Source organism: Chrysemys picta, chromosome 1 (assembly GCF_011386835.1).
Source record: "Chrysemys picta bellii isolate R12L10 chromosome 1, ASM1138683v2, whole genome shotgun sequence".
Lineage (NCBI taxonomy): Eukaryota > Metazoa > Chordata > Testudines > Emydidae > Chrysemys > Chrysemys picta.
The window spans coordinates 8,620,934-9,695,704 of NC_088791.1; the positions used below are offsets into that span (position 1 = coordinate 8,620,934).

The 1,074,771-nt window shown below is 43.6% G+C and overlaps 2 protein-coding genes across 5 annotated transcripts; one reads left to right on the forward strand and one right to left on the reverse strand.

The window, feature by feature from the left end:
- Positions 1-36,412: 36,412 nt before the first annotated feature.
- EXOC4 (exocyst complex component 4) lies at positions 36,413-648,349 on the reverse strand. 3 transcript variants are annotated; one of them, XM_065552860.1, is made up of 18 exons: positions 648,190-648,349; positions 622,194-622,383; positions 617,291-617,485; positions 591,806-591,990; positions 589,191-589,300; positions 572,687-572,930; positions 562,407-562,584; positions 505,479-505,624; positions 501,799-501,887; positions 370,879-370,975; positions 203,757-203,976; positions 143,792-143,928; positions 135,370-135,525; positions 116,155-116,333; positions 84,015-84,156; positions 78,220-78,398; positions 75,469-75,628; positions 36,413-37,929 (listed from the first exon to the last, which is right to left on the reverse strand). In XM_065552860.1, exons 1-18 carry the CDS (start codon positions 648,270-648,272, stop codon positions 37,692-37,694), a joined length of 2,928 nt encoding a protein of 975 aa, XP_065408932.1. In that variant the 5' UTR covers positions 648,273-648,349; the 3' UTR covers positions 36,413-37,691. The 3 variants fall into 3 exon arrangements, 2 of the variants coding, with proteins under 2 accessions (XP_065408932.1, XP_065408936.1); XM_065552864.1 differs by lacking the exon at positions 622,194-622,383; XR_010589375.1 differs by lacking the exons at positions 36,413-37,929; positions 75,469-75,628 and adding an exon at positions 76,039-76,441 and having other exon boundaries at positions 76,629-78,398.
- Positions 648,350-758,031: 109,682 nt separating this feature from the next.
- CHCHD3 (coiled-coil-helix-coiled-coil-helix domain containing 3) lies at positions 758,032-1,022,378 on the forward strand. 2 transcript variants are annotated; one of them, XM_024106313.3, is made up of 8 exons: positions 758,032-758,228; positions 761,191-761,302; positions 803,380-803,461; positions 845,382-845,526; positions 935,301-935,384; positions 968,942-969,012; positions 1,012,793-1,012,928; positions 1,021,632-1,022,378. In XM_024106313.3, exons 1-8 carry the CDS (start codon positions 758,145-758,147, stop codon positions 1,021,656-1,021,658), a joined length of 741 nt encoding a protein of 246 aa, XP_023962081.2. In that variant the 5' UTR covers positions 758,032-758,144; the 3' UTR covers positions 1,021,659-1,022,378. The 2 variants fall into 2 exon arrangements, with proteins under 2 accessions (XP_023962081.2, XP_005291923.2); XM_005291866.5 differs by having other exon boundaries at positions 758,056-758,228; positions 1,021,635-1,022,378.
- Positions 1,022,379-1,074,771: the final 52,393 nt, after the last annotated feature.

A 1,074,771-nucleotide genomic window follows, 5' to 3' on the forward strand; every position in this document is an offset into this window, starting at 1 on the left:
GGCTCCCCCAGCCTGGCAGCAGAGCCCACCCAGCGTCCCTGCCCGGCTGCAGAGATCAGGGGAGTGGGGGCGGGGCAGGGGCGGGGGCATCGCCAGAGCAGCAGGGAGCAACTAGAGTTGGCAGTGGATACAGGACAGGAATCAATTATGAAACATTTAGAGGAGAGGAAAGTGATCAGGAACAGTCAGCATGGATTCACGAAGGGGAAGTCGTGCCTGACTAACCTAATTGCCTTCTATGATGAGATAACTGGCTCTGTAGATGAGGGGAAAGCAGTGGATGTGTTATTCCTTGACTTTAGCAAAGCTTTTGATACGGTCTCCCACAGTATTCTTGCCGCCAAGTTAAAGAAGTATGGGCTGGATGAATGGACTGTAAGGTGGATAGAAAGCTGGCTAGATCGTCGGGCCCAACGGGTAGTGATCAATGGCTCCATGTCTAGTTGGCAGCCGGTTTCAAGCGGAGTGCCCCAAGGGTCGGTCCTGGGGCCAGTTTTGTTTAATATCTTTATTAATGATCTGGAGGATGGTGTGGACTGCACTCTCAGCAAGTTTGCAGATGACACTAAACTAGGAGGCGTGGTAGATACACTAGAGGGTAGGGATCGGATACAGAGGGACCTAGACAAATTAGAGGATTGGGCCGAAAAAAACCTGATGAGGTTCAACAAGGACAAGTGCAGAGTCCTTCACTTAGGACGGAAGAATCCCATGCACTGCTACAGACTAGGGACCGAATGGCTAGGTAGCAGTTCTGCAGAAAAGGACCTAGGGGTCACAGTGGACGAGAAGCTGGATATGAGTCAACAGTGTGCTCTTGTTGCCAAGAAGGCTAACGGCATTTTGGGCTGTATAAGTAGGGGCATTGCCAGCAGATCGAGGGACGTGATCGTTCCCCTTTATTCGACATTGGTGAGGCCTCATCTGGAATACTGTGTCCAGTTTTGGGCCCCACACTACAAGAAGGATGTGGAAAAATTGGAAAGAGTCCAGCGGAAGGCAACAAAAATGATTAGGGGTCTGGAGCACATGACTTATGAGGAGAGGCTGCGGGAACTGGGATTGTTTAGTCTCCAGAAGAGAAGAATGAGAGGGGATTTGATAGCAGCCTTCAACTACCTGAAGGGAGGTTCCAAAGAGGATGGAGCTCGGCTTTTCTCAGTGGTGGCAGATGACAGAACAAGGAGCAATGGTCTCAAGTTGCAGTGGGGGAGGTCCAGGTTGGATATCAGGAAAAACTATTTCACTAGGAGGGTGGTGAAACACTGGAATGCGTTACCTAGGGAGGTGGTGGAGTCTCCTTCCTTGGAGGTTTTTAAGGCCCAGCTTGACAAAGCCCTGGCTGGGATGATTTAGCTGGGAATTGGTCCTGCTTTGAGCAGGGGGTTGGACTAGATGACCCCTTGAGGTCCCTTCCAACTCTGATATTCTATGATTCTATGATTCTAGGGTGAAAAACTGATGACATCTAAGCAACTTGCCCATGGTCACCCCAGGAGACCGTGGGAGGGCCAGGCAGTGAACCCAAGACCTCTGAATGCCAGTCTAAGGTTTTAACCGCAAGGCTATCCTAACTCCTATTGTTTTTGTGGGGAGGACTGAAGGAGGGAAGGAGTAACTTTGGCGATTCTAAGTAGGTAGCTTAGTTACAAGGTGGTTTCCCCCATCAAAAATGTTCATTTTGAAAACGTTTGGATTTTGAAATCTAAAAATGTCATTTAAACAAATTACAACTTTCAAAAACAGGGGGAAAAAATCCATAAACGAAAGTTCCATGAGAGAGAAAGTGGGTGAGGTAATATCTTTTATTGGACCAACTTCTGAAGAGCTCTGTGAAACTCAAAACTTATCTCTTTCACCAACAGACAGTCCAATAAAAGATATTTCTCATCTACCTTGTCTCTATAATAGCCTGGGACCAACACGGCTACAATAACACTGCAAACAAAAATTCTCTGGATGTTTTTGAAAAATGAAAAGGCATCTGTTGAGACAAAACTGTTGGGTTTTTCAGTAATGTGGCTTCTATAGAATACATTTATTTTCAAATTTCCTTCACTTTGATTTAGCTTGGTAAATGGGGTAAACCAATCTTGTACCCATAATCAGCTTTGACTTTACTGACAGGTTTCAGAGTAGCAGCTGTGTTAGTCTGTATCCGCAAAAAGAACAGGAGTACTTGTGGCACCTTAGAGACTAACAAATTTATTTGAGCATAAGCTTTCGTGGACCACAGCCCACTTCATCGGATGCATGCAGTGGAAAATACAGTAGGAAATATATATATTGTGATAGACCCAGGTCAGTTGGGTACAGCAGAATAGCAGAAGGCAGATATACTGGCCACTGGATTAACAGTTTTCTGTTCACCAATACCCACCAGAGCAGGGGCTGCTCCAGGCTAATGAGAACACCTGACTCCAATTAATCTGCAAAGAGTCAGGTGAGGCCATTAAGGCCCTGCTGATACTATAAAAAGGGCTCACTCCAGTTAGGCAGAGGAGACCCAGGGGAGAGGAAGTGTGGCTGAAGGACTGGTTAATGAAGACACCCTCAAGTTATTGGTAAGGGAGAAGCAGGAGAGCTGTGGGGAAGTGACCCAGGGAAATGTAGCCACTCTGGTGGTGAAAGGTTGGCTGCCAACAGCTGCTATCATTAGGGTCCCTGGGCTGGAACCCAGAGTAGAGGGTGGGCCTGAGTTCCCCCAACCCACCACACAGGAACATCTCCTGGGAGGGGAAGTCAGGCCCCTCTCAGGACAGGAGGCTAAACTGTTCTAAAACAAGCTGTCAAGGCTGTATCCCCACTTTGAACTTTAGGGTACAAATGTAGGGGCCTGCATGAAAACTTCTAAGCTTAACTACCAGCTTAGCTCTGGTTTTGCTGCCACCATTTCAATGGATTCCCTCCCTGGGAAGCCTTGAAAAACCTTCACCAATTCCCTGGTGAATACAGATCCAAACCCCTTGGATCTTAAAACAAGGAGAAATTAACCATTCCCCCTCCTTCCTCCCACCAACTCCTGGTGAATACAGTTCCAACCCCCCCCTGGGATCTAAAACAAGGAGAAATTAACCATCCCCCCCTCCTTCCTCCCACCAACTCCTGGTGAATCAAGATCCAAACCCCTTGGATCTTAAAACAAGGAAAACTTAATCAGGTTCTTAAAAAGAAGGCTTTTAATTAAAGAAAAAAAGTAAAAATCATCTCTGTAAAATCAGTATGAAAATTAACCTTACAGGGTAATCAAACTTAAAGAGCTTAGAGGACTCCCCTCTAGTCTCAGGTTCAAAGTACAGCAAACAAAGATAAACACTCTAGTAAAAGGTACATTTACAAGTTGAGAAAACAAAGGAAAACTAACACGCCTTGCCTGGCTATTTACTTACAAGTTTGAAATAGGAGAGACTTGTTTAGAAAGATGTGGAGAACCTGGATTGATGTCTGGTCCCTCTCAGTCCCGAGAGCGAACACACTCCCAAACAAAAGACACAAACAAAAGCCCCCCCCCCCCCAAGATTTGAAAGTATCTTGTCCCCTTATTGGTCCTTTAGGTCAGATGCCAGCCAGGTTACCTGAGCTTCTTAACCCTTTACAGGGAAAAGGATTTTGGAGTCTCTGGCCAGAAGGGATTTTATAGTACTGTACACAGGACAGCTGTTACCCTTCCCTTTATAGTTATGACACAAGCCCTAGGGACAACGGAGACTGTGGGAATTCTCTCACCAACCTCCTTGCTGGCTTATGATGAAGAGGGCTCAGTAGACTGTAACCCTGGCCCTAGAGAGAGAAAGGCTACGTGGAGGGTCACAGAGAGTCACTGAGGCTAGTATATACCACCTAGAAGTGCAGAATCCACAGGGACAAGGTCAGAGCTTTACCACAATATACACATACCGAGAACATGAAAAGGTGGGAGTTGCCCTACCAACTACGGGGGGAGATAGCTCAGTGGTTTGAGCATTGGCCTGTTAAACCCAGGCTTGTGAGTTCAAGCCTTGAGGGGGCCACTTAGGGATCTGGGGCAAAATCAGTACTTGGTCCTGTTAGTGAAGGCGGGGGCTGGACTCTCCAATGGGAGCTGCGGGGACTGTGCCTGTGGGCGTGAGGGCAGTGCACAGAGCCTTCCTGGCTGCCCATGTGCCTAGGGGCCACAGGGGCCTGGCGGCCGCTTCCTGAGACCCACGTTAAGCGCCACCGGGACCCCGCACCCCAACCCTCTGCCCCAGCCTGCAGTCCCCTCCTAAACCCCAAACCCATCATCCCTGGCCCCACCCCAGGGCCCACACCCCCAGCTGGAGCCTTCACCCACACCCTGGACCCCTCATTTCTGGCCCCACCCGGAGCCTGCACGCCCAGCCCAGAGCCCTCTCCCGCACCCAAAACCCCTCAGCCCCAGCCCAGAGCCTGCACCCCCAGCCCAAAGTCCATACCTCTCCACCCCAACCCCCAGCCCGGTGAAAGTGAGGGTAGGGAAGAGTGAGCAACGGAGGGAGTGGGGATGGAGCGAGCTGAGGGTGGGGCCTCAGAGAAGGGGCAGGGCCTTGGGGCTCGGGGTGAGGCAGGGGTGTTTGGTTTTGTGCGATTAGAAAGTTGGCAACCCTAAGTATGGCTGTTCTTGTACCATGTCTCCGACAGTGACCAATACCAAATACTTCAGAGGAAATTGCAAGATATCCCATAATGAAATAACTTAGTTAGCTTGTGCCATGAAGCATGAGAATTTATGTCCTTTTTTTTATGTCCCTGTCTAATGTAACGGTGGATGTTTCAATTATACAGATGCTCCCCAACTTACGCAAGCGTTCGGTTCCGGAACGCCTTGCTTCACTCGAATTTTGCGTAAGTCGAAAACGTCTCTCTGACCATTACACACACACACACACACACACAAACCCTCCTATTTCTAGCTTACGGAACTTTTTCCGTAAACTCGGATTTGGGTACGTCGGGTTTACGTAACTCGGGGAGCATCTGTACATAGAAACGTAACCCCTTTCTAAACACTCCTGCTCAATGCTTAGCCCCAGTGATATTCTGTGGCAGTTAATTATGCATTGTGTAAAAAATAAAAAGATATTTCTTTCAATCAGTTTTAAATCTGCTGCTTTTCCATTTCACTGACTGTGTTATTGTATTGCGAAAAGGGGTCAGTGGAGGAAGTCAAGCAACAAAGAAAAGTGATGTAGAATTTGATGGGAAGGATGCAAACATGCAGCCGCCAGAACCCAGCTCCAAGAATCATAGAATCAAAGAATATCAGGGTTGGAAGGGACCTCAGGAGGTCATCTAGTCCAATCCCCTGTGTGACGTTATTGACATAAACTGGGACCATATAGATCATTGTTGCAACCAAGGTCCTGTAGTGGCACCCAAATCTTGTATAAAGGGGGTCAAATGGGGTGTCTAGAACAAGGTTATGGTTTACTGGTTATGATTATGCTGTTTATATGTATGTATCAGTTTTGTAGTCGAAGTTATGAATATTGGCTCTATACTGTCTGTATGGCAAACTTATGCTATGCTTCTGGGTGACATCCCAGACAAGCTGAGATTAGCTCTGCCTAGCCTGCTTGATGGCCCATTAAGGACCATCAGCTATACAATGGACCCATTGAGAGAAGGCAGATACGCCTTGTACCTCAGCAAAGTATGCAGGGACTGGCCCATGTGACTCCAGACTCCATTTTTGCTGTAATTTTCCACAATAAGAACAAAGAGGTGAACTTACACCTGGAAAAGACTATATAAGGCTGATGCCTGATCTCCATCTGGTCTTCAATCCTGCTTCTTACCTCTGGAGGGACTTTGCTACAAACTGAAGCTCTGAACAAAGGACTGAGGACCCATCCCAGCGGGGGATGTATTCCAGAGACTTGATTTGAACCTGCAGTTTATTCCATCGCTGCTGCAAGCCTGAACCAAGAACTGTGCCATTACTGTATGTAATTGATTCCATTTAACCAATTCTAACTCTCATCTCTATCTTTTTCCTTTTATGAATAAACCTTTAGATTTTAGATTCTAAAGGATTGGAAGTAGCGTGATTTGTGGGTAAGGTCTGACTTGTACATTGACCTGGGTCTGGGGCTTGGTCCTTTGGGATCGGGAGAACCGTTTTCTTTTAGTGGGGTATTGGTTTTTATAACCATTTGTCCCCATAACGTGTGGCACTGGTGGTAATACTGGGTAACTGGAGTGTCTAAGGAGATTGCTTGTGAGACTTGCGGTTAGCCAGTGGGGTGAGATCGAAGTCTTAGTCTGGCTGGTTTGGTTTGCCTTAGAGGTGGAAAAACCCCAGCCTTGGGCTGTAACTGCCCTATTTGAGCAATTTGTCCTGAGTTGGCACTCTCAGTTGGGTTCCGCCAGAACCGCATTGTCACAGTGGCGTAGTCGTGCTTGGATCCACAGAACCAGGTCAATTAAGCTTCGGGTCAGAACCCCACGCTATCCAAATTTGAATTTTGGGATTGAGAGTTTTGTTGGTTAAAGAGCTGCTGCAATGGCTGAGCAAAGAGCATATGAGGGACTTGGCAAAAAAGCCCTGGAAAATTTGTGTTCAGAAAAGAGGATATGCTTTAGAAAGAAAGCTACAAAGGAAGAACTGAGAAATCTGTTAATAGCCAGTGATCAGGGGGCAAGAGCACAGCCCTTACCTGAGGCTGCAGAAGATGCAGAAAAAATTAGGATGCAAAGGGTGACAAGTAAACTGCAATTTGAGCATGAACAGAAGCTAGCAGATCTTCGATTGCTGGAGAAGCAAAAAATAGCAGAGTTAGAAAGAGAGAGAGAGAAAGAGGCTGCTGAGAGAGAGAAAGAGGCTGATCAAAGAAAGAAGGAGGCTGATGAGAGAGAAGAGAGAGCTCTTAAGGGACGTCTAGAGCTGCTCGCTGCTGAGCAGGAGACTCACAGGATGGAACAGGAAACGGCCAGACTTCAGCTCCAAGTAATGGAAGAGCGGAGAAAGTCATCCCCACCTGGTACTCCACTTCCCCCCCACCATGAGAAAAACTGGGAAAGGATGTGTCCCATTTACAATGATACTGAGGATATAGAGGAGTTTTTGTCTACCTTTGAACGCCTCTGCAATCTGTACCAGATCCCTGAGGGTCAGCGAATGCCTGTCCTGCTGACCAGACTGACTGGAAAAGCCAGGGAGGTGTTTAATGACTTGGGGGAACAAGAAGCCTTAAATTATGAGCGGTTTAAGGATTCTGTGTTAAGGCGATTCAAGGTTACTCCTGAATCTTACAGAGTTAAGTTTAGAGAGTTTAAAATGTCTAAGGATTGTACTTTTGTAGAATGTGCTCATAAGCTGATGGGTTTTGTTAAAAAGTGGGTTATGGGAGCCAAGGTTCATGGGAGTTTTGAAAAACTGCTGGATTTAATAACTTTGGAACAGTTCTTAGACATTGTGCCGGACAATGTGAGAGCAGCTGTGTGTGACAGGGACCCTGAGTCAGTCCTACGGGCAGCAGAGATTGCGGATGCCCATACCCAAAACAGGGCTCGAGAAGGGTGTAAAACCCCGGGGAAAACTGATCACCATTCTCCCCAGTTCAAGAGGAGGGAAGGATTTAAAAATAAACCTGACTCTTCTAAAGGAGTTCAAGGGGGTCCGGGGGGTAGGAACTCACATCCCAGGACGGAACAGGTTACATGCTATCACTGTGGTATGCTGGGCCACATGAGACCAGACTGCCCGACGCTGAAGGGCGGCCCAAAACCAGCAACCCCAAATGCCACGGCCAATGCTAACCCTGTTGTTGTAAACTCACAGGCAAGCCACACAGAGCCCAGCATTGGTGCCCTGTGTGCAAATGCTGTTTCTGTGGTCTCGGAAGAATTTGACCTTAAAACTCACATTAGAGCTAAATATGGGGGAAATAATGCAGAGTTTATTAGCAGTGCAGAAGTGAATGGAGTGAGGTGTATGGCATGGAGGGACACCGCAGCAGATATTACTCTGGTTAAAGCAAGTCTTGTCAGGAAGGAAGATTATTTGCCAGGTGAAGATGTAACTGTTGTAGCCTTATCTAAGTATTTTGTCAGGGTGCCTTTGGCTAAAATCCACCTGAAATGGAAGGGATTGGAGGGCACCATGGTTGTGGGAGTAAAAGACATAATCCCTAAGGATATTATGATTGGAAATGATATTAAAGCTATGGTCAGTCAAGTTAATACAAACCAGGCACAAGAGAGGATTGATCCTAAGGTTGTGCCTATGGAGGGTTTCTCCAAAAGTTTGTCTTTGGAAAGTAGCTGTTTGGCTGTGAATGAAGTTTCTGAATATCTATCTAATGTCTCAGAAGTAAATCTGGAATTAGATCAAGCAAAGGGAGAGGAGAACAAGGAGATTTTGGATGAGCCTAGGCAGTCTTGTGAGCTGATGGCTTTATCTAGTCAGCAGTTTGGGAAGGCAAGGAGAGTGGAAGATGAGTGCCCCTATACCTTATCTGTTTCCTGTGCGAAGAATAGTGACAGTGAAGGAAATGTGCCTGTGTCTGTCAGGGGTATTGACTTGCCTATGGAGGAAGCTACCCCAGTCTCCAAGCAGTTGTCTGTGAACAGCCCGGTGTGCTGGGACAAGGGAAATGAAATCCTAAATTATATGTCTAGTAAAGGAAAATGCGTCTCCAACTCTTTTTTGTCTGTGGAGCAGACAGAAGGTGCCTTTCGGCCTGTGATGGTTGAGAGTAATTTAGTTGTCTCAGAGTTGGTTCTGGATTCAACTAAAGCCCAGGAAGGGAATGGTCCTAAGTTTGCATCTGCTGGGGAGAATGGCACCGTAACTAGGTTGCATCCAGTTAGTGTCTTAGCAAAATCCCAGAGACCAGACAATTCTGATGCTTGTATTGGGCCTGTTGCTCATGTGTGGTTGGAGAAGGGTGTAACAACTCTGTCTGATCAGGGTGATACCCTAGCCAGGGCACAAGGGGAGCAGAAAGGTAATTTGGTTGTGTTACCTACGGACAGTTTAACAACTTGTAGCAAAAAGGAAAAAATTCCTAAGCTGGTGTGTGGCAAAGAGAAGGGAAGTATTTCTAACCTTTTATCTAGGAAGTCTATGGGTTCACCTGAAAGGGGATTGTGTAGAGATCTGCCTGATGGGCCAGAGGTGATCCTGAATGTAAGTAAGACCCAGACAGAGTCTGTTGTTGCTCAGGAAAGTGTGCCTTTAGAGCAAGCCCTAGGTGAAGAGGGTAAGGGCAGAATTTCTGTGAGGGGTGAATTGCTGCTTAGAAAAGCTCCTGGAAAAAGGAATCCTCATGGTACCCGGTGCAAGCAGTTCCCTGCAACTGAAGGGTGTGAGAGTGATTTAATCAAGGAAGTTTCAGTTCCTAGCAGCCAAAAATTGTCTGTTGTGAATGGATCCTCTGACTTTCCTTTTAAAAGATCCAGTGTGGGTAGCTTTGAGAAGGTCTCAGAGGAAGTAAAAGTTGTTAAGGAATTGAGGCATCCCTATAACCGAGTGGCTGTGTGGGGCCAACTTGTTGGGGAGACAATGGTGTTGGAACAGGAATGTCTCCTTTCTGATTCTTTAAATGAGCAGTTTGTGCTTCAGGGTTTGAGGACAGATTTGGTTACTGATGTGTCAGAGCAGAGCAGTTTTATGGCTAAATGCTTGAGGGTGCGGGGGAGAGCAAGCAAACTCTCACCCGCAGACTCTTTGGATTTGTGTGGTATCTCTTTAAGACAGAGTCCAGCATTGGAGATGATAGCAGTTGCGAATATGAAAACTGGTGAACTGGCTCTGGTCTGGGGTAGTGCAAATTACTTGCCTGGCTGGGAAAGGAAGGACTTGCTAATAGCTGCTAGCACAGAGGGCCCACCCCATCAGCCAGTAAATTCTGTTAAGCAAGAGAAATCGGGGTTTGATCCTGCAGGACAAGGAGGAAAGAGAAAACTGAATTTTGCAAAGGGAAGCCACAGGTTAACCCTAAAATGCCCAAACTCCAATGGTATTGAGCCAAAGGTGTGGCATGACAAACATGACTGTAGATGGACACTTGCAATGAACTTGTTGTTATTGATAAATTTTGTAATTAACAATGTGCCTAATCTTTTGGAGAATCCCTCGAACATGTTAAAAGGAATACATGAAAACACACGTTATGTTAAAAGGCCTTGTTACACTGGGGTTTCACAGGTAATGCCTATAAACAATATGGGAACTTTTCACAGGGGAAAAGACATTCCAGACCTAATGTGCTGTATGAAAAGGAAGACTGAGGCACACTACCATATTGCTTTCATGGCTAAATGCCAAGATTCCTGGACTATGAAGAACATTAATATCTGCATTTATTCGATGTTAATTGGGTTCCAAACATTTGCCCGAGCTTGTATGGATAAAGTAGCAGTTTTCTTTAGCTCTTGGCAAGGTCACATGGCACATACAGGAACCATGCTGCCAGAGCAGATCCAATCCACTATTGTTCTAACTAAGTGTTACCTTGAGTTTGTAAAGAGGTTCAATCATGTGGTTGAACATGATTTTGATAAACCATTTCTGTTATACACTGGTACGGCTTCTAACCCAATACTAGCTGTAGTGAGACAGAACCCAGGATGGGGAGCTCTTGGGATGCAGTCAGTGATGTTTGTGTCATCCCTTCCTGCATCAATTTTGCGTTGGGGGTGTGACGTTATTGACATAAACTGGGACCATATAGATCATTGTTGCAACCAAGGTCCTGTAGTGGCACCCAAATCTTGTATAAAGGGGGTCAAATGGGGTGTCTAGAACAAGGTTATGGTTTACTGGTTATGATTATGCTGTTTATATGTATGTATCAGTTTTGTAGTCGAAGTTATGAATATTGGCTCTATACTGTCTGTATGGCAAACTTATGCTATGCTTCTGGGTGACATCCCAGACAAGCTGAGATTAGCTCTGCCTAGCCTGCTTGATGGCCCATTAAGGACCATCAGCTATACAATGGACCCATTGAGAGAAGGCAGATACGCCTTGTACCTCAGCAAAGTATGCAGGGACTGGCCCATGTGACTCCAGACTCCATTTTTGCTGTAATTTTCCACAATAAGAACAAAGAGGTGAACTTACACCTGGAAAAGACTATATAAGGCTGATGCCTGATCTCCATCTGGTCTTCAATCCTGCTTCTTACCTCTGGAGGGACTTTGCTACAAACTGAAGCTCTGAACAAAGGACTGAGGACCCATCCCAGCGGGGGATGTATTCCAGAGACTTGATTTGAACCTGCAGTTTATTCCATCGCTGCTGCAAGCCTGAACCAAGAACTGTGCCATTACTGTATGTAATTGATTCCATTTAACCAATTCTAACTCTCATCTCTATCTTTTTCCTTTTATGAATAAACCTTTAGATTTTAGATTCTAAAGGATTGGAAGTAGCGTGATTTGTGGGTAAGGTCTGACTTGTACATTGACCTGGGTCTGGGGCTTGGTCCTTTGGGATCGGGAGAACCGTTTTCTTTTAGTGGGGTATTGGTTTTTATAACCATTTGTCCCCATAACGTGTGGCACTGGTGGTAATACTGGGTAACTGGAGTGTCTAAGGAGATTGCTTGTGAGACTTGCGGTTAGCCAGTGGGGTGAGATCGAAGTCTTAGTCTGGCTGGTTTGGTTTGCCTTAGAGGTGGAAAAACCCCAGCCTTGGGCTGTAACTGCCCTATTTGAGCAATTTGTCCTGAGTTGGCACTCTCAGTTGGGTTCCGCCAGAACCGCATTGTCACACCCTGCTCAAAGCAGGACCAACACCAACTAAATCAGGGGTCTCAAACTCAAATGACCACGAAGGCCACATGAGGGCTAGTTCATTGGCCCGAGGGCTGCATCACTGACCCCCTGCTGCCCCTGGCCCTGCCCCCCTCCACCCCTTCCATGAGGCCCACCTCTTCCCACCCCTTCCCTGCCCCCATTCCAACCCTTTCCCTGAAGTCCCCACCCAACTCTGCCCCCTCCCTGGCCTCAGAGGGTTCATGAGGGGTGTGGTGGGGGCTCAGGGCAGGGGGTTGGGGTGTGGGGTGTAGCAGGGGGCTCAGGGCAGGGAGTTGGGGTGCAGGCAGGGGGCTCAGGGCAGGGAGTTGGGGGTCGGGGTGCAGGAGGGCTTCGGGCTCCGGGGTAGCAGCGGTGCACACCGGGGCCAGAGCAGGCTGCCGGCCCCAGGCCCCGCTCTGCTCCGGGAAGTAGCTGGAACCATGTCCCTGTGGCCCCTGGGGGAGGGGGACGCAGGGCTCCACGCGCTGCTTGCTGCGCCTCCAGGTACCTCCCCTGAAGCTCCCATTGGCCACAGTTCCCCGTTCCCGGCCAATGGGAGCTGCGGGGGGGGGGGGGGCAGTGCCTGGAACCAGGGCAACACACGGACAGAACCCTCTGCTTCTCCCCCCTCCTCCCCGGCCACAGGGACGTGATGCCAGCCACTTCAGGGAGCGGCGCGGGGCTCGAGGGGGGCAATCCTGCGGCTGTAGTTTGCCCACTCCGGCCTGAAGGTAGGCCGTGGGGGTGGGTGCGGGCCGCTTGGCGGGCCGCAGGAAATAGCCCCACGGGCTGCGTGTTTGCGACCCCTGAACTAAATCTTCCCAGCCAGGGTTTTGTCAAGCTGGGCCTTAAAAACCTCTAAGGATGCAGATTCCATCATCTCCGTAGGTGACCCATTCCAGTGCTTCACCACCCTCCTAGTGAAATAGTGTTTCCTAATATCCAACCTAGACCTCCCCCACTGCAACCTGAGACCATTGCTTCTTGTTCTGTCATCTGCCACCACTGAGAACAGCCGAGCTCCATCCTCTTTGGAACCCCCGTTCAGGTAGTTGAAGGCTGCTATCAAATCCTCCCTCACTCTTCTCTTCTGCAGACTAAACAAGCCCAGCTCCTTAGCCTCTCCTTGTAAGTCACGTGCCTCAACCCCCTGGTCATTTTCGTTGCCCTCTGCTGGACTCTCTCCAATTTGTCCACATCCTTTCTGTAGTGGGGGGCTCAAAACTGGATGCAATACTCCAGATGTGGCCTCACCAGTGCCGAATAGAGGGGAATAATCACGTCTCTCGATCTGCTGGCAATGCCCCTACTAATACAGCCCAATATGCCTTTAGCCTTGTTGACAACAAGGGCACACTGCTGACTCATATCCAGCTTCTCGTGCACTGAAATCCCCAGGTCCTTTTCTCCAGAACTGCCACTTAGTCAGTCAGTCCTCAGCCTGTAGCAGTGCATGGGATTCTTCCATCCTAAGTGCAGGACTCTACTTGTCCTTGTTGAACCTCAACAGATTTCTTTTAGCCCAATCCTCTAATTTGTCTAGGTCACTCTGGACCCTGTCCCTACCCTCCAGAGTCGACATACTTCTCTGAGGAGACACGGGTAGGCAGATCACTAGCACTCAGGATGAGAAGGTTGATTGTTGGGGACTAACCAGTTCATTTCAATGGGTTCTGGGTCTGAGCAAAGACTGCAAGTTAAAGCTCATGATTCTAAGAGGTTTTATAACTCAATTTCTCAGCCTAGCCCGGAACCCTCACCCGGGAATGATAATGTCAGAATGATCTGATTGCTGTGGCTGTCGGTTTAAAAAAAAAAAAGTCCTTATGGACACCATCCACTGACTTTTATCTCTATGCTTCAGGGAAACGTTATAACTACTGCAATAAAGCTCCCCCAAATTACCTTCCTTCATTATCTCACCAGTCAGAAATGTGAAAACCCTTAATGAGATTTACTCTTTTTACACTAAGCACCCTCTGCCTGCTCCCAGGGCCCCCTCGGGCATAGCGGCTGCCCTGTGAAAGCTTTTCTCCAGATGGTATATGTCTAAGAATTGCATTCTGGGAACTGCAACAAAGGAAAGGATTCCATACACTTAGAACAACCAAGAGGGAAAAGGCTAGACCCTACCACTGCTCAGGCGCTACCTCCCAGGATTGGACTGAACCGGACTGTTGGAGATATACGCTGTCTGGTAGTGTATATGGTCTCTAGGTGTGGTGCCTTGTGGGACGTCAGACCCTAAAATCACATGTATTTGTAGCCTACGCAAGCATGCCTAACCATGTAGAATGGGATCCTGGCCTATGACCCAGATCTCTGTTGCCATGTGCAATCTCAGCACATTGACTGTAGCAGCTCTGTAAGCAAAGCTGGGTGAAACACTTGAAACTAAACCAGAAACCACACCAACATCTTTTGGTTTTGTTACAAACTCAAATCCACAGAACAGATTGTATTGTACAAAACAGAGTCTTATTTACATATAGCCCAATACCATAAATTATAACCCTTTAACCAGCTACATCTAGCTAGGAAATAAGATTTTCCTCCTCCACACGGTCCTTTTAGCTGGCAGGGGAGAGATTTTTTACTTCACTATCATTTCTTTTTTAACTAACAGTGAGGTGCAATGCTTGTAGCTAGAAGCAGAATTCTTATTACCCACCGGAGGGCACTTTTTCAACCCAAGCAATAGTCGTTTTCCCTATAAATGAAAAGGCCAATCTACATAGAATACATTTCATTGTTGCCTTTAAAAATACCTTTTTTGTGCCCCAAGGTGCTGGACCTGTAGTATCTTTGGGTCTGCATTCATTCCCATTACTGTGCCTGTATTGCCACCCCCCGTGCTCAAAAATCAGAAGTCAGGGGCCCCCCAGAATCATGAGATTGGCGTCAGAATCATGAGATTTAAACGGGAAAATTAATTCTGGGGTTTTCTTTCCCTTCTGGTCTTTGAGCTTTTAGAATATACTTGGGTTGCATTTTCAAGGTTTTATCTGCAACCACGAGGGCTAGAAACTTACAGAGCTTCTCATGTATTCACCTGAATCCAGGAGCTGGGGCTTTTAGAAAAACACCAATATTGCAATACTCAAGATTAAATTGTGGGAGTTAGCACCACTAGTGTCAAGTCTGGCACACCATGCCAATGGGTGGGCAGGAGGGTGGGGTTAGGAAATGTACCTCTCTCGTCCTGGAGCTGGTTTGGTTCTGGGCATATTTAGAGCAGCCCTCTATTGACAGTCCTGGAGTTCTCAGTTTATCCACAGGACATGGCAGCCGGGCAAGCTCCCTCCATGCTGTCCCATCAGTTTGCCAGATACTAGCCTTGGAGGGATCACCTCCAGGAATGGGCGAGCAGTTGAGTTTCCATAGGCCATTCAGTCGTTGGCCTTTTTGCTGAGATTGCTAAGTACTGATTGTAATGGCAGCTTTTGTGATGTTGACACCTTCCCATTAAGAACTGGACTGAAAACCACCAATGCATTTCTCTTTGGTCACTGAACAGACATCAGATGCTAACGACTTTCAGGCACTACCTACATGGTTTGGATTTTAACCAGTGACCTGGAGACTAACAGACTTAGTCTTCATCAATCCCATGAGCCATCCTTTCCCCTTCACTCTATTTGAACTTATTTCTCCCCATGCTTGTGTTGCTGCTATAATGCAGCCCAAGTGCAGGGAACCATTGCACTAAATGTAGAATATGTTTAGTCCCTCTGCCAAGAGGTAGCAGATGTTTAGAGCCTTGCAAGTCGGCTTTCCATTGGAGGTGAACTCACTGATGTGGTATCTGGGTATATTCTTGGTGCAACTTGTTTATTTTGCAGTAGAGACACCAGCCCTAGAACAGAGGTGGTCACAAAGAGCACACAAGTAATCCCTTCATTCAGGAATCTTAGCCAAAATACCAATGCCTGGCTCCCAGGAAGCAGTTCTGCCTCAACATTGATTTTAGTTAGAGAGTTTTAGGGAGACAGCAAATACTGTTGCTGCTTGCCACAGTTATCCCTCCAAAAAAGAAACATCTTCACAAAACTAACAACCATATGAGAATTTCTTGAAAGACTGAATATTGCTCCCATGCTAAGAAACAACCATGGAAGAGTATGTGTAACAGTGCCATCTGGTGACCCCTGCCGTAACAATACATGGACATATTGAAAGCTTAGGGTCTTTTTGCCCAGCTGTGCTGCACAAACATTCACCTTGAGCTGGAGCTTCTTGTTTTAAAGCCAATTGCTTGTACGATGCCATTTCCGTTACCAAGGAGTCTGCCACTAATTTTTGGCACAGATACACTACAAACCATTGAGCAGGTAGGAGGGCAAAACTATTCCAGGACCCATTACTCTTTAAACTAATTCAACTGTGTTTGGCAAGCCAGAGGTACAATACATATTATGATCTAGATGTAAATCCACACATAGCATAGAAAATACACACAGAAGTAACGTAATGGATGGAATCAGAACTGCTCAAACAGTGTGTCATAGGCCCTATATTGCTAGCAGTAATGGAGATTCTTCTTTCGTTCAAGTAGCGGGAGCCTGAGTTTTTGGAGAAGGATGATCTGAATTCTAGCCTTGCTATTGCTGAAATGTCCCAAGCTGCCATGCATGCAGCATAGTTACCGCCATGAAGACTTAGGTAGCCCATGGAACTGTTACAATATTTACCCCGTGTGTGTATTTCACAGCAGGCCAAAGCACCTGGTATGTGGAGTTCACAGTTACAGCCTATTCAAAACACAGTAGTGACATCTGATTTTTGCTGAACTTGGTCACGCTGCAATTTTTCCAGCTCTCTGCTTTTGCTGCACTGAGGCCAACCAGAAAAATTCTCTGCCTCCCTCCTCAGCTGTCCTTGCTGTCACTTCGCGACCACATCATCATCAGATCAGCTTCACCCTCAAGTTAAGATGGAGTGGAAGGAAGCACAGAAGCCATGTTTAGCCTGTAGTAGATTTGCTGGGCGGGGCTTGCCCTGATGGCAAGTTCTCCGAGAGGCAAAGGCCACCTGTAATCAAATTAATGGCTAGATAGTCAGATTGTCCTTGTAAGACAGGACTGAGGACCTGATGGGACCACATGACAGAGGAAGGGCAGGCCCAAGAAGAGTTTACATGAGCTGCCACTGTGTATGGCGCATAGCCAACCTGGGCTAATGAGTTCTCCGCATTGACGTTTCCCAGAGTTTATTTGCCGCCATCTGGAAAACGCTTGCCCTTCCATTGGGAATTGTGATGATTCAGACAGGAGGGTGGATTATTAAAACTTCAGGAACACAAAACCCCCATCTGTTCAGCTTGGCAGGGTGGGGAGCACTGCCTTTTCACTCAGCCCAAGTGGAACAACTCCTTTAAAGCACCTCTCCGCGACGGCTGGCAATTTGAATGCAATTAGCCGTATGTATTTCAGACCCGAGACAGACGGCTCCCGCATGGAGCCGTGAAAACCCTGGAAAATGGGCAGACAGCAGCTGAGGCCTTGACAGAGACGGAAATCGGGCCGTATGAAAGCTGGTGACAGTCCCCTGCTAAAATGCAGTGCTCAGCTGTAGCCTGTGAAACGGCACGGGAAATCTTAATCCTTCAGAGCCCCAAGGACAGAGACCTACCTCCTCACACAGGACCTGATTCAGCAGTCCATCCGTATTCTGCAAACCATATTCAGCATGTGCTTCACTTCAATGGGATTTAAGCACACCCTTCGAGTTAAGCCCATGTAACCCACATTAACCCTGCCTGGCTCTCTGTCTCCCTCTAGTGGCTAGCCCACCTGTAGAGGGCTCAAAGAACTTTACAAACATGCATGGATTTCTCCTCTAACAGGGGCGGCTCCAGGCACCAGTGCACCAAGTGGGGCAGCAAGCCGCGGGGGGCGGCCTGCCGGTTGCTGTGTGGGCGGCAGTCAGGGAGCTTTCGGCCGCATGCCTGCGGGAGGTCCGCCAGTCCCACGGCTTCGGCGGCAATTCGGTGGCGGGTACACCGAAGCCGCGGGACCGGTGGACCTCCCGCAGGCATGCCGCCGAAAGCTGCCTGACTGCTGTGCTTGGGGCGGCAAAATACATAGCGCCGCCCCTGCCTCAAAACACCCCTGTGAGGTAGGCATTAACCCCGTCTGATGGGAGGGAGACCCAAGGCACAGATGGGTTAAATCCCTTGCCCAGGGAGTCAGGGCAGAGCTAGGAATGGCGCTCCAGGCCTGTGCTTTGTCTGCAAAACTTTACGCTCTGAGTGCTGTGCATGACACTACTTGGCCTCAGCGCCTCATACTTCCCTCTTCCCCCCGCAAAGCATTGCTACCCCCCCAGCCAAAGAAAGGGCAGGTGGCATTGCCACCTCCAATGCAGTTCCAACCCTCCCCCCAACAACGGTGTATTAAACTGACTAAACGTACACCGTGGTCTTTACAAAAGTAGAACAGAAGTTGTTCCATTTCTGTAGCCTTTTTCATCTCCAAGAACCTCTCAGCATTTTGCAAACGGGTATGTGCTTGTCGATAAGCAAAAAGAGGGAACGCCCTGAAATGCAGCCACCCTGAGGTGGGGCAATCGCAGTTCAACTGCGTGTAGCCATTTAGGCCCAGGTGTGGTTTGAATATAGGTATGAATTGAAATTGCAACGGGGGACTTTAGGTATGTAGAATGCAATGACCAGTTAGAATCTGAGCAGAGCATTGGAGTTGACACCCTTACACTTATGAAAAGTGGGGGATCGGTGAGAGAGATGGAGGAGGGGCACTGGTACATAGTTCTGGGTTCTCTGCCACATAGGACACAGGCCCTTGCTTATTTAAATTAAGACTCTGCCTAGAGATGGCTTTGACAGATGATTCTGGGTGGCAGTTATCCCCACACATCACCTGGTGGGGGCTGGTTACTTGATCTGCTTTGGAAGGTAGACTATTTAAAACTTGCATGCAATACTTCTCCCTCAACTGCTCCAGATTCCTATCCAGCTGTGTGCTTTTATGGCCCCTTCATGACCACAACCCAGCCGCTAACCCTCCTGACACTGATACCTTTGTGAGATAGAAAAGTATCCCCCTTTTTTTAGGCCTGAGACAAAGGGACCTTTTTACACTTGGCCATAAGGAGGCTACGGCAGGACCAGGAATCTAACCCAGAACTCCAGCAGGCTAGCTCAGTGCCTTAATCACAAGCCCCTCCTGCTCTTTCACCCGACCTCCCTCTCCCCACAGCCATTGCCAAACATGTCAGATCCAGCATCTCCTGTGCTCCAGACAAGACCTTTTCTGACCCAGCTGGACTCAAGTGTCCCCAGAGCCCATGATATGCACCCCCAGCCTTCCGCTTCTCATTCACTGCGCTAATCTGGCCACTCAATATGCAGCACTTGATTCCCTCCCCCCACCAACCTTTCAAGTGCTTTGATTGGGAGCCCTGTGCTGCATGTTGAAGAGAAAAGCTGGCTGATAACAGCTGATAAAATGATCACTGACGGCTGCTCAATCCACTGGAGGAGAGATGAATAATCAGAACTGTGCTGTTTACTGCATTAAGCTGTGGAGTTTAAACTTCTGCCGACGCCTTTGATGGCGTCGGGCGCAGGATTAAGCAGTAATTATGCATATCTAAATAATCTTCAAACATCTCCCACTGGCTGCGCTTTATTAACATCGCAGCGTGCTTCAATTTCAATATAAGACTGATTGCCACTCACTTGGCCCCCACAGCCAGAGACTCTGGATGGGGTAGCGGGATTCCACTCATTGCGTTTTTGCACATGCGTGGCATTAAGTGAGAGGCGCTTGCTGAATGGAGCTCCAGCCTCTGTGTTTGGGCCCTGCCACCTTGCTACTCAGCCAATTCAAATTCCCTGCAGTCCTCGTTTGCCAGAGCTGGTTGAGGGCAGGTGGGGCAAAGTGGGTCAGTCGTTCCTGAGGCATAGCAGCGCTCCTAGGTCAGTGCACTTGCTTGGTCAAAATTTCTGCCATTGTCTCTGCATCAAAGCAACAGGTCTGCTATTTGGACACGCCAGCTGAGAGGGCCGAATGGGTGATAACAGGTTATGAAGCCTGCTCCCCTCTAGGAAATTGCTCCAAATCTGGCCCAGGTTGTTACCACCACATAGCCGAAATGAACTCTCTCTCTCTCCAGCTCCTAATGGACAGGTGGTTAGAGTGATAGGGCCCAATTCTGCAAGGCTTACCTGAGTAACCTGAGTTACCATTGGCTGCAATGGGATCATGTGTTGAGTGCCCATCGTACCCATTGGATTCACAGCTGGATAGCACCATTCACTGAAGGAAACGGAGTTTAGCTGCCTTCCTGGAAGTACTGGGGTCTGCAGAGGCTCCTCTCTATTTCTTGGGTCTGTGCTGGGATAGGGGATGGAGACTGGGTGGGCTGGTGGGGATGACCACTGTCCCACCTCCTGCCTTACAGGTATCAGGATATAAAGATCATCCAGTCCCCAATTTTGTGCAGAGTGTGCTGGGAAGGGACTTCTAGTGGCTACCACACCCTGCTTGCCCATTCTGGCCCTATGCAGAGATGGAGGTGACCCCCTAGGGATGGGCCTTCCAGATGGTTGGGGCACCGTGGAGGAAGTTTGCACTGGGGCTGCTGCTGCCACGCACCCAGGGTCATGCATTCACTCCTGTTCCCACAACCCTACCTCCCTTGCATCGTGGCTAATGATCCCGTGCAGTTGATAGTTGGTGATAACCAAAGACCCCCGGCTTGTGAAGGACAGAGGTATTGCTCTGGTGAGTAACTTAAACAGGGCCAGCAGTGTGCGTGAGGTTTCAAATTGGTAAGGCCGGGCCTGTGCCAAGGGACAGGGAAAAAAGTGTAACCGAATTCCAGCGAGGGAGAGAGGGGTTGGTGTTTGTATAGCGAGCCCTTTACAGTCTCCTAATTCAAACTCTGCCCTTTCCAATGTCTCTCTCTCTCACAAACTAGAGAAGAGGGGGAGGAAGAGGGGTTACCTTGGATTTCCCATTGCTTTCCGGATAATCTAGTCGCACTGAACAAGAGCTGTTTAAAAAAAAAAAAGGCTAGGCTCAATGGGTGTCTTTCTTTTGTAATCAGCTGGGTAAGAACTAATCATGCAGATGAGAGACTTTTACAGTTTACGGCTTCTCTTCTAAATGATTAATAAGCTACTTCTCCGTGGTTATTAAGAGCTCGTTCGGGTGAGGTCTTGTTCTCTGTGCACTAAGGGTGAAAATTGGGTGCAATGTATTGCAGGGATGAAGCCAAGCCGGGTGATAGGTGCTGGGGCTCCATGCAACCGAAGGGGTGTCACCCAACAGCCAAGTAGGGAGAGTGAAAGCGTGACCCACAATGCAGCCTGTGCAGCTGCCCTTGCGTGGGATAAAGAGGTGCAGCCTGAGGACACAATGGGCCCTATTGTGAATGCCCCATCTTGATAAGAAGCGCAGCTGGAACAACAGCGTTCAAGCTAGTGTAACAATTGGCAGGTGTTGGCCAACACAGGGTCTGCACTAGCAACCGCCAGCGCTACAAGCACAAGCTGCTACAGCTTGAGCTAAAGAACAACCTTCGCTGCTACTAGGGTCTACAGCAGGCTCACAGCCTTTGTGGTTTATGCACAAAGGGCGACACATAACACACTGACCAGTAGCAAACACTTTTGCACGAGCATTCCCATTAAATCCCTGGCCCAGACGAAAATGGAAGTGGAGGAGCTCCAGCCAGGGTAGCTTTCAGGTGCACGGTACTCCGGGAAAAGAGGTGCTGTGATGGGGCTTGCCTATCCCACACTAGGCAGGAAAGGGTTAATCCCACATTATGGGCGGCAGAAGTCCCGCCCCTTAGACCAGACTGGGCATGTGCCAAATGCTGCACTAGTATAAAGGAGAGCAGCCCAGCTCATTCTGGGCTGACCGCCAGGAAAGAAGGATGCTGCGTGGACTCTCCAGCCTGACTGCAGAAACCAGAGAGCCTGAGGCCCAGACCGGAGACCGGTTGCCCACAGCCAGTCGACAGGAGTTGGAGGAGCTTGGAGACTCCGACGACGAATGGACCCCAGCCTCAAGACTCATGGTAGTTCGTGGCCTGGCGGCGGTAGAGTGAGTGGTACCTTGCACCCGAGGAAAGTCAGCGTGTTGTGGAAGGATCCCTGCCGACTGGGTGGTGACTACGCTCACTGCTGACAGGGCCCTGGCCCAGGACCCGGTGGAAAGGGAGGGGGCGGGCCCCCTACTCTTCCCCCCCCCCCCCGCCGCTGCCACCCACTCCTAGGTGGTGGCCCACTTCTCTGACTCTGGCCCCTGGGCCGCTCGGCCCTGACCCCAGGGGCTGCCCTTTTGAATCTGACCATTGTGCCTTATCGTGGTGAGGCCCAAAACAGTCAGCTAGACTGTAACCGCGGTGTCAGCACACCCATCGTCCGCTTCAACAGGAGCCGGGGCATGCATACATCGCCACAGGTGCATACGCCCTTGCTTTTCCTCGCACCGTCCTATTCAACCTGGACAAACAGAGGCGCGAGCAAGCACAGTGACAAGAAAGGGTGTGAATGGGCAAGTGAACTAATTTTTCCAGCACCTCTGCCTCACAGTGAAACCAGAGGAGTGAGACGCATTCATTTATGTGAAGATCCCATTTATAAATGATGATTAGCTGTTATAAGGCTGTTATAGGCATGATAGCATGTGTTATACGCATAGCACTGGAATGGGTTATATGCATGGTTATAAGCTACGGTAATAAGCAATCTAATGACATGCTGGACTCTATAACAATCGATTAACCATTTATTAAAGCATCTATCCGTCAGTTTAACCCTTTATAAACTATCTATACATGGAACCTTAATATAAAACGTGACCATTGGCTGGGAACCGTGTTTGGGTAATGGGAGGGGATGCAAACAGGGAGCTCTAGCAAGTGTTGGGGGCAGCAGCTGGTCAATGTAAGTAACCTTGCATCAGCTTGGGCGGAAGATGGGGGAGAAAGCAACAGAGATGTAACCAAGCCTCCAAAAACTGTTAAGCATTGGGGGGTCGAGATTCAAGCCACTTTTAATTTTTTCAGGACCACTTTTGCCTATCTCTAGTTATCAGACACACAGCGATGTCCCCGGCCTGAAAGACCAGCTAAGCTGCACTTGTATGGAGCCGTAATGGAGGGAGTAATTTGTCTGTGCCAAATGTATTTCACGCTGCAACTCAGGAGAGGAAATTACCAACCCTGACATCCAAGGCCCTGTCTCCCCCACTGATTGCTGTTGTGCCTGAGTCTAACAGAGTAGATAATGAACATCCCAATAAATTGCTGCTGCTGATTTTCACATAGGTCACCCAAAAGCAAATTTAATGATTAGACGCTGGCAAGAGCCACCTGTTCACTTTTTCTTTCTTTCTTTCTGTCAGATCCGATCAGCAGAGGTGGGAACGGAAAATCCAACAAGACACCGGACTACCAAGCACATTCTCGAGTCAACGGTGGGAAGGTGAAAACTGAGCTGTAGGACACCTGGGGAAATGTTTTCAAGCGTGGATGGAAAATGCTAGAAAGGCACATGGGTGAGCTGGTAGAGCCCGCTGGAGCGGGGTTTATGCCCAGCTCTGCCACCGATCAGCTGCATGGCCTGGGATAAGTCACTTCATCTCTGGTTCCTCTCTTGCCCCTCCCAGCCTGTGTTTGTCGTGTCTGTTTAGACCGTAAACTCTTCAGGGCTGGGACAGTCTCTCGCTGTGTGTATATGTAACCCACACACCTCCTGGGTGTGGTGTTCTGTCCCCTCTAGTGGCACTGAGAACGCTTAATGAGAGTCTGCTACGGCCTTAGCTAGGGGCCAGGTGGCTTTTAGCTCATGCAGTAGAGGCTCGTGCATTTAGCTCCAGAGGTCCCAGGTTCGATCCCGCCTGCCGACGACTGGGGTCTGTCCGTGTTACATATACACAGAGAACCTGATCTTGCTGGGGGCCTCTAGGAGCTATTGTAATATAAATTACACTCAAAAAAGCTGTGAAAAGACCATTAAGATTGCTAAGTCACGCACTCAAGAGTAATGACATGTCAGAATTACAGCTGCCTGTGCAACTCTGTGTAATTTTCTAGGTTTAAAAACAAAACAAAACAAATGAAGTGAAAAAACAGACATGCTCTCATGCGGAACCACGCTGTTCCCTCACACGGGTCACCAGCTGAACTGGAGGTCAGGGCTGTCCCTAGCTATTCTGGGGCACTATGCAGCGCCCGCCCCCCCCCCCCTGTGGGGGGTGGGTGGGGCCCCAGGCCTCCGCGGGGGGAAGAACAGGCCTGGGGGACAGGGGGAACCACTCCCCAGCACTCACCGGCGGCACGGTTGGGGCTGGGTTGCTGCACTTCCCGTCGCCGGTGAGTGCAGGCCCAGCCCTGCTGAAGTCCTCAGGGGAGGGGGGCAGGGCTAGGGCGGAGCAGGGGCGTGGCCCATGGGGAAGAGGCGGAGCAGGGGCTGGAGCAGCACGCAGCTCCACAGGGCAGCAGGAAATCTGGTGCCCCAAATTTCCTGGTGCCCAACACAGCTGTGTACTTTCCGCATGGGTAAGGCCGGCCCTGCGGGAGGTGTTAGATCCATGGCACAGAGCTGACATGTGAGCAGATGGAATAATTGGTAGCATGCTGTAGCAGGTTGTTATCTTCTCTGTGGACAAGCCACTGAAAGGGGTGAGATGCACACGTTGCCAGTGGGTTTCACAGCTCTCTGGCAGAAGAGGAATGAGGAGGCATTTGCTTTCTGGAGCTTTTCTCTGCCTGCCCCTTGCATTCTAGTCAGGCAGCTTTCTCCTTCTCCTGAGTGCTGGCAGGGAGAGCATTGAGAATATTGGAAAGACAGTCCCCTTGATCTTAGTTTGTGTGCCTAGTGCCCCGGGGGGCCCCCCTGGCAGCTGAGAAGAGCAATTGCAGGGAAATTAGGTCTTACCACTCAAGAAAGAGACCTCGCAATTACCGTGGATACTTCTCTGAAAATTTCAGCTCGGCAGCAATCAAAAATGCTCACAGAATGTTGGGAACCATTCGGAAAAGAACAGAAAATAAGACTGAAAATGTCATAATGCCACTATATAAATCCATGACGTGCCCACACCTTGATTACTGTGTCCAGTTCTGGTCTCCCCAGCTCTAAAATGATACAGTAGAACTGCAAAAGGTTCAGCAAAAGGTAACAAAATTGATCAAGGGTATGGAATGGCTTCCAAATGAGGAGAGACTAAAATGATTAGGGCTGTTCAACTTAGAAAAGAGACGATGAGAGGGGGAATATGACAGAGGTCTATAAATCATGAATGGTGTGTAAAAAGTGAATAGAGACGTGTTATTTACCCTTTCCCACAATACAAAAACCCAGGGTCATCCAATGAAATTAATAGGCAGCCAGTTTAATACAAACAAACAAAGTAATTTTTCACACAATGCACAATTAATCTGTGGAACTCATTGCCATTAGATGTTGGGATGACCAAAAGTATAACTGGGTTCAAAATGAATTAGATAAGTTAACGGAGGACAGGTCCATCAATGGCTATTAGCCAAGATGGTCAGGGATGCATCCCCAGGCTGGGGCGACCCTAAACCTCTGACTGCCAGAAGCCAGGTGGAGAGACAGGGGTGGATCACTCCAACTGCCCTGTTCTGCACACTACCCCTGAAGTTCTAGTACTGGCCCCTGTCAGAGAGAGGCTACTGGGCCAGATGGACCATTGTCTGACTCAGCATGGCTGTTCTTATGCCCTGCTCAGCCCCTAAATATCCCGTGCTGAGAGAATCTTCAGAGAAAACTCTAACAAGTCACTACTGAGCATGTACAAACTGCAATTTTTTCAGAAGCGTCTACCATGACCAAATGTAGCTGCATGTTCCTGGGCACAGCAAAAGGCACATTTCTGACACCAGGGCAATGCATTTCAAGGCCCTGCTCCAAAGCAAGGAAGAGACGGAGCTTCTCAATGAAATGGCTGTAAGCCATTTTTAACGTGGGCAAAACTTATTTTCCCCTAATGTCTTCTGATAAACAGCCGAACTGTTTTTGCTGAAGTGTTCCCCAAATATTCAGCCAGCGGCAGACACCCAGCGTGGGAAATTTCAGCCCGAATGGTTGGAGCTTGGCAAGGCTATAAGCAACTGAAAACGGTTTTATAATGGAAAGTGTTAGACAACCTTAATTATAGATGGCGCTATCAACCCTGCGCATAATAAAACAATCAAGTGAGACACCTAACTCAGCCAGCGGGAGATACGGCTGCGCAGCACATCTGACAAATCAGGCCTCTTTTTGTTCAGGTGTGTAACTTGAGGCCTACGTACTGGAAAATTTGGCTCACGTAAGTCTAGCAACTCATTAAACATAGAGACAATAGAGCATTAATGTAACCTGATGTCTGTAGAGTCAGCGTGCCAGTAACTACTCCTCCTTTGCACTTCTACAGAACCTTTCATCTGAGGCTCTCTCAGTGCACTGAACACAATGTTTAAGCCTCTCCACATCCCTGGGAAGAAGAGGAGTATTGTGAACATTTTACAGATTGGGAAACTGAGGCACAGAGGCGGAACGTGATGTCCCCTAAATCGTCCGGTGGTAGAGACAAAAAAAGAACTCAGGAGTCCCAGAATCCCATTCCCCTTATTTCCTAGAATCCCTTCCTCTGAGGAGGAGACAGAACCAGCAGCAAACTCAGGCCCCAATTCTGAAAAGCACTTATGTCAGCTTGACCATGCCGCTCAGGAGCGTGGATTATTCATGCTCCTGACCAACATAGTTAAACCAATCTAATTCGCCAGAGTAGACCAGGCCTATGTGCCCATGTAGACAGTGCTAGGTTGATGGAAGAATTCTTCGACTGACCTAGCTACAACCTATCGGGGAGGTGGATTACTTATGCAGATGTGAGAATCCCTCCCATCGGAGTAGGTAGCGTCTACACTTTGCCTTCTTAGAGTATGCAGGACATGCCTCAGGTGGCACGTAACCAGGATTCATCACTGAATTTGGTCCGCTGGTTGGATCATTAGCTTCCCTGGCTTGGGCCTAGTACTGCCAGGGAGCGTGACGTGAACGCTGATCCGTGCCCTCCAGCATCTATACTGAAGCACTGCAGCAGCGCAGCTGTAGCATTTTGAAGTGTAGACACACCCATAAGCACGTGCGTAAGTCCCATTGAAGACAGTGAAGGGGGTTAGTGCTTTTGAGAGCTGGGACCTGAATGAAGATTAACACAGAAAAGACCTTGTGGTAGTCATAAGAACGGCCATGCTGGGTCAGACCAAAGGTCCATCTTGCCCAGTATCCTGTTTTCCAACAGTGGCCAATGCCAGGTGCCCCAGAGGGAATGAACAGAGCAGGTAATCATCAAGTGATCCATCCCGTCGCCCATTCCCAGCTTCTGGCCAACTCTTTGGTCACTTGCATAGTTTGTTACTGAAACAAAAGCAAGCTCATCTCTGGGGAGGAGGGTTAAATCCATTGAAAAGGGTGGGAGGTGATTTGCAGAATTCCCTTTTCACCTTCCCAATCTGGCCTCAGACCTGAGGCTGACTTGCCATGTGACCGTGGTTAACACTTGTAACTGATCTGTGCCTTCGTTTTTTTTGTACAGAAAACGGTAAATGACCAAGAAGAATCCAACTGTACCAAAGCTGTTAGGAATCAGATTAAAAATAATAACCTTGCATGCTAATTTCCTCTTGGCTCGGCTCGTCCTATTCGTGGTTTCTTACCATGTTGGACGGAAATGTGCAATTATGACCTGTGAGCATAAACTAGCAACCAATAAAAGCATAAGGGAGGATTTCAGTGGAGCAGTGCCTTTCCAAAGAGTGTTTTCCCTGAGTAGCCATCATGTGTCTGGCAACATATGAGATTGGGAGCACCACATCATATGGGGGTTATTTTTTGATCGTTGCTCTGACACAGGCTGGCTTATTTCAAACTCAATCAAGGGAGAGTCTAGGGGGAGGGCTGCCAGTTAAGACATGAGGGTGGAAGGAATGTGAGTTATTTCCCTTCACCCGCCTCTTACGATATTGTGTCTGGCACTGGCTTTGAAATAATGTGATAATGAAGACCCATTCAAAATTACGAGGCAGTAAAAAGGAAATCATGAAACCCCCCATGAACTTTTATAGCCGCAGTGAAAATATTTCACTCTGCAGGCTGGAGGTGTATTTTCTTGCCCCTTTAAGCACCAAAGGCTCATGTCTATATATGATTACTCTTTGCATACTGGCTGTGCTGACAGCATTTCATGAAATAGAAACTCCAGGTCTTGTCCATAAATTGATATTTCTTTGTGATAACGTGGCAGGGAATGCAGGTTTCTGAAGGCAAAATTCATCGGCGTCACATAACCTGAAGATGGCTGTTATTTGTGGTCTCATAAAAAGAGAATGAGAGCATTAAAATCCTCCCTGCATCAGGAGAACAGATCTGGCACAACAAACTTACCCCCTGTGTATCTGACGCAGACTGACCTGGAAGGCTCATTTCTAAGCGACTTCCGACTCAATGGCTTTTTCAATCGTTGGCACCTTTGTGCAAACTCCAGCAAGGGTGTACATTGGAATGGTGGGTTTAGTGACACAGAGAACCAGCCACTGAGATTGCTAACGGATTCCACATCAGCCAGAAAACCGCTGTCACAATAACTCAGTTAACGCCGACTGCCCGGGTCACTGCCACTGACCTTTCGTCCATTTGGAAGAGCATGTTCCGTAGGTGTTGTCAGGGAAGCACACAAGAGGCTGGATTGAACGTTGCTGTCTTTGCAGTGGATATGTTATTGTTAGGGCCCTACCAAATTCACGGCCATGAAAATCGCGTCACGGACCATGAAATCTGGTCTCCCCCCCAGTGAAATCTGCTCTTTTGTGTGCTTTTGCCCTCTACTATACAGATTTCATGGGGGAGCCCAGCATTTCTCAAATTGGGGATCCTGAACCAAAAGGGAGTTGCAGGGGGGTCACAAGGTTATTTTAGGGGGGTTATGGTATTGCCACCCTTACTTCTGCACTGCATTCAGAGCTGGGTGGCTGGAGAGCGGCGGCTGTTGGCGAGGCACCCAGCTCTGAAGGCAGTGCCCTGCCAGCAGCAGCACAGAAGTAAGGGTGGCAATACCATATCATGCCACACTTTACTTCTGCGCTGCTGCCTTCAGAGCTGGGTGGCTGGAGAGTGGCGGCTGCTGACTGAGGGCCCTGCTCTGCAAGCAGCAGCACAGATGTCAGGGTGGCAATACCATACCATGCCATCCTTACTTCTGCGCTGCTGCTGTCAGTGGTGCTGCCTTCAGAGCTGGGCTTCTGGCCAGCACCCGCCGCTCTCCAGCTGCCCAGTTGTAAAGGCAGCGCCGTCACCAGCAGCAGCGCAGAAGTAAGGGTAGCAGTACCGCAACCCCCCCCCACAATAACCTTGCGACACCCCCCTACCCCCACAACTCCTTTTTGGGTCAGGACTCCTACAACTACAACACTGAAATTTCAGATGTAAATAGCTGAAATCATAAAATTTATGATTTTTTAAATCCTATGAGCGTGAAATTGACCAAAATGGACCCTGAATTTGAAAGGGCCCTAGTTATTGCATGTGCACTGCGGGGCTTGGTTGCAAGGAGCGGAACGTGCAGCATGCCAATGAGAGCCAACGAGAACGCCAGGTGCTTAGCACTTCTGAAAATCAGGGAATGGGGGCGTGTGATGGGGATTGCTCCCCACACTGTCCCTTCAAGAGCTGAACTGGGCCAGATGGGCCCAGTCAGCTAATTAGACTGTAAATGGAGGAGCGTGAGGCTGGAGGCACCTGATCAGAGAGCAGCTCTCCTGGGGGGAGGGATGGGCATGGCTTTGAGAAAAAAACAGAAAATTGGAAGCAGTTGGGGGCGGGGGTCCAGGGAAGGAGTCTCCAGTCAGTCCCTGGGAAGAGGGAGGTGTGTATGCGGGGTGGCAGAGATAAGCCTAAAGTTACTCCCTGGGAGGAGGGAGTGAAGAAATATAGAATATCAGGGTTGGAAGGGACCTCAGGAGATCATGTAGTCCAACCCCCTGCTCAAAGCAGGACCAATCCCCAACTAAATCATCCCAGCCAGGGCTTTGTCAAGCCTGACCTTAAAAACCTCTAAGGAAGGAGATTCCACCACCTCCTAGGTAACCCATTCCAGTGCTTCACCACCCTCCTAGTGAATTAGTGTTTCCAAATATCCTCCCCCACTGCAACTTGAGACCATTACTCCTTGTTCTGTCATCTGCTACCACTGAGAACGGTCTAGATCCATCCTCTTTGGAACCCCCTTTCAGGTAATTGAAAGCAGCTATCAAATCCCCCCTCATTCTTCTCTTCTGCAGACTAGACAATCCCAGTTCCCTCAGCCTCTTCTCATAAGTCATGTGCTCCAGCCCCCTAATCATTTTTGTTGCCCTCCGCTGGACTCTTTCCAATTTTTCCACATCCTTCTTGTAGTGTGGGGCCCAAAAGTGGACACAATACTCCAGATGAGGCCTCACCAATGTCGAATAGAGGGGAATGATCACGTCCCTCGATCTGCTGGCAATGCCCCTACTTATACAGCCCAAAATGCCGTTAGCCTTCTTGGCAACAAGGGCACACTGTCAACTCATATCCAGCATCTCATCCACTGTAACCCCAAGGCCCTTTTCTGCAGAACTGCTGCCTAGCCATTCAATCCCTAGTCTGTAGCAGTGCATGGGATTCTTCCGTCCTAAGTGCAGGACTCTGCACTTGTTCTTGTTGAACTTCATCAGATTTCTTTTGACCCAATCCTCTAATTTGTCTAGGTCCCTCAGTATCCTATCCCTACCCTCCAGCGTATCTACCACTCCTCCCAGTTTAGTGTCATCTGCAAACTTGCTGAGAGTGCAGTCCATGCCATCCTCCAGATCATTAATGAAGATATTGAACAATGAGCTTGGCAAACCCAGGGCAATGGGGAAGACCACAGGGTGATGAGATGTCTCGATATTATTGGGCCAACCCTGATATTAGGGGATTTGTCTCCTATAGGTGCCTCCATCTCAATTTTACACCCTTGTTATCCAGTCACCATAGAAGGCCAGGAGGTATGGAAGCGGCTCAGGGAAAGGCAGCAAGGTGAAGGGGACGGACCTTGGTTGCCGTGTAGAGAGTCCCTGAGGTGGGACCCGGAGGAGACGGTGGCCGCAGGTTCCCCTGCCAGCCGCTGCGGTAGTGGCACCGTGCGGCAGTGAAGCAGAAGACTGAAACTGCTGGAGAGCAGGACCCCGGATACACTCTCCACTCCCCCGGAAGGAGAACCACACTAGTGACCTGGCCGGAGGGCTGAGTCATGAAGACGATGCTACGGTTCCTGGAGCGAGAGAAGGGCTGCAAAGGAGAGACTGAAGGGATGTAACCGCTGGAAGGGGCGTCGGCCTAACCGCGCCAGTCCCCAGAACCACCAGGAAATGGTGCTGTCCTGCGTAGGGTGACCACCTTTCCAAAAGGCAAAACCCAGCCACGTGCAGGAGCTCCGCCCCCCTCTGTGGCCCCACCCCCTGTTCCTCCTCCTCCCCCAAGGACCAGCCCCTTGACCAGGCCAGAAGCTGGAGACGGGCCTCGATAAGAGCTGCCCAGGGAGCCTGGGCCGCTGTGGGGAGCCCTGGACCTTTCACCTGCTCTGGGCGGGAGGCCTGAGAGCAGTCCCTCGGGGCACATCGCTCAGGGCAGTCGGAGGGTTCAGGACTCCCAACAGAGGCCCAGGCTACCTGGGTGGCTCTTACAATGGCCTGGTTCTGGCTCTGCCAGGGAGCAGGGCCTTGGGGGAAGAGCAGCAGAGGCAGGGCCTTGTGGTGAGGGGGGGCTAAGGCCCACCTCAGCCCCCCTCACCAGGAAGAGGCTGGCACTGCCCCTGAACCTTAGGCAGACACTGTGGAGAATCTGGACCAAATGCTGTCCCGGAGTCAGTCAGGCAGCCTGGGACCAGGACTTGAACTCTGCATTTCAGGACTGTCCCACTCAGTTCGGAACAGGTGGTCAGCCTAGTCCAGTGGGGAGGAGAGCGACCTGTAACAAGCCTAAACATGGATTTAGGAGCCTGACTTCATGCTCCTATTTTTTAAAATCTTGGCCCAAACCCTGAAGTGTCATAGCCCTTGTCTGCAAGAAAAAGGGATGCATTAGAAGGCAGCTGCTCAATGTATAATATTAATTAAAGATTATATTAGTGATAATGAGTAGTTATTTCTGATGGCATCTTCTTATGATACAGAAAGGAAGCCTGTACTGTGGAGTGCCAACTAGTGGCTAGAGCAGGGTAGTTGCAGTCAGAATTTCTAGGTTCCCATCTCTGCCACTGATCTTCCCTGTGCCCTTGGGTGAGACTGTTAGCTTCTCTGTCCCTCCGTTTGATCACGGAGTCTGACCATAGGACGATTTTATGGGAGGATTAACAATAACACCACCTAGCTGTGAGATCCTTGGGTGAAAGCAGCTAGCTAAGTGCACAGCATTATTAGATTGTCCATGGCACATACCCTGCTCCAGCGCAGGGGGTGGGACTAGTGACCGCTTATGGTCCTGTCTAGTCCTATATTTCTTTGCTTCTGGAAAACATCCCATTACATTTTCTCTCTTTGCGTTCTTGAAGTTGTGCTCTTCTACCTTATGAGTCAGCAAATTCATTGTACTACTGCAGAGGGAGAGGAGCGGGAGCGATAATTGTATTTTATGGCTCATGGTGACATGAGGGACAATGCAAGCTGCTCTTCAGAAGAGATTCTATTAAGTGATTTATTTAGGAAGAAAAAGATAGTCCCAAATTTAGAATTTCCCTGATTTCATGCAATCTGTCAAGGCACCAGCCAGCACAGCCACTCGGTGGATGGAAAATGTGAACTCACGTCTGAGACCAACCTGGGAATTGTGATGACGAGGCAGAGTTTCAGATTACTAAGCGATTTTTTAAGGATGAAAAAAATCATGTGTCAACCCTTTTGTACCTGGTTTGAATCAAGCTCAAAAAAACTATGGACTGACGAATGCTTACAACAGCCCATAACTTCAAGTTCAAAGCTTCCCACACATCCTCTGTACATCAAAGGATGTGAGAACCCAGCAGCACATGACTGAAGGAGTCCTTTCCCAACCCTCTCCCGTTATGAATGATGAATAGTCTCTTCTTGTGCCCGTCACGTGGGTTACACTATCAATGCTCTCCTCAAGTTCTGTTACATTGTCAAAGCAAGGACGAGCTAAGGAGCTCTCCTCCAGGGAGAAGGAATTACATGCAGTCATGATTGGAAATTAAAGAAGCTTTAGGCTAGACAAGTGGAAGGAAGGGCCTTTGCCTCTCTCAGAGGGTTATTAGAATATGTCAGAGGTTCCAGTAGAAGAAATGTCTCTACAGAGAATGTACCTAGTTAGGGGTAGATCTATTAAGCATTGGACTATAACTAGGATAGCTCAGTGGTTTGAGCATTGGCCTGCTAAAACCAGGGTTGTGAGTTCAATCCTTAAGGGAGCCATTTAGGGCAATAATATGCTGGGGATTGGTCCTGCTTTTAGCAGGGGGTTGGACTAGATGACCTCCTGAGGTCCGTCCCTTCCAACCCTGATATTCTATGAAAGGACAATTAGGTTCAATTCCTGCCACAGACTTCTTGTTGGACCTTGGACAAGTAAGCTTTAGTTGCCCATCTGTAAAATGGGATAATACCTGCCTGCCAGGGGTGTTGTGGGATAAAATCCATTGATAATTTCATGGTGCTCAGATACTACAGTGATGAAGGCTATGTAAGTACCTAGACTGATTGATAGTACCTCATATTTTATCTGGCTATACTGGTTGAAAGACCCTAGATGTATCTCACTGGACACCATTTAGACTGTAAGCTCTTCAAGGGTGGGGGACCGTCTCTGCATATTTGTCCAGGGCACTTTGGCTGCTGTTGGGGAAATTGATCCTTGCGCAGAGCCCTCTGCACAGGGATAAATGTCACCCTACATAAATAATCACATTCAGAAAAATGACTTTGAAGAATGTTAAGGTTGCAAATTCAAGCAGTCAACGTTGAGGAAATGCTAAAAGTAAGGTGCCCACTGCCACCTTAATTTGGCCTCCCCAGCTGTGTGCGCCTTATGATACAGTTTTTAATTACATATTTTTCTACAGGACCCCTGCCTCACACGCTCTATGGGGAGTTGTTCGCTATTTCTTTTTAATTCTTCTTAATCAAAGGCCTAATTTATTGCACACCATTCAAATCCTGTTCTGAATACAGAATTGTTAACTTCCTCTGGAGCTTCTCTACGGTGCTGTCATCAAAGAATCGGAGTCCTTCACAAACACTAATGAATTTATCTTCATAACGCCCCTGTGAGAGTAGGTGTTATTACTATCACCACACTGTTCCCATTTTACAGATAGGAACTGAAGCACAGAGATAGTTCAGTGGTTTGCGCATTGGCCTGCTAAACCCAGGCTTGTGAGTTCAATCCTTGAGGGGGCCACTTTGGGATCTGGGGCAAAATCAGTACTTGGTCCTGCTAGTGAAGGCAGGGGGCTGGACTCAATGACCTTTCAGGGTCCCTTCTGGTTCTGTGAGATAGGTATATCTCTATTTATTATTAAGGTCCAAATTGTCAAAAGTCTCCACTAATTTTGGGTGCCCAATTTAAGACCCCGAGGGCCTGATTTTTCAGAACATTTAGCATTTAAATCACTTTGTATGTTCAAAGCACAGCTCCGACCGACTCCAGGTTGCAGCAATGCTTAATTTGTAACGAAAGAGGGGCTGGGGCTCAAGCAATTTTTTTACTTTCATAACTGATGCTGCAAGCCCAGAGATGCCGGGGCTACGAACTGCCCAGCCCAGAGGCGCCGGGGCTCAGCCCTGGCCAACCCCGGCACAAATGAAGCACTGGCTTGCAGTTGTGAGTGCCCCAGGAAGTGAGGCACATAGAATTAGTGGCCACCTGTGAAAAATTTGGTTTAAGTGACTTGCCCAGCTCTGTGGCAGAGGCAGGGATAGAATCTAATTCTGCAGAGTGGCATTTGATTGAGTTAATCTTGAAATCATCCTTTTTCTTCCCGCAATTCCCTGTCTCTCTTACTACACATCTTCCAATTTCTGCAACAAATGAGGCAGGGGCCCTACACACAAGCCTGATTCATTCCCAGAACCTCATCCATCCTGCACATTGAATATCTAGTCTCTAAAGTCTCAACTGAGCATGTGAAATTGCAGGTTTCGTAGGCTTATAACTTGGGCATATTTGGGTGAATTTTCCTGGGGTGAAGTTCACATAGGAACTTCGTGGCAGAGGAAAGGATAGAACCCAATTCTCCAGTGTGGCATTTGATTGCGCTAACCTCGCGACCATCCTTTCTTTTCATGGGGACACAAAAAGGCACATCCCTAATCTCAGGGTGGATTTGAAATGTCAAGCATTTTCTCTATAGCTGGGAGGCACTAGTCCGTCTCAATTCAACAACTGTAAGAATTCTTCTAACGTGGTCAAACCATGTATTTTTCCCTTACCTTTTTCTGAGAAACAGCTGAACCTTTTTTCTTTTCTTTTTGCTGAACTTTCAAATATAAGTGAGCCTGAGGCAGCCACCCGGGATAGAAAATTTTAGTCTGAATGGTTAAAGTTTGACCACGTTATAAACAACTGAAAATGGGGTTTTATAATTTAAAGTGCTGGGCCATCTTAACTAGAGGCAGCACTACTGGCTCCACCTAGAACCGTAAGAATAATAATGAAACCAAGTAATGGTTATTCCAGTGACATGCTTATGCTGAAGGAACTGGGATTGTTTAGTCTGCAGAAGAGAAGAATGAGGGGGGATTTGATAGCTGCTTTCAACTACCTGAAAGGGGGGTCCAAAGAGGATGGATCTAGACTGTTCTCAGTGGCACCAGATGACAGAACAAGGAGTAACCGTCTCAAGTTGCAGTGGGGGAGGTTTAGGTTGGATATTAGGAAAAACTTTTTCACTAGGAGGGTGGTGAAGCACTGGAATGCGTTACCTAGGGAGGTGGTGGAATCTCCTTCCTTAGAGGTTTTTAAGGTCAGGCTTGACAAAGCCCTGGCTGGGATGATTTAGTTGGGGATTGGTCCTGCTTTGAGCAGGGGGTTGGACTAGATGACCTCCTGAGGTCCCTTCCAACCCTGATATTCTATGAGGCTCCTGTTATTTGTGGACCATTGACACTGAACTTGTATCACATCAAAAATTGCTTCTCTAGCTGGTGTGTTAAAGGTCATTAAAATAAATTAACAAGGGACAGATGGAAAATTAGAGGCTGTTGATAAAGGTTTTCTCCATCCCTCTCACAGTCTGAAAGTAGCTGCGTGAGAACATCCCAGACTCATTGTCCGAAGCAGTTTACACTGAATTTCTTTGGCAGACTACTAGGGCTATTAAGACATCGGAAAGACACTGGTATCTAGTGGTTAGAGCAGGGGACATGGTGTCTACTTCCGGTTCTATTTTATTGAGTGAACTCGGGCATTCCCCTGTCACCTCTCTGTGTCCCCATTTTCCCCATCTGTACAAAGGCAGGAATACCTCCCACACAAGGGCGATATAAGCTTCATTTAACCTAATTGTAAAGTGCTGGACAATCCCTAGATACCAGGTGCTGAGCAAGTACAAAATAAACACGAAGATTAATAACAATCATTTAAAAAACCTCCACAACAATCTTTAAGGATTCTTTAAACATTCTTTAATTTGGCAGTTGTCAAGACAGCCGCCGCACAAGCAGTTTTGCAGGACAAAGAGAACACAGCCCAGGACGTGACACCAAACCTTGGGTGGCAATTTCCCTCTCAAAAATAGGAATACAATGCACACTTTGTATTAAAGATTGGAAGAAATCCATCAGCCATGAGGGATACGGCTCCTTTTCCAGTGTGGGTGAGCAGTGAATGGTGGAAGGAAAGAGGGAAATGATGCTGCAACAGATTAGCATGGTGTTCAGAAACTCATCTCAGACAGGTGGGGACTCTGAACCTACCTCCTCCTCCCTTCCCTGCCCATTACGGTTGTGTACACATATGCGACAGTACCAGTGATGTGAATCAGGGTGTATCTTTCAAGCAGTGACTGACTCAAGTGATATTTACGAAAGGGAGAGTTAAATCTCTGAAGAAGTTTCCCTGCCTGTTAAAAAGTTGAGTTTGCAATTTCCACCTACTTCCACCATTATCTGGAACAGGACGATTCATGGCTCTGAGGCAGAGGAACAGTGGAAATTGAAACGGATGACCCAGTGTGTTGCCTCTAATGACACGTGAATTGGCTCAACACCATTCAAAAGGAAAGCCAAGTTCCACCAGTTGGGAACTAGCAACCAGTTCTCTTTGCAATGGAAACAGCAATAAAATAAAATAAAAATCAATGCACCTACATAGCATTGCACAGAAGAGCAATAGTGTTGACAGAGCTCAAATCAACAAAACCTTGAGACAACTTCAAGACCATCAAGATTTCACAAATTAGATCTAGATCTGCCCTTGACGGTCATGGTGCTGTTTCCACTAGTGGTAGCTGAACCTCCATTTATGGTATCAGACTAACAAAGAGAGAATCCTTCCCCTCACTGCTCCCCCCGCCCCCAACCTGGCTACCCCCTTTAGAACCCAAGGCAAAGCAGTAATAGCTCAACACAGACAGCCCGATATTCATTTGCATCACTATCCCCCCAACCCCACCCCTATCCAAATTTCATCTCAGTTAAACTTTGTAAGTTTCCTCTTGGTGAAGGGAGATCAGTGCAAATGCTCTCAGGATAATACATTAGGGAAGCTTGGCATGATTAAGTGTAAAAAACCCAAACCCAAACCACAGACTGTATGTCCCCTTGCTATTAGTACAGTACAATACCACCCAGAACATACATGTTTTATCAATAGTTACTACAGATTGCACCGCAGGGGCAGTGCCCCATGTTGCTCTGATTCTGGGACGTGATGGCATGGATTACACTGTAGTGATTTTCTTGTCCTTGGTGGCCTGTTTGATGGCAGCCTGCTCGCAGATGATCTCTTTCAGGCGCTGCAGTCTCATGTTCTGGGTTGTCTGGTCCCCGACGCCAGTCTGGCTACGATGCAGCAAGCTCAAGGCGTAGATGTACTCCAGCTCCGTGTACTTCACTCCTTGATCCACCACTACGTTTAAGAGCTCGTCCGCCGTGTTGTACAGCATCTCATAATATTGCCTGTAAAGCAAGCAAGGAAACCAGCCGTGAGCATGATCCCAGGTGCTTTTGAATCAATACATCCATTTACACTAGAACACACTGTAATTTATTATGCATTATTGTATTACGGTAGCGCCTACGAATCCCAGTCATAGACTGGGACCTCACCATGCTAGGTGCTGTACAAACAAAGAACAAAAAGACAGTTCCTACCCCCAAAGACTTACAATCTAAGTATAAGACGAGAGACAACAGGTGATAACAGACAGATCATAGAAGATTAGGGTTGGAAGAGACCTCTAGTCTAACCCTCTGCTCAAAGCAGGACCAACCCCAACTAAATCCCAAGGTTTTGTCAATCCGGGCCTTAAAAACCTCTAAGGATGGAGATTCCACCACCTCCCTAGGTAACCCATTCCAGTGCTTCACCACCCTCCTAGTGAAATAGTGTTTCCTAATATCCAACCTAGACCTCCCCCACTGCAACTTGAGACCATTGCTCCTTGTTCTGTCATCTGGTACCACTGAGAACAGCTGAGCTCCGTCCTCTTTGGAACCCCCCTTCAGGTAGTTGAAGGCTGCTATCAAATCCCCCCTCTCTCTTCTCTTCTGCAGACTAAATAACCCCAGTTCCCTCAGCCTCTCCTCATAAGTCATGTGCCCCAGCCCCCTAATCATTTTTGTTGCCCTCCACTGGACTCTCTCCAATTTGTCCACATCCCTTCTGTAGTGGGGGGCCCAAAACTGGACACAGTTCTCCATGTGTGGCCTCACCAGTGCTGGATAGATAGATGGGGGAGGACATCCCTTGTGCCCCGCCACATCTCACACCATTCATCCACAACTAAACCGCACCTCTGTGCCATGGGAAACTACAGGGAAAACCTTCTCTAGCAGTTAGTAACAGCAGGAATGTTATCTTTAGACATCTGGCCTCTAGAGGGCAGTGGACACAAGTACAAACCAGCCAGCACACTGCAGTTCATTCAGTCCAACGTGGTCAAAGGGCAGAAACCTTTAGGGTTGGAGGGGTTCAATTAGCATGATAAGAGCTTATGCCCTTGCCCCGACTGATGGATGCTAATAGGAAGTAGGGTTGCCAACCCTCCAGGCCTGGGGTCTCCAGGAATTCCTGTGATGAAATCTCCAGGAATACATCCAACCAAAATTGGCAACCCTAATTGGAAGCAGAGTAGATCTATAGGCAGGGCCCTAAACTCAGTCAGTCAATGTCATTGGGAAAGAAATTCAAAAAACTGAAAATGTCTTTCAGAGGGTCTGAGTAAGTTAAAGCCGAGACGAGGGGACGGGGCTTGTACAGAAGCTGCAGATCTGGTTAGTTTCAATTAGTGTTAAATGCACTGAATTACAGAATGAATTTTAAAGCCGTGAATTTAAGCAAGGAGTCATTTCAGTGATGAAGGTGTCACTTTCCAAGGGGGTTGATGGTGAACAGTCTGACAGTTAATCACCGGACCATTATGGAAAGGTTGTGCTTTGATTGGCCTATGGATTGGATTTTATTCCTATGTTCCAGCCACTCAGAAAGAAGCGATTACACTTACTTCCACTTTCATTGGGTTTGTGGTAGGAGACTGGCTGAGAGGTTTTACTCCCCCCCTTCTCTTCTCCTAAGAATAAAACCTATTTAATGATGCGCAAATAATTTTAATTATTTGTAAAATCAGGGAATGTCAGTGATCTCTAGGAGGGAATGTTGCCTAGCAGTTGGAGCAGGGGATTGGGGTCAGGATTCTGGGTTTCTTTACATGGCACTATAACTGTGTGGCCTTGCACAAAACCCACAGCTTCTTGATGCCTCATCTGTACAATGGGTAGAATAATGCTTACCAAGAAGGATTGCATGACGCTGCCAGGAGTCTGAGGTCCAGACTGTGCCACGAAGGCAGAGGCCAGTGTGGAGGCAGGCTGGAGCTCCCCAGGCCGGGGGCACTTTGGAAGCATTATGCCTTAGGGTGCTGTTGGGTTATCCCCTTTAGGAAGCAGCACTTTCTTCCCTCCATGGCTATCTTGCCCTTTCGGCCAGTGTTGAGGAGTCAGGGCTCTGGCTCCATCAACCCCCAGTCCCTTTAGCGGTGGCAGGGGCTGCAATTCTGGGCAGACCCTGCTGGGACAAAGTTCCTTGTACACTGCTTTACTTGTGGAAGTGCAAAGCTGGTTCTCCCAGGTAGGTGGTGAGACCTGGCCACTGGGTCTGCCTTTCTTTGGGGGTGTCACAGGCACAGGGAGTGTAGGCAGGGCCGGCTCCAGGCACCAGCTTGGCAAGCAGGTGCTTGGGGCGGCCACTCCGGAGAGGGGCAGCAGGTCCAGCTATTTGGCGGCAATTCGGCGGACGGTCCCTCACTCCCGCTCGGAGCGAAGGACCTTCCGCTGAATTGCTGTCACAGATCACGATCGCGGCTTTTTTTTTTTTTGGCTGCTTGGGGCGGCCAAAACCCTGGAGCCGGCCCTGAGTGTAGGATGGATGGATGCATAGATGGAAAATCTCTCTTTGCCAGTTAGGAACCAACTACCCTTTTACCTTTGTATGGCCCCTAAAGAAATAACCATCTTAGAAGCTCAGGATAAAGGTCCATTTCTCTTTGCACGCAGCGTATTGCAACAAGAACTCATTTCGAATGAGCACCATGACCCCCCTGTATGTCTCCCGGCTGCAGAGCCAGGGGAGGTAGGAATGCTGCAGTGTGTCTGAAGGTGAAGTCTGGGTTGTTTGTGTGTGCTCCGGCAGTGGGACGTGGTGGAGTAAATAATTTAAGCGCTTGCAGGGGCGGCCCAAGAAAGCTATCACCTTCGCCTCCTCTCCACTGTCTGAATGCATTAAAACGGCAATCTGAGGAGCCGCTGGAAAGTGGTGCACTAAATGTTACATTCCTCTGGTCCTTTGGTGTGCAGCCCCCAGGGATGGCCTCACTGAGAGACCCCACTGCCTGCGCACAGTACCCAGCATACAGACTGGAGTGCTAATCAGTTTTACAGATGACCTTGTCCAGGTGCCGCAGAGCTCACATTTTGACTGGCTAGATTCTCGCACCATGCTGGTCTCGCTACAGTCCAGCAGAGATGTTATCTGTCTCCGTGTCCTTCAACACTTAATCCACCGCTGCGGCTTGAAGGATTTGTTCCCGTAGCTCAAGTCTGTTCCCAAGTTATCCTCACCCTGAGCCGGCTGGGAGGGTGGTGGTTCTGACAGCTAAATGACGCTGACTCAAAACTCATCCCCAGTTCTGAGCACAACATGGGATGGGTGATGGACAGGAGTTCGGGTGAGCTGCCCGGGCGGGAGAGAATCTGTGTGTGTCAGAGGGGGGGCGTGCAGGGCAGGACAGTGGAAATGGAAATTGGGTTAAACTGAAAAACAAAGCGCGCTGGTTACCTTCCAGGGTTAACGTTACAGTCAAGAAAGTTCCTGGAGCTAGAGAGAGTCAAAGGGCCAGTTCACTGGCGAAGTTCCCGAGCCATCACAAGACATCCCCTGAGAGTTTGTGACGTTGCTGATGCTACAAGGCGCTATCCCCCACCGGAAACACAGGACAAACGGGTCAGGGAATCTGTGATGATATAGAACAGTGGCTCCCAAACTTTCTTCTGCCAAGGACGCCTTTGGCATCTGCCTAATTGTCCCGGACCACTTTCATTTCTGGGGCTACCGTAACTCCCCCGCCAGCATGGGAATGGTGCGTGAGAGGTCACACAGTGTGGAGGATGCCATTTTGAGAACAACTGGCGTCCTCCATGCAGAAAAAGTGCCGGATTGCTGTTCTGGCGAGTTCCAGCCCTGGGTCAGGGGATGGATCCCCGCATAACCCTCAGGGGATGAAATCCACCCATTTCACCCAGAACAGGCTTAATAATGATGCGTTTTATAGTGCCTCTCAGCCCAAGGAATCCCAGTGTTTTACTGGCTGTTATCTAGAGCACTCATCTGTTCAAGAGTGTGTGGGGAGGGGTCTGACAGACAGACAGACTGGAGAGATCTTATGCTGCCCTCTAGTTACTGTGGTCTGGAGACGTTATAACCCCAACAGTATTTCAGCCACACACTCCTGGGCAGCTCTGCTACTCCATCCAGAGGTGAAAGTAAGCTGGTATGGTCTGGTACGGCGTACCGGCGGGGGCAGCGTCCCCAGGCCCGCGATTTAAAGGGCCCAGGGCTCCCGGGGTAGTGGTGGCGGCCTGGAGTCCCGGGGCTCTGGCTGCGATTTAAAGGGCCTGGGGCTCCGCTGTGGTAGCGGCGGCCGGAGCCCCAGGCCCTTTAAATCTCGATTTAAAGGGCCCTGGGATTTAAAGGCCCCGCCTCTTCTGGTTGAGGCCCCGCTCCCTGCTCAGGACTCCAGCGTACCAGTAAATTATTTAAGTTACTTTCACCCCTGACTCCATCTAACGTCCAAGTCATCCATGTTTTCCTACTGATTTCAATACAGAATGATTTTGTTCCCATCCGGAACTTTGTTATGTCACACCTATATTGGCAGCCCTATGGCAGTTTCCATGGAGTGAGCCCCCCAAAAAGCTAAAATGTCCAGGGGTAACATGGGATGTTCTAAGATTTTATTGCTGTATTCTTTTTAGCAGCTGTTTCTCTGTCTCACTCACTATGACCGTGATGTTGATTGTGCTGAATGAAACCAACGCTATTTCAGACAGCAGTCAAAAATATCTATTTGCCCCAGGCGAGAAGCATTTTGTAAGGCCGAGACAGCCCCTTTAAGAGCATGGCACTGAAATCTTTTATGGAATGTTTGTAGAGCATCGCTGGGGAGAGCTAAGAAACTTTGGGACCAAATTGCTTAATACTGCACTAAAATAGCGTGAGACCAAACCTAACTTTGTCTTCTACGTAACCTGAAGTAGACCTATTGCTACAATGTCTAATGCTGGTGGCTCCTAGTACTGTAATCCCAGAAGAATGACAAAGCCTCAGCACCGCTCTGCTGATAGAAAAATGGATAACAAAGCTCTGAAAAGCCCTTACTATGGGGCAAAATTGTTTAACTCAGGAACCCATCATGAAGAGGCCAACACGTTTAGCCAACCATACTAATGGATACACTATTCTTTTAGGGTCAGATCCTGCCTCCCCTCCCGTGTTGGTGCACAGGAACCAAAAAACTCCGCAGACCTCGGGCAGTTCCAGGTTGGTGAATGTGGTGGCAGATCACCGAATGGGGCCTGTTCCCCTTTATAGCCACAGGGCTGCCACAAGTTGTCTCCCAGCCAGCCGCTTGCAACTTGGCCAGTTCTTCAGCTAAGCAGTCAGTGGGAACTCTGGTCACAAGCAGGGGTAGCTGAATAGCATGGGTAGCTTTGCGGTAAAGTGGGCTAAGTATGGGACTAAGGAGTACAGGACAGAATTTTATTCCGGCTTCCTCTTTTGGCCTTTGTTAGGGCTCTTCACCTTTCTTACCTGAGATTTCCCATTTGCAAAATCCTGTGGCAAACAGAATGCTGTGATGTCCCATTAACCTCCCTGGGAGCTGCTGGCTGCTCAAAACACATTGGAAAATCAGACCACATATTTAAATGCCTCAGTATGAACGTAGGAATCTCATTTTAGAGTAAATTTGAAAATCTTGTTCAATGTGAATTACCTACACCCTTCCCCCCCCCCCCCCCATCCTCTACATTAAAAGAACAGTAAGGTTGCAAAGTCAAGCACTCAAAAGTCAAGAAATGCCTGCCACCTTTGGAGAATTTAGCTGCAAAGCGCTAACAAATTTCTACTGAGCACGTGCACACAGAGATTTTTCAGAAGTTTATAAATTTGGCCAGATTGAGGTGGATTTTCACAGGGATGGCAAAAGGCATTTCCCTAACACAACAGTCACTCCCCTGCCAAATTTCAAGTCCCTGCACCAAAGCACGAGGGCAGTTGAGCTTCTCAAGGAAAAGGTCACCAGAATTTTTGTCTAACATGGGCAAAACAATATATTTCCCCTTAGTCTCTTTTTCAGAAATGGCCAAACCATGCCAGCTGAAACTTCCAAAACAACCCAGCCTGAGACAGACACCCAGCCTGGAAAATTTCAGCCCAAAGTTTGGTGAAGTTGTAAGCAACCAAATTACAAGCGACCGAAAGCAGAGTCTTACCCAGGGAAATGTCAGGCAGCCCTAATTCTAGGGTGCACTATAATGTGCTAAAACGCACACACAAAACCTTCCGGTGCTCTCCCTGGCCCCAGCTTATTTGGACAACTGTTCTTTTCAAAACTTTCTGAAATGTTTGAAACTATGCACAAGCAGTTGGGTTGCACTTCTCTTTCAGCAGGAGACTGGGCAAAGATGTCCATACCCCTTTTATTTGTCTGTGTGTGGAAGCATTTATGTTACACTGACTGCCCTGGGATATGAGCTTCTGGTTTTGGGGTGCGTCCTAACGCAGCATCTTGCTAACCCGCCTTAAATCTCCATGTGATCAATAGGCAATGTTTGAGTTGGCACCGGGGAGACAGAAGCAGTTCACAACCTTGTCCAAAAGCGCTAATGCTGGCCCCGCCTTCAGCATTCTTTTACCATGACGATGCAGATTGCCACCTCCACCATTGTCCTCTGTAACGTGTTCTAAACCCTCAGCTTCCGCAGTAGAAATCTGCACCTAATCAATTCAGGAGTCACCTGTCACTCTTTTCAGAATCAGATTATTTTTTTAATTAAAAATTTCCTACAAAGAAAAAGAAAGGTATGCATTTTTAATTGGGTAAAATGAAAACTCGGCCTGTCTGGCATTGCATCGCCTTTGGCCAAGCCTGATTTGCAGGAATAATTATTCACTGCATTACTGAGTCTGCTCAATTTTTCCTCCCTTGTCTTTGAAAGTATTAATAAATATTGATCAGACACACTCCTGTTTGCCTTTGCCAAAGCAATTCTGATGGACTCATCTTCTGATGTTATCAAATAATGAAATATGAAAGAGTGAGTGGAATTAGCCTCTTGTTCTGTGATTTTTTATTTAGGCTCTTCATTTTACTTTCAGAAATGTGTTTGTGCCTGCCACTACAAATGTTCTTTTGATTGTCAGAAGGGGAGGACAGGTTATGGAGAGTTGTTCTGCACTCAATGGAATTTCGCAAAATACTTCGCTTTTTAATCTTGCCATTTAAAACAGAAAAAAACCAATTAATATTTATCAGAAGTCTCTTCCACCATCTGATGAGACAAGTTAATAAATACTAATATGTATTAACATACCTAACAAAAAACCCCTAATGCCCTTGGCCTCCAATCAGCTTCAGTGTGACTGTGTTTAGGTGCAAGGGTCCACCCCCATCAGATCTTCCAGGCGGTCAGATACACAAAGACAGGCCCAGTATGAGAACCTGCATAGAATGGAATAGATCAGAGCCTGATCCCACAAATCCTTTCGCACCTGAGGAGACCCACTGAAGTCACGGAGCTGCTTGAGAGAGTAAGGCCTACTTGTGTGTTTGTAAGCTTGTTGGGGCAGGGACGGTCTCTTCGTTCTGTGTTTGTACAGCACCTAGCACAATGCGGCCCCGATCAATTACCGGGGCCCTTAGGGGCTATGCTAATACACATAAATAATGACAACTGTGTGAGCACAGGTTAGACCAGGGATACTCAGACCTCAGTGGTTCAGGAGCCAAATTAGCAATCAACATTAGCCAAAAGAACCACAGTAGTATGAATTCACGGTTTCATTTACTCTCTCGCTCGCTCTCTCTTTATATATAAATTGTCATAGCAAAATGATTGACCAAGTATTCTACAAGTGGTTAATAATGTAGTAAAAGCACCCTGATTGGTTAATAATTAATTCACACCGTGTTTTAATATCAAGTGCTACAAAGAGCCGCAGGAGACACATGAAAGGGCCACTTGCAGCTCCCAAGCCTCAGTCTGAGTGTCACTGGGACAGATTCACTCTCAGCAGGGTCTTCTCTGCCGAGGGCCCATGACTTCGTGATCACTCTGAGTAAAGCTGCAGCATCTTCCCTGTATCGAGAGCCCTTGGGAAATCCCAGTCAGGCAAATCTCAGCCTTTAAAGGACGCCATAGGGCGTCAGGCAGTCCCCCAGGCCCTGCCACCCAAGGCATTAAATCCTGTATATGGGTGTTGGGGCCCAAAAAATCAGGAAGGTTTTTGTGACTCTGAGGGGTAAAAATACTAAATCAGTCCTCTCCTTTGTGTACCCTCCCCTGGTAAGATAAGAAGGGGCCACGCAAAGCAAAAGACAGGTCACGTGTAAAACAAATAAGGAATTGGTTCTTCACACATGGTCTGACACTGCTCTCCCTTACACGCATGTAAATCAAGAGGAACTCCATCGTTACAACGAGTAAAAGTGTGATCAGAGCTAGGTTCACACTGTGTGATCAGCTACTGTCACATACCATCCCCAGATCTGAAAAGGGACTGGATAATGTTACAGCCAATACGAAGAGTCTGTGGCAGTTACGCAGGCTGAGATACGGGTAGTCAAAGTTCATGCTTCAGGTGGAAAGCCAAGTGTGCAACCACTATGGAGAAGAGCATATCCCACTCCAGCTTTATCCCATTCTGCTCATGTGCAGGAGCAGGACTAATACATTCTCACAGCGGGTCCCTCCAAGCTACTGAAAATGTGGCTTTAGCACTGTTGGGAGTTGATCACTGCAGGGTCAGGAAGGAATTTTTTTTGTTTTGTTTATAATGGAGATATCCTATCTCCTAGAACTGGAGGGGACCTTGAAAGGTCATCAAGTCCAGCCCCCTGCCTTCACTAGCAGGACCAAGTACTGATTTTGCCCCAGATCCCTAAATGGCCCCCTCAAGGATTGAACTCACAACCCTGGGTTTAGCAGGCCAATGCTCAAACCACTGAGCTATCCCTCCCCCAACCTTCCTGTTTGCACAAGTGGTCAGCTGGGGACGTGGGCCTGGTTTGATTTGCTTTTTTCAGAAGCATTGTGGACCTGGTTTGATGGCTCATTGGCTTGACCTGGTATGGCAGACCATATGTCCGTACATCTTTTACAAGTTCTTAGAATGGATTTCTCCTGATGTCAGGTGACAGACAGTAAATGCAATCACCTCCTTAGGAGAGGAAGGAAACAACTAATTCACTCCCTTCCTTTTGCTCTTTAGAATGGGAGAAGCTGGAGAGGGTGATAGATGTCTCAGGACCAGCCCTCTCTCTCTATATTCACCCAGCAGATTGGCGGCAGTAATACGGGGGCTTATGGTGGGGGAGGGGAAGTGATGGAATATCTCAGAAATTCAACGATGGTTCGAAGGATGCCCGGGGGAAGCTCTTCAACACCCAGTAATACAGGCAGCGGAACCAGCCTTGACACATGAAATTTGTTTGGCAAACACAAGGCTCAGTCCCGCCACCCTTGCTTGCATGAGTGGTCCCTAACTCATCTCATGGAAAGCTACTGGGCCATTTATTTATTACCCGTCAGGGCTGGGGGATTGGGCCCAAAGTATCCGAATTCTCTGGTGTGTCCTAAAATTCTTATGGTAGGATTCAGAGTAAGAGGACAAACACTATATCTTCAGAGCACCTGGAGCTGGTTCCAATGCCCAATGAAGTCAATGGGACTCTCTATTGATTTCGGTAGGCTTTGAATCTGGCCCATGAAGGGCTACTGCTATACGTGACTCCCTTCTGTACTAACAACAAATGGGCGATATTCATATCTGTGTCGGACGTGGGGCTGGGATCAAAGGAAGACACGCTGAGAACAAATCTGAAGAGACCGAGCAAAAGAGGCCAAAGAACAGAAAACAGGGTTGTGTTTTCAAAACAAAACATCCAGATCCCCAGTACTGAACCCATTTAACAATACTGCAGTTCTGAGCACGTTTATTAGCCATAAAAACCTCTTGGGAAAAATGATCATCTCTTGAACTCTCTTTTTTGGAGGAAAGAAAAAAAAAAAAGAGGGTTTCTCACTTAAAAAAAAAAACATCTCTGAAAAGGCAATCATGATGAGACAAGCTCCTTTGAGAGCTATTAATACGACTCTCCATTTAAATGCTAATGTTAACCTATAACCCGGGACCTGCACACAGAAAAGTTTTTCAGAGGATGGTCAGGTGAATTCAAAATTCAATCACGATTTTCTTAAGAATGATTTGCTCTCGTCTTAAGAGAAAGACCTTCAGATTTCTGGTGTGTTATTTTAGTATAAGGAACATCACTTTTATTATTCATGTTTTTACATAGATTCCAATTCTGTCACAATGCAAGGCAGTTAGGTATGGATTCCGCAGGTACAAATTCAGCTCTGAATGCTGGCGTAACCAAATATAGGAAGCATTCTTCCCATTATATCCTCCCCCTTTTTTTGTAGGGAGTCATTTATACAGCACCCACAAATATGCTGGGTGCTGTACAAAGCAAGTAAAATGACCTATCTTGAGGAGCTAACCACAAGTCAGAATAACAAACAATAGGCGGTTAAGATGAAGAAAGCGAAAGGTTGCAGTAATAAGTCACTCGGTGTAAGTACGTGCAAGATCTTGGTGGTGTCAGTACGTTATATATTCAGAGAGAGTGTGAGTGAACGATTAAGAGCATATGTATATATGTGTCTTTTAACTACTGAAGCTAAAGGACAATGTTGGCACAAGAACAAATGAATATATATTGGCCATGAATAAATTTAGGCTGGAAATTAGAAGAAGGGTTCTAACTATCTAAGGAATAAGGTGCTGGAACCACCTCACATTAGGAGTAGTAGGGGCCAAACAACCAACTAGTTTTAAGATGGAGCTTGATAAGTTGATGAATAGGATGTGACGTGGCTGCCTGTGATAACGGGACTGGACTAGATGAACCAGAAGGTCCCTTCCAGTCCTATGTTCCTAGCTCATTTCTTGTTGGCAATATGGAAGAAGAGGGTTTAGGGGAGTGATTTGAATGGGGAGACAAGAGGTTGGCAACAGGGATCGTAGGGACATTCTATCAGTAGGGAGCACAAGAGATAGGGGCAGAAGAGGAAATCTAACAGGTTAAAGGTGGGTGTCATCAGTGGAGCAGTGGGGTCAGGGGAGATCATCATCATGTTCCTATTATGCCTCTGGCGTTTAGGGCAGTGACAAAGCTCTTCTACTCCTGTCTGTTTCTGACAAGGCTTTCAATGGTTCCCCAGCTGTGCCCCAGGTTTTTCAGCTCGTCTTCCACAGCTCTTTGCCATGTTGTTTTCGGGCGGCCTCGTTTTCGCTTGCCTTCAGGTGTCCATTTTGCTACTCTGGTGATGGAATCAGTTTCCATCTGAAGCACATGACTGATCCATCTCCAACGCTTCACGGCAATGATGGTGTTCAGATACTCTTGGCTGCACTGTGTCAATAGATCTTGGTTTGAGATTGTTCTGGGCCAAAAGATACAGAGGATTTTTCTGAGGCAGGTTGTATGGAATGAAGACAGTTTGGACATGTCATACTTTCTCATTCCCCAGCATTCTGCACTACAGTATTGAAAGTATGCAGCTCTGATAATCTTGAGTTTGGTTTTGATGTTGTATTTTGATGATTTCCAGACTGTATTTAAGCTCCTGAAGGTGTTCCTGGCTTTATTGATTTTGTTCCAGATGTCCTGGCTTGTTCCACCATCCTGGCTGATGGTGCTGCCCAAGTATGTGAATGTTTCTACATTGGTGAGAACATAATCCTCTATCCATACTAGTGATGGTGAGGCAATATTAAAGGTCATGATATCTGTCTTATTGCGGTTGATTTTCAGTCCAATTTGCTGGCTGAATGTGTTGAATTGAGTAGGAGAGCAACATCAGCTGCGAAGTCCAGGTCTTCAAGGGATGAGAAGAGTGTCCATTTAATGCCTCTTGGCATGTCTTCTGTTGTACGCCATGTTACCCAGTCAATGGCAATGTTGAAGAGGATTGCAGACATGACACATCCCTGACTTACTCCTGTTTTGACTTGAAAACTGAGCTCACTGTGATCAATACTGCATGTAAAAGCAGCAAAGAGTCCTGTGGCACCTTATAGACTAACAGACATTTTGGAGCACGAGCTTTCGTGGGTGAATACCCACTTCTTCGGCTGCATGTGATCCGACGAAGTGGGTATTCACCCACGAAAGCTCATGCTCCAATACGTCTGTTAGTCTATAAGGTGCCACAGGACTCTTTGCTGCTTTTACAGATCCAGACTAACACGGCTACCCCTTTGATACTTGACTGCATGTAAAGTTGAGACAGAAGCTTTTGCTGACGTTGATTATACGGAAAGGAATTCCATATGCCCGCAGAATGCACCACAGGCTGGTCCTGTGAATGCTATCAAAAGCCTTCTCAAAGTCTATGACATTTACGTAGAGTTGCCATTGCCATTCTAAACACTGTTCTATTATGTTTTGTAGAGCGAAGATCTGGTCTGTGCATCCACGCCCTTTCCGAAAACCAGCTTGCTCTTTTCTGAGAACCCTATCAACTGCCTCTGATATACGCTGGACTATGATCTTACACAATACTTTGCTTGGCACAGATAGAAGTGTGATACCACGCCAGTTATTACAATCCCTGAGAGTTCCTTTCTTTGGTATTTTCACTATGACCCCATTGGTCCACTCATCTGGCACTTTTTCCCTTTCCCAGACTGATGTAAATAGAGGAGCCAGGATAGATGCTGTTAATTTAGGATTTACTTTGAACAATTCTGCATTCAAGTTATCCTTGCCAGGAGCTTTCCCATTTTTTAAGGACTTGATGACTTGAATGGCCATGTCTTCCCATTGCTCTGTCGTTGTTTGTGTTGTCCATACCGACCTTGGCATTCAAGTCTCCCATGACGATAGTTAGGCAGGGGAGAGATGAGGTCTAAAGTGTCAGCAGCATTGTGCAGGCCCCTGAATGCAAAGGCAAGACTTTTAAACTTGGTACACTGGGCAAAGGGGAGCCCATGGAATTCAGTATTTCTCAGACATTACCACTCTTTACAAAGACAACTGTGATTTTTGCACGTTTTCTAATGATGGGTGTTTTAAAGCGAGTAGGAACCTACAAGGGTGAGTTCTGGTCCTTCTTTCCCACTGGGAGCCCATGCGAGCATAATAGAAATTAGAAATGGAACACTTACTACTGTACATCTTGGAGTCCATTCCACCAGCTGTGCAGAATCACTTCCTACACTGTATTCTCTACGTGCTATGTCCAGTCATGGTTTTAAATGTACCAAAGTGATAGGGACGGTCCCACTATTCCTCATAATCCCTTTAAAATGTTCTTTGTTTAACTTAATCCATCTTTTGGGCCTGTTCAGACAACGATAACGATCCTAATAATGATCCTTCATCTCAAAATAACCCAAAGAACTTTGAAACCATATAATGGATCACTTCACATGCTACTGACACACAGCCTCTTGTCAGAGGAAAGAAAGAGAGCAACTCTGTAACAGGGCAGTGCAAAACTATGTAGCAATTCAGGACAGGAAATGAAGAATACCATCACCAATGCCTTCCTGAAGTAAAAAAGAATAAAGTATATAAACAGTCTCACTTAGGGGAATAATGATGGAAATTTTCAAGAAGTGAAATGATGTGTTAAAGGAAATATACCTTGAAAGGAAGAACCAACAAAGAATTTATAAAATAATGCTACTTTGTACTCCTCTGCAAATCAAAACATGTTATAGGCTCTTTAGACTTTATGGGCAGAAGGGAGCATCATTATCATCTAGTCTGATCTCCTGCACATCACAGGCCACAGAACCTCACCCACCCACTCCTGTAATAGACCCCTAACGTCTGGTTGAATTACCAAACTCCTGAAATCTTGAGTTAAAGACTTCAAGTTACAGAGAATCCACCATCAGCAAGTGACCCGTGCCCCACTCTGAAGAGGAGGGTGGAAAAAAACCCCAGGGTCTCTGCCAAGCTGATCTGGGGGCAAATTCCTTCCTGGTCCCAAAAATGGAGATCAATTACACCCTGAGCACGTGGGCAAGATCCACCAGCCAGACCCCTGGGAAAGAATTCTTTATAGTAACTCTGAGCCCTCCCCATCTAGTGTTCCATCACCAACTGCAGGAGATATATGCTAATAGCAGTCGCAGATTGGCCATATGCCATCTCATCATACCATCCCCTCCATAAACTTATCAAGCTCATCAAATTTTTATGAATTAAGGTTTACACCTCCATTCCCGGTGAGGTGTGAGCTCCTTTTACAAATGGGGGAACTGAGACACAGAGAGTTTAAGTGATTTGTCCACGGGAAAAAACAGTGGCAGAGATGAGAACAGAGCACTGATGTCCCATTACCCAAATCTGTACTTGAGACTCCCTTGCACCTGAAGAAGTGAGGTTCTTACCCATGAAAGCTTATGCTCCCAATACTTCTGTTAGTCTTAAAGGTGCCACAGGACCCTCTGTTGCTTCCTTCAGGGACAGACTCCAGAGTCCAGGACTCTAAGCTGGGGGCCAAGCGATTTTGGCTGAGTTTTTTTTAAAGAAACCTAAAACTAAACTTCTTAATCCATATTAAGGCATCAAAAAAGACCATTCAAACCTGTTAAATAATTGTTCATAAACAATGTCTAGGACACTCCTGGTGGCTTCACATTGACTGGCAAAATGAAGCGAAGAACAGAAATTCTCACTCTCCAAATGGAACTTTATAGGGTATTAAATAAGCACCCTCAGCATTTATCTAAATCTTTAATTAGTTCTATAATATACTGATGATATCAAGGCTAATTAAATTTATACAGATAAGGAGCAATGAAATTCTAGCCAAGTGAGCTGGAAAGTACATATTAAATAGTAAATGTAATGGTTCAAGCAGATAAGTGCAACTTTATATAAAAAAAATTAAATTCAATTTACATGTTGTATTCAAATTGATTCCGAGTGTTCAAATGATTGGGAAAAAAATCTTTTTAAATATATCAGTAATAGTGCTCATCTGACCTGTTTAAATATCAGTTATTAATGGCTGCATTTGCAAATAAACCACACGCATTTGCATTTTTACTGCATATGGTAAAAAATTACCTAAACCGTATGCCAGTTTATAAAGAATAGGAAGCCATTTTCTCCCCGCCTCATGTGGAAATGAGGGGAGACTTGGAAATGAATAAAGCAACAGAGGGTCCTGTGGCACCTTTAAGACTAACGGAAGTATTGGAGCATAAGCTTTCGTGGTTGAATGCCCACTTCATCAGACTTGCGTTAGTCTTAAAGGTGCCACAGGACCCTCTGTTGCTTTTTACAGATTCAGACTAACACGGCTACCCCTCTGATACTTGGAAATGAATGCAGCACCAAAGAGGAGAGTCAGCAGTTCGAAGGAAAGTACTGCAAAAACTGCTCCAGTCAGCAAAAAAACGAATACAATTCTAGCTATCCTTTGGGAACGACAATTACTGTGGCCAAAATCCTGCCATATGTACAATCAACTGGTTCAGAACTGCACAAAAAAGCCTGATGCTGTAATAAAGGGGAGGTGTAGTGGTGCGCATTTGCAAGTGTTTAATGGGAATGGAAATTAATATTATTGGTGGGCGAAGGGCACATCTTATGGGATCACCTCATTCATTTATAGCCAAAGCAAAAGATGTGGCAACATGGCTGTATCAGATATTGGGTCCTTCTAGTCCAACATCCTGCTCTGGCAGAAGTCAGGAGCTGATGCTTCCGAAAACCTTTTAAACTCAATATAACTGACCAATTGCCTAAATTCCATGTTCTTGAAAAGAACCAGCTTATGCTCTGATTTCACTCATGAATTCTCTTGGCTTGCCTACTTTAGTGGCTGCCAACGCTGGTAACTGGACTTTTATGGGCAGTGTGACACCAAAACCAGAATGTGGTCTTTTGCCTACTGAAGATTCTGGGGGCTGTTGGAATGGCCTGCAAGTTCTTGCTTGCTGGACATGGGACAGAGGGCTATCAAAGTCAAGACTACAATGAAGCATCCCAAGTATCATTGATTGGCCCATCAGTGAAGGACAATTAGTACCAGCAGAGAAGGAAATTGAGTGCTCTGTCCCTCTCTCTGGGGACAGATGAATGGTGGGATGGGACTGGGGGCACTTAAAAGGTTGCTAGCAAGGGAGAGATCAGTGAAACACTAGAGAGTTCTTGGATGAAGAAAACAAGAGCACTGTCCAACCCTGGTTGTTTGTGGACCCACCCATGAGAAAAACCATGGATGTTTGCATCTCTCTAGTAAGTTTTGTGTATAGTATGATGCTGCCTCAGAAGAACATAAGAGGATGTGGGTATATTCAGGATGGAGAACTCGAGAAGCTGGTTACTTATTTCAAAACACAATTCCCCAGTGAGATTTCCAGAGAAGATGCAGAGTGGCTTCACATTCCAAGCTTCCAGAAAGCAAAGGGTACTCCTGATTCTAGAAAAGGACATGTTATCAGCACCTGAAACTGCCCCTTCTGAACCTTCCTCTTCATTCACCTTGGGGGTCACTCCACCGTGGACTCGATCCTTTGCCTCTTTGCTGAGATGCAGTCCCAATTTTGCTGGTGGCTTTTGTGATGTGGCCACTTGGTCACTAGGAAGTGGATTCTGACTTTCCAACCAAAATCACATAAGCCACTGAACAATGAACAGATGGTAAAAATGTAGTGATTTACCCACCTGCGCTGGATTTGAACAAGCACCCGAGAATCACATGGTACCATATTGCATTACCAAGGGTATCTTTTACATACTACCTTTTCTTCAATAAGTAGTGAGCTGTTTTCCATGATGGCACAGAGCTTAATCACTATTTGCACCTCTTTTCCTCTTCTCTCTCTTTTTGTGTGTGTGTGGGGCATAATTTTGTATCTGATACATAACTCAAGTACACTCACAAGGAACTTACTTTAGTTTCAGATGTAATGCCTTTATGTGCTGTGAGATCTCATTTGAATTTTATATCCTTGATATATTTGATCTCAGATCTGGAATAAAAAATTGTAAATTCTAGGCAAGCTTTGCAGCCTACAATAATGTCTGAGTAAGAAATTACATGCTGGAGATTGCTTCCTGAAAAGAATATATCCTTCTTATAAATCAACATCATACATGTATGTTCAAACACAGCAATTTCAACATAATTATTTTAAAACTGCTCTTAAAAACCAAGACTTTTAAGGTTTTAAATATCTACCTGAATTCACACTTTTTTCTTGGCTAAAGAGAACAGGATCATAATGGGACAAATTTAATTGCCACTTCAGAGTTTGTGTGTTGAAGTTCTACATCTGATGTGTGAAAGTTCAGGAATGCCAATCAGGCATGTTGCAGATGCCACTCTGCAAAATTTTCTCAGACAGTCTCCATCTGCCAGATATGTTAATACTTGTGTTGAATCAATAATTCGCCTCCTTAACTCCATGTTTCCTGCATCTTAGGGCAGGTCTTCACTACGGGGGTGGGTGGGTGGGTGGGGTGTCGATTTAAGATACGTAAATTCAGCTACGCAAATAGCGTAGCTGAATTCGATGTATCGCAACCGACTTACCCTGCTGTAGGGACGGCGGCAAAATCGACCTCTGCGGCTTCCCGTCGACGGTGCTTACTCCCACCTCCACTGGTGGAGTAAGAGCGTCGATTCGGGGATCGATTGTCCCCGAGAGGTCGATTTCTACCCGCTGATTCAGACAGGTAGTGTAGACCTAGCCTTAGTCAGAATTGTCAATGTCTGCTTCACCAGAGGATCCATACCAGACAGATAGGAGTCGCTTGGCTTGCATCTCCCATTAGGTTGGTGCTGTACTGTACCCAGGGGCCAGTCACTTTCAGTATTGCAGGGATCATCCAATCCACTCAGCTGTTTCCTGGTTTACACGTGAGCCAACAAAACCAAGATGCTCCACTTTTTATTCAAACACATACTTAGTGACTCTAATTCCTCAGAATCACACCTCACCGTCCAAAAGCTGGCTGAACATTTTCTGAGAATTAAAACTCTTAGCATTTGAAATACTAAATAAAGTCTTTGATCTTTCTCCAAAGAACTCAGATTTGGTTTTGGATGCAGGAAAGAGATAATCATGACTATAACACTTTGGATTTACAGTCTACGGATCACATGTATCGAGTAGGAAAATACTATAATGAAATCACTGTTCATGCACACGCTGCTACTCTCTGCTAGATGGAATCAAAATTGCTTATGGTGTGTTCCTTGCACTATACTGCTAACTGCTAATGGAGAATGTCCTTTAACTCAGATGGTAGGGACCTGTCGTTATGGAACAAGAGGACCTTGGTTCCATCCCCGAGGTTACCATAAAGCTCCAAATAGCCTCACTGGGCAACACAATGACAGAACTGAAGCTCTTGGTGGCCACATATTAATTTATTGAAGTTCTATTATCCTTGCTTTACAGCGTGAAAGAGAAACACAGAGCATTAGAAAGTCCCTGCCCAAGATCGCTCAGTGAGTCCACAGCAGATCTGGGATTAGAACACATGACTCCCAGCCCTTTGCTCTAACTATGAGATTACAGTACGCCACATAAGATGACTTCCCTCTCATTAGTGGTAGCTATTCTCTCTGCTCTGCCATTTCTGGCTTTGGGTTAGCTCCCTTCTCTCTCCCCACTGCTGGCAGGACTTGCCCTTCTGCTGCTACCACACCAGATATGTTCTCTGGAGCAGTCTGCTCATCTCTTTGCTTCAACACCAAAGCTAAAAACCCATCTCTCCTAACCTGCCTAGAACCAGCGACCACTCCACCTATCCCCCATGCTGGGGCTAACGCCAGTACTTCACACCTCTCCACATCTGCTGCCCCTGCCTGCTTTTGTGCCTTCCTATTTCTGCCACCATAATGCCGCCGCATTGGCAGGTAAAGAGCTCATCTCCTCGGCTTAATTTAATTAAGGGAGAGACATCTGCGAAATATGTGCTTTAATGGCATAGAAAAATGATGAGTGGTGACCCTCAAACAGATTACACCACACAAATATCTGTCACATTCTAGCAGATTACCGGGCATGAAGCATTGCAGTTTCTAATGAGATCTGACTGACAGGGTAAACCAATCCACTATTAAAGGACTTGAGTACATTCACTCCTATCTATGGGGGTTTGTGGTAGAAAGAAGCAGCTGATAGTGAAAGGAGCAGGACATTTTTTTTAATTGCTTCCATTTGCAGCCTGGAACAAAGCAATCGAGTTGCACTTCAGGCTGACAATCTAATATTTACTTTTTGAAACAATTTGTAGACAAATGGCCGGACAGTTGTTCTTCACACACACTGAGGTTTTATTCCCTCCTTTGTGATTCTTTTTGTTGTGTCAATTTTTCTATTCAAAAACCTGTACCTCTTCTAACACCTTTGTTTGCCGATCGCTGACACCATTTTCAATCATGGGCGCATAAAGAAGTTTCCTAAATGCTATGTTTGGAGTCTCGGATCAGGAGGTAAAACAGATAATTGATGGGTCTAAGTAGATAGGCTGAGTGCCCAGATACGGACCCCACATTTGAAAAGAGAGCTTCCTGGGGCGTCTGTCTCTTGACCCATTCAAAGTGGGATGACCCTGAAAGTTCATTCCCTTGCTGGAGTCTTGGGGCCTGCTTCTGATCCCAGTTACACCAATGTAAACCAGGGGCAGCTCCATTTAAGTCAATGGCGCTACCTCAGTGTGAAATCAGCATCTGGCATCCAGGCTCTGTCTGTTACATTTCCTGTAGCGCCCGAGTAATGTAACAGGCAATCTGGAGAGTTCCTTGTTTGTTTCCCATCTCCAGGCTCTCTTCCTAATCAGACATTTCTCAAGGGGATGAAACTTTTAGGCTTCCCCCATCACCGCGCAAGCCACCCTAGCTGAGCTTAAATAGTCCTCCTCTTTCCAGCCATTTCCCCTCTCTTCACTCCTACGCAGACCCCTCCCCAGGACAGCAGGCATTTTCAAGTGCTAGAAGGTAAATAGTGAGTAAAATCAATCCAAAGAGTCAATTCTACAGATTCTGCTTGATTGCTATTTGCTGGCCCTCTGGAGTTCCTATTGTTAATGAAGAACTTGGTTTTTACAAAATACGTTCCCCCTCCCTCCCATTCTCCCTGGATAGCAATCACCTTGAAAGCTTAAAAAAATACACGGTACTGCCCTTTATATGCTTCTGTCTGGAGGTGCTGCTGTCACATCCAGGGTTACAAAAACACATCACTGTCCTCCCACAGGGCTACCAAAACCTCAGAGACAATTTCTCTATAGTCGACATGAATATGCAGGTCCCTTGCTAACAGGGATCCTGTCAGTTTCTCCCTCACACTTCTCTATAACGTGCTAACCTTTGCTACCACCTCTCTGATTCTTCCCCTGCCCTACTGGTCCCCAGAGGGATGTTTTCAGGCATAAGTATTACATGCCCTTTTTTGGCCACACTGTTTGCTTCTGGAATTGAGAACATGAAGCTTCCTGTTTGCAGGAAAAGACATAGTCCCCAGTCACTGTGTGAACAGAGTGACAGTCCCTTGTAGTAGCTGCAGAAGCCAGGCAACAAGAAGCAACTGCCCCTCCCGGGTAACCCTCGGAAGAGCTGCCTGTATCGTGGGAGGAAAGGAGAAATACTACATTTCCTTTAACTCAGAAAGTGGGTGGTACCTTTGCTTTGCTAATGGACACTACTCCATGTGTGAAATTTACTCGTGATCCCTTGGAAATGGGAAGCTCAGAATATTCCTCCTTTCTTCCCTACCCGGTGTTTCTGTGTCCTTCCAGGAGCCCTGCGATCATCTGCTTTATATCCGCTCACAGCATAAGGGTCCATTTCATGGGCTCAGCTCCCTTGTGGCAGGAGGACTGGACAGAGCTGGGTTATTACTACTGTCCATTCATCTTCCATGCTTGTATTGTCTGCCTACTGCTTCAGCTGATGCCACCGGCTGCTCTGATCTCCATGCTTTGGATCGTCAAGACCGTTCATATCGGAACCTGTTGTTATTATGGGCAGCCTGCTGTGCTCTGGGTCTCCAAGAACCATACATAAAAGGCCTTTTAGAAGAGGGAGGTAAACGCTGTCTTTTCCTCCAATGGATCACCCCGAATGACTGGCACCGCAGGATGGGACAGAAGGGTGCAAGTTTATTCTTCCTTGGTTTGGAATGATATATGGATCATCCTTTCACCTGTTACACTTTGTTACTCCAAAGAGGATGACTGGGCCCTATGACCAATCACTCGTGGCCCGTACCGGATGGTCACCCACAATGGCTGAGTAGCACTCTTAGACTGATTAAGGACACCTTAGGTCAATGTTAATTATTTGACCTGCATTATGACGTAAATGTCAGGATGTTGCACAAGCCCCAAGATTATTTCTGTATCCTTTAGCAGCAGGGAAGATCGATTTGCGGAAAACAGGTGGTCTTGCTGGGTCAGGGTTGAGGCATGTTGTACCCGTTCTCTTTATAAACAGACTCAGGTCTCCAGCGTTTCCATCAGCCCCTTTCCACAGCATTAAATTCACTTAAAATAATAAAAGCATTACGTGTATTTTAGTGTCACTGACTTGGCAAGGTATTGGCAAGATGGCGTATGGCAGAGCCTGGGAAAACTCACTCATGTTCCAGGTGGGTGGCATCCTGGACTTGTTCCTCAGAGGATAAAGCCTCCTGCTAAACCAACACATTTCAGTGTCCTGCTGAGCATAGAAAACAGCGGGAGCTTCACCCCACTGGCTGGGAAAAACCACTGTGCTGGCACCAGTCACCTGGAAGAGGGCAATCCAAGGAAGGATATGTAAGAGGGCTGTTATGTTTCCGCTTGTATTTTCCTCCCAGCTCATCTTGCCATGACCCGAGCAGTCTTTAACTGGGGTGTGCATCCGATTTGCTTCTGATGCTACAACAAAAATGGGGGCTTATTCTTGAGTTTCTGCCTGAAAATCTGCCATTCTGTCTTGGGCTAAGAAAAATGGTGAGATCCATACCTGGTAGGCCCAGGCCCCCCCAACCACTCTCTTTCTGGACCTTACCCAGGGTTAGAAACAAATACACAAAAATCTTTCCTACGGTACCTCATGCTCCCAGATGTCATTTCACTGCCATCAACTATGACAGTTCCTCCCGGTGATCACCCAGAATCAGGACTGGCAGTGCCTCAGAGATGTGAGACGGGCGTCAGCATCAACCGGCTTCCCACAGCTTTGAAAATAGCTTCTGACCTGGCCGTTTAGCCACCAGGGAACCGTGGAAGCTCAGAGGCTTGGCAGAAGGGTGGTAGAGAGAGCTCTTCAGGATCTGGGATGGGGGCCGACAAGACTCTCTGATGGAAGAGTTAAAAAAAAGAACCTTACAACTATCTTTCTGGCTGAGATCAGGAAGTTCACTGGTTCACAGGGTCACTGGGATTTCCTTTTTTATAGGAATCCGCAAGCTAGCCCTCAGAATCTAGCCTATGGCCTCCGTGCAGAGTTATTACGTCCATATTATTGGCCCTGGAGGTCCAGATGGGACATGCACTGCTTAACTACATCCTGACACAGAACATCAGGTACGCCCCAACTGTTCCTTTCCTTTTGGGGGTGTGTTGTGTGGTGTCAAGAGGCATGCCTCACCCACCAGCACTGGAGACATCAATCTGAGTCTGTTGACAGAAGCTGACGATACCGTTAGATTGTAGTCTCGTTGTCCCACCTGTGATGCTTGCTTTGTAATGTGAAGCATTTTAATTCTGATAGCTTTCTAAGCAGACGCAGGTCAGGAGCTACAGTCCTGGGGCAGAACAATTCCCAACTCAATACTGCACGAGTCTTTTCACATTCTACAAGTATGGGCTGGAGACCCACAGTAAATGTACTGGGGAAAGGGTCGCTGGTGGGGAATGTGAGTCAATAGCCTTTCTGCCTTTGTTTCAGGGGAGTGAACCACAGGTTTGGGAGACCAAGTGAGGAATATGGAGAGGGTTTGTGGCAGAGAGGGAGAGAACCAGTTGTAGAGAAGGGGTACAAAAACAAGTAGGTTGGCAAAGAGGTGACTCTTCCATTCCATAACAGCATCAAAGCCCCATGCTAAATGAGGCAAAGGATTGACAGTGGAAGCTGCAGTCTGGCACTGAATTCCCCCACCCTGCGACTGCAGGATTTTCGGAAAAGTGATTCAAAGGCTAACCCAGCTCAGTCAGTGAGCCCCTATTAAATAGAAGACTTTCTGCCTGATCAAACAATAGCCTGATGTTTCTGCTATGAAAACCTGGCTCATTTGGGACTCTATTATCAAATGAGGGCATGTTAAATTCCATGAAGAAACTCTGGTTTGCATTTGTCAATAATACTGTGCAGATGCAAATCGGGACCTGTGTGCGCTCATTTTAGAGTGCATGCTCTCAAAACCTGGTCAGTCTGATCAATCCACACCCCTACACACTATAGACGTGGCTAAATAGAATGATCTCTCGGACTCCAGTGGTACTGTCAACAATCTCAAACTGAGACCCTGTAACCTCAGTCACACAAGTAAATAAACACTGGCTGTGTATTGTTACATGGCCCCTGGAAAGTCATTAAACATAGCAATTCCAAAACAAAAGTTTTAAAAAGAGAATAATGCTTGCCCTTTAATTAACATTCAAAGTGCAGCAGGATAGACCAAGTGACTGAAACAGACAGACACATACCCACCTTCCAGATACAAATGAAGGACTCAGGGACATAAACTAATTACTTGGTATTTTCCACCAACATTCAAAACTATTGTTAAAAACAGGTATCAAGAAAAGACTGTCACCTAAGAGAGAAATGAGGAACTTGCTTGTAATTTGATTTCTAGGAGGATATATCATGAAGCTGTCAATGCAGCTGATAAAAGTGCCCCAGCACTGAATCTAAAACCAAACCCAAAAAACCAATAAATATTAATTCAGCACCTTCCTTGGCCTTACTTTCTCTGGGAGAGTGAAAGCAGTTTTTTTGCCTGTTGAAAAGTTCATCCCATTGATTCCCCTTCCCCATGCCGAGTGCCAGGAAAGGAAAGTCAATGAAGCCCCCCTACGCTTTTCTTTAGTCCATTTCCAGTTTAGGAAAATGGAATTCAAGTGTTTACTTGGAGCAAACCAAACGTCCATATTCAGGCAATAAAAATCATTACTGAGGCTGCGAAAACCTATATCTTTAAAGGTCACAGCGCAAAGATTAAAAGTGCCTCCAGGAAAAACTGAAATGGCTAATTTAAATACAACCTTTGAGTCAATAGGAAAACTTCAGCATGGCTAGATAGAGAGACGGTGCAGCAGCGTTGAGATGCTAGATTGATATTTTAAGACGATTGCCTTGCTTTTCGAATAGGTATATGTGAACGCTCTAATACTGTGTGATTACATATAGTGCAGTATGTTCAGGCATTACCAGACCAGATCAATCCGCAAGTTTAGCTAATACAGCATTCTGTCCATCAGTGCCCAGTACTTGCTGCTTCAGAAGAAGGTATAAAACCACACGAAGGACAGTTATGGATTAAATTGCCCACAGGGGAAGTACTTCCTAAAGCCCGGACAGCTAGTGTTATGTTCTATCTATTGTTTGCAGTCTTGTAGCTGGATTGCTCCCAGGATATGAGATAGATAAGGTGGGCGGGGTAGTATCTTTTATTGGACCAACCCCACTTGTCTTGTTCTATCTGTTTTAACTTTGGATGTTTTTGCTACTTATCTAATGTCTCATCTTGTTTTTCAACCCTGCTAAACTTGTAGCCTTGTTAATATCTGGTGGCAGTCAGTCCCACAGGTTAATTATGAACTGTGAAAGAAAAGTACTGCCTTTGCTTCAGTTGGAAATTTGTTGTCTTTCCATTTCGCTGGGTGACACTGGTCATGTGTGATCCAGGGAGCGCCTGGTGCCAACTGGCAGAGGGCACAGGGGGTGCATAGGGTTTCACGGGGATCCACTAGGTCAGAAATATGCATAACAGTTCACTGAAGGGTGGCACGTTAGGTCTCTACCGAGAGCCCATAGCCCATTAGATACAGATAACATTTAAGGAATTATGGATCGATAATAAAAATTGTGTTCTTAAGGTCTTGGAATTAAAACAGGTCACGAGGAGGTGACATAACTCAGACATGTATCTCCCTGGCTGGCCACTTGTGTATTGCATGTCTCACAATGCATGCTTCGTTTGCATAATGAGACAGGTGAGGGCTGAGATGTAGTGAAATGTACAAGAGAGGAAATCTACAGGAATAAACAGCCAGTGGAGGAGGTGTCCTGTTTATGTATAAGGATTGTTCTGGTATAACGTGGAGTGCAAAGCGACACACTGATCCCCTGACTTAGGAGGCAAACTGATATCGTGCTTGTCTCACAAAAGAAGGCTCACTGCCAGCCTGGCTGTAAAGTACAAGGATTTTGGGTGAGCAATATTCTACGAGACATGAGAGTATCTTGTTAATTAAGTCTAAGCTCTAATGTTATGATTTTATTTTATAAGTAACCATTTATCTTCAAGGTTTCTACTTGTTATCACTTGCATCTTTATGCTTTGTTAAATACACTTATACTTGATTTCGCTATCACCATATCCATGTGCTGTGTGTTAAGTGGAGCAGTGATCTGAGGGAACTGGTGAGCTGGGATGTGCTGTTTTTTTGGAAGTCGTGAATCTGTGAATATTGCGAGTGTCCAGTGGACCAGGGGCTGGATGCTCCAGGGAGATGTTTGGAGGCTGGAGTGTGCCGTTCACTAACCTGCAGAGAGAGAGCAGGGCCTCTGTAGGACTGGTGGGGAGGGCTTGTGGCCACTGGAGCTGGGGAACTGACCCATGCCAGGCACAGACAAGGCTTCCTCATGCTCAAGGCAGGTGGTAGTGAGATGCTTCACAGCCCTGGTGCCTCCGGGAAGCGTCGCTGCACGCTTTTAGCTATTTCGTACCTCTGCATGCAACTCCCTTCTCAAGGCATCCCTAAGCACCAGCTCTGCAGAATGTACATTATTATACTGCCTACTATCTCAGTCCAATGCAGAAATGTTAGCAAGTGCCCCAGAAAACACCCTTGGCCGCCCCCACTTCACTTCAGAATCAATTCAGAATGAATCCGCCTGGTTTTTAAAACACTTGATGGATTTGCTCCAGCCTAACTCAGCTCACCCACTTTATTCTCAGGGCCCTTCGGAGCGCTTGGATCTTACCACCTGTGTCCCGGGGACTTGGTGCTCTTTATCAATGTGTTCCAGCATCTCCCCCTCTTTTGACATATTACTCTCCTTGCCTTATTTCTATCGGTCTAGTTCTTATCTTCCCCATTCTCTACTGCCTTTGCTCACTGTGTCACGGGTACAGTTAGGTTCCAACCCAGCTCAAGTATAGTCCCATTGATTTCAATGATTCACTGGCACTACTCGTGTGTTTAAAGTGAAGCACCTGCTTATGTGCCTTGTTGGACTGGGGCCTTAAACTGTAAGTTCTTTGGGGGGCCAGGAACCACAGATGTTCTGCTTATCAGTGAAGTGTCTTATGCACTCTGGACACCTACAGTAAAACAGTCGTAATAGCGGCAACAAAACCCCTTTCTCCAGGGGCTTGTAATCAGGATACACAACAAAGAACAGAGGAATGGGAGCTACACGTTATCGTTAACCCGTGGCTAAGTCATTTTCATCCAAGCCCTTATATTCAAGTGCTCACATTACAGAAAAATTACTTAAGGACAAACATGAGAAATATCATCCCCCAAGAGTCAGATTCTTCGCTTTGGAACGTCTGGTAAATTTCCATGAAGGTGTTTTTGAATTTCCAAACATGGAAAATCAGCACCAGGTGAGACATTTTTCTGATGCATCGTTTTGGACTTCTGCTCTTTGGCAAACTCAGAAACAAAACTTCCAAGGACTGAGGCTATGGCTACACTAACGGAGCTTACAGCTGCGCCGCTAAAGCGCTGCTAATGCAGACACGCTAAGTCGACAGGCGAGAGCTCTCCCGCCGAATTAATTACTCCAGGCCCCGCGAGCGGCGGTAGCTGTGTCTGTGGGAGAAGCTCTCCTGCCAACACAGCGCTGTCCTCACCGGTGCTTAGGTCGGTGTAACTTACATCGCTCAGGGGGTGCCTTATTTACACCGCTGAGCGACATAACTTACACCGATCTAAGCTGTAATGTGAACATAGCCCCAGTCCTGAGGGAGGACAAACACGTTTGAAATGAACCAACAGGTGGTGAGCTGAGAGTACTGCATTTACTGTGCAGTGACTTGCTTGCTTTCTCATCTTGTCTTCCCCACCTGTTACATCTTGTCATAACCTAGATTGGCAGCTTTCTGGAGCAGGGCCTGGATTTTTATTATGTATCTGTACAGCGTGTACCACAATGCGCCTTGATCTTTCATTGGCGCCCTCTAAGTGTTACTGGCATGCAAATACATAGTAAGAGTTTCTGATGCGGTTTTCTGAACACAGCAAGCAACGAGTGCCTTTCGCCAGATACTAACATTTCAGCTGTTCACCAGTAGGTGTTACTTGACAACTAAAGGAACCTGAGAAAATTAGGTATTTTTAAACCTCTCCATCGTGTGAATAAGAATATCAATCGCAGTCACATTGAGTGAAAAAATCACTCCTCAACTTTCATATTCGTTGGGCACAAGATGATCAGCAGCTGGGGCAGGGTGACACATTTGCCCTGTGCTATAGTTCTGCACAATTAGCTATGTGCATTGAGGTATGTGTGTGGGTTTGTAACCTTTCCTCTGAAGCACTGAGAACCTCTGGACATAAGAAATTGGACCATATGACCCAATGGGGCATTCATTCCAGTATGTTCCTACACAGGCACAGATCCATCTATTGCAGGGATGGTGCCCTAGTGCCTGTTTGCCAGAGCTGGGAATGGGCGACAGGGGATGGATCACTTGATTCCCTGTTCATTCCCTCTGGGCACCTGGCACTGACCATTGTCAGAAGACAGGACACTGAGCTAAATGGACCTTTGGTCTGAACCAGTGTGGCCGTTCTCATGAAAGTAACTGTCCCTAGTTCCCCACTGCACCTGTGTCATGTGAGACAGCCAGTAAAGAGACACGAGGGGGAAAGCCCATTCTCTGATCACCCAACACAAATGGGAAAAGCAATCAAGTGGAGGAGTGGTTTTTAATCCTCTGCAGTTAGGATATTTGGTTACTACAGTGAAACCACTAATTACAGCTAATTAAAGCTGTGCTGAGATCAGAGCTCAATGAAAACTACAGGGGGAAAAAACAAGAGACAAAGAAAGGAAAAGGAAATATTTTTGAAGCCAAGTTCTTAATTGAAAAATAAAACAACTTTTTAATTAAAACGAGCAAAAGCAAATCTGGGACAATGCTCCATAAGCACACAACGTTGGTCTGACTTCACAAGCATGGAGATAACATGTCTTTCCTTGGCTCCAGATAGGGGACTTTCAGCCTGGGATAGCTTCCCTTACAATCAATTCTGCTTCTGGTTTCTTTGCAGAGTAACTCCGGTAGGGCTCAGTTCTGAACATCTTTAACTCCTACAGATAGCTGAGGGCACCTCCAAACCTTGCAGCATGAAGCCTTTATGGCCAAGTCCACTGCTTGGGTCTGAGTACAGGTCATCCACAAATGGGAGCCTTGTGAATGCACCTGGGGGAGTGCACTTAACCCTTGAACTGCCCTCCCCCCCCGCGGTTTCATCGTCAGCCGCTGAAAGCTATTTTCCTACACATCAAAACATATTGCCTCCCCATTTTTAACGACTCTAGCCAAGGCAGAGTGACTGAACATTTGGGAATCTGGGATGGTTCTTGGGGGGTGGAGGGCAGAGGGACCCCTGGAATCCCTGCCTTGAGGAGCAGGCACGTCTCCCATCAGCTGAGGAATTGCACTGTAGCTGTACCTGATCCAGAGGCGTGACTTCAGCTATTCTACTTATTCAGGTTCTTATACTGTGCTCATCAGCATGGTATCTGCTCTTCCACACTGCATATTACAACCAGTGCCTGATGGGGGATTGGTCACGGACATACCCTGCTCCATTACTCCCCCGCCTCTGGCACTTAGAGCACTGTGTCCAATGCAGACTGTCTAGCTTCACCCACCCAGCTCTCTCCTGCCTAAGTATGGCAGAAGAGGCTCCCATGCAGGGAGGCCATGGAAATAGCAGGACTTGAGCGTGGACTGTAAATTGTGTTAGGACCACAGAAATTAGAAATGGAAAAAAGGTTATTAGTTCAACCAGTCCTTGCCTTGCTCAGATCCTGTTACCTACAATATACTTTCGAGGGGTTTGCCCACTCTGGTTTTACATCTCTGCTGCGGTCAGGCTTGGTGGCCCACTGTCTGATACAGCATAGGGTGCCCAGGCATACCCATTCAGGCAGCACCCTCTTGTTAGACTGAAGTCCCCAAACACACATCCCCATTGAATCAGGGGCCGTGATAATATTTCCCTTTTGACCTGCACGTTTTTATCCTGTTCCAGTTACAAGTGAAATGGGAGTCTGGGGGAGCTCTAGCGAGTATCACAAAACCAGCACAGGAGAGAGTAGGCCTGGAATAAAAACCGCCAAAGTTGCGTAAGGCTCCAAGCTAGGGATTATTGCTGCAGGTTAAGGTACACTGGATGCAGGTCGGAATTGAAGAGTTGTGTTCAGTTGAAACTTGCAGTACCTTCCCGAACAATGCCTGTCTCTAGCTATTTCCACAGCCTCTTAGATTCACAGGCATCCAATGTGCTCGATTATATATTTATTAAGAGAAAAAGAACAAAAACAGAAAGATAAATAATATATTCACCCCGGTGTAGCACTGGCAATCAAACCCAGACTCCGGAGCACTGGGAGGATCACATTTCAGCTGCACAAAGATTTCTGAGGAACCTCTAACGCACTCTTGCTGTCCAATTCCCACTGGATAACTCCAGTAGATGGCAGCATGTTACTGCTAATTCCTAGTGGTCCGACGGCCACATGCAGATCAGACTCTGGCTTCCTACACAGCCAAACAAAATATCTCCAACCAAACAATCCCAGAATAAAGGGGGCTCTTGGAACCCAGCAACCTAAACGGCATTGCAGTGAGGAATTAAAGCCTCTCAGAAATCCCATTACTGAGTCTGATCCTGCTCCCACTGACAATTATTTCAACACAAGCAAGCCTGCATCCTGTGTAACTAACTATGAGTGGTAGGATAGTCACTGAGGATACGTCACTGAGGATGCTGTTTATCCACGACAATATTTAGAAACAATATCAGTTTAAAAGAAAATGCATGCTCCGGAACGAGGACAGGTTTCAGAGTGGTAGCCGTGTTGGTCTGTATCAGCAAAAAAAAACGAGGAGTCCTTGTGGCACCTCCGGGGGAGGGATAGCTCAGTGGTTTGAGCGTTCAATCCTTAAGAGGGCCACTTAGGGATCTGGGGCAAAATCAGTAGTTGGTCCTGCTAGTGAAGACAGGGGACTGCACTCGATGACCTTTCAAGGTCCCTTCCAGTTCTAGGAGATAGGATATCTCCATTAATTATTTTTTTTATTTAGAGACTAACAAACTTTAAAAACGTGAAAGGCCAAATTTTTGCCCTATTTAACAGCAAACCAAACAAATGAAAGTGGGAGCCTTTTGGAAAGGTGAATCTTGGTCCGAGGGCAACGCTCCGTGGGAATCGAGAGCAGCCAATGCTCATCGTGAGTGGCTTGAGAACAGCAGTGCAGCCGCTTAGGAAAATACAGCCTGGCCTGGCGATCTCTGGGAAAAGAGATGTGTAGGTTTGATTCTGGGACACAAACCATCGGGATGTCCTCCCTACTTCTAAGCCAACATGACTGCAGTCATTATCTTGTCTCTGAATGCGCTGCAGACAGGACATTCTCTGGCTGAGTGGATGGTGGGACAGGAATTACCCCTTAGAGTGTACATATACCAGCAACTACATGTATGCTGGAACATCATTATGAGTAAACGGCAAGTAGTTGGATGGCCACTTGCAGAGACGGACAATGACAAGAGCAGCAACAGTAGCTGCATTTCACTGTGAAGCAGAAATAAAGGTCATTATCCCGCCTGTAGGATAAACATTCAAGATGGTCCTTACAGACATACAGATTGTGCTGATTATATGCAGGTGAACTACACTTCAAGGGCCTATTCATGGCCAATCTGTGAACAATGTCTGGAATGCTGACAGCTTGTTCTGATACCCTTTTCACTGGGCGTTCTCTAGGACAGCCTGGGTTTGACTGCAATGGAAACATACACTCCATACCTCTTAGAAAGATGCCTTTCAGTTCAAGAGCCCAATTTCTAGAGTAGCAGGAACAGGATCTCCCAGTGTCTGCCGGACCCATTGCCTTTCATCTCTTGTAAATTAGGCCCCACATTAGAAGAGGTTCCCCCACTTCACCACAAGAGATTTGCTATGCATGTGTTTGTCTCCTGCCCAACTAGTCATTATTACTTTCCTTTAACATGGAGTTTTATTTTTAGATGCCAACTTAATATCTTCTCCCACCCCACAGAGTCTTTTATATACTTAGGGCTGGTCTACACTGGGGGGGGGGGGCGGAGGGGGGAATCGATCTAAGATACGTAACTTCAGCTACGTGAATAACGTAGCCGAAGTCGAAGTATCTTAGATCGACTTACCTGGGGTCCACACGGCGCGGGATCGACGGCCGCGGCTCCCCCATCGACTCCGCTACCGCTGCTCACTCCGGTGGAGTTCCGGAGTCGACGGGGAGCGTGTTCAGGGATCGATATATCGCGTCTTAATGAGACGCGATATATCGATCCCGGATAAATCGATTGCTAGTGAAGACGTACCCTTTGTGTAATCCTTACACTCCCACTGTAAGCCCTGTGTGTTGTGCCTCTCTCCTTTCCAGAGGAGGAAAAGTTTATCTCCTGTCACATCCCTATTACTAACGAACTGGCCAGAGTGATCAATGCTGGGCAAAAAACAGATGGACCTGATTAACTAATGCTCCCAGCACCAGCTAAATTGTGTGAAGGTGGGAAGGGAAGAGAGAGGCCAATCTGAAGTCAAACGTGTGTCCTAGACATGGCTGTGTAGAGCATCAACCACTCAGCTGGCCCCATGGCTTGGGCTGGAGAAACAAGATTACATCTGATTCAAAGTCATTTCATATGAGTTCTACTGATCTAAAGGAGTCTGATAATATCCTTATTCCCTCTAGGTAATCTGCAATTATCTTCCAGCACAAACTAGCCTTTCAGACCTAGTAGCGAACAGTAGCAACTCTCAATCCACCTGATGCCAGAGAGGTCAAAATTACATGCTGTTTTAAGAAATTTAACATTTTACATCACTCTCTCACGCCCAACTCAATTAACTTCCTGGAAGAAGGCAGTAATACCATCACCCTATGCATCAGAATGAGAGAACAACAGGATGGCAGAAGAATAAGTCTTCCATTGAATAAACCCTCTAACAGTGGAAGAACATTTTATTTAAAGACCTGTCTGAACCAGAAACTGAGATCTGGACACCTTGGAAGATGTGCGTGTGTGTGCACACATGCATTTCAGACCTGAATTCACATGCAAATTTCACAGCTAGTCTCTGATTTCTACAATAGCACAAACCTAAACCCCAGATCTGAAAGTTTCAGAACTTCGGCTCCTTTGAAATACAGCCCCAGATCTAAATTTTGCAGCGCATGTCCTTTTTAAATAAAGAATTATTATAGGAGGAAACCCCTTATTATTCATTTGAATTTTGGTAGCACTCAGAGGCCCCAATCAGCAATCAGGGCCCTAATGTGCTAGACACTAGACACATGTAGTAAAAAGGCAATCTCTGCCCAAATCCCTGAAAATATTAGTATGAAATTTAGAAAACTGATCTTTATAGCTTCTTTTTAAAACAGAGCAATGCACAAATACAGCAGTCAGTTATCTGCATCAATAACACCTCCTCTTATTTGAATGGATACAATTATTTCTAAAGCAGTATAAAAGTTGGCACTTTCACTTTTTGTAGGGAAACACAGAATCATAGAATATAAGAAATGTAGGACAGGAAGGGATCTCCAGAGGTCACCCAGTCCTTCCCCCTGTGCTGAGGCAAGACCAAGTATACCTAAGACCATCGCTGATAGAGCTGTCTCTCACATGCCAACATTCCCCTTGACGTGGTTTTGCGTAGAGTTCCTCTTCCCTTCCCTGACTTAACTTGGAGCAGAGGGCGAGCCCAAAATCTCCAAGTAAAACTCATTTGAAATAAAATCTCCTGCATCATATTAAAACCCCACAACGCAGTGAATTTCACAGGATTCTGTTTGTGAACACTGCAGGTTCACAAACCTTTTAATAAATGTGGTTGAAACTGCAAAGTCTCACCAGAACCAGGTGAGTATTATGTGGATTCAGGTTTCAGTGAGAATATTCTGCATGGCTTTGAGTTCATAGAAGAAAGGGCTTCCCACTCATACTTCCTTATGGAGGTTTATTCTGCGTTAGGTTGCTAATAAACTTCCAAAGGGAGCCACTCCAGACTAGGTAGGGTAAGCAATGCTCTTCAGTGCTCTGTACAAACTCTTGAGGAATGTGAAGAAGAAAAAAGGACCAACCCCCAGAGAACACAAATATGCTTGGTTCCCCCAGCCCTTTCTCAGATGGCACCAGCCTCTACTGTAAAACACCACACACCAGAGCTCGGATGTGTTAATTTACCGAAGAAATTTACAGCCTAACCAGCTGTCTTGTTCCAAAATTAAAACATGTGAAGAGAGCTGCATATTAACTTTCAATAGTATTTGTCTGTATATTGAACTCTAGACTTCAAACTCTAATGGGCAGACAAACAACAACAGGGTGAGCAAGGGAGCTAATATCAGCACTGAATGCCTACCCAGGGGAAACATCAGCCACCCAAATCTGAATGTGAACTACAAAGAACTGGTACAATAAATAGTCTCATGAAAACTGGAATACACATGATTTTTTTCTATTGGAAACAGTTCAGCTATTTCTCCATCTTTATTGATTTACTAAATACAGAACTATTTGAAATATGTAACATATGCACTAGTCGCAATTTCCTTTAAAAAAAAAACCTCATAGGAATGAACTATGGATTATTTTGCTTCAAGGAAGCTTCTACAGAAAGAGACTGGAAATACAGGGGTTGCAGTGTTTTACAAACTGGATTAAATGTGGTTTAGGAACGCACGGTCACATTCTACAGTCACAGGTCATTTTTCCCTACAGCAGAGCAGCGTTACTAGTTGTTAGCAGGTGGGAATGGGAATCAGGACTTCTGGGATGGCTCTAATACTGACAAGGTGTGTGACAAAGACCTCTCAGTGACTCAGTTTCCCCATTTATAAAATGGAGGAAATGATATTTACCTACCTTTGCAGAGTGCTCTGAAATCCTAGTATGAGAGGTGCTACAGAATCACTGTCAGTGTTACTTTTTGCTCTTTTGATATTGTTCTGTTTATTTTATATTTACAGGAGGATTTGATTGCTGGACCACTAATTGGGCCAACATTAAATGTGTTTGGATAACTGCAAATTCAGCTCAGCAGGTGTCAGTGAAACAGGGATGTCATTAGCAAGGAAGGTTCAAATAGTGGAGACCCAGGTACCTGGATTCCATAGTAATTTGAAACTCAAAGGGATGTAACATATCACCGAAATCTGCTTCAAAAGAAAGAAAGAAACAATACCGCCATCTGAGCTGTCAAAAATGCTCTTGAATTTGTCCTAAGGGAGGAAGTGGCTTCAGTAGCACCACAAAGGAGCTGATGGTGCTGTACAGAAAACTCATTCCTCACCTTGCAAACTCTAACGATGGAGAAGTGGCCCTTTCAATTCAGGGTACCATGATGTCCTGAGAGTCACACAAAGGAAGTGGGGCTAACATGTTCCATTCTAGCCCTTCCCAAGTGACACACAATGCGGCATTGAAAGGCACGACTCCATCGCTATTCAACTAGTGCCTCCAATGCCTCTGCAAACAGCTGATGGCCCAAGGATGCCAACCTCCACTAGGGCTTGGTCAACGTTTCATTATTCAGATGCCAGTTCCCATTAACACATCTTCAAGCCATGCTCTGCCTGCCAAAAACCTGGACTAATTTACTTAACATTTCAACTAAATAAAATCATTTAAAACGGATGATTGAATTTGGGAATTATATTCCTCGGAGAATTAGTAATGGATCTCTCTCCCTCCTCAGGCCTCAACATTCAGAACTCCCCCATGTCAGTGTTATTAGGAATAGACTAATTCAGTAATGATACCATACCCCATATAAGCGCCCAAATAAATGAAGCACTCAGTCATACTTAATGTGAGCAATTCAGACTTTCAACCTAATTCAGTCTCTGAGAGAGATGGCCAAATCATGACAAAATCCACTTTCCATTATTTGTGGGTTGGTTCTAGCCCAGGGGCGGGCAAACTTTTTGGCCTGAGGGCCACATTGAGTTTCCGAAATTGTATGGAGGGCTGTTTAAGGGAGGAGCCCTCCCCAAACAGCCCCCCCCTACCAGCCCCCCCCTGCTTCTCAACCCCTGATGGCCCCCCCCCGGAACCCCTGCCCCATCCCTCCCTCCCTCCCTGTCCCCTGACTGCCCCCCACCACCCCATCCAACCCCTCCTCTCATTCCTGACTGCCCCCCCTGGACCCCTGCCTTATCCAACCACCCCTTCTCCCTGACCGCCCCCGGAACCCCTGCCCCTGATTGCCCCCTGCCGTCCCATCCAACCCCCCACCCCCTTCCTGACTGCCCTCCGGGACTCCTGCCCCCATTCAACCCCCCTGATCCCCACCCTCTTAACTCCCCAACCCCTATCCACACCCCTGCTCCCTGACCACCACCCCGAACTCCCCTGCCCTCTATCCAACCCCCCCTGTTCCCTGCCCCCTTACCACGCTGCCTGGAGCACCGGTGGCTGGTGACGCTACAGCCACGCCGCCCAGAGCACCAGGACAGGCAGCTTCGCCGCCCGGCTGGAGCCAGCCAGGCCACCGCGCAGCACAGAGCACCGGGTTGGGCAGTGCAGCCGCAGATCCGCAGCCTGGCAAGAGCTCGCAGCCCCGCAGCCCAGAGCGTTGTGCCGGCGAAGCAGTGAGCTCAGGCTGCAGGGGAGGGGGAACAGCAGGGGAGGGGCCGGGGGCGAGCCTCCCAGGCCAGGATTTCAGGGGCCGGGCACGAAGGTCCCGTGGGCCGGATATGGCCCACGAGCCGTAGTTTGCCCACGTCTGGTCTAGCCCAAAGTGTTGGACACAATTTTTGCCTTGCACCCACCTGTGCTTTTAGATTTCTAGCCCCCCAGACTCTTCCCTATGAATATTTCATATGTACTCAGATGTCTCTTACTGAAACGGTCACTACCAGCATTAGTGAACCGATAGATCTGAGACACCAGTTCTGTTCTTATATCCATTTGCAAAGCCGATGCAGTTCTTTTTGTGTGTTTGAAGATTTGCTTTTGTTAACATGCTTATTCCAAAAGCTCCATCCGTTTTTTGTGAGATGTTTATTTGAATTCTCAGCACCTGGGAGCTGGAGGTACATTGAAAAAGGACTGAAAAGCCAAACTTTCTCTCTTTAGAGAGGCATGGTCTATAAGTCTAAGCACAGGACTGGGAGCCAGGAAATCTTAGGATCCAACTCCAGCTCTGACACCATCTCCATTCTGTGGCCCTGGGCAAGTCCTTTAACTTCTCCGGCTCACTTTTCACATCTATAAAATAGGGATATGACTTTGTTGTACCTTTTGTGTGCCTTATGGAGCTTTAATGAATATCTGTCAAATCCTGTTGCCTCTTGACTTCTGCAGAGGTCAGCTTTTTACTTTATGCTTAACATTGATTTTTATCACTGGGTTATTAAAGAGCTAAAAAATAAAATAAAATAAAATAGCTCAAGCTATTTGAACACGAGCAGGGCATTAACCTCAGTGTCATGGTCAAATTCCAGTCTGGGCAACTATAGTCTGCCTCCCTAAAATTCCTTCTTAAGTTTCAAATGAATACAAGGTTCTTCTTCATCTGAGGGATAAGGGTTCCATTAAATCCCACGATGTGACCTTTTCTGGGCGAGGGGGAATATTTGTGTTAAGACAATGAGCTGTCTCTTTGACAGCTGCTTGCTATGGCAGGTACGTCTGCCAGAATGTACCTGCAGAGCTACCAGAAGCAGCATCGTGATGTTCTTTTGATGTTAATGGAATGTCTTCGGAGCAGTGGCACAGAGACTAGCATGGAGGACAATAAGTGAAGCAGTTAAGTAGGGTGGATTTTGCCTTTCTTCTGCCTCCTCCTCCCCGACCCCCCAAGAGCGGTAAAGGGAGAGAGCATTCTGGAGCCCTGATCTTGCCACCTATCCATACATTTTCGAGGGGGAAGCACAGGTATCAACCTTCAGCAAGCTGATAGCCTGTAGCAACTGTAATGTAACTAATTTGGTGGAAGATAAACTCAAAGTGACTTTCATTCCATTGAATGATTCTCTGCTGAGTCTGCTGTATAGCGGAGGGAGAAGCGGATGACATTTCAAACAGTTCTGAGGTTTTACTCCATTGATCAGCTTATTCAATCACCTACACAATGGATGGTTTAACCTTTTAAGGTGACTTCTGTTGTCACCATGGATATCACAGCATTAACAAACAAGGGGCATGATTTCCAACACACCTTGCAAAGTCCAGGTCGGCCTCTCGCGACATGGTGATGTTGGTCAGGTTCTGCTGGAGGATGAAGATGTTTCTGCACATTTTCTTGATACCAGATTCGCTGATGCGCTTGAAGTATTGGGCGCCATTGATGAGAATACAGGAAATCAAGTGGCCCAAGCCTGGGAGGGGAGAGGGCAGATAAGCCAAAGAATTGCAAAGAGGAAGAAAATGCTTAGCAAGAGATTGCTTTGTAGTCACCAGCCACACACAACATTTAAACAGGTGCCTACTATTAAAACAGATCTGTAATAGATGATGCAGCTCACGTTCCTAAGGTGTTCCTGAGGTTGGCCTTTACCACCACCCTCAGTGGGTTTTGAAGTGACTTCCCACCGAAAGTTCTTGATTCATAAAGAAATTGGACACACCAAAAAAAAGCAGAAGTATCCATTATCTGTGAAATTCTCATAGCCAAGGATATTTCAGGAGCTTCAAATAGGCCCTGATGAATTATAAACAGGCCTAAGCTAATTTCTGTTCAGCTCCTCTCGACTAGAACATCAGAAGTGTTTATGGCATCTCGTCACTGACCATTTCTGCTACTCCACATATCTACTGAGTCACAGCAGCTTAATCTACTAATAAAATCAAGGTTTTTTTTTTTTCTTTTCTTTCTTGTTAATGCACTGTCAGCCCAGCAAAGCCAATATCGCCGGAGAAGAGTGAGCTGCATTGCCCTGAATTCTGCCTCATGCGCTATCAGCATCAGGTCAGTTCTAACTGCAGAAACATCACGGTTGGTCATGATGCATGGAGTAGAAAAAGCATGCTGCGATCTCCAGATAGAGATCCTTCAAGGCAGGTGGCTAGGAAACAAATCTGGTTTTGCTTGTAAATATTGATATATATGCCGCTTCCAGAGAATAAGCACAGGGAACAACAAAATGCTGTCTTTACAGAGTCATATTCTGAGCATAGAGCAACAGAGGGTCCTGTGGCACCTTTGAGACTAACAGAAGTACTGGGAGCATAAGCTTTCGTGGGTAAGAACTTCACTTCTTCAGATGCAAGACAAGATGACTTGCATCTGAAGAAGTGAGGTTCTTACCCACGAAAGCTTATGCTCCCAGTACTTCTGTTAGTTTCAAAGGTGCCACAGGACCCTCTGTTGCTTTTTACAGATTCAGACTAACACGGCTACCCCTCTGATTCTGAGCATAATTGCACTGAGGTCTCTCTCCTTGCCTTAAGCAGGCTGCCAGAGTCATTCCAACACCAGAATAGTCTCATGGCAAACAAATTTAAGGTCAAATCCACCCCAGCAAAAAAAGCGTGTACAAAGCCATATGCACCACTTAAACCGTGAATTGAGGGAATTCACACCTGAGCAGAGAGAGCAAGCGCAAGGCCTTTGTAGTGCTGACATTCACTGTAAATACTCAAAATAAGGATTAAGAGGCGACCGGGCTGTGAGCTGGCTCTCTGCAGAGGCAGAAATTTCACCCTATGGTGAAATGGTTCACCAGGCTTTGTTTTCCATTGCTATAAGATGAATTTCCCTCTTTTTGAACACAAACTGTCGGACTTACACAGCACTTTTCCATGATTGGTGTGATCACAGCCTGCCACAGTATCAGAAAGGTCAGAGATACCAAAGACCAGTTCCAGTCTGTATTCCATCCTTCTGCCAGTGAAGGTCTGTGCCTGGCAGCGTCCTTCATGACATATTTATAGTTTATTTGATATTCTAGTACTTTGACTGGTGTGGTTTCAAACGTCTCTGTCCAGCCCAGGGGATTTGTGCACTAAAAAAAATTCTATCAATGGTGGGAAGAAATGAGGGTTGGGGAACTTTATGGATCTTCAAAACTTCTACTAGGGGATTCAAATGGCATGGAATCTGGGGAGAACCAGCACTGTAAAACCCTGTTTTTGCACCCCCTTTTTCTGTCCAGCACATCATATCAGACACTTGATGTGATTCACAGTACTTTTCCTGACCTTGTACAATCTGTTGAATAAAACGATGCACCTTATGGCCACCCAAGCCCTAGAATGGTGTGTTAAAGCCACAGAATATAGATGAGATTAACTGAAACCTAATTTAGATTCTTAAAGATCTTTAAATAATGAGAGCTATGGAATTTCTCCCAATTTAATATTAGAAACAGAACAGTATTAGGTCCTAACAGGGACCACTCCATAACATAGTGTAATACCAACAGACAGCGGTTGTCGGCAGATAGGATCGAATCTGGGACCTCTGGAGCTAAATGCATGAGCCAAAAGTCACATGGCCCTTAGCTAATTCTATAGAGCAGACTAATCTCTAAGTGGTCTCAGTGCTATTAGAGGGGACAGAACACACGCCCAGGAGATGTGTGGGTTACAATAGCTATGTTTGTAATATATAAACCCTCCTACATGGCTTTCCTGATGAAGATCCTTACTGCATGTACTTAATCTTGTATTTTTCCCATTCAATCTGGGCCCATTCCTCACATTTTATGGATATACTCTAAGGAGTGGCATGGAGGCAGCAGGGCTGCCATCTGCCCTATGCCTGCACAGGTCTCCTCATCAATCTGGAGCAGATGGCAACCATTCTGCAGTCAGTCTTCACCGAACAAGAATGTTGTCATCTCCAGGCTGAGAAAGAAAAATGATTTCCATGCAGATGCATGCAGATAGTTTTAACGCTGAGGAGCATATTCCCAGCCCCCCACCTTCCTCCCAGCACATCAACTGAGTGCACCGGCAAATGGCTGACCTTCAAAGATATACTGGAACTTGTGCTGCTGGAGGCTGGCACTCATCGCTTCCTCAATGGCACTGATGTCCTTATTTAGCCGCACCACAAGGGGGTCATAATCCATACTTTCCACGTTGGCCACTATGGCATAATTCCCTTGTTTAGCCAGTGGGATCAGATAATGGAAGCAATGAACTCTAGAAGACAGAAGGCAGACAGATTGGCTACAGAGAGAAACACAGTAAGATGTTCACGTTTGCCCAAATGAGATACTGACTTTGCTGAGCATGGCTTTGGCTGGGAAAAATAACGACAAAGGGTTTTATTTTCTCGTGTACCCAGACCCAGTGGGAAGAAAAATAAGTTTTACCTCCTTTAAAAAAAAAGTGCTTGGGATTAATTTAGTGGTGGTCTAAACATGCTGGATGGACAGCTGCATATCCTGAAGTCCTCTCAGGGCTGGTCCAATTCCCACTGAGGCTAATGGGAGACCCTCCACTTTAACGGGAGCTGCATCAAGTCCTCCACGATGCACAGAGCAGATGCAGCAACAGGCAGCAGAAACTGAACCACCACCATGGTTTGGAGGGGCCACATTAAGCCGCCGTGGCCTTTCAGCTGAAACCGTTAACAAGGGTGACAATTCCGGTGGCATTTCTTGGTGGTAAAAACTCTTCTCTGGAGCTAGACTGAGACCCAAAAGTTCATTTCATGTAAATCACGGAGTAATCCCCAGATAGCAGTCACTTTTGACCCTTACTGACCTAAGCTGGCTTTGAACCGGTGGCCTAGCAGAGAAAGGCTCTTTATTTCATTACCATTTCCCTGAAGCTGTCTAAGGTCCCCAGTTCTTCAATAATTTACACTGCTTTTAGTGTACTGGCTGATCCCAAATAGAACTGATTGGCAATATTTTGTTAGCACTGTGAAAAGGGACTGAGACTGCGACAAAAGTGAAATAGGAAGAGAGAAACAGGCTCCCCCCCCCTCCCCCAATAGCACTGGCATGTTTGTTCTGACCTCAACATGACTTTGGCATTAAGGTTTTCTGAAAACATTGCTGATTGCACAGCAGGAAGGTTGATTTTTATAAAGTGCATATTTAGGATGTTACAGTGCAAGGAGATTGCTGCTGAACACACTGGAAGGCGTCCTGAAGGTAGATCTTTTATTTAAGGAAACTGCCTGATAAAGGTGACATTATGAGCGTGCCCTGTATAAAGTGACAGTTTAATATTTTCCTTTTAAAGTTCAAATAGGTGAAAAATAATAATAATCATAAAAACTGGGCTGGTGATTTCTACTTTCAATGTATCTACCGCTCAGCATGTCATTTCGCTGCATTCGCAGACAAGCACAAAGGGCCATTGGTGATTAGATACGAGCGGCACTGTCATAGGTAGAATGCCAAGTGCCCTTTCGCCAGGTTCTCCAACACGGTACATGCTGGTTCAGCAAAACCTTCTTTGTAGGAACTTGAAAGAAAACCCTCTCCATTTACACAGAGCCCTAATAATACAATGTGATAACCAGCCAAGTGAGGGTCAGGGGACATGAAAACAATCATTAGCAGGTCAAGGCTGTACCTCTTCCCAGGCATTTAAAGTTGTCACAACTTTTCTCTCCTTCTTTTGCTTGTTCATTTCAAGCTCTGCAGGCATAAGAACATAAGAACGGCCAGACTGGGTCAGACCAAAGGTCCCTCTAGCCCAGTGTCCTGTCTTCCGACAGTGGCCAATGCCAGGTGCTTCAGAGGGAATGAACAGAACAGGTAATCATCAAGTGATCCATCCCCTGTTGCCCATTCCCAACTTCTGGCAATACACTCTCTCCCCATTTCTCCTGCTGATGAGGTCTCTCATGGAAGGTTCTATACATTTAAATTACCTACAGTTTTCTACAGAATTAACAGAGTTCTAGAGAAATTACACTATAAACCTCATAGGGTGAAATCCTGGCTCCACATTGAAGTCAATAGCAAACCCCCATTGACTGCCATGAGGCCCACAGATTTTGCCCACAGATTTTAACAGAGAATTTTAACGTGATCGTTCCCCTTTATTCGACATTGGTGAGGCCTCATCTGGAATACTGTGTCCAGTTTTGGGCCCCACACTACAAGAAGGATGTGGAAAAATTGGAAAGAGTCCAGCGGAGGGCAACAAAAATGATTAGGGGTCTGGAGCATATGACTTATGAGGAGAGGCTGAGAGAACTGGGATTGTTTAGTCTCCAGAAGAGAAGAATGAGGGGGGATTTGATAGCAGCCTTCAACTACCTGAAGGGGGGTTCCAAAGAGGATGGAGCTCGGCTGTTCTCAGTGGTGGCAGATGACAGAACAAGGAGCAATGGTCTCAAGTTGCGGTGGGGGAAGTCCAGGTTGGATATCAGGAAAAACTATTTCACTAGGAGGGTGGTGAAACACTGGAATGCGTTACCTAGGGAGGTGGTGGAGTCTCCTTCCTTGGAGGTTTTTAAGGCCCGGCTTGACAAAGCCCTGGCTGGGATGATTTAGCTGGGAATTGGTCCTGCTTTGAGCAGGGGGTTGGACTAGATGACCTCTTGAGGTCCCTTCCAACTCTGATATTCTATGATTCTATGAATCAGTTCCTTTCTGTAGAAGTCTATAGCAAGGATATCAAGCCAGATCCTGGCCCATGCTAAATCCCCCCATAGACTTTAAGGCCAGAAGGGACCATCTAGTCTGACCTGCTGCCCATCGCAAGTCACAGAAGCTCATCCACTGCTTTGCAAAATAGTATAGCTGCACTAAAGGGGTATGTGACAGGGCCTGGCCCTCCGCTCCGGTCTTTTCAGGTCAATGACCCCAACCCCCCCAATCTGTAACCACCTTTGTGTAGCTTATTGGTGTTTTATCAACCACCCACCCCCTTACAGTCCTGTGCAGCATTTCTTATTTACCAGTGTTACACAATCATGAGAGAGGGAAGAGATCTCCCTTTACCCTGGCCCTGCTGGCCTTTCTCCTTCTCTCTCCTCCTGTCCTTGTGCTTCCTTCCTATGCTCCTTCTCTGCTCTTGCACTTAATGGGGTAATTAGCTCCTTAGCTGTTCCCAGCCCAGACTGATCTAGTCATTAGTCACTCCTTCTCTCAATCCGGCCCTCTGCCGGAGAACTGACTGGATTCCCAGTGACCAGAGTGCTGGTTCAGCTGTGGATTCTCAGCTCTCTGTCACAGGGTAGTCAAGCACAGAGGACTCCCTGGCACAGAGCTGGCCCAGCTGACTCCATTCTATCACTCCCCGGCCCAACCAGTGACGGGGTTGTGTTGTGTGGGGGTGGGAGGGAATGTGACTGGAGTGCCCTGCCCTCTGGTGATCTCCACTACCAAAACATCCCCAAAGGGGCCCTTGCAAACTAATACAATTCAGACCAGCCCTGAAGTGTCTCTAACTTGCATATGGGGCTGAACAGGGTTCCAGTTGTCCATAGGTGAGGTCGGGGAGGTGAGGGGGGACAGAAAGTTTGTGGTTAAGCCTTCCTTGTGCCCACCTCTATACACCAAGCACTGCACCTGAGTATTCAGCCAATAATCTTCTGTTACTTTCTATAGGATGGTACAAATAACCTACAGAAAAAATATATATTTTCAGTTACATTCTGTCCTGAACAGGAAGGATGGAACTGTAATTAAGACAGAAGACAGGGAGTCAGATGACTTGTATTTTAATCCCATCTCTGCTACAGACTTCCCGGGTGAAGTAGGGCAAGTCATACGGTCTCTCTGTGCCTCCATGGCCTCCTCTGTAAAACTGGGTTAATAATATCCCCTGCTCTCCTAGAACTGGTATGAGGCTAAATAAATGTTTTAAAAGCACTTTACCATCCTGAAGCAGAACCAAAGAAGTGCAAAGCATCATTATTATTTTTAAATGGGGTAATGGTTAATGACCTGCGAATATCAACGGGTTTGGTTTAGATAAGCAGCTACAAATTTGAGGGACAAATTCAGATCCTACCTATGCTGCTGTAAACCCAGAGTCAATTCACTGACTTGAATAGAATGACATTGGATTTACAGAGGTGCCTGCATCATTCCCACGTGGTTCCAGAGAGATGTGAGGCAGCCCAACTACTCAAACTCTGTAGTGTGGCTGCATCTGGCAAAATCCAGAAGAGAACAGAGAGCCTGAGAAGGGGAGAAAGCCCAGAGGAAGTGATGCTGTGGCATAAAACCCTGCCTGGTTGTTCGCTTGCACCCTCCTTGAAATGGACCTGGTGCTGATAAATTCCCATGCACCTCTATGAAGATGTGCCATGAAGGCTCGTTTAAAGAACAGGTTTTTGTGAATGAAAACACACTGCATTATACAGCTGGACAATGACATGAATTCTGGGAACCCTATAGCAATCAGCTGATGGCCTGAAGCCATAGATTTGATTACCTTGATCTTTGAATTTGTAACCGCGTCATAAGATTATCCAGCCCTTTAAAAAAATCAAGACAGTGCCCACATCCTTCTCCAATTGTATTATCCTTTCAACGGTTAGCAATAAAAAGTTTCCATTTGGAATCCAGGGCACAGCATATGATAAACATAAAAAGCTTTCACAAGGGGGGAGGGATAGCTCAGTGGTTTTATCATTGGCCTGCTAAATCCAGCGTTGTGAGTTCAATCCTTAAGGGGGCCATTTAGGAAGCTAGGGCAAAAAAAATTGTTGGGGATTGGTCCTGCTTTGAGCAGGGGGTTGGCTTAGATGACCTCCTAAGGTCCCTTCCAACCCTGATATTCTAAGTAGCACAAAAGAGCATTCTTCTGCAGGTTTGTACGGAAAAGATCCCAGAAAAATAATTCTTCCTGGTGGTGTTTCTAACACACAAGGAGACACTAGAAAATATTTTTTTTTTGTTTAAACAATTCTTTCCCAATTTTTCCATTTCTCTTCTAGAACCCCATTGAAATCAAGAGATTTAAGCTTGTGAAATTTGAGAGGAGTCTCTATACACTGTCAGTGATGGGGGACTCTATCCTGCAAAGCAGTGACTCTGAGAAGGACTTTTGGGTCATGGTACATAATCAACTAAACATGAGATCCCACTCTGACACTGTGGTCAAATGTGATCTTTGGATATAGAACCAGCAGAATATTGAATAGGAGATGACATTATCGCCGTATTTAGCACTGGTGTGTTCACTACTGGAATACTATGTCCAGTTCTGGTTTCACAATTCAGGAAGGATGTTAATAAATTAGAGAGGGTTCAACTTCAGAGAAGAGCCATGAGAACGATCAAAGGATCGGAAAAAATGCCTTACAGTGATAGACCCAAGGAGCTCAATCTATGTAGTTTAACAAAGGTTAATGGGTGACTTAATCACAGTCTATAAATACCTACATGGGGAATAAATATTTGATAATGGGCTCTTCGGTCTGGCAGACAAAGGTATAACAAGATCCATGGCTGGAAGCTGAAGCTAGACAAATTCAGACTGGAAATAAGGCACACATTTTCAATACTGAGGGTTATTAACCATTAGAAAAATTTACCAAGGGTTGTGATAGATTCCCTATCACTACAATTTTAAAATCAAGATCGGACGTGTTTCTAAAATATATGCTGTAGTTGAAACAGGAATTAATTCAGAGAAGTTCTATGGCTTGGGTTATGCAGGAAGTCAGACTAGATGATCACAATAGTCCCTTCTGGTTTTATAATCTATGATCACATCTCTCTCATTGAGAGTAGGGCACCTACTAGAAAAAGCTCATCTAATTACTAAAGCTTTAATAGTAGCTTTAACCTCAAAAGTTCACCTGCTCACTCTAGATTCAGAGGTTCTATGCCATACCTGACTTCCAAATGCAGAACCAGCAAGCAGCGGTCAGCCATCTCTTGGAAGGACTTGGCCAGTTCACTCAGCGTTTGCATGATCTGTTCTGACACGGGTGGGAGGTCCATATTTGCATGGCTGTCCTGACCAGGTGACGGCGCTGATACAGATGTGAGAGAGAGAGAGAGAGAGAGAGAGAGTCTACGTATTAATGGTTGGGAATATATTTAATCAAACAGCTGTGTTTTAGCAACCATGTCATCTCATTTATTTCCACCATATGCACATGCATTCTCTAAGCAATAATGTCTAAGATCCTGGAGTATATGAAGCAACAGACTGCTTCTGCAATTGATTAAACTCCAAAGTAAAGCTGAGGAGTTTAATCAACCACCAAAATCATTTGCTTGCAAGTAATATTGCAGCACAACGGACGTTTCTGCTACTGGAAGACAAGGGAACATTTACAGCCAGTCCATCTCTCAGGCTACATCTACACAGCAGGTGGGAGGGTAATTCCCAACTTGGGTAGTGCATGTAAGTTTCCCCAAGCTAATCATTAAAAATAGCAGCGGCATGTGCAGTAGGTTCAGGCTAGCTGCCGAAGTATGTACCTAAGGGGACAGGTGGGATTGTGCACATGGTGCTGGTCCAAGCTGCCCTGTGCCCACACTGCTATATTTAACGCACTAGCTCGAGCACCCACATTAGGTTTTGGGCCGCTTGTCCTTGGGGGTGGAATCTTGCAATTCTTCCGCTCTGAAACTTGGGATCACTATCCCATGTCCACCAACCATTTACCACCTGCAGGTCTGACTGGGTTTCGGGCACTACATTGCTTCCCTTTGGGAAGCAGTGACCGGTCTATCGTGACCAACAGCCTTCTTAAAACAAAGTATGTTTAGGTAATAGTGGGAACGAAGCGTTAGTGAGAAAAAACGGATTTTAAAACAAATCACTTGTGCACATATCTATCTTACCGACTGTCCCATAATGGCAACCCAGCCAGGCCTAGCTTCTTCAGACACCCTGCCGGGCTCCTGGGTCTGAGTTTCCCTCAGCCTCCAACATCCCTGCGAGAATGTCCTTCTAAATCCTGCAAGGCTTCTTTGTTCCCAGCAGCTTTTACAATGTTGGTGGGCTTTGGCCCTCCCAGGTAAAACCACTTCTGTAGACTGCTGGGGGACCAAGCCAGAGTCATCAGAGCCAAGAGTGCTGGCACTGTCCCTTAAGCTCTCCTAGGCAGAAGCTGATTAAGCGACCATCTTGAGTCAGGAAGGAGATGGCTAACTCATTCCAGATGGCCACCTATTGGGAAGTCCTTAATCAAAGATATTCGTATAGAAACCACCCTGACAGAGCCAAGCCGAGAGACAGTCTTAAAGTATTTCTATTTGTCACACCCCCTGGTTCCCAGAACACTAAACCATGCTGCCTTTCAGAGGAGTGTGTCAATTAGTATCTTAAACTATGTCTACACTATGACCTAGGGGTGCAATTCCCCTGCTTGCATATACACACTCACGGTAGCTCGATGTGAATATAAATAGCAGTGTAGCCACGGTAACACAGGCAGCAGCAGTGACTACACCCGCCTGAAAACAGTCGGTATATACTTGGCATGGCTCAGCCAGGCCCCTGCTACCGTGGCTCCAGTATTATTTATACCCCTGCTAGCTCTCATTGGGCTACCATGAGTATATGCCCACGAGCAGGGAAATCACACCCGAAATTTGTTAGTCTCTAAGGTGCCACAAGTACTCCTGTTTTTTTTACCCTTAGGTAGCAGCAATATAAGGCTCTTTGTCCTACAGTGGACCAACCACTAGTGAAAGAAATCACACACACACACACTGCTTGGGAAAGAAGGCATGAATACTACAGTCACCAAGGGCTTAGTGAAAAGACAGGGGGACTGATTAATTTAAAGTCTTCTCTTGCCATGTAACCACACACACACACACACACACACACACACAACTTCACAAAATGAATCTACTCTAGTTCTTAAGCTTCTTCATAAAATTAAAAGAGCCCCTGAAAATTTATTCCGTAAAGAAAGCAAATAAATGAAAAATCCCTAAAAAGTCTAATGATCATTTGTGAGCAAAACAGATCAAGATAAACACAGAAGACAGCAGCAAAATTAAAAAGAAATTAGCAACAACATAAAGAAAAGGATTGCACAAAGCAAACAACCGAAGGGTGCATCTAATTGTAGTGTAAGCGACAGCAAAAGAAAAACGTGCACAGAGTGAAACAGCATAAAAATGGGGGTTCTCTGGGAAGATTGGTTTATGAACTCTCCTCTAGGTGCAATGAAATTTATGAAGTCTTTTTAACACGGAGACAGTAGTGAGTAAAGAAAGTCAGAGCCCAGGAAGCAAAGCCAAGTGAAAATAATTAACCAGCTCCTAAATGTCAAAGGAAAAAATACAAGGAAGTAACCCTGATGGAATCTGCTCAGGATGATTGCAGACAAGGCTGGGAAGTGTGTGCATAACACACCCACCCACCAATCTTTCCAAGCAATATACAGCGGATTTATATATGCAGCTCGATATACTCTTTGAGGTTTTCCATCCAAGGAAAATGGTAATCATGTGGGCTGCTAAGTCCCTATCTCAGCATAAGCATGTTAATAGGTGATTCCAGGAAGGCATTTGGAAAGACAAGTTAATGCTTTTCCATTTAGCCCCGACCCCGTAACCTGCTGAGTACTCTCAATTGTCATTCATTTCAATGCGGGAGGGGCGCTCCCTGGATCTTGCAGGATCAGGTCTGAGGTTATTTATTTTGTCACCGTTTTAGTCAGGAAGTCTCTCTCCCTCCCGTCACCACATACAACTCTCTTCAAAGGGGTAAAAAAAAACATTTTTCATTCAATTTATAATAAAATATTCCTTAAATCCCATGGAAAAGGCTCTTGGACTCAGCTGCTCCCCAACTCGGGGAGCTGCGCCCGGGGTATTATAAGTGGAAGAATCATTTTCCTTTAATCAGCTGAAGGTGATGGTGGGGCGGCAAGCTACCTAAGGAACCCGAATGGCCTGTTGCCGCTCGCTCCGCTAGTGCCTCGTTAGAGGGCAGGGAGATGGATGGCCCTGTCATCTGAAATACAAGACTCAGCTAATTTCCCTTGCAGTGGGGTTTTTTTTTTTTGTGTGTGCACAGCTCTTCAATTCATTTGCAGCGATTTAAGTAAAGCTAGAATTACATTTGGTGGTGGAGGTGGGGAGATGGAAATGGGACAATCTGCTCTTTATTTAAATCAAATATGGAAAAGTCAATTTGGGCGGCTCATTACACCAGGATGGGGGTGGGGGGAGAACCCAAGATGGTAGTTGCTGCTCTCAGAGGCTGTAGATCGATTCCTCCCATTTAAGTCGAGTACTGCACTGCAGTGAGAGGCGGGTTTGGATTTCTACCGCTGGACGGTCCTTCCTGAAGACGTCTCTTTTTTCCTTTCCACAAGGGGAGGAAGACATTAAATCAAGACGAACAATCAAATTAGATTAAATCTGCAAAAAAACGATGTAAAATTATGAGATTTTAATGACAAAAATATCCGGACTCTGGATTATAGAGAGATTAAGTGACGTGCCCAAGGTCGCACAATAAGCTGATGATAGAGCAAGACACTGAGTGAAGATTTCCTAAGCCCCAGCCTAGTGCCTTAACAACAAGAACACATCCCTTCCCTTCCAGAATCAAGGTCTCTATAGCAGGATCTATTCCAGCTTGGCTTCCTTCCATTACAACAGGGTCTTAAGATACACTGTTTTGCATTTTTCTCCAGAATGGTGTGCAACCAACTTGTCAACACAAGTAGCTTCCTTCCTCTTCCTCGTCTTGTGTCTGGTGGAATAGTTAGTTCAGCAGCGGAGAGCCAGGCACTGAGCAGATCCCCTGTTCCCCCAGGTCTTGCTCTAGGCACCAGTAATTCCATCATCCCATCCGTTCTCAGCCAATGTGGTCAGGGAGAGCGGGTGGGGTAAGAGATACTCAGGGCACTGAGGGCCTTAAAGGTCCGGATCAGAGTCTTTAAATAAGATCTGGTATAGGAGAAGGAGCCAGTGCAGTGTACACAGCGCAGGCTGATGAGCTTGGCAGCCTGTGGAAAATGTCACCCAATGGCAGGTGAACCCCATGCTGCCTTTTAGGGACAGTGGATAGGAGTGCTCTTCCTGAAATGCAATAGGAGATGCATGAGCAATAGGAGATGAATAGTAATTCAGCAAAGTAGCAGGCTGGGCAGGCATCCATTTCTTCTGCTGCTTGGTGGCACCTACAAGGAATCTTGGCCAGGTGGTCAGTTTTCTCATTCAGCCAAAAGTCAGACCTGCTGGTCAACTAAATAACCCAGGATTTTTAAATCCTGTCCAGCAACGTGACTGCTAAGCAGTAAGTAACTGAATTTAATTTGTCTGAACTGGGCTGGGTTGTCCTGCTGGCAGGGGCGGCTCCAGGCACCAGTGCAGCAAGCGCGTGCCTGGGGCGGCAAGCTGTGGGGGGCAGCCTGCCGGTCACTGTGAGGGTGGCAGTCAGGCAGCCTTTGGCGGCGGGCCTGCGGGAGGTCTGCTGGTCTTGCGGTTTCCACGGCAATTCGGCGGCGGGTACGCCGAAGGCGCGGGACCGTCAGATCACCCGCAGAAACACCGCCGAACCCGTGTGACCGCGAACCGCCCGCAGGCATGCCGCTGAAGGCCGCCTGACTGCCGTGCTTGGGGCAGCAAAAAACATAGAGCCGCCCCTGCCTGCCGGACAATAGGATTTTCCCTAGCCTGCTCTGGGTGCTGCCAAAACAGAGAGAAAAACGAAGAGAAGAAATGTTTCATTCCACTAAACTTAAGAAAAATAAATCCAGTGTGCTGGTTGTCACCAATGATTTCAATCATTTTGTAATTCAAAGCGATGCTGGTGCCTCTTGAAACACTGTGCCTTGTAAATCGATGGATGTAAATTACAAGACCTCGGGAATATTAAACGAAACCTGCAGTGTTCCACATATACAAACCTATGTAACCAATCAACACCTACATTGCAAGCGCTCTGCCCACTTCCTGCTTGATTAGAATGACTACTAGCAGATTTGAATGATTTAATAGCATTGGGGAGCAAATCAGTTTGGGATTACAGGCTCTGATTTAGCTACGGCACAATCTAAACCCGTGAAGTAAACCTGGCGTGTGCATGCATGCGTGTTTTCATATATTAGATAAAATGTATTTATATAAATAAATGGTTTCTGTTTGCATTTCAGAAAAGAACATCACAATACAATTTTATAACTCTGCTAAAAGAAAGCCAGTGTTTGGACACATTCAGACCCATGTCCATGATATGAACTATAAGGTTGATAGAAAGCTGGCTAGATCGTCTGGCTCAACGGGTAGTGATCAATGGCTCCATGTCTAGTTGGCAGCCGGTATCAAGCGGAGTCCCCCAAGGGTCGGTTTTGTTCAATATCTTCATTAATGATCTGGAGGATGGCGTGGATTGCACCCTCAGCAAGTTTGCAGATGACACTAAACTGGGAGGAGTGGTAGATACACTTCTACCCCGATATAATGTGGTCCTCGGGAGCCAAAAAATCTCAACGCCTTATAGGTGAGACTGCGTTATATTGGGTTCGGTCCGGTGATTTAAAGGGCTCGGTGCTCCAACCGCTGCAGGGAGCCCTGGTCCCTTTAAATCACCGCTGGAGCGCTGGCAGCGGGGCTTGGGCTGGGATTTAAAGGGCGTGGGGCTCCACACGAATTCAGATATAACGCGGTAAAGCAGCAGGGCTCGGGCGGTGCTTTAAAGGGCCCGGGGCTCCCCGCTGCTTTACCGTGTTATATCCGAATTTGTGTTATATCGGGTCGCGTTCTATCGGGGTAGAGGTATACGCTAGAGGGCAGGGATAGGATACAGAGAGACCTAGACAAATTAGAGGATTGGGTCAAAAGAAATCTGATGAGGTTCAACAAGGACAAGCGCAGAGTCCTGCACTTAGGACGGAAGAATCCCATGCACTGCTACAGACCAGGGACCGAATGGCTAGGCAGCAGTTCTGCAGAAAAGGACCTAGGGGTTACAGTGGACAAGAAGCTGGACATGAGTCAACAGTGTGCTATTGTTGCCAAGAAGGCTAACGGCATTTTCGGCTGTATAAGTAGGAGATCTGCTGCATTGCCAGCAGATCGAGTGATGTGATCATTCCCCTCTATTCGACATTGGTGAGGCCTCATCTGGAGCACTGTGTCCAGGTTTGGGCCCCACACTACAAGAAGGATTTAAAAAAAGTGGAAAGAGTCCAGCGGAGGGCAACAAAAATGATTAGGGGACTGGAGCACATGACTTATGAGGAGAGGCTGAGGGAACTGGGATTTATTAGTCTGCAGAAGAGAAGAATGAAGGGAGATTTGATAGCTGCTTTCAACTACTTGAAAGTGGGTTCCAAAGAGGATGGATCTAGACTGTTTTCAGTGGTGGCAGATGACAGAACAAGGAGTAATGGTCTCAAGTTGCAGTGGGAGAGGTTTAGGTTGGATATTAGGAAAAACTTTTTCACTAGGAGGGTGGTGAAGCACTGGAATGGGTTACCTAGGGAGGTGGTGGAATCTCCTTCCTTGGAGGTTTTTAAGGCCCGGCTTGACAAAGCCCTGGCTGGGATGATTTAGTTGGGGATTGGTCCTGCTTTGAGCAGGGGGTTGGACTAGATGACCTCCTGAGGTCCCTTCCAACCCTGATATTCTATGATTCTGCCAGAGACATTAGGAACAGCCGCTCATCTTTTACTTCTCACTCTGTTCTATTCTATATAGATCCTTATACCGTGCACATAGCAGCAGTATCTGAGCACTGAGCAATGTGACTAACGTCTGTCACATATTGTTCTTTTGCCCTCTCCCCGGGGGTGAAGCATACGTAGCGCAGTACTTTGTTTGGAGCTTCTTTTTATATGTTACAGTAGAGAAGGCAAGGACAAAAGAGTGGAAGGTGGTGAGGTTTATGATGGTCCTTAGCTGCTGTGGAAGTTCACTCCACAATCCTGGGGCCAGCAAGATTGACTCATTGTCAGATGAAAACAGCAAATCACTGCAAAGTGCTAACTACAAATAAACGCACGAGGAAGGATACTCTTGTGGTTACTGATTTGGACTAGACCGCTGGAGGCCCGGGTTCAGTTCGTGGCTCTGCAACAGACTGCCTGTGTGACCTTGGGCAAGTCACTGAATCTCTTTGTGCTCTAAGTCACCATCTGTAAAATGGTGCTAATATTTCCTTTGCATGCCATGGCTATTTAGAGTGTGAGCTCTTTGGCCTGGTCTATACTAGGGGGTGTGTCGATGTAAGATACGCAACTTCAGCTATGGGAATACCGTAGCTGAAGTCGACATATCTTATTCCGACTTTCCTCCCATCCTCATGGTGCGGGATTGATGGCCGCGGCTTCCCGTCGACTCCGCTACCGCTGCTCGCGCCGGTGGAGTTCCGGAGTCGACGGGGAGCGCGTTCGGGGATCGATATATTGTGTCTTGATGAGACGTGATATACCGATCCCAGATAAATCGACCTCTACCCGCCGTATCGGCGGGTAGTCTGGATGTACCCTTTGAGTCAAGGAATGTCTCTCACTGTGTTTGTAATTTCTAGCACAGTGGGGCAGACCTTGATCTCACTTGGGGCCTCTGGGCACTCGTGTAATAAAAATAAATAAGAATAAACGGTATTTGACAGAAAAGGCCTGGGAAGGAGTGGGAAGAAATCAGACAGACTAGCAAACGTTTGCTTTCTAAAGAAGCAAACAGGAGGAGCACACACAAGTATGTACAATGGGTATGTGTCAGATCTGACATCAAGGATTTATTTCAAGTAGATTTCTTAGGGGGAGGCAAACATCAGGAGACCTCTACGTTTTGAAGCCAGCGACAGGACAGTCAAGAGATGTCTTTTTAGAATATCACAATTAGCAACGCCATCTTTCTTTCAATTAAGCCTCAGATCTTCACGCCCTTTGTCAGTCTGGGTACAGACTTGGGTACAGGAAAGAAACGGCCCTGGGTGATGTTGGTACATGATTGCTTCCTGGGGATGGATGAAGAACAGGCATCCATGCTGATGCTGTTAGATCAGAGGTGGGCAAACATTTTGGCCTGAGGGCTACATCGGGGTTCCGAAACTGTATGGAGGGCTAGGTGCTTAAATTGCTCCCTGTAGGAATGTGCTACTTACGGTGTACTACTTACGACTGCCAGTCTTGGTGCTCTGAGCAGCATGGTAAGAGGGTGGGGAGCGGGGAGGTTGGATAAGGGGCAGAGGGTCCCAGGGGGCAGTCAGGGGACAGGGAGTGGTTGGATAGGCGTGGGAGTCCCGGGGTGTGTGGATAGGAGTTGGGGCAGTCAGGGGACAGGGAGCAGGGGGGGTTGGATAGGGTGTGGGGTTCCGGGGGGGCAGTTAGGGGTGGAGAGTCCTGGGAGGGGGCAGTCAGGGGACAAAGAGCAGTGGGGGTTGGATGGGTCGGGTGTTCTGAAGGGGGCAGTCAGGGGGCGGGAAGTGGGAGGGGGCGGATGGGCGTGGGGGCCAGGCTGTTTGGGGAGGCACAGCCTTCCCTACCCGGGTGTAGTGTATTAAATTGCTCCCCGTAAGAATGAGCTACATTTGGTGTACTACAGTACTTATGGCTGCCAGTCCTGGTGCTCCGTAAGTAGCACAGTCCTACGGGGAGCAATTTAATACACTACACCCCGGTGGCTCTTGCACCCGCGCTGACAGCACAGCGAGCTGATGCTGCGGGGCAGGGGGGACAGCAGGAGAGGGGCCGGGGGCTAGCCTCCCGGGCCAGGACTTCAAGGGCTGGGCAGGACGGGCCTGCAGGTCGGATGTGGCCTGCGGGCCATAGTTTGCCCACCTCTGTGTTAGATCTATCAGCTGCCTGTGAGACTGCAGTGGGAGAGTTACCCTCTTAGGTAACTCTGTTCTCTCCTTGCTCTGCATTCCTAGAGTGGGCTGTAGGGCAACAGCTCATCATCCAAAGGTGCTGTTATATGGAGTTAGGTTGCGTCTCCCCTTCTATTCAACCTGTACGGGGCCTTTGGGAGGGACTATTAAGTGGCACATTCTGTGGAGTTTTCAGTATGCTGATGTCCCTCAGATCTAATTCTCTATCTCACCCGAACCAAGCAGGAAACAACCCCAAACATACAAAATTAAAAAGCCTATGTAACCAATAAGAAATGCAAAGTTAATCAACTTAAATGATTTTCTCTTTGTGGGAATAACAACTGGGACACTGCTCTCAAACAATTCTTTTCTTTTTGTGCTTACGCATTTTTCCTTCCACTTTGATCTCTTGCTGCTGTTGCAATACAGTCTGGATCTAATTTAGAGTGTAAACACCAAGAAACAGGGACTTAGCTCTTTGCAAGAAGATAAAAAGACAATGTACACTTGTGGTGCTAAAGAAATAATAAATAACAACTGTATGCAAGCCATATGTCCGCTTAGAATCATAGAATCATAGGACTGGAAGGGACCTTGAGAGGTCATCTAGTCCAGTCCCCTGCAATCGTGGCAGGACTAAGTATTATCTAGACCATTCCTGACAGGTGTTTGTCTAACCTGCTCTTAAAAATCTCCATTGATGGAGATTCCAAAACCTCCCTAGGCAATTTATTCCAGTGCTTAACCACCCTGACAGTTAGGAAGTTTTTCCTAATGTCCAACCTAAACCTCGCTTGCTGCAATTTAAGCCCATTGCTTCTTGTCCTATCCTCAGAGGTTAAGAAAAACAAATTTTCTTCTTCCTCCTTGTAACAACCTTTTACAAACTTGAAAACTGTTATCATGGTCCTTCTCAGTCTTCTCTTTTCTAGACTAAACAAACACAATCTTCCCTCATAGGTCATGTTTTCTAGACCTTTAATCATTTTTGTTGCTCTTCTCTGGACTCTCTCCAATTTGTCCACATCCTTCCTGAAATGTGGCGCCCAGAACTGGACACAATATTCCAGCTAAGGCCTAATCATCACGGAGTAGAGCAGAAGAATTACTTCTCGTGTCTTGCTTACAACACTCCTGCTAATACATCCCAGAATTATGTTTGCTTTTTTTGCAACAGTGTTACACTGTTGACTCATATTTAGTTTGTGATTCACTATGATCCCCAGAGCCCTTTCCGTAGTACTCCTTCCTAGGCAGTCATTTCCCATTTTATATGTGATCCACTGATAACTAGTCTCTGGGAACGGTTTTCCAACCAGTTTTGCACCCACCTTATAGTAGCTCCATCTAGGTTGTATTTCCCTAGTTTGTTTATGAGAAGGTCATGCGAGACAGTATCAAAATCTTTACTAAAGTTAAGATATACCACATCTACCGCTTACCCCTATCCACAAGGCTTGTTACCCTGTCAGAGAAAGCTACCAGGTTGGTTTGACACGATTTGTTTTTGACAAATCCATACTGACTGTTACTTATCACCTTATTATCTTCTAGATGTCTGCAAATTGATTTCTTAATTATTTGCTCCATTATCTTTCCGGGTACAGAAGTTAAGCTAACTGGTCTGTAATTCCCTGGGTTGCCCTTATTTCTCTTTTTATAGATTGGCACTATATTTGCCCTTTTCCAGTCTTCTGGAATCTCTCCCGTCTTCCTTGACTTTTCAAAAATTATCGCTTGGACTGCTTTCTCCGGCAGCACAATTATTTGAGGCTCTAAGGCGTAGATCACTCACTGTCTCAATCTAAATTGGCTTGTTTGGCATCCTAGGGCTACATCTGTATATAAAATATTTTGACTCTCCCAATGCCCACGGGATATTTGGATATTGATTAGAGCTAGATGAATTTTTTTTGGACAAAACTTTTTTTCACCAAAAAAGGCAGATTCAGGTCAACTGAAACATTTCATGAATTCCTGCTGAATTTTTTTAAATTAAAAAAACAACTCCAAAAAGATCGGAAAAGAATCAAAATGTTTAGTTTTGACATCTTCTAAATGAAACACTTCAATTTTTCAATTCAAAGCAACTTTTCATTTTGAAACGTCAGTTTCATTAGAATTTTCTTTTAAAGGATAAAAAAGTTAAAAGTAAAATGAAACAAAATATTTTATTTTACTCAAAACAATTTGTTTCCTACTTTTCCGTTTTGCAAAAACTTTTCATTTCAGGCTGACCTGAAATGATTTTCCCCCTTTGTTTTTCAGGTTGGTCAGTTAAACAAAAATTCAGCTATTTGCACCACTCTCGTAGTGGGTTTTCTGTTCAGCCTGTTGTAGAGATGTGGGAAATAGTGAGCTAAATCCAGATTTGGATTATGACACCCTTCCCAGTCATAGTTAGGGGTGTTTAGACTGAGGGTTTGAGCCTTCTTTACACAGGCATGACTGCACTACAACTACTTGTCTAAAAATCTTGTCTTCCTACCTACCACTGTTTCCATCTTGTCCTGAAAAATCAATTAAAAAAAACCCAATTGGCAAAAGTTAAGCACTGCAGGTCAGTACTCTGGCTTTCACTTCCAGGGACCTTGGTAAGGACATTTGTAGAAAGATTATTTAGTTAATCTTCTTAGTCCCTGACCCTGAAAACACTCATACGTGTATGTAGCTTTACTCAGTTGAGTTGTCCCATTGACTTGAGACATCTCATGTAAGTAAAGTTCCAAATGTGTACATTTGCCTGATCTTTAATAGGCAGTTCCTCAAAGGAACGGGGGGAGAGGGGACACCACATACTTTTGAACATTTCAGCCACCACTCTTGCTGTGGGTCAGGCTTGAGTTTCATTGGCTGACGCAATTTGGGGCCCAGATGTGGAATAGCAGGTGTGCTGCAGGTCAGGTCTTAGGTTCACTGGCGCAGCGATGCTTGTAGGTATGGAGCTTGAGTACCTGGTTAAGTACCCTGCGTAGTAGGCCAAGCCTGTTTTAAGTTGGCACTATGACTCTATGCTATCGTGAGCATCAAATACAGACAATCTCTGGACAAAGAGTTGCTCTGATTCCCCAGTCTGTGCCAGGCTCCAGGATTCCAGGAATATTTAACACACGCGTGCAAAAAGAACAAGGGACTGAAAATGACAAACCTACATTTATCAAGAGAAAAATGAAGTGAAGAGCATGGAGTCCGGCAAAAATAAAAAGGCACTTCTTTCCTGCACAAGAGGAGGAATTTTAAGGGCCAGGCTTGGACCTTACAAATAAAAGATCAGTGTAGGATGGGACTTTCTAAGTGCTCTGCGTTGGTCAAACTCAGCTCTTATTGAAATCAATGTCAAAACTCCCCCGGAATTCAGTGGGAGCAAAGTTAGCCCAACACTGAATGTCTTGAAAATCTCACAATTTGTGAGTGAATTAAATACTCAGACAAAGTCCATACAGGGCAAAGGAGGCAGCATGTTCAGCCTTTGAATGGGCAACATGTAATTTGCATTAACAACAGCATCCATCTAGCTAATTAAGGAACAGCATCCAGGAACATGACCATAATGAAAGATCTTCCAGATAACTAGGGACTCCGGGGTGAAGATCCTCGGAGCCCCTACTGGCATGTGCAGGGAAAGAGAAGTGAAGTAGAGAACGTGCTAAGAGCAATGGAAGCTATGAGCTTCCTCCCATAAATCTGTGTTTCTAACTACAAGTTAAAACTAAAGCAAGGGAGGAGAGAGGCAGGCCAGCCAAGCTGAAAAAGCATCGCAAACTCATTTGAGATGAGTAGTGATAAGCTGGCCAGGCTGCAGCCCCCATCAGTTCAGTAAACACTAATGATGAGACGAGTGCAGACTGTCACTGGTGATAAAGAGCCAGCTAAACACTCTATTAGTTTTCCATTTTGCGAATTAATGTTCTTTATGGCGTGTGTACACTCACCGGCTAATGAATTGTCTCGTTAGAACTGCCTGTGGTGCTCCTCGGCTGCCTCTGCTGGCAGGCATAAATTTCACATGGAAATTAGCACTGTTAAAAAGGCAATAATTCCTTTAAAAGTGGTTTGTTTTCCATTAGTTTTTGCAAACACACTGCCTTGAGAAAGGGATTATCAGGGAAAAACACACCTCTGAGTTTGAAGGGAGGGAAAGAATAAGAGAGCAGCAGAACATTCTAGCCCCGGGGTAGTGCAATCCATTGAAGGTGAAGATACCCTCAGACTCACTGGACATTTTTTGAATCCGAGCTCCTGGTAGAGGGTGGAAAGAAACAAATTCCTATTCTAAACAGAAATGAACCTAATGACATACAGAGTAGATTTTCTTCATTGGAAAAAGCCCTCCATACCTTATCTGCTCCTGCAGTACATGGATTTTATAGTTCTAGGGTTTGGACATACAAGAATCCCATTGCGTATGTCCGTTTGCTCTTCTAGTGCATCACTTGGCTAAGATGCACTTTGCAGTCTAACTCCCCGGTTTTCTGCCACTTACAGTGTCATTTCCTGCCACTCCCCCCAGAAAGTTTCCCCTTGGGTTGAATTGTCTCATGTTCGGCTCAGAAATGAATTGGTTTGGAACGCTTAACAAAAAATCCATTCAGCTGCTACTGAGTTATCGGAGGCATTTTTCACCTGTTAAATGTTCAACACCCTCCTTCGTGTACGTTTGGCTAACTCAGAAACAGCTGCAGGCTTCACCTGGCTAATTCACACTCAAGACTAGGGGTGACATCCTGGCTCCATTTAAATCAATGGCAAAACTCCCACTGACTTTACTAGAGCCGGGATTTCCCGGAAGAGTGCATTCCATCCCTCACTGAACTGAATAGGAATCTTGTCATTGATTTCAATGGGAAGCAGAGAGGAGGACCCATTGAGGGTCGTCAACATTTGAGAACAAATGCACAAAACTGATTTAAAAAACAAAGCCCAAGGCTACTGCTTTACAAAATGCACCTTGCTCATTTAGTTTATGAAGAGCACTTTAGCTTTAAAAAGAAGAACAGGAGTACTTGTGGCACCTTAGAGACTAACAAATTTATTAGAGCATAAGCTTTCGTGGACTACAGCCCGTAGTCCACGAAAGCTTATGCTCTAATAAATTTGTTAGTCTCTAAGGTGCCACAAGTACTCCTGTTCTTCTTTTTGCGGATACAGACTAACACGGCTGCTACTCTGAAACTTTAGCTTTAGTTGTTTATAGCAGTACTTCATAGCATTCAGAGTAAACGTACTATGTGTTTCATAAAATTAATGCAGTACCTGACCAACTGACAGCACTGTCATCTCTGCTATGAAATCTTTGTTAAGAAGTGGGGTAAGAATATTGGGTATTTTGAGACAGTTAAAGGATTTGTGAACATGTGAATTTTAGCAAGATTCAGCTGTATGCTGCCTTTATGTATCTAGTGCAATTCACCAAGAAACAGGTACCGGCCCCGCATGCCATTGATTCCAGTCCTGATCTTCTAAATCAGGGGTCGTCAACCTTTCAGAAGTGGTGTGCCAAGTCTTCATTTATTCACTCTAATTTAAGGTTTCGTGTGCCAGTCATACATTTTAACGTTTTTAGAAGGTCTCGTTCTATAAGTCCATAATATAGAACTAAACTATTGTTGTATGTAAAGGAAAATAAGGTTTTAAAAATGTTTAAGAAATGTTTAAATTAAAATGCAGAGGCCCCCGGAGCGGTGGCCAGGACCTGGGCAGTGTGAGTGCCACTGAAAATCAGCTCGCATGCCGCCTTGGGCACGTGTGCCATAGGTTGCCTACCCCTGTTCTAAATGCTTACTACAGAGCATAGCACTCACTGGGGGCAGTCTCCACTGCCATCAATGCGACCACACTTTGTAGTGAGCACTATTTGCAAGATCTGGTCCCAAGCAGGATACAAGACAGTAACAGATGACAAACAAGGGGGTTGGGACCAGAAGAATGAGGGCTACAACAGCAAGAGATAATGAAGATAAAAAGAGATGCTTTAGTTACATACACATCTTATTGATTTATTGATTCCTCTTTCGAGTGTGTGAGATTTTGGACATAGTAGTTTTATTTATTTATTTATTTAAAAGTTACGACATTAGTTTGAGGGAGCTAAGTGCACGAAGGTGGTAGGACTGGAGATCAGTGTTGGAAGACAAACTGAAAGTAGTGAGGCTTTCCAGGAATGATCTGGAGAAGGAGGGGGGAGGTTGGGGGTATGCAGGGCTTCTGTTTTGGGGGTTTTATTAATTTCATTGTTCAGGGGTTATTTTCAGCAATTTTCGAGTTTTATATAGATGTCCAAAAATCAGGGTGTTTTGGGGCTTTGTATATATTGTAATGAGCAATGCATATTACATTATATCGTTATATATTATAGACATTACTCATTCCAGTAGAATATATTGTAATGCATAATCTTTTGGTAAAGTTTCGTAGTGAGCTTTAATGTAGTACTCTTTCAGACTGCACGGTGTTAAAACACACTAAGGAATCTTTAGTGCACCCCAGCAGGGTCTACACCAGGGGTTCTCAAACTGGGGGCCGGGACCCCTCAAAGGGTCGCAATGTCATTACGGGGGGGGTCGCGAGCTGTCAACCTCCACCCCAAATCCCGCTTTGCCTTCAGCATTTATAATGGTGTTAAATATATTAAAAGGGTGTTTAATTTATAAGGGGGGGGTCGCACTCAGAGGCATGCGATGTGAAAGGGGTCACCAGTACAAAAGTTTGAGACCCGCTGGTCTAGACAGACGAATGAATGAGCAACATGTTAGTGTGCTTTAGAAATCACACCCTTGTACTCAGCATTACTGCTCTGTGTAGACAAGCCCATGGATACAAGTGACCATGTCTGCTGGTGGTGGTGGTGTTTTTTTTTTTTAATTGCGGTGTTTCATCAGTTAAAATCCCAAACCAGAAGTCCTATATGAATGCTACAGAGGAGCAGGGAGGATATTCCAGGTTTAGGCGGCAAAATGGGACGAGGCAAAGTACCACCCGTAGCAGAGGAAACAAGGGGAGTAACAGAGATTATGCCCCAGACTTATAAGGAGCAGTGCAGGCCCAAAGTCACAGGCTGACTTCTCTGCCACCAGCACTAACTGGAATTAAAGCAGAGTTTGCAGCTTTTTGTTTTCCCAATTCTCACAAATATAATGCGTGTGCAGGCAGTCTTACTGCATCAACACTATGAAATGACCCTTTGCGGACAATGGTTGTTATCAACGGGTCCTCCTGGATCCCCTCAACCGGGTTTGAAAACTGTTTTGACCCATCTACACCAATGGACAGGTGAGCCTTAGACTGAACTGGATGTAGTGAATCAGTGGGGAAGAGGCCCCTGTATGCTGTAGTCCTTGAAGCTGGTGCCATGAAGATTGGCCTTGCATTCCTGGGGTCACTGATGTGGAATCTTTATTGGAAGACTGTTTGATTGCACTGCGAATTAGGTCACTTCCTTACGTGACAATCCCCTGTGCTTCAGCGGGGAAGGGGGAAGAGGAAAGAAACTGGAACAAGAGTAATTAGTATCATCATAACTTTCAGCTAAAGAGCTGACCCCCACGGTACCAGATCAATGCCCAGGACTGTGTGGCACAGCAGTGTACATGTTGGCTAAGAAGAAAAGCCATGAGCTCTGTGGATCCAGGTCAGAAAAACAACTTTCTAATCCTCTAGCCATTAAATATGTGATGCAAATGGTCAAGGGGGTAAGGGCACTATCTGCTAATCTACAAGGGCAGTTTCTGCACAGACATATCAGGAAAGAGCGTTAGGGCACTGAACGACGAGGGTAGATTGCTCTCAAAAAGGAATATCAGGACCCGGCTAACACAGCTGGCTGGAGATTGGGTGCCCGATTCCCAGTGGTCCAGAAAAGCAATGAGTCGCTTGGATCACGAATGCCATAGAACGACACGTGCCAAACATTTGTGCAGTCAGATGCCAGTGACCAAAAGTCCTTCCGCAAAGCGCAGCCACAGCCAGAAGAAGTGACTGTGTTAAAATGCCCCCTTCCCACTCAGTGTATCTGCTCCCTTCATGCCTGTCAAATATTGCCTGCTGACTTTACCGTCACAGACAAGTGTTCACTGCTTTTAGTCCTGCAGAGCTAACTCAGCTATGGGAGAACCAGCTGGATTCTAGCCCATCAACCCAACGGTCAGCTCAGATCTGCTGTTGGAGGCTCACATCCATAGCTTGGTTTTCAGATCCCCAGGCAATTTTGTAGTGCCGGCAGGTAGAAAAAAATTGCAGGTTGAGCCTTTAAATCCCTCAGTTTGGTCCAAAGCCCAGTGAGACAGAATGCACCCAGAGCCCCGCTCAGGGCTGTGTTACAGTTATGGTTCTGAGACCACAGCACTTTGATGAAGCCTCTTGTGCTGTTTAATGTTATAGGCAATACTGTCTGTAACCAGGACCCAATATTTGAGCCCTTCTCCTTGAGATATGGCCTGACAGGAGTCTGCACTCTGACATCCTCCTCCTTTTAGGGCTCCTACCATTGACTATGTGAGTGGCTCAAGGTAGCCATGTTGTGGCCACTGAACCTGAGCACCTCTCATGCTCTGAGAGTCCAAATCCTGCCCGGCAGCTTTCTGAGATGTCTGAATTCTGCAGGGAATTTTGAGTTTTCGGCCTGGGTTATGCAGGAGGTCAGTCTAGATGATCATAATGGTCCCTTCTGGCCTTAAAAATCTATGAATCCTTGTGTCTTAGGGCTCCTGGCAATCATGCTTTTGCTTTGGGGGAAACTTATGTGATGGAACACACTTCCCCATGACACCTATATCACGCCCCGTTTAAAGCAACTGACCTGAGTGATAGGTGGAGGGTAGTGGTATCAACAGTGATGGAGGGAAAAGGGCACGGAGAGGCTTTCAGAGGGTGTTCGGACATGAGGAGTTTAACTTATTTGTGTAATAACCAAGAAGGAAAGTCAGATCGACAGGATGAGATGTAGGATTGTCTGGAGGGAGACAAGTAGATTCCTGAGTCGTCGGTGCAGATGAGGTGGCTGAAAATCTGTGAGAGAATGTGATCAATCAAAGAAAGTCTGGCTCAGCAAGAAGGGAGCCAAAGTGAGGACACTGGGACCCCCTATGGGTAGGGCCCTACCAAATTCATGGTCCGTTTTGGTCAATTTCACTGTCATAGGATTTAAAAAAATCATAAATTTCATGATTTCAGCTATTTAAATTTGAAATGTCAGTGTTGTAACTGTAGGGGCCTGGCCAAAAGAGGGAGCTGTGGCAGGGTGGTGGTGGTGGGGGGTGTTGCAAGGTTATTGTAGGGGGGATTGCGGTATTGCCACCCTTACTTTTGTGCTGCTGCTGACGGCGCTGCCTTCGGAGCTGGGCGGCAGGAGAGCGGCGGCGGCTGGCTCGGAGCCCAGCTCTGAAGGCAGTGCCTCTGTCGGCAGCAGCGCAGAAGTAAAAATGGCATGGTATGGTATTACTATCCTTACTTCTGTGCTGCTGCCTTCAGAGCTGGGCCCTTTGCCAGCAGCTTCTACTCTCTGGCCACTCAGCTCCGAAGGCATCAGCGCAGAAGTAAGGGTGGCATGGTATGATATAGCTACCCTTACTTCTGTGCTGTTGCTGGTGGCGCTGCCTTCAGTCACCCAGCTCTGAAGGCAGCGCAGAAATAAGGGTGGCAATACCACAATCCCTCCTACAATAACCTTGCAACCCCCCACCCCCCGCAACCTCCTTTTGGGTCAGGACCCCCAGTTTGAGCAATGCTAGTCTCCCCCATGAAATCTGTATAGTATAGGGTAAAAGTAGAGAAAAAGCCGTGAATTTGGTAGGGCCCTACCTATGGGCAGTGGAAGAGGAGGAGTATGTGAGGTCACAGGGCCGGCTCCAGGCACCAGCCTGGCAAGCAGGTGCTTGGGGCGGCCGCTCCGGAGAGGGGCGGCACGTCCAGCTATTCGGCGGCAACTCGGCGGACGGCCCCTCACTCCCGCCCGGAGCGAAGGACCTCCCGCCGAATTGCCGCTGCAGATAGCGATCGCAGCTTTTTTATTTTTTTTGGCTGCTTGGGGCGGCCAAAACCCTGGAGGTCATAAAATATATGAAGAGAAGAAACAGAGGACAGCCTTGTGAAAGCCCAGAATGGATAAAAAGTTGAGAAGGAGGGGTTCTGACCCAGCTTTTAGTGTATATACTAAGTGTACCATTAACTTTTAAGTATCCGGAGGATACTTGAGCTGAGGAGTGGAATGGATACTGGAAGACAACGAGACTGCTTATGTTGCTAAAGAGAAAAACTCTCATTTAGGCTAAGTTATGTCTAAGCAACAGGAATTCATCAGAGAATACAAGCACTCAAAATGTAGCACTTTAAGCTAATGGTAGATGTTTCGCATTAAGAGGAGATTTACGGCATTTTCTGTTTAAAAAAATCCACACTTATTGCACTAATGAAGCAGACACATTCGTTAAGTCCTCCTGTTGCTGTTGGAGGTCAGACAGACATTTTGTAGTCTTTAATTATTCTGGCTTTTAAATAAAGTTATCTATTAATAAAAGGTCTCTAGGAAAAAAAAGTCTCAGTGAACAATCGATCCAGTCAGATGGAGCAATGGACAAAATAAGCTCCAACTTGAGGGAAATATACCCACATTCAAGAGCTTAATTCAGTTAATTTGAAACGTTTGGGATAAACATAAAGACCCGTCTCACCCTAGCAGCACAGGCTGAGGGGAGAAAGGCATCAATTCCAACACCACAGCGGGTCTGATTTTCATTTATACTAAGGTTCCTTTACACCGCTCTGCCAGCATCAAGGTGTGCTAAAGTGGGTGTAAATCAGGTGCCCATTCACACCAAAGAGTGGTATAAAGGAGCTTTATAGTGTCATTTTTAAAGGACATCCCTTTGTCAGTGATGAAGGCTGCTTTCCTTCAACAGGCAAAGCTCTCTGCTTAGGCAAGAGTAGGTATATAGCAAATGGCGAAAAGAAGGCTAACGCCCAGCGCTGTAAGTGGTTCAGCTTAGTCTAGACACTGTAGCAGCCTTACTCCGCAAGCTTTGCCTAGTGCTTTGAGAGCTACAGCTGGAAACCGCTAAGTAGTATTAATAAGACTGTGTCCCATTGACAGACCCCCTGCAACACTGTTGCCGGCACAGGGGCCTGAGGACAGCAACAGTGGGGTTCGTTGCCCGGAGTGCTTCGCGCCAATAAACATACCGGGGTGGAGAAACAATCAAAGTTTATTTGAGATCTCAAAGTGGTGCAAGGAGACAGGCAAGTCTCAAATCAAGCACACCAGCAAAAACAGTTTCTCTCTTCTTTATACATTTTACAACTAAGCCCCCCCTCTCTCCCACCCCCCCACTCCCCCTCCACTCTCTACCGAAGGCATGTTTATACATTTAAGCAATTAAATCAATCTAGGGCTATAAATCTAGCTTGTTAGTAACTTCTCCCTAAACAGTTATTTGGTCCTGTTTACCCTTAGTTTATTACCCCTTCCCCAGCTAGAAACATGCAAACCTCATCATTATTGTTTGGTACCTGGTATGAACAAGGTCGTAATTGCTAACTGACTATTTACACATTCCAATTCCTGTCCTTGGTTGTTAAGGTCGATTAGAGTTAAACATGGAGGGACAGAGTTTAAACATGGAAGAACTCTGGCTCAGGCAGGCCTAGTAACCCCAACAACACCTAGGGCATTGTATCTGGGAAACCTCCGTTACATTAACATTTTATTTCTACTTTGGAGTAAATTTAGTGCTCATAAAAGATGTTAAGTCTGAAGCCTGCACATATGTACATAACCAGTAGAGACAGCATCTTCCTCATACCGCGCCTATCACTATGCCTGGAGCGATCACCTGTGGTAGGAGGAAGATCACCTGATCTGGAGAGCCCTCACATAGGGGAAAGGGACAGGTTCATCTAAATGGCCTAATCGCTCCTGGGTTGCTCTGTAAAGATGCTGACACCCTTGCTGGCAAACCTAATCACATGGTCAACTTATGTGGATTCCTGTTCGCTGCAAACTGTCCTGGGAACCACCAACTCCTCACACAGAGGTTTCCAAGGGATGGGCTGAGTGGCTGTTACATTTTTCTAAGGGTCAAGTTCTGCCCTGATTCACATCCCAGTTGAAGTCCGACATAATTTGGACCTACAAAAATAAATCAACTCCCTGCTTTAAATCACCAGAAAACAAACTCCAAAAACGTTGACTAAACGACTTGGATACAACTGATAAAAAGGGCAAAACACGACAGTGGTGAATATTATAGTGCTGGATTCCAAAGTAAAATGGGTGAGAGGAATGAACTATGAGGCCGTGTAGACAGAAGCCAGGGTGGTGCGCTGTTTCCATGACACGAGGAATAACTCAGGCTGTCCAGATGGGTGAGACAGGAATCAGGAACAAAAAGGGAAATAAGAGGCAGAAGAGGCTGTGCTCACCTGCAGGCAATTATCATAATCAAGCCCTAATTACATGTGCATTGGCAGAAAGATGGTCAGTGGAAGGATTCAGCATCTTTTGGTGGAGACGCTCCTCCATTTCCAGCTGACTAGAGCTAAGGAAGCTCCTCTTTTCCAAGAGTGAGACAAAGCTGCAAGGCGATACCCTTCTTGGAGAGAAGCTGATACTGCAGCAAATGCAAAGCTCCTTCTGTGTGCAGCGGGGGAAGGGAGGGAGGGGATGTTTCCACAGCATGATGCTATACCTTCCATTAAAATCTCACGTGTGGTTGGCTTGGCGCAACACAGTAATTAACTTCACGTCTAATACAAAACACTGTACTGTAAGGTTCACTTATTCCAATAAGCAATTACAAGCCACGTCTCTGAAATGGCAAACGTGCAGACGAGGGAGTGTGCTTTCTGAAATAGGTTTGCTGTTATAATAATCATATATGGAGACATACCTATTTCATAGAACTGGAAGGGACCTCGAAAGGTCATCGAGTCCAGCCCCCTGCCTTCGCTAGCAGGAACAAGTATTGATTTTTGCCCCAGATCCCTAAGTGGCCCCCTCAAGGATTGAACTCACAACCCTGGGTTTAGCGGGTCAATGCTCAAACCACTGAGCTATCCCTCCTCCTTCGAGTTGGCAGCTGGGAGTTTGGAAATGTTTTTGTGGTTAGTGGTGTAGCTAGAGCAGCCTCTGGGCAGGGAGAGGTGCAGCCTCTGGGTGGGGCAAAGCCTCCAGGCAGTGTACCATGGCCTCGGCGGCAGTCTACAGCAATACCAGGCTGCCCATGCAGCTAGGTAGGCCTGAGCTGGAAAGTTTGATTCGAGATTTGAATCCGAACTTTTCCAGAGCTCAAAGCTGTTTTGAGCCAGACTTTTGGCGCGTTCCACTCCAGACACTGGACCAGCTGTGAAGCTAAATAAAACCAGGCTGTGGGGAAAACTTTAGGAATTTCCATTTGGAGGTCTGGCTCCCTGGTTATCAAATCTCTCTCTCTGCCAGCCTCCCCTGGAAACCTGCTCCTTCCCAACACCCGCCCGCCCCAGCTCCTGGGCTCTCCCAAGCTCCTTGGACTGGCCAGAACAAGAGAGGATCTCCGCTTCTGCACTCCTTAGCAGGTTTGCAGCTGCCAAAGGAGCTTGGAGCACTGCTGGACAGTATCTGCCCCAACAAGTCCACTGCCCCTTCCCTCCCAACTCCTCTCCCCACAGCTCCCACCAAGGGTGTCTCTATGTATTTTGCCGCCCCAAGCACAGCAGGCAGGCGGCTTTCGGCGGCGCGCCTGTGGGCAGTCCGCTGACCACGCAGATTCGGTGGCATGCCTGCGGGAGGTCCGCCGGTGCTGCGCCATCGGCGTCCCCGCCGCCGAATTGCCGCCGAAGCTGTGGGACCGGCAGACCTCCCGCAGGCATGCCGCCGAAATCCGCCTGTCTGCCGCCCTCACAGCAACCGGCAGGCCGCCCCCCGCGGCTTGCTACCCCGGGCACGCGCTTGCTGCGCTGGTGCCTGGAGCCGCCCCTGGCTCCCACCGATCAAACTACTGCCATTTCTAAGGCTACGTCTGCCCCACAAGGTAGGGGGGTGATTCCCAGCTTGATCAGACATACTCATGCTAGCTCATAAAATCTGCCACTCACGACTGCCCATGCTACCGCGGATATAGTACTATTTTTAGTGGGCTAGCTCAGATGAGAGCTAGCACCAGTCTGTATACATAAGCTGGGCATCACACCACTAGCTCCTAGTGTAGACATAGCCTAAATCTCCAATACAGCAGCAGGTGCTTCCCTTTTTCCCCACGCAAAGGCAGCATGGTTAACCCCACCCACAAGGAAATGAGATCCCCGCCCCCTTCTCTATGTTCACTGAGTCCCAACTCCGCAGGCTCCACCATGTGCACACAGCTGCTCCCTTCCTTATTACACATACAAAAAAGCCCAACCCCCATCTTCAGAATCTCTCAAGAGCTACACTAGCGCTTCACTTCGTCCGAGGAGCCGGTTCAGAATATGCATCCTTGTTTTCAAAAAACTCCATGGGCTTGCTCCAGGCTACCTTGACCGTGTCTCTTTCTTCTGTACTCTTCTGCTAATACTGGCCTCCTCTCTGCCCCTCTGCGCGCTCTTGCTACCGTTGCTTTCCTCTCTCTCTCCTCCTGACTGAATCTCCATCCCATTTCAAGCCTCTGTCGAAAGCATTATCCAGTCTCTGGGCTCTCTTCTAGTGTCGCTCTTTTTCTGATTATTTCTCTCTGCATTTGTGTTATTGAACTCCGTAAAGTATTTTCAAATGCATTTTTATGAGGTTTCTTGCCCTGTTTAACTGTAGTCACATTTCACTTTCTCTCGCATCTCAGCACTGTCAACTCCAAACATTCAAAAAGAACGAGCCCTCACAAATGAGACTGGCTTCAAGATCATGAGATTTAAAATAAAACCAACAACTGTGGGGGGTTTTCATTTGTTTTCTGGTGCTTTAGACTTTAGGGCTCATGTTTTCAAGCTTTTCTCCAGATGCACAACGACTAGACTGTTTATAAAAATGAAAGCAAAGATTCTCATCTCATCATGTGACACCAGGGGCCAAGGCTTCAAGAAGAGCACCAAATATTGCAAGATGCATGATCAAATCATGAGCACTGGCTACACTGGGATATTGTTAGACTGTTTTGCATTTCTGCCTTGTTTTCAATGTTTTTCCAAACTGTTACTTCCTCTCTCTGACCCACATAACCTCTGCATTGAAGGAACATGGGGGAACCTGGAGTATTCGTTTCCAAAGGGAATCTCCCTTACAGGGAGTTATTCAAGTACTGGAAGCAATTCTTTGTTTAGAAAATGCTTTGTTAACATAACTCTACAGTGAGTTTTTATGCTGCTTTTTCTCTTTTCCGCAGCAGCTAGTGCAACGTGAACATTTATGGGTTAATCTGCTCTTTGGGCATCTGATGACCGTGTGTAGGATCCTGGGAGCTGTCACTGTTTCATCATTCCAGAGAGACTGTGGGGGGTTTCTTTAAAGTTCCTTCTGAAGGTTTTCTTCTAAATGTTCTGCTGTTTCCCCCTTCGGTACTCACTAGGAAGCAGAATGCAACAGTGATGGATGGGCAGCATCCCAATATATGAGCCAAGTCTCAAAAAACCCATCCCTTGCGTGTTCATATCCTATCTGTGGAAACATAATTCCTACTCCTGGTTCACTAGGTCAAAACTATTCCGAGTCAAACAAACAGATATATTTTACGGATCTTCAGTCTCTTCAGCTGTCTGATCTATGGATGGGGAAATGTGACTGAGATCTCAATGTATGGCCTTTCCTGAGAATATCACTAGGATGCTGATTTTCCAGCTGAGGAGTAGTCAAGGTATTACTCTAATACAGCCTCAAAAATCTTCCTCTATAGAGACAAGAAATAGAAACCACACATAGAATGATAGATGATAATGGACCGAGTATATCCTTGGGTTTACACAGGATTATATATATCTTTACATACACACAGGTACATTGTACAAATGTACAAACTTAACCGTACCTGAAGTAATCTCTCTAGGGAAGAAAGGCAATTCTGTCTTTATGTTATCTCAGTCCCCAGAGTGTCTTTAAACTCAACATAAGTAACTGCTGACTGTAAGAGTCCAAAGTCACTATATGCAAAACAACCAGTTGAATGTAAATTGGTGTCTCCAAGGTGTTAGGCTAATGTCATTATCTTCCATCTTCACACGTGCACACAGTACACAACCCGTCTTAGAATGCATCTAGGTAAGACAACAGCATCTTGTCTTCCAACTTCATCACTGTGCATTGTAATTCATTTTTGCGTAATATTCAGAGGGCTTCCGAAGGATAGTGTTCTAAAGAGGGAATGGAGGATCGTATTTGTTATATCTACATACAATGAGACGGAGAAATAGGAGTGGGGGGGAGAGGAAAGTCCCACTTCCATTTAACATATAATCCATTTAAAATTTGCTTGACTACCCTGGCTAATTCAGTCACTTCCAGCAACTTTAATCCTTAAATGGTTATTGTTAAAAGGAAGTTTGTATTCCCTTAAAAGACAAGAGAAAAAGAAAATGGCTTTGTCATATCTGACTGGTTTGAAAAATATAAAATCCAATTCTGAAGAAGTGCAGATAAGGGGAGAGCAATGGAAGTGCCATCAGCTTAGCAAACACTAAATAATGAACAATGCAGAGACTGCCCGGCTTGATAAAACACTCTATTAGGAGGACTGTTTTTAAATGAGTGATAATTGTGGCACATTCTCAGGGAAAGGTTATTGAATTTTTATCTGTAGTAAGGGGCCTTTTGACAGTCCAACCAAAAAGTCACCTACATATAGTTCTTTCTTTAGTGGAATTCATAAAAGACTTCCTTAACCTCCTCCACCTCCCCGGTTCCCTGCCACATTTTCTTACATTTACAGTTGGGTGGGTATGCCTGAAAATATTACCCATTTTCTATATATTCATATTCATGTAACATCTGCTATTTCATTACACAAAAAAGCTACGGGCTGTCTATAAGGGAAGGCACTCTAAGGAGGGACATGTGTGTTGGGGGGGGGAGTTTGAGGAAGGGGGCTAAAAGACACAAGTTCTGGACATATTCCAATAAATGTACTTCTGATAACACAACCAAGGGTGAAATCCTGGCCCCACTGAATTCAGTGGGAGTTTCGCCATTGACTCAAATAGGTCCAAAACGTCACCAAAAGCATCGGCACAGGTCAGGGCCTGTGGAAAAGAACAAAAAGCTAGGCTTCATCATGCACACGCACATACCCAACGGACATGGGTGGACACAGAGTGTTGGGACGACATGCTCCAAGAAACAGCTATGAAGGGAGACACTGATAATAGTAGGTAAGAAAACAAGTACCAAAATTAAACAGTGATATCATCAAGATACACAGAGTCTCATCTTATTATTGTGGCCCTTTGTCCTGTACTCTTCTCCCCTCCCTTGTTGTCTGCTGCTCTCAGTTGTTGGACCATGTCCGAAAGGAGATTGTAAGTTTGTGGGGAAAGGGCCTGGCTCTCATTTGTTCTGTAAAGTATGCAGCCCACTCTTGGTGCTGTATAAATAATACCAGTCACTGAGCTTGATAGCTGAAGTTTCCAGACTCTCAGAAACCCACGTTCCCATTTTTGCCTCAAAAGGAGAACCTGGAAAAGTGCTTTTATTGACTCTCAGTGGTTTCTCTTCTCTTTTTCTTGAGTAACCAGGCTGAATTTTAAATGCAATGGGATGTGTGTTGATTCAGGGGGTTTACAACTGTTGGCTGCAGAAAGTCCGAAAGCTGAAGGCCAGAAGGGCCCACCAGATCACTAATCTGACCTCTGTACATCAGAGGTTGCCACCACTCAGCACCCGCACACTAAACCCAACAACCGAAATTAGACCATAGAATTACAGCCCCCAGGAGACTAGACTATTATGTGACACAGGCAGGAAATAGGAGGGACTGAGATGCACCAATGCCTGAAGCCCTGGCAATGGCAGGCAAATGTTTAAGTGAGATATACCCAGATAATCCTGGCAAGTGACCCGCACCCACATGCTGGAGAGGAAGGCGAACCCTGCCCCAAGATCACTGCTAATCTGATTTGGGGGGAAATTCCTTCTCAACCTCGCATATGGTTAGACCCTGAGCATGCGAGCAAGAGCTAGCCAGCCAAGCATCTGAGAGAGAGAATACTTGCTGCCTCCTCCGAGCCCTGGCCCTCCCTGTGCAATATCCCATGGCCATCGCTGATGCTTCAGATGAAGGAGATTAAAAAAACAAACCCCCAGAATACATGGGAGAGGGCGGAGGGATCCCATCCTACTGCTGCAAGTGGCTGGCTGAAACCCTGCAGCATGAGCTGGGAGGAACACGTGACAAAGCAGAAATGAGCCCCAGGGCTGCTGTGCCCTGTTCCTGCACAAACCTGTGAATGGAGGATTTTCTATCCTTAAGAGAGGAAGAGGAACCAGCTGGGATTGAGCAGCCTATAGCCGCCTAGGTCAGCCAAAAAGGACTTGGGAGGGGCAGCAGACGCTATCGGTATCCGTGTCGCAGACAGGAGCATAAACAGGCTCCTCTGACCTTTTGGGTCCTGCGTAGGGTGACCCACTGCAACAGCTGCATTCTCCACATAGGAAACCTACGAACATTAAACAATTAATCCTCACAGCAGTGCTAAGAGGGGGCTACATGCGGGTGACCCCGCTATACAGAGGAGGAAAATGCTCGCCAGGGTGGGATTTTCAAAAGCACCCGTGTGACCGAGGAGAACATGTCCCATTGATTTTCAACAGGATTTGTGCTCCTAAGTCACTTTGGCCCTTTTGGAAAGTCCCTCCCCGAGTGGGGATTTCCTGCTCCAAAGCTGGAGAGTCAGAAGAAAAGCCCAGAGTCCCTATTTCCCCGTCCCATGTCACACCTCAGCAATGCTTCTATTTTTTCATCACGCTTTTTACAGGTATCACTCAGGCCAAGCATGTTTGGCCCCAATCTGGTGGCTAGTCCAGAGAGGATAAGAGCCTACAACTGCTACCGCCTAGTCGAATTACTGCTGTAGCTCAAGTGACAGAGGCTCTTTAATAGAGCACCTATTCCAAAGTACAAAATAAGGCTGAAGATGGAGCTGTCAGAAACAGAAGATGACAATGACTATCATTCTGCTCTATAGCTCAAAGTCAGCCTGCTAAGACAGAGGGGTAACCAGCATTCTAGAAACTTGGCACAGAAACGATGAAGAGGTCTCTACGCACAGATTATTACGAAGAATCAAGGAGTAGTCAGTCAGTTGCATTCGCACAGAATCTGCTGGTTTCAAATCTGCAAATATCTCAAAATCTAAGTGACAAATGCCGAAATTGAGAATGACTCTAGGGGCTTGGGTCAGTTTTCCTAACAACTGCAGAGCTCAGGTCCCCTGCCTTTAGCATCTACTCTGTCTGGCAATCTGCCAGAGCTTGAATGTGGAGTTTCAGTTATGACAGGAGACACCTTTATTTAGCTTATTTATTGCTCCATTCTCCTTTGTGCATGGTGGATAGCAGTATTTAGGTGCTATGGGGATGAGTGATGTATAAGTATCTATCTAGAATAGAATAAATTGTGGCACAGGTAAGTTTTATGGCACTGGTGTTGTGTGAATCACTAAAACAGCCAGATCTAGGTAGTTATAATCCCCTAGGAGTTCAGTATCCAGTTGTTTGAAGCACTTTCAAAGTCAGCCCAGGATTTATTTATTTAGTTACTTTTGTTTGTTTGTTCTCCTGTGCTGATGGAATGTAGGCAGATGCCTCGTCTCATTTCTCCTTTGCTCTTTATTCTTTGTATCCTTCCCCAAAAGAATTTCACCACCACACTCTTCATTGTAGCTTGGCAGATTTGTAAATACTTTTGACACATGCCATCACCTCTGCCCCTTCTCTTCACTTTTTATTTCTCCTGTATAGATTGCACTTGGCTATGTTGACATTCCATTTATGAGTCTCATCCCACCAGGTTTCACTTCTGACCACTAGGTCAATAGACTCCATCGTTTAGTAACACTGCTTTCTCTTGTTTCATATACTCCTTGCATTTGTGTACAGATGGTTTAGTGCATTAATATAAATTTACTACAAAGCAAGATTTTATTTTTACTGTAAGGAAGACACTGCCAAGTAAAATATTATATTTTGTACTTTTATGTTTATTCACCAATGTGTGAAGCATCCTCTCTGAAGTGGGAATGTCATGATTGTACCCTTTTATGTTTGGGAAACATTGATTTAAAAAAAAAATCTGCATTTCAACTGGTGCTGAAAGTAACTATGATGTTTTCATTTTAACAACTTAGACTGACAGCGTATAACTCCTTACCAGGCCCAAAGAACTAATACAGTTCTGGGAATAATGGCTGGAAGTCAACTTTTGCTCTAATTTTTTGTGGGACATGCAAAAATATTAGTCTCGTACACATTTTTCTTTGTAATAGCATGACAGGGTTTTTTTAACCGAGGTATTTAGCACCTGGAGGACAGATTAAAATAATCTTAAAGTCAATCATAGTTGAGGCCTAAGGATTTTGGCACTGACCCTTTAAATGTTAGCTGATCACACCACCTTAGAGATCCCAACAGATCTCAACTAGATAAGCAGAATCAGGCTGTGTCAAATGCTTGGAGGGCCTAAGCCAAGTCTTTTAGATGAGATGTGAAGTTACGTCCTGACTGTTGAGGGTGTTTAAAGATCCCCTGGCACTTTCCCTAAAACTAAAGCAGAGATTTTTTCAATGACGGTTTAGTATTTGGATACCCAAATTAAAATGAATGAGATCTGGTTATCCATCTCCCTTCAGTGTTTTGAAAATCTCAACCCAGACAACTACATCACTGCTACATGCACCGGTGTGACTGAACTGCAAAAGTGCAGTGTGTCCACACTAGGCAACTTGTTTCAGGTTTCATTCCTAGTTACATTCCACTTGTGTAATTCCATTGTCTACTTACAATTTCCTTCTCTTCCTTTCCTGAACTGAGGTGTAGCGTTACAGTTAAACAGCTGCTTCGCTCCACCCTAGAGGCAGCTGCATTTAATACTGCCATTGTCTTCTTTGCAACGGTGTTGATGCATAATGACTGTAAAGCACATTCGGATCTTGAGATGAGAGGGAACTAAAGAAATGCAAAGTCCTGTAACAAATAAGTGGCCACTTTGTAGCGGTCACTGTGCTACATCCTACAGCCATTTGGAACGTCAGAGCAAAAGTAAGGATTGAACTCATACCCTCCTCTCCAAAAGACCCCTGCCATTTGAGTTAAAGGAGAATCTTCATTAGCAGCATAGACTCTATGACACACATGGGAGCAGTTTTAATACTGGTAAACATATGCACTCGCTAATTCATTGTTGTGTTATTTATTAAGAAATAAACCCTCCTTCCATAAGCGACCACAGTACAAAGGGCTGATGCTGTAAAGTCTTTCTGCTATTCAAAGGCTTGTTTAAAATGAGATGGTTAGGAAGGGTGCCAATTGAGTTAACTGATGTGCTGAATGTCCCTCAATCATGTAAGGAAAAAGACATGAGAGTCAGTACTTTTCTAGGCAATTATAGCATGCTTGGGAGAGCGTTATACTATGAGGCTGATAGCTCAATGACTTTAAACTTCCAGAGTGTAATAATCACCCTGAGATGTACCATGCGGAGCATGTTATTGCTACAATGAAATGGCATAGGGGACACCATTAGGTCAAAGATGCCATCCTCTGCATAACGGTGAACATTACAGACACAGATCTGTCGGCATCAGTTGTGTCAGGGGACTCAGTGATGTACAAACAACAGAAATATGACCAAGTTGCAAGTGTGGTATTATTCCTACCGCATTTTTAAAATAGTGGCTGTATTTTTAGTATAGCTGATTCATTCATTCAGAAAGAAGGAAACCATTACTGAGATCAATTTGTATTTCCGCTGCATAATTGCTTTGGCCAAGAATCTCAATAACAATAATGCTAATAATCAGAGCCACCATAATAATTTGCCTAGCATTCTTCATTCATAGATCTCCAAGTACCTCCCAGATGCGGGTACTATCATCATCCCCAGAGAACGGAGGTGCAGGGAAGTAGAATGATTTGACAGAGGTTATGCTGCCTGAAATAGAAGCTAGGTCTCTTGATTCCCAGTCCTCCACGCTATCCGTTGGACCACAATGCATCTCAGTATGAGGGGGGCCACCTCCAGCTCAGCAGATTTATCGTCTGCCAGTGTAACAATGTCACAGTAACAAGCCTTTTCCATATATAAACCAGGATGTCTCTAGTTAAAAGAGTATCTCTCAATCATTTTTCCTCCCAAGCAGGCTTTTCAGCCGCAGCTCAATACAGAGCAGTTGCCCTGCCTCCTGTACTATAAACAGGGGAAGCTGAAATGGTTTGAACTGCTTTCCAATGTGGAGCTTTCATAAAAAGATGTTCTTTTAATACATTTGTTTTAATCTTTCCCCCATCTTTCATGCTTTGGAATAACCAAAAGAAACAAGAGGTAATGAAGGCATTTGGGAAAGTGAAAAGACAGCATTCTCTTCCGGCTATATTGTATGTCATGCATCGTATAGAAAATAAGTAAGTTTTCCTATTTCTCTGTTGGATCCATATAAAACTGTTCTAAACTATCTAATGATCTAGCGAGGCTTTCTTTTATTCAAACATAAAAAGCGTCTTGATGGCCCGGTACTAATGTCTGACCTTATGTAACCTCATTAGCAGATGGTGTTTAAAACCTGTGGACAGGATTGTGTCCGGCCCTGTGTGCGTGCACAAGAGAAGGATGGGGGCAAGATGCCATCTTCACCTGCTGGTTCTGCATGCAAAGACTGCCCGTGGCTTGTGCTCCCAGTGGTGCTGGTGCCCCACTATTGTGAGGAGTGGGGTTGTGGGACTGCTCCCACGGAGAGCTGGCACCGTGCAGAGGGAAGCACGTCCTGTGCTCTATAAAAAGGTGCAGCTGCTTTGCCTTGTACTTTTCCTTGAGCCTTCAGAGGAACTGTGCCTGCCTAAGGCAATTGCCTCCAGTTCCATCACCCTGAAGATGTGTCTCCACATGATCTATGCTGCAGGGCTGCTCCTTAAAACAACCTAAACCCTGTGTGAGTTATAACCCAGCAGAACCTAAGTCTGCATGTGTATTTTAAAACCCCTTGGATCTAGCCTGTAAGAAGTTTTCCTCTCCAGTCTCATGATACAGTTTCTGGTAGGTTTTACCATCAACACCAATGTTTCCATACAATCAAGAGATCCATGACAGCTACTCACTCTGGGCTGTTGGAAGGTTGGAGAAGGCTGCCTTTGTGCGACCAGCTAACCACTCCAGGCTTTCATGCATATTGGCCAAGGCCTTCAGGTCACTGACATCACGCAGGATCTCCTGCTGCGGGATTAGTTTATCTCCCAGGTTCCCAATGAGAACTTCTGACTCTTTGCCGAAGGCAGCCCTGAAATGCAAACACGAATCAGGCATGTTAATATATCACTGAGTCAACAAGAGTGGAGATGGGCAAGGACTGGTTCGGTCATTTAGAACCGGGTTTCTCAGCCCATGGTTCAGGACCCAAAATTGGGTCACCAGAATGTTTCAAAGGGTTACAGGAACTCCAGGAACTGCAACCTCTGGGGTCCCAGCACCAGTCAGGTTTGGCTCAGCTGTCATGATGACAGGAGTACGGGTAGGTCAAATCTGAGTAAGCGGCACTTCAACCCCATGAGCCATGTCACAACTCCACTCATACAAATTTGGACCAGTCAGGATGGTGGGCCCAGACCTGAAAGGTGCTGCAGTCCTGGAGGTTTCAACGCCTGGGACAGAGAGCCAAGCCCAGCCAGCCCCACAGCACAGGAGCTTCAGGAGCTGCCACTGTGGGGTGACTGCCAGGGAGGACCCAAACTCCCTCCCCAGGGGCCACGACCCAACCGAAACCACTGCAGGGCCTTTACCCCCAGACTTTTTACTGGGTCGTGACAGGCCATAAACATGTACAAATGGGTTCTGAGCCCCAAAAGGTTGAGAACCACTGATTTAGAACATCCACTCTTTGCCAATGTAGGATTGTTCCTTACAGTCAGTACTTAAGAGCTGTGTCCACTTTAGTTTCAAATGTCTCATGTGCTAGAGCTTCTACCAGCTTTGTGGACACTATCCATTTTGGGAGAAACAATTCCACCGCCCAATTAATCTCATTCTCATGGAGTTTTCTTTGATATTCTGCCTGAATTGCACTCGTTCTACTTCATCCCATTACTCACAGTTTCTTCTCCTAGCATCACTCTAAACAACTCCAGTCCCTCCTTAGCAAATACACCTTTCAGATGCACGTATCTCTGTTTTCATGTCTCCCTGTGGTTGGCATTTAGACAAGTTACACATATTTAGTTCATTTAATCTTCCCTTGTAAGTCAGTCCCTTCAGCTTCTGAATCATTTTTCATACATACGTCAAATGAAACATACCATGGAGCTTGATGGCTCAAAAGAACAAGGAGGCAAATAAACAGCTTTGAAAATTAGGCTCTGCATTATTTTACTAGCACAGATGTAATATTTGATGAAAAGTGACAATCAAGACAAATGTGTTTACCTAGCACATTGATTTGTACATAAGCTCTAAAGAACTTCTTCCAGGGGTCATATGAACATAGACAATAGGAACATAACGGCCATACTGGGTCAGACCAATGATCCCTCTAGCCCAGTATCCTGTCTTCAGACTGTGGCCAGTGCCAGACGCTTCAGAGGGAATGAACAGAGCAAGGCAATTATTGAGTAATCCATCCCCTGTCATCCAGACCCAACTCCTGGCAGTTGGCGTTTTAGGGACACCCAGAGAACAGGGCTGCATCCCCGACCATCTTGTCTAATAGCCATTGATGGATCTATCCTCCATGAACTTAGCTAATTCTTTTTTGAACCCAGTTATGCTTTTTGCCTTAGATCCACAGGTTGTAGCCTATCAATGAATTCCACAGGTTGACTGTGCATTGTGTGAAGAAGTGATTTCTTATGTTTGTTTTAAACCTGCCACCTATTACTTTCATTGTTCAGGTTTCACTGTCCTTCGGGTTGGTGTCACAATCATCTCCTGCATTCTGTTTTAGCCCTCTGTCATACTCTTCTCCATAGGGCTTGAGAGGACTAGCCTGGCAAAGTGCTAAATGCTAGATTCCAAAATAATCTTGCCAAATTTACCTGCATGTAAAACCACCACTAAGCACTTACACAGGTTGAGACACACAGACCAGAAGGGACCATTATGATCATCTAGTCTGACCTCCTGGATAACATAAACCAGAGATTTTCACCCACTATTTTCTACATCTAAACTCAATAACTTGTGGATGAACTAAACTGTATCTTATTGAGACATCCAGCCTTGAGTTAAAGCCTCCAGGTGATGGTGAATTTACTACAGCCCTTTGTAAGTTGTTCCGATCATTAGTTATCATCACTGTTAAAAATGTAATCTTATATCCAGCTTGAACGTTGCCAACTTCAACTTTCAGCCACTAGATCTTACAATGAGAACTCATGCCACTGAGAATAATAGATGAATAGCTGCGGGAAAATAATTCCATCAGTGGTCTTTTAAACGATGCAAGCAGTCACACTGCCAGTACCTCCAACTAGATTTGTTTAAGTATAAATAATAATAATATATGGAGATATACCTATCTCATAGAACTGGAAGGGACCCCGAAAGGTCATTGAGTCCAGCCCCCTGCCTTCACTAGCAGGACCAAGTACTGATTTTGCCCGAGATCCCTAAGTGGCCCCCTCAAGGATTGAACTCACAACCCTGGGTTTAGCAAGCCAATGCTCAAACCACTGAGCTATCCCTCCCCCAAAAGAACTTCACTGCACTTATTTTTGTTTTATTAAATGACATATAAACAGGGCCGACGCTTCCACTAGGTGACCCTAGGCGGTCGCCTAGGGCGGCAGGATTTGGCATTTTAGAACATAAGAACGGCCGTACCGGGTCAGACCAAAGGTCCATCTAGCCCAGTATCCTGTCTACCGACAGTGGCCAATGCCAGGTGCCCCAGAGGGAGTGGACCAACAGGCAATGATCAAGTGATCTCTCTCCTGCCATCCACCTCCATCCACCCTCTGACAAACAGAGGCTAGGGACACCATTCCTTACCCATCCTGGCTAATAGCCATTAATGGACTTAACCTCCATGAATTTATCCAGTTCTCTTTTAAATGCTGTTATAGTCCTAGCCTTCACAACCTCCTCAGGTAAGGAGTTCCACAAGTTGACTGTGCGCTGCATGAAGAAGAACTTCCTTGTATTTGTTTTAAACCTGCTGCCCATTAATTTCATTTGATGACTCCTAGTTCTTGTATTATGGGAATAAGTAAATAACTTTTCCTTATCCACTTTCTCCACATCACTCATGATTTTATATACCTCTATCATATCCCCCCCTAGTCTCCTCTTTTCCAAGCTGAAGAGTCCTAGCCTCTTTAATCTCTCCTCATATGGGACCCGTTCCAAATCCCTAATCATTTTAGTTGCCCTTTTCTGAACCTTTTCTAGTGCCAGTATATCTTTTTTGAGATGAGGAGACCACATCTGTACGCAGTATTCGAGATGTGGGTGTACCATCGATTTATATAAGGGCAATAATATATTCTCAGTCTTATTCTCTATCCCCTTTTTAATGATCCCTAACATCCTGTTTGCTTTTTTGACCGCCTCTGCACACTGCGCGGACATCTTCAGAGAACTATCCACAATGACTCCAAGATCTTTTTCCTGACTTGTAGCTAAATTAGCCCCGTTCACATTGTATGTATAGTTGGGGTTATTTTTTCCAATGTGCATTACTTTACATTTATCCACATAAAATTTCATTTGCCATTTTGTTGCCCAATCACTTAGTTTTGTGAGATCTTTTTGAAGTTTGTCAAGGTCTGCTTTGGTCTCAACTATCTTGAGCAGTTTAGTATCATCTGTAAACTTTGCCACCTCACTGTTTACCCCTTTCTCCAGATCATTTATAAATAAGTTGAATGGGATTGGTCCGAGGACTGACCCTTGGGGAACACCACTAGTTACCCCTCTCCATTCTGAGAATTTACCATTAATTCCTACCCTTTGTTCCCGGTCTTTTAACTGGTTCTCAATCCATGAAAGGACCTTCCCTTTTATCCCATGACAACTTACTTTACTTAAGAGCCTTTGGTGAGGGACCTTGTCAAAGGCTTTCTGGAAATCTAAGTACACTATGTCCACTGGATCCCCCTTGTCCACATGTTTGTTGACCCCTTCAAAGAACTCTAATAGATTAGTAAGACACGATTTCCCTTTACAGAAACCATGTTGACTATTGCTCAACAGTTTATGTTTTTCTATGTGTCTGACAATTTTATTCTTAACTATTGTTTCGACTAATTTGCCCGGTACCGACGTTAGACTTACCGGTCTGTAATTGCCGGGATCACCTCTAGAGCCCTTTTTGAATATTGGTGTTACATTAGCTAACTTCCAGTCATTGGGTACAGAAGCCGATTTAAAGGACAGGTTACAAACCTTAGTTAATAGTTCCGAAACTTCATATTTGAGTTCTTTCAGAACTTTTGGGTGAATGCCATCTGGCCCCAGTGACTTGTTAATGTTAAGTTTATCAATTAATTCCAAAACCTCCTCTAGTGACACTTCAATCCATGACAGTTCCTCAGATTTATCACCTACAAAAGCCAGCTCAGGTTTGGGAATCTCCCTAACATCCTCAGCTGTGAAGACTGAGCAAAGAATCCATTTAGTTTCTCCGCAATGACTTTATCGTCTTTAAGCGCTCCTTTTGTATCTCGATCATCAAGGGGCCCCACTGGTTGTTTAGCAGGCTTCCTGCTTCTGATGTACTTAAAAAACATTTTGTTATTACCTTTGGAGTTTTTGGCTAGCCGTTCTTCAAACTCCTCTTTGGCTTTTCTTATTACATTCTTGCACTTAATTTGGCAGCGTTTATGCTCCTTTCTATTTGCCTCACTAGGATTTGACTTCCACTTTTTAAAGGAAGTCTTTTTATCTCTCACTGCTTCTTTTACATGATTGTTAAGCCACGGTGGCTCTTTTTTAGTTCTTTTACTGTGTTTCTTAATTTGGGGTATACATTGAAGTTGGGCCACTATTATGGTGTCTTTAAAAAGCGCCCATGCAGCTTGCAGGGATTTCACTTCTCACTTGCATCTGAAGAAGTGAGGTTCTTACCCACGAAAGCTTATGCTCCCAATACTTCTGTTAGTCTCAAAGGTGCCACAGGACCCTCTGTTGCTTTTTACAGATTCAGACAAACACGGCTACCCCTCTGATACTTTAGTCACTGTAGTTTTTAACTTCTGTTTAACTAACCCCCTCATTTTTGCATAGTTCCTCCTTTTGAAATTAAATGCCACAGTGTTGGGCTGTTGAGATGTTCTTCCCACCACAGGGATGTTGAATGCTATTGTATTATGGTCACTATTTCCAAGCGGTCCTGTTATAGTTACCTCTTGGACCAGCTCCTGCGCTCCACTCAGGACTAAATCTAGAGTTGCCTCTCCCCTTGTGGGTTCCTGTACCAGCTGCTCCATAAAGCAGTCATTTAACGTATCAAGAAATTTTATCTCTGCATTTCGTCCTGAAGTGAAATGTTCCCAGTCAATATGGGGATAATTGAAATCCCCCACTATTATTGGGTTCTTAATTTTGATAGCCTCTCTAATTTCCCTTAGCATTTCATCATCACTATCACCGTCCTGGTCAGGTGGTCTATAATAGATCCCTAATGTTATATTCTTATTAGAGCATGAAACTTCTATCCATAGAGATTCTATGGAACATGTGGATTCACTTAAGATTTTTACTTCTTTTGATTCTACTTTTTCTTTCACATATAGTGCCACTCCCCCCCCCCCTGCATGACCTGTTCTGTCCTTCCGATATATTTTGTACCCCGGAATGATTGTGTCCCATTGATTGCTCTCAGTCCACCAGGTTTCTGTGATGCTTATTATAGCAATATCCTCCTTTATCACGAGGCACTCTAGTTCACCCATCTTATTATTTAGACTTCTAGCATTTGTGTACAAGCACTTTAAAAACTTGTCACTGTTTATTTGTCTGCCCCTTTCTGATGTGTTAAACATTCACATAAAAATGAATCTATCATCTGATCTGGCCCCTACTTTATCCTCTTCCATCCTCTGCTCCTGACTATAACCTGGAGATTCTCTATCATTAGACGCTCTCCTAAGAGAAGTCTCTGTCCGATCCACATGCTCCTCTGCAGCAGTCGGCTTTCCCCCATCTCCTAGTTTAAAAACTGCTCTACAACCTTTTTAATGTTTAGTGCCAGCAGTCTGGTTCCACTTTGGTTTAGGTGGAGCCCATCTCTCCTGTATAGGCTCCCCCCATCCCAAAAGTTTCCCCAGTTCCTAATGAATGTAAACCCCTCCTCTCTACACCATCGTCTGTCTCATCCACGCATTGAGACTCTGAAGCTCTGCCTGCCTACCTGGCCCTGCGCGTGGAACTGGGAGCATTTCTGAGAATGCCACCATAGAGGTCCTGGATTTCAGTCTCTTCCCTAACAGCCTAAATTTGGCCTCCAGGACGTCTCTCCGACCCTTCCCTATGTCATTGGTACCTACATGTACCATGACCACTGGCTCCTCCCCAGCACTACACATAAGTCTGTCTAGATGCCTCAAGAGATCCGCAACCTTCGCACCATGCGGTTCTCCCGGTCATCACAAACCCAGCTATCTACATTTCTAATGATCAAATCTCCCATTACTAACACCTGCCTTTTCCTAGCAACTGGAGTTCCCTCCCCCGGAGAGGTAACCTCAGTGCGAGAGGCAACCCCAGCACCGTCTGGCAGGAGGGTCCCAACTATGGGAAGGTTTCCCTCTGCTCCCGTTGACTGCTCTGCTTCCCTGGGCCTTTCATCCTCCTCAACAGCACAGCGGCTGTCTGATCGGAGGTGGGACAATTCTACAGTGTCCCGGAAAGCCTCATCAACATACCTCTCTGCTTCCCTTAGCTCCTCTAGTTCCGCTAGCCTGGCCTCCAAAGTCCGTATGTGGTCTCTGCCATCCTCGGCGGAAATTCGGCGGCGGGGGGGTCCTTCCGCTCCGGGTCTTCGGCGGAAATTCAGCGGCGGGTCCTTCACTTGCCCTGGGACCCGCCGCCAAAGTGCCCCGAAGACGCGGCGCGGAAGGACCCCCGCCGCCGAATGCTCAGATGAGGAGTGCTGCTGCCTAGGGTGGCAAAGACCCTGGCGCCGCTCCTGCATATAAATCTGAATGGGGTTTAAAATTTTAAACATTTAATTAAAATTAAAAAAAAAAAACCCCAAACCCCTTCATTTTCAGGGATTTTGCTTGAGAATGTGAAGAAATATGTGCCCATTCCATCCCTCAAGGTGGTGCTGTAGAGCTGTTATCTCTGACAGCATGGTTCTGGGAGGAAGTAGCACCTGATGGCTAATGCTGAAGACTGGGAGGTAACGGGACGCCTTTGACTTCAGCGGAAATACACCAGGGTTGAATTTGGCTCCTTTTTTCTCTACAGCATGTGACTGATTTTAATCAGTCTCATGGCTGTTTGGAATTGATTAAATCCCCCCAGGCTCCTCCTATGGAAAGGCTGGGCATTGCTAATAGATTCCTGGAAGTTGTCATAATAGTACTTACATTTACCACACCAGCTGTGCTCCCCAACCAATACACTTTCATGGCTGACAGAGAAAGAGATCCAACAAGATTGATCATAAGGGCAGACAGTTAAAAATTATGTCATATCATTGTCTCCATCTTAGGTATTTCTATGCCCCCCGTCCCGTTACCCCAGCATCTGAGTACCTCCCAATCATTAATACGTTTATCCTCTCGGCACCCCTGTGGGGTAGAGAACAGCTGCTTTGCAGATTGAGAACCAAGGCACAGAGAGACTAAATGATTTGCACAAAGTAACACAGGGTGTCTAGAGGCACAGCCGGGAATAGAACCCATATCTCCTGAGTCCCAAGCTAGCGCCCTAACTGTACTCTGTAGGGTACACGTAAGCAACTTGTCAAACAGCAAGGAAATATCTCATTTCAGCTCTGCCTTGGTAGCTAGTACAGATGTCCGTACAATGTCTTCTGGAGCGTACCACATCTTAATATTGGGTATGTCTCATGGACACCTTCTCCTCTCCCATATGGACCATCATTTGCCTCCCTGGCAATGGCAGGAAGTTGAAGCTAGACAAATATTTAATGGTGAGAGAGATTAACCAACAATTTTCCAAAGATCGTGGTGGATTCTCTATCACTGGGAAATTTTAAATGAAGATTGGATGTTTTTCAAAAAGATCTGCTCTAGGAATTATTTTGGGGAAGTTCTATGGCCTGTGCTGAACAGGAGGTCAGACAAGATGATCACAGTGGTCTCTTCCGACCTTAGGATCTATGAACTGAATAACATCCCTATTGCAACTACAGCAATTTTTTTACATGAAAAAGTAATAAGCGGAAACACTTCATGTATTTTTAGCTTCTTTTAACTTGGTTTAGCAGCTGGAAACAAGGAGCGGAGTTAGTACAACGTAACTATGCAGTTCTTCACAGATCGCAGTTTGAACTGTTGGATTACGAAACACTAGCTTGCCATTACCTAAAACAGTGATGACAATATAATTTGTACCCAAAGAACTCCAACTCTTTCCCAAAACAGTTTCTACAACACAAAAAGCAAAGAACAAAATTTTATTGGCATTTGTTTGGGGTGACCTGCACAGCCATTACATGAATCATATAATCATCCCAAACTCAGGTCAATAAAAATCTACATCCCACACTACTGCATATTTATTATTTTTAACACGGGGTGGGAACAAATGTGTCCCTTTCAATGAAATTATGCTGCTAAATTACTATTGGCATGTATGGGAAACAGTCATTTATTCTAAGAGAACAATGGTTTAGTAGGAATTTATAGCGAAAGTACAGCAAATATGTTCACTTGTTTTCCCAAATGTATCTATTTGGCAGCAGAAATCCAAGCTCACAATTCCATCATTACACACACACTGAAATCGGCAATGAAGATAACCTTCAACAAGCAACTCTGTCTTAAAAGACCACTTCAAAGTATCCCCAAGGATCCCCAGAGTGGGTTTGGGGTTTTTTTTACCTTCAGTTAACTCTCAGCTTTATGAGGCAACTTACTTTTGCTGGTCTTTTGGGTGGCTGCTTAGGGCAAGTTTCACAATACATATTAAATGCAATCCCCTATAATTCCTCCCCCTTTACAATAATGGAATATTATGTCTGCCCAGCTAAGCACTTAAAAGTAAGGAAATACTGAAGTTAAGACTGAACATGCAACCTTCACTCTGACCCTCCATGTGTATTATGATAGTGTCTTCAGATACGCCATTACATACTGTTTCTCAAACAATACATTTTCCTTCTGAAGTTTATATATAAACATATGCCTGAGATACCAGATGAGCATGAATTTGGGAAATGTATTGTCATATACATCACCAGGGGCAGAGTTAAGGTGGCACATTTCGCCTTAACTCTTGAATTTCCTTTACTGAGTGCCCAACTCAGCAGCCTTAATGTTGCATTAGCATAAATTTTTGAATGTAAGGTTTTTTTGCTTTGTTTTTTTTAAAGGAAAGGATTTTGTTCAAGTTTACAACAACAACAACAAAATACAATTTGTGGCAGATACTTAACATGAAAAATTCCAGCCCCAAAAGGTGAATATTTAAGAAAGCTAGAAACATGAAAAACAACAGGTTTGTAATGGAGTGTTTTGTGGAACGTTAATAATAGTGAATTCCTCACTGTATTGAGAGGTGTGCGTGCACATACACACACACAAGAGAGCGAGAGAATTATTACATATCAGCTACACAATGTGTAAAGAAAACCCAAGTGCATTTCTTCAGTATCCAGCTGTTCCTTCATTGGAGATTTTTCCTTATTCTTGTATTTGACACTAGCTCCAATAGCCTCATTGTGTTTTTATCTTCTTGTTTCCCATGAGGATTTGCGTGTGGGTCAATAGGGTCTACTCTTAATCTCCTTTTTGCCAAAGAATGCAGGTCTGGTCTGATTAAGTCATCTGACTAACAAAAATATCACTTGTCTAAGTATCATTCTGTTCCCCTCTGCTGTGTCATCTCTATTTCTGTAATATTCTCTCTCTAATACCAGGATTGGCTTTAGATCGGTTCTATTTTATTGGATACTCTGTAACATGCATAGCATGTTCTTAGCATTGCACACACAGGGACGCACAGCGGAAGACAGTGCCCCGCACCTAAAATGAATATCCAGCAGAAAGAATGGGTTCTCTCTCCTCTTCCGGAGAAGCAATGGTTATGTTTTTCAGGGGATGAGATGTTAATAAAATTAAAACACACATTGACTTAGACTGGAAATACGTGATTTGATGGTGACACGAGGCTTCCCTCTCTCTTACTTTAATACTTACACAGTGAAAGGAAAACAAGTGTGCTTAAAAATAAGGGCCAATGAAGGGCAGACACGACGAATCAAGATCACCTTTGCTACGTGTCCACATCAATACAAAACAGCGACGGAATGAGGCCTCCTATGTGCCCTTGGCAACAGCTTTACATTCACTTACTGCTACTCTTCCTTTTCATGGCCAAGAAATTAGCTTCAATTATTCCTTCAGCAAATGATGAATATGAATCAGTTCACTGGGAGAATGTGTCCAGGGAGCTGTGTGAACAAGAGGGGCCATTTGAGTGTCGCCCTCCCCTTTTCCCTCTCTCGCCCCCCAAGGGAAAAATTACAGGGGGAGAGGAAAAAAAAACCTCTTTGGAAATTCCCTCAGGAGCAAATTTACCATTCTGACAAAGTCCCTTTTGTCATTTCCCACACTGTGCTTCGCAGCAGCTCCTCAAGGGCTGGTTTTTCAGAGTGAGAGTCAGACGCTCGTAGCTGACAGGCAGCACAATGAATTCAAACTTCAGCTAATAGCACTGTGCGGAGCTTGTAGCCAGTGGTCCAGAATATCAGGGGCCAGACAAGAGGTGAACGTATGTGCGGTGACCCGTGGGAAGCATAATATAGAATAATAATACTTATCACTTAGGTGGCAAATACTAATTATTCTTCAGAACCCCTGTGGTAGGTATTTCCCCATCTGACAGATGGTGAAACTGTGGCACAGAGCGGTTAAGTGACTTGCCCAAGACCACATAGCACATAAGTGTCAGAGCAGATGTAAGAGCACAAGAGTTTCTGGATCCCAGCTCTGAGTTAAACCAATGAGACTGCGCTGCCTCAGAGGAAATATACATTTATAATTGCTATGCTTGCCGGCATTCCCGATACCACTCAATTCTTGCAGTGTATATGGTACACCAGTGAGAAAGAAGGATTTCCTTTGTGTGTTGAAAAAGATGCCCCATCGTTTCCTCAGCAAGCTAGTTAGACGGAAGGCCGGGATTCCCCCGCTGGCCAACTGTATAGGAAATGGCCTAAAATCACACAGCAAGTGCAGAATAGAACTTCGATTTCCTGACATATAGCTCTATTCTTTAGCCACAAAGTCAACCTTCTAGCTTAGCTCTGGCTGAGACTTGGAGACTACATTTAAAAGCTTTATACAAAAGTTACCAAAGCAGACACCTTTCACTTGAATTGAAAGAAACAAACCAAAAATCCTACAAAAAATATTGTTCTTGTTTATCAAAAAGAATTTAGAAAAATGGCCACGGCTTCACTTCAATTGCCTTCTCTGTTCCAAACGTGGTCTGAGGATCATCAAGATATTGTCCAAGCACCAAAACAAAGACCAACAAGAGTGGGTGTTATCTGCCAAAGGAATCACTCTAACATGACGCTCTGCAACAAGACCAATAAAAGCAAATTCAATAACCTTTAACAGAATTTGTGGTCTCATTTGTTGCAAAGTAGTCGCTAAGATTCAGGGGCGGCTCTAGCTTTTTTGCCGCCCCAAGCATGGCAGGCAGGCTGCCCTCGGCGGCTTGCCTGCGGGAGGTCCCCGGTCCCGCGGATTGCCTGTGGGAGGTCCGCTGGTCCCGCGGCTTCGGCATACCCGCCGTCAAATTGCCGCCAAATCCGTGGGACCGGCGGACCTCCCGCAGGCATGCCACCGAAGGCTGCCTGACTGTTGCCCTCAGAGGGACTGGCAAGGCACCCCCTGCGGCTTGCCGCCCCAGGCACGCGCTTGGTGCGCTGGTGCCTGGAGTCGCCGCTGCAAAGATTCAACTTGTGAGGACATTTCTCTGAACTTCCACACAGCAACACAGTCGAAAAAAACCAACAAAGCTATGCTGCTTTACAGCACTGCGCATCTAGCCCTCTCTAACACTGACCTAACTTGGAGGGTCACTGAGATTTGAAACAAATATCTCACTTGATCCCAGGGATCTGTAAGAGAGAAGAGCAAGATCAGCACTGGACAGCTACACATCTAAGGGGTCACAGGATCATAAGACAGTGGATCACTAACTTATTCGTAAAATAATAAAATAAGAAGGATAATGCATCACATGTTGTTCTTTGTTCATTTCCTGGACCAGTCTAATTCAGTTTCAATTATGTTGCCTAATGTACCATTGTGTATTAGCAATGTCTTGCAGTATGCTGTGTAACAGTAACAAGGCTTAGCAGAGTGCCAGGACTGTTGCTAAGTTCATTTCAATGGAGGATGCATCTTGCAGGAGTAACGAATCTGAAAGTGGGTGTTAAATTTCCTCATGCCTCAGCCATTTCTCTGAGGGTTGAATCATGAGTCTATGTAATCCACAGAAACAGGAAAGGAAAAGCCACTTCTCTGCAATCACAGAACAAGTGCAGCACAAACAAACTGTCGCACCTCTGTGCTTCAAATGGAGGGACTGTCCCCTGACGTTGAAGAGGAGCTCAGGCTTCCAGTGCCCATTTAGTTCTAGGCCTCACTGCTGAGATTCCCAACAAGGGGATTTTTCTGATGTAGATGTTTTCCACGGGGATTGGACAGAAATCCACAAACTAATTTCACATAGGCCACTCAACAGGCATCAGATGGTGACAACTTGCAGCCATGATAGACCTCGGCTGCACACTGCCTAGCAAGCAGGAGGGCCTCAGCCTGAGCTCAGGCAAGGCGGGTGAGGTAATATCGTTTATTGGACCAACTTCTGTTGGTGAGAGAGACAAGCTTTCGAGCTTACACAGAGCTCTTCATGTCTGGGATCAGTCAGTGAGTCTAACTGGTGTGAGGAAAGAACCCTAACCCACCCCGAAGTCGGATTCCTAGATTTGTCCTGATTCCACACTGCGTAATCACAAAGGTCACTTTTCAGCACCACCAAAAAGGCCCTTAAATGCCAATTTTAGTACAGTTGTCACTTTAGGCACACAGGAATTGTCATTAGTCCATTTAGTCTGCCATCCTCCCTCCCGCTGCACCACAGCAGATGGTTGTGTCAGAAAGTCACTTGATTTCTGACATTCTGGTTCAGGACTGGTCCAGCTAAATCTAGCATTCTGCCCCTAGCATGGGCCTGATACTTCAGAAGAAGGAAACATCAATAACTAAACATCGCCAAGCGTGCATGTTGCACACGGATGAGAGGAGGAAATAGGAGAAGAGATTTCTTCCTTGACTTTTTGCTGGCATGAGGTTTGAGTATCTTCATCATTAACTCAGCTTGCACTGGTAAAGATATTAATGACCACTACTCTTCGAGATCCACCTCCACCACAACTCTTAAGAAATCAGTCAATTTAAGATGGCTACATTCAGGACTGTTAGCATTTTAAACATCTATAGTAATAACAAATTGCAGATGTATGTTTGTATATAAATATGATAGTGGAGCAGGAGCTCTGTTATAATTAAGATTGAGAGTCAATTAAGATTGAGAGTTTAAAAGTCTACTATTCTAAGTGCTCTAAAAGCCACACAATAGCTCACATTGTCTTGAAATTTGCTCTGCCTCATGGGAGGTGTGGGGTAGGGTTAGTGGTCCAAATGTGGGGCCTCTCCAATATGTGCTTACAAAAATCACCTGTGTTCTAATTTTTTTTGTTTTGCACACACCTGGGCTCAAACTATAGCTCTAATCATCCCCAAACTGATCTCAGCCGCTTGGGATTTCTCTCAGCTACTACATAACACCCCTTGCCCCTTTGGGGTACGTGTGTGTGTTTGTGTTATACTAAATACGTTATTCGGGGTTAATTAGGAACTCCAGAGCATCAGTAGTTCAAGTCAAAAAGAATGAAATGCTCATATGCAGCAAGACTAGGGCTCTGCTGACAGTGAAAGGATTTGCAGACTCTCATGGTAACTGGGTGGCTCGAGGTGATAGCTGTGGCCATGTGAGCCCCGCCCCCATTAGCAGTTTTCAGAGGATGTGTGGGGTAAATGTTCCTTGTTTTGCCCGGAGACAAAAATGTCCAGTCTAAAAGTAATATTTCAAAGTGCTCTAGAAAACCAGAGGCAGACGCAGATTTTACTTTAGAAGCAGAGTCCAGGAAATTAGCATTAATTAAATAGACAGAAGATGAAATACTCCAGTAAGCACTCTGGATCTCCACTCTCCTCCCCCCTCCTGCCTCCAGCTTGTACATGCACTTCTCACAGTCCCACCAACTCCCCACCTCCCATTGCCCGTCCAAGCTTACCAGGGGCATGGGGTGGCAAGGAGGAGGATGGAGCTGGTGTGAGAGTAGGGGGCTCAGAGCAGCGGGAGCATGTGGGCGGTCAGAGTAATGGGTGTGATGGAGGGAATGCTGGAGCAGTGTCAGAGCAGTGGTGGTGTAACACCTTTGGGACCAGTAAAACCACACTGGGCACAGTGGGGAATGTGCGTGGGGTGTTGAAGCAGTACAATGAAGAGTGGTGTAGAAAGGAGAGGGTCAGAGATGCAGAGTGAGGGTTGTTGGGGGCTTCAGCTCTGTGCCCCCAAATTCCCCCCACCCCCAGGTCTGTCTCCCCATCTGAAAAATGCCTCTACTTACTCCATGCTAGTCTCCGGACTCTTCCTGCATCCTTTCCCCAGCTCCTTAACCTGCAGGTCCCATTCTAACACCCACCTCTCTATAAGGAGGAGGCTGAGGAGGGAGAACTGGGCTGTGGTGGACAAGCAGAGAGACAGGAAATGATACAGGGGCAGTGAAGTGACTAACATGCGGCCAGTGCATTCTGTGGGCTGGATAATCATTGCCAAGGAGCCAGAGGCAGTGGAGGGGGAGAGTTGGGTGGTGGTACATGGGGATGCAGAGACATACTTGCAGAGAACAAACCAAATGCCCAAAATCTTTGTTAACACGGAGTTAGCTTGGTGGTACCTTGTGCCCTTTTGGAACATTGTGTTCAGCTAACCTCAAACCTCTGAAAACCATAATATACAGAGTTATGGTTCATGCCATCCCTGCAACGCATCCTTAGCGCTGCCCTTTATGAGTGATGCTCCAGTACACCAGTAACACCCCCTCCTCAGCATTCTGATTTTACAGATGCTGGGAGCTGAGCGCATGGGCACTGTAGGACAGATTTCCCCAAAGTAAAGATGCAATTTATTCACACAGAAACGATACACAGAGTGATCAGATGGGCTCATAAAGGATCAGATTCTCCCTTACTCACATTGAGTAGTGCCTTATTCAGTGAGTAGCCGTCATGAAATGAAAAGGGCAACTTGGGAAGTAAGGCACTACTTGGCCAGAGTAAGAACGGCAGAATCTGGCACTACAAATTTAGTACAAAGCTATAAATCAGATCCCAATACCATTAACCATCACAATAAGAAGGGCCAGATTCTCAGCTGGTGGAAACCGGCACAGCACCATCGACTTCAGTCTGAGAATCTGGTGCAAAGTTAGGAGTTCCGACACCAAAACAAGACCATATTGGGAGGAGTTCAAGTCACCCAATTATCCTTATTGTACCAGCAGATGTGTTACTTGAGCTCTGCAGCCAAATACATTCTGCTCTATCACCATCTCCATCCTGGAGAGCTCCTCAAACACAGCTCAGCTTGAGGTTTGCAGCGAAATGATTTTCACCCTGTGAACTCCCAGGATGCTGGGATGAGCAACACGGGTGCTGCTTTCTTTTTCACAGCTCTCCTAATACGCGTTGCCTCTTTAATGTAGTGCCCTTGCCACCTTTTCTGCTACAGAGCAGCTGCAACACAGAAGACCAGGGGGTTTGCTGTGATTTGCCAGTGGTCAGATCTAACATTCTTTTCTATTCTTTCCACTCAAAGTTAAGCCTGGAAATAATACATTTTTGGTTTTTATCTCTAACGTGCCCGATTCAGTAATGAACCGAATGCTAACCTTTATACAGCAAGAAGGGCACTTTATTTCACATCCAGCCAAGTGCCAAATAGCCTTCCCAGCTTCAAAAACTAATTATATCAGGAGAGGCACGACTGTTCTTTCCTTCCTGTCCTTGCCAAGTTCCAAACTACTATAATATGCTCAATCAGGTCCCTTTTGTCTATCCAACCACACAAGAATATTAATGGGGAGATTCACCCACTCCCTACCCTGACTTTTGACATCTAATCACAACAGAGATAGTGGCAGGTTAAAGACAACAGAATCAATCACTGTTAACAGAGATATGCATGAGGTTTTTGTAACGACACTATTTTGATTCTTCACTCTAATTAAGCTAATGAGTCACAGGAAACCTAAGGAAAAGAAAAAAATTAACAGTACTCCCCACCCCGCCATCCTCCAAAGACTAGTGTTAAAACTACAGAACATAACTGAATTAATATACTTAAAGGGATATTGTCAAATAGTTTAAGTACAACTGTGGCAAGGTGTTGCTCCCTCCCCAGACTGGGTGCCTGGCACTGCCTTGCTTCAGTTTCTTTCCTTTCAATCAAAATGCTACACAGCAGGGATGGGGGGTGGAGGGTGTTTCAAATCAGATCTCTGGGATCTGATTTATTAGCAAAACATTCAACTCCACACAAGTCTTTTTCCAGGCTCCAATAGTCCACCCAGCCCCCTCCCCAGTGCTTGCTCCCTTTACTGCTAACATAGTCCTAACATCCCATGGAGAGTTTCACAGGAGAAACTCTTCCTATCACACACCTTAGTCTCTGCTGTCTTCCCACTGCTGCCGTCCTAGACAGAGTGAGAGAGACACATCCCCTTCCTCCCTGCTGACTCTGCCCCCCCTTAGTGCTACTGCCCTTGGTGCACCCCAGCTGTGCCTTTCCCAGGCTTAACTCTTTCCCTGCTAGCTCAGGAAGAAGGTCTGTGCACCTTGTCGTACCAATACATGAAGACGGTTAAATAGCAAGGTAATATGCATCTTTAAAATACCTTGGATGATTAGATAACAAACAATTGGACCTAGCAGGCTCATGAGTCAGTGAGAAATTAACCTCCACCTGAATTTCTGTGGGACCCATAAAAACAATGTATTGTTTCCCCCTAGCTCTGCGGCAACAATTAGACAGTGAATGTTATTCCCAGAGTTGCTCTCATATATCGATGCTACCAAGGTGTAAACAATGACAGAAGCAAAAAAACACATTAACTTGAGCTCTCAGAGTAATGATGACAGCAATTAGCTAAATGGGAAAATAAGACAAAAACTGGAGAAAGAATTAAATGCTATTTTCCAGCTTCCAGGAGAAATTAGACATCGAATAGCTTCCTAAGGAAAGTTTATAAGTCACATTGCTTATGAAGAAATGTCAATCAATGGATAGTAAAATTAAAAAATAAGAAAAAAAAACTGACATTAAGGTTGAAATCTTGGGGGCACCATTGAAGCTGATGAAAATTTTGCCACTCATTTCAATGTGGCCAGGATTTTATCCTAAGACTTTAACTTCGATCGGTATGATCCAGCATTAGCCATAAGAAAACCAAATAGTGGAAGGAAAGGAAAGATGTAAAGACCAGCTTTAACTTTAGCTGTGGGAAAGGAGGGATAATTCATGAAGGCTAAAACCATAAGAATTGCAAGTTTACTTCACAAGCAATATATGCTTTTCTCTCCCAGACTCCCAAATATCAAACAGAATTTTTAAAATATACTGACACCAATACAGCATGAGCAAACAGTTCTTCAACTACCCGTGATTTACGTTGTTAATCATTCCTTTCTCTAAACTGCATCATCTTTATTTTATCGTTCTTGCATTCACTGAATAAGTAAAAAGATAATTTGGGTGAATTAGATTAATTTTAAACAGCTTCACTTGCTCTTACAATATTATAGCTAAATGCCAATCAAAGAAATGATGAACAGTGATGGGAAAGCACAGGCTTGTGGCTAACCAGAAATGTAAAGATGACTAGCTTCTTCAGCATAAGCCAATGATTCATAGACACTGACTGTTGTTCACTGTGAAGCAATCTGATCATTTGTCTTTTAAATAGTTTGGAACGTTACATGTTTTGGTTCGTGTTAATATGGAAGATAAAAACCACCATGCTGTTTGGGTTTAGGTGCTCTTCCAAAGATTCCCATTGAGGTTTGCTAGTAGCTGGGAAGAGTCTTAGGATATGTTTACATTGAAATTGGAGGTGTGATTGCAACCCAGGTAGCGTGGCTGAAAATAGTGGAGAAGACACTGTGGCATGGAACCAGAAGCAGGCTAGCAACATGAGTGAATACGCAGGGTTCTGGGCAGGCATGCAAGCCTGTGCTGCTGTGCCTTCATTGCTATTTTAGCTAGATTGAAGCTAATGCGGCTATGCCTACCGAAGCTGCAATCACACCTTTGATTCCAGGTAGACACATCCATCCATAATCCATTCTGTAACGGACTGGCCCTCATTGCAGCTCCATCCCCACTTGTTCTCAGCTTTCCCTTTCAGTGACCCCCAATGTCCTGTGACCACCATCGCCCCTTTCGTTTCCCATGAACCCAAAGCTCCCTTTGTGCCAGTTCCTGTCATGGTTCAAAGGGCTCCCAGCAGAGATAGAATTCCACTCCTTTTCTTTTCCTCCCGCCTGGCTCTCGGGAGTGGAAGATCTCCACTTCCTCCTCTCTCCATCCTGGCTGTTAGGAAAGGGATAACTAAGGGCAGGTTTCTCTGCCCACCCACAGCAAGCAGAGCACATGTCGATGGAGCTCAGCAACATATCAAGAAGTATGAGATTCCTGCTGGTGACCTGCTTCAAGACTGCAATCCACAGAATAGGAATCATTACCAAGTTTTAGGCAGTTGCACAGGGATTCTTTGTACTGTTACACCCCAGTTCAGCAAGCCACTTCAGCATGTGCTTAACTTTAAACTCAGGCATAAGTCTCATGGAATTAAATGGCACTTAAGTCCATGCTTAAATGCTTTGCTGAATAAGAATGGACTTAAGCATATGCATAAGTGGTTTATGATCTGGGGTCATAAACACTAGCCAAACTTTAAAAAGAAAGAGGTAATTTGTATAACTATAATCCATTGTTGTTACCGTAGCGTCAAGGCGTATTAGAATATCAACTAAAAAATATGTTACCTTATAAAGTCTTCCTCTTCTTCTCTCTTTGGTCTGAGTTGCTTGGGCTGGGCCATGTTGATCCAGTTGGGCAGAGACTTCAAGAGCCTGGTAATGTCGTCATCTTTTGCCCAGGATGCACTGATAACCAGCTTTTCATCTGACTGAGCAATGCTCCTAAGTGAAACCAACAATGGTCACGTTAGGAAAAGGGCAAGTCTTACTTGTCGTGTGGGTAATGGCTTCACAGATATTTGATACTCTCTCCTTTACATTATAAAAATGTACAGTACTAATGAACATTCCACGAGGAGGTCAACAAAGAGTGTAACTCTCCATTTATCCACAGGATGGCAGCAGTAAGGGCAGCTGCAGTGCAAGATTCTCCACACTGCCCCCTGCCTATGCACTTCCATTATGTTCTTTGAAGGGACAATAGAGGTAAGATCCTCAGATTCCTTGAAGTTAATGGTGCTACACTGATTTACACCACATGAAGAGTTGAGAGAATAGTTGATTTTTTTTTTTTGGTGGCTGAACTGAAAAATCCCGCCAAATTCAGTTAGTTTTGAACTCAAACAGATTTTTGTGTTTGTTTTTTTCTTACCAAAAGAAAAACAAACAAATACAAAAAAGAATTTGGTTGAACAAAATGTTTCAGTCAGCCTTAAATGAATTTTTTTCACTTTTTTGTTATGATGCAGGTTTTCCACTCTTTTCTGGTTTCCTTCAAATAAACATAGTTACATTTCAAAACACAGTTTCAAAACGAAAAGCTGAAAGGGGTCTTTTGAAAATGTTGAAACAAACCATTTTGACTTTCAAAAAAAATCTTTATTTTTTATTTGTCTGAAACTATTCACTGAATTTGACCCCAAACTGCATTTTCACCAAATTTACTATTCAACCAAAAATTTTTGCTCATCTCTAATCTTGTCTAATATGGGCAGAGGGTAGTTTAGTCTGCATGGCTCATTTGCTCTTTGGAATTTCTGCTGAGATTGCTAACTAGTGCCAACTCTGCCATGACCTCATGCCATATGGGTATCTGTCCAGCAAGGACTGGGTGAAAACCATCAACTTATTTCATACTAGTTGTCAGACAGTTGTCCAATGGTAGTAGCTTTGGGAGTATATCTGAGGCAGTGGCTAGGAGATTAATGGTTCTGTATCCTACTCCCAGTTGTTTGAAGCATCTAATATGAGATATATCAGCTAAACACTTTGTGTAGACCTGAATCAAAGATTATACTGCATTCTAATTACAAAGACTTTCCTGTTTAACATTTTTGGCAGTATAACGAATGTCTATGCTCTTGAAAACCATGCTGGTAATTCCAGGTGACAGAAGGGACATTTCATATAAAGGTGCTGATTAGCGCCTCTTTTCCCAGCTGAAATTACGCAGGGATGAATAGCAGCATATGACCTAGCACATATAACCTCCCCACTTGTTCTCCACTGCCCACCAGTGCCCCAGTTGGAGGAAATTAAGAACCATGCATTGGTGGGCTTCACTTCTTGTGAAGTGGTCACTAGTTTGAAAGGAGCTGAGAAACACTGCTCTAGTGGTTAAAGGAGGTGGAGCGCGAGTCAGAGTTCACAGGCTCACGGGCTGTGTTCCAGCTCCATCACTGACTTTCTGTGTGACCTTAAGCAGGTCCCCAAAGCTTTCTGTGCTTCTGTTGGTCCATCTATGAAGTCTATGCATGGTGAGCAGCAGGTTGTGGATGTGGAGGCTACATGCAGGTCCCAGTAATGTTAACAGCAAGGTAGTGTGTGTGGCAGTCAAGCCCCTTGTGTACTCACTCTTACTCTGAGGAGCATGGGGTAGGCAGAAAATGGGCAGGGTATGAGAAGAAAGGAAACATCTCAAGAGACCTGGGTTTAAGCATGATCCTCCTCCTACTGAGATGTTGAGCTACAGATTAAAGCTGAATCAAGTTCCCCTCAGCTCCCAGCACAACTCATCGCTTTTCATCCCACCTGCACTGGGCCTAAATGAGAATACCACACCACCCCGAGGGGTAGTAAGAATCTAATTAATTAATGTTTGCAAAATGTTTTGAGACCCTTAAGACGGAAGGTGCTGAAGAAGTATACCTGTTATGTTCCTTATTTCCAGTTAGTGCAATGGGAACCCTAAGGATATTTGCCCCAGACCTGCCAATGGCTGGTATGGCCTTGACACAAAACCCACCTTCTCTAACACCAACTTAAAACACTTGCGTCATTAGCCAAGGGTTAGTGACTAACTGGTGATTTTTGAGAGGCTTTATGGTGTGTGGAAAATCCACCCTTATTTTAAATGCATTGAAGGTATGTTATGGTAAAGGAAAGGGGGTAAAAGAAATTAAATTCACCCAGTGTTTATGAGCTGCTAAAAGGAATATAGTGAAAATGGCAATGAGGCATCACGAGACAACACAGATTTGCCTCTAAATGGGACAGATTACCTTCTCTCGCCACGAACACCCATCAACTCATTGTACCTTTCAAGCAACACCAAGAAGGCAACCCTAAATTCTCAAATACGCACCATTTGCGAAAGTGAATCGCTTGCTGCTTGTCACATATACTTGCAGACGAGCTTCACTTTTCTACCCTAATATTTCATGTTTAATCTGCCACGGAGAAAATGAAGCACTTTTGTTTTCAGCAGCACAAGATCTCAATGTCTGAATATCAATTTTGCCTCCTACCGCTATTTGGAACTTTGCATTTTTTCACTGGTAAAAATGGAATCTAACTCAAACCTGATTTCAAAAACACTCCACAAACAACCCAACAACAAAGCAAAAATGCAGGGAAAAGTTGTCTTGAACAAAAATGCTGCACCATTGTATACAGAGTCAGAAATCAATGTTTCCTATTAATTTATTATTAAATTATTATTATTAGACATTTGAGACAGAAAAGGCAAATGAGGTCATTTCCGTCCCTTTCCCCTGCTAATGCAGGATGACTGTTCCCTATACTATATTAGCTAGTGCTTTGTCCAGTCAAAATTTAAATGACTGAAGCAATGGAACTACTACTACTTCCTTGAAAGTCTATTTCACAGTCGAACAAATCTAACTCTGGGGGAAAAAAAACCTGATACGATGTCTACGTTTTTCTCAGTTTAATTTTATTCCATTACTCCCAGTTACATCCCTGGTAACAGCCTCAATTCCTCACTGCCCTTACTGTTCACACTCTTCAATTATTTATAGACCATTATCATATCCTTTCAGATGCCTAGGATTGAATGCAGTCTTCGGGAGCATTCTCACCAGCACTGTACAGAGAAAGACACAGTTACCTGTCTGCTTTACAATGTGAGACATCAGCTGCTCAAAATCACATGGGCTTTTTTGTTTGGTCACTGCCATACTGAACTGCAAGCTCAGATCCAATGTATTGTCTGTCTATTCTTTTCTAGCATCATGGCCTTTCAAGAGGCTTTTCCCTATTGTTCTTGATTATCTGGCTTCAGAAGCATTAGTTTGTATCCTTCACTTTTGCATTATATCCTGTTCATGGGGCCATATACAACTGGTGCTTTAAACAGAACTCTCATGTATGTGTGCAACACCTCCTGATTTTATTGACCTGCTGTTTTTACTCCATTTACCCGCTCATTAGTGGAGATGTTAAATAGGATGAGAGCTAGCACTAATCCCTGTGGTAACTCACCAGATATCCAGCCTCTACCATCAACTGCATGGCCCTTTACCAGTACCCTTCCTTTGGTCTTTCATCTGGATTTCAGTCTACATGATAACTTCAAGTGTTGATCTAACTTAGATCTTTAATAACACATCATAAGACACCATGAAAAGCTTTACTAGAGTCCAGAATAGTTATTTACAAATACCCCTCCCACCATAAAAAACCCTGTGCAATTACTCTGCTACAGTAATGGGGTTAATCATTATCACCAGTGCCATAATCTGCTAATTAATTCACAGCTCAATGGGCCACAGACAGAGCCATCTGTGTGGCTGTTTGTACGGAGCTCCCAGGAGGGGGCAGGAAAATAGGTGTAACACTTGAACAGGTGATGGTGCACCGTTGAGAAGGGCCCACCCCTCCATAGCTCAGCGAGTTTTATTCATAAAACATCTGCCAGTGGTAGTAGCCACAGATTCGCACCGTTTCCCCTTTGGAGCAGTTGTGCAGAGTGATTGCTAATGGTCTCTGGACACAGCTGGGGTGCCAAGCCTTTTCATTAGGAAAACAACTGGGGGCCAGAGGGGCTAATTGGATTCAGTTATTTCATGACAAACGCAGTCGGGAACGATATTTTCTTTTGCAGGACCAAGGTAGAAGCTACTCCGAACTTTAGCAATTGGTGATTCATAACCGTTTCCACGCTGTGATTTGTCCATGCTGGTGAGTGTTTAGAATCTATTATTAATGTGTGCTCAATACGAGCCAAAGACAAGTCCCTTCCCTGAAAAGCGTACATGTCTAAATAGACAATGTACAAGCCAAAAACATACATACAAAACAGTGGGAGAAAGAAGCAAATAACAGCCACTCTTTAGGATGGAGTGAAGATGTCCGCTGGTTCGGACACCAGCCTGAGATACTGGAGACCTGGGATAAATTCCCTGTTCAGCTGCAGACTTCCTGCATGACTATGAATGAGTCACGTAGGGTACGTCCACATTGCAACTAGGAGGTGTGACTGCAGCACGTGCAGAAATACCCAAGCTATTCTTCTGGTCCTAGCTAGATCAAAGCTAGTTTGAGTAACAATGGTAGTGAAGCTGCAGTGATATAGCTGGGTGCATGGGCTAGACCTGCCCACCTACAACCTTGGGTACACAGCTGAGCGGCCTCCCTGGCTTTACTGCTATTGTTACTTGAGCTAGCTTGATCACAGCTATCTTGGCTATGTCCACAGGTGTTGCAATCACATTTCCCGATTGCAGGGTAGACATACCCTAAGTCTCTTTGTGCCTTGGTGGCACAGCAGGAATCAGTCTTTGGAAAAAATGTTTGTAGGGAATTAGAGGACTCTCTGAGGGACTGAGGGTGAGGACAGGTTGCCTGAAAGAGTTAAAAGAGGAAATCTGGCAGCTCTAACAGGATAAATCACCAAGAAAAGCTAAGGTCAGCTAGCTGGTTTGTGGTGAAAGAGGAACATGGTGAGGAACTAAAAGAGGAAGGATTGATTGGAATCAACAAAAATGGGCAGCCACGTTGATGTGGTTAGGTCTTTTCCAGTTCCTAAAACATCATATTGTTCTTTGTTGATATCCCCCAGCCCAGCGACAATCCTTTGGTAAAGACTGATTCGATTCAGCAAGAGACCATATTATTGATCTGGCTATGTCACAATACCAGGGCAGGGGAAGCTGGCAAATGTTTTTTTAGTAATATTTCACTCCAACATTAAAAAAAACAAAAACGCAAATTTCACTCTGGGCCATTTTTCGGTCCCCAATTTTGCTTTCCATGAAACACTCGTGAATGCACTCTTTGCATCCAAACATGAATTTTCAAAATGTCGTTTTTCAGGATGAAAACTGACCTTTGCCAACATGAACATTTTAAATTTAAGAAACTTTCAAGGAACATAGGACTTGCCAGATTAGCTTAGAACCAAGGTGCAGCTAGGTTAATGCTCTTTCTCTGACTGTGGCCAGTATCTGATGCTTTAGAGGAAGAGGTCAGTGCCCCACAATAGGCGGATATGGGATAATCTGGCTCCCACATTAGGGCTGACTTAAACCCTGAAGCACAAGGCTTAATAATCCTGCCAAAGTTTGTTGTCTTTAATTATGACAACATGGGGTTTTCTTGATATCTACATACATATTTGAATCTTGTTAGGTTCTTGTCCTCACTGGAAAATTAAAATAAAACTGAAACGGAACTGGAAAAGCCTCAGATTTCACGTTTCTGGCACAATGTGAACATTTCACATGGTCTATATCAGTCCCCTCTACCAAAGAATGAGTTTCACTTTCAGGATTCATGCAACCTTTGTCATAGGGCAGCTGAAAAACATGGGTCCATTCCTCCAAATCAGAACACTCTGGTTCGGAATAGCCATGAATAAGTCCAGTGCTCCATACAATTCAATTCTGCTCTATACCCGCTTCGTCAAAGGAAGGTTTAAGAAATGCTGCAGGGTACAGTTAGGATTCTATACATCCAGGGAAAGTTTCTTCCTAACCACCAAAACATCACTATTAAACAATAGCTATTACATGACTAAAGCTGAAAGGATTCAGGATATTGGTCATTTGGTAATCTGTACACAGCAGATTCACCACGTGACTAGAGAGGACCATATGGGCTATTTGAATTATTTTTTCTATTAGAAACACACATACACAAAGCCAAGCTAATGAACCAACTGCACAAGTCTTCTATTATTTACCTTTCTAGCTTATAAAGAGCCTGTCAACATGGCGTCTCACTCTGTATACTACTTAGTAAGACTTGCAATGTTCATATTTGTGGTTTCCCTGAACTCCAAAGAAAATGGTAGCTCCCTTATACTGTCATTTGCTGCCCACCATCTCTATCATGCACACACAAAAACTTCCTTCCCAGAAAGCCCTTTGACTTAACCCTTATTGTACTGCCACTTAAACAACTTAAGCTGTAAATTTGTAGGGCCAGATGCTTAGGTGGAGTTCCACTGACTTTGAAGGAGCTGATTTTCATCAGTTGAAGATTTAGCCTTAATATTTCCAAATATTACCAATGTTTGAAGGTGGGTCCATTAAGGCTAATTGTTGGTTCACCTCTGCCCTTCCCAAAAACCTTGGGGGAAAACCATGGTTCACAGGGCAAGAGCTTTGGCGACATGAGAGCTCCCAGCAGGGGGCATTGCTACCTTATGGATTTGATCATCTCTTTGCAATATCTCAAGCTACTCTCTCTCACACACACGTATATGAAAATAGGGGTAGCAGAATTTCTCCTGTCCCTGTTATGCTCTTCTGAATCATGTGAACTGTATATAGATTTCTATTTCCGTCAGTCATTTGCTAGCAGCAAAACTAGAACATTTCCTGTTTTTCCTCCTGCTGTAATCAGGATATGGTAGTCCAAATTAGTGCTGTCCTAATTACTCCTCAGCAGGTGTCAGTCCTAGGGATGGTGTCAAGCAAGCAAGCAAGCAAGATCCTTTATCAAATTCGACCAACAGCTGTAAAGAAATTACTTCCCACTGCCTGATTTCGGTCCATAAGGTTTATTGAAACAGGCATAATAAAGGAACATTAATTGTAATAATACATAATATATATGTATATAGACACGCACACCACACGTGTATGTATATGGTGTTAATAATATTCCCATAGGTAGCCCATAACCAGATGACTCTCTTCTAAATGAAATCAGGCAATAAGAAATAATTTCTTAACACTACAGGTTGAAACATGCAAAGGGATTTTACTACTTTCCCTGCTACCACCAGCTTCAATTAGCTCTTAAAAGGTACTATATATGGTACTAATATGGCCCACATTACCATAGTACCTGAGCACTTCATAGTCTTTAGTGTTTTTATCCTCACAACACCCCTGTGAAGCTTTTATCCCCATTTTACAGATGGGGGAACCGAGACACGGGGAGACTAAGCCACTTGCCCAAGGTCACAGAGGAAGTTGGTGGCAGAGAAGGGAATTAAACCAGAGTCCCCTGAGTCCCAGGCTAGCATACTAACCACTAGCACATCCTTTATTTCCTAGCCTAGGTCCCATGTGGTGGTGCTGTTAGACTTCAGCCCCAGAAGAGGCTGCTCCTTAGGGATGGATGAATTCAGTCCTGTATGTAAGCACTTTAGGATCCTTTGGGGAAAATGGTGCTATAGAAATGTTAAATGTTTTTAATATTAAATAAAATCCTGTGTATACTGTGTGCATATATTATAGCCACGGACTTCAAAGCTGTTTAGGGGACTTGGATGCCCAGATTCATTAAAATGAATAGGAACTGGGCACTGAAACCAGCTGGCTTTAAAAATCTCATTCTATATATCTTGAGAAATCGTAATATGAAAGGATTCAACTTGTTTTCTCACTGCATGGAGCCAAGTATAACAGAGCTGATGTGATCAGATGGTTATGGAGACCACACATTTTCCACCCTTCTTTCCCTGATCTCCATCTCTCTGATTAAGAAAAAGGACGCGTTTCTTTGGATTCTACCAACCACCTGCATCGGTGTTTTTGGAAAGTATGCATATGGGTGTGAGAAGTCACTGGGTCTTCCCAGCCTCTTGGATGGCTATTATCTCAGATTTCTCTCCCACCCACTAACCAAGCAGACAAGCTTTCCAGGAGGAAGTAACTCCATTCTGCACATACTGAAATAAAATAACACTTCAGATCTACACATCTTTCATCTTAATCCTCCCCAACAATTTTGTGAGGTAGGGCTCATTCTCCTTATTGTATAGGAAGGTCTTGTTCCCTGGGCTAGGCTGTACCTGTAGGCAGTAGTGCAGGTTTCCTTGTAGTCCTGGAGCTTCACACACACCATGTTGAGAAACTGATCTGAATAAGCACTCAGGTCATGCATCAGGTTCATGAGGTCCTGTACTGTCTTCTCCACAATTACTGTACTCTGGAAAAGAAAGAGCATGGTGACACTACATTTTCCATACAACAAATGGAAGAAGATGTGGAGAATAGGCAAGAGAACCACAGATCACGGAAGGGATGGGTGTGACAATATGCTGGGGAGCCATTGTGTTACCCCTCTCAGTCCCAGCAAGTGGGAGGTTTGCTGTTGCTAAGCTGTCAGCTCCTTGACACACCAACTTATGTGGCTTGCCAGCAAACTCTTCAGGACTCTGCCTGCCCAAACCTTGCCTAGCATTAAGCAATCAGTGCCCCCCAATTCCAGAGTTCTGCGGAGATGTCCATCTGCAATGCTCAGCCTCTCTGACTGTAGCACCTACAAAACCTTATCAACTTTGCCGCTCCTTTAAAAGAGACAGTACACAAGAGCTTATGACCTTAACTGGGGTTAACATACCCTCTATTTCAATCAAAGCACGCATTTGGTTCATGGTAAAAGTAATAATAATAATAATAATAAATGGAGATATCCCATCTCCTAGAACTGAAAGGGACCTTGAAAGGTCATTGAGTCCAGCCCCCTGCCTTCACTAGCAGGACCAACTACTGATTTTGCCCCAGATCCCTAAATGGCCCCCTCAAGGATTGAACTCACAACCCTGGGTTTAGCAGGCCAATGCTCAAACCACTGAGCTATCCCTCACCCCCCCTGAGTAAAACAAGTTTATGAACAAAATGACACGGATTTAAGTGATATCAAGTATAAGGATTGAAATAGTTACAAACAAACAAAAGTAAAAACACACCTGTAAGACTTCAGTCTAGCTTAACAAACTACAGCCCTTTGTTCAAAGATGTTTTTTTTACCAGTCTTTCCTCCAGCATGGCTGATTAGACCTTTAGCTAGTGAAGGTGAAGGATAATGTAGGGGTTCGCTCCCCCTCTCTTTACAGTCTAGTAAGCCTTTGAAATGTATCCTTCTAAAATGTATGCCTAGATAAAGTTCCTTTCCCCTGCTGATTGTAGACGCCATGATGGTCCGTCCCCTCCTGGTGATTTTTACAATGAAAATTATCTCTTCCTGTAACCTCTAATACAAATGAATATCCCACTGAATTTGGCCCTGCCTGGTCTGAGGTGTTGGCCTCTTTCCTTTGACTGAAGAAAACCCATTTATCAACTCTCCCGGGTCTGCCTGGTTTAAACACATTTTAGTCACATATTTCCAGCACATCTGTAAAGTTCTTTGTGGATTATCCATCCATTCATAGAATCAAAGAATATCAGGGTTGGAAGGGACCCCAGGAGGTCATCTAGTCCAACCCCCTGCTCAAAACAGGACCAATCCTCAACTAAATCATCCCAGCCAAGGCTTTGTCAAGCCTGACGTTAAAAACTTCTAAGGAAGGAGTTTCCACCACCTCCCTAGGTAACCCATTCCAGTGCTTCACCACCCTCCTAGTGAAATAGTTTTTCTTAATATCCAACCTAGACCTCCCCCACTGCAACTTGAGACCACTACTCCTTGTTCTGTCATTTACCACCACTGAGAACACTCTAGATCCATCCTCTTTGGAACCCCTTTCAGGTAGTTGAAAGCAGCTATCAAATCCCCCCACATTCTTTTCTTGTGCAGACATCATGAAAGAAAATTAAGATCAGTGAGTTGCTAGTTTTCCAATGATATGTTACAATGCCAAGCTTTGGGTAAATATCACGGCAACAGCGTGCCATATGGCATTGGGGTAGTCTTAAGGTCACAATGATATTGACTACCAATGGGTTAAAGAGCATTTCAGTTCCAAGATACTGGTTTAAATCGGATTGGGTTGATAATGGCCCAAATTAATCATCAGACAAAGACCTTTCAATGAGCTGTATCAAATGAGATGAGGGTGCTAATTCCAGTTGCTAGCAGGCAACTGACCACACCGTAAAAACTGCCACCAAAATTAGTGCTCATTGGCAGCGTTCAGAATTCACATGGACTTTTAATACTGTGGTTCTGAAGTTGTTTAAAAAAGGAAGTAAAAGTAAAGGATTAAACACAACCTTAACTTTGAATTTCCTGGATGTCATCAATCTGTGGGTATGTCTACACTACAAAATTAATTTTTAGAAACCGATTTTATACAGTCGATTGTGTATGTCCCCACTAAGCACATTAAGTCGGTGGAGTGCGTTCTCACTACCGTGGCTAGCATCGACTTACGGAGCGGTGCACTGTGGGGAGCTATCCCACGGTTCCCGCAGTCTCCACCGCCCATTGGAATTCTGGGTTAAGCTCCCAATGCCTGATGGGGCAAAAACATTGTTGTGGGTAGTTTTGGGTACATGTCATCAGTCGTCCCTCCCTCCAGGAAAGCAACGGCTGTCAATCGTTTTGCGCCTTTTTTCCTGGGTTACCCATGCAGATGCCATACCACGGCAAGCATGGAGCCCACTCAGCTCACCGTCATGCATTTTAAAAGCTCGCTGGTGCTGTTTGCTGACTAGGTCAGACCTCAGCGCAACCAACATTCCCACTGTTATTGCTGCTTGCAGTGTGCTCTATAATATCTGAGAGAGTAAGGGGGAGACGTTTATGGTGGGGTGGGAGGTTGAGGCACCTCTTTTGTTGATTTTACTTCCCTGTAAGCCAACCACCCTCCCCCCTTCGAAATAAAGTAACTATTGTTTTGAAACCATGCATTCTTTCTTTATTAATTAAAAAAAAATGAGAATGGACAAGGTAGCCCCGGTGAAGTGGGGGAGGAGGGAAGGACACGGCCACATTGCTTATTGTAGCCACACTAAAAATCAAACTGTTTGAATGACAGCCTTCTGTTGCTTGGGCCATCCTCTGGAGTGGAGTGGCTGGGTACCTGGAGCCTCCTCCCCGCATTCTTGGGCGTCTGGGTGAGGAGACTATGGAACATGGGGAGATGGGGAGGCGGTTATACAGTGGATGCAGTGGGGGTCTGTGCTCTTGCTGACTTTCCTGCAGCTCCAACAGACACTTCAACATGTCCGTTTGCTCCCCCATTAGCCTCAGCATCGCGTCCTGCCTCCGCTCTTTGCGCTCACTTAATTCTTTCCTGGCCTCTGCCACTGAATGCCTCCATGAATTAAGCTGTGCTCTATCAGTGCGGGAGGACTGCATGAGCTCGGAAAACATGTCATCACGAGTGCGTTTTTTTCACCTTCTAAACTGCGATAACCTCAGGGAAGGAGATGATAGGGGGAGTGTAGAAACATTCTACGCTCTACGATTCTGGGGGGACTGCATGGTCACCTGTGCTGCTGAGTTTGCCAAGCTGACCAAAGAGGAAATTGAATTCAAAAGTTCCTGGAGCTTTTCTTGTGTACCTGGCTAATGCATCGGAGTTCAAAGTGCTGTCCAGAGCGGTCACACTGGAGCACTCTGGGATAGCTCCTGGAGACCAATACCGTCGAATTGCATCTGCACTACCCCAAATTCGACCCAGCAAGGTCAATTTTAGCACTACTCCCCTCGCCAGGGAGGAGTACAGAAGTCTATTTTAAGAGCCCTTTAAGTTGATGGAACGGGGTTGGTTGTGTGGACGCATTCATTTTAAAATCGACCTAACGCGGCTAAATTCGACCTAACCCTGTAGTGTAGACCCGGCCTGTATTGTGGATCCAACCTTACAGCAGAAACCCACCAACTCCCATTACTAACTTGAATTACTGACCACTGTGGACTACTGAGTGATGTAAAATGGACTGATAAAAAGGAAAAGCAGGAACTGTATAAAACAGTAGCGTATTGGTCTAATTATCAGGTTTGAAATCCCTAGATTTTCTAGAGCTAGAGGCCTGAATCCTGGCAGGGATGACTCAGCCATTAATCTTTCCAAAGCTGATAAACTGACTATCATACATTTTAATGGACAAGACTGAACCTCTAGGGCCTAATTTTCAGAGGTGCCAAGCACCTGCAAGCTCCCACTGACTTCAGCTGGAGTGTGGATACTCAGCAAGCCTGGCCCCTACATTCTGACATGGGTGGATCCCATGGCACTTTTAATATTAGGGATTTGGCTGTTGTTTTTGTCTCCAAATTCATCTCCCTACCATTGTACAAATTGCTGTGTGTTTGGGGACAACCACCTTCCACCCCAGGTATGTTCTGCTGGGGGGTATGGCTTGAGAAGTACTTTGGGATCCTTTTGATAGGATAGGCATCATATTAAAGTAATATGAATAAGACTGCGAGTCTGCCACGGAGGTCACGGATTCTGTGACTTTCCGTGACCTCGGTGACTTCTGCAGTGGCTAGTGCTGGCTCAGGGGCTGCTCCAGCCAGGCAGCCCCTGGGCCAGCAGCAGCAGTTTGGGTGTGTGGGAGGGGGCTCAGGGCTAGGCTCCCGGCCAATGGGAGCAGAGGCAGCCGGCGCTTGTGGCGGAAGCAGTGGAGCCCCTGCCCTGGCCCCTCTGCCGCCTAGGAGCTGCAGGGACGCGGAGTCGGGCAGGAAGGCTCTGCCAGCCCCACCACCTCCAGCACCAGTGCGGTTCCCGGGTCACCTCTCCCAGCACCTGTGGCGCCCTGCCCAAGTTTTAGTCACGGCGGGCATTTTTAGTAAAAGTCATGGACAGGTCATGGGCCCGTGAATTTTTGTTTACGGCCCGTGACCTGTCCGTGACTTTTACTAAAAATACCCGTGACTAAAACGTAGCCTTAAATATGAATCACAAAAGGGCAAGTTTACTGCTTTAAAATTCTGTTTCACATCCCGAAGAACAGTCTGCAGGAGCAGGGGGCCCTGTATCTCTAACAACATATCTGAAGTTTGTAGAGTCACTGCAGGTTTTGGGATTGGTGAGTCATCTCAAGGCGACTCAATGAGATTTCCTGCATTTGTAACATAGCCCTGGGCATTTAATTTCCTTGTTTACAAACAATGGGGACGGAGTGTTACAAAAATCCTGCAATGTATAAAAGGAGTTGTTAATAGGCTAGGAGGGAGCTTGAAGGATTAGTTCTGAGCTATGCACACAGGCAGAAAAAGAGACAGAGAGGCTGAAACATTTGCCAATCCTTGTTTGGTTTTAGAGCTATTGGGGTAAGTTCATCTCTGGGGTAACTCCACTAACTTCAACAGAATTACCTCAGCAATGAATTTAGAACTCAGTCCTTTGTTTGCAGAGCAAAAATCTCATCGAAGCCCACATCACAGTCTCTGCAATATCCCCACAAGCCCAACTTCCTTCTCTGCATCGATGTTCAGAGTAAAGAACTGCAACGTCACCCAGCTCCATAATGCTGTTCCTCCATATTTACCTATGAGGGACAGGAATTGATTCTGTTTTGCTACTTGTCTGTGAGCTGATAAAAAGATTCAGAAAACCTCACCCTCACTCAGTACCCAGGTTATTCTTTAACCTGTACAATGTGAGCTTTAAATGGAGCTTGGCACGTAGTGTGCTTTGTGGAGTGTGCTTGGCTGGCAATGTACTAGGGTGACAAACAACATTTCATCTCCTCTTACACCCAAATTGTGTTTTTGAAACAAACCACATGAATGAGGTAATTTATAATATAACTAGCTATATTTCAACAATAGATGGGTCCAAACAAAAATATACCATTTTCCAGGCATTCTTTTTATATTGCCTCTGATATCTATTATTATGATTATTTATACTATACAGTAGACACACGTCAGTAGCAACCTATCGGTGCTCTTTTGCTATGTTGCTCCTTAAGAGGCTGTAGCTGTTATGGGGAGTGTCGATAATACACATTAGGGAAAGCGTTCCCAAGGGAAATGCTGCTCGTAAGCAGCAGTTGCTCTTACAAAGTCTTGCTGCAAACAAGCGTCTACTGTAATGGCTATTAGAGACTCAACTATAGAGAGGCCCCATTGTGGTAGATGCTCTACATACAGACAGTCAAAAACAGACCCTGCCCCAAAGACCTTACGATATAAAAGACAAATTGTAGTGGGTGGTGTGGGGGTGAAATAAACAAATGGCTGAAGATAAGGAGGATGGGATTAATAAGAAGCAGACATTTTAGCACAGACTAGCTGTTTGCACAATTGATAGCTAATCAGTAGCAGCAGTAATCACAGTAACACCAACTGGCTCTTTGCTTAGACATCACTTATCTTAGTTCCAGAGTGCCGCTCGCTACAGCTTCTAGGTGTTGAACATGATAAGAGGGACTGCATAGAGGTTAATTTAAATAAACCAGCCAAATCTCACTAAAACAGGATTGTTGATCTGAGACCTTTCACATATGCAAAAAATCAATTTAGATGCCGATATTATGATGAGTGAAGTATAAAAACTATATACAGTAGATTATATAGATCAAATCGATTAGATTAGATATACTGAATATAGAATTTGCCACATGCAAATCCAGCACCTTGCTTTTGGCTTTGGTCTAGGTCTGATACTTCAGTGATAGGGGAAAAAATACATGTACAGCTCTACCTCGATATAATGCTGTCCTCGGGAGCCAAAAACTCTTAGCGTGTTATAGGTGAAACTGCGTTATATCGAACTTGCTTTGATCCACCAGAGTGCGCAGCCCCGCTCCCCCCGGAGCACTGCTTTACCGCGTTATATCCAAATTCGTGTTATATCAGGCCGCGTGATATCGAGGTAGAGGTATATATGAGTAATTATCCAATGCTTTACATAAAGGGAAACATTTCTTCCTGGCCCATGTGGCAATCTGCTAATGCCCTGGAAGATGAGGATGATTAACCGCATCTTATAATGCATAACTACAAATTTTATTATAGCGAATGACATAAAATTACCCAGTTCCCTTAGAAAAAACAGCTACAATATTAAACGGTGGGCCAGATTCTTAGCTGGTGTAAACGGACGCTGCCCCACTGACGTCAATGGAGTGATGCCAATTTCACCAGCTCAGGATTAATCCTCCTGTGTGCCCTCCATAGACTGATCACACATCATCTGTGGAAGTATTTCCTCTGTGTTTGATTCACATTGACTTGTTTCACGAGATGACCCCTTCTTCTCTCCCTTTCAGACAACATAAAGCAATTTAACGATTTTAAAACAAAAGTGTCTACGTGGAGAAGAGAGAGCGAACAATGGTTCTCACTGGTTTCTGACAGCTGACTGCTTCTCTCCACCAACATTAAAAACACACCCACGAAAGCTTATGCTCCAATAGGTCTGTTAGTCTATAAGGTGCCACAGGACTCCTTGTCACTTTTTACAGTTAAGTTAAAATACAAATTTGGCAGGAACTGAGTCTTTTGTCACTCCAGATGCCCTCTGCTACTCACCCTGATTTTAATAAAATGGAGACATACCATATGAAAAAGGACGGCACTGGATATGTAATGGCTATTTTTTTCTGTAACATTTTAACCTTTTGTGGAGGAATCCTAACCAATATGCATTTGTCACTAGGATTACTGTAAATTAGGATGCATTAGTCCACGTTAATACAGCTGGATCTGTTAACTGGGACCGCACAAGATCTTCCATAACTCTATGGGAGAAAATGAAAGACAATGCACATACTATTGGAGAGTTACAGCTCGGATGCTGCTAACCCATCTGGTTCTGTTAATATTAAACGGCTATGATCACGGTGTAATTTTATGGCAAGACACTTCAATGAAGCCTTTTAAAAACACACTAACAAGGAAATTCATGCAGGGACCAATATTAATCTCCTCCCACTTGAAACCCGGGTATGGTGTTGAATTTTAACATTGTGCCACAGGTATAACGCATTGTTCTTATGGCACATTAAGGAGGCTTTGAGAGAAACTTCAGACTCACAAAGAGAGGAAAAAGTTCCTGTTAAGAATCACTCGCCAATAGCTATGAATGATGTAGCATGATAAGAAATAACACCCCCACCACTAACCTAGTGTTTTTACTTTTAAGGTACACTTACAGCTGTGCGTAGAGTACCGACACTGCACACCCAGCCAACACAGGCATAAATAGCTGTGCAGATGGTGCGCCACGGCTGAGGCGAGTAGAGCACAGACACCCCAGAACCCTATCTAGCTCTCCACATGCCCACGCAGTGCCTCCCATATCTACACCACTCTTTTTAGCAGCTTAGTGTCCCTCTGCCTCCCAGCTGCTGCAGCTTTTCCCTGCCACAGTGAAAGGCTCTGGCAACTGGGAAAGGCTCTCTCCCTCGTGCCAGAGCCTTTCACTGCCACATATCGCTACACCCTGCAGTGTGGACGCATCCTGCCTTTCACTGTGGTGTGTAGCTGCTCATACCCTACAGGCCGCTGCAAGTGTAGCCAAGTCCTTCGAGTATTTTACACACATTAGCTAATTAATCCTCAAGGGGGGCTCGATTCTCCCTTACCTTAAAGCCTCTTTATACCCCTCCAGCAGTGTAAAGGAGACTTAGGGTACGTCTATACTTACCTCCTGGTCTGGCGGTAAGCAATTGATCTTCTGGGATCGATTTATCACGTCTTGTCTAGACACGATAAATCGATCCCGGAAGTGCTCGCCGTCAACGCCGGTACTCCTGCTCGGCGAGAGGAGTACGCGGAGTCAACGTGGGAGCCTGCCTGCCGCGTGTGGACCCACGGTAAGTTCCAACTAAGATACTTCGACTTCAGCTACGTGAATAAAGTAGCTGAAGTTGCGTATCTTAGTTCGAAGTGGGGGGTTAGTGTGGACCAGCCCTTAAGGTGAGTTATAACCTTTACACTGCCAGAATGGTATATAAATAAGAAAGAGGCCCAATAGTATTAACACCCTCATTTTACGGATACGGAAACTGAAGTAGAGAGGTTAAGAGAATTGCCCAAGGTCAGACTGCAAGTTATTGTCAGAACCAGGATTAGAACTTATGTACTTATGTACTTCCGGTCATGCCACTGGACAGGGCCCCTCCTTTGGAAGCTAGAAATTGAAATTTGTTTGCTTACCTATTTCCCCCCTTCAAAGATAAATGAAGTGATTTGTTATCCACATTACTTGGGTGCATACACTGGTTTATTTCTATAGAACCATTCATGAGAACTGTTCTGTTACTGTGGGGTCAACGGTGAGCATTGTTTGCACTGGTTTGTCACTGCAGATTTAACCATGAGTGCCAGGCCTGACACATTAGCTTGCTGCTGTAGCTTCACTCATGAGGACAAGAATGCATATACAGTGCTTGTCTGATTCTCCAGGGTTACTTAACTCCCAACATTATATACCCTGCTAAAAATACTACAGTATTCTACAGTGCTGATCCAGCAACACTAATGTCACATTACTGAAAGATGTAGTGTTTTCAATTATTACTGCAGAATATTGTAATATTTTTAATGGGTCTATAGAAAAAATTGCATAGGCATTGCAAACGGACCAAAAATAGGTCAAAACATTGGGTCCCCAATCCTCCTATCATCTTTAGATTTTAGATAGGTAATTATAATGTATGTAAACTCTGAGCTAGGGAATATCAGAAGAACAATCTCTGCCCTGAATGTATTTCACAGGAACTGGGGCCTCTTTATAGTTTATGGCTGGTAACATACCCTGAGACACCCATTCATTTACAAATTCTTGGTTTTCTTTTCTCACAGCTGGTAGGTAGAAGAAAAAACAAAACAAAAACAAACCAGGGACATAGAAGTCTTGTCACCACATTCAATATCTTCTCCAAAATGCAGTAGAGAGGGGGAAAGGGACTTTGGCATTCTGAGGGTTGCAGATTATTAGTAAATTATTGCCCATCATTTATAAAGCACCTCAAGATGTCTTGGCAGTAGAAGGTGCCAGATGAGTGAAGGCTGTGGCGGCTACAAGGAAAATAAATATCATGGTTTTTAAGCAAGGTTACAGCTGAAAGGCAGAGGTTTTTAAGGTGTTATGCAGAGCGAGGCTGAAATTAAAGGCACAGTAGGACAGATTAAAAGGTTTTCAACCCATATTTCTCCCACTATTGATCCACAGCTATGGGTTTCTGGTGTATTTCAAAGCCCCAACAGACTAAAGGTTAAATTCCATAGAAATTGGCATCTTGACATATAGTGTTTCCTTCTTGATGGGTTTTTTTTGTTTTTTAATTACATCTTCTCAGCTGCCCCCCTTGATGCCCAAAACTGTTAAATTCACAACATCAGGCTTTAAAAAACATTATTCATTCTTCTTCACAGCATTGACAGGGTCTTTTCAGCAGGGGGCTCCAGTGACCCATGATGGGGCACTATTCATTAGGGAGGAGCTGCAAACATATAAATCAACATGTCAGAGGAAGAAGCCCAGGCCTGACCCAGCAGGAATGCATGATACAAACAGATTTGTTCCGCTCTATGCAGCCTCACCTGTCTTCAGTAGCATACACCATGTAATAATCAATTATGCTGACAAGCTTCCCTACAAATCCGTGCAGCTTCAGTTACTCATGTGCCTCGGAGGTGAAATGCAGAGAAGGGGGCATGGTCAAAGGACAGTAGGAAGGAGGAGTAAGCTCCCTTATCAAGTGGCAACAACTCAGAATCTTGGTAGTTAAAACCTATCAGATCACTGACTCCATTCACTCCTGCCAGGGCAGGCTGGATAGTCTCCCAATAGAGGACATAGATATTAGACTGATTCTACATTCAGGTCAAGAGGGGTATGAAGCGTCACAAATCTGGACTTCCTTAATGTTTACAGGTGTTTTGATCTAGGGGTTTGATTCACTGCTATATAACAATAAGGGCTATTGTTGAAATCCGGTTCTGGGTCTATATCCGTCTGAACGCTAGCAAAGTGGGGGCTGTTTAAATCACAGGATTTTGGTTTGGGCCCAGCTCTAAACTAGATCTTGGCCAAATGTGCAAGACAAAAGTTGCAGCTAGTCAAATCTAAAATCACATGCAAAGTTTCCTCTCTTTTGCAAGGCTGTAGGATGTGAACAGTTGCCAAAGATCTTTTTCGGCTCTCTATCCTATAACCGAACATATCCATCCTTCATTCCCCTCTGGACCCGTTCTCCATATTGCAGTGCTGGCTCTTCCCATATTGTCTCAAAATCTCTTCTAGGGTAACTGCCAAATCGCTACACCCGCGTGCCAACTGCAAGCATTTTAAGTGGCAGAGCAGGCTTACATGAAAAGCTTTTACACAGTCCCAGGGCATATGGGACATTGTTTGTTTTTTCTGTTGTCTTTTAAACAGAGAATCTCTGCTCAGCAGGTCCAAAGCTCGTCTGCTTCCAGACTGCAAGCTGCTTACTCTGCCTGAAAATAGGAGGCTTATGGCTTGCTCAACATTTTCATCATTGTAGCAAAAGTACGAAGAGGGTATGGAGCGTGATATAGACTGTCAGCGCTTGATTCACTACTGCATTACTGCCACATTAGACTGGTATAACTCCACTGATTTCAATGGTGTTATACCAGTGCAAAACTGGAATAGCGCAGAGATGAACCAAGTCCTTGGTACTATTATTAGATATCTGCCTCAGCCGAACATTTCAAATCGGAAACAGGACATGCACTTCCTGAAAGTTCAAGGGTGCTCTGACCTGGGATTTTGGGTTCAATCCATTTTAGAATATAATAATAATACCTGGTTCTTATATAGCACTTTTCATCAGCAGATCTCAAAGCGCCTCACAATCTTTAATACATTAACCCTTACAATACCCATGTGAGGTAGGGAAGTATTATTTTTATCATTCCCATTTTACAGATGGGAAACTGAGGCACAGAGAGGCTAATTCCAAAGTCTCACAGGAAGTCTATGGGGGAGCAGGAAACTGAACTCTGGTCTCCCAAGTCTTAGGCTGGTGCCCTAACCACTGGACCATCCTTTCCCCAGTGACAAAGATCCATTCTGGGTCTGAACTTCCTCAGAATTTCAGGGTGTTTAGATTTTAGTTCAAGTTCATTTTTTAGGGTAACCTTTTATTGTTACTCCTAGTAATAAAGCACTGCATGGGAATTAAGAAGGGAGGCTATTTGAATCCGTATCATCTTCCTTTTCAGTTGATAGCTACGGATAACTTTACCAGGTGTACAGGAAGAGCGAAGTTTTGGAAAACGAATTTCTCCATCTGGTAGGAGCGTACTGAGGTCAGAAGAAACAAATACAGGTCACTCCTATGCTTTCTATGGGAAAAGCTCAACCCCAAATATTCACAACCCACCTAATTGTTCTCTTTTTAAATGATCACAGATGTCTTCACAAGGTACACAATTTCTGTTCTTCCTCTCTCTGAGTTACTCGCCCCCCCTCCCATTTTCCCTGAGTCCCTTGAATGTATTATGACTTTACACAAATTGACAGGGTTTCAACAGCAGTGTGAGCTTTGCCAAAAATGTACCTTAGGCAAACAGCTTTGCATCCAATCTGAAACATTAAGCTGCGTCTGTCCAACCTCCTCCCCATCCCAACCCAGACTCTGCCACCTGGGATCTAGAAACCCAGTTTTCTGACCTGTGATGCTCTGCAATGTTAGGCTGCCAGTTGCAATTTGCATACTCTGTTGTCAATTAATAACAGTTTGTTATTCGGCAGGTGGGTGAATTATAGTGCTGTGCGGTGCTCTCGCAGCACATGATTAGGTTTTCTGGTGTTGGGGCGGGGGAGGCAGTCGCAGAAAACAGTCAAGCTGCTAAAAATCTGGACAGGCTCTTGTGATCCAATAAATATCAAGTGCTGCCAGAGCCTTGAACAGCGAACAGGGTTTTCTCAAAACCTGCTAGCAAAGTACATGTAAGCACCTCCACTCGCTTTGCCAAAGTTCCAACAGTCTAACCAATGCCATGCCACTCTATCCAATTATAATATTCACGTGGCAGGACGGTACACTTCTGGGATGCAAGGCTAGGACGAGGGATATGTGGGTGTCACCTTATATGTAATTCAAGAGAGGCTGGGCCTAGGTACATGTCTGGGTGTGACCTGCATGCTTCCTGAGGCTAGGCTGAGTGTCAGTTCACACAGCAAAGCAGGGCACAGACTGGAAAATTAAGGGGGTGCAGCTGTCCTACTCTCTGGATTGCACCCTGGGAGATGTCACACCTCCACCTCCCTTTAATTATATGTGAATGGAAAATAACATCTTTTTCCACCAAGGAAAGTGTAAAACTTTGCTGACCCATAACTCAAAAATAAATGAACTCCAATCAAAAATACAAGAATAGATAAAAGAACTTTCTGGCCGCAAGTACGTTATGTCTGTCTACTGTGGTATTTTGTTCTCATTGGCTTTATCTTGTGAGGGGCTGAGCACTTGGCTCCTCACTGAAGTAAGAGGGAGGTAAGGATGTTCTACACGTCTCAGCTCCTCTAAAACTGAGCCTCATTGGTTCAGACCAATGGTCCATTTAACCCAGCATCCTGTCCTGCGGCAGGGGCCAGTACCAGATGCCCCAGAAGGAATGAACAGAACAGGGCAACCATTGAGGTAGCTATCCCCTGTCATCCATTCTCAGCCTCTGGCAGTTGGAGGTTTAGGGACACACAGAGCATGAGATTGTGTCCCTGACCCTCGTGGCCAATAGCCATTGATGGACCAATCCTCCATGAACGTATCCAGTTCTTCACAACATCCCCTGGCAAAAGGTTCCACAGGTTGGCCATGTGTTGAGTGAAGAAGTACTTCCTTCTGTTTGTTTTCAACCTGCTGCCTATTAATTTCATTGGGTGACCTCTGGTTCGTGTGTTATGTGAAGGGGTAAATAACTCTTCCCTATTCATTTTCTCCATGCTTTTCATGATTGTATAGACTTCTAACATATCCCCTTAGTCGTCTCTTTTCTAAACTGAATAGTCCCGGTTGTTTTAATCTCTCCTCACATGGAAACTACCCATACCCCTAATTATTTTTGTTGCCATTCTTTGAAATTTTTCCAATTCTAATCTATCTTTTGTGAGATGGGGTGACCAGAACTGTATACAGTCTTCAAGATGTGGGTGTACCATGGATTTATATAGTGGCATTATGATATTTTCTGTCTTATCTATCCCTTTCCTAATGGTTCCTAATATTCTATTAGCTTTTTTGTCTGCCACTGCACATTGAGTAGATGTTTTCAGAGAACTATCCAGAAGGACTCCAAGATCTCTTTCCTGAGTGGTAACAGCTAAAACAGACCCAATCATTTTGTATGTATAGTTGGGATTATGTTTTCCAATGTGCATTACTTTGCATTTATCATCATTGAATTTCATCTGCCATTTTCTTGCCAGGTCACTCAGTTTTGTAACTCTTCACAGTCAGCTTTGCATTTTACTATCTTGAGTAATTTTGTATCATCTGCAAATTTTGCCACCTCACTGTTTACCCCATTTCCCAGAACATTTATGAATATGTTGAACATCACTGGTCCCAGTACAGATCCTCGAGGGACCCCGCTATTTACCTCTCTCCATTGTGATAACTATTTATTCAGACCTTTGGTTTCCTGACTTTTAATCAGTTACTGATCCATGAGAGACCTTCCCACTCATCCTATGACTGCTTACTTTGGTTAAGAGCCTTTGGTGAGGGTCCTTGTCAAAGGCTTTCTGAAAGTCTAAGTGCATGATATCCGCTTGATAGTGCTTGTTGACCCCCCCCCCCCACCAAAGAATTCTAATAGATTGGTGAGGCATGATTTCTCTTCACAAAAGCTGTGTTGACTCTTCCCCAACATAATGTGTTTATCTGTGTGCCTGATAATTCTGTTCCTTACTATAGTTTCAACCAGTTTGCCTGGTATTGAAGTTAGGTTTATTGGCCGGTAATTGCCAGGATCGCCTCTGGAGTCTTTTTTGAAAATCAGCATTACATTAGCTATTCTCCAGTCATCTGGAACAGAGGCTGATTTAAACGATAGGTTACATACCACAGTTAGTATTCTGCAATTTCACATTTGAGTTCTTTCAGAAGTCTTGGGTGAATACCATCCGGTCCTGGTGACTTATTAATGTTTAATTTATAAATTTGTTCCAAAACTTCCTCTACTGACACTTCAATCTGGGACAATTCCTCAGATTTGTCACCTAAAGAGAATGGCTCAGGTGTTGGAATCTCCCTCCCTCCTCTGAAGTGAAGACTGATCCAAAGAATTCATTTAGTTTCCCAGAAATGGCCTGATCTTCCATGAGTGCTCCTTTAGCATCTCAATTATCCAATGGCCCCACTGACTGTTTAGCAGGCTTCCTGCTTCTGATGTACTTAGTTTTTTTGCTATTAGTTTTTGAGTCTTTGGCTAGTTGCTGTTCAAATTATTTTTTAGCTCGCCTAATTATACTTTTACACTTGACTTGCCAGAGTTTATGCTCCTTTCTATTTTGCTCATAGAAGATATGGGTTGGAAGAGACCTCAAGAGGTCATAGTCCAACCCCCTGCTCAAAGCAGGACCAACACCAACTAAATCATCCCAGCCAGGGCTTTGTCAAGCCAGGCCTTGAAAACCTCTAAGGATGGAGATTCCACCACCTCTCTAGATCAGTGGTCTCCAAACTTTTTTGATCGCGCACCCCTATCAGTAAAAAATTTTTGAGCACGCACCCCCTGCCGCGCTGGCTCTACCATTTTTGCCAAAGCAAAAAAAAAAAAAAAAAAAAAAAAAGCCGGTCGGACTCCCACCCATTCCATCTATCAATCCTTAGTAGGATTTGACTTCCAATGTTTAAAGGATGCCTTTTTGCCTCTAAACACCTCTTTTACTCTGCTGTTTAGCCACAGTGGCATTTTTTTGGTTCTCTTACTGTTTTTTAAATTTGGGGTATACCTTTAATTTGAACCTCTATTACGGTGTTATTAAAAAATTTCAACGCAGCTTGCAGGCATTTCACTCTTGTGACTGTTCCTATTAACTTCTGTTTAACTAGTTTCCTCATTTTTGTGTAGTTCCCCTTTTTGTAGTTAAATGCTATTGTGGTGGGTTTCTTTGCTATTCCCCCCCCTACAAGGATGTTAAATTTAATTGCATTATGGTCACTATTACCAACTGGTTCAGATACATTCACCTCTTCCACCAGATCCTTTGTGCCGTTTGGGAGTAAATCAAGAATTGCCTCTTCCCTTTTAATTCCAGGACTAGCTGCTTCAAGAAGCAGTCATTAGTGGTGTCTAGAAATTTTATCTCTGCATCCTTTCCTGATGTGACATGTAACCAGTCAATATGGGGATAGTTGAAATCCTGCACTATTATTGAGTCTTCTACTTTTGCAGCATCTATTTTCTCACTGAGCATTTCACAGTCACCATCACCATCCTGGTCAGGTGGTCAGTATTATATTCCTGTTGCTATATTCTTATAATTAGAGCATGGAATTTCTATCCACAGAGATTCTATGGTACAGTTCGATTCATTTAAGATTTTTACTATATTTGACTCTGTGCTTTCTTTCACATATAGTGCCACTCCCCCACCAGTGTGACCTACTCTGTCATTCCTATATAATTTATAACCTGGTATTAATTCCTATATATTTTATATCCCGGTATTAAGTGAATGCATATGTAAGTTATTATTTAGCTGTCATGTTTGCCTCGTATCAAGTGATCCAGCATGCTTTCGCTCCAACAAGCTGCAATACTGATGAAGAGTAAATTGTACAACTCTTTAAGATAGAACATGTACTGTAAGATATGCATATTACCTCTGATCATGAAGTGGAATTGCTTTCTTCTTGTCAAACTGAGATGCACATATATTTACTTATTTAGCTTTCACAGATACGTTCATCCTATGCTCTAGGCACAGTACTTGATTTGATTGAAACACATGGCTTTTTATTACACAACCAACCTAAAATGAGAAGGACTCCAAGAAATCAACTTTGCCCACTTCTGCTAGGGTCCAATAAATGGATAAACACCAGCTCAGAGTCAACGTTATCAAAGGATGCTGACAGGTAACATATTCAGCATGGATATCTGATCGTCATCCATTGATGCAAGGTTGACCACTAATACCAAGCAGGCCATTTCTGTACTGCACCTAGGTGAAACATCAGGGTTGAGGCAGGCTGAAGAGGCATGAATACCTCCAGGTATTTCTGGATGACATTCTTGATATTCTTCCCCCATAAGAAGAGATATGAGATGGACAGCCTCTCCAGATACCAGCTTATGTCAAATAAGCATTTCCTCAATATAGGTGTGTGATAAATGAAGGGGGGGGGAGGGGAAGCTCCCTTTTATAGACACCCAGCCAGCAAGTAGCTATAAAACCCCTCTTAGTAGCTGTTCTCTAATTGCTCTATCTGTAAAGGGTTAAAAAGTCTCACTGCTATGCATAGGTAAAGGGAAGTGAGTGGGCACCTGGCCAAAAGAGCCAATGGGAAGGCTAGAACTTTTTAAAATTGAAACATGACTCCCCTTTTGTCTGTTGTTCTCGTGAAGAGGCAGACAGAGAGCAGTTATGCTGTGAGAAGCTTGGGCCAGGTATGAAAAATCATCAGTATCCTACCTAGAAACTACTCATCTAAAACCCGAGATATATAAGTAGACCAGGAAATGTCTAGGAAGACGTGATTAGGTTTACCCCTTTTATTTCTTTATGGCTTGTGAATTCCTCTGTGCTAACCCCAGGTGCTTTTGTTCTGTTTGTAACCTTTAAGCTGGACTTCAAAAGAGCTATTATTGATGCTTAATCCTTGTAGTTCCCAGTTGTATTTTCTTCTTTTTTTATTAATAAAATTTATCTTTTTAAAGAACAAAATTGAATTTTTGTGTCTTAAGAGGTTTGTGCCCATGTTGTTTAATTAGCTGGTGGCAACAGCTGATTTCCTTTTTTCTTTCTCAGCTCTTCCCCGGAGGGGAGTGTGAAAGGGCCTGAGGGTACCCCACAGGAAGGAATTCCCAAGTGCCCCTTCCTGGGTTCCCAAAGGGGTTTTGCACTTGGGTGGTGGCAGCATCTACCCATCCAAGGTCAGAGAAAAGCTGTAACCTTGGGAGTTTAATACCAGCCTGGAGTGGCCAGTATTAATTTTTAGAGTCCTTGCGGGCCCCCCACCTTCTGCACTCAAAGTGCCAGAGTGGGAAATCAGCCTTAACAAGGTGTAACAACTATTGCTTTTTAAAAATCTGGCACCTAGCCCTTTCTCAGCACATCACTGGCACTCGTCTCTGGCAATGGCTTCACAACCTCCACATTGACTTTCATCAGGCGTGTGGGACAAGAATCTAATGCACAGGTTGTTACTCATATGTTCCCCAGCAGCCTTAGTGAACGTCATAAGCTGACACATAGCGAAGAGACTTTATTTGCGCCCCTGGGAACCAATTCAGCCACCACAGAGTAATAAAGCTGTGTCCTGATATGAACAATCTTCTCTACAGCTTTCTAATCCTTCACAACGAGAAACACTCCACTCTCCCATCAGCTCCAAGTAGCCCTGATTACCCAGAGTTGTCAGTTTCCCAGAACAGTTCCACTGTTTAGGCCTTTGCCAACATAACAGTATATACAGAGAAACTCCACTTGGCCTCCTGGGTTGCTACGGCATAAGTTTAAAGTTCTTTATTTTATTTAAACTCTTTAATCTAGCAGAAAATAAGATCCAATGGCTGGGAGCTGAAGCTAAACCAGTTCAGACTAGAAATAAGGTGCACATTTTTAACACTGACAATTAACCATTGGAACAACTTACCTAGGGATGTGGTGTATTCTCCACCACTTGACATCTTTAAATCAAGACTCAATGTCTTTTTCAAAGCTATGCTATATGGGCTTGAGGTAGAAATTACTGGGTGATGTTCTCTAGACCAACGTTTCTTAAACTGGGGTCTAGGGGGGTCTGCGGGCCCCTTGATCAACTCTTCCCCCTCCCTCTCAGCACCTTCTGCACACTGGGGAACAGCTGTTCCCTGGCATGCAGGAGGCGCTGGGAGGGAGGGGTGAGGAGGAGGGATGGGGCGCTTGGGGGAGGGGGTGGAAAGAGGCAGGGAAGAGGAGGGGCAGGGTGGAGTGGGGGGTGGAAAGAGGTGGGACAGGAGTGGGGTGTTGGGGGAAGGGATGGAGTGGAGGCGGGGCCTGGGACTGAGCAGGGGGTTTGGAGGTCTGCAGCAAAATTTTAAATCAAAACGGGGGTCCTCAGGTTACTAAAGTTTGAGAACTGCTGCTCTACACTGTGTTATACAGGAGGTCAGACTAGATGATCATAATGGTCCCTTCTGGCCTAAAAATCTACAAATTTACTTTGATTTTAAATCTAACAAACTCTATGCCAATGGATGCCCATGATATACATTTAAAGACACAATGCCATAGGAATTATGAAACATAAATCAACTATAAGCAGCAGAAACACCTCTTCCTCCAGCCCTCCCACAACGTAACAAATCAGGATTCACTAGACCAAAATGGTTTAATCCCTCCAAACCTCCACCTCATTTCCTCACCAGACAGAAATTCCACTTTCAACAGCCTCAGCCCTCCACCACCACCCACTCATAGAGATGGACTTGTCAGCATGCCCGGAAGGACAGGGGCTACATTAAACCCACGGGAACATAGAGGATCGCATTCCAAGTAAAGGGGCCCTCCTGGAGAGTGCCTTGCCACCAGCCCCCTCCTTTGTGTACCAAGCTCAATCACCCACATTTACCTCAACTATGGCAGTATTGAACCTGATCCAATTCAGAACAAGAATATGACCTCTAGCACTATAGTCATGTTTCACCAATTATGGGTCACCCGTACACCAAGGAACTGAGACATGGGTGTTTTGGAGACACTGTTTGAAAGGCTGAGAACAAAAGAAGTAAGTGTCCTACCATATCATTTCTCCCTCTGAAACCCACTGGGCTCCGTTGCTCTCCAAGATGGCTCATCAGAAAAGACCACACTGCTACAGAAAAGGTGAACTAGTGATTCTGAGAACAGACTGCTATACATCACATAGAAAAGAGGTCTAAAACTGTTTAGATCCAAATGGATGACTAGACCCAAACAGGGCCTGCCCCAAATATCTGCATAGCCCATACTTGGGTCCGCTAACTAAGAGATGCATAACTCCCTAATATTCTGGCTATGCAACTATGGACATATTCAGGGAAATCAGTAGAGACACTGGTGATTTCATCTTTTTCCTTTAAAAAACACGCACGCACACACGCACAGCGATTAAATGCCAAAGTTAAGATTCTCGGAGTAATTTTCCTGCATTCTCTTGCACAACGCAAACATGAAATATGCACATAAGACATTTAGAAAGTGAAAATTTAGGCTGAATGCCAGGGGAAACTTTCTGACAGAGCAGTCTATTCTTAGGTTGTGGAATACTCTCCCAGGGGAAGTGGTGGACAGGCCATCATTTGGGATATTTAAATCATATCCATTCAGAATTCTGTGGCTGTAAGGGTCATTTTCCTAGCCATCATTATGAGCATGTCACCCTTCTCTTTGCATCCTTCCACTAGGTCCCTCTTTTCTGTCATACCAAATAAACTACTTGTCTTCACTTCCTAGGCCCTTCATGGCCTAAAACCCACCCTACTTATCTCTCACTGAGTAGCACAAGGTTGACTTCTACTTCCAATCAGCCCATGAGGCCAGCCTCATCACCCACCTAGTAAATTTTCAAACAAGCCCCTTCATGCTTTCTCCCATCCTGCCCCTCACACTTGGGAGAAGCTCCCTGTAAACACCAGCAAAACTAATTCATTATCTCCCTTCAAATCCTTCCTTAAAACTCTCCTTTGCTGGGATGCCTACAAAGAACTTGATAACGGTTAGGCTGCTGGTGTGCTGAGACCACTGTTGATCATGTTGCCCAATACTGTTGCATTGTTTCCTTATACTCCCTTGTCAATCTACCTGTTTCCATCAGTTATCTTTTGTCTTATACTTCGATTGTAAGCTCTTTGGGGCAGGAACTGTCTTTTTGTTCTGTGTTTGTACAGCGCCTAGCACAACGGGGTCCCAGGCGATGGCGATGGCTCCTAGGCACGACAGTAATACAAATAAATAATAATATCAAGTAAATGTATAAGGAACATTGCTGCTCCTGCAGGGAAATTGACCGGGTAACCTAATAGGCTTTCTCTATTTCTCACTTTTATGATATTGCTGAGTTCTGCTGACTATTATTAAAGACATTTTTTAAGGTATTTTAATTTACTCCTCTAAATGGATTTCCATTCATTCACTCCTACCAAGTGAATATTGTCAGGGACATTAGCAAGATGATGAAATAGCTTTAGGCTCATGCTGGTTTTACTGTGTTCCATACACAAGAAAAGTCATTAGCTTTTACCCTTAATGTACCTTCTTTACTGTTGCATAACTGTATATCACTCCAAAGTGCAAGCACAAGCCATGCTCTTCCTTTATTAATCGATACTTATTTGTGCAGGGTAGTATTGAGAGGCCTCACGTCTCAGTTGTATCACATATAGTTCACGTCTCCGGGAGCTCGGAAGCGGTTACCTTGCCTTTTTAACCTAGCTGAACATTCTCATCATCTTTTTAGGATTTTACACCACTGTTTTCCAATTTAGAGACAAACTCAAGGCAATTAAACTATTTATTTTCCAGCTAATGAGTGGCAGGCTTCTCTCTCTTTTGTAATATCTGCTTTACAACATCATTACCATGCAGCAGCATGGCACAAATTGAATATGGCCCATGAAATTAATGATGTTAAGAGGCAGGACATAAATTCTGGGTGTGCAGTGAGATTCTTTAAAACATGTTTTTATACTGGTGTCTCAGTAATGGAGAATGAGGGAGAGAGCCCATATTATTTTTTATAACTACTACATGTACCTCAGTTTACTGGCTTGATATTCTTCCCTTTGTCTACCGGGAGTTGAATTTAAAAGGCTGTTATGAAGAACAAAGAGGAAGCAAAACAATTATTAGAAATGAAATATCCCTGTGCAAAATACTTCAGGGGTCCTTAAAAAGAACATTGGCTGGGCTATTAATTGCGAAGCGTCAACCTACCTGCCTCCAGCCAGGTAGCCAGGCTGTTTTTTCAGGGCTGGGATCATAAGATCAAAAGGACACTAAACCAACAACAAATCCCTAGCTAGAAAGGAAGGGGTGTGACAATCAGGGCCCAGATGCCCCAAAGGGAGAACAGAAGGTTTAACCCCCCCTAAATGAACTGTTAAATCAACTGATTTAATGCCAATGTGATGTTTTGGGGATCACCCAGACCAGTAAGGGGTTCTTTCGCCACCTGCCCTGTAACACTGGGGCCTTTGTGCTGTGCAGCTCTGGCTCAGACCTCAGACACCAGTAGCCAGACTGTAAGCATAAAGGTCTCCCTTTGGCTCCCATTAGCCTAATTACTCTTTGCAGGGTGATGCCAACAGCCCTTCCAGTCCTGAGTCTCCCCAAATACGTCCTCCCTGAGTACTTATCTACCAAACACTCTGACCCTTCCCCGTCACCCCAAAGGCATGAAACCAGCCTCCCCTTCCAGATACCAGCTTGCTTTGGCATGCACACGTCACACAGTTTGCAGACCGGAGACCTGCTGCTTGGAATAAAAGTAAAGAAAACGTGTTTTGTTTTGTTTTTAAATAGAAAAATCAGAGATTCAAAGATGAAACAGCCAGGGAAAGCAAACATATACAAGTTACACAGGGAAAAAAACAAAGACACAACCTCGGGGTTTACACTTTCAAATTAGATAACATCCTGTAACCCAAAATAAAGAAAAGAAAATAATAAACCACGTTGATCCCTCACTTTTCAATCCATTGGGGCCTATTTGGCAAGTGTTTGGAGTCTGAACCTCAGTTCACTGAGTCCCCAGCAGCTGCTCAGGGGAAGCAATGGTGATGGAGAGACACAAAGAGGCAGAGAACGCAGAAGGGTCAGTTGGTCTGAGACAGGCCCTGCAGGATATGTGTGGCAGCTAGGTTTGCCTAAACTTTGAGAGAAGCACTGACCTTTATGCAAGACCTAGCCATGCAAACCTTTTGGGGTTTTAACCCTTGATGTGCTTCACCTTTGGGTGAATACTCAATACACCCGTTTGGAAGGAGCTACTCTGAGTCACTTTAATTCGCTCTCCCTGCCACAGCCCCAGGGAGAGGAGCTCTCTCGCTTTCCCCGCTGCAGCCAAGGAGCAGGAGAAGTTCTGTGCCCCTTGCCGGGGCCCAGGGGCTGGAAGAGTTCTGTCTCCCCTGCCAATTATTAGGGGGTCCTGTGCCCCTGCCTGGGCCCCCCCCCCCCCCTTGCACATGCCTTTGGCTGCTGGAGGGAAGCGTGTTGTAGGTGCCGAAGACAGTTGGGCCTGACGTGTTAACATGATTGGAAACACGGTGGCTGCTACCCTGGGTCCCAGTACAAGAGCGAGACAGGAGTTCCGTCCAGAAACAGGTGAAGGTAGGAAAGCCTGTCAGCACTAGTGGGACTGTACAGGACTCTATGGCACCACTCGCTCTGTAACCATGGCAGCACAGTGGAAATAGGGGTGTTGTAAGCCTGGTGATTCAGTCAAAAAGTCAGGTGAATGGCAGAATTACATTCTGGAGGGAAACAGAAGTAGAAAGGTCCATCCCTTGGAAACAGTGCCCACAAGAGACTGGGGAAGAGATCGCGTGTGCAGCTCGCCCCCGAAGCATCACGCCAGTCTACAAAAGGGCCAGCCTATGGCTTTAAATCCTGGCCTGTTTTGTGACGGCAGTGAGAAAATACACAAATTTTAAACACCTTTTGGAACGATGAAACCTGCACTCGACACAAGCTGGCTGACGGCCCTGTCAGTTCATTACACCCTGTGCAGCTAGAACGCCTGATGGAGGCAGGGTAGGGTTCATCTTTGTACTCAGGGAGTGCAAAAGTCTTGGTCGATTCAGATTTTTATATGGCTCCATGAATGCAGTATCTGAGCTCCTCTCATGTATTTACAGTTTATATCCTCAGAACACTTTGAGACTGGGCAGTGCTGTTATCCCCTATGTATGGATGGGGGACCAAGACACAGAGAGACTAAATGCCTTGCCCCAGATCACAAAGAAAATCTGTGGCAGAGCCAGGGATTGAACCCAAGTTTCCCTGAGTCCCAGTCCAGTGCCTTAAACACAAGGCCATCCTTCCTCTTGACTCTTGTGCACGGATGTACACAAGGAGAAGGCTCATTGCTTCCCCTCTCCCTCTAAGCACAGGACGAGCCACAACCAGGCCCAAATGAACAAAATGGAAGACACTCAACCTAATGTTTAACAGCAAGAAAAAGGAGAGCATACTGAACAATTAACCATGCATACAACACACACACAAGAGCCACAAACTACTACTTAGCACATGCTCAGTGCTTCATTTTTTAACGGTGTAACCAAACTACGATAGGGAAGGGAAGGAAAACTGGAATGTGTCACTACGGAGCCTGGGCAAAAAAGAAATGGCTGCTACCTCATGAGAGTCACGCACCCAGACAGGCATCAACACAAATGCCTAGACAGCTAGAGAATGACTATGATCCAGCTTCAACCTGAAGCTAATTGAAATTTAGAGGGTGCAAGATCATCGGAAACAAAATGGCAATAAAAGAATCTATCAGTTCCACACAGCTATAAAAATTAGCCCAGCTGAGTTTCAAGGTCAGTAAGAAGCCACCTCACCTAAATTAACAGAGATCATTTGTCAGAGTTTGGAGAGATTGTCAGTTATCTTATTTCAAAGAGTCTCATTTGTAAATGCATACTCTTGGGTGGAAAAGTGAGGATAAAGACTAGTGAGGTAGGCTGGATGGACCCTAGAGGCACAGGTCACTCAGACGTCACCTTACAGCTGGGTGTTTCAATTTTCTGTCCATCAAGCTTCTTAATCTTCATTAACCCAAATACGCCTCTAATACTGTTCAGTGCTTTGAAGTTTCCACATGTGAAGGACTCCCTCTGGGGGAACAGGGATAGAGGGAACAGGGATAGAGCAGAGCCATACACGAGTCAACAGTGTGCCCTTGTTGCCAAGAAGGCTAACGGCATTTTGGGCTGTATAAGTAGGGGCATTGCCAGCAGATCAAGGGACGTGATCATTCCCCTCTATTCGGCATTGGTGAGGCCTCATCTGGAGTACTGTGTCCAGTTTTGGGCCCCACACTACAAGAAAGATATGGAAAAATTGGAAAGAGTCCAGTGCAGGGCAACAAAAATGATTAGCGGTCTGGAGCACATGACTAATGAGGAGAGGCGGAGGGAACTGGGATTTTTTAGTCTGCAGAAGAGAAGAATGAGGGGGGATTTGATAGCTGCTTTCAACTACCTGAAAGGGGGTTCCAAAGAGAATGAATCTAGACTGTTCTCAGTGGTACCAGATGACAGAAAAAGGAACAATGGTCTCAAGTTGCAGTGGGGGAGGTCTTGGTTGGATATTAGGAAAAAAAATTTCACTAGGAGGGTAGTGAAGCACTGGAATGGGTTACCTAGGGAGGTGGTGGAATCTCCTTCCTTAGAGGTTTTTAAGGTCAGGCTTGACAAAGCCCTGGCTGGGATGATTTAGTTGGGGATTGGTCCTGCTTTGAGCAGGGGATTGGACTAGATGACCTCCTGAGATCCCTTCCAACCCTGATATTCTATGATTCTAAGAGGGTCCTGAGATGGTTAAAATGGGATTCAAATTACAGTGGGAGCCACTACAAAATATCAGCATTGGCATCTGCAGTGTAGTTATATCCGTGTCGGTCCCAGGCTATTAGAGAAACAAGGTGGGTGACATCACATCTTTTATTGAGACATTTCTGTGATGTTTTCTGTATTTTGTTTAAAAAATAAAGACCACAGTACATTTAATAACCACAGGATGTGTACGTTAATATTTTTTTTAATGGCAACCACTCGAAAAATGGCTTTGTGCAAGTAGTCTTAATTAGTTTATAAAAAAGCAAGTAACAAAAGAGTGATTACAATAGCTCAGGGCAAATCTGCAATAGCCTTTCTTTAAAATGAGGATGTCTGAGAGGAGAGACAGGAAAACAAATATAAAAATACCCCAATACACTTTTCAAAAGCCAAACATCAGCTGTATTCTCTGGATAGAGATCTATATCTCAGCAGACAGTTACACTTTTGCCAATCTCTTATTACGACTATTCCAGTTATAACATGTTACCACACACAGTCTGGTCCTGTCAGAGTAGGGCCTGGAGATTATCATTGACAGCTATGACTAATGGGCCATCAACAACTAACATCTCCTGGAGAGTCGCCCTCAGGTAGGAGCAGTTGGGTTCTACATGTTTATGTTGATCTTCATTTACACCCCAGTGCCCGCAAACAAAGACAATCCTAGAGCTGACTGGAGGATGACAATTCCATTTTGCTGAAACTTTTGAAGTTTCAAAATTTGTTCTTGTTCTGCACTGGATCAAAACCAAAACCTTGCAAACGTTTTCACAAAAACGGAATTGTGTCAAAATGTCTGTTTTCAGACCGAAGCGTGGTGGGTGGGTGTCTGCTTGATTCAGAGCAGTTTGTGAATCTGAGTCTCCCACACCCCAGACCAGTGACCTATTTGTGAGGCCATATAGTGGGAGAGTGTCTCCCCACTCCCCTCCCTTCCTTATGAAAATGTTGTCAAAATCAACAAGGTTGTGAAATGTTTCGGTTTCAACAAAATATGTTCTGACCAGCACTGGACAGAGCTCTTCTGAATGTAATCAGCAATACTTTCTCTGTCCTTTCCATGCACAATTTAGTTAGTAAGTAAACAGAGAGGTTACAGTAGTGAGCAGAGCTGTACAGTCCTTAGCGTAAAAAAAAAAACCTGTATTACAAAAAATACCAACCCAAATTCCCTTAGCCTTGTGACATATTCAGGTGTTAAAGCTGTCTGCATTTAATTCAGAGCTTCATAGATTTTTAAGTCCAGAAAGGATCACTTTGATTCTAGTGTCACCTCCTACATAAAAAGAACAGGTTTCAGAGCAGAAGCCGTGTTAGTCTGTATCCGCAAAAAGAACAGGAGTACTTGTGGCACCTTAGAGACTAACAAATTTATTAGAGCATAAGATTTCGTGGACTACAGCCCACTTCTTCGGATGCATATACTTGTGGCACCGTAGAGACTAGGTTTCAGAGTAGCAGCCGTGTTAGTCTGTATCCGCAAAAAGAAGAACAGGAGGACTTGTGGCACCTTAGAGACTAACAAATTTATTAGAGCATAAGCTTTCGTGGACTATAGCCCACTTCTTCGGATGCATATAGAATGGAACATATATTGAGGAGATATATATACACACATACAGAGAGCATAAACAGGTGGGAGTTGTCTTACCACCTCTGAGAGGCCAATTAATTAAGAGAAAAAAACTTTTGAAGTGATAATCAAGCTAGCCCAGCACAGACAGACAGTTAGATAACAAGTGTGAGAATACTTACAAGGGGAGATAGATTTCAATTGAGCATAAGCTTTCATGGGCTACAGCCCACTTCTTCGGATGCACAGAATGGAACATACATTGAGGAGATATATATACACATAGAGAGAGCATGAAAAGGTGGGAGTTGTCTTACCAACTCTGAGAGGCCAGTTAAGTAAGAGAAAAAACTTTACATAAACAGGCCACAGAACATAAAATTCATATAGACTTTTTACCATTTATACCAGAGTAATCTGATTTCGCGCTGCAGGTTGCCCACCACTGATTTATACCCTTTGTTGACTTTTTGCATTTCCCGAAGCTAGGACAACGGCAAGTCAGTGGTGACTGGGTTTCTAATCAGCTATACTTGCTGATGGGTCAGGGAGCAATACTAGCACAAAATGGCCATCCCTTGGTTCACAACATACCAGATGGATTTTTCACATCCTAACAATCCACCAAAAAGCCACGGAAGGGGAGAAACTTGTGTGTTGGTTTTGGGGATGAACAGATATGAAGGGGAATTTACTCAACACATGTAGTCTGGTGTTCTACACATCGAACAACAAAGCAGATCATGATTTTCCTTGCATTTACTTACTGGCTTATTTTGTGAAAAAAGTCGACAACAGTTTGCTCTGACTATCTCATAGCCCAGGGGTCGGCAACGTTCGGCATGCGGCTCGCCAGGGTAAGCACCCTGGCCGGCCGGGCCAGTTTTATTTACCTGCTGACGCAGCAGGTTCGGCGGATCGCGGCCCCCACTGGCCGCGGTTCGCTGTCCCGGGACAATGGGCACGGCCAGCACATCGCTCACCCATGCCGCTTCTCGCCACCCCCATTGGCCCGGGACGGCGAACCGCGGCCAGTGGGAGCCGCGATCGGCCGAACCTGCCATGTCAGCAGGTAAATAAAACTGGCCTGGCCCGCCAGGGTGCTTACCCTGGCGAGCCGTGTGCCGAACGTTGGCGACCCCTGTCATAGCCTGTATTTAAGCTGCATCAGTGCTTGGTTACATAAACCACATGGTGCTCCTGTTCTGATTCAATGAACATAGCTCTTATGATCGAGAAATGGTACAGAAGAAGCCACCAGGTCTTATAGTAATTACTACCTCTCGCTAGGAGACTGTAAGATTCATGGGCTGGGTGCAGAGTTTAAATGGTATTTTCTCTTGCACATATATACAAATGGCCAGATTCAGCAAACCTTACTCACGTTGAATAGCACATCACTCCATAAGTGATCCCATTGTGGGGCCATTTGCAAAATAAGGTGCTTCTCAGTGTGTGTAATGGTATCAGAATCTGGATCAAGATAAATGCATGTGCTGGGGAAAGGTGTGGATATAGTGCCTTCTCTGGTTTACTCACTAACTGTGCCGGATCTCTGGCAAGGTGTTTGTGTTAAGAAACAAGTGCCATCCCATATAAAATATGTAATGCATTTATGGTCTGTAATTTTCTGTCATCAACAACAGCCACTGACACAAAGCAACCTAGTGTATTATGAGTCCTAGATCCCTAAATAGTGCATTCAAGTCATTGTCTGGCTCATTTAATCACCTCTGTGCCAGAGCTCAGGTGACAAGTTTTGGGAATGCTGTGCCATTACTGTGTTAATTAGCAGGGTGCCAAACCATACAAGACATACTCTTGCCTTAGCGGTGAATACTGGAATGTACAAGCTTAAAACTGCTGGTAAAACTCAAATCTCTCAAACGTTTGCAGAAAAATTACTACAAATGGGGCAAGAGCCCTGCTGAAACAGATTTATTGTCAAATCTGCATTCAAATTGGAGATGAGGAGAGGAGAACTCCTTCAGAAAGAAAACAGATCTGGTTTGGAGGAAAACCTGTTGATAAATTTCAGAGTAGCAGCTGTGTTAGTCTGTATCAGCAAAAAGAATTAGGAGTACTTGTGGCACCTTAGAGATTAACAAATTTATTTGAGCATAAGCTTTCATGGGCTAAGACCCACTTCATCGGATGCATGCAGTGGAAAACACAGTAGGAAGATGTATATACACACAGAGAACATGAAAAAATGGGTGTTGCCATACCAACTATAACGAGAGCAATCAATTAAGGTGGGCTATTATCAGCAGGAGACAAAAAACGTTTGCAGTGATAATCAGGGTGGCCCATTTCCAACAGTTGACAAGAAGGTGTGAGTAACAGTAGGGAAAAAAAATTAGCATGGGGAAATAGTTTATATTAAAAGTCAGGTCATTTTGCTCGGAATAGCATGCTAAAAGTACACACAAAGAGAAACATTTCTTACTATAGATAAACTCTGAACTAGCCATGTTATGGAAACTTTTTTGTTTCATTCATGTCTGTCCCGTCCTTCACCCACTCGTGACAGGATGGATAGGATGTACCGGAATGTTTGGTGGCATCCATCCTGATGTCAAGAGAGACATTATATATGATCCCAGTAGTAGCGGAGCTGCCATAAAAGACCAGACAGAAATTCTCAGCCCAAGGGGGTAGACAGACTGGGTCACAGGCCAGGATACTAAGCCACAAGCACAGAACACAGCAACCAAGCCTCCTTCTTAGTGGAATCAAACAATTTACCCTCCTCCTCTTCCTCCCCTGCATTGCAGGCAGAGAGCTGTCCACCTCACACCTACCTTCCACAGAGCAAAAGCCTCTAGTCCTCTCGTCTAACTACACTTTTCCTCTCGTAGCATAATGGATACTGGGTTATACTCTTGGACACAGCACCCCAATTACAAACTATGCCACTTTGTCAACAGGATTTGTCACAGGCTCAGAAAATGCCCAAATCAATCAAAAAAAGAAACCAAACCATTGTTCAATTGCAGTTCACAATGTCTACCATCTAGTGATGAATGTTCCCGTGTGAACTTGCTGCAGTGAATAAAAATGATTGGAAGTCAGCCCTTACGCTACAGTTTAGTTACTACCCACCTTATAACCCACAGCGAAGAAACTGCAAGAGTTGCATGCTAGTAAACCCGTTTTAGAAATACTCATATGCTCGGCTTGAACATGTGTAAGAGATAAGTCTTTTCCCCTCACACTCTTCAAAGAAAAAATTCATAGAAATCAGAGATGGAAGAGACCTATTGGGTCAATTTATTACAAGCCATGTCTAATAACGATGGAAATTCCATTGCTCAGGATATTTAAAACTAGACTGACCAAAGCACTGTAATACATGCAGTCAGGGGCAATCCTGCTCTTACAGATCTTTTCCATCTCTAACTTCTATGATTCCCTGACAGTCGCCACTTCCAGAACAGATGGCTCTCTCCAGTATCTTTTAGAGTTCTCCCAGGCAGTTATGAATTGCACAGAATAAGCATTTTGTTTTGTCTTTTGCTCATCCATTATTTCCCCCATGCTAATGACAGTCAAGTTATTGTCCTGTGAATAAATCCATTTAGGTCTAAGCAATGCTGGCTGCAAGGGAGGAATCGAGGGAGCAGGGGAAGCCAAACTTGGCGCCAGCAGAACACGGGTACACTCATCCACAAAACATTCATCCATTAACCAAACAGCAGCATTTCCAAACCCAGCAGGGTCACACCAGAGCCCTGCTGAGAAACAGAAATTAACTCAGAATGGAGACAATTTGTCTTTAGCCTGCTGTCATATTTGCAAGGACTCTCTGGCAAGGCAATGCAATGCTGATAAGGGCAGTGATTGCTCCAACAACTGAGTCACAGAAAACAGAAGCTTATCAGGGAGCCAGGTGGCACTCAAGAGTGGTGCAGCATCTTCCGACCTCTGGGCCATGTACTTCAAAATGAAGGAAGAGCAGAGGAGAAATTTCCCTCTCTCAGCAATGCGCAGGTGAAAACAATGGCAACAGATTTAACTCAGTTCCACTGATGAGGATCAATTATGCTAACTCAGTGAATTGTTTGGCTTTTTTAAAAAACGGTATTGGAGAGTGGAGCACTCTGGCTATCCAGAGAAAGAGAAGGCCTGGATGGAATGCAGCCTTGATGATGAAGAGGCGATGAGATCGGTGGGCAGTGGGACACTTGGGATGAGGGAATAACGTTGACAAAATGAAGCAGGCCAGTTGACTAATTTCTGAAGTTGAAGCAGAGCTTAAAGCAGTCCGGTGCTGTTGTTGGGTCACAACAGAAAGTAATGTGTTTGTACCAACATTAGGGAGGAAATTGTTTGTTTAAAAATGCTTATAAGAGTGTAAAAGGGACAGCAGAGCCAAGGATGTGTTATACAAAGCACCATCACTTTGCACTTGTGTCACCTTCCATCTAAGGATCTCAAAGTGCTTCACAGATTGATTAATTAAGCCTCCCAACATGCCCGTGAAGTAGGTAAAACTCTATTTGACAGATGGGGGAATGGAGTCACAGAAAGGGTAAGCGACTTGCTCAAAGACATGCAAGTCAGTGACAGAGCTGTGGGAAAACCAACCCACCTACCAAAACATGGGAAACCTGACTCCTAATCCTGTGCTGCAACCACAACACCCTCCTTTTGATATTTCGCATCAGCTGCGGAGTCGATCCCATTGTGAAATGGTGTTTGTCAGTCAGCGCATGCAGACCCTGAAAGTCTGCTCAGCAACGGGTCTGGAACAGCGATACATCAGAGTCTGACAAGATGCTCCTCATACGGCAGGACTGCCAAACCCAAGAATTCAAAAATAAACAGATGACAAACAAAATACGCGTGTGAAATTTATTTTCAGCCCGAAATGTACCCAGTGTATTACAGAAGCAGCAAGGGGAACTTCACACCAAGGACACGCTCCAGTAGGCGAAGCAGAATGGTGGCAACATGTTGTGCTGTCATTTGAAGGACAGAGATCAAGATGAAGTGAGTTCCCTTGCTAACAGGAGAAGCTGCTAGGGATGTAAGCTCTGCCCTGAGGAGAGTGGAGGAAGTACCTGGTATCGCAAAGGAGTGAATCCCTTTCCTCACTGTGCCGTTGATAAGCTGCATCCAGCCCCCTTTCAACATACTGTAAAGAGGGTCAGTTCAAAGTGAGGTCTAAACTGTGGGAGGAGGGGTCTGAATAAAAGGAAAATATTATTGTTCTCCTTCCAGAAAAGTCACCTTCTTCACTTCTTGTGGAGTGAGACCAATATAGGGGAGGGGAAAGCCAGTGAAGAGAAATATGGTGACAGTAACAGGGTCTTACATTTTCAAGTGTCCACTGGGATCAGAGATTCTCTTGCAGGACCTGAGAGCAGAGCAGATGACTAAAACACTGGCCCACTACATCGAAGGAGTGAACTGAATTCCTGCAGCTCCAATTGCCTTTCCCTTGAAGTTTTATCAGGTGGGTCCAGAGTGTGTTAGATCTAATCTAAACTTCCTCTCTTACACTCCTTTCTTTGCTCCCAAGCTGCAAACAGAGCAGGGAGAAGGCAGCTTCACCTGAGACAGCCTAGCCCACCAGGCGCTGAATGACAGCATCTGGAAACAGCCTGGTGGAGGAAGAGATTGGGGAGAACACATCCATACCCCAGTGTCAAATGATTCCCATCTTCACCTGGAGTCCCCCTTTTCCCAACTATCATCTCGCTCCCCATTCACATTCAGACTGAGAACTTCAAAGGCAGGAGGGTGCAGCCTGAATAGGTTGGTGCAGAATGGCTGTAGCTGAGGTTGAGGTCTTGAAGGAATCAATCACAAAAACAAACCAGACCCTGTGATGAAACTGTGGATGTTTGCAATTTTTGTGACACAGAAGCTGCACAGTGGCTGCCAATGAGTCTGAGTCCTTTGAAAACAAGTTCTTCTTATTGCTAAATAAATATAATTAGCCTTCCAAAAGGCCTTGGACAAAGTCCTGCACAGGAAGCGACTAGTGGTCATGGAACAAGAGGTAAAGTATTGTTATGAACCAAAAAAGTGGGTAGGAGCCAGAAAGCAAAGTGTAGGATTAAATGGTCAATTTTCATCATGGTCAAAAATTAATAACAAGTGCATTAAGGTTTTGTACTAGGTCCCATGTTGTTTACTATATTTATTAATGATCTGGAAAAGGGGTGAGGTAGCAAAATCTGCAGATGATACAACATTATTTCGGTTAGTCAGGATTAGAGGGGACTGTGAGGAGTTTCAGACAAACCTAACCAAGCCAGGTGAATGGATAACATGACGGCAAATGAAATTCAATGTCGATAAATGTGAAGTAATGAACAGTGGAGGGAAAAAATAAACTACTCAGACACCTTACAGGGTTCCAAATCAACTGTATCAGCTCAAGAAAGGGACGTGTGTCATTGCAGATAGCTCAACGAAGATCTCTGTTCAGTGTGCAGCTGCGGTCAAAAAAAGCTAACAAGATGTTAGCATGCACAAGGAATGGGGTAATGAACGATACGAGAATACTATTCTGCTTTTATATGTGGTGTGGCCTCGCCTGGATACTGCGTGCAGTACATTTCATGCCATATCAAAAGGCATTGCTGAACTAGAAGGGGCTCAGAGAAGGGTGATAAGAATGGTCAAGGGCCCAAGAAAAGTCTCATATGAAGAGACTGAAAAGATTGGAATTGTTCACCTTCGAAAGGAGTCGAATAAGAGGGGACATGATAAAAGTGCTTAAAAATAAACGGAACAGAGAAGATAGATGAGGAAAGTGAATCTGATCCTCCCTGTCTCAAGAAATAAGGGGATATTCAATATAATTAAACAGTGGGAAATTCAAAACTGATAAAAGGAAATACTTTTCTGCCCAGCATGTAGTTAGATTGTGAAACTTACTGTCACAGGAAGTCCCTGAAGCCAAGAATTTAGCAAGATTTGAAAAGGGAGTGGACATGTATATGGATATCAAGAATATCCAGAGTTGTTATAACAACAAACATTTTGGAAGGGATATTAAATTAAATCTTCTGCTTCATGGCTGAAGCCAATCTCTAACCATTAGAGACCAGGATGAGACCTAATGTGTAGTGGGGGAAACATCTTATCCCACGTGTGCGACTGTGAGGTTCATCTGAAGTATCTGCTACTGGCCACGGTCAGAGACAGGACGCCGTATTAGCTCGCGGATCTGATACAGTATGAGACTTGCTATGTTCCTAAATGCTCTACTTCCAATGAGCTTAGATGTCACCAGGAGGGATGATAATTATTGGGATCTTTTCAGGAGCATTTTTGTCACATGGATGCATCTGTCACCGTCTGGGAGCTGCTGCTGTCCTTCAAAGCCATTGTTTGAAAGTTTAAAGACTGAATAGGAGCAAGCAGCCGGACACTTACCTGAAAGGCTTCTAAATGCAATGTATTGATTTTCAGAGGTGCCAAGTGCTTGCACCTCCTGTTAATTCCAATGGCAGTGGTGGGTGCTGATCTCTTCAGAAAGTTATCCCCCCCCAGATTCTCAGGAGACAACTGCCCAGCCTGCGCTAGGCTGCACCATTATAAGTGACACTGAACTTTAAGTGGCATCATTTGGAAATGAGAGCATCCTATTAAACTTATATTTTGCTCTTTATCCTTCTATTTTGATTGTAAATGAACACATATAAAGTAGTAGATATTTATTTTTAAAAGAACAGGTAAATTTATATTTATAGTTATATTTAGAACGAACAAAAAGAAATACTACTTCAGGCAGTGTAGTTGGCCTGAGGAAATCATTACCACTGGAGATCAATCCGTTACTATGTGGAGTTTTCAGGTAGGGGAAAATAGGAGGAAACAAATCTCAGGCATCAGCATAGCTGGTCCTTTGAATGCACAGAACTTGTACTGTTAGCCAGGAACACTGTAGATTTTATCATCTTCCTCACTGGCCAATCTTGGAGGAAGGATACGGAACGAGATGGATCTGTTGGACGATTTAGTGCGGCACAATACTGCCTTAACCGGATCAATGATCAGATCTTGCTGGTAGACAATCTGTTCCTAGACATTGAAGGCAGAGTAATAGGCCAAGTGTATTGAAGCCCTGCACTGACTGCCTCCACTTCCCCAGGAATCCTTCTGAATATCCTTCATTGAGCTCTGAAGATTCCTTGGGTAAAACCCTGGTGCCACTGAAGCCAATGGCAAAACTTCTGGTAATAAAGGATCCCGCTATTTGAGACAAGGCTGCCCTCGTGTCCTATTGTTGTTCAAAGAATGCAACAAAGCAAAACCTGCTTTTGGCAAAGATGCACAGAAGAATGTAGGTTCTTCTTGCCGGATGGAGGGCTCTATCCTGGGAAGCAGTGACTCAGAAAAAAGATGTTGGGGTCATGGTGGATAATCAGCTGAACATGAACTGCCAGTGTGCCGCTGTGGCCAAAAAAGCTAATGTGAACCTGGGATGCATGAATAGGAATTTTGAGTAGGAGTAGAGAGGTAACTTGTGCACTGGTGTGACTGCTGCTGGAATACTGTGCCCATTTCTGGTGCCAATTGTTCAAGAAGGTTGTTGATAAATTGGAGAGGGTTCAAAGAAGAGCCATGAAAATGATCAAAGTGATAGACTCAAAGAGCTTAACAAAGGGAGTTGTGGGGTGGGCAGGGGGGTGGGGGAAGAACTTGATTACTGTCTATAAGTATCTGCATGGGGAACAAATATTTAACAATGGGCTCTACAATCCAGCAGTGAAAGGTAAAATACAATCCAATGGCTGAAAGTTGAAGCTAGACAAATTCAGACTGGAAATAAGGTATAAATTTTGAAGAGTGAGAATAATTAACCATTGAAACAATCTACCAAGGGTCCTGGTGGATTCTCCATCATGGACAATTTTTAAATCAAGACTAGATGGTTTTCTAAAAAATCTGCTTTAGCAATTATTTTGGGGAAGTTCTATGGCCTGTGTTATAAAGGAGGTCAGAGTAGCAGATCACAATGGTCCCTTCTGACCTTGGAATCCATGAATCCAAGAAGCAGCACTTTTTTTTTAAAACAGGTTTATTATAAAATTAAAAGAAACAAATAAAATAGTGGCTATTAGTACTGAACCAAACTGGAATTAAGCCTGTTATTATGTACCACTATAAAAACAGAGGGATTTTCCTAATGCCAATATCTAAGTCTTATCCACATGTTGGTAAAATACATTAAATAATAATCAGTCAGAATACTGCAATTCATCAACCCATCACTATAATTTTGTGGTTGCCCAAAACGTAGACCCATAAAACGGAATACATTTAATCTTCTTTCGCTGACACACATTTGACTTACGCATAAAAGATGTACAGGAGATCTGGAAATCTCATTATTTCTACATTAAGAGAGAGTGAGCGTGTGTGCTCAGGAAAATATTATTTATAGCCATGGTGAAGCCTAGCATAGCACAGCAGGCATTCTGCCAAATTCCTTCACACATCTGCCAATGCATCTCAATCTTGGGCTAGAACATCTCTTCCTGTTCCAGTTCTGAGCCTCTCACAGATCTCTGTATCAATGTACCTCAATCCTGACTTCTAGTGCTGGGCCCTTCACACAATTCTGCCAAAGCACCACGGTCTTGATCTGGAACATCCCATGCCAATGGCTCAAGCATGGATTTTTAAATTTAAAAAAATGTATAATTTAAAGGTTCTACATCCGAAGCAGCTGCTGTCATTTTTGAAGTTTTACAAGATTTGCTTTTTATTTGAAACAGTTTCTTTGAGTATGTATATGCAATGCAAAGCCTTTACAACTTCTAAAGCAGCCTCTGTGATTCTGTCCTTCCACATGAGCAGTGGGCCAGAGACTTCATCAATCCCCAATACTTTTAAAGTGACAGCACCCTACACCATAGAGTCTGTATTTCTCTTTCCTGGTTCTTAATTAAGAAATATATTTGCAGGAACCCAAGATCTTGTCCTTAAAGAATTCATGTGCTCTTGGTGGTGGTAATTCTGTTCTTTGTGTTATTTTTACTTCACACACACACACACACACACACACACACACACACACACACACACACACACACACTTCCTGATTTTCTAACTTTGCCATGCACAAAACTGTCTGTACACACTTAAAACAAGTATCAGGGGGTAGCCGTGTTAGTCTGTATCTACAAAAACAACAAGGAGTCTGGTGGCACCTTAAAGACTAACAGATTAATTTGGGCATAAGCTTTCGTGAGTAAAAACCTCACTTCTTCGGATGCAACACTTAAAACAGAGGTCAAATCGTGAAGTTCTTTGTCTTCCCAGTCAGCACCCTGGCAAACCTCCCATTGCATTCAATAAGTGAGAGCTGATTAAAGACTGAGTAAGGACTTCAGGATTTCACTCTATATTAGCAGCCCCTACATATTTGACAAAGAACATATTTACAAAAGCCAATCAAGGAAAATCGCAGCAATCCATTTAGGTGAAGGTACAAAAAAAGGGCAGAGAAAGGGTCAAACAAAAACATGCTTTTATTGACCAAAACTACCTATATATTCTTATGCTAGCTTCATAATCATTCACTAAGCACAGGAAAGATACATAAACATTTTGCTGCAATAAACTGAAAAAATAAATATCATCTATATTTAAAGGCGCTGGTATTTTTCTTCCTACAGCAGCTCTCTAAAGTTGATTGAAAAAGCAATTACTGTACTCAGGTTTCTATGCTACTTCCATTTTCATTTTCCTTTCATAAAAGCCTGGTTCATGAAAACAAACCAAGAAGGAGTTGGAGGCTACATTTTATCACGCATTTATGAGACAGCCAGGAGAAAGTAGCTGTTGGTATTGATCTAACCGAGGAACAGTGTCAATCACAAAGATCCAAAATGGCTGAGATTGTGTGATGACTGCTATTATTTATTATTATAATAAAAGTACGTGGGGATTTTAAAAAAATGCGAAATTACGGGAACATAAGCAAAAAAAAAGAGTTAATTATGGGACATGTGGCGACACTTATAATAACCTTTATATTCCCATTGTTAATGATACTAGGCAAAGACAGGGCTATGAGCAACACAGCGTGAAGGCAAGTAGGCTTTAGAGAGGTAGAACTACTTTATGGGGTTAAAGTTCTCACTGGAGGCAAACTTGCAATTTGCTGTGAGTCGCTGCTAAGTGCCCTCAACTCTCATAGGGCTGAGCGCCCTGAGTTCCTTAAAGGATGTGGAGAGTGCTCATCACATCACAGGGCAGAGTCCACTGTCCTGATCTTTGGAGCCACCGATCTTTACGAGCCTGTCATACAGTCCAGGGTTTCTCTTTGCAGCTCGAGTCTCTCTGTCGTATTTATTTGCCTACTTACACAATTCTTCAGCAGCTAAGTGTCATGGATAGTTCCACAAAACTCTCAGAATCCATCACTGTCATGACAAATGTCCAGACTTACCATGCATTACAAAACAAGTCCGTTCCTATCTTCCTTTTACTGCGTTTGTGCATTAAACTGTATGAAGATGCCAATATATGAAACCAGGTGAAATTAACTAATTTCTGTTAGCTATGCAGGCATTACAGTCAGCACCTTGACTCCAATGCCAAAAAAAAAAAGACAGGATTGTCCTGACATGGTCTGACATGAGAAACTGAGCTGTTAATCCATTCAAGTAGACACCTGATTCCAGCTCCTTGACTACACTGAGCTGAATATTTTGACTGGCTATCTGCTGATTTTGCAAGGGCTCATCCGCGTCTCTAGAGTTCAGTGCTCTGGCACGAAGTGCCCTGCATGAAAGATGGGGGGGGGGGGGGGGGAGAGAAGAAAGAGAGCAAGACTCCAAGTCTCAGCCATGTTATTGACAAGGATGCTTGACACTTCCTGAGCACATTTGATGCTAGTCTTGAACACACCATCTGTCCATTTCCAACACAACATCTCAGTATGTTCTTCTCAGGGCCAGCTCCAGGCACCAGCCCACCAATCATGTGCTTGGGGCGGCACCTGGAGGGGGGCGGCGCGGCGCTCCGGCCCGAGAGCGGGGCCGCGACTGGGCTCACCGCCCTCCCCTTGGCACTCTCGCCGCCGGGGAGAGCGGAGCCCCGGCCGGGCTCTCCACCCTCCCCCCGGTGCTCTGGCCGCCGGGGAGAGCAGGCCCGCGGCCGGGCTCTGCGCCCTCCCCTGCCACGGTCCCCGCCGGGGGGGGGGGAGGGAGGGGGCAACAGACGGGACGCGTGGCTTTTTTGCCTGGGGTGGCAAAAAAGCCAGAGCCAGCCCTGGTTCTTCTACCCCCCACTCCTTACGTATGGAACATCCTCTCTGACCTAGTCTGCTAGGTCACTACCCTCCCTTCATTCTTTGAGGGGGTCAGCAAACATGGACAAGGGTGGTCCAGTGGATATAGTGTACATGGACCTTCAGAAAGCCTTCGACAAAGTCCCTCACCAACGGCTCTTATGCAAAGTAAGCAGTCATGGGAGAAGCGGAAAGGTCCTCTAATTGATCAGTAACTAGTTAAAAGACAGGAAACAAAGGATAGAAATAAATAGTCAGTTTTCACAATGGGAGAGGTAAATAGTGATGTCCTGCAAAGATCTGTACTGGGACCAGTGCTGTTCAACATATTCATAAATGATCTGGAAAAGGGGGGTAAACAGTGAGGTGGCAAAATTTGCAGACGATACAAAATTACTCAAAATAGTCAAGTCCAAAGCAGAATGTGAATAGTCCCAAAGAGATCTCACAAAACTGGCTGACTCAGCAACAAAATGGCAGATGAAATTCAATACTGGTCAATGAAAAGTACCACACATTGGAAAACATAGTCCCAACTATACATACAAAATGATGGGAACTAAATTAGTTGCTACCATTCAGGAAAGAGATCTTGGGAGTCCTTGTGGATAGTTCTCTGAAAACATCTGCTCAACATGAAGTGGCAGTCAAAAAAAACCCTAACAGAATATTAGGAATCATGACGAAAGGTTAGATTATAAAACAGAAAATCTCATAATGCCACTATGTAAATTCAGGGTACACCCATATCTTGAATACTGCATGCAGTTCTTGTCACCCAATCTCAAAAACGATATATTAGCATTGGAAAAGGTACAGAGAAGGGCAACAAAAATTATTAAGGGCATGCAACAGCTTCAATATGAGGAGAGATTAAAAAGACTGGGACTGTTCAGCTTACAAAAGAGACGGGTGTGGAGAAAGTGAATAAGGAAGTGTTATTTACTACTTCACATAACACAGAAACCAGGGGTCACCAATGAAATTAAAAGGCAGAAGAAACAAAAGGAATTACTTCTTCACACAATGCAGTCAATCTGTGGAACTCATTGCCAGGGGATGTTGTGAAGGCCAAAATAACAACAGGGTTCCAAAAAGAATGAGATAAGATCATAGAGAATAGGTCCATCAATGGCTATTAGCCAAGATAGTCAGGGATGCAACCCCATGCTCTGAGTGTCCCTAGCCTCTGATTGCAAGAAGCTGAGAGTGGATGACAGTCGATGGATCACTCGATGACTGCCTGTTCTATTCACTCCCTCTAAAGCAACTGGCATTGGCCATTGCCAGAAGACAGGACACTGGACAAGGTGGACAATTGGTCTGACCCAGTATGGCTGTTCTTAGGTTCTGCTGTTATGTTCAAATCCCTCTTGAAGATCTACGCCTACCATGATGTTTACAAGAAATTAGCCAATTCAGTAATGTCAAGTTGGGGGGTACATGGGGATAGTCTATATATCGAATTTAAAAAAAACCCTTGATTTATCAATATTGTATCATCAAATCATGACCAGTCATCATTGGTAACTTGTTTCCCTTTTCCCCTACACTTTGTACATTTCATCTTGTTAGACTATAAAGTTTTCAGGGCAGGGACTGCATCCTCCTTTAGATGTAAATCACAATATATGATAACCACCAGACTATACTTCCCTGGGCTCAGTGGCTCTCTCTCATCCTGAAGCCAAGTTGCACCTTCAAGCTCCATTGGATTATTAACAGCAAAGCAGACGAACAGGCATGACAGTGTAAGTGGAAATTAGAAGCAAAAATGAAATCAACGAACCCCATGTTTTCCACTGCCACAGTATGTTCAGGGCGAGCGGCTCCCCTGTCATTATTTCATTACAGCAATTTCAACACTTGCTCCTGCTAAGTTATTAAAAAACATTTTAATCATTTTCCTCATCACAGGCATAACAAACTCTCTCATTACCCAAACGTGGAGCAGCGCCAAATGATATGGTGAGAAAATTTGCTTTAAAAAAAAAAACCCCAACACAACACCCACATGTACATCCATAAATGAAAGATCAAACAGTTCAGGAAGAGAGGCAGGTGACTTGCTGGAATTGTGGCTCTTTGAGTGTATTGCCACTGCAAATCCCACCTCACTGTGGAACTGAGCATTTGGGTGAGAGGCTATATAAAGACCTTGTGGCTGCAGGCTCATTTCCACTAATGGGGTGCCAGAGGCTACCACACAATTTCCCTCCTCACCCTGTAATAGACCTCATATATGATGGGGGACTGGTGAGTGTGTTCATTTGTTTTCCCGTTTAAATAAAACCGATTTCTTATAACCAAGGGACCAAAACTATTTGGCTGAGTCATTCAGTTGGATCTCTACTGCTCCTGGGCGTCAAGGCTCAAGATTCTGTGCAACACCCTTTGTCTACCACCAGATTTCCATGCCATGCCCAGTAAAGCATGTAAAGAGTACTGGTGATGGGGGATTTAGCAAACTAGTTGACGGAGGCTTCCTTTTACACACAAAGAGGCAGGAATCTGACACACACAACTCTGCCAAGGCCATGATAAAAAGGGAGAAATTCTGATTCCCCAGAGGCCTCAAGTTACCATCACAGTGCTGTCCATCGGCACAAAGAGGCTCATACTCCACACCATGTGGTGTTGGAGCTTGAGTGGTAAATAGCATACTTGCTTTGGAGGGGGCTCCTGGCCAGTGCAGATCTGGTAGCATTGACAGTCCTGATGCTCCTCCCCTTTGAGAATGTATCATCAATTCCATCTTCAGATATAGAATGTAGGCATTACTCTAGCCTCAGACTGATCGAGGGATCTGTAACTTTTTAGTTCCATTAGTCTGATTCCTTTTTATCACCTATGAAACGCTGTCAGACTGAGATCAGTGATCGGCAAAACGAATGTGAAGCTGCTGATAAATGCTTTTGGTCTTTCCAAGGCTAGATTATTTATGTTCAGGAGCTCTTCCTCCCGTTACATCTAGAATGGAGCTTACTCAGGATGCAGCAGCTCACATCATTCCAGACACACACACACACACACACACACACACACACACACACACACACACACACCTGTCTGAGCATATTACTGCTGTTTTAAACTCTTGGCTTTGGCTCCCTGTCAAATCACATTTTGCTTTGAAAGTTCTTTTCCTCTCCTTCAAGGTCCTTAACGTCTGTGGTTCATCCACCTGCAGGTTCTCTGTTTGTCTTTTCTTCTGTTCCTGGCCAATTATTAAGGTCAGAATTAGCAGGATATTTAGTTTTCTCTGGTTGTAAACTTGATTCACTGGGAGCCAGGATATTTGATAACTATGCACCCGAGCTATGGAATGTAATGCCTAATGAAATAAAAAGATGGGCTGTCTGTGGCATTGGTTCAAGACCAGGACAAGGAAATACACACACACACACAGAAAGACACGCGCACACACATACCAACAACAACACCACACATCTGGCAAGATTTGTACAGCTTATCATGCCAATAAAGTCTCATTTAATTGAAGTGAATTGATTGTGTGTGTGTGTGTGTGTGTTGTTTTTTTTAAGAACCCTCAGGGATCTGCTAGATAATTAAGATCCACCCATAGTTGGACTATGTAATATGTGGGGTTTGATCCTGTATAGCCTTTTATCAGCAGGGCCCATTCCTGATCTAACAGCAGATGGCTATGTTGGGTACTGCCACCTTTTTCTCTCTCATGCACAAAAGTGTTGATTTTTTTTTAATTATTGGAGCCCCTGGCGCTATTGTGAAGGATTTGACAGAAATGTAAGGTACGGTGATTGCTGTAGTCCAGGAAGGTGCGAGAGCTTCACCATGCCCATAAATGTTCAACACTGCATTGTGCAGGGACATTTCTTAGAAGTAATGTGGTCTAGTGGTTTAAATGGGCAATGATAATTAGGAAGCCTGGGATTTATTCCCACCTCTGCCACTGCCCTCCTATATGACCTTGGGTAATCTCAAATTCTGTGGCTTAAATTCCCCCATCTGTAAAATGGGAATAACCACACTTACCCACCTTTCTAAAGTAATTTAAGATCCTCAGATGGAAAGCACTACGTATGTCTGAAGTATGATCACTCATTCTTTTATGCCTCTTGCTAGTACTCAGTTTATACACTGGAGCCTAAATATGGGGCATGTGCAATCTGGTTCTATGCAAACGCCTATATTTCCTTTTATCATACTGAATGAGCACATCACACAGAGCATGTGCCTGGGCCCATGAACACAAATTCTTTGAGAAAAAACTACAAAAATCAGTCCAAATATAGCAAGGATATATTAAAAGAAACCACACTAAATTTCTAAATCTGCATATAATCTATCAAGCTAAAAGCCTTACTGTACAGATTTTACACCCATGATAACATTACACCAGATTTTACAGATGGACTCTAGACCATTCCCATCAGACTAATGCCCAGAGCCAAAGTCCCTCCACTGAACACCCTGCTAATAGCCCCAGATGTTCAGCTCTAGGGAATGACAAGAGCTCCAGCTAATTTCAGATATTTTGGCAATGTGCACAGGTAAACAGGTAGCTTCTCCAGTCGTAACAATAGGACTCAAAACATGTAGAGATCAACACCTTGAACTGCACCCAGAAAAGAACAAGGAGACAGTTCAGTGCAGTCATTAGTGCATTGACTTAATATGCTCCCTTAATACACAATTCTCTACAATTCTGATGCTTCCAAGTAATTAGCACAGGTAGAGTGCACTGCAATATTCCAGTCTGAAGGTCACACAGGCATAAATGATTGTGGCACTGTCCACATCTGAGCGATATGATCGCAAACTTCAAGACAAATAAAGACGAAAGGGAAATTTCTGTCTACCACGGTCACCTAGATCTCCAGGAGCAGTCAAGATTCCAGAAACAAACCCAAGGAAGTGATCTTTGCTGACAAAGTGTGGGCAAGCCAGCTCAGTCACGAGCAAAGATACTGTCGCGCTGGTTAGAGTGATTCGTTAGACTTTTGGGGGGACAGAAGCCATTGGAGAAATTTAATGCACATCACTTTGCTTCCCTTAAGCATGACATAAAATGTGAGAGCACGAGCAAACACGAAATACAGCTGTTTAAACCAAAGACATGTTTTTGGCTTGTCACGCTCATTTCCTTTTTCACACAGTTCCCCACATCACATATTCCGGGAGAGATTTTTAAAGGCATAAAGGGCAATTAGACAGTCAAACTCCCACTGATTATCACTAGAAATGGCTTGTCCAGTGAGCTCAGAGCGTTACGATTCACTCCTTGCAACAAAAGATACATTAAAATCTATTCCAAATTGTTTTTTCTTTTAATTGCATGGGACACAAACAGTTATTCAGGCTGCAGTTATTCATACAAACAGGAATATGATGCAACTGTGTATACAATCCTTTTTCTGCCCTTTAATCTTAAAAGGACTATCTTCAGCCATTATTTAGAGTTAATAGGATAGATTTCATCTCATTTGCACTGGTGTAAATCCAGTGTAACTCCATTGATTTCAAGGTCAACTGAGATCAGAATCTGGGATATTGTCTTTAAGACTCTGATGCTCTTTAAATCTCTTTACAGGAACTACAATCCACGGCAAGTTAACTACAATCCACGGCAAGTTAACTGAACACAGCACCAGGCAGGATTCTGATCTTTTTATACCAGTTTTACATGGCTGTAACTCCCTTGACTACAGTGAGTTTTTTTCGGATTTACAGAAGCATGAGATTCACAGATTTTAAAGCTAGAAGGGACCATTCTGATTCATATCTCCTGTATAAAGTTGGACAGAGCATTTCGCCCAGTGATTCCTACATCAAGCCCGTAATGATCAGAATCAAGCCCATCATGCATGGTAATACATGACAGTTTCACAACGTCAAATTGGGGCAACACTGGAAAATATCTTTTATCACATGTGCGGTTCACAAAAGCAGATCAATTGTTTTGCAAAAATTACCATTCTGACAGGCTCTTCTGTGCGTGAGAGAGAATCAGTAATTTTTAAATGAAAAGGTCTATTTACAGATTAGTAACGAAAGGGGAAACTTTCAACTTACTGCCTTCTCTGAATTGTTTCGGATGTAATTTAGAACATTATTAACCTTTAAACTGCTAGCAAAGTTTACACACTTTCGCAAGAACCTTTATATTCCCCAAAGGGGGAAAAAATCCATAATGCAGAAATGAATACTCTGATCACAGCACTTGAGGGTCTATTTTCCTGCTTTCTATTCTGCAGTTGACAAATCCACTTCTTCAAAACGGTGGCAGCCTTTCTGCCCTCGCTCCAATGAATGCATCTTGTCAGGAAGGGGCGGTCCCTGACGTAAAGGAGCTTCTTTACCTTTTCCATTTAACAATAGATTAATCTCTCTTTTGTTCTCTGCAAGAGGTAGATGTCACATTTTGAAATATGCTTTTACAACAGGTATAATTAAATGTCTAAGAGGAGGGATGGCACAGAAATTAGTGGCGGGTCCTTTACAACTCGAAAAGGCTAGCACAGGGTTTCTTTTTCCCCCACTACACATCTGCAATTACATTCCACTGTGAATAATGTAATTATAAAAATGGAATTAAAAATGAGTGTGTTGTAAAAGGATTAGTCCTTCAAGCATTTGAACATTTCAAAAGGAGAATGGATTAATGCTGACAATTCAATAAATTAGCCATCAATTATTTAAAACACTGTGGCTTTTCTGATTGGAAAAACATTTCAAAAACTAGACATTATAGAGTGATTCTTTCTGAGCGAAATGGTCCCAGACTTCCAAACACAGAAAAAAGAATCCAGACTAATGTGCCAATGAGCCTAATGGGAATATAGGAAAGTTTCTTCTCTGCATAGTTATCTTGGGGTCCTTTATAAAAGTGTATCATGACTATATGTTTGTAGTGTTGTTGTAGTCATGTTGCTCCTAGGATGCAAGAGAGAAAAGGTAGATGAGGTAATATCTTTTATTGGACCAACTTCTGTTGGTGGAAGGGACAAGCTTTTGAGCTTCACAGAGCTCTTCTTCAAGTCTGGGGAAGGTAGCTAGATTGTGTGAGCAAAATATAAATTGGGATAGATTGTTAAAGCATAAGGGGGGTTCACACAGGCTGCAGGAGACCACTTAAAATAAAGAGGGCAATTAAGGCTTAGCAGGCAGTAGGTGTGTTACAAATTGTTGGAATGAGCTATAAAATCAGTGTTTTTGGGTACGTCTATACTTACCTCTCGGTTCGGCGGTAAGCAATCGATCTTCTGGGATCGATTTATCGCGTCTTGTCTAGACGCTTTAAATCGATCCCGGAAGTCCTCGCCGTCGACGCCGGTACTCCTGCTCCACGAGAGGAGTAAGCGGAGTCGACGGGGGAGCCTGCCTGCTGCGTGTGGACCCGCGATAAGTACCTTGTAGTTCGAACTAAGGTACTTCGACTTCAGATACGTTATTCACGTAGCTGAAGTTGCGTATCTTAGTTCGAACTGGGGGGTTAGTGTGGACCAGCCCTTAATTGACAACAGGGTTTTTAGTGTCTTTAATGAATTTAAGTTCTCAAGCTCATCTTTTGAAGGCGCTGTGCAGGTTTCCTTTGAGGACAAAGACTGAGAGGTCAGATATGGAGTGATGGTTTTGGGAAAAATGTTTGCCCACGGGTGATACAGTGTTTTTGCCTTTTATCATTTTTCTCTGTGAGTTCATTCAAGATAGTAGTGGTTGTCTGGTTTCACCCACATAGTGGTTGGAGTATTTGACGCCCTGAATGAGGTACACTATATGTTGTGATCGACATGTGTAGGGTCTAAGGGTAGCACTCCGTGTGTGTCATGGAGGTCGCGGAAGTTACGGATTCTGTGACTTTCCACGACCTCTCTCAGTCAATTTTTTTCCAGAAGCAATCCATGTAATGATCCAGTGTGGGGTTTTGTCCTATGGGGGTGTCCAGTCACATGGTTCCTTTTGCTTATGACTGTTGATGGGGATTTGGTAGTTGTGTGAAGTGTCGTCTATGTTGTGAAAAAATTCCTTGCGGCAGAGTCCGTGGAAGAATTCTTCTAGTTCTCCACATTAGCATGGTATCAGATTCTGTGGTGGGGCAGCAATTTAGTCCTTTGGATACTACAGATATTTCAGAGTTAGCCTTGATAGGTTAATGATGTTGGGGAGTCATGTAGTGTCCATGTGGTGGATCCTAGTGTTGTGGCTTCTCCTAGAGGTGGTGTTCTATGGAGTTGTTGCAGTTGTAAACGCACTTAAAATATGGACTCTGCACCAGAGAAGTCGATTGCACCAGGGAAAGGGTTACCCAAATACCCCAGGAGAACCTGTTTCACTGCAGAAAAAAAATCTTCACTGACCCACATCCCTAGTTTTCACCTACCACCCCACATAGAACCTTTACAGAGTATCATCAAACAATTACTTGATGGGGACCACATCCTGAAAGAAATCTTTCCTGAGCCCCCTCTTCTGGCCTTCAAACAACCCCCCAACCCCGCCAAGTTAATTATAAGAAGCAAGTTCCTCACAGACCAGGACGCACCAACTGAAAACAGTGCTGAACCCTGCCCAGAACCACAGATGCAAAACCTTCAGACATACCAATACACTATGATGATCTATACCCTCCACGACACACTTGTTACGATTCATAGATCCTACTCATGCCTATCACAACACATGATGCATCTCATCAAGTGCATCAAATACCTCACCAACAACAGTGTGGGTGAAATTATGCTCTTTAATGAATTCACACAGAAAAATAATAAAAGACAAAAACATCACGTCACTTGTGAGAAAATACTTTTCACAAAGTGATCATTCCATACCTTACCTCTCAGCCCTTGTCCTCAAAGGAAACCTGCACAATGCCTTCAAAAGATGAGCTTGGGAAACACTGCTAGACATTAAAATCGTGTTGTTCATTACAACTTGTAACACACCCAACTGCCTGATAAGCCTTAACTGCCCTCTTCATTTTAAAATGGTCTCCTACAGCATGTGTGAACTTCTCTTATGCTTAACAATCCAACCCTCAATTGCCCACTTCATTTTAAGTGGTCTCCTACAGCCATGTGAACCCCTGATGCTTTAACAATCTGTCCCAACTTGTATTTAGCTCAGACACTCTGGCTACTTTCCCCAGACCTGAAGAGCAGCTCTATGGAGCTCGAAAACTTGTCCCTTCCACCAACAGAAATTGAACCAGTAAAATATCTCTCTTCACTCACCTTGTCTCTCTTATGTCACACTATATTGCATTATAAATTGGACTCGGGATTCGCATTATAAATTAGACTTGGGAGTCACAAAGTGTACTAATTCTGCAAACAGAAGAGGCCAGGGCAACAGAGCATTTCTGCATTGCCATGATACAGAATATTAACTTTGGGTTAATCAGTGCACAGAAAGTCCCCCCACCCCCAAAATGTTATAGATTTGCAAGTATGAGTGCCAATTAAGCTTTCCTAGTAAAAATGGGGGTAAGGAAGGAAACTCTAGAGTCTTTCTGGTCACAGAATGATGTATTTAGTTGAAGTGCAGTTTATTAGCATTTGCCTTTGTAGTTATTTGTAAGTGAATGCTAAGGGCATTCTGGACACTGCAGATATGGACATCCATCATAGAAATACCCACAGCTAAATTGAAACAGATTAAAAATGAAAAAGTATATAAGAAAAAAAGGGAGCTGGAAGGATGAATATGTGTGGTGGGGATTATTGATGCAGTTCTAACTAAAATCCCCCATGCACTTTTCAAAAAAGATCAGTGCTGGCACTGATGATCAGTTAACAAGAAGGCCCAATCTTCCTCTGCACCCCAAACTGCAAGACTTTAATGGCAAGGCCCTTGTGTATTTAACGAGGTAACAAATAAAATGGACAATCTTCAAACAAATATGGAGCACGGCCAAGCCAAATGGCTTTTACGATGGACATAAGACGACGATAGCCATTGCTGACACCAACCATGTGGGCTCAGCGGAGGAGGAAAATGAAGATTTATGAGCGCAATATTTATCCTGTGAAGGCAGCCTGTCTGTGCTGTTTTACTAATTAAAATAATCAATCAATGCCTATGTCCAAGGCTGGGGCAGATGAAAAGTTGGGGATAAACCAAATGTCAAAAGCAACTCCTAGAAAAGCCAGAATGTGAGGAAAATAAATAAATAGAACGACTTATGAGGATGTTTTAGTGCTTTTACCGGTCTAGTGATTGCTCAACGAATTACCACTAAAAACAGCCACTCAATCTGTGGTGAGGGTGTATATTGTAACTCAGGGGTCGGCAACCTTTCAGAAGTGGTGTGCCGAGTCTTCACTTATTCACGCTAATTTAAGGTTTCGCGTGTCGGTAATACATGTTAACGTTTTTAGAAGGTCTCTTTCTATAAGCCTATAATATAGAACTAATCTATTGTTGTACGTAAAGTAAATAAGGTTTTTAAAACGTTTAAGAAGCTTCATTTAAAATTAAATTAAAATGCAGAGCCCCCTGGACCTGTGGCCAGGACCCGGTCAGTGTGAGTGCCACTGAAAATCAGCTCACATGCCACCTTCGGCACGTGTGCCATAGGTTGCCTACCCCGTTAACTGCAACTGCAGCAAAGTCCTCATTAAGGGCTTAATCCTGCAATGTACTGAGGCCTCGTCAAATCCCAATCAAGTCAGCGGGAGCTGGTGGTGCTCAGCTTCTCAGGAATGTTTCACACCTTACTGATTAAGCTCGACAGTCTCCATCCTTAAACTGTTGAGCATATTGAACTCCCACCAACTTCCAGTAAAGCCAAAGATAATTGCATATACGCAATAGCTACAAGATCACAAAGGTACAACCATATAAATAGACCTGGGAAGGATCCAGAGGAAAATGCATGTAGAGTTTCTCTAGCTGTTCTAGAAGGGAATATCAACAGGATAGAGAAATGCTGGTATATAACCCGCCCCCAATCCAGTGACTGCACCTATGGAGCACAAGCCTTAAAAAAGCAGGAGTGGAGGTGTGGGAGAGGATGGTAGTGATAGTTGATAGACTTGCTCTGCTATAACTGACAATGAGGTGCTAAATTTGTAGGCCAAAGAAGAGGGTGACAGAAGTGGAGCGACACACTCTCTGTTTTGGTTACTGTCTCCAGTTATCAGATGAATTATCAGAAAAAAAAAAAAAAGAACCTCAAAATTCACCCACATGCAATAGTCCTCCCTTCATGCGCATACTAGCTTCTAGGGTAACCTCACAGGCTTAGTACTTTTGCTATTCCCTAACCACAGCTGTTCTTTCCTGCTGGTTTCAGGTCTGCAATCCAGTCATTTCCCCCTTCTTGACTGACTGCTGCATATCCTATGCAGCACTGAAAACTGAAGATGCCTTTGATAGCGAGTAAAGTCAAATATGTTTCAAAAAAGTCAGCTCTTGAAAGATCAGATTGACAGAGTGCTAATGAAGTTCAGTCCCTGTCAGCAGATATGTCATAAACCATTACCTCTCTCCAGCTTATTCACCAAGCAGTCCTGCAGCAGAAAGATCAAAACAGACAGCAACCAGTCAACACCCTAAAACATCCCCTGAAAATGCAAAGGTTGACCCTATTCCAACCAAGGTTTGCAGAATACTGAAAGCCAAGGAAATTGTTCTTTTCCAACTAGAGGAAGTCAGATCCAAACTATATTTAAATTAATGATAAAGACCCGACTCAAACCCACACAGTTAAGGTTGAGAATCTGGGCTGATATCGTAAATTGTGCCATCATAAAAAAAATTGAAAACATACATAATGTCATAAATTCATCTGAAAGTACTAGTATGAGGCACCTAGAAACAAAACTTGTTAGTGCACTACAAAATACACAGATTTAGAGAGGGAGAGAGAGAGAGAGAGAAATTATGTCTGTGGGGTTAGATAAGAACCTACAAATAGCAAATCTTATAAATGCGAAGTTGCATTTTCACTTTGTCACCTGAAAAATGGGGATAATGATACTGATTTCTTTTGTACCGCGTTTTGAGATCTATTGATGAAAACCCCTATAAAAGACCTAGGTATGATTATATTATTATTATTAATAGTGCTGGAATAATTTAAATCAGAAATCCAGACACTACAACGTCCTCTACATGGGGCAACATATTAATACCATTTGGAAACTTACGCTAGTGCAGAATGTGGTTACTTGCTTATTAAGTGCTGCTTCAAATACATTAAACAGGTGCTACAAGTGCTACTCTGGCGGTAAGTTTTACAGTTCCATACAAGCGCCTTGGGTTTAATTATGCACTTGATAAAAATTAAAATAAAATAAATATATGAAATAAATTAAGAAGTTTCTTAAATGATAGGATATCACTTAGATTGGGTAAGCAAATATTTAGAGAATTCATAGAATCACAGGACTGGATGGGACGTCGAGAGGTTATCTAGTCTAGTCCCCTGCACTCAAGGCAGGACTAAGTAGTATCGAGACCAGTGGTGGGCAACCTGCGGCCTGTCAGGGTAATCCACTGGCGGGCTGCAAGACAGTTTGTTTACATTGACCGTCCGCAGGCACGACCGCCCGCAGCTGCCAGTGGCCGTGGTTCGCTGTTCCTGGCCAATGGGAGCTGTGGGAAGCGGCAGCCAGCACGTCCCTGCGGCACGTTGACTGTTACTTATCTTCTAGGTGTTTGCAAATTGATTACTTAATTACTTGCTTCATTATCTTTCCAGGTACTGGAGTTAAGCTGACTGGTCCGTATTTCCCCGGGTTGTCCTTATTTCCCTTTTTATAGGTAGGCACTATATTTGCCTTTTTCCAGTCCTCTGGAGTCTCTCCCGTCTTTCATGACTTTTCAAAGATAAGGAGTATTTGTGGCACCTTAGAGACTAACAAATTTATTAGAGCATAATATATAATATATGCTCTAATAAATTTGTTAGTCTCTAAGGTGCCACAAGTACTCCTGTTCTTCTTTTTGCGGATACAGACTAACACGGCTGCTACTCTGAAACTTTTCAAAGATAATCACTAATGGCTCAGACATCTCCTCAGTCAGTTCCTTGAGTATTCTAGGATGTATTTCATTAGCCAATGGTGTCTTGAAGACACCTAACTTGTCTCAGTAATTTTTAACTTGTTCTTTCCCTATTTTAGCCTCTAAACTACCTCATTTTCACTGCCATTCACTATGTTAGAAGTCCAATTGCTACTAACCTTTTTGGTGAAAAACAAACAAAAAAAGTCATTTAGCACTTCTGCCATTTCTACATTTTCTGTTATTGCATTTCCCCCCTCATTGAGTAACGGACCTACCCTGTCCTTGGTATTCCTCTTGCTTCTAATGTATTTGTAGAATGTTTTCTTGTTACCCATAATGTCTCTAGCTAGTTTAACCTCGTTTCGTGCCTTGGCCTTTTTATTTTTGTCCCTACATACTTGTGTTATTTGGTTAAATTCATCCTTTGTAATTTGACCTAGTTTCCACTTTTTGTAGGACTCTTTTTTGAGTTTCAGATCATTGAAGATTTCCTGGGTAAGCCAGGGTGATCTCTTGCCATACTTTCTATCTTTCTTACGCAGTGGGATAGTTTGCTCTTGGGCCCTTAATAATGTTTCTTTGAAAAACTGCCAACTCTCTTAACTGTTTTTCCCCTTAGACTTGCTTCCCACGGGATCTTACCTACCAACTTTGTGAGTTTGTTAAAGTCTGCATTCTTGAAATCCATTATCTTTATTGTGCTGTTTTTCTTCCTACCATTCTTTAGAATCATGAACTCTACTATTTCATGATCACTTTCACCTAAGCTGCCCTCCACTTTCAAATTCTCAACCAGTTCCTCCCTATTTGTCAAAATCAAACCTAGAACAGCTATCTCCTAGCACCTTCTGAAATACAAAATTGTCTCCAATACATTCCTGTTGGATAATGTGTAGCCTGCTGTATTATTTTCCCAACAGCTATCTGGGTAGTTGAAGTCCCTCATCACCACCAAGTCCTGTGCTTTGGATGATTTTGTTATTAGATATTATTAGAAATAAGATGGACACATTGGTAATCTCTCTGAATCATAAATTCAAATCCAGGTGGGGCTGGAATTGGCCAAAAGTTATTAGCATGTGACACACATTTGGTGGCCTAAATAAAATGAGATGGTGGTGTAACCTACGTAGCTAATCAAGTATCTCTAGACATTTCATTAACTGGCAGTCTCATGACAAGAGTCAGGACTGAACAGACAATAGAGACTGACCTCTAGACTCATTCCCACTTCTGTCCCCTTTTGGTCAAGTTTGAAGCACATTAGTGGGATGGTTTGAAGAAGATGAGACTACTGTTATGATGGCATGGGGATGGTGGGAGGGGCGGGGGAGGGAGTGGGATGTTCCTACACTGGGGATAAAGAAAATAATTCAGCCTGATGGCATGCCATGCCAGTATGTCCACATAAATCCTTATGAACTTGTCAACTCAATCCGTTCTCCCATCTATGTTTTACTGAATATGCATGTGAACTTTTTTTTTTAAAATAAAACAAATCAATTGTAACATTTTGCCTTAAACTAGCAATAGCATTTAGACCACGCTGTGGTCACATGATCTGTCTCAATGCAGAGCGTAAACGCTTCCAGAAGAGATAGCAGTACGTTGAGGGAGCAAGAATCAGTGTAAAGAAGCACTCAAGTGAATAGGAAAATTCTCCATTGAGAGGGAATTTTGTCTAGTGGTTCAAACAGAAGACTGGGAACCGGACTCCTGGGTTCTATTTAAAGCTCTGCCACTGCCCAAAATGTGACCTTGAACTTATTTCAACTGCTTGGTGTCTTAGTTCTCCCATCTGCAAAAATGGTTGTCACCTGCCACACAGGGTGTAACTATCTGTAAAGCACTTTGATATTCTTGAGTCACAGTGTCAGCGTAAAATATTATTAGAATTTATTGATTAGAATCACAGGTGCTTCCTCAAAGGTTACGTTCACCCTCGAAACCAAGAAATTCAATTGATCAGCCACAATTGTAGCCTAATAGATTTTGATTACTGCTGCAAGTGGACCTTAAAGAAGACTAATCTGTTTACTCTAATAATAAAGAAATCCACTTTGAACCAATGTGTGCAACAACCACCACTGGTGGCCAGTTGAATGCCCCTCACTGCGATCATTCTTCTTACTAACATGCCGTAATTTGACAGGATAGAAACAATGTGCCATTGCTGTTGGTAATGTTTCCTCAGGAAAGTCACAAGTGATCCTGGCAGTGACTTAGCTTAGCGTGCGAGATAATCAGTCCAGGCAATGGGGTAATTATCTCAAGCAAGTCATTATCCAGCAAGCAGCTGTGCACTCAGATTTGTGAATGAGACTTTAACTAGATTTTCAGCAATCAGCCCTTTGTCAGAAACTTTTATGCCCTACCATATACGACAAATGATGCTGCTATGATACATGGTAGTAAATGCATATGCCTTAAAGGCCAATTCCAGTCTAGTTTGCACTGTACAGTCCAGGAGTTGCAAAGATCAAACAGCAAGAAACACTTTTCACTGGGCATAAACCATGAAACACGCATTTCCAAAGTCATTGTTGGTAGTGGCCACCTTGCTGAAAAGATCTATCATTTTTGAGGTTGACAGCATGGGAACAGGATATAAGAAGTTGTCAAGCTGTTTTCAGCCTGATTGAATACTGGTTTAAACAACTGCAGCATAAACTTTAATGCAGAATATTTGACAATTTAGTTTTTTGTTCATGACTGTTCAGGGAGTATTAAAAGGGGAGTGATTAAAAAAGTCTTCCATTTGACTACAGAATAATGGCTTTAAAAGTACTTATAAGGTCCTATTCCTAGTTAAGCGCAGATTTTTTTTAATGGGCTACTACAATGTTTTTAGCTTCATCATTGTAGAATTACATCACTAATTTGAGAGGGACATGATGGGTTAGGATGGCAGAAAACCTTTCCCCTACGATGGAGGTCTTTGCTTCAAACATGTCAAGGTGGACTATGCAAAGGGAGTGGATGGTTCTTAATGGTTCTTAACCCAGTTCCTAGTGAATGTGTGTCTACATCATAAAACTACCACCACGACTAGCCACTTTGCGTACATCTTCACATCAGCTAAACACCCTCGTATGGCCTGCGTTGGGCAATTAGGGCTCACAGGGGTTGGGCTGTGGGGCTGTTTCACTCCTGTGCAGACTTCTGGGCCCAAGCCAGAGTCCAAGCTCTGGACCCCTCCCACCTCGCAGGGTCCTGTGTCTAGTTACTGTGTAGACATACCCTTTGTGGCAAGCCTCACTAAAGGTACTAAGGACTGACAAATTATAGGGACTGAATGAGAAATCACAATCCAGTCCGTCTCTTCAACCTCAAATGGACCTTAAGCAAATTCACATGGCTACAGAGGAGGCAGGCATATATCATATATATCATCTTGCTAAGAATCCAAAACAAATTTGGAAGGTTAATAGCTTCAATGGCCCTGATCCAAAGCCTACACTCTGATATGACCAAATGGAATTATCAGCTCCTGATAAGTTCATCTGCTTGGGCAGACTGATTTGGATTTCTTATCCATTCTAATTCTCACAAGCGAGTTACTGATGTAAAAGAAAAAGAGAAAAAAGCAAGATACCCAAGGAATGCCCACAACAATCATCTGCGTTTTTTCCTATACAACTCTAATGGACTTGACTGGTTATGCTGTTTCAAGCCATCTAGTCTTGAATTAAAATCACTCTGCCTTATATGGCATCTTTTTATTTCAGTTTTAATACAGTTTTTCTGCCCTGGAAGCCAGAAGACCAGGCTTGAAATGTGATTTTCCACTATCTACTGAAAGTCAAGTCTCAAATTTTACTGCCCACAACCGACCATGTCTATTTCCTCTTTCATTTGGAACTTGTGAAAGTGAGGAACTATTAGTACTGGAGACAGGCATGGGATGAGTAAGTATCATGCAAAACTTCCACCAGTGCAGACACACCTCACTCGAACTATACCACACTCTGGCCAATCCAGCTCTGCCAATGCTTTTCATGGATTCCAAGTTTCCAAGGCCAGAAGGGACCATTGTGATCGTCTAGTCTGACCTGCATAATACAAGCTATAGAACTTCCCCAGAATCATTCCTAGAGCAGATCTTTGGGAACAAAATCCAATCTTGATTTTAAAATGGTCTGTGTTGGAGAATTCACCACAACACTTGGTAAATTGTTCCAATGGTTCATTACTCTTAATGTTAAAAATTTACTTATTTCCAGTCTGAATTTGTCTAACACCAACTTTCAGACACTGAATCATATGATACCTCTCTCTGCTAGATTGAAGAGCCTGTTACTAAACATATGATCCCCAAGTAGATACTTACAGACTATAATAAAGTCACCTCTTAGCCTTCTCTGTGTTAAACTGAATAGATTCAGCTCCTTGAATGTATCACTATCAGGCAGGTTTTCTAATCCTTTAATCATTCTCATGGCCCTCTCCAATTTATTAACATCCTTCTTGAATTGTGCACACCAGCACTGGATACAGTGTTCCAGCAGTTGTTGCACCCGTGCCAAATACAGAGGTAAATCTCCTACTCGAGATTCCCTGTTTATACATCCAAAGATCACACTAGCCCTTTTGGCCACAGCATTGCGGTAGGAGCTCACGTTTAAATGATTATCCACCATGACTCCCAAATCTTTTTCCACGTTGCTGCTTCCCTGGATAGAGTCTCATATCCTGTAAGTCTGGTTGATGTTCTTTGTTCTTCTATGTATACATTAAGTATCAGGGGGTAGCTGTGTTAGTCTGTATCCACAAAAACAACAAGGAGTCCGGTGGCACCTTAAAGATTAACAGATTTATTTGGGCATAAGCTTTCTTCAGATGCATGGAGTGAAAATGACAGATACAGGCATAAATATACTGGCATATGAAGAGGAGGGCGTTACCTTACAACTGGAGAACCAGTATTGACAAGGCCAATTTAGTCAGGGTGGACGTGGTCCACTCCCAATAATTGATGAGGAGGTGTCAATACCAAGAGAGGGAAAATTGCTTTTGTAGTGAGCCAGCCACTCCCAGTCCCTATTCAAGCCCAAATTAATGGTGTTAAGCCGTATTAAAACCCATATTGTTTGCCTGTGCCCAGCTTCCCAAGTGAGCTAGATCGCTCTGCATCTGCTTTCTAGTTCTCATCTATAAAAACGCCTACTAGTCTAATGGAAGGTTCTTCACACAACTCTGTTTATGTTTCACGCTCCTGCCTTGCAGCTTGCCTGCTACTGCAGTCCTGCTATTACACCTCAGTTCTGATCTGTAACATTTCTGCTATTCCAAAGCTAGGATGAGATTCACCAAAGTTATCTTCAGCTCATGTAAGGATCTGAACTCAGAAGCCCAGAGGTAAAAAGCTACTCCACAGGTGCCCCCGCTCCCTGTCATTTTCCATATGCTCATTTAACAATCAGGGCTGCTCTTCGGCTGGAACAATGCCATTTTGTGACATCATATATGAGGGACATGTTATTGATAATGCATTAAGTCCCCTAGTCTTGCAAATGGAGGCTGGCAGGTGACTGTAAAAGATTCACATTGCAGGGAGGAGAAATCCATGTTAAAAACCTCGTAGTTTGAAGGTGTTGTGCTGCCCCACAATATTTTACTGTGAGGAGAAGAGTCTCCAAAGCAGCTAAGGCAATATTTCTGAACCTTTCTGAACCAGGGACCGGCTTGCTGCCTTCCTAAACTGTGTCAGGGAGATCTCAGGGACCCGGCTGTCTGCTGCCCTTCTAAACTGTGTCAGGGAAATCTCGGGGACTGGCAAGGAGGCTGCCGTGGACTAGCGCCGGTTCACAGACCGGTGGTTGAGAAACACTGATCTAAGGGACTTGCATTCCTAAATCCCTCTAGGCACTTTCGAAAAATCTTTCCTCTGACTCTAGCTTTCGTTTGTTTGTGATAGTTTAAATATATTCTAAACTTGCTGGAGATACAGCAACTCAAATCCATTGTTCTTGGATCAATTGACTGGTTGTATTTGTCTTGAAGTTCATTAGTATGAGCAACAAAACATGAAATACAGACTGCTACAGACTGTTTTCTAAACCAAAATATAAATTGCAAATACATAGAATCTCAGGGTTGGACGGGACCTCAGAAGATCATCTAGTCCAACACCCTGCTCAAAGCAGGACCAATCCCCAATTAAATCATCCAACAGATTTTTGCCCCATATCCCTAAATAGTCCCCTCAAGAATTGAACTCACAACCCTGAGTTTAACAGGCCAATGCTCAAACCACTGAGCTATCCCTCCCCCCTCTGACAGTGATACATATTATGTAGGCACTTGGACAGCACTTTTGATCTTCATAGAACATTTCAATTGTTAATCAATCCTCAAAATACCGCTGTCATGTGCAGGGGTGCTAGAACAATTTGTATAGTGAAGATGCTGAGAGCCATCCAACCAAACTATATACCTTGTATATAATGGAAACCACTTCAAGCCAGGGAGTGCGGCAGCATCTGCCGCACCCGTAGTTTCAGCACCTATGGTCATGTGGACAGGTAATAATATGTCCATTTTATAGATGGGATAAGTGAGGCGGAGAGGTTAAATGACTTGAAAAAGGCCATGAGAGGAGTCAATATCAGAGCCAGGGTTAGAACTCAGTTCTGACCTCCCAGTCCTGTGCACTAATCACCACGCCAGACCTCTCAATGGGCCTCCATAGATTTCGTTATCACCCAAGTATGGAGAAGAAATAGGTTTATTACAATCCCTACTAGTCCTCATGAGACTGATAAAGAACTGTTACAATGAAGCATGTCCCATTTAAATACTGTAACCTTTAAGCCAAATTTCTTAACAACAACATACTGTTTAGTCAGCTTGAAATGTTCTAAGATTTGCAAGCATCCCCAGTTTCCAAAGGTCAGACACAAGATAATACTGTATTTAAAAAAACAAAACAAAAAAACCCTTATAGCAAACGTAAGAAAGCTGGTAACAATACTTCATGATGGATTTACTGTTGTTTATTGGATGATTACATCATCTGGACTCCTTGTGAAAGGGACAGGCTAAGGCCCAGGAAGACGAATAAGCCCTACCACCAGATTAGTGCACTATAATGGGTGAGATGCAGAGATGCCATTAACGGCAGGGTTGGCGGTGTGATTTACCCTTCTGCACAGGCAAAACATAGGTGTAACTTACTGGGTGGGTGTTAGGGACAGTAGGAAAAATGCAAGGGAAGCAACACAGGAATGAAAGCTGGTTTCAGAATGAAGGGGAGGTAAGGAAGTCATTCAAATCAGATCCAGGTGCGTCAAGTACTAGTCCCTGAGAAAGAGAGAGTTAAGGACGAGGGAGAGATTGTTTCGTGTTTGGCAGCCTCCTCCCTCGACACACCAATGCAAAAGTTAGGGAGTAAAAACCAGTACATAGGTAAAAGCCACCAAATTAAGGGGACCCATATCGGAACGCATGTAAAACTTCTCTCTAAAAAAAATTGCACACTGCTTCTGCTGCCAATACAGCCACAGGCATGTGACAACAGAAAAATGCTGGCGAGTCGCTCAGCTTGGGTACCTGCAGAAGAGGCCGTTGAACTCCTAGCATCTTCATGGTGTCCGCATTGGCCAATATCTTCAGGGGGTCGGATGCCTTGGTGACACCTTCTATCTCTTTGTTGATCTCTGCTAGGACTTGATTAAGGAAGATGTTCTTGATGTACATGGTGAGGAACTCCCGGAGCGGACATTGTTTGGTTGGGCCAAGGCCCATGGCATGCTCAATCTCCTGAATAAATCTAAAATATAAAAAGGGAAATCATACTTAGCCACACAATACAATTACCAAAAAAGAAGAACAGGAGGACTTGTGGCACCTTAGAGACTAACAAATTTATTAGAGCATAAGCTTTCGTGGACTATAGCCCACTTCTTCGGATGCATATAGAATGGAACATATATTGAGGAGATATATATACACACATACAGAGAGCATAAACAGGTGGGAGTTGTCTTACCACCTCTGAGAGGCCAATTAATTAAGAGAAAAAAACTTTTGAAGTGATAATCAAGCTAGCCCAGCACAGACAGACAGTTAGATAACAAGTGTGAGAATACTTACAAGGGGAGATAGATTTCAATGTTTGTAATGGCCCAACCATTCCCAGTCCTTATTTAAACCGGAGTTGATTGTGTCTAGTTTGCATATCAATTCTAGCTCAGCAGTTTCTCGTTGGAGTCTGTTTTTGAAGTTTTTCTGTTGTAATATAGCCACCCGCAGGTCTGTCACTGAATGACCAGACAGGTTAAAGTGTTCTCCCACTGGTTTTTGAGTATTTTGATTCCTGATGTCAGATTTGTGTCCATTAATTCTTTTGCGTAGAGACTGTCCGGTTTGGCCAATGTACATGGCAGAGGGGCATTGCTGGCACATGATGGCATATATCACATTGGTAGATGTGCAGGTGAACGAGCCCCTGATGGTATGGCTGATGTGATTAGGTCCTATGATGATGTCACTGGAATAGATATGTGGACAGAGTTGACATCGGGGTTTGTTACAAGGATAGGTTCCTGGGTTAGTGGTTTTGTTCAGTGATGTGTGGTTGCTGGTGAGTATTTGCTTTAGGTTGGGGGGTTGTCTGTAAGCGAGGACAGGTCTGTCTCCCAAGATCTGTGAGAGTAAAGGATCATCTTTCAGGATAGGTTGTAGATCTCTGATGATGCGCTGGAGAGGTTTTAGTTGGGGGCTGAAGGTGACAGCTAGTGGTGTTCTGTTATTTTCTTTGTTGGGCCTGTCTCGGGGACATAACCTCATAACCTCAGCCATGCAGAACACAACGCCATCTACAGCCTCAGAAACAACCCTGACATCATAATCAAAAAGGCTGACAAAGGAGGTGCTGTCGTCATCATGAATAAATTGGAATATGACCAGGAGGCTGCTAGACAGCTCTCTAACACCACATTCTACAGGCCATTATCCTCTGATCCCACTGAGGATTACCTAAAGAAACTACACCATCTGCTAAAAAAACTCCCTGACAAAGCACAGGAACAAATCTGTACAGACACATGCCTAGAACCCCGACCAGGGGTATTCTATTTGCTACCCAAGATCCATAAACCTGGATATCCTGGACGCCCCATCATCTCAGGCATTGGCACCCTAACATCAGGCTTGTCTGGTTATGTAGACTCTCTCCTCAGACCCTACGCTACCAGCACTCCCAGCTATCTTCGAGACACCACTGACTTCCTGAGGAAACTACAATCCATCGGTGATCTTCCAGAAAACACCATCCTGGCCACTATGGACGTAGAAGCCCTCTACACCAATATTCCACACAAAGATGGACTACAAGCTATCAGGAACAGTATCCCTGATAATATCACAGCTAACCTGGTAGCTGAACTTTGTGATTTTGTCCTCACCCACAACTATTTCACATTTGGGGACAATATATACCTTCAAGTCAGCGGCACTGCTATGGGTACCCGCATGGCCCCACAATATGCCAACATTTTTATGGCTGACTTAGAACAACGCTTCCTTAGCTCTCGTCCCCTAACGCCCCTACTCTACTTGCGCTACATTGATGACATCTTCATCATCTGGACCCATGGAAAAGAAGCCCTTGAGGAATTTCACCATGATTTCAACAATTTCCATCCCACCATCAACCTCAGCCTAGATCAATCCACACAAGCGGTCCATTTCCTGGACACTACTGTGCTAATAAGCGATGGTCACATAAATACCACCCTATACCGGAAACCTACTGACCGCTACACTTACCTACATGCCTCCAGCTTCCATCCAGGACACACCACACGATCCATTGTCTACAGCCAAGCTCTAAGATATAACCGCATTTGCTCCAATCCCTCGGATAGAGACAAGCACCTACAAGATCTCTATCAAGCATTCTTAAAACTACAATACCCACCTGCTGAAGTGAAAAAACAGATTGACAGAGCCAGACGAGTACCCAGAAGTCACCTCCTACAAGACAGGCCCAACAAAGAAAATAACAGAACACCACTAGCTGTCACCTTCAGCCCCCAACTAAAACCTCTCCAGCGCATCATCAGAGATCTACAACCTATCCTGAAAGATGATCCTTTACTCTCACAGATCTTGGGAGACAGACCTGTCCTCGCTTACAGACAACCCCCCAACCTAAAGCAAATACTCACCAGCAACCACACATCACTGAACAAAACCACTAACCCAGGAACCTATCCTTGTAACAAACCCCGATGTCAACTCTGTCCACATATCTATTCCAGTGACATCATCATAGGACCTAATCACATCAGCCATACCATCAGGGGCTCGTTCACCTGCACATCTACCAATGTGATATATGCCATCATGTGCCAGCAATGCCCCTCTGCCATGTACATTGGCCAAACCGGACAGTCTCTACGCAAAAGAATTAATGGACACAAATCTGACATCAGGAATCAAAATACTCAAAAACCAGTGGGAGAACACTTTAACCTGTCTGGTCATTCAGTGACAGACCTGCGGGTGGCTATATTACAACAGAAAAACTTCAAAAACAGACTCCAACGAGAAACTGCTGAGCTAGAATTGATATGCAAACTAGACACAATCAACTCCGGTTTAAATAAGGACTGGGAATGGTTGGGCCATTACAAACATTGAAATCTATCTCCCCTTGTAAGTATTCTCACACTTGTTATCTAACTGTCTGTCTGTGCTGGGCTAGCTTGATTATCACTTCAAAAGTTTTTTTCTCTTAATTAATTGGCCTCTCAGAGGTGGTAAGACAACTCCCACCTGTTTATGCTCTCTGTATGTGTGTATATATATCTCCTCAATATATGTTCCATTCTATATGCATCCGAAGAAGTGGGCTATAGTCCACGAAAGCTTATGCTCTAATAAATTTGTTAGTCTCTAAGGTGCCACAAGTCCTCCTGTTCTTCTTTTTGCGGATACAGACTAACACGGCTGCTACTCTAATACAATTACCATGACCTACACATTGTAATGTCCCATACATACAGCTAGTGTGAGAACACAGGGTCAATCATGGGAGCTGGCGGGAAAGAGTTGTAAGATTCAGAGGCAATGGAGTTCTAACAGAGTGCACTGGACACAGGCAGGACTCCTGAGTTTATCACCAGCTATGCCCTTGACTGTACCCAATTTGAGATTTCTTAAAGGCTCCTGATCTTCAGAAAGGGCTGAGAATCTACTTAAAATGGAGGCACCCAAAATCATTAGTCACTTTTGAAAATTCTGACCTGCATGTGAACTTGGGCAAATCATTTTAACTACCCATGACTCAGTTTCCCTTTCTGTAAAATTATGTTCCACTTTATTTCGAACAATAACAGCCCCTCACTCTTAAATGGCTCTTTTCATCAGCAGATCTCAAAGCATTTTACAAAGGAGTTTTGTATCATTATCCCCATTTTTACAAACAGGGTAAGCGAGACACGGACAGGTGACATGACATGCCCAAAGTCACCCAGCCAGGCTGAAAACCAGGTATAAAACCCAGATCTCCTGCGTTCCAGTCCAGTGCTCTATCCACTTGGCCACAGTGCTCCTACTCATGCACTCACTGATCCCTGGAAGAAAAATGCTTTATATGTGCTATGTATTATTATTTTATTCCAGGAGAAGTGATTGGATCACATTCACTTATATGCATGCAGAAGGCATGCTGCCTTTTTCCGAATATCGCCCCCCACTTAATGTCCCACCCTCCTCAAAAATTTTAGCATCTTCTCCATCAACACATCTTTATTTCACTGACATAATTTGCTTGGCCAAGACAGCTGCTTTTTCCAGGAACCACCTCCTCTCACATCAATAAAGTGACACCCTCAAGGCAAAGATGGTTTCTTTGATCTACATCCAAAATGACCGAAGTGAGTCATTTTTTTTTCTTTATTTCTTGAAGTGTTGAGGACGATAACAAGAGAAATCACAATTAATTGATTTATCAATCTACAGTACTTGTATGGCTCCCATTATGGCAGTATTTGAGCACCTTGCAGACTTTAATGTATTTACGCTCACCACACCCTGGTGATGCAGGGCAGTGCTACTAACCCTGTTTTGCGGGGGGGGGGGGGGGGGGGAGGAATTGAGGCACGGAGAGACTAAATGACAGGCCAAAGATCACACAGGAAGCCGGTAGTGAAGCCGGGATTTGAACCTAAGTCTCCCAAGTCAGTCCCTTAACCACTTGGCCACCCCTCCTCTCCATGGGAAGGATTTTTTGAACACAGGCATTTCTGACATTTCCAGCATTTATCAGCGATGTCTTAGCAGTCACTATGCCCCCTGAACAGATCAATATGATTTTCTTAATTGTCGATATTTTCTACTTCCACACGTAGTTCTCTAGATGAGGTAACTTCTCTTAGCAGAATTGATAGCGTGTCCCCTGTCAATTTCAGCAGCATGATTTCTTTCAGATATAAACCATTTGTTCCCCAATGCTTACACTCCGCTGACTTCATCAGTCTAAAATGACACATATGGGGTGAGGCAGCATCTGCATGGGGACCCATTCAGTCCAATAACTTTGAAAATTCACTCAACTGTCAGAGCTGCAGTGGGACTTCCCCCAGCAAAACGCACACGGAAAGAAACACAAAGGAAGGCAGTTTATTCCCTTATTTGCACAGATCGATAAAGCGAATAAAGTTATCCACCAGGGAAACTGCAGAGTCATGAAGCAAGAGAAAGGCAGAAGAGGCCTATCTCTGAAATAACACACCCAATGTCACCAACTTCTGTGGACTGACATTTCCTGATGTCTTCAAGGGGATGCTTGTCATGATTAAGCTGTGACCCACTGTGCTTTTATATTTGTTCCCATATCTGTTTGCAATGTTCATATCACTCTTTATATGGATACCCTTCTTTATACAGGGCTTCTTACAGAGCTTTTCTGATCTGGAAAGTAATTTTAGAAATAAGAATTAACCTTCCCAGTGCCCCTGGTAGTATCCTTGTTCTACAGGTAAGGAAAGCAAGGCAGAGCACTCAGTTTCACAAATGCATATGCACATGCTAAGCTTTAAGCCGATGAATACTGCCATTGAGGTCAAAGGGACTACTCACATGTTCACAGTTTGAGCATTTGCATAACTGTCCGTAGGAATGGGGTGTAAACGACTTGCCAAAGGCCACAGGAAGAGTTGGTATCAGACCCAGGATTAGATACAGAATTCTTAGTTCCCAGCCTCGTGCATTAATTTCTAACCCAAAACTCTGCTAAGGCTCCCACTTCAATCACCATAGACCTTGTCTACATCAGGAAACTACACCAGGTTAGGTAACCATGTGTTCTAATATTATGTAATTTCTTGGCACAGACAGGGCGACAGTGGCTCATTATCACTCAGTAAGGGCCAGAAGCGTGTCCGCGGTGCTTTAAGGGATTTGTATTTTATTTGACGCGAACCATAAAGTAATCACAGTGCATGTGAATGCTGATAGGCAGAGATGATTTAGGGAGTGTGAAACTTAAGACTGCTCAGCAAAGCTTCCAAGAACAATGGTCTAAAGCTAAGGAAAGAAAATTCAAGCTAAATATTAGGGAAAAGTTATTAAGAGCCAAAGCAAATACGCAGTGGAATGGATGACCGAGGGATATGGTTGAGGAACCATCACTGCACATATTCAAGAACAGTAGGATTAAATGATAATGGCAATGACAGTGAAACACTGAAATTTTCACTGGTTCAAAAGACTCCATTAAAGTAGGTGGGGATTTTGCATGAGAAAAGATTGAGTAAAAACCTAATAAGGATATCATCTCAAAGAGAACAGCTAAGCAGTGTGGGTGGATGCTATAAGTGATTTTCCCCTGCCCTCACTATTTATGATCTCACTAAAAAACTGATCTCATGGAAAATATATTACACACAAACCCCCCTATATTAAAAGAACATTATTAAGGTTGCAAAGTCGGCACTCAAAAGGGAGGAAATGCCAGAATTAAGGTTATTTGTACAACATTAGTTCGGCCCCCTTGCAAGTATGCATTATCATACGGTCTTCAATTACATGATCACATAAAATTTTTTTCCAGGTTTCCTCCCTCCTTCAGTGAACGGGATGGATCTGCTCTGGGAATGAATCAAGATTGTGTACTGAACAACAGGGTTGAAACCTTTAGAGCCATCACACCAAGCTCTGCCACTTGAGTTAATGGAATAACATAGTATTATTTGGTTGTCATCCTCTATGTGGATCAGCACTAGTGAGGGATGGGGCACTTTTCCAGTGCATTTCACACACAGTTGCTAACAGCAGAAGAATGAGGAGACTCAGGATCCTTGGGTTCCCTTCCAGACTCCTCCTACCCCATTCCCACCAATCTATCTTTGTGTCTCAGTCTTGTCACTTTCACACCATGGCTTGTCCCAGCCCGATTCTCCTCACCTAATCAGCCCCAATCTCAGACTCCTTGCTCAGCAAATCCTCCGTCTCATTCTTCTGGACTCCTTGACCCAGTCTCCACCCATACCCAGTCCCAATCTTCTTGCCCACCTACTCCCTGTTCCTGCCAGCTCCCCAGCTGCTTCTCCTCCGTCTCCATGCCCAGCCAATCCCCGTTCCTCCTCACCCATGTCCTTAATTGATCTGTCTCTCCCGCAGCAATAGGGTGGCCAGGTGACCAGATTTCGACAGGAAAGTCTGGTCGAAAAGGGCACCTGACCAGACATCCAAAGTCTGGTTACTGCGGGTGGGGAGGTGCCAGGTCATCACCGGCACCAGCCCCTACTCAGTTAGGGCTGCCTCCTACCTGCATTGGGCGACTGCAGCTCCCAGCCTTGGCTCTGCAGGCTAGTCCCTCCTGACTTGGGTAGAGGGGAGAGTGGAAATGCAGTGAGTGATGGGGAGAGGAGGGAAGAAGGGGGGCAGGGCCTTGGGGGAAGAGGCGGGGCAGGGGTTGGCAACCCTACCCAGCAACCTGGCCACCAGTCACCCCTCCACCCACACTCCCTGTCCCGCCGTCCCATTCTTCCTTCTGGCCCTTCTCCATTTGACTTAGGCAGCTTCTTCCCCCAGAGACCTGGGCCCAGCAGGGGCAGGTCCCATTGAGAGCTCAGGAAAGAGTCTTCCCGCTCTCAGTTCAGATGGCTGGACCTGAACAGCTTGAAGCAGCCCAGACCTGCAATTTCAGGGAAAGTCCTAGTCAGCTCCCAGCCTGACCCATAATATTTTATAGACAGACACGCACATACATAGACTATTATTTATTTCAATTTATGACAAACACCTATCTGAACCCTAGGCACTTTCTGATCTTTACAACAGACATGAGATATTTGACTGAGTGACCATCATCATTAAATAAATATCTCCACAAGAATATCTTCCAAAAATCCTCCTCACTCAGCTCACCCCCTCAGTCATCCCACCCAGAGAATAGGATAAAAAAAAAAGTCATTTTGAGTGAAAAACTCACCAATATAAAATGGTTTAAAAATTAAATAATTGAAAACTTTTGACTCTGGATTAAAACCCTCAAACAAGGCACAGCGGAGTGTGTGCTGCACACATGACTGTGTGCCAATGGGCCTCTGGAATCAGATGCCTTTCCATAAATCCAAATAAAAAAACCCCATAAGAAATCATCACGATGGTGAAAATGGCTCTATGATAGATCATTTCAACAGCTACTATTTTCGTTTTATTTTCCAAAGAGTGAGATTTTAGATACACTTTGCTGCCAAACAGGACCATAAAGAAGGGATGAAGCCTCAAAAGGAAGAGCTTTGATTCAAATGGTCTGCTTAGATTGTTTTACTAGAAAAAGAACCCTTCAGATGCAATTTACAAGGGATTCAAGAAACAGTATCACCAGCCTCATTTAAAACCATCTCTCACTGGCACATGAAAATTGAAGAAAAACCCATAAAGGTTAACGCACTGTGGGGTGCATTCTCTCGATGGGTGAGAATAAGTCATATGGCGCATCAAGAATATTCCCCTAACACTTGGTAATTACACTTATTTAACATAACTGCATTCTTCCTTCTGTAAAATGCTCCAAAGCTTTCTCCAAATAAAAATGCAAACCAAGCACACCATCAGACCCTGGACCATGCTCACTGCATATACTCCAGGGTAATTGTCCAAAATCCTAATGAAGCTAAGCGGGATTCAACTGATCAGATATACATTTTTGTGAAATGTCTGCATGGGATGGAGATCCTAAAAAGATGAGGAAAAAACGGAAATCTGCATCTCATATCCAATTCACAACCTGCGCTTGCAGAGTGATATACAAATTTAACTTGTTTTATCTCTCTATGAAAGCATTTGAGGTGATTTGTGACTACAATTAAGTGTTCCCTGTAGACAGAAAAGCACTTTAGGTAAAATGAAGTGCCTTTTTGCAAATGACAGTCGTTTGGATTTTTTAAAAAAAGCACATCATTTCAGAATATTTAAGTCATTCTAATTCCCAACTTTGAAGGCTGCCTTACCTATACTGTATGTGTTTAAAAAAAAAAGATTGATTCAGAAACTTATATCATCATTCGTCCAATGCTTAGGTGTTTTTTCCTTTTGTTATTAAACCTCTAATAAAAAGAAATGTCATTAAAAATAGAGAAAATACCTCACTGAATTCCAGTAACACCAGCAACTTCAATGAAGCCTACCCTGATTTAACTAATGAAGCTATTACCTGAAAGTGCCCCCAAAATAAACAACTGGATTGGATTTTCAAAAGCACCTAAATCATTTAGGAGCACAAGTCCCAAATTCAATGGGATTTGTACTCCTAAGTTACTTAGGTGCTTTTGAAAAACCTGCCTATTATATACTAGCTAATCCCCACAACACAACTACTCCAGAATCATTTCATCTTTATTTCATGGTAGACTATTTTGTATTATTATAATTAATAATAATAATGTACGGTAGTTCCCATGATGTGGTAGGTGCTTTTCATACATTCAAGAAGGGACAGCATCAGCTAGGAGAAGATCACAATCTAAGGGTAGACAAATAGATAGAACAATTGGCAGGACATACCCAAATCAGCTCAATTCACTGTATGTAGCACAGCAGAAGAAGGGTGTTTGAAAAGCTTTTCATTGTGAATGGCTTTCCCAAAATCATTTTTCAGCCTTTAAGGTAATTTTAGATTGATTAGAAGGAGGAATTAATAAACTGTGAAGTCTATGAGGCTGTGAAATAGGCACCCCCAGGAAGTGATGGAAGCTTCATACTATTCAGAAAGAGACTGTACAATGCATTGGAAATCATTCCCTAGGGACCAATCTTACAACAGCATAGTGGATGGACTAGATGAGCCAGTAGAATTTTTGCATCCCTAATTTTCAGTACGTTCATTTCTACTTCACTGGTCGACACTTAAACTGCTTCCCTGTCGCCTGTATATGTATTTATCTAATAACAAAATAAGGAGTCATTTTAAAGTTTAATCCTAAAAACAGAAATAAGAAATGATTAAAACAAACTGGGTTATGCAGTCAATCCCCTTGCTGGTGCAGAATTGTTCCCTTCATTACACTGTTGAATACTTCGTCTTGTCTACATTTTAATATCCCAAGTGGTGGATGTTTTCATCACTTCCCTTGATAAAATATTCCACAGCTTGATAGATCTCACTGTTGGGAAGTTTTTTGTGATATTAAACCTAAATTTCCTTCTCTTCGTTTCATCCTGTTATGCCCATGTGTCACCTTACACAATTTTTTCTTCCTCCTTGGTGATCACACCCTTCAGATACTTAATAAATCCTAGAACCCACACAGAGAACATCCTGACAGACACCCTCTCTCCTTTATAACTAGGGGGATTCAGATCAAATGTCCCTACTGACTGCAGCTATGAGAATATGGCATGGGGAGAGAAGTGATTAAACAACATCCCATGAAACTGGTACTACGGAGCTGCTTATAAACACTCTGCTTACGATGAAATAATTGGGTTGCTTTTTTCCATCCCCCTAAATAGCTATTTCATGTACCAAGTTGGTTGACAAAACCATCTCGTTGGAATAGAACCCAATTCTCAACACAATCCTCATTCCATTTCATCCTCTCATTCCTTTCTTTGCTCTTGAAGTGAAATCCTATTGAGACTCTTGAAGTGTCAAGTGGTTCTGATCATTACATATGTACGTAGTATAGTAAATATAAAACATCCGCCATATTGGGTACACTAGAGATCATTTGCCATTGAAGACCCATCAGTTGAGTAGATACTAAAATGATGGAATGCACAGTACTTCCACAGAAAAACTAGACCACTGGGAATTATTTTGGTTACAGTATTACCAGTTACCATTGAATTGATATATCTCTGAGGAAGGTGCTAATGATAAATACCTTAACCATATGGAAGATAAACCAGCTGTCTACACGAAAAGACTGTGTGCAGGGAATAGTATGTAGGAAATGGAAGCCCAAGCTCCCACCTAGGTGACAGAGCACAAGCTAACGGAAGGTGTAGGCACAACTCCTTACTGAGATTCGTCCATGGTGGTTGTATTTAAAAGCCTGTCGGCTTCCTCTCAGATAAATACTTAAGTTGATGTCACTATCTGAAGGATTCCCTGCACTTACTATAGGACGTACCCAGGCAATGTGGCAAAATGCTGAGGTAACAGTTTTAAAGGGAGACCACTAAATCTTAGGCATCTGTCATCGAAGTAACTTGGGGTACGTCTTCACTACCCACCAGATCGGCGGGTAGTGATCGATCTATTGGGGATCGATTTATCGCGTCTAGTGTAGACGCGATAAATCGATCGCTCTGCCGTCGACTCCGGAACTCCACCGCGGCGAGAGGCGGAAGTGGAGTTGACGGGGGAGTGGCAGCTGTCGATCCCGTGCTGTGAGGACGGGAGGTAAGTCGAACTAAGATACGCAACTTCAGCTACGAGAATAGCGTAGCTGAAGTCGACGTATCTTAGGTTGAACCCCCCCCCCCCCAGTGTAGACCAGGCCTTAGTGTCAATTTAATGCAAGTTAGCTCATCTCTGGTCTAAAGTAGTAGAGAGTGCAGAGACCTGTCTTCAAACCTGGTTGAGGTCACCAGCTTCTGCCCATATCACAAAAGCACTGCACATTTTGGCTGGGTGGCTAATCTCTGCTCAGTGCTGGGAAAATAGAGTTTGACAGTCAAGACTGCAATACACCTGATAGAGAAGTGTGGGAGAGGCTTATATACAGCACGCCCCTGTAATACATTGTGGTACCAGTTGGAACTGAAACTTATGTTCAGTGAAACGTGATGGGGCAGAATTCTGTAGGGTATTTTAGGCAATAGATTACCATAACGGTCCCTTCCGACCAGAAAATCTATCAAATCAGAAGTCCTTACTCAGGAAAAACTGTCACTGACTTCAATAAGATTTTTGGATGAGTAAAGACTTCTGGATTTGTCCCTATAGCAGGATAAGGGAGGAAGAATGATGGTGTTGAGACTAAAGCACTAGGATCCAGGCAGTTTGGGTTCCTTTGCTTGTTCTATCACAGACTCCCTGTGTGATTCTTAGGTAAGTTGTTTCACTCTGCCCCCATTTCCCATCTTTAAAATGGGCTAATAAGACTTCCTATCTGTACAGGGGTACTGTGAGGATAAATTTGTTAATGGTTGTGAGGTACTCAGATATTTTTGGTGATGGAGGCCATGTGAGTACATAGAATAAAAGGTGTATTTTACAAGTAATTTGCGCTGAAGCAGCTATTGTTTAGTAACTAGCTAATTCCTGCAGATCACAAGTTTCTAGATTAGTTGAAGTACCACTATGATAGAATGCTGTTTCTTACACATTGAATCAAAGTGGGGAGTGTTGTTAGTGGTTAGAGCACAGGATGATTAGCCAGGGCTCCTTGGACCCAGGAACTCTGGATGTAAAAAGTATGAGCACTTACTGCCTAAGCTAAAGACCCCATGTTCCATAGTTCAAAGGCTGTTGCAGATTCATAAGTGTCTATATGTGGACTAGCCACTGGAGGGGTACAGAGAGTCACACTATGTAAGCATGGGTTATACTCTCAAAACCATAGTATACCTGTAAAACGCAATGCTAAACAGGTTGACCTGGCTTCTCCCAGTTATTTCTACAGAGCCAGAGGCATCAGCTTCACTTTACTGACACAAAAAAGGTCTCCGCTCCAAGGAGCTTACAATATAAGGATCTCATCCGACTCCCACTGAAGTCAATGAGAGTCTTTCCCATTGAGCCCTGAATTAGACATTGTAAATACATAGGAGAGGGGAAATGATGTAGAACAGGCATCTATTACCCTCCCTCATTACTTGGCTAGCTCATTTTAATGGTAGTACTGCATTACAACAAAGTCCATTTCCAGTTTTAACCCAGAGGGCCTAATTCTCATCTCTATGCAATCAAGCCAGTCCCATTTACTTCAATAGGAAGTAGGCATGTGCATCCAGGAGAGGAAAGACCCCACTAAAAAGGAGGGCTCTGCTATTGTATACATTAGTTTTTGGTCCACCTGGTCTGGATCTCAGCAGTCTCCTAACACAAGAAATCTTCATTAACAAGCTTAGGCATAAGTGAAAATATCTTTCTGCTCTGATTCAGCTGAGCAGTAGTTCAGATGCATTGCTCCAAAGCCTCTCTCCGTCTCTTTTTATTTTAATCATGTTGGAGGTGGATCTCATTACAGAAGTAATGATTTCCACAACAAAGCCTGCACAGTGTAATTAACGTATTGCAAACATTAGCAAGATCCAGCCTGATAAAAAGTTTTTGAAAAGGTTATTTGACTACCACTCAGATCACACATTATCTATCCTCTAATATCTTGTGAGGACATAAGCAAGCTTCAGGAAGCTGCTGCATATCTCCAAGTTGTTTGGCAGCTGCCAGAACTTAACTGATATTCAGAGGTGATTCTTCCTAAGGTGGTAAATTGAAACAGTTTTCCGACCCTCCATAAGGAAGTCAGCTTTGTTTCAATAGCAGCAAGACAGAAGAACTGAAAACCATTATTGTGTAAGGAAAGCTGTGAAAAGGATATAAATGTCACAGTCGGGGCAGAGCATTGGGAAATATATCATGGAGAACATTGGCAGAAGAATGGATTTAAATGACCTAACTGGCACTTCTTTTCTGTCTCCGATTTCTAGTATTCAGTGCGGGTGAGTCTGGAAATCTGTATTTTCCACTGCATGCATCCGATGAAGTGGGTTTTAGCCCACGAAAGCTTATGCTCAAAAAAATTTGTTAGTCTCTAAGGTGCCACAAGTACTCCTGTTCTTTTTGCGGATACAGACTAACACGGCTGCTACTCTGAAATTTGAGAGAAAGTCTAGGGTCATCTGTGCCCGATTCTGATCCCAGTTATAATCATGTAAAGCAACTGGCTTCACAGGAGTTCTTCCCTATTCCCACTGGTGTATCTGAGAGTGAAATATGGTCCTGTGAAGTTTATAGCATCCAAAGTCTAACTTTATTCCATTTCTATCTCTAGATACTATTACCATGTTACCCCTGGTGGAAGAATCAAAGCAACAATTGCCTGGTAAACATCCACCACCACAGAACTAACAGTTGACTTGCCAACACTGAACTGTTTAGCCATAAATCTGTAATAAACCAGCAGGGTTTTTCCTCTCTCTCCATGTCACACTGCCACTGTGATGCCTCTCTGGATGACTATTCAGAAATGACTGACAATATTGCTCTAATTCACTGGTGCTGGGCTCTTTGATTATTCATGACGACCAACATACTTATTTACTGGCAAAGACAAGCCAGGGACACCAGTGAATTATGACACGGCTCCCAGCATCAAGTTGAAAATCATCCCAGTGGAGCATATTTTAAGAAATTTGCATTGGAAGGAGAAGACTTCCCAATTCTCCACAAACAAAATTAACCCAGCATTCAGCATCTTTATTCTCGTCTGAACTCCTGCTTTATAAAGATAGTGAAGGGAGCTGGGCCTTTTGAGGCACTTATTTATTCATCATGTAGTACATCTCATCAGATAAATCTACATACACACACAGAGAGGCCTTTTCCCTTATAGCACTTCAGTGTGAAGAGAAAATTCTGGCTCTGCTACATTTAGCGCAGTATGAGATATGAAACCAATGCACCATGCTGCTCCCCCCACATAAATGTTCCCTTCAATTCATCCTTCTAAGCACTTCATCCTTCCAAGTTACATAAATTGAGTTCCATGCAGTTTACTGGCAGGGAGAAAGGGGGTGGTTTGGCATCTTTCTGATTAGGCCTTAAAAGCCCAGGTCCTCTCGGCACCTTGTGGACTCTGACTACACTGTGCCCCCTTCTATAAGAATGGGGTCTTGCTCTTGGACAAAATTTCTTCTTTTCCCACCACTGTGTAGCATGCGGTCTATTTATTACTCTCCACCCAGTGCTGGCTACATTACAGTACATAGTATACATTTCATATATAATATGCAGTGCAGTCTGGGAGCTTCTGGAATGAAATGGGCTGCATCAATGTAAACAATTTTTATATGGCGGCTTCTGTAACTGGTGCCATTTATACTATAAACTCCCTGTATGGAGCCAGGGTGGCTTCCCTCCGAACCTGAGGGTAAAGAGCCACTCTCTCAGCCTGAGGGGGCGGGGCCAGACCAAGCTTACTCCGCCTCCCGGAAGGGGAGAGGTGGAATAGGAAGTACAAAGGGCGGGGGGCCCTTACCCCGGTCAGGGCAGCACCAGGGAGGGAGGCAGACGCAAACCGCTGGCTGTTCCCTTCAGACCCTGCTGCCGGTCCCTGGACCAGGAGAAACCTGACCTGGAGGAAGGACAGGGGCTACCAGGACTGCCCGCTGCTGAGTACCCAGAGGAACTGGAGGAGCCTGAGATGGAGTGGGAGCTGGAGCTGCCAGCAGATGAGTACCCGGAGGAGCTGGAGGGACCGGAGGGACTCGCTCGAAGGATCGGGTAGGAAGGAGCCCAGGGACAGAACTGCACAGTGCAGTGAGTCTATTTGGTCAGCGTGTTGCGGAGGGACCCTGCTGACCCAGTGGTGGGACCCTTGCCCTGCCACTGTCAGGGCCCTGGGCTGGAACGCAGTGGAGTTGGGTGGGCCTGCGTTCCCCTACCCCGGCCAGCCCGCCTCGGGTAGCAGAATCCCGACAGCGCTATAGACTCTCGCTGGCGCCCCCCTGCCTGAGGGGCGCACTATAGACTCTCGCCTGCACCCCCCTTGCCTGAGGGGCGCTATAGACTCTCGTTGCCGCTCTCCCTGCCTGAGGGGCGCTATAGACTCTCTCCGGCGCCCCCCTGCCTGAGGGGCGCTATAGACTCTCGCCGCCGCTCTCCCTGCCTGAGGGGCGCACTATAGACTCTCGCCTGCACCCCCCTTGTCTGAGGGGCGCTATAGACTCTCGCCTGCACCCCCCTTGTCTGAGGGGCGCTATAGACTCTCTCCGGCGCTCCCCTGCCTGAGGGGCGCTATAGACTCTCTCCGGCGCTCCCCTGCCTGAGGGGCGCTATAGACTCTCTCTAGCGCTCCCCTGCCTGAGGGGCACGCTATAGACTCTCGCCGGCACCCCCCTTGCCTGAGGAGCGCTATAGTCTCTTGCTGCCGCTCTCCCTGACTGAGGGGCGCTATAGACTCTCGCCACCGCTCTCCCTGCTTGAGGAGCGCTATATACTCTCTCCGGCGCTCCCCTGCCTGAGGGGCACGCTATATACTCTCGCCGGCGCCCCCCCCGCCTGAGGGGCGCGCTATAGACTCTCGCCGGCGCCCCCCCTGCCTGAGGGGCGCGCTATAGACTCTCGCCGGCGCCCCCCCTGCCTGAGGGGTGCTATAGACTCTCGCCGGCGCCCCCCCTGCCTGAGGGGGGTGCTACAGACTCTCGCCGGCGCCCCCCCTGCCTGAGGGGCGCGCTATAGACCCTTGCCGGTGTCCCTCCCTCCACTAATTCCCTAGTGGCAGACTGCATGACGCAAGCCGGCCAGTGGGACAGTAGCTCCCCACCACCCCCTAGCGGCTTGGTGGGCCAAACGACGCAGGTCACACTCCCCCATACAACAAATTGTGCTATGAACAATATGGTATCTGGATTCTGGGCACATAACATTTACTCTCAGAAATGTACTTTGATTCCCTATATGCATTGTTCCTCCTTCTGGTCTTTTTAATAAGCAGGTGAAAGGTTCCCTGGAATATTAGCTAGAACATAGGGCTGGGTATCAGGAGACCTGCTGATCAAATCCTACATCTACCAACAACTCCCTGGGAGATCTGGAAGGAGTCACTTCTTCTAGGTGAGCTTCAGTTTCCCCTTCAGTAAAGTGGCATTAATGATATTTACTTCCTTTGCAGTGCTGTTGTGAGGCTTAAGTAATGTTTGCAAAGTGCTGTGAGCTCCTGAGAGAGAAGGCACTGTAGAAAAGCAGAGTATAATTATTATTATTACTCGCATCAAGGTAAAAGAGCTTTCTGAAAAATGCACAGCACTCTGCTTCTCTGATTTTGTTTCAGCAAGTACAATGCTTGGCTAATGGGGAGAGCAGAGAGCTATAATGCAGAGCAAGCTAATATGAACACTCAGAGCAATACATTCAGCCTTTAACCTGGTGCCTCACTTTGATTATCTGTATGTTTTCTATGATAATGGAGTTGCTACTGAAATACTTTTTGTTTTTATGCACTTTGAGGATCCACAGAACTGAAGCAAGGTGCAGCGCAAGCACACACGGGGCAAGCTTCTCCCTGCACTAGATAGCAATGCTGCACTGCATCACACCCCACTGCAACTCTTATTCCAATCTAAGCCCCCGCCTCTCTGCCAAGTAGGGTGATCCGATTTTATAGGGACAGTCCCGATTTTTGGGTCTCTCTCTTATATAGGCTCCTATTACCCCCCCCCTGCTCCCTGTCCCAATTTTTCACACTTGCTGTCTGGTCACCCTACTGCCAAGGCACCACAAACCCTGACCTGCAGCACTCCGAACTATTCCAATCCTAGCCTGCACTTGAGCAAAGCCCGTGCGTTGTGCCAAACAGCCCTATGTTTCACTGTGGGTTTGTGATGTTGGTGATTATCCAAAGAAACAGCTGAACTAAGTTACCTACTGCTGATTCAGGTACAATTTAAACCCAAGACTGCAGAAGCAAAAGATGAATGTACCAAGCATGTCCAAAAGGGGCTCTGCAGTATGTTTATTTACAAGAACCTAAGGCAGATGCAACGGCTGTGAGCATAGTCTAACAGTCAGAGCAGGGAGCTGTGGGTCAGGCCTCTTGAGTCCTATTGCCAGTTCTGCTGCCGACTTGCTATGTGACTATGGACAATGCCTCAGTTTTCCTGCCTATAAAATGGGTAGAATATTTTTCAACTAATCAACAATATATCCGGCACTGTAAAAGACAGAAAATACACACAAAATGCAGGTAGCCCCTACTTCAAAGAGCTTACAATTTAAGCAACCTTGAAAATCAATCTATACTAACCCACGGCTGATCTACAGAGGTGTTGTGATGCTTAATTAAATGGTGTGTGTAAAACACTTTGGAGACCAGATTTGTAAAGCTATTTGGGTGCCTAAAGATGATGATTGGCAGCTAGTGCGGTATTCAAAAGGGCCAGTGTGAGTATGTGCATAATAAGGCATTGCTCAAAGAGGGTAGAGGGAAGGTAGGGTTGGCAACTCTGTTTTCCCCCTTTTTCCCCTTTAATAGAGTTAGATGGAATGGAATCCCATGGGTGAGAGTGATGGTTGTAAAAGGAGGTGAAGAGCTTGTACATTTCAGTGACAGTGGGGTTGGCCAAGTAAAGGCATGTGTGTGTGTTAACAAAGCATATTGGTGCACTGCTGCAAGAGGGCAAAGTGAAGGCTGAATAGACAACCTTAACTGTGCATTTGCTGGATTTCAGAAGTTAAGAGTTTTGCTCTCAACATTCTGCAAGTGTACGACATACCACCAAGCAACCTTCACTCTACGTTAATGTAACTGTTTCCCATCAAATGGTAAATCCTCTTTTTCCCCCTTGAATGCCTTATTAAATGAGGTTTGTTGATGACCGTATCTAGAATGCATAACAGATCAATAGTTTATGCTACTTTCTGAACAGAGTAGCTTTTAAAAATTAATTATTATTAGTATTATTTTTAAATCTGATCTGGTGGCACATTCTTGCATGTTGAAATCCCACAACTCCTCAGTATGGACTCCTGTAAAAAGTAGCATATGCTGACTATAAATCTTTAAAATGGCTCTATTAATAGAGTGGCTGTGGTGACAGCTTTATAAATGGGCACCATCTTTATGCAAACTGTGTTTTATTAGATTGCATTATAATGATTTGTAATAAGAATGCAAAGATGAATTTAAAGAGGATGGAAATGCAAAAAAAACCCCTCCATTCGGCTGGGGGTTTCAAAGCCTATGAATTTGGCGTGGCAGACTTCACGCCTGCAACAACAGACATTATCAGATTAGCTTTGCTACAGTTCTGTGCTCCGCCGCATGCTTTTTCCAATCAGATAACAACAGACTAATAACTGGCTTTATGTCTGTCAATCCAATTACTTCCTATTTGGTATGTTGCTGACACTCCATTAAATAAGCAGACAGATGGCACGATCTTTCATTATCATCCAACTGATTTATTAGCCTCTAGTGCGCATAACCAGGGTGCAGCCAATCAATTATATCAGGCATTTTTTAGTCCAAAAACTCATCAGGGCAAATAAAAGGGCTGATACAAAGGAAAATAACCTAAGGTTCCATCAGTGGATGCCTCAGAGACCAATCTATGCATCCATCCATCGAATGGCACCTAGATAATTATATTTTAATGTAGTTATCCTCCCAACACCCCTGAAATAATAATATCCCCATTTTACAGATGTGGAACTAAGGCACAAATAGATTAAGGGCTTGCCCCTGGTCACACAACAAGTCTGTGGCAAATCAGTGTCTCCCAATTTCCCAGCTAGTGCCCTAATCAACAGGCCATCCTTCTGCCTTTGCACAGGGCTATAATCCCACCTCCCATATCTGCAAAAGTGTAGTTTCCTCAAGTGCATGGGTGTGGGGGGGAAGGAAGGAGAATGGCCATGTTTGACTTGTGTGACTGAGAGTAACTATTGCATTGTGTCACCATGCAGGGAATCACAAGCTTCATCAAGTGTACGATGGGTGACTCAGGGAATGTTCCACTAATAAGCAAGGAAATGCACAGAAAGGGCAGGGAAAAAGAGGAATTATAAACCTAGCAAAACTCTTTTACTGAGAACTTGGATAAAAAAGCAACTCTGTTTGTAAGTGATGTGGAAGGAAGACCCAGATTGTTTCAACGTACACAGTGTGAATCTGGATCTGATTAATCTTGGTTTACAGGGAAGCTGATGGTGCAAGTGGGAGGGTCAAGTTTGTGACTGATGAAATTCTGCTGCTGGGGGATCAAGCCTATTAGTTTGGGAAGGAAACATGACAATGCCCCTTTTAAAGATAGGAAAACTGAGGCACACAAGTCATTGGATCTGATTTTCAGAGGTGCTAACATCCAGCTGCTTAGTAAATTCAATGAGATACACAGGTGCAACAGCAGTCCTCAGTGACTTGTCCATGGTCACAGAGAAACATAGCGACAAAGCCAGAAATGGAACTCAGAAGTGCCTGGCTGTGCAGACCAGCAGCCAGGACCTTTCGCTCAGCGAGGAAAGAGAGCGACAGAGTCAATGCTGGGGGGACTTGGGCGCCTCCTAGGCTCTCCTCATCACCAAGGATAACAACTGATAGCTTGAAAGGGATCTAGAAACAATCTGTCCTCTCATTATGAATAATAATGCCCAGAGGGCAGCAAAACTCAGCCTCATAGTTGCAGAAAACAGAGGGGTCATTGCACTAAAATGCACTAAAGGAAGTAAGCATCTGTGTGCTAAGACACTCTAAGCAGACAACTTTATAGCTCTTTAATGAGGATTATGCTTTTAAAGTCTTGGTTTGGGGAGAAAACATGGTCATTAACTGCAGTACCAACTTTCCTAAATTATTCCATTCCTTCCTGATTAAGAAGCATCTATATTCTGCAGCATGCCTGTCTCTGCCTATTCTATCCATCTACAGAGAAGAGAAGAGATAAACTTAGAGCCACGCCAACATTATGGAAGTTAAATAAGCTTTTATGAAGCCAGTATACTTTCCTTTGGAGGTTTATTGTCATTTATCAGCCAATTGTAATGACTGTCTATTACTCCGCAAAGTGAATTCAGAAGAAAGGTGTCGTTTTGATGGCTCTGGAGAACAGAGTTTCTTTATTGCCACAAAGAAGTACAGTATGTATCAGACAGGTGAGCCTCGCCAATGCGAATATGCCTCAGTCCTGACCCAGAGAGACTTCATCCAATGGGTAGAGGCCAGTTCAGTCCGCATTGCTAATTAAGTTCTTGATGACTGCTGCTAACGAGGTCACAATTAGTGTCAAGAATAGGGATGATGTTTCTGCAACGTAGACAGCTGACCACAAGGAACCAGGCTGAGATCACCAACTAATTTTGCAAAGGATGTGGAAAGTGATGAATTTCAGTCACTACCAACCTGGGTTTTAATGGGCAATCTGACCAGATAAAATCCTGCCCAAGTGAGTAGTGGCCAAAATTCATTACTGCCTAGGGTGACCAGATGTCCTGATTTTATAGGGACAATCCCGATTTTGGGGTCTTTTTCTCATATAGGCTCCTATTACCTCCCACCGCCATCCCGATTTTTCACATTTGCTGCCTGAAGTCACCTTCCTTTTCCTACATGAAGCACAGGGCACATGAAGAAGAGAAGGGTGCAAACAACCCATTCACCCTCAAAACAAATGATCATGATTAATAAAATACCACCACCACCTAAGATATCATGGCAACAGAACAGCAGGAAGCACAAATGGAAAGAACTGGGCTCCTCTGACACTTTCTTCATCTGCTCCTGCCAGCAGCTGAGCACCTGCAACTCCCAGTCCCACTGAGTTCAGGTACCAACACAGCCCAGGAGGCGCTCAGCACCTCCTGGGATCTGGCGGTAAATGGAGCCATGTGTGCTCTCTTGCTGGGCACTGCTGAGTCACGGCTGTTTCGTGTGGTTAGGAACACAAAGAAGGGGTGCTATAGACAAATGCCAGGTGATGTAAACACAATGTATGTGTGCGATCCAGAGTACAAATCAAGCCAGCCTATGTTCAGCCATGTACCATTTCAGCCTAATCAGATTCATTATTTGGCTGGCAGAGAAACTCAGCTCAATGGGGCCAAGCGATATTGCTCTTTAAGGTGAAAACAAAGTGATCGAAGGCGATCAGCTGTGCTCCAGACTGCAGGTATTCAAAAGCATGTGCCTCATCTAAGGAACCGAACACAAGGGGAAAATGGTGTAATGTTTACTATATGCCCTAGGAGGTACAGTATGGGCAAAACCAATAGGTTTTAGAATTATTTCTATAGTCACTCCTTTAAGTGTTGCGATAAGGCCCAGTGAGCTCATTTTATTATAAGAAGGAAGATTAATCAAGGTAATTTTCTTTTAACAGATTCTGAAAAACACAGGAGGAAAAACAGATCCATTATAGTATCAGAGCTGCCCCAGATCAAAACATTGTTCATCACGTTCAGCCTCCAGCAGAAGTTAATACTGTAACTGATGCTTGAGAGGAAAGAGGACTCCCATGATAATGACCCATGAACCAATCATGCAGTGCTGCAAGAGGCATGGAGTTTCAGATGAGTTAATATAACTGAGGGTTTGGTCATTAAGGAAGTCTCTTCTCACAAGGATGTTTGCCCTCATGTCTTAGCCAGTTCCAAACTTCAAGAACTACAATCTGCCTACTTCAATTCCCCCTTGCAGTTTCAATCACATTCTCTATCTTTCTCCACTTCCAGCTCTCAAACTATTGCGTGTGTGTGTTGCTGAACAAGTGCTGAGTTCCACCCCAGAGGCAGCTGCTTTCCAGCTGTGGGTAGATTCATCCGTACAGGGTCTATAATTTGTTAGATTGGGAAAGCTCATGAGGAGGCCTCAGGATGCAAGGCACAGTATAAACGTAAGATGATTTTATCGCCTTGGGGAAAATTCTCTCTTATCCCTGGCACACGTTCAGCTCATGTCCTGAAGTATGAGGTTTCATTACCCATATAATTACCTTAGTTTGCACAGATACACACAATGCACTCAAGTATCACTTGGCTTTATAAACATCACATCTCATAAGATGCCACTGCTAGCACAGTCTCAGGGGCTGATATTTGAACACTACTGACTTTGGAATATTCTGCGACAGTCACCAAGAGTTTAGGGACCCAGAGAATCGCCTCCACGCACACCTGCAATGCAGGAGAATGTAATGGAACCAAATCCATCGGGAATGCTTTATTCTGAGCTCATTAGCTCATGGGATGAATTCATTCCTGACGGTGCAGGGAAGCATGCTCTGCACCTCTCTTTGCCAGAGAGGCCCCTTCTGACCCAGTGAGTTGAGGGGGATTCTCCTCTATGGGTTGGCAGGCACAGTCTCCATCATTATTCACCTTTTCCTAGGGAGGGGCACCTTTTGTGGATGTTTGTGGCTCTACAGGAACCACACTAGCGGAGGATACACAGGGGATGTGCTGAAGCAATGCATTCCCAGCTACTCCCCATCCCCACCCTCTTTTGGGGGTACACTGGCTGCTGTAAGATTGTGGCAGCTTTCTGAAAATCCATCCTCCCCAGTTAGACTGTCCACTGCCAAGGGCCATGTGGAGCTATGGCTTACAGCTGTAAGGGCTGGAGTACACCGGGGTGAATTCAGCTTGCTGTCTGACTGTGCTTTGGAAATGTAAATCACTCCCCAAGTGCTATGCATATTACTGTGGTCTTTAAAGTACCATGTACATATTTTGCATTTCCATATGGCACAATATATCTCAGCCCAAATTCAAACTGAGCTAGGTGAAGCAGAGTTCGAAGGGAGTGAGTGGAAGTGAATACTCAGAGACTAGTAGAGCTGTCATTCTTTATTAGGGATATATTAATGTATTTTCCCGGTATAAAATACTGTCATCGTAACCATCTGTATTCTAAATTTGTGCTCAGCTTGTTCACATGCTATTTCAAAAATTCCCTACATTTTTTCCCCAATTACTTTGGGTAGGTTTCTCTCAACTCTACTTCCATTTCTATCTAAGAATGTATATTCCATAATAGGCTCACTTACGGGATGACAGCAGTTTCAGTGCATGCTCTTTGCCAACAATTCTCTCTTCCTGTAAATGAATTTTTGGTTTTAGGGGTTTTTTAACACTGCTGTAAGAACCGAGCTATCCAGTCAAAGTGAGCAACTTGCCCAAGGCTTAAAGCACAAGAGTTGGAGTTAGACAATGTGGGGTCTAATGCCAGCTCTGGCACAGACCTCCTTTGTTTCCTTATGCAAAATCATTTCATCTCTCTGCATTTCAGTTTCCTCATCTATAAAATGGGGATAATACCGCTTACCAACCTCACAGGGGAGCTGATAAGCTCCATTCATATATGTTTACCAAGGCCCAGGTTTTCAAAAGTGCATGCTGATTTCGAGTGCTTCACTCTTTGGGGTGCCCACCTTGAGACACCTTAGAGGAGCCCTATCTTCAGAAAGTGCTGAGCACCTGCCCTCTATAATCAGGCCCCTTCTTAGGGTACCCATCACGAGAAACCATAAATTGAGGAATCCAACATTATTAGTCACTTTTGAAATTCTAGACCAAGGCGTCCTGAGAGCCTTCAATAAAAGGGCAGATTGTTTGTTATTCTCTTGGCAGTTCAAAGTCTCATCTCTGTATAAAAATGTCAAGGTATTTGCCCATTATGGCTTTGTCTACACTACCACAGGGGTATGTGAAAAAACAGCCCCTGACCAAGGTAAGTTTCACTGACAGAAGTGCTGGTGTGGACAGCGCTATGTCAGCAGGAGAGGCTCTCCTGCCGACATAGCTAATGCTGCTCGTTGGGGGTGGTTTAATTATGCTGACAGGAGAGCTCTCTCCTGCCGGCAAAGAGCGGCTACATGGGGAGACCTTACAGCAGCGCAGCTGTGCCGCTATAAGGTCCGTAGAGCAGACGTAGCCTTGGTGAAAGCAGTCAGATTAACAGCACTGATAACTGAAGTCTCCTATTATCCCAGTACAGCCAGAAGCAGTGCAAGTTCCCCTACACAGCTGTGCCAATGGCAGGGCCGGCTCCAGGGTTTTGGCCAGCCCAAGCAGCCAAAAAAAAAAAAAAAAGCCGCGATTGCGATCTGCGGCAGCAATTCAGCGGGAGGTTCTTCGCTCTGAGCCGGAGTGAGGGACCCTCTGCCGAATTGCCGCCGAATAGCTGGACGTGCCGCCCCTCTCCGGAGTGGCCGTCCCAAGCACCTGCTTGACAAGCTGGTGCCTGGACCCGGCCCTGGCCAATGGGCCTCAATTGTGAGCTGATAAACTGGCGAGAACACTTCTAGTCGTCAGTGGGAAATTCAGTCTCCAGCCCTATAAAGCCTGTGGCCTCTCTGCTAAATGGTGATTTGGGGGGGGGGGGGGGGGTGTTTCCAACCTCAGGGATGCCTTATCTGAGACTTTCCTTTGTGCCTCTCAAATATTGTGTTGATTGGATTCCTCTCCATTGATACAAATGATGAATATCTTATTCCTAGAAGTCTTCATTTCCGCTCCAGTAGTGATAACTAAGCACAAGCAGCTGCCACGGCTTGACTTAGCACAAGAAAGAGCCTGAGGTAGGATTGCTCTTATTGCGGCAGAGCAATATCAGATTTCAGTGCTGTGTTAGTGAAACGCTCATCATTTACCCATGCAGCCTCTGAACCTGTGTCTTCCAGGACGTACACTACCAGCTCTGATACACGACAGCCCTCCAGACAGAGCCCTGCTGCTGCTGGCCCTGTGGTTCAGTCATGAGCAGTGGGCTCTCTTGTAAGAGGCAGTCCTTTGGGCATGTTCTGACATGGTGCAGGCGGGAGACATGTTTTTGAAGAACCTGGGGGGAGGGGAGGGCGGAGGGGTGATGGGAGTAGTGGAACCTGCGTTAATAGTTGTATGCTACACTATGGAAAGCTTCAAAGAGTCCGGTGGCACCTTAGAGACTAACAGATGTACTGGAGCATAAACTTTCGTGGGTGAATACACGCATGCGTCTGACGAAGTGGGTATTCACCCACAAAAGCTTATGCTCCAATACGTCTGTTAGTCTATAAGGTGCCACAGGACTCTTTGTTGCTTTTTACAGATCCAGACTAACACGGCTACCCCTCTGATATGGAAAGCTTGAACATTTTTTAAAGTGTGCACTAGGCACAAGCTTCATGTAAACAGTTGAAAGCAAATGCCTTTGAGTGCCGCCCCTGCAAGGCTGCTGAACGACTGGTTGCCTCAAAGCGAGGTCTTGTTATATGGGGAAGCCTTCTGAGTTAATTCAGTTTCGGAGCGGCATTGCCATGAAATATTGATTGCACGGAGCTTTGAGTTTTACAGTATTACGTTTTCTTATGAATACAGACTACTTCATCTGAAGAAAAACCTCAACATGCCCTTTTGCTCCCACATGAGTTAATCAGGCCAGCGAATGATCGACAGAGAAAGTGGAAGAATCACGGCGTGTGGCTTCACACAGTTATGTTTTTGCCTACGGCATTCCCTGAGAAGCTGCCGGAAGTGAATTCAGCTGTGGCGAGAGTGCTCTAGCTCTTCATTTCTGGGGGCCTGGATGATGGTCTTGAGTGAAAAAGTTGAATGATCTTATCTTGAAGTCCTTGTGGGTCACTCTGACCAGATCACAACCACCACTCGACCGTTGAGCGGCCTCTGCTCAGAAGATATACAGAATCAGAACTGTGAGGGGATGTTGCTAGTCAGGAATGAAGTCCACTAGCAGGGAAGAACTGTAACGCCCATAGTACTCATAACTTGACTTAGTGTTACCAGTCACCTTATTTTCATAGGGAAAAAATGTGGGGAATACACTTATCCAAGCTTCCACATCTTCCATGGTCTCTTGGACTTTATACTTCTCAAGATCATGTCCCTCTGACAATTTAGAAAACAACAATAGATACACAGTATTGCCAACCACACATGTTTAGGAATTATGAGATGGGTCCCAAAAACTCATGAGACTGGCTTAAAAATTAGGGTTTTTTAAAAAAAACAACAACAAAAAACAAAAAACATAAAACATTTTGGATTATTTTTATTTGCCTTCTCGTGTCTGAACTTTTAGGGTTCACTTGGGACATATATTCAAGCTTCTCTCCATAACAGCAAGGAAGAAAATTTTGTTAAATGAAAGATGAAGTTCTCACATAATCACTTTTCTACCCGAACTGGAGCTTTAAGTTCAACATCAAGTACTGCAAGACTCTCCGTTCAGAGGGATGTACTGGCTGGTACCCTCAGACCTAGTCTGATTCTTCAGCACTGACAGAACGGAGTTCCAGCCCACAGTATTCAAAGAACACAGGCCCTAAACTAAAGCCAGTAGTTTGGAATTTCCCCAAAGTTCTTGAGACCATTTCTTCTTTCTCAACAGCCATGCCCCCTGTCCTAGAGTTTTATTTTAGGAAGAAAACTGGAATGGGGGGGGATAGTGATGGAGGATTCCCTCAGCCTTAAAAAGCCGGTACACCCAATTACAGTGACAATATAAGAGCAACTGATTTGTTTTCCTACTGTCTTGTTAGTTACTATTTTTTTTAATTTGTAAGGGACCATAATTTCACCAGCACATCTGCACAGAACATACTGTTCTATTTCGGGGGATAAAGCAAATGCAGCACCTGGTAAATCTTTACTAAGCACAATTTAACAAGACATAAAGCCCATTAAAATATCCTTTGATTTTGCAGCCTCTCTTTCTCATCATTGTTGATTACAGCCACAGTATTTGTGTATAAACAGAAGAAGTCTCCATTAGATTTACTCTGCCTCCAGCCCACTTCCTACAGTGATCAATTTAATGTCTGCAACATCCCAATCCATATGCACGGGAGCGATGGAGATGTTACAAAAATTGGATCGTGGCTTCATTTAATGAATCAGGCAGGAGGAGGAAGGCTGGTTATAGAAGAGAAACACATTGGGAATTGGCAATGATGAGGAAGGAAAAATATATGATTAAGTGTTGCAGAATACACTAGCTATATGTCGGCAGAATGCGTATCCTGTACTGCTGAACCTGTAGGTGCTGTCCTGATGCTCCATTGACTTCAACAGCATGTCTTAGGGCCCTTTGATATAAAAGACATTAGAGCAGAGGATGGGCACCAAAGAACTGAACTGGGATGAGATAAAAGATTTTGCTTTAATGGAGTTATGGCAAGAAAACTACCTGCATATAAAAAAAAATGGCACCTTCTTGCGCCATAGATCTATTCCCTATTTGTTTTACAATTACATAGACTTTCTTCACTTATGAAAACAAGCTTTTATCCCATTAGTCCAGCAGATCCAACACAGCTATGGGAGAATGAGTTGGATTCTATTCTGTCTCATGCTTGCTCAACCAACTTACTAGGTTAAGGTCCAACTATAGAATCTTTTACTGGTGGTAACAGAAGAGGCAGAAAGAACCAAACTTGATTTTCAGATCTCAGGGGGAGACTGAGGCACTGGGAGTTAGAAAATTCATCTTCTGACACGTAAATTGAGTTGATTTGATTGGGAAGCCATGGAGAGGGCTAATTTGATCTGGCACCCCATGATTTCATTTTTACCGAATATATGTTACATGTATTTCTCCACTTTAAGGAGACACTGTCAGGTTTAAAACACTACACTTTGAAAACACAAATTTCTTTAGTTACATTTCTGACACCAATATAGATGATTAAGGATGAAAGAGCTATACAAATCTAGTTTTCTTATCACTACTTATGCTGTTTACTTTTTACAAATCTCTCAGCTATGTAATGAAAATAGACTAGCCAGTTTTGACTTTATTTATGTGCAGTTTCACCACTTGCCTCTCATACACTTGTAATTATTTGCTTGGGACAACTTCAGGGTAATAAATGATTCTTAAAAATTAACAAACACGCTGCTTAAAATTAACACATAGAGAAATGTGTGTGCAGTCTTATGGAAACTTTCCTATTAAGGTTTATATAAAGCTTTTTAAAAACTAAATACTGGGTCAAATTTGACCTGACAGCTTCACCTTAAAGCTTATTTTGAACCATAACACACTTACCAGCCTACTAATCTTCCTACAATATAACATGCACAAGTGGGTTTAAAACAGCTTTCCTGGAGAACTAGCTCCTTTACTACTAAGTAACACTTTCCTCCCTTTAATGGGATGTTTTAGCCTTCTGACTTTTACACCAGATGCATTTAAGACTCAGTGATGTCATTTAATTACAGACTTAGAAGACATCTGAAAGCATTATTATAGCCAGCCTGTGCTGTCAGTTCTCCAGATGGAGTGCACAAACTATGCCATATTGCTCTGGCATAAACCCTACTGAGCGAAGGGGGTAAACGGAAAGAGGAACCAAACAGCTCAATTTCCGCAAACATTTACATTCAGTACTAAACCTTCTGATGAAAGGACAGCTAAGGCCTTCCTCTTCTCAATCCCTCAACTATCCGTACATAGGTAATCCTAATTATAGATATACACAGAGAGAGCTAGCTACACACAGACAGCTGTATGTTTCAGTTAAAATAAATAGAAGATTCTGCTAATTCTATATGCACTCACTGAATTTTTGTCTATATAAAATCCCCACACACTGATTAAGATACATAAACTGTAACTAAATAGCTACCGACTGGCCTGTGTTAAGAGCAAAGTACACAATCCCAGACACTTGTAACTGTCACCAAGGGAAGTAAGAAAAGGCAAATGTGGAAGAGAGGGTCATGTGAAAAAGAAAGAGAACAGGAAACAATTAGAAAGGAGGAGCAATGAAACGGTACGCTTAGGCTAGGTCTACACTGGGGAGGCCGGGGGTCGACCTAAGATATGCAATGTTGGCGTATCTTAGGTCGATTTACCTGGCCGTGAGGACGGCGGTGAGTCAACTGCTGCCACTCCCCCGTCGACTCCGCTTCCACCTCTCGCCGCGGTGGAGTTCCGGAGTCGACGGCAGAGCGATCGGGGACCGATTTTATTGCGTCTACACTAGACACGATAAATCCATCCCCGATAGATCGATCACTACCTGCCGATCCGGCGGATAGTGTAGACATACCCTTAGATTCAATGTGCCAGTCACTTAATAGCAGAGGAGGAACTTGGGGAAGGGGAATTAGGACCTTGTGAATTATCCACCGAAAACAAACAGAACACTTCAAACTTCCTCCAGCAGTGAGAGAATGAAAAGACCTATCAGATCATCAAGTACATCCACCCTACAGCAAGAACAGGTTATAGTCCCCTCAAGACAGCAGATGTCACTATACTAGTGGTGATATTAAACTGCTATGACACTAGACCGTAGGGAAACAGGCCAAGGAGATGGAATGTGGTACACATGCCATCACCTTACAGCAACAGAGAACAATACTGTGTGAGGCTGATTCTTTCCTCAACCTCCTTCTGGAAAATACATAACAATAACATTTGATTTACAAAATCAACTAAAAGATTAGAGTCATGTGTGTTCATGGATGGTTTGGGAATTGGTCCCAGGTGAAAATGTTTGAGAACCACTACATGGAGGCTGGCCTGTAATCATGAACGCTGGACCTGCTCAGGCATCTTTAGATTCAGCCTTCTTACCTAGTCTACAATGAGTTTCCGGAAAGGAACAGAGTATGAACTTGAGCCCTTCTACCTACAGTATTTATATGACTCCATTACCACAGAATCTGGGTGCCGGAGGGCAGAATCCACAAGGGTTGGCGTATTATTACACCCAAAGTTTGAGAGAGAGCAGCATGTAACATATGTTTAATACTCTCTGTAAAGATAGCTAGGTTTTCTGTATGATTTGCAGAGCTTTCTGTTTTACAGTCATAAGAACATAAAAATGGACATACTGTGTCAGATCTTTGGTCATCTAGCCCAGTATCCTGTCTCTGTCAGTGGCCAATGCAGATGCTTCAAAGGGAATGAACAGAATAGGGCAATTATCGAGTGATCCATCCCCTGCCGTTCAGTCCCATCATCTGGCAGTCAGAGGTTTAGGGACACCCAAAGCATAGGGTTGTAGCCTGACCATCTTGGCTAATAGCCATTGATGAACTTACCTAATTCTTTTTTGAACCCTGTTATAGTTTTGGCCTTCACACCATGCTCCAACAACAAGTTCCACAGATTGTGTGTGTGTGGTGTGAAGAAATACAGTACTTCCTTTTGTTTGCTTGTTTTAAACCTGCTGCCTATATATTTCATTAGGTGACCCCTGGTTTGTGTGTTATATCAGGCCATTGTAAAACACGTGCATTTTGGCATTTTCACAGCATCTTGACATCTCCAATTCTTTGCTGAAAGCAGAGAGCAAGCGCAGATGCAGGCAAAAAATTATATTTAAACAAAAAAGTTGTCCAGTGTTTTTAAACACTTGCTCCTAAAAAAAGGATTAGTTTGGGTGTGATTTGAGTTTGGGGTATAGGTGAGCAGCAGGGGAAAAATTTGCTGTATTTTATCCATTTGGCTCACCCTTAATCTCAGGATCATAGTACAGTGGGTAAATATGTAGAAGACCTAACAGATGATATGTCAGATATTAAATGGATGCTGACACTTGATCTTAGCCAAAAAGTCGTCTTCATCTCTTGCTCTATTAAACTCCATGTTAAAAGGTAGAGAGGTGTCTGGACGAAGCCTAAAAAAATTAATTTAAATTTTAACAACCCCCCCCTTCCTACGTTAGCCCCTGAGCTGCTCTCTTCTTTCATCTTATTCTCCTTCTGTGATCTTAATGATTTGATTGTAAGAGAAATTAAGTTAATGAGAAAAAGGTGATTAAAGACATACAAGAAAAGCGCTCTCACAAAATGCTCTTCACTCCATTATTCTACCCCTTTGAGAACAAAAATAATTATGTGCTTTATTCTCCCCAGCTGACGAGTGCTGTGGCATTAGAACTACCACCATTTTCTTCTCATCACTTGGCCAAACTTTAAATAATGTTTCTGTAAATAATGTTTCTCACTCAAACGGAACCAAAATCTTTGCAGCACACGCCTGCTCATACAGTATTCTGCCTGGTTGTGCTGGAGACCTGAGTTCCATTCCTAATTCCTTGCTTTCATTCCCAGGTTAGCGATGGCACAGACATGGCAGGTTCCACCCCCTGGCTTGCAAAGCATGCCGTTGCGTGGTTACAACTGCTATCCAGGGGCCACAGACTTTCAAAGGTCAAGCTCCTGGGTAAGTGACCACACTCTTAACCTTTCCTCAACAGCAGGAACCAAAGAGAAACAGCCCCCCACACCACTGGAGCTGTCATTCACTAAGTAGGAGCCTGTGTGGCCTCATTGCAAGACATACACTCTACCACCACAGCATGACAGGACTGTTCATTTAAAAAGACAGGACCAACAAAAGAATAAATAAATAAATACCACTACCAGCTTGCCATACTTCCTTCTAGTATTCTAGAACTCGTCTTCGCCAGCTCTGCCCTTTCCCACAACACAAGCCAAACACAACATCCAAGATGGCTGCCAGATCTTCTATCATCTGGTACATCCTGCTAACCTTTACCCCCACTGCTGGATAATCAACATAACCCCAGTTATGAAACAGACACTGGAAACATCCACCAACAAGGGGAAACAACAATGAGATACCTACTAACTACCCAAAGAATTCCATACACTTCCACCTTCACAGCCTGTCACAGTAAGCTCATGGATCCAACTACATTTGAGAACATCCTCAAAAACATCATAAATACACACTGAGCATAGGCAGAAATGTCCTGGCATCCAAACACCACCTTCTCCTCCACCATCTCACATATCACCGTAGCTCTCTGATGAGTTGCAATGAATGAACCTTAAAAGGAAGCAAACTCAAATGCTGATGGCAAAGATCCAAGGCAAAAGCAAATTCCAACACAAGAGTTTCCCAGATTCTTGCTCCATGATCATGATAGAAGCGAAGAGATGATTCTTCCCTTTGGTTACTGCAGCTGTTAAATCATCAACTTCCCAGGATGGTCAATCACATGTCATCTAAAACCCAGCACGGTTAAGAACTGCCAACCGTGTTCACAGAGATGACCTGAATCTGGGATGAAGTTATGCCACAGGAACCACATACCAACCCCACGACTTCCGCCTTTCTCAGCCTTGGTCCCAGGCACACGAGAACCTCAAACAAGAAATCCGAGCCATCATGTGCAATTCACAGCCATGGCCCTCCTCATGCTTAGTAAAAGACCCAGACCTATCTGAAGCTAGTTCAGTCTCCATGGTTCATTAGATACTCAGTGTTTTCTACTGGAGCTGTCCCAAAAAGGGCCAAACAATGTTAAGTGCCATGTCAGGGACAATGGTTTTTGTGATGTGAAACATTATTCACTGGGCGGCAGACTGAGAAATACAAGAACCATTTCAAATAATTCTCTAAACCACTAAGCAGCCATGAAATGCTAATGATTTTTGGTTAAGAACATAAGTACAGCCACACTGGGTCAGACCAAAGGTCCATCTAGCCCAGAATTCTGTCTTCCGACAGCGGCCAATGCCAGGTGCCCCAGAGGGAATAAACAGAACAGGTCATCATCAAGTGACCCATCCCCTGTCGCCCTCACCCAAGGCTAGATCTGAGGAAGCCAAGTCCCTCAGCCATCCAAGTTTCTTAATCTCGCCACTTTTGACAGTGTGTGGGATTTTCAACAGCACTTAGCATTGGTCTAACTCTGCTCTCCCTGAAGTCAATGGGAACACTCCAATGGTAAGCCAAACACTGAATGGTTTTGAAGATCACCCTCCTGAGTTTAAACAATTTCCTGTAAATGTACATATTTATGCATTTATAATTTGCCCCATTATATATCATCTAGACTAAATTTCCCATGCACGCTTGTAAAAGAGGATTTTTCCTTTTAAGGAGCTGATACCCCGCCTCCCTCTAAAAAAATCAAATACAAAAGGGTATGTGTAGTAAAGAAAATGGCATGAATACTCTATAAAGAAGCAATTTAAAAATAGAGAAGACATCCTGAGAATGTTTCCTTCTCATTACAGCCCAGTGATAAGAGACCCAGCTACATGTGATGTGCTGCTTTGGCACAGTTCAAAGGGTGTCAGATCCACACTTGTGCGAGATAAGTGGAGCTTCAGTCAAATTAAGCCTATACCTGTTCAAAGGCAGCTGCAGCGTTCATGCTGGGGTGATGCTGCCTTCCCTCAAAAGTTACATGAAAGTCACTGTGCTGGTCACAGCAACCCTCCCAAAACGGAGAGGGAGGGGGAAAAAAACCCAACTACCATTGTTTCCTGCTTAAACCATTAACAGTTCAATGATTCTGCTCCAGGACTTCCAGGAGCTGTAGTGTTCCAAATGAGGACCATTTGGGGTACTGTAATGCTACCCAATCCTAGCAACCAGATCTCCAGTGCTTCTCCTAACTAAGGCACAGAAAAAATGGTTTCATGCATATCGTGATCAGATTTAAGCCATTTAATTATGATTGAAGAAACAGATCCTATGTGCTTTGTTTTTTAAAAAAAGATGCGTAAGGTGCCCGGATACTACATAGATTCTTTAGGCAGGTTCGACAGGAACCTCAGATACCTAGATTAAACGTAAATCCTTGTTGCCTTTTGTCGGATCCAGTATGCAGTGTAGTTGTAGTCATATCAGTCCCAGGATATTGGAGAGACAAGGTGGGTGAGGTAATATCTTTTATTGGACCAACTTCTTTTGGTGAGGACTGATAGGTCAGAGTCAGACATCCTCAAATGAGACATCCTACGACGTGTGGGTGAATGCTTTTCACAAAACAATCACTCTATGTCAGTCTTCAAACTCACAGAAAAGATGAGCCTGGGAGCTTAAATTCATAATTCCTGATGGAAAAGACAGTGGATTTATGGCTTATTATAACACCCTCTTTTTGTCCTATAACTGCAGAGGTGTTAACTGGCCACTCTACTTTGAATGGTCCCTTACAATATGTGCTAACTACTTATGCTAAACAATCCGCTCCATCTTGCATTTAGCTGTGACACTCCAGCTATGTCTTTTAGGCACCTTTTAGCGACACAGCTGTGCTGTTAAAAGGTGCACAGTGTAGACACTCTTTGTCGGTGGGAGAGAGCTCTCCCACTGACAAAATAAATCCACCCCCAACGAGAGGCGGTAGCTTTGTCGGCGGGAGAGCTCTCCCACAGACAAAGCACTGTCCACACTGGCGCTTTTCGTTGGTAAAACTTTTGTTGTTCGGGGGGGGGGGGGCAGGGGGTTTCACATCCCTGAATGACAAAAGTTTTACCGCCAAAAGTGCAGCGTAGACAAAGCCTCAGACAAAACCTTTTTAAGACCTGAAGAAGAGCTCTGTGTGGCTCAAAAGCTTGTCTCTTCCACTAGCAGAAGTTGGTCTAATAAAAGATATTAGCTCATCCACCTTGCCTGATGCAGTATGAATTCCTACCAAAATCCCCCAAGTCTACACGGAGCAGCATTTGCATGGACAGAGAGGGATACAGTTCCCCTAGCTGGCATTCATTTGGCAGATTGGGTTCATTCTCCATAGAAGCACTGTATAGAACATGTTTTAAGTGACAGAGGAATAGATTGTCAGCTAGTGGGTTAGAGCAATGGGAACTGGGATCTAAGATTCCTGGGTTTTACTCCGGGCTCTGACACTGACCCATAGTGTAACCCTGAGCAAATCATTTACCCACTCCGTGCCTCAGTTTCCCTATTTGTAAAATACCAACATTTACTTACCTAAGCGTATTGTGTGGATTAATATTTGTGAGATTGTTGTATGAAACTCAAAGGGCCTGATCTTGAACAACCCAGGCACTAAGTGTTGTGCAAATTGAGAATTGAGTAGCACAGATGGTACAGGGGAACCAGATCCTGCATTCATGAAACACGGCTGTGTGATTGTCAAGTAACTCCTGCCTACCAGCAGGAGAGAGACCTAAGAGGGAAGCAGACAGCTGAGTGCCTCACTAACACGAGGAGGATTGCACTTGTGGCCATGTCTCTTCAGACACATACACTGTCCACACATGCCCCACTCCATCACCTGTATTGCATGTAGTCTGCCCTGGTGATGGAGTGCGAATACCACAAGTGACTTGCAAAGCACAGTGCAAGAACTTTCAGAATCAAGATCTATACAAGTACAGTACTATGTTTCTAAGAAAGCAATACTGACATGATATGTAGTGGATTCACCACCAGTTCCTATTCCCATCAGTGAGAACTGTGGCTAGTAACTGTGGATGGACATCACTGATCTCTTAATTCTATTTATAAAATGTTGAATCAGTGGGCTACGAACTTCCCCCTTTTATTTTTAAAATGAAATCCAGGCACAGCTGCATCCCAGAGAGGATAAAAAGCTATTCCTTGCGTACAGTATACAGCACTGATTTCTGCAGCACTTCTGTGCTGTAAATTGTGCTGATGAGATTTCTCACATAAATCTTACCATTTGCTAAAATAAAACCCCAAATGGGCAGTAAGAAAAGACACAGTCTGCTGATCAGTCTCCAAAAACAAATCTGTTTGGGGCTGCTTCTTCAGTTATGTATTTAGTTGGTTTCTTTCTTTTTTCTTAAAAAAGGCTGTACATTTGAGCCATTGGGAAACGAAAGAAAAGAGGTGAAAGTCAGCGCTATTGAGTAAGCCATTAAAAACCTCATTTTTATAGACAGGGACATTAAAAACTTTGTATTTAAGCTTTTCGCCTGTACAATGAAAATAGCAACTAGATATAAATTTCATGGTCTCTAAAAAGCAAAACCCTGTAGCCTACGAAAACAAAATTATCTTTGTAATGCAACTTTGGAATGGAAATTTAAACTCCAAAGGTAATTTTCCATTGAGAGTGCTCACTGATGCATGAATTATACTCGCAGGGATGTGTAAATAGGATTTGTTTGATTGCTTCATCATCCCTCCATTATATCAAATCTTCTAAAGCGGTAGGAGACATCATAGGGATGTTTGTAGATTCCTTGTTTGAAGACGCAGTGGGGGCAAAATCATATCATCCCTATTGAGGAATAGGGCCTGACCATGAAATCGAAATTAATGCCGTAACAATCTACTTATAAGTCTCTGAAGCAGCTTGGATGAGGATGAATGAGAAGCAAAATATTGTTAGCATTTTATTGAAATTAAATAAAAAAGTCTGACATGACAGAAACCACATTACAGGCTAATAAGGGATTAGATGAAGCAATTATAGAGCCATTGTTTTTGTGATGCACGATGCAATAAGAGATGCAAGTTTTTGTCAGGATTGCTTGCCTTGAGGCAGTGACTCCCAACCTCTTCAAGTAACTGCCTACCTACCTGGTTTGGCTGAGATAGTCTTAGGTTTTGAAAGTCAACCCTCTGAACCATCCTGGCCCAATGTCCTGCTGCTGGCAGACTCCCCTCCCAGCTGCTCAGTGGTCTCACCTCTCAAAGGTACAGATCTCAGGCAGCTCCTGCACAGATCTACAGGCAGCAGCAGATGTGTGGAGCCAGAGGATGGTTGCCTGCAGGTGAGAGAAATAACCAGGGGAGGGAGCCACTGAGCACCTGCCTGTATGCTACTGTAGGGGTACGTCTTCACTACCCGCCGTATCGGCGGGTAGCAATCGATTTATCCGGGATCGATATATCGCGTCTCGTTAAGACGTGATATATTGATCCCCGAACGCGCTCACCGTCGACTCCAGAACTCCACCAGAGCGAGTGGCGGTAGCGCAGTCAACGGGGGAGGCGCGGCCATCGATCCCGTGCCGTCTGGACCCCAGGTAATTCGATCAAAGATACTTCGACTTCAGCTACGCTATTCGCGTAGCTGAAGTTGCGTATCTTGGATCGATCCCCCCCCTAGTGTAGACCAGCCCTAGAATCATAGAATCATAGAATATCAGAGTTGGAAGGGACCTCAAGAGGTCATCTAGTCCAACCCCCTGCTCAAAGCAGGACCAATTCCCAGCTAAATCATCCCAGCCAGGGCTTTGTCAAGCCAGGCCTTAAAAACCTCCAAGGAAGGAGACTCCACCACCTCCCTAGGTAACGCATTCCAATGTTTCACCACCCTCCTAGTGAAATAGTTTTTCCTGATATCCAACCTGGACCTCCCCCACTGCAACTTGAGACCATTGCTCCTTGTTCTGTCATCTGCCACCACTGAGAACAGCCGAGCTCCATCCTCTTTGGAACCCCCCTTCAGGTAGTTGAAGGCTGCTATCAAATCCCCCCTCATTCTTCTCTTCTGGAGACTAAACAATCCCAGTTCCCTCAGCCTCTCCTCATAAGTCATGTGCTCCAGACCCCTAATCATTTTTGTTGCCCTCCGCTGGACTCTTTCCAATTTTTCCACATCCTTCTTGTAGTGTGGGGACCAAAACTGGACACAGTATTCCAGATGAGGCCTCACCAATGTCGAATAAAGGGGAACGATCACGTTCCTCGATCTGCTGGCAATGCCCCTACTTATACAGCCCAAAATGCCGTTAGCCTTCTTGGCAACAAGAGCACACTGTTGACTCATATCCAGCTTCTCGTCCACTGTGACCCCTAGGTCCTTTTCTGCAGAACTGCTACCTAGCCATTCGGTCCCTAGTCTGTAGCAGTGCATGGGATTCTTCCGTCCTAAGTGCAGGACTCTGCACTTGTCCTTGTTGAACCTCATCAGGTTTTTTTCGGCCCAATCCTCTAATTTGTCTAGGTCCCTCTGTATCCGATCCCTACCCTCTAGTGTATCTACCACGCCTCCTAATTTAGTGTCATCTGCAAACTTGCTGAGAGTGCAGTCCACACCATCCTCCCGATCATTAATAAAGATATTAAACAAAACCGGCCCCAGGACCGACCCTTGGGGCACTCCGCTTGAAACCGGCTGCCAACTAGACATGGAGCCATTGATCACTACCCATTGAGCCCGACGATCTAGCCAGCTTTCTATCCACCTTACAGTCCATTCATCCAGCCCATACTTCTTTAACTTGGCGGCAAGAATACTGTGGGAGACCGTAACAAAAGCTTTGCTAAAGTCAAGGAATAACACATCCACTGCTTTCCCCTCATCCACAGAGCCAGTTATCTCATCATAGAAGGCAATTAGGTTAGTCAGGCACGACTTCCCCTTCGTGAATCCATGCTGACTGTTCCTGATCACTTTCCTCTCCTCTAAATGTTTCATAATTGATTCCTTGAGTACCTGCTCCATGATTTTTCCAGGGACTGAGGTGAGGCTGACTGGCCTGTAGTTCCCCGGATCCTCCTTCTTCCCTTTTTTAAAGATGGGCACTACATTAGCCTTTTTCCAGTCATCTGGGACCTCCCCCGATCGCCATGAGTTTTCAAAAATAATGGCTAATGGCTCTGCAATCTCACCCAAGGAAGAGAGATTCAGTGTTCATGGTAATAAAGGTGAATCACAGAGTGTGAGGGGCAGGGGGAGCCCTGGAAGAGAACCACTGAAGGCAGAAAAGGGGTAACATTCTCTGACTTTTCAAACAAGCCAAGAATCTGACAGGCCCTAGAGGATTTTAGGTGCCTACTAGTAAATTTTAGATTACTCTTCTAAATAGAACATAATCTCAAAATCACTAGAATGAGCACAGAATTCTCTGGCAGCCACCAGACTCCCAGCCTATTTGGAGAAATATCCTGCAGGTTGGTTCACTAGACTAAGTTCCTAGCTGTATGTGTTTTCTGCCCTGCTGGTGACTAAGCTCCTTTTCTCCATAGAGTTTCTGCTATTTATCAGTCAGGAATCAAAACGCTGATGCTTCATACAGAGGTGCAATTAGTTGTCTCACCATCCAGTCCACCCACTGGGCCACTGTGTTGAACTGCCATTTATATAAATGGATGCTCAGGGATTCCACCTGTTACACCCATCAGCACAGAAGGTATGTCGTGCTACAATCGCCTCATACAGTAGGCAGCAGTCAACAGGCTAAGTTTCTTGAGTCTGATTTTGAATTGGATTGTGAATGCTAAAGAAACACTTGCCACACCGGACAATACTCCCAGACAAGGCTGGACTAGAAGATTTTGAAGCTGATTACTCAACGGTAAAAAAAATAATGAGACAAAAATTACAACCGCAATATTAATAGCCTGCACTGTATATACGGATTTAAATAACATATGTGGAGGATACGTTTGAAACTCCTATTTTCATGTACTTAACAACCAGGCAAGATGAACTGAGACATAAAGCAGCAGTGCTATGCAGTATTTCCCAATCTATTACTGGGTTATTGTAAGGCATTACAAGCCACATTATCTCACAGTAAAAGACAAAAAGTTTAATAATGTTGTCAAAGGCACCAGAACCAGATCAAAACCTTGAACTAATTTTGTTAAATGTAATATATGTATAGCTTATGCTATTATAAACAAAGTGCAAAGCTACATGATAGGGACTGTGTGTGGTCTAGTGGTGAAAGCAGGGGGCTAGAAGTCGGGACTCCTGGGTTTTATTCCCACTATCTATGCCCTATATGAAATAGGGCAAGTAACTTCATAGCTCTGTGCCTTATTTTCCCCAAGCTGTCAAATGGGAATAATATAACTTGCTTCTCAGTATGAGGCTTAATTTGTTAACGGCTGCAAAATGCTTTGAGATTCCTTTGATGAAAAGTGCAATAGAGATGCAAAACATTATAGCCTGGCTTAAAACTGAAACCAATGAATGAGTGACAAGAATGAATCAGAGTTATTCTACTGATACACAGGAAGAAACCACCTCCAGCTCACTCTCTCTCAGCTCTGCAAACCTACTGAGGACAATGAAACACCCACACTGCCACTGAAGGTATCATTTGAAGTTAATGGGATCTCACAGATGTAACTGAATGAGAACATAATTTGGTCTGAAAATCCTTCATTTCTGGTGATGATGTGTAAGGAGGAAAGAACCCAGTTTGACTCTTAGTCCTTAACTGGAATGGAAGATAATCGAAAATTGTTACTGATACCCAAACATGGAAACCCATAATGATATTTTAACAATCGCTTTTCAGAGCAGAACTGCCTTTTAAGGTGAACATTTCTAAAGGAACTGGGTAGCTAAGCAAAAGCTTGGCTGGCAAATATAACAATAATTAGTTGAAGTATATGATAAACCATGAAGAGGAAGATCTTGAGGGTCTAGCATAAGTCTGCTTAGCAGAAGGTCTCTCAGTGACTGAACCAATCTGGTAGAACACTGGTCTTGTTTGTAGAAACAGCTGAGAGGAAGAATGAGGTGCCCAGCAACTTGGCTTCCAGAGTCATGTGGCTGCAAATAGTTCCTCCTGCTCTACTGGCATAAGCCACTGAATCACAATGGTCACAGAGGACTGGCATATGCTGTTTTATTAAGATGCCATATGGATGGCTCATAATTCCAGTGTGTTGATGCCTACTGTCCTTGTGCTTCAGCCAGAACAGAACAACTTTGGCTGAAGTTATGCTAAATGAGCACTCCAGCCCTTAAGAATGACGTCAGCAGCAACAAATCTCCACCATGAGGTGCAGTCCAATGGTCCGAGCTTTGGGCCAGCAACCCACGAAACCAGAGTTCTAATCCAGACCTTGAACAGGTCTTGCTTTGTGGTCGTGGCAAGTCACAACTTCTCTGTGTCTATTTCTACATCAGTAAAATGTGAGCAATACATCTAGCAACCACACACAAGTGCTGTGGCGATTCACTAACAAATATAAAGAGCTATCTGTTCTATATCTATCTATAGGCCCCACTACCTTAGTATTTGAGCACCTCACAATCTTCAGTGTATTTATCCTCATCATCCTGTGGGCTAGGGAAGTGCTATTATTTTACAGACAGCGAACTGAGGGACACAAAGACTATGTGACTTGCCAAAGTCTTACAGGAAGTCTGAGGCACAGAAGGGAATTGAACCTGGGGTCCGAAATCTCAACCTGCCCTAACTTATCCTCTCTTTATAAATATCATTACTAAACCTGGGGCAGTGAAGAGCACCCAGTTCTTAGGTCCCAAAGGACAAATATCCATGAAGGCAAATCTGACATAGCCTCAGTTATGGTGATCATAGCAGATGCCCTTATTCTTCATGACATACAGGAACCGTGACTGCACTCATGGTCCACAATGCATAGAAGAGAATCCGGAAGATCCTAGCACTTACAGCTCTTAATGGGCTGCTTTCTTGATTGCCTCAGAGTTGGGTTTTAAGTTACCAAGGATCTAGACATCAGGCTGGATTTATTCTGAAGAGAGAGAATTTAATGCTGTGGTGGAGGGTGGTAACAGGGCAAGAAATGTAGCAGGGTAAAATGTAAAGTATTGTTAGAAATTTACTGTAGACCTATGACTTGCATATGCGACAACGCTCTGACGACCTGTACTTGGGATATTATCGGTTGTGATCTGCTAATGTGGTGTCTCAATGGAAACTGTTTAAATCCCAACTTATGGGACTCTGGAAAGCCTTGTCCATAGCTCTTGAACTGATGCTCCAGGTCTGTTCATGTGATGGAGATATTTCTTGACCTGCCCCTAAAAGCTGAGGGTTCAGCACCTCTCAGTATCAGGCCCAGTTTTTCTAGTAGGAAAAAGGTGGTCTACTTTCATTGGGCAGTCTTTTGAGGGGGGAAAGGTGAAAAGAGAGATGGGATCAGACAAGAATCTCAGGGCATTTGGATCTACTAAGCAAGAAACAGAAGAATTACAGCCATTCTTCTTGAAGTATGGTAGGAAGTGCAAGAAATTGCTGGGACTTAGGAATTTCTGAGGTATATTTATATATACACACGCACACCTGCATGAATGACAACAAAATTTCATTTCCATTCTAATGGCTTGAGCCAAATCCCCTTAAGTAATAACGTCCTTGTCCTGCATTAGTGGAGCAGTGGAATGTGACTGGAAGTGATTTGTGGAACTAGACAGTTCTTAATGTTATGTAAGACTCCATGACAGGTAACACATACTCTGAGAAAGAATGAGGCTGGGAGGAGCAGTGTGGTGCGGTGTGATGTTCCTAAATACTACTAGGAAATAATATCCCTCTCTGCCTGCCATGGAGTATATTCAAAACAGCCTGAAATGTCAAGCACATAGAGAAAAGTGAGTTAAAAGGGGCCCACTTGCTGGCATGCAGGGAAAGGCTATATTAATTGCCAAATTAACACTTCATATATTCATAGTTAATTTTGGCAACTGATTTCAGTTGGGGGAGGAGGAGGGAAATTCTCCTGTCCTTCAAGTTACTAGACATGTATTAGGAATGACAGCCTATGATTGCTGCAGACAGCATCTAATTAACTGTCATTATAAAACACATGTCAAAGCCTGGGGCCTATGCTGGATCTGCTGCCTAATTTAGCTCCAGAATATTAAAGTCCCCTTTCAAACAAGCTGGTGAATGAATTTTGTTGTCTTATGGAACAACCTGGTTCCCCCACAAGCCCCCTCTCCCTTTTGGTGTTCACATTTAAAACAAGTGATGGATTTAAAACCACTTCCTTGCTGGCTTCTTACTAGTCAGCCTTAGAGAAGGACTGGAACACAAGTATGACATGAAAGTGGAAGCTGTCTGTAAAACTATTAGCTGTCTAATGAAACAATTATATCTCAACAACAATGACCCTTACAGGGCTTATTTTCTTAGTACTACATCACACAGATCTTAGCTCTCTTTTTTATTAATTAGAGCAAGGCATAATTTTAACCGAGACACAGAGAGATTAATTTGTGGGGAAGAAGCAATATAAGCTTTGGACAGGAACTGATCAGCATTCAATGATAGGTACCTTGTACCTCTTCAATCTGTGAAGTCTCCAAACATGTGACTGCTGGGGTCAGAATTCTGGGGAAGGGGAGATGAAAGGTTTCGATAGAGCCCACTGCCACTATGACTTACTCAATCATATCGGATTACCCTTTGCAGATAATCCCAAGGATGCAAAACATAAAAGCCTACAGCCATATCACCTTGGGCCACACGCCTAGTCAGATCTTATGCTAGCACAGTCAGATTTAGCCAGAACTTGGATGGGAAGCCTACAAGGAAAGCCCAGGTACTGCAATTGGCCGTGGTGGTTGATTCCGTTGGTAGCATTCTTTCCTTGGGAGTCTGTTTTGAACCCACGGGTCATCATAGTGCTAGAGATTACTGTATTCTAGAGGTGCAATATTTTTGATAAGACATGGATGTTTTGTAAGAGTAAGGGATGTTTCCCTCAGGATCCCAGTCAAATTCTAATTTCTGGAATTGCATTCTGCTTACCTAAACTCCCCTGAAGATATTCTTCACTTTCCTTCCTAAAAGCTGTGTAGTGTAACTGATGTGGAATGATTCTTCCATTCAACCTTTGCCTCCCTTTCCAAGCCACAGGATCCTATTCTATAAGAGGAAATGGAAGTAACAAGTATTTTAGTGTGATGGTGGTAAAGGACAAACATTAGTAAAAGGACTAGAAAAGAATCTTCATTCAAGAGGAGGGTTGAGGATGTCCACATTTGGGATGGGAAACTGGGATTCTTTCAATATGAATATAATCTGACTATGGATTTCTCTTAATTGCTCCCTCCTCAGTCCACGAAAGCTTATGTTCTAATAAATTTGTTAGTCTCTAAGGTGCCACAAGTTCTCCTGTTCTTCTTTCTACCAGAAGAGTAGTATAACTCCAGTATGTTTGGGAATGTGACAAATGCTGCACAGAAAACAGATCCTGGTAAGATTTTAATACCAGAATGCAAAGGTTCTCTATGATGGGTTGCCTCGAATATCTAGATTTTGCCTAATTCTTCATAAGTGGCTACATCATATGTCAACATGTACAGAATAGGAAAAAGTGTGATTCTCCTAATCAGGGAATTAACCATCTTAACATATCATGTTTGCCTTGTGGAAAAATGAAGTCTTTGCCCTTTGGAAATGTACAAAAAGTCTCTCCAAATGAGTTCTTTTTACATAAATGTTGAATACTCTTCTAGAGCCACAGGATGGTGTAATGTGTCCTTATCTGAGCTGCGCATTTTAGGTGTCTACAGACTGATTTCAGAAATTGAATGAAAATCAGATACAGCATCAGAACAGAAAGGAAGAGCTGATCTCTCAAAAACTACCTGTTCAGGGAATCGTTGAGAGGGTTCATTAATCATTAGGACTTGAAGTTCCCTTGGTCTACTCCTTTGATTGGTATTTGTAAATAGACTATCTTACTTCACTTAATTTTAATGGTTCAAAAGAGGGGTTAAAGCTTTGAGGCTATCACTGAAGTCCAAGTCCCTGAATTCGCATTTTCTAGTTAGCCGTATATCACCAGTTTCTTTCCTAGACACTCCAGGCTACTCTGTCACCCTTGTGACACTGATCCCTTTCATAGGTGTCCAGGGTTACACCATCACAACAGCTCAAATGCCTTGGCTGATCATGAACTTAAGACAAGGAGACATTTTAGTTACTGGGGCTGTGATCTTCGAAGATGGTTCAGTGATTAGGGCACTAGCTTAGGAGCTGGGGGGACCTTGATTCACTTCCTGTGTGGGAGTCCAGGGGCAAGTCGCTTGGCCTCTTTATGTCTCAGTTTCCCATCTGTAAAATGGGGATAATAGCACTATGCTACCTCAGTGAGGTGTTGGAAGGATAAATGCATTCAAATGATTGTAAGGCTCTCCGGCAGTATAGTAGTGGGGACCTTATAAGTACTTAAGATAACCAGGTCTGTCTGAAGTGTTCATACTTAAGTAACCTGAGCTGTGCTGAATGAACCCCCTTAAATGTTGCAGTCAGAGTTATATAGAGTTTATTTCCACTATCTACAACACTAAAAACTAGAAAGCAAGCATGTCTAGTAAGGTGAAATTTACAAAAATCCCATTACTGAAAACAAGCTGGTAGGTTTTGACAATACCTCAGTAAGCTTAACTACAAAAAACAGGTAAAGAACTTAACACTTGTATGTAATTCTGCTTTGGACCTTGGGGTGCTGGAAAATGAGAGAGGAAAAGAGGAGACAGTATAGATTTTACATAGGCTTTTACCTGCCTCCTTGGCCCCTGATCTCCTCTGGAAAAGTAAAATTTCATCACAACTCTACTTCCATTAAAACAAAAGGCTGATATACAATCACCTTGCTAATTCAATGAAGCGAATTACTCCCCATTATCTGCCATGTTCAGAGAGACTTTTGGCACTAAATTGGTGAAACTCTCCTTGAGTTTTAAGCATTTTCACACCTTTGTTAATTACAAATATTCAGCCAGACTCTTCTTAGTACAAATCTCAATATAGTGGAGTGTTTAAGTTCAAATGTAGAGACTGGGTATGAAATCCGTCCTTATTGAAGTCAATGGGAGTTTTGCCATGGACTTTGATGGCATCAGGATTTTACCCTGTGGATCTCATTCTTCTTTACCCACCAGTGTCACAGCCCTAATTTCATTACTCCTGATTTATCCTGGTGCAAGAAGAGAATTAAGCTCACAGTTTTCTTGAGTGCACCACTGAATGTCACGGGAAGCGGGGAGGCATATGCCTTAGTGCTTCAGTCAACCAGCTTAGACAGTGATGACGGTTGTGGAAGAATTTTTGAACTTCCACCGTGTTAAGTGTTATGACATCTTCAATGAGTTTTAAAAGGTGTGCCAGACACCTGTATGCCAGACGCCTAGGAGAACTGCCCCAGAAAAGTTCTCTTGTCATCTTCATTTTATTTTTGTTGTAAAATGAAACGCCAAAAAGCACCCCTACCCCCCTTGTTATACTGTTCTTTGCATTCTGGAATGACATCTTTGGTAACTTGGACACAATATCCAATGCATTTCTTTTCAGGTGTAGAATCAACAGCAGTAAGTCAGAATGGATTTTCTACGTAGGGATGGTTGCAGACATTACCGGATTATTTTTTATGACCTGACCAACCATCTTGCATTAATGTCAGAATTGATTCTTGTAGCTCTTTTATACCCCGCCCCCACCACCAGTTCTTCTCTTGCAACACATAGTAGTGGACCTGTGAGCTTAACTCTACCTGCACAAGTATATCAATCATTTCCTTACACTGCTAATTTTCTGATACACTGACGGTGACTGTTGCTAACATAAAAAATTGTAGCAACTTTGTCAAAGTTTGGCCCTGATTCAAAAAAATCAGCCTATTCAGTAAAGCACTTCAGCACATGCCATTGAAGTGCTTTGTGGAATACAGCTGGAATTATTAATTATTATTATTTGTATTAATGCCTGGGAGTCCCAGTCATGGATCAGAACCCCACGGAATGAATAGGGATGCTAAAGTAGATGCTTAAGTCCATCCATATTAAGTGCTTTCCTGAACTGGACCCTTTAAGCCTTTGCCTTTCAGTTGGTTTTGTGGCACACTCACTAATTGTTCTTTTCCATTTTTAGGTGATGGAAAACAGATACGGATGCTGAAAGGTCTGGGAAACACACTTAAATTATCAGTGTGGCTACATTTCAATGACTACAATGGCATCAAAATGTCTCACTTGTGGGGTCACCAAACTCATTAATAATCTGCTCTTCCACTGCAACAGACCAAAGTTTCATTCAACGGCCCATTTGATCTTGAAAAATCCAAGAAAATAATTTCTTGCACTCGTTGGATGAGAACGAATCCTTTCTACCTTGCTATTTAATCTCTTGACAATGTTTATGTTTTGCGTTAGAAGAATTATCTGTCATATCTGTTTCTATTGCATCAGTCCATTCACTTGCTTGCTTCCGCCCACCTTCTTCAATGGGAGGCTCACTGAGTCAAATTCATATGCTTCTCCTCGATAATCACTGAACACTAAACACTAGGTAGCAGTACTGATCAGCAGCTCACACGCTTACTACAGTTAAAATGAAAAACAATTACCTAGAAAACTCATTGCTGTGAAGACTGAGCTTTGCCAGATTTATACAGAACCATATCATCAGCACTCGTAACATCATTCAGAAGTTACTGATTCTAGCAAGCCAAGCATCCCTTAATGGTTTACCGCTCCATAGGGTGACCAGACAGCAAACATGAAAAATCGGGATGGCAGTGGCGAGCCTATATAAGAAAAAGACCCCAAAATCGGGACTGTCTGATCACCCTACCGCTCCATCTCCTCTTCTCTCTTCAACCTCCAAAGTTAGTTTATTCCACCCTATAGCTGTTCTACGCTCTCCAGTTACCAATGACTCCTCCCATTCTCCATACCATCTATGCTTAAAACAACCCTACAGCCTTCGTATAGACCCCTTATAGGCATAATAAGAATCTTGATGTTTCTTCTCACTTCCCTTTCACTTTTTAAAATAGCTATCAATTTTCGTTCACAGATTGAAATCAGAACCTAATGGGTGTGGTAGGAAAAAGTTTTGAAATATTTACAATATTCTATAGTACTTTATGTTAAAAAAAACCACTGAAAACATGATAAAACCCTCAAATCCTACTGGGTTTTGTGTGTGTTTTTGTGTGGAACCGTTGCTCTGAAGCAACAATTAAAACCAAAATACTTTCTCTTATGCATCTGGAAATAGATCCAATGGGGCGAGGAATAGGAGTCTGATCTCATTTTTTAATCGACAAAGAGAAAAACATCTTTGTGCTGAGGTAGCAAATGGAACGTGGAATTCTTCTTCTTGCTTAAAGACGAATTAAAAAAATATTACGTTACATTCCAGTTAGTCCAAATTGAATTTCAGTCATACTAAAAAACCCAACACACCATTTGACAAAAATGGCACAACTATTCTTTCAGAAAGCACATGAAATCAGTAATTTAATTTAACGAGGAAGCGTGCCGCTTTTCTGAAAAGAATTACACTGTTGATTGTGTTAAGCAAATAATAATTAACGCAAGTACATACAGTTCTAATTAGCAAGGAATTTAATTAAACAAATATGGCAACATAACAAGATGCATGACAAAGTAATTGTACTAGATCTTGCCAATGTATTCTTTACTACTTCAAAGTTTTACACAGTGATTATAAAGCAATTTCAAGAGTCTCGGGAACACAAGATCTAAAAAGTAGGCCCCTTGTAACCCAACTGAAATGAACAGAATCCAAACAAAGCCCAACCATGATGAGGTTTATTTGTTTGTTTTTTTAATGGCTTGACTTCATTTGGAGCTTTTGGTTCAGCAACCAATACATTTACCAAGGAAGTAAATGTGTTGGTTGCTGAACTCCTTCATCTCTCTGCTCCAACAAACAACGAGAGCAGAACTCAGTACTGATTACCTAGGGGCAGGAGGGGCCACATGAATTTATTATCAGACCTGGCCTTCAGGAACTGCAAAGGAGAAACCCTGTTTTCATTTTTTTAAAAGTAGTAAGCATCTAGCCCCTTTTCTTTCTGATATAGCCTTTAAAATGAAAAGTGATATCAAGTGATTACTAAGATTGAAAGGAATATGCAGGTCGGCTCCTCCACTCCTGCAACAGGAAGCTGGGGCGAACCTACAGGACATCGCAATGCATGCACTATTACTGTAAAACAAGTCTAAGTTTGAGCTTTCTTCTGAAAAAAAAAAAAAAAATCTCACTGACCATCCCCAATACCTGTGCGTAGCAGCGTGCTCATAATAGATTGAAAGTGGTTTTGTTTGAAGGGTAGGGGCCATAAAACTGTTTCACAACCCACCTCTGCTTATTAAAATCTTCGGTCCTCTCTGGGGCCCTGATCCAAAGCTCATCGAGATCAAAGGGATTCATTCCACTGACTTCAGTGTGCTTTGGATCAAGCCCTGAGTGCATCTACTGTAACTACAAGACTGCTCTGCTCCTAAACGGTCTGAACAGTTTCACAAAGACCAGGATTTTTGACATAATAGCGGTTGCTTTTGTGAAGAACAGGATCTCTATGAAACTGCCCAGCTGATTCATGAGTGGAGCTCTTGAACCCGTAGAACAGTTTCATGAAGACCAGCGTCCTCGACAGAGTAAAGAGTTGAAGATCCTGTTCTTTGCAAAACCGTTACACTTCTGAACAATTTCAAGGGATCCTGATTTTGGCCACACTCGCTACTCCTTTGTTGATGATCAAATTATTGGACACATCGTAAATGCCTCTGGACTAGCAAAATCCATTTCCTGTGCATCACGTTTAGCCCCCACTTTCAGATGCAGGAAAAAGAGCTGGGGGCATATGACCAAAAGCAACGTTATATTTCTCTCCTACACTGCTCACAAAGGGTTCCAAAAATCATGTCAGGGAAAAGAAGCAGTTGATATAAATCATGTTCCCCATCAGCTAACTGCAGTGAATAAAGGATTCAGCTATAGCGAATAACAGTAAGAATTTTTACTTTTAAGCTAACAAGATTACTACCTAGCCCCCAAACACTCTACCACGTACACATTTTTTATCTTCCTATAAGTTTGTATTTTTTAAGCTAAGGGGACTCAAAAAATCACAAGACTCAGAATGTGAACATTTTTTAAGGCCAATTTTCAACTGGACGCTAATTAACAAACTTGCTTGAAAAATCTCAGAAAATTCAAGCTTAAACCAGAAATTATGTGCTGAAAATTTGAAGCAGATACATTGTATTTTTCATACAAAACAAAGAGTTTGAACTCTCACTTTAAGTGCAAAATATAACTCAGTCTTAACTGATGTCACTATCTCTCCACCATAATATTAAATATATTTATAGTAGGGCTGTCGATTAATCGAAGTTAACTCACGCAATTAACTCATGCAATTAACTCCGATTAAAAACATTAATTGGGATTAATCGCACTGTTAAACAATAGAATATCAATTGAAATTTATTAAATATTTTTGGATGTTTTTCTACATTTTCAAATATATTGATTTTTATTACAAGACAGAATACAAAGTGTACAGTGCTTACTTCATATTATTTTTTATTACAAATATTTGCCCTCTAAAAGTGATAAACAAAAGAAATATTTTCCAGTTCACCTCTTACAAGTACTATAGTGCAATCTCTTTATCATGAAAATGTAACTTACAAATATAAGGGTTCTTTTGTTACATAACTGCACTCAAAAAGAAAACAATACAAAACTTTAGAGCCTACAAGTCCATTCAGTCCTACTTCTTGTTCAGCCAATTGCTAAGACAAACAAGGTTGTTTACATTTACGGGAGACTGCTGACTGTTTCTTATTTACAGTGTCACCTGAAAGTGAGAACAGGCGTTCGCATGGCACTTTTGTAGCCAGCATTGTGAGGTATTTACATGCCAGATATGCTAAATATTCATATGTCCCTTCATGCTTTGGCCACCATTCCAGAGGACATGCTTCCATGCTGATGATGCTCATTAAAAAAATAATGTGTTCATTAAATTTGTGACTGAACAGCTTGGGGGAGAATTGTATGTCTCCTGCTCGGTTTTACCCACATTCGGCTATATATTTCATGTTATAGCAGTCTCGGATGATGACTCAGAACACGTTCATTTTAAGAACACTTTCACAACAGATTTGATAAAATGCAAAGAAGGTACCAATGTGAGATTTCTAAGGATATATACAGCACTCGACCCTAGGTTTAAGAATCTCAAGTGTCTTCCAAAATCTGAGAGGGACGAGGTGTGGAGCATGCTTTCAGATGTCTTAAAAGAGCAACACTCCGATGCGGAAACTACAGAACCCAAACCACCAAAAAAGAAAATCAACCTTCTGCTGGTGGCATCTGACTCAGAGGATGAAAATGAACATGTGTCAGTCCACTCTGCTTTGGATCTTCATTGAGCAGAACCCATCATCAGCACGGACGCACATCCTCTGGAATGGTGGCTGAAGCATGAAGGGACATATGAATATGCATCTGGCACATAAATATCTTGCGACTCCGGCTACAACAATGCCATGTGAATGCCTGTTCTCACTTCCAGGTAACTTTGTCAACAAGACACGTGCAGCATTATCTCCTGCAAATTGTAACCAAACTTGTTTGTCTGAGTGACTGGCTGAAGTAGGACGGCTGAAGTAGGATTGAATGGACTTGCAGGTTCTAAAGTTTTACATTGTTTTATTTTTGAATGCAGTTATTTTTTGTACATAATTCTACTTTTATAAGTTTAACTTTCATGATAAAGAGATTGCACTACAGTATTTATATCAGGCGAATTGAAATATACTATTTCTTTTGTTTTTTACAGTGCAAATATTTGTAATAAAAAATAAATATAAAGTGAGCACTGCACACTTTGTCTTCTGTGTTGTAATTGAAATCAATATATTTGAAAATGTAGAAAACATCCAATATATTCAAATAAATGTTATTCTATTATTGTTAACAGTGCGATTAATTGCAATTACTTTTTTTAATCGCTTGACAGCCCTAATTTATAGATATATTAACATGTATAGGGACACCCAACGCACATCCCTCTACAAAGAAAATCAGAAAAATTTAAAGGAAGAGAGAGTGCATATAAACTATTAAACTACGACTTTGGAAGGGATTTCCATGGCATGAACTGTGTAGAAGACTCATAGGCACCCTTGAAAGAGGCGTACAATACAGAAAGTGCATCACATAATATCATCTCTTATGAGTGTCTCAGATGCTGTAGCAGAAATGATGTTATACAGGCTAATTAAATCAATTCATCTGTGTAACTTTGCAATGGTTGGACTTTTTCCAGAAATGCGCCTTGGGGCATCTTTTGTTCACTCTTGGTCTCTTCCTAAATTTCAGAGGTAAACAACAACAAAATGCTAATTTATTGCACAACTCTCTGTAATCAGTGAAAGTCTGTACCTGAATGGATTTATTATTAATACTAAATTCTCTGTTCATCAGTTCATTGCTAGCCTAAGGCTGAAAACCAGTATTCTATAGTATGTTCCCTATTATTATGTTATTATTTATTATTTGTATTACTGTGGTGCCTAGAGGCCTTTGAGTGCAGAGTTTAATTTTTTGCTCTTGCCGCTAAAAGGAAGGCTTGAGCTTGAATGCTTTACATATTGATATAGAACTGCATGAATCAGGGCTCTAGAAAGTCTACTCAGAATTTGGCATCAGTGGCACTGTGCTTTGCTGGAGGTGCTATTGGTATTTCCCCTCACAGGATGTTTTCTATAACGGGGTGTCAAAATGTAAGCATTTGCTTGTCAACATCTGCAGCACTAAAACTGCTGCTACTCATTTTGTAAACTGTTGTTCAAGTTTTGATTGTCGCATTTTTGTCAGTCAGTTTCTCCTTTTTGTTATTCAAATAATTAGTCTGTAAGTAATTTAAACAAACAAATGTAAAGGGGGAAGGATGGTCCAGTGGTTAGGCTGCTAGTCTAGGATTTGGCCTTGCTTTGTCACAGAGTCCATGTGACCTTGGGCAAGTCACTTACAGTACATCTGCACAGCAGTGGGGAGGTGTAGTTCCCAGCTTGGGGAGACATAAACATGCTAGCTCTGCTTGGGCTGAGGTGCTAAAATCAGCAGTGTGGCTGCGGCCACACGGGCGACAGCACGTTAGCTGCCTGAGGACAATTCTGCCTGACCCTTTGGCTAGCACATGCTGTCATGGCCACACCCCAATTTTTGGATACTAGATCAAGCAGAGTTAGCACGTGTTTGACTACCCAAGCTGGAAATTACAGCTGCCATGTAGACCCGCCTTAAGTCTCTCTGTGTCTCAGTTTCCCATTTGTAAAATGGGGATACTGACCTCATGGGAATGTTTGAGGATAAATACATTGTACTATCGGCATGCCTGACAGCCTTAAGAGATGAGGGCCATATAAGTATCTAAAAGAGAAACAGAAAACCCTCATGACTTTAAGAGGGACTGTACATGAACAAGTCTTCCCAAAAGGATACTGAATTACAATATACTCAAGCAACAAAATTCACAAGAGAAGCATCATCTCATCAGAACACTTTCTTGACTCAACATTTTCAGGAGCACCTGGGAATAGTTATTGTTTATTTATATGAAGGTAGGGCCTGCAGAATCCAATCAACACTGCGGCCCCATTGTGTTAGGCACTGTAATACATGCACATAGTAATAAACAGCCCCTGCCCCAAAGAACTTCCAGTGTTTCTGTTTTAGACTATAAGAATGGACGTATTACCATCCCCATTAACAGGTGGGGAATATGATGAAACAGACAGATTAAGTCATTTGCCCAAAGACACACAGGGAGTCTGTGTCAGAGCTGAGAAATTAAGCTAGATCTCTTGAATCCCAATCCAGCACCTTAACCCCCAGACCATCCTTCTTCTGTATAGCTCCTATTGTTACAAATGGACCTTTCATGGGTGTGTCATACACCACATATTCCAGTTGGTATATATTTTTTTAAACATTAGGTTAGACAGGGTGACTTTCATCACAGGGCAGGTACTCTCACAATTTGACAAAGATGCACATTTCCAACTGGAAAGGCGAGCTATGGTGGGAAGCAACTGATATGGAAAGCCTATAGGAGCCCAGTCTAGGGAGCAAGGAGCAGCAATGGGAACCCAGGTATTAAAAGGACACCAGACCCTACAGAATCAAAGCTTTCACTGTTTTGTTTTGTTTTTTTAAAAGCATGCATTCTTTTCAATGGCGCAAACAGACATGAAAATGTAAATGCAAGCGCTGCTACCCCATTAACCCAGCCTTGCAGAAACGTTTCTCCAATTAAACCATAGCACCAGCAAAGATAACAGTATGAGCACGTTCACCCTGTTTACCTCAACGAGCTGTGAACTTAAAAGCCTATATGAGACTGTGTTAGAGTTAACATTTCTGAGCACCAGCAATCTAAGAAAAACTCTCTGATGGAATTGCTACACCTGGAAAACATTGCCTTTGTGATCTCCCTCCCAAACCTTCCAGCCCAGGCAACTTTGAAAAGGTGGCTCATCGGAATTCAAAGCAGTACACAGGACAAGAACGATCTGGGGAATCCCACGGTACCAACATTCAAAGCTGAGGAGCCAGGCCTGAGCACAGATTCAGCTGGCACCTACAACTCTTCAACTGGGGGAAGAGAGGTGGTGAGTAAAAGAGCAAACGGGACTCAGCAGCTTGCATCCCAGTGTCCCAGGATCCCGCTGTGAGCACTCTCCAGGGCTTCTTATTATGAATGTGTCCCTGGAAGCCCTTGCAGTTAGTGGCACTGGCCCCAGCAAGGTACCAGAAGTGAGTGCCGGACTGGCCTATCCCCATCACCATTACCCACTGTACCAGCAGAAGCATGGAGCCCCACAGTGACTCCAGATCCTGGTAGGATCATTCTTTGTGGTGTGCTATCAAAGTGTCCTGGCTTCAAGAGACCCCTCCCAACCCTCAGGGAGCCAGGGGTGAGTCACATGACCTACTAACAGCAGTCATGTAAATCTGAGCTTCTTTGGAATTCTAACCTCTGCTTCCATCAGTTTTCTTGACCCTTGCCTGCTGTGCTAGTCACTCCCTCCAACCTGTAGTCAATCACTCAATGCTTCTCCCCCTTTTTGCCTCCATCCTTCTCCTCTGCTCCCAACCTTTTCTCCTCCCCCATTTCACCCCGACCTCCTACATGCATTAAAAGAAATATGATTTCCAAGAAATGTGAATAACTAACCAAAGCGATCACCTAATCTCACTGATGTGAATCTCGTCCTCCCATCCCCAGCTCTCCACTCTCCTCTCCCCTCACGTTGTGTGTATTTTTAGATTACATGCTCCTCAAAGAAGAAACTGTGGCCAAAATGTTCAAAACTGGATGGTTAGGCACCTATCTCCATATTTAGGCACTTGCAATCAGGGGGTTTGATTTTTTGAGGTGCTGAGCAGACTTAAGTGTCTGAACACTCTGGAATGTCTCTTTTGTTCTGTAAAGTACTCTGCATGCTTTGGGTGCTATTTAAACAGTGATGACCCGCTGAGTAAGGGAGGCTCCCCTTCTACCCAATGGCTGGCTTTGCCTTCTCCAGTTTCAAAAGGCAGGGGAGCTGGAGCCATTTCAAAAAAGCCTTTTTGCATAGAAATCTGAAAAAAGAACACACTGAACTGTGATTAAGAAAGGAAGACGTGACCATCTATCCTTATTTGCATCCCTGCCAATTTCACTGAAGAATTTTGTATGGCACCCCTGTGAACTTCTAAATCACAAAGCAAACACAGCCTGGGTCACAGTGAAATGAGACGCCTCGTCTTTCTAAAACCGTTTTCTTCTCCCTCTTTCTTTCCCCATTGAAGAAAAATTCTGAGCTGCTTAACCGCAGCCATAAAATGATATTATGTTCAATGACTTACATTCAGTGTCAAATCCTTTCTCAGCCATAATCTAATTCTAAAGCCAGGATTCCACTATCTTTCCATGAAAGCAGCACACATTGGAAGAAAGGCAAGCCTCAGTCATACTAAGCCAGGATGTTAACACTTGCTTATCCTCTCACTCACACAAAAAGAAATCTCTAACAGGCAATTTAACACAGATATGTTTTAAGAAAATGCAAAGATGGCTGCTTGGGAATGCATTCAGTGCTTTATTTGATCTTTTGTAGGTAAACAGGCACATGCTTTAAGCACATGCTTAAAGAGGCCTTTTCCAGGCACAGTTCAGAGTCTTCCTAAATAGACAGTGGACATGATCAGGTGACATCTAGCCACAGGGATGGTTTAAGCTTTTAAATAATACATTAGTAACAATACTTAGCGCATGTGCACACACCAGCTTAGCTCTTCAAAATGCACCATTGACATTAACTAGGTTATGAACAGAGACAATATCAAGTAGCTAAATCCAGTATAAAGGTCATGGATATTCAACAAGTACCTAGATATTGTTAGACTTTGTACTCTTACTTTATCAGTAATCAAGCTAAGCAAAGTCTGGCTAGGCTATTGCTAGGGCCACTGGAAATTTTCAGGAAATTTTGCCAAACATTCATAGCGAGATTCCAAATCTGTGCTAATATGTGGGGTTTCCGCAGCATGTAATTTCAGTGACGCTGGTCATTACATGGACGAGAGGCCCCGCGAAGGAGACCCAGATCTTATTGGAAATGGTGCCGTGGTGCTTTTCCCTCTGAGAAAGTACAAATCCAACGCCCCCGCATGATGTAACAGGGTGCTACAGTGCACTGCAGCAGAGGCATACCCACGTTCAGATTCAGTTTTAGAATCATGGAAGTCTAGGGTTAGAAGGGATCGCAATGGTCATCTAGTCCATCCCCCTACCAAGATGCAGGATTTGTTCTGTCTAACCCGGCGATCGGCAACCTCTGGCACGCGGCTCACCAGGGTAAGCCCCCTGGCGGGCCGTGCCGGTTTCTTTACCTGCCGCGTCCGCCTAAGCGCAGTTCGCCGTTCCAGGCCAATGGGGGCGGCGGGAAGCGGCGGCCAGCACATCCCTTGGCCTGCGCCGCTTCCCACAGATCCCATTGGCCAGGACCGGCGAACTGCGCCCAGTGGGAGCCGCAATCGGCCGAACCTGCGGACGCGGCAGGTAAACAAACTGGCCCAGCCCACCAGGGCGCTTACCCTGGCGAGCCGCGTGCCAAAGGTTGCCGATCCCTGGTCTAACCCATCCAAGACAGATGGCCATCCAGCCTCCTTTTGAAAACCTTCCACAACCTCCCTAGGCAGGAAGGAGCTTCAATAACCTCGCTAGGCACTCTGTTCCACTGTCCTACTTACCAATAGGAAGTTTTCCTGAGATTTAATCTAAATCTGCTATGCTGTAGTCTGAACCCACTGCCTCTTGTCCTGCCCTCTGTGGCAAGAGAGAAGAACTTTTCTCCATCTTTTTTTGGCAGCCTTTCAAGCATTTGAAGACTGCGATCATGTCCCCCCTCAATCTCCTCTTTTCCAAACTAAACATTCCTTCAGCCTTTGCTCATCTGGCTTGCATTCCACCCCTTTGATCATCTTTGTCGCTCGCCTCTGGATCCTTTCCAGTTTCTCCACACCCTTTCTATACACTGGTGCCCCAAATCGGACACAGTTCTCCAGCTGAGGCCTCACCAGCACCGAGTAGAGCGGTACTATCACCGTCTGTGACTTACATGCTAAACCTCTAATGTCATTTTAAAAATTACAAGCCCTGAGGTAGACTCTCCTTTTTATGACCTTTGAGAACAAGCAGGAAGCCACTTTGCAAGTTCCACATGATCCACCTATACTGCAAAACTAAAACGTGTGTCAACTGTGCTGGGAGGCAGCATGCTGTGACGGGGCACCCTGACAAAGATATATTTGTAGTGCAGATGGCCCCATGCTGAGGGACCACAATGTGGGGAAAAAAGCAAGCCTATGAGACCACACCCAGGTGATATTATTCCATGACAGCATTGATGTATTAAAATCACCGGCACGCTGTCTACACTATAGCTTAAAGCATTACTAATACCATTCCAGCACCACCCAGATATCCATGCAGGGAAGAATAAACCAAGTTATATAATTGTTCTCACGCATGGTTATTTGTGAAGCGTGCAGAGGGCCCAACAGAGAAGAAGGGGATGTAAACAGCACATACAATTGTTTGGAATTGAAGCTACGTACTTACTCCTCCAATTCTACATACACAGACTTGTCTACATCAAACTTTTCTTCTCAAAATTTCCCACCTTTACTATTCATGCAGGAAGATGCATCTATCGAAGGTACTTAAATGGTCTCCATTACTGTAGTACCCGAGCACCTTGTGATCATTAATGCATTTATCCTCACAACCTCCGTTTGAGGCAGGGTAGTGCTATTATCTCTGTATTACAGACAGAGGAATGAGGCACAGAGGGCTAAATGACTCACCCAAGGTCAAATAGAAAGTCTGCGGCAGAGTGAGGAGTAGAACCCAGGGTTCCAGAGTCCCCGGTTAACACACAGGTTAACACATTGGACCATCCTTCTTCCTATCCCTCTGGTAGAGGTGGTGGGAGCAAACAAGCCACCAGTGTTTATTTTACCCACCAGGTCATGCAGACTTGCTCTTATCAGGGTTGACTCTGTGGTACTTCCACTGCTGCTCCCTCCAACAGTAGCAATGGTGGAAAATTGTGAGTAAAAGATAAAGAAGACCATAGATTCTGTGTTATGGAATCTAATCTAAGGAATCTGGGGCGATCATTCTGGAAGGAAAGCAGGACACCAGGATGCCTCCCTCACCACCCAGCTAGGTGAAGACTTTTGCAGGTAGCATCCAGGCAAAGCATGGAAGAAAGGAAGCGGCAACCTATTCTGGGCCTCTTGTTTTCTTGGGTTCTTTCACCCCCACTGCACCCCAGATACTTAGCTAATTGGAACTGCATATTTTCAGCATACATCTTCAGCTGTAATTTGGTGCAGCTGTTTCGCACTGTAAGTAGGATCTGAAATGATTTAATTATAACATGCAGGCATCAGGAACAGCAATGCAATTACAAATAACAACCATAGAAATGCTAATAAATGTCACTTTATTGGAAAGGAGAAAGACAAGAGACTACTTCATGGGAGCAATTAAAGGCGCCTTTGTGAGCAGGAAAATGAACTGGCCTTCAAAACATTTTGATGGTTTTATTTGCAGATGAAACGAAGGTCTCTAAAGAGGTCTGCCAAACAATTTGAAAAAAAAAAAAAGCCATGTGACCAACTTACAAGAGTCATGTTTGGGAAAGACAACTCCAAAGAGCCTCACTGTATGGCAGCCTTATGTTCAGCACAACTTTCACCAATTTCAAAACCACACAGGGCTCTTTGAAATCCGGACAGCTCAAGAAACTCAAGATCTTCTATCTACGTTCAAGTGAAAGCGTTACAAATTACTGCCTGCTCTGTTGGGTCCTCAAGGCCCCACTCTGTTCTCATTGCAGTCCAATGTCTTCGATGGACTTACTCCTGGTTTACACCACTGAAAATTAGACCAGAAACAGTCCCTGAAAGCTGAATAATGGCTCCTAATTTAGAATTGGGGAAAGGGATAAGGTGCCTATCTTGAAATTTGTACAGACCAGACTATGAAAAAACTGAGGCCTTGATCACTTGTAAGCATTATTATTATTTATATCACAGTGCCCAGGACGCCTATGAAATCCTATGACACTTTTAGAAGTAGAGTAGAATTAATCCGCATCCTGCCCCAATTCTAGGTAAGGTAATTATACTCCACCTAATTAAATTCCCCCTGCAATTTCAACTATATAAAGTGTTCTTCATATATGCTCCAAACTGACAGTGAACCTACGCATTACTGAACAAGTGCAAGATTCCGCCTTAGAGGAAGGTGCATTCTAGCAAACATATCCCTGTAGGTTCACACTCAATCTAGTGTGTATATGCATTTATAGAGCACTTGCAGATCCTTCAGCATGAAAGGCAGTAAATAAATTTAAGATGTTATAGCATTTACTTTGATAAACCATGCTCATCTAGATACGCGATGGGTTTGGACTGTATTTGTCATTATATTCTATGTGACTTTAATAAGTGTGACACTGATATCCCCTTTCTTGTGCTTATTTGGTAACCTCACATACCACTGTAGAAAGATAAGAGTGCATCTCTCTCTCTCTGGACCGCAGACTAGTATGTTCTGTGTCTCTAGCGCATGATGCTTTTGTTAATGGCAAAGTAAATGCAGAATTATCTGATCTGGACTGTTTTGTTGGAAACCACCACTGGTGAGTTTGCTATATCAAAAATAATTGCACCCCGCCTATTATGAACCCAAGCCTTACAAATGTTCAGACACCATGGCTGCCAGCAGGGACAGGGTGAAGAAACTTCCCCTGCTAATTCAATCATTTATAACCAATTTCCATTATCTGATAGCAGTAGGGCTTTTATCTTTCCCTCTGGTTCAGTCACTAGGGGAGGATGTGGTCACACACCCTTGAGCCACTGCACTACACTAAATGTTATGGTCAATCCCAAAGCTAACAATCTCTGATATAAAGAGAGGAACTGAGATGTATTTTCAGGGTTAGGATAAGGTGAACAATTTGATTTAGGACAAATATTGTCACCCGCACACATGACTTTTAAAGAAAACCCAGACAACTATTGTGTTGTGGCCAGCTTTCTGCATGCCGTTCAAAAGCTGTCCCCCCAGGACTGAAACACTTTTTCCATTTCTGCCACTAGTGCTGTGGTTTCATTGTACTGAATGGACCAGTGGAAACACAGAAAGGCCATTTCAGAGCAGCGATGGACTGTCAGCAGAAACGTGCTGTCGCACAAGCCTACGGTGAAGCCTCTTAAATAATTTGCTGCCAGTTGGTTGCGGACGATCCAGAATAGTACCCTGTACACTCAGAAAGATGTCTAGGGAATGAAGGGGTTGAGAATCTAGAAAGCCGGTTTCCTCTCTTTGTGTATGCAATAGACTGCCAGATGACAGCTGGAGTGAATGTACTGAAATCATGAAGGAAATTTTTTCAAGTGATTAAGAATATGAAGAGCGAATTGAAGTATCATCAGTTCCAAAAGGGTATATTGTAGTGTCTGCTTAAGTGCCTCCATAGTCTACTTCCCCAATCTCTCTCCTCTATTGTAGGATATTATTTAGGGAACAAGCCTACATTGGCAGAGGAGTGGCCAAGATGACCTAAGATAGGTCATCTCTCCGCCCTCCATCTCTAGTTGATATGATTCTATGAAATCTACCACAGAAGCAACCACTTTCTGTGCTGTCAGAGAATAGCATCTGTAACAGCTCCCAACTGTCAGAAGATCTCCTAAATTCGGCCCTCCGAATATACAGGTAACATAGGCTGCATGTACTTTTTCTCCCCAGTAAGGACCCTCACGCTGCCTTTTTCAGTTCTATAACAGATGGTGGGAGGTGGCCTCAGGAAAAACAGGTGCTGGGGACAAATATCAGTGTCACTCCATCTAAGACGTGAAGACAGTACTTTGTTGCAATGCAACTGCCACAACTTGAACAACAGACAATAAGAAACCCACAAGAAGTAAATATTTATTCTTGAGTAAAAACTCCAGGCTACACCTACCCTGAACCAGGTTTCCTAGATGCACCAAGCCTTAAGATTTCAGGGCTTGGTGAGGGCAAGGATAAAGACAGGACTCTGGTTGTCCCTGGTGATGCTTAGACTAAACATACCTGTTATAGGAAGTACAGCTTTTGTCACTGCTACATTTGTTTAAGACTCAAAGACAATTCTTCTGCCAACACAAAAGAATCATTCAGAAACACCAGGAAGTACAACAGTCCCACAAATAAGAAGCCATAGAAAATGAAAAGGATGTTTTTATGTGAACTGGATATAGAGACCTGAAAACAGAAATCCTGTGTCAGTGGAGTTAACAAGGTGAATTTGTCCCATTTAGGATGCGAGGTCCTAAATGTTCAAAACCAACACTAGTGCTTTAGAATATAATGGGTTTAGTGATTATTTCCACAATGATTTCTGGGAGATCTGGTTTCTCTCACGTTTGACCACCCAGAATGATGGAATTGATGTTATCATCCCTGAAGCAAGGAGAGAGAACATGTTGCATAGTTCCCCTGCACCTCTTAGTAGACAGCACATGACAGCATTTCTGTCTTATAGGAGAGACTGATGTTTCAGCGTGTCTTATGCCAAGGTGCAAATAGGGCGTGGGAAGCCGGGGGAAATGACATCCCAGAAACCAAGGGATATAGGTATGTGAAAGCCACACAAGTCATACTGGAACAACTCCAACATCTTGAATCACCACCATTGAAATATTCAGCCTGTTAATGATCTATGCCTTGGCTGGTGCACTAGTAGGGTGAAGGAGGACTAATACTTGAATGCATGATCATTATAATTCAGTGATTTAATCCCCATTCCCAACCCAAGCACCCCTAATGAATACACAGAGTAACAAGACTAACTATCATCTGGAAAGTCTAGGTCACCACCATACAGCAACACAGCAAGAATGGACCACTGGAAAGCACTAAGCCAATTTTAAAAGCTGCCTTGAATCTCGAAAAATGACAAGAAGCTTCTATATATTAAAAAAAAAAAATCTTGAAAATCCTCCACAAATAGCCAAACTCTGACAGTTCTTTGCGGGCCTTTGCAAGTCCTGGTGCTTTTACAGCTGTGTCTACCAGCATCTTTCACTAACTCTTAAATTAATTCCAACACTTCCTACACAAAAGCAGAACTTCTGGAGAGAGGGTAAAAGAAAGTGTGATAAATTCAGATATTACAATCTCTTTCTTTTCCTTTCTCTCTTTTTGTAAAAGCTAGGGTAAAGATCTCTCTACAGAGAAGAGCACATTCTGTTCAGGGCCAAAACAGAACTGTGTGGGATCCATTGCTGTCACTCCAGCAGCATGAATAATACAGAGGAGAGACAGGCTGCATTTCCATGGCTTTGAAATGTCTTCGAGAAAAGATGAAAAGGGCTCTGCATTCCTTTTGAATTAGTTCAAGTATTGGTGTGTCCATCTATAGCTTTGCATTTCTCTTAGAGTCCAACCTACTCAGAAAATTAGACTCAAGGATACGAGAGCCTTGCGTGAACCCCACAGTGACATGCAATTTCTGTGGGGAAGTGAAGACCGTGCAAGATAATGAAACACGTCTTTTCTGTGTTGGAATATACATGGAGATGTATTTAAGGTAGACTGTCTTTACCGGTCTCACCAGGTAAGGATTGATGGGTGCCTTCCTAGTATCGAGGCCAGGACGTGATAATGTGTGGTCTAGTTATTGGCTGGAACAAATGACTGACAGACAGGAGAATCCCAGGTTTCATGTTAAGACATTCACTGTATGACCTCTTTTTGTTCAGTAAATCCAGTCTGGATACAAGGCAGGATACCTTATAGAGTGAGCTGATGCTCAAAATTCCCCTCTGCAAAAACAGAGGAACCTTATACTGAAGTGCCAAGGAACACTTGTGAGAAAGAATTTACATATGTGTACACACACACACACACACACACACACACACAGAGTGAGAGAGAGCTGGGGTGAACCTTATAATGTGGGATCTGCTAGTCTTGCACCATTTTTATCACAAGTGATCATCAGCTTTGAATACAGCAGCAGCAGTTAAAAACAATTAGCCAGGTCAGGGGTACGAACTATGATTGCTTCTTTCAATGCCATTAATGGGTTAATATGAGAGTGTTAACAATAATGTTCTAGTCAAATGCCAACCATAGATTCAAATGGGTCTGTTGTACTTCCTCTCTTTAGCTGTGGCGTAGTGTGTTGCTGTGAACTGTTAACCAGTTGCTGCACTGTACCACAGTGGCAGCCATGTCAAGTGACCTCTGGAGCAGAAGCCCATGTGTGTGGGTGGGGGAGGCTGTCAACCTCATCTCCGGCCCAGAGGGCTGGGTGTATGAGCTTCTCTTACCACCCCAGGACAGGGCTGTGCAGGAGTGGCAGGGTGGTTGTGGTAGGGGTCCCAGTACTGTCAGCCCTCTGTTGTGGTAGCAGGAAGGCCCACACACTGAGAGCGCTTTGCTGGGCAGTGTGGTTGGATATCAGTGGAGGCCCATGTTGTCAGTTTTCAGGCTGGCCAGGGCCAGGGCTGGCTCCAGGCACCAGCCGAGCAAGCTCGTGCTTGGGGCGGCAGATTCTACGGGGCGGCATTCTGCCCAATCCTAGGGCAGCACAGCCGCTTTTTTTGTTGTTGTTCGCTGATCCGGCCACCCCGTAGGGGGCGGCGGCGCGGAGGAAGGGAGCGCCCTGCTGGGAGCAGGCTGCGCACTCCATCTGCCCCAGCTAGTGCCAGGTCTGTGGCAAGCCCGGCAGGGCAGCCCGCGTCCTTCCCTCCCCATCGACTGGAGCGGCGTGGAGCTCTCCCGGCAGGTGGCGCAGCGGTCGGGGCCGCATGGCGAGCACCCCGCTGAAGCCCCGGCTGCCCCCCTTTTCTCTCTCCCGCCGCTCCCTACCCCCGCTAGCCGGGGCACGTCTGCAGCACAGGGAGTCACCCTGGCTCCGGCCGCCCCACAGGTTTTTTCCCATCCCCCGCTTTGCTGCTTCGGCCGCGCCACGGGGTTTTTTTTTTTTCCTCCCCCCACCCCGTTTTGCCACTTCGGCCGCGCTGCAGGTTTTTTTTGCTTTGCCGTTCTGGCCGCCCCAATTTTTTTTTTTTTTTTTGCTTGGGGAGGCAAAAAAGCCAGAGCCGGCCCTGGCCAGGGCCTGCCTCCTTTTCACCTCACTGTTCCCTGTCTTTGGGCCCGCCAGGATCTAGCTGGAGAAAAGGAAGACTTCAGTGCCTCACCCGTAGAGGACTCTATGGCTGCAAGTCTACCCCCTTCCACCACACTGCAATCTCAGCAGAGACCTCTGCTGGGATGGCAGGAAACTGAGGCCTCCCTTGCCCTTGATGGAGGCCATCAGCACACAGGAGGGGAAAAGTGGCAGGCTGACTTCCAGGCTAGCAGATGGTCCTTGTGCAGGGGGTTCTTGTCACCACCTGCCCGAAAGCACAGGTGGGACTCCAGGTGTCCTATGTGGAGTTGTGCCTATGGTCCCACATTGCTTTAATCCAGCCTTGGCCGTTATTGGGCATTACTGTAATATAAATATAATAATAACACAAGTCCATGGGTGCAGCATCAGTGATTAGTCTATGGGATTCAGCAAAACTCCCCCGAACTTCCCCAAATCCTCAAGCCAGTACCTCTCCTCAAAGCACTTATGAGAGTTTTGAGTCCCTGGGTTAATGTCAGGGAAACGAATGCCACAGGGTATGGAAACAGAGGACATCAAACAGGTAAAAGACAATGGCACAGCTGTTAGCTGGCACCATCCAAATCAAGCCTATTCTTTCCCTGCCATCCTGCAAAGCCTCCTTTATGTGCAAAAACAAAGAGCACTAATTTTACTTCCTGCTTGGCTTTGTAGAATTCTGACATGTCCTCAGTCAAACAAGATCCACTCCTTCAATCAGGCACCATTTTTCTTGAGACGTAAGAAAAGAAGGAAGCTAAAGTAATTATTGAAAACTCGTAAGCAGCAGCTTTAGCCTAATTACCCTGACTCTCCTTTTTAATTTTTGTATTGATTGCCTCCTGTGAATATACAAGTATTGACTGAACTTGCAGAGTTTTGTGCTGCTGTGATAAGGAGAGCAGCCAGTGAAAAACAAAATGCCGTTAGGTGACCAGATAATCAGCTGCACCTTTGCAAAAATCACACTTTTCTGTATTTCACAATCTGCCACGGACTCTTGCTCTGTGCTTCTGAGCAGCAGCATTGTCAAAGAGAATACCACCTTAGCACAGGTGCTTGCCTCAATTTTGGCATGAAGGCCTCCCCACAAGGGGGCAGATAGAACAGATGTGCAATACATTTATGTCTCAGTCACAGGTGTGACTGCCGCCCATATTTAACACAACAAGGGCCTGATCCAAAGCTCATAGAAGACAATGGAAAGACTCCCACTCCAGTAACGACAATGTAGACTGTAGTAACCCTGTTGTCAGATGCACAGCTAAATCATTTGTCCATGCCTTTCTCTTTGCCTTGATTTCTGCAATCTCCTCTCTTCTCTGGTCTTCTCAGCATTGAGGAGTCCCATAGCTATCCCATCCAATTCATCCAGAATGTGTTACAGCCAAAATTTTCTTCCTTGCTGGAGCTTACCATGTCACTTCCCTCTTTTAAACTGCTCCATTTGCTTCCCTTGGACCCCATATCACGTTAAAAATTTGTTCTTGTCTTCAAGGGTTGGATCTGAAAATCCAACTGGATTCTGCCTCTCACACCATTACAAGAAAATTAAAAAAAAAAAAGTCTGAAATCAGATGTAGTGGATCGTAAGACAGAAGAGAATCCAACTCATTTTCCCATAGCTACATCTGCACGTCGAGCAGGAGTATCATAGAATCTTAGAAGATTAGGGCTGGAAGAGACCTCAGGAGGTCATCTAGTCCAACCCCAACTAAATCATCCCAGCCAGGGCTTTTTCAAACCAGGCCTTAAAAACCTCTAAGGATGGAGATTCCACCACCTCCCTAAGTAACCCATTCCAGTGCTTCAACACCCTCCTAGTGAAATAGTTTTTCCTAATATGCAACCTAGACCGCCCCCACTGCAACTTGAGACCATTGCTTCTCGTTCTGTCATCTGCCACCACTGAGAACAGCCATGCTCAATCCTCTTTGGAACCCCCCTTTAGGTAGTTGAAGGCTGCTATCAAATCCCCCCCTCATTCTTCTCTTCTGCAGACTGAATACGCCCAGTTCCCTCAGCCTCTCCTCATAAGTCATGTGCCCCAGCCCCCTAATCATTTGCGTTGCCCTCTGCTGGACTCTCTCCAATTTGGCCACATCCTTTCTATAGCGGGGGCCCCAAAACTGGATGCAATACTCCAGATGTGGCCTCACCAGTGCCAAATGGAGGGGAATAATCACTTCCTTCAATCTTCTGGCAATGTTCCTACTAATGCAGCCCATTAGCCTTCTTGACAACAAGGGCACACTGTTGACTCATATCCACTTCTCGTCCACTGTAATCCCCAGGTCCTTTTCTGCAGAATTGCCGCTTAGCCAGTCAGTCTCCAGCCTATAGCAGTGCATGGGATTCTTCCGTCCTAAGTGCAGGACTCTGTACTTGTCCTTGTTGAACCTTATCAGATTTCTTTTGGACCAATCCTCCAATTTGTCTAGCTCACTCTGGACCCTATCCCTACCTTCCAGCATATCTACCTCTCCCCGCAGCTTCATGTCACCCGTGAACTTGCTGAGCATGCAATCCATCCCATCATCCAGATCATTAACGAAGATGTTGAACAAAACTGGCCCCAGGACCAGCCCCTGGGGCACTCCGCTTGATACCGGCTGCCAACTAGACATGGAGCCATTGATCACTACCCGTTGAGCCCGACAATCTAGCCAGCTTTCTATCCACCTTACAGTCCATTCATCCAATTCATACCACTTTAACTTGCTGGCAAGAATACTCCGGGAGACCATATGAAAAGCTTTGCTAAAGTCAAGGTATATCACGTCTACTGCTTTCCCCATATCCACAGAGCCGGTTATGTCATCATAGAAGGCAATCGGGTTGGTCAGGCATGACTTGCCCTTGGTGAATCCTTGTTGACTGTTCCTGATCACCTTCCTCTCCTCCAAGTCCTTCAAAAATGGATTCCTTGAGGACCTGCTCCATGATGTTTCCAGGGACTGAGATAAGACTGACTGGTCTGTAGTTCCCCAGATTCTCCTTCTTCCCTTTTTTAAAGAACTTGGGTCCTGATCTTGTAGCCCATATGCAAGCAAACAGTCACCCTGATTTCAGTTAGACTCACATGGGTAAGGACTATTTGCATGAGTAAGGTTTGCAGGATCAGACCCTTGCTTTTGTCAGGGAAGTCAAAAGGTATGATTTGAAGACTTATAGGGATATAAGAAGCAGATTTATTGAGTTAAAAAGCATTAATGCACAATCAACTCCTTTCACCATAACAGCCCTTCAACAAATAGCTGGTAATTAGTTTAAAACATTTAAATATTCTTTTTAAAAACATGTATTCTTATCATTTAGAAGTAAATATGGTTTCCAGGCAAAGAAAAATCATCAGTAACAACATGGCTAGCATGCGTCTGGACCCATATGGACTTTGACTGGTAATCACTTAAAGATCACTGTGACAGAAAGCCAGAGAAAAAAATCAAATTGTTGTTAATGTATTAAAAAAATCCTCAAGTATTAAACTAATGCCGCAAAAAGAATTCTAGGTTGTGAAGTGTTGCACAAAGAAATGTACTGCCAATCTTAAAGTCCTAACAACAGAAGTAATGATCCTCTACATTTAATTTTTCCTGTGTTCATGTACACTTGCATTAAAAATGAGCCATTAACATCTCCAAACATATTGATTTCCTATTTGCTGGTACTGTGAAATTTCATTTCTTTCTTGGCAGTCTAGGCACAGCTTGTTCTCAGTGACTTAAGAAATGGAGAGGGAACCAGGCAACGTACTCCAGCTCAGAGGAAGTCCAGGGACATTGAAGAGTCAGCAATCCTATTTCCACAGCATGGGATCTATACTTTGCACTCACTACTCAGTTGGCTGATGAATCCAAAAAGGACTAAGATAAAGGCAGATGCAGGCCAAAGGATAGGTGCTGGTGAAGCTCAATTAGTAAGTGATAGGTAAGGATTCCATCAGAGAGAGTGGATGGGCTTCAAAGAAGACTTCTATCCTGTCACCCCGGGCCAGAAGGAAGTGAGTGAAATGTCATTATTCAGGGCTGGGGCATGAAGAAAATAAGATCATACCTCAGTGTTTTGACAGGGACTGAAAGACCCTCTTCAACCGCACCAAGCCCTGCAGTCAAACCAAGACTAAGACAAATTTCTGTACCGTGGGGCCCATGCCAAAGGTTAATCCCATAGCTGCGTGTGAAGAGCTTCAATGTTTCAATTTCACAGGTAGACTTAAATTCTACCAGTACTTGTTTAAATATAATGGAGAGAAAAAATGCTTACTTACCTACAGTAACGGTTGGTCTTTGTGATGTGTTGTGCACATATGCATTCCATTGCAGGTGTGCCTACACCCAACGTGCTCGATTTGGAGACTTTTGCCAGCCACTAGGTAGCACTTGCACCCCTGCCCTCCTCATGCGTTGAACCGAGGCCATGAAAAGGATGTGTCCATCATCCACCTCTCCATTTCTTCTCACTGCTTGTGAGATTATTGTCCAAAGTAGCAGGGAATGTGGGAGGGTTGTGGAAGGTATACATGCACAACACATCTCGAAAAACAACCAGCACTATAAGTGAGTGTATTTCTCCTCTGAGCGATTGTGCATCTATACATTCCAAAGCAGACGACTCTGCAGCCGTTCCCTTACAGGTGGAGGGACTTCAGATTATCTGAACAGAGATGGTAATATTGACTTGCCAGGGTTGGCATTGCCCTGAGAGGCCTCAGTGATGGCATAATGTCTGGAAAAGATATGTACAGGTGACCATGTTGCTGCTTTGCAGCTATCTGTTATGGGAACATTGCTCAAAAATGCTGAGGAAAGGGACTGAGACCTAGTGGAGTGAGCCATTATTTTCAGCCGAGGACAGATTTTCAAAAGATTGTAACTAACTTTGATAAAGTCAGAAATCCAGCATGAAATACATTTAACTGTCCCTGGTTGGTCATTGAGTCTCTCAGCATGGGCTACAAAGAGCCTCAGAGAGGCTCTGAACGACTTAGTTCAGTCAAGGTAGAACACCAAAGTTCTGTGGACATCCACAGTGTCAAGTCTTTCTTCAATTTTGGAAGAATGAGGTTTCAGAAAAAGCACCTGAAGCTGCGTAGAGTGCAGAAAGGCAAGGATGGTCAGTTAGTAGAGTAGTAGTTGTTGTAGCCCCAAAACTCTTCTTGCAGAAGTAATTGCCATAAGAAACACAGCTTTCACAGAGTGACGTTGTTGCTAGAGGTTCAAAAGGCGGGAGGGGGCATGAACCTTGAAATATAGGTTAGGGCCCTGTGACAGCACTGGGTCAGACACCGGTGGATAGACATTGACTAGACCTTTCGGAAATCTGGATACCAGAGAATGAAAGAAAATACAAAACCCCTCTATTGGTGGATGAACTGTAGATCTGGAAGCCAGATGAACTCTCGCAGAGCTAACTGAAAGGCCAGAATGACTTTAAATGCAGTAAGTAATCCAGTATATGGCTAATATCTGATTGATGGGGTGATGAAGGCTGAGATCGTGCCTGCATGGAAAATCTCTTCCGCTTTGCTACCTATGTGGCTCTAGTGGAATCCTTCCTGCTGCTCATGAAGATACCTTGGATGTCTCTGGAGCACGTTTTTTTTTTTTGCAAGCATTTAACTTGTGAGGTGGAGGTGAGATGGAAAGATTGGAGGATGGAATGCAGAGACCTGCCGTGGTTCTGAGATAGGAGATCCCTGACTAAGTGCTGTAAAACAACAATAGGCATCTTCCAAAAGCTTGGAATGCTGACCTCGAGGAGGCAATCAAAATGATTGCTTACAGGATGTCAATGTCTGGTGAGAAGGAACTAATTGAGACGAAGCCATCTGGCAATGTCGAAAAGGCCTAAATCGTCTCTTAGCAGAGTCCTGGGATCTCAGCTGGACATGTGATCTATAGTAGGGCTGAGGTCTAAACTGCTTCCTCTTTGAGCTTGGGGTGTAAACCCCCAGAGATGTCAAAGTCACCTGCCTGGCGTCATCAGTTTTCTGAGGGAACAAGCTAGACCTCCCCACCCCCAAACGGCAAGGCCTTGATTGTATTTTGCAGCTCATTTTGTAATTCTAGACACCTGAAGCCAAGAAGACTATCTCATGGCAATAGCAGTGGCCCTGGATCATGAAGCTGTAACAGCTGCGTCAATAGCTGCCTGGAGGGATGTTTTTTTGCCAGGAGGTGCCTTTCAGAGACTAGAGCCATAAACTGTTCCCTGTAATCCTCCAATAGTTTGTCTGCAAACTTGGCTAATGCTATAAAATTAGTAAAATTACTTTTGGACAGGAGAGCTAGCCACCCATATTTGCAGAGTGGTGGTGCAGTAGGCTTTCCTGACATATAGATCCAGTCTTTTGAGATCCTTGTCTTTAGGAATGGTTTGGGGATGAGACTGGCAGGAGTACTCTTTGGCAACCGGGACCACCAATGAGTTGTGGACCAGATGTGTGAAAAAATAATTCAAATCTTTTTGAGGGGCTTAGCAGCATCTGTCCAGTTTCTTGGCTGTACATGGTATAGACGCTGGATCTGTCAGAGGGTTTTCACCAACTCCAGCAGGGCTTTGTTAATGGGAAAGGCAACTCTTCTCGGAGTGGGAGTTTGTAAATATCGAAGAAACTGTGGATTTTCTCAAACCAGTTCTGCCAGTACTCTTAAAGATGTGGTCACTCTTCTCAGTAGGCTCTGGAAGACCTTAAAGTGGAGGTGAAAAGGGGGACTCGGTAACAGCCTCGTCTGGAGATGAGGAAAAAATTGCAGAGGGACATCCAAGGGTTCCTCTAATATCCCACCCTCCTCAACAGGGTCGCAATCCATGGGAAGAAGAACAGTTGGGGGAGCCTGGAGAGAGGCTTCTTGGACTAGAGAATGGGACTTCCTTCTGGTCTGATATTCCGATGGAGATCTCCGTATCCTTGGAATGGGCCACAACCAATATAGCCAAGGAGGATACTCCACAGTTTGAGCCCCCACAGTCGAGGGCACCATCTTGGGGCTTCATTGTAGAAAGACCATTCATAGTCCTTCAAATTCGTGTTCCTGTCACAACATCTATAAGGTGATCTGAAAGACTGGGGTGGTGACACATACCTCTCAGGTTTAGAGTCTGAAAAAGAAATGTAGGATTCCTCAGGAAACAGAGGGGCCATTTCTAGACGCGATATATCGATCCCTGAACGCGCTCCTGTCAACTCCAGAACTCCACCAGGGCGAGAGGCGGTAGTGGAGTCGACGGGGGAGCTGTGGCTGTCAATTCCGCGCCATGAGGATGGGAGATAAGTCGAAATAAGTTATGTTGACTTCAGCTACGCTATTCCCGTAGCTGAAGTTGCATATCTTACATCGAACCCCCCCACACACACCCAGTGGAGACCAGGCCTAGGTCAGCTTAAGCATTTATATCACCATGCAGGATCACCATCGAATGAGTGCCTACTAATAAGGCTCATCTCCTCATTTATAATTAGCATTTATACAATAGTTAATGCTCTCATTCAAAGCTTAAGCGATAACATCAAGTTACTATGTAGCATCAACATTTCCAACAGGGTTACCGTGGAGTTATTTAAGAAAACCAGTAGCAGATTAAATGAACCTTGTCTCCACTACTTCTGGATCACGAATGTCAGGGTGTGGGGGCGGTGTGATTGGGTATATATTACAGGCTGAACAAACCATTTTTGTATTCCCTCTGAACAAATGCTAATAAAACATAGGCAAATGAATATTAAGAGGTTTTAAATATTAAAACTATTCCAGTAGCTTTTTCAGGGGTAATTAGTAGGTATAATGAGATATTCCAGTAGTTTATGTAGGGGTAAATTAACAGATGCAATGGACTGTCCAACAATATTCACAGATAATTAAAAGGAAGACCACAAAGAGTTAGTTATAACTTTTAATTGTATGTAGATTCAGCCAGCACGGTTCCATGCTATAACCCCTCTTGGTGAAGCTGGAAAAATCTCTCCCCTGGCTGGTTCTTCCTTTTCCAAAATACTGACTTGTTACTGCTGTCTTTTGTTTTGGTTTTAAATGGAGCTCAAATTTAACATGGATCTTTGTGTTCACCTCTGGTTTTGTGCAACTGTATCCTGATGAAGTTAAAGATCTAGGAATTGCGTTTTCGTAAGTTAGAGTTCAAACTTAGTTGATGCAGATGGTCCACAGAAAACATAAATACCCAAAAAATATTATTTTGGTAGGTCCTATGTGAAAAGTGACTAAGTTCAGTGGCAATTTATTTTTCTTTTCAGTGATATTTTAACTTGAGAACCTTCCTCACTAAGGGCAAGAATTCAGCAAAGCATCCTTATTCAGCACAGCACTTAAGTCCACTTAAAGTTAAACATGCGGTCAGGCATTCTCCTGAATCAGGCCCTAGATGATGGCAACTTTGAAGTGGGTTAATATCTGAGATCCAAGCTATGTCATGGCCAAGAGACAAGACACATCACATACTGATCTAAGACTTCTTCACCTAGAGACAACGATTACATATGAGTAACTTCAGGATAATCTTTGCTTTGACTGTGACTTACTTTGATTTTGCTAGTGTGTTTCAGAACTTTAATGTTTCTTGAATGTAAAATTTTGTACTCAAGTAGATCAGGGGTTTGCTTGGCTTTTTAATAACAGTCTTAAAGAAAGAAAAATTCTCAATGACGAATGTTTAAAGTCTTCAGAATTTTCATTTGTTTAAACCCAGATTGTTCTGAAAATTATGTATAGCGTCTGGAGAGTGCATATTATTGTGCAGATACATTGGCACAGTTTGAAATAGCTGCATTAAATCACAGTAATTTCACTAGAAATACTGGCAACTTGGCTTGACAAGCTGCCCTCAGTCAGTGGTGAAGAATTGATAAACAAAAATATTGAGTAATAACTAAATTCTGGCTCTTCTGGGTGAGAAAGAAACCAAATGTGAACTCACACAGAGCTGTGTTCCTGACACTGCAAAGAGAGTGCCTGAAACAACAGAGAATTCTGAACTGCCTCCATTCATCTCACTGGGGTGTAACTCTATCAATTCAATTCATCATCCTCGCCATCTCTTCAGCAGGCCATATCTTCACTTGTTTCTTAGCCACTAATGCAAACCACCAGCACAGCTACAATTTACGTTATTGAATCGTGATTTGAACCCAGCACATCTTACCCCAGTTTGAAACCGGCGAAAACTGACCAAGGACAATTAAGGACAAGGCCTGAATTTTACCTCCTACTATAGTGGCTAGGTTTTGTGATTCCTCGTTCACCCCAAACCTTCTGTGCATTTAACAGTTAGCAGCTGCATCAGTCTGCTGGCTAGTGACCTACTAGATGATTTGTCAAGAGTTGATTGCAACTGTATAAAAACCCTGAGAAAACATGATAAGTAACTTGTGTTGTCATGTCATATTTTCTGTGCCTCTAAGCAGTATGTCTACCCTAGGAAAATGGGTGTTTACACAACTAGGTCTATCAGGCCAAACATTTGCTTATAAAAAGGGGGCTGGAGGTTAGATTCAGATTTGCATAATAACCTTCAGCAAAACCTAGGAAATGATTAGCGTCAAAGGCATAAACAGCAACATATTAACAACTGCATGACACATCAGATCAATTACTGTCTCTCACACAAACTCAATCCGTTTCAAAAATGGTCCAATACTGTTTTCACTCAAGAAGCTGTCACCAAAGCAGCTGTCAGTCTGTCACATCAATTTCCATAAACCTTCAAAAAAGAGACTCTCTTTGTCTTTTTGAAAACTACCACTGGAAATAAATACACACACAAATACTTTAAAAATAACGTTGGGGTCAGGATAACCAGCAACACTTAGAAAATTCAGAGCACGAATTCTACTTGTACCCTCTAGGGAGTGCATCGATTTTCAGTGGCTGTGGCCAGTGTGTGATGCACAAGATCTTTGGGGTGGTTTGGGAACTTTTAATATTATTAGCCTTGTGGTACTGCCGAGGAGCCCCACTTAGGGACCAGGATCCCAGGCTAGGCGCTGTACAAACACAGAACAAAAGGACTGTCCCCTGTACCCCAAAGAACTTACAGCCTAAATACAGAACGAGACAAGAACAAGTGGATGCAGACAGGCAGGGGAGCACAAGGAATCAATTATACTATATCGGTTGGCATGATAGGCAGCAGTCTCACCAGACCAGCTGACCACCAGACTTTCAGCTCCAGATTTTCAAACACAGGCCTCCAATTTTATCCTTGTAGCTATCAGGGAGTACAATTTAGGCCGCTTATGTAACTATGAACCTGTTTTGCTAGTGCAATTAGGTATGGAGGTGCCTGAATGTACTAACCTGCAATTATTGTGGTGACAAAAACAGGGGCTCAAAAAGCTGGGGTCAGTATTTCCCCGGGGATGAGGTTCCAATAGTCAGAGAATACACAATACATTTTGCCCTTTATTGGATTTGTTGTGCTTAGAACTCATCTGGAATAGAAGTGTCTATTAAATACTGAACATTCAATAAACTATGTGGCTTATACCCATCCACCTAATGGAAATCATGCAGTAAGAACTAAAATGGCATAGGCCTACCCCAGGTGCACCTGTTGAGAAAACTTTCAAAAATATTTTTAGTAAGTTTCCAAAATGAAGACATTTACAGTGAAGGAGGCACTTTTTTCCTGTTTCATTAGGGTAGTCCCAAATTCCTTTCCAGATGAACTTAGTAGTGTAGGAGAATACACCAGCTAGCTGAAGAATACACCAGTGCAGGAGAGAACATCAACCCTGGTGAATATTATAGCCTTTTTTCTTCATCATATACTATTCTTTCCAATCTTATTTAAAATACTGAATTCAACAACTCTCTGTAAATTACTTAAACAGCAGAGTATCAGGGGGTAGCCGTGTTAGTCTGTATCTACAAAAACAACAAGGAGTCTGGTGGCACCTTAAAGACTAACAGATTTATTTGGGCATAAGCTTTCGTGAGTAAAAACCTCACTTCTTCGGATGCATCCGAAGAAGTGAGGTTTTTACTCACGAAAGCTTATGCCCAAATAAATCTGTTAGTCTTTAAGGTGCCACCAGACTCCTTGTTGTTAAACCGCAGAATCTCAGGAATATCTGGAATTAAATCCACGAAGTGTGATCTACAGTTCCCTGGGACTTTTCCACTCCTTTGCACCCTACAACCTTTCAATTGTCACAGAGACTGAATATATTTTTACAAATGCTTAAGGAACCTAAGTCCCATTTTCAAAAGGGATTAAGTCACTTTAGAGCCTATGTCACTTATGTGCTTTTGAAAATGTTACCCACCAACCTTGCTTAATGCATTTTACTCATGATCTAAGTAATGAATTCATTACCAAGGTCCTGCATGTTACTCTCTCTCTCTCTCTCAGACACACACACACACCTACACACAAACCTCAGAAAAGTTACTGCTTTGGTGGAAATATCACTTGTACCTGCAGAAAGATCAGGAAGTTGTTAACCAAAGATGTACGGAGCCTCCCCTTCCCTACATTCTCCCCCACCAACTGTGCAGCAATACATTTTTAATGTAACGTTTTAAGGCCTAATGAAAAAGTTATAAGTATTGACTTTAGCTCTGGCTCCTTCTCACTCTGTGCTGCTCTGTTGATCAACAAGAAAAGTAGCACTTCAGAGGAGATTCAGAATGGGATACGGTGGAGCTAGACTCAATCTCAAAACCACTGAAAGAAGAGGCACTAAATGCACAGTGCACAGAATCTTAATGCACAGTGTAAAATGGGAAGGGGGCAAGGATGGGACAGCCTTTATTTGCAGCTGTGCACAAGTTTGCTGTTAGCTACAGTTGTACATGTGTCATTCTGCGACAGGATGGCAGTACAATGCAAGGCATTCCATCCACACTGTGTTTTATCCACACAGAACAGAAATCAAAAATAGAAAGGAGTCATTGTGTTAAGTCAAACTTGTCCCTCCACCAACGCCTAATGGTTGCATCTATCCAACAGGACAATGATGCACTTCTGCAGATTCTGTGAGGTGCCGAGTGTCTCATGAGAAGTGTTCTGCTCTTTAATACTCCCATTACCTAGCACCTCACATGATCAGACTCAACTGGCAAGAAATTGAAAAAAATACTGCTCTTCTACTCCCATTTATATCAATTTGGAGGGGAGCAATATACTATCAATGCAGTCACAGCAGTGGCATTTGGGCTGCTGCCTTAAAAACTGAACCACTGGGTGAATTTAATGCTGGGGAAAGATGTCAGCCTGTTCAATAGCTGGGATTGGTGGCCAAAGCCCATCAAAGCAATGAAAGGTTTGCCTGATCAGGGGCCACAAAACCCAGAAATCAACAAATCACGGGGGACAAAAAATGAAAAAAAAAAACAGGGCCAAGTGCACGGCTCCACACTGACAGCCCCGGAAATTAAAGACCTCTGATTACTCACAGGCTAGGTCCAGCATTCCTACCAGCTACTGACCACGCTCTGGGAATAGGTCTCAACTCTGATCCAGAAAGGCCTTTCCTAGGCAATGTGATTCCTGTTGTCCATTCTGTCCTTGGCTCCTCTGCTGAGATTGCCAACAAGGGGGAAGATGAGACACAAGGACAGTGACAATTTTTGAGATGCAAATATCCATCTGTTAGAGAATGGAATGAGAAGCAACAACTCCTTCCACATAGGTCACCAAAGTATGCTGCCTTCAACTTGCAATAAATCTCTCAATGAGGGTTCAACAGCTTTCATACGGTAAACTGGTAACACATGAATTCCTAAACATCTTAATAATTCATTAGCATTAATGTAAATGCTAAAGTAACATTTGGCTTATAAATAATACTCATAAAGAAAGGAATCATATGCTCTAAGGAATAAGAATAAAAGCAATCTGCAAGTAGATGATCATTGACCTAGGGAGAGGTTAAGAGTGCTCTTAAATAATATATGTAAAGCTGCAACTCAGACTGACACAAAATTCATTTTTCTTGCTAAGACACTCACATAGTAATAACCCAATCAAGGAAACAGAGTTTATGTGATGGAGCCATTACTTAAACAAAGCTGGCTTGGTTTAAAATGCAACGATTTGGGGCAATTTGGAGCAGTGATATTATGTGCTATTTTACATTGTGATTGGTGGCAAAATTCTACATTGATTTTTAAACAACACACTTGGTAAAATGTTGATAGCTCATGGATTTTTCCCCCTTTTTCCCTTGACCTCTAAAGCCCCACAATGTTGTGTTAAATGGTCCAACAGTTATCATCTCTGTTTACTGCGGCAGTTCTATTATCAATAAAGGCAACATTTGCAAGCCCTATCAAAAGGCTGGCTGGTGATAGGAACACTTAATTACCTAAATCATGGCTTAACAATACTGCGATTCCCTTTTAAAATAAGCATCTTTTTTCTGAATACATTCAATTGCTGGTTCCTGATATAAAACTAGGCTGGACAAACATTAAAGAAATATAAGGTAGGAAACAGTTCACTGAGAGCAAGGATGAGCTTCTAGTTAAGGCACAGAACTGGGACTGAGGAGATCCGGGTTCAGGTCCTGAGTTCAATCCTAAATCCCATGATTAAAGCTGAACAGATGTGGAAGCAGTTTGCTGCAGCAGGGCCAGAGTGCTTAGCACCGTACAGGATCAATCCCTTTCTCTCTCTCTCTCTGCATTAGTTCCCAATCTGTGAAACGGGGATAATACTACTGTCTTTCTTCCACCCCTTGTCCTTCTTGCCTAGTCAGACTATAAGCTCTTGGGGGCAGGACTTTCTCTTACTATGTATATGCACAGTACCTAGCAAACAGCGGGGCCTCAGTGGTGGTGGAGACCTCTGCGTATTACCATAATACATATAACAAATAACAACAATCCTGCACTAGCAGAGAGATGATCTAATAGGCCTTTTTCCACCTCTAGCTTCCATGATTCCCTGTAATGAGAAAAGGGTTTAAACGATCTCCATTTAGCAGGTGTTTCCACGCCAACTGGCACTGGGTAAAGGCCCTAAATACCACTGTGATTGGACAAAAAATACGACAGCAGAGATTCTGTATAACAGCATGAATCTAAGAACACCGCAAATTCATGTGAAATCCACTCTTGTATGGCAAATAAATTTTCACTGTTTAATGATTTTCGTTTGAGTTTCACAAATGCTGTTTCAATTGAAGAAAAATGGCTGGGTTTCTAGATGTCTCTAATGTGTCCTTCAGAAGACTGCAGGATACAGTGCACACACCTGGCACCATGATTCTCAAGGGCAAGTCGTGCCAATGTGAAGTTGCTTCATTAGAGGATACTTGTTTTTCAGAGATTAAGATCAACTCCTGGTTTGTACTGTTCCATAAAGAAGCTACTGGAAATATACTTTGGTGTCAAAGGATGCAAAGCGAAGCCACTTAAGCTGTTTCCTGAACAGAATCTAATCCAGATGCGATCTGGGTATCGTTGTAAGGCAGTAGAAGAGACAAAGTGAAGTGAAATCCCTGGGGATTTGTCTAGAAACCCATTTGGTTTTGAAGCAGCAGTGACTCTTTGTGTCAAATTCTGCTAGGTGCAGTGTTATTTATTAATATTCAAATCATGTTTGTGGCGGACGGCCCCACTTACTGTTCTTGCACCAGACTTTACAATGAATCAACAGCCAGAATATCCTTGGCTATACCGGCATCAATCTCATGATGCTTTAGGCTGCGCGCATAGGAAGATGCACTGAACTGATAAAGACCATTTAGACAAGTCAGGAAATCATTCCCTTAAAAACACAAACTTTGTGCCTCACTGAAACAAAGACTCTAGTGCTACAGTCCAAGGGGCAAGAATTCCTCTGCTCCCTCAATTTCCTCCTCTGCTCAACTATGTCTGAATGAATGGTACTTCCCTTACAGTACAGCCATGGAGACTTTTGGTTACAACCTTGCTATGGAAAGGCAAAATTATGGAATATTAAAAAGCCATTTTAATCGTATGCTCAATTCTGCAGGCAGGAAGGCAAGTGAATTGGCAGTAATGATCTGTTGTGATATATTTGGGCCAGAATCCCACGTGGTGTAAATCAACATAGGTTCATTAAAGCCACTGGACCAGATCCTCAGCTGATGCACACTAGGCCAGAGTGGGAAATGAGACACCAGGTGAAAATGCCTTGTGCAATAGCAACACAAACATGTTTTAATTCTGGCGGGTGGGAGATGATACCTAAACAATAAGTTTGGTTTGTTTGTTCTAAATAGGGATAATAAATTCTCCCAAACAGGGAGATATCTCAAAACCAGTCCTTAATGCTAGTGAGAGAAATAGGTTATATAACCGCAATAGGCCATATCTTGACTCCTTGCAGCTGCTACATTGCCTCGCCATTCCAAGACAGCAATGGAGCAGGGAGCTGAGAAGCCCTGGCCTCACAGGAGAAGAGTGAAAAGCTGTCGTGCAGTGTCTCAAGAGCATGAGTACCAACCTCAGGGCAGACTGTTAAAAGACTGGGCACAAACTCCAAACTGCCTGTGAGTTCAATACTTAGATTCACCCACCAAGTATCAAGTGCAAACCGTTCAGGCACTGTAACAGCCTTAACATGGAGTCGCCTTGGGTATCTGTCTTGCCACCCAGATAACAGACGGTCCCTTAGACCAAGAGTCACAGCAATATTTAGGTTACTCCCTGTCCCAAAGGACCAGTCACCTACCCCAGGTCAATTACACCTTAGATCTCACACCAGAGACAATGCTTGTAGCCAGTCCTACAATAAACTATCTAAAGATGTATTACTAGGAAAAAGAAATGAGTTCTTTACGAGGTTAAAGCAGGTAAATATATATACACTAGTTCTATGATAAGCAAGCTCTGTGTGTCCTTTAGGGCTAACCCAGGCTAAGAAGCTGGGGATCTCTTGCTTGTGTTAAGGAAACCTTGTCCCGCAGAATCCAAGCAGTATAGAGATCCAGTTCCTTCATCAGGGATTTTTATTCCCTTCCTCCCAACCCCCATGTGCTCTGAGCTGCAAACTCAGCCGACGGGAGGAATTCACTTGCATGACTCCTCTTCATCAGGGGTAGGGTGGGAGAGCAGAACAAGTCTTTTGTTCTCGTTAATGTTCCACAATAGTACATCTGGTGTCCACCAGGATGTAACACCATCTGCTGGAGATCAACACTTTATGCTATTTAATCTCTCTCTCCTGTCTGGTGAGTCTCACAGTCACAGATGCATACAATACAAATGCTTAAATATTACCTTACCACATGTGATATGGGATTAGGATTGGGATTGGTTTTTTAAAGTTGCTTTAAATGTTTTACAGTTGCGGGTTTGGGGGGGGCTTTTTCCACTTCCCTTAAAAAAAATAAAAATTCACGCTCACACTGCTGATTCGTTGTCCTGACTCACTCAGTGCATGCGGAGTGAGGAGGAGGATGCATGCTGGGTGCACACACCCCACCCCAGCCCACCTACGGACATGCAACAAGAGGAGTGGGTGGCTGGAGAAGACCTTACTATATGGCAATGGTGCACAAACTTTTCCAGTCACCCCCCCCCCCCATTACTATTAACTGAATCTGTCCGCGCCCCCCTCCATCATTGCACAGCCAAGGCTACCTCAGCAGCAGAGCTTAGGCTGAAGGTGTAGCTGGGGGTGGAACTGAGGATGGGGGTGGAGAGGGAATTGGAGGTAGAGCTGTGGGCGGAGCAGGATTGGGGTGGTGTGGGCCTGGGTGTAAATCTAGTCTGGAGACAGAGCTGTGCCTGGAAGCGGAGCAGGACTGCGGGGTGGGTCTGGATCCATGGCACTCCCTCCCTGCTCCCTATGGGGGCTAGCCTGGGCTCCAGCGTGTGCCCAGTGAACGTTCCTCTGCGCCATCCTAGCGGGGCATGCCCCACAGTTTGGGGACCACTGCTATATGGGATACAGATGTTATAAGTGCAGGCAGCAACTCACAAGCATTCAATAAAGTCTAAGCACTTAGAGAATTTTTTCACTTCAAGGTGCCAGAAGCAAAGACAAGGTTTTCATCTCGAGGCCAAAAGACCAAAAACATCAAGACGCTTGATCACGGCCTTGGATAGACCAAGAGACTACTTACACTTGATCTTAGCTCAAAGAGCTGAGAAGCATATAATAATATAATCCCCATACCTGTTTTAGCAATACTAACATACAGTTGAACCAGACTGCTTCCAGCCATGTATTTTATCATTGTTCAGTTGGGACCTGGGGACCTTGGCATGAGCTGGCATCTGGTCTGCCAACATCACAGAGACCAAAACCATTCAAATGTTATTAATGCATTAAGGGGAAGGGGTCCTGAATGGAATGGTATATTATGAAAGGACACAAGGGTTGGGAAGATAGGGATTCCTTGTAGGATAAGCTGAATAAATTGATAACATGCTACTGTTGAGACAACAGGTGCAATAACTAGAGACCGAGTCCTTCCCCAAATGCGGGGTCAGGAGATTGAAGGCTCTAGTTGTTGCTGGGGCTATTTCCCAGAGGCTCTTGATGGCTGCTGGAACACTGGCACTTCGAACGAATCTCTGGGATTCACTAATTGAAAATATGCCCAACCCGGGGAGCAGAAATCTGCAGTGCTGGGGATCTTTAGAGATGCTGGATTTTAACAGCATTGTATCCCTCTCTTTAGAGAGCCAGATAGCTTTTTCAGGATCGCAAGCAGAGCTAAGAGAAAAACACAAACCGTGAATTGAATTTTGGAGCGGTCATCCTTGATGACGGCCCTTTAAACTGCAATTTGAGAGTCCCAGTGGGTAAAAATAAAATAAAAAGCCTCGTACTTGGTTATATTGTAAAGTCTGTCTGTATAGAATAGGCTCCTGTGAGCACAGAGAGCGCCGTAAATTGCAAGGTGATGGAGCAGCAGATAAATGTGCAAAGTGAGGCTGCCTCTCTTAATCATCATGCAGAAAGCAAGCCAGGCTGCGGGTTTCTTGCCTGCATCCAAACCTAAGGCTACACCATTAATACTGAGACAGGAAAAATATCCTTATTGCATTATCAGTTCCATGTTTCCATCCCTCCATTTGCCTTTTAATTGGATCCCCTTCCAGGACAGACTCACAGAAGTGTAAGAGGAAAGGGCAGGAAGGCATTTCTTGGTTTGATCTAGTTTCTCCTTTTGCTGGTTATTTACCTTTAAAATAATGGACGTTCTCTATTTTGTTCTCTGTTGAATTCAATTCCAGCACTAAGTGTTTCTGTCCTCAATTACCAGCTTCACGGGAAACCATTACCTTCGACAGACTTTTGTGAGAGTTTAAAAAGTTCTGCATGCTAGGCAGGTAAGATGCTTAAAATGACAGCAGAGCAGCAGGGAGTCCTCAAACAGGGACTGCTTTAAGTTTCCTACATTTTTCTCTAAAACGATAGCCTTTGTGTCTCTGTTCTCTACATTTATAGCACATGTTCTGAATGCCTGAGGGTACGTCTACACTGCAATAAAAGACCTGTGGCACGGCCATGGCTGGCCCAGGCCCACTGACTTGGGCTCGCAAGGCTCGGGCCGTGGGGCTATAAAATAGCAGTGTAGATCCCCCAGTGTAGACGCTCAGGCTCTGACACCCCACAATGCGGGAGGCTCCAGCCTGAGCGCCTACACTGCTATTTTTAGCCCTGCAAGCTCAAGTCAAGTGACCCAAGCTCTGAGGCTTGGTGCCATGGGTTTTTAACCGCAGTGTAGACATACCCTGTGCTAACAGAATGCAAGGGGACTCCTGTCATTTAGTAAAAATGGACCCAAACAACATGGAATGTTGGTGGGGAGACTGTGTGTAGTAGGAGCATTGCCAGCAGACCGAGGAAAGTGATTATTCCCCTCTATTCGGCACAGGTGAGGCCACACCTGAAGTACTGTGTCCAGTTTTGGGCCCCCCACTACAGAAGGGATGTGGACAAATTGGAGAGAGTCCAGCGAAGGGCAACAAAAATGATTAGGGGGCTGGAGCACATGACTTATGAGGAGAGGCTGAGGGAACTGGGCTTATTTAGTCTGCAGAAGAGAAGAGTGAAGGGGGATTTGATAGCAGCCTTCAACTACCTGAAGGAGGATTCCAAAGAGGATGGAGCTTGCCTGTTCTCAGTGGTACCAGATGACAGAACAAGGAGCAATGGTCTCAAGTTGCAGTGGGGGAGGTCTAGGTTGGATATTAGGAAACACTATTTCACTAGGAGGATGGTGAAGCACTGGAATGGGTTACCTAGGGAGGTGGTGGAATCTCCATCCTTAGAGGTTTTTCAGGCCCGGCTTGACAAAGCCTTGGCTGGGATGATTTAGTTGGGGACTGGTCCTACTTTGAGCAGAGGATTGGACTAGATGATCTCCTGAGGTCTCTTCCAACCCTAATATTCTACGATTCTATGAAAGTATACCAACAAAACTAAAAGCTTAGTCCAAGCTCCTCCACAATATGCCTGGTCCCAGCCATACATCCTGTTCTCCTCCACTCCCCAATTACTGGGTTTCAGAGCTCGGACTGCAGCCCAAATGGGAATGTCTCTCCCGCTATTTTTAGTCCCGTGTGCAAGCCCATGCATCCATGGCAGCTGACCAGGGCTCTGAGACTCGTTGCCACAGGTCTTTTTTGGTGTTTTTTTTTTTCCCAGTGTGGCCGTACTCTGTATTTCCAAGCTGAAGCTAAAGAGACCCCCCTAGTCTGTTTGTCAGAACTTCAGTTTTCATCTGCATCATTTCCAGCCCAGGGTCTCACCTGGACCAGTACTTTCAGTCATGACAACCTGTGTAGGGGCTTTGTGATGTGAGAATTGGATCATATCTCAATGAGAATCAGAATCTAAGCTGGGAGGGGTCTCTAATTAGTGTACTAATCCAATGGATCATCTAGATTCAGAGCAAATTTCTTTTTTTCCCCATTGCCTGATTTTCACACTGAAACTATTTGGGGGAAAAACTGACTTCTGTCATCTAAAAATGACAAATATTCTTCAATGTTCAAAGTAATCATCAGTTAATAATTTGAAATTACCCATAAAACTGTCATTTTGGTTACACTGCACAGACCTAACTGTACTGTACAGCTACAAGGAAGCGTTGCTAACTTGGAGTACTGGATGGTCAATTCTGATTTTCAAACAATTAATCATTGTCTTGGGCATTAATTTCCCCCCTCAACTGTAAAATCTGGGATTGCACAACATGCCAAATGGAGCTACTTGCTTAACAAGACAAATGGATTTTACTGACTTAATCAAGAATAATAATAACTCGATATCTCATTTCTTCATAGCTGGCGAGTACTAGCCCTGGGGGATATGAGGAAGGGGGAAAGGATGTAAAATACAGTCCATAAATTACGAGAGTTTATTAAAGAAACTCAAAGAGAAACAGGTTCCAGAATTAAAGGCTTAATTTCTGCATGGTTCCTAGCAAGTAGGAAAATATTGATCTATAACAAATGAGGCAAGCATTCTATAGATAATATTTCAGAGGGAAGTCCATAATTCTCTTTCGACTGATGACATTCTTCTACTACACTATATTTTAAGGAATAGGAATCAAAAGGTGACCGCTTTTATTTTATTTATTTGTCCAAGTGACAGTCTGCTATGTTCTTTTGTCATGATGCCATAATGTACAGCTTCTATAGTCCACTGCTCCCCAGGGCAAGCCGGAAATGCTCTGGAAGGAGTAACCCAGCTCCTGCGGGGGAGGGGGAGGAGGGGGGAGTCTCCCTAGGTATCATCTTGCTCTCCGCTTAGACAACATGAGTGTGTTCAGGCAGAGGGTAAACAGGATCAATTCAGAAGGAACCCGGCAATCCAATCTGCCGCAAATAATTTACAATCTCAACTACAATGCAGCTTCACTTCTACAGTGGTTTACACACAAACTATGTCCCAAACTGCTTCACAGAGCTACAAAGGCAGAGGGAGCAACAAAAAGAAAACTGTTTTCTGATGAGATATGAAATGAGATACAGAATGATACAGGGAGCCTGCCTATTTCCTGCTACCCTCCTCTGATGCATCTGGTGTTGGGCACAGTTGGAGAGAGGGTACTGGTTTAGACGGACCATCGATCTCATCCAGGGTGGCAATTTCTCTGAGACTAACCAATGGAGGGAGTTAACATGGAGAAGGCTCTTGCATCAACACTGTCAGGTTGTGAGAAAGTAAAGAAAGGAGGCCAGGGCTGACAAGTGGTATGGAAGGCTGAGAGATATGATGTCAGTGAGCTAGGTATGCTGAAGCGAATGGAAGATTTTAAAAACCAAAGCGGGAAAATTTTGAACTACAAATTACATTAACTAAAGATCAGCATCGAAGCTATAACTTACAAAGGCTGAAGAAGCTTCTGAGAAACTGAATTCTCTGAATTCAAAGCCACCTATTCAGATCTGATTTTAATGTATTGATCTTCATACGGTTATTAAACAGCCATGTACTGTAGACATAACAAAATAGAAGTATGTGGCTAAGACAGATTAAAGGATTGCCTCTGATGGGTCTATACTAATGCATGTAAGAGAAACATCAATTCAAAGAGAAACAAATTTACCTTCCCTTCTTAGGGCCAGCACTTCAGTCACTTCATGCACTGATAAATAAAAGCAAACCCAACATTTGAATTGGAAGTGCAAGGCTCACCAAATAGAAATAAAAACAAAGCAGGATGATCCATGTCAGAGGGAGCTTGGATATTACACCTCTACCTCGATATAACGCTGTCCTCGGGAGCCAAAAAAATCTTACCGCGTTATAGGTGACACTGTGTTATATCAAACTTGCTTTGATCCACTGGAGTGCGCAGTCCCCCCACCCCCACCCCAGAGCACTGCTTTACCGCATTATAGCCAAATTCGTGTTATATCGGGTCGCATTATAGCGGGGTAGAGGTGTATTACCATGCCAATGGGCCAAATTCTTATGAGCAACTTCTATCAAGAGACGGATTAAGATTTTTAAAAGTCCTGGGAGGGCTGATGCCTCATGGATAGACAGGGCCGGCTCTAGGATTTTTGCCGCCCCAAGCAAAATCAATTTTGGCCACGCCCCCCCCATTTTTTTCTTACCCCACCCCCTGACCCCATCTCAACTCTGCCCCTTCCCCAAATCCCCAGCCCTGCCTGGGAGGGAGGGTGAGCAGCGGCGCGCGAATCAGCTGTTTCGCATGCCACAGCCGCTCGGGATCTCCCCCTCCCTCCCAGGTTTGAGAGCCTGGGAGGGAGGGGGAGCAGCAGCGCGCGAATCAGCTGTTTCGCATGCCACAGCCGCTCGGGATCTCCTCCTCCCTCCCAGGTTTGAGAGCCTGGGAGGGAGGGCGAGCAGTGGCGCGCGAGCGGCGGCAGCAGCGGAGGTGAGCTAGGGCGGCTGGGGCACATTTTTAGGGGCGGCATTCTGGCGCCAGCCATGCCGCCCCAAAAATGTGCCGCCCCAAGCACCAGCTTGTTTTGCTGGTGCCTAGAGCCGGCCCTTTGGATAGATGACAAGATACAGAGATTTTAGCCTCTAGGGCACTGGTTTGTATCCACCCCAGCTTGGTACTGAGTGAAAGCAGTTACCCCCAATGGATGTTTTATGGCTGGAGCGAACTGATCACCTTATTTAATTTCCTAAGAAACAAAAGTCCACATTACGCAAGGCAGCATCCTATTTACTATTAATTGGCACTCCTTGTGTTGGGACTGCCAGCAAGCCCAAAGGCTGTATAGGCCCCGCCCCACCATTGCCCAGGGACAGAAATATTGGTGACATATGTGGGAAACCCATACTGCTACTTCCTGTGTTGTTGTATGGACACGGAGAGGACTTCAGTTTCCTCTTTACAAGCACCATTATGCACTTAAAAGGGAAAAAGAGGAAAGCTGTTCTGAGGCAAGCCATGCTCCTTCAAGTGTGGCCCAGGTGAAGCAGCTATGATCAAATACCTGCTGTCATTATCAGGAAATGGATGACATCAAGCATACCTTCCACTCACCCCGCCTTGTTCCAGTCTTCTTACTGCTCCCTGCTGCAGCCCCATGAGTAGGGCCCTGCCAAATTCATGGGCCATTTTGGTCAATTTCATGGTCATAAGATTTGTAAAATTGTCAATTTCACAATTTCATGGTGTTGTAATCATGGGGGTCCCGACCCAAAGGAGGACGTGGGGGGAAGGGGCCGCAAGGTTACTGTACGGGGCTCGTGGTATTGCCACCCTTACTTCTGCGCTGCTGCTGGCAGGGGCACTGCCTTCAGAGCTGGGCAGTAGGACAGCAGTGGTTGCTGGCTGGGCACCAAGCTTAAAGCCAGCACCAGCAGCAGCGCAGAAGTGAGGGTTACTTGGTATAGTGAGGAGAGTTACCATACGTCTGCGTTTACGTCGGGGGCTGACAGCTGGGGCCGCAGCCTCCTGCCCAGGTCGGGGGCTGACAGCTGGGATCACAGCCTCCCGCCCACGTCGGAGGTTGACAGCAGGGGCCGCCGCCTCCCGCCCGGGTCGGGGGCTGACAGCAGGGGCCGCCGCCTCCCGCCCGGGTCAGGGGCTGACAGCAGGGGTCGCTGCCTCCCGCCCGGGTCGGGGGCTGACAGCCACCTTCACTTCTGGGCTGCCTTTAAAGCTGGGCTCCCAGCCAGCAGCCGCAGAACTTCCTGCAGTGGAAGGAGGTTGCCAGAGGTGGGTCTGACCCTGCTCTGGGAGTGGCCTCTGGAGGGGAAGAGGAAGTCTTTGTCCCTCCCCAGCTGGGCCAGGACTAACAGTTGGAGCCCAATGCACAATAGGAGCCCCCGGGTGGGGCACCACCAGCCCTGCCCCTCCCTTACAATAGCCAGATTTCACGGTCTGTGACACATTTTTCACAACTGTAAATTTGGAAGGGCCCTACCCATGCAGGACAGCCTGTCTGGCAGCAGAATTACAGCATCAGAGGTAACTCTGCCCCTCTTATTCACTCCATTCTTCACATTCAACCTTCAAGGTTTCTCATGAAAACCACAAGGAAATCCAATTTCCTTGTTGCTATAAGGCTTCGAGAATCTGGGGAGTGGATTCTTTGACAGGCAGGAGAGGAAAAATAATCCCGTGATTAATAGGTACCATATCCAGAAATAATCACAAAACTCATCTCTTAGACACAGACTCAAACACACAACACACCCTCCTCTCTTTCATGCCCTCTATAATTAATCAACTTATTTCTCTTATAGGCTAGGAGAGATGAAAGAGAGATTGTCATTGCTATAATGCTTGGGAAGCACTCAGGCACTCTGGTGATGGTGGCCACAGAATTGGTGGTGTTGACCAATATATGCTGGACTAATATATATACACATCATATTATCAATATGTATTATTCACATCACATATTAATGTGTAAAGCACACAATATCAATATAAAATTATATTGCATATATATTCCTAGCAGTTACCTGGTCTGGTATATATAAACATTAGTGGTACCACACTATTTTATGATTGGGTTATAAACATCATCTCATAATACCAATTAAATTTATTTTGCAAAGCTCAGAAAGGCCTGTATGTTATAAATAAATATTTCTGTCACAATAAATAATTCAACAGCAAACAGAAAACGTTTTTGTTTTTATTTATTTATTAAAGGCTTTTTGTTTGAAGAAAAAACTGCAGGTGAAAAACCTCAATATTAGTGTGATGGTAATATTAATAAAATCATAACTGTTTTAGGTTTTTTTAAACTTGTTTGCACTTTTCTTAAATATGAAAATATAGTAATAGGTATGTTATAACCAAAATGTTTAAAAATATAAAATATATATGATGTCTAGTAATACTACAAAATGTTAAAGCTAACCAAACAAATTTCAACAGATTTCTACCTTTGTCTCCCATGCACAAGAAAATGTCATAAATTTATTACCCTCAAAATGTTTGCATAAGTCTGCATTTAAACTTCATTTTACTTCAATTTTATACTATTTTTACTGTACTATGTTTAAAAAAAGTTTTATTAAAGTTTATGATTCCAAATATTTAACAAAATTTTAATTGCTACCACAAGCAAAACTGTACAAAGCTGGAGTAAAAAATCTGTTGCAATCTATCTTGCTAAATAAGATTGCTCAGGAGGGGAGCATACATCTTCTGACAAAAGATTCTGAGCATTTCTCTTAGCAGTCAAGTACTATATTTATTATGGAAACTAGTAATGTACAGGTTAAGGTAGTAAAAATGAATGGCTTTATGTCAGTGGTTCCCATTGGCCTGGAGCAGCGAACCACGGCCACTGGGAGCTGCGATCAGCCGAACCTGCGGATGCGGCAGGTAAACAAACCGGCCTGGCCCGCCACGGGCTTTCCCTGCACAAGCAGCGGAACAAGTTTGGGAACTACTGCTTTATGCAAAACCTACAAATGCATCTAAACACACTTCGGGTCTTTGGGGGGAGGGTTTCCCTAAAGAATGAAAAAATCAGAGCAAAGAACAAAAATGTATTTTACCAAAGAAAAAAATAATTAAAAGGTAAAAAAAACAGGCCATTCTTCCAACATACGCTGTACCAAAGCACAGCTTGTGTAATAAATGTCTTGGTCCCTAAAACATGTTAAATAAACGGAGTTCATCTGTGTATAAATTCGGGTTACTGAAAACAAGAGAAACGTAAAATAAAAACATGTAGCATGTTAAACGATTTGAGAAGTTTAAGAATGCATCCCACAGACTAGAGACACCAGAATAATCAGTGCACAGTGAAGAAACCTCTGGGTTTTGGAAGAAGAAAAGACAGTGTGTGTTATAAATAACTGACTGGTCAGCCACACTTCAACCGACTATATCTGGACAACTGAGTATGCAATTGACCACAGAGACATTATAAAGACCACTAGCCTGGCCAGGTATAACTGTTATTTAAACTGTACATTATTAAGCAAAGTGAGTTCATGCATATACCTGTAGTTTTAAATCTCTCTCATTGGGATATGTCTATTTTTTTTTTTTTGAGTAACAGTCTATGTATCCTTGTATGCTTCTTTGTTAATGACTATAATAGCATCTTATCAGGAAGGATATGATTTAGTCCTGGAGGTCAGCGCCGCTCTGCTCCCAGACCAGCTCCACCCCACAACCCCATTCAGCCTCCAGTCCTGCTGTGCCTACAGGCAGAGCGCCGCCAGGGCCGGCTTTAGGCCGATTCCACTGAATTGGGCCCCGCACCTAAGAGGGCCCCGCGCAGATCGGGCAGCGTCCCTGCCTGAAGCAAAGCTCTGAGGCTCTCCCGGAAGCAGCAGCTATTGCTGCTAGGCAACCAGAGACGCTGGCCCGCAGAGGTCTAGGGCTGAGGCAGAGGCAGCGGGGGCTGTTGCAGGTCAGGAGGGGGGAGGGAGGGAGAAGGCACACCTGCTTTGCAGCCTTCCCATCCCCTCCCCCTGGCACTCACCTGGAGGAGATGCCGAGGGGGCTTCCGGTCTGGTGGGAGACAGGAATCTCTGCAGTGGACCTCACTCACCTGAGCAGCTGCTGGGGCTTCGGTCAGTGAGTGTTTGACTTTGTGATTCCCCCTAGGTGTGTAATATTGGGTTGGTTTTGTGGTTTTCGGTGGTGTTGCTGTTTGAGGGTGAGTTTGTGCCTGCCTGGGTCTGTTTCAAAACTAAACTCGGGATCATGTAACCCAGGAAGAAAGCCCCGAGCCGGTGCTTAGTGCTGTGAATTCCAGGTGAGAGAGGAGGGTGGGGGTTTGGACGAGGAAATCAAATACATCAAGAGGGGAGAATGCGAAAGGTCTGCAACACGGCAGGCTGAGACTTTTATCTCTCCCCTCCCCGAGAGAGGGAAAACTGAGGCACGGAGTGATCTGAATCCCCTCCCCAAATTATTTTGCAAAGGAGAGGGACGGGGGCTCCTATCCAAACCAGTTTCCTTCCCATCAATTCTGCTTCCCCTGCTGCAAGACCGCTGTAGGGGCTGAATATTTCCATTAAACTCTGGCTCCTTCGTTTGCCCTGCAACAATAAAATAGACCGGCTTTCGGGGGGGGGGGGGGAATAGCCCCTCCCCCAAGCTGTGTGGACATTAAGGTTTTTTTTTTTGGAGGGGGGGCACAATAATATTCCGGATCAATCAAACGCCCAGCTCAGCTTTCTAGCCATCCAGCAGCTCTAGGACAGGGAAGGAAGGTGCTCTTGGTGCAGAGCGGTCACAAAACAGGGGTGAATTTAGCGGGGGGGGGGGGGGGTGTGTGACGTTATTGACATAAACTGGGACCGTATAGATCATTGTTGCAACCAAGGTCCTGTAGTGGCACCCAAATCTTGTATAAAGGGGGTCAAATGGGGTGTCTAGGACAAGGTTATGGTTTACTGGTTATGATTATGCTGTCTAGATGTGTGTATCAGTTTTGTAGTTGAAGTTATGAATATTGGCTCTATACTGTCTGTATGGCAAACTTATGCTATGCTTCTGGGTGACATCCCAGACAAGCTGAGATTAGCTCTGCCTAGCCTGCTTGATGGCCCATTAAGGACCATCAGCTATACAATGGACCCATTGAGAGAAGGCAGATACGCCTTGTACCTCAGCAAAGTATGCAGGGACTGGCCCATGTGACTCCAGACTCCATGTTGCTGTAATCTTCCACAGTAAGAACAAAGAGGTGATCTTACACCTGGAAAAGACTATATAAGGCTGATGCCTGATCTCCATCTGGTCTTCAATCCTGCTTCTTACCTCTGGAGGAACTTTGCTACAAGCTGAAGCTTTGAACAAAGGACTGAGGACCCATCCCAGCGGGGGATGTATTCCAGAGACTTGATTTGAACCTGCAGTTTATTCCATCGCTGCTGCAAGCCTGAACCAAGAACTTTGCCATTACTGTATGTAATTGATTCCATTTAACCAATTCTAACTCTCATCTCTATCTTTTTCCTTTTATGAATAAACCTTTAGATTTTAGATTCTAAAGGATTGGCAACAGCGTGATTTGTGGGTAAGATCTGATTTGTATATTGACCTGGGTCTGGGGCTTGGTCCTTTGGGATCAGGAGAACCTTTTTCTTTTACTGGGGTATTGGTTTTCATAACCATTTGTCCCCATAACGAGTGGTACTGGTGGTAATACTGGGAAACTGGAGTATCTAAGGAGATTGCTTGTGAGACTTGCAGTTAGCCAGTGGGGTGAGACTGGAGTCCTCTTAGTCTGGCTGGTGGTTTGCCTTAGAGGTGGAAAAAACCCCAGCCTTGGGCTGTAACTGCCCTATTTGAGCAATTTGTCCTGAGTTGGCACTCTCAGTTGGGTTCCGCCAGAACCGCATTGTCACAGTGGCGTAGTCGTGCTTGGATCCACAGAACCAGGTCAATTAAGCTTTGGGTCAGAACCCCACGCTATCCAAATTTGAATTTTGGGATTGAGAGTTTTGTTGGTTAAAGAGCTGCTGCAATGGCTGAGCAAAGAGCATATGAGGGACTTGGGAAAAAAGCCCTGGAAAATTTGTGTTCAGAAAAGAGGATAAGCTTTAGAAAGAAAGCTACAAAGGAAGAATTGAGAAATCTGCTAATAGCCAGTGATCAGGGGGCAAGAGCACAGCCCTTACCTGAGGCTGCAGAAGATGCAGAAAAAATTAGGATGCAAAGGGTGACAAGTCAACTGCAATTTGAGCATGAACAGAAGCTGGCAGATCTTCGATTGCTGGAGAAGCACAAAATAGCAGAGTTAGAAAGAGAGAGAGAGAAAGAGGCTGCTGAGAGAGAGAAAGAGGCTGCTGAGAGAGAGAAAGAGGCTGATCAAAGAAAGAAGGAGGCTGAAGAGAGAGCCCGTAAGGGGCGTCTAGAGCTGCTCGCTGCTGAGCAGGAGACTCACAGGATGGAACAGGAGACTCACAAGATGGAACAGGAGACGGCCAGACTTCAGCTCCAAGTAATGGAAGAGCGGAGAAAGTCATCCCCACCTGGTACTCCACTTCCCCCCCGCCATGAGAAAAACTGGGAAAGGATGTGTCCCATTTACAATGATACTGAGGATATAGAGGAGTTTTTGTCTACCTTTGAACGCCTCTGCAATCTGTACCAGATCCCTGAGGGTCAGCGAATGCCTGTCCTGCTAACCAGACTGACTGGAAAAGCCAGGGAGGTGTTTAATGACTTGGGGGAACAAGAAGCGTTAAATTATGAGCGGTTTAAGGATTCTGTGTTAAGGCGATTCAAGGTTACTCCTGAATCTTACAGAGTTAAGTTTAGAGAGTTTAAAATGCCTAAGGATTGTACTTTTGTAGAATGTGCTCATAAGCTGATGGGTTTTGTTAAAAAGTGGGTTATGGGAGCCAAGGTTCATGGGAGTTTTGAAAAACTGCTGGATTTAATAACTTTGGAACAGTTCTTAGACATTGTGCCTGACAATGTGAGAGCAGCTGTGTGTGACAGGGACCCTGAGTCAGTCCTACGGGCAGCAGAGATTGCCGATGCCCATACCCAAAACAGGGCTCGAGAAGGGTGTAAAACCCCGGGGAAAACTGATCACCAGTCTCCCCAGTTCAAGAGGAGGGAAGGATTTAAAAATAAACCTGACTCTTCTAAAGGAGTTCAAGGGGGCCCGGAGGGTAGGAACTCGCATCCCCAGCAGGTTACATGCTATCGTTGTGGTATGCTGGGCCACATGAGACCAGACTGCCCGACACTGAAGGGCAGCCCAAAACCAGCAACCCCAAATGCCACGGCCAATGCTAACCCTGTTGTTGTAAACTCACAGGCAAGCCACACAGAGCCCAGCATTGGTGCCCTGTGTGCAAATGCTGTTTCTGTTGTCTCTGAAGGATTTGACCTTAAAACTCACATTAAAGCTAAATATGGGGGAAATAATGCAGAGTTTATTAGCAGTGCAGAAGTGAATGGAGTGAGGTGTATGGCATGGAGGGACACCGCAGCAGATATTACTCTGGTTAAAGCAAGTCTTGTCAGGAAGGAAGATTATTTGCCAGGCGAAGATATAACTGTTGTAGCCTTATCTAAGTATTTTGTCAGGGTGCCTTTGGCTAAAATCCACCTGAAATGGAAGGGATTGGAGGGCACCATGGTTGTGGGAGTAAAAGACATAATCCCTAAGGATATTATGATTGGAAATGATATTAAAGCTATGGTCAGTCAAGTTAATACAAACCAGGCACAAGAGAGGATTGATCCTAAGGTTGTGCCTATGGAGGGTTTCTCCAAAAGTTTGTCTTTGGAAAGTAGCTGTTTGGCTGTGAATGAAGTTTCTGAATGTCTATCTAATGTCTCAGAAGTAAATCTGGAATTAGATCAAGCGAAGGGAGAGGAGAACAAGGAGATTTTGGATGAGCCTAGGCAGTCTTGTGAGCTGATGGCTTTATCTAGTCAGCAGTTTGGGAAGGCAAGGAGAGTGGAAGATGAGTGCCCCTATACCTTATCTGTTTCCTGTGCGAAGAACAGTGACAGTGAAGGAAATGTGCCTGTGTCTGTCAGGGGTGTTGACTTGCCTATGGAGGAAGCTACCCCAGTCTCCAAGCAGTTGTCTGTGAACAGCCCGGTGTGCTGGGACAAGGGAAATGAAATCCCAAACAGTATGTCTAGTAAAGGAAAATGCGTCTCCAACTCTTTTTTGTCTGTGGAGCAGACAGAAGGTGCCTTTCGGCCTGTGATGGTTGAGAGTAATTTAGTTGTCTCAGAGTTGGTTCTGGATTCAACCAAAGCCCAGGAAGGGAATGGTCCTAAGTTTGCATCTGCTGGGGAGAATGGCCCCGTAACTAGGTTGCATCCAGTTAGTGGCTTAGCAAAATCCCAGAGACCAAACAGTTCTGGTGCTTGTATTTTGCCTGTTGCTCATGTGTGGTTGGAGAAGGGTGTAACAACTCTGTCTGATCAGGGTGATACCCTAGCCAGGGCACAAGGAGAGCAGAAAGGTAATTTGGTTGTGTTACCTACGGACAGTTTAACAACTTGTAGCAAAAAGGAAAAAATTCCTAAGCTTGTGTGTGGCAAAGAGAAGGGAAGTATTTCTAACCTTTTATCTAGGAAGTCTATGGGTTCGCCTGAAAGGGGATTGTGTAGAGATCTGCCTGATGGGCCAAAGGTGATCCTGAATGTAAGTAAGACCCAGACAGAGTCTGTTGTTGCTCAGGAAAGTGTGCCTTTAGAGCAAGCCCTAGGTGAAGAGGGTAAGGGCAGAATTTCTGTGAGGGGTGAATTGCTGCTTAGAAAAGCTCCTGGAGAAAGGAATCCTCATGGTACTCGGTGCAAGCAGTTCCCTGCAATTGAAGGGTGTGAGAGTGATTTAATCAAGGAAGTTTCAGTTCCTAGCAGCCAAAAATTGTCTGTTGTGAAGGGATCCACTAACTTTCCTTGTAAAAGATCCAGTGTGGGTAGCTTTGAGAAGGTCTCAGAGGAAGTAAAAGTTGTTAAGGGATTGAGGCATCCCTATAACCAAGTGGCTGTGTGGGGCCAACTTGTTGGGGAGACAATGGTGTTGGAACAGGAATGTCTCCTTTCTGATTCTTTAAATGAGCAGTTTGTGCTTCAGGGTTTGAGGACAGATTTGGTTACTGATGTGTCAGAGCAGAGCAGTTTTATGGCTAAATGCTTGAGGATGCGGGGGAGAGGAAGCAAACTCTCACCCGCAGACTTTTTGGATTTGTGTGGTATCTCTTTAAGACAGAGTCCAGCCTTGGAGATGATAGCAGTTACGAATATGAAAACTGGTGGACTGGCTCTGGTCTGGGGTAGTGCAAATTACTTGCCTGGCTGGGAAAGGAAGGACTTGCTAATAGCTGTTAGCACAGAGGGCCCACCCCATCAGCCAGTGAATTCTGTTAAGCAAGAGAAATCAGGGTTTGATCCTGCAGGACAAGGAGGAAAGAGAAAACTGAATTTTGCAAAGGGAAGCCACAGGTTAACCCTAAAATGCCCAAACTCCAATGGTATTGAGCCAAAGGGGTGGCATGACAAACATGACTGTAGATGGACACTTGCAATGAACTTGTTGTTATTGCTAAATTTTGTAATTAATGTGTTGCTATTGCCACAAACGGTAAAAATATACAATGTGCCTAATCTTTTGGAGAATTCATTGAACATGTTAAAAGGAATACATGAAAACACACGTTATGTTAAAAGGCCTTGTTACACTGGGGTTTCACAGGCAATGCATATAAACAATATGGGAACTTTTCACAGGGGAGAGGACATTCCAGACCTAATGTGCTGTATGAAAAGGAAGACTGAGGCACACTACCATATTGCTTTCATGGCTAAATGCCAAGATTCCTGGACTATGAAGAACATTAATATCTGCATTTATTCGATGTTAATTGGGTTCCAAACATTGGCCCGAGCTTGTATGGATAAAGTAGCAGTTTTCTTTAGCTCTTGGCAAGATCACATGGCACATACAGGAACCATGCTGCCAGAGCAGATCCAATCCACTATTGTTCTAACTAAGTGTTACCTTGAGTTTGTAAAGAGGTTCAATCATGTTATTGAACATGACTTTGATGAACCATTTCTGTTATACACTGGTATGGCTTCTAACCCAATACTAGCTGTAGTGAGACAGAACCCAGGATGGGGAGCTCTTGGGATGCAGTCAGTGATGTTTGTGTCATCCCTTCCTGCATCAATTTTGCGTTGGGGGTGTGACGTTATTGACATAAACTGGGACCGTATAGATCATTGTTGCAACCAAGGTCCTGTAGTGGCACCCAAATCTTGTATAAAGGGGGTCAAATGGGGTGTCTAGGACAAGGTTATGGTTTACTGGTTATGATTATGCTGTCTAGATGTGTGTATCAGTTTTGTAGTTGAAGTTATGAATATTGGCTCTATACTGTCTGTATGGCAAACTTATGCTATGCTTCTGGGTGACATCCCAGACAAGCTGAGATTAGCTCTGCCTAGCCTGCTTGATGGCCCATTAAGGACCATCAGCTATACAATGGACCCATTGAGAGAAGGCAGATACGCCTTGTACCTCAGCAAAGTATGCAGGGACTGGCCCATGTGACTCCAGACTCCATGTTGCTGTAATCTTCCACAGTAAGAACAAAGAGGTGATCTTACACCTGGAAAAGACTATATAAGGCTGATGCCTGATCTCCATCTGGTCTTCAATCCTGCTTCTTACCTCTGGAGGAACTTTGCTACAAGCTGAAGCTTTGAACAAAGGACTGAGGACCCATCCCAGCGGGGGATGTATTCCAGAGACTTGATTTGAACCTGCAGTTTATTCCATCGCTGCTGCAAGCCTGAACCAAGAACTTTGCCATTACTGTATGTAATTGATTCCATTTAACCAATTCTAACTCTCATCTCTATCTTTTTCCTTTTATGAATAAACCTTTAGATTTTAGATTCTAAAGGATTGGCAACAGCGTGATTTGTGGGTAAGATCTGATTTGTATATTGACCTGGGTCTGGGGCTTGGTCCTTTGGGATCAGGAGAACCTTTTTCTTTTACTGGGGTATTGGTTTTCATAACCATTTGTCCCCATAACGAGTGGTACTGGTGGTAATACTGGGAAACTGGAGTATCTAAGGAGATTGCTTGTGAGACTTGCAGTTAGCCAGTGGGGTGAGACTGGAGTCCTCTTAGTCTGGCTGGTGGTTTGCCTTAGAGGTGGAAAAAACCCCAGCCTTGGGCTGTAACTGCCCTATTTGAGCAATTTGTCCTGAGTTGGCACTCTCAGTTGGGTTCCGCCAGAACCGCATTGTCACAGGGGGGGAGGGGAGTCCAGTTGAAATCCTGCCCGATGCAGCCACACAGAATCGCTGGCGGCGCTAGGAGAGGCCAGGAGTGGAAGCAGGTGGCCTGGGGGTGGGGGGCCATTTGCCCTCAGTCCTGCGCTCTGGGATGGACTAGGCTGGGTGGTGGGTTCAGTCTAGTCTTCCAGCCTGTTGCTCTCGCTGGGGTTTGTGGTTTTTATGTGGCTCTACCAAAAAGATCAAACAAGCCCAGTAGAAAAGGGGGGGTGAGAGAGGCGGGAAGGAGTTTGTAAGGGGTTAAAGTGACCCATCAACGAAAGAGTAAAACCAGAGTTTGACTGGGTTTCCCCCCAGCCACCACTCCTGCAAACACCGGGCAAGGGGCAGCCCCATCCCCCACCGAGGCTATGGTGAGGGGCAGCAGGGGAGGAAGGAAGCCACATGTGATGGCAGTCCCCTGCCCCCCCAGCACCCACCACCCCCTCTCCAGCCCCCAAACTCTGTCCCATAGCCTGCACCCACCCCTCCGCACTCCCTCCCAGAGCCTGCACCCCTCCACCCATCCTGCACCCTACCCCGTGCCCCAGCCCTGAGCCTGCACCCAGCACCCAAACTGCGTCCCAGAGCCTGGATCCCCAAACCCTTCCCCCACGCCCCCTCCTGCCCCCAAACTCCCTCCCAGAGCCTGCACCCCTTCACCCATCCTGCACCCCCACCCCATGCCCCAGCCTGCACCCAGCACCCAAACTCCGTCCCACTCAGCCCTGGGCAAAGCTCTCCTTGGTCTGGCTCCCCGCCCCTCTCCAAGGGTTGCAGCTGTCTGGAGGTGCTGCCTTCCACACCTTCCTCATTCATTCAACAGGGCAATTGATTACAAAGTAGGGGGAAGATCTTATTTCTACTTCGAGCAAAAAGACATTTTTCTTTTACCTTAATTATACTACTTTAGGGGCCCGCTATAACATATTACTAAGGTTCATTACAAAGTCATATAAAAGTTATACAAAAATGCATAATGCAGAGATTTATCTACAACTGAATTGACTGACTGCTGTGTGCAGTAATATAGTGACCCCTGGGTCTTTGAATGAGGCTTGATACTTGGGGGGTGGGGCAAGGAGGTGAGCGGCGAGTCGGGGGCAAGCGGGTGGGCAAAGAGGCGAGCAGTGAGCCAGCAGGGGTTCTAGGGGCGGGCATGGGGGTTTCTGGCAGGGGAGGGAGGAGGTGAACGGAGGCGAGTGGTGGGTAGGAGGGATGCAGCACGCCAGTGGGGGGCTAGGGAGTGAAGAGGGGTGTGATGGTGGTGCTGAGCGGGGAGGGGGCGGATCCTATTTTACTGCTGTGATCTGGTCACCCTATGTGTGCCGTTTCTTCCCCCCTCCCCCCAAACCTTTCTTTTCGGCAGGGAGGCACTGGGGGGAAGGAGGGTTTGTTTCCACGGGGCGGGCGGTGCTTGGGGGGCGGGGGTGTTTCCGCGGGCCGGGCGGCGCTGGGGGGGGGGGGAGGAGGGCGCAATTTTATATTAATAAGGAAATATTTTATAAATGTTAATAAAATAAACATTATTGAAGAAAATCAGTTGTACAACTATCAAAACAAATTATTTTCCTAATATGAAAGTGAAAATCAGCTAATTAATATATGACGCAATGTATGTAATATATAATTTTGTTATTATTTATATAGTCATGGAAAGTAAATAATACATGGAAGAAATGAAAGGGGTTTTTTTAAGTGGTTTTTTTTTTTTTTTAAAGTCATCCCTGCCGGGGCCTCGTCGAAACTGTTTGAATTGGGCCCCGCTTTCCTAAAGCCGGCCCTGAGCGCCGCCCCCAGTCCAACTCCACCTTGCCCCCAGCCCCATCCCTGCGCTCATCCTAGGGTGACCAGATGTCCCGATTTTATAGGGACAGTCCTGATTTTGGGGTCTTTTTCTTATATAGGCTCCTATTACCCCGCCACCCCCGTCCCGATTTTTCACCTTTGCTGTCTGGTCACCCTACCTCATTCCCTCTCCATCCCCTGACCAGCTCTGCCTCTAGCCCCAGCTCCTACCCCTTCCACCCCCAGCTCCACCTTCAGCCCAAGCTCCGCTGCTGAGGAAGACTTGGTTATGCAGTAATGGAGAGGGGGGTGGCAGGGGAGGCACGACTGGAAAAGTTTGTGCACCATTGCTCTAAACCCACGATTCATGCTATCGAGGGCCTGGTTACTGAAGAATGGTACATGGTGTACAATATGCATGACATTGCTAAGCTGTTTAAGCAAACAAGTAAAAATGAATGAACTAACTGCAGTAAGCAATTTGATGGCAAAGGAAAACCAGCTTGATAAAGAAATTATTTGTACCGCTTATGGGAATTATGTTTTAACTGCCATAACCGTTTCATTAGGAAATACTGAAAAAGGGAAATTACCAGACCTTATAAATGAAGAGCATTTAGCTAGGTGGAATTGTCCTCAGCAGATAACAAAACTATGGTGAATTGGCAATGCATTAAATTATGCAAACAAATCCCCTTTAGCACAATTCATAATTAGGGTCAGTGACACCACATCCTAACTGAAGCTCATGTTATTCAAAACAATCTTGCACAGTGTCTGGTTCTTTAAGGTATCTTGACCCATACGAATCTTACCAGCAATATTTAATAAAGTAGCTACTGTCCATTCAGTAGATTACCTGGAAGAGAGCATCTACAAGGAATGTCTGAATCTACCTTAGCCACTGGTGCATCACTCAGTAATATGAACCTAAAGGATATTACACACCATTAAGGGATATGGATATGTATGCTGATGTGAAGTTTTTGACATCATGATGTGTGTGTGTGGCCATGATGGCTTGAACCAGTACAATGAGAGAGAGAAGCTAGCCACTTCTGTCTCCTACCCAGTTAATCTTATCAGATGGCGATAACCAACAATAAGAGTGACCTATAATATGAATGGACAGTACTGTGTGGTAACCAATTACAATAAATGCATGTATAGAAACCTTGTTTGTAATGTCACTACTCCAAATTTTTGTTTTACTCACACATGTAGCAATGTAGGACACACTATAACAATGCCTATCCCAGTTTTCCCAGAATAAAGCCATAACACAAAGTGAGCCCCAGTACCACGTAGAAATAAAAAGTATCTGTCAGTTTTTAATGTGCATATTGACCCACTTACCTTAAATTTTAAAGTATTAAATCAAAAAGACATGCACATTATTCAAATTAGCAACAACATGCACAAGGCAAAAACAAGCCTTGACTGACCTTATCCATGATGGGGATTTTAAAATATTTATTTCCCACACCTGGTCAGAAGATGCATTTAAAGCTTTGTATGCATTGCAAGATGTTTTAGTTTTAGTTGTGCTGATTATATATTACTGCTGATGCAGTGTGTCGAGACATAAATTGCATACTAATTGTGTGTATATATATATATATTGTGTGTGTGTGTGTGTGTGTCTAGCAGCTATGGAACCTCAACAGGTGTATGTCTTTCTATAATTCTGTTCATTTATGCTAAGTATCCCATAATACTTTGGGAGCCTAAAGTCAACTTTTGAATTAGAAAACAGGAAACTTGTCAAAGACAAAATACCTTCATGGACCAGTACCTGGAATGCTAGTATCCAAAACAAACATAAGGAAGGTAAAGGTACAGAACAACGAGTTAATGAACTGGTATGAAGTGATGGGTTAAATTTTAGTGTCACATAACAAAATTTGTAACTCGTAAAATCATCCTATAAATACTTCTAGCTGAAATGTGTCACTCTGGAAGCAAGCCTTCTGTGTAAGCTGAATTCAACAACACTGCATGAGATGACTTCCCGGAAACTGGTTTCGTGGTGAATCTTTTTTTCCTGTACTACCCTATTATTGACTTTTAGCAATAAACCTGACTGATATTAGTTATTTAGTTTCTTGTATATATTTCATAATGAACCAAAGTGTGATCAAGCAATTGACTACACAATTTACCACCAGTAGGTAGATTAGATAAGAGCTGGAGTCGGGAGATACGACTTACATTCCGACTTATGCCACTGACCTACAGCAAGTTATTTAACCCTTTTACTGGGGGGGGTATAGTGAAGCGAAATTCATTAACATTTGTCACGTGCTTTGGGATCCTCAGATAGAAGGCACAATAGAAGCAGACTAGCTCCTTGAAAGATTAGATGCAAAATGTTATTAATTACTATCAACTGATTATTAGCCTATCTATTGCGTTTCCATCCTTAACACACCCCTGGTGATTTTGCGTAACAGACTTTAGTTAGTGTATGCCAAGTTCTTTCAAGAGCACCAAGTACAACCTAGGTTTAGACAAGCCTCATGGCCATAAAAACAGTACCATGTAATAGAAAGTGCATGTCAGGTTAATATGGATTCAGAGTTCCACACAACGCAGAGGGTGCTTATCAATATTCAACTGAGAACATTTTTACTTATAAGCCCCCTCGAATCGCCTAGCACCATGCAGAGCTATGAGACAGTCACAAGTAAACGTGTGTCTTATCAGAGGATTTTAATGTGGGCAATGCCTTATACATAAAGCCATGAAGTCCTCAGCCTTCTTTCTCACCCAAAATCATTTCCCTCTCATTTTAGCCTAAGCATTTCAATGCAACTCTACAGGTAGCAAATTGAAATGTTTAGTGGTCCATCAAAGACAGATTGAATCTGAAAAGAATACGGCAATAAGAATGAAGCAAGGCATCAATATCATAGACTAAAGCTCTCGCCAATGACAGCAATGATGTAGAAAGAATGATTGAGCATTTGTTAAACTTCTACCATTGTGAAAGCAACCTATTATTTTCCTGGTTGTTCTCCGAAATGCCTCAGTCACCGACAGAACCAGTGAGTGAGAAATAATAAAGTTCATTTGCTACTGCTTTTGTTCAATAGATATATTGCGGCATATTGTATCCTCCATTCTGTTTCATCAACAACATGGCTAATATTTTTCTCTCACTTTTTTTGGATAGCCTGGTGGATGCTCCATTTAAAAATTGTACGTGTCTTTAAAAAGACACGATAATGTCCTGTAACAGGACCAGGTTTTCAATGTAGTCTTGTTTGGTTTTGTTTCTAATGTTACAATCTGGAAAGACCATACAATCAGCTGACAAAAGAAAGGAACTTCAGAGCTATTCTTCTGACCTTAGGGGACACTGATGTGTCTAAAGATCTCAGGACAGCAGTTGAAGAGCATTTTTGCAACCGTGGATTCAAAGCCTGGCTGATGTCACAAGTTATTATTTTGATGGTCTAACACACACTCCCCCTGAGCAGATGCAGGGTAGGTCTACCCTGCGGCTTAGAGAGAGCCTCCCAGGCTGGGCAGACAGACTTGAGCTAGTGGGGCTCATGTTAGCACACTAAAAATAGCAGGGTGGACATCGCACCTGAGCTTAGACCATCCAACACCCTAGATCTGAGCTTGGGTGGCTAGGCCAAGCCTCCGCCAGTGCCAAAAAGTCCACACAGGTAGTTTTAGGGTGCGTCAAGTCCCGCTCGTTCCCAGCTGCAGCGTAGACATACCCATATCTGCATCACAAAAGCCCCACACTAACTGACCCAAGTGAATACAGATGGCTGCTATTTCTGTGCAATGTGAACTCAGGACTAGAATAGCAGGGTGTGCGACAGGTCAGGATTACATTAAAAGCATGTAAGAAAAGAACCAAACACAGAGGAGCAACAGGTCGAAAGTCATAAATGAGGTGTGCTGACACAGAGCTATTGTGAGACAAGTCACCGCACACCTGCCAGAACTTTGCCTGTCTCCAGCCAACACTATTCAGCCCCTTAGTGTATGAAAACTAAAACTAACGCCCAGCCACACGCTCCTCCCCGTCATGAAACAATGATTCAAAGTGACCCAGTAACCCAGTATCTCCTTATAGTTACTGAACCTTTAATTCTTTTGCATTTTATTGTATCAATGCTTACAGGAAATAAACCATTACCCTCCTAGAGTGTCCCATGCAAAACATGAGACTTTAATGCAGGGCTTTGGAGCGGAGCCCGGAGCTGGAGTGTGGAGCAGCTCCGGAGCAGTGGAGCTGCAGGTTTTGAGCTCGAGCTGGAGCGGAGCCGGAGCACAGCTCCAAAGTCCTGCTTTAATGTACATGGATCCTGGAGTAACCCAGGCCATTTTTACTTTAAAAAGGAATGCTCAAAAGCCCAAGAGATTACACTGAGGAAGGTGCTCAGATACCAGAGTTATGAGCATGGTATGGATGCTTAGAATATTTATAAAACAATCGCCACCCTCCCAGGTTCTGAGTATCCTCACATCATTTAATGCGCACCACAAATACCTTGTGTCAAGGTTCCTTCCCCACTCTGAAACTCTAGGGTACAGATGTGGGGACCTGCATGAGAACCTCTAAGCTTAACTACCAGCTTAGATCTGGTTTTGCTGCCACCACTCAAATTATTTATGAGTTATTTGGGAAACTCTGTCTACCTCCCTCCCAGAATATCTCCCTCCCAAGTACTATAACCCTTCCCTGGGTAGCCTTGAGAGACTTCTCCACCAATTTCCTGGTGAACACCGATCCAAACCCTTGGATCTTAAAACAAGGAAAAATCAATCAGGTTCTTAAAAAGAAGGCTTTTAATTAAAAAAAGAAAGGTAAAAATCATGTCTGTAAAATCAGGATGGAAAATAACTTTACAGGGTAATCAGATTCAAAGAGCCCAGAGGAACCCCCTCTAGCCTTAGGTTCAAAGTTACAGCAAACAGAGGTAAACCCTCTAGCAAAAGGAACATTTACAAGTTGAGAAAACAAAGATAAAACTAATACGCCTTGCCTGGCTGTTACTTACAAGTTTGAAATATGAGAGACTTGTTCAGAAAGATTTGGAGAGCATGGATTGATGTCCGGCCCCTCTTAGTCCCAAGAGCGAACCACCCCCAAAACAAAGCACAAACAAAAGCCTTCCCCCCACCAAGATTTTAAAGTATCTTGTCCCCTTATTGGTCCTTTGGGTCAGGTGTCAGCCAGGTTACCTGAGCTTCTTAACCCTTTAGAGGTAAAAGGATTTTGGTGTCTCTGGCCAGGAGGGATTTTATAGTATTGTACACAGGAGAGCTGTTACCCTTCCCTTTATAGTTATGACACCTTGATAGGCAGCTCAACCAAACTACCCCATTCCAGGAATATATGTACACATGACCCAGCAGACATAATAATCAAATAAAGAAAGATCATGCTGGATGGAGAGATTGGACAGACAGACCAGCTGGCAACTAATCCTTATTTAAAAAACCTCAACATATTGTTACAGCATTTGAATCCAGAAATCCTATTTCCATTCTCACCCTTCTCATCCCCTTCCCCTACAGACTTCAGCCACAGTTCATTTTAAGAAGCTACAGCGGGGAGAATAATGTGTGGCCCATGGTCCCCCTCTTATTGTAACTGCAGGAGGACAAAATTGAACAACTCAATTTTTTGAAACTGGTGAGTCAAGTCATCTCTCAAAGACTGTCAAAGTACAAGGGAAAAATACAGGCGTATTCATTTAAAATCTATACAGAAAGGCATGTCTATATTACTGGATGCCTCACTTCGATTCCTGGCCAATTGCCTTTGCTGCCCCTCAGTGTCACAAAACATTGAGTGCCCTGGAACCAGGAGCTTGGTGCCCCCTCTCTTCGCACTGTCTCAATGTGTTACTCTACAAAGACACCGTGAACTTTTTTCTCCTCTCTCTCTTTATATCCAATATCCTTGCCCAGGACTCTCTTGCTTTGCCCTCTCAAGCCAACATTTTATTGTTTTTCTGCTGCTTCATTCACTAGATCAGCTTTCGTTTACTCCTCCGTCTGAGCACAAGTCTGACAGCAGAAGGTTTACGAAGCCCTTTTGGGGGCCCAGAAGCACAATAACCAGCTAATGTGCACTCCGATCATTGTTTCTCCTTTGTATGAAGATAAGAGAGCAGAACTGGGTTTTATCTAGTGCCTTTCCCAGTCAAAAGTATCCCAAAGTGTCTGACAAATTAGTTGGATACAGTTTAGAAAAACAGGGCAGACACTGGGCTGATCCTCCATGGTGCTAAGCGCCCTCAACCTTCAGGACTGAGAAGATTGGGGCCCTTGTGAACTTGCAATAGCTCTGAGATAGCCCTGGACAATAGAGCTTGTTTTACTGAAAAAGGAAATGGCCATATACACACACACATACATTATGCCTTACTGGAATTACCGTAGGATCCAACTTCTAACTGGAGAACCACAAGGAATGCGCAAGAAAGGATTTCATCTTATCATTATACTACTAATTATTACCAATAAGAACTGGGAATATGCTTGGTTCTGTATAAGACACAAAATGAAGACAGTTCCTGCCCTGAAGAGCTTAGGAAATCCCAGAAGAAAAAATAACCGTCTCTTTTTCAAAGTATTTGGTTTGGTTCATTGCTTGTGAGCATCACAGAAGAAGTGAGTCTTTAAGAGGTACCTCAATATGGAGCTTGGCAACTTGTGAACAAGGATGGATTAGCATGGAAAAAGACACAGCGACAGGCGTGGGAAACAGAGACCGGCCAATAAGGCTACTGGAGTTGAGGAGATGACACGATGTAAAATGGAATAAGTGATGTCAGCCAAAGCCAGATTGTGTGAGACCTTAAAAGAGAGGACAAGTTTCTTATATAGCACCATCGGTGTTCATGCTTCTAGAGATGGCGGTTAACATCTCTGGAGGGCGATGAGTCATCACAAAGCGTGTTTGTTATCTGATCTAAAACAGCGGTTTAGGGATCTCAGGAAGGCTGTGAATGCATTGTGTTTTGGTGTGATCATCAAAATGGTAATGATTTGTTGGCAACAGAGCGAGCAGAAAGTCATTTCGTATGTCAAGGGCATTTACCTATGGAGCGATATCTGATCTGGATTTAACCCAGGTGACCAGCCTCCATTATAAGGAGCAAATTCAGCATTATTTATTTTTCAGTCTTTTATTTTGTTGACATGAAAATAAGCTGCTGCTGTTTCATCATAAAGATTCATAGGTTTTCATCATCTCTGTCTCTGGGGTCCTGCCTGGATTCATAATTCCTCTGGCCTTATTATGTGCTAAATGCTGAATTTTTACTAGCCCAATCTGCTTCCAGTTAAACACAAGCCTTTGATCCAGCGTTATGACCCATATGCTCCGTTGCAGCTGTCTTTTATGGGTAACTTACACAGCAACATCCAGAATTTCTCTCTCAACACAGAAATATGGTTTCCCTGAAATGGGAAGGGGTTCTCACAGCCAGACACCGCTCTCAGTTACAATGGTGGAAATCAAAGTAATTCCACTGCATTCAGCAACATTAATCTGGGTTTACACTGGTACATCTGATAGCAGAATGTGGCTCGTTCTGCTATCAGATGTACCAGTGTAAACCCAGATTAATTTTATGCTGCTCAGGGGCCCGTTAACACCTCTGCAGTCACAGGACAAAAAGAGGGGATTAGTGGGCTACAGGTTTTTGTAATAATCCATAACATACCTTTCAACATGTGCTAACTATTTATGCTAAACAATCTGTTCCACGTTGCATTTAGCTGTGATGCTGGAAGCACCTTTCTCAGACTTGAAGAAGAATTCTGTGTGGTTCCAAAGCTTGTCTCTCTTGTCAGTCAAATTTGATCCAATAAAAGATATTACCTCAGACACCTTATCTCTCTAATATCCTGGGACCCACCGGGCTACATCCACACTGCATAACCAGAAAGCATCCATTTAGTAACTAACAATGGCCTCATCACCTTGGAATTTGGGCACCCAGAAATTATCTTCGGTTTGACAGACCCTTAACAATAGTTCCTTGCTACAGTGTTTATCAATGATTGTCAGTTACAAGTCAAATGTCAACCTACCCTTTGTGGATGAGGCCAAGTCATATTATAATTGAGCCTAAAAAACTCCCTAACTCCAGGCAGAGATCTAGACCAGAGCAGTTCTTGAAAATGATTATTATTATCTAGCCCTGCACAGAACAGGCTGCATCACGCTAGAGCACAAGAAAGCTGCAAGAGACTTTAACAAATTGGCAAATTCTGGTTTTTGTCATGTAGACAGTGCCATAGTTAAGGGTCTGTCAAACAGATGCAAGTTAGAAATAAAATCTTAGACCTCAAAACATTTTACAATGCTAATACTGCTCTTACCATTTGTGCACTTTAATTACTTCTTGCCATGCTCTCAAATTAGACAATGAAAAATAAATCAGTCACTTTTATTTTCAGTCATGGTCTAGTAAATTTCACTTTCCCATTCTCAGGCATTAACACAATGCAAAATTTGGGTTGCAAATGTTGCAGGAGAATATTTTTAAAAATAAAGTCCTGGAAACTTTTCTATTTCTATTTGGTTTATATACAAAGACGTAGGCTAAACTTCTCAAATTTGGTTAATTAAAGATAGGCATATAACCTCTACATTTAAGCACTTAAATAAAAGTGGCCTGATTTTCGGCACCCTGATGAATTTACTGGAAGCCAAACTTGCTCAGCACGTCTGAAAATCAGGCTAATTTTAGGCACCCAAGTTTATATAGAATATCTAAAAATATGGGGCCAAATTTGACTTCTCTCTTTAAAAAAAAACCAAAAAAACAAAAAGAACATTCATTTCCAAGAATTTATAAACGGGTCCTAAATATTTAATGAGGAAGACTACTTCTTATGCACTCGCTTGCTTTTAGAGCTGTGATACTGCTTGGATCTCAACCCAAGCACTCAAGAACACTCTGGAGGAGGCTACATTCATGCTTGTCATGTTGTTGCAGGGTTGGCAGGCCAGAAGCTTCCCTACAAGGCTTGGCAGCTTTATCAAGCCAATTGCGGGTACCAGGAATTGGCACAGCCTCAATAAGCTACTTATAGCTTTTTAGATGAAGGATAATATGATCAACCCAAAGAGATTTAAAAACCAATCAAATTCGGATAATTCTTCAAGTTTTAAGGATGGGATTGGGAGTGTGGCCATAGATTTAGCAATTGATGGCAGTGCACATGGGGTAGGAGAGAGAAGGTTCAAAGCTTTGGCAGATAAGCAACAGAGCTCTCTTGCGCCAAACCCTCCTTGGTTATTGGAGTGAATGAGGAGTAATTTTGGAGCTTAGAGGTTGGGCAATGTCTTGCCAGTACAAAGGACCAAGCTGGACTGCTGGCAACCCAAAACCACATGGGAAGCACTTTATGCAAATGGAACAAAATACAGTTGATTAAAAAAAAATTAAAAATGGACAGGCAGAACAGATCCTTTCAGCTGTGGGAAAACCATGCACCTGATACCAATAAGGAAAGCTCACTTTTCCTCTCCTTTGTATTAAGATATAGGTACAGGCCAATGCTTAGGGCCCCAGCTCCTGGAGTCACGTGGTTACATCAGAAACTTAGCTTTCATTTAAAAAGATAAAAAGGTTCCAGCTCTTCAAATTGCAAAGAAAAAGCTTGAAAATGGGACCCAAATATAACCTAGGCTCCAATATCGCCCTCAGTCTGCAGGGAGCCTGAAACAACAGCACTGAGATGTAAACTGCCCCGTGCTTCTCAATGGAGGATTAACACAAAGACCTGTGGGGCCCCCTACCAACACCACCCCAAGCAGAGGCCTGTGTGTGTGGCAGGAGACGAGCACAGTCGGCTCGGTCCACCCATGCACGAACTGCAGCTGCTGGGGGAAGCACTGGAAGTCCCTGCTGCCAACCTTGCCTCTCCAGAAGTGGAAAAAAAGGACTCCTGTTGGCAACACCGATTTACCTGAGGAGAGGGAGACCTCTGCTGCCATTTCTAGACAGGGAGAAAGGGGATCCATGCTGCCAACCCTGAATCTCTGGAAGATGGGGAGGCCCCCTGCCATTGACACTCCAAATAAGGGATGGGGGCAGTGACATGAAGACCCTATATTGTGCTATGCATGGGGCCCTGGACTGCCTTAATCCAGTGCTGGATATGCATCTCCCATGCCAATAAATGTATGGGTTGCAGGAAACATTTTGATTGGAATGCATTGGGCTCCCACACCAAACCAATCATGGACAATTGCCTTTAATATACATATACCATTGGCCTACCCCATGAACCAACTGTAGAGACCCATTGCAAAGCTACAGTCTGTCTGTGAGGGCATTCTCCTCCTTCCCCGCAACTAGAGAAAATAACAATGATTTTCAAAAATTCTTGGCATACTATATCTCAATAAAGACAGAATGTGTTTCAAGGAATGACCCTGGATGAATAAAGAGACTTTGATCCAGACACATCCCAGAGCTTCGTATGAACTTTATTAACCGACTGTACAAACTATATGCATAGGAAAGACTCCAGTCAACATCTTGCATCTGAAGAAGTGAGGGTTTTTTACCCACAAAAGCTTATGCCCAAATAAATCTGTTAGTCTTTAAGGTACCACTGGACTCCTTGTTGTTTCTGTGGATACAGACTAACACGGCTACCCTCTGATGCTTGACTCCAATCAACAGTGAATGCACCTCTCTCTGGGCTGGAATGCTGAAGCTATTTAGACGCCACATAGCAATGCGGCAGAACAATTTATAATAAGCAGTGAGGAACCTCATCTCATCTCATTCAAACGGCAGTGGGAATTTAGGGATGTAATTATCCAAATTAGAATCTGACCAGGAGATCAAGGTTAACACCTCTCATTCTTGCACAAATAAAAAAAAGTGCCTTTTTTATGACAAAGCCATTAGGATATTACTTTTACAAACGAAAGACATCTCCAGCAATAAGTCTTTCCTACAGTGATACTGGGATTTTGGTTCAGTACTGCATTCATGCTTTCCCTATAAATCTTCCATCGAATACTAACCCAGTTTAGCCTAGTCTATGAGGTCAGATGAGATCACTGATTGAGCTAGTAATGTTGCATAAACTGATTGCTGAAAAAGAGGATGTTAGGCTGAAAAAGGTCAAAATTCCTCAAATAGATGTTCTTATCTCACCAGAAGAAATGTTAGAATTAAATTTTAAGTATTTTTACCCCTTTCTTGTGCAGTGATTGAGAAACAAGAAATGGTGCCAGCAACTATCATTGCCTTTACCAAAAGACATGCAATTAGAAGTTGGGGGGTGAACACAGTATGTGTGGTAAGGCAGATTAAAGGACTTGCAGCCCTGAAAAATGTAGCACTTCATCTCTCCACAGGCCAAACACAGCGTACAGGGCAGGCAGCTATTACTTTTATTTATTTGTTAACTAACATAGAGCTTGAAGTCATGACCTGGATTTAAGAAGCACATACAAATTAACATGAGCAACAACATTAAAAAGCTCCCGGCAATCCCTACCCTGTACGGTCCTGTCTCAGAAGAAAATGAAGCTTTGGCCCTTTGACACCATATCACCTGTGGGTGAACACTTTTCATAAAACCATCACTCTATGTCTGACCTATCAGTCCTCATCCTCAAAGGAGATCTGCACAACTCTTTCCAAAGATGTGCCTGGGGGCTTAAATTCATAACTTTGCTAGCCACTAAAAATCATGGTCTAAATAAAGATACTGGATGTATGGCTCATTACAACAATCTGTAACACACTAGCGCCCCTTTTTGTCCTATGACTACAGGGGTGTTAATGGGCCGCTTCACCTTGAATGGTCCCTAGAATATGTGCTAACTACTTATGCTGAACTACCTATTCAGTCTTTAACTGTGACACCCTCAGACCTTGAAAGCTTGTCTCTCTCACCAACACAAGTATTGGTCCAATAAAAGATATTACCTCACCCAACTTCTCTCTCTCTAATATCCTGGGATTGACAGGGCTACAACAACACTGCATACTTTGACTTTTAGTCATTTTAGAACATGATGGTTCATATAATTGATGAATGATAGCGTATAAATACAGCCCTTTCTGAATATCATTCTGCTGAACAGGTTTACACACACATACTTAATTCACATTAGATTATAATAGCCACACGGATGTCTGTATTGTGGAGAAAAAATGCTGAGTGGACCCAACAGCGATCGCATCTTAGCAAAATTACTCAAGGTCTCCTGCTCTTTGCAGCCTTTGCCAGAACTTCCATTAGCACCACCCCTATCTCCCTGAGTTGAGAGAGGGCAGTGAGTAGCCATCCTTTGCCTGCCGCTGTCTCCCACTTTACAAGGCCCAGGTCAACTGGGCAGCAGATAATCAATCATAGGTGCCCTGGACCCTGTTTCCTCTTAAAGGAGCCAGTCACCCTATGAGAGCTGTATTCACTCAAAACCTTTCAAAACCTCTCTAAATTCATAATGTACATAAGAAGTCTCTGCCACTAACTTACCGTGAAATTTCAGGTAAATCATTCTCTCTCTCTCTCTCTCTCTCTGCCTCAGTTTACACATCTATAAAATGGGTATAATATTGGCCTAACTCACCAAGATGGCTGAGACTTCATTCATCAGTAGTTGTAAATTTCTTTGACATCAGAAGTTGAAATAAAAAAAAACTACTATTTTTCAAGTTAAAAAAAAAAAAAAAAAACCAACACACAACCACTTGGGAAAATTCTCCTTGGTCTGGATTCCAATATTCTGCTTCCCAAGCAGCCTGCTTTTCAACACAGGGAACAGAATGAGAGCACCTCGTAGAAAGTGAAACACGCAGTAACTGCTTGCAGGGAGTTACTGTGGCATGCTTTAGGGGCAGAATATTGTCAGTTTACCTAGGGAAGCAAAATCTTCAGAACTGGCCCATACCCTGAACTCTGTGCATGTAAAAGGAAAAGATCAGTCAAGACTGGAAACTCAGATTTGAGAGAAAAATGTTTTCCTTTAACTATGTGTGCTCAGATGCTACTGCACAAACTTCAGCAAAGACTATAAAAGGGGAAGTCAATAATTTTGCAATCAAATTGACTAAGACCAGCGTAGAGGAATATAAATCCTGTGTTTAATAAAATATAACAGATATATTCAATCACTCTTGAACAAAAAGAAAAGGAAACAAAATCTTAATTTTAACAGTTTCATCTTCCTCCAAAGACAACTTCATTAATTTAAAAACACCGCTCGACTCTGCCCTTTTGGCCCCGCAACCTGCTGCGCTAGTTAGCATGGAGAATATTAATGAGCAATATAATCGAGCACCATTTCTATCTCTGTCAGTCTCCAGGGAAGAGCAACCATCTCTGCACTGTCACTGCTAAGGCCAACTACTATCGCTAATCCAGTGAGACCCAAAGAAAAATGCTGAGAGAGATTGTTTTGCTGTTGCTCCCTCTCTCAATCTTCACCTTCCCTTTACAATATACATTTCACCCTTGCAAAAGTTACTGAAGCGTTATTAAACGCAGACACAGAAACATGAACTAGATTAGGCAGACAGACAGACACACACACCACTTTCTCTGAACGGCCTCTGTTACAGGTTAACCCTGGCAGAGACCTAATGCGACTCTGCTTTGTTGAGGTCTATTAATAAATTGCATGGTTCCCTGAAGATACTACTATGTGTATTATATGGATCCACGTTAGAGGGAGAGCAAATGGTTCTACTTGGATACATTGTTCTCAAACATTCGCTATTATAACAATGTATTTCACATGCACCCATTGCATTTTTGGTAAAGCTAAACTAAGGAGTGAAATAAAGGATCTCAGTTGATGTAAACCAGCAGAGCTACACAGACTTCAATGGTGACAGGTTTCAGAGGCGTAGCCATGTTAAGTCTGTATCAGCAAAAACAACGAGGAGTCCTTGTGGCACCTTAGAGACTAACAAATTTAACCCACTTCATCAGATGCACGGAGTGAAAAATACCGTAAATACATGAAAAGATGGCAATATTTATACTGCTTACTGTATTTTCCATTCCGTGCATCTGGTGAAGTGGGTTTTAGCCCATGAAAGCTTATGCCCAAATAAATTTGTTCATCTCTAAGGTGACACAAGGACTCCTCGTTGTTTTTACAGACTTCAATGCAGCTATATCAATTTACATCCACTGTGGATCTTGCTCTCAACAGTCAAAAGTGAGACTATAATCATATTTTAGATTTAAACCTTGGACCCTCTGCACATTTTAGAGTTGGTTTAGGATGGTTACTCCATTATGAAAGCAGGATGGAAACTGGTTTATATCATACGGGTGTCGCAAATAACATTTTTAGCAAGAAATGCAATAGGTTCAGGAATGTCATTTGAAACCGATGCCAATTGTAATCCAGGTCCGCTGGCAGAACATGATATGATGTCAGGAATGGCAAAGCAGGGGGTAGTATACATTTCGATTAAAATGTACAGAAAGAGCCTGGTGGGGTCTCCTCACTGGGAGAGAATCAGACACTGCAGGACAGGTCTGTGGTGGACTGGCAGCACCCAGTGGAGCATTAAGATTAGTAGTGGAGCAATGCATGTCCTGAGGCTATGGCTACACTGGTGCTTTACAGCGCTGCAACTTTCTCGCTCAGGGGTGTGAAAAAACACCCCCCTGAGCGCAGCAAGTTACAGCGCTGTAAAGCGCCAGTGTAAACAGTGGCCCAGCGCTGGGAGCCACGCTCCCAGCACTGTAAACTAATCCCCTCATGGAGGTGGAGCACCTGCAGCGCTGGCGCCGTGACCACACTCACACTTCAAAGCCACTGACAGAGCTGCACAAGGCTGACTTCACTATGCTTGGACCAAGCCAGTATTACGACTCCCTCTCCTTGAAGAGCACTAAATTAGTTAATTTTAAACGGCGGATGTTGTTTCCCAAAGTCAGCTAGTGTAGGAAGAAATTTAGAAGTTTTGCCCAATCAGAGAGACAATCTACTTGATACCCGAGATAACCAAACTTTGAGTCAACCAGAGAAGCAAACACTGTCTCTGGAAATCAGTGCTTAGCTAGTTAAATTCACAAGAATTCAGACTTGGGATAAACCGCAAATTTGATATTGATCAATCACCACTCTAGCTAAGCAATCAAAGACAGCTATCATCGGAAATAAACCTGTTGACCTGGAAGAATTTGCACCAGCACCCACACGGATCTTAGTCTCTCTAATCTGTCTGATAACACTAACAAAAGGTGTCAGCTAGAATGAGCCAGATAATACAACTCCTTTGGCAGCAGGAGGAGGAGGAGGAGGAGGAGGGAAGCATCACAAAGGAAGAAAGGACAGAGGACAGAATAGAGGAGATCCACAAGGGAAGGGAGCGAGAGAGGAGAGGGAAAAGCTTTAGAATTGGAACAGAGCAGATGACATTCAAGAGGGTCACGGTGCTCAGAAAATGAACCAGGAGATTGAAGTGTTTTGGTGGAAATGCTGACTTTGAAAACATTCCTTGATCTATTTTCCCACCATACAACTGTTTTCTTCACAAGGCCAAAACACCAACTATTTAAAGAATGGGAATCATCTTCCACTGAAAAGGAGAGAACACACATTTGAAACACACACAAACAATCCCCTCTCCTGTAAGCCCTCAATTTTCTGGCATATTAACGCGTTTCCGATAACAACGATAATCTATAAAATGTTTAGAAAATGTGGTGCATGGTGAAGAGATGGCCATGGCACAAATTTATCTTTTTAAACTTGCTCAGATTATAAATTTCTTACACAAAGTTTGTTTCTAATATAATATAGAATCTGGCTCAACATGCTCTTGTACTCTCCAGAGCACATCCTCAGCTGGTGTAATACCAATGGCTTCAGTGGAGCTACACTGATCTACACCACCCAAAGATCTGGTCGTAGGTTCCCCTGACAATGATTAAGAGTACTGTGATGAAGTGGGACTGTTCTTAATGTTTCCTCTGAATACTGTACAGGTGCCTCCATTTCCCCTATGCATTTCATAAGTCTCTAGGTGGTGGGATAAGGGGTGTAATTGTTGCAGAGCAAAGGGCCAGTGTACATAAATGGCCGACACACTGTCTCCTGGCAACTAATGGCCTGGGCCCTTCTCCCCTGCAAGGTGATAGCTAAAGGTGTTGGAGAACAAAGGGATCAGGTGACCTCCTGGCCCGGGAAAGGGACAAAGCCCAGAGGAGGAGGGGCTTGAGGGTGAGTCAGTTTGGGGCTGGCTGGGGATGTGGAGTGAGGTGCAGACTTGGTTGTCTGGCTCACTGCCCCCTGAAATGGACCTGGCTGAGGGGTCCTGTTCTCTATACCTACAAGCTCTGTTTTAAACCGTGTTCCTGTCATCTAATAAACCTCTGTTTTACTGACTGGCTAAGAGTCACGTCTGACTGTGAAGTTGGGGTGCAGGACCCTCTGGCTTCCCCAGGACCCTGCCTTGGTGGACTCACTGTGGGAAGCGCACGGAGAGGCAGAGGATGCTGAATGCTCCAAAGGTCAGACCCAGGAAGGTGAAGCCGTGTGAGCTTCTTGCCCTGCAGACAGTCTGCTCACAGAGAGGAGACTTCACCAGAGTCATAGAATCATAGAATATCAGGGTTGGAAGGGACCTCAGGAGGTCATCTAGTCCAACCCCCTGCTCAAAGCAGGACCAATCCCTAGAAAGATTTTTACCCCAGATCCCTAACTGGCCCCCTCAAGGATTGAACTCACAACCCTGGGTTTAGCAGGCCAATGCTCAAACCACTGAACTATCCCTCCCCCCTGATTGGCTTCGTAGGGAGCAGTTCCAGAGCATCGCCCGGGGACTCCGTGACAAGTACTAAGCAAACAGGGCAGCCCTAATAGCTCAAAGGCAACTTTGCAAATCAAAATCCACTTTAATGAAGGGAAAGTTGGTCAGGGATTACCTCCAGCACTAGAGTCCCAGAACCTTTAAATGCCACTTGGACAGCAACCACCAGAGCTGGGTAGAAGAGACCCTTATTTAATACCTTTTACCATGCAGCATCCTCACCATGGTAATGAAACATCCACATTTGAGCCTAAATTTCAGTGTGAAATCTGAAGTCATAACATCTTGGCCTACAGGGCAATAGTGATACAAATTGAGCCAGGCTGTATTCCAGTGGGAAAATAGATAGATAATTCTTCTGAATAGTTTTTCATGGTACATAAGCTTTTGATTCAGGACCCCATTTCTCTTCTAAGCACTCCTTTCATTCCCTTCATTGATTTATGACTTTGTTGAAGAGGTGTGGCTAAATCCCCTGAAAATCTCAAGCTATACCTTCTTTCATGATGCCTTTCACCAAGGGCATATCTACATGGACCAGAATAGCTATTGTGGAATAGTTTCCACAAACTATTCTGGAACAGTTCTTCATGTGGACACTCTTATACTAGAATAAGAGTGTTGAGACCGGGAGCTATTCTGGAATAGCTATAGCAACTCAGGCTAGGTCTACACTACCCGCCTGAATCGGTGGGTAGAAATCGACCTCTCGGGGATCGATTTATCGCGTCCTGTCGGGATGCGACAATCGATCCCCGAATCGACGCTCATACTCCACCAGCGGAGGTGGGAGTAAGCGCCATCGACAGAAAGCCGCAGAAGTCGATTTTGCCGCCGTCCTCACAGCGGGGTAAGTCGGCTGCGATACGTCGAATTCAGCTACGCTATTCACGTAGCTGAATTTGCGTATCTTAAATCGACTCCCCCCTGTAGTGTAGATGTACTCTCAGTTCATACCTCACCTTATTCTGGAATAACTTCCCCATGTGGAGAAGCTCTAGCTGTATGCTAGACTCTATACTTATTCCCCTTTCCAAGAATTCTAGCTATAACATGTTCTCTCACCATACTGTGTTTGTTTGGGTTTCCTCTGTACTGCATGTTATCTGCTTGGCTATTAGTCAGTCAGATATTTTGTGCCAAGGATAAAATAGTCTCCTGGTTCAAATCAATGAGTCTGACGCACCATTGTGTTATTCCAGTTTTATGCTGATGTAATTTCACTGAAATTAAAGCGGTGTTACACCAGAGCAGTAGTAAAACAGGCCAAATATCTCCAGCTCTGAGCAGTTAAAAACAGATTCGCCTAATGTATATTAGATGCCATATTACAACAACACTATGCTTATGAACTACACACATGAACTACTTATGTATAACAAATAGGCACCAAAGCATCTGATTCAGCTCCCAGAGACACCCATAAACTTCAACAAGATTTGGATCAGGCCCAAAAAGGCTCTTTTTATAATTACCATTTCTCAAAGAATTATTTTGGAAACTAAAGTTAAATAAAATCAATAGTAAGAAAATCATTTTTCTAGGGTTGGCAGCACATTCAGTTAACATCAATCATCAATGTGGGAGAGGAGGGAAATGTGAGGAAGACTCATGTCCACATTCTGAGAGATTGATTTCAAAATCATGGCACTCCACCAGCGGCATCTTGTAAATAACAAACAAAAATAATAATAGAACCAAGAGGACCCCTGGTAAAAACAATTAAACTTTAAAGATATCGGGATGTCAAATTTTTCCTGTAAATCTTGAAAACCTTAGAACAGAATATTGACAAAATGACGGCCTCTATACCTAAAAATAAGGGTAAAAAATGTATGAAGGCATTAAATGTATGAAGACATGGGTAATGGATGGCTTAGTGAACACCTGAATAACTAAAAATGGAGCAGCTGTCTTCATTTAAACTGAGGTCGATCAATACAGCTGTTTATTATAGTGGTTTTTATAAAAGCCTCTCATACTTTATTTCTTTATGGCACCCAGATACTACAGAGGTGGATGTCATATATTAAGAAGAAACGATGCCACTCATCTTGTTAATCTGTGAAATGCTTTAACATGTGCAAGTGTGAAAAGTTCATCCACTGCTTCCATGGTCAGGAAATAAAATATATTTAGGCAAACAGCAGGATTTAGAGGTCATTTGTTCTGTGGGTCCATGACACAAATATTCTTTGAAATCCATTCAAGGCTTGGTAGAAATTTTACTCAATTATATTTAGCTTACAGGGTGGAGGTGAGGGAAGAATTTTTCCATGAAAATGAAGTCAGAGTCAGGATTCCTGTAGACTGTTCTAAACCACCTAGGGAGGTGGTGGAGTCTCCTTCCTTGGAGGTTTTTAAGGCCCGGCTTGACAAAGCCCTGGCTGGGATGATTTAGCTGGGAATTGGTCCTGCTTTGAGCAGGGGGTTGGACTAGATGACCTCTTGAGGTCCCTTCCAACTCTGATATTCTATGATTCTATGATTCTAAGTTCCAAAAGTAACTGTTTAGGTCCATTTTACAACTTGTATGTCCAAGGAATGTACTTTCTGTATAGATAGATAAATAAATGACAGTCAAATGCTCTTACTTTCTTCTCAATGGTGAGGTGTAAAGATGGTCTTTATTAAACCCCCTATTCTCCACAGTGAAAGCTTTGCATCAAAGCGACCATCTACCTGACTGCATCCTGTATGCAGTGTAGCTGTAGCCATATCGGTCCCACGACATTAAGGAGACAAGGTGGGTGAGTTAATGTCTCTCACCAACAGAAGTTGGTCCAATAACAGATATTACCTCACCCATCTTGACTGCATCCTGGACAGATAGAGTGGACACCAATGAAATATTAACAGCTAACAACACTTTTCACACCATGTTATGTAAGACTCTACGGAGATATTTTATTCCAAATGTAGGACCCCATCAAAGCCCACTGAGATTTAGAGAATGACACCCACTGAGTTTACAATATCTCAGACACCATCTCACAGTAATTGTCAGTAGATGTTGATGGCAACCAATTTGTTGCCATTCATACCCAATTAACTCCATTCCTCCACCAGCTATAGAGAAACTACAGAGCATATGAAGTTATTCCTGATGATATTTTGGAAACAAAGTGCCATAGCCTCAGCTTTTCATCCATTGTTACTCGGCATAACCAAACATTCCAAAATATTTTTTCTTACCAGAGGCACTGTAATTGAAGTGCAACTTGATTGTGTTTTAAAACAGAAAGGTTTCATTTATTCCTTCTTCTAATTTCCAAAAAATGTATTACCAACTGTGACAGGCTGTACCCTTTAACAATGGATTTTGTACAAAGTTGCCTTCTGAGGCATCATTTGAAAACTCATAATATGCTGAATATTATTGTCCTGGTAAAATGTGTGTGGCAACATTGTAAGTAAAGTTACAAAATTCTGATGTATAAGGTATGTTCCAACTCTGGGGAAACAACTTCAAACCAATTCCCTAGAGACAAAAGGTTAGCCAACACCTTAGCCAGGTGCCAGCACAATCAAATGGACTATCACCACATTACTTCTCCTTCACCTCATGCCACCCTTTAACCTTCATTGTATTACCAGCTTCTAGACCTTTGAGCAGGAAGGCATGGGAATTAAACCAATTTCTCCCACCTGCCAGTGGGTCAGCTCTTGCTGCTGCATATTTACATTTTTTAAAGCTCACAGAGTGTACTCCGGACTTTACAGTTTGCTGCCCCAAATGAGGCAGTTCCTTGCAGAAGCTGAACAAAAAGGTAGTCCTACGGCAGTGCAAACAGTGTGGTCAAACATGGTACATGCTTGAGTGGCCAAAATGCTGCAATTGAGAATGGCCAGAATGAAGTGCCTTTTTGTTTTTTAAACAGGAAGAAGACCAAAGGGGTGAGAATGACATGACTGTAGGATGAATGGTGTATGAGCTTCCTAATGAGGGGAAAGGAGGAGAGGGATTGAAGAAACTGGTCCCTCCCCCATCAATTCTATTCTTCCTCTTCCTCTAAAAATAGACATGGCTGGCAATGGCTCAGCATAAGGGGCTCTTTTCATCTCCTCTGTTTCACCACAGCCAGAAAGATCCTGTAACCCAAACCCTCCCTCGTACACATTCTGGGACTCCAAGAGAAGGCACCAAGTATGCTCTTTGTGTCCCGACAGCAAACCTAGAAGTCAGTCAGGTTGGATAGCGCCTGTGATTCCACTAATGAGAACGAGGCAGGTGCAGGCAGCCACGAATATTGGAATCAGCATATCATCGCTCGTTCCAAGGAGGCTATTCAAACCCCACCCCACGCCTCCCAGAAGAGTATACAACCTCAACAAATAGAGGCCTACCGTGCCTCAGAGGTAACATGGGTGGTCCTGTGAGTCCACCAGTTGGACACCTCCCAAATACCACCAATCATAGAGGCGTTCTACAGAGATGATAGAGCAACAATTGCCCAGTAAAAAGCAAAACTGATTTTATCAGATGCATTTGTCTGGTCATAATCCTCCAGCATTGGGACTTCAATTTCCCTCTCCATTGTGTAGCAAGGGCAGAAGAAAAAACTCTACAGTGGTTTTGCTGATGCTGCCCTTCCCTCTAAAAATAGCCAACCCAAACTATTTCTGCAAGATGTCTTTCATGTGCTCTATGAATAGCCTGTGTGAAATGGCTCCTATATACAGAAGGATAGAGACAGCTCTATTCTCACATACAGGAAATGATTTATTTAGCCAAAATGAAAAGAAATTTAACAGGCTATAGACAACTGGGAATTCCAACTGTCTGAGTGAGATGTAAATTACATCTGTTTTTATAGTGTGGGCCCTTCTTGGAAAAGGGCCTATGCAAAAACGGCACCTTCTTACTCAACAGATCTGCTCCCAGGGTGTATTCTATCTGATGCTTAGGCTGGTGCAAAATTTTCTATCAAAACAGTTTTTGATGGAAAATAGGATTTTTGACTAAATGATATATTTTTTCTAAAAAATGGCTGCTTTCCATAGAAAAATGCAACTTTTTATGGAAAAGCCAAATGCCCAAACATTGAAATGTTCAGTCTGGAAATGCTGCTGTGATGTTTTGTGGGAGTTGCAATTTGGGTGCTTTGTTCCCCCCATTTTCCTGTATGGGCCAGGTTTCCCAGCTGGATTACATTTCCCATCATGCACCATGCTGACTCAGCAAAAACAAGAGACCATTGTGCATCAATGGAAATGTAGTCTAGCCAAGAAGCTTGGCCCATAAGGAGAATGGGAGCCTCTACTGCTGACACGTCTGAAACATCTTATTTGACATTGGTGAGGCCTCATCTGGAATACTGTGTCTGGTTTTGGGCCCCACACTACAAGAAGGAGGTGGAAAAATTGGAAAGAGTCCAACGGAGGGCAACAAAAATGATTAGGGGTCTGGAGCACATGACTTATGAGGAGAGGCTGAGGGAACTGGGATTGTTTAGTCTTCAGAAGAGTAGACTGAGGGGGGATTTGATAGCAGCCTTCAACTACCTGAAGGGGGGTTCCAAAGAGGATGGAGCTCGGCTGTTCTCAGTGGTGGCAGATGACAGAACAAGGAGCAATGGTCTCAAGTTGCAGTGGGGGAGGTCCAGGTTGGATATTAGGAAACACTATTTCACTAGGAGGGTGGTGAAGCACTGGAATGCGTTACCTAGGGAGGTGGTGGAGTCTCCTTCCTTGGAGGTTTTTAAGGCCCGGATTGACAAAGCCCTGGCTGGGATGATTTAGTTGGGAATTGGTCCTGTTTTGAGCAGGGGGTTGGACTAGATGACCTCTTGAGGTCCCTTCCAACCCTGATATTCTATGATCAGTCTTAATTGTGTTTCACTCCTGCACAGTCAATACAGCTCTGGGAGACTGAGTTGGAGTCTTTTCCTTCTTGTGCATCAGTTACTGAATTATTTACTAATCACCTATATCTGAGCAAACCCACTGAACAAGGCTGCAAGGCATTACTGAGGGAATATTTTAAGACAATATGGCTGGCATGGTTGTAATTAAGGACATACGATAGCCTGCAGAATCTTTCTTACTTTCTTTTAACTGATGATGATGGAGCGAAGAAGTAAAGATTCCAGGTTGCTTGCAGGGCTGGCAATTAGAAGGAAAAAAGACAATTTTTCCACCCACAGAAAATGCTACCAGCAATACAGACAGGTTAAAAAGGACATTATTATAAACAAATTCCCTTACATGGGTTACTGAATTAAATACCTTTAATTTTTACAAATTATTACATTATTTATTTATGCACTTCTCTCAAGCTTGGAGAATGAAAACAGAGAACAGTTTCTATCCAGTTTCACTTACTATCTCTCAGTCATTAAAACAATGCAATGTGTGCACTGTATCCAAATATAATGGGGACGTGCAATTCTTAACCATTTCCCTTGCAAGTGCAGATCTACTATGAAAAGTGGCTGTAAAAGGAGGATGTCACCGTTGCAGGGCTTGCTGCATTTCTTTCCCCTTTCTGGTCTCTCTGAGTGCACCCAGCTCAGCTCTCGGGCCTCTTGCCCTTAGCTGTATCAGTGAGGACTTTTGCAATTCTCCCAATCTTAGACTGGAACATGGATCAGGTTATCCCAAGCATACGAACCGCTTACTACCCGGCAGGCCTGATTTGGTTTGGAGCACCTGTGATCAGAGAAATAGCGACCAACAGCATTCTTAAAACAAACACTCGCCAGCCTGCACAGGCAACCTTAACTCTGGCACTTGCTAACTTCTTGATTTTCAACCTTAATAAAATTTTAACATGGATTTTTTTATATAATACATATGGGATATATATAGACACCCCCCCTTCCCCTTTCTCTCTCAGTCTTCATTTATGTGAGTTATGGGTTCAGCTTAAAAACCCCAAATTAGCCTTCAACAGCAGGTTTTGGACAGTAAGATATACAGGAAATATATAGCCCTGAACTTCGACTTGCCATCAAGGAAGGAAGAAATGCAGGCTAGCGTTCGATCTCTCAGTTCTAGCTGCCCAGACTTCTGATTTGAGGATGATTTGATGTTTTCAGATTTAGCTAATGTGGCTGTGCATTCCCCACTCCCAGTCTCATTACATTCAGATCTCAGCACTAAGCACACTGTTAAGCATTGTAATTCTTTCTTTATTAGATTCAGGTATATAAATAGGATCCCAGGGAGCACTGTGAATTTTGATCATTATTTCTGTACTCGAGCTGTGTTCATCTGCCTACTGAGAAGATGATCACTGACTTACCCTGCACCCCTGTGGGACCCATTATTTATTATATTACATTTTATAGTGCGGAGTAAATAAATAGCATTAAAGTGCTAAATTTATTCATCGAAATGAGTTGTGTTCATATACTGGAGCCATTCCTTAAATCAAGTAAATGCTATTAACAGGTACTCCATAAAGATGTGGAAAACATTCATTCTAATAAGGCTGTAATAAAGCAAGATGGCTACATAATGATGAAGACAACACACACGTGTGCAGAAGGGCAGTGCCACTTTGATAACTCAGCTGGCTGATATAGTTCTTGCTAACGGATGGTGTCATTACTAGAATATTAATTTCAATCATTATTATTGTGTATGTTTTAAAATTGTTATTATTTGAATGGCTAGAGAGGTGGGAGAGGCAGATCCTATGAGTTGTGGGGAAATATAAATATGATACCACAGTCTTCACCTTCACCAAAGCATTTTACAGCCATTACCTAATTATTTGTTATGACAGACATGGGACGGAGAGAGGTATGTGGTAGAATCTTCATTTAGTAAAAGGATGAAATGGAGGCAGAGAGGTAAAGTGGTGAGGATACAGATGGTGTCAGGGGGGGAGCTCGGATTTGAGCTCTGGCGTTCCTGGCTCCCAGTCCTCTGCTCCGAGGAACCAAAAAAAAAGTGACATTGAGGAAGTATCTTTTTCAAGATACTCAGTGATTTACGAACTAAAACAGATTTAGGTTCCTCAAAATTAAATTGGTTCCAAAACCACAGGGCATACCCATCAATGACTTGATCCTGGGGGAGGGATAGCTCAGTGGTTTGAGCATTGGCCTGCTAAACCCAAGGTTGTAAATTCAATCCTTGAGGGGGCCATTTAGGGATCTGGGGCAAAAATCTGTCTGGGGATTGGTCCTGCTTTAAGCAGGGGGTTGGACTAGATGACCTCCTGAGGTCCCTTCTAACCCTGAGATTCTATGACTCTGCTCTCACACTGGTCTTACATTGGTGCAACTCCCCTGACCTTATTAGCTACACGTGATTTACACCAGCATAAAAGAGTCAAATCAAGCCAGTCCTTCTCCGTAGTCACTGCTTTCTTTCCAATACCGAGCAAAAAACCACTCCTGTAGGTATAACCTACACTCTTGGTTCACAGTTATATTACTTTGCCTTTGGTTGTATTTAACACGTTTTTGGGGGGTTGTGATCATTTACAACCAGGTCATTCAGATCACTGTACAGAAGCGCGTCTAAGTGGTCAAGTCAGCATGGCAAATTGCTGGTTACTGTGGTTCGGAGACCCACACTATTGAAGATCCCCTGTTCAACCAGCTGGGGACAAAGGGGCTTCTGGGAAAGAGCAGGAAAACTGGTGAGACAGCTGGCAAAACAAGCCAAAATTCTGTCCTCTACCATGAGAGGATGCGACATGTTCAGTGTGTCTGACGCCCTTCCCATTAAAGCAGTTTACAGGGAGGAGTGGCATAACAGCATAGGAAACCCTGGTATCCTTCCTTACTTGATAAATCTTTGACTGCATTAGGTTCTCTACGTGGGGGCTTTCTGGAGAGCATTCTGAGGCTGGACTTGCAGTTTCCCTCTCCAGTTTTGCCTGTTCGTTTTTTTCTCCTTTTTTGAAATGTATTAGTGAAAGTAAAATTAAAATTCCAGTCGCTCATGAGCCTCATCAGCGATTACCAGACCCCTACAGTGTGGTCCAGTACAGTGTGGAGCGTGAGTCCTTCTTGCAAACGCTGCCACTCAGTTCCTGAAATGATTTCCCTAGCTTATAGGGCTGACAAGATACTCAGTTCCCTCTCACCCCAAACACACACAAACACCCCGGGTGCAACAGGTGGAGCCTCTGGGGTAAGAGAGGGTCAAGACTTTTTTGCTTGCTTCATTTACTTTCTTCCCAAACCCAAAATTTCATCATTCATTCGAGACCAAAACCCACTGAATTGAAAGGAAGCCTTTCCACTTATTTCAACAGGCTATGAATCAAGCCCTTAGTGTCTAGATAATATTGTGACAGGCACATTATAACTACTTACATATCACAAAGACAGATAAGGATAGATAAGACAGACAGCCTGATTAGATAAGGATACTTTAGATAGAAGCGGTTTTAAATATGCATCTACACAAATGAAAAAGCCAGAGATATCAATCCAGGCCCTAGGAAGTCCTCTGTCTGTTTGAGTGAAAAAATCATTTTTCTCCCAACATCACACACTAAAATAAATGTATAAATGTTAATAAAATTTTTAAAAGGTCAGGTCACTACTTCCTATAACATATGTCAGGGGGAACACAATACATCTCAGTATCAGGTCACCATGGGACAGCCGTGACATTAAAGAAAGGAGGAAACTGGAACTCTCTTCATCTAGAATTAGTTAGCTGGAATCATTTTGTTTTTGTCTTGGTTGCTCTGGTGTGGCGGCAAGTAAAGTTAATGGGAAATTTATCAATGCAAACCATCAGTATGGCACAGCCGTCTACTTTGTACCAGAGAAGTCAAGCATGCGGGAAAGCACAAAGATACAAATTGCTATTAAAAATAAGACCAAGCGTTCAGCAAAGGTGTTTAGAAATTCCGATAATTGAAGTCTGATGCTGGGTGGTGAGGAAGTCCTATTAGGGGAAAGAGACTTGCATTACATAAGTATGCTCAAAGCCTAGAATCAGAGATCACCCAGTTCGAGATGTCAACTTTAAAAGGACAAGCACCAGTGCTTTCAGGGTTCATGGTCACGCACACACTGCAGTCAGAGTAATGGGCTGTGATCGTTATGTTCACCCTTCTTTTAGGGAACTGTCTCATCTCGAATGAAGGGAGTTATTTTTTGTTGTTCAAAGGCCTTCAAAGGGGGAAGATAATATGTACTGTCAACAGAGGATGTCCAATGAGTTAAATATCTTCTCAGTATTTGAGATTGTAAAGCTGGATATATAATACGTGCAGGTCACACTGGCACGCCAAATAAATATCCAAAGTAACATTTTAAATTCATGGGGTTTGGGGTTTTTTTGGTCATTTTAGAAATTTCTGACAGAAGGTTAGTCCAGTCAGAATGCATGATTAATTAACCCTTTAACAACTGCACTCATGCTTCATCAGAAACCTCTTAAAAACATCCCATCTGTGTCCTTTTTCATCTCCCAACATATTAAAATAAGATTTCTCTAATAATCTAAACTGAGGTGAATATTAATAGGAAGTGAGAAATGTCTATGAGGTCTATAAGACCTACCTCACATTCCAAAAGATCTGTAGGACTGTCAAGATGCATGTATCACTACCCAAGCGACAAATGAACTTACTGCTGCCATCTTTATTGTTCTCCTCCCCCAGAGCCTACCAACCACCCCACAACTTAATTTACCATGTAAACGCCTCAAGACAGAGACTTTGCATGTAAAAGCAAAGAGCATATTTATGGCACTGATTGACATTTTCATGCCAAAGGCATTATGAAGCATCGTGCCAGCATCTGGAGGAGCCATCCTAGTTCACTGCTGACTCAGTGGGAAGCATGCCAACTGCTGAATCCTGGCTCTTCCTCGAAGAGGCAACTTGGTTTTAATTTGGAGCTCTCTCATCCAAGTACTAACTGTGAGAAATGCATAGAATACTCAAGGAGCTAATAGAGGAGGTAGCTGAGCCTCTATCTATTATTTTTGGAAAATCATGGGCGACAGGAGAGATTCCAGAAGACTGAAAAAGGGCAAACATAGTGCCCATCTACAAAAAGGGAAATAAAAACAACCCAGGAAACTACAGACCAGTTAGTTTAACTTCTGTGCCAGGGAAGATAATGGAGCAAGTAATTAAGGAAATCATCTGCAAACACTTGGAAGGTGGTAAGGTGATAGGGAATAGCCAGCATGGATTTGTAAAGAACAAATCATGTCAAACCAACCTGATAGCTTTCTTTGATAGGATAACGAGTCTTGTGGATAAGGGAGAAGCGGTGGATGTGGTATACCTAGACTTTAGTAAGGCATTTGATACGGTCTCGCATGATATTCTTATCGATAAACTAGGCAAATATAACTTAGATGGGGCTACTATAAGGTGGATGTATAACTGGCAGGATAATCGTTCTCAGAGGGTAGTTATTAATAGTTCCCAATCCTGCTGGAAAGGCATAATGAGTGGGGTTCCGCAGGGGTCTGTTTTGGGACTGGCCCTGTTCAATATCTTCATCAACGACTTAGATATTGGCATAGAAAGTACGCTTATTAAGTTTGCAGATGATACCAAACTGGGAGGGATTGCAACTGCTTTGGAGGACAGGGTCATAATTCAAAATGATCTGGACAAATTGGAGACATGCTCTGAGGTAAACAGGATGAAGTTTAATAAAGACAAATGCAAAGTACTTCACTTAGGAAGAAAAAATCAGTTTCACACATACAGAATGGGAAGAGACTGTCTAAGAAGGAGTACGGCAGAAAGGGATCTAGGGGTTATAGTGGATCACAAGCTAAATATGAGTCAACAGTGTGATGCTGTTGCAAAAAAAGCAAATGTGATTCTGGGATGCATTAACAGGTGTGTTGTGAGCAAGACACGAGAAGTCATTCTTCTGCTCTACTCTGCGCTGGTTAGGCCTCAACTGGAGTATTGTGTTCAGTTCTGGGCACCGCATTTCAAGAAAGATGTGGAGAAATTGGAAAGGGTCCCGAGAAGAGCAACAAGAATGATTAAAGATCTTGAGAACATGACCTATGAAGGAAGGCTGAAAGAATTGGGTTTGTTTAGTTTGGAAAAGAGAAGACAGAGGGGACATGATAACAGTCTTCAGGTATCTAAAGGGTGTCATAAGGAGGTGGGAGAAAACTTGTTCATCTTAGCCTCTAAGGATAGAACAAGAAGCAATGGGTTTAAACTGCAGCAAGGGAGGTTTAGGTGGGACATTAGGAAAAAGTTCCTAACTGTCAGGGTGGTTAGAGACTGGAATAAATTGCCTAGGGAGGTTGTGGAATCTCCATCTCTGGAGATATTTAAGAGTAGGTTAGATAAATGTCTAGACAGTATTTGGTCCTGCCATGAGGGCAGGGGACTGGACTCGATGACCTCTCGAGGTCCCTTCCAGTCCTAGAGTCTATAAATTCATGAAGCAGATTAATAAATAGAACTGATATTTTTTCGGCACTGAGGGATTTGCCAATGCCATCTTTGCAAAGCCAATTTTTTGTTGCTGTTATGATATACAACCAACAGTTGTCAAAAGTGTCAATCTCCACTTGAATAAGTCATACTTAAAATGTGTTCACTGAACCTTGTAAGAATAGATTATTAAAACTTGAAGCTACTTAATTTTTTGACACTTAACACATTGCCTGTAGAACCCTGACAGACAGCTGGGAAAGTGTGCAAGTGAAACTTAATGGCTAAACATCTGAAGCAGTCACAGAAGTTAGAGATGGAAAAGACTTTCTGGCTCATCCACTCTATTTCTCTGCCAAAGCAAAACTGTTTCCTGTGGTGTATTTTAAGAGTGTTCTGTACTGTCTGGTTTTAAATGACTCACACTATGGGGCTTCCACCACTACCCCTGGAAAACCATTCCAGATTCATTTGTAAAATCATTGATATACAGTAGTAATTTTCTTAATCTTTGCTAGCTTTGAGCAATACCAATAATATTAGTAATTGCACTTGTTTTCTAAGATCCATGAATTTTCCAGTATCAACACTTGGCTTTGAAGAACAGGCAAAGAGCTTTTTGGAGGTTTCTATCTATCTAGGTTCTTATATGCCCCCCACATTCATATACACTTCACTTACTATAATAATCAAGTGCCTCATTAGAAATGACAGCTGGCACTGAGTAAGAAGCGTTTTCACCACTGTCTGCATAGATTAAAGTAAGCGTCATTAAGAAAAAGAACATACACCATATTCCAGTGATGAGATTTAATAGAGTGTTTCCATTTCTAAGTATAGCACTGCAAATGCTCCAAAGAAGGTAAAACAGATGATCAATGCCCATTTTTCTAAAGGTGTACATTGCATTGATCTTTTGCAGTTCTTACAGACATACAATTCCTGTTGCCCAAAAGATCACATTTAGATAAAACCATAAACTAGTTTATCACCACATGATGCGTACAATAAAACTTTTTTTAAAAGTCAGTGTAAGTTTTGTTTTGTTTGTTCAAAAAATGAGCCTACCTTTAACCTTTTCCACAAATTCTTAAACTCATTTCAAGGCTCTTTTGCATATCATTAACATTTCAGTCTTTTATTTCTAGCTCTACATAGACTGACTCATCAAACAGGCTTTACTTTTTGCCCTTGAACTACAGGCAACAAAAGAAGTGAGGGAGTGGGAAATGGGATTAATAAATTTGAAGTAAAAGCTAAATATCCATTAATGTTTCAGAAGTTATGATAAGTTATCCTGGGACTGACACAGTATAAGGTTAACCAAAGTTTTCTTAAGGTTTATCAATATCAATAGAACCTTCTGAATGAATCTTTGACTATACCTAGGAGATACTATTTTGCATATAATCATATGATTATAAGACAGACACGCTACTTTGTCTTCTGTGACTGGCAATATTAGGAAATTCTGAGCTGAATGACAAAATTAGTGATTTAAAAAAAAAACGTGAAAGACTCCACACAGTAAAAAATTAAAATTAAGATAATTTGGTCATGTCCTTTCTAACATTTGTTTCAATAAGGAGAGAGTTAGATGGTGCTCTCTAATTTATATGCAATTCAGAAGGTGGAATATACATTCTTGCTAATACCTACCAGCATATGTGATTTAACTACGGGCAAATTATTTCTGATTTGTCACTATATTTGATATGCAATGCAAGGGAAAATTTCTGATAACTGAAAAATACTATGTTTATAACTATGAACTATGTAAGGGGAATGTGCAGCTTCTGTTGTCAGGTAAGCTTTGCCTTAGACAGACCGCAAATGAAGATGACATTAGACAATTAATAACAAGATATCCCCTTGTTCACACTGACTCCTGTAAAAACATTTGTTTCTGGTCCTATTTACTGGTTCATTGAGTCTGGACGCCCACCTGAAGCCAATCAACAGAGTAAGAAAGGAGGAGAAAGAAAGGAATATAGACATAATCGTAAATGTTCTCTAAGCAAGAGACTTTGGGTTTGAAAACTTGCATGAAAGCAGATTTGCAGAATCCTATTCACCTATACTTGCTTAGGGCAACTAACTGTTTTTTTTGGAATCAAATTCAATTGCTCATTCAGTGTCTCAAAATTTTCACTATGTTCATCCTTGTGAAAAAAGTATAGGCAAGCAGATTCCGCGTCTGGCAAATCTGGCAAGTCTCCACTGCTGGAAGTCATTAGACTAATACTCTGAGCACATCATTGAAAACGTTGGCTAGTATGAGAAAGAAAGATGAGTCAAATGCCTTACTTTGCAAGCCATGGTATTCCTAATAACATTAAACACTACTGGGATTGAGGCAAGTGAACAGTACCTGTCCATGATACACTCTGAAATCAAGGGTATGAAAGGCCCTGTCTCCTAGCTGTCCCTCTGTTCTACTCTTTCCATGTAGTCATGGACTGGAGCAGATCCTTCGTGTAGATTATCATAGCTCCCTTGATAACACTGAAGACAACGGAGGTCTGACAATTTACACCAACTGAGAGGATCTTTCACGGAGTCTCTGTCTCCAATCTTGCATTGATTTAGGCCTACTTATGGTAGTTTCTTTTGTTGTTTGTGTTAGTTTTCTAATTAGGATCTGCAAAGGCAATTTAATGAGGCAGAACAGCACATAGGAAAGATCTGCTAAAGGAAAGTCATTTCTGTGACACTCTTCCTGGAAGAGAAATCACTTCCTTCTCAATGCCATAGACCAGGGGTAGGCAACCTATGGCACGTGTGCCAAAGGCAGCACGCGAGCTGATTTTCAGTGGCACTCACACTTCCCAGGTCCTGCTCACTGGTCTAGGGGGGCTCTGCATTTTAATTTAATTTTAAATTAAACTTCTTAAACATTTTGAAACCTTATTTACTTTACATAAAACAATAGTTTAGTTACATATTAAAGACTTACAGAAAGAGACCTTCTCAAAAGGTTAAATTGCATTACTGGCACGTGACACCTTAAATTAGAGTGAATAAATGAAGACTTGGCACGCCACTTCTGAAAGGTTGCCGACCCCTGCCATAGACATCGTCTCAGAAATACTTTGAGGACTGATGACACAATGAAGATATTTTGTATAGCATTGCAACATGATGATTTTAGGTGACAGTGGCCCTGCACTTCCTGGTCACTGGCTTATGAATTGTGGGATAGGAATCCAGACCAAGTAACGGCGAGATTCAAAGCCCGAATAGTGTAGTGTGCAACCTTGTTCCCTCCAACGCCATTCCCGTAGGACTCCTTACACCCAACAGCTATAGCACTGGAGTGCTGCCACTTTTCCGCCCTCTAGGACTTGGTGCATGTATTTTGGAGACATCCTGCTGTGTGCTTTATAAGTAAAACCAAGAGATTATATCAGCATTTAGATATCCCAGTTACTGGTGCTACACATAAATCAGAGATCAGATACTTTTTGCTTTCTCTCTTTTATCTTGTACTTCCTTTAAAGATTTCATGGCTTCCTCAACGTAAGTGGGCATTGTATATAGAATTTTGTACGGAAATAGCAAAAAGCAACAGCAGCAGCACTTGAAAAGTGGCAATGCTTTCTTGCCCTGGATATTTGTACACTACTTACCATATGCCAAGTACTCAAACAGAGAACAGGCATAACTGTAATTAAAGCCCAATAAATCCGGAAAGACAGCAGTTTTCCAACTGAAGTATGGTGACCATCTTTGTTGGCACCGTAATGCAGCTTTGCAAAGCAACTGCCTTAGGACAGCATGTGAGGCTTTTCCTCCCACTGCGTAGTGTGCTGCAGCACGAGCTAACCATAATTCCTGCCCCAGGGAGCTCCCTCGAAGCACCCAGGCTTCATCCATCTCTAAAGAACAAGCATTTCCTATTAAAACCCAAGTGACACTGAAGCCATGTGTTACTCACCAACAACTCAATACAAGCCCCCTCTGGGCCACTGGCTGTTTCAACACGCTACACAAGAGAGGAAGCCTCTAAGCACAGAGCTTCACAACATTCCCTCCCTTCTCCCCGCCCCGTGGATGCCCTCCAAGATAAATCTGTGTCGAGTTCAGTAAAGAGAAGAGGCAGCCACATTAAGCTATGTAATGATGAACATTAATGGCCTGTGACAAAATGGGTCTCTGTGAGGTGGCTTGTCATGCGAAGTGGGAATTTCCCCCCTTTTTTGTAATGACATGGTTATCAAAAATGTCAAAAGATGTACAGTAAAAGAAAGAACCTTCAGGCAAAGGTCAAGGTGATTTTCATGTTCTCGTGGTTATTTCCTTTCTTCTTTTTCCTCAACAAATCTTGCCTCTAAATGATCACAGTAGAGTCACAATTTTAAAACTAAGCTGTATTATATTTATACATATTTTTAAACCTTTCCTCTAACACTGCTATGACCGTGCTACGCACCCACAAACCCAGTCAGTTCCTCAGATCATCGGCAGACATAACTAGAGCCCTGGAAATCAGTGGGTATCTGCTTTATATCCGTGGACAATTTTTGCGGATAGCAGCGCGGATGCGGATACAAATTTTGTATCCGCGCATGGCTCTGACTTTAAGAGCTGGGAGGGCAGCACCGTGGCACGGACCCTCCACCTGTCCTGGATAGGGAGTCTGGGGAGCAGGGATAGGGGGCTGCTCGGGCCCCCCGCAGCTCCCCGCCTGGCTCTTACTGTGGCTGGGATATGGCACCAAGCTATCGCCAGCCCCCCGCTTTCGGAGCCGGTTTGGGGAGAGCTGCGCTAGCAGCTGTGGGCAGCCTGGGTCCCACCACCTGCCCTGGGCGGGGGGCCTGGGAGCCAGGGACACTGGGAAAGTGGCCTGTGGGGAAGAGACACTGGGGGGGGGCTGCTTGGGCCCCCGCCCAGGGCAGGTGGAGGATCTGCCACGGCTCCCCACAGCTGCCCGCCTGGCTTTTACCTGAGCTGCCTCGGCCCTTGTTCCTACCCCCACCCCCTCCCCCGGGCAGTTGGCAGGACCCAGACTCCCCACAGTTGCCAGCGCAGCTCTCCCAACCCAGCTCCAGTGGGCGCGGATTGGGAGCTTGGAGCCGCAGCCCGGCCATGGTAAGAGCCAGGCAGGCAGCGGTGGGGAGCTGCGGCGGATCCTCCACCTGCCCTGGACGGGGGGGCCCTAGCAGCCCCCGGCCAGCTCTACAGATTACTTAAGCATAAACCAGACCTTACAATACTGTATGACAATGTCTGATAAAGAAAATGGCTCCTACATAACCGACACCAATCCCAACCCAGTTACTGAGTGATCTCATCACAAGTGACAACAATGTCCCACAAGAAGCCTACCTGTTTACATCCCAGGAATCCCTCTTGTACTCTGAACACCTCTCTTTTTCCTACATTAAACTGTCTGCCTCAATTAATAATCAAATAGGGGAATAGATCTGTGGAAAAGATATCCCCTTACAAACAGCCATAGGCAAATGCCATAACTTTACATTTTTTGCAGTGAGTTATAAACAGCAATAAGAATACTCAGCTGTTACACAGCGTTCTTCATTAGCAGATCTCAAAGCAATTTTTAAAGAGGTAACATTATCCCCGTTTTACAAGTGGCATGACTTGCCCAACATCACCCAAGAGTGACTACTGTTCGCTTGTGGGATTTATTCAGGCAGGTGACAGGCCCCAAGATACCAGTGACTGTTGAGGCAGCCAGAGAGAGAAAGAGAGGATGAAGAGATGAAAGTTAAGTGTATACATTCTACCTATAAGCATTTCTAATTGTCCTATTACCATAGTACCTTGGTGCCATATTAGTAACTTATTGCAGAGTGTCAGAACCGGGCAGCTGAACACCAATGACTGCCTGTGGGGGAAAGCACATGCCTAAAGCACTATGCAGAGTTACATACACATTCCTTAGACTATACATCTGTTGAGCGATCAAAAGTCCATCCTGTTCCCAAGACAGACTGAAGCAATAAATTGGGAAACAGATCACTCATTGCCCAGTCTGTTGATTATGGCACACATAATCAGGGTCACATAGTGTGTTCTTCTGGGAGAGAAGCAATCAATTCAAGACTAATCTGCATTAGCTAAAGAAAATATCTGTGCAGTTTTAGCTCCTTTGTACAGAGGTAATGACTACCGGATTGTGCATCTTGCACACCCCAGAGGAGAAAAGCTAAACCTTGTGGTGAAAGCAGAGAAATATAAATCCGGCAATCTGGATTCTATCCCCAGTTCGGTCACTGACTTGATATGGGACCTTGAGCAAGTCACTTAGATTCTGTGTTCCTCAGTTTCCACTTCTGTATACTAGAGATATCTGTTCTTGAAGAAGGCACATTCTCTCTGATTTGCTGCTTGGGAGTTGGGTCCTCTCTGCTATTTGGATGGGAGGCAGCTAGAGCTATGTCTCTGGGAAAGTTAGATTTGTATATGATACTGTGGCAATTCCAATAAACTGAGGTGCATGAGTTAACAGCTTTTCTGGCTTCTGGCAGGACATTTTCAATTAAGATATCTTGGTTTGGAATTGACGCCTCCTGCTCTAGGATTGCTGCCAGTGCCCAAACATGGTGACTTCCATGACACAATGTAAGACTCACCAGTTTTCTCAGGATTTCCTGGATTGGTTTGAGAGACTAGATTGGTATATCAGGGTTGGGGACATATAGCTTGTTTTGGAATTGGGAAGGTTTAAGGAGATCAGCTTTTAATATGCTTTTGACTTGCATTCTGTACTTTTTAGTCCTTAGGGCTAGAGATTCTTTAATAGGAACTGGAAATAAGTATACATATGTAAATAGCCAATCAGCCCCTTTGTTTCCTTCTCGCACTCACCTCCATGTGGTCCATTATATCTCCTAAAACAACCCCTTTCTGAGCTGAACTGACTTGCTTCCAGTTTTCCCCGCTGTGAACCAACATATTTCCACTCTCTTTATTCAAGTTGCTCCTTACAAAACACTTCTTCCATGAGGTCTATAAGACCTACCTTACATTCCAAAAGATCTGTAGGACTGTCAAGATGCATGTATCACTACCCAAGCAACAAATGAACTTACTGCTGCCACCTTTATTGTTCTCCTCCCCCAGAGCCTACCAACCACCCCACAACTTGATTTACGATGTAAACTCCTCAAGACAGAGACTTTGCATGTAAAAACTATACATACGATGGAGGCTAATTTAGCTACAAGTCAGGAAAAAGATCTTGGAGTCATCGTGGATAGTTCTCTGAAAATGTCCATGCAGTGTGCAGAGGGGGTCAAAAAAGCAAACAGGATGTTAGGAATCATTAAAAAGGGGATAGAGAATAAGACTGAGAATACATTATTGCCCTTATATAAATCGATGGTACGCCCTCATCTCAAATACTGCGTACAGATGTGGTCTCCTCATCTCAAAAAAGATATACTGGCACTAGAAAAGGTTCAGAAAACGGCAACTAAAATGATTAAGGGTTTGGAACGGGTCCCATATGAGGAGAGATTAAAGAGGCTAGGACTCTTCAGCTTGGAAAAGAGGAGACTAAGGGGGGATATGATAGAGGAATATAAAATCATGAGTGATGGGGAGAAAGTGGATAAGGAAAAGTTATTTACTTATTCCCATAATACAAGAACTAGGGGTCATCAAATGAAATTAATAGGCAGCAGGTTTAAAACAAATAAAAGGAAGTTCTTCACGCAGCGCACAGTCAACTTGTGGAACTCCTTACCTGAGGAGGTTGTGAAGGCTAGGACTATAACAGAGTTTAAAAGAGAACTGGATAAATTCATGGTGGTTAAGTCCATTAATGGCTATTAGCTAGGACGGGTAAGGAATGGTGTCCCTAGCCTCTGTCTGTCAGAGGGTGGAGATGGATGGCAGGAGAGAGATCACTTGATCATTGCCTGTTAGGTTCACTCCCTCTGGGGCACCTGGCATTGGCCACTGTTGGTAGACAGGATACTGGGCTACATGGACCTTTGGTCTGACCCGGTACGGCCTTTCTTAAGTTCTTATGTTCTTAAAAGCAAAGAGCATATTTATGGCACTGATTGACATTTTCATGCCAAAGGCATTATGAAGCATCGTGCCAGCATCTGGAGGAGCCATCCTAGTTCACTGCTGGCTCAGTGGGAAGCATGCCAACTGCTGAATCCTGGCTCTTCCTCGAAGAGGGAACTTGGTTTTAATTTGGAGCTCTCTCATCCAAGTACTAACTGCCCCTACTTCTGCTGCATCTTATGAGATCTGATGCCACAGGCAGTTGAAGCTGCTGATTCTCCCTGGATCACATGCTGCATAGGTTCGAGGAGTAGAAAGCCAGATCAGTTTGCCTGGGAGGTGCACAGCCTGGTAGGGACTGTATCTCAGGGGGCTTGAGGAAATCTGAAGTTGAAGGCAGAGAATGGCAAACAATTTTTTTTAATCTAAGATAGCTGAGTGCCCCCACTACTATAGCATCTGAGAATCCCAAATCTTTCATGTATTGAGTCTCACAACCCCATGAAGAAGGGAAGTGCTTTTATCCCCATTTTACAGTTGAGGGATTGACAAAGAGAGGTTACATGATTTGCCAGCGGTCACACAGGAAGTTTATGGCTGAGCCTTGGGATCCCAAGACCCAGACTAGCACCCTAACTCCTGGATCATCCTTCCTCTGACTACAAAGATCACCAAAAAAAGTAATCTCTCTCTCTCTCTCGTATACAGATGTCAGAGCTCAACATCCAGGGCCCTGGACCAGAAAAGTAATGATTTTCCATCTCCTATTAATCCAAAATCCAGAAAGCTCCACAAGGGTTAAATTGTATCTGTCCACACACAATGTTCGATTGCCCTAGTTATTTAAGGAAAGGGAAGGGGGGGGGAAAACATTCCGCTGAGATTCCAAGGGGGTGCGATAGTGAAGGTCTGTGAAGTGACAATCACTAATGACTTTTGACAATTTGACTTGTTTCTGTGTTAAGCTGCTGGGACCTGCCACAAAACACAGGACAGTTTTAGCTAATGTCCATGAGTGACAATGACATCCTCTTCTCTCCAAGCCAATTTCTCTGTGCCTGATGCTAATTCCAACAAGAGAGGGATTTACACCTATTAAGCTCTATACAAATGTACTGTCAGTCCCAGTTATCTCAGTTTGATTTTGTATGGAAGGGGAAAAAATAATTACATTTAAAATTTCTTTAAAATAAAATTCGCAAGGCCAGCTGAAGTATACACAACATCATGTCTTTCATAAGATCTACTTAAATATTAGAAGTTTAAAACAGTCATTTAAAAAACAACAACACACATTGTGTCATCTTTAGAGGCTTTACTAAGAAAGAAAAAAATCTGCCACTTTTGATTAGTTCACAGGCGATCTTTATCTCTTTTCTCAACATGTGTTAAATTAGATGAACAAGCATTTTTTTAAAATGCCATTTGTTAGCTAAATTTCATCTAGTTTGTGACAGTACAAATCCCATCATCAGAGCGTACATGCATGCCACCCTTCTGGAAAGAATGCTCATTTTTTGCATATATTTAAATAATTTAATTGAAGACTGACATTTAAAATAAAATAGACACCAAACATCCTGTCTTCACTCATCTTACATTTGGTGTGTTCCACTAATCTGAATAAGTCTCATATCCAAATGGGCCTGGAATCCAAATAATTCAGATAATGATGCTTTTATTTTATATCAAGGTTTGCAACACGACAATGGACAGAATGTAAACAGGTGTAGCTCACTATTGTTAATGCCATCAGCTGCGATCAATTTCTGTGGTGCTCATAGAACTGCATCATGTCCTTCCATCACATTCCATTTAACTAGTACCATATTTGGGGAATTCAACATTTCACGGCAAAGTTACAGAACTGTATAAGGGCACTGGTATCCATGTTGTCAAAAATAGAGGTCAATGGTATGATGGGCAAAAATGTACATGTGGAATTGCACCAGGCATGGAACTGAGCAAACTGATTTTTCTATTCAGTTGCAGAACTGAAAAATAATTTAAAAATGGTTAGCTTTGAACCAAATTCTTTGTTTTTTATAGCATACCAAAAATGTGTGTGGGTGGTTTGTTTTGTTTAGTTTTTTTTTTTAGAATTCCAAACCAAAATAAAAACACCCCAAAACACTTAGTCTGGGTCAATTTAAACTGACATTTTGTTTCACAAATGTCATTTCAAAGCAAAATGTCTAGACAGTTCATCGTGAAAATGTCAGAAGGAACTGTTTTGACATTTCCTCTTTTTTTCAGCCAAAACAATTCACTCAATCTGACCCAAACACTGAACAAAATTCACCAGCTCTATCCAAGATTATGTACACCATGGAAATGATGGTGCACGCACCTCTGGTAATTCTACATCAACACGGCTAGGTAGGAATCAATTTAGTCATTTGTAGAAACAGTTGAGGTGGATACAAATTGGAATATCTGTCCCATTTATTACTCTCTGCCATCAATTTTGGTACACAGTTTGGGACCACTCTACCTGAAAGACCAGCTCTCTCCTGTCAGAGACCACCACAGCTGAGATCAGCGGAGGCAATCGAGGTGGAGGTCCCTTACGTGTAAATGGAATGAAGCTCCCTGTAGACTGTTTTCTGCAAGACGCCCTCAATTCTGAAACTCAACAAGTACACGCATAGCAGCCGGAAATAACTCACATTCGTAAACCTTGAGGGCATGCTTCATGGCCTTTCTATTTCTCCTGAGCTTTTGGGACGATGTGAAGTCATAGGGAGAATAGATGGGGTATTTTTTTCACATTCTCTAGCTAGTTGGTTTGATTTTAATTTTTGAAGGATGTCACATTTTACTTGTTGTGCAAGTGTCTAGGATTGCTGGGAGGCCAATTTTTGTAACAAATATATATTGTAAATATAAACAGAGAGATTGAGACTGAGTACATATACACAGTACAATAAATCCCAGTGTGTATTTTGACTACATACTACCTGCAATAGCTAACACATGGTAAGTGCCTTTTCATGGTGACTGTCATACTGAATCCTGCCTTTAAGTGAAGTCTTACATTCGCCAATAAATCAACATAGCTCCATCTGCTGCTATAAAGTGCTATAAAGCCTTAGCCATTCTTCTCAGCAGCTACCATTTTCAGTTCAAAGTTCTTACTTACATTATTTTAAAAACCATACGCAAACATCTTAAGAGAAACTTGGATGTACTGATAATACCTTATGAGAATGAGCCACACAGTGCATTGTTCTGTTCTTATGAATGACAATCACCAATGAAATCTGCTGCTGTCCTCCATCAAACTGATTGCAGAAAGACAACTAGTCGTTGCTCTGTCCACAGATTTGAGCCCCAAAGACAACTGTCTTTTTTTTTTTTAAACAGAAAACCATTTTTAAACAGAGAACCATAAGTGTACACGGTACTCTTTAAAAAAGTGCATTAAAAGATATGTCCTCAAGAGCATGAAATGTAAACACAAGGATGAAGCACATGGAAACAATGGCTAGTGGTGTCTAGACATGAACACAATGAATGTATATTAGAAATATGCCCGGATTAAATGTGATGATCAGTGATAATCAGACCATCAATGAAATCAATACAGTAACTCCTCACTTAACGTTGTAGTTATGTTCCTGAAAAATGCGACTTTAAGTGAAACAATGTTAAGCGAATTCAATTTCCCCATAATAATTAATGTAAATGAGGGGGTTAGGTTCCAGGGAAATTTTTTTCACCAGACAAAAGACTATATATATATATATATATATATATATATATATATATACACACACACACACACACACACACACAGTATAAGTTTTAAACAAACACTTTAATACTGGTACACAGTGACGATGATTGTGAAGCTTGGTTGAGGTGGAGGAGTCAGAAAGTGGGATATTTCCCTTACTGCTAAATGATGAACTAGCAATTGGCTGAGCCCTCAAGGGTTAACTCTCTCTTTACAGAAGGCAGCAGGAATGGAGGGAGATATGCGCATTTCTCTTAAGTACACTGCCTTGTTAATTAGATCAGCTTGCTGAGACACTGCTGCTGCAAGCTCCCTCCGTCCTGAGGTCCTGAGTCCTGGTCTGTCCCCCCGCTCTATGGAAGATGGGGTAAGCAGGGTGCAGGAGCAGGGGGAGGGGGACAACCTGACATTAGCCCCCCTCTTCCTTCCCTCCTCCCCCCCGCACAGCAAGCAGGAGTCTCAGGGAGCAGCTCCAAGACAGAGGGCAGGAGCAGCACATGGCAGTGGGGGGAGGGACACAGCTGAACTGCAGGCAGCTGCTGCACAGGGAACTTAGGGTAGCGGGGAGCTGATAGGGGGGCTGCCGGTCCACCCTGGTTCCAAGCCCCCACCAGCTAGCTGCAATGAGCTGCTCTTCCTGCAAGCAGTGGACAAAGCAGGCGGCTGCCAAACAACGTTAGAAGGGAGCATTACACAACTTTAAACGAGCATGTTCCCTAATTGATCAGCAACTTAACAACGAAACAACCGGGACGACTTTAAGTGAGGAGTTACTGTACTGAAAAGGTTTTGCAAAGCGGTGGATTTTAACAGAGGACTTAAAGAGAAAAGGGAGAGCGCTCAGTGAGTCGGAAACTGTTCCAAGTCTAAGGGGTGGTATGAAAGAAGCTGTGAAGGAGGAGACAAAGGGAATGTTTAGAAGCCAGGATAACACAGTAGTATGAGGCATGGAACTCTGGTGTTGCAAAGAAAGCAGAGTACGGCAAATCCAACAATCTATAGATTCCTTGCAATTAACTAATTTCTATCAGAATGCTACTTCTGAATAGCAATTTGATTTTCAACTTGGAGTAATGATTTATGTGAGGCAATGGCTCAATCTGATCCTCATGGTGAATTCCAAGGCCAATTTTCATTAAAATCAACCGTCTGGTGTATTAATAGGGATGATTTATCCATGATGAACTAATTGCAATGATTAACTGGCGGTGCCTCATAAATACAGATGAGCAGTTCTTCTGGACTGCAGCGTGGTGAAGGAACCTCATCTCCACCTTTTGTGGAGGTGAAACAAGGATGGCTTATTTCCTCCCCCCTCAGCTTTATACAAGTTCAGAAAATGTAAACTTTCCTACTCTGTTCAGCAGAGTTTTGATCTTCTCTGCTGTGAGCTATCCATTGCCTGGACCCTAACTAAACCAGGGCTCTCTGAGAATGCTGTCAGTCATTTTCATTTAAAAAAAAAAAAAAAAACTGGCAAAAGGATGGGTTTTTTTTACCTGAAGCTCTTGGGACTTATTAGAAGAAAACCAAGTCTGATGGTTCTTTGAATCTTTGTTCCTTCTTGTTGCATTTCATGTTATTTGTAGAATCTCTGAGTTACCTTTATAATCACAATAAGTATATTGGTGTAATATATCTCTTGTCCACTGAACTAGTTACATGCCTTATCCAGAACTAAAAGGCACCAATCCAAATATCCCAAGCATCAGGACACAGATATTTGCTAGGAAGCTTAGATAGGAGCAGCCCTTATCTCAGAAGGGCTATAACATTTTATGGAGTGCCAGCATATGGAACCAGATGTCTTTTTTCTTGTAAAATACTCACTTTTCCCAGGATTACTGCAGAGCAGAGGGGATAAAAATCAATTATTTAAAAAAAAATTTTTTTTTTAAATCTGATTTTTTTTATTTAAATCTGATTTTTTAATAAAATGCTTTTTGAGGAAAAACCCAATCTAAAGATCGTTTTAATTAAGATACATTATAGCTCAAAGATATCTCATCATGGAATAGGGATTATAAATTCTAATTCTATAGTATGAGACTATATATTCATGTAATGTTTAAGAAAAGTTTTGTAAATGAGTTCCAATAGTTCATGGATTAGGGATCCAATTTTATGGGGGTTCAGGGGCTACTGTATAGATTATTTAGGTTAATCTTTCAATCTACCCAATGGGGCTCAGTGCTCAGTCTAGAAGATTCCATTATAGATGCTTAGTTTTGCAGTTCTCAAACTGTCAATTTGTGTCTCCAGAGATAATATGCTTGTTAAACAGCAAACATGTTTTTAAATAAATAAATAAAATATATAGAGGTGAGAAATAACAGACCTCAACCCTATTGACCCTCTGCAAATTTGTGTACAGAGTCAATCCCTTACCTCTCTCTAAAAGTGCAAAGTTTTAAAAAGTTCAACAAATAGAAGCTTGTTGGGAGCAGAATAGATCTGGACAAGGAGAAGAAGTCTGGAGATGAATGCAAGAAGGGAGGGACCGGCAGTAGAAACAAAAGTGAAACTGAGCAGTATATTCCAGAAGTCTTGAGGTCTTTCTGAGCGTAGCCTTCATTGATTTGAGATCTACCATACCATTCTTTCACTAGAAGGGAAAATCTATAATAGTAGCAGGCCATAAGAGAGACCCAGTTTGGGAATAAGAACCATTCAAAAAAAATTTGTCTGCTGACGATGTTTTAAAGAAAGTCACACCAGTGAACTGGTGGAAGTCATTTAAGCACATGGATTCAGAGATTGTGATAATCTCACTTTTAACAGCAGTAGCTTCTTCTGACGGTGTAGAAAGAGAGACTATTTTCTTCCTTTGGACGAATTCATTCCAAATTGAGAAATTGTTTGGGAAGTGAAAAAGCAGGAAAGGTGGTTTTTCTTTTCCAGATTATGAACAAACAGGAAAATGAAGGTGAAGACGACTGAGTTAGCTGCAGAAGCCAATATTTTAAGTTTCTCGTGTTGACCTGGCTGACAGTCAATTTAATTCTTTTTTAAATATCTGATTTAACTATTTTAGTTAAAAACAATTTTAACACAAACAAACCTGATTTTAAAAAACTTGAATGTTTAACTAAATTCAAAAATTCTTATGCTTGTTTTGTTAAAATATTATGTTTGCTGCTGAAGAAAAAAATCCAGAATACATAAAGTTGTTGTTTTAGTTAAATAAAACAATTTAAAGGTCTGTCTGGTGATCTCCTCCTCCTAATACAGCCTGGCAAGAAAATCCTCCAAATATTAATGATTAACCTGTTGAATTGGAGATAGTTCACCTCCCAATTACTTCATAAATATCTGCTTCAATTACCTTTGGTAAATGAAATAACCAATCATTTATTTTGTGATATAGCTGTAAAACTAATCTGAAAAGTTTTCAAAACAAATCACTTTAAAAATGTATAGTGTTTACCTTCTAAAAATGAAACCTACCTCTATCTCTGAGTTTTGAAGAAGATGTATTAAGGTTATAACAACCAACAAGAATGCACTTTTATGTAGAAATCCATGATTAAATCGAGTCTTCCTGACTAGTGATTTAAATCATGATTTAAATCAAATCCACCCTGCTGCAGAGATAATGGGATTCCTAAAAATCTCCAAATGATTAACACGACAAAGCAGCAGAGACAGTATTTGATCATGAGTATCTTTTACGGGACATACAGCACCTTTAGCATGCATTTGCTGTAACCTTTTCATTCTGTGAGAAGGCAACCAGCCCAGCCAATACAACACCTTAATAATAGATGCACTTCACTGTTCAGAGGCATTACCACATCATTTAGTGCCCCTGGAACAAACACTCCATTAGTTTTAAGTACTATAACAGTATTGGTGCTTTAGCCTCCATAAAAAAATAAAAAATGGTAAAGCGTTTGGGTTCTTCTATCTTGCAACATTTATTTCATAGTCACTGCAGAAAAAACAAAACACCAGTTGGAAGATACAAATAGGTCTAAGTCAGTGACATTAAATTATTATTTAGCTTTCAAAACCTCAAGTTGCCACTATCAAGAGGAAAAATTGAATTTAAAGGGTCCATTTCACAAATTAAATTCTGGCTGTATTTTATTGTCCATATTTTTCACAGAAGCAAAACTATTTATTGGTGCCCATACCCTAAAAGAAATGTCTACAGTACTCAAACAATCTGTGATTCACTGGGAATGCTTCATCACACAATGTCTATGAAAGGAAATATGCTTTCAACTGACTATAAAACAAAAGTAAAAAAGGCAAAATAATAATAATTAGCACTTAGATAAGGTTATCCCTCTACAGATAAAGTGCTTAATAGGAGAATAAGTATCAGTATCCTCAATTTAGAGATAGGAAAACAAAGGCAAAAGAGGTTAAATGTGTCAAGATCACACAGCAAGTCCAGGGCTAGTACTAATCCTATGCTCTCTCCACTTGACCACTCTATCTCTAGGTGGGGGAAAGGCTGACCATCAAACTGACCAGAGGCCTTCAGAGTTTGCCCCAGACCCATAGGCCTGTGTGACATTTTAACATAGATTACAATTGAAGAAGAGAATATTGGAACAAGCCAGAATAAGACTCATATCACTGGATTGAAAAGAATGCCTGAAAATACGTACAGAACCAGTACAATAGAGCTAAATTATATTTATTGCCTTGGAAGAGGCATTATGGTGCCACCAAAATGAGCACACATTTGCAGGTCTAGTAGCATTAATATGCATCACTACTTTGGCTGAGACCAGATACAAACACACAATCCTCTTACATAATCCATTCCTTCTACAAGAAAAAAAAATCATCTCCGCATGAGACAAAGCAGAGAGACCACTGTTGGATATTAGAATTAAATAATGTCATAAGGATACTTGAAACTAGAGTCACAAACAAAAGAGAGTTCCTGCCCCGAAGAAGTTCACTATCTTACTTCAGATATAAAGTAAGCGATAACCACTGTAATGGGGTGGTGTAAGGAAACAGGACAAGAAGGCTTACAACAACAAGATTATGTGATTGGCTTTCATGCATTAGGGTACATGTTGATATGGAAGCACGTGTGCATGACCATGAGGACCATGCCCCTTTGATCTCTAGTTCATACCTAATTGAACTCCTGTCACGAATTCTCTGTGACACTTCCATGTGGCTAGAATCTCGCTGTGGGTATTGTAGGATGTGCTTATGAGCACTAGCCATTGTCATAGAATCATAGAATCATAGAATATCAGAGTTGGAAGGGACCTCAAGAGGTCATCTAGTCCAACCCCCTGCTCAAAGCAGGACCAATTCCCAGCTAAATCATCCCAGCCAGGGCTTTGTCAAGCCGGGCCTTAAAAACCTCCAAGGAAGGAGATTCCACCACCTCCCTAGGTAAGCCATTCCAGTGTTTCACCACCCTCCTAGTGAAATAGTTTTTCCTGATATCCAACCTGGACCTCCCCCACTGCAACTTGAGACCATTACTCCTTGTTCTGTCGTCTGCCACCACTGAGAACAGCCGAGCTCTATCCTCTTTGGAACCCCCCTTCAGGTAGTTGAAGGCTGCTATCAAATCCCCCCTCATTCTTCTCTTCTGGAGACTAAACAATCCCAGTTCCCTCAGCCTCTCCTCATAAGTCATGTGCTCCAGACCCCTAATCATTTTTGTTGCCCTCCGCTGGACTCTTTCCAATTTTTCCACATCCTTCTTGTAGTGTGGGGCCCAAAACTGGACACAGTATTCCAGATGAGGCCTCACCAATGTCGAATAAAGGGGAACGATTACGTCCCTCGATCTGCTGGCAATGCCCCTACTTATACAGCCCAAAATGCCGTTAGCCTTCTTGGCAACAAGAGCACACTGTTGACTCATATCCAGCTTCTCGTCCACTGTGACCCCTAGGTCCTTTTCTGCAGAACTGCTACCTAGCCATTCGGTCCCTAGTCTGTAGCAGTGCATGGGATTCTTCCGTCCTAAGTGCAGGACTCTGCACTTGTCCTTGTTGAACCTCATCAGGTTTTTTTCGGCCCAATCTTAGTTTTTGTGAGTGAGCATGCACCAAAACATGGTTGCATAACTAGACACGCCATGATTGTTTATAGGGATTCAAGCAGTGACCTTCAGAACCAAACACACAGATCTCTATCACTCTCTGTGATGACCAAGGTGCATGGATAGATGCAGTAATGGTTCATTATACATGCACATGAGGCAAAAGTTACTTCACTACCAGAATACTAAATAACAGGTAGCATTGTATCCCATTTTATAGATGGCAAACTGAGGCACAGTGCAATTAAGTGACCTGCCCAGAGTCACACAGGGAATCGGTTTTAGGGCTGGGAACACAACCCAGATGAATGATCCCTTGTACTAGGCTGCTTTGACCATCAAACCACACACCATGATCTATCTTTCCAAACGGAGAACACTTGACACATTGGGGAAGAAAATCCATGTTGAAAATGCTCACAATTTTCACAACCAACCAACCAACCAACCACTCAAAGAATTGCCTGGTAAGGTTTTAATATAGATGGGGGATAAAACAGAGAATTCATCTGTATTTTATTTCATTCACACAAACGCTGATCAGCATTATAAGTATAGCAAGTAAATGACAGACAAATGACTGTTGCTACCAAAATACCAAATGTAAATTATAAACATTCAGGTAACAGTGAGTTCAGAATTACCGGAGCATTTTCCATCGGACATACCAACATATAAACCTCACAGCCATCTGCTGCAAAAAGCCATGTATCTTTCCTCTTTGACTTCTTCTCTCACAATGTTCTGTCCCATCTAAAGTTTAGTTTTAAAGGTCAAGATGGAAGAATTCAGTTGCATTAAAGGAAAAAATAGATATTTACTTTAAACGACAGTTAATTAGGGGGCAAAAAGAATCACATCTGCCTGCTGCTTTTTTCCCTGTAATACTTGGCACTATTTGATTTTGCTGCAGTTGTATCCAGGATACCGGCTCTAACAACTCCTTAACTAAAATATCAATTTCATTCAACTACCTTTCCAGACAAACCAACAAACAAAAAATTTACATAAGAGCTCCAGCTTCTCGGTCGTGGATTAAAAAAGGAATGGCAGAAAATGCTATTCAACTTGTTATTTTGTGAGCACTATTAAGTTCAAAGGAATCAAAATCCAGAACAAGGATGTCCCTTTCCCTTTCATATCCCCACCAGGCCACCTTGCTTTAAAATGCATTTAAATCAGCCAAAGGGGTGGGAAGAAGAGCAGAGGTGCATTTAGAGGCAAGAAAATTACATTATTTAAACCAACCCAGCCACAGATCAAAAGCTGAAGTGTAGGACAGCAATTTAGCTTGAGTATGATCAAATGGCACTTTGGATCATACAGCCAGTTGTCATTTCAAAAACATTTACAAGATGGGAAAAACAGAGGATTGTATAATTTTAATGTAAAATCCAGCATCTATGTGCAAGTTGCCATGGGGTTATACCGTATTTTATGCAGTACTTAATCATCTGCAAATAGCTTTATAAACAGAGAGAAAAAATACAGGTCCCTATCATGAAGAGTTGACAATATGGACAAATGTTATCTATCAGACTTATATGGCCCCCATTACCAAAATATCTGAGCACCTCACAGACTTTAACGTATTGAGTCTTACAACACCTCTATGAAGTAGGGAACTTCTATTATACCCATTATTCTCCCAAGGCAGATTAAGTGACTTGCATGAGGTCACACAGGAAGCCTTGGACAGAGGACTGACAGCTCCCAGGCTAGCACCCTAAACACTGGACCATCCTTCTCTCTTCTGACAAAGATGCAGGAAAAAGGATGCGACTTTTAAAATAACCTACAAGGAATGAAACGATTGATTGAGGGATTGTGGAGAAAAATGAGACTTTAGGAGTGATTTGAAAGAGGGGAGAAAAGCTTCCTGGAGCTCATGAAGTATATTCACAAAACTTCCTGTGTGAAAGAGCTCCTGTATGCTACATATAAAATTAAAGGAAGCTACATTGTCCAAGAGAGAGAACTCTAAAAGCTATGATGTACTGTGGTCTAGTGGTTAGATCAGGGGGCTGAATATCTGGATTCTGATCACTGGCCTGACTCTGACGTATGTGTCCTGGGGCAAGTCAGTTAGTCTCCTTAAATCTAATATTCAACAAATTACCTGAACCCAGATTAAGATTATCTGAATTTTAAATGAGTCCCAGGAACCCAAAATCCATACAGAATGTTTCAGATGCCCCACCAATACGTCAGATAATCAGGGTTTACATGTACAGAGTAATAAACCTCACACTGCGGTGTGGTGAGGTTTAATTAATTGATGTCTGTAAAGGGCTTGAAAACATCAGATGAAAGGAGTCACGGAAATACCAAGTAATAGTATGCAATTACTATTAGAGCTGTCAATTAATCGCAGTTAACTCACACTATTAACTCAAAAAAATTAATCATGATTAAAAAATTGTGATTAATCACATTGTTAAACAACAGAATACCAATTGAAATTTATTAAATATTTTTTGATGTTTTTCTACATTTTCAAATATATTGATTTCAATTACAACACAGAATACACATTGTATAGTGCTCACTTTATATTATTTTTATTACATATTTTTGCACTGTAAAAATGATAAAAGAAATAGTATTTTTTAATTCACCTCATACAAGTACTGTAGTGCAATTTCTTTATCATGAAAGGGAAACTTACAAATGCACGTTTCTTTGTTACATAACTGCACTCAAAAACAAAACAATGTAAAACTTTAGAGCCTACAAGTCCACTCAGTCCTACTTTTTGTTCAGCCAAACGCTAAGAGAAACAAGTTTGTTTACATTTATGGGAGATAAAACTGCCCACTTCTTAATTAAAATGTCACCTGAAAGTGAGAACAGGCGTTCATATGGCACTGTTGTAGCTGGTGTTGCAAGATATTTACGTGCCTGATGCGCTAAAGATTCATATGCCTCTTCATGCTTTGGCCATCGTTTCAGAGGACATGTTTCCATGCTGACAACGCTCGTTAATAAAATAATATGTTAATTAAATTTGTGACTGAACTTCTTGGGGAAGAATTGTATGTCTCCTGCTGTTTTACCCACATTCTGCCATATATTTCATGTTGTAGCAGTCTCGGATGATAACCCAGCACCTGTTGTTCATTTTAAGAACACTTTCACTGCAAATTTGACAAAATGCAAAGATACCAATGTGAAATTTCTAAAGATAACTACAGCACTGCACCCAAGATTCAAGAATCTGAAGTGCCCTACAAAATCTGAGGGATGAGGTATAGAGCATGCTTTCAGAAGTCTTAAAAGAGCAACACTCTGATGTGGAAACTACAGAACCCAAACCACCAAAAAAGAAAATTAACCTTCTGCTGGTGGCATCTGACTCAGATGATGAAAATGAACATGCGTTGGTCCGCACTGCTTTGGATCGTTATCTAGCAGAACCAGTCATCAACATGGCGGTATGTCCTCTGGAATAGTGGCTGAAGCATCAAGGGACATATGACTCTTAAGAGCATCTGGCATATAAATAGGACTGATTGGACTTGTAGTCTCTAAAGTTTTTACATTGTTTTATTTTTGAACGCAGGTTTTTTTTGTACATAATTCTACATTTGTAAGTTCAATTTTCATAATAAAGAGATTGCACTACAGTACTTGTATTAGGTGAATTGAAAAAAACTATTTCTTTTGTTTTTTACAGTGCATATATTTGTAATCAAAATTAAAAATAAAATGAGCACTGTACACTTTGTATTCTATATTGTAATTGAAATCAATATATTGGAAAATGTAGAAAACATCCAAAAATATTTAAATAAATGGTATTCTATTATTGTTTAACATCACAATTAATCGTACAATTTTTTTTAATCGCTTGACAGCCCTAATTACTACTAATATATCTGGTATGCTATTACTTTGGGACCCAACTAATCAAAATATGGGACCATTCCTTTTTTGCAGAATTCAATTATAGCTACTTGGGGATTTCCATAACATAGCTAAAATTTCTTAACAGAACTGAGACAACAGCTGGTTGGAAATTTTCTGCCAGAAAATATTTCAGACAGAAAATAGGCTTTCAAGAAAATTTGAATGTTCCACGGGCAAATCTTGAATTTCCAGAAAGTCTTCAATCTTCCATCAGGAAAATCAAAATGAAATATTTTGTTTTGGGTCAGATCGACCCAATTCATATTATTCTGTTGTGTTGAAACACCTGGAATGTTTCATTTCAAATCAGCTCAATAAAACATTAAACAGCATTTCTCTATCAGCACATTGCCTAGTTTAGTTCAGGCTACCTTTCTTTCTTATGGGCTGAGCTCCCTGGAGGACCACATCTCCTATAATGTAATGTGGATTTTTCTCTGACCAAGCTGTGTGAGAGTCACATGACTCTCGGTACAGTAACTCCTCGCTTAATGTTGTAGTTATGTTCCTGAAAAATGCTACTTTAAGTGAAACGATGTTAAGCGAATCCAATTTTCCCATATGAATTAATGTAAATGGATGGGGCTAGGATCCAGGGAAATTTTTTTTTGCCAGACAAAAGACATTTTATTTATATATATATATATAGATATATATAGATAGATATATATAGATAGATATATATAGATATATAGATAGATATATAGATATATATACACACACACACACAGAGTATAAGTTTTAAATGAACAATTTAATACTGTACACAGCAATGATGATTGTGAAGCTTGGTTGAGGTGGTGGAGTCAGAGGGTGGGATACTTCCCAGGGAATGCCTTACTGCTAAATGATGAACTAGCACTCGGCTGAGCCCTCAAGGGTTAATACATTGTTGTTAATGTAGCCTCACACTCTACAAGGCAGCACGAATGGAGGGAGGAGACATAATAGACGCATGGCAGTGGCTAGAAACATGCCCTGTGGAAACTGAACAGGATGATGAACCCAGGCTATCCCACTGGAGCACACCACTCCCTTCATTTTCCAAAGTGCCGGTGTGTGTGTGTGTGTGTGTGTGTGTGTGTGTGAGAGAGAGAGACACACACACTGTGTGTGTGTGTGTGTGATGTGCATTACCCCTTTAAGTATGCTGACCCCACTCTAAGTACACTGCCTTTTTAAAAAGCAACAGAGGGTCCTGTGGCACCTTTGAGACTAACAGAAGTACTGGGAGCATAAGCTTTCGTGGGTAAGAACCTCACTTCTTCAGATGCAAGAATCTACTTGCATCTGAAGAAGTGAGGTTCTTACCCACGAAAGCTTATGCTCCCAGTACTTCTGTTAGTCTCAAAGGTGCCACAGGACCCTCTGTTGCTTTTTACAGATTCAGACTAACACGGCTACCCCTCTGGTACTTGACACCATGCAAGGCACTGCCTTTTTAAGTAGATCAGCAAGTTAAGACAGCAGCTCCTGCAAGCAAGCTCCCTCCGTCCTGAGCCCTGTTGTGCCCCCCGCCCTGTGGAGATGGGGGGCAAGGTTGGAGGGAGGAGGACACCCTGATATTAGTGCCCCTCTTCCCGCCCACCCCCTGCACAGCAAGGAGGAGGCTCCAGGGAGCAGCTCCAAGGCAGAGGGCAGGAGCAGCACAGGGAACTTAGGGGAGCTGATAGGGAGGCTGCCGGCCCACCCTGGTTCCAAGCTCCCACCAGCTAGCTCCAATGGGCTGCTCTTCCTGCAAGCAGTGGACAAAGCAGGCGGCTGCCAAACAATGTTATAAGGGAGCATTGTGCAGCTGTGTTCTGATGATTCAGATCCATGATCTCTATATGTTTACAGTAGGAAGAAAATTCAAGTGGTATCCCTATTCATTGTTTACACCTTGTCAAATTTGGACAAAAAGCAGAAGTTATTCTGCTTTTACTTTCATTAAGAATCTGGTTGTGTCCCTCTCTGCCCCCAAATCAACAACTGAAAGAATGTTATGGAAGACACCATGTGTTCCCTAGCAAGGTGCTTCAGGATATTCTAATATTTAATATATTTACCACATCATAGATTTTCTTCCTTGGATCTACTCTATTCAGGCTCTTACAACACCCTCCTCATCATATTTTTTGAGCAGCTTCCAGAAGTGCATAAAGGAACATGACTAGAATTTGTCACATGTGGTTCTCTCCTTCTCTCTTTTCTCCCCAAGTGAAAAATGATGTGAGGTTCCATTTTCTAAATTTTATTTTCTGCTGTGCTCTGCATCTTTATTACTGAAGTCAAGGACAAAGAAGTAGGCCTTGCACTTGGAGTGGAAGTTGGGGAGGATTGAGGCAGTTCTTAGTACCCAGGGGAGCTCATTCCATGGTCTCGGACTGGCTTCTGAGAAAGCTGTCTCCTGCACAGGTAAGTTTGTGGTGGACAATTCTATTGTGCCTGAAGAGCAAAGCTGATGACCATGATCCTCATCCTGGAGCATCAGACATTTTTTAGGTATTCTGGGTCCAGACCATTGAGCGCCTTGAAGATATGGACAAAACTCTTGAATTGGACTCAATGAATCTCTGATTTCCCTCCATAGCCTCTTTCCACCATCTTATATGGTGTGTCAACAAACCTTTATTCACTGTCAGATCTGCAGATTAATGGTCACGTACATGCTTTAAGATAAAAATAATCAGTATTCAGAAAGCACATGAACACCCATTTCACTAGTGTTTGGACTACTAATAGGGAAAAACAGCTTGAGTTTCCTGGCTAACAGCATACAGACTACTGCAAAAAATATTCCAAATGTCACGTTTACATGCATTGAATAAGAAAGCAAAATACAAGTGCAATTCTGGAGGCATATTTCTATTACACCAACCTGCATGAATTTGTCTCAGCCCTGACTTGGAGACATGATCCTCTGGAGATAGAAGAGGGAAGTTTAGTCTCCAAATACCTCAAACATCTCTAACCTAACTTACTGAGACTGCCAATAAGGGTGACAACAGATAATTACAACTTACAGCTGATCCAAGTGAGTAAGGGAAGGTTCAGGCTCCTTTTGAAACTATGGTGGACATCATGTCTCACCTCCCGTATCCTGTTCTGTTATGAAAGTTGGAACTAACGCATTTATCCAGCTAGGGTAGGCATTTGTAATGCACCAGTTGCCACTGTAACCGGCTCCAAGCATGGAGTGGTGTAGTTAACAGTAATGGCTTTTCCTTGCCACAGATGTCTGTTTTATGTAAAGTCACATGAATCTGTTGACAATATGCTCACATTGGCAGAACTCATTTTAGTGGGTTTGCCCTTGTGAAAAGAGGAACAAAATGTGTGAGGCTCTGCATAGAAAGAATATGGAAAAACCAAGGAGTCACAGACACATCAAAACCTCTTCAGGAAAGAGGCACTGGCAGAATTCCTTAGAGATGGAAAGTGTGCTATTAGAGCAGGAGAATTTGTGGCACCTTAGAGACTAACAAATTTATTTCATCATAAGCTTTTGTGGGCTACAGCCCACTTCATCAGATGCAGTAAGAAGTATCCTCACAACTTCTTGTCAACTGTCTAGAATGGGCCATCTTGATTATCACTACAAACATTTTTTTCTCCTGCTTCTTAATCACTTAGCCTCTTAGAGTTGGTATGGCAACTTCCACCTTTTCATGTTCTCTGTATGTATATATATCATCTTCTTACTATATGTTCCATTCTATGCATCTGATGAAGTGGGCTGTAGCCCACGAAAGCTTATGTTCAAATAAATTTGTTAGTTTCTAAGGTGCCACAAGTACTCCTGTTTTTTTTTGCGGATACAGACTAACACGGCTGCTCCTCTGAAACCTGTGCAATTAAGAGTTTTCTTTCAAAGACTAGCTAGTTTGCTGCTGGGGGACAGCAAGTTCACAGGAGGAGTGTAAGAGAGTAAGGTCCAGTGTCTGATCACAGAACTGGAAGCCAGAAACTGCAGAGTTCTAGTTATCTTTTCCCCACTGATGTCGTCTGTGGCCGTGGGCAAGTCTCAAATACTAGGCCTCAGTTTCCTTATGTGCACATTTCAGTTACCTTCGTCACAAGTCTGCTGTGAAGATTTGCTGGTGTCTGTAGAGAGCTTTGAATATGAAAATAACTACTAATTGCTAAGTATTAATTAACAAAAAAATCTGTAGGAGTAACATGTAAAAATGGTTTCATGCACTTCTAACAGGTATTCGCAACAGGCAGGATTGAAAATTGTGAACAGGACTCTCCGCCATTCTGCACAAGTAACCACGTGTGTCAAAATGTGTGCATTGTTTAGGATTCCATTGATTGTGTTCTGGGGGTAGGAGGAGCTGGAGAGATGTGAAATTTATGACAGGCTGTCTGATTTACAGTATGGACGAAACATGTTTGCAAACTCAAAACTTGACAGATCCGATGTAGCACCTTCTTTGACAGACAATATAAGATGAATGTATCACATATTAGGAGCTTTTTGGTGTGCGAGTGTGTTTGTGTGGGAGGTGGGGACACTTTATTTGCTGTCAGAGGAAATGAACAGCCTTACCTTAAGGTTTTTATAAACTGTCATCTTTAATCAGACGCACAAAGCAAGATTGTCAGCTCTTATAAAGCATTAAAAAATGGCAGAAGTTAATAATCTCCCCACCACTCACACACACACACCATTTTTGCAATGACCTGAATCAGAACTAACCCTCTTCTTAGCAATGTCACAACAACAAGCTTTTTGAAATGTGTCTTTGTAATTCAGCTATACAGACTTTATGAGAGCCTGTCAAAAGAAAGAGTTAGGATGTGCCTGCAAGAAGCATTCATTCCTGCTGTCAACAGAATAAAGAACTAAATGTCAACAGCAAGGGACACCTCAACTAAATGTCTTCTAAATACTCATTAAACCACAGGAAGAAAGATTCACTAGGTGGGTATCAACTTGCTCACTTAAGATTTTGTTGCCTGAAATCCAGAGGTCAATTGAAGTAAACACCTAGTCTAAGAAAAGTTGCATAAAACATTCACCATATTCTAGAACAAATATTAATGATTCCAAAATAAAGACATGGGCATTAAACATCGTTATTATCAGAATCAGGAGTCCAAATCTCCTGAGTTCTAAATCCTATCCATCACTGATTAACCATGAGGCATGAGTAATTTCCAGTCTCCCTCAGGTTCCTGATCTGTGAAGTTTGGACAGTACCTACCTTGTACTAGTGGTGTTAAGAATAATTAGCTAAATATTTGTACAGTGCTCTGAAGATATAGAATGGCTATAAGCAGTAGGCCTTGGTACAAAATTAAAAATTCTTATTAGAACATAAGAACGGCCATACTAGGTCAGACCAAAGGTCCATCTAGCTCAGTATCCTATCTACTGACAGTGGCCAATGCCAGGTGCCCCAGAGGAAGTGAACCTAACAGGTAATGATCTCTCTCCTACCATCCATCTCCACCCTCTGACAAACAGAGGCTAGGGACACCATTCCTTACCCATCCTGGCTAATAGCCACTAATGGACTTAACCTCCATGAATTTATCCAGTTCTCTTTTAAACCCTGTTATAGTCCTAGCCTTCACAACCTCCTCAGGCAAGAAGTTCCACAAGTTGACTCTGCGCTGTGTGAAGAAGAACTTCCTTTTATTTGTTTTAAACCTGCTGCCCATTAATTTCATTTGGTGGCCCCTAGTTCTTGTATTATGGGAATAAGTAAATAACTTTTCCTTATCTACCTTCTCCACATCACTTATGATTTTATATACCTCTATCATATCCCCCCTTAGTCTCCTCTTTTCCAAGCTGAAGAGTCCTAGCCTCTTTAATCTCTCCTCATATGGGACCCGTTCCAAACCCCTAATCATTTTAGTTGCCCTTCTCTGAACCTTTTCTAGTGTCAGTATATCTTTTTTGAGATGAGGAGACCACATCTGTACGCATTATTCAAGATGTGGGCGTACCATCGATTTATATAAGGGCAATAAGATATTCTGTGTCTTATTCTCTATCCCCTTTTTAATGATTCCTAACATCCTGTTTGCTTTTTTGACCGCCTCTGCACACTGCGTGGACGTCTTCAGAGAACTATCCACGATGACTCCAAGATCTTTTTCCTGATTCGCTGTAGCTAAATTAGCCCCCATCATATTGTACGTATAGTTGGGGTTATTTTTTCCAATGTGCATTACTTTACATTTATCCACATTAAATTTCATTTGCCATTTTGTTGCCCAATCACTTAGTTTTGAGAGATCTTTCTGAAGTTCTTCACAGTCTGCTTTGGTCTTAACTATCTTGAGCAGTTTAGTATCATCTGCAAACTTTGTCACCTCACTTTTGACCCCTTTCTCCAGTTCATTTATGAATAAATTGAATAGGATTGGTCCTAGGACTGACTCTTGGGGAACAGTTACCCCTCTCCATTCTGAGAATTTACCATTCATTCCTACCCTTTGTTCCCTGTCTTTTAACCAGTTCTCGATCCATGAAAGGACATTCATGAAAGATAAATGGTTACATTTTTTTTTAAACCAGGTCTCTGATGGTTTGGTGTGTTTTTGTTGACACATTTTTAATAATTCCTTATATGTGTAACTAATAACATCTTAGATTATTAAGTTTGAGTTTTTAAAATCTATTTTCTCTTCTCCGTGTAAACTACTTGATTGTTTTCTGAACATTGTTCAGCTTGATCCATGAATTAAGAATGGTCAGTTTCATTTTGAATTAGAGTAATTTTCATTTTTTGATTCCCCTGCACTAGCATGATACCACTTTGGTTTATTCACCAAATATCCAGAGGATTTTTTTTTAATTTATTATTTTTTAAAAGATTAAAACATTTTTATTCATATTATATTTAGTAAAACCATAATTTCGGGCCTAAAACTATTTGACATTGTGCGTTTAATTTAATAATCACATTAACAGCTAAATTATTAATGTAAATATATTTTTCCTAGCAACTTATTTCAAGATTATTTTAATATGGTGTAAAGACAATTATATATATGTAATATAAATTAATTATGCATATATATTAACACATACTACATACATATACACCAACATGTTCATTTTCCCATTTGTATGTTTCATATAATAGGAATGTAAGTAATATGAAATAACGAAGTAATTTTATAGTACTTCTCTACAGCATTTTATAGCATAATTTATCATTTATTGAAAAACAGTTTTTTATAAAACATTAACTATTAAAGCTTCATAAATATTATTTTTATGTAAAGTGTAACCAGTAAAGTACCTATAGGTAGTGTAATTGTGTAAATGGATTCTTTCATTTGAATTGTTTACAGACGTACATTTAGAATCATACCCACACTGTATTTGCAGCTGACATTTTCAAAGCTGCCTAGGAAATATCGCGTCCAAACCCCTTAGGGTGCGATTTTCAAAGTCGCCTAAGTGTTCAGTGATTGCTACATTTTAACGGAAGTAACAAAGACCTTAATTTTATAAAACACCTACCAAAAATTAAAGCTTGCAATGGTTATTTCTGATGCTGCCAGGCGATAGTTACTAAGCAAATATACATACATATCATTCATAGTATTTATGTATATGTAACAAACCCCCTCAGGGATTGTCAATGGGATTTGAATCCCAAACTTCAGCACCTTAGCACAGACGGATAACACTTGGCTGACAGAGTCACTCCAATAGGCAGCTGAGAAAACTATTATCCTCTAGAACCAGCCGCTAGAGGGGGACAAAGCACATGCTGTCAGTATGTTGTGTACGTTCTCTCTCTCACACACACACACACACACACACAGCTTTTCTCACTGTTTCAGCAATGGAATGGATGCAAGAGACAGGAACTTTCAAAGCTGCTGTAAGACAAACACTGCTATTTTAGAATTATGGGGGTTAGTTTAATTTGTTAAATTAACCTCACCCCCTCCAAATTCAAAACAATACAAAAACATACATTACAGCAACTGACAGGTGTCCTGTCATTCATGTATTTAAATGCTGTGCTGTGTTTCTTGTGTCTCAAACTATATGACCAGATTGTCCAAATGGCAGCTTCCTGTGTGTTATTCCTTTTTCTTTATGTAAGACAAACTCTCTAACTACTCACTCTCTGCAACTGGATGCAGTGATTAGAAGATCAGGGATATTACATTGCATTTTTTCCTTTCAAGCAGCTGCCTACTTATCTGACAGAGACTGCCCATCAGACAGACAGGTAAACTGGGGTGCCAAGACAGTTTAGTTTTCCCATTCCATTTCCTGACATGGATACAAACTTGCTAAGACTCAACTGCTTCTTTCAGGCTGATGAGCAGCATTTTGCTGTCTGTGCTATCCTGCAACTCTTTTAATTGCTGTCTGATCCTAATGAAGTGTGGCTGATATTAATAAAGAGATACCCCCTTGAGGCCCTGATACCTAATATCCAAACTGTGTTCAACTGCATTAGGATCAACCGGGTTTTCACAATTTGAAATGTTATCGTCCCCATGTCTCCAGCTCCTTTTCGTCCATCTCCCCCCGCTCCACACACACAGCCTCAAGACTGCAGACATCTGTTCTTCAATTGTCTGGTAATAAACATACTCCATAAAGCATATGTAAAATGATTATTACCCTGAAGAGCCATGTGCCTCTCAAATGCCAGCTGAAACAAACAAACAAAAAAAACACCAAACAAATGTTAGAACAGACTCGTCACTCAGGCTGTTAAGATTCCACAATGCACAGACTTCGGATTTGGTCCGCCACATTGTCTTCCGCCAATGGGAGAGGTTAGTCCACACACCTTCTGCCTGTCACATTAACAATGCAAGCAGATGCTGGTTATCAGTGGAGGACGAAGAAAGAAACTGGACTCTCATTGTGCTAACTTTTATACTTCAACGCCTCCCACAATATGTAATTAAGGGAAATCAGATGTGTATTCCTTTTCAATGTGTAAGTGCAATTAGTTTTCATATGTTCAAAACCTGCTAGTAAAAATCTATTCCCAGGAATCATCTCTTTTTGAATACCCACTTGCCTTCTGAAAATCCATTATTCATTTATTACATGTGGGGCAGTATATCATTAAGGGCTGGTAATTAATCTGGGGGGTTTGGTGCATCTTATTTGTCCTAGTGGAAATTAGGACCCGTATCCCAGAGCTGCATAGCATTTCCCTTCCCATTTCTGGCTTGCTACACCACATGAATTCTAAGGCGGCACGCTTTGAAAACAGTTCACATATTTGTCCTCTTTGACATTTTGAAATCATAAGTGTTGTGTCTGGAGTAACAGTATATAAGAGTTCAGAAGCAAAATAAAAAATATCAAGTGCATTTTTAAAGGGTGGTTTTATTCTGACAAATGGCTACATAAAAAAAGCACCTCACTCAACAGATTTGCTCTCTGTGCACATTCACAATCATTTTTGCTGACTTCACTGATTAAAGCATGTGTTTACTGCTTTTAACTCTTTGTAGTTCTGCAGAGGCAGTACAGTTATGGAAAAGTAAACTTCATTTTATTGCTTCTTGTGAATCATCAACAGAATTGATTAAGTTCCAATCTTGTTGTAGCAATGTTGGTCCCAGGATATGCGAGACACAAGGTGGATAAGGTAATATCTTTTAATAATATTTTAGGTAATATCTTTTATTGGACCATCTTGTGTTGGTGAAAGACAGCCCAGACCTGAAAAAGAGCTCTGTCTAGCTCAAAGCCTGTTTCTTTCACTAACACCAGTTAGTCCAATTAAAGATTTTACCTCACCCACCTTGTCTCTTTATTAAGTTCCAGTCACTTCCACCTGGGCAAACCCAGTCAAGACAATAGTGTTGCACAGGAAGAACATATATTACTGGGGATAATGGGGATAATCCAAAGCCCAGTGACGTATATGAAAAGACTTCCATGATCTTCAGTGGGCTTTGGATCAAGGTTTGATCCTAGTGTGCAAGGAGGACAGATCTCAAGTTGATTTTCAGAGCCCAAGATGTAACTCAGAAAAAAAAATTGAGCATATTTTATTGGGAAATCACAGAGACACAGAAAACATGGAGCCCCGGGCTATCATTTAAACAGAGCTGCTTTTCAGAGTAGAAACACAAAATGAGAGATTAATTCAAACTCAGGACCAGGAAAGCTGGAGGGTTCTGGTTTAGAACACTCCACACAAGATTCAACACAGCAGGACATTAAGTGACAGCACACTCGGCTAGCAAAACGTAAGACAGGAGTGTTATATCATTGGAACATTCAATGACCCTGAGTCAGCTCAGTGCTTCCAGTCATTAAGAGTCTGAATAAACAACAGCTAGTATCTGAGGTATTTTTAAAATTTTCCTGTTAGTGCAAAAATTTAACTAGATAAAAAATAGAAAATATTAGTTTGCAAGAAGCTAAGGTGTGAATTCACCCCAAATTACCCTGCTGCACACTAACTGTCCATGTGGATCCCACTGATGCACATTAACAGTTCATTAATGCACTTTTATCTAGTGTTTTGGAAACCGGACTAGACGAAAGGGTATTAATGAACTGTTAATGTGTGTCAGAAAGGGCCATGCAGACAGTCAGCCCAGCGTGGGGTAGATTTGCATGTAAGCCGGTCTAAAGGAATTCTCTCCATAATAGCTAGGCCCTTAATACAAGAGTGTATAAAATACAGTGTTGTCAAAGGTCTGGCAAACACACTCTAATTGCAAGATTTTGCGTTGTGAGTTCTCCCAAATGTCAACATTATTTACAAAAGTCCATCAAATTCTGCTCTTTTCATCCAAAAATGATGTAGTAATGCTGGTTGGTTTTAAGGGCAGTGGCCAAATTACTGCCTGGGTTATCTGGTAAACCAGTACTTTGTCAGGAATGTGTTCGGCTCCTGCTATTTTGCCTTATTTCTAGTGGGTTTTTTTTATTATTGTTGTTTATTTAAAAAATCAGTGCCACCCTCATCCCACAAACTGTAGTGTTGGGAACCAGCTCTCTCCATATCATGGCAGCTCTAATTTGCAGTTACGGCAAGAAGGCTTTCATTGTGCATAGCAGAAGAAATTCTTGTTAATTACAACCAAACAGCCAGGTCTTCGACACACCTATTTATTCTCTTGATGGATATGGTTAGTGGCATTATGCTAAACAAATCACATCACTAACAACTCTCCCCTCCTGAGGCTCACCTCACTGTGGGGTAAGTAAAATGATAATTTGTGCCACAAAGCCATTTTTTTTCTCTTCACGCAGTTATTGATGTGCTACTCCACAAAAGTTAGTTAAGATGTTGCAAATGCCATCTTTCTCACTGTGTGACAAGCATATTGTACTCCGAGATCTTTCAATCTTAAATCTTGTTGTAACGGCTTTTATGACATAAATTATTTCCACTGCCTACCCATCAAGCTGGTAATAAAACCAGAGGGTGTCATGAGAATTGCTATTCAAAATGCATCATCTGTGTTGATTGGGGTGGGGGGTGGGAGTGAGAGGAGAGAGAAAATGGGGAAAGTTTTCATTATACCTCACAGACTTGTAAAGTGTGTCAGCAATAAAGTAATATCTGATTGTCTGTGACAAGCCAACATAGTCACTAAAGATGAACAGCCAGAACTACATGCCATAATAAAGTGGTCACTTTGTATAGCACATTACAATAATAGTGGTCTTTCTCTGTCATAATAAAGTGGTTGATGACTTTATGCAACATACTTTCTGAACAGGTTTCAGAGTAGCAGCCGTGTTAGTCTGAATCCGCAAAAAGAAGTGGGCTGTAGTCCACGAAAGCTTATGCTCTAATAAATTTGTTAGTCTCTAAGGTGCCACAAGTACTCCTATACTTTCTGAAGCTATTTACACATTAGTTATTAATTACCAGTAAATTCGTTAAACAAGGATTTTAAACGCAGAGCAAAAGCTCCTTGTCAAATGAAGAAGAAAAAAGTACAGCTTACAAGTTAGCAATCAGTGTTTCTTACGATGTAAAGGAGACATGGGGAAATAAAATGGTGTTAACAAAAATAATCCATTTCGTTTATTGCTATTGACTCCTATAGTATCACACAGTAATAATGTGAATATATGTAGCCCCTTTCATCCAAGGATTTCAAAGCACACAACAAATTTTAATTAATATATCCTTGCCACATATAGGGATTTATTATTTAAGACTTGTAAAGATAGGCTATTATAGAATCATAGAAATGTAGGGCTGGAAGGGACCATGAGAGGTCATCAAGCCCAGTCCCTTACATTGAAGCAGGACCAAGTACACTGAGACCTTCCCAGTCAGGTGTTTGTCTAACCTGTTTTTAAAAGCGTCCAATGATGGGGGATTCCACAACCTCCCTTGGAAGCCTATTCCAAAGCTTAACTATCCTTATGGTTAGAAAGTTTCCCCCAATACCTAATCTAAATCACCCTTGCTGCAGATTAAGCCCATTACTTCTTACCCTACCTTTAGTGGACATGGAAAATATTTGATCACTGTCTTCTATAACAGCTCTTAACATATCTGAAGACTAATCAGGTCCCCACCTCACACTTCTTTTCTCAAGACTAAACATGCCCCATATTTTTAATCTTTGCTCATAGGTCAGGTTTTCTAAACCTTTTATCGTTTCCGTAGCTCTCCTCTGGACTCTCGCCAACATGTCCACGGATCTTTCTTAAAGTGGTCCACCCAGAACTGGACATAGTACTCTAGCCTAGATCTCACCAGTGCAGAGTAGAGCAGGACAATTACCTTCTTTGTCTTACACACAACAGTTCTGTTAATACATTCCAGAATGATACCAGACTTTTTTACAACTGTATTACACAGTTGACTCATATTCAATTTGTGGTCCACTATATCCCCAGATCCTGTTTAGCAGTACTACCTCCTAGCCAGTTAGTCCCCATTTTGTAGTTACACGTTTGCTTTTTTCTTCGTAAGTATTGTACTTTGCACTTGTCTTTATTGAACTTCATTTTGTTGATTTCAGAACAATTCTCCAATTTTTCCACAGTCATTTTGAATTCTAATCCTGTCCTCCAAAGTGTCTGCAAATCCTCGCAGCTTGGTGTCACCTGCACATTTTATAGGCATACTCTCCACTCCATTATCCAAGTCATTAATGAAAATATTGACTAGTACCAGACTCAGAACTGACCCCCTGAAGATATGTCCTCCCGGTTTGACAGCAAACTATTGATAACTACTGTTTGCGTATGGTCTTTCAACCAGTTGCCCGCCCACCTTATCGTAATTTTATCTAGACCACAATTCCTATTTGTTTATGAGACTGTCATGTACGATTGTGCCAAATGCCTTACTAAAATCAAGATATATCACATTGACAGCCTCCCTGTTATTCACTAGGCCAGTGACCCTGTCAAAGATGTATTACTTTATCTCCATTTTATGGCTGAAGAAATCGAGGCACAGAAACATTATGTAAATTGCCTAAAAGCAGTTAGTAAGGGCTTGGCTACACTGGCGCTTTTCAGCGCTGCAACTGTCTCGCTCAGGGGTGTGAAAAAACACCCCCCTGAGCGCAACAAGTTACAGCGCTGTAAAGTGCCAGTGTAAACAGTGCCCCAGCTAATCCCCTCGTGGAGGTGTGTAGGGATATTAAAGAAGGTACTAACAGTGATTCCACCAAGTGACAGTGACCCCCCAATAATTTGTCCCCCACACTTTAAAATCCAACAGTTTCACCAAGTGCAAAAATCTCTTCGGTCTTCTGTTTAAACTTGTAAGCTACTGTCTGTAGAAACCGTTGATTGTATCTGTCCTGTATCACTATGTAAAACTTACAAACAAGTTAATTGACTTTGTTCTTGAAGTAATTGATACAATGTAAACAAACGCTATAAGCCCTTATGTGACTCTCACTTCATTGTAACAGCAACAGCTCCTAGGAACAGACCCCCACCCTCTGTGATTAAAGGGCCGGGAGTCTCAAATGAATAAGCACACACCCCGAAAGTGGTGGAGACAGTAAATTAAAATATGGTTAAGATATGGAATGTATGTTGATGAATGCTTTAAATTAAATTTAAATTTAAAAAAATTAAATTAATGGAGATATCTCTATCTCCTAGAACCTGAAAGGTCATCAAGTCCAGCCCCCTGCCTTCACTAGCAGGACCAAGTACTGATTTTGCCCCAGATCCTTAAGTGGCCCCCTCAAGGATTGAACTCACAACCCTGGGTTTAGCAGGCCAATGCTCAAACCACTGAACTATCCCTCCCCGCTAAATGCTTGATGTACATGAATGGTTAGGGAGGTGCCAGCCTAGAAAGGGAGTATCCATCGGCCAAAGAATGCGTAAAGAGGAGCACCAGAACCCCCGGAGGGTAAACTGCCATTCACCCCATCACCTGGAAGGATGAGAAACACAAACTTTGAACAGTGTGGAGCCACCAGGAATGTGCCCAGGAATGTGCCATCTGCTGATTGAGTCAGCAACAGCAGGATGAAACAGCTCCCATAGACTAACATAGGAATTAATTCCTATAAGAATGGACTCTCAAGACTGAGGATTTTGAGTCTCTGGTTCTGCTGCCAGCCTCCAGGAGCATCAGGTGCACCTGACACGGACTCAGCTCCATCCTCATGACCAAGATACCTGGCCAGTAACTTGGCATGAGCAACTTCTAGGCTGGTAACTATAACACCTATACAGAACTTGAATGAATGATTGTGTAAATGAATATATATATATATGAATATGTGTGTGTGTGTGTGTGTGTGTGTGTGTGTGTAAGGAATAAGTAGTAATAGGAATAATTAGTCAAACAACGTTGTTTACTTTTATCTTTTGCTTTATCATTATATTTACAATAAATGTGGCATCTTTGCCTTATCCCTCTTAATAAGATCATGCTGGTTTTTATTCTATTGGTATAACAGGTGGAGTACCTGCAGTCCCAGCGCTGGTGCGCGACCACACTCGCACTTCAAAAAGCGCTGCTGCAGGAGCGTTCCCGCGGCAGCGCTTTGAAGTTTTGAGTGTAGCCACGGCCTTAGTCATCTGCAGAGAGGAGAAGAGAACTCTGGAGTTGACTCCCAGCTCTGATCACTAAACACGGCCACCTCTCTAGAGGTAGGAACACAAATTGAAAACAAATATCGGCGTGTTAGACCCCAGGGCAAGGAACATGCTTTACTCCATAACTCTGACCCTGAGAAATAATGAATGCCCACAGCACTCATAGACTTCGATGGCAATTGAGGGATTTCAGTTCCTCTCATGATGAGGCCCAATGTTTGTAAGGTGCTGCAAAAATTCACACTAACATAAGTGATTTTTAATAGTAATATAAATAATGTTAAGAGATGGTGCTATTCTGAGGTTTGTTCTGCTACTGACTAGGGGAAAATCAGGCACAACAGGGAAGGGGGAATCCCATGTAAAAAACTATAGAGATGAAAGACAAGTTGTAGGTTATTGCATGGGAAAAGAAACCTCATATTATTCTGCACTAAATCACAAGGTGGAAAGGGTGAAATTAAAATTGAACAGCGCTGCAATAAGCCTCCTATTTCTAACTAACTCAGCTCAGATATTTTAAAACTTCCAACAGCCCTTGATGAGCTTTCAGCTGAGAATTTCTAATGTATTTTAATAATTGATGCTGCACCCTAGACCAGGGACTTATTTTGCAGTCCGTAAGTTGAACCTGTTTACTGAGAAATTAACTTACCTTGCGGTGCAGAAAATATTCCTCTGACTTTTATTAAACATAACGGACAACGAATGATAAACAATTTGCCACAAGCTGTGATTAAACTTTTCCCAGCATTGATCAATAATAAATTACATTGTTTCATGCAAAAGGGGTCAAAACAAGCAAGTAAGCCCAGCAGGAGAGCTATCGAGCTTTAAGAGGTGAAGTGCACATCTGCTGTAAAGCTACCTGGAGATTTTTTTACATAAGAACGGCCATACTGGATCAGACCAAAGGTCCATCTAGCCCAGTATCCCTGTCTTCCGACAGTGGCCAATGCCAGGTGCCCCAGAGGGAATGAACAGAACAGGTAATCATCAAGTGATCCATCCCCTGTCGCCCATTCCCAGCTTCTGGCAAACAGAGGCTAGGGACACCATCCCTGCCCATCCTGGCTAATAGCCATTGATGGACCTATCCTCCAGGAACTTATCTAGGAGAATAATTTTACAGCAAGAGCATCAATACTCCATCACTGCTATGGCATTTCATCTCAGAAACAGAAACAATGCCACTCCTCTCTACAAAACAAAACAACCCCCAACCCTCTCCAAGACAAACACAATTCAGGAAAGCACATTATTTCCACTTGCTCCAATTATTTATTTGTATTTATAGATACATATATGAAACCTTACCTGAGTAATGGATGAAAGATGACAGTAATATTTCTTGCACCTGGTTTGCAGACAAACTTCGATCCACCACCTTCGATTAAATTATCATCAGGACCTCCTTGAAAACAAAAACACACAAGGAGAGTTTTCTTAAAAGATCTGAATGTACCCTTTCTAAAATTCATTAGCATCTTAAAATCATTTCAGGCTCCTCCCCTCCCTCAACATGCATCATGAAAGGTCTGTAATTAAATGAACATATTTCAATTCTTCTGTTCTATTAGGATAAACTGGGCTTCTAATGTGTAACTTCTGACTGAAAGACAAAATAAAGACAAGGATCACATCACCCATTAGTAAACATAAGAGACTATATTCCTTCCTGGTTGTTAGCAACAGTGTGGGTTGAGAGTTGGCTAGAGGACTGAGCACAGAATTAGACATCAGTTCGACTCAGTTTCTATTCCCATTGTTGCATCTGAATTGCTGTGTCCCCTTGGGCAAACCATCAACTGCCCCGTGCCTCAGTTTACCCACCTATCTTTCTTAGATACTTATATGGCCCCTGTTACCATAGTTCTGAAATGCTCAGATATTATTAATGGATTCTATCCTCACAACACTCCTAGAAGTATTACTCCCATTTACTAATGAGGAACCGAGTTAAAGTTATTTGCCCAAGGTCACGCAGGAAGTCCCAAGTTAGTGCCCCAACCACTGAACCATCCTTTCTCAAAAGCATGAGTGTCTCTATTGCTTGAGCTAACAGCCAGGCTCTGGTCAACAGGGATAATGCCACGTACCTTTAAGAGATATTTGGAAACTTCACTATAATATCTGGAAAGTGCTTTTGATCCTAGCATGAAAGGCTCTATAAAAGTGCGAAATTTTAGGGGACCTTCCACCCTGCTGCTGTTTGTTTTCTTAGGAACTAGCTTCATTTTTATACTGGGTATCTTATGACATCATAACTATTGTTCCATTTTATTTTGTTTGTGTAGGTCTATTGATTTTTTAGATCTCTTAGGTAAAGGCTTATAAGAGTCAAACAATTTCCCACATTGTTTGACTCTTGTGACTTCTCTGCCGAGATCCCAGGTACAGTACTTGCTAAACCAGTGTTTTGCAGATATAGCAGAAATAAACAGATCTGATTTGGCACATTCACTTGCATCAGTTAATCAAAGGGTCATCTCTTGGAAGGTACGGTATACACATACTTAGTGTGATTTACAGAGCTGAAAACTGGACTAAAGGTCTTAAAATCAGAAATGAAACACCAGTCTTGTGTCATTACATCTGTACCAAAGTTACTGCCACAGATAAATCCCACTATCAATTGGCTTTAAGCACAGATATAGACAGAAAATAACTGTAAAACTGGAATTGTCTTACTCGACAGAGCCATTCATTCTGTGTGTCATATCTCTTGACAGCTGCAAGACTGTACTCCTGTTAAGCCTAAACAAAACAAAGGGCGAGCAAGCTGGAGTCTATTCTGCCTCAGACGTGAATGACAAAAATTTCCGACTGTGGAATCTTTGATCATTCAATATATTATATTACCCTAGCATCGTGGCCATTTCCCCTTGTCACTCAGCACTGCTCACTTTGTGGTTGATAATGGAGTCTTAAACACAACCTTCTCCCCTTTTTTACTTCCAAGTGTTAGGCGCTAAGAACCTGGTCTGAATCTAGCCCTAAGCAATCTAAGTCAGTTGGGTTATGTTTGTAAGGATATTTTGGTGGTATTCTTGTAATGGCACATAATACACATGAACCATCCATTCATTAAAAATAAATAATAAAGAGCTTAGTCACATTATTTTGATAGCCTCTTTCCCATCTACAATGCTACCTGAAATCAAACCAGTGGCAGGAGAGTACTATGCTCTTTGACCTTTACGTCCATCTCTCATGACATGGGAGGAAGACTGAATCTTGAAATGAGGAAAAGAGAGGGGGGGAAGGTGAGAATCAATGAATAAATGACTCCCAACTTCTTTTCAGAGTGAAGTTTACATGCCTCAGTCCTTTGCCTAGTAGCCAAGTCACACAAAAGCTCCACCACCTCTAGATCTCTTTGGTCACTATGTTAACAATCTTAGTACAGAGATCAGGGACCAATCAGGTGACAGATGCCAACTCCCTTTGCACCCTAGAAGTGGTCCCTCCAGTTCAGTACTGTTATATAGAACAGCGCTTCTCAACCTTTTTGATACCAGGGACCAGCTTGTTGCCTTCCTAAACTGCATCAGGGAGATCTCAGGGACTGGCGCTGGTCCACAGATCGCTTGTCGAGAAACACTGATATAGAACAATTCTCAGCCCTGATTTTGATTCAAAGAGATCCTCACACTGCCCCCTATTACGTAGGTAAATGTTAAAATTCCAATTAAATACATAAGGAAACAGAGAGCTTGTCTACACTTACAGTGCTGCAGCTGCCCTGCTGCAGTGCTTAGTGAAGTCACCACCTATGCCAACTAGAGAGTTTCTCCCATCAGCACAGGTGCTCCACATCTCTGAGAGGCAGTAGCTATGTCGACATGAGCAGCTTTCCCATCAACATAGCACTGTCTACACCAGGAGTTAGGTTGCTATAACTGTGTCACTCAGGGGTATGGATTTTCCAACATAGTTATACCGACTAAAAGTTTGTAATTTAGACCAGGGCTGAGATACACAGAAGTTAAGTGATTCTGATCAAGGGCAGAGCCCAGAGCAGACTTCAGGACTTCCAAGTCTTGACCTCTAGGCTCCACTATACAGTATTTCTATGCTGAAAATCTTTGTCAAAGATCTTTCGGTATGCTGTATTGTATGTCCTTTATGAAATCATTAAAATGGGTGGGCGGGGGAGTGAATTAACCACATAAAAAAACATGGGTATTTAGATTTACTTATAGTACTTTGACAAGTAAACTCAGCTCCCCAGATGTGTGTATAAGTATTAACAGAAAAGTTAGAACACATTAAGACATATGAAAATTTCTGTGCTAACAAGAGGATTCAATGAACACACAGAACTAGCTAAGGATACGCAGTTCATAAATATAGTCTATTTCCAATTAAAGAAAGGACAATTCTCAAAAAATGAAATTGAAATGTTTATGCTCAAGCTAACTTAAAAAAACCCTCACAAATATGACAGAATTTAAATGTGGAAAGGAGAAAAAAAGTACCACTTAGAAAGAAAATTATTAATTTCTCCCATTAACGTCTGACTCTGCATTTTCCAGTGGGGTCTGTCACTAACTGACTTATTGAAGAACTCATCCAAGCATGAACTATTGAGGCATGAATTAGGAAATACAGGCTCAAATTAAGAAAAGGGTGTTATTCTTGTTACGTCAAGTCACCCTGCACTAATCAATATTATTGACTGGGACGAACTTCATAGCAAGGAATAAAACAATCTGTCTTATCTGCTTAAGCACATTATGCAAGAGAGTTAGGAAGAGCACTGCTGGGAACACCACAACTCAGGCAGAAGGATACGCTTTTTAATCTTCTCTGCTCCTAAACTTTCAATTAATAATAATAGATGCTCTGTGCGTAGGTGGGAGCTACAAAGAAAAGTAATTTTATTTATATTAAAATATTGTACCGGAAAGATATATTGAGTCACAGAGCTCATTTCCAATGATGTCCTGAATATACAAAAACAGGAACACCACTGCAACAAACCTTTCTATTACAAAATAACCTATAACTGTCCTCATTCCCTTGGCCTCTCCTTGTGCTGTGACCTCCCACCTCTACTCTCTGTCTGAACTTAGCAGTATAGACACATAGATACAAGTGCACTGTGAAAAACCACGATTTGCACAGAAGAGCTTATTCGCCATTCCAAACTGTGGCTTACAAGCTCTTTGCCTGCATACAAAATGAGTACTCTTAATGCAGACTTTTTGTCTGCCTAGACAAGTGGTGCAGATGTGCAGTGGCTGGCCAATGATGGCTGAAATCCCCTGTTAGACAAGGCCTTAGACTAAGCTCTTCAGGGCAGGGACTGTGTTTGTTTTGTAATACACTATACACATCACCGTGCCAACACGGCATCATCTGTCCCATGCTCCTAGCTGCTCCACACCAGCAGAAGGTATCCGATTATCCATCCTACAAAGGGTATGTCTAGACAGGAAAATAAACCCAGGCAGCGAGTCACAGAGCCCAAGTCTACAGATTCAGGTATGCACCACGGCACTAAAAATAACAGAGTAGATGTTCTTGCTTGGGCTGGAGCCCGGGCTCTGAGACCCAGCCCCGCCCTGGGTCTCAGAGCCGAAGCTCCAGCCAGATTGGGAACATCTACCCTGTTGTTTTTAGTGTCATGACACAAGCCCCACAAGCCGAGTCGGTAGACTTGGGCTCTGAGGGTACGTCTACATTACCCGCCAGATCGGCGGGTAGTGATCGATCTATCGGGGATTGATTTATCGCGTCTAGTGTAGATGCGATAAATCGATCCCGATCGCTCTGCGGTCGACTCCTGTACTCCACCGCGGCGAGAGGCGGAAGCGATCTGAAGAAGTGAGGTTCTTACCCACGAAAGCTTATGCTCCCAATACTTCTGTTAGTCTTAAAGGTGCCACAGGACCCTCTGTTGCTTTTTAAGATTCAGACTAACACGGTTACCCCTCTGATACTCCCCCCCCAGTGTAGACCAGGCCTAAGACTTGCTGTGGGGGGGGGGGGAGGAAGCGGGGACGTGGGCTGGTTTGCACACATACCCAAAGAAACCAGTGGCCTCCCAGCAGAATCCCTGACTGATCCCAAGTTTAGGAGGTAGACGATATAGAGACACAAAATGCCTACTTTCCCCCCTAACGTGTTAGCATGATCTGCTGGGAGAGTTATCACAGTCAAGCATGAGGTTGGAGCCAAGTACTCCAGAATTCTCTTCCTACATGCTATAGGCAATGTACTTGGGACAAGTTACTTCCCTTCTCTGTGCCTCGGTTTCCCCCATTTTGAAGTGGGAACAACAGTATTACCTTCCTGACCAGGGAGGGAAAGGGGGTTTTGAAGCATAACCAATTTTGAGTCATTTCTAAAAACTTAGTTTAAAGTGCTGAGTGCCATCATCACAGCAATAGCTACCAGTAACATGGACTGTACGAACTAGCTATCCATGTTTGGTGCAATACTGTATTACGGTATATGTAGAATACCAGTAGCCATGTGGAATCTAATATAAACGATTGCTCCAGGAATGTCTTCTTTATAGAACCGTTTTATTTTGGTTGCTTTTTTTAAACTTGAAAATAGTTTATGGCAAGCAACTGCAATAGCCACATTTTACAGCAACTAGGAACACCTTAAATGTGTTGCAGCTGTTACAAGAAATACAGCTGTTGCACTAGTTTCTTCTCATGAGCACCAGCTTGCTGATTTAATCTGTTGAGTAATATATATTACAAAGGAAAAAAACTTGAGGTGAAGTGAAATTTTTTCCAAGTTAATGATATCCTCATGCTGTGCCATCAGTGAAGTGTACCCACCTGAATACCTTTGTGAGTAGGAGCCAGAGATGGGTCCATTACTAATGTAGCAAATGTTTCTGTAATGGAGCCTGAAATGTCATGCTACACAATGAGCAAACACAAGATAGGAGCAGATTACTAAGAGAGCTAGAATCTCAGGATGCAAATGAATGAGCAGCAACAGCGATTCTCTGATCAGGGGCGGCTCTAGGCACCAGCAAAGCAAGCACGTGCTTGGGGCAGCCCATTTGCAAGGGCGGCAGGGATCCAGCATGGGAGCTGAGAACCAACAGGGGGCCCTGGGAGCTGTAGTTCCTTGGTGAGCTCCCTGCCTATAGAGCCAGCCCTGGAGCAGGGAAAGAACTACATTTCCCAGCATTCCCATGGCTGCTACCAACAGGAAAGAGGGGGAGGGAGGGAGGTAGCTGAGACCTCATGTTGCAGCCTGCTGTGAATGGAGAGCTGCACTGGGAAGGGCAGGGATACGATATTTTAACATTCAAAAAATAGGATACTCCACAGGGAGTAGCCCCACCCTGCCACCATCCACTCCCTCTGACTGCCCCCCACAGAAACCCCAACCCATCCAACCCCCCTGCTCCCTGTCCCCTGATCACCCCTGCCCCTAACTGCCCCCCAGGACCCCACCCCCTATCTAAGCGCCGCTGCTCCTTGTCCCCTGATTGCCCCCTCCCGGGACCCCTGCCCCTAACTCCCCCTTGGTCCCCATCCCCTATCTAAGTCTCCTTGTCCCCAACTGCCCCCTCCTGAGCCCCCCCCCCAACTTCCACCCTAGGACCCCACTCCCTACCTGTCCCCTGACAAACCCCTGGGACTCCCATGCCTATCCAACCACTGCCTGTCCCCTGACTGCCCCCCCAACCCCTGCCCCATCCAACCCCCCCAGCCCCCTTACCGTACCACTCAGACCAGCGTGTCTGGCTCCGGACAGCGCCAGACACACTGCTGCATACACGCTGCCGTGCTCCCCCGCGGAGCCACAGCCCCCCCAGCACCTGCCTTCCAGATTTGAACACCTCAAAATTCAGGAGTGCTCAAGCTCAGTTTGGGCAGCTGTTACTTCATTTCTCCCAAATCAAATATACTGATCCACTGTAACTTGCTGTAGAAAAAGTAGGATAAAATTGAACAAGAAATGCTCCCCAGTGGTTATTAGGACTGGAATTGCTATTTTCAACAGCCATTGCCTTTTTTGTTTGTTTGTTTAAAAGGAAGACAGTGATATTGCATTGGCAAATTCCCCATAGAAAGAAAGAGAGGAACAAAAGAATAATAAAGGCACCTCAACTTTTCCTCATTTATGTAGGACAGTCTTATAATATGCATCCAGATATCCTCCAATCACACAGGCTGAAAATTGTTCCACTTTACTGCAGGTCTGTAACCATATGGGAACCAATCCTGTTTGTGTTCTGTGCACATCTAAAATTTCTGCTGAATGACCTGCCGTGGGAGCGAGTTACTGGGGGAGAGGGGAGAGAGCCCAGGGCTGGGGCGGCAGGGGGTGTGGGTGTGGGGGGGGAGAGCCCAGGGCTGGGGTGGCAGGGGGGTGCGGCAAGGAGCCCAGGGCTGGGACGGGGGGGCAGCCAAAAATTTTTTTTGCTTGGGGCGGCAAAAAACCTAGAGCCGTCCCCGTCTCTGATTTTTCTATTCTGCACTTCTCTTTGCAAGAAGTAGCTCCCTTCAGGCATGTCCACTCCAAACAACTTGATCCCATGCTGCTTGGGTCTCAAAATGATTTATCTGGCTGACCACTGGGAAAGTCTCTATGTGCCACGGTGACCCAGGGACCTCTCTTACTAGCCAGAGTGGTACAGACAGAAAACGTCTTCCTCGCCCACTCAGCAGACAAGAGGACAGAGGAAGAAAGGCAGAGGAGACCTGTTATTAAATAAAAGGAGTCGCCAAGAGCCACTAAATCAGATACCAAATTCCTAACGTGGTTTGGAAATATTCTCATAATCAGGTTACATCAGTACACGAGGCGCTCATGCTGTGAAGACCCATAATCTCAACGCAACATTGAAAGGAAACTCGGGACACCGTACCATGATTTCAGGGCTCTCTGCAACTCAGTTCTTTAAGTAGCAGCTCTCCAGCTCATCAAGACGGAGTGTCACTGCCCTCAAAGACTTACAAGTGTATGCACCTACTTAATGTACAGTACATGAGCAACATGTATTATATCAATAAACATTATGATAATGCCTATGCTTAGCTCTTCTATGGCACCCTTCATCCAATAAACTCAAATGTTTTGCAAATTAATTAAGCTTCACAACTATTGTGATCTCCACTTTGCGTATGAGAACACTGAGGCAGAGAGAGATTAAGTCATCTCTCCCAGGTCACGAAGGAAGTCTATGAGAAGTAGGAACAGAACATAGATCTAGAGTCTAAGTTGTGTGCCTTAACCACAAGACCATCTTCCCTTAACCGTTAAGAAAAAAATTATTATTTCTAGACTTTGTACCTTTAGAAAACAATTGCGGTTGTCTGTATCATGATGAGAAAATTGCAACTCCTGATTGTCACTTAATATTAACATTATTTCTCCCTATTCCAGGCTTTAATAGCCACAAAAACTAATCATGAATAGCCCTGGTAAGAGCAAAACAATCATTGACAGGAGGGAAAGCTTCCCTATTACAGCCTACTGACACTCCTTTGTTGCTGACCTGTAACACTGCAGCTATTCTAATACTAGTCATCTCCTGAGCATGGATTGCCAGTTGTATGGCAGATGTGAGATCGGAACACACAACAAGACAAGAGCAGGTTGAAACCCTTGATCTTATTTCAGTGGTGTAAGAATTAGAATACATTAGAATTCAAGCTATCAAAGCTGAAATGTTGAGGGCAAACCCCAAACTTGACATTCCTAATTCTGGGAGCTGCTAGTTCTCTTATCAGTACCAGTATTTTTAGCGAATCTCTGCAGGTCTTCCTTTGCAGGGAAGATTAGCATTACAAGGCTTAAGTAATGACAGGCAGGAAAGGAAAGTGGGTTTTTTTTGCTTTCCATCAGAAGAAACTGGACATCCACCAAAAATTATCCTTAGTGTTGCACTGGATTTGCTACTCTTCGAATTCATGTTTGAAGAGGAATTAGTCATTGCTCAAGTTCTTAGTTTATGCCTAGATGGCGCTCAAAACACCAGAGATGAGGCTGCTCGGCATCTTGCAAGAGGCTCTCAGCATCTGGTAGGATCAATTCCTCTGGTAATAAGTAGGACGAGGGTTTCTCTACTAGAACAGTGGGGGGGGGGGGAGCTCTTGCACTCTAATAAGAACTCTTTAAAAAGGTGCGATTTCTAGCACTTATATAATGCTTTACAATATACCTGCAAAGCATTGTACACACATTACCTAATTAACTGCTCAGACATTATATGTGCCTTAAATCACCCCACCTTCAACCCAGATCCACTTTTGTATTTTAATATAGAAAGCTTTCACTGTGCTCTGGTAAGGGGTAACCCTTTCCAAACCATCCCCTGTTTACTCTACAGGTCTCGCAAGCCAGCTATAATCAGCTGAGATATTGAAAAGGCCATGAGTAGGGATTGTGGGTTACATTCACTTCATAGAGATGCAGAGGACCTATCCTACTTGCTCTCTTTGTTTCCATCCCTTTTGCCAGCATGGGACAACTCCACTTAATTCATCTATTCTGGCAAACTTTCTATCAAGACAAGTTTTTAAGGCACAGACTGAACAGTTTTTTGATACTTCTCTACGAGCAAAGCTGCTTTCTCACTAGGTCACTTCATGTTAATTATGTGACCATAAAAAACAACCCCCCTCTCTATTCCCCCACACACACACCCCAACGCCACCACGCTTGGAAGCCACAACAATTGAATTAACAATTCATCATGCAAATCACTCAAGCCTTCCCCCGCTTGAACATAAGAACCAATCCAAACTCTAAAAAGGAAAGGGAACCAATTTGGCTGCTTCTGCTAGGGCTACCATATGTCCGGATTTCCCCGGACATGTCCGGCTTTTCGGTCTATAAATAGCCATCCGGGGGGGGGTTCTAAAAATCTAAAAATGTCCGGGATTTCCCCCCGGTCGGCTATGTATAGACAGAAAAGCGGTGGCCAAGCGCCGCTCGGCAGCCAAAGCCCCTTCCCTGCTCCCCCAATCCCCTGCAGCCTTACCACACCGTCCGGCCCCGCACCTGTCTTCCCCCTCCTCCCCTCCCCTGAATGCTCCGCCCCCCCTACTCCTCCCCCTCCCCTGCTTCCCGCGAATCAGATCTTTCGCGGGAAGTCTGAAAAGACACAGGGGCAGGCGGGCGGCAGCAGCAGGTAAGCTGGGGCAGGGGTGGAGAAGAGCTCCGGGGAGGTGCAGCCCTGGCCGAGCGGCTCCCTCTGACCCGGGCCGAGCGGCGGCCCCAGCAGCTCCGGCCCGGCTCGGGCCCCAGGACGGCAGCCCCGGTTCCGGCCAAGCGCGCTGGCCCAACCCCGGCTGAGCACCTCCGGCCCGGCCCCAAGCCCCGCGACCCCCGCCAGAGCGCAGCCCAATTCCTGGGCTCTTTAAAGCCGGCCCTGGTCAGAGGACGGGGGTGGAGTGTGTGTGGGGTTCTGATGGGGGCAGTCAGGGGGTGGGAAGTGGGAGAGAGTGGATGAGGGCAGGGGCGGGGCTAGAGCGGAGCTCCTCTCTCCCCCCCCCCCCCGTGTCCTCTTTTTTGCTTGTGGAAATATGGTAACCCTAGCTTCTGTCCTTTCTTGAAGTTCCTGATTACTTAAGGATCAGCTGATACAGATCTGTAATTTCAAGCTGTGCTTGTGCAGCCTCAAGGTGTAGAAATAAGAATGTCCATTGGTATGAAAATTTCCATTGCTAGCTGGACATCAGCTGCTGCACAGATACTGCCAGCAGCGAAGCAGATTCTTATAAAACAGATGACAATGAGAAAGACCAGGGGCTAATCTCTGTTACTGGATAGCAATGCATGTGTTCATTGTTTAATTATATGCTTCCAAACTTATTTTTCTATTAAAATCTGCAAGTCTGGGTTCCTCTTATGTATTTCTGCTCTTTACAACACAGCTATCTTATCGCTGCATTCATTGAAAGGAGTGTGCAGACTCCCATGAAAAGGTGCCGTAATTCCATTCTTGCCACAATAGTTCAAGGCAAAGATCCTGTTTGTTTACTCTTAAACAAATGTTTAAGGCATCAGATAGGGGACAGTCATCCTGTCAAACTACTAATATTTAATGTTAAGAATTAGAAAAATCAACACCCCATAAATTCAGAGGATTGTGATAGACAACTGTGTGGTAGATTTTCCTGCCACATATCACTTTCATATTCTTTTCTAGACACTCCTAGGGAATGAATGAGGAAAAAGATACAGGAAGTTCAGGTACAAATAGTTTTCACCTGCAGTGTCTGGTTAACAACGGTGACATGGTTAGATTCTTAATCATTAGTTGATGGGCTCCTGATCTATCTCCAAATGGAAATGGGTGGCTCTTTTCCTGACACCTAAACAGCATCTTTCCAGCTACCTATCTATCTAGGTGGGTATTTCTAAAGTGGTTACTATGTTAGGAAACGCCAACTGCAAAATGTCTGGTCAGTAACATGGGCTATCGCGAACATATTAAACCTGTTTTCTGCTACCTATACTGGCTCACCACAGAATAATGAATCAAGTTCAAGTCCTTATCTTCAAGGTGCTCCATGGCCTAGGCCCAGGATATCTAAAAGATTATCTAAAGCTCTGAGATGAAAACTGTGGTGGATAGCTTCACTTCTCTGGCACAATGCAGCTTTCTACCGTAAGAAATCTCGTCTGTGTAAGAGAAAAGAGCTTTCTCCACGGCGGACCTGAGACTGTGGTATGAACTCCCACAGGAACTAAGGACCATCACAAACCGCACTCCACAAGGTGCATTTCTTTTACTTGACTTCTCTAACGGGCACAGAGCAATACATATATTGAAACAACCTTACCAAAACAAAACACTTCACTACACACACGTCTCCCCCTTAGTACAGGATAAGAGAACAAAAGACATGACAGAAATTAGTCACACTGCTCAATGCACTATTAGAAGGTGCTCAGATACTACGGTGATGAGTGTGGTATAAGAACCTATATAGAACAGAACATGTTGGTACCTATTAGCACCTAGACATTGCACTAACTACAGCATGAGCAAGCTCATTGCCCTAGAAGCTGGAAATGTCATCTTAGCATAGGCACTACCAACTCTGTGTGTGACAAGCTTGTCGATGCACTGAATGAGGCAGGAGTCCAATGGAAAAATCGTATGTGATCACGTACTTACAGACTACATCGTAATACCTACACGCAAGCCGACAGGATTAAAGCTGCACAGACAAACTTAAAATTTGGTATTTCCTAACTTCTGAGTGCTCGGCTTTGCAACTTTTTCTATTATTCTTTTAATGTAAGGGTTTTTGTTTTACATATTCATAGATATGCTTTACTTCCTTGCTGCTAAAATCTGCTTTAAAACATTTCCCACCCATTGATTTGAAGGGGTTTTTTTTTCTTTGCATGAATATAAACAGGAACTTCACAAAGCACAAATTTATTCTAATTACTACAGTCAGCAGGATATGCATAAAACAATTCTGAGAGATTTTAAAAATCTCAGGCAATTGAATATTTGCTGTGAGTGGACCACAGAGGGGTATAATGGATTGACTATGGATCTGGGAGTGAAGAGATCTGGACTGACATTTTAATGGGAGTTGAGCATCCCTTTGGTGACTTTGAAAATGTCTAGGATTTTTGGATTCTAATCCCAACAGTTTAACCGACTTGCTGGCTTACATGAAACAAGTTACTGAAACTTCCTCTATTCCCTCATCTGTAAAATAAGCCGCCACACATTTTTTATAAAGAACTGGGATATACAGATGAAATTCACTGTGTTCGTGCAAAGCATTATATTATTGTTAGAAAAATACAAGCTAATATTTGTGGATATTTTTGTTGTTGACTTTATATTTTTTTTTAAAGAGTTAGCAATTTTCTATCATGCTGAGTATCAGTATCAGTAATGGCTTTCAACCCGGTGAAAGTAAATTGGAACAACACATATAATCTAATGAAATGCACTATGGGATACATGCTGTGTGTTTTGTTTACTCAAGATTTCCAAAGTTCCTTCAGGAATTGTTTCATAAAGATGTTTTCCCCTCACCTGCAAACGTGCACACCACCATGTTTAAAGGACTTGGGAAGAAAAGAATTCTAAGAGCGTTTTTAAAACTTGTAAGAACCCCATGATAAAGGATATGGCATCCAGGAAAAAAATATTTAATGCATATGAGCCCTCCCCAATTCCGTATTTAAAAATATATTATTTTCAGAATTTTTGGGTTCACAAGGTGCCAGAATAACGGTTCTGGAGATTGATGTCAAGAGCTAAACCCACAATACAGATATAGTGCAATGGTGTGTAATAACCAAAGCTTCCCCAGATTGTCATACTTGCGTATTTCCACTCTGCCGTGAAAGAATCAGTTCTAGAAGCGGGGGGATGGTTCAGTCTCCCGGGGCACATTAATCCTGTAGTTGCCTTGGTCAGACTGCAGTGACACCATTAAAACACATTTTACATAGGCCTCAGAACAATGATGGCAACTACTATGAGGCGGAATTTGGATGACTCACCTAGAAGTGAAAGATTCCGTAACCCTGTGAGCAACTGTCATTCCCAAACTCACCCCCTTCCTGGGTTTCAATTTTATTAACGGAAATACAATCAAGTTCAGCACAAAGCTTCTCATTCAAACTGGCTGTTCTTCGGGTTCCTACCTCAGGAGTGCTCAGCCCACAGACTAGATCCTCTCTCACACTCTAGAAAGACATTCCAATAAAGCCACTTGCTTCAGAAAATTGGTACAATCCACATAACTCTTTTCCAAAAATGGAGGGGGTTCATCCAAGCAAACAATGCCAGAGTGTAAAAATCCTATCAGCAATGACCTTAGCAATCCAGCTCCACCTATTCTCCCACAGGGACAACACACATACAATGATCATTGTATTTTACTTTTAAGTACATGCAACCTTCCTTTTGGACATGTACTCACTTTGAAGCTCTGTTGTGTTATTCAAAATTGTACTGTACAGCAGTGTTCCCTCTAATTTTTCCCACCCATGTGTGGAATGAATTTTGTTATGTGCACCAATATGGAGGTGATGTGTGACAATCACCCTCATATTGGTGCACATAACAAAATTCATGTGGTGGGGGTGGGACCGAGGGGGTTCAGAGTGTGGGAGGGGGCTTAGGGCTGGGATAGAGGGTTGGGGTGCAGGAGAGTGAGGGCTCCGGCTGGGGGTGCAGGCTCTGGGGTGGGGCCGGGAATGAGTGGTTTGGGATGCAGGAGGGTACTCCAGGGCTATGGCAGGGAGAGAGGACTCCCCCCAGTTTCCTCTCCCCGTAGCAGCATCTGTGCTCGGAGGGAGAGGCGCCTCTCCCTGCCGCAGCAGCTCCAGGGCTGGGGCCGTACGATAGGTGCCCCGCCCCCAGCAAGTCCAGGCCAGGGCTGGGTTCGGGCTGGGCTGAGCCACCCCGGACACAGCTGGGTTCGGGCCAAGGGCGCCCTTCCCCCAGCAGGTTCCCTGAATGCCTGCATGGCGCTAAGAAGGCTGCTGCACGGCCACGCAGCTTACAGGGAACTTAGCTGCACAGGCAGTCTTGAGATACTGCAAATTTCTGTTACAGTAGGTCAACCTTGGGTTAATACTTTTGTATTACCTTCTATTACCTCCTGGCTGGATTTTTATGATTCAGGAGTGAGAACAGTTATGAAGCAGCCAATCTAATTTAAAATGAAACTAAGAACTCCAAATAATATAATAAATGAAGTGTTATTTACAAGTGAATAATGTAAGTTTCTTCCACAAAGCCCTTCATCATCAATGCATCATAGGACTCCAAGAACATCTGCATTAGATGAGATATGATCATCATCTAGTGGTATCTGGTAAATTATCGTATCCAAGATGTACTGTCTGCCTGTTTTAGTGCAAGACTACTCCCCACATTCATGCAATAATGGGGCATAAGACAGGTTCTTATTTCCCAATAGGAGCTGGTCCCAACACATCCAGCAGGTCACCAAGTGAGGGACCATCACTTCCACTCCTGCAAAAGAAAGGAAGTTGGCTGCTAGGCCAGAGAACGCACAGAAGCTTGCCTCCCCCCATAATACACCAGCCAGTGCACCCCAGTAGCAGTTACTTCTCCCCTGGAGCAGGTGAGAAACCTAGGAGAGAATTGTGACTCAGAGCCAGAATTCCTTGCAGGTCTGCTTCTGTATAGAGCAGCTACACGCAGTCCCTACAAACATGACAGTTGTAGATTTACAATCTAGCAGCTAAAGCATGAATTCCTTGAGGCAAGGACCATGCAATATTGAGAAGTGTCCCAAAAGGTACTCAGTCCCTCAACTTCCATCCATTACTTTTCATAAGCATAAAACTCAGTTAAAGACTAGAGAGTAGATATGAACAATGATGTAATAAATTAGAGAGAGTATCTTAAACCCACCTCAAACACAGCCACATTTACGTGAATAAAGCTTTGCTCCTTTAAACAACAGCGTGCAGAGGAAGGGCTGAGAAGAGAGTGATTAAGGTGGGCAGACATTTAAATGGTTCCAGTTGACTTCAGTTATAATGGGTTCCGTTCACATCACATAATCAAAAGAAACTGTGTTAGAATATGTGCAGATCAAGACTAGGTTGACCACACAGCAAGTGTGAAAAATTGGGACGGGGGATAATAGGAGCCTATATAAGAAAAAGATCCAAAAATCAGAACTGTCCCTATAAAATCGGGACATCTGGTCACCCTAATCAAGACTGATACACTTATGCTCAGAAGAAATCCACACAGATGGAAACACAGCATCAATTGTTAAGGACAAAACAGAATTTTTTTTTTAATGTTTTCTGTGCTTTATCATTTTTATTGATTCCTTCCCTAGGCAACATGGTCCAGGGGATAGGTCCATTAGTCTGAGATTCAAGAGATCTAGTTTCTATTCCCAGCTCCACTAATTGTAAGCTCTTCAAGCTCAAACACAGAAAGGTATAACATGATTCAATGGCTGGAAGATGAAACTAGACAAATTCAGAATGGAAATAAGATGTAAATTTTTAACGGTGAGAGTAATTAACCATTGGAACAATTTACCAAAGGTTTGGTGGATTCTCCATCACTGATCATTTTTTAATCAAGCCTGGATGTCTTTCTAAAAGATGCAACAGAGAATCCTGTGGCACCTTTAAGACTAACAGATGTATTGGAGCATAAGCTTTCGTGGGTGAATGCCCACTTTGTCGGATGCATTCACCCACGAAAGCTTATGCTCCAATACATCTGTTAGCCTTAAAGGTGCCACAGGACTCTCTGTTGCTTTTTACAGATCCAGACTAACACGGCTACCCCTCTGATACTTTCTAAAAGATATGTACCAGGAATTATTTTGGGGGAATTCTATGGCCTGTGCTCCACAGGAAGTCAGGCTAGATGATCACAGTGGTCCCCTTCTGGCCTTAGAATCTGTGAATCTAAAGCAGGGACTTGTACAAATGCACGGCAAAAGACATCAGCCAGCACTATAGGGCCCTGACACTGGCGGGAGTCACTAAGCACTACTTTAAAATACAATAAATATCTAAATTAATACTAGTCCTAATATTACTAGTAATAAACCAGTTCTTGCACCACCCTCAAATGCCCCCATATAAAGTATATTTTCATTCTAGGATCTTTCAACATACTCACAACAAAGCTCTAGATTTTCAAAAGTGCCTGTGTGACTTATGAGCATTTTTGCTCCTAAACCACCTAGGCTATTTAGAAAATCCTGCCCTTTTGTCTCTGCTAAAGGCAAGAAATGTTTCCCAGCACTGTGAAAAATCAAGGATGGACAAGAGCCCTTTGACTAGAATGTTCTATCACACGGTTTCCTTTGGTCACCTAGCTGACTATTCCCTGCAATACAATTCCTAGTGCTTTGTCCACTTGTTTATTTTGATACTTTCAAAGTAAAGTTTAGAGGCTCCTTTAATTAACTATTTATAAGTGTTAAAAATAGTAAATACTTTCATGCCAAGATCCTTATTTTGATTTGTTAATCCCACAATTCAATGTTTCAATTGCTTCCTGACTTCTCTCCAAATACTGTCCCCCATCTCACCAGCTTTATTTGCACGAATTACTGCATCCATCTCTCTCCATCTCGCTGTGATATATTGCCTGCCTTAGGATACCATTATTTTTGAGCACACTCACTAGTTTTTGCTTGCAGACCTATGGCCTGATTCTGAGTACCTGACAATAGTTTTAAACCACTTCAAATCCGTTGACTGAGTTAGTGCTGATTTTTACCGGTATAAGTGATATCAGAAACAAGTCCCTGCTATCAGTCTAATAACCTCTTGGTTACATTCCTACTAACAGGGAACATTGTCTCATACTTTACCATTGGAAGTTGTCTCGCCAGGTATATCTTAACACTGGGCTGACTGTGTATGGGTCACACATGTAATATTTCCTTCTTCATTAATTTACCTATTTCAGCGTATATAACTACTGCTACGAGAGAGCTCCAGGCATCCTTGATAATCCTTTAAAATATATAAATAAGCAAACAGGCCTCCTCCAGTTACCTGGAAAACGTAACAACCCCAAAGCAGCAAAATGTACACACAATTCTATCTCCCAAAAGAACCTCCCACCCCTACCCAACCTCACCAATCTCCCCTCTCCCTAAAAGCAAGGGAGCAAGCGTGCAGCATGCCCTGAAGTTCAACAAACTTGGTCTGTTTCAGACCAAAAGCTGGGGAGGGAGAATGATTTCAAAGGCAAGGAGATCAAAGAGACATTGCCCTACCAGCTGGGGCTTTTCTATTATTCCAAGGAAGCCCCAGCTCAAGCACCTCCACTGACCACAACTACAGCTGCAGGGCATCTTCTGTACTTAGGTCCCAGCCATTTAAGGTTCAGAGTCACACCACTACCTTAAAATCAATCCAGAGTGCAACAGGCAGCCAATGCAGCTCACGCAACCCACATGTCATATATTAACGTTGTTCCGCTATACACCCAGATTCTAGTCCCAGGTCTGCCACCAGCCTGCTGCGTGATTTCGGCAAGTTAGTTCAGGTCTCTGTTGTTTAGTTTGCCAATCTGTAGAATGGGAATGATGATTCTTACCTTCCTTTGTAAAGCTATTTCAGATCTATGAAAGAAAAGTACTGTAAAGGAACTAAGTGTTATCATACTGGGGGTGGTGGGGGAGGTTATTACTTGAGCCCTGCAACTTTCTGCTCTATAAACGGTATGTATGAGCCAGATTTAACAGAATGAGAGCTGATAGCTTGTTTGAATACATCTTATTCTGATTGCTTGCCTGCAACTCCATGGGGTTCCTATGCATATTTTGACAAAATGTTATCCTTCATTACTAGATTTCTGGACATTATTGCAAGTAATGGATTCAGATATGGTCATGCAGTTGATGCACAGACATATTGTTCTGCTCATGTCCCCATGCCCAAACCTATTTAGGCTCCCCAATACTGCCTTGTCTGAGATCCAGCACCATATGCATTCAAATAAGTTGCTCTTTAATGTTTCAAAACCTGATTTATTAGTTTCTCACACTCCATCTGCCTTGAAAAACTGCAATGTGCCTTCATTTTCACAGGCTGTATAAAAGGTTGAGGTTCAGTTTGACTCTACTTTATCATTTGATCAGAGTGTCAGACGCATATGTAAAGTCTCCTTTCAGCTTCATAATAAGTTTAAAATTCATGCCTTTTTTTTTTTTTTTTTTTTTTTTTAAAGTTCAGGACTCAGCAGCAGGAACTTTGATTAATGTATTTGTCACTCGCATATTTACTATGTATGTTGGTCTCCCTAAAATTAACCAGTACAGACATAAGCCATTCCAAAGCATGGGTGCAGCACAAATCCTTATCTGAAACCAGAGAATGTGCCAGTGCTAATGAAGTGTGATTACTTACCCACATGCCACACTGCCTTCAGTTTAAGATTTTTTCCTTTCACAGCTTCCTTTCACTATCTTATCTCTCTAAGTGGCAAACAGCTCCTATCTACAAATTTTATATTCCTGACATGTTTCACATTCAAAGTGAATGTCTGAAAAATAACTGGGGGGTGGGGAGGTAGGACAAAGATATTTCTAGCCATATAGTTATGTTATTTTATATTCTTGGAAATTGTTTACATATCTTCCCTAAAAGAAAGAATCATAGAAGATTAAGGTTGGAAGAGACCTCGGGAGGTCATCTAGTCCAAACCCCTGCCCAAAGCAGGACCACAGCAGGTCCATATTTCATCTATCATAACTTAACTTAGCTTAATTCTTAAGAGAATTTTTAAATGAAGGAAGCATGTGTAGTGGTATGAGCACAAACGTATGAGTAAACAAGGCTTTGATTACTCTTGGCTGAGCCACAGACTTGCTGTGTGACCGTGAGCAAACGGCTCAATTATTCTGTGCCTCACTTTGCCCATCTGTAAAATGGGGTTCTTTTACTTGCCTCTCTTACGGGGCTGTTGCGAGGATTAATCAATTGATCAATATTTGTAAAGTGCTTTGAAGTCATATGTGGGAAGGTATTATAGAAATACAAGTTACACACATACACTTTGTGGATTCGTGTGTGTGTGTGTGTGTGTGTGTGTGTGTGTGTGAGATCACCTTCCTTCTTTATGTAAAACAAAGAAAGCAGATTTAGGAACCTTATACAACTGGGTTTCTGGTGCCTAAGATACCATCCAGGGGACTGTCATATATTTGCTTCCCATGTTTTCATGAATGAATCATTTCTAACGCAGATAAACATGTCAGCTCTTTGACAAGTTATGAAAATATTACTACTCAGGAGCATGATCTATATGTCAGGCAGTACTAAAAAAAAACCACCCTACATGGCGAGTCTGCGTTGTGATGTCTCTATAAATTTGCAACCATAAAAGTGTGCCATTTCTTCTCATATGTATCGAAACCAGTTTGAATTAATTCATTTTCCAGAAATATTCAGAAAGATCTCTGCTAATAACATAGATTTTCCCATGGGGAGTCCTAAATGGATTGCCCATGCCAGTGAACAAAATGCACAAAAACAATTCCTGGCTCTAGCAGAAATTATGAGATTGCTCAGAATATGACCTGTCAGACAGCATTTCTCAATCTGTTCATCCATAATCTTTTTTAGATGGGATTCCCCACCTCCTCATCCTCCTTGCTTTGTTTTGGCTGAAATTCAATCAAAGATGAATTAGACATTAGAAAACATCCAACACTCTAGCCCTCTAGTCACATCAGAAACTCTAGATCCCTGTGTTAATTTTGTTACAGTTTTTAGTTCTCCCATTTCAATGCAAAACTGCTTCCCTCCAGAGACTGCCACTGATATTGGCAAGACAGCGCAAGGGGCTATATCAGAAATCAAGCACCAATAATAACAAGCATGGTAACTCAACCCTCAGCAGACATTAGCAACTGCGGGAAAACAGCCAGAACTTTAATCACAATTCTTTCAAACACAGCCAGGGATTTGGAAATGCTGTTATTCCAGGATATGACCCTAACACAGTGCTTAATCAAAGCCACTGGTAGCACAAGAACAACCTGCGGACTTTAATAAAAACCAATTTAATAAAAGTCAGTGTGTCAGAATCATGCTGGACCTAATTTAGCAGATTCCAGGGAAAAAAATGAATAAACCTTTCCATATGTTTCTGTATGTTATAGAGGCAATGAAACATGAGATTTCTCCTATGTGAAGAATAGAACAGTTATTACCTATGTCTTCCAGATTGCTGTTAGGATTTTTTCTTTCTACTTTTATACATGTATTTCAAGGTTGAAAAGCACAAAACTCAATGTCAGAAAAATCAAGAAGGTGGACAGAAGCCATAATTGTCAAATTGTAATAAAAAGCATCTATTTGTAATAAAATGGGGAAATGAAGGTTTGAATTTCACTGTAAAAATTAAACTCGGGTTTCTTGCCGACTCATCAGCCTCCACCCCCAATAACGGAGTCTCTCAATAGCGTTCATCCTGTGTTTTAGAACAACTTTTATTTCCACTTTTACAAGCACTAGTGACGGGTGCTTTTTAATTCTCAAAACACAGTAAGCAAAAGGACATACATTATTATTATTATTAAGGGTATTGCGGCAATGCATAAGACACCCAGCCATACCTAAGAGACCCAACCATTGTGCTAGGTGATGTACAAACACAGAACACAAGTTATGAAGATTTACTCCACAACGCCCAAGACTACTGTTCTCCCGCAATGCCCTGACTAGTGATGTGATAAATCTCCAGGAGGTCTACATTTAATAAGCTGCAGCTGCACCGATGCAGTGCTTTAACAAAGACATTCTGAGCCCTGGTCTACACTACGAGTTTAGGTCGACTTTAGCAGGGTTAAATCGAATTAAGCCTGGACACGTCCACACGATGAAGCCCTTTCTTTCGACTTAAAGGGCCCATTAAACCAGTTTCTTTATGCTAAAATCGGCCTTTGCGGGTCGGATTTGGGGTAGTGTGGATGGAATTCGACGTTATTGGCCTCCCGGAGCTATCCCACAGTGCTTCATTGTGACCGTTCTGGACAGCACTCTCAACTCAGATGCACTGACCAGGTAGACAGGAAAAGCCCTGCGAACTTTTGAATTTCATTTCCTGTTTGCCCAGCGTGGAGAGCACAGGTGACCACGCAGAGCTTATCAGCACAGGTAACCATGATGGAGTCCCAGGATCGCAAAAGAGCTCCAGCATGGACAGAACGGGAGGTACGGGATCTGCTCGCCATATGGGGAGATGAATCAGTGCTAGCTGAACTCCGTAGCAGTAAAAGAAATGGCCAAATATTAGAAAAGGTCTCAAAGGCCATGAAGGACAGAGGCCATAACAGGGATGCACAGCAGTGCCGCGTGAAAATTAAGGAGCTAAGGCAAGCCTACCACAAAGCCAGAGAGGCAAACGGAAGGTCTGGGGCAGAGCCGCAAACATGTTGCTTCTATGCGGAGCTGCATGCCATTCTAGGGGGTGTAGCCACCACTACCCCAACCGTGTGCTTTGACTCCGTCAATGGAGAAACACGCAACAGGGAAGCGAGTTCGGTGTACGCCAAAGATGATGATGAAGACAATGAAGATAGCTCACAACAAGGAAGCGGAGAAACCGGTTTCCCCAACAGCCAGGATATGTTTATCACCCTGGACCTGGAACCAGTAACCCCCGAACTCACCCAAGGCGTGCTCCCAGACCCTGACGGCACACAAGGGACCTCTTGTGAGTGTACCTTTGTAAATATCACACATGGTTTAAAAGCAAGCATGATTAATGATTAATTTGCCCTGGCAATCGCGGCCAGTACAGCTACTGGAAAAGTCTGTTAACGTGTATGGGGATGGAGCGGAAATCCTCCAGGGACATCTCCAGAAAGCTCTCCTTCATGTACTCCCAAAGCCTTTGCAAAAGGTTTCTGGGGAGGGCTGCCATATCCCGTCCGCCATGGTAGGACACTTTACCACGCCAGGCCAGTAGCACGTAGTCTGGAATCATTGCATAACAAAGCATGGCAGCGTATGGTCCCGGTGTTTGCTGGCATGCAGACAATATCCATTCCTTATCTCTCTTTGTTATCCTCAGGAGAGTGATATCATTCACGGTCACCTGGTTAAAATGGGGTGATTTTATTAAGGGGACATTCAGAGGTGCCCGTTCCTGCTCTTCTGAACAGAAATGTTCCCCGCTGTTAACCACGCGGTGGGGGGAGGGGTGAAGTGATCATCCCAGAGAATCGGGTGTGTGTGTGTGTGGGGGGGGGTTTACTTGGGTTTGTGCCGCATGTTAACCCAGAAACCGCAGCCCCTCCTTTTACATTGAAAACCCATTTTAAATGGCCAACCCAACGGGTCCTTGGTATGGGAAATGAGGGCACTACTGTTTGAAACCATTCCCACATGTTATGAGGGTTAAAAAAGCCAAAAGACTGTGGCTTACCATGGCTGCCTGCAAGCCGAATTCTGTTGCCTGGCACCGCGTGAGTGATCTCTCACACCAAACCGGCAGGCCCTCAATATAAGAGGAAAAATGCGACCTTGTAATGAAAGCACATGTGCTGTGTAATGTGAACAGCAAAATTTAACGTGAAAGCGTGTACCCATTGTTCTCTAAAATGTGTCTTTTTTAACCACCTTTCCCTTGTAATCCACCAGATGCAAATGTTTCTCCTTCGCAGAGGCTAGCAAAAATTAGAAGGAGAAAACGGAGGACGCGGGATGATATGTTCACAGAGCTCCAGATGTCCTCCCACGCTGAAAGAGCACAGCAGAATGCATGGAGGCAGTCAATGTCAGACTACAGAAAAGCACAATATGAATGAGAGGAGAGGTGGCGGGCTGAATCGCGGGATGAACAGAGCAAGCGGTGGGCTGAAAATGATAGGTGGCATCAGCTTGCAGACAGAAGGCAAGAGTCGATGCTCCGGCTGCTGGAGCACCAAACTGATATGCTCCAGCGTATGGTTGAGCTGCAGGAAAGGCAGCAGGAGCAGAGACCGCCGCTACAGCCCCTGTGTAACCAACAGCCTTCCTCCCCAAGTCCCATTGCCTCCTCACTCAGATGCCCAAGAACACGGTCGGGGGGCCTCCAGCCACCCAGTCACTCCACCCCAGATGATTGCCCGAGCATCGGAAGGCTGGCCTTCAGTAACTGTTAAAGTTTTAAAGTTTTAAACTGCAGTGTGTCCTTTTCCTTCCCTCCTCCCGCACCCCTCTCGGGCTACCTTGGCAATTATCCCCCTAGTTGCGTGATGAATTAATAAAGAATGCATGAATGTGAAGTAACAATGACTTTATTGCCTCTGCAAGCGGTGCTCGAAGGGGGGAGGGGAGGGTGGGGTGGTTGGTTTACAGGGAAGTAGAGTGAACTGGGTGGGGGGGGGGGGAGGGTTCATCAAGGAGAAACAAACAGAAGTTTCACACCGTAGCCTGGCCAGTCACAAAACTCGTTTTCAAAGCTTCTCTGATGCGCACCGCACCCTGCTGTGCTCTTCTAACCGTCCTGGTGTCTGGCTGCGCGTAATCAGTGGGCAGGCGATTTGCCTCAACCTCCCACCCCGCCATAAATGTCTCCCCGTTACTCTCACAGATATTGTGGAGCGCACAGCAAGCAGCAATAACAATGGGGATATTCTTTTTGCTGAGGTCTGAACGAGTCAGTAAGCTGCGCCAGCGCGCTTTTAAACATCCAAATGCACATTCCACCACCATTCGGCACTTGCTCAGCCTGTAGTTGAACAGGTCCTGACTACTGTTCAGGCTGCCTGTGTACGGCTTCATGAGCCATGGCATTAAGGGGTAGGCTGGGTCCCCAAGGATCACGATAGGCATTTCAACATCCCCAACGGTTATTTTCTGGTCCGGGAAGAAAGTCCCTTCCACCAGCTTTCGAAACAGACCAGAGTGCCTGAAGACGCGAACATCATGTACCTTTCCCGGCCATCCCACATTGATGTTGGTGAAACGTCCCTTGTGATCCACCAGGGCTTGCAGCAGCACTGAAAAGTACCCCTTGTGGTTTATGTACTCGGTGGCTTGGTGCTCCGGTGACAAGATAGGGATATGGGTTCTGTCTATCGCCCCACCATGGTTTGGGAATCCCATTGCAGCGAACCCATCCACTATGGCCTGCACGTTTCCCAGAGTCACTACCCTTGATATCACCAGGTCTTTGATTGCCCTGGCAACTTGGATCACAGCAGCCCCCACAGTAAATTTGCCCACTCCAAATTGATTCCCGACTGACCGGTAGCTGTCTGGCGTTGCAAGCTTCCACAGGGCTATCGCCACTCGCTTCTCAACTGTGAGGGCTGCTCTCATCCTGGTATTCTGGCGCTTCAGGGCAGGGGAAAGCAAGTAACAAAGTTCCATGAAAGTGCCCTTACGTATGCGAAAGTTTCGCAGCCACTGGGAATCGTCCCAGACCTGCAACACGATGCGGTCCCACCAGTCTGTGCTTGTTTCCCGGGCCCAGAATCGGCGTTCCACGGCATGAACCTGCCCCAGTAACACCATGATTTGCACATTGCTGGGGCCCGTACCTTGTGTGAGGGCTGTGTCCATATCAATTTCCTCATCACTCTCGTTGCCGCGCTGCAATCGCCTCATCGGCTGGTCCTGGTTTTGCTTTGGCATGTCCTGGCTCTGCATATACTCCAGGACAATGCGTGTGGTGTTCATAGTGCTCATAATTACCACGGTGATCTGAGCAGGCTCCATGATCCCAGTGCTATGGCATCTGGTCTGAAAAAAGGCGCGAAACTGACGGAGGGAGGGAGGGGCGAGTGACAACATGGCGTACAGGGAATTAAAATCAAGAAAGGTGGCTGTGCATCAGGGAGAAACACAAACAACTGTCACACAGAATGGCCCCCCCAAAGATTGAACTCAAAACCCTGGGTTTAGCAGGCCGTTGATTTCACGGAGGGAGGGGGAAGCAAATGAATACATCTATTTTTTGCATCTTAAGCTGGCAGCAGATGGTGCAGCATGACTGATAGCCCTCGGCATCTTCTGGGTGCTTGGCAGAAGATACTGTACTACGACTGCTAGCCATCATTGTCAATACGGTTCAATAGGACTGCCGGCAGGACTGAGTCTCCAGGAGACAAAGCATGTCTGCCCAGGTGCCTCTGATTGAACTGGAATACGACGATGACGGATATCAATCTTAATACACCATCTACTGCCAAAAGGCCAGGGGCTGCTGCTGTGTAGCAATGCAGCCCCATGTCTGCCAGCACCCAGATCGCCGATGAAGGCTACCAGTCATACTGCACCGTCTACTGCCAAAAGGCAATTAGCAGCTGCTGTGTAGCAATGCAGTACCACATCTGCCGGCACCCAGATGACATATGGTGACGGTGAGCTGAGCTGAGCGGGCTCCATGCTTGCCGTGGTATGTTGTCTGCACAGGTATCCCAGGTAAAAAGGCGCGAATCGATTGTCTGCCGTTGCTCTGATGGAGGGGGAGGGGCCTGACGGCATGTACCCAGAACCCCCCATGACACTGTTTTGCATCATCAGGCATTGGGATCTCAACCCAGAATTCCAATGGGCGGTGGAGAGTGCGGGAACTATGGGATAGCTACCCACAATGCAACGCTCCGGAAGTCAACGCTAGCCTCGGTACTGTGGATGCGGTCCGCCGGCTTCGTGCACTTAGAGCATTTTATGTGGGGACACACACAATCGACTGTATAAAACAGATATCTAGAAAACCGGCTTCTATAAATTCAACCTAATTTCGTAGTGTAGACATACCCTAAGATGACGGGGGAGAGCTTCTCCCGTTGGCTTAGTTAATCCACTTCTGTGAGAGGCAGTAGCTATATTGACAGACGAAGCCCTCCCATGGACATAGTGCTGTCTACATCAGGGGTTAGAGACGCGGATTTTTCACACACCCCAAGCGACACAGTTATGCCAATGTAAACCTGGCCCTATTCATCTATGTCACTGTTGTGAATCTGATCATGCTCATCTAAAGATGGTGGTGGCGAGTAGCTAACGTCAACAGACTTGGATGTCCTTAGCTGAGTTCTGATAGCTATATCACAAAGGCCATGATTACACTTGTTGTCAAGTGCAAACAAATCAAAAGGTAGAGAGAGAGCTAAAGGAGTGAATGGGCATACAACTAAGCTATCCTTATATCCCTAGAGGTAGACTTTCTAAATGTGAAGGCCCATTTGTGTAGTAATATTGAGAAGTTTGCACTATTACCTAGCTCCACATTCCAAAGATCTGTGTGCCATCTCTAAATGAGGACTGGAGAATCCATCCCTTTCTTTTTAAAGGTGGAGTAAGCCAATCTGCATCTGCAAACAGCAAAGGCATATTCAGTTCAGGGTCCCGCATCTGCTGTAGTCCTAGCCTTTTGGTATCAAGTATTTACAAAAGCTGCCTTGAAAACCCCTGTTCATGAAGAAAAATCAGAAGAGACATCTCTTCTACCACCAAAAAATAGGAGAACCCTTATCTGATAGTAAGATATTATAAATAAATTCTCTTAAATTTATACTCTGCTCAGGCTAATTACAGATTGGGGAAAGCAGCCACATCAAATCATGGCAAAGGAGTTACGTTATTTGGGAAGAGCAGCTCAGTATTGGAAAGGCTTACTGCAACACAGTTGTCAGGAAAAAATGAAGCTTTGAACAGTTTCCTGCATCATAGAGAACCAATGCACGGGCTAAAACAGAGAAGCTGGAAGTGATTGGTAGACAGATTCTCTCAGGCAGAATGGAAGCTGGTCTGCCTGAGAGAGCAGATACCTGATAAAGAGCAGTAAAGAGTTTTTGCATTTTTTTATTCCTATCCTTTTAATTTCTGTATGAATGGGATTCAATTTTTTCAGTTCTCACACACAGAGGACAGAATTAAAGGATCTAAGTAAGCATGGAAAGCAATTAAGATCATCTAGCAGCAAGTCAGTTGCTGAGTGGAACAAATACTTTTTTCAACTTACGAGCAAGAAGCTCTCCAGCACTTGGGCAGATGAACTACTAAGAGGAATCAAACTGAAGAAGGTTGGGAACCATTCATCCTCATTGTTGGATTAGCCAATATGCTACTGAGTTAGGGGTGAAATAAGCATTTCATCCTGTAAGCACTACTAGAAGAAAGATGTCTCCCCCCTACTACAACCCAATGTGACATGACTTTCACTGAATCATAATGGTTGGAGATGGAAAGGACCTAGCAGATCGTAAATTCCACTCCTCTGCATGTATATGATACTCCAATGTATTAGATACCAAGTGACATGCAACACCATGTCTTAGCCCAAAGGCTGACTGCTGGCAAAGAAATAGAGCAGAGGAAGGAGAGAGCCTAAGTCACAGACACCCTATCAAAAAATGTTATTTGAGCTGCAGGCAAACAAGTGACATCTTTAAAACAATGGGCTGCAGGAGCCAAGCTAATCATGATTTTGTTTTATTTCTGATGCATTTAAAATGCACCCACCCAGAGTTTTTAAGGTAGGTGGCACATTATCATTTTTCACCCTAAGACCCATCTTCGTTTAATTTTTCAGAACTCTTTGCTAATGGCAATTTTAATGTATCCATTTTTACTGACTGCCGCTTAATTCCTTTTCTATAATTCATTGTATCTTCAGGTACCCTATATTTAAATGCGTCAATATATCCTTGTTGTCTAATGATCTGTCTATTATGCTGCCCGGTAAGCTAATTCAAACTATTAGCAGTTTTGTCTACAGGAGGAGACATCCCTGACTTTGAGGAGACAAAGTTACAATTTCACCAGAAAAAATAAGCACAAAGAAGCTAGTCTAACAATGGGAGAAATGTCAAGAAACAGAAATGTCAATTCCCTAAGGGAGGAAAAAAATCCAACTTCAGTTCAAGTCCAAGCACTATATTTTGTAATGAAATTACATTCCACAGTCTTCCCTCAGGGGGAAAACCTGCTCTGGCTAATCAAACTGTTGGTTTTTAAAGTTCAAAATAAATGCAATAATGTCTATGTAGCCTTCACGTCATAGCTGTCAAGAATTTCATTTAACTCTTCAGAGGCAAACATTTCTTCTAGTTCCTGTCACCAGAAATGGTAATTTGTATTATGGCACTTCCATATCCTCTTTTACACTCACACTTGAAGTGTCTCTCTCTCCCGGACCCGTCCTAACATCTGTGCAAAATTCTGTGACAACTGTCCTAGCCAAGCAATAATATCTCCTGTCATCCTTGGATCCTCCTGAACAGTTTCCATTGCTGTCAGGTAGGATGGTTCCCAGGTATTCTCCCGGGCACTGCCTACCTCTGTCTGTCTCTTGTAACCACCTATCGTCTCTTATCTTATATGTAGATTTGGGGCACGCACCAAGTAGGGTTGTCAAGCAATTAAAAAAACTAATCATGATTAATTGCACAATTAAAAAAATTAAACAATAATAGAATACCATTTAAATATTTTTGGATGTTTTCTACATTTTCAAATATATTGATTTCAGTTATAACAGACTACAAAGTGTACAGTGCTCATTTTATATTTATTTTTTATTACAACCTAATACAAGTACTGTAGTGCAATCTCTTTATAATGAAAGTTGAACTTACAAAAGTAGAATTATGTATACAAATAACTGCATTCAAAAAATAAAACAATGTAAAACTTTAGAACCTACAAGGAGTCCTACTCCTGCCAATCGCTCAGACAAACAAGTTTGGTTACAATTTGCAGGAGATAATGCTGCCCACGTCTTGTTTACAATGTCACCTGAAAGTGCAAATATTTGTTATTAAAATAATAATATAAAGTGAGCACTGTACACTCTGTAGTCTGTGTTGTAATAGAAATCAATATATTTGAAAATGTAGAAAAACATCCAAAAATATTTAATAAATTTCAATTGGTAGTCTATTGTTTAACAGTGCGATTAATCACAATTAATTTTTTTAATCTCAGTACATTTTTTGAGTTAATCACATGAGTTAACTGCGATTAATTGACAGCCCTACTTTTTAGCCCATGTTTATACAGTGCCTAGCATAATGCGGTCCCGGTTTATGCTCGGGTCTCCATGTGTACTGAAAAACAAGTAATAATATAACACTAGACTTCTCCCCTTTCCATTCTCCCCACTACTGCAGTCCCTGGTGCAGCTCCACCAGCGATAGCAACACTGGGAGTCCTATGATAGAGAGGCTGCCAACCTTTCAACCATGGTGTCATCTAGATCTGCTCTAAGCATAGTTAGATGACTATGTGGTTCAAACCCTGCCCAGATGGTCTACAGTGGCACTCCCACCAGCACTGGCAACAGTGATAATTTATATGAACAACAGACTTGAGTAAAGGCAGCCCCCATGCAACAAGTTGAATGTGTAAACCTGATGAGAGTACTGGAACTGCAACTGCAGGTGATGTGACTGATCATGGAGGATCAGCTGTTTCTTAACGAGGATGGCACTGCCCTGATTTAACAAGGCAGAGCCCAGATGATGTGCTGGGACTGCAAAGTTTTGTGGTGAGACTTATCAATATCATAAGCCATATATGTAAGTACAGACAATATACAATTGAAACTTATATCGGCTAGTTACAGGTATCAGTGAAAAGGGACCACAATGATGCTTTAATTAGTAATGTTCATCAGCCAATATGTCCATATAGGATATTAACTGACTTTTCCTTAGTCAACCCTTACAATCATATCCTTAGATAGTCTAAGAGATGTAGTGAACGGTTTTATTCACTTAATTGACTCATCTTTTTTCTATTTTCACCACATGGGTTCTTAACAAAAATAAGGAGACCGGTGGCACCTTAAAGACTAACCGATTTATAGGGGCATAAGCTTTCAAATGCATCTTTAAGGTGTCAGTAAAACATGAGATGGTGGAGCCAGTGGATACTACAAACGCTAGAAACAGATGACACTGAGAGCACACTGCTGAAAAAGCCGAGTTGCACCAGGTGCAGTAAGCATGTGTGTGAATTCCTCCAGTGTCACATCAATAACCCGCATCTGAAAGGGGTCACTTTCAGAACTGAAGAAGCAATTCACACATCATTGGGATCTATTCCCCCTCATAACAAGTGGATGTAGCTCCTCACTGCCATTGATGGGGCTTTTAGGCACATAAGGAGGACTACTCTGGGAGCAAAATGTAGGATAATCTCATTCCATGGGCAAGTTAGTGATACAAGGGTAAGGGAGGTGTCATTTGATTTGTAAAAATCTACAGAATCATAATTTCAATGGTGTTACCGCTGTAGCATAGCAGAGGGGACTTACTGCCCCCTGGCTCCCAGCTCAAAGTCCTCTAGTTGGTGGAAATTTTGATAATACGATGTCGTCAGAAATCGGCCAAGTAGGGTAGATTACTGGAATCCATCCAAAAAGATACGCACATATTACATACACAGTTGCCAACTTTCACGCGGTAAATTAGCACCCCGACTTTCACAATAAGCAAAAAATCAAGCTAATCCCATTTCAAAACAAGGCCAAAACAAGCCAATCCCTAAAAACCGCAATACTCTATGTGACTAGAGACCTCCCGGGCGTGCAGTCTGGGACTGTAGTGGGCCTGCTGTGCACCCCTGACTCTCTCTGCCCCCTTGCCCCTGCTTGCCCCCCCTGCTGGGAACTGATCTAAAAAAAGAAGCCACAAGTTACAACAAGCCAAACACTAGCCAACAAGCAACTCACAATGCAATTAAGCCAAAAACAAGCCCAATTTCTGCATTTTTTTCGTGGGTTTGGCATGTCTGATTACATACCGTACATTACATAACATAATTAATTACAATCTCAAAGTAATTTATTACAGAATCTTTGTTTTGACTTTGATCTTGATCATTTTTAGGCATGAATGGGGATAGAAAGAGTCCTGACTAGTTGATGAACCTTTGGAGAATACCACCATGGAGAACCTGGTTAAACATGATGCTTGGTGACCCCTTCCATGTTATAAGAAATGCACCCACAAACAGATTTTGGCAAGGTTGAAGAGGAAGAACACTGAGCATCAGGAAAAAGTTGAAGATGCTGGGACAAGTGCCAGCTGTGGGTGAGATTCACCTTATACTAGGTCCCATAGCATGTGTTTCGAGAAGAACACCTGCTTCTTCTGCAGTAAGCGGGAAGCCCAAAGGCATCCACTAAGGCCAGCTCCAACACATAAAACTGTACGAAGCAGTCTCTCTTTATGAGAGCACTGCACGGAAAGTAATGTTAAGTAGGTGCATTGACCCAAAAGATGCCCACACATATGACATTGCATGTCACATTGAGTGTTACACCAAGAATGTGTGTAATATGTTGGGTCAACAGGTAAAAGCAATAGAAACAAATACTGATTTTACTACTGCAAACTGCAACTCAGGCTGGGTCTACACTACCCGCCTGAATCGGCGGGTAGAAATCGACCTCTCGGGGATCGATTTATCGCGTCCCAATCGACGCTCTTACTCCACCAGCGGAGGTGGGAGTAAGCGCCGTTGACGGGAAGCCGCAGAGGTCGATTTTGCCGCCGTCCCTACAGCGGGGTAAGTCGGCTGCGATATGTTGAATTCAGCTACGCTATTCGCGTAGCTGAATTTGTGTATCTTAAATTGACACACACACACACACCCCGTAGTGTAGATGTAGCCTCAACTGGACCTCAAACTGCCTCACAGAAACTCTGATGGATTGGAAAGTGGTGTTGATGGGCGATTCAATGGCAAAGTACAGAGAAATGTGCGCTTTGAATCGGATTGAAGAGGAACAAATGTGTATCAAAGACTCTTAAAGCACTTACTGAAGATGAACTGTGGGATATGGGCACATGATTACTAAAAACTATCTGCAGAAATTAATCAAAACGCATATCCTTAAAAGCTACAAAGCACATGGTGCCATATCAACAGCAATAGGAAGATCTGTTTGCAGCTTCTAAATTCTTATGGAAAAGCATTTCGTCCTGCATTTCAGGGATCTATAGCTGATGACAAACCTGAAAAAACAATATCATGTGATCTGCACTTAAGTGGTGAATCGGTGGTCGCAGTGACATCAGCACCAGCAAGGATGACAGTGAGCAAATGGAACACAAGGCTGCCATTTTATCACAAAGCACCATGTACGAGTGCTTGAGTGAAAGGAAGGTTTCCAACACACACACACACACACACACACCTGTGCGACATAGGCATAAATCAAAATCTACAAGTGGCTGTTGGTTTAATAATCCATTCCAAAACCCATAGCAAATTCCTTGCGCAGCTTATGCATGGCATTGCCTCCTCCATTGACTATAACTAAGTACTCTACCTGGAGACTAAAATTGCAAATGAAGTTCTTTGTCACACAGAACTGAATGAAGGGTTGTACGTTACCTCAGACCTCACCAAGAGTAGGTTTATATGTTGTGCTGCCGATAACTTAGACTTCCTTGAAGATACAGCAGATGGCAAAGGTACCCTTCATGCTACTATTATGGTCTGCTATCAGAAGCATACTAATGGGGACAACTCAGCCCAGCCTCAAGTTCCATCTGGACCAGCAAAGAACCATTCTTTGAAGGAATTTCCTGATTTCATGACTCACTTTCCTACTAAGGTGCAAAAATTTTGAAGCCATTACATCCAGTTTTCATTTAAGCATCAGTTAAATTGACTATAGTAAAGCATTCTGTGTTCACTAAGCTTGACCATACATGGTTATTGTGCAAAAGTGGGATGTACTCCACAGGCGAAAAATCATTGAGTATGGCTTCAGCTGAAGATGAACCATCAAATGATTTGGACACCCAGGACATTCCAGACTGCATCATTTCAGGCAACAGGCACATTCCAACATCGTCAGTCTTTAACTCAGCACTACATGAGGTGCCACACAGAATGACCCTTGTATGCATCCTGCCAATCATATCTGCTAGCCCCATTGAAAGCTCAATTTGTTCAGAAAAATTGTCACCAACAAGGGGTGCATTTATACCAGCTGTCCAGAAGGCAAATTATCAAGCAGTGGTATGGCTCCAGGATGATTGAGCACATCTCAAACTACCCTCCTCTGTCAGGCATGGATGGGATCTGGAGGAGGGATGGATCACACCAGTTATGTGTGAAATACAATATGCTCCCAACTCAAGGTGCCAGCTAATCAAATCCCCATGTGCTTTAAAGACGAGATGCTCACCAACCTGCAAATGTTTGGCCAGCAGCCTGCCTTGTACAGAGATGTGTAAGTGCAGTGTGGACGAGGATCAATGGGACAATATGTCTAGCAGTAGTCTCCTAGATGGAGAAAACACTGATAATGACTTTGATGAATAAATGTTTTCAGTCCTACATGTCAAGGCTAATTTCCCTAGGATTACCAAAGATCAATATATTTTTTATGTAAGCAATGCACCCCTGTGTTAAAGTATAATTAAAAAGAACTTGATTTGTAAACATTTTCTTGAATATATATCTACATAATTGTTCTAAGTTTGTCATACTTGGTACCATAGTGTTGATGGGAGAAAGGCTTTCAAATGATACCCAACTCAACCCACTTCCGACAACACTTTATTATCACAATTTCCACCAATCGGAAGACCTTGAACTGGACACGGAGGGGAGGAGGAGAGCGATTCCCCTGTGCCATGCCACAGAGTATGACACCACTGAAATTACGATTCGGTAGATATTTACAGATCAAATGACATCTCCCTTACCTTTCTATCCTAAACTTGTCCACGGAATTACACATGTTCCCAGACTAGTCAGTACACCTCAATAATTCCTTGATTAGGGACCTGATCCTGCAGTTCTTAAACTACCAGAAAACCCCTGGGCTTCAGTGGGAGTTACATGTGTACGTGTAGTACTGTATCAAAGAGTACTACCTAACAAGGTTTTTTAAAAAAAACTACTGCATACTTCTCGGTAAACACAGAGTAAATAACTTATTTATTTGTAACTTCAGGATAAGCATGAATCCCCATGCAAAAGGACAATTCTTGCGCCTCACACGCTATCACCTACTCTCTTCATCATATTTAAATGAGACTGTTTACGGGTGTTTGGAGACCTAAAACGAAAGTATCAGTTTGCCATTAATATTTTAATTGAGCCTATGAATATTCATAATCATTTCACTTCTTTAGAGGGCAAGACATGATAACTAAATAATTCTAATATGTAAATGTGGTCCTGACATGACACCTTGCCTTCATCTACATTACAAAACCAAGGCATTTTTAGCTCTTTCATTATTTATGTAATCCTGGAGGTTTTTCGGATTAACAAGCACTCTCGAATGCAGAGTTTGGGGCACAGTAATTACAGAGAATTTCAAAGTCATCCCTTTTCCGTGACTTTGAGGGGGTTTATTTTTATTTTATGTATTTTATTTATTTATTTTTCTGTGCTACATTTTTAGGTTTCCAAATTAATTTCAACTGTATCTTGGTGCTTGGTATTTACCACAAGCCCAGGGGACCCCATGCAGGCAGAAATTTATTAAAGATTTCATCACTTTCAGGCTGGAAGAAAGCTCCAGCAACAACAAAAATGTATTGGTTTGTATGATGGACAACAGTGCCAGTAACTTCCTAAATTAAATTCAATATTACATTCATTTGCAGCTGTAACTAACTATAGGGAACTCTGGCCTTATATTCTCAAATTAATGTAATTCTTCTGGCAACTTTTCTAGCAACGGCTTTTGAAATGAGATGTTTAATTAAAAGCTGGACTCAAAAGTGAAAGCATGTCAAGTGAGTTATTTTAATATTATTATTGTGAATATTGCTACACTTTCAAGAAACACGGTGGCTAAAAGCTAGTCATTAAAATATATCCCAAGAACAACATTATGAGACAGACTAGTGAGGGTCAGTGAAGGACATCAGGTAACACAGCTACCCAATTAACTACTGGCAAAATTTGAAATCCATGGCCAATGCTGAAAGGTCTAATAACCTTGCAGTATCTCTCTCAGCTCAGCTGATAGCCTATTATAGAATCACAGACCACAAATGGGAGAGAGATGAGAAAGAAGATTTGGCATGCAGGATAGCAGTGTGTAGCTGCTGACATAAGAAACCACTTAGAAAAATACCCAATCTCTAAAAATTAAACTGCACTTTTCAATCATTGGTACTGTGGAAAGTCAAAAGAACTACTTCCTCATTTAAAAACAAGCTTTAGAACAGATCACCATGCCCACATTCAGAACTGATCTGAAAAGGGGTATAAGTTACGCATTGTAAATGAGTCTAAGGGAACCTAAACTGATATAACTTACAAACTGAAGGACTGGCAGAAGTTTCATGTCATACTGCCTTAGATTTTCTCCTAGCCACTTTACACATGACCCCTGAGTATGGTGCATCTTTACTATGCACCCACTCAACCTGCCAGCACTGTGCATAATAACCACAAGTTTAAAAGACTGAGATGTTTTATTTTTGCTCTTTGGTTTAGTTTTATTGGATTCTTCTCTGTTATGCTGAGCTGGAAGGTCTCCTACGGTGACTATGATGCTCTGCCAGGTAGACCAGATGGATGTGTTTTGCGCCTTGTCTTATTTTTATTCATATTGTTGTGTGCAGAAAGGGGAAAACTTTCAAAAATAAATATGTAGAGAAGTTGGTTCCTCTCACCTCAGTTACCATATGGAACAAATATCCAAAGCATTCTGGACCAAAAGGCAACGTGTCCTTCGTTCTGAGGGCTGCTTTAGGGCAATGCCCAACAGCCCCACCACGGGTAGATCCAGAAAAGCAGATCAAAGAACCTGGAGAAGCTGTTTTTGAGAAAGCAAGAGGCTACCAGGAAAACCTGTGGTAGTCAAACCACAGTCAAACCACACAATGGTATCTGTAGAGCTTGCAAATCTTCTGCAGAACTAAGATCATTAAAAAGGATAGCATGGAAATTGGCAATACTCCTTGAATATTTGTGCCAGCTTGCCAATGTCTATATCTAAAGCTGACGCTGGCAAATGCAGCTATTTCCTGGTGAGCATTATCACAACTGGTTTAGCTTTCCTAATCTGCTCTATAATAGCCGCTTTAGATAGAACACACCAAGCAGGTGCTGGCTTCAACACCTGAAACAATTATTCATTCAGAAGCTACTCAAAAACATTTCTAAACGTCAGTTCACTTTCCCTGAGGGTTCGTATTATCCTTGGCTCTGCTATTAGAACGTACAGTACAACTCCTGCTTAAGACTGAGCAAAAAGTGATGGGAGTACAACCTTCCCATAGATTCAGCATTTTAAACAGGAGCGCCAGTAAAAATGTTAGATTTTTAACTGTGCAATAAAGGAGACAGGACTGCAAACCTTCTCTAACATAAATACATAGCAACATGTATATTTTAAAGAACAACCCCCCACACAGCCTCAAAAAACCTGTAAGTCTGGGAAGAGGATGAAACAACACCACATGCCTGATATTAGTCACGTTGCTTAATGCATTACTGGAAGGCAGTCTGATACTATGGTGATAAGCATGGTGTAAGAACCTATGCAGAATAGAAACTAACACGATAGAAATACTTGAGGAGCCTCATCTTTGTACTTGGACACCTAAATTAGGGTGCTCAATTCTGGATTTGGGTGCCCAAATTGGCAATGAGGTGCTTAAAGTAGGTGCCAGTTTGAACATCTAACTATGGAACTGGAGGTGCTAACTTAGATGTCCAAGTTTGAAAATGGAGTCCTCAATATACTACAAATTAAGTCTAAACCAGAGGTTCTCAAACTGTGGTCCGTAGACCACCAGTGGTCCGCGAGTTCCATTCAGGTGGTCTGCGGATAGTTCCCTCTAAGGTGAGCGCCTGGGCGACCGCACACAAGAGAATGAAGGGCCATCCCCCTAATTAATGGAGCCGTGCCTGCACGGCTCCACTAATTAGGTGCATGGACCCTGGAGAATACGCCCATGTGAGGTGGTGGCCTTGGGGGGAATAGGCGGTACGAAGGAGGGGGCAGTGGGGTGAGAAGAGGGGGTGGGGGGAATTTGGGACATGCAGGACTGCAGCGGCCAGAGAAAGAGGCAGCTTTCTCCAGCTCCAGGGCTGCGGCTGCCGGGGAGAGACAGCCCTCCTTCCCAGCCTCAGTTCTGTGGCTGCTGTGGTGGGGGAGAGAGGGCACACCCATCGAATTAGAAAGGTAAGACTACTGATATTAAAATATGAGTTGTGCGCTTTTATTTGTAGAACAAATTTTTTTAATTATTATTAAGTTTTTTTTATATAGCGCTTTTATCCAAAGCGCTTTACAGTAGTTAGCTAACGGTACAAACAACATTTGGAAAGATCATTAAGTGGTCCACTGAGACCCTCAGCACTTTTCAAGTGGGCTGCGAAAGAAAAAGGTTGAGAACCACTGGTGAAAACCAAAGAAGGCAGTCAGGAGACATACAAAAGCCCAGTAACTTTTTCTTTCCCTGATGTTTTCCTATTGAGCAATTACAAAAATAAATATGGAGACCAGCATTTTCAATAAATGAAGAAAAGCAAAGGCAGCACCAAATGCATCAAGAGACCCAAGTGACTGACTCAAAGAAATGGTGCCACAAGACTCTCAAAACAGCAAAAGTCACCAAAAGACAACAAGAACAGGGAGCAAGAGAGTCTTTACCAGATCAGGCTACAATTCTTCTCATGCTTGGGGCCCACCTACACTACAGAGGAAAGTACGGTAAACTGCATCACACTTTGGCTACGTCTACACTTGGAACTGGGGGTCTGAAGCCAAGCTCAAGTAGACATACTTCATGATAGCTCTTGTTGAGCAGGTGCACTAGAAATAGTAGTGTAGACACAGCAGCGGGGCAGCAGCAAATGGCAGCCTAGGCTAGCTGCCCTGAATACAAACCAGCCTGGACGCAGTGGGTATGTAATCAGGGTGGCTAGCCCAGGCCACCACTCACCACAGCCTGTGCAATCACAGCCACACTACTATTTTTAGTGCACTAACTCAAGAAGAGCTAGAGAAAGAAGGACTCACATCCCCAGTTCAAAGCACAGATGTAGTCTTTGACATGCTCACCTGACATAGTTGCATGTTACTCATTTTGCCCTATCTATGGCCGCTACACTGCATAACCTGTACCCCACCTCAGACAGACAGTCTTCTCACTTCACACCCCTCAGAAGGGTCACCACAAAATCAGACCAGGTACCTATTCTCTTCTCTTCTAATCCAGACATGTAGCTAGCACAAGAATCCAGCTATCCCACAGAATGGTGTGCTTAGGTGATCGCTGTGGCTTGCAACAGCAAGTAACCATCATTTTAAATCAACTTACCACACGCTGGTGGCACAGGTAGGTCTGACGCATGGTATGGCTGACCCAAGGTCATTAAGTAGCTGGAAATTAACATATGGCACTATGCAAAGAAACCTGAGATGGGTGAAGAGGCCTGGCTTGTTACACGGATTGATTGGCATTCCCATCTATGCAGCAAAGGAACTATGCTAGAAACTGGTATCACCTTGACAACCTGGTCACAGTGCATGGAGCTAACCATATTATAATGTGGTTAGAAATAGATGGGGGAAGAAAGTCTTAGACGGCCCATTAAAATTCAAGAAAACTTCCTAATCTGTGTCATCAAGTTACCTGAGAGAAGAAAGAGGATCCTAAATAGCTTTAGCCCATTCACGTTCCCTAGGCAGTGGTCAAGTTTAAGAATAACTTAAATGACTGAAAGCACCTGTAGACAAAAATTTTAAAAAGCAGAGTAATAAATAAGTATATCCAAATGAGTATTTCAACCTGAGAGGAAGACATACATTATATGAAATATTATATGCTACTGTATACAATTATATTCCCAAAGCCATATGCTATAGGATAGCAGTTCTCAATCCATGATTTGTAGACAACTGGTGCTCCATAGAAGAATAGCAGGTCAGAGGGTGCTGCCTTGCCTTGTTTGCAACTCTTAATTGCATTGTATTTAAACTACAAATGAATTAGCTACTTTCCGAACATAATTTCTCCATGTATGCAATTGCTCTCATTGCCACGTGGATGTTATGTGATTATGAAATTGGAGGGGAGCTGTTTCATGACACAATCTTCCCATTAAGATATGGTCAATGCTGTGAAAAAGTGAAGAAACCCCCGACAAAGATTAAAAATATATCTATTAAAAATGGAGTTTATGACCAACCTGAATGTTATTTCTTCTAAAATGAAATCTGCCAGCCCTTGCAACAACTACAGACCCCAATATTTCCACTCTGGGCCATATGTGCAGTTCTCAGGCAAAAATAAATTCATTAACGAGTCTGGAAGAGCAGTTGGCACTTACTTATGCCAGTCTGCAGTAACATCTTGAGACTTTCTCTACTTAAAAAAAAAGAAGGAGAATGTATCAGGAAAACACAGATCCACACGGAACATGCCTGAAGACTTGGAGGGGGGGGAGGGGAAAACAGCAATGCAGGGAAATATTTTAATTTTTTTGCTAATAGATAACAGAAATGTTGGCAAAGCTTGCTGCTCATAAGCTGAAGGAGCATCCAGAAGTCTTGAACATTTTAAACATTCAGTGCGACCATCTGTCATTGACATAGTCGCCGAACAGACCGAGCAATTACCAAAGCTCTTTTCAGACATAATCTGTCAACCACATCCAGTTTGGCTGCCAAGAGAAATCAGGCTAAGAAACATGAAAGCAGATTGCCCTTATGAGAGATAGGACTGGTCCACCTAAGCAGGTGAATAGCAGTTAGCGAGTGTCAGTCATCCAAAATATTTTGAATTCCCCATGATGCATACCATTTTGTGCTGAGGGCAAGAAAGGGAATTATTTTCATTTATATACGATAAAGCATGTGCCTAAGGAACTGCTCTGCTCTCTGCAACATAAGAATGTAGTCAAACTCCACTGAATTAAATTGTAGAGCTAAATAGCCATTTCAGGGATTGTGGACAAGAACTTGGCCTGAATTTACAAAGACTCTATCTGGCATTATCAGAAGTACCAAAGGGAGTTAGGTACTTAATTCCTATTAACTTTCAGTGAGAACTGGGTACTTAACTGCCTTATGCACTTTTGAAGTCTTACCTTCAGTGTGTGGCCGAACACACATTTCCCTCACTCCCACCTATCACTGAGTTATGTTGACAAACTCAAGCAAATGTTGGGACCATGAAGGACCTTGAAGTCTTCTAGTGGAAAAAATGAAAAGGGAGAAGGAAGAGAGAATTCACTCCTAAATTTTGTCCCAGTGCTCTAAGTTGCAATGCAACAGAAGTGATATGCCAACCAATTACAAGACAGTTATTTTCAGTTGGCTGACATATAATTTAAAAAAATAACCATTAACAGGACAAGAAAATGCGATGTTGACAATCATGTGAAGCAGATTATGACAGAAAAATGAATCTCGTAATGGAAATATATCGTGTTTAAGACCAGAAAACATATTAGATCATCTAGTCTAATCTTCTGTATACCAGAGGTCATTACATTTCACCCAGTTACCCTTGGATTGAGCCCAATAATTTGTGTTTGACTAAAGCAGATATTCCAGAATGGCATCCAGTCTTGATTTTAAACCATCAAGATATGGAGAATCTACTATTTCCCTTGTAGTTTGTTCCAATAGTTAATCACTGTCACCGTTAGAAGTTTGTGCCTAATTTCTAATTTGAATTTGTCTGGCTTCAGCTTCCAGCCATTGGTTCTTGTTATGCTTTTCACCACTAGATAAAAGAGCCCTTTATCATCCAGTATTTTCTCCTGTGAAGGCTCTTATACCTCAGTGAAAGGCATTTTCTCCAGTCCTACAATCATATTGTGGCTCTTTTCTGCACCTCTTCAATTTTTTCAACATTCTCTTTAAAATGCGGACACTGAATTTCCTTTTCAGAGTCACTTCTTTCTAGGATACAAATCTCCATTCTGTAGGTGAGACCTACATTCCTTGTTCCGAGATGCATAGCTTTGCAGTTGGCTGTATTAAAATCCATTTTGTTTGAAGGGGCCCTGCTTACCAAGTGATCCAGATCGCCTATCGGAACGTCATTTCCCCACTCTGCCAATCTTTGTGTCATCTGCAAATTTCATCAACAGCAATTCTATATTTACTTCTAGATCATTGATGAAACAGTTCAATAGCATCAGGCCTAATATCAATCCTTGTGGAACCCCAATAACAACATCCCCATCTGATGACATAAGGATAATTAAGCACTGGAACAAGCTTCCAAGCAGGGTAGATAAAAATCAATGATTTAAAAAAAAATTGGATTTTCTTTTATTTAAATCTGATTTTTTTGCTAAAATGCTTTTTGAAGAAAAACCCATCTAAAGATCATTTTAATTAAGATACATTATAGCTCAAAGATATCTCATCATGGAATAGGGATTATAAATTCTAATTCCATAGCATGAGACAATATATTCATTTAATGTTTAAGAAAAGTTTTGTAAATGAGTTCCAATAGTTCATGGATTAGGGATCCAATTTAATGGGATTCCAGGGGCTTCTGTATAGATTATTTAGGTTGATCTTTCTATCTACCCGATGGGACTCAGTGCTCAGTCTAGAAGATATAATCGGAGATGCTTAGTTTTGCAGTTCTCAAACTGTCGATTTGAGTCTCCAGAGATAACATGCTTGTTAACAGCAAAAAAAGAATTAAATTAATACATAATATACAGAGGTGAGAAATAACAGACCTCAACCCTATTATCCCCAGGAGCGGCGCCAGGGTTTTTGGCGCCCTAAGCGCGGGTCCTTCCATGCTCCCGGTCGTCGGAGGCAATTCTGCGACGGGTCCCGGAGCGAGTGAAGGACCCGCCGCAGAATTGCCGCCCCTCCAAATCCTAGCGCCCTAGGCAACCGCCTAGGTCACCTAAATGGAAGCGCCGGTCCTGATTGTCCCTCTGCAAATATGTGTACACAGAGTCAATCCCTTACCTCTCTCTAAAAGTGCAAAATTTCAAAAAGTTCAAGAATAGAAGATTGTTGGGGGCAGAATAGATCTGGACAAGGAGACAAAGACAGGAGCTAAATGTTAGAAGGGAGGGACAGGCAATAGAAACAAAAGTGAAATTGTTTGAGCAGTATATTCCAGAAGTCTTGAGGTAATTTGAGTGTAGCCTTCATTGATTTGAGATCTACCATACCATTCTCTCACTAGAAGAGAAAATCTATAATGGCAGCAGGCCATAAGAGAGTCCCATTTTGGGAATAAGAACCATTCAAGAAATATATGTTTGCTGATAATGTTTTAAAGAAAGTCGCACCAGTGAACTGCTGGAAGTCACTTAAACACTTGGATTCAGAGACTGTTGAAGTGACAATCTCACTTTTAGCAGCAGTAGCTTCTTCTGCCGGTGTAGAAAGAATATTTTCTTCCTTTGGACTAATTCATTCCAAATTGAGAAGTCGTTTGGGACCTGAAAAAGCAGGAAAGCTTGTTTTTCTTTTCCAGATTTTGAACAAATAGGAAAACGAAGGTGAAGACGACTGAGTTAAATGCAGATGCCAGTATTTTAAGTTTCTCATGTTGACCTGGCTGACATGGTCGATTTAATTTTTTTTTTTTACTATTTCATTTAACTATTTTAGTTAAAAACAATTTTAACACAAACAAACCTGATTTTAAAAAAATTGAATATTTAACTAAATTCAAAAATTCATATGCTTGTTTTGTTAAAATATTATGTTTGCCGTTGAAGAAAAAAATCCTGAATATATAACTTTGTTGTTTTAGTTAAATAAAACCATTTAAATGTCTGTCTGGTGATATTCTCCTCCTAATATAGCATGGCAAGAAAATACTCCAAATATTAATGATTAACCTGTTGAATTGGAGATTGTTCACCTCCCAATGGCTTCATAAATATCTTCTTCAATTACCTTTGGTAAATGAAATAACCAAACAATCATTCATTTTCTGATATAGCTGTAAAACTAATCTGAAAATTTTCAAAATAAATCACTTTAAAAATGTGTGTACCTTCTAAAAATGAAACCTACCTCTATCTCTGAGTTGTGAAGTATATGTATTAAGGTTATAACAACCAACAAGAATGCACTTTTATGTAGAAATCCATGATTAAATCAAGTCTTCCTGACCAGTGATTCAAATCAATTTGATTTAAATCAAATCCACCCTACTTCCAAAGGAGGTTGTGGAATCCCCCATCATAGGAGGTTTTTCAAAACAGGTTAGACAAACACCTGACAGCAAAGCTCTTGGTTTACTTGGTTCTACTTCAACTTAGGGGGTTTCTATGAGTCTATGACTGCCCATGGACAACTACTTTTTAAGACTGTCAGTTAGCCAGTCCTTGATACATTTAATGTGTGCTCTATTGATGTAGTATAGTGCAATTTTTTAAAAAGAATGTAGTGCAGTACTAAATCAAATGCCAAATGCGAATTTTAAAGTTATTTTAAAATAAACTACATTTAAAAAATGACTAGGTTACTTTGAGAGGAGGTAGGACACCTGACAAATCAGCCAATTAAAAATATATATTTACAGAATCAACTTAAAACAACTTTCAAACTCTTATTTGCAATGGGACATGTATTTTCTCAGCCCTAATCTGCTCCTGAAACTGGGTTTAAAACTGGAAAATACATCATTAAATTGGCATCCCCCACTGAGAGAGATAAGAGCCCCAATCAATGAATAAAGACACTGGACCAGTGACAGGTATTTCTAAAAAACTCTTGACAATTCCTTTATAAACAGTATTCATTTGGCTAAAATACTTGATCACTGCAGCGGTTCTGTAAAATGAGTGTTTGCAAAGTGCTTTAGTTCTTTAGATGAAAGGCGCTATACAACTATTCGTATCATTTTGAGTACTAGATTTTGTGAACACGTCGAAGACATTTTCTCTCTTTGAGGGCTACAATCCATGGAAAGTTGGTCTTATTTTTAAATCTGTTTTCTTGAATTATCCAAATACATGAGAAACGTCTGAAAAATTTATTAGATCAGAATAGAGCCGCCAAAGTGGAGCTTTGCAAAAGATATGCTGATACTGTTAACTGCAGCTGTACATGCAGGAGACTATACTAATAATTTATCAAGAGTACACAATGGACAGTTATACAAATAATTACTTTTCATTAGTGTGCCATCACTTCATTGGTCTTTGTTGCTATGATATTTACAGCAGTGCTCATTCTACACAGCAGCTGTCAACAGATTTTTTTTTTGTCCTCCACTGAGGGCTCAGCATACCGTTCCAACTGTGAAAGAGTTAACAAATCTTCGCCAAGTAATATCTCTGCAGGTGTCAACTTCTTGGAAGCAGCTAGGTCCAAAGGGCAGACACATAGTTATAATGAGAGAAAGATTAAGAGGTGGAAAGAAAAGAAGCCAGCATGATGCATAAGAAGAGCTTTGATGAATGATAGAGCCCTGCATTAATGAGATCTGGTAATTTTACAATTCCTGAAAGCGATGGTCGTTAAGACTAAGAGGATCATCTTTTCATCCAATTGGAACAGAGGAAAGTTTAGGACAAAGCCAGGCCAAAAAGCTCATCTAAAATCTGTCTCCTCCTTTGAGTTAACACAGTTGTGCACTGCAATATTTTTTCCCTATACATAGCACTTGTTTAGCTAATCTTTTAAAAGTATACCAGTTGCTGCTTTTGCTGCTTTCAACCGTTTAAATTCATGCATTAACTGCTCTCTGGTTAAAAGAAATTGTGTTTTGAATCTGTTTAAAGAAGATCATACCCCACTAGTCTTTGCATTTAATGTTAGATTACATAGACATGTATTTATTATCAACCCTCTGTTCCCTGCAGAATTTTGTATACTTTGGTGAGCTCTCCTCTTTTCCAAAAATATAGTCCTACTTCTACACCCACTTTGAGTAACAGGGGAACAGATTCTGATTGGAATTGCTGTTTTTATAAATGTGGAGTAAATAAAGGATTTAAATTGAACTACACTATTTTACATCACTGAGCTAGCAATCAGAATTTAACCCATCAATGCAACTTATAAGATCACAGCAAAAATACGGGAACTAATAATATGACTCATTAGCGGACTGGTCTGAACATAAATTCAATCTGTGAATGTAAATGTTGTGCAAGTTATGGCAATGACTTGCCATAATGAACCAACCTACTTGTTGGTTGCATAAGTTATGGCTATAGTTATAAAATGGTCTGTGTTATAAACTGTTTTCACATACTCATAATATTTCTTTGGAGGATGGGGAAAGTGATTTTAATGAGGCTGTTAGCAATTGAAAAATCATTTCTGCGCATGTTCAGTAGGCATCTGACAAGAGCTCAACAAAAAGCAACCCTGCCCCCTTTGTCCAACCTGATCATCAGAAGGGCTGCATCTGAAAAAATATGCATGACAGAAATGGACTTGAACCAAGTCACAAACTTAAACCAGCTTGAGGCTCAAAATCTAGCTTTTCGGCTCCATTGGCTGTACCCCTACATAGAACATGTCACAAACTAGAGCAGGGATCTCAAACTCAAATCACCACAAGGGCCAGATGAGAACTAGTACATTGGCCCGAGGGCCACATCACAGAAATCTTTTCATACAATGATACAAAAGTATAGTAAAAAATGAAGAGTAATATAATATGCTATTAAAAGTCAACGTATTAACTTTTTAAAAACTGTAATGCGAAGAGGGGTTTTAATAAAATATAAACACCTGTAACTATTCCTTATGTGGTCAGAAACATAATAATAATAATATAATATATGGCGATATACCTATCTCATAGAACCGGAAGGGACCTTGAAAGGTCATCAAGTCCAGTCCCCTGCCTTCACTAGCAGGACCAATTTTTTTGCCCCAAATCCCTAAATGGCCCCCTTAAGGATTGAACTCACAACCCAGGGTTTAGCGGGCTAATGCTCAAACCACTGAGCTATCCCTCCCCCCAAACACTGATGATGATCTAGACTAACAGTCTTTCAACATAGCTGTAATGGCAGGAACTTTTTAAAGTAACGATTCATACAAAGTGTCAAGTATCAGGGGGTAGCCATGTTAGTCTGTATCTACAAAAACAACAAGGAGTCTGGTGGCACCTTAAAGAATAAGCAACTACATACCACACCACAGAAACACCAACCCAGGAACCAATCCCTGTAGCAAACCTTGTTGCCTACTCTATCCCCATATCTACTCTGGCGACACCATCAGAGGACCCAATCACATCAGCCACATCATCAAGGGCTCATTCACCTGCACATCTACTAATGTGATATATGCCATCATGTGCCAGCAATGCCCCTCTGCCATGTACATTGGCCAAACCGGACAGTCAGAGTAGCAGCCGTGTTAGTCTGTATCTGCAAAAAGAAGAACAGGAGTACTTGTGGCACCTTAGAGACTAACAAATTTATAAACACTGCCTTAAACAGCAGCTCCGAGAGCCCGCCTGCCTGCCTGCCCTCCTGGCCAGAGCATATGTGGGGGAGCTGGCAGCAGCAGGGCCAGAGGTGGGTTATGTTTTGCTGATCCAGCTAACTTCGTCTTCCCTGCCTCGCCCCTTCCAACCCCTTCCACAAAGTCCCCACCCCACCTCCGCCCCCTCCCTGCCGCTATTCCAACCCCTTCCCCAAATCCCCCCCTCAGCCCCGCCTCTTCTCTGCCTCCTCCCCTGAGCGCGTCGTGTCCCCGCTCCTCCCCCCTCCCTCCTGGAAAGCCCTAAGCGCCACCATCAGCTGTTTGGCGGCAGGAAGCGCTGGGAGGTAGGTGGGTGAGCAAGGACACGGCGCTCTGGGGTGGGGGCAGAGGGTGAGGGGAGTTTGGTGGCCGAAGGAAATAACTCCAGGGAGCGTGAGGGGGAGAGCTTGGTGGGCCGCAGGAAATAACTCCGCGGGCCGTGTGTTTGAGACCCCTGAACTAGAGCAGTGGTCTCCAAAGGGGGTGTGCTAGAGGATCCTTGGGGGCGCGCGGCAGGAGGAGCGCCTTTTTTTAAAAACATTTATTTGCTTCGGCAGTTCGGGTGGGAGTCCGAGGTTATTTTTGGTTTTGCTTCGGCGCGGCTGGGGGTGTGTGCTCAAAAAAATTTTACTGATGGGGTGCGCGATCAAAAAAGTTTGGAGACCACTGAACTAGAGGACAACAATCATGACCTGAATTTCACCTTCAGGCTGTATTTTAGGTGTGCCTGTCCTACCCCATCCAAGCCATTATAAGATTCTTGTACTCATGGCCTTGAATTCTCCCTTGTCTGGGCTCACCCAGATTTGGATTCTCAGTAGGGCCCTACCAAATTCACAGCCATGAAAAACATGCCATAGACTGTGAAATCTGGTCTCCCATTGTGAAATTTGGTCTTTTGTGTGCTTTTAACCTATACTATAGAGATTTAATGGGGGAGACCAGCGCTTCTCAAATTGGGGGTCCTGTCCCAAAAGGGACTTGCAGGGGGCTCGCAAGCTTTTTGGGGGGGGGGGTTCACGGTATTGCCACCCTTACTTCTACACTGCCTTCAAAGCTGGGTGGCTGGAGACCAGCAGCTGGTGGCCAGAGAGTGGAGGCTGGTGGCCGGGCACCCAGCTCTGAAGGCAGTGCCTCAACAGCTGCAGCACAGAAGTAAGGGTGGCAATACCATACCATGCCACCCTTACTTCTGCGCTGCTGCCTTCAGAGCTGGGCGGTCAGAGAGTGGCGGCTGCTGACTGAGGGCCCAGCTCTGCAAGCAGCAGCACAGACGTAAGGGTGGCAATACCATGCCATGCCATCCTTACGTCTGCGCTGCTGCTGGCTTCAGAGCTGGACTCCTGACCAGCAGCCGCTGCTCTCCAGCTGTCCAGCTCTGAAGGCAGCGCCACCACCAGCAGCAGCACAGAAGTAAGGGTAGCGGTACCACAACCTCCCCTACAATTACAACACTGTGAAATTTCACATTTAAATATCTGAAATCATTAAATTTACAATTTTAAAAAATCCCATGACTGTGAGATTAACCAAAATGGACCGTGAATTTGATAGAGCCCTAATTATCAGCAAATTCGATCATCTTACTGTATATCACTTTTCCAGGTCATTGCAATCTAAAATGAACAAATCTGTTCCTAATATGGCACTCCATCAGTCGCCATTTTCCATTTTAAACTGTTTCCACTCAAGAACACATTAATTTTAATATCCAAGCTAGTTTTTTATCTGCTCAAGTAGCTAATCCCATATACCATACTCATATGATCTTACAAAAGAATCGTTTTTTGTATGATACTACATCAGAAACAATAATAAACTTCTAGCAAATCATGGACACCATTTTCCACCCCTCACACACTTTGGTGATAAATGCTGCTTATATTCAATTCAACCTTTACTTTCCACAGACCTGATCCAAAGCCCATTGATGTCAATGGGAGTTTTCACCAGTATTGTTCCCCATGCTAAAGTGAAACCATCTCCCAATTTTCATTTTCTGGTTCTTATTAATTTTAGGTTTATTTGTAACTACTTTGTTGCCTTTTCACTTCTTTGAAAATTTGTTCCTACAAGTTTAATTTTAATTGTGGCTATATAACTGTGAGCTTAAATCGACTGTTTTGCCACAACACAGTGGCAACAATGTTCACCACTGAACCACGATGTAAGGTATTAGTCCATGGGCTTCTGGCGATCTAGCATCTTTGAGCACACAGATCACTTCCTCTAGCACAGCAGTTCTCAAACTGTGGGTCGAGACCCCAAAGTGGGTCAAGACCCCATTTTAATGGGGTCACCCGGGCTGGTATTAGACTTGCTGAGGCCTGGGTCCGTAGCCAAAGCCCAACCCCCTTGGGGCCAAAGACTGAGTCCCACCGCCTGGGGCCGAAGCCAAACCTCAAGGGCTTCAGCCCTGGGTGGCAGGGCTCAGGTTACAGGCCCCCTGCTGGGGGCTGAAGCCCTCAGGGTTTGGCTTGGCCCCATCACCCAGGGCAGTGGGGCTCGGGCTTCCGCCCTCCTACCCAGGTCGGCGGGGCTTGGGCAGGCTCAGGGTCCAGTTTGAGATTTTTCAGACTCCAATCATTTATGGTTTTTGATCGCCTGTTTTGGCATGGCCCTGAGTTCGTATAGTTTCTTCTTCCACCCTTAGGAAACGTCTCTCTCTGTTTCTGGCAACTGTTCCATCATCTTCCTTGGTGAACACTAAGCCAAATCATTCATCTGATGATTTTTTTGAATTGTTTAGCTCTATTAGCCTAGTCTCTGAAAGCCTATATTTACTCCTTCACTGAGATTAGTCTCCTCATGGTTTGTTACTGAAAAATGTTTGTATATGTTCAAACATATTGTATAATCTTTTTTTTCCTTTCTCCACCATTCCGTTTTTCTGCATCATTTTTATTCTGTCTTGACTTAATTTCACAGTCTTCCCACTCTTCCATTTTAACCTTAAACTTTATGGTTCTTTTCTTTACTAGTAAGTGCATCTGCATCCGCTGTTTTATCCACTTTGGCATTTTATATTTTATTTTTCTGTTAAAAGGATGCAGACCATAAGACGGGCAAACGTTAATTTAATCTTAACATTTTTCATTTTCTCCACAGCTGCTTTTCAGCTCCTTTTGTTTCCACATAATGTCCCTCGTACTTGTAAAATCTATGTTGCTGAAATTCAACTCACTTTGTCTTCCTAATTACAAATTAAACTAGCATAACAACTTCTTTAGCAAGGCTGGCTGCAAGGAACGAACGAACCCAAAACCTCTGGAGCTAAAAACTCAAGCCTCTATTGCATACACTAAATGATTAGGCCCATTAACTAAGAGGCAGTAGCGAAGTCCAAACTCTCTACGGGTTCTAGCCACTAGCGATGGACAAATAGCCATACCAACCATGGATTATACTAGGATTATGGTAATCATTTTTAAATTCTCCCTCCTATGTACTACATCCAGAGGCATCCACAGTGTGTTCTGGACATCTTCTCAACTATGACCCTTCCATCCCACCTGAATGTTGGGTAGTACCATGGCCAGCTCTTTAGGCCAGCAATCTTGCAGCATGCTGGACAGACCCACCTTTACTACTACACCAAATTCATTTATCCATAAAGATACCTACAGCTTCTTTCCAGCCTGCATCTACCTGTCTGAGATTACTCTACTACTGCTTGTCACACCCAGAGGAAGAGAAACAACTGAAAAATCTTGGACCCTGGCAGAGCCAGCAATTAGTAGACACCTGAACACAAACCCCTGGAACACTTAAGGACTTTTTATAATTGTATGGAGTTCGGCAAATAGTAACATCATGCACTTTCCCAAAAGCTCAGATACACATTTGTACAGATATCTTGTGTATTTGGGCTCCACTGTATGCTGCGCCTTTCTATACACCTCTCTTATAGTTTTAGATGCCTGATTCCATAGGATCACAAATCAGGGTCTGTACAATTTGTGCAACACATCTGATAAGGGGTACGGATCTTAAAAAAAACCCAAAAGAAAAGTGCTAGTTGGGTTAAGGTATGTTGTTAAAGTGCTTTTCTACCCTGAAAAGTAACTCTATAAAAATGGCTTTGAGGATTCCATGTTTGTTGTACTCCAATTTCACCATCAAATATAAATAAAGATGGTTAGTTAACTGTAACCATGCAATCCTCACTCTGGCTTCTGAAAACCAAGTTACATTATTAGTTTCTTGTGCATCCATTCTAGTAATACGTCTTCTGCAGGCCAAATTAGGCTCTTTACCTCTACAACCACAATGCCTTCCAATTCTGCCTTCAATGGCACAGGGGAAATTTTAATGCATAGGTGAGAAGCTGACTGGAACAATTCTGGAGCAGAAGCACAAGTAGGAGCAGAACTGAAGTCACCTCTCATCTGTGTTGGTTCCACGGGACTAACGGGAGTAAAAAGCAATTGTCATTACATTCAGCTGTTCTGACTCCAAATACACAAAAGAAACAAAATAGGCTGAATAGGAATTTGCCCTTTTCACTAGTTATTGTTCAGAATAAACCCTGCATTAAGACGCATCGAACACGGTTTGCTAACCTGTTTCTAAAAGACACCAAAGCATCTGAAAGAAGAGAATGCCACAATGTAAAAGCCAATGAGTCAGTCCATAAACTCCACCTACTCTTCCCACACATACTCCGTATCAGGTGTTGCCCAGTTATACTCAACTGTTAACAGGTGATTGCAGGAAAAAAAAGCTTAACATATAAACCCACTTCTATTTAGGGCTCTTTAATTTTTTTTTAAAACACGCCAGAAAAACCAAACTGCACCAGGAAACAGTAGGAAAGAAGAAATGAGATACAAAGTAAATGAAGAATAGAAAAATCCCCAAAAACCTGCAATCAACACCAGCTGCAAGCCAATTAAACTCAACAGTTTACAGATGTTCACAGGAGAATACTCATTCACAATTTAACCAGATTGACCCACTTTCTTAAAAACTCTCGAGACTTGGTACACAAAGCCTACTTTTCTTTAGGGCTCTCTAAAACATAAAAAAAGGTTAATAGCGCTCCTCCAATTATGTATGCCACTAAGAGTCCCTCCAACCCCCATACCCACTCAATCTAAAACCAAGCAGATCAAACTTCCCATTTAACCTGTTCACTGCTGACCACTGACTCTACTCCACTTCCCCTCTTCGGCTCGTATCTTACACAGAAATTCCACTGAAATGGCAAAATTGATTTCATTGTCTTCCCTGGTATCAATCTCAATCGTGGTCTCTCCCAGCAGACCAACACACATCACTAATGAGTCTTCCTATTATTAAAACTAATTAGGAAGGTATTTGGTTATGCCACCAGGGCTTTCAAAGCAAAAAGTTGTTGGCTCAGAAAATGAAAGTTAAAAGCTTTTATTAAGAGGCATGAAGATTAATAATGGCATGTTGGGCTCCTTTTTTTTGTTTTGGAGTCCCTGACTAGTTAGGCCGGTGTGCCATTAGAGACTCATGATACATTAGGCATACCATCCAAAACAACAAACCATCGCTATAGCTTTACATTCTACAGATTCTTTTCTGTATTCCTTGCCTAGCTCAGACCGTGCCTGTCAGTTCAGTATCAGACTCTGAGCTCAATTCTCATTATTGCCTTTTAGAAAAAACATCTAGAAGTGCTCTAAGTAAACCCAATACCTTTCTTGGGTTATAAAGTGCTCCATTAGTAACAAATAAGTGAAACTTCAGTAGAGAGCACTTTACATTTTCACAGCACTGTACACCCATTAACTAATCATTCTTCACAATGATCCAGTGAGGTACTGCTGGTCATCGCTAACGTTCACATTCCTTCACAAATCAATGAATGATGGGACAAAAAAGTTAAGTGGCTTGTCTAATGGCAAACAGAGAGCCAGTCATAGAAGCAAAATTAACATTCAGGCATTCATGACTACCAACCCCATGCCTAGCCCACTAAACAACATTACCACTCTAGTGTGATGCTAGTCAATGCTATGCAGAAACCACAAGCAATCCAAAAAAAGAAGCAGGTGAAACATTGAGTTTTAAGGAGGATACATTTTCCTTTAACTTTTTATATTACTGAGCCTTCACGTACGTCAGGAGTCATAGCATGTTAAAATGGGCTTTTCTAAAAATATAAATAAGTAAAAGTAAGTACATTTAATGCTTGTGAAAGCAACCGATGAACAATTCTGGTCTGAACAAAACATTGTACCAGTGCCAACTTCACTCACAGCTGTGCCAACACACCTCAATCCCAATTTACAAAAAATACACCATTTCCAAGCTGGGCCTTTCCTATATAGAAACTGCTGCACATGGCGAATTGTGTAGTAGTGTGCTAGATTATTTTAAACAAACAGAGATCTTGAAGACTAAGGTGCTATTATGTGGTTTCAAAATAATACATTTTGCTATTAAAAATGTTTCATAAATTCCATCAATACAATTGTTCCTTCAAAGGATGCATGTGTGCTGTAAATATTGAAGAATTTAAAAGATGTTAATTATATTACATTCTTGACACCTGAAAGGGTTTGCTTGTTCAGAATCGAGAGTCTAAAAGTACTTTTTTTAAAGGGTGGTGCGAGATCTTGGTATCTACCTCATAAGAACGGCCATACTGGGTCAGACCAAAGGTCCATCTAGTCCAGTATCCTGTCTTCTGACAATGGCCAATGCCAGGTGCTTCAGAGGGAATGGACAGAACAGGTAATCATAGAATCATAGAATATCAGGGTTGGAAGGGATCTCAGGAGGTCATCTAGTCCAAGCCCCTGCTCAAAGCAGGACCAATCAACAACTAAATCATCCCAGCCAGGGCTTCATCAAGCCTGACCTTAAAAACCTCTAAGGAAGGAGATTCCACCACCTCCCTAGGTAAGCCATTCCAGTGCTTCACCACCCTCCTAGTGAAAAAGTTTTTCCTATTATCCAACCTAAACCTCCCCCACTGAAACTTGAGACCATTAATCCTTGTTCTGTCATCTGGTACCACTGAGAACAGTCTAGATCCATCCTCTTTGGAACCCCCTTTCAGGTAGTTGAAAGCAGCTATCAAATCCCCCCCTCATTCTTCTCTTCTGCAAACTAAACAATCCCAGTTCCCTCAGCCTCTCCTCATAAGTTATGTGTTCCAGCCCCCTAATCATTTTTGTTGCCCTCCGCTGGACTCTTTCCAATTTTTCCACATCCTTCTTGTGTGGGGCCCAAAACTGGACACAGTACTCCAGATGAGGCTTCACCGATGTCGAACGGAGGGGAATGATCATGTCCCTCGATCTTCTGGCAATGCACCTACTTAAACAGCCCAAAATGCCGTTAGCCTTCTTGGCAACAAGTTCACACTGTCGACTCATATCCAGCTTCTCGTCCACTGTAACCCCTAGGTCCTTTTCTGCAGAACTGCTACCTAGCCATTCGGTCCCTAGTCTGTAGCAGTGCATGGGGTTCTTCAGTCCTAAGTGCAGGACTCTGCACTTGTCCTTTTGAACCTCATCGGGTTTCTTTTGGCCCAATCCTCTAATTTGTCTAGGTCCCTCTGTATCCTATCCCTACCCTCTGACGTATCTACCACTCCTCCCAGTTTGGTGTCATCTGCAAACTTGCTGAGAGTGCAGTCCACGCCATCCTCCAGATCATTAATGAAGATATTGAACAAAACCGGCCCCAGGACCGACCCTTGGGGCACTCCGCTTGATATCGGCTGCCAACTAGACATGCAGCCATTGATCACTACCCGTTGAGCCCGACAATCTATCCAACATTTCTATCCACCTTATAGCCCATTCATCCAGCCCATACTTCTTTAACTTGTTGGCAAGAAAACCGTGGGAGACCGTATCAAGAGTTTTGCTAAAGTCAAGGAATAACACATCCACTGCTTTCCCCTCATCCATAGAGCCAGATATCTGTGAAGGCAATTAGGTTAGTCAGGCATGACTTGACCTTGGTGAATCCATGCTGACTGTTCCTGATCACTTTCCTCTCCTCTAAATGTTTCATAATTGATTCCTTGAGGACCTGCTCCATGATTTTTCCAGGGACTGAGGTGAGGCTGACTGGCCTGTAGTTCCCCGGATCCTCCTTCTTCCCTTTTTTAAAGATGGGCACTACCTTAGCCTTTTTCCAGTCATCTGGGACCTCCCCCGATTGCCATGAGTTTTCAAAAATAATGGCTAATGGCTCTGCAATCTCACCCGCCAACTCCTTTAGCACCCTCGGATGCAGCGCATCCGGCCCCATGGACTTGTGCACGTCCAGTTTTTCTAAATAGTCCCGAACCACTTCTTTCTCCACAGAGGGTTGGTCACCTTCTCCCCATGCTGTACTGCCCAGTGCAGCAATCTGGGAGCTGACCTTGTGCGTGAAGACAGAGGCAAAAAAATCATTGAGTACATCAGCTTTTTCCACATCCTCGGTCACTAGGTTGCGTCCCTCATTCAGTAAGGGGCCCACACTTTCCTTGATTTTTTTCTTGTTGCTAACATACCTGAAGAAACCCTTCTTGTTACTCTTAACATCTCTTGCTAGCTGCAACTCCAAGTGTGATTTGGCCTTCCTGATTTCACTCCTGCATGCCTGAGCAATATTTTTATACTCCTCCCTGGTCATTTGTCCAATCTTCCACTTCTTGTAAGCTTCTTTTTTGTGTTTAAGATCAGCAAGAATTTCACTGTTAAGCCAAGCTGGTCGCCTGCCATTTTTACTATTCTTTCTACACATCGGGATGGTTTGTTCCTGCAACCTGAATAAGGATTCTTTAAAATACAGCCAGCTCTCCTGGACTCCTTTCCCCCTCATGTTATTCTCCCAGGGATCCTGCCCGTCAGTTCCCTGAGGGAGTCAAAGTCTGCTTTTCTAAAGTCCAGGGTCTATATTCTGCTGCTCTCCTTTCCTTCCTTGTGCCAGGATCCTGAACTCGACCATCTCATGGTCACTGCCTCCCAGGTTCCCATCCTCTTTTGCTTCCCCTACTAATTCTTCCTGGTTTGTGAGCAGAAGGTCAAGAAGAGCTCTGCCCCTAGTTGGACTAATCATTAAGTGATCCATCCCATGTCACCCATTCCCAGCTTCTGGCAAAAAGAGGCTACGGACACCATCCCTGCCCATCTTGGCTAATAGCCATTGATAGACCTATCCTCCATGAATTTGTCTAGTTCCTTTCTGAACCCTCTTATAGTCTTCACAACATCCTCTGGCAAACAGTTCCACAGAAATATGAAGAAATACTTCCTATTTGTTTTAAACCTGCTACCTATTAATTTCATTTGGTGACCCCTAGTTCTTGTGTTATGAGAAGGAGTAAATAACACTTCCTGATTTACTTTCGCCACACCAGTCATGATTGTATAGACCTCTATCGTATCCCCCCTTACGTGAGGGGTGGAAGACAAAAAGTATTCAAAAGACCACACATTTTGTAACAACTTTTTACACTCAATTCCCCATTGCATTAACCCATCTCCACCATACAACTGGGATTTATAAACTAGTCCATAACTAGTTTTTGTTTGATTCGTTGACAACTCACGTGGAAAAAAGACTGGAGAAACATTTGAGTATCTGAATACAGCAGTGATACCTGGCATCATCAAGACATTCAAACGAAGGAAGCTTGAGTTTATGAGACATGTTGGTTGGATGAGCGAGGGAAATTGCCAAAGCAAGTTTTGCAGGGACTGGAGTCACAGGGGGACTGCAGCTAGTGTTGGTTCAACGATGTGGCTGACTGGACGGAATGCAGTACGGCATGCTGCTCAAGGCTGTGTGAAGACCACAAACTGTGGAGGAAGATTGCAGACCAATGGCTCCTGTGGGCTCTGTTTACTGTTCATTGTGATGTGATTGTGGTGCTGCCCACTATGAGAGATGCTGTAACTGCTGCTGCTGGATTTTCAGAGGTGTTGAGCACCTGTAGCCACCATTAACTTCAGCTGGATTTGTGGGTGTCCAACACCTCTGAAAATGGGGCCAAAAGTCTATAATAAAGGTGCATTATTCCAATTTAGAGCTTCTTCTATCTCCATCCCTTGAGGCTCTATTAAAAACACCGCTCGAAGCAAAAATTGAATATGGCCACTATTGATTTGTTTTTACATATCTGTTTATCACCTGGTAAGACAACAGCTTTCATTCCTGTGCAAGGGTAGGAATCATTTTTCTAGAGCAGGAGGATAATGAGAATAGAATACTAATCTGAATAGCTGTAAACAACAAAAGCAACAGTGATCGATGTACTGGAGCAATCATCAGGTGGAATCTCAATTTTCCACCAGTCTGAGAACAGCAGCGTTTTTATACAGCAGTACAAAGGGTCAGTTTAACAATACATTGAGAGAGAGCACATTAACAGCATCCTTATGAAATGGGAGTGCCCGATACTGCTGAATGAAAATGTAAAACTTCCCTTTACATCCCTTCAAACCCCTTTGTAAAGAGATGCTAGAAATCACTCAGGGCTGGTCTACTCTGGGGGGGAGGGGTATCGATCTAACATACGCAACTTCAGCTACACTATTTGCGTAGCTGAAGTCGAAGTATCTTAGTTCGACTTACCTGGCTGTCCTCATGGCGGCAAGTCGACCACCGCGGCTCCCCCATCGACTCCGCTTACTCCTCCTGCCAAGGTGGAGTACAGGCGGTGATTCGGGGATTGATTTATCGCGTCTAGACAAGACGCGATAAATCGATCCCCGATAGATCGATTACTACCCGCCAATCCAGCGGGTAGTGTAGTCGTGGCCTCAGAAATGGAGGGAGGGGTCTCCAGGAAAACCTGGTCTCTCTCCTTCCTCTAATGACTGCTTCACTTTGCAGGTGTTTAACAGAACACGTTCCTCTCCTTCAGGGGAAAAGAGGGGGGGAAATGAACCACATGTGCATGGGTGATGCATATAAGGAGTTTGGGGAGGCTAAACTGCCCCAAAATAATTTGCCTGAAACATCAGGGGGAAAAAAGGCTGGCCATGCAGAGGGCAAACGTTGGAGGATAATCATTTGCATTGCTTTTTACTTCCCAGCGGCTCCCAGCTGCGGGGGGGCATCTCTCTTCCCCTTTCTCCCCCCCCCAGCCTGCTGCCTGCCCCTGGCCTTGTCGCCCCTCTGCTCATGGGCTCTGGCTACCTTCTTGCTCCAGAGGGAGGCTTTGGTGCTGCCCAGGGCTGGATGAACCTTTTGTGGGCGCGGCACCAAACATATTTGTGGGCGCCCATGGAGGCAATGGAGCATGGCACGGGGAGGTCAGTCCCCGGAGCAAGGGGCCGGCCAGAGGCAATGGAGCATGGCATGGCATGGGCAGCCCTGCTCCGCCCAATGCAAGGGCGCTATTTACAAACCGGCAGTTGCCAGACACACAATGGCCTGCCCGGCCCTGTGCTGCCAGCATGACCCACTCCCCCAAGCCCTGCCGCACAGAGTGGGAGGCAGTGCTGAGAACAGATGAGCATCGGACCTCTCCTATGCTCCCCCATGACACACACAAGAGGAAATTCAGTTTGATACTGTTTGCTTACCTTTACAAATCTTACTCCTCCTGGGGAGATTTGTAAAAGCTCCCTGCTCGCAGGTGTTGGTTTAAGGAAACAGGGAACGTCCCTCCTGCCTTCTGGCCTCCCTCCTCACCCCCCAACAACAGCCAGTATCCCAGCAGTGATCGACAGAGGAAAGTTAAACCACCAGGAGAGAGCAGGAGGGCTCATGGGCGGATAAAGTTTGCAAATGTGGACCCAAAACCACGTTGTCGCCGTCTTGTGTGATCCTGCCTGGGCCACTTCTGAAACAGGGAGACAGGTTTCCAGCTCCAGAGAAGGGCTCATCAGGGGTGTTAGAGAGGAGGGTCTCGCATTAGCAGGGGAAAGGTCTTATGTACTGGGGTGAGTCATGCTGTGGGTGTCCTGCATTGTAGGGGTATGGAGAGAGGGGGACGCAGTCCGCCTGACATTTGGGCAGTGCTGCGCTTGCGCTGGCTGGTGCCCAGCGAGCTGCTGCCAGCTCTCCCAGGGCTTCCACATGCCCGCCCGGTGGCCTTCGTCGCCACCAGTACCACCCCGCGTGTGCCTATGAGCCCTGCGGCCTGCCCAGGCAATTTGAAAGGGCCCGGGGCTCCTGGCCACCACTACCACAGCAGCAGCAGCAACCAGGGGGCCCCAGGCCCTTTTAAATTGCCCAGGCCCCATGGCAATTGCCCCCTTCCCATCTTTTCTCCCCCATCCCTGTCAGCAGGCCTGGGTACGGACTTGGGGAGAGTAGCACCTGCTACCACTACCACTACTGTAACTACACTACTAATTTTAGCAGGCTAGCTCAGATGTGAGCTAGCGCAAGTATGCCCGTGTGAACCGGGAATCACTTTCATCGCTCGTAGCGTAGAGATACCCTTAAAGCGCTTTTGGAAGGTGCTCAGATACTATGGTGAGGAGAATGATATAAAGGAGAAGAGTAGAATAAAACGTGAAACAGATTATACACTACAAAACTATCCTAATCCTTCAATTGCTCTGAGAGAGAGTCTGTACTCCTTAATCCCATTTATACCGCGACATGTATTTTCATGTTGCCAAACGTCAGCTACAATAAAACGAGATAGTGAAAAAATTGACTATTATCCACATGATTTAAAACTCCATTTAGCTTTGAGAGCTTCACAGTATTCAATACAGAAAGAACGCTTCTCTCTCCTCCCCACACCCCTCCCTAATAGTGCACCCACCGTTCTCCTGGAATGGGAAATTTACATCACACATTTTATTTTCACATGATTACTTTTATTCACCACAAAAACATGCTTGAGATTTGAAAATCATTTAACTGGAAAAAATAATTTGTACGGTCCTAACAGGATTTTCCTCTTTATTTGTGGGACAACTATGAAACTGATGTTTGTGCCAATGACCAACCATACGAAATATCAACTTTGTTCCTGATGTGCACAATAATCTACTAAAGACCTTACACTGACAGAATAACTAGTCCTGACTGCTGTTAGGCTGAGCAAATTACTTTACTTTTTTGTTTGTTTTCATTACTTGTATTCAATTAGCCCCTAAATGCTTCAGTCTAGGATTAAGGCCCCATTGTGCTAGGCTCTGTAGAAATATGAAATAAATGACAGCCCCCTATCCTATGTAGGTTACAAAGTAGCAGCTGTGTTAGTCTGTATCCGCAAAAAGAACAGGAGTACTTGTGGCACCTTAGAGACTAACACATTTATTTCAGCATAAGCTTTCGTGGGCTACAGCCCACTTCTTCAGATGCAAACACTCTATGCATCTGAAGAAGTGGGCTGTAGCCCACGAAAGCTTATGCTGAAATAAATGTGTTAGTCTCTAAGGTGCCACAAGTACTCCTGTTCTTTTTGCTATCCTATATAGCTTACAATCAAGATGCAACAAACAAATGGGGCTAGGTAGTAGAGGTAACTGTGAAATAGGCAGGTTTTGCACTGTAAATAGTAGGCATAACTGACCAACTGCCTACCCATTGTCAACAGATGAGTTTTGTAGGCATCCCAACAGAGATGGCTCTTAACAAGGAATTTTTGTTTTGTTTCTCAACTGATCTGAAATGAAGCCTGCTTGACTCTTCCCAAAGGAGCAAACCAATTCTATTCTAATCAAGTTCTTATACCGTGTCCATCACCATGATATTTAAGTGCCTAGCAGCAGAATGTGGAGATGCCATTTAAGAAGGACAGCTTTCTACAAAGGCTTGGGATGGATTCCGAAGGAGGCAAGGAAATCTCTCTAGCGCACACATACACCTGAACTTTGAGAATCAAGAGACAATGTCACAGCCCATCTGAAAGCCTTAGATCACAGTTTGAGGAGCCCTGATTTGAAAGGATTTGTGTTACATTCTTTATCCCCCAAACATAGATTTAAAAAAAAAAAAAAACACTTGTACAAAACCGTGATAGAATTGCTGTAATTATGCCTATAAAAATTTCAAATGACAACAGTTTCATTTGGATTTAAAGTTTCCCTTTAGAATCGGGAGCCCCGGTGCCCCTAGAGTATGCAAACCAGAAACTGAAACGGAACAGGAAAAAAAAAAAAGTGAAATTGACAAGACTATTTTTACCATGCAAAGGGTGTGAAATACTCATCAATTCCAAGCCCAGAAGAAATTATTGTGATAATCTAGTCTGACCTCCTGTATAACACAGGCCATAGGATTTACCCCTAAAATATAAACAAAGAGCCTGAATGGCAAAAACTAAATTTCTGAATTCATTCCATTTTAATTAATCTTATGCCCATACCCTGCAAACAATTAAGCATGTGCTTAAACTTTGGGCATGTAGCTAGTCCTAATTACTTCAACTGGCTTACTGATATGCATCAGTTTTTGCAGAACTGGGGCATAAGATATTATTAGGGGGGAAATATATTTTATATGAGATTTAATATTGTTGCTTTAAGTTCAAGAGGGAATCTTTATACATCATTGGGAGGGGGGGGGTTATGGTCTCTCCCACTTGCAACAAGGAAAAATAAAGATGTTAATAACCTTATGAAATTCAACAGACTTATTCGATTCTCTTACATCACATTTGTCTGTTAAGTACACTGCTAAGACTTAGAATTTGTGGATTTACATTTTTTAATTATGTCAGAAAGACTTCAGCTAACAACTTTTTATCCAAAACCAAGACGATCAAATTATTAAAGTAATTTTTCTCTCTTTTTTCCCCGTCTTTATTTAGTGTCTTTTTTTTTTTTTTAAACACAGGCCACCTTCACCTCTTTTCTTTATATAACCTCAGTGCTAGAACATAAATATTGCTTTCCATAGAATGGCCACTTTCTATTCTTGCTAAGAATACCTGGCCACTTAAAAAAAAAAAAAAAAAAAGACTTGAAATGTAGGCTCATTGTATACAAAGACGGGACTTATTGGACTATTGTTTCAGAGGAATATGAGGTTGCAGCTACTACTGCATGAAAAAAATACATAACACCTCCTAATCTTTAAAAACAGGGTGCAAAAAGCAAGAAGAAAAAGCATCTGTGAAAGTAAGAAGAATTAACTCTAGATATGTATGGAAATTCCATTTAGGATAAGAATCAGCGACAGGAAACAGCCAGGAGGGACTATTTGTACTGAAATACAAGCCATTAACTTGAGCCAAGCTAACAGCAAATGACTGCACTGGCAACTGCTGGCTGCAGATAATTAGTTTAGAACCTATTTTAACATGAATATTTTATCATGCAGCACAAAACTCGTTATGGAGAAGAATTAGAGAGCCAGGACGTCTGGAAGCACTGGAGAGGTGATCTGTCAGGTCCCAATAAAGAGCCTTCCAGGAGAAAGCAAGTTTAGTGATTCAGCGAGGCTGGATTTCATTAAAGCTACAACAATCTATTAAGAACATATCTGGTGGCAAGTTAAAGAGTACAGGTAGCTGGTTGTATTTTAATGACTTAACTATGGGCAACTGCAGACAAGAACAATAGAGTTTGTGCAAAATCACTTCAGTTGGTATTATTTTTTCAGAGATGCAGGGTTCACTTTCATCATGAGCAATTTGGAATTTTCAGTAAATTCTCTCTTTGAAATGCAACAATTTGCTCCTTCTTTCAATTGAATCTAGTGCTTATTAAAATATGTCCCTCAACAAAGTGAGGGAATCTGATTAGCCCAGAGGTACTATGTGAGAGGAACAGCAGAAAGGGGGTCAAAACGCAGATTTGCTTTACTGGCCAAAAAAAGACAGCAAAAGAAGTCAATATTGTGCAACATGCAGTTTACTGAAAAGACAGAAAATTAATGCAGGTTATACAGAAGAGGACATTACTTACCTGTAGCTGGAGGTTCTTCAAGATGTATGGTCCCTGTCTGTATTCTACTGATGGTTTACGCATGCGCATCATGCATACGGAGCTGGAGATTTTTCAAGTAGCAGTGTCCGTTGGTCCACACATGTGCCCTTGGCTCACTTTATGGTTTCATTCAAAGTGATAAAGGGCAGGGCAGACAGACCATGTCTCCAGTTCCTTCTATGCAAATTCAAGAGATTTGCAGCAAAGGGGAAGGAGGGCGGGAAGTGGAATACAGAAAGGACCACACATCTCGAAGAACCTCCAGTTACAGACAAGTAACCTCCTCTTCTTTGAGTGATGGTCCCTATAGTATTCCACTGAGGGTGATTAAAAAGAGGTACCTAAGTCTTAGGAGGGTGTGAGGATGATAGAATGGTTGAGCGGAGGACAGCCTCGCTGAATGAGGCATCCGTCGCAAAATCCTGCACTAAGGTGTAATGCGTGGCAAATGTATGCACTGAACGCCAGGTGGCTGCTCTACATATATCCCAAAGTGGCACATAATGGAGGGTGGCCATGGGCAAAGCCTGGGATTTCATAGAACGGGCCCTCACTGATAACTGATAGCATAGTGTAATGCACTCTGAAATCCACTTGGAAATTATCTGTGTGGAGATCACCTGCTCCTTAACTCTCTCGGCTATTGCAATAAACAATCTAGAAGATTTTCTGATTGGTCTTGTCCTGTGCAGGTAGAAGGCCAAAGGGAAACATCCTTTCTGTTTGGCTCAGGAGGCAAAGCAGTTCCATTTGGCCCACTAGATATGCCTAGTGGACTCCTTCGGGCTGCTCAACAGGATGTCTTGCACTACTGATTAACATGTCCGTTCTAGAGAAGAGGCCCATCCAAATACCATGCTCTGAGGTGAAGCATCTGCAGATCAGGATGTCTGATCTTGCAGTTGTGTTGCAATAGTAGCTCGGGGAAAGTGGGGATGGGAAATGGAGGGCAAGCTGACAGGCGGAGAAGGTTGGGAAACCAGAACAGGGGGTGAACAGGATAACTGTTGCTCTCTCCTGCCTGATCTTGTGGAGTACTCATGGTAGGAGTGGTAAAGGGGAGAAGGCGTAGTTCATCTGGTCTCACCAGAGGATAATGAGCGCATTGCCTTGTGAGTGGGGACCAATACCCTCCCCCAGAGCAGTATGTGCTGCACTTGTTGGGGGGAAGGGGGCAAAGAAACCTCCAGTCGGAGTCCCACATTGGTTGAAGATGTCGCTTACTATGGTGTTGTGTAGTTCCCACTCATAATCGGTCATCCTCTGCTGAGCAAATATGCAATCATGTTCCGAGTCCCCGGAAGAAAGGCTGAAGATAACAGGGTTTTGTGGACAATGTACCAATTCCATAGACTGACTGCCCTCACACACAGAGCGGTTGACTTCGTGAACCCTTGTCTGCTAAAAATTCACAGTCCCAGTATTCAGCAGCCAGCTCCCAGTCCCCTCAACGCTGGTAGATGGAGTTTATCTTCATTATTCACATGTTATGAAGAACTGGAGATTGGAATAAACACCTGCTTATCTTTGTCAGCTCCAACAATGTTTCAGCTTAGGCACCCTTCACAACTGAGGATAATGGTTTGGGATGTTCCTCTTTCTATCCAAGATGCCTCCCTGATCTAAAGCAGATACTTTTGTGGGAAACCCATTCATGGAAAGCATCAGGAAACAAAACAGCAGTGTTTTTTTTTAAATTGTGCTTAAGAGGATTGTGTCTTGGTGCTTCAGACCTCAGTGATACAGTAGATAAAAATGTGTCTTAGCAGTGATCACCTTGTGCCAGCGATTCACAACAGTGTATGTTTCCATATTATTCTGTGTGCTACACTTTAATGAACAAAAATACATGCTTCTTACCACTCCTGTGTTTAAGTGCATGACATAATAAAATCAAAGTCACACAAGGTCAGATATCCGTGGAAAAAGAAAGCAAGTGTTGCAAAAGACTGGGGGTTCTTCAAAAATACTACCCAATAGAGCTATGGCAACCAGGATTTTAGTTGCCTGTGTGATCATGGGGCTCAAGAAGCCCTACAGCCATACCCACAATTTTGCCTACCTCTAAGCAGGGAAATTAGGCCCTGCTCATTTCTTCTGCTCTTCCTCAAAACTTTGGCCCATTAGCTGACCGGACAGATCTCCGAGGAAGAGGGAGCTGCTCCCGGCTTCCAGAATCCAGGTACTAGTTTTACTCGTCAGAAAGACAAATGGAGGCAAATGCTCAGTGGGCCGGACTACAACTCTGGCCCACCATATTGCTGCAGCTGATGAGGAAGTACAATGGGAAGCCCTTGTCTCAGACTTCAGAGCTCAGAACAGTCTGCTCCTCGCCTCCATTTTAATGCAGCAGCTGGAGAAATAAGCCAAAAGATCAGTGGATGCCATGAAGTCAGAATTAAGGAAGTTTTACCAAGACTTGATTCATGTCATCTCATCAACCTCCGTAATCAGCATGGGAGACTCGAATACTTACAAGGAATAAAGACATTGGGAAGGAAGTGGTGGGAAGGAATAGGATACAGTTCTAATAGCAATGGCTTTCACCTACTCACTGTGGCCCAGATAAGCCCTAACACCAGGAAATCAACACGAGACACCCAGGGGACAAAGAAAGTTCCACAAGGTTTCCCTTTGTGGCGTACCCTCTGACTATTCTTATCAGCAGGTTTGTTTCCCCTCCCTTTCCCTACAACACACACACACCAAAGCAGCAGCAAATTCAAACACAGATCTAGCCTCTGGCTCTGTAGTTCCTTGTGATGCTGCTCTACTGACTTCCCATCAGCACAATCTTGATGCATCACGTCCTTACAAAGATGTCATGACAATTTACCACCCCAGATGCAAAACCTACCCACATTTTTAGCAATAATGAAAAGTGAATGACATTTCACATGCCCGGGTAAGACTGGAGAGACAAGGTGGGTGAGGTAATATATTTTATTGGACCAACTTCTGTTGGTGAAAGAGACAAGCTTTTGATTTACACAGAGCTCTTCTTCAGGGTGAGATTGGGCAGGTGGAATTTAGTAAGTGTGCCCTAATCCCTGCAATAGCCCCTCCCATCCTTAAGAGTTTACTGACAGCATAGCATGTGTTCCTAAAGGCTGTATGGAACTACCACCAACTTCTGAGCAGGGGCTACAACCAAGTCAATGGAGCTGTGCCCATTGGGCCAGCGATTAATTTGGAACAGAGCCTCCACACTGCAAAACATCATCATCATCATCATCATCCATCAGGCAGCTGTCGAATGGGAGCCACAAGGAGTGCGTCAAAAAGCACTCTGAAAAAAATGCCCAGGTATGCTATTCCCATGCCATCATGCTGTTAGCCCAGGGAGATCTTTGGAGAGCAGCAAGATACCAGGCCACCATCATTAACAGGACAGACAAATAGCTGGCGTGAGCAGTGTGAACACATAGACGTGCACACACAGAGAGTACAATGCCAAGCAGGGATGCAAACCAAAAGGAACCCTGACTGGTTCTGAAAACATGGTGGGTATAGCTGTATTCCACAACCTACCAGCTTTGTAACACAAGGTCCCATGCCAGGCAAAAACGTCCCTGCGCAGCCGTTCACAGTATTGGACACACCATGACTAACGGACTTGAGTCACACCCACTGCCACTAACAGCTCCCCCCACACCAACGGGGAAGGCTGCACATCTGAGGGGATTCACCGTGAGGGCACAGCAGATGGCAGCTTTACTTGATTATTATTTTTATTACCACAGCGCCTATGAGCGCCAGTCACGGACCAGGATCCCATTGTGCTAGGCACGGTACAAAAACACAGAACACAATGATGACCCTTACCCCAAAGAACTTACAATCTAAGACAAATCTAAGACAAGAGACTACCGATGGAGACAGACAGATGGGGGAGTACAAGGAAATAACGAGATGATATCGGTCAGCATGATAGGAAGTGGTCTCCACTGTAGGAGCCCTGCTGGCAAAGGCTGTTTGAGGGATGCATTGAACCAGCAAATCCTCCAGGTGCACTGGCTACAGCGTCCTCACCAGCCATATCTTACTGACATTTGGAAAACCTCTGGCTGGCAGGCAGAGTAGGAATTGTAGGAGTTTTTCTGTGACCCCCCTTTTGGGTGGCTTTTGTGCTAACGGGAGCTAGCGCATCACTTGGGCAAATGGAACCCAGCAGAGTGCACTGTGTGCGTGCATCTCCACGCTACCCAGCTACTCAGAACATCCTCTCTGCCTTGGCTCTTACTTTTCAAAACCCTCTCCCACAAATAACACGTGCTGTAGCTAAATGGCTGCGTGCCATGCAAAGAAACAACACAGCCCATGCATCTGGGAGGGAAAAAAAGGGGATGAAAAATTACATTTGAAAAAAAAACTGCATTTTCTCCTCATTTTTTAAAATCATGGCTCCCTTAATGGTATAAAGGTACTGCAAATAGCGTGCCGCTAGAATGTGAGCAGCTTTATTGCTTTTCTTTTTATTCAATCAAAAAGCGGAATGTCATTCACAATATCATTATTCCTGAATCACGAAGACATTTAAATGGATTATCACTGATATTACTTCTAAAGATACCCGAAATGAGTTAACTCCATCTTCTCACGGAAACTCAGTCAAAACAAAAATGAGTTTCCCTCTCTTCAGAGACAAAGAAGTGCACGGAACCCACCCCACCACTGCTAACAAGGTGTTAGAAACACTCATTTGTATATTACTAATGTGCTCATTAAATAAACTTGTTTTATCTTCTTCTAGTAATTACTGTAATAACAGTAACTCACATAAAACTTCAGCACTTTAACACTGCCATCTTATTTTCATTACCATATTTATTTTGCTTTACCTCTCAAGCGAATTCAGTGATTGAAAATCAGCTTGACTACAGGTGGTATAAAACTAGAAAGAGTCACCATATGGAGATCCGTATGCTTTGGCTGGATATCAGCATATGACAAAATACTGGGATGTGATTTCAGAACAACTGGCTGTCTCACTGTATTAATTCCCTCTGTCTGACCTCAACCGCTTACATTTTAGTCCTAGCACTCTCATGATATAAAACTTTTAAAATACTGTACAATGTAGGACATCAAATGCTCAGGCGCCAACTTCTACTCTCCTCCTGCAGTATGAAAGTTTCAGAGCTGGACAGATAACAGAAGAGCCAAAGCATACCAGTTTTTAATTTTGTGTTAGTAATACTGACACAGCACCCTGAAGAACAATGCATGGCCCAGTGGACACAGGGCTTCCTGCAGTGTGCTGTCCCATTGAAGTCAATGGAACTACGTATGTCAGTAAGAACCACTTCCACTAACAAGCGCTTGCCAGATTGGACCCATTCTTCATTTCAGCACACTTGAGAGAGAGTTAATTAAACTTCAGAACTCCCCTATGAGGTAGTATGTATCGTTATCCCCTTTTTATGAGGAAGGAAATGAAGGCAGAGACAGATTAAGTTCTTGCTCAAGCAAGTTCTTGCATGGTACACAGCAGGGTGTGTAAGACTGTAGCACAACACCATAAATAAAGGGTACACGTAGGCTCAAAAAGCTGCAGTAAGCAATAGACAAAGCCCAACACACTGCATCTATGAAGTCTCAACACCACACCTCCACCTCCAGTGAACCAGCTTTACGGACAAGTGTAAAGGTATAAAAAAGGGGTGAGGGATAATGCAGAGTAAGCGTATGAGGAGACATGGGCTTCAGCTCACCTTTATCACGCTAACAAAATGCATAACTAAAAGCTCTCATCTTAGGCCTCAGTCTTGGGCAGAAATAACATAACAGCCATGCAGCAGTGCTTTCATTATTACGCATTCAGTTTTGGGCCTCTGCTGACATTGACAATAACTGTACTAAACTGGTGCCAATTGTGACAATGGATTCTGTGATGTGAATATTTCCTTACTGAAAACTGGGACCTCATTTCATTTCACATATGCCACAGAGCCATCGGATGGTAACTTTGGTCACTAATGACAAGTACCAAATCTGAACCACTGATGTGGAGCTGAAAGGCTCTGTAACCAATTTCCAGTTCTGGGAATCATCGCGGTGCCCAATTAGACCATTTTTAAAGACGTATTTCAAAGCAGTCAAGGACGAGCTCATTGCTGGACACACCACAGCAAGCTATCAGTTATAATGCTGGGGAAAAGCAGTAATCAAAAATAAGCCAGTCTCAGGTATCCATATACATTCTACAGAGGAAATGTTTAGACAATAGCGGGCTATATTACGGGAGCATGTTTCCATTTATGTATAACAGATACTGTAGCTCAAATGCTGTTTAAAATCAAATGCTTTTATGTTACATATTATAAATAGATACCACACACACACAGCACCCCAACGTCATCCCAAATACACACACAGCATATCAGATCTATAATGATTAAGAGGTATAGCCAAAGGAGAAAGATCTGAATAAAGCAGAGAGAGTGAGGAGGAGAGATGAAAACTATTCCAGATTTAATTGTTATTTATTAGTTGTTTTTCTCCTAGGAACTCCTTGGGTTCCATAGCTCCTAGGAACCCAAGTCATGGACCAGGACCCCCTTGTGGCTAGGCGCTGTACAAACACGAACAAAAAGAAGGTCCCTACCCCGAGGAGCAAATAATCTAAATGTATGACAGGAGAGAACATATAGACAGCCCATCGTGGGGGAGTACAAGGAAACAATGAGCCAGTGATGGTCAGCAGAAGCTGCAGAAGAGAAGATGCCCGTATCAAAAGGCAAGACTGTATAAAGGGACAGAAAGGAGGCAGGAACTAGAAGGCTAGGAGAAGTGCAATGGACAGCAGCTGTTTCTCTTATTCATCTGTTGTGTCTTGTCATTAACTTTGATACCAATTCTCTGGGGTATTTTTACTAAATGTTTGGTCAGTGTCTAGCACAATTTGTCCCTGACCTCTGACTGGGGTCTCTAGGCATTACTGTTAGTACAAATAATAATAATAGCTCTCTCCCCTGGAGCTCTCAATTTCCAACTTACTGTAGTATTTAACTATGTATAGGGTTTCAGATATTGCTTGTATGAAAGACTATGTCCAAACAGAGTTGTATTGCCCCGTAATACAGCACATGGAAAACCAAAAGAGGAACTAAATTCACTTATTAAGGTTTAACACATCAATGCTTTTTTGTGCATCTTGCTTTAATCTTAAATAGATATTTAACGAGAACCTTTTTCACAGCTCAAAAACTTTCAAACAAAGCTCAGCCTCAGATCCCCTGACTTTTATCCGTCGTAGAAGGCAGAATAAGAAAGTACAGAAAGAAGGGCAAGACTTAGCTTCATAATAGCTTAAACCTGATCTCCATTTTCTTTCATAATGTTAAATATAAAGGTAACTAAAGCATTCTCCTCCAGAAAAACAAACTAGGAAGATAACAACAGCCCACTGGATCAATATCCTGTTGTTTAAGAAAGTGTATGTAAAAAAAAGATGGTGCTTTAATTTCCATTTCAAGAACTTAGTTCAACCTCACCTACCATTCAGTGATGTCTCAAGTGCTTATTAATTTTGTCCTGGTGCTAACACACAGAGAGAACAACAACAAAAAAAGACAGTGACAAGGTTCAAAGATTTAAGTTAAAAAGCAAAGCCAAAGAACTTATATGGACTGGACACTGAGCTGTGACCTAATTTAATTTGTCACAAGGAGATGTATTCAGAAATTCCTGCTAATGGTAAAAAAGAAAAAATGAAAGGACATATGCTCAAAAATCATGGTATTAAAATCAATGAGAGTTTAGCAAAATCACCTTCACACAAAGGGGTAACAAGCATATGGAGGAAATCACTAAGAAAGGCCATTGTGCCAAGAAGTATTTTACAGAAAATCAATTTAACTATGTGTTAAAAGGATTACAGTAGCTGGGGTAAAAGAAGACAAAACGAAGAGACAGAGATAATACACACAGGCTTTCCAGAACTCTCAAGATTTAAGAAATCACTTCATGTCCGAAAATGAATTGAAGAGTCATTAACATCACACATTCCCATCTGAACACAGACACACTAGAGGAGCTGGAACAAGTTATTGTGGACCCAGTAAGTTTTCCAGTCACCACCATTTAGAACAGGAAGACATGGGTGAGGAAGAAACAAACCATAGGTTCTGACTTTTGCTATGTAACTTTTTATTATTAAATAGTACCTAGATGCCCCAACCAACACCAGGGGCCATATTGTGTTAGGTACTCATAAGATGGGCCTTGAAGAATTTAAAATCTAAACAGGAGAGAGAAACAAAGGATGAGTTAGGAAACTTACAAAGATGAAATGACTTGCACTAGGTTACATAGTTAAGTCCTTGGCAAAGCTGGGAACAGAACCCAGGCATCCGGAGTCCAAGTCCAATGCCCTAATAACTGGACCATGATGTCTCTTTTGTAGGTAAGTTATCATAATAATAAATATAATATAATATAATATACCTATCTCATAGAACTGGAAGGGACCTCGAAAGGTCATCGAGTCCAGCCCCCTGCCTTCACTAGCAGGACCAAGTTTTTGCCCCAGATCCCTAAGTGGCCCCCTCAAGGATTGAACTCACAACCCTGGGTTTAGCAGGTCAATGCTCAAACCACTGAGCTATCCCTCCCCTCAAAATGATTTATGGTCCACTTATTCAATAATAAAATAATTATGGTGATCTTATACAGAAACTTACATCCTGAAGAATTACTTAACATTTGTAGATGTAAGACACTTAGTAAGGCTAAGTATTATTAGCCCAAAGAGCTTTACAAATTTAACTGACATACACTCTAAAGGATTCATGTCAACTACCAGTGAAATGCAGTCTTGCTTCTGCCAGGTGTTTTGGACAAGATACTCAGCATAACTCCAAAACCAATGGAATTATACCAATTTACACCACCTGAGGATTTGGCATAGTGTGAACTTAGGAAAGACACTTAACCATTCTTTGCTTCAGTTACCCATCTTTAAAATGGACTTAACTTACTTACTTCTGTCACACTAGTGCTGCAATGACTAATTAGTTAAATGTTTGTAGAGTGCTTCAAGATCCTCTAAAAGGAGGCACTATTTAATGAGAAATTACTGTTACTACTTATGTGCAAAGCTAGCACCGATTCAAAGCTGAACAGAAATAATTAGTAAAATGTTACCCAGGGACTTCTTGATGCCATCTAGCAGAGGGCAAAGAAGGGACGCACATGGTTTACAGGGATTCCCTGGGTTTGGTATTTACATTGTAGTTCACCAAAGAGTGTCCCGTAAGGTCTCTAATGAAAGCCTGCGTCATACTGGCCCCCTTAATCACGGTGAGACGTATGCACAGGTAATATTTAAGGAGTTATGAATCTGTACAAATTTATGTTCTTAAAGCACGTAAGGTGACATGCCTTAGAATGGTTCCACCAGACATGAAGTAAGAAATGTCTCTCTTTCTGGCTACATGTAAACAAAGTACTACAAACTTTACAATGGAGGCATATTTACATACTGAGTCTAATGCTAATGGAAGGCAGTGCTTGTGTTGCCAAAGGCTGGTGGTTTCAGTAAGCTGGCCCACAGGAGGCACAGACAAGACTCCCTCATGCTAAAGGCAGGTGGTGGTGCTCCTGGGTATTCCTTGGAAGCATCATATACACAACACAACAAATCTTCTCAGAGAGTAAACCAGTTGAATATAGGAGAAATGACAAAAATGAGTGTACCAAGAAGATGGACAAGAATAGCTAACTTTTATATGCTTTTATAGGCTGCACTGCACTGAAAAAGGCTTGGGGACCTTTGAGCAATGAATACAACTTCAACATAGCAATTAAATAAATAGATTATGAAAGTGAAGCATTCTCAGAAACGTAATGTTCTTTTAATAGTTTTCAGAGGGAGCAGAGACGTGATGGTGTGTAATCAGTTGAATAGTGCAATTGTTTTTAACGGTGTCATCATTTCCATGCTCCCTATACTGTGGTGCTGGGAAATTTCCAGTAATGACTCATTGATAAATAGGATGAAAACAACATTCCATCACCATGTGCGCATTTAATATGCAAAATCCCACATTTCAATCACTTTCTCCTTTTTTAAAATCTGTGTTACAGCTGGCAAACAGGGGGAGTAAAGTGCAGACACTCCATTCCTCAAGTAACCCAAGTGCTACATAAATGAGAACTACGGCTTCAATGGCAGTTTTAGACAGAAGAGAGAACAACGTAGCTATTTTATGCATAAAGAAGCAGCCTGTACTTCAGCATGATTTAAAATAATTAATTTTGGTAATAATTTACATTCACACACAATTCCTCGCAGCAACATGGAAGGGCTAAATATATGCCAAAAAAGCAAGAAAAGCCAAAAAGCTAGAGGTGTGTGGTGCCTCTTTTCTTAAATAGCCCCTTTGTGTGCTTTGGTACATTATAGTAATACTTCTTCTATACCTCTGTTTAAATTAATCACAAGCTTATTACAATTGGTCAACAACTGGTGGACTCACGGTTCAGTTTAGAAACTGGCCCACACCAAACCCTGAGTTAGCTCCAGATCTAAATTTTGCAGCTCAGGGCTGTCTTTACATCTGTTGAGCACCATTAATTTCTTCATAACTTGGAGACAAAGATAAGCCTCTCACCTCAGATCACGGTGAGACAGTTCGGCGATATGTCTGTGTCAAATTATGAATTCCATTTCGTTTTGTAAATGTCATTTATGATTCCAACCTTCATGGTGGGTTCTGAACCCAAATCCCTCCTGCATCATCAGAGATCACTTAGGGCACAAACAAGGCTCCGGCATCCTTGTGAGTCCTGGACCGCATGTCCTCTGTGTTAAGTTCTATAGGTTTTCCTTCTTTGACTAGTGGTTGACAGAGATTCTTTTGGTCAGCCCCTTTTCTTTTTCCAGCTACCCAATGGCACATCTGCCTGGGCAATATTCTGGCATCTTCTTTAACACTTCCCAAATATTTCCATCTCTTTTTCTGGGTAACTTTACATAAGGCATGGATGAACTTCCTGCATTAATGTCAGCATTTGTAACACATTCATTCCATTCAATACCTAGTATTCTTCTAAAGCACTGTAGATCAGAGCAGCCATTTTGTAGCAGACACCTGACACCTAAGGGACAGACTATGAGACACTCCAACAGAGCAATCAAGAGCCATGAGTGGTGAACAACTCTTCCATAGTAGAACAATGGGATTTTCACCAACAGGGCCATTGACTTTGAATGTCTCTACACAGAAACTGACAGGGAGAAGAGTGTCACGGATGGGGGACTGAAACCTAGACCTCGGCCCAGCTTGCAGCACATGGGGAAACGGGATAAAGACAGTTTTAAAAGGGATGCTGCTCTAAGTAAGTGATAATGGTCAGGACCAAAAGGGTTACCTAGCCTAAGGATTTGGGAGAACCCCAGGACTCTTGGGGTGAACGTATCAGACCAGGTGGGACTGGGTTCAGGAGTTTGTTCTTTTCCATAGGTCGGTTATGCTCTTGTGATTTTTAACAGTAAAGCATGTGTGCCTTGCCTTTACTGTCACATTGTCCCTGAAGCGTGTAACTAGGAAACCAGAATTTCCACAGCCAAGTGGACTCTGGGGGGGCGCGGGGAGGGGAGGAACATGTGTAAGCAGCTGGGGGCTTGAAAAGATTGTGACATTGGTTCTGGGACCTAGGTGGCCAGTCTGTGGGGTCCCAGTTCCCAAGAAGGATGTCAGATATGAGATCTGCACCTTGGGAGTGAGTGAGAGACCCAGCAGTAGACATAGTGACCAGTCTCTACCAAGATCCAGTGGGCTTGGATGAATGTAGGATTCAGAGGTTGGATCCAATCACAACAGACTGGTGTCCATACATAAAGCAGGGCTGGGCCAGGCTGTGAAACAAGGTTTCCAACTACAGCAGCCCTCAGTAGCTCTATAAGGATCTGAGCCAATACCAGTATGAGCCTTTCTATTGACTTCAACAGCTTTGCACTGGGCCTTAAAGAATATGGGTTCCATCAACAGTACTGTAAACTTCAACGTCTTAACTTCTTGACTTACTCAAAGAAACTTGTCATGGCCAAAGAAGACTTTGACTTGGATTTGTTAAGAATTGGTTACGAAACCCATTTTCAATTAGTTTGGATTAGGGCTGTCAAGCGATTAAAAAAAATTAATCGCGATTAATTGCACTGTTAAACAACAATAGAATACCATTTATTTAAATATTTCTGGATGCTTTCTACATTTTCAAATATATTGATTTCAATTACTACACAGAATACAAAGTGCACAGTGCTCACTTTCTATTTATTTTTGATTACAAGTATTTGCACTGTATAAAAACAAAAGCAATAGTATTTTTCAATTCACCTAATACAAGTACTGTAGTGTAATCTCTTTATCATAAAAAGTTGAACTTGCAAATGTAGAATTATGTACAAAAAACCCTGCATTCAAAAATAAAACAAAGTAAAATATTAGAGCCTGCAAGGCCACTCAGTCCTACTTCTTGTTCAGCCAATCGCTCAGACAAACAAGTTTGTTTACATTTGCAGAAGATAATGCTGCCCGCCTCTTGTTTACAATGTCACCTGAAAGTGAGAACAGGCGTTCTCATGGCACTGGTGTAGCCGGTGTCGCAAGATATTTATGTGCCATATGCGCTAAAGTTTCGTATGTCCCTTCATGCTTCAACCACCATTCCAGGGGACATGCATCCATGTTGATATTGGGTTCTGCTTGATAACAATCCAAAGCAGAGCAGACCAACGCATGTTCATTTTTATCATCTGAGTCAGATGCCACCAGGAGAAGGTTGATTTTCTTTTTTGGTGGTTCGGGTTTTGTAGTTTCTGCATCAGAGTGTTGTTCTTTTAAGGCTTCTGAAATCATGCTTCATACCTAGTCCCTTTCAGATTTTAGAAGGCACTTCAGATTCTTAAACCTTGGGTCCAGTACTGTAGCTATCTTTAGAAATCTCACATTGGTACCTTCTTTCGTTTTGTCAAATCTGCAGTGAAAGTGTTCTTAAAATGAACAACATGTGCTAGATCATCATCCGAGACAGCTATAACGTGAAATATATGGCAGAATGCGGGTAAAATAGAAAAGGGGACACCCAATTCTCCCCTAAGGAGTTCAGTCACAAATTTAATTAATGCATTTTTTTTAAACGAATGTCATGGAAGCATGTCCTCTGGAATGGTGGCTGAATCGTTAAGGGGCCTACAAATGTTTAGCATATCTGGCACGTAAATACCTTGCAATGCCAGCTACAAAAGTGCAATGCAAATGCCTGTTCTCACTTTCAGGTGACATTGTAATTAAGAAGTGGGCAGCATTATCTCCTGTAAATGTAAACAAACTTGTTTGTCTTTGTATTTGGCTGAACAAGAAGTAGGACTGAGTGGACTTGTAGGCACTGAAGTTTTACACTGTTTTATTTTTGAGTGCAGTTATGTAACAAACAAAAAAAATCTACATTTGTAAGTTGCTCTGTCACGACAAAGAGATTGCACTGCAGTACTTGTATGAGGTGAATTGAAAAATACTTTTTTTGTTTATCATTTTTACAGTGCAAATATTTGTAATAAAAAATATACACTTTGATTTCAATTACAGCACAGAATACTATATGAAAATGTAGAAAAACATCCAAAATATTTAATAAATTTCAATTGGTATTCTATTGTTTAACATTGCTATTAAAACTGCAATTAACCGTGATTAATTTTTTTTAATTGCAATTAATTTTTTTGAGTTAATCGTGTGAGTTAACTGCAATTAATTGACAGCCCTACTTTGGAGCCTTTTAAAAAGGGCCAGTCACATGAGGGCAAACAAAACCTACGGGCATGGTCTACTCTAATGCTAAACCAGACAATGCCCCTAGAATGTTTGTAGAACACTTCGTATCCACAAACAAAAACTCCTAAATGGTACACAAATGGTTTACTCTAATAACTGGTTATAAGCACCTTTCAGCAGCCTTAATGACTAACTGGTTACATGTTAAATGGCTCATCAGAATGGGTTTAGCATAACTCTACCCTGCGAGAGTCATACATAATATTAGGGCTCTTTCTTTTTCTCCACTTTGGCAACATTTGTATAGCTTGTCACGCCAATGAAGCCTCTCTCTAAGTCTAGTAACAGTCTGGATGAAGACAAGCCAGAATGGTTAAACTAGTGCTTCTCTTCCTGTCCCACACTGTACTGCAGACCTTGCAAAATCTTCCAGAATGCCCTGCTTCTGGGAGCTGAGCCAAGAATTGTGGGAAAAATACCCAAATCTTTCTGCAATTAGGGCAGTGCTAGTGTGAACAGAGAGCAAAACTCTCAACATGGCTAGTGTGGGTACTCTGAACCATATGTTTTAAAGCGATTCAATAAAAAACAAAAAAAGGTTCCATTGTCTGGCACGGAAGCTGAGGCACTTGAGCTGAAGCCCCCATATTCCAGCAGAAAGGGGAGCTCTCATTGTGGAATTCCTATGTGGTCCCCTTCGCCCTGGAAAACATTCACTCACTTGGTCCAAAACAGACAAATCCCGATTTCTTTTCTGCTACAAAAGCCATCTACTATTGCTAGGGTGAAAGCTTCTGGGTAAGGGAAGGTCAATTTTTTTGCTTTAAACAAACTACTGCTTGACCAGGTTACATTTTCTTTTGTCATTTGTGAGCGCTGATATGCTGCCAGGTGTCAACCCTAGGTAGCTAATGATTCTAACTGATTGCCAGGATACCTATAGCAGTGGACTGGCATCTTTTGGGTCTTACATTGAAATAAATAATAAATCAATGTAAAATGTATAAAAGCAAATAAGGGCATGTGGTCAGCCTGTGGAATTCACAGCTACAGGAGGTCAGGGAGTCAAATGCTCGTTCTGGATTCTAAAAGGTGCTGGACAATTTTATGACCAAAAATAATAGTTAATAATAATGCTTAGCACTTATATGCTTTCAATCTTCAAACCGTTTTACAAACATTTGCAGTTATACATTCATACTGTGCTTGAGGGTGTTAAATGATTGCTAGAGGGGTCAGAAAGGACTTTTGAGTGTGTGAGCACATACTCATGCACACAAAGCTAAGTTCACAGTTTACAAAAGGGGTGCAAATTGCATTCAAAACACATGCTGCTCCAGTGAAGACAGCTGAACCAGGAGGTAAAGGTATTCACCTCTAGAGAGTGGCATTCACCTCTGGGGAATGTCTTTATCCAGGGCCATCCTTAGGCATATGCAGCATACACAGCTGCATAGGGCACCTGAAAATTTGGGGCACCCCTAGGTCTTAGTGTCCACCCTCTCCCCCCTTCCTATCCCTGTTGTGACCCTTCCTGCAGGCTCCCACCACAGCTGGCTGCTGCAGCCTGGTGAGACTTCCTCTGGAGGGGATCTAGTACTTAAAAGTGAAAAAGCCTCCAGCCTGCCAGACCTATTAGCACAACACTGAAACTGTTAAAAAGCCATTCAAGTGGTAATGAAGCCATTTAACAGGCATTTGCCAACCCCCAGGTATATACTATCAGTTTCTAAATTTACTGACAAAAACAGTTGCGCATTACTGTAATATTTACTTAGAACATGTTCGTTTACTGGACCTTAGTTTAAAACGTGCTTTAAAAATATTTCATTAGTGGTTGCTGAAGATTATAAAATCACATCTCTCAAAAATCCTTGCATAGATTTTTAGATGTACAATCTGAGTATTCATCTTTAGCCTTAAATGCTTAGATCTTCAGACATAGTTTTTTAAATAAATCTTTCAAAATACTACTCTTATCTAAAATACACATGCGGACCCAGCCTGCCGTCGGGCGTAGGGGCACCAGTTTAATAATACTGCATAGGGCCCCATAAAACCGAAGGACGGCCCTGTTTTTATCACAGGGTTTACTCAGGTTGGAACCCCAATCTAAGGGCTGGTCTACGCTACGGAGGGGATCAATCTAAGTTAGATCTACTTACCGCGGCCTCTCCCGTCGATTCCCCTTGCGCTTCTTCTTAAGGTGAAGTATCGGAGTAGACACTAGAGTGATCAGCGGTCAATTTATCGCATCTGGATCAATCACTGCCCATCAATCCGGCTGGTCGTGTAGACAAGCCATAAATAACTACACTAGCCTTGCCTAGGTGTGAGCAGCAACATTGCAAAGTCATACCTGAGTTAGTGTCCTCACTGGTGCTGCATTCACCTTAGTCACTAGGATTTCTGAGGGCACATCCCATGTTTTTTTGTGCTGAGTAAGATGAGCAGCTCTGTGGGAATGTCTACACTTCAACCTGGAGTGCAAATTCCAGGTCAAGAAGACATATTCACTCTATGGCCTTGGCTACACTTGCAGCTGTACAGCGCTGTGAGGGAAAGCGCTGCAGTCTGTCCACACTGATAGCGGACAGCTCAGTGGCGTGGCCACACTTGCAACATTTGCAGCTGTGTTGGGAGCAGTGCATTATGGGCAGCTATCCCGGCATTCATGTGGCTGCAATGTGCTTTTCAAAACAGGGGGGTGGAGGGGGGGGGGTGTAGTGTGACAGGGAGTGGGGGAGAGAGTGCTTTTTGGAGCATGTCCGCACTCTATTTTGCAAGTTCCGAACTCCCGGCCCCCTGCTCATTCATTCACTCACTCAAAGCAAACAGCAAACTGTTTGCTTTTTCTCTGTGGTACGAGCTTTGAAACCGGCCCTTCCGCATTCCTGCAGCTGGTCACAACAATGGAGAGGATTGGCCATTTGACAAGGTGATCAGTACAGTGCTGCAGGTTGATTCCTGGTACACACTCACAGGGGAGAGTCGTAGCCACTCCGCTGTATCTCTTATGCTTCTCGGGGAGGTGGAGTACCTACAGCGCTGTACGTGTCTTGCCAGTGTGGACGGGGAGGCTTTACAGCGCTGTAACTCGCAAGTGTAGCCAAGGCCAAACTCTGATTGAGCTAGTGTGCTAGAACAGAGTACAGGCACGCTGGTGCAAACAGCAGGAGGAACTAGCCACCCTGAGTATATACCTATCCAAGTCACTAGGTATGTCCTCAGGGCAGCTAGCTCCTGCCATCCCATCTACTGTTCTATTTTTAGCATGCCAACGCAATCAGAGCTAGGGTGGGTATGTATCCTCCTCCAGCTCCAAGTGGAGACATGTCCTATGATTCTTTCCCAGTGAAACATGGGAAAACTTGTCTGTCCTTCTGGGCACACAGGCAGAATTCTGAGAAGGCACTGGATGACTACCAGCCCTTGAGTGCTTTAGCCTGCATGCTCACTGAGAAGTGGATGAGTTACCAGCCCGAGTGTAAGCAGCACCTGAATTCTAGCACACACTCTAGCACACAGCAAGCCTGGGTTTAAAGCATCACAATACTTTGGTGAGAGGAATTTGTATGTGAGCAGGATGGGGGTTAACGGCAACACCTGAGTAAGAGCCAGAGTTAACTCTGCAGTGGATAGAACAGGTAGTGTCTGGGCTCAGGGGGCCCTGCTCCAAACACAAGAGCTCACACTCCCTCCAGGATGATTCTCCCACTTCCTTAATCTCTCCATTCTTCTTAGGTGCCAGTGGTACTTTGTCTCCTTAGCACAGCCTAACAAAAAGGAAGCAAGCAACTGGTTTTAGAATGTCAGTGCTCAGGTGTATTTAAAGCAGGTGCTTAATGTTAAAACAACATAGGCAGGGTTTCTGTGGATGTGTTAATGTAATTCAATACTGGAAGTTTAAAACCAGCAGAGAAAATACTTGGAAGCCCTTGATTAAGGCCTGCATTAAACTATCAGCTGCCGTCAAAAACCCAGCTGATGAGTAGCTATTTGGCCACACACAGAGCTGTGATTTCCATCCACTTTAATAATCAGCAATTTCAGATTTGCTGCTAATATGACATGGATGAACGGGAACGATGCTAATGTGACATTGATGAACCAGAATGACAGTTCAGGCTTGATTAAAATTAGCCGAGGTTCCTCAGCACAGGACAAAACAGGAGTTTGGAACACAACTCGCAGTACAACAAACACTTCTGAAGCAGAAAAGAGACAAGAACAACGTGTTTATCAACTAAGTGCAAAGGAAACCAATTATATTCTTTTCTCCCTCTCCTCCTCCTCTTTTATTATAATCACACAGAACACTGTAAACTTCTATACAACCTTCCTAGAAATCCTGGACCCCCACAATGTATCAGTGCAGTAATCAAAGACTAGTTTAAAGGTTAAGGCTTATTCATCATTATTTATTGTTTATGTTGTGACAGATTGCAGGGGCTCCAACTTGAATCAGGGTCCCACTATACCACGCCCTGAAGACACGAGGCACAATTTAAAAGACAAGCGTGGGGAGAAACCAGTGATGTCCTATCAAAATGCTAACAACGAGGGGCTCCCTGAGAAATGGTCAACTTCAGTCAATAATATAGGGCATTCCCAGAGTAAAATCCTGTTCCCTCCAAAAGTTTCATCATCCCCATACTTCCCTTCCCCACACCCTCGCCCAAAATGCACCAGTTTCATACTTCCCATTCCCCTTCTCTCCATCAAAACTCAACAGTTCCATTCTCCTTCTGCCCTTCAACTACATCAATCCGCCTCCTTCCACCTTCTCAACCCAGCATGCTTCCAACCTCCCAACACCTCACGGAGGTGCTCCTAGGTTGGTCCTTACAGCAGTGCCAGGTGCTGTAATATTCTTCTTTGTACTGTGCCTGGTACCAACCAGCAGCCAATAATCCTACTCTATAATTTACCCACCCAAATTAAAGAAGATATAGTTCACAGACTCAAAAGCTCTGTGATCCTACCACGGCTGTCTTACAGGGTCTTTCATTTGAGGGTCTCAGAAATTAGTTAAGCCTCACAACACATGCTGCTATTTTGCAAGTGTGTATACTAAGGCACAAAGACGTTTAAGTTAAAGTTACAAACATTGAATCTATCTCCCCTTATAAGTATTCTCACACTTCTTATCAAACTGTCTGTACTGGGCTATCTTGATTATCACTTCAAAATTTTTTTTTCTCTTACTTAATTGGCCTCTCAGAGTTGGTAAGACAACTCCCACCTGTTCATGCTCTCTGTATGTGTGTATATATATCTCCTCAATATTTATTCCACTCTATATGCATCTGAAGAAGTGGGCTGTAGTCCACGAAAGCTTGTGCTCTAATAAATTTGTTAGTCTCTAAGGTGCCACAAGTACTCCTGTCCTTTTTGCGGATACAGACTAACACTGCTGCTACTCTGAAACCTAAGTTAAAGTTGAAACTTGGAAGTCTAAATTTGGGCACCTAATAAGTTATCTGATTTTCAGAGGTACTGAGGCTTGATAGCGCCCAGTGACTTCACTGGACGTAAGTGTCCAAGTTTTAAAATGTTAACTTAAGTGACTTGCAAAAGGTCATAAGGCAAGCCAGTGACCGAACGAGGAACAGAACCCAGAAATTCTGGCTTCTTGTCCCCCTCTAAATAATGGATATCATTTAGTGTTCAGAGTGACAGAGTGAGTTTCTGAAATTAACAAAGTCAAGAAACTTCTGGATTCACCAAACATCTGTCTAAGCACTAGAGGGAGGACACAGTGATACATTTTTGAAAGCATCTGAAAGATATCACAGCAAGGAGAAGGTTACTTACCTTATAGTAACTGGAGGTTCTTTGAGATGTGTGGTCCCTATCTGAATTCCACTGCCCACTATTCTACACGTGCACCCTTGCTCACTTGTGCCTCTAACTGAGGAGATAAAGGGCAGAGCAGACCAACCACCTGTTCAGTTCCTTGTCAATCACCAACGTAAAGATGATCCAAAACAGAGGAAAAGGAGGGTGGTTAGTGTAATACAGATAGGGACCACACACACAGGCACCAACTTTCCAAAGTGCTGGGGGGGGGGGGAGAGAGGGGACGGCTCAACCCCTGGTTCTGCCCCAAGCCCCGACCCCACTACACCCCTTCCCCCAAGGCCCCACCAACCCCCCACTGCTTCTTCCTACCCCGTTCCGCCCCCTCCCCCCAGCATGCCATGCCCTCGCTCCCAAAGCCTCCTGCACGCCGTGAAACAGCGGATCACAGTGGGTGGGAGGGGGAGGCGCTGATCCGCGAGGCCTGCTGGCAGGTGGGAGGTACTGCGGGAGGGGGGAGGAGCTGATGGGGGGCTGCCGGTGGGTGCTCAGCACCCGCCATTTTTTTCCCCCATGGGTGCTCCAGCCCCAGAGGACCCACGGAGTCGGCGTCCATGACAACAATCTAAAACAATCTCCAGTTACTGTAAGTAACTTTCTCTTCTTCGAATGCTGGTCCCAATGTGTATTCCACTGTGGGTGACTGACAAGCAGTACTCAAGTAGGAGATAGGTGCAAGGGTGCAGATGGCAAAGCAGAACAAAGGACCACAATTTGAAAGGGGGTGGGGAAGAGGAGTTTAGAGGGGGTACATGTAAACTATCGTATTGCCAGAATAGATGACATTCAGCACTCATTTGTCTGTTGTTATTGTACTCCAGGTGTTGAAAAAGAGTGCCAGACAACCCCCAAACGGTGCGCAGGTATTGGCAGATGTTGGACTTAGTGGTTTGCAGCTCCTGAGCGCCCATCAAAAATAATGCTTAGCCGAAGTTTGGAACTGAGACAAAGAATATGCTGTGGAAGGTGCAGGAAACCCTCTTCCTCTTAAGGATTGGCTCATAAGGTTTCTTGTGGTAGAATTGTTGAGCCATTGGTTTAGGCTTGTATGGCTGCTTATTAAATTTTTTGGGAGGGAGGTGGGGAGGAGTATATATATTCCGAGGGAGCAAAGGGTGGCCCTGGAATCTTTCAAGGTATGCAAATACTCATCCATCTTCTGGTTACCAGATTATTCTCATCAAAGGGCGCAGGTCTTCAATAGTGTTCTGAACCTCCTTGGGAAACTCTGAAGCATGAAGCCACAATTCCCTGCACATTACGATGGGAGTAGCCATAGTCCTCAAAGATATATCCACTGCATCTATTTGTCTTCTTCTACGAGAGCCTAGAACAGGGGTAGGCAACCTATGGCACACGTGCCAAAGGCGGCACGCAAGCTGATTTTCAGTGGCACTCACACTGCCCGGGTCTTGGCCACCAGTCCGGGGGGCTCTGCATTTTAATTTAATTTTAAATGAAGCTTCTTAAACATTTTTAAAACCTTATATACTTTACATACAACAATAGTTTAGTTATATATTATAGACTTAGAGGAAGAGACCTTCTAAAAACATTAAAATGTATGACTGGCACGCGAAACCTTAAATTAGAGTGAATAAATGAAGACTTGGCACACCACTTCTGAAAGGTTGCCGACCCCTGGCCTAGAATGAGCTCTGTCCTGATGAGAAGCCTGTCAGCAAAGTCCACAAATTTTGAATAATTCAGGAAATCATATTCATCCATTAGTGCTTGGTAGCTGGCTATCCTGAACAAAAGGCTAAAAGAAGAAAAGACCTTCCTTCCCACTAAGTCTAGATGCTTGCCCTCAACAGTCAGGATAACTGTGTCGTTGCCTAGATCTCTCCATGGAGTCCTGGACCACTAAAGGGTTAGGGGCAGGATGAGAGAACAGAAATTCCACCCCTTTGGCTCTGACATAGTAGCATTCCTCTGCCCTCTTAGGAGTAGGGGTACAGGTCACTGGGCTATACCAGACTGCTCTAGCTGGTCCAGGGTGGCTTTGTTAACAGGGGACACTATTTAAATGGAACTAGAGGATGTCCAGGAGCTTATGTTGAGGATTCCGAATGTCCTCAAAAGGAATTTACAGCTCACCAGCAATTCTGAGAAGGAGTTCTTGGAACTCCTTCTAGTCATCAAGGGGGAGGGGGAGAGAGGGGATGAAGACACTGGAGCCACCAACTCCTCTGTGGACAAAGATGACAATTTCATTGGTTTTGGCTGAACCACTGGATCCGGCATGAATTCCTCCTCCTCAACAGGATCAGGAAGCATCTTGAGTTGCCCTCTTGGAGGAAGGGGATGGGACAACTCTCTAGCAGACTGGACTCACTCTGCGAGATGATGTGTATCTCATGGCCTCCAATATGGCCAACAGGATGGATTAAATAGGGGTTGCAGAGGTCTTAATGGCTTGCTGTACCAATGGCTCTGAGGCAGGTGATGGGGTGGAGGTTGGTCCCAAGCTGGTCCTGTCCGAGAAGGCATGTCTTGGAGAAGGAAACAACTGTTCATCGGGCAGTTCAAAATCTTCCAAGAAAAAGAAAGCTGATTCCAGATCCAGTGGCGGTACTGATGGTGCCACTGGAGGGAAGTGGAAACCCAATGATGGAATGGGAGGCAGACTCCTCCCAAAAGTCAACTCTCCTGGTGGAGTTGAGACCACACTCGAGAGGGAGGGACCCAATGAAGTAGGAGACACTGGATCTGGAAGAGTAAAGGAGCATAGATCTTAGCTCTTCCCAGAGCGTGTGGGGTCCTGTCTGCATGAATTGATGGAGCTGCAGTAGAGACAATCCGTGCCACAGCCATGGAAGACAAAGTCGGTACCGCGGATATCCAATGCTGACATTGATGGCTCTTTGTAGGTACCAACAGATCCGAGGCTTGTGCTTGGGTGGTACTAGAGGCACCACGGCCTCCAAATCACAATCCGGTGGCAATGGAATCCTAAACTTGTGGGCTTTCTCATCATTCTCCTGAGATTTAGGACTACTAAATTCTCTTGGGCTGAGCTTAGAGACTTGCTCAGTTTAGGCAGGGCTGAATCCAACTTCTTTGAAGTGGATCTGGAGAAGGATTTAATCTCATGCTTATGAGAATGCTCACCGCTCTCTCAGCAAGACCTGAATGAGGGTAAGCTCCCTCGCTCCAGAGTCAGACCTTGTGGTAGGAGATGAACTCCTTGCTGAGTAAGGTCAACGTAAAGGGTGGGGTCTCCCAGCCTGGGTCCAATTGTGGCCTCATGGCCTTTTCCATTAGGTGATTCCTAAGACCAAGTTCCTGCCCTTCCCAGGCCTGACTAGAGAATGAATATCAGATATTGTACCTTGCCACAATGCAGGCTTCCTCAAGGCAGCACAAGGAACATTGGTGGTCATCGCTGACCAAGAAGGAGTGTAGGCATGAAGCACAAATTTTGAAGCCTGGAGTCCTGGGCATAGTCCAGTACCCAAAACAGGGTATGGGGAGAGTCATGGGGTTCCCCAGGTCAGGGAGTCTAACTAACTATAAAATAGTAAAACCATCAGATAAAAAACTTTAACCTCTAAAAACTTCTAAAACTACTTACAGATGTAGAATATATGTTCACAGATAAAAGAATAAAGCTGAAACTTTGGAAATGGGAGGTTCTAACCTGGACCATGCAGTGGTGAGAAAGAACAGGGCAGTCCACCCTGCCCTTTATCTCCTCGGTCGGATGCATGAGCTCAGCAAGGGCGTACATGCAGACCAAAGGACGCTGCTTTTAAAATTCTGCAGCTCTGGGTGCAGCACGTGTACCCACAGTGGTATACACATAAGGACCAGCACTTAAAGAAGAACATTAAATATTATTTGCTCAGAATTCACATATCAGTCAACAACTGGACTATGTTTACAGGTGGGCCTGAATAGGACCCCAAATTTAGCAAATCAACGAGGCTACTCAGATGCTTGAAGTTATGCTTGCATAACCCATGTTTCTGTCACTGTTCCTTTAAACAGTAGTAGTCAGGGTTTTTTCCGTCAAAAGAGCGAATGAGCTGTCCACTGACTCCAGCTAGTCTGGGACTAGTAGGGAAATAGAAAAAAATCACAAATACTTGGAGCATTCTCAGCATGGCATCTCTAAGGGTCAGGGCCAATTCCATTCCCAAGTGGGGGGGGGGGGAGGAAGGGGGAGGGGCACCAAACTCTTCAGGTAGCCAGACCGAGAGGGAAACAACCCTACCGGAAGGGAGATGAAGGTCTCTGCCCTGAGAGCTGATGCTAACAGGCCTGCTTTTACTTATTGCAGGTATGTGTTAGAGCCAAACTTAGTTAGAGATTCCCTGTAAGGAACTACTGTTGTTAGATGTTTAAGAATATGGTATTGTGTGTGTTTGTGATGTATATTTTATGTGGGAGAGGCAGGGAGCTGCTGCTCAAAACTCTTCAGTCAGTTAAGTCAACCAGACCCAGAAGGAGACAGCCATATCGGAGAGGAAGTGAAGACCTCTGCCCCGAGGGCTGACGATCACAGGCCTTTTACTTATTGCAGGAAGAAGATAACCACAAGGAGAAGGATACTAGCCTATACAAAGAACTGGGCACTTGTGTTTGTTCAGCTCAGGACGACGTGGTGATGACAGTGCTAAATCAGTGTTGCATGTTTTAAATGCATAAAATTTGTGGCCTGTGTATCTTTTGCTACTGATGAAATCTGTATGTTTGATACTATTATTTTTGTTTGCATAGTATTTACTGTATTGCCGTAATGATAAGGTTGTCTTTAGATTGATAAAGAATCTTAATTAAACCTCAAATTGTTTTTCTATAAACAAAGATTTTTTCTTATTCTGAGCAGCTTTATTACATAGTGGTGTCTTTATTCCAGACTGGAGCAACTCAGGGTATGGGCATCGATGAATGCCCAAATTTGCATATTTATCTTGTGTGTTATCCGCGAGGGGGTAGGGGGGAGTTCCACTGTCATAACAGACTGCAGTAAAATGGGTTACACTTGCATCAAAGCCTAAAACTTTACATGCCCAAAGACTATCACCTTTAGCCTCAGGGTATGGCTAAACTGCAAAAATCAATCAATCAATCCCACAGCAGCTAGTCTTAGGCCTTGGCTACACTTGCAGCTGTACAGCGCTGTGAGGTAAACCTGTCTTCATACAGCTGAGTAGGGAAAAGCGCTGCAGTCCGTCCACACTGACAGCTGCCAGCGCAGTGGTGTGGCCACACTTTTAACATTTGCAGCTGTGTTGGGAGCGGTGCATTATGGGCAGCTATCCCAGCATTCATGTGGCTGCAACGTGCTTTTCAAAACGGGGGGGTGGGGTGGATTGTGACAGGGAGTGTGGGGGGAGAGAGAGTGCTTTTTGGAGCATGTCAGCTCTCTATTTTGCAAGTTCCGAACTCCCGGCCCCCTGCTCATTCGGTTACTCACTCAAAGCAAGCTGCAAACTGTTTGCTTTTCTCTGCAGTACGAGCTTAGAAACCGGCACTTCCGCATTCCGGCAGCCGGTCACAACAATGGAGAGGATTGGCTACTTGACAAGGTGATTAGTACAGCGCTGCAAGCGTTTACACTCACACCTGTGAGTCCTAGCCACTCCGCTGCAGCTGTTATTCCTCTCGGAGATGTGGAGTACCTGCAGCGGTGTACCCAGGGAGATACAGCGCTGCAAGTGCCCTGCCAGTGTGGACGGGGAGTGAGTTACAGCGCTGGGGGAGGCTTTACAGCGCTGTAACTTGCAAGTGTAGCCAAGGCCTTAGAGCCTAGATCAAGTGACCCGGGCTTGCGCTAAAGGGCTAAAAATAGCATCATAGACATTCCCGCTCAGGTTGGAGACCCTCCCCTGGCTCCAACCCAAGTGGCAACATCTACACTGCTAATTTTAGCCCAGCAGTGTGAGCCCAAGTCAGTTGACCTAGGTTCTGAGACTCGCTGCCTTAGGGGGTTCTTTTGCAGTGTAGAAGTACCCTTAGTGCGGTTTCAGGGACATGCAAGATCAGTATTCATATGATAATTCCCTTGTTAAAACCTCACACTAACATCCCAGAATACATACTATTTATGCATCAGTCAAACACAGTCTCCCAGAATTATTTTCCATCTGTGAAATAGCTGAAATGGCCTTAACCTTCTGTAGTCACATTACTTGTTCCTTTTATAAACAAAATATTATTTCATTTACAACACAATTTCCTAGACTATCCATTATTAAAATTCCCTCTCAAAAACGAATTTACATCTGAATGATCTCATTACTTCTGAACAAGTCAATTATTGCCTCTAGTGAACAAAATAATTAGACTTGTGCTCGCTGTTCTCAGGTTCTTCCTTAGCAGCCCTGATGCAATGATGGCCTCAAAATATAAGACTAGATAGACCCAAAGATATAAACACACATATGCTTACATAACATGGAAGCAAGCAAGCAAGCAAAGGCATCTTTGTTCAGGGTGGGTTTTTGGTTTTGTTTTTTAACAAATGAAATAATTTCCGGGTTCTATAATGAATCGTTTGAACAGTATGGGGCAGTCAACACCTCAGATTTTAAACTTGGGTACTCGGCCCCTACAGGGATAAGTACCATATAAGAACCTACTCAGACAAACTTGTTCCTTCAAAAATGGAGCCAACTGGCCTTCCACTTGCTCTGAGGACCTTGCCTACTAGTGCAGCATCGTCACAAATACCGTTGAACACGGCTTGAAGAAGGAAGATGGTCTTTAGGAGGGTGGCTAAGAGATGGAATACTTCAGTACATTATAAAGGTTTGGGGAAATATTTCAGTTATTGTAACAAAAATACAAAATACTGTAATAATTTGTAACTCACTTTCCCTCCTATACACACTGAACCTGGCTCTCAGTTTCATTCATTCATACAAAGATTTTATCTTCACTACAATCTTATCAAAAAGTGTCCCAATTAAACTCTGACATCAATTTCCATGCTTTGCACTTCAGTGGGATTCCACAGCAGCTGCCCCTTACAGAGAAGTCCTATAGAATTCAGGAACAATCTTTCTCCACAATTTTTAATCCAACTCACAGAACATAATGTCTATCTATCTATGAGCTTGTCTAAACAGTGCTGCAGTCCGGACTACGGGGGTGCGATTTGTAGTGCACTCTAAAGTGATGCACTCTAACTGCCTCGTGTAGATCCTACAGGTGGGAACTAAAAAGTAACTAGTTCATATTAGCATAATACTGTTTGAAACGTGATGACATCAATGTGAACTAGGTACCTTTTAGTTCATGCCAGCAGGGTCTGTATGGGGCAATAAGAGTGCAACACTTGAGAATGCTCTACAAATCATACCCCAGAAGTCTGGACTATGTAGACCAGCCCCATCTAGGTACTTATATGACCCTCGGCACACCAGCATCTGAACATCTTGCAATTGTTAATTAATTTTCATGTGTGGCATGGAAGTACTATCCCCATTTCACGAAAGGGGAACAGAAGCACAGTGTACATGAAATGACTTGCCTGAGGTCCCACAGGAAGATTGTGGTGGAGCCAAGAACTGAACCCAGGTCTCTGGATTCCCAGTCCTGGGCCCTACCTGACAGACAAGCCTTTCCACCCCAATAGAAATTTGCATTCTCTACATTTGCATTCTTCTACAACATTCTACTTTAAAAATTCTGCAGAAGAGTTCATTCGCTATTAAATTCCATAGATTTTTTTAAGAGTAATTTTCACAAAGGCTTATTATATAGAATTGTATTAGTTTCATCCCTAGTAAAATCTACAGATCTATTCTATATGGAGTGATATAATAAAAGGCATGCAGAAGCATCACAAGCGCACACACATCACAACAGCATCAAAGCCAGTCGGCTACAACTTTGAGGTCTTATGGGGAACTTACTGAAATAATTTTTTCAGTCGTTGTTTTTATTGACTATTAGCTTTGTAAAATCTCTCAATAATTCCACAGAACTTTGCCCTTTGAAAATCAGTTGACACCTAAATTGTAAACTACAATCACTCTGATTACCATCCTACTTCCCTTCCATCCCCCTACATTCTTCAATTCCACCATGATTGTAACAGCTAATATATCACAAACCTCTAGTGTCAGAGGTTAATGCTTTATAATATTTGAAAACTGGAATCCCCAGCTGCTTTCAGATGGTATAAATCACTGATTTCCAAGCTCTAGTGGTTCTTGAGATGGCGGCTACTAAAACAAGCTAAAATGGATGTGGGGTGAAATGAGTCAATATGGTAAATTAGAGTGATGTGAATTTATGGACCAATTTTATGTGACTCACTAGGGTTATAAATGAATTTTTTTAGTATCTCTAGTGCACCCATCATTGTAGCATTTAGGCACTAAATACTGGATGCCAATGAAAAGCTGTTACCAGGTATCCATTGGCATACAGCACTTATTTCTAACACTCCTGGTTTGAGACGTAACAGACTATGAAAGTGGTATAACTTTTGATACCTGAGTAGGCTCCAATACTTGACTCTACTGCACAAAACCTACCTGACAGGAGAACTGATGCAGAACAGACCATGAGTCATGTCTCTGTACCTGTTACTCCAAATGACAAGAAAATAAAATGGAAGCCTGCCTGTAAGAAACAAAGTGCACAACTAGAGATTCAGTGTTGAACCACCAAACCCTTGGAGAAGGTAAAAAAAAACTGAGACTCCTTTGACAAAACACCGAAGATATACTCTGCGACCCACATCCACATTCTTTACGAAGCATGCGGAGAGGACAGAAACCCTAAATATTCAAGGGTGGAGAGGTGGATGGAATTAGTGCCTACTTCTGGAAATCTTGGTATTCTTTTAAGTCTGTACAGAAGAATACTCAAAGCGGAGCCAGAAGGAAGCATACCAGACATTGTGCATTTCCACACATACCTCTTCTCCCGCCCAAAAAAAAGGTGACTGTGTATATAGCAGTGAGAGGTGGGGCACTGGAAGTCAGGTCATCAGGGTACTTTTCCCAGGTTTGTCATAAGCTTCCTGGGCTAGACACTTAGCCTCACTTTTGCTATCTGTAAAATAGGAATAACACTACTCATACCCTTGGGTGAAAGCCTTTATATAAGTGCAAAGAACATCACAATGCACAGTAGATATTTGAGAGCATCATATATCAAGAACAAAAGAGAAGGATGTATGAAAAGGCACCAGTTTGTATGAAATGTGTGGTCCACAATATTCAAAGGAATCTCAGTGGTACCAGATGACAGAACAAGGAATAATGGTCTCAAGTTGCAGTGGGGGACGTTTAGGTTGGCTATTAGTAAAAACTTTTTCACTAGGAGGGTGGTGAAGCACTAGAATAGGTTACCTAGGGAGGTGGTGGAATCTCCTTCCTTCAAGGTTTTTAAGGTCAGGCTTGACAAAGCCTTGGCTGGGAGGATTTAGTTGGGGATTGGTCCTGCTTTGAGCAGGGGGTTGGACTAGATGACCTCCTGAGGTCCCTTCTAACCCTGATATTCTATGATTCTTTAAACGAGAAGTAGGGCTGCAAGCCAGGAAGGGATTTCCAGTTAAGTGAGAACACTAGGGGGTAAGGAAATGCATTATTTAGGATTTCCTATGCAAAACGTTTGCCCATTGATCATTTAAATGCTAGGGGAGGAGTGCATAACCTCTTCCCTCTGAAAGAGTTCCCTGGTGTTCAGAATAGCAATTCTATACAACCTATACACGTAGTTGCTGTAAATCTGTGGTTTTCAACCTGTGGTCCATGGACTATGTATAGGATTTTCAAAGGGATCTGCACCTCCATATGAATTTTTTTATAGGTCTGCAAATGAGAAAAGGTTGAAAATCACTTCTGTAAATGATCTTGAAGCAATGGGCTTAGAATGAGAGACATCTAAAGAGACTGTCTTGTGATTACATTAAAGAATTGCAGCACTTCTGTGTCAGCTAACAGAAGAGGGTACAGGCCTTTCACATCAAGAATTTACAAAGGCAAATGAGACACACATATAATTGGTCACTAAAAAAAGCCAAAATGTCCCGTTTTCTGATGTTTGGACTTCCTGCATAATGTTCTGTAGCCCACCTCACTGTAGATGGCAGAAAAAGTTCCAGTCATTGCATTGTATGTACTTGAGCATTCATGATGTGCTAAGACAACATATTAGAGAAAACAATGTGATTTTCATTGATCATCCAGCTGAGAACTTGTCAAGATCATCAACTGGGTGAGCTGACCCATCAGGATAGGTAGAGAAGCAGGAGATGAAGGCTCTTCCTGTAAAAGGATACAGTCCAATCGAAATCACGGAACTGTTCAAGTAACAGTGAAGATGATTATAAATGAAAGATTAGAAGAAAAGCATTATTTCTCTCTTCCCTTCCCACCAGTTTCTTTACTTCGTGCATCTGAAAGGACTTTCTATAGAGACAGTTTCACTCTCTCGTTGATGGTGAGTTGCACTTCCTGTCTCTCGCACTAGTGTAAATGGCAGATCCAGGGTATCCTAGGTATGCGTAGTAAAGTATTGTGTTCCTCCTCTGTTAATGTTTTAATTAATGAACTCATCTCAGAAAGAACGATGAGGAGCAAAGTCACTTTAGCCCTGTGGACGGGTGATATATATCAATGCTGAAAATACCAGATGGCAATCCCCTCAGAAAACCTGCCAAAACAAATGGACCAGAAGTATCCAGAAGACCACACGTAAACATTAAGCAAAGTCCAAGCAAACACATATGGTCATAGTCCTCTTAGAATCTAGAAATATTTGTTAGCCCAGTCCAAAACCAAAAATCCCTGTTATTCATACTCTGATTTTTCATAAAGACCTGGAAAACAGCTGAGGTGGCTTGGTCTCACCAGGGAAATAATTTTCCGTAGCTGATTTAATCTGTGAAAACATTAACCTAATGACAGCAGCTGTGCTCAGAAAGCAGAGGACATCTCTGAAATAACATGGCACAGATCATCCTTACAGCCACATTCTATTAGTGCCCATTTTCTGCTGAATTCATAGTTGGTCCTTTATTTACAAAGAAGCTGAAAGACAGAGGCCATCATTATTTAAAGTAACTAGTGAATTTCAGCATGTTAGATTTTGGGGTGTCCACTTTGAGATGCCTATTTGTGGAGGGTGTGATTTTCAGAAAATGCTGATCTTCAATCCTTAGGTGTTTCAAAAATTGAGTCAACAAATTACTAGCCACATTTGAAAATCTTAGACAGAGCATGTCAATGGTCAAACAAATAAACCAAAAAAATAGGTGGAGAGATGACAGACCTCTTTTTGGAGAAAGAAGATTTAATAGGTGAGAACCTTTATCTATGCCTTCCAATTTCCACATGAGGGTCCATGCTTGGAACCCTGCTAGATAAGAAGCTTTAAAATGCAATGTTGCTAGAAAGAAAAAAATATTCTAAGAGCTTAGATAAAGTCAAGGAAAGCTGAAAGAATTCCTCTTTCAGAGGGGCAGCTGTCCAAAAGGACACATGGCTCCAAAAAGCAATCGCTAGATATGTGGAAGAAATTTTTTTTTTAAATGCCTATAACTAAAAACTCCTGTTATAATCATGCTAAGAGTAAAAACAAATAAATAAAGTGCTCAATTCCAAGAGACAACCTCTCTATTTATGCTCTCATCCAGTACTAGAGACCTACTGAAATGTCTCAGCTCATTCGTGTTCTGTGAAGGTGAGACAGCAGAGGGTCTTTGATTTGAATTTGTTTACTCCCCCATGGTCATCCAGAGCTGAGATTTGTTGAACATCAAGAGATGTTGCAAGGCTTAGGTATTCATTCAGATTCTGCTGAGGGTGTAGCTGAAAGGATGGAGTGGGTCAGTGGAAATATTTTTCATCATTGTTAAGGCATGGTTATTTAGTTAATTAATATATTTGAAGTCTTTTTTTCTCTTAGAAGTCATGACAGGCGATCAGAAAAAAAACTTGGACATACTAAACTGAATAAGCATGTGTATAAACTAGAAAACAAATCATGGAAATACTGAGGATTTCTTAACTATAACATTCAAAGAGGCATCACTATAGACAACTTCTGGGTGTTCCCCTATTCTGTCACTGTTCATTATTTCCTGCAAAGCATCATCTACTCTACTGCTTATGCCCAGTTTGTAAATCCGTACTTTACTGGATATTCCCTAATGCCCTCATTAACATTCGTTAGCTCTAGCAAAGTTTTGAATCAATCTGTTCAAAGTTCTTTTCACGCCCTGGGCCACGTCCTTCAGAAATTTAGGATGGATACCAGCTGACCTTGATGTCTCCAGCTGTCTCAATTTCCTGATCCCCTGATTTCTGATTCTGGGCAATCCTGATTTCTGCCTTTTTTTTCCTCCTTCCTCAACTTGAAAACATAATCTCTGTGTTCCGGCATCTGTCTACGCTACTTCTTGGTGAACGTCGTGACAGAAACTTAGAAGTAAAAACTTAGAAGTAAAAACTTGTATTAATTTGACATTATTGTTGAGACTTTAAAAGACAACAAAAACCCACCCTGCCATTGGGGAGCAACGTGTCAGTCCTGGTCTATTTTTTTTAAAAAGTAAAATGTAAATTTATGTCATTTTGGGGCTCCTAAGGGCCCCATTTGTCTAAAGAGATGCCCTGACCCTACTGGGAGCTGCTAGCTATGAGCCATATTATGCCATCGTTTTTTTCAGGAGAACCCCCATCTGATTTCAATGCGGCATTCTGCTTAACAATCCCAGTAGGCTAAGGCCCTAGGTGATCAGCAGGGGGGCTAGCCACAACAGTAACTGCCCGGCTGCCTGTTAGCATAAATTCTGGTGGTGCCCGCTGCCTTAATTGGTGACGGGAAGGGGAGAGAACATCCAATGAAAAGGGGTATCTGAAAAGCAACCTTACTTCCAAAATAGATACACAGCTGCTGGGGCTACCAGGCTGAACTGGTGGTACAGTGAGCAGTATATTGCAGGTAGAAAGGGTTCGCTGAGAGGCACTGTGTACTGGAGAGAGGACAGAGGGAACTCTGATAATAGCATTCTTGGGGGGCTGGGTTGGCAACTAGTGGAGCTCTTGCCCACTTCTCCTGCACTCCCTTTGCTCAAGTCCCCTCCTGGCACCCCTGATGCCGGGGGTACCCCATCTTACAAGCATCTGATCCTCCACCCCTGAAGCTTTGTCACTGACTTCGGAGGGAGCAGGATCAGATCATAACTATATAATAACTGAAACAAATCCAGCTGTGAAGAGCTCCGGACAGAGTCATGCCCAGGCATACATATGGAGTTCCACAGCTTGCTATGTTAAATGTTTGCTAGTACACCACGTCCAGCACTTGTGCTGCGAATGACTTTCAAAAACACGACTCAGGCTTTCAAGACCAAATTTGTCTCGACAGGGTCCAAGGCATCTCACTAAGGGGAAAAGTCTGTCCGGTTAGTAAAGAAATTTCTAAAATAGGGCTTAAAGTAACCTAAAATATCCACCCACTTCCCAGCCCCATCCACACAAATCCTGACAAATTTCCTATGCTGTGAAAAGCACTATTGTCCAACCCCACTCAGTTAAGCTCAAAAGCAGCTGAAAGGAATTCAAGCAAACTTTTAACAACCAAATTTATCTATGAGCTAAGAAGCATGAACAGTTTCATTCCATGAGGACAATTTTTTAAAGTTATAAACTCTTGAAAATAGGAGCTTGTAATGACAGTGCTTCTTCAACCAGAACTATAGCAAAGCCAGCATAATGCTGCAAAGTATACCTCTCCTGCAAATTAAACATCCCTCAGTATCTCTTACAGCTCAGTCCTGTCTCCCTGAGTAAACCCTGTATCCTCATCTATTTAAATAAAATGGCATTCATCAGAAACTCGGCTGAAAGACAATTCACTCTCCGCTTTTTTTATTTTTATTTTTACCCCTCTTTAAACTCTCGGCTCCGTTCTACAGTCTCCGCTGCCATCCTTTGCACATGGCAGTGTAAGCATTTAGGGGGAAATGTTCCAAAAGGGACAAAGGACAGTTCAGTGCCCAACTCCCACTGAAATAAGTGGGAGCTGAGAACACCTTACTCCCACTTGAGTCTTTGAACATCAAACCCCTTATCGCAGAGAGATGGGTTCAAACCAAAAACTCAATCCCAGACCCCTCTGAATTTCAGAGGCAGGATGTGAATCTCCGAACTGAACCGCCCGCAGTTATTCTGATTCCACATCAGATCTTCCCTCTTTTCCATTCAGTTCATGCACCTTGGTTTCTGTACCGCATACAGAACTGAGGTACCCAAGCATCTGTGCCCCCTTTGTAACCTCTATCAATAACACAAATGTCACAAAAAACATCTGGTCTAGTGAGATTTCTGCCATTTGGGGCTGAAGGGTAAAGTTTTCTACAGCACCGAAGTGACACGGGGTACACGTTTTGGACTGCAGGGTTGTGAATAGCAGCGTGCACCTAAGTGCTACACTGTAACTCCCACGTGCGTACACTGCAGGCTGAAAGTAAAGGGTTCCCAGTTCACATTAATATAGTGTTGTTTGAAGAGGGCTACATTAATGTAAATTAGGAACTTTTTAGCTTGTGCCCGTCGCATCCACAAAGGGGAGTTGCAGTGGAGCACTTTGGTATGCACGGCTATTCACATCCCCATAATCTGAACAGTGGGGCAGTGTAGATAAACTCTTAGCAGCCTATGTCCCATTTTAAAAAGCGACAGACACTTAGGAGACTAAGCGTTGGCCTACATGGGAACATCCAGGGAAATTAATCCAAATTAACTGAAGTGTGAATTTGAAGCGGATTAGCTAAAACAAATTAAATCCCTGTGCGGACGTGTTATTCAGAATTAAAGTGACCTTAACTCAGTTTATTTAATATACTTTGGAAATGAATTAAGCTAAACCAAATTAAGGTCACTTTAATTCTGATTGAGGGTGTTCATGCAGGGGTTTAATACAGTTTAACTAATCCACTTCAAATTCACACCTTTCGTTAATTCAGATTAATTTCCCTGGATGTTCCCATGTAGACAAGCCCTTAGTCACACACTTCTACGTAAGCTCAAAAGTTTGTCCAATAAAAGATATTACCTCACCCACCTTGTGTCTCTAATGAGCTCCTGAATCACTTTTGAAAATTTAACCTGAAGTCTTGAAAAATTTTGGCACTAACTGATAAACTATTAGATGCTTGAAGATCAATTTTATTTCTTAATGGCGTTTGCGCTTTTTTCTTTTGGAAAAAATATATTCCCCCCCTCCACCACCACCATGGTTTCAAATGCAGCTATTACCAATAGCTCCATTTTGTTTGTTTCTTTTTCAGGCACTAAGAGCAGGAACATGCAAAATCTACGGGGAAAACAGTATGCTAATTAGCTGACGTGGAGCTAGCCAAGGCAGCATAAGAACTAAGTACTGTTTTTCTGTAGGCCTCACAAAAATCTCTCCACCAGGGAGTACATGATAAAAAAAAAATTAATCCAGAAAACATCCTCCAGGAGATTACAAATATTTTTTTAAAAGACAAATTTTGTCCTATGTTATCATGTCCTTTTAAAATTCATTTATTTTCTTTAGCTCAGGGATTTGTTTTATCTGCTTTTATGCTTAATATTTTTCCTCTGTTTGTCCATCTGCTCTGACTGACTGACCTCAAGAGACCAACTCTCCTGGCTGGCACCCCAAAGTTGGCAATGGCACAAGCCACATCGCCAAGGAGTTAACAAAGGTTAAGCAGTGATAATGGCAGCATGCAGCTTCAGCACAGTTACTTGTTGGCATTAGGTGAATCTAAACATTAGGAAGTAAATTAAACACCAGAGAGAGGTCTTACTTTTTCAAAAGCAATTTTACATAACGGCCTTCATTAAAAAGGCATTTGCTGCTCTTGGCATCAGCAAAGAGAAAGTAAAACTCTAGATTTAGTTAAAGGAGAAACTTCTAGGCTGGGATTTTAAATCCTTGGTACCAAAAAGCCTTTCTTGGTGTTAGTAGAGGTAGCTTTTCTCTTTCTTAAAAGCAGTCTTAACAATCAACCATTATTTAAAAAAACTCATTATGTATGGCACTCTAATTGTGTTGTAAGAGATTCTTCCCAGCGGCTTATTTCATACATTCAGTTGTGTTAGGAAAAACATGTCTTTATATGGCTTAGAATTAATGTTTTCTTCCCCCATTCAGTGTTGTCCCTTTTTTCATTTGTTCAAAGCATTATTATTATTCATGTATATAAAGATGATAGCCTATCCAAATGAGGCCCAAGTATGCTCAGGTGGTAAGCTATCAGTTATTAGTAAGGAAATGGTCTCCACCCAATAAAAATAGTAAGATTGGTTTCATTATAATACCCTTACATTTTATTCATGGCAAATGGACTTGCACAGCAAAAGGAATAGCCTTGACATATTTTATGTTCATAACATGCCTGTATCGGTCTTTGGAAAATAAAGAAATTAATATTGTATTTGAATATCGTGCCATTAAATTATCTGTCTAGGACCACAGGAGAAGCTGCAGTCAAGAACATTCAGAAATCAAGATGTGCCAGACCCATAGCTAAGGGGGAAAACTCAACCCAGATCCCACTGAAACACACACACACACACACACACACACCTTACAGCATAAAGATCTGTAAATACAATGTAGTTAGGTTTTCTGTTACCTAAGGTTAAAACAGCTACACCACACTAATGAGAAGTATTAATTATGGATTCACTTTTCTCAATAGTTAACAACGTACAAATTCAAGCTGATAAGAATAGGATTTCCTATTTGCCAATGTCTCCAAAGAAAAAGGTGACTTTCTAATCCAATGCAGTTCCCCTGCATGTGACTGGCTGATGCAAACCAAATGGAAAAAAATATTTTAAAGTGGGATCCCCACTCTGAAATATGACTACGTAAAAATACACCATTTACCCACAGGTCCCCTCCTTGTGTGAATTCTTATTGTTGTCACGCAGGCATACAGAAAAGTGTTTACCATTTTTGACACCTGTTGGCCATTCAGAGCCAATACAAGTAAGAGAGAATGAGCTGGATTCTATTCCCTCTTGGCATCAAACGAATTCTTTGTTAATTTCCGATCAGTTACACCTGTGCAAATCTGAGGATCGATTTCTTCCTCCACTGGGTTGTGCCAATGTTACTGAGGGCATAATTGCAAAATAATGGTGTTAGAAAAGTGTAACAGAGCACTTCCAGCTTCCTTTTTGGGTATCACTGGCATAAAAAATGCAAATAGTTCTACCAATATAATGTCATGTTACATACTAGATCAGTGGTCCCCAAACTGTGGGATGTACGAAGGAACGTTCAGGGGAGTGTGGCGGGGCCTTGGCCAGCTCCCGCAGGGACACGGAGGGAGCGTCAACCAGCCCCACTCTGCCCAGAGCTCTGCCTCGGACCCGCATCCGGCTGCTGGCCCCGACCATGACCTGGCAGCGGCCCTACTCCCAGCCCTGCTCCCAGCCCAGACCTGTTCCCAGGCTCCGGCCACGGCCTTGGCCACAGTGTCAGCTCCCAGACATGGCGCTGGCTCCCGGGCCCCGGCCACGGCTCCCGACCATGGCTCCTGGAGGGGGAGGCGCGGACAGGGATGGGGGGGTGCGACATGAAAAGTTTGGGGACCACTGTGCTAGATATTATGGCCCAGTTTCAAATCCATTCATCTACAGCAGGGGTGGCCAAACCGTGGCTTGTGAGCCACATGCGTCTCTTTTACAATTAAAGTGTGGTTCGCGAACCCTCCCACACTCCTCTTCCCCATTCTCCACACACCAACTGGGGGGGGGGGGGAGAGAGCTCAGGGATTCAACCCTGCTGGGCACGCCTGCCAGGGCTTGGGACTTCAGCAAGCATGCCCCCTGAAGCCCTAAACCACCTACCATGGGGCTGAAGCCCCTAGACTCCCCTCTCCAAAGGGCTGAAGCCCTGAGTCTTGGCTGGTGCGCCCCGTCTCTCAAACTTCTGAAGATTGTCGTATACAGCTCGGAAGGTCAGCAAGTTTGGCCACTCCTGGTCTAGAGGTTCAAATTATGCCAGCAATTAAATGTAGGTGCAAATCCTTTCAGTCGATGTTGACATACCTGATTTGTTCAGAATATGGTACCTAGCTCTCTAAGGGTCCAAAACCAAAGAGAGAAAATAGGATTCTTTCCATTGACTTCCTTGGGGTTTCAGAATGCACCAATATTTTTGTCTCCAATTAATTGGTAGCGCTTGCATATGTGTGCACACTCACGCTCAGACATAAAAAGCAGGTACAAAACTGGACCTGTAGAAACTAAACCATACTGAGGGCCAGCTTAAAATCAAACTTAGAGTAAACTTTATGGAAACTTTCTATGTAAATATTTCAGATGAAATATACAAATTATATCTATTTTATGGGACCATTAGAGATCCCAAAGCACTTTCATAAGACATGAGACTTGCCATCTGCATTACACTGAACTCACTGGACATGGCTACTTTCTGATGAAGAATTTTTATATTCATGGAAATGAAGGAAAAAAACAATAAAGCTGAAGTTTTTCCTTCTTTTGCTTGGTGTCTTTTGGCACAATCAGAAATCATCTAGAGGGTTAAACCCATTATGTAACCGTGTAATAATCTGCACTCCTGGCTCAAAATAATGCAGTCTTGCATCAAGGACTGAAATTAGCCAGCTTAATTTCACCAATATTATATCCACTGTCTTCATCCCTCCATACTGCTTCACCACAACTGCATCATTAACTTCCAATATAGACAATCAAACCCTATCATTCCAACTCCACACATTTTCATCAAAATGTATTACAATTTGCTTATCTTCTGCCATTTGCATCAGCTTCATATTAAAATGGAAAAAGGTTTCAATCTTCTTTCCCCACCTTTAATTCAATCACACAGCACTACTTAGTTATAATGATTCTCCATAGTACATCAGACACAGTTGATACTTGGTTAGACTAATTCAGGAGATAGCAAACCCAGCAAAGAGAAGTGGCAGAAATAACAAATAGGAATAATAGAATAATGAATAGTGTTTCTGCAGTTTTGCTCCATCCGTATAAACTGAATGGCTTTCTATTATCAGAGGAATGACTGGCAGACAGATGGTCCAATACACAAAGCCACAAACTCCCTGGCCTCATTACACTAACGTGACATGGCAGAACAATCCAGAAAAAATAATCCTAAAAATTAATGTACTTTTATTTACTGCAATGAGGAAAAAATTATTTAGAGTCAATAAATTTCAGGCCAGAAGGGACCACCAGATCATCTAGTCTGACCTTCTATACGTCACAGGGCACCGTCTGCAATATGATTTGGGAGTTGCTACCTTTTTCGATTTAATTCCTAACTTTTCGGTGGATATCCTTGCTCACAAGTAATGCCTAGAGGCCAAATTTTTTTTAGCCAGTTTGAGAAATGGGACCTTGTGATATTAAATAGGCTGTCACCGGAGGATGAAGCAAGGCAACCTTTGCCAGTAATTGAAGACCCATAAACTGCACCTTAGCCAAATTAGAGTCACTGAAATTGAGATCTCTTTCCTTACAGACTTTTCTTGGGATTCAAAAGTCAGGCCACTAGAGAATGGCCTCCTTTGGCCCTATGAACTGAGAATGCCTCTCAAACTGAAGCTTGCAGCTAGAGCTTCCAAACTTTTCTTTGTTTTCTGAAGAATTTTCCTTTAAAGCCATTCACACATATCTAGTTGTTTCACACAAACTAAGATGAGCTCTGAACTAAAAGTATTTGACAAATCAGTACTTAAACCCAGGGGGCAGAATTCAAATTTATTTCTAAGACTCAGCTTCAATTTTTCTATCTGCGGGATTAGGCACAGAAACACCCCCGCCAAAGGGATACAACGGTTCTGAGATCATAACCAGATTGTAAATTCTCCAGGGCAGGGACTATGTCTCCTATTTGTTGCAAAGTCACATACTTGCATTTGGTGCTATATTAATCATACATTATTTTACCTTGTTAAATGCTGGTAAGAAATAAAATTAAATAATTGGAGCCTGCCATAGTGGCAGTAGATCTATGAAAGTTCTGTGCCCCGTAAATCCCATTCATCTCCAAGTATGGCATACAGTGTAAGCCATGAAGACGAGGGCCCAATTAACCATGTGCAGTCATTTCCACCAATGCAATGTGAGCATGGAACGCTACCAAATCTGTGTGATTCAGTTCTACAGTCACTTTGCACAGGTGGAAAGGACTACAAAGGTGCCCGTAAACCAGATATTCTGCATGTGTGGTGCAGCTCAGATGGCATTTCTGTCCTTTTTTTTTTTAAGCTTTTTAGGACAGGAAATGAGCAGTCTTCCTACACTATATGAGTAAATCCTTTCTATACTCTGCATAGTGTCTGAAGTCCAGAGTCTTTAACATCATTTTTAGTACTGAATCCATATCCTCAGCATTAAGGTTTGTGAGGGAAGACTCCTCTGAGATTTCCACAGCGGAAAAGCAGCACCACGGAAGGGCTAGGTTCAGAGACAAGAAGCGGTGATCATGTCCTTGCTAAGTAGGGCCTCTGTCCTTTGACAGCTTGAGGAGGAAAGCCTGTATTTTCCTCCTTCCTTAACTTCACCAACTCTGCACATATCAGTCCTGTGGCCTCTATTCAGCAAGGTGGAGGTACAGAGTGTTTATTCTCCTCTTTCTTCCATTGTCGGCTGGTTGCATTTGAAACTGTGTATGTGTAATTGTCACATAAAGGTGCATTCCATCTTACAACAGTGGATAAAAATCATAGTATATTCAGAACGTGGTAGGCAGCACCCACCCCACCTACTAAGAGCCCCCATTTCATTGTTCTCAGACACTTGACTTCCAAACCTGTTTTCCTCTGACAAATTATGAGAGATGACTTGTGTTCTGCAGGCAAAACAGATGTAACCATTAGAGAGACATTTAGGGACAGACACTTTCAGCTTCTCTAATGGTCCTTCTGTCTGTCAATCACCACTGTAGGACAAAAAGCCTCTAGAAGTGGGCTGTAGTCCACGAAAGCTTATGCTCTAATAAATTTGTTAGTCTCTAAGGTGCCATAAGTCCTCCTGTTCTTCTTTCTGTCATGAGGGATGTAGGAGGAGCAAAGAATGGTGGAATAGTTCATCAAGCCAGAACATTTGATACGTAACATATGTACATTACTTAGATCAGCTTACAAGTGTTTTTATGGAAATTCTATGTATTCCCAAGTGGTTTAACAGCAAGGTAGCTGGGGAAACAAACCAAACATGGAAATAGCTTAGCAGACAAAAAATTCTTCCCATCTGGTGGGAGACAAGATAAAACTAGGATGCTCAGCTGGCACCGCATTATTTATAGTGTATCTGATGTCCCAAGTTTTTTTCCACTTCCCACCCCACCCCCATTTCCATCTGCTGATAGGAGGATAGAATATCTGTTGACTGAACTGGTCAGGACACTGTACTTGTTATAATAATTCCACTTAGAAAAATTCAGGTGCTGAAAGAGGATTGAGTGACTGATGATTACTAGTAAGAGAGAATATATGGCACTTAACAAAACCGCAAAGCCAGACAAGGTCCCTGCTCCACAGAGAGCTGCTGAAAAAAGGATGCTATAAATAATCTCAATAAAAACCATCCTTTCCTTTTATCCTTACCCCAATATTTTATATTCCAAACAGCCTAAGAGAAAAAAAATAGTAATAAGACAATATATAATCTGAGACCTGGTATAATGCCAATGACAAGTGCTTCATCTAGTTTGTTTAGTATAATATTAAACTGATCGCTCCACTGAAACTAATAATTACAGCCTGACATCTGTGTTTGTGAGACCAATGCCATTGGGTATTCCGTCACAGTGTCTCCCCTTATCACAACTCTAAGTAAACATTTGACTTTCTTCAGCTCACCTGGGGAGCTTACAAAGTCAGGAAAGGCTTGCAGGTTTTTGACTTTTGGAATACCCAACACACCATTGCAGTCATCAATTAGTACTAACAGATGTATGTTAACACAACTGGAATTGTCAGATGTTTGTTTGGAAATGTATCTTTACAATGCATCGCTCCTGTGTGTGTGCACAGGTAATAGCTGTATTAACACTAATAGACCCTCATGTTCCAAAGAGCGAATTAGAAAGCCAAAAGTGGTAAGAAACATGATTGCACCTAGATACTAAGTTAAAGGGCACATTTAGAAATACTTGAGTGTTAATAAGAGGGGGACAATCCGGCAAGTCACTGCTGATTTCTTTTTAAAATTATATAGCACAATTCTCTAGTAATAAGTTAATTTAATCACTGAAAGTCAGACATAGAAAATACTTGTTTTAGTCCATTCCTCTGCCAACATAAGATTGTTTCTTATAGTATATTTGATAATGCTTAGTACAACAAGTTTAGTTTTAAATGTCTAAGGCTTGGTCTACACTAAACCCCCAAATCGAACTAAGGTACGCAACTTCAGCTACGTGAATAACGTAGCTGAAGTCGACGTACCTTAGTTCGAACTTACCGCCGTCCAGACCCGGCAGGCAGGCTCCCCCGTCGACTCCGCGTACTCCTCGCGGCGAGCAGGATTACCGGAGTCGACGGGGAGCACTTCTGAGTTCGATTTATCGCGTCCAGACAAGACGCGATAAATCGAACCCAGAAGTTCGATTGCCTGCCGCCGAACCAGCGCGGTAAGTATAGACAAGCCCTAAGAAAGGGATTTTTCCCAGCATACTAACAGATCTCACCATTAGAAAGTTTTCTTATTGCATGTAAATCCTGATTCTCTGAATGGACTGGGACATATATTTGAAATTGGGAACATTGGAATTTTATTTTTAAATTTCAAAAAAATTCAGAAACACAGAGTTCACTAGTATTACAAAGTCATTGAAATGTCTACCAGTTAGGGTTTCAAGACACTTCCCATTATAAACTCAATTTTAATCACCTATGAATAAGTTTCTGAAACCCCACTGTATGTAACTAATGTCTGGAAGTTAGCAAGTGCTATGTAAGTGCAAGGTCTGATCAAAAACCAGGATAGAGTAACAGGTGACCAACAAGAGAGCACCACGCTGGGAAATCATAGCATCTGAGTTCTGTTCTTGGCTCTGACACTTGCTTTGCTGCATGGCTGCCAGTAAGTCACTTTTGTGCCTCAGTTTTCCTACATGTAACATGGACATACTAATGCTCACTCAACTTTGTAAAGTGCTTTGAGATCTCTGGATGAAAACACTATGTTCAGTCAAAGCATTATTATTTATTTTGTGACTCCACCAGATAACTGCCAGATAATGAGAAACGCATTAGCCATATATGGCCCAAATAAATTAATCATCAAATATCTATGGGTGTACATAGGAAGGTCCATTTTTCAGTGTGTTAGTCTGTAATAGCTAATTAAATTAAACTAAAATTGTAATACCTTCCTTCCTTCTACACAAGTCATACAAACTAGGTGATGCAATTTGCTCTGCACCACGTTATTTTAAACCTTGCTTAACCTTGGTGTAGTTACTGGCTTTACATACATAATTTTTTTAACAATATATTTTTAATTAATAACTCACTTTAAGAATTAAGATAATGAAAAAATTCTCCCACCTCACTATTGGGTAAAAAAGCATTAGTTCTTATTCCACATGACTGGTAACTCACCCCAGGCATATAGATATCCCATAAGCACACACCTGGTCATGCGTTACTTATTACTTACTTAACCTGGGGTTATTTAAAATGGGCATCTCTCATCCAGCTGCAGGAAAGGCGGCAAGTACACTATAAACCAATTATTATCTAAATTACAGCTTTTCCATGTATTATCAGCACATCTGCCATTAAAAGAGAAATATATAGTTATAGTCTAGGGAAGAGGCCATTTGAAAGCATTTATATATTCATTAAACACACAAAGGAAGTGACATTTGTTAAATTTATTCACACATCTCTAGATGCCACTGAGGTGCAATGAATACACAGCACTTACACAGGGGACTTTATCCAGTAGCTGCTGATGACAATTAAGTCAAACACAACTACACAATCACTGCAATTAAAAATCCCAGAGAGGAACACGGGAAGAAATCCAAGCTTGTAAGCACTTACAATATTTTTTATATTATTTAAGAGAATCCAGTTACAGCGCATCAAGTCTTTGTTATTATACTGTCAAGTAATTAGACTGAAATTTGAAAACACTAATGAGATCTTCAAAAAGTACTTAAACTGTACCCATTACTTAGAGGAAACAAACGTAGTGTGGTTTTTCCAACTAACTTGGAGTAAATTGCCACAAGCTGAGTTATAAAAGGGGTTTATGATGGAGAAAACTCACAGAAACATCTGGTGCCATGACAGATTTCACAGTACACAGGGTGACTGGATGGCTCAGGGGACTGGTAATGGGACATACAGCTTTCCAACACTAGACTGTCGGTTGAGCTCTCTCTCAGTTGGTAGTGACTGCAAGTCATTACCATTTGATGGCCTGAGTGAAATGACTTTGGGGGCCTCAGTGCAGTTCACAGTTTGTAAATGTCTACATTACACACAAAAATAAACCAATCCTATCACTACTATCTGGTGACCATCTTCGCAGTCTCACTGGTGAAGCCAAGGCCTGAACATCCCTGTCAGCCCTAGAGATGGCCTCTTAAGGCCAACAGTAAGGAAAAAATGGTTAGGTACTTTTTTTAACTGTTCATCAAGGTGTACTGCATATGTCCATTACACTGCAGGTGTGCATGCACGCGAGTTGTGCACTAGTGAGTTTTCCCTAGTGGTACCTGTCAGGGCGGCCCTTCGCATTGATGAGCTCCTGGTGCTCCGTGAAGATGGCACAGGGGGTGGAGTTGCCCCACCCCAGCCTCAGTTCTTTTGCATTGGAAACCGATGCACTGGGGAAGGAGGATGGGTTGTGTAATGGTATATACAACACAACTCAAAGAACAACGTTTACAAAAAGTAACCATTTTTCTTTCTTTACGTGTTTATATATGCCCATTACACTGTAATGTCCCAATCAAATACTGCTGGGACTCAGAGTCTCATCAGAAGAGGGACTGTAGGATCGCCTTGTCTATGTTTGCATCTTCCTTTGATTGCAGACAGCTCATAATGTCTGGTAAGAGTATGAATGGATGACCATGTCTCTGTTCTGCAGATGTCCATAATTGGGACACATGCAACTAACCCTACTCAGATCGAATGTGCTCTGGGCAAGCATGTCATGAGTTTAGGAGGTGGTGTCGCTCCTTTGGCAGCATAACATTCTGTAATGCAGATTGTGATCCATTTCTAGAGCCTCTGAGTAGCGACTGGCTGAGACCTCATACATTACACATACAAGACAAAGAGCTGGGAAGAAACCCTAAAGGACTTTGTCCTATTGAGGTAAAAAGCCAAAGCTCGACAAATGTCTAGGGTGTGGAGTCATTGCTCATCACTATGCATATGGGTTTACAGGAAGAAAAATAGCAGGGAAATAGATTGATTCAGATGGAAATCGGAAACCCCTTGGGAAAGAAACTTGGGGTGAGGTCGCAGCTGTACACTGTCCTTGTAGAAAACAGTGTACAGTGGATCCATGACCAATGCATTCAGTTCACCTACACTCCTGGTGGAGGTGATGGCCACCAAGAAGGCTACCTTTGCTGACAAGTGTAAAAATAAGCACAGTGCTAACAGATCAAAAAAAGGGTCCATAAGTGCACACAACATGAGATTCAAATCCCAGGGAGGCACTGGGTCTCTGCCAGGTGGAAATAATCTGTCCAGACCTATTAGGAACCTGAAAGTGATAGCGTGTGTAAAAAGAAGACTTACTTTCAATTGGAGGGTGAAACACCGAGATGGCCACCATCACATACCTGATACAGCTACCGGCTAGACCTGACTCTTGAGGTAAAACAGATAATCCAGGATCATCTGAATATTATCCCAAGTTGAGAACACATTATGGGAGACGGACCAAATGGAGAAACATTTCCACTTACTCATGTAAGCAGCTCCTGGGAAAGGTGTCTCCTGCTATTAAGGAGCACATTACGGACTGCCGCTGAACAACGTGCCTCTTGTATATCAGCCACAAAGGAACCATGCCGTGAAGTTCAGCACTTGTGGGTGTGGCTTTAAGTCAGGAGGTCTCTGGTTACTGGTAATGACAGAGATTCTCAAGTGGACTGTTTGCAGAGGTCTGAATACCACATCTGTCTCAGCCAGGCTGGAGCAATAAGGATCATTCTACCCTGATCTTGCTTGAGCTTGAGAATAATCCTGGGAATCAGAGGTACTGGCAGATGCATGTAGAGGAGAGCTCTATGCTACCAAAACAGAAAAATGTTGGATATCAATCCTGTGCTCTGACTCACTCCGGAGCAGAACAGGGGACACTTCCTGTTCTGTCAAACCATAATCAGGCCCAGGACGGAACATCCCCTACATCAGTGGTCCCCAACCTTTTTATGAGCCACGGAGGACCGTGGTGGCGGACGAGCATCTGCCGAAATGCCACCGACAAGCAGCAACGTCAATAGGCATCGCTGCCGAAATGCCGCCGATTTTCTGGATGACACTGCTTCTCGGCGGCATTTTGGCAGAGGCTCATCCGCCAGCCAGTACACGGACGCACTTAGATGCCCCAGCGGGTGCCATGGCGCCCGCGGGCACCGCATTGGGGACCCCTGCCCTACATGAAATACCCAGGCTAGAACCATTGAGGAACTATTCATCCAAACTGAAGCATCTGTTCACAGCAGTGGCTTTCAACCTTTCCAGACTACTGGGCCCCTTTCAGGAGTCTATTCGTCTTGCATACCCCCAAGTTTCACCTCACTTAAAAACTTGCTTACAAAATCAGACATACAAATACAAGAGTGTCACAGCACGCTATTACTGAAAAAGTGCTTACTTTCTCATTTTTACCATATAATTATAAAATAAATCAATTGGAATATAAATATTGTACTTATACTTCAGTGTATAGTATATAGAGCAGTATAAACAAGTCATTGTATGAAATTTTAGTTTGTACTCACTTTGCTTGTGCTTTTTATGTAGCCTGTCATAAAATTAGGCAAATATCTAGATGAATTGATGTAGCCTCTGGAAGACCTCTGCATACTCCCAGGGGTATGCGTACTCCTGCTTGAGAACCACTGGTTCAGAGGATCCACCAGGCCACTCTGAACCCACTGCAGGTGTGATGTTCTGAGAGTGACTGATCTCCGAATATGCAAGTTCTACAGCTTGACTGTGTCCTGGCGGAGGCTATCTGTTCTAGCTCTTCCCTGCTCGTTCACATACCAATAGCACTACAGTGGTTTTTTAAGTACCTGGACCATCTTGCCCTGAATGTGCGGTACAAAGTACTGATATGCCTAGAATATTGTGAGCAGTTCAAGAACGTTTATCTTTAATCTGGCCTCGTGGGCAATCCACAAACCTTAAGACTGAAGGTCATCAAGATGTGCACCCCACCGCCCATGGCTGACCTGTCCGATATCAAAGTCATGGTCAAGAAAGACGACGACGCCCCTGTACAGGTTGTCTTGGCTCTTCCGCCAGGTCAAAAACAACAGCACCCTGTCTGGGATGCACACTAGCTTGTCTAGATGATGAATCTGGGGCTCATAGACTGGCATGAGATATACCTGCGAAGCTCTGAGGTCCAGCCCTAAGAGCATGAGACAAGTCATCAAGGCAAAACAGCCCTGGCGAAGGTCAAATCCAGGATTGCACCGATTAACTCTGTCCTCTGCACAGGCACGAATGTCAACTTTTCTTTGTTCAATTTCAGGCCTAGGGCACTGAACAAACACAGGGTTGGATGGACAGCAACCTACATGTGATGACTAGAATGACCTGGGACTAACCAGGCATCCAGGTAAGGATACCCATGGATGTCTCTTTTGCATAGGTATGCAGCTGCTACTGCCAAGCACTTGGTAAATAAATATTCTCTGAGCTAATGATAGGTCGGGGTGGGGTGGGGGGGCGACACTGAATTGGTAATTATATATCGTCTCATAGAAAAAGCCTCAAGGATCTCCTCTGGCCAGGATGGATCAGCACAGAGAAGTAGGCAACCTGTAAGTTGAGGGCAACAGACCATTCTCCTGGCTCTATGGAAGGGATAATTGCAGCTAGGGACACCATGCTTCTTGATGTATTTATTGAGGTTCCAAAGGTCTAGCATGGGTCTGATGCTTTGGCTATCAGAGTATCAGGAACAACCCCCCTCCTGCCTCCCTGATGAAAAGAGGGCAGCAGAAAGTACTGGGAATAAAACCCGTGCCCTCTTCTACCACTTCCAAAGAATATGCTGTCTGCACTTTGTCTTAGCACAGACTTGTGAGAGAGGTCCCTGAAGAGGGAGTGGTAAGGAGGTGGGAGCAGGGGATGGAAATAGGCTGGAGGGTCTATCCCTGTTGGATAACCAGGCATGTAGGAAATGGGATAACCTGTCCCGGAAAGGTGAATGGCCAATGAGATCCAGGTTGGGCAGTACACTGTCCTCAACCTAAGAGTCAAAACGATTGCTCCAAGCCCTCTGACTGCTGGGAAGGAGAGAGTGAGGAAATAGAGTGTGGTTTTCTTCCTGCTATGTAACTTTTGCCTCTTCTTGGAATGGTCCAGCTTGCCAGAAGGGGTAAGATTGCTCCCTAGGCTCTCTCAGAACGCTGACAGTGAGTATGGAACCAGGAGCAGGAGAAAGCTCTGGATTCTCAGTACCAGGGTATCTGAGAACCTACCTCAGAGTCTGACAAGGAATCAGAATATCCTGAGAGCCAGGGTGGTACAATACCAGAAGGGGACCTTGATGACTGTGATCTAGACCCTGCATAGGAGGCATGGTTCTGGAGGATGCATGAACAGCTTCCAAGCCACTTGCAACACGCGTTGAGGAGGAACAGGAACCATCCCAGAAGATGATGCAGGAGTAGTACTGGGGCTGAAGGAGATGGTTGTGACCTAACAACCCCTTAATGTCAGCTGTAAAGGGGGATACAGGAACATCCTGATTCTGGTATGTACATTCTGGTTCACCAAAGAATGTCATGTGAGATCTTAAATGAAAGCCAGGGACACACTGGTCATTAATATTGTTGTGAAATGTATGGGCAGAGAGTGTGTAAGGAGTTATGTATATATACTGAAAACACGTTCTTAGCATCTGCATCAAGGTATTAGTCACCTGCAGAGTTGAAAAAAGTTTTTCTGTCAGAGTAGAGATGTTTATTCATCTCTCTGTCAGATGTAAATTAAGCATTGTAGGCTAACACAATGGATATCACTTATGTGCAAAGATGACGACGAAAAGTGAAGTCAACAAGAAAGCAACACATAGGTGGTTATACACCTTTACCCCGATATAACACGACCCGATATAACATGAATTCGGATATAATGCAGTAAAGCAGCATTCCGGGGGGAGGGGAGGGAGGGCGGGGCTGCGCACTCCGGCGGATCAAAGCAAGTTTGATATAATGCGGTTTCACCTATAACACAGTAAGATTTTTTGGCTCCCGAGGACAGGGTTATATCGGGATAGAGGTGTACCGTCTCTGACTATAGACAAAACTTTGGGGAGTACAAGCAGAAGGAAAAGCAGACAACCCCTTTATCTTGCACCTAGGAAGTAAATGGGCAGTGTGTTTACATTCATGAAAATGGGACCTCAGCCAACCTTTTTGAAAAGCTGCAGAAGACACTGGGTGAGATAAAAGTTCTTTAGATAGGAGGTTACCCTGTTAAGTTTAAGCTCTAGAAAGCGTGTTATGATTTTATTTCATATGTAACCATTTGTTTCCAATATTCTTACTCACTGTCACTTGAATCTTTGATAATAAATGTATTGTTTCCACTATAAATACGTGCTGTGATATTAAGCAAAATGCGAATCCTGAGCTGAATCATACACACTGGTGTGTGCATTGCTCCTTTGGGGACAGCAGACCTAGCGTTTCTGTGAATGCTCAGTGGATAAGGGAGCCAGACACTACAGGGAAGCACTTCAAAGGGACTCAGGGACTGGGGCGCCCCTATTGTTAACCTCCAACGCAAAGGAATGGCTGGCATTGCCCAGTGGAGGGTGCTTGAGTGGCTAACCGGCTGGTGGTGTTAGGGAGCTGACATGGAGCCAAGCACATGCAAGGCTCCCAAGGAGCGCCGCCAGCTTTTTTGCCGCCCTAGGCGGCGGAAGGTCCTGCCCCCGAAATATCGCCAACCACCAGGGCGGCCGAAGATCCGGCCGCCGTGGTCGCCGCCCCCCAAATGTTAGCGCCCTAGGCAACCGCCTAGGTTGCCTAATGGGTTGCGCCAGCCCTGAGGCTCCCTCATGCTGGAGACAGGGACTGACAAGGTGACTTTCGCTCCTGAGTCCCCTGATAACAGTCACAGTAGTGCCTGACTAGAGTGCTCCAGTGCTGATGGTCACGGCAGCTGCAGCTAAGGGTCCTCACGGCTCCAACGGACACAGTAAGTCGGCACCAGAGTTGACAGCTCAGCTCCGTCTGTATGAGCCAGTACCAGGGAGCAGTGAGCCAAAGGGTGTGCTCTACTTTTAGTACTGGACCGATCCTTAGCCCCACACTCTGGACTTCAAGGAACTGAATACCAATTTCTTCTTGTGCTTCTGGAGTCAGCACTATTCAGAAGTCCTGGGACACAAAGATGACTGTCCCAGTGACGGGGATCGCCTTCAGCTCCAATCTACTGGCAAGGCAGGGAGGATTCACAAGGAACACCAACACTCCAACCCTGAACAGTGAGAAGCAACTGAGTGAGGGGCAGGATGATCCCACCCTTTATACCCCCACCTCAAAGCACGAGCTTAGTGATGGGCAGGAACACCCTACAGGTGCTGTTGGGGAAAACTCTCTGGCACTGATGCACAAAATGTGTGAATACCTACAGTTTAATGGACCTATACAAGCACTCAAGGAAGAACTGGTGATGCAGCATGGGAGACACTTGCACTATTGTTCCCTGAGTTCTACCATCTATGTAGACAGAAGACTCTGATCTCCAAAGTTACCAATCCATCTCCTTTCACGAGCTTTGAAATTCCCATTAGAAAATTTAAAGAATTTTCTCAAACACAGACGTCTGTCCAGAACTATGTTCAATTAAAAACGCAAATGAAGATCTGAGGAAAGACAGTGAGCCTGGACAAGCATCCAAATAGATCTGCTTTTCTCAGTGAGAGCTCCAGCAGCCCTAAAATCCTAGTTAACTGGACTGAGAACCAAAAAAAGACATTTCTAATATTGTTCGTTGGGCTCTGGGACCTAGGAATATATGCATGTACTATATTTTTCCTTCACCCTCCCCTCCTGTTGGCTCTTGGGTATTAGCAGGAGACTGAAACCAATGTGCATCCTCTACTCAAACCAAGAAATATGCAATCTCAATCACCAGGTGAGTCAAGAGAATGAGGCCAAGCAGTGAGAATACAAGGATTGTGCGATATTGACACCATGCTCACAACATACACAGCAGTTTAGATTTGCAGGTCACTTGCTCTCAGCTCACCAGCCAGGTTCATAAGACTGATATTGGGCTTGATTTCTTGAGCTGGTATGAAATGAAATGTCAGGGTAATAGGTTTAAAAAAATGTGAAATGGGAGGGTTGAAGAGAAGGCAAAATTTTGAGTAAATCAACCATGAGAACAAGTAATTAAACTTGCGAGTCCCAGGTCTCTGCACTCCAACATATGCAGAATGCAGACATCTGTCTTCTCAAATGTTCTTTTTGACTATATACATGACCCACCCCTACAGTCTCACCCTCTTCCATGGACCATTCCATTCTTTCCAAGATCTAAATAAAAACTCATCTCTGGGTTTTAAAAACCCTACAAAAGCTTGCTCCAGTCTCTTTCTTCTGGACCTTCTTTCACTCTCTTCTCTGCCTCCACTCATCTAGTCTTGGTCTCCTTTTTGCCCATCCATACATTCTCATCACTGTTGATGCAGAGTCCTTCTCCCCTTAAGTTGCTGTATCCAGAACAGACTTTTTGCATCTATCCACCTTATCCACTCTCTTTTCATTTAAGATTTCATTTGAGAGAATATTCTGATAATACCGTATTTGAAATATTTTCTTAAAAGCCTAAATCAGTTTGATTTTCAATGATACTGAAGCACTTAAGTCACCTAGGCCCATAGTTTTAAAGGTATTTAGGAATTTTGGCTCTTAAGTGCCTAAATCCTTTTTGAAGACAAGACCTGGACTCCTAAATCAGTTACGCATTGCAATGCTGAGCACAGCAATGCCTAAATACCTTTAAAAATGTGGGCCTTATGCACTTCTGACAATTTTATCCTCTGCGTCTTCATAGCACCACACAAAAAACTTTTCTTACTCATCATCACCTCTTAATACCAGAGGGGGAAATAAATTAACTTTCCAGTGTAACATTTAACTCCATAAATTGTTTGGGGATTAAGTGTATATGAAAGATGTTACATAAAATAAAGCTGTAATGTAAATTCCCAAATATCAAATCCATATAGATATACGTACATTACACCTCAAATTCACATACTGGCTGGAATGAACAACAACTAACAAAGCCGAATAGGAATGTTTTTTAAAATCCGGTAATTAGGTAAGAATTCCATTCCCCCAACAGTTTTTCCTTATCAAGATCAACCCTGGACACCTACAAATCCTCCAAGTCTGAGTTAGTAATTCAAACAACAAGCCATGCAAGTCTTTCAAGCATCTATCTTGTTTTCTGCTCTGTAGCAGTCGCCTTAGCTTTGAATTCAATGATTTATTACTATATAAGATAGGTCTCTGATGAGATTATGCTGCCAGTTTGTGCCCTCTTTGTGAACAGAGGTCTCCTAGAACCCAGGTTTGGACTAAATGCATTGAATCTCAATTAAAGGGTGACCTTTTACAAGACAAGGGAAATGTTAATTCACACTCACCTCGATGGCTTTAACCCTAACTGAAAGCAGGGCTCCATCAGCTTCCCACCACTCTGTCACTGTAACATTCCATTCCAACATTATCAGATAAAACTCTTCAGTAAAAATTCAAGTCAGTCAGTCAAAGCAAGAAGAGGAAAAAAATTGCAAATGCTATTACTGCTGCATTTTTTTTTAAAATTCACCTTAGAGATCATGACAATGGTTTCATGTCCTTTATTTCTTTTTTTAATGGGGAATTCAGCGCTGGTGAAAGGTATTGGAATGATAGGGCTCCACATTAAACACCTCTCTTTATCCACTGGGCAGGTGCAACACAGGACAGTACCAAAGAGAGCTTCCTCTCGGGTTTCTACGTATTTCTGGTGAACCCTCTCACAGTATTATCTGGGTTCTGTATGGCATGCCCTAAGTTGGCCACAGAAGTACTATCTGAAGGAGCAAGAAGGCAGTTCAGTCTCCACGGCCACTTTAATCCTTGATATTTTTGCTGAGATTGCCTATAACAAAGCCAATGGTGCTGCTGCTTTTTATGATAAGAGTGTCCTCACTGCTAGGGAACTGGGCTAAGACCAACAACTTATTTCATGTGGGCTACAGAAAAACCATTAGGTGGAAATGATGTCTAGCCTGTAACTAGTGGGTTAAATTAGAATCATTAACCCAGAGATTAAAGGATTTTAGTATTCTACTAGTAGCTGAAAGCTTGATATCTCACACAGGTATAATTTATAAAGTCGTGTGTGTACAAAAGCCAATAATGGCCGAGAACTTAAAACGTACTGTAACACACCACGAATCCCAATAAGGACTGGTCCAGGTGATATTCTAAACAAAAAGGAGTTCTAAAACCATGCCTGCAGCTGTTTCCATCGCTTCACGCTGCCTCAACAGACTTTTCAGGCTTCAGAGTGACGTTTGGGGTTATTGTGTGTTCTGGTTGTGTTGGGAGATTTGTGTTGATTTGTGTAGATGGCAGCAGGGCACACTGATGTGGTGGTTGGGGCCAAGTGATCCACCATCTATCTGTATAGTCTCTCTCACACAACCATGAAACTGTTGCATGCGAACTGGCTGTAGAGTAAGGGGATTATTGTGTGAGTCACCTCTGATATCACCACAGTTTAAGGACTCTTGGCAGTCCATAGGTATGTGCTTTACTGTAGCTGTACACTGCACAGATGTAATCTGTAAGTCAAAATGGTTAAGATTTAAAAACTGGATGGTTACACAAACCACAAAACCCAATGATAATTCAACCTGGTGATATTCTGAACAAAAAGAGCTTCCAGCCTTCCTCGTAACTACTTCCATTGCTTCACAAAGACTCAACAGACATTCCAGGCTTCAGCGTGACACACTGAGTGAACTTCCTGGAAACTTCTTATATAGATTAACAGTCCCAGAGGTGTCTGCTCCATTCATTCATGTAGAGAGTGCTCCTTCTCCAAGAAAACCAGAAAGACTGGTCATCGTCAGACCTTGAACTTACTGTGGCCACAAAGCTACAATTAACAATACATCTGGTCCCTTCTAAGGAAAGTCCCACTAGGGGGTGTAAATCAGGACTGCAGGTCAGTTGTAAAGCTGTGGCTGGAGGAAGCTCATAGAGTACCTGCCACACGCTCCAATGCTCTTGTTAGTTCAAACAGTCCATTTGTAGAAATCAGAGTAATCTAGAGGACAAATTATTTTTAAAAAGGAAGGATTGTTTTTGAATTTCAGAATAGTTACCTAGAAATGTGTGGCAATATAAATCCATTTTCCTTTCAAATCAAACACTAATCACTTCAGCTACAAACTCACCTTCATCCAAGTAGGGCATTCGTCCACTGCTAGCAAAATGCTTTTGTCTTCCTGTGTTGAGTAGATTATAACAAATCAAGTTTTATGCAATGCTTTTGGTGCTCAATTCCAAAACCAAGAAAGGAAATGTAAACCTTAACTTTCTTAGTGACATCTGCTCAATCTGTACAATTGGAACCAAACAACTTAGAAAATGGTACACACAACCTAGAAGAGAAATAAAAGCTATAACCAAATAATAATGTCTTTAGTGTTTTGTTATATAGTTGGGGCAGCGAGAAAGACAGAAAGTTCCTGATCTTACAAGTGAGAACTTGTGACAACACAGAAACTTCTTGACTGCATCCATTACTTGTGATGCAAGACAGAGTTCAACAAGATATCCAAAACCACTGAAAAGCAAAGTGTGGGCAGCAGCACAATATACAATAACTCAAGCAAATAAGATGCCCCAGAGCTCTGAACTAATTCACAATCCAGATTTAAAGACTATGCAAGCAGATATTTCATGCTAACACAGTGACTTGAGAATGAATTGAACATTTAAAGTACAGCAATAATTCTAGATGCAGCTTTTAGAATGAGTTGAATCATTTTGCTCAAAGTCTTTTAGATGAGACATAAATCAGAAGACTTGATCCTATGTGGTCAGTAAAGATCCCACTGTTCTTTCTGCAAGAGGAAGGTTATTAGCCCCAATGTCCTAGGCAAATTCCTACTCAGGTAATTACATTCAGTCTACCTACATTCCCATTGCCCTTCAGTTGCATACTGTATTCTTCACTTCACTTCCTGACCTGACGTATGGCATTGCTGTGCACTGTTTAGCAGCTGAGGCACTCTACTTGACATGGATGCCTTTCTGTGATGGATGAAGTAATCCCTTATGTATCCTTCACTTTAACCTACCTCATAGGGGTGTTGTGAGACTTAATTAAAGCACATAGAAATCTCCTGACGAAGGTACTATAGAAGTGCAAACTATTTTTCACGAAGGCCAACAAGGAGACATTTGCAGCGAGATAAGACAGAGGTACCCAAAGGTGTGCAATGATGATTTGTATCAAATGATAATGAGGGCACAATCTAGTAGCATTCCTCAAATGGTACAGAGAAGGTTTTGCAGTGAATGACAACTAATGACAACGGAGACTCAGGAATAGGGTCCAGATTGCATAGTATGGGGAACTACTATAACACAGTACTGAATAAACCAAGGTTGGAAGACAAACTTAGTGCCATCAACTTAACGAGCTACAAGAAGTTGTTCTTTTTCTTAACTCAAGATTGCACTGGAGTCCATGCTGATTCATGAGGCAATGGATATTCCTTCACAAATGGAGGGGGTATTAGAGGAGACGGACACACAATGCTGCATGTCAACCTAGGGCATGAAAGGCCAGGTTGGGTCAATGATTCATGTTCTTAAACACACAGCTGTTGCAAGCCACGGTACAGGAAACATTTCTCTATCACATACCATACAAAAAGAACACACACATACTTCAGAGGAGAGAGTGCGAGTCCAAAAGGTTAATGAAGAAAAAGGAAACTTTATGAAGCTAAAAAGACCAAGATGCTTTTTCAAATTGCAGTAAGAGGAATCCCATGATTGACTGTCAGAAATATTGCCGCGCTTCCAGGCTGCGCTGTGGAAAGGTCATCATTTTCCTTCAATAAAGAAAAACAACATTTACATGTTACATTCTGGTTCAGCAGCCGGAGGGAGGAAAGGGGGGAGAAAGACACATGCCAAACAACTATCTGAGAGCAGCAAAACCAATGGCTGAACACTATTTGACAGGTCCCCCTCATGATACACTCTAGCCAACCAGGCCTCTGCATTGGTTGCTGCATAAGGGATGCATGTATATTTGGAGGAAAAATCTTCACAGATTTTGGGGGAGACATATTACTGAAATGTATTTCCTTTCACCCCGTGCCTTTTACAGCTGTTCTAAGTCACAGATACCAAGATACACAGCTAATTTTCACTTAGACTCCTCAATGTCTAATTAGACCCAAAAGAGGATGAAGACCCAAGTGACCTGATGGCAAAAGTGTCCAGGACTTGCAACATCTTATGGACTTCAATGAAAGCTGAAGTTACTCAGCACCTCTGAAAAGTAGGCCATAAATAACGAAAAGTCCTACAATAGAGGCAGAGCACGGCATTATCAGCAGCAAATGTATTTTCTATCTGCCAACTACCCTCCTATTTCTCTTACTAATTGCACCACAGAGTAACAGATAATCTCTCAACATCTTTTCTAGCTTCACCACACAACATCACAATTCTTTACTAGACCCACCTGATAACAGTTAGAAGGAATGCAACTGTGAAAAAACTGCTTCAGACAGCTATACCATGCCAACACAAACCCTGCAAAGGCACAAACTCACAATTGTAGAGGCCTAACACACAGTAGTACTAATGTCACCTAAAGCTTCAGAAGCGGTTCTTTATAAACGTTGATCCATTAAAGGTTTTGTCATTTGAACATTCCTTCAACATTCTCCTCCGTACAGGGAAAAGAATGAAGCACCATGTGACCAGCTGACTCAGGGGGGGCTCTTGAACCTTTAGGTTTCAATCTTAATTCAGCAAGCTCCTCTACTGATAGGACGTTTCTCAATGCACAGTACTCTTGGTATTTTAGTTTGTTCCCATCAAATGGCTGACATACTTTGACTTGACTTGGAATAGTGGAGGCAATGCAGTTCAGAAATGAGGTATACCTGCAGAGCTTTATGGTAGGACAAGGACTCGAACAGCAGGAGAAGCTGAAATTCAAGACTGAGGGACCTTATTTAGCAAAAGCATTATGGAAATCCAGAAACAGAATAGCAGGGGATGTTGCAGATCAGAATTAGACTGCATTAGCAAAGTAGTGGTGGGGAGGAGAGGTGGACTAGCAGGTCAGAACTAAGGAGAATTGTGTGGGGACCAACACTGGAAGACAAATGGTTGCTGCAGGGTAATGGGCATTGCAAGTCAAGATGGGATGCCTTGGCAGAGGTGATATGTGAGAGGAGCTTATACTAGGCCTTTTTGCATTCTGTCACTGTTAGCTAATTACTTTCATGAGCAACAATTGCATCAAAATATAAATTTAAAAAAATATCAAAAGATTAAACTGAATTAAATGGCCATTTTAAAATATAACCAGACTGGCAGGACTGGTGCCCCCTAATTCTTTCCCCTGAAGTAAGACATTAAATCACAGCTTTGGAGCACTTAATAATAAGCAGCGATTGATCAGCCTTCAAACAAGATCCATTTCTTCTTAGCCTTCCCTAAGATGGAGAGACAAACTGAGGAATGAAAAGATTCCACAGCCCGAAGTCTGACTTTCATCACCTTGTGTCTCCCTGAACAGGGAGAACAATTAAACTAGAGATGGAAACGCTCAGTATTTTACAACAGTGACGAAGATGCTCTGCTTCTTATCACAGACACATACGCCTGGCAAAGGTCAGCCTTTAATAAGCTACAACTACGTCCTCAGACAGCAACAGCAGATCAGAAAATGGTTCAGGAAATAAACCGGCACACACAGCACACATCTACTTAAAGCAACCCAGACAAAGCTGTGAGTCTACTGAAAGGATCTTTTTCTCCTCCCCAAGGATATAAATATTTTGAATATTTAACAACTGCTGAAGAATCCCAGAAATCTGTCTATTAGAAAAGGCTGTATAATAACAACAGTGCAATAAAAACCTGTTGCTGTGTTTCAAATGTAAAACGTGCGGTAACTAAAATAGACAAAGACGGTGCTTTGCATAGCAAGCAGGACACTAATGAAGCACAGGGACCTCTCCTGCCTCCATTTCTTTCTCCCCCCCCCCCCAAACTCCCTCTGAATTCACTGCTTCCTTAATGACAATCTCAGAAGCAAAATCAAGAAACAAATTATTTTCTTACACATAATCCCCCTTTTGCTGTCAAGTGTCTGACCCTGGTTTGATAATCTCATTTCCTGAGAATCAAAATGCTGGAAATGTAAGCTTCCTAGAGTGTTAATTGCGGCCCTGCTCCATTGCTAATCAAAAAATTGGATGTTTTGCATGAAAATGCTGCTCTAATTAATTCTCAGTCATAAAGCACCCTGGTTTTAATAACCCCTTTTTGATTGGATAGCCTTTGAAGAGACAGTGCAGCTAATCCACTAAACTAGAAAAAACACACGCAGAGGAAATAATAAGTGGGCTTACAAGGTCTGAACTAGATGATTGCATTAATACTGTCAAATCACAAAAAAGTGATTCTCTGCCCCCCACCTCCCTACGCCCTCAGATAAAACCGTGATCCTTTGCATCCTGGGGAGACAAAGGCAGCTGCCAGAAAGAGGGTTCACCACGTCAAATAATTTTCCCCTTCTTAACACAACTGAGTTTCTACATCTCAGACTCCCCCCCACCATCTCTCCTTTGTGGGGGTATATTTTTAACTGGGACTGTCCACTTGTCACACTCTCTCTTTTAATAAGATAAGAATTCTGCCTCCCCCGCAAGCATCCGACTGACAACATATTATCATACGCATCTCTAAGAGGTGCTGAACTGAATTTTCATTACCCAAAATGTCAAGCTTCGTTTTTGTCATCAGAGAACACAGCTGGCCTCCTCAGACAGCCCTTTGGTTAATTCAAATGGAACAAGGCACCTACACATAACTGCATTTTTCCCGGGCCTGGCCTAATGTACAAGTTTTAATTTACCACTTGTCAGTCTGAGATACAATTTGCTGCTGCTGCCATCACGGTTTCTTCAGCTCTCCATGAGGAAAGAAAAATCTCAATTAGTAGCAGTTTGCTTTGATTTCATTAATTACAAAAAAAAATGATAAGGAATTTCCAACTGCAGAAGAAGCCTAACCAATGGTACACATGCTGAGATTTAACTGGAATAATACCAATTTTCCAGTGCAAAGCAGAATCATGTTTATACTTGGCATATTCCACTTGTATTTAGCACTTGACCAATAGTGAACATTCCACCTGGGTCCAAACCATAATAAGAGTATTGATTTATTGACACTGAAATTTTAAAACTCCACCAAAGAGCATCCATCTAAGGCTCTGGGCACCCTCGAGACTCATTTATAAACATATTTATAACAGGACATCTCAATTTCCAGGCTCTGCTCCCTGATGGTCAAACTTATCCACACACACCCCTTATATGAGCTCACATTCTTGTAGCTCTACTTCTGATCCACTTATGGGGAACAAAGTATGCTACGGTTGAGATCTTAAATGCATAAAAGTCAGAAAATTCTAAGAGTTAATGACCCTGCCACAGCAATAACTAACTCAGCCAGACCGCAGACCTACATGAAGACAACCTTCAGATCCTCCGTACTTCAAGGGATGGATACATCCCTATTGTAAAGGATTATTCAGCTATTAAAACTGATGCTACACTTGATCTTTGGCAAAAGGTTGAGACGAAGTAATATACAAATATAGTATGAACATACTACCTCACAATCTGGCCAGTTACTGTCTTGTAGCAACTTCAACACTGAATCATTTGACTTCTGTAAATTGAATTAAAAAATGGGCTTTATTAGCCCCACCAAAAATCATTTGCATGTGTATCTCAATGGGTAGTGATCAATGGCTCCATGTCTAGTTGGCATCAAGCGGAGTGCCCAGGGGTCTGTCCTGGTGCCGGTTTTGTTCAACCTCTTCATTAATGATCTGGATGATGGGATGGACTGCACCCTCAGCAAGTTCGCGGATGACACTAAACTGGGGGGACAGGTAGATACCCTGGAGGGTAGGGATAGGGTCCAGAGTAGACTAGACAAATTGGAGGATTGGGCTAAAAAAAAAAAAAATCTGATGAGGTTCAACAAGGACAAATGCAGAGTTCTGTACTCAGGAGAGAAGAATCCCATGCACTGCTACAGGCTGGGACCGACTGGCTAAGTGGCAGTCCTGCAGAAAAGGACCTGGGGATTACAGTAGACGAGAAGCTGGATACGAGTCAACAGTGTGCCCTTGTTGCCAGGAAGGCTAACGGCATTTTGGGCTGCATTAGTAGGAGCATTGCCAGCAGATCAAGGGAAGTGATTATTCCCTTCTGTTCAGCATTGGTGAGGCCACATCTGGAGTACTGCATCCAGTTTTGGGCTCCCCTCTACAGAAAGGATGTGGACAAATTGGAGAGAGTCCAGCAGAGGGCAATGAAAATGATTAGGGAGCTGGGGCAAATAACGTACGAGGAGAGGCTGAGGGAACTGGGCTTATTTAGTCTGCAGAAGAGAAGAGTGAGGGGGAATTTAATAGCAGCCTTCAACTACCTGAAGGGGGTTCCAAAGAAGATGGAGCTAGGCTGTTTTCAGTGGTTTTAATGGGGTCGCCAGGACTGGTGTTAAGACTTGCTGGCACCTGGGGCCAAAGCCCGAGCCCCACCGCCTGCAGCCAAAGCCTAAGAGGGCTTCACCACTGGGTTGCAGGGCTCAGGTTACAGGCCACCCGCCTGGTGCTGAAGCCCTTGGGCTTTGCCTGCCCCCAACCCTTATGGGGGGGAGGGGGATGGCAGGCTCAGACTTCGGTCCCCCTTTGTGGCTCATGTAGTAATTTTTGTTGCTCGAATGGGGTCACGGTGCAATGAACTTTGAAAACCCCTGCTCTTGGCACTTCCCAAACACTGAAGGAGGACAGCCATTCTCCGATGAGCTTACACTCTAGGGAATAATAGTGAAACTAGAACATTTTGACCATTCTACACTGCACATTATTACAGCTGGAATTTCAGAGAGACACCATCTGGCGAGACTATCAGTCCAGCAAGTATATCAACGGTGCGCTAATGTATACTTACACCTAGTCAGCATGCACTAGTGTTCTGAACAACAAGGGACTCAAAAGTCAGGACTCCACAGTTCTGACCCTAATTCTGGGAGTCTGTACACCCCTTGGACAACTCACTCTGTGCTTCAGGTTGCCCAACTATAAATGAGAATAAAATACTGACCTTTAAATGCTTTGAGATCCTCAGATGAAAGAAATGAGGGTCCAAACTTCTAAGAGGTGGTGAGCAGCTGCGGATTCCATTAACTGTTCAGCAGCTCTTAACAGTTCATTCTTAAAATCAAAACCACAGATGCACAACACTAGCAAAGTTGACCTTGATATGAACTTCTACGGCCTGCACTAGCAGAGATAACTGAGAGGGACTGGATGCTATTTTCCATGCTGATCAGTCCCCTCAAGGCTCTTCAGGATTTTCACAGCATATAAAAATTCCCTTACCAGTTCTGCTGATAAACTGAACTGAGACCACAGCTTCTACGGACACTCCAAACTACTACACAACTCCCTGCAGCGGCAGGGACCTGATATAACACCTGGTGTATTTAAGAGTCCATGACCAACGGCACGTTCGACAAAATGATACTGTGCTAGAAATTATTAGCAAAACAAACATCATTATGGTATCTGCCTGCTGATAAGATGCTCCACGGCCTTTGTACCTCAGGTGTTCTGAATCCAGCAAACACAGGAATAGCCATTGGTAAGAAAGATCAGCAGCTGAGGTTAGACTCCTTCCTCAGATGTATAAGACAACAAGGATATAACCCACTGAGTTTTAATTTTTGGCTGCCACTGTTTTCCCCTTGCATTTTGTACTTGTGTGCTTTGAATCAGTTAGCAAGGTAGCTCCAAAATTCCCCCTGCTGCCTCCCTTCCATTCCAGCCACATACACACAAAGTTTAACCATGTCAATTATCATTTGTCTTTTGCCATGCAGAGCCCAATACATTCCGCATTGTCCAGCTGTGTTGCTAATGATAGCTAGAGAAACATGAAAAACAACAGACTGTAAACTTTTCGGGGCATGGGTTGTCTCCATATGTACATATCATGCCTAGCATAACGAAGACCAGCTCTAGGTTGGTGCCGTTAGGCATTACCAGAATACAAATAAAAAACAGACAGGCAATGGTACTGTCCAGAATGGTTTCAACTAAAACACAAAAGAACAGAATGCAAAGAACGGAACGCAAAGTGGGATGATGACCCACCTTTAAGGTTGTATATTCTCTTTTAAGTCCCATCTACACTGCAAATACCACCATTTTTGTAGCAGTTACAGCTTGGTAATCCAGATCCACCAATACAGTTCAAACTTGCAGTTATGATGGAACTGAACTGTTTTAACCATCTTCTTAAATTATGCCAACCTTTAGACTCCAGACAAGCTATAGTTCAGTTCAGAGCTATCTATCCAGCAAGACCAAATGGTGTGTAAGAACTTTCCCAAAATGGTGATCAGACTACCCCAAATGGTATAACAATGTATGTATTTTACAATAACTTTTTACTCTGAATGGAAAAGTTACGTCCTCCAGGTCCAAATCTCACCCAGTACAATGAGAACCAGAAGCACATGGCATTTGAAGAACATGCTGGCCTAGCTACAATATCCCCAACGCCACCAACATTTTGCATCCCAAGGGATTCCATTTCCAAAGCACTCTAAAAGTAAAATAAAATATAGCTTATAGATAGAAATCACTTCATTGACCACTGACATGCAGTCACCTCTGAGGTGAAATGCAGCAGCTTTTTGACAATGCACAGAAAAATACTACCTACCTAAGGCTATCAGTGAAGAGGAATACCCAACCCAACTGAAACTGCAGGAGAAATGTAAGAAGAAAAGTGTAATTTTCCCAGTTAGAATCTGACCAAGATAGAATTCCCATGTATCTGCTGCAGCTAATGAATGTAATGCCCATCAGTGGTCAGGACCCATGTTTTATGTCTCATAAAAAAGACAGAACCCTCCTCCAGAAACATTACACCCCATCACCACCACACTGGGACACTGGTTCTGTACTAACTCAGAGGGAGGAATACTAGCTTTTCAAATTTTTTTAATGACTGAATTGATGTAACTTTTCTTGCAAACAATCTGAGGTGTCCAGCTTAAACAAAAGCAAAGAAAACTAGGGCCTGATTCTTCTTCCATTGACTTCACTGGGATTAGACCTTCAAGAATTAATGCTTCCATCCCTAACGTTCTCGCAGCAGGGTCTCTTCCAATAGTGGGTGATATTGCAGTGCTTATGGCATGCATGATTTCAGACCAAATGGCGCCAGTTAATGACCAAGTGTCAGCCTGACCGTTGTGGATTTTAAGGCAACTGAAATTAAAAAACTATTTCAAAAAGTTGGCATGAAATGAACTTCAAGTTTTTCTTTTATGTGTTACTTTGAACATATTTTCAGCAGATTTTCCCCCCTAGTATTCCACCCTCTCCCTGCTGCTGCTGAAAAAGTCACCCCCATGGATAAGGCTGTTGAGAAGAGCAACTCGTGGTGTTCAGAGGAGCATGGTGTTGCAAGTCAGCCTTCTGCTAACCTGACTGAACAATTCAATTATATTTGAAGGGATAAATGGAAATGCAGATCTGGCTGTTATCCAGGGATCAGGCAGATAAATGGGCTAGCTGACAGGGAACAACAGCACTTTATAATGGAAAGAGAGGCGGGGAGATTTTTAACACAGAAAAAAATTAACAGGGAACTTTTCCCTCTGGCTCAGTAGTGATGATTTCTTACTAAATTCACCTAATCTATCCTCCCTGTTGACTCCCTACACTGATTGCTCATCTCCTATTGCATTAGGAGTCAAGCTTTTCAGACTCATACACAAAGGGATGCATAATCTTGTCTCCACCTACATCTATGACTTCTTTCTGGCTTGTTAAGTCTTGTGATTCCTCCTCCTTTCTTCCCACTCCTAACATCCCACCCCTATGCCTGGAACCGTCTCCCTGATCATCTCTCTTAAGCTCTCTTTCTTTTCTACTTCTAATGCTTCCTTAAAACCCACTTCTTCACTTCAGAAATCTTCATACTCTTCCTTCTCTTGAACCGTTGTCCCACGATTTGTCTTATCTCAGGCTTGTCTACATTCAAAACACTACAATGGCACACTTGCACCACTGAAGCTGGGCAGCCGTAGCACGTCAGTGTAGAAACTACTTATACTGACAGGAGAATCCCTCCCATTGAAACAGTTAATCCACCTCCCCAACAGGCGGTAGCTAGGTCGACAGAAGAATTCTTCTGTTTTTCACATGCTAGAGCAACACAGAATCATAGAATGTCAGGGTTGGAAGGGACTTCAGGAGGTCATCTAGTCCAACCCCCTGCTCAAAGCAGGACCAAGCCCCAGACAGATTTTTGCCCCAGATCCCTAAATGGCTCAAGGATTGAACTCACAAGGATTGAACTCACAACCCTGGGTTTAGCAGGCCAATGCTCAAACCACTGAGCTATCCCCCCCGGACCTAATTTTCTAATGTAGGGCAAGCCTCATTTAGACTCCAATCCCTTGGAGTATGAGGGCTGTGGATAGAGAGCTCTTCAGGGCAGGGAATATGCCTCATCAATGTTCATATAGTACTATCACATAAACAAATGGCTATATAAAATAAACCATCAATTCAAAGTAACAGCATAATTATACACCTCTACCGCGATTTAACGTGACCCGATATAACACGAATTCGGATATAACGCGGTAAAGCAATGCTCCGGGGGGGCGGGGCTGCGCACTCCAGTGGATCAAGCAAGTTCAATATAACACGGTAAGGTTTTTTGGCTCCCGAGGACAGCGTTATACCGAGGTAGAGGTGTATATGAAAAACCACGATCACCACAACGTCTAAGCCGTAGCAGAACTGAAAGAGGAAATGCATGTGGGATGGATTAATATTGTTTTCAAACCCCTTCTTTTCTAAAGGCTAAATAGGAAACTAGCCAGGCCCTGAGATGACACGATCGTTATATTGGAAGATTGCAATGGGGATAATCCCAGTAGGCCTGAAAGCACCGAGGAAGATACCAAAACTGAAAGGAAGCAGTGGCAGCTCCTCTCACAGCTTTAAGCATGTGACTCCTGTCAGGAATTCCCTCTCTTGGATTGGGATCCTGCTGCTCCATCTGATTTCTGGATGCAATGGGTAGCATTAGTGGAGTTAGTCATTAAATCCTACAGCCATTCGATATGAAAAAAATCAGGTAATTTATGATGAGAAAGGTGAGGGTTGTGCATACTACAGTTTAGACGCAGCAGGATACAGCTTGTTAGAATTATTACTACTACAAAATTTTAAAAACAGGATTTTTTAGATTTGATACTAGAACTGCTTGGGTGTAATAACAAAATGAAATCCCACCCTTTGAGCTTCCCCAATTCCCTATAATAGGATAGTGCTTTACTTACCCTATCTTTCTAAACTTCATCACATGTCCAAAAACGTTGTGTTTCTCACAGCACACAAGTACGTGTGAGAGGTTTCTACAGCTGACAATTTCAGCCTCTAAGATGAAGAGAAGTAAACTGAACATCCTATAATGTGCTTAGACCGTGATACTACACCTCAAAGATAGACATTTTCACCTCTATCTTATTCCCATAAACTGTCAGACCATAGTGAAGGTCAAGTGTCAATTTAGGTATCTGTCTACTAACTTAGGGTTTTCCAAAGAGCCAATCAACAGAGCATCCAAGCCTTGCTATATGGAAGTGCTCTGTAACATCAGCTAAGCTAGATATAGCATAACCATACAAAAGAACACTCTACATACTTATCTACATGCCTCCAGCTTTCATCCAGACAACATCACACAATCCATTGTCTACAGCCAAGCTCTAAAATACAACCGCATTTGCTCCAATCGCTCAGACAGAGACAAACACCTACAGGAGCTCTATCAAGCGTTCTTAAAACTACAATACCCGCCTGCTGAAGTGAAGAAACAGATTGACAGAGCCAGAAGGGTACCCAGAAGTCACCTACTCCAGGACAGGTCCAACAAAGAAAGTAACAGAACGCCACTAGACATCACCTTCAGTCACCAACTAAAACCTCTCCAGCACATCACCAAGGATCTACAACCTATCCTGAAGCATGATCCCTCACTCTCACAGATCTTGGGAGACAGGCCAGTCCTTGCTTACAGACAGCCCCCCAACCTGAAGCAAATACTCACCAGCAACTACACACATCACACAACAAAAACACTAACCCAGGAACCTATTCTTGCAACAAAGCCCGTTGCCAACTCTGTCCACATATCTATTCAAGGGACACCATCATAGGACCTAACCACATCAGCCACATCATCAGAGGCTCGTTCACCTGCACATCTACCAATGTGATATATGCCATCAAGTCCCAGCAATGCCCCTCTGCCATGTACATTGGCCAAACCAGACAGTCTCCACGCAAAAGAATAAATGGACACAAATAAGACATCAAGAATTATAACATTCAAAAACCAGTCGGAGAACACTTCAGCCTCCCTGGTCATTCAATTACAGACCTAAAAGTGGCAATTCTTCAACAAAATAACTTCAAAAACAGACTCCAATGAGAAACTACAGAACTGGAATTAATTTGCAAAATGGACACCATTAAATTAGGCTTGAATAAAGATTGGGAGTGGATGGGTCATTACACAAAGTAAAAACTATTTTCCCCATGCTAATTTTCCCCCTACCATTACTCACACCTTCTTGTCAACTGTTTTGTAGTGATAATCAGGATGGCCCATTTCAAAGTTGTTGGGTTTTTTTTTTTATTCTTTCTCCTGCTGATAATAGCCCACCTTAATTGATTAGTCTCGTTAGAATTGGTATGGCAACACCCATTTTTTCATGTTCTCTGTGTATATATATATCTTCTTACTGTATTTTCCACTGCATGCATCTGATGAAGTGGATTTTAGCAAACAAAAGTTTATGCCCAAATAAATTTGTTAATCTCTAAGGTGCCACAAGTACTCCTCGTTCTTTTTGCACTCTACATAAGAGTTTCTCTCAAGTTATTGTAGGGTCAACTTCTGGCTGGAGGATGGATGTAAGTCACTGGGGAGGGAACTGGAAGTACAAATCACCTGATACCTCAGCTGTAAATATCTAGCATCTGTTAAAATCACCCCAATATTCTTGTGAATAGGATTTCAGGGTACAATTCTGCCTCTGCCTATCACTGCTATCTGGACAACAATTACTTCAACGGAGATCCCATAATGCATGTGCATTAGGGCAATATGCATGCTGTAAGAGACTAGATAAGTTTATATAGAACCAATCTGGTCTTTTTTTATATATATATTACTATGAAGATTTTACCTAATATCCCACTCTCCCCTGCTGCTGAAAAAAAGTCATCCCTTATGGATAAGGCTGTCAGGAAGAGAAATTTACAGTTGTTCTATGTTCAGAGGAGAGATGCACACTATTTTATATATATATATATATATATATATATATATATATATATATATATATATATATATATACACACACACACACACACACACACACAATATATATTTTATAGCAGCTTACAAACCCCATCTCTCACGAGCAACATAAACTAATGGCAACAGCTCAGCCTTCCAAATCTACCTTTTCAAAAAACATGCAACCCACATTAACACATTGTGGTTCTTTGTCCCCCTCTAGTGCTTGGATCAGGCAAAGAGATTTGTGTGCCTGTTACTGCCTCAATGGCAAAAGAACGGTCTTTTAGCTCAAGCAGTAGAGGCTCATACTTTCAGATGCAGAGTTCAGTTCCTGGAGATGACCCAGCCAGGGATATTACATGTGCATGTGCCAGTGTGGAAATAAATTTCAGGTAAGGAAACAAACATCAGTTTCAATCTTCCAACAGTATCAATTAGAGTGAGATTTTTTTCTTTTAAGTCGTTGTTTTATGAGTGTCCTTTTAAACTCACACCTATAGTATGTGGGGCTAGAAAGGGAAAAAAGAAAATATACAAGTGTTTGCCTTCCTACCTAGAGTAAATAAATGGCCAAGTTTACAGAGTCTAAGGCCATGTCTACTTACAAGCTTACAGCTGTTCCGCTGTAAGAGTGTTCATGTAGCCACATTAGCCGATAGGAAAGAGTTCTCCAGTTGACATAATAAAACCAGCTCAACGAGCAGCAGTAGCTATGTTGACAGGAGAGCATCAACACAGCGTTGTGCACATGAGGACTTATGCCAGCAAAACTCATGCCGCCGGGGGGAGGGGGAGGGAGGGAGGTTTCCACACTCCTGAGCAACAAGTTTTGCCGACATAAGCGCTAGTGTAGACATGGCCTTAGACTATGGCCCTGCATATGGTTTGCTGGAGAGGAGCTAACAACAGTTCTGAGCCATCCAGGCAGGATCTGCAGATACTTGGCAAAGCAATCAACCAAACTAATGAGCTATCAAGCTTCCCACCTTGAAGTTCTCCACTCCTGCTGTAGAGCTCCCTTCTCTGCTCACGCAAATAGGCACTCATGCTAATAGCATGGGAAGACGATTCAAACCTGCAATAAAAAGCATGCAGTCAATCACACAACTCAGGGTGACTTTTCTGTAGCCACAAAGATTGAGATACTGTGTTAGACTAAATAAGAAATTATTTGTTACTTAATTCCATTAGCTCTGACAGCTAGGCGCGTTCCAAACAGAGAAGGCCCAGCAAACAGGTGGAATCCACAAAACCAAACCCACACACTAAGCACACACCTCAGCTCTTAACAAGGAAGTGCTGCAGCCAGTGATTAAAACTCAATACTCCCCTGGAAAAGTAGGAGTAACAAACTATTCAATTATTTATTATTGTGTTGCCTCAGCAGCAGCCAGGTGGTGCCCATAGGGAGCTAACAACGGAAATCTCCATTGAAAGTCTTTCCTCAAAGCAGCCGGCACTAGATAGAGCTTGGGGGACAGGCAGGGAAAGAGCCTTCCAGCTTCCCACCAGACACAGAGACCCACCCAGGCTCCAAGCCCGGAAGACTTCTCTGATGGCGCATGACAGCAGCAAGCCTTATCAGCCTCCCAGTATTATCATTCACTCAGCTCTGAGACCTGGACACCGGATTTTTCCTCTCAGCTGCTGTACTGTCATCTGTTGTTAGGCCCCCTACAGCACATCCCTCTCCTACCGCTATCCAACTTTACACTCCCCCTGCCTTGCTTAACTTCTCACCACCCCTCCTCTCTGCTCCCTGCCTCCAGTTTCCATTTCCTTCTCTTACTCATGCAATCCTTTCCTTTCCCCCACTTCAACCCCAAGTGATTCCAACAAAAAAAGTCTCTAAAACTATGCTTTTATAATATAAATAAAACAAATATATAGTCATATGTGTTAAAAACCCCAAAACATGAGCTTAACACGTTGTGGACGCATCACAACTTTGCTTATGCACCCATCCCTTTCCCACACAACATGGGTATCGTTTTTGCTTGTTCAGATTGCCAGCTCTTCACAGTATGGACACTATGTATGGAGCCATGACTGACTAGGGCATATTACAGTATAAATTATCATTTGAATTTATGTAGGGCCTTTCATCTGAAGATCTCAAAGTTCTTTACAAGCATTCATCAGGTAAGCTACACAACAGCCCTGTTGTATGGGTATTACACTCACTTCAGTGATGGGGAAATTGAGGCACAGAACAATTAAATGACTTGTCCAAATGACACCAAGTCAGTCTCAAAATCTCAAGAACAGAACCCAGAAGTTCTGATTTCCACTGGTGCTGTTAGATCACACTCCCTCTACCCAGTATCTACAAAATTCACTTCCAAGGAACTATACCAAGTGCTCACACATCATACAGCTCTATCTGTCTACGAGAGCAAGGCTCCATCTCCTGTTCAAGTGATTTCCAAAGTCGGGACTCTAAACACAGAGATTTTTATGACAAGTGGATGGCTTCTCTAAATTGGAAGCAGGTGATGGAAATACAAGGAAGAGAACCTCTCTGTTCAGAGAGAAAAAACATGAAGATGGAATAGACGACAAGAATATGACTTTATCAAACATGTGCATCCCTCGGTGGATAGAGAAATTCCATTTCAACAGAGAGATTTCCATGGATGTAGTGACAGCTGACAGGAGACAGATAACAGAATGAGAGATCCTGATAAGCATCACTGTCACTAAGGTGCTAGCAGTGACTTAGTGACAAGAGCCTGAGTGGTAAAAGATGGCTATTCTTATGAACTTAGGCACCATCACGTTAAGCAATTATCCTTAACTTCATTTTCAACTGATAGAAATGAGTACACAGGCTTAGAGTGCTGTGGGTGAAACAGAGCAGATGAATTCATCCTCCTCACTCCTCATACTGAGAGGGGCTGAGAACGCCTCAGAATTTGCATGCTAAGCAATGGAGAAAGGAGAGCAGCCCTGTGGTGCTTCAAAGCACATCTGCAAGTCAGTTTAGCAATGGAATTAAATCCAAAGGGGAGTTCTGGCAGAGTAGACAGAGAATCTGGAGAGAGAGATATGTTGGGGATGTGGATCTAAAGCCACCCATTGGATCAGCCACGGGTGGACCAGATGTTTGGAGAACTATTTAGAAAAAGTGAAAGCCTTTGATACCAGGGGATTATGTTTAGTGAATTGTAGGCTCTCTGGGGCTCGGATCACCTTTTCACTGTGTGTGTGTATTGTGCCTTGCACAAGGAGCCCTGATTTCTCATTGGCCCTTTAGGCCCTACCAGAACATAGACAATAAAAACTTAGAGCAGACTGCCAGTGTCTGCTATAGTTAAGGATTAGATAACATAATAATTATTATTTGTATTAGTGGTTTAAAAAAAAAAAAAGAAAGAAAAAATAAGGAGGCCACCGGCTGGTTCTTAATGATTAAAGAAAGCAAGAGAAGCTTTAGGGAGGGCTGGAAAGAGGCCCACCACCAAACAGCTGCTTCAGCAGTGCAGAAGAGTGTTAATGCAGGACACATCTTCTCCCAACCCAGCCTACTGACAAAGTTAGTGCAAGCCATCCAGGGATGCCAAGTTCCTGCATTTTTCCCATTTCCACATGCTGAGCCAACCTAGCCAGGAGGACCCCCACCTCCAACTCCAGCAGGACAGGCCTACGCCCACATTCATTTCCTTCCAGTTTCCTCAGAGCAACAGATTGACTGGATTTGTTAAATCTGGACTTCACATTTTCCGTCTCTGCTACCCTGCTGTTCCTCCTCTCTGCCTGAAGTTCCTCCTCATTATTATTATGTATCTGTACTACAACAGAGCCCAAAGGCCCCAGCTGAGATCAGGTCCCCTTTATGTTAAGCCCTATACAAATACATAATGAAAGACAATCCTGGGTCCATCAGGGCTTAGTCTAAATAGACAAGGCAGACAAAGGGGTGGGGAGAAAGGAAGTATTAAGATCCCCATTTTACAGCTGGGGAAATGAGGCAGGGAGAAGTTAGAGACTAGTGCAGGAAGCCAGTGGCAGAGATGGGAATCAAACACAAGTCCCCTCCTTACCCAGTGCCTTAACGACAAGGCCAATCTTCTTCTCCTATCTGTATTATTCCCCAGACCCCACCAACCTCCCTCACTCTGGAAGTCAAATTGCTTCCCCACATTTTCTTTCTCTCTCATATCCAACTCCCACTCCCCCTTACTCTTATTCCTACATTCCCCTCCCACCTGCTTCATTCTACTCCACACTTTCAACTCCAATTTCGCTCAAAAATTTTTCCTTAAAAACGTGATGATTAACCGCCTAGTCTTTACACAATGATCTTGTTTGTCCTGTTCTCCTTTTCCCTGTGCAGCCCTTTGATTTCTGCTCTCGCTTGGGTGCTTTTGTGCTTTACTTCAACTGTAAGCGCGTCAGGGCAGGCATGATGTCTTACTACATGTTGGACAACACTTAGCACAAGGGGGCCCCATTCCTGAGTGAAGCCTTTGGACACTCCTGTAATATAAAGAGTGAAGAAGAATCAGCAATACGGCTCTAGGATGACAGACAAGCTCCAGCTCTGGTAGTTCATTTCCATTTGAAGTGTCTGAAAACGTTATTAACTGCTAGAAGTGCACAATACTTGATGCTCCAGAGACAACCTCAATGCCAGGTACTATTCCGGCATCATAACAACACTTACTTGAACAGAGGGTTTTTAGGCCTTTGAGGTTTCTTCTTTGCAAAGAAAGCAGCAAATTCTCTCCCAGAGCTGGCATAGCTAAGCTGGGCTGATGGTTCTGAAGCAGTCCGAGTGTTCTTCATATCCAAGTATTCTGTCAGCAGCATCTGGGAGCAGGGAGAAGAGGAATGCAACATTTGAAATAGAACAGCGATGCAAGTTTATTCACAAATCCTAAGTGTCTTAACAGGACACTGCTAAACTAAAAAACGACAATTGGTAAAATCTTTAAAAGTGCCTAAGTGACTTGCGAGCCTAAGTCCAATTGATTTTCGATGAATCAAAGCTCCTGAATCAATCATCAAATTTAAGAGAACCATAAAAGCAATGTCTACATTCCAGAAATTTTGCAAAATTTTTCAGATGCTGTCAACACTGGTACAACTCCACTGATGTTAGCAACATTGAGAACCCTACTGTAGCTTGGCAGCTGGTGTTTACAGACCTATTATTACCAAAGTTCCATGTCACAATGCTTAAAACACTAGCAACAGCCTGTCTAGACAAGGCCTCCCAATATTGCTGACGCCACTGAAGCTGAACTTGTTCAGCAATGATGGGGGGGGGGGGAGGAGTTTACAAAATTTCACAGTGTAGACAAGGCTTTAAGATCATTTAAAATGAAGGAATTAGATACTTTACTCCCCTTCTGTTTACTATTTCCAATTAGGGTGACCAGACAGCAAGTATGAAAAATCGGGACAGGGGGTGGTGGGTAATAGGAGCCTATATAAGAAAAAGACCCAAAAATCGGGACTGTCCCTATAAAATCGGGACATCTGGTCAGCCTATTTCCAATGTTTGGTTCTACTGCACCAGCCCGGTGCCGCTGTGTTTGAATTTTCTGTACCACATAGATATCCACACTACCTCCCCCAAAACACAAAATACCAACTCTACTGAAATACAGCACATGATTAAATTATTTGTTTTTAGATCGGTTTTTATAAGACATGTTTCTTTTTTTAAAAAACTTAAATTTAGGGCATAAACTACATCATCGTATCCCTTTAAATATATGTACCACACACCTGGAATATTTACATGGATATATTTAACGAGAGAGATTAAAAAGTGCTGTTAATTCATATAGTTGAATAAGCACCTGAATTCAAGCTGATTACAGGGAGGGAAGCTTTATGGTCTAGTGAGCTGAGCACAAGTGTACATACTTAGATACTACAGTGATGGACACAAAAAAAGAGGAGAGTGTGCACACAAGCCTGTCTAGTAGCAACGAACCTCTCAATTTTCCCCCTGACTATGCCACTTATCTGCTGTGAAGCCTCAGGCTTTCCCAGCAGAGCCTCTAAAGTACTTGAATTAGAGAACGAGGAAGGATAGTCCAGTGGTTGGTACACTTCTCTGGGACTTGGGAGACATGGGTTGTTGCATACAGCTTAAAATGAGGGTCCTGTTTTTGAAAAAATATGGCATGGTTGTCTCTCCATGATTACCAGACCAAATGTACTTTCGATTCAAATAAGAATATGGATTTCCCCTCCCTTGCTACCAGCTCTGCACGCGCAATTTAGGATCTCTCAGTCGAGCTGCGTTTTCTTCTAGCCCATCATCAATGATGAAAGTTCTACAGGGCAAATAACACCCCTCGGTGAAATCTATGCAACCCCAATACCTTCAGTGGAGCAGCAAAAAACTAACTGATTGGCCCAGGAACTACTATTTAGTAAATAATTCTGTTCATTATGCAGAAACAGGATTACACTCCAGCTCATTCACTTTGAGTTGTGTTGGCTCTGGAGAGATAAAGGAACCTAACGTAGTTTAAGAAAACAAAACCAAAACAATAAACTTACTTTTGTCAAGAAATTAAACTCCCCGAATATACTCAGGAAGCTTTAAGAATCTTGGAGCTATTGATAACACATTCCACATTCCATTCTATTATGAGCCAGCCAAACCCAATCAAAGTGTTGAGTGTAATGAGAGGAATACATCAGGACTGTGCTGCACATGTTTAAACAAATTACTAAGAAGTAATATCTAGGAAATAATATCTAGGCAAATGATATCATGCCACTAATTAGAAACTATTGAGAATTGCTCCAAAAAGATACAACACAATTAAATAAAGGTAACTTGATTTCAATTCCTAAAATATCTCAATTAAAACTTCATCTGCGAGAAGGTTTTAAAATACAAGCATGATTCCTGCCACATAAAAACTAATTACTACACTAAGGTTTATTGTGAGGTTTTTTCCCCCAGTAATGTACCAGCGCTGCTCTGTATTCTCTGGTTAGGTGTTTGCTTTGTTTACTTCAAGCCATAGCCTTGAAAATAACAAAAGGTCATTTAAAATATTTTCCAGGAAAAAAAAGCTTGGCAATGTTTCTCATTTCATGGACAGAACGTACTCATAATGGGCCCCATGACTTTGAAACTATCCTAAATCTAGAGCTAACATGAGTAGGATAACTGAAGTGAATAATGCAGTATTTTACTCAAGGATTACTATATGTCAGCAAAGAATTAAACTAGAACCACAAAGAACTGGTCTTGCCAGAAGATCATCATCAGACAAACACCAAAATATATGGCAATATGGTCATACAGTCTTAAGAGGGGTTTGAAGACAACCACAAACTGTAAGGGGAAATCACATGGGTGGCTGTGATGTCACCAGAACCTGAGATAGGTAAGATGAGCTTTTTATATATGACCGCTCCTTTGGCTTTTGGTTAATTCCATGGAGGAAAAGGGCTGGCTCTCACTATGTATGGCTATTGAAAAACAGATAAATTATACCAATATGCACATAGGAGAAACCACACTGGATCAGACACTGCTCCATGTGTCCTGACTCCAGCAGTGAGACCAAGTTCTTGAGAGAGAAAAAGCTATCTTTAAATGCAACTGACCAACTGTAAAACACGGCACAATGGGGGAAATTACTTCCTGTCCCCAGCAGGGGATCAGCTGAAGCCCTTGTAATTTTTAACAAAGCAGATCTTATTTACATGTCTGAAAACGTCTGTTAAAAAAAACCATCTTACTCAGTTATTTGCCTCAACAGCATCCTGCTGTATGAGTTCCATAGGCCAATTGTACTCTACATATTTCTCAGCTTGTCTTCATCCACCTCAACATCTTCTGCATCTCTTCCACCCCAACATCTCCAACAGTTCTCCCCCCTGCAATCCTCACAACACAAGGCCTTAATAAACTCCATATTTCAGTGTCAAAAATTATTAGCCCGGGCATGTACTTATAAAACCCACAGTCAGTTTACACTTTAAAATCAATAAAACCACATTGTTCTGCCTACCAAATTGAATAGGAGTTTCACCAGAGGATGAAGTAAGGATTTCAGGATTTGTTCCTATAACATTTGATTAACAGTTGCTAGACCATCAATCAAAAAACTCGTTAGACATTAATCACATGCACATATAGCAAGATTTATGAGTGACTATCAAGTTTGCAGCATCCCATCCATCTATTAAAAGGACTTTTGACTTCTTGCTCAACAACAGTCAAATTCTACGATCCGTGTATTACACTCACACCAATGTCAAACAAACAAATCTGCACAAGGAGAGAACAAAGCAGTCCTTGCGCTAACTGATCTACTGTACAGATATTTTGCAGCTTTGGAAAAGATGATTTATACGAACTAAAGAATCTTTTATAAACATAGGCATGTTTATATTTTGGGGATTTATTTAACCCTCGCAAAATGCATATGGTCACATCGCCATATACCATTTACCACTGATCTTTAACAGCTCTCCACATACCATACTTGTCTGTATGTCCAACATGTGCTGAACACATTGTTTGCACTTCCTATATCGTGCAGAGGAAGGACAGTCTCATGGATTAACACACAGGACTGTGACTCAGGAGACCTGGATTTTATTCCTGGAACTGCCCCAGATTTTTCTTAAGAATGTGCAACTCACTTCACTGGGCTGCACTTTCCTCATGTGTAAAAACAGGGGTAATAATACGTGTCCACCCCAAAGGATGCTGCAAGGCTAAATACATTAAATACTATTACTACTTTCAGTTTTTAAAATATCCAGGGTTCTGGGCACCTATGTCCTCAATTAAAAATCACAACATAAGCAAAAGGACTGTAAATATATCTCCACCCATAACTACCTCAACAGACTTAAAGAGGGGGACAAGACGGGCTTTGCAATGTGCCCAGAAGAGTAATAAGTTGGGCACCAGCAGACAAAGTGAGGGTGTGAGGTCCAAAACAGAGCAGTCAGCAGCTCGCTCTCTCATTTATACTGAAGCCTTGCTGCTGATTTCAGCTGTAGTAATGTATCACAAGGACAAAGTGATTGCTAAGGTAACCAGCTCCCATACCATTCTGGGTTTCATAGGTTAAAACCAACACTTTAAATTCTACCCAGAAGCTTATCAGAAGCCAATGTAGATCATGGAGCACTGGTCTGATGTGCTCCCAACATGAAACCACACTGAAAAAAAAAAAAAAGAGAGAGAGAGAGGATATATTCGTGTCAGATGATGATGATAAAATGCTTTAACAGCCTCCTGAGATAGTATTGGGCTGTAAAGAGCAGCAACTGAAATAGACATTTTCAAATCATCAGGTCCAGATAACTTGCATCCAAGAGTTTTAAGAGAACTGGTTACAGAGCTCTCTGGACCATTAATGTTGATTTTCAATAAGTCTTGTAACAACTGAGGAAGTTTCAGAAGATTGGAAGAAAGCTAATGTTGTCCCAGAATTTTAAAAGGATAAATGACATGACCCAGACAGTTACAGATGTATCAGTATAACGTTGATCCCAGACAAAATAATGGAACAGCTGATATGGGGATAAGTTACCAAAGAATTAAAAAAGGGTAATATAATTACCGCAAATCAAAATGGATTTATGGAGAATAGATTTTGTCAAACTAAGTTGGTATCTTTTTTTAATGAAATTATAAATGTGGTTGATAAAGGCAAAGGTAATATACTTAGACTTCTGTAAGGCATTTGACTGGGCACCACATGACTCTGCGCTATTTAAGATTTTGAATAGGAGAGAGCTGGACATTGCAGAGCACGTGGTTTTGGGAAAATTAAGGACTGGGAGGGTGCTGGGCTCATCTTGCCAGGTGTAACCACAAGTGTAGCTTGGAGGTAAAAAGTGCTGGAATTAGAAGTGCTGAGTCGGAGCTACTTAACCCACAGACACTCAGGACAGGTTTATATGGTGTCTGGGACGTCCAGACAAGAGAACCACAGCAGCAGAGCCCTTTGAAGCACTTCGAGTTACAGAGCAGACAAGTGACACAAACCCTCCCTGGTCTGGATTACACCCCAGAATATGACAGTAAAGTTCCACTGTACTGGATGCAGCTACACCGATTTACATTACCTGATGAGCTGGCCCTGTGTTTTTAAGGAAATCATTAATGGTGGTAAAATGGAAGAACAAGTGGTGAAGATCTCCAGCATCACATTACTTGGAGCTGGCATTAGGAACAAGATTTGCTCCCAACTTACCATTGCCTTTCAACATGACGGATGGCACCAATCCATTTAGGTTATTTATTATTGCAGCCAGTACTTATATGTTGCTAACTTTATTTTGTGCAGAATCTTTCATACTAGACATCTTTTTTAATTTTAATTCCAGAATTAATGAGAAAAAGAGAAGCTGAGGCTACAAGCAAAGAGAAAGCAAGTTTTATGTTGACATTTGCAATTAGCAAAGGTCAGTGGAGAGCACTTTCTAGATGCCAGTTTACATCAAAGTGCAGAGAGTTGGCTGGTGAAAGCAAAGCAAAGGGAGCAGACTGGAGAGGACACACTGTCTGTGAAGGCTGCTGAAGCAAGTCCATGGAAGGTTTTAACAACAAGAAGGCAATGGCAAAACAGATCCTCAAGTGAATGGGGTGTTTTAGTATAGTGTGTGGGCCCGTCTTGTAAATGCAGGAAGACGGGCAGCAGCATTATTCACATACTGGAAAGCTGGGACTTTGTGAGGCCCTCAAAAGAGGAGTCGCCAAGGTGAGGTGAGATGAAAGCCTGTTTGAGAATTCTGGTGGGAGATGTTTTGAGCCAATAGCACATACAGCCATGGGCTAATTACCTGTATCAAACCTGTATTATCTGCATTTCAGTAATCAAACACCACTGTCACCCACAAATCCTGTGAAGTGTCAAAAGAAAACTCTTCGACTGTGGTTTAAAACCCAGCTTTCTGCACAAAAATTGGGTGAAAAATTGAACAGAACAGAGGCTAAATACGCAAAGGACTGAGACTTAAACAGAAATAGACAGGACGAGGCAAACAGTAAGTCCAAGAGAGAATAAACACAGTCTATAAGGTGCAGTGAAGACTGTTTAGTGAGATTCAACCTGTTCCATATAATCCTGATGCTCCCCATGAAATTAACTACAACATGATAAAAAAAACCTCAATTAATTTTCTCAGTGCACTACCCAGGTCTATTATCATACAAGGACTACATTTTTTTAAATAAACAAAAAACAAAACCATTTAAGTAACAGAACGGCTGCCAACTCTACTGCATTCATTATCAATTCCAGTTGTTCAATTAGCACAGCCATTAGTGTAGACCTGTGAATGTTTCCATATCTCGATGGGGGAGGGAAGGAGGGAATTAGCCCCAAAACTATTTTAAACTCAACTCTTTAAAGGCAGTTTTATTAGTTACTGAATCATATACCTGCTTACACAGCTTTGGAAGGTTTAAAACGGGAATCTTTTTATTTCAAAAGTCTGATGTGGTTGTGAGTTCTTTCTGCAACTCCCAAGAACAATTGCATGGACCTTTTCGGACACACAACCATATTTGGTTTTACTGTACTTTGTAAAGGGATGTACTGTGTACCTCAGAATATTTTACAAAGTAATGAGGTTCCATATTTATTAGCAGAGCAAAAGGAGAAGCCTTTAGACTAGTGATACTAAGACCACAGTGGTTCAAGGGCCAAATTAGCAATCAACATTACCCAAAATAACTACAGTAGTGTGAATATATATATGATGGCCAAAGCATGAAGGGGCATACAAATGTTTAGCATATCTGGCACGTAAAACCCTTGCAATGCCAGTTACAAAAGTGCCATGCAAATGCCTGTTCCCACTTTCTGGTGACACTGTAAATAGGAAGAGGGCAGCATTATCTCCTGTAAATGTAAACAAACTTGTTTGTCTTAGCGATTGGCTGACCAAGAAGAAGGACTGAGTGGACTTGTAGGCTCTAAAATTTTACATGGTTTTATTTTTGAGTGCAGTTATGTAACAACAACAAAATCTACATTTGTAAGTTGCACGTTCATGACAGAGATTGCACTACAGTACTTGTATGAGGTGAATTGTAAAATACTATTTCTTTTGTTTATCATTTTTACAGTGCAAATATTTGTAATAAAAAATAGACACTGATTTCAATTACAACTCAGAAAGAATATATATGAAAATTTAGAAAAACATCCAAAATATTTAATTAATTTCAGTTGGCATTCTATTGTTTAACAGTGTGATTAAGCACGATTAATTTTTTAATCGCAATTAAACTTTTTTGAGTTAATTGCATGAGTTAACTGCGATTAATCGGCAGCCCTAATATATATTAGAAACAATAATTCTCACAGCAAAATGACTGACTATGTATTCTACAAGTGGCTAATAATATAGTAAAAGCATCCTGATTGGTTAATAATGACATCACCCCATGTTTTAATGTCATGTGCTGCAAACAGCTGCAGGATACATGTTAAAGAGCCACTTGCAGCTCCCGAGTCTTAGTCTCAGTATCACCGCCTTAAGACACTTAATAGGCTACATGTTAAGCGCCTGTTTTCAAGAAGGACCGTGGGAGCTCAACCTTCAACCAAGAAAGGAACTCTGGCTCAAGTAATAAACAAACATACACGACACTATATAGCAATTTACATATTAATTCTGTACAAACTTTAGCTAATTAATCATCAACACCCTGTGGAGGGTCCATCTAATTTTACAGATTCGAGGTATACGTCTGTTCCCTGTGAAAGTTTTCATTTGCCACAGGGCCAGGATTTCCCTCTCTGATTCTCCCTGTAAGGGGACGGACAGAGTCTGTGTTCTACTGCTGGAAGAAAGGCACAAGACAAAAGGCTCCTTATGCCCTCTCTCCCCACCTTTATGCACTTGTGAAGAGACAGCTATTAAAGTTTTCATCTTAACCTATATCTGTGACACACAAGATAAGCAGAACCAAAGAGTGAGGTGCTGAGAGCTGCCACACCAGGTGAGCTTGGTGAATCAGCTTCTGGAAGCTTTTAGCCAAAAGGAGTAACAGCAGGGGCCGCACAGTGAATTGAACGGGGTGACCTCTTTCCCAAGTCATGGGTGAGTAGTTTTGCAACAGGGAAGTTACATTTTTAATATGCACTTGATTTACAAGAGTACATGGTAGACCACTTCAGGCATTACCATTCCCTTCACAGTACAGCTGTGATGCAACGGGTTATTTAGATGCCCTCACTGAAATGCGAAGATTGGTTCTTCTCCTAGCAGGGCCACATGTGTGTGCACGTGCAAGCGTCTCTCTCCCCTCTGCCCCTCCTCTCTCCCAGGAGTTCTGCTGCTTTCATGCACAATAAAAAAACAGATTGATGGCAAATTTCTTTCAACTGCCAAGAGTGAATTTGAAAATTGGGACAGAAAACAAATAGAGTGAGTTTGAATTTTCTCCATACACGTCAGTTGTTCTTTAAATAAAGACTATTCTGATACAAATTATCCAGTATTAGCAACAAGAACAGGAGTACTTATGGCACCTTAGAGACTAACAAATTTATTTGAGCATAAGCTTTTGTGGGCTACATCCCATTTCTTTGGGTGCACAGAATGGAACATCTATGGAATGGAACATCCAAAGAAGTGGGATGTAGCCCACAAAAGCTTATGCTCAAATAAATCTGTTTCTAAATAAGTCTCTAAGGTGCCACAAGTACTCCTGTTCTTTTTGCGGATACAGACTAACACAGCTGCTACTCTGAAACCTATCCAGTATTAGGGGCAGCTTTTTGCCACCAGGGTCAGAAGCTTAACACAAAACAAACCAAAGAGAAAAAAAATATCAATCAGGGATATCCATTTTCTTGAGACATAAGCAAAACTTAACGGGGTACATTTTCACAGCAAGGCATGGGGTTTGAGCTGTGCAACTCCCATTAAAATCAATGGGAATCACACAGCTAAAAAACTGTGCACTGCTTTGAAAATTTACCCCTTGTTGTTAGTACTGAGGGCAGGGGAAGAACTCATGCATCTTTTTTGGACTAGGAACAACTGTAATTCTTCTGATTGCTTAATGGCTACATTCAATTTAGCCTTTCAATCCTTAGTTTCTCTGTTGCAACTGGTGAGGATTTCTACAATATATACAGCCCACTAACGTATGTATGAGTGCAGGTGACCAGCCAAGTATGTCCACAAAAGGTGCAAGAAGCAATAGGTTTCACCTGAGAGGCACAAAAGCAGGAGGTCATTAAGTGTTGATATACTTGTCCCGAGAACACACAGCCAGTGAGGGGCAGAGCCCGTGCCGCCCCAGAGAGTAGCTGACTCAGCGGCCTGCCCGCTCCCCTGGCGCACCGCCAATCCACCATGGCCAACTATACCAAGGCGGCCCAGGTGAGCAGGCCCCTCCGCGCCCCCGAGCAGGGCTCCTCGCCGGGCGAGGGGACGCGGGAGCCCACAGGCAGGCCACTGATGCAGCTACTCTTCGGGGTGGCACGGGCTCTGCCCCTCACTGACTGCGTGTCCTCGGGACTCCGGCAGGCAGCAGCGTGCCATTAAAAATCGGCTCGCGTGCCATCTTTGGCACACGTGCCATAGGTTGCCGACCCCTGGTCTGAGCCACTGAAGTCCTCAAATCATGGTTTAAAGACTTCAAAGTGCAGAGAATCTTCCAGCAAGTGATCCATGCCCCATGCTGCAGAGGAAGGCGAAAAAACCCCAAGGCCTCTGCCAATCTGCCCTGGAGGAAAATTCCTTTCTGACCCCAAATATGGCGATCAGCTAAACCCTGAGCATGTGGGCAAGTCTCACCAGCCAGACACCCAGGAAAGAATTCTCTGTAGTAACTCAGATCCCACCCCATCTAACATCCCATCACAGGCCATTGGGCATATTTACCACTAATAGTCAAACACCAATTCATTGCCAAAATTAGGCTATACCATTAGACTATCCCCTCCATAAACTTATCAAGCTGAGTCTTGAAGCCAGATATGTCTCTTGCCCCCACTGCTCCCCTTGGAAGGCTGTTCCAGAACTTCACTCCTCTGATGGTTAGAAACCTTCATCTAATTTCAAGTCTAAACTTCCTGATGGCCAGTTTATATCCATTTGTTCTTGTGTCCACATTGGTACTGAACTTAAATAATTCCTCTCCCTTCCTGGTATTTATCCCTCTGATATATTTATAGAGAACAATCATATCTCCCCTCAGCCTTCTTTTGGTTAGGCTAAACAAGCCAAGCTCTTTGAGTCTCCTTTCATAAGACAGGTTTTCCATTCCTCGGATCATCCTAGTATAATTAGTTAACATTTCTTTCAATGATATGTGAGCCAAAAATAGGGTGACCAGATAGCAAGTGTGAAAAATCGGAACATGTTTTTTCGAGGCAGGGGTATAGTTGCATATTTAAGACAAAGCCCCTAATATCAGGATGTCAGGTCACCCTAGCCAAAAAAGAATCCAGTCAAGTCTCCCACAGTGTTTATCATCAATGCATATTTGGTCAACTCAAGTCAGCTCATACATCAATGAATACACTAGGAAAGCTCATCTGTTGATTCTGGTTGAGATATTTTCCATACAGCCATTTTTCAGAGTGAGACTACGCTAATGAAGAAATGCACAGCTTTAGTATGTACAATAAAATGACCAGTGCGACAGCTCAACCAAAATACTATGAGAACTGCTTTACTATCCAGAAACCGGCACATTCAATACAGCCGCAGCAAAGGGAAGAAGACAGCATGCTGTTTAAATACCAACCGTGTTAACTCACAGGTAATATAGTACACTTCATGTATTTCATGTTTTCAACTAATTGCTTAAGACATCCTGCTACAGTGGAGAGAGTAACAGTAGTATGCCCTCAGTTTTCATTAAATGCCAGCTCTTAATAACAGACTCCAAAAGGGGCTTAATTGCATTTACTCCCAGCTCCTGAACTTTAAAAGTTGTTAATCAGATTTCTATGTAAATGGAATGACGAGTAAAGGTTAAGTACAGGTTTCTGAAATTTCAGAAGTTGAAGACGTATTGCCCTTAACAGGAAAAAGAAACTATCAGACTTGACAGGAACTAAACATCTTAATTAAATGCTGAGAAGTACAGTACTTATTTCTGCATGAAGTTCTATTTTCAAATGTCAAATTTAATCAGGCACTTGACTAAAAAATGTGCAATATTCCAACAGCAAGGAGGGGGAGGAATCCTTGGGCTTCTTTTCTGTTACCACCTGCATATCCCAGAAACTCCTTTGGTTTCTTCTAAGGATTTAATCCCTGCCAGGCCACCGCCCCCAAGTGTCACAGAGGAGTGTCTTACACCGCTTAGAGGCGCACTGTATTCCAGTTCAGAAATAATATGACAAGATGTTTTCCAACATACCAGTGCTTCCCCTGTAATTCACTATCCCTGTAACGACAGTGCCGTTCTGTCAAAGAAACTTGGAGGTCCTCATAAATCTGACTCACAAGGATTTTATGCTCCCTGAGCAGATAGCTCATCAATTATCATCTGAGTCACAAGCATAAAAACTTCTTTTGGGGGGTGAATTTAGTACTTCTGAATGGTGCTTAAATGGCAGCTTGAAGCCCTGTGTTTAGCCACAGGACAGGCTCACTGGGAGTAACAAGGTAAATTTCACACACTGCCCCTGAACTTTAACCTTGAACTACCTGAGAGTCTCCATGACCCTTCACACTTGGGTTTCTCTTCTAGTATTGCCAATGATCGATACAATGCATATACATATATTACAAACTCATTATTAGACATATATACAGCCTGCTAGCTAACACAGAGAGCAGAAGTTTATAGGTGAAATCTTGTCCTCATTGAAGTCGGTGGGATTTTTACCATTGATTTCACCTTGTGTATTGAATTTATGCTGATGCTTGTATTAATTGTGTTATCAGTCCACACACTTTACAGTTAAGTAGCAGGCTGTGAAGTTGCTGGGGCAGGCACTAGGGGAACTTACGATCACAAGGACTCTGTCAGTATATTACATAGTAAGAAGTATCTGAGCTCTGCGAGAGTTCAAGTCCGATCTGCGGTGCCACTTCACAATGAATTTTGGCCGCAGACAATACAATCACCAGGTGGAGACTAAACAGAGGACCTTCAGCATCAAAAACTAAAGTGCCAATAAACTGTGTTACATCTTTAGCAGCTGTCAACCCATCATGGCAATGTTGTATATGACAGAAGAGTAGAGTCAAGTAAGAAAACAACTGAAGTATATAGAGCATCAGAAATTGATTGTATTTACTATATTTACAGCAACCAAAAATGTGCTGCATACTTTACAATGCAAACAGAAGATACTGAGGACCCCGCCCTGAAGAATTTGCCATCGTATTTTAGGTGTAACATCAAGTGGGATTAAACAGTAAGGGAGTGGATGAAGGAAGGAAAGACAAAGGTCAGTGGTGCTGGGCACCAATCCCATTCAGATTCAGACCACTCCATCTCTGTTTAGCCAATTACAGCCCTTCTTCCCAGTGACCTCAAAATGGCAGGAATGGGAAAAAAAGACGGTTACTCACCGTTGTAACTGTTGTTCTTCGAGATGTGTTGCTCATATCCATTCCATTAGGTGTGCGCGCGCCGCGTGCACGATCGTCGGAAGATTTTTACCCTAGCAACACCGGCGGGTCGGCTGTGGAGCCCCCTAGAGTGGCGCCTTCATGGCGCTGAATATATACCCCAGCCGACCCGGCGCCCCCTCAGTTCCTTCTTGCCGGCTACTCCGACAGTGGGGACGGAGGGCGGGTTTGGAATGGATATGAGCAACACATCTCGAAGAACAACAGTTACAACGGTGAGTAACCGTCTTTTCTTCTTCGAGTGCTTGCTCATATCCATTCCATTAGGTGACTCCCAAGCCCAACTTAGGTGGTGGGGTCGGAGTGAGACATTGCTGTGTGCAAAACCGCTGATCCAAAGGCAGCATCGTCCCTGGACTGCTGCACTAGTGCATAGTGTTCTGTAAACGTGTGGACTGACGACCAAACCGCAGCTCTACAAATGTCCTGGATCGGAACTTGCGCCAGGAAAGCCGTCGAGGACGCTTGGGCCCTCGTGGAGTGAGCGGTGAGGTGCGGTGCTGAGACACCTGCCAGGTCATAGCAAGTCCGGATGCAAGACGTAATCCAGGAGGATAGGCGTTGTGAGGAGACCGGTGAGCCTTTCATTCGGTCAGCCACTGCAACGAAGAGTTGCGTCGTCTTTCTAAAGGGCCTTGTGCGGTCAATGTAGAAGGCCAGGGCCCTGCGTACGTCCAGGGAATGCAAACGTTGATCCTGGCGAGAAGCATGTGGTTTAGGGTGAAAAACCGGGAGAAATATATCCTGGTTGATATGAAATGGAGAAACCACCTTAGGGAGAAAGGCAGGATGTGGGCGGAGCCGCACTTTATCCTTATGGAAAACTGTGTAAGGGGGCTCGGATGTAAGCGCCCTGAGTTCAGAAACGCGCCTTGCTGAGGTGATGGCTACGAGGAAGGCTGTCTTCCAGGACAGGTACAGAAGTGAACAGGTGGCCAGTGGCTCGAATGGAGGACCTGTGAGCTTGGAGAGAACCAGGTTGAGGTCCCACGTCGGAACGGGCTGACGTTGTTGTGGGTACATCCGGTCTAAGCCCTTGAGGAATCTAACGACCATCGGGTTAGAGAATACCGAGGACGCGAGTTCCCCTGGATGGAAGGCCGATATAGCGGCCAGGTGAACTCTAATTGAAGATATCGCCAACCCTTGCTGTTTTAGGGAGAGGAGATATTCCAAAATAAGAGGAATAGGTGCGTGCAATGGGGACGTGGCTCGTTGTTCGCACCAACAGGAGAACCGCTTCCACTTGGCCAAGTATGTGGTCCGTGTTGAGGGCTTCCTACTGCTCAGCAGAATCTGTTGGACAGAGTGTGAACACTGTTGCTCTGCCTGGGTGAACCATGGAGCAGCCACGCCGTGAGGTGGAGTGATTGCAGGTCGGGGTGACGCAGCCGGCCGTGGTTCTGCGTGATGAGATCCGGATACAACGGAAGCGGGATCGGTGTCTGAACCGAGAGTTCCAACAGCGTGGTGTACCAATGTTGTCTCGGCCACGCTGGAGCGACCAGAATTACCTGTGCCTGGTCTCTGCGCAATTTGAGCAGTACCTTGTGGACCAGAGGAAACGGAGGGAAGGCATAAAACAGGTGGTCTTTCCAGGGAAGGAGAAACGCATCCGAGAGGGAGCCTGGGGCTCGACCTTGCAGGGAGCAGAACACGTGGCACTTCCTGTTGTCTCGAGATGCAAACAGGTCTATCTGGGGAAACCCCCACTTCTGGAAGACGGAATGTATGATGTCCGGACGGATAGACCACTCGTGCGTTTGAAAGGACCTGCTGAGTCGGTCCGCTAAAGTGTTCTGGACTCCAGGGAGGAACGATGCCGTGAGATGGATTGAGTGGGCGATGCAGAAGTCCCACAGGCGAATGGCCTCTTGGCATAGAATTGACGAACGTGCTCCTCCTTGCTTGTTGATGTAAAACATGGCCGTGGTGTTGTCGGTGAGAACTAACACACAGCGGCCCCGTAGGAGATTGAGAAATGCCTGGCACGCCAGGCGCACCGCCATCAGTTCCCGAACATTGATGTGTAGGGCTAGCTGAGGTGCAGTCCACAGGCCCTGGGTATGGTGCTCGTTGAGATGGGCGCCCCAACCCAGAGATGAAGCGTCTGTGACCAGGTGCAGAGAGGGTTGTGGGGCGTGAAACGGCATCCCCTCGCAAACCACATTGTGATCTAGCCACCATGTGAGGGAGGTCAGGACCGAGTTCGGGATTGTGACCACCATATTCAGGCTGTCCCGATGTGGGCGGTATATTGATGACACCCAGGTCTGAAGTGGGCGAAGCCGAAGTCTGGCATGCCTGGTTACGTACGTGCAGGAAGCCATGTGACCCAGGAGGGTAAGGCACGACCTCACCGTGGTAGTTGGGAAGGCCTTGAGTCCCTGGATGAGGCTCGTGATGGTGCAAAAGCGATTGTCTGGCAGGATGGCTTGTGCGCGTCTGGAGTCTAGAACCGCACCGATGAATTCTATTCTCTGGGTAGGTTCTAGAGTGGATTTGTCCTTGTTGAGTAGGATACCCAACTTGTTGAATGTGCGCACTATTATGTGGACGTGATCGCGAACTTGTTCCTTGGTGCGACCGCGTACCAGCCAGTCGTCTAGGTACGGGAACACCTGTATCCCTTGCCGACGAAGGTACGCTGCCACGACAGCCATACATTTCGTGAAGACCCGTGGGGCCGAAGATAGGCCGAAGGGAAGGACTGCAAATTGGTAGTGCACCCTGTTTACCACGAATCGGAGGAAGCGTCTGTGAGGCGGATAAATAGCAATGTGAAAGTATGCGTCTTTCATGTCGAGGGCGGCAAACCAGTCTCCAGGATCGAGGGAAGGGATAATGGCCCCCAGAGAGACCATGCGGAACTTCAACTTTACTACGAATTTGTTGAGTCCGCGCAAGTCCAAGATGGGTCGCAGACCTCCTTTGGACTTGGGGATGAGGAAGTAACGGGAATAGAATCCCCTGCCCCTTAAATCCACCGGAACCTCCTCTATGGCCCCCATGGCGAGGAGCGTAGAAACTTCCTGTATAAGAAGTTGCTCGTGAGAAGGGTCCCTGAAGAGGGACGGGGAAGGGGGGGAGGAGGGGGGAAATGAAGAAAACTGGATAGCGTATCCCCTCTCCACCGTGCGGAGGACCCAACGGTCCGAAGTTATAAGGGACCAAGCACGGTGGAAGTGGGAGAGGCGATCCCGAAAGGAGGGGGCTGGATCCTGGGGGATGACTGGGGCGCCGTCCTCGACCGCACCTTCAAAAGTTCTGCCTGGGGCCTGAAGGTGGTCTAGGTGGCCCCTGGTTCTGGCCAGGTTGAGGGCCGGTCCACCTTCTTCTACCACCTCGCCCTCGCCTTCGGGCCGAGTCCTGTCTCTGACGAGGCGGGGGGGGGGGGGTAGAAGCGCTGAGGCTGCGGCCTAAACGGCCTGCGCTGGGGGCCCACAACATGCATCCCCAAGGAGCGCATGATTGTTCTCGAGTCCTTGAGGCTCTGCAGGCGGGAGTCCGTCTTATCCGAGAACAGTCCATGACCCTCAAAAGGCAGATCTTGTAGGGTTTGCTGCAGCTCCGGAGGCAAACCCGAAACCTGAAGCCAGGAGATCCTGCGCATAGCGATACCCGAAGCCAGGGTCCTCGCCGCTGAGTCTGCAATGTCCAAGGAGGCCTGCAAGGAGGTCCGAGCCACCTTCTTGCCCTCCTCTACCATGGCTCCAAACTCTTCCCTGGACTCTTGGGGAATCAACTCCTTAAACTTCCCCATAGAGTTCCAGGAGTTGAAGTTGTAGCGGCTCAGTAGCGCCTGTTGGTTCGCCGCTCTAAGTTGTAGCCCTCCGGCTGAGTAAACCTTACGGCCAAACAGATCGAGCCGCTTAGCCTCTTTTGATTTAGGCGCTGCAGCCTGCTGGCCGTGGCGCTCTCGTGCATTCACTGATTCCACCACCAGTGAACACGGTTGGGGGTGGGTATACAAGTACCCATAGTCCTTAGAGGGGACAAAGTATTTTCTTTCCACCCCTCTCGCGGTGGGTGGAATGGAGGCAGGAGTTTGCCATATCGTATCCGCATTCGATTGTATCGTGCGGATCAGAGGTAACGCCACCCTCGATGGGGCATCTGCTCCAAGGATGTTCACGATCGGGTCGTGCACCTCCACTATCTCCTCCGCCTGCAGGTCCATATTACGGGCCATCCTACGCAGGAGATCCTGGTGAGCCCGAAGATCTATCGGAGGGGGACCCGTACATGAAGTGCCCGCCACTGCCTCGTCCGGAGAGGAGGAAGAGGATGCCTCCGGTGGTACCGGATCCAAGGGGGGGTCCTGATCCCCTTGCTCTTGGGCCGGGGCATCACCTGCACTTGGGTCCCTGGTGTCGGGTGGCGTGGACACCGAAGCCTCCATGCCTCCTGGCGGAGGCCGAGAGATGGTGGATTCTGGGGCCCTTCTGACCGAGTGACCCGAGCGAGAGGTCGATGGTATTGGAGCCCCTTGCTCTTGGTGGTACGCCCACGGGGTCCAAAACGACCAGTGAGATGGTCCATGAGAGTGGTCCTCTGCCATCTCTTGCCAGTGGCCGAAATTTTGTTCCTCGGCGTGCCCTTGAGGGGGGTATGCCGATCTCGACAGGTCCTCCGAGGAACGAGACACCGATCTAGACGGCCATGGCGGTGCCGAGAGAGATGAAACCATCCCGGTGGGCTGCGGTGCCGCACGGTGCCGGTCCGGAGATGATCTATCTCTGCGCGGTGCCGGCGATCGGTGCCGGGATCGCGACCGGTGCCGATGACCTCGTCGGTGCCGGGAGTCGGATCTGGACCTCGACGAGGACCTGGAGTATGCCCGGTGCCGGGAGCGACCCCTCGACGTCGAGCGTCGACCGTAGCGGTGCCGAGAGCTACGTCTCGACGTTGATCGGTGCCGACGATCATATCGGTGCCGAGACGAAGAGCGGTGCCGCGAAGAAGATCTTGGCCGCGAGTACGACCGGTGCCGAGACGGTATTCGGTGCCGGGACTGCGAGCGGCGTGGGGACCTGCTTCTGGACCTGGATCGGTGCCGAGGTTCCAGCCCTTGTGATGGCGGGCGCATCAAGGCAGGTTTCCCCCTCGACTGGACCGTGCGAGTCAACGGTGCAGTCGGTGCCGGTGGTTGAGGCGGTGCCGGCTCCGTGAGAGCTATTAAGTCTCTCGCCGCCGCGAAGGTCTCTGGAGTCGACGGGAGGCACTGTATCACCGCCGGCCTGGGGGGAGACGCTATCTGCACCGGACTCAACGGCCTCGGCGCCGGAGTCGACGGTGCCGGAGGCACCTGTTTTCGTTGCTCCACCGGTGGACGCGGCTCTACCCCCGGCACTGGGGGAGCTGGCGTCTTCGGCACTGATGTCCCCGTCTTATGGGCTTTTTTATGCCCTGGGGATAAGGACCGGCGCCGAGGCACTTGCTGTGTCTGCGGTGCCGACGAGGTCCGGTGCCGGGGGGGCTTGTCTGACGCCACTCGCGTGGTCGTCGCAGCCGGTGCCGCCGGGGCACTGCGCACCGAGGTGCTAGGTGCCGGGGCCTTGCTCGTGGAAGGAGTGTCCGGGCTAAGAGCCGCCTCCATCAGAAGTTGCCTGAGCCGAAAGTCCCGCTCCTTCTTGGTTCTCGGACGGAAGGCCTTACAGATTTTACACTTGTCTGTCTGGTGTGACTCTCCCAGGCACTTCAGACAGGATTCGTGCGGGTCGCTCGTGGGCATAGGTTTAGCGCAGGAGGCGCACAGCTTGAAGCCGGGAGCGTTGGGCATGAGCCCGGCCCCGCGGCCGGGGGAGAAAGGGGGGAGACGACCCCCTTAATCCCCTGGACTATTTAGAACAACTTTAAAACTACTTAACTAATTTACAACAAACTCGAGGACTATAACTATAACTACAACTATGATACAACAAGATAAGCTAGGGAAAGTGGAGAACAGCTAAGCAGCGCTCCACAGTTCCAACGACCGTCAGGGGCGGTAAGAAGGAACTGAGGGGGCGCCGGGTCGGCTGGGGTATATATTCAGCGCCATGAAGGCGCCACTCTAGGGGGCTCCACAGCCGACCCGCCGGTGTTGCTAGGGTAAAAATCTTCCGACGATCGTGCACGCGGCGCGCGCACACCTAATGGAATGGATATGAGCAAGCACTCGAAGAAGAAACTCTGTTCCACCCCCCAGCCAGTCACAAAAGGGGACACTACCAAAGGAAGCACTCACTAAACAGGGACAGGAATTCGGAGGATGAAAAGTGGTTGAAAAAATAGGAAGTTGATTTGTTATTGATAAAGATTATCACTGTTGCTTTATGTTAAAAGTCTGCTAGACAGACCTAACAAGAAAATGGTTATGAAAGTCCAATACAAAAAAATCCTAGACAGAGTAAGTTTGTATACAATACCTAGCTATGTTTGTCAGAATTAGTTGGAGAAAAATGAGGTCTTATGATTTTCAGAGGCTGCCTCTTTGTAATGAGATGGCGTGCCAAAACAACTCTATTTAACAAATGCCACACACATGAAACACCATATTTTCTCTTGATTCACTAGCTAAAGGGTTGTTATTTGTAGCTGTATTAACTTAACCTTAAAGATCTGTTTCAGAGTAGCAGCCGTGTTAGTCTGTATCCGCAAAAAGAAGAACAGGAGGACTTGTGGCACCTTAGAGACTAACAAATTTATTAGAGCATAAGCTGCATCCGAAGAAGTGGGCTGTAGTCCACGAAAGCTTATGCTCTAATAAATTTGTTAGTCTCTAAGGTGCCACAAGTCCTCCTGTTTTTCTTAAAGATCTGAACACATCTGGATATTAAGTTGTGGCCCAGAGGCAAAACCCCTAGCAAACAAAAAACACCTCTCAGAAAACAGCCATGCAAAGTCACAAGTGAGAGGTTTCATTTATGACCTTACTAATACCAAGGATGGCAGACATGGACTTCTGTAGGAACAAGTCTAGTCACTCCAAGAGGCTGATGCAATGGCACTTTCAGCAGCCAAGTATCAGAGGGGTAGCCGTGTTAGTCTGAATCTGTAAAAAGCAACAGGGGGTCCTGTGGCACCTTTAAGACTAACAGAAGTATTGGGAGCATAAGCTTTCCTGGGTAAGAACCTCACTTCTTCAGATGCAAGTAATGGAAATTTCCAGAGGCAGGTATAAATCAGTATGGAGATAACGAGGTTAGTTCAATCAGGGAGGGTGAGGTGCTATTTGGCTCAGCAGCCACTATTTCAGGCACTGCCTATAAGGTCATCAATATCTTTGAATTTTGCTGAGCTAAAGAGCAATTCTCTCTCAAACTCACAACAAATGTGGTTTCCTAATCTTCCTGTTGTTCCATGAACAGAAGTTCAGGATCACTGCAGAGATGTTAGCAGCATTCTGATTTCCCTAGCTTTTGAGACAAAGCTAGGAACCCCACCGTTTACCAAAAGGCACCTCTGAACCAATGCCTGTAAGAAACCTGTTTTTGAGAAGCCTGCTCGTCTTACAAGATATTAATAAGACACTGATGCCAGAGGGGGGAGCTCACAGCAAAGAGAAGATTCACATTTTCAGGTGTGTGGGAAAAATAATCAAAGTTTGAAATTGTTCAAAGCTCCAGTGTACTAGTCATTTCTTCCTTTTAAAGTACCCTTTAGGCTCTCTATCCCTTCTCTCTTTTATGCTGTACTATGAAAGGTGCAGCAGTGGGCCACCAAAATGCCAATGTTAAGCGGATTATTATGTTTCCAAACATGCTCCATTACAGTAGTTGCTTGAATGTCTTTCTGCATCAGGGAGTCTTTTCCTCCCCCTTTCATCGCCTTATCAAATGAAGCTAAACAGTAACACTTGCATCTAATGATACTGGGGACCTTGTAATGGGATTAGGAAAAACACAGTGTTAGTTTCAAGGAGGTGTGTGACCTTGAAGAGATTTCTCACTCTGTTCTTTGAACAGATGCACCAGGAAGACTGAATAGAATTCTTAATTGGGGAGAGGAAGGCATCCATTCCTGGGGCAGATTTTCCTTTATCTTGTGAACAGCAGCTAGAAATACTAATTATGTACTAGAATGCAACTAAGAACCCAACTGAAGGGGCAAGGGGAAGCCTTCTAAAATCATGTAGTTTGTGTTTTGCAGATCTTTGGTCAGAGAGAAAGTCAATAGCAGTCTCTGCTAAGCATAAAATTTCAGATTTAACCATTTGCAAAGGCTGAGGATTGTCATATCTATACCTCCACCAGTTCTGGAAAGAGCCAGTTTCCTTTATGAGACTCCCAGTTCTGCTTCTCTAAACCCCTGACTGGATTCAGCTAGTGACACAAGACACGAAACAGCATCAAAACCACATGCAGGGATTAGCATGGAGTTTGCAAGACCAACAGCAAGGCTAGCAATGTCCAGCCTTTGCCTAGATCCAGTGAGGCAGTGCCAGCCAGTCATCTGTTCATAGACACGCTATCTACGGACAATTTCATGCTAACCAACACTGCGCTGTGGGATGTTAACAAATGCCAAATCCAGACTCAACACTGTGAGGCATTAAACACCACCCTCAATTTCCAAATGACTTCATTGGCAGGAAGGTGACTCTCTGCACACTGCAGTAATGCACTTCACATGGGTACAGACTGAACCACTGTGTAACTCAGTAACAGTTCTGAGATCATATGGCGAGCAGACAACTCAATGATGGATACCCTGCTGAGCTCAGCTGAGACTCAAATTATTTTTGAGAAATTTTCTCCAGTTAGACCCATAACCACCTCTCTTGTTTTCTCAAATGAATTTTGGAATCATCATACAATAAGATCCCATTCTAGCATCCAGAACACTCAAGCAGGCTACATTTTCTCAACAGTAGCATGGAGTTTCTAAAAAGACTGCCAACAAAGTTTAGACACAAAAGCATCACTAGTTTATTTTTAAGCATAAATATTGCTTTGAAAGGTGAATGAAAACTACAGAAGTACAAAGTTCTGCAACCCAACAACTAAAAGGCCATAAAAAAGTGTCTGGGTATTTTTAGTGTCATTAAATCTCATAGTATACTGGAACCAGATGCAAGAATAAAAAACTGCAGTGTCATCCTGATACCATATTTTGCATCCTACCCTGTAGGGGATTGCATTCCAGTGATCTCTCTTTCCGCTGTCAAGTATCAGAGGGATAGCAGTGTTAGTTTGGATCTGTAAAAGCAGCAAAGAGTCCTGTGGCACCTTATAGACCAGGGGTCGGCAACATTTGGCACGCGGCTCACCAGGGTAAGCACCCTAGCGGGCCAGGCCAGTTTATTTACCTGCTGACGCGGCAGGTTTGGCCGATCGCGGCCCCCACTGGCCGCGGTTCGCCGTCCCGGGCCAATGGCGGCAGCAGGAAGCCGCGGCCAGCACATCCCTCGACCGCGACGCTTCCCGCCGCCCCCATTGGCCCGGGACCGCAAACCGCGGCCAGTGGAGGCCACAATCGGCCGAACCTGCCGCATCAGCAGGTAAATAAACTGGCCCAGCCCGTTAGGGTGCTTACCCTGGCGAGCCGCGTGCCAAACGTTGCTGACCCCGTTATAGACTAACAGACGTATTGGAGCATGAGCTTTCGTGGGTGAATACCCGAACTTCATCAGATGCATGTGCATCCTTCCGCTGCGTTACTGTCTCTATTGAATTCACTTCTGACCTTGAACTTCTGAGATAAAGGGTAAGTTCATTTATCCAAAGTGCTACATAATTCTTCCAGTTACTAGGGTATTAAGTGAAACAACTGGGTTTTGCTTCCCATAACACTACTTAAAAATACAGGGCTGTCAAAGAGAAGCAGCCTCAACCTCAATCTCCAGAAGGCTACCTACCACTTAAAGCCTCTATTTACACTTCGTCTAAACATTCCCATGGTCCAATCTGTAAGCCCCATCTTTCTTGGCACAACTGCACTTGACAAATGCGGTTCAACAATGCTATTGAAGATACACAGTACTCTGTGTTTAGTTATGCGATGGTACATTTAATTTATACATATATTACTTTAAAAATAAAATATGGACTGGATTACAACCATAGACAAGGGTGATGAGAACTGATGGGAAAATGAAGAGATAGCAAATCTGCATTAACTTGTCTGATTCAGATAATTACTTGAGTTTTTTAAGACATTTGTGACTCACGAGGGAGTTCGTAAATTTATTGTCTTCTGCAATCTAATATTGTTGGCAGCCATGAGAGTTACCTATTTATTGATGTGTGACAGCGATTTATCTTCAGTGGATCAAATGCAGCTATTTAAATGGTTTTCCCTCTTTTGGCGAGCACAGCCTTCAAGCAGCAAAACGTGTAAATTACTTTAAGGGAACAAAACATTCTATATATGTCAAAAGAATCCATGGTACTGAGAAAAATGAGAAGGGTTTGCTGCGTGGTTTGGCAGCTCTGCCATGCAACATAGCACGAGAACAAATAACTCAAGTTGGTCACTTTTACATGCAGTGGACAGAAAAGACACAGAGTGTGGGCTAATAGACAGGGCACTGCACTGGGAGTCAAGAGACCCACTCAGCTGCTGATCTGCTGTGTGACCTCCACCTGCTTGTGCATCTGTTTCCCAAACCACCCTTTGTTTCATCTGTGTAGACTGATGGGGCTGGGACTGTTTCTCATTGTTTTTGTATAACATGTAGCACAAAAGGCCTCTGATCTTGGTTGGGGCCTCTTGGTGTTACTTCAATATAAATTAGAACAGGTGCAACCTAGGGAAGGGGAGAGAGAGAGCAGGACCACCACAGCTGCTCACTGCAAGCTGGCTAGTCCAAGGCACTCTGTTGCTATTGTTACTCTCAAAGGTGACTATCTGCAGACTAGATAAACACTATCCTGACCTCCAACATGTAGGCAGACAGAGTTCATAGGTGGAAAAGAGGAATGGGAACCCCTCAAATAAAAGTGAGGAGGGCATCTGTATAACTGTGCGGGGAGGGCCTTTGGTCAGACCAAGCATAGTGATGGAAAACTGGTTTGTTTTGGGGTTTTTTAAATAATGCCTAGAATGCTAGGAGAGTGGGGGTTACCACCAAGCCAAAGAAAAGCCAACAGGCACATTTAAAATAGAACTAAGTAGCGTTAATAATCTATAGACGTACAAATCACTGTCAAGAAGGAACCAGCAGTTTCCAAGTGCTTCTTTTTTCACTTCCATTAGTCTGCAGCTTTTATTCCCCCTGATCCTATCAGTCATAAGTGGAGGAATAATATACTTTTATTTTCAAAAGTTCTAAATGCATCAGTCAGAGAGTAAATAACTCACAATCAAGAGGCAGGTAAGATTCTTGTAGCCTGCTAGAATGATCAGGCTGAAAGCTTCTCAGAGTAAATAGCTGTGTCTGTCTTCTTTTCACCACTGTCAACAAAGGCCGATAGAGAAGGCTTCCAAGAGCACCCACTGCTTCTCCCCAGCTTCAGATAAACTTGATTTCAGCCCTGAAATCCCTCCAACCAGCAGTTAAGGTTGCCACCTGTCCAGGTTTTCCCAGCATTTTCCCTTTTTTGGAAGTAGCTGCCCTGGGAAATCTGTTGCGGTGCTAAGTATGCACTGCCAGCTGTCCAGATTTATGGCTCAGAAGCATCCCAGATGTCCTGTTTTTTGTATCTTAGAAGTGGCAACCCTACCAGTATTCCTTTCTGAGCTGAACCCAAATGCCACTTCAAAATCCCAAAAGCACCCCTCACCCTCTCTATCAAACCTCACACCTGTTGCTTTCCAGGAAGTATCTGGTTCCACCTTTTCACAGTTGAAATTTCATGTTTAATTTTGTTGGTTTTAACTCTCCAAATTCCCAACATACATGACAAGATTTAGATTTTAGAGTAAAGTGGCAAGACTTCAATGTCCAGATAACCCTGTAGATTGATGGATGTGAATCTGGAGACCCAATTCCAGGTGGCAGAATTATAGTCCCCAGTGATTTACATTACCTGCTGCTGTGAAAAGTATAAGTCACCCAAAATCAATAATTTTGCATTAAGTTCTCCCTGGTCGGAGGGTCCTGCGTAAGGCCCTTTGCACCATCAGTGGCACGGTGTGTGGAGAATAAGGGGGAGAAAAAGGGATTGGGCTGAGGTCAGAACGCACCCTATGCGTGTCACAGCAGAACTCCACAAAGGCTATGAATGGAATGGATCATCAAGGATTTACAACCTATCCTGAAGGACGATCCCTCACTCTCACAGATCTTAGGAGACAGGCCAGTCCTCACTTACAGACAGCCCCACAACCTCAAGCAAATGCTCACCGGCAACTACACACCACACAACAAAAACACTAACCCAGGAACCAATCCCTGCAACAAACCCCGTTGCCAACTCTGTCCACATATCTATTCAAGTGACACCATCATGGGACCTAATCACATCAGCCATGCCATCATCTACCAATGTGCACATCTACCAATGTGATATATGCCATCATGTGCCAGCAATGCCCCTCTGCCATGTACATTGGCCAAACCGGACAGTCTCTACGCAAAAGAATAAATGGACACAAATCAGACATCAAGAATTGTAACATTCAAGTAACCTGTAGTGTAGACAAGGTCTCGGAGTACCTTTCTCAGACTTGAAGAAGAGTTCTGTGTGGCTTCAAAGTTTGTCTCTCTCACTGGCAGAAGTTGGCCAAATAAAAAGATATCAGTTTACCAACTTTGTATCTCAAACAGTGATACTTAGCCATACTGGTGTTCTCCCTGACTTCCTGGTTTCCTTTTTGTTCAGAGGTAAAAATGCCTTCTGAAGCCTTTTTTTTTTTTTTTTAAGTAATCAAAGCAGCTACTAAGGATTTTACTTGCTTTACTTTTAACTTTGGGAACTTTTTGACTAACCTTCTCATTTTACCAAAGTCTCTTTTTCTGACGTTAACCATCAATGTCTCTTTTTGGTACTCTGCCTGCCCTTTTAATGGTAAGCCTAATTACACTGTGGTCACCATTACTTAGGGCAGGCCTGCACAACTCGTAAAGCGGCGAGGGCCATATAACTCCAAAGAAAACAGCTGAGGTCCAAACCCCCGCCTCGGCCCCGCCAAAAAACCCTCCCAGCACCACCCAGCCCCGCCCCCCCAAACAGAACACCTTCCCCCCCCCCAGTGCTGCCCGCCCCACAGAAACTCCCTCAGTGCCGCCAAAACACCCCCCCCCCCCAGTGCCGCCTGCCCCGCAGAAACAAACCCTCCTTCCCCAGCGCCGCCCCACCGAAACAGCAGTATTGGACCTTGGTAATATGTTATGGCAGGCCCCTAAGGTAGTATAATTAAGGTAAAAGAAAAATGTCTTTTTGCTAGAAGTAGAATAAGATCTTCCCCGAATTTGTAATCAATTGCCCTGTTGACTGAATGAGGTAGGCATGGAAGGCAGGCACCTCCAGACAGCTGCAACCCTTGGAGAGGGGATGGGAGCCAGACCAGATCAGTAGAACAGGTCAGCCACCGATTCGTCGCTCGCCTCCTCAGCCCTCCTCCCCTGGCTCGCCTACTCACCCCCTGCCCACTGCCATCCCGCTCGCCTCCTGAGCCCCCCACCCTCCCCCGGCTCGCCTACTTACCCCCCGCCACTGCCCGCCCACTCGCCTCCTCACCCCCCGCCCCCGCTCACCTGTCCCCCCCGCCACTGCCCGCCCGCTCACCTCCTCAGCCCCCCACCCCCCGCCCGCTCGCCTACTCAGCCCTCCTCCCTCACCCACCGCTTGCCTACTCACCCCCCACGGGCCGCACAGTGAGCCCACGCGGGCCGCACGTTGTGCAGGCCTGACTTAGGGCAAGTCTACATTTCAGCACTACATCAGCACAGACGTATCAATGCAGCTGCACTGCTGTAGTGCGCCTGGTGAAGACGCATTGTCCACAGGAGTGCGCTCTCCCATTGGCATAATTACTCCATCTCATCGAGAAGCCGAATCTATGTCGGCAGGAGAATGTCTCCCACCGACATAGCGCCGGTGTGGACAATGTGAAACTTGTGTCACTCAGCGGGTGAGGGTGGGGCTTTTTCACACTCCTGAACTATATAAATTGTATCAACTCAGGCTGTAGTGTAGACTTGCCCTTAGTGGCTCAGCTACTGTCACTTCGTGAGCTAGCACCTGTGTGTTATCTAAGACTAAGTCAAAACCAGCCACTCCTCTTATGAGCTCTAGAACCAGCTCTGCCAAGAAGCAATCACTTACAAAAATTGTTTTTCTCAACCTCTTCCTGCTGTTCCATTTGACCAGTTTCTACACTGGTAATTGAAGTCACCCATTGTCATCATTTTGTTGGATTTTGCTGCTGCTCTGAATTACTTTCAACACTGTGTGTACTCAATTTCCTTTTCTTGATCCAGGGGCTGATAGTTCAGTCCTACTTACATGTTACATTCTCAAAGTTTGTGATTCGCATCCATATAAATTCAACTGTGTGGTCCTCTCCACTCATAGTTTTTATCTCACTAGAGTCTATAGAATACTTTTGATCCAGCATTACTTCTCCACCTCTTCAACCTACTCTGTCTTTCCTGTACAGCTTGAGTGGCTATCCTATTAGCATATGTCATTCCACTATGTTTCCATAATGTCTATCGTAACAAGGTTGTCATCCTCTGCAATGCATTCTAGTTCACCTATTTTGCTTTCAAACTCCTTGTGTTTGTATTCAGCCGTATAGTTTTTATTCTTGATTGGAGGCTTATTTTTATGTAACTTTTTAATTTTGTACAGTTCCATGCACTATCCCTCTCCGGAAATGTTTTTGTTTAGAATTGATTTATTCATTCTTGTTTACTCTCAGAAGCAAAATGTTTCTTTTTAATAAAATAAATGCTATCAATTTCCAACTCCATGTCACTTTCATATTGAGAAGAAATTATTCCTTGTTACACACACTATCATTGCGATACCCACACAATATCCAGCTCTATGAACAGACTTTTATTCTCTATTTTAGGCATACCTTAATTTTGTAAAGACATAAAAAAATATTTTGTACGTCATTTTCTCTGGTAATGCACCACTATCTTTCTTAAGACGTATATTTCAATTACATCTTAAGGGAAAGCAGGAAAGGTCTCATTATTCTTTTCTGCTCTTTTTTTAAACCCTTATGTTCTCCCCCGCCTTTTTAAAAAAATAAGCAGAAAAGGTATCCTGCACATTGTTCCCTGATCTGTCAGGTTGTGCTGTTGTCTTGTCTTAGCTTTATTAGCAAGACCATGTCTTGCGTCTTCTTTAATTGTTACTTACATTCTGGAGCAAATTTGCTGCAAAATGCTCATTTCAGTCAGAAACAATCCATAGGTTCCTCAACAAGTACAATGCTCCAAATTAGCTTTTTTGGGGGGGGTGGGGGGGATTGGAGCACTTTTGAAGTGCAGTGGAAACATGAATAACCTGTGTGCTCAAAAAATGTGTTCTTTAGGGGGAGAAGAGCCTATTCATTTGGAGAATCTATTTTTACATTTAAGATTTTTCTTTAACTTATTCATTTAAGAATGTTTCCTTCAATTATTTACTATGTGTTTACTTGGTTGTTTCTCCTCCCACTCTTTGTCTGTCTTGGCTATTTATATTTTATGCTCTTCTGAGCAGGGGTGGTCTCTCCACACATATTTGTACAGTCCCTAGCACAGTGGGGCCAAGTCTTGGTTGGAGCCTCTAGGTGCTACTCTATTAATAAATAACAATAGTTGTACAAAAAAACCATACTTTGGACAAATATAATACTGGAAAATGGTTGTTTAAATTGTTCCACTACATTACAATAGGCATAAATGCTTTTTAAAAATTAAAAAACTGACCATATTAAAATCATTATCCCATCTTAATTATGTGCTAATGAATTCAGGTGATACTGAGAGCCCTCAAGAATTAAGTCAGTTATCCTCACAAACAGTACAGCATTGATATTACATGTATAATATCATAAATGTGCCTGAACCTTCACATCTAGAGGGATCACCCGTTTAATCATGGTTGAGAATGCCAACAAGTCTGTCAATCGAGACTGCGGTATTGAGATGAAGACTAGGCACTGAACTGAAATACAAAAATTATTCCATATAAGCCCCCAAACGGCAATGAAAACATACAACTTTGTTCACAAGCAGCATAGTCCAGAAATTGAGAACTGACAAAGATAATAAATGCACAATATGCCTTTACCAGTCCTCTGAGCCATCCTGAGCCTTACATATTCTGTTTGGTTTACTTCCCAGGAGAGCATACGGACAATAGCCTCAATCACATTCTAAAAACTCTATCATCCTACTTTATTGAAGAAATATGACCTTCATGCTATCAGGTACTGAGCACTCTAGCCTCCAGCCAGCAAAGCATGTGCATAATTCTAAGTCATTATGCATTATGCAGTGAGCAGTCCCACTGAACTCATGTGTTTAAAAGCTTTTCTGGATCAGGGCCAAAGTACTCAGCACACTGCAGGATCAAGACCTATCGGAACACTGAAATACATGTATGAATAGAACCGGTTATAAATATGCCCCCAGTCCCTTTAAGTCGACTTTTGGCTGCTGCCCTACATGTCAATACTTTAGTTTTTAAATCATTCTCTTGCATCATTGCTATCCATCATTATTCAAATTCTAGCTAAACTTATCATGAAAGTTGGCTACACCTCACCCACAACAGTATATTATAAATTTATACTATACAATTTTCCCCCTTTGTTTTCAAAAGTTTACATCTTCCCCTCCTAGGTTCCTGAGGTTCATACATCCAACCTCAACCAACATCCACCGTGCTTTTATAATTAGTCCATTTACCTTGTCCTTCATCTTCACCTCCTCTTTCTCTTACTTCGTTCAGCAATAATCATACTTCATGACTTAGTCTCTCTTACCTCTCAGTCACAAATTTATAGCTCAATACTCCATATAAATATCAGTGTACATCGAAATACCTGCCTTTTTCCTCAAACCTTCGAACACTGGTTTTACTGGTTTTACTGGGTGTACGCTCACTGGCCACAGCTCCCCGTTCCTGGCCAATGGGAGCTGCGGTGGCGGTGCTTGCAGGCAAGAGCAGCGTGTGGAGCAGGACCCCTGCCCCCCCACCCCAGGGCCCCGGGGCCATGCTGGCCGCTTCCAGGAGCGACATGGGCAGGCAGGCAGCCTGCCTTAGCAGCAGCCCCGCTGCACCACCAGAGATCGCGATCGACTGGGAGATCCTCTAGGATCGACAAGTCGATTGCGATTGACCGGTTCGTGACCACTGGTCTAGATAATATTTTGTCCTGCCACGAGTGCAGGGGACTGGACTAGATGACCTCTGGAGATCCTTTCCAGTTCTATGATTCTGTAATCTACTGCTTCCCTTCTATCCATTAGTCCAGCAATCCTGGCAAAGAAGGAACTCCGGTTGTTTTGGCATGATTTGTTCTGGACAAATCCATGCTTGCTATTGCTTACAATTCTATTATCATCTAGGTGCTTACAAATTGAGTGCTTAATAATGTGTTACAGGCATCTTTCCAGGTATCGAAGTTAGGAGGATAGGTCTGTAATTCCCCAGGTCCTCTTGGCTCCCCTTTTTAAAGATAGGTACTATGGTTGTCCTTCTCCAGTCCTCTGGGACCCATCCTCCAGGAGTTCTTAAAGATAATTGCTAACTCTTCCAAGATTGCTTCAGCTAGTTCCTTAAGCACCCTACAATGAACGTCATGAGGCCCTGCCAACTTGAACACATCGAACTTAGCAGTATTGTGATGTCTCAGCAAACAAAAACATACCCGTTTTGTAATGGTTTGATAACACAAAAGGTTGTGCTGCTTAGCAGCTACAACTAAAGCTAAAGAAGCAAAAGACCTTGGCTGATCAAACTGCTTTTGGATTCTTAACGCCACTGTTCAGATGAGGAAAGAATCAACACAGCAATCAATAGCAATTTTTCTGGACAGTAATGGAACTGACAAAGGAGGAATGGAGTTCGAAATCTTTGAGAGATTAGCATTTCGGGTTGCAGGGGGGAGAGAGAGAATAAGTTAATCAATGAGACAAGAAAGAAATAATTACGCAGAGTCTGCATCAAGGAGGTGCCTTATGGTACGGGACTTCAGAATAAAACACTCATTTGTTTCATCCACCAGTGTCTCTCAGTAAATAAAGGAAGCGGAAAGGGCATTTACCAGACAGGAACCCCAAAAACAGAGACAAGGAAGCTAAATTAATAAGGGGTCAATATAAACAGAAAGCAGTTATTAATATGTACATATTTTAATAAATAATAACAATACCTCACTCTTATAAAACACTTTTCATCCATAGATCTCAAAGCACTTTATAAAGGAAATCAGTATAATTATCTTCATTTTACAGGTGGGGAAACTGAGGTAAATGCATGTGAAGTGACTTGCCCAAGTTCACTCAACAAACCAATAGCAGAGATGGGAAATGTACGCAGGACTCCAGAGTCCCAGTTTGTTGCTTTATCCAGTAGGCAAAACTGCCGCCTTAGATGAGAAAAGAACAAAAATAGTAAACCCTGCCTTGGAATAATGGGCAATTCACATAATTTTCATATAAAAGGAGACAAGTTTTAAACCAACTAACAAGCAAGTTGTTTGTCACTAAACAAATTGACAAAAATATAAAGGAAATAAGAGGATTTAATTATAAGGAATACCAAAAACTACTTATTAAGTGCCCCTTCACATCTTCGGGGGCTATAAAACAAAGTTCTACAAAACCATTCAAAATAAAAGGCCACCCACTTAAAGTCAAATAAAAGAAATAAACCAAGCTGGTCAAAATTCAAGGCTGGAGGGGCAAAGTGAGCTGGGAAGGTCATGTATAGGGAAGATTTGCCACTCTTTTAAAAAGTGGGTAGAGATGGACTAAGATAAATGTGAAGGGGGAGTACTTCTCAAACCAAAAGCTCCACAATGCACAGGCGCAATCACCTGGGCACAACGGGATCCCTTAAAAGAAAATTAATCACAAAAATCAATTCTGTTCAAGAGGACTAAAATCTTTAACCTATAAAATACACATTTGGTCCAAAGGGACTGACTTTGTCCTGTTAATTACTGTACCACTAACAGTTCACTGTTAAAAGTAAGCAGGGGTTTACTTAACCATTATTTTATGGCAATCTGTTCTGAATAAGGACACGAAACAAGGAAAGTCAGGCCTCCTCCTATACACGCTTGTGGCACATGCTTAATTTTACTCTGATAAACAGTCCTATTGGCTGTAACGGGCTTGCTCATGTGAGTCAAATTAGGTGTGTGCATAAATGTTGGCAGAATCAAGAGTTGACCACGGTAATACTAATCAGAATGACATTGTTTTAACTATATAGCCCTCAGTCAATTGGAGGAAGGCAATTACTTGGATTATGGCCCAGTGCATCCTGGGAGGGAGGGGCGGGATTCACTCTAAGCTGATCTGCCCTTCAGTACTTCTCCATCACCAAGACACTTTCTCCAAACCAAGCTTTGCACTTCAGAGATTAAATATGGCACCAAAGTATAAAAAAAGCAACCCTACAAAATGTGTTAATGTAAATATCTTCATTGTACCACTCTAAAGGATTTCGAACTCCATTCCTCCTTTGTCTGCTCCATTACCTTGGGCACCCCTAGTTGCAGGGGGGCTTGGAACCCCCCCTCCCCAGTGACCCGTGGCAGCAGAGAGCTGCGGGGTCCCCCCGCCACCCACGGCGGCTCGGACCCCTTCCTCCCCCCCTCCCCCCTCCCACTGCCTGGGAGTTGCAGGGTACTCCCACCTCCTGCAGCAACTCAGAGCTCCTAACCACCACAGGCGGAGGGGATACCCCGCCACTTTTAACTTTTAGGCACCCGCCACCCAGCGCCCCTCTGCCCACAGACCCTCCCACAACTGCCCAGCACCCCAACACACACACAGACCTCCCCCACTGCCCAGCGTCCCCCACAAAACCCCAACTACCCAGCACCTCCCCCCACAAGCTGCCCCCCCAGAGAACCACTCTTCCAAGCCCTGCCCCCAGCCGCACTCACCAGTTTCACTGGGAGGTGACACTGTCTGGCGGGCTGAGCGAGGAGCACTGCACTCTAGTAGGGCTGCGTGGAGCCATCTCCCCCACTCCCCTGCCGGGACCCAGGAGCAGCAAAATTTGAATTTTTAGGCACACCGAGAATGCCGGCACCCCTAGGCCCATGCCTACTGTGCCTAACGGGAAATCCGGCCCTGGTACCACTGCAGCTCAAATGGCAGAAGACCGTGTCCCATCAAGAAAGTGATTAAATCTACAAAGCACAGCTCCCTACAAGTTTCATGAAAGGGAAATCACCAAATCGTCTCCATTCTGTGCTCACATAGCTTGGGAAATTTTTAAAAGCAGATTCAAGGAAGGTTATCTTCCCAGTATCTTAGCCAAAGATGTCGTGAAAAGATTGAGAATTTCAGCAAAAGGAATGCATGGATGCAGGAGGATAATGAGTATGGTGGGATTAACAGACTTGAGGCTTCGGGTGGAAAGTTCTCAAATAAAATGGTGAGAAAGGTACATTACAGTGCCATGCCACATGTAAAAAGATCCTTCAGATGCAGGAGAGTGAATATTATGCATTGCGTACTTTAAAACATTCCAGTTCTCATCTCCCCTTGATTGGAAGGCTTTGTATTCCATTCAGATCCAGAATTAAACCTACATTTGTATAAAATTACCTCTCTGCCTTGACCTGGTGGGATAATTATGTACAGCACCATAAATACTTCATGAAAATAATCAGGCAGGGGTGGATGGAATATGCAGCAGGTTGTTCTAAGCTTTAAAAAAAATTACACAGTTTTTGTTGGCTGCAATTGAGTCTGCATTGTAAAGTTAACCCTCCACACTAGCAAACATGACTCTAGCAAGTTGACGTTTGTCAGATTTTAAATAACACCTTTCTGTTTCCATCTGCGATAATTTTATAATCAGTAAGCAACGTCCAGAAGAGCGTGTTGAGATATCTACTCGCATAGCCATAACAAGAAGGAAGAAGGGCACTAAATTACACTAGCCACTATAAAATCAATAAAGAGTGGAAACCTTTGATTATCTAAGCTGAGCTAATGAAATACGGTACATACTTTAAGAAAACACACAAAACAAACTGAAGTTGGTAAATTTTAAGAAACAACATATGGTGCACAAATAAATTTGCAATAGGAATCACTGACTGTGTCACTTCTTAGGACCATCCACCCCATCACCTCACCTCACCTGACAAACACGCATATGGTTGCACAAGAACAACCCAGGGGCTATTTGATCCACTGCAAAAGTGTCCTTAGGATCAGAAGAAAAACTGAGGTTCTGTCTACTTGTGCCATTAAATATCTCTGGGTGCTTTTAAAAAATAAAAATAAAAAGAATAGAAGTGTGTATACCAGTGTCTTGCCCAATTTGAGTTATATTTATTCTCCCTAAATTAACTGTATATTAAAAAACATGAACTATTGCATTCTTCACTTCCTGTGCTAAACTATTGTGCAATGCTACTCTGCTCTATTAAACAGGTACCAAATCACACTCCTGAGACAGTTGCAATTCAGAGATGGTTAATATGATTCACATACGTTAATTTTATACATCACTTTGGGATGAAAGAAACAGAAATGCAGAGGATCATTCATGCCACTTGTATCTGAAGTTATAAATATTGACTAAGTATCTATTTCAAATCTAGTTACACCTGGGTAATGCCCACTAGACAAGATGCTTTCAGTCTCGATAGTGAGTGGGGAAGGGCCTATTCAGGGAAATGGGCCATTAGGAAAAAACAATAGGCTTTTGGAGAAGCTTATCTCCCACCTGCTGATGAGCCTTCCTGAGAATACGCCAAACAGCCTTGAGAAATGGCTGCTATGACTCTACAAGGACATGTGATCAGACCACATGATGCTGGACTCCATCTTGGGATGCCAGTATTTTTCCACAGACTGAGATCAGAACCAAGCTTTGAAACAAAAGGTTCCCATCATATGCAAAAGCTATATAAGGCAGGGAGTGACATCATCTGGTGACCTCACTGTTCCTAAAATAACACACCTGGAAATACCTGAGGAACAAAGACTGAACTGGGAGAAATGATGGTCCAGGCTAAAGGGATTTCTCCCGTGTATGAAAACCTGGGAAACCCAAGCTGCAAAGCAAAGGCAGCTTGCGCCTTAAGAATCTGCCAGTATGAAAATTTGTTAATTCATATCCTACCTATCTAGTATGTTAAACTCAGTTTGCGGTTTTGTTTCTTTACTAGATAATCTGCTGTGATCTGTTTGCTATCACTTATAATCACTTAAAATCTATCCTTTTATAATTGTTAAACTTATTTTGTTTTAATCCAAAATAGTGTACGTTTGACTAAAGTGTCTGGGGAAAATCTCTGCTTGGTTACCACAAGTGTGCATAGCCCTCTTCACATTGAGGGAGAGGCGGACCAGGTATTAAACCCATATACTGGCCAGATTTGACCAGGGCAGGATGGTACTGCTCTGGGATCCTGGGCTGGGAGGCTGGTGGTTAGACAGCCTGCATGTAACTGCAGCTGGGTGTGTTCCTAACTGTGTGAATTCTGGTGAAAGTGCAAGTTTTGAGGGCTTTGCAGCTTGTCACAGCAGCACAGTGTGAGAGGGAGCCCAAGCTGATGGGTCAGAGGGCTCGGTGGTATCCCAGTTCCAGATGGCATCCCGGGGGGAACCCATCACAGCCGGTTTTTAAGAACATGTCGGACAAAGTCAGGGATGATCAAGTTTATTTGGTTCTGCCTTAGCACAGGGAGCTGCATCTGATGATCTTTGGAGGTCCTAATCAGCCCTACGTTTCTATGTTTCTATGAATACTTGTTTAGATGGATTGTAAGAACTAAGAAATAATTCTCCGTTTGTTGCTGTTTGAGAACAGAATACATTTATCCTGGCATTGCAAAGACTCAGATAATATCTGTTTAATTTTTAGCAAACACTGTATTATATAACACGTGTGGGAACGTATGTACACAGTAACAAATCTGAAGCACGTGTAGCAAAGAGGATTTCTTCTTTCTGCAACAAAAATCTCTAAGAAAATTCTTAATAGTAAACCACAGAATGTCATATTATAAGAATCACTGTGGTCTAATTGTTTGGAAAGGGAACTGAAGAACCAAACCTTGTACCTTGTCTTATACCTTGAAATCCCACTGAATTCAAAGTGATCTCACAGGCTGCAAGGCAGGCAGAATTTGACCTCTGAGCAAGCTTCTGCAAACCACCACTTCTTTAAACCTCAGTTTACCCAATTATGTCATAGGTACTTTAATACTTGAGTCAGAGGGGCATGGAGGCTTTATTCATATTTCCCAAATGCTTTTAGAGCTTTCAACGAATAACAAATACAAATTATCATTAGCACATGGGAATCATGATTCTTGTTCTAGCATGGTGCTGAGCCTAACTATTTATCTGATATACAGCCATTTTTTCAACTCCCGTTGGGCATCACGTCCTCCAAAACCACTTCCTCAACTCCAAAAGTGTATCACAATTACTGTCAATGTCCAGGTAATAAGGTCTGCAAATTTCCAGTGCTTTGGCCTAACCATCTGTAAAGATAACTAAAAACCACAGCCAAGAGAAGGAATGTATTTGCAGAACTTAATGTGATGATCAAAAATGGGTTTTAGTGTGCTTATTCCTTTGGGAAATTCAAAGAGTGAGAAGACAGGGAGATGAAAAGCTACTGCCAGGTTGCTTGAATAACTATACTTAGGTGCCAGCTCTCCAATTGTCTGTATAATGTTAATCACAGAGGAATTCTACTGAAACATGTCCTGGAAATGGATTGATCACCACTTCAATTTTGTAAAGTTAGTAGCTGGGGTTTTTTGGAATACACTAAAAGATGGTAATTTCTTTAGCAATCTTGTGGATAAAAAACGAGAATTTGTCTTCAGAACTCTCAGTGTATCTCAGCCCATTCAGCAGTATCTATCTATTATATGGCCCATCACCATTATATCTGAATGCTTTACAATCTTTAATATGCTTATCCTTACAAAACCCCTGTGAGGTGGGGGGGCAGTGCTATTATGCCCATTTTACAGATGGGAAACTGAGGCACAGAGAAGCTAAATGACTTGTCCTTGGTCACACAAGGAAGTCTGCTGTGGCACAGGAACTTGAACCCAGATCTCCCAAGTTAGTGCTCTAATCACTGAACCACCTCGCCTCCATCCTGTAAATGGAAGTCTCTTCTTTACAACATCCTGTACAATGGCATTCACCCTGCAGGGCAGGGGGAATGTTAAGGTTCCAGCACTCTAACAAATATGGTTGAGTTGTGAAGAAAAAAAATCCACCACCTTCCTTACATAATAACTTTAATATCGAAGCCTTAGAGTATGCAACGCAGGCGGCAAGAATTCACGGTGTATGCAGATGGTGTTGTAATGACCTGGTTTGTGTGTGCGCAAACATGCACTACTGCTCCCTACTGGATGGAAGCAGAACTTCTCAAAAGTGTGTCATTAAGTCTTCTACTACTAACAGCCAACAGAGGTCCTCCCTTAGCTTAAGTGTATTTTGGAGTAGGAGTTCTACCATCATGGTTGTTGTTACGTTCCAAGTGGCCATGGTGTGCATAACAGTGTCAACTACACAAAGTCCTTCTAGGCAGCCACAGATTGTTAGGGTATGTTCTGCTGTTTCCACTAGTAGACAACCTGGATTTTGAAGGAAAGGCATCACCTCAAATTAAGGTAAATTATCCAGAGAGGTTAGCAAGGAGGAACAATTCAAAGTGCACCATCATTTATCATGTTGGCAGCTAACGTGGTTGGATATGCAATTTTTCTAACAGAGTATCAGACATGTGACATTCTGATTAAACTGCAAAGAAATACAGCAACAAATCATTATAATAAAGTGAGATCATCTTTTTATTGTGTCCTAGGTAATCATCTGTAAATCTGCTGAGTTTTTTCCACAGTCATATGCGAGCAACAAGGAAAGATTTTGAATAATATGCTTAAGAGAGAGAACAGTGATTTATCTATTTACTGACCTGATGGGAGGTTTATCTGATTTGAATTATTCTACTTTTCATACACAGCAACTCCTGATAGTTTAAGGCTAGAAAGGGAAATTAGAGTCAAGACTAGCCCTCATGCCGGTGGAATGACCCTGCTGAGTAGTACATTCAATACTATTCTTGCTGCCTCCTGGCCCCAGAGTCACTCTCAAGGTCTTAGGTCAGCTATGGGAAAGCAAAGAAATCAGAACCCCTACCTACACCTGCTCAATGAGGCCAAGAAGGCGAAAAACCCTTTCCAAAGGGTCTCTCTCAGGAGGAAGGAGGTTCCTTGCAACCAGGTCAGACAAGTAACACCCCCTTTATGAAAAGGCCCTACAGATTTCTGTACAATGCTATTTTTCTATAGTTTTCTCTGATCTTTTAACACCATGTTATCAAGTTTAACAGAGAATTAGGGTTGGGATTTTCAAAGACAACAAAGGGAGGGAGGTGCCCAATTCCCATTGACTAACTATGGGAGTTGGGCACCAAACTCCCTTAGGCTGGGATTTCCAAAAGAGTCCATCACCCTGCGAGAGAACTCTATAGGATGGTTCATAATAACCTATACAAAGGTGAACATTTTGTTTTATCATACACAGGTTTAACGAGTATTTTCTATATAACCTTACTAGGCACCTAGGCACTATCACAGTGCAGATAATAAAAATGTCAGCCACAACAAACTTTTCACCAAACAAATCAAAAAGACATTGGAAATAAAGAATTGTTCCACAGTGATTATGGTAAGAAGTGACCAGTCCAAATATATGTTAAAAAACAAGCAAACATGGGGTACAGAATTCAACTGGAGAAAGAGGGAACCCCTAAGCAAATACAATTATCAGAACCACATGGTCATGGTATTTTGAAATTAAACAAAGTAAATGCCATCCATTTCTCATTTTATTCTCTTATTTTTACTTTTAAGTTCTTCCAGCCACGATATACTAGAGGGTAAAGAGCCAAGGCTAGTTTATATTACAACTGGAAAGAATACTACATTGTTGATTCATACTCCTCCTTTTTGGTTCAACTCTGTCTCACTGATGGTTACTCAGTACATCAACAATAACTCACATTCCTGTAGTCCTTTTCCAGTAACCAAAGATCCCAAGGAGCTTTACAAGGCATTTAATTACACGCCAAGAGTAAAATGACTGTATACAGGCCACATTTAATTAACTAATTCCCTCATCACCCCTTTCCTCAGATGCAAATGTGTTTCCATAGTTCCTAGTGTGGACACAGTTAATGTCTTTTCCAGTCATTTACCAAAAGAGGGTAATTAACGTGCTGATTCTAAGCTAAATACAGCTGCTATTAACAATACATCCAGTCAAATACTGCAATGTTCAAGGAGCCATATTTGAGGTTCCAAGAACAAGACAGGGAACAAAGGCCATTTATACAGACTACCAGCTGCCATCTATTCTACAAATAGCTGCCATTACCGTTACCTATATCTGAATTTTAAGAAATAGGAAACCTCAGAGAGTAAGTTTATTCACTGAGATATACAACAGAGATTCTCTGTCAAATATGGCAACATAAACTAGTAATAATGCCACATTCAAGTGTGATCTTGTCATATCTCACAAGCGAATCAAGTTCAAAACAGGTCAGCAGTATGTTCCTCTTTTATGCAGTGGCACAAAGCAGATGATGCTACATAAACCAGAGTGAGTGCCATCTGCTGCTCCTCCAACACAAACAATGCTAAGGCATCCGGGACAATAGTAAACGTTAAATGAAGGTGTGGAAAGATGGCTGGTAAGAAACACCTGATTTTAAGGCATGATTTTAAGGCAGTAAGAGAAGTTCTGAGGGGAGTAGTCAAAAGAGCAGAGGGATGACAGAGACAGTATTGCCATTTCTTGCAATGTTGGGCATTTTTCTTAAAGCACCTGCCCAGAATTGGGTGATTATTTTGAGAATCGCATCTTTCATTTTTTTAAAATGGTAAGTTTCTAGTGTTCATGTTTGTGGCGGAAAGCTTGAAAACATGAAACCTAGAGACTCAGAAACCAGAAGGCAAATAAAAAAAAAAAAACAGCGTTTATTTTTAAAATCTCATGATTTTGAAAACCTGACACATGATTTTTCAATACTTGGGGTTGCCAATACTGCAGTAGCCAGAGCAGAAGAGCAAGAGGACAGAGTGCACATTTCAGTACAATAATTATTCTTAACTCAGTGACAACTGTATCCTAAGCTAATAAACTCCTAGGCATGTGCCATTGAATTTACCAGGCCTAATTCTCATCTGCCTCCCACCCTTGTGTTGTCACTTACACATCCACAAAGAATGGTATAATTTCACACTGTAACAGGGTGCTGGCCTAAGAAGCACTGAACCAGCCCCTGTTAGCTCAGAACCTGCTAGCATAGCTCCCATAAAGGGGAACTGACTGGAGCTGGCAGGGTATGGCTCATTAAAGGAGCCTGAGAGCAATCACCTGTGAGCCTGCTGAGAGGAAGGCCTATAAAGCTAGCAGGAAGGAAGTAGGAGGGGGGAACAGGCAAGTGAGGAGTGAGGGCCTGTTGCTCCCAGCTAGCTGTAAGAGCAAGCTGTTCCCTAAGGGGCTACCTGACTGATATTGAACTGTATATAGCTGTATATACGTGGTGGTGGTAAAATACAGGGAAATAAAAGGGCACTGGTGTGTGAAAAAGTGGTCTCCAGCGAATTTGTACCGCGAGCAACGAAGCGCTCGTCTACACACACCCACTTTGCACAGGAGTAGCTCACAAGGTACAAGGCAACAGGGAGTCAGGCCCATCAATTAAATATTTTACACTGTACCTAAGCAGTTCTGATTTCATTTCTTCTCTTTTCCTGCTCGCACAAGTTCAGTACTCTAACTCTCTTGTGAATGTACTGTGCAGTCTGGTTTACCTGATCACTACTTGTAAAATCATGTTAGAGAGACAAAGTGGATGAGGTAATATATTTTACTGGACCAACTTCTGTTGGTGGGAGAGACAAGCTTTCAAGCTTACAAAGAACTCTTCTTCACACCTGAAGAGCTCTGTGTAAGCACAAAAGCTTGTGTCTCTCACCAACAGAAGTTGATCCAATAAAAATATATTACCTCAGCCACTATGTTTGTTGTTGACATATGGCTTGGAAGTTCTGAACACTGAAGTCAATCAGGGCAGAGGGGCTCAAATAATCACTGTATAGTTATTTAGGATTTAAGTAAATCCCAACCTGCACTTTGAGTAGCTAATGTTGGCCATGGGCCAATCAGAATACAGGAATTTGCATACTGTATGGTTACTGAGAAATAACTGTTCAATCATCATACAAATCAGAGTGCCAGAAAGTGCATAATTAAGAACTAAATACCTGATGTTCAGAGATGTGAAATATATTCATCAATAGGTGTGCTATGGGTGCTCTACACCTTTGGAAATTAAGCCCTAAGCATACAGTATCAAAGAATCATAGAAATGTAGGATTGGAAGGGACCTTAATAGGTCATCTAATCCAGTCTGCTGCAGTCAAGGCAGCACTGCGTAATAACTAAACCATTCCTGACAGGTGTTTGTCTAACCTGTTCTTAAAAACCTCCTATGACATACATTCCACAACTTCCCGAGGCAATTTGTTCCAGTGCTTAAATACCCTGACAGTAAGGATTTTTTTCCTAATGTCTAACAAACCTCCCTTGCTGCCATTTAAGCCCATTGCTTCTTGTCCTATCCTCACAGGTTAATGAAAACAATTTTTCATCCTCTTCCTTGTAACAACCTTTTACATACTTGAAAACTGTTATCATGCCCCCCTTCAGTCTTCTCGTCTCCAGACTAAACAAACCTAATTTTTTCAATCTTACCTCATAGGTCATGTTTTCTAAACCTTTAATCAGTTTTGTTACTCTCCTCTGGCCTTTCTCCAATTTGTCCACATCTTTCCAGAAATGTGATGCCCAGAACTGGACACAATACTCCAGTTGAGGCCTTATCAGCGCGGAGTAGAGAAGAAGAATTACTTCTCATGTCTTGCTTACAACACTCCTGCTAATAGAGCCCAGAATGATGTTTGCTTTTTTTGCAACAGTGTTACACTGTTGACTCATATTTAGCTTGTGATCCACTATATACCATTATCTACATCATTTATGAAGACACTGAACACACCCAGACCCAGGACCGATCCCTGTGGGATGCCACTCGATACACCCTTCCAGCTTGACTGTGAACCACTGATAACAAATGCTGTGATTCCTTCATAGACATCGCAGAAATCACGGATTTCCACTGCTGGAGCAACCTGGGGCCAGCTGCTCCGGCGGTTCCGAGGGCTAGCTGCACCAGCCGCTGCTCAGGCGGCCCCAGGGAGCACCTGAGCAGCAGTCCCTGTTGGCTGCCCCAGGCAGCTGGCGCCAGAACAGCGGCCGGTGTGGCTCGCTCCAGGGAGCGCCCGAGCAGCGGCGGTCCCAGGACAGCTGGAGCAGTGGCCCCAGGGGCACCCAGAGGCCGTCCGGAGAGCAGTCCCCGGGAGCAGCGGCTAGGGGGAAGTCAACCTCCAGCACTGGAGCAAGGCCCCCCCCAGCAGGGGCCCACCGGAGCAGCGGGGGCCCCAGAAGTAGAGATTTAGTCACAGGTATTTTTGGTAACAATCATGGACAGGTCATGGGCCGTCAATTTTTATTTATCGCCCGTGACCTGTCCATGACTTTTACAAAAAATACCCATGACTAAATCTTAGCCTTACTGATGATTACTCTCTGGGAAAAGTTTTCCAACCAGTTATGCACCCACCTTATAGTAGCTCCATCTAGGCTGTATTTCTCTAGTTTGTTTATGAGAAGGTCATGCAGGGCAGTATCAAAAACCTTACTAAATTCAAAATATACCACATCTACCGCTTCCCCCGCATCCACAAGGCTTGTTACACTCTCAAAGAAAGGTATTAGGCTGGTTTGACATGATTTGTTCTTGACAAATCTATGTTGACTGTTACTTATCTTATTATCTTCTTTTTCCTTGTTTGCAAATTCATTACTTGATTATTTGCTCCTTCATTTTTTCAGGTACCAAGTTAAGCTGACTGGTCTGTTGCCCTTATTCCCCTTTTTATAGATTGGCACTATATTGGCCCTCTGCCAGTCCTCTGAAAAGTCTCCAGTCTTCCACGAGTTTTTGAAGATAATCGCTAACTGCTCAGATATCTCCTCAGTCAGTAATTGTTCAATAAGTCCACACAGTTACTGACAGAGACAAGTCCATTTCAGTATAATATTTTCTTAAACGTATAAAATGCTGTGGTGGACTAACCTCTCTATTTTTCAAATCTCTTGCTGTATAACAAGGTTTAATTTCTTTTGCCTCCCTATATTTATATTGATTTCATAAAATGAAAAGAGAGCAATTTTTAATTGGTTATATATATAAAATTCTCCCAGACTGAGGTCTTATTTGACAAACTTTAGCCCAAAGCATTTATTTTTTATTTTTTTACAAATGAGTTATAAACTAATAAACACAGGTTTACAAGGCTAGTGTCAACATATCCTCAACCACTGAATGGAGAGCAGCAATATTTCCATCTAAAGACCAGGGTTTGGGCAGCTAGAATAAGGGTGTTTAAGCCAAAGGTTCTTCAACCGGAGTCTGTGGATCACCAGTGGTATACCGGGTATTTGGTTGTGGTGAGCAAACAGCTGGCCAGTCAGATGGTTCTGGTTTTCCTCATTTCAAGATGCTTAATCACACTGAGACAGCTAAAAGTATATTAAATATTCTCGTTATACTACTACTACTTGGTGTAACTGGTACAGGAATGTTATGTGATTCTGAATGAGAGGGGAGTAATCTGCATAATTACATATCGGGTGTTCTCCTGGGGGAATTCTGTGCCACTGTGCAGAAACAGAATTCATGTTTCCTGCAGATTTCTTTGCTTCCCTGCAGAAAAATGACTTTCTGACACGGAAGCAAAGGGAAGCTGCAAGAGCAGTCACGTGCCCCTCCCCAGCAGTGCGGGCATGGCCTTTTGGGCACCCAGAGTAGCTGGCGGAGAGGTAAGTCACTGCGGAGGGTGGGAGGCTGGAGATGCACTGGCCAGGGCTGGGTCAGACCCACCCCCTGTCCGTCCAACCTCCGTACATCCGGACCGCCCCCCATACCCACACATCCCTGCCAAGCCGAGCCTCCTTGTACCCAGAAACCTCCCACTTAGCCCCCTGCACCTGAACCGCCACTCCACCAAGCCCCACCCCCCTTGCACCTGGCCCTCCCCTGCCACACCCAATCGGTGGCTCCTACCCTGCGCCGGCTCAGCTGCTAGTCCCGGCAAGGCTGGGGGTGAGGTAGGAGCATGCTTCCCCTGCATGGAGCAGCCAGGAACCCCCAGAACCCATCCCCCCGACTGCAGGAAGCTCCAAATCTCCCCGCCACACACTTCTTGCCCCCATCACTCCTCAGCTAGGGGGGAGGGGTCACTGAGGGGAGCTGCTCTTCCATCCACCCAATCCCTGTGCATCTGGACCCACCATACCCAGACCCCACCTGCCGGGCCTCACCCCTCATACCCAGAACCCTCCACCGAGCCTGCACCCAGACTACCCCCTGCATCCAGACCGCCACTCCTGCACCTAGAGCCCACCCCGCTGAGCCCCAGCCACCTTCCCCTGGACCCCCCAGCAGAGTCCCATTGCCCTTGCACCCAAAACCCGCCAATGAGCCCCTGTGCATCTAGATACCCTCCTCCACACTCGGACCCCACACCGAGCCACTGATACCCAGATTGCCCCACACAGAACCCTCTCATGCTACATCTGGATCTCCCCACACTTAACCCCTCCACACTTGGATCCTGCCTGGCTGAGCCCGATTGCCCAACAGCTGGTGCATGCGGCGCAGAGGGTTGGGGCCCCAGAATGTTTCTGGGGCAGCCCGACCCTTGCACTGTCAGGGTCAGATGCAGCCTCACCACTGAGTCCATGTCCTGGGGGTACAGGAGGGGGCTGCAGGGTGATCGCCCACCCCCGTGCAGCCAGTGGCCTATGCTCCCCACTGCCATGCTGGAGCCTCCATACTTATTGATAAAAAAAATTTGCAGAAATATAAAATATTGTGTGCAGAAATTTTATTTTTTTGGTGCAGAATTCCCTCTGGAGTAGTGGGAGAAGGTGCCCACAACACATTCTCTCAGTTAAAATACAGTCTACATTACATAAAAGTCTGAGAACTTCTAGCACAGGTGAAACCACTTGGAACAAAGAATAAAATATGTGGATGAGGTTATGTGGATGAGGTTACTAAGAAGCACCAAATAGGACAATTCCATGTTTTAAACACTTCAAAGTCAATGGAAGCTGAAGCTACGCCTCATCCCAGATAACTAGCTCTGGATATCTCAAAATGAGCACCCAAAAAACCAGACACCTACAAGGAATGGATGCTTCTGAAAATTTTGGTCTTAAGCTCACTAAGTTTCCCCATCTGTAAAACAAAGATAATATCCAACTCCTTGGAGAGTTGTTAGAATTAGATGGTGACTATAAATCATTTTGAAAATGAACAGCATGATACAAATATTATAATGAGAAAGCAAGATAATGTGGACACAGATTGGGTTATTAATGTGAAGGGGCCTGGTATGGCTAATTCCCATGATATATATAGCTAATAATCTACTCATGAAAACCTCCATTAAACATTTTGGTTGGGATGTTTAGCTTCTCTTCCCTACTGTCTACATATTTCTTCTCTCTCGCTCTTTATTAGTGAAGGCAACTTGCATAAAAACAGTATCTTCAAGTTGTTTGTTGGGTTGTGCGAAGTGAATTGGTGAGCTCCAGTCCAGTTTCAGGTGTCCATATACCAAAACCTTCCACCACAAATGGCAGGCTCACAAAAGCAGTCAATAAGGGACTAAGCCGTGGAGACTGGACTCCCCCTTCTCCTGGTAGAGGTGATCCCTTCTAGGCCAAGATTGAAGCCCACCAATGGAAATGAAGTAGAAAAAGCCTTGAATTTCTGCTACTCAGGCTATACAAAGACATCTTCAATCTCCAAGGCTGTCGGGCCAGCACCTTTCACCAACACTAAATTCAAACATGTAGCATTTTATTGAAAAGAAAAAAGGTACGAAGCTCAATTCATGGGTACGCTACAGCTGCTTTGTGCTGCTCTGGTAATACAAAGCAGTCCTACCAGAGACTCTAGTCCAGGATCTATTGTTCCTAATAATTCTCCTGCAAATATGATCAGGTCAGGACAGGGTACAAGTAAGGAGAACGAGGATTCTTGATAGAAGGGAATTTTAAAAAGGCTTTTAAGCAATGTAGCCCTGTAGTTTCCAACTTCACACACGTTTACTGAAGAAAGACAGAGGATTAGAATTTTGGGTCAGGAATAAACACCAGGAGCAGGATAACTCAGGAAAGAAAGTCCCTCTCTTATTGTCATGTAAATGTCAGGCAAACTAAAGAACAATGGGAAAAGAATACAAAAAAAAGTACAACATGGCAGCAGAAAGGTTTTGAAATACAATCGTTTTCAAACTTTTCCCTGGGGTATCAGCAGCTCTGTAACATTAGTAGGAGTTTACTGCATGGATCATGTGCACTACTGACAGATTAAATCTCTTGCAGTGTGGACATGATGAGCATCTGGCCTTTTCCCGTCCATAGTACTTTGTATGCTGCTAGTAAGTATCTGTCTCTCTGCCTCTAAAGCTGGTCACACAGGAACTAAGTGTGAATAAGCTCAGCACATCAAAAGAGGCTGTGGTTTTATGCCAGTATAAACCATGTCCACAATGCTGATGGACTACTCACAGCCTCGCCAAATTTTAGTTGGCTGATCTGGCTGCAAGAGTGAAGAGCAGAGGATACTGATAAGATTCAGAACAGTGAACAATGGACCTAACTGATGGGACTTGAAAGAGTCTGGGGAACCAATTTAAGGCAGGGTTTTTTTCCACTTAATTGCAGATACTGTTTAATCTCTTCTATAGTCTCCCACTGGTTAATGGTTCCAGAAGACAAGAGCTAGGAAGTGATTTTCAGGCTTACCGCTCTTTCTTTTTTTACATTTGTATACACCAGTTATTCAGAACAAAAATAGTAGTGTTGGCAGTTTGAAATGCAAACTTGATTTAAAGTGCACCAACCACTTCATAATCTCACTGGGAAAAACACTTCAATCTGCTCCTCAAAAGCAGTAACAGGAAACAGATGCTTCATAATCTTAAAATTGTTGGGAGAAATTTCAAGATGATGCCTTCTGAACAATAGCTACAAAAGAAAATTTGGTCCACCTGCTCTCAGAAGCCATCTGTTACTATAAAATGTTGTGGTTCACTGCATAGGTAGCTGGATTGGGATTCAGGAAACACTGATTTGGGATTGGGATTCAGGAAACCCTGCTCTTGCCTATGTGACCCAGGACAAGTCACTTCACCTCTCTGTGCCTCTGCTTCCCCTCCCACCCTTTGTCTATCTTTGCTTTTGAGACTGTAAGATCTTCAGGGCAGGGATTACCATGGGTCTGTACGGGGCCTAGTACGAGGCTCTAATCTCACCTGTGGCCACTACACCTAACTGTAATTTTTTTTTTTTTATTATGGCAATATTTTGTGGCTGGGGGTTTTCTCTCTCTTCTTTCCTCATTTTTTGCATTAATTTTAAAAGGACACCCATCAAGTAGTTGTCTTTTTTTTTTTAAATGCTCCATTATTTGTTGTACTCTTTTGAATCTTGAAATTAAAATTTTTTTCTTCTACCAATTTAGCCCTTTTCCATTTGGCAAACATGTTTTTTTCCTTGCATCTCTGAGGGAGCTTAAAATGAATGAGTTTTTTGTTTAATGCTTAGATTGTGCACCAACATCACTGATATTAGCACAGTTCTCAACAAGTATAAAGGAGTTTTATAGTGATTTTAGATTGATATAGTGCCTTTCACCTGAAAAACATCTAGAGTGCTTTACAATCTGGAGGCCAAAATTCTGCAATCTGAGTCTGTAGCAAGTCTCATCAAAGTATCCCATTACACCTGCTACTTGCATCCAAGGCAGAATTTGGGTTTGAATCTATAAGTATAATTCACTTGCCACTGAGATGCTGCCACAACTGAGGTAAAATGATGGTTTTTGTTTCCCTTTTTTTCTTTTTATAAGCACAGTGCAGATAAAAAAACATTTTAAGACAAAACCAAGTTAACATAGATCATCCCTGGCAGGTGTTTCTAAGCTGCAACACAGTTTAGGACAGGAAGTGAAGAACTAACTATGACACACTAAAATTTTCCCAGGGCCCACGGATTAACACCCCTACTCTTATAAAAAGTGCCAGGCGATACTTAATGATCAAACGTGGCCAGAATTTGTGTTTTACAATTCTGAAAAACAGGGCACCAGTAGAACAAAATGCACCTCAAACACCATACTGTGGAATTTTTAGTACTATTGAGTGGGAAGAGAATCCAAATAATCATCACCACCACCTGTTGATTTGCTAGTTCTTCTTACTGTATCTTCTAGATTTTCCCTGGAAGTTTCCCATCCAAATACTAATCGGGCCCAATTTGCTCAGCTTGTGAGGTATTATATCATAGTCAAGGTACTACAGCTGCAGTCCAACAGGATATATGCATCTAGATAACTGGTCCATCTAGTTCAGTTATCATCTTACTTGATTATTTGAGGGAGAAGAAAACTCTAAGGTACTTATAGGATGCCAATCACTGAAGTATGCAGACATGGACCTAGAAAACCTTCAGTGATACATCTTGTTAATTGAGAAAGATGATAAAAATAGAAGAAAAATCCATCTGAGCCCAATAAGCATTAGCCGTCACTGAATCTTGAAGCTTTACATTGCAGGAGGGGTGTTTATATTTTTGTTCTTGCTCACAGAGCGGCAAATGTTGTTCATGCCCCTAAAATGACCTAATCCTCTTTTTAAATCTGCTGAACTGTAAGCCTCAATGAGCTCCTGTGACAGTGAACTCGAGTGGCTGATTGTACACTACATAGAAACCAATTAATTTTTTCAGACTCTTTTATCTCTTTGAACTTTAAGTAAATGTTAGAGCTTGTGAAACAGGAGATTGACATCCCAGGGCTAAAATAACTCTATCCACAGAAAAGCTATAACATGAGAGCAGCCATGCAAACTTCTGCCATACCACCCTGCCAACATGGCTCAGTCCGACTTGGAGAGAGCACCTCTTGGAGTGAGAGTAATCTTGTCTACATTATCCACTCAGCTCTTGACCTGTCTTCCAAGTACAGATCTTAAAGTCATAAGCTAACTTAAATATCTTATGTTCTAGACCCTACATACTTGCAAAGAAAAACTCAACATACCCAAACTAGGGTAATCATTAGGTTTTCTAAACATCACCAGGCTGGTTTTCTAAGAAATTATGTAAAATGAAAATAAGTTTCTTTTTGGATAAAAAACGGGAAACAAAAATAAAATGGGAAGAGTCTAAAGGTCTAGTCTGACTTTAAAAGATCAACAGCTTTGAGAGTATATTCCTCCCTTGTACAGCTAGTCTGGCTGAAGTTGCATTTTTCAAGAGCAGCAGACAATCCACTTTCACAAACACCATCCTCCAGCTATCCTCTCCATTAAACGAAAGAATAATGTTAATGAGACTAACCATTCAGAATTTCAAGAGCATCAGTTCAGTGCACTTAAGGCCATATAAAAGGAAACAGAAAGAGCCAAGTCATGGACATTCTTTCAGCTTTGGAGGAAACGACAATGTCATTAGTTTCTGTAAAGAGAACCTGTATATATGGATTGCATATATGCTGCCTACATTTCATATGGCGTTTATGGAAATAAATATTAAATACACTATACTTCTCTACTGCTTTTCATCCAAAGATCTTAACGTACTTTACAAATAATTATGTCACACAATACCCTTTTGAAGGAGATGCATTACTTAATGATTACTTGTTCTGTTCATTCCCTCTGAAGCACCTGGCATTGGCCACTGTTAAAAGACAGGCTACAGGGCTAGATGGATCTTTGATCTGACCCGGTATGGCCATTCTTATGAGATATTATCCTCATTTTACAGATGGGTAAACATAGGCAAAGACTGGTTAGGCAACATGTCCAAGGATACACAGTTAATGGAAGAATCAGAAATAGAACCAGGAGTTAAGTATCAGAATATTCTTCCACTGCAGAGTTAACTTGGGCTCTTACTTCAGTGTTGCCTCGAACCCCACTCCTGTCCACACACAAAATCCTCATGAAAATTTAGTGGAGCTTAGCCCAGATGGGGGCATAGGTTAAAGCCCAGGTACCACTTTAATTCATGCTGGTAACCCATCCACTTCGCAGAGAGGAGGATGCAGGCTAAGTCATTTGAGTAATGATCGTCGTCCAATACATTTCCACAATTCCCTCTGTGTGCCCAGAAAGACAAAAAGGTTCTCCCACAATTCACTGGGAAAGAATCAGAGTGGCTCAGCTTACTGCAGCACAAAGAACCACTGACTGACATTGAGGACGCAGTAACTCCAGTATGACTTTGCAGTGTACTTCCTCACACACAGGCGCTCAGACTTGGGTGCCAGTCACTGGTCTAATTCCGGAGTAACTCAGCACTGAAGATGTCCTCCCCCACCCCTGATCTCCTGCACTAATCACTAACCCACGCTCCCTTCCTATGTATAACAGGATAACTCCAGGCAAGTAACTGAAAAAGATATGTACATACTGGAGGGAGCATACTTTTTACAAATCACAATCTCTCTGCATCTCAGTTTCCCCACCTATAAAATATTTCATGCAGGTTTTGCCAACTAAAGGCAATGCAAATGGAGAGTTATTAATATCACCAAAAAAAAGAAATCCGGTAAAGACTTTACCTGGAGGCAGGATACCTGACCCAACGGGCACTCTCCAACTCAACAGATGTAGAGTTGTGATGTTTCTTGGTTTTCTAGTGCCGCATGGCATTGCATACCCTGATAGCACACAGCTGACAAGATGACTGGCATATCATCGGACAGGTGACATTTCAGCAGGATCTAACTAAATGCTAGTGTTACTCTGAAGGGCCAGACGGATGCATACTCCTATTATCTCAGTATCAAAGGCAGTGTAAAGGAGGTGAAGGAGGGCAAGAGTTCTGTGCCCTGACTGACATGAGGGGAAAGCTGCAATACCCAATAACAGCTACTGTTGCAGTCTGTCTCCCAGCTCTCTGTCTTCTGACACTAACACAGCGGAGGCTCTCAACCAACTATACAATAGATTCTATCTGTGCTGTGAGAGCTACAGACAAGACGATGAAAAGCGAAACCAAACAGGACAAAAACATTGCACTCTACGCCTTCAGACCTTGTAACATGGTGCATGCACCATTCTGCCTTTTACACAATACTGCCTTAATGGCAAAACTTATTATCCTTTGGACAGAAAGATTCAGGACACATCTTAGCAGTGCCAGAAAAGCCTAGAGTGCCATTCATCACATTATTCTGTAGCAATTATCCACATTATTACAGTTTTAACAGCAGGTGTCTTATTGTTCTTTTCAATCAAATATTTAGTTCTGAAGTAAACACCCTCTCCAGAAGTACATTCCACCAACTGCTAAATTAAAGAACTAAATTAGCAACATGCATAAAATGTCAGGCTAAAATTTAAAACTGAATTTCAAATCTCTCTTGCTACATTGTAGCTGCATAGACACATCAGGATGACACTGACACAAACATGTGAAAGCATCAAAGAAAGAATAAACAGGATCAGAAACTACACCTCACTGACCAAGATTGTTCTAATATTCTGATGAACTCATGGTTTTCTTAGCACTCAGAAATCCAACTTTAAAGGGTCACCATATGCTCCTGAACTGATGATCTCACAATATCTTTTTATTTGATTCTTAATTAATGTTGAAAACAAAAAAAAATCTGCATATTCAATGTCTCGTTATTCAAGATGCCACTACCTGGCATTGTACAACTTAATGTCACACACATAATACTCCTGGGGGAATTCTGCGCCACTGCGCAATGCAGAATTTTGCAGAAATTAATGTTGTGGACGCAGCATTTCCTTTCCCCCACAGAAATGGGCTGCAGTGCTGCTGGTTGCCACTAGGGGCTGCTGGACTCAGCAGAGTCCAGCTCACACACAGAAGACATTGCCAGGGGGAAGGGGAGGGAGCTGGAGGGATCCTGGCAGCAGCAGTTCCCCACATGCCCTGAAGGAAGGAGACAGCAGTGTGCAGGAAACGCCACACAAGCCCGGAACCCAGCATCAGGTTGTTTCTCTCTCTGGATCCCTTGGCTCTGGAGGAGAAGGGGCAGGTGTCTGGGCTGGGGGAGGCCACAGCTGGCTCTGGGGGGACAGAGAGGGTGCCTGAGCTCTGGGGGAGGCGCAGGTATCTGGGCAAGGAAGGCCCTGTGGCTGGGCTCGGGGGGGGGGGGTGCGAATATCTGGGCAAGGGGTGGACTCTGCGGCTATGCTCGGGGAGGGAGGGGAGGGTGTGGGTATCTGGACCTGGGGGCTCAGTGACTGGGCTCCGGGGGAGGGAGGGATTGTGGGTGTCTGGCCCCCTGGCTGGGCTCTGGAGGGGAATGGGGCAGAGGAACAGGAACTGGGTTATCATAGGGGTTTCTTTAAATCTCTACTCCTGGGAGAATCTGTGTGTGTCTCTGTATTGTTACAGACATACTTGCTGACAGGTATTTTGAAATAAATTAACAAAATAATTGGAACTGGTGTGATTACATAGCGTTATTTTGACAAATAAAAATTGCAGAATTTTGTTGAATTTTCAAATATTGTGCGCAGAATTTTTTATTTTTTTGGCACAGAATGCCCCCAGGAGTAACATAATAGTGTAGCCTTTGGGTGGGCTAAAGTACACTTCGTTGCCCTTCTTCAGTACCTAAAAAAAAAAAAAACCAAGTCCCATAGAAAAGTAGCTGGAGACTCAGAATTCAGTTGCTAAGAATTTTCAGCAAGGATTGCATAGGGTCAACCTCCCCACATTCAAGTCCCAAAAGGGACTAAAAAAAATGAATGTAATTAAACAACTTTATAAAATCTTATGATAAAGAAACAAATAAGCAGCTAATTTTACAGCATAATCTGATATTTTATAATCCACAGACATTATCTTCACAGTTATACATAAACATAAATAAAGAAAAATTTAAATCTGAACAGTTTAGTCCCCACAGAACCACAAGTGAGAAGAAACTGAGAATTCCCAAAAGCTTAGGTTGAGTTCACCTAAGTCTCAGAGTCTTTGATCACCAAATCTATACAGTTTGCGGAGTCTAAAACAAAATCTTCCCTCCACTTGCTAGTAGGAATCTTCACTTGGAATCCATGCAGACTCTTCCTCTGCGGAAAGCACTGTTAGCCAGTCAGCGAACTGATTAACCAATCACTCAGTTAAGTATATAGATATAAAACATACAACAAAAAAACCCCAAAACAAATGAAACTGCTGCAAAATGCTTCAGAGTTAGGGGAAATAGCCTGCTTCTTCTCCTGGGCTCAGCTTCTCCCAGCTCACCCAGGGCACACGGCCCCCTGCAAAGCAGCTGCTCTGATCGCTTCCCCTCATGGAGTCTGACCCCAGTAACAGGGAACCTACTGGAGCAGACCCAAAACTATCACACCAAGCTTCTGGATGTAGAGTGCTAAATCTGCCTAGCAACAATGACTCAGACAACTCACTCCTACCTCCCACCAATGGGTCTCTTAAAGACATACCTCCCTATTAGGCACGTGGGTTACAATAGCATCGAGCATTAACAGTGAATATTACTGGGAAGCTTTCAGATATCTAGAGGAAAAACAAGTCAGGTCATTTGAGCTGACAGAAAAAATTAATACCGTCTTACATTTTTGCCTCTCCACCCCCAACATATACACACAAACGTATGTATGCATGCATGCAGCTATAAAGACAGCTATTTCATAATATATTACACATGCACAGACACACTATTAGAGGACATGTTATCCATGTGAAAAATTGTAGAGGCATGTGATATATTGCATAGGCATTAATACATTTCATTCATCTTTGACTGTATCACTTGACTTCATTCTGCCACTAATCCATCTTCTCACAATTTCTTCCATCCTTCCTAAGCCCTGAACACATTTAAACAAACATTGTTTAAAAAAAAAATCAACCTGCTAGAGAAATGTTTCCTCTTCCTCCTCACAAAAATGGGGAATTTCAGTCCTTAAATTATTGCTGTTCAAGAACCAGAATGGGCCCAATTTAGTCATAGGCCAGTAAAGGTTTTCTATACCTAAAAGTGTCACAACTTTAAAGTCCACTATCTTATGACCATAAACAGCAGGTGGGTTGGGTGAGGGGGGCTCAGCCTCTCCCGCAGCCCAATCTATCTCTGCCGCTGGGGCATAGTGCTTCTGGAGCAGTCTAGAGGGTTGCTCCAGCAGATGAAATATAGGACATCGCTATGCTCCAGCATGTCAGAAATAACCACTACACTTTCTCCGCCTGCCAGTTCTGCTCCACTCCAGGCCACCCCGTGTGCACAACCCAGTCAACCCTGCCTGCAACTTGTAGTCACTCAGGGGGCTAGGCTCCCTACCTCTGACCAGCTATCTTCAGGCTTTGCACACAACCTACCACAAGGCCAGGGGGGAGGCTAGATCACAGAGATTTATTTATCCTTCCCACCCCCAGCTTCCCCACCATCACTAAACAAACGGTCTTATCTCCTACTTTTTTCATATGCCACATTTTACTTGATTTCGTTTGGCATTAAATTAAAAACAGTGACAACTAAAATAAACGACAAGGACACTACTGCCAAGCAGCTCCGACTAATATTTGACCTGAGCTTCAAGAAGTTGTTAAGAATGGCCTCGTGTATGACATGCCCAAAGGTAAGAAACTTTTCAGTTTTTTAGCAGGGATGAAAAAGAGTTTTCCAGACCTCACTGTGTTGTTCAAAACTTTACAAATGAGAACTGATACGCCAGATGCTTAAAATAAGAACTAAATGATATTTATCTTAAAAGGGGTTTTAAACCATCATCTCTCATCCTACTCTAGTAGCAGAAGAGTCCCTTTGAAGGCAACGCGAGTCTTGCCTTCTTGAAAAGTGCAGAGTCAAGCCCTTCAGCTGCCAGCAGCAAAAGCCAGTGGGCCACGGCGGGGATCCAGGCCTGGCCCTGCGGGGCAGGAACTGCTGCTGAGTGTGGGGAGGGCTCGCTCTCTAACCCCCACCTTAGGGGCCTTCCCTCCACAGGAGGCTGGAATAAAGACAGTGACCCCCTCTCTCCCCCCCCACACACACGTTCAAGAGTGGGGCCTGAGACATCCCTCAGAAAAGAGGATCCTCCCACACACACACTGGAGTGGGGGCCTCCCCCCATTCCATGCACCTGGCCACCAAAAAGAATGTTTTCACCAGCTGCCTACGCTTGTGACCCTGCAATGCAATAAACAGGAGCTAAATACAAACAGAAATAGAGAAGAGTCCCAGCTTCCCATGGCGATCCAGCACTCATTTCCAGCCCCAGATGGGCACAAGATTATGGAGTTTGAATTGCTGTCATTTTTATGTGCAGAAAAGCTATTTTAGGTCATTTCTGGAGGGTTTTATTGCTCCCTCTGACCAGTCAGACTTATAGCAACTAAGCATCACAGGTGGTAGATTACAAAAAATAATCCCAATAACAAAGTTTAAAACTCTCTCACTTGATTCTTCAGTCATATAGGAGATACTCAGTTGGGGAAAGGTGGGGGTTGCGTATGTGTTGTCCAGTATAAAGGTTTTCTCAATTTTAGCTCACCACTTATGAGGGATGCAACCATCACCAACTCTTGCTGATAAGGGAAAATTACTTGCCTTGTAATTCTACTTCACTGACGATAACGTTGTGCAAGATTCTCACTCCTGGGCCTCTGCTCCCTAGAGTGAGACTGGCAGAACTGCCAAAGCTCTTAAAGGTTTTTTGGCCTTGGACAATGATAGCATGGCTAGAGCATGAACTAGGCACTCTATTGCCACCCACAAGCTTAACCATTGCCACGGACATGTTCCAGTCAGCTCCAATTGCACAAGGTTTTTAACATTTGTGACGGTCACTAGCCTGGGGCTGAATATTATCTATCCTGAGGTTTGGGCAGGTATGATAAAGGGAAGGAGGGTTAAAATCTGGGAGAGAAAGAAACATTTGTGTGTCAAACTGATTCTTTATAAAGCACCTGTGTGAAGCTGCCTAAGGGGGCTAGCAAGAGGCCCAGGGAAAAGATTAATTGGCAAAGGGCTGGTAAGCCATTCAAAACTTCTTAATAAGTCACACGTGGCGTATGCAGTTATCGGATTTAGTTGGGGATTGGTCCTGCTTTAGCAGGGGGTTGGACTAGATGACCTCCTGAGGTCCCTTCCAACTCTGATAGTCTATGATTCTAAGATCCATACCTATATATGTAGAGACAGTTATCACACGCCATTGTGCAGTTAAACCGAACAACAAAGAAAAGAAAACCTGGAACTTTCTATAATCCTTTATAGAAGTAGACCACAATTTAGAACAAAAGTTGAGGAGTCTTCAGAGAAAATATGCAGGCAGCAGCTCCAGCCTGAGTGTCTTGGCTGACTGCAATGAAGGCATGCTGACATAAGGAGACAGGTGGTTTCAGTTGTGACACTCTATGTGACAGGAAAATGTGACAAGGTAACAACACTGAGTTAAATGTTACTGTTTGAAAGCTTCTGATAACATCATTTGGTAACTTGGCCGGTAACTTGTATCACCTCTTCACGCACCATAAAGATGAAGCCAAAAAATACGTTGATTGCCGGGGTTTATGTGCTTTGGGACCCAGCAGTCCATTATAACAACACAGACATTTACCCAACAATAAAGACAAGTTCCAGCATGTATGCTTCTTGAGCCTCTAGTCTATATGAATGAATTTTCTGGCACTCTGTCAGCAAAAATTGCTGTTCTAAACTGAGTGCATGACTGTTTGAGAGATTCTTACCTGTAAGACATCCTGGATCTTCACCCACACATCTGCCATGTCATACAATTTGACATCACCATCATACAGGCTGGACGGAGAGACCACTGTCTGCTGAAGATGTCCCAGCACCACAGAGTGAGCAGCTGCTACAGCGTTGAATTTGTCAAAGAGAAGTTCAAGCAGTTCCAGAAGTAACCTAGAAGAAAGGACAAATGCATTCAAGACCATAAGGCATTCTGATAACATAGTAATGAAGGCCATACAAGTACCTTCGATAAACAGATTGGGGAGCAGGAGGTAGGGGCTTATCTGTTTTCTTCCCCTCTCTTAAATTGAAGAAGGTGGTAAGTCTCATTTACTAACACACTGGCTGAAAATAATATGGTATTCAATGGTTTAGTGCCATTTTGGATTATGGGATGAACAGTATGAAAGAATTTTAAAATCTACATGAAAGATCAGAAACCAGAGGTATCAGGGCTTATCAGCTGTGTCAATCATCAAAATTTTATTATTACACATAAGGTGTTATGGCTATAACCTCATAAGTGTACAGCACATTAGCTGTTGCTATGGCTTCTTTACTGCCCAATGATTGAAATTAATGGGCCGTTGCAAAAGCCTGTAACTATTGTGTGACAAGACAATGACTTACCACATGTGATATTATTATTTAGAAGAAAATGTCAATTAAGTTTGATGCTGTTATCGAGTTATACAGACACCCCTAGGCCCAAAGATAGTGTTCCCCTCACATATGTCACTTAGCCATCTTGGACAAAAACCTTCTCTTGACCTTACTGCACAGACACAAAGGGTAAAAGCAGGACATTACCGACAGAAATGTCTATTCCAGATGGCTCACTATATAATGTAATCCTTCAAATGTATCCCTCTAATTTAAGAATCACGTGGGCAATTGCCAGAGTTCTCAGATGGGGTATGCAGCTAACACACATTACCAGTATCAAACATAGAGCTCATGGTTAAGGGGAAAAGCTTTTTGATTACACTGAAAAAAATGAAAGGACAAGTCTAGGAAGGTAGAGAAGCACAGTACGACAGGTCTAGGTCTTGTCTGTACATTATACTAAAAATAGACATGGGCTGAAACAAAGTGCCTGATTAAAAACTTTAGGAAGTTCGGATCCTGAACTGAACTTCATTGCTGCCCCCTCTCTTTGAACAATGATCTGTACCACATCCTGGACCCAAACACCTTTATTAATACCAGAAAAGTTCAAATCTGGATCCAGATCTGAAATTTGCAGCTCTAGTCTCTCTCAGATGAAACAAAATAAAAAATCCTGTATTATAAGGCAATTCCATTTTGTGGTACTAGGAGCTTTTCCATTCACCTTTAATGTTAGGAAATGCCTACAAATTAGTAATATGTATAAGTGACAGCCTGGGGACAACGTAGAACAGAAATACTGCTTTTGAAGGATGGGTATATATTGAACATGACAAGGTGTTTGTTGTAGAAGTCAGGAGTCTGTATGCGCATTTGGGAACTATGATATTTGGGTGGTAAGGCATGTGTAGTTGTTTATGTTGCCTTAAGTTAACTGACTGCATGTATTTGAGCAATCTTAACTTTAAATAAAAGTTGTTTGTATGGGAATTTCCATTGTTTTTCAAGTTAGCAACAGTACCTTAAATAGCTTTGGAATATAAGTTGTGGTGGAGAGTAGCCCTGTTCTGCTGCAATAGGTCTTTGCACATCTGTGTGTTGCATGTGTTTACAAGGGGAAAGCATCAACGTTCAATGCCTGGGATATGGAAGAGGAGAAGGCAGTGGAAAGAAGGCTTTAGTCTATGGTGATAATATTACATTTTAACTATGTAACTGTAACATGGAGGAAAGACTATTCTCTTCTGTTTAGGCTTTTACAGCCAATCTTTAAAATGTTAAAGATGCTGCTCCCATAAGCAGAGCCGTACATCTTGCCCTCTCCTTGACTGCTATTTGACCCCGATAGCTATTAAATAAGGCTCCGTGTCTGTCACGGAGGTCACTGATTCCGTGACTTTCTGTGACCTCCGTGGCTTCTGCAATGGCCGGTGCAGCTGGCTCTGGGACTGCCCGAACAGATCAAGCAGCCCCTGGGACAGTCGCACTGATCACTGCTGGGGCAGTTTGGCAGTGAGAGGGGCTCATGGCTGGGGGTTGGTGTGTAGGGGATGGGGGGCCCCAGAAGCATCTGGCATGTCCCTGCAGTTTCTAGGTGGAGCGGCCAGGGGGCTCTGTGCGCTGCCTCTGCCTGCAGGCACCACCCCCACAGCTCCCATTAACTGCGGTTCCTGACCAATGGGAGCTGCGGAGCTGCAGCTCGTATCGGAGGCAGCGAGCTGAGCCCCCTGGCCTTTCCTCCCCCTAGGAGCTGCAGGGACATGTCAGCTGCTTCTGGGGAGCTACATGGAGGCCAGTAGGGAGCCTGCCAGCCTCACCAACCCTCCCCTCACAGCACCAGCGGGGGTCCCAGACAACCCCCCCATAGCACCCGCAGCACCCCCAGCCCATGCCCTCAGAGCACTGGGGGCCCCCTGGCCAAGTTTTAGTTAGGGGTATATAGTACAAGTGATATGCAGGTCATGGGCACCAAATTTTTGTTTACTGCCCGTTACCTGTCCATGACTTTTACTAAAAACATCTGTGACTAAAAGGTAGCTTTACTATTAAGTTACTAACATGAATAGTCAGGATGAGGGGGTAACATGGAAACTAAGTTGCCTGAGAAATGGACAGGGTGGATTGATTTTAATAATCGATTTTAACCATGATCTAAATTATCAACTTTAAACTTGTTTTACATTTGCACTATAGTTATTTATTTATTTTTTAGTTAGTTATTTATAGTTTATTTATGCATATAGCAACCAATAAGAACCTTTTTTGGGGGAAATCATAGAATCAGATTCTTATTGGTTGCTAACCACTAAAACATGGTGATTTGCAACTAAATATAGCTTTTACACTATTTGGTCCAGGAAGACACACTCGCTATACACATTTATTTAATCAATTATATTGCTTAACAGACGTTTTACGCACACACAGAGAGCTATATATATAGCTTAAGGAATTATATAGCTTAATATTCCGATTCCTAATTTTTACATTCAGTTTATCTTAGAAAATGGTGAATGATGCATTTCTCATTTATTAGATGATTAATTTTTTACTTGTAATTTGTGTCAAGCTACATTTGAATGGAAATTGGGATTTAATTAAAAACGCACAAACCAGCATTTTAAGATGGCTTTATTTTACTAATAAAAATAACCTTAATTACACTGGAAATAAGAAAAACACTAAGTTTATCAAACACAAAATGTTGGGTTGCAAGAGACCTCAAAAAGTCATCAAGTCCAACCCCCTACGTTGTGGCAGGACCAAGTAAACCTAGACTATCCCTAACAGGTGTATGCTCAACCTGTTTTTAAAAACCTCCCTTGGAAACCTATTCCAGAGCTTATGTACCCTTACAGTTAGAGTTTTTCCTAATACACTGCTCTACAGCCAAAATGCTTCTGAAATAAATGTAGTCAAACTTTACTAATTCTGGGTCACCGAGAACGAAAATGATGCTTAAAATTGTTGATTGGCTCTAGTTTTCAAGATATGCTATTGGGTCAGTATATACGACCCTTGACTTGGGAATGGCGGAGGATAAGTGAGTTATAAAGGGAAGGGATCTCAGTTTAAACCAGAAATGACTAAAATACATCTTGGACTGGATCTATGAATAAATCTATGACTGGGTTTGGACAGTACTTGCTTTTTAGGCAAAACAATGAATGATGCAATCTGAAGCTGGTATTGCATCATACATGATATGAATTGCATCATGTTATTCCTAGAAGTCATGGATGATGCAATCATAACGAAGCTTACATCACTCTGCTGAACAAATTGCCCTATATCAGCTCTAGAAATCATACAGTGTCGGGCTCTCTTATTTGTCAGTGTTTGATTTTGCAAAGGGACACATTTCTGTTTAGCCAAAGTGAACAGAGATGCCTCGTACTTGTGTGAACAATGCAGATAACTTCTGCTATGTTTGTGGTGAAGTGACTTTTGCATCGGTGAAGTGACTTTTGCATCACAAAAGCGCAGTATAACAACTATGGTTAAGAAAGCCTATCACCTTTATTTTGGCTGCAAAATTGGAGATCAGGTCAAGAGGTGGGCCCCACACATATGCTGCAACACTTGTGCAACAAATCTTCGCCAGTGGTTGAACAGGAAAAGGAAATCTATGCCTTTTGCAGTGCCAATGATTTGGAGAGAGCCAACAGATCATACCAGCAATTGTTACTTCTGCCTGGTGCCTCCAGTTAGGAAAGGTGTGTCAAAGAAGAAAAAGTGGACTGTGCATTATCCAAACATTCCATCAGCTATACGCCCAGTACCCCACGGAGAAGGACTGCCGGTTCCTGATGCACCAGAATCATTCTCACTTGAGTCAGATGAGGAAGATGAAGAGGATGAAACTTCTGGTCCTGAACCATCAATGCCACAGGACCCACATTTTCTCCCATCCTCCTCCTCTGAACCACACCTCATAACACGAAGTGAACTGAATGACCTTGTCAGGGATTTGGAACTACCCAAGAGTAAGGCAGAGCTGTTGGGCTCCAGACTACAGCAGTGGAATCTCCTGGCAATTGATGTTAGGGTTTCCATGTTCCGTGACTGTCAAAAGGATCTTGTCCCATTCTTCTTCATGGAAGGTGATTTTGTAGCCTGCAACAACATCGATGGTGTGATGGCAGCCCTCAACGTCGTTCACGATCCAGATGAGTGGAGACTGTTCATTGATTCATCGAAGACGAGTCTTAAAGCTGTTCTCCTGCATAATGGCAATGTTTTGCCATCAATTCCAGTTGGTCATGCAGTCCATATGAAGGAAACCTATGACAACATGAAACAACTTTTGAGGTGCATAAACTATGACCAACATCAGTGGCAGCTTTGTGGCGATTTGAAGGTTGTTGCTCTCTTGCTTGGTCTGCAGACTGGATACACAAAGTACTGCTGTTTTCTCTGCGAATGGGATAGTCGTGCAAGAGATTCCCACTACATCAAGAAAGATTGGCCACTCCGACAGTCATTGGAGCCTGGGAGGAAAAGTGTTCAGCATCCACCACTTGTTGAATCAAGGAAGATTTTGTTACCACCCTTACACATCAAGCTGGGTCTGATGAAGAACTTTGTCAAGGCCATTGACAAAACAGAAGCAGCTTTCAAGTACTTCTGTGGAAAATTTCCAAGGTTAAGTGAAGCTAAGATAAAGGAAGGTATCTTTGTTGGTCCTCAGATTCGTGAACTTCTTCGAGATGATGCATTTGACCATGCACTGCTTGGCAAGGAAAAGACGGCATGGAAAGCCTTCCAGTTAGTGGCAATAAATTTTCTCGGAAACAACAAGGCAGACAACTACAGGTTGTTGGTGGAAAACCTCAAGGCATACAAAAGCCTTGGTTGCAACATGTCACTAAAGATACATTTTTTGCATTCTCATCTAGATTTTTTTCCGCCGAACTGCGGAGCAGTGAGCGACGACCACGGCGAGCGATTTCACCAGGACATTGCAACAATGGAGAAACGCTATCAGGGCAAATGGAGTCCATCAATGCTTTCAGACTATTGCTGGACAGTGACAAGAGATGCTCCATTTAACGAATACAAGAGACAAGCCAAGAAGCGCCGAGTAGACACTGAATAAGACTAAGCTATGTACATAATAGTTTTTTTCCTTTTGTTTCATAATAAATTTTATTTATATAACCCTTTTGCTGATTTTTAAAGTGTTACATAAACAGGACAGGTGAAATATTATCATGTAAAGCAACCATAAACACATGAAAAGACCTAGGTTTACAATTTATGATTAAAACTCTACTATCTACACAATATACATAGACATAAAATGTAAAAACTTAAATATCTTAGAAACAGTAGCCAATCAGTTGTTTTAATTGTCATATTTGAATTCAGCACATCAAAATAAATAATAATAAATAGCACATTTTATCTCTGAAGCAGACGACGTCTCAAAAATTGTAGACCAGTGATATCTAACCTAAATTAAAATGTTTTACATTTAAAACTAACTGCTTTATTAAACAAAGGATGTAGTAACCGTAATTAGTGAATTTAACTGGTTGTTTCTGGTCATCCTGTCCATCAAGATTTTAGAACTAGTAGGTGTCATCCCTCCCACCTGTTATTTATTCAGAGATAGCAAGAGGAAAACAAGCTTGCAGGCTTTTTTTCAACTCCCAGTCAATTTCTCAACTTTGAATGAACTAGTCAAGAACTGAAGAAACTGAAGAAACCGGAGAAAATACTCTCTCTGCATATGCAGAAGTGGCTAGTGCTGTCAAAAGCTGGTTTAGCACTTCAACAAACTCTGGTTCCTGGTGCTTGGCCAGAGACTTCCAACCACTTTGGTGGTCTGACTCTCTTTAAAACTTTGGCAAGAAATAAGTACAGCTTGAATATATTTCTATTTAATTTAAATGATTTTAAGAGATTATAGTAATTTTAGGCCTTAACATAAGTTATCATAGTTTCAAATAGGTTTATGTTTCAAAAGTGAGCTTTATTTAATTTAAATTAAAAAATCAGATTTTTTTAAAAATCATCTACTTTTATCCATCCTGGAAACAGAGCTTCTATTTCTGATAGATAGGCAGCTTCTCCATCAGATAGACTTCCTAAGGCTTGGGAGAGCTGAGCCTCAGTACCTTATTAGGTACATAAAATAAGGGCTCACTATAGCAGGCACAAGTGAGGAGGCAAAAAGACAGTAAGAGTGAAGAACTGGTAAGGGCGGAAGCCAGAGAACCAGGATGCCAAATATGACATGGAGGCAGAATTTGCAAGAGCTTGGCATTTTCACGTTAAAGGGATTTATACCTTGCTTTGCGTGGAAAACTGAAGGCAATCTTAATTTGAAGCCGATGGGCACCTTCATAATTAAACAAACATAATTGTGAAAATTTATCAGCCCAGGCACAAAATCGATTCACCTGCCATTACCATGGCAACAATAAAGCCAAATAATAATGTAGTCATCCATCGAAAAAAGAAAAAAGTTGTTTGCCCCAAGCAAGCAAAATTTTGCAAGGCTGGATTAAATAGGTTAGACAGATGTCACATATAAGAAAATACAAATGAGATGTGTTTGTAATAAAAAGGGATTAAGTAAACTAGTTTGCAGAATTTCAAACTGTTCACCCTGTTGGCACTCAATGATATTATGCATTGAACAAAAAGGTAGTTATATTTTTTCTTAATTACAAGTGCCTTCATATTCTCACATTATGGCATGGGCTGATTGGAACCTCCCAATTGGCACTCTCTGTGACAGTCATCGTTTTAGCTAACGAACTACCATACATCCTTCTCCCATTTAAACAGTTCCCATCCTTTCCAATTCTCCTTGTAGTCAAGTCCCCTGAAGCTTCTAATCATTTTTAATTGCCCTTTTTCTGGACCTTTTCTAAATCTCTTAGGCCATTTTGAGACAAGGTGACCGAAAATTAATGCAGTGGGGGTTAAAGAGACAACATAAAGCATCATAAAAATAGTTCACTCCAAAGGCATAAGTTGTGGGGGAGGGTCTTTTTGGACCCAGTGACCTAAGCAGAACAAACATCTGCAATGACAAAGGGCTGCTCGGGCAGTTTGTCAGTTCATGTTCTCAGCATCCACTCACCAAGAAATACATAAACATGTCGACAGAAACTGACACATGCCCTGAGGCAACTCCTATTGTCTGGGCAATAAAAGAGAATGAGTCCATAGGAAGTGACTGCTGCTGACACTTGCAAGAGGTGACCAATGATAATGCATGCACTTTACCAGTGATAACGTCCTTTGCTTAGTTTAGGGGAATTTGGAGTTTGATGTTTTGGTTTTGCTGTTCAAGCCTCAGCAACAAGAGTTGGTAAAGACAAGTAAGGAAATTTCTTAAGAAGGAAAAAGCAGCATGGGTTTGGTAATGAGATTGTCAATACGCCGGCTCAGTGAGTCGGATCTTCAATCGATGTAAAACCTCACAGCTCAGTTGAAGACACTGGAGCGATGACAATTTACACAGCCAGAGGATCTGGCCCAATATCTTTGTCCGTCAGTAGTAATGTTACCAGACTTCTCAAACTGAAACTAATACAATGCTGACTCTTTCACTATACCTTGTCCTTCATAGCCAAGTCAGAGATTTCTGTAGATACTATTTACAATATAATGAGCTGCTCACGAATGAGATAAAATCAGAACCTTTTCTCCACAAAATAATTGTTCAAGAGCATACACAAACTGCTAGAAATATTAAAGAACCCAGGTACTGTTCTGAACATCAGTGGTAGTGATAAAGGTTGGAAGACAGACTAGATACAGAAAAGCCAAGATCAGTTCCAACTGCATAGGGATTCCACAGTAGTTATACACAACTACATTGCAGTCTACAGTTTTGATCATTTCTACAATGGCTTAACCAGCTAACTACTGGAAACCTCCTACTGCCCTCTAGTGGTTAATGGTGCCCTCAAATGGCTCATCTCCCCCACAGGTGAGTGAAGAGGTAGGGTGAGACGGAGGTATATTATGGTCAATTACAGAGAAAATGCATTCTGCCCCCTTCCCCCGCAACAAATTGTTATCTGTATGTAGCAGTATATAAATGGCTTTTAAAAATTGTGCATTCTACAAACACATTGTGAATTAATATTTCAGAACAGTAAAAGGCAGTCACATATGGAAGTTATAGGGTTTAGTAGGCTAGGCTAATGATAGGCAGAAAAATAAAATATTCAATAGTGAGATTGAAGTACCACACCCGTTCATAATCTAAACTGGGACACTGTCAAATTAGGAAATTCTAGGGCTGTGCTCCAGAAGTGTAACTTTTTCTCATGGAATGACAGGACTTAAATCATTTTTATGAGGGGTTCCTAAAGGAATTACTCTAGAATTTCCAAACACAGACTTCTTGGCCTCCAGCCCAAGCGGAAGGGGACATGACACTTTTCAAAAAGGAAAGAATACCAGCCAGTCTTTCAACAGTCAGCACCCAGTCTTGGAAAAACAGACAATACAAGTTATGTGGATATCTAATGTGGTTAGTGCAAGCTGCCCATAAGAAGCTTCATTATAGATTCAGATCCTTTGGGCTTTTCATCTTTTTTAGTCGTCTTTATTAGTCATTTTATTTGCCAGTAGTAATCATTTTTATGGATATCCTCTAAGTACAGTAGCTGAAGACAGACAATGAGCTCAGTGATATGAAAGAGACCGAGAGGCATTCATATCCGATTCTAGCTTTAAGAAGAACTAAAAAATATTTCACCTGCCAAGTCCTGAGGTCAAGAACCTACCATCATTGAAAACCTTAACAACATTTAAACAGTGTTGAGAGGCATACTCTACCCATTTTTAACTTTTTACAAATTTGGCTCTTGTGGAGGAAAAAAGAACCTTTGGCTTTTAAGACAGGAGTCATCACTGACTCAATTAAAAATGTAGCTAATTTGTCTAGGTTGGCTGGGTTTCCCAACTCTCTACATGTGATTTCTGTTAATTGGGGACCTTACATTTTATTTCATTTGTTTTTCTAAAGATTTTAAATTCACCTTTTAAAAGCAGGAGATGCCTTATGGAAAACTTTGCATATCATTCTGTTTATTAACAATTCTCCCTCTGCCCTTATCGGAGGGTGATTCCTCCATCATTTTTTATATTCTTTGAAGGTCTGCATGGAAACAAAACCCATGTATCTTAGGAGCTCATCAGCTCCTGCTGATCATTCATTCATATCAATATTTATAAAACCATGCGCCCAGACCTCTGGGTACATGAACATATTTTTTAAATTATAAATTAAATAAATTTTAAATTAATGGAGATATCCCATCTCCTAGAACTGGAAGGGACCTTGAAAGGTCATCAAGTCCAGCCCCCTGCCTTCACTAACAGGACCAAGTACTGATTTTTGCCCCAGATCCCTAAGTGGTCCCCTCAAGGATTGAACTCACAACCCTGGGTTTAGCAGGCCAATGCTCAAACCACTGAGCTATCCCTCCCCCCTGATTATTATTATTACCTGATCCTGCAAAGAGCTAAATGGGACTTAATGTTCCAAGTCACTGGGGCACATATTTACAATTTTGAGATTACTGCTGTAGCCAAAGGGCTGCTGGTGCTCCTGGGGTGATGGCCTCAGCCCACAGCTTACTTTTGCAACAAATGCCAGTACTCCCTACCTCAGCATTTGAAATGTGCCTACCTAGGCTGGTTTTCCTGGGAAAGGCTCTCTCCTTTCTGGTAGCCACTGTCTGCCACCTGCGTTGTGGACCTCTTGACAATCTGCTTGAGCTCCTGTTCCAGACGATCCTTGATAGCCTTCACAGTCTCAGGGATTTTTTTCAGTTTGGCCAGCCCTTTGATGAGGATCCCCATGAAGACAGTACTGTTCTCCTCCGGATCCAGCTCCATATCTTCTTTAATCTCCAGCACACTCACTTCTCGCACTGAAACCACAAACAATCGTTTAAACCATGCAAAGTAAGATGAACACCAAGCAAATACAATGTTCCAATTGGCTTGTCGCAACAGAACTCTGCCTATCATGGACCACTGCAGGAATAAACGCTGGAACACAAAACAACTCAATTTCTTCACTATACACAAAACATAGCAACCTGCAAAGTAGACTGATTCAAAGTCAGAGGTCATATACAAGGAGGCATAAATTACCTGCAAGCTCTGGGGTATATTAAAGTCTAGTGTGATTAAGACATTCATAAAATATCCGTTTTATTAATAATCATTTTAAGACTATACGTATCAATGGAATTATAGGCTTGAACCCCCAACCTAGCTATCTTCCATTTTCACAAAAGAGAAGTTTTTTACTGTGAGAACCAATTAGTTTACCAAGAACAAACTCCTGGTGAATTTGTTGAAAAGGACCTTTTCTTTTCCTCTTTGCATTCTAGTTTACACTAAAGTATGGAATGATGGTTTGATGTTATACCATTCTATTTTATTACTGCTGTCAAGAGACTGAAGATATTAATCACACTCTTTAAAAAGAACCTTTTAGTAAGTTGTCTAAAAGAGAAAAAGGATTAGGTTTGAAAAACTAGATGGAGAATTAAGGCTACTCTGGATACAGTCCCCTTGAAATAGCACGGAGTATCTTGACAGGAAGTTCTGTTGCTAGGAGACAGTAACTACAAAATCTCAGGGTAATGTGTTTTTGTTTTAAGTATGCTCATTAATCAACATTTCTTAATTTACAGATAATGAACAGTAACAAAAGGGTGTCTATGCTAAAGACTGGGTGAAACACTTAACTGAGATGCTGAAAAGCCAATGTGAAGTGAAAGTCTTCAAGGAAAGTCCAACCAAAATGTGTTGTAAAGAACTGTATGGCCACATGGATTGTTAACAGCTTGATTAAAAGTACATAGACACACAGCTCAGAAGTATACAGATAAAGAGATTCAAACCTCATAATGGTTACTGATACAGAGATTAGAGACAAACAGCTGTTTCATCCTGATGGTGTTGAACCAAGCTCAGACCGTTGGAGAACAAATGACTCCAGTAACTTATACTGCTCTATAATGGACTGATTTAAAAATATGCTTCTAAAATCATCCAAGAATGTAAAGAAAGTGTATATAAACCACCAGAAAACTTCAAAATGGATTTCACAAATAAGAGAAACAGCATGTCACAAGGAACACAAAGCTCTAGAGCTAGCTATGGAGGTGACACCACCTGAAACAAAAGGTCCATCAACAGGTTAGCTTAAATGTCAGAATACAGATGTCAAAACAAGAGTTCTCAGAAAAGAATGTTCCAAACAGGTGCCTCCTCATTGACATCTCAACTCTGGCCTTTCCCATGCTTCCACCGCCTCAATCACTATAGCAATAGGAAAAGCAAAATTTCGGACATCTTTTTCCTGAAGTTAAGAATTTAAGAAGTGAAAAAAGTTCCTTACTGCTTTACAACCTGAGTAACAAAGATTGAAAAGCCAATGTGAAAGTAAAAGGCAACACAACTATAAATATTTTCTACAGTGTTCATCGTCATGTCATATAAAGTCCTAGGCAAAGCCACTCGTTACATTTACACTTTGTTTAACCACCACCCAGATACAAGCTCCATAATTCATCAACTGTTAGAGGGGGCCTTCCGATTTTATGTTATCTTCTCCAGGGGAGGGGAATGTATTAATCTAGTCCCATTAACAGTCTCTGACCAATGCTCCCATACTCCTATTGCTGTGGACCATGACATGACTTCTGGCCACCAAAATAGGGCAAGACCAACAAATCTTGCTTGAAACCTGTTCAAATCTACTTCAGACAAGTCTCGGAACAGATGCAAGTTACAAACTTCAAGCACCTTCTGGAGACAGCTCATCACCAGGCCTACAAAAGTTCAAAATTGCCCTGCACGCCTTCATCTCCTCCCAGAAATGTAACTGTTACATTTTCCTATGCTCTTTATTGTCATGTTGCTATTTATGTTGCATCATTTTTAATAGGTTAGTTAAAACTTATTTCAGTGCCAGCTGACTTGCACGCATATTACCCTGATGGTATCCTTTCAATTATAGATCTGACTGACCTGCTCAGCAGAGATTACACTATTCAACTGACATAACCTCAGACTCCGTCCCCTCAGCTCAGCCCAGCCCCATTGTGCTACAGGAGTTTGCTCACCTATTCATTTCCACTCTGAGCATTGCACACACACCAAGAGTAGACCCTATTAGATGACAGAATGTCAAGAGAGAAGAATAACTTGAGTTTTTATGTCAATCAAAACCAACCAGTGCCAATTTAAATTCTCTTTTAAAAAAACCTCCCACAGCTAAAGTGTGTTATTTGTGCAAGTTATGGGGGAAACTTTAGCAAAGCACCATGGGCATTTTTAGCAAACAGGAACACAGGAGATCTTTACAATGCACTTAAATCACAAAGCTATTAGGATATTACAATTGGTGCACACATTTCAGTTCAGAGCTCACATTTTCATTGCACCTTTCATCCCAAGAGCCAAGCATTTTGTGTACCACACACTGTACATATGGTTCACCTATTTCATTAATTGTACTCATTATTTGTTAAGCACCAGAGGTGTACAAGACACAGACATGAGACTGTATGCTCCTTGGGGCACAAGCTATGTAAAAAGACAGGACACACAAAGAATTGCAGAAAGAGGCAAGGTTTTAAATAAGTTAAAAATAAAATTGAAAGGAGTTTTTTTTGTTATGATTAAGTCAACTTGTGGACATCACAGCAGAAATTAGTTCTCAGGAGAGAATTATCCATGAATGTAATACAGCCACTGCAGGGATGGGGAATTGAAATAGTCTTTTTCACGTTCGCATCACGTTGGCAGCTCATAGTCATCCTGTGATCAACCAATACCCCTCAGCTCTTTCTCCTCCCTCTGTCTCTTTCAACTGATAAGCCCCCAGCTTACAACAAAAATTCTTGCTGTTAGTCCCTAAGTGCATGACCTTGGACTTTGCACTATTAAATTTCATCCTATTTCTATTACTCCAGTTTTCAAGGTCATCCAAATCTTCTTGTATGATATTCTGGTCCTCCTCCATATTGGCACTACCTCCCAACATTGTATCATCTGCAAACTTTATTAGCACACTCCCACTTTTTGTGCCAAGGTCATTAATGAAAATGTTAAATAACATTGGTCCCAAGACCCATCCCTCAGGAACTCCACTGCCTCCCTCCAGGCATTCAATATGACCTGTTACAGTCTCCTCTTCAACCAGTTCCTTATCCATCTTTCAAATCTCATATTAATCCCCATCTTCTCCAATTTAATTAATAATTTCTCATGTGGAACTGTATCAAATGTCTTACTGAACCCAGGTAGATTAGATCTACTGCATTTCCTTGGTCTGAAAAATCAGGTATCTTCTCAAAGAAAGATCAGGTTGGTCTCGTGGGACCTGACTAGATCACAGCCCAAGATACAACTGAAGATGTTACTTCTCTCTCTATTATGACCACTCCTTTTTCTCCCTTATCATACCCTCTTCTGTCATTCAACATCAGCAACGGGTCATTTGAACAAAAAGCTTTGGCACAGAAATCAGACACCCATCAAAGTGTCAAATTGGGCAACAGACACTTATGAAAATGTAGGCCTAAGGCTCCAATCCTGCAAGCTACTCTGCCCAGGCAGAAGGGCTCCATGCGGGTGCAGATATATCCCAGTTCAGATTGTCTTGCAGGATGGAGTGTCTTGACCAGTATTTGTTCTTGCCCAAGGGATGCACACTAACAATGCCACTCATTTATATCAAGTCAGAACCTCAAACAGTTAGAATACATTTTATACCTACCTAGATCTGTAGGTTTATATCTAGAATATATCCGTGAGGAATTTTTGAAGACAAGTAAGATCATTTTCCTTATTTCATTAGCACTTGGAGTAAGTAGAGAAGATATGAAAAAAACATACAAAATAATAAAAGCACTGTAAAACATTCAAGTGATTATTTACTTGCTAAGTCATTTTTGTGTCGGCTAGTTAGATTTCAATCTTCTTTTGTGGGTCCGCAAAGGAAATAGAAAAAAAATCCAGTTTTATTAGTCATTTTTGTTGTATTCCCAAAATAAAATGACTGTGAAGAGGCACAAATGAAACCCACACTGCTCATTAAGAGAAGTTAGTGAGTTGAACATTTTTCAGAAACTGTTTGCCAAGAGAAAAGGACATATTGTGTGGACCAATGTTTTAAACAAACCAATTTCTATTAGAATTAGCATCCTTCCCTCCCCATGTCAGCAGTTGAGCAGCCCAATAGATTTACAGTTTATTTAATTAGGCCTTTCTATACTGGCCTCACAGTTACATCTGAACTGTTTAAACATAACTGCAGCTAAGGCAGTTAATAACTTAGTGCCTGATCCTGCAAATACTTACTCAGATGAGTAGCCCCCATACAAGCCAAAGCAACTATTAGCATGTGCAAGGACTCCTCAGGTAAGTACGGATTTGCTGGATGAACTTGACTTATCCCTCATGGGGTTTCAGCTAAACTAGTTTCTTTGGCCAACCATTTTCTAACATGGTTTGGCAATCTCTTGAATTGCCTAGGCTAGAAATGTTTTCCCTATGGTCTGGCTCCATCCAGACTGGCCAACCAAACTTTCTTAGAAACCAGTTTAACTGGAGCTATGTTTAAAATAGGTTATCAACACAGTCAGAGAGCCTCAACATGGACGGAACCTTGTTGCAGAAACTCAGTATTAATAACTACTAACTTCACTGGACATGACTACAGTACAAGGACATCTACACAGCACTGACTGAAAATTCTAGAGGCCTGTCCCAAAGCTTTGGGCCCAGCGTGTAACTTGGTATGAGCTTGGGTGGGGAGGTGAGATGGTCTTCTTCAGATGGTCCAAAATACTATCTAGAGTGTATTACCAGGCTATTGCCATATGACAATGCAATTCATCCCAAGACTTACATGAGGTCAGAAGCTCTCAGAATAAGAACAGTGTCTTTGCCTTACCTCTACAAGAGCATATATACAAATGCTGTAAGTCTAAATACTAAGATGGGTGAACTGGAATGCCTGCATTAAATGAGAATAGTGATATAATAGGTATTACGGAAACGTGGTGGAATGAAGATAATCAATGAGACACAGTACTACCAGAGTACAAAACATACAGGAATGAGAATGGGTTGTGATGGCGTGGGAGTGGCACTATATGTGAAAGAAAGCAAAGCGTCAAATAAAATAAACTTTACCATAGAATCTTTATAGATAGAGATTCCAGGATTGAAAATAAGAGTATAGCAATAGGAGTGTATTACCGACCACCTGACAGGATGGGGACAGTGACTGCAAAATGCCCAGAGAGATTAGAGAGGCTACAATGCTAGAGAAAATAATAATAATGGGGGATTTCAACTATCGTTATATTGATTGGGTATATGTCACATCAGGAAGAGATCTAGAGATAAATTTTTTAGGCATCACAAATGACTGCTTCTTGAAGCACCTTGTCCTGGAACCCACCAGGGGACAGGCAATTCTTGAACTAGTCTTAAATGGAGCACAGGATCAGATCCAAACGATGAATATTGCTGAACCTCTCGGTAGTAGGGACCATATTTAACATTTTTGTAGGGGGGAAATGCCAAAGAAATTCACCACAATAGCATTTAACTTCAAAAAGAGGGGCTACACAAATATGGGGATGCTAGTTAAATGGAAATTAAAAGGAACAGTAGTCACAAGGGTGAAACACCTGCAAATTGCATGGAGACTACTTAAAAGTACCATAACAGAGGCTCAATTTAAATAATACCCCCATATAAAAAAAAATAAGATGACCAAAAAAAAAAAAAAAAAATGCCACCATGGCTAAACAGCAGAGTAAAAGAGGTGGTTAGATGCAAAAAGGCATCCTTTAAAAATTGGAAGTAAAATCCTACTGGGGAAAATAAAAAGGAGCGTAAACTCGGGCAAGTCAAGTGTAAAAGTATAATAAGACAGTCCAGTAAAGAATTTGAAGAACAATTAGTTAAGGACATAAAAACTAACATCAAAAAATTGTAAACACATCAGAAGCAAGAAGCTTTCCAAGCAGACAGTGGGGCCACTAGACAAACAAGGTGTTAAAGGAGCACTCAAGAAAGATAAGGCCATTACAAAGAAGCTCAATAAATTCTGTACATGTCTTCACTGCAGAGGACGTGAGGGAGAGTCCCACACTTGAGCCATTCTTTTTAGGAGACATATCTGAGGAATTGTTCCATAATGAGGTGTCAACAGAAGAGGTTTTGGAACACATTGATAAATTAGACAGTAATAAGTCACCAGATGGTATTCACCCAAGAGGTCTGAAGGAACTCATATATGAAACTACATAACTATTAGTTGTGGTATGTAACCTACTACTTAAGTGAGCCTCTGTACTAGAGACTAGATCAGGGGTCGGGATAAGCATAAGCACCCTGGCGGGCCGGGACGGTTTGTTTACCTGCCGCGTCCGCAGGTTCGGCCGATCGTGGCTCCCACTGGCCGCGATTCGCCGTCCCAGGACAATGGGGGCTGCGGGAAGCGGCGTGGGCCTAGGGATGTGCTGGCCCTAAATCTCCAACTGTCAGAAAGCTGGGACAATACAACAGGGGATGGATCACTCAAAATTGCCCAGTTCTGTCCATGGCCTCTGAAGCATCTGGCACTGGACACTTTCAGAGGTAGGATACTGGGCCATTATGACTGTTCTTATGTTCTCCAGTAAAACGGGAAGTCATTTTCATAAATCTACATCATAGGAAACAAACATGAAAATGCACAATTATCCGCTTATCAATCAAAAACTACATTTGATTTAAAGCAACAGAAAGTTGAATCATTTATACCATAATTAAATAACTCCCATACTTACTCAGGTAGCATTTTCCCTGGTGCATCTCCAGTCTGACGATCTTCTATAAAAACATCTGTCCTAATAGATGGCACCTAATTTGTATGATTCTACCACCTCACAAGAAGGAAAATTGCTACAAGAGGCACTTTACTTGCCTAAATCCAATCCAATCCCCAGCAAAACCACTGCTGATAACTCATCCATGTAGAGTAGCTAAGGAACAGACTCTTGGGTCTTGTTTTTAATTCCTATGACTAGTCAAATTTTGCTGCTATTTATTATGGTATATTTCTTTAGATGCATGCTTTTACGGGCAGCTAGTAAAATTTTATGTACTACTTTCCATACATTATGTCTTTCCAGATTATACCCCTCTTCCTTTAACCCTTTTTGACAAAAAGGATGCAAGTTCATAGGGCCCCGAAGGCCTAGTTTGAGATTACTTGGAAAGCCTTCACCTGCATAATTTCCATTGTTCAATTTCTATTTTGGCCCCTGTGGTAGTCATAAAGAAATGGTTTTATACAAGTTTCAGTCATTTCCTAACCTGCCTCCCTTCTCACTCCAATATCAAAACATATGAGGGATCAATATCCTGGAAAAAAGGCTAAGAGGACATCAGCCTTTCTAAAGCAATGGTTTTCACACAGTTCTACCCACAATTCCATGATTTTTCTAGCTTTGGGAAACAAGCATTTTGATTTGAGAAGGTTGTCCTCCTCAACATGGCCTTATAAGCACTGATTCTAAGATGATTTATGCCAATTTAACTCCATTAATTTCAGTGAAGTTACTCCTCATTTGCACTGGTGTGAGAACTTGAAGTCTTCCAATCAGGACAGAATGCATTTCTGGAAGATAAGCTTTAGTCAAACAAGTTTTTGGTCTTAATAAACGAGAAACAGGATTAAATTCTATCGCTTATATTATAGAAGCAGGTCCACTGGTTTCAGGTATTTGGATCTTTTGACTGCTCTCACACAAAAAATACTAAGTACACACACAAACGTGTGAAAACATTATGTGCTTCAAAACTCAAGCTGCCAGCCTGATATGAACAATCAGCTGGTGCTGTCAGTTTAAAGTACGGTTCTGTACTAACAAGGACTATAAAACTGGCATCATGGGCTTCCATGTTTCTTGTATCACAATTACTTTGTATTTTCTCAGTTTACAGGTAAAATGAAGGGTTTTTTTTTTTTTTTTTTTTTTTAATACATCCCAGCTCTGCAAACTCACCCTTGGATCTGAAAATCAGAGTGGATTTTTTTTTCTGTTTATGCATCAAGGAAATAAGGAGTACATTTAATAGTGAGAGTGATTAACCATTGGAACAATTTAATAGGGGTTATGGTGGATTCTCTGTCAGTGACAATTTTTAAATAAAGACTGGATGTTTTTCTAAAAGATCTGCTCTAGGCATTATTTTGGGGAAGTTCTACAACCTGTATTATGCAGGAGGTCAAACTAGACAATCACAATGGTCCCTTCTGGCCTTGGAATCTATATCTTCATGAAAGGGGGGGGGGGGGAGTTCTGCAAGCCACGTTATGTCTTCCCAGAACCCCACTGCCTTCAAAGTAAGCCCTCCCTTGCATTTGTGCAACAGTAACAAAGGCATTTGGGGCAATCCAAATATAACTGTGAGGATCATTTAGTCCAGGGGCCGGCAACCTTTCAGAAGTGGTGTGCCGAGTCTTCATTTATTCACTCTAATTTAAGGTTTCATGTGCCAGTCATACATTTTAACGTTTTGAGAAGGTCTCTTTGTAGAAGTCTATAATATATAACTAAACTATTGTTGTATGTAAAGTAAATAAGGTTTTTAAAATGTTTAAGAAGCTTCATTTAAAATTAAATTAAAATGCAGAGCCCCCCCAGACCTGTGGACAGGACCCGGGCAGTGTGAGTGCCACTGAAAATCAGCTCACGTGCCGCCTTTGGCACGGGTGCCATAGGTTGCCTACCCCTGATTTAGTCTGTTGAATCTTTAGTCCGATGATGATGCATTAGGAAAGAATCATGCTTGACATAGATCTCCTGGTGAGACTGCAACGCTGGCAAGTAAAACACACACCGTTTAACTTAACTGAGCAGCTTTAAAGTAGAAGTAATTGATAGCCAATAAACAGGAAAACCCACTATGACAGTTTTACAGTCACTTTTCAAGGCAAAATTGCATTTTAAAGCCCTTATTCAGCAAGATATTTTAAACACATGCCTAACTTTAAGCACACAAGTACCACTATTAAGCTGAATAGGACTACCCGTCCTTAAAGTACCTTGCTCAATCAGGGTATACAGCCAGTGACTGACTTAATTTTAGAACTTACTCTATTATTCCTATTGAGGAATTTATTTATTCTTACATTTGGGGTGAGAGTGTCATTTGATTACATTATTCTCCCCCATTTGCCATAAGATTTACATATCACTAATCATAGAATATCATTCCACAGTACAGCAGAAATACATAAAGGCTTCCAGCTTGTTTCTTACTGGAATTCTATAAAGTGCCCCCATGAAGTGTTTGAGCAATGCAGCACTAGGAATTGCTCAGACAGTGCGTGAGTGCACTTTATAGTTCCAGAAAGAGAGAGGCAGCTGAGGAGCCCCTATAAATACACTACAAAATACTGAGCACTGGCAGAGAAATAGAATTTCTAAGTAAATTGATTTCTCTAAACAGGCAAGAAGATGACTAAATAGTTACTGCTGCCGTCAACTGTCTACAATGCTCAGATAAAAATTATTGCAAATTTTGTTTAAGTGAAGTAGGAGCAGCTTTAATTTTCCTGTAAGGATTCTACAGCCCAACCTCTTGAGCGACAAATGGAGAAAGGGATACAGAATCCTGCCACAGCTCAAGTGACACAGTGTTTTATAATTGTGTGCATTAATATGCATGGCCGCTTTTTGTTTCATCAATAAAAGGCAAAAGAACTTAAATAGCTGAAGGCAAAAATAGTTTCTGCCATATACTCTCGGGTTTTAGATTCTCGGATAGCTCCATGATCTCTGCTTACTCTAAAAAGCCACTCACTGGAGATACCTTTAAACAAAATTCTCTGAAAACACAGTCATTTTGTCCTGACCAGACTTGTATGTATATTTCACGTGGATTGTATATGCCCGATTACACCTATAAAAGAGCTGCTCTGAAGCACACTGTCTTGTAAAGTCAGAGGGATGCTCACTCAGCACCCTGCAGAATTGGACAATGTAAGAGAAGAGACCAGGAAAGATGACTGTCACAGTTCAGGACAACTGTCTCCTCCATGGCCCAGCAAGGGCACCCATTTTTCTGGCTCCCAGACATCATCTCTCTCCCTCCTGATCAGGGTTTTTCCAGGTACACAGTTCCCAGCCAACATTGTATTATCCCCAGCAAGTCACCCTACCTAAACAGGCCAGTGTCTGTGGTTTGCTCTCTCATGAGGGAGGCTATAAGCAGCGTAATTATCCACAGTTACAAGGTACCAAACAGTGGTAAGAAAGCACATTTATTCTTTAGGTGAAAGCATTACAAAGAAAACATATTAAAAACAATAAAAGAAAACATATGCTAATAAGCTTATCAGAGATCACCCCTCCACAACTCTAGTAGGAGCTCTAGTAGGAGTCAGTCCTTAAAATGCACCAACAGGGTTTTCTGTGGTTACAAGCTCATAACAACCAACCAGATGCATGGGTTAATTTTTCCTTTATACAGCCTGGATCTTTGATCTTCAGTTTTCAGGAACAGGTAATCAGTAGACAACAGTCCCTTCCATAGGGCACAGCTTCAAAAAGGTGTGTTTTTGCATAAACCAGGGAGAGGGAGGCGGGGGGAGGGGTGCCCATTTCACATTTATTGTCCCAAAAGACCATTCTCCTCTGCTGCATTGCTCAATATAGTCCTTTGATCATCCAGGCCCACAACAATACATATGCTCTGCAATGAAGACAATTGACTCCAAAGATACTTAAACTAAATTCAATGAGGTTTTTCAAGGATATTACAGGAAATTAAATTAAAATAAATTAATGGAGATAGCCTATCTCCTAGAACTGGAAGGGACCTTGCAAGGTCATCACGTCCAGCTCCCTGCCTTCACTAGCAGGACCAAGTACTGATTTTGCCCCAGATTTCTAAGTGGCCCCCTCAAGGACTGAACTCACAACCCTGGGTTTAGCAGACCAATGCTCAAACCACTGAGCTATCCCGCCCCTAATTGCCACCTTTGTCACAAGGATCTCCTGGCCTTTTTGGCATGAACAGCAACTATAAACAAAACCAGGAAAACAAGGAGTTTGATGACTAGATCTTCAACTGGTGTAAACCAGCACAGCTTCATTGAAGTTAATGGAGCGACACTGATTTATGCAGAGGATCAGGCTATCAAATTCCTTATTGACATATTGGCTTGTCTGACTGTATGTGTGAACAGCACCTAGCACATTATGGGGCTACAGGACACACACACAAAACTAATAGGAATAATCTTTTCAGTTGAAAACATTTTCAAGATTTGTGTAAGGAAAAATGCCTGAATGGTCTAGAGGAGCAAATCCTGAGTTTAACTCTTTTACCTGGAGGCGGTATATGAAATAATGCTACTTTATTTTACTGTACATAAATAAAAGTATATATTTATATAAAAAAAGGTGTTGGTATCGGTCATGGTCACAGTGCAAGCTGCAATTTAGACCACTGTGTGTCCCTCTTGGTTTCCCTAACTTCATCACTCTCTGGGTGGAACCCTGCAGTTCAACCATTCCTGGGCTGGATTTCTTGGCTGCATCCCCCATTTATCAAACATAATAATATGGCAGGCCCAATTGTGTTCAACACCCGTAAGCCACTTTCCTTCTGGAGCCTGTGACTAGCAATTGACTGAAGTGACTCAAACGGCAGTGACTCAACAAACATTATTTATGCCCCCAAAGGTACACAGCATTCAGACACAAGGGTTAAAACAATAAATGCTTACATTCATATTTCCTCTTACCTAAACCTTAATCTTTCCTTGCAAGCTTTGGTAAGTGCCACTCAGTCTAGTTAGCTCCACCTCTGGCAGCGAGAGACAGACTGCTGCTGCCACATGCCCTCAGAGAGACTCTGTAAGAGACTCACCTTCAATCGCTGCCCACTTAGCCCCCTTCATTTTTCAAGGGGTCTTCTTTACCTTTCTAGCAACCTTGGGAAACCAGCTGTGTAACTCCCTACTTGCTGCCTGGAAAATGGCATCTTCCCAGACTCTCTCTCTCTGATTTCTTTTCATGGACATTTCACCATCAGCTCAAGCTCAACAGAGCTCCATCTTCCTCCCCAAACCCTCCCCACTACCACCTTTCTCAATCACTGTGGACAACACTGCCATCCTGTCATATAGGCCCATAACCTGGGTGTCGACTCAGACCTCTCTCTAGGTCTTTACATCCAGGCTATGTCTAAGTCTTGCAAATCCTTTCTGCATAACTTTTCTAAGATACAGCCTTTCCTATCCGTCCACACAGCTAAAACTCGCATCCAAGCTCTCATCATCTCATATTTCAATTACTGTGACATCCCTTTTCTCTGGCCTTGACAAATGCAATCCTGTCCCACTCATAACCATTTACAATGCTGCTGCAAAGGTCATTTTCCTAGCCTGTCACTTTGACCGTATGACCTCTCTCTTTCTATCTCTTTACTGGTTCCCTCTTCTCTATCACAGCAAACATAAGCTGCTGTCTTCACATTCAAGACACACCATGGCCTATCCCCACCTTACCTATCATCTCTCACTCAGTAGCAGTCGAGTCCTGTCTCTGATTAGCCCATGAGGCCAGACTCCAGTGCCCACTTGTTACATTTTAAACAAGCACCTTTTTGCTTTTTCCCCCCTTTCTGCTTAGCAGGAGTTACCTGTAAATGTTATCCTCCTTCAAATCCCCCCCCCCAAAGGCTCTCCTTTGCCACGAGGCCTACAAAACCTTAACAACAGTTAGGCTTTCATAGAATATCAAGGTTGGAAGGGACCTCAGGAGGTCATCTAGTCCAACCCCCTGCTCAAAGCAGGACTAATCCCCAGACAGATTTTTGCCTCAGATCCCTAAATGGCCCCCTCAAGGATTGAACTCACAACCCTGGGTTTAGCCGGCCAATGCTCAAACCACTGAGCTAGCCCTCCTCCCCAGGCTGCTGGTGTGCCGAGACCGCTGCTTACCCTACTGACCAATACTGTCTCATTGTTTGCTTGTACTCTCCCATTTGTCTGTATCCATCTGCTGGAACATTTTTTTGTTCTGTGTTTGTACAGTACCTAGCACAATGAGGTTGTGATCAATGAATGGAGCTCCTAGGTGCTACAAGAATACAAATAAATAAATAATAATAATAATAATAATATTTGGGAAAGCCTGGGCAAAGAGGACGACTTTACTCTTGGCTCCAAGTGTGGGAAAGGTAATGGTCATTCTTATTTCTTCCCGCAGAGAGTTCCGTACTCTTGATCCAGTATCTGAGAAAGTTCTGTCTCTCACAGTTATGAACCTGCCCTTGTTGATTGACACAGTCATTGCTCCCATGGAATGCAGCTGTGGTGGGGGTCAATTCCAGTGGGAAGGATGGTGTCACAGGGACACATGGCCAATTCCACATAGGAATTGAGTATTAGAAAGTCAGGACAGTGACCCTGAACTGGACACGCTCTGATTAATGTGGAGACAATAAAGAAAATGGCATACTGAGGTCAAGTGTTCTTAGGGGCTGTTGGTGAGCAGCCAGGTATTCTGAACAAGCTGGCACCTCATCAGGAAATGGGACTTCCTTCCTAAACAAAAATAATTGCAGTAGTCCTGCCTCAGACATTAAAATGCATTCATCACTGTGGCCTGGTCTGCATTTGATAGGATTGGGCATGATCTGCTGGCCAATCTTGTACAGTAATGAGTGCTTACTACTGCACAAGATGTGATGGGCATTACTTAGTTTATGCAATGCTTTGAAGGTGAAAAGAATTAGAAGGGCTTAGTATTATTTAGAAGCTGTTTTGCTAATATACCTGGTATTTTCCTCGCTTGATCTTATTCTTGCTGAGCATATTCACACAGGTATGGTTTTTATGTTTATTGAATAGGTCCATCTTCTTCTGCTTATTCCCCATTTAAGTCAGAATCCTCTGGGACATCACAGTCAGCTCCACAACAACGACAGTCGTTTTTATTGCACAGACAGAAGATTGGGATTTCAGGTGGGGAATAAGCAGCAGAAGCAGATGAACTATACAAATAGGACTGCAGAGAGTACAGGCTAGTGTTTACATGAGGAGACTTTTTCCCATATCTTCCACTTACTTGTCATGTGACCTTGGGCAAGTAACTGAACCAGTCTTTTCAGCAATGACCCAATTTTCCATTATTTTTGGGTGGCTCCTATATTCCAGCATTGAAGCCACCAAGTCATAGATTCTGTGGAGAGAGCTCAGCAAGAGATCGTGGGGGAGAAAATTCCATCAACTGGTGCTCAGATGCCACTAACGAACGCTCTTCCCACATCCCCTCCTAAACAGCAATACAGACACACTCATTCTCTCTATGAAGAGCTGGTCTCTATAGCAAACAACCAGCCCTGAAAAAGTGTGCTATGTAGGAGGAATGAAAGCCCATCAAACAAAGGGGCCATGAGACAAATGTGAGGAGAAAGAGGAACAGAAAATAAAGGAGACATAAGAAACAAGAAAAAAGGAATCAAAGGGAAAAAAATTAATGGCAATGAGAGAAGAACAAAAATTCGACAAAAAAGAAAAATGAAGGAGGAAAACTTTTTTTTCTTAACCTGGTTATTAACTTTTAATTCCCTTTGTAGTTTGTGTAAAGTGGAGATGTTTTATGCACCGTGAAGAAAGGGTGTTCCATATTGCATCACTCATTTACTGGGCAGCACATTGAGAGGTGTGCACTTCACCTCGTTCTAAGCCTCAGCATACTCCTCTATAAAATAAGGACAACCCTGCCCACTCAACTCACTGAGCTGCTGTGAGGCTTAATTCACCCTTCGTGCAGAACTTTTAGTGCTAAGGAAGTGCAAAATATTTTATTATGAAAATTTCCCTAGCAACAATAAAAATAGAGAAATAAATGCTGAAAAGCTATGATGCATATAGGCAGAGGTTTCTCTGCAGAGAACAGTTTCCACAAGGGCTTTTAGAAGAAGAGTTCTGGCTTTTTGGCTCTAACCCATTAAAATAAATTTGCACTCTCTTGTGTGCCTGCCTTCCTCTATTAAATAAGGTAAGGAGATGTCTGGACCCAAAGGGAATTAGCTACAAGTCTCCCTTCTGGCCAGAGGTATGTATATCAAAAAGACAATCAACACCAGGAGCAGCAAATAGAATGAAATATAATTAATTTGAGCAGAGAATGAAAAAAAAATAGGTAAATGGATGACTGGTCAGGAAGAAACCTGCTAAACCATGTTAGTACTTGATATCTGAATGGGAGTTAGCAGACTGCACTCTATTCCTGGTTCTGCCACCAACTCTCTCTATGACTTTGGGCAAGTCATTTGACATCTCTGTGCTTCAGTGTCCCTCATCTGTGAAATGGTGTCACGGGGTGCAGCCCTTATTGCCAAACTGGTGCCTCCTCCTGGTTGTACTGGGGATTCGCTCAAAGCTGACACCCACATTTGCAGTTTGCCCACCGTCACTCTGTCTCTGCTCCATCCAACAGCTCTTCTCTCAGCTCCCAGAACCGCAGCGTCCTCTTTGTGACTCTCATCTGTGTGTCCCCCTTCTGGGAGGAGAGAAATGTACTTGTCCAATAGTTCAGCCACCTCCCCTCTGGCCTGCCCACTACTCTGGGCCTCAACCCAGGGACCCTGTAAATAGCAGCTTCCTGCTGCTACTCAGTCAGTGCTGCTCTACTACCCTGGGCCACTTCCCCATAGCCCCAGCACCTTCTTCGCCCTCACCTCAGGACACTCAGAGTTACTCAGGCCCAGAAGCCAGCCACTAGTCTGTCCAAGGTGCTCTCAGCCACTACTCTGTAAGTTCTCTCAGCCCTCCAGGGACGCAGTGCATACTCCCTGGGCTCCCAGCAGCAATGGCCCTACCCTGCCCAGCAGCTCACTTTTATCTGAGCCTACCAGGCCCTGATTGGTTGCTCCCTGCAACTCCTCCCTGATTGGCTATGCTTCCTGCAGCCTCTCTGCCCTACTCACCTCCATTGCTCCTTTTCGGGCACGGCCTGGTTAACTCCTTTTATGCCTGTGTGGGATAAGCACCCCATCACACATGGGGATAATGATATTTACCGGCCTTTACAAATGCACTTCGAGATCTATAAATGAAACATGTAGGTATTCATACTCACCACTAGAGCTCCCGGGAGTGCTGAACTGGGAGGCGTCAAGGAACTTCCAATGTGTAGGCAAGTTGGTCACGTCAATAAGAGGTACGGGAGAGGCATCCTTCACAAGTGAACTGGGCAGGGGGAAAAAAACAAACCAACAGCTTCAAATACATTAACATACTATTGTTATTTATTACTGTAGCACTGAGGGACCCCCAATCATAGACCATGATCGTACTGTGCTAGGCACTATAAAAACATTAACGCAGACAATGCCAGCCCTGAGAAGCTTACAATCTAAGTCTAAGCCAGGAGACAACAGCTGGATACAAACAGAAAGGGAGAGTGCAAGGAAACAATGAGACAGAAGAAACACTACTACTGCAAACCCATTTAAAAAGACAAGCATAGGAGGAAACCAGGGCCCCGATCCCACAACTAGATCCACAAAGACGGCCCCCTGCCCGCAAAGTCTCACTGATTTAATATTATCCATACCTGCCTGTGTGGCTCTAGCTGCACTATCAGGACCTAAACAAATTGGATTTTGCTTCAATAAATTCCCCCTGCCCTCAAGTGCATTCTTCAGAGACCTCAAGACGTTTGATGTATTGTTTTACCAAGGGGATTTCTTGGTTATTGTAAAGGATCTTCTTCCAGCACTGACAAAATTAATTCATGCCAAAATTATGGCCAATAGGCATTAAATAGTTGATTATGATCTGGGAGTCTAACCATCCAATGAGTCAACCAGCTCTGTTACGAGAAGGGATAAAGTCCACGCCCGTGCCTTCTTCTAAGCAGCATGGAAATCTCCTCCCAGCCCACTCCACAACATCCTACCCCCTCTCCCCTCTTCCAAATGGCAGCTCAGCACACACATATAAAGTGCACATTCACCTCTTCCATGAGACCTATTACTTAGAAAGAAAGGTACTTTATTACTTTCTGCAATAAATTAACATTTATTTGTCAAGAGTGTGTCAAGCTGCCCAGCCACATAACGAAAGGCAAGAAGCTGAAGGAGGCAGGGGAAACATGAGCCAAGTTAAGAAAAGCAAAGAATGCTCCTATAATGAGGTTGCTACATTGCCTTAGGGGCCAAAACACTTACTCAACACGCATGAAAACCTCCTAAAAAATCCACATCCCCCACAGTTCAAAGGAATTAAAAAGTTGTGCATGTCAGTGTAGTGAAATTAACAACAACATTCAATTATTTATATTGCAGTAGTATTCTGAGCCCTCAATCAGGATCGGGCCTGACTTTGCTAGACGCTGTTCTATCATCAGATGACTGACTGCCCCTGCCCCAAACAGCTTACGGTATAAACAGGGATGAGGTACGACAGGAGGGTGTGTGTTAAATGTAAGAAAGGAGAGCAGGAAAGAGATAAGTGTCCCTGCAGCAAGAACACAGGATTGTCGTTTATCACCAAGTTTATATATGAGGGCAGCACGCTTTGTGTTTGTTTTTAATTAAGGGGGTGAGTGAGCAAGAGACTATGATGACTCATTAACAAGCCTCCTGCTTAGAAATTTCAACTTCAATCAACTTTCTATTTAATAATTTGTTTAATGTAATGGACTGCGCCCCCTCTATTTTGATTAACCCTTCTTACCCTTCCTGGCTTCACTACACTATTCTTTTTTCTTCCCAAAAATCAATCATAATGCATCTTTTCTCTCTGTTGTTTCCACTGTATTCCCTCTTACCTCCCCTACGCTCTATTTTCTCACTCTCTCACTTCAGAAGAATACCCTCCCCCGCCGACTCCTCAATACTTTACTTCTCTTTTCTAGCTTTTCCCATCCATCTTTTCTCACCCACCCTCCTCATACACAGGGAGTGAAATAGAAATACTGATCAGACAAATAACAGCCAGAGGACTAAAGCTAATGAGGTGTCCCAATGATCAGAAGCAACACCCAGGTGAGAAGCTACCACCTGTTACCTCACTCAAGTTGCTGTCCATAGACTCTGCTAAGAACCTCAAATTTCATGACCTCTGGCTAGAAGCTGTATGATTAGTTCAAAGCTTTCTATCCCCCCCAGGCTGCTGGAAGAGGGGAGGAAAGCATGCTCTCTCTCACTGTTCTTCCTCTTACCCCCCCGCCCACCAGAGCCTCCTGAACACTGCAGAAGGATGGGGAACATCTACTTCTCTACCCCTCCACAACCTCTATTTTTGTGTTCTCCTCTCTACTGAACAACTCTAGCTGCCTGCCTCTGTTGCTACTTTAGCATTCCTAAACATGTAGCAGAGTGAAACTACCCTATTGCCAATGTCATTGCTACCCACAGGGTTACAAATAGCAGTAATGAAAACTAACACCACTCTGGCCTGTCCTCACTGGGTTGCAGCTTGGGAATGTCTGAGTAGCAGCAGTGGAGCAGTCTATCTGCAGGCTCAAGGAGGCAGCACAGACTCAAAGTCAGAAGGGACCATCATCAGTGGTTTTATTCTCAACCACTAGAGCTAGAAATATTCCCCCACCCCCACCCCCTCACCAATGAAAGGTTAGATTCTGCAGAAGATGATAGCACTCTCTCTGGAAAGTCTTCTACTCACCAAGAGAGAAAGTGGTTCCTCCACCCACCCCCAAGTCCTGAGTTAACACTACCTGAAACCAACCTTATTTTCCCTTTCTCCTTGTTCCGTTGTCCCACACGGTTAGTAGATTTGATGTACAGATGACGGTGCAATTCATCTATTAGGACTAAGTGCATGTTCATCTTCTTACTGTGAAGCTCTAGCCTCAGATCACTCAGTCCCTCCACCTGAAGAAGAGGACCCTCTAAAGAGTCCACTGCTGATACCTGAAAAGAAAATTAAATAAATATGACAATTTAATCATCATGTTTCTAAATTTTATTAAATACTAAATGAGGACACCACTCTCCTAATCCTAAATCTTCCTCAATATCCTCAACACCCATTTCTCCTTTGGTCAAAGAGAAACTATGTTTGTTCTTTCTGGTACATAACACCACAGTGAATGCTATCCAGAAAGTTGTTTAAAGCAGACACAAATTCAAAATAAGAGAAATAGATTTTTAATTTAGTTCCTAAGAAAACAAGATGACTTGTAAAACTGACATAGATACAAACAAAATCACTGTCATGAGCACCTTCAAACTTCTCATCAGATGTTTGTGTGAAAGAAAATCTATTCTGAACATTGTTAAACAAAACCAGAGCACAGTGCCTCTTGAAATATGTTTAGCAAGTAATAAGGCTTTGAAAGTTCTGTGCTGGAAAAGTTGGTCTTAAGTCTGCTTCCTCCTCTCCCAATAGTAACTCCAGCGAAACTGACAGTCTCACATCCATTACACAATTAAACCTCCCAAAACTTCAAAGAGTAGTCACGCCATTCCCATTTTACAGATAGAGGAAACAGACATGAAGATTTTAGTTCACTTACGCAAGGTAATGACTTAGTAGCACAGCAGAAAATGGAACCCAGAAGTCTGAATCTCAGTCTCCTATTCTAACTGTTAAACCAACCAAGTCTGATTTACATGGGAATCACAGGAAGTGTCTGGTGAGAACTGGGGAAAGTACTCTAAGCTATCAAGATCTTCTAAGAGGTTAATCTTTTTGGTTTAATTAATATACAATTTCAGCATGAAAAAATGTTTTCCCTAATTTTGAGACTTTAATACAGTGACAGTGGCTTGAGTTGGCATAATGTAGGTAGGCTCCGGGCAAGCCTCTCCCACAAAACTCTGCCAATGCATTTCAAGAGAGACCAGCTAACATCTGCTGTGCACTAAAACGAGATCCCTAGCTAATTTTCAGTTGTGCCCTAAAAATGAATTTGACCACAAACCTCTCGGAATGACAAACTAGTAGATTAAAGAGACAATGTCAATTTACATTTGGCCCAGCATTTACATTTTGTAAAGCCAAGCTTTTATAAAATCTATGATCAAAAGAAACATTTCTGCAGTTGTTTTGAATTCAGAGATACACCATAGCCTTTGTAATGTTTGAAATCTAAACACCACAGCACTAAAAACCTGAAAGTGACTATCAACAAAAGTGAAACTTATTCCATAGATTTTCATCATCCAAGCTGAAAGACATGCAAATATAAAACAGCATAAATGGAAGTGGACTGAATTTTTTAAATCTCTCTCTTTTAATAATCTAAGATGCTGTTAGTAAAACAAGTGAAGACATTTGCTTACAACATAGAATTTAAATTAACAGTGTACCTGTCAGCTAGATATTAAAAATGGAAAGCAAGAAGATTTAGTAAGCAGGCAGCCAAGCTAAGGTCTGATCCCTTAATAAATATTAACAAATACAGACAACACATGGGCCAACTATGTCCTGCTTTACTTACCCCAAAATCCAGAATTACCCTGAAGCAGCCTTCAGCCATTAAGGTCTTTTATATTAATAGAGAAATTTATAAGAAGAAACTGGACTTCTCTGCTTCTGCAAGAAGTCCATACCTGTGAAATTTGCTCCCGCTCGTGGATGAGAGCGGAGGCCTGATGGCCTTTGGGGCACAGCGTAAGGCATATCTCCTTAGCCAGATAGTTTTCCAATTCTTGGTTTCTGCAGCCCGAGGTCAGAGGACTTTATCAGTGCATGGTTGTAGTTTGTAATGTTCTATTCTGCCTGACCTGTTTAGTAGAACTTATGTCTGTATTGCTGTTGAACTCTATATAGCACCCAAGTACTATGACAATGCATGCAGCATCAAAAAAAATGCGTCTGACGAAGTGGGTATTCACCCACGAAAGCTTATGCTCCAATACTTCTGTTAGTCTATAAGGTGCCACAGGACTCTATCGCTTTTTATCAAAAAAATGAAATACTAAATTTCTATTCTTAAGGGAAAGAATCAGCTAAGTCTTTGTTAAATACCCTAGAATCCTCCACTTTTATCAACCGCCATCATCCTTGGTCAGGAGGGACTGGATGGGACTCCCTCTTCTGCTGATCTGTGCTAGGGAAGGGCCTGCAGCCTTGTAGATAGAAGGCGTTGTGGACAAGAGGGAGACCATTACCCACCCTCCCTTGATAGAAGGGAGGGTGGGTAATGGTGTGCGTTGACTGTGTCTGCCGAAAGACCTTGAGCCTTTGGAGATGCTGAGTCCTTAACATCCCAGGACTTCAATGAAAGCTGGGGGTATTAGGTACCGCCCAGCAAACATTCAGCATTTCACCGGATCAGGAACAAATTCAGGCGGACCTAAATCAACAAACAGAGCTGTGAAAAGGATTGTGACATGGGAAGGGAGTGGGATGCAGTGAGGAAAAAAGAAGTAGGCACTTTGAAAGCTGACACACTACTTCTCACTCGCATCACTGGGCTCTTTTCTTCTCGCGCTTCCAAAAAAAAAAAAAAAAAATGGCCATGCACAAAACTAAACTATTATATCAACATAAAACTCTCAAGCAAAGCTTTAAGAAAACAAATAGAATAGTCAATCATTAAATGTATTAATAAAAAAAACTTCCATATACATTTACTTTTCTTCTTTGGCGAAAAATACAGCAATTTTTTGGGGGGGGAAATGGCGTTTGTGACACTTCATATTTGCAGTTAGACATGCTGGAGAGTTATGCCCTTGATAATGCCACTTTCACAGTGATTGAATTCTAGAGGTAAACAACACAGCCAAGGTGCAATGTTATCCAGGCTCTGAGCCTTTTAACTAGCCACTGCCACACTTCAGTAAACCCCTATTTATTGTTGATTGCCAAGACACAAGAGGCTAAAGGGGAAAGCTTTTATTTAAAGAACAGTTTTGGTGAGAAAAAGGAAATATGGGTCTGATTCAGCTCCACTGATCCCAATGTAAAGATTCCTATTGACTTCACTGGGAGCTGGAATAAACCCCATATAAAAAACAGCATCTTCTAAAGCCTATCTTCTCCTTGTGTGGCTGCAAAGTCAAATCCCCTTTCTTTACTCACATAAAGCAGCATTTACCCCTGTTAGTACTTCAAAGCCAATGAAGTTACAGAAGAGCAAGCTGGATTCTATTCTAGTTTGCCCATCAAACACGGTTAGAACACTGGACTGGGAGTGAGTAAGAAACTAGACCAATGCAAAATCAATACAGAACACACTAAACCAGGGGTCGGCAACCTTTCAGAAGTGGCGTGCCGAGTCTTCATTTATTCACTGTAATTTAAGGTTTCGCGTGCCACTAATACATTTTAACGTTTTCAGAAGGTCTCTTTCTATAAGTCTATAATATGTAACTCAACTATTGTTGTATGTAAAGTAAATAACGTATTTTAAATGTTTAAGAAGCTTCATTTAAAATTAAATTAAAATGCAGAGCCCCCGGGACCGGTGGCCAGAACCCGGGCAGTGGGAGTGCCACTGAAAATCAGCTCGCATGCCGCCTTTGGCCCGCGTGCCATTGGTTGCCTACCCCTGTATTAAACTGATTAAAAAGTGGCTAACTAATAGTTCTCAAAATATAATTATAAACGGGGTATCATAATCAAGCAAATTTTTTTTCCGTAGTGGGGACCCTCCGCTATTGGTTTTTGGCCCTATGCTATTTAATAATCTTACCAATGACCTGGAAGAAAACAAAATCATTATTAATAAAGTTTGCAGAGGACACAAAGATTGGGGGCGTGGTAAATAATGAAGCGATCGGGTCCTGATACCAGGCAATCCAGGTGATCTGGGCACACATAAAGGCATTTTAATATGGCCAAATGTGAAGTCATACATGTAGGAACAAAGAATGTAGGCCACACTTACAGAATGGGGGACTATCATGGGAAGCAGTAACTCTGAAAAAGACAAGGGGGGCGTGATGGATAATAAGCTGAAATTGAGCTCCCAGGGCAATCCTGTGATAATGTAATCCTTGGATGTGTAAACAGGGAATGTTGAGTAGTAGAGAGGTTCTATTACCTCTGTATTTGGCATTGGTCCAACTGCTACTGAACTACAGTGTCCAGTTCTGGTGTCCATAACTCAAGAAGGACATTGATATGTTGGAGAGATTCAGAGAAGGACCATGAGAATAATTAAAGAATTGGAAAACATGTCTTTATAGTGAGAGACTCAAGGGTCTCAATCTATTTAGCTTCATAAAGAGAAGGTTATGGGGTGACTTGCTCAACCTACGCATACCTGAGTGGGGAACAAATATGTGATAATAGAGGGCTCTCCACTCTAGCAAACAAAGGTATAACAAGATCCAGACTAGAAATAAGGTGCAATTTTTTTAAAAACAGTGAGGGTAAATACCCATTGGAACAAGTTACCAAGGGTTGTGGGGGATACTCTATCACTGGACATTTTAAAATCAAGATTGGATGTTTCCCTAAAAGATATGCTCTACTTCAAACAGAAGTTAATACAGAGAAGTCCTATGGCTTGAGTTATGCAGATCAGATTAGATCATCACAATGGTCCCTTCTGGCATTATAACCTATGAATCTATGAGAATACTAGAGTTTTATTCCCTGCTGTACCACTGACTCATTGAGTGACCTTGGGCATGACACTTACACTCACAGAATGGCTACAATACTTACCTATCTCACAGGGGTTAAATGGAAAGTGGGGGGCTCAACTTTCTATGTTTCAGCCTTTGTCTAAAAAAAAAAAATTATCTTTTTAGTATGTAACCAAAACAACTTTCCTAATAAAAATGTATTGCAAGTTCTTTTGATCCCTTGCAGATTAGGGCCAATCTCATGATCTTTAATCTCAGAATCATGATAAGATCTGAATATATTCTTCCTCTTTTCCATGTAAATTAGAAATTTGTTGTTGTGGTGGGGTCCTTAAAGCTACTTACTACACCTCTCCACTGGTTGATGACTGGTGCGATCTTCCAGCAAGAGAGCATAGTGGATCTTGCCACAGGAATCAATGGAGTCCAACACATCTATCCAGGTGCCAACCCAGTTGAACTTTCTGGATCTTCAAATTATATTTTTTAATATAAAAACTCCTGATGCTGCTGCTCTCTGTTGACAGCAAAGAGAAAAAACTCAAACCGAAGAGTTGCCTGTGCTTCTGGTTCCATTCTTTAGAAGAAGACTAACCATTTTGCCAGGCAGCCTCCTCTCCATTAATAATCTGTGACCTATAGCTCAAAATTAGGGATTTTAAAAATCTACCTATTTTAGAAATTAGGGGGAGCCATTTTGCTAACAGATATCAGCAATACACACCCATGTATCCGAAACCCTACTATCCAAACCTCTGCATTACCTGAATCCCTTTCTTGTCCCCCATGGATCTCACGCTGGGGAACCAGGAAGGGATTCATATAACGCAGAGGTTCAGAAAATAAAGCAAAGACCCTTGGCCAGGACTGCAAGGAGAAGGAGGAGAAGCCTCTGGCCATGGGGGAAGCCACCCTGCTGCTGAATGTGCAGGGAGCCTGCTCCAGCTCTGCTGCCACTGGCATGAGTGAGCAGGATCAGAAAGCGGAGTTGCAAAGGTTTCCATGCACTGTCACAGGGCCGATGACACCAGATCCCTGCAAGCACAAGGTGCAAGGGAAGGCTGCAGTCCTGGTCTGGCAGATCAGAGTCCTGGCCAGGGGGTCTCTGCTCTGCACTCAGTGCCTGCATGGATTGGGTGTCACCAGCACTATGGCAATACAAGGAGCCCTCCGCAGCCCCGCTGTCACGGGAGAGAGTGTGCAGGGCATAGCACAGGGACTGCGAGGAGGAGCCACCGCCCCCGGCCACAGGGGAGGCCACCCCGCTGCTGAATGGCTCCTGACCTTTCAATTATCAAAATTCCCAATTAGCCAAATAAAATTCATGTCCCCCATGCTATTCAGGTAATCTGTAGTATACTGTATTTGTGATGCTGGCATTGTGCTAGCCTGAAACAAGTATTAATATTTATTTGCATTGCAGTAGCATCTCGGAGACCTAGAGATGAACCAGGACCCCGCTTGTGCTATGTGCTGTACAAACACAGAACATAGAGACTATCTTTCAGAATTATCCGACACACAGATGAACAATATTTGCTGGAAAAAAGAGTCAACATGGCTTTTGTAAAGGGAAATCAGACCTCACCAATCTCTTAGAATTCCTTGAGGGGGGGGGGGATCAACAAACATGTGGACAAGTGTGATCCAGTGGATATAGTGTATTTGGACTTTCAGAAAGCCTTTGACAAGATCCCTCACCAAAGGCTCTTAAGCAAACCAAGAAGTCATGGGATAAGAATGATGGTTCTCTCATGGATCAGTAGCTGGTTAAAAGATGGGAAACAAAGAGTAGGAATAGATTATCAGTTTTCAGAATGGAGAGAGGCAAGTAGTGGTGTTCCCCCAGGATCTGTAGTAGGACCAGACGATTCATAAATGATCTGGAAAAAGGGGTAAACAGCGAGGGGACAAAATTTGAAGATGATATAAAATTACTCAAGATAGTAAAGTCCAAAGCAGACTGTGAAGAGTTACAAAGGGATCTCACAAAACTGGGTGACTGGGCAACAAAATGGCAGATTTTGATAAACGTAAAAGTAATGCACATTAGAAAACAATCCCAACTATGCATACAAAATGATGCAATCTGAATTAGCTATTACCACTCCAGAAAGAGATCTTGGAGTCATTGTGGATAGTTCTCTCAAAACATCAGCTCAATGTACAGGAAAGGGATAGATAATAAGACAGAAAATACCATAATGCCACTGTGTAAATCCATGGTACACCCACACCTTGAATACTTTGTGCAGTTCTGGTCATGTCTTCTCAATAAAGATAGATTAGAATTGGAAAAGGTACAGAGAAGAGCAACAAAAAAGGTTAATGGTATAGAACAGCTTCCATATAAGGAGAGATTAAAAAGAATGAGATTTTTCAGCCTGGAAAAGAGAAGACTAAGGCAGGATATGATAGAGACCTATAAAATCACGAACAATGTGGCGAAAGTGAATAAGGAAGTCTTATTTACCTCTTCACATAACACAAGAACTAGGGGGTCACCCGATGAAATTAATAGGCAGCAGGTTTAAAAGAAACAAAAGGAAGTACTTCTTCACACAATGCACAACCAACCGGTAGAACTCTTTGCCATGTAAGGCTGTGAAAGCCAAAAGTATAATTGGGTTAAAAAAAGAATTGGATAATTTCACGGAAGACAAGTCCATCAATGGCTATTAGCCATGATGGTCAGGGATGCCACACCATGCTCTGGGTGTCCCTAAACCTTTCATTACCAGAAGTTGGGACTGGACAATAGGAGCTGGATCACTCAATCATTGCCTGTGCTGTTCGTTCCCTCTGAAGCACCTGGAATTAGCCACTGTCAAAAGACAGGATACTGGGCTAGATAGACCATTGGTCTGAGCCAGTATGGCCACTGTTATGCTCTTATCTCTGCCCCCAAAGTATTTACAATCTAAATAGCACTTCAATTTTTGTTCTAAAGTTTCCAGTGTTAAATGTGTGAGAGTTTGGGATTTTTTTTTTAATTCAGGAGAAGTAATGTATTACAGACTTCTTTCAGAGGAAACATAAAACTGATGTCTTGGCCAAAAACAGTCTAAAGAAAATGGGGGCAGAGAGGAAGCATTATTGCTAGCAAGTTCAGTGATCAACTTCAAACTCAGAGTGTACAGATCTAGATTGCCTCTGCGATTTCAGAATTGGTTGTTATTCTTCATTTCCTCTCTTAAAAGATTGGTGTAGCTTTTCTGTGTGTTGCCATGTCCCATCTCATAGGTATCTGGTTTTCAAAGGAGGGTGAAGGAATGTGTCTGTATTATGTAGATAAATAAAAGGACTTTAGTATCCTTTCAGATAGGTGCTTTATGAAATAGCAATAAAAACCAATAGCCATCGATAGTTAACAAAAAGTAGTCCTGAGACACACCACCTCCACTGTATACCCGTACACTTAGAATAGGATACAATTGTGGTCACTGAGTAAATGTTGGCATTACAAAAGCAACAAGATTATAAAAGCATTTTGAAAGACTTATCAAATCTTCTAAGTACCCTGTAAAATCCTTTATTCAAAATTCTGCATTCATATTGCCAATGGCAAAAATAGTGTGCTTTTGTGGAGTACTAAATTTATCCCATGAATGAGCCAAGGAATTCAGCTCTCAATTCAGGAGAAGTGAAGCCATGAGAGCGTGATGTCATGGGATTGTTTCCATTTAGGAACAGCATAGCTGTTCTGTAAGACGACAGGACTTACTTTCTTCCAGCTCTAGTGTCAGTAAAGAACAGACAGATTCCCCTCCCCTCAAGCTTTGTTTTTTCTAACCTCCTCCCTATCACCACATGACTCAAATCCCAAATTAAGGATACTATTAATACTTAGTCCTTACATACTGCTCTTCATCAAAGGAAATGGGAGCACTAACAATATGGCTGGAAAACGTGAACCATTTTTTCCCCCAATCTAAGTTTCAATCTAAGTTTTGTAAGCTCTAAATCTACCTTTCAATGTTCTCTAAAGAAAACACATTTCTCAGAAAATTTCACACTTGGGAACAGAGTTAAGAGATGAGAGTTCGGGAGGAGAAATGTTATAAAGCAGTGGTTTTCAAACTGGGGTATGCAAGCTCTTGTCTGGGGTTATGCGAGAAAAACCCTGTAATGGCGGAAAAATTCAAACTTTGAGCTGAGCTCCCCCTTTGAGTTACAATTTTTGGCTGTGCCTCCTCCACCCAGATAAGCTCCGTGGCCCACTGAGATGAGTCAGGGGTGGAGGTGGCACTTGCTCCCCAAGCCCCGCCATACAGAGCTGGTCCAAGCTGCCTGGCATCACCATTTTGCCCCCACAAATGTCCCTCCACGTCCCCCCCTCTAGAAGCTGTTGCTAAATGGAAGGCAGAAATATGTGGGGGGGGGCACGTGACCCTGCGTCCCGTCCCCCCCATTCATCACCTCTGCCTATTTCAGATGGAAGAACATAGAACATAGCAGTAGAACATAAGAACGGCCATACTAGGTCAGACCAAAGGTCCATTTATCCCAGTACCCTGTCTTCCGACAGTGGCCAAAGCCAGGTGCCCCAGACTGAATGAACAGAACAGGTAATCATCAAGTGAACCATTCCCTGTCGGCCATTCCCAGCTTCTGGCAAACAGTAGACTATATTATTTGGAAAAGGGTACTCAGCCTAAAAAGTTTGAAAACCACTGTTATAAGGAACAAAATATTAGTCTTCCATCTTACATGATGGATGAACAGAGAGGTCCTAGTCCCTGGCGGTTTATAAGAATTTGGGCTTGGGGACTGTTCCTTAGATGCTTCTTTGGGCAAGAAGAAATACAAATAATGGATGGTAAGAATGGGAGTAGGGAATGAACACTGAGTTTCTATTTGGGACACAAGTCTATTCACAGTTCAGAGGCCCCTTGGTACATGAACACAAAAAGCAATTGCCGGATGAGAAAATATGGAGGAAAGGGATATTGGAAAGATAATGGAAAGCATAAAAGTGTGATAGCTCACAAGAGAAAAAAAAGCCACACACAATAATACATGACAAAGGAAAAAGACAGCTGAACTTTCTGGACAACATGGCAAATAAATATCAACAACCTAGAAGGTTTTAACTGCCCAGTTGTATGAATAAAGACAATGCTGACATTTAAAAGGGAGAGAATTTATTTAAAAAACAAACAAACAAGAAATTCAATTTCATGGAAGACAGGAAAGTAAAATGACTAAGAGATGGTTTAAATGTGTATGGCCAGATCCAAATTGGCACAGCTCCACTGAAGTCAATTTAGACCTGACTTACAACAGTGGGGGGTCTGACCTATAATGTTTGCCACTATCAGCAAGAAAAGGTGGATGGGCACAGATAGTCTCTTACTGCTGAAATTTTTGTGATCAGACAAAAAAGGAAAAATATGGAGAGTGGCTTAGTGATTAGGACCCTGATTCAGCAAAGCACATAAGCATGTGCAATAACTTTAAGTGTGTGAGTAGCCCCATACCAGATAAGTGATTCTCAAGCTTCTCCTACCCGGCGGGGGGACCCAAAAACTACATGTTGTGAGTAAAATTCACTGAAATGGAATTGCGGGATTAGAGACATGGCATGATGCTGAGCAGAGGATGGGCTGAGGACAGGGAGGTTGAGGCTAGTAAAATTCACTGATGTGCACCTGGCTGTTGCTTCATCTATCCCTACTGCGAGATCAGCTCTGAAATGGAACAGATTTTACCACAGAAAGGAACACTGTGGGAGGTGGGGAAGCAAAAGAGAGGAGAAATTAGGTGCTGCTCAGGGTTGGGACAGACACAGAACAGGGTAACAGTTAAAGCAAAAGGAAACAAGCATCCTTCTCCTTCACTCACTCCTGTGGGATTTTGTGGCCTATTTCTTATCCTATGAGGTGAAAATCAGCAGACACCCCACACACAGCCCATCGGTGGGTCATTCTTGGTGGGATGAGAAAGACCAGAAATGTATTACATGCTGATCTCAAAAGAAATTTTTCCAAAGGTTCAAAACTGACCCTGTAACATTAAAAAGTTAAGAGCAGAAATGAAAAGTTATAAAAGATGCAGTGCTAATGAAGATCTTACCTAGGGGAATATTTCAGAAATGGCTAAAGTCATCCTGAGAGAAAAACTAATAGGAATTGCCACACACAAACAAAAAGGGTAAGGAACGAATCAAGACTAAAGACTGAAATAATTGGAACATTAACCTACAACAGGAGGCAATGTTCAGGCATGCAGGAGAATGGAGAATGAAATACCTCCATCCTGATTGAAGCAGACAATGTTAGAACAGAAGTTTGATGAAAAAGGGAAACAAGGTAGATAGATTACTAACATGCTGCGCAAATAAACGAGTAAATAACACTTCGCATTTATACAGCACCTTTTACCAAAGGCTTCCAGAGAGCTTTATATTCAGATAGCACCACTGAAATGCAGCCACCCCTGCAGAGACAGGCAATGATCAATCACACCACACAACAGTGGGAAGGAAGGTGCATAGTAGTTAAGAAAAATGAGGAAGGTGGGCAGCTCAGTTTTTAAGGAGTCATCTAAAAAGACCATTACACTCCATTGTTCTACCTCCTGAGAAGTAAGGGGTGAGTCAACCCTTTGGTTATAGGGCCTACCAGTTTCATAGTATCAGAGAAGTTAGAGATCAAAGAGAACTAATAGACAACACAGTCAATCTCCCTGCTAATGCAGGACTGTTTTTGTTGTTATAATACTTCTAGTTTTAAAATGTCCTAAATGATGGTACTATCGCCACTTCCCTTGGGAGACTATTAAGATCTCGCCAGTAGGTTATTCTGCTTAATATTCAACTTAAATTTTCCCTTTCGCATTTGCCTGTTAGCACTTGTATGGGAACCCCCCCCCCCTCCATGTCTTACACTAACTTCTTTTCCACCTTAATTTTACAATCATTTTAAGGTCTGTGTCCCTCATAAGTTGTCTCTTTCCCCAGCTAGACAAATTTAGCTCTTTCAAATCTTTCCTGAATCCTACCAGCCCCCCAGATCATTCTAGTTCCTACTAACTCCTTCCGATTCAGCAATGCCTTTCTGTCATGAAGTGACTGGGACTGGAAGAACCAAGATGCTGATTCCCAGAGACAGAAACCACTGCTTTCCTGCTCTGTGGAACTACTACCTCCCTGTTCACTTGTACTCTAGCACAAAATCTTAATGGCAACCTCCACAACATTAATGAAGAATAATTTCCCAAACGCAGGGAGTGTGTGACAGTCAGATGTACCGATCTATTGATACAAGAGTGTCTAAATGTAATACTAATGTTTTGCACTGGAGTACCAGTTTCAGGAAGGGGGGGATGCATAATGATTTTCAGAGTCTGTTGGAGGTGGACGCGAAAGCCTTATGGACCGTGCTGCCAACACTGTTGTAGGCACTGTGAACGCAGCAAGGAACGTAAGACTTTTTTCTTAATTTATTTTTCTCATGCTTTTCTGGTTTACATTTGATGGGCTGTGTCCTGATTAGCATTCCCTCTAATTTTTCGCACGCATGTGCGGAATGAATTTTGTTATGTGCAGCAATATGGAGGTAATGTGTCACACATCACCTCCATATTGCTGCACATAACAAAATTCATGTGGCAGGGGTGGGGCTGAGGGGTTTGGAGTGTAGGAGGGGGCTCAGGATTGGGGCAGAGGGTTGGCGTGCAGGGGGGTGAGGGCTCCAGCTGGGAGGGTGGGCTCCTGGGTGGGGCTGGGGATGAGGGGTTTGGAGTGCAGGCTGCCCCGGGGCTACAGTGGGGAGAGAGGACTCCCCGCAGCAGCACCTGGGCTGTGGGGGAGAGGCGCCTCCCCCCGCCACAGCAACTCTGTGGCTGGGGCCGTGGGATAGGCACCTCCCCCGCAGCAGACCATGGCCAGAGCTGGGTTGGGGTGCCTCTCCCCCGGCCACGACAGGTCCAGGCTGGGGCTGGGTTGGGGCCGGGGGAAGGTCGCCTCTCCTGCGGCCGCAGCAGGTCCGTCTACAGTCTGGGCCACCAGTGATGGTCCGTGGCTTCGGGCTCCCCAGGGGAGCCCAAAGCGGCAGACCATTCCTCACCAGCAGCCCGGCAGAGCAGCAGTGGCTGTGGGCTCCTTTCCACACACCACCCCTCACCGTCACTGGCCGACAGCTGCTGCCTGCTGGTGACGGAGGGCAGGGGCGGAGAGACAAGCCCTCAGCTGGCCGATTGAGAGGAGCGAGTAGGCGGAGGGGAGAAAGCCCTGGGCCGGTGGGCCTAGAGGAGCGCAGAGGAGGGGCCAGAGATGAGAGGAGCCAGTGCTGCGGCTGTTGGGCCACAGCGCAAGTGAAGTGGAGCGCCGCGCCAGGCCGGCGGGGCCCTTGTCGAGCGCGGGCCTGACGCCATTATAAACCCGGTAGTGTCCCAGACGGGATGGGCTGGGGGAGAGGTGCCTCTCCCTGCCGTGGCAGGTCCGGGCCTGGGGGAGAGGCATCGCTCCCCGCCGCAGCCCTGAGCACCTGCGCAGCGCTTAATAGGCTACTGCGCAGCCATTTGATTCAACCTTAAGTCTTGATTCAACCTTAACTGTCACTAAACAGAGTTTGAGCGTACTTTGTAGAATGTAAGGTCTTTGGAACAGAGATGGTCTCCTACCTGTCTGTACAGTAACTAGCACAATGGGGCGGCTATCATATGCAGGACCTCGCGTTATTATTGCATTACAAAGAATTATTTTTTCCCATGTCTCTCAGCTTGCCGTTTTCCAAGTTGATTCCCTGATATTTTCAGCCTATGTTTCTAATCTCTGTAGCTCCTTCTTTGTCCTGTTTCTCCGTTGTCAATGGCATTTTCAACTCCTTTCAATTTAGTATTGCTTGCAAATTTCACCAACGTGCCATTTATAGTAAATGAAGATATTCTGTGAGACAAGAATTAACACCAATTTCCAGAGGTAACCACAGCTTCCTCCCCAAATGGGAACATTTTACATAAACCTTTGTTTATGGGCAGTTTAGCATAACCCGGCGTTCTATGTGACAGTGTTTCTATCCAAGCCTTTTTGAGGGCAAGATTTCATGCAACGTTGTGCCAAGTTTATCCACTGGTAACTGGATTGATTTCAGTGGAGTCACACTAGGCCAAATTCATCCCAGTTGTATTAAATGTTTTACTAAAATACAAATATATTATACTTGGGTCCCCCCTTCTCTACTGCATCAAACACAAGCTGCCTGTCTTCACTCTCAAGGCCCTTCATGGCATATCCTACCAATCATCTCTCATTCAGTATTGAAATATTGACTCTCACCTCCAATGGGCCAATAATGCCAGCCTCTACCACCCACTTACCACGTTTTCAAACGAGCACCTTGGTGCTTTTTTCCATGCTGCCTCTCATGCAAGCTCTTTGGGGCAGGGACCATCTTTCTGTTCTGTGTTTGTACAGCGCCTCGCACAACAGGGTCCAGGTCCATGACTGCGGCTCCTATGTACTATGGTAAAACAAATATACCTCTACCCCGATATAACGCTGTCCTCAGGAGCCAAAAAATCTTACCGTATTATAGGTGAAACTGCGTTATATCGAACTTGCTTTGATCCGCCAGAATGCACAGCCCAGCCCCCCCAGAGCACTGCTTTACCGCATTATATCCAAATTCGTGTTATATCGGGTTGCGTTATATCGGGGTAGAGGTGTAGATAATAGTCTATCTCCTTTCCCTTCATCCACTGACCCTGCAGCTCTATTTTTAATATGCAATCAAGTTTGTTTGGCAAGATGTATGCTTTATGTTTTTCCACTATCCTCTAGATCTTGAGTGATTTCTCTCTCAATATGTGTTCCATAATTTACTAGGCACAGAACTATGAGATTCAGAATTAAAGAGAAATAATTGAAGAAGCAGTGATTACTGCAAAAAACATTACTATAGCTGCATTATAAGAGAAATTTAAGTGGTTAATAATGTTGCAAAACAGCCTTGATAAGTCAGCTTAATAAAAAACTACCAAAGATTCCATTGGCAAAATAAAGGATTTTCATTCAATTATATAATGGATGGTGCTGGCTAGAAATTTAACCTTTTTTTTCTTGATCAATTGAAAGGCAAGCCATCACTACATTTTTCCTTATTAAACCAAAGTTTCTTGCTCAAAGACCTCTAAGCTATGGTATGAATCCCATGTGTGAAAGGATGGAAATGTAAACCACAAAGCTATTTGCTGTTTGGATGGCACATCCAAGAGGGGATGTATCATTAGACAGACAGAGCTGATTATCTCAAGCAAAAGTCTAAATCAGGGATAGGCAACCTATGGCACGCGTGCCGAAGGTGACACACGAGCTGATTTTCAGTGGCACTCACACTACCCGGGTCCTGGCCACCGGTCCGGGGGCCTCTGCATTATAATTTAATTTTAAATACCTTATTTACTTTACATAAAACAATAGTTTAGTTATATATTGTAGACTTATAGAAAGAGACCTTCTAAAAACGTTACCGGCACGCAAAACCTTAAATTAGAGTGAATAAATGAAGACTCGGCACACCACTTCTGAAAGGTTGCTGACCCCTGGTCTAAATTTTTATTACTGTGTCTACATTGTAATCAGTGGAGATCAAATTAAGTGTTCAGAAACGCTCGTTTCTAAAACGAATAATTGATCACAACTGAACTGGTGTCCCCATTTCCATAGAAAATCCAGTAGCTTTCGTATAGACTCAGCAAACTCTCACCAGTAAAAACAGGATGCTAGCTACCTCCATTCCACCTTCATTACTGTGTGTTTTTTATTTAATAAACTTTCATCAGCTTAAATGAATGGTTGTTATTAGTTGAGCTAACAACCAAATGATAATACTCCAGAGAGATATCAGTGCTTGTTGGTGCATTAACTAAGAGTGGAGGGGCTGAGGTCAAGCATGTGTCAATGCAAATGAGGCAAATATTAGGCACTAACAGTTTAATGCAACAGACTCCCTCAGATAATGGAATTCACAGGATAAAAGGAATGAGATGAAGTTATTGATAGTACATTAAGGGAAGAAATGATAAGATGTTACAAAGGGAAAGAAACACTCCACTTATGAATTTCTACTTTCAAATATCTTTAAATCTATCATAGCAAATTAAAAAAAAAAACTGAAACAGGATCAGAAAATTGAATTCAAGAGAAACAATACAAAAACAGAACCTCTTTCCAGCTCAGTTCTAACACTTACTTAGCACAAACGCCTTCTATAAGGAAATTAATAAACCTAATAAACGAAGTCTTATCATGCCACTTTGAGGTAAACAAATAATACAAACAACATCTTAGAATAATATACCCATTTAGCATATAGGGGAACTGAGGCACAGCATTTTAAGTGCCTTGCCTGGTAAACCAGCAGCGGAGCCAGGGCTAGAATTATACTTCAACGATAAGCTCCTTGGGGCGGGGACTGTCTTTTTGTTCTGTGTTTTTACACCACCTAGCCCAGTGAGGTTCTATTTCATCACTAGAGCTCCTAGAAACTATGGTAATACAACATAATAAATAAGAATAAGAACTCATTACTCTCATACTCATGTGCTAATCACTAGAACATGCTCTCACCAAACTTTAGCTACAATAAAAATAAAGGACCTGTTTCTTTTCTCTCCCCAGTCAAATCCTACAGCTATCACCAATGACAGAAATTATCAGCTATGCCGATGAGTAAAATGATTATGAATGAGTTGTTTTAACAGAGTCAGGAGGGATTTTGTTTGCTTGTTTGTCTTAATGCTTACAGCAATGTATCCACCAAAATCCACAGGAACGTAAATTTCACATTTTCCTTTTTTAAACAGATTTCTGGCTATTTAATCAAGGCAACTTCCCAATGGAAGGTGTGTTAGAACATGGAACGGCCTCCCCAAAAAAATGTTGGAAGTACTATTCTTTGAGTTATTTAAAGGGGACAACATTTAAATATAGCCCAAACTCTAAATTTTGTAAAAATATGCCTCTATAAATGCTAGGACCAACAGACTATTTTTTTTAAACTCCAATGAAAACATTTGTTTTAAACAAACACATTCTGCTGAAGTGTTTGAAAGCAAAACACTGCAGCAGGAAGATGCAGAAAGCAAAACTGATGAAAACAATGAAAAACTGCCCTTACCGATTTTCATTGCCCGAGATGAGAGAAATGCAGATAGTGAACAAAGTATATAAATAGTAACAAATGAGTTCAATTTTTTTCAAATTTTAATTATGTACAATATTAATGCCAACAAATGTTTGTTTACTATAAAGGATTTCTAGATTGACAGTTTACAACTAACCTGAGCTTTTGCTCAGGGCAACCACATACTGGCAGGACGATGCTACATACTTGCTTCAATTTCCATCTAGGATTACAGATATCCAACATTACCTTGGAACAGATTTAAAAATGTTATTAAAGCTAATGTTAAAAAAAATTATATAATACATAGGTTGGAAAAGAGTGTCTATACAACTGGGTATAGTGTTAGATTATCCACAAATAAAAAGTTAGTTTTTTAAAAGTCATATGATACATAGAATACATTATCAGCAATAACCCAAATTTTGGTGAATAGATTTTAACAATACAGTTTAATTATTAGAATCTGAATACTTGGGTACATCACTCATGAAAAGTTGTACAGAGATTTGGTTGTGGAAAGCAAAATATATCAATGAGTGGAGATTGTCCCATATTAAGTTGGCTGTCCATTTAGAGAATACAATCCATGAGGAAAGTATTTGTTACTTTCCTGACTGCGCTTCTCATCAGCCCTCCAGCTCATCCCTCCTGATAAGACTTCTACTTCCCACCCTAACTGCCAGTGTATGCTACTAATGTGAGATGCAGGGAAAGGTATGAGATGGTTAAATGGCAACCAATTAGTGCACCTTCACCCTGGGAGTGGAAAAATAGTAGAACAATTTTCTCCTCTTTTCCCCAGGAAAACATCTCAATTATTTAAAACCCTTGACTGTCTCCCCATCACCTTCCACGTCAAGGATGAGGAACTTGAACTCACATACAAGCTTCTGGGCAACCCTTCATTCCTCCCTTCTCCCCTCTATATCCCTTCTTCCTATACCTCCTGTTCCTCCATCCCAAGCCTGTGTCATGACTGATTATTTCATTGGCCTTACACTCATCTCTGCACTTTCTTTCATGTGTCTATGAACAAGTCTCCCATTTCCCAGGAACTTCTCATCAGCCAAGTCCCACTTTAAAAATTTACTTCAGCCTCAAAGCCTCAGTGCTGGACTGCAATCTAACACACCACCACAAAGACTCTGATTTGCGCAGTGTTCTGGGTATCAGAGCTGCTTTGTCTAGTTTAGCTTGTAAGCGCCTCAGGGTAGCGGTTGTGTTGCACAGCACTAAGCAAAGCGACATGCTCAATAAATAAATAATAAATTACGCAAAAAGATAGGACAGATTCTAGAGAGCTAGGATTCAGAGATCACACAATACGGAGGCAGACGATGAACTCAACATGCATCAGCGCAACCAAAAATGACCTAATTTAACTGCAATCTAGGCTCCTATTCTGAACAAATGATCTTAGGCTGAATGCTGTTAATCGAATGCAATAACAAACAGTAATCTTCACAAGCTCAGTTCTAGAGACTAAACTGAAGTTGGAAACAATGCGACCTGGCTTCAAGAAGTAGGTCCAGCTCTCAAGGGAAATCTTGGATGCTATTATTCACCGTAGAACGCAGAAAAGGAGAGCTACGTACTTCTCTCGCTGGCACAAGGAAACCTAAACAGGAGCACTTAATATTTGAAGGAAAAAACATAAAAAAGCTAAGAGGGTTGGCAATATTTGAAGGAAAAAACATAAAAAAGCTAAGAGGGTTGGCAAACTCTCTGACCCAATGCGATGGGGAGAAAATCTAATCTCTAACCCCCCCACAATTTTTATCTCCTCGGGTAAAATTTACACAGAATAGATAGAAAAGAGGGTCTCATGGTTTAGGCACTCAACAGAGACCTAGAAGATCCAAGTCCAGTTCCCCGCTCTGCCACAGACTCTCTTTGTGACTTGGGGCAAGTCACTTAGCCTCTCTGTGTCTCACCTGAAAAGCAGAGATAAAATAGTTTTCCCTACTTTCCCTAGGGTGCTATAAAGATAAATTAATTTATGATCGTGAGGCACTGAGACACTGGTGATGGAGGCCATATAAGGAGATAGAATAATAAAACAAACTCCCAGGGAGCACGCTGGTGTGGTTTACAGTATTCACAGTAAAGCAGGATGTGAAAAGAAATCCATCCTCGCTGCTAATTATGTAACAGTGTGCTTTGTTAAACAGCTGGTACATTCCACCATAGCGGTAGCTGTGTTCTAGTGCTGGGGGAAGTGAGTGTGTGTAAGTATACAGTTAATATAAAAGTTACCTATATAAATATTTAACACAAATCTGTTAAAAGGATAGCAAGGCTGCAAAGTCAGGCACTAAGAAGTTAGGAAATGCCAGACTCAAGGTTGCCTGTGCATCCTTAGTTTGGTCCCCTTGTGGCTTTAACACTGATACAGTCTTTAGTTACACGATCATATACTGTTTCTTCTTCTTTAGTGTGTAATTTCTTAGGTTTAAACAAACTGAAAAACAAATTCCATCATGTGGCATTACATTGACATCACATCAGCAGGGCTGGAACCTTTAGAGCCACCGCACAGACCTCTGCCACTTGAGCTAACAGAATAACGGATAGCAACAGTAGGCTGTCATCCTCTATATGGACCAGCACTAGAAGAGGATGAGCTGTACTGTGTCTATCTTGTTTTCTGACAGTGGCCAATGCCAGGTGCTTCAGAGGGAATTAACAGAACAGGGCAACTGTTGAGTGATCCAGCCCGTCATCCAGTCCTAGCTTCCAGCAGTCAGAGGTTTAGGGACACCCAGAGCATGGGGTTGCATCCCTGAGCATCTTGGCTAGTAGCCATTGATGGAGCTGTCCTCACTGAACTTTTCTAAATCTTTTTTAAACCTTGTTATAGTTTTGGCCTTGACAACATCCCCTGGCAATGAGTTCCACAGACTGACTTGACTTTTACACTTGATTTGCCATAATTTATACTCCTATTTTCCTCAGTAGGATTTGAATTGCAATTTTTAAGCGATGCTTTTTTGCCTCTGCCTCTTTTACTGTGTTGTTCTCTCGAGACTGTTCCTGTCCCAGTCCCGTCTCTCTCACTTTCACACCCCATCACCCGGGCTCTTTGTTGAAGTCACCTTGTCAGTTAGCATCACAGCCTTTCCCTCCAGGCTCACTGTTCAAGTGAGTGCCTTTCTACTCCTCCTAATACCTGGTTCATCCCAGTGCTTTCTCCCACCCTCCTGGGTATCAGTCCACAATATACTATGTGAAGAATATCAGACCTCCTCAAGTGAATATTCATAGAATCATAGAATATCAAGGTTGGAACGGACCTCAGGAGGTCATCTAGTCCAACCCCCTGCTCAAAGCAGGACCAATTCCCAACTAAATCATCCCAGCCAGGGCTTTGTCAAGCCTGACCTTAAAAACCTCTAAGGAAGGAGATTCCACCACCTCCCTAGGTAACCCATTCCAGTGCTTCACCACCCTCCTAGTGAAAAGATTTTTCCTAACATGCAACCTAAACTTCCTCCACTGCAACTTGAGACCATTACTCCTTGTTCTGTCATCTGCTACCACTGAGAACAGTCTAGATCCATCCTCTTTGGAACCCCCTTTCAGGTAGCTGAAAGCAGCTATCAAATCCCCCCTCATTCTTCTCTTCTGCAGACTAAACAATCCCAGTTCCCTCAGCCTCTCCTCATAAATCATGTGCTCCAGACCCCTAATCATTTCTGCTGCTCTCCGCTGGACTCTTTCCAATTTTTCCACATCCTTCTTGTAGCGTGGGGCCCAAAACTGGACACAGAACTCCAGATGAGGCCTCACCAATGCCAAATAGAGGGGAATGATCACGTCCCTCGATCTGCTGGCAATGCCCCTACTTATGCAACCCAAAATGCCGTTAGCCTTCTTGGCAACAAGGGCACACTGTTGACTCATATCCAGCTTCTTGTCCACCATAACCCCTAGGTCCTTTTCTGCAGAACTGCTGCCTAGCCATTCGGTCCCTAGTCTGTAGCAGTGCATGGGATTCTTCCGTCCTAAGTGCAGGACTCTGCACTTGTCCTTGTTGAACCTCATCAGATTTCTTTTGGCCCAATCCTCTAATTTGTCTAGGTCCCTCTGTATCCTATCCCTACCCTCCAGCATATCTACCACTCCTCCCAGTTTCGTGTCTTCGCAAACTTGCTGAGGGTGCAGTCCACGCCATCCTCCAGATCATTAATGAAGATATTGAACAAAACCAGCCCCAGGACCGACCCTTGGGGCACTCCGCTTGATGCTATATAATATGTCAATCACTAGTGGACATAAGCCCAATTACTACCAAAGAGTAAATGGTGCTGCTAGTAATGATTATTTATACTTAATATATGTATCCTTTCTCCAATTATACAGCTATTGATTCCTAAAAATGTGCACATAAAAAGGAGACCAAAATAATTAAGGACCTCAAATGGGACTTCAGTGGGAGCTGTGCATGTTTAGCACTTTAAAAAAAAAAAAACGTATTCAAAGCTTCACACTCAGAAGGAGGTTTGAAACAAGTTATTTTACTTGTGGAATAGGAGACTAGCAATTAGTACAGAGCCCCCAAATTCTCCGCTCTGGCTCAGGAAACAGTATTTAACTGCAATTCTGCAATGAATTTTTGGGAGATGCTAGATCATAGAAGTTGCCTAATTGATGTTCAGAGCTCAACTGTGCAATTTTAGACTGATGTAAACAGTTGAATAAAACATCCACTTCTTGAAAAAAAAAAAAAAAAAAGAAGAAGTCTAACTTCATACAAACATGAGCTGTCATAAAATACCTTTGCATCTTGCTCATACTATTGGGAAAAAGCTGCCATTTTTATATTAATAATTCTTTCCAGAATTAATCAGTCATTGTACATTAGAACCAGCAGCTGGAGTGTTTTGAGTGATAATGAAACCTGTAACAAGCCATCTTCAGCCATCTTTTCCAAACAATAAGGGAATTAAAATTTCAATTTAAATGCAGGGTTTGAAACACGCTTCAGTGGCAAAATTACTTCAATTAATGTGAGTGGAATACAAAGAACAGACTGCAGAAATGTGATGCAGCAACCAGAAATTATGCCATTAATGTGCTTGCATCAACCCAACACAAAGGCTGCAAAGGTCTAATTTAGACTGTACATATCACAAAGCTACAGGCAACAATATTAATCAGCGCTCCAATTTCAATGCAAGGGATACAAGCGCCTTGTCAGATCACTTTAGGCTTTTTATAAACCAACAGCAGCTGTTTACCTTGAGGAGGGAAACAAAAGGACAAGCACATCTATAAACATTCTGCATCCCTGACAGTTTAATAATTATTTTATACAATATTCAGATCATATAAAGAGAGAAAGGTATTATCCTGCAGCCAGCACATGATTATAACATCACATTGACAAACAGGAAGAATTAAAAGAAGATGGCAAAAGCCAATGAGCCCTCACCAATTTTTGTCTGTTAAAACAGTCAGGATGCAGATAAGTTATTGTGTTTACATATTATAGCTGCACTTGTCTTGAAATGGGAATTGAAAAGTACTGATGAAAGTATTAATACGTTAATACAGTTTTTATTGTAGTTTTCCCTGCATTTCTTGGTTTAAAAGCTAAATGGTAACCCCTTACAGCAACGTACCTTGATGAATCACAACAGATAACCTTAGCCGAAGAACCAACATGGTACTGTCTAGCAGCCTGAGCACAAAGAGCAGGCACGAACACTCACTTCCCTTACGACCTTGTGCAAGTCTCAGCTATGTGTACCTTTGTTTCCCATCTATGAAACTGGGGTGACGCTAACTAACAGAGGAGTCAAAGGATTAGTCAATATTTGCAAAGCACTTGGAAGACAAAGCATTACTTATTCATTTCCTATAGCAATAGAATCAGAACTCGGCACAGGCTGGAAATGGGACTGTTCTTCTCCGGAAGAACACCACTCTCACAAAGTCAGGGTATGGTCCTCTGTGCAACCATTCTTTAAAGACCAACAAACTAGCTCTTTAACAGGTTTAACTAGGTCAAAACAGAAAAGGGGGGGGGGGGAACAGGTTAACAATAATGAGTTTAAACTGTCCTAATATTAAACCACAGGGTATCAACCATTAACTCTTTCTTCACTGAGCATTGCCTATTTATTCCACTTTCTTAACCAGTTTTTGTTGAATACAAGAGAATACGTCTCACCCCAGATAACGTATTTCCTCCATCAAGGACTTTGACAAAAAATACCTCAAAATCTAAGTAAATCCTAGCCATCCCTGCTCTTCTAGTTGTGGCTCTATTAATACCTTCCAAGAATTATAACAGGCTTGACTTAATATTTTATATAGTACCAGAAATGTCCATAGTGCTTTACAAAACAGATTCATGACCTGCCCCAAACAACTTACAATAAGGCAGACAAGAGACAGGACAATAGTTCAAATAAGGGAAAGAAGGATGAGGAGAACAAGGCTGAAAAAGGGTTCCAGGAAGAAAAGCTTTTTAAGGAGGGAGGACAGAGACAGATGACTGGCAGACAAGATGTAGAGGGTGGCATGAAAGGAAGCACAAAGGCAAGAGTGCAACGAGTTGAAGAAAACCAGCCACGAGAGGATTGGAAGGAGTGTAATGAGTCAGAAAGGAAGGAAGGGATGGAGTTGTACAATATGGAGTAGTACCCGGGGGAAGAATTATGTATGTCATTAAAGGCCAACATGAGGAGCTTGAGTTTGAGGCCAAGAGTAACAGGAAGCCTGAAAAGAGATTTTTTGAGAGGTGAGAAATGAAGACAACTTTAGCCAGCCACTTTTTGGATAGTACAGAGAAGAGGAACCAGAAAAAATGAATTCAAGAGTGAGTTTTGGCAGTGGGGAAAAGTGAAGAAAGGACAGGCAATACTGAAGAGGAAGAAGCAACAGGAATTTGAGAAGTGATGGATTACAAGGTGGGAAAGAGAAGAGTCAAAGGTAACACTAAGGTTGTGATCCTGGGAGACAGGAAGGATAACCGAGTTGACGATGATATTAAAGAAGGGAAGTGAAGGAGAAGATTTCAAGAAACAACATAATTCTGTGGAGGAATCAAGAACAATATGAACAGAGAAAACTCCCACCCCTTGCAGAAGATTACTAGTGTCATTGGTAAAGAAAGAGTAGTTTTGGTAGGGGGTGGAATCTAGATTGGTCATGAAGTCTAGGCACCATGCCCTAGGTTTTTGGAAACAGGAAGGGAGAGAAATAGGACAGTAATTGGAGGAGTGGGTGTGGGTGAAGGGAGGCTTCCTCATGACTGAGGATGAAAGGTGTGCTTAAAGCAGATGAAAATGAGCCCCAGGAGAAAGAGCACTTAAATAAAAGGGATGGAGAAAGAGCAGAGAATTACAGGAGGTGGGAAGAAATGGGAACAAGGGCACAGAGGAATTAGAGGGAAATAGTAGAAGAGAGAGTTGAGTTGTGAAGCAAGAAGCCTCTCCTCCTCTGTGATGAATGAGAAAGCAGAGGCCTGCCAGTTGAAGAAAGGAGAATGGGAGAGAGAATGGGAGAGGGAGGAGGCAAATTCTTGCTGGCAAGATTCAATTTTCTTTTTTTCTAAAAAAGCTGGCGAAATCTCAGCAGAGAAGGAGGTGGAGGCAGATGACTGAAAAGGTAGTTACAAGAAGAGGATTAGTCTGGAAAGAAGAATTAGTCTGAAGAAGAGAAGACAGAGGAGAGAAGAGAAAACTGAGAGGAGACATGATAACAGTTTTCAAGTACATAAAAGGTTGTTGCAAGGAGGAGGGAGAAAAATTGTTCTTAACCTCTGAGGATAGGACAAGAACCAATGGGCTTAAATTACAGCAAGGGAGATTTAAGTTGGACATTAGGAAAAATTTGCTGTCAGGGTGGTTAAGCACTGGAATAAATTGCCTTGGGAGGTTGTGGAATCTCCATCACTGGAGATTTTTAAGAGCAGATTCGACAAACTTCTGTCAGGAATGGCCTAGATAATACTTAGTCCTGCCAGGAGAGCAGGGGACTGAACTAGATGACCTCTTGAGGTCCCTTCCAGTCCTATGGTTCTAGAAGAGTGAAAGGTAGAGGAGAGATGGCCAGGGTGATAGCACAAGAGCAGTGAGGGAGGAGATGTAAGGGAAAGGAAACAGATGGAGCTCAGAGAAGGATCGTACAGTGGAGGAAGTCACCAGTGAGAATAAGAACCAAGGTCATGAATGCAGTAGGAAACCCAGCATGGCAAGGGGCACAGACACAGAAGAAAGGAAAGGAATCAATGAAGTGCAAAGAAGAAGGTTGCTTCAAAAAACCATGGACAAAAGAAAGACAAGGGGAGGAAGGGAGATTAGCGACCCAGAGTCCACTTCAGAAAAGGCTGAGGGAAGCAATGAAGCCAAAGAGGTTGACAGGCTGAAGTTCAAGCACAGAGTAAGTGACAGAACAGGGTAAAAGAGAATAATAGTGCAGGAGAAGAGCAAGCAGGAGGCACACAGAGAAAGATCTATTTACCTAGAGAGCTGAATTAGCTGACTCTAATGTACAGGTGACCATCAATGTTAGGTATCACATCTTACCAGCATGTCAGTTGCATTGAGGTAGTGCTTGCTGGCCATGCACTGTTCCAGCTTCTGGGGCACTTGCTTGATGTTCTCAATCTCATCCAGCAAATTCAGGACATGCTTGTGCTCAATTCCTTCTATCCACAACTTGCGCAGCTCATCCCGTTTGCAGTGCAGCAGCATCTTGCATGACAGGAGATTTTCCTTCACCTACAAGGCAACATGTTGAAGATGAGGTCAGTCTAATGCCCTTTCTCTTGGAGCCTGCCATATGGTCAGCACTTCCCCTAACTCACTCATTTTAACAGGAGTTTCAAATGGCAATAATCAAATCCACATTTTTTTTAAAACCAGCCTATTATTCCTCTGTAGCACAGGGGAATCATATAATCACCCTAAATAATGACAGCAACCATAGGGGAAATGAAGTGAAACTAGGTGCTGGGGCTTAATTCAAGTCTTGTGCTATTAGCGTATGCTTTACTGGAATAGCCTTAATGGGATTCTACACATGTTCATCTTAACACCAGGACTAAAGAGTTACTTGCAGCTGTTTCCAACATTTATTCAGCATTTAGGCATGAAACAGGAAGCCAATTGTTTAGTGTAAGTAAATAAATAGCTACTATTTTGTTCCTCTGTAAACATTTTCTGTCTGCCTATTAAATTCTTGTGGCATCTCTCCCTCCTCCCTCCTCTTTTCTAGTTGTTTCTTCATTTTATGAAAGTGGACTATAAAGGAGGATCCCTGTTAACTCAGTAGCTCAGGTGTGACATTAAACCAGAAAGGGTTAAGCAACTAGCAGGCTAAATGACCCAAATTCAATCTTTAAAGACATATTAGAAAAGTATATAGATGGTAATTAGGACTATTTCTTATAAATAGCTAACATAGCCATAGACTTGAGGTTTGAAATGTGAACCTGTACTGTTAGAGAATTAGAGTTAATATGGATTGTATGTGTTTACTTATATCTTGTTAGATGTTAACCATGTAAACAGACGGTTCCTGTCAGTTACTATATCCATTGATTCAGAGATCAAAAGGGAATATTAACATTTAGATGAAACTAGAGTGTAATAATTTCGTTGTCTATATTTCTCTTTGAAGTTTGTAGTAAACTGTCTATGAACTGCTTAATGGATAATTACCTTATGCTGATGAATGCAACTAGTTACCTGTGTATACACAGGAAATAGGTGATTCTACTTCAAAGCCACAATGCTGTACCCAAGGAATGCCTGCTGTCAAGAGGCTGCCGGGGATCTATGAAAAGAACTCTTGTGTCTTGGGCCTGTTACCTCAGATCTACTTAAGCTTCATCAGGGGAAGTTTGAGTCGCAAGACTGAGGTCCCCAGCTCCAGACTGGGTCACCCTGATATTGGATATTGAACTATGACCTATGGAACTAATTCTGAAAGAACTTTTTGCAACTCTGAAGCTCACCATCTCTCCCATGAACTGACCTAAGAACTTTATTCGTATCTGTAAGTATATAATGATCTTTTAACCAATACAGACTCTCTCTTAGCCAATTGGGTAAGATCTGAAGTATTCATTAAGTTGGAGGGTAATGTGTCCAAATTTTTGGGATTGATAGAACTTTTTATATGATGAACAAGATTTTCAATAATCCTCATCGTCTTTGATGTGGCTGTCTGGGTGGGAGCACAACGCTGGGTTGCTTTAAGGGAACTGTATTTCTGGCTTCTGAGTACTCAGTAAGGTATTGTAGAAGCTGTTTTGTTGCTGGATTGGTAAATCTAAGTATTAGAAATAACCTCCAATTTTGGGGATTGTCTGCCCCATTCTTTGCAGTTTGCCCTGATTGAGCAATCTCAGCATGGCCCCCCCCTAAAACCCTGGTCACATCAAGTGACACCAGATTTGTTAGCAAGAGATGGAGTTTATCTAACGAGATGTCTGAAAGAATGTCAAAATGGATTGTAAGTAGGATAAAATTCAGCTCAGCATCTACATTACACATCATGACACTATAACACACAGAAAAAACAGTGCAATGCCTGCCATTCACTTTGTTTTAAAATCTCAAGCCATCTCTTGCAGATTGTCAGAGAAGTTCTTGCTTTTCTATCACATTCCTATTGACAGGAATCAGGAACATCTCTGAACTTTAGTCCCAGGCCAGAACTACTAATCTCACCCTGTTTTCAAGTCTGCCAACTTTCCTAGTTCCTGGGATAAGGTCAGTACAACCCAATTTTGCTTGCATGCCATAAATGGATAATCATTTAAGTGCCTTAAAATCAGTAAGCAATTAACCACCACTTCTCACACAGCATTTACGCCAGTTATCTGGTTTCAGTGATAAACTATGAATATTTAGGGCCCAAGCCTTTCTTAGGCAGAACTCTAGCATCACTGAATTACAAATGCAGAGAGGCCCTTGGATTTATTTTCAAGTAACAGAGTCTTTAAGGCCCTACAACAATGCTTCAGCTGCACCTTTTTCCCTTCTATCCTCCTTTGGATGAAGCGATGAGACTTCCTGAAAACATACAGATGGACCAAAAGAAAGACAACAGCTAATAGAGTCAATTAACATACAACAGCACCATGCTCTGAAGTGTACATATTAAAGTCCCGCTTCAAAGATAAAGTTCTAGATGGCACAGGACCCAACAGACTCTCCTTCAAATATCTTCAGACACTGGGAAAACCTCAACAATTTTGTGCTCCATAACTTGTCTCAATAGCAGAGAAAAACTGAATGCCATACACAGCACTTGTTGGGCACAGGCCCTGTTGCGTATCCTAGGGCTTGTCTACACTACCGCGCGGGGTTGATCTAACATACACAACTTCAGCAACATGAATAGCGTAGCTGAAGTTGACGTACTTAGATCTACTTACCGCGGTGTCTTCATTGCAGTAAGTCGACAGCTGACGCTCTCCTGTGCTCCACATTCTGGTGGAGTACCGGAGTCGACGGGAGAGAGCTCAGTGGTCGATTTATTGCGTCTATACGAGACGCAATAAATCGACCCCGCTGGATCGATTGTTGCCCGCCAATCCGGTGGCTAGTGTAGACAAGCCCTTAAACTAGACAGTATCATCTTAGCCTTAGTGGCAGTGTTGATGCCTTGTACAAAATGATGGCCACTTTAAGAAAGGCCAAACAGTCTACGGAAATGAATGAAATGTTTGAAACTTGATGTCCTTGTCCAAGCACAAAACAGACGAGTGATCCAGAGAGCGGCTTTGCCTTGAGAAGTTTTTCATTTTTCCCTGTTAATTTAAGAAGCAGATAGCAGCATTTTTGAGGTTAGCATTGGTAGGCAGGAGGAGAGATATGAAAGATGATAGAGTGAACACCTGAAGATGTATTTTAAGGAACACCATATTCCTCCTCAGGCCCATCTTTTCCTCTGTCATGACCCTGTAATGCCATTTAAGTCAATGGGATTATATGGGCGTAAAACCCGTACAAATGAGATCAGAATCAGGCCCTGACACATGTCCACAAGATTCAGTGCCTGGGCAAATATGAGCTGAAGAAAACAGTTGTTTCACAAACATAGATATCTGGACTACTAAACACAGACAAAGCATTTTGCTTTTGCACAAATGTTTCTGTCCAAGTTTGTTGCAATATGAACATCCACCCATAACAAAGGAGAGGAACATCAAAATGGAAAGCTTGACAGCATAATATAGACTAATGGCACAGAGTCTAGCATCATATCTGGTGCCTCGCATGAGAATAGGGCAAAGTTCCTTCAATACATGTTGACTAAAGCTAATCAGAAAACATAAATATCCAAAGGTCCTTCACCCCCCACAGTGATTAGTTTAGATGGGAATGTCATTGTCCCTATACGATTGCTTTTGACCTCTGCATAGCTTAGCATATTTGGTGAAAACGGGCTATAGTTTATTTCAAGTTTAAGATTATTGATCTGGGCCTTCACAGAGCCAGACTTTGTACATAAATCCTTAGAATGAACTCTTACCCCTCGAAGGGATCAGAGAGGTCTCATTCGCTTTGAAAATGCTAAATGAATTTGAAAAACCAGAAGGGTCAGTGTGCTGCCTCAGAAGGGTCATAGCTTACTGCTTCTGGAGCACTGCTCTGAAAGGTTTCAAAGTCATGATCTCCACGGCGCTAGTCAGACAATGGAACAATTTATGTACCTGGCGTGCAAGGCTTAAGTACAGCAATCCACAGAGAAAGTAAACAAGGGCTGGGAGAGTGGTGAATTCATCAACTGGGATAATAATCAGAACTGGGGGTAGAGAACAGCAAAGAGTAAGCCCTCACCAGTGCTAGGAGTGCCACTGTTATTTACAAGAGTAGTAATAAATTTTAGGAAAATATAGCATTCAAAATATAGGAACACCAGGAGGCACCGCTCAAGAGTTGATTATGCAAATGACCTTAAAATTCATATTCAATGGGCCAGTGGACATCTGATGAGTCACTGAGATGACCTAGGTGGCAGGTGATCAGAGACCATCCTGATGGGCACAATAGAAGAACCAGAATAGACTAGATGGGAGAGGTTTTAGCTGTATAGATTTGGGTGATCTGCTGCTGGGTCAAGTAACAAGTCAGGCCAGGTCCTCACTGATTTACACTAGCTGAGAATCTGACCTATTTAAATAACTCTGATGGTAGTTTCAAAGCTGGCAGGTAATGGCATCTTCCCCATTCAATATTTGGTTCAGCACAAAATGATATCAAGTAGAAGGGAGACAGGACTAGAGAAGTAAGGGTTGAATTAAAACCTTGATACGTCAATTTTATATTAACACAAAAGGGACAGGAACAAGGGCAAAGGTGGAAATGCAATGCAGAAACAGATTTGAACACATGAAGCCTTTTCTGGTGGGTGCAGAGGTAGGGGGAAAGAGAGCGAGAGAGATGCCAGACATAGTGCTGCCTGCCCTTTCACCTGCTTGATCTTGTTGCGGGAGTTGGTGATTCGCTCCGTGATGCTCTGGTACGTGCGGATAGCTGTGGTGAGCTCCGTGTAGTGCTGAACAATAAGCTCATCCAAATCCCGGTCACACTTCTCATAAGCTTCTCCCAGACGGCCCTTCTCAGTCTCTCTGTCCTCGACATCATCACTGGTGGAGAGAGTCCTAACAACAAGGTCAAAACAATGGCAATGTTTAGAAGTGATTTACCAGCACAGGAACTCTTAAATCTGAAGTACACCATGGGCTGGAAAGCAGCCACTATGTTATTCTTCAAATGCCATTGACTGAAGAGTACCTCTGGTAAACATGTTTGTATAAAGTTTAGTCGAGATCCAGCAACAACAGTTCTTTGCATGAGACACAGATCTTTTAGCTTCCTTTATTATCTTCCTTGCTTCTAATAAGAGTTTTATTTTTAAGTATTTTTTCTCATTGCACTAATCAGTCATTAAGCCATTACCTGGTCACCAGTCAGGCTGGTGAAATGGAATGGAACTGGGGTGGGAAAGAAAAATCTCCCCTCTCCCCAGCCCCCAATTCTTTGTTCTATGTTCTCCCACCCATTTTACATAAGAGTCATAGGGATTTTCTTCCGACAAGAAGAATTGGGGAATTGGTGCAGAGATGTGACATTACCAAAAAGGCCCACCAAGATAACCAGGACATGGCTTTGGATAATCACGATCAATAGACAGATTTTAACAGATCATAACTATAACATTTGTTTGTAAAAATGTTGGCATTTAGGGTAACATTTGTTATACCCTGAAGAGAGATGAATATTGAAACAGACCCTTGAGGGAGGGCTGTGACTCAGAAAGAGAAGGGTTTGAATTTTCATTTAGATTTCTATGTCACTTTTTGTTACCCTGGAAGAGCTGGAATTTTTGGTTTCGCTGGAGAGAGTGAAACTACTCTATTAGCGAGATAGCAACTGACCAACTGGGTGTATCTTCACAACCAGGTGGAACCGCAGGCACACTTCATATAGCCCCCACTAAACCCATAGAATTTATCTATCTAGGTTCTCATACTGTGATATGTGAGGGCTATAAACACGACTACGAATTTTGAACCATTTTAATTGCAGAGTGAGTCTGAGTGTCCAACTTGAGAAACCTGAAATGGACCTGACTTTCAGGAAGTGCTGTGTGCCCACCCTCTGAAAATGACACTCTTTAAAGTGTCACAGATTGTGCATACAAAAATTGAGGTATCCAAAATCACTAACTGCTTTTGAAAATTTAAGCCCGAGACTCTACAGAATTGAAAATCTGGAAGTACATTACAGGGAGCCTAGTACACCTGTGATAACAGAGGCTTACACCTTTTAAGACACAGCACACAACTCCAGAATGACCCTCACTCTCAACTCTAAAAGCAGAATGCAAATAACCAAGCTGTAGGAGTGAAAGTGCTCATCAGTTCCTTGCCAGGGCTACTCAGATATTTCAGAGCAGCAGGTCAAGTGGTTTGAAGGGAGGAGGGGGGAAAAATCACTGAATGCTGCTGCTCCCTACTACTGTACAATTTGGCTTTCACTTTGGACTTGTTAAAATAATGAAGTCTAGACAAAAACTAAAACCAGTACCTCTGGAAATAATAGAAGTAAGAAAATGCAACCAGTTATTGGGGAAATTGACTTGTCATCTGGCAGCAATAGGGACAGCAGGATTGACAGGAAGGTAAGAGACCTGTCTACACATCTTTGGAAGATGAAAACACCAATGAGAGAAACACTCTATTCAGGGTGTAACAAGACAGTAACTTCAGTAACTAGGAGTAAGGAAAAAAACATAGGCTAAATATTAAAGAAAAATTGCCTAACAAGATCTGCTAGATTGTGAAACAGTCTCGTAAGGAAAGTGGTAGAAACCATATTGTTTGAGTTATCTAAAACAAGACTGGACAAAGCACTAAAAATATATACAGGAAACACTCTCCTTACCCCTAAGAGAAAGTTACTGCCAGCAAAGGTGGGGCCAAAGCTTCCATTTCCCTTACCCCATCCTTTCAGAGAAAGCAAACAGTTGCGCCCTCTCTCCTTTTTAAAAAACACCTCAAGTGATGTAACTGTCCCAAGACTACAGCAAGGGGATCTTAAAACCAAGAGGTAGTATTCTAGACCACCAAGGACTTGGCAAGAAAAAAAGAGGTTGCAATTATACAGCTCTTATCCTGCTGCCTTCCTCTGAGGAGAGCAGCAGAAACAAATCCTACACACATGGTATATTCTAGGAAAACCACATAGCAGGGCAGTAAATTGAAGCGCTAACCCCTGCAAAATAGCCACTACCAGGACAGGATTAAACAAAGTCTGTGAATGGCTATCCAACTACAGAAGCAGTTTCTCCTCCCTTGGTGTTCACACCTCAACTGCTAGTAGAGCACCTCACCCTCCCTGATTGAACTAACCTCATTATCTCCATACTGATTTATACCTGCCTCTGGAGATTTCCATTACTTGCATCTAAAGAAGTGAAGTTCTTACCCACGAAAGCTTATGCTCCCAATACTTCTGTTAGTCTTAAAGGTGCCACAGGACTCTCTGTTGCTTTTTACAGATTCAGACTAACACGGCTACCCCTCTGATACTTACCAGGACGTATGCGCTTTCAAAAACTGTTACTCATTCCACACCTCTTTCAATAGTAATGACAACGGGTCTAACACAGAATTATTTGTACCCTACAAGCCTCCTTTATTTTGTAATGCTCTCACTCCTATCAGCAGAATTGGTTTCAAAATAGTGCATAGCTGCGGATGGTGAAAGGGACCCTCTCCTTGACTGAAAAATGCAAACGGATCAGCTGAGATCCCATGAATGGAAGGGCTGTAAACGAGCACCTTCTCCGCTTCCTAGACAATGGGCCCCCACCTCAGCTAAGCTCCATTTGCTTCATTCTGTTTTCTTTTTTCAACAGGATGTTTTGTGGAACTCAGTGGGCAAGGTTTTGTGTAGATATAAATGAATGACTGGGAGTGCCTATAAACCCCACCACCACCCTTACATTATTTTTTTAATCCCTTCTCACTTCTCAAACTGGCCACAGCAAGGGTTTTTTTACGGAATAGGGAAGCCACTGGAAATAAGGCTATGCAGAAGACTATAAAGCTTTGGATAATAAAACTGCTGAAAGAATTGTACACCAGTACTTCCTAGATGCTGTATGACATAAAAAGTTAAGCCCCCAGTTCGAACTAAGATACGCAACTTCAGCTACGTGAATAACGTAGCTGAAGTCAAAGTACCTTAGTTCAAACTTAAAAGTATTTACCACGGGTCCGCACGCGGCAGGCAGGCTCCCCCGTCGACTCCGCCTACTCCTCTCACAGAGCAGGATTACCGGCGTCGACGGCGAGCACTTTTGGGATCAATTTATCGCGTCTAGACAAGACGCGATAAATCGATCCCAGAAGATCGATTGCTGGCCGCCGAACCAGCGGGTAAGTATAGACATACCCCTAGATAAAGTTAATAATGTGTGTTAAGCATGCAAGTTATAGGAGGCACACTTTAGTTGCCCCTAAGATTAAAGGGTAAAATTTGCATCCTTTCTATGCAAAATAAATAGAGGCAGTAAGGCTCAAGGGCTGGTTTGTTTGGTTTTTTAAATGTACTCTACTGATAGTTTATGGGGAAGAATACAAGTTATATTTGTGGAGAACTGCTGAGTGATGATGACGGGAGTACTTTCCTTCATATCATGAGACACCCTTTTGGGGAATCATTGTACCGTGCTTCAGTGTGAGATTCAAAGATATTGCTCGCCAATTCTCTCTAACCTATGTTATAGATGAGAGGAGCACTCAAACAGAATATAGGGTCTCTGATGCTAAGCCAAGTTGGCCACGTCTCTCAACACCCTTGACTATAAGGGGTTGTAGTTTAAATCTTGTGTGGTACGATGACTATTGCTTTATAGTCTACTTACCTTTGATTCCTTTTCTTATTTCATGGTTGTTCTTTTAGCTTCCCTTCACACAATAAAAATCATTCAAAAATATTACGTTCACAGGGAGATGGAGTAGGTGACCTCACAGGTCCTCTTCCATCTTTAGCTTATATAATTCTTTGATTTTTATCTCTCTGTCTACAATGCTAATAACTTAGAACAGCAGTGCCACAGACTCTTCCAGAAGATTAAAAGAACATCACTGTGGTGCTAGAGGACACACCTACATCCCATTTTACATGCTACAGCAGGCTTCCAGTTTAACAGATTTTTTTTAATAAATTCCTTTCACATTCACACTACTTTTCAAAAGATATTGACCTGAAATACAGACCAGGTGTTTATGACCTCATAACAGAGTTTAACTGCCCACCATGAGAAAGTAAGTAGCTTGTTAAAAACCACTAGACATTTCCACAGCAAAAAAAACAAAGTGTCTGTATCCTACAGGAGAGGTACAGATCAAAACTGGACCAATGCCGCTCTCAGAAGCCATGCACTACGTTAAAAGAGTTAATGAGTAATGATTAGACTACAGAAGTCTTAGGGCTTGTCTATACTTACGCGCTGGTTCAGCGGCAGGCAATCGAACTTCTGGGTTCGATTTATCGAGTCTAATCTGGACGCGATAAATCGAACTCAGAAGTGCTCCCCGTCGACTCCGGTAATCCTGCTCGCCGCGAGGAGTACGCGGAGTCGACAGGGGAGCCTGCCTGCCGGGTGTGGACCGCGGTAAGTTTGAACTAAGGTACGTCGACTTCAGCTACGTTATTCACGTAGCTGAAGTTGCGTACCTTAGTTCGATTTGGGGGTTTAGTGTAGACCAAGCCTTAGTGAGGTCAGGAGATACCACAGGCTTCTATGTCACCAGAATGCAGTATGGCGATGCCCATCTAAATTTATCCTTTTCAACAGATACTGTTGTTACCAATCGCACAAATCAATTTATTCAACTCCTTTTGACATTTTTTCTGTTAATAAATAGACCACAAACAGGTCACAATGTTCTCAACTTAATTTGTTCTTATTTCTATAATAATTTGTAGCACCTAGAAGCTCTAACTGAGAACAGGGCGCCATTGTGCGAGGTGCTGTACAAGCACATAGTAACATAGTTCAAGCCCCAAAGAGTTTACAGTCTAAATAAACAAAATAATAATAAATGGTGGGAGAAAGGATGTGTTACAATCCCCATATTACAGGTGGGAATCAGAGGTACACAGAGATTAACTATTTGACCAAGGTCACGGCCAGGAAGTGAATACAGAGTCCAACCTAGTTCAGTGCCTTAGCTAAGATCACAAAATATAAGCCCTCTGCCCTTGAATTGTCAAAGTAGTACAATGTCTCAGTCTTAGGATTTTATTGGACACATCACTGCTCCACACACAGACAGCAAATGACAATATTTCCAACTTGCCAGGAAACTGCACCCATTCCTCTGAGATGAGCAAGACAGTGATCCATGTTCTCATTCCTCCAGGTTAGACCACTGCACCACTCTCAACCTGGGTTGAGGGAAGAGGCCTCATTGAAACACCAGCTCATGCAACACAGAGATGCCCACCACTCAGCCCAAGAACACATTAACAATACTGCACACTGATAGTCTGAACCTTCCCAGGATATTCCATGTATATTTCAAAGTCTTGATCCTAATCGTTAAGTCCCTTAATTGGCTTAGTTATCTCAGAGAACAGCTCTTCACCAATTACCCTCAAAGAGCTGCAGTCAACCAGAATGCTCCAGCTCATAGAACCCAGAGTGAAATTCTCAAGGGGGCAAAGTGTTCTAGAAGAGAATTTCCAATTATAGGAAGCTACCAGAAGAAATCAGAATCCAACCCTAATTTGATCATTTTCAGAGTTAGGCACAAAGCCTACATTTTCTCAAAAGTTCTCTCTCACCAACGAATGCTGAAGATGACACTCGATCAAAAATTTTCTGCCAAAAATGTTTCCTGAAAAAATGTGAAGATGTATCAAAATCAAAACTTTTCAGACTACAATGTTGATTCTGATGACATGTTCTGATTTTTATAGGACAATTCAAAACAAAATTTCATTTTGAAGGAACAATGGTATCCCATAATTTAAAAAAAAATGTCAATATTTTCATTTCAACTATTCTGAATTGAAATTTTTCAAAACTTTATTCTAAGAAAATATTCGATATTTTAACTTTTTATCCTGTTTCAAGACAAAAACAAATATAAAAGTATTAGAATACTCCTTCAGACAGAAATTTCATTTTCCAAACAGTCCTACTGAAGAACAACTGGCACCATTTCACTTTGCCACATAGAGAGGAAAAAATTCCTTTAACCAAGTTATGGAGCTTAGTAGAGTCCTTTGCAAACAACTTCATTTAAATTCTTAATTTTCCTTAAAAAAAAAAAAAAAGGAAAACTCATGAGAAAATATAAGCTAATAGTCCTGGGGTCAGAATCAAACTCCTTCCTACAACATATATGGCATTGCCCAAGAACATTATACCATTAGACAGGTGCACTGTGAGAGTTTTTTGCTTTCTGCAGAAACAATAGATATTGGTCGCTGATAGGCAGAATACCAGACTTGATGTAATATCATCTCCTTCATTATGGCAAATTTTATATTGCTAGAAGCTTTCCTTGCATGTGCTGGATTCTAGTTTAACACAATTATCTGTCTTTGTAGAGGAACCAAAGTGAAAACAATGGTTTTGTTCTGAATTCTCAGCTAAGCTTGGACCCCAATACACTGCTCTAGTCTAATATTTTAAGGCCGCTTTACAACGTCAGAGTAGCGTAAAGTGGCTTTAGTGTAACTGACCAGTCAGGCCCATAAATTTTTGTAAATTATTTCAACATTGATCACATGTGCACGGTTAAATTATTTGTAGTTGAACTTTCTTATACTTAGTATTTTAAATCCCTTCTAACATGCTTTCCCTATACATAAATTTTTGATCAGGGAATCATAGCAATGTAGGTCTGGTAGAGACCTCAAGAAGTCATCAAGTCCAGCCCCCCGCACTGAGGGAGGACCAAGTAAAGCTAGACCATCTCTAACAGATGTTTGTCCAACTTGTCAGAATATGAGATTGATTGTTAAGGAACAGTAAATGTTAAACAAGCAACATTTTTAGGTGCTGGGTTATTGTTGGCTGATGCAGACTTATGGATTAATGGTTGGACAAGGAGAGGGGTTTACAGGATTTATTCATTTCATGGTTGCGTATTTAAGAATTGTCAAGGAGTACCTAGAGTAAGGGATATGGGCGCCTTTTTAATGGATGGTGAGATGCAGTCTACTTAGATAAATTAAAAAAAAAAACTGTTTAAAGCCAAACATGTCAGTACTTTAAATTCATGATGCAGCAGTGAATGTCATTTCCAAAAAAAAAAAAAAATTAAATACATAATCTGGAAAAGACATTCATATATAATTTTTAAATCCAACAGTCTTTTCAAATATATTTTTACAGTCATATTGGTGCAACTTCTCACCGCCAACTGCTTTAGAGCAAACAATTATGACTGTTCTCTGCTCAAGCTGCTGTATTAATTGGCCCATCTCCCATTCTACCACTTACACCATGAACCAACTTCCTCTTCCTGTGCACTGAATAACCACCCTCTCTCTAATCATTCATTAAACAAACTACTTCCTCTGTGACAACTTAACATTAATCCACCAAAGACAGAGAATCTGTAACAACAAACAAAGTGCCTGTGCAATAAAAGACATGTGGTCTGGCCACAGCTGGTCCGGGTCAGCTGATTTGTGCTTGCGGGGCTTGGGTTGTGGGGCTATAAAAATCACAGTGTACAACTGATGACTTGCTGGAGACCAAAAGCATCTGAAATGGAGATGCTGCAAAGAACAGAAGTCAGTTTAGATACCAAATATATGCAGGGTATGAACTCACTTGGGATCCTTCATGGCCTACTCTGTAGGGTGAGGAGATTAATTTGCTTTTGCAATTTTCATCTTTTTGAGACAGAATCTGATCCCCCTATAAGAAACCTGTAACGTATGTACCCGTTTCTCTTGGTTAGCAAGCACTCACAGGATCAGAATCGGACTGACTGGATGGTACTTTGTACAGAATATTTATCATTTTTATTCTGTAATAAAAAATTAATTGGGCCAAAACGTTTAAGATTTTTTAATAGTTGAGTAATACAGATCAAACAAGAGTCACTTCCACATAAGGAAGACAAGGTAGGAGAAAAAACATTGCAAGAGAATCAAACATTCTAGAACATGTGCCTCGTCCTTCTGTCATGAAAGAGACAACATATATGTACTAAAACAACCACGATCAAATCCTGCTTGCCACCACTGAAGTCAGTGACTTACAGTGGACTTTAAAAATAAATAAATAAGATCGGGATCAGAATCGGGCCCAATGGGATTACTCATTTGAGTAGGATAGGCAGGGTTTCCTCTTGTGATAACAGGATCTAAGAACAATTTTCCATCTGTGCTTTCCAGTGTTTGAACTGAATAATCTGCATAGGCGGGAACTAAAGCCTTTGCAGAGTCCAGCAGTATTGTTGATCAGACAGAATTTTTGAAACCACGACCCTCTGGGTGAAATTGCGGGAAAGAAATTTGCTCTTCACTAGCGCACATATGAACCGAGGATTATAGTCATCTCTGCCACTCCTGGGAGGCAGCCAGCACCTTTGCCTCCTTGGCTCAGGGACTGAGTCTCCCTTAATTATAGGCTCCGTACGGTGCTGAACAAACTAAGAGATGAAGGTGTGGAGTGCCTCCCAAAAATAGCTTGGCACAATTAGGCTCAGAGTGTATTTGTCTCTATCTGCACCTACCTACTTTAGTGAAGTCAAGCTTTCCTGAGATACTCACAGTATAGTTAACAACTGAACAACGGTTCAAACCACTGGGAGATGAGGGTGTAAGCACCTCCGAGAAGTCATTAGCTCATACAGTAAGAGACACTTGATCTCATATCCATTTTTCCAACCTATGAGACTTCTAGGCATTTTTAGAAGGTTCATTACTGTAGTATCCCTCCAAACTGGTTAGTTTTTACCCCAAAATGGCCAAAGTGACATTTAGGACGTGGTCCAAAGCACCACTTCAGTCAATGAGATTTTTCCCACTGACTTCAAGGCCACTGCAACAGGCCCTATGAGCGAAAGGATGAAAGACATCTGCACTTTAAACCAGTCTCTGCCATTGACTCACTAAGTGGCCTTGGGCAAGTCACATAACTTCTGTACCGCATTCTTCCCAGCTTAAATATAGAGAATACTATTGCCTACAACTGGTTGAAAGACTGTACTCAAAGAGTAGTTTATCAATGATTTGCTGACAAACTGGGAAGGTGTAGTGGGGTCGCACAGCGTCAGTCCTAGGTCCAATACTAGCCAATATTTTCATTAATGAGGAGGACAGGAGCATTTTGGAGGACAGGTTTAGAATTCAAAACAACCTTGACAAACTGGAGAATAGGTCAGAATTCAACAAGATGAAATTCAATTAAGACAAGTGCAGAGTACTTCATTTTGGAAGGAAAAATCAAATGCACACCTACAAAATGGAAAATAAGTGGCTAGACAGTAATACTACTGAAAAGAATCGGGGGATACAGTGAATCACAATTTGAATACAAGTCAACAATGTGATGCAACTGGGAAAAGGATAATATCATGCTGCGGTATATTAACAGGAGTGTTATATAGGACACAGTAGGTAATTGTCCCACTCTACTCAGCACTGGCAGCCTCAGCTGGAGTACTATGTCCAATTCTGGGTGCCAAACTTGGGGAAAGATGGACAAACTGGATAGAGTCCACAGGATAGCAACAAAAATGATAAAGGGTTTAGAAAACCTGGCTTATCAGGAAAGGTTAAAAAAACTGGGCAAGTTTAGTCTTGAGAAAAGACAACTAAGGGGGGGACCTGATAACAGTCTTCAAATACATTAAGGGCTCTTTATAAAGAGGACTGTGATCAACTGTTGTCCATATCTACTGAAGGTAGAACAAGAAGAAATGAGCTTAATCTGCAACAAGGAAGATTTAGGTTAGACATTAGGAAAAACTTTCTAACTATAAGGGTAATCAAGCTCTAGAACAGGCTTCCAAGCCAGGTTGTGGAATCCCCATCATTGGAGGTTTTTAAATACGAGGTTGGACAAAGATGTCAGGGATGATCTAGGTTTACTTGGTCCTGCCACAGCGCAGGGGCCTGGACTTGATGACCTCTTCCTTCCAGCCCTATATTTCTATGGTACTATGATGGTTGATATTTACAATGCTTTGAAAATGCAACACACTAGATAAGAGCTATGGGGAGGTTCCCTCTTTCATTTAACATAATTTATTAATGGATTTACCTTAGTGACAGCTAAAGAGTAAACAGTGCAAGCAGACTGCACTAATTATAGTCACATTATTGTCCAACTGCAAAGTTACAGCTTTGCCATTTGCCTCTGTTTCTGAATAAACATTACCTGCAATGGAAGAAGGTACATGACTATACTGAGTAACAGCAAGATGAAACCCTGGTCCTGCCCTGCCCCAACCCTTCCTTAACATTTGCATCTGCTACATGTAGCACTATATCTAAAACCAGGATGTAAATTCTTCAGGGCTGGGACCATCTCTTTCTATTTGTGCTGTGAAGGACCAAAGCACACTGTTGGCAGATGTTAAAAACAAGGACACCACACAACCCATAATTCCGTCAGAAGCCAATAAACACCTATTCACAGCCATGACAGAAATGACACTGAATGCTTCTCCTATTATTCAACAGTAAGAGAAAACAGACTCATTTGTCGTGTGATGCAGCAGCATAATAGATAACTACTGTAGTAGAAAAAGATATTAAGAGATGATCAGCTAAGAAAAAGTACTTGGAAATACACTGGCCCTGGCAAATTGCTACTCTGAGCTTCAACTGAGATCCTGTCTTGGGGTAGGCGTTAACATCACAGCTACCAAAATGTTAGTGACAAAAAGGGACACTGCAGACCATAATAGGTGTTACACAGACAGACAAAGCAAGATTGAAGGTTCCTAAGAATCATCCCCACTTTGTGCTCACACAAACTGCTCAGAAAGTTTACAACAGCCGCATTGCTGGCTTTCATAATGTTGCTGTGCCACAAAAGCACCTGCTGGCTATCGGTGCCGCTGAGCCTTAAAACGAAGAATCAAGAGGCTGGAGGGAAAGAGCGAGACTGCATCCATAAAACTGAATACATTATACACATATCATTTCCAAGACACCCATCCTGCAGTATCTGAGAATTCCCAAAAGCTTCCACATAAACAAGAAACATTAGTAAGACTGTTCCCATTCCTTTTTCATGGGCACATCGATATGCCAAAAAATTGCATGAAAAAGATATACTAAGTGTTTCTGCTCAATATTCCTTAAGGCTAGATCTTCACCCTCACCCCACACAAAGCCTGGGTAAGTGAGTTTGACACAAAAGGAGAGTGAGTCCTCTCCCCGTCTCCTCCCAGTTTCCCCTGAGCCCTTATTGCGCAGGAGTCAGTAGTTGAAAAATCCAGTTAGAGGTGAATCCATCAACTCCATCTCCATGGCACACTGCAGAAAACCCATTGGGCTGGAATGTCCAGAACGTCCCTGTAGCACACAGAGGAGGCGGACTCCCTTAATGGGCTCCCTAAATCCTCCTGAACACACAATGGAGTCCCATTGATCCTAGTGCAACTTGGGCTCCTCTCTCTATAGCTGCAAGAGTAGATATAGGATATTCAATGGGAGAAAAGAATGTTAATGTAACATTTAAGGTTGAGAATTAAAGTACACAGTTCGAAAGCTGGAAGTTACAGCTCCAACAAAAACCGCCCGTGCTACCTTGGGCAAGTTACTTAACTTCTCTGTATCTCAGTTTATGCATTTGTAAAAGAGAGAGAGAGAGAGAGAAAAAATACATCCCTAAATATTTGGGAGGCTTAATTCATTAAATATTTGTAAGTGGCTTTGAGTTTCCCAGATGGATGATGCTGTAAATATTGAGTAAGTAAAACAGTATTACTAGTTTTGATTCTCCAACTCCAACTTTTCTGTGTTGGCAGTTTATGGAAGTGAAAAATTGCCACTCTGACTAATGTTGTATAATAAGCAGTCCCCCATATTGCTGTAAACTCCTGGAATTAAAGAACAGGAACATTACTTAGCAGTAATTAAAACCGTAAAGAAATTATGTAATTAGACACCTGAATTTAGTTATCCTCAAAAGTTTGCAAATGTACACAGGAAAATAAAAATAGAAAAAGTAAAACATTCACATGGTGTTCAGCTGACCATGGAGACAAAGATCTATGAAATGATTCAGAGCATATTACCCTCTCAATTAGTTGGAAATAAAGAGAATGGAGCATTGGATCACTAGGAAGCATGAAGAAAACAGCTCTGATCTCAACAGTACTCCACTCCACATTGTTCTTTAGTCTTCTCTGCCACCCGTTTCCATATTGCTCTTTGCTGTACTGCTGCATACCTTGCTAAGTCTCCCGATTTCTAGTTTTGACACTACATTGTAGAGTCAAGTCCGCATTCTACTTCAGTACTCAAAATGGTTTGGCTTAGCTTTCTCCAAGACATGGCTATAAAACAGTCAGGAGACCCAGCTACAACGTGACTGTCCCAGTTAAAACACCATAAAAGCTGCAGTGTAGCTGGACTTATATAACTACACTATAGCTTGGGCAAGCCAGAACTTTAAAAGGATGCAGGTAGATACCATCCACTTCCATCAAAGTTAGTTCAGGCATTAAACATCTAAGTGCCCAAGTTATCCTAGCTGTAAAGTTGGGATAATAATGCTTACTGCCCACCTTCAAAATGTACAGATAAAAAGCACTCGGTGCTAAGTGTCAATATTATTTAGGATGGCGACCTTTTCCTTTTTATGTTTCATAAAGTGTCGTGTACACTTGCAGCACACTGAGAACAATAAAGCATCAAAATAACCTGTCAGGAAGGAAACTTACAAGATAGTTTTATTTTGCACCAGAACAACCACCCAAAGTGCATATTAGAATGTATACAGTCCTCTGGAAGATAAACAAAATCAACGTGGTGCATTGGACAACATGGGCACCTGATTTGAGGCCAACAGAAAACATCTGGAGTGAAATGAAGGAAGCGGTTGCTACCAGCAACAAATTCTCTGAACTGGTGCACTGTGGATACCTGGAACAGTCTGTCTCCTCTGTGCAGGAAATGTCTGCAAAGCTCCAAAGAGACTTCAGTATATAATAAAAGCAGAGTGAAAAGAAACCCTATTATTAATTATTAGGATTATTATTTTACTTCTAACTGTGCATCTCTTGTTCATGTCTAAAGTCACAGACCAGTTCCAGGAGATATTTATCATTTCAATTTAAACCATTATCACCACTATTAAACATGTATATGGCAGTAGCTCTCTAAAAGCCAACCAAGTAGGGGGCCTCGCTGAGCTAGGCACTGTACAAACCTATACAAAATGACAGTTCCTACCACAAAGATCTTACAGTGTAAAAGACGTAACAGGTGGATGAGACACAACAGATAGGCAAGGGAGTGAGGTGGAGAACAGGGGAGACAGAGTAACCCAATAACAGGAGGTGCACAATTCTTAGCCACTTAGGGCAGTAATCACAACAGGCCACATGCTCAGTCTTGTAAGGTTGCAGACTGCTGATTGCATTACCAAAGGGGCAAGTTTTAAGGAGGATCCTGAAGGAAATAAGGCACTGACTTTATGGATTTTGACTGGGATTTATTCCCATGCACGAGGGACACCATGGGAGACAGCAAAGAGGTGATTCAGGGATAAGTGGACAATCATAAAAGCCACGAATTAGTGATGATGTCCTTTAATAATGATACTAACTGTAAGTAAATACCCTGGAAAGGACAACATAATACAAGAATCTAATCCTGGGAGGGGTCTAGAACCCGCATTGGTATGCACTTCCCAGAATCAGGCCTGGACAGAGCAAAGCAAAGACCATGCAAGTTAATTGGGGATCCTTTATCCATGTTGAGTAGCACCATATTCCACAATTAGTCCCACTGGAGGGGATGACTCTCACAGTAAAGTCCAACTCATTGTGAGAACAGACATCAGAATGTGGTCCGGGGGGAATCTTTCAGATAAAGCCTTAAAAACAAGATCAGGCCTCTCTGTGTGGACATTAAAGATCCAATAAGGAAAGCAGTTTGCCTGGTACATCTAGCTAGCAAATCCCTCCCCACCACTCCTGTGCAGTGTTTTGTGTGCCAGTAGGCTACACCCTATAGGCAACTGAATTTCAACAGGGCACAATTTTGTGAGGCACCCTGGGATCAACGGTGTTATATTTTCTGCCTGCTATCTACACTGTGGCATACATTTCCGAAGCTTCATGAAACTAAAGGACTTATTTGAATTTTATAATTGAAAATTTTTGCCTTAAAGATAAATCCCAGGTGGACTGATCTACAGCTTCCAGCAGTACTTAACCTCAAAACACATAAGCTGATAATACATGTTCTGAAATTACCGCAAAATCCCATTGAAACAATTACATAAAAACTTCTCCTTTAAAAGGAACAACAGATAACCTAGGGTACTCAAGGAACAAAAAAATCCAAAAGATGTTTAACGGAGCAGCAACAAGCTAAATGTTTTCTCATTATTTTCACAGGTTAACTGATAGCTCCCATTAAATTCTGGATTCAGTGACATGAATGTTTAAGATGAAGAGCAAGAGAAAATTACAAGTTAAAATGTTCAAGAGATAAAACATACGCCTTTGGGAGACAATGAGATGTTGGCAGCAAGGTAACTAAAATCAGCACTGTATCGATATCAGGAAACAGTAAATTGACTATGGAACTATAAAAAAGATCTTCTCCCAGTAGAATCTGACACAGGGCCTGATCCCATTATACCAGCGGTTCTCAAACTATGGGACAGGCCTCCCAAGGCAGGCACAGGAATGAGTCAAGGGAGGTACAAACTGTGTGGTTTTGGGGGGTTTTTTGTTTTGGTTTTTTCTTTAAGAGCTCTGGCTGTCAGCCCCAGATGGCTGGGGCTCATGCAGAAGGGGCATGCACACCCAGGAAGCAGAGATAAAGAGGACAGCCAGAGCCGCACTGCCCCGGGGCTGACAACCGGAGCCCCTCCACCTGGGCTCTGCTTCCCCCTCCCACCCACAATTCTTCACCAAGAGGCAGCCTGGGCTCAGGCTCCCCTTCCCCTCCCAATCCCTCACCTGGAGGCGGCGGGGTTCCCACTGTCAGCCCCAGGGTGGCAGCAGCAGCGCAGAAGTAAGGGTGGCAATGGTGCGATAAGTCCGCTGTGAAAAGTGATGACAAATATCACTTTTCACATTGCCTCCCTTACTTCTGCACTGCTGCTGGCGCTGCTCTGCCTTCAGAGCTGGGCGCCCGGCCAGCAGCCGCTGCTCTCCACTCTGCCTTCAGAGCTGGGTGTCAGTATACGTACTTGTGGGGGCAGAGGCCTGTAAATGACTACAAACACAAAGAAAGAGGGCCCGATCAAATAAGTTTGAGAACCACTGCATAATACCATGAGCACCATCACCCCTCTCAATGGGAACTGACGGTGCTTAGAACCTTGAAGAATCGGGAACTAACTCACTGACTATAAAAGAGAAACAGAGAAAGTGACTCTAATCAAAGCGCTGATAACTGTACAAAATAAACTAGAATACAGAAAAAAGGTTCTCTCTGATCTCTTTGGATTCTATTAATCTTGGTTTTTACTTGTACACAGGTTTAAACATTTCCAACAGGAAATGACCGTGAACCTTTGATCATTGAGAGCCAAATCAGCTTAAAAGATCTGTGCAATTTGGCTTCAGTTGAGTGGTTAAGAACCAAATAGTTTCCAGACCCTTAAATATGCATCTCCAGAGCTTCGTGTCTCCAGTATTTGTGACAGCAGAGGTCAGTTTGACCAATGGCTGGTTGATTTAGCAAAAAGCAGTAGATATCTGTAGACTACATTCTGAAGCAGACAGACTTGATGCCAGTTAACGGAGCTTACATTAGCAGCAAGAATTCAACATCTTGAGATGTCTCAAGCAGTGTGGACATTTAAACAAAAACAAAACCCTACCAAAAACAAAACACTGCACTGCACACACAGTTATCCCCCTGGGGAGAGGATAAGAGCGAGAAGGAACTACATATGACAGATGTTAGTCACACTGCTTAATGCATGACTGAAAGGCATGCAGATACTATGGTGATGAAGCTAGAATACGAACCTATATAAAACAGAACAATCTCAGTCTCCTCAGAGGGAGCCAGTTACTAATTGTAAATACCTCTTTCAACTAATCAGGGATCCCAAAACAAACACAAATGGACACCACATGGATTCAGACACAAGAAAAAGTTAAGCTCATTAAGCAACAGCATTTTCCATCAGTGGCAGAATCTTTTCACCAGTATTTTCCATAGCCATTAAAATAAAGCTGTACAGTGCTACTCTCATCAGACGTCTGAAAGATGAAAACAGAAGAAGCATTTATAAGCTTATTAGATGACCTACTGCTTCATTTCCAGGGTTGGTCAAAGTCAGTATTTGGATGGGAGCTCTCCAAAGTCTAACTATGTGCTGCAGGAGGTAGCGCTGGTGATGCAGTAGTTAGCTTGCCTCTTTTTGTGCCAGGATTGAACCAAAGCTTCAGCACTGCAAATGGGGCACAGTGCTGCTGGGAGATATTCTCTTCTGAAGATGCAAAATCACTGTCCTCCTGACCATCTGTCATTAAAAAAATCCACTGCGTTTTTTGCTTGATTGTTTTGCAAGAGTAAGGCTGTTAATCCCAGTGTTGTGGCCAGCTGCCCAAATCTGGATACTGCATTCTGCCAAAGTATTACAAACAAAATTCCTTGGAGGTTCAGCTGGACGAGGTATCATTTCACACTCACAGTCCTAAGCTTCTGTGTAGTGTGATTGCTTAATGATGAGTAAGTGCTGCATTTTAGTTCAGATTCGTATAGGGTCAATCTATGTATACAGTCTATAAAATTGCTTTGGCATCCCTTCAGGAGGGAGGGCAATACAGAAAGTCTAAATTATTATTTACAATTCAGTTTACAGATTATATACAGAGAGAAATGTTTTTATCCTGTGAACTTTCAGACTGCTGGTCTTAACACTGGGAGAAAGGGTCTTTTTTAAAATGTTTTAGAACACCGCTTGTGATATTTACAAAATGTTGCAGCATATACAGATCAGAATTATTGGGCTATATTTTTTGTGACCGTTATATCCTAATTGTGATAGAAGAAATGAGGACAAAAGCTATTGTGATGGGGTTCCTGGGGTGCAACCTGAACTGTGGAACCGCTGAGTTCTCTGTCCCACGCCAACCTGGGCTGCCTCTCACACTGTGATGGTGATGTCAAGGTGAAAACCTCGGACAAGTACTGCACTTATATAGACTTCCACGGGCAGGGACACATCCAACTGTGTTACACGAATGATTTCCCAGCCACTCATGAACCAACTATAGAGAGACTTCAGCCAATTCCCTCCAGCTCCCCAGCTTTGGACCCCAGGACTGTACTGTCTTATACTGCTCAAGGGTCCCTTGGGCAGTGCAAGTTCATTAAGTAGTTCACCACTCTGACAAAATGGTAGTGGACACGCAAAAGCCCTTGTTAACTTGAGCTGAGATTTCCCAAGCACTTCAACCAAAACCCACTGTTTTAGATAAAATATAAAACAGATTTATTAACTACAGAAAGATAGATTTTAAGTGATTCTAAGTAGCAAGCATAGAGATCAGAGTTGGTTACTTAAGAAACAAAAATAAATTTGCAGTCTAAGTTCTACAAACTAAGCAGGATTTGAATCAAGCAGTGTCTCACCCTGACAGATGGTACAAACAGGTTACAGTTCCTCAATACACAGGCTGGGATTACCTTCCAGCCTGGGACCACCCTTCCCCAGTTCAAAGTCTTTCTCTTCCAGATGTTCCATCAGGTGTTGAGCTGACAGTGGTGAATATGGGAGTTCCAGCATGTTACTCTGAGTGCAACAGCTCTATATTGGACTTCCTTGCTATAAATCATGAATTGGGACATCAGCTCTATGAGAGAGGATCAAATGCCAGGTCATTAGTAAGAATGAATTCAGCAAAGTTCACTTTGAAAATAATAAAAGTACTGACCAATGAGTATTTATTTTATAGCGGGCGAGAGAGAGAAAAGGAATTTCATGTGTGAGAATACTATGCTTTCAGATTTACATCTATAGAAGCACACATTTTATAAACAAAGTTGGTAACATGCTATATCTCGACTTGTTCCCTCAGTTCTCCTTTACATCCAGATGTGTGTTTGTTTGTACGTACGTATGCCTCTGTGAAAGCTTTGCACCAAGACTACAATAAGGTCTTATCAAGTCACAACCAAAGATTGTTTTCCCAATTAAACCAGCTATTAAAGGCCACTTCTTAAAAATAGCAGCCTTTAATTGGAAAGAAAAACGTCTTACAATAAATAAAAGGCAGACATTCACCAACTAAAAATCTGACAAGATCTCTCAAAAAATAGCATTTGCTAAATGCCAGCTTGCTTGTTTCATAGTACAAAAGCTGCCTCAACGAACTACAGACAAAACAAAAGGTTAGGAAAAATCAATATAAATACACGTGTTTGTCCTCTGCGAGATAAGAAAATATTCCCCAAATTGTCTTGCATCAGTTGACCAGAATTTTCTCAATCCAATTCATTATACTTTAAAGAAACAGTATGAAGGCGAATGGGACTAACATTAGACCTCTATAACAGCTGGCTCTTGGTCTCCAACAATAGTATTTTGCACTTTCACAGTATCTTTCATTGGAAGATCTCAAAGCACTTCACAATGTTTAAAAAATACAAAACATTGAAAATAGGGAGGATCTAGTTGAAAATCTGAAAGTGGAAGGTAGCTTGGGTGAAAGTGATCATGAAATGAGAGTTCTTGATTCTAAGGAATGGTATGGGGGAAAACCAGCAGAATAAAGACAATGGACTCAAGAAGATGGACATTAGCAAAGTCAGAGAACTGGTAGGTAAGATCCCATGGGAAGCAAGTCTAAGGGAACAAAAGAGTTCTGGAGAGTTGGTGGGTTTTTAGAAAGACATTAAGGGTTCAAGAGCAAACTATACCAATGTGTAGGAAAGACAGAAAGTATGGTAAGAGGATACTCTGGCTCAACCAGATCGTCAATGACCTGAAACTCAAAAAAGAGTTGTCAAAAAAGTGGAAACTAAGTTAAATTACAAAGGATAAATATAAAAAACAACACAAGCACGTAGCGAAAAAATTAGAAAGGTCAAGGCACAAAACAAGATTAAACGAGCTAAGGAGATAAAGGATAACAAGAAAGCATTTTATAAATATTTAAGAAACAAAAGGAAAACCAAGGACAGGGTACGCCCAGTACTCAATGAGGAGGGAAAGACAACAATAGAAAGTACTGCAATGGCCAAAGTGTTAAATGTCTTTTTTGTTTCAGTTTTCACCAAAAAAAATTAGCAACGATTGGATGACTAACATCAGAGTAAATGGGGTAGAATCTGAGGCTAAAATAGGAAAAAAACAAGTTGAGAATTACTCAGACAAGACAGAGCTCTTCAAGTCGGCAGGGCCTGATGAAATACATCCTAGAATATTTAAGGAGCTGGCTGAAGAGATCTCCGAACCATTAGCAATTATCTTTGAGAACTCATGGAGGACAGGATACCAGAGGATGGGAAAAGGGCAAATATAGTACCTTTCTATAGAAAGAAAAACCCATGGAATTATAGACCAGCCATCTTAACTTCAGTACCCAGAAAGATAATGGAGCAAATAATCAATCAATTCATAAGCACCTAGAAGAAAATAAGGTAATAAGTAACAGGCAATATAGATTTGTCAAGAACAAATCATGCCAAACCAACCTAATATCCTTCTTTGACAGGGTAACAAACCTTATGGATGGGAGGAAGGCGTGAACATGATATATCTCTTCTCATAAACAAACTAGAGAAAAATAGCCTAGATGAACCTACTATAAAGTGGGTGCACAACTAGCTGGAAAACCGTGCTCAGAGAGTAGTTATCAATGGTTCACAGTTAGACTTGAAGGGTATGTCAAGAAGGGTACCACAGGGATTTGTCCTGGATCCAGTTCTAATCAATATCTTTATAACTGATTTAAATAATGGCATAAAGTATACCGTTATAAAGTTTGCAGAGGATACCAAACTGGAAGGAATTGCAAGCACTTTGGAGGACAGGATTAGAATGCAAAATGATTTTGACAAACTCGAGAAATGGTTTGAATTAAACAGGATGAAACTCAATGAGGACAAATGCAAAGTACTACTCTTAAGAAGGAACGATTGCCTAGGAAGGAGTACTGCAGAAAAAGATCTGGGGATTATAGTGGATCACAAACCAAATATGAGTCAACAATGTAATACTGTTGCAAAAATATGTGACCATCAGTCTGGGATGTGTTAGCAAGAGTGTGATAAGCAAGACACAAGAAGTAATTCTTCCACTCTACTCAGCACTAATAAGGCCTCAACTGGAGTATTGTGTCCAGTTCTGGGTACCACAGTACGGGAAAGATGTGCACAAACGGAGAAAGTCCAGAGGAATGCAACAAAATGATGAAAAGTCTAAAACAGTGGTTCTCAATCAGGGGTATGCAACCCTGGGGGTATACAGAGGTCTTCCAGAGGGTACATCAGCTCACCTAACTATTTGCCTTTACAATAGGCTACATAAAATGCACTAGCAAAGTCAGTACAAACTAAAATTTCATACAATGACTTATTTATACTGGTCTATATACTAGACACTGAAATGTAAGTACAATATTTATATTCCAATTGATTTATTTTATAATTATATGGTAAAAATGAGAAAGTAAGCGATTTTTCAGTAATAGTGTGCTGTGACGCTTTTGTATTTTTATGTCTGATTTTGTAAGCAAGTAGATTTTAAGTAAGGTGAAACTCAGGGGTACCCAAGACAAATCAGATTCCTGAAAAGGGTACAGTCTTCTGGAAAGGTTGAGAGGCACTGGTCTAGAAAACATAACCGAAGAGGAAACACTCAACAAAAAAATGGGTTTGTTTAGTCTGGAGAAGAGAAGACTGAGGGAAGAACATGACAACAGTCTTCAAGTAAAAAAAAGGTTGTTACAAAGAGGAGTGTGATAAATTATTCTCCTTAATACTGAGGACAGGACAAGAAGTACTGGGCTTAAATTGCAACAAGGAAAATGTAGGTTGAATGTTAGGAAAAACTTCCTAAGTGTAAGGGTAGTTAATCACTAGAACAAATTACCTCTGTTACTGGAGATTTTTTGGAACAGATTAGACAAACACCTGTCAGGGATGGTCTAGATAATACTTGGTCCCTCCTCAGTGCAGGGGACTGGACTAGATGACCTGTTAAGGTCCTTACAGTCCTACATTTCTATGATTATTATGCACAATTTACCAATGGGTAAACCAGGCACAGAGAGGATAAACATTTTGCTTCAGAATACACAGCAAATCAATAGTGGTGCCGAGAACAGAATCTAAGGGCTTGCCTACACTTACCGTGGATGGACGCTGCAGTCTAAGTGGCAGTCTGCTGCTCTAACCACTCAATAACACCTCCTCCTGAAATTTAATAGCTACCTATTAGACAAGGCCAACATAAAAAAATGGGAGCTTCACAGCACATCACAGAAACAGTGCTCTAGTACAATCCCACTTTATCTCCCTGCTCCTAAGTAGGTGTATAGCAAAGTTTTCAAGCCCTGCATTAGATTATCCGCTCCACTCTGCCTACTTTGTCTGTTATTGTGAGCAAACGTGGTACTGTACAATGATCTGCATCAGGACCTAGATAAATGAGAAATCTTCTTAAAAGGAAGTGTCCAGAAAACCAGTCTATTCCCAATGCAATGGGAAGGATTGCCACTTACTGGGGACAGTCATACTACTTTATTGAGATACAAGCTACAGTCCTTTCTATGGACTATCCCTCAATTTCCTGATTATCTGCATCCCAAGATACTGTGGTGTTTCCAAAATAACTAAGAGTTTGCCTATTATAGTTGGCAATATCTTACTGCAAGCTCAAAATTATATGGCTTTCCCTACCAGCCATGTATCTTTCCCATATAGCAAACATTCCTTGACATCATCTCAGTTGGGTCTCATCTGAGCTCAAATGTGGTTCCTTCAGTTTTACTTCAAATATAACAATCATATATAAAAATTACTCATATTTTTCTAGACATGCCAAACAGGCATGGAAATGTTGTTAGATGTCCAGCACATTCATCTTGATCTTAACTACTAATAAAAGATCATAGAGAATGAATTTTAATAATATAACTTCCTTTCCACCATTTATGCCATTTACTTTTTGCACTCAACTGGAAAATGAAGTTATTAATGGATCAGTTTTCCTTTCAGTTTTACGTTCAGATTCCCATGGACTAGTTCAATATTATGTCTGGACTGCAAACACTGCAGGGAATGTTTAGATCCAAAACAAGAACAGCTTCCATTGATTTTTTATTTCTTAAATGTCATGACTCACTAGAACGTTTTAATATTTTCACACCGTATTTTATCTAAATGTTAAATTGAAATTTTGGGCCTAATCTATCTATGATATCAGTGCCTCTGTAACGAAAGTTCCTAGACAGGTAAAACATAAACATGTAATAATATTAGATATTTCACTATAAACCTAAAGGATTTCAAATTTAGGTTTTGTTAAAAAGGGGGATAGGAGATATGACAACATCATATATAAACCAACATAGTTTTCAGTTTTTAAGAATTGTGGAAAAAGTTGGAGATTTAAATCTTCCCTGGTATGCTGGCATCTCAACCCAAGAGCATTGGGTTTGAGAACCATAAAGTGAAACTTAACACAAACAGAACATAAAAATGATTTATCCAATTTCGCTGTCCACACTCAGTGACAGTAAAAACAGCTTAAGTAGTAAAAGGTGGTCACATTTACATTATTAAAATTTTTGAAGCTGTCATTAATAAACTACGGTAAAGAATTATTTCAAAATATGAATTTTATGTTAGTGCCCCTTTTGGTTTTCCCACTATAAACATGTCACACACACACACTTATTTTTTGCTTAGACATTTCATCTTCCCTCAAATTAATTCTTGCAGTTATCTTGTAACGGGACTCTACAACTTGGTCATATGCTGCAACAAAATGCACCTATCTTATTAATTTCCTTGGCTTTCAATAGTTTAATGTATTGTTGGGTGGTAAACTGAAATCAAGGACACAGAAAACTTCAGGTGTATTAAAGAAATCTCTCTATATTTACTATTACTTGCCTCTTATTTTGTTACCATCACACACTCTAAAAACTAATGTTACACATCTGGGATGCTTGAAAGATCATACAACATGCCTTAGATGTGATCTAAACAACTGTCCACTATGGGTTGCTATCTTTCTGGAGTTCTGTGTGGTCTCATACACACTTTTTGTATAGCTACATTGCAATTAAAAACCCCTGGTTGGCCTGTGCCTACTGACTCAGACTCACAGGGCTCAGGCTAAGAGGCTGTTTAATTGCAGTGTAAATATTTGGGCTAGGACTGGAGCACAGGCTCTAGGTCCCAGCAAGGTGGAAAGATCCCAGAGGTCAGGCTACAGCCCAAAACTGAACATCTATACAGGTGTCTAATTGCACGGTTGACATACCCATAGAGTTTTAGGGCAGAAGGGACCATCATGATCATCTAGTCTTGATCTGCAGACCAGACAACCTCACCCACTTACTCCTGCCCATAAATAAGGCTAAGATTTTCAGATGTGTATTTTTATTATAAGTCACAGATAGGATGCGGGCAATAAAAAATAAAATCACGGAAATGTACAGAGGGCCAGTGCTAGGGGGTAGCAAGCAGGGCAATTGCCCAGGACCCCACGCCTCAAGGGGCCCTGTGAACATAAGTTACGGGTGGCAAGGCTCTGACTTTAGCCCCGGGCAGCAGGGCTCCAACTTCAACTGAAGCCTGAGCCCCGCCACCCAGAGCTGAAGCCCATGTCCTGCCAGCCAGGGCTGAATTAGTGGAATTTCGAGGAAGTCACAGAGCTCTCATAAAATCACAGAATCTGTGACGTTCGTGACAGACTTACTCCTAACCTGTCACTGATTTACTGAAATCCTCAAATCTTAAGTTGAAGCCTTGACATCACAGAGAATCCACTTTTAATCTAGTTCAAACCAGCAAGTGACCTATCCGTACTGCAGAGGAAGATGAAAACTTCACAGGATCTCTGCCAATCTGATCCCAAGGAAAATTTCTCCCCAAACAGGGCGATCAGTTAGAACCTCAGCATGTGGGTGAGATCCACCAACCAGACACCTGGGAAAGAATTTCTGTAGTAACTCAGAGTCCTCAACATCTAGTGTCCAATCACTGACCTATGCCTGCAGGACACTAAAGAAAACCAGATTTTTTTCCAGTCATTATCATGATGCTTAAATAAGAGGCGCTGTGTAAATGCAAATTATTATTATTATAGTTTATTCCAGGTAGATGATACAAAGCCACTGAATTTTATAATTCATTATTAATGCAACCATCTCATAATGCACAGCAGTTACAATATGATGAGTGTGTGCATGGGAACAGCAAATAATAATATTAGTAAGCATCAGTATGTGAAAGGTTGGCATTAGTAAACACCAGTGTGGGAAAGTGGCTGCCAACTCACTGGTTGTAAGCAGCATAGAAAGGATGTGATTTTAAAAGTATTTTTAAAGGGACAGAGGGAAACGAGGAGTGGAGTGAGGGGATCAGACAGATTCAGACACAGTAGCTGGATCATCCTCTGACATAGAAAGGAGGGATTGTAGGGGTGAGTGCAGGCAAAAAACAGCAGAATCACAATATGATGTGACATACTGTACTTGCAGTTTTTCCTTTTCATCCCCTGCAAGGCAATACAATCCCTAGAAGGCAGCAACTTTTCAATCGTTGTGGTTTATAACAGGATATGAGACTGCATGTACATTTCCTGGTGCTTTCTGACCAGCCTTAGTCTAATCAGCTCAAAGGCCGCTGTGCATGCAGGGTGCTCCAGCAAACACGGATACAGGGGTTCCCAGTCTTTCCAGGACATCACAAGAATGGTACTGACTAAGCCCTGTTGCTTTCATTGAGGGACCCCAGAATAGGGCACAGGGGGCATGTGAGAAAGAGTCTTCTGTGGTCACAAGATCCTTAGGCCCTCTTATTTCAATCAAGTCACCCAAAGAGGTGGCTGGGGAAAGGGAATAGGACCTAATGCACATTAGAGCCACCACAGAGCATGTGGATGCCCTTAATCCCAATGAAGGGCTTCCTAAAAATTGGGGGGGGGGGGGTGCCCTGCTGGGTTTGCCTGGTCTCTAGCTCTCACTGTTAATGTCAGCGCCGTTGGGACTTAACAGGACTGTTGTGGTTATGTGGGCCAAAGAGGCCACCCCCCAATGCCCACAAGGGCCACTATGTCAGACAAGCACCTCTGATAACTGGGGGGTACCCTCCAGCCGCAGGGCACGCTGGTGCCCAGTGTCATGAGCGGCTTCTGAGAGCCGGGGATCCCCTGCGGCCATAGCCTGAGATCCCCACTGAGGCTAAGCCGTCCCCTCCCTCCCCCACGAGAAATGGGGGCCTCCTGCAGCTGCAGGGTTTGCTGCTGTCCAGGGGTCCCTGAAATCTGGGGGGGGTCACTCGAGTCCCGGCACCACGGGCGCCCTCAGCTCTGACAAGCGGGGCCTGTCGTGGCCATGGGCCCCCCGCTGCTGGAGGTCCCTGCTACAACCGCGGGGGGCCGGGCCTCGGGGTGGGGGGTCACCCCATGGCAGCTCCCCGGGGGCCTGAGGGGAAGCGTGGCCCAGCGAGCCCTGCTGAGAGGGGCTTGGAGGGGACGTGCCGCCCACATCCTCGGGGGGGGGACCCTGCGAGCTCCCGTCCCCCCCTACCTGATCACAGAGATGAGCAGGCCCGAGGGGTCCTTGCTCTTGCTCATGGTGGTTCTGTATCTCCCGGACGCCTCTCCCGCCATCTTGAGCCCACCCCATACACGGGTTCGTACACCCTTGCTAGCTGCAGCTCGACCAATCGGAATCGAGGCGTTGAGCGACGACGACTCAACACTCCAATAAGAGCCGAGAGAAGGCGGGATATGGGCGGTCAAGCTTCTATGCAATGTGTGGGACAGGCCCTGGGCACGCTGGGAGTTGTAGTTTTCACCGTGTTCTTTTTTCAGCGGCCCGTGCTCAGGTAACTGGTCCATGAAACTGAGTTGAGCTGAGCTAACTTGGCATAAAATGTTCTAGCCTTGGAAGAGGTTAGAGGGAGGGGCTTGGAGCCAGTCTGACGTGCCTGATTCAATAGCCTCAATATTTCCAGCGTCACCCCAATTGTTATTATTATGTACTGTTAAACTGCAGCAAGGGAGGATTAGGTTTGACATGAGGAAAAACTTCCTTCGGGGTGGTTAAGCACTGGAATAAATTGCCTAGGGAGGTTGTGGAATCTCCATCATTGGGGATTTTTAAGAGCAGGTTAGACAAACACCTGTGAGGGCAGGGCCGGCTTTAGCAAGAGCGGGGCCCGATTCCTGGGGGCGGAGCTTGCTGCAAGCCCCGCCCCCAGGAATCGAGCCGGGCTCCGGCCGGGGTTGCCGGGCTTGGGTCCGACCCGGAGCCGCGCCGCGGGGGCCGTGCCGGGGGGGGACACGACCCAAGCCGCGCCGGGGGGGCCGCATCGGGGGGGGACACACGACCCGAGCCGGGGGGGGGGGGCCAAGACACGACCCGAGCCGCGCCGCGGGGGCCGCGCCAGGGGAGACATGAGCCGTGCCGCAGGGGCCGCACCGGAGGGACGACCCGAGCCGCGCCGCGGGGGCCGCACCGGGGGGGGGAACGACACACACGAGCCACGCCGCGGGGGCTGAGACATGACCCGAGCCGCGCAGGCCGAGACACGACCCGAGCCGCGCCGCGGGGGCCGCGCCGGGGGGTGGGGTGGGGGGGACGAGCCGTGCCACGCCGCGGAGGCCATGCCGGGGGGGGACGACCCGAGCCACGCCGCGGGGACCGGGCCGGGCCAGACCCAGGCCGCGCTGCGGGGGCCGAGCCGAGCCGGAGCCGGGCCGCGCCGCGGGGGCCGGGCTGGAGCCAAGCCGGGCCGGTGTATCAGCACACAAGGTAAGCTGGGGCCTGCGGGAAGGGGCCCCGCCTCCCCGAGCCCTTCTCGCGCCCCCGCCACCCCAGCTTACCTTGTGTGCTGATACACCGGCCCGCCCCTGCTTCTTTTCAGACTTCCCGCGAATCTCTGATTCGCGGGAAGCAGGGGAGGGGGCGGAGCGTTCAGGGGAGGGGAGGAGGGGGAAGTGAGCTGGGGGCGGGTTGGAGAGCTGCAGCGCGGGGCCCTCTTGGCGCGGGGCCCAATTCAGCCGAATCGGCTGAATCGGCCTAAAGCCGGCCCTGTGTGAGGGATGGTCTAGCTAAGACTTAGTCCTGCCTTGAGTGCAGGGGACTGGACTAGAAGACTTTTCGAGGTCACTTCCAGTCCAATGATTCTATGATTTTCTATGGTAGGTGGGCACTTTCCCAAACACTGAAGAAAGATAGTCCTGCCCCATGCAGCTCACAATCTAATGTATTATTATTGCTATTCATTTTTAATTTGGTCTTGGACTTTACCAAGATTTAAAAATATAGAGGATTGAAGGGAGAGAGGAGCATAAAGTCCTCACCAGGCAACACAGCATCATAATTTCATGGTTCTGATGCAATGCTATTATGTCACCTGAGATGAGATGCTGTTATGTCACATGCCACACGATGATGCTTTGGCTCAATGACATGACACTGAAAGGGGATGAGGTTTTGGCATTGCATAATGAAGCAATAGTATGATGCCACATCCAGGCTGTTGAATGGCTGTTGAAAATAGCAATTCCAGTCCTAATAACCACTGGGAAGCATTTCTTGTTCAATTTTATCCTACTTTTTCTACAGCAAGTTACAGTGGATCAGTATATTTGATTTGGGAGAAATGAAGTAACAGCTGCCCAAACTGAGCTTGAGCACTCCTGAATTTTGAGGTGTTCAAATCTGGAAGGCAGGTGCTGGGGGGGCTGTGGCTCCGCGGGGGAGCACGGCAGCGTGTATGCAGCAGTGTGTGTCTGGCGCTGCGCGGAGCCAGACACGCTGATCTGAGTGGTACGGTAAGGGGGCTGGGGGGTTGGATGGGGCGGAGGTTCGGGGGGCAGTCAGGGGCAGGGAGAAGGGGGGGTTAGATGGGTCGGGGTTTTGGGGGGGGCAGTCAGGGAACAGGCAGCAGTTGGATAGGCATGGGAGTCCCGGGGGTTTGTCAGGGGACAGGTAGGGGGTGGGGTCCTAGGGCGGAAGTTGGGGGGGGTCTCAGGAGGCGGCAGTTGGGGACAAGGAGAAGGGAGGCTTAGATAGGGGGTGGGGTCCCAAGGGGCAGTTAGGGGCAGGGGTCACGGGAGGGGTGATCAGGGAACAAGGAGCAGCGGCGCTTAGATAGGGGGTGGGGTTCTGGGGGGCAGTTAGGGGCAGGGGATGATCAGGGGACAGGGAGCAGGGGGGTTGGATGGGTTGGGGTTTCTGTGGGGGGCAGTCGGAGGGAGTGGATGGGGGCAGGGTGGGGCTACCCTCCCTCCCCGTGGAGTGTCCTATTTTTTGAATGTTAAAATATGGTATCCCTACTCACAGTGCAGCTCTCCATTCACAGCAGGCTGCAGCATGAGGTCTCAGCTTCCTCACTCCCTCCCCCTCTTTCCTGTTGGTTGTGGCCAAGGGAATGCTGGGAAATGTAGTTCTTTCCCTGCTCCAGGGCTGGCTCTATAGGCAGGGAGCTAACCAAGGAACTACAGCTCCCAGGGCCCCCTGTTGGTTCTCAGCTCCCATGCTGGATCCCTGCCACCCCTGCAAATGGGCTGCCCCAAGCACGTGCTTGCTTTGCTGGTGCCTAGAGCTGCCCCTGGACACATCATAATGCAGGGTGGTTTCGCTGATGCTGCATCATAAAGCAACATTATGGTGTGGTATTGTAACAGGATGAGTTTTCTATATGGCATGATAACACTTTCACTGAATGTGGTGTGGCGTAATTGGATGAAGCTTTAGCACCACATGATATCATTGCAACATGATGTCATGGAGCCATCATAGCATGATGATATCTTGGTAGAGCTGGGAGAAAATTTCCCATCAATACCTGTTTTTTTAATGCAAAGTGACTTTTTTGACAAAATGGTAAGTTTTGCAGAAAATGTTGATTTTTGTTAATATTTTTCAGGCTATCATCAAAAACCCCTAAAGTAAACAATTTTTTGGTTTTGGTTGCCAAAATTTGAAAAAAAATTGTTTGGGGGTTTTCAGATAAACATAAGAACACGAGAACGGCCATACTGGGTCAGACCAAAGGTCCATCTAGCCCAGTATCCTGTCTTTCAACAGTGGCCAATGACAGGTATCCCAGAGGGAACGAACAGAACAGGTAATTATCAAGTGATCCATCCCTTGTCGCCCATTCCCAGCTTCTGGCAAACAGAGGCTAGGGACACCATCCCTCCCCACCCTAATAGCCATTGATGGACCTATCCTCCATGAATTTATCTAGGGTTTTTTAACCCTGTTATAGTCTTGGCCTTCACAACATCCTGTGTCAAGACATTCCACAGGTTGACTGTACGGTGTGTGAAGAAATACTTCCTTTTGTTTGTTTCAAACCTGCTGCCTATTAATTTTGTTTGGTGACCCCTAGTTCTTGTATTATGAGAAGGAGTAAATAACACTTCCTTATTTACTTTCTCCACATCAGCCATGATTTTATAGACCTCTATCATATCCCTCTTTAGTCTTCTCTTTTCCAAGCTGAAAAGTCCCAGACTTATTAATCGCTCCTCATACGGAAGACTTTCCATACTCCTAATCATTTTTGTTGCCCTTTTCTGAACCATTTCTGATTCCACTATATCTTTTTTGAGATGGGGCAACCACATCTGCCTATAGTATTCAAGGTGTGGGCATATCATAGATTTATATAGAGGCAATATGATATTTTCTGTCTTATTATCTATCCCTTTCTTAATGATTCCCAACATTCTGTTTGCTTTTCTGACTGCTGCTTCACATTGAGTGGATGTTTTCAGAGAACTCTCCACAATGATTCCAAGATCTCTTTCTTGAGTGGTAACAGCTAATTTAGACCCCATCATTTTATGTGTATAGTTGGGATTATGTTTTCCAATGCGTATTACTTTGCATTTATCAACATTGAAGTTCATCTGCCATTTTACCTGCATCTGAAGAAAGTGGGTTTTTACCCACGAAAGCTTATGCCCAAATAAATCTGTTAGTCTTTAAAGTGCCACCTGAGTCCTCGTTGTTTTTATCTGCCATTTTGTTGCCCAGTCACCCAGTTTTGTGATATCCTTGTGTAGCTCTTTGTAGTCTGCTTGGGACTTAGTTATCTTGAGTAGTTTTGTATCATCTGCATAAAACTTGAAACATTTAATCACAAACAAAAGAACTGTCATTTTCATTAAAATATTTCAGGGGGGGAAAATAATTTTCCTACCAGGTCTCTATTTTAGCTTACTGTCATGTCAGACAACGTAATAGAAACACAAGCTGGTCATCAAGACAGATATGATTTTACTGTTGAATGATAAATGCTGATATCATCATAGAATTATCACCTACTGAGATTTTGGTCTCTTTGCTCAATTCATCACTTTCCAGATGAGCTCTGTGTTAACTGGGGCCTGGTGCATTCCACAGTATCAACTGGTGCTAAATTTGTATCTGCCTGATACAAGCAGATCATCACAACTAATGGGTCTCAAACCTGAGCCTGTAAGGCTCATGGGAGAAGCCGTGCTCTAATCTTCCACCTGGCAAAATGCTAACAAGAGCTTACCTGGGACCCACGAAGCCCAGCCCCAGTGAGAGGCCCAGTCCCCCTAAGCGCTGATTGTCAGAGTCCAGAGCAGCTGATTGGCCCGCTGGCCCTACTTAAGCCAGCAGCAAGAATAGGAAACTGCCGGAATATCTGTTCTCCATTGTGTTGCTACCCCAGCTTGATTTTGTGGCATCCTGATCTGGCTTCACTTCTGGCCTCTGACTTGTGCTTCCCAATCTCCAGTTTGTCTCCTGCCTCTGACCCCCTGGTATCCTGACACTGGTTCCCACCTTGTGATTCTGAGCTCCAGCTTATCTTCTGTTTCTGACTTCCCAATATCCTCATGCAGCTGACTTTTGGCTCCTGTCTCTGGACTCTGATTACCGGGTTGGCCACCCATGAGCCAGCTGTGATGCAGAGTGGGGCTGTGCTGCGCAAAATGACCCAGAGCCAGTTGGAGATGCTGAATCCTGACCACATGGACAAAGAGGAAAAACAACAGACTCCTCCCCCTGCCTTAACAATGTGGATGATAAAAAGGGTCCACAGAGCTCCCAGTCACAGGGAGGAAATAGATACCCTTAGCATTGACATCGAGGCCTCTTCCGTGCCTCCAGGGTGACAGAACCTTCCTTGTCTCAGAAACCTACAAACATTATATAGAGCTTACTCGGCAATAGCTATTCTGGTCAATTTCTCCTTGTAAATAAGCCCTCAGCTCTAGAACTTGCTTCCTATCTGATCTGGGAAAACTCAGTTTTATTGACTTTCTGGGCAGATTTACTCATGCCTTTGCTTGAAGATGGTGTTTTGAATCAGAGTTTTTATATGCTGGCTGGAGGGAGTTTTTCCATATTGACTTTTTGCCAATGTTGGGTTTTGTTAATTGGTGATTCATATTGATTATGCTGTACACACACATTGCAGAGATTACAGTGGGGCTGAAATCAATAGGTCCTGCCTCTTGATTCCTGATGTCTGCAACAATCATCTTATTCAGGACAGAGGACCTTCATCAATACAACAGTGAACTTTTCCAAGACTTGTAACTTTCTTGGCTTTCAGTCCTTTATGCCAATTGCTAGATCACAGCTGTACTGCATTTGCAATCCACTTTGTCCCCCACACCACTGATCAGCTCCCCCCGGGCTCCTTGCTCTCACTCTCCCAGCCCTGCCCCTCTCTCCCTGCAGGTGGGCCATGATTACTGCCAGACTGGTGCCTGAATGCTCACTGACTCCGGTCACTTCCTTCACGCTGCCGCTGTCCAGATCCTGCTCCCCAACTTGCTACCTGCTGCCGAGGGGAATTGGGAGTGGGATCCAAGCAGCAACAGCAGTGTGGAGGAAGCGGCCGGAGCCAGTGAGCAGACAGTCAACAGCCTGTCCCTACATCAACTGTGCTCCGGTGGCGCTTCTTCGGGACTGCTGCTGTCCGGATCCTGCTCCCCATGCCTCTGCCTGCTGCTTGAGAGAAGTGACCCCTTTCGAACCTTCACATGACCCATAAGTGGGTTGGGACCTACCATTTGGGAAACACTGATATAGAGGGAACCTGAGTTCAGGACCTGTTCCATTAGGAATACGAAGGCTACAATTTTGTCATGGAGGTTGCAGAAGTCACGGAATCTATGACTTCCAGTGACCTCCGTGACTTCAGCCTGTGGTGGTCGGGAACGGCAGGGTCCCGCGCCGCCCACAGGGGCAGGGAGCTGTGGAGTACTCCCGCCGCCTCTGGCGGCCCCCGAAGCTCCCAGCCAGCTCAGGGAGCGGGGAACCCCCAAGTTCCTCGCCGCTGTGGGTGGCAGGGACCCCTGGAGCAACAGGTGGTGGGGGAACCCCCAGCTCCTGGCCAGCGTGGGCAGCGGGTAACCCCCGAGCTCCCGGCTGCCACGGGTGAACCTCTGAGCTCCCAGCTGCCATAGACCCCCAGAGCTGTGGGCGACAGGTACCCCGCAGCTCTTGGCCCCTGCGGGCAGCAGGGGACCCCTGGAGCTGCAGGCAGCAGGGGTACCCCACAGCCCCCAGCTGCTGAAAGTGGGTTTTAGCCCCTGCGCAGCTGCCCCGCTTCAGGTAGTGTGGGGACCTGCAGATCCCCATTTTGTCACAGATATTTTTAGTAAAAGTCACGGACAGGTCAAAAGTGGGTTTAGTCACGTGAGTGTCAAAAACCTTTCCTGGAAGCAAAATAATTGGTCACCTCAGACGGTGTCAGACAGACAGACACACTTTAACCCATCCTTTAGCATAGGATGCCTTCTCACATGGAACTGGGGCAGTTATATTGCACACAATGCCAGATGGCAGTGAGAGACCTATAGCATTTGCCTCAAGATCTCTCACAGTGGCAGACCATAATTATGCACAAATAGACAAGGAGACTTTAAGTCTGGTATGGGGTGTGTAGCAGGTGATCACCCCGCTCCTGCCCTGAAGGGCTTAAAACAGCCCTGGGAGAAGGCTGTGGCAGCAGAAAAGCTGGGCTGATTGGGGGAAGCAGCCACAGGTGGGGCCAGCCCCAATCAGACCACAGCTGGCCCTATAAGTGGGCAGAGGGCCAGAAACTGAGAGACACTCTCTCTCTAGCTTCCTGAGCGAGAAGGACCTGGCTGCCAGGGAGCTGGGAAGGGTACCTGAGGTGGAGCAATGCTGGGGAAGGGCAGAGGGAGCTGGGGAGCTCCAGCCTAGTAAAACCCCAGGCTGCAGGCCTTGCAAAAAGGTACTGAGGCTGCAGGGGGGGGCGGGGCGGGCAGCCCAGAGACACACAAAGGCAACAGGTCCTAACCCTCCTTGCCGATGATGAGTGGTTTACAGACTGCAGTCTGCCCTAATGAGCGGGGGCTAGATGGAGACTGGCAGTAGCCACTGAGGCAAGGTGGGGATAGAGGGTTGGGGGTTCCCCTGGGTGGGGAGACCCAGATTTTGGGTTACTGTCAGGAGCAGAACCTTGCTGTAAAGGGCACCGGGGTCTGGGAAAGACATGGGACCAGCGGCAGGTGAGACACGGGCCTGCAGAGGACGCTCTGGGCTGGAAGCGCTAATCCCCAGGACGACCAGCAGGAGGCGACACGCTGGTTAGTCCTCATCCCGCCACAGAGTGTGAAGAAATTCAACGAGTATCTATATGGGAGAAAATTCATCATTGTCACAGACCACCAACCCCTAGCAGCAATCCTTCATCTGAGAAAGGGAGTTTCTGTGACAAGGGCAGCACGTATGCAATGCTAGACTCTCTTCTTACCTGGGTACATCTGTGACATTGAGTTCAAAATAACAAAAGCCCATACAAATGCAGATGAGCTCTCCCACCTGCTCGTGCTAGTTGAAGGACCACCTGTAACAGAGACAGAATCTATCGAATTTGTCAATTTGTTTCAGATTGAGTGTGCCCCAGTGACTTGTAGTTTGAGCAAGAAACCAAGAGGGATCCCACACTAGTTCAGGATTATGCAGCCACTGTAAAGGGTTGGAAATACACTGACAGCTCTAATCTGGCACCCTTTTACACATGCAAAGGTGCTTCCCATACATTAAAGGTGTATCATGTGAAGAATTTGTGTTATTATACCGGGTAAACTGCACACAAAAGTATTAGAAGAGCTCCATGTAGGTCACCTAGGGGTAGTAAAAATGAAGGCTTTTGCCAGAAGAAATGTTTGGGATGCCAACAGGTACAGTGCATGCCTAAACCAGCACCATTACACCTCTGGAAATGGCCATCAGCTCCCTGGCAACATCTGCATGTTGATTTTTGCAGGACCATTTTTAGGAATGACATGGATGCACACTCCAGATGGCCAGAATTTTTTTTGCATAAGAACCACCATAGCTGCACAGACAGTAGAAAAACTTTGAAGTTTGTTTGCAAGAACTGCACTGCCAGAGCAAGTTGCGAGTGACAATGGTCTTCAGAAGTTTCAGTGATTCATGAGGAAAAATGTTTGACCTGTTACTGTGACAAAGTGGGGTTTTCCCCCTTGTTATGTGTTGTACCTGAGTCTGTAAGAGTCTTACTGTTTTGCATGAATGCTGTGTGTACTTCAGTATCCCTGTGTATTATGCCAATGCCTAAGTGGTGGGAATAAGGGTGTGTGACCTTTGCTGAGACCCTCAGGGGCAGGTGAGGCTGCACCAGCTGCCTGCACGTAAGTGATGGCCGATGCCCTTTGGAACCTGAGAACCAGGAGGGGGATGTGACCAGGTGACACTTTGCCTGGGAAGCAAGACAAAGGCCGGGAGGAGGGGCACCGAGGTGTCGGAGGTCAGGATGCTGGAAGCGAGTCAGTCTCCTGTTGGGCGTCGGAGGAAGCGCCCAGGGGGCACCAGGCCCTGGGTCCCCTCAAGGCGCTATCCAGAAAGAAACGCACCAGGCCCTGGGTCCCCCCCCAAGATGGACTTTGCTGATTGGTCCTGTTTTCTGTTCTAACAAGCTCAATTCTACTCTGTGTTCCAGTCGACTAATAAACCTTCTGTTTTACACACTGGCTGAGAGTCACTGCTGACTGTGGAGTTGGGGTGCAAGGCCCCTCTGGCTTCCCCAGGGGTCCTGTCCAGAGGGACCCGCTGCGGGAGGTGCACAGTGAGAACAGGGGTGCTGAATGCTCCAAGGTCAGACCCAGGAAGGCCATAGCCGAAGAGGAACATTGCCCTGGGCAGCGTGCCCTGAGGTGAGTGACACTGCCCCAGAGTCCTGTCTGGCTTCATACAGAGCAGTTCCAGAGCATCAGACCTGTGACTCGGTGACAATTACCTCAGCACCATATCACCCAGCCACAATTGGCTTGTGCCATAAATATAAAGGGAAGGGTAACAACTTTCCTGTATACAGTACTATAAAATCCCTCCTGGCCAGAGGCACAAAATCCTTTTATCTGTAAAGGGTTAGAAGCTCAGGTAACCTCGCTGGCACCTGACCAAAAGGACCAATAAGGGGACAAGATACTTTCAAATCTGGGGAGGGGGAAACGGCTTTGTTTTGTCTGTTCTTTGTCTCTCTGTTCTGTGGCTTTGGCCAGAGTAAGATCAAAGAAGCAAGCAATCCAACTCCTATAGAGTTAGTAAGTATTTAGCAAGGAAATACATTAGATTTACTTTTATTTTGGCTTGTGAATTTTCTCTGTGCTGAGAGGGAGGGTATTCCTGGTTTTCTTTTTGTAACTTTAAAGTTTTGCCCAGAGGGAAACCCTCTGTGTTTTGAATCTGATTGCCTGTGAGATTATCTTCCATTCTAATTTTACAGAGGTACTCCTTTCACCTTTTTTCTTTAATTAAAATTCTACTTTTAAGAACCTGATTGGTTTTTCATTGTTTTAAGATCCAAGGGTTTGGGTCTGTGTTCACCTGTACCAATTGGTGAGGATATATTCTCAAGCCTGCCCAGGAATGGGGGTGTAAGGGCTTGGGGGATTATTCTCAAGCCTGCCCAGGAAAAGGAGTGTAGAGTCTTGGGGGGGATATTTGGGGAAGGTAGGGCTCCAAGTGGCCCTCCCTAAATGTTTGTTTAAATCACTTGATGGTGGCAGCGTTACCTAATCCAAGGTACAAGGAAGGATTTGTGCCTTGGGGAGTTTTTAACCTAAGCTGGTAGAAATAAGCTTAGGGGGTCTTTCATGCGGGTCCCCACATCTGTACCCCAGAGTTCAGAGTGAGGAGGGAACCCTGACAGCTTGGTTGAAAGGTTTGTACAAACTTTTAAGCAAGTCCTGCAACCCATGACAGGGGAGAGAAGTCATTACAGCAGAAGCTATCACACTTGTGGCCAGCATATCAAAATGCGGTACATGCCACAACCAACCAAACACCTGCAATGCTGTTTATGGGCCAAAATCTCAAGTCATACTTGGGCTTGTTAAAGCCAGATCTACATCTACAAGTCAGAAATTGTCAAATAAGTCAAACTATGGTGTGAGAGATCAGTGCACCTCGTCAGCTACAAGTAGGTCAAACAGTGCAGGTACGTGATTATTGGGGACCCAGTACATGGCTTCCAGCAATTGTTAGTGCATTCAGCCTGTGCATTCGTGCCCCAGCTTGACACAACAGCCAATAACATCAGACCAGAAAGCAGCTGTGCTGAACAACCAGCATCTTCTGAGGGAACATCCAAATCAGACATTGCTGCAGACACAGCCCTTGCTCAGGGAAGTGTTCAAAATCTTGGCAGACGCTATCCAGAAAGAAAACGCAAGCCACCTGAAGGACTTGATTTGTAACTGGATGACAAACACTTTTGAAGTTGTGTACCCATTTCATTGGGGAGGAAGGGGGATAGATGTGATGTATTTGAATGTATTGAGCTGAGTGCTGAATCTGTTAACATGAATTTGCCATTATAGTTGCTTAAGCGGTTGCGTATATTGAATCTGATGTTTATAGAGTGTGGTTACTATGTTTTTCTCCTTTGTCTATGCAATGCAGAGTCAGTCAGCCGTCATGGCTCCAAGGGCCTGCAGTCTGTGTTTATAACCCGGGATTTGTGCTATACCGCAATACACAACACTACACTCACCGAGCCCCTGCACCACATGGTTTTCTCCCCTCCAGAAGTGACCTTACACCCTAAGGACCAGATTCTCCAGTCCACTTTAGACTGTGAGCTCTTTGGGGAGGGAACTGTCTTTTTGTGCTGTGTTTGTACAGGCCTAGCACAACAGGGTCCTGGTCCCTGATAGGGCACCTAGGTGTTACCATAATAATAAATGGCACAAAGTGGCCTTAAACAGTCAGTGAACAATTCCCCCTGGACAGGGGAACAATCTGGCATAGGCAGCCTTGCTACCTCCTGCCCCATCCCCCCCATCATTAAAGAGAAGGAGAGGGAGTTCCAGAGATGGGCCTGGGCAGGACAAGGAGAGGGAGCACGATGAAGTACCTCTCTGCTCTGTCTGATCCTCCAGCCACAAGGGACCCACAATTGTGTAAGGCAGAGCTACACCAATGCAGCCCTAAGTTGTTCTGGAAGCAGGCAGCCCTGTATCAGGGAGCTGCAAGTGGCTCCCTGCAGCCCCCGCCATGTGAACATAGCCCAGAATCAAGCCCTGTGCCTCCAGTCACACAACAATATATGTCCCTCCTGAAGCTTGATCTTTATCCATCATCCCACAAGAGGACCCAAACTTCCTTGCTCCCTGAGTGAACAGGCACTGGGATCATTATAGAAACAGTATGTCCTGCCCTCCCCCCATTCCCCATCCCCCCAGGAATGAGAAGGAGCACCCTACACTGCTCTCAAACAGCCATTCCAGGTGACTCCATCACTATGGGGCATGTTTTCCAATCAAGGGCAACTCCACTGACTTCAAAAAAAGAAGAACAGGAGGACTTGTGGCACCTTAGAGACTAACAAATTTATTAGAGCATAAGCTTTCGTGGACTATAGCCCACTTCTTCGGATGCATAAGATCCACTGACTTCAGTTGCATTACACTGCATACAATGGGTGAAAGACCAGAAAATCCAGTCCCAGGTTTTCTGCTCCTCCGAATGGATAGAATCCTGATGGCTTCACTCAGTTTTAACACAGTCCTTACAAGTCTGCCTGAGTAAGAACTGAATTAAGACTTAAAAGGAAATCAGGATTGGCCCTATGATAAATTGTGTCTGAGTGACCTTGTCTTTCTACTTGGCATTATTTATGTCTGTGTGAAAGGTCTTTTGTTTTTAATCTGATTTCCTGTATGACAACAATCCCAGCTCATCACTGCCTTCAAGACATTGTGTTTCTGTTTGTGAATAAGAACTAAGCAATCTATGGGGCAGATGAAAAAGTCACCTGTCTTTACACTGGGAATCAAGACCGAGATATGATTCAAACGTATTTCTTATTGTTCTTTTCCTTCCGACATTTCCCCAGGCACATTGTGTGTCGCTTCCCCAGAAAAATAGTAATGGAGATTAAGTTAAGTGGAAAAGTAGGGCTGCATTTCAACTATCAAAGCAACCAAACCTGGATACTGCAATCCCTGCGGAAAATCAGATCAGAAGTGTGAGGTATTTCCTCTTAGAAGCAAGTGGAAATTTCTGAAGAAAGATGGGCTGTTCTCCTGGTGGAAACTGTGAAAGAAGATTCTTTGGGGTTTTTTTCCTCCTTCACTTTATTTTTAACCAGGAAAATTTCTTTTAAATGATGCGTTTGATAGGAACACACTGTTGCCATATTAGGAAAATGCAGGCTGAGAGGGGATAGGATTGCTCTCTAAATACATCCGAGGGGTAAACACCAGGGACTGAGAATTGCTCTTTAAGCTAAAGAACAATGTTGGCACAAGGACAAAGGGTGTAAACTAGCCATGAGTAAATTTTGGCTGAAAATTAGAAGGAGGTTTCTAAGCATCAAAGGAGTCAGGTTCTGGAACAGTCTCCCACAAGAAGGAATGGGAGCAAGAAACCTAACTGGTTTAAAATGGTGCTTAATAAGTTTATGAAAAGGATTCTATTGAGTTGCCTGCAAAAGCAGAGGACTGAATTTGATGACCAAGAGGTCCGTTCCTGTCCTTTGTGCTTATGGATCTGACCAATTCGTTTTATGTCCCTTCTCAATGTAACTGTGGCTATATCTTTTCTTTGTTCTTTTTATGTAACCAGCACCTTCTAGCAGCAAAAAGACTAAAACTTGGCCCCATATAACTAAAAATCCCAGTGCCTCAAATCTGCTTATGTATTTCCAGGGAAAGCAGTGGTGGCGTCTACCATGGCGGCTGGGGTGGGGGCAGAGGCGGAGGGGAGAGAGGGAGAGGGAAGGAAAAGAACTGAGACAAATTTGGATGAGATTTGCAATTCAATACATTTGAAGAATGACTATTTTGTAGGTTTTTTAAAACGTCATCTCAGAAACTCAGCAATGACTCTTAGAAGGTTTTCCACAATCTGCTGCCTGCCACAAATATTGTCATCCACAACATGTGATTGATACTTTTATTGTACTGCATTTGTGCATTGAGATACACTTAAACCATTTATGCAATGGGGAAGAACTTATTTTCTTTTGTTTATAAATAGTCACACAAGAACCACAGCTTGAAAGATTTCAGAGTTACTCCTGAGAGGTACTTACAAAAATTAGCTCATTTTTAGGAAATAAATTCTGGGTGGGGAAAATGTATTGCGAAAAAAAAAAGCGCGCACCAGATTGATGGGGCTTGATTCTCAGTTAATTCATTCCTGAACTTGGGACAGGGACGTACGATGTGGGAGCTGAAGTGACTTTAATCCACTTTTGTACTGCCTGCATTCTGGAGTTGTGGAGGAGACCTCCATACCCCCTGCCTCCAGAAGTTAGAATAGCCAGAAGACTGCTCTAACTTCCACTCTGATTCCCATACAAGTCTATGTGTCCTGGGAAGCAGAGAATAGCCATAATGCAGAGCAGCAGTTCTCAACCAGGGGTCTGGGGCCTCCTGAAGGGCCGGGAGCAGGTTTCAGCGGGTCCACCAAGCAGGGCCAGTGTTAGACTCACTGGAGCCCAGGGCAGAAAGCCAAAGTCCCACGGTGCAGAGCTGAAGTCCGGGGCCCCTGAGCTCTGCCACCTGGGGCTGAAGTTGAAGCCTGAGCAACTTAGCTTTGCGGGGCCCGCTGTGGTGTGGGGCCCCAGGCAATTGCCCTGCTTTCTACCCCCTAACGCCGGCCCTGGCTTTATACGCAGAAAACCAGTTGTGGTGGCACAGGTGGGCCATGGAGTTTTATCGCATATTGGGGGGACCTCAGAAAAACAAAGGTTGAGAAACCTGGATGTAGAGTACCCTGGCCATATGCACAACATACCTCTGCTGTATCCCCTGCACTCATGGGTGGAAGTAGGGACAGTTTAGAGCCATTACACCTGTTCTCCACCAGGCACAGAGGCCCCCTGAGCAGGAGTTATTTTCAGGGGGCCAATTCCACACCAGATGTTCTCCATGCCCCCATTTCCTTTGTGGTCCCTCTATGCTGCCAGAGGCATGGAAGGAGCAAGGGGCGGATTATTTAATTTTGTGGAAACAAAGGAGTCATGGGGCATCCTGGCCCCGAGCCCATTCATCCTCAGGATATTTGAGGACCTGCCATTCTGTGGTCCTTTCAGACTCCCTCTGGAGACAGCACCAGCAGGGGGCCATATTGCCTTTGGCACCATCCTTGCAGCTGTGCACTCCTTCCTCGTCCATGCAAGTCGAAAGCCACACAGAAGGAGTTCACGCAGCAAGGGGTAGCATTAACCTACACAGCAATCTGCACATTCATTGCAAATGCCAGTGGTCATGATGGGGAGTGACCATTCCCCAGCATTGGACTCTGTGCCTAGGCACTGACTCTTAAATCTTAAGTTAATATGTGTGCTACAGGGTCAGTTCAGCTGCATCTTCAGTGCCCTCTCAGGGCCAGGGGTAGCTCTGTAGCACCATGCCTGAGTTTTCCCTCTTTGGGGCTCCTCAATAAATGCCGCATACTGGCTTCTTTCTGTCTAAACACCCCTCATTCGGGTCTCATAAAGTTCAAAAGAAAAAAGTCCCACAATAAAGTCTACAAAGTTCAGCTCAATTCCCTGCTTTGAGCAGGCCACTTCCAGCCTTTCCTAGTTGGAGTGCTCTTTTCTTCTTCCCAGAGTCTGCTCGCAGCAGCTCTTCCCTGCCTTGGCAGATCTCTCTCAGCCCTACCAAGCTGAAGGTTTTTTTCTACTCCCCTGGCATCTGTGCACTTTGGCTTCCAGGCCCAAACCCTTCCCTCTGGATCAGACTGTATATGACTTGGCCAAAGAGCTGATTCACCGAAGACCCACCACAAGCAGAGAGAGAGAGTGCAGGCACGTGCACGTGGCCAGGTCGTGCTTGTGAGAGATGAGTGGGATCCTATTACAACCATCTAATCAGGGACTCTAGAGCTCTCCTGTCAGGTCCCTGTGGGTGGTATCTTTAGTGGAGCATAAGGCCTGAGGGCCCCCAGTTCTCCAGTCACTGGTAGAGCTGCAGAGATGACCCGTGCCTGCTGATAGTGGAGTGGCAGAGTGAGGGCAACTGTCTTTGGCAGTGTTATTGAGCATGCTCAGTACAAGTCAAGCAGCAAACCGGGGGGTGGCAATGTGCCACTGCATGCCCCTGCCACGAGTTGCTGGGTGGTATTGTGGACATGGCAGCAGTCCATGGACCTAGGTATCCTTACATCCAGTTCAACAGCTCCAGTTGCTCTAGTATTAAGCCAGAATGCAACACCACTAGGGAGACTGAGGGAGCAACCACATCAGAATATCCCATAGCTCAGTGGTTAGAACACTTTTCTCAGGAGTGAGTGACCCCCAATCCTTTTCTCCTCCAGCAGAAAGGAGGGAATTGAACCTGGGTCTCCCACATCCCAGGTAAGGGCTCTAACCACTGAGCTAAAAGTGATAAGGTGGACTCCTCCTCCAGCCGTTCTGTATGAATCAAGCAGACCCCAACTCATTCCCTCAAAAAGCAGCTAAGGTGCCTGAACCCATCTGACTCCAGGAGATGGGTTCCCCTTCATGAATCACTGACATAGGCCTCTCCCTGCAGCCTAGGTTTAGGTGCCTACTTGGAGAGAGAGAGAGAGAGAGAGGGGCGGGGCTTAGCCAGGGCTGTCCCTACCCATACGCAAAGTATGCAGCTGTGAAGGGCACCAGGAAATTTGGAGCATTACATTTCCTGGTGCCCTGCGCAGCTGCGTGCTGCTCCAGCCCCTACCCCACCTCTTCCTCATAGCACCTGCTCTGCCCCAGCCCTGCCCCCACTCCACCCCTTCCCCAAAGCCCCCCTGCTCCGCCCCTGCCTGCCCACTCTGCCCAGCCCCGCCCCTTTCCACCCCTGAGGAGTGCAGCAGGGCCAGGTCTGCACTCACCGGTGGCGGGAAGTGCAGTGACCCGGCCCCAGCCACGCTGCCAGTGAGTGCTGGGGGGTGGTCCCACTCCACCTCCTAAGCCAGTCCTCCCCTCGTGGAGACCTGGGGCCAGCCTGCCCACCGCAGAGGTCTTCCCCCCCCCCCGGGGGGGGAGCTGCGTACGGCCCCAGAATAGCTAGGGACGGCCCTGGGCTTAGCACACACCCCTCTTGTCAGCATCTTCCACTGGCCATCTTAGGTGGCTCTAGCAGGCTAACACTTGTGGCTCACGTTCTTAGGCGCCTGTCTCTCCCTGTTCATTGCACCTACCTCAGCTTCGTGGAGTGCAGTCTTGTTCCTGTGATTTTTCTAGGCCCAGTGATGCTCAGCATTGCAACACCTAAGACCCTCGGTGGATCCCAAGACCACTCAGCAAGCCCATTCCAGAACTGGAACTTAGGGAGTAGCATTATCTCTGACCATCCTGGGGCCATACAATACCCAGCATATGTCATAGGACGGCTGGCCCTTAAGGGGAGCTGGGTCCAGCTCCACCTGTGAGTAATCAGCTGCCTCCTAGCTAATGCTGTACAGAATAGCAAGGGTGTGTACAAAAGGCCATTAGGCTCCTCAGGAGCTACCAGTGTGACATTCCATCTATCCCCTCGTAGGTGCTCCTGACGGGCAGCAGTCCAGCGACAGAGATACCAGACAGATAGAAAAAGGAGAGAGCAGCTTGCTGCAGAAACTACTGATTCTTACAAACATGGCGATGTAGCAAGCAGGGCCGGCTCCAGGCACCAGTGGAGGAAGCACAGGCCTGGGGTGGCACATGCTAAGGGGCGGCACATGCTAAGGGGCGGCATTCCATCCATTCTTGGGGTGGCACAGTCCAGGCGCCTTTTTTTTTTTTTGCTTCGGCAGTCTGAGTGGCTTTTTTTTTTTTTTTTTTTTGGCTTGGGGCGGCAAAAATGGTAGAGCCGGCCCTGGTAGCAAGGTTGAGCTGGCACACTTTTCCAGCAAGCAGGCTGGCACAGGCAGCAACAGTGCATGCAGGCAAGCCGTGAATTAGATAAGCGGGTAATATACCATGAATTCAAGCATAGAAACTGAAGAGAATCAATAGCTGCAGACCCGTGAGCAGCATTTTGGTACTGTGGCTTTCTCGGGGAGGGGAAGGGGAACTGGAATGGGTGTAATAAAACACACACACACACACACACACACACACACACACATTGACTTTTATTTTCCAACAGAAAAAGCAATAAGTACGTAGCCTTAGGTAACGAACATTTCCTTGAGATCACTCAATCTTGTCCTCAGCAGTTGACTGCAGGCAATACACGCTCAGTAAATTTCAGAACCTTTGGAAAATTGCTGCTTCCGTTGCAGTTAAAAAAAAAAAAGTACACAATCCCCCATTCATCTGAGGTGTAATCCCTGTCTGGATAGTCAGCTGTGCTGACCTAAAAACCACTGGGAGATGATGGGCGAACAAGCCCATTATAACCTCTATGAGGTACTTATCAGATGCTTCCTTTAATCCTTACTCAGGCAACATTCACACTGTAGTCATGTATGAATGATAGATTCAGATCTACAAGCTCTCACACTGGTGAAATTCAAATGTGATTGCTGTGAACATTTGTGCCAGTAAGTCTTACTGGCACTGATCTGGACAAGAAGGCTGGTTCAGTGTTTAGGGGACTAGGTTGAGAGTTGGGAGACCTGGATTCAATTCGCTGCTCTGTTACAAGCTTCCTGTGTGACGCTGGGCAAGTTGCTTAGTCCATGGGAATTAGACACCTAAATAACCCTGAGGAACTAGGCCTCAGTTCCCCATCTGTAACATGGGGTTATAGTACTTCCCAACCTTACACTGGAGATTGTGAGGTGCTCAGATACCATTGTAATGGGGGCCAATTAAAAACCTGAGATATAAAGGCAGCAAAGCCAGCAGATCTCCCTCTTGGGGAATACATCTGATATAAGACGCTAAGCCAGCAGAATGACCATACATGGCACCCTTCACAGCCCCCAGAGTAGGGTATGTCAGACAGATGGACAAGAAGAGAGAGATGTGGTCCAAGCCCACTGCAACAGAGTGGGAGCAGTCCTTGGTACTGCTCTGACTCACCACCCAGCATCCAGGTGGTGTAACGTCACCATGCAGAATACAAAGAACAGGGCTCAACAGTTCTAGTAAACAGAGAAAGGTGAATATCCCCAGATATTCACTCACTTGTTCTTCACAACTTCTCTCTTTAACTTTGTTTGTTTTACAAAGGTTTTTTCCCCCTGGTAGAAAGTGTCAGCCCTGGTAGTCACCATAAATAAATATGAAACAAAGAGATCAGGATGCCGCATATAAACTTCCAGTGTTCCAAGCACAAGTAAGTATCAGAGGAGAACCGGTGCGATTCAGGTGAAGAAAAGTGAGCTGTGGAAATCCTTGACTAGAAAAACCTCACAGGAGCCCAGAAAAAAAAAGAATGACAACATTTCAAACGCATGAAGGAATTGCTCTGCAGTTGAATACCAAAAAACATCTGTCCAAATACAAAGAAAATGACCTATTACTTTATCATATGCTGAAAGCCAAGCACTGAATAATAATCTATGGCAGGTTATTTTTTAAATGTATTTATAGCCAAGATGAGGAGTCAATTTCAGACTGGGTCTGCTTGGAAAACAGTCATACAAAGGAGGCTTCTGGAACCAATGTCTGAACAGGACATTACACAGCACCTTTACTTCTGAAGGATCTCAAAGCAATTTATGGGCTAACATTTCCCTACCAGGGAAAATCCTACAAGAGGGAGAGAAAGGTGCTGGAGAAATTTCTCCTAGGTTCATCTTCTGCCGTTCATTATCATGACATTCCCCCCTTCAGTAGGGACGGCATTGTAGCCACACAGACAGAGTGGAGGATGTGTCCTAGGAACTCCATAAAGCTAGAGGATATATGGGGAAAATCAGCTTCCAACTCAGCTGGATCTGAACCCCCACCCCCCTCTGACATCCTTCCTTCTCCTTGTCCATCTCCTGATCCACATAGATCTGCATAGAGAACCAACGCCTCTGTGCCTTGTCTCAGTCATGACCCAACAGCATGGCTCACTCAGTAGCTGTTCCGCTGGCACTAGCCTCCACCATCACACACGTTCCTCTTGGAGAGGGTAGAAGGGGAGATAATGCTGCCAGCACAATTATTCTTGACTGGATTTCCAGGGGGAGTCTGACAGGTTTTTAGGGGAGCATGCTACAGACTGGTTGCTTCTTGCTCATGCCCCAACATGGCAAAAATCCCATCTTGTTGGCACAGGGATGAGTCGTCTGAAGGTTCAGGGCAGAGCGGAGCATTCCAGAGAGCTGCAACATCTCATTTGGTTTGGGGGGGGGGAGGCGCAGAGGGGACTTATGCACTTCTTTGCTCCCCTCCATGCTGTCCAACATTTAGCCATATACACATAAAGTGTCAGTGAATTGCAGCTACCTCTGAGGTGGTGGGAAACAGCCAATGTACAACGTGCTTCGCCTGGGGAGAATGGGATATTATTAACCAGGCACCCCTTCTCCTAAAGGAAGTGCTAGGAGTCTTCAATGTCCACACAGAGCGGATTTTGAAATCTTGTACGTGTCCACCAGCTTCAAGCAGGTTTCACCAAACTCCTGGCATAACGCAGAGCAGAATTTAGCCAACAGCCACTATTGAAATGACTTAGCTCGTATCATCTTAGGGATCTCGCCTGTGTTTTCATTTCCTCTTTATTTTATTATTGTTTATTTCATTCCAATCCTGGCTCAGATTATTCTATTGGAAAATTTGAACCTATTTGAAACACCATCACAAAGATTAACAAACAAATGGACAGTTACATTCTAACTATATATTGCTGCACAGATGGCACAATCCATTATCAGATGTACTAGAAAACAAATGCACATGGAGGTCAGAGCATCCTTTGAAGGACTAATCTGGCAATTAAATTAGTCTATTTTTAGGGGGCGATGTGGGATGCTTTTAAGATCAAACAAAATAATGATCATATGAATGTTTTGACTTGTCGACATCAGCTATAACAAATCCATCAAGTATTGAAAAGAAGTTTTAGGGGCAGTCCATCCATCCCTCTTTTCTCTTCTTTGACTACACTATTCATTGTTCACTGTTCGCATTTACATGTGAGACCATTTTACCTGAATAGCTTCCACCTCTGGAAGACATCAGATCCAGATCAGAATCCTAACTCTGTAGGTGAGAAGCCAGAAGAACAGACAGGAGTTATGGGGTGCAACATCTGAATGCTTCAGGTGACATGCATGTGATCGGGGGCCAGATTTTCAGAAGATGCAAACCAGCTTAGTTCCATTGAACTCAACACAAATACATTCTCTCAGGAGCTAGTAAATATTAACTTCTTATTTCTTTCCTGGTTTTTAGTAGCAATAACTTGGTGACATCAAGCAACCTCATTTGGAACTGCCTTTTACTGTTGCTGTCCCTATGACCTACTGGGTGAATTGTGCAGTGCTGTACAGGAAACGTCACTTCATTGGTTATCTCAGGGCCTGATCCGGCTCCTATTCAAGCTACTGGTCAAAAACCAATGGAAGCAGGAATAGAGTCTCTGTCAATCCCCAGGGAAGGAGGGCAGGCTGTAGAGTCAGGGTTTCTAAAGAAAATGAGTGTCACTCAGGAGCGAGGTTTACAGTCTTGGCTTTGGAAACCAGGTTTCACCTGGGAAGTGACTGGTGAGCTTCATTCAGGAAGTCCTGGTGCTCTACGGTTGCCAGTCAGCAGGCGCAGAGTGGATGAGTTTTGAAGGGAATCCTATCAAGCCCTCCTCCAATGGCTGTCCCCAAGGTATTCCTAGGGGGTGGAAGAAGCTTAAGTTGTCCAGCACCAGCTGGTTTGCATCACTGAAACATTAGCAGACCAGCCATTTTGGATGCTGAAGCAAGAGGCTAATGGATAATAAATAGGGTTGTCAAGCGATTAAAAAAAAATCACAATTAATTGCGCTGTTAAACTATAATAGAATACCATTTATTTAAATATTTTGGCATGTTTTCTACATTTTCAAATATATTGATTTCAATTACAACACAGAATACAAAAGTACATTGCACTACAGCATTTGTATTAGGTGAATTGATAAATACTATTTCTTTTGTTTTTTACAGTGCAAATATTTGTAATAAACATAAAGTGAGCATTCTCTTTATCATGAAAGTGCAACTTACAAATGTAGAATTATGTACAAAAACCCCCTGCATTCAAAAATAAAATAATGTAAAAACTTTAAAGCCTACAAGTCCACTCAGTCCTACTTCTTGGTCAGCCAATCTCAGACAAACAAGTTTGTTTACATTTGCAGAAGATAATGCTACCCGTTTCTTGTTTACAATGTCACTTGGAAGTGAGATTAGGTGTTTGCATGGCACTGTTGTAGCTGGCATCGCAAGATATTTATATGCCAGATGCACTAAAGATTCATATGTCCCTTCATGCTTCAGCCACCATTCCAGAGGACATGCGGCCATGCTGATGATGGATTCTGCTCGATAACAATCCAAAGCAGTGTGCACCGACACATGTTCATTTTCATCGCCTGAGTCACATGCCACCAGCAGAAAGTTGATTTTCTTTTTTGGTGGTTTGGGTTCTGTAGTTTCCACATCAGTGTGTTGCTCTTTTAAGACTTCTGAAAGCATGCTCCACACCTCATCCGTCACAGATTTTCGAAGGCATTTCAGATTCTTAAATCTTGAGTCAAGTGCTGTAGCTATCTTCTTTGCATTTTGTCAAATTTGCAGTGAAAGTGTTCTTAAAATGAACAACATGTGCTGGGTCACCATCCAAGACTATTATAACATGAAATATATGGCAGAAGGTGGGTAAAACAGAGCAGGAGACACACAATTCTCCCCCAAAGAGTTCAGTCACAAATGTAATTAACGCATTATTTTTTTAACGAGTATCATCAGCATGGAAGCATGTCCTCTGGAATGATGGCCGACGCATGAAGAGGCATATGAATCTTTAGCGTATCTGGCACGTAAATATCTTGACATGCCAGCTACAACAATGCCATGTGAATGCCTGTTCTCACTTTCAGGTGACACTAAGAAGTGGGCAACATTACATTTACGGGAGATAAACAAACTTGTTTCTCTTAGCGATTGGTTGAACAAGAAGTAGGACTTTGAACTTGTAAGCTTTAAAGTTTTTACATTATTTTATTTTTGAATGCAGGGTTTTTTTGTACATAATTCTACATTTGTAAGCTGCACTTTCATGATGAAGAGATTGCACTATAATACTTGTATGAGGTGAATTGAAAAATATTATTTCTTTTGTTTATCATTTTTACAGTGCAAATTTTTGCAATAAAAATTTAAAGTGAGCACTGTACACTTTGTATTATGTGTTGTAATTGAAATAGATATATTTGAAAATGTAGAAAAACATCCAAAAATATTTAATGAATTTCAGTTGGTATTCTATTGTTTAACATTACGATTTAATCGCAATTAACTTAAAATCGCGATTAATTTCTTTGAGTTACTCACATGAATTAACTGTGATTAATTGACAGCCCTAATAATAAAGTTTCCCCGGAGCATCTTGTCTGGCCAGACCCAGTGTGAAGGGCCAAACATGAAGGGAACCCAGAAGATAAAGTTTCAGGTTAGAAGGAAATACTAGATCCTGGTCACTATCATGTAGTGAAGATCTCCTCTAATATCAGATCCTTCAGGCCTCCTGCCCTGGCTCTCCACTCAAGGAGGATGTTGGCATAGGTCTGGCCCTGTTGACAGTAATGAATCACAAGAGCCCAGTGCTGGCCAGATGGTTGCAATCAGCTGTTGTTTACACCAAGAATCCAGAGAGCAGTTCAATCAATCCCCTTGACCCTAATATAGTCTGTCGAAAAATAATCAATTTACAAGGCTGGGATGGCTGACCTGTTAGCCCTGTTTGTTGATCCAAAACATATTGGCTCAATAACTGTAATAATTAAAGTCAGTGTAGACAGTCATTGACCCAACTACTTAGCCCCGTATCACTGACACCGGTATGTGGGGCTTAAAAGCAAGGACATTTGCTGGGAAGGTAAGAAAAAGAGCAAGCAACCTGGAAAGGGTGATCCAAAACAGCTCAGATTTGGAACCTGGTAATTAAAATCTTTGGTGTAAAGAGAGGTGGTGAAAGAAGAGGATACCAGAGCAACTAACTGTCCAGGAGGTGGGCAGTCATACCCAGTAGTTAGAGCAGGAGTTGGTAGCCAGGAGTCAGAGCTGGGTTACGTGGCATGAGACAAGGCTGGGACCAAGGCAGGAATAGGGCTGGAAAAAGCAGGCAGAGGTGCTATCACCTCCATGGTCAAATGCATTGAGCAGCCACCAAATTGCAGCTGGGCTTAAGAGCTGGTCTGCTGACTCTTCCCACCAATCAGGCAGTCTAGCTAGTCAGACCGCTTACTGCCAGCCAGCTGCATTTGTTAGGTCACCTGGAGACTGGCTCTAATGCATGCCCTGCTTTGGGACACAGACCCAGGAGTACAATAGAAAGGACCCTTTGAAAGGCCTGATCCTGGACCACTGACGTGAATGGAAGCTGTGTCATTGACCAATCCTGAAATCAGGCATGGAGTCCTCCCATCTGCTTCATTGGACTCATCCTAAAAAACAAATGATTACGCTTCCCAGAAAATACAAGCCCCTAGACACAAGCCTATTTAAAGCCGATCTGGGTCACCTCTATCCTCTCCAACAGTTCAAAAGCAATCAGCATAAAGGCCATTAATAGGGTTGGTGCCAAGAGGTAATTGAAGACAGTAATTGCTCAGTTTTACAGAGCTGGAAATGGAACAACAAAAATAAAATTAAGTAATAACGAAGGCTTTTGGCAGAGAGATCCCGTGGTGCACGCAGTTTAGCTAAGGACCTGTCTTTTTTGGAAATACATTTCTTGTACTTATTACATCGGTGCCTTGCTGGGACATCTCTCCTGATCTTTCAGAGTTGTGATGGGCTTTACTAAATGTGAATATTCTTTCTCCACATACTGAGTTACGGTGTCAGAGTGACACATTCAGTGTATCAGCCTCAGCAGCAACAACAATGCAGTCCACAAAGTGCACAAGCAAATCTCCATCTATGTTACTGTATCTCCACTCCTGGTTCTCTCAGCCAGGCCTGATGGTTTACCCCAAAATAGTTGCCCAGTTTTTTTTTCTTTGCCTTCAAAGGACTGAAAACCCTCATTTGATTTAATCTCACTAAAATGCACTCACCTCCTGGGCTGCGTGGTGACTGCTGGGTTTTCTTGTCTTCAGATCAACACCAAAATGGTGAAACTGTGCAAGCTTTGTTAAAACCAGTAGAACCTACATGCAAAGTGCCCTGGGCTTTTCCTAGCCACCTTCTGAGGGGCTAGAGCCATGGTTCTCAACCAATTTACCATCATGGGCTGCATATGCAGCGCTATGAATTATGTGGGCTGCATCCATACAATATATATACTACCTGTATGGCCCTGAGGGTGTCACATGGTCTGCAGCTGTGTGCGGATTGGGCCACAAGCGGCTCACAGGCCACGCGTTCAGAACCAGTGGGCTAGAGGCATGCTGTCTCTTTCAATGTCAGCAGAAGTCAGCCTACATGCATAGCATGGTCCTGTGGATGAGGGCTAGACAAGGACTTGAAATAGCTGGGTTCTATCCTGGCTCTTCTACTGACTGCCTGTGTGCGTTTGGACAAGAAACTTCACCTCTGTTTCCCCTCTCTCTCTCCTGTCTATTTACAGGGGGAGGGATAGCTTAGTGGTTTGAGCATTAGCCTGCTAAACCCAGGGTTGTGAGTTCAATCCTTGAGGGGGCCACTTAGGGATCTAGGGCAAAATCAGTGCTTCATCCTGCTAGTGGAGGCAGGGGGCTGGACTTGATGACCTTTTAAAGTCCCTTCCAGTTCTAGGAGATAGGGTATTTTTTTTTATTTATCTATCTTCAGGGCAGGGATTGTCCTTACTGTGTGTCTGTGCAGCACCTAGCACAATGGGGTGCTGATCTCCACTGAGGACTCTGGAGGTCAGAGTTCAAGCCTATTTTTGTAGAAGTAGCAGAGAAGGCAATCTGTATCTCCACCCCACAGATCTCTCTGCCAGCATTCATCCTCTGTGAGACAGGCACTCATACTACACCGAGGGAGGCCAGACAGGTTGATAGTCTATCAACCACAGGTTAGTCTAACCTATTCAGGATCTGCACGATCATGTGATTACACTTTAAAGGGAACTATATGCCAAAATGGTCAGTTGCTCTATATACCTTGATGACATGCCACATCTCCATGACATTCTCTACCATCCACCCCAAGCTCATCATATCTATTAAAGGAGTGGCAGGCAACCTGCGGCCCATCAGGGTAATCTGATTGTGGGCCGTGAGACATTTTGCTGACGTTGACCATCCCGCAGGCAAGGCCCCCTGCAGCTCCCAGTGGCCGCGGTTTGCCGTTCCTGGCCGGGTCTGCAATCAGATTACCCTGATGGGCCGCATGTGACCTGCGGGCTGCAGGTTGCCCACCACTGTATTAAAGGAAAGCATGATGGTTTCATTGGACAAACAATTCTCATTGAGATGGAGATAGCTCCCGGAAAGATCCAACGTGGGATTTTTTTAAAGACAACACCAAGTAAACCCCAAATTGAACTCAAGCTGCTCCCCAAATATTACAGGGTTTATACCTTTCTTATAAAGATTATGAGCAATTTTGGCTATCTTTTTATTCTGTCACCTAGACTTAGCACAGATCGGTCATGACTGGGACTCTTTCGCGCTACCATGCTACAAAATAATAATAATGCAGGATTTAGACTTTTCTGCCTGGTCTCCCTCTCTCTCTGGCTTATCATGACCGATTTTTGGCAACCTCAGAGAGCTTGCACTGTGTCAACCAGAGGTCTGAATTCCTCCTTCCCTAGCATGTGGCATGGTGTGAACTCCCATAGTCTTTGTACAGCTGTTCTTGGGTGTGGCAGGTCCAGTTGATTCTCATGCACAAAACAACCTCAACAAGTCCATGTGGATCCCTTAATTTAAGGATGCAGAAAGTAAACCCTTCAGGGCAAAAATTGTCTTTTTGTTCTGTGTTTGTACTGTGCCTAGCATAACGGGGTTGGGGCTGGTAGGTGCTACATTCTGTAATGAATTCCAGCTATCCTCTTATTCACTGTCAAAACAGTCTCAGTCCTATTCAAATGGGACTAAGTAGGTTGCTTCTCCACCACATCTGTTATTAGGATGCCACTGCATTCTTCTGCTCTTCCAACTGTTTTAATGCAGGGATATGGTTTAAATATGCCTAGGGAATAACTGGCTAGGTGGTAGGTAGAATCCGGGGTTATAGTGGATCACAAATTGCATATGAGTGTGTGATACAGTTGCAAAAAAGGTTAATATTCTGGGCTGTATTAACAGCACTGTCATATGTAAGACCCAGGAGATAATTGTCACACTCTATTCAACACTGGCGAGGCCTCAGCTGGAGTACTGTATCCAGTTCTGGGTGCCACATCTTAGGAGAGAGGACAAATTGGAATCCAGAGGGAAGCAACAAAAATGATAAAAGGTTTAGAAGACCTGACCTACAAGGAAAGGTTAAAAAAAACAACTGGGCCTGGTTGAGAAATGACGACTGAGGAGGGACCAGACAACAGTCTTCAAATATGTTAAGGGCTGTTATGAAGAGGACAGTGATCAATTGTTCTCATGTCCACTGGAGGGTAGGACAAGTAGAATAGGCTTAATCTGCAACAAGGGAGAGTTAGGTTAGATATTAGAAAAACTTTCTAACTATAAGGGTAGTTAAGTTCAGGGGCCACAGCCTGGCAGGCAATGGGTCAGCGTTCTCATCTGCTCCGCCCACCTACCCAGCACTGCTCTGTCCAAGGTGCTACCTCCTTACCGCAGGAGCCCATCCTTCTCCCTTGCTAGTCAGGGAGAGATGGCCCTTTCCTTTGCTAGGCAGCCTTTATATAGGGCTCAGCCCAGCCCTGATTGGCTGCCTCTTTCTTTTCCTGATTGGCTCTCCACAGGCCTGGAGGACCCACCTTTGCAGCTCCTTTCCAGGGCGGGGTGTGGAATGACCTTGGGGCCTCCAGCAGGGGGCCGCAAAGGTCTGGTACACCTTGTAACACATACTCGGAAGCTTATTCAGATCTGATAGACATCTGCCAGTTCTATATTCAAAGGTCATGACATATATGTTTGCTCAACAGGGTGCTTCAGCAGGGGAAAACTAGACTCAGATCCAGGGCAAGGTAGCACAATGCAGGATCAATATTGGCTTTTAATGAGATTTGATGGCTTTAACAGATCAGTGAGTGTGTACGGTTATGCTAAAATGTCAACAAAAGCCTGTTAGACAAAGTTCTGCATCATGCTTGAATGGGAGGCACAGAAAATTCCACTTTGGCGTAACTCCAGGAATTACCTCTGGATAAATCTGGCCATATGTGCATCAGCCACAAGCACTGCTCTACGTTATACTCAGCACTTTCTGTCTGTTGTCTCACATGTCAAGGCATAAAGAGATGAGGCTACAGGGTCAGGAAAGACATTTCCTCCATGTACTTAATTTTCAGATGATCCACATCTAGCCATACTTTTCAAACTTGGGACCCTAAAGTTAGCCACATAAATCTGTATGACTTCAGTGGGAACTGTAAATGCTTAATTTACAGGTCTGTCTCATCTTACGCGGGAGTTCCGTTCCGCGGTTAGCGCGTAAAGCGAAAACCGCGTATAGTCAAAATTACATTGAGTTCAATGGCGGGCAGAATCGCCCGCACTACAGGTACAGTATTAAAATTGTTATTTTTCTCTTTTTTTTTTTTTTGCCAACCGCATAAAGCTGAAATTGCGCATGTTAAATGCGCGTAAGATGCAACAGACCTGTATTTTTATTTGTACTAGAGTAGCGCCCAGCGGTGGAGCTAATTGGCAGGTGTGCGGGGAGGGCAACTGCGCACTCTTGTGGCCTTTAGATGTATGTGTGGTGCCTTTCACACTGGGCTGGAGAGTGATCCCACCCACACTCACTCAGCAGCGGCAGCTCCTATACCCCGGGGCTGGGCCTGGCTCCCCACTCCAGGCATTGCCACATGGCGCACGGGGTCATGTGGGACTGCGACCCATGTGCCAGGTCGCCACAGTCAGAGTGGGGGAGCTGGGCCCAGCCTAATAGGACAGGAGCTGCCAGTGCTGGGTGAGTGTGGGATGGACTCGCTCTTCAGCTCACCACCAATGACCCAACATCCCCCCTGCTGAAAAACTTAGTTCTGCCACTTGCAGTATCTAGAGACCCTAACTGAGATGGGGAAACCCACTGTGGTAGGCACGGTACAAACATAGTGAGAGAGAGTGTCTGCCCTAAAGAGCTAACAATTTAAATAGAACACACAGCCAAAGGGGAAACAGAAGCACAAAGAGTTGACGTGACTAGTCCATTGTTACATGGTAGCTCTCTGGCAGAGGCAGGTATAGAAACCAGGTCTCCCAAGGGCCCTCTCCATTGGACCATGCTAACTTGGTCGCAGCAGGCCATTTTCCTAGATGTCTAAACATAGTTTGAAATTTTCAGCCAATTTTTTTTTAATCCATCTTCCTTCAATGCATCGGGCATCGGCCACTTCAGTAGGCAGGATACTGGACTTAGGCCAATGTCTAAGTGAGTCGAGCATTTCCAACATTCCTAATTCATTTGGCCTGGGATGTGATTTCTTGACCGCTTTAGCTGAGTAGCCCTTCTCTGCCAAATCTCCCTATTACATACGAAGTGTTCTGTCCATATTTTACATAATTAGCTAATTTAACCAGCTAATTTAACATTAATAGTGAATTTGAGCATTTGTACATCAGCAAATGAACTCATTAAAGAGAAAACGGCTGGCTTCCCCCCCTTTTTTTTCTTTTTTGCACTCTGAGCAAGATGCTCTGGGGAAATCAGGATCTGATCTGATTCAGACAATCAAATGAATAGCGTTTTATTGATGGACCAAAAAGGATAGTATCAGAGCATTGAAAGGCTGCTTCATGAGGGTCAGGCCTGGTCGAAAAAGACCTGAATCTAGCAGTTCCCTGGCTCAGGCACCGCCCTTTCTTTATTCTTACTCTTTTTCTGTTACTCTCATACACTGTTAAGCTGCCCACACGCCCAACAGTGGCCTCAGGAGGCCAGAGGGACCTGTGAACATTGATTCTTTGCCAGATAGAATGCCAGCGTGAAAGACAAGTGTGGCAACCATTTTACCTCAGAGGTTGGGACTGTTTTCTCCTTCAGTGAATGAACTTCACAACTTATGCCATTCTGATAGACAGTAGGAAGTTTGTCAGGGAGAACTCCACCCTACTTCTATACTTCTATCTCCACCAATGAATCCCCTCTCCACTCCTCCCCAGACATGCATATTTGTCCGCTCCTCCCTGTTGTCTGCAGCCCTGCTCATCCCAGCCCATATTTTCCCTGCCTAAACAGCCATAGCCTCCTATGCCCCCACACAAGCCCCCTCCTCAACATGCTCTCCCCCATAATTCAGCTCTACACTCACCTATCACATTCAGCTTTTACATGTACCAATGTTGATAGAGCCGATACCGATCAACGATATGGATCAACATTTAAAAGCTGAGCGAGGTAGGAGAGTATGGGGCATATAGGGAGCTGTGTTATGCAGGGAGCATACCGGGAAGTGGGATTGTGGGGCCTGTAGTGGGATATACCAAGGCGGTGGGGTACCAAAGGCCTGGTACCCCTAACAAACAGGGGCATAAGTGGGGAACAAAGCAAAAATTGAGTCAATTTTCCCAGAGAAGTATGGAAGGGAAGTGGGCTTAACTCTGACCTATTTTTCCATGTATAAGTGGGGGGATGGTCCTGCTGTTGTGGGGAACTTTTCTGGCTTCTATACTACCCCTGTGGAATCAGATAGCGAAAGGTTGTGAGTTCCCACCCCAGCTCCCTTTACCTGAATCCCTGCCTGACCTCGACGACTCCTCTGCCGTGTGGCAGAGTCCTTGTAATCCCGATAAGGCTGGGCCCAGGATTCCTGGGGGGCTTGATCTCCAGTCTCACTGTGGGTCGCTTAGGAGGATAGGTGCTACGGGGTACTCTCTCCACACCAGCCACTTCCCTGGCCCAGTGACCACAACACTGAGTTTAAACCAAATACAATTTCTAAAATAGCAACTGTAAAAAAATAAGGGAGAAAAGGTTAAAGGAACAAGGAACCCCACCCTGTCAGCACAGGGACACCAGAAACAGCAGTCTCTGGGACGTAAGGAAAAGGCAGTGTGTGTTCCTCACACGTCCCAGGCCTCCCAGAGCCTAGCTGCACTGCTGTGACACAGTGGGTCAGACACCTGCTCGGGTGGCAACTACACGCCCTCAGGCTCTTGGTGGCAGGACCCTTCTCCCCAGTATCAGCCCCCCTATGAGTCCAGCTTTCAAGGCCTCTTGTCTGGTGATGTCTCCCTCCACTGGGCCCTTGCTGCCTAGGGCTCCCCCTTGCTCTCCCCAGCTGCTCACAGCACTTGGCTCCAGTGTTACTTGTGGCACGGCAGGTGTCTGCTATCCCGGCGCTGGCCCCGCGGCTCCCCCTGAAAATTGGCCCTGGCTCCCTGTCAGCGTGGCTGATCTGCGCTGCTCCAGCTTTCCTGCTCCGGGCTGCTCCATCTCAGCTCCGCAGCCGTACCCTGGCGTACTGCTCTCTCCGCAGCCGTACCCTGCTTGGATCTGCTCTACTCTGCCCCTGGCAGCCCCAGCTCACACAGAGGATGGGCCCACTGGGTTCTTGACGCCCTCATTGGCCTGCCTGCCCTGTCAATCTGGCTGACTCCAAGTGCTGGCCTCACCCGATTAGCCCTGGGGACTGTCAGCTTCACGATCCTGACTTCTCTTTAGTCCCCCCCTTTCTCTTGGTATTGGTAGAGGGCCCACCAAAAACCCACTATGTTTCAGTAGGGAAACAACAGCCCCCTCACATATGGACAAATCACCCATAAGGGGATAAGTAACAATCAGCATGGGTTTGTCAGGAACAAATCATGTCAAACCAACCTAATATCCTTCTTTGACAGGATAACAACCCTTGTGAGTAGGAGGAAACAGCTGATGTGATATATCTCGACTTAAGTCAGGCTTTACTCACATGTCTCACATGATCTTCTCAAAAACAAACTAGAGAAAAATAGCCTAGATGAACCTACTATAAGGTGGGTGCACAATTGGCTGGAAAACCGTGCTCAGAGAGTAGTTATCAGTGGTTCACAATCACGCTGGTATATTGAGCAGGGTCCCAGAGGGATCTGTCCTGGGGGTGGTTCTATTCAATATCTTCATAAATGATTTGGATAACGGCATAGAAAGTTGTCATAACTATAAAGGGAAGGGTAATAGCTGTCCTGTGTACAGTACTATAAATCCCTCCTGGCCAGAGACTCCAAAATCCTTTTCCCTGTAAAGGGTTAAGAAGCTCAGGTAACCTGGCTGGCATCTGACCTAAAGGACCAATAAGGGGACAAGATACTTTCAAATCTTGGGGGGGGAAGGCTTTTGTTTGTGTTCTTTGTTTTGGGACGGTGTTCGTTCTCCGGGAATGAGAGGGACCAGACATCAATCCAGGTTCTCCACATCTTTCTAAACAAGCCTCTCCTATTTCAAACTTGTAAGTAAATAGCCAGGCAAAGCGTGTTAGTTTTCCTTTGTTTTTCTCAACTTGTAAATGTACCTTTTACTAGAGTGTTTATCTTTGTTTGCTGTACTTTGAACCTGAGACTAGAGGGGAGTCCTCTGAGCTCTTTAAGTTTGATTACCCTGTAAGGTTAATTTCCATACTGATTTTACAGAGATGATTTTTACCTTTTTCTTTAATTAAAAACCTTCTTTTTAAGAACCTGATTGATTTTTCCTTGTTTTAGATCCAAAGGGGTTTTGGATCTTGATTCACCAGGAGTTGGTGAGAGGAAGGAGGGGAATGGTTAATTTCTCCTTGTTTTAAGATCCAAGGGGTTTTGGATTTGTTTTCACCAGGGATTTGGTGAGGGTTTTTCAAGGCTTCCCAGGGAGGGAATCCATTGATGGTGGCAGCCGAACCAGAGCTAAGCTGGTAGTTAAGCTTAGAAGTTTTTCATGCAGGCCCCTACATTTGTACCCTAAAGTTCAAAGTGGGGATCTCAGTCCTGACAAAAGTACACTTATAAAGTCTGCGGGTGATACCAAGTTGGGAGGGGTTGCAAGTGCTTGGGAGGACAGGATTAGAATTCAAAGTGATCTTGACAAACTGGAGAAATGGTCTGAAATAAATAGGATGAAATTCAAAAAGGACAAATGCAAAGTACTCCACTTAAGAAGGAACAATCAATTGTACAAATACAAATTGGGAAATGACTGCCTAGGAAGGGAGTAATGGAGAAAAGGATCTAGGGGCCATAGAGGATCACTAACTAAATCTGAGTCAACAATGTAACACTATTGCAAAGAAAGCAAACATCATTCTGGGATTCATTAGCAGGAGTGTTGTAAGCAAGACATGAGAAATAATTCTTCCACTCTACTCAGCACTAATAAGGCCTCAACTAGAGTATTGTGTCCAGTTCTGAGCACCACACTTTGGAAAAGATGTGGACATACTGGAGAAATTCCAGAGGAGAGCAACAAAAATGATTAAAGGTCTAGAAAACATGACCTACAAGGAAAGATTGAAAGAATTTGTTTAGTCTGGAGAAGAGAAGACCGAGAGGGGACATGATAACCGTCTTCACATACATAAAAGGTTGTTACAAGAAGGAGGCTGATAAATTGCTGTCCTTAATCACTGAGGACAGGACAAGAAGTAATGGGCTTAAATTTCAGCAAGGGAGGTTTAGGTTGAACATTAGGAAAAACTTCCTAACTGTCAGGGTAGTTAATCACGGGAATAAATTGCCAAGGGAGGTTGTGGAATCACCATCATTGGAGGTTTTTTAAGAACAGGTTAGACAAACACCTGTCAGGGTGTATTGTCTAGATAATACTCGGTCCTGCCTCAGTGCAGGGAACTGGACTAGAAGATCAATCAAGGTCCCTTACAGTCCTACATTTCTATGATTCTATATCTAAATTCCACCCAACCTAAAGAATGCCAATATTGTGACCATTTTTAAGAAATGGGACAAGTCAATGTGTGGGAATTACTGAGCTGTGGCCCTCCTCTCCATTGCCGAGAAGATCCTTGCTCACACCCTTTTGAACCGTCTCCTCCCTCTTGCTGAAGCCATCCTTCCAGAATCCCAGTGTGGTTTCAGACTGTCTTGGGGCACCACTAACATGATTTTTGTTGCATGACAGATCCAAGAGAGATGTAGAGAACACCGTGGTATTATGGTATTTATTGACCTAAGGCCTTTGATTCCATCAATTGTGAAGCATTATGGAAGCCGCAGTCTAGGTTTGGTTGTCCATTGAAGTACATTCATGTTCTCAGGCTATTTCATGATGGAATGACTGCCACCGTCCTCTGTAATGAGTTGGAGACGGACCCGTTCACCATCCGTACTGGTGGTAAGCAGGGCTGTGTTATTGCCCCAACCCTTTTTTCTGTCGATCTTAATCCTTACTCATGATTGCCTTTCTTCTGGAATTGGGATTGAGTATCTCATGGACAACCAGCTCTTCAATCTGCGCCATCTTCATTCTAAACCTAAAGTCACCAGGACTGTTATTATCGACCTTCGGTATGCTGTCGACTGTGCTAGCCTCACGCACACCGAGGCTGACTTGCAATCCACCCTAGATCTCTTCTCAGGCACCTATCGCAGCCTGGGACTTTCCGTCAACATTGGGAAGACTAAGATGCTCCACCAGCCTGCCCCAGCCACAAGTTGCTGCCAAGGTAAGGGAAATGCTCAACATTTTCCAGGGGTTCTCCCACAAATTGTCATCAGTGGTGAACCCCTGGAAAATGTTGAGCATTTCCCTTACCTTGGCAGCTGCCTCTCCCATACAGCCAATCTTAATGTGGAGATTGAACATAGGATCTTGATGTGCCAGCGCATCCTTTGGAAAGTTGCTCCATCATGTCTTTATTGACAGAGATCTGCAGATGGAAACCAAGATCCTGGTCTACAATCCTGGTCTACAATGCAGTAGTCATCCCCACTCTTCTTTATGGATGCAAAACATGGCTGACATACCTGAGCCATCTTAAGCATCTGGAGTGGTACCAACAGCGCTGTCTGAGGAAGATTCTCCGTATCAGATGGGAAGACTGTCATATCAAGGGCAGCATTCTCTCTGCAGCTAACAGCAGCAGCGTTGAAGCAAAGACTACGAAACATCAACTTCACTGGGCTGACCATTGTGTGGAATGGCTGATACTTCTCTTCCAAAGCAAGTCACAGTAAGAGGACCCGCAGGGGACAGAGGAAAGGCTACAAGGACACCCTGAAAGTATATCTTAAGTAGGGAGGCATTGACCACCCCAAATTGAGAAGAGCTGGCTGGGAATAGACTGCAATGGCGTTGCATCATACATCAAGCCTGGGTTCGTTTTGAAGAGAATCACCTTGCTCAAGAGGCTGAGAAACAGCAGAGAAGGAAGGAAAGGGTACAGCATCCTCGCTGGCAGTTGTGCTCTCTCCAAGCAGCCACCGGTCCCATAGATAGAAACACCTGTAAAGAACAAATTGGACTCCTCCGCCATCTTAAGTCTCATCAGTGGCTTTCCCCCCTGGCAGATATCATCCTCACATCGAGGGATAGCTGACAACGATCTAGCAATTGTCTCCACTGGCTGCTCAGTCAAGTCACATTTCCTAAGGTGGCAGCTCCATGGAGTGGAAGAGCAGCCTTTGGGAATAACCTTGGATTTGTGATTTCAGTGCACTAAAGGCAAAGCCACTGCAGTAGTCAACACAGAAGACAGCTGAGCATTAACTCCTTCCAACAGCCCTTCCTGGACAAGCTGCTCTGTGGCACTGAGTTTGGGACTGTCTTAAGAGGGATCAGTGGGCCTGATACCCTAGTTGAAGGGAATGATGGCAAGGTCTGAAGAGACTAGGTTGAAGTAAGAATGTTAGGCTGATGTAAAGGGGCCACAACAGACCTCAATATCAGGGCCCCCATCTTTAAGTTTAGCAATCAAATTGTAATGGTGACCCCTGTATGGAGAAACAAAGGGGAAGCGGAAAGGAGCGTCTATCTGAATGGAGATGGATGGCTATATTTTGCTCTAATTTACATTGGTGCAACTCTATTGTACTCAGTGGAAACAGAATTTTGCCCTAGAAGTGGTCTTTCTGAGTCTGGGTCAAAACCCATAACTGGGGTGGAGATAAGTGTGTTCTGTGCCTGTTTTTTGCCTATGGCTTTGGGCTCTCGGGCTGTCAATCCTTTAACATCTACCAGCACTAAATACAATCCCGAGTTTTTGAAAATGGCTGTATTATATATTTCCCTGCCAGGAGGAGAGCAGAAGAATATTTACTTCTGCAACTCACATAATGCCATTAGTTGAATGACTTGTGAAGGTGCCTATTTATATTCATAGGCTACTTCCCCTACTATTAAAAGCATCAGTGCTCTGTGTGTGTATGTGAGAGACCTCTTCCTCCAGATGATAGCTCCACTTCAAACTTGTCTGACCTTTAGATCTGCAGTTTGATGAGTTAAATCAGTGGCACGGCCCACAGAGTTGTGAGGTTACTTTGACAGGAGCATAGAGACACTGTCAGTTCTGTTTTTCATGCTTGAAGATCTCACTGCTACTGTACAATGCAATTTTCACTCCCCTCACTCACAATTTCTCAGTGCAGCGGGAACAGCAAGTGGCAGGGTGCTTTGCTCTCAAATGTGCACAGGTGATTGTGCTGTATGAGCTACAATCTTGCACTGGCAGGGACATGAAGCAAAAGACTTAGAGTAGCAGGTACCTTCCCACCTCTACCGCCTGCGCTTTACAAATCCACTTCAGGGGATAGCTATCAGTAGAAGAGAAAAGGAAAAAAACCTCCTAACGAAAGGCTAATTTAATTTACAATTGATTTATGCCCTCTGTACAAGACACTCAATTTTGTAACATTCAGCAATAGCATAAAAAAATAAAATGAGCATCTAACATTGATTAATATCAGAGTCATGAATCGCTGGGTTACATTATACCACCTAAATGTAGTGTTGCACTGGCAATGGTATCTTCTCTGCAATGTTAAGTTTTCCTGGCATAATTTAATAATCCTCCCTTCATTTGTGTATTTGTTTGGCCCATGGTCCCCAGAGTTGATATGATGACTTTACCTTATATAAAAGACACACTGCCATTTCATCAATAAGTTTTTTATTGTTATGTGACTGAACAATGCACTCAAAAACCAGGCTCACGATAGCTTCTATCAATCAGGCACTCTATGGAAAATCAAAAATGACAATGGAACCTACAGCATTAAATAACCCATGGTGCCGGAAATTAATCAGAAATCTGGTGTTCTTGAAAACAAATGTGTTTTTAATAAATCAGGTCTGAGAGTCACTTACAAGCTGTGGATTTGAATGGAGGCTGTTTCTCAGTTGTATTGACAAATCCCAATGGAGCTAACACCATATACATATTCAGGCAGATAATGTTATCACACAGAAGGAAAGTAGCAAATCTGCTTGGGCATATTGACGTCTTGGTGATTTGGAAGGAAAGTTAGATTTTTTACATATGTACATTGTACATCTCATGCTGAGAAAGAGGGACGATCATTGAGTTATCTTAAGTGCCTATACACAAATGCAAGAAGCCTGGGAAACAAGCAGGGAGAACTGGAAGTCCTGGCACAGTCAGGGAACTATGATGTGATTGGAATAACAGAGACTTGGTGGGATAACTCACATGACTGGAGTACTGTCATGGATGGATATAAACTGTTCAGGAAGGACAGGCAGGGCAGAAAAGGTGGGGGAGTTGCATTGTATGTAAGAGAGGAGTATGACTGCTCAGAGCTCCGGTATGATACTGCAGAAAAACCTGAGTGTCTCTGGATAAAGTTGAGAAGTGGGAGCAACAAGGGTGATGTCGTGGTTGGAGTCTGCTATAGACCACCAGACCAGGGGGATGAGGTGGACGAGGCTTTCTTCTGGCAACTAGCAGAAGTTGCTAGATCGCAGGCCCTGGTTCTCATGGGAGACTTTAATCACCCTGATATCTGCTGGGAGAGCAATACAGCGGTGCACAGGCAATCCAGGAAATTTTTGGAAAGCGTAGGGGACAATTTCCTGGTGCAAGTGCTGGAGGAACCAACTAGGGGCAAAGCTTTTCTTGACCTGCTGCTCACAAACAGGGAAGAACTAGTAGGGGAAGCAAAAGTGGATGGGAACCTGGGAGGCAGTGACCATGAGATGGTCGAGTTCAGGATCCTGACACAAGGAAGAAAGGAGAGCAGCAGAATATGGACCCTGGACTTCAGAAAAGCAGACTTTGACTCCCTCAGGGAACAGATGGGCAGGATCCCCTGGGAGAATAACATGAAGGGCAAAGGGGTCCAGGAGAGCTGGCTGTATTTTAAAGAATCCTTATTGAGGTTGCAGGAACAAACCATCCCGATGTGTAGAAAGAATAGTAAATATGGCAGGCGACCAGCTTGGCTAAACAGTGAAATCCTTGCTGATCTAAAACGCAAAAAAGAGGCTTATAAGAAGTGGAAGATTGGACAAATGACCAGGGAGGAGTATAAAAATATTGCTCAGGCGTGCAGGAGTGAAATCAGGAAGGCCAAATCACACTTGGAGTTGCAGTTAGCAAGAGATGTTAAGAGTAACAAGAAGGGTTTCTTCAGGTATGTTAGCAACAAGAAGAAAATCAAGGAAAGTGTGGGCCCCTTACTGAATGAGGGAGGCAACCTAGTGACCGAGGATGTGGAAAAAGCTAATGTACTCAATGATTTTTTTGCCTCTGTCTTCACGCACAAGGTCAGCTCCCAGATTGCTGCATTGGGCAGTACAGCATGGGGAGAAGGTGACCAGCCCTCTGTGGAGAAAGAAGTGGTTCGGGACTATTTAGAAAAACTGGACGTGCACAAGTCCATGGGGCCGGATGCGCTGCATCCGAGGGTGCTAAAGGAGTTGGCGGGTGAGATTGCAGAGCCATTAGCCATTATTTTTGAAAACTCATGGCGATCGGGGGAGGTCCCAGATGACTGGAAAAAGGCTAATGTAGTGCCCATCTTTAAAAAAGGGAAGAAGGAGGATCCGGGGAACTACAGGCCAGTCAGCCTCACCTCAGTCCCTGGAAAAATTATGGAGCAGGTCCTCAAGGAATCAATTATGAAACATTTAGAGGAAAGGAAAGTGATCAGGAACAGTCAGCATGGATTCACGAAGGGGAAGTCGTGCCTGACTAACCTAATTGCCTTCTATGATGAGATAACTGGCTCTGTGGATGAGGGGAAAGCAGTGGATGTGTTATTTCTTGACTTTAGCAAAGCTTTTGATACGGTCTCCCACAGTATTCTTGCCACCAAGTTAAAGAAGTATGGGCTGGATGAATGGACTGTAAGGTGGATAGAAAGCTGGCTAGATCGTCGGGCTCAACGGGTAGTGATCAATGGCTCCATGTCTAGTTGGCAGCCGGTTTCAAGTGGAGTGCCCCAAGGGTCGGTCCTGGGGCCAGTTTTGTTTAATATCTTTATTAATGATCTGGAGGATGGTGTGGACTGCACTCTCAGCAAGTTTGCAGATGACACTAAACTAGGAGGCGTGGTAGATACACTAGAGGGTAGGGATCGGATACAGAGGGACCTAGACAAATTAGAGGATTGGGCAGAAAAAAACCTGATGAGGTTCAACAAGGACAAGTGCAGAGTCCTGCACTTAGGACGGAAGAATCCCATGCACTGCTACAGACTAGGGACCGAATGGCTAGGTAGCAGTTCTGCAGAAAAGGACCTAGGGGTCATAGTGGACGAGAAGCTGGATATGAGTCAACAGTGTGCTCTTGTTGCCAAGAAGGCTAACGGCATTTTGGGCTGTATAAGTAGGGGCATTGCCAGCAGATCGAGGAATGTGATCGTTCCCCTTTATTCGACATTGGTGAGGCCTCATCTGGAATACTGTGTCCAGTTTTGGGCCCCACACTACAAGAAGGATGTGGAAAAATTGGAAAGAGTCCAGCGGAGGGCAACAAAAATGATTAGGGGTCTGGAGCATATGACTTATGAGGAGAGGCTGAGAGAACTGGGATTGTTTAGTCTCCAGAAGAGAAGAATGAGGGGGGATTTGATAGCAGCCTTCAACTACCTGAAGGGGGGTTCCAAAGAGGATGGAGCTCGGCTGTTCTCAGTGGTGGCAGATGACAGAACAAGGAGCAATGGTCTCAAGTTGCGGTGGGGGAAGTCCAGGTTGGATATCAGGAAAAACTATTTCACTAGGAGGGTGGTGAAACACTGGAATGCGTTACCTAGGGAGGTGGTGGAGTCTCCTTCCTTGGAGGTTTTTAAGGCCCGGCTTGACAAAGCCCTGGCTGGGATGATTTAGCTGGGAATTGGTCCTGCTTTGAGCAGGGGGTTGGACTAGATGACCTCTTGAGGTCCCTTCCAACTCTGATATTCTATGATTCTATGATTCTATGAAATGAGAGCAACCCCAGTGACGGAATGCTCTACTCACCGCTGGAGGGCGCCTCCTCCTGCCAGTTCTGGGGATTAGCTCTGGTCTGCCAGGTCGACACCCCTTCCTGAGGTTGCACTCCATCTCTCTCTCTCTCTCTGTCTCTGTCTGCAGCCCTTCTCTCACTCCAGGAGCTGCGTCTTCTTCTTCGGGACTCAGCCCTCTAGCCAGGTCACCCAGTGGTTTCCCCTTGTGGTGTGGTTTTTCAAGGTCTTCTTCCTCAAGCAGCATCAGGCAGTCCTCACGCCAGGTGCTCCGACTATGTCACTCCAGCAGCAACTCCTGCAGTTCTCGTATCCACTGCTCTTAGCCATACCACTCTGCAGTGGCTGGTAGGGGAACCAAGGCCCATCAGTTACTCTGGGTTCCAGTCCAGGTCCCTGTAGTGAACAGTTATGGTCAGCATCTACACTAACCTTACTGCTCTCACCCCTAGACTCCTTCCTAAAGTACTTCTTCTAGGGACTTTAGGCTTCCTCCAAGCTGTTTCCCTACACCATTTCCAGACTCTTGGCGCCCCTGCCCCAGGCAGCGCACAGAGATCTGCTGTTCCCCTCCCCCCAAGGGGAGCGCAGAGACGTGCCAGCAGCAGCACAGCAGGGCTAAGGTGGCTCCCTGCCCATGCTGCCTCCCTCACTCCGTGCTGTGCCGCGCCGCTCCCAGAAGTGGCCGGCATGTCCCTGCAGCTCCTGGGGGGCAGGGGTGTCTCTGCGCATTGTCCCTGCCCCGAGCGCTGACTCCGCAGCTCCCATTGGCCGGGAACTGTGGCCCATGGGAGCTGTGGTGACAGCGCCTGCAGGCAGCAGTGCGCAGAGACCCCCTGGCCTGCCCCACCTAGGAGCCGCTGCCAGAGGGGTCTGCCAGTTGCTTTGGGAGCCACGCCACCCAAGGTAAACGCCACCCCCTGACTCCTCCCACACCCCAACCCCCTGCCCCAGCCCAGAGCCCACTCAGCACACCCAAACTTCCTCCCAGAGCCTGACCCCCGCACTCCCTCCTGCACCCCAGCCCCCTGCCCCAATCAAGGTACCTCACTTTATTTTCATTTACTTCCTATTACTTATAATATAGGAGGAGGATGAAGACAAAAAGAATGAAAAATGAGGGGGGAGATAAGAGAGAATGTTCTTTTTCTTGGCTGGGTCCTGAGTGGGGGCCCCCCAAAAATGAAGCTGCAAACAGGGCCCCACTAACTCTAAATCCGCCACTGGTTCAGAGTTAGGCACCTGGGAGAGATTTTTTCAAGGGCACAAAAGGGAGAGAGGTAATCAGTTCCTACTGAAGTTCAGAGAGGATTGGGCACCTAATAGCCCTTTGTGCTTTTGAAAATCTCCCCCACATTATATACTCGCTGATTACAAGGGACCTCCCTCATTTCACACACAAACTAGTTGCTAAATCCCAAAGCCTTTACCCAGTTCTTACTTGGTCATTACTCAAGCAAAATTCCCATTGAAGTCAGCAAAAACTGAATATTGACTCCAGGAGTTGGCGGTAGGAATTTAACGTTGAAGAATTCTAAAGAGTTGGGACTGTTCAGATTTTCCAAAATGTGGGAACTTGTCTTTGCAGTTGGCAAAGTCCTGAACTTTGCAACTACCCGAGGCAGTCAAAGCTCCTCCTAAGCCATGGAAGATATCAGGAAGAAGACAGTTGCTAAGAAATGTAAAGGAAGTCATGGGCTTGCAAACCAGACCGCTGGACAGGGAAGGATTATCAAGGCACAGGTGTAGCTCCATGGAAGTCAATTTGCACCAGCTGAAACTCTGGCCCCAGATGCTCGTAATGATGTTTGATGAAGCACAGCTAAATATAAGATTCCTGGAACTTTATAGCCATTCCCCCTAAACTGCCATTTGTAACTTTACCTGATGGAATTTTTTCACTTTGGTAACAGACCCGCCTACTTGCCCTGGCAGGTGGGTATAAATAGACAATGGAAGGAGTGACAGCAGTGTTATTACTGTACTCATTCAGCTTGACAGAGATGGTCTGTATGTTTGAATAAAGCCGGGAGAAAGAAATTCTAGAATGCTACGATGTCTGTTGTTTTATTGCTCTGTGTCACTTAACGAACCACACTGTGACTTGTCTCACTCTGCTGTTGTCCGTGTCTTCCTTCGCTGCGATCTGAGGAAATTGTAGAAAAGGGAAAAGGTCAAACACAAAACTGAAACCTGAAGCTCAGAAACGTCTTAACTACATGAAGCTCTAAAGCCTTGGTCTGCAGAACATTCATAGTTGGATGAATCAAGTCCTCAAGGTTTACCTGGCTTCCCACTGGTGACTATTAATCATAGAATATTAGGGTTGGAAGAGACCTCAGAAGGTCATCTATTCCAATCCCCTGCTCAAAGCAGGACCAACACCAAGGGTTGGTATTAAGGGTTTCTGGATCCTGAGCGGGCATATAACACATGTCCAGGGTGGCTATTACTCTACCACCTACATCTTGTTGCACTGGGAACCCAGCAACAACATTTGTACCACAGTCCGTTCGGGATTGGAATTGGGAGGAAGTAAAGGGTTCTTCATACTAGATGGGAAGAGAGAACTCGATAAAAATATAATGAATAACAAATAGTTATAGAGAAGGCAGACTGGAATCTCCATGTTCATCCTCTCATAATATGGTAACAAGGGATAGTCAATGAAACTGAAAGGTGGCAAATTCACAATTGATAAAAGAAAGTACTTTTTCACACAATGCACAGCTAGCTGGTGGAACTCATTGCCAGAAGATATCATTGGGGCCAAGACCTTTATAGACCTTTATAGGATTGGACACATATATGGAAAATGAAAATAATTAAAAAAAATATAGCTTAAAAGGGAAATACACCCTTATGCTCCTGGGCCTGAAACAACATCTGATTCTTGGGGGTCATAAGCAAACTTATCCTGGAGGACAGGTTATCCCATAACTGCTCACTGCCGGGTTTCTATCTCAGAAGTGGCTGGTACTGGCCATTGTCAAACAGGATACTGAACAAGATGGTCCGCTGATTTGACCCAATATGGTAACTCCTATGTTCCTGTCAGAAGCACCTGTCTGGTTTGGGAGACAAGTCATTCTTCATGATGATTGTTTCCAACACCATTATACTTAATACCGGGTAATTTATGGAAGTAATTTCTCATCTGTAACAATTTGATGGTTGGCATGAACTGATCATATTCCCATTGACTTCAATGGAGGAAAGATTGGTCCCTTTATTCCACATAAGGTTAAGCTGTGGTGAATAGCAAACTTCAAGCAAACTTCTCCTTTGTGTACATATGCAAGTCCCATTTGTCTCAATGAGAGCTGCATGTGTATCAACAGGGAAAGAGACAGAGTCCTAGCTGCTGTAGTGTGTTGTCCAGCCCAACTCATCTCATGCTCTGCTCTTTCCACAATTAGACTGATAATTAAGAAATAACAGCATATTTCCCCAATATCAATTGATGAATGCTAGCTAGCACTGTTTGCATCAGGGCTAAACTGAGCAGCAATCTGCAAAGGATGTTATTGCTATTATAAAAATAAAGATCTGTCTCCCCATCCAATCAATTCAGCAGATAGATACCAACAATCAAATTGTTAAAAATGACTTCCATAAATTACTCAGTCTTCCATCTAATGGAGCTAGAAACAGCTGTGAGACAATTTCGAACTGATATAACCATACGTCGGGAGTGCTTTTTCATCCTGATGCCTTGCCATTCTCTTCAAAGCTGTTGTACTGTAGCCTGTATCTTTGTTTAACGCACCCATGTGAAAACAGACGGTATTTCACACCATGGGTTAGCAAAGTAATTTTGGCAGAAATGTTCAAGAATATATGCATTTAATATGAGAGGAATAATTCAATTTCCTTCCTATTATTTCAGCTACGCGGTTACAATCGCCTTAATTCTTCATTAAACCCTCTGGGCTTACGGGATGTTGCTGTACTTTATGAGCTGCCATACCTCTTTCAAATGAGCCTGGAAAGACACACAAAGGAGCAGTTATAATCATGTATTTTTTAGTCAGATCTACTGGTGAACTTCAGTTAAATCAGAGCAATTTAGCCCTTTGCAGTGATAGCGGCAGCACCAGCAGCACGGGGTGCTCGCACCACTGGTTGCTGCTGTCGGTGCCTAATCGCAATCGGTATAATGCCATTTTGTGGGGGTCAGACTTTCCCTTTGTCTCTCCATTCCAGCCACACGAGCTGCTAAATGCAGCATGTGCCAGCAGTAATCTTTCCCGCTAGAAGCCAACATGCAGCAAGACTTTCTCTTTACATTTATGCCAGATTGCTAGCTTTTTGGACAGGGTGTGGGACCATTGCTGTCCCCACTGCCCAACCCGAGTATATAGAGAGCTTGCTGGGATGATCTTTCAGTCTAGGCCATTGAGTGGTTATACAGCCACTGCTAGCCCCAGATGTGGTGCACCCCTCTGGAAAGTGGGGGGGAAACAGCCAGAGGATCTGCAGAGCGGCAGCTCCTCCAGCTGTTCCCTATTCCAACAAAGCACAATGAGTGCTGGCTCACAGGCAGCCATCACTGGGCTGTGCAGGGAGTCAGTTGTACACAGTGATTTCCCTACACCCCCCCTAGGTGTACCCCTAGGGGGGGTGTACACCTCCTCTGAATTTCCCCAACCCCCCCCCCCCAGTTTTGTGAGCTAGTTACATGCCAATTTAGTGACTGTTTGGAAATCTGAATTGAAATTGAAACATTAATACACACTTTAAAAGCATATACAGTGTATGATAAAATACGTGTATCTGAAAAAGTATCATAGATTTGAAAAGTATGAACATAGACCAGCTTCCTTATACGGGTGTTGTTTTTGATGACAATGTCAGTGCATTCATTTCGGTGATGTTGGCCAACCTAATAATTTCATGTGGTGATTTGTAAGCGAAGTCTAAATGAGCTCTCCCTGACAACTAGTGATGAGCTGGGGGCTGGGGGGAAAGGCTTCAGGGCCAGATTGTATTTACATTCACACCTAATCTACCTAGGTATCCTGCAAACAGAGTTGTGTTGTCTGGGGTTGGGTTACAAACCACTTGAATGTGGGGGGAAGGGTGGGATGAAAATCTCTTGAGCCCTGAACCCACCCAACCTCACCGGCCACCGTCAGTGCCAAGGAGTGAGCCGGGGAGACCTCACTCACCCGCAAGGGGGAAGGGACCTATTAACCCGCCCCCCCCCGCAGGGCTTCTTTCCCCTGAATCCCACCTCGTGAGGGTCGCCCCATCACCATCGCCCAACCCACCTACTTGTGCCCATGGCTCTTTATAACCCATGTGTGGATGATTGACCCTCACCGATTATCAACTATGTCTTGATCTCGCCCACCGCCCACCCCCCCATTGGGGACACTACAGTCCGTATGTATTATGTGTGCTGCCAACCCCAACATAACAACATCCCCCCCATACTCTGTATGTTCCCCCCAATGATTGACAACTGACTCCTTGAATCGTCTGTACCGTTTTTATTTTTAAATATTCTCTAATAAAATTTATATTTGTTCTTATTGTATGAGTAAAGGGCAGTAGAACTGTACTTAGCCTGTGCTAATTTGAGGGCATCAAGAGAGAGGGTGGGGACCTGTCCCTCTCCACTGTTTAAAGACAGAGCTGATTAGGCTCCATAGATAGTCTTTTGTTCTGTTAAGTGACCACTGCAGCTGAAATCATTGATAATCAGGTCTAAGTGCTTAGTCCTGGTGTGGGGACTGTGTTTTTGTGTAAGAGACACCCAGTCTGCACTAGCAGCGAGGTTCCCCCACTGAGAGCTCAGCTGAAATCACTGAGAGCTGCTGAAACCTCAAGAGACCAACTCGCAGAGGTCACAGTGGCATATGGCAGCAGAAGGTGACTGCGCAGGGCCATTGGCAACAGAGCGATGGAGTGAATGGTGGCACAACGAACAGCCGTGGCCAGAGCGAACAGTGAGCAGCTGGAGGAACGAGCAAGGTGCCTTCTTGCCCCCCCACCTGGACGGTGTACTCACGTGAAAGCACCTCTGAACTCTGAGTCTCCACTGACCAAGGAAAACACCGGTGAGTGGGGTGCGGTGGAGGGAAAAGTGAGGGGCACGTTAAATAAACATTTGTTTGTTGGACTATATTTTAGTGACTTTTCTCCAGAATGCTAGATTTGTGACTGGGAATGGAAACTTATATAAATATGTTTCCTAGTAGGCCAAGATTTTTAAAATGCATTATTTGCCAAGGTTGTTATCTCACATTGTTGCTATCTTGAGAGGTCATTATGTTGGGGAGTTTCTGTACTAAACATTTTTATTATTATAATTAATTTTTACATAAGAATGGTCATACTGGGTCAGACCAGTGGTCCATATAGCCTGGTATCCTGTCTTCTGACAGTGGTCAAGGCCAGGTGCTTCAGAAGGAATGAACAGAACAGGGAATCATCAAGTGACCATCCCCTGTTGCCCATTCCCAGCTTCTGGCAAACAGGCTAGGGACACTCAGAGCATGGTGTTGCTTCCCTCCCCATCCTGGCTAATAGCCACGGATGGACCTATTCTCCAGGAATTTATCTAGTTCTTTTTTTAATCCTGTTATAGTTTTGGTCTTCACAGCATCCCCTGGCAAAGAGTTCCCTGGGTTGACTTTATGTTGTGTGAAGAAGTACTTCCTTTTGTTTTTTTAAAACCTGCTGCCTATTAATTTCATTGGGTGACTGCTAGTTCTTGTGTTATGTCAAGGATTAAATAACATTTCCTTATTCACTTTCTTCACATCAGTCAAGATTTTATAGACCTCTCTCATATCCCCCCTTAGTCATCTCTTTTCTAAGCTGAAAATTCCCAATCATTTTAATCTCTCTTCCTGTTTCATACGCCTAATCATTTTAGTTGCCCATCTCTGTACCTTTTCCAATTCCAATATAACTTTTTTGGGATGGGGTGACCAGATCTGCACACAGTATTCAAGGTGTGCACGTACCATGGATTTATATAGAGGCAATATGATATTTTCTGTCTTATTATCTATCCCTTTCTTAATGATTCCCAACATTCTGTTCGCTTTTGTGACTGCTGCTCACATTGAGTGGATGTTTTCAGAGAACTGATAAGCCCACTTTCAAAGCCAATTTTAGAAGTGTAACCCTAATCTCTCCTATACACACTGCAGAGGCCATCTACTCCAACTAGCACTAGTACGAGCTGTAGAATCTTCAAAAGACATTAAAAAAGCTATAAATTTAATGTCTTCATTATATTCTTTTTTCAGCAAGAGTCCAAAAAGACTCTTTTGGAAAATATAGAAGATACTCTGGGACTGACGTTCAAATTAGTCCAACCTGGGAAAACCCGCTGGCTTACTCATGAGCGATCCTTGGCTGTTGTCTTAAAATTATTTCAGCTGTTATTACTGGCTTTGGAAAGTCTCTACCAAGATGGGATTGATCTAAGTAGTGAGGCTGGTGGATTACTTTTGCTACTACGTTCAGAGAAGACTATTGCCATTCTCTCTCTTGTAAGTCTACTGTTGAAACCACTTGGGTCATTAAACAATCCCATCCAGGCATCTGCTACAACAGTAGTAGATCTTTGTTCAGCAATAGAAGCTACATTTGGATCAATCCGAGAGCTATCCATTGAAAAAGTACTGGAAGAAGCAAAGACTTCAGTCCAGAAGTTGACTAATGAAGGCATTTATATTGAATCCTTAAGTGAAGAAGACAAGAAGTGTTTGTTAAGACAACTGAAAAAGTACACAGACTTGATTCTTAAAAATCTACAACAGCGACTTCTAGATTCTACTCAACCTCTACATAGCTTTTACAGATGCCTGTCCTATAAAACACCAACAGTTGAGTGGAGTGAGGCACTACCAGCAATGGGGCTGCCATGTGATCAGGACAGAATAGAGAATTTGAACACAGAGTGGAATATCATACGACGAATGAATGAAGATTTGACTTCAACTTCTTTTTTATCATCACTAGTGGCTCGACCCGATCTTTGTGTTCTGTTTCCTGGGATGAAGGAAGTAGGAATTCATCTCTTGCTACTCCCAGTCACAACAGCTACAGTTGAGCGTTCTTTTTCATCATTGAATAGAATTTTGTGTTCTGAAAGAAGTCGCCTTCTGCCTGATCATGTGAATGAACTAATGAGCATATCAATTGAAGGAATGGAAGGACCAGACACACGAGAAGCCACCGAAGATGAATGCATTGCATTCAAGATGTTCATTAACAGAGTTGTGCAAAATTATAACAAGAAACCAAGAAGGATGTAGGCGTACTGCTTCATAGAAGGCTTGAGTAGCCAACTTTAATTTGTGTGATTTTTAAAACATGAGTTAAATCTAATAAAATGGTCATGAAACATTTTTCAGTTTTTACTATGGTGCCATACAACCCACCTTCACCCTCACAGTCTCACCCCTCATTGGCTCTGACACCCCCCCCCCATTTCAATTCCTGGGGAAACCACTGTTGTACGTACATTCTTTGGGCCCCTGGAATTCTCTTACCCATAAAGCAGAACATATCAGTTCCACATTCTACCAGGAACCTCCACACTGGCAGAAGAGGGAACAGCAATTATTAAGAACTTTAGCATGTCCATACTTCATTAGACCAATTGTCCATCTGGCCCAGTATCCTGTCTTCTGACAGTGGCTGGTGCCAGATGCTTCAGAGGGAATGAACAGAACCAGGCAATTACTGACTGATTCGTCTCCTCTTGTCCAGTCCCAGCATCTGGCAGTCGGAAGCTTAGGGACACCCAGAGCATGTGGTTGCATCCCTGACCATCTTGGCTAATAACCAATGAAGTTCTTATTCTTTTTTTAACCCAGTTATAGTTTTGGCCTTCACAACATCACCTGGCGACGAGTTCCACAGATTAACTGTGGTCATGCCCTTTACCCTTTTAAAATCTTGGTGCAACTTTAACTTTTTTCCCAATCTTCTGGAATTTCTCCAGTGTTCCAAGATTTGTTAAAAATCAACATTAAATGTTCACATTGCTTCTTGACCAATTCTTTTAATACTTTTGGATGCAAGTTATCCAGTCCTGCCGACTTAAAAATAGTTAACTTAAATAGTTGCTATTTAACATCCTACATAGTTACAGCACTGATACTGAACATGTCATCCTGCTTCTTTCCAAATTTAGACCAGAAATATTTATTAAATACTTCTGATTTTTCTGAATCATGACTGACAATTTTACTATCCTTATCTAGTGTCAAGTCTATACCATTGTAAAGATTTTGTTTGTTCTTGCTATAGTTAAAGAATTCCATTTTATTGTTCTTAATCATACTGGTGATCAATTTAAAAAAAATTATTTATATTTATTTATTTGATACCTTTAGCTTCCTTTTTCAATTGCCTGCATTTCCTAACTTTAATGTACTAATTGCTATAAACACTACTGCTTCAACAACACCACTGGCTGAAATCCCAGAGTAGACAAGACCTTCCTACAGCTTAGCATGCAGAACCAAGCCTAGCTCTTAACTTGTCCCCCTGCACAGTTTCACTCGCACTATGCTGGTGTGCAGCAGCCTTACTCCCCATTCTATGCACTTCCAGAAACAAGGCCCTTGAATCAGTATAAGATGGAACCCAACAGCTTGGTATGAAACAAAAGTGTTTCCCCCAGTCTTTCATGTCTTCCCTGTGACAAGAGACTTGCAAATGAAATTCATTTCATATTGTAAGTCGGAGATGCGATTCACATTGTAAACTGGAGAAACAGGGGCCACAGACAAATCTCTCTGTAGTGAGCACGTCATGGTGCATTCAGTGCAAACCTCAACTTCTGGATACAATATGTAGCTCCAGCTATGGAACTCTCCATTTGTCTTTTCCTCTCAAAAGTGATTTGACTATGTGTTTGTAGCCTGGGTTTTGAAAACAAATGCTAGTATCATGACATATTTAGCAGCTGAGCATCAGTTCTGGAAATGCCCACTTAATTTTGCTTAAATGAATTATCCTTCAGCTGCAGCTAGAAATAGAAGAAGGTATCCGCCTAGAGAAGGATTTTATTTTATTTTATTTCTTGATGTGGCTCAGTGCATTCACATATTGCTTTGCATTCCTGGCATGCGGCATTGAGGTGACGCAGACTGTTAGGTTGTATCGCATCAGCCTAGGTCATAATGGGGTCTAGCATTCGAAGTTATGACTCAGAGCACTTTGTAATAACACTGGATCATTTAAATCTCAAAGGGAACACACACACACTGCTTTTTAGACTGAACACCCATTTTAGTGGTTATTTATCTACTGAGTATACTGAATATACTATCTAATACTGGTGTACATAGCAGAATACTAGTGAGTTTGCTAGAAGTACAATAGTAGCAGGCAGGCTAGTCAAAAAGAAGAGGCGTGCAGTAGAAATGAAGTTTGTTGACCACCATGAATTATTTCACCTATTTATCACATCACTGTTTTTTTCTATGTCCCTTAATTGCTTGTTTGCTACTGAATGTTTCAGTTATGTCCGTGTAGGAGGCACCTGCTGTTCTCCAGAATGTTTCAGGCCCATCCATGTAGGATACACCTGCTGTGCTGGCTTAATGGCAGCAGAAGAGTGCTGACACTTCAAATGCGCTCCAGCTGCTCTTGGTATACCACTGAGAGCAACTTCTCTAATCGTATTAGAAAAGTACGATAACCAAAACAACCCAAGCAGGGTACATCTATGCTGGTGACTGTTCACATGCCCACACATGGCTTGTGCCATAATCATCCCCCTACTGTCCACACCTAAACCCCAGAAGCACAGGTTTAAAAATGAGGAGCGGGCGAGTAAGGGTACGTCCAGACTACCTGCCGTATTGGCGGGTAGCGATCGATTTATCTGGAATCGATATATCACGTCTCATTAAGACGCGATATATCAATCCCTGAATGCGCTCCCCATCGATTCCGGAACTCCACCGGAGCGAGCGGCTGTAGCGGAGTCGACGGGGGAGCCGCGGCTGTGGATCCCGCACCGTGAGGACGGGAGGTAAGTCGGAATAAGATATGTCGACTTCAGCTACGGTATTCCCATAGCTGAAGTTGCGTATCTTACATCGACACCCCCCCATCCCCCCAGTGTAGACCAGGCCTAAGTTAGCATGCTAAGGCACAAAGGTAAGTAACTTAATTGATAAATTAAACAGTAATGTCACCAGGACCAGATGGTATTCACCCAAGAGTTCTGAAGGAACTAAATATGAAACTACAGAACTACTAACTATCACATGAAACCTACCATTTAAATCAGCCTCTGTTCCAGATGTCTGGACGGCAGCTAATGTAATGCTGTTTTTTAACAAAGGCTCCAGAGGTGGACCTGGCAATTATGTGCTATTAAGTCTAACTTCAGTACCAGGCAAACTTGTTGGAACTATAGAAAAGAACAAAATTATCAGACACATGGATGACACAATATGTTGGGGAAGAGTCAACATGGCTTTTGTAAAGGGAAATCATGTCTCACTTTCTATTTTGAAAGTCCAAGTACTTTATATCAACTACCAATCTGTTTTGTAAAGGGAAATGATGCTTCACCAATCTATTCTGAAAGCCCAACTACACTGTATCGACTGGATCATTGGCGATCCAGTGGATACAGTGTACTTAGATTTTCAGAAAGCCTTTGACAAGATCCCTTTGACAAGACTCTTAAACAAACTAAGGAGTCATGGCATAAGTGGGAAGGTCCTATCATGGATCAGCAACTGGTTAAAAGATAGGAAACCAATGGTAGTCATAAATGGTAAGTTTTCACAATGGAGAGAAGTAAATAGAGGGATTCCCCAAGGTTTTGTAGTGGGACCAGTGCTGTTCAGCATATTCATAAAAGATCTGGAAAAGGGGGTAAATAATGAGGTGGCAAAATTTGCAGATGATACACCGTTACTCAAGATAGTCCAAAGCAGACTACTAAGAATTCTAAATGGATCTCACAAAACTGGGTGATTGGGCAATGAAATGGCAGATGAAATTCAATGCCGATAAGTGCAAAGTAATGCACATTGGAATACATAATCCCAACTATACATACAAAACAAAGGGGTCTAAACTAGTGGTTGCCACTCAAGAAAGAGATTTTGGAGCCATCATGGATAGTCCTCTCAGAACCTCTGCTCAATGTGCAGCGGCAGTCAAAAAAGCTAACCGAATGTTAGGACCCATTAGGAAAGGGATAGATAATAAGACAAAAATATCATAATGCCACTACATAAATCCACGGTACACCCACATCTTGAATACTGAGTGTAATTCTGGTTGCCCCATCTCAAAAAGGATATATTAGAACAGGAAAAAGTACAGAGAATAGCAACAAAAATGATTAGGGGTATGGAACAGCTTCCATATGAGGAGAGATTAAAAAGACTGGGACTGTTCATTTTAGAAAAGAGATGACTAAAGGGGGATATGATAGAGGGCTATAAAATCATGAATGGTGTGGAGAAAGTGAATAAGGAAGTGTTATTTACCCCTTCATTGATTTGGGAGCAGTAGACAATTTCATGGATGCAGTTACAGCTCGAGCCCTACAGATTCCCCTGCTATGCAAGGCCACGCCTGCCACGATTGAAACTATTGATGGCTCCCTACTGTCCTGAGGTCTGGTTGTGGAGGAGACTGTTCTCATGGAGGTCATTATTCAAGGACACAGAGAAATAATACAATTCGGCATGATCTATTCCCCGCATTTTCCCCTGAGCCTTGCATCACTTTGCTGACCCTTCATGACCCCCTTCTTCACTGGCGAGAACAGGTGGTCACCTTCCCATCAGAATTTCACCAACAGCATGGCCAGCGATCAGCAAACATTGCACCCAGACTCAAGAAGTCTCAAGTAGGTATAGTTGCCCACACTGAAACACCGACTGAGGAAACTATTGAATTTAACCTCAAATACTGTGACTACACTGTAGTCTTTGAAAATAAGAATGCAGAAAAGCTCCCCCCACCACGTGAGGACTACAACTGCCCCATTGAACTTTACCCAGGGGTGAAGATACCGTTTGGGTGGATATATTCAATGTGGGATCCTGAACTGGCAGCATTGTGAGCATTGCTAACCTAGAGAAGTGCACATTTGATCGGACCTCAACTGAGTTCCTGGATTTCATCCTGTCCCTGGAAGAAATCAATCTAGATCTGCGCAAGGTCCAGACTGTCTGCGACTGGGCAGTCTTCTGCCACGTGTGTGACCTACAACATTTTTTAGGCTTCACGAACTGCTACGGGAGGTTAATTTCAAACTTTTTGAAACAAGCCAAGCCCCTCACTGCCCTACTCTGGAAAAACACCAAGTTCCATTGGTTGCCCGAGGCCCAGCATGCATTTGATCCGTTGAAGTTTGCCTTCACCACTGTTCCAGTACTGGCCCACCCTGACATGATGCAAGTTTTTATTGTGGAAGCCGATACCTCTAATTTATCCTCTGCAAAGGAAACTGCCTGGGTCTGGATAAATATGGCCTCCTGGATCATGTCCCCCACAACCAGGAGCCACAGTTTACTGTCTACTTCTGACACGAGGCCCTATGTTTATTAGGAGTCCATGCACACCTGTCCTCTGCCTACCATCCTCAGTCAAACAGCCAAACAGAAAGAATCAACCACACCCTGGAACAATACTTACGATGCTACATCTGCTATCACCAGGATGACTGGTCTTTACTGATGCAGATTTCTCGTACAGTGATGTGGACCACATATCCACAGGCCACAGCTCCTTCTTTATCAACTATGGGTACCACCCCCGGTTTCATCCACAACTAGCCACATCCTCCCCCAACCTTCCTGCCTCGGACCTAGTACAACACATCCACCACATCCAAGAGAAGGTGAAGGGACACGTTGAAAAGACAAAAGGCGTTCAGACAAGCATAGACAACGGGGCCCTGCATACTCTGTGGCAAATATACGGCATTCAACAGAACATCTCTGCTCGGACTGAACCTCCTGGAAACTAGATTACTAGTTCCTTGACCAGTACCAGATTCAGTGACAAATCAACCGGGTCACCTTTGAGCTCCAGCTTCCTGGATCCTTTAGAGTGCAACTTGTATTCCACATCTCACTTCTAAAACCACACACTGAAAACACATTTCCCTAGAAAGTCCAATCACCATCCCCAGCAGTACAAGTGCAAGATTAGGAGGAATATGTTGTTCACAAAGTCCTCGACTATAAAAACATCAAGCAGGGCAAATTATGGTACCTGAGTGATTGGGAAGGTTACAGCCTGGAGGGACACAATGGGGAGCCAGCTGAAAACGTTCATGCTCCTGCCCTGATTTGGGCCTTCCACACTGAAAAACCTGGACCCATGTCAACCAGAGGGCACCCCTAGGGGAGGGGATGATGTCATGACTCATGGTCCTCAAACCTGGGTCTTCAGGATCCATGAGACCAGCCACACTCCAACTCTCCACCTGGCAGCCTGCTAACAATGGCTTATCTGGGACTCACGAAGCCCAACCTGAGTGTGAGGCTCCCTCTGCAGTCCGACGGGCAGGGTCCCAGAGTGGCTGATTGGCTCTCTGGCCCTACGTAAGCCAGCAGCTAGAACAGGAAGCTGTCAAACACCGGGACTCTATCCTTCTTTGGGCTGTGTGCCTTGTGCTTCTGACTCCGGCTTGATTTCCTGGCATCTGACGTGTGGTTCTGATCGTCAGTTTGTCTCCTGTTTCTGACACCCTGGTATCCTGAGCCAATCGACTCTTGACTCCTGTCTCCTGACCGCGAACTCTGGCTCTGACTACGAGGTCTGGCTGACCATGACCTGGCTGTAACGCCAACTGCCAGAAGCTGGGATCACTTAAAATTAACCTGTTTTGTTCATTCCCTCTGAAGCATCTGACACTAGTGGCTGTCGGAAGACAGGACATTGGGCTAGATGGACCCTTGTTCTGACCAAGTCTGGCCGTTCTTATGTTCTTAAGAATATGCCTCAGGCAGTGGCATGGCCCCATACGCAGGCCAGTTTGCAGTATGGATGGGGTGATGTACTAGATCTCAAGTTTCAGTTGTCCTCCACTGCCATTCCCACAATGCAAGTAACCCTTTTCTGCCTGACCCTTACCCAATCTATAGAGGTCCCCGTCATAGGCGCTGACTCCCCCTCTTTTCCGTGGGTGTTCGACCCCTCCTTTGCCCCCGGCCCCGCCCCCACTCCACTCCTTCCATGAGGCCCCACCCCTGCCCCGCCTCTTCCAACCCCTTCCCCGCCCCCATTCCAACTCCTTCCCCAAATCCCCACCCCGGCCCCACCTCTTCCCCGCCTCCTCCCATGAGCGCACCACATTCCCACTCCTCCCTCCCTCCCGGAGCGTGCAAACAGCTGTTTGGCGACGGCCGGGAGGGAAACGCTGGGAGGTAGGCGGAGGAGCAGGGATGCGGTGTGCTCAGGGAGGAAAGAGGAGGTGGGGCCGGGGGAGCTTGGCTGCCGGTGGGTACAGAGCACCCACTAATTTTTACCCATGGGTGCTCCAGAGTCGGCGCCTATGGTTCCCGTCCCCCCATTCTCATTGGTAGTACCGTGCTGCCCAGACTACATCAGAACAGCTTTCCACAGCACTCTTTACACATCAATACAGCTGAGCAGGGATCCTGCTTTGAGAGCAGCTGCTTGGCCCACCAACCACACCTGATTGCTGATCAATGTGTGGTTGGAATGCACTGTCCTCTATGACTTCTCCTGGAGCAGCAGGAGCTTTCGAGAAATTTCCTGGAGGCGGGAGCAGGTGAGCATTCAGCAGTCTCCGGCCCAGTGGCAGGAATGCATCAAGCACCCGAAGCTCCTGTACCAGAGGGCACAAGATTCCAACAGTTGCTTTGAGACGGTTCATCGTACATGCCCCTTCTATGACAAGCTTGACTGTCTGCTGTCAAGGGCTCCCCGGACAGATCCTGAAGTGGCTCATGGCTCCCTCCTCAAACCCACCAGCCTCATTGTCCAATGGGATGCTGATGAGGGACAGGCCAAGGAGGCAGCAGGAAGTGTGGAGGATACACCGGAAGACCCAGAAGACAAAGAGCATGTGATTCTGCACCTCTGCCCAGAGGAGCAAATGAAGAAAGCCCCTTCCAATGAACCCAATGAGGAGCCCAAGTTGCAGAAGGAACGAGAGTCTGGTAAGTTACAATGCCTCCCATCCTCCTTATCAATATCTACTCTTGCTCTGGTGCTACATTACTGATTTTAAGCCCAGCCCTGATCCGATCCACTCCACCCAAAATGGTCCCTGAGCAAGACACAGCTATAAATCTATGATTTTATTGATTTCCTATGTACTGCAATTATGCATTTGGCAGAAGCTATCAAATTGTTAATGAACAATCACTGTGCCCCATGTTTATACACTTCTCAGCCAGCACACATTGGTCCTGGGGCCACATGGACTGGAGGAAGGGAAGATGGCTGGTTTAGAGAGTTCCCAGTGGGAATGGGACAGTTGTAGAAAACATATAGTTGGTTATCTAAAGTTACTGACAGTCTTTTGTTCCTTGGAAGATTATACAGTTCCAGTGCTTCTACACCCATGCACCCTCCCCCAGTTTTACCGCCCCCTTACAAACAGAAGCCATGCAGAACAGGGAAGGTTGGGGCAGAGGGAAGGTTAGATCTGGTAAGGGGAAGGGAACACTGCTTGTCTGCAGAACAGTTAGTCACAACCAAGGCCGGCTCCAGGCACCAGCAGAGGAAGCACATGCCTGGGGCAGCATTCCGTCCATTCTTGGGGCAGCACAGTCCGAGCGGCTTTTTTTTTTTTGCTTTGGCAGTTTGGGCGGCTTTTTTGTTGTTGCTTGGGGCGGCAAAAATGGTAGAGCCGGCCCTGGTCACAACAGTACTTTCTCCCTTGGAAGATGACAAAAATTGCTACCATTCCTTTTTCCTGGTGTGTGGCCTCTTCCCACACCGAGCCATGCTGCTCAAACTGGGGTAGACAGGGGTGAGGAAAGGATCCAGTCAGGGCCGGCTCCAGGCACCAGCTGAGCAAGCTGGTGCTTGGGGCGGCAGATTGTTCGAGGCGGCATTCCGCCCAATCCTAGGGCGGCACGGCCGCTTTTTTTTGTTTGTTTTGATCTTGTTCCACTCTGGAGAACCAGAGCGCCTGCAGGGCAGTCCTCTTCCTTCCCTCCCCGCCGACCGGAGCGGAGCCCTCGCGGCAGGTGGCAGGAGGCGCAGCGGGAGGGGCCTCGTGGCAGCGCCCCTGCTGTAGCCCTGGCCACCCCCTTCTCTCTCTCTCCCACCCGCTCCTTCCCCCTTCCCCCCTCAGACGCTCCCCCTGCACCCGCGCTCCGGCCGCACCACATGTTTTTTTTTTGCTTTGCCGTTCTGGCCGCCCCGTTTTTTTTGCTTGGGGCGGCCAAAAAGCCAGAGCCGGCCCTGGATCCAGTCTGGTGGTTGGATAAACACAGTTATAAACACAGTTTCCACCTCTGCTGTGGAAAGGTGAGGGGCTTGTGGTGTTGATCTGAGATGTCAGTGTACTAAATCTTTGCAGTGTGTCTCTTTCTTTCTATATTATCATTATTAGCCTCTCCTCATGGGCTGCAAAAGCTGTCTGAGAACCAAGGACAGCCAGTTTGCTGTGACATACGAGGGTACAGTCTAGACCAGTGTGTGGGGGGGTATGTCACCCCTGCCCTGCAGCCTTGGCTGCCTTACAATGCCTTGCTGAAGCAGCTCCCACCAGGACCACTCACAAATAGCCTTCCAGCATGAAAGCCACACCCTGAGTGTCTGTGTGGAACTGCAGCCTGCTAGCTAGCCATGATTGGGTTACACTCTGGCTCTCACCAGCCTTGGTTATACTGCAGGGTGACCCCAACACACGCCCAGTCTCAGATTTCCCTGGAAAAGTATGTCCGGTACTGCCCAGTTCTCTCCTAGACAGTTCAAACATTTTAAATCTGTTATTCCTTAAAGAGAATAATATGCCATCTTATTATATCAAATAGTTATTCAGACACTTCCATTTAAACACACTGGATTAGATAAAACAGTAAAAGACGTTTATTAACTACAAAGAGATAGATTTTAAGAGTGTACAAGTAATGAGGTATAAAAATCAGAAATGGTTACAAGGAAAATAAAGATAAAAAATGTACCAATACCAGACTATATTAGATTCAATCAAAGTTTCTCATCATATGCTTTCAGCAGTCTTAATGGCCAAACTCTGTAGATCAGGAACCTTCTCCCAGAGTCCGACGACTGCTTTCTTTTTCTCTAAAGGTGGAGTGAATGTGATGGGCAGGGAGAGAGAGAGGTATCCCTTGGGGTGTTTGTCCCTCCTTTTTATAGTTTCAGTCCCCATCTTGAAAAACTTTTCTAGCTAGGCACTAGGACACAAGGAGTCTATGTGGAAGGCAAAAACAAAAACAACGAGGAGTACTAGTGGCACCTTAGAGACTAACACATTTATTTGGACATAAGCTTTTGTGGGCTAAAACCATTTCATCAGATGCATGGAGTGGAAAATACAGTAGGAAGATCTATATAACAGTACATGAGAAGATGGGAGTTGCCTTACCAAGTGGGGGGTCGAGACAATTCAATTAAAGTGGGCTATTATCAACAGGACGAAAAATCACTTTTGTAGTGGTAATCAGGGTGGCTCATTTCAAACAGTTGACAAAAAGGTGTGAGTAACAGTAGGGGGAAATTAGTTTTTACTTCTTGTAGTGACTCATCCACTCCCGGTCTTTATTCAGGCCTAATCTGATGGTGTCCAGTTTGCAAATTAATTCCAGTTCTGCAGTTTATCGTTGGAGTCTTGTTTTGAAGTTTTTTTGTTGAAGAATTGCCACTTTTAAGTCTGTTATTGAGTGTCCAGGGAGGTTGAAGTGTTCTCCAACTGGTTTTTGAATGTTATAATTCTTGACGTCTGATTTGTGATAATTTATGCTTTTGCGTAGAGACTGTCCGGTTTGGCCAATGTACTTGGCAGAGGGGCATTGCTGGCACATGATGGCACATATCACATTGGTAGATGTGCAGGTGAACAAGCCCCTGATGGTGTGGCTGATGTGGTTAGGTCCTATGCTGGTGTTCCTTGAATAGATATGCGGACAGAGTTGACAACGGGGTTTGTTGCAAGGATAGGTTCCTGGGTTGTGTGGAAGGATGTTCCCTGCTGGCTTTTTCTCACCTGCTTGAGCTTTCTTTGTTTCCCTCCCTGCTTAATGACTCTGTTTACTGATTAAATGCAAATTAAGCAGAGCACACATTCCTTTGTATAGGACACACCCGTTTGCCAACTGTGGTTTGGGATGTGTTAGGCTTGGTCTACACTACAAATTTAAGTCAGTATAACTACGTCACTCAGGGGTGTGGAAAATCTTGTGTTATGTGAAAGGGTAAATAACATTTCCCTATTCACTTTCTCAACACCAGTCATTATTTTATAGACCTCTGTCATATCTCCCCTTAGTTGTGGAAATTTTTTTTCTCTGAATAAAGGCTTTTCAATCAAATTAAGAACTTTAGCAGACCAAAATGTTTGATTTTGTAAAGATTTTTCAGTTTTTTGACAAAAGAAATATGTTCAGGTATTGGTTTCACCCCCTTTTCCAGAGAGGGGAAAAAAGGAAGGCAGGGAGAATCCAAAACCACTAACATTTTCCAGATGTTTGAAAACCAAAATGTTTGTTTCATTTCAGTTAATCAAAACCCCTCTGATCAGTGAAATTTCAGAGAAAAAAGGAACATTTTTAATATTTTGCATAGAAAACATGCCATTTTCTAACCAGCACTAGATACAGCATTGGGATGGGAAGATGTCATGTTAGCAGATAGTGGTATGGGTGCCCATAAATCATTCTATGAGACTGTCACGTGACATCCCATCTTGTAGCGCCCCCTGGCAGCAAGACCCAACATTGAGGTGCTCTAGCTCAGTTTCCCCTTCCTCAGGCTCTTGAAAAGGGACTTCACAAACTCCTAATTTCAATAACACCCTTCGTCGGGCTCACTTATTAAGACAAACATAAGCCTTTCAAGCCCAAAGATAAATTCCTCAGATAAACCAACAGCCTAGAAATCATAAAGGGGATCTTCTGCCACTACCAAGGCCTCTGTTCTGTACAGGCCTTCAAAAATGGTCCCACCATGTCCTTATTAAACATAACAATCCATAAATTCAGCCTCCCTCCAGGGTACCCCTTCTGCAAGCTTTATGCCCCTAATCTTGGGTTCTGCAGAATTCTTCTTTGCTTTTTTGGCTGTGTGCTGCCAGCCACGGCTTTCTTCCTGTCGGTCCCTTTTCCTCCAGCAGGTTCCCACTGCCTCCCTTTCCTACCAGCCTCTCCAGGGAACTCCCTGTTGCTCCTGCCTTTTCTTCTTTATTGACAGCCCAACACCTGGCCCCTCCCGCACTGCATCTAATTAATGATCAGGGCTAGCTGGCCCCAAACCTTGGGCCCTTAAAGGGGTGCGACCAGCCTGTTACAGCTACATTAAAGATTGTCCTGTGAGCTGGGCCTGCCAGAACGGGTGAGACCCTTGGAAATCATGACCATCCCCAGGAACTTCAGAATAGCCTCAGCATTAAATGAGCCCCTACCCATCCCTAGCCATTGTTACTAGGCCAGCTACAACCACTTATCATCTCATTCCCTCAAAGCCCAGTGTGTTCCTTAAAACCCCACTAACCTCCCACAGAAAAGCACGTGCCTCTCTTTGGACATATTCTTGTATATGAACAACAAAGGCTAACGTAGAGCAGTTGTACATAATCCTTCATCCGTCACCTCATCAGCTTTTCCCCTCTTACATTCGCTTTTACAACCAGTTCCTTAGTGGAATCATAATATCCTTGGCTTTGTAGTGTGTCACACATAGACACGCAGCCACACACGCACCTCATTAAATTTAATACAGCAAATATTTGTTGCAATTAATTAGCAGTGCCTCTATTTTATGGCAAAACCACGTCATTCTGTGGTAACCATGTGGTAGCTTCTGCCCTAGGGCTGTGCACAGTGTTGTATTGTTCCTTAATTATCCTTGTAATTACTCTGTTGGAGTAACCATTCTGTCTCAAAAATCTGTTTCCAGAATTCTGAGATCACTCTCCTACCGAGCTCCCTCACTGAGCACTAAAGTGCAGTTCACAATGGGACCAGATTCTGCTGTAGGTGACCCCAGGGTAACTTTGGAGCAGTCCATTTATTTCACTCTGTGTACACTGGTGTAAGTATGATCAGAATCTGTCTCCCATTGCCTTACAAATCTTCCATTTTTATATTTAAAGGGAGAGTTAGCGGCAAAGGATCCACATTCTGCTTTCACATATCTCCTACGCAGAGCCACTAGAGTCGATGAGCCAGATTCTGCTCTCAGTTACACGGGTCTAAATCCACTGAAGTCAAAGGAGTTACTCCAGATTTACACCAGTGTAGCTGACTACAGAACTCGGTCTGTCAGAACGACAGAATGTAAATGAGGGCAAGATCTGAACACAAAATAGGAGTGCTACAGAACAGCTCCTGTATATCTGTTTAAATACTGCCACTGAGTCTATCACTGTAGTATCTAGGGCCTGATCTACACTGGAGGGGGTGGGGGGGGATCGATCTAAGTTACACAACTTCAGCTACATGAATAACGGAGCTGAAGTCGACGTACTTAGATCGACTTGCCGTGGTGTCTTCACCGCGGTGAGTCGACTGCTGCCTGCGCCTCTTGCGGAGCTGGAGTACAGGAGTCGACGGGAGAGCGCTCAGGGATCAATTTATCACGTCTAGACTAGACACGATAAATTGATCCCCAATGGATCGATCACTGCCCGCCAATCCGGCCGGTAGTGAAGACATACCTTAGGTGTTCTATTTGTGAATTAGAAAACATCAGTTCAGTCACTAAGGGATCAATAATCTACATCCAACCCTCTTTTTTGTGCAGGAATTACTGGTTCTTAGCCCCCTGTTCTAACCAATAGATCACACTCCTTCCTAGAGCTGGGAATAGAACCCAGAGGTCCTCACTCCGAGCCCCCTGTTCTAATCACTAGACCATTTTAATAGGACCATATTATTTCACATACGTGCTACATTATGTTTTAGTTTCAAAATTACCCAGCAAGGACAGTCCATTGTTTATTTCTAAAAGCCGGATATCTAGAGGAAACAAAAAGCGGATGAAAATTTTCCAGTATGTTTTTCCATCCCTTGTTAGATTTCAATAAATATTAGGTTTCAGAGTAGCAGCCGTGTTAGTCTGTTTTGTTTTGTTTTTAAACGTTTATTTACTTCACACTGCAATTTCTCCTTGAAATAGAAAGGGAAAAGTACCCTTTGGATCCTCAAAAGCTCTGGCATTGCTGTGATTGCTTCAAAAGAAATTTGTACAGTGTTAGGTTGGCATTGAGACGTCTAACGTTGCAGGACATTCAGCTAATAGCTCATGAGAGCTGAGAAAAGCTGCAGCTATGTGGATGTTTCTCTACTTCATATCTTTAATTAATCTACTACAGCTGGCTCTTTTTAATGGCAATCACTGTATATTCGCTGCTCATACAATCTTATCGACCTGACCTCTGGGGAAAATCAATTCATGTAATCTATCTTATTACACTTAAATATATGTACAGAACTTGATACGCTACAACAGCAGTGGGGCTCAGAAGGTGGAAGAAAACGAGGTGTGGCAGAGGGGACGAGCAGGAAAATTGTGTTATGCTGTAAAGCAGGGGCCTGATTCTGCTCTCAGTCACACTAGAGTAAATCATGAGTAAATCTGACATTGACAGAGTTAGTCCAGATTCCCACTATTATAAATAAAGTCAGAATCTGACACACACCCAGTCAGAAACAGGAAGTAACACACACTGGCCATGTTTAACTAACTGCCAATGTAACTCCTTGGTGTGTCCCTCTCAGTGCCTGATCTGCAGAGATTATGGAGTCTGTTACAGACCCAGCTAAGGAGCCTTGATTCTTTAGAAGAATAGAATATGAAGGGACCTCAGGAGGTCATCTAGTCCAACCCCCTGTTCAGAGCAGGACCAATCCCCCAGACAGATTTTTGCCCTAGATCCCTAAATGGCCCCCTCAAGGATTGAACCTGCAACCCTGGGTTTAGCAGGCCAATGCTCAAACCACTGAGCTATCCCTCCCCCCATTACAGCTCAGGCTTTTAGCTTTGGATACCCATTGTTCAGTCCCTGGTGTGTTGGCCAAGATACAAGCAGCCTTAAGCAAAACCCCATCCAGTACTACAGGAGGGACACAGGTGTTACTGAAGGCATACGCCCCATCTCAGCAGCAGTACCACACAAGATATATATTTGTGAGTGAAAACGTACAGAAAGGCACAGAACGAACTCCCTCGTTAACTCTGTTGCATTGCAGAAGGTAAGGGGTAATGAAGCAATCTGGGAGGTGAAGGCCCCGTCATGAGATCAGAAGGCAACCAGGGAAGAGTCTGACAGGCCCGTTTGGTACCCATGAAGAATGAATGGGTTTGTCTATAGCCATACAAAAGCCTATGATGTTTGTTTAAAGCCAGTTAGCAGGGTCACATCATACCTGGGATAGGCAGATGTAGCTCCACTGAGAGCTACAGCATTGCACCAGGATCTCCGGTAAGAGCTAGGCCATTGCTCAGAACTATACAGAGTACAGAGTAAATGGAACCCAAATGATGTGTATTGGGTTAATGTCAGTGCAAATGATGTGCAAATGTTACTGTAGAAAAGGTGAATCTCAAAAAGCAAATGAGGAAGTGGAGGGTCACTATTAGGACTCAGTGCTGAGTACATCAACCCCCTAGGATGCCAGTCGCGTGCCAGGAGTACCATGACTCTGCAAGTCCTTCAACAGCTACGCCTTGTAAGCACTAGCCCTGGTGGGTCCCAATAACCACTCTGCCACATGGCTAAGGGAAAGGGTGTTTCACTAGAGCTGGCAGGAAAGGGAAAGGTTGCAGATACCTAGGTACAGATCGCAAACAGTTACAGTTCAAGGTGAGCCATAGTGGTTCTTGTTTGGGCCCTTGGGGCAGTCTACTCGAGCATTCAGACTCTTTGGACCTAGGGCCTGGGGTGGCCTCGCCAGTCCAGTCTCTATTCTAGCAAATAGGAGCTTGCAGGTTTCCAGGGCAGGATCAGTGAGTGGTGTAGCCCCTCTGTACTGGCTCTTTGCTTAGCTGCTGCTGCCCCCCCATAAGCCGCACACACACCTGCACCCAGCTGTAGCGTTCCTCATGAGGCTCTGTGCACGGTTCCTGCAAGTTTTTCCCTCATCTAGCTCCTCTGCAGCTCCTGGCTCACCAGGCAGCTGATATATCCTGGCCACTTCCTAGTTCAGGACCCTTCTGTTTACCTGGCCAGGTAAGGGGAAATGCAGTGGGGAGGGGACTGATGGGAGTTGTAGTCCTCTGCTTAGCAGTTCCATCACAGGAGGGTGAGCAAGAGTTTGTTTGCCCTTTGGTCCTTTCCTCCCCAGGAATCTTGGCCCCTCCTGCTTCTCTGTCTCCATTTCTTCCCCATAAGTCAACCATAGTGGGGAAAGGAAGTCCTTGAGCCTCACTTTGACTCCTCTTCCCCTATCACTAGTGGCACTCCTGGAAGCTCACAGCCCTCCAAGCACTGGGGCTTTGGAGGCTGGATTTATGTACCTGCATCATGGTTAGCCCCAGCTGATACAAAAGGGACACTAGGCCTTGTCTTTCCATTATGCCCATTTTGCGCAGGACAGCATGCTGAGGGTTCCCAGTGGAGAGGCCCTTTTTACTCTTATAATCTCTGAATTGTATTTGAAAATAAAGCTTTTAATTAAAACTGGCATTTCTCAGCTTCCTGCTAGCAGTCAGCGTCTGGCTGAAAAGAAATATCCTTTGTGACACTAGCAGTACTGGAGCCCAGTGTTAGAGAGAGTAAACTAATTCCCCACTCTCCTTCTATCAGATGAGATGTGAAAGACAAGCTCCTCGCCACTCATAGCCATTAAAGATCCCATGGCATTTTCACAGCAGTAAGGAAGTTAACACTGGTGACCTGGCCAAATTCCAACTCAAATAATCTCTATCTAAAATTCCCCCTGCAGTTAGTTAGCTGCCCTATTCATCTCCACTTCCTGCCCTCCACTGTTACTCAGTGGTACTGATGTGTGTAGTTAACCAGCTGCTGTATTTGATATCAGAGCTGGCTGCATTTCAGTGGTGGTTCCTTCTAGATCATCTACCTCCATCTAGATACAATATGAATTCCCCCCCCCCCCCCCCCAAACCCAAAAATCTCAAATATTGTTCCTGGACTGAAAATGAACTTTAGGGACAATTTCACTTCAAAAAGTAAAAATGTTGACAGTTATAAACCACGGATAGTAACCATTTAAAGTAGCAAGATTGGTGTAATCTTAACCATAGGCAGCAATCTAACTATATTACAATGCAAAAGAACGTGGCACATATTAAATGGATTAAAAACTTGATAACTGACTGGTCTCAAAATGTAATTACAAATAGAAAATAATCCTCCAGTGGGTATGTTTCTAGGATTGGTTCTTGGCCCGATGCTTCTAACAAAGTGACTGATGCACTCTCCTGTGAAAGTTTCCCAGAATCAACTGGTTAAAATGGTCCTTGAAATGTGGAAAATATTGTTAGGTTTTATATAATCAGTAGTATATCTAGACATGCATGTGTCTTATTTATTCTGTTTTCTCCTAGAGCTCCAGGAAGAAATCACAGCCAGTGTGGAGCAGGCTGTCCAGCACTGTCTATGATTTGGGGGGAGTGTCATAAACATACAGCTAAGGGTAGCATAAAATCCCTCTTTACCCTGTAAAGGGTTATTTCTTCTTTTACCTGTAAAGGGTTAAGAAGCTCAGATAACCTGGTTGGCACCTGACCAAAGGACCAATAAGAGGAGAAGATACTTTCAGATCTGTGGGGGAAGGTTTTTGTTTGTCTCTTTTGTTTTGTTCTCTCGGACTCAGCAAAGGAACCAGGGCAGGGTAAACACATCTCCCTAAGCCATATCTGGACTAAGCATCTAGTATTGCAGAAATAGTAAGTAATAGCAAAGAAATACATTAGATTATCTTTTGTTTTAGCTTGTGAATTTCCCCTGTGCTAAGAGGGAGGTTTATCCCTGTTTTTGTAACTTTAAAGTTTTGCCTAGAAGGGAAATCCTCTGTGTTTGGAATCTTTTTGTTACCCTGTAAAGTTATCTTCCATCCTGATTTTACAGAGGTGATTCTTTTATCTTTTTTTAAAATAAACTTCTTTTAAGAACCTGATTGTTTTTCTGTGTCCTAAAGACCCAGGGGGGTTGATCTGTGCTCACTTTGTAACCAATTGGTTAGGATATTATTCTCAAGCCTCCCCAGGAAAGGGGGTGTAGGAGCATGGGGGGATATTTTGGGAGGAGGTAGGGCTCCAAGTGGCCCTCCCTGAATGTTTGTTTAAATCGCTTGGTGTGGCAGCGATCAAGGACAAGGTGGAACTTGTGCTTTGGGAAAATTTTAACCTAAGCTGGTAAAAATAAGCTTAGGGGGTCTTTCATGCGGGTCCCCACATCTGTGCAGATGACACAAAAATTGGGAGAGTGGAACATAATCAAGAGGACAAGTCACTGATACAGAGTGATCTGGATTGCTTGGTAAACTGGTAGCAAGTGTAACCCACACACCTCTTGGGTGTGGTGCGCTGTCCCCTCTAGTGACACTGAGACCACTTAAGAGATTAATGAGTCTGCTACAGCTTTAGCTAAGGGCCATGTAGCTTTTAGCTCATGTAGTAGAGGCTCATGCACCAAGCTTCAGAGGTCCCAGATTCGATCCCACCCACCGATGACCGGGGTCTGTCGGTGTTACACAAACAGACAGTATGTGCTTTAATATGGCCAAATGTAAAGTCATACATCTAGGAATGTAGGTCATACTTACAGGATGGGGGACTCCATCTTGGGAAGGAGTGACTGACAAAAAATTTTGGGGCTCAGCTGAACCTGAGCTCTTAGTGTGATACTTTGACCGAAAGGGCTAAAGCAATCCTTGGATATATGAACAGGAAAATATTGAGTATCATAGAATCATGGAAGGTTAGGGTTGGAAGAGACTTCAGGAGGTCATCTAGTCCAACCCCCTGCTCAAAGCAGGACCAACCCCAACTAAATCAGTAGGAGCAGAGAGGTTGTATTACCTCTGTTTTTGACAGTGGTGTGACTGCTACTAGAATGCTGTGTCCTCTTCTAATGTCCACAATTCAAGAAGGATGTTGATTCATTGGAGAGGGTTCAGAAAAGAGCCACGAGAATGATTAGAAAATAGGCCTTATAGGTTAAAAACTCAAGGAGCTTGTGATGGGGCAGAGCGGCCCCGCACTGGCGCTGCAGGGGTTAACCCTTCCTTCCTGGCAGAGGAAGCCCTGCCCCGGAAGCCCTGCTGGGCATGCTCCAACTGGAGACTAGGTATAAAAGCCTGCAAAACTGCTCAGTCTGGGCTGACCGCTGGAGGAGAAGGACGCACACAGTCAGCTCCCGAGGAGGGACAGCCAACGCTCCAGGATCCAGGGGCCAGCCCAGCTGGCACGTACCCTGCATCCCAGAAGGAGGACACGACAGAGGGAAATGGACCGGAAACCCTTCTCCGCCCCCCCCCCAGGAGTGGAGAATACGACATTGAGGGTAGGAAGTGACCCAGGGGAACTTTAGGGACAAGCCAGGTTAAAGCAGCACTGATGCTCGGCGTGTTGCTGGCGGATCCCCACCGAGCCAACGGCAAGGGGAACCCAGCCAATAGGAGAGCCCTGGGTCAGGACCTGATGGAGAGGGTGGGCCCAGGTCCCCCTACTCCTCCGACCATTAGGCGACACTTCCCCGCCTGAGAGGGGGAAAGCTAGACTCTGGCCATTGGGCCACACTGCCCTGATATTCAGGGTGAGTTATATGTACTATGGCCGTTGGGCCACGCTGCCCTGATACTTGGGGTGAGTTATATGGATTCTGGCCATTGGGCTGCGCTGCCCTGATACTCGGGGCGAGTTATATGGACTCTGGCCGTTGGGCCGCGCTGCCCTGATACTTGGGGCGAGCACGTGGGAACCTGCCATTAGGCCCCATCGGGATGCCGTTAAAGAAGGCGGGAGGGGAAACTTGAGAAGCGAGTCCCTGGCACCCCAACCTCCCCTGCCACAAAGGGGCGCTGCGGTGCCAGACCTGTCACAGAGCTCTATATGTTTAGCTTAGCAAAGAAAAGGCTAAGGGGTGACTTTATCAAACTCTATAAATACCTACATGGGGAACAAAAAATTGATAATGGAAAGGTCTTCAATCTAGCAGACAGAAGTATAACAACATCCAGTGGCTGAAGTTGAAGCTAGACAAATTCAGACTAAATTTTTAATCATGAGGGTAATTAACCACTGGAATAACTTACCCAGGGTTGTGGTGGATTCTCCGTTGCTGGAAATTTCAAAATCAAGGCTGGATGTTTTTCAAAAGGAACTGCTCTAGTTCAAACAGGAATTAATTCAAAGAAGTCCAATGGCTTGTGTTATACAGGAAGTTAGATTAGATGATCACAATGAGCTCTTCTGGCTTTATAATCGATGAATTCTCCTTACCTAACAGACAGGATGGTGCTAAGTCCCAATAATATTTCTTCTTTTAAAGTTCTTTTAGTTCTTTAATTTATGTGACCCTCATACAATGCCTACTGAAGTTGACGGGAGTCATTCCACTGTCTTAAATGGGATTCTGATGAAAGCCCCCAAAATGTAAATTATTATCAATTAATATTATTATGATCATTTCTATAAGGAAGTTACTGAGAGCAAAGTTTCTTCACAATCTGCACACTGGCAAGTATTCTTTTATGTGCTAACTGGCTCTCAGTTAGCTGCGTTTCAGACATTGTATATATAAGTTTGCAAAGCATCTTGTAATTCTTTGGAGGTGACAGGCACTAGATAATTTTAAGTTATTCATTATTAATAACTGTGACCATGATGTTAGCCGGACTCACCATCACTTTTGCAGCTGTGTCTGTTGCATAAATTTCAGGACATTCTAAAATTCTGTGGGCCTAAAGGAAAACAGGAAGAGATGAGCGCTGAATGGAAAAGGGAGGTAGAATTCCACGGCTAGAAGATTAAAAATCACTTATTCTCTAGGAATGACAAGGCCAAGGTGCCATAAAAGTCAAAGGAAACAATAGAGAGCAAACAAATGTGGTCATGGGAATGTGTTCATAAATTGATGTGGCAATTGTGTTGCATGTTCTCAAAAGGGGAAATAGCCTAAAATAAGATATTAAAGCACCACATCATCTCTGTTAATGTAACGTTGCCATGCTCTACAATTTAGATTTATACAATAGATATTTTATGTTTTTAAACAGCTTTTTCCCCTAGAGTTAAATATTTAATAGTGCTAATGTATCATGTTAATATTGAATTGTTTCATCAGATAGGGATGTGCCATGACCTGAATTACACAGACAAGAGAGAAAGCTCTGGGTATGCTCAACATAGCTGTGTGCTGGCTCGAAAGACTTGGGGCTTGAATCTTCACTGCCTTGCACCTTCATTTGCACTTACGCAAAGTGAGTGCAGAAGAGGTACAAAAGACACTTTCCTGTGTGCAGGACTGTGATCTGGTAGCACTTTGCACGTTAGTATTATTAGTTGTAATAAAATTGCACCTAAAGGCCCCAGGTCAGATCAGGCCCCACTGTGCTAGGTGCTGTACAGACACACAGTAAAAGATAGTTTCAGCTTCAAACATCTTACCATCTAAATAGGCAAGACAAACCAAAGACAGAAAGGGGAAAAGAGGCACAGAGAAGCAAAGTGACTTGCCCAAGGTCATTCAGCAGAGCCAGGAGTAGAAAAAAACCAGGTCGCCCAGGTCCCAGTCCAGTGCTCTACCCATTGGAGTACACTGCCTTGTACTGGTGTAAATGCCTACATAAGATAAAAGTGGAGAATAAAGGCTGTAGTCTGTTTGGGGACCTCTTTCCCCTGGATCCCATCTCTGTTAAGAGGGTTTTCTATAGATTCACCACTGTAGGATCTAGGCACAAATGTTGCCTCCTGTAGTGGAAGGACTTATGATTTATTTTATTCTATTATGAAAGTGGTCCGATGGTGTAAAAAAGGTTGGGGAGACCAGGAATGAAATAGCATGAGTCCTGCTACCACAACGAAAGAGGCAGCAACAGGACAGTAAAAAGTAGAGTGGGATTTGGGATATGGTCCCTCCGTCCAACCAGTGAATGCAACTTGGGCAAATATAAAGTCATGCACACTGGCAAAAAATCGTGTAAATTGCTCCTATACCGATGGGGTCCAAAGTGGCAGGAGCATGAATACAAACACTCTCAGGAAGCATTGTGGGGAGCTTATTGGTGGTATCTATCCAGGGGGGAGAAGCAATTACTTATAGAAAACATGACATTCCATACAACATTATTGACACCTGCCTCATGTAGATAACATCCTATACAGAGCTGCCCCTTAGAAAGACGTTCCTGGATCACAAGGGAACTTGTGCCTGTCTTGTGCCCTTCCTGAAAACACCCTGAGAGGGTAAATATACCACCTTGAGAGGGCATGTTATTTTGTCTCCAGAACCTTTTGAAAATCTTGGCCTTCACATTTCCAAAGCACCGTGAGATTCTTGAAGAGCAAGTGCCACAGAAGTGTAGCTTTTCCCCTGGGGTCCCATTGCCTCTAGCCTGAGCTGCCTCTCAATTAGGACCTGATTCGTTCATTAACCCAGCCACATTCTCCCATGGTCAGGTTTTTCTGCAGTCTCAGCAGAAGTCTGACATAGCTGTTCTGTGCTATGCCCTGTGTGAGGTCTACACCCCCAGTTACAACATGCTTACCGGTACAACCTGAAGCAGATGAAGAATTGTAAACGGTGGTTTTTAGAGATGCTGAAAAGAATGGACACAGGTAGTCTTTGATTTAAATTACCATTGATCCTACCAAGCAAAAATGTAAGTCATGGGACCTACTTCTCCTCTCACACCAGTTTTTCACTGGTGTCTCTCCACTGATTTCAGCAGAGTTACTCCTGATTTACACTGATGTAAGTGAAATGAGGATCAGCCCCTACTGCTGGTTTGGTGGCACAGTGAGAGAGGGACAGGCTTTTTGACTGCACAAACCAAGTCAGATCCTGACTTTGATTACAAGTGAGTATAATAAATGGATCTTCTTCTTCTTCCCATTTGTGTTTACAAAATCTCCACAAAAAATCTCACTTCAGCAGGAGTGGCCTTATAAATGAGGCCTGGGGATTGGACTGAAGCCTGAAAGTAACCTCAGATTAATCTTCTTCCCCACCCCCTAAATTTTAAGGGGACCCAGATTCAAATCTCCAGGACCAAATCCACCAGTGTCCTTGGCTCTGGATTGAATCCAAAACCAGAAAGGGATTATTTTTCTAGCCCCCCCAGATGATGGAATCTCCTAAGAACAGGAGCTCTCCTGAGATTTCCATCATTTTAGGCCTGAGATCTCATGAGACTGGCTCTGTGTCAACTCTGAGCCTAATTCCTAGCTCTAGTTTGGGTTTGAACCCTAGCCAGATCCAGATCCAAAGATCTGGCTTGAGGTGCCCTGGGAGAGCTGTCCATATTTTGTGCTCAGGAAAATAAGGGGTTAATGGCACTGGTTCAAGCCAAGTTCCTCCACAAATATATTATTAAGAAAAAGAAAACGGGACTCTCATCATCTGACTATACACGTGGAATTAAACACATATCCGTCACATATTTTAGAAGCACACAGTGCTGAATAGATGTAGAAACGTTATTGCCCCGAGAACAATCATGCACTGCGACAAAACTCTGCAAACTATAATTTGGCTGCCAAAGTCATATCCAGCATAATCAGGTATTGACTTAATTAAAATCCCTTGAAGTGATGCATAGAGAGAAAAAACACATTTAAAAAAAAAAAAGATACCTCATCTGTGATTATTATTTCACCTGTGAGTCTTCCAGAAGCCATTGAAAATGCCGTATGGAATACAAATGAGTTTGCCACAATGACTAATGTTTACTGCCTCTTCTGCTATGAAATATTGAGCCAAGTTCTGATGTCCTCAGTCCTTACTCAGGCAAAACTCCCACTGAAGTCAGTAGAAGTTTTGCTTGGTTCAGGACTGGGTAAAAAGTATAACTATTACTACAGGAATTGGACCCATGAGAAGACATTCCCCTGGTCATTAGGAATAATACAGAAGTTATTACTGGGTGATGATGCTTCAAACATATTAATTTTATTAGGGAGGGAATGGGGCCTAGTAGCTGCAGTATGGGGCTGACAAACAACTATGGCTGTGTTCTGTTAGAATCATAGAACCATAGGGTTACAAGGGACCGCAAGGGACATCAAGTCTAGCTTCCTTCCAAGATGCAGGATTTGTTGTGTCTAAACCATCCATGACAGATGGCCATCCAGCCTCCTTTTGAAAATCTCCAGTGAAGAAGCTTCCACAACCTCTCGAGGCAGTCTGTTCCATTGTCCTACTGTTTTTACAGTTAGGAAGTTTTTCCTGAGATTTAATCTCAGGAAATCTTGTTACCAGTTATGTGGCCTCAAGCAAGTCATGTATGCATCTCTGTGCCTCAGTTTACACACATGCAAAATGAGAAAAATAATACTTAACAACCTCAAATGGGAGTTTTATAATTATGCTCCAATCCTGTAGTGATTACTCCATCCACATTCAGGCAACTTTCCCCTTCACTGATTTTTTCCATTATCCTCTGGAGTCTAGAGAATATATATTTTGAATGTATTTTTCTTGCAGTATATGTTTCATTATTTCATTGGGTGTGGAAGTTAATGACCGTCCTGTAAGTCTGACAGGATCACCTTCCTTTCCCTGTTTTGAAGATTGGGATTAGATTTTAATTTTCTCCTATCTTCCGCTACCTCCCCGTTTTACTATGACTTTTCCAAACTAACTGTCAGTGGGACAATAAGCTTGTTTGATACATTTATGAATATGCAAAGGATATTTGGTTAGGATGGCTGAATTCCACTTTTAATTACAATCCGTGGACTGGGGCTACCCAGTTACGATGACATACACTCTTCTACCCACAGCAGACCTTCCAAAGGGAGGTTTGCACAAAGTATCTGGCCTTTATGTAGTAAGTGAATTATTAATTATTTGCTCTTCTGTCCCCATTTTCCTGTGATGGGTCTACTAAGCAGGGGTTATGACTCCCATCAGCCCCTCCCCACTGTATTTCCCTTTTCCCTGGCCAGGCGAGGGGAAAGATCCTGAACCAGGAAGTGGCCTGGTTCTATCTGACAAGTGGCAGCCACATGGCTAGCAGGAGCTGAAGAGAAGCTGTATACAGAGGGGATTCCCCAGGAGACATATGTAGGGCCATGTTATGGAACAGGCTGTGGGTGCAGGACGTCAAAGCTGAGGGCTGGTCTGTGTGGGACTTATGGGGAGTAGCAGTGCTGGGCAGGAAACCAGTGCAGAGGGGACCCAGTGAGAGACACTAACTGAGCCTGGCCTGGAAACCTACAAGTCCTTATTTGCCTGAACAGAGCCTGGGCTGGAGAGAGCACCCCAGGCTCTGTTCAGGCAAATAAGGATAGTCAGGGCTGACTATCGATTGGACGGCTCAGAGACCCAAACAAAAACCGTTGTTCCTTTTGAACTGTAACTGTTTAAGCCTCTGCACCTAGGGTATCTGCACCTTTCCCGTTCTTACCAGCCCTAGTAAAATACCCTTTCCCCCATCCACGTATCTGAGTGGTTATTGGGACCCACCAGGGCTAGCACCTACGAGGCCTAGCTGCTGGAGCCCCCATAGTGCTTGTCTGAGTTGTGGTACACCTGGCATGCATCTGTCACCCTAGGAGTTTGGAGTACTCCGACACTGCAATAATGACACTGGTGGTAGAGGTGGAACGCCAAATGGCAAATTTGCCTGGCCGAGTTTAAGGGGCAGGTGCCATAGGTATGAGAGCTCTTTGGTGGGCAGAAATGAACAATTTTGATGATCTAAGTGTTTCCCTGAGCTCTGAAAGCAGCAATAGAGAGGGCAAGGCAGGTGGAGAGATGCAGCAGCAGCCCATCATCATGCCCAGAGCTTATACTGGGGATAGCCAAGGCTGGATCAACCATTTTGAATGATCTGCCTGAATAAAAGGCTAGGATAAGGCCTCCAAGTGAGGTTTTCTTGGCCCACTGATCCAAGGCAAGGCCTAGAAGGTCTGACACATGATACCCCTGGGAATAGGCCTCTGTCCAGACTACCCTACAGCAGTTTATTGATCAGACTTCAGATTAGAAACAAGCAGGCTTCAACAGCAAGGACCTGTGGACTAGAACCCAGCTCGGTAGAGCCTCAAACAGCTGACAGTCCCACAGTGCTACCAGGATGCCAGATAGCAGTGCCCCCTGGGAGCACTATGGAGACGAGGTGCCATTGGAAGTGCTGCCCAAAAAACCCAGAGTGACGGTACTCTGCGGCCCTCTGATTGGCCAAGCTCCCTATTTAACCCCACGGGTTGGCCCTGGAAGTTGTCTAGGTTGTCATACAGATCTTGACCTGTTGCAATGCCAGACTTTGCTTGCTCTCCAGTCTCTGATTCTTGCCTCTCAATTCTAACCTGATACTGCCTTGGATCTCCGGCCTCTGACTAGGGTGACCTGACCACCTTTACAAAAGGCAAAAGCAGGACATGTGCAGGAGCTTTGGCCCCCTCTGTGGTCCTCTCCCCTGCTGCTCCTCCTTTTCCTCCCTGAGGCCCTGCTGAAGCCAGGGCATGGTAAGAGCTGCCTAGAGAGCCTGGTCCACTGTGGGGAACCCTGGACCCTCCACCTGCCCCGGGTGGGTTGCCAGGGTGCCTGTGTCCCTGCCCCCAGGGTGTGCTGCCCAGGGCATGTGGTGGGACCAGACTCCAGGGCTCCTCATAGCAGCCTGGGCAGTTCCTACCATGGCCTGACTCTGGCTTGGCCAGGGGACAGGGCCTTTGGCGGAAGAGGAGGAGCAGGGGTGGGGCCTCATGAAGAGGGGGGAATCAGGCCCACCTCATCCTGCCCACTGAAAAGAGGCTGGTGCGGCCTTGGGCAGGTGCAGAGTGGTGCTGCAGGGACTCTGGGACAAATGCTGTCCTGGAGTCATTCAGCCCAGGACTGGGACTTGAACTCTGCATTTTGGGACTGTCCTGCCCAGTTTGCGACAGATGGTCACTCTACCTCTAACCCTGACTGTTGCTTATGGACCCCGGCTCTTGCGATTCCTCCAGATGCTGCCTGATGACTGATGTCCCTGGTGTGCAGACCTCAGCCCGCTGTGTCCATTATAGTGACAGGAAAAGAGGAGACTGTCAGCAATTCTGGGTATGCCCTCAAGTACCTAGCCACCAAGGCATTCCTGGACTGTGGTGACTGGCTGCAGGATTTACTGGCCAGAGACCAGTTTGTGACCCATGCAGTTGGGAGAGACATCTCGATGGTCCTTCATAAGAAGGGACCTAAAAGGCTGAAAGAGACCCTCAGGATTTCTGCAGAGCTAGAACTAGCCACAGGGGCTGCAAAAGAAGTGGTTCCAGGGCACAAGTGCATAAGGCTGAACTGAAGTCACTGCTGCTGCGGGAAAGACATAGGACTCAGAGCTCTGAGACTGACTGAGGGCATGAGAGCAATGCAGCATGACATTAACCCACTGAAAGCAGAAAGAGTCTATAATCCAGAAAGAACAGACTGAGGAAGACAAGGACGTAGGAAGCTGAAGCCTGATCAACAGCTGTTCCATAGGAGCGGGAATCTAAGGCATTGAAGGTGTGACTGTGCAGGACACTTCTGGCAAGAATGCCCACAGCAAGGTAGTTCCTGGAAGCAAGGAAACTGCCAAAGGCCAGGTCCCTGTCTGCAGATCAGTAGATCCAAAATGAGTATGATGGGGTGTACAGACCCCACACTGAGAAGGAAGGTGCTAGAGAGGTCCTGGGGGCAGGGCTCACTCCACCCCTGTCAGTCATGTATGGTAGGGCGGAGGCTTTTACAAGAGAGGAAATTGCAATCAGCCAGGGCAGGGAGGAGCAGGGTTGCCCTAGTTGGAGAGCCTGATGGTGTAACAGAGGAAGCTTCCAGCCAGGACATCTTCACCCTGACCCTACAGAGAGTGCAATGGACTTTTAGGGTAATTCAGAGAGATTTAAGAGGCCTGCAAAGGACAGGACCACTTGCAAGTTGTAAGGGGCTGGGGCCTGTGCTGGAGACACCTAGTGTTAAATAACTGGGTGTGGTTAGGTTCTCCCACCATTTGGAAGAGACGGCTCAGGGAACTTTTTTACAGATAGACTATAATTGCCAGTTAGATTGGGCCCAAATGCTACAGGAGAGATCATTGGAAACCCATGTGCAATTTTGGTAGATTCTGGGGTACAGGTTTCCATTGCACACCCATGAGTGTGAGAAAGATCTGACCTGAAGAGTGACCACTGGCAAATAGAGGTGCACCCGTGCGCCATAATGATCAAGAGAAGGTGGCATTCACCACCAAACTGGACTTCTTTGAGTTTAATGTCATGCCTTATGGACTCTGCGATGCCTCATGCATGTTCCAAAGGTTGATGGATGTTGTGCTTGGCAGACATGCAGGGCACATCCTGCCTGAGGTATTTTGATGACATAATCAGTGGGAGGTCATTTGTGAAGCTGGGACCTGTGAGGGAGAGGCTACAACAAGCCAAGTTAAAGGTGAAAACATCACAATGCAATTTTTCTTGTGACTAAACTACTTGGGGCATGTGATCTCAAAGGAGGTACAAGGACTGACCCTGGAAAGGTATATGCCATCTGATTCTGGATGGTGCCACAATGTCATTGAGGTGCAGACTTTCATTGGCCTGACTTCATACTACTGGAGATTGGTTGCTGATTTTGCCACAATTGCACAGCCACTGAACAAGCTGTGTCAGGGCTGATGTTTTGGGTGGACTACCTGATGCCAGAAACTTGTTTGGAACTAAGGTGGAGGCTCATGTCTGCACCAATACTGGCTTACCCAGTTCCCCAGCTACCATTCATCCTCAACACAGATACCGCCTTCTTCTGTTCTCCCCCTCCCCGGTCTTTCCTTGTCCTTGCATTCCAGCAACAATGCCAACCCCTTTCCTCATTCTACCTGCAAATCATCAGCCATTAAATACTTAATGTTGATGTTTCAAGTATCAACACAAACCTTCAACACTAGCTGCTCCATTTGATTAATTGGTGTGAGGTGGAAGGCTATCCCTGTAGTCACAAAGATTAGAGATGTACTTTTTCTATCAAATGAAAGCTTTGATTCTGCACAATCTGCATAGGCCATCTGGCCTCATAGGGTATGTCTACTCTCAGCCCATGACAGCAAGCCCCCGCAGGCGGGGTCCACAGATTCCGGCTTTTGTGGGGCTCACGCTAGCGCTCTAAAAATAGCTGTGTAGACAGTGCTTTGAAGTTGTCTTGGGCTGAAGCTCAGGGGCTGAAGCCCATCCCCTCCCTAGGCTTCCGAGCCTGAGCTCAGCCCACGCTACAATGCCTACCCTGCTATTTTTAGTGCAGTACCGTGAGTCACCCCGTCAAGCCTGGGTCTGTTGACCCGAGCTAGCAAGCTCACTGCCATGGCCTCTGTAGATGTACCCAGGAATACATTAAGTCAGAGAGAGGTTTTGGCATCCCTGCCCTAGGACGTTAATGGAAGTTTTGTCTAAGGACTCCAGGACTGAGCCCTTTAAGGGAGAATTCTGCATGTAATCACAGTGCATAGCTCCCACTGGTATCAATGAGAGCTTATTGGGGGTTCAAGAGCTGAATAATAATAGGGATCCACCTTAAAGAAAAGTGAGCAGAACTTCAGACCGGAAAGCAGAATTTTGCTGTTAGGGAAGCACTTTGAGATCCTAGAGCAGTGGTTCCCAAACTTGTTCCGCCGCTTGTGCAGGGAAAGTCCCTGGCGGGCCGGACTGGTTTGTTTACCTGCCGCGTCCGCAGGTTCGGCCGAGCGCGGCTCCCAGTGGCCGCGGTTCGCTGCTCCAGGCCAATGGGAGCTGCGGGAAGTGACGCAGGCCGAGGGACGTACTGGCCGCCGCTTCCAGCAACTCCCATTGGCCTGGAGCAGCGAATCGCGGCCACTGGGAGCCGTGATTGGCCAAACCTGTAGACGCGGCATGTACACAAACCGGCCCGGCCCGCCAGGGGCTTTCCCTGCACAAGCGGCGGAACAAGTTTGGGAACCACTGTCCTAGAGTATGAGTAAACAGTACTGAACTGAGGGGGAGTTGTTTGCGGGTAGGGACTTCAGGATTCAGCCTGTTTGTAACATTATCAGTCTGTGTCTACACTACAGCGGTGCAGCTGTAGCGCTTCTGGTGAAGATTCTCTAAGCCAATGGGAGAGAGCTCTCCCGTTGGCTTAATAACTCCTGCCTTCGTGAGAGGCGGTAGCTATGTCAGCAGGGGTACAGGTTTCCATTGCACACCCATGACTGCAGGAAAAAGCCACCTAGGACCTGGACGGTGACCATTGGCAAGAAGCTCTCCTGCCAGCATAGCACTGTCCATACCAGTGCTTAGGTCTGTATAACTTACATCGCTCAGGCAGCACCGGCTCCAGGCACCAGCCCAGCAAGCAGGTGCTTGGGGCGGCCAGCAGAGAGGGGCGGCACGTCCGGCTCTTTGGCAGCAATTCGGCGGTGGGTCCCTCACTCCCTCTCGGAGCGAAGGACCAGCCGCTGAATTGCCGCCGAAGACTGAAGCGGCAGTGGTAGAGCTGCAGAGCGCGATATGCGTCTTTTTTTTTCGCTGCTTGGGGCGGCAAAAACCCTGAAGCCGGCCCTACGCTCAGGGGTGAGGATTATTCACACCCCTGAATAATGTAATTTATACCCAAGTAATTTGTAGTGTAGACATAGTCTCAGTTATCATTTATTAATAATAAACCATATAATTGCTTGCTGTACAGGACAGTTGGAAATTATAATTCTACTAGGCAAATTTATGAGCGTTTCACAACCATCTGTTGTTGGTGACCTCTAAGCAATGAAAATAGAAACCAAATTTACATAACCGCTGGCTGTGGAGTCTCCACAGGCCTCAGTGATTGAGGACACACTTCATGCCTGGAGAGAAAAGAACTGCTTCTTACTGTATCTTTGAATCTTTATATGGGTTTCTCGGCTCTTCTGCCTGCAGTGTCAAATGGGCGTAACATTTCTATGAACTACTCCCCCCGACTGTTGTGTAGTGTTGCTGTGTGCAGTTAGACATATGCCATGTTCCACCTCATAGATGGCTGCATCTTAGTGGTGGGCGAAGTTCTCTCTGTGTGTATGTGTGTCTCTATATCTCTGCAGTAGCTGGATGCCAGTTACACAGTGTCATGACCAGGTACACATTGCTTTGGGATGAAAGGAGATACATATGTGTACTTTGCCATAGGTGGGCTGTTAGCATGCCTACAATTGAGGTTGTCCAACATTTCCCATTATAAGATTGTGATGGGGTGTACAAACCCCACGCTGGGCAACTAGGGTTAAGGGATTACTTTGGACCCAGCCAGCCCCGCCCTGCCACACCTGCAGCAAATGGTCCACCTGCTGGAGGAATTAAAAGATGGGGAATTAGCTCATGTGGATGGCAGAGCTGGAGGTGAGCAGATCTGCAGCCCACAGCTCCAGCAGTGTAGAGCAGAGAGGACCCCCCGCCCTGAGACAACCAGAGAGGGAAGTATCCTGTGGACCTTGGACATTGGTAACCTCCTCTTACTTACTGTAGTTTGGATTTCCCCACCAGGGGAAAGCCTTGGACTAAGATGACCCCGTGGGTGGGGGAGGGATAAGAGGAAGAGACCCAGAGAGGACAGGCTTAAGCAGCCTTAGTCGCCAGACTACTGGTAGCCCAACAGGCCCTGGGTCAGAGCCTGGTGGAGTGGGAAGGCCAGGGCTCCCCTCCCCACAACCCCGTTGGTAGTCAGGTGTTGAGGCCATGACTACTAGGCCATGCTCCCCAACCAGACTCTAAGTGAGGACAGTTACAAATACACTGTTGGTTGTTTTTTCTTTTTGGCCAAATTTTAAATGTTTGGGCTGAAATTTTCCATGCCGGTTGTCTGCCTCAGGATGAATTTTTTTTTGAAAATTTCAGACAAAATGGTTCAGCCTTTGCTGAGGACAAGGCTAAGGAAAATACATTATTTTGTCCAGGTTAAAAAATTCTGGTGACCTTTTCTTTGAAAAGATCTAGTGTCGCCATGCTTCGGAGCCAAGACTGGAAATGTGTTAGGAAAGTGGCCTTTGTGTCAGCGATGTGCCTTTTGTTGTCTCTGTGAAAATCAGCCCAAATATAGCCAAGTTTTAAGCCCTTGAAAAGTTGTAGTTTGCACACACTCAGAAGAGCAGCTAAACTCCCCAAAGATACTGTCTATACTAGGAATGCTCACCTAGGATGGAGCAGGACTTTCCCTGAAATTGAAGTTCTGCAGACTGTTCTGGGTGAAGAGCCAGGCATCTTAACTGAGAGCAGGGAGCCTGTCTCTCCTGTGCTCTGTGAGCCCCCCACCCCTTTGGACCAGGCAGCATGGAAGAGGAAGCTGCCTGATTTGAATGCACATGGGAAAAGAACCAGACCTGGGGGGTGGGGGACTGGGCCTGGAGCTGGCAGGGGGCGAGAGAGGGAAACAGACTGGGAGCTGGGGTTGTGGGGAGGCTGAGACTGGCTGGATAAGGAGACTGGGAGCCAGGTGGGGACTGCAACTGGCTGAGCAAGGAGACTGGGACTAGGAGCCAGGGAGGGAAATGGGGGAGACTGGGAGCCAGTTGGTAGCGGGGAGACTGAGATTGAATGAGGAGCTGGGGGATACTGGGACTGGCTGAACAAGGAGATGGGGACTAAGAACCAGTGGGGCGGAAGGAAGGAAGTGAGGAGGGAGGGGAGACAGATCTGATGAGGAGCCAAGGTGAGGGGGCAGAAGCAGAACTAGCTGCGTACAGAGACTGGGACAAGGAGCTGAACTGTGGGACATGACATTGGATAAGGAGCTCCGGGAAGGCGGTTAGGACTGGGAGCCAGTGGGAACGGGGAATGTTGATGGAATGAGGGCATTGGAGTCCAAGGTGCAGGGGGAGAGACAGAACACATGAGGAATCAGGAGGGGGAATGGGGACTGGCTGGGCAAGGAGACTGGGACTAGGAGTTGGGAGGAGACTAGGACCGGAAGTCCAGAGAGGTGAGACTAGGACTTGCTGGGCAAGGACACTGGGACTGGAATGAGAAACCTGGAGACTAGGACTAGCTAGGTGATAATGGGACTGGAACAAGAAACTGGGGAGGGGAAGACTGAGGATTGGGAAAGGGACAGGTTGGAGGAGATGGGGCAGAAGTAGTTGTGCTTTGGGGACAATGGGTAGAAGAGTCTGTGTCCACCAGAGCACACTCCCTTTGAGAGCATGGAATGGAACCCAATATTCCCAAGTCTCACCACTCCTCTGCTATCCACAAATATCTGTGAAACCCACTGGCAAAGTGTTTGCTTCTCATCCCCCTTTGGTACTGGTTCATGTATAGGTTGACAACCTACTACTGCTATCAGTTACTCCATTAGCTTAAGTGGAAAAAGCCTGTGTGGTGGATCTAAAAGTTTCAGCCCTGATGATGACCCATGTAGGTGTCAATAGGATATCACAGGATGAAATTTGTTTCTTTCATTTTCCTTTTTAAAAAGCTTAGGAAACTACACACAAAGAACTCTGTTAAAAGAATATTATTAAGGTTGCAAAGTAGAGCAGTTGAAAATGAGGTAGCCTGTGAGGAAATTAATAACTCTGTCTTCAGAGCAGGGTTTGAATATTGTGCCGTCAATAAGGCATCGGGCCACACAATAAATAGCTGCTGATTAAGTGAGCACCATCCATCCTGTGCAGTGAATGAGTCAAGAGTTTTCTGAAAAAAGTATGTGATCATATAATTAAAGACTGTATCATAATGCACATGCACAAGGAGGCCGAATTAAGCTTGTACGGGTAACTTTAATTCTGGCATTTCCTAGCTTTAGCATGCTTGACTTTACAACCTTAATCATCTTCTTTGAATTTTGTTTTTGTCTGTAATTAACATGTAAGTTACTTACTTCTAGAAAAATATCTAGGATCTGGTGGACTGACTTTATCACAGTATAATTCTTATTATTTAGTCTCAGTCTGTGTGTACTAAATTGCAGGGAAGAAGGTAGCATGGGAGAAGCAGTGGTCTAGAGCAGTGTTTCTCAACGATTGGTTCATGGACTGGCACCATTCACTGAGATCTCCCTGACACAGTTTAGGAAGGCAGCAAACCAGTCCCTGGTGTCAAAAAGGTTGAGAAACAGTGGTCTAGTACAGAACACAGACTTGGAAGTCAGGAGTCCTGGGTTCTTTTTCCCAGTTTAGTCACTGATACACTGTGTAACAGCAGGCAAGTCACGTCTCTGCCTCCATTTTTCCATCTATAAAATGGGGATAATTATACTTCCCTTTGTCAACTGCTTTGAGAGCTATGGATGAAAGCACTATACTGATTACGAGAACCAGGACTTTACAGGGTGTAACCTGAAGCTTTCATGGGGAGCAGGCCAGGTTAGCTTCTCCCTCCCACACTTGATTTCCTCTTTTATATTCCCCATCCAAACTGAATTGATAAAAAAAACCCTGCTCAGTTATTTCCTTGTTATTTGTGTGAGCACTTGCTGCCCTTTATATTCCATCAGGTGCCATCATGGCCCAGGTTTAATATTTCAAAATTGTATTAGCCTGCTATTTACAAACTGGCAAATCAAACAAATTAACGACCGGGACTCTAAATAAGATAAAAGTCCTTGTGCTAGTCTTTTACTGAGTAAATAATCTGTTCTAGTCACATACAGTTAATCAATTTGCTATTTCACAGGGGACTCCACAATCCTTGAACTTCCCATAGGCAAGTAATACAGTACTTTTCCTTTTTTCTTTTTTTGCACATGCAAGCAGTTAATGACACTCTCTTTTCTAGACTGGAAACAGACAAATCTGAAGGAATTATACCCAGAGGAGCTAATGCACAGTCAGCACAAACCTGAGATCCTGCAGCGTGCCAGAATGGTGCGTTACAGACGAACGTGCTCCCAAAATGGGGCTAAACATCTGCCGAAACAAAAGACATGATCAAGAGTTCCCCACTGCACAGCCACAGCTTCCACGCAGTGCAGAAGTACTCATTTGTAGTATGGTTTACAGTATATTACCAGGGCCCTGATTTAACAAGGTACTTAAATATGTGCCTAACTTTAAGCATGTGAGTAGATCCACTGGCCCAGGAAAGCAACGTGAGTAGCTAGTGTAAAATGGACCTCTCTGAACCTAAAATAAACGGAGTCAAAGCAAAGGAATGTCGCAAGCCTCTTTCTTTCCTAAATTCTTCTGTGCTCTCTTTCCAGAAAAGGATGGTAGTGAACTGGCCAATGTGTGAGCATCACAGCCCTCTGCTGGGTGGAATAGAAACGGCTCAGCTGTGTGTCACTACACCGATACTGCTGACAGCTGGCGGTAATTGTCCTTGGCTCTGATACTATGATACTTGAACACTTGTGAGGCGGCTGCTTGCACTAAAAGCACTTTTGCCAGCTCAGTCTGAGCCTGTGTCGATTTCTGGAATTTTCTTTCAGACTGCGCCTGCTGCGCGGTTTAACACAGCCAATAGCTCAGAACTGAAATTACAAGCATCTTATTTGCATAGCCACTCCCATAATAGTATCTGAATAGCTGTCCTGGCTTTTGGAGCAGTAGGACGTCAATTCAATCTCCTCACGCACCGTGAAATTCCAAGTGGCCATAGTGTGCAGTGCGGTTGACAACTATGACGGCCGAGATGGTCACAGATTCATAGATTTTGAAGTTCAGAAGTGACCATTAGATCATCTGTTCTGACCTCCTGTATATAACAGGCCATAGCACTTCACTGTTACCCCCACATTGAGCCCAATAACTTGTGTTTGACGGGGCTGGCCTTAGGGGTGGGCGACTGCTCATGGTGCCATGGTCAGAGAGGTGCCATGTAGAGCGTAGCGGTGGGCAGGAGGGCGCCTAGAGCAGTGAGGGACCGCATGGAGTGCCGTGCTCCCTCCGTTCCTCAGGCGCCGAGGGGAGTGGCCAGAGGGCTGCCGGATGGCCGTGGGTTCTGGCAAGATGCAGCACCCGTGCACCAGCGCAGAGCCCACCTTGAGTGGCAGGCTGCGCTCTGGGCACCAAGAGCCGCAGTGGGTGCAGCAGCCAATGCAGCCGTGGCAGAAGCTGAAGGAGCGGCTCCCGCTGAGCCCCAAGGTACTGAGTGTCAGGGCAAGTCATTGGAGGGGGACTGGCCAGGGGGAGCTCAGACACTCCGCACTCCAGCACCAAATCAGTGACAGGAGTGGCCAGAAGGGGGGCAGAAAAAGGGGACAGAGAAGGAGCGGGGGAAGCTGGCTCAGGGTCGCCCATGGCAGCACACCAGCTTCACAGCCAAATGATTCTGAAAGGGCTCCCCGGGCCTGCAGCAGGGAGAAGAGAAATGTGAAAGGAGCAGTAGGGGGAGTGGACCAGTCTAGGCCAATGCAGCCAATCTCAGGATGCCCTGCTGGGCTCCCCGTCACCTTCCTTTGGGTGGGGCGGGGCTGATACTGCACCATCACTCCCAGCTTTAGGGCAGCAGCATCTGCAGTAATCCCCATGAAGATCAATGGATAGAAGAGACTCAAATCCCAAATGTGCCACACAGCCCCAGCCTGAGCAGATGTTGAGCATATCTGACCTCCCAGATACCTGGTCTGTCCCCCTTTTATGTTGGCAACCCCTGGGGCGCGTGGTGTGTCAAACAATTTTGACAGCAGTTAGGATAAAACTACAGGGGGCTCCAGATTCTCATTTCCGGGGGTGTCAATTGGTCAGGAAGGAATTCCTGTCTCTGGTACTAAATGGCACAAACAGTTGCCTTATTCCTTTGAAGCCCCCAGCGCTGACTTCTGTTGGTGACAAAATAACCGGTTCTAGAGGCTTTGGTCTGTCCCGGTACACCAATTTTTATGATCCAATGACAGTGCCTCTTGCTGGCCATCTAGTAGCACTGAGGTGGGCTTTCAGAGAGAAAACATACACATGGAATTATTAACGAAACCTACCCTAGCAGGCACCAGGGACCCCACCTGCCTGTCCTGTGATACACTATAGACCCCAGAACACCCATCCCTGGAGGTGACACTCTATCCCCTTGTGCTCATCCCAGGAGATGGACTCCCACTTATCTGTTCTTGCAGACACCAGCCTCCCACCCTGTACATAGCCACCCATTCTGGCAAGTGGCTGGGCCCCCCCACGCCCATTCTATCAGGTGTTTAGGGACTCCCATGTATTTGCCTCAGCGGAGGTTATGCACAGGGCCGGCCTCATGGGTGGGTGTTGTGGTCAAGAGGGTGTTAAATGCACCCCCGCTCTGCAAAGAGCCCGTAGTGAGCCCAAACCCATAGTGAGCCCAGGCTCCAGGAAAGCTGCCCATTCTCCCTCCCATGGCAGCGAAGCGGGTCTCCGGAGGATCTCCGTAACTTTAACACATGCTCCAGGCAGGTGGAGGGAGCTGCGGAAGCACATTCACGCAGGAGCTGCAGGCTGCCACAGAAAGGGGCAGTCCCGGCTGAGGAGCCCTGCACCAGGCCCCAATGCTCCTAGCAAGGGCAGCCCCACTCCGTCTGCCTCCGCCTGGCTGCTGCTGCTCCTCCCCCTCAGAGGGGCTGGAACCCTACCTGCCCATTCTGCTCTGCTCTGCTGCCCCTGCTGCTGCTCCAGGCCAGCACACATTGCTGAGCTCCTTGCGTGATTCCAAATTAAATATCCCCCTTGCCAGGAGCCAGGGGTCAGCTGGAACTGCCCACCGCTGTCACACTCCTCACGCTCACTGATTGGCAGTCCCCTGCTCTCCTCGAGGGAGGGCCTGCTGGGTCCAGTGAGCCACTTCAGGTGCGGTGTTGAACCATCTGTCAGTCTTTAGACGGTGATGTCTCTTGCAGTAAAGTCTGGGTTTCTTTCAAAGAAAGGGTGACAAAATACAAGTTCTCCCAAGGCCGGGCCTGAGTAAAGCGCATCTTCCAGAAAGGCATCCAGACTTCATTTGAAGACATTAAGAGATGGAGAATCCACAACTTCCCTCAGTAGTTTGTTCCATTGTTAATCACCCTGTTAAAAATGTGTGCCTTATTTCTAACTTGACTTAGTCTGGCTTCTGCCATTGGTTCTTGTTCTGCCTTTCTCTGCTAGATTCTACTAACCAGTATTAGCTCTCTGTGAAGGTACTTATACATCGTCATCAAGTCATCTCTCAGTCTTCTTTTCGATAAACTAACCAGATTGAGCGGCCTTTTTTCCAGCCCTCAAATTATTTTTGTGGCTCTTCTCCGCACCGCTCCAGTTTTTCAACATTCTTTCCATAATATGGACACTGGAATTGTACACAGTATTCCATTATTGGTGTCACCGGTGCTGTATATGGACGTAAAATCACCTCTCTACTCCTACTCGCTATTCCCATCTTTATTTATTACAGTCTATTTGTATCCCAGCTAGCTGAAGAGCCGTTTTTTAAAAGTCTACCTGCTGCATTCTAAACAACTGGTAAAATAAACATCAGTGCACGTAAAATACCCTAGATGGCAAACAGGAGTATTTCTCCAATTGTTTTCTGATGAGCCTTGTTTAAAGCAACTGCAATGAGATGGAAGAAATGCAGGTTCATTTCAGTTAAAGAGTCATTGGTCTCTCAGGGGAAAAGTGTGAGAAATATTCTGTTTAGAAACAATTCTGCTGCTAAATCCATTTTTGTTCTGGGTGCATGAAATTAAGGACTCTTGAAGAATGAAATCTCTCCTGCCTCAGGCAATTTTAAAACATGGAACTATTGATTTTATTTTCCCCCAATAGAGTTGGGGACCAAGTTTTCTATTTTCTAATTAATATTCCAGCTAGTTCACTTGGGGAGGGCTTCCCAGCAGAAGGGAATTGAAAGAGAGGTTTGAATGAGGGGAGAGTGGTGGCTTAGTAAATACGTTTGGGGAAGGATGTCCCACGATTGGGGGACAATTGAATACCAAGGTCCTAAAACTGAATAAGGCCCCTCAAAACACAACCGGCAAAATTAGACAAGGGTTTTTAATGATTTACAAGCATGATGCTAGATTTTGAGCAAAAAGTCCCCAGAAAAACCCCTGGCACATTCTGTGGCAAAGCTCTGTCTTCTCCTCAAGCTGCGTTGTAGAAACTATTGGATGGTAGGCTCTGACCAGGGAGGCACAGGGTAAGAGGTTCAACAAGGACAAGTGCAGAGTCCTGCACTTAGGACGGAAGAATCCCATGCACTGCTACAGACTAGGGACCGAATGGCTAGGTAGCAGTTCTGCAGAAAAGGACCTAGGGGTCACAGTGGACGAGAAGCTGGATATGAGTCAACAGTGTGCTCTTGTTGCCAAGAAGGCTAACGGCATTCTGGGCTGTATAAGTAGGGGCATTGCCAGCAGATCGAGGAATGTGATTGTTCCCCTTTATTCGACATTGGTGAGGCCTCATCTGGAGAATTGTGTCCAGTTTTGGGCCCCACACTACAAGAAGGATGTGGAAAAATTGGAAAGAGTCCAGCGGAGGGCAACAAAAATTATTAGGGAACACATGACTTATGAGGAGAGGCTGAGGGAACTGGGATTGTTTAGTCTGCAGAAGAGAAGAATGAGGGGGGATTTGATAGCAGCCTTCAACTACCTGAAAGGGGGTTCCAAAGAGGATGGAGCTCGGCTGTTCTCAGTGGTGGCAGATGACAGAACAAGGAGCAATGGTCTCAAGTTGCAGTGGGAGAGGTCCAGGTTGGATATTAGGAAACACTATTTCACTAGGAGGGTGGTGAAGCACTGGAATGGGTTACCTAGGGAGGTGGTGGAGTCTCCTTCCTTGGAGGTTTTTAAGGCCCAGCTTGACAAAGCCCTGGCTGGGATGATTTAGTTGGGAATTGGTCTTGCTTTGAGCAGGGGGTTGGACTAGATGACCTCCTGAGGTCCCTTCCAACCCTGATATTCTCTGATTCTATAAGAAGACTCTGGGAGGGGGGTGGGAGGGAAGGTCTGGAGGTGCAGCGAATTCATTGGCACAATCTTGCCCCTTCTTTCAGGGCTGTGCAGGTGCTGACAGTGGAGCAGCTGGGGCGGGGGGCGGGGGGGCGGCACTCTGTGGCCTTTTCTGCGCTGCCCTGACCAACCCCAGGCTGGGACAGAGCTCCCCGGTGCTGCAGTAAGGGATGTGCATGCTCCTTGGTGTGACCCCGTAGCCCTCTAAACAAGTGGCTCCCAGTCCCGATGAACAGCCACAGCTACCCCGTGCTTATACAGCACCAGAGGAGGGATTTCCAGAGAGGAACGACACATTTCAGCCAAAGGAAGATTTTTGTTTTATTTCGGGCAGCTGGGGTTGAGTGACCCAGGGAGGAGGTGGGTCAGCATATGAACTGAAACTGTTTCAAGTGGATCTGTCTTCGGACAGCACAGAACGTATTTCTGATCAAAAGCAGCTTCTGAGAGCGCAGCTTCCAGCCCTTCTGACTCGGGCATGGGAGGAGTGAGGCTCATCACTGTTAAGTCCCCAAGCCCTTGATGCTCTCCGCAGGAGGCATTTGAGTGTGTCCGAGATGATTCCACAGCCCAGCCAAGTTTTGCTGATGAATAACACAGTAGGGGTCCGGGTCCTGTTGAAGGTCATGAAACAGTTCTGCTGACATTGATGTTAAATACTAAATTCCTCTGCTTTTGTGCTGAAGCAACTGGAGCTCTGCTGTGCGCTGCAGTCTGAGCCAGTGTTGTATTTACTAATGCAAGTGCAGTGAAGCCACTCAGAGGATGACCTCCAATAGCCAACCCTCTATTTTAAATGACCACCAGAATCCCCCCTTGTATCTCTGTGGCCTACAGTACAATCTCTTTGACTTTTAGTTATAAACAGCCTTCAAAAGACAACTCGTTTTTGCTGGTCCCGTAAGACATAAGAACGACCATACTGGGTCAGACCAATGGTCCATCTAGCCCAGTATCCTGTCTTCTGATAATGGTCAGTGACAGATGCTTCAGATGGAATGAACAGAACAGGGTAATTATCAAGTGATCTATCCCCAGTCGTCAACTCCCGGCTTCTGGCAGTCAAATGCTTAGGGACACCCAGAGTGTGGGGTTGAGTCCATCACCATCTTAGTTAATAGCCATTGATGGACCTATCCTCCATGAACTTATCTAATTCTTTTTAACCCTAGTTATAGTTTTGTCCTTCGCAACATCCCCTGGCAATGAGTTCCACAGGTTGACTGTGCGTTGTGTGAAGAAGTACTTCTTCATGTATATTTTAAACTTGCTGCCTATTAATTTAATTGGCTGACCCCTGCTTCTTTTGTTGTGCGAAGGGGTAAATAACACTTTCCCATTCACTTTCTCCACACCATTGATGATTGTATAGACCTTTATCATACCACCCCTTAGTTATCTCTTTTCTAATATGAGCAGTTCCAGACTTTTTAATCTCTCCTCATATGGAAGATGCTCCATACCGCTAATCATTCTTGTTACTTTCCCCTGTATTTTTCCAGTTCTAATATATCTTTTTTGAGATGGGTCAACCAGAACAACATGCAGTATTCAAGGTGTGGGCATATCATGGATTTATAGAGTGGGATTATGTTATTTTCTGTTATCTGTCCCTTTCCTAATGGTTCCTAACATTGTTAGCTTTTTTTACTGCTGCTGTACATTGAACGGATGTTTTCCATAAACTATCCACAATGACTCCAAGATCTCTTTCTTGAATGGTAACAACTAATTTAGACTCCATAATTTTGTGTGTATAGTTGGGATTATGTTTTCCAATGTGCATTATTTGCATTTATCAACACTGAATTTCAACTGCCATTTTGTTGCCCAGTCACTCAGTTTTGTGAGCTCCCTTTGTAACTTTTCATAGTCAACTTTGGACTTAACTATCTTGAGTAATTTTGTATCATCTGCAAACTTTGCCACCCCACTGTTCACCCCTTTTTCCAGATCATTTATGAATATGTTGAACAGCACTAGTCTCAGAACAGATTCTTGGGGGACTCTGCTATTTAACTCTCTCCATTGTGAAAACTGACCATTTATTCCTACTCTTTCTTTCTTATCTTTTAACCAGTCACTGATCCATGAGAGGGCCCTCTCTCTTATCCCATGACTGCTTATTTTGCTTAAGAGCTTTTGGTGAGGGACCTTGCCAAAAGCTTTCTGAAAGATCAAGTACATTATATCCACTGGATCCCCCTTGTCCACATGTTTGTTGACTCCCTCAAAGAATTCTAATAGATTGGTGAGGCATGATTTCCCTTTACAAGAGCCATGTTGACTCTTCCCCACCATAGTGTGTTCATCTGTGTGTCTGATAATTCTGTTCTTCACAATAGTTTCAACCAGTTTGTCTGGTACTGAAGTTAGGCTTCCTGGTCTATAATTGCCAGGATACTTTAATGCAGACCTTTATTTGCATTAAAGGGACAATGTCAGACTCTTAAAAAGCATGGAAATAGAAAGGGTTTATTGCCCCATGTTATTAATAGCAGTTTAGATTATTAAAACTGAATAATAAAATAAAATTGAATTTACTTTTCACTCTTTATAAACTATAGGTTCCCCTCCCCCAGTCTAGCCATCTATGTCTATAGCTGTCTATCTCCTCACCTATTGGAGGGCAGTTGTCAATACAGAAAAAAATGTGTTTAGATATTACAATTAAATCTGCAGACTCACTTCATTGCTATCCACAACTCTTTTCATTTGCTTGTTCACCCACAGCTGGAAGAGTGACGTTTTGCTCATGGACTTTTCATGGAAAGCATCATGAATCCATACTAATCAGAGCATTCGCTGTAGAAGTATTATTGTAATGGCTCCCCTCACCCTGTGGGTCGTCAGTAGGGACTGAACCTAACTTCTTCAGCACAGTCCTCTGTGTAAGCCAACGGAGTAACTCCATTAGCTTGTAGCAGAAGTAAGCTATTAGCCACTAGTGGACCATCCATTAAAGAGGGACGTGACATACACTTTTCCCCTGTGAAGTTTATCTCAAGCATCTGCGACTCACTGGAGTTCAAGACCTGGCTCAGGTGCCACTTTTGTAACAACCTCACACATAGGTTGTTAGCAAGGTTTGAATCCTGATCTGCAGTGCTCCCTGTCACAGGGCTGGCCCTTTAGGGGAGTTAGATGCCCAGGTTACACTAAAGGGAATGAGCCAAGCCAGGTCCACCTGGGGATAATTAACTCCCTAAGTAGATAGAAGGCAGGGAGGCCTGGGAGAGACCCTGAACAAGCCACAGCAGAGCCACACTCAGCCACAAGGGGGTGCTCAGAAGGCAATAGTGCTCCTCTACACTGCCCTAAGGACCTCCGCCACCTGAGTTAGAGGAGTAATTCCGTTAGCTGGTAGTGGGAGTAGGCTCTTATCACCTGCCACTACAGGCAACATGACACGCGCTTTGCTAATGTGTTAAATCAGTGGTTCTCAATCTATTTACCATTGTGAGCCACATATGCAGTTCTCTATGTGTTATGTGGGCTGCATCCACACAATATATATACTACCTGTATTGCCCTGAGGATGTCACATGGGACACAGCTGTGTGCTGATTGGGCCGCAAGCAGCCTGTGGGTTGAGAACCGCTGTGCTAAACACTTGTGGTCCTTTTCAAACACTTTTTATTCTATTCACAGGGTAGATTTGTTGAATAGTCACAAACAGTCACAGATACCTTGCAAACAAGAAAGGAAATTATAAAACATAGATCATTGAATCATGGAAAAGAAACAATACCATGTGACTGAGGTGACCAACCAATAGGGTGACCAGATGTCCCGATTTTATAGGGACAGTCCCGATATCCGGGGTTTTGTCTTACAGAGGTGCCAATTGCCCCCCACCTGCTGCCCTGATTTTTCATACTTACTATCTGGTCACCCAACCAACCACACAGTGCAAAGAATGAATCCTTGAAGCCAGTAGTATTGAAGCAAACCATAGTCTAAAAAGTGTGTTATCACAGTCCTTGCTAAGCTCCCTCTCCTGCATGCTCACCAGACAACTGTGTCTGCATGCACATGCTGGATCTATGGGCTCTGAGCTGGCCTGGGGAGATTCCAGCCACAGTCTCTGGCTCTGTCTATTATCACTTCTAGGAAATGAGACCCTGTGGTCCAGCTATCTTGGACCCTCATGACCAGTGCTTACCCTCCTAGACACCCCAGTCATACTAGCGTATCCTCCCACAAGCTCCTTACTCCTGGGTACCTTGGTCTATAGTTTTGCGTTTCAGGGACACCTGACAGTTGAAGCAAGTAACATACAGACTGCAGTAAGAAGAACAGGAGTACTTGTGGCACCTTAGAGACTAACGAATTTAACCAATAACACTTTATTCAGCACTAGGGATACGCAGGACTATTGAAAAATCATAAATGTGTATGCAGTTCTCTCCCTCAGAGTCCACCCCACTTTTGAGCATTCCTTGGATTTTGGTCGGTGCCTTCAGGCATCCCAGGTTGCGTTTCCTGGATCTCGCTTCTCTAGCTCAGGTTTCCGTTCCTGGTTGTGGAGTCTCTGCTGCAAACTTCCCTTCGCTTTTTCAGGTCCAGTGGTCAAAAGATTCCACCTTAGCTCAGCGAGCAGGCCTCTTTTTAACAGCCACTTCTACCACCTTGTTTCTTTGTTCCTTCTTTTCTGCTTGGGATTTTCCATTGCTCCATACCCACCCTTTGCAAACAACCTGGGGAGAACCCTTTTCCTTATGCTGTCTCATTGTCCTAGGGCAGGGGCAGTCAATTATTTTTGGTCAAGGTCCAAATTTCTTGGTGAAGATATAGTCAAGGTCCAGATTCCAGAGAAAATAATTTAAAAAATGATAATAATAAGTAAATAAAATGATTTCAGGGTCCATTCAAAAGCAGATGGTGGTCTGGATTTGGCCTTCAGTCTGCCTATTGACTACCCTGTCCTAGGGTGTTTCTACCTCAATGGAAGACTATTCAGGTTAATGATTCTTAGTTGTTCCTGTCATACCTCCCTAGCCCAGAGCTGCCAGGTATGTGCCACAAACTCCACTAGCATGTGGCTGACTCAATATACATTGAGGCATTCAATTATATATGTTTCTTTGAAAACATCCACCCAATGTGCAGCGGCAGTTAAAAAAGCAAACAGAATGTTGGGAATCATTAAAAAAGGGATAGATAATAAGACAGAAAATAATATATTGCCTCTATATAAATCCAGGGTACGCCCACATCTTGAATACTGTGTGCAGATGTGGTCACCCCATCTCAAAGAAGATATGTTGGAATTGGAAAAGGTTCCGAAAAGGGCAACAGAACGAGGCATGGACTTCCATATGAGGAGAGATGAATAAGACTGGGACTGTTCAGCTTGGAAAAGAGACGACTAAGGGGGGATATGATAGAGGTCTGTAAAATCATGACTGGTGTGGAGAAAGTAAATAAGGAAGTGTTATTTACTCCTTCTCATAACACAAGAACTAGGGGTCACCAAATGAAATTAATAGGCAGCAGGTTTAAAACAAACAAAAGGAAGTATTTCTTCACACAAGGCACAATCAACCTGTGGAACTCTGCCAGAAGATGTTGTGAAGGCCAAGTCTATAACAGGGTTAAAAAAAAACTAGATAAGTTCATGGAGGATAGGTCCATTAATGGCTATTAGCCAGAATGGGTAGGGCTGGTGTCCCTAGTCTCTGTTTGCCAGAAGCTGGGAATGGGCGACAGGGGATGGCTCACTTGATGATTACCTGTTCTGTTCATTCCCTCTGGGGTACCTGGCATTGGCCGGTGTCAGATGACAGGATACTGGGCTAGATGGATCTTTGGTCTAACCCAGTGTGGTCGTTCTTATGTTCTTACATTTCATAAAATCAACCAGGATTCATCAGTTTTACACAGACAAAATTTCCCAAGCCATCACGTACGCACAGAATTGCCCATGAAACAACTGCAAACAACAAACAAATCTGTTACGATCATGATCTGGCTGTAGGTAATTCATTCAGATGGCATTCTGCACAGAGGTGAAGATCACCCAAAAAGGAAAAATAGAGCTAAATCTATTGAATAAACTGTCTGCTGAGAATTGTTTGCCCAGCTCTCTTAGCTGCCTGTCTTTTTTAATGTATACTGAAAAAGGTTTTGTTAACAAAATGTAGCATTCAAAATAGTCAAAGCATTTAGAAAAACATAACATGTTCTCCACCCTGCTCCCCAGCTCAATGACAGTGGTACAATGGGAGCCAAGGACACCCAGCGCATCAAAGACTGGGTCCCTGGATAGTTAGAATGCCAAGCAGGGCTTCTATATTGTGTCGTAAGTCTTATGGAAATCTCAGCACTCAGATACCACGGTGCTGGGCTTGGTGGAAGGACCTTCATAGAATAGAATTACTCTACAAACAGCTTTTTCCTATGGTAAACAGGCATTAACATAGTCTATGGATGGAATAGAATCCTTCCTCCAGAAATGTATAATGCAGTTTCTAGCTACTGACAAGACAACTCCCTCGAACTAATTATGATCTCACCTACACCAGGGCAATTCAGGAGTAACTCTGCTGAAGTCAAACGAATTGCAAGGGTAAGAAATAAGAATCTGCCATCCCCCATGTGTTTTACTAGTACACTTATCACGGCAGTATCTGGAGATGCTGGACAATGAAAATCAATTGGTCAATGTCACTTTTATTTATAATTGGTCTTCAGTCATTTTCACTCTCTAGTTCTCATGCACTAGCATAATGCTGCAATGTATAGTTGTAAGCACCACAGGGAATTCCTGGTTTAGTTAAAAATGTATGATATATATAGAATAGAAATGTTATTGGGCTTAGGTTTGTAAAAGCTTCTTCTGCAGAAAACCTACATTTTGACTGTATTTGGGCTGACTGTTGCTTTAGCATCCATTTGCTGAAGGAGAGCTGGGTACAAAAAATCTACAAGAAACATGGGCCTCCCCCACAATTTTAGTTCAGCTGTTTTGGAACGATGGCTTTGTTTTTGGCCATTGCCTTTGTTTTTGCTTTGCAAAATGATGTATGTATGGCACCTCTGAAAAACAAGGTTGAATTCTCGCTTAAATACGACGATTTTTTATACACATTGATATTTTCAAATTAGAATCCCAAAGTGGCACTTAGCAGAGGAGACAGACGCAAATGAAATCAGGATCTAGTTTCTGCTGGCACTGACTAAGGAAGGGACCTTCCCATAATCCACAGTTAATAGCTTTCCCCCTCTCCTTTGAACCTTATCTGTTCCACCTGCTGTATCCTTGCTTAACACCACGACACTTCAGGGTTTCAGCTTCATACATCAGTACTTATGGGATGCCAAGAAGGCATTTTTTCCTGTGCTTTTGGGCTTGTGGTCTTTTAGCAATGCTGAGGCGTTTCCGAATTATTCACATAGTTATTGCTTGGAGTTGGACAATTTTTTTTTTTACTCAGTCAATAAGTAAAGTTGAGTTAATCAGTTCAACAGGCAATGCGGATAAGATGGAAGTTGGGAAGAATTTTTACTCTTCTGAAGATTTAGTAGTCAGATATTACAGACTTGAGTAAATTCTAATTGTGTTTCCAACTCTACATTTAATAAATGGACCACGGCGAGGAAAGAAAAGGTCTGTGAGCAGTGGGAGGAAAAACAGGAAATGAGACCATAAATCAAGTCTGGTCTTGGAAATGACAGGCTGGCTGGCTGCAAATTCTGCAGCTGTACTTAGTGCTGATGTGCACCATGCCAATCCGATAAAAACGTATCAACATCAATAATCATATAATAATATGACATAATATGAATATATTCAGCTTTGAAATCCATAACACCTCCCCTCCGAGGATCCCAAAGCACATTACAAGCATTAACTAATTAAGCCTTGCAACTGCTTTCCGTATATAGCTAAGTGATATATTGGAGTCACACTAGCCATCATTGAAAAGTGGTCATCTGTTGAGAATTGTTTGCCGCGATCGCGATCTGCGGCGGCAATTTGGCGGGAGGTCCTTCGCTCCCAGGCGGAGTGAGGGACCGTCCGCCGAATGGCCGCCGAATACCTGGACGTGCCGCCCCTCTCCGGAGTGGCCGCCCCAAGCACCTGCTTGAGAAGCTGGTGCCTGGAGCCGGCCCTGTGTCTGGTACAGGAAATGGAGAACAAGGCTGTATACCCGGGGTTCTAAAACTATGGGCCAATGACCAGTGGTGTTCTGTCGAGAGCTGGTAGATCGCAGGATGCTATCTCCTCCTTCAGATAGTAAATGGCCAACCAGCCAATGTGAAGTTTGGTCTTCAGAATTTCACAGCATGCTTTGGATGGGTAACTAGGCCTCCGTGCTCACTGCATGATATCCTGTTGCAGCAATGGGATGAGATGAATTTGCCCTTTACTGTTCAGCAAAGATGAGAATTATTCATCTTTTCTCACTGAATCAGGTCATTAACCATGAAGATTCATGAAAGCAAACCATGCAGATGTGACTTAGCCACATATAGAACACTGTGTATCTCAGTAATACCAGCTGCTAACTGCTACTGGCAGGACGGCTGTAGGCCATGCTGCAAAATCCCAGCTGGTGCTGACCTTAAAGTAACAGGAACAAAACATGAAGAGCATGAAGAGCGAAAGGTAGTAATTTTAGGCACTGATCCCAAGATGTCTCCAGCTGCCTGGAAAGTCAATGGGAGTGAAGGATGCTCAGTGCCTTGCAAAATCAGGCCTTTATTTTAGGTTTGCAAAGCTCACCAAAGGAAGTTGATCACGAGGTGGAAGGCAGTCAGGCCTTACCAGATGCTTTGCAAAGCCTTTTTATTTTCTTTTTCCTCACTAAGGACAAAATTCTGCTTTCACCTCCCCAAGGTGGCACCTGACACCGATATTCTGCTCCCTGTGTGTGGAACTCCTGCTGAGGTCTATGAGAAGCATATGCCTATTGGGAGGGCAGAATATGAGTTGGACCCCAGTGCGTAACAGAGAGCAGAATTTTGCCTTTCAAGGATCAAGGGCGTGCCCCTGCTCTTATTAAAGTCTCTGAGAGTTGTGTCCCTGATTTCAATGGGAGCAGGATTTGGCCATGTATGGAGGTGCAGTATTCAACTCTGAGCTTCACGGCATGTCAAACAAGCATTGTCCATGTCTAGGTCTATTTGCAGCAATGAAAGAGGGTGCCCAAGTGTAGTCGGCCAGCTTTCAGCCTGGGCTCACTCATCATCTCTTTATGTCTTACCCCTGCGTGCCTTCTGGAGCCCCACATCCCTGGGCAAGCTCATTGCTCCCTGCAGGAGATGCACTCACTCCTGGGGTCCTTTCTGAGTCTAATTATCTCCAGTCCCTAGCACTGCTCCTCAGGTCCAGCTACAGAGCCCTGACAGAGAGCTGACATCCAGAGCCCCTCTCAAGGCTGCAGTGTCTGTCTGCCATAAACAAAGAGTGGAGGGAAGGGAAGGCTAGTCACTGCTTTGGTCTGGGTTCCACAAGCTACAAGGCTCCCTAGAAGTCTCTAGCAGCCTCTCTTGAGCAAACTTTCCTCCCTGCTTCTGTGGCCAGATTCACCTTTTTAAGTGCCCATTTTCCAGGAAGCGTGTGTTCTGCAGGTGCACCTAACTGACTCTGCCCGAGTGCAGGGATGCTAGGCTTGCTGTCAGTGGGATGGGGGTGTGTCCCATACATACTCCCCAGCTCCCATGTCACCGGGTCGGCGCAGGCTCTCCCACTTTTGTGCCTGCACCCTGTGTTTAGGCTGATATAATAAAGAGTGTTCACTCCTCCTTTTGTTGGATCACCCCAGTGTCTTTATTTACAGTGCTTGTGCAGTTCTCAGATCCCCCAACAGTTGGTGCCCCACAGACCCTCCTCAGGGTCTCCTGGCCCTTGTTGGCAAGGAGCAAGCAGGGGTGGCTCCAGGCACCAGACCTCCCAGCATGTGCTTGGGGTGGCACCTGGAGGGGGGCGGCGCTCACCCGGGGAGAGCAGGGCCGCGGCCAGGCTCGTCGCCCTCCCACCGGCGCTCCGGCTGGCCGGGAAGAGCGGGGCTGCGGCCGGGCTTGCCGCCCTCCCCCCGGCGCTCCGGCCGGCCAGGGAGAGCAGCCCGCGGCCGGGCTCGCTGCCCTCCTCCCGGCGCTACGGCCGGTCGGGAAGAGTGGGGCCGCGGCCGGGCTCGGCGCCCTCCCCTTCTGTGCTCCCCGCCGGGGGCGGGGGGGGGGGGCGGGGCGGCGGGAGGCTTTTTTGCCTGGGGTGGCAAAAAAGCCAGAGCCAGCCCTGGCAAGGAGACAGAGATACTACCCTTCTGTGTCCTCCCAGGCTAGCCTCCCCACTAATGTCTGCTCAGGGCTTTTATAGCCCTCTCCAGCCCCAGCCCAGTTGTCACTACTTAGCCCAGCATGTTTGTCTGAGCCAGCCCTCGTTAGGGCTTGCAGCTGGGCTCCCTGCTGAGTACCTGCATCTCTACACCTGGCCTAGTGGCCAGAGAGCAGGCTGTAGCCAGCATTTTGGCAGGGCTTTAAAGGGGGTTTTACCCCTGCCCTGCCACACTCCCCAAGACAGAAAGGTTTTTTGTTCAGGCATCTCTCCAGTCCCAATCTCTCAGGGAAAAAAATCTGCATTTGCATGCTCCTTTCCGGTTCAGTGCTGCATCCAGAAGTCACTGTGACTGGTGCCAAGATTGGACTGAGGATGTTGCACTCAGGGCTGATTGCAAGAAACATGGCAAGCACACCCCAAAAACTGGCGAGTCATTCTATAATTAGATTCACCAAACCAGTAACAAAAGAGCTTCTGTAACACCACATTGGTTAACAAGTAGTCAAACTCAGTCCCCTTTAGGCATTCCAGCCCTTGGTTCTCATCCACACAAATTGGTCTTATATGATGAGAGGTTATTGAAAACCCAATTCACCATACATGAAGTTCTACCAATCCCAAAAGATCAGACACTTATCCCCAGGTCAATATATATTTCAGATCTTATTCAAATATCATGCTGTTGGCCAATCCTTCGTAAACTAACTAAAGATTTATTAATAAAAGAAAAGAAGAGAGTTATTGAATGGTTAAAAGATCATATACATTACAAATGATTGCAAGTCTTTAGATCATATTTGTAGCATTTATGGGGAGTTTGCTGGTTTGCTCAAAGTCTCTCTGGAATCATTCCAAAGAGTAATCCAAATGGCAGCTTAGGTGTAGAATCTGTTCGCATCCAGACAAGAGGGCTACAGTGAGCAGGCCCTCACATAGGGAAGCAACGGAGAACCTGCCCGAGAACTGGGAGTGCAGTGGCTGACTGGGGACGCCCCAGGACAGAAGCCAGGAGGAGCACTGTGCCCAAGAGGAATCACCTGAGAAGGACAAACCAGAGCTGGACCAGTATCACTTTTGCCCAGAGCTGTATGGGTTGTGAGTACTGGGGGCTTGTGACCTTTCATGGGAAATAAGGAGGGAGGCTGTAGCTTGCTAAGTGGGGAGATTGTTGCTCTGTGTGGGTTTGCAGAGAGCAGCAAGAAGGCAGCACCGGAGGGGTTTGTTGTCGAAAGTTTACTTTTGCCAAAGATGACCAGGAATCCCCAAGACTCCCTGCCAGACTGGTTTCAGAGTGATAGCCGTGTTAGTCTGTATCAGTAAAAACAATGAGGAGTCCTTGTGGCACCGTAGAGACTAACAAATTTATTTGGGCATAAGCAGAATTAATTTGGGTAGAACTGGAATTAATTTGCAAACTGGACACCATCAAATTAGGCCTGAATAAAGACTGGGAGTGGATAGGTCATTACAAAAACTAATTTCCTCATACTAATTTCCTCCTACTGTTACTCACACCTTCTTGTCAACTGTTTGAAATGGGCCATAGAATCAGAGAATATCAGAGTTGGAAGGGACCTCAAGAGGTCATCTAGTCCAACCCCCTGCTCAAAGCAGGACCAATTCCCAGCTAAATCATCCCAGCCAGGGCTTTGTCAAGCCGGGCCTTAAAAACCTCCAAGGAAGGAGACTCCACCACCTCCTTGGCAATACCTCCCAGCTTTGTGTCATCCGCAAACTTTATCAGCCCACTCCTACAATTGGTTCCGAGGTCAGTAATAAATAGATTAAATAAAATGGGTCCCAAAACTGAACCTTGAGGAACTTCACTGGTGACCTCCCGCCAACCTGACAGTTCACCCTTCAATATGACCCGCTGCAGTCTCCCCATTAACCAGTTCCTTATCCACCTCTGGATTTTCATATCAATCCCCATCTTTTCCAATTTAACCAATAATTGCTCGTGCGGTACAGTATCAGACACTTTACTGAAATCAAGGTATATTAGGTCCACCGCATTTCCCTTATCTAATAAGTCTGTTACTTTCTCAAAGAAGGAGATCAGATTGGTTTGGCACGATCTGCCTTTGGTAAAACCATGTTGTAATTTGTCGCAATTGTCCTTGACCTCAAGGTCCTCAACTACTTTCTCCTTCAGAATTTTCTCCCGGACCTTGCACACTACAGATGTTAAACTGACAGGCCTGTAGTTACCCGGGTCACTTTTTTCCCCTTTCTTGAAAATAGGAACTACATTAGCTATTCTCCAGTCCAACGGTACCACCCCCGAGTTTACAGATTCATTAAAAATTATCGCTAAGGGGCCTGCTATTTCTTGCGCCAATTCCTTCAATATTCTCGGATGAAGATCATCCGGTCCGCCCGACTTAGTCCCGTTAAGGTGTTCAAGTTTGGTTTCTACCTCGGATATGGTAATCCCCCTCCTGTATCTCCCTCTGTCACGCTGCTAATATTCCTAATCCCTTCATTGGCCTCATTGAACACCGATGCAAAATATTCATTTAGATATTGTGCCATGCCTAGATTATCCTTAATCTCCTCTCCAGCTATAGTCTTCAGCGGTCCCACTTCTTCTTTCTTTGCTTTCTTCCTATTTATATGGCTGTAAAACCTCTTACTGTTGCTTTTAATTCCCCTCGCAAGGTCCAATTCTACACGGCTTTTGGCCTTTCTCACTCCATCTCTACATGCTCTGACCTCACTAAGGTAAGTTTCCTTACTGATCCCTCCCCTCTTCCACTCTTTGTACACTTTCTGTTTTTTCCTAATCGCCCCTTTGAGACGGTCGCTCATCCAGCTCGGTCTAAATCTCTTGCTTACTAACCTTTTTCCCTTTTTTGGGATACAGGCCTCCGACAGCTCATGCAGCTTTAATTTAAAATAATCCCAGGCTTCTTCTGCCTTTAGATCCATTAATACATTTGCCCAATCCACTTCCCTTACCAGTCCTCTTAATTTGTTAAAATTATCCTTCTTAAAATTATAAACCCTAGTCTTTGATTTAATTCTGTTACTCCTTCCATTTAGTTTAAACCGAATTAGCTCATGATCACTGGAGCCCAAGTTGTCCCCTACAACCACTTCCTCAACGAGGTCCTCACTACTCACCAAAACCAAATCCAAAATGGCCTCCCCCCTCGTCGGTTCAGCTACCACTTGATGAAGGAATTGATCAGCAAGCACATCTAGGAACATCTGAGCCCTATTATTGCTACTAGCATTTGTTCCCCAATCTATATCTGGGAAGTTAAAGTCCCCCATAATTACACAGTTCCTATTAGTATTTACTTCCCTAAACACATTAAATAGTTCTTTATCCATATCCTGGGTTGATCCCGGCGGTCTATAGCACACCCCAAGCACTATCCCTGGAGAGGCTCTAGTAGTTCTTTTACCCAGTGTGAGTATCGCCCAGACGGACTCAGTATTGTCTATTCCATCAACTATTATTTCTTTACAGCTTATCTCATTATTGACATACAATGCCACCCCCCCACCTTTACCTTTGTTCCGGTCGTTCCTAAACAGCGCATACCCTTCCATATCTGTATTCCAGTTGTGACTGCCGTTCCACCACGTTTCAGTTATTCCTACGATATCCAGTTTCAATTCTCGGACCAGGAGCTCCAATTCCTCCATTTTATTACCTAGGCTTCTCGCATTGGTGTATAAACATCCTAATGTATCCCGTTTAGCCTGTCTCCCATTAGTAACGCAATTTGTTACAGACCCCTTACTGTTCACCCCCCCTCTCCTTCTTATGTCCAATCCCATCCCCCTGGCTATATCTCCTCTTATCTCATCACTCGCCTTTTCAATGTTGGAATCTGGCGTAGAGATTAACTGTACATCTCCCAACCGTCTCCCCCAACTTCCTAGTTTAAAGCTCTTTTGATGAGATGAGCCAGCCTCCCTCCCAGAAGTCTATTTCCTTCTCTACTCAGGTGAAGTCCATCCCGTGAGAACAGCTGTCTGTCCCCAAAAGCCTCCCAGTGGCCATACATTCCAAAGCCCTCCTTATAGCACCACTCCCTTAGCCAACTATTTATTCTCACAATCCTATCAGCCCTTTGCTGCCCTTCTCTAGGAACAGGCAGAATCCCACTAAAGATAATCTGAGCCTCTATCTCCTTGAGCGTCTTACCCAGCCTGGCATAATCTCCCTTGATTCTCTCTAACGAGAACCTAGCAGTGTCATTCGTTCCTACATGAAGGATTATCAAGGGGTTCTTACCTGCTCCTTTTAGTATCCTTTTCAATCACAGGTCCACATCGCGTATCTTTGCGCCTGGTAGACAGCACACCCTTCTGTTTTCTGGGTCCGCCCTGGTCACAGGCCTGTCTAATCTCCTCGGTAAAGAGTCCCCAATCACATACACCTGCCGTCGTCTGGCAACACTGCAATCTACTAATCTATTCTCTGATCCCTCTAGTCCTAACCCGTGTCTGTTCCTATCTTCCCTTATACTCCCCCTTGTGCCTTCCTGAATCTTCTGGGGTCCCAGATTTGGTGCTGTCTCCATCAACTCCTCCCCCCTCTCTATCGGACTAGCTGCTCTTCTCTTCTTCCTCACCCTCCCACCTTCAGTCACCACCTGCTGCCCCCCCTCCTCGTTATCCAAACACCCAAACCTGTTCCTGAGTTCTATTTCCCCTTCACTAGCCCTCCTTTTCCTTGGCCTGCTTCTCACGGTCACATGCTTCCACTGCCCTTGTTCTCCCCCTAACATTCCCCCCTCACAGTCCTCTACCTCTGCTTCCACCTGCACCCCTGAGCATCCTCCTTCAGTCCCTCCTTGCCTGTCCTCCATCAGCTGCTCGAACCCCCGTCTAAACTCCACCAGGGTATCTACCTGCATCTCCAACCCCTTAATCTTTTCTTCCAGTAACGCTATTAGGCGGCACTTCTTGCAAACATACCTCTGTTCAGGCTCACCTGCTAGAACTATATACATACCACAGCTTCCACATGCAGCCATCTGCATTCTGTCCCCTGCTGCTTGGCTCATGGCTGCTGCAGTCTCTGCCCACAGCTCCTGGGGATAAAAAGCACACCACACACCGGGCCCTCCTGCCTCCCCAACTCCCACTCAAACTCCCCTGTTAGCAGCCCTGTTTGCTGCTCGCAGCTGTGCCGCTGCCTGGCTGGGCAGCCGCTTTTATGGGCCCCCTACTCATCCAAGCCCCGCCCCCTACTCAGGGCTCGGCGTCCCTCCCAGCACCCTGCCCCTACAGGCCTCTACACACACACAAGGACTACAAAGACAGACACAAGTACAGATACCTTCTCCTCCAATGAGACTCCCACTCAAACTCCCCTGTTTGCTGCCTCCTGGGCCGCTGCCTGGCTGGGCGGCCGCTTTTATGGGCCCCCTACTCAGGGCTCGGCGGCCCTCCCAGCACCCTGCCCCTACAGGCCTCTACACACACACAAGGACTACAAAGACAGACACAAGTACAGATACCTTCTCCTCCAATGAGACTCCCACTCAAACTCCCCTGTTTGCTGCCTCCTGGGCCGCTGCCTGGCTGGGCGGCCGCTTTTATGGGCCCCCTACTCAGGGCTCGGTGGCCCTCCCAGCACCCTGCCCCTACAGGCCTCTACACACACACACAAGGACTACAAAGACAGACACAAGTACAGATACCTTCTCCTCCAATGAGACTCCCACTCAAACTCCCCTCTTAGCAGCCCTGTTTGCTGCCTCCTGGGCCGCTGCTCTTTAATGAAGACTAGATGCCTTTCTGGAATGTGTGTGCCCAAAAAGTAACTATTGTACTATACAGGAAGCCTATGATATGCAGGGGGTTAGATGAGATGCTCTAAAGGTCTCTTCTGGCCATAAAGTCTACTAATTTTGGAAACACTGAGTGTAGCATTGGGAGCAGCCTCTGATGTTTTACTGTCTAGCTGGCTTGCTTCCTAGAATGAAGACGCATTGAGTGGGGTGATCCCCAGAGAGTAGCTCAAACCTTCAAAGTGTCAGGCCAGCAGCAGGACATTAGCACTTCAGGGGATGGGTGGGTGTGGCAGTGACATCACAAAGGTCTTTTGCAGGACCTCAGCCTATTGGTCAAAGGTGGTGGGGAGGTGGTGACCTCACAGAGAGATGCTGACATCAGCCAGGCAGGACAGGGGCGCAGGGCCAGGGAAACCTCAGAGACCCCTGTGGCTTTGCTTCAGCAAGTCTCCTTCTCGAGGTCTCTCTTTGAGGACTGAGAGAGTATTAGGGTTCACGTATGTGAGTGCGAGCAGGAGCCTCTTTCGAGTTTTCTCCTTTCCTTTTACTGATTTTACTAGAAAACAGACGTCCCTGTTTAGAAGGTAAGAGCCTCCAAGAGGTTTTGGATCCTGCTCAGTCTGATCCATCTGGTGCTACCTGAATTCTAGGCATGGAAAACACTAGTTTAAGGTGGCAGAATTTTATTCCCTCCCTGGGATTTTGTCCCGTGGAATCACTGGGGACATTAGGGTTTGTCCTTTTCGTTTTACCTTTTCCTCCATCCCTCCTTCCTTTCTCTTCATCTCTTACTTCTTTTGTCCTTTCTCCTGTTCCCCTCCCACCACCAGGAGTGGTGTGTGTGTGTGTGTGTGTGTGTTGCTGAGGGTGCTCTTCACCTCCCCTTGTGGGAAGTTGATCCAAAACTGTGGGGTTGAAATAGTGCTTGGACTCCACTGACACTAGATGCTGCCATCCTGTGGCTTAGCATTAGTGTCTGGGATGACTTGGGGCAAGATCTCAACCTCCCCGCAACCCATCCTCATTACCACTACAAAAGTGATTTTTCCTCCCTTGGTATTCTACTATTAATTGAATTGTCTCCTTAGCATTGCCCCCCCACTTGGTAAGGCAACTCCCATCTTTTCATGTACTGTGTATATATACCTGCTACTGTATTTTCCACCCCATGCATCTGATGAAGTGGGTCCTAGCCCACGAAAGCTTATACCCAAATAAATTTGTTAGTCTCTAAGGTGCCACAAGGACTCCTGGTTGTTTTTACTGCCAGACTGGAACTTTGCCCAGAACTCCTGAACGTAGATACATTGTTCAGTGTCTGGCCTTTCATATTGTGGTACCACTGGACCTGTGGGGCTTTGTGTTGGATGTAACCCTGTTTTACCGCTCACCCTATCTTCCACCCCCTGTTTTTCTCCATTCATCCCTCTGTAAATAAATATTTCATTTCCTATATTCATTGTACTAATCCTGTGTGTGTGTGTGTGTATTTACTCCAGGGAGTGTGGAACAAGTGTCCCTGGGATAGAAGGGAGTTTCCCTGCTGCATTCTGCACGTGCCTTTTCTTGGCCGGAGCTGCCTGCAGAGCAGACTCCATCTTGGCCACGCGGGCGCTAAAGTTACATGTGGTGGGCTCATTAGCATTTATTTGTTTGTAAATGGCTGGCAATGCTGGCCTTCACCGTTCTCCGGATTCAGTTTATAACCTATCATTTGTATATTATGTGGTTTGAGAATTAATCCTAACTCAAAGGAATACATCCAGTCAAGGATGATTCCCAAACTAAGGCAGAAGAGTGGCAGCATGTCTTAATCTGGCTATAAAAGCGTGTTGCATGGGAACTTAACATACAGCATCACAAGAAGGGAATGTGATAATTAAGCTAATAAAGCGACCACACAGCCATTTAAAATACACTTGATATATTGGAAGTTCATAAATTTGAGACTGACTTTTTGCTAATGCACCTCAAAAATGGGTATAGTTCAACCAGAAATCGGTAGGAGCCTTTGGGTCTGTGCTCATTGTTAAGACGGTATTTGTTACAATGCTCTGTGTTAGTACCTTCCCCCAGTCCCAAAAAACATGACTAATAGCTGGAGAAGGGACCTGGGAGTCAGGAGACTTGGGTTCTATTCCTGGATCTACCACTGACTTGATGAGTGACCTTGGACAAGTATCACAGGGTGGTCCCCTGAAAGTACTTTCCAGACTCAGTAACTGATCACAGCCACCACCATGCCTTATTAGATATTATATTTATAATCAATAGCCAACTTCCCTACTTACTTCTGGGGAAGGGTGCAGCAAATGCCAGTTCTGCATACCTCTACCTTCCTGTTTGCTTATATAGTCCTAGATACTGGGGATACTTTTACCCAGTTAGCCCCTCAGTTGTATCTCCACTCAGTTAATTGGCCTCCTCTGCCAACTCTCTTTCAATCAGAGCTCAATTAGGGTACGTCTATACTTACCTCCGGGTCCGGCGGTAAGCAATCGATCTTCTGGGATCGATTTATCGCATCTTGTCTAGACGCGATAAATCGATCCCGGATTGATCCCGGAAGTGCTCGCTGTTGACGCTGGTACTCCTGCTCCGCGAGAGGAGTACGCGGAGTCAACGGGGGAGCCTGCCTGCCGCGTGTGGACCCGCGGTAAGTTCCAACTAAGATACTTCGACTTCAGCTACGTTATTCACGTAGCTGAAGTTGCGTATCTTAGTTCAAAGTGGGGGGTTAGTGTGGACTAGCCCTTAATATAAACTGGTGGGGAGTTAGTTAGCTCCGGAGCCAGCACACCCTCCTACTGCAAGTAACTTCACCTTATTGCACATCAGTTCCCCATCTTTAAAATGGGTATACTACTTACTAGGATTAAGGAAATGATCTCTAGTGGATAATTTATTCAATAACTCCAGCTTTTTATATGTTTTCAGATTGTCTGTGGACATGGTACAGTTTCTGAGTTCATTTGCCTAACATTTTTTATGAATAATTCTTGGTCTGTAAATGCTGCAGCCTTTTTCACACAGCTTCCTTCATACATCATTGGCCCCGGAAGCACCACAAAATGTGTTGTATAGCCCAGAGGGGAATCCTTCCTCCATGCAGATAACTATCTTGCACCTATCTTGAGGGATCCCTGGATTCTGGGGGACCACACTCCTGCCCATTCCACAAGTGGTGAACCTTGCCCTCTCATCAGAATGATCTGAAGAAATTCTGAGGGGTAAGTTTCCTCCATCCTCCCTGTCTTCCTGGATTTCTCCATAGGAAGGGCATTCTGGCCCTTAATTACTCAAAATTTGCTTTTCTGAAATCTATGACTATCTACTACTACTATTCAGTGATCCCAAATAATAAAGAATAAGATTGAGGGCATTAAAATTCTTGGTAAGGAATAGCTCTTGTTGAAACACAATGATCTTTTCAACCCAAAACCTTTAATACACCAAACCATGAATATTTTTAAGATATGTAGCATAAAGAACTCTTCAAACAGAGGACAAAACATATTTGAGGAGGTTATCCTGATTTGGAAGAGGAAATTGCCATAATTGTTACACAGATGACTGAATTTGACTCTGAAAAGACATTACTGGTGAGGTAAAGAAATTGTCAAACAAACATCTGGTTAGCAGGTGCTCAAATACCATATAGATAATGTAGTCCATCCACTCCTTCCCAAATGTATACAATTACAGGGGTGCTAAATGTACAATATGCTAAATACCCCTTCAGAGAACTGGTTTAACATCCATAAAAACAGGCATAAACATCATGTTGCATACCTCAAGAAAACTGCTCATATGTCCTTGATATATTTTCAAGCAATATTTATTTGATAGTAAAGTGGCTATCAGCCAATGCTTCAACAATATCTTAAACCCCAGGAAAGGCGGATATTGCTGAAATGTTGGCTGACAGACACTTTACATCCAAATAAAAATTGCTTGAAAATATATCAAGGACATATGAGCAGTTCTGTTGAGGCAAGCAACATGATGTTTACATCTCTTCAAAGAAATGAAATGACCCAGTTGACATAAGTCGAAATAATCCATTGTGATCAAAAGAAAACACTTTGGGACAGATTTTCTGCAGGGGGTGGGGCTCAGTGCTGCTTCAGTATAAATGTGAGGGCCTTTCGTGAATCTGGCTGTGAAGGGCAGAATTTAACTTAAGTAGATCTCCAAAGGGTCAAAAAATATGTAAGATACCCCCAAATCACTGTTGTTGTTATTATATGTATTACAGTAGTGTCAAGAGGACCCAGTAAAAAAATTGGGGTCTCATTGTTCTGGATGGTGTACAAACATCCAGTAAAAAGACAGTCTCCGCTCCAAATCTTGGCTCTGGGTGGATGAAACAAACAAACAGAGATAGTGGGAGAATGAAGTAAAAAGAGCATATTTTCCTGGAGACCAGCCGGTGCTTGGGGTGGGGGCAGCGCGCGAAGCCCCCATGGCCACCTCTGTGCCAGAGGGACATGCCGGCTGCTTCCCGGGAGCCGGTCAACCGGACTTTTAACAACCCAGTCACCGGTGCTGACCAGAGCCGCCAGGGTCCCTTTTTGACCTGATGTTCCGGTTGAAAACCAGACACCTGGCAACCCTCCCTCTGTGCCCATCCATCCCCACGGGGGTTGGGGGCAGTCCCTGGAGATCATTCAGCCCCGCCCCTGCAGGGCCACGTCCCACTGAGCCCTTTGCCTCAGGGAGGGGGCGGACCCTGCAGCCCCACAGTGGGGTCACGTCCTTGTGAGCCCTGTAGTGGGATCCCACGGCCACCATAGGGGTCATGTCCCAGAGAGCCCCGCGCCCTCGAGAGGCAGGTGACGGTCCTAGAACCCCCTGTGGTTCCCTCAGACCCAGTGGCAGAGAGTCCCTGCCAGGGTCGGGCGCAGGCCAATGAGAGCCCGGTGACGCAAGAGAACTACATTTCCCAGACTCCAAGAAATCTATAGCTCCCAGCATGCAATGGGAGACCGGTTAGCTCAATGGGGACCCTGGCGGACTACCCTACCCAGCCTGCACTGCGTCTCGCTCACCCTTTTCGCCGTGTAGTCGTGGCGCTGTGCATTCTGGGACTTGTAGGGTCCGCCCGCTGGAAGTTTTCGGTGGAAAAAGTTTCCGGACCCTTTGCCTTTCCCGGGCGATGACCATGGTTACCGCGTAGTAGCCAATGGGAAGGGGGCGTCTATCGGCGGGGGGCGGGGCTTAGCCGGCGGCCGGCCAATGGTGGGTGGCGTTGCAGCGGGGTGATCTGGCAGAGGGGCGTGCGAGTCTCCTTGGCGCTGTCCCCGGCCGTGGCCTAGCAGCCTTGAGCCGCGATGGGTGGCGGCGGGAGCAGCGCCCGGCGCGTCACCTTCGAGGCGGATGAGAACGAGAATATCACGGTGGTGAAGGGCGTGCGGGTGAGAGCGGGGCCGGGGACCCACGGGACGCTCCCCCGGCCATTGCAGGGGCCCCGGGGGCAGAGCCCCTGGGGGCGCCCAGCGCCTCGTCCATCTGCCCGCGCCCCCGGCAGCTTCCTCCTCCCTCCCCATTTCCTCTTCTGCCCCGGGCCGGGGACCCGCTCAGCGGCCCACCGTTCTGCTGTGTGTCTTCCACCCCCATTGCCCTGAGACCTTCCCTTTGCCTCCTCCCGTCCCGCTCTTCCTCGCCCTGTCTCTGTGCCCCCCCTGCCCCCTCCCCCGGGACCCCTTTCCTCTCTCCTGCATCGCTCCCTAGCTTCCCCTACCCTGCTGCATCCGCATTCTCGTCACCCCCTGTTCCTTAGCCCCGGCCCAGCCACCAAGACCCCATCGCTCTTCTCTGCCCTCCACCTGCAGGAGGCCCATCATCATTGTGGAGGCCGGGTGCGTTGTAGGAAGCTTAGAAGAGTGTGGGAACTAGATAAAGTCATGGTGGTTAAGTCTATTAATGGCTATTAGCCAGGAGGGGTAAGGAATGGTGTCCCTGGCCTCTGTTTGTCAGAGGATGGAGATGGATGGCAGGAGAGAGATCACTTGATCATTGCCTGTTAGGTTCACGCCCTTTGGGACACCTGGCATTGGCCATTGTGGGAAGACAGGATACTGGCCTGGATGGACCTTTGGTCTGACCCAGTATGGCCGTTCTTATGTGGCAGTGACGTGTTCCCGTGAATAGGGAGCTATGATCTCGTCGTCATCAGGACTTATAAGGAAAACTCATAGGAGGGTGCGAAGAGGCGGGACGCTGAGCTGGAAGAGCCTGCGCTTTCTCCTTGACTTCCTCTTGTTTTCCTCTCACCCGTTCCACATGCCCTATTTATTTCTCCCTCTCTCCTTTCATTCTGTCACTGATCAACACACACACAGGTTTTTCTGTGACACTAAGAGGGTTTGAAATGCCTTGTTCCCTGCATCAGAAGATTAAAGTTTTACCAGACAAGGCACTGTAGGGTTCTTGTTGGGTGGTAACAGGTTGCCCTTTTCTGCCATTTGCATGGGAGAATGCTCCAGAACAGACAGGGATACCTGGTGCTGTACATGAGTATTTTCCCTCCCCTGGTTATCTGGTGGAAAAAGTTTCCGGACCCTTTGCCTTTCCTGGGCGATTTCCATGGTTACCGCGTAATAGCCAATGGGAAGGGGGTTTCTATCGGTGGGGGGCGGGGCTTAGCCCCTGTTCAATATACAGAAAAGCCTTGTATTTCTTCTTCACCCAAGGCACTCATGGTATTTTAAATACCTCAGTGTGGTTTAAAGTAGCTCTTACATCATTGTTACTGTCAGCGTGACTGCACTGGTGCTGGGGAATGGATAGGACATTTGGAAGAGTAAACTTGATTTTAAAGTATTGGGAATTAACGTGGGTTCAGATGTGATATAGGGAGGACATGGACAAATGCAGTTCATATTCTATTTATATCTTTATCGATCAAGCAGTTTTAGAATCTTCTTGTTTCTTGCTACGTCTGTTATGCCCCAATGCTGCAAATGCTTATTACTCTAGTGAATATCCCCAGCTTTAGTGTGAACACTCACATGAATAAAATTAAGCATATGATAGAGAGTCAGAACCATACCTGGGTTAAGGTTGTCTAAGCCTTGCAAATAAGGAGGATGGAATAATTTTAAACCTTCAAGTGTATATTTGATCAAAGACTTAGCAGGGAGATTCAATTAAGAATTTGTACCAATAAAATATTTTTACAGGGTTTTATTAGTTATGTAATTGGTTTGGTATTTTGATAAAGTTAAAATTAGATTTTAATTAGCCGCAACCTATTTTTCACAGGAGAATTTGACCAAAAAGTAAATAATAACGTTTTACTACTTTTTTCCAAAAAGGCGCATAATGGGAACAAGATACAGTTGTAAATTGGAACATTATAAATATTTCATATTTCTACCCATTTTACTAATATTACTGTCAAGTATTTCCCTCGGGTCAACTAGGCTTATTACAGCCTATCAGAATCTGTGCATTACAGAATCTGTGCATTTATTTCTTGTTCCCACGTCAATGCATATTCATTGAAACTATTAACAAATATGGGAATTCTGTGCTTATGCTGATGTTAGATTGGATTTAGCTGAGGATTACACTTGCTGTTGTTATTATTAGTATTGTGGTAGTGTCTAGAGACCCCAGTTAAATCAAGGCTCCTTTGGGCTATGTGTTATGCAAACACAAAATATGATTCTTCATTAGGATCCAAATAACTAAGAAAAGAGAAACTGATGGACAAAATGTAAACAATATGTCAACAGTACAGAACTTGCTACATTGCCTATGCTGCTTCCATTTTTTATTTTATTTCCCCAGACCAATTTACTCCCCACCCTGCTGCTTTCTGTTCATATTCTATAGCAGGGATAGGCAACCTGTGGCACTCGTGCCAAAGGCGGCACACAAGCTGATTTTCAGTGGCACTCTCACTGCCTGGATCCTGGCCACTGGTCCGGGGAGCTCTGCATTTTAATTTAATTTTAAATGAAGCTTCTTAAACATTTTAAAAATCTTATTTACTTTACATACAACAATAGTTTAGTTATATATTATAGACTTATAGAAAGAGACCTTCTAAAAATGTTAAAATGTGTGACTGGCAGGCAAAACCTTAAATTAGAGTGAATAAATGAAGACTCCGCACACCACTTCCTAAAGGTTGCCGACCCCTGTTCTATAGCAAGCCCAAAATGCCCTTGTTCCCCCTGCCAATATTCAAAATTACCTCCAGGCTCTGTCTGGAGAGGAAGAAAGAAAGGCATGGGGGTGGAAGACCTATTGCTTTGCAAAGCTAATTTAAAATCTTTGATTAAAATTTTAGAAGTTTGGTTTTTATTCTGTGGTTGGGTTTTTTTTTGGCAACCTGTTTTATCTTGCTGGGTTTTATGTTTTTTCCAGCTGTCTGAGAGTGTAATTGATCGTATGAAGGAGCCTTCTTCATCCACTGCAAGGCCACAGTTTCAGCGACGATCAGCATCTGGTGACCATGGCTTGCTCGGAGCTGATGCAGGTATGGCCATACTTTCTGAGAATTGGGGGAGAAATAGAGTATGATGAAGTTTTCAAATTACTATGATAAACTTGTAACCATTTTGTAGAAATGACTCTGTAGGTTAATGTACCTGCTGATCACTGTAAAAATGAGACAGTTTTTAGAAAATTGTAATGTTTACGTTATCCTATTTGATACTTTGCCTGACATTGACAATAACCCCCTCTCCTCCAAGCCAAGTGATACTGATGTACTTGGTTTTGCTTATAGTTCACTAAACATTTTAAAATGCTTTATTAAACACACACAAAACAAATAGGGGAAAAAAATCTAGTCAGAACACTTATACTCTCAAATTTGGCATCTTATTTCTTACCTGTGATTGGAGTGTTATGTATGTTCTTGCTATTGATGAATGTATCTTCTCTAAAAATTCAGTAAAAGGAAGCCTGGTTTCTAAGTTGTATAGAATTTCATAAAAGGAAAAACATCCCTGGTTAAAATTTTTCTAAATTATATTGAATATCTGTTCAGGGGAGGAAAATAAAATGTTAGTTTAGGAATTAGCTCTCAGGTTCTGATGATGATGATGATTTTTTTTCCTGCTTGTGTGTTTTGTTGTTGTTGTTGTCATCAAAATCAAGTGTTAGCATTGTTTTATTAGAGATATACAGAATATGCTTTAAGACGGATACTTTATCTTTTGTCTTTGCCTTGATGAAAATAAGGATAATTGTAGCTCATACTAAATCACTTTTGTAGTGTTAATGAGGCCAATGCAATCAAAGTGGCCCATTTCAAACAGTTGACAAGAAGGTCTGAGTATCAGCAGAAGGAAATTATTTTTTGTAGTGATCCATCCACTCCCAGTCTTTATTCAGGCCTAATCTGATGGTGTCCACTTTGCAAATTAATTCCAGTTCTGCAGTTTCTCGTTGGAGTCTGTTTTTGAAGTTTTTTGTTGAAGAATTGCCACTTTTAAGTCTGTTATTGAGTGTCTAGGGAGATTGATATGTTCTACTGTTTTTTGAATGTTATAATTCTTGATGTCTGATTTGTGTCCATTTATTCTGTTGCGTAGAGACTGTCTGGTTTGGCCAATGTACATGGCAGGGGGCATTGCTGGCACATGATGGCATATATCACATTGGTAGATGTGCAGGTGAACGAGCCCCTGATGGTGTGGCTGATGTGGTTAGGTCCTATGATGGTGTCCCTTGACTTGCGGACAGTGTTGGCAATGGGGTTTGTTGCAGGGATTGGTTCCTGGGTTAGTGTTTTTGTTGTGTGGTGTGTAGTTGCTGGTGAGTATTTGCTTCAGGTTGCGGGGGCTGTCTATAAGCGAGGACTGGCCTGTCTTCCAAGGTCTGTGAGAGTGAGGGATTGTCCTTCAGGATAGGTGGTAGATCCTTGATGATGCACTGGAAAGATTTTAGTTGGGGGCTATAAGTGACGGCTAGTGGCGTTCTGTTACTTTCTTTGTTGGGCCTGTCCTGTAGTAGGTGACTTCTGGGTACCCTGCTGGCTCTGTCAATCTGTTTCTTCACTTCAGCAGGTGGGTATTGTAGTTTTAAGAACGCTTGATAGAGATCTGGTAGGTGTTTGTCTCTGTCTGATAGATTGGAGAAAATGCGGTTGTATCTTAGAGCTTGGCTGTAGACAATGAATTGTGTGATGTGGTCTGGATGAAAGCTGGAGGCATGTAGGTAAGTGTAACGGTCAGTAGGTTTCCGGTATAGGGTAGTGGTTATGTGACCATCGCTTATTTGCACTGTAGTGTCCAGGAAGTGGATCTCTTGTGTGGACTGGTCCAGGCTGAGGTTGATGGTGGGGTGGAAATTGTTGAAATCCTGGTGGAATTTCTCAAGGGCATCCTTCCCCATGGGTCCAGATGATGAAGATGTCATCAATGTAGCGCAAGTAGAGTAGGAGCGTTAGGGGATGAGAGAAATATTAATGATATCAGTATTCCCTAATAGCCATTTGCTTAGCTGCTATCAGTTCCCAGTTTATCACAGACACTGTGGTAGAAATGGGTCTTGAGTCAAGGTTTCAATGAGGTGAATGTAGCATCTTTCATCTACTGTACTTGATTGAGTGTGTTACAAATATTAAGCATTAAAACATACCTGGTAAGGAGCTCCCCCCCCCCCCCCCCCCCCGTTGACAGAATGGGAAACTTTGATACGGAGGGGCAAGGTGGCATGCCTGGTACCGCACACCACTCAGCAGTAGAGAAAGGAGTGGAAACCAGATCTCCTGACTCCAGGGTGTCGTCCAGTACCTTTTTGAAGTCAATAGGAAACTTCCCATTGACTTCAGTGGCATCTGGAGTAGGCTCTGGTGCCCTGCCTGAGCCCCACTACTGTCCAGTTTAGTTAAAATCATTTTGTTCTTGTGACATTGTGTGCTATGTTAGTGTTATAAAAAGGGCCACTCCAGAGGCTGCACTTTGTGTCTTTTGACTGAAATCATACCCTTACCTTTGAGGTGATCTCATTGTGATATATCCCACCGCAGTGCTAAGATGCCCTGTAAAACAGTAATAATGTTCATTGCTCTTGCTCACTATTATCAGTGTGGGCAGTTTTAGAAAATAAAATGAAACAAGTGTTGAGAATGGAGTCTCATGTTTAGGCAACTGTGAAAAAAGGGAAATTTGGAATGGGTAATCTGTGCACAGGATTGGCAGCCAGGATTTTCAGATTTTCTAATCCTAGTGTGTATATAACTGTACACTTTATTTGTATCCTCTTTGTGTGGTAGGCTGGGGGAATCAAGACAATGCTTTTTTTCTTTTATTGAACTCCAGTCCGTTTGACCCTTTGCAAGCTTGGGGAAACTCATACGATCTTTCTTATATATACTTTCAAATTTAAAAACAACCACCATACATTTAGATGAAGTGATTATTTCTGCTGGAATGTACGGCAGGGTTATACCAGGGGTTCTCAAACTGGGGGTCGGGACCGCTCTGGGGGGTCGCAGGGTAATGGGGAGTCGTGAGCTGTTAACCTCCACCCCAAACCCCGCTTGCCTCCAGCGTTTATAAAGGTGTTAAATAAATTAAACACCCTTTTTTATTATATTAGGGGGGTTGCACTCAGAGGCTTGCGATGTGAAAGGGGTCGCCAGTAAAAAAAAGTTTGAGACCCACTGGGTTATACCTTACTTTTGTTGTTAAAAATTATTTGTTTTTAAGAGGATTAAATAATGCTAGAGAGGTGTGAGAGATGTGGCAATGTGTACTTTTCCCTGAGTGTTTTCAGAAAAGAACTACAGACTTGAGTTCTTTTGATGCATTAATGCTGGTGGACTTGTTTATACTATAGCCAGACCTAATTTGTCCTCATCCGTGTTTTGTCTGATAAGATGATCTTATAGATAAAGCAGTGACTTGCAAGATTTTTCTTACGTTCCTTGTTTGAAACCCAATCGCTGTGTTGATTTAAGAACCTCACATCATATGGATTGCACCCTTTATCTTGGGATATCTTGTTTTATTTCTTTTCACAGTGGTCAAAAACTTTAAGTAGGAAAAATTGAGTAGAGTTTTCTGAAGCTGCTGGCTGAGGAGTAACAGGTTACATTGCTTGCAAGAATTGGCAAGCAAGACATATGATTGTTGACCTCAATTGGGAATTTTTTTTTTCCGTACAACTATAATGAAATCTGAAGTCCGAATACTATATCTTAAACCATCATAGAAAACTGAAAACGACTCAAGCAACCTGAGCAACATTAAATGTATTGAAATATTTAACAAGTGTGAAATCTTTAAAGTATATCTATAATTCCTAGGGCAATATTGATGAAAAGTAATTTGATCACACTATTTAAGTGCTTTTTCTGAGTATGTATTATATCTGATACTCAGTCATAATAGACAAAGAGAATGATTTAATTCATTTTAGCTTTACTGGATACTCTAAAGTTAATATTCTATTTTGAAAAAACAACCCCAAAGCAACCATCCAAATTACAAGGGGGCGGAAAAGCTCTCATGCCTGGCCAACATTCCTTCCCTTGTGGGAACAGATTCTTCCTGAGTTTTGAAGGCTTTTTTTCTCTTCTGTTTTTGTTCCTAATAATATCTGTTATTCATTATTTGTATTAAAGTATCACCTAGAAGAATCAGTTAAGCATCAAGGCCCCACTGTGCTAGGCACTGTACAAACAAGTAATAAAACAGCCTCTGTCTTCCCAGCTAACAAACTAAGTCAGACTTGGAATGTTCAACAAAAGGAGAAAAATGTGACCAGAGAGCCTGGTCCTTTCATGTGGAAATGGTACCCTTAATTATGTGTTTTGCTGTGTGAGACGGTGTACAACTCTTTTGTTGCCCCCGGAGGAACCCTCAAACACCTGAAACATCCCACCCCAGAGGTGTCCCTATAAATAAGGCCTGTCAAGATAGACAATGGTTTAGGGTTTCAAGGGTTAACTTACATTCAGAATTTGGAGGCAACTCATGGAGACACTCTTCATTGGGAGCTAACTAGATGCAACTGAAACTACATAATAATTTTTAAGTAGGGACCATTATAATCATCTAGTCTGACCTCCTGCATAACACTAGCCAAAGAACCTTACCCTGGAATTTGTGCATCAAACCTATAACTTCTGTTTGAACTACACTACAGCATGTCTTTAGGAATCATCTAGTCTTGATTTAAACACTTCAGCACCTTCAAAAGAAGGGTCCTATTACTGAGAATAGAAAGACAACTTGGTGGTGCTCATCAGGAATCGGATCTGGGAGCTTCAGGGAAAATATAGGAGCTATTCTGTGTGGCTTGTACTTTCTGTTTGTTTAGTTTTGAGTTCATGGTTTGTAAAACTGCATGAAGGAATGCAACTAGAGTTTGCCAAGTTAGTGCCCATTTGGTTTAATCAAGAGTTCCTCTGAAAGTAAAGTCTCACCCTTTGCTAGTCTTGCACTCTGAAAATAGTTGTTCCTTTTCATTTACCATGTGATGACCATTTTAAAGTAACAAAAAAGTTTGGTCTGTACATGAAAATAGAGTCTAACATGGCCATGCTTGGACGGTGTCACTTTTTATAAAAAGGATCCAGGCAAGGCCACTCTTAATCTTGGAAAAGGTACACTTTCAATAAAAGCTTTTGGTTGTTTGGTGTCAGCAAACTTAATTTACACTCTCTTGAAAAGATTTGCTAAAGTGCATTGAATGGCTGGCTGATCAGATAGGGATTAGAAGTCATCACAGGAAGGCATGCTAAAGATCATAAGGCAGTTTAGTTGAGTAGGGATTTGTCCTAGCATCCGTGACTAAAATATTCACACCCCTGCTGTCTTGCAGCATGTTTATGGCAGTTGGTTGCCCTGTTCTTTCTCAGAGTTGTCTCTGTTTTCAGTGGGGTATAGTTTGAATCTTTCACCCAAAGCATTTCAGTATCAGTGTAAAATTTTATTATTAGAGAGTGAAATATCTTCTAACCCAGTAGCCTGCTAAAGTTGTCAAACTCTTCATTTTGTCACTATAATTTTTAACCTGGCGCTCATGTCACTAGATGCCAAAAGTATACGGAGGACAGTGGCATGAATAGAAAATGAGAAGGACCTCTTCATTTATGTGCTGCGTATCTTAATTGAGTGGACTGTTACAAACCACCTTGGTGGGGTGTATATTTCAGTGCAAAATAGAATAAAACTTAGAAGCAAAAAGTCAAATTATTTTGTTTATTTATGGTAATGAGGGAGTGAATTTTTTAGGCTTTTTCACCCAATCACCTGAAAGTGTAATATAATCCCCTATTCTCCACAATAGAGGACGTATTCTTATTAATTTGTGTTTATTAAAACAGGTTTATTGTGTATTTTAGTATAACCTGATAAGACTACTTGCAGATCAGTAAATAATTACTGCCTGTTCTTAAACTTTCTGCCATCTTTTTGGTGCATTCTTTGGGGCAGATGGAAAAGCACTGTTTAGTTTGGGTGAACTAATGGCTTGTCTACACAGTTAGTGAACAGCAAGGCAGGATATGAATCTACAGTGCACTAGCTCGCCACACAATAACTCGTCGTGTGGACCCTGCTACAAAGTTCAGTTGTGTGCTTTGACATGTTCTCAGCTATGGAACCTTCAGTGGATTGAAGCGGAATCCAAAGTTCTGTAGCTGGGAGGACAGATTAAGGGACATAGCGAAAAACAATTCATGGCTGTTAGTGGCATTCACAGAGTAGCTGCAGACGGTGGAGCACTGCTTCTGAGCCTAAGAAACATGCACTGATTGGTGAGATAGCATTGTAATGTTGGTTTGGGATGATGAATGTTGCCTTTTGCATCTGAAAATTCTATTTCTGGATCGGTGTGCCGAGCTCACTCCAGCCTTGCAGCTCAAGGACACTAGAATGAGAGCTGCGCTGACAGTTGAGAAGCAAGTGACAGTTGCACTCTGGTAGCTTGCAGCATGGGATTGCTACTGGTCAGTGGGAAATCATTTTGGAGTTGGAAAGTCTATAATGGGAGTTGTTGTCATGCAAGTGTGCAGGGCCATTAATTGTGTCCTGCTATGCAGGACTGTGACTCTTGGCCGTGTGCAAGGCATAGCAGAATGATTTGCAGCTGTTGAATTCCTGAACTGTGGTGGGGTGATAGATGGCACACGTATCCGTGTTTTGGTACCAGCCCACCTGCCACAGAGTACATCAACACAAAGGGCTACTTTTCTGTGGTTATGCAAGCATTGTTGGATCACTGGGGACACATCATTTATACCAGGGGTTCTCAACCTTTCTCTTTCTAAGTCCCCCTCCCCCAACACATTGTTAACATTCCCCGGCACACCTGTACCACAACTGTTTTTCTGCATATCCAGTAGATTAAAACCCAGGGCTGACATTAGGGGTTAGCAAGCAGGGCAATTACCCTGGGCCCCATGCTACAGGGGGCCCTGGAAGCTACGTTGCTCATGCTGAGGCTTTTAGCCCCAGGCGGTGGGGCTCAGGCTTCGGCTTTCAGTCCTGGGCCCCAGTAAGTCTAATGCAGGGGTAGGCAACCGATGGCACACGTGCCATCAGTTGCATGCAAGCTGATTTTCAGTGGCACTCACACTGCCTGGGTCCTGGCCGCCGGTCCGGGGAGCTCTGCATTTTAATTTAATTTTAAATGAAGCTTCTTAAATATTTTAAAAACCTTATTTACTTTACATACAACAATAGTTTAGTTATATATTATAGACTTATAGAAAGAGACCTTCTAAAAATGTTAAAATGTATTACCGGCACGAGAAACCTTAAATTAGAGTGAATAAATGAAAACTTGGCACACGACTTCTGAAAGGTTGCCGACCCCTGGTCTAACATCTGCCCTGGTCTCTGGTTTATTTTGGTGGACCCCCCTGAAACCTGCTTCCCGGGGGTCCCGGACCCCTAGTTGAGAACCACTGATTTATACCAGTGTGGGCTGGTCAGGAAAGGTGCAATGATGCATGCATATTTAAGAACATAGCACTTTTCAGAAAGCTGCAAGCACAGACATTCTTTCCTGACCAATGGATTACCTTTGCCAATATTGAAATACCAATAATGTTCATGGGAGAACCCAGCCTACTCCTTGTTTTCCTGGCTTATGAAGCCGTACACTGGCCACCTTGACAGCATCAAGGAAAGATTCAACTACGGCCTCAGCAGGTGCCGTAGATTAATGTGCTTTTGGTAGACTGAAGGGATGCTGGCGGTGTTTCCTCACAAGATTGGATTTTGGTGATAAAAGTATCCCAATGGTTATAGCTGCCTGTTATGTCCTGCGTAATATTTGTGAGGCAAAGGGAGGAAAGTTGCCACTGGGTCAGAGGTGGAGTGTCTGTCAGCTGAGTTTAAACAGCCAGATACCAGGGCCATTGTAAGAAGCCGAACGTGGAGCTATGCAGTTGTGGAAGGCTTGGAAAGAGCACTTAAAGAGGTTAGCCACATTAATGTGCTGTGCTTGACTGCACTCTGCCCCTTAAGATGGTTGGGTTGTTGGGAATTGTGTAGTAGTTGGTTCAGGGCTTTGGAGCGGAGCCCGGAGCTGGAGCGCGGAGCTGCAGGTTTTTGCTTGGAGCTGGAGCGGAGCCGGAGCACAGCTCCAAAGCCTGGTTGGTATACATTTATACATATAACTCTGTCTTTTAATGAACCTATAACTGTTCAGTGCTTGCTGTATGTTTATAATTATTACACTTTCACTGAAACTATGAATTATGCTGTGCTTCCTGTACATTTACACACATGCCTGGGTGTTTCCTTGAACCTATGAGTCCTGTGGTGCTGCATGCTTAAAATTACTGGGTGCTTTGAGTACTGCTATACATTCTGCAATATGTATGGTGAACTAATAAAGATGAATTTATTTTCAAAAAATAGAATCTTGGGTGACAAAAGCAGTGCAAAAAAACCACAATGTGCAAATAAAAAAGGACAATCCAATATAAACTTTAATTTAGATTAATGGAACAGAACTTTAAAATTAGGGAGCAAACATTTCCACCAATCCATTGCACAAATGCAGGCCATTTTGGCTGCACACGCACCAATCATGTCTTTCATAGGTCAGTGTATGTGAAGCTGTGGTTGTCCTCATTGTCCCCTGAGATGGAGTAATAGGGTAGGATGTGACACACGGTGCCACGTGGAATGTTGGGAGTGCAGGGAGCTGCCACCATAGAGATTTCCACAGACCGCAAAGGGTGGCGAGTCTGTGATAGTTGGACCTGTAGGTCAAGTTGAGTCTGCAACATTTGTGTTTGCTGCCTGAGAATCCCAATATGTTCCGGTGCATCTTCCTTTCCTTTTCCTGCTGGAATACCTGGGTGTCTCTCAATATTTTCATGTCTTCTCTATCCCTCTGCATGCGGTCTGCCATGTTGGTCCACTAAGCCCTGAGTTTCTGATCTGGAGCAACACTGCTTGCAGGATCTCGCTAACCTTATCCTTCTTAGCTCTCCTTTGTCCTCCTCCAAGGTCAGGTATTCTGCTGGTATGGAGGGGGTCCCCCCTCAAGGCTGCAACGGCAGGAGCTACAGATAAAACCAACAGATGTATTGTTGTATTTACAGCCGTAATGGGCAGTGAAAGATGAATTTCTAAACTCCCTTCCCTTATTCTACATTTTTTTAAAGATTAGGTTTATTGACACTTCAGCTTTGGTGTACCTCTGCACAGCACTTCTCTTAAGTCCCAGCCATGGTGGATATGGCCCAGAAGGGCATGGGGGAAGGAAGGAGGCATTAAGATTTTAGGTTGCATGAAATAATATTTCAGGCCCTATTTCCATGGGTTCAAGTATAGGGCAATGGCACTGAATACTGGTACTATTTTCCACAGGCGGTGGTGATTTTAGCTGATATCTCACTGAGGGTAACAAAGGCACAGCTGCCACTGGCGTCCCAAAACTGCCTGGACCCATGTGCCACTAGCTTGTTTACTGTAATGCTTCCAGCCAAACTCAGTGCAGAGTGGCATAGGAAGGTGTCCTACCGCAGAGGGGAAAAAAAGGCATACATCCTTTGGAAGAGGATTGCAGAGTATTTATATAAAAATTTCATTGAGATCTCTCAGGATTCCAGAACCCTTACTATGACACAAGGGCCATTGTTATGTACATAAACAAACTACTCCACATGAGCTCCTCCCTTACCTTACAGGGGAATGCTGTTTGTTCTGCTGTATCTTCATGTGTGAGTAAAACAGTGAAAACCTGATACCCGTGTCTTAACTTGGGGATGGGCTGGGTACCATCTTTACATTTAAACTCTGTAATATATGCACACACTTACCGAGGTTCCTTCCCCTTCATGAGGCTTGGCTGGTGGGATTAACTAGAGTTTGGCAGAGTTTCAAGCTGGTCCTGGCTCGCAGCATAGCTGGAGCTCTTCCCCATGCAGTTTAGAAAAAATTGTTTTGAAATTCACAAGGATTCTGCTGTTTTGAGAGAAGAGTTTTTCATTAGCTGGTGTAGTCTTGAAATTACCAAGCTCAGAGCAGGTGGGCATAGTAGAAGAGTGCAACATGAACGTTCTCAAACAGTGGGTTGGAAAGTTTGTGTGCTAATTATCATTTTACCAGTTTTATGGCTCACATCTTGGAAAACCAATGGATATTTTTGAGACTTGAGACAAAATGAAAGGTGGGAGAAAATAGATAGGAGAAACTTTTGTTCCTGTTTACCACAGCAGTGTTTTTAACACTTATTTGATTAAAGTAGGACAAATAGTTCCGCTTTTAGTGGTCAGTTCTCTCTCTTTCTCTCTGGTAACTTTTTGTGCACAGGCAGCGTTTTCTCCTTTAATAGGTATTCATTTAGAAGTACCATTTTTGTTTGTTTATGTACTGTAAAACAGGTAATTCCAAATGTACAGCTTATTATGTGCTTCCCTGGTCTCAGGTGGATTTGCCAAAATTAAATTTCATGCTAACCTACCCCAAGCTCTAAGCGCTCTATTAGGTTTCACTGAATGCAGATATTGGCTGTAAGTCATCTTTTCCTCAGTAATTTAGCAATGCAGATATAGCAAAAATGTTTTTACAGCAATTATGAAGGTACTATATGCAACACGTTATCTGGTTGCTTAGAAACTGTGTACAGGTTAGGAGGAACAGATCTGTTTTTTGTTGCACAGTATGATAGGGTATACAAACACAGCACTGGAAAAGAAGGGGTTAAGCAGCTGCTTTGGGTCCAGGCAGCCCCACTCTGCCACACCTGCCAAGCATGCATGGCTTGGAGGAGGCTCTCAAAGGGAGAGCAACCAGCTCAGGCGGGCAGCAGAAAGTGGAGGTGAACTGACTTGCCCTCTGAACTCCTGAGAAGGAGTTTCGCAGGAGCTCCTGAGGTGTGTTGGACTCAAAGGGAAGAGAGATGTGAGTCTCAGAAGGTCTGAAACTTGATCTTTGATTCCAGCTACTTTGCCCATTAGGAAACAGGGATCTGGTAGGAAGTGATCCATGGAGGCAGCAGTAGAGCATTTGGTGGTGCAGGACGTAGCTGCTTACAATGGACCCTGGATCAGAATCCAGCGGAGAGCGTGGGCTTGGATTCCCCTACCAGCCTCTAGGGAGTGCCAAAGACAGAAACAGACCCCTGATACGGGGAGTCTAGGGGAGAGAAACCCTGAGGACAAAAGGGTCAAGATCCCAAGACCTCAAACTAGGGGGGCAGACCCAAAGCCCCCTTGCATGACCCAGAGGACTCTCCAATTGCTGGACTCTTTATACCCTGAAAACAGCATACATAAAACATGATCTGGCCAGAGTGCTGAGTAACAAAAGGGACAGACCACCTCAGGTCCAGAGTGGCTGCCAACAGGGGAGTGCCAGGAAAAAGATAACCTGCCAGGCCCCTGCTGACTATTGGGTGGCACCTGCAGTTATGACCCTGTTCACAAACTGTATGGATTTTGTGCTCAAAAACACCCTCTCCCCGTCAATAACTAACTAATGGGAAACTTAAAAAAAAAAAAAAAGCTGTTGGCCCCAGGCTTACGTTTCTGCTGTTTTGGTTCTCAGAGCTGTGGTATTGTAGGTGTAGTCTCACTGGCTTTCTCAACTAAAAGTGCGGAATGGTATTTTTAAGCTAGAGAAGAGGAGGTATTTCCAGTCCTGCATGTTTTAGATCATAGAACAGTCTGCCAGACAAAGTAGTAGTGTGTAGCGATGAATTTAAGAACAGAATGGTATGTGTTATAGGCATGGCTTATTGCACTGCTGGGACGAGGTGCACTCATCTCTCTTGAACACTTCCTGTTGGCCGGGTGCAATCCTGCACTCTTTCCTCTTCCTGGCGCCTCCTGTTGGCTGTTGCCCTTGTCAGGTGAGTCTTCAGTGGCTCAGCCCTCCGGCTAAGTCTCTCAGTTAATATGCATGAACAAACCCCTTCTGGGGTAACAAAATCCAACAAACGGTTTGGCCCTCTCTGGGGTCTTCAGCCCCATCTCTGGGCCTGTTTAAATTCTAGCCCCTTTCTCGGGCTTTTAGTATCAAGTCTTATCCCCTTCTTGGGCCTTAGGCCATTTCCTCAGCAGCCAGCGGGGGGACTCAAGACCTCCCATTACTCTGAGTCCCACCCCAGAGACCCTATAAACAGCAGCCACGTGCTGCTTCCCTTTAATAGTTACTGCTGTGTTCCTTGGGTTGCTTCTCACTCAGTCCCATCACCTTCTTGGGCTCTCTGTTTGAACAGGGTATCTCCCAGGTCACCTTGCCTGGAGAGTTTCTCAGCCTCTGTCCTGATTCCTTAGGATCTTCTCTCAAGCCTCTTTGCTTGGAGAGCTTGTAACAGTCTCTGCCCCCTTTTAGTTAGGGTTCTCTCTCTCCCAGGCCTTTCTGCCTGGGAAGCGTCACAGTCCGGTCCCTACTTGACCAGGGTCTCTCTCAAGCCTCTTTACCTGTGCAAAGCAACAGAGAGTCCCGTGGCACCTTTAAGAGGATGCATCCGACGAAGTGGGCATTCACCCACGAAAGCTTATGCTCCGATACATCTGTTAGTCTTAAAGGTGCCTCAGGACTCTCTGTTGCTTTGCACAGATCCAGACTAACACAGCTACCCCTCTGATACTTTACCTGTGCAGTTTCACAGCCTTTTGCTGTCCTTGTGAATATCTGTCCAAATTTGACCAAGTTGTAAGCCAGGGGTCGGCAACCATTCAGAAGTGGTGTGCCGAGTCTTCATATATTCACTCTAATTTAAGGTTTCACGTGCCAGTCATACATTTTAACGGTTTTAGAAGGTCTCTTTCTATAAGTCTGTCATATAGAACTAAACTACTGTTGTATGTAAAGTAAATAAGGTTTTAAAAATGTTTAAGAAGCTTCATTTAAAATTAAATTAAAATGCAGACCCCCCCGGACTGGTGGCCAGGACCCGGGCAGTGTGAGTGCCAGTGAAAATCAGCTTGTGTGCCGTAGGTTGCCTACCCCTGTTGTAAACCTTTGAAATATCCCTTTGTGCTTCTTTAGTAGAGATTTGCTAAACCTTCACAGTTAAATTTCCTAAAGATTCTATCTGTACTGGGTGTGCTCCACCCCAGGGGTGAGCACGTCTTTTCGTGCAGTCACAACTCTGAGTGACTAGGGACCATGGTGGATCTAAGTACCGGAACTGAAAGCAGGTAGCCTGTCTCTGTGTTCTTAGTGATCCTCTTACTATGGCAGGGAAGCATGGAGGAATAAGTTGCCTGATTTGAATGCAGAGGGGAGAAGAACTGGGCTGGGGGATAGATGGGAGCAAGGAGCCCAGGGGCGAGAACTGAGTCTGGAAGCTGGTGGGGAGAGATGGACTGGAACATGGTGCATGTGGGGGTGCTTGGGAGCCTGAGACAGGATTTGGAGCAGACTGGGATTAACTGGGAACCAATGTGGTGTGGGGAGGGAAAAGCGACAGATCTGATGAGGACCCGGGCTGTGAGGGGGAAACCTGGAACTAGTTGGGCAGTGAGACCTGGACAAGGAGCTGGGGAGGGCGTGGGAGAGACAGAGATTGGATGGGGAGCCTTTTTTAACAGTTTGAGGTGGTAAGGTGGCAGGCAGCCATTGCAGGGGGCTCACCAAATGAAATCTGGGTGGGCTAAGAATGTGATGTTATGGGGTAATGCTAGTATTACAGGCGAGGTTTCTCCTTTTTGGTAATTAGTCTTAGGAGTGTAAAGGAATATGCCATTTAGAATAAAAGTCATGGGAGTTATTTGGTTGGGGTGTGTGTGTGTGTGATATCACGTGTTGTGTCTCTCTTAAAAAACCCACAAAAACTCCCTTTTTAAAGTGGGTTTCTTTAGCTTTGCCTTAAGCAGCATCCAAATTCTTAGCATGTCAAAACTACTGAATTCTTATGTATAATTACAGATTGTACTGTATGGTATCAAGAACATGCTTATCTGAGTTGCATGTAAATTGACACGGCCTGTCAGCAAAATGAAAGTTAACTGGAGTGTGCTAGGAGAGTTTAGTACATATAACTCAATTCACTTGTGATTTTAAACCAAAGTTCTTCAGTCAGACGAAGAGGGAAAACCTTTTGAATTGTGCAGGTTCTCTCTTTTTTCTTCTTCTCAATATTAAAGAAAAAATACATTTTATATGGCAGATCCTTAAGGACATGCCTATACAGAGCCCCATTCATCCTGCTAAAGTAATGAGGCCTCCTGGCTGTAACAGGAGGTGCTTGTTTTCTATCCGTGATGACTTATGTGCAGCTTAAAAGATCTTTAATGTAATATTAAAGAACATTTTAGAGCTCCGGATCTGCTGTTTGTCATATCAGCATGAAAAGAAAGGGTTTGTTTTATTATCTTCCACCTGCAGGTGCACGCTGCAGCCAAGTGTTCCTAAAGCTCTTCATCAGCTGTCAGATCAGACAGGTTAAGTGTACTGCATAGTCTTCTTCCATGAAAGCTCTCTAATAGCTGTTTATTAGTTAAACAGGAGGTAACCACTTACTGCTTATTGTCCCCCTGGAGATAGGAAAAAATGTATCTACTAATACTGTAAATTGATCTTGTTTCCTGAAAGTGGCTTGCATGTATTTAAGATCTTTGACCTTTTGTTCAGAAATGTCACTAAAACTTGGAAACACCTTCAGAAGTTAAAAATTGGACACCTTTCTGGATAACTTAATCTATTGTTACAGCAGTTTTAAGTGTTACTTGTAATGGAACGATTAGAAGCGGGAAATAATTCTCCTTTTTTTCCAGTTTAGCCTTATGGAATTGACAGTATTTTGTGTAGAGTCACTTCTACTGCTTCTCCTTTTCAGTCACTGAAGGAACATACATTTACACTGTGTAGAAGTTAAGCATAGGAGTTTATTACACACAGCGCTGGCGGAGTGTTACCTTGCTTATTAGACTCGGAGACGCTGTTAATTAATTGATTACCAAGGATTATATGGATTTTCCATGGTCGGAGGGAAATGACGGGGTTGGCAGTTTTAAACCCCTGGTTTGGTCTAGCAGCAAGACAAGATAGCACAATAGCCAATAGTTAAAGATTACATAATGTCTCCGCCCATGGTTTTAGGTTAACAAGTAACATACAACTAGTACTTTTATAAAATAAATATATATATGTGTGTGTGTGTGTGTGTGTGTGTAATTTTTATTTGGGATTTATAGGAATGAAGTAACTTCTTTGATTGTTTAACAGGTATATACCTAGGGGTTAAAGCAAAGAAACATTAAAAAGTATAAGGCAATAAAAGTTGTTTTTTAAGTTGCTTATTTGTGGTTTTAAGGCAGGCATTGGTCCCTGGGAAAGGGAGGTGAAAGGAGGCCATATTTTATACTGACATGCTTGAACCTTTCATAAACTCAAGGTTGGTGTGTGGGAAGAACATCTCCCTACAGAAGAAACAAACACAACAGAAACAGGGCTTCTTTGTTCTGTTTGCAACTTTAACTAAGACACAATTATTGCTTCAATATTTGGCGTTTTGCTGACCAGGCTTATCTTAGCAAAAGCAAGGTTATCTTTTGTTTATTCTGCTTTCTCTTAGCCTGGGCGGCTGCAGGCACCAACGCAGCAAGCGTGTGCCTGGGGCGGCAAGCCGCAGGGGGGCGGCCTGCCGGTTGCTGTGAGGGCGGCAGTCAGGCGGCCTTCGGCGGTGTGCCTGCAGGAGGTCCGCTGGTCCCACGGTTTCGGCAGCAATTCGGCGGTGGGTTCGCTGAAGCCGTGGGACCGGCAGATCACCCGTAGAAATGCCGCCGAATCTGCGTGACCACGGACCGCCCACAGGCATGCCGCCGAAGGCTGCCTGATTGCCGTGCTTGGGGTGGCAAAAAACATAGAGCCGCCCCTGCTCTTAGCTAATCACTATTTACTAGGCCTCTGGCCTCTTAATCAAACTCTGGACTTTGGGCCTGTAAAAGAGCTAACACAATCCATATACCAGGTTGTTATATAAGCAGCACGTGGATTTTGACCCTTCAATCACTGAATCACTTTCAGCAATAGTGGGAGAGGGAGAGATTGGGGGCGGGGGATTCTAAAAAGTAGGAAAATTATAATAAAACTGCAGATATTGGCAAGGGAGTGAGTCCACGGGACAGGGATGTCTCAACTTTGAAGACATAAAAAAAAAAATTCTAGATTTCATTTGACAATGTCCCTTTAAAAAGCCAAGTTAAAAATGACTATTGGGAGAGGAGGAGGATGTTCTGGGTCCTTGCTGGAGTCTTGAGTCTCCTCTTCTTTGCAATCTCCTGCTTCAGTTAAGTATTTTGTTGTCGCCAACTAACACTCTGGTTGAAGAGCTTCCTTTCAGTGCTGTGTCAGACTTCTAGAGTGGTCCCTGAATGTGGAGCCAGTGACACAAGGTCCTTCTGATCTGTATACTCCTAAATTAGGAGTGGAGCACACTCTTTTCACTCATTCCAGGGCAGTGGTTTGAAGAACAACTGATTGGAATTGAACTCATATTTAGTATGGCAGTATAGATCGCTACATTGTTATTTCTACCTCTTCTTTGTCCTTGGGATTATCATTTGACCATTTGTCCCATCTAGCTTTATAATCTATGAATCTTGCTGGACCTTGTATTGTAGCCCAGGGTCCCCCTGCTAGGGTTGAGAAATACTGCCTTTGTGAGGCTCTCTCATGCAGGGTCAATGTGCTACTTTCTAGTACTGCTAGAGCTAGCTCGTTACTAAAACGAGACTAGCTCTGCTCTCTGCAGCAGTAAGATTACCTGCTGCGTCCCTTTATAGTGTCATGTTTTTCTTATTGCTTATTTTGTAATGTTAGAAGCATGCAGGTCGCTTATCGGCAGTAGAGTTCTTGTGAATACTATATCCCTTTAAAGGGGATCATAGTCATTTTAAAATTTATTTTTAAAATCTTATTACCTGTTACTATAGATATATGTAAAATTCTTACAGCTTTAATAATCTGTTAAACATCTAATTTATTTTTCACCATTAAAAGAATTTGTATTTCATTTGGCTGAATACTGAAAATACAGGTAAAGTTAATATTATTTGCAGTCAGATTCAGTTTCTGATTAACAGACACAAACACAATGCTATGATTTGTGTTTCGAACACTTCAGGTGGTACTTAATTTTAGTGGAAACACTTTTGTATTTAAGACAACATTTGTATTCATATTGTTTTTGTGATTTCCTTCTACTTCTCTCCCTTCTCTCTAAAAAAACCTATTATTTGTGCCTGTAGGTTAGGCACAAGTGTCCATGGCATCTAGAATACTTCAATGATAAGCATATTAGAAATATCTAATGCTGACATTTCAACCAGACTTCGTCTTCCATTACTGGTATTACATAAAGTAAATATTTGGTCTTTTTTTGTTTTGTTTAAACTTCTTTTTTAGATTCTTTTGTATAATTGGTGTAGGATGTTTCAGTATATGTTGCTGCTGCTATACTTAACAAGACACAGAATAGAAAGACAAGGTGTTGAGGTAATATCTTTTATTGGACCAAATTCTGTTGAAAGAGACAAGCTTTCGAACCACACAGAGCGACACAGACCTGAGGAAGACCTCTGTGTACCTCGAAAGCGTGTTTCTTTCATCAACAGAAGTTGTTCCAATAAAAAATATTTTATGTCACCCACCTTGTCTCTGTAATGTCCTGGGACCAACATGGCTACAACCCCTTTGTAAGATACAAAATAGACAGTTCCTGTTATTTAAATAGAATGTTAAAAAAGAATCCATGTTTGTATGCCAAGAATTTTCATCCTTGAACTGGACTGTAAAACTAGGACACACAATGGACCTATTAGTTACATATATATTTTAATGGTTCACATCTCTCAATTTCTATTTGGGTTTCAATTATTTCCATTAACCGAATGGAGTTAAAAATGAAGGGACAATGGTGTGTTGCAATTTGCACCCAAGCTGGTAAACTACATGTGAGGGTATGTTTCATACTGCTGTAAAGAAAACAATTCTGTACGAATCTTCCCCTATAAAGCTGAATACGTAAAATAGGGATTAGACTTGAGAGAACCAGAATATCTGTTAGAAAGATCTCTGCCATTTGTCATCACAAGTCTCTTTATTAAAAGTTATGTATAAAGTGACTGTTTTGATGACTGCTGCTGAGTTTCAATTCCCACTTATAGGTATTCAAAATTTTATATTGTTTGATATAGAGACTGCTGCACTAGATCAGTTTTTCCATTGAAGCATGTACTCACACGTTTTTATACAAAATGAAATAGAATAGACACAATAACCATTTATTGTTGGTAACACATTCGTCCATGAAAACCTAGAGGTAAGGTTGTCAGACTACTTTAAATAGAGAGAGGAGAATTTTTCATATCTTTATTACTATTGTATATAATTCCAATCATCAAGCAAAGATCTTTTTGTATGAATTATGCTTACAGCTTTGAAAGATGTAGTGAAGAAAGTAATACACTAATCTATTTGTGAAACACTTCCAATAGCCTTTAGTGGTGAGGAATAAAAACTAGGTCTTTATGTCCTGTTTACTGCTTAAAAAAAAAGCATTTTTTTTTTTTTTTTTTTTTAGTAGTGTGATTTCTGAGAATAGAGAGATTCTTTCAGCATTTGGAGCTGTGAATAAATATCATGCTGGAAAAAATGCTGGCAGTAGTGGAAAAGGCTAAATGTCACCATGTTGTTAAAGATGGATATTTGCTATATGATGCAGCAAATGTTCTCTCTATCTTTCCATTCTGTTTATTTGCCTTGCTCTCACCCTGATAGATCATTCAGATTGGTGCCATTTGGGATCTTTCCGTGTCTGCTCTTGGTAGAATGCACTGTAAGTCACTTTAAGATCCCTTGTGTTATCAATATAAAACTTTAAATGGAAGAGAGAAATCAGATTTGTTTTGAAAACTTAAATTGAGATTTCTATTGTTTTTCAATTAAGTGGATGATTATAATTGTTTTCGATTATATATGAACATTTCCATCAAACCTGGGTGCATATGCAATACAAATAATGTATAAAAAAACCCAGTAGGCTTTAAAATGTTACAAGATGGCTTACAAATGTTAAATTTAGGCTTACAACAGCCCTGAGAGAGAGAGAGTATTCTCATCATTTGACGGATGGGGGAACTGAGGCATAGTAGTGAAGTGACTTGCCTAAGGTCACAAAAGAAATATGTGACAGATTCAGGAATAAAGCCTACATCTCCTGATTCCCCATCATATTCCTTAACCACAAGACCATCCTTTTTTTTTATGCAGTCTTGTGGTCTTATTCAATCTAAAATGTTAGAGACAGATACCCTCAATAGAAAAGGGCCATATCTCTTGTCACTTACTCAAAATGCTTCCTCATTTCTACCAGCGTCACCTCATTTACCTGAATTATGCTTAAAGTCAGTTGCTTTTCATTCAGTTATGAATTTGTCCGATTCTAGGACAATAGAAATATGGGAAATATCCATTTCTAAAAGATTTGATATAACCTTCATATAATCAAAGGTTTCAGAGTAGCAGCCGTGTTAGTCTGTATCCGCAAAAAGAAGAACAGGAGGACTTGTGGCACCTTAGAGACTAACAAATTTATTAGAGCATAAGCTTTCGTGGACTATAGCCCACTTCTTCGGATGCATATAGAATGGAACATATATTGAGGAGATATATATACACACATACAGAGAGCATAAACAGGTGGGAGTTGTCTTACCACCTCTGAGAGGCCAATTAATTAAGAGAAAAAAAACTTTTGAAGTGATAATCAAGCTAGCCCAGCACAGACAGACAGTTAGATAACAAGTGTGAGAATACTTACAAGGGGAGATAGATTTCAATGTTTGTAATGGCCCAACCATTCCCAGTCCTTATTTAAACCGGAGTTGATTGTGTCTAGTTTGCATATCAATTCTAGCTCAGCAGTTTCTCGTTGGAGTCTGTTTTTGAAGTTTTTCTGTTGTAATATAGCCACCCGCAGGTCTGTCACTGAATGACCAGACAGGTTAAAGTGTTCTCCCACTGGTTTTTGAGTATTTTGATTCCTGATGTCAGATTTGTGTCCATTAATTCTTTTGCGTAGAGACTGTCCGGTTTGGCCAATGTACATGGCAGAGGGGCATTGCTGGCACATGATGGCATATATCACATTGGTAGATGTGCAGGTGAACGAGCCCCTGATGGTATGGCTGATGTGATTAGGTCCTATGATGATGTCACTGGAATAGATATGGAATAGGACCTAATCACATCAGCCATACCATCAGGGGCTCGTTCACCTGCACATCTACCAATGTGATATATGCCATCATGTGCCAGCAATGCCCCTCTGCCATGTACATTGGCCAAACCGGACAGTCTCTACGCAAAAGAATTAATGGACACAAATCTGACATCAGGAATCAAAATACTCAAAAACCAGTGGGAGAACACTTTAACCTGTCTGGTCATTCAGTGACAGACCTGCGGGTGGCTATATTACAACAGAAAAACTTCAAAAACAGACTCCAACGAGAAACTGCTGAGCTAGAATTGATATGCAAACTAGACACAATCAACTCCGGTTTAAATAAGGACTGGGAATGGTTGGGCCATTACAAACATTGAAATCTATCTCCCCTTGTAAGTATTCTCACACTTGTTATCTAACTGTCTGTCTGTGCTGGGCTAGCTTGATTATCACTTCAAAAGTTTTTTTTCTCTTAATTAATTGGCCTCTCAGAGGTGGTAAGACAACTCCCACCTGTTTATGCTCTCTGTATGTGTGTATATATATCTCCTCAATATATGTTCCATTCTATATGCATCCGAAGAAGTGGGCTATAGTCCACGAAAGCTTATGCTCTAATAAATTTGTTAGTCTCTAAGGTGCCACAAGTCCTCCTGTTCTTCTTTTTGCATATAATCAAACTGTATCAAATTTTGGTCACTTTTATAATAATATGCTAAAAATCATTCCGAAAGACTCTTAAGTTTTCAGTTTCTTTCCTGTATGTTTTACAAAGCTGTGCCTCATTTACTTTGCTTTATTTGCAACTGTGATCACTTCTGGTTTAAAAGACTTAAATTCTTTCAGACTAAATAGGGAAAAATCCAGATTCCTGTTCCCCTTTTCACTTGTACTCACAACTACCTAAAGTGGTTTAGAAGCCTTGGGCACAGAAACTGCTATTTGGACTGTATCTGTGTTGAGAATTTTAGGGAATTTTTCTTACTTTGGTCTGGCAGAAGTGCAGACCCATGGGTCCTAGTAATGGTAGGAACACTAGTCCAAGCTTGCTGCAGGCATCTTTACCATGTGGTCATCTAATTCTGCTCAGAGCTAGTTGATCCAGCAAGGTGACAAAAGTGCCTGTCATTGGCTTTTGGTATTACTTCCAGTGTTGCTAACGCAGGTGGAGCTGGACTGGTGTGAGATCAACACTGGGAGAGTTCCTTAAAATCTTCAGTGTAGACATGACCTTTGTCGCAGTGGCCAGGGTAAATGGCCTTTCAGAAAAGCCTCAAACTTCACAAGGAATGAATTTCACTGGTTATCAAAGAGAGAAGGAATGAAACCTAAACCTGAAAATCCTATGGTTTTACCATGATTGAAAAAAAGAGAACACTTAGGCCTGGTCGACACTAGAAAATTACGTTGGCTTAACTATATCACTCAGGGGAAATCCACATCCTTGAGCAATATAGTTAAACTGACCTAAGTCCCTGCATAGATAACACTAGGTTGACAGAAGAATTCTTCCGTTGACCTAGCTATCGCCTCTTGGGGAGGTGGATTAACTATGCCGATGGGAGGGGTTTTCCGGTCTGCATAGGTAGTGTGTATGTACGCTGAAGTGCTACAGCGGTGTAGCTGTGCCGCTGTAACGTTTCAAGAGGTAGAAAATCACTCAGTCTCTCAGAAGCAGCCTGTGAAAGGGATGATGATAAAAAGGTGAAATCTACTATGTAAACTACATTTTTGCAGATGGAACTTGAAAGCTGTAAAGGAAATTATCACACCAAAATTAAGTTCAGTTAATAGGCTGCCAGACTAATTCTGCAACACCCTAAAACAGTGGGAGATATGTTGTTACAGAGGGTTAAGTTATCAATAGTTGTGTACTTAATTTGAAGTTTCCTTGTTCTTGTGAGTTTGCACGTTTCTAAAAAATATAAGCTACGGAAGCACATAAAATACCCTTTTATGAACATAAAATATATATAAACATGACATCAGAGCTGCATACTTCCAGCATTACTTTATAGTGCAGAATGCTCGGATATGAGAAAATATGTCCAAAGTATCTTCATTCCATACAACCTGCTTCAGAAAAATCCTCCGTATCTTTTGGCCCAGAACAATCTCAAACCAAGATCTATTGACACAGTGCAGCCAAGAGGATATGAGCACCCTCATTGCCAGGAGGCGTTGGAGATGGATCAGTTATGTGCTTAAGATGGAAACTGATTCCATCACCAGAGTAGCAATAAGATGGACACCTGAAGGCAAGCGAAAATGAGGCTGCCGGAAAACTACATGGCGAAGAGCTGTGGAAGCCGAGCTGAAAAACCCGGGGCACAACGGGGGAACCATTGAAAGACTTGCCAGAAACAGACAGGAGTGGAGGAGCTTTGTTGCTGCCCTAAACACCAGAGGCGTAATGGGAACATGATGATGATGATGATGAACATAAAATTTGTGGTTTTGATTGAAGAAGAAAAATTGGTCACAGCTTTTGTTTGCACTATATAAACTACTTTTGAGTTCTTAGCCATCCTTCTCCAAAGCTTTAAATTGTTACACCAGGCAGCTGAAGACAAATGATTAAGATTTTTTTGTTACTTTTTTAATGCTATGATTTCTGTTGATCCTACTTAGTACTATGATCAATTAATAAACAGAACTGGCAGTGATCTTTTCTGCAGCTTCAGTGATGAAGTCTTTCCTTTTAACTGAATGCTGTAAGCTAACCATTATTTATTTCTAATGCTATTTTCCTGTTTTACTTTAAACTTTGCTCAATTCTCAGGTACCATGGAATAAAAATACATAATGCGCAGTCTGGCTGATCCATGTTGCATCTCTCAGTGCATTCATTTTGTGCGTTGATTGTTCCATCTTGTCAGTTCTCTATAATTCATCCTGCTTTGAAACACTTCTAGTTATTCAGCTGTATTGGTACCAATTTTTTTCTGTAAAACTTCACCTGAAGCTAACTTATAGCACTTCAGGGCTGTTCAATATTTTGATAGTGCACCTTAGGAGGATCTGTTTACACAAAAAATAACCTGAAGTTCTCAGTGCCCTCTCCTGCATTAGAGATCTACTTAAATTCACCATCGCATCTTCCACATAATGTAACTGATTTAATCTGATGTTTTTTTCTGAGGCGTGTCCCATGCGTGTAACCCTCCTTGTTTTTTTCTTTGGGCTTTGCAGCCTTTCAGTCTTTAACATCTAGCTTATTATTCTCTGTCTGTTAACAAAATATATGTTCCTGGTTAGGAATCCTACAGCATCAAAATATATTTGAATAGTATATCTGTATATGCTGAATTGTTGAAATGAAGGAGTTATTAGTATTAGGAGTCCTTCTAAATGCCATATTTTCCCCTCCATTCATCATTAGTCGTGACTTCAGCAAGGTTCAGAGAAATTAAAATGGATCCCAGTAAGTTCCCTATACTATGAGATCAAATAATTTTACAATACATTTATGGATCTCTGAGGTCAGAAGCAGAAAAATTTAGATTGTCTTGACACAACACTGTATACTTTATCCTATTGAAAGCAGCACTATAAATCTTTCACATCATGATTTACAATGTGATTACCGTATATACTCGTTCATAAGCCGAATTTTTTTAGTAAAAAACGGGAAGCACCAGAGAACGGGTATAGAGAGGGAGAGGTGGGACACAGCCCCTCCCCCCGACAGAGGGAGCACAGCCAGGAGAGCCAGAAGGGAAGAGGCGGGGCCAGAGTCTCTCCGCTTCTGGCCACGCTGCTCCCCCCCCCCCCCCCCCCCCCCCAGCCTCCGAAGCAGCTGCAGCTCCGGGGCTGGCAGGCTGCAGCTGTGCCGCTTGGCCCTGCCCCCCAGAGCAGGCTGTGGCCGCGCCGCCCAGCCCGCTGGAGCACGCTGCTGCCGCGCCGCCTGGCCCAGCCCGCTGGAGCCGGTCTGGCTCACCAGAGCAGCTGCGGCTGCACTGCCCAGCCTGCCGGAGCAGCTCCAGCCAGGCCAGAGACATCCTCCTCTGGCCCTCCTCAGATAAGGTGGGAAGGGATAGGATGGGGAGAGTGTGAGGGGCCCGAGCTAGGGGTGGGGTCATGTGGGGGGTGGTCACAGGGGTTACTCCCCTGACCCCCAGCTTCTCCCCCCTAAAAAATTTCCTCACCAGTTGCTGTCCTGGCCCGTCAGGGTAAGCAGCTGGCGTGCCGGGACACTTTGTTTAGGTAGGTTTACCTCCGTGCCTGCGGACCCTCGAGGTAAACAAACCATCTTGGCCTGCCAGCGGCTTATCCTGATGGCTCTGGAGCCAAAGTTTGCTGACCCCTGAATTATAGGGTTGGCTTATGAACGGGTCATAACATTTTCCCATTTTTACTTATCCATCTTCGGGAGGTTCGCTTATAAATGAACCAGCTTGTGATCAAGTATATATGGTACTTCTTTAATATTAAATTAAGATCCCAACGCTCCTATCCACTGTTTTTAAAACTAAAAAACCCTTACAAAATGTTCTAAAATATACTTTCAGCACAACAAGTAACTGTTGCTGTTGATTTAAATCTAAAGAGAAATACTGTCCATGATGGCCTAGCACTGTGAAAGTGAGTATTTCTTCCGATTCATAGAGAAATGGTTTTTTTTTTTTTTTAAGACAACCTGACAGCAAATTGACATATGGTTAAATAGGTGCCGAAATAAAATATTCTGAGTCTCCTTGACAAAGATGAATGAGGAGGATAGATTAAGAGGGTTCAATTTAAAGGGTTTACAACTTTATAATAGCATTGAAGGCAATTTTAACAGGTCTAATAAAACTTCACACAGGCAGTGATACTTCTGGAAGGAAATGAAGCTCCTAAAATATATTTGAAAAAACAAAAATTAGATCCTTATTTACATAAATTGGCCACTTCACTGAAGCCATTAATTGCAAGGAAATGACAGGTTGCTTTAAACATACGCATGTTTTGAAAAACAGTTGATATTTCATGCTTTTTTTTATTACACTTAGAGTTGGTGAAATTGATTTTTTGTTGTTGTTGAGGTTGTATGCAGTTTAAAAAAAAAAAGGGAGAAAATACCATTTTGGGTCAAACAATCTAAACTTTGAGAATTGTTTTGGTGAATTGGAAAGCAGGTGGTATTCAATGTGAAACTGTTTTTTAGATTCACAAAATGTCCAGAGAAGGAGGTAGTGTTGACGGTAGTACCTTTAGCCCAATGGTCAGGGCCTTCTGCCGGATGTGGAGAAAGGATTTGAACACAGGTCTGCTATCTCTCAGAAGAAAGCTCAAACACTGGGCTATGAGATACTTTTGCGTGGGTCTCTCTGTCTTTCCAGTTCGAACTATTTCACTTTGTATAAATAATTGGAGCATGGACTTGAATTTGGGTCTCCCGCATCCTAGGGGAGTACCCTAAGTACCAGGTTATAGAGTCCTTTTCTCTCTCTAGCCCAGGGATCGGCAGCCTTTCAGAAGTGGTGTGCCGAGTCTTCATTTTTTCACTCTAATTTAAGGTTTCACGTGCCGGTAATATATTTTAATGTTTTTAGAAGGTCTCTTTCTCTAAGTCTATAATATATAACTAAACTATTGTTGTATGTAAAGTAAATAGGTTTTTAAAATGTTTAAGAAGCTTCATTTAAAATTAAATTAAAATGCAGAGCTCCCCGGACTGGTGGCCAGGACCCGGGCAGTGTGAGTGCCACTGAAAATCAGCTCGCGTGCTGCCTTTGGCACGCGTGCCATAGGTTGCCTACCCCTGCTCTAGCCCAATGACTATTCATTGTCATTCACAGAGGCACGTCATTCATAATGACAATTCACTATTTTCTCTCTATGAAGTGCATTTTTTGGCAAATTTTTCATTTGCCAGAAATACCTTGACCAGCTCTAGTTATCTGTTCCTTGCATCCCTTAACTGTGTTCTGCTTAACTTATATTATAAGCTTCCTGGAACAGGGATCTTGTCTTATGAGTGCATTTGGCATATTCTGTTATAGAAATAATGCTGTCTCTTTTGAAGAAAATCCCAACAGAAGATTGGTACTGAGATCACCTTTCCATTGTGGGCTAACATCAGCATTCCATATCTAACTAAATTTCTTACAACATAGAAAACCTTCCTGTTCTGAGAAATATTCCAGTGATAAAGATCCTGTGCCACTTGTGTTCCGAATCATATCCATTTGTGCTTTTATGCTAAGCTCTTTGTGACAGATACTTTGTAAAGTATCATGAAGGCACTCCAGGCTGTGTTGAGATTTGCACTTAAAGCAGTGCTGAATCCTGCTGATTGATATTTTAACTGTTTATCTTGGAATTAAACATGCTTACAGTTTTGGGGCAGGCGAATTTTCTATAATTTGTGATTAAATGGTCACTAACTTTGATAGAGGGAGCATTTAAAAGTCTCGTTGAATTTTTCCTTTGAGATGAACTTTTTCAGATTCCACATCCACAGGCACTTGGGGCTGAGGGCAGTGCGAATGTGCAGCAAGAGGGGGTTTGAACTATGGAGGTGTCAGCTGGGTTTTGGGCAGACCTGAGGGTGTGAATAAAGGTTTGCAGTAGTGGAGAGATTAAAGCTGTACAAGGGAAGAATTGATTGAAGGAGTTGGGGACTGTGGCTGGTAGGAGAGCCCAAGACAGTATGTCCTGATCCATCAGCAATTTTTTGCAGGGCTATCCATGGGCTGGTCCTTTGGCTCTCCAGAACACTAAGATAGCAGCACCACAGGAAACCTGACCTCATCCTACACACAACTTCCCCACCCATGCGTATCCCTGCTTAATCCCCTGTCTCACCAAAGCCCATTTAATCTTCAGAGGGTGTGAGGAGGGCAGGAATTTTATGGAGGAGAGAAAAAAGTAAGGAGTGGACTTGGGGTGGGAGGAGCAGAGTAGAGAGTTATACATGATTATATGTGGTTCTGGCAACAAAGACTGAAGCACAGACATACTCCTGGGGGAATTCTGCGCCAAAAAAATAAAAATTCTGTGCACAATATTTTAAAATTCTGCGAATTTTATTAGTCAAAATAACACTACATAATCACGCCAGTTTCAATTATTTTGGTAATTTATTTCAAAATACCTGTCAGCAATTATATCTGTACGAATACAGACACACACAAAATTCCCCCTGGAGTAGAAAGTTAAAGAAACCCCTATGACGACCCAGTTCCTGTTTCTCTGCTGTCCACCCTGTCCAATACATCTGAACCACCTCCCCCACAGAGTCCAGCCGTGGGCCCCCCTTAGCCCAGACACCCCCCTCCTTCCCCAGTGCAGCTGTGCCCCCCCCCCCCAGCCCAGGCATCCTCATTACATGCTCTTGCCCCCTCCCCCCAGCTTTCTGTCTCTCCCCCTCCCCCTGGCAGCATGTGAGCTGGGCTCTGACGAGTCCAGTGCCCCCTAATGGTGGCCAGCAGCAGTGCAGCCCATTTCTGGGGGGGAAAGGAAATGCTATGTGCACAACACTAATTTTTGCAAAATTCTGCATTGCACTGTGGTGCAAAATTCCCCCAGGAGTAATTATTGCTTTTTCTAATCACAGTTGAGCACTGCTTAGTGTGGGGCAGGATGCCTCCACTTGGTCATTATCACTTTGCCGTCTTACTCTCCCATTCTCCACCTAGGGATTGAAGGATCCAGTGCAAAATTTTTGCCTTAAGGTTTCATTTAAAAAAAAGTTCTGTTTTTTCCATTGCAGATATACATCTGTGTAAATTGATATGTGAGTCTTTTTTAGCCTTGCCTTGCAGGAAGCAATCACAGGTGAGCTGGTAGTAACAGCAAGGTGAAATGGTAGTAACAGCAAGCCCTTACTGAGGTCTCAATGTCAGAAACTAATTAAGCCCATTAAATGCAAATGTTGTTGAGTATAGGCAAGTACAAACAAAACCAAGGAAAATAAATGCCCCCAAAAAAATCAATATTTATTCAATATTAGGGTTTCACGACTAAAGTAACAAAAGTCATAAAATTTGAAAAATCCAAGGTTCCAACCATAATGTCGACTTGGCTACATTCCATCTGGTGCAGGTAGTATCTTTTTTTTTTTCTAGTTTATTTTTATATTGTAAAATATGTACCATAAAATATGCAAGAGGTGCAGCATGATGTAGTTAATACTGCATTCAGAACCTTAACTCTTGTACTTACTGACTTTATTTTGGCACTATGCATGGTTAAAATTAGGTTTTTGTGTTAATCACCCTAGCTAATCTCTTACATGTTTTGTTCCAATACTAAACACTTAAAACCAGGGGTTCTCAAACTGGGGGTCGGGACCCCTCAGGGGGGTCATGAGGTTATTACATGGGGGTCGCGAGCTGTCAGCCTCCACCGCAAATCCTGCTTTGCCGCCAGCATTTATAATGGTGTTAAATATATAAAAAAGTGTTTTTAATTTATAAGGGGGGTCGCACTCAGAGGCTTGCTGTGTGAAAGGGGTCACCAGTACAAAAGTTTGAGAACCACTGCTTAAGACCAAACTCTGCCCTCTGAGGCATGCCCAGCTTCTGTATCAAAAATACTACTGGTGTACGTAAGTGGCTGTAACTCCAGTGAAGTCCGTGGGAATTGCCACTGCTATGCTAGTGGTGAATTTAGCTCCCTGACTAAATATGAGCTGTTTGCCGCATGTATCTGAGGGTAGCATTTGCCCTTAAAAAATGAAACCCACTTAGGAATAGCATTCTTCAGGGCTGTACTCTGGTGATTTGATCTGTTGCTCTTAAATACAGAAATTCAGAAAGTATATAATAAGGTCGGTCAAAGTGATTCTGGTATACCTTCCCTACGGATGATGATCTTTCTGCCTTTTCTCCTAGTACACACATCATTAAACTTCCTGAGGGCCTCTCAGGGATTCCTGTCTCTTTCAAAAGAGAAAAGCATATTTTGGTTTTTAAGGTGGATGCCTATCCCCAGTGCTTTATTTAGTGTTGGTGGAGTGGAAGGATGGTTCATGACTGTTCCATGGAGTGAGAGATTGGTTTTGAAAATTTGTTGTTTTGTAGAACATATACAACATTGTTTGGCCACTACTAGACCATTTAAAAATCATTTTGTAGAAAGAAAATACAAGTTGTACTTCATAACAGATACATTGCACCTCCATTTCCCAACCTGCATAACAGCTCTTGTGTTCTCTCGTTCACATTGTTGGGCAGTAAGTCCAGAAGCCAAAAAATCCATTGGAAGAGTGTCTGTAACATAATTTTTATGGCACCACCAGTATGATTGGCACTTCATGTATGTTGGGAAAGGCCCCTCCCCTGCTAACTTACAGTCTAGGGTAACAGATCAAGAACCAGGGAGTAGAATCATAGAATATCAGAGTTGGAAGGGACCTCAAGAGGTCATCTAGTCCAACCCCCTGCTCAAAGCAGGACCAATTCCCAGCTAAATCATCCCAGCCAGGGCTTTGTCAAGCCGGGCCTTAAAAACCTCCGAGGAAGGAGACTCCACCACCTCCCTAGGTAACGCATTCCAGTGTTTCACCACCCTCCTAGTGAAATAGTTTTTCCTGATATCCAACCTGGACCTCCCCCACTGCAACTTGAGACCATTGCTCCTTGTTCTGTCATCTGCCACCGAGAACAGCCAAGCTCCATCCTCTTTGGAACCCCCCTTCAGGTAGTTAAAGGCTGCTATCAAATCCCCCCTCATTCTTCTCTTCTGGAGACTAAACAATCCCAGTTCCCTCAGCCTCTCCTCATAAGTCATGTGCTCCAGACCCCTAATCATTTTTGTTGCCCTCCGCTGGACTCTTTCCAATTTTTCCACATCCTTCTTGTAGTGTGGGGCCCAAAACTGGATACAGTATTCCAGATGAGGCCTCACCAATGTCGAATAAAGGGGAACGATCACGTCCCTCGATCTGCTGGCAATGCCCCTACTTATACAGCCCAAAATGCCGTTAGCCTTCTTGGCAACAAGAGCACACTGTTGACTCATATCCAGCTTCTCGTCCACTGTGACCCCTAGGTCCTTTTCTGCAGAAGTTGACAACCACCAAATACCAGCACAACAAGTAATTTTGGTTGGCTGGGGTTTTTTTGTTCTGCTCTTCCAGTTCTGTTCTTGGGTCACTGAAATCTCCTGACTGGCTTGTAATGCTTTGTTTTTAATCAGCAGTCTAATTATTTCTGATAAATGTGCAGTGGCACACTTTACTTTAGCTATACTTTCAGAAGACTGGTGTAAAACTTACTTGATTACTTACATTAGTAACTTTTAATCTTTTAAAAACATACTCTCCCTGTGTATCCACAGAACATGTGCCGTGTGTGGGCAACAGTAGTGTGCGCTTTCCCTGAGTTACCAATGTGCTTCAGCCTGACCTGGAGAAACCTATTTCAAGGGTGAGAGGAATTCAGTCTCCAAGACTAGTCACTTATAGACAGCTCTTGAGAGGGTAAAGAAAGGTGCCATTTTGGTGGTGGCTTTTATGTTGTGGACATTAGTTGGCTGGGAGCAGGCTTTAGACCTCCAACCCATTTTTAATAGGCCACTCACTGAACAGTCATCAGGTAATACTGATTATGTTTCTGGTCTCCTGCTTGGGACTTAAACCTGGAGGTGAAAAACTCTCTCCGTCTCTCCAGCCTGTTTCTAATCCCAGTCCCCAAACTCTTGTTCTTGGGGATTTTTTTTGTATTAAATATATGGATGGCTTCATTCCTTTTAAAGACAGTATTCATTATCCAAAAGATTACCATAACACTTTTTTGTTGTTGTAAAGCACTAATGTTTTGGACCTTCCCATAATTTCTGACTAGCATATGTGGTGGTTTTTATTATTTGTATTATCATAGTGTCTACAAATTCATGGACTAGGACCCTATTGTGGTAGGCACTGCACAACACAGAACACAAAGTTTACAATGTAAGTAGGGTATATGAATGCCCAACTATGTACTCTATCTAGGTACTTTTATGCACTATTACTGTGGTGTCGGAGCACCTCAAAATCATTTCATGAATTTATCCTTGCAACTCCTCAGTATTTTACAGGTGATGGATTGCAGAACAGGGAGATTAGGTAGCTTGCTCAAGATAGCACAAGAAGTCTGTGTTGGAGCCAGGAACTGAATCCCGATCTCCTGAATCCCAGTTTAGTGCCTTAAACGCAAGATTTTCGTTAATTATAAAATCAAGCTAGTGTTTGTTTAACTTATTAGGGATTCCAGTGTATCGGACATATTAGGCATCTCGTCAATCCCCTTTGGAAAAGGCATTTTCATTTGAGATTTTTTTGTTTTAACTATATCCTATAGTCTTCTTTGTGTCTGCGTGTTGACTTCTTATCCCAGGGGAAAACTGCCTATTGTCATGCTTCAAAAATCTAATAGCTCAGGGTACTTTGTGTTTCAGTCCATGTATCATCTGGGGATGGTTCTAGCCCCTAATTGGGTAAAAATTAAAGAATATAAATTTATTTTTCTGGCCAGGTGGAAATGATTAATTTACTTGCACTGCATACAATTTGTACAATTGGCTAGATTAAAAAAAGAAGAATGAAAGTTGCAAGGTTCTTGTTTCCATTGGTTTTCAACTTATATAGCTGTCATGTAATGTGTGGAACTTAGCTGTGGTCCAAATCTGAGTGCTTATTAAGTGGCAAACAATGAAATTGAAGTTATTTGCATATTGTGTCTCAGATTGGAAGGTGAGGGAAAAGTCAGTTTAATTCTGAAGGCGCAATAAAATACATAATAAAACCTTAGCTTGATGATGTTAATGTTTCAGGTCGCCAAGTTGTTTGTAACACTGTGCTTTCTGATTCAGTATTTATGATTATTATCATGCAGTTAAGAATTTTCTCCCTGACATCTTCATTAACTTGAATGTCTATAGAGCTGCATTTGCCTTGCCAGATAGTGAGACAGATGGTAAGTTTGGAGACAGTCTTAAGGAGCATTGTCCCATACTTGATGGTAATGTAAGTGTTTAGTGTATATAGGAACATAGGAAATTTCCATACCGGATCATACCAGTGACCTGTATATCCCAGTATTCTATTTCGAATAGTACTAGATGCTTCAGAAATAAGTGCAAGATACCTGTAGTAGACAATTCTGGAACAATATGCTCAGAGGGAGAATTTCTTTCCAACATTTAGCAGTGGTTTTCTTATGCCCTGAGTTATACTCCTATTACTTTTTTTATACCATAAAGCATTACTGTGGATGCTCTATTTCTTCGCCCATTTTGTATTAAACCCCCCACTCTTTTTTATCAATTTTAAACGTGTTGCCCTTCAGCTTCCTTGCATTGTCCCCTTATCTCTGTATTATGGGAGGGTAAGTAAAAGCCGTTGATTTTCCTTCTCCATATTACTCATTATCTTATATACCTGTCTTTTCTGTCAATTAACCAGTTTCACTTTTTTCACTGTTCTCATTTTTAGACCCCTTGTGTCATATATTAATTGATTTTTTTAAGGTCAGAAGCAACTACTATGATGATCTAATCTGACCTAATGCATAATGTGAGCCATAGAACCCTGCTAAGTGATTCCTTTATCAAGCCCGTAAATTTTGGATGAGCTGATAGATCTTTAGAAAGCCCCATCCTTTGCTGTATCTCTTTTGAGATAAAATGGCCATAATGGACATGGTATTCAAGTTGGGCTGGGGAGCATTACTAATTTTTGTTGTTCTGGCATTATTTTTATTCCCTTTCCTCCTAACATTTTGTTGTTTGCTTTTTTGACCATCTCAGAACATCAAACAGAAGTTTTCTTTGAACTGCCCAGGACACCCAAATATTTCCTGCATGGTTGTAGTCAATTTAGAAACCAACAACATGCATGAATAATTCAAATTATTCCTTCAAATGTGCACTACCTTTTCATCAAAATTGAATTTCTTCTACCAGTGTGTCCACCTGCTAAGTTCCCTTTTAAGTTCCTCACAGTCTTCAGTAGTCTCCATGTGTGATTTTAGGGTAGTCATCTGCAGATGTTGCCACCTCACTGATTGCTTTCTTTTCTATGCTACTTTCTTTTGCTTTGTTTTCTGTTTTAGCTAGTTCTTAATCTATGACAGTACTTTAGCTGTCACATCATGACTGCTTAGTTTTCTTAACAGCCTCTTGTGAATAACTTTGTCAAAGGTTATCTTTCATCCACTATTTTGTTGATGTATTGTCAAAGAATTATATTAGATTTGAATAATTTTCATTTACCGTTGTTTTAATAGTTCTATTTGTAATGATCTTTTCAACTAACTTACTTGGTACCAAAGTAAAATTGTTTGGCTACAATAACTCAGGATTTCCCCTATTGCTTTTTTTTAAGTAAAACATTTGGTACCCTCTCAGCCTCCAGCATAGTAATTGATTTTAATTAGTGTATCATTTTGTTCGCAACTTTGGCGCTTCATTCTTAAATTCCTTCAGAAATGTATGACTTTTTGCTCTTTAATTTATTTAAATGCCTCCTCAATTTGACATCTTCATCTCTGCCTCAGCTTTTTACCTGAAAGTAATAGCTCTGGGTTAGGTAACTCTCCATCTTCTGAGGCAAAGATTGCTGCAAAAGAATTAGTTTGTATGTCAGCAGTGTCCTTATCCTGTGTAACTGCTTCCATTACTCACAGGTAGTTCAGCAGACTCTCCAATTATTTCACAGCTACATTTGCACTGAACTTTTTCTGATAAAACTTCCACAGTTGCTGTAGCAGCTTTATTTATTTATTTATTTATATTATGGTGGGACTAGAGGCCCCTGCCCCAATTGAACCTCATTTTACTAGGCATTGTACAAATGTATAGTATGATGCAGTCCCTGTCCTGAAGAACTGATACTTTAAATAAAGGATGGGAGAGAGGATGTAACCTACAATCCTTGTGAACAGAGTGATGGCTTAGAAACCTCATGTTAGTACCACGATTTTACCCCCTGAGCAATGTAGTTCTAGCAACCTAACTCTCCGCCGATGCAACTGTGCCGATGCAGCATTTTAAATGTAGACCTGCACTTACGCTCGGTCTACACTACAAACTTATGTCAATATAACTGTGTCGCTCAGGGCTGTGGAAAATCCACCCCCCTTAGCAATATAGTTATACTGACCTAACCCCCAGTGTAGACATTACTATGTTGACGGGAGGGCTTCTTCTGTCGACATAGCTACTGCCTCTCGGGAGGTGGAGTACCTGTGCTGATGGGAGAAGCTCTCCTGTCGGCATAGGCAGCATCTTCACTAAGTGCAGCTGCACCACTGCAGTGTACTAAGTGTAGGCAAGTCCTCGGGGGCTGGAGAAATGAAAATCTGTAAGCCTGGTCTACACTTAAAACTTAGGTTAACATAGCTATAGTGCTGCACTGCAGCTACCCCCTGTTGTAGACCCAGTTAGATCGACCTAAGAATGCTTCCCTTGACCTAGTTATCCTCACTCGGGTGTGGGGTTACTAAAACAATGGAAAAACTCCTCCTGTTGCTGTAATGTGTATCTAAGCTACGGTGCTACAGTGGCATAGTTACAGGGCTGTAGCTGTGCCGCTGTAGTGCCTGTAATGTAGACATGGCCCCTGCAGCAGAAGACAAAAATCTGGGGCTCTTGGTGGGGGGACACCCACAAACTTGAGGGTCTCTCACAGATGCACAGGAAGCTTGGGCAGGAGAGAGAGCCATGCTTTCAGGGGGCGGGGTCCTGATTTACTGCAGGACCATAAGGTGAAAGGAAGGAAGCTGACTTGGAAAAGAGGAAGAGAGACAATATGATTCTGGTGAGAAGCCAGATGCAGGACGATGAGCCTGGAGTTTTCACAATACGCATCCCTAAGCCCAAAGAATAGTCCAGAATGGTGAGGAAACTGAGATGGGGAAGTGCATATAAAGGTGCGTGTTCTTGTTCTGTCTTGATCTGTGTATTTTTCATGCTATTGTAGTAAGATGAGGCCCTGAAACATAAACACTTGTGTCAGAGGCCCAGTCTGAGGCCTGAAGCCTGAACCAAAGTACTTCCAGGCACTCTTAAGCAAAAGCTGGGCTGTGAGCCAGAGGCAGGCCCCACTCACAGAAGCTGGTGAGAAGAGGATTGCTAGAAGCAGGTGCATCCACACATAAGTGCTAATAGGAGGAACTTGTGCCAAGATGACATCAGAACACTCCACAGAGATCACAAAGAACAGGCAGGTGCATCATAAAGACAGGGTCAAAAGGACAGCATGATGGATAGATCTGTTTGAAACAACATGATCAAAGGAGGAGACAGCACCCTAATGAGTCAACGGGCTGTACCTCAATACGTCAGTAGGGATGAGTAATCTGTCCTGTAACTGTATAAAAGTAGGTCCCGGAGTGCACATCTTTGTCTGGCCTACGGGGCAGTGGATAGTCCCGCCACTGACTGAGCCAGTCCATTGCCAGGGGGCACAAATTCTTAGTATGTCTTGTAGAGTCTATGGGAAACTATTACTGTGCTTCGTTTGACAATAAACCTGGCTCGGGTTCCTTCGCACCTTACTAGAGTCTGTGGTCTTTGGAGGTTCTCTCAGGGTCTGCTGTGTCAGCGATCTGCACAGAGCCGGGGCAGCACACAGAGGGAACACGCACGCAGCCGACTGTTATCATCGAACAAGAGCAGAGCACCACACCGGTAGCTACTGACAACAGCTATTTAAAGAGTAATAGTGTTTAAAATCCTAGGCAAATTCTATCTATATGTCTTGTTGCTTCACCTATTGCTTGCCCCCCATAAGAATTAAATTGTGAACCCAGAACATCCACAGAACTGGAGTTTTGGGAGAGGATGTGCTGAAGCTATTGGGAGTTTGGAAGAGCCTGTACTAGTCACAGGTCCTAGGTAGATGGACCACATGGTCTCAGCTCTCAGCAAGAGATGTTAGACAGACAATGTGCTAGGGGCACAGCCTGGACTCTTTTCGAACTCCGAAGCCTTAAAGAGCACGTCAGGCTCAGTGAGGTGAGTCCCAAAACAAGATAGATTAAAAACTAAAAATGAAGAAAAAAAATCAGATTTTTAAAATCTAAATTACGGGTTTATTTTTAAAAATAAACCTATATTTCAGGGGTCTCAAACTGAGTTTACCTTAGGGCCAGCACCAGTCCTCAAATCCTCTCAGCGGGCCAATGTCACTCAGGCCGCCCAGAACCCGCCCCGCACAAAAAAAAAAAAAAAAAAAAAAATCCGCCCCTCCACCTGCCTAAGGCTCTGGGACGGAGTTTGGGTGGGGGAGAAGGTCTGGGGTAGTGGATTGGGGTGCAGAAGGGGTTAGAGGTTGGGCTCTGGGAGGAAGTTTGGATGGGGGAGAGGCTCTGGGAGGGAGTTTGGGGGCGGAAGGAGGATGTGGTGGTGGGAGGGGTGAGGGTGCAGGCCCTGGGAGGCGGTCAGGGCTGCAGCGCTTACCTGGAGCTCCGGGGCGGGGTGGGCTGGGGGGCCTCTGTGCGCTTCTGCCCCCAGGTACCAACCCCGCATTATCTCATTGGCCGCAGGGGCGCTCGGGGCAGGGGCAGCGCGCGGAGGCACAGCCCTGCCACGCCCCTGGGCCACAAGGAGGGGCTGGCAGTCACTGGAGCGCAGACTCTGGCAGCTCCGCAGGGCGGCAGGTGGGGCCAAGGGAGAGAACCGGCCCCAAAACTGCTGGAGCCCCGCAGGCCACATTGGGGAGGCTTGCGGGCTGGGAGTTTGAGACCCCTGCTATATTTGAAATTGACAACTTATGTTATGGTCTAAATTTACTATAAATTTACTATAAACTATTAAAATCATTAAAGAAAGTCAAACCTTTGAACTGATGGAAGTCACTGACTAGGCACCTGAAACCAGAGTTTGTTGAAGTGCTAAACCAGCTTTTGACATCAATAGGCTTTTCCGCAAGTGCAGAGAGAATATTTTCTTCATTTCTGTTTATTTGACTAGTTCATTCATTCAAAGTTAAGAAACAGTTTGGAAATTGAAAAAACAGGAAAAGCTTGTTTTCCTCTTCCAATCTCAGAAGAAAAACCAGGTGCAGGAGGATGGGATGTACCTGTTCTTAAATCCTGAAGGACATATTCATCAGAAACAGTTCAGTTCACTAACTACAGATAATACTTCCTTAGTTTGATAAATCCATTTTAAATGCAAAACAAGTTTTGGTAAACTTTTTTATAACCTTTTTCTCTTGTGTATCCAGCATACTGAGAGTAGTTTTATTTAACTAATTAAAAACAAAATGCTGTTTTTGTTAATTAGTGATTACCAACCAATGAGAATCAAACTTTCTTTAGGAAACTAAAAAAAGTAGAAATGCGAAACAAGATTACAATCAATGAGTTAAATAAAGGTTTCTTCCTTAGTGATTTAAACTAATCCACCCTGCCCCAAACACACCAGTCTTAAGACCGTCAGGCAGGAGCTATACCAGGGTTGTGTGTGATATGATTTTACATACTGTAAATACAAATATTTATTTACTTTTTATATTGACTTGTACATCACTTTGGTATTTTTTTTCAGTGTTTGGCAACATTGGTAGCCTTTTGTAAAGGCACTTGTGCTGTTTACCGTACAACTGATAAATTTAAGAAATCGTGTGAGGTGTCCCAAATTTATCTTGGAGTTTTTTAATGACTTTTTTTATTACTGATGTAATTAAATATATTCAGTGATGTTTCTCTCTGTCTTCTGGGCTGGTCAATCCTTGAGTATTTTAAATTCACTACATATTCTGAAGACTGGTGTGGTTGGGGTTATAGATTGGTTCTGGAGTTGTCCACTAGCATGATAAAACCTTGTGGTGGGTTAGGATTAAGCATTGGTCCTATGTTTTCTTAGTGTATATTTTTTGAGCTATGGTGCAAAACCACTTTGCTTTAGTTTTGACAGTGTATATACTGAAGTACCATTCACCAGTTCTTTATGGAACTGTATAATATCCGTGAGATGCAAACATTTCAAGATTTGTTATAGGAATAAAATGTGAGGTCTGCCTTTTATTTTCTCTTTTTTGTTGTTGTTCCATTTTGTTATACCTTTTTATTTATTTTTTTTGGCAACCGCTCTATTTTTACTTTCCTTAGATGACACTTGTTTGACCAGACCTATCTACCAGCTTCTAATGTTCTTTGGTAGTTTTTTTTGCCAGTTGTCTGTTTTGAATATGGTTTGATTTGAGCAGAAATGACCATTAGATGCTAAAAGTCTTTTTGCTTTTACTTAGAACCTGTTCTAACAGACTCGGTTTCTTTCAGATTCTTTGTTTTCCTGACAAATGAAATTTTGAGATTGTTTGTTTTTTCTTATACCAAGTCCTCCTTCTCTTGAAATTATAATCTTCAGTGAGATATCATAAATTTCTCATTTGGGAAGCATTCCACCTATATAACAGAATCTTAATCAACGATCTACCACTCCGTTTTTATTCCCTATTAGTATTTGGCTGATCAATATGTGATTGATTGATCATGTTAAATGTGTTATGTCTGTATTAGCTGATATCTGAATCTTATTTATTATACTTTAAAAGACAGTTCCATGCTTCATTAGACTTCTTTTAACTTTTTTCTTACACAAGAACAATAAAATTCAGGATAGTGATGCTGGTAAGCAGTATAATTGTTATGCTGTATACGTGCGTATGTTGCCAAGAGCTGAGTAGAGATGTGAAATATTGAAATATCATTTCAGAGTTAAGTTTAATGTATTCAGATTGATTAGCGTAAAACGTTTTTTTGCAGTCCTTGTATTATGGCTGTGTGGTAGCTTATAACTGTGGGCATTTAGGCTGTTTACAATCTCTGAGGAGCAAACAAAGCAGTGTAGGCAGGGAACCATGCTGCCTGGAAAAACCCTCGTCAGGAGGAGAACACACAGCTCTCCTCCCAAAAGAGTAGATGGCTGGGAGCTGGAAGTCTAGAAGTGGATGCCCTTGCTGGACTATGGAAGGGAATACAGGTGCTGTTGTCCTGAACTGTGACAAGAAGTACCAGACAGACTGCGCACAGGAGGAGTGCCAGAGATGTTGGAGCTAGAGACTGTGCTTTGTGTGGGAAGGTTTTAGTCACTAGTTCTAGCTTCGCTAGTCCAGCAAGGGCACCCACTTCTCGGCTTCCAGCTCCCAGGCGTCACCTCTCTTGGGCAGAGACCTACATGTCTCTCCCTCCTGTCTTGAGTTTTTTCAGGCTGCACTGTTCCCTGCGTATGTTGCTTTTGCCTCAGAACTTACAAACAGCTTAATTACCCACAGCTATAATGTACAACACAGGTCTTTCTAAGTAAGCACATTTATTCTTAAGGTGAAAGCATTACAGAGAAAACATAGTAGAACAATTAAAGAACCTATACACATGCTAATAAGCTTACCAAAGATCACCCCAGCTCCAAAAAGAGCTCTGGTAGTCCTTCAAATCTCACACGAGGGTTATTCTGCGGTTACAAGTTCATCATGCCTTTTGCTCAGAACAAGAACCCCTATGCAGAGGTTAGTCTTTCCTTTATATTAGTTGGGTCTTTGATCTGTGAATAGGTAGTTAGTCAGACAGTGGTTCTCTCGTTAGTGTGTAGCTTTGAAAGGTTGGGTCCGGAGGTGGGAATTTGCATTTACCTCCTCCCACTGGGTATGTCCTAGGAAACTCACTTAAAAAATTCCTTCTTGTCTGGCATATCATTTAAAATAGCCCTTTGAAGCTCATAACATTTCCCAGGGTTTACATTGGCCATGTCTTTTTCCTAGAGAAGTTGCATACAATCCCACCATTATACATAAACTGTACATTTATAATACAGGGGACTCCAAAGATATTTAAACTTAAGGCAATTTTTTACAATCTCTTTGGTAGATCTTATTGAATTATCTGTCACACGCCTCTCCTGGAAATGGGACCTTGTGATCTAAATGTCCTAGGCTCCAAGGTTGAGTATTGACACCCCAAAAGCTTAAGCACTTCCTTCCTCAGAGCTCCACCCTTTTGGGCACTCAGGTTTATAATTTACTCCTCCCAGGGACATGTGATAGTTGAAGTAAACAGACACAGGCCTTGCGGAAGGATTTCTAGAACAATAATTCTCTACTTTAAACAGCATGAGATACACAGATCGAGGTAAAACAATGAGCATCTATATATCATTACCTGCCTCAGGTTCACATGAGTTTTGAGCATTCTTTCGGGTTTATGTCCTTTCAGGGTTCCAAGACCCCTCTGTTGGTCTGCAGTCATCCAGTTCATTACTTCTCCTCTGAATCACAGTTTCTCTCTCTGACCCCTTCAGTAAATTCCATCTGTTCCAACTAGTCTGGCAGCCAAAAGGTTCCTCCTTTTTCAGGAAACATGCTCTTTGGTACCTCTCTCCTGAGCTGCTCAGCCTCCGGGTGTAAATGGCTGTAGTAACACCTCATTTTCTAGGGATCTGGAGAGAGTTGGCTTCACTTATTTTGCAGCTCTCCCTTCATTCTGTCAGGGCATGTACTGACACTTTAAAAACTCCCGCACCCCAATCTGGGTCTATGCTGGTTATGTGATATGTATGTATCTCGTGAACCTTGTAACCAATACTTGTAATCCCTCATAACTCAAGCCTGACCCCAGATGTACAGGACCTTCCCTCTCAACTTGTGTATATTTGATTTTAAATGTTAACTTTAATAACATTTTCACTTGTTGATGGTCCTTAATGATGGTCAGACACTCCACCCTATCTCCTTAGCACTAGGGGAGTATCTGGAAAGAAGTAACTATCTGAGTCCAAGTAGGTAGCAATAAAACAGTGCGTGGGTAAACTGAGTCTCCATAAAAATACAGAAATTTCCTACATTCTTAACAGAATCTTAATTGCTTTTGTTTTGATCTGTGATGCTCACTGAGGTGCTGGGGGGAGATTAGTGTGTGCTGCAACATGTGAACTAGATCCATGTTCCTTAAGGTTAATTGATACCTTTTGTATTTTTAGCTTTTTGGGATGCTCTAAAATATGATACGCATATTTGGTACACATTAGGAAATAAAATAATCCCATATAATAATAATCAGTGTCTTTATGAAATCGGAGAGAGTTTGAGACTGTGCTGGGTTAGGCCAAATGCAGATAAGACCAAAGCAGTAACAATGATTTGATGAGAGCAACAGGAATAGCTGGCGTGGGTGAGCTCTCTAGCCCTGGTTAAGAGATGGGGGGATGAGTCTGCTATTTTTGATTCAGGCTATCCAGTCTTGGACTTTTAGTAGGTTCATGACTGATTTTTGGAAGACCAAATAGTAGCCTGTGGTGAAGAAGGTGGTGTTTTTTTTTTTTTTCCCAGTTTGGGCCTATCTAGAAGTGTGTAAATCTTTCTCTGATGTGGACCTTCTTCCTTATCCATGCCTGTGTCTGCTTGCGACATGGCTGCTGCAATTGCACTCTGTGGTGCTACACATTGAGACCATTTAGTCTCAGGGTAATGCAAAATGCAGCAGGCCATTTGAGTGATGTGTGAGGCAGTACTCTGGAAATTGCACTGATTTCTGTAAAGTTCCTGGGTGGAGGTCGGGCTGCTGGCTTTAACCTTAATGTCTTACGTGCTTTGGGATCCGAATGTATGATTCTTTCTTCTTGCCACAGTGGAGATTAGAGGAGGCACTTGAGATAGTCCCTTTAAACAAAAGGGAACTACCTTCTTACTGGAACTTGTTTCCCTTCTAACCCAGTTTACTTGTTGATGCTCAGGTGTTAGAGGTTCAAAGTTACAGGAAGATTTATGTGGTGTGTGTGTCTCTCTTATGACATGACATAACTTTTGTTTGGTGGGAGTGTGTTAATTGAAAATTTGGAATGAAAACAATTTGAAGAAAATGCGTACATTAAAATTTGGAAGATGCTTAGACTGTTGAATAGAGAAATGAAGAAAATAAAAAAAAATGTTTGCAAAATTTTGCTTGCTTTGCTTATGGGACATAATCCTGTGTTCCTGCATCATATTTTTATATTGTCACATTTAAAGTTAATTTTTGTTTTTGCTAATTGTAGTTAATGAAGAAGAACTAAAGAAAAGAGTAACTGAAGAATTGGCATTGGAACAAGCCAGGAGAGAGACTGAAGCTCAAAAAAGGTTTGTTTGTAATCAACTGTAACTGTATTTTAAAAATGTATTTAATGCTTTTGATAGTGTTACAGTAACTGAGGAGGTATAGATCTGTTTAATGTAAATATTGAACTACAGTGCCATCAGTAGAAACTCTTAGCAGTCCTTTTGCTTACATTGTATGTTTTGGTGTTAAGCATGTGTTAAAACAAATTAGCTGATGTTCCCTTGCTGTAGCTCATATTAAATTTTGATCTAAATTGCTTTGACATCACAAGCCTGAGTTGCCTGTCAGGCCAGTTTCTTCACTTTTTAAACTAAATCTTAGACTTCTCTGTAGTCCTAGAAAACACTTCGCTGCATGGAAATAATTTTTTGAAAATGTAGACCAAGCCTCTGTAGTGTAGACACAGCCTTAGAACTCTTCTGTTTGATCAAGAGTAAATTTTGACATCAGGAGAAGTGTTAGTTTCTTGTCCAGTGTTTCTGTGTTTTTGTTATGGTGCTTCTGGAACTGCTTTCATACCTAGTGCTTGCCTAGTGCTTTGAAGATGCAAAGTGCTGTACTAACAGCTCAGTGGAAAGAAGCTCCTTCATGATTTCTTTGTGTGTCCTTTTAATTTATTATCTATGTCTCACAAATGTTATTTATGACGAGTCGCTGTTTAATGGATCACAGGGAAAAGAGGTTATGAGGCCTGGGATCCTGAAATTGTTAGGACATATTTTAAATACTGTACAATAATCCATTAGCAATTATTTTAAAAATATTTGAATTACTAACCAGGTTTTGGAGAATGTCTGTTCTGTCATTAGTTACACATACTCAAGTTAACTAATCCTTTCATGTTCTGAGTGCATTATATATATTTTTAAACATATGGAACAAAAATCATAAACCAGGTACTGTCCTTTCTCTTTTGAGTGAGGAGACAGGCTCATTATGGAAGATTTCTTAAATCATAATGTAATGAGTACTACTAAAATTGTCTGCATATATTTCAATTGTTTCCTGTACAGCACTACATTATTTAATTGGATTAGGTTGACGGAGTATATAATTGGATACCAGAATACAAGCGCTCTAAAACATAATCAGTCCCCTTTGATTAAGCAGTAAAGCCAATCAATATGTTATGGTAAAATATCTTCCCTTTGAAATATTATAGCTATTTTTAATTTAATTTAGAAATTTTGATTAGTACTTCCATTTAGTATTAACTTATTGCAATTTGTAAACATTTTTACCATGTGGAAATTTTTATTTTGTGGTTCTGTTATTTTATGACTTGAGACTTTCATTGGTGGATATTCTGTGATTCAATTTTCATTTGCCCTGCCTTGGTAGAAGGCAGACTGGCTTTGTCAGACCCTCTTTTCCACATCTGATTTCATGTTTTGCATAGATCATTGCTGACAGTCATGCCTGAATTTGGCTAGTGATAAAGAATTTTGTTATAAATGTAAGAAAAATACTATAGGTGATGAGATCTCTCTTCTCTTGTCTTAAAATAAGATGAGGTTTGAAGGGTCTATGATAAGAAAACTCAGCTGCCAGATCTTGGCAGTAGTCTTTGAATCTTGTACATACTATTCTTGAGTAAGAAAGAATCATCAGGTTTTTTTTTTTTTCCTTCTTTTTTTTTCTTCTATGCAGTTTGCAAAAGTTATTTAAAATGTTTTCAACACAGTGTTCATTTATTTTTTTAAAGTTGTCTTGCAGTCTTAAGAGGTGCAGATTTTTTCAAACTGATCTTGATGTGAGGACTTGATCAGTTATTATGAGTTACATTCTAGTTGGTATTTGTATTTTATGAATAGAATTACTCTGGCTAATGTAGAGCTATGGGATTGCAAGTGTTCCACTCTAGATCGGGCTCTGCTGAGCCCTAGAGAAGCTGCTCTAAAGGTCCCTCTGTGAATGGCTTTATGTTGTTCAGGTTCCACATGCAACCAATGTTTAGCCCACATAGTTTATTCATGCTGGGAAGAGTATAGTAATCTCTATAGGGAGCAGGGATGCGGAGGATGTCTCAGCAATAGGGTTGCCAAGTTTCTACTCACACAAAACTGAACACGCTTGCCCCGCCCTCTGCCCCGCCACTTCTCTGAGGCCCTGGCTCTGCCCCCGATCACTCAGTGCTCCCTCCCTCTGTCGCTTGCTGTCCTCACCCTCACTCACTCGCTCATTTTCACTGGGTGAGGGCTCTGGCTGGGGGTGTGGGCTCCGGGATGGGGCCAGGGATGAGGGGTTTGGGGCGTAGGAGGGAGTTCCGGGCTTGGGGGTGAAGCTGAGGGGTTCGGCATATGGGAGGGGGCTCTGGGCTGAGACAGGGGGTCGGGGTGTGGGAGGAGGTGTGGGCTCTGGGCTAGGGGTGTGGGTTCTGGGGTGGGCTCAGAAATGAGGGGTTCAGAGTATGGGAGGGGTCTCTGGGCTGGGGCAGGGGGTTGAGGTGCGGGGGAGAGAGTGAGGGCTCCGACTGGGGGAGCGGGCTTGGGTGGGGAACCTTTTTTCTGTTACAGACCATTGACCCACAGAAAAAAATCAATTGCAGGCCACTTACCCGCCGGGGGGGGCGCGGAGGCTAGGGACTCCCCCCGCAGCAGGGCGAGCAGGCGCTCACGGCTCCAGCCCCCCCCGGGGGGGGGAAGGGGGAGAGGCTCAGGGCTTCCCCCTGCAGCAGGGTGAGCCTGAGCTTGCAGTTCCAGCTTGTGGGGGTGGGGTGGGGTGTGAGTGGGGCGGGTGGGCCGGATGAAATGAACCACAGGGCTGGATCCGTGGTGCCACACCCCTGCCCTAGGTGTTGGAGCCGGAGGGGGGACAAACATACTGGCTGCTTCTTGGGAGCTGCGCGGCGCTGATGCTAGCAGAGAGCCTGCCAGCCCTGCTGCACAGCGCCGCCAACCAGACAGTCAACGGCCCAGTCAGCGGTGCTGGCTGGAGCTGCCAGGATCCCTTTTCGACTCTACTCAGCAATGTTCTGAGTCATGATCCATACTTTTTAGCAGAAGCAAAATGTGATCCCCTCTTCCTTCTCTGGAACTTCCCACACCAGTCTGCTAAGGCCCCTCTCCGGCCCACCGCTACCTATTTGCAGAGTCCATGTAATTCTTCATTATAATTGAGTTAGAGGGATAGCTCGGGTGGCTTGAGCGTTGGCCTGCTAAACCCAGCGTTGTGAGTTCAATCCTTGAGGGGGCCACTTATGAATCTGGGGAAAAAAATCTGTCTGGGGATTAGTTCTCCTTTGAGCAGGGGGTTGGACTAGATCAGGGGTCGGCAACCTTTCAGAAGTGATGTGCCGAGTCTTTATTTATTCACTCTGATTTAAGGTTTCGCGTGCCAGGAATACATTTTATGGGTTTTAGAAGGTCTCTTTCAATAAGTCTATAATATATAACTAAACTATTGTTGTATGTAAAGTAAATAAGGTTTTTAAAATGTTTAAGAAGCTTCATTTAAAATTGAATTAAAATGCAGAGCCCCCCGGACTGGTGGCCAGGACCCGGGCAGTGTGAGTGCCACTGAAAATCAGATCACGTGCTGCCTTTGGCACGGGTGCCATAGGTTGCCTACCCCTTGACTAAATGATCTCCTGAGGTGCCCTCCAACCCAACATTCTATTTTGGAGGGGAGAGGGATAGCTCAGTGGTTTGAGCATTGGCCTGCTAAACCCGGAGTTGTGAGTTCAGTCCTTGAGGGGGTCACTTAGCGATCTGGGGCAAAATCAGTACTTGGTCCTGCTAGTGCAGGCAGGGGGCTGGACTCGATGACCTTTCAGGGTCCCTTCCAGTTCTATGAGATAGGTATATCTCCATATATATTATTAAGGAAACAATTCACCTTTAAACACTAGTAGCCCAACATGTCCAGAACATATCATAGCAAACCCACTTACCATGTAATGCTTAAAATTGTTTGCAGCCTTCCAGATGGTTATAAACATCGGTGGGGAAGGAATACTTCTGATGGTATCCTTTTTTTTAAATTCAAATGCAAAAATGTAGATAAGATCTTGAGGCTTAGGTTAATTCAGTTTCCCTACATATGCATTAGCACCTATTAGAATAAAAAATGCAACAAAAGTGTTACTGAAATTTCATGGCGTGGTTTACATTGCGCATATGTCAAGGCTTGTATATCTGGAGCTGTGTATTAGAAAGTAAGTTGATAGCCGTCCCTGAATGACACAATGCTATGGGGGTATATACCATGACTGTTCTAGGCCAATTTGCCAGGAACCTAATGGTGTACATGTGAGTAGTAAAAAATATACAGTTGTGATTAACTTCTCACCTGCTCCCTCAATCCATTTGTCAGACTCTTTGACAAGAGAAAAATGTCACCAGTTCTGACCCCTAGCCTTTGACATCTTTTTCACAGCTTTTATCTAAAAAAGCAAGTCAGCACATCTATTATCTTTTTTGATGAAATTTGTAGAGAGGTGCGTGCCTGTCAGAATGCTCATGCATCAAAAAATAGCTTTTACACGTTTCACCTCAGCTCTTTACATTAGTGCAGTTAAATGATACCACATTCCATTATAAAAACTTAGCTGTGCTTGGATTTTTATTTCTTTTGTAAGCAATTTAATTTGAAAACATATTACTTTTTCATTGCTAGCTTTTCTTTATAAAAGCACTTAAGGCTGGACTGTATCAGAATGTACATCGAGTTTATGCTTTCATGTTGCTAAATTAGCTTTATAGCTTTTTACACACAATGGCATGCGATACATAGCTGTGTTTTTATTCCTCTTTCAAAAAAAAGTCTGCTTTCTTCAACCTTATTCTCAGTAAAAATGCTATTAAACATAAAGATGCTTTGAAGCATCTGAAAGGTGTAATGGTTTGAGCTGAGATATCTAATAAAAAAGGAATGTGCTGATTATCTAAGTGCATGTGTTCACTGTATATGGCTACTTCCTGATCTCATTATAGGATGTCTTCTGCTGTCTTCAGAGATCAAAGTGCAAAGGAAAGAAATGACTTGATTACACAGAAGTACTCGTGGCTTCTGGATTCTGTTCTTCGTTATAAAAATGCAAATTCTCAAATATTCTCCTCTAGTTTTGGTTATTGAGGGGTACTTTGCGTTCATTATTGGCTAAAAGTGAAAAACAACATCTAATAAGTTTTACATCACTTTCAATTAAAAATAAAATTGAAGTTGAAATGAATTATGTCCATGTTTAACTTTACACATTGAGTTCAAATGGACTCCTCAAATACGTGAGCATGTGTTTAAGGATTTGCAGGATTGGGCTTCTCATGAGCTTAGGTTTCCTATCACCTGGCATTGGTTACCTGTTGCCACCACCAAACTTCTCACTAGGAAATTTTACTTTGGAACTCCCCTCTTTCTGCTTTTTTGTTATGAGGACCCTGTCCCCAAGTGCAGGGATCCCCTGATAGGGACAGTGGGTGTTCTTTGAAGGCTGCTGCAGAAATCCCTTTTCACCATACCTCCACTCGAGGAAGAATTAACAAAATTTGTAATTTATTATGTAAAATTAAAACCTAGGAATCCACTTCAGGGCTAATCATCTGGCAGTGCCCACTGTCCTTTTCAAGCCCCAGAAAAGCTTATATCGTACCCCATTTCAGGCTTCTTTTTCATGAACCACGGAGTCCAATGTACTCCTAATTTGGTCTCCCCCGCCACCCTGTTGGTAGCCAGGTCCTCTGTTATTCCTGATGGGCCAGTCTCTGGATTCTGGAGAGACGTTTCTTGGCAACTTCAGCAAGCCCAGACCAGACTACCTCCTGCTGGTAAGTCTCCATCTTCACTCCTCCAAAGGTCCTTCTCCAACTGCTGACTTTTGAATAAACATTTCCTAACATTTTCCACAGAGCCAAACGCTGCATTTTTGTCAGTGTTCTCATAGACTATATTGATTCCAAGACTTTCATTTAAAAAGTGTGTATGTGTATTTGTAAAATACAGATCTATGGCTTGATACCTTTGCGTGTGTGAGTTTGGGTGACTGGGTATGATGCTGCATCCCGTCATCTGTTTCTCTGAGAACATGTCAAATTAAATCCTGGGCAATATGAGGGGCTAATTGAAATCAGAGATTTTCCATGAGATCATAATCCCCCCACATTGATTTGGATTCTCTCCCCCCTAGGTTTCTTGTAATTTTCCAAAAGTTGCAAGTTGTTGGATTTGTGAAGATGAAATATGTCACACAATTATCAGTCTTCAGATCAGCCCACGATTATCTCAATAACACATGTAGTTATTAAACTAAAAGAATTAGCACTATGAGGTGATATTCTGGACCTATTGAACTCAGTGGGAGTTCTGCCACTGACTTCAATGGACCCAGAATTTCATCCTATGTTTCCATTACCTCTACTTTTTTCACCAGATTATCCTTTGACTTTTCTTAACATCTGTACAAAGGTTATACTAGGAATGCAGCCACCCACGCTGACAAATTGGATTAATGTGCTAGCTGTACATAGTCTATTCCTCAGTACACCTTTTTAAATGAAGATAACACTCAAAATGATTTGGGGAAAGGGTACACGTTAGCCATGTCTTATTCAATCATAGAACCTTAAGATGCTGCAAAGTATGGCCTTAGAAATTCCAGTGAGGGACTGAGTTAGCATTACACCTCTACCCTGATATAACTTGACCCGATATAACACGAATTCGGATATAACGCGGTAAAGCAGTGCTCCACGGGGGCGGGGCTGCGCTGCAGCGGATCAAAGCAAGTTTGATATAATGTGGGTTTCACCTATAATGCGGTAAGGTTTTTTGGCTCCCGAGGACAGCGTTATATCGGGATAGAGGTGTAATTACAGGCACTTGTTTTAAATAGCTGAATTATTTGTTTCTACTGTTTGTTTTTCCACATTTGAAATGCTTTTCATATAATTTTTATTTATTTATTTTTATTATAAGAGAAGTGCGACTGTGACTGTAGTTCAACTTCTGCAGAGTTTGTACTTCGTATCTTTGAAATATTATGCAGGCACATCTACTGAGCTACACAGACCTTGGTTACAGTCATGGGAATTTACAGGTGTTAAATTTCTCACAGCAGGGCTCCTGTATTTTTCATTAAATATAACAGAAGCACATTGAGAAAAGGATAAAGATAGAAAACAGAGTGTTCACATAGTCTCTTCACCATTTCGTATCAGTAGCTACATTCCTGCAATATTAGAAACAAATTAGACTTGATGTACTGAAAACTAAGAATAAAAATTAGTGTGAAGAGCTGTACGTCTCTTTTAAAAAACAAAAAAAATTAGGCATCTGTTAGAGTCTTTGGATGTTATTTAGCTTTGAGTGCGTGAAATTTCACAAACAATGAAAAAGCATAGGTCTCTGCCCAGAGTAGCTTACAGCCTAAAATATACATAATTCTGTAAAAGATGACCGAAAAGAGTCGGGTAAGAGGTTTTACAACAGTAAAAATCAGGAAATGTTTGTTTACACACAGTTTTTTCCCCAAGTTGGTTAAAATGTGTGGACAGTATCTGGTACAGAAGCAGGTGTGGGGGTGATGTTAGTGATTTAATTCTTTGTCAAGATACGAAATTGTACAGCATACGTGAATAAAATGTTCAGTGCTCGTGATTGTCAGGGCAATCCTCTAGATTCCCCCTCAAGGGGAGCGGGGGGGATGATAGATAGACCTTGCATTTCTAACTTGGCTTGTGTCACTATTCTGATGTTCAGTTGTTAGCTATATCTATATGTTCATATCGGTAATGATGGTCGTTTGAACTTGCTGTGGATGTGCCAGTAAAAGATTTTCATTTAATTGGAAATATTTGTCTTGATGGCACAGAGATGGCGTGCATCGTGCCAGATGGTTCCATGGCTCATGAACTTCAGAGATGAGAATCTGCTTCTGGTCAGCAAGCTGCACCTGCTCCATTGAGTTCTGCTGAGAAATCTGCACAACTCAGTGGAGCAGCATGCATGCCTTTGGGAGAGAGTGACAGCATTAAGCTAGCACTAGAGATCACGAAGTAACAAAATTCATATCCGCAATAGAGAGAAATGATATTAAGCTAGATGGGTTTGTTGCCAAGAAACAAACTTTATGTATTATGAAGTCTCAGATTTTCCAACCCTCCAGTGTTATCCTACTTTCATAGTTTTCTGGCTTATGCTATTACTCAGGCTTGCCATCTACTGCCAGTAGGTGGTACTTGGAACTATCCTTGTTAACAGTGGTGGGTGACTGACTACATAATAACTGTTATAGTTGCTCAGATTGTGCCTTTCATCTGGGTATGTTGGAGCATATGCAAATATTTAACATGCTTCACAGCACCCTTGAGAGGTAGAAGAGTAAGCATTCTGAACTTCGGAGATGGGAAAATTGAGGCAGTTAGAGGCAGGAGTTAACAGACTTGCCCCAGGGCATACAGAACGTTTGTGTCAGAGCTGGGAATAGAACCCTAGAATCTGACTACCAGGTCCCTGGCCTAAATACTATTGCAAACTCCTCTCCTCCCCCAAGTTGGTGAACATGGAAGGAGGTGCAGGTTTAATATGCAAACTGCATAGCAATTCACATATGTTCGATATCTTGACATTCTGCCCCGGAAGTAGAATTATTTGTTCATCCGTGTACTTGGTGCTGTATAAGACATAGATCCAGTTGCCTCTAAGAGTTTGCAATCTAAAAGAAAGATGCACAAAAAAGTGTATAAAACGAAATCAAAACGGGAGAATAAGTTAAAAATTTTATTATGATATTGATGAACTTGTAGCTGAGGTTTGCTTGTTGTCAGTCTCAATGGACTGTCGGATTTATTTCACTGAAACAAGGAGGAGTGAGTGAAAGAAGAGAATTATTGTAAAAGACAAACATTAATAACTATTGCTTGCAAGTATTTGAAATTTCTTTGCCTGTCAAACAGCCGTATTGATCTTGGAAATAGTTGTTTAACTAAATTTTATTTGTGTGTTTTGTTTATTTCTGTTCTACATGTGTGTATGTCCATGTATTTCATATGTGATTTGGCAAAATATTCATGACAAATGTTAACATTTTAATTGTGTCTCTCTCTGATATACTTATGGATGGGACACACCACTGTATCCCGAGACACCTTTCTCTCATTCATATTCCTACTGAAAGAATACTGCTTCTGCTGTGCCTGTAAGAAGTGGTTGTTTTTATAATGGAAAAATAAATTGCTAACATATCCATCCTCTCTGGATTTCTCAGTGACTCTTGGTTTCACTTGTAAGGGACTCTTTTTTGTTTACTGTACATTGTTAATTATTTTCCCTTTTTCCGCTGTAGCGTTCTCCCTTCTCCCAAAACAAAACCAGTACTAATTGTATGAAGCTAGGATTTTACTAAAAAACTAATGCTTTGTCTGTTTGCTTTTCTGAGTTGGTGAATGGGGAAATGGAGGAAACAATATATCCATGAAATAGTAGTCACTATGTAAATTGTTCCATGTGGGCTTGTATTGATCTGAATTTTGGTATCTTGTTGGCTGGGACTGTGGGCATGGATCAGCCTTCTGCTAGCAGCTGTGTGTACTAATCCTAGCCATAGTGATCAGAGTGAGGATCATGGACCGTGTTTTCTACTGGCTAGTAGGGCTTTTTCCTCCCAATTACTTGAGAGGAACAGAAGAGGAATATGAGAACATCCATACTTGGTCAGATCAGTGGTCCGTGTAGCTCAGTATCCTGTCTTCCGGCTGTGACCAACACCAGATGCTTCAAAAGGAATGAACAGAACAGAGCAATCCTCAAGTGATCCATCCCCTGTCATCCATGCCTAGTCAGAGGCTTATGGACACCAAGAGTATGGGGTTGCATCCCTGACCATCTTGACTAATAGCCATTGATGGATCTATTTCCATTATCTTATCTAATTCTTTTTTTAATCCTGTTATAGTTTTTGCCTTCACAACATCCCCTGGCAATGAGTTCCACAGGTGTGGGGATCTCCTTGAAATCTTCTTCCATGAAGACCGATGCAAAGAATTCATTTAACTTCTCTGCAATAGCCTTATCTTCATGGAGTGGCCCCACTGGTTGATTGTTTGGCAGGCTTCCTGCTTCTGATGTACTTAACATTTTTTTTTTTTTTTGCTGTTATTTTTTGTGTCTTTTGCTAGTTGTTAAGATTCTTTTTTGGCCTGCCTACTTATACTTTTTATGCTCCTTTCTGTTTTCTTCACTAGAATTTGACTTCCCATTTATAAAGGTTGCCTGTAATCTCCTCCTTTACTCTGTTTAGCCATGGTGGCATTTTTTGTTGCTCTTACTATTTTTTTTTCTCCATTTAGGGTATGCATTTAATTTGAGCCTCTATTGGTGTGTGTGTGTGTGTGTGTGTGTGTGTTTTTAAAAGTTTCTATGCAGCTTGCAGACATTTCACTCTTGTGACTGTTCCTTTTAATTTCTGTTTTACTAGCTTCCTCATATTTGTGCAGTCCCCCTTTCTGAAGTTAAATGCAGCTATCATGGGCTTCTTTGGTATTCTTCTCCCCCTCCTCCCCCCGGATGTTAAATTTATTTATATTATGGTTGCTATTACCTAGAAGTCCAACTATATTCACCTCTCGGACCAGATCCTGTGCTTCACTTAGGACTAAATCAAGAGTTGCCTCTCACTTTGTGAGTTCCAGGACTAGCTGCTTCAAGAAGTAGTCATTAACGGCGCGTAGAAACTTTACCTCTGCATCCAGTCCTGAGGTGACATGTACCCCAGTCCGTATGGGGATAGTTGAAATCCTGCATTATTATTGAGTTTATTTTTGTAGCCTCTAATCTCCCTGAGCACTTCACAATCACCATCATCCTCCTGGTCAGGTGGCCCATAGTATATTCCTACTGCTATATTCTTATTATTCAAATATGGAATTTCTATCCATTGAGATTCTATGGTACAGTTTGATTCATTTAGGATCATTATTATATTTGACTCCATGCTTTCTTTCACATATAGGGCCACTCCCCCACCAGCATGAGCTACTCTGTCATTCCTATATGTTCCTTTATATTTTGTATCCTGGGAGAGATGGGATTTTTTATGAGAAAAGGACAAATTGAGGGGAAGAGGATTCTGCAAATCCTAATGCCAGCTCAGGACTTGTACTCCCTAATTAGGTAAAATGTCACCACTGTTGTAACTTTTTATTTCCTAATCAACAGTGAGGTGTATGTGCATTTACGTGGATAGCTTTGTAAAAGCTTCAGATGATGTGTATCTGTGTAGTTAGTTTGCTGATGTGTAACTGTCTTGGAGGGATAGTGGCAATGACCTTTTTCTGCACGCCTGATTTCCCCCCCCCTTTTTTTATGGGGCTTATAAAGTAATGACAGAAAGCACAGAGAAAGGGCTTGTACAACTAAAGCCTATTTTATTGAGTCTTTTTTTTAAAAAGGGTGGCCCTTTAAAGCAAGTTAATCAGTTAAAAGACACTGTCATATACTTGGGAGCTTGAAAATTAGAGCTGCTGTAGATTTGCTCTAATCAAGTTTGTATTGTCCTGGGTGTTAAAAATATCTCCCACAAGTCAAACACTCAGTTCTTGAGACAAAAAAAATCACTGTCTTTAAATCTTTTCCTCCCTCCAAAAAACCCAAAACACATAAGAAATATGCTCCTGTGGTGTTCAATGGCTCAGCAGTAGTTACTTACCAACTCTGTTCTGAAGCTTGCTGGGCACTCTATTCCAAGATCTGAAATTGTTGATTTTTATACGCAAACAAGGAAACAAAAAGTATTCATTATAAGGAAAGCTGTTGCTTAATATTTTCTATTATAAAAATTCAGCAATATGCAGAAATTAACTTAAATTGGTTTTTAAACCCCTTTGTAGAAACTCTTATTTTTGTTCGAGTGGCTTATTTCTCTTCAATTTAAGCCTTTTCTTAATTGACTTAAGCCAAAATAAGTGGTCTCAAAGCCTCTTGCAGTGGCTTAACGAAGTCAGTTTTAAATTGCAACTTTAGTAAAAGCAATGCAACTCCTTTTATGTATACAAGCCTCTAGTTTGTTTTGCAATGTCATTCAGTCCTTCCCTGCTCAGCCACATACCAAAGTTGCTTGAGTCTGTTGGGACTGCCAACGAGGTTGCTAATTGTGACTTTTTTTGATTATGATAAGATCTGTTTTATCATTAGTCACCAAACAACTATCAGGTGGTAATAACTTTGAGTAACTACTAACCTCTGCCACATTTGAACCATCTAGTCTTATAAACTTTGTTATATGAGGTTCACCTGACAAATGTTTTTAGTGAATACAGTCAATTTCTCCTCAAACATTCCTTGTTAATGAATTGCTAAAGTTTGTTTTATATGGCCCCAAATAGTGTGGCATTTTATATGTCATTAGTTGGATGACTTATAGGGTTGCCAGGCGTCCATTTTTTGACTGGAATGCCCCGTCAAAAAGGGACCTTCGCGGCTCCGGTTGGCACCACCGACCAGGCCATTAAAAGTCTGTTGCAGCACAGTAGGGGCCCAGGGCTAAGGCAGGCTTCCTACCTGTCTGGCTCCGCACGGCTCCTGGAAGCGGCCGCCAGGTCCCTGTGTCCCCTAGGCGCATGGATGGCCAAGGAGGCTCCGCATGCTGCCTGCGCCTTGAGTGCTGGCTCCGCAGCTCCCATTGTCTGGGAACTGCGACCAATGGGAGCTGCGGGGGCGGTGCCTGCAGGCACGAGGACAGTACATGGAGCCTCCCTCACTGCCCATATGCCTAGGGGCCGCAGGGACATAGCGACCGCTTCCTGGAAGCCACGGTAAGCGCCACCGGGATCTCGCATTCCCTCCTGCATCCCAACCCCCTGCTGCAGTCTGGAGTCCCCTCCCGCACCCAAACTCCCTCCCAGAGCCCACACCCTGCAACACCCCTCACACCCCAACCCCCTGTGTCCCAAAACCCTCACCCCACAACCCACACCCCCAGCTGGAGCCCGCACCCCCTCCTGCAGGGGCGGGGCAGAGGCGTTCGGTTTTGTGCAATTAGAAAGTTGGCAACCCTAATCAGAAAGTTGGCAATGACCATAACAGGGTTCAGAAAATAACTAGATAAATTCATAGAGGATAGGTCCATCAATGGGTAATAGCCAGGATGGGCAGGGATGGTATCCCTAGCCTCTGTTTGCCAGAAGCTGGGAATGAGGGACACGGGATGGATCACTTGATGATTGCTTGTTCTGTTCATTCCCTCTGGGGCACCTGGCACTGTCTACTCTTGGCAGACAGGATACTGGGCTAGATGGACCTTTGGTCTGACCCAGTAGGGCTATTCTTATGTTCTTAATAACTTACTGCAGCCTCTGTCTGACATATTTCTAAACTTCCTCATCCATTTGTTAAGGAAAATCCTTAAACTCTAAATTAAATTTGTAAAAATGTACACAGTAGTTACCTGAAGGTGAGTCTCAGTGGTACATGATCTGAATGGAGCCATTAGTATCTTATTTTTTTGTTGTGGTTGGGTTTGGGGTTTGGGGGGGTCAGTATATATTTGCAATACATTTTGCCGTTTAGTTGATACTCTGGTGTGTTTGAGTGCTTCCCCCCCACACCTTGGTTTGTCAGATCTCAGCAGTATGTCACATATATGACAAACTTCTTGCAGTAGACAGCTTTTTGCAGAGGAGAACAACAAATTCACCAGTCAAGGTACAAAGTGAAAGAAAAATGAAAAACAATATTAGAAAAGAACCCTTTGGGAAGCTGCACAAAAATGTTGTATTAAAATCGATACTGAGGCTTGACCTTTTGCGGTACTGTATATTTTAAAGCTTTCTATTGACTTCTCTGTTAATAGCATGTTTATTCTAGTTTAATGGCATAGATCTGGAAAACAAAAAGGAAAAATAAAATTCTTTATTGATACTAGTCATTTTAAGTTTGACCAACGTATTTTAATTTATAAATCATGCATAAATTTTCTGATTCAATGCACATGGGTAGTACGTTAGGTATTGTATGAATTGTGAACTAGACTTAATTTATTTTTGAAGTAAACTCTGCTTTTGCTGTGACATGTAACTAACTCTGATATATTACTTTTCAAATTAGAAGAGTTGCTTCTTCCCACATATGGGGGACAAAAATCTGGTTTAATCAGAAAAATGTTTGTAGTTTAATATGCTGAGGCTGAGAGTTCTTGATGATGTCTTGATGCGTTGTATAAGCAGACAGCGGCAATATATTTACTATACTGCTGGCTATATGATGGAGGATTGACAGCCCTCACATCTTATAGTGGAGAGTGCCGGAAGGTACAATTTTCATTTTGTGAGTCTTGGAGGAAGGCTTTAATAACTTTTGGAACGAATGACCTTTGTCTTAAAAAGGAGTTGGGGACATTATCTAACTGGTAACTATATTTAGGAATATAGGAATTGTCTATTGGATCGTACCAGTAGTCTAGTGTCCTCTCTTGATGGCTAGTATCAAGTGCTTCAGAGAGATTCAAGAAAACCTGCAAAGTTCAATTTTGGAATAACCTGCTAGTAGGGGAAGTTTCTTCCTAATCCCTGGCAACCTTGAAGAACAAGTGTTTACATTTTTTTTTAATCCTATGCAGTGTAACTACTCTATTTAAAAACATAAATGTTAAAAGAACATTATTAAGACTGCAAAGTAAAGCACTCAAAACTTAGGAAATGGCACAAGTAAGGTAGCCTGTGCAACCTTAATTCTGCCCCCTTATATGTATGCCTAGATATAATATGTGATCGCATAAATATTATTTTTCTACGGGTCTTGTTGAACTTAGTTGCTATTTAATACAACATACAGTACCAAAAAAAAAAAAAAAAAAAAACCCTGTTCATTTCAGAGGATATCTGTAGTGACAGATGAGCTTGGGAAAGTAGACATAAAAAATTGGATACCAGCTGGCAAGACAAGTGAATGACTTGTGACAGGGCCTCATACCATTGAGTAGAAAGGATATAATCCACACCCTGCAATAATGCTTGCATTTCCAGGTTCAGAGGTATAGTGGGATATGAAATTGAACAAAAAAGAATGTAGAATTGGAAATACTCTGATTTCCAAACAGATTTTGTGGCGCATAGAATCAAATTCCCAGGGGAGGCGGTGGAAGGCCATTGGCTGTATATTAAAACAAAATGTTAAAATGGGCAAAATACTCTGATACTTTCGACAACATTCCTGTATTGACCCGATTTACAAGATCAATTTACTTTTCTCTCTTCATAACATCTGTAATAAGCAAACACAATCACAATCTTTTGTGCACATTAAAAGTTCAGTATAGCAACTTCAACGCCATAATATTACGTACGTCTCAGGATGTTTCCAATTCCTGTTTCTTGTGAGGCTGAGAAGGGTTGGAAATATCAAACTCATGGAAGCCTGTTGTATTTTCCTTTATTGCATTTTGTAATGAAAAGTATTTGGTGTTCTCCAACAATGTCTTATTGGAATGATTCTCCATTAATACCATTATTCCCAGTCCTAAATACATACAGACATGCATCTCGCAGACTGGAAGTGGGAACTACAGAGGACACTGCTATAATTCACTGTTACCTTTATAAATTCCAATTTTCAGGGGATAATTTTTCATTTCAGTTTCAAAACTCAGCATCTGAACTGACAATTTGTATATGAAGCTTCATCTTGATAAGTTTATTTTCCTTTGAGAGATCAGAAAATGATTTGGAGCCAGTGAGTTATGTTTTAAAGAGAGAGCATCACAGAAATACTACTACTTCACAGTTATGGATTAAAAAGGGCAGGGGAGAGGAACAGTCCTCCTTCCCTCCCCCCCAATTTGCATTTTAAAACAAATCTTTGCTTTCAAACTGCTGAGCTCTTTCATTTTGAAAAGTAGCAAATGAGTAGGCATAGCAGAGAAACGCTAATTAATTTTCACGCTGACGCCCCATTCATTTTAATGGACAATTAATATTGTTGCCACAATATTGTGATTGTCTTTGCAGATTCTATGAGGAGACTTGTATGGTATTAAATTGGGAAGCAAGTTATACAAAGATGGAAAAAAAAAATCTCAAAACTAAACACATACATAAACTATCTAAAACAGCTTTACTGTTCTGAGTTAGACCCTTCACGCCTGTGGCATAAAATCATAAATTAAACTGGTTAAACTCTCCTGTATTTTTTTGCTATGCCCGTTTCATGTGAGCATGATTTTGGTTTGCATCTCTTAGAAACAAGGCATCCTATTGTACCATAATTGCCTAAAAAAGAAAAACTCTGTAAAGAATAGGTAGTAGTCAAATTGTCAGGAGCCTGTGTCTGGATTGCAGTATGAATTAGCAAGCACAATCTGTGACATTTTTATTGATAATTTTGAGAGCTGCAGACAGTTCTCAAAGCCAATAATCCATCTGATTTGTTCTCTTTGGGTCAAAGCCATTTTGTTTTTTGTATTTGTACTGTCTAGCTTAGTGTTTTATACAGCTGCCCGTCACTGAACTATCTTAGTGGATATTTATACAGTGTGTAGCATAATGCAGATATTAGTGGAAACAAATAATGATTAAGTCAACAAGGCTTTCTATGGGTTTTCAGCAACTATTGACAATCCAAAAAAGGAATTTTTAAAATAAATCTGTGTATAATTTTAACAACATTTATATAATATTGAAAACTGGCACTCTGAAAACACATCCTATTCCTTGCTCCTCAGAGCAGGGAAAATAAATAAGTCAAGGCAGCAGGAGATGCACAAGGGTGTTTCAGGTGATGGAAGATGTTGGCGGTTACATAGACTGAAGTCAAGGAGGGAGAATTACAATAATTTAGTTTGACCTACTGTGTAACAGGCCATGGAACTTTTCCCAAGAATAACTGCATCAAGTCCCATAACTTATGGTTGAACTGGATCATATCCACACATACACAAATTTATTTTTATACTTTTAACTGTGTAAAATGTAATGGATAAATATAGTGATGACAGGATTTCCCTGTTGATCTAAATCCCCTTTACCTGGCTGGAGGGTATAGAAGAGATGCTCCTCTGCTGTGTGTTTGGTGTCTGTAGGAGTGGAGCTCCTCTGCTCAGGCTCTCAGAAGAGAAGCAACTGTGGGGTTAAGTTCTGCAAGACAGGGGAAGGTCAGTTTCACTCCTGTGAAGATTCTAGACATCAAAAGTTATATAGTCTAAAAATATCCCTTGCCATCTATTGACAAATAATCCACTATCCGCAGGACTCTATGGCCTAAATTGAAGCCTTTGTGAAAAATGATGGTTATTTTCAAATTATGTAACTTAAAGTTGCCTGGGTCTTAGATCCAGGTGAAATTGTCCCCTAAATCAGTTTTCAAGTCTCCAAAATTCAGCCACTTATTTGGATCACTTAAAAACATTTTAAGCTGATGAACTAATAATTAATTTTTCCTTGACTTTACTAATAAATTCCTTGTTCCTCAGAGGTAAAATTGCAAGTTTTGGGATGATAATCTTATGAAAAATAAAATGAAATCTTGCCTTAAATTCAAATAAAGGAACTTCAAGTACAGAGTTAGTATAGTGCCTCCATAATATGTGCGTGTGTGTGCATATATCTAATGTTACAATTTAACTTTTGAGAAAAATCTACTTTCTTTGTAAAATATTCCAAGGGTTTGGAGCACTGCTTTTGTTCTCTGAACTTTTTCCAGAAGTGATAAGGATACAAGGGGGAGGGAAATGGAAATGTTTTGGAGTCTCATCTCCATGCATATAACCACCTAATTCTTACTTAATATATGTAATACGTTTAAGGCTCTACCAGATTCACAGTCCATTTTGGTAAATATCATGGTCATGGATGGGATTTAAAAAATCTTAAATTTCATGGTTTCAGATATTTAAATCTGAAAAATCACTGTGTTGTAACTGTGGGGGTGCCAACCCAAAAGGGGATCACGTGGGGGTCGAAGGCTATTGTAGGGGGATCATGACTTAGCCACCTTTACTTCTGAGGTGCTGCTGATGGTGACGCTGCCTTCAGAGATGGACGGCAGGAGAGTGGCAGCTGCTGGCCGAGTGCCCAGCTCTGAAGGCAGTGTTGCCACCAGTAGCAGCGTAGAAGTGAGGGTGGCATGGTGTGGTATTGCCACCCTTACTTCTGTGCCACTGCTGGAGGTGGGTCTGACCCAGCTCTGGGATGCCCCCAATCCTGTCCCTCCCCAATGCTTGGGGGTCAAAGAGGCCTTGGGCTGGCTGTGTGTGTGTGGAGTGACCACAGCACCCCCCTGACTGTGGTGCCCTGGGCAGTCGTCCACCCGTAAGGCTGGCCCTACCCCCCCCCCCTCAAAAGTGACAACCCCACCCCCCCCAACATGCTACCTTTACTTCTGCGCTGATGGTGGCAGTGGTACTGCCTTCAGTATGGCAATACTGTGACATCCCCCCAACCCAACCAGATTTCATGGGGAGACCAGATTTCATGGTCCATGATGCGTTTTTCATGTCCGTGAATTTGGTAGGGTACTGAATATGCGGTATACGTATAATGACAGGTGAATAGACACCTTTTGGGGTACATGTTCGAAGCATTGCATAGACAGAAATTCTAGCCATGCAAATCCCAATGACTTCAGTGAGAGTCACATGGCTGAAATGACACACAAGCCTTTGAAATATATTCCATAGAGTTACTGAAGTGGTGCTTAATATAACCACTAAGCTGAAGAAATTTAATGGAATGTACAATCAAAAGATGCAGGCTATTTTAAAGGGACATTGTCAGTTGGATTTTTTTTAAATGGACTTGATTATTAAATTTTTTTTTAGTAAAACATCTTTTAAATAGTTTTGTCCTATTTTTTTTAAATTATGCCTATTTAAAGAAAAGTGTATAAAGGTTTTCTATTCTGTTTATAAAAAAATTTCAGCAAGGGAGTAAGGGACTAAAGAGAGTGGAGAAGAGTGAAGCTGACTGTCAAATGAACAAAGAAAACTGGAAGAAAAAAAGATTTTTTTGCACACTTTGTCACATAACAACAAGTATTACTTGTAACTATAGTAGGTACAAAAATTTCAGGCAAATGTGATTTTCAAGTTATATCACTTTAAAATACAGTGAAGGCTGACATTTTCTGTGAATACTTGTATACTTTTTAATACTGGGTTTAGAAATGAAATCAGGCAGAGATTTTTTGAAGAAAGCAATTACTGTTAGCATTGTCAACAGAAAAGCAGCAAAAATAGACTGGTGTTTTTACCCATAGCATACAAAACCTTGTGTGAATCCAATAATTTACATAGAAGTACAGTGAGGGAGCTTTCTAATTTTTTAAAAAAGGCATAAACTTAAGAAATAATTTTAAAGTAATAGAAGTACTTGAAATGAATTCATTGTTGGGTTCTAGTATAGTCTTCCATGTGCCATATAAGTGCACTGTCACATTGTATCTGACTTTCAGTAAGCAACCATCCTTGCAATCCCTTTCAGATTGATTTAATTGTAAGTCCTGAGATGCTGTGTCTCTTCCCTCACCCTGCATATTTTTGTCTGTGCAGACAGAAGAACTTAGATAATTTAAGTTTTAATGAAGGGCACTGGATAAACTTTTCAGTCAGATGAATAATGATCAGTTACTAGAAATTCAGTTGAAGAAACATCAATTTCACACTTCTCAGACCCCAGCTTAAGTTTAGGTTAAAGGTTTTCTTGGCGTCTGTAGCTGCTTTCCTGGTCCTTGACAGCTGCAGTGATTTCCAACCACATCTTTCTGCAGCACATCCAGCCTGCACTCAGACTTATTAAATATTAAACCCAGTATTCAGGAACATTATTCACTCATTAATATTGCATCCTGGTCTAAACTGCATTGTTCAAAACATTTTAGGATGTTATGCAAGTCTGTCAAAATACATTAACAAACTTGCTCATGTCAAACTAAGCAAAAAATGACAGTTTGCCCCGTAAACATGTTCCACTAGAGTTTTTGGAGGGTGTAAGCAGTCTGAACTGAGGAAATACCACAGAAACATGCTGGTAAAATACAGTGAAAGATGAAGAAAGCCGGATGGAATGAATATTCATTTTCAACAAAACACCTCCTGCTCATCATAACAAAATGCAAAGGTGTCCTGTAATATCCCTAAATATTCTTTGTTACATGGAGGTTGTCCTGTGGTATCATTCCCCTACCCTGGGGAATACTTTCAGATTCCTAGGATCAACTTGCTTCTTCAGATTTCTGCCCTCCACAGAGGGAGGAAGACATTGGCTTTCCTGCCAGTGGCCTATAAACCAGGAAATATGTAAACTTTGGTAGATAATGTGCTGAAAAGGGACAGAGTTCAAACTTTTGATGTATTGGCAAGGGTTTATTCTGGATCACTGTGAACTCATCAACTTGCTCACTCCCTTCCTAACAGTCTACTGCAGTCTTGGCGTTGTACAAGTATTTTCCCTCTAAAGTGACTTAAAAGAAAATGTTTAAGGTGTCACTTGATGTAATAACTGCTTCAAAATCTGCAAAAAACTCCCATTTGTTTTTAATATTACATTGTTTCCAATTATGAATTTTGAGTTCTAAATTAGATTATAATAAAGGATTTCAATGTAATTATAATAAAGGATTTCAGTGGCTGGTGGGGGTACAAACTCTTGATATTATAGTAATCTTTGAACCTTTTAGTAATTTTGCTGCTGTCCCTGGATTATATTTTTTTAGAGTAGTGAATAGTGCTAATCTTCAGCACCTACAACTGTAATTTCAGGAGTGTCAGAAATGGCTATTCTGAGATAAAGGGTGAAGGTAGTAGAGTGAATCTTTTCTGACTAAGTTAAATTATTCATTTTGTTAGTTTAGCTAACATGGTTCATGCTGTGCCGGATTTCAGTGCTATGTCATAGGCTAATATTGTATAATTAACAGCGTTTCTCTCTCTAGCTCATGAAAGAAACAGATCTGGTAATGGGTGTAATGTGCTTAGAAAGCACAGTCAGTGAATCCTGTTCATTAATACTCTTCAAGTCTTTACATTTTAAAGTAAAAATTTAGAATACCATCCACATGTTCAATTAATTTTTTTAACCTTTGATTATCCTTCACAGTTGCTTATGGGTAGTGTGTGGGAACAAATAGTTTAGATGGTAAACTCTTTAGGGTAGGGGACTGCGAAAAGCACCTTGCACACCAATCATGCTGTAGTCCTATTTTAAGACAGATCTCTTTTATGGGGAGGGTCTCTGTGGTAGGGGTGATAATTCTTTGCTTCCCCTATCCGTTTTGTTTGGCTGAGCTGTCCAAAAAGACCTGGATATTGATCTTCACAACAGATCAGTGCACTACTTGAATCTGCTGAAAGGATGCTCAAGAGCTTTTGGAGAGCCAGACTGTACCAGGGTAGAGTGCATTGCCTCAAGAGTGCTTTCAGTCCCTGCCTGCTTGGGCGGTCCAAGACAATGAGAACACTTTTGGATGAATACTGAACAGAAATTTTCCCATGTACCAAACTGAACACAGAGACCTGAAAAAAAAAAATCTTTCAAGAAATCTTTTAGATCCAAACAAAATGTTTCATAAATGGGAAGAGATGGCTTACTGGTCTAAGCCTCAGACATGAAATAGCAAATGGAATCCTACGTTCAAATCCTGTCATGATTAACTTTTTCTTGCTACTACTGAGCTTTTCTGAGGAAAATGCCCAACTTTTTTACTTGCAGCAGAGCGGTAGCCGGGTCTGTCCCAGAATATTAGGGAGACAAGGTATCTAACCCACCTTGTGTCTCTAAACTTCATTTCAAATTTTTAGACTGACAGTTCAGTTCAACACTGTGTAATTTCCAGCTGTGTCCTAGGGCTGCATTTGGTTTTTGAGGAAATCGTTACCCTCCACTCTGCTTCTCCTTCTGAAGAGTTTGCAGTGACTGGTACCTCTGCAGGCTTCTTGAAGTGAGTAAGGCTGAGAAAAGGCAAAATTAAAGGTCTGAATCTCTTCCAGTCCCACTTTCCTCGCTCTCCCCCCACCAATTAAATGTATCTTTGGGAAGCTTGATTGGCCAGCTCTGTGGGCAGACTACAGTTTTCCCCTCATAGCCCAGGCAAAGGTGGGGTTGCCTTGACCCTTGTTGGTCAATTGCATACTCAATTGATTGACCACACTTTGGTTCATTATGAAATATATGCAAGAGCGCAAATAAGAGATCTATACAAGTATAGTACAGGAAATAAGGTTCAATACAGTACCAATTTCCAGGAAGCCATCTTGTGCAGCATTGTTGAATTCACCTTACCCAGAAGGTTTGCTTCCAAAGTGACATATTTCAGCTATTAGTATTTATAGGAGGCTTTACGAGTAATAAAACTCTTTACATTTCACTAAAGTCCGACCCACTGATACGTACCAGTTCCTTAACTTGTTTTTCTGTACCTTCCTTGTCTGTTTTGTATGCTAGCATTCTGGGTAATGGTCCTTGAAGGTACCTCTCCAGCTTGTACATTATGTGTTTTGCCTTTGACAAGTTTTCTATTTTCTAATGCCAAAGCTTACTTCAGCTTTGCAAAGTATTAGCATAAGTGAATAAGATTATAGAAAGACATAGGCCAATTCAGGCCACATAACTGCTAGAAATACATAAGCAATATAATGTTATATTGATATTGTATGCTTAATGTATATTACTGTAGGTAGTGTGAATAATACATACCGATAATGTGATATACACAGACATTTTAGCCCAGATATATTGGTCAGCAGGTCTCCCACTTGTTGCTTTGATAATTGTTGTTATCAAGGCAACACCTTTGCCAAATTAATACATGAAGCACTGGTGAAGGCATTAAAATGTGATTTATACTGTCTCTACTGCGTAACAATACATAATTAACGCAATTCAAACCAATACACCTTGTAATATAAACAAAGCTTTAAATGCAATTTTTATTCAAGTGTGGAAATCCAATATTTCAAGAGCCACGTCATGGATCAGGTCATTCAAGGCTTATTCTACCTTGTGCATGTCATAGCTAATTTGAATAATGTGTCTTTTTGATCTAATAATGTCTTTAAATTTAAGGTAAGTGCTAAAAACTTGTAGCTTCTTTTCAACTTTATCCTGCTACTGAGGCTCACTTTGGATCATGGATTCATTTTGAAAAACTGGGATAGGTGTTCGTATAGTGGACTACACGAAGAGTAAAACACAAATTTGGAGCAGTGACATTACAAATGAGGTCTCCATACATACATTTCTTGTAATTAATTACCACATAGTGCTGTCCATCAATATTATAGGTCACAGGTTGGAAATGGAGGGCACTGGACGCAACATAATGCTGCAATGCCACAGTGTGCGGTAAGGGGTCTTCAGGCCTGGCTCCCTCTTACTGCTGCCACCTCTGTAATGGCCCTTCCTTCCCACTCAGTGATCCAGCAGCTTAGATTCAGGACAAACACAGACACCTGGTGCCAGGGAAGTCAACCAGAGGCCTGAGCTATGGTTGAATAGTATTGGGCAAAAGGTGTTCTCTTGGAAGAATAGTAGCAGAATATGAAGGTGACCGTAATGGAAAACAACAACAGGAGTGTCAGACACAAAAAACGGTTTCTTATTGCAGCCTTTTGGGACATCTGATATCATATACGCACATGCTTAAAAGGTCCAGAGTTCATATGATAGCTATCCACTAATTCTGGGCATCCTATCTGCATCTCATTCGATCTTCTACATTGTCAGAGATCTAGCTTCAGTTGTTTATTCTCTGCTCCCACAACTGGTGAATGCAGATAAATCAGATTTTTTTAAAAATGAAGCTTCTTTAGTCCAAGAAATGGATACCAGAAAAGGACAGCACAGCATCTACTCACTTGGAACACAATGATTCACTGAGATCTCGAATCAGTGCTCCTTCCAGAGACAGCAGACCAGGTCTGATTACAGCAGTCAGTGGGTCTGATTGGGGTAAGATTGATATTATTATGAAACCCTAAGAGAGATTTTCTTAAGTGTTGCAGATTTTCCTATCTCTGTGCACTGCCCATCAATTATTTATTAGTTTTTATTAGGTACTCTCATGCCTTGTGACACATGAGGGATAGCTCAGTGGTTTGAGCATTGGCCTGCTAAACCCAGGGTTGTGAGTTCAATCCTTGAGGGGGCCATTTAAGGGATCTGGGGCAAAATCAGTACTTGGTCCTGCTAGTGAAGGCAGGGGGCTGGACTCCATGACCTTTCAGGGTCCCTTCCAGTTCTATGAGATAAGTATATCTCCATATATAATTATTATATTATATTATATATTATATTATTATAATGCTCTCCTTCGAGTGATGTTCCTGTGGATGCTCCACTTGTAGGTGCGGCAGTGCCCCTTGCGCCTGGGATAGAAGATCTTCATCAGCAGTGACCGCACATGCACACCTCCCCCTCCTGCGCTGTGAGTGGGACATATATACAGCATTGTGTGGTCTGACTGCCCCCACTTCCTTCTCTACTGCCTTTGGTCTGGGATGGACTCCTCAGTAGAACCTCCTTCTCCTATTCCCTCACTAGATAGCGCCTTCCCTGTTAGAGTAGTGTAGTTAATATTTTCTTTCTCTTTCTTTCTTTTATCTATAAATTTTTTTATTTTTCTGTTTAACTTTACCTTTGCTGTTATTTCATAATTTAGGTTTTTGTTTCCACCGCTTCACGCACAGTAAGCCTTTCCTTCACCCGTATGCCTGGATCCTCTGGGTTTAAGGGTGCGTTTCTTGTGGGGCTGCCTTCCTGGTAATGGACGGCCACCCGCAGTGCATCCGCTATCTGGGGGAGGGACATGTTTCACAAAAGTGTGCCCACTGCCTCGCCTGAAGCCCAGAGCCAGAAAAGACCAGGACATTTAGATTAAAACTTCTCCTCATGGAGAAATCTGTGCAACTGGCATCGGACCTGGGTCTTGACTCTTCCCTGGAGAGCCCTCACACTCTGCCAGGTTGTCTGCCAATCCTCACTCCCCATGTCCCTTGAAGAGAAAGTCATCTCTTTCGGATGAAAAGAAACAGGCTCCCTCCTCAAACTTTGAGGCACAGCCCACCAGAATACTGTCCCCGGCGAGGTCTGTTGCCTCAGTCTCATCTGACAGGGGACACAGCTCCAAGGCCCATCCAAGTACCTCCGGTACCAACACGAAGAAACAGTCTAAAGACCCTAACCGGGCAAACCTACAGCCCTCAGCAGTGTTTCCCAGCTTTGGGGAACGAGATAGGTCAACTTCAGGAGCTATGGAACTGACAAAACTGGCTCCCTTTCTGACACCGATGAAGCCGTCAGCACCGAGTAAGCCCTTGGCACTATCGAAAACATAGAATATCAGGGTTGGAAGGGACCTCAGGAGGTCATCTAGTCCAACCCCCTGCTCAAAGCAGGACCAATCCCCAGACAGATTTTTGCCCCAGATCCCTAAATGGCCCTCTCAAGGACTGAAACCCAAGATTGTGAGTTAGCAGGCCAATGCTCAAACCACTGAGCTATATCTCCACCGGTGAAGTCTCTGGTGCCATCTACTGGTACTATGGGGAAATACACCCATACACGGGCACCGAGGATGCTTTTTCCCCCTCCACAAGATTTTAGATACCCTAAAGACCTGCTAGTATTGCACACTCCTGAGTCTACACTCCTTCGATGTGACCTCCCCTCACTTCCACCCTCCTCTCGAAACTCACAACACTCTTCCCTTTCTCTCCTGAGGACAGCACCTTCCTTCCCCACTACTCTCTTGTCTACCACAGCTGATCATCCTCACTATCCATAGTCTGCATCTGGTCGACAATCTTGGCATGGACCATCAAGGATGCAGCCACATGTTCCACACCCTTCAGGCTGGCCATATTGGCACCCTTGGGCCATGTACACGGCACAGTTTGGGAACCCTCCCAGGAAGCAAAGCTGTAGACCTACACTTCTCTCTTCTCCATTGGTTTCTCACCCTCTGGAGGTTGAACCCCCGTTGGTAGCATCTGAAGAGGAGGAACAGGAGGAGGTGGGCTCCCAAACATTAAATTTTTCCTTCTTCTCCTCCTCCCCGACAAGGCTATCATGCTTCCATCCCCTACATCTTCTGACGATTTCTGACATTTTCAAGATTTATTCTGCAGGATTGCAGACTCCCTGCAAATTCTTGTTGAGGAAGTCAAGGACCAGCAGTATAAGCTCCACACGTCCTCTTCCTCCAAGATCGCACTACCGATCAACGAGGCTCTTGTCAACCCCTCGAAGATGCTCTGGCAGACCCCAGTGAAGGGTGTGTAATTTCTTTCCTTGCACCTCATCCCAAATTCTTAGGTGGTCAGTGCGTGCAAGAGAGAGGCCATCAGTACCAAATGCATTCTAGCAATCCAGACAGAGATTGGAAATGCCTAGACTTTTTTGGATGCAAAGCATATTCATCATATTCATGCATATTGGATGCAAAGCTCCATTTTAGAATCTCGAACTACAAAGCTCTTATGGTGAAATATAATTACTTGAACTTTTCCAAATTGGAGGACCTCTGCCATGGACCTACCTGAGGCCAAGAAAGAGCAATTCCAGTCCCTATTATCAGTCCCAAATATCAGAAGGAGACTTCCTAGCCGATTATAGCACTACAAGCCTCATTAGACTCTGCAGACATTGCTGCCTGATCCATCGCGACTGTTGCGGTCATGAGGCATGCATCGTGGCTCCCCCTCTCGGGTTTTCTGAAGGAGAGACAAACCATGGTAGAAGACTTACCTTTTGGGGGCCAGAAACAATTCTCAAAGCACATGGACAAATCTTTGCATTCCCTTAAAGACTTCCAAGCTGCACTCTAATTTCTCAGAGTTTACACGCCGGTGCCAAGGAGATGTCCAGGGAAGTATCATTTCCCCCCGCAATCTCGACCAACGGCACTATAACACCCAGTGCTGAAGACAAAGTCCTCCTACCAAACATAGACAGCTCACTCGTCAAGGAGCTACCTCTCATGCATCCCACCGAAGCAGCAATTTTAAAGGTGTGGTCAAGTCCCTGAGAAGCCTCCCCCTCATCTGGTCATTCCCACCATCTTCGATGTTCCCCCAGTTGGCAACTGACTAGCTCTTTTTTCCCATCTTGGAGACCAATCACCTCAGACAAGTGGGTTCTAAAGATAAAGATCAGAGCAGCTGCTGCAAAGTGATTGTTATGGAAGTATTTTGCAATTTCAACAACATTAGCCTTTATTCCTGGAACACTGAAGTCTTTGGCTAGGAGGTACATCAAATGAGCACTGCAACCTTGGGATTTATTAGCTTGGGACTCTCTTCTAAATAATTTCTTCTCATCTTGGATACATTTGCAGCATTGCCTGTGACCAAGCTGTGTTCTAGACATTTGAATTTTTTTTCATAGTTTGTTGTAGCTTTTACTGTTACTTCTTGTAGGTATTCTGCTGTGTGTGCATTTCCTGATGTATCAATTGTTTCTGTAAGGAAGACATTCCCTTCTTCTGTTGTCACAGGAGCACATAGAACAGGATCATTGTGGACATTGCTCCACCCATCAAGACTCAGGTTAACAATTTTACCCTCTAGAGCTTTTGCACACTGCTCAATTTCTCTTTCATACACCTTATCCAGCAATTTGCCTGCAACATCTGCTCTGTTGGGTGGACAGTATCCCGGTCTTAATGACTGAACCATGTCAATCATACGGAAAGAAGAGTTTGTTGCATAAACAAATAGGACAATTTTTTCATCAATTATATTTTTGTAAACTGCTGCTTCTTATCGCAAACTTATCTATGGTAGTTTCTGGATGATAGAGATTTTTTTTTTCTTTTTGCTATAGGTGATATACTGTGGCTATGTGACATACATGATGTAACTGAAACACTATCATTGGCAGATAACTCTGAAACTATAGAAAATGATGGTGATCTTGAAGGTGGGCAGTCTTCAGAACCCTGTATGTTGAGGCTGAATTCTCCTAAACAAAATAAGTCAATGCAGTTGTTGTTATTACCATGCTGCTCATTTAGTATTACTCATTGCATTCACTGACACTCAGTACTACTTTAAAGGTGAAATTGTAAAAGGAAGAGCTGCCTATTTCAGCTCTTTATTTTTTGTTACAACTGCATCTGAAATGATACTACCATAGAGTAACAACTATATTTTTTGCTCAAGCATGAGAATTCAAGAATAGTCCAGAAGGAAAACAGGAAGTCCCTAAGAAAGAAGTATGAAATAAAAAAGTTCACCAACTTGAAGATCCTGCATGCTCAGACATGTTCCTTTCATCATCATCATCATCATCATCATCATCATCAATAATGCAGCTTCGTGCTGAGAAAGAACACTTCTCACGATGTTACATTCGGGCAACCAGGCCTTGCATTTCTTTGTTGCACTGTTTGCATTTTGCACGCATGCCTGTTTTACCCACAGGTAGAGGAACTTCATTAAAATATTCCCAAACTGGGTCTCTTTTACGGCCTGGTGCCATTATAGGTTTTCCCTTCTAGGGAGAGAATGGTATGGTAGATCTCAAATCAGTGAAGGCTACACTCAGAAAGTTCTCAAAACTTCTGGAATATGCTGCTCAAACAGAAACTTTTGTTTCTACTGCCTGTCACTTCCTTCTGACATTTATCTCAAGACTTCTTCTCCTTGTCCAGATCCATTCCGCCCCCAACAATCTTCTATTCACTGAACTTTTTGAAACTTTGCACTTTTAGAGAGAGGTAAGGGATTGACTCTGTGTACACAAATTTGCAGAGGGACAATAGGGTTGAGGTCTGTTATTTCTCACCTCTATATATTATTTATTTATTTATTTTATTTATTTGAAAACATTTTTGCTGTTAACAAGCATGTTTTCTCTGGAGACACAAATCCACAGTTTGAGAACTGCAAAACTCATCTATCTTCTATCTTCTAGACTGAACACTGAGTCTCGTTAGATGGATAGACAGATTAACCTAACCAATCTATACAAAAGCCCCTGGAACCCCATAAGATTGGGTCCCTAATCCATGAACTATTGGAACTCGTTTACAAAACGTTTCTTAAACATTACATGACTATATCGTATCACACTATAGAATTAGAATTTATAATCCCTATTCCATGATGTGATATCTTTGAGCTATAATGTATCTTAATTAAAACTATCTTTAGATAGACTTTTCCCTCAAAAAAACATTTTATCAAAACAGTCTGATTTAAATATATTTTTTTTAAATCATTGATTTTTATCCACCCTGTTGGGCACCCATAGGGACATCACTCAGAAGAAGAGAAGATTATTCACTCTGTGCTATGCATAATGATAGGTTTCAGAGTAGGAGCCGTGTTAGTCTGTATCCGCAAAAAGAACAGGAGTACTTGTGGCACCTTAGAGACTAACAAATTTATTAGAGCATAAGCTTTCGTGGACTACAACCCACTTCTTCGGATGCATATAGAGTAGAACATATATTGAGGAGATATATATACACGCATACAGAGAGCATGAACAGGTAGGAGTTGTCTTACCAACTCTGAGAGGCCAATTAAGTAAGAGAAAAAAACTTTTTAAGTGATAATCAAGCTAGCCCAGTACAGACAGTTTGATAAGAAGTGTGAGAATACTTACAAGGGGAGATAGATTCAATGTTTGTAATGGCTCAGCCATTCCCAGTCCTTATTCAATCCTGAGTTGATTGTATCTAGTTTGCATATCAATTCCAGCTCAGCAGTCTCTCGTTGGAGTCTGTTTTTGAAGTTTTTCTGTTGTAAGATAGCCACCCGCAGGTCTGTCATTGAATGGCCAGACAGGTTAAAATGTTCTCCCACTGGTTTTTGAGTATTATGATTCCTGATGTCAGATTTGTGTCCATTAATTCTTTTGCATAGAGACTGTCCGGTTTGGCCAGTGTACATGGCAGAGGGGCATTGCTGGCACATGGCGGCATATATCACATTGGTAGATGTACCTAATCACATCAGCCATACCATCAGGGGCTCGTTCACCTGCACATCTACCAATGTCCCTCTTACACTTTAATGTTCATGCTCTCTGTATGTATGTATATATATCTCCTTAATTTATGTTCCACTCTATATGCATCCGAAGAAGTGGGCTGTAGTCCACGAAAGCTTATGCTCTAATAAATTTGTTAGTCTCTAAGGTGCCACAAATACTCCTGTTCTTTTCACTCTGTGCTGTAACTGAGGTTCTTCGAGATGTGTTTCCCTGTGGGGGGCTCTACTACCAGCTCTCCTCCTTTCTGCTTTGGAGCCCTAAATATATGCTCTGTGGCAGAGAAGGAACTGGGGGTGGTCAGAACCTGCAGTGCTATATATACATCCCGCTCACAGCTTGAGAGGGGGGAGGCGCACATGTGCGGTCCAACAGGCACTGCTGATGATCTCCAATCTCAAGTACAGGGGGTGCTGCTACACCTACAGTGGGGCACCCATAGGGGAACACATCTTGAAGAACCTCAGTTACTGTATAGGGTGAGTAACCTTCTCTTTCCACCTCTGGCTAGTGCCACATTTCTTGCTCCATTGTAGGTGCCTCATGACAACATTTTTCTCAACAGATTTCTTACATCATTCATTGTCCTCTTTTCTATCTTCCACCAAGTGGTAGCCAGTCAAGGGCTTGTTTAGTAATGTGGGTTTTTTTGACATCTGTACAAAATGCCCAGACCACTTCAGCCGTCTTTATCTAATCATTGTCTCTATAGTCTGTTGGCCAGTCCTTTGTAACACATCAGTATTAAGTTACTTTATCCCACCAGTGGACAGCAAGTATTCTCCATAAACATCTCTGATGGAGTGTCTTAAGTTTCCAGTTGTGAGCTTCTAGTATTGGCCACGTTTCAGAAGCAAATAACAATGTGGGTATCACATTGTCCATCAAGGAAGTGGGAGATGTACACCAAGTTTTACATGGCAGAAGTCAGACTAGCAGAGTGGCTCCTATACCCAGAAATATCTCACTTATTGTAAGTCAATTTGGTGTGCTGGGAATCAAACTCTTTGCATCTGGAAAGGGTAAATTAAGTGCCCTGCAGCTCCTTGTCAGGACCCTGGAAATTAGGTGGTGAATGTCCAATTTTGTGAGAGGCCGAAGTCCTTGCTATGTTTACCAACACTTTTCATTGCTCCCCAGGACAATACAAAAGATAAGAACAAGAGTGCGGTAGTGAAACTTTTTATATCTTTCTGGCTGTGCTTTCAGGCCTCATTTAATCTAACATTGGATCTTTGAATGTCTCTATCTCAGAGAGGAGGTCTGTTTGTAGCAGAACCAGTCCTCTATTGGGAACTAGTCAAGTTTAAAATGAATATTTGGCAGAAGTGATTATTGCTATCATGGATCCCAAAAGAGAGACGGCAACAAATAAAATAAATGTACTGGCTAGCGTGAAGCCCATAATTTAACTGCCATTGGAAACCAATGAAACATATCCTTGCGTTCCTCCAGGCTTTTTTTATTGTGAGTGTATAAAAGTGTCCTAGTAAAATGGTCAATACAATAATATTCTTAGCATGTTCAAGAAAAGGAAATGTTGTACAAATCCTGACATTAGATGCTTCTTTAGGGCATCAACCTTTATTCCAACCCTGCAAGGTAATAGAGCCCAACCATGGAACCCTTTTCTGTTCCTGTCAGCACTACTGAGATTGAATTCCTTCAGTGGGTATCATATTTCCTGTCTATTAGGATAGGCCTCCCATAGGCTCTGATTTTCAATCAGATGATTTTTTTTTTAATTTGAAGTTAGGAGCGTTTTCTAACAAGACCCAATATTGTATTTTGAAATTAGACAGGTAGTCTCACAACTGTCGTAACCTTTATTCCCTAAGTAAATTAAAGAAATATTCCTCCTTTGGATAAGCCCCAAAATCCTGTCCTTAGGAGCACTGACCGTTTCAGGGCACTAGTAATCCTGTCTCCTGTATTGAGTTCTTTGTAATGCATAAATTCACCACATTCTGCATATTGGTTATCCAGTCTTAGCCAATGCTATTTCCTTTCTTTTGACAGAAGTCTTCTCCATGCCGTAGTGCCCAGGGGAAGACAGAAGAGATTTTATATGCATTCTACCACGTTTTGGATGAGCCTGCTTCCCACTCTGGAGGCACACTGCTAGGCCCATCTATTGTAATGTGTCTGTGGAACTTAGCATGAAGAAGAAGAAAACTCTGTGCTTACCTGAAAACTTCCTTTCTTCGAGTTATGAGGTCCACAGATCTGGTCCACTCTGGAGACAAATAGATCATTCAGAATAAAGATGGAATTAACGATTTGGATCTGTTGTCATTAGATGAAATTTACCATGCTCTGCAGTAGAACCAATTGTGCCTTTTTCTTGAAAGTTTTCTCAACTGGAAGGAACTTAAGAAGGTGTGCACATTTTGCTGCGGCCAATGACTGATGGATCTTGTTCTGTCCCCAAACAGCAAGTAGGTTAGAGTATCGTAGTGAATCTGTGGACCTTATTACTCGGATAAAGGGAACGTTTGGGTAAGCATGGATAACTTTTCCTATTCTTAATGTTCAGCTTTTTGCTTGCAAAAGCAAGGAAGCTGCAAGCATTGTGCGATCTGGCGTGACTTCAGTGGGAATTACATGGCCAAAACCTCACTGCCTTTTTAGAAAATTTATCCCTTCACTTTACTTCTACATAGTGTGGTGTTTTTTTCCCCCCTGGTCATTTTACTAAAATAGGTTTGATAATGCTTTGGGGCGGGGGGGGGGGAGGAGTGCGAAATAGCTGCTGTTGCTGCATGTTTGATTTAATGGATTGGAGACAGACACATATCTGACAGTTGAAGCATGGATGACATGACATCTATTGTAGACTTCCAGCTGTGCCAGATACTTGCTAGGTGACCTTGGTAGGTCTCTGTATTTCTCAGTCGCCTAATCTGTAAAATGTAGATAATAGTGTTTACTGGCATAGTTGCTGTGAAGAGCTTTGAGATCCTAAGGTGAGAGGTGCTGTAGAAATGCAGGAGGAGGTGTTCTTCGTATTGGAGTACAAACCTTGTACGTGTAATTTTATGCCGTACAATAACTGAGAACATAAAATAATGTTAAAGCGGTTGGTTCTAAATCTCAATCCACAAGAACTCCCTTTAGTACTTAACATTTGCTTTCAGTCAGTTACAAGGGTGATGTGACAGGATCACTTACATGCTTTTTGTTTTACTTAATGAGGTAATCTGACTGGAAAGCAGTACACGTTGAGTTGGTCAATATTGTATAATCTAATTACTTTGCTGAATTACCAACTATCAACTTTTCTTTTTAAAAATGTATAGCAAGCAGCCTTGACTGCTGATACAGCATTCACTCAGGCTTCTAAATTATTTCTTGCAGAGTATAAATGAGCAGTGCGAGATTTTAGTTGCTTGCTTTCCCCCCCCCCCCTTTTCTGTTGCAACTTCTGCCTCCATAAGCAAATTGGAGTTTACTTCTTAAACATATAAGCTATTAGACTGAGCCCGCCATTTTAGTGTAATTAAAATTTTCATTGTGCAATGTCTGTTTATATAGAGTTCTTCAATTATTAGACTGAACTGACAAAGTGTGATCCGTAACTGTGTATCTGAATGTAAATCACAAGTCTGAATATTTTGCTTTGGAAAGTTAGTAATGTAAGTCATCATTGAAGATTTAGTTAGTGTTTGCTGTCATTCAGGTAAAGTTTGTACTGTATGCCAGGAAAATGAGTTCATGATGTCAAGGAAGAAAACTACTGTAAGTTGATGCAAGCAAGTGTTTGAAATCTTAGGACAGAGCTGACTTGTATTTGTTTCATTAAGCTCCTACAAGCCAACCAATTACATAATGCAAATAAGTGAAGTTTGCATTACATTAAAAGCATACTACTTTGCTTAAAACTCTGATGAATTTAAATAAGTTGAGAGATATTTAATTTTTTTTGGTAAATAAAACTTGATGCTGCCATTGCCCCCAAATAATGGTCAACCACAACAAGTGTTTCAAAAAGCTAAGAACATTTTCAAGTAACTTCAGGTATGCATGGTGAGAAGTATTTTAGATCATATGAACTAGGGTTGGGGCAGTTACTGTTTTCTTACCAGCTCTCGTTAATTTCTTTTAGCCAATATCCGTTATTAGAAATTTCAGTATATCATAATTTAAAAAGAGCTGGAGTTGATATAAAATAGCAGATTAGATAACTGTTTGCACTACAGTATGGCAGCAAATAGAGCCATTGTGGTTTAGGATTGCTTACACAATGGCTTCTAATCATGGAGCAGGTGTCTGATATAGACTTAGCTGTGGAATTACTGTTCCTGAAATATTGTATTCAGTTCTGGGCTGCTCGCTGTCAGAAAGATATGGACACATTGGACAACAGAAAGATTAGGGGGGCTTGAAGAGTTCACTTTTGCAATGAAAGGATAGGAGGTAAACAGTCATTGTTAAGCCAGGCTGTACCTCAGAGGGGACGTAACACCAAATATGGGCAAAGAATTTTGCAGAATGAGGTCAAAGGCAGAGAGATTGACTCACCTACAGTCAAAAAATTAAATACTAACAGAGCCAAGAATAGAATCAAGGTCTCTTGACTCCCAAGCCTGTGCTCTTATCAGCTATATGATTCTGATGCTTCAGAGTACCTGTACACTTCTGTCTGTCAGTAGGAGAGAGAAACATTATGATCCTTCTAGCCATCTGGAGAACAGACGATGGCTCAGAAGTCTTCCCTTGGATTTCATCACTAAGCCCATGATGTGCCCATAAAGATGATCTTCTAAATTCCAGCAATTCTTTATATATACACTTGTTCTGAGGTCCAAAGGACATGAGAAGTAGACCAGTTGAAAGTCTCTGGATAAAGATAAAAGGGAAAAAAAATAGGGGCAGTTCATGGTAGGGGTCTACAGACCACTGAATCATTGAGAAGATGTTGATGAGGCATTTCTAGAACAAACAGAAATATCTTCCCCCCCCCCCCCAACAACAACAACAACAAGAGCTGCAGGGACTTTGACAACTTTTAGTTTCAGAAAGTGGAGGAAGTAACCAGGGGTTAGCCATTTTAGGCTTGATTCTGACTAACCTGAAGGAATTGGTTGTGAATCTGAAGGTTGAAGGCAGTTTGAATGAAAGTGATCATGACTTGATACATTTCATGATTCTAAGGAAGGAGTGAGAGCAGCAGAAAAAGGATAATGGACTTCAAACAAGCAGACTTTAACAAACTCAGAGATCTGATAGGTAAGGTGCTGTAGGAAGAAAATCTAAGGGATAAATAAGTTCACGAGAGCTGGCAGTTTCTCAAGGAGACACTATTAAAGGCAAAACTGCGAATTATACTGATGTGAAGAAAAGATAGGAAGAATAGTAAGAGGCCAATATGGTCCCATTACGAGCTCTTTAATGACCTGAAAATAAGAAAGAAATACTACAGAAAGTGGAAATATGGACAGATTGCTAAGAAGAAATGCAGAAGAGTAGTGCAAGCCTGTAATGACAAAATCAGAAAGGCTAAAGCACAAAATGAGTTACACCTAGCAAGGTACACAAAGGCAAGAAGAGTTTCTTTAAATATACTAGGAGCAAGAAAAAGACAAAAGGAAATAAATGTATTTGGGCATAAGCGTCTCTGTGTGTATATACATATATATCTTCCTACTGTATTTTGCACTGCATGCATCTGATGAAGTGGGTTTTAGCCCACAAAAGCTTATGCCCAAATAAATGTGTTAGTCTCTAAGGTGCCACAAGTATTCCTTGTTCTTTTTGCTGATATAGACTAACACGGCTACCGCTCTGAAACAAAAGGAAATGTAGACTCTCGTGCAGCGCTTCATTCACTGGGAGTCTATACTCCTAAAAAAAAAGGAAACATTTTAAACCTCAACTATAGCCATGATTCTCATTCCACTAGAAGCCTCAGTATGCCCCTAGGAGGAGATCAAGATCTCTTCAAGGCAAAGAGCGGTCTTCCATGGCAGCGAGCGCTTCTCACCAAATGACTGCTACATTGAAGTAGTCGTTTTGACTTTGACTGAGGACAGCATGCCAACAATATCTCTTCACTTAGGATTATACCCATTCCTCTTTTACTGCACTTGGGAAGACATCACTTCAGACAAGGGGATACTCAGCATGGTAAAGGAGGAATATGTTATCCAATTCATTTCTCTTCCCTTTCCCTGCCCACCCTTCCCATCCCTTTTTAGGACCGTTCTCACGAGACCATGTTACTTCAGGAGAGCAATAGAGGAAATTCCTTATCAACAGAGGGGAAAAGATTTTATACCTGATACTTTCTGGTCCTGAAGAAATCTGGGGGCCTCTGCCTCATTGTATATCTAAGAAAGGTGAATTCATCCAAAGAATCAAGTTCAGATGGTACCCTCACTTCTCTTATCCCTTTCTTGGAGAACTTAAGAATGACCATACTGGGTCAGATCAAATGTCCATCTAGCCCCGTATGCTGTCTTCCGACAGTGGACAATGCCAGGTGCCCCAGAGGGAATGAACAGAACAGGTAATCATCAAGTGATCCATCTCCTGTCGCTCATTCCCAGCTTCTGGCAAACAGAGACTAGGGACACCATCCCTGCCCATCCTGGCTAAAAACCATTGATGGACCTATCCTCCATGAATTTATCTAGTCCTTTTTTTGTACCTGTTATAGTCTTGGCCTTCACAACATCCTCTGGCAAGGAGTTCCACAGGTTGACTGTGCGTTGTGTGAAAAAATACTTCATTTTGTTTGTTTTAAACCTGCTGCCTATTGATTTCATTTGGTGACCCCTAGTTCATGTGTTATGAGAAGGAGTAAATAACACTTCCTTATTTACTTGCTCCATACCAGTCATGATTTTATAGACCTCTATCATATCCCCCCTTACTCGTCTCTTTTCCAAGCTGAAAAGTCCCAATCTTATTCATCTCTCCTCATATGACAGCCGTTTCATACCCCAATCATTTTTGTTGCCCTTTTCTGAACCTTTTCCAATTCCAGTATATCTTTTTTGAGATGGGGTGACCACATCTGCACACAGTATTCAAGATGTGGGCGTACCCTGGATTTATATAGAGGCAATATGGTATTTTCTGTTTTATTATCTGTCCCTTTCTTAATGATTCCCAATATTCGGTTAGCTTTTTTGACTGCCGCTGCCAATTGAATGGATGTTTTCAGAGAACTATCCACAATGACTCCAAGATCTCTTTGTTGAGTGGTAACAGCTAATTTAGACCCCATCATTTTATATGCATAGTTGGGTTTGTTTTCCAGTGTGCATTACTTTGCATTTATCAACATTGAATTTCATCTGCCATTTTGTTGCCCAGTCACCCGGTTTCGTGCGATCCTTTTGTAGCTCTTTGTAGTCTGCTTGGGACTTAACTATCTTGAGTAGTTTTGTATCTATAGTAGGAAGAGAGCCTGAGAAGCCCTGGTATAAGAGGCCTTGCTATGAGGCCTGAGCTAAAGTAGTGGGCAAGCTTTGCTGATATAAAGCAGTTTTCAAAAGTCAGGCTGTGAGCAAACCTCAGGCTCTGCCTGCTTGCAAGTTCACAGAATCTGGCAAGAACTGGGCTGATGTTGCAGAAACACACATTTCTAAGAAGTGCTAGGCACGGAGTACTCACACAAACATATTCTTGAAGAGTGGTACCAGAACATCCCGATATCAAGGATGGTACAAAAACATTTCTCAAGGATAACAGGAACACACTGACCCCTCCTAAAAGGTAAGGAACTTTTCCATTCTCATTGCAGTTCCCACATCTCCTTCATCCTCAGGGGATCGGCCGTAGCCAAGGTGCCCCGATCAAGGCTGACAGCACCATCAGGCAGCTGGTGAGGAAATGGCTCTACCTTCCCCAAAGGGCGAGGACCAACATCATCTACATTTCCCACAGACAAGGCGGTGCCAATGTACCTAGGATGGGCGACCTGTGCAACGTGTTGGTGATCACCCACACCTTCCTCCTCCTGATGTGCCCAGACCCGACGGTGTGTAGTATCGCGGATGAAGCCGTACAGGACGTGGTCAGGAAACGCGTCACCAGGGCCCCCTCTGAGCAGGACGTCTCCATCTAACTCAGCGGCTCCCTGGAGGCTGAGTTTGGGAGAGAGGGAGGAGACTTGTCCTCTCTCTGGTCCCGCGCCCGCAACACCTCAAGACACCTAGAAAAGAGGATCAGCTGCTGCTGGAAGTGGTGCGAGGAGCGCCAGGAGCTGGTGCCATGCATAAAGACCTCGGACCACACCATCGTCACCCCAACTGCCAGAATGATGCGGAAAAGGACCCTCAAAGACACCATCCGCTGCCACTACGCTAAGAACATCAACTGGAAGTCGGACCAGGGCAAGGTGTTCGAGGTGTCCAGCAAGTGGGATGCCAGCAACAACTTCCTCCCCAGGGGCAGTGTCACCAGGTTCGCCGACTGGCGGTTCGTCCACCGGGCCCGACTCAACTGCGTTCCCCTCAACGGAGCCATCTGCCACGGCAACCGGGACAAGTGCTGCAGGAAGTGCGGCTATGCCAATGAGACCCTGCCCCACGTCCTGTGTGGTTGCAAACAGCACTCCGGAGTCTGGCGGCTCCACCACAACGCCATCCGCAACCGGCTGATGAAAGCCATCCTGTCTTCCCTGGCGAAGATCACTGTCGACTCCGCCATCCCTGGGACAGACAGCTGACTGCGACCCGACATTGTCGTGACCGACACAGAAAAGAAGGTCCTCATGGTAGACGTCATGGTGCCATTTGAAAACAGGTCACCGGCCTTCCATGAGTCCCAAGGATGGAAGGTTTCGAAATACACCCCGCTGGCTGACACCCTGAGAGCCCAGGGCTACGAGGTCCAATACGTGCCCTGATCGTGGGAGCCCTGGGTGAGTGGGACCCCCACAACGAGCCGGTGCTGAGTGCGTGTGGGATCTGTCGACGCTACACCCGGCTCATGAGACAGTTCATGGTATCCAACACCATCAGGTGGTCCAGAGACATCTACATGGAACACATCACGGGACACTGCCAGTACCAGCTCGAGTAACCGAGACCGCTGACCAGGGAAAGAACCCACTTCCTTCCCTGACAAACCAAGCGACACACCCCACCCATGTCATTCGCTACATTGATACTGACTTGGACTCTTAATACATTCCATGGGTGGCGTACCCGAGCCCACTTATCCACTGATGCTTTAAAAACTCCCGCACCACAATCTGGGTCTGTGCTGGTTGTGTGATATGTGTGTATCTCGTGAACTTTGTAATCCCTGTAATCTCTCATAACTCGAGCCTGACCCCAGATGTACAGTACCTTCCCTCTTAACTTGCATATATTTAATTTTTAAACATTAACTTCAATAAAAATTTTATACCTAGCAGGGAAGTTGAATGTACCAGCAATTAAGTTAAGCCATCAAATAACTTATATAGGAGATAGGAACTTATTATTTATAAGGTTTAGGGTAACTGACTTTCTGCTCTTTGAAAAAGAGATTAAGAGGAGACAACATCAAGGTGCATAATTCTGCCTAATGCCAAATAAAAAAATGAAGGGACATGAATCTGAGCTAAAAATCCCAAGCTTGTTTTAAAAAAAAGTCAAGCAAATGGCAGCTTCTTTAAATACAATAATTAATATGTGAAATATACTATCAGTAGTGTAATGTATAAAAAGAGGAGTCAAGTCTTTAACTGCAGAGGGTAGAATACGAAATAGGTGATTGGGGTGTGTAGGGGACGGTAATCTTTAATCTCGGAAAAGTCTAAAGCTGCTTTTACTTTCTTCAGAAAAAAGGAACTATTGAGACTTCTATTTTGACACTTCTTCTCTTTGTGTGAAACAATAGTTCCGTAATCTAAAGGAAAACTGGTGTATGTTTTGACTGCATCATTGATTGTGCGATAGATTAAATGCATTGATGCTGCTGGAATAATTTGGGGGACCTTGGGAAATCACTTAATGGAATTTGGTCCATGTCTGCATAATCTTTTTGCTGGAGTAATTGAAGATGCTGCTTAATAAACTTTAGAAAAACTCCCAGTTGGTTGATGTGTTTCAGAGGGTTGTGTCTGAGCACAAAAATGACACACATTCTAACTGTCTTCTTCCCCACCATCCCCCACCCCCTTAAACATTTTCCTCGGGGAAGACTTTAATGTACTATAATGCTGGTGCCTTTCAGAAAGTGACCCTGCACGGTATGATTTGTTCTCTGCAGCTCCCTTGGTAACACATATATTCAGTGGAAATTCTGAAGCCTCATCTCTTTCACTGTTTTTCAGATGCCTGTTTAAAAAACAGTATTTGATATTCCATTACCGGTGATGAACTTGTAGATATTGACTTTCGTGTTTGGTATGAGAATATATATATAAAGCAGGTGTTTTTATTGGCTAAGCTATTTTAAAATGTGTTTGCATGTACATGTAACGCATACATGCATTTTTATAAAAATATTGTTGTAAAGATTTCCATTAATTTTATGGCTTGTGACATTACATTCTATTCATGTTGAGAATTCCCTGGGACTAATATAATGCACGATTAAGTTCCAAAAACAAAAGTTCAGGAAATAATAATACTTTGCACTTAAATAGCGCCTTTCATCCGATGCTCTTAAGTCACTTTCCAAATGTTAAGTATGTCAACATAGCTGTTACACCCTTTTTGCAGATGAGTAAACTGATGCACTGCGTTGATGTGACCTGCCCAAAAGTAACAGTGTATCAGTGCCAGAGAAAGGAATTGAGCTGAGGATTTTGAACAAGAATTCCTTTAAAAAAATCTGTATACTGTATATTCTTTAAGCATGAGATTTTAATTAGTTTTATTCCTTATTTTGCTTAATTTCAGAGGTAATGCTGTTAAGATTTGGGTACAGTGTTGGGATGGTGAATTTCAATATCCATATATTGAGAGATGTTGATACTGATAGGTGTTGGGGGTTGTTGATATTGATAGGTGTGTGTGTGTGTGTGTAAAATATGTTTTTATATATGTATATAAAATGTGTGTGTATATATATTGTGACAGACCCAGACCAGTGGGGTACAGGAGTCTGGTAGAGGGCAAATATACTGGTCACTGGATGAGTAGTTTTCTGTTCCCTGAGTGACCAGAGCGGGGGCTGCATTAGAGTAATCAGGAACCTGCTAGAACCAGTTAAGGCAGGCAGGCTAATTAGGACACCTGGAGCCAATTAAGAAGAAGCTTCTAGAATCAATTAAGGCAGGTTAATCAGGGCACCTGGGTTTTAAAAGGAACTCACTTCAGTTTGTGGTGAGGGTGTGAGGAGCTGGGAGCAAGAGGCACAAGGAGCTGAGAGTGAGAGGGTGAGGGTGTGCTGCTGCTGGAGGACTGAGGAGCACAAGCGTTATCAGACACCAGGAGGAAGGTCCTGTGGTGAGAATAAGGAAGGTGTTTGGAGGAGGCCATGGGGAAGTAGCCCAGGGAGTTGTAGCTGTCATGCAGCTGTTACAGGAGGCACTATAGACAGCTGCAGTCCACAGGGCCCTGGGCTGGAACCCGGAGTAGAGGGCGGGCCCCGGTTCCCCCCAAACCTCCCAATTGACCTGGACTGTGGGTTCTTCCAGAGGGGAAGGTCTCTAGGCTGTTCCCCAACCCACATGGTGAATCTCTGAGGCAAGAAAATCCGCCAATAAGCACAGGACCCACCAAGATAGAGGAGGAACTTTGTCACAATATATATATATACAAATGAAGTCTAGAGAAGAACAAAAATGATAAAGGGGCTGGAAGCATTGACTTGCAAAGGTTCTTTCAGTCTAAAAATAAATAAATCAGTGCATATCCAATATGAATGCCAGAAGGTTTATATTTTGGATTAAGTCTCAAAATTGCAATATATAAATCTCTGGCATTGATATTGGATATGCAGTGAGCTCTAAAAGCCACTCATAGTTTAACATTGTCATAACTACTGTACACTTTTGATGATAATAATGTGTTTGTCCGTTCAAGCTATTTGACAATATATTTCCATTCTAAATTCTTTCACCCTTTTTTTCATGTAGATTGAAACAAGATCAAAAGTATGTACGTGATGAAATTGGCAAAGTTCTGGAGCGGGAGCGGGCTGCTTCAAATGAGCATTTGACTAGAGCCATTCTTAGAGAGAGAGCTGCGACAGAAGAGGAACGCCTGAAGACACAGCATTTTGTAAGTGCAATAAGTTTTTTATGTAAATTTGAAGGTTTAAAAACAAATGTCAATGTCCTAACGTTTTTATGCTTTTGGCAAACTCTTTTGTAAAACGTAGGAAGTAGAATGTTTCTATCCTCCAGTAGTGCTTTTCCTCTTTAGCAAATACGGTTATTATCAGAAAATTTCTTCTCTTTGCCCTGTTAATATCACAGCTGCTTTAAAACCATCACGTCCTTTTTTAATGTCACAAGGATGTCACTTTTCGGGAGAAAACTTTTATGTGGGGAGAGCATTCAAATAACTAAGATTCTAGCCTGATTCATTTTCAGTATTTAAGTGTTCAGAGATCTGGTTAGATTATGTGATATTAAATTACTGAATACTTTGTCACAAACATTATATATATATATATATAAATGTGTATTAATAAGGGTACATGAACAGTGTTATCGGTTAAAAATTGACTGATTTTAAGAATTTTCCAAAGACATAGATGCCGACTCCGTGGGTGCTCCGGGGCTGGAGCACCCATGGGAAAAAAATAGTGGGTGCTCAGCACCCACTGGCAGCTCTCCCCATCAGCTCCTCCCCCTCCCCCAGTGCCTCCTGCCTGATGGTGGCCCCACCAATGAGCTCCTCCCTCTCCCTCCCAGTTCTTCCTTCCTGCCTGCCACGATGAGCTGCTTTGTGGCGTGCAGGAGGCGCTGGGGGGAGGGGGAGGAGCAAGGGCAGGGCGCGCTGGGGGAGAGGGTGGGGGGAAGAGGTGGAGTGGGGGAAGTGCCTGTGGCAGAGTGGGGGTCAAGCAACCTCAGGAAACTCGGAAAGACGGCACCTCTGTCCTAAGATATAATTTTTTCTTTTTTCCCCTCCAACTTATTTATACTGGAGACCAAAATAGCATGTTTATATAGGTGTGTGTGATTTTTTTTTTTATGGTTATGCTCCAAACTTCAATACCAGCTTATTGAAAAAGTCTGTATTGAAGAACCGTATTTCATCAGAACTGATATATAAAACCTCTCTGACTTCCAAGTTGTAAAATATAGCAGGCTGTTTTTCTCTGAAAATTGACACCTTAGATTGCTGTCCATTTCAAATGTATGGCGGATTTGTAGCTTCCCACATCAATCACTGCAGTTGCCTTTGTAGTTCTCAGGAAGAAGTCCCCATGACAATTCTTTGAGGCTTGAAAGCACCATTTTGCTAAAAAAAAAAAAAAAAAAAAAAAAAAAAAAAAAAAAAAAAAATTTGAGTATAAGCAATGAACAAATGGGTGTTTGCCAGCTGGAAAAATCTAAGGCTCTATCTTGCAAACGGTTATGCATTTGGTTAACTTCACTCATATGAGCATTCCCATTGAAATCAAAGGGACAGCTCATGTGAGTAGAAATAAGTACATGCATAATCTTCAAAAATAACCCTGGACACTTTCCCTTTCTGAGAACTATAAAAAAGATGGTCAGCACATGTTTGAGAACCTTAAAGTGCAGCTAAAATACACACATTCATGTTCAACCCATGTAACATGCATTGCCAGTTGGAGTAGATGGTTTATGCAAGGTTGCACAGACAAAGAGATTTTTGTTATCCTAGATGAACAAAGCTTTGGAGGCTTTGAACAAAGTTTTGTATGGGCTTAACCGGCTTTTTGTTTTTCTTAACTTATTTGGCTCTGTAATTCATTTATTCATCCTGTTGAGAGAGAGACATCACCCTTCCGACCTGCAAAAAACAAACAAAACCTGATACCTGCATGTGGAAAAAGGCCTATTTTCTCTGAAAATTCTGAACACTGAGGCTTTCTCTTATTACAAATTTAAAAAACAGGTTATTTTGCAGAAATGTCACTTTTCATTCTTAGGTTTCACTTAGCCTAGAATGCATCAGCCACATCTGCCTAGTGAAACAATCAAGAACTCATTGTTGATTAATTTTGTATTTACTGGCTGGAGGGCGAGGATTTGTTTCAAGCTGAGATGTAGCTGCAGAGGAAGATGCATGCATCATTTGTTAGGGAGGGAGGGAATGGAATAATGTTTAAAAATCCTATGCAATCTTTTTTCATGTGGACCTTCATTCAGAGAATCTCACTGCCTTATGGTGGTGCGGGCACCATTGCCTGGAATTTGGGATGGTCCTATGGTGTGTACAACACATGTCTTGCATGTAGAGGCAGCCTATCCAATTGGCTGTGGCACAGATTTTGTGCTTGGGAACAGAAGTCAACTCTCTGAATCTTCTGCCAGTGCCTTGCTGTGTGATTTGGGCAAGTCAGGTAACTTCTCTGCACCTTAATTTTTCAATCTGTAAATTTTTGAATCATGTTGAGAGACCTTTGCGTGAAAAGTGCTATGTTAGTGCTAAATTGTTATTGTTACTATTGTAATTCATTCATTTACCAAAATACTGTCAGGTGTCAACTTTGCCATTTTTCAAACTTTATTAAGAAACAAAGCAGCTATTGATCTGTTCTAGTTCCCTGATAATCTAATTAATCTATATAATATAACAGTTAATCTAAATAAATGTAAACTGTCTAAATGTGTGGCTATGGGCAACCTGCTGTGTTCTCAGGTACCAAGTAATACTCACTGTCCTTTAAATTTTTTTAAAGGCCATTACTCTCTTTGCTGCTGGTCAGTTTACTCTGTTGGCTCCGTCTCTCACACCTCATATTTAAATGTTGGTATTACCATTCATCCAAATTAAATTATAATCTCTTTGCTGCAGACACATAAATATGGCCCCTGCCTTAAAGTCACATGAAAACCTCTGACACTATACAAGTAGTTTAACACTTCTTTTTATCTTTTCTTTACCTTGATCTGGAGTGTAAGAGCCATGGGAGAAGTCTTTTCATATTATTATTTGTAAATCATTGCACATGCCTATGGTGTTATAAAAATGAATGTCCATTACTGATCCTTAATTGTTTTAATAGTTTAAAGAAAAATGTTATCGTTATGATAGAGGAAATCAAGTTCTTTCCCCAGCATTTTCAACCATTTTTGTTGAAACCCCTTCTCATAAGATTACTGACATCTTTTCCTCACAGATTGAGAGAATACCTAGGGGGTTCATCTGTACCCCAAATATAGTTTCAAAAGTTCATTGTGTTACTCCTAACAGGATAATTCCTGCAGTTTTTGTTTTTCCCTCTAGTTCCCGCCCAATATATTAGCATTTTACTCAGATTGTAAATGGGCGTTCGTTGACCGATACAATACTCAATTTGCATATGACCAAGCAGGGTGAGATAAGCACTTGTCCGCCTCTACCCAGCCAGGAGTATGTGGATTTCCTTTTGGTGACCTGTCTTAACTCACAGAGCAAGAGACGATAATTTTGTGTGTGTGTGTATATATAACTCTTCACATATTTTCTATACAAACATCTCACAATGATTATGATGATCAGTGGGACATAGGCTTTCATTAGAGACCTTTGCGACATTGTTTTGGTGAATCCAAGGAGTCCTTGTATCTCTATATACTCCTTGCCATCTGATGGTTGGCACTGAAGAGGTCCTTGTATCACAATGTTAAATAATGTATCCATTTTTAAATTATAATACTTCTGCTGTTTATACTTCCACAGAAAAGGGATTTCTGAGTGCTGTGTCTGTAATTTTTGGCCAGTTAACCTCTCTCTTCCGCTGTTTTAATATTCTGTATTGTGGTAGCACCCAAAGGGCCCCCCCCGGTCCCCAGTGATAGGGGTCAATTGTGCTAGGTACTATACAAGCACATGGGAAAACATTAAACCCTGCCTTGAAGAGCTTATGATCTAATTAATACAAGATGCAACAGATGACTACAGCAAACAATTGGAGAGAAGGGAGGAAGAGGAAGATGGTAATAAATCCATGGCGATGTAGTCTCATGTGGTTACTCGGACTTGCTTTGTGGACAGTTGGAGAACTTTTTAAAAAATTATCCTTTGCAAATCCCCTATTTAAACCTGTGCTCTAACATTAACATTAATGCCACCCTCCAGCATTGCTAACTTTGTTCTTAACATGTCTTCCTCCAACATCCAGGACCTTACCTCTCCTCTTCCCCAAATTCCCCTCTGCTTTGGGACTTTTTTCCCCTTGGTGGGGGCAGAAGGGTGTGAAGGGGGCAGGGCAGGAAAGAGAAGTCTCCTTTTGTTTCCTCGGATGTTCTTGGGGCTAGAAGAGTGTTTTGACCCCAGTGGCTGGTTCTAAGTGCAAATACGAAACGAGACGATAACATCAGAATATGTTTCTATGGGCACAACATTCTGAAGAATCAGAGCAGGCTGTGCAGCGGGGACAGAAGGACAGTGATGAAATTTGGCAGCATGTGACCTCCAGAAGAAGAAAGAAGAGCGTCCATGTACCAGCAATGCAGATACAGGTGAGCAACGGTTTTCATTTTCTCTCCACAGGTACTAATGTGGAGAGTGGACTAGATGATACATCTGAGGGAAGGGAGCAGAAGGAGACTCCACCGATTGGAAGGCATGAGATGCACTATCCTAAGGATGGGGGTTCCACGACCACCACTCCCAAGAGAAGGAGGCAGGTGGTGGTGGTCGGGGACTCTCTCCTCAGAGGGACTGAGTCATCTATCTGTCGTCCTGATCGGGAAAACCAAGAAGTGTGCTGCTTGCCAGGAGCTAGGATTCACGATGTGACAGAGAGACTGCCAAGACTCATCAAGCCCTCGGATCGCTACCCCTTCCTGCTTCTCCACGTGGGCACTAATGATACTGCCAAGAATGACCTTGAGTGGATCACTGCAGACTACATGGCTCTGGGAAGAAGGATAAAGGAATTTGAAGCGCAAGTGGTGTTCTCGTCCATCCTCCCTGTGGAAGGAAAAGGCCCAAGTAGAGACCGTCGAATCGTGGAAGTCAATGAATGGCTACGCAGCTCGTGTCGGGAGAGAAGGCTTTGGATTCTTTGACCATAGGATGGTGTTCCAAGAAGGAGTGCTAGGCAGAGACGGGCTCCACTTAATGAAGAGAGGGAAGAGCATCTTTGCAAGCAGGCTGGCTAACCTAGTGAGGAGGGCTTTAAACTAGGTTCACTGGGGGAAGGAGACTAAAGCCCTGAGGTAAGTGGGGAAGTGGGATGCCGGGAGAAAGCACGAGCAGGAGAGCGCAGGAAGGGAGAAAGCAGGATGATCAGCGAGTTATCTTAAGTGCCTATACACAAATGCAAGAAGCCTGGGAAACAAGCAGGGAGAACTGGAAGTCCTGGCACAATCATGGAATTAGGATGTGATTGGAATAACAGAGACCTGGAGGGATAAATCACATGACTGGAGTACTGTCATGGATGGAAGAATCCCATGCACTGCTACAGACTAGGGACCGAGTGGCTAGGCAGCAGTTCTGCAGAAAAGGACCTAGGAGGTACAGTGGACGAGAAGCTGGATATGAGTCAACAGTGTGTCCTTGTTGCCAAGAAGGCTAACGGCCTTCTGGGCTGTGTAAATAGGGGCATTGCCAGCAGATTGAGGGACTGTCTGGGGGAGGGATAGCTCAGTGGTTTGAGCATTGGCCTGCTAAACCAGGGTTGTGAGTTCAATCCTTGAGGGGGCCATTTAGGGATCTGGGGCAAAAATCTGTCTGGGGATTGGTCCTGGTTTGAGCAGGGGGTTGGACTAGATGACCTCCTGAGGTCCCTTCCAACCCTGCTATTCTATGATTCTATTCGGCATTGGTGAGGCCTCATCTGGAGTACGGTGTCCAGTTTTGGGCCCCACATTAGAAGAAGGATGTGGAAAATTTGGAAAGAGTCCAGCGGAGGGCAACAAAAATGATTAGGGGGCTGGAGCACATGACTTATGAGGGGAGGCTGAGGGAACTGGGATTATTTAGTCTGCAGAAGAGAAGAATGAGGGGGGATTTGATAGCTGCTTTCAACTACTTGAAAGGGGGTTCCAAAGAGGATGGATCTATTCTAGACTGTTCTCAGTGGTACCAGATGACAGAACAAGGAACAATGGTGTTAAGTTGCAGTGGGGGAGGTTTAGATGGATATTAGGAAAAACTTTTTCACTAGGAGGGTGGTGAAGCACTGGAATGGGTTACTTAGTGAGGTGGTGGAATCTCCTTCCTTAGAGGTTTTTAAGGTCAGGTTTGATGAAGCCCTGGCTGGGATGATTTAGTTGGGGATTGGTCCTGCTTTGAGCAGGGGGTTGGACTAGATGACCTCCTGAGGTCTCTTCCAGCCCTGATATTCTATGATTCTATGATCACTGAAATCCTGAGTCTTTAGAAGGCCCTGGTGCTCCTTTGGTTCTGATGTGTTACTACTGAAGTAGTTTTCCCTCAGTACCTTCCCAGTCCATATGACTAGGGTCCTACCAAATTAATGGCTGTGAAATACACATCATGGACTGTGAAATCAGATCTCCCCTGTGAAATCTAGCTATTGGAGGGGCAGAGCAGGGGGCACCCAGCTGGGGGCTCCTACCGTTCCCTGGGCTCCAGCTGCTAGCCCACTGGGCTGGGGAGGAACGGGACTTCCTCTTCCCTTGCACAGCCGCTCTCGCAGGGAGCTCAGACGCACCTCCGGGTATCTCCCCCAGCTGCAGGAAGCTCCCTGGCTACTGCCAGCTCTGAAGGCTCCCAGCAGCATGGGGGAAATCAGATCCACCTCCATCTCCTGGAGTCTTCCCCTGGCTGCAGGGAGCTCCTTGGCTGTTGCCTTCAGAGCTGTGCTCTGAAGGCAGCACAGAAGTGAAGGTGGCAATCCTGGGACAACCCCTTTTTGGGTCGGGACCCCCGCGGTTAGAACAGCTGTGAAATTTTAGATGTAAGCATCTGAAAACATGAAATTGACCGATTTTAAAACCCTCTGACTGTGAAATTGATCAAAATGGACTGTGAATTTGGTAGGGCCCTACATATGGTTGGCGGAGGCCTTAAATATGTAAAGTTTCAGTGAAGAAGTGGGCTGTAGTCCACGAAAGCTTATGCTCTAATAAATTTGTTAGTCTCTAAGGTGCCACAAGTCCTCCTGTTCTTCTTTTTTTAAATATGTAACCCGTGCTTCCTGGGAGTGGTGCTCTGTTCCCCTCACATTGTGGTTAGGCCAGCTAGAGATCGATGAGCGTGGTCCAGCCTTGGCTAAGAGATGTGTCTTTTAGCTTATACAGAAGAAGGTCATATATTTAGCTTCAGAGGTCCAAAGTTTGATCCCTGCTGCTGACACCCCGGTGTGGGTCGGCGTTACAGATGCATGAGGCAAAAATACCTCTTCTGTGTAGAAGGGATCTTCTCTTTAGACCTGGGTCCAAACTGTGTCCAACCGGGAAGGTCCTGGCTGGATTGCTCCATGCTGCTCCTCACTAACTGCTTAGCAGCCGCTGCTACTACTTCAGTGAAAGTTTCTCTTGCCCCTCCTCCAACCCATGTGGTGACGGGGTGGGCCATCTGTAAAACAAGGACAGTACTTACCCACCTTGCAGGATTTGATTCATCTTGTTCACATTTGAAAAGTGCTGTGCAAGTGCTAAATCTAGTTGCTGTAGATTTCTTTGTCAGTCTCTTCCAAACTCCAGTGATCTGCATTAAAAGCCATTCATACCTAGCCTAAACCTATCTTTCCTTAGTGCAGTATTGCAAATGTTCAAAAGTCATGTATCAGGCTCACCAAAAATCATGAGATTATGTAAATATAATAGATTTGGTATTCTTTTTAATAACCTTCTGCTTTTTGAGCCTTTAGGGTGCATGAGGGTCACATTTTGAAGCTTTCTCCACAGCCACGAGGGCTAGAAACTTACTTTTTCTTTAAGAATGAAGGCTGAAATCATCACATATCCTCTTGACTCCAGGAGCTTGCACTTTAAGTCAAACAGCAATCATGAGGCTCATGACAAAATCGTGAAAGTTGGCCACACTGCTTAGTGTGCAGTTGTGACGCTTAGTAATACCCACATTTAGGATCTGTGTGACCCTTAGTCATACCCACATCTGTACCAATTCAGCTGTGCCGCTGTAAGGTCTCCTGTGTAGCCACTCTGTGCTGACAGTAGAGAGCTCTCCCGTTGGCATAATTAAACCACCTCCAATGAGAAGCGGTAGCTATGTTGGCAGGAGACACTCTCCCCCTGACACAGCGCTGTCCACACAGACACTTATGTCAGTATAACTTATGTCAGCCAGGGGTGTGTGTTTTCACACCACTGACTGACAAAAGTTTTACAGCTGGAAGTGCTAGTGTAGTCTCACGGTGTGAAAATTGTGTTGGGATTGTTTTCACCAATGTGCAAAATAAATTGCCTGTATCAGAATCGTATTAAGGAAGTGCCTGTATTAGTCTGAAGGGTCCGCTTACTGTGGTGATAGGTTTGTAAGGATATATAATTAATTCTGTATTATGTGTTTTATGGCCTTTCTCTCTAGAGATCTAAATACTGAACAAAATGAAGGATAAAACGTCCAAATAATAGTTTTCTGTCATACCCTCCTGTTTGTCATTCCCTCGTCCGTTCCCCATGGGTGGTGTTCCCGAGGAAAGACTTAATTGTCTATCTTTGATTTTAATCTCAACAAACTTAATATTGGCATTGGTGTTGTTTTTCCTGGCAAGTGCTTTTGTAACTGAGGTCCTAGTGTAGTGGTTTGGGATGCTCTGAGAATTCTAAATTAGCATTCTTAGTGGCAGACTTCTCATCCTATGAAAACTTTTATTTTTGGAAGCCTGTGTTTTAAAAACTTTTTCTTCATCTCAAAATTGTGTGCAGACCAAATGGGCTTTTTCTTGTTGTGGCGTTTTACATGTGGTAACTTTGCCATAAATAGCTTATTGACATTCCATCACTCGAATCATGAGTGTCAGGGTGAGATAGGGACAGCATGGAGGAAAAAAATCTATAGATAACCAAAGTGCATATTTCCATTTCCTTATAATGACCTGGCATTTACCGTTAACATATTTGCTTCACTACCTGGACTGAAATGAGCTGTCATTAAGACCTTACATGTTGGAAAACAGTTTTACTGAGCTGCCAGTGACATTATAGTCTCATTTCATGTTGAAGAGTAGAGAAATATTGTTCTGTCCATTTGCTTTAACCATAACATTAAAAGTTGATTATCATTATCATTATGGATCTTCATCCATACTTTTATATATTTTAAAAGTTGCCATTATGTATTGTCCCAATGTTAAAATGGGAGCAAGTGTTACTTAATTAAATCTTTGTTTAAATTTTATAAATGTTTTTATGCTAAAAAGTCTCATATTTTTTCTCTTTATTTAAAAAAAATCTATATGGTAAAAAACTTCCTTCTATTAAATGGCAAAAAAAATATTACTTTTAAGTGAGTGCACTAATCAGTTTATTGGATATTTTTGCCCAGCAAAATCACATGTGAGAGATATAATGCTTCCCTTTTTACTCTGAACACTGAAATCAATAGACCACATACTTCCCTTGATTTACCATCACTGAGATTGGTGGAGTTACATTAGGAATGAATTTGACCCATTTGTCACAAACGAAAACGTTTTATTCAAAGAGGATGTCTTCCTCTCGTGTGACTTGACTATTCAGATGTTCTCCCCTTCATCCTTGGGTGATTGCTCCAAGTCACCATATATACTTTCTGTGCAATGACCTTTTGCTTTAGTGGCTTGTTTTACCTGTCCTCAGTTTGTTAGCTTTACTAAGAGGAGGTTCCCTGTTTTCCATAAAGAGATTATATTCTGACTGTTCTTGCTCTTTCCTAACAGTCCTATACTAACCATATTTTAGAGTAGTGATGTCACTAGAAAATACCCGAGGGAAGATATACACAGTGAGGTAAGGTGTTGTCTTCGAGAGAACAGAAGTCTGTTTACAAATGAGTATTTATTACATACCTCATTTATCCCATTCATCATTTTAATAGAAAAATGTGTCTTTGTAGATGATTCAGAAATAATTTGAAGTAAGCTACATAGCCCAAAGCAGAATGTGATTACTTATTGTAGACAGGGCGAAGCTGTTTTTTTTTTTTTTTAAATATGATCAGTGACAATAATTTATGATTACTTACAACAGAGTAGAAGTAAAGGTTCTTAGCTGTGTTCAGAGTGGAAAATTAGATAAAGTTTGGAAACAATACGGGGCAATATTAGTTACAGTGGTTTTGTGTTGTCACCCAGCACCCTCGTGATAGCTGTTCTGTTTAGGGTCTCTGTCCAATGGCTTGGTAGGGAACATTCACCATAACTCGGTGTTACTGTTACTTTCACTAAAGTGTCCCATTCCCATTTGTGACCACAGTTTTATTGGTTGTCAGCATATACCATGAAGAGATACTCAGAGCACCTCCAAAAGGAGAGAGGATTTGTCAAAAAAGACACGTTCATTCTTTTTGTGGAAGACATGGTATTCATATGTGCACTATTACTGGTGTAGCATTATTCTCATAACCAAGAATATCTCCTAGTAAGACTATCACAACATGCTGTGTATGGAGTGCACGTTTTGTTTGTTTTTTAAGAAGAGACTGACAGATTGCCTGGGAAAAGTGGGAAGTCTGGAATGAGTGCTGAGGATGTGGTAAATTCCTCTGGCTAGCCACAGGAGAGGATGTGAAGTGTTGAGGGTTTCAGAGGAGAAGGTTCTGCTGTGGGTAATTATCATGGCATGGCTTTCAAATGAGAGAGTGCTGTCATGAAGCTGGAACCATATTACTTGCTGCTTCTAAAAGGAAGCATCTCAAATGTTTTACTATGGAGTACCATTTGGAGGTGGTACTAGTGACTCATTCCCAAACGTACTGTACCCTACTGTATATAGTAATAACATTCTCGCTTCTAAAATTGCCAAGCCTTGTGGTTTTAAAAAAATCCTTTCACCTTGGATAATGAAAGATTTTAAGGAAAATAATCAGCTCTCTTAGAGTTTAAGGGCTTTTCACTTAGCAGTGCTCTCAACAAACCGATGAGCATGTATCTCATGCCATATCCATTTAAAAAACCAAAATACACTAGAAAATTTAGTGGTATCACTTATCTAAGGATACCTTTTCCTCCAGGATTTTCACCCCTAGCTTTTTGCTTATTCAGCATGAAAGCAACAGTTGGAGTACACTGTGGAATCAAAAACGAGAGTCCTGTTTACCTGAAGATCTCTTTTCTTCAGAACTATAGGTGAATATTTTTCCCTTTTATATCATTAACTCCTGCCTCACGTTCAGTCTGTATCCTCATATTACCCCTTCTTTCTTGACAAAATTTTAAAGATCAAAACTCTTCTGTCACTCAGTTGCTAGTACTCTGCAATTGCTACTTGTCTAGAGCCTCATCTTCCATTTTGATTACTGTAACCACTTCCCCATTGGCTTCCATGACACCCACATAATGCAGAATAGAGGGGAATGACCACTTCCCTCGATCTGCTGGCAATGCTCCTACTAATGCAGCCCAGTATGCGGTAAGCCTTCTTGGCAATGAGGGCACACTGCTGACTCATATCCAGCTTCCCATCCACTGTAATCCCCAGGTCCTTTTCTGCAGAACTGCTGCTTAGCCAGTCGGTCCCCAGCCTGTAGCGGTGCATGGGATTCTTCCGTCCTAAGTGCAGGACTCTGCTGCACTTGTCCTTGTTGAACCTCATCAGATTTCTTTTGGCCCAATCCTTCAATTTGTCTAGGTCACTCTGGATCCTATCCCTACCCTCCATTGTATCTACCCCCTCCCCCAGCTTAGTGTCATCCGTGAACTCGCTGAGGGTGCAATCTATCCCATCATCCAGATCATTAATAAAGATGTTGAACAAAAACAGCCCCAGGACCGACACCTGGGGCACTCCGCTTGATACCAGCTGCCAACTAGACATTGAGCCGTTGATCACCACCCGTTGAGCCCGACAATCTATCCAGCTTTCTATCCACCTTATAGTCCATTCGTCCATTCCATACTTTTTTATCTTGCTGGCAAGAATACTGTGGGAGACTGTATCGAAAGCTGTGCTGAAGTCAAGGTATATCACGTCCACTGCTTTCTCCATATCCACAAAGCCAGTTATCTCATAATAGAAGGCAATCATGTTGGTCAGACGTGACTTGCCCTTGGTGAATCCATGTTGACTGTTCGGTCTGTAGTTCCCCAGGTTCTCCTTCTTCCCTTTTTAAAAGATGGGCACTAGATTTGCCTTTTTCCGATTGTCCGGGACCTCCCCTGATAGTCACGAGTTTTCAAAGATAATAGTCAATGGCTCTGCAATCACATCAGCCAATTCCCTCAGCACCCTCGGATGCATTAGATCTGGACCCATAGACTTGTGCATGTCCAGCTTTTCTAAATAGTCCTTAACCTGTTCTTTCAACACTGAGGGCTGCTCACCTCCTCCCCATATTGTGTTGCCCAGGACAGTAGTGTGGGAGCTGACCTTGTCTGTGAAGACCGAGGCAAAAAAAAGCATTGAGTACTTCAGCTTTTTCCACATCATGTGTCACTAGGTTGCCTCCCCCATTCATTAAGGGTCCCACATTTTCCCTAACCTTTTTCTTGTTGCTAACATACCTGTAGAAACCCTTCTTGTTACCCTTTACATCCCTTGCTAGCTGCAACTCCAGTTGTGTTTTGGCCTTCCCGATTACACCCCTGCATGCTCGAGCAATATTTCTTGCACAGCTGTTCATGTGCTGTTCCAATATATAGAATGTCCTTTGAATTGGTCCACAATGTCCCTCCTCATCCCATTTAAATACCTCCTGTAGCCACACTTGTGCTGTGGCATTTACAAGAAAAGAGCTAACAAAGTCACCTAATTTTTTGAAAATAACAAGCTCCATCATACTAGTGCTAATCTTCATTTGAATAAGACCAATCTTCTTGTCCTTCCTGGGATGCGCTGTCTCTTCCCCTCATCTGAAACATTCCCTTCTGTGCTGCGTACCCCGAATATTGCCTCATGTCATATTATTTAAGTTTTTGGGTTAGGGAGCATGTATTTTTATCTGCTCTGGGGGCATCTAGTACATTCTTCAGTGATATCAAAAGAATAAGCAAAACTTTGCTCTCCCCAGAAATAGGTCATCACTGGGCAAATGGTGATCAGCAATTTCTTTCTCATGAGCTTGTGTCCAGGAGTTGAATATTCCTTCCCATATATTTGATAGCAAATGATTTTCTTACCTGGGCATGGTATGTGTCAGTACCTTCAAGAAATGTTTAAAACACATGTATGTGTAAAATTACATTATTAACAGTAGTAGGTAATTAATTTTTCCTGAGAAAGTTAAATAATAAAGATAATTTAAAATGGCCTGTAGATGAGGCTACATTTCCTGCTGCAGGTTGTAATCCCACTATGATTTGTCATTTGAGCTGTTTACTAGTTAAATGGTTGTTTTATTTCAACTCTGAAACCCTCCCTTAGGGTGCTTTTGAACTAAGATGAGTGAGCTGCTTCCGTTTCTTATCCTCATTTTGTCAACTACAACATTAATTCAGGTAATGGAACATTCTTCTGTATGAAGCAATACAAATATTCCTTTTTCCAGTTTGTGTATTTTGTGCATTTAACAGCATTCTGTGTATAGTTGGTTCAATTGTTTTCCCTGCATAGTGTTTTCCAGTGTTTGTTGCTATTTGAAAAATCCATGGATAGGAAAAGAAAATAAATCGTGAAATGGAGTTGTAAAATCACCATATTTGTCAGGTATCAGAGGGGTAGCCGTGTTAGTCTGAATCTGTAAAAAGCAACAGAGGGTCCTGTGGCACCTTTGAGACTAACAGAAGTACTGGGAGCATAAGCTTTCGTGGGTAAGAACCTCACTTCTTCAGATGCAAGTCTGAAGAAGTGAGGTTCTTACCCACGAAAGCTTATGCTCCCAGTACTTCCGTTAGTCTCAAAGGTGCCACAGGACCCTCTGTTGCTTTTTACATATTTGTCAGGTGTCTTGGGGGGAGGTGTAGGACCTAAAAAAATATTCATTATCATTATTTAAAAATTGTTTGCATCTTGAGTTGACTCTGCTTTTACTCCACACAACGTTTAAAGAGAGTTTGGCTTCTGTTCTTAATTTTTCAATAGTAGTTAGGTCCAAGATAATATGAGATAAAATTAAGCAGCATTCAGCTCGTGTAGCACTTAACAAACCTTGCTATTCCATCCATTTGTTCTTTCTGTTGAATTCAAATGGAGTTAATTTTTAATTCGAAGCTTAATACTCTCCTTTTGCTTCCTTCATATATGAACTGCTTTATTCTTGACGCTCCTTTTTTTTTTTTTTTGAATCACTAAAAGATATACTGTGCTGTCTCTTCAAATGAGCGCCATCACTCCTTGTCATGCACAGGCAACAAGAAAACATATTGATCCTTTATATGTATATTTTTGCTTTTTCTTGAGGGACTCAATACATTAGAAAGAAGTTAGACCCATTTCTGCCCCCAGACATCATAAAGGAACAAGTTTTAAATAACATTCTCCTTTAGTTTTCAGCACAGTTCATGTGTATACATATTCTCTCCTCTCCTCCCCCGCTTGATTACTTCTGGGCCTTTGGAGTGTGTATACCCTGCCAGTTGCGTGACACAACAAAAGTCAAATCAAAAAGTTGTCAGGTTTTGTCCTTGTAAATGACATGGTACAAATGCGCATGGTGGATTAAACCATGTTCCCCTGACAGAAATCTTTAAATGTAACAAATAAAGTCCCCTCAATTTTGACAAAATAACTTGCCAAGTCTTAGGACTCGCATTCTGATTTTGTAGTATAGTTGTTTATTAGAATAGCTTACTGTCTTGGCTTGACACATTTTTCTCCTAGAATACATTGGTTATATTTTTTTTCTTGGGTTGAAATACAAGATATGAGAAGGAAGATTAATTTATCCTGCAAGAAATAAAAACAGTTTTGAGTTACCTAATAAATAATTGAGCAATAAATGAAAAATCATTAATTCAGAACAGCCCTAAAATAATTTTTCATGGTCCAATGTGGAGATTTTGATTGGTACACCACCTGGGAGTATGTGCCTACATTCTAAAATGAGCAAAATTGGAACAAAGATTTCCAGCTAGTTGTATAATATAAAAGTTATTGGCGGCCATATAAGTGACCATGATATCAGCAGACTTATGACATTCTTTCAATGTACCTTTGGAATGTTAGTTGTAGTCAGGACTCTGCAGCAAGCTAAACCTAAATTCTTCAGTAAGTGTCCTTTTCAATATCCCACTGCTGAATTCTGCTGCAGATTCACGTAAACTAAGAAATGGAGGATCTTATTGAATACAAAAAATGCCATAAATATATCATTCCTTGTGGTTTATTTTGGTATGTTCAGTTTAATTTACTTTACACCCATATTTTCCATGTGCTGCTGATTTTATATTGACAGTGTGTAGTTGCACAGTAGAAGTTATCGGGAACGGTTGGGAAGCTGGAATGGACACTTGGGCCTTTTTGCAGTCAGGAAGGTGTGGGTGGGATATGGCTAGGATATTTGCACCTAGAAGGTGGTGGAAGCTTTGGGCCTTTCAGAAGGGGATGAGTTACCTCTTCATGCTTGGTTGGCACTTAAGGGGTGACCCCGTTTTTGGGGAGAGATTTGAAATCCTAGTTCCCCTCCCTCAGTAATTCATGACATCAGTCAGCAAGGCACTAGATTGACAACTACATCCAGCTGTGATAGATAAGCACATGACTGGGATGTTTTTTAAACTATTAGTAGTTAAGTAGTTTACATTTACATTGTCATCATCAGGCAACAGTAACTCTTGGAAGACAAATGGCAAATAGGGCAGTTCATACTGTTGCACAAAGGAACACCAACACTCTCTGATTTCATATCTATAGTATTTTTTGAAAATTAGCTTCTCCACAAAACAATTTTTCAAGACGAACATCCAAGAAACTTTTTGGAATTTTTTTTCTCCGATGTATGCTTATTCTGCAGTACATCATAAGTCTGGATTGGGGGTGGACTATGTCACAGATTCTGCTGTCTTGAATGCAGTATGATATTGAACTAACTTGTCTGACCTTCAGCGTGAACACACGGATGAAGAATATTCCATCCAGCCTTCCTATTCATAGAATGATGTTGACTAAAGAGATTTCTTTATATACTTTTGAAGGCTGATATTTGGTGCTATGGCAATTAAATATAAAGTTGGAGGTTTGTGTGTGTGGAAGAGAGAAACTATTAAACTAAATGTGAAATCTTTTTTTAGTATTTAATATTTATAATAAGGTAAAAATGAGATGGAAAAATGTTCTATATTCCCACAGTGATGCTCCTTTCTGCATTAACTACAGTTTAAGCATAAGTAATGTCTATCCTTTGGGTTGGGTTCTTTTTTTAAAAAAAAAAAGTGGTTTGTCCTTGCTTTTTTACACAGTATGGCTTATTTAATATTTAGTTATAAAATTGGGGTGCTCATGGTTCTAGCTGAGACAGAGAGGCTTCAGATAATGTATGGGGGAACTTAATGGTGACCTACAAAGAAATCCTATTGTTGTAATTTTTAAATTTATATGCAACAAATGTTTGGGGATTTTAAAACAATTTATTCCCTTTTCCCACTATAAATATAAGGTCTCGGCTGTCTTATTTTTGCTGGAAGATTATTTAGAGAACAGGAATGGACAGTTTAACAGCTCTGAGTTTGAGGGGGGGGTGTATCTTTCACAAAGGCAAGTGGATGTCAGAAGTTTGAGTTAAGCAGATGTTAACAAAAAGTTACCAACAGTCTGATTATACCTAATTATATAATTATTATGATTACTATAATCATGTATTTGCTTATATAATGTCCCAAAATGTGCTTTAGGTGCCTCTGGCAAATAGAATGACCTAACAACTGCTCTGATGAGTTTTCAATCTACAATTTTAGAAAAGAGATGGTGAATGCTAGTAGCAGAAGAATGGGAATGGGGGGAAAGAGGACCAGGCTTATTAAAAATGAACTAACTGCCAAAAATAAGATAATTCTTCAAATTTCAGTCTCTTGTCATGCCATAATTATTTCAACACTACTGCATTGTAGTGCACTTGATGCTATCCTTAACGGCCACTGGAAAGCAGCAGCTATTACTGCAGGAAGTGGCAGCCTGTCTTCTAGGAAAGGCGGTCTGACGAGTCCCATTTCCAACAGCCTCCAATGCACCAGCTGGAGTACAGGAATTTGTATTCAACCAACAAGAAATGAATCTATCAGGCTAGGAAGAAATCCTGTTGAAGGTGAATACATGGACTTTCCCTTTAGCACCCTTCCCTCTATGCTTTTCCATAAGGTCAAATGAGCTAAAGTAAATACTAAAAGACTTTTAGTGCACACCAAACTAGCATGAAAATCTTACCTACCTTTCCTTGAACTCCACAGGACACTTGTGGCCAATGTGTTCAAAGAAAGTGATATGAGTGAACTTATCTTGTTCTCACTACCACCTTTACAAACTTCTGTAAGAAATAGCTGATTTTTTGTGTTTGTGTTCATGTTCCACGTGGGTGGGTGATAGGGGAGAAAGGGGAAATTCAAAATATCAATTTAGTTACAGTACAGCAAAGCAAAAACCATGCCAGGCTTTACTGATCTATTTATCTAGGTACTTGTATGATCCCCATCACCATACTATGAGCACCTCCCCAGTATTTAAATGTAGAAATAACACTCTCCTCCTTCCTACCCTCAATCTCCTCTTTCCCAGCCTTCGAAAGCATTAAAAGAGAGTCTGATTTATATTCTAGTGAAGTCTTTCCTCACTTATAACAAAACACCAGACACACTAAGCCATCATCATAAGGTCTACCATCATGACTTAATTTTTAAAACTCTGTTGGCAGCCCTTCAGTTCAGCCTTTCACAGTACAAATAACTTGACCACTCTTTGTGTTATATACATTTCTATTTCCTTTGTTAAGATGTTAGACTAGTATCTGTGCTCTAAATACAAAAAGGGCAATACAATAACACTGGAAGAGGCTCATCACTGGGATATCAGAAGCATAAAAAAAACTTTCTGGAGGTCAAAAATTGGCTTCAAAAGTCAACTTTAAAGTGTGGAAAATAATAGCCCACAGCGTATTCATATATCCTCTATGTTTACTGAAAAGATCTATTTTACTCCTAAGTTTTACATGGGCAAGAACATTTGCCTATGTTTGGAAGTCTCTTTTCAATGTCAGATATTTCCCCCCTTGATATATTCTATATGCCCTAGTAGAAATTATTTTGAAAAGAAACCATTAAAGGTATGCTAATGACTATGAATTGTGACAGATGCTGTGGAAAGAGGCCTGTTGGCTCAGGCACAGCACCATTAACTATCTATCATAAAGTACTCTGGACTTTCTCATTTATTACTACTGCGTAGCCCTAAGGGAGGGGGCGGAGTGGCAAACAGCAAGCGTTTCTCCAAGGCAAAATCATAAGCTACTTACTTATCCTAATGTCATGATCCCCACTGTTTATCTGCATGATGATTAGGAAAATGAGAAGTTGTGAAATATTGTTTTACAAACGTGATTTGAATTAACCATCTTAACAAAACCAAAAAAAAAAGACAATCCGTTTCTCACCATGCTAACAGACTAGTGGATCTTCAAAACAAGAAACTAATTACAGGCATTGCTTCTGGGATAATATGGCCAAACTGACTGGCCACAATTTCCAGCCTTTGTATCCCTCTGCTTCTCTCCAGTCCTTCCAGCATTATTCTGCTTCTGTCTCTGACCCCTCTGCTCCTGTCCATCCCACATTTGTCAGGTTCTGTCCCCACAGGTTCTCTCCCTGCATTCAAGTCAAGTTACCCCTTTTTCTTCTGTGCTTCCTGGGTGCCATCCCTGGGGGTATGTAAGCATAGGTGAGACAGTCTCCCTGCTTGCCCTTCTGGTGCTTGGCACCACCCTGGCCCCCTGCTGCTGAGAAGAGCCGTTTGAGGGGAAAAATCCTACTCACTTCTTGCAGTCCTGAGATGATGCATGCTGAGTCATTGAGTGGGCATACTTAAGAGCTGTGAGGGTGTGGAGATGCTTCTTTGGAGAATTTAGCTACCAAACTCTAAAAGCCTCTGAGTGTGTGTGTGAACTGTAATTTTTTGGAGGCTTATAACGTGGCTAATTTTAGGATGTTTTTAATGGGGACAGCAAAAGACACATCTTTGATACCACCGTGACACACATCCCTGTCCTGCCAAATCTCAAGTCCCTGCTCCAAAGCATGTGAATGCTAGAGCTTTTAGTGAAGTAGTAATAATTTTTTAAGATGGTCAAAACCAACATACCTTTTCCTAATCTTTATTCTTGGAAATGGTTAAACTGTTTTTAGCTATTTTATAGCGGGGGGAGGGGAGGGAGGAATTGAGGCTGAGACAAACACCTAGCATGTGACATTTCAGTCTGAACGATAAGTGTTTGTTAAAGTTATTATGAAGTTAAGGGAGATATCCTATCTCCTAGAACTGGAAGGGACCTTGAAAGGTCATAGAGTCCAGCCCCCTGCCTTCACTAGCAGGACCAAGTACTGATTTTGCCCCAGATCGCTAAGTGGCCCCCTCAAGGATTGAAACTCACAACCCTGGGTTTAGCAGTCCAATGCTCAAACCACTGAGCTATCCCTCCCCCCTCAGTTATAAGTAACTGATAGGTATTACAATGGAAAGTGGTTAGGCGACCTTAACTATAGGCATTGCTACCAGCTCCACTTGTAATTTTATCCCTGAAAATCTGAGCTGTATTGACAAATGTAATGTGCCCAAAACAGATAGGTTATGATAACCTATCTGTTTTGGGCACATTCCTTTTGTATTACACCGGACTCCTGACATGTTCAGGATGAGAGCTTTTCTCTTGTTTCTATCCTCAGCTCTGCAAGGACAGTGACAAAATTATTAAAATACATACCTAGGAAGAGAATTTACTGTAAAAGTCAGTCAAATAAAGACATACTAGGTCTTTATGAAAATAAAAATTAGGTTCAATATAAAGGAATGAAAATTCTTTCTAAGGTTATAGACAATTTTTTATATATTTGAGAAATAGTAGGTTATAATTGCATCTGTGAAGGCAGGGCAATATCTGGAAGGGCCCAGTGGTATGTCCTTTCTGCTTGAATTTCAGCCAGAAATAGTCATGTAAGCCAGGGGTTCTCAACCTTTTTCTTTCTGAGCTCCCTCCCTTCCCCCCCCCCCGCTATAAAAATTCCACAGCCCACCTGTGCCATCACAACTGTTTTTCTGCATATCCAGTAGAAGAAAAATCAGGGCTGGTATAAAGGGGGTAGCAAGCAGGGTGGTTGCCTGGACCCCTATGCCACTGGGGACCCCGTGAAGCTAAATTGCTCGGGCTTTGGCTTCAATCGTGGATAGCTGGGCTTGGGCTTTCTAACCTGGGTGCCAGCGCGTCTAACAGTGTCCATGCTCTATGATCTATGAAACCTGTTGTGGTCCCCCAAGGACTCCCAGACCCCTGGTTGAGAGCCACTGAGTAAGCTTTGTGTGTGTTGGGACAGCCTTGTACTTTGGATCCTTATCTTTCCGGGTTGCTGAAGACCAGAAGCAAAGTACTTGGTCCTTTGTTTGAGTTTCTTACTACCTCCTTAGAGTTAGTTGTATTAAAGGAAGCGTATCTTTAGCATATCTCTAGTACCACGTACTTTAACATCTGTCAATGCTGGCAATCTAGTAAACTATTGACTGATTGATATCTAATCTTCCATTCTTGATTAATAATATGAAAAAGGGTGTGGGGATAAAAAAAAGTTCTAAGAAAATATATAGCAATCCGACTTCCTTGACTCTTGCAAATTGGAATTTCAACTGTAGTAGATCAATTGTTGCTCTTCTTGATTCTCCTGGACCTTATCAGAGGCCCATGATCATATATTAGATCTATCATGAGGTGGTTTTGAGGGAGATGTGTATACACATGTATGTGCGCACATACAAAGTCCATATTGGGAGTGGATTGGGCTGCTTTTCCTTCTTCTAGAGAGATCTTGGAGAATAATACTGAGCAATTACATTTTCATTATGAACAATATTTTGTGGGTTACTGAAAGGTTCTGTGCTGTCAGTGCTCTTACTCAATGGGTATGTGAGGCAGTTAAGAATGCTACTGAGGTGACATGGACTGAATTATTTTCACTGGGCTGATGAAGCTAGCCTGTGGAGTGCACAAGAGTTGGTAGTATTAATCTCCAGTGTTGCAAGAATCCACTCTTTTAAGCAGACGTTTGGGGAGGCCTGAAGGATCTGGGGTGGGGTTTCCTTTGCAGATTTGAAGCAGGGGAAATTTTGGTTTTATTTGGTTTTATTTTACTGCCTGGTGGTTTTAAGTGCACGAAAGGATGGGTTTGTTGGTCTTCAGGCTTGTAATAGTTGTGTAATGTGTTCTTAACTGATGGCAAGGGTTTTTAGAACTTGGGATGAAAAAATACCTATGGGTATTCATTGTTGACATTTGAATAAAATAATGTTTTGTAACAAACAAAAAGGCAGAGTTGAAGCTGTGCATGCATCCTTAACATTGGTATTTTCTGAGTTTTGAGTCCTAAACTCCTAACAATGCAACTTTAAGGTTAATACAACATTTATAGGCTTCCGTATATATTTATGTTGAAGATATAATTTAAATTGCCAGCATTTTCAATATTCATATTTTGTTTGTTCCATCTTGTGCAGACTATTCTTATTAGTATGTGAGATAATTTAAAATTCTCCTCTTAAGAAAATGAAAATTGTTGTCTGGACTCAGTGCTGGTATAAACAAGCATGATTCTGGTTAATTTAAAGCCGTTTTGCTTGTGTAAACTAGTAGTGGATTTAGGTCTGTTTGAGTATCAGTTTTGCCTTCCATGTACATCTGTTTGCAAGCTCCATTTTAATTTTCTACGTTCTTGACTTTTTTAGCGAGGTGTAATTTATTTCAAGATTTAAAAAAAGCAGTTACGTTATTTCTGGGTTTGGTAGATGTTCTTTGCAACCAAGTTTGTATTTTTCATTTGCAGTGTGTCAATCCAGTTTTATAACAGTTCTAAATATGGGCATGGGTTGTTAAGTAATTTTGGTTCTTCATTCAGCTAGGTCTGCATTTGTTAACTTAATATTTCTTTCCATTTTTATCAGCTGTGTCTGTAATGAAACTACATGTCATTTTTTCTATTTAAATTTTGTACAGCGGATCAAAAAAATTTTTCTTGGCAATAGTCTGGTAGTGCTTCAACTCATACTTTAGTATCATATGTTGTAACAATGGTGTCTGTTCTCTATACATTTCTATGAAAATAAAGAACCTTCTTTTCACGTCTTTGTGTTTGAGGATAATCTTTTAAAGAGGGAATATTTTTTCCCATTTTACCCCTTTATACTCCTTGCTCATGGGTGTGATGTATATGAAGCCTGTGACAGTGTTAATATGGAAAAGGTCACTTTCAGTAGCTGTGCCTTCAAGACCTGATCTGCCAGTGAGATTGTTCTGATCATACAACACTATTGATTTAGGGTTCATTGATTTTGTTATCTCTTGAAAACCTGCTGGAAAATTCTGGGAGTAAAGTTTCATGGAAACGCAGAACTTGCTATTCGCTCAACATGCTTTTCAGTACTGCTCTTTCTTAACTCGTTGTATGCAGTGTTGTTGTAGCCATGTCAGACCCAGGATATTAGAGAGACAAGGTGGGAGAGGTAGTATTTTTTTTATTGGACCAACTTTTTGTCTTTCTCACCAACTGAAGTTCGTCCGATAAAAGATATTACCTCACTCACCTTGTCTTACTTAACTCAGTATTTTTAAAAAATGTACTAACTCTCTTCTAGAGTTATTGGCAGAATGAAGGCTCTGCTGCCTCATGTAATATCTTTGTTCCCTGTGTACATAGTTCAGTGTCTACTTCTCAAGATTTTCATTGGAAGTTGAAATTAGCCAGAAATGCTTTGTGGCCTTCCAAGGAATTTTAACATATTTTACTCCTTGTGATCAAGGTGTGTGAAACATTTGAGAAGCCTTGGAATGTCATTGTATTATCTCATGTGCTTGATTCTGAGGTGGTCTGTATTACGCTATCACTCTTTTATTATGCTCTCCTCAATCAATTTTTGAGACCATATTTAAGGCACACGTCTTATTTAGGTGTTTGAGGAATTTGATGTGAAGTGCAACATCTTTAACTCTTCTACCTTCTGCTTATATTGGTCTATGGATCCCATTTCAAGGAAGAACTGAAGACGACTTTCAGAAACAGGAAATATATTGAAAAGCTTTGCGGGAGATCCTACGTTCCTACTACCTTTCTGAGGTCAATGAAATCAAGAGGATTTCTTCTTTGGGTCTGTTTCCCCCAGGGTGGATTGATTTAAATCAGCAAGCTGGAAACCTTGAGTTAAATAATTAATTTTAATTGTGTTTTGCATTTGCACTTTTTATTTTCCTAAAGAAAGGTTGATTTTCACTGGTTGGTAACAACTTAATAAAAAGTTCCTTTTCAACTAAATATAGCAGTTTATTAAATTTGGTACTTTTTTTTTGCTAACTGGAAGGGTACGTAAGAATGGCCGTACTGGGTCAGATCAATGGTCCATCTAGCTCAGTATCCTGTCTTCTGACAGTAGCCAATGTCAGGTGCTTCAGAAGGAATGAATAGAACAGGCAATGATTGAATTGATCCATCCCCTGTTGTCCACTCTTAGCTTAGGCAGTCAGAGGCTAGGGACACCCAGAGCATACAGTTGCATCCCTGACCATCTTGGCTAATAGCGATTGAAGGACATAGCCTCCATGAACTTGTCTCATTCTTTTTTTGAACCCAGTGATAGTTTTGGCCTTCACAACATCCCCTGGCAATGAGGTCGAGGTTGACGGTGCATTGTGTGAAGAAGTACTTCCTTTTGTTTGTTTTTAAACCTGCTGCCTACACCATATACATTTATTTGCGCAATTACATAGCTTAACGTTCAGTTATTCAGATTCTTAATTTTTTACATTTTTTGTTATGTTAGAAAATGGTGAAGGATGCATTTATTTATTAGATGATTACATTTTTACTTGTCATTTTTTGCAAGTTCTATTTGGATGGACATTCAGTTAAAATGCACAAAAACACCTTTTTGATTTTTTTTTAATTAGTTAAATAAAGTTACCTGCAGTCTGCTGGATAAACAAGAAAAGAGTTATCAAAAAGTTTAACAAAACATGTTTTGCATTTAAAACATTTATTAAACAAAGGAAATATTATCTTTAATTAGTGACCTGAACTCATTGTTTTAGACTGACATATCCTTCAAGATTTTAGAAATAGTACATCTCATTTTGTTACTTTTATTCAGAAATTGGAAGACGAAACCAAACTTTTCTGCCTTTTTCAACTCCCAAGTGGTTTCCTAACTTTGAATGAACTAGTCGTTGAATTAAACTACTTGAATAAACAGAACTGAAGAAAATATTCTCTTTGTACTTCCCGAAAAGCCTACTGCTGTCAAAAGGTGGCTTAAAACTTCAACCAAACTCTCTGCTTCCAGATACTTAGCCAGTGACTTCCACCTGTTCAGTGGTTTTGACTTTCTTTAAAACTTGGCAGCAAACATATACTATTCAAATGCTATTTGTGTTTAATTTAAATGATTTTAATATACTGTAAAAAGTTTAGGCCTTAACATAAGTTGTCAATAAAAAAATTAATTTAAATACATTTATTTAAAAAAAATAAACCTTTATTTAATTTAAATAAAAAATCCAATTTTATTAAAAAAAATTGTTGATCCACCGTTTCCCCTGCCTCCCACCGCCCCCTCCCTCCCATTTTATTGACAAAACATTAAACCTAAGTGATAATGGGGGCCAGTGTAGTCAAATTGGTACAGATTTTGGTGGTTTCACTAATCAGCAGACCTTGGCATGGGAGGTGTCCTACCCTTCAATCTCCCCAGCAATGAAGAAGGTGGACAAAAAGATACTTGATCCAATTTTTACTATTGTTTCAACTCTTCTGTGAGTGTTGAATGATTAATCATGCAATAAGGACCAAATCTGGATGGCTGCTGAATTAGATGTAGTATCTGCAGTAATGTTGTTCCTGAGAAACTTAAAGATTTGGTTTTCTAATACGTGATGCTCTCCACTTGTGATTTGGAAGAGAAAAGAGTGTGTCTAGCAATTTAGTGAATACTTCTTTCAATTCTTGTGGAATTCAGTGCTTCCTTTCACATATAATACCACTCTTCCACCAGCACGACCTACTCTGTCAATCCTGTATATTTTGTATCCTGGTATTACTGTGTCCCATTGATTATCATTGTTCCACCAAGTTTCTGTGATGCCTGTTATATCAATATTGTCATTTAATACTAGGCATTCAAGTTCACTCATCTTATTTCTGGACTTCAAGAACATATTTAAACATCTCCTTCACATAATAGATCTTTTTATGTTCCGAAAGTTTTTCTGTTGTAGCAAAATTGAAATGATGTTTAGATTTACCTGTAAATTATTGGTTGATGGAAGGCAGATCTTTGGACAGGGTAGCAATATCAGTTTGTTTCACATAGGTACTGAAAAATGTATACTACAGAATACATTATTGCAAATGACTATGAGCCTATATCAGTAGCTAAAATGCATAGCCACAAGATGATGTAATGTTCAAATGACTCAGTGGTGTGTGTTTGCACCTATCTATAAGCTAGATAGTATATGAGGAAAAGAATCAAAACTAGCCAGACTATTCCTAGAATGAGTGTGTTTTGATATGAGATGTCTGTCTCGTCCCCCTCAATCATATTTGTTCAGTGGACTATTCCTTCTCTTCTGTTATTTTTCTTATAAAATGCTTGTTTTTTTTAAATATAAATAATGTATAAAATGCAGACTTATCCTTTGAAGGGTTTCTTGTTTTTTTTCCTATCATTTGTGGGGGATTGAGGGAAATTATCAATTTAACATTGGTTTCCTGTTACTTCATGGAACATATTTTCTGTAGTTTTGTGCTATATAAGAGCTACTGGTTCTGTGCAGCGATATCTAAACTAGGGGCAGGTCTTGCCTGGGGGCAAGCATTCTGCATAAATTCCTACCCACTCACTTGTTGCTTGTGATTGTAGCGTGTTCCATAGGGTTAACGGTTCTCATAAGAAATTATTTGGTGGCCTCAGAGTACACCCACCAACAGTTGCTGGATTTTTCTAAGCCAGAGTCCCACCATACTGGGGCTGAAGTCCAGAGCTGGAGCCCAGGGGCTGGAGCCAGGGAGGACTGAAGTCCAGAGCCTGCTGCCAGAGCCCTGCTTCTGGGGGGTGAGGATGGGGAGGTTGAAGCCTGAAGCCCGCTGCCCCCTGGGAAGGTAGGTCAGGAACTCATCAGCTGCCTGCGGAGTTGAAGGTTCCTCCCTGCTGAGCACACACCCCAGCCCCATGTGTCTGCAGATGTGCTGCCTGGACCCCCCAGGAGGTTGTGTGGTGCGTGGCACCGATTCCCTGCTGGTGGTGCCAGCAGACACCAACGTAGTGCATTCAGGAGCAACACTTGGATGCTGCAGGGAGGGGCTGCTGCTTTGTCCCCCATCTCCACCCAGGAGGCTGTTCTGGCTGCAGAAAAATCCCCTGACGGCCACCTGCGGCCATAGTGGCTGCATTTGAGAAACACTGGGTTAGGCAGTTAGTGATCTTGATCCCAGAGGAAATTGAAGTGGATTATCTTGATGTGATCTTTATCCCCAATATCATGACTCACTGCTGCTGTCCGAGTTGCGCTGGGGTGTTCCCCAAATTTCAGAAGTATTTGCAATCATCCTGTAGTTTGTTTGAAGGCCACACAGTTCCACAGAGTAGTTCACTGCAGGATACTACTATGTCACCTTAAGAAAATAACATTTACAGGTACTGTAACTAATTTTCTGAAGATTGTGGTTGACAGAATGATATAGAAAATTGTTGCATCTGTCATAATTCTAAATGGATAGAATATACTGTGGAACTGATAATACAAAAAAAATCACAACTTGTACTAATAGTGAGAAAAGAAATCCATTTTATACTCCGTTAAACTGTACCATGTCATAAGTAATTTATGCTCAACCTTGCTCTGTTCTGTATCAAAGTGGATAAACTAGTTATTTTAGGCACATTTTAATGAATGTAATGGTTTTCCTGACTCTTTGTTTCTTGAAGTCCCTTGTTCATTGTATAAATCTACGTGGAAGAAATTAGAAGAGAAATTTTTAAAAAAATATTGATTTACTGGTTCCTTGGAGTTAGTTATTCCATTGTAAATAGTTAAATACATGGGTGACTTAGAACGTGTCAGAATCATTAGGTTTATTTGTGCAGTGGTTGTATATTTAAAATTAAATTTCTCGATGTTATTGCTGCTAGCTTCAGTAAACATATTTTAGTTATTAACACAATCTCTAAAAGTGTGACAAGGTCTTTACAGAACAAAAAGTAAAGATATGGTCCTTGCCACCAAAGAGTTTAGAGTAAACATAGATGGGAGGAAAATTGAGAGTTAGGATAACTGCGTTACTCAGCTGTTCATCTTTCTTCAATGGCTAAATTGAATACCATCAACTTTCTCCCCACTGTTGTGCAGTGTGCTGTGCCATCAGACCTCCCTCCATCCCACAGATGGTTGTATTTCAGTGCTGCTGGGGTGTGTGCAATATAGCTTATGAAATCCTTCAGGTTGCTCCGGAAGAACATAAGAACGGCCATGCTGGGTCAGACCAAAGGTCCATCTAGCTCAGTATCCTGTCTTCTGACAGTGGCCAATGCCAGGTGCCCCGGAGGGAATGAACAGAACAGGTAATCATAAAGTGATCCATTCCCTGTCGCTCATTCCCAGCTTCTGGCAAACAGAGGCTAGGGACACCTAGAGATTCTTCATTTAGCAGGAAGCCTGCTAAACAATCTTTGGGCCACTGGGCGATCGAGGTGTTAAAGGAACACTCAAGGACGATAAGGCTATTGCGGAGAAACTAAATGAATTTGTTGCATTGGTCTTCACGGCTGAGGATGGTGAGGGAGATTCCCAAACCATTCTTTTTAGGTGACAGATCTGAGGTGAGATTGTGGTATCATTAGAGGTGGTTTTGGAACAAATTGATAAATTAAACAGCAATAAGTCACCCGGACCAGATAATATTGACCCAAGAGTTCTGAAGGAACTCAGTTGTGAAATTGCAGAACTACCAACTGTAGTCTGTAACCTATCATTTAAATCACCTTCTGTACTAGATGATTGGAGGATAGCTAATGTGATGCCAATTTTTAAAAAGGGCTCCAGAGGTGATCCCGGCAATTACAGGCCTGTAAGCCTGACTTCAGTACTGGGCAAACTGGTTGAACAATATTGTCAGACATAGAGGAACGTAATTTGTTGAGGAAGAGTCAACATGGTTTTAGTAAAGGGAAATCATGCCTCACCAATCTACTAGAATTCTTTGAGGGGGACAATAAGCATGTGGACTGGGGATCCAGTGGATATAGTGTACTTAGATTTTCAGAAAGCCTTTGACAAGGTCCTTCACCAAAGGCTCTTACGCAAAGTAAGCTGCCATGGGATAAGAGGGACGGTCCTGTCATGGATTGGTAACTGGTTAAAAGATAAGAAACAAAGGGTACATATAAATGGTCAGTTTTCAGAATGGAGAGAGGTAAATAGGGGTGTTCCCCAGGGGTCTGTTCTGGGACCAGTCCTGTTCAACATGTTCATAAATGATCTGGAAAAAGGGATAAACAGTGAGGTGGCAAAATTTGCAGATGATACAAAATTACTAAAGCTAGTTAAGACCCAGGCAGAGTGCGAAGAGCTACAAAAAGATCTCTCAAAACTTGGTGACTGGGCAACAAAATGGCAGATGAAATTTAATGTTGATAAATGCAAAGTAATGCACATTGGAAAGCATAATCCCAACTATACATATAAAATGATGGGGTCTAAATTAGCTGTTACCACTCAAGAAAGAGATCTTGGAGTCATTGTGGATAGATCTCTGAAAACATCCACTCAATGTGCAGTGGTATTTAAAAAAGCGAACAGAATGCTGGGAATCATTAAGAAAGGGATAGATAATAGGACAGAAAATATCATGTTGCCTCTATATAAATCCATGGTATGCCCAGATCTTGAATACTGTGTGCAAATATGGTCGCCCCATCTGAAAAAAAGATATATTGGAATTGGAAAAGATTCAGAAAATGGCAACAAAAATGATTGGGAGTATGGAACGGCTTCCGTATGAGGAGAGATTAATAAGACTTGGACTTTTCAGCTTGGAAAAGAGACGGCTAAGGGGAGATATGATTGAGGTCTATAAGATCATGACTGGTGTAGAGAAAGTAGATAAGGAACTGTTGTTTACTGCCTCTATTTGCCAAAAGCTGGGAATGAGCGACAGGGGATGGATCACTTGATGATTACCTGTTCTGTTCATTTTCTCTGGGGCACCTGGCACTGGCCACTGTTGGAAGACAGGATGCTGGCCTAGATGGACTTTTGGTCTGACCCAATAGGGCCATTCTTATGTTCTTATAAATATAGAGTATTTATTATATTTAAACAGCATTGATGCTTTCTTACTATTCTGAATGTTGTTGTTTCAAAACCATCCCTTTTGATATGTTAACCACTAGATTTGAAAAATACTAGCACAACCTTCCTCATTAGATCCCCTCAAAACTCATGATATTTCAAATATGCATTAATGGGTGTTGGTATTAGAGCATTACAGATACCATTTAATTTAACACCCAAACAATAATCAAAATGTTCTGGTTTTAAATGGAGGGATTGTATGTTCAATTTTATTTTAAAGTGTTACACATCCATTGGATTTATTTTTCACTGTCATTGCCCTTTCACTAAAGCATCTCCACATTTTTGCATATTTATATTTAATTCTGGATTTTAGGAATACAGAATTTATAAAAAAAATAAGTTCAAACTGTACGGTGCCAGTATAGTCCTTTGATTAGGATCTGTCCTGTGACAAATTAGTGATCGTTCCCTTTATATAGTACACTGCAGAAACAGCAACCGCCATATTACATCTTAATCAATAACAATGTGTTGCTAATTACAGGAGCGAGTTTATATATTGGATAAATTGCTGTTTGTAAATGTTGAATTATATTAACTAAAACAGCTAATTACCAGCAGCAGAATAAACATAAGGTTTGCTAAAAGCTACCATCCGTAGCTTGAAGCAGTCACTGCTGCCTAATATTTCAGTCAATGTGGAAAATGAGGTAATGACATTATAACTACATTTATAATGCAGGCCGATTTCATCTAAAATGCATGCAAGTATTATTATTTTACTCGGAATCTGTGAAATATGATTTATTTAATGCATTTCAGCCCCCATAATATTAAGACATAATTGAGATGAGGAAAGGAATTGCATGAAGTCAAAGTATCGTATATGAATCATGGTTTAAATTTTGTGTAATTTTAAGGCACTTCGGGGAATTGTGAAATATATACAATGCATCCTTAGGTTTGAAGAAGGTTATGAGAACAATAGTCCAGTTTTTTGGAACTTCATATCATTTTAAACAAGGATTGTTTTTATTATTATGTAAATGAAGGTCATGGCCAGTGTGAATGCGCATAAATCCTCAAATCACATGTCCATTTCATGTGATTAAAAGCTTGTGATCCAGATCTGTTAAAACGTGGACATTTATAGTGCGTGTTCAGTAAAATTGGAGAGAAAAGTGTATAATTTGGATAAAGCCAGTAATGTAAGCATATAAACTGTGTAACTGGGTGAGTGACAACAGCAGAAATTGTAGCCAGCATACTTAGATGGGAATCATTTAAATGATTCTTGGAATTTTGATGATTATTGCTTTCAAAAGACTGAAAATCACAGGTCTCTGCTTTATAGTTTAATTACTTGCTAAACAATTGCTAGTGATTTCACTAAATCACAAGGCTTCCAAACAAATAACATCAGTAACTGCAGCTATGCCTGAACAACTCCAATTTTCTTGACAATGGCTACCAAACTGTGTTTAGTCTAACATAAACTGTTAGCTGAAGAGAAAGCAGTAGTACAGTAGCTTCAAGTATGTGTTTTGGTCTAGGGCTAAAAAGTGGAGTTTTCTACTAATACAAAAGTCTACAGCAAGATTAGTTGCAGCGTATTTCAACATGACAATAAGAAATTTTATTTGTGCTTTGCTTTTTTAAAATGTCTCTGCTTAATACAGATAAGAAACTTTTTGTCTATTTTTGCATAATGTGTAATAATTAAACATCTGCTGGCAGAACTGAGTTGATGCCTTTAGGGCATCTCTAGTTTTTTCTTTCTTAACCAACAGGTTTATGATGCAAATAGATTAATAAACCCTCAGGAGCCTAAATCACAAAAACACTGCTCATAATTTGACTCAGCTGGGTACAGTTGGCAGTCTGTTCTTAGTAAAGACCCAGAGCTGAGTAGGAATGGAATCTCAACTACTTCTCATCACTATTGTTCAGGGCAGTGGATGGATGAAAGGAGAAAACTGCATTTGCCCTGGCTGAACCTGGTCCATTGTGGCAGTTCACTTCATTACTTGGTTTGTCGTCGTCGTTTTTTTGCCAGTATTCAGATACAGACTACATAATTCCATAAGACTCTTGATATCCTTAACCTCAGAATATTATCCTTAACCTTTGATATCTTTAACCTTGTCTTCCCCTCACTACGGGGATATGATTTCTAAAACGAACTAATGTGTTCTTCATTAATTGGTCCATGTAGACCTAGCTGGTGCGCATTAAAGATTCCCTACTGCACTTTAATGTAGTGCTTGAACAGTACTCTGTTAAAACATACTAGGGAAACTTTAGTGTGCACCAGCCAGGTCCATAATATGCAACATGTTCGCGTGCTTTAGAAATCACACCCCTGTAGTGCGCAGTACTTCACCATATAGACAAGCCATGGGTTTCATGTGTCACCTTTCAAACAACTGAAAACCATAAGGCCAGCAAATCACATTTGTTTTCACATTGTTTGGTTAATTAGAAAACAAGGCCAGGATGAATAAATATATGAAAGGAGTTGCTACAGTCTGACTCCTCCTCCCTTCATTCCTTTCTGTATAATGGTATTGATACTTCCCGAACACCATTGCCAAGGGGGTTTGTGAGGATTGATTAAAGCAGTTTGAAAATAAGGCATTATATATATATAGATAGAGATAGAGATAATAAAAGTTCAAATTGATAGTTATAAATACCCTTTTTTAAGCTTTCATATAATGACTCTTATCTAGAGGGCTTTCAAAGGGCTTTTGTAAGATAAATATAAAATTATTTATATTTCTCATTGCAGTCACCAACGAAATTCATCTCCTGAGTGGAACATGGTAGCAATTTACAGCACTTAGTAATAATACACAAGAGTTAAATACTGGATGTGAATAAAGTAGTAGTTTTTCTATTGATTTAATAAGTATTGACTGTGTGTTTGGTGCTGTACAGGACAGAAAGCTAAAGACTAAAGTATTCAGTATGAAACTTCAGGAGAAAATTAAGTAACGAGAGTGTTAGCTAGTTGAATAGGAACTTGGTCAGGATGTTGAATTTAATTACTATAATCTACTACAGTTTTATGTGTAACTTTAATGACTCCAGAGAAGTTGTGCACTCTGTGTTCCTTCTGGAAAAGCACTTGCAATGCACAGTGCCATCTAATACCATGCTGGACAGTATTTCAGCCCCAATGCAGAGTGAAGACAGCTACATACTGAGTCACCATGACTGTGTTTCTGGCAGCAATTCTGAGTTTTCCTCGGAGATCTCCAACCCCTGATCCTGTTTAGGTTGTGGAACTTGTTGAGGTCACAGGCTGAAGTAGTATGTTCTCTGCTGATATGTTAGCACTAGTACATTGCTGAAACCAATGAGAGGAAGCTTCTTTTTTGGAGGGTAAAATTCACTCTATTTTTTAATTGTCCTTATTGAAAAATGTCTCATTTTGTAAAAGATAACAGTACTATACATTTTGATTTGGAACTGCTTTTGACTCAGAGGACTGAAGGAAGCAGAATTATTTCCACAGATGTCAGGGGCTTTTCCCTTCTTGATTGACCTGCAGAACTAAGATTCATTGGCAGAGAGCACCCAGGAAGTTTTCTAATTGGCAAAAATATAACCTGGTAGGAGTAGGTTGCTTTTTCAGTTTTCTAATTGGCCTCAAGGGCTGCCAGTAAAACCTGACTGGATTTGATTGCTGGAAAGATTGTGCTGGTTGCAAAGTCTGCATCTCATCTACAAGGCTTAGATAATTTTAAAAAACAAAATTCACCCCCCACTATACTTTGCCACATACACAAAGGTTCTTTAGTAAAATCAGTTTTTTGAGCATTAAGGAGTACTTGTACTGTTGCATGAAGATACCTTGAGTTACAAGGAAAAACTTAAAGATATTGTGCTATTTCTAACTTTCAGCTGTATACAGTGTTGTAGCTGTGTCAGACCCAGGATATTAGAGAGATTTTATTCTTGTGTTGACCTCTGCGGGGGGGAGGGGGCCCTCTGGACAAGGGTATGTCCGACTCTCTGGGCTTCAAGAAGTGTCACATTTGCAGAGAGGCAATCCTGGTCATGGACAAGCATTCCCAGTGCATTTGTTGCCTCGGTGAGGGCCACATCCAACAGAAGTGTTCCCTCTGCTAGCAGCTCTGACTGAGATCCCACAGGGACTGAGTGATCTGCCTTATTACAGTAAATTATACAACGTTATTGATAAGCTACTGGAGAGCTCCTGGGATTCCTTCACGGCCATCATCCAAGAGGGGCATTTGGTGGCAAAAACATCTTTGCAATCGGACCTTGACACTACTGATATGGCTGCCAGGACAATCTCTGTGGCTGTGGTGATGAGATGGGCGTCGTGGGTTCACCTCCCAGGATTCCCGAAGGAGGTGCAGACCATGGTGGAAGACCTCCCCTTTGAGGGTGTGAAGCTCTTCGCCGAGAAGACCAGTACGCCTCTCCACTTCTTGGAGGATTCCAGGCCACTCTCAGGTAACTGAGAATCTACACACTGGGGCAAAAGAGACGTTTTAGCCCTCAATAGCAAGAGAGGCCTTATTCGTCCCAATTCCAGTCACAACAGAACGTGAATCCCAGAGGAAAAAGGGAAAGTTCTCAGAACAAAAGCCTTTGGGCTCCCAGATCTTGACCCAACCACCTGCCCCCAAGCACCACTTTTGACGGGTAGGTCGAGGTGCAGCAAAACCATTCCCCACTACTATCTGTGATCATGCACCCATTTGGCCGCCGTTTGGCAGTGTTCCGCGGTGCCTGGGCGCACATAACCTTTGACAGATGGGTCCTAGAGATCGTCAGATCCAGCTACTCCATCCACTTCACCTCCCTACCCCTTCCACAACACCTTTCCCTGTCCCTCTTCAGGGACCCTTCTCATGAGAGTCTACTGTGGCAGGAAATAGATCGCCTCCTGCAGTTAGGAGCCATAGAGCCAGTACCTCAACATTTGTTACTTTCTAATAACCAAAAGGAAGGGAGGTTGGAGACCCATCCTGGACCTCAGAACTCTCAACAAGTTCATCAAAGCTCAGAAGTTGAAGATGGTCACCGTACTGACAGTAATTCCGTCACTGGAACAGGAAGACTGGTTTTCGGGCCTTTACCTCAAGATGCCTACTTTCACATTTCAATACAACTGGCTCACAGACGTTTCCTCAGGTTCACTCTGGGGCACAACCACTACCAATACAGGGTCCTCCCATTCGGACTCTCATCGACCCTGAGAGTATTTTCCAAAGTTCTCTCAGTGGTAGCCACCCATCTGCGATCACAAGGGAAATGATCTACCGTTACCTGGACGATTCTCATATGGCAGCTGGAATGGCGGTGAGTCTGCACGCCAGACTTCACATGCGATGCTTATAGCTATGCTTGAGCTTGGCTGACAGACCAAAGAGGGACAGTCCGAGCAAACCTGTGTCACTACCCACCAGGATCAAGAACTCACATTGACCAGGTTCTTCCACTAGTCCAGTATGCAATGGGATCTCCTTTTTCCCAGGCACCATCTTCGTCGCTTCTTACCACCGACGTATTCCTCATAGGATGGGGTGTGCATTTAAATGGTCTCACAACGCAAGGCAAATGGTCACCTGCACGGCTATCCCGGCATATCAATCTTCTCGAGTTGAGAGTGGTTAGGAACCCCTGCGCCCATTTCCTCTCGCTGATAACCGGATTGCATATAAAGATCCTAATGGACAGCATAGCCTGCATTTATTCTATCAACCATCAGGGAGAGCCAGATCGCCCTCTCTATGCATGGAGGCAGTGAAACTATGGAACTGGTGCATTAGGAGAGACCACGTATGTGCAGGCCCTATGGACACTGCTACTGAAATTCCCTGATCAGCAGTGCAAACACACCTACATTGGAGCACCTACGAAGAGACACTTCTCGAAGAACCATAGTTACTGCACAAGGTGAGTGACTTCTTGGCAGTTTTCTTGATTCCATAATGCAGTGGAAAATCGTTCTGTTTTTTACAATGCCTACTGCACAGTGGGAGCCTTATTTTCAGAAATAAGGAAAGTGATTTAAAATGTTTAGTGAGTGATTGTGTGAGTTTCTCATTTTACTATGTGTATGTGTGTGTGTGTGTATATATATATATAATATATATATATATATATTTATTTACTTACTAGGAAAAACTACAAATTGTTCTTTACCATAAGAACATAAGAATGGCCCTACTGGGTCAGACCAAAGGTTCATCTAGCCCAGTATCCTGTCTCTGACAGTGGCTGGTGCCAGGTGCCCCAGAGGGAATGAACAGAACAAGCAATCATCAAGCGATGCATCCCCTGTCGCTCATTCCCAGCTTCTGGCAAATAGAGGCTAGGGACACCGTTCCTGCCCATCCTGGCTAATAGCCATTGATGGACCATTCCTCCATGAATTTATCTAGGTTTTTTTTGAACCTTGTTATGGTCTTGGCCTTCACAACGTCCTCTGGCAAGGAGTTCCACAGGTTGACTGTGCGTTGTGTGAAGAAATACTTCCTTTTATTTGTTTTATATCTGCTGCGTATTAATTTCATTTGGTGACCCCTAGTTCTTGTGTTATAAGAAGTAGTAAACAACACTTCCTTATCTACATTCTCTACACCTGTCATGATTTTATAGACCTCAATCATATCTCCCCTTAGCCATCTCTTTTCCAAGCTGAAAAGTCCAAGACTTATTAATCTCTCCTCATACAGAAGCTGTTCCATACCCCAATCATTTTTGTTGCCCTTTTCTGAACCTTTTCCAATTCCAATATATCTTTTTTGAGATGGGGCAACCATATTTGCACACAGTATTCAAGATGTGGGCATACCATGAATTTATATAGAGGCAACATGATATTTTCTGTCCTATTATCTATCCCTTTCTTAATTATTCACAGCATTCTGTTTGCTTTTTTGACTGCCGCTGCACATTGAGTGGATGTTTTCAGAGAACTATCCACAATGATTCCAAGATCTTTCTTCAGTGATAACAGCTAATTTAGACCCCATCATTTTATATGTATAGTTGGGATTATGCTTTCCAGTGTGCATTACTTTGCATTTATCAGCATTAAATTTCACCTGCCATTTTGTTGCCCAGCCACCCAGTTTTGAGAGATCCATTTGTCCATTTCACAGTCTGCCTTTTGTATCATCTGCAAATTTTGCCACCTCACTGTTTACCCCTTTTTCCAGATCATTTATGAATATGTTGAATAGGACTGGTTCCAGAACAGACCCCTGGGGGACACTACTATTTATCTCTCTCCATTCTGAAAACTGACCATTTATACCTATCCTTTGTTTCCTATTTTTTAACCAGTTTCCATGAGAGCGCCTTCCCTCTTATCCCATGGCAGCTTACTTTGCGTAAAAGCCTTTGGTGAGGGACCCTGTCAAAGGCTTTCTGAAAATCTAAGTACACTATGTCCACTGGATCCCCTTGGTTCACATGCTTGTTGACCCTCCCAAAGAATTCTTGTAGATTGGTGAGGCATAATTTCCCTTTACTAAACCACGTTGACTCTTCCTCAACAAGGTGAATTAAAGTGTATTAGTTATGTAAAATCCATTTGTAAAGTTATTTTTATGCTGCATTCTTAAATGCTCAGTTACTATTACAGTGGTTTGCTCTCTGGCTAGATAAAAATGCTGAGGGCTGATTGTAACATCCCATGTAAAATTAAGCTGTAAAAGGTGCATATTTGATAAATAGTAATATTAAAAAAAGGCTCCCAGTCAAATTGTGTATGGTAAAGTATTGAAATGAATGGCCACTATTGAAACAAATGTGGATTTATTAATGTAATCTTCATGTACAGAATATCCTTTTAAATGTTGCCATGCAGGTGTGCAGTCTGTCTTCACTGAGGGTCTGACACCAAGGTACTGAACACACTCTATGTCCATTGCTTTCAGAGAACATTCAAGGGCTTTGTGTTCTCCAGAGATGCTTACTTAGCACCTCAGTGTCAAGCCTTAATTAGCCATTTTAAAAACCAAAAGCTGTATTCTGTTCTTAGCCTTTCTACTGGGATTGCCAACTAAGTTGCTAGTTAATGCTAGATGTAGTAGAGATGTGGACTCCTTTTTATAAGGAGCAGCACCGGAGCTAAAAAATTGCTTTCATTTAGACCAAGCACCTTTCAGATTCTAACTTTTTTGATCATTATTGATGTGGGCTGGATTTGAATTATCCATTTAGAGATGAAAGGCTTCATATTCCATGACTTGTCTCGTCTCATCTCCCTTCCTGGCTCCATCCCATTTCCTTTAGAGGTTCTGTTTGGTGCCTTAGCAGCATTCCCAGCTCCTGTCTGCTTGGAATCTCCTATGTGGCAGTTCATTGCAGTACAACTGCATCAGTACTTTAATATTAAATATTCATTGTTTAAGAACATAAGAATGGCCATACTGTGTCAGACCAAAGGTCCATTCAGCCCAGTATCCTGTCTACCGACAGTGACCAATGCCAGGTGTCCCAGAAGGAGTGAACCTAACAGGTAATGACAGGTAATAGCAGGTAATAGCCATTAATGGACTTATCCTCCATGAATTTATCCAGTTCTCTTTTAAACTCTGTTATAGTCCTAGCCTTCACAACCTTCTCAGACAAGGAGTTCCACAGGTTGACTGTGCGCTGTGTGAAGAAGAACTTCCTTTTATTTATTTTAAACCTGCTGCCCATTAATTTCATTTGGTGGCCCCTAGTTCTTATATTATGGGAACAAGTAAATAACTTTTCCTTATCTACTTTCTCCACACCACTCATGATTTTATATTCCTCTGTCATATCCCCCTTAGTCTCCTCTTTTCCAAGGTGAAAAGTCCTAGCCTCTTTAATTTCTCCTCCGTTCCAAACTCCTAATCATTTTAATTGCTCTTTTCTGAACTTTTTCTAATGCCAGTATATCTTTTTTGAGATGAGAAGGCCACATCTGTATGAAGTATTCAAGATGTGGGCGTACCATGGATTTATATAAGGGCAATAAGATATTCTCTGTCTTATTCTCTATCCCTTTTTGAATGATTCCTAACATACTGGTTGCTTTTTTAACTGCCGCTGCACACTGCGTGGATGTCTTCAGAGAACTATCCACGCTGACTTCAAGATCCCTTTCCTGATTAGTTGTAGCTAAATTAGCCCCCATCATATTGTATGTATAGTTGGGGTTATTTTTTCCAATGTGCATTACTTTACATTTATCCACACTAAATTTCATTTGCCATTTTGTTGCCCCATCTGCAAACTTTGTCACCTCACTGTTTACCCCTTTCTCCAGATCATTTATAAATAAGTTGAATAGGATTGGTCCTAGGACTGTCCCTTGGGGAACACCGCTAGTTACCCCTCTCCATTCTGAGAATTTACCATTTATTCCTACCCTTTGTTCCCTGTCTTTTAACCAGTTCTCAATCCATGAAAGGATCTTCCCTCTTATCCCATGACAATGTAATTTACATAAGAGCCTTTGGTGAGGGACCTTGTCAAAGGCTTTCTAGAAATTTAAGTACACTATGTCCACTGGATTCCCCCTTGTCAACACGTTTGTTGACCCCTTCAAAGAACTGTAATAGATTAGTAAAACATGATTTCCCTTTACAGAACCCATGTTGACTTTTGCCCAACAATTTATGTTCTTCTATGTGTCTGACAATTTTATTCTTTACTATTGTTTCAACTAATTTGCCCGGTACTGATGTTAGACTTACTGGTTTGTAATTGCCGGGATCACCTCTAGAGCCCTTTTTAAATATTGGCATTACATTAGCTATCTTCCAGTCATTGGGTACAGAAGCTGATTTAAAGGACAGTTTACAAACCATAGTTAATAGTTCTGTAATTTCACATTTGAGTTCTTTCAGGCTCTTGGGTGAATGCCATCTGGTCCCGGTGACTTGATACTGTTAAGTTTATCAATTAATTCCAAAGCCTCTTCTAGTGACACTTCAATCTGTGATAATTCCTCAGATTTGTCACCTACAAAGGATGGCTCAGGTTTGGGAATCTCTCCCGAACAGCCTCAGCTGTGAAGACTGAAGCAAAGAATTCATTTAGTTTCTCCGCAATGACTTTATCGTCAAGTCCTCCTTTTGTATCTCGATTGTCCAGGGGCCCCACTGGTTGTTTAGCAGGCTTCCTGCTTCTGATGTTCTTAAAAAACATTTTGTTGTTACCTTTTAAGTTTTTGGCTAGCTGTTCTTCAAACTCCTTTTGGCTTTTCTTATTACATTTTTACAATTAATTTGGCGGTGTTTCTGCTCTTTTCTATTTACTGCACTAGGATTTGACTTCCACTTTTTAAAAGATGCCTTTTTATCTCTCACTGCTTCTTTTACATGGTTGTTAAGCCACGGTGGCTCTTTTTTAGTTCTTTTACTGTGTTTTTTAATTTGGGGTATACATTTAAGTAGGGCCTCTATTATGGTGTCTTTGAAAAGTGTCCATGCAGCTTGCAGGGATTTCACTCTAGTCACTGTACCTTTTAATGTCTGTTTAACTAACCTCCTCATTTTTGCATAGTTCCCCTTTCTGAAATTAAATGCCACAGTGTTGGGCTGTTGAAGTGTTCTTCCCACCACAGGAATGGTAAACGTTATTATATTATGGTCGTTATTTCCGAGCGGTCCTGTTATAGTTACCTCTTGGACCAGCTCCTGCTCCACTCAGGACTAAATCGAGAATTGCCTCTCCCCTTGTGGGTTCCTGTACAAGCTGCTCCAAGAAGCAGTATTTAAAGTGTCGAGAAATTTTGTCTCTCTAATTTGTCAGAAAATGCTGGTGCTAATACCTAATTTTAGAGGATATGAGATGGGGAATCAGCAGGGGTGAAAGAGAGAAGCATTGTGGAAAACAAATCGAAACTGTGTCTTCTGCTAGTTTTTTTTATTTCCTAATGATATGTATAAAGGAAAAAAGAAGAATTTTAAAGTACAAGTCTTGCAGTTATGTTAACTCCCCATAGCAGAAAAACCCACACGTTTAGCTATAATATAATATATACTCGCAAAATATAGATATTTCAGCCATCGTTCTCTTATAGTAGACTTTTACTTTGGAGTTCAGGCCCTGTGTAGTCCAAGAAGAGTGAAAAGAATAAGGACTTAGAATAGCTTGAATTTGAAAAGAAAGGGATGGTTTTTAAACAATAAAAGGCACTGCTAACTGACACTGTAGAGAACAAGGCATTCAAATTTAGTGGGCTCAATCCTGTGCTCATAAATTACTGTTTGTCTTTGTAGATTCAGGTGCTCCCCTTGCACAGGCAGTATTTATTTTGATTTTTTTTTTTAAAGTGCCCATCCAGTGCTCTGGGTGCGTGCACGTGTCATCTTTGAAGATGATCCCTCTTTCTTTATCTCTGAAGTTTGTGGACAAGTGCCTAACACAAGAAAAGGGGTGGGATGGACAGAAGAAACTCACATGGAGCAGCCATTTTGAGAGTTGACTGAGTCTGAGATACCTATGTCTGTCGGGCAGTGCTGTGTATATAAAAATGAATTGGTTTTATTTTTTTCAAATTATTAATGTGCATTTACATTTTAAAATATATTTTTGATCTGGCCCACTGATAACACATCTTGCGTTGCAGATAAAAAATAATTTGAGGTTGAGGGCTGAATGTCCAGGAAGGATAACTATCTTCTTCAAACTTAGGCATGAAACACAAGACAGTAGCCCTATATCAAGGAGAGCAGGGTTGCATACACTTATAAAAGTACAGTAACTTAGGGCCATTGTTCAACAAATCGAGCATTTCCTCTTCCTCAAAATATCTCCCTCAGTGGCTTCACACCCCTCCTGTTTGATAGGAGGTAAACCAAATGATAACCCTTATGACAGGTAAACAATCATCCAGTGGTACCCACTAGGTCCTCTGAACAAGAAAGGAATGAAGCTACTCAAGAATGAACCATTGATCTTCACTAGATCTGCAATATTGTGTTCAATGACATCAAAAGTAGCTGAGCGAGGGTCATCATGGACACTTGTTTCTAGTTTATTGCTATTAGATCATTCAGTTAAATTAGTGGAATCTATACTATACCAAGAGCCCAAACCAATCAGGGCCAAGGAAATCTGTCCATAGATGATTTCTTGATCATGAGCAGTTGTAGGCTTCCTTAAGAGACACTGACACCTGGCCTTCCTGAATGTAAACATTGCCCATCTTCTTCAATAGTTGCTTCACTGTTTCTTCACTGGATTGTATCAGCTAGGATAAACATGGGACCCATTTTGCAGGGGGTGGCTAAACCTCCCTTAGTACCTCTAGAACATCGGTGAGTGAATTTAGGCTAGCTTCAAGCAGAAAACATGTGTGATTGTTCCTTCCAGTTCTGCCTTTCATGGGTATCAAAATTTTGTCTACTCAGTAAAGTGAAAACTGCTTACATTGTAAAATGCCCCTGAATGAAGTCTGTGGTGAATTACTGTTTATTGCCTGGAACATGCTCACTGATCAGAGCTTGATGACATTATGGTAGAAGCAAGGAAACCACTTCTTTGTTTGTGTGCAGTTGTCATGAGAACACTTTATGCCATGATTAGAATTAAAATGTGACTTTCTCTACTGGCGTTCTACCCATGTCCCCTTCTACTTCATTTTTTTCTGGCTCTCAGTATGCAAGGGCTAGCTCTGAGGATGAAGCCTAGGAAAAGTGCATTTGGGAGCCACCATATCAACAGCTGTGGACAAAATATGTCTTAATTTACCATCACTTGTTGTTTTTGACTGGTGCATAAAACTGATCTGGTTATTTTCACTTCCAAGTGTGGACAGTAGAGTAAGTCTTTTATCTTGACTTGATTGCGCCCACATCAGAAAGTAGTGGTTTGTCCATGATAAAGGTGTAACATACGAGCCCCAAAACAAGGTTTGAGTGTAACCAGCTCTGTAAGTGACTAGTTCCTGCCTGGAATAATCTAAGGTTGTCATGAAAACCATCAGAGGGGTAGCCGTGTTAGTCTGAATCTGTAAAAAGCAACAGAGGGTCCTGTGGCACCTTTGAGACCAACAGAAACTTCTGTTAGTCTCAAAGGTGCCACAGGACCCTCTGTTGCTTTTTGCATGAAAACGATGAAATCTTAAATTCCTCCTGAAATGTAGTCTACCACATTAGATGTCAGCCACAGATGAATTGGATGACTTCAATGTAGGTGACTGCAGGGCCTCTTCAAAGAGGAGGAACTTTATCAGCTGTGTTAGGGATTTGAGAGGGCAATGAGGAGATTTGTATACCATACACGTGACTCTCAAATTAGATGAACACATGCTTAAATCAAGGTTTGATACGTGAGATGATCTGAACCTAAATTTTCATGATTGACTAGCGATTTAAGTGCCTCAGCTGTTTGTGTCCAACATGAGAAGTCTAAAAAGGCCTGACTTTCAGAAGATGGGTGCTCAGCACTTTCAGAAAATTAGACAGCTTTAAAGTATCTAAAGTTGGGAACCCAACATTGCTAGTCAGTTTCAAATTGTCTTTTAAGTCTAACACAACTAGGGAAGCTTAACTGCCTACATAGTCCTCTCTAACTGTTACTGAACGAAATAACCAAGAAGATAAAATTAGGCTAATAAAGGTTTTGCTTTGTCATTCAGACAAATCTGTTATATATTGAAATTTAAGAGTCTCATTTGCAATTTGAAGTTTTTGACTCGGGCCAATCTGCAATTTTTTAAATCTTCCTATGCTTTATGAAGAAAATGGTGGTATTCTTCGGCTGGTGAGCCAGGCAGCCTTACAAAGCTATCCCTGTTCCCCGAAATGTGCTGGTATATCCAAGAGTGGTGTATTAGCAGAGTTATGTGGACTTGAGATATAGAGGAAATGGACAAAAATATGGGTGACAAGAATGAATTATTTCTAGGTTCGTAATTATACAAAAGAAAGCTTGAACAGATTTTTTTCTTGCACTTTTACAATAGTGATTATTATAACTTTAGCCTTGAAGAAAACGTATTGAAAAACACTCTATTTTGAATAATACTTCCTAAATTTACATCAAGGGTTTTAATGACAAGTCCCGCCAAGATCCTACTGCTTGGAACATAGATTGTATGTTGTTCTCAGTAACAATTTACCACCATAAAAGCTCTGAAAGGTAGCATGAAGTCCAAAATATAAGTGGAGAGCCACAGGGATGTACAGTGGAAGGCTCTGTATCATAGGCCTGGTCCACACTAACCCCCCCACTTTGGACTAAGGTACGCAAATTCAGCTATGTTAATAACGTAGCTGAATTCGAAGTACCTTAGTCCGAACTTACCGTGGGTCCAGACGCAGCAGGCAGGCTCCCCCGTCGATGCCGCGTACTCCTCTCGCTGAGCTGGAGTACCGGCGTCGACGGCAAGCACTTCCGGGATTGATTTATCGCGTCTAGACAAGACGCGATAAATCGATCCCAGAAGATTGATCGCTTACATCCGGACCAGGAAGTAAGTATAGACGTACCCATAGCTTTGCACTTTATAGCACCTTTCATTACAGGATCTTCAAGTACTTTTATGAATGCAGACAGGTATCATTTTCCCTATTCCTAGATGTGGAAACTCAAGCACAGAGAACTGAGTTGCCCAGGTTCACACTGTAAATTGGCAGTAATAGAGTGGTGAAAAGCACCAAGTTACCTGCTCTGAACCATTATTTGCCTCCCCAGTACTTCATATTTGCATTACCAGGGCACTTTGTAGCTACAATTAGAATCAATTTATATAGCTGCTAAATTAGATAAGAAATGACCAGTTATTGACAGCTTTTTTTTTTTTTTTTTTTACCATGGATTCAAAATATGTAATAATTGCTTTGCATACTTTTTTCTTTTTTGGGGGTTTAGAGGGGTGCCATTTTGATTTATTTTTCCCCCTTTTGACCACCCCTAAACATATCTGGTCCAAGGAGAGTGCAGGCCTGCCTGCAACCATTATAAATGATTTTCATTTGAACACGTCATTTTGCTTTTCTGTTACAATAGAGATCAAAGTGACACAGGTTCACCACCAGTGTTCAGCAGCTCTTTTCAGTCCTGGACCTTAAAGTAATAGGATCTCGTTTAATTTGTTGCTGTCTTAGATCTCTCTCAAAGCATGTGGCACTCAGATGGCTGGATATTATTGCATGCTGAGTGCTTTGTGATGGATTTCTCTATTTATAAATAAAAAATAGAGAGGAATTTTATATCTACAAGCTTTGTGATTCTCCACAGCAGTGATCTATTCATACATCTATCTGTAGCTGCAGAATATTCACAATAAAATATTTCTGGATTAATCTCAAACCAAACAGTGCTTTTAAAAATATTTTATGTAAAAAAATAATAATTCCAAAACAACTAGGGATAAAAATGATACCTTTTTTAGTTCAGTATTGTAATATGATTTCTCTGCAAGGAAAAACAATAAAACTAGGTTTGCGGGACTTAATCCAAGTTGGCTGAATCAAAAATATTTTCATCATTATTAGTTCGCTAATTACATGGGTACAGTGGAAAAATAAACCCAATTTTGTATTTTAAAACACAAAAGCTAGCTAAGAGAGAAGCTGTGACTCAAAATCATAAAAGCAAGGAAGTTCAGACTGTAATTCAGTTCTTTGTGCACCCCATTGTGCCTTATTTTTGGAGCAGTTACAGTAATCAGACCTTCTACATGGTAATTTTGGAGGTGGGGATACTCTACCTTCTGTGAAGTACACTTTATGACTTTGAGGCTTAATGATTTAACTTAGATAGCATTTTGGGGATCCACAAACCTCTTGTTGTCTATGGATCTGGGACCCATTGATATGTAGGCTTTTTCTGTGTCTCTTTTTCCCCCCGTGTATGAGAACATTTCTGGGAAGGGACAGAATGAAAGTGGGATGGGGGTATGTAAATTGAATTATGGCAAAATGGAGTTGTGGTTGGGAATGACTTATGATTATACGGATACCTGGCACTGAATTTTAGTGATTCCTTGTAACTGGTATATGTTAAATCTTGGAAGGGGTGCCTGGAGCGTTGAATGGGTACTCATAGAAGGAACTCTTAAAAATAAACATAGTGTTACTGTTTTATGTATCTCTTTATGTACTTTTCACTGCACTCCTGATAATATATTGGTAATAAGCAAGATCATTCCATTTGAAAGTTTCATGCAATATTTAGCCACAATGGGAGAGTGGGTCCAGGACATAGTTTCAGTCCTACATGACCATAACCAAATGTCTGTATTAGTTACTCCATTCTCATTCTGCTTGACATGACAGCCACTTTCGACACCGTCAACCTTGCTCCTCCTCTTCAAACTTTTTACTCCACTTTTTACTCCGTCCTTTCTTGGTTCTCCTTCTACCACTCCAATCACTCCTTCAGAGTACCCTGTGAAGGATCCTCCCCATTTGCCCTCCAGCCTTCTATGGGGGTCCATTTTTTTTCTCTTTCTACACCTTATTTCTGGATAATCTCATCCTCATACAAATTCAACTACTGTCCTTGTGCAGATGAATCACAGATCTGCCTCTCTAATCCAGAGACATCTCCTGTCCAAATCTACCTATTTGGGATCGGACACCCACAGTTACAACACTGGTGAAATTTCAGATGTAAATATCTGAAACCATGAAATTTAAGATTTTTAAAATCCTATGACTGTGAAATTTACCAAAGTGGACTGTGAAATTGGTAGGGCTCTATCTATGAGGAAAGACTAAAAAACTGGGCCTGTTTAGTCTTGAAAAATGACTGCAGGGAGACCTCATGACAGTCTTTCGATATGTTGGGGCTATTATAAAGAGAACTATGATCAGTTGTTCTCCATGTCCACTTGGAGGTAGGATGGGAAATAATGGTCATAATCTGTAGGAAGGGATATTAGGAAAAACGTCCTTACTATAAGGGTAATTAGGCCTGGAACAGGCTTCCAAGGGAGGTTGTGGAATCCTTGTCATTGAAGGTTTTTAAGAACAGGTTGGACAAACACATGTCAGGAATGGTTTACTTGGCCCTGCCTCAAGAAAAGGGACCTGGAGTTAATGACCACTCGAGATCCCTTCCAGCACTAGATTTCTGATTGTGCATTTCATCTAGTAAAACATCCTTCTGACAGTCCTTGACAAATGGAGTCTTGCCTGGCTGATATCCATTCAGAATGCTGCTGCAAAGGTTATTCCTTTAGTCCAGGGATCGGCAACCTTTGGCACGTGGCCGGTTTGTTTAACTGCCGCGTCCGCAGGTTCGACCGATAGCAGGTCCCACTGGCCGCGGTTCGCCGCTCCGGGCCAATGTGGGCTGCGGGAAGAGGCACGGGTTGAAGGATGTGCTGGCTGCCGCTTCCCGCAGCCCCCATTGGCCCGGAGTGGCGAACCGCGGCCAGTGGGAGTCGCAATTGGCCAAACCTGGGGACGCAGCAGTTAAACAAACCGGCCCAGCCTGCCAGGGGGCTTACCCTGGTGGGCCGCAGGCCAAAGGTTGACGATCCCTGCTTTAGTCCATTGCTTTGGCCATGTCAGCCCTCTCTGTATCCCTCCACTGGCTCCCCCTTCTCTATTGCATCAGCCATAAGCTACTTGTCTTCCCTTTTAAGGGCCTTCTCATGCTTTCGCCCATGCTGCCCCTCATGCTTGGGAGGACCCCTCCCCATAAACATCTGCAAAGCCAGTTCACTGTTCTCCTGAAATACCTCCTTAAAACTGTGTCCCTTGCTGTGATGCCTACAAAAAATTGACAATAGTTAGGCCACACACTAGCAGCCTGTCTGCTATCAATATTGCCTCATTTCTTCCTTGTGCTCCCCAGCAGTAGGGTTACCATATTTCAGCAAGCAAAAAAGAGGACGGGAGGAGCCCCGCCCCCATCCTGTCCTAGCCCCGCCCCTGCCCCTCCCACTCCCTCCCCCCCGAACCCCCAACCCTCCCCCCCGCTCCTTGTCCCCTGACTGCCCCTTCCTGGGACCCCGTCCCCTGACTGCCCCCAGGACTCCACCCCCTACCTAAGCCTCCCTGTTCCTTGTCCCCTAACTGCCCCGTCCTGAGACCCTCCCCCCATCCTAACTGGCCCCCTAGAACCCTACCCCCTACCTGTACCCTGACTGCCCCAACCCTTATCCACACTCCCACCCCCAGACAGACCCCTGGGACTCCCACGCCCCATCCAACCACTCCCCACCCCCTGACAAACCCCCCCCAGAACTCCCGACCCATCTAAACCCCTCTGCTCCCTGTCCCCTGACTGCTCCGATCCCTCTCCCCACCCGTGCCCCTGCCAGCCCCCCCCCGCCAGAACTCCCAAACAACCCCCCCCCACACTCCTTGTCCCCTGACTGCCCCTTTCTGGGACCCCTGCTCTTAACTGCCCTCCAGAACCCCACCCCCTACCTAAGCCTCCCTGTTCCTTGTCCCCTAACTGCCCCCCCCGAGATCCCCCCACCCTAACAGCCCCCCAGGACCCTACCCCCTACCTGTACTCTGACTGCCCAAAACCTTATCCACCCCCCCTAAAAAGCCCCCCCCCCCGAACTCCCGACCCCCCGTCTCTTGACTGCCCCCTCCAGAACCTCCCTGCCCCTTCTCCGACCCCCTGGGCCCCTTACCCTGCCGTTCAGACCAGCGTGCAGGGGCGGAGGAGTGGGGAGGAGCTCCAGACTGCCGGTGTGAACTGCCAGCTGGTGATCTGCGAATACAGGGAGGGAGGGAGTGCTCTCAGCTGCAGGGGAAGCGGAGGAGGGGTCTCTCTGGCTGTCGGAGCCCCATGTAAGTGGCACCATCCGGCCGGCTGCCCTGTTAGCCGCATGCGCTCTGCATGGGCGGCGGGGAGGGAAAGTCCGGACATTTACAAATTCCGCCCGGATGCTATTTTTAGCTCAAAAAGCCGGACATGTCCAGGGGAATCGGGACGAATGGTAACCCTACCCAGCAGCATGTCCCCATCTGCTGTCTCTTGTCTTGTTATGTAGATCGTAAGCTTTTTGGGTTGGGGGCCATCTTTTTGTTCTGTGTTTTGTATAGTATCTAGCACAATGAGGTCCTAGTTCATTACCTAGGGCTCCAAGGTGCTATGATAATACAAATGATAAGCTGAATTTCTTTGCCACTGTTGTTGTGCAACAGTGTAAACCTTACTTACAAAGGTAAGAAACTACAGAACTATCCCATTTAACTTGAAGTCTGAAATATTTTAATTGCTTTTCATACAGAGAATGTTTACATCAAGGCTACCATTGAACTTGCTTTTGAAAGTAATTATTCATTTTTGAGATTTGATAGCTTATTTTCTAGATGACTAGTAAAAGAACCCATTAGTCAACTGGGAGAATAACAAGGGCCTAAAGGCAGTGTGCATTGAGATACCTTCCTCCCACAGCAGCTACTTTAGAGTATAGGTTTTTTTTTAACCAAACCAACCATCAAACCCAAAACAGCAGCATCACTATATCTTTTTGAGTTTTTTTGTGCACTGGAAACTTTTTAATTTCCCTGCTTGTGTCCAGTTTATTTATCAAGATAACCATTCAAGAACTTAGCAAGAAATAAACACACAAAGGCCAAATTTATCCAAAGGGGTGCTTTCAAAACATTGGTTTCTGAAGCAAAACTTCAGTCGTGTTTCAAAATAAATAGAATTTTAACAAATACGTCTGGTAAATTCACTGATTGATGAAGGACAGGTTTGATTGTGTTTGTCAGGAATCTTACAGACCAGAGGCAAAGGTTAAAGAAGTTATTTATACTAAACCCAAACATTCTCTGTTGAATATCTTATTGTTTATATGCAATTCATTGCTGTGGCACACACAAGAATAAATACATTGTACCTTTCAATAACGTCTTTGATCTATATGTGTCCCAGAATGCTTTACAATCCTTGATTGTACAAACTGTAGAATAGATGGGGTTCAATATATCCATCACTCAAATACAAGCACCTTTAGAGTGAAACATGACAACTGTTTAATAATGCACAGCAAAACTATATAACAATTCAAAACCAGTTGTGAAGAAAACTGTATCTAGGTTCATAATATAGGGGGAAATTTATCAGTTACACACTGTATATGCTTTATATAGTTAGAGGTGGGCATTCTTGTAACTGACCTTGTAGTGCATGCTGATCTTGCATAAATTGAATCTACTGTATCATTTAACTGGGGAAATATAGCTTAAAGTTATGGTCAGAGACGTGTCAATGTAAAAAATGCTATATACTTACATACTTGGTTAGCAATTCTGTTGATTATTCCAAGTCCATCGTATTTGGTCAATGAATAATAAGATAGGACTTGGAGTAATGTTTTAATCGTGTTGGAAGTAGATCTGTGGGAAACGGAGTACATTCATCATCCTCAAAAATTGCTAGCTAAGTACCAGTTTTTTTTATTTTGATGGTATGCTAGGCAAAAAGAACTGGTTTGGACTCCCAAATATGAGTTTGCAGGGTTAATAATTTACAAAAATAAAGCACCTTCCCCCATCTTTTGACTTGTAAATTGAGCAATTTTGATATAGAATTAAGATAATAAATATGGAGCCCTCCACTGCCGTTTTTGGGACTAAGTTTTGCCATTGGTTTCAAAGTAACCATAGTTTAGCTCTGTTACTTCTGAAGATAAACTTCATTTTAAAGGTTTCTGGTCTGAACGATTTAAGTATTTTAAAGTAGTTTCTACATGTGACGTTCCTTAATTTCCAAATTCCCCATGGATACTTGGTTTAAAAAACTATTATTTTTGGTCTAAACCTTAATTCCTTCCCCCACCCCAATACATCGCAACACTTGCTAAACCACTTGTTAAAGTGACAAGTGAAGGAGGTATAAAATAGAGACAAGTTTTAAGCAAAACTACTCTTTTAAAGAGGTTAGGGCCATGACCAGGTATTCAGATACTACCAGTTAGATACTAAATTGATGGCTACTCTGGAAATTCGTTAGATACAGCAGTTTAGGCTTATTTTTGGAACATATAATACTTGGTAAATACTTTAGAGCATTGCTGAGTGTTTGTATATGCGTATATTTATGCAGAACGTAAAAGATGTTTTTTTTCTAAGCCTGTTCTTTTAAAATAGATTGTCACTGATATTTAAACAATGCGTGGAATCGTAAAACCTAACCATGCATTATTGTGGTGGTGTTCTCTTCTGAATTCTGTTTTTTTTTTTTTAACCTTGAATAATACATCCGTATTTCTGGTCTTTCTCTGTCCAAGTAATTTATCATGGGCTGAATCAGAGAATAATGTCTACGGAGCCAATAGCTCAGGTAGCGTGGAGCAGGAGATTAGCTGTGACTGCAGTTTTACCCTAAGCACTGTCTGATATTCAGCTTCAGGTAAACAGCTTCTTACTTGTTAAGCCTGTAAATGGAATAATAAAATATTTGTCAGAAATCTTCTTCTCATAAATTTTAGACCAAAAAGCCAAGCTTTGTGCTGGGAATGTGATTCTAACCACTTTCTATTCTGTCATTGTAGTCCTAAAAATGCTCATCATACATGCACTCTCACACTCTGTTTTGTTGGTTTGCATTGTGTTTTTATAGGCAATATGCTTTAGAATCTGTACTTACTAGGAATCTGTGTGAATTTTTTTGTATGTGCATTCTGTTTTATTACTGGGGGAAAAGAAAACAAAACAAAAACCCATAGCTCTTGTACCTTTGAAATAAAGTTCCAAGATCTTGATAAAGCTAGAGAAGGGGGGAGGTCAACGATCTGTTGCCGGCATTGGAGAGAGGTTACAAATAATCTTTAACAACTCTCTTCAAATAATTTTCTGATTAAAATTAATTGTGTATGTTTTTCACTGTCTAAAATATTTCCACAGGATGTTATGTTCCTTTCTCTAAAGGTAAATATAACTCCTTGCTTAACAGATAATGAATGCTCCAAAGAGGCAACAAAAGCATTCAATGTTGGTCTAACTCTGTTCACATGAAAGTTAATGGAAGATTTAAGGTTAACTTCGGTGACTTCAATGACTTCATAGTTAGGCCAATTCTGAGCACTTCTGAAAATCTCACCCTAAAACTTTATAAACCACGTCACTGTCTCTCCTAACACTTCTCCAACCTTTTGACACAAATTGGTGTGTGTGTGTGTGTGTGTGTGTGTGTGTGTGTGTGTGTGTGTGTGTGTGTGTGTAAAATAAATAAAAAATGTGGAGACAATGATATGCTTAACAGTTCCTGTTTTTAAGAGATGCCTTTTTATATTTCAGGTTTTACTGTGTCATAATAGCCTCGTCTCTTAATTTTAATACTCTTGCCCTTTTCACTTTCAGGGATTTTTCCTGTAAAAAACAAAACCAAAAAAATGTAAACTGCTGGCTACATATTGCAATTAGGATATTTTAGAAGGCTAAATGCCCAGCACCTTCAGATGGTGCTGACTTGCTGTCAAAGAGTATCGCAGAGGACAGTTATAGCTGATGCAATAGGGTAGGTTACAGTAGTTCTTAGGGCAAGATATAGTAAAAAATGTTGGCTTAGCAATCATAAAAGCCCTGAGAGAGGTAGGATGATCTGCTTCGCCTTAATTTGTTTCATCTTCATAGGAAACATCAGAGGTTTGAGTGAGTGATCAATTTGCAACCTTCAGACACCTCTACATGTATATATGAGTGATAGAACATACGTCGAAAGCCACTTGTTAGAGCTTCTGTATCTTCGATGCTTTCTATCGTATTACACTTCCAAGAAGGGGAATTTTTGTCTCTCTGGTACCTGCAGGACATCTGTATATATCTCCTTAGTTATTTTAGTACTACTCTGGGACTGAGGGATATTTACCTGTAAGGAAAGGGAGAGTCTTGCCTTCTGCAGTGGCCCACGTTAGTTCATTCTGTTAAATATTGCTAACACCCTAAAATCTGGTCCCAGGGTCTTGCAAATTTCCTACATCCCAATCTCAAATTAGTGACCCCAGTCCATGCTATTATCTCAACAAGCTGTGGTGAATATTAGTGCTGTGAAAAACTTCCAGCAGTTGCCTTCAATTTTTCTACAGCATTCATTGCTAAATGCACTGACATTTCAAGACTTCTCTTCTGTGACATTTCTTTTTTTGTTGATTCACATAGGCCACTATCACAATGGAACTTTGTCTCTCTTTCTGTCCAAGCAGCTAACATAGATGTTTCTGTTTTCAAGAATTCTTAATTTCTCCTGGAATGATCCCTTGAAGCAAAAGTAAAATTTCCCCAAGCAAACACAAATTGTTACATAATTTGTTACAAACTTCAAATTTCCCTTATGCTTTTGGTGAGACTGATGAAGGCAGTACGATGTTGACTCAGAAAATCCAAATTTTATTCAGGATAACGTAACTGCTGATGCAATATCTTTTTAACGTTGCAGTTCTCATATCTCATATTAAACTTTCAGTTCAAAATCTTTGGATGCAAAGCAGTGCCCACTTCACATAATTCTTGATTGCATAGTGTGAGGTGTAGTTCAGAAAAAGAGGCATTTAGCCTCTTCTTACTTTGTCTGATGAGATCTGTAGGCCAGACATATGATCTCACTTGATACTCTTACAAGCTATTATTGTGCAATGGATCCAAATTTGGCGTACCAGATTTGAAGGGGTCACGTCTAATCTGATAGGGCCTTCCTTTCCCTTGGCACTTAAAATAGCTTGTTCTCTTTCTCTTGCACAGGTGTCTGTTTTTGTCTGTTACAGAATTGAAAAAAACTGAAATGTCATTTTGAATGATAGTATTAAAATCATTTGTTTCCTTTGTAATAAACATTTCCTGCTAAAATTTCAAGGCAAAGTTGTAGCATTTTCATCACGAATGCCACTTTTGTAGAGTTTAAGACTGGAAGGGGCCATCAGCTTATCTAGTCTGACCTATATATTACAGGCCATTAAATTTCACCCAGTTACTTATGTTAAATCTGAAGACTTTAGTTAGACTAAACCATTTCAGACCTCAGGAAACTAAACTGTTTGCTACAGGTAGAGAAAAAGAGAAACTGAGGTGCAACCGATAGCCAACACCTCTGCAATGACAAGGGATTGATTAAATGAGGTATACCCCGAAGATCCCAGCAGGAGAACCATGCCCCACGTTGCAGAGTAAAGCAAAAAAACTCCAAGATGTCTGCCAATCTGACTTGGTAATTCCTTCCTGAAATTTAGTGATCAGTATGACCCAGAGTTTATGAGCAAGACACAGCAGCCAGACCTCTCGACAGAGCACTGACACATCTTGCCCAGTGTCCTGTCACCAGCCCTGGCCACTCCCTGGTGCTTCAGAGGAAGGTGAGAAAAATAAATCTAGCCAATTGTGTATCAGGAAGTGGGGGAGGGTAAACTCCTTGCTTTACCCCACTGCGCGCTGAAGTCCTGAATCATGAGATTTGATTAGTCATTATCTTAATGCATAGCTTCAAGTATTATGAACATGCTGAGGGCAACAAAGGCGATCCTGCTCTCCCCCTAGCCTATGAAGAAAGGGGGACGCTGATTTCAGATTCCAAAATCAGAAAGGACCACCATAATTACCCAGCCCTGTTGGTGTCAGTGTACTTCTTGAAGTGTGGCCCCCAGAGCTGGACACAGTATTCTAGGACCAATGCTGCGTACAGAGGCAAGATCACTTAATATGCCCCTTTTTAGATCACCGAGGATTGCATTAGTTCTTTTTGCCACACGATTGCAGTGAGAGCTCATTTCGATGTGATTATCTACGATGACCTCTAAATCCTTCTTGATAGCATTGCTTTCCAAGACAGGCTCCCGTCCTGTAGGTATATAACATGCATTCTTTGTTCTCAGATGTATTACTTTGCATTTGTTTGTATTAAAATGCATTTTATTGGATTGTGACCATTTAACCAAGCCATTCAGATAACTCTTAATAGTAATCTGTCCTCCTCATTATTTACTCTTCTACCAACCTTTGTGTCATCTGCAGACTTTACCAGCAAAGATATCATCTGTAGTTGATAAAAATATTAAGTAGAGTTAGACCAAGATTCAGTTCCTGGGGGACTCTGCTCGAAATAGCCCCACTCACTGATATCTTGCCATTTACAATTACAATTTGAGATCTGTCAGTGAGCCCATTTTAAATCCACCTAATGTGTGACCTGTTAATTCCATATAAGGCAAGTTTTTTAATCAAAATATTGTGTGGTAGTAAGTCAAATGCCTTGGAGAAATCCTAGTACACTAATATTCAATGTTGATAAATGCCAAGTAGTGCACATTGGAAAAACATAATCCCAACTATACATACAAAATGATGGGGTCTAAATTAGCTGTTACCATGCAAGAAAGAGATCTCGGAGTCATTGTGGAGAGTTCTCTGAAAACATCCACTCAATGTGCAGCGGTAGTCAAAAAAGTGAACAGAATGTTGGGAATCATTAAGAAAGGGATAGATAATAAGACAGAAAATATCATATTGCCTCTGTATAAATCCATGGTAGTCTACGTCTTGAATACTGCGTGCAGATCTCGTCACCCCATCTGAAAAAAGATATACTGGAATTGGAAAACGTTCAGAAAAGGGCAAAAAAAATTATTAGGGGTATGGAACAGCTTCCATATGAGGAGAGATTAAAAAGACTGGGACTTTTCAGCTTAGAAAAGAGACGACTAAGGGGGGATGTGGTAGGGGTCTATAAAATCATGACTGGTGTGGAGCAAGCAAATAAGGAAGTCTTATTTACTCCTTCTCGTAACACAAAAACTAGGAGTGACCCAATGAAATTAATAGGCAGCAGGTTTAAAACAAACAAAAGGATGTATTTTTTTGAACAATGCACAGTCAACCTGTGGAACTCATTGCCAGAGGATGTTGTGTAGGCCAAGATTACAAGAGGGTTCAAAAAAGAACTAGATAAATTCATGGAGGATAGGTCCATCAATGGCTATTAGCCAAGATGGGCAGTGATGGTGTCTCTAGTCTGTTTGCCAGAAGCTGGGAATGGATGACAGGGGATGGATCATTTGATGATTACCTGTTCTGTTCATTCCCTCTGAAGCATCTGGCATTGGCCATTGTTGGAAGACAGGATACTGGGCTAGATGGTCCTTTGATCTGACCCAATATGGCCATTCTTATGTTCTAGTAGATAGAAGATGAGCTCAATTCCCTGTGCCGTTTTTTTTTTTTTTTTTAAAGGCTGGGGGATTATTGTATATTACAGTGTAAAAATTCCTAACAGAATCTGAGATTCCTTTTTAGCTTTAATACCAGGAGCAGGAATTGATTCATCAACGCTGCAATTCTGCATAGTGTAGATTCATACTCCTCTGCCCGACCTCCCTTTGGCAGTGGTGGTCTAGTACCCATATGTCACTGATAGTAATACTTGCATTTGTACAACAGTTGTCTTGTCAGTATCTCAGTGCTTTTACAAAAATTTAACTCCTGCAAGGTTTTCAAGTGAATATCGTTTGCCTCACCGTACCTCTGAATTGCCAATATATAAGTAGTAATAATAACAACTAGCTCTTGTATAGTACTTTTCATCAGTAAAACTCAAAATGCTGTACGAAGTAGGTCAATATCATTATGTGCCTTTTATATATGGGAAACTGATGTACAGAAATGTGAAGTGACTTTCCCAAGGTTACTCAGCAGGATAGGAACAGAGCTGGGGACAGAGCCCAAGTGTCCTTCGTCCCAGCCCATTGCTCTCTCCGCTAGGCCACACTGTTTAAAATGTGGCAGATGTTGAACATTGGACAATAATGTAGCACAGGAAGTGGAAAAAATAGGCAGTGACTAAACCTACAGATGGAATTTTGGAAGGTAGATTGTGATTAACAGAACTGAAATTTGACCAAGATAACAGTATAACCCAAGTTTTAGAAAAGTTCTATGGAGTTTTAATGACAAGTGGTTAGGATTTCATTTTGTATGTCATATGAAAGACTTCCAGAAACTCAGTGCCTCCTAATGCCATACTGAGGCATTGCTTCAGTAATAACTCTCAGGGAACAGCATCAGCACCTGACATCCCCATCACGGTCTTCTCCAGTACCTCAGGCATTCAGCACCTATCCCAGCTTGACCTTGCTTTGTTTTCGAGATCTGGCAGGATCACAGCACAAGGTGATAAGGCTTTAGGATGAAATAACTGTGTGTGTGTGTGTGTGTGTGTGTGTGTGTGTGTGCTCATACTTGCACATGCACAGTGTATGTAGGTTCACATCTGCAACCTCAGGTTGGCTATTTTGGAAGCATTAGAGCACACTCAGTACTACACAGTGGAGTCCATATTAATGTATGGAAATTCCTGTGGGAAATTCAGTAAATGGTACTTACCCTTTCTTTGACATTTTCATTCCTTGATGTACGAATGTGTTTAACAGTAACGTCAAGTAGCGGAGGGGATGGTTATGTTACAATTTGGGGCCATTTTGCTGATTTATATCAGTCAGTTTTCTGTCGTTTGATTTTGGAATCCTCTTGAGGTTCTTGTAGAAAATATGCATATTTTGCCTCACTTTTCATTCGGTTTCCTACTAAAATTCAAAATATAAATTCTATCTTTGGGGCTTTGGGCTCTCGCATTTAAGATGAATGGAAACAGTTTTGAAAGTATTGTAGGAACAATTGACAGAATGTGTCAGTTAATATTTTTATACCTTGATTTGTCTCTTGAGTATACAGATTACCTCTTAGAACATATTAATATTTAAGATGACAATAGAGTGCTATGGAGTGGAGGATAGAAAATCAGCCTGTTCCTCACATTTCCAGCCATTCTTCTTTGATCATGTGTTATCATTACTTCTGTGTTCATCTGACACCAGACAAAGGCAAACAGGGAACAGAGAGAGAAATCCTTCAACCCTTAGTTCAAACCTCTTTTTATTTCACCACAGGGGCCTGGCTTGTTTCAGTAATCTGATACACAAACTATAATAGAGCTTCAGACTAAAATGTATACTCCAAATTATAAATAGACAATCAGAGGACCAAAAGAATGCCACCATGGCCAAACAGCAGAGTAACGGAGGCCATTAGAGGCAAAAAAGGCATCCTTTAAAATTTGGCTGTCAGATCACAGTGAGGATAATAGAAAAGTGCACAAACTCTGGCAGGGTAAACATAAAAGTATAATAAGGCAGTCAAGAAAAAATTTGAGAAGCAACTTGCTAAGGATGTAAAAACTAGAAGTAAGAATTTTTCTAAATACATCAGAAGCCTGTCAAACAGGCAGTTGGGCGACTAGATGACCAAGGTGTTAAACAAGCGCTCAAGGAAGACAAGGCCATTGCATAGAAGCTAAATTAATTTTTCTATTGGTCTTCACTGAAGAGGGTATGAGGGAGATAACCACATCCAATCTATCCTTTTTGGACGACAAATCTGAAGTGCTGTCCCAGATTGAGGTGTCAATAAGAAGAGGTTTCAGAACAAACTTATAAATTAAACAGTAATAAGTCAGCAGGACCAGATGGTAGTCACCCAAGATTTCTGAAGGAACTAAATATGGAAATGGTTCAGAAATGGCAACAAAGGCGATCAAGTATATGGAATGGCTTCTATACCAGGAGAGACTAAAAAGATTAGTGCTGTTCAGCTTAGCAAAGAGACGATTAAGGGGGGATATGATAGAGGTCTTTTATAGATAGATTTTATAATCATGAATGGTGTGGAAAAAGTGAATAGAGAAGTGTTATTTCCCACAATACAAAAAACGGTCAACCGATGAAGCTAATATGCAGCAGGTTTAATACAAACAAGATGGAGTGTTTTTTACACAATGCACAATTAATCTCTGGAACTCATTGCTTTGGGATGTTTTGATGGCCAAAAGTATATCTGGGTTCAAAAAAGAATTAGATATGTTCATGGAGAATCGGTTGGTCAATGGCTATTAGACAAGATGATCAGAGATGCAACCCCATGTTCAGGGCGAGCCTAAATCTCTGACTGCTAGAAGTCAGGAGTGGAACATGGGTGGATCACTGCAACTGCACTGTTCATGCACTCCCCTTGAAGCTCTACAACTGGCCACTGTCGGGAGACAGGTTACTGGGCCAGATGGACCTTTTGGTCTGACCCAGTATGAGTAGTTTTTGTGTTCTTACAAAGTGTCATGCACCATATATTGTCACAGAGCTATGAACCTGTTAGATCTTATGTCTTTTTAAGAGAAATGTCAAAGTTAATTTTGCTTTCCAGAGTCATTTTAGCTTTGTTCTTCAATGAAAGAGGGAAGAGGTCTGAGTCCTAATATTTGCGAATTAACCTGCTAAATGTCATTATTATTGCCTGTTTTCAATTTCATTTAAATAACTAAAGGTAATCACTTCTCAAAGCAGCCAATTTGTCTTTTCTCATTCAGGGAAAAAAAGCGCTAGTTCTCAACTGTTGCCTAGAAAAAGTGTTTATGAAATGACAAGTGAGTTTCATAAAGCATTCAGCAGTTTGTAAAACAGAACTGCTCTCCAATGTCTTAAATTTTGTGGCAGCACAGAAGGATTGTGGAAAAAATCTACAAATTTTAATAATTACCAAAATATAAGGGTTTTTTGGCCTTGATATCCATTATATTCCCACTATCTGAATAATGGATTCTGATAAAATAGCTTGTGTGTGTGCATGCGAGCACAGCTGCTCCCCACAAACACACAATGAATATATTAAAGTGAGGCTGTTTCTTTATAGAATACCATTTTGTCATGGGATGGCGCCTTTGAGTGTCCCTCCTATCTCCCCAGGTGCCTCAGGTTATGCATCCTGCCTCAGTTTACCGTCTTCAGTATTCTTTACATAATTCCTCACAGTACAGAGTTTTGAAACAAGTCACCTGCTGGCGTCTACTGTGCGTCCAGATAAACTCAGGGTCTCTGCTTCAGCCTTTGGTTGTCACTCTAGCTCCTCACTCTCCTCGAGTCCAGAGTCCTTAGCCTGCCTTCCTGGGGCTTAGTTATGTTCAGTCTCTACCTTTATTTCTTGCAATGCTCATCTGCAACTTCTTTCTCCAGCCAACTGCAGCTCCTCAGGCTTCTGTGCTGCTGCCACCACTGCCACAGTCTCTTGGAGCTCCTCTTGCGGGGAGCACACCTCCACACTCCTTGGAGCTCTGCTCCTCTCAGGAGCTTCCTATCTCTTCCCCCCGCCCCATCCCCACAAACAAATCCCTGGTAACCATTAGGCCACTAGGCTGATTAGCTGCCAACCAGCTACCTAGGTATCTGATTACTTCCAGGTGGTCTGGGGTGGCTCATTCTCCCTCACAGGAGCTTGTCAAAGGTAGGTTGGTCCCTGACCCCTCCCCCCCCCCCCTCTCAAAGGGCCAGTTCCTGTGGCACATTTATATAGGACTTTACATTTTCAAAGTGCTGTACAAACATCAGTCCTCAGAACATACCTGCAAGTATTAACCCCATTGTAGTGTTGTGAAAGCTGAGACACACAGGGGTAAAGTAACTTCTCGAAGGTCACATATAGGTGGTAGAATTGGTATTAAAACACAGTAAAGGCTGTGTCTTCCTGTGCACCTGGCAGAATGGATCAGCAGTCATGATTGAAGTCTCTGACCAATACAAATAAATAAACGACGAATAATGGTGAAATATATTGTGGATAATTTCAACTGTTATTAACATTTACATCTATGGAAGCTAAAACAGTATTACATGGGCAATGAAACCTTATGTTTAGGGTTTAAACTAATTGCCTATGAAGGTTGGAAAAGAGTTCTCAGGTCTAAAACAGCCGCCTTGAGTTTGCAGGATAGAAAGCACCACACTCATGTATCTCATGTATTTTATAGGGCTTTGGGAGTGCAAAAAGACAGGTGTCAGAATATTTGGCTTACACATACTTAATTCAGTGTTTAGAGAGGAAATTAAGGACTCATGTATACACCACGATATGCATTTATTAGGGCTGATAAACTGTCCGTGTAGAAATGTCAGTTGCATTTATGATTGTTCTGTCTTTTTTGGGGGGGAGTGGGGGTGACGGGACATGGAGAGGGTGGAGATCCATAACATTGTTCTCACGAACTCAGAGCATAGAACTGATGTACCTTTTCTTATTTTACCCCCGTCACGCTGTCTGGAGTGATTCATGACGTGAGTACCAACCTCAGGGCAAGCTGTCCAAAAACCAGGGCAGACACCCTAAACTACTGGTACATTCTATAATTAGATTTCACCAATTCAGTAACAAATGCAAACTCCTGGATCACTGTAACAGTCTTACCATGGAGTCACAGACAGTCCCCTTGGACAGTCCATAGAAAGTTTCTTCCTAATTCCTGGTAGTTGATGGTTGGTTTATGAGGTAGGTATTTTTATTAATGTTCTCTAAAGATGGAGGTATATGTCCTTTCTACCAAACCAAACAATACAAAAACCTAACTATTTTGTCTAATATAACAGTAGATATTTATATTGGTTGTGAGAACATCATCTTTTGAATCCTACTAAACAATTGGCCTTGATTCTTTGTGGCAATGAATTCTACAGGTTAATTATGCATTTAACTAGTTTCAGTTTTGTTGTTTTTCAATTTCACTGTTCACTGAATATTCCCTTTCTCTTGTATTATGAGAAGGAGTAAACATAGGAGCGCCTAATTTATCTTTTCTGTACAACTAATTATTTTGTACACCTCTACCATGTTGTGTTCTCTCTAAACTAAACATTTCCAATCTTTCTTCATATGGAAGTCTTTCCATATCTCCAGTTATTTTTCAGAACCTGTCACTGAACCTCCTATTTCTGCTATATCTGGGGTGACCAGAACTGAATACAGTGCTCTAGGTGAAGACATATAATTGATTTACAGCAAACAATGTAATATTTTCTGCATTATTCTGTTCTATTACATAGTCATTTTAATGTTTTGCTTGTGTTTCTTGACCACTGCCACACATGCACCTGGATATGGCCACTGTCGGAACACAGAATACTGGGCTACGTGGACCTTTGGTCTGACCCAATATGGTCGTTCTTATGTTGTGTTATGTTCTTATGGAGCAGGACTTTTTATTGAGCTGTCTGCAGCAAAGCACAGTCGTTTTTTCTTGATGGTTGGTTAGTTTACAATCAAATAATCAACATGAGTAGAGCAGTTATTCCTTCCAATATGCATCATCTTGCATTTATCGACATTGAATTTTATCAGCCATCAGACTGTCCAGTCACCGTAACTTTATTAGGTTCCTTTGAAGTTCCTCACAGTTTTCTCTGGTCTTGGCTAACATACAAAATGTTATCTCCAAATGTTGTCATCTCACTGGGTCTCCTCTCTTAAATTATTGATAAATGTATTAAAACAACACTAGATGCAATATGGAAACTTGTGCACCCACACTGTTAACTTTTTGTAGTATGGAAAATTTACCGTAATTCTTATTGTTTTCTGTCTTTTAGACAGATTCTGATGCAAGACAGTAATTTTCATCTCATCCCATGAGTACTTAGTTTTCATACTTTTTGTGAGGGACTGTGTCAAAGGCTTTTTGAAAGTCTGTCAGCTGTTTTACCTTTCACCACTATTTTGTTTCCACAGTCAAAGAATTGTTGTAGATTGGAGAGGCATGATTTTCCTTACACAGAAGCCACTGTGATTTGTCCTTTCATGTTCATCTAGCTGTTTATAAAACTCTCCTTAATTACTGTTTCAACCAATTTATTTGACACTGAACTGACATTAAGGTAATTTACCGTATATACTCGTTCATAAGCCGGATTTTTTTAGTAAAAATGGGGAAGCACCAAAGAAGGGGGTCGGCTTATGAACAGGTATAGAGAGGGAGAGGTAGGACACAGCCCCTTGTCCCAACAGAGGGAGCAAGGAGAGGCACCACAGCCAGCAGAGCCAGAAGGGAAGAGGCGGGGCCAGAGTCTTTCCACTTCTGTCCATGCTGCTCTCCCCGCAGCCGCCAAAGCAGCTGCAGCCGCGCCGCTCGGCCCCGCCCCCCCAGGGCAGGCTGCAGCCGCGCCGCTCGGCCCCGCCCCCCCAGGGCAGGCTGCAGCCGTGCCGCTCGGCCCCGCCCCCCCAGGGCAGGCTGCAGCCGTGCCGCTCGGCCCCGCCCCCCCAGGGCAGGCTGCAGCCGTGCCGCTCGGCCCCGCCCCCCCAGGGCAGGCTGCAGCCGTGCCGCTCGGCCCCGCCCCCCCAGGGCAGGCTGCAGCCGTGCCGCTCGGCCCCGCCCCCCCAGGGCAGGCTGCAGCCGTGCCGCTCGGCCCCGCCCCCCCAGGGCAGGCTGCAGCCGTGCCGCTCGGCCCCGCCCCCCCAGGGCAAGCTGCGGCCGCGCTGCCCAGCCTGCCGGAGCAGCTCCCACCAGGCCAGAGACATCCTCCCCTGGCCCTCCCCAGATAAGGTGGGAAGGGATGGGATGGAGAAAGTGCGGGGGTCCCGGGCTAGGGTCATGTAGGGGGTTGTCACAGGGGTTACTCCCCTGACTCCCAGCTTCTCTCCCTCCTCCCCCCCCCCCCCCCCAAAATTTTCCCACCAGTTGCTGTCCTGGCCCGTCAGGGTAAGCAGCTGGCACGCCGGGACACTTTGTTTACTTAGGTTTACCTCCGTGCTTGCGGACACTCGAGGTAAACAAACCATCTCGGCCCACCACCAGCTTATCCTGATGGCCCAGGAGCCAAAGTTTGCTGACCCCTGAATTATAGGATCAGCTTATGAACGGGTTATAAAATTTTTTCCATTTTTACTTATCCATCTTGGGGGGATCAGCTTATAAACGAACCGGCTTATGATAAATTACAATTTTAACGGTAATTTCCAGGCTCACGTCAGTTCTTCTTTTAAACATAGATTCAATGTTTCCTACCGTCCCTATAATAACTGATGGCATAATTTTGTTAGCAACTCAGCCACTTCACTCCAAAGTTTCTAAAATTCTTGGATGTTCTGTTATCTGGTGTTGGCATGACTTGTTACTCCTTTAATTTGTCAATTGGTTCCAGCGCTACTACTTTTGACACCACAGTCTCTGTTAGTGCCTCATCTTTATTACCTGAAAAGAGTAAATCTGGTATATTCCCAACATTTTCTGTGGACAAGACTGATGTAAAGAAAAAATGTCCTTATTCTCCCCTAACTCATTTCTTGGTGGTCCAGCAAACCCACAGATTCTCTCAAGACATCCTTGCTTCCGATATTTATTTATTTGTATTAGCAATGTCTAGAGTCCCCAACGAGACTGGAGTTTCAGTGAGTTAGACATTGTAGAAACACTTTCTGAGAGGCTGTCACTGCCTCAGAATGTTCAGTCATAATAGACAAGATGGAATGCTGGCAAGGGAAACTGAGGCACAGCAAGGCAATGAAGTGACTTGCCCAAGACCGTAGCACTGGGAATTTAGTTCACCAACAACTAACTCAGAAACCTATTCTCGCTCAGTGCAAACATCCCTGTGCTCACTCTGTGCCCTTTTCTTGTTTAGATAAATAATAGCATATACATAAAATTTGAATGAGTTTTTTTCCAAAATACCTTTTTAGCCTTTTTTTAAATGGGAGGGGATGTAATTTGGTGGTTAGATCACAAGTCTCAGTTTAGAGTAAGGATTCCTGGGATTTGCTACTGACCCTTTCATTGACTTACTGTGTGACCATCTAATCCTCTAATCTTTAGTGGACTTTCTTGTTTTAATGGGTGTAGTAATTGCTTACTTCTTAGGTATTGTAAGTCTTAATTAACATGTTCTGAGACCCTCTGATGAAAGGAAATATGCACAGTATTATTTATTTAGATTTACTTTTCAAAACACTACAAGCAGTAAAAGTCAAAGCAGAAAAGCTAGAAAAAATGTACCAGGTTTGTTTTGGGATTACCTTCCCATAGCTTTTACATAATGGCAAGCAAATTAACTATAAACACTTCCCTTGCCATGATAATGATCTGTATGCTTCAAGAGAAAGAAGTTACTTTAGAGCTGAAGCTTTGCTAAAACTGACAAAATGACATTCCCATTGCGGCATTTAAGGTTGTTATAACTATAAAGGGATGGGTAACAACCCTTCTGTGTACAATGCTATAAAATTTCTCCTGGCCAGAAACACCAACATTTTTTTACCTGTAAAGGGTTAAGAAGCTCAGGTAACCTGGCTGACACCTGACCCAAAGGACCAATAAGGGGACGAGATACTTTCAGATCTTGGTGAGGGGAAAGCTTTTGTTTGTGCTCTTTGTTTTGGGGGTTGTTCGCTCTTGGGACTAAGAGGGACCAGACATCAATCCATGCTCTCCAAATCTTTCTGAACAAGTCTCTCATATTTCAAACTTGTAAGTAACAGCCAGGCAAGGCGTGCTAGTTTTATCTTTGTTTTCTCAACTTGTAATGTTCCTTTTGCTAGAGGGCTTACCTCTGTTTGCTGTAACTTTGAACCTAAGGCTAGAGGGGGTTCCTCTGGGCTCTTTAAATCTGATTAGCCTGTAAAGTTATTTTCCATCCTGATTTTACAAAAATAATTTTTATCTTTTTCTTTAATTAAAATTCTTCTTTTAAGAACCTTATTAATTTTTTCATTGTTTTAAGATCTAAGGCTTTTGGATCTGTGTTCACCAGGACTAATTAGTGAGGGAATACTACCCAAAAAAGGGGGGTATGGACTTGGGGGGAAGGAATTAGTCTCAAATCTGCCCAGGAAAGGGGGGGTTAAAAACTTGAAAAATATTTGGAAAAAGGCAAAGTTCCAAGGGGCTCTGCCCTAAAATTTAAAACACACTTGGTGGTGGCAGTTTAATGTTAACCTAAGCTGGTAATTAAGCTTAGGGGGCTTTCATGCAGGTCCCCACATCTGTACCCTAAAGTTCAGAGTGGGAAGGAAACCTTAACAAAGGTCAAAAGGCTATTTTCAGCAATCTTCTACAGATTTAGTATTTTAAATGTTGAGTTTTAAACGATAACTTGTTATGCACTAATAATGTATATTTAACACAATCTGGGTTTCTGGGGCTCTTTTCCTGAACTTAAGTGAGAGAGTTTTTATTTTGAAAAATTGATGAGCAGTCAGGCCAAGATTTTCCAAAGTGACCAGAAAGTTTGGATGCCTCCAGTTTTGGGTGGCCAGCTTGACATCTGAAAGGGACCTGACTTTTCAGAAAGTGCTACATACCTGCCTTCTGAAAAACAGACCTCTGTAATGTTCCTCAAGCTGGGTACCCAAAAATAGAGGTACCCAAAATCACTAGTTAGTTTATCTTGTCCTCAGTCTCTAAAGTGAGCAAAAAATGAAGAAATTACAAATGCTCATCTCAGGCAAGAAAGAGTAACTTGTGTAGGTGAGAAGGAAAAAAACATTTCTTACCACCATCATTCTCTATCCAGCCTTTAAGCCTTTATTAGAAATTAGATACCAAGGTGGAAGGTGTAGCAGCCAGCTATAATATGGCAACTCCTGTTGGAAGTAAATTATTCTGGTTTCAAATATGTTTAATTATTTCATGAAACAACCAAGATATATACAGTTGGAAAAACAGCATAATCTTTGATGCTTACACACTTGTAATAAATACAGGGTTGAATAAGTTTTATGGGGTTTTGAATGTGATTGACGTTGAAGTGTGTTTGATGGAGCTGTTGGGTTATTGCTGCTTATATGTTAGTATATTGTCAATGAGAATTATTTTAATGCTTATTTTCACTTATAGTAGATGACACTTCTTGAGCTTCTGTTTACAAAGCAAAACAAATCAAATACTAATTTTTTTCATACAAAATGAGGTCTGGTGAAAGGTGCCATCCTATTTGATTTCTGAGGTAAGCGTGAAAGGTGCTAGAATGATAGCCTTGGCGGCTCCAACTGCTGTTTATCCTGTTAACAGCTACGGAACAGGCAGTGGCACTGAAGTTTTCCTCATTCTGAGCTACCATTGTGTTACAATGCTGACCTAGGGAGAAGACCAAGAGGGTGCTTCATTCTCCGTGGATCATTCAGTTGTTGACCGCCATGCTGTCATGATAGCTTTGCTACATGGACAGTTACTGAAAACTGGACTGAGAACACCCAGTTTAATTCAGCATAGGCTATTGAATGCCCCTCATATACCTTTATCATCATAACAAGCATCAATTTTGAACGGATTTAGGAAAAACAGAGAAGGGCACCATTTTGTATGTTGTTTTCTTTATCCCTTTCTGTCTTGTGTGTAGAATTTCTAATCTTGGATTTCTGTGATACTTGTGTATAATATTACTACTATTTTGGACTCAAGCATCTGCTTTCATCCAGGGAATTCTAAGTGCTTCATGTAAGCAGAATTAGACTTGTTTTGGACGTGGTGAAATGAGTTATGTTGTAACTAACTTTGTATTGTAGAGGTCACAGTGACAAAGCTGGGAATGAGAACCCTGGAGTCCTAGATCATTGTTCTGATCTAGCCACTAGATCAGGCCTGCACAACTCGTAAAGCGGCGAGGGCCATATTACTCCAAAGAAAACAACTGAGGGCCAAAACCCTCCAAGCGCCGCCAAGCCCCCCCCGAAACACAACACCCCCCCCCAGCACCGCCCACCCCACGGAAACAACCTCCCCAGCGCCGCCGAACCTCTCCTCCCCCCCCCCCCCCCCTCCCCGCGCGCCATCTGCTCCACGGAATTAAACACTCTCCCCCAGCGCCGCCCCACCGAAACAGCAGTGTTGAACCTCGGTAATATGTTATAGCGGCCCCTAAGGTAGTATAATTAAGGTAAAAGAAAAATGTCTTTTTGCTAGAAGTAGAATAAGATCTTCCCCCCCACTTTGTAATCGATTGCCCTGTTGAATGAATGAGGTGTGAATGAGGAAGGCGTGGAAGGCAGGCACCTCTGGACAGCTGCAACGCTTGAAGAGGGCAGGGCCAGCTCTAGGATTTTTGCCGCCCCAAGCAAAAAAATTTTTGGCCGCCTCCCCTTTCTTTTTCGTGCCCCCGGCCCCACCCCAACTCCACCCCTTCCAAACCCCTTCCCCAAATCCCCAGCACCGCCTCCTCCCCTGGCGTGCCGCATTTCTCGCCCCCATTGCTTCCTACGGGCCCCCCATGACGTCCCGCCCTAGCTCACCTCCACTCCGCCTGCTCCCCCGGGCATGCCGCCGCTCTGCTTCTCCCCCGTCCCTCTCAGGCAAGGGAGAGCGGAGAAGCGGAGCAGCAGCGCGTTCAAGGGAGCAGGCGGAGCAGAGGTGAGCTAGGGTGGGGGGGCACAGGAAGTAATGGGGGGGTTAGAGGAACCGCTCCCCACTCCAGCTCACCTCCGCTCCACCACCACCGCCTCCCCCGAGCGCCAGCCGCTCGGCTTCTCCTCCCTCCCAGCCTTGCTGCGCGAAATAGCGGTTTCGCACGTGGCAAGCCTGGGAGGGAGGGGGGAGAAGCGGAGCAGCGGCGCATTCAGGGGAGTAGGCAGAGCGGAGGTGAGCTAAGGTGGGGGGGTGCAGGAAGTAACGGGCGGGTAGAGGAACCACTCCCCGCTCCAGCTCACCTCCACCGCCTCACCCGAGCGCCCCGCCACTTGGCTTCTCCTCCCTCCCAGCCTTGCTGCGCAAAACAGCTGTTACGCGCGCAGCAAGCCTGGTAGGGAGGGAGAAGAAGCGGAGCGGTGGCGGCGCGCTCAGGGGAGCAGGTGGAGGCGGAGTGGAGGCGAGCTGGGGCAGCGAGGGCACATTTTTCCCATGCCCCGGAGTCGGCATCTATGATGGCCGGCGCTAGAATGCCGCCCCTAGAAATGTGCCGCCCCAAGCACCTGCTTGTTTTGCTGGTGCCTGGAGCCAGCCCTGGGAGAGGGGATGGAAGCAAGACCAGATCAGTAGAACAGGTCAGCAACCGACTCATCACTCGCCTCCTCAGCCCTCCACCCTCCCGGATTGCCTACTCATTCCCTGCCACTGCCTGCTCACTCACCTACTCAGCCCCCCTCCCTCACCCACTGCTTGTCTACTCACACCCCCCTTATCCCCCGCGGGCCGCACAATGAGCCCACGCGGGCCGCGTGTGGCCCCCGGGCCGCTTGTTGTGCAGGTCTGCACTAGATCATTCTCTGGTTCAGCTCTAACAATGGGATGAGTTGAAGATTGGGTGAAACTTGTGCTTTTTGTTGGTTACAGGCTTATAATTTTCTTCCTGTTCATTCAGTTTTTATTTCAAGTTATTCCTGTATGACTTATAAGGAACATTCTTCTTCGAGTGCTTGCTCATATCCATTCCATTAGGTGTGCGCGCGCCGCGTGCACGATCGTCGGAAGATTTTTACCCTAGCAACACCGGCGGGTCGGCTGTGGAGCCCCCTAGAGTGGCGCCTTCATGGCGCTGAATATATACCCCAGCCGACCCGGCGCCCCCTCAGTTCCTTCTTACCGCCCCTGACGGTCGTCAGCAAGTGCCTCGGCGCCGGTCCTTATCCCCAGGGCATAAAAAAGCCCATAAGACGGGGACATCAGTGCCGAAGACGCCAGCTCCCCCAGTGCCGATCCAGGTCCCGAAGCAGGTCCCCACGCCGCTCGCAGTCCCGGCCGCCTCAACCACCGGCACCGACTGCACCGTTGACTCGCACGGTCCAGTCGAGGGGGAAACCTGCCTTGATGCGCCCGCCAAGATCTTCTTCGCGGCACCGCTCTTCGTCTCGGCACCGATATGATCGTCGGCACCGATCAACGTCGAGACGTAGCTCTCGGCACCGCTACGGTCGACGCTCGATGTCGAGGGGTCGCTCCCGGCACCGGGCATACTCCAGGTCCTCGTCGAGGTCCAGATCCGACTCCCGGCACAGACGAGGTCATCGGCACCGGTCGCGATCCCGGCACCGATCGCCGGCACCGCGCAGAGATAGATCATCTCCGGACCGGCACCGTGCGGCACCGCAGCCCACCGGGATGGTTTCATCTCTCTCGGCACCGCCATGGCCGTCTAGATCGGTGTCTCGTTCCTCGGAGGACCTGTCGAGATCGGCATACCCCCCTCAAGGGCACGCCGAGGAACAAAATTTCGGCCACTGGCAAGAGATGGCAGAGGACCACTCTCATGGACCATCTCACTGGTCGTTTTGGACCCCGTGGGCGTACCACCAAGAGCAAGGGGCTCCAATACCATCGACCTCTTGCTCGGGTCACTCGGTCAGAAGGGCCCCAGAATCCACCATCTCTCGGCCTCCGCCAGGAGGCATGGAGGCTTCGGTGTCCACGCCACCCGACACCAGGGACCCAAGTGCAGGTGATGCCCCGGCCCAAGAGCAAGGGGATCAGGACCCCCCCTTGGATCCGGTACCACCGGAGGCATCCTCTTCCTCCTCTCCGGACGAGGCAGTGGCGGGCACTTCATGTACGGGTCCCCCTCCGATAGATCTTCGGGCTCACCAGGATCTCCTGCGTAGGATGGCCCGTAATATGGACCTGCAGGCGGAGGAGATAGTGGAGGTGCACGACCCGATCGTGAACATCCTTGGAGCAGATGCCCCATCGAGGGTGGCGTTACCTCTGATCCGCACGATACAATCGAATGCGGATACGATATGGCAAACTCCTGCCTCCATTCCACCCACAGCGAGAGGGGTGGAAAGAAAATACTTTGTCCCCTCTAAGGACTATGGGTACTTGTATACCCACCCCCAACCGTGTTCACTGGTGGTGGAATCAGTGAATGCACGAGAGCGCCACGGCCAGCAGGCTGCAGCGCCTAAATCAAAAGAGGCTAAGCGGCTCGATCTGTTTGGCCGTAAGGTTTACTCAGCCGGAGGGCTACAACTTAGAGCGGCGAACCAACAGGCGCTACTGAGCCGCTACAATTTCAACTCCTGGAACTCTATGGGGAAGTTTAAGGAGTTGATTCCCCAAGAGTCCAGGGAAGAGTTTGGAGCCATGGTAGAGGAGGGCAAGAAGGTGGCTCGGACCTCCTTGCAGGCCTCCTTGGACATTGCAGACTCAGCGGCGAGGACCCTGGCTTCGGGTATCGCTATGCGCAGGATCTCCTGGCTTCAGGTTTTGGGTTTGCCTCCGGAGCTGCAGCAAACCCTACAAGATCTGCCTTTTGAGGGTCATGGATTGTTCTCGGATAAGACGGACTCCCGCCTGCAGAGCCTCAAGGACTCGAGAACAATCATGCGCTCCCTGGGGATGCATGTTGTGGGCCCCCAGCGCAGGCCGTTTAGGCCGCAGCCTCAGCGCTTCTACCCCCCCCCCGCCTCGTCAGAGACAGGACTCGGCCCGAAGGCGAGGGCGAGGTGGTAGAAGAAGGTGGACCGGCCCTCAACCTGGCCAGAACCAGGGGCCACCTAGACCACCTTCAGGCCCCAGGCAGAACTTTTGAAGGTGCGGTCGAGGACGGCGCCCCAGTCATCCCCCAGGATCCAGCCCCCTCCTTTCGGGATCGCCTCTCCCACTTCCACCGTGCTTGGTCCCTTATAACTTCGGACCGTTGGGTCCTCCGCACGGTGGAGAGGGGATACGCTATCCAGTTTTCTTCATTTCCCCCCTCCTCCCCCCCTTCCCCGTCCCTCTTCAGGGACCCTTCTCACGAGCAACTTCTTATACAGGAAGTCTCTACGCTCCTCGCCATGGGGGCCATAGAGGAGGTTCCGGTGGATTTAAGGGGCAGGGGATTCTATTCCCGTTACTTCCTCATCCCCAAGTCCAAAGGAGGTCTGCGACCCATCTTGGACTTGCGCGGACTCAACAAATTCGTAGTAAAGTTGAAGTTCCGCATGGTCTCTCTGGGGGCCATTATCCCTTCCCTCGATCCTGGAGACTGGTTTGCCGCCCTCGACATGAAAGACGCATACTTTCACATTGCTATTTACCCGCCTCACAGACGCTTCCTCCGATTCGTGGTAAACAGGGTGCACTACCAATTTGCAGTCCTTCCCTTCGGCCTATCTTCGGCCCCACGGGTCTTCACGAAATGTATGGCTGTCGTGGCAGCGTACCTTCGTCGGCAAGGGATACAGGTGTTCCCGTACCTAGACGACTGGCTGGTACGCGGTCGCACCAAGGAACAAGTTCGCGATCACGTCCACATAATAGTGCGCACATTCAAGTTGGGTATCCTACTCAACAAGGACAAATCCACTCTAGAACCTACCCAGAGAATAGAATTCATCGGTGCGGTTCTAGACTCCAGACGCGCACAAGCCATCCTGCCAGACAATCGCTTTTGCACCATCACGAGCCTCATCCAGGGACTCAAGGCCTTCCCAACTACCACGGTGAGGTCGTGCCTTACCCTCCTGGGTCACATGGCTTCCTGCACGTACGTAACCAGGCATGCCAGACTTCGGCTTCGCCCACTCCAGACCTGGGTGTCATCAATATACCGCCCACATCGGGACAGCCTGAATATGGTGGTCACAATCCCGAACTCGGTCCTGACCTCCCTCACATGGTGGCTAGATCACAATGTGGTTTGCGAGGGGATGCCGTTTCACGCCCCACAACCCTCTCTGCACCTGGTCACAGACGCTTCATCTCTGGGTTGGGGCGCCCATCTCAACGAGCACCATACCCAGGGCCTGTGGACTGCACCTCAGCTAGCCCTACACATCAATGTTCGGGAACTGATGGCGGTGCGCCTGGCGTGCCAGGCATTTCTCAATCTCCTACGGGGCCGCTGTGTGTTAGTTCTCACCGACAACACCACGGCCATGTTTTACATCAACAAGCAAGGAGGAGCACGTTCGTCAATTCTATGCCAAGAGGCCATTCGCCTGTGGGACTTCTGCATCGCCCACTCAATCCATCTCACGGCATCGTTCCTCCCTGGAGTCCAGAACACTTTAGCGGACCGACTCAGCAGGTCCTTTCAAACGCACGAGTGGTCTATCCGTCCGGACATCATACATTCCGTCTTCCAGAAGTGGGGGTTTCCCCAGATAGACCTGTTTGCATCTCGAGACAACAGGAAGTGCCACGTGTTCTGCTCCCTGCAAGGTCGAGCCCCAGGCTCCCTCTCGGATGCGTTTCTCCTTCCCTGGAAAGACCACCTGTTTTATGCCTTCCCTCCGTTTCCTCTGGTCCACAAGGTACTGCTCAAATTGCGCAGAGACCAGGCACAGGTAATTCTGGTCGCTCCAGCGTGGCCGAGACAACATTGGTACACCACGCTGTTGGAACTCTCGGTTCAGACACCGATCCCGCTTCCGTTGTATCCGGATCTCATCACGCAGAACCACGGCCGGCTGCGTCACCCCGACCTGCAATCACTCCACCTCACGGCGTGGCTGCTCCATGGTTCACCCAGGCAGAGCAACAGTGTTCACACTCTGTCCAACAGATTCTGCTGAGCAGTAGGAAGCCCTCAACACGGACCACATACTTGGCCAAGTGGAAGCGGTTCTCCTGTTGGTGCGAACAACGAGCCACGTCCCCATTGCACGCACCTATTCCTCTTATTTTGGAATATCTCCTCTCCCTAAAACAGCAAGGGTTGGCGATATCTTCAATTAGAGTTCACCTGGCCGCTATATCGGCCTTCCATCCAGGGGAACTCGCGTCCTCGGTATTCTCTAACCCGATGGTCGTTAGATTCCTCAAGGGCTTAGACCGGATGTACCCACAACAACGTCAGCCCGTTCCGACGTGGGACCTCAACCTGGTTCTCTCCAAGCTCACAGGTCCTCCATTCGAGCCACTGGCCACCTGTTCACTTCTGTACCTGTCCTGGAAGACAGCCTTCCTCGTAGCCATCACCTCAGCAAGGCGCGTTTCTGAACTCAGGGCGCTTACATCCGAGCCCCCTTACACAGTTTTCCATAAGGATAAAGTGCGGCTCCGCCCACATCCTGCCTTTCTCCCTAAGGTGGTTTCTCCATTTCATATCAACCAGGATATATTTCTCCCGGTTTTTCACCCTAAACCACATGCTTCTCGCCAGGATCAACGTTTGCATTCCCTGGACGTACGCAGGGCCCTGGCTTCTACATTGACCGCACAAGGCCCTTTAGAAAGACGACGCAACTCTTCGTTGCAGTGGCTGACCGAATGAAAGGCTCACCGGTCTCCTCACAACGCCTATCCTCCTGGATTACGTCTTGCATCCGGACTTGCTATGACCTGGCAGGTGTCTCAGCACCGCACCTCACCGCTCACTCCACGAGGGCCCAAGCGTCCTCGACGGCTTTCCTGGCGCAAGTTCCGATCCAGGACATTTGTAGAGCTGCGGTTTGGTCGTCAGTCCACACGTTTACAGAACACTATGCACTAGTGCAGCAGTCCAGGGACGATGCTGCCTTTGGATCAGCGGTTTTGCACACAGCAATGTCTCACTCCGACCCCACCACCTAAGTTGGGCTTGGGAGTCACCTAATGGAATGGATATGAGCAAGCACTCGAAGAAGAAAAGACGGTTACTCACCGTTGTAACTGTTGTTCTTCGAGATGTGTTGCTCATATCCATTCCAAACCCGCCCTCCGTCCCCACTGTCGGAGTAGCCGGCAAGAAGGAACTGAGGGGGCGCCGGGTCGGCTGGGGTATATATTCAGCGCCATGAAGGCGCCACTCTAGGGGGCTCCACAGCCGACCCGCCGGTGTTGCTAGGGTAAAAATCTTCCGACGATCGTGCACGCGGCGCGCGCACACCTAATGGAATGGATATGAGCAACACATCTCGAAGAACAACAGTTACAACGGTGAGTAACCGTCTTTTTTGTGACTTCAGCTCTACCTCTTTAAGGCTAGGGTAAAAATATGCATATCAGGTGTCTGACCAGAGCCTCATGCAACTGTCAATAAAAGCTTGTAGAAGTTTTGTTTGCAGCAGATCGCCACATAGCTATTACAGATAACTTCCATTTAATTAGTGGGGTCCAAAAAGAGTTCAGATGTTATTAAAAGCTGTTTTTTCTATTGTCACACGTTGTGGCCTTATACTTTTGTGTTCAATAGGAATACATTAGATCTGTAAATGAATCTTAAGCTAACTCTGCAAGTCACATTTTTCTCATATATTCTCTTATGGCCACTGTCATTCATATAGACTTATATCTGTATGTCAAGATGATAGCATTTTGGGAAGATGTTGACCTCAAGTCACATAACCCAGCTAGTTCATCCAACAACTAGTACGTTTTGGTGATAAATATACCTTCCCTTCACTCCCCAGATTGATTGCATCTCACAACAGCTTGATATGACTGTGTGATCATTCTTACCCCCTCCACTTCTTAGATAGGAACTTAGCTTTGAATTGTAAATGTTGTTACATGGGTTTCTTGCCTTTAGGGATCTGAATCTGCAAGCACTTCTTTGAGGCAGATAACCAATGCTATGTTTGCCCCTTTGGCCTGTTCCTAGGTTTAGAAAAATGTAGTTCTCTCAATGTCTTCTGTATAGACTAAGCACTCACTAATCTACAAATGTTATTTAATTTACACAAAAAAGTGGTCTCTTCTATCTTCTGAAAATATAACACATGCTGTCATAAAATCTCATAACACGCTGGTGTTATTTTTATTAAATATACTCCAGCACGTTTTCCAATAATTATGAAATTACAATTGTGAAAATTAGGTATTATTTTGTGGTATGTTGTTGCTAATTTAGGTATTCTCATAACTGCAGACTCACAAAGTTTTACTCTTCTTTGTACTTTTTGTTATGGGGGAGTGAGTATTGTGAATAGTGATAACTACAGAAAAAAATGATTTTGGGGGAGTGCAGGTGGACAGTTTTTGGCCCCAGATGTTCCTCATTTGTATATGAGATACTTAAATTGCCCGGTGAACTTACAGTACAGTGTATGATGAGCTATAAGGAGGTAAAATTCAAGACTGTTCCTAGGCCATAATTATTAAGTGAGACATGAACCTTTTTGGAAGTCTGTGCAATGAGTGAAAGATGAGAGTGGTGATCATGATAGCTTGTACCAACAATTAATCTTTCTCGTCCTACATGCAGAAAACCCCCATTGAGTCCATCATGAAACACAAATCTATTTTTATGGCATTTGAGATCTATTCTCTTGTAACATTAGCACATCGTGTTCAAGCAACCCCGCCAGCAATTTTTCTGTGAGGTCTTCATACTCCCAGGGCTGCAGAGGACCAGTGCTCTAGCAGCTGCTCTCTTTTGCCCTTTATTACAATAACCTTCCCTTCTAAGTACACTGGTCTGCCTAAAGGCCTGTGGATACTTTGTGACCTTTCCCTTTATTCAGTGACAGAAAAGCCCTCATCTCTGTACTTAACATTTCGTCTGGCAAAGTTTCTTTAGTCCTGTCAAGTCAATCTGACAGACAGCTCTTTTTTCACTTCCAAACACTCGATATCAGTTGTCAGTCTCTCAGCCTTGGAGATCATTTAGCAAAGTCTGTCCTTTTTCTGTCCACTTATTCCTTCCTTCCTCTTCCCCAGAAAGAGGGAATTACATGGAACAGACTTAGGGTATGTCTACACTGCCAAGTTTCTGGGCCACAAATTATACCACTTTTATTAAAACGCTGGAATTAAACTGCTGTTACGTGTCCACACTGTGCTCCTTGTAATGCTGGAGCACATCCATATTAGCAGCTCTTGCAATGCCTCATGGGGCAGGCCATCCCACTGTGGTAGCTATCCCACTGTGCAACTGGCCGCAGGGTGCTTTGGGAAAGGTTTGCAATGCCTCATGGGGCAGGCACAGCATCATATGATGCAGGTTTCCCAATCCCATTGTTCCATGGGCATCCTACTACATTTCCAGCTGCTTTTCAGAAGAAGTGGGAGGGGAGAGGCGGGGGGAGAGAGAGAGAGAGAGTGTGTGTGTGTGTGTGTGTGTGTGTGTGAATACGGGGGGGAAGGGGCTTGGGTGGGGACAGAGTGTGTGTCAGCATACTGTCTTGTAAGTTCAGACAGCGGCAGGAAGCAACCAGCCCTGAGGCAGGGGGAGGGGGAAACCCCGACATCAGCCCCCGCCTCTCTCCCGGGCTCTCTGCACAGCAATCTCTCTCTCTCTCTCACGCACGCGCGCACACACACACACACACACACACCTACACCTGCCTCTGTGTTCAGCAGCAGGAGCACACGCGCACACACACCTGCCTCTGCGTTCAACAGCACCCGCATTCCACATTAATGGTTTGCTTTGTGTCCCGGAGCAGATCAGCACAGCATGCACTGGCTGTCAGAAACGGTGCTTTGAAAGGGGAGGGGTGCATGTCTCCAGGGCAGTCGAGTTCAAAACAATGAGCACAGTGGTCACTTGAGGCATTATGGTACAGCTCCGGAGGCCAGTTACATCGCAGAAAATAATCAAGTGTCTACACTGGCAATAGAGCGCTGCAGCCTGTGCACAAATAGCCTTACGACTCTCGCCGAGGTGGGGTTTTTTTGCAGCGCTGCAACTGAGGACTTTCTGCGCACAAAGTGGCTTGGCAGTGTGTACACGTCTGCAGTTTGAGTGCAAAAAGCAGCTTTATTCCACAGAAACTTGCCAGAGTAGACAAGCCCTTAGCAAGCAGTAGATGAAGTATTGGAACTCTTTTAAATGGATAATGGTGCATAGTAAATTCAAAACTCTTATTTTGAAGCAGTCTATTCTTCTCCAGCAGAAGAAGACTAACTATGGAGATCTCAAATAAGTTTTCTTCTGAAAACTCTGTAGCTGTTAATGAATTTGGAGTTCAGAGCCAATGGGCAGTGGTGAACTGGGGATTTTCCGATGTTTCCAGAGCTTATTTTGAAATCTGCTTTTAAACATATCCTGCTAAATTAAACTAAACGATCATCGTTTTTCTACTGCAACGGATAACAAAATGATAGACAATACACAGCTCACACACTGCACACAAGTAGTCCGTTAACTAACTAAGGATTATGAATTTGTTCCCTCTTTTGTTGTTGTTTACTTTGGCTGTTTGTGTGGCTGCCATTCTGTATCCTAGAGATGGCCGCATTTTCAGTGGTGGTTTGTATTCTATTGTATGGAGTTTGGAAAGAGTGCAATTGTCTCTTGCGAGTTTCTGTATACATAAAAAATATTTTTCTTTCTTCCGCTGAAACACTTGTACTTCTATCGCCTGATGATGCATGAAGGAGACGATGTATTGTGGGGTGGGTTTTTTTTGCAGATACCCTTCTTCCTTGGCTGTTAGCATTCAAATCCAGACCATGTGAATCCAGCTGCTGCTTTTGAAAATGAAACCTAGCTTAACATTTGAACTTGGTCTGACCACTGGTGATTCCCATGACTGGTAACATTTAACACAATTTAGGTTTTTAATGGGGGGAGAGTGTAGGCTACTTTTCGAAGGTGACCTTCTGAAGGTATTTTCTAAACAGCACCTAGGTGAACACTTTGTTTATTAGAGCTACTTTGTAAAGAAGCAATGAACCTTGTATAATTTCTCATTTACAACTAAAGTGCAACATTCAGCTAATTGAATACATGGCTACTGTTAATTATTTTGTTACGGCTAATTGATATTCACTGAGATCATGTTCTGCAGCCCCATAAATATAATATTACTTTGCAAGTTTATATTTGAGCAGTGAATTCTCCTACAATGGCATGCTTATGCAGCTTTGTAAATGTTGCTGTGATTTTTTTTTTCATTTTTTACTTTAAGTTTTGCTTGCTTTGCGTTATTCCATAAATGCAAATAGCATTGGCCACTTGGTGGATACTTTTTAACTGAATTATTTACAGGGCTGGCAAAACTACCAGTTTCCTTCACCCTTCAGGAAACCAAATGTTTGTATCTAGACTGCTTATTTCCATAGAGGTGCATTGTTTTTATACTACCACTGATAGAGTAAGAGTACCAGGATTGGATATTAATGTCATTGTGTACTCTCAGGGAATGATTACACTGCAGTGTAATCAAGCCAGGATTCAGGCACAGGACTGAGCCCAAACCACCCTTCTATCTAAGCACATCTCTTAGATCAGGCTCACACCTAGGGTCTGAGGACCCTGTGGGGGTGGAGGATCCAAGCCTGAGTGAAGCCAGGACCCAGGGTTCAAGCCCTATTGCCTTGTAATATAGATGTAGTTCCCTCACCCCCCGCCGACTTGGGTCCTGGGAGTCCGCCAACCATATCTTGCAATCCCATGGGACACCTTCCTTTGTCCTCTCTATCTCAAGAATCTCCAGTCAACTCCGGGGAAATGAAGGCAACCCTCCTTGGTGTAGTGGAACTGCTTGGTGAGTCAGCATTTAACTCTTCCGTTGTCTTCAGAAAACCGAGCTGCAAACATATCATCAAAGAGCCTTCTGTGTTTGCTGTGGAGACTGAAGTCTTTTTGCAGACCGTGCTACTTCATGGTCACGGGAGCAAAGTCAAAATCTGGCAAATCTCTTGTGCGAGGCCAGCAAAACAGTGAACTTATTAAGAGTACCAGGAATGACCATGCATGCCAGCAAATGGCAAAGAAGCTGGCCGCGTTGCAAATTTACCGGACTGGTGACCAGTGCAGGGAGCGAATTAAGTGGTCAAGACTGAGTACAGGAAAACCAGGAACCAGAACCGCACTTCAGGCAACTTGTCAACATCATGCCCGTTTTATGAGGATTTTGACCAGATGCTGGGCACTGTGCCAACCAGAGAGCCAACGGTGGTGAATGATGACCTGGTCAGCTGGGATGGCGCTCTGCTGGCCCCAGAATCCAGCATGGGCACTGACGGGAGCCAGCAGCAGGTGCCGACTGAAGACAGTAGAGTCATTATTTTTCTGTAACTGGTCCCATAGGAGCAGCAGCAGCATATCCTGGGGCTGTACTCAGAGGAGCTGTTTAGTGCCCCCCTTCAAGGAACAGCCCATTGCAGAGCCTGGAGCAGACACAGAAGGAACAGAAGCCACCCTGAGCCTCGTAAGTTTCTGGCTTCATTTTAATGTTTATTAAAATAGGAATGGGAGAGATGGTTCATAGAATGGCAAATGCAAAAGTTATTAGAAGCCCCAGCTAGCAGCGTGTATCCACTAGTGGCGGATTGTATACCATCAGCTGCTTGGCTTCCCTCCCACCCCCACGTGGAGTTCAAAATGGAGACTGGGAAATGCAAACATTAAAATGCAGTAAAATTCACATGCAAGGCAAAGGCACAGATTTTTGCTAGTGCATTCCTGTTTCTTAAAAATAATACCCGTACGTTGCTGTGCTGCAAGTACGCTGCTTTGTGACCACTCAACAGTGTAATGAGCTGCGTGGAAACAGTGAACTGTGTATATATATGTGTGGGGGAGGGGTGCTGTAACAAAAACACTTTGTGCCAAATTCGTCCAGAAATGTGTCAGGGAGATTGTAGGGAAGGAGGATGGCTGTGATGATGTATGTTTGCATTCAGTCATAACAAGTTAAGCCATGTGGAAGTGAACGCATCATCCTGTTGATTCCCTCATGAATTCTGACCCAATCCTGGATGTTCATACCTACAAACTTTTCCTGAAGCAGGAACTCCTGATAGGTAGTCACATTTTGGGAAAGGGTGTATTTTTCAGGGCCACTTCATTAGCTGACCAGCCCACTACACTCATAGACGTGCTATGCAGTCACTATACGTTTGGATAATTCAGTTGCATACGCTGCAGGTTTCCCACCAGCAGTTAGTTTGAAATCATATGTCCCTTTGCCATTGGGCACCACAAGAACTGTTATGTCCTCCAAAATGTGGAAGGCCTGAAATGATAGAAAAAGATTTTGTAACATAGCTACCGATGACACCTTCTCTCCCCCTTGTTCTCCCCCCACCCCGACAAGCAGATCTGCAATTTTTAGAAAACAAAAAAGAACTTTGAATTTTTAATTTACCATTATCTTTTCACTTCTTTTGCTGCAATTAACCAAACTATGTCCAGGGACTTTCTGTGCTCTAAAGCATCCCTTTCACAATATACTGAAGTTTAGTTTGGAACAGTAATATCTTATGTCCTTGAAATTCCACAAAGATTTTTTTCTGTGCTCTTGCACTGAGTTATTTGACACAGTCTTGTCCTGTTCCAGGTCCCTCAACCTGTACTGGCTTTGGTACCTCCACAGTTCGCCCATGCTGCAGTAGAAACCTGGGCCCATGTAACTTCATGAACCATTCCAAGAGGAAGCATTTCTGTTGGAGTTCTGGACAGGGCCAACAAACAAGTCTAGTATCAAAGACAGAGGGACTTGTGGCTAGAGGAAAGGCATGGAGATGGGCAAGGAAACTGGCTGCACAGTTTGAGGACAGGGTTTCAGTGCGGGAGCAGGCACATGCTTTGCAATTCCTGGAACAGAACAGAGGCTAAGGAAGGAGGACAGAGCTCATCAGAAAGAACTGTTTGAGCAGCTGTGGCTGATATCACTTAATGGGTGACAGCATACTGGCTCCTGCTGCATCACCCACACCACAGCCTGAGTCCCCTGCGTGGTACCCAGGGATGCATTCCAGAAATAGCTTGGAAAACTCCATGGCTGGGTGGCCCATGCAGCAGGGCCGCCCAGAGGATTCCGGGGGCCTGGAGCAAAGTAATTTGGGGGGCCCCTTCCATAAAAAAAAGTTGCAATACTATAGAATACTATATCTCATGGGGGGCCCAGCGGGGCCTGGGGCAAATTGCCCCACTTGCCCCCCCCCCCCCCCCCCCCATGCAGATGGGCACCATAAGCAGCAGCCCAGGCAACTTTGCTGCAGGCAATCTTCCATATTGACCCCGTCCTCTGTGGATGCTTTCACTCTGCTCCTCCTTTCCCAAGTGTATGGCAAACAGGGAAAGGAGAATGGGGGACCAGGAGACATGCAACAGTAGGGGGTTCTGTATGATGCATGATTTCACTGTTGGCACTTGTTCATGCACTTTGTTTTTATTGTCTTTTATTTCCTTAAAGTTTCTGTTGTTACTGGTGTTTTGGTTCTGGCCTGCCTGGTAATGGGTGAATGGTGTACTTTTCTAATATGTGTTTATAAATAAAGATTTTTATTTCATCTATAAAGTTTATTGCTATCACTGGATCACATCATACAATGTGTATTTAAAAAAAGAACAGGAGTACTTGTGGCACCTTAGAGACTAACAAATTTATTAGAGCATAAGCTTTCGTGGACTACAGCCCACTTCTTCGGGCTGTAGTCCACGAAAGCTTATGCTCTAATAAATTTGTTAGTCTCTAAGGTGCCACAAGTACTCCTGTTCTTTTTGCGGATACAGACTAACACGGCTGCTACTCTGAAACCTGTGTATTTAAAGTAATAAAGGTAAATACGTGATCAGGGACAATTAGGAATTAGTATGCAAACACTATTCCTCAATACAGTTATCTACATCAATCCATACTCCCATCGCTTCCTTACATCAGTCCATACTGCGAATCACCCCCTCCCATTTCATAAGTGATTATGTCATTCATAAGTGCATTGCTTGGCAATCAACCCCCCACTCCCTTCCCAAGAACTGAACCTCCCACAATCAATGAGCCCCACTCCTACAAGCACATTCATAAAGGTACTACTTCCCCTCTTCCATTAGGCCGGGAAAGTCCATAATGTGGGAGCACAAAGCATCTCTGCCTTCTGTTGCCCAGCTGCATCCAGCTGTGGTAACTGCACTTTCTAGCTGAGGGTACCAATTCAGTGGCCCCGCACTGTTATAGGTCCCTTCAGGGGGAAATGGCTCGTCTCTGGCTTCTCAAAGGTTGTGAAGAGCACAGCAAACCACAACATCTCCAGCAGGATTTCGAGCTGTCAAAAGCACATTAAACAACATTTTACACCTGCTGAGTGTAATTAAACCATCTTTTGCCAGGGCTTCTGAAATTAGGGGATGGTTTTACAAGCCAAGGCACAAAGTGGTATGTAGGGTCCCCCAGAATAACGGTGAGGACAGCAACTCCATTTATGACAATGTCATTTGGTGGAAATAGTGTCCCAGCCAGGCCATGAATATAGACTCCTGATCAGTGAAAAACCCTGTCATCATGAACTTTCCCTGTGCAACCCATTTTGACATTAATAAATTGCTCTCTATGATCCACGAGGGCCTGCATAACAGTAAGTACCATTTGTGGTTTATGTAATCATGTGCTCCTGAAGGAAGGCAAAATTGGCACACATGAGCCCCATCAGTAGCCCCAGTGCAATTTGGAAACCCCATTCTCTCAAAGTTAGCAATTACTTCAGTAATATCTTTTATGCCTGCCAGCTTGGGGTAAACCACATGCCTGGTTGCCTCAGAAACCTCTGCCACCACTTTACTCACAGTCAGCTTTCCAACACAAAAGTGACTGGCAACAGACCGATAGCAGTCTGGGGTAGCCAGCTTCCAGATGGCTATAGCAATTTGCTTTTGCACCCTGATAGCTGCCTTTATGTATGGGTCTTTATGCTGGTGGGTCAGGGCAAGCTGCTCACAAAGCTCCAGAAATGTAACGTTTGTCATGCAAAAGTTGTGGACCCATTGCTGCCCTCATCCGAGGTCCGTAGATCCTTCCAGTCTGTGCTTGTGGCCCCATTCCAGAAGTGCTGGTCTACACCCTGGGCATCAGCGGTTGTACCGAGTGTCATGAGCAACATCACCCAGTTCATCACCATCCTCTTCCTCCTCTCTCTGCTCCATCATAAGCTCTGTCAGGTGCCTTTGGTGGGTCAGAAGATGCCACCAAATGCGCACCTGTGTCTGACGGAAGCTCTGCCTGTTTCCTGATGCAGGAATGAAAGCGCAAGTAAGAGAAGTTCTCCAAAAGGCGCTGCCTCCATGTTGTCAGCTCTGACAGCTGGTAGTGTACAGACGAAAATGACTGCTCAGCAGGATGTGTTAGTGGGTGTAGTAGGAAGAGAGCCTAAGACATAAGCCCTTTTATCAGAGGCCTAATATGAGTAATTGTCAAAAAAGTAATTGTCAAACTTGCTAATATAAGGCAAAGTTAAGTTGTGAGCAAGAGGCTCACAAAATTTGGCAAAAACAGGGCTAATATTGCAGAAACACACATTCCTAAGTACACCTCTACCCCGATATAACGCGACCCGATATAACACGAATTCGGATATAACGCAGTAAAGCAGCGCTCTGAGGGGGAGGACGGGGCTGCGCGCTCCTGCGGATCAAAGCAAGTTCGATATAACGCGGTTTCACCTATAACACTGTAAGATTTTTTTGGCTCCCGAGGACAGCGTTATATCGGGGTAGAGGTGTAGTGCTGGGCATAAAAATATATATTCAAGTTCAAAAAAGGTGGTACCAAAACACCTTAGTACCAGCACATTCCCCAAAGATAACAAAAAAACACAATGACCCATCCTAAAAATCAGGTCAGGATGGCAGCATAATGAATAAAAATGTTTTAATCAAACCATTAGGTACAAGGTAATGGGGATGGTGGTTAGCCACATCCGAGAGTGGCATCTAACTACGTCAAAGGGGTAATACTGAGCAGTTTAATCGGAGCCTGCCATACAGGCTGTCTGGCCAAAGCCAGTGCGGCATGCACAAAGAACATACACATGCAGCCGAACATCTGACGACAGCGAGCTGTTCAAACTTCCTATAATGTGCAGGTTGGACAGTGAAGTTTGCCCACAGTGCACTGCGATCGAAGGGTTAGAACAGTCACATTTCAGGAGGGCGCTAGGGAGTCAGGGATTTGGTTGATTTGAGTTGGGGCTGTGTGCTGCAGTGTGGATGTCAGAGCCACAGGTTCAAGTACAGGTTAGAAAAATTTTAATGTACTCAAATTTTTAAATTCAACTAGCAGCCAGATAAAAACATTCCTAATATATATATTTTAATGATATCTGGTCACTTATGTTTTTTGAGTCCTAGTAAGTTGGCAAATTTCAAGCAAACGAAAGTGATTTCTGCTTTAGTAGCAGCACATACGGTTTCTCTGATATATGATATGATATGGATGCCTGATTATGTTCTATAGCAGCTTGACTGGGACTGTCGTAAAACTAATTGGATCCAGAATGACAAGTGTAATGACGTTTTACTACAGTTAGCATAGATTACAGGCACTAAGGTAGTGGGCTGCAATGCTGAGATCTCAGTACAAAGGGAAAAGCTATTGTAGTTATAACATGCATGTGAAATTCCTAACTAAAAACTTACATTCTCTGTACAAGTTAGTAGGTTCCAAGCCTACCAAAGAAAAGAAGAATTTTAGTTCTAAAAGTAGTTGCATCCAAGGTTGCTTTATAAATGTGAATGTGTCATGATTCCTTGATTTTTATGTATTCCATAGTTTCTGTGAGCTATTAAATATCCAATTTCTTTAATTTCTGCCATTGACTTGTGTAGTAGGATAGTGCTGCATACTCTCAGTATCTTAACTGATCCTGCAGGCAGGTTCACATCAGGCAGATGCAAAAAGCAGAACTCCTTGACAAGAGTTCCTTATGGATGAAGCACATTACTTCCAAATACACCTTTTCCTTTTCAAAGCAAATTTTCAAAATAGTGTTGAAAATTACCATTTTTTCAGATTTGAGCAAAAACCCTGTTTTAATATAGCCATTTCCTGGCCATCGTTGACAGAACTTTTGACTCTTTATCTTGATCTACCTTTACCTTATCTACAATCCTTTCTTCATAGATAGTTTCAAATACTGATAAAAGTCTATCTTCAAACACTCACAATCCTACACTTTTGTAATAAATGGTCCATTTCTAACACAATTACAAATCATGTTAAATTATCATATAAACTATTTAAAGGTCTGTCTATACCATTGTTTTGGCTAGCGCTGTCCATGTCCATGTGAATTATTGGATGGGAAAACCATGCTGACAATAGCATGGCTGGAAAGTAAAATGGTGCTTACCATGGTTATAGCTAGCATGATATACATTTTTATGGATAGGTTCATAACTTTTCTCAACACTTTAGAGACTGCCAAGTTGAGAAAGGGGAACTAGGCCACAAAATGGTAGTCTCCCAACATGAATAAAACATTCTTTGCTCTTGTGTTGTACATGCTATGAAACCATGTTGCAGCCTGGCAAAATTCAAAGCTGTTGCACAAATTAGGAACAGTTATAACATTGCTCAGTTTTGTGCACAGACAGGACATAACCATGTTAACTGTAAAAAGCAATAGAGGGTCCTGTGGCACCTTTGAGACTAACAGAAGTATAGGGAGCATAAGCTTTCGTGGGTAAGAACCTCACTTCTTCAGATGCAAGAAGTGAGGTTCTTACCCACGACAGCTTATGCTCCCTATACTTCTGTTAGTCTCAAAGGTGCCACAGGACCCTCTATTGCTTTTTACAGATTCAGACTAACACGGCTACCCCTCTGATACTTGACACCATGTTAACTGTATTAGGACTTGTCTATACAAACACTTAGTTCACAGAAAGATGGGTGTCAATCTACTGCACAAAAGCCTGCCATCCATTAAATGTCGGTATGGAGTCTACTGCCGTGCACTACTAGTTCCCTAGTGTGCTTTGATCTTCTCCCGTTTCAAAATGGGGTAGATCAGAGCACACTTGGGAACTTTTAGTGTGTGGTAGCAGGGTACACATAGACATTTCGTGCAAGGTAGATTTGCCCCCTTGTTTGCTGAAAACTAAGTGTTTGTATAGACAAGTCCTTGGGCGTTATCAAGTTTTAACCATGACCCACAGCTTGGTCTGTTTTTAGTATGGAACAGGTGGGGTTTAAGTCTGCTTCTTCAAGTTTGATGGCCTTCTGTATATTTCTCATTCTACCACTTCCTGTTTTCACTCCAGGGAAGAGTCTCTTCATTTGCTACTATTGGTTTCTTTCAGTGAAGTACAGGGAATTGATTTTAATTGATCTGTTGAACTAGTTGAGGAGAATGAGTTTGTGATTAGGTGCTTTGTGGTCTCCACAGTCATTACTATTCATATTTGACCTTTTTGTGTTTTACTCTTAAACTTCCTAAAGTTGTGAATCTTTGGAAATGTGGAAGGTGAATTGCATTATGACATTTTGACATTTTTTACACTCTGTTGACTTTTCAAAGACCGTTTCATTGGGTGACTTTGTCTCATCAGTAGGATCAGGTGATGTATTTATAATATTGAATTCTAAGACCTAAAGCGTATTAAATTACTGTGAGCATTTGGAATAGTCATAGTGGAATTTCATTACATTTTTTTTATTACTCAGCTACTTAACTGTACTTGGGTATTCCTTTTGATCGTTAGTTTGCAAGTATTTCAGGGATCATGGTAGGTATTGTCACACATGGAATGAAGTTGCACAGGACAGCTAAGATGATAATGCATTAGGAATCTGAGAGGTGAAATGATTTTTATAGCGAGAGGAAATGGTAAAGTATTTGTAGCCAGTGCCTGTTATTCTGATACTGTAATTTCTTAATTGCCTCCTCATGGAAAGGTTCTTGTGTGATGTTATTCGCACACTGTACATTGAAATGTAAATGTATTTTGGTGATCTTGATAGGCTCTTGATTTAAAAAAAACAAATATTTTATTTTTTGATGATTCTGGCATTTTCAGAATCTTCTATTGCTTGGAATAGGAAGCATATTTCAGATGTGATGAACATTGTATTTCAGTAATACAATGGATTTCTTCACACCATAATAGCGTAATGACATGTAAGTGTTTCCAATTGAAGTGATTCTTAGACCATACATGCAGCCCTACAAAATTGTCATAAAAATTTACCAGCTCAGGCACAAATGTAATAGCTTGCCCTTTACTATGATGATTGTATTGGAAAATAAAACTAGTCGTCCTGGGTGAGTAGATTTTTGTGAGGCTGCATAAATGTGATTAATATGATTTTTCCTATAGCTTTCTCATGTGTCTTGGATTTCTGACATTACCCACACATTGGTCTCTTTGTATTCTTTATGTCCTCCATTCATGTACTGAATTCATGACTTTATTTGTTTTTAACTTTACATGCTTCAGGAGATAGAAATAAAGGTAAGTAGTAAAACAGGGAACAAAATGAGGGATGCAGAGTTCATATTTTATACATTGAAAGATTATTTGCCTAAAAACATGGTACATGCTGAATGCCAAAGGAATTCCCTGAGCTTGACGAGCAGAATAAGTCATGTGTCTACAAAAAAAAAGTACAATATAGAGAGCGGAGTTTGTAAGTTTCCTAGCGCGGCTCTGCCAATGCGATTTAAAGATGCTGCCTCGAGGAGTGAGGTCACTCAATTTCCAGTCTCCTTGGCATTCCAGCTGATGGTACCATCATGGGTGTTAGTTGTGGTGGGTTCTGTGATGTTGGTGCTTGACTGAAAGGCACTCAGTAGAGATCAATAACTCATTTTAGGTAGGCCACTGAATGGCCCTCAGTGGGCAATGACTATTTGATTATCATCAGCCTGGGATGAATTTTTACCAATATCCTAGAGGTGAAATGTTCTACATCCTGTTAGCAATCCCTTGACAAACATTCCCCTCTAAAGGAGTTCTTATATGTGATATTTGTGTGCACAGTATATAAATATTTTAAAACTGTCCTTAGTGAGTCACATTGATCCTACATATCCTACTATAAGCAAAAAGCAATAAAATGCCACCTCGCTCACCAGTGCTGAAAATCCAGTACCTTTCGTGAGCACTCAAGTCATAATATTAAAAGGACAGACATCCATTAGCTGAAAGTAAACAAGGAAGCAGCTCACACAGCGGTAAAAGCTTTGCAAATTATTCAGCAGCTGCCACTCCAGCAATGGTGGTAGTTTCCAGAGAGGTGAAAAAGGGACTGGCAGGGTAAAAGTATGGAAACTGAGTCACAAGTCCACACCCATTTAGACAAATTTCTCCTTTCTGTATACTATTTCAGACAGAATTATTGTCACTTACATTTATGCCAGACAAATAACAGACAAAGCCGAATTGGTAAATGGGCCACATTCTGTGGCACCAGGAAGTTCTTCCGCTTTCTGTGATAAACATCACCTTCTCTGATCCCTTGGTCTGGTCCTTCAGTCCTGTTCTTCCATTTCTGGTCCGATGCTTCTTCAGTTTGAGACCATGTTCACTTACATCTTTTATACATGCAGCAAAGAGTCCTGTGGCACCTTATAGACTAACAGACATATAGGAGCATGAGCTTTCGTAGGTGAATATCCACTTCTTCGGATCCGAAGAAGTGGGTATTCACCCACGAAAGCTCATGCTCCTATACGTCTGTTAGTCTATAAGGTGCCACAGGACTCTTTGCTGCTTTTACAGATCCAGACTAACACGGCTACCCCTTTGATACTTGTCTTTTATACATGTCTACATTACAGATTATTTCATCTTTATCCAATAGCCTTTTAGCACATCAATGCTTTGTGTTTTAGGTAACCAACACATTATGGATGTGTAAGCTTCAGTTACTCAACTTTTGGTTTCTGCTTGTTTTTGCAGTTTCTGGGTCATTTCATTTTATGTCACCTCTGCCCCCTACCCAGGGTTTTTCCAGAAAAAGGGTTTATTTTTTCATTACATGTTTGCGTATCTCTCACTTACATCTTCCAGCACAACATGTTACCTTTTGTTCTGTCAGCAATGACGTGATTTTAAACAAACCAGCAATTCTATGTAAAAGAACCACACTTATGCCAACCAGGCCTTGGCCCAAGCATTACCTTATCTGTACTCATTCACTACTCATAGTTACAAATCATTAAAATATAGCTAACAATTCATTTTATCTATCAATGTTATAAGTCATTATATGTAGTTCAGTTCTATGTCTAATCTATTAGAAAGTGTGTGCGTAGTGGGGGTGGGAATTGTACAAAACACGATTCTTTAATGGCAATATTTCTTACTTCTTTAAACACAGGTTTTCATTCAAAGTCTAGTTTTGTTTGTGAATCACTGGAAGTTTTCCTATGAATGTATTTTGAGGGTGTCTCAACTTTAGGGCCTTGATCTTTAGTTGTTTTTAATGGTACCCCAACAGGGCAATGGAGCAGTAGGTACACAGTGCTTTAAGGTCTGATCCAATGAAGCATTTAAGCATCTGAGCCGTCTCATTGAAGTCAATGGGACTACTAAAGAGCTTAAAGTTAAACACATGCTTAAGTGCTATATTGGATCAGGGCCCAATGCAGAGCTGATAATTTAAAGACATTTTTTAAATCACATGCAAATGTGTGTGTTGGTGTGGGGTCTGTGGCCATGTACACACCAAAATTTCCATTTTATTTTTGGACTTTTAATATGCTAACATTCTGACTACACATGGCTTTTGTCTGGAATTATTAGGAAGTTTTCTTAAATGCAATAGTTGGCCATGAAGTTAACCTTCCAGTAAAGAGTTAATTTCAGAGTGGTATGCTTGGTGCTGTCATTGTGACATTTCCATTTGGACAAACTGTGACACAGCTGTTGAGCAAATAATAATAATAATACAATAGACAATTATTTACATTTTCAATGCAGCAATCATCTTCTTATTAATACTGTATACTGTTTTGGCAAACACTATTAGGCTGGAGTCTTCAATTGCTGTATACGACTTACTGATACAATTTATACTGGACTTTTTGCTCTGCAAGCGCTCCTTTTTCTTGATCCAGTTTTATCTTTACATTTCTTTTTTTAGGCCAAGCAGCTGGAAGAGAAAGACAGAGAACTAAAGAAGCATGATGCATACTACAAAGAGCAGCTGGCTCGACTGGAAGAGAGGGTGAGTCCATTTTTCTTGTTTAATTAAGAGTTTTGTTAATTTCCGTTACCAACTTCATGGTTTCTGTTTAAGCTTAAATATCAACAGGAAGGATTTCATAAGCCAGAATTAAAATGATGGTTTAAATTGGTTTTTGTCTCTTTTGTTTGAAAAGGAAAAGTGAAGACTGAAGATAGAGGTTATTTTGAGAATCATTTTTTGATTCCTTGATGACTAATATTGTCATTAAGATGAGTTTTCATCTCTCACAATATTTACACTAAACTATTTTTATCTTCACAAGAGGTTACTTTTCCAGCAATAAAGGGCACACAGGATGAAGAGCCAGTGCAGGTGAACTGGTTTTATTTCATTGGACATTGCCCAACATTCTCAAGATTATGAGTGAAATGACAATTTTCAAACTTAATTATCTTCCCCTTCCCTTTTTCCTCCCCCCCCCCCGCCCCAAATAAATAAAATAAAAAAATAAAAGCACAATCACATCTTTGGTTAGGCAGAGATCATTGCTCCTAGCCAAACCGCCAAGATATGTAGGGAAAGATTAATCTTTATTGTAATTTGACATGTTCAGAAGGCACTAGCAAATTTTACCTCAAAAGAATTTGAAACTACACTGCAAACAGCTGGAACAATCCATATAGCTTAATGATCGTGGAAGTGTTATGAAATGTGTTCTTTTAAATGAAGTAAATATTTCAAAAAGATGTATTGCTATTAATATTTGCATCTTACATAATGACATTTTGTAACAAATCACGCTTCTCACCTTTTTGGCATCCTTTGAGGCATGTCCCAACATTTGGGACAACTTTCAACTTGCGTAGCTTTGCCTTTTTCATCCAAGAAGCGACATGAATTAAAGGCCCTCTGGATAATCAGCTGAGCATGAGCTTCTAGTGTGACACTGTGGCCAAAAGGCTAGTGCGATCCTTGGATGCATAAACAGGAATATCGAATAAGAGTGGAAGAGGTGGTGTTACCTCTATATTCAGCACAGTGTGACCACCGCTGGAATACTGTGTCCAGTTCTGGTGTCCACAATTCAAGAAACATATTGATAAATTGGAGAGGATTCAGATAAGAGCCATGAGAATGATTAAAGGATTGGAAAACATGCCTTATATAGGGATAGACTCAAGGAATGTTAAGGGATGACTAGATTACAGTCTATAGGTATGTATATAGGGAATAAATATTTGATAATGGGCTCTTCAGTGTAGCAAACACAGGGTATAACAAAATGAATTGCTGAAAGTTGAAGCAGGAGAAATTCAAACTGGAAATAAGATGCAAATTTTTAAACGGTGAGTATAAATAACCATTGAAACTACTTGGGGTTTTGGCATTTTTTGAATCCAGATTGGCTCTTTTTCTAAAAGATATTCTAGGCCAAACAGGAATTATTTTGGGTAAATCCTAGGGCCTGCATTATACAAGAGGTCAGACTCAATTACAGTGATTCCTTCTGGCCTTATAATCTAGGAATAACATGCCAGCCTTAACTTTGGATACCTTGAGATTTCTTGGTGTTGATAAGTCTTAATATGGTTAAGATATTTATTTATTCACATATACAGCTGTGTCAGACAGGACTAAAAACTTTGTAATGGATTAGAGAGGACAGCATGTTGCACAAATTGTCAGTGTATATAATTGGCCACAGTGAGCGTTTTAGTTAGAGGATAGATGGGATGTAGTGTTTTTATGGGTTGAGCTACTTTTTAGCAAACAAGACAGATTAAGTTCTTATTATTTTGGCAATGAAATATATTTTGAAATGGCCAGATACCAGTTTATTTTAAAATGCCATTAAGATGACACATTAGCTGAACCATCAAGACATGGAGTCTCAGTGCATTCTCAGTTGAGACTCCTCAGCTCTTGAACGCATTCTTTCTGGTGCTCTTCCAAAACTTGAATCTTGTAGTTTGTGGTGCATGCTGCAAGGCTTACTTTTTCGGCCAAGCATTAGTTTGACCTTACGGGGGAATACTATGGAGGCTTTTTTGTCAGTTTGGTTTAGGCTTGTTGATAGGAGGATATCTCTTAAGGCTCTGCGTAATAGTTGGGGGTTTCCAGGAGACATGACAAAGGATACTCAATAAACAGTTAGTCATTTGATATTTTTAGTTACATCATATACATACAGTAAAATGCATTTTATCCTTCAGTGCCTTTTTGTTTATTCAGAGCAGATACAGAGCTAAAGTGGCAGAGGAGACTTGAGAGAAGGGGCCAGAGTAGACTAGCTTAGTGGATTTGAGATCTAGCGTACCTGTGTTGAATGTGTACTGTTGCATGTATAACTGAGATAACAAACCGTACTGATTTTAGTGCCAGCTTTATGTGCAATACTGAACATTTTTAATGGACCACTCCTTCCCATGTGTCAAGGAATGCAGGATCTCTACTGCATCTTCTCTCTGCTGAGGGAATTGGGGTTATTTTGTCTGCAGAAGAGAAGAGTTAGGGGGGATTTGATAGCAGCCTTCAATTACCTGAAGGGAGGTTCCAAAAAGGATGGAGGTAGGCTGGTTCTCAGTGGTGGCAGATGACAGAACAAGGAGCAATGGTCTCAAGTTGCAGTGGGGGAGGTCTAGGTTGGATATTTGGAAACACTGTTTCACTAGGAGGGTGGTGAAGCACTGGAATGGATTACCTAGGGAGGTGGTGGAATCTCCATCCTTAGAGGTTTTTAAGGCCTGGCTTGACAAAGCCTTGGCTGGGATGATTTAGTTGGGGTTGGTCCTGCTTTGAGCAGGGGATTGGATAGATGACCTCCTGAGGTCTCTTCCAACCCTAATATTCTATGATTCTATCTTGGTTTCTCCTCTTGAAATTGAATTTCTCAGGACGAGAGCAGAACTTTCTCAGTTGAGGGTTCTCAGCCATGGAGTGTGTGCCTCTATCTGTCAGAGTTGGGTGCTTTTCGTGGCATGTTAGAAAGCTAATTTCTTCATTCTGCCTTTTGTATTGATATATTAAAGAACCATTGCTTTGGCTAGGTGATTATTTTGTTTGTTTGTAAATCTAGTCTGAGGCATGCAGGTTCCAATGCAGTGGATGTTCCATAGTCGCTGAAATGAGATGAGTTCTATCCCCAAAGTCTGGTTTATCTTCTGGAAAGTTGTGGGGTGTGCAGGACTGGAAGAAGAAAAACAGGGGCTACATGCAAAGTTCAGGTTAGGATCTGAACTGCATCCAAGTTTTGGAATATTTTTTTACCTGGATGTCTTCCCCCATCTCCGGGTCATTTGTTAGACAAAATAATGCTGATAATTTTTGAGCACCATGATAGAAATAGAACTGAAAGTAACCAAAGAAGGAATGAAGAGGCTGTTGGATTCTCCATGTTGTAGAGAATGGGGGAGGTGGGCTTAAAGGGAGCTATAATGTGCAAATTAATAGAGTAGTGTAGCGTGTAGTTTATTTCTAAACTCTTATTGATTTCAGTGGAAGTCTGCACACAAATAATGGTGTGTGCTGTAGAACAGAGAGAGAAGATAAGAGTTGAAGAAAAAGATTGGAACTTGGAGAAATAAAATGTCAATATGAAGAAATTTGTATTATTAGTCTTGTCATCTGTGGTGAAGCATGCTAATTAAATTTTAAGATCATTCTTACATCAAATAAGCACATTTTAACAATACCTTGGTTACTAATAGGTGGCATTTGTGTCTATTGCATCACTAAGTGTCAGAGCTCATCTGTATGATTAATTGGCTTTTTGATTACTTAGCTTTTTTTCAATTAGAAGCTTCATATTTGTGTTCTTCTGTGCTGCTGAAAACACAATGCAGACATTGATAATAAAGGGAGATGACAACAGAACAGATTAGTGTCAGCACAATGTGCTCCTTACGGAGAGAAATTATTATACATATTCACTGCCAGATGAAGTCTGTCGCTTATAAAATATTTCAGTGACTGGAGTGAAGATGTGTCAACCTTTTCAGGGGATTAATACAGGACAAAATAACTGTGCACCAGTGACAGCTGTGGTACTAAAACATAAACAATTCTATTCTCAGGGGCAATAGCTGTTCATAAATTTGGTTTATGTCCTAAAAATCCTTTGGTACTTTCCAAAAAACAGTGATTCCCCCAACAGCTGCTAGTGTTTCTAGGTCAAAGATGGCACATAAACTAAGAGTTATTGCATACTCCACAGCAGCTAAGCAAGATGGAATAGTTTAACAAAGGAGTTAAAGAATAACCTTCAGATACAGTATATCTGGTTAGGCTATAAACTCATTATTTAAGAGTTCCCACATTAGACTTTCAGAGAGAAATTCATTCATCAGCTCTAAAGGGGCATATTCTACTTCTTATATACCCAGGAGATTTATGGACATTGCTCCTTGCACACATTCTGATCAGAACAGATCACTGAGGATTGGTACATATGTAGTTGTAGGATACAGAGGTAACATTTTTGGGTCACTTTTTTTTTTTTATGCTGATGGGAACGGGACCCAATGGTATCTTTATTTGTAGCAATTGGAATAGAAGCTGTAATGCATTTGTAGATGTTCTTCATTGTCTGTTTATGGTTCTTGTAAGTGAAATGAAAAATTAATAGAAAATTAGATTTTAAAAAAAAGGCCCACAGAACAATATCTCATGATAGAACCACTCTGCATTCTGTAGTACCCTAGATGTTCACACATACGATATGTTGACTTTTCCTTAAAATCGCAGAGTAAGAATTGATGAGATGAGGTTTTACTACTTTCTGTCTGTGAAGCTGTGCATGCTCCCACGACCTTTTTTTTTTTTTTCCTAACACACACCAAGAATTGTGTCCCCCTCTTGTATTTGCCATTGTCCTGATCAGCCATATCAGTCATTCTGTCAATGGTCTAACTTTACATTGTCTCAAGATCTCATCTGTCTTTGCACTTCTAATGTGCTCATCACTGTGTTATCTGGAGGCCAACAAAAATAATAATAATTGTACAAATTTTGTTCATAGTGCGACTTGCGCTCCACCATTCCTTGACACAGTTGCTGTTGCTTTAGAGTATTTTTAAATCAATGAGAAATGCTAGCTGTCTCTCTTCACCTTTACAGTGCCATGCAGATCTATGGTACTATATAAGTCATACAGTTTATAGGAAGTGAAACAACTTACATTCAGTTCTCCTTTAGTGTTCAGCTCTATTCTTACGGGAATAATGCCCCTATTTGTGGGAGTAGGATTGAAGGAGTTTTTAATAGGCTAGTATATGACAAAATTATTTAACTTCTGTCGGTCTCATATGAATGAGTAAGAAATAAGCACTAATGTTGGTCAGGCTGTGGCTCAATCAAGACAATAAGTTCCTATGCTTCTGATTTCCTAGAAGTATCTTCACTGGGCAGTGTACAGAGTACGTGTATGTATTTTAAAAGAGCTAGATGTTGTTAGTATTTACTGTTTATATTATAGTGGCCCTCAGAGGCCCCCTACATCGTGGTAGGTGCTGTACAATCTCAGAGAGAGACAAAATCCCTGTCTCAAATAGCTTAAAGTCTGAGGTCCTGATCCTTCAGTGAATTCTCTATGGATTTCAGTGGAGTTCTTATGGGCGCAGAGGGTCTTCTTGTGCAAAGCTTATTGTCAGATCAGAGCCTAAGAATATAGACATAAGTTCTGGAAAAATGATAGTCTTACCTGAATCCATTTTATTTTTTTCGTGACTTAAATTTCGAGGAAGGATTTACAAATCATCAGATCAGCACTTAATTTGGGGATTCTATTTACCGTTTAGGCTGTCAAGGAGTATTAACCTTAAGGTAAGATGAGCACAAAGCTGTGAGCTGATGGCACACACTATACCAGGTATTAAATAGTATAATCCATCCTGTTTGCTACAGTAAATAGGATTTCACTATTATGATGTGTCAGGGTTTTCAGAGAAATCAAATTTACTAGACATTAAACTGCCATCCTTTCTGCTGAGCAGCTTTATTCTGGGATCTTGCGTTCAAATTAATCCGGTTGGTAGGAAATGCTCATCCCAATTGTGCAGGGAAATTATAATTTAATGATCTCTTCCTTTTCTCTATTCAGGGCTTAGAATGGGCCACTGTGCTTTGCAATGATAGCCCCAGGGCTCTGAAAAGGAGATAATATACAGTTCAGCTTCAGAGCCAAGTCTTGCCTTTTTTTGAGTTTGTAATGAACATAAGTACTAAGATGCAAACAATATGGGTTTCACTTTTGTTCATACTTTCCAGTATTTTGTTTACGCTTTCTGAGACTCAACAACTCAGCTGCAGCTTGCAAGGTGTAGATAATAAGAGAATCAAAAAGTTTTATAACAAAGCAATGTAAATCAATTCAAACCTTTGTGTTCTCTACAATATATTGGGAGTAGTGTAAGCATGCTTAATTTAAAAAATAAATACGCTATCACCCTGTTCCTTTTCGTGGAGATATTTCATTACTGTATCAGCAAGAATTTTATAACCGGGAAAGGATTCAACTCCTTACATCCTGTGTTTAAGAGCTGCAGTTAGTACAGCAAACACATTTTCTCTGTACACGTTTGGACTTCATTCATTCATGGCTTTCAGAATCAAATGACAATGATATCGATAAAATGTTTGGAGACTTTGGGCTGGGTCCATCAGAGTGGAAAATGATGATAACGTGCAGTTGTTTGTAATACATTTTATGTGAGGAACTGAGAGCTTTGTAAACATTAAGTCTGAGAATTAATTAATTTACCTCTGGGGTGTAACTTGGCTGACTGGCAAAGATCTACTTGTTGGTTGACCAGGGTGAATAATTTCCTTGCTGAACAAGTACAATATCAGTACGTTTTTGATACTGTCAGTAATAATGCTAAGTGATGGGCAAATAGATTTTTGTGCCTGGGCTGGTTTTAACATATTCTACACCACTAACCATAACAGTACACAACAGCACTAATAAAACTGCTTAGCACTTGACATTTTGCAAACACTATGTGAATAATAAGTAATCAGTACATTGATCCCTACACAACAGCTTAGGTTGGGATCTTTAGTGATTGCAAGAGGTCAAGACTTTGTATACATATCTCATTTGAAAGGTGGCCCCTCCAGCACCAGAGAGCCCCATAACTCCATACCATGCCATTGATTCCATCCTGATTCACAAGTCAGAGTGCCATTCAGCTATCACTCTCTTTTATCTAATGCTGTATATATAGTGCCTCTTGTCATAGTATCTGGCCATATCTTGACTAAGATTTAAAAATGGGATCTTAGGTTAGATCAGCTGTCTTGATCTAACTAGTGCTTTCCAAAACTCTAGCCAGGACAAGGCAAGTTATATTTTAGTACCTGGTAAGCTGGTCGAGCAAAAGCTTAGGAAGCAGACTAGGCATTAACTCAACCACCTTAGCATGGGCTAGCCTACAATTTGCAATTAGCAATTAGACCTGCAAAGTGTTGTCCATAATGGAATCTGTTCTCCCTCTCTCCCAGGTTCCAGGCAAGGGACAAGGGGGAGGGGTTGGAAAAGTGCAGCAAAATTTGCCTGCCATTTTGAATTTCATTTCAAATGTGTCTAAGTACGCTATTTGCTGTATAAAACAAAGTCCTAAGTGTTGCTAGTGGAGTAAGGATGGGGAGATGTGATTGAATTAATATCATCCACAGAGCAGGCTAGTTAGAAAACTTAAATTTCTCCGGCATCACTATATGCCAGCCTAGATACTGGGTCTCTATCCTTCTGTCTATAGACAATGACAGGGGCTGAAAAAAAGAAGTCTGTGTATTTGTTTGCAGAACTCCTTCACGTATAACTAAGAAAACAGTGTGACGTCCATTTGAAAATCTTAATATATTGTGCAGACAGTGAATTAAAACTCATAGCATCTCTGTGAGGTTGGTGGTGTCGTGCCCCATTTTGCAGTTGGGGAAATTGAGGCAGAAGGCAATAATGTGGCTTGGCCCAGATTACACAGCAATTCTGTGGCAGAGATGAGAATAGAAGCAAAGCTGAAATTAGATCCAGATTGCCACCTGTGAGCTTGGGCTTTCAAACTATTCATTCTTCTTCGAGTGCTTGTTCATGTCCATTCCAATCAGGTGTGTGCACGTACACGTGCAGAGTAGCCGGAAGATTTTTCCCCTAGCAGCAACTGTAGGGTCAGCCTGGATGCCCCCTGGATTTGCACCTTCATGGTGTCCAATATAGAGCCCTGCTCGACAATACATCCCCTCAGTTCGTTCTTACCACCAGTGACGGTAGCTTGCTCTTCCCCTTGCTCTTCTCTTGCTTCAGCAAGTGGATTAGCAGTACTTTATAAGCTCTACATAGTTAGTTTCCAGTAGTTAGTATAGTTTAGTAGTTCTTTATAAATTTAAGTTATGGGGGGTTCCCCCCCCAATTTGTTACTGGGGCCTGCCGCGATCCTGGGCTTTAAGAATTGGCAGATTTGCGTGAAGCGCATGCCAAAATGTGAGCCCCCCCACCTCCTGCTTATGGTGCCTGGGTGAGTCTCACCAGAAAGACCCCTGCAAGATGTGTCGGGAATTCCGACCGAGAACTGTTAGGGAGGCGGAGCAGTGTCTCAAGATTCTCCTTATGGAGGCAGCTCTCTGACCTCAGGCGGACCCAGGCCCCTGGGAATCCTGCTCCCCGCATGTCGTCTTCGGTGTGAAGTGCTCCGGCGCCATCTTTGAAGGATCCAGCACCAAAGAAAGATACTGGCAAGGAAGCTTGGCACTGTCATGGAGCCTCTCAGGGTCATTCCAGCCTTCAGCACCAGTCCCAGTTGCTGGCACAGAAGAAAGAGGTCAAAGAGAGGCCGATCTCCCTCAGCAAGACCCAGGGACCAGCCACCAGTGGCACCTCAGGCACGGCTTGGAGACTCAGAGTGGGGCCACATTGACTCCTGCCCGAGCGAGGCAGTTGAGTATGGGTTCATCTCGCTCACTGCACCCATCAGAGCGTCTACCACTCCCATCCACCCCAGAGGCTTTCGAGGTGGCACAGAACCTATTGAGGCTCATGGCGCTGTGCTCGCCGCCGAGACAGGAGTGTGTCTTGGCACCGCAGGTTCCATCCCAGCACCCCAGGCAGTCACAGGGAAAGCCGGCAATGATGACATGCCGATCCCCATCACCTTGGCACTCTTCTACTCCAGCAGCGCCGTCCAGGGAGTGCAGTCTGCACCCTGCTTCCCGACGCTCTACTTTGAGAGGAGCAGCACCACCCTGTTCCTTCTCCTCGGAGTCAGTGTTGGAGTTGGACTCATACCTCTCTGACTATAGCAGGAGCAGAAGATCCTCCTCATGGCACCATAGGCAGTCCCGCCTGATGCAGTGAGCCCCTCAATGGCAAAATTCACCACAGTCGCCCTTTTGGACTCCGTGGGCTTTCCAAGCCCAGGCTCGGAGCCACGGGTCCCACTTGGTTGCAGCATCAGTGGCGTCTGCGACGTTCGTTTCTCCACGATTGGCATCGGAGATAGTGCCTCGGTCCTTAAAACTGGCACCAACTGTGGCACAGACATCAACCGCTACGGCACCTGAGGCTTCAGCGGCCCCAATTGCGGCTACAGCACCCTTGGCACCGATGACGGCACTGACACCGCGTCTGTCATCGGCGCTGGCTGCTACATCAGCTACAGGAACCCCGGTGCACATGCTGCACCAGGCGCCGGCACCAGTGTGGGGACCAACGTTGGCACCGACACCCGTGCCTTTCACAGCACCGGGACCAGGCCAACCTACCGTAGTTCCCACAGGGTCAAGAGATCCCTTGGATGGGGGCGGTGGGTAGCAACCACCTCCCCAATGGTCGTCTTCTCCTCCTCACCAGATGAGGCCCTAGCAGGCACTTCAGTAGCCTCAACTCTGGAAGACTCCAGGGTGTTGCAGCAGCTGTTGCACCAGGTCACCCACGGTCTGGTCATTAAGGTTGAGGAAGTTGTGGAGGATGCGGACCCTATGGTGGACATCCTGGTTCCCTCCGGCCCTGACCGTATCGCTTTACCACTGATAAAGACAATCACGGACATGACCAAGACCCTTTGGCAGACCCCGGCCTCACTGCCACCTATGGCCAAGCACAATGAGCTCCAGTAATTTGTGCCCTCTATTCCCACTCTTAGCCTGATTCCCTGGTGGTGGACGCCACTAATCAGCGGGAGAGGCAAGGATTTCAAGGCCCTTCGCCGAAGAATAGGAACACCAAAAAATTAGACTTTTTGGGTGAAAAGTCTGCTCCATGGGGGGACTGCAACTCCTAATATCCAACCAGCAGGCCATCATCAGCAGATACTCCTACAATGCCTGCTCGGCAGTGGCTAAATTTACGGAGTTGCTCCCCTCAGATTCCCGTGCTGAATTTTCGGCTTTGGTTGAGGAAGGGAGACTGATATCCAGAGCGTCCCTTCAGGCTGCACTTGATGGGGCAGATGCGGCAACCAGAGTTATGGCTACTGGAGTGGCCATGAGAAGGGGCTCATGGCTCCAGGTTTCCGGCCTCCCCTATGAGGTACAGCAGACCATCCAAGACCTGCCCTTTGAGGGTGAGAGTCTCTTCTCAGAGAAGACGGACAAAAGGCTAAAGAGCCTTAAAGATTCCAGAGCCACCATCAAGTCCCTGGGCCTCCTTCAACGCAGCAGAGACACATCTGTCTGCAGCCTCAGCAGCGGTTTGGTCAGCAGAACTACCAAGACGGATCCAGAAGGAGGAATCGGAACGGCAGGAGAAGGCCGCGCCCACCCTCTGGCCAGGGCTCGGGACAAACCGAGCTATCTTCAGGGCCCAAACTGGCCTTTTGAAGGCATGGTCAAGGACGGTATACCACACCAAACACTGGATCCACCCCGCCTTACCTTCTCGTCCCGACTATCCCCTTTCTACCATGCATGGTCCAGTATCACCTCGAACTGATGGGTCCTCCGCATGGTAGAGAGGCGATACTCCATCCAATTCTGTGCCCTCCTGCCCTTCCACTCCCCCTTCCCTATCCCTCTTCAGGGACCCTTCTCACAAGCAGCTCCTTATCCAGGAGGTGCAGTCGCTCCTATCTTTAGGGGTAGTGGAGGTGGTTCCTCAGGAGCACAGGGGCGAGGGCTTTTATTCCTAGTATTTCCTAATACTGAAAGCCAAAGGCGGCCTCAGGACCATCCTGGACCTGCGAGAACTCAACAAGTTCTTGAAGAAACTCAAGTTCCGCATGGTCTCTCTGGCCTCCGTCATTGCCTCGTTGGATCCAGCAGACTGGTATGCCTCCCTCGACTTGAAGGATGCGTACTTTCATATCACGATCACCCAGACCCACAGGAAGTACCTCAGGTTTGTGGTGAACAAAACCTGCTACCAATTTACAGTCCTCTTGTTCACCCTATCAGCAGTACCTCGTGTTTTCACCAAGTGCATGGCAGTCATCGCTATGTTTCGCTGTGTTTCCTTACCTTGACGACTGGCTGATCAAGGGCCACTCTAAGACCCAAGTGGAAGCTCAGGTCAGATTCATCAGAGCCAACCTGGGTCTCCTTCTAAATGAAGCAAAATCAACTCTGTCCCTGTAACAGGGTGCTGGCTAGGAGAAACAAGCGAGGCCTCTGTTAGCCCTGTTTCAGAGGAAGAAGGGTATTAGTTGGGCTGACTGGGGGAGCCATGCCCTAATTGCCAGAGTGGATCCACCTGCAGGCCTGGGTAGCCAGCCAGCCCTATAAAATGGCTAAGAGACAGGAAGCAGAGGGAGACAGGAAAGGGAGGAGTGTGGGCTCTAGATCCTGCTGGCTGGGAAGTTAATAGTCTCCCAGAGTGTTGGTCTCTGTAAATACCTGTAAATAGTAGGTGGTGGGAACAGACACAAACAATAAAAGGACACGGGTGCTGCACTTCAGTTGGTCTCTGACTGCGTTTGTGGAGGGGCCAGGAGCAGGCACTGCTACAGTCCCCCATCCGGAGGGATAGAATTTATACGGGCAATATTGGACTCGACCCAGGGCATACCTGCCACAAGCCAGGTTTCAGGCCCTGACCGATATTATTCGAGGCCTCAGACAGTTTCTCACCACCACAGCAAGAAACTGCCCGAAGCTTCTCAGACACATGGCTGCCTGTACCTACGTGGTGCAGCAAGCCAGACTCAGGCTTCGACCTCTTCAGTCTCAAAGAGCTGAGAGCGGTGCGCCTGGTGTGCCAGACCTTCCAGGCATACTTAATGGGACAATGTGTATCGGTCATGACGGACAACACCATGGCAATGTTCTATATCAACAAACAGTAGGGTGCACTGTACGGGGAGATGTCAGCAACCAGTAAAGTGCCTAAACCCACTATTGCTTATTGCTAAAAGCAGCCAAGTCAGCAGGCTTAGCTTATCCAAGGAAGGAGGGGAGGGGGTTTTGGGTGCCACAGAAAGGGCAGCTTGACCCCGTGTCCTTCCTGATAAAAATTGTGTTGAAGTTGCTGATGCATGCATTTTAGAAGAGCAGGATGTGCCCTCAGGAATGCGTCTATCAGGGTCTCAAGGCTGCAAACTCTGGAAAAACCCACACCTGGTTAATCAATAATCAGAAGAAATCTCTTGCTTGACCATTGAAACTGCTTGCTTAACAAGTTTTCTTTAAGGAACATGTCATTGTGTTACTCATGTATAAAATAAGGGGGGAAAGTTTGAGGTAGTGGGACTCTTCGGGACTGGACTCTTCCTCTGGATGCATCTTGTGTTCTCCCCTGGATGCCGCTGTGCCACTCGAGAGCCACACTCAGCTTCGGTAATTATCGAGGGTTGGGCGTGTTTTACTAACCTGTTGTGGACGTGTATAAATGCTTGAGACTAAGTGACATTTAGCTTTAAGTGAAAGCACTCTTGTGTTGTCCTGTTTGTGCCAGCCATCTATTGGTCAGACGGCTGTCTCTCCCCTGATTTATTTCCTGACGCCACCTTGCACAGAGTAAAAGTTACCAAGAGCTTTGGGTTGAAAGAACCCCGGGTAACCGCACGCTCCTCTCCCCTGTGCCAGGAAGCCCTCATGCTGTGGGACTTCTGTGTAGAACATTCAATACACCTGCAAGCGTTGTACCTCCCCGGGGTACAGAACAAGCTGGCGGACCACCTCGGCAGGTCGTTTCACGGCCACTAGTGGTCGCTTCACCCGGACATCGTGATTTCAATCTTCCAGAGGGTGGGGCTTTTTCCAGATAGACCTATTCACCACACAATACAACAGGAAGTGCCAGCAGTTCTGCTCCTTCCAAAATCATAGCCCAGGCTCTAGAGTGGACGCGTTCCTCCTCCATTGGGGAGGTGGTCTCCTAAACTCCTTTCCGCCCATATCGCTCATTCACAAGGTACTCCTCAAGTTCCGGTGGGAACGAGCTCAGGTCATATTGATAGCACCAGCCTGGCCCCGTCAGCACTGGTACACATCTCTCCTAGACATGTCCGTGAAAACCCCAATCACCCTGCCGCTCTTCCCGGACCTTCTGACACAAGATCATGGTCGTCTTCAACATCCAAACCTTGAGTCACTTCACCTCACAGCATGGAAGCTCCATGGTTGAACCCGATGGAGCTTTTCTGTTCAGACCAGGTTAGACAGGTCCTCCTTGGCAGCAGAAAACCCTCTGAGAGCCACATACCTTGCTAAGTGGAAAAGATTTTCAATCCAGTCAGCGCAGCAACATTCGTCCCCAACACTAGTATCAGTGCCGCTTATTCTGGACTACCTCCTCCATCTGAAGCAACAGGGGCTTTCGTTATCGTCAATAAAGGTGCACTTAGCCACTATCTCGGCCTTTCACCCGGACGAGGAGGGCTGCTCTCTGTTTACTAACCCGATGGTCAGCCAGTTCTTAAAAGGGCTCCAATAGGCTATACCCTAACATCCATCAGCCTGTCCTGGTCTGGAACCTCAACTTGGTCCTTCCTAGACTCATGGGACCACCTTTTGAGCCCTTGATGTCATGCTCCCTGCTCTACCTCTCTTACAAGGTGGCGTTCCTGGTGGGGATAACCTCGGCCAGGAGGGTGTCTGAACTCAGGGCCCTAACCTTAGAGCCCCCTTACACCGTGTTCTGTAAACACAAGGTGCAGCTCAGACCTTACGCTGCTTTCCTCCCAAAGGTTGTGCCACAGTTTCACATCAAGCAGGACATCTTTCTCCCGGTGTCCTACCCTAAGTCACATTCTAGCGGCAGGGAGCAGAGACTCCACTCGCTAGATGTCCGCAGGGCGCTAGCCTTTTACTTCGAGAGAATGAAGCCGTTCAGAAAATCAATCCAGCTATTCGTGGCAGTGGCGGACAGAATGAAAGGCCTACCCATGTTGTCACAACGCGTTTCGTCATGGATCACATCCTGCATCCGGGAATGCTACAACCTGGTGGGGGTTCCCGCACCCCCGTTCACTGCGCGCCCCATCAGGGCGCAGACTTTGTCAACAGCGTTCCTGGCGCAGATCCCTACTGAGGAAATCTTCAGAGCAGTGACGTGGTTTTCCATCCTTACCTTTACCACACACTATGTGATTACTCAGCAGGACAGAGACGACGCAGCCTTCGGATGAGCAGTGCTCCAATCAGTGGACGACTCCGACCCTGCCTCCTGAATTTGGGCTTGTGAATCATCAGATTGGAATTGATGTGAACAAGCTCTCGAAGAAGAAAAAACAGTTACCGTCTCATAACTGTTGTTCTTTGAGATGTGGTGTTCATGTCCATTCCAAAACCCACCCTCCTACCCATCTGTCGGGGTAGCTGGCAAGAAGGAACTGAGGGGATGTAGGGTTGGCAGGGCTCTATATTGGGCGCCATGAAGGTGCAACTCCAGGAGGTGCCTAGGTCGACCGTACGGTTGCTGTTAGGGGAAAAATCTTCTGGTTACTGTGCACGTGTGCGCGCGCACACCTGATTTGAATGGACATGAACAACACATCTCAAAGAACAACAGGTACGAGAAGGTTAGTAACCATTTTTTCTATGCTTGAACCCAGACTCGGCACCAGAAAGATAAAACTGGGAGTTCATCATAATTTTGCAATGCTCTGTGTTTCTATACTGTTCATAGCAATACCCTGTTTAGTATTGACCAGAATGTAATGTTGTTGCCAGTTTCACATAATAAAGCTGTCAATTCAACTTGAGATCTAGCATCATGTTGTAAATGCCGGAAAACTCTTCTCTTTAGATTACTTTATATTTTGGGGATTACCCTGTTGTTGAGAGAGCTCTTTGCCTGGCATATTGAGATCAGGAATCTTGCTACCAGTTAAAATATCTCTAACCTCAACCTGATTGACAAAAGGCAGAGACTGAACTGTAGCCTTTTGACGACAGTATTGCTTTAGTGCACTAGCTCCATATCTGGCTGAGCCTCATTATAGTTCTAAATAATTGTTTTTTAAACTGATTTTTTTTTCACTCATTTTCTATTACGGCCTTCCACTAAATTAACTTTAAAAAAAATTGTGTATTTTCCAACAACCATCACAAGTCAGCCTTGCCTTTATATTCCATGACATTTTTCTTGTTTAAAAAAATATTTTTCGTTCCCATCTTTCATTTTCTTGCATCAAATCAATAGCAGTCCTGAATTGTCACTTAATAACAAAAAAAATAAGCAGATGCACTACACTGAATAATAGGCATTAGTGTTTAGAGAAACATTTCTTTCAATAGAGAATTTTTTCTTTTCTACATATAAACTACGTGAGACAAAAATACAATAATATTTCAGGTTATTTTTCTTTATCACAAACTGTGTTTCGATGAAAAGATATAGTAGCACCAGGAATGGCCACATTTTATAGAGGCTGTTTGTAAGATCCATTTTTCCAGATTCCCAAGACATGCAAAAGAAATTGATATTTTTTTTTGGCTGTGAAAATTATTATATCTACACTTCAAATGCAAAGCAAATTATGGGACTATCCATCTTGTGTTTTATATTTTCTTTAATTTGTATAAAAAATCAGTAATAACAGAATACTGTGTGTTAAGTAGCAATAACTTGTACCACATTTCAGTGCTTCATTTGTCTTAAATATACGAATACCTGATGTTTGGATACTGTGTAAACCATCTGGAAATATATAAGGAAAAGTATTGGGTGTTCTTAGAGGTTGTTCTTTTAATCTTCCTCCGTAAATCTATTCCTCTACTCCTTTTATCTCTTTTACAGAATTTTTCTTAGTCCCTCTTGCTTTATATCTTTGTCTTGTATTGGTGTCCTGAACTAAATGCATCCAATTTCCCCACGCTGTATAGATGATTACCACCTCCCTATATTGTGATGTGATTCCTCTTCAAGTGCAACCCAAAGCTTTCACTCTTTTTTTGCCATAATATATTGCAAGTTCATACCTAACTTGCTGTCTGGAATTCATCCTTTAGTCTCCTTCCAAATCTTTAAACACCCACTTGTTCTTTCAAAGTGCCTTCTTCCAGTTAAACTTTTGTGTGTTGGATTATTTTCACCCAGACATCTTGGCTTGCCTTTTTCCAGGTAGAATGTCATTTTATTTGTTGTTCTAGTTCTAATCTCACTTGTATCATTTCTGAGCCCTCACTGATGTTCAACATCTCCTACTTGAGTGTAGTGTGAGTCTACATTTCCCTTTATCGTTGCATTTTCTTTATAGTCCTGCAGCCAGTGTTCAGTGGATGTTTCATGGTTTCTATCCAAGCCAATTTGAATGAACTTTTAAAAGTAAGTTTTTAGAGGGATTGTTTCAAAGGTAGCGATTTTTGTCAGATTACAGCGAATCTAGTAAATAAGACATCTAGAAGAAAGAGGACTGAAACATTATCATCACAATCATGAAGGAATTTATTTTATCTGATTAGATCAAGGACTGGGAGTCAGGACTAACAGGTTTGACTCTGCTACTGAATTGCAGTATGATTTTGGACAAGTAACTGTAGTTTACTCATTTGTAATTACCAACTTCCGATAAGGAGACTGAGTGTAGATTTCAGAGGTGCTAAGCATTGACTTCTATTGGAGTCCTGGGTGCTTAGAATCTCTGAAAATCAGGCCTTTGTTGACTTTGTAAGTGAATGCAAGATTTACTGTCCCAAGAAGGAGGGGAATATTAACTTTTATTGGGCTCATTGCAGCCAATCAGAAAGCATCTATTTATATATTGCCCTGAGGTTCTATAACTGCTTCACTCTACAGACAACTTTGTAAAAGAAAGATCTCTCATGAATCCGTCTGCACTCCCAGCGCTCCAATCCCTCCCTGCTTGATTTTTAATGTTTCCTTCTGCAGACCTCCAGGGAGGGCTCCGCAGATCGTGGTTTGAGAAGCATGGATATATGCAGTGTGCTTCATGTTGTCTTGGAGCTCAGTGTTATTAACCTCTTAGGAGGTTTAATGATAGAAACCTATTGGTTGTCCAATAATATTCAGTCGTCATGAGTCAGGATTTTTCTCATGTAAACAATCTACCTCATAAGAATAACTTGACTCTTGATACTTGTAAAGCACTTTGCGATCCTCTGAAGTACGTCCGTGCAAATTATTACTAGGAATGAATACGTAGATTAAATGAAACTACTGGGAAAACTGGGGTTGGACTGAGGGTACGGGAACAATACTTGCTGTAAAGAAGCTTATAGTGGCCAGTTCCTCTGAATTCCACCCATTTTTCTTCTGATTCCCACCTGCGAAGTCCTTAAGTCAGGAAGAATAGGAACTATTCCTGCCAGCTTTGCCCCCTGCTTGCTTTAAGACTGGAGTTTACTGGCAAGTAGCATCTGATTCTGAAAGGTGTGAGAGAGTAAGTAATTCCATCCTGTAGGATTGATGTCTCCTCTAGGGTGACTAGATAGCAAGTGTGAAAAATCGGGACAGAGGGTGTGGGATAATAGGAGCCTATATAAGAAAAAGGCCTGAATATCGGGACATCTGGTCACCGTAGTCCCCTCCCTTTTTCTAGAGCTAAACTAAAATATGTAATTAGGGAATTTTTAAAATAGTTGTACTGACCAAAACAAGTAAACATGCTATTAATGTTAACAAACAAGTTCCTGTATTATATGGGACATGAGAAGTTTTTTATATACACCTCTACCCCGATATAACGCTGTCCTCGGGAGCCAAAAAATCTTACCGCTTTATAGGTGAAACCGCGTTATATTGAACTTGCTTTGATGCACCGGAGTGCGCAGCCCCGCCCCGCCCCCCCAGAACACTGCTTTACCGCGTTATATCCGAATTCATGTTCTATAAGGTCGCATTATATCGGGGTAGAGGTGTATGTATGTAGCTAATCTGTAACTACACCCTCCTTTCTCTGTTACCTTTGTCAATCTCTCTCCCAATCTCTTTGTTTGCTTGTTATTCCCAAGTGTTTAATCCGGTTTTAAATTAGATTGTAAAATCTTTAGGATAGGAATTGTGTCCTCCTTGTGTGTTTGTACAGTGCCTAGTTCAACTGGGTGCTGATCCTCTGGGCACAAACAGTAATAGAAATAATAAAAATTATTACACCTCTACCTCAATATAAAGTGATATAACAGGAATTCAGATATAACACAGTAAAGCAGCGCTCCAGGGGGGCGGGGCTGCGCACTCTGGCAGATCAAAGCAAGTTCAATAAAATGCAGTTTCACCTATAATGCGGTAAGATTTTTTGGCTCCCAAGGACAGTGTTATATCGAGGTAGTGGTGTATATAAAATCTGTGCCATTACATATTTTACTTTAAAATATGTGAGATTGGGTAGCGTGCCCAAATTTACCTTTGGAAAGTAACAATTGAGAAAAATCCTACCTTACTTTTTCAAGTGCATCACATTACAGGCAACATACTGAATTTTTAGGAGACTGTTTAAAATGCTTACTGACTGTATAAAGGTATAGTTCAATAACTCCTTTCATCAGAAGGTCTCCAAGTGATTTACATACAGCCCATCTGACTCCTGAGAGGCTGGCAAATAAAAACTTTATTTGCTAAGTGGGAATCTGAGCCACTAAAATAATTTAAATGACTTGACTGAGGTCAGAGTCAGTGACATGATGAAACACAGTCCAGAACTCCTGACACCCAGTTCCTGTTCCTAATCACGTGAACACACTGTTCCATAGTGCAATGTATGGTAGGCATGTACCTTAAAACAGAATTACATAATTTTAAGTGTGTCTTCCATTTTAAACCGGTAGCAATAACATCTTATGTGTCTTAGAACATGGCATATTTCAGCACTTCTGTTCAGAGTACTAACTTATCGAGCTAGGAAACAGCCAGGAATTTTTTTTATTATACAAGAAGTGGTAGCTATATGAAATGTTGTAACCGTCTTTAGTAAGTAGCCTTGTAAACGTAAAGCTCAGAAACAGCCTCTCCCCCCCCCGCCCCACACACACCTCGTTTTCATTGCTGTCAGCCTGAGTGATATTTTAATTTTTCTGCCCTTAGAAAACTTCAGTCTCTTATCCAATAGATAAATGAGAGAACCCCCAGGAAATGCTGCAGAATGTTTCTGTTTGCCAGCACAATAAATGCAGAAGCAAATAAATGTCCTCTCCCATCAGGAGGAGGCGTATAATGAGTAAATGATAGGAAAAGGAATTCAGGAAACAAATGATCAATCCAATCTACGACGACAAACAATTTCTTAATAACTTGGCCTTCAATTGAATAGAGGGCTCTCTCCAGCAAAGGAGAACCGCTGAAGCTGAGCCCTGGAAAAGGGTCATTTACATCTGGCAGCTGATAGATTTTGTACTGCTGTTTGAGGTTCACTGAGCAATAAGCTGTGATTCAGACACACACAGTTTTGGTGGATCACCATTTGTGTGAATGTGTGTACGGGGAAAAGCATAGCTCAGGAATTTAATTCACATTATTAGTTCCAGATTATAAATACTGCACTTACATTTCTTTTGAGCTGTTCATTAAAGCAATTTTTCATATAAAGGTTGCAGTTCACTCCCTGGATGATTATACAGTATGGTGCATCAATTTTTATTCTTGTTTTAGGCGTACCGATCTTCCCCATATTTTTAGGTGTATTTTTTACAGTGTATAAGGGGCCCCTGCCCCGAAGAGTTAACAATCTAATGACTGCATCATTTCTTCAGTGAATGTTTTGCCGGAGTAAAGAATGAATCAAGACCAAGCCCTCAGGGTTTGGTCCTACATTAGACATAATACAGCTGACAAAGGAGGCAGTGGGAAAAGAGGTACCATATGTCATATGATGTTCATTGTGAAGTGCATGTTTAGATTCTGCACTGAGGCTAACTGCTGGCTTCAGTAGGGTTGCCTTTAAGGAGGGTTCAAATAGGACTGCTGTATTACTTACGAGCAATCCCTGCTGACCAGTGCAGAGCTGCTAATTGGTTTTAACAGCAAGAGAGGGATGTTATAGAGGTGCAGGAGGTAACAGGAAATAAAGGGCTAGGTGGAAAAGCCCCATAGTTGCTGTTCAGATGCTGCCTTAACAAGATCAGAGCCCCTTTGATACACATCAGCCCTGTATTCGGTTAAATTCCTGGATCCCCCACACCTACAGAAAAGAAGCGATTGGCAACTGGCTTTACTTTTTATATTGGACCTAACCATTTTGAAGTTTTTTGGCTTCTAAATCCATTTATCTGTGCAGTATGAATAAGGTCCAATCCAGAAGTTGAGGGGAGCTTGGTACAGTTATAGAAGGGCTATACACCACAATCAAACAAAAATTTTCATTAACCATCAGATTGGAGGCTGGACAGAGGTGATAATGCCAGGCTGGTGGTGTACTCTGCTTTGTTGAGAATCAAGTATTCTAGCATCTCATGCCTTATAACTGAGAACCATTATACCTGAAAGCTTAGACTTTACAATATGCTTCTATTCACATGCATATTTCGGTGCCAGATCTTTCAAAAGGCCTTTCCTTTGAAATATGGGAAGATAATCATGCCTTTGAAATGAGTAGATACTCTGCTGACATGTTTGAAATCTTTATTTCCCCCCCATATCTGAGAGTTTAACCCCATACAGTACTGTAGATCTTATATACACAAGGGCTTATTTATTTATATGCACTATTACACACTGTGTTGAAGAAATTAAGGAATAGACACAAGAGAATTAGACATAAGGCAGATACTCTGCCCATTACACACGCGCTCTTTCCTGGGTGTTGCAGCATTTTTGGTACTTAACATCACCTACTAAACCAGAGATTCTACTCACATCCAAGTTTTTGTTGCTTGTTGTTGGCTTGTTTAGTACTGACTGTACACAACACTGCTCAAAACATAAAACAGACATTCATTGCCCCCAATAGCTCACAATCTAAAAAGTCTGATGTGGTGGCATTTGACAATAAATAACATAAACCTGTAAATGAGTCATTTAGATCAGAGGTTCTCAAACTGGTGGTCTGCGAGCTCCATTCAGGGCAGCCACACATGAGAGATGAAGGGCCATCCACCTAATTAGTGGAGCCTTTGTTTGGAAAGAGAAAAGAAACTAGGAATACCTTTCTGGAAAAAATGGAAGTTGAGAAATTTCTCTTCTTTCCTTCCTTTATTGGGAAGTTGCATTAGGTTTATGTATTTTTTTTTCACTGAGCTGTTACCATGAATTGAGAGGAAATTGTAGGTGTTGATATATAAAATTGAAGGACTCCTTAATGGGCTCTTACAAGAAGTGTACTTTTATGTTAAAGATGTCAGTCATAAACAATATATGTGTGTTTGCCGCAACCTTTGTAAAATTTTAAACTGCCATTTTGCCAATGTTAAATAGAATAAAAGTTTGACTGATATTATTTTGCTTCTCTTTTGGTGCAGGTTTTAGGGATAGTGTGAGGTGGGTGGTAGAATAAAGTGGAAAGCTGCAATTTGCAGGTATCACAAATGTGATGCTTTCTTAGTGAATTCATCCACAGGACAGAGCATGGAGTCAGTTCATTGAGCACTATAAGATCAAGAGTGCTGATTCTGAGAACTAGACTTGTCACTTTACACAGCACCCAGGAGAATGTAAAAATAAGTATGGCAGTAGGCAGTGTTGCAAATAATTATTGTAACTCGAAGTAATTTTACAGTGAATTACATCTTGAAAGACATTTGCTAAATCTCATAACTGTGAAATTAGTGTTTTACCACTGTAGATTTGAAAGACAAGTGACCATGTCTAGGGTGTTTAATATAGATGAGGCCAGTGTTACCATGCAGTAAAACGGGGGAGGGACACTGAAAGTGTGAAGCACGTTCTAAATACTCACGAGTATAGGGTAAAGACAACTGGGTACATGCAGTGACGTGCAAGAATCAAAGTTTAAAAGTCCATGTATAGATCCATCCATATACTATGGTAATGAGCATGGTATAGTAATATGGATGGACAGATCCATTACTCATAATGAGGGAAGGAGAATTAAGCAGGGTTGTTGTGGCAGGAAACTTGACACTTAGGAAAAGTGTATTATACTGTGTATAGTTCTCCCCAGAATTACTGTTCAAAGGCCATAACTAGATAGGCCCCATTGTTGTAGGTTCTTACATTACGGTATGGTATAAACGTATAATGATGACAGTCCCTGTCCCAAATAGATTACAATCTAAAATGTGGTTAGTTCATATCTCCTCCTTGGTGCCACAGTAGGAGACCAATCCTGGTGGACAACTCTCAAGCAAGAACTGAGGGATCAGTAGACCTGGTTCATGCTGGAATGAGCAGCATGGAAGTAGATTCTTGGGTCCTGTGAACCAGGCCTGAAAAACTATGAAGCAACCTTAAGAAAAGGATGTTTTAAGGTGTTTTAGTTTTCACAGAAATGTACTGGTATTGTGCTTGGGACTCTGTAAATAGTAGCAGATTGCAAACTAAAGAAGTGGCTAAAAATTGGTGCAGACTAGTAGGTAGTATATTGTAGATCTCTGGAGAATATAGGTTCTGCACAGATAGAATGCTCTCTCTGATCTGCATGGGTAACAGTGTTTAGTTTGACTGGGAAAAAAGAACTTAGGCTAAAGGCTAAAACAGTGGTTGGGAGAAGTGTATACAGAAGACAGCAGAATATTATTAGGAAACACCTACAATCAACAGTTGAATAAACAGGAAGGCTATTTAGCAAGATATTTTAACAGTAAAGGCTTGAAGGAGAAAACAATGTTGGAAGAAGAATAATCAGGAAATACAGTGAAAACCAAAGTATTGTGAGTTGACATAAATATGACCAAGGAATCTTTTTGTAAAAGGAAAAGAGGAGAGAAGTAAGATGGAGAATGAAAGGAAGAACTTCAAGTGGTTAATTGTTTTCAATATCACAAGGAGCCTTCGAAAAAGAAAGTATGGACTCTTTGAGGTGATGAGCATTAACAGCAAGGCATAGACACTGACAAAAAGAAATGTTGAGTTCTTGCTGTTGGTACTCCCAAAGGAAACTGGTTGGGGGGCAGATGCCAAAAACTGCCACAAATGTATAGAAAACATGGTTGCAAACAATGCTGCATTTAATTAGAGCTGAGGAAGAAATATTTTCAGTTTGAGGGCTGAATTGAAAAACCAGGGGAGAAAAAAATTCAGTAAATTTTGTACCAAAACTGATTTTTTTCATTTATTTTGTCACTAAGGTGTGACTGAAAAATGTTTTTTTTCGGCTGAACAAAACATTTTGAATATCGTTTCTAAATGACATTTTGAAACTAAACAGTTTTGAAATATTTTGAAATGACGCTTCAATTTGAAATGAAGATTCGATGCAAAACTGGTAGACATTTAAAAAAAAATCCTGTATTTTTTTTATTCAGCTGAATCTCCTTGCCAGATTTGACCTAATTTGTCAATAATCTGTTGCCCCAGAACTGCAATTTTTTTTTTAGCAAATTCAGGTGAAAAAAATTGCCCTGCTGTACATTTAATGACATTTAGCAGATGTTTGCACAGCTGCTCAAGATATATTAAAATTAATGAATGTCTTATGGTTTTAATTAGAGGGTCCTCTTCGTAGTGTGTGTGTGTGACGTTGTGCAGTCTATATGGTTTTATAAAAACATGATAATAAGTGAATATAATGTAACTGGGATAGGTTTATAAAGATTTGATAATAAGTGAATATAGTGCAACTGGGATATGCTTCATGCAAAAGGTCTCTTGTAAGGTATCATTACAAAGCTCATAATCTACTGAGTGTGATCATCCTATTTGTAAAAATGTACCACTCTTGTATCTAAAACTAGAAATATAAAACATAACTCTGAGGGCCTATTGTAATTATGTAAAGTGTGTGCTATTAATGATGGGTTGGAATCTTGATGACTCCCATTAACCAGGACCATTATCCGCAGATGGCTGGGTTTACCTGTTAGTCTTCCTGTATATGTGTGTGCTGGCAAGTGGGCAATGAAGTCTTGCAGTGACATGTGATCATGTCACCTGAACTGGAATCCATCTTTAACCTAGTGCTTTTCCAGTGAGGTGCCCCCCCCACGGGGAGCCGTGCAGCAGCTCCCCACCCTAGCTCACCTCTGCTCCGCCTCCTCCCCGCGCATGCCTCCCCCGCTCTAATTCTCCTCCCCTCCCAGGTTTGCGGCGCCAAACAGCTGATTGGCGCTGCAAGCCTGGGAGGTAGGAGAAGTGGAGCGGCGACCGCGCGCTTGGGGAGGGGGTGTAGGAACGATGTAAAAAAAAAATAGGGGGCACCGCTTTTTGGCGCCCCCAAATCTTGGTGCCCTAGGCAACCACCTAGTTTGCCTAAATGTTAGCACCGGCCCTGTCTGTCTGTATAAATATCTTCTTTCTGTGTGTTCCATTGTATGCATCCGATGAAGTGGGCTGTAGCCCACGAAAGCTTATGCTCAAATAAATTTGTTAGTCTCTAAGGTGCCACAAGTACTCCTGTTCTTTTTGCGGATACAGACTAACACGGCTGCTACTCTGAAACCTGAATTTTCACTGTAGTGAGTTATTTACTATTTGACCTAAACCATTTGGAAGTGTTGCTGAATATTAATCAGCTGACACATTTTACTCCAGAGGTGGTGTTCTTTCAGTGGTAAAAGAAATAATTCCTTTATATTCAGTTTGAATGTAAGTTTATAAAATGCACTGGGATCCTTTGGGATGAAAACTGGTACATAATTTAAATATCAGACATACGTTTGTACATGCCATTATAGTTACTGCATACGTAGAGTGTGAGCAGTATAGATGTGAGAATGGCGCCGACTTCTCACTTGGCAGTTAAGGTTCCTCAGTGTTCTGAAGTAGTGTGCGATAACAGAGCCCTTTAGAGTACTGAGAAATAACAATATGGTTCCTTAGTGCGAATGTAATTTGTAACATGTAATATTGAAAATATGGTGAGACTTGGAAGAAAAGTTGTAAACAGGACTGGTTTTGATTAGGCATCCTGTCATCAATAGGATGTTTAAATATAGTTGTGCATCTGAGCGTATGTCTGTAAGATTGAGAACATTTGTATTAGAGAATATGCTACAATTACATGCAGATTAGATGGTAGGGTGAATAGCAGTAAGAATGTTGAATAGTTTTGTCCTTTTAGTAAAGGTTTTCATTTTCTTTGGCAGCTCTGAATGTTAACCAATTAGAGATCAGTGTTCTAGTAAGATAGAAAAGTGAAGCGAAGCGTATCTTGGGAGAGGCTTTAGAGATAATGTTTTCACCCCTCAGCTCATATAGCGCCGAGAATAGTCATGTTAGCCAAGTGTGCCTAAAAGTTGAGCTTGGAAGCTCAGATGAAAAGGTCATAGCTGAATTCTCTGCTTTGCTCCACTTGTTGATCTGATACGCTCTCTTTCACAGACTTAGGAGATGTATCACAATACTGAACATTTGGTGTTGGAAATCATATCTGCTCTTCGGCAACCTTCATCTATAGGATGGAAAAAATTTATGCAATCAGACCCAATGAGGGAGATCATAAATGACTGGAATCTAGTATAAAGAACTTTAACAAGGGCACTGATCTTATGGACTTGCAAACTGATAACTTCCTTTATGCAACACTTTAATATTATTCAAGGCAGAATAAATATAATATATTAAACAACATACAAATTCACTTATAATATACTTTGTACATCTGGTTTTCCAATGACACAGTTAAAATCAATTACTGTAAATACTTGTTCATACCGAATATTTTTGGTAAAAAAGTGACACATCAAAGAGCGGGGGTCAGCTTATAAACAGGTCTACACCAAAATTTGATGATTTTAAACTCTATGGAATCATTGAATTGAATATCTAATACATTGTCTTTTTGTTTACCTGGAGGGTCCAAGTAAACAAAACGTCCCGACCCACCAGCGGCTTACCTTGACGGGCCAGGAGCCAAAGTTTTCCAACCTCTGAAATATAGGTTCGGCTTATGAAAGGGTCATACAGTTTTTGCTATTTTTACCTATCCATTTTGGGGGGGTCGGCTTATAAACGAACAGGCTAATGAACGAGTATATATGGTAAGAGATAGGCATAGATTAAAAAAGTAACAAATATTTTAACATGATTTGGAACATGAAGTTGTGCTCATCGTTAGGCTTTATAATAGGTAATATTATCTATTTAGGTTCGTATTCTTTCCGCCATCCCTTCGTTTTGTTTGTTATGCTTACTTGTTGCATCTTCAGAAGCTTCAAAGCTCAATCCCTTTGAGATAAATGGAAACAATTAAGAACTCTCTTACAGATGAATCCTAGCCTCTTCCCAGGGCCCTCAAGGACCCTCTTGCAGCAGAACCAGTTTGCCAGATTTTAGTCTTGTATAAAAGGATGATGTCCCTTTCTTTGTCAAATAAACTATTAACAACCTAACTATTAAGTAAAAATCTTTAAATAGATTATGTGGAATATACCTTCCTACTGAATTTGTTCAAGTTTTAAAAGCTAAAGGCACATAAAGAAAAACTTCAACAGCAAAAAGGAGTTCTGGTATGAAATAGGATATGTTGGTACTGCTCCTTTAGTTAAATTTAACAAGGGTTCTCACATTCTCTTGATTCTGTTGATAACCTTTCATCAGCTTGGATGACACAAGAACTTTTAGAGCTTCCAACTTGCTGAAAACCTTCTGAAGATTTTCAGTATAGGTAAAAAATACACTTGTGCTTTGAGGTTCCACCTACAGATGAAATAACTGAACTTGTAAGCTTCTGTAGGAACTTGTTTTCTAATACAAAACTTTAAAATCATTGCTACCTAGCAAAGAGGATTCTTCCCCTATTCCTTCATAACATGTGGCTTCCACTGCTTCTGTTGGAGGAAGATTATTCCAGAGTCTGACACAATTAAAATGTGTTTCCTAATATTCAGATAACATTTTCCTTTATTCAGTTTATCCCATTATTGTTAGTTATATTTGTCTCTTACATCCTGAATATTTTAGTTTAAAATGTACCTAATTTTACATAGTAGATTAAGTCCCCATGTGCCCAGGACCCCCTCCACAGCCAAAATCAACATTCCCCATTGGTTTCCTCTTGAAGATGCACTTCTTCCACAAGACTCAATTAATTTTATTACACCTTTTCAAAGAAACATATAACAAAGGGTACAAAAAAGGGTACTAAATGAAATGCATGCCCAACACTACTACACAGGTATCTGGACTTGGTTACATCCTAACTTCTGTTGCTTCACTGCGTTTCATAGATTCCAATGCCAGAAGGTATCATTGTAATTGTTTTGTCTGACCTACTGTATAACACAGGCCGAAAGAATGTCTTTGAAATAGAACATATCCTCTAAATAAAAATCATCCAAGTTTGATGGAGAATCCAACCCTTAGTAAATTGTTCCAGTGATTAATTAGCCTCACTGGAACCAGATCAAGGATGGACGCTTGCAAGACTCCACTAAATATGTCCTTCCAGTTTGATTGTTACCCACTGATGTCTACTCTTTTGGGGTGGTTTTTCAACTACTTGTGCATCCACTTTATAGTCATTTCATCTAGCCTGCAGTTACGAGAATATCCTCTGGGAGTGTGTCAAAAGCCTTTCTAAAATCAAGGTATATCCCCTCTAAGGCCATGACGTTCCACTGGATACTGCTCTGCAACTGCAACTGGAGCTCACAGTGTGGTCTATTACCTCTGCATACTTGTTAAGCAGGTATTTGGGTTAATGTATCTCTTTCAAAAATGTCTGCGCTAGCCCTTCCCCGGGGTCATACCCCTCTGAAGTGCTGTGGACAGAGCCACATCAAAGCACTACTGCAATACACAGGAAATTCCCCAGGTTGCCTCACAGCGGTGAGCCTCAGTTGAATACAGTAATACGTTTGTCAATTCCTCAGTTACCTACATTCCTCTCATGCAGCATATTAGTTTTTGCTAGCCATCACCATTCCTCTCACACAGCATCCTTGTTTCTGTAGCCACCCTTTTGTCTAACATTATACTATCTGCCACAATTCACCTCTCTGATTCAGGGAAACATTTTTAGGTGCCAAAATTAAACAGAAAATCATTGTTTCATTTATTTACCACAGTAGTTGATCAAACAATTTACTACCTTTGCTCATTTGCTCTTCAAACTGCAATAGAAAAAGGTATTGGGAAGTCCTTTAAATCATAGTTTCAGAAGGGCCCATTGTGATAATCAGTCTGACTTCCTGTGTAACACAGTCCTTCCCCCAAAATAATTCATAAAGAATATCTTTTAGAAAAGCATCAATCTTGATTTTAAAATTGTCAGTTATGGAGAATCCACCATGACCTTCGGTAAATTGTTCCAATGGTTAGTTACCCTCACTGTTAAAAATTTAGCCTTTTTTCCAGTCTGAACTTGTCTAGCTTCAGCTTCCAGCCATTGGCTTGTATTATACCTTTATGAAGAGTCCATATACTAAGTATTTGTTTTCCATGTAGATACTTAAGACTGTAATCAAGTCACCTCTTAACCTTCTATTTATTAAGCTAAATAGAGTGAGCTCTTTGAATCAATCACTATAAGGCATGTTCTCTAATCTTTTAATCAGTCTCGTGGCTCTTCTCTGATCCCTTTCCAATTTATCAACATCCTTCTTTAATTGTGGGCACCAGGACTGGTCACAGCATTTCAGTAGTGGTTGCACCATTTCACCATGTGTAAAATGGGTTGAATAATACCACCTCCCAATTTAACTTCACATTTAAGATACTATGGTGAGGGCATTGTAGAAAAATCCATGAGGCAATTCATAATTCTGCATTGAATGCAGAGTTTGGATGGTGTACACTCAATAATGCATAGGGCCACATATTGAGCAATGAGGATAAAAAGAAATATTGACTAGCTACCCATTCAGTGAGTACAGGTGTGCCCTGATTGAAGCAGGGGTTGTATGGGGAAAGTATGTGATCATGTAATTAAAGACTGTATCATAATGCATATACACAAGGGGGTAGAATTAAGGTTGCACAGGTAACCTTAATTCTGGTATTTCCTAACTTTTGAGTGCTTGACTTTGTAACCTTAATGTTCTTTTAACATGTTTTTTCTGGCATGTAATAAATAATTATAGCATGTGTGTGTGCATGTATAGTAGACATGCAACATTGATGTATATTTATCTGTGTATTGAGGGGCTATTCCACATGAACAATAGAGGAAATAAAAGCTATTATTAATTCAACCATTATTCTGCTAGTCCATTAGTGGACAATGTAGTAATGTAATTTTTAATTGACAGCATGTTATAGCAAGCATCATTTCTAGTCAGTATTCTCAGCATTAGCTACTGGTGAAATTATTCTAAGAAGTGGGGAGGATTTTAAAAAATGACTTCATCTCTGGATTGTAAACAATTATATACATGAAAAAAAATCCTGAGTGAATTCTGAAGGGAAGGTATTACACAGAAACACATGGTAAACTCAATCAAAGATGACAAATGGCTTCTTAGTAGCAGCTCATTTGATCACTCAAACTGCAATTAAAAAAATAGAACAAGTACACTTGGAATATTGTCTGTGTGTCAAAAATGCACCTTCATGCTTGAAAATTATAAAAAATTACAATCGATCCTTACAACTGTTGTGTTCATCTTTATTGATCAGGCATGAGAAAGATAAATTGCAGCCCAAATAAGATTATAGTAAATGTTAGCATCGTAGGGGACCATAGGTTGATAGAGGGCTATTCATCATCTCAAATAGTGACCTGTCCACGCTCACACTATAGTCGGTGTACTGTCTAATCACATACCTATTGATTTTATCTACATCCAAGAAACCTGGCTGCGACTGTCATTGGGTACACAAGATTGCTTAAATTTAAAGGGGTCACTGGTGTGAAGACGATTCCATTTTCATTTTCCTACTGATTTATTAAAAAATACGCTACCTCCAGTCATGTGCATGAAACCTCAATTCCCATACAAATGAATGATTAGGTCCGGATCACAGAAGCAGGAGTGCAGTAGACCACCGTGCCCTCTGCGATGGGTTTATGTGCTTTTGACTGTGGTCTGTGTTACACAATTTGTTATAATTTGTGGTAATGTTTTGACTTGAAATTTTATTTGACCCTTCTTCTGAGCTTAGTATTCTTTTCTTTGATTTCTGAAGAGCTCAGGTTAGTTCATCATTTATTAGGAAAACCTTTAGAAGACACAGTGGCTCAGAGGATGAAATGTCTATCTTTTTACCTTTCCAGAAAGAGTTGCTCTTTTAGTACTAAGTGAAATAAGTTTGTGGTTTCAGATCAGTCTCCAATACAGTAACCCGCTTTGTGGATTTTCTTATAACCTCATTTGGCACAGATAACACTTGCTCAGGAAAGCTCTTGTGACCCACTGATCATGAAGACCAAATCCATTTTTGCATTCACAAAAGGATGATCCCTCAAGATCAAGGCTAAGGCCTTACAAGAACAGTTTATGAAAATTCACTGTTACAGTCAGTTCCAATTAAATAATCGTGTCTTCCCCCAAAAAGAAAATCTAGAATGATCGTTTCCATGGACTGTGTTGTGGCCATCTAAATAGATTAAATGTTTTATGGGTGCGATAGTAATTAACCTTGAATTGTAACACTGATGTGTAAACGACTAAACTTGAGTTTTAAAAGTGTGTATGTAAAAAAATGGAATACGTGATAGTATGGTGTGGAATAAAGATTTCATTGGCATGAGGGCATGATTTTTGTGATGCCACATTACTCAAGAGTGTCAATGCCATAAATCAGTTCTAGCAAATGCTAACAAACCCATTATACCACACCACATCAAGTGCTCTGTATGTGACCCACATGTTACGGAAAAACTAGTTTAGAGAAGTTTTGAACAGTTTTATATGACTGGCTTCATTTTTTTTTTTATTCTTCCTACTGTGAAGCCGGGTGTCTCAGCTTATCTACCCAAAGTCCAACTGTGCTGACATGGAGTTCAGATGAGCTCAGGTCAAGCCATAAAAAACTCTTTAAAATTACAAAAAGGACATTATCTAGACATAAAATGTCACAACTTGTTAGCCAGTTGTCTTCAAATACTGTATATCCCACTGTGAAGCTCCAACGTTTTCGGGTATAGAAAAGTTTTACTGCCCATGGGTTGAATCTTGCCTGTCTTGCATTTTGAAAGTGGGTGATTGGTGGAGTCAGGGGGAGACGCATTCCAGAATTTAGGGAAAATGGAAATATTTCTGGAGAGACAAGATGGGTGAGGTAATTGTGACACTCTGTACCCCAAAGCAACACACTGACAGCCCCATATTTACCATGATGATGTAATTATGCCATGTTTTGTACAAAGTATGCCTTATAAGGTATCATTCTAAAAGTCTTGATCTGTTGAACATAAATATCCTGTTGGATTACATGTGCTGTCATTGTATCTGAAGTTATGAATATTGACTATGTACCAGTATTTCAACTGTTTTTGCTCGTGGAGTGACACCCTCCCTCAATGTGAAGAGGACATACACAGATTTTTGTTAACTGAGCTAAGATCTTTTCATGCACTTCACTCAAACCACACTGGTTTTAGGTCAAATATAAAACAGATTTATTAACTACAGAAAGACAGATTTTCAGTGATTATAAGTAATAACTGTACAGATCAAAGTAGATTACCTAAGAAATAAAACAAAATCACAATCTAAGTTTTATTAACTAGACAGGATTTGAATCACATGCATAATTGTCGTATACCACTTCATACTTGAACATTGAATGGGGTATCATTAAACGATTACAACCCATACTTGATGAGGACCACATCATGAAATAAATCTGTCTTGAACCTCCTCTTCTGGCTTTCAAACACCTTCCCCCCAACCTGTCTAAGCTCACCATCAGATGAAGCTCCCCACGCCAAAACCCACCAAGATCCTGCCATAACAAACATATGCAAAACCCGCAGACATACTTTTGCTGCTACAATGATCAATAGCCCCCAAAACACACCTCTCAAAATTCATGGGTCTTACACATGCCCATCACAAGATGTGGTGTATCTCATCTAATGCACTAAATGCCCCAATAACAACTATGGTAGTAAAACAAGACAATCATTATGCTCTAAAATGATACACACCGACAAATGATAAAAGACAAAAACACCTTCTTCTCTTACCATATGTTGTTTGCAATGTTGTAGCTTTGTGGGTCCCAGGATATTGGAGAGAGAAGGTGGGTGAGGTAATATCTTTTATTGAACCAACTTCTGTTGGTGAAAGGGACAAACTATCTAACAAAGGTAGCTTGATTTTTAAAAAGATAAAATAGCAGTTGTGGGAAGTTACTCAAAGTTTGGAATATTAGAATAAGTCAGAAAGAGATGAACTAGTGAGCAAAGAGCCAATTGGACAGTCAGAGGATGAGTGGTTAATTTATAACATAACTGCAATTTATGACATGAATATCACCTCCACACGAAGTCTGAGTGTACAGAAGTGTAAATACATACACAACAATGAGGATTCCATTTATGGATTATCCAATCATGTAAAAATTATGAATCCCTCAATGATGGCAACAGCCTCCTGATTTGTGTTCCAGTTCTCCTCCTCCTTCCAATTCTTCCTTAAAACCGATTTTTCATGCAGCTTTCCTACTATACAAAGAATTAGCGCTGGCTCAGAATTTTTTTGACTAAAAGCTTTTTCATCAGAAAATGCAAATTTGTTGAAACAAACTTTTTTGGGGAAAGAGTCAGATTCTACTAATTTTTTAACACGAAAAATTTGAGGAAGTTTCTAAATAGTCAATACGTTTTGTTTCAACATTTTCTAAATGAAAAATTCCAGTTTTATGACTTGAAACAGGCTTTTGTTTAGAAATTTAAGCTACAGTAAAGTCAAAACTGAAATGAAACATTTTGACCCGAACCAAATTTTTTTGGATTTTTGGTTTGTGAACATTTTTGAAATTTTGACTTGACTCCCAAGTCGGGATGGAACCATTTTTCTATATAGAATATTTTCTCTGGGTAAGAAAACTTTCCATTCTAGCTCTGCAGTTAACTGCTCACCGATAATGCTTCTGCTTTGTCTTGTACTTTAATGGTTATCCCACCTTTTATTTTTTAGAATTATAATGTAAGATGTTCGGTGTGGGGACCTGAGTTCTTTACACATTCTGTAGAGAGCCAGGAATGTTTTCACCACTGTATAAATATTTGTTAGGTCATGAAGTTTTCACATTTCTCCTCTCTTTTCAGAGTGCACAGTTCTACAAAGTAACCACGGAGCAATACCAACAAGCTGTCAAAGAGGTGGAAGCTAGGTTCAAGTAAGACCTCCTCCCCCTTCTCCCCCCCTTTACTTTTGAGTATGTAAATCTGATGAAGTTGTGTTCATATTAAATTAGGAAAAAACTTCTCCACTTGACCTAGCAGTCTGTGCTTGGAAAGTGGCAAATGAAATATATTTTTTCAGCACTGGTTATTGAAATGAAAGAATTTTGATGAAAGCTGGTAGCCAGCCCATATTGTATTATGGACCATGATTGTGTAGAAATTGACATCATAGTTAGTAATACATTAATTTATTTACGCCTGATTCTATATAAGAAATGCTTTGAAAAACTGTACACCTTAAACATGCATCTTTGTTAATGAAGTACCAGAACTTGGGTGCCAACCTTGCATTTCAGTAGTATTCATCCCATTCTTGTTTTAGCATAAAAGGTATTTAAATCAGTGATTTAACTTTGCCTTTAATAGCGAAGGTCAGGTTGAATTATTATTAGACCTGAGGATGGTTAAATGAAGATGCAGTAATGGATGGACCAAAGAGACTCTGACCCTTAGCTTTGGACTTTCAGTTTCTGCCAATTCTTCCATTAAGCAGAAAGTGCCATTCATCATTTTTGTATGAGTATGAAAATAACCTTTTACAACCCTTTACTCTCACCATCTACCAATAGATGCTGTAGACAAAAATTATGGAATTGTGGCCATATTTTGGGTGGGAGTGTGGAAGCCTATCTAGAGCTCTGATACCCTGCCCCCTGACGTCAGTCTGTTTTATAGTAGACTTAATAAAATGATAAAAGTCTTTAAAAACCCTTAATATAAAATAACTACTACACGTTTCAATGGTTGGATCTGTTTGCCATTTCATTGTGTATTCACTTACATATTATTTGGGAATCTCTTTTAAATTTAATGTTATGTTAATTCAGTTCTGGTTAAAGATACCAGGCTTGCAGCCTTATGGAGTAAACATTTCTGACCCTCAAACAAATATTGATTGAACCACAGAATGACACTGTGCTTCAGTCTTGATCTGGAGGGACTTGCAAGTAGGGGTGAGAAAATGGTTTGGTTACTATTGTTCATTCAGTTGTTCCCTCCCTCCTTTTCCATCTAATTACTGGGGGCTAATTAATTTTTATCAGCTTTGTTGAATTTGAAACATCTAATTATCACCCTCCTTCCTTTCTTTAATTAAAAAAAAATATTTTTCTTAGCGTATGCGCAATGTGCCTCGGGTGGCACATGACCGGGATTCATGACCGAATTTGGTTCGCTGGCAGGATCATTAGCTTTCCTCGCCCAGGCCACGTACTGACAAGGAGCGCAACATGAATGCTGATCCATGTTACTAGATATGAAATAAGGGAATCGTTAGTAGGTGATAGTAGCTATTGTGACTTATGTCCAGTGACTTCATTTGCAGAGTTGGGAGGCCTGCAGTGTTCCAGCACACAATAGTTTCCAAAATCAGTCAAGTACTGCCTGGCTCTTCCAGGTGTTGGCAGGCCTGGCCTAAACAGCAGGGTTCTAGCTAGTACCTAACATCACACAACGTAAAATCATCTGGGAAGTTTAAAAACCAGCTGTGAAAAGCATTCCATTCAGTCCTCCTTTAACCAGAAAAATAGTTGCGCAAAGGGAATATGGGGAATGGGATTGTGAAATCCTCAGACTTGTTGAGACTCCCTTCTCCTGATTGTCAATGGAGACATGAATGACCATTGGAGGAAAATAATTTCAGGGAAATTTGGACTGCATGTGCATGTAAGGACGCATAACAGATTAACTGATGTTATGTCTAGGATTGAAAAAATTGGGTTTGTTTAGTCTGGAGAAGAAAAAACTGAGAGGGGACATAACAGTTTTCAAGTACATAAAAGGTTGTTACAAGGAGGAGGGAGAATTGTTCTTCTTAACCTCTGAGGATAGGACAAGAAGCAATGGGCTCAAATTGCAGCAAGGGAGGTTTAGGTTGGACATTAGGAAAAACTTCCTAACTGTCAGGGTGGTTAAGCACTGGAATAAAAGACCTAGGGAGGTTGTGGAATCTCCATCATTGGAGATTTTTAAGAGCACGTTAGACAAACAGCTGTCAGGAATGGCGTAGGTAATACTTAGTCCTCCCATGAATGCAGGGGACTGGACTAGATGACCTCTCGAGGTCCCTTCCAGTCCTATGATTCTATGATTTGTGGATTAGTCTGCCTTCAAATAGACCTTTAGTGTATGTCAACAATGCAGTTAAAAACCTGCAGCTGACCTGTGCCAGCGGACTCAGGCTAAGGGGCTGTTTAATTATGGTGTAGACATTTAGGCCTGGGCTGGAGCACAGGCTCTAGGACCTTGTGAGGTGGGAGGATCCCAGAGCTTGGGCTGAAGCCAAGACTGAAAGACTACACCACAGTTAAACAGCCCCTTAGCCTGAGCCCCGTGAGCCCTAGTCAGCTGGCATGGGCCACCCGTGGGTGTCTAATTGCAGTGGAGACATACCCTCAGACTATATCTTCCATTGTTGTTTGCAGTGTTGTTGTAGCTGTGTTGGTCCCAGGATATGAGGCAGACAAGATGGGTGAAGTAATTTTGACCAGTACAAGATATTATCTCACCTTCCTTGTCTCTCTGAAACACTTTGAAGCCAGTTGTTGCCTGTTTACAGTCATCCAGAGATGACCATTTTTACAAACTGTATCATTGTCCCTTACCGGTTCCCCACGTGCATCTTGGCAAACTAGTCCGTCTTGTCAGCAATATGTGGTAGTTGTACTCCAATACACTTTGGCAATAGACCCTAAAAATAGATCTGGGTGAGAAATGGCTTTCTTGTCATAGAACATTCAAACATTTCCTGTTACCCATTGGGATGACACCAAGATCTCTTGAAAATGTTAGCAAAAAAACTTGAAAGACTGATTCATCCCAGAATAGTCAATAGCCTGATGGTTAGGGCATTTTACCGGGGATGTGGAGGACATAAGGTTTGGGGTGAGGGGGCAGGATGACTCTATCTCTTGACAGAATTATATCCTTAATTTTAAGCATGAGAGTAGTCTCCTTGAAATCCATGCTAATAATAAATACAGAGGGCCAAATACAAGGGTGTTTTTGTTTTTGCAAAGTTAAGAAAAGGGGAGGTTTGTATCCCAATCCCGTTTTATCTAAGGCTACGGCGACACTGCAGAGCTTACATGGGTGCAGCTACGCTGCTAATGCAGACACTCTAAGGCTGGGTCTACACTACCCGCCTGAATCGGCGGGTAGAAATCGACTTCTCGGGGATCGATTTATCGCGTCCCGTCGGGACGTGACAATCGATCCCCGAATTGACGCTCTTACTCCACCAGCGGAGGTGGGAGTAAGCGCCGTCAACGGGAAGCCGCGGAGGTCGATTTTGCCGCCGTCCTCACAGCGGGGTAAGTCGGCTGCGATACGTCGAATTCAGCTACGCTATTCACGTAGCTGAATTTGCGTATCTTAAATCGACTCCCCCCTGTAGTGTAGATGTAGCCTAAGCCAACAGAGGAGAGCTTAGGAGAGAGGACCGAAGCCTGACCCCACCCGAGCCCTGCCCCCTGGGTTGGGGGGGGCCAAGGCCGAGCCCCACTACCGCAGGTGAGGTGGACCAAAGCTGAAGCCCAAGGGCTTCAGTCCCAGGCAGGGGTCCTGTACCCTGAGCCCCGATGCCCAGGGCTGAAGCCCCAGCAAGTCTAAGCCAGCCCTGGTGACCCCATTAAAATGACTTTGGGGTCCCAACCCACAGTTTGAGAACCACTGACTTATACCAACCTAAGCTGTAGTGTGTATATAAGCTAAGATGCCGTTAGTTGCGGTAGCCTGATTAGTGGTTCCAGATATGGTTTATTGCTGTATAGAGACAGAAAAGGTATTTGGAAGTACATTTATAAATTCAGATATGTTTCATAATTAGCAAAAATAGTGAGGGGCACTTGGGATGCAAATGGATTTTATTACCCCATATTTCACATTTTCCTTCATGTAAAAGTCTCTTTTTAAAACTGTGAATTTCCATGCTCTTGTGGGGTTAAACTAAATGGAAGCTATTTTAACACTGTCTTTGGTGTGGGGTTTGATACATAAATTATGAATGATTTAGTGAAACCTAGAGATGATGCTCTTGTGGTATCACCAGCCGCTTCTTGTGTCAGTGTAATTGAATGTGAGGATGGAGGACAGGGTTTCAAGCAATAATGTTTAAAGAGCTTGTTTAATTGGCTGTAAAAGAAGAATTAAATAAGGTTGAACTGCTAAATTTATAATTCTGTTAAATGTGTAAACCAATGTGCTACATGTCAGTACGATTTCAAGTTGAAAGTGTGAGATTAATAGCACTAATTGTGGTATTGTTACGAAGCTGCTCTGCTAATCATTTTAAACATGTCTCGAATTTTAGAAAGCTTCATTCAGATAGCTTAGAATTCGGTTTCAACTTTTAAACTAAAATGTATTGCAAGAGTTTGAAATAACTGTGTACCTATCTTTCTTGCATTTTCCTGCCCTTCCTCCCTTTAGTCCTTGAAATTATGTCATTTGTGGCTTCAGTGGGCTTTATGGACAATTCACCCATTAAAGGGAGAAGACTAAATATCCTATATAGACTTGTATCAGAGAACTAACAGATCCTCTGTACCTTGTCTGCACTATTTATTGATGCCTGCTTATTATCTACTTCAGTGCTGCATGAATTAGTGTGATATTCCAAATGTGCATGATAAATGTTTTATCTCTTTAAGGCCCTGATTCACATTGATCAAATTCTAAATCATCAAATGGTTTATCTCTCTAAGACACTAATTCACATTGATCAAATTCTAAATGATCAGGTTCAGTCAGTTCCTGCAGTACACAAATTACATTAAAACAACATTACTAGAGCATGCTGCCTTTTCTAATGTAGGAGTTATGTTACCAGCAGTTACATTATAACCAGAATTATTATATTATGAAGATGTCTCCCTCATAATTAGAAGTATACACAAGAAGAAAAGAATGCAATATTACAGGATGAGCAAGGCTTTGGGTGAGGATTTGGGCTTTTACTGACTAATTAAATTTTGCATCTGTATGGGTTTTTCCTTTAATTTGAAGGGCTGGTAGCAGGAAATTTGGCAGCTGTAGTGGTGACATTTTATTCCCCCATGGTCTTCAGAGCCAAGTAACATCTTGATTATTCAGTTAGGGATAAAATAATTGTAGAGGTCAAATTCTACCTAAAATAAATGTTGTTACCTTCACCTCTGGTTTTCTTACTTCATTTGGTAGATGTCAGCTTTAACAGCTGTGCATTAGTGCATTTTTACAAACTGTATCATTGCCCCTCACCAGTTCCATTTCTGCCCACACCACAAAACTACCTTGCTAGTACTGCTGCTGTTTTGGAGAGAACTTTTCCATAGCCCTTGGGGAACTTTGCCAGGAAACGCAAGCTGCGACGCAGTGATGAAATCCAGGTGCCCTCTGGGGATTAGATCACGCTGTTGTGGACTGTCCAGGTGGTGTTGCTGCAGAGCAAAACAAGACTAAGCCTCTTTCCAGGAACAAAGCATGTCATTTCAGTGCTCCAAAACTCCCAGTGCCTTTGAGGGAGCCAAATTCTGGGCCTCCTGCTTTGTAACAGTGTTTTTCTGTCTCTGTTTATATAGTGCCAGACACTCCTACATCTCGACACCCGTATAAAATTAAGGTACACAGATAGTTTTTAGCATAGGTATGTGTACACTGCACAATTTTTTCCAGTGGCATATAGAGAGCATAACCTCATAGTCCCCTAGCACAGATATAAATAGCAGTGTCTCACGTAGACACATAGAGTAAAGACACACCTGAAGGGGGTAAGTATGTCTGAGAGTCCATTCCCAACATGTGCATGCTCTCTACTTGCCCAAGCAGTGCCTCCCTGTCTACGCTGCTATTTTTAACAGTGTCCCTCTGCTTCCCTGCTTCTGGAGCCTCTTCCTGTCTCATGAAAAGACTCCCCAAGCAGGGAACGGTGCTCGCAGGGGGGAGGTGGCAAGGAAAGGTTTGGGCAGCTCCCCACTGCGGAGCCTCTCCTCATCTCAGGGAACGACTTCCGCAACGGGGAAAGGCTCGGGCAGCTCTCCATTGCTGGAGCCCTGCCCTGCAGCAGGGAAAGACTCTGGCAGCTGGGGGCAGCAGGGAAAGGCTCCACCAACTCCCTGCTACTAAACCCTTCCCCTGCTTCAGGGAAAGACTCCGGCAGGGGAAAAGGGCACGTTGCTTTCACTGCAGCATGTAGCTATAATACACTGTATGCTGCCCCCAGTGGTGTGTAGTGTAGACGTGGCCATAGAGGCCTCTATGTACCACTCAGTTTGGCCTACTGATGGATATTACTGGTGGATTTTGTTTGTTTTTCTCCTCTCACTATGAGGCTGCCTGTATGTTGTTGAGCCCTACAATTGTGGGGATTACCTCTGTGAAGAGGTGGCTCTTGTGATTGAACATAGTAAGACCTCTCAGCTTATTCTGATCTCTTTTCGCAGTGAGTTCACTGTAGTTGTTAGTTTAGTACCTTCCTCTAAATATATTTTCCATGTCAGATCTGGTAGTTTCACCTAACCCTAGATAACTTCCACAGCTCTCATGGAGACATGATATATATGATAGCCAGGCATCAGCCTCTTCAGGGCCTTGAAGATTAGAACTGTGGTTTTCATTTGGATCCAGAATTGGATGGGAGAACCAGAGGATGTGGCAGAGGATAATAATGAGGTATTCCTCCAATTGGCAACTAGTGTGCTGTGAAGTTTAATTTATTAATATTTGTAGAGCACTTTCAGGTCCCTGTCTGGAAGGTGAATTTAGGAGCACAGATTGCTTTTGATCATTTATGGTCAATTGTACATACGTCAGGAAGGAGATATGCTCAATTTATTGAATCATCTTGACTTAACTTGTTGACCTAAAGAAAGTACTACAGTAAAAGTTTAGGAAGAGATTATGTTCAACTTGTCCTTTGTCTAAATGAACAAGGAAGAAAACACACCTTGAAATATTATTGCCTGATCCTAAAGCAATGGTGTTAACTTTCTGTACTTTAAAAGTGCAGTGCAGAGAGAAAGGATGGTCTTGTGGTTGAAGCACTGGACAGGGTCTGAGGAGATCTGGGTTTAGTTCCCTGCTCTATCACCGGTGTGATCTTGGGTGAGTCACTTAATTATCCTGTGCCTCAGCGTCCCCATCTGTAAAATGGCTTTTACAAGGGTTTTATGAAGATGAATTCAATCGTCTTTTTGATGAACTTGTAGACTCCATATTGGATGGGGAGCTCATCTAAGTACCTAGATAGCTTGCGCTGTTGCCTGTGTTTATACACATTTTATGGATAAGTAGCTTCAATCTTCCATGCTTTCATCTTTCATGAGCATCAATTCACTTTTAAAATAATGTGTAGTATTTACTGAGTCCCTGCAAAAATACCACATAGTGTCTTTGAAAAATATTTGGAAACAGTGGGCCAGATTCTGCAGCCCTACCCTCAGCTGAACTCCCACTGACTTCTTTGGAAGCCCTGCTTGGCAGAGGTCATTGGAATCTAAAAACAAATTTGAGATAACTAGCTCCTTCCTTTTATAAAGGTAGCACAGATCTTGCTAGTGCTCTATCAGCACTCAGTCATTTTATTTTTTACTTTCCCCTGGTAAAATATTAGACAATACTCTTCTTAAAACCCCCATGTGTGTAAGTGCCATGCAGATATTAACTAATCCTCACAATACGTCCAAGGGTAAATTGTAGCGTTCACATTTTACATTACTTTTACATGACATTTACTTTACAATACTGAGGCACAGAGCTTGGACTCACCCCAGGTTACTCAATAAGTCAGTGGCAAAGTTTACTCCTGAAGGAATTCTGCGTCACTGCACAAGCGCAGAATTAATGTCCCCCACAGATTTTATTCTTTCTCTGCAGAAAAACGGATTTATGCACCCCTCCCAAGCAGTGGGGAGGGGGGGAAGAGGAGTGCATGTCTGGTTCGGGCATTGGGAGCAGCCGGGGGAGATGTAAATCACTGCATCGGGAGGCAGGGCTGGGGACACAACAGCCGGTGGCTCCTACCCTGAGCTGGGCTCCTGCTGCTAGTCCCAGCTGGGCTGGGTGGGGACAGGACTTCCTCTTCCCCTGCATAGGCTGCTCCCAGGGCTGGGTCAGAACCATCCCCAGGAACCTCCCTCAGCTGCAGGAAGGTCCACACCCTCACTCCCCGCTTCCTACCTCTATCGCTCCCCAGCCATGGGGAGAGAGGTCAGTGTATGAGGAGCTGCCCTCCCCCATCTGCCCAATCCCCAGGCATCCAGACTCCACAGACACCCAGACTCTTCTCTTCTCTCCCTCCCCCCCCCCCACTGAACCCTACCCCTTGCATTTGGACCCCTATCTCCGCACCCAGACCAACCCTCCTGAGCCTCCTGCACCCAGACCCCCACCCCACTGAGTCCCAACCAGCTGCACCCAGACCCCCACCCCACCAAGCCCCACTTCCCCAGCACCCGAACCCCTGCTGCTGAACCCCCTGCACCTAGACTCCCCTGCCGAGCCCCATTCCCGCCGCAACCCAGACCACCCCTGCTGAGTCTCTACCACCTTCACCTACACCACCTCACAGAACTCCCCAATGTGCCCGTATGCATCCAGACCCCGCCACCCCGGCACCCAACCCCCCTACCAAGCCACTGACACCCAGACTGCCCCACACAGAACCTTCTTACCTCACACCTGGATCCCCCTACAGTAAGCCCCTCCATACTTGGATCCTGCTGGGTTGAGCCTGCCTGCCCCACACTTGGATTGAGGGGACAGGGCTGGGCGTGTGTACATGCAAGACTCTGTCCCTCATTGTAGAGCCATATAGATGTGCTAATATGCCTTCTAAGGAATCTGTTTGTCAAAAAACAGTTCCTGAATCTTTTTTTTTTTTTTGTCTGTATTGTTACAGACATACTTGCTGACAGGTATTTTGAAATAAATTACCAAAATAGTTGAAAATGGTCTGATTATATTATGTTATTTTGACAAATAAAATATGCATAAATTTTAATGTTTTGGTGCAGAATTTTTAATGTTTTGGTGCAGAATTCCCTCAGAGTAAAAGTTGCAATTAAATTCTGGATTTCAATGTTCTGAAAATAATTCCATACTGAAATCATGTTCAACCCTAGTGGGGACCTTAGGGCACATGGCACGATTTATAGCACAACCTACACATCATGAATGAGGGACTCTTGTTGTTTGGATAACAAGTTATGCTAGAGCAGGGGTTCCCAAACTTGGTTCGCAGCTTGTTCAGGGTAAGCCCCTGGTGGGCCGTGAGACACTTTGTTTACCTGAGCGTCCTCAGGTACTGCCACTCGCAGCTCCTAGTGGCCGCAGTTTGCTGTTCCCGGCCAATGGGACCTGTGGGAAATGGCACAGGCCAGGCCACTGCTTTCCGCAGCTCCCTGGGAACGGCGAACCGCGGCCACTGGGAGCTGCGAGCAGCCGTACCTGCGGACGCTCAGGTAAACAGTGTCTCGCAGCCCACCAGGGGCTTACCCTGAACAAGCCACGAACCAAGTTTGGGAACCCCTGTGCTAGAGGGAATGCACAATATTGTTGTTGTTTGCATTACTGAAGTTCTTAAGAGCCCTAGTAATGGACTGGATCCCATTTTGCTAGGCACTGTACAAACACAGAACAAAAAGACAGTCTCTGCTGCAAAGAGCTTGCAATCTAAGTAAAAGCCAAGAGACCGCAGATGGATGCTGACAGATGAGGGTATACAAGGAAACAATAAGACAATATTGGTCAGTATAATAGACCTGAGTTCAAGTGGTATTATGTAGTCTGTGTATATCATCTATAGGGACACAATTTGAACAGAGTTTCAACATGTCTGAGTCCTAAACATTATTTGTTGCCTCTGCTTTGCAGAAGCTCTACTCAACATATTAAACCTGCGAAAACAATGATCACTTCATATATGATCATTTTAATTTTCTCTACAGCAGTATAGACATTTAACTTTCTTGCTTTGATCAATACAATCCATTAGGAATGTAGAATACCCAGCAAAGCTGTATGAAATATTAATTATGCACATTTTAGGTAGGAGTAGATTCATTCTAAATGAAGTGGAGTATTTTAGAGTAGTAGCTATGTTTTTTCTTCATGTGCTGTAATTTAAGCACAGAATCGTGTTAGTTTGCATATAAATGTAAAGTATTTTGTTGAGATGCTCAACAAATATAACTTGAGTGTTGAGAACTGTGTCTGTAGGCCAGCAAATAAGGTTTCAGTGGTTTATGGTAGGTCTATTCACCGATTTATTCATTTTTTAAACCAGTACTATAAATAAACTTATTCATTAAGAGAACTAAGCCATGTCTTGTATGTCTTTTTCTCCTTTCCCTTGTATAAACCTTAGGTAAATTAAAGATGCTCTCCTCAAGTAACCACCAATTTTTCACTTCGCTTGGCATTCGCATGTGAGATTTAAAAAAAGCTTTTCTTTAAAACTTGAACAAATCAGTAGTTAGAAACTTCTTTTTGTTGACATTAACTTATGATTTCATTAAAATAGCAAAATAAAGATTTTTCTGGAAGGTAATTTGATGGAATAACCCTTCAAAATGAGAGTTAGTCTGGATCTGTAAAAAGCAACAGAGAGTCCTGTGGCACCTTTAAGACTAACAGATTAGTCTTAAAGGTGCCACAGGAATCTCTGTTGCCTTCAAAATGAGCGTAGGAAGAAGACATCTATTTAGATAATGTACTAGTGTAGCTTGTATCTTTTCCCATCATCACACTTTAACATGGATGGACACACACTTGTGTTAAAATGCCGCCAGCCTTCCATATCTCCTCACATGGACACGTTAAGTAATTTTATAGACTTCCTTATGAAATCAAGTGAGTGAAACTCTTCCTTCACGCTTCAGTAGCCAGCAGTTAAATTGGCATGTTACTTATTTTTGTGTAATGGTAATCAACCAAGTCCCTTGAAAATTGATAGATGTGCTCATTAAGGGCAGTTCTTGCTGCTGGCTGCAGTTTCATGAGCGACCCACGACCAATGCAAAAAGCTGGTTCTTAGTGTAGCTGGCAAATAAACTCTGCAGTGATACATCTGGCTTCACAATCCTTTTCAAGGACTAAAGCCTCTTGTTTAAATGTGTTAAACATGTTTTGTTGGGAATTAACATAAACACAAGTCAACTCTTTCCCAATTACAGTATTAAAAGGAAGGGAGGCTAAAAAATGCAGTCTTTTTTGATGCATTTGTTCTGTTTCTTTAATCGTGTGTTGCTAAGATTTACAAATACTTTTTTTATTGCATCTGAGTCATCTGTAGATTGAAAGCCTACAAATCTCACTGCCCCCGCATTTGAGCACGTACCAGCAAACCTGTTTGCATGAGAGGGAACACATTTTGCACAGTTGATGGTATGTTTTTTTTAAAGTAGCATACACCTGTTTCTGGTTACAGGGTGAAGAATGAATTGCCAATTACCTCAACATGTTAGAACATGACACTTCATATTGTAGGAGTTTGTGCTATCTGTTTACCTATGGCCTCCAACTATGAAACCATCCGTTCTGAAAAGGGGTTGGAAAGAAATCAGTCCTTGATCAATTGCTAATATTATTTGTGCATGTGCAAGCTGCAGGAAGGGAGGTCAGTCCACTAACCTTTGTTTTCCCAGCAGAGCTCTTGAACAAGATGAAGTGATCAAAGCAAGATGCCAGTACATCATCACAATCTCATTACTTTGCAAGCTGCATGCACAGATGCTGCTGTTGCTGCATCAGGCGTCACTGATTTACATTCATAACACCTCCATTATAGCTCATTTGCTGCTAGTCGTAATTAACCAGTTCTTTTCTTTTTCTGCAGTAGTGTTGATCTAATACTTGAGCTGCAAAATGAGTGAAGAAAATAGACTGCAGTCACTCTGTATAGAATCCAGCTAAGTGCAATCACCGTTGTCAAACAGAAGTGTGTATTAAACAGTTTGGAAACTGCGAACACCAAATACGTGCTTTATTGCAAAGTGCTGTTATATTCAGAAAATGGATTTTGTAAAAAATAGTATTGTGAGGATCCATGCAGTATACCGAAGAAGTGGGTTGTAGCCCACGAAAGCTTATGCGCTAATAAATTTGTTAGTCTCTAAGGTGCCACAAGTACTCCTGTTCTTTTTGCAGTATTTAGGTTCTCTCACGGGCTTCTAGTTCAAATTGGACTAGTTCATAAGTCAAAAGTTGTTTAGTTTTTCTTGTTTTGGTTCCGGGAATTTTGTTTGGGGTTTGGGTTTTTTTTTTAATTACCAGCATTACAAGTTCCACATGTGACCTGCAAATCAAGCTGAGTTCTTTTTGCCTGTTCCATCATCACCAGTCATAAAGATTCTCTAGGTAGAATTTAGCATCTGGTAGTTACGTTGATGATGCATAAAGCAAAATAGAATCTAGCTCAAAATAGAATCTCCCTTAGCTGTGTGAGTTCTGTAGGATTAATTGGAGTGAGGAATTGTTTTTTCACTGTAGGAAGCTGATGTGATTCGAAGTTATCCAGGGGGAGGGGAACAGTGTCATTTTTAGCAGCTACTTTTCTGAGCATCGTTTCATTTTTAAGTGCAGTGCTCCTTTCTGTGTGTCCATATGAAAACACAATGGACTCTGGAATTCAACGTGCCATAGGAACCCACTGATGGACCTTAGTTAATAATCAAAGTGCTGTATACTCTTTGGCTATCTAGCCCTAGATTCTTCAGCAAGGTCCCTGTATTCTGTGACACGCAGGGGCAGCAGACTGAAAATTCTGTGGCAGCTTCATTTAAATTTTTAATTAGGAAAATGTATAATACAACCAGAACTGTAGTCCTGGTGTTATTAATTTTGAAACTAAATTCAAGTTAGTTTATGTTGTCCCCACATTTTCATTTTTAAGTATGTTGCAGATGTTTGTATTGACAACACAACTGCCTTGTAGGTAGGGGGTGTGAAGCTGGAGGGATTAGCAACTGGCTTGGGAATTGTTGGGGCTTTTGGCACCTGTGGAGGTGTGGGAGGTAGTTTGGGATTGTCATCTTTAAATTTCAGTTTTAGCAACCCATTGAAATGAACAGGGAAATTCACATCTGAGCTGTTATTCCATTCTGTCTGCAGACTCAGGAAGACAGCATTGTCCGTGAACACTCAGTTCACTTGTTCATTGGTTAAATGCAACAAAATTCTTCAACAAGCAGTTGGGAAGAGGTGAATAATGGAGCCATAGAATCGCTGGCGATAATATTTGCAAACCCATGGATGACAGGAGAGGTGCTGGAAGACTGGAGGAAGGCTAACGAAATGCCCATTTTTAAAAAGGGGTGAAAGGAGGGGCTGGGAAACTATAGACCAGTCAGCCTGACCTTGATCCCAGGGAAGCTACTAGAGCAAAATATTTAAAAATTCAGTTTGCGAATACCTGGAGGATCACTAGCAGCCAGATGGTTTTACGAAGAACAAATCATGCTAAACCAGTTTGATTTCCTTCTGTGACAGGGTTGCTGGTTTGGTGGATGGGGGGAATGCAGTGGACATAATATACCTGGACTTTAGCAAGGCTTTTGACACAGTCCCACATGACATTCTGATAAGTAAGCTGGAGAAATGCAGGCTCAGCAGAACTATCATTAAGTGGATACATAATTGGTTAAACAACTGCAAATAAAGAGTAGCTATTAATGGAATGATGTCAGATTGGCAGGGGGTCTTAAGTGGGGTTCCACAGGGATCTGGTTTGGGTCCAGTGATATATTTAATATCTTTATCAAAGACCTGGATATAAGAATCGAGAGCACACTGATCAGATTTGCAGATGATACAAAGCTCTGGAAGATAGAGTAAAAATTCAAAGGGATCATCTGGGCTATAGACTACAAAATTAAATTCAACAAAGACAAATATAAGGTGCTACACTTAGGGAGGAAAAAACAAATGCACAAATACAGAATGGGGGTTAACTGGCTTGGCAGCAGCACTGCTCAGAAGGATCTGGGAGTTGTGATGGATCACAACCTTAACAACAGTTGTCAATGCTACGCTATTGCAAAAAAAGCAAATGTAATTTTAGCATGCAAGTCACATGAGGTTAGGCCTCAGCTGGAGTACTGTGTCCAGTTTTGGTCACCAATGTATAGAAAGGATGTAGAAAATCTGGAAAGGATCCAGAGGTGAGCAAGAAAGAGGATTAAAGGGATGGAATGCAAGCCAGATGAGCAAAGGCTGAAGTAACTGAGTATGTTCAGTTTGGAAAATGAGAAGAGAAGGGGGACATGATAGTGGTCTTCAAATACTTTAAAGGCTGCCATAAAAAAAGATGGAGAAAAGTTGTTCTCTTTTGCCACATAGGGCAGGACAAGAGGCAGTGGGTTCAAACTACAGAATAGCAGATTTAAATAAGGAAAAAATTATCAGGAAAAAATTTCCTAACGGTGAGAACCATAGGACAATGGAATAGACGGCCTAGGGAGGTCATGGAAGCTCCTTCACAGGATGTTTTCAAAAGGAGGCTGGATAGCCATCTGTCTTGGATGGTTTAGACACAACAAATCCTGCATCTTGTTAGGGGGTTAGACTAGATAACCATTGCAGTCCCTTCTAGCTCTAGGATTCTATGAAATATGTGAAGCCCTGATAATAATGCTTAAAATTTATATTGTACTCCTTATGTTAAAGATGCTTAACAAACAGTACCCAGCACAAGGGAACCCTGATCCTAGTTTGGGTCTCTGGGCACTTCTGTAATACAAATAATAGTGCCTACACACACTTGTGATGTAAGTAAGTGCAACTCTCCCCTATTTTATAGATGGGAAAACAAATAAATTATTGGGTAAAGGAAACGAATGCATGGGGGTTAAGTGAATTGCCTGAGACCACAGAGGGGGTCTGTATCAGACTTGTGACTAGAGTTCAAGAGTTGGTGGGTCCCATTTCTTGTTCAGATCACTAGCTCACCTTCTCTCAAAAGTAAACCTAGTGTTGTGACTGTGTTCCATTTCAAGGTATGTTATTAGAATAGTCCCTGAACCTTATGTTCTACTGCTTCTTGTCACTGGTTCATGTGAGTTATTCTAGCTGTCTTTGTTCCTGCTTAGTATACAGCATACTAATGCTGTCAATTAACATTTGCTGCCTTTCATCCTTTCCTATTCATCAACTGAAGAGAGATTGAGAAAACTGGGATTGTTTACCTTAGAAAGGAGACAAATAAGCGGGGACATGATAAAAGTACATGAAATAATGAATGCTCTAGAGAAAGCAGATAGCGAACTTCTGTTCTCCCTCTCTGTCCAGAGTTGTCATTATTACAAAATTTTGAAAGGGATATTAAATCTTGTGCTTCCAGGCGTAAGGCAATCTCTAACTCTTACAGATGAAAATGAGACCTAACACGGGGGGAAAATTACTCCATATCTGCCTCTTGTTTTCTCTGAAGCATCTGGTACTGGTTGCTGTGACTGTTGAACTAGATGAACTAGAGTTTGATCTGGTATGGCAGTTCCTATGTTCCTAACATGCCGTGTGATACAGAACACGCAGCACTGTGTTGTTTCCCTGTCCCACACATCACTTCTTCTTTTGGTTATGTCTTCTCTGTTGGAACTGAATATTGCTGGGGTGCTGTGCTGCTCGCGCTGCTTTGAGCAGGGGAGCAGCATGACAGCACTGCTAATCTGATGTAAACTGAAACATTTTTTTTTTTACGAAGTCAGGCACACCATATTTATTCCCTTATGATTAGATCCAGAAAACTTGCTCAAAAACATGTAATAAATCCAAGGCAGCGTAACCAGTTATGAATGTTATCATTTTAAAAAAATATTGCCCATGAGTTATCTCTTAAAATGTCTTATTCTTTCCATCTTGAATTTGACAGTGAGTTTCAATTGTAGACATCCTCTTACATTTAAAATTTTACCAGTCCGTGGTCAGTACATTCCCGGTTACTCAGTCCTCCTGGGTTCGTGCATGAGTGCCTGCCTGCATGCACGCACACAGAGTATTACATTTGCTTTGCCATAGCAGATTAGGTCTAGGTCCATCAAGTCCAAAATCCTATTTCTGGCAAAGATCTATATCTAGTGCTTCAAAAGAAATGAACTCTTCTTAATATACAAAGCCAGCTGCACAATATCATATTTTTTGGAGGACGGGGGCAACTATAGTAGATGTGGAAAAGAACTATTAGCTCCTCCAGCCCATCTCCCTGCCATTGCAATCTTGTTCCCCATACTACTGTTACTACTGTTTTGTTTTAGTTCTTCACTAGCTGGTCCCTGTTTCTATTCCACTGAGGGTACACATGCTCTCCATATACCAGGGACTGGAAGATGCCTGCTAGTAGTGTCCATTGGTCCGCACCTGCATGCTTTCTTTCCTTGTGCTCAAAAGTGAGCGTATAAGGGACAATGCAGCCTTACGGCCTCTCCAGTTCCTTCTTTCTGCCACTTGGTCTGAGACAAACACTCCAGTGTCCTCAGAACTCTTCCTTCAACTTAACTGCAAACAGTTTAAAAAAAAATTCTTACTAGATTGCTTTAGTCCTTTTAGTATAGTTAGGGACTGGGAGTCCATTTTTTCTTCTTTTGGTGTCCCTCCCCTTCATTTTTCCTGACATGGACATCGAGCTGTGCCCAAAATATCAGGATTCAAGGACTGCGTCTTCTGCCCAAGACGCTTCCCGGTCAGTAGCAATCACCAGATGTGCTTGTACTGCTTGGGAGAGGGCCACATTTCTGCAAGTCCAGAATTTGCTGCTCCTTCACATGCTGGACCCATCAGGCATGAGAGTTGAGACTCAGAGAACACCTTGCGGAGCAAGTGATGAGACCTCGATCTGACCGAGTCTGACTCCTGTCCATGGGGCAGAGATATCGAGAAGCGCGCCTTCTAGTACCATCACTTCTACTCAAGAGAGGCACTGTCTGCATTCTAAAGATAAATCCCCCTCCAAATCCTTTTCTAAAAAGATTAACTCTAAGTCAACTGAATCATAATGTGCTGGACCCAAAGACCCAGGGCATGACTCTCCGGCTCAAAAGACTAAGTTCACATTGGTGCCGGTACCAGCAGCTATCACCTAACCAGCAGTATCAAGCAAAAAAAATCACCGCAAGCCCAGACTTCCGCTACCAGCAGAACCAGCAAAGAAAACATTCAAAAAGTGAGCACCAATGATACTGTCACACTTGCATTCAGAAGATAAAACTTCTAATGGACTTTATATATCAGCTCTGTTGGTATGGGGAGACAAAAGCCTTCACCCCTCCTACCTGGGGAGAGGTATATTGCAACAGAGGATATGGTCCAGTCTGATCCATACTCTCCCTTCCTTTCAGAACAGTTCCTCACCAGAGAGATTTTGATACCATTGGTGCAGGATTACTATGAAGAGAAAGACTCTTTGCCACTATCATCTACCAGCAAGATATCAATGGTACCAAGGGCACCACCGTTAGAATTGGACCCTAGGTTATCGTCAGAAACTTCCAGCATTAAGGAAAGACCATCATAGCCACCTCCCAGGGAGATTAGGCCAGATGCAAGATCTAGAACCTCCTGGGTTCCTCCACCGCACTGTAGAGCAGTATAATGTCCTTGCGACCATCGGAACTTTGGGGACCACCACAGCCCACAGTGGAACCTTCCCATTGGCCATATTGGGGACCATGGAAACTGTATATACATTACACAGAGTTAGTGTGGTCCTATAGGGAGTCATTATTCCTCTCCTCCCAGAGACCAGCCTGAGCTCTTTCCGGAACCCATGGAAGAAAAAAAAGAACTGGATCCGGCAGTCCTGGCAGTTCTATTGGATATATCATCTTCCTCCTTCGGCATCACCATCAATGGCAACTGCTATTGTGATGCAGTGGGAATCCTGGCTTTTCTCCTCAGGGCTCCCCAGAGAAGAACAGGCAACTGTGGAGGACCTACCTTTTGAAGGGGACAACTTATTCAGCAAAAAGACTGACAAGTCCTTACACTCGTTAAGACTCATGGGCAACCCTCCATCTCTGGCTATTTACACACAGCTGCAGGAGAAAATACAGCAAGCAACCATATAAACCTAGACCACAAGCTCAGCCATTCTTCCATCAAAGAGGGTATGAAACACCATGAACGAGACAGAGTGCAAAGGTACAAGCAGAATAGACCTTACATTACTTCCCAACAAGACCTGTCGGTCAAAAGCCAATCATCCAGTTATGGAAAGACTACTGACTTGAGACGAGGTTATTGATGCTAGGGTGACCATTTTGAATCTTAACTTCTGCATAAAGATCTTGAGGTGGTGGTGGTCTAAGATGGGTCTCCATCCATCCTCACCACCAGGCAAGAAATACTTTTGATGAGGCCATGTTCTCCCTCCTCCAAGATTTGATTTGGTGGCTGGCTTGGCCCACTTTTTCCTTCCATGGTAAACAATTATAACAAACTGATGAGTCCTTGGTGTCATTCATTTTGGATGCACCATAGAGTTCTTATCCCTTCCGCCTCCACAAACGCCTTTCCCCTTTCCTTTTCAGGGACCACTTTCACAAAAGAATACTACTTCAACAAGGGGTGATAGAGCATGTATCACCTCCGCCCTGGGGAAAAGGATTCCATTCCAAATGTTTCTCCAAGAAAACAGAGGATTGTGACCCATCTTAGACCACCACTACCTCAATATCTTTATGCAGAAGTTAAGATTTAGAATGGTCACTCTAGCATCAATAATCTCATCTCAATTCAGTAGTCTTTCCATAACTGGATGATTGGCTTCTGACCGACTGGTCTCATTGGGAAGTAATGTCATCAGCTTCATCCTTACTCTCATAACAGCACTAGAAATGTACATAAATATAGAAGAGTCCACCTTTGCTCCAACACAGACTGTGAGACAGAGCTTACCTTCCTACGGACAGGTTCCAGTCCAGGAACATTCTGATCAATCAGCTCAGACCACAAACATCAGTTCGGACATACCTCATCCTCCTGCATCACATGGCGTCTAATGCCTGCAAGCCTGGCTTTGCACAGTTGGTGCACCAAGCAAGTAGAGTGTGGACAAGTTAGTCACAAATCCTCATAGGATATGGGACTCCCTAGTTTGGTGCAAGACAAAGAACAGGTGTGTGCATGGGAGTTCCCCTTGCTCCCCCACCTCCTCAGAAGACCTCAATCATGGATGCTTCTCTGTTAGGTTGGGGAGTGCATCTAGACAAATGCACAAACCCAGGTACATGGACCGCTCATGTATCAAGAATGCAAATAAATCTTCTGTAATTGAGAGCAGTTCAGGAGGGCCTGCAAAAGATTCCTACCATTTATGCACTCCCATTGTGTCCAGGTGACGGACAATATTGCAACTTTATTCTATATCAACAAGTGGGAGGAGCAAGATCTACATCCCCTTGCGTAGAGGCAGTCCAGCTGTGAAATTGGTGTATGTGTTTTCTTATTACACTATCAGCAGTACACTTCCCTGTGAGCCACAACATCTCAGCTGTGACTTCTCAACAGATCATTAATGGGAGATACACAGCTCAATGGTGAGCAACATATTCCAACAGTGAAGACCCCCATCTCTGGACCTATTTGGGATAACAAGAAGTGAACAATAAACTTCTTCAGGGAGCACAGGGCAGAACTCCAGAGGAGATGCCCTCATAATCCCATGGTTCAGGAAGTCTGATGTACGCCTGGAAAGATCCAGCAGGACATAGCGGTGGTCATTCTCATCACTCCCACAACAGTTTTGGTTCCCTAGTCGTCTTCAACTGTCCTTGCCATCTTAGACCATCTACTTACCTTGAAACCCTTTGATCTTTCCCTTACCTCACTTCTGGGTCATGTAGCAGCAATCAGTGTCTGCCCCTCTCTGATTAACAACTGTTTTCATCACACATCCAGTAACAGATGTTCCAGCTTGGGACCTTAACTTGGTCCTTTTGACACTAACTAAACCACCTTTTGAACCACTAGCAACATGCTTGTTATCCCATTTAGTTATGCAGTTACCTTCCTGGTAGCCATAATTGAATTGAGGGCCTAATGGCCAACCCACTTTATACAGTATTCCATGATGATAAAGGTTTTTTTTATGATTCCACCCTAAAATTGTCCCCAAAGTAGTCTCCGATTTCCACAAAAATCAGTCCTTAAATGTAACTGTAATTTTTTTTGGAAGCCTCATACCACCTAGGAGGAACAGAGACTCCATTCCTTGGATGTGCATTGAGCATTGGCACTCTGTCTTCAAGGAACAAAATCCTTTAGGAAGTCACACATACTCTTTCTTGCCCTTATAGAATGCATGAGAGAGCGGGTAATCTCGTCACCAACTGTCTAGTTGGATTTCAGGTTGTAGCTTCCTCTTTTGCCAGCTGTCTGAGACTCCTCTGCCATACAGAGTGAGAGCCCCCTCCACCAGAGCAAAGGCTGCGCTTGGGGGAATACCTCTTGTGGACATATGCAAAGCAGCCACATGGAGTTCCATTCATTCCTTCATAAGACACTGTGCCCTGGTGCACACTTTCTCAACTGATGCATTCTTTGGGTCTGCGATCCTTCAGTCCTCAATACTGCAAGATTCCTTGCATCCACCTCTTTCATGAGAATTGCTTGTCAGTCTCCTTCAGTGGCATACACATGGGGATCAGCACTTGAAGAAGAAAGAGAGGTTACCTACCTCCATAATCAGAGTTCTGTGAGATGTGTGGTCTCTCTCTATTCCACTACCCGCCCTCTTGCCCCTCTGCTTCAGATCACACTTGGTTTCTTGGTAGAGAAAGAATGGGAGAGGCAATTGGTTCACACTGCCCCTTCTGCCCTCCGCTTGGAGCTCGAGGAGAGAAAGTGTGCAGGCATGGACCAATAGACACTACTAGCAAGAATCTTCCAGTCTCAGGTGTGTGGAGTGTATGCGTACCCACACAGAATGCAGCTGGGGTCACACATCTTGAAGAACTCCATTTACAGAAGATAAGTACCTCTCTTTTATAAAACTCCTCAGCTTTATTCATTTCTCTCAGCAGACTATTTAACAGCTTAATGCATGTTGCTGTCCGGAAGCTTTTCCTGGTGTTCAGTCTGTATTTTCTCTTTAATTTTATCCCATTATTTCTAGTTATCTCCATGTGCCATACTGAATTATTTCTGATCCTGTTGGTGTTCACATCCATTCTGACTTATCTAGTGATTACTGCTGCAGCCCTGAAGTGTGTGTTTCGACAACTCTTATTTTAAAGTGTAATCACAAATGCTGTTGTTGGTCATAAAATGCCCTAACCCATTTTTAAATCTAGCCACAGTATTTGCCATTTTTAAAATACATGCCTAATTTCTGAAGAGACAAAAACCATCTCATTAATTTTTCAGCAGAAATTTCCTCAGAAGTTTTGTCTGAGTTGTAATGAATTGAATTCTGACATTAACAGTGGTGACCATTCAAATATATTTAGTGATAGTTGACTGGAAATATTAACAACAGAACCCACCTTCCAGCACTGAAGAGAGAAGAGTGCTGAAAATTGTGTGACAGAAATTTGACCCATACATGTTTCTGGAGCAGTTAAACTCTCAGTATATTTGTAAGGACAAATGCTATGTGCCCCAGGAAGGATCTGTAGCTGAAACTAGAAAGCTTTCAGTGTAAGAATGTGTAAGCTCCTTCACCCTCTCACATGCTTCTCTTCCTCCCCATCTCTCTTACTGCAATACAGAGTCAAAATATATACTAATCCAAGGCACACACTTACAACCCAAAGAAAATTATTGAACTGAAGTGGAGTTTAACGTGTGCATCTTTAAGGAGACCACTTGAGTGCTGTGTCCCTGGCCATTAACCTTGTAGAGATGAACTGTTTTGTCAAGGATGTATCAAGATGGACAATATACTTTAGAAAGTGCTGCATTGTGTAGCATACACTACGGAAAGAAAGTCCAGGATTATGAGGTGTTGCAGGTCTGGTTTGAAGTGCATTGATGCAGCTGTGTGAGGTAGATTGCCCCTTGTCCACGCTGTTTTGCTATAGGTCTTTCTGCACTCACATTGAACAGTGAAATATTCTTCCTTTGCTTCAGTGTATGTATCCTTCCTCCTTCCCATTCCCCCCATAAGATTGTTCCTGATGCAGTATAAGAGATGTATTTAATATACTTATTACTCTTCATATAAACGCAGTAATCAGCAGATATTTAGAAAACAATAAACATTTTTTTACAGATTGAGTCAATGCCAATAAGATTCCAGCTCAGTAGTTCTTCTTTCCTCAAGCAAAAAAAAAAGTCTGACCCCTCACATTTTCCCCGATGTAAAAAGTCTTTGCAAGTAGCCATCTGTTTGGTCCACAAATAAGGCTCTGCTGGACAGTCAGCGGACGTGAGTTCCACACCTGAGGACTCATCACTGTAAAGAGCCATTACCAGGCGCCACCTGTTTAAACAGGAATTATTTCAGGGAAGTCCTAGGGCCTGTGTGGTGCAGGTGAGACTAGATGATCATAGTTTGGCCCCCTCTGGCTGTAGAATCTATGAACAGATTTTAGGCTCTTAACATGACTGCCATAGCTGATATCAGCAGCCACTGTATAGCACAAGGAGAGAAGCGGTCTTTAATGTATCCAGGACCGTACAAACCATAGAGCATTTAGGCAAGTAAGATTATTGCTTATCGTTAGACCATGTGGAAATTAAAATACAGAAGCTGTCAAGACCATACAAGGCCCCCCACACACACTTTTTTTTTTTTTTTGCTCAAAAACCTCGAGTAACAGCTTGCCCTATTAGTGTTTCCAACTACTTCCCGAATATTACTTACTTATAAATGAAGTTCTTGCCCCACATAGCCATTGAGAGTTATTTAATAGGCTGTGTGCACTTTCAAAAGTGAGTTAGTCATCTCTGTCAAAGTTTGTTTCTTGTATTGGAAGACAAAACATCCTCAGTCATGTAGATCTCTGCCAAAAGGAGCTAATTAAATACGCATAACAAGTTCCTCTTATTAGAAATGCCTGAATACTACATGCAGTTTCCCTGGGGTCTCTATTGTGTGTGTGTGAATTCGTATTAAAGTAGGTTATAACCATTTCTCAAGCAAGACAGGGATAGACTAAAGGTAAAGTGAAATCTTTTTATCATATTTACTTAAGGAAAGAGAGAACAAATTTTGTTTGAAACTTCCTTCCCCAATAAAATTGGTCCCTTTTTAAAGCCATTTAGAAGACCCATTAAGCCATTGGGTCATTCCTGTGCATGCATTCGTGGTAGGCTCATTGTAATGTGGAACAGGCTTGCCATATCATGGACACATTTATGAAGATTGATAACAGCCAGGGTTCAGTGTTAACTTTTATTATCAAACAGGCTGCAGGAGAAACTGCCTAGTATTGGCTTTTGCTTTGATATATAAAAAAGTTGCTGCATGAAAAAGACATCACATAAAATAGCTCTGCTGGCAATAGCATTATAAAATAGGGCTGTAAGTAGACCAAACAATAACTAACTACAGTAATGTTCATTATTGTCTCTTTGAGCTCTCAGTATCATTGACGGGTGCTTTCAGTCAGTGCAGAGTGCGGTTTACAATAGAACCGCCTTACTATGTGAGTGGATAACAGACTGTAGCTTTGCTTGGTGTTTTCCTACTGTTTTACACAACCAGTGGTGAAAAAGGTAAATTACTTTACCCCTTTAAAAGAGGTAGCTTTCCTGCTGGTGGCTCAATCAATAATAAGACATAAAAGGAGTAGTTTAGAAATTGCCTATTGATACTTGGTGGAAGTGATGCTGGAGGAAGGGGGAAGTGCTTTGAAAACTCACCTCATCTGTTACAATCCTCACCATCAAAGTAATCACCCTCAGATTGTTAGATTGGTCACTCCTTTGGGGGGGGTCATCTCAGACCCTGTGCTTCACTTAGGGCTGGTCCACACTAACCCCCCACTTCGAATTAAGATACGCAACTTCAGCTACATTATTCACGTAGCTGAAGTCGAACTATCTTAGTTCGAACTTACCGCGGGTCCACATGCGGCAGGCAGGCTCCCCCGTCGACTCCGCGTACTCCTCTCACCGAGCAGGAGTACCGGCATCGACGGTGAGCACTTCCGGGATCGATCCCAGAAGATCGATTGCTTACCGACGGACCCGGAGGTAAGTATAGACGTACCCTTAGACATCTATGAAACCACAGCGCCCCAGAGCACCAACTTCCACCTGCAGCTGACCACAGGAATCATGTTGCTTCTCTTGGGTCAACAGTTGCTTCCATAATGAATCATAAATTGTACAAGATTGATTTAAATCTTGTTTTGCATTGGTACTTTGTAGTTATTTTCCTAAAGAAAAGTGCATTCTCAGGAGTTGGTAACCATTAAAACATGTTGATTTGCAACTAACAAAAGTCTTTACATTAAATATGGTACTACTTTTTGCTAATCTGGGCAGTGCACTGTATCTCTACACGTGTATTGCTTAAACAGATCTATTCAGATTAATAGAAAATGGTGACTGATGCGTTTCTTATGTACTAGATTATTATTTTTTACTTGTTTTGTGTCAAGCTCTATTTAGATGGAAATTGGAATTCTGTTAAAAACGTGCAAAACCAGCATTTTAAAAGAATGTAGTTAAATAAAACTACCTTAAATGTGCTGGATGCATTAAAAAAAACTTTATCAAAACATGTTTTGTATTTAAAACTAACTGATTTTTTTAAACAAAGGAAGTAGCATCCGTATTTAGTGAATTGAAGCGATTGTTGCGGGTCATCACATCCTTCAAGATTGTAGAACTAATAAATACTTCTCACATCTAATTCTTAGTCATAGATTGTAAGAGGAAGAGATGCTTTCCTGCTTTATCAACTCCCAATTTGTTTAACTTTGAATGAACAAGTCATTAAATTGAACTAGTTGAATAAAGTGAAATTAAGAAAATATTCTCTGCATCCACAAAAGAAGCTACTGCTGTCAAAAGCTGGTTCAACATTTCAACGATCTCTGGTTCCAGCTGGTTAGCCAGTAACTTCCACCAGTTCAGTTCTTTGACTTTTTTATTTAAAATTTCAGCAGTAACATGTACTGTTTTAAATACAAAATAATATTAATGATGTTACTAGATTATGATAAGTTTAGGCCTTACCACAGGTTGTCATAATTAAAGTTAAATTTGAAGATACTTTTGTAAATAGCCATTGATGGACCTATCCTCCATGAACTTATCTAGTTCTTTTTTGAACCCTGTTATAGTCTTGGCCTTCACAACATCCTCTAGAGCTGCTGCTGTGGTTCACCTGATGTACTTATTTAGCACTTACTTATTATGATTATGTGCATATTACATTTAATGAGTAAAAAATATTTAGTAGGCCAGATGTTTTTTGCACTGGGTTGTGACAGACCATCAAGGTTTACAAGTAGGTCCTGAGTCCGAAAAGGTTGAAAACCACTGCTGTGTGTATTGTTAGTGTCAGACATCATGTCTGTGTTTCAGCAAGGTGAAGGGAATACTAAGTTAACATGAAAATTGTAATCCGTTTCAGCAGCAATTAAATCTTTTGTTGCTTTCTCTATACCGTACCTCTTGACCGTAGCATTTCTTTCTTTTGTGGTCAGTAACAGACTTTCAGACTGTGCACTAATTCCTGGCTCTCCCCAGAAAAAACTAGTTAAACTTACATTACACGAGAGAATAATATTTGGGGGGTAATGTGCCAGAACATAGTGCTGTATGCCTCAGGGTATTTTATGGTGAGTGATGTAGTTGACCTTTGATGAACAGGAAGAGTGTCTCTACACATCAAAATATTGTATATGTTTAGGCTTGGAAGGATTAAATTTTTATCAATAAATATCCGTGAATAGCGTCACTGTATACACACACACAAACTGATGAAAAAATATTTCCTTCAGTAATAATTGAAATTTTCAGATGGGTAAAGTAAGAAAGTTGATGTCTGAGCACTTATTACAGTCCCACCTTAATGTATATAAAATGCATTGTAGGTAATGAATGCTGCATAAAGCGCATATTTACAGCTCCGCTAAAATAGCCATTCCGGCGTTACCAGAGCTGGAGCTGCAGATAATTATACAGCATTCATAAAGCTTTAACTTTTTGAATCTCAACATCTACAGTCATTAAATAATTGCCTCTCCCTAATAACTACCCGCAACTGTAAAAATTTAACTAGATAAAAATCTAAAAAGCTTAAAAAGAAACATTAATATCTATCAGAATTCTTTTAAAAAATGAATAATGCCAAGCACATACATATATATAAAATGAAAGCAAGATTCTGTATTAGTGTGTTGCCAGCACAGAGTGCCCGAGGCAAAGCAACAGCGGGTTCGTTGCCCGGTGTGCTTCGCGTCAATAAACACACCAGGTGGAGAAGCAAACAAAGTTTATTTGGGATCCCAAAGCGGTGCAAGGAGACTGGCAAGTCTCAAATCAAGCACACTAACAGGAACAGTTTTTCTTCTTTTATACATTTTGCAGTTAAGCCTCACCCCCCCCCCCCTTTCCCCTCTAGCCCTCCCTTTCTCCCCCCCCTTCCTCCCTCTACCCCTCCCTTCCTCCCTCTACCCCTCCCATCCCTGGTAATAGTTAAGTCATTCTTGGCAGCTATAAGCCTAGCTTGTTAGTAACTTCTTTAAACCGTTATCTTGTCCTTTTTCCCTTCAGCCAGAAACATGCAGCCTCATTATTACCGCTTGAGCAGGGGGTTGCACACAGATAACTGGTTGCTTACATATTCCAATTGCACCTGGCTTTTGAGGTTGATTAGAGTTTAAACATGGAAGGTTAGAGTTTGGTTCACTTAGGCCTAGTGCAGGAAGGCTTCATTGACACTTAGTGGCCTTCCACCCTCCCAAGTTACCTAGTGTGATGCCTGGTGACGTCAACAAGTGTGTGTTGCTATACAATTTTTATTGCTTTGAGTTTGGGATGACGATGTTACTTGTGAGTTTTACAGAGCCCAGAAGAGAGTCATGCAGCTTTTCTGAAACAAGTGGCAATAAAACCTTTCAGCATCCCTACATCATAAATAAATAAATTTAATGGAGATAGCCTATCTCCTAGACCTGGAAGGGACCTTGAAAGATCATTGAGTCCAGCCCCCTGCCTTCACTAGCAGGACCAAGTACTGATTTAGCCCCAGATTCCTAAGTGGCCCCCTCAAGGATTGAACTCACAACCCTGGGTTTAGCAGGCCAATGCTCACACCACTGAGCTATCCCTCCTCCCCGTTTGGTTTATGCTACTCATTGGGGATTTTGGTCCTTGCTTTAGTCTCCCTCTATTCTTTTTCTTCTTTTGACTACCGTATGGTAGTTCAGTATTGCATAGCAGATTTCATGGCCTTGCAGGTGGACTTTCCTCTGCAGAAATCAATGATGCAGTGGCTGGGTATAGTCTTTATGGAACTTTGTTTATTTTACATTACATGTACCAGTCCTGGAACAGAGGTGGTCACAAGCAGCATGCAGGTTAGTCCCCTCTTTCAGGAATGTCAGCCAAAGTATCAATGCCGGTTCCCAGGGAGCAACTCTGCCTCAACAATTCTCTCTAGTTAGAAAGATTTAGGCAAAGAGCTAACGCTACAAGTATAGTTTAAAGTTAATTTTTATCATTTTGATTTTATGCAGTGGTATTTGAAATGTGTGTTTATATGATGATTATATAACCACATATGTGATATAAATATATGTGTTTCTGTGCATACCAGAGTGACTAGATGCACCCTCATGGGAGAGTTAGTCTATTTTTCTCTGCCCTATGGTACAGCAGATGTTTATTGTCATTACCATTCTCCTGACTTGCACAGCATTCTTCCCATCACAAGACCAGGAAATGTTTACCATTCTCAAATTGTACAGAAGGAAAGTATGCAGGTGCATGCACCCCCACACCATTTAGAGTTTCTTTGAATAAACTTTGGTTTACTGATTTATATTTTTGACACTGAGTATATTTTTCTACCTGTCTTAGAATTTCTAAAATGCCCATCTCTATTGTATCAAAACACTATTTATCCTGCAGCATATAGAAAAAATATCTTAATAGTCAAAGCAAACTGTTCCTGTAGCATCATGGTTGAAAATGTAAACACTTGCAAGTTAGGATGCCAAAATTGTGGTTCCCACAGCAACTGTGTGACTAACTGTTACCTCTGTGCATTTATATAATATATTGTAATGGCATACTTTGCATTTTTAAAGTTTATTTATCTATTTATTTATTTTTAAGGAATAATGTTTTGGCAGAACAGAAACTCAGCACAGATTGAAACAAATTTATTGGGGCTCAATCTACCTATCAAAGTCAACAGGAGTCGTGTACTGTGCATGTGGTGACAGGCTGTACAAGTGCTTTTAACTTTCTCTAAACCACATTACTTCTGGAATTTTGAAGGCTCTAGATCAGGGTTATTTCCTGCAGCACATTTACTAATGCAGGAGTCCCCAACGCGGTGCCCGCCGGGCCGTCTAAGTGCGCCGGCGGACGAGCATCCGCCAAAATGCCACCAACAAGCAGCAGCGTCCAGAGGTGTCGCCACTGCTTGTCGGCGGCGACGCCTATTGACGTTGCCACTTGTCGGCGTCATTTCGGCGGATGCTCGTCCGCCGCCACGGTCTTCCGTGGCTCATCGTCTGGCGCCTGCCAGATGAAAAAGGTTGGGGACCACTGTACTAATGGGTTGTTCAGGCTAGTTTTGAATGTCCCAAGTAATGGGGTTTCTACTACTTCCCTTGGGAGAGGGTGCCTCAACCTAATAGGGTCCTACTGTTAAGAAATCTTTCCTGATCCTTAAGACTAATTTTAAGCCCCAGTCCAAAAAGTACCTAAGCATGTTTATAACTTTGAGCACATGAGTAATCTCATTAAAGTTAATGACGCTACTTTGTGTTTAAAGTAATGCATGTTCTTACATGCTTTGTTGCATTGGGGTCTTAATTCCTTCCCATTAATCTTAATGCTGTTCCCTCATACAGTAAATATATTGTTGCATTGCTGGGGATGGTTTCCGTTTATATACGTCTCGTAGATTATAGTAAAAATTAAAGTAAAAACCTTCCAGACAGTGGTATTTTACCAGCTGAGAAAGGCCAAAGAAGAAATATAAAATGGTCAATAGAACCTTCTGCCAGTCATGTTTGTTAAATCTGACTTTTTTGGCAGTGTACAAAGCTTGCTTTAACATACTGGAAATAGTTGAAGATTTAACATTGCCTTTAAGAGACATCTGAATGCTCTCTATCCTCTTTTATAAATTTCATAGGTCAAAATGTTTGAAGTAGATTTTATTTTTCCTTGGAAGGAGGGATAAGTCGAGATGCTTATGAAATTTTCGTATGGAGTTTGTCAATGCTTAATTTAGTCTGCTGTAATACACCATACATGTTCGTTTTTAGATTATTTTGGCTTACTATTATAGAAATTAACACTAGTAACTGATTGCTAGTAATATAAATGGTTGATTCATTTGACAGTGGGCAGAGTGAGTTGTTTTCAAGGTCACAGTGCAGAAGTCATTAGTACAATATTTCTGCATTTATTCCAGATTCTGAATCATGATGGAAGAGAAATTAATCCTGTCTACTTTCACCATTTTAATTATAGCTTTTTCTTGGAACAGTTCCGCTTTCATTTTAATCTACCAAAAAAGTCTCAATATACGGTCAAGTGTAAATCAAACAAGAATCAAACTGTACAGCATTTAGTCTTCAGGTGATGTTTTTTTTCCATGTTGTAATCAGCTGGATTGTAGATGTGTGGGGGTTTGATTGTGGACCATTTAGAAATATCCATTGTAGATTTTGGTTACACGCAGTAATGCTGCCAAAATATTTTAAAAGAACATTATTGTTTGATTTGTGTTTTGCATATTTCATAATCCACTCATGACTTGTGATGTGTTCAATGTGGGAAGGTAGTCTTGAATAATTTATCATAAGGGAAAATGAATTCTGAAACTAAAAATAACTGTGCAAAACATATCTTTAGTATCATGTGCCTTCTTATTACTCTCCCTTTGTTTTCTGATTATTATTTAGCACTTTGAACGGAAATCCTCACATGGTTCTAGGAAGTGATTTGGTAGACTCATAGAATATCAGGGTTGGAAAGGACCTCAAAAGGTCATCTAGTCCAACCCCCTGCTCAAAGCAGGACCAATCCCCAACTAAATCATCCCAGCCAGGTCTTTGTCAAGCCTGACCTTAAAAACCTCTAAGGAAGGAGATTCCACCACCTCCCTAGGTAACTCATTCCAGTGCTTCACCACCCTCCCAGTGAAAAAGTTATTCCTAATATCCAACCTAAACTTCCCCCACTGCAACTTGAGACAATTATTCCATGTTCTGTCATCTGCTACCACTGAGAACAGCCTAGATCCATCCCCTTTGGATCCTCCTTTCAGGTAGTTGAAAGCAGCTATCAAATCCCCCCTCATTCTTCTCTTTGGCAGACTAAACAATCCCAGTTCCCTCAGCCTCTGCTCATAAGTCATGTGCTAAAGCCCCCTAATCATTTTTGTTGCCCTCTGCTGGACTCTTTCCAATATTTCCACATCCTTCTTGTAGTGTGGAGCCCAAAACTGGACACAGTACTCCAGATGAGACCTCACCAATGTCGAATAGAGGGGAATGATCACATCCCTCGATCTGCTGGCATTATTCCTACTTATATGGCCCAAAATGCCGTTAGCCTTCTTGGCAACAAGGGCACATTGTTGACTCATATCCAGCTTCTCGTCCACTGTCAGGTCCTTTTCTGCAGAACTGCTTCCTAGCCATTCGGTCCCTAGTCTGTAACAGTGCATGGGATTCTTCCGTCCTAAGTGCAGGACTCAGCACTTGTCCTTGTTAAACCTCATCAGATTTCTTTTGGCCCAATCCTCTAATTTGTCTAAGTCCCTCTGGACCCTGTCCCTACCGTCCAGCGTATCTACCACTCCTCCCAGTTTAGTGTCATCTGCAAACTTGCTGAGAGTGCAGTCCACACCATCCTCCAGATCATTAACGAAGATATTGAACAAAACTGTCTCCAGGACCGACCCTTGGGGCACTCCGCTTGATACGGCTGCCAACTAGACATGGAGCCATTGATCACTGCCTGTTGAGCCTGATGATCCAGCCAGCTTTCTATCCACCTTATAGTCCGTTCATCCAGCCCATACTTCTTTAACTTGCTGGCAAGAATACTGTGGGAGACAGTATCAAAAGCTTTGCTAAAGTCAAGGAATAACACGACCACTGCTTTCCCCTCATCCACAGAGCCAGTTATCTCATCTTAGAAGGCAATTAGGTTAGTCAGTCATGACTTGCCCTTGGTGAATCCATGCTGACTGTTCCTGATCACTTTCCTCTCCTCTAAGTGCTTCAAAATTGATTTCTTGAGAGCCTGCTCCATGATTTTTCCAGGGACTGTGGTGAGGCTGACTGGCCTGTAGTTCCCTGGATCCTCCTCCTTCCCTTTTTTAAAAGATGGGCACTACGTTAGCCTTTTTGCAGTCATCCGGGACCTCCCCCAATCGCCATGAGTTTTCAAAGAGAATGGCCAATGGCTCTGCAATCACATCCGCCAATTCTTTAGAACCCTCGGATGCAGCGCATCCGGCCCCATGGACATGTGCTTGTCCAGCTTTTCTAAATAGTACTGAACCACTTCTTTCTCCACAGAGGGCTGGTCACCTCCTCCCCATACTGTGCTGCCCAGTGCAGTAGTCTGGGAGCTGACCTTGTTCGTGAAGACAGAGGCAAAAAAAGCATTGAGTGCATTAGCTTTTTCCACATCCTCTGTCACTAGGTTGCCTCTCCCATTCAGTAAAGGACCCACACTTTCCCTGACCACCTTCTTCTTGCTAACATACCTGTAGAAACCCTTCTTGTTACTCTTAACATCCCTTGCTAGTTGCAACTCCAAGTGTGATTTGGCCTTCCTGATTTCACTCCTGCATGCCTGAGCAATATTTTATACTCCTCCCTGGTCATTTGTCCAAGCTTCCACTTCTTGTAAGCGTCTTTTTTGTGTTTAAGATCAGCAAGGATTTCACTGTTAAGCCAAGCTGGTTGCTTGCCATATTTACTATTCTTTCTACACATTGGGATGGTTTGTTCCTGCAACCTCAATAAGGATTCTTTAAAATACAGCCAGCTCTCCTGGACCCCTTTGCCCTTCATGTTATTCTCCCAGGGGATCCTGCCCATCTGTTCCCTGAGGGAGTCAAAGTCTGCTTTTCTGAAGTCCAGGGTCCATATTCTGCTGCTCTCCTTTCTTCCTTTTGTCAGGATCCTGCTCTCTTACATACAGTGCAACTCCCCCACCTTTTCTGCCCTGACTGTCCTTCCTGAACAGTTTATATCCATCCATGACAGTACTCCAGTCATGTGAGTTATCCCACCAAGTCTCTGTTATTCCAATCGCATCATAGTTCCCTGACTGTGTCAGGACTTCCAGTTCTCCCTGCGTGTTTCCCAGGCTTCTTCCATTTGTGTATAGGCATTTTAAGATGACTCGCTGATTGTCCTGCTTTCTCACTATGAGGCAGGAGTCCTCCCCTCTTGCACTCTCCTGCTTGTGCTTCCTCCTGGTATCCTACTTCCTCACTTACTTCAGGGCTTTGGTCTCCTTCCCCCAGTGAACCTAGTTTAAAGCCCTCCTTACTAGCTTAGCCAGCCTGCTTGCGAAGATGCTCTTCCCTCTCTTCATTAGGTGGAGCCCGTCTCTGCCTAGCACTCCTCCTTCTTGGAACACCATCTGATGGTCAAAGAATCCAAAGCCTCTCTGACACCACATGCATAGCCATTCATTGACTTCCATGATTCGACTGTCTCTACCTGGGCCTTTTCCTTCCACAGGGAGGATGGATGAGAACACTATTTGCACCTCCAACTCCTTTATCCTTCTTCCAGAACCATGTAGTCTGCAGTGATCCACTCAAGATCATTCTTGGCAGTATCATTGGTGCCCACGTGGAGAAGCAGGAAGGGGTAGTGATCCGAGGGCTTGATGAGTCTCAGCAGTCTCTCCGTCACATGGTGAATCCTAGCTCCTGGCAAGCAGCACACTTCTCGGCTTTCCCAGTCAAGATGGCGGATAGATGACTCGGTCCCCCTCAGGAGGGAGACCTTCTCTTGGGAATGGTGGTCGTGGAACACCCATCTCTAGGACAGTGCATCTCATGCCTTCCAATCGGTGGAGTCTCCTTCTGCTCCCTTCCCTTAGATGTATCATCTAGTCCACTCTTTGCATTAGTACCTGTGGAGAGAACATGAAAACGGTTGCTCACCTGTATCTGTATTGCTGGTACATGGACGCTCCCCTTTCTTCTTCTGGAGGTCACATGCTGCCAGTTTTCTTCACCGTCCCTCTGTCCCCACAGTGCAGCCTGCTCTGATTCTTCAGAATGTTGTGCCCGCAGAAGCATATCCTGACGTCTGTCCAGGAAATCTTCATTTTCTCTTATGCAATGAAGGGTTGATACCTGTTTCTCCAGTCCTTGAACCTTCTCTTCCAATATGGAGACCAGCTTGCACTTTGTACAGACAAAGTCGCTTCTGTCCTGTGGAAGAAAGACAAAAACATGGCACATCCTGTGCAGGTCAGAACAGCTGATCGCTCACCATCCATATTACCTTCCTTCTAAAAGCTTCCTCAGCTGTTGCAGTTACTACTGAGAGAACCCTGTAAGATGAAAGCCTCAGTGGGCTCTCCCCAGGCAAACTCCCTCTGTTAGCCTCTCCGCTGTTCGCCGCATTCCCTTCACATGAGTCCTTACTAAAGCAGTGAACATTATGTTGTTTTGTGGTATTGTCCACAGTGGTATTTTTGCCTGTCACTCAGGCCCATAACATGAATATCATCTTCAACTCAGACCTCTGTGTAGATCCCCACATCCAGACGTTGTCTATACCTTGCTGATTATTTCTGCATAACATGTCTAAGATACAGCCTTTCCTGGGTTAGTGTTTTTGATGTGTGGTGTGTGGAACCTATCCTTGCAACAAAGCCTGATGCCAACTCTGTCCACATATCTATTCAAGTGACACCATCATAGGACCTAATCACATCAGCCATGCCATCAGGGGCTCGTTCACCTGCACATCTACCAATGTGATATATGCCATCATGTGCCAGCAATGCCCCTCTTCCATGTACGTTGGCCAAACCGGACAGTCTCTACGCAAAAGAATTAATGGACACAAATCTGACATCAGGAATCATAACATTCAAAAACCAGTAGGAGAACACTTCAACCTCTCTGGTCACTCAATAACAGACTTAAAGGTGGTAATTTTGCAACAGAAAAGCTTCAAAAACAGACTCCAACAAGAAACTGCTGAACTTGAGTTAATATGCAAACTAGATACTATTAACTTAGGCTTGAATAGAGACTGGGAATGGCAGAGTCATTACACAGATTGAATCTATTTCCCCATGTTAAGTATCCTCACACCTCTTGTCAGCTGTCTGAAATGGGCCATCTTGATTATCACTACAAAAGTTGTTTTGCTCCTGCTGATAATAGCTCATCTTAATTAATTAGCCTCTTAGAGTTGGTATGGCTACTTCCACCTTTTCATGTTCTGTATGTATATATATCTCCTTACTTTATGTTCCATTCTATGCATCCGAAGAAGTGGGCTGTAGCCACAAAAGCTTATGCTCAAATACATTTGTTAGTCTCTAAGGGGCCACAAGGATTCCTGTTCTTTTTGTGGATACAGACTAACACGGCTGCTATGCTGAAACAGGCCATAGGATTTCCCTGAATTAATTCTTGTTTGAACTAGACACACATCTTTTAGAAAAACATCCAGTCTTGATTGTAAAATTGCCATTGATAGAGAATCCACCACAATCCTTGGTAAATTGTTCTAATCGTTTATGGCTCACTGTTAAAAATGCACGCTCTATTTCCAGTCTGAATTTGACTAGCTTCAAATTTTAGCCATTGGATCATGTTGTACCATTTGTCTGCTAGATTGATGTGCTCATTATCAAATAGCCCAATTACCCATGTAGGTACTTGTAGCCTGTGATCAAGTCACCCCGTAACTTTCTCTTTGGCTGTCTCTTCACTAGAAGTGGCAAAGCGGCGCATCTGCAGTGTTTATGTGAAGAAATAGTGAAAGAGAAGGTTAACATATTCTCTCATTGCTGTAGTTAATCCACCTCCCTGAGAGGCGGTAGTAGGTCCGTCGACCTGGTGCTGTCTACACCAGGGATTAACTGCGTCATTCAGGAGTGAGGATTTTTCACACCCCTGTGTGACATAACTGGGTTCACCTAACTTTTTACTGTAGGCCTGATCTTTGTTAAGCTTATTGGATTGAGATCCTTGCGTCTGTCATTATAAGGCATGTTTTCCAATCCTTTAATCATTCTTATGGCTCTTCTGTCAACCCTCTCCAGTGTATCAACATTCTTCTTGAATTGTGAACACCAGAACTGGACAATATTCCAATAGTAGTTGCAGCAGGGCCAAATACAGAGATAATACAATCTCACCACTCATACCTGATATTCCCCTCTTTATGCATCCAAAGAATTCGTTAGCCCTTTTGGCCAGAACATCACACTGGGAGCTCATGTTTAGCTGATTATCCACCATGACTCCCAAGTCATTTTCGCAGTCACTGCTGCCCAGGATGGAGTCCCTAATCCTGTAAGTATGGCGTAAATTCTTTGTTGCTAGATTTTACATTTGGCCGTATTTAAAACACACATTGTTTGTGCCCAACTTACCAAGTGATCCAGATCACTCTGTATCATCGGCCTGTCCTCTTCATTATGTGTCACACTTACGGTCTTTGTGTCACCTGCAAATTTTTTCCAGATTATTGATGAAAATGTTAAATAGCAGAAGGGCAAGAACTGATCCCTGTTGGACCCCACTAGAAATGCATCCATGATGATTCCACATTTACAATTAGATTTTCAGACTTGTCAGTTAGTCAGTTTTTAATCTATTTAATGTGTTCATGTTAATTTTGTATTCTATTTTTTAATCAAAATTTCATGCATACCTAGTCAGATGCCTAACAGAAGTTTGTTATATCAATGCTCTTACCTTTATCAACCAAATTTGTAATCTCATCAGAAAAAGATTTCCAATTTGACAGGAACTATTTTCTATAAATCCATGTTGATTGGCATTAATTATATTAACCTCTTCTAATTCTTTAACTGAGTTCCTTTTCAGCCATTCAATTATTTTACCCAGTGTCAAAGTCAGGCTGATAGATCTATAATTACTCAGGTTGTCTTGTTTACCCATTTTAAATATTGGCACAACATTAGCTTTCTTCCAGACTTTTGGAATTTCCCCAGTGTTCCAAGAGTTATTGAAAAATGAACATTAATTGTCCTCGTCCAACTTTTTTAAAACTCTTGGCTGCAAGTCATCTGGATCTCCTTATTTAAAATGTCTACCTTCAGTATCTGCTGTTTAACTTCATTCTGAGTTGCTGCTGGAATGGAAGATGGCATGATCATCATCATAATCTGACTACATGTTTTTTCCCAAATACAGAACAGAAGTGTTATTGAACACTTCTGCCTTTTCTGCATTATTATGGATAGTTCTACCATTTCCATCTAGTATTGGATCAATGCCATTCTTACGATTTTTTGTCTTTAACATAGTTAAAGATAATAAGAACTCTCGATAGATTTTTCCTTGTGTCCTTTTACTTCCTTTATCAATTTTCTACAAATTCCTAGCTTCTGGTTTATATTCATTACTATCAACTTCCCCTTTCTTCCATTTGTTATATATTGTTTTTATTGTTATAACTTCCTTCAGTTTTTTAATCATTGTGGCCTTCTTTATTATGGCTTTTTGGGCATCTAGTAAAATTTGCTTAAACAGTTCCCAACTATCATTCAGATGTTTCTGTTGGAATTCTCTCTCTCTCAACTGGTTTGGCTTATAATTGTTGTGAGCTTTGTGAAACTGACCTTTTAAATCACCATGTATATACATTACTAGTTTGGGCTTCATTCTGCTTGCACGTAACAAATGTGATCAAGTTATGATAACTTGTACCTAGTACCACCACTAACTTTTTGTTCTGTGATCAGTCCTTCTTTATCTGTCAAGATAAGGTTATAACTAAGGCCCTATGAAAATCACGATTTCAAGGATTGCACAGAAATTATGAAATTAAGTCCAATACTGTTATTTTTCCAACAGTGGGGAGGCAAAAGCAGAGAGATCCACTTCTACCTCCCTGCTGTTGGAAAAAATCATGTTATTGGACTACTTCAGCTGCTCATGGTGGGGCCAGCTTCCTGTCCTGCTAGCAGGGATATGGAGGTAGGGCTAACAGTGCATGGTGCTCTGGAACCCCAGCCTGACCCACCCTGCAGTGGCCCTTGGCAAGTCTGGAGGAGATACTGCAGTGCTGGCTGGTGAGGTATTGAAACCAGTATCCACCACTTGGAGCATGAGCAGGTGTCTGAGGGGGGGCCCACCCTGCTGCCCAGCTGGCCAGGAAGCAGAAGCAGCAGGGACCAAGGCTGGAGCTGAATATGAAGTAAGTCAAGCTCCAATCCCTGTCGTTGGCCAGGGTGGGACAGATGGGGGTGGCACCATATAGCGAGACCTCCTCCAGCTTGCAGCCTTCCCCATCCCCGCTGAGATGGGACCAGCCCTCTAACGCCCCACAAGCAGCCACTGCCTCAGCATTTAGGTGAAAGCTGGGATGCCTGCTTCTCCCTCCTTGATATTGGAAAAAGCACAGCAGTTCGGAGTGGGGGGGAGGGTGACTTCGCTCCATGCGTATCCCATTAAATTCAAACACCCGTGATGCTGCTGTGAATTTTAAAAACATTATAATTATAATAATTTATAATAAAAATGCAATTTACACGGGGCTTAGGTATAATACAGAATTCCTCCTCCTTGTCTTCGCTTTCAAGGCCCTTCATGGCCTATCCCCACCCTATCCTTATCATCTCTCATTCATTATCGAGATGTCATCTCCCACCTTCTTTTGGCCCATGACGCCAGCCTCCATCAGCCCTACCCCCATCTTAAATTTTCCAACAAGCACCGTCATGCTTTCCTCTGTGTTTCCCCTCATGCTTTCTGTCAACGTCCGCAAAGTTACCTCATTATCCACCTCCAAAGATGTTTTACACGATGCCTGCAGAAAAACTTGACAGCAGTTAAGCTGTTGGTGTGTGGAGTCCACTCCCACTCCCTGTCATGCTGACCAATATTGTCTCATTGTTTCCTTGAACTCCCCCATCTGTCAGTATCCATCTCTTGTCTCTTGCCTTATACTTGGGGTACATCTACACTACAGGGGGGAGTCGATTTAAGATACGCAAATTCAGCTACGTGAATAGCGTAGCTGAATTCGGCGTATCGCAGCCGACTTACCCCGTTGTGAGGACCGCGGCAAAATCGACTTCTGCGGCTTTCTGTCGGCGGCGCTTACTACCACCTCCGCTGGTGGAGTAAGAGCGCCGATTCGGGGATCGATTGTCGCGTCCCATCGGGACGCGATAAATCGATCCCCGAGAGGTCGATTTCTACCCGCTGATTCAGGCGAGTAGTATAGACCTAGCCTCAGATTATAAACTCTTTGGGGTAGGGAGCATCTTTTTGTTCTGTTTGTACCGCACCTAGCACAATGGGGTCCTGGTGCTTGACAAGGGACTCCTAGGCACCACAGTAATACAAATAATGATAATAGGTGTTGTTGGAAAGTGCCAACATTTGAATGAGAAATAAAACTGAGGCTCTGGCCACCGCTGTCCATTAAGATTCAATGGCACTTTTTTATGAGAGATGGTGATAAATCAAGTCTTCTGGGCAAAAATCCAGTTTTGTTAACAGGATTCATTTCCCTCTAAACTCCCTGCGGTTTCAAGTGGAAACTACATGTTTCGCTTCCTGATAAGTGTGTGTGCGTGTGTATCTGTGTATATACACACACATAAATATGTGCCTTATTGTTGAGAGGCCTAAAGCTAAAGAACAACTCCATCACCTGAGAAATCTGTGTCTCCTGTATGTTTCAAAGTGTGTTAGTGCTTTTATATGTGTTCGCTTACATTCTTCTGACAATTGTCTGATTCCTCATCCTATGGGATTATACCAGTTCCCTGCACAGTTGGAAACTCATCAGCAATTCGAATTCTTCCGTTCAGGATGCCCATTTTATTACAAAACTGTATAGCTTACCATTCTGGCTTCAGATTTCCTCTTTGGTTGACATTTTGTTTGAACATTCTAAAGGGTTCCTTTCTTGGAGCCCCTGGGATTATAATGAGCTAAGTTCTTTGAGAAAGACTAGATAGATAGATAAAGTCACTTTCGTTAAATATGTTCTTCATCCCATAGCATAGAATGTGAATTTAAAAAAACAACAACCTCGTATTCTCTTTTGTGTTTTCATTTTATTATCTTTACCAGCTTCCATTACATCAGCTTTATTGAAAAGGTGGGTGAATGGCATCCTTTAAGGCTTACACTCATACACAGAAGCATTCTCTGAGCATGTGAGGTGCTTGAGGGGCAGCCGGGAAAGCAAAAGCAGATTAAGAAGTAATACAGTAATAAGCTCAAAAACAAGTTGTTGCAGTTGTTCCATATAATGTACTTCCTAGATCAGACTGTATCTCATTCTGATTTTTGCCACAAAACCCAGCAACTTTCTATTTTAAATCTCTTGGATGTGTTATTTTCTTAAAGTGGTCATAGAATCGCATCTATTAGAGGTGGGAAAGACTTATCAAGCTATCCAGCTCATCCCCTTACCAGGCAGGAGACTGTTCTTTACATTATATTTTTTCTGTTGTTTTGTCCGGTCTCATTGTGAATGTCCCAAGTGATGAAGATTCCAGCACTTCCTGTGGATAATTGTTCTACAGTATAATAGATCTCACTGTCAGGATGTGTTTCTCCTGATGAAAGAACAGGAGTACTTGTGGCACCTTAGAGACTAACAAATTTATTAGAGCATAAGCTTTCGTGGACCACAGCCCACCCCCTCGGATGCACACAGAATGGAACACACATTGAGGAGATATATATACACACACATACAGAGAGCATAAACAGGTGGGAGTTGTCTCAATGTGTATTCCATTCTGTGTGCATCCGAGGGGGTGGGCTGTGGTCCACGAAAGCTTATGCTCTAATAAATTTGTTAGTCTCTAAGGTGCCACAAGTACTCCTGTTCTTTTTGCGGATACAGACTAACACGGCTGCTACTCTGAAACCTTTCTCCTGATGGTCATCTTAAGTTTACCTTTTCTTAATTTAACGCCTTTGTTTCTCATTATATCTCCTTGGACTACCCTAAACACTTCCTCACCTTCCTTAGTGCCTTCACACCCTATTGATACAGTAAATCACGAATGGCGAAGAATCATAAAACTCTGTTTCTGAACGGGGTGATCTAACAGAGGCAGGACAGATTTATCAAAAGTAGATTAGGGTGGATATTATGTGGTGGTCTCTTAAGCCACAATGGTGATGAGCACTGTTTAAAACAGAACAAAAACTGAAATACATAAATTAATTGCTTAATGTAATGAAGATACGTTACAGGTTTTACTTCATTAGTATTTTCATCATTTAAGGGCGTGGCTACACTGGCGCATTACAGCGCTGCAACTTTCTCGCTCAGGGGTGTGAAAAAACACCCCCTGGAGCGCAGCAAGTTACAGCGCTGTAAAGCGCCAGTGTAAACAGTGCTCCAGCGCTGGGAGCCAATCCTCTCGTGGAGGTGGAGTACCTGCAGCGCTGGGAGAGCTCTCTCCCAGCGCTGGCACGCGACCACACTCGCACTTCAAAGCGCTGCCGCGGGAGTGCCCCTGTGGCAGCACTTTGAAGTTTTGAGTGTAGCCACGGCCTAACTCTTTTAACCTTTCCTCATCAGTCAAACCCTCCAGGCCCTTAACCACTTTTATAAAACCTTAGAAAATCTTCCCTGATAGATAGATACTTAGTTTCCCTTCCAAGGAGTTGTCTTGCCATTTTCTTTCAGTGATGCCCACCTTACAGCAGTTTTGTACATCAAAAGGAGAGAGCGCATTCCTCTACAGAAATCAGTTGGTAACTGTATGGCAGACTTACCATTATGCACATTGGAAGCATCTTGGAATCTCTTTCCAAATGGAAGGTACCACAGTTTGTATTTTATGGCCACCTAATGTTAGATAGTATCTCATTTAGACTTTTCTCAAAAGTGAAAACCGTGCATTAGGGTAGCATACCAAGCATAACAGATCAATACAGGCCCACTGTTCTTCCCTAGCAGAGTAATCCAAGAAAATGGACATGGTCCACTCAAGGAACTGCACCTGTTCGCATTGAACTCCCATAAATACCAGGTTTTGAATGCCTGAGGAGCTTGGCAGTGGATGCAGGTGCTTTTTCTAAAACATTATGAAAACAAGTGATTAACAGACAGAAAATCAAAGGCCCTGAAGTGCTGTAGTACTGACAGCAGCATAAAAGCGTACCTTGACACATTTCAAATAAAAAATAATGTATGGCCTTTGAATTGTGTTGCTAATAGCATGACTCAAAAAAACAAACAAAAGCTTGTCTCTGGCCTAAAACTATTGAAATAATATTTAGACAAATTTACATAATGAAAATATAAAGAGCCATTTTCTTCCTTCCTTCTTTCCCCCAACCTCCCAATTTATATGGGACACAATACAAGGCAGACTTTTAAAGTCACTTGTGAATTAAGGCAGGGTTAGGTCAAGTTTTATATGCATGTCTTTATATTCTGTTAACTGATTCTGTGGTATTGGATTATCAATCCAGAGCAGGCTTTCAGTCAGGTAAAATGACCATTGGTTTTAGCCTTGGAATCTATGAATCTTGTTAGAAACAGAATCATCAGAGCGGTGAGTCATAAGTCTGCAAAGAGCGTATGCCGTGCTTCCCCTCACGTTTTATTTGATATTGATACAGCCAAAGACCTCACTGTAATCAGTCAGTGTACAACATTCTATGGTCATACATTTTGATGTACAACAGCCTCTAAAACACTTGCTAGTATCAGCAGAGAGGGGATTAAGGGAAAATCCTCATCCATAAGAATCCACAGAAGTCTGAATTTTCAGATCATAAAGAATGTAAGCACATGGGACTAGATTTAAATTCTGTTTTAGGTGTTTCATGGAGATGTAAGGTACTGAATGAAGAGAGTAAGAGAGAGATGTTTTATATGAGCATATACTGTAAAATCAAGGAGATTTAACATTCCTTTTTTGGTACTACATCTTGAGAGGCTGCCAAGAAGCAGATGTCCCTAAGGAACAGTATTGTGCATTGCAGTTTACTTTCATACTCTAGTACAATATAGAGCTGCCTAGGCCAATCAGCAAATAAGGAGCAAAATATTCATCTGAGGATACTCTGGCTTGATGAGTCTATTTTTTTTTTAACCTTATTGAACTGAAAATAATGTATTGTGGAATGTATATTTGAGCAGCCAGTTTCAGGTTCCTTGAAGAACTAACTGGAAGATGAGTTAAGTATGCTATATATGCACATAAAATGAATATTAGTCTTCAAAGTAGAAGAACCATATCATTTTTAAAGCTGTGTTTATTATTTATAGTCAATAAAAACGCACTTTGTTACTACTGGGTTTAAAAAAACATCATTTGACCCTCATGCTATAGTGATGAATGCCATAGAAATACCCTTTTTTACATTTAACACACAGAGGTAGCCAGTTAGTCTAATAATACTTAGCACTTTTCATCTTGAAAGCACCTTGCAAACATCCTTAGCTTTGAGGTAGGCATGCATTCTACCCCCATTTTACAGATGGGAAAATAGTGACAGTTTGCCCTGCCCAAGTTTACAGAGGGTGTCTGTGTCTGAGCCATGCTTAGAGCTCAGGAATTATTTATTAATTCTTCAGTGCCATAGGCATGGATAGCACTTCATGGATTAATGTAAGATGACAAGATACTTGCCCCAAAGAGGTTATATTTTAAAGGACTGGTCCTGAGATGTGTTCAATTCCCACAGCTCCGATTGAAGACAATGGCTACATTGGGTTAGCAAGAGAGATTGATGCAAGTGTCACGAATCCCATACAGTGAAGAAAACAGACAAAATTCTTATTTAAATCACATACATACCTGGGAATTGAGCTTAGAACTTGAAGCCTTCAGCTCCAAAAATAACAGGATATCATTTGAGCAAAAGGTCATCTCCCTCCGCTGGTGACAATAGTGGGTCCTTTATGTTCTCTGTGGGCCAGGTCCAAGAAGATAGCATTCCCTGCCTGTCCTACACACACAGCCAGTGCATGACCAGCAGCAGTATTAAGATGTCATAGAGATATGCATTGGTGAGGCTTGACTTACCTAGTGGTTCTTCCTGTAACTTTTTCTTATTGTAGGTGAAACCAGGCCTGTTTAGTCGCTTTGGGGCCTTTTAATTAGAGACCTATGCTCAGGTGAAGTAAATTGGGTGTTAGTGTCTCTAGAAACTAGAACTGAATGCTGGATCTAGAAGATGTAGCTGGTCTCTGGTCCTAATAGTCCAATTTATAGCTTCCTTTTGTGCTTGTATTTTATGTTATTCAGGTAACAGCACAGTATAGTCTGGAAGCTGCTTTCCTTCCTAGCTCTACAAAATTTTCCTTCCCTTTTACTATTTGGTTTACTTTTAACAAAACGGCTGGATAAAGCCCTCATGAAATCTTTCTCAGACGGAAACTGTAAAATGTTGTTCTGTTTTTCTTTCCCCAGGCGATATGAGTCTCATCCAATCTGTGCTGATCTGCAGAGTAAGATTCTCCAATGTTATCAGCAAAACTCCCATGAGACCCTCAGCTGCTCTGCACTGGCCAGCCAATACTTTCATTGCGTCAATCATGCCAAACAGGTGGGTAGAAGAATGCAGCTACTGAATGGCTTATGGAAATAAGATGGAAAATACTGTTGGATCATCTTGTTAATCCTTCTCACCTGCCAATGCAGGATTGTTCCTAACAGTATGTGTTCGTGTGCTTTGTAGAGTCCAATTTTGAATTACTCAAGCAAAAGTGTTTCCAGAACTTCCCTTGGGAGATTGTTCCACAGTGTAATAGACATTACAGTTAGCAAACGTTTCCTCGTATCTGCGATTTTAGCTGCAAGATAAGCGGATTCATCTGAGTGGTATTTTTGTCATAAAATTCTATCCATAACATCACCCATTTCAGTAACAAGTTAATGCATGTCCCAAACTGGCTAGCGAACCAGTCAGATTGTAGGAAGTTTTGATTTTTGATGTACACCCAACTCCCGGAATGTGGCATTGTAACCTGCCTATCCTATCCTTTTGCAACCAGGGCCGGCTCCAGGGTTTTTGCCGCCCCAAGCGGCGGGGGAAAAAAACAAAACAAAAAACACGATTGCGATCGGCGGCAGCTTCACCGCACTGCTTTCTTCTTCAGCAGCAATTCGGCGGCAGGTCCTTCCCTGGGAGGGACCGAGGGACCCGCCGCCGAATTGCTACCAAAGAGCCCAGTGTGCCACCCCTTCCCCTTGGCCGCCCCAAGCACCGGCTTGCTGGGCTGGTGTCTGGAGCCGGCCCTGTTTGCAACCTAATTTGCTAGCATTATAATTTTATCATATAGTGTAAACGTCTAATGTTCTATAAAAGTTTGACTAGCCACTTATGTCAGAAGGATTTTTTAAATGGATAGTTGCAAAATATAATAAAGATTTGTTTAAAAGTCTGTGACTTCCTTAAAAAGCCAGTGATTTAACATTCCTCTTTGGCTTGTAACTGCAGAGTGTAGTTCTTAGGGGTCTTTGATGTATGCACATCATAATAGTGTGGCAGTTGGGTATTTTATTTTGTGAAAGTACAGCTCTTTATGTACACTAACAAACAACCAAACCTGCAGCTGTACTGATAACTGAAGCACTTGGGTACTACTAGCTGACTCACCACACTTAGTGGTATTGCCATATTAGCGCAGCATAAGAGAAAGAGGCTAGAAGTGAGCAAAGTATATGTTTAAATTAGAGATAGGCTCAAGCCTCAAAGTTTGGGTTCAGTTCTCTGAACATAACAATATTTCATGATGGTTCAGATCTGGAGTCTTGGTTTTGGGGCCTTCTCCAACTTAAGTATCAAGAAACGTATTCCATCCTCAGAGGACAGGTCACTGATACAGAATGATGAAGATCTCTTGGTATCTGGGCACAAGCAAACAATATGCATTTTAAATACGGCCAATGTAAAGTTATACATTTAGGAGCAAAGAATTTAGGTCTTACTTCACAGTGGTCCCTTCTGGCCTTAGAATCTGTGAATTTCTGTGTCTTTGAAGAAATCAGTGAGAGCAAAGCTCACCCCCCACAGCTCTGTATGTATAAAGCATGTGCTTAAATAAGACTATTGATCTCAAATTTTAATGTTGGTGAACTCCAGTAGTTGAAAGGAAAACATCAGAGCTCCTGCTCCAGTGTGTTAGCACAGACTTCAGCAAACTCTTCTGATTCTGATAACATAGCCTTGTTTCCTTTATTGTAGTTAATTATACCTGTAGTGAATACTAGCAAGAGTTTCACCATATCCATTCACTTGGACCTTTTGGCAGTAACTCTGGGTCAGAGCAGCTTTATTTGTCCTGCGGCTGTCTTTATTGGTATTAATACTGCTAATGGTCTGCTGCTGTGGAAATCTCAATCCAACCAACCAGTCACCGGTGTGTTGCAGTGCTAAAACAGCCCGACCCATCTGAGGTCAGCAACGCTTAATAAACGTCTCTCTTTCTAGCCTTATAATCCTTTGTCCATGTAGTTAGTGTATTCCTTTTGAAATAGGAATCCCTGGTGGATTAGCAACTCTGGAAGAAAGGCCTCCACCTGAACAGCTGCAGTATGTTTGCTCTGTGTGTATGTGTGGGGATCCAAGCTATGGAAGATTTTACATTTTCAGCGAAACTCCCCAATGCCCTTGATGGTGGTGAATTTCTTATTGTGAATGAGTAGTCCCAATCAAACATGATTCACTGTAGTAGACAGTTAGTATAAAGATCTGAAATGGAAAGGACCAATTAGGTCACCTTTTCTATTTCCTCTAGGAATGCAGGGCTGTTCCCTCCAGTATGTTCTCTTGAGTTTCTTCCTATCCAGTTATAAATGCATTAAGCAATTGTGCTCCCACACTTCCCTTGATATTCACAGTCTAACAGATCTCACTGCTGATGACATTTTTCATGATACCCAGCCTATATTTTCCTTTGCCAAACCTAATGCCATTTTATTCATTATTTTGGGGCAGACTGTGATTGAGCCCTGCTCAGGCACGTAAGGTGTCAGGAAATGCAAGGAGCTTTGGACCACCATGCAGGCATGGACCACAACCACATTCCTTGCGCTCCTTTGAGCACAGAAAGTGCGACTGCATTTTTTCCAGTGGGGCACTCACCAGCCTGAAAGGGTTTGCTTTTTCTCTGGTCTACTGGAACTTCCTTAATTCTGTGTCTCTTCAAAGATAACTGCCTGAAGTTCAGTAAATTCTTTAGCTAAATTCCCTTTACCCTTTAGGGTGCATATCAGCCAGCCCCTGCTCATCTGTGTATATTTAATTTTTCCACATTTTCACTTACTAGCATGCGATGCCTTTCTGCTTTGAAATCTGAAACCAGCATGATGTTGTGGATGTTTATAGATATGGGTGGTGGTAGTTCTTTTAGTGAATAGTTAATCAATAGTTATAGATTGCTTATAACCATATATAATACCTTCTACTGATGTGCTTAAAATCATCTATAATACCTACTGTTCATATTTTTAACATCTCTAAATCATTTATAAACCCGTTGTAAACTAATATAAATAGTGAACAACGCGTCCGTTCCTCACAGGGGTGTTCACAGGCATGAATTCATTCATGTTTGGGAGATGCTCATAGCCTATAGTGATGCAGGGTGAGGAGAAGGGGGTGGGGGGAAATAAGTGTCCATTTTTTGCCAAACCTCTTGATGGGTGTAAATGTTTCCTGAACAAGAACTTGAGTTTTTTTTAAAGCCCTTTTCTCATTCTCATTCATACATGCTCCCGGAATGGTGATTCATACAAGTTACTTCCTTAATATACCTGACTAGGGGAAGCGTTCTATGATATGAAATATTTGCAGCCAGAAACAACAATTGCGTTGTGATAATGATCATCCGTTCTCATCCTTCATGTGTTACAGCTGTAAATGTAATTATTTTTACCTGCTTTTTACCGAAATTGTACAATGACTATGACATCATTGTTAAATATTATTGTAATATACAGCAAATGAAAATATGTGTTAAGGGGGATAAATAGAAAGAGGATTCAGGAATGAAAAAGTTAACTGGTGTTGGCTACCAGAAGCAAAACAAAGGGGGGGGAAATATGCTAGGGGGAATAGACCAAGATATTAAAAACCAAATAAGTTAACTAATCCGATTTCCAGGTAGGGAAGCTGGGCACTTATGCTCAGGCAGCAGATTCTCTGTGCTGTTCATAAATTGAATTTATTGACTCCTCTTTCTTGCCTATCATGCTTATAATCACTTCACCCTCTCTTCAATATGCTCTTTATTTCTCTCCCTGTCTGTAATCTTATGTCTCAATCTCGTCTTTTCTTAGAAAAAGCCCGGAGAGCTGCTAATGCTAAGGAATTTGACATCTTGACTTAAATCCGTAAATCTTTACCTGAAGTCCTAGGAAGCTGGTCTGATAAATAGAAGTGTATTATTAATATTTTTCATACTATTGTAATAGTGCGGGAGAAGGAGATACTTGTTACCATCATTAAGGGTAGACACTATGGCCGAGTCCTCGTCAGCATTTTTTAAAAACTTCTTTCACTGTTGCTGTACTACCAGTGATAGTAACAATGGGAGCACTAATCTAGACTGTCTACCAGCATTTTTATCACCCTGTTATTAGTCTACGCAGAGCAAATATAGGTGAGACATTGGTAAAACCCCCTGAACCCTGCCTACGCTTTGGACTCCACCATTGCTACCAGTCGGTCCTAATTTTCTTGTTGTAAACTCATCCATACTACACCCCAACACAGCCTGTACAGCACAGTTTCTGAGTACAGGTGTACAATTGTAGCTGTGCTAGGCGTGGATGCCAGTTTCTACACGTTAGGCTGTGTTTGAAAATACTTTGAAACATGGTTTCAAGCCTTAGCCTAGCCTACACTACAAATACATCACTGCCAGAAAGCCTGGTTACAAAACATTGTCCCCCAGCCTAGTTACAATCATGATTCCAGTTTGTAGCATAGAGTGGACCTTAATCATGCTTCGTAGCCAGAATAAAGCCATATTTGACCAAGCCCTGCAATAAATATGATGTCTTTGGATTTTAGTGAAGCGCTTGATACTGTCCTACAAAATCTGAATTGAAAAATTCTTTAAATTTGGCATGGCTGGGAAAACAGAGGCGGAGTGAAAACTGGCTAAAAGACTTTAATGAAAGATAGCAATAAAAGGCAGTTTATTATGTGGGGGAGTCATATTGTGGGAGGTATCTGCCTGAGGGAGTATTGTTTGGACCATTCTCCTTTGACACCTTCATTAATGACTTGGAAGAGCGAGAAGAAACAGCAAACTGGTGAAAGTAGTACATGGTATTAAAAGGAGACTAACGGTTACGACCAACAGAGAATTTACAGAAATTAGAAACTTAGGCAAAAGTTAATAAAACTGCTGCTGCTTCTGGGGAGAATAATCCGATTGCAGACGCTCTGGCTCGAGGGAGAGAAACTGGGTAAGCAGTAATGCTGAAATAGGGGTGATAGCGGGCAGTGTTCTCAGAGACATGAGGATCACGTCACAGAGCAAGCTGGTGATAGGCCCTCCACAAACCTGGAGCATTCCATTGAGCTCTAGGTACATTGCCAGAAAGATACTGGCTAAGAGGAGACCAGTGGGAGCAGCCTTCCAAGAGAAATAGTGGCAGCCCCATTGCTTTGTAATATTTGGAACAAGATTGGCCACATATAAAATAAATGGGAATGGCCCCGCACTGGCTGGGAGATGGACGAAAGGATCTAACAACTCTCTCTCATTTGCTAACGTCAGTGATACTAGGTACAGAATTTAAGTTGACACTGTAAAGACTTGGCAAAGCACAGTGCTGCCATTCGCGACCAACCAAAAGAGAAAACTGGGCAGCATAAATGACAATGGCTGAGCTGTAATTCAGAAATCAGGCTGAAACCTCTTTCATGGAGATAACGGATCAACTATAGTTGCACAGTCCATTAAGATCTTTTTAACAAAGGGAGACAGCCCACAGTTTTCAGTCTCTGAGGTTTTGCTCCTAATTTACACAGGTCCCTGCTGTTTGTTGCTGAGCAATAGAAAGTACCCCCCGCCCTCCAACCAATCCCACCTTCTCGGTGCCGTAGAACACATCCTTTGGTGTGGAGATGAAATGCTGCAGACAAAGATCTGTAGATGGGCAAATACCTGCCATTTCTTTCCTCACCGTCAAGATTTCAGTGTTAGCAGGATCCTAAGCAAAAGAAACCATTTTTAAATTGTGACTTGCAGAGCTTTTCCCCAGATCATTTGAGATTTTCCTATGTTAATTTATGCAGTGTTAAATTTATGCAATGTTAATATTCAGACCAACACCAGTTACATGCAAGTTTTCATACAACCACTGCAGTGGAGTCTTCTAGCTAAAATAGCCTTTGTCAGTTCTGCGGAAACCTCTTAGGGGATGATGTAAAGATTTAGATTATACATTTAGTTAACTAATAAAAGTTTTACTTTGCTTTGTTTCTAATAGCAGCTAAGGAATGTGAAACTGACCCGTCTTACTTTGTCCTCATTTATTTAATCTGGGTTTTGATCAATGTTTGTGATCACTGGAGCAATTCTCTTTGTTTCACACGTACGCCCAGGAACTGCTCCTCAGAGCAATCTTTTCCTTACACCCGAACTGCTCTTTGCAGGTTATCTTCTGAGCTTTAGTAAATGTATCATGTGAGTGTGGTTAAAGTTATAAATGACAGCCTACAGCTTTCCCCTTTATTTTGCTACACACATGCACACTTTGAGAACAGCTCCCATTCGTTTACCTCCTCTCTCCTGATCTCTAAATTCCTGGGCTCTCGACTCCCAAATCTGCCTTGTCCCACCATAACTACTAAAGTAATTGCTAACTGACAACAGTAGCCTGCCTTTTCCCCTGTCATACCAGAGCACGTAACTTTTCAAGGCATGCATTTGGGGCTCAGGTCTCAATTAGGCCCATCAATTCCAAAAAAAAGATTCAGAGTTCCTCACCTACCACTGCTACCTTTTTTGGACACCAAGGACTAGGAGCAACAGATTTCTTCTGGTTAATCTCCCAGCCCTCCAGCAAATATAGCTTCCACCATGCTTTTACCATGCCGCTGGCCAATCTAGTACCAACTCCCACTTAGTATGCTCTTTACCGAGCCAGGTACCTATCCTCCCTTACCTCTTGGAACCTGTAGATGTTTTTGTTTCCACCAACCTTCTCTCTCACAGGCCATAGCAATAGGAAATCCTCAGCGAGCCCAGTAACATATCCAGCCAGGTCTCTACAACCATGGTGGAGCCCATTGCCTGGTACAGTACAGTAACGCCTCACTTAACGCTGTAGTTATGTTCTTGAAAAATGTGACTTTAAGTGAAACGATGTTAAGTGAATCCAATTTCCCCATAAGAGTTAATGTGGGGGGGGGGGGGGGGGTAGGTTCCAGGGAAATTTTTTTTTTGCCGGACAAAAGACTATATTTTTTAGATAGATTAGATAGATAGATTATCTATCTACACACACACACACACACAGTGTAAGTTTTAAACAAACAATTTAATACTGTACACAGCAATGATGATTGTGAAGCTTGGTTGAGGTGGTGGAGTCAGAGGGTGGGATATTTCCCAGGGAATGCCTTACTGCTAAATGATGACCTAGCACTCCGCTGAGCCCTCAATTATAATTATAATAATTAATGGAGATATCCCATCTCCTAGAACTGGAAGGGACCTTGAAAGGTCATCAAGTCCGGCCCCCTGCCTTCACTAGCAGGACCAAGTACTGATTTTGCCCCAGATCCCCAAGTGGCCCCCTCAAGGATTGAACTCACAACCCTGGGTTTAGCAGGCCAATGCTCAAACCACTGAGCTATCCCTCCCCCCGCTCTGTAGAGATGGGGGGCAGATTCAAGGGTTAACACAGTGTTGTTAATGTAGCCTCACACTCTGCCAGGCAGCACGAATGGAGGGAGGGGAGACAGCATGGCAGAGAGAGACAGAGACATACACCGTGTGTGTGAGAGAGAGAGAGAGAGAGATGCGCATTGCCCCTTTTAGTACGCTGACCCCACTCTAAGTACATTGCCTTTTTAAGCAGATCAGCAAGTTGAGACAGCAGCTGCTGCCAGCAAGCTCCCTCCGTCCTGACCCCTGTCATGTCTTCCCCCGCTCTGTAGAGATGGGGGGCAGAAGTGGGGGAAGGGGGCACCCTGACATTAGCACCCCTCTTTTCCTCCTCCCTCTCCCCCCTCCCTGCCCCCCGCACAGCAAGCAGGAGTCTCAGGGAGCAGCTCCAGGGCAGAGGGCAGGAGCAGCACACGGCAGTGTGGGGAAGGACAGCTGAATTGCCCGGCAATTGATAGCCTGCTGGGCGGCTGCCACATCGGGAACTTAGGGGAGTGGAGAACTGATTGGGGGGCTGCCGGTCCACCCTGGTTCCAAGCCCCCACCAGCTAGTTCCAACGGGCTGCTGTTTCTGCAAGCAGTGGACAAAGCAGACAGCTGCCAAACAACGTTATAAGGGAGCATTGCACAACTTTAAACGAGCATGTTCCCTAATTGATCAGCAACGAAACGTTAACCGAGCCAACTTTAAGTGAGGAGTTACTGTACTCTCCCTTCCAGATGCAGGATGTGCTGGTGGAGCTTGACAGGTCCCTGATGTGGGGCTAGAAGGAACATCCGTGCAGCCTGTGAACTCTTGATAATGGAGTACTTGGGGTAGCCACACAGCATGAAACTTCAATGCTGTTACATCTGTGTGGCCTGATGGTGCCTGGAAAATGATCTGTGGAGCACGTGGTCAGTGTGTCACGTTCAAAGCTAGCAAGGCTATTTTGATCCTGCCTCTCAGGCCCCAGGAAATTAGGGGGGGTTTGGTTTGTTATATTTTTAAAATGTGATGGAAGGTGGTATCCTAAAGACCCTAGGAATAGGATGAACCTACTGACCTTTGGGGATGAGTTTTTCCTTATTGTATGGGCAGATTTTTTTAAAGGGGGCCTAAAATGGCTAGCAGCCATAGGCGCGACTGTTAGGAAGGATAAAAGGAATTTTCCCTCCAGCTTTTCAGTGTGCTTTGGTGTCCTGTTCATTGAGTACAGCACTGATGCATTCTGTCTCCTGCTCCCCTAACGTTTTTATGTGGTTGCATGTATGCTGACACTTCTGCTTTACAACGTCTTCCCTGGAGTACAGGTAACGTGCAAACAGTGTATAGATGTGGCTGACATTTAAGAGAACGTCCAGTATAGCTTTAAATGTTGAAATCTGTGTTTCCCCGCCCCCCCGTCTTTTCTTAGCAGAGCCTGCTTGGTAGAGGAGGGTAAGGCGACATCCAAATCAAGCACAAAGCCATCAACTCTAATTCCAGCAGCAGAGCATTTTTTCCAAGAAGATGACAGCCCATTTACAGAGCAGACCAATAAAGAAGAACGGGAAGAACCATTTCGAGAGCAGCAGCCATCACAGTTCAATCAGCGCGGCCGTTTGAAAAGCTAAGACCTGTATCTTATCACATCAGAAATGATACATCCGAGGGTGCTGTTCAGTCGTCGTCAAACTCACTTACTGGTGACTGAAAAAAGGTAAAGAAAAAATATCTTCCATTGACCTTAGAGGAGAGGGAAATGTCTCCGAACGCTGCTATTTCACTGTAGAATCTGCTCAGTGACTCCGTGCAGTCAAATCCAGGGGCAAGTAATGCCTAGTGTCCCACGATAGGGTGACACTCTGTGAACTGGCCAACTACTACTCCACACTGTAGGGCATGTGTTGACTGCTGGCTGTTAAGAACTTTTCCTTTTTATATGCACTTGAAGGAATGTTTGCTTAACTTATTACAAAGATTATGTAACCAAAAAGTCCCCCTCTTCCTCGCCATGCTCTCTGCTGGAATAATGTTAAATACTTCAAGGGTGCAAGGTGTAAAATGGCCTTTCATTACATTCTGTCGGTAACCTATGATCATGTCGTGCTACTAGCTGTCATCAAGTATTGAAAATGATGTCTCACTCTGTATCAACAATAAATATATTTTGTGAACAGAATTGATGTTTCAGTCTGGTCTGCTTCTTTCCACTGTTCATAGTCAGCTAATGCCCCCATTGTGGTTTGGGTCAGTTGCAGCTGAGACTGCTCTAACCCCGAAAGCATCGACTTGTGCATTCCATGCCCACACCAGAACTGGGGAGTCAATAATGATACCCACAGGTAATAACTTTCACCCAGAGATTACAGAGCACTTTGCACAGGTGGTAGATATCCCCATGTTATAATAAGAACACTATGGCACATTGATTTGTCTCATAACCCAGCAAGCCAATATCAGGATTAGGTTTCTTCAAATACTAGATTACACTGACTTCTACTGCTAATGCTGTAGTTCTGGGCTAGGAAGCCGCTGCCCTGCTAGAGAGAGACCCTCCTCCAGACAAAACTTTAAACCTGCCTCGGAGGCAAATAGAAGGTTCCTTGCTCATTTTTGGAAAGTAGGGAATTACTTGGCTGTCTCAGCCAATGCTGTGCGTATGACAGCTGAGCCATTTGACAACTCACTGCTGGTTGATTTGTCCCTGCCCCACCTGCATCTGAGTCCTTATTTTGAAAAATACGTTGAGATTATCTTGAAGATGAAAGACCCTCTATCAAACCAATTCCTGCTATCTGAGTAACACTAAGGCCTGGTCTACACTGGGGGGGGGGGGGGGGGGGCGTGTCGATGTAAGATACGCAACTTCAGCTACGGAAATACCGTAGCTGAAGTCGACGTATCTTATTCTGACTTACCTCCCGTCCTCACGGCGCGGAATCGACGGCTGCGGCTCCCCCGTCGACTCCGCTACCACCACTCACTCCAGTGGAGTTCTGGAGTAGACGGGGAGCGCGTTCGGGGATTGATACATCACGTCTCGACGAGACGAAATATATAGATCCCCGATAAATCGATCGCTACCCGCCGATACGGCAGGCAGTCTGGACGTACTCTAACAGGGCCAAACCCTATTGTCCTTATTCTGGTAGTACTTTCATTGATTTCAGTTTGTATTTTTATCTGAATGGCTACTACAGCCTGCAGAGAAATTTTTTTATTTATTTATGTTTTGCATGATAAAAGTTTCAAATGAGCAACATATCTGGAACCCTGTTATTTATTTACTTGTTCTCATTCCCTAATTGGCTGCATTAGAACTGTATCCTGCCATACAATTGCAAGTGCACCTGCAGATCTGATTTGTATTCACAGTGTTTTCAGTGACTCTCCTACCCTAATTATCAAGATGCTTTGTGATTAGATTAATTAAAGGGTTGGGTGGTGGTTGTTTTTTTTAAATAGTATAAAAAGAAGCTGGGCTCTTTTAAGTGTGAAGGAACTGTGATAACTTAAGGAGAGGAAAATCCTGGCATGCAGTGTGGGATGCCAGGTAAACTGCTTGAGAGAAATAATAGGAACACAAGCGACATGTTTACACGGTGACTTGCTGTAGTGTTTACAAATCAACTAACTCACAAATTCTCCTTTATAATGTTCTCATTTATAGCCGAGAGCCAAGAAGTTGGCAGATCTTTCCTTGCCAGTCTTTGAATTGGCAGCAAAATGCGACACTGAGGAAGGACTGACATTTTTGAGGCCAAATGATTCTGTAAAATCCGAGAAAGAGAGATGCCGGGGGAAAAGGTCTCTGTTATTGCCAGCTGTTTATTAATTTCCCATTCTGACAGCCATGACCAATGGCACCTGAACTTGCTTGCTTTCTCCAGTTGCATTCAAGGGTTTGAGGTGTTCTGCTCTTTGAAAGATCTTCTAGAGTGTCAGCAGCAGCGCCACTAATATTTGTTAGTGTTGGGTTTTGGGGCAACTGATTGTATAGAACGTGACTTGAACTTCTAAAGGGTGGTTGGTCCAGTCTGTGGGCCAGAGTTTGCTGGAACGCCAGAATAAAGCCATAGATATCACTGGAATTACCCAGGATTTATGGGAGTGTAACAGGATAGAGTTAAGTTCTATATCTCTTCCTCCCTATCCCCAGTCATTCAAATTAACCTGAGACTCTGGGAACTTTGAGTTATTCTGCCAAGGAGGCAGACAGTGCTAACCCTTCTTTCTAAATTTTCTCAGGCTAGTAGATCTGCCATTACTCAGGCAGATTTTGGAAGTCCCCCTTCCATGTCTCTTTAGATTGACACAACTCAAAAGTTGTACCTATTCTTTGAGTGACTGCACATGGCCATTCCCCGGTCAGCATATGTGTGCCCAGTGCACTACTGTTGGAGATATTTTCCCTCAGCAGTACCCATTGGGTTGGTATAAGTGCTCTTGCTACCTTGTGCTGCTGCAAAATGGTCTAAAGCAGGGGTCGGCAACCTTTGAGAAGCGGTGTGCCAAGTCTTCATTAATTTAAGGTTTCGCGTGCCAGTAATACATTTTACATTTACAGGGACCGCCGGACGGAACCCCAGACGGGCAGCCCGGGCGGCAGACGGAACCCCAGACCGGCAGCGGGCTGAGCCGTTCAGCCCGCTGCCAGTCTGGGCATCCATCCACCGGCCCCTGCCAGGCGGGGTCCCAGCCGCCGGCCCCGCTCAGCCTGCTGCCAGCCTGGGGTTCCGTTCATCCAGGGACCCCGGCTGGCAGCAGAGTGCCACTAAAAATCAGCTCGCACATGTGCCGCCGGTTGCCAACCCCTGATCTAAAGGGTGGAGACATCCCCAGCCCCCATTAGTTCCTTCTTACTGGATAAGACTCTGACAGAGAGGGGAAGGAGGGAGTGTCGTGGAATGGGCATGTGCAACACATCTTGAAGAACTACTGTTATGGAAAGGTTAGTAATTGTAACTTCAAGTGATGCATCCATCCATTCCCCTATAGGTGACACACAAGCAGTTGGAACTGGAGGTGGGATCGGAGTCTACTTTGACTATAACAGGGTTCAAAAAAGAACTAGATAAGTTCTGGAGGATAGGTCCATCAATGGCTATTAGCCAGGATGGGCAGGGATGGTGTCCCAGTAGTGCAAGTACGGCGGTCCAGTACAGTACGCTGTACCAGTAAGATATTTATAGCCGATACTCCATACCGGAATGACACAGGAGGAGTAGAACGTGGAGACACCGGGCAGTCCCACACCGGCAGCTCCTCTGCCGCAGCTGTACCGCCCTCACCCCCAGCCCTTCCACGCAGCTGCGTCTCCTGTCTGGGATCTGTACAGTCGCCCCGCTGGAGGACAGGGCTGGGTGCTAATCATGTTCTGCTCCTTTCGCTGCTGCTGTTCCAGAGAGTGCAGCAGGACGGAGCCCCTCCACACACACACCCAGGTAAGGTGGGATGGATCATGGGGAGGGGATGGGGAGAGCGCGTGGGCCCTGGGCTAGAGGCAGGGTAGGGAGGAGAAACACGGGGAGATCATGTGCCCCCCTTCAGCTGTTGCCCCCCCTTTGTGTCCCTCCCATGGGTGCAGCATACTGGTAAGAAATAAATTCTACTTGCACCGCTGGGTGTCCCTGGCGTCTGTTTGCCAGAAGCTGGGAATGGGCGACAGGGGATGGCTCACTTGATGATTATCTGTTCTGTTCATTCCCTCTGGGGCACCTGGCATTAACCACTGTCAGAAGACAGGATACTGGTCTAGATGGACCTTTGGTCTGACCCAGCATGGCTGTTCTTAACAAAGATTTTAGGACCACATGACCAAATGTGGCGGCATCTCTGGATTGGTGAGAGAGGGCATAGTGGGAACCAAACGTATGGATTGATGACCAACCAAATCTTCCTCCTGGTGCCATACTGCAGTCACCAACCTGGACTCCCTTCAGAGTCTGTCAACCCTGCTGCTTTAATTAGCAGCATTGCTGGATAGCAACAAGAAGCACACCCTTCTCACAAGGTCTGCATAAACTTCCTGCTAGGACATTCCCACGGAAGAGGAGAAATCTGAAAGAGGACATATCCGTCCTGTCTGACATTGCAGAGTCACAACTTCTAACTCACCATGTAAAGGGCAATATTCTCCTCCTAGATATTTTGGGCTGCTCGTTCCTCGAATATTCTGGTCACCTACGGGGATGTCGCGCATCAGAGGTAAGATTTGCCCGCAGGTTTAGTATAAATTTGCATTGCGGTACTGTTCAGAGGTCCTGATCAGGATCAAGGGACTAAATCCAGGGGCCCAGTTAGTCTCCATCCAAGAATATAAAAAGAGCTGGCACATGAACTTGCAAGCCCAATAGCAAGGATTTGTAATGAATCTGTAAACTCGGGGGTCATACCCTGTGACTGGAGAATTTGCCATCTACACATTTTATTAGCACACTCCCACTTTTTGTGCCAAGGTCAGTAACAAAAATTTTAAATAGGATTGGTCCCAACCCGATCCCTGTGGAACTCCACTGGTAACCTCCAGCCACTGCAGATACCTGGGAAACTCAGAGTATCTGGAGATATTACTACAGAGAATTCTTTCCCAAGTGTCTGGCTGGTGGGTCTTGCCCACATGCTCAAGGTCTGGTTGCCGTATTTGGTGTCGGGAAGGAATTTTGCCCTGGGTTAGATTAGCAAAGACTCTGAGAGTTTTTCACCTTCCTCTGCAGCGTGGGGCATGGGTCACTTGCAGGTTTAAATTAGAGTAAATGGTGGATTCTATGTAACTTGAAGTCTTTAAACCATGATTTGAGGACATCTATAATTCAGCAGAGGTTAGGGGTCTGTTACAGGAGTGGGTGAGTGAGGTTCTGTGGCCTGTCACGTGCCGGAGGTCAAACTAGACAACCATGATGGTCCTTTCTGACTTTCAAATCTAGGAGTCTAAGGTCCCATTTTGCTCAGGCAGCCTTAACTACATCACTTCCCGTCTATTCAATCCATGTAAGATGCTTATCTGGCCCCCATCACCATTGGATCTGAGCGTCTCACCATCTTCAGTGTCGCTCTCCCCATCACACTCACATGCGGGAAGACAGCGCTATTGTCCCCATTGTACACATCGGGGAATTTGAGGCACAGATTAGGTGACTTGCCCAAGATCACCCAGGAAATCTGTGGTAGAGCTGGGAATTGAACCCAGGTCTATCAAATCCCCAGCTAGCCCCCAGGTACCGGGACCGTCCTTCCTCAAGTGCTCCATTGCCATTGTACTGATATTTGAATGTATGCTTTTGCATGGATTTCCTAGGTGTTTTAAATCCTAAAAACCACCATGTTCGGCTGCCTGCTAGTCAGTAGTCCAGCACTCTCTGCAGCTCAGCATGTGCAACGATTGGCAGGAGCCATGTCCTCATTCTAGGTACATCTCTGTAGGGCTTGCAAATCCCTACCTGTTTCCATATGCTTATCATAGGACTCACCTGGAGTCCTTTTTACATTGTGCCTCCACCCCAGGACATCCTCACTAATCCAAGAGGAGGACTATGAATTTTCCGAAGCTATGCCTACATGTGCAGTAATAGCCAAACCATTGGCAGACAAGACATGGCGTTATAATTGTCAATGTTTGTAATTTTTCAAGCCCTTGAATAAGAACCAATTTTCATCAGGCCACCAAAAAAGACCACACATCTAAAGACTTCCTCTCTGCCCCTGTTCAATATTCTACCATCTACCGCTACCCAAGCTTGTACAAATTACAATTGTTTTTAGAACACGAGAAGCGTGTGAGAGAGAGGGGGAAGTTCTTCTTTCTTGAAAAAGCCTGGACCATTTTAGCTTAAACTTCCCACAATCATTCTCTCCCGGACAGAGAAAAAATCTGCCAAAGATAAAAATTGGAAACCGTATAAGTGAAAGAAAATGACTCCTTAGAATGCAACCATATAGGAGTTGCTCAGCCTACAATAAAAGGTTGTAGTTCAGACTCTGGACCTGGACTAAGGAGACTGGATTTAATTTTTGGTTCTGTCACAGACTCCCTGTGTGACCTTGGACAAGTCACTTAGGTCCCGTGAAAATATGAGCCTAAGTGACTTGGGCTCCTAAGTCCTGCTCACTTTAACTTGGACTCAGGCTCCCAAGTCACTTAGGTACTTGTGAAAATGTTTACCCTTAGTCGCTCTGTGCCTCAGTTCCCCAACTACAAAATGGGTGCTAGTACTTTTCTTTGTCTCTTTTGTCGACTTATATTGTAAAGTCTTCGGGGCAGGGGCCTGTCCCTGATTCTCTTTGTGCCCAGTGCCCAGCACAATGGGGCCCTGATCTCAGTTGGGGCCTTTTAATAATACAAAAAAAATCTATATCCTCACTGGCCTTGTAGCTAGCTTTCCTCAGTTGGTCTAAGAGAACAATTTTGCCCAAGGTTTTAGCCAGGTACGGTGAGACTGGAAGTAGAAGCAGCAATGGTGATGGCTAATCACATCATTATGATCTTTCTTTTTTCTTTGTTTTTGCTTAACAAAGCAGTAACTCTTCCAACTGAACAGTAGTAGAGTAACCAGTCCTGCCCCGGGACTCAAACACTTTCCCAGTACAGAACTCTTAAAACACGAAGCTTCCCTTCCTCAGCCCCTAGCTCTTGGTCCTTTTCCTCTGGAGAATCTTGAGTGTGTGTGTGATTACAGAACCTTGCAGAGATGTCACTTTCACCTTTGAAGGTAGCCCTGCATTCAGTTAAAATAAAAAAGACACTTGCCTATTAGCTTTTATATGCAGTTAGAGGAGTGATGGGGTCAGTTCCAGGATCTCAGAAGGCCATTGCTTCGCTGTATTTAGATCTGCCCTCTTTGGGAGGCCTTGGGGAGTGGGGGAGATCCAGGTGGGACTCCATCTGGTGCAGCTAAATGTCATCTCTGGAACTGAAGTCTTCTACCTGAGGAGAGGCCTCCTAGTAGCTAGGTCTTGGTTTTAGTGCTTCCTTCTTACTTCTGTCTTGCTACGCTGCTCCCATTAGTGCCTGCATGTCAAGTTTGAAAGGCTGCCCCGTTTGCTTTACACCTTTGCTGTCAAATCTATAAATGAGGGACAAGCCAGGGGCATGGCAGCCAGGCGCCTGGTGCTGACAGCCAAGGATGAAACCCATTTCTCTGTAGTACTGTCAAGCTGCGAAGCTCAAGGAAACTATCTGCCATTGTGAGCTGGCAAAATTCAGCCTCTTGCCGGTGTTTTGTGACACTTCCTAGCTGTGCTGCTCAGGCAGGTTGCAGGGTTATTGCTCCTGTCTCTGACGCAATTAGCATTTATTAGCATGATATGAAAAGACTGCCTCAAGCTCTCTCAGCAGGAAGGGGAAAGGGTTTGGCAGTCCCCCGCCCACCTTTGAAATAACAGGAATATTGGTCCATGTCCTCCTTTGCTGAAGGACCAGGGTAAGGTCTTTGGAGGGGTTGAACAGGAATATCCCTCAAGGCAGTAGCCTGAAGTGTATCTCCCTCTCTCCAGCTGAGGCGTGGTGTGGTTGCGGATTAGGATACACACTTTGTAGAGGACAGAACAGAACCAATTTTTTAATGCGATTTACTGTGTATAGCTTTCTTTGTATTCCATTAGCACCTAAAGACCCTAGTCAAGATCAGGGTCCTGTTGCGTTAGGCATTGTATAGACACATGGCAAGAGCTGATTTGGCCCCAAAGACGTTGCTGTCTAAGTAGACAAGGCAGATCAAGGGTAGAATGAAAAACAGAGAAGTAAAGCCACTCGCCTATGGTCATGCAGAACATCAGTTGCAGAGCAGGGAAGAGAAACCAGGTATCCTAGTCACTGGACCATCCTGCTTCTCATGCCGCAGTTCACCTGTAAGACAACGAAATCTGTGGATCAGTCCTGTTCTCTTACCCCCTCCAACATAAATGCTAACTGGCCACGAGATGGGTGTGAGATCCCTGAATCTGCATGTGATGTAAAGTTAGATGCCGCCTTTATCGGTCGATAAATGACAGTGGCATTCTGAATTTTGGCCAGTGAATTTGCAATTAGCAAATGTTTTCCTTGAACTTGGCTTGCTGATTGAAGTCAACATCACCTTTCCCCACTCAGCTGGTCCGGGAAAGAGTGACAATTCAGATTACAGCCTCAAGCGTCATCCCTATTTTCAGGCCCTCCAACTATATTGTCAGTATCCTCCGAACGGAAAGCCTAATGATTTATATTGAAGTGGTGCCCCAAGCTCTTGTGACCATTTGGGGACTTGGTGTATAGCGTATGGATTTTGTTTGAGATTCTGAATTCTGCATGTTTAAGCCCTTATGATTAGACTTGTTCTTGTCTCATATGCCATGTGGGAAGGAGATAGGGGAGTGGTGCCTGCATTTCTGTCTATAAATAGGCTAGTCATTAAAGACAATCAACACCTGAATAGATGAGGCCTGAGCAAAACAAAGGAGTAACAGTACCTAGAAAAAACAGTTTTCTCCAGAAGCAGTTTCCTGTTGTAAGCTTTCTGGGGGCAGGGACTGGCTATGTTCTGTGTTTGTACAGTGCCTAGCACAAAGGGCCCTGGTCCATGAATGAGACTATTAGGAATACAGTATTATAGAGCAATAAAAATAATAGTAATGAAGAGATGAATTGTTGGCATAGCCCTTTAAAAGCACAGAGACTGGGTCAGTCAGCCACACAGAGCAGCTTGGAGCAGGGGAGAAGAACAGAAGGCCATGCTTTAATTGCAGAGAGGTCCTTTTTGACCACAGGACCAGCCAAGGCCTGTGGAAACTGACTGCAGAGGTCACGGAAAGATGGCGTGTGTCAGAGGAGAAGCCAGGCACTGGAAAAGTGCGGCCCATCAGAGGGCACCTTGAATCCTGAAGAGAGTCTAACCCAAAGAGCCACTTGAGTGATGGGAAACTGAGGCAGGGACTAGTGTGCAGGTGTGTTAGTGTTTTGCTTAGATCTGTATATCTCTTGTGCTACCTAAGATGAAGAGTAACTGGGGTAGAAACCTTTTGCGAAGGCTGCATCTGTTTGCTTCAACTACCCCGTGTCCCTGAAGAGGTGAACTGTAAACCAGAGTGGCCACAAGGATGAAGCTCTGGGGAACGGTGTATTAAACAACTGGGGAGTCTGGGGGAGCCAGCAGCAGCCTCAGGGCATAGGGGGTCTAAACTTTCAGAATGGGGGTGCTAGAAATCTGATCCTGAGAGTGCCCTTCGACCCGGAGGCAGTGCCGGCAGTCTGCTCAGAGTTGGGAAAGCTTTAACGCGCACCGGTGCGGCGTGCTGGGACCCAGACACCACAACCTGGTGAGTGTCCAGCAGGGGAAGCTGGATCAGGGCTGTGACAGGTGCCAGCCAGGGCCCTACTCTTCTAGGTGCAGTGCACATCTATAGTAAGAAACAACATCCTTGCCTAGAAGAACATACAGTTTAAGTTAAGACCAGAGGCAAGCTTTGGGCACAGCAAGCAAATGGGGTTGCGGTAGGGCGGGTGACAGCGATAGAAGTGTGCGGGTGCGTAGATCTGCCAGTTTCTTTATTCTAAGCGTACGTGTCCTCGCCAGCCATTGTCAGCCAGCAGTTTCGCTGCAGATGGCCCCAGGGAAGGGAGCCGTGAGTGAACCGGGTCTCTGGTGGCTTGAAGATGGAGGTAGCTCTCTGGCATCGTTGGGGATGGAGATTCCTGACCTGAAAAGTGCATACAGCAAAAGGGCCGTCTTGCATCACAGTGAAGCCATAAAGGGCAAAGAGCCGGTTTTGGTGCTTCCTGTGAGAAGCATCGTTGTGTTCGGAACCCGCTGGAGGGCTCAGGCACTGGCCCGCACTGGGAGGGAGGAGACCAGCTTGGGAAGCATGGACAACCAGTGGTGGCAGGGATCGTGGTCACTGTCAAAGGTTCCTCCTTCCCCCCCAAGCCAGGCAGTGCCCCAGTGAGCATGGAGCCCTTGCCCAGAACTGTCTGCTCCACACCAACAAAGATGCCTGGTAATTAAGGAGGTAATTAGTTGGGTAATTAAAGGTAATTAGTTGGATTCTCTCTCAGGCCAGGGACTGTTGGGGAAGGCAAGAACACTCAGCCATTGTGCTGCAGGGAGCCTGGTGCTTTGCAAAGCAGCTTCCAGCCGGTGTAACCCTTTCCCTTCCACTCGTGGCTGTGGCATACAAGATTCCCAAGGAAGGCACGAGTCATAGGAAAAATGACCGTTACTGAAACATTGCTGCTTGGGGGATCCTCATGCCCAGAGATCCCTGGGCACCTAACAGTAAAACCAATACAGACTAGAGCCAGAGTCCCACAGCCTGGTCTCCTAGCCACCCCATCATACATACCACCCTGACCCCAATCACTGGGATGGGCTCTCGGGCAGCACACGGTCTCTGGGGTGGCTTGATCCTGAATTATGGAGGCTTTACAGACTTATAGCTCCGGGGTGCACCTCAGGGGTAACTGCTGGTTTTAGAGTTCAGTCCCAGTCGGGTTGTTGATCAGGAATCGTTGGGAATTCAGCACGAATATTGGGGGGCTCAGGGGGGTCCAAGGTTTGGGGTTTATTACTGCCCTTATTTTAGTACTATAGGGCTGCACTGAGATTTAAGCTGAGCAAAGAGGAAATCCCTGAATTCACACGGCACTGAGTAAGGATCGGAGCGAAATGTCGAGCATTCACGGCCTGGATCCTGTGAATCCTTACGCACATGCTCAGCTTTATGCATGTGAGGAATCCCATTGACTTCAGTGGAGCTACTCAGATTTATGCATTTCTGTGGGATCAGGGCCTAAGACAGCAGCACAGACGCAGCGTTGCCAACTCTCATGATTTTGTCATGAGACGCATGATAATTACTGTTTTCTTTAAAGCCCCAGCTCCTGGAGTCATGTGGATCTGTGAAGATTTCAGCCTTCATTCTTAAAGAAAACGTGAATTTCTAGCCCTTGTGGCTCTGGGGAAAGCTTCAAAATGTGACCCTGGGGTGATGTTACTGACATGAACTGTGACCATATAGATCATTGTTGCAAAGTCCTACAGTTGCACCAAATCTTGTACAAAGGAGGTCACATAAGGTGTTTATGGAAAGGTTGTAATTTGCTAGTTATGATTATGCTGTCTGTATGTGTGTATCATTTTTGTATTTGAAGTTATGAATATTGGCTATGTACTTGTATCTCAGTGTGTTTGATTGTAAGTAGCATCAATGAAGCATTTGGTCAGCTTCTTGAGAAAGGACTATTCTGAGTAAGTGCCCAATCAAGAAACACTTAACTGACAATGGACTTTGGGAGATGCTAATCCACATCTGAGCTTTCCTGGGAACGTTCAAACTAACATGTAAACAATGGCGTCAGCCTGCAAATAGCTGAATCATTCATGGACATGTGACTTGCCCAGGTGGCTACAAACTCCATCTTGTTGCTGTGATTTTGCACAGAAGAACAAAGGGTTTTCTGCCCACAAGAGAGAGAATATAAAAGGCCCTGGAAGCCTCTCCATTTTGTCTTCAGCTGGCTCAAGAGATGGCCACTCCACCCCACAAGAGATGTCTGAAAGAAACTGGAACAAAGGACAGTAACTACGGGGGTAGGAGTGATTTTGAACCCAGGCCAGAAACTACACCGTTGGTCTGAACAGGATTGGGCCCAGACTAGGAAGGGGTCTAGTCTGTGAAACAAGCTTATTGGAACATCTCTGAGAGTGTGATTTCCCTGTATTCAGTTTCCTACTGTATTAGGCTTAGACTTGCGTGTTTTGTTTTATTTTGCTTGGTAATTTACTTAGTTCTGTCTGTTATTACTTGGAACCACTTAAATCCTACTTTTTATACTTAATAAAATCACTTCTGCTTATTAATTAACCCAGAGTAAGTGATTAATACCTAGGGGAGCAAACAACTGTGCATATCTCTCTATCAGTGTTATAAAGGGTGGGCAATTTATGAGTTTACCCTGTATAAGCTTTATACAGAGTAAAATGGAATTATTTGGGGTTTGGATCCCATTGGGAGCTGGGTGTCTGGGTGCTGGAGACAGGAGCACTTGCTAAGCTGTTTTCAGTTAAGTCTGCAGCTTTGGGGGTGTGGGTCAGACCCAGGGTCTGTGTTGCAGCAGATTAGTGTATCTGGCTCAACAAGGCAGGGTTCTGGAGGCCCAAACTGGCAGAGAAAACAGTCTCAGAGGTAATCTCAGCACATCAGGGGACAGTCCCAAGGGGGTCTCTGTGACTTAACCCATCACACCCTAAAGGCTCAAAAAGCAGAAGGCAAATACGAAGAACTCCACATCTATTATATTTATGTAATCTCGTGATTTTAAAGCTAATCTCATGATTTCCGTTGCGGGATTGGTTGGAGGTGTATTTCATGATGGAAGCTGAGGAGACCAGATGCATGGCAGGTCCTTACTGCCCTACCTCCTTCTCTAGCCAGACTGCCAATACTCATTTACCCCTTTTCTGCCCCATTCCTCATTTCAAGTGGTTTTCTTTACTTGTATTTTTTCGATGGTCGGTTATTTTTAAAGGGGCCACTGTCAGCTTGAATTTCTTCTGAAGTGATTCCTTTAAAAAACAACAACTATATTCTGCCACGGCCCCCTTTAAACAGTATGGCTTGCAACTTTCAAGGAAGTTAGTTGTGGGGGTGAGGAGCCTGGGTGGTGTTAACAACTGCCGAGTTCCCAACTCTTGCTATTTTATTGTGAGGTATCATTATATTTGTTGTTTCACTTCAAGCCCTGGCTCTTGGTGTCAGATGATTGCAGGAGAATCTCAGCTTTCATTACAGAGAAACAAGTACATTTCTAGCCCGCATGATTGCAGAGAAAAAACTTGGAAATGTGACCTGAGTTTAAATTGGAAAGCTCAAAGTCCAGAAGGCAAAGAAAAAGAACCCCCGTTTACTTGTAATCTCGGATTTTGAAGCAGTCTCTCCTGAGTTTTGGAATGTTTGGGGTTGGCCATCCCAGGACAGGGGCACGTGACCTGAGGCTGGCGCAGAGAGTGGCCCGTTCATTGGTTTAGCTGGCAATCACGGCTGCACATTGGGTGGGTAGGTAGGAAAGCTCCCGGCCTCTGCACACCTCCCTTTCTCGGGTCCCGGTTTGTGGCCTCATAGGAACGATAAGGAAGCATCTAGGAAACACTGCAGCAAACATGCTTGTGTGGGTTTGTTTTTACAGGCTGGAAGGAAAGCTGCAAAAGAGGGGAGGGGAGGAAGAGCCAGGGTGACACCAGCATGTTAAGTAGCCTCTGGTAACACAGCAGACAGTTGTGAATCCACTTTGAGCTTTTAGGATGCATGCTGTGTGGCTGCTGCTAATGTTACTGTAAGCTCTGGGTGTGCTGGGATCTGCATATCAACCTAAGTACGCTGGGTTTAGGGCACTGAATCTAGCGACATCAGTCGCTAACTGCGCAGCGTGTTTTCCTTGAATGGGGAGCACATCCATCAGGGAGCCTGTAATACAGCGAGTGGCTGCATCGTTACCAATCACTAGTAAGTCTCCTCTGGTTTTTTTTTTTTAGTGGAAGCTCTTTAATTTGATGTCACCGTAATATTGCTCGGTTTTAGAACAACTCTGGTTGCTGCTGCCAGGAAACCAGAGACAGCAATAAATCTGTCGCGCTGAGCCTTGGTTAACCAAGGAGGGTGAGATTCTCTGAGCAACGCAATGATATCCTCCCCTGTTCCGTGAAATCTCTTTGAGCCATCTTAGTTCTGTGCAGCACCTGTTACAGCGCGATCCAGGGACCAGCCCTGGAGGGGTCGGTTCCTGCTGCTCAGGCCCTCTTAGCTGTCGCTGACATGTCAGATTGCGAGCGGTGGGCTTTGGAAGGGAGCGTGGTCTAATGGTCAGAGGAGCAGACTAAGAACTGGGGCACATGGGTCCTGTTTCCTGTGCTGACACTGATTTACTGCGTGAGCTTGGGTAAATCACATAACTGCTCTGTGCCTCAGTTTCCCCAGCATACGTTGAGGATAATTGGGGTGTTGCAGGGATCGTTATGTTTTAAAGTGCTTTGCGATCCCGGCATGAAGGGTGCTAGAGGGGTGAGGAGTGGGATCATTGTAGATGGAGCCATTAGGGATGGTGTTAACTCTCTTCCCTGTCTATCTAATCCATCCGTTTAGGATCACATCAGGCCCTCATCACTGTAGTACCTGAACACCTCCCTAGAACAGAGCTAACATGACACAGGGTCTGTCACACAGTGACTGGTCCCTTTAAGAGGGATTGAGGTCCAGTGCATCTGTGACTAAATATGTGCTCCCAATGGGGAAGGCAGCACCCACTGCAGCCTGTATGGTTTCCACTCCCCTCTCTCCTTAACTTCCTGTTCCCATTTAAATAGTCCAGCACTAGGGTGGGGGCAGGGCCCCCTTGATTACACCCCAGGCTCTCCAGGGCATAGGTGCCAGCCTACCCTTAAAGGGGTAGTGCACTCCTGCTAAAGGTCCAACAACGGGGCTAGATTTCTCCCTCCTTCCCATATGCTTGCCGGACACTGGTCTCTGCTGGGTGGGTGTGGGGAGGGGACACCCACTCCTAGCTTTCCCTGAGTTGTCGCTGCGGGCAGGCGAGGCTGAACAAGCGAGTCTTGTATTTTGTTCTGGAGGCATGAGGTCTGGTCATTCTCACTTCCTCTAAAAGGGAGTCCCATAGTCTTTCCATTGACTTCTCTGGGCTTCCGGTCAGGCCCTTAACATCCAGTGTCATCCAAACTGTGGAGGTAAGCGTCTCTCCAGCTGTGAGGGATCTGTGCCACTCTGCAAACTCCATACATACGGGAAACACTTCCCTCCGGGAGAAATTGCATTGCTTCCAGCAGTCACTGGAACACAAGGAAGGGGTAATTCTGGCCAAGCGCCTCAGAACAAACTCTTCCTCTCGTGGGAAGTGCAAGGGAGTCTTTACTCTCCATGCGGAGCAGTCCCTGGTTTCAGGGACTCATCTGCAAGACCCGCAACCTCCTACCCACATTGAAAGCTGCATGGAATTAAATGTATCTATCTTGAAAGGAGGAAGGATGGCTCAGAGATTAGGGTGCTAGCCGAGGATGCAATTCCCAGCTGTACCACTGACTTCCTGTGTGGCCTTGGGCAAGTCACTTAGCTTCCATATGCCTTAGTCTGTCAAATAGGGCCGAACACACTTCCCTACCTTACGGGGTGTTGTGATGCATTAAAGGCGGTGAGGTGCTCATACTATGGAATGGGGGCCAATTATATAAGTGAGAGAGACAGAAAGACCGAGTCGATCTTTATGGGAAATAATGTGTCAGTCAAACCCAGGCCAAGCTTTTCCAAAAGGGCGGAGGCGGCTCCATTTTTGGGTGCCCAACTTGACACCTTAAAAGGACCTGATGCAGAAAGTGCTGAGCACCGACCCTGTGAAATTCAGGTTCCTTTAAAGTGTGTGATGTCCCACCCCCCTCCCCCCCCCAAATCACTGATCACCTTTGGCCCTGGTCCTTAAGGCATCCCCACTCCCGAACAAAAGCTGCTGACAAGGGGATTTAAGTGGCTAGATACACTTTTTTTTTTTTCATGGGTGGGATCAAAACCCACTTTTCCTCAAGGGAATCATTTCTTTTCCATCCCAAGCATAGCGCCCCCTCTCCACCCGGTTACCTTCTTTAATGCCAATCTGCTTACAGGTTTTGATGGACAAGTCTGGGTTTTTTTGGATCCCGCCACCCACTCAGCAGGGTGTATCTTCTTTATTTTTCCCTATGAATTTATTTGGAGGTGCCTCCACCCCCCTCACTCCTTCCTGGCAGGGCAGCTTGGGAGGAAAATTCTAATGACAGGGTAACCCCCACTTATTTGCCAGATAGTTGGAGACTTCCAAGAAGTAACACAAATACATACAATATATTCAACACAATAATTATATTAAACAGGAGACAAATATAACAGGGTAAAACACTATTTTAGGGTCACCGGTGCCCAAGTTGATAATACCCATGACTTTCCCCAGTCACGTGACTCGATGTAGCAAATGTAAGATTAGTGTCCTGTTGATATGCGTACTTTGTTGGGGCCCTTGATGACCTATGACCACGCGATCTTCTCTGCAGTGGTTTAGCAGGATGGCTGACTGGCTTCAGTACAGCCCAAAGAACTCATAAGTGGGAGAAGGTGGTAAGTCCCTCCACAGGTTTAATACACAGCAGGTTATAAAATCCCCAAACCCTTACTCCCTGGCTTGAGGACACAGTTCAGGGAGTAGGGGGTCCCCAAAACAATTTCCCTGACCAACTAGAAGATGGTTCACTCACAAACTCCATGAATGATCCTCCGGTTCAGAGATGACTCTGGACTCCTCGGTCACTGCAGAGGGGCTGATCTCTGCTGGCAGGGATCCTCTTCAGGCAGGAGTCAGGCTGCTTCAGTCCCAGGATTTCCCCTCACCACAAAGGGGTGCAGGGCTCAAGGTGCAGATTACACAACTGTACTAACATCCAAACTGTAGTCTCCCAGCCCAGTGTCCAGACACACTGCTCACAGCAGGCAGCAGGCCTGGACTAGCAGCCAGAGCAGAGCTGACCGTGTGGTGACTGGTCTCACCTAGGGAATTGGGAGGGCTAACTCAGCCTGGCTGGGGAAGTTCTCCAGCAAAATTCTACAAACTGTGAGTCCTCAGTGGAGAGGGAAAAGCCCAGCTGAGGGATCTTGCTTTCAGGTCCCTAGAGGCCAGTTCTCAGGGGGAACCCTGCATGCAGGCCTGGGACTCACCAGCTCCCCGCACAGCCAGTCCTGCCCTTGTCCTGGCTGGCTCCAGACTGCCTCAAAAATGGCTTCTCCCCTTTCCTGAACTCCCTGGGAAGGGCCTCTCACTCCCTATTGGTTGCTGAGCAGATTCTGAGTCTGCTTTGGCTCCCCCTCCCTACCAGGGACAGTGCCTCTCCCTGAGCTGCCAGCAGACAGAGCCCCAGGAATCTAGGTCATCTCCTTGGGGGGTTGTGATGAAGTGGGACTGTTCTTAATGTTTTCTCTGAATACTGTGTGGGTGCCTCGGTTTCCCCTATGCATTTCTTAAGTATCTAGGTGGTGGGATAAGGGTGTGTGATTGTCGCAGAGTCCTAGGGGGCCAGCGTGATGGTGTCTGCACAGAGAATGGCTGACACCCCTGTCTCCTGGCAACTGATGGCCTGGGCCTCTCCCCTGCAAAGGTGCCAACTGAAGGTGTTGGAGAACAAAGAGATCAGGTGACCTCCTGGCCAGGGAAAGAGACAAAGGCCAGAGGAGGGGCTGGAGAGTTTCAGTTTGGAGCTGGCTGGGGAAATGGGGTGGGGGGAGCAGATGGGGCTCTGGCCTCCCTGGCCTCAAGAGGGACCTGACTTAGGGGTCCTGTTCTCTGTACCTACAAGCTCTGTTTTGGACTGTGTTCCTGTCGTCTAATAAACCTTCTGTTTTACTGGCTGGCTGAGAGTCCGTCTGACTGCAGAATTGGGGTGCAGGGCCCACTGGCTTCCCTAGAACCCCGCCTGGGTGGACTCACTGTGGGAAGCACACGGTGGGGCAGGGGATGCTGAATGCTCCGAGGTCAGACCCAGGAAGGTGGAAGCTGTGGAAGTTTCTTGCCCTGGAGACAGTCTGCTCACAGAGGGGAGGCTCCCCCAGAGTCCTGACTGGCTTCGTAGGGAGTAGTTCCAGAGCATCGCCCTGGTGACTCCATGACAGAGTTACACAAAATTCCCACAGGAGGTGGATTCCCGTGACGAGGGCCTTCTCAGTTTCCTCATTTTCCAAGCAGGGGTTGTAATGAGAAGCCAGGGCTGGAATTTTGCTCAAGTCATTAATAGTTTCGGAACAGATCCTTCTCACAACACAGTGAAATGAATTCCTCGCCCATAACATGCTCGCCCAAAAACCAACACATCACCAGGCATTTCGCCCCCAGGAATGAGTTATCCAGAGCCCCGATTCCTTTAAAGATTCGACTTGCTGTGCAGAAGAACAATTCAAATGTATTTTGTTCCCTAGATCCTGGTGAGACAAAAGTCTTGGGAGAAAAATAATTGTTGGCTTAAACTTCAGCCTGCATTCAGCAGCAATTCATCACCTCCAGGTGTGGTTTGAAGCCGGGCTTGCTCAATATTCAAGCTGGGAACACTCAGTAAGAAAGAATAGACTTGGGCCAGTGTGAAATATCACCTGCAAAATTCTCCCTAAACTGCTTTCATTTCATGCCCTTTGCTTTGCTGCTAGACGCCATGCACGAAAGGGAAGGAAATCAGGCGTCTCTTTATATTCCTTCCAGCTCTTTGAAAAGCACTGGGAGTGTGGTGGGGCTATTGAATTCCTGGTCCTGCCATCTCCCATGGTCTGTTCCTAGAATCTTTGCTCATCTGAGATGGTACTTCCAGGGATTGATGCTAGATCTTGGAGATTAGAATACTAGTGCCAGTGGCATAAGTAACTGTGATGATGGCATCTCTATACCACACCAGTGGATGTGCCTAGTAGGCACACTAGTTTGCCTACTAGGCTGGGGATGGGTCTTTTCAGAGGGAAGGGGATTCTAGAGGGAGGATTTTACAGAGTAAGACATAAGCGCTCTGCTTTCTCTCTTGTGGAGACTTTACATTCGTTCTTTCTTTTCTTCTTATTTCAGTTTGAAATAGGCCACCTCATCCGTACCGTGCATCTCTTGCTCTTTGTGTTTGGAAGACACAGCACAATCTCCCTGGGAGCATCTGAGATCCTTCAGTTCTGCTGCTATAACCCCATGTCACCCAGGTCTTCGTGGACGTGTGACACCACAATGAGGGGCACGTTCCAAATTCATGGACAGATACTAAGAGATGCTCTCCGTGATCACTGAGACTCAATGGCTCTTATTTCAATGGCAGTGTAAAGAGATGAGTGTGTATGGTTCTGCCACCATTGTAACCTGTCTGATCTCAGTGGGAATGTATGAGATACTGCATTATGATTCTACAGCTAAAACTGTAATTGCTGTGATGTTATGGACGGTAGAGGGCCGAGGGGGGGAGACTCCAGTACCAACCTCCTGGAGTAATAACACTATGGTGTGCTGTTCTGTTTGGGCCTATTACCCCAAGAGCTACTCTCACAGGACTCAAAAAGACTGAGACTCAATAGCGGGGTACGAAACAATGAATTTAATTGATCACGACTCTGCTGCTCCGGAGATTCCCCAGCATGGTTGGTGACGAGACCGTGTCTCTTTGGTTATTACAAAGCCCTGAACTGGAGTATGGAGAGGCTCAGCCCTGGATGGGGAGACTGAGCTAAGGTTTCCCCAATGTATGACCCCTGCACATGTGAGTGAGCAGATTTAGAATTAACAATTGGAATGTACAGTACCATGCACATGAGTCATTTGAAACTAAGCTTCCATAAGAATTGCCAGACCAGATCAGACCAAGGTCCAGCCTGTCTCCGACAGTGGCCAATGCCAGCTGTTTCAGAGGAAGACGCAGGAACCTCTGCAGCAGGCAGAGGGGGGATAATTTACCCCAGGGAAGTCTCCTCTTATCCCCTAATACGCCGAGACTGATTTAAGTCCTGAAGCATGAGGAGGGTTTATACACTGTCAGACTTTTTTTTTTTTTTAATATTAACAAGGATAACCAAAGTTACCACAGCAATCCAGGCGAACATCCAGTCCCTCTGTGAATCTTGCTAATGACATCCAGTGGGAATGAGTTCCCCAAGGTAATTACACATTGTGAGAACGTGTAAAATGACCAAACCATGCCGCTTTCCCGTCTTTAGTATGACATGAATTTAGTGATGGTTAAAGGTACTTAAATGGGCAGGTCTGAAGATTCAAATGGTTGGTTTATTTGTAGAACCTGGCCAATAGCAGTGCAAGCGTCCCCAGCCCTGACCAGGAGGGACCCACCTTTAGGCTGGGGGGAGGGCGGGGGTGTACTCTCCATGGCCCATTCAACTCTTGGTCTCTGGTGCTGGGAAGATGGTACCAAGAAATTTGCCAGTGAGGGCCGACAGTGCTGGTAAATTCTGTTCCATGAAGGTGTTTGCCTTGCAAGTGGACGCCGGTCAAGGCAGCTCATGTGTCTCAGGCAGTTTGTGTTAGTATCAGCCTGGCGTATGGCGCTGTTGCCTTTTAGCTGCACACTGATCTTTGCCAGACGTGTTTTGGGCGGTGGCGTATGGGGGAATAGAGTAAGGGATGGGAAGGTGTATTTTCACAAAGGGAGGAGATCCTTCCCTTCCACTGCAAAAACAAAAACACCCTGCAGCAGCGGATCTCTGAGCCTGGGTCAACTGACTCAGACCGCTCGTGCTATGGGCTAAGAAGAGAAGTGTAGACATTCCCAGTTGAGCTGGAGGTTGGGCTCTGAGACCCGCCCTGTTCACCAGGTTTCAGAGCCCGGCTCCAGCCTGAGCGGGAATCTCTACACTGCTATTTTTACCCCCATAGAGTGAGCCTGAGGCCAATGACCCAGGATCTGAGACTGGCTGCCCCAGCTGGTTTTTGCATGGTAGATGTACCCAAAGAGACCCTGGAGCGTGACTGCAATGTGCTCCTGGCCTTCCCAGGCTGAGCCCCAGAACAGCCTTTCCTGGAAGCGGGATTCTGCCCTGTAGGCAGAATGGGAGGCCATTGTTGATCTGCACCAGGCGCTGGGATGTAAAACGTCTTTTGGGGCGGATTTCCCTGGTTTTGCTTAAGGGCAAAATCAGACACAGACCCACAAAATCTATTTTGGGACCATTTAGGCCCCTCGCTCCGGTGGCTCAGCAGATGGGACGCGGCGGTTGTACATGTGTGTTTCGAGTGGTGTTTGCAGTGCAGTGCCCTGAAATGTTGCCATGAATATTGAGGTGCAGAAGGCCCCTGATTAACAGGCACGCACAAGAGAAGCAGGAGTGCGTGCTCTGCCGTCTGCTAATGGACTGTTCACTGATGGTGGATGGCAGTGCTACTCCTGCACCTCTCCTGCGCACGTGTAGGGGACCCACGCCAGCAGCCACTGAGGTCGGCGCAGGTTTGCCCATTCGCTCTGCTGGGAGCAGAATGGGCCTGCAGAGATGTCAGAGATGCTGTTTCCATTTGGTTCCATCCTGCTTTGAATAGAGGTAAGGAAGGAGCCGAGTTTACTGCAGACCAAAGTCCTGGCTAAGCCACAGAATGAGGGGAGCACAGGGCCATCTGAGACATGAACTGGAAGGTGCCAGATTTAGGACGTGACCCTGAGCAGGGCAGAGCACCTCAAAGCCTCTATGACTTGTCCTTTGGCTGACCCTGCCCTAGGCCATAGTAATCCTTAACGCAGTCGTTCCCAAACTTGTTCCGCCACTTGTGCAGGGAAAGCCCCTGGCAGGCCGGGCTGGTTTGTTTAACTGCTGCGTCTGCAGGTTCGGCCGATTGCGGCTCCCACTGGCCGCGGTTCGCTGCTCCAGGCCATTTTCAGGTGACATTTTCAGGTGACATTGTAATCAATGTAATCAAGCATTAGCTCCCGTAAATGTAAACAAACTTATTTCTCTTAGTGATTGGTTGAAGAAGAAGTAGGACTGAGTGGACTTGTAGGCTCTAAAGTTTTACATTGTTTTATTTTTGAGTGCAGTTATGTAACAAAAAAAATCTACATTTGTAAGTTGCACTTTCATGCCAAAGAGATCGCACTACAGTAGTTGTATGAGGTGAATTGAAAAATACTATTTCTTTTGTTTATCATTTTTACAGTGCAAATATTTGTAATAAAAATAATATAAAGTGAGCACTGTACACTTTGTATTCTGTGTTGTAACTGAAATCGGTATATTTGAAAATGTAGAACAACATCCAAAAATATTTAATACATTTCAGTTGGTATTCTATTGTTTAACAGTGTGATTAAAACTGCAATTAATCACGACAAAATGTTTTAAGCGTGATTAATTTTTTTTAGTTAATCGCGTGAGTTAACTGCGATTAATCGACAGCCCTAATTTGGACCCTTTCCAGCCGTTGCAGGTGAGAGAAAAACAGAGGAGGATATGTAAGGTATGTCTTTTGCTGTCTGCGTCTTGTATGTGAAAATGTCTAAAAACTCTGAGTTCAGCAGAGTTTGTTCTCAATGTTGCTGCAGCGTGTTAGAAAAGAGGCACACGCATACTGTGCTCTCTCCTGGAAACTTTACTTTTGTTCTTTTTTTTTTGCTGTTTTCCTTCATCTTCAAAATAAGCCACTGTGGAGTGAAAGTGTGTGTGTGTGTGTGTGTGTGTGTGTTTTGTTTTGGTGTAGGGAAAGGTAGCAGGATGCGTCAGCACATCATTCAGTGCTTTGCTGAATCAGAGCCTAGATTTATTCAGGAGAGAATTGGATCAAATACTGAGTATGGGCGCCTCCCATGTTTGTGTGTGTGTAAGAAAGAGAGAGAGAGACCAAATGATTCAGCAGCTCCCAGCACTGGCGAGAAAAATCAGATTCTAAACATATAATTCCACTGGCTATTTGATGTGGTACCTATCCGTCTCTAACTACTCTGGTATGCCCCTAACAAATCGCAAGGCCAAGGAGCCAACAGGTATTCGCTCCATAGTGATAAAAGAAATGAAGCCTCCCATAATAACCATCATACAGAGAATCCCAAACAGACTATGCTGTGGATGGAGAAACACACCCAGGAACCACGCAGCCCTGGGAGAGGAAATCTGCCTCAGAAAAGCAGGTCATGTGTAATCCTTCTGCGAGGTGTCCTTGGCAGCAAAGAGACCCATGCTTATTTCTCTACGGCCTCCTTCAATAACACTGGCTTGAGTCCCCACCCAGAAACCTGAGAAAACTAACCCCCACCCCCGGGTTCCCTTGACGGGCAGTACTCCCCCTGTGCAAACACGGAGTCTGTTGCATGAAACAAAGACAACTCTACTGGGGGAGAGGGAAAAGGGACGCATTAAATTTGTGGAGGCCAGTAACAGAGAATCAACAAGAGCTCTGTATATATTTTAAGTAAAATTCTATCTCACACACGCCACAGGATGTATTAAACTCAGCTAAGGATTATTATTATGCTAACCTGAATTATAGTCCCATATAGATTAGGAATGGAGCCTGATACAGAACAGGATTATAGTCTGATCTGGTATCTGTACCACCACAATTGGTCCCGATTAGCTTCCTTGCTGGCTACCTTAAGAGGCCAAACACTGTTAATTAACTGAATTAACTATGCTCTCACTTCAGGAAGCAATCCCTTTTAGTTCAGGCTTCAGGCACACTGGTGAATAAATCTGTGCTGTTAGCAGGCGACTTCCATTTCTAGGGCTGTGGTTCTGGCAGCAAATACTAACAACACATTAAAAAAAAAGTTTCATTCTTTGTAAAGGGGCGGGAGTGAGCAGTAGAACTTCTTACACCTCCAGGAATTGTTCATTGGATTCATTACTGATGTGTCTAGAAACCACCTGCATTCAGAAAAGCTAAACAATGGCTAATCTTGCTAAGCATCTTCATTAATTATCTCCATCTGGCTGGCATGCACTTAGATACACAGAGAGATTGTTTTGATCATTTGCTGTTTACATATTTTCTTGCAGTTTAGTAAAATACAGAAGCCATCCACAATAAACAAATACTACGCAGAATAAATAAATAAATAAAATGCATGGAAAAGAGCAGTAGTGGATGTGATCATAATGGGTGAAATTCACCCTGTGTGCAGAGAGCCACCACAAAGCCTGTGCATTGGTCCTAACCCTAGTAGGTAAGATTTAGGGTATTTGTTGCCTATGAATTTCTCCCTATAGGAGAGTATATGCCATTTATCTAGCACTGAAGGGCTTTATTGGAGTATGTTGTATATAAAGGGGCTGAGTCCCGTTCGCTACCCCAATCAGATGCACAACCCCCTGCACTAGCCCTGTGGTGCAGCAGTGTTTTGGGGGCGGGAAAGGTCAGTCCTTTAGCAATGAGACTTTTGGCCTCCATCTAGGCCGAGAAAGGCCGAGCGTATTTCATTAGTCAGCTGCAGGCATTTTGTCAAGTGCTTCCAAGGGAGAATGATCTCACTCAGGAATAGAGTGACCAGATGTCCTGCTTTTATAGGGACAGGCCCCCCTGATAGTTGGGGCTTTGTCTTATACACGCGCCCATCCCCTGTCCTGATTGTTCACACTTGCTGGTCACCCTACTCGGGAAGCGAGCTCATTGAGACGCTCACCTTGCAAGAAGCTGACCAGTTCCTGCACATTACAGGACTGGGCTCTTTGACTGTGATTTGAGCCCTTGCAGAGGAGCTGTTCACTGTCCTTGTCATAATTATAAAGGGATGGGTAACAACCCTCCTGTGTGCAATACTATAAAATCCCTCTTGGCCAGAGACACCAGAATTCTTTTACCTGTAAAGGGTTAAGAAGCTCAGGTAACCTGGCTGACACCTGACCCAAAGGACCAATAAGGGGACGAGATACTTTCAAATCTTGGTGGGGGGAAGGCTTTTGTTTGTGCTCTTTGTTTTGGGGGTTGTTCGCTCTTGGGACTAAGAGGGACCGGACATCAATCCATGCTCTCCAAATCTTTCTGAACAAGTCTCTCATATTTCAAACTTGTAAGTAACAGCCAGGCAAGGCATGTTAGGTTTATCTTTGTTTTCTCAACTTGTAAATGTTCCTTTTGCTAGAGGGTTTACCTCTGTTTGCTGTAACTTTGAACCTAAGGCTAGAGGGGGTTCCTCTGGGCTCTTTGAATCTGATTACCCTGTAAAGTTATTTTCCATCCTGATTTTACAGAGATGATTTTTACCTTTCTTTCTTTAATTAAAAGCCTTCTTTTTAAGAAGCTGATTGATTTTTCCTTGTTTTAAGATCCAAGGGGGTTGGATCCGGACTCACCAGGAATTGGTGGGGGAAAGGAGGGGGAATGGTTAATTTCTCCGTGTTTTAAGATCCAAGGGTTTGGATCGGTGTTCACCAGGAAATTGGTGGAGAAGTCTCTGAAAGCTGCCCAGGGAAGGGTTATAATACTTGGGAGGGAGATATTTTGGGGGGAAGACAGAGTTTCCAAATGACTCAGAAACGATTTGGTGGTGGCAGCTTACTGATAAGCTAAGCTGGTAAATAAGCTTAGGTGGCTTTCATGCGGGTCCCCACATCTGTACCCTAGAGTTCAGAGTGGGGAAGGAACCCTGACAGTCCTCTTCACCATTTGAAGGCCTTAGGTCTAAATCCTTGTCCCGGGGAAGTTGGTGGCAAAGCCCCCATTGCCGTTAATGGGGCCAGCACTCGGGCCTTATCGTAGAGCTTGGATCGTGAAGGGGCGACACAGTAATAACACAGGGTGGGTCTGAACTGGAACCCCAGGTTGGGGGCTCCCTTCCTCCTTTTGCATTTGGGGGGAAGGTTGGATCTGAATCCCCAGGTCTGAACCCGTCCCCTTTGTTTTGGGTGTGGGCTTGGAAGGGGTCTGGTTCAGCTGCAGATCGGAGAGGTGGAAGTCTGGACAGGTGGGTGATCTCATGAGCGGCTGTCATTCAAGGGGCCCCAGGCAGGAATGGGGGGGAGGGGCATCAGGACTGGAGCTGGCTCCTAATGCGATCCAGACAGACACTCGTTCCGTGGCTTGGCAGCAGTATTAAACGCTGCTTCCACGGAGCTCTCTGCCTTAGCCCACGTTCTCTGGGTGAGCTAAGCCATGGGACTTACCAGACAGAATCTTGTCTCCAGCCGCAGAACAGACAGCTATGGAATAACCTGACCAGAGCGGACGGTCCTTCCCCACCCCATACCTTAGTGAGTGGGTGGCTGATGCCGTGAAGCCTGAGGGCCTTGTAAACTGTCCCCTCTCTGACACCACTGGATGTTCTCATTAGACATGTCGGCATTGGCCATTGCACTCACTTGCATAGGTGCCGACTTCTACTGGCGCCGGTGGATGCTCGACCCTCCTCTACCCCCGGCCTCGCCTCGACTCCACCCATGCCCCTACTCCCTGCCCCTCCCACCCCCATTCCAACCCCTTCCCCAAAGTCCCTGCCCCAACTCCGCCCCCTTCCTGCCCCTATTCGACTCCTTCCCCAAAGCCCGGCCCCGCCTCCTCCCCTGAGCGCGCCACGTTCCCGCTCCTCCCCCCTCTTGGAGCTTGCTACAGCTGTTTGGCGGTGGGAAGCGCTGGGAGGTAGGCGGGGGAGTGGGGACGCGGCCCGCTCAGGGGAGGAGGCGGTGGAGGTGAGGGGAGGCGGGGCAGGGAGCTTGGCAGCCAGTGGGTGCAGACTACCCACTAATTTTTCCCCGTGGGTGCTCCAGCCCCGGAGCACCCCATGGAGTCAGTGCCCTCCAGAGCATTCGGCAGCAGCCCTGGCTGCCCCGGGACGAAGCTGAGCCGGGGGCGATTGGGGTGGTCAGAGAGCCGCTCGCTGCCTACACTAGAGTGCTCCTGCAGGGAGGCGGCAGCACATTGCCCTGGCCTGCCTGAGGTGTCTCTCAATCACAGCGCTGGGAGCCCAGCAAACAGAAGCCATTCTGCACATCACCACCCCCTCCTTCCCGGCCCCACCTCCCCCTTTCCCTCCCAACACCCCATGCAGCCAGAGCTAGACAGACATTCACCCGGCCAGCCTGGCTACTGAGGAAGGCATTTCCATGGTAACAAGCAGCACATCCGAAAGCTCTCAGAGCTTCCTCTCCTCCACTCCTGACTGGCCAGCTTGAATGGTGAGAGGGGATAGGAGAGCCAGATGGTTTCCCACATCATCCCGGTACATGGTCGTTCCCCCTCTTGTGCACACATCCCGGTACACGCTCGCTCCCCTCGTGAGTGCACATCCTGGTACACACTCGTTCCCCCTTGTGTGTGCACATCCCGGTACACGCTTGTTCCCCCTCGTGGGTGCACATCCTGGTATGCACTTGGTCCCCCCCAATGCGCGCACACATCCCAGTATGAACTTGGCCTCGCTTAGCACTAGTGCATACCACGGTACATGCTTGGCTCCATCTATCACATACCCTACCCCAGTATATGCTTGGCCACCTCACGTATATGCACCCCCCATACTAGTTTGCCCTTTTTCATGCACACACACTCCCTTGTGCATGTTTGCTCCCCCCTCATGTGCACACAAACCCTCGTACACACTTGCCTCCCCTCACACGCGCACACACCCCAGTACGTGTTCAGTCCCCTTCCCTCACTGCACACAACCTGGTACCTGCTCAGCTCCTTCCCCCAGCGCACACACCCCAGTACACGTTTGCCCCCCCGTGCACCCAGTACACATTCAGCCCCCCCTAGCACAAGCTCAGCCCCCTGGGCATGTGCACACCCCTTTTACCATATGCTCTTTCTCCCCGCCCCCAGTGTGCAAGATACACGCTTGGCCCCTCTAGCACTAGCTAACATCCCAGTAGACACTTGGCTCCCCCTAGCGACACCCTCCCCCAGTAGGCACTTGCCTCCCCCGTCCTGCACAGACACCCTGGTACGCGCTCACTCCCCTTGTGTGCACAGACCACGTATAAACTGGGCATTTGTCCCATTGTAGTAGGGGAGTTTTTTTATGTGCGCAGTACCCTGGCTGAGTGGCGTGAAGAGAGAATAGAAGTCCCCACGGTGATTCACTTCGCCCAGGTGCCTGCCCACCTTGACTTTCCCTCTTGGCCCCGTGTGAATAGGACTCGCATCACAGGGAGGACTGAGCCCAGGGGGTCCTGGGAGTTAACCTCAGTCTCTTCGAGGGAACTCTGGGCAGGGGTGAGGATGTCCCTACTCCAAGATCCTCCTAACTCAGTTGTTACCTTTGTAACCAGTGATCGCTGCACTTCACATAAACGCCCTTTACGTTGTTTACACCAAAGCCCTTTCTTTGGGGAGTAAGGAACCCTTCACAGTGTAAGCCCCATGAGGACATGGCTTGGGTAAGGTTCAGTGTAGCACTCTCCAAAGTGCAATAAACTTTATAACTACAACCAATTTACTAGCCCAGTGTCTTCTGCCTAGACCTGGACGTGCTGCTCTGACACTGCTGGGGGAAGGGGGGCACGGATGGGTTTGGACTCTGTCACGGAACCTCTTCTCCACCTTTGGTTCTGGCCTCCTCTCAGGCCATGTTCCCCTCCTGGGTCTGGTGCGTAACGCCCTCTCGCCCAGCGACGTCGCCCCTCCTGAGTCTGGGGTGTAACGTCCTCTCGCCCGGCGACGTCGCCCCTCCTGGGTCTGATGCGTAACGCCCTCTTGCCCGGCGACGTCGCCCCTCCTGGGTCTGGTGCGTAACGCCCCCTCTCCCAGCGACATTCCCCCCCTCCTGGGTCTGGTGCGTAACGCCCTCTCGCCCAGCCACGTTCCCCCCTCCAGGTCTGGTGCGTAACGCCCTGTCGCCCAGCCACGTTCCCGCTCTGGGTCTGTTGCATAACGCCCTCTCGCCCAGCGACGTCGCCCCTCCTGGGTCTGGTGCGTAACGCCCTCTCGCCCAGCCACGTTCCCCGCTCCGGGTCTGGTGCGTAACGCCCTCTCGCCCAGCCACGTTCCCCGCTCCGGGTCTGGTGCGTAACGCCCTCTCGCCCAGCCACGTTCCCCGCTCCGGGTCTGGTGCGTAACGCCCTCTCGCCCAGCCACGTTCCCCCCTCCTGGGTCTGGTGCGTAACGCCCTCTCGCCCAGCCACGTTGCCCCCTCTGGGTCTGGGCAACCAAAAACCCATACATTTCAATAAGGGGCAAACAGCACCCTCATGCATTGGACACATTATTCCTCCCCACAGTGCACACTTGTTCCACGCACAAGCACATGCATCCTGGTACACACCTGCTCCCTCCTCACATGCACACCATGGTACACTCGTGCCTCCCTCCTCCCCCCCCCCCGGTATATGCTACACATACCCCCCTCCCTTATGATAAATGCTACATCCTATCAAGGTATACGCTACATACACATAAACCCCAAGGTATATGCTCCACCCTCCCACCCCCACCACGGCATACGCTTCCCACACCGCCCCCGGCGATTCTGAAAAAAAGGCTTTTGTGTGGAACTGAAAACAATGTTTTTGTGTGAATTGAAAAGTCTAAAAAAAAAAAAACCCCAGTTGGGCTCGAATGAGCTGTTTCATTGGGATTCTGAGTGTTGTCGGGGCGGCCCAGGACTGTAATGACAGGCGGTGCAGTGGGTCAGGCCTGAGGAGCGTTGGAGGAGTCCGCACTGTACAGCCAAGAGCTGTTGTGTGTGTGACTGTGAGGAGATTCAGGGCTGTAGGGCACAGAGACGGTGGTTGTGCCTGCCTGCGTTATATCTAGTCAATGTTGTCCATCCCTTCGCTTTACAGGCGCTTGACTCAAAAGCCATTGAAGTAAATAGGGGTCTTTCCTTTTACTTCAGGGGGCTTTGAATCAGGCCCTTAATCCATAAAGGTAAGTGGCCCAGACAGAACTATAGTGTGTTAATCTCATTCTGGGTCTCCGTTTGTGCAGTTCAATACACCAGCATTGTGCAGAGCTATCCAGTGGTTTGCCTCAGCCTCCTCGCGCTCCATCCTAGATTACCTGTCATTTACCCTCATGTTTATTCCAGGCAGAATTTTGTTGATACAGCAACGGTTTTTGTCACCAAACTGTCAAAGGAAGAAGCTAAACATCTCTAGGCCTATTTAGGTAACACATCTGTTAATCAAAGCGAGATTTGCATGTATAAACTTCAGGGTAGCTGGGCTGCACATTTCATTTCTTTCCTCATCAGACCCAAACATTTCTATGTAAAACAGACCCTGGGTTTTACCAGATGAGCTCAAATAGATTGCTGTGCGAGTGTATGTTTACATCTAAACGGTGTAGAATTTAAGTGACATTCTGCATATTTAAATTCCCCCTGAAAGTTCAACTGGATAAAGTGTTCTTTCACTTTGCAGCTAAAACTATTGTGCAGCATTGCTGTGCGCTGTTAAACAGCTGCTGAGTTCCACCCCAGAGGTGGCTGAATTTTTTCTGAAGTGGTTCCAGACAAATCCAGTTTTCTTATGTAAAATAAGCAGTCCCACTTAGCTTGAAGGGGCTAAGGCAAGTGGGATTTAGCCCATAGCTTTATTGGTCAGTTAAAAAAAAGCACTTTGGGATCCCTTTTTGGATGAAGATGCTGTGCAAAAATGCTCCTCTATTATTCACTATGTAATTTAAGGCCATATTTTAAACTAATGCCAATATGAAAAGTTGATTGGCTTGCAGTCATCACTAGAAGCTCAGATGAAAATACAGCTTTATCATATGGAAAGCTTGGCCTGAACTTCTTAATTTAATCGTATAATCTAATTGTTATAGTGTGTATCTTTTTCTTGGAAGTCCATCGATCCGATGATGACAAATCTGTGCAGATCATCTATTGTTGGTCTCATGGTGTGCCCTCGGATGACTGTACAAGCCAATTCTAGAGGTGCACATTTAGCTGCAGATGTTGCATGGGAAGTTCGCGGTCAGTGGATTGTGCGCTGCTGATGCTCTGTGACGTTGTTCGCGTGCCTCTTGTAGCGGTCTTCCTCAACGGCGATGCAGGTATTTCTAACTGTTGCATGCCCCTGTGTTCTGTCGCTGGCGGCGTCCTCAAGGTCCCTAGGTTTGATACTGGTGTACTGCAGATTGGCTTTGATGGTATCCTTGTAACGGATAGGTATCCGTGGACGACCTATATGCTGGATGCCCTGGGACAGCTCACCATACAGAAGCTAAAGGGGGATTCTGTTGGCATCCATGCGGCTAACATGACCGGTCCAACGCAGCTGTGACTTCATGATCATCATTTCGATGCTTGTCATCTGGGTTCTCTCGAGGACCTCGAGATTGGGCACTTTGTCTTGCCAGCGGATCTTCATGATGTTGCGGAGGCAGCGCATGTGAAATGCTTCGAGCTGCTTGATGTGATGCCTAGATAGTGTCCATGTTTCGCACCCGTACAAAAGAGATGAAAGAACAACAGCTCTGTACACAAGCAGTTTTGTTGACATCCGGATGTTGTGGTGATTTAAAATTTTGACATGCAGACAGCCAAGTGCCTGGCTTGCTTTGGATATCCGTGCGTTGATCTCATTATCCAGTGATCCATCGCTGGATATGACACTACCCAGGTATTTAAAGTTCTCCACTACTTTCAGCTGAGTGCCGTCAATGGAGATACTCGGGACAGAAGCATTTGATCCAGGTGCAGACTGATGGAGACCTTCTGTCTTTCCGAGGCTGATAGTTCGAAAAGTTGCGAGGCCTCAGCAAACTTGTTGACAATGGGCTGAAGATCATTTTCAGTGTGAGCCATGAGGGCACAGTCGTCAGCAAAGAGTACCTCAAGAAGGAGTTTCTGCACTGTCTTAGTCTTTGCATTCAGGTGACGGAGGTCAAAAAGAAGAACAGGAGTACTTGTGGCACCTTAGAGACTAACAAATTTATTAGAGCATAAGCTTTATGCTCTAATAAATTTGTTAGTCTCTAAGGTGCCACAAGTACTCCTGTTCTTCTTTTTGCGGATACAGACTAACACGGCTGCTACTCTGAAACCTGCCATTAAAGGAGGTCAAAAAGTGAACCATTGTGCCGGTATTTCAAGTATATACCTCGGTCCATATCTTTCATTGCATGGTTAAGGGTGTGTGTGGGGGGGGGGGGGGGGGGTAGGGGTAGGGATAGCTCAGTGGTTTGAGCATTGGCCTGCTAAACCCAGGGTTGTGAGTTCAATCCTTGAGGGGGCCATTTGGGGATCTGGGGCAAAATCAGTACTTGGTCCTGCTAGTGGAGGCAGGGGGCTGGACTCAATGACCTTTCAAGGTCCCTTCCACTTCTAGGAGATGGGATATCTCCATTAATTTCTATATTTCTAATTTCTATAAAAACCAAAACCTCCTTCAAATCTCAGTGTATAAATATAGAAAGTATTTTATCTAACTAGTTCACCCTTACTGCATTCCTTGATATGTTTTTATTTCTTCAACAGACTGAAAATGTCTCTCTGTTCTTCAGGTAGAATAGTAAATCTGCATATGTTTGAAGAGATTTTGCTGCAGTGGGAGAAAATGGAAATAATAAATGTTTACGGCTTAACGGAACAAGTCCATGATCTCAACTAGAAATGGATCTCATTAGAGCCACTAGGTTCAGTCACTTGTCATCCTGTTAGTAGTAGTATCATTTATTTGTATTGCGGTAGCACCTAAGCACTCTGGTTGTGGGCCAGGATCCCATTGTACTTAGGTGCTGTGTAAAGACAGAACAAAAAGATGGCCTGCTTGGCTTGTACTGAGCATGCTCAGTACCATGTGCTGAAGCTGCTGCCCTCACTCTGCCCCTCCCCTATTGGCAGGTATGGGTCATCTCTGTGGCCTGTACCCCAGAGAGTTTCCAATCCCACCTTTGCCCTTGGTGAGTCCATTTCCCACACCTTCAGCCTTAGCAGCAGCAAAGAACTAACAAGTCAACTCTAGGGATAGCATGGTCTTGAGAAATAAGCATAGAGCAGGAGCTGCTGAGTTCTAATCTTGGCTCTGAGAATCCCAACGATCTTTATAAACATCACTTCACGCTCCCAGCATGCCTAGGACCTAGGGCAGAAGTATTACCCCCCTCTGCATGTGGGAGTGGGAGAACTGGAGCGACTGCCTATGGTCACACAGCAAGTGTGCCAGTGCTACAGCAGCTATGCCGTGGCTATGTAGACACTAGCTACAGCAACAGAAGGGATTCTTCCACCGCTGTAGTAAATCCACCCCCTTGAGCGGCGGTAGCTAGGTTAATGGAAGAATTCATCCATCCGGTGTCTACAGCATGGATTAGGTCGGCTTAATCACACCTCTCGGGGGATGCATTTTTCACACCCCTGAGTGATGTAGTTAGGTCAGCCTACGTTTTAGGTGTTGATCAGGCCTAAGTATGTAGCGCAGTCAAGAATAGACCCCACAACTCCTGCCTGGGCAGTCTGGTGCTTGGAGCACAAGACCATCCTTCCATGCCACTTCCTTCTCTGCCCGTGGCCAAATCCCTTAGCCCCTCTATGCCTCAGTTCCCCGTACCTCCCAGAGTATGGAGAGGGTTAATTGGTTACTGCACAGTGCTTTGAAGCTGCAAAGTGTTGTATAAGTGCTATGGATAAATTGATGGGTCTCCAAATGCCCTGGATAGATAGATGAGTGAGAGGCAGCCCATCCTCCCATTTCTATTCTCCGCTACTCTCTCTGACACATGCCATCCCGGTAAAAGGAAGGGGATGCTGCTGCCTTTGATATCGGTTGATTGCTACGGGTCCAGGACCTTGGACTCGTTTGCAGTTGAAGGTGAATCGATGATGTGTTCTTCACCGTGTAACAGAGGAGAGATTGGGGGGAGGGGAAAACAACCCATTCCTGCCTGAGATACACACTTGTCAGCTGCCACAGCAACAGACTGATTTACGTCTCAGAATCCCCTTGAACAGAATAAGCGGCAGACCTCAGGCAACGGGCAGCCAGTGGCTTTTGCAGCATCCTCTCTTATCCTCGCTGCATGAGTGGAACATACAATGACTTGAATGGGAGAAGCTCCCATAGTCTTCCCCCCGTTGCCACTCGCAGATGGTGCCTGTTCATTTGAGGGGGTCCCACCCTGGGGCGAGTGGGCACAGGGCTTGGAGTGAGCCGCAAGAGTTTCATCACGGTTGAGAGGAAGCGTGGGCTGGTGGTTAAGGTGCTGGGATGGGACAGGTGAGTTCAGTTCCCAGCTCTGTCCTACACTCACTGCGTGACCTTGGGCAAGGCACTTAGTAGCTCTGTGCATCAGCTCCCCATCTGCACCTCCTTTCTCTCACTGTTTGTCCAGCTGGCTTGTTTAGATTGTAAAAGCACGGGCTGGCTCTTATTATGTGCTTGTGTAACACCAACAGCCCCCGGGGATCAGCGGGTGGGATTGAACCGGGGACCTCTGGAGCTGAGGGCATGAGCCTCTACCGCAGGAGCTAAAAGCCAACTGCCTATTTGCTGAGGCTGTAGAGCAGACTCATTTAACTCTCTCGCTACGTGGTCTCGGTGCCACTCGATGGGACAGAACCACACCCAGGAGTTGTGTGGGTTACACTTGTACAGCTGGCAAGACAGTCTACGGTTGCCAACTTTCTAATCGCAGAAAACCGAACACCCTTGCCCTCCGCTCCTTCCCCGAGGCCCCGCCCCTGTCCTACCCCTTCTTCGAGACCCCACCCCCCCTCACTCCATCCCCCCTCCCTCCGTCGCTCACACTCCCCCACCCTCACTCACTCACTCACTCACTCACTCACTCATTTTCACTGGGCTGGGAGTTGGGGTGGGGGAGGGGATGAGGGCTCCGACTGGGGGTGCCGGCTCTGGGATGGGGCCGGGGATGAAGGGTTTCGGATGCAGGAGGAGGCTCTGGGCTGGGACAGGGGGTTGGGGTGTGCGGTGAGGGCTCCGGGAGGGAGTTTGGGTGCGGGAGGGGGCTCAGGGCTGGGGCAGAGGCTTGGGGCGTAGGAGAGGGTGAAGGCTCCAGGTGGTGCTTAACTCAGGTGACTCCTGGGAGGCGGCGACATGTCCCTCTGGCTCCTAGGCATAGGCGTGGCCAGGTGGCTCTGCGTGCTGCCCCTGTCTGCAGGCACCACCCCCGCAGCTCCCATTGGCCATGGTTCCTGGATAATGGGAACTGCGGAGCTGGCGCTCGGGGCGGGGGCAGCACATGGAGCCCCCATGGCCGCCCCTATGCCTAGGACATTGTCACTTCCCGGGAGCTGCGTGGAGCCAAGTAGGGAGCCTGCCAGCCCCGCGCCAGCTGGACTTTTAATGGCCTGGTCAGCTGTGTTGACCAGAGCCACCAAGGTCTCTTTTCGATCAGGCGTTCCGGTCGAAAACCAGACACCTGGCAACCCTACTTCCTCCCCATGCGGCTGAAGAGGAAAATAGCCCCCTTCCCTGCCCCAGGCTCTGTCTCTCAGTCACGGGGTCCCTGGACGCAGCCTCACAGAACCTATCCGACATGTCGGTCAAGGTTCTGGGTGCATCCTCCTCCAGCACAGGCCAGCAGGCAGGCTCAGAGCTGTGCCACTCTCTGTAGGAGCTGTATCTCTGCAGCCCCAAGCTGGCAGGGGTCCACCAGCAAACCAGAAACAATCCTCTAGGAGGTGGGCAGAGCCTGAGGGAATCCCTCTGAAACTAGAGGACTGTCTGTCACAATTGTCTCATGGTGCAGAAGGGACAGGATGGATTGTACTGAATATAAAGGAAATTCTTCACTAAGGTTTCTGGACATGGACAGGACACTGCTGTGTCTCTCTCTGGCTTCCCAGCTCCCGTCCCAGCCCATGTTGCCTAGTTATCACACAGGGTCTCCCTAAATCATGGATGGGATTGCTGACTTCCCTTCCCTACAAATGTGCCCCAACCCTGGGCTTCTTGGGATCAGCCTATGTGGGGAAAGAGTAGCTAGGTCTCGGTGGCCAGTTAAGTCCATAGCCTCAAGGCTGAGATGTCTATGAACAATGCCTTCCTGTGACAGGTGGGGGGGGAGGGGACTGTTATGTTGAGATCTGTCCCCTAGGAAGGCAGCTGAGCACCAGGGAGGTTCATTTCAGTCATATTGGAGTGACTTCCAGCCACCATGGTGGGCCAGATTCAAACCTAGAGGTGGGAGATCCCAGTCCCCTGGGCCATTCAGTGGCTCCAGCACCCACGTTCTAAATCAGGGCCTCAAGTCATGTGATCACATTGGCGTCCAAGTGCACCTTTTTTTTCTTTTAATGAATATTTCTGGCAATCTTGGGTTGTGAAGAAAAGGTTGAAGCCAGGACCCAGGTGTGATTGATACAATGGTGACTGCCTGAGTCTGTAGACAGCCTGAAGCAATAGCTGTGAAAGGGATGAAATACCTCTTGCAACTCAATGGCGAGTCAACTCCCAAATCCATTGCTCCAGGGGCTTCCACCAACCTCACCCCCAGCAGAGGGCTCTGTGTAGGGCAGAAGGAGTGTGCAGCCCCCACCCACTCAAACAGCTTCACCCCAGCAGATGGGTAAGTAGTAGGGAGCCCTCTGCAGCCAGGCCTTCCTCTCCAGGGGGACGGAGGGGATCCCATTGCCACTCCTGCTGCTCCAGAGAGGAGAGGTGCCCCCAGCAGGAAAGAAGGGGGCTGTATGCCCTGGGAGGAAGGATGGTCCAGTGGTTAATATGCTGGCCTTGGCGACTTGGGTTCCATTCCCAGCTCTGCTGCAGACTGCCTGTATGATCTTGGCATATGACATAATCAGTGGGGTGCTCAGTGTGATGCTTCTCGGGCAGGGCCGGCTCTGGCTTTTTTGCCGCCCAAGGCAAAAAAGCCTCCCACCGCCCCACCCCCCAGTGTGGCAGGGGAGGGTGCCGAGCCCGGCGGCGGGCCGCTCTCCCCGACCGTCCGGAGTGCCGGGGGGAGGGCGGCGAGCCCACCGCGGCTCCGCTGGCGGCCGGAGCCCCGGGAGGAGGGCGGAGAGTCCGGCCGGGGCTCCACTCTCCCCGGCGGCCAGAGCGCCGAGGGAGGGCGGCGAGCCCACTGCGGCTCCGCTCTCCCCGGTGGCCGGAGCCGGAGCGCCGCACCGCGCCGCCTCCCTCCAGATGCCACCCCAAGCACAAGCTTGGTGGGCTGGTGCCTGGAGCCGGCCCTGTTCTCGGGGCAGCCAGGGCTGAGTCACCTTGTCGCCTCCTTCCTCCAGTGTAAGGGAGCCTTGCCTCTACTAGCTCCCTAACACAACCAGCCTGTCAGCCACTCATGCACTCTCCTCTGGCTATGCCAGCTCGGCCAACTGACAAGAGATGCACCCCCAGCCCCTGCATCCATTCAAAAGTGTCGCAAAAAAAGAGAGAATCGAGATTCAAACAGACAATTGTGCGTGATGGAAACAAATGGTGACGTACAAAACAAAACCACAAAATGCAAACTAGGGCCTAAAGCTATTAATAGTGACCTTTCCTAGCTAATAAACTAGAGACTTCTGCAGCGTTTGCTGGCCCCAAGGAGCCAGAACTCAATCTTTCATGAAACGCCCCTGCTCCTCAAGGTACCACCTCAGTGAATGGATGCAGAGAATCTTTCTCCACCCAGAGCTACACTGAATCAGTGTTTTGTTTTGATTCACAGCTGGGGTGATGCCCTTACTGTCATATTGCTCCTCTGCACTTCCACGTGAGTTCGATGTTTATAGTGTAACTTTGGTGATTTTCCATTGGTTTTTCTGGGTTGTTGCAACAGTAGAGCCATTCATACATCATCAGCTAGAAAGGGAGGGGTGACAAGTCCTGCCTGCTTGAATGGGCCATCACGGAGACACATGACTCCCTGGTGACTGAATTTCACTTTAAGACCCATAAGGGCATAATTTTCAATATAGTTACATTATTCCTTAAATATCACCCGTACACACAACTTGCAATGATTAGCAGTATCAATAAGTTCCCAGCTTTCAGTAGAGATCTCACATGCTACCCTTTATGGCTCAGTACCATGAAAGCGGGGTATTAGCTGTAGTGAGTTTGTCAGGTCTGAGACAGGAGTTGCCTGTAAAGCTCAGTGAACTCTTTGCCAGCTGGCCTCTGTGTCACAAGTGCAAACACCCTGCCACTCCAAGTGGGGGTGGGGCCTCATGATCCTGGCATCCCTAAGGTCTGGATAAATTTAATCCAGCCCGGTCCCTGATATCAAACTGATGCAAGTGTCTGTTTAGAAAGGACCTATAACTAAGTGTGATAGATGTGTTGATTTTTTTTTCTGGGGTTTAAACACTTTGCATTGATTTGTGTCTCCGTTTGTGTATTGTATGAGAGGCCAATTTGACAGCGGCTCTGCCGGTCGTCCATCAACGGCTCCAGGTGCTTTGTCTTCATTTTGACTTGGCCGCTGCTTTTCAGGCTCACGGCAGGGATCCTGCCACGCAGCAGTGGGTCCAAAGCAGTTATTGGAAATGCTTCACCGGAGGCTTCAAGAACGGGGACAGAAAGTCCTGCTGACTGGATGACATGTGCCGTTGAAACAACATCACACCCCAGGTAAGCTGGGTAAAAGTCACCCCTGGGCCACCCATCTGTGCCTCCCACTTAACGCCCTGCCTTGGGTGAATTTCACCTGCTGTATGAGTGTTCTTCACTGCGCAGGTGCAGATAGAGATCCATCTCACCACTGTTATATTTGCCATGTTAGTGTTGGTGACAGGTGCTGGGCACCACACCCCCTCTGGGCCCCTCTTCACACCCTCCTCCCCAAAATGGGCGCAGGCCAAGCAGAGCAAGCTTCTCTAATTGCCCTGCCCAATGTGGCCCTCTGCTGTCCAGGCTGGAAGGACCCCTTAGTTGAGCCAACAGGCCCATTGATTTCTTGGGTTCCCTGTTGAGATTGGAGGCCAGACTTTGCCGATTCTGGTAGTGCTTTTCTGGGATGCAGATGCTTGTCCATTAGAAAAATGGATGGTGAGAGCCTAGATCACTGAGCAGGTGTTGGATGCTTGTGATGTTAGAACATAAGAACGACCATACTGGGTCAGACCAATGGTCCATATAGCCCAGTGTCCTGTCTTCCGACAGTGGCCAATGCCAGGTGCTTCAGAAGGAATAAAGAGAACAGGCAATCATAAAGTGATCCATCATTCCCAGCTTCTGACAATTAGAGGCTAGGGCCACACAGAGCCTGGGGTTGCATCCCTGACAATCTTGGCTAATAGTCATTGATAGACCTATCCTCCATGAACTTACCTAATTCTTTTTTGAACCCTGTTATAGTTTTGTCCTTTACACCGTCCCCGACAATGAGCTCCACAGGTTGATTGTGTGTTGTGTGAAGAAGTACTTTTGTTTGTTTTAAACCTGCTGCCTATTAATTTCATTGGGTGACCCGTAGTTCGTGTGTTATGAGAAGAAGTAAATAACACTTCCCTATTCACTGTCTTCACACCAGTCATGATTTTATAGACCTCTATCATATCCTCTCTTAATTGTCTCTTTTCCAACTCGAGAAGTTTCAGTCTTTTTAATCTCTCCTCATATGGAAGTTGCTCCATACCCTTCATCATTTTTTGTTGCCCTTCTCTATACCTTTTCCAATTCTAATAGATCTTTTTTTGAGGTGGGGTGACCAAAACTGCAGGCCGTATTCAAGGTGTGGGCATATCATGGATTTATATAGTGGCATTGTGATATTTTCTGTCCTATTATCTATCCCTTTCTTGATGGTTCTGTCTTATTCTATCCCTTTCCTAATAATAGTTCTTAACATAACAGAGCTTTTTTGACAGCTGCTGCACATTGAGCTGATGTTTTCAGAGAACTCTCCACAATGATTCCAAGATCTCTTTCCTGAATGGTAACAGATCCCATCATTTTGTATGTATAGTTGGGATTATGTTTTCCAATCTGCATTACTTTGCATTTATCAACATTAAAGTTCATCTGCATTTCATGTTGCCCAGTCACCCAGTTTAGTGAGATCCCTTTGTAGCTCTTTACAGTCAGCTTTGGACTTAACTATCTTGAGTAATTTTGTATCATCTGCAAATTTTGCCACCTCATTGTTTACCCCTTTTCCCAGATCATGTATGAATATGTTCAACAGCATTGGTCTCAGTATAGATCCCTGGGGGACACCACTATTTACCTCTCTCCAGTCTGAAAACTGACCAATTATTCCTATCCTTTGTTTCCTGTCTTTTAGCCAATTACTGATCCATGAGAGGACCTTCCTTCTTATCCCATAACAGCTTACTTCGCTTAAGAGATTTTAGTAAGGGACCTTATCAAAGGCTTTCTGAAAGTCCAAGTACACTATATCCACTGAAAAGTTTCAGAGTAGCAGCCGTGTTAGTCTGTATCCGCAAAAAGAAGAACAGGAGGACTTGTGGCACCTTAGAGACTAACAAATTTATTAGAGCATAAGCTTTCGTGGACTACAGCCCACTTCTTCGGATGCATATAGAATGGAACATATATTGAGGAGATATATATACACACATACAGAGAGCATAAACAGGTGGGAGTTGTCTTACCACCTCTGAGAGGCCAATTAATTAAGAGAAAACAAACTTTTGAAGTGATAATCAAGCTAGCCCAGTACAGACAGTTAGATAACAAGTGTGAGAATACTTACAAGGGGAGATAGATTCAATATCCACTGAAGCACTCTTACCCACATGCTTGTTGACCCCCTCAAAAATTCTTATAGATTGGTGATGCATGATTTTTCTTTACAAAAGCCATGTTGACTCTTCTCCAACAACTTGTGTTCATCTGTGTGTCTGATAATTCTGTTCTTTACTACAGTCTCAACCAATTTGCCTGGTCCTGAAGTTAGGCTTATCAGCCTATAATTGCCAGGGTCGCCTCTGAAGCCTTTTTTAAAAATTGGCATCCACATTAGCTATCCTCCAGTCATCTGGAACAGAGGATGATTTAAATGATAGGCTGCATACCACACTTAGTAGTTCTGCAATATCATATTTGAGTTCTTTCAGAACTCTTGGGTGAATACCATCTGGTCCTGGTGACTTATTACTGTTTAATTTATCAATTTGTTCCAAGATCTCCTCTACTGACACCTCAATCTGGGACAGTTCCTCAGATTTGTCCCCTAAAAAGAATGGCTTAGGTGTGGGAATCTCCCCTACATCCCCCGGCAGTGAAGACAAATGCACAGAATTCATTTAGCTTCTCCGCAATGCCTTTAACTTCCTTGAGTGCTCCTTTAGCACCTTGATTGCCCAATGGCCCCACTGATTGTTTAACAGGCTTCCTGCTTCTGATATACGTACAAACTTTTTTGCTGTTACTTTTTGAGTCCTTGGCCACTACCAATGTGTCTAGAAATGCTGGGTTTTCATGACTAATCCTTTGAGCCACCCAATCCCCCTGCACTATTTGGAAGGCTAGAGTTACTGCAAGTCTGAACCAGTCCAGTGATACTGTAACCGTGCCTCTGGGCGTCACAACTGAGAATACCAAATTTAGGACAAACTGCCGAAAAATAGGGCAGACACACCCCAAAACTGGTGGTTATTCTCCCATGAGATATATCAAACCAGCAACAAAAGTAAGCCAGTTCACCCCACTGGCTAACAAGAAGTCAGAAAAGCAGTTTCCTTAGGTATTCCAGTCCTTGTATCACCACCAAAAACAAGAGACTTAAAGATGAGTGGTTCTTTCAAACCAATTTCATCAGATAAAAGGTTCTTCTGATCCCAAAGGACCAGCCACACACCCAGGTCAATATATAACGCAGATCTTACCCAATAATCACGCTGTTGCCAATCCTTTAGTAGCTAAAATCTAAAGGGTTATTTATTTAAGAAAGTAAGCAAGCAAGAAAGAAAGGTGAGAGTTAAAATTGGTTAAAGGAATCAAATACATAAAATAATTGCAAAGTTCTTGATTCAGACTTGTAACAGTGATGGAATAAACTGCTGGCTTAAGTCAAGTCTCTGGTTGCTTCCAAATCATTGGAAGGTCCTCAGTCCCTAGAATGCCCCCATTAGTATAAATCCATAGTCCAGAGATTTGAGCAGGAAAGAGGTAAAATGGAGGTGTTTCCAGTGCCTTTTATAGCTTCTGCCATGTGGAGGGAAATCCATTGTTTCAAACAAAGCCCTCAGCACGGCTAGTGGAAAATTACAGGTAAAAGATGGAGTTTGGAGTCACTTGGGCAAGTTACATGTCCATGCGTGACTTCGCTTAGTCCTAGCAGGAAAGTCCATTATGTGTAGATAGGCATCTCCCATGGTCCACTGTGAGTTAAGCGTTCCTTGATGAGCCATTTAATTTGAATAGTCCCTTCAAACTGTGCAGGCTAAATACTTGTGGGCATTACCCCAGGAGCAAACATTTGAATTCCAGGTATAGAGCCAATACTCATAACTTCAAATACAAAAATGATACATGCCTACAAATAGCAAATCATATTCAGCAAATCATAACCTTTCCATAGACCCCTTATTTGACACATTATGTACAAGATCTGGTGCAATTATATACCACTGGTAGCAACAACGATCTACATGGCCATATTTTAATCAGATAATGTCACAGATACAAACTCAGTGTCAGCTCAGCCAGTGCAGCTCCAGGATGTACCTAGGTAGAGAGTTCAACAGAGAAGTGACTGGGTGCCTCTATGGCATATCAAACAGGATTCACTGCTTGAGTCTTCAGGTTCTCCCTCAGATACATGGATCCATAGACCCCGCCAGGTACCACTGGCTGCCATACCAGTAACACAGGCCGACATGCCAACTGCAGGTGTAGCAAAGCACAAGCTGTGGCAAGCCCCCATGGCAGTTTATTGATGCACCTGCTTCTTCTACTCATATCAGGATACCAAGATGGAGAGCCAGTTTTAAAGCAGATGCAGGGGCAGTCAGTGGAGTTGACAACACAGCATCAAATCAACTTCATTGTGTTCCCTCCACACAGTAAATGAACTAGTTTCCTAACTATCTTCCCGAACTCAACCGGCTTGGCTCCTCCACCCCTTGGTAAGATTTCCCTGCCTCCCTTCAACGGAGGTGAAGAGGTGCATGTACAATAGCTGTACACCCTTCCTGAGGCTGAGTAGCAATGGAGCGCAAGGCCTTTCTGAGCCGTGTGTGCGCGCACATGCACAGTCAAAGTGCGATGGCTCAGGGCAACTTTACACCTCTCAGTCACAGGTTCAATTCTGCCCAGGTCAGTTCTGACCAAACAGCATCATCTAGTGACCGTACCATGGCTGAAATGCAATATATCGGTGTTACTCTTGTTCCTAGTGGACAAAGGTCCATGTCAACTGGCACTAAGGGCTTGTCTACACTACCCACCGGATTGGCGGGCAGCGATCAATCCAGCGGGGATCGATTTATCGCGTCTCATATAGATGCTATAAATTGATCACTGAGCGCTCTCCCGTCGACTCCGGTACTCCTCCAGAACGAGGAGCACAAGCGGAGTTGACAGGAGAGTGTCAGCTGTTGACTTACCACAGTGAAGACACCGCGGTAAGTAGATCTAAGTACGTTGACTTCAGCTACGCTATTCATAGCTGAAGTTGCATATCTTAGATTGACCCCGCGCGGTAGTATAGACAAGCCCTAATTGTCCCTCTCATTGGCATCCCTAACAGAGAAACCAAGGACTACATTAGCCACCAAGAGGTGTTTCCTTCAAGTCAGGGGTGTGATTAAGGGAAGCTATCGGGGCTGGTCTGTGGGGAGAGAACTTTGGCACTAAAATTTACATGGGTAGGAAAAAAGAATCCATAAAGGGGAATACTCCACCCTCCTCAGCTCTCCTTGTTTAGAGGAACTAAGATGTACCTCCCCTATGACAGGCTAACATGCCATCTCTTCCTGGCCGCAGCAAGGCAGAGCTCAGTCACCATGGTCTCTCGGAAGCACCTGCCAAGAGACAGCCCTGCATTATGTTACATGACAACAGCACTTTCCAGGAAATTTAATTAAATGATGCACTGAAATGATAGTGGCCTTGACTGAGTCTGGAATCAGCAACATCTTAGGGCTAAGAGTCAACATTTGTACATGTGTCACTTAAGCCGTGGCAGTGTCCGTTGAAATAGGGGATGTTAAGCCAGAGTGTTTAGATGATAACTTGAGGGGAGGGAGGGGGCAATTGGTGTTTGTGTTTAGCAGGGAATAAACACAGACAGAGCTATGAAAGCCCATATCTCTGGTCTGAGTTCAACCTTCTCAGAGCTGAGTTACCAGGGGGAATCCTCTTGTTATAATGATCATTTTGAAATGTCTCTCCCCTCAATCCTTCCTGCTGCCTGGGAAGCTTGATTATTAATAGTGATCATGTTTTAGGTTAACTGCCAATGGTGAGAAAGGCAAAACTAAAAACAATGACCCCTGCTCCAAAGAACTTACCATCACCATGCAGATATACCCAACCCTGCTCAGGCTGTCAGCGGGGTTCAAACACTTCGCTCTCAGAGCCAAAAGCATCAGCTCGTCACTGCGCACGGTCCATAAAGGGATCCCACTTCCAGAGCGTCATACTCTACACTTACCGTTGGGGACAGGCCCATCTTTTTGTTTTCTGTGTGCATAGTGCCTAGTAAAATAGGGTCATGGTGTCTGACTGTGGCTCCTACATGCTGCAGCAATACAAATACTACTAATAAGGAATAATCTATTTGGTGCTTTGTCTATTTGAGATTCTTGCATTAAAAACAGATAAAATAATTCAAAGTGCTCCACTTAGGAAGGAACAATCAGTTTCACACATACAGAATGGGAAGAGACTCTCAGGAAGAAGTACGGCAGAAAGGGATCTAGGGGTTATAGTGGACCACAAGCTAAATATGAGTCAACAGTGTGATGCTGTTGCAAAAAAAGCAAACATGATTCTGGGATGTATTAACAGGTGTGTTGTGAGCAAGACACGAGAAGTCATTCTTCCCCTCTACTCTGCTCTGGTTAGGCCTCAGCTGGAGTATTGTGTCCAGTTCTGGGCACCGCATTTCAAGGAAGATGTGGAGAAATTGGAGAGGGTCCAGAGAAGAGCAACAAGAATGATTAAAGGTCTTGAGAACATGACCTATGAAGGAAGGCGGAAAGAATTGGGTTTGTTTAGTTTGGAAAAGAGAAGACTGAGAGGGGACATGATAGCAGTTTTCAGGTATCTAAAAGGGTGTCATAAGGAGGAGGGAGAAAACTTGTTCACCTTAGCCTCTAAGGATAGAACAAGAAGCAATGGGCTTAAACTGCAGCAAGGGAGGTTTAGGTTGGACATTAGGAAAAAGTTCCTAACTGTCAGGGTGATTAAACACTGGAATAAATTGCCTAGGGAGGTTGTGAAATCTCCATCTCTGGAGATATTTAAGAGTAGGTTAGATATATGTCTATCAGGGATGGTCTAGACAGTATTTGGTCCTGCCATGAGGGCAGGGGACTGGACTCGATGACCTCTCGAGGTCCCTTCCAATCCTAGAATCTATGAATCTATGAAATTCAGTAGCAATGGTTTTCTTTTTAGGCTACAATCTTTCTTTTCAGTTTTAAGAATGACAGTTTTCAAGGTTTCTTGGGGTTGCAGGGTGGGTGTTATGTCAAGAGGATCATTTTTATACAGAAGATACTACTCTCTCCGTGGAGCTAACGGTACTAAAATACATCTCTCCCAGGGATGAGTTGACATGAGTCTTCTCTGCCCAGTCTCTTATGTTGCTTGTTTCAATGGCAACCATAATTTTTAAACCAGACGATTATAATACAATGGGTAGTGCTTCTTTGCACCACTGCTCTCTGCTGGATGAACTCAGAACTGGCCAGCTGTGGGTCATAGGCCCTATCCTGCTAAGAAGCTCACACAGCCTCCCCTTTAGCTCAAGGCTGAGGGGCTTGAGCTTTTGAGTCTCTTCCTGCTTTCACCAAGACATTCTGATTGGCCATGTTGTATCATAGGGCTTGTCCACACTACAGCTTAAGTCGATGTAACTTGTCGCATAGGGGTGTGAAAAAACACATACACACCCTGAGCGACGTAAGTTACATCCAGATAAAGCAGTATTTAATTCAACAACCTCCTTTAAGTGGATTCAATGGGCAGAGAGTGCATGGTGCGTTGGTCATTAAGTTAATGGCCACAGATGTGTTTAAAAAGGGACTAGATAATTTTATCAAATACCACAGTAAGGGGCACTGAGTGGCCATGAAAAACACTTGCAGTTAATTCATGATAAGAGCAGTGTAATCAGTACTCATGCTTCATGGCATCAACCAATTGCAGGGGTCAGGAAGGAATTTTCCACGTATGCCCAGCATTGCACACTTAGGGGGATGCAAAATGGAGTTGGTTGGTTGTTGTTCTTTTCATCATTCACTGAACTATCAGAAACTGCTCCAGCTGGCGGGAGGATACTGCATTTGATTGGGCTGTGTTCTGAGCTGGTAGTTCCTTTGATTTGTTCTAAGTTTCATCCTGTGTTTTCACACTTTACTCCCTTCATAAACTAAAGCACTGCAGTCAAGTCTTCTGTCAGGGCTCAGTCCTATGGCCCTTATTCATGTCAGTAGTCTCGTTGACTCTGAGAGGTGTATTTGTATGGCTAAGGGCTACTCATGTGAGTAAGGGGTGTGGATTCAGACCTCAGTTCTTACTTTGCAAGCAAAATAATCCTAGTGCCCTCTCCACCTGGATGCAGTCCCGCTCTCTGTAAATCTGGAATTAGGCACTCTCCAGTCCTGAGTTAGCAGACTTCTCCGCTGAGCCAGGAGGACATTTCAAGCCGTCACAAGTGACTCCCTTTCCTCCCCCAGCCTGGTCCCTGAGCAAGCAGGCTGTGGTGCTGATCGGTGACGGATGGGAGAGTTCTACTGATGCAGTATTTCCCATTATCATGTCAATACACCAGTGTTATAAATTGCATCCATGCCACCGTGACGGCTGCTGCTATGATCTCTGACTGCCCGGCTGAAGCTCTGATTGCGTAGGCTGGGGTTGGTTTGTATTTGTGAAGCTAGCTTTGGTTTGCAGACGCCTGACTCATTGCAAGCCTCCAGGCAGCTCTCTAATTCCCTCCCACCTCCCCTCCACCCGGGAGCTCCTCTGTTGCTAGCCGAGCTCTTTTTGATGCATGCCGCCTGTTTGCTTGCATAGTGCAAAATGAATCAGCCTCCAGATTCCGAAGGGAAGCGGAGGAGGCAGCTGTGATGGCTGGGATGGGACAGGCCTGTGCTGGGATGGCTGGGCACCATACTGCCGTGTGGACGTGCCATTGACAGAGGGCAGGCACGCAGGAAAGCAATATTTCATTTGTCATTACATTGTCAGCTCAAGTGCACGAGCTGATAAGCTCAAGAGTTGACTCCTATCAACGGTTCACTGCAAGAAAACAAACTCGCCTGCTGATGGGTAATAACTGTGCATGGACCCAGCTCTGCTCCCTGGTACATTCATATTGAAATCAGTGAGGGCATGCAGGCCTAATGGAGAGCAGGCTATGGGGCCATATGACGCGCTTCCTCTTATATTGCTTTGTCAGCTCTGGTTCGCTTGTAGGGAGGGGGAGGATGATCGTGTAGTTAACAGACAGGCTTGGGGAGCAGAAGAACTGGGCCCTATCACACTGGGCTTCCCTCACACTGCCCTGCCTGTGTGCCTCTTTCCTGTCCTGGAAAGAGCTTTTGGGTGGAGAGGTTGACTCAGTCTCGCTGGCCAAGTTCTACATGAGTCTCTTGACTGCGATTGAACGTTGCTAGAGCCAGCTATGAAGGTGGCGTTTATGGTGAGTCTTGTTCACATAGAGTGACCAACCATCCATCAGCTGGTACCAATGTCTGGTCACTTCCAGTCTGGGTGGGAGCTGAACTCATGACCTATAGGTGCCGGCTCTACATCCCATTCAGAAACACCTGAGTTGGGGGGGATTCGAACTGGCAACAGAGAGGCAGGCTCTAGATCCCATTTCCAGTCACCTGAACTGGTCCTCCAGATGTTTAAGGCCATATGTTCAGCCATAAATGAAACCAATACCTTATGTGTTGGATCTATTTATTGTCCATTGGGTCAGCCCGTAGAGAGAAAAGTGCAGTCTGAGCACAGGCCAGAGGAGTTCTAATGCCATCTCTGACACTGACTTGCTTTGTGACCTTGGGCAAATCACATCACCACTCTGTGGTCCTGTCTGTGGCAAATAATCATCATGGAGCTGAAGGGATGGATCCCAATTATCTAGGTGATTAGTGATGTGAGGGCAATGTTGATTTTAGCCATTTGTTTTAAATTGCTGGGGACTCGAATTCCTAGGTATGTTAATGCCATTGGACATCCCACTGACTAAGCAAGGTCTAGTGTGTGTATTTCGTTAATCCTAATGTCTCTGACTTGTTCTGATTAATCTTATAGCTGGCCAAGTGCTTGAAACTGCTGGTGAGTTCTAATAATTTGGGTATCGACCTTTGTGGGTTAGAGGGTAGAACCAGCACACCATCCGCACACAATATCATTTTTTGTTCTATAGGATCATTCTGAGTAGCCGTCAGGGCCGGCTCCAGCCCTCCAAGCATGTGCTTGGGGCGGCACCTGGAGGGGGGCGGCGCTCACCCAGGGAGAGCGGGGCCGCGGCCGGGCTCGCTGCCCTCTCCGGGCTCCGGCCGGCCAGGGAGAGCGGGGCTGCGGCTGGGCTCACCACCCTCCCCCGGCGCTCCGGCCGGTTGGGAAGAGCGGGGCCGCGGCTGGGCTCTCCGCCCTCCCCCCGGCGCTCCGGCTGGTCGGGGAGAGCGGGGCCCCGGCCGGGCTTGCCGCCGGGGAGAGCGGAGCCGTGGCCAGGCTCGCCGCCCTACTCCCAGCGCCCCGGCCGGCCGGGAAGAGCGGGGGCCGCCCTCCCCCGGCGCTCTGGCCGGACGGGGAGAGCGGAGCCGTGGCCGGGCTCGCCGCCCTCCTCCCGGCGCCCCGGCCGGCCGGGAAGAGCGGGGGCCGCCCTCCCCCGGCGCTCTGGCCGGACGGGGAGAGCGGGGCCGTGGCCAGGCTCGCCGCCCTCCCCCCAGCGCTCTGGCCACCAGGGAGAGCGGAGCTGCGGTGGGCTCGCTGCCCTCCCCTGCCGTGCTCCCCGCTGGCAAAAAAGCCAGAGCCGGCCCTGGTAGCTGTTCTATCTGGACAGTCCCAGATTGTACACACAACAGTTCTCGCAATATGTTGAAGAGCAGTGGGGAGCATGGCCAACCCTGGCCTGGCCAACACACAGGCCTCTCTGTAATGAGAAAGGATTTGAAATATAGTTACAGGTGATAAGATGAAAGGAGGAGTTAGCATATCATTCTGGACATCATTCTGGGATGTATTAGCAGGAGTGTTGTAAGAAAGACATGGGAAGTAATTCTTCCACTCTACTCCATGCTGATTAGGCCTCAACTGGAGTATTGTGTGCAGTTCTGGGTGCCACATTTCAGGAAAGATGTGGACAAATTGGAGAAAGTCCAGAGAAGAGCAACAAAAATGATTAAAGGTCTAGAAAACATGACCTATAAGGGAAGATTGAAAAAATTGGGTTTTAGTCTGGAAAAGAGAAGACTGAGAGGGGACATGATAATAGTTTTCAAGCACATAAAAGCTTGTTACAAGGAGGAGGGAGAAGAATTGTTCTTCTTAACCTCTGAGGATAGGAAAAGAAGCAATGGGCTTAAATTGCAGCAAGGGAGTTTAAGGTTGAACATTAGGAAAAACTTCCTAACTGTCAGGGTGGTTAAGCACTGGAATAAATTGCCTAGGGAGGTTGTGGAATGTCCATCATTGGAGACTTTTAAGAGCAGGTTAGACAAGCACCTGTCAGGGATGGTCTAGATAATACTTAGTCCTACCATGAGTGCAGGGGACTGGACTAGATGACCTCTCGAGGTCCCTTCTAGTCCTGTGATTCTATGATTCTATAGAGCAGTTTAATCCAATTGATAAAGTGATCACCGAATCCCATTCTCTCAAGGACCCCAAAGAGATCATGCCAAGCATCCCTCTCGAAGGCTTTTTCAGCGTTAAGTGATAATGCTACCAAAGGTTCCTCTGAGCGCTGTGATATTGCGGTTTTATCAATGAGTTACCTGAAGTTGTCATGGGGCAACTGGCCCTCTAAGGGGCATCAGGGCCTCGCCTGCCCCTGACAGTCCTCTGAAGACTCACCTGCGAGTAATTGGTTGCCCGGGACAGCTGTTCAATGGCCAATCAGTAGAAGAACACCGTGCCCTGTAACAAAGCTGCCTGAACTCAGTCGGGGGAAGTATTCCCAGGAAAAATGTGCCTCTGATGAGAAGGGGCTGGCAGGGGAAATAGTAACCCTGGGGGGAGAGTGTTCCCAGGTAGGCAACAGGAGTAGCCCAGGGGAAGGAACTGGAAGGGCTCCAGAGAGACTGTCCCCCAGGTGAAAGGAACGGGAGTATCCGGAAGAGACACCTGGAGGTCGCTCTCTCAGGGCAGCGAACAGGAGCAGCCTAGAAGCCCTGGCTCCAGATGAAGGGCTGGGTCTGCGGTGCCCATGGTTAAAGGACTTAGAGGTTAGTTGGATTGACCCTGCCAGTGGATTTCCAAGGAGGCGCCTGAACAAGGTCTTGCTTATGATCATGTTAATCTTTGTTGTTAATAAATGGGACCCTCGGAAGGGGCTGCTCTTTAGCTCACCTGTGGCGCCACACACAGCTGCTAGGGGGCCTGGAGCCAGAAGAGGAGCAGTCACACTGACCCATACCTAGATTTAATACTCCCGACCTGAACGACACATACAATTAGAATAAGAACTTTTGCCGGTGTACAAGCAAGGGCTTTGGCAGGAATCTTCACCTCACAATTTATCAGTGAAATGGGCCTGTCACCTGTGCGGTTAGCGGGATCTTTCCCTGGGTTGGGTACAGTGAGTTGAATTGCGCCCTGCGAAAGCAGGGAACCACTCTTTTGGGCCTCATTAAACAGATCCGTGGAATATTTGATCCGATTTTTCTTTTTTTATAACACTCCATAGGATTTACCACGTTCCGTTTCTTTCACAGCTCGGTCTGTTTCCTGGAGCCTGAGCAGAGGGTCTTGTAAAGCTCCTTCCGGGCTTTTGAGATGCCTGGCAACAAAGCTCCATGCAGAGATTGGGTCAAGGCTGGGGGATCTGCTTTGGATAATTCCGAATAATGTTATTAACGTCTCTCTGTGTCACGTACGTCTTCCTGTGGGCATTGCACACTAAGGGTATTTTACCTCGATTGGATTTTGATTGCAGTTTATAAGCTAGGAGTTTGCCTGCCCTCTCCCCTGGCTCCGAGTAATCTTGTTTAAGGTGAAACATAGTCAATTCTGAGCCTGTTTAATTCATATCTCATTTGTACCAGGACTTATTGTTTGTCAGGGGTGGCTTCTTTGGCATAGTCTTGATCTACATTTTAAAGTTTTTCAGCAAAGGTTTCTGTTTTTTTGGTTACAGGGTCTTTTTTTTTTTTTTGCTGACGAAGGCACTCTAATCCTGCCCTGATGTAAACGTTTGCTGCTTCCGGTAATAGTGCAGTTGATGGGGCTGTGAAAGGTCTCCAGCTCATCATTGATGAAAGCCACAAAGGCGACGTCCGTGAGGTGCAAAATCTCCATCCTATCTAGAAGTCTCAGCCGTCCGCAGCGAAAGCTTCAGATTGACATTCTCGGGGTCTGATACCGAGATCATCCCCGCTGTGGCCTCATTGACAAATTGGGCTATTATAAAGTCATTTATCCTCCAATCGGTAGAGTGAGAGGTTAAAAAAGAAAAGCTACAGTCATGGGCAATAGGACGTTTAAATGTCCATATATCTACCAGACACAGATCTAATAGCTGTGATAATATTGCTAGCCTGTTGCTTGAAGGTCTGTGCAGTATGGAGAAGATTTGTCTAATATGGGGTCAAGACTTTTGTTGAAGAACCCCGCAAGGGTCTGCTGATTTCCATTAGTCCTGCCAAGAAGTTATGGAAGTACCCAGGTTCCTCTTTGTTTGGGCAATACAGACGAGCAAAGGTTACAATCATTTAGTGCGACATTTGCCATCACAAATCTTCTGGGAGGAGGGGCGGGGGCTGATTTTTGCTCAACGACCTGGGGAATCAATCTTTTGTGTATCCGTCACATAACTCCTTTAGTGCCAGAGTTGTAAGGACTAGAAATAGAGCTGGTCGGGAATTTTTCAATTACATGATTTTTTCACTGGAAAATGCCAATTGGTCAAACATGAAACTTTTCCCAGGCCCATACCAGGTTTGATGAACGCTTTGTGGAGAAAGGTTCCTCGGGTGGGAGAGGGAGATAGAGAGAGGGAGAGAAAACAAATGAATGAACAAACAAATGCCACCACCACCTCTGGGCACTCCCCTCTGATGGAGAAGACTCCGATTCAAGGGTCTGCACTGCCAAATTCCGAGCAGGGGCTTGGACTGGGTCTCCCAGATGCGAGGTGAGTGCGTTAACCACCAGGCTATGCCGGAGTACGTCTCTTTCAGTCTCTTCTGTTGGAGTGGTCCTATGTTGTATAAATCATTAAATATTCATTGGGCCACAGGGAAACTGTGGCTATAGTCCTGTGGTCAGGACACTTACTTCACACGTGGGAGACTCAGGCCAGGTCTACGCTAAGAGTTAGGCCGGCCCAGCTCTGGCGCACAGGTGTGTGAAAAATCCACAACCCTGAGCAGGTAATGCTCGGTGTAGACACAGCTAGGTCAATGGAAGGATTCTTCTGTTGACCCAATGCGGAATGGGAACATTTCTGAAATCTCACAAAGTTTCATGGGATGGGAAAACCGTTTCCTGCCCAGCTCTAACTAGAATTAGCTGCTCCCAGTCCTGCTCCAGTTTTTGGGCCTCTGGTTCAGTTAGAAGGGTCTTTGCTTGTAAGTCGTGAATATATACATATATTTCCTTTTAAGAGGGTGATTTAGCTTGGTAATTTTCCAGGAGACACAATTAAAACAAACAAGAGGAAGTATTTCTTCACGCAGGCAACCTGTGGAACTCTTTGCCAGAGGATGTTGTGAAGGCCAAGACTAAAAAGAACTAGACAAGTTCATGGAGGATAGGTTCATCAATGGCTATTAGCCAGGATGGGCGGGGATGGTGTCCCTAGCCTCTGTTTGCCAGAAGCTGGGAATGGGTGACAGGGGATGGATCACTTGATGATTACCTGTTCTGTTCATTCCTTCTGAAGCACTTGGCTTTGGTCACTGTCGGAAGACAGGACA

Bases quoted from the DNA above. Each gene is read 5' to 3' on its own strand.
- CHCHD3 (XM_024106313.3), top strand. From the start codon at position 758,145: ATGGGTGGCGGCGGGAGCAGCGCCCGGCGCGTCACCTTCGAGGCGGAT. The intron at 761,303-803,379 runs GTATGGCCATAC...TGCTAATTGTAG, and splicing joins CTTGCTCGGAGCTGATGCAG to TTAATGAAGAAGAACTAAAG. The intron at 969,013-1,012,792 runs GTAAGACCTCCT...TTCTTTCCCCAG, and splicing joins GAGGTGGAAGCTAGGTTCAA to GCGATATGAGTCTCATCCAA.
- EXOC4 (XM_065552860.1), bottom strand. From the start codon at position 648,272: ATGGCGGGAGAGGCGTCCGGGAGATACAGAACCACCATGAGCAAGAGC. The intron at 617,486-622,193 runs GTGAAAGGGCAG...GTTGCCTTGTAG, and splicing joins CCCGCAACAAGATCAAGCAG to GTGAAGGAAAATCTCCTGTC. The intron at 116,334-135,369 runs GTAACATATTTT...TTTGCATTTCAG, and splicing joins GAAGAGGAAGACTTTATAAG to GGCTGCCTTCGGCAAAGAGT.